At 43.4% G+C, this 1,122,028-nt stretch overlaps 3 protein-coding genes, 1 long non-coding RNA gene and 2 other non-coding genes across 21 annotated transcripts in view; 4 read left to right on the forward strand and 2 right to left on the reverse strand.

Moving 5' to 3' along the window:
- PRTFDC1 (phosphoribosyl transferase domain containing 1) overlaps nt 1-6,385 on the forward strand; it is a 90,428-nt gene extending 84,043 nt beyond the window's left edge. For both annotated transcript variants that reach the window (XM_004605359.2, XM_055146797.1), the window contains 2 exons: nt 3,781-3,857; nt 5,137-6,385. In XM_004605359.2, coding sequence (XP_004605416.1) covers nt 3,781-3,857; nt 5,137-5,184 — 125 coding nt within the window. In that variant the 3' untranslated portion in view covers nt 5,185-6,385. The remainder of the gene's footprint in view (nt 1-3,780; nt 3,858-5,136) is intronic.
- An 89,522-nt stretch (nt 6,386-95,907) lies between these two features.
- Nucleotides 95,908-224,055, forward strand: ARHGAP21 (Rho GTPase activating protein 21). 5 transcript variants are annotated; one of them, XM_055147390.1, is made up of 26 exons: nt 95,908-96,236; nt 97,653-98,139; nt 152,089-152,268; nt 155,747-155,771; nt 180,081-180,173; nt 181,760-181,838; nt 184,846-184,900; nt 189,510-189,539; nt 190,774-192,643; nt 197,012-197,170; nt 197,306-197,408; nt 201,899-201,935; nt 204,023-204,148; nt 205,412-205,696; nt 209,192-209,256; nt 209,340-209,476; nt 210,894-211,036; nt 211,778-211,933; nt 212,027-212,105; nt 212,986-213,059; nt 213,138-213,227; nt 215,087-215,212; nt 215,409-215,450; nt 215,758-215,863; nt 217,825-217,856; nt 221,671-224,055. In XM_055147390.1, exons 2-26 carry the CDS (start codon nt 98,065-98,067, stop codon nt 223,393-223,395), a joined length of 5,892 nt encoding a protein of 1,963 aa, XP_055003365.1. In that variant the 5' UTR covers nt 95,908-96,236; nt 97,653-98,064; the 3' UTR covers nt 223,396-224,055. The 5 variants fall into 5 exon arrangements, with proteins under 5 accessions (XP_055003365.1, XP_055003366.1, XP_055003367.1 ...); XM_055147391.1 differs by lacking the exon at nt 95,908-96,236 and adding an exon at nt 96,595-96,778; XM_055147392.1 differs by lacking the exon at nt 95,908-96,236 and adding an exon at nt 96,863-97,260.
- Nucleotides 224,056-239,266: 15,211 nt separating this feature from the next.
- KIAA1217 (KIAA1217 ortholog) lies at nt 239,267-974,333 on the reverse strand. 11 transcript variants are annotated; one of them, XM_055117899.1, is made up of 22 exons: nt 973,869-974,333; nt 709,136-709,267; nt 533,916-534,199; nt 385,141-385,339; nt 340,518-340,716; nt 335,718-335,811; nt 302,771-303,600; nt 281,957-282,061; nt 281,402-281,451; nt 275,610-275,761; nt 270,102-270,277; nt 263,297-263,427; nt 262,066-262,213; nt 260,041-260,440; nt 258,203-258,386; nt 253,932-254,095; nt 251,505-251,660; nt 248,470-248,589; nt 244,359-244,436; nt 242,677-244,248; nt 242,044-242,166; nt 239,267-241,290 (listed from the first exon to the last, which is right to left on the reverse strand). In XM_055117899.1, exons 3-22 carry the CDS (start codon nt 534,027-534,029, stop codon nt 240,805-240,807), a joined length of 5,481 nt encoding a protein of 1,826 aa, XP_054973874.1. In that variant the 5' UTR covers nt 534,030-534,199; nt 709,136-709,267; nt 973,869-974,333; the 3' UTR covers nt 239,267-240,804. The 11 variants fall into 11 exon arrangements, with proteins under 11 accessions (XP_054973874.1, XP_004605413.2, XP_054973872.1 ...); XM_004605356.2 differs by lacking the exons at nt 709,136-709,267; nt 973,869-974,333 and adding an exon at nt 684,906-684,995; XM_055117897.1 differs by lacking the exons at nt 709,136-709,267; nt 973,869-974,333 and adding an exon at nt 545,043-545,179.
- Nucleotides 241,149-251,498, forward strand: LOC129398805 (uncharacterized). The gene is made up of 3 exons (XR_008626682.1): nt 241,149-241,438; nt 248,572-248,703; nt 249,579-251,498. It is a non-coding gene; the product is annotated as an uncharacterized LOC129398805 (long non-coding RNA).
- On the reverse strand, nt 421,921-422,047 carry LOC129399010 (small nucleolar RNA SNORA3/SNORA45 family). The gene has a single exon (XR_008626859.1). It is a non-coding gene; the product is annotated as a small nucleolar RNA SNORA3/SNORA45 family (small nucleolar RNA).
- A 120,609-nt stretch (nt 974,334-1,094,942) lies between the features above and the next one.
- On the forward strand, nt 1,094,943-1,095,049 carry LOC129398962 (U6 spliceosomal RNA). Its single transcript, XR_008626821.1, has one exon. It is a non-coding gene; the product is annotated as a U6 spliceosomal RNA (small nuclear RNA).
- The last annotated feature ends 26,979 nt before the right edge of the window (nt 1,095,050-1,122,028 follow it).

A 1,122,028-nucleotide genomic window follows, 5' to 3' on the forward strand; every position in this document is an offset into this window, starting at 1 on the left:
GATTCCCACTGGTTGGACACAGAGCAACTACTAAAGGTTCAGGGGGTTTTCATACTGTTTCCAGGAACTAACCGCACAGCACAATGCTGACATTCAACAAGTCGGTACTTTTGTTTATTTTGTTTGTATATGTTTATTTTTTTTGTTTGGGCCATCTATGGTGATGCTCGGGGGTTACTCCTGGCTCTGCACTCAGGAATCACTTCTGGCAGTGCTCAGTGAACCATATGGGATGCAGGGGATTGAACCCAGCTTGGCTGCATGCAAAGCCAGCACCTTGCCCACTATACTACTCCTCCAGCTCCAAGCCTGACTTTTTAAAATTGAGTTAGTTTTGGGGTCACACCATCGATGCTCAGGGGCAACTCCCAGCCTAGTTCATGGGGCTCACTCCCCAGTGGTACCCAGAGGAGCATGCGAGGTCAGGAACTAAACTCAGGCCTCACGCACTCAGCCTGTTTCCCCCATTCCAACAAGCCTGAATTTCAAAACCTCACAGAAAGGAAATTCGAGAGACCTCTGCTGCCACCTCCAAACAGGAGTTTAATTACACAGAATCAGCAGAGCAAGTATCTCCAGATACTATCTTCACACTTGACCTCGAACATGTGTTCTGGAAGCTGTACTTCCTCTGGGTACTTTCCTGCCACCTCTCCACGGTCCCAAGAGTTCTTATGCCAGATAGTGGAAAGGAGCTGCTTGACTATTTATTACAATAGCAGTAGAAGCAACTTCTTTCTTCACTTGCACACACAGACGCCAGCTTGTTGTTTTTTTTTTTTAACTGCTCTTGGCTCTAAAGCCTTGGGGAGAATTTGACTGGCATCCTTAGGAGCAAACTTCACCCACAGGAGAGCAAGTGAAGAATGCTCTGGATAGTTATAGTGCCTGTGACATTTCCACAGTGACTCCTTCATCTCAAAACAAACTTTGTTCCTTTGCAAGATGTATCAGTGCTAGACACTACCCATTCTGGGCAGACAGACCAGAGAGCTTGTTCCTGTTCGGTGGCAGGCTGCAGGAATAGAATCTGGTTGTCATTAAGGTGGGGCAAGATCATTACAAAGAAATCTAAGGAAATAGGAGAGCTAGTGTATAGATGAGATTTTTTTAACTAAAGTTGAAATACATCCACTTCTGACCTAACCACCTAATTACTCATTTCTTCTGTTTCTTATATTTACAACATTTGGAAGAGTAATCGCAGCCAGCACCAGAAAAGGTTGTGATGGCCCTGGAACAACTGTTAGAGCATTATTGGTTTTGTTTTTTTCTTTTACCTGGAGGGGTGATGGTTGAAGTTGGGATATTACCCAGCATGCTCAGGGGTCCATGCAGTGCTGGGAATGGAACCAGGGTCAGTTGCACACCAGGCCAGTGCCTGAATCCCTGAGGTTCACTAAACTCTCTTTGAGTTAGTTGGAATCTGTTGCCTTTTTCTCTCTGAATTTGTGAGGATTTGTACCTTTTGTTCCTTTCCTATAATTGTCTTTTTCCAATGTACCCAATGACATCTTTTATAGACTCTGACATCTTTTCTTTACCTCTTACTTTTCTTTCTTTTTTTTTAAGCCATCTGTGGTTAGGAGAGAACAAGCAGGCTTATAACCGCGATATGTAATGCAATTCCCTAAAAATTCAATCCCCTACCTCCAGCACACTCTACAAGGAGGAACCAGTTGGTTTTTCCATGTGAAAGCATTGAGGGAGCATAAGATGAAGGTGTTGGTGAATGGTGACCATGAAAATAGCTTTTGCCTTGCTCTAAGTCCATGGGCTTATGCAAAGCCCAGTCTTAGAAAAGTAAACAAGTACATTTCTCCATCTGCAATACTGTCAGTGTCATCCCGTAGCGCATCGATTTGCTCTAGTGGGCACCAGTAACATCTCCATTGTGAGACTTGTTGCTGTTTTTGGCGTATCAAATACACCACGGGTAGCTTGCCAGGTTCTGCCGTGTGGGCGAGATACTCTCAGTAGCTTGCCAGGCTCTCCAAGAGGGGCGGAGGAATCAAACCTGGGTCGGCCGCATGAAAGGCAAACGCCCTACCTGCTGTGCTATCGCTCCAACCCTGTAATGTCTGAAAAAAATCACTTGATCATAGGTTTATGTATTCTGTTTTAAGATCTTTGAGGGAGAGAGTCCTGAGCCCTTGGTAAAGGGGGAGGTGCAGTAACTTTGTATAACAAAATTGTGCAAGTTAACTCTGTGGTAACCATGTTACCCGAATTTCAAACAACAACAACAAAAATAAATCTGTGAAGGAGAGCTATAGTCTGTTTCTTGAGGATGCGCTCCAACAAATGTCATCTTCCTTTCCATCACTGCTTCCCTTGCTTAACCTAACTACCACATACTTTGTTTAAATTCATTTCTTCCAGACCAAATGTGTGGCTCCATGATAGAACACATGTCTCACATGTGTGAGGCCCTGAGTTTGATTCCCTACTCTGAAAAATAGAAATAAGTAACAGTAATCAATAGATCTATTTCTGTTCATGTTTCCCTCAATGAAAAGAGAACTAATGCATTGTTATCTCTCTATTAACTAACATAGTTAATTCACTATTTTCATTGTAACTCAAAGAAGAACATCAGGAGTACAGGGATGTGATTCAGTGATAGAGCATATGCCATACATAAGTGAGGACCTCAGGTTGATCCCTAGCAGGAAAAGAAGAAAAAAGGAAAGGAAGAAGAAAGAGAAAGAAGGAAAGAAAGAAAGAAAGAAAGAAAGAAAGAAAGAAAGAAAGAAAGAAAGAAAGAAAGAAAGAAAGAAAGAAAGAAAGAAAGAAAGAAAGAAAGAAAGAAAGAAGAGAAAGAGAGAAAGAAAGAGAGTGAGAGGAAGGAAGGAAGGAAGGAAGGAAGGAAGGAAGGAAGGAAGGAAGGAAGGAAGGAAGGAAGGAAGGAAGGAAGGAAGGAAGGAAGGGAGAAAGAAAGAAAGAAAGAAAGAAAGAAAGAAAGAAAGAAAGAAAGAAAGAAAGAAAGAAAGAAAGAAAGAAAGAAAGAAAGAAAGAAAGAAAGAAAGAGAGAGAGAGAGAGAAAGAGAGAAAGAGAAAGAGAGGAAGGGACGAAAGGAGAAAGGGAGAAAAGGAGAGAGAAAGAGGGAAGGAAGGAAGGAAGGAAGGAAGGAAGGAAGGAAGGAAGGAAGGAAGGAAGGAAGGAAGGAAGGAAGGAAGGAAGGAAGGAAGGAAGGAAGGAAGGAAGGAAGGAAGGAAGGAAGGAAGGAAGGAAGGAAGGAAGGAAGGAAGGAAGGGCCCAAACCACAATACCAGACTACCATTAAAAAAAAAACCACATCATTTTCTTTCTCAAGCTAAACATCTTCATTTTCTTTCTTCTTGTCACCAGTTTCGCCTGTCTGTCCAGCCCCTTACTCCGTAAATATTCAACTCTCACAGTACCTTCTCTCAAATTGCACTTTATGCTTGTCCAAGTTTGTCTGTGGGCATTATATCAACCGATCTGCTTGCTCTGAACAGCAGGGCTACCTAACTACCTCATGCAGACTTCTTGCTACCCAGGGGGCTGCCTGAGTCCCTTCTCAGTTCCATACAGTAGTCGTGCTGTCACTTTTCCTTGTATGTTTGCTCACATGTGCTGTCTTGCTGAGCACTCGCTCGGGTCTAAGTCCCTAATGAACTCATCCTATGCTTTGCTTATCACCCTTATGATTAAGTTCTGCCTCAGATGAAAGGAATGCATGGTTTAAGTGCCGAAAATAGAGAGTGTGCTGATGTTACCTAAATTTTCTCTCTTTTTTCTCTCTCTCTACTTAGATACTGGATTTGAGATCCCAGATTTATTTGTGGTGGGCTATGCCTTAGACTACAATGAATATTTCCGAGATCTGAATGTAAGTCTATCATGCAAATCCTTTGCTCCCTCTCCCCCACTTTTCACAAGAAGTTTGCAGTGACTTTAACTTAACAAATCACTGACATCATAGTAGTGATGGCTTATCTTTTATTGAGTATCTTCTGTGTCAGGAATATTTAGGGCACTCTGCATTTATAATCCCAATTAATCCCCACCCACAGTTATGTTAGGATGGCAGAAGTGATTCTAATGATCTCTGTTTTGAATTAAAGAAATAAGGAATCAAGCCACAGGATTATGGATTGATTTTTCTCCATAGTCCTTGATTATCCCCCACCCCCACTCTAACCAGGATAACACTCAGCCATCTGTTGTTTGGGGCCAGTATCTGAAATCTAGAAGCTACCAGTGACAGGGCACGACAGCTCAGAACTATGCCCCTTTGGAAGTATCACATCACTACATAGATACCTCTAGCCGTGTGCTGAAACATCTTACCCCAACTCTGTTGGTGCCAAACAGATTCTCCCTCATCTCTCCTAAGAACTAGAATCTTAAGTCCAAAGATAAAGGTCCAGAGTTTGGGGCTGCAGTCACTGAGCAAGCAGAGATGCAGAAAGAGAGAGAGAGAGAGAGAGAGAGAGAGAGAGAGAGAGAGAGAGAGAGAGAGAGAGCCCAGAAGCCATCAGCAGGAGCTGGAGTTAATCTGTTTCCTGGTGAGCTACCCCAGCCAATACGTCACCCATTTTTGCTTGTATTAGCCTCTCCATTTTTGTTACTCAAAATATTCTAGTCACATTTCTTGCTACCCAAAAAAATCTAATTAAAGTCCACATTGTCTTCAGCGTGGCTGTTTTCCCATTCAATACTCAGGAAGATACGGCCTTCCCAGTCGGAAACTTCTGTCTTTGATGTGGTGAATGCACCATTTATTCTGTGTTTCTGGTGGTTGCAGACCCAGCACCTCATATCACCCCACCCAAGCCCACCAGGAGTAAGTCTGAGTGCAGATCCAGGAGTAACCCTAAGCAACACTGGGTGGCCTTCCTCCTCCCAATCACAACAAAGCAATGAAGAACTGTTTGTCCAGCATTTGAATAGTTCGCTTTTGGTTGAACACACATACTTGTATGCGTGTGCGCAGACACACACACACATTCACACACACACACACAAATGCACATGCACCTCTTTAGAGAAACATGATAGTAGAAGTCCATTAAAAGATGGCATTATTCTATTGCCTCACATTGCCTCACATTTTCTGTGCCTTACATTTTGTTACAGCACTGTGTTTAAATCCTTTCTTGTTTCAGCACATATGTGTGATCAATGAACATGGCAAAGAAAAATATCGAGTTTAAAGAAGTAAATTTTCACCACCAAAGTTCCAGATTACAAAGTTCCAGCCAACTTACAACTGTGTTTGTCATCCTGGGAATCCTCACTCAGCAAAATATGAAAGGCAGGGGGACAGTGTCAATGAAAATGCTTTCTTTTCGGAGATTATCATATAAAGAGGATTCGAGTTTCCGAAGGAAAACAAGAGCAATGCTTTTATTTAACTTGTTCCAATTTAAACATTCCACTTTGTGACTCACGGGTTCTATCTGTCTGCCTCAATCTTACAGGAGACCTCCTTTTGTTTGATAGTCACTCTGCCTGATTACTGTACCCCCTCCTAGTTACTCAATATTTCTCAGCTTGTCTGTGTACTCCATTTTGCTAATATTTTTACCATCTTAAAAAACTGGGGGCAGGGGGTGGTGTCTTTTAAGTTAAGCTCGAGATCCAGAAACTAATGCAACTACCTTTCCCTGCAGAAAAGGGAGAGAAAGGACAATCTAATATAAATTTGTTTGTGCGATCTGGCAGGCCATCATTATCTGCTTTGACAAAGCCTTTCTGAACTGCCTTCTACAATGAATCTTAATGATGTTATGAAATGAGCCCTTGCTGGCAGCTCTTGATTGGAGCTTCCGGTATGTGATAACAGTATGTCATGTATGCATGGATGTACTCAACTGTATTTAATTCTCTGAATTTTAATTAGAAACAAAACAATGGTAGCAGGGCACTCGCTTCTAAGCTGCATCCTTTTATTCATGTGGGACATGAGCAAATGGGAGACTCGATGGGGGAAGGGGGGCTGTTTTCACAGCTCCAAACTGAGCAAGTGTAAGTTTTCTCTTTATTTGCATCAAAGGATGAGCACTATCATGCGCTATCTGAAACATTAGCAGAGGTGCAGCTGTTTTGTCAATGGCCTTAAAGACTGATCATATAATCAAATATAAATTTTAAAAAATCAAGCTGACTTCAGAAAGTTTTTTACTAACATTTTTTAAAATTCTTACAATTTTACGAGATGTTTTCTATTTTATAGGGATTTCCATTGGAAATTAACTTGAGTGCTGGTAGCTGTTCTGTTCTCACTTCCTAAAAGGAACAAATACAAAATAAATAACTAAGCAGCCTTTGTTTGGATCTGAACTGTATGTGGTGTATTGTTACTAGGTTCTAGCTTCCTTTAAACTAATAAAGAATAAGAAAATGTGTTATGTCTCATAACCGCCTACTGTTTTTCTTCCGCCTTGATATTTTTATATACTTTCAGTCATAAATGCGTGTGAGCCAGTAGCTTAAATATACTCTTGCATGTATCTACCCTGTGGCTTTATTTTTGTTAACCTGGATACAATCCAATATATGCCCCTACTATAAGCAAACAATTAGGCCAGGCTTGATGTGTAGCTTGCTTCTTCCTCTTTCATCTTGTTCGTAAGGACAAGGAGTTTTAGTTGTTAAAGATTTCCCTACATATTTTTGTTCCAGTCAGAAGAGCAAATAAACCACACCCAGACATCCTGAGGGAGAGGTAGTGAAGGGAATTCCTTCTGGTCTTGTTCCATGCACAACAAGATATCCAAGTTAGAGACTGATCTTTCTAACTGGCCAATTTCTTGAATGCCCAAAATTAATGCTTTACATATAATTTTCCACCAGGCCATATTTATGGCAGAAGACCTAGAAAAATCTAAACACATGATTGATTTTAAATATAAAACTATCCATAAAGTACCTATTATTAACGCCTTTTTTCCAACATGTTGAATTTTAGTAAATTTATTACTTTTGAGGACTCCTTTTTTATTTTGCTTTTTAGGTCACACCCAGCGATGCACAGGGGTTAACTCTTGGCTCTGCACTCAGGAATAACTCCTGGCAGTGCTCAGGGGACCATGTGGGATGCTGGGAATCGAACCCAGGTCGGCTGTGTGCAAGGCAGCCCTACCCACTGTGCTGTCACTCCAGTCCTCTTTTGAAGACTCTTAAAAAAAGAAATTGATCTACTTAGCAAGATTCTGAAAACGTGTTACAGTTAATACAAAAAAGAGAAAACAATCATTAAATATGTAAGCTCTTTACTCACTCCTGCAGAGTTGTGTTATTAGATAATTTAACAATGATAACCCAGAATATCATCTTGGGAAAAATGAAATCCAACATTTCCTTTCATCTTATGAAACTCTTTTTTAGGGGTTGGAAGTTAGTAACTTCTGATAGTGCTCAGATGCTACTCCTGGCTCTGTGCTCAGGGATCACTCCTGGTGGTGCTTGGGGATCATATGTGGTACTGGGAATAAGGGGTCAGTCGCATGTAAGGCAAGTGTCATAACACCTATGCTATCTGGTCCTCCTCTTAACAAAACTCTTATTTATTTACTCCTTTGATTTTTTCCCCCTCTAAACCAAAAATGCAGGGTCAGGAGATAAGATAGCAGTTAAGGTGTTTGCCTTTCCTGTCGCCCACCTGGGTTAGAAACCCAGCCCAGCATATGATCCCAAGCAACCCCTGAACACAGAGCCAGAAAGAGCCCCTGGCACCATCAAAATAAACACCTCAACTCTCCACACAGTTCCCTGATAAATTTGGTTCAAGAAATAGCATTTGAAATTTTATTAACTTTGCTATCATAAAGTATCATAAAATTCCTCTGGGACCCCCAGATAGTACTTGAGGAGTAGTGAGCAGGACAATTTCTGATGGAATAAGGATTGTTTGGAAACCTGGAAGTTATGTTTTCATTTGCTGCAAAGAGATCCGCAGAGAGAGGAAAGAAGGTGTACCAGGAGAGACTGCGTGCATTTCTGAATTCAAGTTATTTCTGAATCCATTATTGGCTCTGAATACCAGGGAGAGAGGTGGACAAGGACAGCAGCAGAAAGATTTCCTGGTGCCTTTGTCCCACAGTGAAGTGAGGAGGTCATGCCCACATTTCAGTGATACGACTATCTCTAGCCATTCTAGAGTAGATATTGTTGTGTTTTGCATATCAGGATACACATACTATGTTATTGTATAGTATGGTAATGAGTATGAACTAAATGCAGTACATAGTAACATATATAAAATCCATCATATAGGACCCGAGCTATAGTACAGGGGTTAAGATGATTGGCTTGCATGCAGCTGACACTAGTTTGATCCCTGGCCCCATATGGACCCACAAGCACCACCAGGAGTGACCCCTGAGCCCAGAAATGGAAGTAACCCCTGAGTATTTCAGAGTTAACTCAATCTTCCTCCCACCCAAATATATGCTATGTTGCACTGAAACAGCAATTAATTAACACTTAATAATGACTTATTAATGCTAATTACAATTACTAATTTTAATGTTAATAAATACCTTAAAAATAATGTTAATAAATGCTTTCAAAACAAAAGATCTTTGGGTTATTAATCCATAGGATTTTTACAATGAACATTACTCTGTTTGTTTTTTTTTTTGCTTTTTGGGTCACACCCAGTGATGCACAGGGGTTACTCCTTGCTCGTGTACTCAGGAATTACTCCTGGCGGTGCTCGGGGGACCATACGAGATGCTGGGAATCGAACCCAGGTTGGCCGCATGCAAGGCAAATGCCCTACCTGCTGTGCTATCGCTCCAGCCCCAAACATTACTCTTAATTTGTCTATTCTCATAATATTGAGTGACAGTAGGTTGACTGGCAAAGGAAATCGATAAAATTTGTCTCATCTTTAATTTGACAAGACATTTTGTTCTGTCATATGAAGATATTCAGCAATAATCTGACAAAAATGACTAGTCTACATAACTATTAGTATGTAAGAAACTATGAGGACTGGATCCGAATGGAATGGTCGGTGGGAGGTGGTAAAGGGAACCAGGACCCAGCTGATTGCTGATCTGTTACTGTTTATTCAACCTTTAAACTTCCAGCTTCTGCACTTCCAGCTCCAGCCTCTCACCAGCTCTATTCTGCTTCTTCTAGGCTCTCCTTCCCCATGTCTCTCTCACGGAACCCCTTTTTGCTCATGGCACAATACATTGACGTCACCAAAGGCACCAAAAGATCTTACAGGAAGAACATTGAGGCAACATTATTCTCTTGTATCTGCAGGCCAGTAATCTAGGCCTCCAGGAAGAAGATACAAAACCAAAACCGAAGCCTTCCTTGGGCTGAAAAGCACTCGGATTTACATACCAAAGACTAGGCTGGGCCAGAGCCTGGAATCTACAATGTAACAATTCAAGCTTAAAAGGTTCAATAACAATAGCAGAACTCCTATTCTCTCTTTCAGCAGGACCCATCAATGATGAAATCCCATGGTTGTGTTTCTCCTCTCCTTGTCCAACAAACATATGAGCATTCATAATATTAATCGTTTTGTATGGACATAGCAAGAGATGCATTAAGCTTTTAGAATTGCTCTCCTGGGGCCATCTCAATCTCAGACTACAGCGCTCAGGCCAGATTAGTCTTTCCTTTCCCTAGCAGGGTCCTAGTCTCGTCATTACTTTAAGATCATGACAGCACTTGTCCATGATCAGACTCTTAACTTATAGTTAAGAATGAGGCACTCTTCTCGATGCCAGGGTAGCACATAACTTACCACTTGCCCTGGGTCTGTCTCATCCCCTGTTGGGACCCTGCCTTTTAGAGGGCTAGGAACTGAGGGCAACCAAGGCTACAGTCAAGAAAGCAGATGCCCGGGAATTAATAATATTCAAAGCCAATTAAATCCCAATTGCAAAGGCATACTAATAAATGTCTTTCTTTGTCCATACAAAAAGGACTTGCTCTGAATAAGCTATGCAAAGGACTCAAGGAGAAGAGAAAGACATTATTTACAAGTCAACAGAACACTAAGAAAGAAGCTACAAATAAACACAGAGGAATGGGAGCACTGTGATGGGAGTAACCCAATAAACCTAAACTACCTGAAGCTATGTAATCCTACACTAGTAAATGTACAAATCCTCAAAATAGCATTTAAAAAAGAGCTATCAGGGGCCAGAGGGATAGTACAGGAACTAGGGTGCTTGTTTGCCTTGCATACATCTGACCCGAGCTTAATCCCTGGCACCCTCTATGTTTCCTGAACCCTGCCTGAACTGGACTCTGAGCACAGAGCCAGGAGTAGGCCCTGAGTGCCACCAGGTGTGGCCCAAAAACCACACACAAAAAAATTTTTAAGAGTGTCTACAGAAACATTTTATCTTTGGTTTAGTTGGGGGGTGCCATACCTGCCCATTTGAGGGGAGGAAAAAGGGGATCTGGTGGTTCAGGGAGGGTTAAACCAAGTCTGCAAACTGGGTGCTCAACCCACTAAGCTATCTCTCCAGGTAATCAAAGATAAGAAAAGAAGGTGAGAAATAATAAGAAATATGTGTCTGTATTCCTGATTCCAGTCAAGAGGCCCTTGCAAGGGTTTCAACCTGTTGGAATTTTTAGGGTGGGGAGTGTCTCTTGTAATTCATACACTTCCCTTTGATCACACCAGGGCTTATGCTAATGAGGTGACTTGATTTGAGAGCCCTCCATAGCCTCAGGAGGGGACAGGTAACCAGGAAGTCTGTGGAATTAAAAGGTAGAACTTTTTCTCACGTGCTAGGGAAAAAAGGCAGCTCAGATAGAGAAGGGAACACCAAATAAAATGTGGTTGGAGATCCCGCCTGGGAAGGGAGATGCGTGCTGAAAGTAGACTACAGACTGAACACAATGGCCACTCAATACCCCTATTGCAAACCACAACACCCAATTGGAGAGAGAGAGATCAAAAGGGAGTACCCTGCCACAGAAGCAGGGTGGGGTGGGGGGGAGATGGAATTGGGGGGGTGGGAGGGATACTGAGTTATTGGTGATGGAGAATGGGCACTGGTGGAAGGATGTGTTTGTGAACATTGTATGAAGGAAAAACAAGTTCTAACATGTGTGAATCTGTATCTGTACCCTCATGGTGATTCACTAATTAAAGAATAAAATAAATTTAAAAAAGGAATATGTAAAATATATTTAAAAAATAAAATAAAATAAATAAAAGTGTGCCTACTAATACAGCAAAAAAAAAAGTAGAACTTTTCAGCCCCACCCACTGACCTCTGGGTAACTGTATTTTATTCTTTAAAGTGTACTGTTTCAATATATTTGTTATAAAATCACTGTATCACTGTCGTCCCATTTTTCATCAATTTGCTCAAGCAGACACCAATAACATCTTCAGTTGTCCCTGTCATGTTCAGGGTCAGGGGAATGAGGCCCATTGTTGTTACTGTTTTTGGCATATTGAATATGACACAGGTAGCTTGCCAGGCTCTACCATGCAAGATTCTGCCTGTATAAAATTAAATTTTTTTTAAATTTATTTTTGTTATAAAATAAAAACCAAAATAGACATGAAAAAATGAAGGAGTATCAATTCCATTCCCAGGCTTATGAAATATTTCATAAAGATTTAAATTACCAAAAAAGGGGCTGGTGGGGCTGGAGCAATAGCACAGCGGGTAGGGCGTTTGCCTTGCACATGGCCAACCCGAGTTCAAATCCTGGCATCCCATATGGTCCCCTGAGCACCGCCAGGGGTAATTCCTGAGTGCAGAGCCAGGAGTAACCCCTGTGCAACGCCAGGTGTGACCCAAAAAGCAAAAAAAAAAAAAAGGGGGGGGGGGGCTGGAGCTGTAAAACAGAGGATAAGGTGCTTGCCGTAAGTGAGGCTCAACCACAGTTTGATCACCAGCGCTGAATATGGTCTCCCAGGCACCACTAGAGGTCACTCCTGAGCACCACCGGCCCCCCTCCCCCACCTCCACACTGTCTTGTCAAGTCACTGGGTAACATTTCTTTCAAAGTCTTTTTGGAGTGAGGCCACCTCCAATGGTGCTCAGGGCTTACTTCTTGATCAGTGCTTAGGCGTGCAGTGCTGGGGACATAACTTGGATCAACAACATATAGGACTAGAACCTTAACCTCTCTCACCCATCTTTAAAAATAATTTTAAGTAGGATCAACGCAATAGAATAGTGGAAAGGGCATTTGCCTTGCATGCAGCCAACCTAGGTTCGATTCCCGGCATTCCATATGGTCCCCTGAGCACCACCGGGAGTCATTCCTGAGCCAGGAGTAACCCCTGAGCATTGCCTGGTAGCACTGGAGCACTGTTGTCCAGTTGTTCATCGATTTGCTCAAGCAGACACCAGTAACGTCTCCACTGTGAGACTTGTTGTTACTGTTTTTGGCATATCAAATATGCCAAAATTTACATGGGTAGCTTGCCAGGCTCTGCCGTGAGGGCGGGATACTCTCGGTAGCTTGCAGGGCTCTCTGAGAGGGATGGAAAAATTAAACCCGGGTTGGCTTCATGCAAGGCAAACACCCTACCCGCTGTTCTATGGTTAGTATTTGGATGGGAGCATCGCTTGGTATGACCCAAAAAAACCAAAAAAAATCATTTTAATTGAATCAGTGAACTGTTAAGAAAATCTAGGAATCTCCAATGTCATGACAAGTAAAAGCAGAAACCCAGAAAACTAAGTTTGCTCTAGCTGATTTTTCTCTGAAGGACTATCAGTGATCTTCACAAGAAAAGAGCTGAGTGGGCCAGGGAGATAACTCAACGGGCTGGAGCTTGTGCCTGCTGGAGGCAACCCAGGCAGTAATGGTCAGCAGTGCAGGGTCTCTGAAACACCCACAAGTGGCCCTGCTTGCCTCCCAGCTTCACAGGAAGTCGCCTCTAGACTCCTGACTGCTGCCTGGGCAAAGCATAAGAAAGAAAGAGAAGAAAGAAAAGCTCTTGTGGAGCTGGTGAGACCAGAGAGAGGTGGACCACGAGCCGTGGCGGACGCTGTCTGGAAGCCCACATCAGACAGCACAGCTCAAGTGCAGCCCGTGCCTGAGTACAGCAGTGACGCATCCCCTGCCAGCCCAGCGCTTAGCAGAGACTGGGGTTCCCTGGCAGCCATCCGTGTCTTGAGAGGTCCCCGATGAACTGGCTGCGATTCTTTTCTTAGAACCGTCCCAGAGTCCAGGATGCTCCCACCCACTCTAGCTCCTTTCGGCTGAAACCCACCACCACCACCACCCCCTTCTTTCCCACGGGAATTTCCCATTACCAATCTCTCCTCCATTGAATCCTTCTTGGCCTCTCAGAAGACCCAGACCCACATAAGAGAACCGACGATGCTCGGCAAACATGGGATTTCATTTTGGCCAACCTAGCAATTGCAAGAAGAAAAAAAAAAAAACCCAAAGTCCACACAGGTTGGGAAGATAAAGTGGAAACACCCAAGGCCCCTAATAAAAAAACAATCAAATCAATGCAGGCAAATCTAGACCTGATAGAGATGTTGTCATTGGCAGACATGGTCTTACAAACCCTCAAATCCTGAGACTGAGGAGATAATACAGAGAATAGGGTGCTTGCCTTGCACGTGACCGACCCGGGCTCAATCCCTGCTACCTCATAGTCCCCAGACGAACCACCCCTTTCCCCACCCCCTAACTCCCCAGGAGCAATCCCTGAGCACCTCTAGGCATGGCCAATTTCTTTCAAAATTAAAAAAAGTAAATAAAAATCTCCAAATCATTTGTATCTCAAAATGTGGTGTGCAGGGGAACATGAGAAATACTTTCTTGAAAACTCAATTCAATCAGCAGCTGTCACTTAACTTTTCAGGGTTAATTTACAAATGGAGCAGAAAAGAGAATTGGAGAGCTAGATAGTAAATGTGAACAAATTATCCAGAATATGTCATCAAGACTCAAATGGCTGCAAAATATGAAACCAAATGCAGATATATTTAATAACTCTAGGAAAGATGTAAATTATTTCTACACTAAAACTACAAGAAATACTGAGAGCAATTAAAGAAGATCTAAATAAAAGCATAATATGTTCTAGGGCCAGAAGTTACAATTGTACTAAAATGTTAGTTTTCCCTAATCTATAAATTGAACACAGTCCCAAACAATTTCAATATTTTTTAATTTTAAAATTGAATTTAAAATTCATATTAAGTCTCAAAACAACTACAACCACTTCAAAACAATAACTCCTTTGTCCTTTTTTTCAAAATTACCTTCATAAAAATTGACACTAGCTAAACATATAAATATTCAGTAATTAGGGGGTGTAATTAGGGGCTGGAGAGATAGCACAGCAGTTAAGGTACTTGCTTTGCATGCAGCTGACCTGGGCTCGATTCCCATATGGTCCCTCGAGCACACCAAAACAATAATAATTAAAAAATTAAAGTTGGAATTTTAAAAATTAAAAAAATAAAAAGTAAATATACAGTAATTAAGAAAGTACAGTGTTGGTAAAAAGACGAATTGGTCAACAGAAAACAGTTAATGAGTTTAACCCAACTATACATGGACAACTGGGATTCAGTAAAGACACAAAAGCCAATTAGAAAGGCAAGTATAGCATCTGGTACTGAAATAATTGGATATGTATAGTGGGGGCAGAGGGTGGAAAGAACCTTGATCATACAGTAAGCGACTTAAGTCAATTAACTTAAATTCAATTAATTGAGACACATGTGTAAAACCAGAAACTATCAAGCTTCTGGGTGAAAACTATGTGACCTTGGTAGAGGCAAATATTCCTTGCATAAAATATTAAAAGAGGGCCCTGGAGAGATGGCAGAAAGACCTGGATCTTGTGCTTTGAAGGCTCAATCCCTGGTGCCACCAAATGGTTTTCCAAACACCACGTTGAAAGTAATTTCCTGAGCATCATAAGGTGTGACCCTAAAACTAAATTAAATAAAAATATAATTTAAAATTTAAGTTGAATTCTATCAAAACACACACACAAATTATACAGGAGCTCAAGTTAATAAATTTGACTTTTTAAAATTTACAAATTTCTGGGGCTGGAGCACTTGCCTTACACGTGGCCACCCTGGGTTCAATCTTGGCACCACATAAGTCCCCCAAGTCCCACTAAGAATGATAACCTGAGCAGAGAGCCATGAATAAGCCCTGAGCACAGCCAAGCTCTCCCCAAAGGCACCAAACAAAAAAGATTTACATACAACAAACAAGCATATACAAAGAGGTTCAACCATACTGTCACTGGGGAAATGGAAACTAAAACCAAAATATAATACTATCTACCTATGAGTAGAGCTAAAAGTAAGAAAGTTAACCCCACCCAGTTTTGCCATAGGCTTTGAGCAATTGTTCTCATACACTTCTGGTAAAAATCTAAAAATTAAACAACCATATTGAAAACCAGTTTGACTCTTTTAAAAGCTAAATTTGAAGGCCAGGGAGATAGTTCAGGGGTCAGGAAAGCCCCAAGTTGGATCCTGTCACTCCATAGCCCCCAAGCACCACCTGGGGTCACCCTGGAGCCCCCCAGCACTGCTGGGTCTGAGAAGGTTGCATGACTGGGGCCTAGTAGGGATATGTGGTTGGCCAAGTATCCCTGGAAATGGCCCCCAGGACCCCTGGGTACTGCTTGGGAAGTACTCTGGCGATTATTATCCTAGATATTTCCCGTGAGAAAACATTTATCTAAAAATAAAGTACATGCACATTCATATCAGCTGTATTCATAATGGCCCAAACTAGAAATGGGACAAATGTCCATCTGTACACATGTCAACAGATCAAAGCCTGCAGTGTTGGCTATACAACAGAATATCACCCAGCAATAGAAAAAGAATCAACTGTTGTTGGAGCTACAGTGAATCTCAAAAATAAGCACACTGAGTGAAAGATGCCAGCCAGACAAAAAGAGAAGATGTCATTTACCTCAAATCCTGGAAATGCAAATCAATGCAAAGTAACAGAAAGTCCATCAGAAATTGCCTGGGGGTAAGGGATGAGAGAGCAAAGGCAGGGATGGAAGATTACTCAGAGACAGGAGAGATTCGTTTTGTTTTTTTTTTTTTTAAATCAGGGTTGAATTATCTTGGTTGTACAGAAAGTTTTTTAAGTATGTGTGTGTGTGTGTGTAAGAATAGATCAAACTATATACTTTAGACATGGGCAGTTTATCGCATTCCAAAATATACGTCAATAATAAAGCTGTTAAAGAAATATAAATCAAGGCAATATAATCCCAAACCAATTTAACCAGAAACATTATTTGTGTGTCATATGCATTATATTGTCAAACCTTTAATACATTTTTTAGCTATTTTGGGGGATTTGAGGAGCTCACGCCTGGTGGTGCTTAAGGGGCACTCATAGCTCTGTGCTCAGGGGTCCCTCACAGTGTTTGGTGGACACTGAGGTGCTAGGGGTTGAATCTGGGCCTCCCACGTGCAAAGTGTGTATTCCAGCCCTCTGAGCCACCTGCTGACCCCTATAGCTTTTTTCAAATGTTGTCCCTAATGTGTGACAGCTGACCCAAAGGCCAAGTGAGACTTCCCATAATAAGTCCATATGATAAATGTGAGTAATGCTTCATTTCTCATTTTTAGACTAAGAAACACGAAATTGGAGTTTTCGTATTTTCTGCTCCCCCTGCTCAATCCTGTGCACTCCTCCAGCAAGGCGGACACCCACATCTAGAGAAACTCGAGCATTCAGGAAGGGCAAGAGCTGTGTGATTTAGCTCTATCACCTGCCCTCAACACTCTGATAGACTCAAAATAAGCACAAATTATTTGCAGAATGTACAAAGAGAGGCTAATGAAGACTTTGGGCAGTCCTGTTGACTTAAAACTCTATCTAACCCTTTCTAAAAGACCAGCATGCAGGAATGACAAGCTTTGAAAAGCCATGAAGGAACAGGCTCAAGGGGGGTGTCAAATGCCCAGCTCACCTGGTAGACCTCTAAGCACTGCCAGGAGCAGCCCCTACACAATGAAAATGAATTAAGTCATGAGTGAAAGCTGGAGATAAGGCTATAGTGCAGGAGTTAGATGCATGCCTTGATCCCTGTTCAATCCCCTGCATCAAAGAATCATAAAACTCCTGGACTCTTGTCCTGAGCTGCTGGCTGAGCTGGTCAAGTATCACAATAAATGACCCCTAGGCACTTGAGCAATGCACTTGAGAGCTCCACTCCCTACCAATAAATGAATAAAATCAACTAAGCTCAATGTAGATGATAAGGAGAAAGAAAAAGAATTTTCAGAGAATAAAAGTGAAACTAGATCTCTAAAGATCTCTAAAGCAAAACCAAGATGCTTAGAAAGAAATTTAAACTTGCCAGGTCAGGAGGTTAGATGAGGGGTTAGGGTGCATACCCCGGTTCTATCCCAGGCACCAAATGCTCTCCCCCATCCCCCACAACTCTGAGTGGGTGGAGCCCTGGAGAACCCTGAGCTCTTCACTCAGACCTTTCTGGGCACAGCCGGGGTTGTTCCCCCCCACCAAAAATGTCAACAAAGAAATCTAGACCTGCCTAGAGCTAGGTGCTCTCAGGGTTTTGTTCAGTTGTGAAGGGGTTGAAGGCTGGTTCTTCACCCTGAAAACAAGCCCAACGGTTCCCAGTGGAAACTGGGATATAAGAGATGGGGTGGTTGGGGCTGAAGTGATAGCACAGTGGGTAGGGCATTTGCCTTGAACGCTGCTGACCCAAGTTCGATTCCCAGCATCTCATATGGTCCCCTGAGCACTGCCAGGTGTAATTTCTGAGTGCAAAGTCAGGAGTAAACCCTGAGCATCACCGGGTGTGACCCAAAAAGAAAAAAAAAAGATGGGGTGGCCGGCAGTGATATCTGGATTTATCTAGACAAAGGGGACATTTTTCTCACTCCTGTCTCTCTTGTCAGATATCGCAAAACTATATTTTGATATATGTATAATATTAATATATGTATGTATCTTTTTTAGGGGCTTCTCTGAAATGTGTTTTAGGGGTTGCAGAGAGGAAGTGGAATGATGCTACAGAACTCTCCAAGTCGTTCCAACTGCATGAGGGACGTTATTAGGATTTTCTAAGTGAGCAAAGAGTAAAAGGCTTCTTCTCTGGTGCTGGAAGTGTCCAAGCTAATGAGCTACTCCTATCTGTTCACAATTGATCAACAGTTATGCTCAGGATTACCAACAGTTGAGTGATTACCACCACACTTTAAAGTCATCAGTCCAAACGTAGATTGGTTGTTTGTTTTTTTGTTGTTTTTTTTTAATCACACACTGTGAATTCAACCAGTCATTACAATGACATCTATTTTGAACATCATTCAGGCTTATGGCTTAAATGGTGTTTTGATATTTACATTGAAATTTCCGTTCTACCCAGAATCTTCATGTTCTCATTTCATAACGTTGTTTATTACACATACCACAATGTGCTTTAATTAAAGGAGCTGCTAAACTTTGCTTAACTGTGGTTGCACCCCATGACTCATCAGCTTTTTTTTTTCTTTTTTCTTCCTCTGTCCTTTTTAAATCCAACAACATCTGGTAGCTTATATAAGAAGAGAAGATGTTCTTTACAATTAGTGACTTTTCTGGACAACATGTTTCTGCACTTGGCAGCCTTCCACGTTCCATTGAGTTGTTCTCTTCAACAGCTCAGATGCAGTCTCAAAAATGAGATGCAGCCTCAGACTGGCATCTGAATTTTCCCCCTAAAGATGAACACATGCAGAAATTGGGTCTAATATTACAGAGTCAATTTATTTAATGATTGGCTTCTAAATTTCTTTCATTAATCTGTTCTGAGATGACCCTTAAAAAATCAAAGCAAAAAGGGGCTAGAGCGATAGCACAGCGAGTAGGGCATTTGCCTTGCACGCGGCCAACCCGGGTTCAAATCCCAGCATCCTCTATAGTCCCCTGAGCACCACCAGGAGTAATTCCTCAGTACAGAGCCAGGAGTAACCCTGTGCATCACCAGGTGTGACCCAAAAATTTAAAAAAAAAAATGAAAGCAAAAAATAACAGTGCATGAATGAGAAACAAGCCCAGTGTCTGTCTTTGGTGTGTCACATGTAGAACAATATTTATGGGGGGGGGGGAGTTCTCATGTTCAATCTCCTTTGTCTCTTGGATAACCACCTAAATAAGGACAAAATACTGCAAATGGATCTCCAAAAAAGATTGTTTGCTCTCCCAGATGTTTTTCATATCCTTTTTGACTCAGTCTTTCAGAGATAAACTATGCATCATAATTATGCTGTTAAAGGTTCTTGAAAGATATCACTGTTGTGTTTTTTTAATGTTCCTGTTTCAGTTTGGTCCTTTGACCTTGATCTTCGAAATGGGGATGGAGAGAAAATAGTCTCATCATCTACAACCAGAATTAAATTCACTTAAATGAGATCTTTTCAAGTTTTCTTGTATTGTTTTCTCAGGCAGAAAGAAGTAACTTAAACCACTTTCTCTGTGTTTGATTTTTCCTTTTTTTAGGGGTTGAGGGTGACCCAGCATTGCAAAATAAAAAAACAAAAAACTACTGTACAATGAGATCATTATTAATTTCAGATACTTAAGAGTATTAAGATAAATTTTAGGAAAAGATGTTGGCATTGAATAGAAGTTCATATTTATTCTTGATAAAGTATTATTCAACCAAAACTTTTATATTTTTCTTGGAAGGAGATTGTTCTGGCTTTCTAATAAATTCAAATACTTAATGGTTTGGAGGGTTTTAATAAGTGTAATATTTCTACTGCCTTTTAAAATCTTGATTCGGAAATATTTTACTAAAGACTAAATACTGTCAGTAACTCCAAGAAGAAAACAATTTGGTTAAAAATCATTTGTGTTGAAGAGAAGCTAATACATATACTTGAAGACCCTTACAGAAAAATTCTTTGAGGTTTTAGCATAGCTTTAAAAGTTGGTGATGTTAAAAGGGTCACAGTATTCTGCCGTTACTCACTTCCGCCCCCCACTAGATCTGCAATTTCTTTATTCTTCTGGGAGCAGTGCATAGCCAGGTTGACAAGTGACTATCCCTGGCACCTCTATGCTCATGGCAGCACTATTTACAGTAGCCAGGAAGCAACCCAGTGTCCACGGATGGACGGATGAGTAGATGAACACAATGTAGTTTATACACACAATGGACTATTCAGCCTTTAAAAGGAAGAAAATCCGTGCCCATACTGCAACATAGCTACATCTTGAGGACATTGTGCTGAGTGCAAGTAAGTTACCAAAGGACAGCACTGTCCTGATTCTGTTCACAGGCAGCCCCAAAGCAATCAGATTCATAGGAGCCAAAAGTTGAACAGGGCGGGGGTGGGGGGTGGGGGGACAGGGAGTTACTTGTTGGACTCTGGGTCTTCGTGTCGCAAGATGGGAAGAACTCAAGAAATGAATGTCGGGGCAATTGCATAACCCTGTGCTTGTGCTTAATCGCCCCTCCAAGATGGTTCAGCTGAGTTTATGGAAGTGGGGCGTGAATGGGGTGAGAGATTGATGGAGGAGATCAGATCAACTGATTAAAGACTATTGGTATTTTGGTGGTGGGCAAGGTATGGGTTAACTATGGGTTAACTCCCCTAGAGCAGAGAGTTTTGTAAACTAATGTAACCTTGATTGAACAAATTGAATCAAAACCAAACCAAAGTAAACAGTAACTCAGGTAGCAAATTTTAATGCTGTGCTTTAATTTTCCATGTAATTATAAATAAGAGCCAAAGAAATAGTACAGGGGTTAAGGCATTTGTCTTCCTGTAGCCAACCCCGGTTTGATCCCCAGCACTGCATGGTCCTCTGGGAACTACAAGGAGTGCTCTCCGAGCACAGAACAGGAGTAGCCCTGGCGCACTGCTGAAAACCATAAATAAATAAAATGGGTAAATAAGAAATCACTGCCCCTTCAAAACGAAATTGTGTTCCTAAGGTTTACTTTCAGATTTCCCACTGTGGTGGAAGAGCATGAAAACTTGCTGCTGACCCTGTGTCCAAGAACACAGATGTAGGGGCTGAAGCCATGAGTTCGAGCTCCAGCAACCCCCCACATGCTCTATTATTCTAGAGGCTCTGCTGCCTGAAACTCCCCACCTCCATCCCCAGTGTGACAATAAAGTATGTGGTCGCTGGCACCTAGGCAAGTTGCTGCAGGCACCACAAGTAAAGATGTGTAAATAAACACTTTGGCCAGGATGAAAACTCCTGGAGAGCATCTGTGTGAGCTCCACAGGCTCCAACCCAGTTAGCACTAGTACCAAAATGTACTCAATACTGCAACTATATGAGCTTGACCCCATGGATGCAAGCGCCTCAACTACAGGGTGCAACGCTTGGTCATTGCAACAGCAATACCCATGAGAGGACAGGTAGGGGGACCGACAGCAAAGATATTAGGGCCATAAACTATTTAAAAAACACAAAACCCAAAAACAACACCAGATGTATTTATTTCTTCTTTGCTTGCTTAGGTCCTCTTATGCATCAAAAACTTGACTTGGGGAGTGATAGTACAGCAGGTGGGGCACTTACCTTGCAAGTGGTAAGTGAATCTTGAACCTAGGTTCAATCCCCAGCATCCCATATAGCCACTGCATCCCCTCCCCCCAAAGCCAAGCCCGTCAAGAGTGAGTCCTGAGTGTAGAGCCAGGAGTAACCCCTGAGCACTGCCAGGTTTGGCCCAGGAGAACAAAACAACACAAAACAAACAAACCAAAAAACTTGGGTGGATTATAAAAGTTTCCAGATTTCAGACAAGGGGAGTTCTTTATCTGTTTGTTTGCTTGTTTGTTTCTGGTTGGGTCCTATCCAGTGATGCTCAGAGCTTATCCTGGCTCACTCCTAAAGGTGTTTAGGGGTTCCTGGGGGAGACAATATTGATACAGGGATGGCCACAGGCAAGATAAGAGCCTTGCATCGCTGTACTGTCTTTCCAGCAGGCAAGGGGAGCTTTTAGGATTTAGGATTGAAATGCAAAAGGAAATTATATACTGCATTTCTTTAAACACTGGAAATGGGCAATGAGCTCATATGCACCTAGAGAAGTGTTAATTCTCATCAGAAGAGACAGGAGATTCATTTTTAGATCAAGAAGAAAAGGGCTGGGTGTGTGGGACAAATACTCAAGTCATTTCTAGTTTCTCTTCTCTCTCACATCAGCCATTCCCCGCAGTCCATCTGGGTTGTGTGGGTGTTGAAGGCAGCATCCAAGAGACTAAAATCTTCATTTCAGAAGCTCCCATGTGGGACATGAAACCATCCGGCCCATAATGCATTCTTTAATCTGACCTGGGTCCACAGACTTTTGGCAGCTGAATAAATTCTGTTCTGCACCAGAGTCTTAAGAGAAGAGACAGAAAAGCTTGAATGTGAGCTTTATCAAAGGTTTCCCATACCCTTTCCATTTGCTCTTCAGCCAGAATCTCTTTCTTAAGTCTAAATTCCACTTGTGTGGGGAGTGAGAAATTTTACCCACTTGTCAAATACAGTTTCACCTATATCTGAGCTCCTTCATCTCTTGGATCAAAGGTCTCAAACAGAGAGCAATAAGATAAAGGCCTTTCTTTATATTACTAAAGTCCCATTCATTTCATTAAATATTTTTCATGTGCGTGAATTCAGACCCAGCTAAATTACTTTCGGCATGGGCAGCTCCTCGCAGAATGTCTCCAGACTGAGAACTAAGCTGTGGCCCCAGGCTCGCCCAGGAGGGGAAAGGCATTTCTCTCTCTCCCCTCTTCCTTTCCGGGGATGAAGGGCGTGGGGACCGCCATATTATGACGACCACAGATGGGGTTTACAAGCTTGCAATGATCCAATATCTGGAAGAAATCTCCCTGGACTTAGTTGTTAAAGTACAGAAATCCAAAACCTCATTTCTCTTCACAACAGGTCTGACTCTAGTGGGGTACTCCTAACAATAATAGTGAGGTTTGTGTTGAAATATTGAATGTAACCAAAGTAAACAGAAAGTAAAGTGAAACTTATCAGTTACAAGGGCGGGGGGTGGGATGGGAGGTGTACTGTGTGGCTCTTTTTTTCTGGTGGTGGGATATGGGCACTGGTGAAGGGATGGTTGTTTCAGCATTGTATAACTGAGACTTAAGCCTGAAAGCATTGTAATTTTCCACATGGTGATTCAATAAAATAAAATTCCTATTAAAAAAAATATATACTTTTTTCATGTGATATTTACTGGGGGCCAGAGAGATAGTACAGTGGATAAGCCTTGCACATCGCCAACCTGGGTTTGATCCCATATGGTCTATCATGCTCCACCAGGAGAGATCCTGAGCACAGATCTAGGAGTAAGCCTAGAGCACCGCCAGGTGTGGCCCCAAATCCAAATTATATCTACTAAGCATTGGTCCTTAGCAATGCATGACCCTTAATAATACCTTAAATATTGGCTGTTTTAAAATTCAGTTCAGGGCTGGAGCGATAGCACAGCGGGTAGGGTGTTTGCCTTGCACGCGGCTGACCAGGATTCGAATCCCAGCATCCCATATGGTCCCCTGAGCACCGCCAGGAGTAATTCCTGAGTGAAGGGCCAGGAGTAACCCCTGTGCATTGCCGGGTGTGACCCAAAAAGCAAAAAAATTTAAAAAAAAATTCAGTTCACTGGGACTGGAGTGACAGTATAATGGGTAAGGTATTCGCCCTGCTCGTTGGCCAACCTGAGTTTAATCCCTAGTATCCCATATGTTCCCCAAGTACTACCAGGAGTAATTCCTGAGCACAGAGCCCTGAATACCACCTAGTGTGGCCCCAAAACCAAGAATAAAATAAAAATGAAATTCAGTGAAGTATCGAGAGAATGACTCTTTTTAAACAATGATTTTTAACCACCCACATGATTTTGACCGCCAAGTAGGCAACGTGATTTGGAAAGTGCCACAGATAGTGGCCTCCTTTCTTAGGATTAAGCAGCCCTCTTTCCAATCTGACAGGATTTTTCTAACTATATAAGGAGGAGCTGGTACAAACTTGCTCACCAGGAGTTGACCCTGACCTTGAACTCTGACATGGATGACCCCCATCCGGAACCACCTGCCAGGGCCTCCGGGCTGGGCTGGCTGGATGTCTCAGCTTCAAGGCTGAGGTCAATCTTGGCCAGTCCGTGGCTCTTGGACCACCTTGCCTTGGACCTGATCTCAGCCTGCAGTCGGGCCCTGAGGCCTCTGGGCCTTCCCCTGCTCACTCCTGGCTTTGCAACTGTCTCCATAATGCACTGCTGTTCATGCCCAAGCTTGACAGTTGTGACTAATAGGGGGCAGGTTGCCCTTTCAGCTCTAAGACATAGCCCAGTTACCACATTCTGGCCTGTTTTACTCAAACAAAAGGGTTTTCTTCCCAGCCTAGACACCTCAGAACTCCTTGAGACTGTTATTTTTTTTTTTTTGAAGTTGTGAAAGGTATTAGAGAAGGAAATTTCCTTTCTATTCCTTGGAAACCAGTGAGTGGTAGCACACTGATAAAACTCACTCTTGGATTTACCTCTCACTATGTTCACAACACCTCCTTTTAATTCTTTGCAGGGTATTTTGGGGTTTTCTTTCTTTCTTTCTTTCTTTCTTTCTTTCTTTCTTTCTTTCTTTCTTTCTTTCTTTCTTTCTTTCTTCCTTCCTTCCTTCCTTCCTTCCTTCCTTTCTTTCTTTCTTTCTTTCTTTCTTTCTTTCTTTCTTTCTTTCTTTCTTTCTTTCTTTCTTTCTTTCTTTCTTTCTTTCTTTCTGTATTTTGAAAGGTATTTTCGGGAGCCACACCTATCTTGCTCAAGGCTGACTCCACCCTCTGTGCTCAGAGATCACTCCTGCTGGGGCTCTAGGGACCATGCGTGCTATCTGGGATCCAACCTGGGTTGGCCACATGTGCGGCAGTGTCTTACTCACTATACTCTCTCTCTGCCCCCTTTTGCTTCTCTGGAAGGCATACTTAAAATGAGGGAGTGGTTCTTCCATCTCTCCTGGCTTGATCCTCACAGGAAGCATGCAGTTAAAGGGCAAGGGCTGAAGCTGGAGTGATAGCACAGTGGGTAGGGCGTTTGCCTTGCATGCGGCCAACCCAGGTTCGATTCCCAGCATTTCATATGGTCCCCTGAGCACTGCCAGGGGTGATTCCTGAGTGCAGAACCAGGAGTGACCCCTGTGCTTCACTAGGTTGACCCAAAAAAGCAAAAAAAAAAGGGGGGGGGCCAGGGCTAAGAAGAGAGGCAGGCCTGATTGTGCTGGAGTCCAGATTGTTCATCTACAAAGGGGGAAGCACAGCTTAAGCTTTGGGAATTTCAGTTCAAGATAACACCCGCCCTCCAAGTCGTGAACGATATATCATACATATAAATCTTAGCACTTCGTTTAAACAGACACATGTTTATAGGTAATATAAACATGTATGACATGTTTATACATGTATGTATACATGTATACATGTATGACATGTATGACATCTATTTAAAAAATTGGAAGGGTGGGTCATAGGTCTGGAAAGATAGCACAGTGGGCAAACACTTACCTCGCACTTGCACACAGTCAACCAGGGTCCCAGCTCTAGCACTGTATGTGGTACCCTGAGCACCCCCAAGAACGAGCCTGAGTAAAGAGTCAGGAACAACTCATGAGCACTGACAGATGTGGCCCGACTCTCACTGCCACCCTCAGTCTTTTCTTGTGTGCTTGGAATCTGAACCCATGGCCACACACGTGGGTATCACTGATGTATATCCCATCTCCAAGCCCGGAAAATTTGAAGGGGAAGGCAGGGGTTGAGATTGTCGTCTCACCCACCCAGTGCTTGGGGGCTACTCCCAGCCCTGCTTAGGGGACCGCGCAGTGCCACAGCTTGAACCTAGAGCTCCTGAATGCAAAACATGTTCTCCAAGCTTCCAGACGCCTTCCAAGGAAGACAAGAAAAAGATGCCAGGAAGTTGGCCGAGAAACATGAAGGACGCGTGAACAAACCCAGGGATGAGGCCAAAAAGGAAAAGTGGGGCAAAGGCAAAGTAGGGGAGGAGCTCAGTAACATAGTCTTGGTCGACAAAGCCGCCTAGGACCAAGTCTGCGAGCAAGTTCCCAACTACAAACTGCAACCCCATGGCTATGTCTGGGACCGGAAGAGCGGGCTCTCTGGGCGAGCAGCCCTTCAGGAGCCCCTTACTAAGGACTTAACTGCCCTGGATTCAGAGCAGCAAGCAAAAGTCACGAACTCCAGGAACATCAAGCCTGGGGATAGCCCTGCTGCAGGGGAGGAAGCGTTGAACAGGTCAGAAAAATCAAAACTTTATTAAATTTAAAATAATTATTTTTTCCCAAGGAGGGCGGGGGTTGCTCAGGGACTACCTGACTCGGGGCTCAGTAGTGACCCCTAGCGGTGCTCAGAGACCAGCAGCAGAGTGGGGCAAGTCGAAAGCACCTCTAAGGAGGCAGCTGCCTTCCCTCCTATGTTCTCTCCAGCAGCAGCTCTTGGGCTCTGAACTCTGGGTGCTGGGTGTTCCCTTCAGCTGCCCCTTCACATTTACTTGAAACAACCAACTCACGAGGATGTCTATTGCCTGAGCCTTGATGTTGTTCAAGAAGGCAGAAAATCTCAATTCTTAATCTCACTCGAAGCAAAACTGATGCTGGCAATTTAGTTGTTCAAAGTTGCCGTTCCAACTTGAAAGGATGGTTCTGTTTTCAGGGGCAGGGGTGCACACCCAGCGGTATTCAGGGCTTACCCGGCTCTGTGCTCAGGGATCACTCCTGGCAGGCTCAGACGACTCTGTTGGGTGTCAAGGATCACACCCAGGTTATCCTCAGGGAAGGTGCCTTGCCCACAGTATTGTCACTCCAGCCCCAGGGGCTCATTTTCTGTAAAGCAAAGATTAATTTGACAGCCATCTTTCAACTGACTATAGTCAAAATATTTTACTTATTTTTAATTCATTTGTGCTGTTTTTCAGGGTGCAGATATGCCCCAAAATGCATAGGGGGCCGGCTCTGACTTGGTTCTTGACAGGTATTTTCAATGGTATTCAAACGAATCATACGGTGCTGGGAATCGAACCTAGGTCTCCTGCATGCAAAACATGTGCACTACCACTGAGCCACATCCCTGGCCCCAATGAAAGCATTTTTAAAAAGGTCCATTTTTAAATCAGGAATTTAAACCAGAATGACTCAGCAAATCATTCCTCCCCTAGAGGGCATTACTCATAGACAACTACATTCCCTGATACTTGACTGTCAGAACCTCACACTGATTCTTTTTAAAAAATATATGTATATTAATTTTATGAAAACAAAATTTTCATTTTGTTTTATCAGAGGCATGATGAACGATTAGGTGATACAAGAAAGGTAAGATCTATTGGCAAGTGCAAACTTCACGATGGTTATGGGTAGTATGTGGGAAAAAGAGAAGGAGAAATGCTTCCCTTCAGCAAGAAACTGCTCTTTGACAAAAGGGAATGCCCTGCCACAGAGGCGGGGTGGGGTGGAGGGGACAGGGTGTGGGTGTGGGAGGGATGCTGGCACCATTGGTGGTGGAAAATGGGCACTGGTGGAGGGATGGGTACTTGACCATTGTATGACTGAAATGCAAGCACTAAAGTTTGTAAGTCTGTAACTGTACCTCACAGTGATTCACTAATAAAAAAATGTAATAAAAAAGAAAGAAACTGCTCTTGAGCAGATGCAGCTAGATTATGACTGCTGGGAGGGCCTGTTCTAAATTTTCAGTGCACTTTGAGTCCGAGGCAGATTGGGCAAAATCAACGGTTAACAAACTTTCTGGAAGGAACTTTGATGTACAACATGCTACTCATTCATTCCTACTACAGCTGACAGTATAAAGACCCCCCTCAAAAAAAAAAAATACCTCTCACCTATTCAGTCATGGGGCAAAGGGACAATGTGGATGTGATTAAATTAAGGGTTTGGAGATAAGGAGGTGGTCCAGCCACCCCTGTTGTGTGTGGAAACCCGTCTCCTAAGAGGGGGGTATAGCTCAGAGCACTGAGCACATATTGTGTACGTGGGAGGCCCAGGTTTGATCCCCAGCAGGGCCTCATCCTTTGCCACTAAGCATTGCCAAGGGCACACCTAGGCACCACCAGGTGCGGTCCCCATCTTCCTCCCTCCAATACAAGAGAGGGGATGGAGTGGAAGCGTGGACAAGAAGATGTGTAGCATAAGAAAGAATGAGAGTCAGAGAAATTTGAAGATGCTACCTTGCTGATGCAGGAAGAAGATGCAAAGCAAAACTCGCAAAAGGGGGCCAGAGAGATAGTACAGCAGGTAGGGCACTTGCTTTGCACCTTACCAACATAGGTTAATCCCCAGCATCTCATATGGTGCCTGAGCACCACCAGCAGTGATTTCTGAGCACAGAGCTGGGAGTAACCCCTGAATACCACTGGGTGTATCTCCAAAACAAACAAACAAACAACAACAACAAAGAATCACAGAAGGTCCCTAGAAATGGGATAGGACCAGGAAATAATTTTTTTCTCTGAGTCACTAAATAGAGCTCAGTCTGGCCAACAACTTGATTTTTATTTTATTTATTCATTTATTTCATTTTGAGACCAGACCGGATGGGGCTGAGACTACACCTAGCTCTCTGCTCAGGGATCATCCCTCAGGTGCTCAGGGATCATGTCAGGCCAGAGATCAAACCCAGACCTCCTGCGTGCAGAGCCTCTTCCCTCCCTCGGTCCGTTGAGCTTTCACCCGGGGCCTAACACCTTGACTTGAACCACACAAATGCTGTTTGGGATTTCTGGCTTTCCAAATGGCCAAGTAAAGGCTGTGTGTTGTTTCAAGTCACAAAGTCATTATATCTCTGAACGGACGGTAAAAGGCCTCCCCGCCACGCTCCAGTGCCGGATGCCAGCCATGTCACCATGAAGAATCATGTTTCTTCACTGGTCTGCAGCCGCAGGTGCGGCGGGAGCAGTCCTGGCGCCGCAGAGCCAGCTGGCCTCTAGCGAGGGCACACCTAGAACGGGAGCGAGGGAGCGGCGGGAAGAGAAGCAGGTTCCCGTGTCTCTGCTGGAGTCGGTGAAGGAGCAGAATCACCCGGGGCTTGATTCACACATTCAGACACCCATAAAGCATATGGATTATTGATGGCTTCTGGGAATGGCTAGGATTCTCCCTTTGGACTGACAGAACGTTTTTAGGGGCTAGGAATAGAGCTCAGTGGTAAAACAAAAAGTGTTCTGCATGTTTGAGGCCCTGAATCTGAACCCCGCACTTCAGGGAAAGGGGGAGGGGAGAGGAAGAGAGACAGAGGAGAGAGAGAGCTGGTTTTCTTTTTTAATTTTGGTGCAGGGAGGGGATGGGGCCGAAGAAAGGGAAGAGTGTGGGGTCGTGGGGTCTCACCTGATTGTCTGGCTCTATACTCAGGAGTCACACCCGACAGTGCCCAGAGACTCGACATGCCAGGAATCGAACCAGGGTCTGCAGCATGCGGCGCAAGTCCCTGAGCCTCCTCTCTCTCTCTCTCTCTCTCTCTCTCTCTCTCTCTCTCTCTCTCTCTCTCTCTCTCATTCTTATTCTCTCTCTCATTCTCTCTCCCCCCTCTTCCTCCCTCTGTCCCTCTCTCCCTCTTTCTTCCTCTCTCCCCCACTCTCTTCCTCTCTCTCCCTCTCTCTGGTTCTTTCCCTGTCTCTCTCTTTGTCTCTCTTTCTCTCTCCCTCCATCCCTCCTTTTCTGTCCCTCTCTTCCCCTCTCTCTCCCTCTCTCCCTCTCTCTTTTCCTCTCTCACTCTCTCCCTCTTTCTCTCCTTCTCTCCCTCTCTCCCTCTCCCTGTCTTCCTCTCTCCCTCTCTCTCTCTTTCTCTGTCTGTCTGTCTCTCTCTCCCCCAAAGAGCTGATTTCCTCTTGAAGCAACTCTAACAAGGCAAGTCTGTGAAGAACTCACATCCACCTCCCATTCACTCCCCCCACACACGCACAAACACAGGAAGCTCAGAACCCCTTCCCACATGTTAACTTAGCTTGAAACAGTCTCCTGATCTCTGGATGGTCCTCAGTGGGTGCGCCACTGTCTTTGTCCCTTAGCTGTCAGGCCGGGAGCAGTACTCCTGCATCACAGATGCCAGACAGCAAACTGCCTCGAGGTATGACAGGAATGTTTTTAAAGTTGGTTTCTCTCTGTGACATCATTTCTCCCGACAGGTGGATACACATCCTGTGCCGTCATGCAAACCTGTTTGCCGCCTCTGCTCAGGGCTCTGAGGGCTGCGTGGCCCCCGCTCCCCAGTGATGCTGTCTCCTCCCCGGTCAGCATGTCCCTCTTGACTCACCTCAACATCAGACAGGGGCACTTCTAGAGGGACGGTGCTAAGAGCTGCCTCGTCCTTGTGCTGCTGGATTGGGTGTTTGCTCAGGGAAGGGCCAGCTGCAGGGGCCAGGAATCTGTTTCTTTGCTTCTGTTTCTTTGCTGCCACATCCCTGCTCCCACCTCAGGAGGACTTGAGGAAAGATTTGGATTGGCTTTGCTTTATCACAGGCACAGAGAGAGAGCTGAGCTGGGTTTTCTTCCCAAGCTTTGAACCATCAGGGCTGTTCTCTGCAGCACACACTTCTGCTTCCTGCTCCTGGGCTCTTCAGCATGAAACGAGGGGCTGCTGAGAGGGTCCCCAGAGCCTCTTCCAGCCCCAGAGTTCTCTCCGCATTTCTTCTTCCTTGAGGCTTCCTCAGAGACCGGGTCCTCTCCTGTTGTCACTCTTTGACTTTTGGACATGACTTTCCAAATCATGTCTATGATTTTGAAGTATTTTCAATTCCAGCCCCCGAGGTGGAGTTGTAGCTCTCCATGTGGTCCCTTCCGACTTCCTACTCAAATTTCTACAAGTATCATGTCAAAACTCTTCCTGCCTTGGAAACCCTCTTGATTCCCCCCCAACCCCATGATGCAGCAACCTCACCACCAATAGCTAGAGAGGCCATTTCACCACCACCACAGGCCCTGACAAGGAGGTGGGTCACCCAGCAAAGGAAGACTCCTAGGAGGCCCTAGACTTGCAGAAATGAGCATGGGTAAGTGACTTCACACACACACACACACACACACACACACACACACACACACACACAGAGCCATATCTCAGCTTTCTTATGTACTTCACAGGGCAGGCAGCGGTTCCCCTTTATGGGTCTCCCATGAGGATTCAAGCAATTAGAATCGAACCTGCCACAGTAAGTGCTTAGTAGGTGCCTGCTCCTGAATTAGCCAACATTATCATCCCCAGAGTGATTCTCTCAGATCACCTCCCCAAGTGCTTTTAACCCTGTGAGGGCGGAAGCTCAGACCAGGCGAGGAATCACACTTGCTTAGAGATAGGGAGCCTGCAAGGAAGAAGCAGAGTAGCCTGAGGTGCCTCACGCCCATCATTTTAGCAGGGATAGTGAATCATCTGCATGCAATGTTACAAAGATTTAAAATCAAAATAGCTTTTAACACTTCTCCGGTATTTTTACCACAGCATTTTATGTGGGAATAAAATGGCTTTCATTCCATCTCGCTGGGGGCTGGAGGGTACAGAGGGAGGACATCCCATCGCTCCTGTGTGTCTCTTGCTGGAATGAACAGCGCCTTCCAACTGATGCCATCACCGTGTCCCTCAGGTGGGACTGCCTCCAGGGCCCCTTCGCGCAGTGTTACGACAGGAAGTCAGTGCATTGTACTGAGGGCTGTGTGTTGGCACCATTGTTCCTCAGGCCCGGGCCTGTGTGGGACTGTTTGTCCTCCCTGCGCACACTGCAGCCTTTATGTCCCCTGCAACATCCCTCACACAGCTGTGAACCTTTGCGCCCGAGCCAGTTTCTCGGCGGTGGAATTCGCTCCGAAAGGGATTGTGAACAACACCCCGAGCCAGGGCCTCCTTCTCTGTGGGAATGTGCTGGGCTCTCCAGCATTCCTCCTCCCACCCGGCCAAGACAAACAAACAGGAAAAGGCCCTGGCGGATGGGCCTACCTCTGGGCTACGCAGGGGTGCGGCCTGGGGGGTGGGGAGTGGGCATCCCAGTGTCTCCATCTCCATATGGAATCTCCATTCACAAACTGGTGGGGGGTGGGCACTCTGTCACTACCAACTGGCTTTTCCTGAAAGTCACGTCGTCTCATAATGACAAAGCGCTGGCTGCGTGCCAAGTGTCCACTCTGCTCCTTTCACTTCAGGGCACGTACAAGACACCTGGCCACGTGACTACCTGAAAACCTGACACTTCTGTCAGGCTTCCCTGGCCCACCCACCGGAGGACACGCCTCAAGTTGTGAGAACATGCCATGTCCACCCTGGCCTAGGAATGCGCGTCAAGGAGGGTTGGCGCTCACATGAGCTCACATAGAGGCCCTGACTTCAGAGCTCAGTGACCACCACATTTGTGGGTATGGAGGTACAGAGAGTCACCACATGTTCACCCACATCTGGAGCCTTTCGTCAGTAAGGGCTGGCCTCAAAACTTTGATCATTTCCTCTCAGGCATCAGGCCGCCATTTTGGTTGCTCAAGGACAGTATTGGAAGCTAGTTGAGGAAGACGCATGAGCCATCTGGGCTGTTTCTGGGAGCGCATCACTGGTTGACTGAATTTTGCACATTCCCCATAAAATGTATAGGACTGTGGCTGTGTGTGTACTTATAAATAGGCTGCGTGTCTACTTATCGGTCTATAGCTCTAACCAACACAGCTTATCCATGTTTGCCAACAAAATTGGGCATCCATATACTTTAGAACAGGACTTGAATACATAAAATGCAGGGAGGTAAGTGAAATGTCTACTAGCTACATTTCCAGTATTCCTTTATGATACGTCTGTCTCTGGCTCATGAAAAAGAGAAAGGGAAATGGCAACTCTCTCTCTCTCTTGCTCTCCCTCCCTCTCTCTCTTTCTCTGTCTCTCTATCTCTCTCCTTATCTTTCTATCTGCTTCTCTGTCCTTGTCTCTGTCTCCATCTCTCTCTCTCTCCCCCTCTCTCTCTCCCTTCCTTCCCCCCCCCCCCCCACACACACTTACAGTCAGCTTCTGAGCAGCAGCTTGGGCATTCAAAGCCCTTTGCATTGTTTACCCAACCACTGGCATGAATTGAATTTCTGGGGACTTTCCTTGCCGTGGCAAAAGAATGTTATCTTTGATGGCTGTTCCCAAGATACCCAGGGCCCTGTGATTTTTGGTCTTAAGAAAATCCACATTCCTCTACCAATGAGCAAGGCAGCTCACAGCTTCCTTCTCTTAGCAGCTCTGAACATTGTCTCTCTTGCAACCAACAGAGAAGGGAACCCGGGTGTCCCCATGGTCTGGGACAGTTTGTCTTTTCCATGGGGAAAGCATTCTCTTGCTAATGGAGTGACCAAACATTAGCCACTCTTCCCTCCCTGATGGTATTTAAGGCTCAGAGTGGCTATAAATATAACTTCACATAGAAAGCAAAGAATTACTCACTAATTATGTTCCTTCCCACTCATCCTCCTTGCCAAGCAATCTCTCATTTTGCCACTTAAAAAAAAAAAGGCAAAACACTGAAATGCAGAAGGTAGGCAAGCAGTAAAGGATAGCTGAGGCTTTAAAACAGAAATCTCCACAGTCCTCTGAAAGGCTTGATCCTTTCCCCATGACTGGAGAGCTGAGGAGTTGCCTTCATGAGGGTGGAGAAAGCAATACACTGAAAGGTGGATTAATGGTGGGTGCTAGAGGATGGAGTGATAGTACAGCAGGTAAGGCATTTGCCTTGCACGCGACCGACCTGGGTTTGATCCCTGGCATCCCATATGGTCCCACAAGCACCGCCAGGAGAAAATTCCTGAGTGCAGAGCCAGCAGTAACCCCTGAATATCTCCAGGTGTTACCCAAAATACCAAAATAAATAAATAAATAAATAAAGATGGATGCTAAGAAATTGCCCTAGCATAGCCAGCTCCTGGGAATGGCAAATTTAAACAAACATAAGTTATTTTGATGAGAAAACAAACAGCAAAATAAAAGTAATAGATATGAGGCATAGAGATCAGAGTATATTTATAAAGCATCCTAGATTGGAGGTTGAGAACAACATGCCTTACAGGCCCCCTCCTCCCCTCGAAACCAGGGTATTTGGGGACCATAGCAATAGCACAGGACCACTTGCCTTGGACGTGGCCAACCCAGTCTCAGTCCCTGGCATTCCCAGAAGTGATCCCTTAGCACAGGGCCAGGAGTAAGCCCTGAGCACAGCCAAATGTGGCCCACAAATAAACAAACAAGAGTTTCTAAAACACTGCATTTCCTGACCTGTTCAAAAGGTAACATACTCGGGCTGGAGTGATAGCACAGCGGGTTGGGCGGCCAACCCGGGTTTGATTCCCAGCATCCCATATGGTCCCCTGAGCACTGCCAGGGGTAATTCCTGAGTACAGAGCCAGGAGTAACCCCTGAGCATTGCCAGGTGTGACCCAAAAATAAAAAAAAAGAAAAAGAAAAATGGTAACATACTCATTTTTATTTTCAATCTCAGCTGAAATGGTTGCTTGGGGTGTAGTTTCCAATTGACTGCAGATGTTAGTATTTTAAACCAAGACTATGCAAAGTTTTCATATGCCTATGGGATCGGATGGGGAGATTGTTCAAGTGAGAAGAGCACAGAAGAGCCTGTGGGCGGCACCAAGTTCAGGCCCCTGCACCACATAGCACCTAGCACCCCTATGGCTCCAGCCTTAAGTATCCTTGAGCACAAGCACCCACTTGTCAAACCCCTGTTACAGTGTCAGGCCTTGCTGGGAGTAGCCTGAAATCTGGGTGTAGCCCCCCAAATTGTATCTATGGGCAGGAAATCTAACTCAAAGGTACCAGAGCACATGACTTGCATGCCAGAGGCCTAAGTTCTAACCTAGTACCACACACTCACCCATCTCCACTGAGTGTTGCCCTGAAGCACCCCCAAGTACTGCTGGGGTGGCCCTAGTGGCCCTCAGAACCTCTGGGTCCAGGCTTCACTGCAGCCCCAAGATGGCCGAATATCACCAGGAGTCCCGCAGTTTCCCTGAAGCTCTGCTGGGGAGCAGCCCCCCTCTCTTCTGCCCTCTTCCCTCCATAATATTTGTTTTCATCTATTAAAAACAGCACTGGGGCTGGAGAGATAGCACAGCGGGTAGGGCGTTTGCCTTGCACGCGGCCGACCCGGGTTCAAATCCCAGTATCCCATATGGTCCCCTGAGCACAGCCAGGGGTAATTCCTGAGTGCAGAGCCAGGAGTAACCCCTGTGCATTGCCAGGTGTGACCCAAAAAGAAAAAAAAAAAAAAAAACAGCACTTAAGGGGGCTGGAGCGATAGCACAGAGGGTAGGGTGTTTGCTTTGCACGCGGCCAAATCGGGTTCAATTCCCAGAATCCCATATGGTCCCCCAAGCACCGCCAGGAGTAATTCCTGAGTGCAGAGCCAGGAGTAACCCCTGAGCATCGCTGGGTGTGACCCCCCCCAAAAAAAAAAAACAGAAAAAAAAATTTCAGCATTTAAGGGCTGGAGTGATAGTCCAGAAGGGAAGGTGTTTGCCTTGCACACAGCCAACCCAGGTTCAGTCCCCAGTACCCCATATGGTCCCCCAAGCACCACTAGGAGTGATTTCTGAGTGCAGAGCCAGGAGTAATCCCTGAGCATCACGGGTGTGACCCAAAAAAACAAAAAAACAAAAAAAAAAAAAAAGCACTTAAAATTTCAATTTCAATTGAAAATTTTAATTTCAATTAAAATTCATGTAAAATTTTTAGATATTAAATCTTCTTTAATATCTGGAAATTACACATCCAAGCGGTGCTGGCTGTCACAGTGTGGTATATACAACATACCCCGACATCCAGCACTTCACCCCTATCCTGCTGCTTAAGAGCAGTTGTCTGGCTTCAGCAGCTGACTTGCCCAAGCAAGGCAATGCCTCAGATCAGATCAGGGGGCCTTTCCTGGAAATTCTCGGGAAATCCCCCAGAAGCCTCAAAGTAGGAGATATATCTCCAGCACGGAAAGATTTAGCAGAACCAAGGGAAACACCACTGTCCACTTCTCAAAATAAGAAAAATATATGGTAAAGGGCCAGGGCTCAAAGTAGCTCAAACGGCTGAAGTGCATGCTTGGACTGCATGCTCTGTCCGGAGAACATCGGGTTTGAGTTCCCAGCATCAGCTGGTCCCACAGCATGCCCAGGTATGATGCTCCCCCTTGCCAGAAAAGGATCTGTGTTCTAAAGAAGACAGTGCCCCTGTGAAACAGCAGACTGCGGAATTATGGAAGATGAAAAGCAGTCGACAGCCAAGTCTGGCCTGGCACATATTCTGCTGTAAGAACTCGCTGTATCTACTAGCCTTCCTCCTGTGTTTTTCCTCCATGAAGCTGAGAAAACAGCCCTGGACTGAAATAGCTCTGGGCTGAGAAAGCGTTTTTGGCTGCTGAGGACAAATCAACACGTGCACATGTTCCCAGGGGTCCACACCCCACCCCATGCCGGTGGTAACCCTGAAAACTCTCCTTAGCTCTGATGAGACAAATACCTCTGCTGGCAGTGTTGACTCTGGCGCACAGATGGGGCATGGAGAGCAACACAGCAAAGCTTCTGCCTTTCCGAATTTCCACAAGTCTGGTGCTTGGCCTCCAATCCATCCCTTGAGTTTGTTCTAGATCACTTCATCTGATTGTGCTTTCCCCACAAATATCTAAGCTTCTTTCTGTGTGAGAGTGACAGAACAGTGGGTAGGGTGTTTGCCTTGCTCATGTCCGACCTAGGCTTGATTCCCGGCACCCTATATGGTCTCCTGAGCACCACCAGAAATGATTCCTGAGCGCAGAACCAGGAGTAACCCTTGAGCATTGCCGGGTATAACCCCAAAACAAAACAAATCAAATGGGGGAAAAAACATCTAAGCTTCCTTTTTGTTTTGTTTATTTTATTTTATTTTTGCTTTTCGGGGTCACACCTGGCAAGGCACAGGGGTTATTCCTGGCTCTGCACTCAGGAGTTTACTCCTGGCGGTGCTCAGGGGACCATATGGGATGCTGGGAATTGAACACGGGTCGGCTAGGTGCAAGGCAAACGCCTTATCCGCTGTGCTATCATTCCAGCCCCCTAAGCTTCTTTCTTATGTTTGCATGCTCTCTGGTACCTATGCCATGCATATGAAATACTGTTAATTAAAGAGCATATACATAACACAATTGCTGAGAAAAATAAGCCATTAGCAGTGATGGTTTAGGATTCTCTGAAGTCTCAAACTCCTAGAAGTCTGAAGATCCTTGAAGAGAAGTTCCTCCAGGTGATTACCAGGGCCCTGACCCTCCAGTAGATGACCGGTCCTGGCGGTGGGGAGAAGTGCACCGCAATCCTGTGGAGGAGGAAATGAAGAACAAAAAAAGTGGAAATTTTATGATATGCCAAACTGTTTTTATATTAGCAAACTCACTCCTCTACTCCACATTGCAACCCCAAAGACCAAACCACATTCCTAAACTCAGGAGGAATTGAATCAGGGAGAAGACTGGAACTTCCTTTGGACAGACTGGGCTCTCAGCAGCACATTGTGCATCTTCCTTAGGGAGCAAAGTCAAGGTTAGGGCATCTGAGATCAGCTTGGTCTGGCTGGTAATGCCCCTTGTCAGCCCATCACCTTCCCAGAGCACTGCAGATATGCCAGAGCAAAGTAACCTGTTTCCCACAAAAGCTTCCCATTAAAATTCTTTTGATGCTAGTTGTGACCTTCCAATCATTTATTTACAGCAAAAGCATTCAGTAAGAAAGGGGGCTTTCTAAAGAGAAGGAAAGAGAACCTCAGGGATGTGGAGTGAGCGCATGGGGTACCCCTCACCCACATATTCACATATTTATTATATGTTTCAGACATATATGTGTGTATTTGACACATATTATAAAATGTTAGCTGTCTTTGGTATTCTTGTGATTAATGTTGTTATAAATATTTCTGAATTTTCTTTTTATGCTATTATTTTTGGTATAAAACCCATTTTTAAAATGTGCTCTTTTAATAATGGCTGGATGTTTCCTTTAACTTTTTCTTTCACATTTATAAAATCATAATATTTTGAATTGGAAAAGACAGGAGATTGAATTAAAATGGCTAAGCAGGCACAGATGCCCCAAAATGACAGTAAACCGATTACGCATTTAAACCAATAAACCCGATTGTAACTGGAAAAAAAGCAGTTGTAATATTGCTGGACCAGAAATAAGAAGGAATTGCTAAATAAGAACAAGCAGGTCGAATTTAGAAAATAGAATAAAATGGTTTTTTTTGTTTGTTTGTTTGTTTTAAGCAATGGACTGTTACAGAAGGGGAGAAAATATGTTCTGGAATGTACCAGACCTTCTATCCCCAGTTTGAAGGTGACAGCTATGAAGGCAAATATGGACAGCCCTGGACAGCTATGGCAGGGCTAGAGATGAGGGGCACTGATTGCTCAGTAGGCGCTCTTGTTTATCTTGTTCCAAGTAGAGAGACCATCCTCCTGGCAGGGCCATGAGTGTGAGCCTTAGAAGAATGTTTTGGAAATATCCAGAAGCTGGGGCTGGAGCAATAGCACAGCGGATCGGGCATTTGCCCTGCACACGGCTGACCAGGGTTCAATTCCCAGCATTGCCAGGTGTGATCCAAAAAGCAAAGCAAAGCAAAGAAAAGCTAAGAAAAGAAAAGCAAAGAAAAGAAAAGAGAAAAGAAAAGAAAAGAGAAAAGAAAAGAAAAGAAAAGAAATATCCAGAAGCTCTGGGGAATTGAAAAGAAAAAAAAAGGAAAGAAAAGAAAAGAAAAGAAATATCCAGAAGCTCTGGGGAATTGAAAAGAAAAGAAAAGAAAAGAAAAGAAAAGAAAAGAAAAGAAAAGAAAAGAAAAGAAAAGAAAAGAAAAGAAAAGAAAAGAAGAGAAAAGAAAAGAAATATCCAGAAGCTCTGGGGAATTCTGTATCCAGAACTGATATGCCAGCCCAGACAGCATGTGCCCACTCCTATTTGGTTTTTGTTTTGATGTGTTTGGGGGTGGGGTGTGATGTTGTTGCTATTATTTTGGCCACACCCAGTGATGCTCAGGGCTTACTCCTGTCTCTGCACTCAGGAATCTCTGCTGGCAGTGCTCAAGTGCAAGGGAAGCACCCCCATGCCCGCAGTGCTCTATCTCTGGCCCCATGTCCCCACTCCTATTTGAAAATCTAGGAGGCAGGAAAGGAATCACAGCGGGACAGGGAAAGGTCTCTCTCCCTTAACTGCAAAGCGGAGCTCACGCTGTCTCATAAAAACTAATATCCTGGAGCATGGTATCAAACTCGAGTGGGGACGCCTTACCCCAGAGGACATAGGGCTAATATCCTCGGAGAGATAAGAGAGCATATTATATCCCAGAAACTCAACAGGACATTTTTTTTTTTAATGAAACTCTTGGAGACTTGGAAATGAAAACTGTGATGGTCAGAGGAAGAATCTAGGTCCTCAATCTAATTTCTTTCTTTCTTCAGAATTCCTAATCATGTCTGCGTGGGCAGATCACTTACCAATCATTTTTGGTTTGGGTTTTACTTGGGGCACGACATCGGGCAGTGCTCAGGGGTTACTCCAAACCTAGTCCTGGGGGCAGGGGGCAGTGCTGAAGGATCATGCGGCGGCTGGATTGATCTGCCTCCCCAGCCCAGAAACTCCCCATCTTATCAAGAAGCCCGTGGCCGTTGTTGCACCGTGCAAAGGGAGAGAGTGTTTCACAGTTCTCTGTTACACTGAATCTTTTCTCCTTGTTCTTCCACCTGGGTTAAGTTAAACTAAGTTAGCTGTGAGCTGTCTTTCTCTTTGAAAACAAAGCTTTTCAAATATTTTATAACTTTTACTAGGTCTCTTTCCTTCGTCTTCTTTTTTTTTTTAATGTCTCTAAGTTTAACAACCAACTCCCTCATCTATTTCTCATCTGACAGCCTGAGGAATCTCTTCTGCTGACATATCCCTGAGAGTTTTCTAGATTACTCCCAGGACCTTGCTGGGCACACAGAGATTCAGACATGGCCTCATTTTCCCTCAATGGTATTATTACTTCCTCTGGTTACTCAACTACTATTAATAACACATATGCTGACAGGAGCATGGAGCTTTCCTTGAAGAATTCCAGGAAATGAGTAAGTAGGTCTGCTTCTCTAGTGTTTAAATTAGGTTTATCCATCTAATAAATATTTCTAACACGATAACATGCTGTTATCCAGAGACTCCCCTAGGTACTATTAGGGGTTACAAAGGTAAATTCAGCTTTGTCACTGCCCTCAGCAAGTTTACAGTTTAGTGGAAATTTTCAGGTAGTTAAATAGTCTTTAGAAAGTGGTCTTAGCATACTATACTATGGTAGAGTAGGCTTGATACAATTCCTGAGTCTGGGATCCAAAGGAGATGCATAATCTAAAAGCAGATATCCGTGGAGTTCATGCCTACTCCAATCAGCTTAATCAGTGGCTGAATAAATAGCACTAGTCCTATAGGCTGGAGCAATAGCACAGCAGGTAGGGCATTTGCCTTGCACGCAGTCGACCTGGGTTCAATTCCTCCATCCCTCTCAGAGAGCCTGGCAAGCTACCGGAGAGTATCCCGCCCTCACGCCGCAGCCTGGCAAGCTACCCGAGGCATAATTCGATATGTCAAAAACAGTAACAATAAGTCTCACAATGGAGACATTACTGGTGGAGCAAATTGATGAGCAACGGGATGACAGTGATACATTTAAAGATAAATAAATAAATAAATAAATAAATAAATAAATAAATAAATAAATAAATAAATAAATAAAAAGCAGATCTCCTTCCCGATAAGCATCTCAGGAGAGACAACTCCACTCCTATGGCCCAGGTTACTTCTCATCCTTGGATTCCTTTTGCTAAGATTTCTCTTCCTTGTTTCTCCTTTGTCACTATTGCTGTTGGTGGTGGTGGTGGTTTTGCACCGATCCTGGTGGTGCTCAGGGTTTACTCCTAACTCTGTGCTCAGGGATCACTCATGGTGGGGTCAGGGGACGATATGAGGGGCTGGAAATAGAACCCAGGTCCATCCTCTGCAAGGCAAATGCCCCTCCTTTACCAGTTTCTTCTTGATTTCAGTGCTCAGTCTGTACCTGCTTATACTTAATATTTTCTGGGCCTGGTAATTGCCTAAGAGGCCAGGCTTAAAAAGTCACTCTCTCCTTGGGGCTGGACAGATAGTATAGTGGGTAGGGCACAAGGCCGACCCGGCTTCAATTCCTCCCTTTCCACTTCGTTCCCCATCCCTGAGCACAGAGCCAGGTGTCAGCCCTGAGAACTGCTGATGTGACCCAAATCAAACAAAACAGCGGTCTCTCCTGAAAGATACTTGAACAGACCGAATGACTACTCTTAGAGGTAAAAACTACAAGATCTAAAATGAAAAATACACTGGCTGGGGTGAATATATTCAACATTGCCAAAGAAAAGATTACTCAATATATTATATATTGATAATAACTTTACAGAGTGAAAGTTTGAGGAGAGAGAAGTTTTAAAATGTGAACATAGGACTTTTAAAATGATGTATACTTGGAGACTATAAGGGTAAAATACAATATAACCTCAATAAAAGTTACCCTAGGGCCAGGAATAGGGTTCTACAGTAAATAAATATAAAAATCAATCTCTCCACAGAGGAGGCTCAATGGTCTGGAGTGCAAACTTGGCGTGCACAACGCCCTGAGACCCACCCCCAAAGATAATTTGTCCCATCGGTGATATCATATGTGATAAAAATGTATGTGTAGCCTAAAATAAAGATATTGAATGAGTGAACATATTCCTGGACCGTGCAGCCACAACACATCATCCCTACCCATTCTCCATAATTGCCACACCATATTTGATAGTAGGCAACAAATCATAGAGGGAAATATATATGCATATATACATATTTTCATATATATACATATATATATATATCAAAGCTCACATCACCCAAACTTTAACGACATGTTAGTGATATCCTATAGAATGTCTTAATGGATCCTGCCAAAATAGAACAATCTTCACACTGTTTCCTATATAAACACTTTTTTGTAAGCATGTTCAGCAGGTTTTTTTTTGGTTTTTTTTTGTTTTCTTTTTTGGGTCACACCCGGCGATGCACAGGGGTCACTCCTGGCTCATGCACTCAGGAATCACCCCTGGCGGTGCTCAGGGGACCATATGGGATGCTGGGATTCGAACCCGGGTCGGTCGCGTGCAAGGCAAACGCCCTACCCGCTGTGCTATCACTCCAGCCCCTGTTCAGCAGTTTTTCATAACAGACAATACAAAAATATATTCGGGCGGGGTGGAGCTATACTGGGATTCTTGGTGGTGGAATATGAGCACTGGTGAAGGGATGGGTATTCGAGCATTGTATAACTGAGATTTAAGCCTGAAAACTTTGTAACTTTCCACATGGTGACTCAATAAAAAATTAAAAAAAATATATATATATTCTTTTGGTTGTATTTTAGGACAGGGATTGGAGTTTGGGATGGAAACATCCCAAGTTTGGTGGTGGGAAGGTGTAATAGTGGTAGGATTTCTGCTGGAATATTAAATGTAATCAAATATTGTGAACTACTTTATAAAATAAATTTTAACAATAAATAAATAATAAAATAAAGATATTGAAATCAGAAATTTGAATCGATGAGACACCCATGTTCATAGCAGCATTGGCCAAAAGGTAAAAACTCTCAGGCATCCACAGATGTATGAATGGATAGGCAAACTGTGGCCTGTAGATCCAATGACATACTTTTCAGTCTTTCCAAGGGAGGAAATCCTGATACATGCTCTCACCTGGGAAAAGCTTGGAGCAACTGTGTTGCAAGAACAAGCCAATGCAGTAGCTCAGACCTCATTTCTGACTTCATTTCTTTGAGGCACCTGAAGTGGCCAACATCTTAGAGACAGAAAGTAGAACAGCGGTCACTGAAAGATGAGGGAAAGAAGGAATGAGAATTGAGTATGTCTTTCCATATTTTATTTCATTTCTTTGGGACTTGCATGCTGCACCTGGCAGTGCTCAGGAACTTTGTCTCGTTCAGATGAGACCCCTGCCAGTTTCCCAGAGGACCAGATGGAGTGCCAGAGATAGAACCAGGGTCTGGACCAAAACAAATTCATGCAAGGCAAGTGCCTGACCTCCTGTACTATCTCTCTGCCCTAAGAATTGAGTGTTTTATGGATTCCAAAATTCAGCATTGCAACCTACAAAGAGTTCTGGAGCTGGAGAGCATTGATGGTCGCACACAACACAACAGACACTACTGAACTTAACACTTAACAGGATGCAAATGCTAAGTTTTAGGTTACATATACTTAAACACCATGAAAGGGAAAGAATGTCTATTCTTGGTCTTTAGGTGTTGCAGAATTCTTCATTGCTTCTTTTCCTGCTTCTGCTGCATCAATATAGCTGCCTCCTAAACACTGAGATGACTTAGCCAGACGCCTGACATTGAGCAGCTAGGATCACAGCAAAATGCTAGCCAAGGGTGAACTCTGTTTCCAGAGCAGGGTCCTGTCTTCGGGGCCACCGCCAACAAACTCATGCTAGAATCTTCTGGGGGCAGAACTCACAGGCCTCTTGAGGGCTTGTCTTCCCATAAACCCGTAGGTCCATCAATTAACCAGACACTTGTTTGGCTTTAGTCTGAACTGAGCCTGAAATGAAGGATCCCCAATCCCATCCCTGCCAACCTGGCATTTTTCACAGAAACTCATTTTGAAGGAGGCTGTTTGCCCAGTTTTTCTCCCTCTGGTTCCCAGGAGAGAACCTCACCCTCGTGGCAGGCAGCCCAGCCCATGGTGTTAGGGTTTCTAAGTCGGTGGACAAGCCAACAGACTTGAAGAAACTGAAATGATTGTGTCATGAGCACTCTACTAATTTATTTTGATAGGGTTGCTCAATTTGAATTATTTATGATGCTTTATAGTCCACTAGAGATTGCCCTCAACTCAGTCAAAAGGAGGCAAAGGAGCCCAGAAACCTGAGACCTTACTCTACCTCTCAACTGTCAAGTCCTTCTTCAAAGATAGGGCCAGTTATCTCTCATCCAAGGGTATTGGGACTGATAGGACAACTCTAAGGTATGCCGCATTGATAGGGTTATGATAATAAATGAGCCTGTGATGGACTGAATGAAAGTCCAGGGTTAGACAGAGGGTAAGACCCTTGCCTTCCACATGGCCAAACCGGGTTTGATCCCCAGCATCCCATATGGTCCCCTGACTACTGCCAGGAATAGTTCCCGAGCACAGAGCCAGGAGTAACCCCTAAACATCACCAGGTATTTTCCCCATTAAAAAAAAATAGCTATAGGTTTAAAAAAAAAAGGTTTTATACTAAGACTATTTCACCAGTCTTTTTTTGTTTGTTTGGGGATATATCCAGTGATACTCAGGTCTTACTTCTGGCTCTACATTCAGGAATTTCCTGGTGGTGCACAGCGGACCATGTGAATGCCGGAATTGAACCCAGGTGGGCCGCATTCAAATCAGGTGCCCTACTTGCGTTACTAGCTCTCCAGTCCATCATCACAGTCTTATAGGTGCCAAAGCCACCACATCTCTCAGGCAGTCAGACAGACCAGTAGGGACTTCAGTCCATGGTATGGGCCCATGGAAGGATCAAGTGGAAACTGTGAGATGAGACAAAGAGAAAGACTTTAGGAGAAAATAGCCCCTTCGGCACCTTTAACACCCACCCCCCACCCCACCCCCAGAACAGTGAGAAAGTCCACTGTTCGTGCCTATGTTCCCTGGGCACAGGCTCCAGTTTTTATGCACCATTGTTATGGCAGCACCAACAAAAGAACACAGCTTCCATCACTTTTCCACCCACATCTGCGACTTCTCAATAGTCCTACTCCCTTTAGGAAGCTCCCAGTGTCTGAGGCATGAGACTTACCTGCTTGGCTGGGTGAAGGCGCGCAAGGCCCACCCCGCTAAGCAATTCTCCCAGCTGCCCTCCGCAGACTGCAGCCAGACCGCGTGGCAGGAGCGGGTGGCTTGTGCCGTGAGGCGGTCCAACATGCTGCTGATCCAAGGAGCAAGTACATTCGTGTTGACTCACATTTCCTACCCCACAAGAGCGCTTCCAGTTTCGGAAGGCTCAGGGAGATGGGCCCGTGGCATGACTAGCTGCCGGCACCGCCTCGGCACGGATCTGTTCAAAGCAAGCCGGCCTGTCCCGCGCTCTAGCCAGGCAGCCCCTCTCAAAGGAAGATCCCGTGAACGGGAAACTCCGCCTCTCGTATCCCGAAAGGACACCGTTGCCAGTGGCTAGGGAACGTAGGTGGTTCACTCCTGTGCTTTGTGCTTCCAAACGCCTGCCCGGGGCTTCTCTTCTCCCCGCCGCCCCTCCCCCCAGCACTGGAGCCATATAGTCCCACTGCCTACTCAGTGCCCGCAGTGCCAAGACGCACTTTTGCTTCTTCAGGAAACGTCACAGCCTCCCAGCCGAGTTCCTGCAGCGTTTCTGCGGCTCTAAACGCAATACTTGCGGCCAGGACTTTTTGGTCAAGGTTTTGAATGCTTTTCCTTCCCAACTTCCGTCTAGTGTCCTGAGCCCTTAAGCCCCATGGGGGGCTTTATTTTTATTGCATTTAAAAAAAAATTTTTATTAGTGAATCACCATGAAGTACAATTACAGACTTGTAGATTTTCGTGCTTGCATTTCAGTTATACAGTGGTCGAGTGCCCATCCCTCCACCAGTGCCCATTTTCTGCCACCAATGGTCCCAGCATCCCTCCCACCACCCCCACCCCGTCCTCTCCCCACCCCACCCAACTCTGTGGCAGGGCATTCCCTTTTGCTCTCTCTCCTTTATAAACTAGGCTAACAGGCCTGCTTAAGGACTCAGCGGCTCCATCCCTTACCCTGTCCTCTTGGACATCACCTACCAGGCCTCGGGGTGTGGGGGAGCACATCTAGCGATGCTTGAAGTGTCCTGTAAAGCCAGAATCAGCCCCCCACACACACCCCAGACACTGAGCTATCTTGTAGCTCCTTCTTCTCAATTCGCATCTGTTTGCAACAGGGCTCAAGAATTATCTTTATTGTTGTTTTGGGTTTTTTTTTTTTTTTTTGAGGTGCCAGGGATTGAACCCAGCCTCTCACTCATGAGAGGCACTCCCCTGTCCGCCCCCTACCTGAAAGTTTTCTTCTTTGTGGGTTATAAGCCTATGTTCAATCCCTGCTCTAATACTGACATGACCTTTCAGGAACTGCCTAGGTGAAAATGACTCTGGCTAAACCTAAATACTTCTCTCAATTTGGGGAGATGGCTCAGAGGGCTGGAGTACATGCTTTGCCTGCTAGAGTGCAGGATTTGATCCCCTTGACACTGCATGGCCCCCAAACACTGATGGGAGTGACCCCTGAGCACCAGGCTAGGAGTAGCCTTTGAGTTACTACTAGGTGTGGCCCTACAATCAACAAACAAAATCCCTTCTTATCTTGGAGAAGGAACCTTTGTGTCAAACTCAAGGACAAATCAACTCCCATGTTGATAGAAAGTCTGGCAAAAGATTCCTTATAATGTTCTCTTCCCGTAGCTGGATGACAGCAAATCTCCTTTCACACAGGAGTATGTGAGATGTGAAATACAGACAGCACCTAAGACTTCGACTCCCCATCATAGGCGAGCTCATTCCGGTCACCCCTTTCTGTTTAAGGGGACCACGCATTAGGTGGGCTTTTAAACTTTTTTGGTTGCTGCTGTTGATTTTAAGCCATACCAGGCAGTGCTCAGGGGCTACTCCCAAGCTCCTCGTTCAGAGATTGCTCCTGAGTGTTGGCTTTCAGGGACCAAGGAGTGCCAGGAATCAAACCTGGCTCTCCTGGCTGCAAAACTCAGATTCTTGCCATTGAGCTATGTCTCAGGCCTCTAAACGCTTTTTGTGAAATCAAAACCCATCTAAGTCTCTCCTAAATTCTCAGATTCCATGCCTGGCTTACATTTTGTAATAATTCCTTTCCTAGTCACATATATGCTTTGTCAGCTACAATTTCCAGATTCTTTTCTCTGCTCACTTGTTTTTCCAAACTTTATTATTATTATTATTATTATTATTATTATTATTATTATTCAGAGAGCCTGGCAAGCTATCTGTGGCGTATTCGATATGCCAAAAACAGTAACAAGTTTCACAATGGACATGTTACTGGTGCCCGCTCAAGCAAATCGATGAACAATGGGACTACAATGCTACAATTATGACAGTGCTACGGTGCTACAATTATTATTATTACTGAGGGTGAGGTACACGCAGCTCTGCTGAGTGGTTCCTCCTAACTCTGTGCTCAGGGATCTTTCTGGCCGTGCTCAGGCAACCAAACTGCACCCGGAATCCAATCTAGGTTCTCCTCTGAGATGCAGAGAACGCACTTCAGCCTGCCGAGCTATCTCTCTGGCCCCCTCTGTGCCTACTAGCCAGAGCACTTCTGCTGCTTCAAAACCAGTGGGTTGGAACCCAGGATAACCGTCCAAAGAGTAGAGCAAGTGGCTAAATTGTGGAAGCACTGAGTTTAATACATGCCTAGCACTGTCAGGCTGTCAAGCACTGGCTGTGTCTGGGTGGTCCTCAGCACCTCCAGGTGCGGCCCCAGGGCCCCAGCAGGGGACGGGACACAGCTGATTAGAAAACAATAGCATGGAGTTGTGGGTGCAGAGTTGTTTATGCCCAAGGCTGTGCATTGTAAGCTGGGAATTGGGTGGTTTCAGCAGCCAGGCCACTAGCTCTAAGGCACACTAATTGCCATGCTGATGAAAGGGAGGGGGGCTGGGGTGAGGAGAGAGCCTAAAGGGACAATGCCAGAGCCCCCTTTACAGCACAATTCTCGCAGAATTTACAGAAACATCAAAAACTGAAAAGAAAATGGTCCTGCCAACGCTTTCCTATAGCTTCCTGCTTTTCTAGGATCAGCTTTTTTTTCAGACCCGGAGCAAAACCAATCAAGCTTAGGACAAACAAGCAAACAACAACGCAAAGAAAGGCCTCCGATTCAAAGTCTCAGCTGTCTTCAAGTTCAGGGTTAGCTCGCAGAGCCCTGCCTTCCCGCGTCTGGTCCCCCTATAGTGAAACCCCATTTCCCTAGAGACAGCCTTGTAATCCGTCGCCAGTCACCAATCAGAGAGCCCTGTGGGTGATATTTAATTCATGTCTGTCAATCACAACACAAAGGCAAGGCCTTGGGCCGGCCACAGAGAGAATCCTCTGCCTGGAACAAAGAACCGCAGGGATCCGTGGTCCCCCTGCCCCGTGGCCCTTCGTGGTTTCCAAATAATTGAGGCTTTGGAAGCAGTGAGGCCAGTGCAAAAAAGATTAAATTGGCCGCACATCCCCGCGACATAGTCAAGAGAGGATAAAGCTGGGACTTTCATGTTTGAGCTCCTCCATGCAGATCGGCATGTCCTTGGCATGAGACCTCTGCGTCAAATCCAAATATTTGAATTTGGGAGTAACTGCTGCAGCCCTGCGCTGGCCACCAGGAGTGCAATGAGCTCTGTGACTTTGAAGCACCAAGCGGCATGGCTCAACAAAGCGGCGGAGATAAGAATCTAGTGCGTGAAAATGCCAAAAAGCTTCGCTTCCCCTGTCTTGCATTTATCTTTGGAAGTTAGAGGGATATGAATAATAAATAAATGAAATTAAACACTTCCGTGGCAATTGTTGGAAACACAAACACAGGATTCAGAGGCAGCAGCTGGACAACAAAGGCAGACAGTTCCTCAAGTTCAAGATCCGCTCTTCCAGCATCCACCCCCTCCCCCGCACAAAAAGCAGCTGCTGGGAGGACAGAGCCTGTTCCCCTCACCCTGCCTCTCCTGTTCTAGAGCTGGAATCAAAATGGGTTGGATGTTGACCCCAGATGTGGGCACAGTAGTTCTGCTGCTGGGTCATGCAAAGCCACATTCTTTTCACTGTAAGAAACCTTTGGGTAGACTTCAGGTATCTTCCTTACAAAATTGTCTCTCTCAGTCATTCACTCAGGTTTCCTCGAAGGTGAGGAATGTTATGCCTCGGGGTGTACTAGCCTCCCTTCTGCAAATAGAAAAGGATGGGCCATGAGATAGCACAGCAGGTAGACCTTGCAGATGCCTGGCCGGGCCAAGCCTAGTTCAATCCCCAGCACCCTACAGGGCTCCCCAGCACCACCAGGAGTAATTCCTTAGTGCAGAGCCAGGAGTAACCCTTGACATTGCCAATAAATAAAAAAAAAAAATTAAAAGATCAATTTGGGGGGGGCTGGAGTGATAGCACAGCGGGTAGGGCGTTTGCCTTGCACGCAGCCAACCCGGGTTCGATTCCCAGCATCCCATATGGTCCCCCGAGCACCGCCAGGAGTAATTCCTGAGTGCAAAAGCCAGGAGTAACCCCTGAGCATAGCTGGATGTGACCCAAAAAGAAAAAAAAAAGATCAACTTGGTGGGGGGGTCACACCCGGCAATGCACAGGGGTTATTCCTGGCTCTGCACTCAGGAATTACTCCTGGCGGTCCTCAGGGGACCATATGGGTTGCTGGGAATCAAACCCGGGTTGGCTGTGTGCAAGGCAAAAGTCCTACCTGCTGTGTTATCACTCCAGCCTCAAGATCAATTCTTTGAGGGGGAGAAAAAAGGAGATAGCTCAAAAGACTGGTACAAGGCCGGACAAATACTACATAGTATGGTGGTAAGGGCTTGCCTGGCACCTGACATCCCATGTGATCTCCATCTCCCAAGCATCGCCAGTAGCAATTTCTGAACGCAGAGCCAGGAGTAACCCCTGAGCATCTCTGGGTGTGGCTCCAAACCCAACAGAACCAAAACCAGAGGTTTGGGGCACTTTCAGAGAGTCCAGCTTCCATCCCTTCCATCCCCTAAGGCACAGAGCACCAAGCCAGAAGAAGTTCCAGCACCACCAGGTGTGGCCCAAACTCCAGGAAGGAAGGAAGTCAATAAAAGTTTGCATAAGTAGTTTCCAAATCCATTATTAAACCCCCCTCAGAGCCCCCCCCCCAAGCTTCTGCTCCCAAATGGCTTCTCCCTTGTGCTGTTCTAACCCGCTTTGCCCTCACAGGCCTCAGCTCAGCCTCCGGAGTGCCAGAGGCTCTGTCCCTACTTGGGGACTTGTGAAGTCCCTCTTCCCTTCTCCCCGCCCTTCCTCTCCCATTGATAGAGGAATACAGGGACCAGAGGAAAACAGGCTTAGGCGAGATTAGGAAAAAAATTGGCCCCAGAGAAAAATTCCTGAGAATGGGCCCAGTCTTTGCCCCCAGGATAGGCAGAAGTTAATTCTCTCAAATACCCCACCCATCCCTGGCCCTTGGGTCTTCCTACCTTGCAGGTTTAAAATCCAATGCAGGGCTGAAGGATAGCACAGCGGGTAGGGCGTTTGCCTTGCATGCAGGACCAGGGTTCGATTCCCAGCATCCCATATGGTCCCCTGAGCACCACCAGGGGTAATTCCTGAGTGCAGAGCCAGGAGTAACCCCCTGCATCGCTGGGTGTGACCCAAAAAGCCAAAACTAACAAACAAACAGTACAGAGAGCTCACCCATCCCACTAATAGAAAGAACAGAACTAGAAAAGGTTTTCCATGTTTTTTTAATTTAATTTTTTAATTTTTAAATTGAATCACAGTGAGACGCATAGTTACAAAGTTGTTCATGATTGAGTTTTAGTTATATAATGTTTCAATACACATTTCTTCACCAGTGTACACTTTCCACCACCATTGTCCCCAGTTTCCCTCCCACCCCACCCCCAATGTATTATATTCCATGACTTTGGTATTTACTTTTCGTTTTGTTTTGTTTGGGGGTCATGCCCAGCAGTGTTCAGGGCTTACTTCTTTTCAACACACAGACATCACTTCTGGAGGGGCTTAGGGGTCCATATGAGGTTCAGGGGATTGAACCCAGGTCAGCTACAAGCAAGGAAAGAATCTTAAACTACTGTATTCTATCTCTCTAGCTTCCTAGGTTGAGTGTTTTTAAACTGAAAGTGTGTACCTCTGGATTTCTTCATTCCTTTTGCCATTCCCCAAGCCTCTTCCATCCTGATTGACCATCATTCTAATCTCTAAAACAAAAATCCATGGTAATTTTGTTTATTTGTTTGACTTTTCTTTTTAGATTTCCTATCTGAGACCATACAGGTTTTGTCTTTCTCCGTCTACTTCTGTTACTTAGCAAAAGTAGGCCATCAAGTTCCATCCCTGTTATCACAAATGCCTAGAAGTCATTCTTTTTATGGATAAGTTGTATTCTGTTGTCTAAAGTTACTTTTCTTTTCTTTTTTTGTTGGTGGGGATGGGGGAGTTGGGCAGTACCCAACAGTGCTCAGGGGATACTCCTAGCTCTGTGCTTCGGGATTGCTCTGAGTGGTGCTCAGGGGACTATGCCAGGATTAAACTGAGGTCAGCCTCGTGCAAGGAAAGTACCTTACTCCTTGCCCTATTTCTCCAGCCCCTACTGCCCATTTTCTTAGCAGTAACCCTTTCCTCTCTCCTGTCCCAAGGCTCTGGATCTCTCATGGGAATCCTTGGCAGTGCTGCCCAAATTTGAGCCATCCAGGTGTTCGTTCAACACCAGGTTATCACCGATGTAAATAAATGACATCAGAAAAGCATCTTACTGGTCAGTAGCATAGGCCCCATTTAGTTTAATTCTTGCTGTCCAGATGGCCTCTCTGTCAGGTTACACAGTCCTGAAGGCTTTGTACAAAGAAAACGAGCAGGAAACCTCGCAGAGGCGCCAACACATGAGGCAAACTTCACCAAAAGATGTGGGCCCTAGGAGGCCACTCACTCTGAGGACAAGAACAGGACAGAGTGGACAATGTGTGGGGAAAAAAGAGAGACTGTTTCATTCCTCGGTTTCCCTGACCCCAGGCTGGGTGAAGAGGATGCTTGGTGTCTGCAGCTAAGGACTGTGTCCTAGTGGCCGGGGGGCAGGGGCTGGAATTCTGTGGGTAACATGATGGCTTTCTCTTCAGGCCGGAGGAGCCTTAGTCATCTCCACAGAGAGTTCCAGACTCTTCCCATATTGTGAAGAAGCAAAAAAAGATGAAATGAGGTGAAGCCCATGGCTCTGTGTGTCTCTAAAAGGCGGCCCTGTCTCCTTGCTCTGGCACAGCTCACAGTCAACATGCTGCTCTCTATGTGGGATTGTTCCACTGCCCACACACACCCCGATGGGGCCAGTCTTCCTGCAGGAGGCCGAGCCCGGCTCCCCCAGGACCTGAGGACAGGCCAGAGGCAGCCTGCAGAGACCACCTGGTGAGGCCAAGGGTCCGGTCCTTGGAGGGCAGGTTCCAGAAGGCACTTCCTGGGCCCTGACAGTTTCTCACCAGAGGTCTGGGGCTCAGACATCAGTGTCTGTGGCTCTCTCTCACATAGCCTTGATTTGGATCCGTTTTCAAAAGTGGAGCACAGCGAATAGCTTCGTCATCTCAAATGTGGACCCTGAGCTGTGGAGGGTCGGCACCATCGCCCTGGTCTGCATCAGGAGCCTGGAGCGGCCAGGGGAGATGGAAAGTGTGTGGGACCCAGGAAGAAAACAAGTTCCAAGAGGGTAACTGTGGGGAAAAGGTTAAGAAATATTTGTCTAATACCAAAAAATATATACACATCTGCAAGATTCAATAGATACCAGATATATGTGTACTCAGTATATACAGACACAGAGCAAGTGCTAGTTTGGGAAAGTGGAACTTGACCTTTATCTTTACTAGACTGTTTCTTGTGGAGAGGCAGAGGGGCCTTCGGTCCTACAATTCTAGAACCTGAATCAGACATTGTGGAAGGAAGGGACAAAAGAAAGGAGGGAAAGGGGCTGGGGCAAAGCACAGCGGGTAGGGCATTTGCTTGCACAGGGCCGACCTGGGTTCGATTCCCAACGTCCCATATGGTCCCCAGAACACTGCCAGGTGTAGTTCCTGAGTGCATGAGACAGGAGTAACCTCTGTGCATCGCTGGGTGTGACCCCAAAACCAAAAATAAATAAATAAATAAACAAATAAATAAATAAATACATTTTTAAAAGGAGGGAGGGAGGGAGAAAAAGGGAAGGGGAAGGGAGGGAGATAAGAGGAAGAAGGAAAGAAGGGAGGAAGGAAGGAAGGAAGGAAGGAAGGAAGGAAGGAAGGAAGGAAGGAAGGAAGGAAGGAAGGAAGGAAGGAAGGAAGGAAGGAAGGAAGGAAGAGAAGAAGAACATGATTGGTTCTTCATTCTGGGAAGAGAGGGAACAAGTATAATATTTCTTCCATGGGGTTCCATATTAGACATACTGATACTTGAAAATCAGTATTCCTTTAGTCTTGCTTTTCAAGGCCCACAGTCTTTAGCTGTATTAACATCTCTTGTGTGATACGTTTTCTCCCCTACCATCTGTCCTTATTGAACTTGTTCTCTTTTGCCATTACCCCTCTGATTAAAATGCTCTTGAAATGCAAAACTCCTGGCAAAATCTGGCCTCAGAGCTCTGCCTCTAATTGCAATTCAGTTTGGCTTCACCTGGCTATTTTGGCAATCACTTAGCACTGATGACTCTGTATTGTATTTAGCAAAAATTAAAAGCCTGAAATGTTTTCCATATGTGCTACTTTTAAGCCATATCTCCTCTACAAGAGTAAAATACATCTGAAAACATTTCCTCTATTCAGTATATATGGTTTACAGCCTTTAGGCTCAAATGTAGGGCCCTAGCACTTTTAAACCTCTACTTTGCTTTCCTGGGCTGATAACTGCAGTTTAAGTCCCTATCAGCTTCATATCAACTTACTAGCATCTTCAGATCTGATCAATGTGTAATCAATGTCTTCGTTCAAACCACCAGGAAAAGTGTGTAACAGTCTTTATCCCTGTGTGTTACCAACTAGAAACTTGCCTCAGGATAAAATTTTCAAGTTGTATAGAGATCCTTTAGAGGGTCATGAAACAGTAAATGAAAATCAGGATTGAAAAAAAAAATAGAATAAGACTCCAGGTTGCAGCTCTTTAGAGTGCATGCTGAATTTGTATAAGGCCCTAGCTTTGACAAGTAAATTTTAATTTCAATTTTAAAAATAGTAGAGAGCTTCTGGAGAGAGCTCAACTGGGTAGGGAGCATGCTTTGCCTGCAGGAAGCCCAGGATACTCCCCAGAGCTGCAAGCTTCCCAAGGACTGCCAAGAGTGAGCCCTGAGTTCAGAACTGACAGTAGCCTTTCATAAGTACTACCAGGTATGTCATAAAACAATGCACAGACTATAAAATAGCAGAGTTTAATGCATGTAATACAAGTTATATTTTGTGAAAGTTTTCTCTTCTATTAAGGACTATATAGGACAGTCACAGAAAATGAAAAACATGCATATATATATAGTCATATGAATAATTGAATTGGAGACTAAATATTGTGCTGCATCTTACAAACATATTACACAGATTACATAGAAAGAAACTGAGTTGTTAAAGAGAGTATAGGGGTAAAGGCACTTGCCTTACATGCAGCCAGCCTTAGTTTAATCCCTAGTACCAGATTATCATGAAAAGTGACCCCTAAGCAATGATCTGGGAGTAGTCCCCAAGCACCAAGAGAATTGGGCCAAGCCCCATCAATGATACTAAAAAAAATGTTTTAAAGAGGAAAAAACTGAGAGTTCAATTTCAAATTTCTAACTCTTGATTTATTAAAACAAAACTGGTCATTCCGTAGTTGTTCATAATCAGACGGTCCCTTTCCTAGGACAAGTATTTGAAGACTCAGGGCAATTATTTGCAACAGCATTTTCCTAAACTGTTACAGTTTTACAGAAATTTCCTGTGGGTCTGTGAAAAAGATATTGCTGCTGAACTCTGAGGCTTCATCAGCCATCAAAACCCCACAGAGAAAACAAGTCAAGTGGGTGTCAGTGCCCTGCTGCATGTCTGATGTCACTGTAGCAACGTGGACAAACAGCCGAAGAAGCAACAGGAGAGTGTGCACTAACATTACAAATTAAAAAACACTTTCTCCAGGGGCTGCAGCAATAGCACAGCGGGTAGGGTGTTTGCACTGCACCCGGCTGACCCGGGTTTGGTTCCCAGCATCCCATATGGTCCCCTGAGCACCGTCAGGAGTAATTCCTGAGTGCATGAGCCAGGAGTAACTCCTGTGCATCACCGGGTGTGACCCAAAAAGCAAAAATAAATAAATAAAAAAAATAAAAATAATAATAGTAATAATAAATACGTTCTCCAAAATTCAAGTCGATCTATCTGTTAATAACATTCTTGTTTGCTGCTTTGTTTCTGGTCATTCTAAATTTACATAACTACAGAACTTTCACTTTACAGTATAAACATTGAAAACTAGTATACAAAATACTATTATAAATGATCTTTTCTTATTTCTCAGTGATCCATGAAATATTTCTTCTATTTTTACTAGTCTATGGGCATAAAAAGGTTGAAAACCTATGATTTAGGGTGTTTCTTAGCTGGAGGCCATATAAATCTTCCAAGGACAGATACAGCCACACATGAAAACTATGTAAATGCTGGGTCACGGTATGAGGCTAGTGTTTCAATTGGTAGGACAGGGGCCCAAAGAAGGAAATAAGGTGTTTTAAGGGGACCACTATAGGAAATACTCTGAGAAATGCTGATAGGGTATCACGGGGTTTCTAAACTGTCTCAAGGTCAATGCGACATGCTAGACAGCCAATGGTAGGTCAAACCGTCCAGATTTACTTCTCTTTTTTTCAGTCATTCTGCTCCATAAGATTTCACTAGGGGCCCCGATATGAGGAAAAATTTCTGGAAAGAAAGAAAAGGTTAAAGTCTGTTAGCAAAACCCAGGCTTTCTGATTAGATAATGTCCCTGACTTGTTAAGTCAGCTTGCAGAAAATATACTGGCAGATCAGTAAAATTTGGCCTGTGTTTTATTTTGGGGCCACGTCTCATAACTACTTACGTTCTTTTGTTCAATCTACGTGAAACACTTTGTAAATTTTGATTGTAACGTATTCATCAGCAATAAATATGAAAGTCCTTTTTAGGTCAACACACACCTTCTAGTTCCTGGTGATAATAGTTCCTGTGAACTGTCTTTGCCTGTGATGGTCTTTGAACTACAGCTAGCTCTCCTTTTTTTTTTTTTTTTTTTTTGCTTTTTGGGTCACACCTGGCGATGCACAAGGGTCACTCCTGGCTCTGCACTCAGGAATTACCCCTGGCGGTGCTCAGGGGACCATATGGGATGCTGGGAATCGAACCCGGGTCGGCCGCGTGCAAGGCAAACGCCCTACCCGCTGTGCTATCACTCCAGCCCCGCTAGCTCTCCTTTTGTAAAGCATGATGGGGCAGCCATTATAGCCATTCATAAACCATTCCAATTCTCACTCTTCCCAGCAGTCTTAGGGTAGAATTGCACTTCGCCCTATTGAAGTTAGTCATGGCCATGTGACTTGATTTGGCCAATGAGATAGCTATGTAATTTCCTGGTGGAGGAATGTAATGATAGCTAATATTCTCTCCCTCCTCCCTTGTTGAATTGGGAGATACTAATGGCAAGCTTGAAGAACCAACCTGGACAGAGAGCATAGTGGAAAATAAACATTTTTTTGTCTTCAGCACCTGAGACAGGATTTATTTATAACTAAACCATATCTAGCCCATAAGAACTAATATGTGGCTTATAATACACATATTTTCCTTTGTGTTAAGCCATATTTATTTTTTGTTTTAATTTCTGCTTTTGTTTCTATGGAGACAAATCTTGATAGGATAGTTATAATGTCTCCATACAGTTTATTGAGCTGTAATCATCTCTCCTGATTTTCCAGTAGTATTTTTTTTTCCAATCAAAGAGTCACATCGCAAGCATCTTTCTTGAATAAATATCAATAGTGGAGTAGTTGGAAGTCAGATTTTTTTTTATTACATTTGGCAAAGAAAAAATATACTTCTTTTCAGAGAATCTCCACCCTTCAGCTGGAACTCATTACTGTCTACCTAAATGCACTAAACTAGCCAGAAAGCAAATGTTTCCCATTACAAATGACATTTATCAGCAAGTCTCCAAAATAGGTCTCCTTCAAAATTGATCTAGTTTGGAAGTAACAGTTATGACTCACTACTGGATCACTCAGTGCTTTCAAAGTGAAAAAAATTGCAATGGACGATATGATTAACATTGACCTATTGTATCGTTTGTTTGTATATATCAATCATAACATTTATTTTTCCAATAAGTTTTTTTGTTACTACTAATAGATTGCCTTGCTGACTATGTCTGCTAAACTTTCACCGACATTGTCTTAAAATTTGAAATTTTTCTTATAACATTCATTATTATAAATTTAGGATGTCATTTCATTTTGCATAGTTGCCATGAATTTACATATGTATATATATTTAAAGTTTGAGTCACTGTAATTCAGATTCTAAACCTGATCGAGTTATAAGAAGTCCCCAACATTCATATGAATTATATTTTAAAAATTTATAGCCTGTCAATACCACTGCTGGGAATATATCCCAGAGAGGCAAAAAAGTACAATCGAAATGGCATCTGCACATGTATGTTCATCGCAGCACTGTTTACAATAGCCAGAATCTGGAAAAAACCCGAATGCCCCAGAACGGATGACTGGTTGAGGAAACTTTGGTACATCTATACAATGGAATACTATGCAGCTGTTAGAAAAAAGGAGGTCAAGAATTTTGTAGTCAAGTGGATGGGCATGAAAAGTTTCATGCTGAGTGAAATGAGTCAGAAGGAGAGAGACAGACATAGAAAGATTGCACTCATCTATGGTATATAGAATAACAGAGTGGGAGACTAACACCCAAGAACTGTAGAAATAAGTACCAGGAGGTTCACTCCATGGCTTCGAGGCTGGCCTCACGTTCCGGGGAAAGGTCAACTCAGAGAAGCGATCACCAACTACATTGTAGTCGAAGGCCATGTGGGGGAAGGGAGTTGCGGGCTGAATGAGGGCTAGAGACTGAGCACAGCGGCCACTCAACACCTTTATTGCAAACCACAACAGCTAATTAGAGAGAGAAAACAGAAGGGAATGCCTTGCCACAGTGGCAGGGTGGGGTGGGGGGGAGATGGGATTGGGGAGGGTGGGAGGGACACTGGGTTTACGGGTGGTGGAGAACGGGCACTGGTGAAGGGATGGGTTCCAAACTTTGTATGAGGGAAGTATAAGCACAAAAGTGTATAAATCTGTAACTGTACCCTCACGGTGATTCTCTAATTAAAAATAAATAAATTTAAAAAAAAAAAAAAAAAGAAAAAAAAATTTATAGCCTGCATTTTGGAGCTTGGATGATATTTTCCAGAAATAATTTTGAAATCCATGATTAGTTTCCACTCTTGCTACCCAAATCCAATTTAACCCCTGACAGAGTTGAAATACATTTTTTTAGTATGTGTATATGGATCATCTTAGAAGTTTAATCACCATATATACATACCATATATATCATATGTTTGGGAAAAACCAATTCTTTGGCATCAAAAAAAGGCACACTTAGATTTAGAGAAAATGTTAGTTCCTCTAGCTTTCTTCTAGGAAAATAAGACAGCTGTGGCAGCCTTAAGAACAGTTATTCTTTTTTTTTTTTTTGGTCACACCCGGCGATGCACAGGGGTTACTCCTGGCTCTGCACTCAGGAATTACCCCTGGCGGTGCTCAGGGGACCATATGGGATGCTGGGATTCGAACCTGGGTTGACTGCGTGCAAGGCAAACGCCCTACCCGCTATGCTATCGCTCCAGCCCCAAGAACAGTTATTCTTAAGAACACTTATTAAAGAGGAACTTCCTTTTCCTTTGTTGTTGTGATGCCCAGGAGTTGCACACATTTAATTGGGGTGCACTGAAAATTGCACATCTAGTTATGATGCTAGGATGCCAAACAGCTGAGCTGTTAGTAATGTCATTGGCCCATGTGGGTGATACCAGAGATCAAACTCTTTCTTCCTTCATTCTTGCAAGGCAGGTGCTCTACTACAGAGCTGTCACTAAGTCCAGGAATACATTCTGGTTTTTGGGTGGGAGTTTTTGGGCAGTGCTCAGGGCTTACTCCTGGCTCTGTGCTGAGGGATCACTCATGGCAGGTTTGGGGGACCACATAGGATGCTGGGGATTGAACCCAGATCTGCCACATGCAAGGCAAGCACCCTACCCACTGTACTATTACTCCCAGAAACACATTCTTCACTTTCTTGCCTGGTATGTATGGAAACAATGGACTGTTAATACATGTCGTTTAAAAAGAGTATGAAATCTTCTCTTGCTACTTCGATTGTGGAGGGGAGTCTCTGAACATCAGGTATGGCAGTTAAACTACAAGACAAAAGCTCTTTGTAACTCAGTTGCTTCTAGAAACTTCTTTCTTTTCTTATATTTTGCTTTGGTTTACACTTGGCAGTGCTCAGGGGTTACTTCCATTTGATGCAGTGTTCGGGCATAGTAAAAGGGATAGAGCCCATCCTCCTGTGTGTGCAGTAAGTGCTCCGGCCTCATAAACTCTCTCCAAACCTCTAATGCTTCTACTTCCCAAATCCTCACACATAACTTCATTATCATGAGATCCAGGTAGAAATAAGAAAACACAAAATGGGCTCAATGGGGGTGTCTCACCTTCTCATTCTGATTTTCAATTATAAAACATTCATCACAACTTAGGAGGAATAATAATCAAACAACAATCTTCATGAGATTCATGTAGCTGCAGAATTCATACTCCAATCAGTCTCTATAATGCCGAGAAGAGAAGGAATAACTTTATAGATGTAGAACAAATTGTTTGTTTGTTTTGTTTTGTTTTGTTTTTGCCTTTTAGGTTACACTCAGTGAGGCTCAGGGGTTATTCCTGGCTCTGCACTCAGGAATTTCTCCTGGCAGTGTTCAGAGGACCACCAGGGATGCTGGGGATCAAACCTGGATCAGCCCCGTGCAAGGCAAATGTCATATCTACTGTATGACATACTCCAGGCATTTTTTGCTTTTGATTAAATTATAGATATACTCATTTACTGCCACCCTGGCTTAAAGATGAGCAAGATAAGTATTGTATCTGAAGAGATTTTGTTTTTAGGTATTATTTGCTTTCACTTAGAAAATAATGTCAGCCCATGAACAAGAGGAGAGAAAGGAAACTTTGCCTCCCAGTAAGGAATTAATTCAATGACTCTACTTTTGACCATAACAATACAGCATTATAAACTCAAAAAATAATGTTGGGGCTGGGGAAATAATACAAGGGATAGGTTGTTTTCCTTGCACACAGTTGATCCAGGTTCGATCCCTAGCATTCCATATGGTCCCCCAAGCACTGCCAGGAGTAATTCCTGATTGCAGACCCAGGAGTAACCTTGAACTAACAGGTATGACCCAAAAACAACAGGAAGAAAGAGAGATAGAAAGAGAGATAGAAAGAAAGAGAGAAAGAAAGAGAGAAAGAAAGAAAGAAAGAAAGAAAGAAAGAAAGAAAGAAAGAAAGAAAGAAAGAAAGAAAGAAAGAAAGAAAGAAAGAAAGAAAGAAAGAAAGAAAGAAAGAAAGAAAGAAAGAAAGAAAGAAAAGAGGGAGGGAGGAAGGAAGGAAGGAAGGAAGGAAGGAAGGAAGGAAGGAAGGAAGGAAGGAAGGAAGGAAGGAAGGAAGGAAGGAAGGAAGGAAGGAAGGAAGGAAGGAAGGAAGGATGGAGGGAGGGAGGGAGGGAGGAAGGGAGGAAAGAAGGAAAGAAGGAAAGAAGGAAAGCAAGTAAGTTTTCTCATTAGGGGAAAAATGTTGAGAGAGAGAGAGAGAGAGAGAGAGAGAGAGAGAGAGAAAGAGATCAAAATTGTGTTATTTTTAAAAATCTTCCTAACAGCTATTCTCCAGTCATCTGACATCAAAACTTCTCATCACTTCTTGAAGAGTGAAACTAGAGTCAACAATGACCTCAAATGATTAAGATTGTTTTACTGTAAAACTGTCTAGAAGACCAGTGGAGTGTTCTCTAAGACATCAGTATTGACAAGTTTGTTAAGCTGCATGAAAAAGGTTAGGCAGTTGAGACATCTGTAAAAAGATGAAACAAAATAAAGAGCAATAGTAAAAAGTAAGCTAGGCGAGAATTATAATTCAAGAGAGCTTGGTTTTTATTTCTTTTCTGTATGAATTTATGGTGATTTTGATAACAAGACTTAGTTTTCTTTTTGTGACTTCATCTTTTTTGTGTTTGTTTCATTTTTGCTTTTGGGTCACATCCAGCTGGGCTCAGGGCTTACTCCTGGCTCTGTGCTCAGAAATCACTCCTGAGGGGTTTGGGGAGCCTTATGGGATGCTGGAACTAAAACCCAGGTCAGCTGTTTTCAAGCCAAGCACCTTACCTGCTGTGCTATCACTCCACCATCCCTCCCCCCCCCACGCGCCCCCCTCCCGCCCCCCCCCCGCTCAAACACAAACATGACTTTATCTTAAGTTACTTGCTTTCTAGGTCTCTTCTAACTTCAATATCTATATCTCTATCCTATCACCAATATACTTGCTCAGAAATAGGTTTTTCTAGATAATAATGGTTAGACAGCCATTTGGTCGCTTATGGCAGTCTTAATAGTAGTAGTTGCAGTGGGTTCAACTGATATTCATTGAACATTTACTATGGGTAAGATTCCATGCTGAGTGCATTCCTAAATTTTCATGCATTATCTTGCTTAATCCTCAAATTTCCTTAGAGACTATGTAATTTACTCAAGTCCTCCTAGCTATACTATGCCTCATGTGGAAAGATATAGTGGATATTGATCTTTTTTCCTCATCTGTTCATAAATTAACTGCCATAGCAACTTTGAAAGAAAACATAAATCGAATATATCCATTTTTACTGGATATCAGATATCTTGTGTCTATTGGCAACAGATTTGGTTTAGGTAACATGTGAATTCATTTATGGGTGTTACATGCACTAAGTACATTCATAACTTCATAGAATATTTTCACTCTTAGGAATCTTACATGATATACTGTCTGTTACAGTAACCATTAGCCATTTGTGACTTTTTGGTTGTTGCTTTCTTTTCTTTGGCATATACTCCTGGCAAAGTCCTTGGGGGTCACTCCCAGCAATGCTCGTTGTTCAGAGAAACATCTAGTGTCTGGACTAAAAGCTGGGGCTCCCATATGTAGAGCATGCATTCCAAACCACTGAGCCATCTGCTGGGTAATTTAAATCTGCCGGAGCTTGAATCCAGAGCCACACACATGCAAGGCATGTGCTTCTCTGATGAGTTACATCCCTAGCCCTGAGTTTTAATTTTAATCAAATAAAAAAACTTACTTCATCAGTCATTAGTCACAATCCAATAGCACATGTGTTACCATATTAGACAGTACAATCATAAGACATTTTCATTTTCACAAATTTTTATTAGCTGCCATGCATGTAGGGACTGCATTCTTACTCAACCCCTTCCTATCAACCTGGAGGCAAGTAGGAGAAAACCCAAAAGATAAATAGTTGGGAAATTTATTGTCTAGTCCAGGCCTGAACCCTAATTCTCTCAAAGTTATACAGGCTCTACTCCTATTATCTGCTTAATACATCTATCTTATCCTATCTACCCTCCCTCATTCTGTCTTTATCTTAAGGCTGGCTTATTCAAGATGACAATTGTTCTAGTAGATTCTATACCTTTCCTTTCTAATAACAACAAAGGAATCTTCTCATCTTCTTTCGGGGTCATTAGAAGAGTGAGGAAACTAACTTCTTAGAAGCTTCAATATGTAATATATATTATATAGAGATATAATATAGATAACTAGTTATCTGTAGCACTGTCACTGTAGCACTGTCGTCCTGTTGTTCTTCAATTTGTTGGAGCAGACACCAGTAACGTCTCCATTGTGAGACTTGTTACTGTTTTTGGCATATCGAACACGTCATGGGTAGCTTGCCAGGCTCTGCCGTGCGGGCGGGATACTCTCGGTAGCTTGCCGGGCTCTCGGAGAGGAATGAAGGAATCGAACCCGGATGGGTTCACATGAAAGGCAAACGCCTTACCCGCTGTGCTATTGCTCCAGTCCCCAGTTATCTATATTATATAAATATCTATATTTATAGTTATCTATATTATATAAATATATAATAAAGTTATAAATATATTATCTATATCATATATCTCTCTATATAATTCTGTATCTGGGTCAATCCTACTGTAATTTGATAGTTGCTATACAATGAATTACAAAGAGATACCTCACTCTTCCCCCAAGAAAAAACAAAAACTTAGAGTCCTGTAAGCAGAAGAAGAGTAGATTTTGGTGAGTCATGCCCAAAACATCTACACAACCCTTCCTTTTAACTGTCACTGTCACTGTCATCCCATTGATCATCGATTTGTTCGAGCGGGCACCAGTAACATCTCTCATGGAGAGACTTATTGGGCTGGAGCCATAGCACAGCGGTTGGGCTTTTGCCTTTCACGTGGCCGACCCGTGTTCGATTCCTCCGCCCCTCTCGGAGAGCTCGGCAAGCTACAGCCTGGCAAGCTACCCGTGAGTATTGGATATGCCCAAAACAGTAACAATAAGTCTCTCCTTTTAACTATTTCACTAAAACGATGTCTATGGATGTGTTGAGATGCTGTACTGAAGATCCCAGAACTCAGGTAATAATAGGATAGCCTGGATTGGATTTTTAAAATTCCAGATAATTCACTTTCTACTACACCACAATGACATCTTCAAATTAAGTGCTTTGTTTCAAAAAGGTCAAAGTTGGGACTGGAGTGATAATTCAACAGGCTGAGCCCATACTTTGCATGTGGAAGCCTGGTCTGCCTGGCCCTGCATGGTCCCCTGATCCCAGAGCTGGGAATAACCCCTGAGCACTGCCAGTAAGCTGCCCTCTCCAGTTATAAAACAGTCAAAATTTAAAAAAAAATACTTTTAATGTAGGCAATATTAAAAGATCTGTTTTGAAGGACCAGGATGTAGCTCAGCAGTGGAGCATTAGCCTTGCTTGTGTAAGTCCCTGGATTCAATGCCCAACACTGCAAAAAAATGAAAATAAAAGCTGTGTGTTTGGAGCTAAGTATCATATAAGGTATAAGCCACAGTCTTAGGATTTCAATTTCAAGAGTTTTCCCTAGACTGAAGGAAGAGTGTCAGCAACCTCTTAGCTTTGCTCCTGTGAAACCTGCATTATTCACTCAAATTATTGAAACTTATACCACATTACCCTCACATTTCCCAGTAGTACAAGTCAGTACAATAGCCACCATACACACCAGAGTTTTTGTGTCTAAATTAATGTTTTTAAAGTTCTTGGATTCTCTAGACTAGATAGTATTGCTTGGGAGAAGTGAGTTGTTATCCAGTTTCACTTAAAGGAAAAGGAAATGGTTCCAGTAATCATCAAATGCATTTCTTTCGAGCCTTTGCTCTTAGTTTTTGATAAATAAGAAATTTGGGACGTGTTATTTAACATTTTAAAATATTAAATAAGTGTAGAAAAGAGGAATACCCCAAACTTCTCCTTACTCAAATAAAAATATACAAAGAAAGAGTCCACACAAGTCTGTTTACAATTTAAAACAAAAATAAATAAATTGGAAAAGTCATGGAGATGAGTCCAGAATGTCCAAGCTGGATTCAGGGCAGCTGGCCTTCGAGTTGCTAAGTGTGTTTATTTTTTTTCCATTCTCTTCTGAAACCATAGTTGCTACAAAATCCCAGAAACAGAACTGCACTGAATCTACAGAACTGCTTTATTCCATCAAACCCCAGTCAGTAAACTGTGATTAAATGGGTGTGAAGAGTAAAACAGCCCAAGATTCCTAAAATGTCACATATTTGCAATTTGACCAAAGTGGAACCAAGCCTGTAGGCTTGTCTCATTACTTTTTCTTGGCAAGGAAAAAGTGACAATCCATGGAAGTGCTCTTAAATTTGCCCTTATTTTCTTCTGGGAAATGGTGGCCATTTATAAATTAAAATTTGAGCCAATGAGCCCCTCTTAAGTGAGGACCTGCCTAAGCTCTCTGGGACATGGTGACCCACCCTGAATCCCACTCTCAGGACCTCTACCCAGGCCCGCAACTTAGGGAGGCAGCTGCAGCCCCAGAAATTCTTGGTGAGGTGTTCATTTCCTTGAGTTTTTGTATTATATCCTTCCATATTCTTCTGGCTCTTAGAGTCTCATTTGGTAGCTCTGTCGTACATCTTGTAGGCTTTCCTTTGTATGTAAATATGTTTTTTTGATCTTACTGCTTTCAGTATTCTATCTTTATCTTTGGATTTTTATTGTTTTGAGTATAATGTGTCTTGGGGCTTTTCTAATTGAGTCAGTTTTCATTGGGATCCTTTAAGCCCCTTGGGTCTCAGTGCTGTAATTCTCAACTCTGCGAATTTCTTATGATTTATTTATTTTTTTATTCAATATATTGCCTCCTGTTCTTCAGGTACTCGGATGATTCTTTTGTTTGTTTGTTTGTTTGTTTGTATTTTGCTTTTTGGGTCACACCTGGCAGTGCACAAGGGTTACTCCTGGCTCTGCACTCAGGAATCACCCCTGGCAGTGCTCAGGGGATCATATGGGATGCTGGGAATCGAACTCAGTTCAGCCATGTGCAAGGCAAACACCCTACCAGCTGTGCTATTGCTCCAGCCCCGTACACGGATGATTCTTATATCGTTCCTCTTATAACTCATCCTAGAGTTCTCTGGAACTCTATTTTATTTTATTAAATACTTTTACTAAATTTTACTAAATTCACTAAATTTACTAAATTTTACTAAATTTACTAAATTTATTTTATTAAATAAATTTATTAAATATAGTAAATTCCACTTACTGCTGTTTCCCAGTGGTTTCCTCCTTGTCATTTGGAGCTCCTTGATCTTCTGTTATTCTGCTCTTGGGAGCTTTCGATGACTTTTTCTATCACCTTGTTCTTCTTTTCTTTTTTTTTTTTTTGCTTTTTTGGGTCACACCTGGCGATGCACAGGGGTTACTCCTGGCTCTGCACTCAGGAATTACCCCTGGTGGTGCTCAGGAGACCATATGGGATGCTGGGAATCGAACCCGGGTCGGCCGCGTGCAAGGCAAATGCCCTACTCGCTGCGCCATCACTCCAGCCCCCTGTTCTTCTTTTCTAACTATAGTAATTTTATTCATTTTGACCCTCATGCTTTCTTGTGCTTTGTTGATTACCTGTGCTATCATTTCTTTGAGCTCATTAAACATCTTCATCACAATGTCACTAGAGATACTGAGGATTTATTAGTGTTGTTTATGACTCAATTATATTGTTTTCTCTCATTGAGCTTGGTGGGCTTCTACTTGGTTTTCCCATTTGCTTTCTAGCTGTGCTGGGGCTAAATACTTGTAGTTATCCCCCCTGGAAGACGCCAAGGGATTAAGCTGGAGATCGTTCTTTCTCTTCTCTGCCTATTCTAACAGGATGAGAGGAAAAATAACTGTGTGTAGCATATAATTTGTTGAATAGATCTGTCACTTCAGGAGCTGTAGTATGGGCCTTTAGTATGGCACAGGCTGAGTGTAGAGACTGCGGGGCTCCCGTTTTACATTAGGCTCGGTAATGTCAGACAGAGGTAAGCCTCACCTGGGATGGTGGAGCAGCAAGCAGGTCAGGAGCAGTGATGTGGGTCCTTGATATTATATAGGTCCCTAAGAAGACCTTTCCAATGAAACCCTACAGACTAGAAGGGAATGATACAATGTAAAGTAAAATTTAATTCTACTCAATGATGTCAGCATACTCACTGGACAGAGACTTTCAAAGAGGACTCAATCTATTCAGGTCTTTGGTGTTAGCATTTGACCCTGGGGCAGTAGTTGGACAATTAATCATTCCCTACTGAACCTGCTATCACCTTTATTAGATGTGTCATAGAGTGCTCTTTTTCTCCAATGATTGATCCCTTTTATGAGAGCTAAACACCAGGCCTTTCAGAGAAATCAGTGCAATTCTCTGGACTACACAAATCAATGGACTAATGTAGAGAGCATTTCAATAACTGTTATATATGTAGAACCACTTTTTCCTGTGAAAAAGACTTACCATAGAAATCTACAGATCCAGGGGCCAGAGAGATAGTGCATCAGGTAGGAGGTTTACCTGACCTGGGTTTGATTCTGAGCATCTATGATCTGTCAAGCACCACCAGGAGTAATTCCTGAAGACACAACCAGGAGTAATCCCTGAGTATTGCCAGGTAGACCCAAAAAATGAAGAAAAAAAAAAAGAAAGAGGGCTAGAGCAATAGCACAGTGAGTACAACATTTGCCTTGCACGCAGCAGACCCGGGTTGGATTCCTAGCATCCCATATATTCCCCTGAGCACCGCCAGGAGTAATTCCTAAGTGCAGAGCCAGGAGTAACTCCTGTGCATGGCCAGGTGTGACCCCGTCCCCCAAAAAAAGCAAAAAAAAAAAAAAAAGAGAAAAGAAATCTGCAGATCCAATTGTCAATCTAAAAATCCAATAAATAGGTTCTACTGATAGAATAGTTATTTTTTAGTTTGTTTTGTTTTGTTTTAGGAGTTTGTGAAGGAGACAAGAACATATATCATTGTCTTATATTCATTACTTTTTTACAGCACCAACCAGCTCCACCAGTTTAACTATCTCCAATGTCTTTTCTTTTGCTTAAGTTTTTTTTTTTTAAAAAAGGAAACAAAAACAAAAACACATGCATCTCAGTAAATTAGGAGCTTCCAAGTCTTTTCTACCCCTCTCATTACTTTCAGGATGAGTATTTGTCAATACCAAGACGAGAGGCAAGCTGTTCCGGACTTTACAGTATCATAGTATACTCATAAAATGTTGTTGGTATTTAAATATTTTTGTCTGACTTTCAGGTAGTAACAGTGAGTCACTAATTAGATGAAGTAAATGAATGTATGCCTTTAATCAAGCTTATGCCTCAGGAAATTAGAAACAGGTTTAATATACTTATAGAATTGATGAGGTAATGTTGACATCCCCCTGACTTGCTATTATAAAAGAAAAAAATCATAAAAAATACTTATTTACCTGCATTATTTTTTTTAACCTGCAACATCCTTTGGTGGTAAACAAAGATTCTGAGTCTTTATTCCTTCAGAGTTATTGACAAGAGCCACAAAAGCCAATCTTTATATTGGTGGGGTGGTGAGGTGGAAGAAATGTATTTTCCTAGATTTTCTAGGTAGATTATAATGAGATAAATAGACAAAATATAGGTCCAGGAGCAAATACAATTTTCTATTTTTTAAAAAAAAATTTATTTTTTTATTGAATCACCATGTGGAAAATTACAATGCTTTCAGGCTTAAGTCTCAATTATACAATGCTGAAACAACCATCCCTTCACCAGTGCCCATATCCCACCACCAAAAAAAAAAACCCACAGTACACCTCCCATCTCGCCCCCGCACCGCCCCCTTGTAACTGATAAATTTCACTTTACTTTCTATTTACTTTGGTTACATTCAAGATTTCAACACAAACCTCACTATTATTGTTAGGAGTACCCCACTAGAGTCAGACCTGTTGTGAAGAGATGGCGGCCGCGCGGTTTTGGATTTCTGTACTTTAGCAACTAAGTCCAGGGAGATTTCTTCCAGGTATTGGATCATTGCAAGCTTGTAAACCCCCCATCTGTGGTCGTCATAATATGGCAGTCACCACGCCCTTCACCCCCCAGCAAGGAAGAGGAGAGAGAGAGACAGAGAGAGACAGAGAGAGAGAGAGAGAGAGAGAGAGAGAGAGAGAGAGAAATACCTTTAACCTCCTGGGCGGGCCTGGGGCCGAGGCTTAGTTCTCAGTCTGGAGACAACAAATACAATTTTCTAAAGGATGTCAGAAAGAATAGAAAGCAGTGTCAAAGGACAATGTCGGCGATGAAGAGTAAAGATCCAGTTCAGAAGTTTTCTACTTGTATGACATAAGATAGTCCCTTGAATTATCATAGATTTGGTGTCTTCATCTACTATTAGTCTATGGGTTGTTCATTATTAATATGGGTTTTCTAAGAATCCAATAAAATAATCAAAGTTATATTGAGTTTCACCTAACCATCATAGCCGATAGCCTGTCTTTGTGCTACTCAACCTTTTTGCACAGAATCTTTTCATCTCGTGACAAAACAGACTCTTGGCTCAATTCCCAGATCTAGAAAACATTCCTTATCCATATCCTTTGTTGACTTCCTTCTTTCTGCTAAAGTTAACACCTCCAAATCACTTTGTGCTTATTTCCTCAGCGTACATCTCTCCCTCACTCAATACTCACACCATTCCATTGGGCAAAAAGCCTCCTTGAGATTGACTAAGGCTTTGTTCTACATGTGGCTGAACCCAGTTTCATCACCTCATGAGCTCCTCTTCCCCCACTCAGTATTAGGAGTGATCCCTGAACATCACAGTCAGGTGGGGGCCCCCCAACAACACCTTCTCCCCCCACCAAAGGATTTAGGATCATTTTGTTTATTGCAAGATACTCACATGACCTATAAAGTAATAAGTTGAGTGTTACTTGAAAGTGAACTTGGATTAGGTATGACTATATTTACACTCGTCAAAACCTGGAAACCACCCAACTATCTATCAACAATGAATAAATGTTGAGTGAATAAACATGTTGTGGCATATTGAAACAGTGGAATACAATCATTCTAAGTAACAAAAAAAGAAAAAAGAGAATAATAATAATAACTAGGGATACACACTCCATTTATCAATCTAGAAGCAGTATGTTGAGGGGGTAAGGGGAAAGGCAGTCAAAAAATTGTAAATACTATATTTTTCTAAGAAGTTAAAAAAAAAAAAAACAGGCAAAACCGTTGGTGGTAATAAAAAGCCGAAGGGAAGTTTCAGCTCTGAGTGCTGAGGATTAGCTGGAGGGAAGCCCTGAGTCTGCGAATTGATGGAAGGGCTTGTTGTCTGTGTTGCTGGTTGTTTCAGAGATGTGCACACACACACACACACACACACACACACACACACACACACACAGAGTTTATCAGTCTGTGCCTTCCAACGTTGGCTTTTTATTTTACATTTTGCCTGAAAGGTTAGATAAATATTAACCTTGTCAGGGAACAGAGAGGATTACTGACAGTTTTTCAGGCTTGTTTGTGCCTCTGGGTATTACTTAATTTTTTAAGTTCCAAATTTCAACTCTGTAAAACACTTCCTATAGGTCCAAAATTCAGACCTAAAAGGCACATGTGAGTATTAAAAAGCATATCTATGTCTGAACTCTTCATCAAGGAGTTAAAAGTTTTAAGGAACCTAAAATGTGCCGGTCTGCGTGTGAAGACCGAGGAGTGATAAAAACAAGTGCCACTGAAATGTGGACGAGGAGAGGAAAGCAGACTCTGAGACTGACACGAAACTCCACAGTAACGGAGAGAGAGAACGAGGAAGAAAGGGAGGAACAATTAACCAATCTAAGAAGAACGAAGCACGCGAGGACGAGTGGTACACAGCCAGGGATGTGAATAACCACCAAGCAACGATCCGTGGGACGGACCAGAACTCAGGAAATATGTGTTACAACTGTGAGCCCTGCGGTGACTCTGGGTCCTGTTCTCATACCACACATACCTCTCATTCCAGGAGACACAAATATGCCTTTCATATTAGAAAGAAGAGTGTTTCCTAGATGCGCCGCCTGGCCAGTGGCGTCCACCAGTCCAGGGTCGGACCTTGCTACAGAAGTGACTTCTGTGTGCTACAGCCTTGATTTCTTCCCAGACAATGATGCGTTATGCTCTGGAAATTTGTTCTTGGACTCATTTCATGCTAAATCTGAGAACAAGATTCTAACATACTTTATGAGAAAACATGGACTAGGAGAAAGAAGGCATGTTCTATAATGGATGATTATCAGATTTGCCAGAAAGTTAGCTGGTGGCTGACATCTCATCAGAAGTTGATCTCTCTTTCTGTGTCTCTCTCTGTGTTTCTCTCTGTGTCTCACTATTTCTCTCTGTCTCTCTGTCTGTGTCTGTCTGTCTGTCTCTCTCTATCTTTCCATTTTGGAGGGCCTCACCTGACTGTACTCAGGGCTTATTCCTGGCTCTGCGCTGAGAAATCACTCTTGGTGGGATTCAGGGACCATACGCGGTGCCAGTATTGAATCCAGATTGTCTTCATGCAATGCAAGCACCCTAACCACTGTGCTATATATTCACCCTTTCCCTCTCCTCTCCCCTCCCCTTCTCTCCCTCCCCTCCCTCTCCTTTCCCCTCCCCTCCCCTCCCCTCCTCCTTCTCCCTCTCTGTGTGCATGTAGCTGTCTCTCTCTCTCATTGTTTTTGTTTTTGTTTATGAATCACACCTAAAGGTGCTCAGGGGCTTCTCACAGCTCGGTGCTTGGGGTTCCCCAGGTCTGGCGCCTGACTCAGACCCTCAGACCCAGCCCCTGCACAGCCTGCTGCACGCTCTCTCTCTGTCTCCGTGGCCTGCCTTCTATCAGCCTGCTTTGCTCACTGTTTTCTCTGTCCTCAAACAAGCTCTGTGAGGGCAGGCGCTGTGTGGTGCTTATCCTCCAGAGTAGAAATCAAATTGGCCCTCCCGTTTTCCTCTGCGTTTTCATGTGCGCCAGTGTCTGGCACACACCATCTTGATCTGACACTATTGTCATCTTTGTGCCTGCGTGTGATTTGCAGGTGAAGTTTTAATTCATTCATGTCCCTCTTACTGATTTCTTCCCTCTTTCCTGAGGAATTCTGCAGCAACCCAGATGAAACGTTTCCGTTTGTGCGATGAGGCCAGTTTTCTCTCTGGTTTCCTCCAAAAGAAAGAGCAATAAATAAAATAGGGCAAACCCGAGCTATGTCAACACAGCAAAACACCTGCAGAACAACAACTCCAAAGCTGACGAAGACTTATGCAACTGAAAAGGATTTGTCCTGGATCCAACAGTAAGATTTTTCTGACAGTAACTCTCTCCCTGCCAACGAGCATGCCCTGGATGCTGGCAGAAAGATTGCATATCGTCCTGTGCAGCTGGAAATGACAGAATAAAATGTGGGCCTGGAATCTTAAGATATGTAAGCACATGAGGGAGTAAATAATAATAATGATCATAACTGAAGCATCTAAATTTACACAGGTATTGCAGTTTGCAAGATAGTTTATATATATGTATATACACATATGTATAAAATAGCTCTTCCCTATACCCCCCACCCCACATATACATACAAAAAAGCAAAAGGTGACCTATAATTATCTTCATTCTCTAGATGAGGAAATAGGCTCTGAGCAATGGAGCTATTTGCTTAGCGATTCATCACACTCCCTGATAATTCTCCAAAGAAGTCTTCATGAAATCCAATTTATGAAATGTTTAGTACTGTGGACTTTTGGCAGAGTTGTACCTCAGTTCTAGTGTTTTAACCTTTAAAACTCACTGAGGATGGGGCCAAAGTGATAGGATCATGGTTAAGGGGCTTGCCTTGCACATAGCCAACCTGGGTTAGATCCCCAGCACCTCATATGATCCCCTGAGCCAGACAAGAGAGACCCTGAGTGCAGAGCCAGGAGTAAGCCTTCAGCACAGCTGGTTGTGACCTCCCAAAACAGAAAAAAATAATAACTAAAAATAAACTGCACTGAAAAACCGAGCATGTGGCTCATGTAGAGCACATGCGTGTGTGAGGCCTTGGGTTTGATCCCAGGCACAGCAATCTACAAATGAAATAAAAGGCACTGAAGTGACTTCTGGTTTATAAATATACACGAATATACATATGTTTATATATATATATACACACACACACACATGTACATGTGTGTGTTTCTACCAACTGTCCTCTAAAATGACTGTAAGTTGAGGGTGGAGGGGAATTTTCACAAGGAAAATTAAGACTTATCTGAAAACTCTGGGTCAAATTGTCCTAACTGAAAAGTAGTCTATTATCAATGGGAAATACTGAACCAGTATCTAGTGCCAGGCATGGGAATAGGCTCAGGAAGAGGGTGTGAGAACAGATTCATTGGCAATCAGCCTGGACAGAGACTTTAGTCTAGTTCAACTGAGAAAAAAGATCTCAGCCCCTGGAACAAGGAGAATAAGACTTTGAGCATCCCTTATTCCTGAACTCAGAGACCCAGTATCTATGTCAACCAGAATATGGAGCAGGTGAGGTTTGGCCTCTAGGTTTACCTTTACAGAAGCCAGCATGCTGATTCTTCTTGTTCCTCATCTCTATCTCTCTATCCATATCTCTTTCTATACTTGCATCAACTGGGAGAGGAGTTAAAAGGTCTGTGAGGCAGGATCTTTGAGGCAAAATTGGTTCAAATTCTTTCTTATTTATGTCATGCAGAGATGATTAGAATTCCAGGAGTAATGGGTTAGAACCAGGCCCCTGGAAAGTAGGTGGAGCTGTAAGAATTGACTCCATTGGCATTGGAGTGATAGTGCAGTGGGTAGAGCACTTGTTTTGCATGTGGCCAACCTGGGTTGAATTTCCAGCATTCCAGATAGTCTCCCCACACACCATCAAGAGCGATTCATGAATGTAGAGTCAGGAGTAACCACTGAACATCATCGGTGTGCTCCCACCCCCACGTCCCCCAAAAAGAATTGACTACCTGGGCAAGATCTAAATGAAGAAGGCTAAGCTTGGAGAATGCTAGAAGGACTAAGATTCTATTTTTAGGGCTCTTCAGAGAAACAGAACCAATAGGAATCCTGGAGAGATTTGTAATGAAGAACTGTCTCTCCCAATTATCTAGTCTAACTAGCACCCCAGTCTACAGTCAATGAGCTGTAGACCCAAGAGGTAATGGTGTGAATCACTTTGACAGTTGGCAGAATGGAAAAGTTGATATATTTTTTAAATATCTGAAGGCAGAAACAACAAGATCCTGACTTGAGGTCAGGTGGACAGAAGGAACACCTCCTTTCCTCAGCCTCTTTTTTTCTTTTAAGGATTTCAATAGATTGGAAGCGTCTGACCCACATTACGGTAGGGAAACTCGTTTCTCTCTTTCACTCATTGTCAGCTAACCAAATCTTTTATTTCTGAAATCATTATCAGCTGATTCATATCTTCATTTTACCCCCAAAACTCCTTGAGAGGCACACGCAAATATTTGTTTGACCAAATATTTGGTCAGCTTGACCAGTCAAGTTGACACTACCATAGGTAGTTAGTGAGGATACTAATGTTTTAAGTAGCCCATAATTTGAAGGGGATGAGATAAGAAGTCATACAATAGTTATATTTTTAAATTTTAATATACATACCCAATATTTACTATTTAAAAACTTTATCTTTACATCTATCTATCTATCTATCTATTTATCTATGAGGACAGAGATAACACAAGAGTTAAGGTGCTTGTCTTGCAAGAAGCAAACCCTGGTTCGGTCCCTGGCACCACATATGGTTCCCCCCAGCACTGCTAGGAATGATTCTCTAAGCACAAAGCCAACATTAAGCCCTGAGCACTACCAGATGTGGTCCCAAACCAAAACAAAGCAATAAAATGAAACCCAACATCATGGGTTGGGTTTGCAACATCATGGGTGTACTAGAAATGATGCTGAGAGAAAACAAAGAAAAGCAAATACCATATGATTTCATGTACATGTCATATATACAAAACCAAGCAAGTGAACAAAAATAAACTTTCAGACTTGAAGAATAAATTAGTGATTACAGAAGGACAGAGAGAGGGGGAGGTAAAACGTGTTAAAGGGGTCAATTGTTTGCTAAAGGGTAAAAGTTGACTTTAAGCATCGAACTTAATATAGTATTCTATGCACATGTCACTGTCACTGTCATCCCATTGCTCATCGATTTGTTCAAGCGGGCACCAGTAACGTCTCTGATTATGAGAACTATTGTTACTGTCTTTGGCATATCCAATACACCATGGGTAGCTTGCCAGGTTCTGCTGTGTGGGCTGGATACTCTCGGTAGCTTGCCGGGCTCTCTGAGAGGGGCGGAGCAATCGAACATGGGTTGGCCGGGTGAAAGGTGAACGCCCTACCACTGTGCTATCGCTCCAGCCCCTGCACATGTGGTTTATAATAATTTCCCTCTAAAACTTATATAATATTATCATGCAACATAATTTCAATGCATATTTATTTAAAATTGTAATATGTTATTTTGAGTCACAATCATTGCTAAAACCTGTCATATGGCAAAAAGTCTTGCATGTGGCAAGCCCAGGTTCCATCCCCGGTAGCACGGTCCTCCAAGCCTCACCAGAAGTGATGTCTGAGCACAGAGCCAGGAGTAAACCCTGGACATTTCTGAGTGTGATTCCCCCAAAACAAAATACAATAAAAAATTGACGCAGGAGAAATAATTCAACAGGCTGAACACATGCTTTGCTCCCCAATATCATCTGGTTCCCTAAGTACCATCAGGACTGAATTCCAGGCACAAAGCCAAGAGTAACCATGAGCATCACTAGGTGTAGTCCCAAAATCATAATTAATAAATAAAATAACTAAGAATGAAACAAGTAAGAAATGACATAAAATTATAAAACTTTATTAAGGGCGATAAGGGAGACAATTATTGAGAAAAATATGTGTTCGTTTTTGGGGAAGTGTAATTTTTTAATTTTTTTTTGCTTTTTGGGTCACACCCAGCGATGCTCAGGGGTTACTCCTGGCTTTGTACTCAGGAATTACTCCTGGCAGTGCTTGGGGGGACCATATGGGATGCCGGGGATCGAACCCCGGTCGGCCGCGTGCAAGGCAAATGCCCTATTCACTGTGCTATTGCTCCGGCCCCAATGTTTTTCATTTTCTAAGAGTAAATTCTTTTCAAATTAAGTTTTCCACTAATACTGCTTCAACTAAAATCTTTTTTTTAATTTTACCTATACTTTTTAAATTTTTTTATATTTTTTAAATTTATTTTATTGAATCACCATGTGGAAAGTTACAAAGTTCTCAGGCTTATGTCTCAGTTATACAATGCTCAAACACCCGTCTTTCACCAGTGCCCATATTCCACCACCACCACAAAAAAAAGTATACCTCCCACCCCCCACCCCCCAACCCCCCCACCCCCACCTGCATAACTGATAAATTTCATTTCATTTTCTCTTTACCTTGATTACATTCCATATTTCAACACAAAATTCACTATTGTTGTTGGAGTTTCAACACAGAATTCACTATTCTTGTTGGAGTTTATCCCCCAAAAATACGGCCCTATTGACAAGGAAACATTTGATAATTAGTTTTCCACTGATGAGAATGAAGAGATATTTAGGTTTAGGATTTCTGTATTTTAGTAATTAAGTCCAGGGAGATTTAAGTTGGAAATTGCATCATTTCCCTTCCTGGGGCAGCATGGAGCAAAAGTTTAGTTCACAGTCTGGAGACATGGCTGCAAGCATTTGCTGGGACCAGAAGTCATGTAGCTGGCTCTGGATCTTGGTCATTCAGCAGCAAAGTGGCCATGCAAAAGCATGGCCACCCGGTCGAATCTCTGCGGAGCTCGAGTCGGTATCAGCCCTGGCCCCTTCAACGAAAATCTTAATGGGAATTTTTTCAAGATAACTAATAAAATAAGGATAGTCAAAATTCTGATTAGAAAAATATTACTAAAGAAGTCTTACTTTACAAGATTATCAGTAATGTAGGATTCAAAGTTGAAAATATATTTTCAACTCTAATCTTGTTCAACTTTCTACCCACCTTGTGTTGTAGGCCTTCAAGTTCAGCCAGACTTTAAAAATTAGCATACCCAAAATTCTTTGCCCCCAAACTCTCTCTAACATGACTAGGGAGATTACAAATAAGACGGACTCAAACCGCCCAGTGTTTCTCTTAGGTCTCCACTGATATCCCAAGGAATCAGGTAGGTTCATAGGAACCTACCCCTTCGCTCTTGCTGTGTTATTTGCTCAGATCTCTGATCGCTCCAGTCCCCTCCACTGTGACTTAATTAATCACTGCAAAAGGGTCATATCACTCCGTCACATGTCAGTTACAAATAATGCAGAAGAATATAAAATCAATCTCCATCTCATGAAGTCTCACTCTGCTGTTTGTGTACACATTTCTGCCAATAAATGCTCTTCCACAAATATCTTTGCCTATATAAACTATTCATACACACATGTATAACCCATTCTCCTCTAATAAGATTTCATATTTCCTCCTGCCTCCTACACCAATGCACATTTATCAAATTCATTCTGCTTTGGAGATGTGCCTGTACTTAGGAATCCCATAGCTACAGCATTCAATCAAATAACATTTTTCTCTGGGAATAGCTGTCTCTGTGTGCACCTGATCAAACCCAGTTAATAATTCTTTGTCCTATTTGCTGTGAAATAAGTATGAAAATATATGAAGATGATTTGTAGATATCCTTCAAGGACTTGACAGTGAATGGGAAATACTGTGAAATGATTTTTGTGATTTGATTGCTCTTTATTGTCCCTCACAAAAGAATTTTTTTCTATCTTTTCTCTATTGGAGTTTGTTTTAGTTTCAAAAAATAGACAAATTTGGAGGACCTCGAGATAATACAATGGGTTGGGTGCTTGCCTTGCTTGTAGATCATCCGGGTTCAATCCCCAGCATTCCATATGGATCCCGGAGTACACCTGGAGTGACTCCTGAGTGCAGAACTGGGAGTAACCCCTGAGTAATGTTGGATGTAGCCCCTAAACAAAACAACAAACAAGATAAATTATTTGGGAAAGCTGCCAAGCAATTCCAAAGGAGCACAGGGTCACTTGCGTTTATACTGGTCAACCAGGTACAAAGTTCAATAGTGCTTGGACTTGGAAGTACTAGGCGCCAGCAGGGCCACACCAGCAACGTTCAGGGATCCACATAATGCCCGGGTCTGGCATGGGTTGTCATGCATGCATTGCTCCTTGGCCTCTGAGCCATGTCTATTGCCCAAAATACATAACTCTAAAATACTCAATACATATTACTATTAACTTCAGGAGAAGAGTAAATCTAGTGAATCTTGTTTCTATGTTGGCTTCTGAATCTTTTAGATTAGGTTTCAAAATGTTCTTCCTGGGGCTGGAGTGATAGCACAGCGGGTAGGGCGTTTGCCTTGCACGCGGCCGACCCGGGTTAGATTCCCAGCATCCCATATGGTCTCCCAAGCACCGCCAGGAGAAATGCCTGAGCACAGAGCCAGGAGTAACCCCTGAGCATTGCTGGGTGTAACCCAAAAAGAAAAAAAATGTTCTTCCTGGATTCTATCCCCAGAATTAATTATGGTTTCTAAGCTCCACCAGAAGTGATCCCTGAGTACATAGCCAGGAGTAAGCCCTGAGCACCACCAGGTGTGGCCCAAATACATGCAAAATTCTACCTAAAAAATAGCTGCAATGACTAAAGAAATTTAATATTAAGTGGAGAAAGCATGTCTAACACGAGCTTTGAAATTCAGAGACTCTAGTCCAGTGTTCCCCATGGTGCCGCATTGCCCAAAGCCCTGTAGCCTCAGATTAAAAGAGCTTGTCTAGTACTTATCAAGCATGAAGACACACCCCCTTGTGCACAGACAAGGCCCAGGAAGAATATCAGGGAAAATCCAAATCCCATAAGCAAAACTGAACCTTCCTCCAAAGGAAGGTAACCTTGAAAGTAAAAAATAGCTTAATATCAAAAATGTGGCTTTTTTGAACAGAAGAAAGCAAAATAAATATGAACCCCTTTCCTTGAGGTTGGAAATATAGTACAGCTTGTAGGGCACTTGCCTTGCATGTGGCTTACCTGGGTGCTATCCCTGCTATTCCATATGGTCACCCAACCCCTGCCAGGAGTGATCCCTGAGCACACAGCCAGAAGTAGACCCTGAACATTGCCAGGTGTGTCTGCATAACACAACTCTGGCAACTCTATACCAAAAAAGGCCCTTCTCAATTTTACAACATGCAAATAAATTCCATATAATAACTAAAATAATTAAACATATAATTTAAGATGTTTTGCATCAATAGTTCATTAAATCCTAAAAGCAAGGTAGTATCCATATTTTGCAGGTTAGAAAAATGAGGAAAGGGGCTGGAGTGATAGCACAGCAGGTAGAGCGTTTGCCTTGCACGCGGCCGACCCAGGTTCAATTCCCAGCATCCCATATGGTCCCCTGGGCACCGCCAGGAGTAAGTCCTGAGTGCAGAGCCAGGAGTAACCCCTGAGCATTGCCGGGTGTGACCAGGAAAAAAAAATGAGGAAAGAGAGATTGTCTCAGGTCATAAAGCCAAAATTTGCCTAAGCCAGGATTTGGACTTAGCTTTATGACAGCAGAGCCTGACCTCTGGCAATCTATTGTCTCCGCCATTAAAAAAAAATTTCCTTTCTCATACTTTTGCTGGGCTGGAGCGATAGCACAGTGGGCAGGGCGTTTGCCTTGCACATGGTCGACTGGGGTTCGATTCCTCTGTTCCTCTTGGAGACCCAGCAAGCTACCGAGAGTATCCCACCCACAAGGCAGAGCCTGGCAAGCTACCCGGGGCATATTCGATATGCCAAAAACAGTAACAAGTCTCACAATGGAGACATTACTGGTGCCCGCTCGAGCAAATCGATGAACAACAGGACGACAGTGCTAAAGTGGTACAGTGCATCCTTTTGCTAAAGACAACTAAACACCCAGGCCATTAGACTCTATGTTTTGGTGAATGATAGATAATGAACGTGATTGTCATCCCATCAGGCTGCATCCCATCAGGCTGCATCACATAGTTCATGCCATCCACTATGGTGCTCCTAACAACTCCTTACCAAGCCAGATTCAACCTCTGACGCCACATATGATCCTCCAAGCACTGTCAGGATGCTCCCTAAAAAAAAGGTAAATAAATAATGGGTCAAAATATATTCATTTTCCAGGGCAATCGAAAGAGAAACCTTATACTTGTCATACTAATGTCCTTTACAAAGGGGGCCAGAGAGATTGGGGTGATGGCAGGATTAAAGAGTATCTTCAAATTGGACTTTAAAAAATTAGAACTTTTAAAAGTAACTGAAATGGCACGTCGAATTCAGTAAAATAAACCAGTCTTAAGACTGAACAGCTGGGGGGCTGGAGTGATTGTACAGTGAGTAGGGCATTTGCCTTGCATGTGGCCGATGCAGGTTCGATCCCCAGAATCCCATATGGTCCCCCGAGCACCGCCAGGAGTAATTCCTGAGTGCAGAGCCAGGAGTAACCCCTGTGCATTGTCGGGTTAAAACAAAACAAAACAAAACAAAAACACACACCTGAACAGCTGGTATGCTGGTGATATCGCAAAAGACCAAATATACTAAGTGACAGTAAAAGCAGATTCTAGAGATCACTCATCTTCTGCACTTGTTCAGATGAATACGTAGGGTGCCGGCTTGATCCTGAATCAGTCAAGTTCATCACACACTGAAGTTGTTTCTGTTCTAACGATGCTTTCACATTCACTTCCAAAGCCCCATCATCTAGATCTGTAGATTCTTCTCCATGAGAGTAAGATGCCAAACCATGGATTTTCCCCCCCAAAAAAAATTTGAAATATTTCTTGATAAGTTAAGCTCAATCAAATTTAAATGTTAGCTTTAGAATGTATTTTTTTGTGGAGATAAGGGAGAAGGGAAGATCATCCCTTTGGAAAGGATGAATACCCTCTGTACCACTTAGAAAAAAACCAAAGCTATTTTGATCAGTGTGCATGGCTTCTCGTTCCCTTGTTTCTCTTTATTCAAAACCAGAATAACTTCCCTTTGCTTTGCCAGATGGTAGAAGTGATTTCAAGGAGGCAGCACCCACACAGGCTTGAATGAAGTCTAAACAGAACAGCTCATATTTCTGGACTAAACAAGAACTCCTAAAATGCCTTCTGCTCAAGAATAAAGCCAGCGGAGGTACAAAATCTTCCACACTTTTGAAGCTTCAAGTTGCCAGAACCTTCCCATCACCTCTGCTGCTTCTATCACAGAAGTTTCCAGCCTTTGCCAGCTGGATCAGGTCACTTGAGGAGCTGTCAGAAGTTCTGTGCCCAAGTCCCACCGCCAGGACAGTCCTGTCCATAGCTCCTTGGAACATCCAAAGTTCAACTCAGACAGAAAAGCATGGGGCTTTCCAGATCTGATCAAATCCAGGTGCTAATTAATTTGCTGTTTATATCAACTCCATTTCATGTTTTTCAAGCATGTCGTCGGAATTCTAAAAGCAACTTTGCAACGTGTTTGAAAGTGGCAAATTAGACCTGGTGGCTTGAGCATTCATGAACAAACTACAGGTCTCTGGCATGTAGCAGGTTGTAATTTGGCTGAAAAACAACTTTGCACATGCTGGATGATGAAGCCGGAGAGCAAGCATGTTTAGGTCGCACTTCTGCTTAACAGTATTCTGCTCATCCTGCACAGTTCAGCACCTCACCCCTGAGTCTTTCGGTTAAAAAAAAAATGGCATCCTTGGGCCAGACAGATACTAACATGTCTGATCTGCTTATATCTGTACTTAGATCCATAGCACTGCATATACTTCTTGGGGTACCACCAGGAGTGACCTCCAAATACAGAGTGAGAATTAAGCCTTGAGTATAGCCAACTATGACCCCAAAACAAAACTTAAGGGGAAAAGTGGGGCCTGGGTAGATAGGACAGCAGATAGTACGCTTACCTCATATGCAGCTGACTTGGGTTCAATCCCCAGCTTCCCATATGTTCCCCTAGCCTCACCAGGAGTGATCCCTGAGCAATAGAGCCAGGAGTCAGCTCTGAGCCACACTGGGTATGGCCTCAAAACAAACAAAAAATCAAAACAAACAAAACTCAAAAAATTTTAAAAAGTTGCTTATGGGACTGGAGTGATAGCACAGCGGGTAGGGCGTTTGCCTTGCACTCGGCCAACCCGGGTTCGATTCCCAGCATCCCATATGGTCCCCTGAGCACTGGCAGGAGTGATTCCTGAGTGCAGAGCCAGGAGTGACCCCTGTGCATTGCCAGGTGTGACCCAAAAAGCAAAAAAAACCCCAAAAAACCCCAATAGTTGCTTTCAAGGCCAGGGAGAGGGCTGGACGGAAGCACATGCTTTGCTTGTGGAAGCCTCAGGTTCAATCTCTGCCCCCCACCCCACGCTGCCCCCACCACCGCCTCCCACACACACTTCATGGTCTCCTGAGCACCTCTGGGTGTGGCATGAAAGAAAACAGAAATGTTCATGGCAGTGAAAGTGAAAAGAATGGTCAGCTATGGAAGGAAGCTATATATCAAAAATGTTCCATTGTTGTACTCGCTCTGGCACCATATACACAAAATTGAAACCACACAGAAAAGATAAATAATTTTCTACCCTTCTGAAGGGCCAGTTGTGTTTTTATAGTATGTGGTGGTGACGAGAGGGGGGAAAAAAACAAAACCACATTTATCTTCATTTAACCATCAGTTTGACCTGGAACCAGGCAACTCTGTAGCTGTGTCCTCACCATCCCCTGGAGCCTCTCAAGCCTCCCAGCTTTTGAATTCAATTTGTGGCTAATTGGTGCTGAAAGGCTTTGGCACTGCCAGCCTTCCTTAAGAAAATGTCCTACTTTCCTGTGAGGCAGAGGGCGATTTGGGGAAAGCCAAATGTCATTTATTGACCCATGTTTTTGTTTTTCATAGCACTAACACTGGGCCAGAGAGCTAATGCAGAAAATAAAACATGTGCCTTGCATGAGGCATCCCCTCTTGACTCTGATGCCTCACATGATTCCCCCAAGCATGACCAGGGTCACTCTGAGCACAGAATCAGGAAGAATCCCTGTGCAGCACCCCAATCCCTCCAAAAGGAAAATCCCCCAAAATCACATATAACATCCACACTGACTCTGTAAGAAGCTTTAGTGAAGATTCATAACCAACTACAGAGAATTGCAATATAGGCAAAGGAACTTTTAGAAGGAGGCAAATATGGTGGTTCTTAGTCTAAGGTAAAAGGAAAAGAAGTGAACTACTTCTCAGTAAGTACTTCTGGTGCATTCCAGTTCCCAGTCTGTCTCTGCCTCAAAACCCAAGTTCCTATTCTCTCTGCAGAAAAATCTCTCTGTAATTCTTTGCAGTACTGAAAAAAAAATTTTTTTTCCTATGCTCCAAAATATTTCTCTCTCCCAACCAAAGCAATGTTCAGCTCCCAAAACTCTTCTAGAATGTTTCCTAAAATGAAGTTGCAGTGGTGCAGCTACTTAGCTTAAATTCAACTCTATACCCACCTCACCTTTGAGGGGGCAGGGTGGCACACACCCAGCTGGGCTCAGGGCTTACTCCTGGGCTCTGCCCCACAGGATCACTCCTGGCTGGTCCAGGGGATCATATGGGGATTAAACCCAGGTTGGCTGCTTGCAAGGCAAACGCTTTACTCACTGTACTGTATCACTCAGACCCCAATTGTTACATCTCATAACATGTTGCTTTATTTTGGGTTTTGTTGTTGTTTGTTTGTTTGTTCTGAGGCCACATCCGGCAATGCTCAGGGGTTACTCCTGGCTCTGTGCTCAGGAATTACTTCTGGCATATACCCCTCCTTAACAGACAGTGAGCAATGAAATTAATTTTGTGCAAATGATGCTATCTATCTTAAAAAAAAACTTTCAACCAATGCAGAGATGAGATCAGAGATAAGAGTCTGCACCCTCTTAGCTCGTAGCATTTTTCTAAGCTTCTCATCTGACTGTGCTAAGGCTAATTCTATTGTTAGATACATGTCTCTTTCCAACAACAAGGTTCCTAAGAATTACCAGCCTCGGGATTAGGCATTCCATTGAAAAAACAATGTTCTCTGCTGCTGTCAAAAACACTGATAGAAGCTAATGGATGACAACATCCAACCTCCACTTCTGGCTGGACTTTCAAGGGCAATCTTGTGGATAGGCAGATTTCTCCCTACATGTACTAACTTTGGATCAGGGGCTCAATAAGCGTTTTATGCAAAAGGCCAGATGGCAAATATTTTGGCCTTTGTGGCCCTTTCAGTCTCTGTCACAAATTCTTGTACGCTACTTGAATGTGAAGGCCGTCATGAACCCTACAAAAAAGGGTTCCTGGCTGTGTTCCAGGATAATGACCAGTGGGTTGCTTTGGGCCCAGAGGTTCGAATTTGGTCAACTCCTGCCTCAGACAACATCTCTCTTTTGACAGTACTTCAGGGATGCCATTCGGAAGCCGTCATGGTGAGCTCTGACAGGAAGCTCTGTCCAGGCCTGGTCTGGATGTTCCCTGATGCCTGGTCTTTGAGATCTTTGTGTCCAAGTGAGGTGCGAGTTCTCATTCCACCCGAGACTAGCTGTCCTGGTGAGTAACTTCTCAGAAACAAGCTCAAACACTCCTACCCAGATACGCCCACTTAAGTCCCTTCACACATTCACACATTCTTCTCCTGAGGACAAACAATTCGCAGACAATTGTCTACATCCACATTGAAAGAAGAAGCCTGGTTTCCTAGAAGCAACACCACCAGGCCGGGCTGCTTCTGCTCACAGGAGGAACACACTAGTCCTGGCAACATTTTCAGGGCAGTTTCAAGAGTTTTCTTCTCGCCTTCTTCCTCTGGGCTGTGTCTGGTGTGTGGAGACGGAGTCTACCTCAGCAGAGGCAGTAGCTCAGGCCCCCTCCCAGCGCTGAGATGCCTAAATCTGGCATAAAGGGGGGGGTCCAGGGCTGCGCTGTAGGGCTTTGCCGCATGCAGGACTGTCCCTCTCTCCTCCCCTCTTCTCCATCCCCCTAGGTTCACACATTCTTTTTCTTTTACATCTTGTTTATTTGTTGTGATGTTTGCAGGGAGTCACACGCTTTCAGTTATGGTGCTCACAAGTTTCTGCCTGTGGCCTGGAAAGAAACTGGCTGCAGTGTCGGGACACTACCACTGTCAGGTTGCTTCCAGAAAACCGTCTCCTTCCTTCAGTAGACAATTGTCGGACGCATGGGGAGCAAACTCAAAGCCTCTCATGTAGGTACTTTTAGCCACTGAGCCATCTCCCTGCTGCCTGAAAAGGTGTTCCTAAATTTCTTTTAAGGTCTCCTTCCCTTTTGACTTGTGAGTTATCTGCAAGTATGTCATTGGCTTTCCAAGTATTGGGGATTTTTGCTATTGGTTTCTAGTTGGATTCTGTTATAGAAAGCAAAACACACTCTATTTTTTCATTTCTTCCAAATTTCCTTTTTTTTGGGGGGGGAGGGGGTCACACCTGCTGATGCTCAGGGGTTATTCCTGGCTCCGCGCTCAGTAATTACTCCTGGGCAGTGCTTGGGGGACCATATTAGAGTGCAGGGGATTGAATCCGGATTGACTGCGTGCAAGGCAAACACCCTACTTGTTGTACTATCATTCCAGTCCCTCTTCTAAATTTCTTAAGATTTGTTGCATGACCACCAAAAGTTCTCTTTTAGTGGATGTTCTGAGAGTATGTGTAAATAAAATTTATTTGCTGTGTCTTCACAGACACAACGAATCCTTGTGGTTGATGGTGTTAGAGTCTTCTCTATCAATGCTGACTTGTGTAGTTTTAGGAATTTTCTTTAAATACATCCTCTTTAGGATGTATTGATGTCTCCAATAAAATTATGAATTTGTCTATTTCTCCTCTCATGTCTATTTATTTTTGCTTCATATGTTATATAGTTCTGTTGTTTGCTCCATACATATTTAGGACTGCTAGACCTTGATATATCAACTTTTTCATTATCTTATTATCTTTTGTTTGTCTGTTGTTCACTGTGATGCTCAGTGTTTAGTTCTGGCTCTGTGCTCAGGGGCCACCCCTGGCAGTTCTTAAAGAATCACTTGCAGTGCTGGGGTTCAAAACCAGGTCAGCCAGGTGCAAAGCAGACATCTTAACTCCTGCAACTAACTCTGTAGTCCTTTGCCTCCAATTTTTTGCTCTCTGACAACAGGGTGACCAGAATTTCCATTTAATGTGGGAAGAAAAATTAGAGTATCTTAAATTTAAGACCCCTACTGGCAATGGATGTAAAGATGACAGTCATTTTCCGTTTGGCAGACAAGCTAAGGTTTGGGACTGAACAGCTGAAATTACTGTGAGTTTATGAATTTATATTTCCCACCTGCAGTGTGCAAAAGCTTTTGTTTTAATCAACACTTCAACTCTTGATGTTATCACACTGATTTTTTTGCCAGTCTAATGGGTTTGAAAGGGTCTCATTATCATTTAATTTGCATTATCCTGATTCCAGTGATACTGAGTATCTTTTATCATGGTTAGTGACCACATGTGTTTCCTCTTTTGTGAATTGCCTATTTATTTTTTCTTTTTTTATGTATCAGTTTACAGGACTCTTTAAAAACTTTCCGTATAAATCTTTGGTGGGCTTTATGTCGGTTGCTATATATTCTTTGCTAACCTGCTGCTTGCTTTTCACTTTATTTCAAATTAGTCACTCAACCATTTTGCCTTAAATTTCACAAATTAATTGTTCCCATAACCCCTATAGCCAATTAAGAAATTAGACTATGCAACGTTTTCCCACCTTTCCTTCTTCCACCTCTCAGTTTGGAGAATGGATGCTTAAACTTTGCAGTATCTTTTAGGCCTTCCACCTCTCAATCTTTTTAAAGATCCTCCCCCCCCACCCTACTGTATTACAGTTATGGAATTTCTACCTTGGATCATAGTAGATTTGGATCTTTTAAGATTTGTAATGCACATTCTGTATTATCAAAAGAATAATCCTTGTTTCACTCCATCCATTTTTTTCCCCTCAACTTGGTTGTCTTTGCTGTGGGGTTTGCATGCTTGCTGGAGACGCAGTCCTGTGGTGCTGGGTAGACATTCTGGGTCCCACACTGCAAGGCAGGAGCTCTACTCCTGGGCCATCCCTAAACCCCTACTGTATTGGCCTTCCTTTCAGTACAGTGTGTGCTTTGCTACAGAACAGTGATAATGTCAAGGAGATTGAATATTTGGAGAAATTTTGAAAATCAAAATCTTGGTGTTTATGAAGAATAGTCAAAGCTTTAAGGAGAGCTGTAGAGTTTAAGAATTCTAACAATAAGGGCTGGAGCAATAGCACAACAGGTAGGGTGTTTGCCTTGCACGTGACTGACCTGGCTTGGATTCCCAGCATCCCATATGGTACCCCAAACACTGCCAGATGTAATTCCTGAGTGCATGAGCCAGGAATTACCCTGTGCATCGCTGGGTATGACCCAAAAAGAAAAAGAAGAAAGAATTCTAACAATATAGATTTGGGACCATATTCTGGCAATTGAGATATAAGCAGTGACATTTCATGAAACACACATGGAATGGTTTCTTTAAAAAAAAAAAGAATTGGAATTTGAACCTCTGTCACTGAGATAGTCTGGTGAATGTCGGGAAGAAAAAATAAGGTATTTAAAACTTTCAGAGAAACTGTGCTTTCAGTTATTTCTTTTTCTTCATTTTATGTTGCCAGGCTTTGAACCCAGGGCCTCACACGTGCAAGGAAAGTACTCTTCACTGAGTGCCATGCCCCAAACTCCCACTCAGGACCTTTTTATACTTATTTTAAACCACCCCTTCATAGATAGGACTGTTAAATCAGTGTTTGGAGGAAAGGTGACATGCCTTTCTGGGACTGGAGACATAATGCAGTGGGTGAGACACTTACCTTGTGTGTTGTCAACCCTGATTCCATCCCAGGAACTGCATATGGTTTCCTGAACACCATCAGGAGTAATCTCTGAGCACAGAACCAGGAGTAAACCCTGAGCACTGCTGAGTGTGGCCCAAAAATCAGCATATATATCCCTATATCCCCTAAAAATGCCTTTCCACTGTGGGAAATAGGACTGGAGCGATAGCACAGCCAGTAGGGCGTTTGCTTTGCACGCAGACGACCCAGGTTCGATTCCTCCGTCCCTCTCGGAGAGCCTAGCAAACTATCAAGAGTATCTTGCTCGCACGGCAGAGCCTGGCAAGCTACCCGTGTCGTATTCAATATGCCAAAAACAGTAACAAGTCTCACAATGGAGATGTTACTGGTGCCCACTTGAGCAAATGGATGAACAAGGTGATGACAGTGACAGTGATACAGTGATACTGTGGGGAACAAAACAAAGGAGTAGACAATACCAATTGATAACAAACTCTGAGCACTGGAAAACAAATGGGGGAACAGTAGATTGGAATGGGAGTAGGAAGCTGACAGGAGCTGACTCTGTGGCATGGGATAGGGGACTGGGCGCTTAGGTGGTGAGTGAGGTAACTGCACCCCAAGGCCATAAATGTTAAAACCATTGTAAATAAATCACCTTAACTATAATAACGTTCAAAGGTTTAAAAAATAATGAGTAGTTAAAAAAATGAATGCCTCCTACTGCTTTTTAAATGTGCGTGACTATGTGGTTGTATCCTTGAAATTATATTTAATGTTCCTCAAATTTTGTTTGCTTGTTTGTTTGCTTTTGGACCATACCCAGTACTTACTCCTGACTCTGTGCTCAGGGATCACTCCTAGAGGGGCTTGGGGGGACCATATGGGGGTCAAACACGGGTCAGCCATGTGCAAGAAAAATACCCTCTTCCTTGTACTATCGTTCTGGCCCTTCCTCAATGCCAAAGAGTTCTGAGGTCGATAATGCTTTCTCTTTAGGTCAACAAATTTTCTGTGAGGAACCATGGAGAAAACACTTTTGCAGGCCATAAAATCTCTCTGGCAGTTTCTCAGTGTGCTAACACAGTGCAAGTAGCCTCCATGTAGATATCATACTGTTATTGACGGTATCATGAATATCACTCTATCTCCTTTCAACATGCAGTCCTCATCCAGAGTGACCACCAACCTTCCTCATTATCATAGTGGTCCCTTCCCTGACCTATTCACCATCTCACTAACACTACCACATTGGCAAGACTTCTGCTAAGGAATCTTCCCACCAGTTCTCTTGCTCTTTATTCCTTGTGCCTTTGGGCTTCAGTTGTTCCCTTACTTTGTTTCTTTGTATGCCACATTTTGTGTCTCTGACTCATTTCACTCAGCATGACACTCTTCAGATCCATCCATCTGGCAGAAAATGGCATGACTTCATCTTTTCTTATGGCCAAGTAGTATTCCATTGTGTATATGTACCATAGCTTCTTTATCCAGTCGTCTGTTCTTGGGACTTGGGTTGTTTCCAGACTTTAGCTATAGTGAACAGCGCTGCAATGAACATAGGAATACAGAAATCTTCAGTGCATTGTGTCTGGGGGCCCCTGAGGTATAGTACCAGGAATAGTGTAGCTGGGTCATATGGGAGCTCAATTCCTAGTTTTTTTGAGGAATGTTCATATTGTCTTCCAAAAGAGCTAGACCATATACATTGCATTTTAATTAAGAAAGTCTTTGAAACAAAAAATAAGAATTTTTTAAAAGGGGAACGGAGAAAATCTTTGAAGAAAGAAGTTAGGTAAGACTGCACCTATCCTACTGGAGTCCAGATGTGGCAGAATTGCCACCTATTGTTTCGCAGTCTTCCTATCTGAAAGGACTCTTGGTTAGTAGACTTTTGGATTACTGAGGAATGCAGGCAGTTATAGAAATAGACCAGTTAAGGGCTAGAGAGCACTGAAATCAGCATTTCATTGAACCAAGGAGCAGAGAGAACTTTTTTATGGGGGTTGGGCATATGTGGCCACATTCATCTGTGCTCAGGGCTTACATTTGGCTCTGAGCTCAGAGTCACTCCTAATGGTATTCAAGGGATCTTATTCGTTTTGACGATGATGGAGCCCAGATTGACCATGTGCAAGATAAACCCCTTACCTGCTGTAATAGTTCTCCAACCCTTAAGAGGACTCTGGATAACTCCTCTAGTCCTACTCCATGAAAATAAAAGGCAAGCTTGGATTTTTTTTTCTCACTTTGATTAAAAGTTTGGTTGCTCTGAACAAGCTGGTAATATAATAAAGTGGGCTGAAGAGACAGTATATAGGGTACGGTGCTTGCCTGGCTTACAGCCAACTCCATTTCGAACTCTGGGTACTTCTTGGTTCCCTAAGCACCTCTGGAACACAGAGTTGGGACCACTGGGTGACAACTGGCCAAAACACACTAAAGAATAAAAGAGAAAGAAAGAAGAAAGAAACAAATTGTTAGTACACTTTCCTGTTTAGAATGGCAGGAATTTAGAACTTGGTCCCAAGATAATGAGGACGTATTTTAATTCTCCAGTTGTAAGTTAAATTTCTACCCAGACTGCACAATTTTCACAGGATGTTCCAACTCATGCAGTTGGGTTGGGTGGAAACATTTAAAAATTGGTCATATTTTTTAAGGAAAATTGGAATGCTTCTGAAGGGAAGTCACGATTCTCCAAATAAAAATAAAAACATCTACCTTTTTGTTCCTCTTTTTTCTTAGAAAATTAACTCTTCCTAATGCTCATGACCATGCCCCCCCACCCCCGGTCTAATTATGGAAAGATCAGTGCTAAAAAAGTCATTTGGATCCAGAAGGAAACGCTTGATGCATAACGATGAACAAACTAATGGACTGAAATTTTATCATTTCTGCCAAAATGCATGTGGTATTCATTTTTGGCACCACGATGGGGCCAAAAAAACAACACAGTCCTCAGCACTGAAGTTAGGTAAACAGATGAAGTGTGGAATTTCTGGAAGTTGAGGCCCACACCAGTGTTCTCTTTGTGGGACCTCTTTTGTAGTTTGTGCTTTCTGGTTTGGGTGGATCTTCCTGTACCCCAGTGAGTCCTTGTTAGTCCAGAATTTCTTGAGGTGTAAATATTTGTCAGTAATAGTGGAAGAATCATCATTTATTTCTCAAATAAATTTGTTGTGATTTCTTTTTTTTTTTTTTTTTTTGCTTTTTGGGTCACACCCAGCGATGCTCAGGGGTTATTCCTGGCTTTGCACTCAGGAATTACTCCTGGCGGTGCTTGGGGGACCATATGGGATGCCGGGGATCGAACCCGGGTCGGCCGCGTGCAAGGCAAACGCCCTACCTGCTGTGCTATCGCTCCGGCCCCAAATTTGTTGTGATTTCTATGTGCAAGACTTATGATAGGTATTATGGAGGTATGAAAGAAGGAATCTGTCCTAGAAAGGAAAAGGAGGTAACATTCAGTTGAATAATAATAATATTAAATTGTTTATAATTAAGTTGCTAATTAATAGCAACGAGCAAATAAGCCAAACAGAAGCACCCTGGCAGAGTACTAATTGAGAGAAAGAAAGTATCACATAAGCTAAGGGGAGAGGAATGATTCAAGAACATTGTGGGAGAGAGCGCACTGGAACCTGAGTTTCATCTTGGTACCACATTCCCTCCATCCCAACCAGGACTGCCAGTCCCTGAGTATCACTGATTATGGTGTTGTTGGGCTTGAGTAACACCTGATCTCTGGACCCTGGTATTCAACCCACGGCCTGCTCGATCATCAACTATCTCCAGGAGAGGGCCCCAGATCCCCTGATCATTCTTGGAGGGGTGCCCTCATCCCTTCCCTAAAGAATATATCTTGTGTATGGCACTTTGCAAGGCACTGTAGATATTAAATTAAATAGCATCACTTCTCTCTTGATTGCAATTAATAATTGAAGATAGTAGCTATGTGGACAAAATCATGTGTATAAAGATCATCAAATTAATAAATCTCTTACAGTACTAGTTTAAAAAGAAGTGATGAAGGAAAAATTATTTTGGGGGGTTGAGTGGTGTTTCGGGCTTTTTCCTGGCTCTACACTCAGGAATTAGTCTAGTGGTGCTCCGTAGACCATATGGATGCTGGAGATCAAACCCAGGTCAGTCACAAGGAAGGCAAGCATCCTGCTTACTGTACTATCACTGCAGTCTCCAGAAAAAGTATCTTATGCATTATTTATTATGGCAAATCACTCCCTTCTCTTGATCACAAAAATTAAAAGCCGGGCTGGGGAGATGGCTCAAAGGATTAGAAGAGCATGTGGGAGCCCCAGGCTCATTTCCCAGCATTGCTTGATTCTACAAGCATGGTAGGGAGCAATCCCCAAGCACCAAGCAGGGAAGACCATCTGAGCACTAGTGGGTTGGTGACCTAAGAATGCTTCCCCCCAAAACACCCAAAAGACTCAAGGTCTTTCTAGGGAGATGAGTGTTCTATAGCTTTCATTTCAACATGAAAATGTTTTTCAAGATATATTAGTAAATAATACATTTTTTAATTGAATGAATGAAAAATACTGTTTTGAAACCCAAAGAGGGTTTTACTGTCCTAAAGGGCCATTGATTTTAATTGCTTCAGACTCATAGTTTTGCAAGTGATTCATCTGCAACTGCATATTTCACTTGTGGAATTCACTGGCAAACACTTGTGCCTTATGGAATTGCCAACTTCTATATTCAGAATAGAAATCATTCACAGATAACTACAGAATGACATTAGACCAGGGGTTAGGGTACTTTGGTTCTATTTCTGGCTTTGACATTTTTCCTTGATAGTTATTCACCAAAATATAATCATGTCATTCACAAAAGTCCAAACTTACATTTTGATGGATACTGTTTCCCATCTTTAAAAAAAGTCTTGTCTACATTGTGACAGAGTGTACAAGTTTGTCTTGTCCTTTATATTATAACTCTGGTAATTTCTAAAGACAGTTTGAGGGAAACTCTAAGACCATTCGTGTGGAGGAATTCCACATGATCATTAACTAGATTTTAAGACAAATAATTAATTGCCTTTCCAAGTAGACCAAGTTGGAATTGCTGTTAGTTCTTGCTTCTCCATTATTTTTTTTTAAATAATGTCTCACCAAAAAAAAATTACTCAATTTTAAACTGGTTTAATGTGTTCCTAATCAATTTAACAAAATGTTACAAAGAGTATGGCTTCTGTTGAGAAAACGGAATAAACACCAGCTTTGTAACATTATTTTAATTGGAACAGTGTTTCTATTTGTAAAAGCTGCTCTACCCTCTATTATCTCTCTCAGCGATCTCCAAAAAACCTAGCAAGATCAAGAAAGTGCTCTGTAACTTGAAGTCTCAGCAGAGGGCTGACCAGAATCCCTGTTTCCCAAACTTGAATATTGTGCTTCTACCCTGCACACTCAGAAGAGCTAAATGTGCCCGAGATACACATATGCGCATCTTATCATAAGGTTCTTAAACACTGCATCTAGGAGCCAGAGAGGTAGTAGTCCTTCAGGTACAGTGGTCCCCAAGTCCACATTAGGAATGATCTCTGAGCACAGAGGCAGGAATAAAGCCCTGAGCACTGCTGAGTGTGGCCCCAAACCAAAACAACAATAAAACCAAAACAAGAGGCTGGAGTAAGTACAAGAGGGCGATTGCCTTGCACTTGATCAACCTAGGTTGGATCCCTGACATCCCAGTTCCCCCATGCACCGCCAGGAGTGGTTCCTGAGCACAGACCCAGGAGTAAGCCTTGAGCACTGCTGAGTGTGGCCCCCAAACCAAAAATAACACCCCCCAAAACAAAAACAAAACCCCCCAAAACCAACTCCCCAAATAGTCCCCAACTGGGAACATCATAATCATACCTATCCTAAAACACAGAACATATGTATAAAAGTAACCCTCATAATGGTTCTTAAAAGCATCCTAAATATTGGAACATCATAATCACATCTTTATCAAGGGGAGGAGTATAAAATTAGCTGGTACACAAAGAAAAATAGCATGCCAAGTAAGACAAGTAAATGTTAGCTATTGTTGTTACTAATTTATCATTAAAAAAAAAATCTAGTTTAGAGGTATTACAGTGTTGTGGAAAGCAGCTTTCATTCTGGGCCCCAGTAAATAGTAATGGCACAATCACTGAAGATTTCATACTTATTTTTTTCTGCAGAAATTGTAGGGATGTGACTATTATTGTGAAGCTTAAAAAAAAATGCCCATAAAACCCCAAATAGGGCTGATTTTGCTGCACCAACTATTGAAATACAGATCCATGCACCTATTTCCTGACTTGTGAGTAACGCTTTGGGAGGGATCGTTAACACTGAGCCACACTCTATAGATGGAAGTCTCTATTACTCAATGATTCTAGCACTTACACACGTAATCTGTCCAAAATTTCAGGGTGAATGACAGAGTAAGATTGTAATACCCAGTCTTCCACTTTACGAGCTCTTAAAATGCGACTTCCCCACATTTCTTAAAACGCATTTTATCTCTTTTTTCATGTCTGTGATCAATATTTACTATCTTTTACCAAATGGAAAACCGTGTTCAAAATCAACACTCACAAAACTTTTCCATTACAAAAACCTCAACCCCAGACACCCTCAGCTATTAGGTACTCCGTTTCTGCCTTGCACACACATTTGCATTTCTAAGGAGCTCTTTTGTACTTAAAATTGTTTCTTCTTTCTGGACTTGCTCTGTGAGCCCACGATGAGAGCTAGCAAGTGGAACCCAGCATTTCCATTCACTCTCTTTAATTTCCTCAACAGTAAGCAGAACTGGACACTGCTATAGCTCAGTGGGCCATTCAGTAAATCACCAACGGCCTGGCAGGCGTTCTTTCTATTTTACTGCTTTCTAAAAATTGTTGTTGCTGTTATTGGCTGCCTACTTTTGCAAGGAATTGTCAGGAATAGGCAAATTTCACGGTCAACGTCTAAGGGAAACTGGAGATTTCCTTGTCTATCCTGAATGCTTGGCACCTTCCACTCCTCCACTTTCAGGAAGGTCCGCAAACTTTGAAACAGGTACTCAGGGTTTATTTTTTAAAATTTGCTTTTTTTTTTTGCATTAAACAAACAAACAATAAACAGGAGCCGAGGCGACGGGCGGGGAGCGTGGGGCTGGGGTCGCGTCTTGGCATCCTGAAATAGTGGGGCGAGGAATGAGGGAGGCAAGCGGACATCTCGGCTTCTCTGGCTTTTTTTGTGCCTCTTCTTCAAACCCTCTCAGGACGGTGGCGGCAGCTGATCAGACACAATAGCTGACAGTCCCCCGCCGGAGAGGGGATAAGAATGACCCTCAACAGCACCAGCAGGGGGACTGGGAGAGGGAGGGGGCGAGGAGGAGGGCGACAAGGTGACAAACGCCGCCGCTCCCGCGGCCTCAGTCCACTTCAGCCCGGGACGCCGAGCAGTGCGGAGGCCCCGCCCCGGCGGCGGTGGGCGGGGTGGGAAGGGGCGGCCGAGGGGCGGTGGCTTTTCCCACTGGGGGAGGGGCGGGGGGGGGTGGAGGGAAGCCTGAGTCAGCAGCCGCTGATTGGCCCGCGCCCTCTCGCCGCGCCTCCTGATTGGGCCATTTGCAGCGGGAGATGTAGTGAGCCGCGGCGGGGCGGGGCTCGCCGGAGGTTCGCCGGCTGGGCCGGGGAATTGGGTGGGAAGGGGCGGCGGTCGCTCTTGGGGCCGCGATCGGCTGGGCGCTGTGGCCGCGGAGATGCGCTGCTGTCTTCCCGGGCTTCCGCGAGCCGCGCCGGCTTTCTCCAGCCGCTCGGAACTTTCATTAACAAAATAAAATTTAATTTAAGAAAAGGGGCCGAGGCTGGAAGGACGAGTAGCGCCTCGCGGCGACCCCGACGGCCCCCTACTCCAGAAGCTATTTAGTTGGCTGGCGTGAAAGGACACCCCGGCTCCTGAAAGTCTTCTCCCGTAGCATCGCAGTCTTTTTCTCCTCCCGTTGGCCAGAAAAGGGGCCCAGGTGGCTCAGGGAGGACGTGTCCCTAGGCTGGAACCTGTGCTTCCTCCCCTAGCCCACGCCGGCTATCTAGAGCCATAAATTGTCCCACTCGGGCCCTGGCGCCGAGCACCGAGTCGGAACTCGGCTTCCTGGCCGCTCCGGCTCAGCCTTCGGGAGACCCGGAGCTGACGGGGAGGCTTTGGTGCCTGCATTTAAGGTGGGGGGTGCCACGGGGGGGCGGTGAGGGCTCCGAGGGCCCGAGACACAAGGGGAGGGGGGCGGCTGGCGAGTGCCCGGCTAATCCCCCCCTTCTCCAGCGTCGCTTTCCCCGGGACTGTATTATTCAAGGCAGAAAATATTCAGCCCCGGAGCCTCCCCTGGGGAGGGGAGGGGAAGGAGGTGGAGTGGGAGGAGGTGGATCCAGGGAGGAAGACGCGAGCAATCCGCCCCCGGGAAAGAGCTCAGCGCGGCGGCGGAGCGAGGCGCTTCTGTCACTGGGCGATCGCGGGCGCCCGAGCGCGGCCCCGGCGCGGCCCGGCCAGGCGAGGGGAGAGTCCGGCGGCCGCCGCCCCGCCCCACGCCCTCCCGCGGCGGCGGCCGAGAACCCGGGGCCGGCCGGGGCAGGTCGCGGCGGTGCCTGGGAGCGGCCGGCCGGGGGCGGCGGCCTCGGAGCGCGGCGGCGGGCAGCACCGATCGTCCTCCGGCGTGCGGAGCGCGCTGTCCTGGCGCGGGGTGTCGGCCGGCCCCCGCTGCGGATCGCCTGGCCCCGTTTTCTCCGGTGCGTGGGGCTGGGCTTTTCCGCCTCGGCGGACCGGGCGCCGAGCAACGCCCGTCGGCTGGGTGGAGAGCTCGGGCTGGCCGCGGGCGCCCTCCCTTCCCGCCACCTCGGGCCACCCCGCCCGGGCGAGGGCGCGGGGCCGGAGGGAGCCCAGGGCGGCGGGAGCGGCGGGGCCGCGTGCGGCGGCCGGGGAAGGCCGGGCGGGAGGAGGGAAGGGCACAAAGGCCGGCGGCGGGCGCCGGGGTCCGGCCGGCCGGCCGTGGAGGAGGGGCGCGCCCGGCGCTCATGAATATTAACCGAGCCTGCGGCCTAGCGCGTCCCGGCCGGGCCCGGCGCCCGCCCGCGCCCCGCTCCTGCCCGCCGCTGCGCGTCGGGATCGGGCGGGGCGGCCGGGGGGAGCCCCCTGCTCGGTGGTCCGGACGCCCTCCCGGGGGCACCCCTGGGTTTTTTCCTTTTTCTTTTTTAAAGGGCCTATTCGGGCCGCCCTTCCCGGGAGATCGCGACCGCCGACCCGCCTCTGCTAGGGGCGGAGGGAAGAGGGGGTAGGTGAGGGGTGGGCTGGCTTCTTCCGATTTCTTGGGGATCCTCGGTGGCCCCCGGGGACGGGAGAGAGCGAGCGCCGGAGCGAGAGGGTCGCGGCGGGAGCCTCGGAAGTCCCAAGTTGCCGGGGCTGCGGCCGCGCGTCTGGAGCGCCCGAATAATGCCCCGGAGCGGGAGCTGCGCCCCGGTTCCACCCGCCGCCGCCGCCGCGCACACCTCCCCGCCCGCCCCGCGCCGTCCCCACCCAGCCCTGCCGCGGGCCAAGGAAAACAAGCGCCTCCTCGGGGGACACCCGCCGGGGCCGGGGAGCGCCGGCCGAGCTGGCCCTGCCGGGTCCCACGCTGGCCTCTTTTTATTTTTTTTGTTTTCTATTGCGGGGTGCTGGTGGGGGTGGTGGGGCTTGCAGATGGGTGGAGGGGGGCGAGCTGGGCGTTTGGAAAGTATTGTCGCGTTTCGTCTTGGGAGGAGATAACCGACTTGGAGTGTACGTATCGGGGTGATGCAGAGGGACAGACGTGTCCACTCCCTCCTGTGTGAGAAGAGACCAGAATCGCAGTGCACCCGGGAAGAAGGGAATGCCGTCCTTGAAGGCGCGCGGCCACTTGGGTGCCAGCACCGGCTACTCTCCGTGTCTCCCGCTGCCCTAAATCACCCCCTACACTATTTAGAGACCCGCCCTTTTATTTTATTTTATTTTCTATTATTATTTTTGTGTGTGTGCACGGGAAGATATTTCTTCTTTCCTTCGTGTGACTCATCCACCAGAAACAGATCGCTTTTCGCAGTGTGGGCCAGGCGAGCTCGCGGAGAGCTGTGGGCAAGGCGAAGGTCAGCGTCGGAGAAAGTTCACGCTCTCCCAACTTTCGCCCCTTCTAGGAACGAGCGCCCGAGGAGCCCGCACCCGCCTCTGCCGCCGCGTGGATTCCCTCCTGGATTTCCTCCTGGCCTGCCGAGTCCCGTCGCCCCTTGGAGGGACTCCGGGGACTGTCCCCGCCTCTGACCGCTCTCGCTGCCCAGCCGGCCGGTCGTCTTTGTTTTTCTCTAAGTCTGCAGAGATGGACGAAGACGAGGAAGTCAGTTGACAGTTGAAATCTCGAAGAAATCCTCGGGGCGCTTGGGAGAGGCCCCCCGCCCGCCCGCAGCAACATTCCTTCTCCGGTGCTTCATTTCACCAGCCTGCTTTGCACCTCCGACCAACCTGGTGTGGAATTCTTTTGTGCCAGTGCCTGGCATTGACCCCCAATGTGGACTTCAAAGGGGTGGGCCCTTCTTTGTCATTTGAAATGAAATGATGGCCACTCGGACTGGGCTGCCGGAGGGAGATGGTGACGCGCTCAAGGCCTGCGCTTCCCCCACCTGCGAGGTAAGTAGCTTTGGGCCTTGTGTACCAGGGGGCTTGTCTCCCCCACTCTCTCCTCTCTTGTTCCTGGGCAATATTCCTGGGCTTTGCCCTGGTTGGGGGCAACACCCGCAGTCTGATGAATAGGGAGGGGAAGCCTTGCCCATTTCTATTTCCAGGAAAAGATCTTTTGCAAGAACTCCATTTTGGGCACCTCAGATCTGGGAAATTCCAGGGGCTGGGAACACACCAGGTCTTCTTGAATTCCTGTTTGGAGATGAGCTGGTTAGAGGCTGGCGCTGTCTGTGTTTTCAGGTTTTGCCCATGGAGATGGAGTGAGGGCAGTTGGTGGCCTCATGGCACCTGGACCCAGGGCTGTGACGCTGAGGGTGGCTTGGCTGCAGTTGGTGTAGATCTCAGCTCTGGGTGGAAAAACAAGTCTTTTCCTTGGACAACTTAGGCACGGCCTTGGAAACCTGTGTTACAGAGTTAGAATTCCAGCTCCCTGAAAAATCTTCTGCCTGGCTTTCTTCTGTTTTTAAAATGCCCTTTCTTTCCACTGCTCAGGACTTGTGAGTTTTCTGGTGTGTCAGGTGGCTGGAAGATTTTAGACTCTGGTTTTCTGAAAATTTTTGAGCAGCATGGACAAGAAATCAGTAGATCCATTGCTTCCTGACCCCCATTTGCCCGGCTGTCCCCTATCTCAGAGTTTTCTTCTAGACTAATTACATTATGCTTACTTTGTTACAGATGGGTTCTGTCATGGTTTGCCTAAAGGCACTGAATATTAGTATTCTTTGAACTCTTTTGAGATAGATGCCTCTGATTTATTGGCAGATTAAAGATAGTTTAGATAACAATAGCATGCCAAGTAAGTCTCATTATTTCTTTGGTGCTTTTATGGTCACTGACTTGGGGGTAATACTGTGTGTGTGTGTGTGTGTGTGTGTGTGTGTGTGTGTGTGTGGTTTTAATACAAATTGAATGTATTAAATGAATCCGAAGTTATATATCTGTCCATAAGACGTATGGAGAAACTTGTTCACGCAACTTATTTCACCTTAGGTTAGATATGTTTGTACAGAGAATGAAGGTTAGTATGTTACTATTGCAGTATTATTAGAGAAAACTGTAGCTTAACAGTCAGAATCAGTGTTTTACTTTTTGACACCTGTAAACACCTGCTTGCAGGTAAAAACGTGATTAAGCTTAACACCACAATCCTCCGATCATGGTAAACCATAATAACTCCTTTTGGATGGCCTGCCTACAACCTGGTGATTGCTTAATGTGCATTGTAGTTACATAATAATATGTGCTGTGGTCCTAAAGCCTTGTTTGTTTTTGTCTTGTGAATACTTTAATTAGCATGCTATTTGCATTATCTTTGCAAGAACTAATGTTATTTGGTGTGTTTTGTCATTGAAGGTTTGTCCCCAAACCAAAAATTTATAATAGCCACATCTTGTCCTTGGCTAGGAGGCAGAATTTCCAGTTGCGAACTTGGCTTTTATTAACAAGGACAGTTATGTGTTTCTTCAGTGCTGTGAAATTTGTTTTCATTTGGATCTGGCTGCTGGCGTGGCCATTCTTATTTCCACGTTGGGAAGCCAGAAAACACTGCATTATCTGGATTTTGTTCTTTTCTTGACACCGTACAGTTCTGAATTGAGTTTAGTGTCTAGCTGCAAAGGTATGGCTTTCTAAAGAATAGGTGGTTTGCTGAGATTCTCTGTGGAAATGAAAAATGAAGGGGGCTATTTGCTGTCAGAAAGTGAAAAAAAAATCAGGATGAGGAGAAAGTGTGCAATTTGCTACTTAAGCATCTTTTACTGATGTTGCTAATGTACATTAAATCTTTAAATTTATTAGTAATAAAAAGACAGTTGTTCCTGGAATCCTTGGGCCGTCAAAGTGTTTGGGCACAGTGTTTAATTTTTTTGTTGTATTAGATGTGCTGCGTATAGACCATAGAGCTCACCCTTTGGGTGGGGGGTGCTCACGCCTAGTGGCGCTCTGGGTTTGTTCTGGGCATCATGAGAGCTGAGATCTTACCTGGCCTCCCACTGTGCTTCGTCCCTTTGAGCTCTCTCTCCAGTCCAATCTTCGGTGCTGGCATTCTTTAAACCGTTTTAAAAGTTGATAGTCATGTTTCTGGATGTGTTTGAATAATGAAATTACAGGTGTGTGTTTTTACTTAACTAAGAGACAATCACAGATGTCTTGATGTTGTGTTATAGTCAAAAATATCCCAAACTTTGTAGGATACAAGAAACTCACGTAGGGTTTGGAGTGATAGTACAACTTGTAGTGCACTTGTTTTACGTGTGGCCAACCTGTGTTCAGTACCATATACTGCCCCCAGCACCTCCAGGAGTGATCCCTTCATGTAGAGCCAGAAGTAACCCCTAAGCATCATTGGGTGTGGCCCAAAACCAAAAGAAATCCATGTAGTAAATTAATAGGAGTTCTGTTTTCTGCCTTATCGAATTAGCTAATTTCTCCTTCCACAAATAAGGTCGTGTGTTTTGTTGAAAGCAACGAGAAATTTCTTACTTATCTTAAGTTTTGGGATCCAGTTGTGATGCTGTGAATAAATGTAGACACCACTACTAACAATACATTGGGCAGCTAAAATAATTTTCTTCAAATAATAGTCTTCTTCAAAAGTGTGACAATTCATTAGAGTATACCATAATATTATATGGTAAGGATGGGTCATTTTGTTCATACAAATTAGACTTGGCACATCTTACTCTTGAGCCATTGTGTGTGTCCTGTGTGTCTGTGTGCGCACGTGTGCCTGTATGTGTCATATGTGTGGTCTGATTTGTGAAGTTCTCTGGATGTCCTTAAAGAAACTGGATTCACAAAATTACTTTGTGTAGTTTATGATTCTTTTGGGGAAATTTTTGCCTCCTTTCTGGGCCACATTATTTTTCTTTCTGTGTTTGTTTGTTTTGTTTTTGGGTCACACCTGGCTGGACTCAGGGCTTACTCCAGCTTTGCACTCAGGGATCACTCCCGATAGTGAGCTCAGGGGATCGTCTAGGTGCTGGGATGGAGCCCTGGTGCGCCGCATGCAAGGTGCGAGCTCTGCCCACTGTACTATCTCTCCCATCCCCATTTTTCTCCTTTCTAAGCTTGTTTTCCTTTCTGTCTGGAGTCCATGGTTCTCTTCAAGTGCTTATCCCTTTCACTATTAGTTATTTAGTTAATTGGTTCATTTTGTATTTTGCTCCTGCACCTGAAGGCTAAAATTATCCTGTGACTAAAATGCCTTAGAGTGGATTAAAAATGTTGGTTGATTTGGCAATAGTGTAAACTGTAAAGGAAAGCATTTTCCCTCCATGAATTCTATGAAAATGCATCCTTCCCTGCTTATCAGGGCCTCTCCCCTCTCTCTTCCTCTCCCTCTCCCTCTCCCTCTCTTTCCCTCCCCCCTCCTCTCTCTCTCTTTCTCTCCCCCCACCCTCTGCTCCCTCTCCTTGTGTCCTGTTCGTGGCTAGCCCACTCTCCTGATTATCCTCCCAGCACTCCCCTTCTTGTTCCTCGGCTCCAGTGTTGAGGTCTTACCACTCTGCATCCCTGCGCGTCAGCTGCACCTCCATGATGAACCACCAAACTTCTTAACTGGTTTCCCCTTGCTTCCTTCCAGGCCCGTCCTCGGGCAGAGTGCTCCTCCTGAGAGAGAAGCTGCCCCATATGCTGGCCTGGAACAGTACCCGGGAAGAGTTCCGGGGAAGCTGTCATCCCTTTCATCCATGAGTGTTTTCTGCTCGGCAAGGGCAGCAGACCAGACTTCCTTTCTCTCTCTTTACTTGTCATCATCCTTCCTTCCACTCTCCCAGCCTCCATTTCTCACCTCTTCATGACTGATTTTGACTCATCATTCTGGACTTTTCTTCAGCATCACTTACCCAGGAAACCTTCCCAGACCTTCTAAGTCTGGATCTGAGGCTTCCAATACATTATTTCTGGTCACCATGTATCTTGTCTGGAACAGCACTTCAAGTTAATTTCTCTTTGTCCTGCTGGCAACCTCCCCCCTCCCAGAACAGGGAACCTGGTCCTTGGCACAAAGTAGATGCTCAGTAAATATGTGTTGCATTACTGAAGGAAATGCAGGAGAGGCTTCATTGTCATTAAAGCTTCACTTAGATTCCAGTCTGTTTCTCTTGATTTTCTCATTTCCTTCTCTCTGAAGTTTCTTCTAATTCCTGACAAATCTTCAGATACCTCAGAGCTCAGTTAGACCTCTTGTTTCGTGTTTTAATTATTTAGGCACACTTTGGAGATGTTGTAGGTGGGCTTCCAGACCATTGCGTAAAGTAAAATAGCCATGAGATGAGAGCACTGTTTTTTGGAAAATTTTCCCTGGAGCTGTAAAAGTTATGTTGACACTATAATGCAGTCTGTTTAGGATGTAAAAGTTTTATGTTTATAAAACAACACACATACCTTAATTTTAAAGAACTATATTGCTTTCATTGGAAAAGAAAAGGAATTGGCGCAGAAACTTGAAATGAGCATCTGCTGTTTGAAAATGGCCTCCTCTAGGCTTGTTTGAGGAGCTGTTTGTCACAGAATTGAGAGCATGCACCATGCAATCCCCTCTCCCCTCCCCACCCCTCCCACCAACACACACACACACACACACACACACACACACACACACACACAGCGGGTTAGAGGGGTTTGTGGTACAGGGCAGTAAAGTGAGGTTGGCCTGGACTGGCACTTCCCGCTTCCCTTGTTTCTGCTGTGTGGCTGTCCCCACCGGCTTCTGTCCAGGTCCCTGTGTTCACATTCCGTGATCCCAGTGACCTGCCTATTTAGTAACTCCTGGAAGAGTAAACAGGCTTCTCCAAGCCCCATTCCTGAGATCTCTGCAGTCCCTCCCCAGCCTCCATCCCAGTCCACCGGTACCCTGCCTCAAACGACATGATTCCCTTCCTGGCCAGGCTTCTAGGCTGGCACCGTCTGTCCTTGCCCGCCCCAAGTATGCTCACCCCACTGAGATCAGGGTGGGCCTTCTGTCACTCCTCTGCTCCTGCTCCTCGGACGACCTGTCCTTTTCGTAATAGTTTGAAGGACAGGCTCTCACGGTGGCCCCCAGCACCCCGGGCCATCTTCTCCATGAACATCCCTATCCTGCGCGCTCTACTTCTGGACCCTTGTTCTTCATCTTGTGCATTGAGCATGACACGCCCCAGAGCTTTTGTACCTGCCGTACCCTCTTTTTGGACCCCCTTCCCCCCATCCTTCCTCCAGACTCTACACAACTCCCTTTGGGGTTTTGCTCAGAAGTCACCTTCTGGGAGAAGCCGTATGCCCATCCTGTGCCCATCCTGGAATGCCCTCCTGTGCTCCCCAGGAAGGGCCTGCCCTCTGGCCTTGGCTTTGGTTTTCTTCCTGTCACTTAGTCTTCATCCAGCATGGTTATTCATCTGATTTTGCTTATTGGTTTGGACAGACCAGGCGTCTTGAGTGTCATGGGGAGACCGCAGCCTCCTCTGTTCGCTCTCTCTGCTTAGGGCTGTGCCCAGTAGGGTAGACCCTCAAGGACGGTCTTCCCCCGTGAATGATGTCTTGAGCAAAATTCCAAAGTGTTGTTTAATTTGTGCCCAGTTATATGATAGAGGAGTGTGGAACTCGGCAGAGTCCTGTGGAGTGTGACGCGTGTGCTTCGTTAGATCTCCGTTTCTGTTAGCAGTGCTCCTAGCACTGTTGGATGCTGTTTTTCTCTTTGCCTCTTTTTTTTCTTTTACCTTGGGGATGCCAGTAACTAAGTAACTGTATGTAACTAAGACACGGTGTAGTACAAATGTAAGAAATCATTTGCACCAAGAGGTGAGAGATGGTAATTAACAAACTAGTGGGAGGGAGTCAGACTTGGGCAGAAACTAGAGGAGAGTGTTTTCTTTTGTAAAATGAGTGGCTGGTATACGAATGCTCCTTATCAGACATTTTCTTTGGAAAAAAAAATGCTGTAAATTACAGTTCAAGTAAAGCCTTTGGAAATGAAGAGTTAGCTGTGGCAGCCGAAAGTATTATTAGGTGATCCTTCACCAGAAGCTTGGGTTTGTGTGTATAGAGTGGGACCGATTACTAGTCACTAGATAATAGCCATGGATGAAACGGGTCCCTCAGTTGAAAGAAAATTTCTCTGGCTATTGTTAGTCTTCGCATTCTCTTCTTGTAAATTACACTTTTTATGAAGTCCTTGCGCCTTGATTACATAATCCCTAATCCCTCCTGCATTTCTTTGGTTGCTACCAGGTCTGATAATCTACTACAAAAGTGATACTCAGTTTCTTTTGTTCTTTGCTTTGTGAAGGGCCCTGTCATCTGATTATATTTAATAGTATGCTGCTTTAAGTATGGGGAGTGCTAGTCTTGATAAAGGCGCACAGATGCCAGGACTGAATGCATTTCTTTTCTGTTACAGAAAAGCCATATGGTAGGCACTTGTTTTTCTTTCTGGTTTATGTGATTAGATTAGTGAAATGAAAGGTTATTGGACTGAAAGATTGCCCTTGTATATACTTAATTTTTATTTACCACAAGGAATTTAAATGTGTTTAAATAATCAGGAGCCAATCATGTAGTTTTGTTCTGTTGGTTTGAAGTCAGAAACGCACCTTTGCTCAAAAACTTCGTTTTGGATTGCTTTAGAGCTTTTAATTTGTTGTCATGTTCTCACAAATTAAGTTTTGTGCAGATGGCTTGCTTCATGATAAAATTGAAAAGAAAGGATTTTTTTTTCTCTATCAAATCATCTGAGAGTCACATGGTTATACTGTCCGGTTTAAGAAACTTAGAGTGATGAAAATTGATTTACTTATAAGTGCGCGTTTTTCTAGTTTTCTGTTAATAGGCAAGAAATTCCACTGTGTAGGTTTGTGAATAAGAATAAACTCGGAACTAAAATTAATATTTTTTTGTGATTCTCACATGGTGATTCTCAGGGGTTCCTCCTGGCTCTGCGCTCAGGACTCACTCCTGGAGGTGCTTGGGAGACCACATGGGATGCTGGGAATTGAATCCCGGGCTCCGCATGCAAGTCCTTTACCTGCTGTACTATCACTCTGGCCCTTGAACTAAAATTTAATGTTACTGAATATCTATCTGTTTACTGGGAATGTATTTAGGCAGACTAGAACAAACTGTTATTATTTAAAAAATAAAAAAAGACTGGCAGGTGAAGGAGTTTATTTACTTTTCCCTAACCAGCCTTGCTGCTTTCAGTCTTCTGTTTGATATTGGGCTTGTTTTTGATTCAGAATTGGTTACTTATTGCCTTTCCCCCATTTGCTTATCTCTCTTATGAATAGACATCTGACCTATTTGTGAGCAGTACTACGGATACTGTGCTGTTTGTAATCCCATGACTCTGTTTTCTTTCTTATGATCTATGAAGACCGGGTCTTTTCTCTTTGTCATTGTTTACTGCATTAATCTTCAATATCTTTTGACAGGACTTAATCTTTTAGAACATCTTGATTTTTTTTTTTCCTTACTTACAATGAAGAGAGTATTCAGTGTCTGTAGATACAAGACTGGCTTTACAATTACGTTTCTTTTGGATGTGTTGCAGCTCCTATGATCTTGAAGATAATAGCATTTTTTAAAACATTGACATAGCTAGACATCTTTAATCTTTAGTATCTTTCTAATAGAGATTTTGTAATTAAAAGTGTATATGTTCTCTTGGTCAGTGATTTCTACTTTCTCCTCTAGATTTTATTGGCCTTCTGAAAACAGTCATACTAGTGCCTATGAGGGAAAGAAATGTGGTCAACCAGTGCAGAATAATCAGATCTCAACTACACTTTTAGACACTTTCCAGTTTGTTTTTTCCCCCCCACAGGCAAACTTCCCTGCGTATAGAGGTGTTGTGTGTGTGTGTGTGTGTGTGTGTGTGTGTGTGTGTGCAGTGCATCTTTGTGAAAAGCAGTGAGACTCATAAAAAACCACAGTCCAAGGCTATTTCCAAGGATTGTAAAATAGAACAGAGATTAGTTTTATTTTATGTGACTATGAGAGGTAGAGCTAGATGGATGGACCAATTCATTTAGCCTAGGATTCAGAAGAAAAACTTTGACAGTTGGAAGTTAACTGACATTGAACCTGCTTTTTTGTAGAGGTCCAGTGACCTTCAATTAGGGGTGCAAAGAGGTTGGTAGGAATTTAAGTCGGGCAACTCTGGGTGATCATTAGGATCTCTTAGATAACTTAAAAAAAAAAAATGACAGGTTCTTCTTGCCACCTAACAAATGACTCAGAATCCCTGGGCAGGAGGCCTGCAACCCTTAAACAACAAACAGAAGGGCCTTTTTTGGGAGGAAGGGGAGAAGCGTAGGCCGTGCATACCCGAGGCCCTGCCTCCCATCCGTGCACCCCGAAGAACCGAGGGTCCCTGGTGGGTTTCCAAGAGTGAATAGAGGACTAAATGACATTCATAGCTCCTTCCTGAGTCTGAATTCTTAGGATATACTGTTTTTTGGAATTATTCTGATCAAGCCAAAGTCACTATAAAAACAAACAGCCAAAAATATGGGAAAAAATATAATTGACTTTAAATCAATAAAAAGATTAAAACGAGGGTTATTTTCTCCCTTTTGCAATCCAACCTATGCCAATAGTCAACCAGAGTAATGCTCTTATAGAGCACCTTAAAATTCAACAGAGGTAGATGTTACTTACCCCCTTTTTTAATGTATGGTGTGCGATAATCAAATTTAAAATGATTTAAAAATAAGTAGTAAAACTTTATGACATTGAAGCTATTGTTACAAATTATGAACAAAGTGTTTTTGTTTTGGGCCATATCTTGATGCTCAGGCATTATTCCTGCCTCTGCACTCAGAAATTACTCCTGGCGGTGCTCAGGGATGCTGGGTTTTGAACTGCATGAAAGGCAAGCACCCAGTCCTCTCTGTTATCTCTCCAGCCCCAACAAATTATAAATAAAGTTTGTTTCGTGTCTTTTTCAGGATGATATATTTCATTTATATAGGTAGCTATTAGTGTGACTTCATTTATGTCTCATAATCATGTGTTCACATAAATTATTTATCGAAGATAGTTATCAGAATAAGTTACCGTGAAATAGAGATGATTGATGTTCTTTGCTTCAGTATACATTGTTAAAGGATTTCTAACAAATGTGATAATTAATCATTTATAAAAAAAATTCTCTCAAAATGCACAATCTTCCTCATTTAATACCAGCAGCTCTTCTCTGTCCATGGAATGAATATATGCTGTCTTTTTATTTATTTATTTATTTATTTATCTATCTATCTATTTTGCTTTTTTGGGTCACACCCGGCGATGCACAGGGGTCACTCCTGGCTCTGCACTCAGGAATTACTCCTGGCGGTGCTCAGGGAACCATATGGGATGCTGGGATTCGAACCCAGGTCTGCCTCATACAAGGCAAACGCCCTACTCGCCGTGCTATCACTCCAGCCCCTACGCTGTCTTTTTATTAAAAAGCTATAAAAAACTGGACCACCATCAGCAGTGCTCAGGAGAAGCATTCAGTGCCAGGAATTGAACCTGGGGTTCCTGCATGCACATCATGTGCTCCAACCCTTTGTGCCCTCTCCTGGGTCTCAGTCACATATTTCAGTGACTCTGCTTGTGACATATTGGGTAATGCAATGCAGAGTCCTTGCAGATTCCAACTGCTAATTCTGCAAAAAAACTGGGACTTCTTGAAGATAATGAAAGTGATGGCTTTGTCAGAGCAAAAGCTCTGACAAAGAAACCTGGCAGAGGGAGATGGGGAAGAAATGAAGATCGCATAACTGTGGCTGATGAGCACCTCAAAGGAGAACAGTTTGAATTCGAGTTTGGAGCATAAAGGGAAGCCCTTGAGAAAGCCAGTGTCTTTAAGTGTGACTGCATTTATGAAGGTGTGTTTCTTTTCTCCTAATAAGCAAAGTGTGTTTTGAACTCCATGCTTTCAGCTTTGTTTGCCCAGAGCAAGAAAAGTGTATATGAATGTGTCAGCAGAAGGAAATAGCAGTGGTGAGCAAACTTCCCCTTTGTCTTCTTTATTTAGGTTGAGATATATTACTTGGGAATGAAGAGAAAGTCTCGGTTCTCTGTTTGCAATGAAGTTGTTAAAACAGGGTCAGGGGATGCTTCTTAAAACTCTTTTTTCCGGGGCTGGAGTGATAGCATAGCGGGTAGGGCGTTTGCCTTGCACGCGGCCGACCCGGGTTCAAATCCCAGCATCCCATATGGTCCCCTGAGCACCGCCAGGAGTAATTCCTGAGTGCAGAGCCAGGAGTAACCCCTGTGCATCGCCAGGTGTGACCCAAAAACCAAAAAAAAAAAAAAAAACAAAACAAAACAAAACTCTTTTTGATGTAAATAATTCTAAGATGACCGAATGTTTGAGTTCTGAATATTTTTGCTCTCTTGATTTTTTGCCCCCTTTTTTTTTGGTGTGTGTGGGGCACACCCAGCTACATTCCTTGTCTCTGTGCTCAGAGGTAACTCCTGACGGGTTCCTGGGAATTATATGGGTACCAGGCATTGAACCCAAACTTACCACATGCAAGGCAAGTTCCCTACTTGCTGTACTATTGTTCCATCCCTATCTGCATTTTTTCATTTTTTATTGAGGTATGATTGACATGTACAAAGCTGTACATATGTAGTGTACATAACTCAGAACTTGGCAAGTGTAAATATATGAAACAGTTCTTACCACTAATACCACGGACACAGACATGGCCTTCCAGAGTTTCCTCCCATTGTTATTGTTTGTGTTACGATTTTATGTGTTATTAAGAATCTTTAACCTCAGATTCCTGGTGAGAATACAGTTCTTAGCAGTGAGCTCTAGGCTCTGTAGCAGGTAACTGAAACTTTGTGCTCTTTCCTTGTGATCTCCCTATTTTCTTCTGTCTTCAGTACCTGGCAATGTTATCTTCACTGCTGCTTCTCTGAGTTTGCTTATTTTAAATTCTAGAGGTGAGAGGGTGATAAAATTTGGTGGTGCTCAGGGACTACTTACTTCTGACTCTCAGCTCAGGATATGTTCTGGCAGTTCTCTTGGGACCGTACATGGTGCCGGGAATTGAACCGGGGTAGATGATATGCAAGGAAAGTGTCTTGACCCCTCAGCATTCATCTTTGTGACTCTAGTTTATTTCACTAGGGTAATGGCCTCTATGCCCTTGCATGTTTTCATCAATTACAAGGTGTCCTTTTTCAAAGACTGAACACATTTCTCTTCAAGACTCTGGGTACAATTCCTTTGGGTCAGTATGAGAAGTGGGATTTGGGGGTATGGTGGTTCTATTTTAAATTTTGTCATTGCTTCCATTATTGACTACCAATTTATTTTCCTGTGCTTGGGTTCCCTTTTTTCTGTGTACTTACTAACTTACTATCTTTTGATTTTTTAAATGGTAGCCATGCCAAGAGTTGAGGCCTCGGGGCTGGAGTGATAGCACAGCGTTTGCCTTGCACACGGCCGACCCGGGTTCGAGTCCCTGCATCCCATATGGTCCCCTGAGCACCGCCAGGAGTGATTCCTGGGTGCATAAGTCAGGAGTAACCCCTGTGCATCGCCAGGTGTGACCCAAAAAGCAAAAAAATAAAGAGTTGAGGCCTCAGGGTGATTCTGATTTGTGTTTGATTTTTTTTTTTTTTTTTTTTGGTGGTGTGCAGGGCTTATTATGCTCTGTACCATAGCTCTCTGGTCCCTGCATTTCTCTGATGATTAGTGGTGTTAAGCATCTTTTCCTATTTGTCAGCCATTTGTATGACAAATGGAGAAATATCTGTTTAGGTCTTTTGGCTGTTTTTTTTAAAATTGGACTGTATTGTTATTAATGTTTTGGCTTGCCTTGTCTCCAACTCTTTATTGACACCTTAGCAAAATATGCAATTGATTAAAAATCATATGAGCAGGAACAGTTGCATCATAGACTTGGTAGGAGAGTTTGGGAATCACTTGAGTCTTTCTTAGGGTGGTATTCCAAATTGGAATCCTTAGCTGAAAGCTTTTGACAGAATTCCATAGTTTATGGCTCATACTACATTTGCTCCCTACAAAAGTTAATGCAAATTCTCTTCAGTTAAGAGGAATTTAGAGAAAGAATGCTTCTTTCCTATTTCATCTTGGGCATTTCTTTCTTGTTGTTTGGCCACCCTAACCTTTTAATATACCTTACTTTTCAAACAAATGACTAAAATATTCTATTTGGATTAATTTGATAAAGACAGGCAGATTTTGAAAGTCCATATATAATCTATATATAGTTTCATGTATATTATATACATATGTTTATGTAAAATGTATTCAGGAGCATAAGGATCCCCAAACCCACACATGTTTTAGGAAGTGAATATTGGTTTCTCCAAAATAGTAGTGAAATATTCTAGTTGACTGAAGACCAGAGAGTGGTCATAAAGGGGTCTCTGAAAACAAACTGGAGCTTTAGAAGCCAGTTCATGTGATTAACTAGGAAAGAAAACATAAAATGTTGGTTTCAGGAGTAAATTAAGATAAATTCTTTAGAGTCTGCAGGCTTTACATGAATAGCGAGTGTTAGAGAGAGGTTTTTGCCACGGAATTTGACAGCTTAGATAAAATAGACATTCTGTGTAAGGACTCTGATGCCAATTCAGAATTCAAATGTGGCGGGGTTGGTGGTGTTAACACATCAAGCGAGCTATGAGTGTCCTAGTTTTACTCAATTCTGACACTATTTGGAGATATTAAATCCTACAGGTTTAGGATTACTCCCCACCCATTTCTTCTCATTTCAGTTGCCAGTTTCAATTCAGATGGTTTCTGACCAGCTACAGATAAATCAGCGGTTCCTTTGACCTCTGTGGGTTCTGTTTCTTTGCTAGAGTGGCTCCCAGAATTTAGAGAAATGCTTAACGTCCGAGATCACTGCTTTCTTACAAAAGGCTATAATTAAGAAACAGCCAGATAGAAAAATGCATAGGACAAGGTATGGGGGAAGTCCCTGTAGCTTACGTGCTCTCAGTCAGCATTGCTCACCTCAGATTGCCACCTCTTTCTCAAGTTGGAGGCCCTGTCCAGTTCTCTCATGGGGCTTTTATAGACGTGTCACTGTGTGGATTGAATTGATGAAACTTCGGCTATTAGTGATTGCTTTGACCTCCAGTGTCACTTTTCTCCTTGCCTCTGTGGGACTGCCAGCCACTAATCACCTGGTTGGTTCTCCTGGCAACTGGCCCCCATCATCATAAATGCAAAAGTCACCTAATTAACATAACAAAAGATGCCTAAGTTGCTCTCACCACTTTGGAAATTCCAAGGGGTTTAATTCTGTGCCAAGGTATTTCTTATCATACGTTGCAACATCGCATCTTGAGAGATACAAATTACTGAAACTGCCAAAAGGAGAAAAAAAAAAGTCTGACTAGCACCATATGTGTTAAAGAAATGGAATTTAGAATTAGAAATCTCCCCACAAAGAACACTGCAGATCCAGATGGCTGCATTAATATATTCTGTCACATGTTTTAGGAAGAAATCCTATCAAGTGATGCACACTCAGAAAATAGAGGTGGAGAGGTGAGGAAAAACTTACTGTGTTTTTATGAGGCTAGCTCAAGTCTGCTAACTCTGCTAACAACCAGAAAACACTGCAAGGAATTTAGATCAGTAACCAGTGTAATTTTAGATAGTAAAATCCTTAACAAAAGGTTAGTAAATTGAATGTAGCAGTATATGAAAAGGGTATGTAGCAGTATATGAAAATAGTTTAGATGGAGTTATCCCAGGAATGAATGATTAGTTTAACAACAAACATATGAACAATCTAACATCAAAGAATGAAAGGGTAGGGGGGGAATCATAGGATCATTTTAGTTGAGGCAGAAAAGAAAACCCCACTTAAAATGTAATGCTCATTCATGGTAAAATCTCTCATTAAACTTGAAATGGGTGGAAAGTTACCCAAAATGATAGAGATGTACTATGACAGACTTACAACTATTATGCTTAATTTTGAACTATAGAGCACTGTTCCTGAGATTAGAACAGGAGAAGGGTATTTGCCTTGAACACTTCTGTTCATGAAACTGGAACTCTATTTCATGTAAGACGTTCAGAGAAAAACATAAAAGGAAGGAAAATGGGAACTCTGAAAAATACTTCACTTGCAGAGGACATAATTATGCACATGTGTAAGAATTCTACCAAAGGTTATTATAATTAATAAATAAGTCTTGCAAAGGTTCAGGCAAGGATAAAAACAAGAACAAAGGTTGCTATTAAAAATCAGGTCCATTTCTATATTCTAACAGCAAACAACTGTAAGTGATATTAAACAAAAGCAGTATCATTGTTTAATGCTGTTTTAAAGATAACCTAAATGGAATAAGAAAGATACTGGTTTTGGATTGGAAGATTCAATATAATAAATATTTGACAGCCACAAATTATTTTATCACTCTAGCTCAATCTCAATTAAGATCCCAGATATGTTTTAAAAATCTATTGTTAGAAATAGGCTAATTATAAATTTGTATGGAAATGCAAAAGATATAGAGCCTCCAAAACAAATTTGAAAATAAATAATATGGAGGATGTAAACTGCCTCCTTAAAATAAATATGTAAAGCTGCAAAAATTGGAAGTGTAGAATTAATAGAATGATATCTATAAAAACCAATGGAAATGAGTTGGGGGATGCTCCAAGTCTGTGTGTGTGTGTGTGTGTGTGTGTGTGTGTATGAGAGAGAGAGAGAGAGAGAGAGAGAGAGAGAGAGAGAGAGAGAGAGAGAAATCATGTGAATTCAGCGGAGTGAATTCAAGTGACATTATTATTGATAGATCTTTATATAAGCTTCCTTTTCCCACACACACACAAAAATTAACCTTACTGATGTACAAGTAAAAGCTCAGACCGTAAAACTTCTAGCTAAGAAAATTGATATACCTGGATTTTGGGTAGAGCAAGAGTTCTGAGATAGGCTATAAAAATGAACTGAAAAAGGAGTGTGGGAAGATAAATAGAATGCCTTAAAATTTTTTTAAATAGTGGGGCCTGTGTGATAGTATAGCAGTAGTTAGGGTGTTTGCCATGCATGCAGCTGACCCAGGTTCCATCCCTGGGACCCTCTGTGGTCCCCCAGCCCTTATAGAAATGATCCTTGAGCACAGAGCCAGGAATAGATCCTGAGTACTGCCGAGTGTGGCCCCCCAAAAAAAAACAAAAAAAAAAACAAATGAGTTCCTTATAAAAAGACCTATAAGGAAAATGAGAATTCAAGCAAACGTACAGAGAAAATATTTACAAACTGCATATCTAATCAAGGACTTGTTTCCAGAATAAAGATTTCTTATAACTCAATACAACACAGTTTCTAAGATGAGCAAAAGGTGAACTCCATAAAAGAAGATAGATGAATTATATATATCTAAGGATTTAAGGGATTCTGCTCCTGGGTATTTTTAACTCAAGGGAAATGAAAACAGTATCTACAAAAAAAAAAAAAAACCGCACAAAAATTTATTTGCAATCTTACTGAACTTGAAAGAATGTGAAAAGCTGATTAAAGATGCCTGAAACATATTCATTCCTTATTGTCAAATTCTGGTGCTTTTTTTTTTTTTCTCTTTGATTTTTGGGCCGTACCCAGTGGTGCTGGTGTCTGCTTCCAGCTAAGTGCTTGGGGTTCACTCCTGGTGGCGTTTGGGAGACCATGCACTGCCAGGGACCCAACCCAGGTTTCCCACATGCCACGCATCCTTTCTGTCCATTGGACTCTGCCCTTGGACCTCCATGATGGAATTCTACTGGCAGTAACAGAAAAAATGAACTACTGATATGTACAGCAAAATGAGTGACCCTCAAAACATTGAGGAAAAGAGTCATTTGAAAGAGTGCATAATATTTGCGTTCACTTCTAAAATGCTAAAACTGAGGATGCTAATCTGTAATGACAGAAAGCAGATCTACCGTTGCTATGCACAGGGGCCTTAACTTCGAAGACGCGTTGAAAGAAGTTGGGATGATGATACCGTTCTGTTCCATCCCGGATTGTGTGGTAGTGGTGGTTATAAGATGTCAACATTGGTCACAATTCATTAAGCTGTATATTTTAAATGGGTTGAATGTAAATTAAGATTCATTAGAATGTATGGGGTGTTTGGGGGGTACACCAGTGGTACACCAGAGGCTCTTCCTAGTTCTGTGCTTAGAAATGATCCCTGGTGGTATGTGGGGAACAGTACGAAGTGTTGGGATTCACATCAGGTACAAGGCAATGGTTTTCCTGATCTCCTATGCTCTCTAGCCCCCAGAATTCACAAAATAAAAAAGCTTGTCAGCCTTAGATTTCAGGGAAGATGTAGAGCAACTGGACCTCAGATTTATTGCTGGTGAGAGTTGAGATCACAAATTAGTTTGACACTTAAAAAGAAACAGAAAAAAAAAAAACAACCTTTGACAGTTTCTTACAGTGTTCACCATATCCCTACTTTATGATCAGGCATGTTCATTTCTAGCTACTTTCCCAAGAGAAATAAAACATATGGCCACACAAAAGACTTAAAAGGGGACGTCCCTAACTTTATTTAGCATAGCCTTAGACTGGAAACAATTTAAATGTCTATAACTAGGAAAATAGATACAAAGTTGTCACAGATTCTCACAGTAGAATCCTTTTTGGCAGTAAAAAGTAGACTCCCAGTATACATAGCAGTGTACAGGAACATCAAACATATGCTAAATAAAAGAAGGTAGATAAAAAGTACACATGTGTGATTTCATTCATAAAAAAGTTGTAGAGTAGGCAGCACACATGTGCTATGAGAGGAAGCAGAGAAGGGGAGGATCCCAGGATGACTGGGAGGACACAGGAAGCGTCTTGGGGCCAATGAAAATGTTTCTTGTAGGTGCAAATTATTTAGGCTTGTGTTGTGACATTTCGCTGAGACCTGTGCCTACCGCTGGCTAGTTAAGCTCCTGTCAAAATCTGTAAAGGATAAAATAATGCAAAACTCAGAAAACAAGTTAAAGGACAAAACCCAAAAAGATTAGCTTATACAATAAATGTATCCACTGCTATTAGGCTATTAGAGCATCTCTCACTCTTATATCTTCTAAATGCATTTGAAAGTGTGTAATTGGTCTTGGGGCTGTAGCTCCTTGCAGATGTGAGGCCCTAGGTTTGATCCCTAACATGGTAATTTTATTTTTGAATTAAAAAGAAAATTTACAATTAAAATAATTTTGATTACCTTAGTGATAAAATACAAATTAACAAATTTATTATTTTTAAACATTTTTATATGTGCTATTTGTTGTATTAAATGGATGTACAGAGTTGTGTAATCATGTCACAATCAATTACCAGGTCATTTTTATTATCCCCAACAGAAACAACTTGTGCCCATTAAGCACGAACTACCCATTTCCTTTGGCCATTGGTGGCATATAGTCTATTTTTTAAATTATGAAATTGCTTATTCAAGCTACTTCAGACAAGTAAAATCATAATATTTGAGTTGTTGCATTAGACTTTAATGTTTTCAGTGTTCATTAATGTTATTTTTATTTTTTTATTTTTTTGCTTTTTTTTTTGGGTCACACCCAGCGATGCACAGGGGTTACGTCTGGCTCTGCACTCAGGAATTACTCCTGGCGGTGCTCAGGGGACCATATGGGATGCTGGGATTTGAACCCGGGTCGGCCGCGTGCAAGGCAAACGCCCTACCCGCTGTGCTATCACTCCAGCCCTCTCATTAATGTTATAGAGTGAATTGGAGTGCCATTCCTTCCTATGCTTCAAGAATAGATAATATATACATTCTATAATATATGCATGCCATATTCCCTTTTCCATTCATCTCTTACTGTGTACTTGGGTTACTTTTACCTTTAACTCTAGTGAATGATGCTACTGTTGATATTGCTATACAAGTTGTGTTTGTGTAAGTGTTTTGTTTTTTGTTTTGGGGTTGTTCTTTGTTGTTGCAGTGATAATAAGGTGATGGTGGGTTCCATACTTGGTTGTGATGCTCACCAGAGCTCATATCATTTCTATTGTGACACCAGGGATCAGAGTGCAGGATTGCACTCGCATTGTGGCATGAGGTGGGGGATTGAACTCCGTGGCCTGCATTCTGCTAGGTAGGTGGCTCTGGACGGAACTTTCAGTCATTTGTAAGTGCTGCATGCTATGCCTGTTTCCTGGAGTGTTCAGTGAGGCAGAGTAGATTTTAGATAAAAATTGGGGCAAGGGCTTTCTGATCAGTGCCCAGAAGCCCAGAGCCACTCCCAGCAGTGGTCAGGCATGAGCACCAGCATGAGCACCTCAGCAGTTTGGGGGAATCATGCCAAATCCAGAATCGAACCCAGGGCTTCAGCATGCCAGCCATGAGCACCGGCCCGTGGAGCTGTTTCTCTTGCCCCAGATTTTAGATATTTTTTTAGGGTTCTGAGGAAGACCTTTGAACCCTTATTTACTGCTTTAACACATACTGTTTACTTCATTTCATACTCATAACCACTGCATGAGACACATAGTAGTAATATACCCATTTTAAAGATGTGGGAACTGATGTCCAAAGGGTTTTATCAGCCAGAAAGGAAAGAATAATTTAATGGCAAGTGTTCATTGGACCGTAATAGCTTTGGTAGGAAGAAGGAAAAAAGCTTCAGGGAGAAAAAAAATATCTTCACTTTGACCCAGATTTACTGGCTTCATATAGATGGAAATGGTTGGAAATGGTTTTGTGTTCAATTATCTAAGTGGTGAGCAATTCAATAGCAAATTAATAGACAGATTGAAAAATTTATCAGCCATGTATTATGTCTTTTGGCAAAGTAGGCAATTTGGTGTCTTGATGTTTTCAAGATGTCAAGTTATGGATATGCTACACAAATGGTTGTGAAATCTTTTACTTTACTGTGTTGAATTAGTGGGTGAAAGTCATGCTGAATTTATATAGCCAGAGGGGTCTATGAGGAAGATCGGAAGACAGTTTGCCCTAAGCCTCTTAACTTTCAGCTTCCTTCTTTCCCAGAGGGGTAGATTGATCATCTATACATGTGTTTTCCTGAAGAACACCTCTGGTTCATTGAAACCATCTCAGAATATACTTCCTGATGGTGCCTTATGCTCCAACCTGAAACTGACTCAAAGCCAGTACAGCTGGCCTGTGGTACCCTCAGTCTCCCTGCAGCCGTCCAGGGAATAGAGATTCTTCCAGGCCAGGGCGGACAGTGTTGTTCTCCAATCTCTTTTTCCTGCTGAAATCTACTGTCTAAGATCTATCTTTCCTCCTTTAGCAAGAATCCTGGGGGGTTCTCTTTTTCTTTTCTTTCTTTCTTTCTTTTTTTATTTTTTTAAGAAATATATGATGATGCAGGGTCTGGAACTATAAAATTTACACATGTATTCTAGAGAATTAAAAAAAGGTTCAGATTTTGTCAATGAGATAACAAAAAATATTTGACTCAAGTCTCTTGAAATTTCAAAAGTGTCAGTAGGGAATAGAGATAGGTAATAACTAACATTTCAGAGGTTTAAGCTAGATCTTGAGGAGAAAAAATCTAGCAATCCTGTAGCACTTTATGATTTCCTAAAGTTTTTTCTTGTATAGAAATAAATGAGTTCCCTGATCATCTTTGAAAGAATCTCTGTGTATGCATGTATGTATGCATGTATGTATTCTTATATGTAAGCATGCCTCTAGTATTGTTTATGTATATGAACATAATCACATGTACCCATTCTTATTTTAACTCTAATTGTGCCAATTTTAAAAGTGGTGACTTCAAGCATATAAGTGGATCAACATGGAAAGTATCATGCTAAGTGAAATGAGTCAGAAAGAGAGGGACAGACATAGAAAGATTGCACTCATCTGTGGAATATAAAATAACAGAGTAGGAGACTAATACCCAAGAATAGTAGTATACAATACTAGGAGGTTGACTCCATAGCTTGGAAGCTGGCCTCACACGCTGGGGGAAAGTCATACCAAATGGAGAAGGGAACACCAAGTAAATTGTGAGTGGAGATCTCACGTGGTAAGGGAAATGCGCACTGAAAGTGGACTAGTGACCAAACATGATCGCCACTCAATACCCCTATTCCAGACCACAACACCCAAAAGGAGAGAGAGAGAACAAATTGGAATTCCCTGCCACAGAGGCGGAGTGGGGTGGGGGGATGGGATTGGGGGGGGTGGGAGGGATACTGGGTTCATTGGTGGTGGAGAATGGACACCGATGGAGGGATGGGCTCCCGAACATTGCATGAGGGAAATACAAGCACGAAATGTTTGAATCTGTAACTGTACCCTCACTGTGACTCACTGATTAAAAAATAAAAAAAAATAATAAATTAAAAAAAATTTTAAAGAAAGAGTGGTGACTTCAAGTTTTCTTTTTCTTTTATTTTTTGGGCCAAACCCAGTGGTACTCAGGGCTTATTCCTGGCTCTGTGCTCAGGGATCACTCCTGGTGAGACTCATCCCTGGTCAAGTTTTCTTGAGTCATGTAGCCTTCTTTCTAGAAGTGTTGAACCTAATTGCCTTTGGTTGTTGCCTTCTAGCATCTTTTACGTAGGCCCGGAGTCAACCATTTCTCCAAGCAATCCTGCTTTTTACTCTGGGACCAATGTTTAAAGGTCACATCTAGTTGTTCATTGCAACTGGATTGCACTTGCTTAGAGTTCTTTCATACTAACCTTTTATTTTGGGATAACTGTAGACACAGAAAAGTTGCAAAACAGTGGAACTTCCTTATATTCTTTACCTAAGTTTCCTTAATGTAAACATCTTAAATAACCAGTGTACAATAATCAAAACCAGGAAATTAGTATTGCTACATTGTTATTTATTTACACATTTTATTTAGGAATGATTTATAAAAAGTGGATTGTACTTAGTCCTTTAGTCTGAGTATTTTTTTGTTTTTGGGAGAGGTGGTGTTGGGGAGTTGGACAAATTATTTAGCTCAGGGTTCTACATAGTAAAACTACGTAGTCAGTTTTACTGGAATTACTTGGGAACTTTGAAAATCTTTAAATACCTGAAATCTTTAAATACCCATTCATTTCCTTCCTCTCCGGAGTTTTCCAAATCCTAAGGTGGAGACAGAAGAGTTGGAGTTGAGTGAGTTTGCTGGCATGGAATTTATTCTAACAGCTCAGTTGGGATCATTTCAGGAAGCAATTTGTGTTTTGCTCACAACTGATAATGACCCTTGATCTCCCCAGTAAAAAACATTCTATCTTAACATGATTTAAGTCTAATGGTAGAGTCCTATTATGCTTAGAGTTGTCCTCCACATTTATTAACGCAGGGGAGGATTGTGTTAGCAAGTCAGCTAAGGATTAGCTCAGTAAAAGAAGAGAAAAACATTGCTGCATATGCGTAGTGGCTACTGGGAGAGTGACATTTTTATATCACTGGAGAAAAAAAACAAGACCAAAGAAGGGCAAACCTTCTGGTGAGAGCTGCCTCCATTGCATCTTTCCAAAGCCTTCAGTGGACATGAAGCTCTCCTCTTTACTCCGTAGTTCATCGCTTTCTCTATTGCCTAAGCTCCATAATAACAATAACATAAAACAGGACACAGAAGTTTGTACAGAGATAAGCTGTCTTAACTGTGAACCTCGGTTGGTACAAAAAGTCCCCTCATGTCCTTGATTCAGTGAGCAGACTCTTCCCAAACACGAGTGCTGGGCCAGCCATGGGGCCCGTCAACACTCAGGTGGGGATCAAACAGTTGGGCCTGTCTCAGTTGGTTGCAGACTGTAATTATAGCTTGGGGGAGCAGGAGATGGAGACAGAAGAGAACCCGTGTTACCAATTAACGGACAGAAAGAAGCCGGCAAAGCGGCCGAAGATGTCAGGAAAGGACGAGTTGGAGACAAACATTCCAGGACAGGACCCTTTGTTGTTTGATGTCAAGGCGCTCAAACCTGACCGTCATGTTCAGACTCTGAGCCACCTCGCTGGTCTTTATCTTTCTTTAACCTGGCCCTTTGTAAACTTATTTTGCCATCGAAGACCTTTCACCCAACTCAGTCATGTTCTGTATCTCGTAGAACAAGTAGAAACTCCCTTTGAGGAACCCTGCTGTAGGCGAAAAGGAGCAGCTGGGAGGGGGTGGCAGGGCACCAAGGTGACTTTGTGCTTCCCAGGTGGGGTGAGTAGCTGGTTGAGGAGGGGGGATCCCAGAGAGGAGTGAGGTGGGTAGGAGGCTGGGTAGGGGGGGGGAGCTTGTGGGAGTGGCAGGACACAGGGAGGAGGAGGAAAGGCCCGGTTCCAAGTGCATTTGCATTGGTAAAGGGGTGAGAGGCATCAGGAATAGGGAGTCAGGTTGACTGGTTTCCATTTGGGGGACCCCAGGGATTGAGGCACTGAAGGGGTCGCAGTGAGCGGGCCACCCATTGGGCGGGTCAGGGAGTGCGGCTGAGGTGCTGAGTGGAGCCAGGCCGCCAGCAGCCAGGACAAGGGTGGGGCCGAGAGAGGCTTGGAAATCATTCAGACTGGAAATCCCTGGCCTCGAGGATGCCATCACGGAAGGAGAGCACAAGAAGCAGGAGTGAAGTAGACGCAAAGGGAGCCCATTTTAAGGATATTAATAATTATGAATCAGCTGCAGCATCAATGCCATATTAGTTATTATACTAGACACTTTGTGTTGTTGTTTTGATTTTATTGAGGGCCACACCCAGCTATACAGGGGGCTCACTCCTGACTCTGCTCAGGTAACTCTGACAGAACCTGGGGAACTGATGCCAGGCAGAGCCAGGGGGGGCCCGGTACCATCTCTTCAGGCCTCACTGCTGTTTCCATCAGGTAGCAGGTGTTTTGTTTGCTCCACATGCAGAACCACACAAGGGCATTATCTCCGTTATATAAACGAACCTGGGGAAGCTCCCTGGCCTTGACGGCTCCCTGTTCTCCATCTGGCCGGTGGGCCATGAGAAAGTGGTCTCTTGCTGAGACCTGGGCTTCCTCTGTCTCACTCAGTCCAGTGAGTCAGTAGTAGCCCTTGAAACTCCAAAAAGAAGAGCAAGACAGTGTTCTCTTTTTTGGGGGTTCGCTTTTGTTTGGGGGCCATATCAGTGATGCTCGGAGCTTGCTTACTCCTGGCTCTGTGCTCAGGGACCACTCCGGGTGGGCTTGGGAAAACCATATGGGGTGCCAGAGATTGAACCCAGCCTGGCAGCATGAAAGGTCCTCCCTGCTGTTCCTTCTGTCTCCCCAAGACAGTATCCTCAATCAAACTTGGGGCTTTGCCTCTGCTCTGGAGAAGCCCGTGTTCTCTCTTGAATATGTATCTCTCTTTCTCTCTCCTCACATTTCTCTAAGAAAGTTTCTTTCAGTAAAAAACTATTTTGCTTCCCAAAAAAATCTAATTTGCTTTTTTATCCATCGGTTTGATTTCCCTGGCACAGTGGTGCCCTGAACATTGCCAGGAGCAGCCCCTGAGCACCACTGGGTGTGGCCAGCCCTCCCCCCACTTCCCCAGCCCCCTCCCCACCACCACTGTGGCCCAAACCACATAATAATAAATACAGAAAAGCCTTATGAGAAGGTCTTACCTTCCCCGTGCCGTCTCCTGGACGTCCCAGGGCTTCGGGAGATGGTGCAGTGCAGTGAGCCCGCTGTGGCCACTGAGACAGGAAGGGAGGAGACGATGCGACTTGCCAGCCACATCACTGCAGCGCTCCCGGGCTCACGAAAGCTGAGTCAGAGAGGCTGTGGCGGCTGCGCTAGAGGCCGGCATGGCCCACTTCAGGCTTTTCGACTGCATGATCAACCACAATTGGAGTTTACTGTGCAATCTGTACTGTGCATGGAGTGGTCAGGTTTGTGCCACGTATATCCTTTTGCTTTTCAACTCAAGCTTGTGTATATGTATGTATACATACACATATAGTCCATATGTATGGTATATATGTAGATATATCAGTGCCATTGCCAGCTTTGCAGTCACTCTCTTCCAGTGACAGGAGAAAGTGATCTTTTAGACTTGTTTTTATTTTTATTTTTTGACTGCGGGGAAGGCTGGGGCAGGATTGTTTAAGGTTACGTATCTCAACTCTAATCATCTGACTTTCTCTGAAAGAATTAAGTGAGCTCTTAAGTTGCACTGACTAAAGACTTTTGGAGATTTAAGTGGTGGGAGAGGGGGGCACGAATAACTTCAAACTAGCAAAAATTAAAATTGACTAAATTTTTTAAGTGTTATCTATTTTTGAGACATTTAATATTATGTTCGTAAAAAGACTGGCAAGATTTGGAAGGAGTGGCTCTTTTTGCTCATTTTGTTTTCAAGGAAATATGGTTCATGGTGCCTTCATTCTGGAGATAAATGAACATTCTATTTTGAACTTATTCTTGTAACAAGCCAAGGTTTTGAGAAAATAATTGTTTTGCAGTAGAGAGAAACTACTGGGTATATTTCTTAACAATGGTTTGTATGTTTTTGAGGTTTTTTTTTTCTCTAAGAAGCAAAAACTTTTCTTTTCCCCCCTGTAGCCTGTAATCACTATTTTTATTATCAGGCACAGACTGTTTTTGTAATTCATGAATAATACTGTTTATATTCAGTGTAATGATTCCTCTTACAAAACAGAAAGGAAACTGATAGCTTTTGTTTCAGTTATCACCAAATCTTTCAAAACTATTAATTATTTACTATGCGGAATGGTTATTAATTCCTTTGTGAGTAGTCATCTTCCGTATTTAAAAAAAGTTCTTTATTGTTTGAAATGTAGAAGATAAACTGAAGATCTCAAAAGCAGTGAATTAAAAGGCAACCCCGCTGGCCCCATCATTTTCTGTTTTCCTAAGCCCAGGTCTGAACAGAAGTTTGAGGCATGAAATTAGTTTCAGATGGCATTTGGGGTTCTTTATGTCCTGTCCCCTCTCTGCTGCAGTGGGGAGAAGACTTTTTCATAGTTTAATTGGAGCACCACAGACCAGTCTGTGGGAGAAAGTAGAGAAGGAGAAGGTCATTTAGTCTCTTTATTTCAGCGTAAGATTGATCCCTCCATGCACTTTCTATTCTCTTCCTAATGGAATTACATTACCATGAAAAAATATGGATTTTGAATGGCTACTTAGAGAATAAAAGAAGACAGATGCTGCAAATCGCATGTAAAATTCATATCAGGAGCCCACCACGGTTGAAACTTCTAACAGAAAAATGTGTTGGTGTTGAGTAATTCATTTGCAGTCATTACTGAATCATCTCATTATCAGGAACTCTCTCATTTATGATTCAGTACTTTATCAATTCTTTTTCATCCTGGCCAATCCCAAAGGGATCATTGGATTGCGGCAGGATCTAGGGATCAGTTGATCCAGCAGGTCTGCAACAGAAAGTGCTTTAGGACAGACCTGGGCCAGGGGCTTTGCAGGGCAGCTGGGGCTTCTTTCTTCCAGATTAAATCTGACAGTGGGCCCTGGAGTTCGCTCACCAAGTTGGCAGTTGTAGCATAAGGCAATAATGATCAATGACCACGTCTCCTCTGACTTCTATGCTGTTTTGTGAAGTATTTGGTGGGGAGTGAGGGAAATTATGCTCTGTGGTCTAGGCAGATTCTAGCAAATAATTTAGAGAGCTGAAGAAAGGTGTAGGCTGTAAGGAATGGGTGGCGATGGATGGACTGGAGAATGACAGCATGTTGGACCTACTGCTGGCAAGTCATTTTATTCTGGAAAGTATCTAACATTTTGCATTTGTGTGTGAATTTATCCTAATTCTTAAGGTGTTCATGGCTGATTCTAAAACATGGCTACCTAAGCCAAGCACATCTGTGGCCAGATGTGTCTCAGGGCTTTTGGTGTGTAATTGCTATGGTATAGGAAGATTTGGGGCAGCCCCAGTTTGAGTGGTTTTATTCACTAGGCGGTGCCCTGGGTGCACTTGGAGAGCTGATGGTATAGGTGGAGACAGAAATGAGGAGTAAGTGCATGGGCAGTTCGAGGACCGAGGGCACTGGACGGAAGGGGACCGATGCAAAGAAGGGTGTGTGATAGAGTGAGAGCAGGTCTGGCCCTTCAGTGACGCAGCGCTGGGGAGCTGTTTTCTAGGTGTTTGTATGTATTGAATAAATCTCTCCGTTCTCCTGGAGGAAGGTAGGCTAGTGTAGCAGCTCAGAGTCCGATGGCAGGGAGGGCCCCGGGCCTGGACTCAGGCCCAGGAGCTGCTCCAGCAGCCCTCACTTCCCCGCTTCATTTTCTCTGGTGCTTCGCTTTGTGGAGTGCTAAAGCGATATCCCTAGGATACAACCCTAGCCCCTGTACGATTGCTCCAGCCCTTATACTACAATTTTCTTTTTCTTTTCTTTTTTTTTTTTTTTTGCTTTTTGGGTCACACCTGGCGATGCACAGGGGTTACTCCTGGCTCTGCACTCAGGAATTACCCCTGGCGGTGCTCAGGGGACCATATGGGATGCAGGGATTTGAACCCGGGTCGGCCGCGTGCAAGGCAAACGCCCTACCCGCTGTGCTATCGCTCTAGCCCTATACTACAATTTTCTTAATTAAATTGGTTTTTGTTTAGGGTGGTTTTCATAGGATAGGATCTCAGATGAGAGCGTGATACTATTTTTAAAGCAGGGGTTTTACACCCATCAGATAAGGGGTTGATATCAATGGTATATAAAGCACTGGTTGAACTCTACAAGAAGAAAATATCCAACCCCATCAAAAAATGGGGCGAAGAAATGAACAAACTTTCCCAAGGAAGAGATACGAATGGCCAAAAGGCACATGAAAAAGTGCTCTACATCACTAATCATCAGAGAGATGTAGATCAAAACAACCATGAGATACCACCTCACACCACAGAGACTAGCACACATCCAAAAGAACTAAAGCAACCGCTGTTGGAGAGGATGTGGGGAGAAAGGGACCCTTCTACACTGCTGATGGGAATACCCTGCCACAGTGGCAGGGTGGGGTGGGGGGAGATGGGACTGGGGAGGGTGGGAGGGATGCTGGTTTTACTGGTGGTGGAGAATGGGCACTGGTGAAGGGATGGGTTCTCGAACTTTGTATGAGGGAAACATGAGCACAAAAGTGTACAGATCTGTAACTGTACCCTCACGGTGATTCACTAATTAAAAATAAATAAATTTAAAAAAATAAAGCAGGGGTTTTACAAAACACTTTTTTTTTTCTCTTTGGGTAATAATACCCAGCGTTGCACAGGGGTCACTCCCTGGCTCTGCACTAAGGAATTACTCCTGGTGGTGCTCGGGGAACCATATGGGATGCCAGGGATTGAAACTGGGTCGGCCGTGTGCAAGGCAAATGCCCTACCCACTGTACTATTGCTCCAGCCCCAAAACACATTTCTTTATTTTTGAAACTTGATTCTGTTTTTGGTTTAGGAGCCACACTAGTGGTACTCGGGGCTCACTCATGACACTTCTCTCAAGGGTCACTCCCAGCAGGGCTCAGAGGACCATCGTGGTGTAGGGCACACGCAAGGCAAGTGCCCTTCCTGTTGTACTGCTGTTTCAGCCTGATTTTTTTTTTTATTTTTTATTTTTATTTTTTTATTTAATTTTATTGAATCACCATGTGGAGGGTTACATAGTTCTCAGGATTATGTCGGTTATACAATTCTCAAACACCCTTCCCTTCACCAGTGCCCATCCTCCATCACCAACCCCCCCAGTATACCTGCCGCCCCCTCCCACCTCCCCAGTCCCCACCCTTGTACTTGATAAGTTTCACTTCGTTTATGCCTTATCTCGATTACATTCCATGTTTCGACACACAACTCACTACCGTTGTTGGGGTTTCCCCCAAAAAAGAAAAGCAGTCCTATTGCCAAGGAGGCATTTGATAGTTCTCCACTGCTAAGAATATAGAGATATTAAGTCCCGCTGTTTGTTACATAACTTTTCTTTTTCCCCCTTGCCCCGCGCCACCGAGTTCACGCCTGTTTAGTAATCGCCACGCTGCCTGACAAGGGAAAAAAAAACGAAAAGGATGGTTATTTCCCGTCATCAGCAGACGTGGGGCTCTGGCTTAGTTGATAGACTAGTAGAATGTCTGGAACCAGTTTCTGGAATCAAAGGTCTTGCGCTGGTATCGGCTCCGGCTCGAGATTCCACCAGCGTCCCACTGTTCCATGTACATAATTTTTCCCCTTATATCCCATTCCCACGCCACCAGGTCTGTTTGCTTAATGGACATCACACCGTAGTTGACGACACGCCGCGTTTCTTCCCGAGAAAGAAGAAAATTTCTTCTCAGCTGGCGTGGGGATATAGCTTAGTTTAGTCTAGAGAGATGGCTACCGTTTTGATTGCCTTCAATATTTCAGCAACAGACTTACTATTCTTGTTAGGATCTCCCACAAAAGTCCGACCCATTAAAAGCGAACCATTACATATTGCTGATGCTGAGATAACATTAGGTCGCGCGGCCGCGGTAGCGGCCGCGCGGTTTGGGTTTCTGTATAAAGTCCAGGGAAAGTACAACCAGAAATAACATCACTACAAACTTTTACCCTTTTATGGTGCTCATAAGATGGAGAAGTCCTGCGCTGTGTTCAGGAGGGAGGAGTTGAGAGAGAGAGACAGGTTAAAAGAATTGGGGGATGCCCGGGTCCCACTGTTTCAGCGCACTGTGGGGTCTCTGGTCCCATGCCGGAATTAGTTCAGTGGGCTGCCTGGAGTCCAAGGGCGCGCCCTTGGGCTCATCCTTCATGCTCGCTCCGCAGCCGGATCCAAAGGGAAGCACACGTGGGGGAGGTGGGTTTAAATATCTATCTGGTGTGGGCGGGGGTCGCCGCCCCCGCCCCCTGGGGTCTCCCGCAAGCGCGCGAAAGCGTCCTGTTTCAGCTCGGTCGCCGGCTCCATTTTGCGCTCAGGAAAACCGCGGATCCTGCGCTGTGCTCAGGAGGGAGGAGTTGAGAGAGAGAGACAGGTTAAAAGAATTGGGGGATGCCCGGGTCCCACTGTTTCAGCGCACCGTGGGGTCTCTGGTCCCATGCCGGAATTAGTTCAGTGGGCTGCCTGGAGTCCAAGGGCGCGCCCTTGGGCTCATCCTTCATGCTCGCTCCGCAGCCGGATCCAAAGGGCTTCAGCCTGATTTTTAAAAACCTTTTTAAAATTGAGGTTATATGATTTTACTGTCAGTCTGTTAATGACGGTTTTCTGTGCACATTATCCCAACACCACACCCTTCACCAGTAATACATTTCCATATTAATTAAGAAAGTCTTAGGGGCTGGAGCAATAGCATAGCAGGTAGGGCGTTTGCCTTGCGTGCGGCCAACCCAGGTTCAAATGCCAGCATCCCATATGGTCCCCAGAGCACCGCCGGGAGTAATTCCTGAGTGCAAAGCCAGGAGTAACCCCTGAGCATAGCCAGGTGTGACCCGAAAAGCAAAAAAAAAAAAAAATCTTAGAGATGAATATAGTCTTGAATATAAGAATAAGTTAAGAGAGGTGAAGTTTGTTACAGGTTGCAGTATTGTTCATTCTCAAAGTTCCATAGGAAGAAAGAACCTTGTTTCTCTCTTCTTTTTATTTAGAGGTCTGAGGCATTTCAGACAATTTTTTCAATGTTAGAACTTGGGGTCAATGTGCTGGTGAAGTCAGGGGCACCAAATTGGGTGTTAAGGTTTCATGCAAGTGATATGTTCCATGATCCAAGGCTTGATTTTTCTGAAAATCTACTGACAGCAAAACCTCCTGCAACAGAATGGGGAACTGAAAAGGAGCTTTGGGAGCCATGGGGACCCAGGATCTAGACTCTTTCTGTATTTGCACAAGGGGGACCCGGGATCCAGGCTCTGTCTGTATTTGTGCCAGGGAACCCGGGATCCAGGCTTTTCTGTATTTGCACCAGAGACACTGGATCCAGGTTCTGCCTGTATTTGTTTCAAGGAGAACCAGAACCCTGACTCTGCCTGTATCTGCCCTGTGTGAGGAGAGATGTATGATTGGGGGCACTGGGAGATGGGGTCTTGGATAGCAGGGAAACTCACTGAAGGAGTGTATGTGAGTGACGGGAGCAGGCTTTGGGAACCTGCTCCCCATCTGACCTGATCCAACTGGCTGCAGAGAGCTGTCTACAAACCTACACAAAAGAAACTAGACTATGCAAATCCAGATGGAATGGTATTTTGGGTTTTCCAGGCACCAGTACAGATAGAGCCCGGGTTCCCCCTCAAACACAGGCCCCACGTGTTAGCTGTTAGAATCCGCTCCTGCTTCTACCACCACTTGGAGACTTCTATGCATAAGCTAGGAAAGTGGGACTGGCCTGGTGGCACGAATGGGACACCTTAAATTCTTACTCCCTTCAGCGTGGCTCAGGAATGAGCAGCCATTGCCTGGCTGGAAACTTGTAAGAAAGGCTGACTGCCTGAAGTTACGGTTCTCGTTCTGGTCATCCTCCTGCATTTAAAACTTTGCTGTTGATGGTGGAGCGTTAAAGGGGTTATTTTATTATTTAAAATTTGTTTTTTGTTGTTTGGGGCCATACCCAGAAATGTTCAGGGGGCTCCATCCAGCTCTCTGCTCACGGGACCACAGGGTCATTCCTAAGGGTGCTCAGGGATTCTGCTGGAATTATCTCCTCACGTAAGACAAATGTCTTAACCCTTGTGCTATTTCTCCAATTTCTATTGCATTTTTTGGAGATGCTTGATTTAATTACTTTTCTTGAAATTTTTACATCGTGTCTTTATTTAAAGTGATAGCAAATGCAAATCACAGCATTATCACTAGGTTATTTGAATAATTATACATATGGTAACTCCATTTGACAAATGTGCCCCCCCCCCCACACACACACTATTTGAGTGGACAAAATCCAGAATATTTGAATAAAACATAAGAGAAAGATCTCAGTTTTCTGTGCTTTATGCTTCTTTGTTAATGCAGAAGGCCCAAACTTTAATTATTGATTTTTGTTTGTTTCTTGTTTTGCTTTTTGCTTTAGTCTTTAGTGGTATATTCATCAGGGAGCTTGGAACCCACAACCTGAGGATTTTGCCTTGGTAGGCAGAACAGACTCCATGGATTTTTTTTCCTGACTGACCTGCAGGATAGCTGTGATTGTGCTGTGTTGGTCATCCCTCTCCTCGCTCTCCCCCCCGTCCCCTCCCACCCACCCCTCGGCATCCTGCCTTCTACGGGAGGCTGAAGGTGGCTAGAGCTGCACTTGCTGGCAGGCTGAGTGAGCATGGGATTAGCAGAACCACGTGTGCCAGGAAACTACAGTGCCAAAATGCACAGATGGCTAATTTTCCACAGGTAGAGTTTGCAGGTGAAGTCGGGTGGGGAGGCGAGGGGAGGGGGGGTTGTGAGAATGAAACGACAGAAGCCTCTGAATCATAGTTAGGAGAAATGCATCCAGACCACTTGCCCACTTCACTGGCGTGGCCATTGCTGGAAAGCTGCAGAATTGTAGCTCTCAGAATTATTGGCCTAAGCAAGGGAGATTTAAAAAAAAAAACAGTCCAGTGCCCTGTGACCGCCGCACCTCCAGAAATGCGGAAATGTGTGACAAGGAACTTTAGTTCTGTAGTATATGGGAGATAAAGCTAGGGAATTACTTACCATGGCAGGCACTTGACTTGTTCAGCCTCTTTTAGTTCTAATGACTTGACAGAGAGACTTTCATGCCCTGGAGAGGAAACCTGAAACAAGGGGTCAAATCACTTGTCCAGTGAAATACAGTTTGGGGCTGCGGATGGAGGCAAAACCTCTAGTATGTCCATCTCCCCCAAAGCATACAGACTCTTTCTGAAGGACAGAATACTCCTCGGCTTTCAAACACTGGCCGTGCTGAAGCTGTTTCACTGGTCAAGTCAGTGCTAACCAGTGAAACTCTATTTCTTCCTGATACCAATTTAGGGAGTTGTGGAGGGAAATGGAATAATAGCAGGGAAAGGGGGGGAAAGTGGTAGGAATGTCTGGAATGGTAGAACACGGCCGAGGGAGAGAGATAAAAGGTTAAAGAGCAATCAAGAAAGGTAAGAAAGCATTAACTGTTGGCTGTGTCCTTTGTAATGCTCCTTAGCGATGAGTCACTTTCCGAGCGCCTTTGGAAGCTGAAACCTTTAGCCTGGCCGGTGGACATATCTGTGCGAATGTATTGAGCGAGTGACCCTGTTCGAGAAGCAACGTTATTATAAACCAAGCTGTGTGGAGCAGAGTGTAACAGGGAAATAAGGGTGAAAAATCGTGTCAACTAACATAACTGTTTTTGCGCTGAAAAGTAATTGTGTTTGAGTGGCAAGTGGTTAGTTTAAATATCTGGACTCTGTCTTCCTTCACGCCCAGCCAGCTGCCTTCCGGCTCCACAGTGTAGAGCAGCGAGCCTGGGGTCCCCACCCCCAAGGGGTCCGCAGGTGAAGATCATGTGAGTGGGGGGAGAGGCTCATGACAGAAAGCTAGATGGCCAGCTGGTAGGACAGGGGTGGGGGGTGGAGGCGCAGGAAGGGAACGAGGTGGGAGGGAGCTTGAGAGAGATTGGCGCCTGTCCAGCTGCCTGCCCGTGGTGGGCCTTGGTGCTCTGCCTGGGAGCCTGGGCGGGTGAAGGGAGGTTTCAGTGAACAGGAAGGGCAAAAATGGAAATCTCTGGGGTAAAGGTAGATTTCCCAGCAGAATGACCAGCAGACTGGCCTTGGCCTCTGGGTGCCAGTTGGACTTGGTGTCGTGGGCAGAGCTTGAGCCTTTAGCCTTGCCCTGGGCATAGCCTGCCTCGTGTTTACTCTGTGTCAGGCCCCCGCTCTCGGCACCCCTCCCGGCCAGCCCTCCCACACACAGCACGGGCCTGCCTGGCCTGCGTTCAGTTACTATTGATTGAATAGTTATTTATTTATTTTTTAAAGCTTGGGCTAAAAGATCTTTTAAAGAGTTTTTTTTTGTTTTGTTTTGTTTTTTTTAAAGACAGTGCTCAGGGCTTACTCCTGGCTCAGTGACCAGGAATCACTCCTGGAGGGTTTGAGGGACCCTCTGGGATGCAGGAGACTGAACCCAGGCCAGCTGTGTGCGAGGCACGTGCCTAGCCCACTGCATTCTTGCCCCGGCTCCCAGGAGGTTGGTTTTTAAACGAGACCAGTGAGAGCAGAGCAGCATTGGCCCGGTGCTCCCTGTGCTGTCCGGGCAGAGGGGCTGTGGGCGGTGGGCGCTGCGGGCTCCGTCTCACAGGGCCCAGGCGGTGAGGTGCCTGCTGCAGGCCCTGGCCTCGTGTGTCTGCGCCACGTGTTGGGGCTGGGCGTTTGTTTGGTTTCCCATCTTGCCAGGAGTCGCTGTCCTGGCTTGTTCTGATGTTCAGTGACAGACCCTTTCCTTGCTTGCATTCCACTGGACTTTTGAGCTGCTTGAGGTGTCAGAATTTGTCATGCGCGGCCGTGACTGTTCACCTCTCGGTGAGCACCGTTCACTGTTTACCCCGCTTTCGGGCGACTTGCAACAATGATTTTTTATCTTATAGTTTCCGGGGAGTGAGAAATTCCAGGTGTGGCCTCACCTGCTTCTCAGGGCTCACAGGTTGGGCTGGCATCAGGCTTACGAATGTTAAAATCGGTGGGACTCAGTTCCTCCCTGGAGCCAGGTGGGGGGGCTCTCGTCCTTAGCTGGCAGGGGGGCGGGGCATGTGCCCCCTCGCCCCCAGTCTGCTGGGTCTCTGCTGGGGGCAGCTCACAAGATGGCTGAGGCCAGAGACACCGCAGAGGGGGCGGGTAAGATGAAGGTCACAGAGCTTTGTCGTCTAATCTTGGAGGTGACATCCATCACATTTGCTAAATTCCATTCATTAGGAGCAAATGGCTGGGCCGTGGCCAGCCAGAGTATCTGAAGGCATGCACTTTCCCCAACCACTGTGTTTGAGTAGAATCCACGTGACAACTGGTAGATGGGTGAGTGTGTGTGTGTGTGTGTGTGTGTGTGTGTGTGTGTGTGTGTGTGTGTGTGTTGGTGGGGGGGGAGGGTCTCGCTGGCTCAGTGGTCAGCACAGGGACACTCAGGAGTCTGCATAGAGTAGAATTCACACCACTGAGTCATCGTGGCTGAGTGAGTCAAGGCAAACGCTGCTGGGGAGAGAGGTGTGCGGGGCAGAGCGCAGGCAGTTTCCAGGCGTCCCAAGGGGACAGGGTGGCCCTAATGCCTCTAGCAGCGGAGAGGAAAAGCTGGTCACGGGTTGTTGTCTACCAGCAAATCCTGAAGGCAAGGCTTTCTTGGGCAGAGAGGCTCTGCGTGTGGCACCCCTGTGGGCACAGAGGGCTGGTGGGAGCTCCCCCTCCCCCGGTCCACGCCTTCAGGAGCTAACCAGGCACCAACAGGCAGCTGACTCTTCTGTTCTGCCGACTCTCCCTCACAGGAGACAACGGGAATGTTGTACTTTTCCATCGATCATAGGGATTGGCCAGAATGTTTTTTGTTTGTTTGTTGGAGGTTGGGGGAAACACATCTGGTGGTGCTCAGAGATTACTCCTGGCTTAGTGCTCAGGGATCACTCCTGGCAGGGCTCAGTGGTGCCGGGGCTTGAGCCCAGCTCAGCTGTGTGCAAGGCAAGTGTCTTACCCACTGTACTATCTCTCTGGCTCCGGTCAAAATGTTTTATTAAATTGATGATTCTGGGCCCCCACATAGTCATGAGGGGATAAAGATGCCAGGAAAGGCAATGGCTGGGATTGAGGATGTGGCTCAGTGGTAGAAAATTTGCTCTCTGTGTGTGTGTGTGTGTGTGTGTGTGTGTGTGATTCCCACCACCAGCCATCCCTCCAAACCAAACCAAACAGCACAACTAAGGCAGCTTAATTCAGGCAGTGAATCTTTAGCTTCTGAAAAATGCTAGAATATATGTTTGCAGTGACCCGAGAAGAAAACTTAACTTTCACCTGAGCACTGAGTTACTCTTTCGATTTTTATAACCGTTGACTCAGCACCTGGTCATCGTCTGACTCCTGTGCCCGGTATCAGCCACGATGTGGTGAGTGTGTCTGTCTGTCTTTGAGTGGGGGAGACAGGCGTTAAACAAATGCGGAAATAGGCCGTGACAGATGTAACATTTCCTTTGCAGGAAAAATGCTGATATTTCTGTTTGCTCACCGTAATCATTATGTACCTACTTCACGCTACAACTCCGGTGTGAACAAAACAAAGAATTATACGTTTCTCTGTTGCGGGGGGAGGTCAGCATGCACCCGATGGTGCGTGGGGGCCAGGCAGGTGCTGTGCCCTGGGCTTGCTCCCAGAGGCGTTGAGGGATTATGCCGTGCCAGGGGTCATCCACATGTGAGGTGAGCGCCTGATGATGCCATCACAGTACATATTTGAACTTCATATCTGAACGCAGAGGAGGGTCAGCAAGTGATGTTGTTTTGTTTGGGGCAGTGAGGTCCTGACTGCAGTCTGGGGGTGCAACCCGCTTGGAGAAGGGGTCTGCAGAGGACCAGGCCCGGAGATGGGAAGAGGTGGGCAGCTCGAGTAGGCACTCCGAGACATGAGTGGCAGGTGCCCTGGAGTGGCGGGAGAGGTGTGAGGGGACCCTGACCTGCTGCTGGGGCCCTGAGGAAGGGGAGGGGTATTCCTGCTGGTCCCGGGAGAACCTTTGTAGGGGCGTTGCTATGGGGTGTCCCGCACATTCATGTGCCCAGTGCAGCCGTGTTGGAACAGCCACGGACTGTTCAGATTAGAAATACCAAATACACAGAACATCTCAGTCCCCGGCGGAGAGCTCGGCGTGCTTTGCACGTGGACACCCCAAAGAATGCATGATAATGCAGGACTCAAGTTCCTTTTTAACATAAAATGTCAGCAAAATGTACTGTACGTTGTGTTTGTATTTTTATGTGTATGCTATGGCTCGCTCTGATATGCAGCAGGTAGAGTTGTATATTTATAGACTGTGGCAGTTGGCACTCAAATGGTTTTAGAGGTTTTTAAATTGCTCTTAATTTCTCTGATGTGCTGTTGAGCCATTTCTGTGTTTTAGTCAATTATAGTGTTCTTTCATGAAAAAATATTGTCTGTTAAAGTGATCCAACTTATAACGTGCTTTCTAGACATATTATATTGAAGGTAATTGTATTTTTAGAACCCAAATTATGGAACGATTAAAATAAGTTATTGCTTTCTAAAATATTTTATTCCAGGGTTCCTTTATATTGTGAGTTCCTTAGGTGCTCCTAAAGTGTGTGGAAACTTCTTTCTTTTCCTAATTATAACTGTTCTTGAATGAATTAAAATACAAGGACCTCCTGCCTTGGGATATTTTACATACCAGGGTTTTCAAAAGTGACCATGGACTGTCCCCATAGATAGCGCTGCTGTGGACAGGGTGAAAGTGAACAAATTGCGCTTCCTCAAGCCCTGTCTTCCCCAGGGACTGGCACTGTGGTTAGCTCACCTCATGCTTTATACCTTTGCTGGGTCCTTGCTGTGCTCTTGCCTAAAGTTAGGGTGCATGCCATTGCCAGACTAACCAGGAGTGAGACAGTGACGACCCCCTGCCCCATTCTTTTTGGGGGGTGTCTCATGGTTTCCTCTCTGAGATCTGGGACTTGGGCTTCCCAGGTGGTCACATTTGGGTCCCTGTGTTTTGAAAAGCCCCTATTCCAGTTCCCGGGGACTTCACTTGGGCTTCTACCTCTGTGCTGCAAGATGTTCCTGTCAACCAGAGAACTGTGCTTGAAACGGCAACAGCAGCATGCTCTTGTGTAACGCAGTCTTAAATAAGCTGGAGGATGGATATTATATATATCTATATACGTATATATAGATATAAATGTGTATATATGTACATATATATATTTCTTGATGTTATTTCTATCATAGATCCTCAGGAATAGAATGTTACATTCAAGATGTTTGGCCTCACTAATGAAAAAAAAATGCATTAAAATAAAGCACCATTCTTCATCTTAGCATATTTGCAAAGATTTAAAAATAGCCACGGTTGGCTCAACTATGAATCTAACAGCCTCGGAGGCTGTCAGTGGTTTGTGAGTTGGTTTTCTGTTTTTATAGATGACACTTGGGAATGGTGTATACAAAGCTGAAAACAAACAAAAATAACTATTTGAGCCAGAGACTCCATTCTTGGAAATTTACCCTCTGTCATTACTTGCAGTTTCTGTTTTTGTTGTAGAACTGAGATTGTTGTGAAGGGTGGAGGGGCTTGTGGTGGTGGTTATGCTGGTGCCAGTGGTGGTAGCAGTAGAACAGTACTGGACGTACTGTTTTCAAAGTTAAGTGTAGTCCTAGGGTCATTTGCCTTGACCTCGACTGGTTTGGAATCCCTGGTACCACAAATGGTGCCCTGAGCACCACCACGAGTGACCCCTGAGTATTGCAGGTATGGTCCATGAAATAAAACAAATCAGAAAAATATACTAGAAGAAGGGAACTCTCTAAATACTGTTGTTTCTGTTTTTTTTTATTTCACCTTGCCCCTCATGAATAGCTTGGAGACCCCAGGCTTTGAGACCTTTGGCAAGTTACTTAATCTATCGGTGCCTTAGCATTTGATTCCAGGAAATGTTGAATGATTAAACTGGATTCTGTATCTTAAGGTATCCTTCAGATTGCTCCAAAATTCTCTGAAATTGCATACTCTCTATAGGGCAAACTAATGAAGTGGAGATTAACACTTAACATTGGTTTTCAGGATTTTATCACTGTCAGTCTCTTTCTTGCCTGTTAGTAAGATGAGTTTCTGATGATATGTTAGTAGCCTGGAGCCTTAGGACTCCCCGGGGGCTGCCCCAGGATATTGCAATAGCGGCAAAGGTGAAAAATGTCATAAATTGGTGTTGGGGGCATAGCACAAGACTATGGGGCCAACCCTAGTTGGTAGGACCCGTGGTGGGGTGGGGGTGGGGAACACAAGAAGGAACCATGGTCAGCAGGGGTCCCTGATGGAGAGAAAGGCTGAAAAGTGTCACTCCCCCCATTGCAGTGATTCCAACAAGATAGTGCGAGTGGAACATGGGGCACAAGTGGTGGGGTGTATGCATTCCACAATTGATGACTTGGGTTCGATTCCCTGCACTGCACCCCCCCCCCCCCGCCCCAGCACCACCAAGTATGCTTCCCCTCAAAAAACAAAACAAAAGCCATTCACAAAGTCGTGAAACCACTGATAGAGCTCAGACCTCCTTCACCTGGATTTTCTTCTAGCCTCTGCACACGTCCGTGTGTCCGTGTGTCTGCCAAGATTGCGTTGCGGCCTCCATAGCTAGGGCAGACTGAAATGCAGCTTTGGAGAACCTCTCTGCCCGGAGGGTAAGGAGATGATTGTTTTTAAGCCTCAAATTACAATCTCTTCTTTCATTCAGAGTAAACAAGTTTTTACTCCTTATCAGGAAATAAGTAGCTCCTCAGAGCTGTCTGGTAATAGAGCTTCTCAGAAGGAAATATGTTTTTAAGATAGACACCTGTATCTGAGTTTGTCTCTCTCTCTTTTCTGCTTTTGAAATGAAGTAGAGCTACGGACATTTACTGCCCCAAACAGGAACAGTTGTGGGGGAATGAGGCCTCGAGTGGTTGCCCAACAAACTTTTTTTTTGCTTTTTGTATCACACCTGGCGATGCAAGGGGTTACTCCTGGCTCTGCACTCAGGAATCACCCCTGGCGGTGCTCAGGGGACCATATGGGATGCTGGGAATCGAACCTGGGTCGACCGCGTGCAAGGCAAACGCCCTACCCGCTGTGCTATTGCTCCAGCCCCTGCCCAACAAACTTTTACATGTTTTTGTTTTCACTTGATGGGAGCTACAGCCTGGCAGCTCAGAGCTTACTCCTGCCTCTGTGCTCAGGGATCACGGCAGCCGGTGCTGGGGGTGGGAGTAGGGACCCTGTGCCTTTCTGGGAATTGAACCCTGCTGAGTACAAGGCAGATGCCCTCGGCTCTGTAGCGTCTCTTGGACCCTGCAAGGTCTTGTGTTTTTTGTTTGTGGTTTTTTTGTTTTTGTTTTTATTTTTGTTTTTAATCATTGTGTTTGAGTGAGGCAAACATGACTCGTGATTTTTTTCCAGATTTGATTTCTATTGTATGCCCTCCTCTGTGTCAGACTTCGTGTTGGGCTGTCTCTCAGGCTGCCTGATGATTGCAGATATACATACAAACAACCCCGCCCTTGGCAGGCAGTCTCGCTGCCCAGGCCCTGCATGCTCCGGGACAGGGCCTGGGGACCCCTTTGGAGTATGGAGGACTCTGACCAGGGTGTGCTGCTGTGACACTTTTCACACCGAGCGGGACCGGAAGCCAGTTCCCTTCATGCAGATGACATCTGCACGGTGCCACTGTCAGCCAGGGGTGTTGAGATGCTGCCATAGTGGCGCAGGCTCATCTATGGGGGAGACGTCTGCGGCCGTGTGCAGGGTGGAGGAGTGGGGGGGGGGGTAAGGGAAGACTGAAATAATTTTAATCATGGTGACTAACACCGTTCCTCCCCACACCCCATATTCCTGCACCATGGTTAGTTTGTCATACCCAGCTTCAGTGCTTCTCTCTGCTTAAGTCCCTTCACATCCCTTGGGACGAAGATCTCTCAGCAGGAATCTTTGGCCGTCTTGCCATTTCATTGGTTTGTCAATTTAAACATAGGAAATGTAAAGCTCGGTTACCGTTGGCAAAGCAGAGTTACCAAAAGATGGGATGGCCGGTAAAAGAGTATAAGAATTCTGTTCTCTTCTGATGAGTTTAGTGTTGTTATGTGTCTGTTCATAGAGAACATTTTAAACGAGAGACGAAATTGTACTACATTTTATTATTGCCCTGCTGGAGGTGGTGCTGGGAATTGAACTCAGGGCCTCATGCGTACAAAGCAAATGCTCCACTACTGACCGATATGTATTTTACTGTTTCTTAACTGACTTTCATTTATTTATTCATTTTTTTTTTGCTTTTTGGGTCACACCTGGTGATGCACAGGTGTTACTCCTGGCTCTGCCCTCAGGAATTTCTCCTAGTGGTGCTCAGGGGACCATATGGGATGCTGGGGATCAAATCCGGGTCGACTTTGTGCAAGGCAAATGTCCTACTTGCTGCACTATAGCTCCAGGCCCCCTAAACTGACTTTTAGATCAGTAATGTATTCCTTCAGAAATTTTTAGAAAAACCATATTTTGGAAATTCTTGTCTTTCCATTATGATTTGAAAACCTTGTGGAAGGGTATTTTAGGAACTGATTTACTTTGTGTTTAAGAAGATAGGCCAGTCACCATCCTAGCAGTAGTTGTATGCGTGATCGTTCTATCACTGTACCTTTAGTAGCTGATGCTTCGTGGCAAATTCATAGCAAATGAGGAATGTAATTAAAACTCTGATCCCAGATTTTGGCAGATCCGCTTAAAAGAGAATAAATTGCTGGTTTCAGTTAGAGTTAGGTAGATTTGGAGGGTAGAGCAAAGTGCTTGTTCTAGGATTGTAATTTCCCCCCTTAGTTTTGGGGCTACATCCAGCCCCCAGTTAGTCCTTCTGGGTGTGTGTTCATGGTCACTCCCGATAGTGTTCGAGGGATTTACCAGGTATCCTGCATGCAAAGCATGCACTCAGCCCACTAGAGTCTCTTTGGCCCAGTGTTGTATTAAATCAAAAATATCTACTTTGACGTAATGCTCAATTAGTGCATTGTATGTTTGTTTATTAGGACATATTTTAGTTGATTACATATTTTAGTAGATTAGCAGATTATTTTATGCATTTGACTCTCTTCCTTCCTTTAGGATGTTCCATATTTATTTATTGTTTTTTAGGCCACACCCGGCGATTCTCAGGGCTTACTCCTGGCTCTGCACTAAGGAATTTTTGCTGGTGGAGCTTGGGGGATCATATAGGATTCCAGGGATTGAATTGAACCCAGGTTGGCTATGTGCAAGGCAGATGCCCTACCCACTGTGCTATCTCTCTGCCCCCCTGGATGTTACATATTTATTTAAATGGGAAATTTTAATGCTAATTGCATACTTATCAAATAACTGCTACCCGTTTTGCTGGGGAAATACTAAAAGGATGGCTCTGATTACATAATTGAAATATTTTAGTCATTTTATTCAGTGTTCCTTTTTCTGATGGTAGGGGAGGATGTTTGGGCTAAACCTAGCAGTGTTAGGAGCTCACCTCATGGCTTTGTGCTCTGGGATCACTCCTGGCAGTACCCAGGGGTGATATGTGTTACTGGGAATTGAACCCAGGTTGGCTGCATTCAAGGCAAGTGCCTTACACACTGATCTTCTCTAGCCCTGTACTCAGCACTTCTTTACAGGAAATAAAATTATGTAATGTGAATTTAAATAATTTTGGCATTCCAAATGTATTCCCATTCTTGCTGTTCTCATCAGATTCCAACAGTGAAGCTGATAAACTTCTGGGAAGTTCTGATTGTCATACGTATTTAATGTAGGGGTTTTTTTGGAGGAGGGGCATGGGGACAACATTTAGCTTGACTCAAGAGTTACTCCTGGCTCTGTGCTCCGGAATCACTCCTGGCAGTGCTCAGGGGACCATATGGGGTGCTGTAGAGCAAACTGGGTCTCTTGTACAACGCAAGCACCATACCCACTGTACTCTCTCTCCAACCCCAGGGTTTTTGTTTGTTTCTATAAAATCTCAATTATCTAAGGGCTGGAGTGGTAGCACAGCAGGTAGGGCGTTTGCCTTGCATGCAGCCCACCCTGGTTCAATTCCTCCGTTCTTCTTGGAGAGCCCAGCAAGCTACCGAGAGTATCCCGCCTGCACGGTGGAGCCTGGCAAACTGCCTGTGGCATATTTGATATGCTAAAAACAGTAACAAGTCTCACAATGGAGATGTTACTGGTGCCCACTTGAGCAAATCAGTGAACGATGGGATGACAGTGATACAGTGCTTCTTCTAACAAATGTTTCCAGGAAACAGTCTGTCACCTGTAAGGATTTGTATGCAATAGGCACTAAGGACTAAAGTCTATTAGTAGGCTAAATAAGTACTTAGTTAAATGTGCACTAAGAACTTAGTTTCATTTGCTGGTTATAAATGGACTGTTGCACATTTAAGAAATGAGATAAATATTACTTAGCTGTCATTTGCATTTCAAGGCTTAGAAGCATTGTCTGTTTTTTTCCTTTTGTGATGTTGGGGATGGAAAGAAGCTCTCCTGCATGCAAGGCATGCACTTTGCCACTAAGACTCACCCTGCCCCTATCAGGAGGAAAAGCAGTGCTGGATGAAGTAGCTGGTTTCCCAGCCGAGTGTCCCTGTGGCTGCAGCAGGCGAGTAGGACAGGCTATGGCAGTGGCTGCTTGTGGACATAGTTCAAATCAAGATTCTAATGACACATTTGAAACTTTCTATATATAAACAAGTCATCTGGCACTACACTCGAAAGACATAAAGAACAATCTAATTACTGTGGGAAACACATGCAAATACTATGTAAAACTTTTACATAGTAATTCAAACAACTATAGTAGTAAAAGATGTTTATAATCAGTTGTTTTGCAGTGCCTTTTGGGCTATTAGTAAATAACAGAAAAAATCATTTTCATTTAAAATGCAATTAATGAATGAAATGAAACAATCTTGATGGAATTTTAAATATATGAAATAAAATCAACGAGCAGCAGATGTCAGATAGCTGTTGATCAGCCCTTTCTGGCTGACAGCTATATTCACCAGCCTCCCGCACTGTAGTGATTTCATAAAAATAGTGACCCCACTCAGCAGTGCTGGGGCCACTTCTGGCCATGTTTCAGGGGCCATTGGTGCCAGGGGTTGAACGTAAGGCCTCTTATAGGCTCTGCCTAGGCTTTACCACTTGGGCCTCTTCATTGAGTATTTTTTACGAGATAATTAATTGGATATTATGTCAGAGGCCATGATAGAAGAAAGAATGAATGCAGAAAACATGTCAGATTCAGTCATACATGCTTCTGGAATCAGAGTAATAAAGAGGAATTCTTTCAGCCATGTGGGGACAGTACCAGTACTAAGTGAGTATTCTTATTACAAGTATTAGTTTGAACGTGAGAATTCTCACTACAAGAATTATCTTGAAAGTTTCTCTATTCTAATAAATAAGAGCAGACTTTCCCCTCTTATCACAATCACGAATCATGAAATCCCGTTAATCACCGATTTCTTGGGCGGGCTCCGTAACATCTCATTTCGTCCTTTCCCTGAGATCTTAGAAGTCTATCTCGACTCGGCCCTCCTAACGATGTTGCACTGGGGGCTCTTCAGGGTCAGGGGAATGAGATCCAGCTTGTTACTGGATTTTGCATATGAATACACCATGGGAAGCTTGCAAGGCTGTCCCATGTGGGCAGGAAACTCTCAGAAGATTGCCAGTTTCTCCCAGAGGGAGAAGCAGGCTACATGATATCGCTTCTGAGAGCTTGCTTTTAAGTCTCTCTCCGGATGTTGGCCGTTGATGGGATTACACACACCTGGGTTCCTCTGCCGGTACCTTCATGCGTGAGGCCTGTCCGAACGTGTGGAGAGGGGCCTCGAGCATGGCTGTAGCTAGGTTCCAGTGGTCTTCGGCCGCCGGGAGCTCTGCTCAGGGTGGGGAGGGAAGCTGGAGCCCATCTCCTCCGAGGGGCCCTGGGAAAGACAGCCAGGCGTGCAGGCAAGAGACTTTTATTGCTAGTCACAAGGAAGCAGAATTAAGTGCAACCTAAGCCCTTCATAACTACCAATAAAACCACTCAAAGAGCTTCCTCAGGAAATGGGTCTGAATGGGCTGTTGGTTGCATCGGAAAGTGCATTGGTTTTTACTGTCTTGTCATTTTGTGAACTTGTCTGTCATAAGTAAGTTAGGAGTAACTTTTTAGTCATAATAGTCATTAAAACTAAGCTATTAAATTATTTGGAAACTTTGTAAGTTTCATTACATTTTCCCCCCAATGAACTCTGATTAAATTGTGGGCATCTTCTGTGAGGGCAATGTTATAAAATTGAGTAAGAATTCATTCTTTGAAATCATAGTGTCTGAATATAAAACACATCAGAGTGATATGAGAAAGAAATGCTCTCTAGGATAAAAATTATATCAAAAACCTTAAATTCGAGGGAATCCTGATTAGAAGGATACCTTGGGAATCTTCTACCTTGGGAATCTTCCCTCTTCCCTTCCCCTTAATTCTTTTCCCTTCTTTTAAAATCTTTTTGTGAATTACAACAAACAAACCCTCAAACCAGAAGCCTGAATAAGGAAGGAAACCCTCTAGGAAAATAGCAGCCAAGTCAAAATAGTTCATAAATGAAAATATACAGACTCAGCAGCAGGAAAGATCCATAGTTGTAATTCAACTTAAAAAGAAAGGTACTATAAATAAATTTCCAAGTAAAAAAACCTCTTACAATTAAGATTTATATTTAAAAACGTTGAGTGCTTAATTGTATGTCCTAAATTTAATGAGAGATGTTAATGAAAGAGTTTGGACGAGAGTCACCTAGATTTCTTAAAATCAAGGTGTAAGAGTGTAGAATTGGGGGCCAGAGAGATAGTACAGCACTAGTGCAGCTTTGTTTGCATTGCATATCCAACCTGCTTCTGTTCCTGCTACCCCATGTTGTGCCTGGGCACTGCCAAGGATGATCTCTGAGTGCAGAACCAGGAGTTAGCCCTGACCATGGCCAGGTGTGGAACCCCTGCACAACCTCCCCCCACCAAAAAAAAAAAAGAAAAAAAGAGTATTAGAATTGGAATGGGTGGTCGTACTGGTGATTGCCCCCATTCCAGTCCCTGGCATCACTATGGTTCCCTGAGCACTGCCAAGTGTGACCCCAAAACAAAACCAGAAAAGTATTAGATTTCTTTGGGTATTATATTTTACCTTTTGAATGATAAAACAGGCTTGCCCTTTTTAAAATTTTTTTTTATAATTTATTTATTTTTAATTAGTGAATCACCGTGGGGGTACAGTTACAGATTTATACATTTTTGTGCTCATGTTTCCCCCATACAAAGTTCGAGAACCCCTCCCTTCACCAGTGCCCATTCTCCACCACCAGTAAACCCAGTATCCCTCCCACCCTCCCCAGTCCTGTCTCCGCCCACCCCACACTGCCACTATGGCAGGGTCTTCCCTTTTGTTCTCTCTCTCTCTGATTAGGTGTTGTGGTTTGCAATAAAGGTGTTGAGTGGCCATTGTGTTCAGTCTCTAGTCTACATTCGGCATGCATCACCCTTCCCCCGCATGACCTCCAACCACATTTTACTTGGTGTTCCCTTCTCTGAGTTGCCCAGAATGAGAGACCAGACTCCAAGCCATGGAGTCAACCTCCTGGTACTTATTTCTACTATTCTTGGGTGTTAGTCTCCTAGCCAATTATTCTATATTCCACAGATGAGTGCAATCTTTCTATGTTTGTCCCTCTCTTTCTGACTCATTTCACTTAGCATGATACTTTCCAGGCTGATCCACTTATATGCAAACTTCATGACCTCATTTTTTTCTAACAGCTGCATAGTATTCCATTGTATAGATGTACCAAAGTTTCTCCAACCAGTCATCTGTTCTAGGGCACTCAGGTTTTTTCCAGATTCTGCCTATTGTAGACAGTGCTGCGATGAACATATAAGTGCAGATGTCATTTCGACTATACTTTTTTGCTCCTCTGGGATATATTCCCAGCAGTGGTATTGCTGGGTCAAATGGGAGCTCAACCTCTAGTTTTTTGAGAATCATCCATATTGTTTTCCAAAAGGGCTGAATTAGTCGGCATTCCCACCAGCAGTGTAGAAGGGTCCCTTTCTCCCCACATCCTCTCCAACAGTGGTTGCTTTTGTTCTTTTGAATGTGTGCTAGTCTCTATGGTGTGAAGTGGTATCTCATGGTTGTTTTGATCTGCATCTCTCTGATGATTAGTGATGTAGAGCACTTTTTCATGTGCCTTTTGGCCATTCGTATCTCTTCCTTGGGAAAGTTTGTTCATTTCTTCGCCCCATTTTTTGATGGGGTTGGATGTTTTCTTCTTGTAGAGTTCAACCAGTGCTTTATATACCCTTGATATCAACCCCTTATCTGATGGGTATTGTGTAAATATCCTTTCCCATTCTGTAGATAGTCTTTGTATTCTGGTCACTGTATCTTTTGCGATGCAGAAGCTTTTTAGTTTAATGTAGTCCCATTTGTTGATCTCTGTTTCCACTTGGTTGGCCAGTTGCATGTCATCTTTGAAGATACCTTTATCTTCAATATCGTGGAGGGTTTTGCCAACCTTGTCTTCAATGTACCTTATGGTTTGTGGTCTGATGTGGAGGTCTTTAATCCATTTTGATCTGACTTTTGTGCATGGTGTCAGGTCGAGGTCTAAGCCCATTCTTTTGCATGTGGTTGTCCAGTTGAAAACAGGCTTTCTCTTCAAGCCCGTGTTCTCCCCTGAACATGTTATTTTGTTTGCTCGTTTGTTTCTCTGCTTGCCTGTTTACCCTCTGGAGAAGTCTGTGTTCTCTCTTAAACACTTCTGCCTTTCTCTCCTCTCCTGTCTTTCTAAATAAATTTAAATAAAAACTATTTTGTTTCACCAATAAAGTAAATACATTTTAGAAAATGATAAGGTAGCCACTGAATGTTAAAATTTTGGGGAAAATGCATCATTATGTATTTAGTTACTAAAAGTGACAGTAGTTTTAATGATTATTAAAATGGATTGTCAAGGAACAGTGAAGACCCAAGCATCTTTAGGAAGAGATACAGAAAGCAGTAATTCAGGAGTTGCCTCTCTTCAAAATAGCATCTTAAAGCATCTTAATAGCATCTACAGGCCTTTAAAAATGAACTGAATTAACTGAAGTTTTTTGCTGCCTCCATCTCTACATGTGTGGTGCCTCACCTCACATGTTTGATGTGTACTCTGCAGTGAGGTGCAAGGCAATGAAAACAAAAAAATGAAATAAAGCCTAAGAAAGCCCTGCGGGCACATGCTCAAATCCATCCACGTGTTACTTCCTTAGCAAGTGACATCTTCTGAAGGTGTTGCATCATCACCAAAGAGATTGGCCCTGAAATAAGAAAGAACCTCTTATTTTAACCACTGGCACTGTGCTTAACTGACAGAGGTGAGCTTAAAACAATATTTTGAAAGATTCCATGGGAGTAGGGATCATAATCTTTAGGTATTCCGGGGGATGGAATTAATACTAGATTCTTTTTGTTCTTGTTTTTCTTTGGGGTCTTTTACTTATTGTTCCTTTCTAGTTTGGGGCCCACACCCGACAGTGCTCGGGTCAGTCCTGGTGGTGCTTGGGGGACCATATGTGGTGCTGGGACTCAAATCCAGATCAACTATGTACAAGGCAAGAGCCTTGTCTGCTGTCCTGTACTTCCAGCCCTATACTGGGCTCTTTAAAGAGCGACACTAGCTAAATAGAAGTGTTTTCTTATGCTTTATTATTATTTTTGTTTGGGGGCCATGCCCAGCAACGCTCAGTATTTATTCCTGGCTCTATTGTTAGGGATCACTTCCTGGTGGTGCTTGGGGGACCTTGGTGTGTGGGACAGTGTGGTCAAACCCAGTTGGAAGGCACACACCTACCTGCTGTACTCTCTCCAGCCCCCGTTTTCTTCTACTTTATCACATGAGTTCCTGCCATATACTAGAAAGCAGCCCCCCTTCTACTTAAGTATATAAGGTAGTTCAGGGATTCATTCTTGCATAATCTGTGTTTACTTTCATAACAATTAATTTTTTCATTGTCTTTACTCTTTGGTAGAATGGTGAAAAGTATAAGTTCAAGAATCAGTGATTTTTTTTTTTTTTAGGAAAATCCTTATATTCTTAGAAAAATATCTTGGTAAATTTTTAGAAAAATACCTGAGACACACATGAAGAAATAGAAAAATATTACAATTATTCCAACTGCCTCTACCATCAACAAAATATGCTGCTGGTTCCTTTACTTCACCTCTGGGTGAAAGGCATGGCACTTTATTCAGAGCCTACTGTGGCCCCTCCCTGGACATCGCATCCTATTAGTCCCAACCTATTTCAGTTCCCCAAATCCAGACAATTCTCTCCACTGTCACCATCCCTTTTCTCCATTACAACATTCTATCTTATAGCCTTGCTTCCATTTACTTAATAAAGTATTTTTATTAGCTGCCAGCAGGCTTCCTTTATGGCTGTACTAGACATTCCCCTCTCGGAGAGCCTGGCAGGCTACTGAGGGTATCCCGCCCGCACGGCAGAGCCTGGAAAGCTACCCGTGGCGTATTCAAAATGCCAAAAACAGTAACAGCAAGTCTCACGATGAGGATGTTACTGGTGCCCGCTCGAGCAAATTGATGAATAACGGGATGACAGTGCTACTTTCATGGCGACCCCACATCTTTCACCTCTGCTAACGTCTAGACTTTGTACTTAAAAAAGAAAAACATTTCGTGAGCTTAAGAAAACTTTTATTGAGCTCTCATTTTCATATCATTAAGTTCACTTATTCTACGTGTTACACTTTTCAGTGCTTTAAAGTAAATTTTATTATTGTGAAACATTCCTCACAATATGCTGACATTTTTTTTTCTCTTCTCCCTAAAAGTCCTCTTCATGCCAGTTTGCATTCCTTCCCCTTGCAGGAGGTTCTTTTATTAATCTTATTGTGAAAGAATGAGTGTCTCCTCCTTCTTTCTTTCCCTCTTCTGGGATTGCTTTGTCTACTCATTATATCTAGTTTTGGGGAGGTTTGGTTTTTTTAATCCTGTGTTTTGGTTTCTTTTAACTTTGATCTGTCCATTTGACCTTGTTATGGAGTCTGGTAAGAGACTGAAATGACAGTCCCTAGGGATTTTAGTGCTGTTATTCTGGTCACTGCTTGGTGCCTTGACTGGGATGCTGTTGTTGGTCCATGACTGGTGTTCATGATGGAGAAATCATGATATGTGTGTGTAGCTGGAACTAAGGGGTGTCCCAGCATGGAGAAACCAGAATCTGCCATGTCCTTTGCCATGTGCCCACAGTTTGCACTGGTGAACAACAGATCTCAAGGCTTTGTGAACAGATAGAGGTGAAGAAGGCGCACAGGTGTCGGTCTTCACATCTTTCTGTGAGAGGCAAGGTAGTGGCTAGAGGGGATGTCATGTAATGTGATCAGGGATTATGGAGTAACTGTGACAGTGAGCTATGAGCTGAGATATAATTTATCCCAAACCCTTAAATAGCTACAGGGAGCAAAAAAGAAACTGCTTACTCTTCCTCCCAGCTTCTCCATTTTCATAAATAACCCAGTAGACAAACAGGAAGCACGTTCACAGAAACCTTAAAAGTTTGAAGCTGTGACTTGAGCTTTTGATTTGAGGGATAGAAAACAAAAGGTAGGTAAATTGTATTTGGGAGCTGTGAGAAAAAAATCAAATACCAGAAATCCGTATCTGTAAACAATATAAAAGCACTAAAATTTGAGTCCTGCTGGAAAAGGAAATTTAAAAATATAATAAATTAGTCAGATATCAGTTGGAAGGTCCAGAGAGATAGGACTTCAGGTCTTGCATGCCATTTGCCCGGGTTTGAGCTGTGACATGGGGTGTGTGTATATATACACACAGACACACACACACAAATATACATATATATATGTATACATAGTTCTCTGAGTCCTGAGCACAGAGCCAGGATTAAACCTGGAGCACTGCCACGTGTGGCCCAGAAACAGAAATCAACAAAAAAAACCCAGCAATTAGAGGGAAGAAGGTATACAGAACACAGATAAATGGTGAAAACTAATGTGACATAGAGGAAATAGTCTACTTTATATATAGGTAACCACTACTTTAATTCTTACCCTAATAGTAACCATTAATAATCCTGAATAAAACAATTAATTTGGGCCTTCATTTCAGGCATAACTAAAGGGGTCACATATATGAATTAAATTTTGATTCTTTTGTGCTTTAAAATAATATAACAAATAAACATGAAAATATTATTAACCATTAGAAATGCAAATTATGATCACAGTTATCAGTATGTGTGTGTGTGTGTCACACCTATTGTCATGACTAAAATAAAAATTGAGACAATACCAAATAATACTGAGAATAGGAAGAAACTGGAGAACAATAAAAAAAAATCATACAGCTGCTCTGGAAAATAGTTTGGAACTTTCTCACAAAACTAAACATTCAATTTCCACACACAGCAACTGCACTGTGACATTTATCCCTGACAAGTGGAAATTATGTCCATATGAGAACTTGTTCATGAATGTTCATACCACATTAATTCAATGATAGCCTCAAAGTAGAAGAAACCCAGATGCTCTTTAAACAAAATTTGGTGCATCCACACCATAGAGAGCCATATCCTTACAGGGAGAAGAAAATGCACTTATCATAACTAAATTTCAAATATGTTAAGTTTTCACAGATGATTTTGGTGTCTAGACTACTTGAAGCATTATCAGGCTCAAAATCTTATATAATTCTGCTCATTCTCAAGGTTTGGGCCCTCTTCATTTTAAGGTGAGCTTTAGAAAGAACGTGTCAACCTCTATACAAAAAATCAGAGTTGAATCGGGATTTCCTTGAGTATCTAAATCAGTTTGTGAGGGGGAGGGGAAAGAGAGTACAGGGGTCAAGGTGCATTTCTTGCTTGTGCTCACCCCCATGTGTACCCTGGTAACACACGTTCTCCTAAGCATTAGTCAGTGTAGCTCTGGAGGCCCTGAAACACCTCTAGCTATGGCCTTGAGGCCTCCAGCACCTCTGGGGTGGCCTAGGTACTCCAGCACTGCGTTCTTGGACCCCTTCCTTTCAGCTGCGACTCAGTTGGCCTGGAATTGCTGGGAGTGGCCCCTGGGCCCCCTGAGCACTTGAGAGGGCCCTCCAAAATATCAAATTGCAGAGATACAGTCAACATTTGTACAGTTTCTATGGTAGTAATTTCATTTTCTTCCTAATTGCTTTCCCAGAAAGGAAAGAAAATGAAATTAATGTCGCAGTGACAGTTCCAATATTAACTATATGATGAACATGGTCAGCACTGAGAAGTTTCAAGTCTCTCTTGGTTGGGGTATTTTCATCATGCAAGAATTGCTTTCAGGAGTATTTTTTAAGTTTCAGCACCTTCACACAAGGCAGATCATTGCAGAAATACAGATTTCCGTAGTGAAATATAATTTAAGAAAATAATAGGCTCAAGCATATTCCAGTATTTGCCACATGAGAAAGGTGACATTCCAAATCTTCTGAGATGACTTTGGATTTGGGGTTGGGGGTAGCCACTCAGCAGTGCTCAGGTCTTCCTCCTGGCTCTGCTTAGGGATCACTCCTGGTGGGTTTTGGGTGCCTTATGTGGTGCTGAAGATCGGACCTATTGTGAAGCAAGCCCTCTACGCACTATATTATCTCTAGCCCTATGAGATAAATTGGATTTTAATACAAAATCTTAACAACAAAACAGATCTGTTAATTATGGGATACTCATTACACTGGGGACGTGACCCCCAGTAGCTGAAAGCAATCTGCAGCCACAGGTATGGTGGTAAGGAAGCGGTCCAGAGTGTTCACGGTCAGGCACAGCGACTCAAAGGAAAGGCCAAACTGACGGTGCACCGGGATGAGCCAGCTGAACAGCTTACAGCGGAACTCAGCCTTACTTGAGGCTGCCACATCAGTGACTCCTCAGGTGTAACTGGCTCTGCCGCGCCTGTGGAAGGCATGCATGGGAGAGCCTGTCAAACTCCCCGTGGCGTATTCATATGCCAAAACCAGTAACAATGATGGGTCTCATTCCCCTGACTCTGAAAGAGCCTCCAGTGCGGCACCGTTGGGAAGGACGAGTAAAGAGAGGCTGCTAAAATCTCAGGCCTAGGACGAATGGAAACGATATTGAGACCACTCGAGAAAATTGATGATCAACGGATGATGATAATGATGATGATATTACACTGGGGAGATGTCTGGGCTAGAAATAAAAATTAGGGAGCTATCTGTATACAGATGGTATTTTGTTTTTGTATATATATTTTGGTTTTGGGACCATATCTGGCTTACTCCTGGCTCAGGGATCACTCGGGGATAAGCTTGGGGGATAATATGTGGTGCCAGGGATTGAACCCTGATCAGTTATATGAAAAGCATATACCCTGCCCTGTATACTGTTGCTCTGGTCCATACTGTATTTTAATGTATGTTAGTGAAATCACCAGGAGACAGAATAGAGGTAGAGACGTCCCTGTTTTATTAAGCCTTGAGTTCTCTTAGATTGAGATAATTGGCAGATGAAGAAATAGCAAACCAGTCTGAGGATAGGAACCATGTGAAGTTAGGAGGAAAATCAGTGTGGGAAAGAGGATAGAGACCTTGTTTAAGGGAGAAGTGATCACTTTTCCATCTGACAGGAATGTAAAAATGAAATCTGAGCATTGGCTATCTAATTTATCAGTATGGAAACCATCAGTGACCTCATCAAGAGAGGTTTCAGGGATTACAAAGAGACAGATAACCCGTTTACAAGGATGCAGGAGGAAAAAGGGAGAAAAAGAGATAGCAATGTGGACAGCTTTGGGGACTTTTCTCTAAAGATAGACAAGTTGTAATTGGAGAGAGCTGTGTGGTCAGGAGAAGATTTTGTTCATTTTAAGATTAAAGAACTTAAAACACACATATTTATGGGGGAAATAGATGATGCAGTACAGAGGGGGAAGAGATTTCAGGAATCATATCTTTGAAGAGTGAGAAGAAATGGAATTTAGCGCCCAAGGGTGTGGTCTTAGAAGAATAGACAGTTTGCCATTGTGACAGGGGGAAGGGACGGAGAGCACGGGCACAGTTGCAGGTGGGTGGGTAAGATGTGGCAGATGATTACAGTCTCATCCTATTGCTGTGTGTTTTCTGTGCAATAGAAAGCAGGGTCATCCAGCTAAGGGTAAAGATGGTGGGGAAGAGATGGATGAATGGACCACGGAGAAGTGTGTGATTGACAGGCTATGTGGAAGGCTGTCAGTGCCAGTTGACATTCGGAGTGGGAACGACCAGCCTAGTATTTGCTGTTCTCTCCCTGTGCCCGGCCTGGAGTAGATGATCCAAGGTCGCATCTTGGCAAAAGGCCCAGGGAAAGTGAAGGCAAGCTGAGTGGCTACATGAGAGCTGGCTGAGAGGGGAGGTGAGAACATGGGGCACTGAGAGATAGGTGAAGATTACCTCAGATAGAAGAATTCAGGACTTGGGGTATGAGAAGCAATGAAGAGTGGGCCCTTGGTTTGGGATTGTAAAGTGTTTTTCAGTTCTTATAAAATAAAAGAAGCCACAAGTGGAGAGGAGGAGAGCAGGGGATGGGCAGGTTACTGGCGGTGATGCTGGATTTGCACTCAGCCCCCGAAGGCCTGGAGTCTGCCTGATTTCCCTTGTAACCATCGGCCTATGTGGTGGCAGTTTTGGTTTGCTTTGGTTTGCTTGACATGATACAGTCAAGTTTCGTATCTCTTCTGCCCTAGTTTCTCTTTACTAGCCCTCAGTGCTCTACACAGTTCTCATGATGCCAATTTTCATTTCTGTTACTACATTTGAAAATTTTAGCTATTAAATTTACTTTTGAATAGTTTTTTTTTTTTCACTCTGGATTAACTTTTCATTTCAGCCCTTTCTAAATTTCTGTGTGTCAGAATATGGCTCTCCCCTCCCTTTTTTTTTTTTCTTCAGTGCTGAGTATCGGACCCAGGGCTTCTCATGCTAGAGAAATACCTGCTACCTAGCCATAGCCCTGGCTTCCCAGTATATGCTTCTTCCCCATTATATTTGCCCTCAGTGTTATCTTTTTTATTTTTTTTGGCTTTTTGGGTCACATCCAGCGATGTTCAGGGGTTACTCCTGACTCTGCACTCAAGAACCATTCCTGGTGGTGCTCAGGGGACCATATAGAGGCCAGGGATAGAACCTAGATCAGCAGCGTGCAAGGCCAGTGCCCTACCTGCTGTACTATCACTCCAGCCCTATATTTTTACATATAACTTTTTTCTCTTGAAGTGAAGAAGCAGATGTTGTTATCTAGTTAACTTTTAAATGTCTTTTTCTTTTAGGTATCAAAAAATAAAGATGGAAAAGAACAAAGTGAAGCTGTATCACCGTCCGAAGATGAAACATTCTCCTGGCCAGGGCCCAAAACAGTTCTACTGAAAAGAACTTCTCAAGGCTTCGGTTTTACCTTGCGGCATTTTATAGTTTATCCCCCCGAGTCTGCCATCCAGTTTTCATTAAAGGTGAGAGAGGTCCTTTGCCAATATCTTTCTTTTCTTTTTTTCCTCTTCCACCCTTCTTAAAAGTGTCATATTTGTATTGTTATTATAGAAATGTATCTTTTTAGATATAGATATATGTGCATAAGTGTATATATCTATCATTTCCTAGAGCCAATCTCTTTTCCTTGTCTGAAAAATCATAATAATTATAAAGGCCTGTCTTAACTGGAACTTCTGATTCCAAATTTTATTCTACTTTTCCTAGTCAGAGCTATTTTTCTATTTTCTAGAAAGGTTGAGAGTTTTTCAGAGAGAGTATGCAGAGGAAATTGTTACAATGGCTGACCGTTATGAACAGTTACTGGGATTGACTTCTTGGGGCTAGAATGAGCATAGAGGTTAGAGCATTTGCCTTGCACATGGCCGGACCCTAGTTCAGTCCCCACTACCACATATGGTCTTCAGCACAGAGCCAGGAGGAAGCTCTGAGCAGCGCCAGGTGTGACCCTCAAACCCAAATTAAACACCCAACAAGAGGAATAATTCTGAACTTTCAGGTATATGATATGAAGGCAGGTCAGAAGGCAAAAGTCCAGCCTATCAGCAGAGAGCGTGCGCTGAAGTGCTTAGGCTGCAGTAACAGGCCAGTGAAGGGGGGTGTGGACTTAGCACCTCGGTGCTGTGACAGAAGAGTGCTGGGTTGGCACTAGATGAGCGTTGTCTCACCTCATCAGAATGAATGAATGAATTGGGAAACTTCCCCGAGTCATAAAATGAGTGAAAATGTACCTGGGGTTGGAACTTGGCCAGTCAGAATCCCTGATACTTAACTGTTTACCACAATGGAAAGGAAATAATGATAGTCAGAGACTTGTGAGATTTGGCTAAGCTGCCAGGATTGAATTAGAAGATTAGAAAGTGCTTTCTAATTTTAAGTATCTGTGAACCTAAGAGAGAGAGTTCAAGTGATGGAGGACAAGCCTAGCATGTTTGAGGCCTTGGGTTCAATCCTTGGCACTGTCTATCCTCTTTCTCCCAGTTCTACTGAAGGTTGTTCCTGTAAGTAGCACTAGTAATTAAAAGAATGAAGCAAGGGAGAGAGTGCAGCAGGTAGGTCACTTGCTTACCATGCGGCCTACCCAGGTTCAAAACTCAGCACCTCATATGGTTCCCGATGCCTCCAGAAGTGGTCCTTGAGTGCAGAGCCTGGAGTAAGCCCTGAGCACTGTCTCCTGTGACCTAAAAATGAAAAATAAATAGATATGTAGGAGATATATATATATATATATATACATATATATATGTATATATATTTGTTTTGTTTTTATTTTTGGGCTACACTGGGTGGTTACTCATGACTCTACCCTGAAGAATTACTCCTGGTAGTACTTGGGGGATCATATAAGATTTTGAGTTTCCTGATCATATAGGATGCTGAGGATTGAACCCGGGTCAGCCGCACAAAAGGCAAATGCCCCACAGTTGTACTATCGATCCAGTCTGGAATAATTTTTTTTAAAAAAGAATTTCAAATAATTGGTATTTTGGGGAGTAAATTTTACCAGTTTTAGTTTCCCGAAATGTCTGTGAAAACTGCTGAACTGCATTCCTAAGAATCCACTTTATCTGTACTTATGTAACTTATGGATCAAAGCAATTAAAAATGTAAGAGATCCTTTTTGATTAAATTATAAAACTGAATTAATTTAATTTTCTTTTTTGAGGAGGGTGTCCCACCCAGTTGTGATTGGGTCTTACTCTGGCTCTTTGCTCAGGAATAACTCCTGGCAGTGCTCAGGGGACCATATGGGATGCCAGGAATTGAACCTGGGTCAGCTGTGTGCAAGCTGTGTGTCTTATCCACCTTATCCAAGACTGATTTTTTTCAAGCTTTCTTTTTATTCTTAAAGAGTTTTGAGCCCTTTTTTTAAAAAATATTTATTTATTTTAATGGAAGGGCATTCTTGTCAGTGCTCAGAGCTTACTTATGCTCTGTGCTCTGGTGTCACGCCTGGTGGTGCTCAGGGGATCATGTGTGGTGCTGGGGGTTGGAGTGAGGTTGGCCACACTCAAATCAAATGCCTTCTCTCTCTCTGGCGGAGCTCTGGGCTTCAACAGGTTGGTAGTGTATGTTTTACAAGATAATTTTATGAAACAGATTAAAGTACATTATGATTATTATTAGATACTACTTCTGGAAATTTTAGTAAGCCCACTATAACTATAAAAGATTTAGTCACTGGATGGAACCAACCAGCTGTGAATCTCATCTCTATCTCCTCTTAGCTCTGTGACCATGGCCATGCTGTCTAGCAGATAGTAATGGCCCCTTCCTGACAGTTTCTGTTCCCTAATGACATGATACATGTACAACAGTACAGAAAATGACAGAGTAATTACTGTTTACTAGATATTTAGCTAGTGAACACATTTTTCAAATTGGCTTCAATATTATGCACCTTACATGAGAAATAAATAATCAATTTTTCCCCTTCAATTATAAAATTTTGCTTAATTCAAAGGAGTTGTAACTAATTTAATTTTTTCTTTTCTTTTTGGGTCACACCTGGCGATGCACAGGGGTTACTCCTGGCTTTGCACTCAGGAATTACCCCTGGCCGCGCTCAGGGGACCATATGGGATGCTGGGATTTGAACCCGGGTCGGCCGCGTGCAAGGCAAACGCCCTACCCGCTGTGCTATCTCTCCAGCCCCTGTAACTAATTTAATATTGAATAACTTTTGGAAAATACACAACAACATTCTTATTTTGTGACTCAGCTGGCAACAATACCCTGTACTTAGTACAGAGCTAGAACTAGAAAATGCATTTGGGCAAATAAAATTTTAAAGTTATATAGTTATATAGTGAATTATCAGCTCTTTAGTAAATGTCAGTTTTTCTTTCTATAGAACATTGTAACTTTCATATTATAGAGCTTAAACACATATATGAATATATGTAAAATTTAAATATATATATATATATACATATATTAAAGTTGCTTTTGCTAATATCCTAGGTAAGAGTAGACTAAGGTAACAAAACAACCTGGGGCTTGAAAGGAACCAAAGAGGTAAACATACCTCATCTCAAAATGAATACAAGAAATTACCTAAATGGCAATTTGGAGACAATTATAGAAAAACAGTTCTGAGTCCTCTATTGGCCCCTGCAGGCAGGTTTTCTAGTAGAATAGTGGTGACTGCCCACTCCACTTTCCCATCTTCTGAGGCTCCTCTATCCAGTGACCGATTTTGGACAGTTAGACTCAGAGAATTGCTTTGAGACCTTTCCCTGCATGTCAGAAATCCAGTCTTGCCCAGCTTCCCCCGCGGCCTTCCTGTCGCCGCTCCCGGGCTCCCTCCTCAGGCTCCGGGCGCCTCCGTCAGATTGTAATAGCACATTGCGGGGAGGGAGTTCCAGCTGAATTGTGCCTTGCTGTGACTTCACCAGTTACAAACATGTATTTTTAGAGGAATATCTTTTTCTTTTGTAGGATGAAGAAAATGGCAACAGAGGAGGTACAGTATGAAAGTTTCCCTTGTATTCTGAACGCTTGTATAATATCTTCCAGTCCTTGAGTAGTGCTCAGTGATTGAGATGAAATCTGAATATTTAACAACTCTTAGATGTGGGAGTTAGAAAAATGAAATACCTTTCCTTCTCAATGTTTTAGGTGCTCACTGCCTCAGCCAATTTAGATCTGTCTGTGGTAACTTTATTGGGTGCCGTGTGTTAGTGTTTATGGAGGGGAATATGTGATGTGAGTGATGTAATTCTGGGATTTCTCTTCAGGAGTAGTAATATTTTTTTAATGAGGGGGGTGAGGGCTCCCACACAGTGCTAAGGGGGCTTCTGGGATCAGTCCTGGCATTCCTGGGAGGTTAGTGGATGTCATATGGTGCCACGAATCAACCCAGGTCCATGCTCATGCAAGGGGCATCTTCTTGCCCCTTCTCTTAGGAAACTTAAACGTGGTGATACTTTCAGACACAGGAACGCTGCCATTGGATTTATTGACTCAAATATTAAAACTGTGTTTTGGTCCCTATAGTTACCCTTACTCTTGATTTAAACATTATGTTTAATGTGTGAAAAAGGAGAATTGGGGTACTAGAGCGATAGTAGTGCAGGTAGGGCTCTTGCTTTGAGTGAGAGGCAGAACTGGGTTCGATCCCGGCATTCTAGATGGTCCTCGAGCACTGCCAAGAATAATTCCTGTGTACAGACCCAGGAGTAATCTCTGAGCATTGCAGGGTATGGCCTAAAAACCAAAACCAAACAAACAAGCAAACCCCCCCAAAAAATGGAAAACACTCCACCCCAAAAGTAGAATTGAGCCACAGATAATTATTTCTTAATCACTCCCATTTGTTTTTGTTTTATATTTGTATGAATTTTAACAAATTAAATTTTATACACATAAAAATGCACCCATTAAACAAAATATTTTACTTCTGACTTAGACTTTGAAAAGTTGTAAAATTAGTGTGACTTCTGTATCTCTTTCAATCAATTTTCCTTAATATTAAAAGCTCACATTAATCATGATATAGTTAATAAGTTTTGTTGGTGTTTCTACATATCCTTTCTCCATTTCAGGGTTTTGCATTACATTCAATGGCCACAGATTTTTGCCTCCCTTGGTGTGGGACAGGGCCCCCGTCTTCCCTGTGTCTTGTGATCTTTATGGTTGTGAGGAATACGGGCTAATGTTTTTGTAGAATGTCTTTCAGTATGAATTTATCTGATGCTTTTTTGTCATCACAGTTTGAAGTTCTGCATTTCATCAAAAATACCACATTGGCAACTGTTTTGAAGTGTGTAGTTACACTTACAGTTTTGTTTTGCTAAGTATGTAATTTGTGAGACCAACATTCCATGGGATTATAGTATCAAAGTGTCCCTTGTGTCCCTCTGCTGTTGGCACCCCACCAGCCCTAGACAATCAGTGAGCTGCTTTCTGACACTGTAGATTAGTTTTGGCCCTTCTAAAATGGTATTTAATAAAAATGATACAATATCATCATTTGTATTCTTTCCATCAAAGCACTAACCAGGCTTGACTATGCCCTGCTCCTGAGGTTGTGACTGTCTAAGGTGTCTTTCACTGGGCACGTTTTGGGCATTTCCCATGTTTATGTATAGATAGTAGTAGTAGTAGTATCTTCGTGGAGGAGTTTCTAAGGGATACTTCTAGAGGCCCGAAAATTCTTGGCCTTAGGATGGGATGCTGTTCAGGTCCCCTGCTGCCGGGGATTATTTGATCACCACAGCAGTGCTCAGGGGGCCTTCAGGGCTAGATCTGCCTGTACTTAGGGGACTATGCCATCTTGGGGTAGAACCCAGGGCAGACTGTAATCGATCTGTGCCTTAACCCCTTTACATTTTCTCTAGCCTTATTTCTTTTCCCTTTTTTTAAAAAAAAATATTGTTCACTTGCACTTGTTTATTTGCTGAGTATTTTCCCTTGTATGAAAACATCACAGATAGTTTATTTATTCGCTTGTTAATGAATCCTATCAGATCAAAGTCTTAGAGTGGCCATATTAAAGATTAAACAGGAGTAAAGTAGCACTGTCAGAAGCAATCTGAGAGCATGGGACTGGGAGTTGCCTCTGGATGGCACTGTTTGCAGGAGGGACCACTCCCGCAGCACCATCTCTCATGCCCTAGGTTTCAGGATAAATCTCCAAGGCTACTTGGCCTGCTGAGAAATAGGCTTGGATAGGGGAAAAGAAAACTTAGAGACATGCCAGGAAAAAAAAAGAGTGTGGGGTGCTCCCAGAACAGTGCTCATGGCTGGGCAAACCACAGGGCTCCCCACTTCTAGAATTCCATGTCCATCATGTTCTCATCTTCACTGAGAAGTAAACATCTAATAAATATAGAAGGGCTTAGTTATGAGCCTTTGCATTAATGAACCTTCATGTGGATGATTATGTGCCTGATCTCTGGCATAGCTGATTGAAGTGAGCAGATTTATTTGTTTGCTTTGATGGAAAAGTATAAGCTGATCTGTAAGGGAAAACTAGATGCCTTAGATCTAAGCCAAGAGATTTGCACAGGCATTAAGAAAATAAGGCAAAGGGGGACGGGGAGATAGTATCGCAGCTAGGGCATTTGCCTGGCACATAGCTGACCAATGTTCCATCTCTGGCACCCCATATGGCCCCGTGAACCTGCCAGGAGTGATGAGCATGAAGTCAGGAATAAGCCCTGAGCACCACTAGAAGTGACCCAAAAAGGGGGATGGAAAAAAAGAAAGTGAGACAGAAATTCTCTAGTCCTTATGATGAAAATATTTTCCTGTTTTCAAGATGCTTTATTGTCTTATCATTTATGATGAAGTTTATAATTCATGTGAAATTATTTTTTTACATATGGGCTGAAGCCAGGTAGTGCTTTTCTCACCTGTGGATGTGTGTTTGACCCTGGCCTATTTAGGGGGAGATTCTGTGTCTGCTCTCTTCCTATGGAATAACCCCATTTTGATCATGAAACTGCTGTGTATGTACAGGTTGGTTTCAGAACTAGGAATTGTTCCATGGTTGACTTTTTGGGAGATACAGAGTACAACTAAGGATAGTTGTATTTTTTTAGAGTTGTTTAAAAGAGATCAGACAAGATCAGGTGCATCCAGGGAGTGATAGCACAGCGGTAGGACATTTGCCTTGCACGCAAACAACCCCGGTTCGATTCCTCCGCCCCTCTCAGAGAGCCTGGCAAGCTACCCAGAGTATCTTGCCCGCACAGCAGAACCTGGCAAGGGATCCGTGGCGTATTCAATATGCCAAAAACAGTAACAAGTCTCACAATGGAGACGTTACTGGTGCTCACTCGAGCAAATCAATGAGCAACAGGATGACAGTGACAGTGACAGTTTAAAAGAGATGACAGATTTTATGTGTCCTGTAAAGTCTAAAATAACTTCAATCTGACCCTTCATGAAAAATTTGCTAACCTCCTCAATCCTATACCATTTGTCAGTTTCTTTGTAAGTGTAAGTTAGTGCTGCTGTATAGGATTGCTTTTAGATACAGTAAAAGTTTTTGTTTTTGCTGTAGAGAAATTGCTTTTAGATAGAATAAAAGCTTGGCTTTGTTTTCAAGATCAGATTGGCTGTTTGTGTCCATTTGCATTATCATGTAATATTTTCCAATTGGTTTTTCAATTTCTAGACCTGCCCTCCATATAACCCCACTCAAATTTTATTTGTTTTGAAATGTTTATATTTAAATATTTAAATTATTGAATTTCTTGCCTATGAAGTTGAACTGTCTCACGAATACTGATTTCCCCCTGTGTCTTTTGGGGCTATTTCTTTGAATTCTCTGTTTTGTTCCTGTGGGCAGAGGCCTTTGGGCCATAAACCATTGGTGTTCAAGCCCTATTCCTGGCTCTGTGCTCAGGAGCGACCCCTGGAGGTGTTTCGGGGACATATGAGGCGCAGGGATCCAACCAGCATCAGCTGCACTAGAGACTAGTGACTGACTTTATTTCTTCAAGCGTGGTAAATAGTTGTTTTATAATCTCTTTGTCTTCATTTCATTATCAGATGCCTGTGTGGGGTTCTTTGTCTTTTTCCAGTTTTTTTCTGTCAGTTCTCATAAATTAATGGAGATTCTTTGAAATCTAAGTTGAAATTTTTTTCCTTGCGTAGAAAGGTTTTTCCTTTTTCCCAGAACCAGGTGGTTCCCTGGTCTGTCATGAGAATCCATGTGAAGATGGGCACGCAGCCACTTCCTGGAGATTTGTTTTCCCTCCTCTTCCCCCTACTTTGCTGAGCCCTGGGGTAGCCCTGGGTAGCTCCACTGAGGCTCCACTGGGCTGGTGGGGGCCTGACTAACACTAGCCTCTCTGTTAGGAGGGAGGAGGCCCCTGAAAGAGAAGCCCCCAGGCAGGGTTTGGGTTTTTTCCTTCCCAGCTACACAAGCCTTTAAAATGTAAGCTCAGGGGGCTGGAGAGACAGCACAGTGGTAGAGCGCTTGGCTAGTGCGCGGCTCACCCTGGTTTGGTTCTTTGCCTTGCACACGGCTGAACTGGCTTCAATCCTCAGCAGCCTGGGGCTGGAGTGATAGCACAGCGGGTAGGGCATTTGTCTTCCGTGCAACCGACCTGGGTTCGATTCCCAGCATCCCATATGGTTCCCCGAGCACCGCCAGGAGTAATTCCTGAGTGCATGAGCCAGGAGTAGCCCCTGTGCATTGCCAGGTGTGACCCAAAAAGCAAAAAAAAAAAAAAAAATCCTCAGCATCCTATATGGTCTCCCTAGCACCACCAGGAGTGATTCTGAGTGCAGTCAGGAATTACCTCTGAACTTTGCCCCCCCACCCCAAAAAAGGGGGAGGAGTTCCTGTTCAATAGTCTGCCTGGACATACATAATTGGTATTTATAGCACTGGGAAGTATAATTTTCTGGTAGCTCAAGTATGATTAGACATTCCTCTCTACTAGGTCAGTTTTCTAGAACATACATCCTTTGGTGGATGATTTGCTGCCATGTATTTGTCCTAGTAAAGTACCTTGAAATATTCTACTAGCTACATGGGACTGTAGCTCAGCAGTAAAATGCATTTCTTATATGTGTGAGGCCCTGGGCTCCAGCCTCAGGACTGTCAAAATCAAAACCAGAAAGAACCCCCAAAATATCGTACCAAGACACTTAAAGTCAGCAAGTGATCGGTATTCACTATTATGACAGTATTTTCCAATGTAAATATATACATAAAGTTATATAAGTATACATATATTATCCACAAAGACACTAAATGCCACTATCTGTTGCTAGTAACAGGCTGGCTTCAATATAATTTATTTTGTTCCTTTCCATTTGACAGGTGAGAAAGTATGGGAAAGAGGGTGCCAGTTATCTTCTTCTGAGTAAATATCAGATATGATGAAAACACTGGAAAGCCCCATATAGATATAAGAACAGAGATGGCAGGCATATCTCTCTCTCTCTAGGTATATAGAGATGTATAAGTTTTGAAATTATAATAGGTATATGGATGCCCTTTCAAGTTCTCTACTGGAAACCCTTCCTCTTGTTTTGGAGACATTTTTCTGTCTCTGAAGGTATTACTTATGCTAGGTGGTGAGCAAATAGACTTTCTGTTCTCTGATTTGCCTGTTCCTGGGAGCAGGGGACAGAAATGCAGATGTGATAGGAGAAAATCAAGGTGGGGGGGAGGGAAGAGGGGTAATTATATGTCTCATCAAAGATTATTCATTAGATATGCAAAGGCAGATACTTCGACATAGCCAGAGTATTCATTATGATTATCAAAAAGAAATTATGTATTATTTTAAGTACAGAGATCATTAAGGGTCACCCCTTGTTTTAAGAGGTCATACCCTAGTAGTGACCAGGGTCACTCCTGGTGTCCTCAGGGACACCCCTTGAGGGTCTTGACTCTTTACCAGGACCACACCTGGTAGTGTCACAGCGTGGGACGCATGTGGGGTTGGGAGTTACACTTGGAGGGTCACACGTGGATTCCTTCTTGAGCCTTATCCTCAGCCCCTCAGGATGAACTTTAATTGTTGACTTCCCACTGTCTGGTCAGTACTGAGGACTTAGTAGCAGCCCAAATTTTTTTGATGACATGTTTTTCACTCTTCCCTTTATTCTGAAATACCTGATTATTGTAAAGTGGTGGAATGTAGCCTGTGGGTGCTTATACTTCTGTTGTCCTGGAAGAAAACTGTGGGTTCTTCTGACCTTTTCTCCATCAGCCCCTTCGACACAAAGCACCATTGACTTTGGTGTCCTTCGCAAGTGCGCCATCTGGGACAGCAGTGACAAAAACATGGCAGTTCTGGACTTCCGTCGGAAATTGAACATCCTCTTTGTAAAAGAAGGGGTGATGGAGATAGCTCAGAAGACAGGAGAGCCTGTCTGCAAGCACTCCACCCCATGCCCCATCTCGGGTCTCCCCTGCCCTCCAGGGCGCTCCCAGGCATGCCCTGGTGTCTGCTTGGGTTCTGCTGGGGTGGCCTGGGGATTCAGCAGCACAGTCTGAGCATCACCAGCATCACCCCTCACCCCCAAGCCCTAACTTCCCCTTAGATGTCTAGAGAAACCGTACGCAGTGGAGAGTCTCTGGCTCCGGGCAGGCATTAGCTATCCAGTTTGTAGGGACTGAGCTTAAGAATTTGAAACACACAATGCGTCGTTTGTTGAGCAGACCGGTAAATATGATGGGATTTTTTTAAAAAAGAATCTCTTGAGGTGTTCTAAGCCTGTCAAGAAGCAGTCTAAGATTTCAGAGGACTTGTTGGAGATCTGAACACTGGGGCCGTGGAGGACAGTGCAGGAACATGTTGGTTGCGGCATTTCCACACAGGCCCCCACAGCTTCTCTCCTTAAAGGCGCCCGGGCTGCCTGTTTCCCAGCGCTCCCTAACTGCACACCTGGTTTTGCAGACACCACTTCACTGGAGAGTCGGGTTCTCACTCCACTGGCTTCCTCATAGTGTGGGATCCAGCAAATAAAAAAATGGAATTGGAGCAGTTAGGGTCCCCGCTGATGTTTTAACCTTTTCATCTTTGGCATCAAACCAGAATAAAAATATTTGCACATGAATGCTAAATTCATTAACTCTAGAAATACATTTCCTGTTTTTTCTTCCTCCACTTAGCAAACATTTGTTGAGTCACTGGCAGACTAATTGCTGGGAAGGAGCTCCGTGGCCTCTGACCTCACTTCCTTCAGAGAGCTGTTCTGAAGTCACCTGTGAGAGTGGCCCTGGCCTCCCACTTCTAATCTGTCACCTCCCTGCCCTTCACTCTCTTTCCTGCACTTACTTGCTGTCCCCAACCTCCCTCCTTCCCTCCCCCTCTTCTCATCTTCCTTCCTTCCTTCCTTCCCTCCCCCTTCTCTTCTTCCTTCCTTCCTTCCTTCCTTCCTTCCTTCCTTCCTTCCTTCCTTCCTTCCTTCCTTCCTTCCTTCCTTCCTTCCTTCCTTCCTTCCCTCCCTCCCTCCCCCCCTCCCTCCCTCCCTCCCTTCCTCCAATGGGAACTCATTGGTAATCTCTCTTATGGTAATCTCTGTTATGGTCATGTCCTGGTATGAAACCATAAACAGAAGGAAGAGTTTAGAATCAAGAGAGCACCCCAAAAGGGTAACATCTAGGAGATGATCAGAAAGAAAATCAGATAGGAAATGAGCATAAAATCCTGGGAGGTATGAGATATGAGATGTACTTGATTTTGTGGTTTTTTTTTTTTTCTTTTTGGGTCACACCCAGAGATGCACAGGGGTTACTCCTGGCTCTGCACTCAGGAATTACTCCTGGAGGTGCTCGGGGGACCATATGGGATGCTGAGGATCGAACCCGGGTTGGCTGTGTGCAAGGCAAACGCCCTACCTGCTGTACTATTGCTCTAGCCCCAGATGTCACTATCACTGTCACTGTCATCCCATTACTCATCGATTTGCTTGAGTGGGCACTAGTAACGTCTCCATCCTGAAACTTGTTACTGTTTTCGACATATTGAATACATCACAGGTAGCTTGCCAGGCTCTGCCATGCGGGCGAGATACTCTCGGAAGCTTGCTGGGCTCTCCCAGAGGGGCGGAGGAACCAAACCCAGGTCGGCTGCGTGCAAGGCAAACACCTTATCCACTGTGCTATCGCCCCAGCCCAGCCCAGCCTCAGATGTACTTGATATTAATTAAAAGGTGATGATTTTATTTTTACATATTTTAATTCATTCATTTTTTACGATTAAGTCTTGACCCAGTTATTCATAGTTGAGATTCAGGCATATAGTGTTCCAACACCAGTCCCATGCCCATGTGTCAGTTTCCCTCCACCAGTGTTGCTGGGTTCCCTCCCACTCCCCAGTCTGCCTCCTTGCCAGGTACTTTTTAAAGTTTGGTGTTACAGTTTGGATCTCTGCATACAGTTGACTCAGCGGTTTAGAGGTATACATACATCATATGTCTATGCTACTAGTATGCCCACGGTCCCTGCCCCCTGCCCGTTTCCTCCAATCCATCTCTCCTTTCTTTCCCTTCAGTTTCTTTCCTTCTCTTCACTTCCTGCAATCTAGGGTAAGGAACAATGTGGGCTTTGATACCTTGCATTCCTTCCTCCTGTTACTTTCCTGTATATCACACATAAGTGAGATCACCCAGTATTTGTCCTTCTGACTCACTTCACTTTACATGACATCCTCCAGTTCCATGCCATGATTTTATTATCCACTCATCAGTTGTTGAGCACCTCATTTGGTTCCATGTCCTAGCTATCATGCTGAGAGGTGCAGTGAATAATGGTGTGCAAATGTCCTTTTGAATGAATGCTTTTGTTTCCTGGAAGTAGATTAACGAGAAGTGGATTTGGCTGGGTAGGTAGATCACAAGAAGTGGAATTGCTGAGTGGCATCCAGCTCTATTCTTACTTTTCCAGGAAACCTTCAAACTGTTTTCCATAGGGGTAGAACCAGGCAGCATTCCCCCCCAACAGGGGATGAGAGTTCAAAAGGTGATGATGCTAACGGGGGTGTGACTGACTCATTTGTCGTAGAGAAGCTTCACCCCCAGACCAAAAAACCTGGTAGAATTCTTAAGACACACTTTAAGTACAGTGGACAGGGAGGAAGAAGGCAAGGCCTACTGAGCTAGAACATAATTAGAACATGAGACACTAAGGGGTGTGGGTATGTGTGCGAGCGTGCATGTGTGCGAGCATGCGTGTGTGCACGCGAGTGTGGGGGGGGCAGGGGGAGGGGGGAGATGGGGAGGGGACTGCACCCTCCAAGATATTTGTCATTCTTCATTTGAAAAGCCTTGAATTAAAGGTAAGAGGCATGAAATAATGAAGGGGTTGAGAATAAGAGTTGGTAACTATGTGCAAGAATCAAAAGAAATTTAGTTGTTCTTTCATGTTTGGGAAACTTCTAAGTAAGAGATCTGGCAGGAAGACTAGAGAGATGAAAATTTAAGTTTGAAAAGATACAATTAGGGGAGCCAGGTTTTGTAAATACTGATACCTGAGCCAGGACAGAGTGTGTAAGGATGGGTGGGCACAGATTTTAAGATGTAAGGATTCTGCAGTGGAGATGAAGCAAGCAACAGATGAGTCTCCAACACTGTTAGGAACTCAGGACAAAACAGCAAGTTCGAGTTTTAGAAACTTGAAATGGCCTCTTTGAGGGAATGGGACTTGAAATACTCTACTGTGCAGTATCAAGCATTTAGCTGAACTTTGAGGCTATAAATCAAAGGTTTATACTATTTTATTTATTGATTGCAATTATTATAAAGTAGTTCACAATATTTTATTACATTTAAGATTTGAACACCAGTTCCACTACCGTTCCACCTTCCCACCACCATATTTCTGGTGTTTCCATCCCAAACCCCAACTCCTGCCCCAAAGCAGAACCAAAATAGTTTATTTTGTTTGTTATGAACACACCGCTGAAAATGATCCAGAAACGTTTCCTTAGGGGAAAGTGTGTGAAGATTGTTGCATTTCACTAGGGGTCATTAGGCCTTCTATCAGAGATTAATAACATGCTGTTAAAAGTTGAGCTTTGTGTGCTTGTGGGTGTGTGTACAAATATATTTCTAAGAAATATACTAAGATTGGTTGCCTTCTACTTTAAACCCCATCAAATGTGGTACACTACTCATGGAATATCAGTGGTGGTGTGAGGTCTGAGATGTCGCAGTCCAGAAAGGTTCACTCATGGATGAAGGTTGGGCCAGCGTTTGGAGAGCAGCCGTGAGCATGGTAGTAGCTGAGTTCTGGAGGTTTTCAGCTGCCTGGGATGGCTCGTTGGGGCAGGGAGTGGCCTCACCCACCCCCCTCCAGGTTGCTCGAATGAAACAGCCTAGTGTGGGGTCCGGTGTATGCTGTTTTATTTAGCCAAAGTAGCAGGCCAAGACCAAGAGCCATGCCAGGGTAATGTTGGGTTTTGCCGTAGTTGGAGTTGGCAAGTTGAATTTTTTCCAAGGACAAGGGTGAAAGGAAGTTGAAGTTGCTGGAGAAGTTTGGTTACCATATTAATTCACTGGTAATCTTCATTTGAAAATGATTTCTAGAGACCATCTAGAAGAATTAAACAGACCATCTTGAAGAATTATAGAGTGCTAAGGGAAATGAACATGCTTGATAAAATCAAATAACAAGCTTAATAGATTGAGGGACTTGAATTGATGGGAGGTTGGGAATGAAAAGTTAGTTGCTTGTGATTGTAGCTCTGTAACTCTTTTTTCCTTCTGGATTTGAAGAGGAGTTTAAAATCTAGTACAAGAGTTACAGGAATCTGAGTCTGGATGTATGATTCATAGTTGGTAAAACTCCAGAAACTTTAGACCAAGAAAAAATAATGATGTTGCATAAAGTTCAAATACTCAGAGGTTAGATCCAGGACTATTTTATTCCTTGTCGAACAATGAGCTCTTGGCACATTGTGAGAACTCAGTAAATATTGAATGAATAACACCCTTCCCTAGTCTTGTCTTGATAGTTTTATAATGCCAAAAATAGTGGCTCACATCTGACACCTAGTGGTACTATACTCATTACTTTTCAGTGGTTTTCAGTGGCAGCATTTTGTTTGTGTGTGTGTGTGGGGGGGGGGGGGAGTTGCACAGTCACTTGTAGCATGTCAGTTTGTTTCTGAAACTTATCTCAGAGTTATCTTTGTGAAGTTGAACTGTTGGAACTTTCTGGGACTATTATTTGAATTAGTTGGCAATAAGATACTTAATGAAATTTTCAAATGGTTCATGTTCTCTTGCATATATGACTCATTAAATTTGAATGCATTGGGAACGGGGAGTTTAATTTAGAGTTATGTTGTAATTTTATGTCTAAAACCTTCCTTATTGATGATAGACATTTTCTGCCACCATGTCTAAGTCCTGGTAGCCTGCCTTTTAAAACATTAAGTCGGTATACAAGAAGATGAGTACAGGATTGGGTGCAGGTCTTGTTGTCATTGTTATTTTGTTTTGGGGGACCACACTTGGCAATACGTAGGGGCAATTCCTGATTCTGGACTTCCCCTGATATGGTGTCGGGGATGGAACCTGGGACTCCTAGATATGAAGCGTGTACATAGCCCCTGCTGCATTTGGTTCCCTGCTGCGTGTTTATCCTATATTTTCTCTTACCTGCAACAATAGCAGAATATTGCATATTATAGAGAATCGTGGGAGGGGTTTTGTGAGGGCTTTTTTGTTGCTGTTGTTCTGCCTTTTAAAAAAAGTGAAATCTCATTGTTGGTGATGCACACTCATATACTTAACCGTGAATGCTTGACATGCATCTGGGATTTGCTTTAAAAATCTTATGGGCGCTGAGGAGGTCCTTGGTACTGTTCCTTTTCCCTCAGCACCAAGTTGGAATTGGCTCCTGAACAACCACTGGGTGTGGCCCCAAAATATCAAATTGGTGGGGGAGAATATTTGCCCAATGCCCATCTGATAAGAGGTTATCACTATCACTGTATCACTGTTATCCTGTTGTTCATCCCGTTGTTCATCGATTTGCTCGAGCGGGCACCAGTAACATCTCCGTTGTGGGACTTGTTGTTACTGTTTTTGGCATATCAGATACGCCACAGGGAGCTTGCCAGGCTCTGCGGTGCGGACAGGATACTCTTGGTAGCTTGCTGGACTCTCCAAGATGGACGGAGGAATCAAACCTGGGTGGGTTGAGAGCAAGGCAAATGCCCTACCTGCTGTGCTATCGCTCCAGACAGAAAACAAAGAGTTAATATCCAAAATTTAGACGGCATTGGTAGAACTTTACAAGAGTAAAATATCCAACCTCATCAAAAATAGAGAGAGAAAGTGAACAGAAACTTTCTCAAAGAAGAAACACAAATGCCCAAAAGACACATGGAAAAATGCTCTACATCACTAATCAGGGAGATGCAAATCAAAACAACAATGAGATACCATCTCACACCACAGAGACTGGTGTGCATCAAAAAGAACAAGAAGAACCAATGCTGACATGGCTCTGGGGAGAAAGAGACTCTCCATTGTTTGTGGGAATGCCCACTGGTCCAGCCTTTTTTGGAAAACAATATGGGCATCCCTCAAAAAACTAGAAATTGAGCTTCCATATGACCTAACAATACCACTCATGGGAATATACCCTGGGAGCCCCAAAACACAGCAGAAATGCTGTCTGTGCTTCTGTGTTCATTGCAGCACTGTACATAATAGCCAGAATCTGGAAACAACCCAAGTCCCCGAGAACAAGTGACTTGTTAAAGAAACTACGGTACATCTACTCAATGGAATACTGTGCAGTTGTTAGGAAAAATGAAGTCATGAAATTCGCTTATTAATGGATGGACATAGAGAATATCACACTGAGTGAAATGAGTCAGAAAGAGAGGAGTAGACATAGAATGATTGGGCCCATTTGTGGAATATAAAAAAACAAACAAGCATAATACGTGGCCGACCTGGGTTCGATTCCTCCGCCCCTCTCGGAGAGCCCGGCAAGCTACCGAGAGAATCCCGCCAGCACGGCAGAGCCTGGCAAGCTACCCATGGCATATTCGATATGCTAAAAACAGTAACAAGTCTCACAATGGAGACATTACTGGTGCCCGCTCAAGCAAATCAATGTGCAACGGGATGACTGATACAGTGATTATGAGACCAATACCTATGGACAGTAGAAACAAGGACCAGGATGATTGGTCCATGGTTGGAAGCCTCCTGAGTGCTGGGGGGAAGAAGGCAGTTGGGATAGAGAAGGGACTACCACCACAAAGATAATTGAGAACGATCACTTGATAAGAACTGCGTGCTGAAAACAGGTAAAGGAACAAATATGATAACCTCTCAGTACCTGCATTGTAAACCATAATGCCCCAAAGGAGGAAGAGAGGGAGAGAAAGAGAGAGAGACAGAGACAGACACAGAAGGAGGGAGGGAGGGAGGGAGGGAGGGAGGGGGAGGGAAAGGAAGAGAGAGGAAGAGAGAGAGAGGGAGGAACTACAGGATGGGAGGAGGGTGACAGGAGGGAAACTGGGGACATTGGTGGTGGGAATTGTACGCTGGTGGAGGTGGTGGAGGGACAGGTGTTGGAACACTGTGTGACTGAAATCTGACCATGATCAGCTCTGTAACTCTGTATCTCACGCGGAAGGAAGGAAGGAAGGAAGGAAGGAAGGAAGGAAGGAAGGAAGGAAGGAAGGAAGGAAGGAAGGAAGGAAGGAAGGAAGGAAGGAAGGAAGGAAGGAAGGAAGGAAGGAAGGAAGGGGCAAGCAAATACAGAGTATTAGGAGAGTGGGGCTGGAGCGATAGCACAGCAGGGAGGGCATTTGCCTTGCACGGGTTCGATCCCCGGCATCCCATATGGTCTCCCGAGCACCACCAGGAGTAATTCCTGAGTGCAGAGCCAGGAGTAACCCCTGAGCATCTCTAGGTGTGACCCAAAAAGCAAAAAAAAAGAAAAAAAAAGAGTATTAGAAGAAAAATGTCAGTACAAACAAAATAATATGGACAGATATGTCATATTTACATATTCATTCTTTTACTGCTTTCTCTATTTTATTGTGTGCTGGATATTTCTGAAATGTGCAGTAAAAAGAAGAGTAAAGATTGTAAGAAAGTTTATCACTGTTAAGCTAAGACGTGATCTGCTTTTTAATGTATGCCATTTTTTTCTTACCGCTTTCTGTTCTGTTTGGCATGACTTGAATTACAGAGAATGTGTTTGCTTCTCATAGGAAAATGATAGCAGGCTGACAGGACATTTTGCTGTTAGTGTCCAGAGATGATTGGAATCTGGGACCTGAAGCTCGTGATAATTGTCAGAGCTGCAGTCCTATGATTTAGGTTAATTCAGTGTACCTGACCTTCACTCAGAAAATGAGGGCAGCTTAAGTGGAAATTTGGGAGCACCTATATTTAACATGCTTGCATTTGTGTACATAGGGCACCCAATGGTTTCTTGGGGGCCTTATGATTTAAAACATGTGCTCTATCTCTTGAACCATGTCCCCAATCTCTGAATATATCTTTGATGGGCAGGAGGATGGCAGATACCTGATGACGCTCAGGGGTTTCTTGTGGCTCTGCTCAGGAATAACTCCTGGTGGTGCCCGGGGGACCAAATAGGATGCCAGGGATTGAACCTGGGTCAGCAGCATGCAAAGCAAATTCCCTCCCCTCTGTTCCATTGCTCCGGCCCCATATATGTCTTTTAAAGAAATTTAGTGCCTCTTACCAAAGGAAAATTGCATCCAGTAAATAATCTGCCATGCTATTCTTCTTAAATTGGATTTTCCTTAAGTTGGCTTTATCATATAGACTCTAGTTATTAGTTGGTACATACAGATTTTGATGTTAGGTTATGTGTTTTGTTCTTAGGCTTTTAAAGATCAGGTTTAAAAGCTAACACCTTGGGCTAACTATTTGTGCTAACACCTCCCAAATAAAAAGTAGAAACCTGCTCTCAGCAGTTTAAAAAAATATGGATTACACAGTAGTTCCAGCAGACAGAAAATAGTCAGAAATGTAACTTCAAGCGATCTCTGCCAGCGGCACGTTCCACTCTCCCGTCAGTGCTCTGTGCGAGAGACAGTGGGCCGTGTGCTCTCCTGCCCAGCCTCTGCCCAGAGGAACTGGGAGGCTGGGTTTGGGTTTATTCTATCTGGTTTTTGCCTTGGTGTATCCATAACTCCTAACTTTTGCTTAAGAAATTCTTCTGCAATAAGTACCAGGAGGCTGTCTCCATGGCTTGGAGGCTGGTCTCTCATTCTGGGCAACTCAGAGAAGGGAACACCAAGTAAAATGTGGTCGGAGGTCATGCGGGGGAAGGGTGACGCGTGCCGAATGTAGACTAGAGACTGAACACAATGGCCACTCAACACCTTTATTGCAAACCACAACACCTAATCAGAGAGAGAGATGCGGGGTGGGGGTTGATGGGACTGGGGAGGGTGGGAAGGATACTGGGTTTACTGGTGGTGGAGAATGGGCATTGGTGAAAGGAGGGGTTCTCGAACTTTGTATGGGGGAAACATGAGCACAAAAATGTATAAATCTGTAACTGTACCCCCACAGTGATTCACTAATAAAAAAAATAAATAAATAAAAAAGAAATTCTTCTGTATGTTTATCATCTATTCTCTATCAAAGTGAAGTAAAGATTTTTTTTAACACTCGAACTTAAGGAGCTGGAGTGATAGCACAGCAGGTAGGGCGTTTGCCTTGCACGCGGCCAACCCGGGTTCGATTCCCAGCATCCCATATGGTCCCCTGAGCACTTCCAGGGGTAATTCCTGAGTGCAGAGCCAAGAGTGACCCCTGTGCATCGCTGGGTGTGACCTAAAAAGCAAAAAAAAAAAAAAAAAAAAACCACTCAAACTTAATTTTGATCCATGAGTTTATTTTGTGGTTTCAATTATTTTGGAATACAAACTATTTTAATAATCCATTAAGTTGATTTTTCTTTTTGTTGTTTTTTGGGTCACACCCAGTAGTGTCAGGATTTTCTCTTGCCGCTGTGCTTTGTGCACTGTACCCCTTAAATTGATTTTTCCAATTTTTATTTATTTTTTTATTTTATTTATTTTTTTTTTTTTAAAGAAATATTTTATTGAACCACCGTGAAAACAAGAAAAAAAAAATACAAAGCTTTCAGGTTTAAGTCACAGTCAAATACTGATTAAACCACCATCCCTTCACCAGTGCACCCGTTCCACCACCAAGAACCCCAATACACCCCCCCTCCCACCCCACCCCCCATCTAAGTACCTAATGATATTCCCATTATTCTCTCTAGATTTTTCCAATTTTTAATTAAACATTTTCCAAATAGTTAATGCTGGTGTTTAAATGATAGAACAGCGGATTAGGCACTTGCCTTGCCGTGTAACCAGCTCTGGTTTGACCCCTGGTACCCAGTATGGGCCCCCGAGTTCCACCAGGGGTGATGCCTGAGTGCAGAGCCAGGAGTAAGCCCTGAGCACTGCTGGGGTTGGCCAAAACTAAAACAATAGAAATTTAGATATTTAGTTCCAGAAGCTTTTGATGCTCTCTTAAGTGATGTACTGCTTCAGCTTTTTACCTCTGTTGAGACTTTGATATAACTTGCATATGGAAGCACACTTGAATTTCAACACTCTCCTATTGTGCAGAGATAAAGAAATTTGTTTATGTGAAAGAAGTCAACTAAAAAATATTTGGAAAATAACTACATAAAAGAGAAGTTTGGCTTTATTAAAATTTTTTCCCCACCTCATGTTTAAGAACTTGATAGCCATTATTTTTTGTTGCTTTGCTTTTGATTAAAATGTGGCATTTTTATGTAAGAATATGACTTTAAAAAAGCCATTAAGAAGTACATTTTCCTTTTCTTTCATTTTTTTTCTCCCCATTTTTGTTTTACTCCTGGCTCTGCACTCAGGAATCATTCCTGGCCGTGCTTGGAGGACCGTATGAGGACCATATGTCCATAGTTGGTGCTGGGGATTGAACCCAGGTCAGCTGTGTGCAGGGCAAGTAAGTGCCTTACCTGCTGAACTATCCTTCCAACACAAGAAGTGCATTTTTCTTGTCTTCAGGAGCCTACCTGTGCTTTCTGTAATGGGCATTGTTCAAGTTTTTGTTTCTTAAAATAATATGTTTGCTTTAGTTTGTTTTTGCACATGTAATGCTTTCAAATTTTGGAATAATTTTAAGTGTCACAAGTGTTTTGATGTAGGCATTCTCCCGGGAAAGACATTAGAGATGACAGTCATCAGGATAGCACCCACAACGTAGGGATGTAGCTTGAGCAGGATTTAGGACCCTACCTAGCCCCTTTGCTGTTTGTTACTAGACCATTTTTAGTAAGCCCCACTTCTCTTCCTTCCTTTGTCTCTTTCTGAGAGAAAAAGGGCTACACCACTCAGGGCCACACCCAGCAGCCCTCAGGAAGCCATGCAGTGCACAGAATCCAACCGGGCTGGTGCATGCCCTGGAATGTTTGAGTTCCTCTTGTCTGAGTTCTGTGACTTCTCCACTTGTAGTGGGACATTGAGTTGTATGGACTTCTCAGCCATATCACAGGCACTGTGACCTCTGGCTGTTGTTTTCCTGCTCTATAAGCAAATCTTTTCAGTATATATCATCAGGCCAGCTTGAGAATAATGTTTAGTTTAAATGTGTATTTCAAGTCATTGTTTTATAAGATCGGGGAGCTATACACAGGGTTTATTCCTGGCTCTACTCTGGAATCGCCCTTGTCATTGCTTGGGCAGCCATAACCCCTGGAATCTCTCACAGGCCCCCACAGACAGATTTTAATGGATGTTCTCTTTGAGTCCTCACGACAGCCTTGCCAGTGAGGACTAATTACCATTCTCCTCATGTTCTAGATGGTTAAACTGGAGCACATGTAGATTATTTGTCTAAGGTCACTGGAGATACAATTGCCAGGGGAAAAATGCAGAATGCCGAATTAAATTTGCATTTTCAATAGAAAAGTAGTAGTTTTTAACATAAGCATGTGCCAGACATTGCAAAATGAAATAACTATACTTGGGGGAGGGCGGCGAAATGGGCAAACATTTTTCAGGCATGTAATCTGGACACAGGACTTTACTACCATATTATATTCTATGTGGAGATTAAAAAAAAATCTCATCCACCTGAATATTCATCCAATATTTGGATGACAGGAACTACCTTTATATTCTTCTTCTTTTTTTTTTTTTTTTTTTTTTTTGGTTTTTGGGTCACACCTGGTGATGCACAGGGGTTACTCCTGGCTCCGCACTCAGGAATCACCCTCGGCGGTGCTCAGGGGACCATATGGGATGCTGGGATTTGAACCCGGGTCGGCCGCGTGCAAGGCAAACGCCCCACCCGCTATGCTATCACCCCAGCCCTCTTTTTTTTTTTTTTAAACTTGATCACCTCAGCGATGTTACTCCTGGCAGTGCTTGGGGGGCCATGTGGGATGCTGGGGTTTGAACCCCAGCCAGCCACGTGCAAGGCAAAATGCCCAACCCGCTGTATATTGTTTCAGCCTCCCTTTATATTATTTTAAAACTCAACCTGTTTAAACCTAATTGATTGCATTTACAATAATGTAAAGTATATGTATTCTTACTGATTTTGAGAGTAATGTTTAACTTCAAGTAAATTTATTGTGCTTTTGGAGCTAGAGCAATAGCACAGTGGGTAGGGTGTTTGCCTTGCACTCGGCCGACCCAGGTTCGATTTCCAGCATCCCAGATGGTCCCCTGAGCACTGCCAGGGGTAATTCCTGAGTGCAGAGCCAGGAATAACCCCTATGCATCGCTGGGTGTGACCCAAAAAGCAAACAAACAAACAGATTCATCGTGCTTTTTATGTCTTCTCATTTGTGTGCACTAATTCTATATGATGATCATCATCATCTCGTTGATTGTCGATTTTCTCGAGTGGTCTCAGTAATGCTTCCATTCATCCATGCCCTGAGATTTTAGAAGCCTCTCTTTACTCGTCCTTCTCAATGGTGCCGCATTGGAGGCTCTTTCAGGGTCAGGAGAATGAGACCCATCATTGTTACTGGTTTTGGCATATGAATACGCCACGGGGAGTTTGCCAGGCTCTCCCATGCAGGCAGGAAACTCTCAGTAGCTTGCCAGGTTCTCCGAGAGGGAGAACTAGGCTATAGGATGTCGGAGGCTTGGTTTTATAGACTGGATGTTGGCTGTTGGTGTGATTACTGGGCGCTGGGGGAAGTTTCTGGGTGTGACTGCCAAGCTACTGGAAAATGGGGGATCTGGACGGAAGAGGCCCATTCCTGATCCGAGCAGGCTTGGAGATCTCAGCCCCCGGTCCCACACACCTGGGTTCCTCTGCCAGTTCCTTTATGCGTGAGGCTCTTCCGAATGTGTGAAGAGGGGCCTTGAGTATGGCTGTGGCTGGGGTCCAGAGGTATTCGGCTGTGGGGGCTCTGCTCAGGGCAGGGAGGGAAACTCAACCCAGCCCCTCCAAAGGGGCCCTGGTGAAGACAGCCAGGCACAGGGGCAAAAGACTCTGCATTGCTCTCTTCTGGGAGCTTGGTTTTATAGTCTCTGGATGTTGGCCATTGATGGGATTACAGGCGCGCCGGGGCAATTTCTGGGTGTGACCACCTAGCTACTGGAAAATGGGGGATCTGGGCGGAAGAGCCCCCACAGCCAAAGACTTTGTTGCTACCTGGCTGTTATCTCTACGTCCCACACAAAGAGATTATTCTGTATCTATCTCTTTTATTCTGACTGATTTCACTCAGCATGATATCCTCTAGTTCCATCAACATTGCTGCAAATTGCATGATTTTATTCTTACTTAGAGCTACATAGAATTCCATTGTGTGTATTAACCACATCTTGATTTGTAGTTGTATTAAGTGCAGTGCTAGATATATGTGTACATATATATCCTTTCAAATTAATGTTTTTGTGTTTTGGAGATACGTGCCAAGAAGTGGTATTGCTGGGTTCTATGGGAGTTCTGTTCCTAATTTTTGAAGAGATCTCATACTGCTTTCCATAGAGATTGAACTGGAAGACATTGCCACTGGCAGTGGATGGGGTCCCCCTCACCACAACGCCACCAACATTGACAGTTTCCAGATTTTGTGATATGTATCATTCTTACAGACATAAAATGGTATTGTTGTTTTGATTTGCATTATGAATCATAATGAGTGCTTTTTCATATGCCTATTGGCCATCCGTATGTCTTCTTTGAGGAAGTGTCTTGTTTATCTCTTCACCCCATTTATGGATGGGGGTCATTGGATTTTTTTTTTTTTTGCTTTTTGGGTAACACCCGGTGATGCTCAGGGGTTACTCCTAGCTTTGCACTCAGGAATTACTCCTGACGGTGCTCGGGGGACCATGTGGGATGCTGGGAATCGAATCCGGGTCTGCCGCCTGCAAGGCAAATGCTCTATCTGCTGTGCTATCACTCCAGCCCCTGGATTTTTTTTTTGTTTGTTTAGTGAGTTTAGTGAGTGCTAAAAGCCATGTACTGAAGTATAGAGGAAGGTAGTAAATGGCCCACAAAACAAAGGCTAATTCCGCAAACACTCAGTCCCTATCTATTTCAGCCATTTCACTTAACATTTAACATTAATGACCTGAGCTTACCAATCAAAAGACAGCTTTGGATGGATCAGGAAAATGAACCCAAACTTCTGCTGCTTACAGAGATACACTAGCATAAAATGCTGCAGAATGATCATGTAGGCAAACAATAGCCAAAAAAAGTTGGGATGACCATATCTATGTCATGTACTAAGAGATAATACAGAGTTCAAACTAAAAAATGTAGCAAGAGACAGAAAATAATGTAAGGAATCTTTTTATCAAGACTTAGCTCTCATTAACATGTATGCGTCAAATGATGGATCGTCAAAAATATAAAACAAAAGCAACTACTAATAGGTCTGAAGAGATATATCAATAGCAATATGTGAGGAGTTAGGTTGCCTTAATACCCCCTTTGGCAGATCACCCAGGTAGTGTCAGTGAGAAAATTGGCTGTCTGGTAGATCTCTAAACCTAGAACATGAATATTAGAATTAGCCTAAATCATGACACTTTAATAAAAACTTTTGATCTAGGGCATTTGCCTTGCACATGGCTGACCCAGGTTCGATTCCCAGCATCCCATATGGTCCCCGAGCACCGCCAGGAGTAATTCCTGAGTGCAGAGCCAGGAGAAACCCCTGTGCGTCGCCAGGTGTGACCCAAAAAGCAAAAATAAATAAATACATAAATAAATACATAGATAAATAAACAAGGAGCTACCCATGAAAAATATTTTCTCTTGTCCCCTAGGAATTCGATAATACATAATACTAACAAGTCAGGACTTTGGAGAAATTACAGTCAGAAAAGTGAACATGATTTAAAAGTTTGAGGGACAAGGAGATAGTTCAAAAGCTAGCATGCATGCCTGGCCTGCACGGGACCCCAGGTTTGACATCAGACATCTCAAGGCTCCCCCACACCACCCATGTTGCTCTGAATTCCCCCACCGTGGCACAGTTGGGGAGAGGCCCCTCATAAACAGGAATCACAAGTACTCTTGGCAGATGTAATAGTGCTTGTTATTACACTGGTCTACCTTCAGATGTTTTTAAGCATGCTGTAGTAAAGTTTGTTAGTGACCAAATATCTCAGTTTATGAAGACAGTCTTTGCAATGTTAGTAGTTTTCTTTGTAGGAACATATCTGTCCTGTGTGCATGCAGGTCACTGTGTTGCTACCCTTCTAATTATTTGGCAGAAACTACTTAGTGGTCATTTACAGTTAATGTGTCCTTTTGCTTTATTTTATTGATTTTAGGGCCACATCTGGCTCTGCACTCAGGAATCCCTCCTGGCAGTGCTCAGGGAACCATAGAGAATGCCAGGGATTGAACCTGGGTCTGCCACATGCAAGGCAAGCAGCTTACCTGCTGTCCTGTCTCTCCAACCCCTGTGCCATTATTTTGAAGCTTATTTGATTAAAGCAGAAGCTTGATACAATAAAACTTATTAATAACACTAATCTGTAGGCAAGAAAAAAATAAATGACTTTCCTCTAATACCAGCTGTTGAGTTGGCTGCAGAGGGGCTTAGCCTAATTATTACCTTAATTTGAGTTAAGCCTGTGCCTTTAACTGACTTCCATTTAAAAGAAGATTCTTTTAAATCACTATCCTTCGAACTTAATTAAGCAGTCTATTTGCAACTCTACTGGTCAAATGAATAGTTCGCTTACTCTTAAAGCGCCATGGAACACGTTTTTTGTATTCGGACTTCGGTTCAAATCCCAGTTTAGCCTTATTGAATTCAGTGTTATGGCATTAGTATTATCACTGTAACTTTGAGAATTTCTTATGAGAATTCATCACAACAAACAGCAGATAAATGAATCAAATAACTAGAATGCCCGTTTCTGCCTGGCATTGTTCTGTTACAAATACAAGTAAACACAACAAAATTCTGGTCGCTCTTTTCATTGGGAGAGAGTTAGCAACCAACTTGGAAGCAAATAATAATGTAATTTGATGTAGTGAGTGATAAATTCCATGAAGATAAATAAAGCTCCCAGCTTTAGATATAAAGTTGAATTAAATCCTCCAACTTTTTGTTACAATTTTAAAGATATAGTAAGCACATTTCCATCTTAATTCATCAGTTAATATGTTGCCATTTTGTCGTATTTCTCTGGTCATAGATATGTCTGGAAAAACTATTTTTCCTCCAAATCATTTGAAAATGAAGTGGCAGATATAATTACAGAAATATAATAATAAAGTGTATTTGCAAGTAAGTTTTTGTTACCCTTTTTAAAAACTTACAAATGTGAGACTACTAGTCCCTTATTTAATTTAAGCACTGTGAAGAGTGGAAACATTTACCAAGGAATAATAATTCCAATTACATGCTGTGCTGAATGCTTTCACATGATCTCATTAAGTCTTCAAGAGCTTACAAATATGGAATAATGATCTCTATAGTACAGAAGAAAAATGAATGAATTACTCAAAGTAAAATCATTTAATTAAGTTGACTTAATTACAACTAGACTATCAGGTGGCAAAGCACGGATTTGGATCCATATCTATTGGCCCTTAAAACTAGTGATTTCCACACTAGCCCATTGCAATGTAGCACCGCTTTGGAGCGTTTCTGAAAGTAAAAAGCCCAATACATAAGGGATGCGGAGGGTAAATAGTCCTTTGTGAAGAAACTTCTTTTGAGCCACCTTTGTAATACCTACGGGATTAAAAATTCAGTTTTTTTTTGTGGCAGCGATAATAAATTCCTTATATTTGACACTTGTTTCCTGTCCAGCATGTACTGGAGCAAGAATCCTCTTGCTCCACATATGTCTGTGCCTTATTCTTCAGGTCTGTTCAGGGACTGGAGCTTCTGCTTCAAAGGTTCACCGCTGAAAGGTGCCTCCCATAACCACAGTTTCCAATTCTGTAGATGTGAGGTGAGATCCACATTTCCTACTTCTGACACCTCCCCAGGCCATCTTGATGTTTCTGGCTAACCTGGAAACCACCCTCTGCGAACCACTGTCTGTCATTTTTGTCCAGCCTCCACACACACTGCCCATAACAGTCGATGCTTATATTTTGTCTTGAATGTTCTGTCATCCATCACCTTCCCTTGAATTCTCTTTTATTAAAATGGTTTGCTGTTCTCAACTCTGAGTGTATAGAATATCACCTGGGAATTTGTTCACAAAGAAGATTGAACCCATACACCTTTATTTTTATCAAGCACCCTAGATGTTAAGGCAGATGGTGGATTGACAGCCCTTTATGAAATCATGAACTTATGGGTCACTCATACATTCCTCCTGGCCATGGCTGTGTTGTCATTTCTCTGGTTATCTTTTCTACTCCGGTGCTGTTCTATGTTGGTATGTCTTTTTTGAACCAGAATCCATGCAAGAGATGATCTGGGTCTTCCTGTTTGCCACAGCACAATGTTGAAAAGCAGAAGGAGCGCTGCCCATGTCACCCTGCTGTATGATGTCGGGGAATTTATTTTCTCTCTCAGAACCTGAGTTTCCTGTTATTTTCAGTGGCAGATATTTGCCACGAAAGTTAGCGCTTAAGCACTCTTTTAGCAGTTTGCATACTCAACCGTTAAATGGAGAACATTACTTATTGTGGTGGTGGTGAAACTATTGGAAAACAAGAGAATTGTTAACAAAAACCCATTTCATTAATTACAATTTTGAACCCCAAATTCAGGATATGTGTACAACACTTCATTGACCAATTTTTGCTTGTCTAAAATATATTTTATTTTAATAAAATGTGATTAACATGAGTCATGCCTGGAATGTTTTCTCTTCCTCAGGGAAACAAAGGAACCGCTTGGAACCAATGGATACCATATTCGTCAAGCAGGTGAAAGAAGGCGGCCCTGCATTTGAAGCCGGATTGTGCACAGGTAGGTCCTCATTATTCTTCCTTGCACAGTAGCTTTCCTTTTTTGTTTTTAACTCTCTTTCTGCTTCTTTAGTTCATTTCCTACATAGTTTCATGTTTTCTTGATACCCCAATTGATCTGTTTGAGCACAAATGTTTTAAAAATGAAAAAATTGTGAGTGCTTTTAATTTTAATTCACACAACTTCAAAAGTAACAGCTGAATAGATTTGTGGGAAAAGTAAGTTATTTTGAAATTTCCTGTGCAGCATTCACTGTACTTTATAAAACGGTATGCAATATTTACCAAACGCGTGTTTGATTTTTGGTTAACACAATTGAAATACTCTTACAAGTCTGACTTCTGACTGCCTGAACTGCCACCATCTGTTGTTTTTTTTATTGTGGTTTTTAATGATCTTTAGCATGTTTTCTTGGGCCATCTGTATGTCTCCTTTGGGAAAAAACATGTTTAGAATTTTTGTCAGGTTTTTTTTTTTCTTTTTGGGTCACACCCGGCATTACACAGGGGTCACTCCTGGCTCTGCACGCTGGAATTACCCCTGGTGGTATGGTGCTGGGGCACCATATGGGATGCTGGGAATCGAACCCGGGTCGGCCACGTGCAAGGTAAATGTCCTACCCTCTGTGCTATCATTCCAGCCCCAAGAATTTTTGTCAGTTTTTGCTTTGCTTTTTCTTGTTGATTTTTTTGGCAAGGGGTGGAAAAAATAGGGGGCAGTGCTCAAGGGTTATTCCCAGGGTGCTAAAGTGCTGGGTATTGAACTGAGTGCTGGGTATTGAACTGAGCCTGCACTCAGAGTTTGCTTTGAGCTCTCTGTCCAGCCCCTCTTGTTCTCACTGTTGAGTTGGAAGAGTTACTTATATATGTTAAATACCAGATATATGATTTACATATACTTTCTCCCATTTAATAGGTTGCCACTTGACTTTTTCTATTTTTTGCTTTGGGGCCACATCCAGCTATGCCCAGGCCTTACTTCTAAGTGACTCTGAACTTAGGGATCAGATCACTTTTCGTGCAGGGCTCAGGGGACCTTATGGGGTGCCAGCAATCAAACCTGATTCAGCTATATGCAAAGCCTGCTATACTGTCTCTTTGGCCCTAATCATTTCACTTTTTTTTTTAATGATTTCCTAGGCTATGTGGAAAATTTTTATCGTAATCATTGTTTCATTTGTTTATTTCTGTGTTTTGTTACTTTTCTTTTTGGTATAAAATATTTTTAAAAGTTGAAAAAAGTTCCTAAGCTCACCATAATTTTTTGTATATCCTCTAAGATTATGGTCCCAGTTTCACTCTTTTGCATGTGATTTAAAAAAAAAATTTTTTTTTCCCCAGGACCATTTACTAAAGAGGCTGTTTTATTCTCCAATATGTATTTTCTTGAGTCATAAATTAGTTGAATTGACCATAGATGTGAGCTTATTCCTATAGGGGCTCCATGTCTGTCCCACTGACCTATATATCTATTTCTAATGCCAATATCATACTGTTTGATGATCATTGGTTTGTAATATAGTTTTAAATCAGGAGCAGAAGAGATTTTTAGAAGGAATTCCTCATGTGTTTTTTATTACTTTGAAGGTGACCGAATTATAAAAGTTAATGGCGAAAGTGTTATTGGAAAGACCTATTCCCAAGTAATTGCTTTAATTCAGAACAGGTAAGATACTTGAAATGTGACTTTTGGGGGCCCAATATGAGCTTTTTATATAAGTTAGTAGAGCCATCTTACAAATGTTGATGTAAGGCAATACTCTATTTCTGTAAGGAATTGGGGTGATAATGGAGTTGTGAAACTTTCCCTCAAAGTGGATAATTCATTTGAGAGTTGCCAAAAATGGTTTTCCCCAGGATAGCTTAGTGGTTTTGCATCGGCAAGTATATCATTTTAGTGGATTTAAAAATCCCTTTAGAATCTCATAGGCACAAATTTTTTAAATGCAAATTTTATTTATATATAATTGCACATTGAATTTATTTTGCAACGATTTGCTGAGAAAAGTTAATTTTAGATTTTTTTTTAATTGAGTCACTGTGAGATACACAGTTACAAAGTTATTCATGATTGGGTTTCAGTCATATAATGTTCCAACACCTTTAAAAGCTTTGTGAATAATATTCTGGCTTAGTTTTCTTCATTTTAATTAATAAAGAGAACAAGAAAGTTTCTTTTAATCCATTTGGTTGCTTGTACTTTACAAAATGATGAAATGTGACCTCAGGATCAATGTGCTCCTGCATTCTTTCTATCACACACCTAAAATAATGGTTAAATAGCAAATATTCAGTATAGCAACATTCAGTGTAATTCAGTAAAAATTGGGGCCAGAACAACAGTTTAGTGGATAGGGTATTTGCCTTGCAAGCAGCCAACCCAGGTTCAATCCCTTGCATCCCATATAGTCCCCTGAAGCACCGCCAAGAGTAATTCCTGAGTGCAGAGCCAGGAGTAATTCCTAAATCCTGAGCATTGCTGGGTATTACCCAAAAAAGCCAACAACAACAATACAAAAAAAATGAGAGAGAAAAGTGTTGCCATATTGAATTTCTGTCAAGATCAAGACATGTTTAATCTGAGGTCTGTTTTCTAGATCATCACTATTTCAAGAAAGTCTTTTCAGATTCAAATAGAGTAACTTTGGGATTATTTATTGCTTTATATTGGCCATACATCCTGTATGTAACTGAATCCAAGTTCCTTGTTTTTCAAAGTTTTTTTGTGTTTCTTTAAAATTCAGATTCTTCTATGTTTATAACAGTTCATTTTATAATCTAAAGTGTTCCCATTAAGGTCTTAGTACATTGTCATTTTTACAAGTAAGTAATGTGATTGTGAGCTATTGATATCAGAGTATTCTCCTTACTGTTTTAATATTGAATAAGATTTCTAGAAAAAGCAAGTCTTAAAATCTTGCCTCTATTGTGGCATCCTTTATTATTCCTGTCATTGATACCTATTTGATCTTAAAAGTGTCAAGGAGACATGTGGCTTGGCGGAGAATGTAAAGCCTCTCTGGAGACAGTGGGAGATCTACTCAGATTTTCTTTTCTTTGCAACAATTTAGCTTATGAAAAATATAGCAATATGTTTTATCAACCTCAGTGTTTGAGGATGTTAGTGTAATTTTTAGCATATTTTTCTTTTCAAATTCTATCCTTTTAAGTAACCATAACCTAATCTTTGTTTTCCTTAAAATCCACTTATTTTTTCTTTTCTCTTTTCTTCTTCTTTTTGAGTTGCTGGTGCATTTCATCTTCAGAGTCCTAACACTTTGGAATGACAGTCTTACATTTTTCAGTTAAAGTCATTGAAAAACGGAAATGTTGGGGTTTTTTTTTTTTTTGTGACCTTATTTTCTTTTAAAAAGTTGTGTTCCTTTTGTCTGCAGTTGGTAGCAAATGGATAATGCAGCACAAAGCCATTGAGATTCTGCAGTGTATTAATGTAAAAATGTATCCTTGCAGAAGAATTTATCTAAACATCAGTATGTATTTTCTACCAACTCTAAATGTTGAAATACAAGTACCTACATGTTCTACCAGTTAAACTGATTTGAACTTGTGGTTGTTAGGAATTTGCTGTCCTCTCAACGTTTATGAATCTGAAAGCGAAGATTTGGAGCTATCAAAATGGTTATGCCAGTAAATCATTAGATTTTGTCTTCTTTTGATTGTACTGTTGGAAAATCTGTCTGATACTGCTAGGCTGGCTACTGACATACTGTTGTGGATGGCGCCACTAGTCTTACCTTTCTAAATGTAATTTCGGATCACAACATTCAGTATAATTTACCCTTTCAACTTTCTTTAAGCCTGGGGAAACCTCTCTATGAGCTTTTGTTTATTTGTTTTGGCCACACCCAGCGGTGCTCAGTGCTTCTTTGCCTGCTACCTGAGAGGTTGCTCCTGGCAGTGCTTGGGGGGCCATCCAGTGGAGAGGATGGAATCAGGCTCCTGTGGGCGCTCTAACTGAGCTCTCTTTTCGGCCCTCTCTTTCTCCCTCTCTCTCTCTTCAAGAAATTAATAGTATGAGAGATTTTGCTATTCCTGTAAGGGTGCTAGATTTCAGTCATAGAGAAGAAAGGACATATTTTACGTTCTGTGTATTTTTTTTTTGAACAAGGAGTCATTTTGGCAGTTGCAGTAGTCAGCACTGATCTCCTGATCCCTGAGGCCAAGAGGGACTATTTCAAACTCAGGATGTTAGGTAGTGCATAAACATTAAATCTAATAAAAGTTCTTTGGTTATTTTAAGTTAGTGTAATTTTAACTTGAAAATTTGTGAGAATATCTGGTAAAAATAAATTGGAATTTGTACTGTGGCTTGAAGTAAAATATTGTAGTTAGATGCCGATGAACTTTGTTCTAGGATTTTTAATAAGAGTAACAATATTTGACATTTCTGACTGAGAAAGATATTATCAAGAAGACTTGTCTGATTTCAGCCATTCAAACCTGTGTTAGGGAATGTTCCTTTGTACATAGTTGTCTTATGTCTATCAGAATTCCTGCATTTTGATCTTTTGTGACATGGAAAGTAAAGATTTTTAAAGACTAAAATTTAAACGTACAAATAAATTTTAAAGTACTTCCAAGTTAATGATTTTTTCCTTTATGTCTTCAATGTGCCTACCTCTTCTAAATAGTGTGTATGTATTTAATTTCAGTGATACAACTTTGGAACTTAGTGTCATGCCAAAAGATGAAGATATTCTCCAAGTGGTAAGGGTTTTTTTTTATTCAAATATGAATTGTTTTACAGTTACAACTCTTAATAAAGTCCTTTAAAGATGGTGGCAAAGGACCAGAGCAATAGCAAGCGGGGAGGGCGTTTGCCTTTTATGTGGCTGACCAGGTTTGATCCCCGGCATCCCATATCATCCCAGAGCACTGCCAGGAGTAAATCCTGAGTGCAGAGCAGACTAACCCCTGAGCATCGCCTGCCCCAAAAAGCAGGAAAAAAAAAAAATGAAGGTGAGCGGAGGAAACAGATTTCTGGCTGGGGGACTACAAACCTCGGGTTCATTTAGCAGAGTCTGGAATTCTCTACATCTTACCACAAAAGAACTCTGGCCAGTTATTTTGTGATTAAATAGCATGAGGACGTTTTATTGAGAACATCGTGAGTTTTCAATACTGCCACATAGAATGAGGTTTCTAAAGCATTTCCCATCCCGTAACCCCACCCCCAGTGTTGTAATGTAGGTACAACAATATAGGGACCTTTGGCTAAAACTCACAAAGGTTAAGGGTGCAAGTGCATGTCCAGGAAGAGAATCTTTTTTAAAAAATTAGACAGTTTTATGAAGGCTAGTTCCCCCAAACCTGATTTTCAAATAAATATTCCATACCTAGCTAAGGTTGTACATCAACTCACCTAGCAATTTGGTAATAATTTCATCTCATTACATTAGACGTGAGACATCAAGGGTGAGTGATATGAGCTCTCAGTAGTAGGGCTCATGCCAAGCAGGTAATGGATTGGAGCTCATGCTTTGCATGTGGGAACCCCTGATTCAGTTCCTGGCATTGTGTGGTGCTCTGAGCAGCACTGGGTATGACCCCATACCACTTCTCTACACGTCACGTATGGAAATGCAAGAAGAGGTGAATTTGGGGGCAAGTACGACATGTTAGTGGCTTATAACTGTTGAAGACTTTAACTTTAATCTTTTATTTTTAGAAGGAAAATAATTTGAATGATAAACTTAACTCCATTAAGTTTAAATATTACTGAAAGCAAATATGACAAAATATGTTACTTTGATGCTAGAAAAGAATGACTCAGATTTTGCACTGTGGTGTTAGAAAACAGTATGCATGTTTTAACACTTGAACGCTGACAGTGAGCTCTAAGAAATGGTACCAGCCACTGAAGTATTTAAATTCCTTTTAGTGATCAGGTGGGATTTTTCTTAGTTAAGAAAAATAGGGAGGGGCCTGAGCGATAGTACAGTGGATAGGGTGCCTGCCTGCCTTGCACGTGGCTGACCTGGGTTCAATCCACAGCATCCCATGTGGCCCTCCCGGGTCTTACCAGAAGTGATCCCTGAGTGCAGAGTTAGGAAAAAACCCTGAGCACCTTTATTTATTTATTTATTTATTTATTTATTTATTTATTTATTTATAAAATGGAGCTCTGGGAAGGGGATGGAAATGGTAATATTAATTTGAAAGGCATTAGTTTGAACTTAGCTTACCAAAAATTCTAAATAATCTTCCGTAAACATTTTTTGTTTTTATGATAATTTAAAAATTGTGGTTATATAAAAGTGATTTTACTCTGTTTGTTTGGGCATCTCCTCAGTCTGCTGGGAACCACCAGTGCTGCACACCTGACAGTGTTCGAGAGGCCACGCAGTGCCAGAGATTGAACCCGGGGCCTTATGCATTCGAGGGATTTGCTCCAACTGTCTGACCCTTAGTCTTGTCAGCATCCAAGGGCTGGAGAGATAGTATTGAGATTAAGGCACTTGCCTTGTACACTGCTGACCCCAGGTTAATTTCTGGCACAACATACGGTCCTCCAGCAGCTCCAAATCCCTGGGGACAGGGCCCGTAGTAAGCCATATGAGGTCCCCAAACAAACAAAACACCCAAATTGATGATCATAATTTGATTCATTCACTGACACGGAAGATATAATTAATGAAATCCATGTATGTCTACCCTGTGTTTTGCAATGTTGTGGTGATTTTATCTAGGAATGGCTTTGTACTGATGACAGATTACCTTTCTTTAGCACACAGTTCCCTTCAGCACAGAAGGTGCAGCTTTCTGCAGTAATTTCCCCAGGCCGACTGTTAGTTGTTGGGTTGCATTGTAGAAGAATAGCAGGCAGAGTGCCGCAAGAGGCAATGGGGAACCAGATGTGGGAGAAATAGGGACTTCTCCGGCAATACCTTCATTCTGCGGAGGAGTCGGGAGTAGATGGTAGGAGGGCTTTACCTCCAGTCTGCTCTGACGTGTGATGACTGGGACACTGAGGGTGCTTCCAGATCAAACAGATTCCTCATCTGGAGTAGATTCTCTCCTGGCCCTGGTGCTCACAGAATGGTACATGCGTGCCGAGTTCTTAGGGAGGAACCAGATTCAGAATGATCATCACAGGCTGCTGTGTGGTTGGTGAAAGTGACAGTGGAAGGGGCAGTGGTGGAAGGAATCATTTTCTCATAACGTGGCCTCTGAAAAACTGGACTAATTGACCTGGTTACATTTGAGTAAAGATAAACTGTCAAAAATAGAAGCAAAATGTGAAGGGGCACACACCTCTCTAAAATTCATCCATAAAAAATTCTGAAATACTGCCACAAAATGCATTTTTCAAACTTGTCATATTGAGAGAGAGAGAGAGAGAGGAGAGAGAGAGGGAGAGAGAAAGAGAAAGAGAGGGGGGAGGGAGGAGAGAGATGCATCAGTTATGAGAGGACTAGCTCTCACATGGTTCTTACTGGATGCCCCCCAAAACTGCTTTAACCATGTTGCTCAAAGGGCTCAGTTACACCTACATTGATCAGTACCTACATTAGACAGCTACGGAGACTTGTGAGTGCTGCTAATGTTTGACCAGGGCATTTTGAGCCTTCTTAGCTTTAGTCTTAGTCAAAGCCACAAGGTTCAACTCCCTTCAGCCTTCCCTGGGGGAAAGCAGTGGCACGGGTTTGGAGCCAGGCAGCTGTGAGACTAAAGCCCGTTCTCAAGACCACACCCTTGCCCTGGACCACCACTGAGGGAGATGCAGTGGCGGCTTCTCATCCTAGCACAGCACTCTTTCCCTGTCTCACCACAGGGCCTGCTGCTCTAGTTGCCACTGCAGGAATATGTGATGTGACCTGAAAATAAGGGAGGTGGGCAGCTCTCAGGAGTGCTGGGGGCCCGGGGCTACTTACAGCTATGCTCTGCTGCCAGGGATGGAGCCCAGGGCCTCACACAAGCAGAAGGCATGTGCTCCATCACCGGAGCCGGTGTTGTTGAACCTGAGTTTTGTTGTCATAGTTTGCAGTTATACCTAGCAGTGCTCAGGGCTTGCTCCTGGCTCTGTGCTCAGAGATCACTCCTGGCGGTGCTCAGGGAACTATATTGTTTTTATCTCTAGTACATCTGCGGACAGTAAACAGTAGTACTGTGCCTTGTAGACATTCTGTTGATTCAACCCCCTGCTAATGTATGGTTCCTGTGTATGTATGTGCCCTCCACCCCCATTCAGACCTCCCTCCAGAAAAAGAACCCTAAATTATAGTCTGTTTTGTATTTAGGATCACTGTTTGGGAACTTAAAAATGCCTTAAAAGAGGGTGTTTGCTAGTAGAAATTCTATGCCTCTTAAAACTTTGTAGGAAGGTAATGGGCTGAAGGCAGTAAGCCTGTAAGGTCCCTTTTAGTGTTACAGTAGATGTGAAGGTAGTGGAGTTTTCCCTCCCTTATTGGCCAAACAAACCACACAAACACTGAGTGGCAAGTACTGGACCAGAGTTGGCTCATCTAGGTAGGGTTTCAGTTCATGGAAGAATATCTGTCCAGTCTCGTCCACATTGAGATTGGTACAAATAACCAAGAGTATATTTTTGGATTGACTGTAATCATACTGTAAAAAAAATATTATGACATGCCTGTTTTCTTTGATCCACTTGGTTTTAGTTCCTGACTGAATTCTAGTTTATGTTCTGTGATACTTACGAAATGTGTTGAAAAAAAAATTGCAAGTGGTAGTTTGTTTCTGTTTAGTAGTTACGTCTGTAATCTAACAAAATAGGATTGAAAAAAACCATCGTGTTGAAAAAGAATCCAAATTTTTGAGTGAAACCTGTTTTTTTTTTTTTAAGTCACTCTTGCCGCCCCCACCCCTCTCCCCAAATCATAGTGTACAAGCAGCTGCAGTCAGCTGACGGCGCACGGTTCTGCTCTCGTTTACAGGGGAAGGGGGAGGTTGTACTATTTTAAATGCATAATAGGGCATTCGTTTCGTCATCTGCAAGCAGGGAAGCAAGAGACAGCAGTGTTGCTCCTGCAGAAGGGAAGCCTTCTAGCACGTTATCAGGCAGTAGACCAGATGGAAGAAGAAATCTGTTAGGAATGCACATCAGCAGATGTCTTTTGCCTTCCAGAATGATAGACAAATCACATAAGAAGCAGAAAAAAAGCCTGAAAAAAGATGCGTAGAAGGATACTGAAGTTAATCTTTCTGCTTCACTGCCCTTTATCTCTCTTGGTACCTTCCAGAGAAATCAGTATAGATGTATTTTTAGCTTGCTGTTTCCAGCATCAATATGACAACATGATTCTGTCTTTATATCAGTAAGCAGCTTCTACTATGTTTTCCTATTTTCTGCTAGCTACAGTTTACAAAGGATGTCACAGCGCTGGTAAGAAATGCACAGAAGCCATTGCCTTGCTTTTTAAAGTCATGTCTTCTATTAAACTGATTTTGCATAGAACAGCCCTTCTCTAGTGTTAATCTTACTAATTTTTGCAGAATGTATTTGTGATATTTGGTTTTCTTTATTTTTCATTTTTGTGTGTCCCATTTTTTTTGTATCCTGTGTATAACTGCTGTGAAAATATAATGTTTATCTGCATTTAAAAAAAACTCTGTGGTACTTTGCTGTTATGTTTGTGGCTGCACTTGAGCTTTGCAAGCTGTTTAATGCAAAGACAGGCTATGATGATAGTCTTGAATTACGCTTGTTTTGCTTGTGGGGGGGATATATAATTTGATCCCACATCTAACCTGAGTTTTGTGAATTGGCTCTGTCTTATAGTTTCTGTTTTCAGTTTCAGTAATTCTTAAGCTAAAAAAAAATTGCCAGGTAATTCCAGTTGATAAAAATGATTTGAACTGCATGCCTGCCTATATAGAGAAATGTCCCCAGATAATAGGTGAAGAGACCAAAAAATTTATACAATATAATCTTGGACTAGCATAAAAGATACAAATTATGTAAGACAATGATGGATGCCTGTTTTTTATTTTCTAGAGTATAATATATGCATTTAACTTCTTAAACATGCATATTCTCTTAAACATTGAAGTACTAAGCATGGTTGTTGAGAGACTTAATTTGTCAGATTGAATTATTTTCAGAGACTCAGCCATTAATTGATGAGACCCTGTTCAATAAATTTTCTTTAATTTATGACTACAGTGGTGCTTAAAATGTGTTTGGCAAGGATTTTTAATATTTTTACCTGCTCTCTGGCAAAAGATTAGAATCTCTTCAGCTGGAATTGAACGGGCAGCCATTTAACCTGTCAACTGCTGGAAAATCATAACACTTGAATGAGGAAAATTTTAGAATCAACAGGCTTTATCTAATTGGCTGGGGGGGTGGGATTTGGCATAGTTCAAATCTTTTGGGCAATAGGCCATTGTAACTGATGAATGTTGCAAAACCTACCATTTGTTTGCTTTCTGAGCCCAACCCTTATCTAACCACGTGGAAGTACCTTAGGCTGTTTCTGCATGCCATCAAGTAAGTGATTGTGATTCAGGAACCAGGTAGGGGGGTAGGACAATAAAAGATCGGCAGCGAGAATGGATGTTATTGTTCTTTTTTGTGAATTTCGAATGACTTCTTCTCCTGCCTTATTTCCTTGTAGGCCTATTCTCAAGATGCCTACCTGAAAGGCAATGAAGCGTACAGCGGCAATGCCCGCAACATCCCCGAACCCCCGCCAGTGTGCTATCCCCGGACGCCATCTGCCCCTCCTGCCGCGGCACAGCAGCCGGTTGAAATCTCTCCTCCAGACTCATCCTCGAGCAAGCAGCAGACCGGGACTCCCGTACTGATGCAGCCCGCGAGGGCCTATCGCATGGAAATACAAGTGCCTCCATCCCCAGCCGACGTTGCAAAGTCCAACACAGCAGTGTGCGTCTGCAGTGAAAGTGTGAGGACTGTCATTGTACCTTCTGAGAAGGTTGTAGATGTGTTAAGTAATAGAAACAACCACACCGTTCCTTCACATAGGACTGAAGAAGTCAGGTATGGTGTGAACGAGCAGACCCCTTTAAAAACCGTGTCAAGGATAACATCACCGCCGTCCTCAGTTCCCACTGCCCAGCTGATTCAGCAGACAGGCTCGCGGCCCCTCGAAGCGCCTGGGATCTTCCTTAAGTCCGGCAGCTACAGTGGCCATGCAGAAGGACTCTCAGGGGGTCGGTCGCTCGCCGGGGATCCGCCGTCTGTGTCCGTTAATCACTACTCTCCAAACTCCCATCAGCACATAGACTGGAAAAACTACAAAACTTACAAAGAGTATATCGACAACCGACGATTGCACATGGGTTGTCGGACGATCCAAGAGCGACTGGATAGTTTACGAGCCGCATCTCAGAGCACAACGGACTATAACCAAGTGGTACCAAACCGCACGGCGCTGCAGGTACGACGGCGCAGCACCTCGCACGACCGGGGGCCCCAGGCGGCCCAGATCCGCCAGCGCAGCGTGTCCCAGGAACGGCTGGAGGACTCGGTGCTGATGAAGTACTGCCCCAGAAGCGCGTCGCAGGGCGCCCTCACGACCCCGGCCATCGGCTTCAGCAACCACAGGACTCGCTCCTGGGACTACATCGAGGGCCAGGCCGAGCCGGCGGACGCGGGCAGCGCCGACGGGCCGCCGCCCGATGCCAACGGCGAGCGGAAGCAGACCTACCAGTGGAGCGGCTTCACGGAGCAGGACGACCGGCGCGGCATCCACGAGCGGGCGCGGCAGCCCGACGTGCACCGAGCGTTCCGCGGCGCCAACCTCACCGTGGCGCCCAGCGCCGGCCCCTCCGACCCCCGGCGACTGGGCGGCCGCGGGCCGCCGTTTAAGAAACTCCCCCCGGACCTCAAAGCCCCGCCGGCCGCCCGGGCCCTGCACACGCCCGGGGGCGCGGCCCCGCCTCGAGGGCTGGCCCCGGAGCGCTCGGCCCTGGGGAAAGCGCGGAGCGGCTCCCTGAAAGCGCCTTCCAGCCCCGCCGCCAGGCCGCCCGGCGCCCCGCACGCGCCCGCCCCGCCCAGAGACCAAAGACCCGCCAACCACTTGCATCCCAACAGCCTCCTGAGCCCGCAGGCCTGGGCGCGAGCCGACGGTGCCCCCGAGCCCCCCGCCGAGCCGGGCAAGGCGGCCCCGTGCCCCGGAGCCTGCCCGAGGCCCGGCCCGCCGGTGAGGGACAGCCCCGGCACCGCGTCGCTGCCCGGGCTTCAGGATCTGAGTGGCCCCGAGGCCGAGCCCCCGCCGTCGGGTCCGGGCGAGAGCAAAGACGCCGTCATCCTGCGAGAGAAGCCGCCGTCGGGCCGTCAGACCCCGCAGCCCCTCCGCCATCAGTCTTACATCCTGGCCGTCAACGACCAGGACACGGGCTCGGACACCACCTGCTGGCTGCCCAACGACGCGCGCCGCGAGGTGCAGATCAAGCGGCTGGAGGAGAGGAAGGGCTCCAGCAGCAGCCCGCCCGGGGACTCGCTGGCGTCCATCCCCTTCATAGGTGAGCCGGTGCCCAGCCCGTGGCCCCCCGCACGCAGCTCGCACACGGGGACTCCCCGTCCCACGGGGCCGTACATTCACACGCCGGTTTTGGAATACGTGCCCAGAATGCCATTGCACATTCAACAAACCATGTGTTCAGCACCCGATTAAGTGTTTCTTTTGTGTCCTTTTCAAAGAATTACTGTAGTATAGGCGGCATGTTTATAGTGGCACTCACCTATCTATCTGTCTGTCTATATGTCGGTTCCCTCAGGTCAGTGGGGGAGTATTAGGGGCAGTGCCCTGCTGTGTATTGTGGCTAGGATGGAGCCTTTGCCCTCCTGCTGCCCACTGACCAATCACTCACAGTTACCCGGGGGAATGCAGGTCTTATCAGTCACTACTGTGACCCATCTGACCAAAGGAACCAGGCGAAGTCTACAACAGTGAGCATTCAGGGTGCAGCCTAGCTAGAGGTTTGAGCTACACCCCATACCTCACGCCACCAAAGTGCTTTTTTTTTTTTTTAAGAGTATAAAATATTCGAGTTTGCAAACATTAAGAGGAGTCTCAAACTAAATGGCATGCATCCATATCTGTGCTCTTAAGGGCAAACTCAGGACACTTTACTGTAGATGGAACCTTATAATTCTCCAGATATTTTATAGGAAACAGCTAAATAATGAATATTTTTTTCAAATAAAAAAGTCCCTGTAGTCTATGTCTATTTTATAGGCCTATGAGGTCTTAGCAGAATAACAGCATCATATTTTTTCCTAGTTACTCCTAATTACAGGAATAAAACAAGTCAATTATGTTACTAATGCGAGAACTTGGCTAAAACATAAAACTCTATATCATTTGTAGAAACAGAGATATAACTCAGCTTGAGATCCTGAGTCTCATCCCCAGTTCTAGTCCTCCATCCCCTTCCCCAAATTTATATAATTCTATGTAAGTATTGATCTATCAAAGTATTTTAAACAAGCCATTTTGTTTATTCATTGAAAATGAAGATACTATTCTGATTAGATTTACTTGTAACAATTTTCAATCTCCTTCCTAGTTTGTAGTGATGATTTGTGAATTGTGACTTTCAAACATAGGTAAGTCAACAGAAAATATAGTCCACTTATGTTGTTTATTTCCCCCTAAGACTTATATAGCTTGGAATTATGTGATATATCACTTACTCTGCACCAATGAAAATAAGATAGACTAAAACCTAAACATTATTATATGCTGATTAAAATTGATTCACAGAGAAGTTTCAAAATACTTTATTGCTAGAATGTAAATTGCATCTTTCAAAAAATAGGTGAATGGGGCTGGAGCAATAGTACAGCTGGTAGGGTGTTTGCCTTGCACTTGACTGACTTAACTCTCTTTTGTGGTTTCTTCATCTATGAAGTGGTGCCTCAATTCCTGGCATTCCATATGGTCCCCCAAGCACTGCCAGGAGTAATTCCTGAGTGCAGAGCCAGGAATAACCCTTGACCATAGCTGGGTGTGACCCAAAAAAAGAAAAAAAAATAGGTGAGAAGGGAAAATAAGCTTATAATAGTCAGAATTGGTCCTGAGAGATGGTTGAGAGTTTCAGGCACTTGCCTTTCATGTGGTCACTCCTTGTTCAATTTCCGACCCTGTATGGTCCCCTGAGTGATGGGAGTGACTCTTGAACACAGAACTGGGAGCAGCCCCCAGCACCAATGGGGTTGGTTCCCCAAACAAAACAAACAAAAAAATAGCATGTATTGACTTTAGCCATAAAATGGAAATGTTATAATGTTGCAACATTTTTATCATCTTGATTACAATGCTGACAATTAAAATGATAAAGCACTCTTAGAATTTTGTTAAAATTTTTATGTTTGGGGCTGGAGTGATAGCACAGCAGGTAAGGCATTTGCCTTGCACGCGGCTGACCCAGGTTCGATTCCCAGCATCCCATATGGACCCCTGTGCATCGCAGGGTGTGACCCAAAAAGCCACGGCAGAGCCTGGCAAGCTACCCGTGCGTATTGGATATGCCAAAAAACAGTAACAATAAGTCTCAATGAGAGATGTTACTCGTGCCCACTCGAACAAATCAATGAGCAACGGGATGACAGTGACAGTGACAGATATTTGACCTTTTAAAATCAAGCAATCAAAATGCTGTTTCATCACATAGTATGTTCCTTGAAGGTTTTTTTTTTTTTTAAATAAGTCTTGGGGTGTTTACTCATAAGAATTATAATTTTGGCATCTTATCACTCTTGGCCTAAATAACATTGTTGATGTTTTCCAAGCATGAGAAATATGAGCAGTTATTGTTGGAAAACAAAGATGATACACTTAAAGGGCAGGATTTCGGGTGTAGTCCCTCGGGCTCAGCTTCCATCTTTAGAGCATGGTGACATCGCACAGATGACTTAACTCTCTTTCCTGGTTTCTTCATCTATGAGGTGGTACCTCAGAATTCCATAAGAATGAAGTGAAATACTGTATGTAAACCCTCAAACCTGGTGCTGGACCCAGTCTCCACCGTTAAGATGCTCTGTTAGCAGCTCCATTCACTTACACAGCTTTGCCCTTGACAGTGACAGACTTTGGAGGAAACTTAAACTTCACAACACCTAAGTAATTCCAGTTTTGTCAAGAGTAGAAGGGGCACTGACATGGGCACCGGCATGCCCTCTGTCGTGGGTATGATTGGCTAGAAATCACACTTTCTGATTTTTCTGCAAAAACTGCAGATGCACTGAGATATCTTGGGGTGCAGGGGTGGGGGAAAGGTCAGGTTTGGGGACTTGAACCTTTGAAAATAAAGCCTCAGCCCCAGTGCCCTTGCTTAGCATCCTGAAATGATCATATGCAATAACTTAGCTTTCTCCCGAGGAAGAGCTTCCATCTGTCTGGAAAGGGTGGCCTTGCCTGATTTGCCCCAAGTGCCAAATGCAGACCTGGGGTAGATCTTCCAAATGCCATCGACTCTGAGAAGTAAACATGTATTTACTTCTCAGTTTGGAGCCTGAGTCCACAGTGGAGATGAGGGCCCTCTGCGCTGTCTCCTCTGCTCACGGGGGAGCGCAGGGTTCTCTGGATCTCTTAGAGGTACCCCAAACCCAGCGCCTAAGGGCTTGCTCACATCCCAGGGCCCTGCCTCCCTCATCAGGAATGCTATTGCAAGTTGGGCATTTCGAGGAAGCTGGGAAGGTGTGCCTGGGCACACACAGCCGTCATACCTACTGCAGTGCCCTCTGTCGTGGGTATGGTTGTCTGGCAGCTAGAAACCACACTTTCTGATTTTTTTACAAAAGTTGCAGATGCACTGAGATATCTTGGGGGGTTCGGGCGGGGAAGAGGTCAGGTTTGGGGAATTGATCCTTTGAAAATGAAGCCTCAGCCCCAGTGCCCTTGCTTAGCATCCTGAAACGATCATATGCAATAACTTAGAATTTGGAAATAACTTCTTTGAGAGTAGTAAATGGTTCTTGTCTCTGTTCTGTTAAGTTGATTTTGAATGCCTGTAAATGTTGTTAATCTTGTCAACTATTGAAGGTATTCATGGGTTGATAAAAGTAGCAGCTCATTTTGTTCATTATAATATGTTCTTTGGATTATTCTAATGAATGTAGCACTGTATCACTGTCGTCTCGTTGTTCATCGATTTGCTCAAGCGGGCACTAGTAACGTTTCCATTGTGAGGCTTGTTACTGTTTTTGGCATATCGAATATGACATGGGTAGCTTGCCAGGCTCTGCCATGTGGGCGGGATACTCTCGGTAGCTTGACTTGCTCTCCATGAGGGACAGAGGAATCGAACCTGGGTCGGCCACATGCAGGGTTATTGCTCCAGTCCTAATGACTAGAGTAATAGCTATAATATAGGGGCTTGGGGTGGGGGGAGGATACAAACCTGGCAAAGCTCAGGGCTTACTCCTGGCTCTGATCATGAATCCCTTCTGCAGGTGCTGGGGGGATCACATATGGTACCAACGATCAACCTGGGGTCAGTCCTATGCAGGGCAAGAACCTTAAGTCAAGTACCATCTCTCCAGTCCTTAATGTAGATTTTGTTTGGTTGGTTTTGGGCCATGCTGGCAATGCTTAGGGGTTACTCCTGGCTCTACACTAAGGAATCACCACTGGTAGTGCTCAGGAGACCATATGGGATGCCAGGGATTGAACCTGTGTCAGCTGCATGCAAGGCAAGGCCTTACCTGCTGTACTATCACTCTGGCCCTTAATGTATATTTTTAACAGACTGAATACGTCATGTTAGTGATTAACTTCTGAATCTTTATCTGGTAGTTTTAGTAGTAAACCTTTATTAATTCTTCTATTAAGGTCATCAATGATCTGAGGTTATCAGATGCCAATATTTTTTCCCTTTCTCTTACAGATGAGCCAACTAGCCCCAGCATTGATCATGACCTCGCCCACATCCCTGCTTCAGCTGTCATCTCAGCCTCCACCTGCCACGTGGCCTCTATCACGACACTTCCTCCCAGCCTCACCACTTCCGCTCCTCTGATTCGACGCCAGCTCTCCCATGATCAGGGTACATATCTGCAGGCGGTTTCACAGACCAGTTCTCATGGAGCGTGCGAGTTTAAATGATAGGACATGCTCCCATCCTCTCACCAGTTAAAGGATCCTTTGGAAACCCTTTGTAAATGTTGGCTTTTGATTCCAGAATCTGTTGGACCCCCCAGCCTGGATGGCCAGCCCAGCTCCAAGACAGAACGATCGAAATCATATGATGAGGGCCTGGATGATTACAGAGAAGATGCAAAATTGTAAGTCTCGGGCCTCTTGTTTCAAACTAGGTTTGTAGCTAATAAGCTTAATTTTGAAGCATAAGGAAGTGCTGAATTTAATGTATTTCTGTTTTCTGACTTGTTACTTGGATCTAAAAAAGATGAATATTTTGAAAATCAGCAGTACACAAAAATAACTTTGTTATAATCTACGGTAATTGGTGTTTCCGTAGCTCTATTAGTACATAGTTCACTTAGCACATACAAATTTCATTGAAAAATGAATTTCAGGCTAGAAGTGCAGCTCAATGATTTGACCATAGGCTTTGCTTGTGGGATGCTTGAGTTAAAGCCCTGGCACCACATGGTCCTGAGCAGAGAGCCAGGAGGTAGACCTAGGATGGGAGGGGGGAGGGAGGGTGAAGAGGGAGGAGGGAAGGAAGAAAAATTGTTACATCAAGAATTATTTCATGTTTTGGGGCCGGAGCGATAGCACAGTGGGTAGGGCGTTTGCCTTGCATGCGGCCGACCCAGGTTCGATCCCCGGCATCCCATATGGTCCCCCAAGCACCGCCAGGAGTAATTCCTGAGTGCAAAGCCAGGAGTAACCCCTGAGCATCACTGGGTGTGACCCAAAAAGCAAAAAAAAAAGAATTATTTCATGTTTTTATATCTGTCACTTGCTCTCCATAAACTAATCACATTCCTACAAATGGAGCCTCTACTGCCCGCTCCTGACAAAGTGTGGTACCTAACTTTAGCTTTTGGTGAATCTAATGGGTGTCAGTGGTGTGGTCATTTTGCAATTTTCTTGTTAATTGATCTTCATTTTCTTTTTTTTTTTAATTGAATCACCATGTGGAAAGTTACAAAGTTCTCAGGCTTATGTCTCAGTTATACAATACTCAAACACCCATCCCTTCACCAGTGCCCATATTCCACCACCAAAAACCCCAGTATACCTCCCACCCCCGGCCCTCCACCGCCGCCTGCATAACTGATAAATTTCACTTTATTTTCTCTTTACCTTGATTACATTCCATATTTCAACACAAAACTCACTATTGTTGTTGGAGTTTCCCCCCAAAAAAAGACAGCCCTACTGCCAAGGAAGCATTTGATAATTAGTTTTCCATTGCTGAGAATGAAGAGATATGAAGTCCTGCTGTTCCAAGTACATAACTTTTTTTTTCTTCCCTCCTTCCCACGCCACCAAGTTCGTGTCTGCTTAATAGTCCTCATAATATGGCTGACGCCACGCCACCCGACAAGGGAAAAAAAAAACTAGAAAGAAGGATATTTCCTGTCCTCGGCCGGCGTGGGGCTATGGCTTAGTTCACAGTCTAGAGACATGGCTGCAAGCAGTTTCTGGAACCAAAAGTAGTCTAGTTGGCCTCCGGATTCTGGTTGATCAGCAGCAAAGCGGCCGCACAAAAGTGTGGCCACCTGGGTCGAATCTCGGCAGAGTGCGCGCCAGTATTGGCCCCAGCCCAAGACTGCCCAAGCGTCCTGCTGTTCCAAGTACATATTTTTTTCCCCCTTCCCGCGACACCAAGTTTGTGCCTGCTTAATAGACTTCATAATATGGCAGATGCCACTCCACGTTTCTCCCCGAAAAGGGAAAAGAACCGAGAAAGAAGGATATTTCCTCTCCTCGGCCGGCATGGGGCTATAGCTTAGTTCACAGTCTAGAGAAATGGCTGCTTGATTAATATTGATTACCTTCAATATTTCAACAAAAAATTCACTATTATTGTTTGGAGTTTCCCCCCACAGTCAGACCTGCTAAAAAGGAACCGTTTCACATTGCTGACAATTAAGAGATATTAGGTTTGTGATTTCTGTATAAAGTCCAGGGAAAATTCTGCCAGAAATTGCATCACTGCAAGCTTTTACTTCCCTTTTGTGGTGCTCATAAGATGGAAAAGCCTGGAGAGAGAAACCCTTGCCTGCTGGCGCTGCATGGGGCAGTGGCTCAGTTCACAGTCTGTAGGCATTTTTGCAAACTGCTTGTGTCCAGAGTAGTTCAGTTGGCCTCCGGGATCGTGCTCGTGCAGCAGTGGAGAGGATCTTCATTTTCTGTGTGCTTAAGATACTTGTTTCTTTTCTGTAAACCGTTTCCTCATGAATTTTGCCTGTCTTCCTACTAGATTTTCTGTTGACTTCTGAGTAAGAAAAGTAGTTCTTTCTTCAATAAGTGTGCCAAGTCTTCTTTTCATCCTAGAATTTTTTTAATGTGATTTTTCTATTTTCTAGTCACAGAAAAACATTAACCTTATTTTTGTGTATTTGGGAAAATTTAAGGATTTGCTTAGGACCTCAGGATTTTGAGTCACATTGGAAAAATCTTTCCTTCAGAATAGGAGTAAAGGGGGCTGGAGCAATAGCACAGCGGGTAGGGCGTATGCCTTGCACACGGCTGACCCAGGTTCGATTCCCAGCATCCCATATGGTCCCCTGAGCACCACCAGGAGTAATTCCTGAGTGCAGAGCTAGGAGTAACCCCTGAACATTGCCGGGTGTGACCCAAAAAGTAAAAAACAAAACAAAACACAAAAAAACAAAAAACAGAATAGCAGTAAAATCCTTCCATGTGTACTTGGTGAATGTGTATATTTTTCTTATTTTACTTTGGAGTCATCTGGAGTTTCTTCTGATTAGTGAGATAAATAGTCCACTTGAGATTTTCCAGTATCTCTATTGGATTGTTCTGTTCAATAATCTATTTATTCATATATAATGTTACCATGCTTTTTTAGTGTTTTTATATTTGGTAAAGGTATTCCCTTTCATAAATTGTTGGCATGTTTTCAGAATTATCAGTATATTTAATTATCCTGCGTTTTTGAACTTTAAATTTAGTACCTAATTCTTAAATTCCTTTGCCCATTTTCACCGACACAATGTTTAGGGAATATTGACATTGTCCATATGTTTATATGGGGCTTTCCTTCAAAGAATGGTTATTTGTCTTTTTTATTACGGTATTTTTAAAACCAGACATTTTAAGGTTCCCATTGGCTTTTTCATTCTGGTGAAATGAGTTCTTCCTGCACCAGCTCTTTAAGGCGCAGGCTATAAGGAGTGAGGTGCAAGGTGTGGCCAAGGCCCTGGTCCAAGGTAGTGGGAATCTCTCCTTTTTAGCTTGACTCTTCCTCCCTAAAAGATGCCGTTCACCACACTTGGGAGTGTACTTCCCCCTGCACCAGCTACACACAGGTTCTGCTTTGCCTGTGCCGTGCTCACCTCCCCTGACACTTGGAGGTAATGATGGCGGCTCCCTGTCTCCTGTTGTTTCAAACAGGAAAGTTGTTTTCACTCTGTCATATGGACATATGTGACGTGCACAGCCCCGGGGGTCCTCTCTTCCTGTCTCCATCATTTAGGTTCACCACTCTCGCCACCCTTCTTTGTCTGTCTTCTTGCAGAGTTAGGCTCCCTCCTGATTTGGAGACAGAGTTTGCATAGCATCTCTGGCTACCGTGTTTTGGAGGTTTTCTGAAAGAGGGAGGACTGTGCCATCTTCAGTTAAAACTTCAAAATCCTGAAGATTCCTAAAATGAATTTGGACTAAAACTGTAGCCAGAAAAAGCACATTTTCCCACTAGAGTTAAATGATTTTGAATAGTGAATGTGAACCTAGAGCCCTAAACGTTTCCAGGGTCAGCAGTTGTCATTCTCCCTGAGAATGTGCTTGGCGAGGCGCATGCTTGTCCCATCCAGCCCGTCAGTGCTCCATGGACACATTTATGGTTCATTGTCCACAAGCTGAACTTGTGTAGATGTGGTGTTCTGGTATTCTCTGTGTCTCTGACTTGTATAGATGCATCTTTGCTCCTTTTGCTTTTTCTGAGGGTGGGGTGGGGTTTGGGCTACACCTGGCGATGCTCAGGAGCTTCTCCCAGTTCAGTGTATTGGGTCACACCTGTCAGTGTGGCGCCAAGGGTGAAATCCAGATCTCCTGCACACAAATCATGTGCCCCAACTCATTGTCACTCATAATTGTTGAAGTAGCTACAACTGTGGTTAACTAAAAATATAAGTTTGTGTCTCATATTAACAAGACAGTTGACTGTCTAAATTTCTCTTGGAACATACTCTAATGTTATGCAAGAAATATTTGTATTTATTTTTGAGCATTTACTTGGGAGGAAGGGGTTTAGGTCATACCTGGCTGTGTTCAGGAGTCACTCCTGAAGGTGCTCAGGGGACCACATGCAGTACCACAGATTGAAGTGGGCCGAACCGTGTGTGAAGTGAGCACCTTACCTCCCATACCTCCTGTACTCATTCTCTCATCCTGCAAAAAAAATATTTTTAGTTGACCAAGTCACTAGCTAGGAAGCTTCTCACTGAATCCAAAGTTCTTTAGTACTTGCCAAGGTAGCTGTTTTTTCTGACTTCCATTAGACAGTGAACATTTTATCATGGTGAAGATGAAATGTCAGCTCATTAATGCAAATTTGTTAGAATATTTTTAAAGTATTTTGTGCAGTATTAAAGATATTTGCATACTTCTTTTCCAACAGGGCCTTTAAGCACGTGTCTAGCCTGAAAGGAATCAAGGTTGGTATATATACATATATGTATATAAATTCTTTATATCCCCCCTCCCCGCCCTGGTGCCACCTCCCACAGTGAGACACATGCTCTGCCACTAAGCCACATCCCCGACCCTGGATTCAATATTCTTAAAATACCAAACAAGTGATCACTACTTTTGTTTACCTTAGTTAATTTCTTTATTGAATTGATCTTTCAAGATGTTTCTATTTAAGTAGGACCTTACTGTTTCAAGTGCATCTGGAAGAGATTCCTTGTAAACTATAATTTTGCAATATATCTGTCTGGTAGATGAGCCTGAATGTGCTTTGTCTTGTCCATCACCCCATCAGCTCATGGCAGAGCTCGACTGCCCAGCAGTCCTTGTGTGTTTTATTGTATTTGTGGTTCTACCTCAGAATTGTTACTTCTTGCCTTCTGCACAGTCCGCCCTATCTACTACAGCCTGCCTTCTCTGTTCTTCCCTCAGACTTTGAAAGAAATAGACACACTGACAGGAATTTCCCTTCTCTTTCCATCTCCTGCAGTAGCAATGCAAGTGCTATGCCCTCGCCTCCTGCCTCCCTTACTTGTCTTACGTATCTTCACATCGGACTGTTTGCCTGTTTAGAGCGGCCATGTTCTTCTCCCCGTTCCATCAGCTCTCACTTTCTCAAGTCTCTCTCTTCGGTGACTCAGTCACTTTCCCATATGAGCAAGTTCAACTACTTCCTTTTTTTTTTTTTTAAAAAAAAAAAAGGTCTCAACTCCACAGCCCTCTTAGTTTATGACTCTTATTTCTCCCCCACTTTCACCCATCACGTCTTCTCCACAGGCTCACAGCAGAGTGGCTCTGCTCAGGTCAAATAACCCTGACATCGGGCTTCAAAACAACCTGCTACTTCCCTTTGAACTCATTTGACCTTTGCAGTTGTGTTCAACATAATTTCCCTCTCCTTTCCTGAGGCACTTTTTTCTGCTAACGACTTTGGTTGCCTCTGCTTGACAGTCAAAATGTTGAAAGTTCCTGGCATTGGCCGCATCGCATCTGAGGGCTTTGCACTGACCTGCCAACTGGGCCAGGAATCACCTGTGGGGCCACTGGTTCTCCTGAGCACTAGCTGAGAGTTCCAAGACAGTTCACTGTCGAAATGCCCAAAGCAGATTCTCATCCGTCTTATCTGCTCTTGTGTCCTCAGATGCCTCACCAAATTTGCATTGCTAGCCTTGATTTATGGTGATCATATAAGAATCTCACTCAAATATTTGATAATCAAGGCTGGTTGGGTGCCAGGTCCACCGCCCCCCCCCCCCCCCAGACACACACAAACACCATCCTGTCATTTTCCCATCTAAGTTCGCTTCCGTCCATCCAGTTGTTGACCCCTAAATCTTGGAATTCATCTGTCTTCTTCCTCACCTTCCCCAGGTCAAGTCCAGAACATACCTTAAGGTTTCCCTTCCCTCCCTATCAGCACTGCCGCTTTTTCCCATTCCATTCCATCACCCCGCCTTCCTCCACGAGGCGCTGTTTCAGTGCTGGCCCTAGCAGCTAGGCGAGCAGCCTTTGAAACTTGCCTTCAAGGGTAAGGGTACTTACTCCTGACTCAACACTTAAGTTTTAAATGTTCTTAGAGAGCGCTGGCCTCATGGGTACCAGTTTATTGATGCTGCGCACGCTTTTCTTATTGCATCTCACGGTTGGCATTCTCCACATGGCATCCACTACTGCCTGGTCATATTCTTGTTTTTGCAAAATTTATCATTTCTCTTTTTTCCACTAAAATGTGAGCTCCTGAGAGCAGGAAGATGACCCCTTTCTATAGGATTTTTTTTTTTTTTTAGTTAAACATTTCCTTTAGGTCACTGAAAAAAAAATACTGGTGATCGCTAATTTCTCATTCTCTCTTGCTCTCACTCTCTCTACCCCAATGCCTCTCTTTTTAAAATAAGATCAGAAAATTTTCTAACATCACTAATAAAGAGGATTTTTCAGAACTAGCCTTCACTTGGGATATTTAAGAAGGCTCCTCCCAGTGGAGAAATTTTAATATGCAAATATTTACAAAAGAAAAGGTTGCCATTGTCCTATTTTCTTGGCTTGCCCGTAGATCACCGACAGCCAGAAATCATCCGAAGACTCTGGATCCAGAAAAGATTCTTCCTCTGAAGTTTTCAGCGATGCAGCCAAAGAAGGCTGGCTCCACTTCCGGCCGCTGGTCACTGAGAAGGGCAAGGTAGGAGGGGTGCGGCCAGAAAACTGGGGGATATCCAGAAAGCAAAAAGAAAGAGCATCAATTTTTTTGGTTTTTGTTTTTCAATTTTGGAGTTTTTTTTTTTTTTGCATTATTTTAAACCTCTTTGTCATATAAAGGAAAGATCTTTCATCCAAAAGTTCTGACCACAGACTTGCTTTGATACTTTTTTTTTTATCCTGTGTACTAACTGGGAGGTAATACCTATTTGAGCAATGTAGGACAGAAATCAAAGTATTTCAAAAAGAACTTGGATTTTCTTATTAAATTGTTGTTTGGCCAGAGATTAAATAGGCAGAGATTATTACTTTTAGAAAATAGCAATTTTCAGTATTGTAGCACTGTGGTACTGTTGTCCTGTTGTTTGTCGATTTGCTCGAGCGGGCACCAGTAACAGCTCGATTTTGAGACTTGTTGTTACTGTTTTTGGCATATTGAATATGACATGGGTAGCTTGCCAGGCTCTACCAATACTCTCGGTAGCTCGCCGGGCTCTCCGAGAGGGACAGAGGAATCGAACCCGGGTTGGCCACGTGCAAGGCAAATGCCCTACCCGCTGTGCTATCACTCCAGTATTAGCAATTAAAAATTTAAATTTTGTGTTTCCTAGTTAAGTCTTTTAAGTTGTCTTTATTTCCTTTTACTTTATGGTTATGCAACTAAATATTTATTGCCAATTGATATTCTGTTTGAAGCATCAATTCAATTGAAAAACGATTTATCTGTTGTTTCAATAAGTAGATTTCAGTGCAATAAGAATTTTGCTATAAAGATTCCAGTACTATTTGGGCAGCTTATTTTAAAACCTTCAGGCACCAGAGAAATTCAACTTGAGTTGCATGGGACCAAACCTGCTTTGATCCCTGGTACCATATAAAGTCTACTGAGCATCTCCAGGAGTAGCCCTGGACCAATTCTGGGCATGGCCTCAAACCCTTTTACGCCTCCCTGCTTCCTTGCCAACAGTAGTGCCAGAATGTTGCCTAACTTGGGTTTATGCCCCACAATTTCTCCGCTTCCTCTCCCAACATATATACGTGTGTGTTTATATATATTATATATAACATATTATATACTATATAACTATATTTAATGTAAATCACACAGATCTCTGTTGGGTATACATTTATGCGCATTAAACATTTGTTTAATGTATTTATCAGAAATGTAAGTGCAAAGACTATGTAAGTGCGAAGAGTCAGATACTAATTTAATACTCCTGAATAATGATTTCATGTTTTCCAGCGAGTTGGTGGAAGCATTCGGCCATGGAAACAGATGTATGTTGTGCTTCGGGGCCACTCACTTTACTTGTACAAGGATAAACGAGAGCAGATGACGCCCTCAGAAGAAGAACAGCCCATCAGTGTTAACGCTTGCTTAATAGACATCTCTTATAGCGATACCAAGAGGAAAAATGTGTTTCGGCTGACCACATCCGACTGTGAATGCTTATTTCAGGCTGAAGACAGAGATGATATGTTGGCATGGATCAAGACCATCCAGGAGAGCAGCACCCTAAATGAGGAAGTATGTGTCCAGAATGTTACACATGCACCCACCCTTTTTCATCATGTTTTTGTTTGGGGGTGTTTTTTTTTGTTTTGTTTTTTTTTTTTTTTTGGAGGGGGAGCTTGTTTGTTTTGTTTTGTTTGGGGAACTACACTCAACTGAGCTCAGGGCCATCTTCTGGGTCTGAATTCAGGAATCACTCATGGTGGGGCTCCAGGGACATTTTTACTGTGGAGCTGGTACCATGGGCATTTTACCCAGGGAACTGACCCGGGTTGGCACATGCAAGGCAAGCGCCTTACCTGTTGTCCTCTCGCTGGCTCTCACAGTGCGTTTCTTAAGAAGACCAAAAGAAATAGATCACTTCTTTAGAAATTCAAATAAGTGGGCTGGAGAGAGAGTGTCAAAGGCACTGCTTTGCAGGTGACTCACCTCAGTTCAGTCTTCAGCACCACATGTAGTAGCCCTGCCACCAGTAACTCTTGAGCACCACTAGTTGTGACCCCAAAACAGAACAAACCAAAAAAATACAAATAAGCTGTTTGCCCTCTGAACTATATCCCAGGCTATTGCTGGCATACTGTGTGTGTGTGTGTGTGTGTGTGTGTGTGTGTGTGTGTGTGTGTGTGTGTGTTTAAAACATTTTCCATCTCTTACAGTTTCCCCCACCATCTGAAAGTAGGATGTTTTTTTTATTAGGTACGACTTAATTTGTGGGTCTTGGAACACTCATAAATTTATTTTTTCCAAATTTGACTTATGATAATAGCATTTCCAGAATTCCAAAATTGTCAACCAAGTTACTATCAAGTTAGGACATTCAACTTTGGGGGTGGAGCAGGACTGCAAGTGCACTAGTAGCCCCACATAGTAGGGAGTTTTGGGAGGGTGAGTTTCTCGCTTAAGTGACTCATCCTGGATTCAAACCCAGACTCCCTGGCTCATGAGGCTGAGGACTTGGCACAAGTGCTGTTCATTTGGTGTGGTGGCAACTCCCTGCCAGCCACTGCTCTGCCTCCAGAATGAGCTTCCACCATGAAGCCTGGCATTAATAGGTACTGAGTAATTATAGTCAGTGGGCAAAGAACAAGGGAAATGACCGTGACAAAGCAGAACAGTAGTTTCTTTGGTTCTCTCTGTGTACCTTCCCCAAAGCAATGAAGGTCTGGGCGCGTACTCCTGTCCTTACCTGTATGGTGAAGTAATTCCAGATTTACAACCTCCTCTCAAAAGCAGAAATGTTGGGGGGGGCTTCAGTTATAGTGAAAATGCTTACCAAAACAAATGACTATATAAGTGCAAAGAGTAGTTGATAATATGGTTTGGGGTAGTGGAATTATGCAGGCAAGAACATAATACAGCTTATTGTGATATAATAATAGACTTCTAAGAAAACTTGCATTAGCAAGTCTTACTATTAGCAGTTTTTCTTCTAATGAAGGTGAATTTTTAGCAACTTGAGCGTTTCTGGCTCTCGACCATCGAGATATTTTTACACCGGGAATTACATTAGGTAAGGTAGTTCTTTAAGTATACGTACCTGACTATCACTGTATCACTGTCATCCCGTTGCTCGTCAGTTTGCTCGAGTGGGCACCAATAACGTCTCCATTGTGAGACTAATTGTTACTGTTTTTGGCATATTGAATATGCTACAGGTAACTGACTATATACTGTACAAATTCAACAATGAAGTCTAGCTTTTTTCTTCAAGAGAACCTTTTTTCATACCATTAGGATTTTCTTATGCATTATTTTACTTTTTTTTGCCCAGTGTTATAACCCATCTCCGCCCCCCACCCTGTACACACACACACACACACACACACACACACACACAAAACCACCATATTCTTTTCCCCTATAGCAAGCAGGAAGTAAATTACATTCCCTACTCACTTCCATTATGGCCAAATTGTGAAAACTTGTAGAAAAAAAATGTTTGCACCATTTTTTCCTTTGATCCTTTCTCCTTTACCTTGACTGTGGTTAAAAATTAACATCAGATCTTTATCTATACAACCTTTGTTTTACAACCACCCCGTAAAGAGAGCGTGAGACTTTTTGCAGCGTAGACAGGGTGAACAAGGACTTGAATATAGATTTTAGCTCTAAGGACCAGGTCAAAGGAATATGTATTTAATAAGCACCTAAAGGGGTCAGGTATTCCACTAGGCAGTAGAGTGTCGCTTTTTAAAATTCCTTCAGATGACTTCATCTGTGAACTGTGGCTATTTTAAGGATGGAATGAGATAATGCCTTTGAAGAATGCAACATAGTATATGGACAACAATCATTTACTTTATGTGAGCCATTATCTCATAATCACCATCATCATCTAATCTTAAGACACAGGTAGTTTTCCCCCAGCATTATAGATTAGATAATAATAATTTGCTGAACATAGAGCATATGGCAGGCAGTATTTTCATCTGTTTTCATGAATTATCTCAGCAACTATAGGAATGCATCCTGTTATTATCATCAGCATTTTACAAATAAGGAGACCAGGTGACAGAGAGATTAAGGAATTTCCACCCACGGTTACCTAGCTGGTAGGTGTTATGGCTAGAATGTAAATGCAGGCAATCTTAAATCTAAATCTAAAATTTGGAGTTTAACATATGATTTCTTAACTAGTAAGTGAGGAAGATCCAGTTGAATTTAAAGAAGGACCAAAGTCTGTATTTATAAATTACAGTGTTGTTCGTTATAATAAAAAGAAAATAAATAAAACACATATAATAAGCACACATGTAAGTGTATGATTGAAATCAGTAAGAAAAAAAAATGATCACGGTGGTGAACTCTTAAATTTGCTATATAGCACATTGGAAAAGTTAAACTGTTTGACTAGAGGAATAGGACAGGATTGGGTGTTTATATTGCATAAGACTCACCCCAGTTTGATCCCTAACCCGGGGTGAGCCCTGAGCAATGTTTGTTGTAGTCCAGATTCCCCCACTTCCCAATATTCACCCCTTCTACGGTCACCCCCGCCACCCACCGCCAATGAAAAAAGAGTTGAGGTTTAATAAGACTGAGCTTTGGGTGGGGTTATAGTTCAGAGGACTGAGCGCGTGCCTTTATTTGGAAACCTCGGATTTGATCCCCAGCACCAAACTCTCAGCACCAAGCTTGACGGAAGCTGCCAGGTGCAGCTCCAAACATGCAAACAAAACGTTTTGAGCTTTCCTCTCTTGCTAACTTATCGCTTCTGCTATTAATTGTGCCTTGATCTCACCGCCCCTATAAATTAATCATTAACAAATCATAGCAGCATTTTGTCCAACATCTTTTAAATGCTGATTGTTCTTTCGGGAGGAAAAGAAAACCGCCTCTGTTTCCTGACTGTTTATTAAAATCGACAGATCAATATGTTCAAGCACTTTCTCCCAGCCAGCACTGCCTCGGCCCCGTAGGGAAAGGAGAATGAATAATCAGAGAATAAGCTTCGAGGTCACCTATTTCTGTTTCATGCTACCTCTCCAATTTCACGTGTTTATTTTATAGGACACTGGAGTGACAAACAGGGATCTCATTAGTCGACGAATCAAAGAATACAACAGTCTGATGAGGTGAGACTCCCGCCGGCCACACCTCCAGGTCCGTTTGCTTGTAAAAGAGGGCATGGCTAAGAAGGGCTTGTTTCTTTCAACAGCAAAGCAGAACAGTTGCCAAAAACACCTCGTCAGAGTCTCAGCATCCGGCAGACTTTGCTTGGTACGAAATCGGAGCCAAAGACACAGAACCCACACTCCCCCAAGGAGGAGTCAGAGAGGAAACTTCTCAGTAAAGGTACCCGTGCTGGTTTCATGGATGGATTTAATCGAGTCCGTGATTTTTAAACGGATACTTAATTTTGACACATTGCTCAGGCGTCACTCCCGGAGGTACTCAGAGAGCCATATTCAGTGCCGCAAGTGGAATTAAGCTCAGCTGCATGCAAGACCTGTTATATCTCTCCAGCCAGCCCTTAAGTGGAGATAGAAAAAGCATTTTGATGCTTTTTGGTTTTTGTTGTTGTTGTTGTTTGGGGGCCACATCAGGCAGTTCTCAGGGCTTCCTCCTGGCTCTGTGCTCATGGGTCACCCCTGGTGGTGCTGGGGGGTCCCTCTGGCATCCTGGGGATCAAACCCAGGTTGGTGACAAGGCAAGCACCCTCCCCACTGTCTTATCTCTCCTGCTTTTTGATGATTTTCTGGACTGCGTTTCTGATGATCTGCACCCAGTGCTCGCCAGCTCAGAGGTTGCTGACCTAAGCCCCACCTCCTTAAACTAGGGCTCAAGGCCTCGGGTAAGGTCTTGCAACTCAGTGCTGGGCTCAAGAAATATTTGGCAACAGTAAGGTTTATGACCCCACAATCACCAACAAGTGATTCAAAATCAAACATATCACGAATCTGAGGAACTTCTGACCACTAGCCCATGTTGCATGTCTGAGGCGGGTGGGAAAAAAAATTTAAGAAGTCTTGGTTGCGTTGAGGGGGCTTCCCTTAAGGGGAAATCCAAGAGCATTTCCTATAATAAAGGGAGTGTGAAGAAAATACAACACTAACATCACATGAAGTGTTTTGGATTTAACTCCAGCAACCCAGGGGTTATTTTCTGATGAAAACCATTTTGTTTACTTTTGATAAAAATCTCACTAAGGGGCTGGAGCAATAGCACAGCGGGTAGGGTATTTGCCTTGCACACAGCCAACCTGGGTTCTATTCCCAGCATCCCATATGGTCCCCTGACCACCACCAGGGGCAATTCCTGAGTGCAGAGTCAGGAATAACCCCTGTGCATCGCCAGGTGTGACCCCCCCAAAAAAAAAAATCTCACTAAGAAGATGACACTGTTTCACTAGTTTTAAGAAAATTATGGTGTAGTGCTGGAGAGATCATTTATATGTATATGTTGGCTGGAGCATGTAGGTCCCCTGGGTTTAATCCCGGGCATCTTGTGACCCTGGACAGGGTGGTCTCCAGCTCCAGGGAGAGGCCAATAAAGACCTAGTTTGTGAAAAAAAAATTAATAAAAGAAAGGTTTTAAGGAGCCCTTAATTTAAATTAGACTATACTACATTATTTTGAACTAATATATTTTATAGTACAGAACCCCAACTTATATAAGTACTGATAAAGTGTTTTTTTTTTAAGTCATGATTTAAACATGTTTGTTTCCCTTTTGTATCTTTTCTCATTTTATTTTGAATATCAATCAAAAGATGATACCAGTCCCCCAAAAGACAAAGGCACGTGGAGAAAAGGCATCCCAAGTATTATGAGGAAGACGTTTGAGAAAAAGCCTACAGCGACAGGAACATTTGGTGTCAGGCTGGATGATTGCCCGCCAGCACAGTCCAACCGGGTAGGAGCCTCTCAGCTGCGTCCCTGGGTCCCCGATGTGCATGTCACCACAGCAGCCTGCTTGCACTGTGGCTTTCTCTCAGCAGATCATCGTGGCCCTAAGCATTCCAGCCTGGAGGGTTGTGTTGAATGATTTGATCTCTAATGATTTTTTTCTAGTGCAGTGACTCTGAAGCAGAAGGTTGAATCATTATGAAAGAATATGAAATGTATCTGAGATGGTCATTAAGACTTCATTTTCTAATGTGTTTCTGCTTTTAGCATCTTAAAAGGAGGATGAGAACAAGGATCTTATTAAGAAAGTATAGTTGCAAATGTGCCTGTGTTTGTGTGTGTGCATGTGTGTGTGTGCTGTGTGTGTGTGTATGCATCCCCTTAAGGATTTCTTTTGTGAGTTGATTGATGTTATCCCCACCCCTTCTTTTTTGTGGTACTGTCTTCTTTACTCCACGGCAGCTCTCCTCTTTACCTCCTCCTATTTCCTCTTAAGCCGATATTTCCCTGTGGGCGCTTTTCTTTCTGTCCTGGCCTATTCATTCTCTTTCTGCTACCTCACTGTCTCTTGCTGGCTTTATCCATGCCCAGTTCTGCATATCTACAGTATTTAGTTTCTCCTTATTAAATAATAGCTATAGATTTCCTGTTGGATTCAAATGGTCTTTTAAAGCTGTGTTACACATCTGCAAACTAAATATAAACCTTTTAGTGGTATTGAGTGAAGTGTTTGTTTCTTGTTTTGCAGTATATTCCATTAATAGTTGACATATGTTGCAAGTTAGTTGAAGAAAGAGGTCTTGAATATACAGGTATTTACAGAGTTCCTGGAAATAATGCAGCCATCTCAAGTATGCAGGAAGAACTCAACAAGGGAATGGCTGATATCGATATACAAGATGATGTAAGTTTATTTCTATGTGAATAACTAACCCACGTTTTTGTTCTTTTGTGGTATGGACTATAAAAATACTGTGTTTGTGTTTTGTGTACATAGAAATGGCGAGATTTGAATGTGATAAGCAGTTTACTAAAATCCTTCTTCAGAAAACTCCCTGAACCTCTCTTCACAAATGGTGAGTTGACTGCGTAGTAGACCCAGATGAAAGAGTGCAGAATTATAGAGTTGAAGGCCAGAGAGTATTAAATGGAACCAAGAGGAAATGTCTTTGAGGAGAGAAGTGAAAATTTGTTTAGTGATTATTTATATACAAAATATAATTAGGTGCTTTTAAAAAATCATTTAGTTTTTTTTATTGATAAATATCAATGATTATAAGAAGGTATTTAGGTGTAGTAAAATATATATTATCCTGTTTACCCAAGTTTGCTATCAAGTTAAAAATGTTTGGGAAGTGGAGGGTGGGTTGGGGTGTAGCAGGGAATGGTGAGAGATAACTCAAAGGGCTGGAGCGCATACTTGGATTTTACAAGCTCTGGGCTCAGTCCCCAGTCCCTCAAGGTCCCCATAGCACTGCCAAGAATGACTCTGAGCACCTACTTGAATAGTTTCTGACATCTCCAAATGTGACCCCCCAAAGCACACAAAAATGTACCGTTTGGTTGGATGAGGTTCTTAACAATAGAGAACATGCCTTGGATGTGTGAATCCCTGGATTGAGTCTGTGGCAATGCACATAAAAAAGATTGCTCGTGTTTACTTTCATTTAACAAGGCTTTAGATACACCGTCATGGGGTTCATTTAGCAGGAAAACATTTTTCAGCCAAACCAGATATTCAAGTGTTCTGTAAGATCCGATACTATATATTGAGAGGTAGGGGAGAGGGTGTAGGAAAACAATGTAGAATAGTATTCTCAGAAAAATCACATTTTAAGCAATGTTCTGTTTGTTAATGAAATGCATGAGTATTTTAAAACTACAGCAGCTTTAGGGTTTTAGACTCATCTCAGCAATTGGAGATGAGTTTGTGATATTGTTCCTTATTGTTGTCAGATAAATATGCTGACTTTATTGAAGCCAATCGGAAGGAAGACCCTCTGGATCGTCTGAGAACATTGAAGAGACTAGTAGGTATTATTTTTTAAATTTTTGGAGGTGCAACTAAATTCAGCATATAAACCTGTCATGAAAATAATATGTTTCAGATCCATGATTTGCCTGAACATCATTATGAAACACTTAAATTTCTTTCGGCTCATCTGAAGACAGTAGCAGAAAATTCAGAAAAAAATAAGGTATGCAAAGTTCATATTGAAACAGTGTCTTTTCAGCAGCTTTAGTTGACAAAGGTAACCGTCTTGGTTTCATGCCAAATAGTCAAAAACAGTTCAATTCAGCAGTTAAATTCAAAAGTTTTAACACATCATATTAGCTCACCAGTCTCTCTGACAGTCATTCACTCTCTCTGTCTCTCTGTCTCTGTCTCTCTGTCTCTTTCTATCTGTCTCTGTCTCTCTCTCTCTCTCTCTCTCTCTTTTATTTTGGAGGAGGGTGCCCAGCATTGCTCAGTGGTAACTCCTGGCTCTGCCTTCAGGAATCTATTCCTGGAAGTGCTTGAGGGACCATATGGGATGGGATGCCAGGAATCAGATTGGGGTGTGGGGGCTGGAGCGATAGCACAGTGTGTAGGGCGTTTGCTTTGCATGCAGCTGACCCCAGTTCGATTCCTTCGTCTCTCTTGGAGAGCCCGGCAAGCTACCAAGAGTATCCTGCCCACAAGGCAGAGCCTGGCAAGCTACCTGTGGCGTATTGTATATGCCAAAAACAGTAACAACAAGTCTCACAGTGTCCCCAAAAACAAAAACAAAAACAAAAAAATCAAAGTGTGCTGTGTGCAGGGCAAGCACCCTTCCGATGCACTATTTTTCAGGCCCTGACAGTCACTCTTAAAAGTAAAAGATACCAAAACATTAAGTGTCGCTATTTTAAAAAGACATATCCAGGACCAGTGAGACCATAGTACATTAGGTAAAGCTCTTCCTTGCATGTACAAGACCTGGTTTGGTCCCCAGAGCCCTGCTAGGAGTGGCCCTGAGCACAGCCTGAGTGAGCACTGCTGGATTTGGCCCCAAAACAAAAAAGATATTTTCAGGTAGGAGAGGTGACTCAGAGGGCTGGGTACATGCTTTGCATGCCAGGAGTTGGGGTGAGATCCCTGGCACCATGTGACTCCCATCACCACCTCAAAATACACCCCCCCTCCGGAAAAGCATTTAAATTAATTTTTTTTAACAACAAAAAGAAATGGAAAAGATTGAAATTTTCTTTATTTTTCAAGTATGTAACATTGTTTTGAATAAATAACATTCACAAATGATACAGCAGTTCAGAACATCTTTAATGGGGTCAGTGTGATAGTTCTAAATGCCCAGTTTAATCTCTAGCACTATGTAATCCCTGAGCACTGCCAGTTGTGGCCCCCAAATAAGAAAACAAAATGTACCAAGTTGTATATAGTGAAAACAAACATTTTCTTGGGGTGAGGGGCTTGTTTCAGCTTTCAGCAGATAAAAAAATATATATTTTTTTACTAGCATTACTTATCAGACATACCAAAATTTGTTATTTCTTCAGTTATCTCATGCTTATTTCATGCCCATTTTCCCTGATGTTAAGAAATGTCTTCCTGCAGGAGTCTTTTGTTTCTTTGGGGTGGTCCCAGAGATCGAACCCAGCACCACCTACATGCAAGGACTTGCTCTCCCGTTTGGCTGGGGTCCCAGTTCCTGCAGAGGTTTAAGTCATTGTTGAGACAGTACCTCCACCTGTGTGTTGTCCATACGTCATAGTGGGAACTTCTTTTTAACCAGTCGCTGGTGACTGGTACTTAAATCCGTTCTCCCCTAGAGGCCAAAAAATGATGACTTTTCTGACCTCGATTGTACTGCTTTTTAAAATATTAACTTGGGTCTTCTGAAGAAGACGGAAAATAAAGACCACTTCAAGCTTCAGTTCCTTATTTTTGGAGGTTACTGCAGAGACAAAAAAAAAAAAAAACAAAAACTAAGCTCCTTCTGTCCACTCAGAGGCTGCACCCCACTGGGGTCAGGCGGGATCATACAAGGAGCATTTCCAATGTCATCCTTTGTTGCAGATGGAACCAAGAAACCTGGCAATTGTGTTTGGTCCCACTCTGGTTCGAACATCCGAAGATAACATGACCCACATGGTCACTCACATGCCCGACCAGTACAAGATTGTCGAGACACTGATCCAGCATGTAAGTTCTGGCTGCAGCGCGGCAAGGACATTTATCTGCCTCGGCAGCTGATGACTTGTAGAATGGAATCTGGCTTTAAAATGTCTTTTTACAAAGAAAATGACCCTTTTTTGTTTTCCCTATACTATCCTCTAGAATACATAGAGGGGGAGTTCTTTTTTCCTTGTTTCACCGTTGTTTTTATTTTAAATTTTAGCATGACTGGTTTTTCACAGAAGAAGGGGCTGAAGAACCTCTTGTAAGTATTGGGGGTCGGCATTTCTTGTGGTTTTCTTTGGGACCCGAAAACCTGGTGCTGCAGTAATGCCAGTCTCTTGCTTTGCATGCTCTCGGCACCCTGGAAGCAGGGCCAGAGCGGCTCCATTGCTGAGTTAATGGAAATACATGAGTATGCTGCCTATTCTGTAGTCAGTTATGCCAACAGTGTAAAGCAGAAAATGAAGGACATGCGTTCTGCTCGGTACTGTGTCTGTGACTAAATGTTTGAATTTTAAAGAAAGTGTCTGTGAAGAGATGATGAAGAGATCTTTGTTTATTAACCATAGACAGCAGTGCAGGAGGAAAGCACGGTAGACTCGCAGCCAGTGCCAAACATAGATCATTTACTCACCAACATTGGAAGGACAGGAGTCTCCCCCGGAGATGTGTCAGGTAACGCTTGCCCGGGCAGCCTCACCGCCAGGCTAAATGCTCTGTTCCTAAAACGTGGAAGAGCCAATCAGTTCAATCCTAAGTAACAATTCACTGTGATTATTTTCCTTTCCTTCCCTTCCCCTCCCCCTTTCTACTAATAAAGAATAAAACTTAATCTTGCTTTTCTGATTGATCTTAATTATCTTCCAGTGACTGTAATGCCATTGGCAGTGCATGGAGTCGTAATGCTTGTCAGAACGGACATAAGGGAAATGAGCATGCATACCACTGTTTTGTTCTTTTTCTTTTCTTCCCCCTCCCCCCCTTTTTTTTTGACTCACAGTTTCCATGTAATATAGTCATCACAAGGTAAAACAGATCTATGCTGCTGAGTATGTGGTTGCTGTGACGGCAGAAAGAATGTTCTAGACTGTATGAGTCACTCTCATTCAGGAGCCAGGGGCTCTGTCGCCAAGCCTCAGAGTTGGGTGTGCTGACGCATTCGTGCGCCCCTTTTCTTCAATACAGTATATTCTTCGTCACTCTAGTTGTCACAGTAAAAGGCATTCGATTTGATGTTTTTTTCTCTTCCTTAGCCACCCTAACGTTCGGTGAAGTGTTGGGTTTTAGAAGCGCGCTCGACGCCAGTCTTCTCCGGCCGAACAGTTGCACTAACGTAGCATGTTGTTGCACACGATGCTCTCCCTTTGTCTCGAGTTCCTGTTTTAGTCTTAAAGGGTTTGCTCCGCACTTAACTGACACAGGCCACTCTATACTGATGTTGAACAGGCGAAGTGGGCGGAGTCTATCACACGGTAATGTCGCTAGTGGATTCCGTGGTGTCCCTGATGGACAGCTGGAACTGTAGGAAGAAGGAGGACTGCTGTCCACACTGCAGCTGCCTTGTCTGCAGAAACCCCCGATTCCTGTAAATGCCAACCGAGTTGATCTGTGGTGTACATTTTTTTCTCGTAAGATTATTGTGAACAGATCAATACTACTTTCTTAAAAGTTTCTCTGCTGTTTCTTGTTATTTCTGAAGCAGACCGTGAGGAGAAATAGCATGGTATGGTCTACCAGTTCTTAAAGTCATAAGCATTTTAGCCATGTGTTGAAAGGGGCGTGGCACGGGGCTCAGCTCACTAATTTTGAAACTCAAAATTTCCCTAAGTGGCAAGCTAAAATTTCAAAATTGGTACTACTCTGACCAGTGCTAGCCCCTTCCTACCCTCTTTTTAATTGTATAATCTGAGTTTTTTGCCAGACAGTAAAATTATGGTCTCCATTTTTTTTTCATTTCCATAAAAGCTTTTGTTAATAGCTAATTGCCAAACTGGTAGCAATGCAACCAAACTAGTCAAAATGATCCCTGCCTGCCCAGATCATGAACCTGGGGTCTCAAGAGCAGTGATCAACATGATTTCTTCTAAAACCAAAGAGAGACCTAGAAGCGGGGTTATGCTAATGTCTCTTCCACATCCCTCTGCACAGTGTGTGCTGCTAAAATTGACATTTGATGGTCTGACAAAAATCAATGAGGCTACACTTACTGTCTTAATTTGTAGAAAGGGCAGCCAATAATTTTTATTTCAAAGTTCTACATTGTGTATCAGTTTCAGATACAGGATGTGGTACCTAGTACAAATCTTTACAAGGTCTTCAAGCTTCTCCATTGCTAGACTTCCTGTAGAAAATCTACTAAACACTAGTCTTTCTGTTTTGGTTAGCACAGGGCTCCTTTGCCATTCCTGTCATTGAGCTGGTTCTGCCTACAATTCACAGCATCTTTTCATGGCGGTGGCTTTCTGTGGTGCGGCTTGCATCTTTGTGAGCTCTGACTATCCACTGTGTTCTCTTGTTTTGTTTGAGTTTGCTTTCCCATTTTGTTCTGTGCCTGTCTTTTCCATAAGTTTTGCATTGTTTGTTGGACACAGGCAAGACTCAGTGATTCTGACCATATTCTGTTTCACTCTTCACAGATTCAGCTACTAGTGACTCAACAAAATCTAAGGTAAATGGTTTTAAACAATTTCCTAAAAAAAAAAAAAAAAACAACTTATTGGGGGATTGCTTGGAGGGTGCTGATTGTCACCAGGATACAAATGCATCATAGAGCCACAGAGTCTAATAACGGGAGAGAATAGTAGAATCTGGTAGAAGGATGCTGGATTCTGAGTTAGAATGTTCCATTTCTGTCAGCGTAGCTTAGCATGATGCAGACAAGTATGGGGAATCTTTCTGGCCTGCTCCCACGTGGGGAGTATTAGGAGCCTGTGTGCATATTCTCTGTCTTTAAGAGAAGCACGTGGCCGAGCTGCTCTCAGCTGCACCCATCCCTTCCCCTTGCATGGGACTTCCCAAACACCTCGATACATCTGGCCGTAGCTCAATGATAATGCAAACTTTGGGGCATTATTACTCATTGTATAGGAAGTGTATTGCTTGCCTTTCAGTTAAAGAAAAAAAGAGTATCACTTATTTTTTATCAATATTTGGCATTTTTTTCCTTTTTTTGGGCCATACCCCGCAGTTCTCAGGACTTACTGCTGACTCTGCACGCCGGTGTCACTCCTAGTGGCATTTGGGAGCCAGATGTGGTACCAGATGTTGAACCCGAGTCAGCCATGTGCAAGGCAAGCCCCTATACTGTCACTCTGGCCCCAGTAGTTGACATAATTTTGTAAGATATATGTAGATATATAGATACATGTATATCTATATATATGTGTCATATATGACACATAAAACTTGTGTTCTCTTGACCACCAAAAGAAGCATACAGTTTTGAGTAACAATTAGGAAGTTCCTTTATTTAGCTTGTCCAAAATTTAAGGCAGAAACAAGTATAATTGTTTACAAATTTCTTAAACCGTTACGGGTGTTTGGTGGTAAGACATGAATTCCACATATATAAAAGATGATAATTGGGTTGAATAGAATTATAATTTATTTTGAACACATTGCAAAATATTTAAATCATTTATTCTTTACTGTCATTAGTACTGCAACTTTCAGTCTTTTTTTTTTTTTTTTTTTTTTTTGGCTTTTGAGTCACACCTGGCGATGCACAGGGGTTACTCCTGGCTCTGCACTCAGGAATTACTCCTGGCGGTACTCAGGGGACCATATGGGATGCTGGGAATTTGAACCCGGGTCGGCCGCATGCAAGGCAAACGCCCTACCCGCTATGCTATCACTCCAGCCCCAACTTTCAGTCTTTTTATTCCAACTTTTTATTTTGAAAAATTTCAAAGCTACAGAAAAGCTACTGGAATGACAGTACAAATCTTCTTTTCAATATTTAAAAAATATATCATCCTCTGGTAAATCTGATGTACATTTTTTTTTATAAATTGAGGGTTATTTGTAGACATAACACATTCCCTGCTTCATCATATATCTCTGGAGAGCAAGAACATTCTCTTTCATTACAGTGTAATTATAGGAAATAAAATAAGAACAATTCAGCATTACTGCTAATGTATAGAGTTTACATAGTTTAGCCAATTGTCCCAATAATGCTCTTTATTCAAAATTTTTTTTCTTTTACAGGATGCTCTCGGGGTCACACCTTGCATTTAGTTATCATGTCTCTGTAGAATTCAATAATCCAAAACAGTTTCCATCTTCTTTTGGGAGAAGATAAGATTTTTAGATCAGACAGCCATGTTTGAAGCTACCCCCTTCTCTCTACTGTATGCATGTTTCTCTACTTTGTTTAGCACCTTTCTCATCTTAATTATGGTGTTTTTACCTTGTCTTGATATAATGAATATTCAAATACTATAACTCAATTAAAATAGAGTTTAACTAAATTTGAATTAACAGTACAGTTTCTCAAACATGGCAGTCATTTACTCTAACATGTGTTGGCAGACTTCTTCATGGGGGTGGGGGTCATGGGGGGGTTGGAGCACACCTGATGGCATCAGGGCTGGGGCTCAGGGATCACTCCTGCTCAAGGGACCATGTGCAGGGACCAGTGATGGAACTAGGGCCACCTGTGTGCAAGGCAAATGCCTTCTCTCTGTTCTAGCTCTCTGGCCCCTGAATCAGAGCTTTTAACCCTCAGAAGTCGTGTGTGTGTGTGTGTGTGTGTGTGTGTGTGTGTGTGTGTGTGTGTGTGTGTGTGACACCTGGCGATGCACAGGGGTTACTCCTGGCTCTGCACTCAGGAATTACTCCTGGCGGTGCTCAGGGGACCAGATGGGATGCTGGGAATCGAACACAGTTTGGCCTCGTGCAAAGCAAACGCCCTACCCGCTGTGCTATCGCTCCAGCCCAGCTCTCAGAAGTCTTAAGGGTAATCCAATTGGTTCTGCTGAATAGAATCAAGTCTCATTGGGAAGAACAGAGGCCTAGCATATGCAAAGTCCTGAGTTGGATCCCCAGCATCGCACTATGGAGTGAGCCAGGCCTTCCTCCTCCCAGCTAGGTGTGGCCCCTCCAAAGCATAAAATGTGCCTCTTCCTTTACTCAGCACTCAGACCTGTAGTTCGAGGAAAGAGCATCAGTTCTCATCCGATTGGTCACAGCCATTATCCCTTCCCATTCAGCAGCAGACTATGACCATGAAAATAACCGCCAGGCGTGTACTCCCTAGGCACTTCATAACAGTGCATCTATGATTTCATCTCACAAATAATTATAACAATTCTAAAATTTTTTACTTTCTAAAGTTTGTTTTTTGAGGATTCAGCATGACAGTGTTAGAATATTTAGAATTTCATGGCAGCAGAGAAATGACACTTTCTGCTCTAACACTTCCTGCTTGCCTGCCTGGCTGTCTTAACATGGCACGTGGTAAACTGTCAAATTTGTATTCATCCCTGCCCCCATCACTCCGTAAGCACTAAGCCCCGTACTGAAGCAGTGTTCTCTTACACAGAAGCAACAAAAAGTCGGCATCACACTTCCCAGTATTTCTTTCACAGAAATAACCTTGTTTGAATTGTTTGCTTATCCGAATATTGCCGTTACCTTGCCAGAGAGATAGCAGAGCCTCACATGCAGCCACCCCGAGTGTGACCCAGCCCCAGCACCCCATGGTGGCAGCCAGGAGGCCGGGAGCACCACTGGGTGGTCCAGTAGCCCTGGCATTGCAGGGCCTCTCACTTCAAGTGGGAGATGTGGGGCACATTGGGAGGCGCCTGCACTCCCACCCTCACTGCCTCCTCAGTACTACTTAGTAAAGACATCAGCAACCTGATTTAGGGGAGGTGAGCCCCTGATTGAAGGGGAGATCTGAGAATGCCTTGTCCCAACATCTGTATCTGATGCAGAGGGAGGCAGGCCCGCTGGTGATGGGTATGGTGTTGGGATAGAAGCTTTGAAGTCAGCCCGGAGTCATGAACTGCCAGCTAGCCTGGGTCACTGCATTGTCTTCAAAGATGTCGGAATGTTTTAAAACTTTTTGTAAGGGATACCGGGGGAAGAGGCACATCTGGCAGTGCTCAGGGCTGACTCCTATTCTGTGCTCAGGGATCACTCTTAGTGGTACTCTGCAGACCATCTGTGGTGCCAGGAATCAAATCTGGGTGGGCAGCGTGAAAGGCAGGCGCCTTACTCCACACTTAATGCCTCCTCCAGAAGGAACTCACACCTGTGTGGGCAGGGAAAATCAGTGGAGACAGAAATTGAACCCGAGTCAGGAGAGGGGTGGCCCTGAGCGCCAGCGGTGCCCCGACTGGGCCAGCCGCACCCTCGCCCCACATCCCGGCCCAGCAGGAAGGAGATGGGCCCTTCAGACAGTGACTTGCCCGGGTGCCGGCCCCGGGGTGGGCACGAGGCAGTGTTCTAAGCCGCTTTCTCTGCTCGCTCCGCAGGGTTCCTGGGGCTCCGGGAAGGATCAGTATAGCCGGGAGCTGCTCGTCTCCTCCATCTTCGCAGCCGCCAGCCGCAAGAGGAAAAAGCCCAAAGAGAAAGCGCAGCCCAGCAGCTCCGAAGATGAACTGGACAATGTCTTTTACAAGAAAGAGAACGCGGAGCAGGGCCACGGCGACGCGAAGGAAGAGGCCAAGAAGGAGGGCGAGGCGGCGGCGGCGGGCAGGAAGGCGCGGCCCACAGCCGGGCCCAAGGAGGGCGCCAAGGAGGAGAAGGGGCCCCGGCGCCCCGACGAGCCCGCCGCCCCGCGCGCCCCCAAACACAAGTCCCCCACCCTGAGCAGCCGCCTGGCCACCCTGAAGGATGGCTCGAGGGCCCGAGGGATGCCCAGGCCCCCCGCCTGCGACGAGACAGGCTCGGACTCGGGCACCCTGCTCAGCACCTCGTCGCAGGCGTCGCTGGGCCGGTGCGCGCCGCGGAAGGCCGGCAGCAGCCCCGACGGCGCGCAGCCCGGCGGCGACTTCCTGGCGCAGGTGAGCACCATCACCTCCGACTACTCCACCACCTCGTCCACTGCCTACGCGGCCAGCCTCGACTCGAGCCGCCTGAGCCCCGAGGTGCAGTCGGTGGCCGAGAGCCGGGGCGACGAGGCGGACGACGAGCGCAGCGAGCTCATCAGCGAGGGCCGCGCCGTGGAGACGGACAGCGAGAGCGACTTCCCTGTGTTCCCCGGCGGCGGCGGCGGCGCCGCGGCTCGCAGCGGCGTCCCCAAGGCCGGCCGCCGCGACTCGGAGGGCAGCGAGGTGAGCGGCACCGAGGGCAGCCTGACGCCCAGCCTCGACGGCCGCCGGCAGCCCTTCAGCTCGCACAAGCTCATCGAGTGCGACACGCTGTCGCGCAAGAAGTCGGCGCGCCTCAAGTCCGACGGCGGCGGCGCGCCGGGCGGCGAGCGCGAGGCGGCGGGGCTGGCGCGCGTGCTGGACGTGATGAAGAAGGGCCGCTCCACCGGCAGCCTGTCGCCCGCGCGCGCCGACGCCGAGCGCCCCGAGCCCACGTGGCGGACCAAGATCGCCGACCGCTTGAAACTCAGGCCCCGGGCGCCCGCCGACGACATGTTCGGCGGGGTGGGCGGTCAGAAGGCGGGCGCCGAGCCGGCCCGCAGGAAGAACATCAAGCGGCGCCACACGCTCGGGGGCCACCGCGACGCGGCCGAGCTCAGCGTGCTGGGCTTCTGGCGGGCGGCCGAGGCGGGCGGCGAGCGCGAGCCCGAGCTGTCGGCCGTCACCCGGCTCAAGCCCAAGTGCTCGGCGCAGGACCTGAGCATCGCCGACTGGCTGGCGCGCGAGCGGCTGCGCACCAGCGCGTCCGACCTCAGCCGTGCCGGCCCCGAGACGCCCCCGTCCCCCGCGGGCAGCCCCGCCAGCCCGCTGGAGCCCCCGCACCGGCCGCCCCTGCAGTCGCCCGAGCAGGTGAACGGAGAGAGCTTTCCCAGCGCCGGCCCCGCGGCCCCGCCCCCCCCCTCACAAACTGTCATCGGAAGCCCCAGACAGCCCCGCGCGCTTCCACCCCTGTCTTTAACCCCCCACCGGCGGGTCCGCGGGAGCACAGCAGAAGCTACTGTTACATGTCGCCGTAACTCTGTAAATATTTTCTTGTACCAGAATTGTTATTATGCAGCCTTCATTTGGGCTGGTTTCATCCTTTTGCACTGTGAAATAGGTTTATAGTGCATTCCTACAGCCAGAGGAACATATATAAATATATATATAAATATATATTTAAAAATATATTGGATAGTTGTAAACAAATGAGCAAGGTATTTGTTGCAACTTACATAGCATATTCCCAGGATTCCTGACAATTACTAGCTGGCATTAGTGTGCAGGAAATCTGTCCATTGGGTTTCATCACTAACAAAAGTGCCTCATCATTGAAAACACATTTGGTTTTTTTAGGGTGCCATATTGCTAAAATGAGATATCTTTCATGGAATGAATGAAGGCCTTTTATTGGTAACAAATCCCACACCATTTTGCCAGTTTTAACACAGGCGGATAGAGAACTTCCATTCTTGAGTCATTCCAGGTGAACCTCTGCGTTTTATATTCCAACTTTTAATACCGTTGTTGAGTTTTGTGTGACTTGAATTTTTAATCTTTCTGTAAAATACGTAACTTAAATGACCCTATTATATGTGTATCTTTTCTTCAGATACCAGATTTGATAGAACCCTTGTAACATAGGTATGTAGATAGCAACTTGGCGGGACTGCTTCTTCCTCGAGAAGAATCTAATTCTGCATGAGGACATAATGAATCCAAACCTGTGTCTTGCCTGTGTGCATACCCAATTAAACACTGGAAATAAAATTGTTTGGGTGGACTTGGCATGGCCTGGAGCTTATTTGAAGATATGTTTGCACGTTACCCATTTAAAATTCTTGCTCCCCACCAATAGATTGCCCACTCTACATATTCTCTCTCTCTCTCTCTCTCTCTCTCTCTCTCTCTCTCTCTCTCTCTCTCTCTCTCTCTCTCTCTCTCTCTCTCTGCCACAGCAGACAAGGAGCTGCTGTCAACATCTACATAGGGGTAATAATTATCTTTCTTAGATAAAGTAATGCGTGTTCACTCAGCTGAGTGAAAAGAAAATAATTTGGAGGTCAAAGCACCTCTATCCTTCCTAGCTATGTAAAAATGGACATGCGTTAGGGACCAGGAAGATGGCGCAGAGGGCTGGAGTGCAGGCTTGGCATGTAAGAGACACAGTCTCTGTTTCAAGTACCCTGAGCACTATAGGGGCTCACAAAAATAAGGATGTCTCACAAACAATACTTTAAATCTTACAATGTTAAAAGACTTAGAGGACCTTAAAAACGTCCCTATGCAGTCATTCTCCCTTTCAAACTCAGTTTTGTAGGAATATTTCTATTGAAGTACAAATTTTCTATAGGAATATTTTATTATTTCTTTTTCACAATTCTTAAGAGAAAATTCACAGCACATCTGGATAACTTCTGCATATATGACTTTATATTCAAAATATAATTGGGGTATGTAAATCTATACCATCTAGAACACTAGGGAAGTGATTTATAATCAAATAAGTGGTAAGTGAAATTGCCAGGTCTTTGCATGAGGATACAGAGTTACCAGTGATCTCCCAGGAATAGTTCTGCTGTTCATGCTTGGGATTTTCTAAAATGATGTATGATTCTTAGTAAAATTCTGAACAAGAGTATATGCTTTAGTTCACCTGGCAGTTTCATTGTTAGAAAAACCTGTGTATTACCCAAATCACCAAAAAGACTACAGAGACCCAGGGACACAATGTCACCCGGGTTTTCCATGCTGGCGCCTCTGATCAGTGGTCCCCGTGGTTTCCCAGAGCTGCAGAGCCACCGAGCCACCCCTGGAGGGCGCTCTCGGGTCCTATGAGAGGTCCTCAAAACAAAACAGTACTTTTTATATGTGAAAAAAGAAGCTTCAAGAGGCCCAGATAATTCAGTTCATTCGTTTGTTTTCTTGTGATCATGTTTACATGATTGATTTTTTTCAAACTTTTCTGTTCTTCTTTTGGTGTTTCTCTCATCTGTTTTGGCTATTTTTGTTGTTGTTGTTGAGCCACACCAGTGGGACAGTAATGCTTAGGGCTTATTCCTGACTGCACTCAGAGGTCACTCCTGGTGGGGGTCCCAAAGACCATAAGGGGTACCAGGGATTGAAGCTGGATCAGCTGCATGCAAGGTAAGTGCCCTATCTGTACTCTCTCTCAGGTGCGACACTAGTTTATATTAAATTTAAGCTATTAACTTCATTGTATGATAACCTTTTTTTTTTTAATTCAGTTTAAACTTATTTAGAGTGAAAGAGTAAACTTCTGTGTGAATTTTGAATGTGCATTTGAATCTTGAATGTGAACATTTACAAATGTGAAAGATTCACGATCGCGATCAAGAAATCCCGTTAGTCACCGATTTCTAGGGCGGGCTCAGAAACATCTCATTTCGTCCTTTCCCTGAGATCTTAGAAGTCTATCTTGACTCAGCCCTCCTAAAACGATGTTGCACTGGGGACTCTTCAGGGTCAGGGGAAGAAGATCCAGCTTGTTACTGGCTTTTGCATATGAATACGCCATGGGAAGCTAGCAAGGCTGTCCCATGTGGGCAGGAAACTCTCAGAAGATTGCCAGTTTCTCCCAGAAGGAGAAGTAGGCTAAAGATATCTGAGAGCTTGCTTTTAAGTCTCTCTCTGGATGTTGGCCGTTGGTGGGATTACACACACCTGGGTTCCTCTGCCAGTACCTTCATGCATGAGGCCTGTCTGGACGTGTGGAGAGGGGCCTCGAGCATGGTTGTAGCTAGGTTCCAGTGGTCTTCAGCTGCCGGGAGCTCTGCTCAGGGTGGGGAGGGAAGCTGGAGCCCATCCCCTCCGAAGGTCCCCGAGGAAGACAGCCAGGCATCTGCCATTTTGTTTGGGGGTCTCATCCAGTGATGCTGGGGGCTACTCCTGGCTTGATGTTTGAGGGTGGCCCCAGCAGTATTTAGATTCTCATGCAGGCTACAGAACTATCTCTCTGGCCCAAGAATAAGCTGTATTTGTTTCTGAATTGGAATCAGTTTAAGGTGTTGATGGGCCATTAGAAAGTGGTACTTTTTTCTCTCCTGGTAGTTATTGCTGAGGGTTTTGTATATGAAATTTGAGAGACAGAAATTAAGATAACAAGAAGCTCATCCTGGCCACTCCCCATGGCGAGCTGCAGAAGGCCAGCAGGGATGCTTTCGCAGTCTGTTCTGTGACATCAGCCGGCAGTGGGAGCTGGTTGTCATATAGGCATCTCAGCTGCTGTTTAGAAACTAAGTGAAGAGGAGCAGATGTGGGGGCCTGTGGGGCAGGGGGAGGACATCTGCTCCATGGGTTTGCCAGCACCCCTGCTATGAAAGCTGAGAGGAAAGCAAGAATGGGATCTTAGAGAGAGGCAGGAGTTTAGTTTCCGGCAAGGAGCGAGAGGCTTGAGGTTTTCTGAGATGTGCTCCTGTCTTCCCATCTTAAAGCAGTTCTGGAGGAAGAGTCAGATGTGGAGATAAGGATTTAGTCAGCAACAGATGGGCTGTAGAGTTTCTGAAGAACGCCTTCACAGAACACCAGACATCTCTGTAAACCTTTATGTTTGAGAAGATTCAAGATGACAGTTGTGAAAATCTACCAACAGAACAAAGTAAAGTACCACAGTACCACATGTGCTACCTTCTGGATTTTGCATAGATTAGCCAACATTAGGCTTTGGACATTGATGTGTATTCCCAGTACATGAAATTTCTTGCCTGCTCTCTATAAATTCAGATATTTCTTGGGGTAATCTTGTAATGATGTTCTCACAGTAGGCTTTATTTTGTTTACTTTTTTTTAAATTGAGGTCATACTTATAAAATTTAAGTTACAGGGAGAAATTTTTTTTCTGTTGGGGTTCACTCGGCCCTGCTCAAGGGTTACTCTTGGCTCTGTGCTCAGGAATTACTCCTAGTGGTGCTCAGGGGACCATTTGGGATGCCAGAGCTTGAACTCAGGTCAGCCTTATGCAAGGCAATAACCCTACCCTCTCTATCTCCACTACCTATCTCTCCAGCCCCTAACCCAATAGGTATTTAAAGATCTTCATCAGTCCCATCAAGTCTTCTCCCAATTTAAGATTCTAACCACAGAACAGGTAAAAGTGGGGGGAAATAGTCCAAGGAAGTCTGTTTTGGGGTGTGAATGCTTCGGATGCCCAGCAGCGGCTCGAGGCCAGGCACCACTGGGCCTCAAACATGACAAGTTTCTCTATTTTTTTTTAAATTTTTTATTTTTTCATAGAATCACCATGTGGAAAGTTACAAAGCTTTCAGGTTTAAGTCTCAGTTATACAATGCTCAAACACCCATCCCTTCACCAGTGCACATATTCCCCACCACCAAGAATCACAGTATACCTCCCCCCTCCCCCCTGGCCTCCCCAGCCCCCCACCCCGCATGTGTAACTGATAAATTTCACTTTACTTTCACTTTACTTTGATTACATTCAATATTTCAACAAAAAATTCACTACTATTGATTTGGAGTTTCTCCCCCCTAAGTTGACCTGCTGAAAAGAAAGCATTTGATAATTTGTTTTCCATTGCTGAGAATGAAGAGATATGAGGTTGAGAGGCCGCACTAGCAGCCACACGGGTTTGGATTTCTGTATTTTAGTAACTAAGTCCAGAGAAATATCTGTCAGAAATCTCAACATTGTAAGCTTGTACCTCTCAGCTACTTTATATTCCACATATGAGTGCAATCTTTCTGTCTCTTTCTTTCTGACTCATTTCACTCAGCATGATACTTTCCATGTTGATCCACTTATATGCAAATTTCATGACTTCATGTTTTCTGACAGCTACGTAGTATTCCATTGTGTAGATATACCAGAGTTTCTTTAGCCAATCATCTGTTTTCAGGCACTCTGTTTTGTTTTTTTCCATATTGTGGCTATTGTAAACAGTGGGGCAATGAACATGGAAATGCAGATGTCATCTCTACTATACCTTTTTGCCTCTCTGGGATATATTCCCAGGAGTGGTATTACTGGGTCAAATGGGAGCTCAATTTCTAACTTTTTGAGAATCGTCCATATTGTTTTCCAAAAGGGCTGAACCAGTCGGCATTCCCACCAGCACTGAAGGAGAGTCCCTTTCTCCCCACATCCACGCCAACACCGGTTGCTTTTGTTTTTTGGGCTGTGGGCCAGTCTCTGTGGTGTGGCATCTCTATTTCTTTGAGCGCTATCCCTTGCGCTACCCCTACACTTGGATTTTTATCTCCAGTTGAGGAAGAGAGTCCTGATTCCAGCTGTTAAAAATAAAACAAGCTGACAATTGTGGAAGCTGACCCGGTGGTGACATCAACTCAGAGATCCCCTTGCACCTCTAAAGCTGCATGCTCCCGCATGCTCTCACCAAGTGCAGTCGCCCAGGGTCATGGCTCAGATCCTTCATGGCTGTGGGGCTGGAGATTGGGATTTGGTTTGTCTCGGTTCTCATGAGTGCTCACAGCTGTGCATGGGGCCAAGGGTCAGGGGCTTGCTCTCTGCCCCTTCCTTGTAGGTGCTCACTGACCACTGGGGAAGTGTGCCTGCACCAATGTCACCGAGACACTTGAGGGAGTCCCACCAGCCCAGAATTTCTTATCTGTTAGCCAATAGGCACAGAAGTCAAACCGGAAGTAAGAGGAGAGGCATGAGGTCCCACCTCTCAGGAGAGAGAACAGCAAAGTAAAGAATATCCGAGTGTAAATCCTCACCTCTGGGTCTGACGCTTTTCCATCTATAGAGATGCTATATAGGCATAATGCACGCTCTCTTCAGTCTCACGCGCCTGTTCTTGCCTTCCAAACCCAAAAGACAGCTGCCCAGAAGCAGTTTCTCAGGAGTGTTGGCCTCCTACAGAGGGGGGACCTGTCTCGGGCTCCACGCAAGCCCCTGACCCAGACCATCAGCCACCCAGTCCCTGGGCTTTCAAATCTTTTATAAGGGATCCCTATCACTGTAATTCGTGGACAACCATTTACTCCTTGTTTATGTTTTGGGTCTTTGGCTGGTTTTGCTCTTGGAGAGATTTTGCGTCTATCTTACTGATGTAGGATTGCTATAACTTCCTAATAGGGTGTGGTTACACTGATTAAAATCTGTCATTCTTGGGATAGTTAGAGACAGTTGTTTTGTATGTTATTATTTTCCAGAATTTTATTTTTATGCTGCCAATAGGACATGTGTGTTTTTGCTTTATGTAGTTGATATCAATGTTCTGATTTACTCAAACATTTAACATTTTTATTGACTTTTTTTTTTTGTACACATCAGGGCTTTCTTCTAGATTCATGGGGATTTATTTATACAGATCAGAATATTTCATTTATTAATTTATCATGTCAAGTTTGTGCCAAAAGATGAACATTTATCAGGACTGAGGAGATACAGAGTGGGCGGAGTCCATGCTCCAGCTGGGGGACCCGGGCATGTTGGGAATCAAACCTGGTCCACTGAGCACAGAGTCAGGAGTAGCACTAAGTACCACAGGTGTGACCCCAAACCAAGCCACCAAAATTAAATATCATCGTACACATAGTTAAATATAAGCAGTTGATGATCTCTTTTTCTAAAGGTTGTTTTTTGGAGAGTAAAAAATAACCTTTAAGAAAAGGCTGTTTTTCTAACAGAAGGAAGCAGCATTTGGATGTCCAGTTCGCTGTTCCCTGAGGATTCATTGTACGATTCCTAGTCACAGCCGCCTCTGCAGCAGAACCACAGAAGAGACCTTGTCTTTTTTTTAAATTTAAGTTTATTTTTATAAAGTTGTTTACATTAATATTCCAATACCAATCCCACCACCATTATACCTTCCCACCACCATATCTTGGATGTTTCCATCCCAAACCCTGCTCCCAAAGCAGAACCAAAAGAAACCTTATCTAAAGAACCAGAGAGCCCCTGTTAGATAGCAGAGCATTAAGGTGCTGGCTTTGCTTCCGTCAGACTGGTGGTTGTCCCCTGCATACTATCAGGAGTGAGAGAGAGGAATAAGCTCTGAGCACCACTGGGGGTGGTCCCAAACCCCAAATAAACAAAAATACAGGATAAAAGTCTGTCAGTCACTAAAGCCAACCAGTGACTTCCGCTTACTCCATTTTTCTGGTTCATTTTGGCCATCAAGACATGATAATCTAGTAATGCAGGCAGCAGGCATTTCTGTTGCCAAAAGCATACATGTTTATTTCATTTTTCCAAGGAGTCAGAGAACTTTAAATTTGTGATGTGTTCATTATTTCTTAATTTTGTCCAAGGGGATTGGTTTGAAGAAGTCTATTAAAGTTTCCCTTAAGCAATGTCGCTGTCTGATTTAACAGTTCCAATTTTTCCTTCTCTTGGTTCTTCAGCATGGGACATACCCAAGCACTTCCTTTTCTATTTCCATTAGTGACCTATACAAAAACCCATACAAAAACTCCAACCAGGTAGCTTCTCACAGGTCAAATACAAAATATAAATGTGAATGTTTTTTTTCTTTTAATTTTTATGAAGACACTGAATATAAAGCTGTTCGTGATGAACTCTCCTAGGCAGTGTTGTCACCACTCCCACCATCAGTGTTTCTCTCCCTTCACCAAAGCTCCCAGGTTCCTTTCCATTTCCCAGCCTGCCCCCTTGGCAGGAATGTAACAAAATTTATTTCCTATTACTTGCTCCAATGATACTTAAAGGAATGGCAAGTAGAATTATCAGAAAATAAATCAATAAAAGTCAGTTTGTGATGATTGATTGCTAAGTAATATTAACCAATAAAAAGAAGGCGTTAATTCCACATTGGAAATGTATAAAATCCTTTAGCAAGCTCGGAGTAAACATATCTTTCTTAATCTAGTATAGGGCAACCTTATAAATAAAGGTGAGTGTTTTTAATGAACTCTTGGATTTCTAGTACAAACGGTTTAAATATTGGGTAACAGGCCCCTTACCCTTCCTTCAGCCCACTTCAGCGGCTGGCAAGCAAATAGAACTCTTCACCAAAGAAATTGAGGCATAAACATTAACACTCGCCGCCTCCTAGCTCAGGCACCTTCTCCTGCCCACGCACCTCCTTTACCTCTGCGCAAAGTCTGTCCCTGGGTAGATCGGTACCGGAAGGCTCTGGAGGGGGCTCCCAACCCCTGCTCCTGATTGCTTTCTGCAGCCGGCGGGCTGACCTAATTATTTTTCCTCTCTTGGGCCTTGGAGGACTGATGACTTGCCCGTGGCCATTGGCGGGGGACGGGGGGCTGGAGGGAGAGGGAGAGGGAGTTGGGGGTGGGGGTTACCAAGAAGGAAGATATATAAAAATCGCACGTTTTCTTTTAAACTGGAAGATTTGGTATCCCGGAACCCACTGGTCCAGGTTCCGAGCAGTGATGGGGCCGCTGCGCGCCTGGCGGAGGGCAAACGCTTTCTCCCCTGTCCTACCGCCCCGGGCCGGAAGGGGGAGCCCCGGGGGCACGCTCGCGGGCATCCCGGCACGAGCTCAGGGCCGGGGGAGGCCAGCAGCGACTGGCCAGGCTCGTCGCGAGCGTTTTCTGCGCGTCCACGCCGTGCAGTCGCACAGTGGCCAGTGACACCAGCTGTTCCGAGCCCTGCTTGCTCCCCGCACCTCTCCCGGCCCTGTACTCGAGTGAAGCGCTTGTGGCGTACGCAACGGCCAGCAACTCGTTGTCGTCTTTCCACGGGCAAATCCTGGTGCACGAGAACTAGGAGAGGTGGATTCGGTGATGGAACCTGCATCTCGACCTCCCCGACCCTTCCCCAGAGCAGCGCGGATAAATGAGATTATTTCTCTGGTTTAAGCCGCCGCTGTCGTCGTTATTATTATTGTTATTTTTTCACGTGAGTCTTCTCTCAGATGACAGAGACTTGTAAGATCTTGCCTCTTCTAGATGCGGGCGTTGGGGCAGAAAGCAATTTATTCGTTTTGTCGCCTTGGTGGGGCTGGGGAGTGACATGGTTTAACCACGCAACCACTTCACACGCTCTCTGAGCTCCCTCACTGGGGCTAAGTGTAGAATCCATCCAGTTGGTGCCAGTTTTTCTAGCTGTTTTAGTAACATAGACTCCGAATTTACAAAGCTGAAGGTTTCTTCATAAGCCAGGAATATGAAAGTAAACAGAAATCGTGGTTCTTTTTATTCATCAGAATAAGAGATCTACTCAGTGGGGTTGGAGAGGTAGTCTAACAGATAGGGTGCTTACCTCACATGCAGCCGGCCCGGGTTCGATCCCTGGCACCACATATGGTTCCCTAAAGCCCCACCATAAGTGATCCCTGGGTAGAGAGCAGGAGTGAGTCCTCTGTGTGGCCCCCCAAACAAACAAACAAACAAACAAAAAGCTACTAATCATGGGAGATTCTGGACCGTGATATAACAGGTTCTTCTAGAGAAAAGAGGGATCAACTATATGGAGCTTTTGCAAAATGAGGCCATTTGCGGGCGGGGTGTTTGCAGTGGGGAGGACCCACGGCATAACTCTTGCTTGGTAAAACATTCACACCTGGGCTGAAATTTGTACTAAATCAGCCACAGTAAACGGTGAACCACAGGTGGCATGTTAAACATGGTTAATTTCTCCGACACGTGTCCTTTGTAAACGTGACTTGGCTAGCTCTAACACAGGGCCATTTTCAGAAGCAGCGTCAATGTTCCTTCCGAAAAAGCTAAACTTGGAAATAAATGTCTGCACTATGGAACTCCCTCAGAAGGAGGCTTTGATCTGTTCCAGCTAATTTCGTCTCCTGCTAATAAAAATCATTTCCTAGAGAGAGAAGATACACAGCCTTGACTATTCAAAGCAAACAGCACCGGCATCTCCTCTTAAAAGAAGAGTGGCAAGGCTGGAGCGATAGCACAGCGGGGAGGGCATTTGCCTTGCACCCGGCCAACCCATTTCGATTCCCAGCATCCCATATGGTCCCCCAAGCACTGCCAGGAGTAATTCCTGAGTGCAGAGCCAGGAGTAACCCCTGTGCAACACCGGGTGTGACCCAAAAAGCAATTAAAAAAAAAAAGAAGAGTGGAAGAGTGGCAGATAGCTGGACCCGCACGGGGGTGCCAGCCTGCACATCAGCTGGTGGCACACCCTGCAGGTCTCTGAGGGGACTGCTCGCTTTCCCCAGAACAAGTTTCGTCCCCAGCATAGACCGGACTGGCCCTGTGGTGGTATTCACTTAGAAGCAAGTAGGACTGCAAAGGTCACGGCAGAGTCCATCCCAGGAGCCCAAGGTGGTGGCTGGTATATTCTCACCCTGAAGAGTGGTCCCTTGAGAACTTGGAAACAAGGAAATTACTGTTCCCCTTTAAGCATTGTTGGGGGGACTGGACTAAACTAATGTTTGAGAAAGTTGGTCATCAATTTTTAAAAACCAAAATTTTCTTGGTTGTTGTTGTTGGGCCACACCTGGCTCTGTGCTCAGGGCTTACTCCTCCTGGCGGGGCTCCGGACCATATGGGGCAGTGTGCATCGGACCCTGGCCGGCAACACTCAAGGCAAGTGCCTTACCTTCTGTGCTGTCTCTCTGGCCCCAAATGTTCATTTGGTGGTTTTCGTTTTGGGGTCCCACCCAGCAGTGCTCAGGGCTTATTTCTGGTTGTGTGCTCAGAGATCACACTTGGTGGTGCTTGGGTGTATGGGATGCTGGGGGTTGAACCTGGGTCCACCTCATGCAATGTCAGTGCCCTCTCTGCTGTTCTAGCTCTCCAACGCTCCAGTTTTCTTTCTTTGATATACCTCCCCTCCCCTCCCTGCCATTTTCTGTCTTTTCCATGACCAGGGCTCCCACATACTTGGTCACACTGGCTGCATCTAGCACTTTTGTTGTGGTTCTCATCCACTTTGGGCTGCAGGTCTCCCTGGGGACGCACAGCTGGTTGTGGTGCTCACACATGTGCTCGGTGAGGAGGGTCCACACCTGGCCTTGGTGTTCATACACTACTGGCAGTGCTCACACATGGGATTGTGCTCCGTGGAGATCACACACATTGCAGTGGCTCTGGGGAGACGCTTTACCACACCTGGCATCTGTTAACTGGTACTGGGGGTCACACTCAAGGGCTCATGCTTGCAAGACAGTCACTGCCACTGAATCATCTCCCTCCATCCCATCTTCCTCCTTCCTTCCTTCCCTCCCTTCCTTCCTCCCTCCTTCCCTCCTTCCTTCCCTCCCTCCCCAAGAAGCATGCAGTGTTGCTACGGCAGAGAATGATGGAACTGCTTGGTTGCCTTTTCAGCAGGTGATGGCCATAGATTTCAAAGATTCTTTTCTTCTAAATGTCATTCATGGACTATCAGAATATTTTACATGTTTTTGTTTTCAGGCCACACCTGGTGGTGCTCAGGGAAGATTCCTGACTCCCCCAGTAGGTCTTGGGGGACCATATGGGGTGCCCAGGATAGAGCGTGGGTCAGTCACAGGCAAGGCATATACCCTATCTACAGTACTATTTCTCTACGGGATATCTTCATTTTGCAGAGACAGGGCTGTTCTGGGCAAAGGGCAAATGGGAGTCCCTGCTCCCCTGACATCCAGGGATCCCCACAGAGATGCATGCTCCCTGCCTCCTCGGCAAGATGCCCGCCAGGCTTCACTCACTCACTGGGACTTTGGGGGAAATGTTCAGGAGAAGGCAGGGAGTGAGGTGGGGCTGGAAATTTCTTCCTTTCAGAATGGCTGTTTGAGAAAGCTGCTTATAAACCTGTAGTTGATGACTGTCATTTCAGTCAAAACTTGATGGAGTGGGGGAGATAGTGCAAAGGGCTGGCAGGCTAACTTTGCAATGGAGGGTCTCTGTTCAGGTTGCCTGTGTGCTGGAAATAACCCCAGTGTCTGCTGGTGCCGGTATTTGTCTGCAGCTTGGGGTGCTGGGCTGGCTATGGGGTCTTCCTCTTTGCTACAGGGATTGCTGATGCGCTGATGTAGCTTGAGGCCCCGAACTCTCATCCTGTTTGTCCGGGGTGAGCTACAGTTAAAGAGAACAGGAAGAAACATGAGTCTGAAAGACTAAATTGTGGGGCACTGGAGAGAGAGAAGAGGTGTGGGGGTCAGGAAGGTGCCAGGTGTGGGGTGCAGGGGACAGGAAGCCTAGGTGTGGGGTGTGGGGGACAGAAAGGTGTTCAGATGTGGGGTGCAGGGGACAGGAAGGTGCCCAGGTGTGGGGGTCAGGAAGGTGCCTGGGTGAGGGGTGTGGGGGACAGGAAGGTGCCAGGTGCCCTAAATGGATTCACCTTCTCCTTCCAGGCCTAGCCGCCAGGGCTGAGGTCTGGGCTCCCCCTGGTGGCATTTTTGATGAACAGGCCAGGCTGTCTGGGACATCCATACCTCCAAGGGAGTGAGCCGGCACTGGTCTCTCCCTGTGGGCCTGCTAGCCCTGTGTTCCTGGCGGAGGGAGTGTCCCGAGCAGGGGGGTCGGGAGGAGGGCAACACCTTCGGGCCCTTAGCATCTCCAGAATCCCAGCATTCCGCACCTTCCTGCCCTTGGCTGCCGATGTCTTGACCCAGGCCAGGCGGCACACCCCTTCCGCCATGCCCACTCACATTCTAGCCATGGGGCACTGGGAGCTCGTGCCCGTGCTCGCTGGGGTTGAGGGTGCTACAGTGCTGCCATGCCCAGGGCCCAGCTAGCAGAGCTGGCACCGAGGACTGAACACTCAGTCTGAGCCTTGCAAGATGGGTGCTCTGAGCGTGCGCTCCCAGGCTCCTGGGTTTGGTCGGAACCCCTGGAGTGCATGTACTGGGTTTCAGAGTTTCAGCCTCAGTTCCTGAACATTAATTGCACAGGTGATCAGTTTGCACCCAAGAAAAATGTGTGTGTGTTGTTGGCAGCGGTGAGTTGTTGGCAGCGGTGAGTTGTTGGTGCTGAGGCTGCACCCCTCAGAATGACAGGGCTCATCATTCTGCACTCACCTCAGTTCCCATGGCTTCTTCACCCCTCATTTACCCCATCCCCCCTGGAGTTTGTGTGACAGCTGTACTTCCTCCAGAATTCTTGGGAGCAGAGACAACAGGTGGTGAGTGGGCAGAGGGCTGCCTCCCAGGAAGCCCACTTCCGCCAGGAACCGGAAAGGGGGTACCGCATGGCTTTTGTCTTGATCAGCTTGGTGGCTGGAACACCACAGGAGACTGGAGATTCACCTGTGTCTGAGCCACAGGGACCCGGTGCCCGCAAGGCTGGGTTCCAGTCAGAGCTCACGCCCTGGCTGCCTTCCGTGTCTCTTCCTTGTATTGGGGTGTGTATGGATGGCGAGGGGGCATGCCCAGCAGTGATCAGAGCTTACTCCTGGCTCTGTGCGCGGGAGTGACCCCCGGTGGTGCTCAGGGAACTAAGTGAGGTACTGGGGATGGAACCAGCATTGGCTGGTGCAAGGCAGGGGCCTAAACCGGTCTCTCAGCCCCGGGGTCTTTCTTATAATCTCAGCCTGAGGGCTCTGCTTTGCCCTTCATTATTTCTCTCCATATATTGTGGAACTGAGGTGCCGGGCTTCAGCTGATGCAGTTTGGGGGTGCCACCATGTTCCTCCCATTACAGCGCTTCCCTCTGGCACCCTGGGAGACATTTTTCTTGGTTTAAAGGAGGTGTCTTCCTGTGGCTCAGGGTGCCTGTCAGATAGCATTTACTTTCTAGGGCCTGGTGACAGTGACTGAAAAGGGACTTGGGGACAAACATGATGATGCTCAGTATGTGTGTGTGGTTTGCCTGTTTGCAGTGATTTTTTTAAGCCAAAAGGAAGGCAGTGAAGAGACAAGTGAAGAGCTAGGATTGTTGTTGTCACTTAGAGGAAGTTCCAGAAATGGCCACCAGGTGGCAGCAAATGAACAGGCGTTTCCTAAAACGGTGGCATCTGCAACGGGGTTACTGTAGGGGATCCTGGAAGCAGCACCCCACCCTGTGTTTCCACAGAAAAGCACAGTGATTCCTGGCTTGCAGCAGTTCCTGCGATGGACACCTCGGGGATATGTGTAAAACTGGGGTACTTGGAACATTTGATTTCCAAAGATGAAATATCTCCATTGAACTTTGCAGAAATTAGATCCTTAAACCAGTCTGGATCCCTTCTGCCTTTGGGGTTTGTCCAGACTTTTCCAACACTAAAGTCTGGGTTCATTGTTTAATGCCATAGAGACAATTGTGAGCATTCCAGAGTTCTTAGCTGTCAAAAAGCTATGGTAACCACTTTGGCATTTAGTGTATTTGGGATGGGGTGCACTGTGCCCTGCAACGAGCTGCCAGACAGAAACGCCCTTCCAGGAGGACCTGGTACTGAGAAACCTGTTTAGAAGCACCCACACTTAGAGGCATTTCTGCTCTGCTTCACGGAGAAACAAGCTAAGGCTGAGCCGTCCTTTGACTATTCTGTGCCCGGAAACTTAGGTGCCTTTTGGGGGTGCGCGGGGCTAAGGAGCACCATTTAAACAGCTCCTAGGGGCGCAGCTGTTGACCTGGGGTGGATTTCTCTCTGCTTTTAGCTCCTCTGGTTGGGAGAGAGGAGTCCAGATCCCAGTCCCCATTCCGCTTCCCGGTGCTGCTGGGTGGGAGTATTCGTTCCCAGAGCAGGGCACCCCATTGTTTGATCTGTGTAAGCCTCTTTCAAAGAGATAACCAGAGGGGTCTCTACCCAGAGGCAGCCTACAAGTTCCCTGACAGAGTCTGGCACCTTCTCCTCTTACCGGGCGTGGGTTAGTCCCCTTCATTGTTAATTTTCTTTGGCTTTTGGGGCCTCACCCAGAGATGCTGAGGGGTATTCCTGGCCCTGTGCTCAGGAGTCCCCATCAAAGGCCCCTGCTACTCAGAAGCCAACCCTACCGTTATTCAGGGGGTTGGTTTTTATAGTGCTGGGCTGGTGCTAGTTCTTGTAGTTGTGTGGTGGTGGCAGGGCCAGACCATGCAGAGCAGGGGATCAGACCTGGGGCTCCCACATAAATAGTTTTCCTCAGTTGGCCAGGGTGGGGTTGATTGGGGAGTTCAGTCTCCCAAGCCTAAACACACACCCTCACTCTTCCTTTGCTTTGGGGTCACACTGTACCTTCTTTTGTAACCACAATTCTGTGGTTTTGGCTTAGCAGCCAGTCTGTGAAACTTACGGTGGGGGGTGGAGGGCACCGAATTGGTGCTCAGAAGTCTGGGGGCTCCACCGGTCACTCATGGCCAATTAGGCTATCAGTTCGGTGCAATGGCCTGAGGATATGATACTGCAGGACCACACCTGATGATGCTCGGGTTCCAAACCCAGTGAGCTGCATGCACCTGAGCCTCTGTATTATCTCCCAGTCCCTTGAAGCATTTTGGGAAAGTGGTCTCTTAAAGGTGGTCCAATTCCTACACATTCGGTATTGTACCCGTGAGACCGAATGCCACTTCTCCTAATTCTGCTGCCTGAGGTTCAGGTGGCTCTCTTGAGGTGCAGGCTACCAGTGATAAATATGAAGAATATCTGTACTTTACAGCAGACCACGGAGAGAAATGATTCGAAGGCAAAAATGAATGACAAGCAGCTTCCTGCAGTTGTTCCTGTAGTCGGCTCGAAGCCTTGGCTCTTTCCCGCTGACTTCCGTCTTACTTCCAGAGCTGATGGGAAAAGTGCAAGTGCAAGCCCCCCACTCCCCCACGTGAGGCATGAGCTCTAACCATTGCACTATGTGCTCGGCCCCATTCCTCTGAAATAAAGGTCTGGATGTGAGTGTGAGCAGAGCTCCCCCAGGGTTGTTTTTGTTGTGGGGGGACACCACTGCACTCAGTGCGCATGAACCAGACCTGGGGGCTGCACGTGGCTTCAATCCTTGGAGTTACCTTCCCAGCCCCACATTTATATTCTGACAATATTTTTTTTTAATTGAGAATTCAAAAAACCATTCTAGTCATAAAGGTTATTTTATTTCTACTTCGGTTGAAAGAGAGAAAGAAAAAGAAAATCAAGAGGACTCAGAATGCCTAGTCTATGCCTAGGGTTTCTCTGGGGGGGTTGGGGAGGTCAAAAAATGGTAATTTACAGAGAAGAGAGTCAACCTCTTACATGAGAATTCCACACTTGCAATGAATTTATTAGGAGTCATCCCAGAGTATTCAGACAATAGTTTGTCTGGTTACCTGCTACTTATAAAGCCCTCAGAGCATAACCGTATAGCCTGGTGATCACTGCCTTTTGTTTGATGGCTGGGGAGTAGGTATAGTGACAAGGTACAAAAAATAATCAGCATGCAGCCCTTTATTTAGTTTTGCAAAGTCTCTGCTTATAGTTCTGTATATTACATGACTGTGTTATACAAATACATTTATTTACAAAAACACTCTAGCTGTGCAAACTTGTTTTTTTTTTTTAAAAATGTATGGATAGTCCCATCTTTGCCCATCCCAAGATATATTTTTTAAAGCATGCATAAAAATTAACTTTGGTGTGGGAAAACTACTCTATGTGCGGTCACATACAGTATATTTTTTTGGTCTATTTATATATTTACAAAAGGTTACCAGTTTACAGAAGTGTACATTTTAAAATCCACAATGCAATAGTGTAGGTTATCTGGTCTCAGAAATCAAAGGAAAGGGTTAGATACTGTAATGAAAACAACCAGAGACTCCTAATATGACAGAATTGGAAAAAAAAAGGCAAAGAAATCTAAATTGCTTGGGCTGGCAAATTATACATAATTTTTTATGGCAGTGCAATAAGTTCGATAAATTGCCTTCTACATAGGCCTCTGTGGTGGCATGGTAGAAGTTCATTGGCTTTTTTTTAGTCTAGCATACTACGTTCAAATGTACAATGCTATAGTATCAAAATGTTTTGGCAAAGAAGATATTGAAAGAAACCATGAAGTTCTGACAAAAATAGAAATCTGTAATAAAGCTAAATAACACGAAAATAAAAAGAAATATTATAGTATCTGTTTTACAATTCGTATAGTCGCACTTGCGTATTTCTCTGTTCTTAGTCTCCGTAATGAAAAATAGTTTTATACAAAAACATACTCAAGTTCTGGACTCGTACACGTTTCACATGCTCAGTACATTTTCTCTTGCACGCGCTTCTCTTCCGCCACGCTTCATGCTTACTTCATTGTACAGAAATCGAATCTAGCTAGACAGCGCACGCGATGTCATTACAACGGCAATAAAGTAAAACAAACAAAAAAAAAAACCAAAAAACCAACCCACAAGCTTTACTGAGATCTATTCATTCAATACTCAGCACATCTTAGCGTGGAGCCGCAAACAGTACACAAATAGGTTACATTTTCTTGTGAACACAGTTGCTGAAGACTTAAAAAACAAAACACAGTAAAAAACATAAAACCAAGAAACAGCCCCCCTCCTCCCCAAACGGAACTTCCGGCGAAGCCTAACGGGGGCGGCTCTAGGCGGTCTCCTTGGCTGTGGGCGGGGCCTTGCCGGGACTTCCGGCTGGTGCCTAGGGGCGGCTCTAGGCGGTCTCCTTGGCCGTGGGCGGGGCCTTGCCGGGACTTCCGGCTGGTGCCTAGGGGCGGCTCTAGGCGGTCTCTTTGGCCGTGGGCGGGGCCTTGCCGGGACTTCCGGCTGGTGCCTAGGGGCGGCTCTAGGCGGTCTCCTTGGCCGTGGGCGGGGCCTTGCCGGAACTTCCGTTGTGCGCCTTGTAGCTGGTGAGGCCCGGGGGCGGCGGCCTGACGCTCTTGGTCCCGCTCGGGGCCGTGGGGGAGGCGGGGGAGGGCGGGGAGGCGGAAGCGGAGGGGGGCGCGGCGCGGCCGTTTTGCGTCTGCAGTGAGAAGGACGGGTGGTGGCCTTTACCTGCGTGAGGGGGGCTCTGAAACTTCAAGGAGCCATTAGAGACGGAGGGGATGAGGGAGGCGGAGGGCGCCGGCCGTCCTGCGGGGGGGCTGAGAGGGTTAGAAGCAACGGCGGGTTTAGTAGCAGGCGCGGGAGGGGGGTTAGCGTTGTCACCACCGGGAGGGGCCAGGGAACTGCTTTTCCCCGAGCTGGGAGAAAGGGCTGGAATCTTAGAGGCGGGTAAGGAGGGGAAAGTAGGCTTACAATCCCCACCAGCTTTCTTAGCACTTCCATTCGCCTGCGAACAGAGATGGCGGGAGACAGTTCGTCAGAGAGCTGCAGACACCATCCATTTCCACAGGCTCTGGCAACAACCGCCCTTCCAAGAACCATCCAGCACACAGAAACCACACAGAACCAGTTCCGAGTCTGAGCTAGACGTTCAGGTGAGCAGCAGGCCTGGAGCTGGTCGAAACCCGCCCCCCCACACACACACACCCGAACCCCCCTCACTTCCCGCCCCACACCGAGTCCAGTCAGCTGAGGAGGCACAGAACAGAAAAGAACCAGGAGGAACAGGCACATCATCCCACTTCCGCTTCCGGGTCGGCCATGCGTCTGGGCCACTAGGGGCGGGGCATCATGATGCAGGTTAACGGGCCTCTAAGGCGCGGGGGCTCAACATCTATGTTAGTTTGCTTGGGCGACTCTCGGGGTAGTGCTGGGCTGGCTGTCTCTGTTTCTCGAGCTATTCTGATGCACCACTACGTTTACCCGAGAAAAGACGCCCGGTCTGGCACCATGGGTTAACCGTTGAAATTTGGAGTCACAAAGTAAAAAGATGTTTTATTGCCAGCATGCAAGAGCGGGGGTGAAAAGTTCAACAAAAGTTTTTTAGATTTTCTTCATGCCCCCTCCCTCCCCCGGATCCAGGATGTCTATGGAAACCGTATCTTACAAAGAAAACACAGTATTTGGTATAAATTAAGTCAGTGGCTTGCTTCTTAACGGCAAGAGTGTCCATCCAAAATCGGGTTTAAGGTAAAACTACCTGACGGTATTGGCGTGGATCCTGCAGTTTGGACGGCTTGCCAGGCTTGTCCAGGCTTCCGGGTCTGCTCTTGGCGCTCATGGGGATCGGCATCCTGCTGGTTTGTGGGGTGGCACCGGAGCCCTGTGGGAAGAGCATGGGGAGAGATGGAGAGGCAGGTATTAGCGGTGGTCTTGAGGTGGACCCTATGTGCGGAGAGAAGCTCAGCGTGAGAAGCCACAGGCCGACATGCAGGACAGACCTTGAGCTGGACATCAGGAGACACCATGGGGTTAATTCAAAGAATCAAACAGAACAAGAACTGCCCCCCGCTACTGATTGGACCGATTTTAATGTATCAGAGCAATCTTGTCAACAGCCAGTGGCTGACCCAGCATCCTGGCCTTGGCCCCACACCAGTCAGCACCAGAAGTAATCACGGCAGAGTCGATTAGCTGTTAGACACCTGGGAGTTGTTCGGGAGATGAGGGAGGAAGTGTGAGAAAGGGATCATGGGGAACAGACCAAAAAATAAAAAACAACGCGAGCCACCTTAAAGGAAGCGAGTAATCACAAGGCCCTGGGGGAATGGTGATTATGGCAGACTGAGGAAAGCAGCTGTGGGTCTTTTCACTCTCCACCTGGTTAAGATACCTTACGTGAAGCTGATGGTATGGACGAGGGGGACGAGGGGGCAGAGGGAGCATCGAGCGCTAGCATGGGGCAGGGAGCCATTTCCCCTACTCCAGGGGAGGCGCTGGCCACTGAATCTTTGCTGGCAGGACAGGAGGACTCAACTAGGGCTTTGGGACTCATTTCACTGATGGTATTTTCCAGTTGTTTGATGGTCTGCTCCAGGCTATCCAGCGTACGGTACGTGTTCTTTCGGATTTCATCTGTTCTGGAAACCGGGGCCACGCTCTCGGGCCCGGGTGGCTCGAGTCTCCTTGGCATGTGTTTTGGGCTGTCTTCCGGCTGAGAGCGAGTAATTTCAAAGCGCTTGGCTTCTTTGTGCTGCTTCAAGGTCCCATCCTCTTCTTCCTCTTCGTAGACCACCACCTGCAACGTCTTCTTCCCCGTCTTGGTTCCGGTGCGGATGGCTTGCGTGAGAGCGGCCAGCTGCTTCTTGGGGAATTTGAACTTGAACTTCTTCTTGGGGCTTTCGAACTGGTCTTCGGGACCATCATCCTTGCTTTCTGAACCCGGAGACTCGCCTGCGCTGAACTTGCGAGACTGGGTTTGATTCCTTTCCTGACCTCTGGGCTCGCTGGAAGGGGAGCTGGGGGCTGATGGGCTCCTGGTCTGCTGTCCAGAGCTCAGGCTGCTGGATGTGACTGTCCTCCCAGCGCAGGGTGAACTGCTGTTCTGAACAACGTCTCCGTTTTCCTCCTCCTCTTCCTCTTCTATCTTCTCCTCTGTCATCATTCTCTCCAGTTCCTCATCACATTCTTCGAATATGGTGGAGAGTCTCTTGTATGCAGACCGGATGTCCATGGGCTCGTCAAAGATGATGATCACGGGTTTCTTGTCCAGGCACACGACGGGCTCCTCGCTTTCTATCCCTCCCTGGGGGGAAGTCGTTGCCTTCTTGGCATCAATGTTCACGGTCTGCACATCTTCTCCCTTTCTGCTCACTATATCCTGTACCTCCCCGCTGGACAGGACCTGGACAGCAGTTTTGGTGATCATAAAGGCGATGTTGTCAGGGCTTGCATTTTCCTCCATGGGTGAACCTGCTGTGGATTCTCCCTCCTCAACAGGGGCTATGGGTGCTGTCCTCACCACTTTGGGTCTTAGCACAACATGGCCCAGCTCGGCCTTGAGAGCCTCTGAATCCTGAGCACCGACCTCGGGAATACTGAATTCGGTGGATCTTTGGTGAACGGGAAGGAGACCCCAATCCGTATGTTCCTCTCCTTGTTGACTCCTTTCCTTTGTCTTCCCGTAATTCAGCTTCTGATGCTCAGGGTCGGCAGCAGGGGACTGCAGCTCAGAGGCTTTTGACCCTTGGTTCGTTTCTTCTAATGAACTCCCCCCAGAGTTGACCTTGAAGCCAGTCTTCTGGGAAGAGTTTCTATTGTCTCCGAGCATGGGATCAGGCAATGCATGTTCCTTCATCAGGCTGTCGCTTCTGTATTCTGCTATCCTTGGTGCATCAGGGAGACTGTTCTCTCCTCTTCTTTCCCACTCAGGATGAGCACTGGGTAGGAGAGTTCCCGGGAGAACCTGAGAATGACAGTGGAGGAGGGAAAGCACACACGAGTCAGATACAGGCCTGCAGAGGAAGACAAGGCATCTATCTCAGATCCCCGGAAACACAGATCTGGCCAACTCACCTTTCTGGATTCCATTCCAGAGCCATGTTCATATTCAACATCAGATTTCCGTACATCTTCATGGAAAAATTCCAAGTTCTGGTAGGATATGTAGGACATGTTACTCCAACACCACTACAACCCCCAAAGTGGACTAGCACTAAAGTGTTCCTGTAATCATACTTCCAGACCATGCGAGCCAAGCACATGTGCTACACAACAGTCCAAAGCCTACAGCTCTGTTTACCTGGGGTTGCTTTGTTCTCCAACTTCCAAAAATGCCCTGTGTTTGTACAAGATGAAAATCTCAATTAGAAAAAGAATTCAAGCATTTCGGATTCTGTGTGTGTAGTGCGGGGGAAGCAGCTGAGAGAGTAAAAGGACCAATTCTGCATCCATCCGTCCTCTTTCCAACTTTGGATTGGGAACTTAGCGCACTCAAACTGGAAGGGATGTATGGCATTGAGAAAGGACAGTGTATCAGCAGGCAGGAGGTTTCTGCGTCTAATCCAGAACTGCCACTCAAATGGGTGACTTTAAGGGAAGTCATTTCACTTCTTTGGACCTCAGTTTTCTTGCTTATAAACTGAGAAACTAGACCAGAAGCCTTTTTACATCTCTTCCAGCTGTTTCTTTTAGTCCTGTCCTTGTTTCCTTTATGGAAATTGTCCTCTAAGGATATCTGCAGGGATTGAGTGCAGTTATTTTGAAATGAAAAAATATATATGTGAACACACATTTATATACACATATATATGTAAATAAATTTTTCCTGACCCCATGACAGACTGAAAATGCACTTTCCATTTGTAATTGTTCTTGCCAAGGAAAGTCTCAAATTGACCTTCAAGCTAATATGATCTTCAAGTTTGTTATAAGCTTCCAACTAAGTCCATTTTAAATTCACAGTGATAACACAGCCAGAAGCGCATCAGAGTGTTTACAAGGCAAGCTATCTGGGCTAACATGGTGACTGTTATCACACCATTTGGCTTTTCTTCTCTACATTCTTGGAGGCAGAACAAAGATGCATTTTCGAGGCTCTGTTGGTGAGGAGAGGCCTTCCCATGGAAACATAGCCTTTGCTGGCATGGGTACTGCACTGGCCCTAATGTCCTGCTGGGCCACACTAGCTATGCCTCACCAACACTGCTGCCATTCCTTCTAGCTGCAGAACACTCAAGTGGAAGAGGTGATCACCATGGAATGACACAATCTCCAGAAGGCTGATGTAGAAACAGTGACAACCTAACACAGCATGATCAGCCAGGCCCAGCTAAAGTCAAACCATGCAATATTCCCAGCTTCTGTCCAACATGTAACGAATGTTCGTACACATTCAAAGAATTACACATTAACAACCAAGTCAGCATGAATTACATGGAAATATCACACAAGACGCAAGCCATTTGAGCCCTCAAACCCTCCCATATAACTTCCCTTGATACCTCCCCTAAGAATACCCCCCAAGCCCACTGCCCTATGAGGACAAGAATTCAGCTACTGAGGTTAGGTGACATGTTATCTTTGAGGGTATTTTAATTTTAGCGGATTAAACACATATCAAAGCTTTTAAAGGAAAAATAAATGAGGTTCCACTAAAGATGATAGTTTGTCTCTCTTGCTAGGACTGGAGTAAGAACTGACACATCAGAGTTGACTGGCATGATATCTAAAGAGATATCTACCCGCTAATATTCTGCAGGCCCTGTCTATTGGTGTTTGAGGCCAGCACATGCAGGAATCATCAGGGTCTTTGCCATACCCACGGTCACACTTTTCAAATGGGGTTTTGTTTTGTGGCCACACCAGGCGGTGCTCAGGGCTTACTCCTGGCTCGGCATTCAGGAACCACTCCGGGCAGTGCTCAGAGGACCATATGGAATCCCATGGATTGAACCTGGGTGGGCCATGTACAAGGCAAGCACCCTACCTGCTGTACTACTGCTCTGGCTCTACACAATTCAAATATTACCCTGTGTAACATTGACTGTTCAAGTGTTATAAAATGGATGGGATGGCAGGATCTCTAATGGAAATTCACTATAAAAAAAGATGCCAGTCTTAGGTTTCACTTGACTTAGTTGACATTTTTCTTGTGAGGCTGGAAAAACTGCTTTAATAAGCAAGTTCATAACTTTACCTAGGGTAACTAGGTCCTAACCATCATGTAATTTCACAAGGTCAAGATAGCCTTCATCAAGACTGCTTCAAAGGAATCCATCCTCATCCATATCTGTTCATAGGCCCTGAGATTTGAATTGTTCCAACAGTTGGCAAAGCACCCATGGCATGACCATGGATAATAAGCCTAAATTGGGGACCCAGTGATAAGAAGAAGGAATGAAAGTACTAGATTTATGCTTCATCGTATGAGGACAAACATTTTAAGAAAACATTTGACTTGAGAAGTTAATTAGATCAGGAAAATGTCAGTAAACTCCATCTCCCCACTTAAACAATTAAACCAAATCTACATGTAGGGTTTAATTGACTTGTTTGGTTATCAATACAGACCAGTCTATTATCTGAGTCCCCATTTTGAGAGAAATAAGACTGAAGAGACAGGAATTTCTTACCATACGGCAAGAAATCTCATGTGACTTTCTAGTCAATGGCAAAATTCCTTGAGTCAGCGATGAATTTCAGAGAGGTCTTTGCAGTTGCCAGTGCCAGGGTCTTTGGAGGAAGACACTGTTCTGATTATGCCTCAGCACTCAGGATGTGCATGGCAGGAGCTGGTATTAATAAGGTCATCCCAGGAAATTCCACAGGAAAAGCAATGTATTATCAATCCCATGGGTTCCTCTCAAATCCAAGAGGAGTTTTTCTTCATGGGATTTATCACTGTCACTTTCGTCCTCTCCCCTGGTACAAAGAGAGATCTGGTCACATTGTAATTGGATTCATGAATCAATTCCATGGCAGATCCTGAGTTCCCCTGACTGAGTCATGGATAGAGGTCCCAGATGAAACAGTGACTGGGTTATGTGGCCAGAGGTTTATTTGACTGCATTTAAGAGAAGCTAGAGACTTGGAGTTCTGGAATGCCAGTTTCTGGTTAAAAAACATATTATGCTTGATTTGATTATAATAAGCTTCTCGTTCTGAAGTTTTGACACAGGTTTTTATTCAAATAAGATGGCTCTCTATCCACACCTCAAAGAATCTCTAGATCAAATTATGAAGTTCTTCCCCTGACAGCTAACACTGATTCAGAGTCTGGAAGCCAGTGAATATACTCAGTACTAAAAACAAGACTGAACTGCCTCTAGAAGCTTGCTTTTGAGTATACAACTGCCGTGCACCTTTAGAGTAGCTAGAACGACTTGGTTTCCCATGTTTCCTATAGATTTTCTAGAAACTGTTTTGTTTTTTGAGGGGAACACATCCAGCAGTTCTCAGAGCTTACTCCTGGCTTGCACATGGGTTGTCTGTTTGCAAGACATTACCTGTAGTATTATCATTCTGGCCCCTGATCTATTAAAACTCCTGCAAGATATTTGCTCATTATATTTCCTTCCTTCCTTCCTTCCTTCCTTCCTTCCTTCCTTCCTTCCTTCCTTCCTTCCTTCCTTCCTTCCTTCCTTCCTTCCTTCCTTCCTCCCTCCCTCCCTCCCTCCCTCCCTCCCTCCCTCCCTCCCTCCCTCCCTCCCTCCCTTCCTTCCTTCCTTCCTTCCTCCCTCCCTCCCCCCCCTCCCTCCCGCCCTGCCCTGCCCTGCCCTGCCCTGCCCTGCCCTGCCCTGCCCTGCCCTTTCTTTAGAAAATGGGGTAGGGGATCTGGTGGGCCATTCCTGGGGTGTTTGGTGATCTTCACTGCTAGGGATCAAACTCGGGCTCCCACATACAAAATGAGTTCCAGCCCTTGGGGTCATCCCCCCTCACTGCCAGTATATATTTGGGAAGAGGCTTCCCAAATCCTGAATATGCTGTTGTGCATAGGGACCCAGTTTCCACTGGAAACCCAAATCAGATATCTCTGAGCAAACCTAAAACTGTTCTCCATTAGTTTAAAAAAAAAGAGAGAGAGAGGGAACAAAGAGAGGACAGAGAGGGCAGCGTGACAGTGGGTTAGTGTGAAAGCCAGGAAAGAAGGAACGTCCAAGCGCGTGGCAGGCAGTGGCCACGTTACCTTCTTCTCCTTGGATGGGGCTGGCGCCCCCGGCCTAGGGTCTTTAAGGTGGCTGTCAGCCCGGGACTGTTCCGCATGACTATGTGAATTTACATCCACCAGGGGACACTTCTGGAAGGCCTACGGAATTAGAATACTGAGGTTAACAGGGCTTCAAGTGGAACAAGAAGGGAGGAACAACAGGGACCGTGGAGATAGAGAGACGCAAGCAGCGCCATCCAGGGAAGGAAGAGGGTACGGCCACCTCCGACCAAAACTGTTCCTTGTCCACCTGGTTGATTGGGGGCTGAGTTGGGGTGGGGGTGGGTAATCCCAAAAGGTGAAATGCACAAAGCCCTAGATGGCCCCTCAGCCCCTCCGGGTGGGCCTGCATTGCATGGATCGGGGCCTCTCCCTTTGACCTTTTAAAACAAACATTATGCAAGTTAAGTCATGAGTAGGAAACTTGATGCTTTCTGTTTTCTTCATTTTTGATTTTTTTTTGTTTGGGGGCCACACTCAGCAATGCTCAGGGCTTGCTCCTGACTGCACTCACGGATCACTCCTGGCAGGCTTGGGGGACCATATGAGGTTCCAGGGAGGGGACTGAACCTAGGTTGGCCATGTACAAGGTCAGTGCTGTGCTCCCTGTACTATGGCGCCAACTCCTGTTCATTTTAAACCATCTTTATTGAAATTACGGGGGGGGGGGGTGTTGGGGAGGGTCGCAAGACACTGTAAACCTCGACACCACAAAATAAAAGTATCCTTACTGATTGATCTTGGGCACAGGCACATGTGCTCATGGGGTTTGGAGGTTTAGGACAAGGCAGCACACTTGATTACCCATGTGATTCCACGTGGCCAGCAGATGCCTGAGCCCCAGAAATATGCTCTGAAAACTAGTGATCCTAGTTCTCTGAGCCCAAGCCTGACTCCTGGCAGAGTGTGGAGGCCAGTTCTCAGCACCGGAGCTGAAAGCAGGAGAGACCGATTATCCAAATCCCTTAATTGAAATCAGTGATTTTCAGTCAGCTGTGTGTCACCCAGGTAAAAAATGCTGTTTCTCAGAGAATAACTGTCAGAATCGCCAGGCTGCAGGCTTTTCGTTTTATTTCTTTACTTTTTAGGTCCTACCTGGTGATGCTTAAGGGTTACTCCTGGCTCTGCACTCAGGAATTGCTCCTGCTAGTGCTTGGGGGACCAAATGGAATCCCGGGGATCAAACTCAGGTCAGCCTGCATGCAAGACATGTAATTTACCAGCTGTGCGCTCTCTCTCTCTCTTTCTCTCTCTTCACTGTGGGCTTTTTTTTTTTTTTTTTTGCTTTTTGGGTCAGACCCAGCGATGCACAGGTTACTCCTGGCTCATGCACTCAGGATTTACTCCTGATGGTGCTCGGGGGACCATATGGGATGCTGGGAATCGAACCTGGGTCGGCTGTGTGCAAGGCAAACACCCTACCCGCTGTGCTATCACTCCAGCCCCCTCACTGTGGGCTTTTTAAAAAACACTCTCCAAGTAATTCTCATGTGCAACAAGGATTAAAGACCACTTTTTTAGACATCTCAAGTAATTACTTTATTTTCTTAATATCAAATGCTGTCATTTGTAAAGAACCTGGCAGGCAGGAAAAATAACTCCTGTCCTTGCCCTGTGAATGTGCCCTGTTCCTGCCCCATCAGCTCCTGCCATGAGGCCCCTGAAAAGCCCCAGTGCTCTCAGCTTGAGATGCCCAGCGCTCCCCATCTTACTCTAATAGGGCTGAGTTAGGCACCTTGTAGTGTCCATTAAGACTCCAGAGCACACAGGAAGTTGTTCCACACAGCTGCTGTGTATGTGTGTGTGTGTAAGGGGAAGGTATCTAACCCAAGTGCTTGGTGAGGCAGAGCCTGGCCACGCGCCAACAGTTGATTTTCTGTGCAGCAAGTGTGTGTGGTGGTGTGGGGTGTCCCCTAGCCAGTGGGCTCACAGGGTTAGTTAAAACTTCATTCCCCTGCCCTGCTGACCACAAGAAAACAAGAAGCCAGGTACTCTGCCCTTGACTTTCAGTCAAAGAAAGCATCAAAGCAGTTCAGACTGCAATGGAGAGAGGTAGTTTCGAACAGCGGGGCTCTAAGTGGCCAGAACAAAGACATTGCTTTTCTGAGAGAGCCAGTGAAGACCATGCTCAAGTCTAAGCATTAATATTTTTACAATGAACATTATGAGTGACCGACTTTCATAGATTTAACGTTAGAGTTATCTGATGTTCTGTCACCCACTTGAGCACAACTGAGCTGTATCAAGACACATTGTTAGTAGGGTGTGGAGAGAGGTGACATTAGATGGTTCCCGTCCCATCTACGTGTCAGGAGGAGTACTCTCTCCAACAACAAACAGCCTTGACACGCTATGATCTTAGCCAAAGGGGCCTTTGGGAAAAGGTCATGCTAACACTGAATGAGAACCTACTGGAAGCCATAAAGTCTTCAAACACAAGAGCCACCTCAAGGGCTTTAATCAGACCTTAAAAAGAAAAGATGGTGGCACGATTTCCTTTTTTTCCTTTGGCTCACACCCAGCAATGCTCAGGGGTTACTCCTGGCTCTGCACTCAGGAATTACTCCTGGCAGTGCTTAGCGGACAATATAGGATACTGGGGATCGAACTCAGGTTGGCCACATGCAAGGCAAATGCCCTACCCACTGTATGACTCCAGCCCCCAGTGGCATGATTTCTAATGCCCACTTTGGTTGGTTTTGAAATAGAGCAGAAATGATTAAGATTCAAAGAAAGGCAAGCAAATCCAGCCACGTCCGAACTAGGAAAGCTTGGAACTGATTTTCTGCATCCACCTGGGATGTGTTCTCAAACAATCCTCCTTCAGACACGTCCTACTGGCATCCTGAGAGCTCAGTCCAGCACCATCTTGGACAACCGGAGACCAAGGCCAGAAGATGCACAGTTCATGGCGAGGGTCCCTGGTGCTCCTGCCAGCTCTAACTAATGCCTGTGCGAGAGATGCAGCCATGGAGCCCAGAGCAGGAAGCAGGGAGCCACACTCAGCCACAAACCTGCAGTTCTGCCATGATTTTGTCTCCCTCTTCATCTTCTTCATCCTCCTTTGAGGAAACAGGTGGTGGCGGTGGGGTCCAGTTTGATGCAGGCTCCTCCGTCGGGCATTTTGTGGCTCTAGCCTGTGGGCTTGCTCCAGCCTCTTCACTGCTCACCTGTGGAAGATTCAAACCCAATAAACAGACTTAGCATCTCCAGATCCCATCAAAAAAGAGGTTCAGTTCTCATGCCTGCCAGAATGGCTTCCATTTGGATTTCAGTTCTAAGAATTTTAAGAAATAACATTAGTTTGTCCTTTCTCCCCCTGCAGGGAGAGAGGTTTACTGCATAACTCCCAGCATAGTGCTCCTGAGGCACATCCAATTCCGTCAGGCACTCCCAATCCTCCGTGTTTATCTTTTACCTCTCCTTCGTGCTCTTTGCCTCCTATCTGTTAATTACTTATACACCTAAATCAGACTCTGACTTGTAAAGTCAAATTCTTCTGAGGGCTCTAGAGTTTGTATATGTAAGTGATATATTGTTCTTCATTGATTGATTTCATTTCATTAATTTGCTCGAGTGGGCACCAGTAATGTCTCCATTGTGAGACTTGTTGTTACTGTTTTTGGCGTATTGAATACGCCATGGGTAGCTTGACAGGCTCTGCCGTGTGGGCGGGATACGCTCAGTAGCTTGCTGGGCTCGGATAAGGATGAAGGAATCGAACCCGGTAGGCTGCATGCAAGGCAAACGCCCTACCTGCTGTGCTATCGCTCTAGTCCATATGTTCTTCTCTTTCCTTTATGTCCTTTGCATAGTTTATTTTATTTATTTGCTTTTTTTTTTTTTTTTTGGTCACACCTGGCGATGCACAGGGGTTACTCCTGGCTCTGCACTCAGGAATTACCCCTGGCCATGCTCAGGGGACCATATGGGATGCTGGGATTTGAACACGGGTCGGCCGCGTGCAAGGCAAACGCCCTACCTACTGTGCTATCTCTCCAGCCCCTGCATAGTTTATTTTAGAACAATGTCCTTTTTGTATAGACACAGGAAGACAGTTAATGCTATGCTTTTGTAACATGGGAGTAAACTGACTTCAAATATTTTCTCATGGGCATCTGTCATATTTACTTGACTAAAGCCTCAGTTGTCTTTAATTCCTAACACCCCAAAAGAAGGGTCCCAGTAAGGAACTTGGATGGAACCAGGACAAGCCGTAAGCTGTCCTGGCATCTAACAGGGACAGGCTAAGTGCCATAAAAAAGTACAAGTTAAGAGCACAGTGATGGGACAAACTGTCATGACCCAAAAAGAAGTAACTGAATAAGGGCCCTGCTGGGGTTAGAAAGGACTAACCAGGCCTGAAGACTATAGTCTGGGATATACAGCAAGATGTCCCTAGGAAGAGTCACCCTTTAAGCTTAATATATCTCTGTGTCTATACAAAATGACTAAAAATATTATTAAGAAGTAAATTTAAGATGACTGTTTAAATGGATACTAAGAAAAGGGGAAAGCAATACATCCTTAGATGAAATTCCGCCCTTGGGCAGATCTCCAAGCAGGAATTTAAAGTGCTGAACACTTAGATTTTGTCCTTGAGTATCTCCTAGACAAACTTCCCCTGAAGGAAGGGCTTTACATCTGTTTGTTGTTATGATAATGTTCTACCACACCTATGTGTAATCGCTACCCCCAAATCTTCATGATTTCTCTGTAATGCTGTGAGATTGAATTTAATTGAATAAATTGAATAAATGGCCACTGATCACCAACCAGCCTGGTAGCCCCCATTCCTTTGTTCATCCATCTCTGTCGACAGCCTGTGGAGACAGTGACTCCGTCCCTAATATACCCAGGGGACCCTTGGGTCACCATGGGTGGGTCAGTGACCACCCATCACCCAGGAACTGGGACAGCTTCCAAGCACATCCCGCCAAGGAGAAAGGCTCAAAGGTCCTTTTACATTCAGTTTAAATTTCTGTTTGTATCAGTTGTCAGTTTGGTAAGCGGAGAAAGAATTTTAAGGCTCTTGTAATCCCTCCAGATTCAGTGCCTTTTAGCCAGGCAAATTATATTGCCATGAAAATTGTATCCACAACTGAATGGAAAAGATAAAATGTGCCAAGTCCACTGGAAGCCCGAGCTCACCCAACATCTTCCTGCGGAGTGGCACAATGGTTCTTGGCTCATCTGTTACCTCGATCAGAAAGTCTGTCTTTGGCTTCCCTTCCCACCACCATTCCCAGTCGTCTGACATCTCACAGAGGAAGGGACTTGCACTAGCATTTCACTAACCCAACAACAGTGGCTGGTGTTTTCTCATCCTGGTGACTGCCTTAGTCTACTCTCTACCACCCCGTGATTACACCAGAAGAGATGCCTTGCCCAGGGGACCGGACAACACCTGCAGCCCAGCTTACTAGAACATCCCACCACACCTTAGTGCTGATCACTTCTTTCCTGCTGGTGTAGACCACGTCGCCGGACCTCGTGGTGGTGAGCCCCGTTCCGGGCAGGTAGCTCCGTCTTGGGGGTGGGGGTGGAGGGGGTGGCGATTTACCCCCTGACTTGTCCAAATCCTGTTCTGAATTTGGAGAATCTTCTGAAAAACATGGCACCATTGCACACAGTTACCCCTCTTGAGTTAACATCTAGGAAGTTCATGCCTGCCTAACCCACTCCATCACCTCAATGTTCCTTTCTTTCAGAGGAAAGGCCCTGCAGCAGGCCATGAGGCCTAATAACAACCCTCAGGATGGAATGAACTCCCAGGAAGAACCTCCCCACCACATGAGCCTCTCTGCCTCTGTTTTCTCATCTGTTCAATGGATGTTGTATTAATAGTTTCTCCTCTGGGAGGCGGCAAAGACTGAGGAGGAAATGGAGCAAAGGCATTTCGAGCCATGACTGGCTTCCCAACATGCTTAAGAAATCGGTAGTTGCTATTATTAAAATGTTGTTGCTATGCCAAGAATAAATTAAAAAGTTGATTATTCCTTGAAGAGATGAAAGATCTGAGCCTAGTGGCAAATGCATGGTCCCCAGAGGGACTGTAAAGCATCTTCTGCCTCTTGGGGAGCTGGTGTTAACAGGAGGGACTTGAGTAGGGCAGACTGCAGTAAGATTTGTCCTAGGAAAGCCTGGCCAGAGGGAAACAGGGGAAGCACAGAAAACAAAGCCAGGAGAAGTGGTTTTGGTGTCCTGGTTACATTTGGGTAAGGTTTCCTGCTAATGAAAGGAGGCAGTAATTCAAAGATGAGACGAGGGCCATATGGGGTACCAGGAATTGAACCCGTGTCAGCTGCATGGCAGTCAAACGCCCTGTCCTCTGTCCTATCACTCCAGGTCCAAGATAATCTTGTTTCGATTATTTATTGACAGTGGTGAACATTGAAGGTGTTAGATGAGAAAAGCAGTAGCAGGGAGGGGCTGGAGCGATAGAACAGCGGGTAGGGCGTTTGCCTTGGATGCAGCCGACCTGGGTTTGATTCCCAGCATCCCATATGGTCCCCTGAGCACCGCCAGGAGTAATTCCTGAGTGTAGAGCCAGGAATAACCCCTGTGCATCGCCAGGTGTGACCCAAAAAGAAAAAAAAAAGAAGGGAGGGAGGGAGGGAGGGAGGGAAGAGTAATTCCTGAGTGTAGAGCCAGGAGTAACCCCTGAGCATCGCCGGGTGTGACCCCCCCAAAAAAAAAGAAAAAAAAAAAGAAAAAATCAGTAGCAGGTGAGTGGAAGGAGCATGTCGGAGTGTCGGACCCCTGTGTCCCTGTGAAGTGCTCCAGGGAGCACAGCGCTGCCTCACCCAGGCCCTTGCCTCTCTGGTCAGACAGGAGTGGACTGAGAATTGTGACTGTGTGAAGTTTGAGACCAGCTCTGGGGATACACACTGGGGAGGACATATCACTAAATGACGCCCACTTTCATGATCGACAGGCAAATCAAGATGAGGAATTCTTTGCCAATTCGTTCTGGCTGCTAGACACGGCCTTGCTGACTTGAGACACGGAGCTGCACACAAAATCACATCTCTGTGCATCCTTTTAAGAGTAGAATTAAGCATAAAGCTTGTAACTGGAGATCTAGTAGGTCGAGTTCTTTGAAAGTCATTTCATAGTGTTGTCGACATCGAGCTACTTAACGTCCCTGATTAACGATGAAATATATGACACTATGGTTTTACGTTAAACAACGCAATTTTGTCTTATGATCTAATATCCCCCTGGGAGCTCATAAAATGGCATTTGCTTTCCACAGTGTAGGAAGAAGGAGCTTTCATTTGAAATGCAGGTCTCATATTCTCCCAGCTGGTGCTGTGAAGTGTCATAAATCTATGGGAAAAGAAGAAACCGGGAAATCCGGAAATCTTTTTTGTTTATTTTTCCTTTTCCATTTTTTAAAATAATTTTATTTTATTGAATAACCATGTGGAAAATTACAATGCTTTCAGGTTTAAGTCTCAGTTATACAATGCTGAAACAACCATCCCTTCACCAGTGCCCAAATTCCACCGCCAAAAAAAAAAAAAGAAACCCAGTACACCTCCCATCCTGCCTCCCTCCCTTCCCCCCGGAACTGATAAATTTCACTTTACTTTCTCTTTACTTTGGTAACATTCAATATTTCAACACAAACCTCACTATTATTGTTAGGAGTTCCCCACTAGGGTCAGACCTGTTGTGAAGAGACCATGGCCACGTGGTTTTGGATTTCTGTACTTTAGCAACTAAGTCCAGGGAGATTTCTTCCAGGTATTGGATCATTGCAAGCTTGTAACTCCCATCTGTGGTCGTTATAATATGGCGCTCACCACACCCCTCACCCCCGGCAAGGAAGAGGCGAGAGAGAGAAAAACCTTTCCCCTCCTGGGCAGAAATGGGACCGCGGCTTAGTTCTCAGTCTGGAGACATTCTGCAAGGAGCTGCCCACACCAAAAGTAGTTTAGCTGGCCTCTGGAGTCATGCTCGTGCAGCTGTGATGGGCTGCATGCAGGTGGCCCCTGGGATCACATCTCAGCGGCAGGTGGCCGTTGCCGCCCACCTTCCCAAGAGCACCCTCGCATCCTATTACTCTCCTTTTCCATTTTCTGAGTGTGCTGATATGCTTATAGTGAAGAAGTTGTGGGCCAGAGTGCAGTGGGGAGGGCACTTGTACCTGGCAGACCCAGGACTGACAGCCAGAGATGGATGATCCCTGAACCCAGAGCCAGGAGTAAGCCTTGAGCACTCTGGGTGGGCAAGTACTGCACTGTAGCACTGCACTGTCATCCTGTTGTTCATCGATTTGCTCGAGTGGGCACCAGTAATGTCTCCATTGTGATACTTCTTGTTACTGTTTTTGGCATACTGAATACCCCATGGGTAGCTTGCCAGGCTCTGCTGTGTGGGCGGGATACTTTTGGTAGCTTGCCGGGCTCTCTGAGAGGGACGGTGGAATCAAACCTGGGTCGGCCGCATGCAAGGCAAATGCCCTACCTGCTGTGCTATCGCTTCAGTCTGACACAACAGCATAAAGCCATCATTTTTTTTTTCTTTCTGGGTCACACAGGGTGATGCACAAAGGTTGCTCCGGGCTCATGCACTCAGGAATTACTCCTGGCGGTGCTTGGGGGACCATATGGGATGCTGGGAATCGAACCTGGGTCAGCTGCATGCAAGGCAAATGCCCTACCCGCTGTGCTATTTCTCCAGCCCTAACCCATTAATTTTTATGAAACATGAATAAACCTTCTTTGACTTAATTTCAATAGTTTTGTACCTTAAATCATGAGCTTTCTAACAGATACTTTAAGAATTCCACAATACAAACATACTTTCAGACACAGAAAAAGGCTGTTGTTTTTTTACCAAACTTTGATATTGGCACAAGAAAATACATGAACTTCCAATGTTTATGGAAACATAAGAAAACTTTCTTTGTTTATTTTGATGGTTTCTGTACCTCTGTTGTTTGTAAAACAGCTAAATTCCTCATTAAAATTGGCTCAGGCTTGTAAGATAAAGCCTTGCATTCTCTGAACTTACAAAAGAGGTAGTATTAAGGTTCAGAAACACCTGAGGACTTGTTCTTTCAATTTTAATTCTTTCTTTTTTCTTTCTTAAAGCCCGGTGGTTGCTCATGGGTTCCTCCTCGCTCTGCACTCAAAGATCATCCTAGTGGGGGTAAGGCATGTTATTGTCCCATCCCCATAATTTCAGTTATTTACAAGCTTCTTAGAGGAGTGTCTGAGGAGTAGCTTGGTGGCGGGGAGCCCCATCTCCCAAGCATCAGGTTTCAAGTTCAATCCCCGGGGCCACCAGATATGCCGAGCGGCACCCTGGAAGCTCTACTGCATGTTATCCTGGGGCCACAAGTGGTTTCTGGCTACCTCACAGCTACATGTGTGTGAGCGACCACAGCTAAAGACGCATCCTCTTTAGCAAGGGGAAAAGGACAGGCGTATATTCCAGGTCAGGGAGCTTGATCTCCAGCAAGCATTGCAGGGCTCCTGCATCAGCACGACACCCCGAATGTGTGCCAGCACCACCACTCACGAGGTCAACCCCATGCAAGCACTGTGGCACCGTGTGAGCACCGCCATGTGGACACCACAAAAATGAGAGGAAGGAACAGAGAGGGCTCTGAAGGCTGGAGACTGATCCATCAGCCTGAGTGGGTTGCCACATGGGGCTGGAGGACAAGGACAAGGACAGGGACGGGTGAGCACCTCACCTGAAAATTCTGGCCTGTCTGCAGGTGTGTCAGCCTTGGGCTGTGGGCCCGAGGCAGGAGGCATCTCCAGGTTCGGAATAGACTTCATGATGTTGGCCTGAGCTTCTTCCAAGAGCTTCTCAAACTCCTTCCCATTATAATGCTCCAGATTTTGTCTTTTCTCTTCCCACTTCCTTTCTGCTTTCTGGAAGGAAACAGCAAGTGCAGAAAAGTTTCAGAAACCAAAGGGAAATGCTGATCCTGAGGATTCCGGTCTGACTGGGTGGCGGCGTGACACAGCCTGAAGGTGGGGAATGATGCCCAGCTCTGGGGTGCAGGAAGTCACGTTTCATGGCATGATTACTGATGATTTACTGGTGCCCCCCACCCCCCAATAATATTAGCACAGGTTTTCAAAAAGAAATTCTAACATGATGTTCACATTCAATTCCCTGGTTTAAAAATCTGGCGCAAACCCCGCGGTGATCATGCCATGAAATGCAGACCCCCAAAAGCAAACCTGTCCTGCCCTCCAACAGCGACGCCCCTTCTCTTGCTTTGGAGACCCCTTCTATAAATTCTCACCCAGCCCCTAAACTCCAGCCTCCATCATTGATTCTGATTGCTGTTTCCAGATACATTTCCTGCTGTTGCCACTTTGTTTGGTTTCAAGGCTATATCCAGTGGCATCTGGGCTACTCCTGGCTCAGTGCTCAGGCAACTGTGCTTGCAAAGCCTGTGCTCCAGCCCACTGAACTATCTCCTGCAGTGCCAAAAGATCTTTAATTACTGGGGTTCAATATACCACCTTTGTCTGATACCTGAAAAATAGACTTTCCACTTCTAGGACTAGATCTTTTTTTTTTTGTTTGGTCACACCCGGAGATGCACAGGGGTTAGTCCTGGCTCTGCACTCAGGAATTACCCCTGGCAGTGCTGCTCAGAGGACCATATGGAATGCTGGGAATCAAACCCAGGTCAGCTGCATGCAAGGCAAATGCCCTACCTGCTGTGCTATTGCTCCAGCCCTCCAGGACTAGATCTTAAGCACTCCAAATCAGCTTTTTTTTTTTTTTTGCCAGCCTGATCTTTTCAATTACTTAAGGAGGAGGCAGGCTTGGATCACATCCGGAAGTGCTCAGGGATTACTCCTGGCTCTGTGCTCAGAGATCACTCCTTTGGGGTGCTTGGGGGACCACACGCCATGCCACGGATTGAGCCATGGCTGGCTCCATGCAAGGCAAAAAAGCCTTCAACCCTTCAGTATTATCTCTCTGGCCCCCTTAATTTCCTTTCTGTTCTGGTGACAGAGCTTTGCCTGTGGTCCTAGACTTTTCTTTCTTTTTCCTTTTGCGTTTTGGGTCACACCTGGTGATGCACAGGGGTTACTCCTGGCTCTTCACTCAGGAATTACCCCTGGCAATACTGGGGAGACTCTATGGGATGCTGGGAATCAAACCAAGGTCGGCCGTGTGCAAGGCAAACGCCTTCCCCGCTGTACTATGGTTCCAACCCCCAAGTGGTCCTAGACTTTGTGGCAGCTCTCCTGGAATGCCCTCCCTCCCTCCATACCTGCTCACCCCCTGCTCACCCCAGCACCCCAGTGCTCTTGCCTTATGCACAGCCAACCCTGGTTCTGTCCCCAGCATTGCATATGGGCCTCTGAGCACTACCTGTCCACAGAGCTAGGAAGAGCCCTGAACACGGCCCAGTGTGACCCAACTCCTTCCTAACCTGTCCCCTCCCCAGCCCTCAGAACTGCCTGATGTGCTATGATTTCTCCTCTTAATTCTCTGAAGCAACACCTGACGAGTCATACCCGCTCCATGCGTCCCAGACGACCCGAACGGGCACGCTACCTCGATAGACAGGGCCCGGTGCTTGGCGCTGGCGATCTCCTCGATGAACAACGGCTGCACGGTGGCGCCGTTCACGGGCAGCTGCGGGGACGAGGCCGTGTCCTGGCCGCCCGCCGGGGGGCTGGCCGGGGCAGGGCCGGGTGCCCCGGGGGGCAGGTGCTGGGCGGGGTTCAGCAGCGCCGAGGACAGCTGCGAGGGCTGCATGACCACCGGGGCGCTCTGCGCGTGGTGAACCGTCAAGGGCACCACCTCCGACTTCACGTCCCCGGGGACCCCCGCGCTGCCCTGGGGCGCGTCCTCTTGGCTTCGCAGGACCTCGGCGGCCGTGGCCTTTTCCATTGCCACGTACTGCGCGGCCTGGGCGGCGTCGGCGCCTTTCAAGAGCCCGTCCGTGACGTGTCTGGGAGGGAAGTGGGCAGAGCTTGGCGTTAGCCTGGCAGCGTGGTCACGGCACCCCGACAGGCGATCTCGCAGCCAGGCAAGGTCTGGCTGCAAGCTGGAAAGATGCTAGCAGGCAGAGCAACCGCTCAGCAGGGGGGCAGATTTCCATAGCAACCCCCAAAGGCCCAGGGGTCACACCCCTGGTGGTCTGTAGCTGCCGCTTTCTCCGCCCTGTCTTCTGGACAGGCTTGCAGTTCCCTCCCCGCCTCCCTCCCTGCTGCCAACAACACCTCCACCTGAGCCCCGCCTCCTGCTGCTTTCCCAGAGCTTCCTGCGCGGCACCTGCTCTGGCGGGGACCATATGCAGCACCAGGAACGGAATGGGGTCAGCCACAGGCAAGGCAAGAGCCTCCACCCCTGCTCTGTCTCTCTTATTTATCATTTATTTTTGGTTGTATGGTCACACTCGGCAGTGTTAAGAATCACTCCTGGCAGGCATGGGGGACCATATGTGATGCCCCGGGAATCAAACCTGGGTGGACTGCAAGCAAGGGGGGTGCCCTACCTGCTGTGCTATCACTCTGGCCCCTAACTTTGGTGGCTGTATCTATTTCCCCTGGGGAAGAGGAGGTTACATAAAGGTGAGGAGGGGTCCTCGTGAGTCTTGTTTAGCAGAACAGCCTTAACGAGGACCCCCAGGGGTAGAGCAGAAAAGTCCAAATCATACAGGTTGCAGAAAATGCTCGCTTCCTCTCCCAGCCCCACCTCTGACCTCCCAGCCTCTGCTTCCACCTTTCAAACAGGTGTCTCAGGGCCTGCGCTGTTGGCATCAGAAGTCTCTGCTCAGTGCCCACTCCACAGCAAGAAATCCAGAAGTCACCAAAGACAGAATTCACAAGGACAAACCACATCCTACATGTGTAGCTGGCAGTGCTTTTAAGGTGACAACAGAATTCTGGAACTTTCTTTCCTTGGATGAGCCACTGAATCTGTTTAGCCTTTCATCCACCGTGACCCTCTTAGATGGGCAGGTGACTAGAACCCGAACACTCCTGGGGGGAGATTTTCTTCCTAGAAGGGATTAGCAAGCGCTTCGGTATTCTTTCAGTAGGGAACTCAGGAGAGGTTTTGCGTTCGTCAGCTTGTTTCCCTCTGACGAAGTCAGCAACACTCTGAAGCCGAAGCTCATGACATATTCTGGTGCATTCTGCACCTTCAAATGTTACTACAAGAATCACCTTAGCATGATTATTTTCCCCACCTGCACGGCAGAGCCTGGCAAGCTACCCGTGTCGCATTCGATATGCCCAAAACAGTAACAACAAGTCTCACGTGGAGATGTGACTGGTGCCTGCTCAAGCAAATTGATGAACAATGGGATGACAGTGCTACAGTGCAGTGCCACATCAAAACGTTGGTGGCATCCACTCAATTCAGGATGCGCCAAGGCATCTCCCTGGGGTGGGAACGGGAGCCTGGCAGGGGGCTGCAATGGGAGAGTCGGGAAGGCAACGGGGCCGGCTCTCAGGTGCCAGCGGGAGCTGCAGGGTCTGGCCTGGGGCTCCAGTGCAAGGCGCGTGGAGGGAAAGAGTCTGGGAGTTCGGAGTCGCATCCTCGGCCCTTCCCCTCAGGCCCCCTGGGTACCTCCGAAGCGTGGTCAGCACGTCGGTCATGCTCCGGACTCGCTGCAGGAGGCTGTCCAGCCGGTGCGGCTCCTCCTTCAGGAAACGCACGGCCTCCACTTCGATGCGCAGCACAGCGCGCATGCGGTTCTGCAGGGCCGGGAACTCTCCTGTGGGGTAGGGGGAGGGAGTGACCACAAGGTGCTGGCTGGCTGCCCCGCTCCCCGAGGCCTCATTTCCTGTCTGGGGTGTCGGGGTATCATGAATGGGGCTGCCTCAGGGGTCCTCGTATTTCAGCCCCAAGCAGAGCTGATGAGTCTCCTCCAGGCCGCACTCTCCCGGCTCCTGCGGGGATGTCGGCCCAGCGCGGCCAGCTGCTGCTGTGGCTCGCTCTCTCTGGCGGAGGGACGCTGGGGATGGAACTCGGGCTGCCGCATGCGGGCTCGAGCTTTCCCTCTGAGCGACAGGCCTTCCACTCCTCCCCCATCTTTTGCTGGCTGATTTTGTTCAATGAGAAAGGGAAGGAGGAAGGGAAGGAAGGACAGGAGGAGGAGAGAAAGAAGGAAACTGAGGGAAGAGGGAGGAAGAAGGGAAAGGAGGGAGGAAAGACGGAAGGACGGAGGGGAGAAGGGATAGAAGAGCTGAGGGGAGGAGAGAGTGGCGGGGTGAGGGGAGGAGAGAGGGATGGGGTAGGAGAGAGGGATGGGGTGGGAGGAGAGAGGGATGGGGGTGAGGGGAAGACAGAGGGATGGGGTAAGGGGAGGAGAGAGGGATGGGGTGGAAGGAGGGAGGGAATGGGTGAAGGGAGGAGAGGGAAAGGGTGAGGGTAGGAGAGAGGGGCAGGATGAAGGGAGGAGAGAAGGAAGGGGAGGGGTGAGGGGAAGAGATAGAAAAGCGGAGGGGGAATAAAGGGAAGGGGTGTGGGGAGGAGACAGGGATAGACAGAAGGACGGAAGGGATGAGGGGAGGAGAGAGGGACAGGGTGAAGAGAGGAGAAGAGAGAGAAGGGGAAAGGAAAAAGAGGGAAGGGGTGAGAGGAGGAGATAGGGATGGGATAGGAGGGAGGGAAGGGGTGAGGGGAGAAGAGAAGGAAGGGGAGTCTTAAGGGGAGGAGAGAGAGAAAGGGTGGGGAAAAAGAGGGAAGGGGTGAGGGGCGGGAAGGAGCGAGAGGAGGAGAGAGGGACGGGAAGAAGGGAGGGAGGAGAGAGGAATTGCCTGCGTGACAGCGCTGCAGACCCCTCCTGGACACTCACCTTTCAGTGCGGCCACGGCCTCCCCGACTTGCCGCAGGAGGCAGGCGCCGTCCTCCACGTCTTTCAGGGTGACTGTGCGGCCTGCAGAGGCTGAGTCCTTCTTCAGATCCTCCACAAAGGCCTCCAGCTCGCTGCAGGGGGGAGAGTGGGTGCAGTGAAGATGGGGCCTTCGGACGCCACAGCCAAGCCCCCATGACTCCCCCCTCGCCCCCCGTGGTGGAAGCACAGCTAAGACAAGCTGCCTGGGCACTGTCAGGGGAATCTGGTGTGTTTGGGGGGGCAGTGGCTGTTAGACAGGATACCTGTTCCCCTTCAGTGGTCCCCAAGCAAGGAGGAGAAGTGGAACACTGTGAAAGGATTGAAGGGGAGAGGAGGTAGGGGGGTGGGAGAGAGAGAGAGAGAGAGAAAGAGAGAGAGAGAAAGAGAGAGAGGGGAGAGAGAGAGGGAAGAGAGAGAAAGAGAGAGAGAAAGAGAGAGAGGGGGGAGGGGAGAGAGAGGGGGAGAGAGAGAAAAAGAGAAGGGGTGAGAGAGAGAGAGAGAGAGAGAGAGAGAGAGAGAGAGAGAGAGAGAGAGCTCACCATACTGGGGCGAGCACCTGAGGCTTCCAGCCTTATACTTGGCCTTTGCTGAGGTTGGGGGGACACTTCTCTTTGCTCTAGGATACTTATCGATGTCCCTGGTCTCTACCTCTCCCGGTGGTTCTCAGGTGACCCTGCATTGCCAGGGATCAAACTGGGCTCATGGCGCGTGCCAGGCAAGGAAGGCGTTAACTTCTACCCTCTCTCTCCAGCCCCCAGCCGGACACTGTTAAACATCTGAGGGCCTCCAAGTGAAGCCCTGCTAGAGAAGCTCTGCTTCTCTGCGTATCCTTGGAGGACTGGCCGATTCTCCTCTTCAAGCGATCAAGAGAAGCAATGATCACACATCTGTGTATATGTGTGTGTGCGTGCACGAGTCCTGGTGTATGTCTGTGTGTGCGCGCATTACAAAAGAATCAAAAAGATCTTACACACAGAGACGAAGATCCATCCCTTCTCCCAGCCCCAGCCTCCCCCAGAAACGGGAAAAAAGGGGCTAGGGGGATAGTACAGCGAGTAGAGTATTTGCCTTGCACACGGCCAATCCAGGTTCGATCCCCAGCATCCCATATGGTCCCCTGAGCACTGTCAGTAGTAATTCCTGAGTGCAGAGCCAGGAGTAATCCCTGAGCATTCCTGGATGTGGATTCCCACCTCCCCCACACCCCCAGAAAAAAAATAAATCGGAAGAAGGAGGGCAGGAAGAAAAGAAGGAAGGGAGGAGAAAAGGAAAAAAACAAAAACTCAATCCCAAACCAAGGAACAGGGAAAGATGCGACAGAAAGCCACTTGGGGGCAGTAGCAGAGAACTCTTCACCAGCAAGGCCAGCGCTGGGGTGGAGTGAGGAGGTGCGGGGGGGAAAGGAGTCTGCAGAGCAGGGCTGCTCGGACTCTTCACCAGGGGACCTGGATGCAGCCGGTGGGAGAGGTGGCACAGGCAGGGCGTCAGACGTCCCTACAAGGACTAGGGGCCAAATGACAAATCCTCCCATCTCCATGAAATGAGAGACTTGCGGGGCTTTGATTTTCTTTTATTTTCCCTCTTATTTTTTGTGAGTGGTGATCAGGGGACCATGAACCCAGGGCTCCCTCGCATATGCCAAGCAGGTCCTCCAGCTGTTGGGGACACCTCCTAGGCTCCCTGTCATTCCTGCTGTCACAGAAAATGGACTCAAACTGCCTACGATCACCTCTGGGAAAGTGGTGCGACACCAGAACCCCCTGAGAAAGCGCTGACACTCACTACCCACATTTGCAAAGACGGTGGGGGTGCCAGCCAGGGGCCCAGCACCCACAGGACAAAGCCCCCAGCTACCACCTCCTCGAGCTGGGGGGCTGAGTGCCATCCTCACTCCAACTAGGGGCCCTCTGCGGGAAAACTCTTTTCCATTTCGTAACCAAATGAAATTTGTGTTTTGTTCAGGGGTGCAGCTGGCTACCGGGGCGGGCATTGCTCCTGGGTGCTTGGGGTCACCCCGCAACGGCAGGGATAAACTGAACCCAAATCTTTAGTCTACTGAATGATTCTCCCCTCTCCCCACCACAGAGAGAATTCTTTTAAAAGACACGTTATCTGGGGGCTGGAGCAATAGCACAGCGGGGAGGGCATTTGCCTTGCACGTGGTCGACCCGGGATCGATTCCCAGCATCCCATATGGTCCTCTGAGCACCGCCAGGGGTGATTCCTGAGTGCAGAACCAGGAGTAATCCCTGTGCATTGCCTGCTGTGACCCATAAAGCAAAAAAAAAAAAAAAAAAAAAAAAAAAAGACACGTTATCTGGTCTTTCCAAGCTCTGTCAGCAGTGCTGAGACCTAAATATTGAGGTTCCGTTAACAGCCCATAACCCCGTCCAGTCGCGATGAATACTCCAGGGAGCCACACCAGTCTGCCAGAAGTTCTATTTTCCTCATTTCCACAATGGACCTCTTAGACTGCACTGCTTTGCACATGGGAACATGCTGAAATTAAGTCATGTGTTGTTTTTTCCTATGTTAGTCATGGTAATGGACTGGAGCGGTAGCACAGCGGGTAGGGCATTTGCCTTGCATATGGCTGACCTGGGTTCGATTCCTCCATCCCTCTTGGAGAGCCCAGCAAGCTACCCATGAGTATTTGATATACCAAAAACAGTAACAACAAGTCTCACAATGGAGATGTTAGCTTTTTCAGTCACGAACCTTTAGGGTATTTGCTATGAGGAAAGCCTTCAGGCAAAAACAAATTTTTTTTTTTTTTGCTTTTTGGGTCACACCCGGCAATGCACAGGGGTTACTCCTGGCTCTGCACTCAGGAATTACCCCTGGCGGTGCTCAGGGGACCATATGGGATGCTGGGAATCGAACCCGGGTCAGCCACGTGCAAGGCAAACGCCCTACCCGCTGTGCTATTGCTCCAGCCCCCCCCAAAAAAAACCAAAATATTTTTTCACTCAAAGTGTAAAAGAGGGGGGGCAGGGCAATAGAACAGCGGGGAGGGCATTTGTCTTGCATGTGGCAGACCCAAGTTTCAACCCAGGCACCCTATATGGTCCCTGGAGCACACCAAGAGACATCCTTGAGCACCGCCAGCTGTGGCCCCTGAAGCAAAACAAAAGCAAAACACCCTTAAATGTAAAAGAGATCATGGAGCTACGCTGGGTGTGGAAACACAATTTCGATATTAACCAGTCAGTGTGGCTTTGGGGAAGCCCTTCACCCATTCACAGATGCTACCGTAATACACACACATATATATTATGTGTGTTCATAATAGAAATCCAACCATTCTCTTCACACAGAAATCCATCAAAGAACAGTGATTGGTTTTGTTTTTGCATGCTTGGGATTGAACCCAGGAAGGACCTCAATCATGCAGGTTATTTTTTTCCTCAACCACTGAGCCACATCCTTAGTTTCCTGAAAAATGATTTGTTTTCTTAGTTCTGACCCAAATGTCATCTCTGCACTTAGAGTGGGTTACTAGAAACTTATCCGACCTGGATCCCAAAGGGAAGGCATTTCTCAGAGTGTGTATGTTTGTGTGTGGGGGTGTGTGAGGGGTGGAATGGTGGGGGGTGTTGAGAGGGAGGAGGCAAGGAGAGTGGGAAGTGGGGGGGGGTAGGGATCACAAACTGCTCCTAAGTTTCCAGAGATGTCCAGCTGTCCGGCAGGTCAGGTACCATCTCACACCCCAGGAGCCACTCTGCATTTCTCTCCTCATCCTCATTTTGATGGCTCGATTTAGGCCATACTAATTTTTCTGACTGGGCAGTAATAGTTGCTTTCGACCTGCTTTCTACCATGCCGGCCTCCTTCCCTCCATCACTCCTGCACAGGATCGCCAGAGGGACCATCTGGAGTCCAGCTCGGACTAGTTCCTTGATCGGAAAATCACATCAGGGATGTCCTCAGGGCAGCCACTGTCTGAAGTGAAGAGGCTTCAGACTCCCCTGGAGCTTTCTTTGTCAAACCCATATTCCTAATCTCCAACCAGTGAATCCCTAAATTCCTGGGGGCTAGACCCAGAAACTTCCATGAAAAAACAGACCTCCAGATGTCTGGGCTCTGGTCTCAGCATAGCCCAGAGAGGCATGAAATCGGCAAGCAGGATGCGAGTAGACATGGGTCAGAAGGCACCTTGCCTAGGCGGAGGGCACAACCCCAAATTGAGACAAAATCAGATCTTGCAACAATAGTTAACAACAGTAAACAACAGTTAACTTCCCACACCAACTGCACCTTCCTTCTCCAACACTCACTGGTTTGCCCAGTTCCTCTACCTCCTCCCTCACCCTGCCCCCGACTGTCCCCTTGGTCTCGGTGGAGAAAATCTGCTGCCTGTCAGACCACCTTAATGCAGTGACAGCTTCCTGAGACCCTCCCATGTACTAGTAGCGGTGGATGGCTGGAGGCGTATGAAGACTAAGTCATTTCAGGCTCAGTTCCTGGGCCGGGACACAATCTCACCTGTGTGCGGATTTCCCAAGCCCCTGTAAGTCACCTGTCTTCTGCTACACATAAACTCAGTCTCTGTTTCGCCAACTGAAGGCTCCCTACAGGCCCCGACCACTTCCGGCTGACGTGTCGTGCTCCCCCCAAGCCAGCGGATCACATTCCTGTGCTAGATTACTGGGCTCAGAGACGGCTAAGATTCAAGGTGTCTTTTGAGAAGGGGTGAGAAGTAACAGTTAACTTCTGCTGACCAATCAGCACCATTTTTTTTTTTTTTTTTGCTTTTTGGGTCACCCCCACGATACTCGGGGTTACTCCTGGCTCTGCGCTCAGGAACTGCTCCTGGTGGTGCTCGGGGGACCATATGGGATGCTGGGAATTGAACCCCCATGCAAGGCAAACACCCTCCCCGCTGTGCTATTGCCCAGCCCCAATCAGCACCACTTTTAAAGGAAAGGAATTGCATGGCTTCTTCCCAGTCTAACTAGAAAACTTACAAAATGCTTAGTAAAAGGCAGTATTTTGAGTCGTTTTTACTTGCAAGTTTTTGGGCTTGGGGGCCATAGCCTGCAGTGCTCAGACATGATTCCTGGCTCTGTGCTCAGAAGGGAACTCGGGGTCTACTAGGATGCCCAGACGCCAAATGGGGAGCAGAATCTGGGCCAAAAGGTTTCATCTCTTTGACCCAAAAAGCTGCATTTTAAGAATAGCTTTCAGAAGATTTTGAAACCTAGTTTTAGACAATTGGGCCATCACAAAAACATCTCAGGCAAACAACAGTCTTATTACTTCATAGTGGGTGATTAATATCTGCAAATGCCTCAACTAAATACAAGTTTAGAAGCTCTTTTTAAGGTATCAATGAACAGGGGTTAAACTTGATTTTTTGGGGCTAAAAATAGGAAGTCCCATGGACTTTTTCCCCTCTGAACTACTATGGAGAGGGATGCTGATCCTAACTTGGCCACTTGGGGAAGTTAGGGGGGTGCCTTGGGGTCCATCACTGTATGTCATGAGACTTCTGTTAAATGCAACCATGAGGGACTGGAGCGATAGCACAGCGGGGAGGGCATTTGCCTTGCACATGGCCGACCTGGGTTCGATTCCCAGCATCCCATATGCTCCCCCGAGCACCTCCAGGAGTAATTCCTGAGTGCACGAGCCAGGAGTAACCCCTGAGCAATGCTGGGTGTGACCCAAAAAGGAAAAAAAAAAGCAACTATGGGCCAGTGGTTCCCTAACAATTACGATTTGGGATTTTAAAGCTTTCCAAGAGACATCAGAAGAACCAACTGAATTTACTCTTCATTAAGTTAAGAGGTGAAACAGTTCTCTGATGCCTCCTCATTGCACAACAAAACAAAACAGCCGGCCCAGCCCAGGGCTTGGCACTCTTGGAGCCCTCCACAGTCCTTTCAGGAGTGGTACTTGACAGACACTTTCAATACCTCATAGTGGATCCCAGGAGCTTTATTTCATTCTGGATGACACATACACAGCATCGACATCCTTTAGTGAATTCTAACCACAGTTGAGTACATGGAAGGCCCTTTTGGCATGGTGTCATTTTGGCTATTTCTTTTCCTTACCGAAATGAAATGCAGGTGTTTATCACTTGGTTTTACTCTTTGCTCCTTTTCATGGTACGCATGGCTGTGTTATGCTCTAACTTTACAAAAAAATGAAGAGCCATGAATATTTATTGAGGGCTCCCAAGGTTCCATACATTTTCTCTTACTTTAAAAATAATGTTTTATTGAGTGACAATGGTTGACAACACTGTACCACTGCTTTATCCTTGCAAGGTGACTTCACCGCCCCTGCTACTAGCATATCCATTCCTGCCACCGCTGACAGGAAGTTCCAGACTCTACCTCTGCCGCCTCAGTTCACTGTTCTGCCAACACTATCTCAGGATTTACTTTCACTGGTGACTGTCTACTCGCTGACTTTACTTCATTTACTCCACTTATAGATGCTCTAACTTATTAAAAAAAATTTTTTTATGTTGAAATTTGAACCACACCTGATGGTGCTGGAGGCTTACTACTGGCTCTGTATTCTGGGTTTACTTCTGGCCATATAAGGTGCTAGGGATTAAAACCAGTTTGTCTATGTGCAAGGCAAGCCCCCTACCTGCTATACTTTCTCCAGCCCCAAGACGCCCCAACTTTTAATAGAATTTGCTCGGTGACCTGAGGGTTGCGGAATCCCCAGGTATACAGCCGGTGCTCAATAAAGAGGGAGGGAAGGGCTGCTGGCAGCAGTTCTTGCTTGCCCCGTGCCTGGCACTCACCCCAGCTTCCTGACGATCCTCTCCTCCTCGTGAAGGTATTTCTGTCTGTCCTGCTCCACCAGCATGCGCTGCCGCTGCACCGGGTCCTCCAGCCTCTTCATCATCTCCATCACTTTGCTGCTGATTTCCAGCTCAGCCTTCTTCATCATTGCCTTCAGCAGCTCCTGGTTCTGCAGCTGTGGAACAAAAGCAATCGGACCTCAATGGGTGGTGGCAGAACGCCCGGTGGCCTCCGGAAGCCACCTGCAGCACAGAGAGCCTCTGAATGCAGCTGGATCCTTTTTCTCTGAGAAGGGCACGGGAGGGACAGGCAGTGGGGGATGCTGCCCCATCAGCCCACGGTGGGTGGTGATGGCCAATAGCCATTTGCACTCTCTCCGAGGGGCTCCTGAGAACACCAGAGCTTGGGAAGTTGAGAAGCAGTGGTGGGAGCAAAGCCTCCACCATCTCCCTGTGGCTCCCGGGGCAAAACCCAGTACTTAGCAGCTGTGCCTCGGCCTCCTTAGCTGGGAACTGGACGATGCCCTTGCTGGGCAGGGCCAGGCTGAGGCTGGGGACAGACAGATGCTCCAGAAACGTGGGTGACGGAGGAACTGATTTCAGGGTAGGTTCAAGGCAAATCCCACACTCCCTGGGGTTCGCACTCTTAGCTGAGAGACACAGGTCACAGCGAGGTGCTCCCCGGGGGCGCTGAGTGCTCACAGATGCTCCCTGCTGTGGGGCTGAGAGGCGGCCGCACACGCCTCCCTGAGCTGCCAGAGACTGCAGTCAGCAGGGCTGCTGGTATCATGCCGACAGCCTAGGAACGGGGGGACTTGAACTCACAGTCCAGGCGCCTGTAGGGCAGACACTCTTAAACCACGGCATCTTCTGATGGGCCATTTGGGGGCACAAGATTAATTTTTGGAGCCGCATCTAAGCCGTGCTCAGGGCCTTCTCCCTGCTCCCTACTCAGAGGTGACTCCTGGTGGTGCTGAGATTTGCACGAGGTCAAACATAACCACGCGCCAGGCAAGCTCTGCTCCTCCTAGACCATCTTCCCAGCCCTCATCTTTTGCTTTTCTTCTTCATCTGTATCCATTTTGTGTGCATACTCAGCCCTGCAATTTGACACGTGGCTTTAAATTGGAGCCTCTTAGCTGATAGAAGGTCGCCGGGTTTTGGGGGGTTGGTTAGTTTGGGTTGGGGCAGTGCTCACTCCTGGTGGGCTCTGGGGAATCATCCGGGGTGCTGGAGATTGAACCCAGGTGGGCAGCATGCAAAAGGAGCCCCCTACCTGCTTTACTACCACCTCAGCCCCCAAGTGGTGCTTTTAGTGGGTCTGCAGGCACCTCTGCGAACAGAGAGAGGTGGGGCTCTTGTCCGGAGCCCGCGGCATCCTGAACCTAACAGTTTTGCATGGAGGAAGGAATTCTGGGTTCCTCGTGGTCTGCTGTTACCAGCGTTACTATGAACCTGACAGTGTTACGTCTCCCAGGTGCCCGCTAATTGCCAGGCCTGGGGACCACAGTGTGGGGAGAGCAGGCATGAGCCAGGGAGAGGGATGGGAAGGGGTAAAGTCAGGTCCTAGCAGGTGCGGGGCTAGGCAGGAGGAAGGAAGAGGCTTGTCTCTGAAGCAATGCAGAGGCCCGGGGCATGCCGGGCCAGGACGCTGGGGGTGCAGGAAAGGGCTGCCTCGCCTCATGCCCAGGGTGAGGGTGAAGTGGTCAGAGCTGTGGCTGCAGAGCGCTCTGGGCACCGGGTGGTGCCATCAGCACATGCCTGTGGACTATGGTTAGGACCATGACAGAAAGGTGTGGCGAGGGCCAGACAGACTGTACAGCAGGGAAGGTGGGAACGGTCAACATTTCTGGGAACAGGGGATTTCCCTTGGGAAACTCCCAGGACTCTGACATTTTTGGAGAAAAAAAAAGATGTAGCTCATCATTTAGCAAAAATTAGGGGTTTTCTAAACCATTGCTTTTCAACCGTTTCTTTTCTTTCTTTCTTTCTTTCTTTCTTTTTATTTATTTATTTATTTATTTTTTGCTTTTTAGATCACACCTGGTGATGCCCAGGGGTTCATCCTGGCTCTGCTCTCAGGAATTGCTCCTGGTGGTGCTCAGGGGACCATATGGGATGTTGGGGATTGAATCCGGGTTGGCCGCATGCAAGGCAAATGCCCTACCCGCTGTGCTATTGCTCCAACCCCACCTTTTCTATAACTTATGGACCATAACTGATGAGAGTTTGAAAACCATGATTCTTTTTTTTTTTTTGGATGGGGGAGAGGGGCACACCTGGTGGTGCTCAGAGGTTACTCCTAGCTCTGCACTCAGGAATCTCACCTGGTGGTACACAGGGACCACATAGGATGCTGGAGATTAAACCCGGGTTGGCTCCATGCAATGCAAATGCCCTACTCCAGTCCCAGAAGATCTTTCCCTGGAACATTCTAGAATCACCAGAACCTGGTCCTGGCCAATGCCCAGGAAGTCAGACTCTCGCAGGGATGCTCAGACATCAATAATTTTGTTTGTGACCTTATAGGAATCTTACAGGTAGCCCTGATCAATAACTAGTCTCTTACATGGATCACTCCTGTGAAATTGAGAGGACCTGGAACGAGTCCGTTGTTCCCCCCCACTTCCCACCTGTCCCCCAGGCCACACCAGGCAGTATTCAAGGCTTACTCCTGGTTCTTTGCTCAGGGCACCCTCGGGTTGCCAGGTACAAACCCAGGCTGGCCACTTCAAGGTGAATGCCTTACCCACTGTACTACCACTCCGACTCCCAGGAAGGAGTCTGAGTGGTTTTCTGTATCATCTTCTTTGGCTTTTCCCTCCCTATTCCAACCTGCCCACCCTACTGCATCTGCATCAAATTTCTGCTCCTGCAAATAATTCATCAAATCTGAACATGAAATGCTCAAATAGGATATGCTTTACAGTCTAGGATTTTTCCAATGATTTAATTATCCAATTACTGGAGCTGGCTGCCAAGCACAAAAGATTTCATTCAAGTTTCACAATTTTATAGCACAGTTCAAAGAACATTTGAATTTCTAATTCAATTTTCGTTCTTTTGAGACAATTCCACACAGTTGCATGTATCGCTAATGATAGCCCCATTATTGGGCTCATAATCACTTTGGGGGCCACGCTGCACTTTGGTGTATAACGCAGACGCAGGAGGGGGACTGGGGCCAAGATCACTTAATTATTCCAAACAGTTGTTTTCTACTGACTCCCCTGACTGGGGAGATGGAGGCTGGAGGGAGGCAATTGAGCTGGTCGGTGCCACGGGCAACGCAAAGACAGGTGGAGATGAGGGGAGCCAGTGAGGAAATGCTGGCTTGCCCTTCCCTTCTCTCCTTAAGGTCACACACAGCAGGGGAACAGGGTAGCGGGCAGAGAGGGTGCCTGAGTTGCATTCAGCCAATCCAAGTTCGACCCCCGGCATGCCATACTGTCCCCTGTCCACCACGGGAGTGATTTCACAGCAGGAGAAACTCCCGAGTGCTGCTGGGCACGGCCCCAGAAGTCTGCACAAACCAGAGCTTCTCTGTTCTTTAGGGGGCAATAAGGAATGCGCATTCTGTCAAAAGGAGAAACCCCAGACCCTGGGCAAAGGGCCTCTGGGGAAGACACAGGTTGAGGCTCAATAACTGCTATTCAAACTGTTAACTTTAACCGCCAGGAGGGCCACCAGCACCCATGCCTCGGGATCTAATCTGCCACCACCCAGCAGATGCCAGATGCGGATCCTAAAGCAGCTTCACACCTACCTTCACACCCGTGCCCTGCTGACGGCAGCAAGCGCTTGCCTACAAACTGTCTATGGAAACGTTATTTTTCTTGCCAGGATCCAAGGAGGACTGCACGATTTCCATTTCTGGCATTTTTGGGTCATACCCAGTAATGCTCAGGGGTTAATCCTGGCTCTGCACTCAGGAATTATTCCTGCTGGTGTTTGGGGGACCATATGGGATGCCAGGGATCAAACCCAGATTGGCTGCACGCAAGGCAAACGCCCTCCCCGCAGTACTATCACTCTAGCCAGCATTTCAGAATGCAGTTAACTAGCAGCTAATTATCTAAAACCAATCCTTTCGGGTTGCCTTCTAATTCAATCAGGCTCAGAGCTGGTGGGGGTAGGGAGTGCAGTCAGTGAGAGGGGGTGGGACACCCCTTCCTCCTCCACTTTTCTTCAGTCCCTGCCTGGACACCATGTGGATCTCTGACTTTGTCCACTCTGCACGCTTCAGCTTACTGCCAAGTGGCTTTAGAGTTGCAAAGTGAGTTGAAGCAAATGCAAAAGAGTGTGTGTGGGGGGATCGGGGAGGACACTTTGCAGAAGACAGGACACAGGAGAGGATTGAAATGACCTCCTTGGAATAGTTGGATACTGCCTGCAAGACAGCTGCCTGCCGGGACCCAAGGACGGAGCAGAGCCAGCAGGTCCATCGGTTACAGGCAGGTGTCTAAAGCGTTGATTTTCCTGGTAGCGAGGACACAAAGGGGTATTTTCTCCTGCACATTAACCAAGGGATGGAAAACACAGGGTCTCAAGTCCTCCGTGCGGCTTAAAGCTCTTTCCTTCCTGGAGCGCTCCAGCTCTGCAGGGGACATCTATGGAGCACACACCGCTGGCCCCTGGGAGGATTGGCCCAGTAGCAACGCTCAGATGAGGCACTTCTCTAAGCTGGCGAGAATGGCTAGGGTGCGCAGAAACCAGTGAGCCACACTGCCTCGTGCCCAGCCTGCTACCAAGGCAGATGCAGCACCCAGACCCGCTCAGATGCATGAAAGACACACAGCTCAGTTCCTCTTGCCCCAGAACCACGAAAGATGGAGCACACGGAGCACACGATTCTGCCCGGTCGGACTTATGGGGTTTGTGAACCCAGTTCAGAGGCCCTTTAGATCCCCTTTGGGGGATCCGTTTCCTGATAGCAGAGATGGGAAGGAAGAGAGGCCTGAGCACATGGTCCAAAGCAAACGCTGATGGTTCTCTCCACAGTCCTCCAGGATGGTCCCTTTCCTGAGGAATCGTTGCTTGAGTCTCACCTTAGATTTCTAAGGACATCCCGGTCACCTCTACTTTTGCACACTTTCACTGGAAAGGAGCGAGCACTGTGGCTGGGAGCAGGAAGGGTGAGTTTGAACTGGCTGCGAAAATGCTCCACGGGGCATCCCTCCTTTTAGCCTGTCTTGGTAAGGACAGATGTGGGAGGTTTTATCCCCCGCCTGCGTAAGAGTCTGAAGATGCAGCTGGGAATATGCAGTGGCTACCGCGGAAGGCTCTAGAGGATGTGGCGTGTTGTATCCTGAGAGTCTGTGAGCCCTGAGGACTAGGGGGTGGAGTGGAACTGGGGAAGTGAGTTGAGTCTGCTGCAGTGTGGACTGCAGGCAGGAGGTCCAGGTCGGAGCTCGGGCACCACCTGGTCTCCCAAGTGTCACCCAGGAGAGCTGCTGCTGAGCATTATGACCACCCCCTCCCCCAGCAGGCTGAGGACCGGGGCTGTACCTGGAGCTGTCGCATCTGCTGGAGCTGGAGTCGGAGCTCGGCCACGCTGCGGCGCATGTGGAGCAGGCTGGCGTGCAGGGCCGGGGTGCTGCTGGGAGTCCCTGCGGACTCCTGGGCGCCCAGCATCTTCCCTGCAGAAACCGGGGGCGTTCCTATGAGAAAGAGCAGCAGGATGTCTGAGTCCTCAGTGGCGAGTCCCCCTGACACACAGCCCTGGTCCCTCTAAGCAACGTGTTTCCTTCTCCAGGAATTCTTAATTAAAGCAAAATAATGCTCTCCAGAGCTTTTGGTACTTTTTGTATTTGAAGACCTGTAAAGTGCCTAGCTCAAATTTTATAATAGAAATAAAAGGTTAAAAAGTCTGGGACTGAGGCTGGAGAGAGAGTACAGTGGGGAGGGGTGCCCGGCATCCCATAGGGTCCCCAAGTACTGCTAGGAGTGATTCCTGAATGCAGAGCCCAGAATAACCCCTGAGCATTGCCTGGTGTGGCCCCCTTTATCTCCCCAAAATAAAAACTAAAAAAAATTGCAGCTAACACAGGGCACTTACATGACTTTCTCACAGGCAGATATACCCAAGAACATGCATTCAATTCTGGGCAGAGGTTCAGTGGATCTTTGAGGAGAAGCAGATGAGAACAGTTCCACCCCTAAATGTTTGTGTCTCCAAACCAAAGGAAGCAGGATTTCTGCACGTTAGCGAAAAGGCCAGATGCAAATATTCCCTGGGAGAGCAATCCTGGGAAGGCAGCAGAAACTCCTTCTGCAGCATTTTCTAGCTGCCATAAACGTTTGCTCAAGGTTCACTTCAGTAATCTTTGTGTAGTTCCTAAGTCCATTTGGAGTGGGTGTACTTGGGTCAAGTTTGCTTTAAAATGACTCAGAAAGGATCCCAAGTAGCACTAACAGGACCAGCAAGGCGGAAGAATCAAAAGGAGGAAAAAAAGATGCTATTTCACATTTTTGGGGGGTTGATGGGACACACCCACTGGTGCTCAGGGCTTACTCCTGGATCTGTGCTCAGGGATCACTCCTGATTGTGCTTGAGGCAAGTGCCTTAAGCCCGTGTACTATTTATTTATCTGGTCCCCATTTCACTGGTAAGATAATGCAGTTCGATGGTTCCACTCTTTAGGGTAAATCTCTCTCTCTCTCTTTCTCTCTCTCTCTCTCTCTCTGACTTTCTCTCTACCACCTCCTCTCTCTCCCTGTCTGTCTCCCTCTCTTTGTTATACACATACACACACACACACACACACACACACACACACACACACACACACACGGGCTGTTCAGATCTTTCTTGCAAGAAACAGCACTGTGGGATGTTTTCAACAATGGGCCATGCAGGCCTTGGAGGACGGAGCCCTACAGCTGCATTGCTTGCCTGGGATGTGGCCTCTTTCCACCCTGGGTTAGCACCCAAGGGAACCTTTCCTTCCCCAGGACACACAGCCCTGCTAAAGCCACGGCAGATGTGTTGCCATGGGCTCCAGGTGGCATGCCAGGGCTAGGGAGTGCCCGACAGTGGCCTCTTACACGCTCGGCTTCAGAGCCCCACAGCACACAAGCTCCTCTTCCAGCTCGGGCTCTCACAGCTGCACTTGCAGAACTCAGGGAATGAATAAAAATGCACTTTAAGACCAAGGGGCAGGGAAGGCAGCTTAGAGCGCTGGTACATGCTTTGCAAACAGGAGACCCAGGTTCGCCCCCACCGAGTGGTCCTCTGAGCACCACTGGAGCAACCCCAAGCACCATACTAGGAATAGCCTTGGAGCACTGCAGGGTGTGGCTCCCAAACCAAACAAAAAGTTACAAAGAACCACACAGAGCGAGAGGATTCTGAAGTTATTGTTAGGAGCAGCCGCTTTTATCATTGCTAGTCACGGCTTGGATCAAATTCTGGCTGAAGCACCTGGCCTCGCCCTGATGGACCGCTTGCTCTTATCTCCACAGAGGGGCAAGAGCTGCCACCCCATAATTATTCAAAACAATATTCTCCAGTGTAAAGGCACTTGGGAAAAGGTCATTGGTCAGAATTAACATAGCAAGCTCCATGACCAGTATCCTGAGTTCACAGTCTGCACACACTCACATACTCACAATCATATACACAATCACACACTCACAAACTCACACAATCACTCATTCACACACACTCTCACAGGCTCTCTCTCTCTCTCCCAACATCCTTTGTATGAATGATACCATCAAGGTACTTCTCTGGTGAAAATAAACAAATTCAATCACAACTGACCTCAACCAAGTATATCCTTTTCTCTGTTTTGTTTAGAGGCCACACCTGGCAGTGCTCAGGGCTTACTCCTAGCTCTGTGCTCAGGGATCACTCCTGCCAATGCTCAAGGGAACATATGTGGTTCAAACCAGGGTCAGCCACCTGCAACACCAGTGCCTCAATTCTGGCACCATCTCTCTGGTCCTATCTATATCTTCATGTATTATTATTAAATGCCAATTTAGTAACATGAATACATCCTGCTGAAAAAGATTGGCCTGGGGATGGTCAGGCAAGTGTGACCGTTACTAGTCTGGTAGCTGACACCTTCCGATGAGGGCTGTGTGTGTGTTAAAAGACAGAATACACGGGCAGTGCCCTCTGTTTTAGCCACAGTGAATAAAACGCTCTGAAAGGAGCAGGAAGTTGGGTGTTGCCCTTTTTCATTTTCCCTTGGCCAAACAAGCTCCTCGACTCTATTTGTCTACTGGACTGGGCTCACAGTTCTCGCCTTGCAGCTTACTTCCTAGAATTCTGGAGGATTCATCTATTTTGCAAACTCACAAGGCTGCTATGGCAACAACAGCCCGGGGGACCAGATCTTGCCCCAACACATTAGAACAACAAAGACCAAACCCGCCAGAGATTCTGGGGGCAATGGGTGGGCGCAGACCCAAGGCTGCTTTGCTGATGGCAAATCCTCTCGTTTGTTCTGGAAACTACCAACAGGAGCCCAGGGCTCCTGGATGGCTGGTCCCTTTGGAATGATCCATTGGGAATGATCGTCGGGAAAATGACATCCCAAGGAAATGACACTTGCTCCTTCCTCACCACGCCCCCACCCCCAATTCACCTAAAGGTTTTTTTTTTGGGGGGGGTCACACCCGGCAATGCTCAGGGGTTACTCCTGGTTCATGCACTCAGGAATTACTCTTGGTGGTGCTCGGGGGACCATATGGGATGCTGGGAATCGAACCTGGGTCAGCTGTGAGCCAGGCAAATGCCCTCCCCGCTGTGCTATTGCTCCAGCCCCCGTTAAAGGTTTAAAACAAAGAGATGCAACCACCCACAAAGCTTGAAAGGAATGAGGGACTGTAAACACAAAAGGAGATAAAATACTCAGAGGGGCTGTGGTATGTCATCTGCACATGTGTCACGTGTGTCCATGTGCTCAGTTTCATTTGGAAAATGGAAATTATGACGGCAGCTGTCTAATGAGGCTGCATCAGTTCCTGAGTTCTTGCATCCAACGCGTCTGGTAGAAGGGCCAGAGAGACAGTACCGAGGACAGGGCTCTTGCTTGCACACGGCAGATCTGGGTTCGACCCATGGCACTCCACAGCACTCCCCGAGGCTGCCAGGAGTGACCCTGGAGTGCAGAGCCAGGAATAAGCACTGAGCATCTCTGGATGTGGCCTCAAAAGCAGAAACACAAAACCTGAAATGCCTGGTATAGCAGAAACGCTCATGGTTCCTGGACTGGCATTATTGCTGATATTATCATCACCACTGTTTCACTGCAAATGGAAAAGAAATAAAAGGAAAACACAGGGGCCGAGGAGATGGCATAGGAAATAAGGCACTTGCCTTATGCACCGTGACCCTGCTTTGACCCCCACCATCATACACACTCCCCAGAGCACCACCCAAGTGATCTCTGAGGGCAGAGCCAGGAGTGGGACCTGAACACAGGGGAGTGTGGCTCCAAAACTGAAAGAAAATCAAAGGAGAACACAGAAACAGCATGTACTGTTATAGCAACACTGTTGAAAATGTATCATTTCCAGAACCGGATCCAGAGGAACCAAGCTGAGGTGTTCAGTAGGTTTCTTTATTTCTGTCAACTTTATTGGTCACAACTGACATATAATATTTTCAGGGAGGCCGTGTCTGGCTTCACCACACGGATACAGCAGCGTACTAGCCACAGCATAGACACCTGTTGGCTAGTGCATCCTTCATGTCACTTAATTTCCAGTTTCTCTCTGCTGTGCTTCGAGAACATCTAAGAACATCGAAGATTCTCTTGGAAACCCTCAAGCATCTGGTCGAGTATCATTAAAATATAATCGCTGTGCTGGCCAGTAGGTCCCAGCACCTATTTCTTTTCTAGCTCAAAGTCTCTGCCTTTGGACCAACTTCTCATCATGCCTCTCATCCTCAGCTCTATTCCTCTTCATTCCATCCTGTTTTTTCTAGTTCAGTACGCTCCTCTGGTACCCCCTCCCATCTTAAGTTCTGATTAGATCCAAATGTCCCCTAAATAAACTGGCAACTTTCTTCTTTTGTTTGGGGGCCACACTCAGCGGTGCTCAGGGCTTCATCCTGGCTCTGTGCTCAGGGATCACTCCTGGCAAGGCACATGAACAGAGATTCAAATTGGGGTCAGTCACAAGCGCTTCTGAGACAAGTCTAGCAATTTCCACGAGATAATGAGCTGGCTGTAGCCAAGGTCCTGATTGATGGGTTTGTAAACCAACAAACCCAGTGAGGAGTGGGCACAAGTTATCAGAGCTTGTGTGGAACCCTGACTGCACAGTTTTGGTTTTCAGTGGCCTCCCCAAACTCAGGGATCCCCCTAAACTTGCCACATGCCTCTGGTAAAATTCAGTAGCCCAACATGAAAACCTGGTACCTGTGGCTTTGATTTTTAGGCCACACCTGGTGGTGCTCAGGGCTTACTCCTAGCTCTGTACACAGGGATCACTCCTGGGGGCACTGAGGGTGCCAAGGATTGAATCCAGGTCGACCGGGTACCAGGCAAGTGCCCTATACGCTGTACTACTGCTCGGGCCCCTGAATCTCTAGTTTTGAAAGAGGCCTGCTTTGGACCCAAGTACCCACTCTGCAGGGTAAGAAAGACATCAAACACACCAGGATGTTAGTCACCGCCCACTGGGAAAACAACTGGAGCCCCTTGAGGGACTTGGGGGGTAAGGAGATCTGACACTTCAAAGCAGGCCCGATCAAGCCCCAAATCCACTTGGACTTAATGGTGGGGACTCCCTCTTTCATCTCCTCCCGTCTATGTCTACACTGCTGTCGCCGAGATCCTGCCCGGGACAGAACCTTTCAATGTCTTTGCTTTTTGCTTTGCGTAATACCCAGAGTCATTCCCCCGCCATCTACACAGGCTTATCTCTATTCCTGTCGGCTCTTCCCCTTCCTCTCCCTTCACTGGCCTATATGCAATTCCTCCTCTGGCCTCTGTTTAAATTACTTCCTCAGGGAAATGTTCTTGGTTTGGGCCAGACCTGCTGGCTAACCATACATCCTGCACTTTTCCTTTCTACTAGGAAAATCTAATTTTCTTGCCGCCCTACATTGGTATTTCCCCCGCAGGATTCAGGGAGGGCCGAGTTAACCACCAGCCTTGCCCAATACCAGGCCCTTGTGGGACAAGTGGCCACATCATGGATAAGGGAGAGAATCCGTGATAGGTGGGAGGTTGGGAGTGTCAGGGTTGCTCGAGAAGCCTCGGGAATCACACCAGGAGGGAGTCAGGGAGAGGCCAAGCATTTCTGAAACAAGCCAAGCTGGCAGGCTCCACACTTACCTGTGCTCTCTGTGTGGTGCTTACTGGCTGCGGTTTTCATCATTTTCTCACTGAATGGAAGAAAAAAGGAGTCAGCAAAACAGTTTCCAAAAGGCCATTCACTATTCTAAGTAATTAGCAGTGGCTGAGGATGGAATGAAGCGATGTGGCAGTGGTGGTGGTGGTGGTGGTGGTGGCAGCAACAGCGCCACTAGTGGCTGGGATGGGAAAGGCTTCCAGGGGCTCTGCCACTGCAGATGGAATGTGTCTGGGGAGCATGTGGGATGCTCAGATGGTGACGGATGGGGATGTAGACACTGCATGGTGGTCCATGAAGCCCCATGCACTGAGAAACACATTCCCTCTTCTTGGGCCAAAGTGTTACCTTCAACCAAGAATTGCCGGAAGGAAAACAAACAAAAAAACAAACAACCACCCTCAACAAACCATGATTCATAGAGGCGAATATTTCCAGCTTGAAATGATACAAGAGAACGGGTTTGAATGAATGATCTTAATGGTTAACAGGAAACATACTGACTGGTCTTTAAAATTGGTTTCTTTGCTTCTTTTTACCTAGACGCATCTTTGCTATTACTTGTAATGGGCCCTTTAAAAAGTGCAGACTGAACCAGGCCAGTTAAACTGGCAATCTGTCTCTCCATGGCTTGCATCCTCTCTCTGTAAAACAAGAGAATTGTTTGTTAACGCTATATTGACTCTCAGACTGGTTTTGCTAGGTGAGCAATCATCGAGGGCTATAAAAGGTATCACCTCACTGGCTGCCAAAGTTCAACCCACCTGCCCACGGAACCTGAAGCGGAACCTGAAGCGCCTGAAAGTCCTTGAGGGGCTCAAGACTGGATGGGCAGATTTTCACGTTACCCCAGGGGTCTCCGGGAAAAGCCACCGCACCAGCCAGCAAAGGCTCCTGCTCTCAGGGAAACAGAGAACGCTGCCTTGCAAGCTGTTGGCATTTCCTGGGCCTCGGGGCCTTTCTGCTCTGTTTTTACGGTTTTATCTCCAGCACTGTTCAAGGCTGGCCCATAGCTCAGAGGGGACCTAACCTTCTTGGCTGGGAAGAAACTGCCTGATTTTGGTGTAAAGTGATGCAGGGGTGTGTGTGTGTGTGTGTGTGTGTGTGTGTGTGTGTGACTTGTTTTAAATGCCAGGATCATCCATCAACTTGGGACCAACATGTGACGGACAACTGATAACAGAGGTAGAGGAAGTGCCGTGTAATGTCAGAGGGACTTTAATCCAGGGGTTTTTGGAGGATGAGGCAAACAATCGAGTAACACTAACAGGAAATGGAATTATGTCCAATGGAAGGACACGCTGCGACTCTCTGAGCCACACTCAGCTCTGCTCGGGAATCCTGCCACACTCAGTTCTCACTTGCGGGGCTTCTGAAACAGGCTCAAATTCTGGGAGCTGAGACAGTTAATTCCAACACATGACTAAAGTGACATCATAGCCCAATGACCTTCCTGACAAAGCATGTCACATTCATCACCGGAAGTGAGTTTAGTCACACTCACTCGTAGATGGTTGGAGACATAGCACAAGGGTTAATGGGCTTGCCCTGCATGTGGGTGGCCCCGCGTCGACCCCCAGCATCGTTGGTCCCTCCAGCACCACTAGGTGCAGCTCGGAGGCCCCCCTTACCCCTCAGGCACTACAGGGCCTGAGCAGCCCTGCATCCTCAAACCCTCACACTGAGCTCACCAGGAGGGGTTCACAGCTCCCCTGGGCACTACCTCACAATGGAGGACGGGATGAATAGTATGGGCACCTGGCTAACAGGATGCCATATCAGCAGATGTCCTAGCGTGACCCCTGGGGCAGAGAAGCAAGTTCCGTATTCACTGTAGGGCCCATCCCATGGCCCCCTTGTAGGGAAAATGGTGGTTCCTGAGCTACAGGCAGCATCTCAAGCCCGCTGGCTTCTATACACAAGCCAATGCCTGGGTGGATCCTGAGGGGGGAAGCTCGTGGCGGTGTGGTCTGTCCTCTCACTCGAAAAATACAAGTGATTTGGACGTGTTGACAAAAGTACTTGAACCTCATGGAAATTCTCACAATGTTTTTAAGGACAATTTCTCAGGGGACATGTTCATGAATAGCTTTTTCTCCTGTGATTCTGGACTTTCCGTGGGCTACTGTGGGAGTAGTTGGAGCCTGTGTGGTACCTGAGATGGTATCTGGGTCTCCGGCACGCAAAGCATTCGCTCAGCCCTCTCACGGATCTCTGCCCTCACGCTCAACTCTGACCTTCCATCCTGCATTTGGTGCAGAGCCCTGAGTGCCATCCGGAGCACTGTGCCTTAGGACACAGCGTGGAGCTTCAAGCTTCAGGTCCCACGCATTTCTTCAGTTGAATATTTTCTCTTTGTTACTTTGGTCCACAGTTTCAACCCCTGATTTGCAAATTCCAGGCATTCTCTTTAGTAATCTGATCCAGGTTCTTATCTCTGGTACCACATGGGCTCCCACATACCCCCCACAATAAGCCCTGAGAACAGCCCAGAAACACAAGAGAAAAAGCTATTCCTGGACAGTTTCTGCAAAAAACTGTCCTTGAAGACATTCTGAGAATTTCCATTAAGTTCAAGGACTTCAAGTTCAACATGTCCAAATCACTTCTATTTTTCTAATTTTTGTTCGATCGGCGCAGAAAGCAATCTCAAACCCGACATCTCTAGGAAGCGACCTTCTCAGACACGGCGCTGGGTGCTGGGGCTCTGTGCTGCCCTGTGGGTGATATGGGCTCATGTGCTGAAGAACAGATGTAGGCAACCCCACCAAGGAAGGAGGTTAGTAAATACCCATTGGACCCCCCCCCCCCCCCCGCCCCACCAGTGCGCTTATCGAAACGAAGGTGGCAGAGACATCTCGGAAACAGGGAGGTGCACTGGCTGAAACAGGAATGCTCCGCCTGTGAGGATTACGATTCCTGGGAGATGAAGGATGTCCACCCCCACCCCCTGGGGACCTGGCGATCCTGAAGGGAAGTTCCCCAGCAGGACTGCTGACAGGCTAACTCATGACCCAACTGAGGAGTGCATCAGAGAGAGGGCGTGCAGTTACTGTTCCAATTTTATACTAGAAAACTGCAAAGGATTTCCTTTTTTTTTAAATATATATATTCCTGTAAGTACTGTGAGATTTTCAGGGTCGAGTGAGCTTTGGTTGGAAAGCAGATGAATGGATTTGGAAGCGCTAGTGTGTTGGGTACAAAAGCATCCGATGCCCTAAATAAACAGTGACCACTGATAATAGGAAAAGGGAAGCTTAGGTCTAGAGTAGGAGGGAAATCAATATGAATATGAACCTTTATTTATGTTTGGTTTCAGGGCCACACCCGGCTGTGCTCAGGGGACTATGCAGGCTGCTGGCGAGTGAACCTGGCGGGGCTGTGTGTAAGACAAGTGCCCTGACCACTGTGCTGTCTCCCCAGCCTGAATCAGTGAGAGTCGGAGGGGAGAGAAACGGCAGCCGAGATCTGGCACTGGATGCGGGCACGGCCCTGACCCATCCACGCCTTGCGGATCCTGTCATTGCTTGCCCAGCAGCATTACAAACAGAAAGCAAGAGTCGGAAGGAAGCCAGATCAGGCCCATGGCTGTTGGGACCACAGAATGTTCCAGGTCAGGCCATCTCTGGAGACCAGGTCTGTGAGCACCTGGCTTTTCACAGGCTCCCCCAGGCAATGCCTTCTGGGTGTGGAGAGAGGCTCCCCTATTCTCCTGATTCCTCAGGGAATGTGTCGAATGGCCTGAACGAGAGTCTGGGGACTCTTAACAAAAGCCCCGTGTTCGACTCAGGTCTCCAAGTGCAAGGAGGCTTTTATATATTTTTCTTTTCTCGGTTTTGGGCCACACTCAGTGGCCCTCAAGGGTCACTTCTGGTGCTCTAGGGACCATATGCGGTGCTGAGGGGAGCCTGTGTTGGCTGCATGCAAGGCAGCCTCCATGCTCTCTCTCTGTTCCCAATTTTTAAACCTTTTCTATGGGGGCTTGGTTGGGGTTCGTGCCACACGCAGTGGTGTTCAGGGGCTGGATCTGTGCGCAGGAGTGACCCCTGGCTATCCTGAGGACCATGTCCAGTTCAGGATTAGAACTGAGCTAGCCACAGGCATGCCAGCATCTTAACCCTCGTATTATCTCTTTGGCTATAGAGGACTTCATTTAAAAACATTTTTAAAAAATGAAGTCATCATGAAAGAACCAAGTTATTTGTGACTGGGTTTCTGGTATATTGTCTCAAGTCTAATCCCTAGACCTGAGTCCACTTCCATCCACCCGTTTTCCTACTCAAGAGTCTGCCTCTACCAGGAGCATCTTTTTTTTTTTTTGGTAAAGAGCTTTTGCAGTGTGGCTGACAGCACTGTTGCTGATGGGTTTCACACACAACGCTTCGGCCCCTTCCAGCACCACCTCCTCCTCCCAGTTGAACAATTATCTTTATCGCTGTAGTTGCTCCCTCCTTCCCTTATCCTCTGCTCCCTCAGTGGCATGTTTCTTACTGTCCATGCCACTGGAGCACAATATGGACATTCCTTTTAAAAAGACAGAAATTCAGCTTTCATTTGACCTGGCAACTCACTTATTGGAATATGACCCAAGGGCCCCAAAACAAAATGGAGAAAAACAAAATGGGTCTTCGTTTTCCTGTTTTGGTTTTATGGTCACATCTGGCAATACTCGGGGGTTACACCTGATTGTATTCAGGAATCACTCCTCGCAGTGCTTAGGGGACCATATGGGATGCTGGGGATCAAACCCGGGTTGGCCAAGTGCAAGGCAAATGTACCATCTGTCCAGCTTGACCTCCATTTTCCTATGGAGTCAATCTCCCCATGGTTATGTCTTCAGTGCCTGGAGAATTCAGAATCCCAGATTATCCAGGGGTTCGCCCCCTGGCTGGGACACAGCAGGGCCTGCGCACCACAGGGGCATCTGACACCAGCTGCTCATGTGGGTTCCATCATCTCTACCAAAAACCGCTTCATAGCAGCTCAGATAGAGAAGGGAACACCAAGTAGAGGATGTTGGAAGGACCCATTGGGGTTGAGAGATGCGAGCTGAAAGTAGACTATGAACTGAACGGGAGGGCCACTCAATACCTCTATTGCAAACTACAACACCCAAAAGGAGAGAGAACAAAAGGGAATGCCCTGCCACAGAGGCAGGGTGGGGTGGTGGGGGATGGGGTGGGGGTGGTGAGAGGGATACTGGGATCATTAAGAGAGGAGAATGAGCACTGGTGGAGGGATGGGTAAATGATCACTGTATGACTGAAATGCAAACATGAAAGTTCATAAGTTTGTAACTGTACCTCACAGTGATTCACTAATAAAAAAAACCAAAAAACAAAACAGCTTCATAGAAAGACTCACCTACGGAGAACACTTGTCCCTCCTACTGAATGACTACAGTGTATCTGGTTTAAGGATTCATTTGAGGGAGATTATCTGATTTATAAAATCATAAATAAGATCATCTTTCCATCTCATGCTCGGTAATCTGGAAACAATTTTATGGTTTAACTGAATTACAGCAACTGGAAACTGAAGCCACTTTCTCCCACGATGACATGTCTGAGGCAGGTTTGAATGTGAAAGGGAAAAATAGAGAAATGCAGTGGAAGGAGAGAAATTATGTACAACCCTGTCATTTGACAGCACTGGCAATTTTGCATGATAGTCATCTGAATATTAACAACGCAGAAGACGACTCTTGCCAATATTGCTTGGTTTAAGGTATTATGGGACTGGTATAATTACTGGTGAAAAGATGGTTTAAAAGTGATTTCATAAACGACTATCATTCCATAAGCCATATTCATGTGATTGGTATGTATGGGTAACTAGTCATTTAGTGCCTAAGTCAGCCTGGCTTCTATGAATCTTTTCAGGCCCAAGTATATTATTAATAAAAAATCCAAGTCAAGACCAGAAAAATGCTGATGCTGGTATTTAAATTCTTGTTTCTGCAATGTGTATTCCTGCAAAAAATGAAAAGATGAAGCAAAACCAAGATTGCGTGTGGTGAGACCTGTATTGGGGGCTCAGGGAAGAGAGGAGAAACTGAATGTGGGGGTGTACTCTCAGACATTAACTCCCATCTTTGTACTGTAGCACTGTCGTCCTGTTGTTCATCAATTTGCTCATCTCCATTGTTGAGACTTGTTACTGTTTTTGGCATATCAAATACGCCACAGGTAGCTTGCCAGGCTCTGCCGTACAGGTGGGATACTCTCGGTAGCTTGCCGGGTTCTCTGAGAGGGACGGAGGAATTGAACCCGGGTCGCCACGTGCAAGGCAAATGTCCTACCTGCTGTGCTATTGCTCCAGTTTTTAAATTGAAATTTTCACTTCTAACATCTTGAAGGGATCTGTTTTTGGAGGCCTCATTAAACCCAGTGAAGTCCTTGTTATTGTATAGGAAGGCCAATTAATGGCCATTAAAAGACATCATCTGGCCAGAGACACAGTGCAGGCCTCTGCTTGTCCCGCGGCTGCCCCAGGTTCTATTCCCAGCACCACATGTCCCCAAGCATTGCAGAGGCACCCCTGCAGGGCCCTGAACACCACTAGGCATATCTCAGGAAGACCCCTAATATCTCTGGGGTGACTTAAAGGCCATCCCCAGCACCACAGGCCTCAAGAAGCATCATATCCTTGGGGCCTCACATAGAACCACTGGCTTAGAGGGCACAGCCTGCTGGGAATCTCCCTGTGTCCCACCCTCATCTCCCCCTCCCCTGGGCAAATAAAGGAAAAGAAGTCAATGCTATAACATAGATGGAAATTCCCCTTAGAATGAATTCCCAGGAATGTGTTTGGAAATATCCAAAAGGACAAAGGGAGTTGCTGTCCGAGCTGATAGAATTTCCCCAAACAGACGGGCCCCCATCTTCTCAAATGGCTACTGGCATTGGTGGGGGAAGGTTGGGGTCTAGGGTGACCTGGCATTCTGACACCACCCTTGAGCAGCAGTGCACAGGTACTTTTGATGTTCTGGGATTTACTTCTTGCACCTGCTCATTCCCTGTCAAAAATGGTTCAATACCATCCACAAACATCCCTGAGCTGTGCGTCTGTGGAAGGTGCGGCAGGGGCTGAAGACCCAGCCGGGAACATGAACTAAGTCTCCTCATTCTTGGGCAAGGCTCTCTCTCTCACTCTCTCCTCTCCCCCCACCCCTTTCTCTGAAATCCCAGTGAACTGGAGTCCTTTAGTATTGGCTGTGTGCTACAGGCATTTTCTAGCCTGGAATGGTGAACAGGTTTAATAACCAGGGTTCTACTCTTGTTTGTTCAAGCCCTACTTTATCTGGTAGGAAGAGGGGAAATTCCAGAATAATTAAAGACACAGCTTTCAAACGAGTTCAACAGAACCCTGGAATTCCAATGATCTGAATTTGTGGGAAAGTTTCAACTATAACTCTGAGGCTGAACTTTCTATGTCTACCCAACATTAACCTATTAGAGAAAGAACTGTATAATTAGAGACATTTTCCACAAATGCCCAGGAATTTTACTCCCCTTTGAAGCCTCTAGTCTTAGGAGGTGACAGGGATGGAGCTGGTGGTGCCTGTGATGCTGTCCTGTGCGTGGATGGCACTCTGCCCACCACTCCATTATACGCTCCCTGGGATAATGATCACAGGACGCACTTTCTTTCATATTCTCAGTCCTTAGGTGAAGATGGGGTGCACAGGGAATAATGTTTATGAGGAACATCATTTCTAACTGCTGCCATTTATCATGTACAGGGGAAGCTAGGGGCTCTGGGAGGCCATGTTCTCCATTCTCCGCTGTCCCTTCAGTCGCCCCTCTGTCCCGCTGCTGCCCTCTGCATTAGTCTCGGGTTTTCTAGCAGCACCCAGGACACCACCATGCTTTAATGGCCACAGCACTGGAAATTGGCATCTCTGGCACACAACACCCCATATCCGCTGACAGCCTTGGCATCCACACAGACAGAGCTTTCAAGTTTGGCATCATGAAGCCTCAGACAGCTTCATATAGGCTCTGTCCATCAGTTCTCATAGGTACTGTCCAGATCGGAAGCTTCAACCCCATGCGTAATGAGCCATCCCCGCTCACCTCCAGGGTCCTCGTTCCCAGAGATCAGCCACTCCTCCACAATCATCCTCCCTTCACCCCCTCCATCGGTGTTCAGAAATTCCTTTCAGTCTTCCTGCTCCTCACCCTGAATCCATTCTCTCACCACCATCCTGGCTGTTTCCTCTTGCTTCTGGCCTCCTCCATGGCTGTGCCTTTCCTGGTCTTGGCTGACTTGCCTGCTGTCCCAGGAGGGGAGGAAAGAAGAAAGGATGGCTGTCTTGTCCCTGCTACTTCTTCCCACATCACTTTCCCCGATCAATGGTGGGAAGAGACAGGCAGGGGGGAAGATTGGGCGGGGGGGGGGTGGGGTCCTCTCACCAGACAACCACATTTTCCTCAAGTTCAGGGAGAGAATGACCAGCACCAACACGTTCATCTGGACACTAAGCATTTGACGAATGACCCACAGAGAGAAATGACCCAGAAGAAAATGGAGAAAATGGGCAAGAATTTGGAGGAAAACAAAGGCAGTTTCTTCTCTTTCTCTGTAAAGTCACTGAGGCATGGAAAGGATGGAAGATGAGAGAAGAGAGGATGCCACAGGCAGGGCCATAGAGACAAAGTGTTCTGTTCCCGCTAATGCACATGTCTGTGCATAAGGGTAATGGGGGATATGTTCCTTCAAGGCCTTGGGTGATGGTAGCTTGGCACCCACTTCCGTGCCATTGAGCCATGATCTCACAAGGCCACTGTGCTAGCCACAGTGGGCAAATGATGCCAAAGTCTTTCTTCTCAACCTTGGACTTGAGATGGTCCAACCGGAGTGGGTGAAATATGAGGGGATTGTGCTCTTAGGGTTCAAGTGCTCCCAGATAATGGGGAGAGAAATGTCATGAAGGGAGCTGGAAGGAATTGGGAGATTTCCTTGAAACCACACGATTAACAGGGTACATCAGAGTGATTAATACAGAATTTTTTAAAAAATCAGAAATACATGTAGAGGAGGACTGGATAGCATAGTGGGTAGGGCATTTACCTTGCATGCAGCCGACCCGGTTTCGATTCCTCAGTCTGTCTTGGAGAGCCCAGCAAGTTACCAAGAGTATCCCGCCTGCACGGCAGAGCCTTGCGAGCTACCCGTGGGGTATTCGATATGCCAAAAATAGTAGTAAGTCTCATAATGGAGACGTAACTGGTGCCTGCTCGAGCAAATCTATGGGAACGATGGTGCTACAGTGCTACACTTGGACTGGAACGATAGCACAGCGGGTAGGGCGTTTGCCTTGCACGCTGCTGACCCGGGTTCGATTCCTCCGTCCCTCTTGGAGAGCCCGGCAAGCTACTGAGAGTTCCTGCCCACACGCACAGCAGAGCCTGGCAAGCTACCCATGGCATATTCAATATGCCAAAAACAGTAACAAGTCTCACAATGGAGATGTTACTGGTGCCTGCTCGAGCAAATTGATGAACAATGGGATGACAGTGCTACAGTGCTACATGTAGGGGAAAATAAGCACAATAGAACCTGCAGAGGAAGTACAGGAAAGAGGGTGGCAGACCTTGGGGGTGCGGGGCAGTGAGGCCGAGACCCAGGCTGGGCACTGTGGGGACAGGGTGCCTGGCATGGAGTGGGACAGCCAGCCATCAAGAGCAGGAGAGGACCAGCTCCTGACCTCTGTTCCAGTGGCCCCATAGACAACCCAGGGCAGAACTCATCCCACACCTATCCATCAGTTAACCGCTCTGGGTCTCCGTTTCCTCTACACGACACCATGCCACAGAGCCCTGGGGAGGAAGGGCAGGGTCCCTGGACTCCACATCCAGGATACACACGGTCTCCTCTCAGTCCTTCAACTTCATCCATCCAGCCAAGAACTAGGCATAGTTCTACAGCCTGAGAGGTAGCAATGAATGAAATGTCGGCTGAGCCCCTGCAGAATGTACAGTTTAGGGGGTGAGGGTAAGTCTCTGAGACACGTAGCGAGTAAAGAAAAAACAGATGCCAACAGAGTGGCTGTGCATGACGTATACAATGGAACACACACATTTGTTGGTTTGCTTAAGGTGGGGCTGGGAATCGAACTCAGCATCTCACACAGTCAAGGCAAGTTCGTTACTATGGAGGGACTTCCCCTGGCCACGTCATACATGCATTTGAGATTAATTTAATTACAGAGCTGTGTATGCATAGGTTGTGCTGATGTGCAATAGTGTCAGGAAAGGCCTGGCTGAGCTGATGCCTGGCAGAAGGCTGCCCAGGGCAGAGAAAGAACAGCCGCCAACCCCTGAAGATGGTAGCAAAGTTCCCACAAGCTGCACCAAGAGAAGCCAGTGACCTTGACCAGGAAGGGCGTGCAGAGGAAAGCAGCGCTCCCACCCTTGTGAGGCAGAGGCGCCCATTCTGACCCAGCCGCCCAAGAACACTGCGCCTGAAATTCCTCCAAAGGGAGAATTCGAGAATGACAGTGTCTTCTAGCTGGAAGGAGCCGACACAGGCCTGTGTTTTCTTTCTATTCAGGTTCAGTGGTGTTGACTGAAGCCAAAAGGAAAGGCGTGGGCTGGCTGGCAGGTCGGGCAAAGCCCAGGCACACCCAGGCCTGGGTTCCCGGCATGCAGTCCCAGACTGCCAACGCGCCAGCGGCCTCCTGCCCAGCTAAGCAAACGCGCCGGTGACCGCTGCTTCCACCAGCCTTCCACTGAGTCCCCAACTAACTTCCTGTGCAGACTCAGGGGTTCACGAGTGGGCATGTCAGCTCACTGACCTCCAAGAGCAGCATCTCTCCCTCCCTTGCAAATGGGCTCCCCACTTTAGTGTCAAGCAGACACTTTAGAGAACATTCCAGATGGCAAAGAGATTTCTCACCCATCTTCCTCTACACAGCACAGAAGCCCTGAAAGGAGGAAGCTCTGATGCTCTGGAGATGGGGCTAAGATTTCCCAAAGGGACCCCCACATCCCTGGCTCCCAGCCTGGCCCTGAGGCCCCACCCCCCTGGAGATGACTCAGCCTCTCCCCCCCGGGTGCAGCCTGCTACATGAAATCACCAACAATTGCATTTTCTCTCTCTTCCCTGAGGATGTCTCCAGAGTCAGGCTTGGGTGGGATGTCTCGTTTGTATAGGTACAAACCAGTGGGATTAGCCGCTGGCTCATGCTCCCAGTTCATGATGCTCCTTCTGAAGAGAAAGGGTGTGAGAAACTGGGGTGAGATGACCCAGGAGGGGCTCCCATGTGGAACTATGCACCCCACTCCTACCTGCTTTTGATTTATGAAACTGAATGGTGGACGTGAGTAAATAACACAACAGCTTAGGAAATAGAAGGAAGATACTTCTTAGGCCTTCCCTCCAACATGTTTCTCTGTTCTGTTCATATGGCCTCCTTAGATGTCGGAGCTGGTGGGAGGCCGCAGGGATGCGTGGTCTAGAGAAGGAATAAAGGACAGATGCCACAAATTGGACTCGACGGGCTGTGGGAACTTCAGGAAGTCTCCCGTGCTCACTCCTCTGAAGTCTGGATTTGATGAATGACAGAGTTTCTGTGATTGCCCGGGTCTGAAGGAGTATGTGAGGGAGAGGAGTTATCACCGCTAGCCCGGCACCAAGGTAGCGGCCAATACAGACTTCTCAGATGTTCAATTTGGGGGCTCATTCCCAGTGCTGCTCAGGGAACCATGGGGTGCCGGGCATGGAGCTGGGCTCCCCCATGCAGGGCATCTGCTACAGTCCCTTGAGTCATCTCCAAAACTGTAGGTCTGATAGATATTTTTAGTGGCAAGGAGGTGGTGTCACATCCAGCAGTGCTCCAGGATTACACCCTCTTCTGAGCTTGAGGGTGGTTCATGGAGGTGATTGGGTGGGTGAGGGCTTCTATTGTGCTGGGGTTGGAACCGAGGCCCCTGGCATACAGAGAAGACCCCCCCAGCCTCTGTACCATTTCCCCAGCCTGCCATTCTGGAAAGTTTGACTGGAGGCTCAATCAATGTTGACTCTTCTTTGATGCTCCTTGCTCATGGAAACTCAAGCCCAAAATTCCATTATGGGAACATGTCATGTCCGTGATCTTGGCCCTCCCGGGGAGCTCTCACAAGAGGTGCTAACACATGACCCCAATATCACAGGGGTCCAGGGCAATCCAGCTGTGGGGCCACAGGACGGTTGAGTCCTCATCACAGGCTGGCATGGTCATGCTGATGAACCACCCCACCAACACTAAAGAAGCCAGTAGCCATCACTGATTCCTCTCTTTGGATTATTTCTTTTCATTGAGGAAAGAGGTGTCAGTGGGCAAGAAAAGGGGCTTAGAGGCATCTCACGGGATTTAGGTCACTCTGCTTGCTTCTGTTGTCAGCTGGAAGGCAAATATGACTGACAGCAGCACCTTGTGAATATTCAAAGCACATCCAGGGTGCATTTAATGTCCTCTAATGAGTGACACATGATGACTTCTTTGCAGCAATTGATTTTTGTGACAGTCACTTCACTGTTCATTTCTTCCTTTGGGGCCACATCTGGCAAGTGCTACTCCCAGCTTGGTGCTTGGTGGTCATTCTTGGTAGTGCTTAGGGGACCATGCGTGCAAACCGGCATTACAGTTCACTGAACCATCTCTCTGGCCTTGATTAAATTTTTGCTGTTGTTATTGTTTGGGCCACACCTGGCTGTGCTCAGGGGTCACTCCTGGCAGTGCTCCATATGCAATGCTGGGGATCAAATCCCGGTTGGCCACATGCTTTGGCCATCTCTGGATCCCCCTTTTAGTTAGGTTCCAGGAACATAATTAAACCCACAACCTCACACATGCAGGTTATCTGTTCTACTTCTGAGAGCCGCATCCCTGGCCCTCCTCTGGTAGAATATTCCTTGTGTAAGAGTAAGAGGCTCTTCATACATTTGCTAGCTGCTCAAGTACCACATTTATCAAAGAGCTGTTGTGCTAGGAGTGACTCCGAAATATAACCATTATAGCCATTTGTATCTCTCTATGCATAATAATTCAATATTTTATTGAATAAAAAATAGCCATTAATATCTATCCATGCATAATAATTCAATATTTCACTATTTGACTTTGAAGATTTGTAAAAATCATATCCAGATGATGTCACTTTTAATGCAGCATCACTGTAAAACATGTTTGGATTAAAGATCAGACTGTCTTCTAAATCTTCATCCTTTTTCATGGTACATATCCCTTCTTTTTTTTGGGGGGGGCCACAATTGAAAATACTCAGCTTACTACTGACTCTGAACTCAGCTCAGGGATCATACCTGCCAGTTCAGGGCACCATATGGGGTGCTGGGGATTGAACCTAGATTAACCTGGGCATGCAAGTCAATGCCCTACATGCTGTATTGTCACTCTGGCCCTGACACATCTGTTCTGTTAGCGTTCATCCTGACATTACCAGGAATGATCCCCGGCCAGAATGAGTGGGGAGAAGTGCTCCCTCCTTTGAATTCATAGCCATTACCATCACAATTGCTTCTTTGGGATTAATTATGTACAAGCAGTCCCCAAATTTTGATAGCCTCGGAACTAAAATGTTTACTTGTCCTTTCATTGCTTCACACTTGGAATACATGGTTGGGTTTCCAGCTGGCCTGCAGCAGCCTCTTTAACCTACAGTGTATTATTAGTCCTATCATTGTTCCTCGTTGTTTGTAAGGAGAACGTGTCCTGACTTTCCAACTGAATTTAGGGATGTTGGAACGGCACCCTCCCGCTCCCAAACTCCATCTCCCGACATATCCATAAAACTCCAGCCTCTGGGAGAGACCCAGTCCCTGTCTTCTATATTTCTGCTAAACTAGAAGACATTATCACTCTCAAGGGGACAAGAAGAGCACCCTGGAGCATCACCCGGGAATCAAATCTTATTGTTGTGGTTGCTTCTGCAAAAGAGCTATGCAGTGGAGTGCTGAGAGTCCCTAAGTTTCCCATCCTTAACCACTGCAGAGCTTCTACGTCTATATTACATTTTAAGGTTTATGACTGCTCTCTTCCTTGTTTATATTCCCAGCATGTGGGGACCACATGTAAGTTACTTTGTATCCTGCAAAGCATTCAGTCCCCTGCTAAGCACATAAGAGGAGCTCGATAAACCTTTATTGATCGCTAATTAGAGCTACCTGAAAATGCAGTTCAGACAAGAGCTGAATCATTTAGGCAATATTAGGCATCAAAACAGAAAACCTAATTATTTCAACTATAACTGGTTGGGTGGCTTTCTCATCAATCACAGACCTCAGGTGCAATCTTAAATTGATGCCCTAATCCTGGCTTGATTTTTTTTTTTTTTTTGCTTCTGAACCAAAGAAATAGTGCCATCCTATCTCCTAAAGTGAATTTAAGAAGTGCCTTTGATATCCCAAACATCCTAATTTGGATCTTGAAGCCCAGCTAATTTTATTCTCTGTTCACACTTAGTTTAACTCTCTCCTACACAACCTCCTCCTGATTTATGTTCCTCCTGGTATTATATTTAAAAAATTTTTTCCCAAAGGGAAATCTTGTATAGTGTTACTGGGACTATAAGCTACTGTAGCCATTACGGCAAATAGTATGGAGACAACTAAAAAAATTAAGACCAGAGGTATACCTTAAGATCCACCTCTGGGTTTTGATACAAGTAAATATGCACACTAATTCCAAAAGATCTTGGCACCGCTACATTCACTGCACGAATACTTAACAACTACCACAATATGAAAACAAACTAAATGCCTATTAATGAAAGGATAGATCAGGATATACAATATTCACACATACACATACTCTACTCCAAGGAATACTACTCAGTGATAGAAAAGAATTAAATCTGAAGAATTGTGACATGTAGGTGAACCTTGAGGGTGCTGTGCTAAGTGAACGAGGTCAGAGAAAACTAAGTATCATATGACGTCACTCATATGTTGCACACAAATCAACAAAACAAACAGCCTCTTAGATACAAAGAACGTATTGGTGGCTATAAGAAGAAGCAAGGGTTGGGGGGGTGGGTAAGAATGGCAAAGGGAGGTAGTGGTCATGTTGTACCATATAGAGATGTCCATTATAATGTTCTATTTAGACTGGAATATTATAAACCAAGGTATGACAACAAAAAGTAATGGGTTTCCTACTTCTTCAGGTAGATTCCTTGGTCTATAACACCTTTGTGTATTAGTCTCTGTTCAGAAGCGTTTAACAGAATGCTTTGCTCAAGCTCGGGACCCTCTAGGCACTAAGCTATGCCAACCACAACCTGAGGCACTTAAAATAATGGGTGGCTCCATCCTTCTCTAATTTATAGATGAAAACTGACAGGAACACCAGAGCAAAAGGTTATCAAAGGTTGCCCCCCACCACAACCTACTGTTTACAAGTGTTGGAACTGGGGATTTGAACTCTCCAGTCTCACTAGAAACCCAGGAGGCCATCTGAAACCCTGCCTGTTACTGCATCTTAATAAGTTGTTGGTGGCAGGCTGACTGCATGGAAGGAACAATGGCAAATTTTAACAATAAGGAAGTTGTTTTACAAAGATAAAGGGCAGGACTGAAGTAATTATGATCAAGATTCCTGTTTTTAATAAGTTACAATTTATATTCTTTAACTCTAGGGAGTTATTTTATTTCTCCACATTATTAAGGAGAAAAATCCAGATTTGAATTAGAGTGATGCTTCTTAATCACGATATTTTGCCTCCTGACAATGCTGGAAACATCTCAGACGGCATGAAAGGAACACATGTGAGTGTGTGAGTGTGTGTGTGTGTGTGTGTGTGTGTTTGTGAGTGTCTATGTGTGTGTGTATGTGTATGTGGAGGTGGTGGTGGGGTGGTGAGCTGACATTGCTACCAAGTGGATTTCAGGCAGAAGATGCCAATGAACATTCTAGAATGTTTTAGAGAGACCCAGTGCATCAATGATCTGGCCCCAACAACTATCAATACTGAAGATGCTAGCAATTCTTGTTCTAGAAAAACCCCAAATTTCAGTGCTTCGGTTTTTGTTTGTTCCAGGGCCACACCCAACACTGTTCAGGGCTTTCTCCTGCCTCTGTGCTCTGGGACTCCAGGTGGGTCTCAGAGCACGGTATGGGATGCCTGGAATCCAGCTCAGGTCACTGCATTCAAGGCAAGTCTCCAACCTGCTCTCCTATGGTTCTGACCTCACATAGCCTATTTCAGATGTAGCTCACTTTTAACTATACATCAGATAAAAGAGAAAAGAATTGAACATTTTTTCCCAGTTATTTAGAATTCCTTCTCTAGACTCATTGATAAAATCTTCTAAGGCCTGTAGTCAAAATGAACTTGATCTGAATTTAGACTTTCACCTAGTCCATTGTTAAGCCAAGGATCCATCCTACCCATTGTGCTCCCAACAAAATTTAGTTCTCATAAGGTGAGAAAATGATGTAAAATGATTAAGACAAGACATAAACTTGTTAGCATGTGGGCTTCCTCCTAGCCATGAAATTTCCTTCATCCATCCTTCTCCAGGTGGTCAAAATCAAAGATTCTGACTCCAAGGGTATGGAATCGTAAGCTAACTTCAAAAATCATATCCAGACACAGATGCCTAGGTAGGGCACAAAGCTCCAATGAGGATTCTGGACTAGCTTGTTCAACTTAGCCCCTCTAGGTACAGAACAGTATAAAAATATGATCTTAGTTTAAGTTCAGTGTGTCCTAAAATCAAGGCATTAGGAAGAAATCTGTTACACATTTGGAAGGAGAGCCATTAGTCACTTTGCAGTGAGCATGCCGGCATTCTGAGCGCAGAAAGACATTTGCCGTTAGATGATCTAATCTCTCAATAGGAAATAGCAAAACACAAATGCCTGGGATGCAACAGATTTTAAGGACTTCTTCATGTGCCATGAAGAGGAATAATGATGCAATTTGATGAAGTCATCAAATAATGAGGGGAAGAGGGCCTTGTGCATGAAGTCATCAGTCACACAACACTGTCCTGGACACTCCTCACAGCCACATGAGCACACTCTCTTCCCGGGACCTCTGCTCAAAGGACATGCTACCCAGTCACTTGTGATCATCTTCTAAGAGATATGCAAATTGGAGTCCCGAGTGTTCAAGGAGCTTGCCATAGTTCCTCTGTTCCATGGTCCGCAGTGAAGGGAGAGGTACCCTGGCAACCTCTATTACAGTTTGAGAGACAGCCTATTGCTTCCAGATCATCTCCACGAAACCTGACACAATGTCCAGAAAGTCAAGATGTTGAAATCATCTTCACAAAGGAAAGAGATGCCAGATCTTGGGGGTCAAAAAACAGGACTCAATCCAAGAACCAAAATGAATGTCCTCTGTCTTCATTTTCAAGTCCATAGATTGCTTATAAAAATCATGTTTTCTTTAGGGAAAAAAAAGTTGCCACTGGACGTTTCCCCAGTACTGAAGGAAAAGAAAGGATCTTTCTCTCTGGTTTTTGAACATCCTGCGGCTATGCGGCTTATTTTGTTGAAGAGTTCTGCTGAAACATGTAAGAATCCAGCAGTGCCCCCAGAAAAGCATCGCCTGGGTTTCTCAGTCTCCCTCCTGTGGTATTGTAGTTGCATTTCTTAGATGTAAACTTTTACTGGCGAGTTTTCTATAAAAAGTGCTCTTAGAGATTTATTTGCTTTTTAATATTATGAAATTGTGGCAGAAGATGGTTGGGCTCTATAGGAACAGCCTGTACCCATGCAGACTTTTAGACAGTGAGACTTTTAGGGGCCGAAGACTCTTTAAAAACACTTAATACTGATGATGTATTTCCAAAATAACATCACAAGATGGGTGAGGTAATGGACTATAAATTTTTGTGCTTTGGTAATTGTTTAGGTATTCTTGCTTTTGAAAATTTTTTCTTTGACATAGTTTGCACATCCGTTTTTTAGGAAGAAGAATCTTCCCCAAATATTCTCTTCTTCCATTCCCTATTTCTGTATAATTGTGCTAATATACTAGTGAGGACAGTTATATTTTAAATGGCATGTACATATTTAGCAGCATAATTATGAAAATTCTCTCATGTTTATGACCGTAAATATCCTTTAGGAGCAATTACTGAGCATCTAGTTCTGAAACAATTTTTGAAGCCTTCTTAGTTGAATTTCTCAGAATTCACTCTTTAACTCACTTTTCTGCTGGGTGCAGGTGCTCAGAGTTCTCACTTACCAGGCGAAATACTGTGCAGTGGTACAAAATGAATCAGGATGCTCGGCCAGTTACTGGCTTTGGGATCTTGAGCAAGTTAACCTCGACTCTCTGAGTATGTTTTGGCAATTGTGAAATAGTGGTGAGGATAGTATATAGTTCCCAGGGCTGTCATGAAGATGGCTTTGTATAATGTATGGAAATGACCTAAGATAGTGTGAGCCTAAGCCTTTACAGGCTTTCCGGTGTGGAAAAGGCCCTGTTAGGTGGGGGTCTTCCTCTTCCAATCCTATCCAGTTTTATCACATTTCAGTCTGGGCAGCACTTTTTAAAAAACATTCAGAATCAGAATTGAAGAAGTATGGCACATTTCAAGTTGCCTCCTATTCTAACCTGCCCTGGTAGCAACGGAGTGATGGGCAGGAGAGCAAAGAGCAACATTTTCGTACTTCAAATGCTTTGTTCAGGGAATTACTGGATATACACTTGAATCATGGGCCTCTGTTGAGTTAGCAGGGATTAAGGATGTTTGAACTTTTGGTAATTGTGATTCTATAAATAGAGTGGGGTGTGTGTGTATGTGTGTGTGTGTGTGTGTGTGTGTGTGTGAGAGAGAGAGAGAGAGAGAGAGAGAGAGAGAGAGAGAGAGAGAGAAAGAGCTGCACACTGGAAAACAGACTCTAGCCAGCTCATGAATCTACCACACTTGAATTCCTCCCTCTAGACATGAGTTGATAAGAGGTAAGAATCACCGTAGCAATATGTGTGAGACAAAATTCTTCCCCTGCGATTTCACATTATGGGAAATGTGAAAATGTACAATTACATTCATATTACAATAATGCTAAATCAGAATGTGGTACCGATGATAATGACTGTGTTTTAGGTGAAAGTGAATCTTTTACATCAACTTTATTAATACTTGGTATTCCTGAATTAAAATCATTTGGATTTTCTAAAAAGGGTTTCTACCTTATGAAAAGGAAAAGCCATAGATTTTTTTTTTCAGCTTGGGTGGAATGGAATTCCCTGAGGCTGGAAAAACTATTTTTTTAAAGAGGAAGCAGAGACCTTGAGAGAATATGGATGCTGCCGCAGCCAAATTTGATAACACTTTGATCAGGGAACAAAAGAGAGAAGATGCAATGTATAGAGGGGTCCTCTGTTTTACCTTCTTCCACAGCAAGTCACATGAAAAGCTGGGTTCGATGGTATTTGGAACTGATAGGGGGTGGATCAGCATGCACGGATGAACGGGGTCCAACGGAAGAAATAGACACATCCCTGGTCAAAATGTAATCGTGATGTGATTCTATAAGTAGAATGGTGTGTGTGTGTGTGTGTGTGTGTGTGTGTGTGTGAGAGAGAGAGAGAGAGAGAGAGAGAGACAGAGACAGAGACAGAGAGACAGAGAGAGACAGAGAGACAATCCAGAATCCAGCATGGGGAAAATGAATGGATCCCAATGGGCTTAGCAGAATCACACACAATCTCAGCCCTCTCCTGTCCACAGGTGGGCCAGCATGGGGTGACTGGGAAGGCAAGGAGGATGGATTCTGTCCCTCATTATTACTTCTATTATTTCTGGAACTAAACTCTTAGCACTCTCATCCCACTCTTCTCAATAACACACATTTCTAACCAGCACCCTCGTGAATGCACTTTCCAGGAAAGGCCCAGGGCATGTGCTTCCAGCCTGTCTTAGGAGGTTTCCCCAGCATTGCTTTGTGCTAATGAGCCCCAGGGTTGGTACCGCACCCCTCAGCTGCCTCCCCTCTCCAGGCCTATTCTGTTTCTTAGAATTGAATTTCTTACAGGAAATACGGTGAAATATGGTGATGAATACTTTCTCTCAATCCTCAGTTTTCTTATGCCTACATAATTAAGCATGTCATTACAACTATTGATTAGAGAGGATTAGAATTCATTGTTCCATAGATGATCCCCCAACTCCCATTTTCATTTTCTCTCCAGGTTCTCCTGAAATCTTTCAGCTGGGTAAGAAGGAATGACCCTTTCAGGATAAATTCTACTCATGAAGTCAGAGTTCTGGCTTTGAATATGAAAACATAAAATAATTCACATTCCACCTCCACCTTGATCTTTTTAGAAGTTTTTGCCCTGTACTGTATTTGAAGCTATCAAGGAATAGTAGCATTTTTGATGAGGAGTAGGGAACGAAGGTTGTGATGAAATAGCTGGATCTTACTTTTTACACCCCTGCTGAATTCCTTGACGGACAACTGGCAAAATGCTTAACCCCGATAATCCCTTTTGGATGAAAATTTTTTTTTTCTCTTTCAGGTCACACCCGGAGATGCTCAGGGGTTACTCCTGGCTCTATATTCAGAAATCACTCCTGGTGGGGCTTGGGGAACCATACAGATGTGGGATTGAACCTGGAAGATAAATGCTCTCCCTACTGGACTATTGCTCCAGCCGGATTTATTTTTTTATTAGATTTTTTATTATGATTATTATGTTGACTTTCTTCAACCACCTAATTCTAGAGAAATGTTCATCATACACAGTTTTTCTATTACTCAATAGTTGGGAGAGTTTTTCAAGAGGGAGTAGGAAGGTTTGGGATGGGTAAACTCTAACAATATGTCTATTAAAAAAGATATTTATGTATCTCAAATGTCTTATTCACTAGAAACATTCTGCCATCTCAGTACCACTCCAGAACAAGTATTAAGTCTACACCAAGCTCTTTTTATGCAAATGCATGTTATTTTATCACCAGAGATGACAGATGGTGACGCAGTCTTTGCATTCACGTCCCAAAACTAGATAAGAAAACAAAATCGCCTGTCACAAAGGAAAACTCAAGGTGTCACTTCAAGCAGCTCACACCTGAACCCACCCCTCCTGTTCTCAGTGGTGGATCAATGGCTGCCATCTTTCATTGAGTTGCCTGGTGGTTTTGGCTAATCATTACCTTCTTCCCACTTTTCAGACACACTTAACGACGCTCCCTCCAGTGGTCCACCAACCACAGCTGTGACTGTCCCATCAACCCATGGACATTGCCCTGCCTCACTTTCTTTCAGAAACTGTTGGCACCCCACGCTTGACATCCGGCCACCATCTGGCCTCTTGGTCTGACCTGTGTGCTGAGCAGCCTCCAACAACACACAGACGCACAGCACCTCCCAGGACCCAGCTTACCTGGTCTCTCTGTCTTTGGGTATGGTGGCGGTGCTGTAAGCAAACACTTGCTTTTCCACTAGAGGTGGCCCAAGGTCTACGAGGCCGGAGAGTCCTGGTGCGGCACGTGGCTTTTCAATATACACCAAGGTGCCCGGCTCCTTTTTGAAAGTCTGGCGGCTGGGGGAGGCCCGGTCTGGCTGCAAGGTGTGGGGAGGGCCGTGGGCATTATGGTGGGCATGCATGTCTACCATCCGCAGGTCACTGACCCGGTGAGGAGAGGCAGGCGGCGTCTTGGAGCCCAAAGTAGGTAAGTGGCTATCCGGAAACTTCCTTGGTTTCTGTCTGTACAGCGACTGCTCCATGTGCATTTCTGCTTGCAGAGAGGGGTTGCAGTAAGCGCTTGCTGAGCGAATGGCCGTGCGGTGGTAGGCAATGATGTGATCGGGCACATCCAGCGGGTGGCCGCCATGGGAAGAGGCGATGCTCATCCGTCCTTCGTGATACAGGTAAGGGTCGGCGTAGAAACCCTCGTTGCGGTACAGGGCGATGTTCTTGCCACTCATGTCTTCATCGGGCTTCACGTCTCTTCTTTCCAAGATGGCGCTGGGGCTGGGTGAGATGGATCTGGAGACTGGGAGGCTGGAGAGTCTGTCCCTGGGGATCGTGGCGTTGCCCGGAATCACCATGGTGCGAGAGCCCCCGTAGGGAATTCTGGATGGGGACGGAGGCATGGAATGGGGCACAGGAGTGGAGGGCGGGGAGTTAGGAATGACATGGGATGGATGTGCTGCGGATCCTGGCCGAGAGGCAATGCCATCGCCTCTTGCATAAGTGATGTCTCGCTGCATCTGAAAATGGAAGGAGAAAAAAATGAGAAAAATGATGCTGCTCTTCACGTTAGGGGAGACCTTGAGGCTTCCCGCATGCAGAAGTCAGGCTTCCTGCATGACTTAAGAATAATGAATGGTCCATCCGGGTGAGAGCCCCTCACCTCATCCTTGAAAGCAGGATATGCCAAAGAGGGACTATGCAGGTATTCCTTTTTAAGGATGCTAAGATGGAGGAGATTATCCGGGATTATTCAGGAAAACCCAGTACAATCAGAAAGATGAGTACATGTGAGAGAGGGAGGTAAGTGGTGAGTCAAGGAAAGCATCCAGACAGAGACAAGTAGAAAAACTTAAAGATGGTACATTCCTAACTTTAAGAGGAAGCGGCCAAAAGCCAAGGAATCTGGTCAGCATCTAAAAGCTGGGAAAGGCAAGGAAATAGCTTCTTTTCCAGAGGCAGGAAGACCATGCTGTTACCTTGATATTATCCTCAGGAAACCTGCTTTGGATTTCTGACCTAAACAACTGGTAGATAAATGTGATGCTTGAACCACTAAGTTTGCAGTATCTGTTTCAGCAACCCCATGGAACATCACGTCTTCAGTGAGGCCTCAGCATTGTGAGGTTTGAGCAAAACACCCTATAATGGTTTAAATTTTGAGGTCATTGTTTCTTAGAGACTCTCCATTGGTGTACCAAAGTGCTGAAGTTAGCTCTTCTAAAATTTGCCCTGTAACATTTTTTTCTAGCATTATTCTTAGACAATGAGTATGCATCATTTCCATTTTTCCAAGCTGGGGCCAGAGAGATAGTTCAGGGGTTAGGGGGTTGGCATTGCATGAGATTGACAAGGGTTCAATTCCTGGCACCACATATGGAAAGTTCCTTGGACATGCCAGGGATCACCTCTGAGCACTGAGCCAGGAATAACCCTTGGCAATGCTATGTATGACTTAAGAATAAATCCTTCCCAAATTCCTCCAAGCTATTGCAATAATGGAATGTGGCTTAAAGGGAGGAAAACCTGGACAAAAGTTTTATTTTTCATCATTGGCTTATGGGAAGCCAATAAAAAAAAAAGCACAGAGAGAGCAGGAGAACGTCATGGTCTGGGAGATGAAAGTGGTAGAGGCAAGACTCCTAGTGAGGAAGACAAGGAAGGACAGGAATGGAATGAAGTCAGGCATGGTGAGGAGTAAGAATCCTGACAGTCCATCCTCAGAGGTGGAAGGCAGAGCCAGTGCGGGAGGGTCATGAGCTGGCACTTTCTGTCCAGACCACTGGTCTTCTAGGCCATCATTACCCCCCCAGGAGCCTGAGACTCCTGCTGCTTTCATCAGAGTTCCTTGAGAAGAAACAATGACAAAAGAATCCAGCAGCTGCTCAAAAAGGAAAAGAATCTGCATCTTCTGTACAGTGTTTAGCCAGGGGCGGAATCAAGAAATCTGATGATCCTTTCAGGACATGAAGACTTGGTATGTTTTGTTGGAGTTCAAGTTCAAGATGGAGGTGCTCAGTGAGATTCTCCAAATGGCTGTGAAGGACGAGCTGGACAGTTTTGACTCAGCCCAAGCCCACACTGCAAGTTATATATACACTGTCACCAGGGTCCTCCTTTCTCATCAGACTCCTGGGCTAAGACAGAGAACAAAATGGGGTGACAGGTGAGGTTAAAGGAAAGGGTCTGAGGACAGAGGATGTGGTTTCAAATGGGTGAGAACCAGGATGAGCTGCCAAGAGATACCTAGAGTGGGTCATGGGAGAAAGAAAACAGAGGGGAGAGGTGGTGAAAATGAAACAGACCCAGTGCCCCAGATAAATGCTGATTCTCTGGTAAATTCATCCTTCTAGTAAACACCATCAGTCAAGCCCTTGCCAAGAACCAAGTGCTATTCTAGAACACAGTTCTAAACAAGCCCCCATGTTTTGGCCTGTGAGAGGGAACACTGGCACATTCACCTTGTTCTCAGACGAGGATGCAGGGGAACAGACCCCACCCTTGGGGCCCCCCACATGGCTCCTCATCTTGTCTCTGGGAGAATCCAAGAGAACGCCTGACCAGACATTTACATTTTATGGTGGAAAATGACCAATTAAAAAGGTAAGTCGGGTATAAATAGGTAGCAACCCAGAGCACCCCTTGTGTGCACATTACCTGACTACTATCTAATTGGCCCCTCAGCCTCCTTGGGGACTGATTATTTTGGGGAGGCCCAGTGGATGCTGGTACCGCACTGGCAATAACAGCTTTATTTGTTCTACCTCTCTCTCCTGTAGGCCCACACCCCGAGACTCTCACATCAATACTCAAGAGACTCGCACGTTCTTCCTCGACTGACGAGAATTTGTGGTCACCTCAGGTTGTCCTCACCCCTGGGACTCCGTGCCTCCTTCCTAGCCTCTATGCCTCCAGCTTAGATTGCGGCTCAGGTGCGTCCATGCCACATGCTCCAGTCCACTGGATCACCCAGCACTCTCGAGACAATGTAGAGGCTCAGCCGAGAGCAGGTGGCGTTTCAAGACCGCTCCGTGGTGACGTACCCAATGACCCTGTTCTTCCAGACAGCCGGAGCTGATGTGCAATCAGTATTCGCTCCAATAAAGACCTCTCCCACCTGTTTCCACGAGGCAGGGCGTAAGGCAAAGGTCTGAATTGCTGCTAAGCTCAAGCAGGGCTACAAAATGGGAGCAGGACCAGCTGAGCCAGCCACAGCTCACCTCCCACACAGTCAGACCGCACAAGGTGATAACTGTAACCAACCCACACAAATGCACAGGTCAATTTATGGCATCCGCGAAGTCATGCACAGTGTTGAAAAAGCATCATGTGGAACGTAGAGCAGATGAGATGAAACCAACAACAGTTACTATGGTCTGTTTCTATTACTGTTATTAATTTAAAAGTTCTTCAATGTTTAGTACTTCTTAGGATGAACCTTAATGCCTCCAGGATTAATCCTGTCTATTTTCTGTTTCCTCCTTGTCCGGTTACAGATAATATTGTAATTCAGGAGTTCCTGACCCCCAAGTAACAAAATAGCAAATCGGCACCTTCCCTTTCCTGCCAAGACATTTCAGTTAATTAGTTAAAAATATTGAGCTGCACTTGGAGGTGCTCAGGGACTACTTCTGAATCAGTGCTCGGGGATCCCATGTTATGCCAGGGAGCTAACTCGGTTTGGCTGTGAGCAAGACTAGCTTCTTTACCTAGTAAAGAGTGCCAACACAATTTCGAGGATATGTTCCATGACTGATTCTCTTTCTTTCCTGGCTGATGAGTAAAGAAGTGGCATTAAATATATCCTGGGGTTTCCCTACACTAACACTCAATGTGACCTTTGGGGAAAAAATTATATTACATGTTAAAGATAAAAAAGAAGAAGAGGAAACCCAGAGGGTGGCTCAATGGGTAAGCCCCTGCCTTATACATATGGGGCGGGTGGGGCTGAAAGTTCAACCCCAGAAACACCCCACATAAGGGAAGGAGGTGGCCCTGGACACCACATCCTGACACTGTAACAATAAAATTTATCAAATAACCCCTCAAAGTTAATAGGCACAATACCCAAATCACAAACTGGAGAGATAGCATAGCAGATAGGGCATTTGCCTTGCACACGACCGACCCAGGTTCGATTCCTCCATCCCTCTCAAAGAACCTGGCAAGCTACCGAGAGTATTCTGCCCACACAGCTGAGCCTGGCAAGTTACCCGTGGCGTATTCGATATGCCAAAAACAGTAACAACAGTCTCACAATGGAGACGTTACTGGTGCCCGCCCGAGCAAATTGATTAACAACGGGATGACAGTGCTACCCAAATCACACATTACACAAGCAGCAAATCTCTTTTGCCCCCTAATTTCTCATTAGCTAATCTCTAAATTAGAACTATCCGATTGTGCTCACCATTGACTCTTTTACCCCAGAAAACAGCAACATGACTGTCTTTATATGCATTTTTTTCCCCCTTTCGGTTCAGGGAGATGGTTCAGAGGGCTGGAGTGCAAGCTTTGCACACAGGAGCCCTGGGTTTGACCCTGAGTACTGCCTGGGCCCGCCCCCAAAATCAGGAGTTGCTCCTGGGCACTGCCAAATGTGGTTCCCAAACCAAAAAGTTATTTGCTTTTATAGCAAAAAAAAAAAAAAGAAAAAAGAAAGAAACCAGAAAAAGCGCAAACATAGAAAGTTTCTTTGAACATCTTACCAGAATATAGCATGGGTACTTATTTGCTTGCTCTTAGGTCTAAAGAGATGAAGAAAATGATCCTCTACCTGTGCTAGATTTGCTGGCAAGCGATGAGACAGGCTTTTGCCTCATGTGTTTGCTGGAGCATCGGCTGGCGCACTTCCCTTCCTGCCCCAGCTACCACCATCTCCTGTGGATTCTCCCTGTTCCTGTCAGCAGCAGCAGTTCTTTCCGAGTCTCCACACCCTGCTCTGCCTGAGGGCTGCTGCCCCAGCCTAGAGGACTCAGCACAACAGACCGTTTTTGGCTTGCGCTTGCTAAAGAACCGGGAACAATCTGGACCAGTTTCAAATGAATTCTCTGAAGTTCAAGTTAGGAATCCTAACATAGATCTCGATTTCATTTCCTCCAAGCATGGTAAGGTAAATCAAATGTCATTCATTTAGAAGTTTCTTTCATGTAAGAAAGGGGATTTAAAATTATTTAAAAAAATTTATTTATTGTTTTTTTGGACCACACCCAGCGGTGCTCCAGGGGCTGCTCCCCGTGGTCCTGCGAGGACAGGCCGTGCCAGGGATGGAGTTGGACCTCCTGCCTGCAAAGCATGGGATCTGCAAAGCATGAGTTATCAGTCAGAGGGGCAGGCAGAGGAATTGAAGGATTGTTTTCAGAGGAAAAAAATTCCCATAAAAATGCTGATTCTCCATCACGTTGGAAAACTGTCTCATGTAATCAAATCTGAAGAGCATTTGGGTTCCTAGTATTTTTTGCCGAGAGGGACTTTTACTGTATAATTTATTGGATCTCAAGCCCCACCCTTTCCAAGTCTCCGGCTTGTAAACACACCCCTCGCTCAAGACCGTACATAAGGGAAGGAGAATAAGAGGACAAAATGGGAAAGGAAATCTTAGGGGGTGGGAGTTCATCCTCCGAGAATGAAAGCCACTTACTTTTTCTTAAGGCAATCACCTGAATAACTAACCCTGCGGAAAGGCACATTGGCACAGCTCCCGACTCTGCTAGTCCTTTGTTTGCTGGCTCCGTGGGAATCCTCAGCTTTCTCTCCAGAAAAGACACCAAAAAGAATCCAGATTCTAAAACATCCCCCAGCCGGGGTGGCTGAGGCGCCAGTCAGGACCTCCGGGCTGTTCCCCGCCTCTTGAGTGAAGCTGCCACGGCATGGCTAAGTGGCTCTCCTCATGATAAGCCCATTTCTCCTCCCCTTGGAGATTAGTCACCGAATAACCTCAGCCCACAGCCAACCACAGGCTACCGCGCCGCTGATTCAGTCCTTTAACAACCGCTTACACGGAAAACACACTCCGAGGAAGGACGCAGGCAGGGCTGGGTGAAGTCTTCGCCCCAGAAAGACCCCTCTGCTAATCCCCAGGCCAGCGCAGGGCCCGCTGGAGAACGCTGTCAACCCAGAGTCCACCAGGACCCGAGGACCCCTGTGGCTCCAGACCTGCGTGAAAGAAATCTGAGCCTTTCCCTGGTTCCTCAGACATTCCCAGGACAGGAGCGAGACCAGGAGGGCGACAAAGGAGGCAGTTTGCTCATTAACCAGCCAAGCTGAACTCTGGGAGTCGCTCCGCAGCGCCCGGCAAGCAGCTGGAAGAAAGACAGACGTACCTGGAAGGAGGAAAAAGAGGCAGGGAAGGTCAGCTGAGGTCAGGCCGAGAGGCTGAGAGGCGCTTCCAGAAAGGCAAAGCAGAGCCCTCTGCCCTCACTCAGTCAGAACCCGGAACAGGGAACTCCCTAGAGGACTCCCCCCACCCCTCCTCCTGGGGCCTGCACAGTTCAAGGGCACAGACCCAAGGAGACTTTGGTTCCTGACAAGAAGTGGCTTGTGTGGCTCCCGGGAAGAGGACAGGTAGCAACGCATTGCTAACCAAAGGAAGCGTTTCCTCAGCTGGCAGTCGGCTCTGTTGAATCACCCTTTCTGAGTCCCCGGGGAGAGAGCGGAAAGGAGGCTCTCCTCCAAGCGGGAATCCCACAACGAGAAGCTCAGAACGCTAGGCTGGAGGCCTCCATGGTCCCAAGGTTCCCCCACCCGCCGTGTCCCTACGGACCAGCTCTGGGCCACCCGTGCCCTTCGCAAACATCGCAAGGCTTGGGGGAGATGGGTCTGGCTGACCAAAAGAATGCCGGGAGTCTCTCAAGTTCACTCGCAGTCAGCACTCCAGTCCCTCGGAACGACCAGTGACTGCCCTCAGAAGCCCTGTGGTTATTAAAGGGGGGCAGCGAGAGCGCATGACCTCAGCACCCTCCTAGAATGTCTCATTAGCAACACTATTTGGACGAAGTGGTTGTAACAGATGCCGCCGGAGAGGTCGGAACAAGCGCAGAAGGAATGCCAAAGCCCCTGTTTGGATTTTTTTGTTTTTGTTTTTTCACCGAATCACTGCAGTTTGTTACTTCTCGCCAGAGCGAGCGGAGAAGCATCCACACTAGAGGCCCCTGACGTACCCAGCAGACACGCAGCAGGGTTGGTTTCTTGAGTCAAATGAGTACCTTCCAGGAAAGGGGCGTGTGTGTGTCCCTAATCTGGTTGGGCCCCAATGGCGCCCTTATCACACCCCCACAGACCGTGTTCTGTGGCAGGAGACGGGGCCTTCCTTGGGCTAAGGCACCTGCTGTTTGCGCGAGCAACAGCTACTTGAAAGAGAGAACCCAACTGAGGTGTTAGGGCACTGTCACCGGTACCCCACCCTGAAAAGTGGACACACCCAGTGCTCCCTATGGTCCAGTAAAGTGGGCCACACCCAATGCTTGGGCCACTTCAGCCACTTTAGCTGATGATTATTGAGGTGATACGGTGACCACAATATTTACGTTTATGCTCTTGGGGGTTAACGTTACTGCCTCCCTCTACCTCCAGAGTGCTGAGGACCTCCATGGCTACCATAAAATCGCATTTGTGTCTCTCACCAGTCACATTAGAGGCAAGCGGCCTTTGGTGGAGCCTGTGGGCGTGCATGTGAGGGGACCAGATGAGAGAAAAATACCCCTCCCCATGCCTTACTGCACTCTATTCCCTCCAATTCCGTTCATCTCAATTTCCTTTCACTTTCAAAATGTTCTGAACCGGAGCTTCAGTGGGCTGAGGGCTGCGTGACCCAGGATCGGTAACTCCACGTCAGGAGTCAGAATGCCAGCCCACTGGTTGTGGTGATTCAGGATGAGTTACATGCTCTCTAGTAAGAAGCACAGGGCTCACCCAGGAGAGATGGGGTGCGGTTCCCCAAGGCCCTGGAGAATAGCTCAGGCACCGCCCAAGCTGATTTCCTGAACAATATCACGTGACTTAGAGAACTGGGCCTCACCTGAGTGGTTTCTCCAGAGAATGGCTCTCCCAAGCTAACTCCCCTAAGAGTTGACTTGGGAGAGCTAACTCACCTCAGTTTGGGGTTCCCCAGGCATGTGGCAGTTTAAATCAGACAGCCCACGATCTGCTTCTCTGGATCCCCCTCAGTCTGGGGTCAGCCAGGCATGCGGCAGTCTAGTGAAATGATGCTTCCCTGTCACTTGGAATTCATACCCCCTTTTCCTGTCTCTGGAACTCTTAGCAAAGTGGAAGCAATTTATTTCTCTTGAGTTAGCATTAAGAGAGGACATGCTGTAAATATTCAGCATTACCTCAACAGGAAATAATTTTTATGCTCTGGTGGGGCTAAGAGTCTTGTGGAATTTATTTCTCTTTCCCCTTTCTTATTCATTTCTTTACTGGCTTTGAGGATAACATTTGATACAGGCGAGGCTAAGAGAAGAAAATTTAAGTCTAACTGTAAAGCCTAAAATCGAAGATGACCCAGGATGAAGAAGTGATGATGAGGCCGTAAGGAAGGTCACGTTGGTGTTGCCTGCGTTGTGAAGGCAAATGCTCATCAGTGATGGCTGAGCTCACCTGTTCATATTTCATCCTGTGTCTCCCAGACAGGAGACAGACTGTTTCCAACGTGACTGAATTCTCAGGGGAGTGAAGGTTAGCTTATGGCGAGACTTTAGCTGAATGCTATTCTCGGAGTCATGTGGACAAGTTGTGTAGAATTCATCCATCGCAGGCCTGGCTGGTTTCGCACGAGGCCCAGGGGTGAGGAGAAAGGTCAGTCCAGATGAGAAGAAAGAAGTTAAACAAATCATTCACCGGCCAAGCCACCCCCAGTAACTGTGTCGTGTGACAGTAACAGATAAGAGAAAAATGCTTGTTCTCATGGATTCTTAATCTTCTGGAGGGTTACTCTCCTGTTATCCAACCCAAGCACAGGCTTCCTTTTGTACTGAAGAAGAGCTGGTTTGCGAAAGGGCTATCTTTCTGCCACTTGTAGCAGATGGTACAAACGACTCTTCATGACATATCTCCATCTCCTCTGTCCTTCCCTTTACTGGATGGCTGCTGTTTTCCTGGGCACTACTCCCCGTTCGTGCATCTAGATTTATTGTTGGTAATAAGTCACCTCTGTCACCCTGAGAGTCACTTTTCAGTGCCTTAGACTTTATTTTTCTTTCCATGACAGTTCTCAAAATGCCTATTTAACTTGTCCACACAAACTATGCAATATTTAATACTGGGCATTATTTATTTATAGCATTTCTTCCTCTAGGAAAGATTTTAAGTGGACACACACGCACGTGTGCATGCGCACACACACACACACACGCACATCATCTAGTGCTTTGCTGTCTGCACAGAGCTTTCAGCTGTCATTTTTGTTTCATGGACCTCAGAATCCAGTGAAATACACAGGCCAGGGGTGGCCGTCCCCAAGTGAATGGCCTGGAAATGGCCATGGAGGAATGAAGGAACGTGTCCAGCATCACAGTGCTCCCAAGAACTGAAGCTGCCAGACAACCAATATCCAGGGTCAGCCTTGCCCTATTGTGGGGCTGCTTTGGCCACTGACGTGTGTGAAATCTCGGGTCTTACGGGAATGGGGGCACACATGTTCTCAAGGCCTTTCCCTCTGGACTTACTCAGGTTTATTTGCTTGATTTTGAACTTTCTTGGCTTTACTCACAGTTCTAGATTTCTACAGCCCCTTTAAAGAGCCCCTGGGGGTGATGGAGAGCTAGTACAGAGGGTAGGGCGCTTGCCCTGCACATGGCTAACACAGGTTCAATCACCAGCACCACATAAGGACCCCAAAATCCCCTCCAGGAGTAAGCTTTGAGCAGAGCCCAAGACAACAATCATTAAACAAATAAATGACCCACTGGGTCTCAGTGAGGCTTAAGATCTAGTTGTCCAGGACTGGAGCAATAGTACAGCGGGTAGGGCATTTGCCTTGCTCACGGCTGACCCAGGTTTGATCCCTAGCTTCCCATATGGTCCCCCAAAATGATGCCAGAAGTAATTCCCGAGTGCAGAGCTAGGAGTAACCTCTGAGCATCGCCGGGTGTGATCCCAAAAGCAAAAAGATCTAGTTGTCCACCTAATGTCTTACAATTAGGTTTTGTTTATTTGCGTCAAACAAGTTATACTAGTCACAGCATTAACTATATGTAACCAGTATACATTCAGTGTAAATGTTATGCTTCTGTTTATGCTGACATACTCCTCTACTATGTGACAGAGTGATTTGTATCAGCAAATAGATGTTACTACATCATTAGTTACCTATGTGTACAGCTGTCAATACACGCAGAGACGGCCCTATGTCCTACTTGTGTGTCCACAGTCATGGACACCAGATTACACTCAGAATTTAATACCTGGGTCTTATCTACTTAGCACTCACTCCTTACTATGATGGCCCAAATCACATCACTGGTGACATTCCTGGGGCCACACCTCTCCGAGCTGCATGAGTCACTGCCAAGGGCCAGGCCTCTCGGTTCCTGCTCACCCGCACACTCTGTTCCTCTTACCTCTCCGGGGAAGTGATCAAACGGAGTTCTGATGACAAAAGTCAATTTACTCAGACAGGAAGTACTGAGAAGATGCTGACAGCAACAAAAGCCAGTATTTTTAATAAAATGTTTTAGTTAGGTGATGTAACATTGCCTCCATTCATGTAAGCTTAAACAAGGAGCTGAAGAAGATTTACATAGAATTTTATGGTCTCTAGCTGCTTCAAAGACAGATATTTGGGGGATGCAGGGGTGAGGGCTTGAATTCGATCCCAGGCACAGCATCCCTTGTCCTGTCTGGCCTGGCTGGGCAAGTATCACAGAGGGGCATCCTCAAGACCACCTGAGCACAGTGTGAGAGACTGCCACCCCCCCTACTAAAAAAAAAAAAAAAAAAAAAGAAAGGTTTTAGAGACCATTGGTGAAAATGGTGGCAAACACTTATGAATAGTAGATGCATGCTGGGAAACAGGTGAACTTTAGTTCCTCTCACTCTGCAGCTATTCAAACCTCACGGCCCTGCTGCCCAAGGCCTCCCATTCAGGATTCAGGCGGATCTCAAGTGCACAGAAGCAAGCGTTCCTGGTTTGGGCCACCCCCTTCAGGCCTCGTTCCCATCTCCGCAGCTGGCCATCCTTCACCATTTTTCTGGAACCGACTCCGGCAAGATGGGTCATGACCATGGTCCGGTGCCAGAGCTGCATTCTGTTCTGTGCTCTTGTGCACGCCGGCTGCACTCCTCAGCGACTGTCTGCAGTGTCCCCTTTGAACAGTGGGGATGGCTTCCAACGAAACGGTTTTCGTGTACCCCTTGACTTCAGCGGAGTGATGTTCGCTAACATGTACGTGGGAGGAAGGGCTGTGTAAGGAGGGAGCAGCGGAGGCAGACACTGAGGGCAGTCAATTCACAAAGCCACCAAGCTCAACTGTCCCTCACAAGAATGAGAAAACAATGCTGGTGATGCAAATCAGAGCATTCCCCCACCACCCTGCCCATTCTTCTGCGTCCTGAGGTAGCCCTGGCTTTCCTTTTATTAAAAATAAATAAATAAATCCAGTTGCTCATTCATTGGTTCAAGCGGGCACCAGTAACATCTCTCATTGCGAGACTTATTGTTACTGTTTTTGGCATATCGAATACGCCCCGGGTAGCTTGCCAGGCTCTGCCGTGTGGGCGAGATACTCTCGGTAGCTTGCTGGGCTCTCCGAGAGGGGTGGAGGAATCGAACTCGGGTTGGCCGAGTGAAAGGCGAACGCCCTACCGCTGTGCTATCGCTCCAGCCTGTTAAGAAAAAACATAAAGTCCCCCTGCCCCCAGGGCAGCACCAAGAGGAAGAACATTTTATTCTCTGAAGGTCTGGGGTACGGGGGCTAGAGTGATAGCAAAGCAGTAGGGCGTTTGCCTTGCACGTGGCCGACCCGGGTTCAATTCCCAGCATCCCATATGGTCCCCTGAGCCCTGCCAGGAGTAATTCCTGAGTGCAGAGCCAGGAGTAACCTCTGTGCATTGCCAGGTGTGACCCAAAATGAAAAAAAAAAAAGAAGAAGATTTGGGGTACAATGGGTGGGAGACTGGCTTTTTTTTTTTTTTTTTTGCTTTTTCTTTATTTTTGGGTCACACCCGGCGATGCACAGGGGTTACTCCTGGCTCTGCACTCAGGAATTACTCCTGGCGGTGCTCAGGGGACCATATGGGATGCTGGGATTTGAACCCGGGTCGGTCGCGTGCAAGGCAAACGCCCTACCCGCTGTGCTATCACTCCAGCCCCGTGGCTTTTTTTTTTTTAACAGTCATTTCCAAGCACCCTGGTTAATCCAGGTACACGGAGCTGGGAAATGGGAGCCGGGAAAGTTCTCTCATGTCAGCTTGCAATGGATGCCAATTGTTTTCAGATTACAGAAGTTCACAAACCTTCCCAGTTCTCTGAAATTATGACCGAGTTTGAAAGGTTCCAGGTTTACGAATTCGGTGAAAACCTACTGGTTTGCCTTGGATTTTCCCCGAAATCAGGGGCCAGGGACAACAGCTGGTTTGAAGCAGTTCCTGAGCCCCGAAGGCTCCCTTTCATGCTGTGTCTAGGCAGCCAAATGCAGCGCGGAGGAAGCAAAGGACACTCACTGACCAGCAATCGCTGAAGCAGCTCTCAAGGTCAGGTTTTGGCTTGTTGGCCACAACCAGTGGTGCTCGGGAACTGCTTCCAGTTCTGTGCTCAGGGGATCTGGCCCCACTGGGGATGGAGTCCCGGCCTTGGCACCCCACGCTTCGTTCCATTCCTGGAGTGCTCTCTCCAGCTCCATGCCAGCGTCTCTGTCTGTGAACAGAAGTCTGATCTAGAGGTCTCTACAGCTCACTCAACAGCAGTGTTTGTACATCTATGACCCTGTTCCTGAGCATCCACCAGGTATGTGAAACACAAAGTTAGGGCTGGTAAGGGGGACAGGGCTCTGCACAATTTCATTTCTACCTCTGAAGAGCTTTCCCATGGGGAAAAATGAGGCATAGGTAGGACTATCCAAAATAAGAGAGAACAAGATTAACTTTGCCTAGTGTCAAATAACAACAGACAAAAACTGCTCTTGAGATGCATAGAAGAATATGGTTCTTCTGGTTGGGATAATGAAGATTACTTTTTAAAAAAGCTAAAAATGGGGGCCAGGACGGTATCTTAGTGGTGTGGGGTGCAAACTTTGCGTTTAACTCTGGTGCTGCATGTTCCACTCCGGCTCGTAACACTACCCAGTGCGGCCCTCGGAGTGCCCAGCATCGCCAGGCAGGGCACTAAAATGTCCAGTGAGGCTGGCCAAGGACCCCCAGGGCTGCATCAGGCCTCTGAACACTGCCTGGAAGTTCTCCCTCTCCCCTTCCAAAAAAGCTGGAAATATAAGTACCATGTAGCCTGATAATACCACTCCTGGATATTTATTCAAACGATATAAAAATGTCGGGAGCTGGGGAGATAATAGAGTGGGGCGGGCACTTGCCTTGGAGGTAGCCGATCTGGGTTCGATCCCCAGAATCCCAGTGGTACCCTGAGTAATGCTGGGAGTAATTCCCAAGTACAGAGCCACAGTGACCTCTGAGCATCGCTGGGTGTGGTCCCCCCAAAGCAAACGGAAACAAAAAATATAAAAGCACTAGTTTGAAAGGATCTATGCAGCCCTAGACTCAAGAGTCACATTACTCATGATTGCCTGAAGGACTCAGATGACGGGTGAAAGAGCTGAGGTACATCTATCTACTCCTTGGAACACCACTCTGCCTCAAAAAAAAAAAAAAAGAAAGAAAGAAAGAAAGAAAAAAAAGGTAATTCTTGCCTTTGGTAACACCAAGGATAGAACTGGATATGACTCTGCCAAGTGAAATACATCAGAGGTGAAAGACAATTTCTGGATGGTTTACTCGTTTCAATATAGTAGGGTCCAAAGATTCATTTTCTGCGTGTTCTATATTTTTATATCAGGACCAAAGCGAAGGGCAAGATGTATAGAGGACTGGGTAGAAGGGTCATTTTGATAGTGCAACCGTAGGCAGGTGAAGTGCATATTCACACTGAGGTATGAAGTGGTACTCTCAACATTATACTGTATCGAAAACCCATGGGAAATCAGTAAAATTTGTTCAAAATAAAGCTCTTGGAGCCAGAGAGATATCTTTAGGAGCTGCAGCACATCCTTTGCATGTGGGTGGTCCAGGTTTAATCCCTTCTCCCACTGATGCCCACCAGTAATGGGTCGCACTGCTGCCAGGGCTGACCCGTTGCTAAAATCAAAACAAATCAAGCTCTTTTTGGATAGTTTAGAGGAGAACACTTCCAGCACCTTGGACCTAACCAAGTAGGCTTTCTGGGGCATAGGGTCCCCAACTTTGCAGATCTCAGGATTACCTGCAGGTCTTCCTGAAACAGATTGATGGGAGCTGGAGTGTTGGAAGCAGCAGGTCTGGGTAAGGCCAAAGAACAGGCTTTTCTAACAAGTCACCAGGAGATGCTCTGAGAGCCTCTCGGTCACGGAGGGTTCAGGGAAGCTCACAGCAAAATCTCCACGCTAACATGGGCCTCCTTAGCTCCGAACCGAGAAAGCTGGCCTCATTACCTTCTCTATCAGCAGATATTTCCGATGAAACCAGCCAGGGAAAGACGAAAATAGGGCAAAGAAACAAATATGTTGGGAGATTTCCAATTTACCAAATACTTTAGAAAATTACCTTGTTTAATTCCCAGCACATTCCCATCCAATGCATATTTGACTCCCATTTGATAGCTGAGGAAAGTGAAGGTGGGGGACAGAGACCTTCAAGGAATTCACCCAAATAATAGGGCCAGGACCTGAAGGGCAGCATCATCCTGGCCCTCAGGGTTACGAAATCAGGGTAAGGGCCTGGCCCTACTCTTCCAAAGAAGGCAGTGCTTCAAGAAGCATAAACTCGGCATTATTTTCATCTCTCATCCGGCCTGGAAATATCGCAACAAAGTCAATGGTGGCACTGACTGTTGCAAGAGGCACAAGAAACCAGTACAATGGACAGGGAGGCGTTACTGTTATCTCCCAATGTGGGAGATAGTGCCTCCCAAGTCTGCCTCCCCCCAACCCCCTGCACCCCCCAGGCTCCATTTCAAAGGAATACCTTTCTGTTTTCAGCTCAAATATCCAGCCATCACTCAGCCAGCCAGTGGACACGGCTCCGGAAATCTGAGATGGTCCACAAAAACCACTGCTTCTCCTTATTTGGATAAAGAGCAGTCTCCAAGACAACCAGTAAGGGAGTCTGCATAGCCTGAGGCTGGGCTGGCCAGCCTCTCTGCCCCCACACTCCCAGGCCCTGTCCTGCCCACAGCTGGGTGGGGGGTGGGGGGGCGGTTAGCTGCTTCCAATACTGTCTGGAGCCTCCTTCCAGAGACCAGATCGGCTACCCAGTGTCCCCGGGCCCGGCTGCCAGGCCTCTGGGCATTTCTACACTAGCCAGAAGCCCTGCTTTCCTGAAACAGGCGCTCCCCAGAAACAAAATCAGGGGCTCAGGATAAACAAATCCATACTTGTTGTGACCAAGTGCTCACCCGGGGCGGGGGCAGACACCTCTACTTGTTCTCTTCCCACCCAAACACTGACTTGGGGAAAGGGAGACAGGCAGGTGGAGAACATGCGATGAAGGGGTGCGTTTTCATTGTTTAGCAGTAAAAGCGTTAGATTCCCTTCGGGGAGAGAAACAAGCTCCAGGCTGACCCCAAAGTGTTTGTTCTTCTCCACTGGTTAACAGGACCTTTAGCGATTCTTCTGCTCTCTATGATCCTTTATCTCCCTTACTCTAAAAAGCTTTTTTTGTTCAGCTGTTTGTTTTGGTATTTTTGACCACACCCAGTGGCCTTCAGGGATTTCTCTTGGTTCTGAACTCAGGTATCACTCCTGGTAGTGCTTAGGGAAGCATATGGGTACTGGGGATCAAACCAGGGTCGGCCACTTGAAAGGCAAGTGCTTTGTTGAGCACAACTGCCCCTGAGAGGCTGGGCAGATGGGGCTCAGGAGTGGACAAAGGGAATGTCTTAACATTGGAGCAGCAAGACAGAGAACCTGCGGATTCTCAACTCTCATCTACTCAAGTATCCCTAGTTCCTCTTCTCCAAGGGGGATATCTCCCAGGACCACCTGGGTACCTGAAGCCACAGACACTAAAACCCTATCAACATAGTATTTTCTATATACACAAACCTATGCTAATGTTTAATTTGTAAGTTAGGTACAGTCAGAGGTGAACAAGAAAATCAGAGAACCATGATAACAATATATCTAATGAAAGCTACGGTAATGTCTCTCATACAGATATTGTTGTAATATTTTTGGATTAATGGGGTAATGGGTAATTTTGGGTTAATGGGTAATGGAAGATAAGGTGGAGAGGACAAATGGATTGGTTGCCAAAACCATATTTTGAAAGATCTGAAGGGTTTAGCCCTAGAATTAGTATTCCTCCCTAGTACCGTCGACAATAGAGAATCAGGGATGCTGTCTTGTTTGCCAAGGCGTCAAAAATCATATGGGCTGGACATGTAATGCGATTTGGGGACAACTGCTGGACTAGAGCTGTTACCAACTGGATTCCACGGGACACCAAAAGAATGCCTGGCCACCCACCTATGAGATGGTCAAACTTCTTTGTCAAGACCCTTAATAAACAGTTCGAGGCTCTTCGTGTTCCTGGAGCTAGCAGATGCCATTGGGCTACACTAGCACTCGACAGGGATGAATGGAGATGTTACTGGTGCCCGATCGAGCAAATCGATGAGCAACAGGATGACAAGTGATACAAGTGATACCTAGAAAAGGCAGAGGATATCAGGGAACTCATGCTGGGGTATGAGTGAAAGATCTGGCTCCTTCTCTGGAGTATGTGATAGTCACTGAGATTCTCTGGAATCTCTGGTTCTGCTGCTAAGTTGGTCCAGGGATTCTGTACTCAGCCCCAGGGTGCTGTAAACAGCCCGTGAACCAAATTTTTCTTATATAATTCTGCATGCTGACAAGCATGATGAACACGTGCTTGTGACTGAAACTGCCAAGAAGCATGCATGAGTTCTTTCACGAACTGTGAGAGCAAAATGAAGAGCCTGGGTGATGCCCACTTTAATCTACTCCCAGGAGGCTGTGGGGCACGACATAGACTTTATGAGAGACCAGAAGCAGAACAGAGATTATGGATAGAGCCAGCACCCTCCTATATTCCAAAGATACTGCCTTTGAGAAACCAAATCCAGTTGTGTACTGTGGATTTAAGATGGTGCTTTTCCAAATTAATTGGCAATTGTGAGCCCAGATCAGGCCACATAAAAGGCCCATCCACTTTATACTTGTCTGACAAATAGGGCCAAATAACAGTCATTCATATAAATTTTGAGACAGGTGATTACCCACGTCTCTTGTTTGGATCCATCCCATCTAAACGCTTGGAAGACTTTGGTTTTGAGAAGGAAAAAAAATTCTAACTCATCAGTTGCCTGTGGCCAAAAGAAAAGATTTGGTTGGCGAGGTAAAGGTTCACCTCAAAGACTGGATTGGTGATGTTCTCAAAATTTCAACTCTATGGACAATTTCAACACATTCTAGTTCTGTTCTGCATTTATTAACAGAAGTGGGGATCCATGATACATGTTATGAAAATTTTGATAAACATTTATATTGGGGTATTGCTCAAAAAAGAATACTGAGTTTTTGTTGTTCTATTCTAACCAAGTGTAATTTAATGCAAATGAAGAAATGTTTTGTTATTGAACATAAATGCTGAGGTGGTATAGCTCAGATATGTGCTATATCTATATCAACAATATCAAAGATAAAAATTATATTTGGATAATCTTTATGTTAAGGTGCAAGAGGACCCATATATGAGTACACATCTGTAGGTGAAAAATTCTCTAGCAAAATAAAAAATATTAAAAACCTGCATTCCAGTCGTTTTTATGCTCTCATCATATGATGATATTGAATAAAAATATATTATTAGCAGTTCACTAAATTTCTTCAGATCATTGTTAGGAATAGTAAGAACACAGAAACATTTTAAAACAACACATTTTCGCCCTAAAATGGTCAAATTAGCATAATTATAGCCTTAGGTAGCCAGTGGTGGCACATTGCTTTTTCATGAGAGTGCAGAGTTTCTCCCAGATCACAAGCTAAAAGGCTCCTTGGTCTAAATATATACATTCAAATCTGCAGCAAATTTCTGAAGCATTAAGATATGAACCCTGGAGATATCTAGTGAGTAATTTGTGCTGCAGTGGAGCAGAATTTTTTTTTGTTTTGTTTTGCAGCGACACAGCTGCTAGGAAATATATTTTTAGATTTGCTTTTGAAAGCAAGCAAAAATGGGACCCACTTATCCAGAAAGTTCCCTCAGCACATGGGGCCAACCATCTATAGAAAGTTCCAGTCAGGGGCTGGAGTGATAGCACAGCAGGTAGGGCGTTTGCCTTGCACGCGGCCGACCTGGGTTCGAATCCCAGCATCCCATATGGTCCCCTGAGCACCGCCAGGGGTGATTTCTGAGTGCATGAGCCAGGAGTGACCCCTGTGCATCGCCGGGTGTGACCCAAAAAGCCAAAAAAAAAAAAAAAGAAAGTTCCAGTCAGCCTTCCTCGTTGGAAGTAAATGTGAGAAACGGGACCAGAGGCCTCACCTGGAAGCCATGACTGGACGCCAGCGAACACACCTAATACGCTGGAGTAGTTTTCAATCTGACTGTTTGGGTTTTCCCTTGGCAGCTCTTCCTACTGTGTCCAGGGCAAATGAAAAGAAGCAGGTTCAAAGAGTTCAGTCAAAACAAGAGGAAGCATGGTCTTTGATGCCTCGGGAGACAAAAAAAAGAAAGAAAGAGAAAGAAACAAGTCCCTGTGGTACTCAGGTGAGCACAGCCTCGCTTTTGTCTTGCAGGAATATGGAGCGACTGTCAGAGCGGCTGGAACACTGAGAGGAGACCCTCTCAGTTTAATCACACATGGTGGGCCGGAGAGATAGGACAGCAGGTAGGTGCTTGCCTGGCACAGAGCAGGGCTAGGCTCAATCCCCGGAACATCATATGGTCCCCCGAATCCTGCTGGAATGATCCCTGAGTGCAGAGCCTGAGTACAACCAGGTTTGGTCCCCAAACCAAAAGTAAATCAATCAACAAATCACACACTGGATAGTCACACGTCTCCACCGAGGCCCAATAAATCAATCCGCCTGGAGATGGTTTTGCAGCAACAGCCCCTCTCCTGCTCTGCACCAAGGGCTGGAGATGTTGAACCTCATAGAAGAATCAGATTGGATGCTTTCATCCAAGTGGTTCACTTTTTCCATTATGTAAACTTGATAACGGTTAATTAAAATGATGTCTTACTCAAGATTACACAATGTCTCCCCTGAAAACCTATTTTTTAGAAATAAAGTCTTGAGTCAAACAAGATACTGTTACCTCTTTGACTATCATGCGAAGTAATTTAATGCTTCTTAAAAGTGGGCTTTAGAGGGCTGGAGCAGTAGCACAGCGGGCAGGGTGTTTGCCTTGCCCACAGCTGACCAGGGTTCGATTCCCAGCATCCCATATGGTCCCCCGAGCACTGTCAGGAGTAATTCCTGAGTGCATGAGCCAGGAGTAACCACTGTACATCACCAGGTGTGACCCAAAAAGAAAAAAAATAAATTTATTTATTTATTTACGGCACACTTGGCAGTGCTCAAGGCCCACTCCTGGCAGTACTCAGTGGACCATATGTGGTGCCGGAGATCAAACCCAGGTTTATCACATGCAGGGAAAGTGCCTACCTGCCCCCCCCCAACCCCCGTATTGTGTCTCTGGCCCTAAAAGTAAATTTTATTTATTTTTTTCGTTTTGGGTCACATCCAGTGGTGCTCAAGGGTTCCTCCTGGCTCTGCACTCAGGAATTACTCCTGGCAGTGCTTGGGGGACCATATAGGATGCCGGGGATTGAACCCAGGTCGGCCACGTGCAAGGCAAACGCCCTACCTGCTGTACTATCACTCTGTCCCCTCCAGAAATAAATTTTAAGTGGGCTTTCCTTTAAATATCATCCATGACAAATAACATTCATGGTGTTCTTTGTGCTAGTTACTTTTTGCTATTCATTAAAATAACACTAATTATTAAGATAAAAAAATATAAGCACTAGCTAAAATCACTGGCTAAAAATGGTTGAGTTTTAAGTGGCATTACATGACAGTTTCCAAGTGTCACTGTAGGAGTCACTTGCCTTAGCAAAAGAGACTGACTTTTGAAAATAACATTTTAACACAACCCAACCCTCTTAAGCCAATATTATTTTATTCAAAGTACTTCATAATTTGAAGCAGCTGCTGTTTTCCAGTTGACTTAATGGCCTATTCTCCTTCAATAAAAATATTGGATAATCTAAATCTGGTTAGCTCAAAATCCATTTATTTTGGGTGCAGGCTCATGCATTTCCAATTAACGAGCTCGGCCCTTCCACAGAGCTGGGTTGCTATTTGGAATGAAACTAGTCATCTGCAACTACAGCAATGGCTGGTCTTGGGACGTAACTACCTGTTACCATCCCAGATCAGCCAAGACAGACTTATAGGGGCGCTCTGGACACAAGCAAGGACTGGGCTGGGGGGGTCGGGAGGGAGGGGGCGGTAACAGGCTTGGGCTCCAAGTCTACATTTGTTATATTCTGACTTTGTGAGCTTGACCAGGTCCTCCAACCACACCAGATCTTCTTAATCCTAACCGACTGGGTTATAGACGCCAACTCTGTAAGACCTTCTTTCTCCCTCCGAAGCCTTCAGGGCCCAAGAAGGCAGGCCTGTAGCACCAGAGATATGGATCAGGTTCCATAGCCACCAAGCTACGGCACCCAACTCCCAGACAACAGGATTGCTCCCGCTGATGACACACAAATTAAGGGATGGCTTTGCCTTGGGGGCAGGAAAAACACCAGAGCAGAGAGAAAATGACATGCTACAGGGTGATAGGTATCTGAAAAAGTTCCTTTCTCCTCTCTCAAGCATGAACATGTTGTGAGGACGGAGAGACATTACAGTGGGTGAGGCACTTATTTTGCATGTGGCTGGGTTCAGTCCCTGGCACTGCATATGTTCCCTGAACACCACCAGGAGTGATCTTTGAGCACGGAGGAGGCAGAAGTAAGCCCCAAACACTGCTGGGTATGCCCACCCCCCAACTCAACAATAAACCAACCACAACAACAAAACAATTAAATGTTTTCATTAACATTTCAATTAAAACTTGATAATTGAAAAATAAAGATCTCCTCCCCCCACACACACACACTTTACAGAAAAAGAATTCCTGCTCAGCTGAGATAGTCTACAAAAAACAAACAGAAAAGGATGGACCCCTGGAAATGGATGAGAGAAAAGGATCTGGATGGAGGGACCTGAGAGGGTACAGGACGATCTCCTCTATTCCCCACAGCCCCAGTGGGGAGTCATCAGAAGACAGAAAAGCAACCCCCAGGAAGAAGACAGTGTGTCATGGCAAGGGATGCAATGCCAAAGTAGATGTGTGTTCCCGGTCGAAGGCGGCTTCCACTAGCATCTATATTTATCAGAGCCGAGAAAAGGGATGCGGCTTGGATATCAAAGGGCAGAGAGGGGTGTGGCACGGTGCTATCCTGCACTGGCCAGCCATGGGCTCCTGAGGAGCCAGCCCTGGACCTGCTGAGGCAGGAGCAGGAGTTCAGGTAGCCGGGGCCGGGGCTGTGAGCAAGGTACTCTGCTCCGGGAGCAGCTGTACTTCCCGGATACTCCTGGTTCTGCACCAATTACTGGGTGAACTTCTGACTGCTGAGGGGAGGTCTCTGCCTTTCAGAGGGGCAGAGCTCTCATTTCTGGCTCTGAGGTGGCTTAGTTAGCTGACCCTTTCTCCCCCCACTCCAGAACCCTCTACTTCCAAGGTTCTGGAACTTTCTTCCTTGCCCTCTCCTATGTGTCCGGAAGCTTCCCGGGAAGTGAGCAGGAACACGTAGGCAGACTCCGTGCAAAGACACTTTCTCTCTTCCAAATCAAGCTCACCAATAAGCTCCTCTTGAAAAACAGTTATAAGTGACACGAGGCAAAGACGGAAGCAGTAACAAGGAAAGGGTGGTTTATCCAAAATATCCTCACACCATCTGCTGTTCACTGTTATCCTTTCACTCTGAGTAAGTTGTAACCAGGTCCCTGAAAAAACAACCAAGTATGATACGAGGCTTTGCATGCTACAGATTTATTATTTTTTAAATGCCCAATCATACGACACACATTTTCACGAAGCCAAACAAGTATCACTTATTTATAACTGTGACTTTTGGAGAGAAAGTTATATGAAGCTGACTCAGAGCTCATAGGGGTTGGTAAGGTTTTGTGGTGCAGTATTTAAGAACAAGAAGGACAGAGATAGCATGGATTAGAATCCCAGGTTTGCTCTTTACTAGCATACAATTTTGGCACCAAATGTCATCTAGGCTCAGTTTTCCGATCCTAAAATGGGTCTAACAGTAACTCTGTCATAGCACCCTAAGGATGACTGAAAGAAATAATGCATATTATTTAGATGAGATTGGATAAGTTTCTCATATACTTGGGTTCAACAATTAACCAAGATAAAGATAGCCACAGAGTTATGGATATGCAAATCTATGCCTATGAGTACTTTAAAAGGAAGCAGGTTGATTAGGAAGGGCATTATTCTTATTCTCTTTTGCATCATTTTTATTAAATACATTTTAAGGCAATCAATGAAAAAAACTGTGACAACTAATAAGAGAAAAACAAAAGAGCTATCTCAATAAATATTGAGATAAAGATTGAGATAATAAAAATTCTTCCTGTCAAAGAATATTTCATGTAATCATTAAGTTTGATGCTGTGTTTTCTTGTATTATGTAAACAATCAGAAGTTTTAAAATTGCAATCTATCAAAACTCAATGCATATCTTTTTTAAAAAATTCAAAAAATTAAAAGCCAACATAAAAGAGCTATTTACATTTTAAAATGTAAAGTGATTTCCACAAGGAAGAAAATGACAAATATTTTCCCCTAGATTATTAGACACATAGCAATTTCTACAGAACCCCTCCCATTTGCAACATGCCTTCAAATTTTCTGCATTTGTCTCATAAACTGAATGCAAGTCAACACCCTCACAAAAATACTGAAAATTGCCATAAAGTACATAAATCAATGAGCTCTTTACCAGCAAACAATCTTGACACTCTAATTCCTTTTCTAAATTACAAAGCTAAATAGAAACAAGATTTGCAGGAGACAGTACAGTATAATTTAAATAATAATAATAATAATAATAATATAAAAACTCAACAGCCTAATACCCACAACAAAGAAGTTTCCTTCTGAGCATCAGGCAAGAAGTTAAAATAAAAACCTCAAGTGTTAATTCCTCATGAAATTAAACTGGAATACAGAAGACTGGTTCAACTGCATGCAACGGTGCCAGAGCAGGGTTAAAAATTCTGAAAATTAATTTTTATATCAAGGTACAGCTCTTACCTTACATCTTCCATGCACCTTCTTTTGCTAGAAGAAACTTTCTATAGATTTGCAGAGACCCTGAATCCATCCATCTCGTCCGTACTTCCAGCTCTGCCTGTCTTTATGGTAACTAAACGCGAGCCAGTATTTTTTTTTTTTCAACAGAAGGAAGCTTTTAGTCAAAATATGTGGTTTAAAGGAGCAGTATCCACCCTTGTTAAAACTATTTCACGGACATTCAGAGGTTTTGTTTCTAGTCTAGGAAAGTTAAATCTGAGTAGGAAGGCATTTTTCCTGTCCCGGAAATCAGCATAACTAAAACCAATGCTGAGCTAACGAGAAATGTTTCTTCCATGTGTTCCGTCTGGCAGAAGCTGCAAGCCCTATCAAGGAAACACGTGATGTTTATAAATACAATATGGCTCATGTTGTCATAACCTCTCAATGACAAAAAGGGAAAAAAAAGTGCCATGAAAAGCGAGCAGCCACCCGGCAGGAGTGATGAGATTTCTGTCAACTGGAAGCTGCCTCTCTGACGCACCTCCATTACCGCGCTTGCATCTTAGCAAATGAAAACCCGAGTGGAACTCGAAGCAGCCAGGCAGGAAGGAAATCAATACCTGGTTCTGGATGGCCACTGGATTCAAAGGCAGTTGCCTGGCTAAGCCTCTTGGTCAGAGTGATTTCTTACCAAGCGCAATGGAAACATCTTCTCTGCCTGTCAGAGACGCGGGACATCAAAGGGACATAATTAGGGACCTCACTTCTAAGTGAGTTCCATGGAGTTCACATAAACAAGTAATACAGTGAGGGCAAGAAACAGATGTGAGCATTAAAGATGCTGGTATCGAAATCAATTAGGACTTGATAAACTTCGAATGCAGCAGTTCTCAACTGGGGGGTCCTATGACCCTTCTGTGGGCCCCCAACACCTATCAGGGGCCACTGGTGACAAGTGCATAAGTGAGGGGCTACAGCATGAGGCTAGGGGGCCCACTGGTAGGATGGGGGGATGGGGAAACAAAGAAAAGAAAGTTGGGAGGGGACCACAGTTGGGAAAAGGTTGAGAAATGTTCTAATAGAGGGTCCGATCTGTGAGGACAGTTGCCACGTTTGGTCACTATTTCATGCTCAGTCTTTTTCTTAGGAGTTGGGGTTTTGGCTACTTTCAGAAGTGCTCAAGGGCGACTTCTGGCTCAGTGCTCAGGGATCACTCTGGCGGTACTTGAGGGTCCACGCCCTAACTCTTGTACAATCTCTCCAGCCCTTACCCTCAGAACCTTGCACATGTGGCAGAACCAGAGGAGGGCCTTGGCTCAGCCACGAACCTGGATGCTTTGTGGTAAGGGAGGAGGGTCAGCAGCTGTGAAACCAGTGCTCCGACATTAAACACTAGTGGGTATATGCCCACTCCCAAATCCTTTCAAAGCAAAATTTGCCCTCGTGAGTTATATACAGCCCAAAGAATATGGTCTTATCTAGTTTGTGATTTAGAAATTAGCCTGCTTCCTCCCTAAGTGGATTTTCCTAGCAATTTTGAAAAAAATTTGAAAAAAATATATTTGTTTGTTTGGGGGTCACACCTGGCAGTGCCGAGGACTTATTCCGGGCTCTGTGCTCAGGGATAACTCCTGGTGGTGCTCGGGAAGCAGAGGCAGTATCAGGGATCAAACCAGAAGCAGTTGTGTTCAAGATAAGCACCTTGCCCCCAAAACTATCTCTCTGGCCTGCTTTTATGTTTTTGTTTTTAAAAGGCAGCTTTGTCTAGTACTTCTGACCATTACTCACTTTAATCTCTCAAATCTACTACTCTCATCTTAAACAGTCGGTTTTTAACCATGATAAAGAGACATTTATAGGGCAGGGAATTGTGTTAGGATGGCTAAATATTCTTCTTACTTTTGGAGGAGTGAGGGGAAGGGCGGCACATCCAGCAATGCTCAAGGCTTATTCCTGACTCTGTGCTCAGGGATCACTCCTGGTATGGCTTGAGGGACAATATGGGGTGCTGGGGATTAAAACTGGGTCTGCTGTGTGCAAGGCAAATATGGTCCCCATTGTATTATCTCTCCAGCTCCAAGACAGACATTCTTGGACCTTGAATGAATGGATGAGAGTACATGGGCGAGGAGTGGTGTCCGCAATTTCTACTTCTCTGGGATCCTCTTTTCATCCATTTTTCCAGATTACTTTATCCTCCCACAATCCTAAAGCTTTCTCTAGGAGAAGGATAGGTCAGCAGCTTGGAATACCTGCCTTTCAGCATAAGGTCTCAAGTTTAATCCCTGGCCACCACATGTGCCAAGTGCAATCCTGGCAGCACTGCCATGAGTGGTTCCTGGCATTTCAAGTGAGTCTTGGTTGTACTCCAGTTAAATATGTGAGTGGCACAACAGAGCAACACGTTTGGGAGCACCACTGCCAAAGATGCATGACCCTCAGTGAGCAGGCACCGGATGTGTAGCCGCCGGTGAACATCACAATGCATACAAATAAATGAGCACCACAGCCCAGCCCAGAAAGAACAGCAGACAGTGAGGCAAGCAATGAAGAGGGACTACAAACAAATAAATTAGCAAATAAAAAGGTGCCATGAACGAAGACGCAGACAGGGTTCAGAAGTGAAACGCAAGCTGTAAAAAGACTTCATGTGTTCTCAACTCTTAATTAGCATCATTTCAGAACCTGAAAGACTTAAAATGGAAATGTCAAGGAAGGAAAGTTATGGGCTGGATACACTCAAAGGAACTGGGTTCCAAGCTGGTGTCTGATGTTTACCGGCTAAGCAGGCTTGGGAAAGAATTTATGGCCTCATTTGTATAGTCTGTAAACATGGAGACGCCGGACCTGTTTTGCAAAGTTGTGAACTAATTTAAATAATACATAAAGTATTTAATAGGTTGCCTATAATATACACACACGCATCAGAAATCTATTATATTACACCCAAAACCCAAGAACATAGAACAAACACTACTTATATTCTGCCTATTCCACAAAGACTTTAATAGAATTCACAGACATTATTTCAGTCTTGTCGCCTCCCCCCCTAAGAAGTCAAAGTGGAATAGATGACAAGAGGAAGATAAAAGTGGAAGAACATTTTTTAGAGAGGCCAGGAACAAAGCCAACACACAAAATACATGCCACAAATGCCTGTATGCTCACTGTGGGCGGGCCACAAATTTAATTCTAAGTTTTAGAGTAGCAACACAAAGAGGGAAAATGATCACTTACAAGATTCAAAACGTCCCCCATGTTAAAAATAAACCAGGAGAAGCACAACTATTTCTGGTGATGAGAACAGAGAGATATTTTTACAGTGGGTTCTCGTTAATGACAGAAAATGAATAATAGAGCGTTTGTAATGCTATCATTAGAGTACTCAATGCATCTTGTTTCAGAGTGTTTACACTCACCATGGTAAGACACCATGACTGGCTCTCTGAGGGATACAAAGATGAACACGAGACAGCTTGTGCCTTTAAAGAATTTACTGCCTTGTCTGATGAGATGAACAAGCATCTAAAATGATGACACTGTAACACGAGGAGAAAGTGCAACATGGCCCCAAGAGGAAAGATAAATTCTATCAGAGCATTAAAGAAATCTTCACAGAGTAGACGCTTTCATTTGACCTCTGAAAATAAGGTATTTTTCTTTTAAATTTTCTTATGAAGTTTTCAAGCATAAAAAATAGAGAATATAATGAAATAAACTCCCAGGATCCAGCCCTGTCATTTCCAAGGATCTTTCCCATTTTGTTACATCTAGTAGCACTTTCTGGTATCATCTTACTGGAATATTTTCAAGTAAATCCCATTAATCATGCCATTTAGTCTAAAAGCACATTAGGACATCTCACTTCAAAAAACACCACCAAGCCATTATTATACCCAACAGAATGACCCCCTGTATCCCTTAAAACCATCTGATTCCTGACACATATTCAGATTTCCCAAATCATTTAAAGGAGGTCTTTTATGTTCATTTGTGTCAATCAGAATCCAAACATGGTGCACACATGGCAACTGATTGTTACAACACGAGATTAAAGAAAATCGAGAAACACAACAGGGTCCTTCCTACAACATTATCAAGCCAGTATTTTACTGAATGAAGGCCCCTTGTTCTGCAGTGTGCTATGGGGAGAATTTTGAAAGCTAGACGCGTGGGGTAGAGAGAGGGGACGCTTTAGATTTAGCTCTGCTTCGGTGCTGGGGTGGGGGACAATATTGTCTGCTGGCCCGTGCTATTCTTGGCACAGTGGAGAGCTGGGCTTCGGGAGGATGACTTGGGAAGCAGCTCGTTAGACTAGAGTGGCGAGACTGGCTCCGTGCTGTTGCACAACAGCCCCCAGAATAGTGACTGCAACAGCAGAATAGTGCTATTAAGGGCACAGAATCCTAGAGCCCAAGTACGTGGGATCAAATCCCAGCTCTGCACTAGCTACCTGCATGGCTTTGGAAGGTCTTCTTCTTACTTACTTACTTACTTACTTTCTTTCTTTTTTTTTTTTTAAAGAGGTGTGCTTTATTTTATTTTATTTTATTTTTTCTTTTTGGGTTACACCCGGCGATGTCCAGTGATTACTCCTGGCTCATGCACTCAGGAATTGCTCCTAGTGGTGCTCGGGGGACTCGAACCCAGGTCGGCCTCGTGCAAGGCAAACGCCCTACCCACTGTGCTATCACTATAGCTCCTGCTGGTCTCTTAACATCAGCAACCATTCCCTGAGCTGTAAACAGGCTTTACACAAATTCCTGCCTCAGATGTCTTAGGGATTAGACGAAATACCCATTAAAGTGCTCAGGCAGTGCTCGGTAGCCTTTGCTATTGCGAGAGCAGCTGTGCTAGCAGTCACAGAAGGGTCTGGTGGAGAGGAACCGAGAAGCTCCGGTGACTGGCTGAGTGTGCCCGGGTCTGGTCAAGGCAATGGATGGAGCAGGGATCACTCAAACATTCACGATTTCTCTCCCAGCCCCAGAACACACACTCTTGTGTGCATACACATCACAGCTGCTCTGTCACTCACAAAGATACACAATCAAGGAGGCAACAGGTTGCAGGGAGGAAAAGGTTAGGGTGTTTCTGCCTCCAAAAGGAAACATGGAAATAACGTAAGACTGTCCATGCAGAGAGAACCACTGGGTAGTCGAACGCAGGGTCTGAAACTCAAGAGAAACGGCAGGATTCAGGAGAGTTTCATTGATGGAACTTGGTAGCTTGCATTGATGGGAAAGTAAAATCAGTATTGAGAGAAAAAAAAAATCACAGGTGTAGATTTTTCTAAGGGACGATGAAAACATGTACACATAAACACACAGGTGAACTTGCACTTGTGGACCTTTCAGGAAGCACAAGAAGTGAAGTAGTGAATGAAGGCAGCTGCTGAGGGCCTGAAGGAAAGCAAGGGGGTTAGAAACGGCAGAGGAGTGGAAACTAACATTTCTAAGGAGAACATTCGTTCCTCCATCGAGCTCAGAGAGGAGAGAGAGGCGTGGGAGGCAGCAACCAATTTGGACATTAGGGAGTAATTTAAGATGCAGGTTAATTCTGGGAAGCATTTAAAACTTCCAAATTTGGTTGCCTTCTTATACAAGTAAAAGTGAAAAGGCACCCAAGAGGAGAGGATTGAAGGCGGGGAGCACAGAACCCTGGGAATCAACACCAAGGGCACAAGAAGGCAGAGGCGACACAAAACTCTGAAAAAAAAAATCCACTGTTCTGGGTAAACAGGAAATTGCTGGTGCCCTCTGACAGCCTCAAAACGGCATGGTTCACGTTTGAGTTGTCCATTTGTGAATTAAAAACCCTGTGAAAACAGAGGCTTTTTGCAGAAAGAGTCCATATGTCACGCTCAGCCCTCTTGGAACTGAATGATCAAAGTTACTATCTAAAGGAACCAACCCGGAGCCTCAGCATTCAATTAGACCAGGGTGATCTGTGCCCACGTGTAAAGAATCAGGAGAAGGGCTTGCTCGGTTCCAGCAGAGAACCAGGAATCTCAAAAATGCTCAGCTAGCAGCTAAAGCAAGAACACGCTTTCTTAACTAAGCATATTTCCCCACAACCTCAGACCAAGTTTAAATAAAGATGCTTCCCAAGGGAAGCCCAGGGCCATGCTAATTTCTGGGGAGGCTGTCAGGCCTTGGTGTGGCCCATCCCATGAATCTCAGGCGAGGGAGCAGCTGGACTGTCACAGGCTGCCAGGTGAAGGCCAGTGGCATCAGGTGCAGGGCTGTTCACTGACTCATCGAGGCAGTTACCTTCAAATTCTTTTCATGTGCATGCAAATGGAAAATCCCACAAAGAACACAGTATCCCTGGACCCACCGTGTAGCTGGATTTAGTCTACAACAATTGAGCCTTGCTCTGCTCTGGTCTCACATGCTCCATGAGCCATAGGTCTTTATAGCTCAGCTTCAGGAGGGGCTCCACAAAGCTCCAGGCCAGTCACACGTGTGCTAAGGCAAGAGAGACAATCCCAAGGTCCAGAGCCAAGAGGTGAGGCTGAGAGAACTCCAGATCCTCCAGCTCCTGGAATCTGTCAGTCAGCCAACCTACCCACGATTAGGCCTGGTTGCTTTGTGGGGGCTGGAGAGATAGTGCAGTGGGTAGAGTTCTTCCCCTGAACACAGCCAAGTTAGGTTCTATCCCCTATCCCCTATGGCCCCCTGAGCCCTTCCAGAAGTGATCCCGGAGTGCAGAGCCCTGAGCATCACCAGCTGTGGTCTACAATCGAAGAAATAAAACTCCTGCCCCCGAATGTCCATTTCTGAGCTATTCTCATGGCAAGCATGACAACTTTGTCGCTGGTCAGATGGTGAACACTTGGGGTCTGCTCATCTGGAGACCACGACAGAGTTTATGACACAAAAATGTGCTCCCTCAAACAGGCAGCAGGCAACGCAGAATGTGAGCACATGGGTCTTGTTTAAAAGTATAACAGAACTTGACTGAAATCTGTAGCAGAAGTTGTGAATTGTAATAGGCTCTGTGCATATGGTTGATATTTGCTTTTCTTGATGCACACTGCCGGCCCTTCTGGAGGTCCACATCTGTCTGAGAGCTAAAACAGGTGTCCCCCAGACCATAAACAGAATTTTCAGAGGCGATCCTGGGATTACCACATGGGCTCTATGTAATAGAAATGCAACTCTTGGGCATCATTAAACTCCAGGAGAAGGACTAGACATATCCAACAAACACAAATAATAAATAGAGACTCAAGCGAGCTAAGGCTCTTAGAGATGTCACTGAGAAAGTAAGTAAGGAAGTAAGGTTACAGACAAGGACCCGTAATATTCAGCCCGGGTTTCCGAATATTACCGCACGACTCAATCTGTCTGCTTAAGGTGCTCGTGTAACTGGCTAAAATGTAACTGGTTAAAAATCAACCTTAGAACTCTAGACTTATTTGTTTGAAGCTCCATACATCATTTTGGACAGGAAAAAAGTTATGGAAGATGATTTTTTTCCTCTAAAACCGCAGGCTCTGAACTTTCCAGCACAAGCAAATGTTCCAGTGCACAGATAACATAGAATACTCTGGGTCTCTAGTTCTAAACTCACATACGGCGTAGTAGGTGGAACAATGATCCCTTTACCCCACAAAGATGTTGCAGTCTAAATTCCAGAATCTTTGTCAATCTGGAAACAGGGGTAGGGGTAGGCGTCGGGGGTCAGGGGGGCAGTTAAGGGTTCTCAGCAACTGATCTTAAAATAAGGAGACTATTCTGGAGTGAGAAATGGGACCAGGAAGAAGGACAAACATCCTTCAGGGCAGAAGCGGGAGGGTTGGAGATGGCATGCTCAAGGTGAGGACAGAGGTGCTATTTTTCTGGGTCTGTAGAAGGAAGAAGACTGGGGGCCAAGCAAAGGGGGTGACCTCTGGAAAGTGGAAAGAAAATAGATTCTTCCTAGAACTTCAAGCAAAAAAAGCTGATGTCTGATGAAGGCCCTTGGTTTTAGCTCATTGGAACTTAGCAAGGGGGCGTCCAGCCTCTACAACCTACAACTGCGCATTAGCAAATCTATGTTGTTTTAAGCCATTGTATTCAGTCATGTGTGTGTGTGTGTGTGTGTGTGTGTAGGATGGTACAGCTAGAGAAGAAAACATTTTCTCACCTCCCATTTTTCCTGCAGAGGAAGGTAGCACTATTGTTAGAAACTTGATACCTTCCTAGTAGATGTGTATTAAACTGATTTCTAAACCTACCCTTTCAATGTCTTTCTTTCTTTCTTTCTTTCTTTCTTTCTTTCTTTCTTTCTTTCTTTCTTTCTTTCTTTCTTTCTTTCTTTCTTTCTTTCTTTCTTTCTTTCTTTCTTTCTTTCTTTCTTTCTTTCTTTCTTTCTTTCTTTCTTTCTTTCTTTCTCTCTTTCCTTTATCTTTTTCAAAATACCCCTGTTTCGTCTGAATATTTGGATAATCTTCCGAGTAGTCTAACTAAAGAATGTTAACTCCCAAATCATGCAAATTTCTGTACTGTGACCTTAAACACAATTCAGGGATTCAGGAAAGATTTACTAATATTCAAAATAATATACGAACCAATAGTCCTGGACCTGTGTTAATGAATCAGGTGACTAATTTCATTAGACTGCTAGGACTAGAAACGCTGAATAAAAAACATTAGGAGATTTGGCTGTTAACTTCTATGAATAAATTCACTACATTTACTGTGTGACTGTTTACAGGTTTTGGGGTTGTTTTTGTTGCTTTTAGTAACCTCATTTTGTTTTCATCAAAGAAAAGCATAGCAAGAGATCTTTAGAGAGAGTTAACATATTATGCACTAAGGAAATATATTAGGAACCAAGAAAAATATAAAGATTTGTCAGGATCCTCTTGGACAACTTGAGTCAACTCCATCTAGAGATGAATTAGGATGTGTCCAGCCCTACTTTAATCCTGTTGCCCCAAGTGAGCAGGAAGCCCGAGTACAATTAAGAAGCCTTGAGACTGATGCAGACGGAGCAGCCCTCAGCCTGGGAGTGGGTACGATTACACCAAGAGTACAGGGCAGAGGCCCCTGATTTCAGGTCTGTCCCACTGAAGAGAATGCAGAGCAGACCCAGCGGGCACACTTACCCTCATGTCTGCATCCACGGTTTTTGGAGTGTGGTTGAACGCATGTGCAGGGTCCTTGTTGTAGACTTTGAGGAGTGACCGGTCCTGGATGTTCCTGGAGGCAAAGACATCAAGAATATTAGCAGATGAAAGGAGCCACACTTGCGTCATTTCCTTTACCCGGCTGTCAAATGGCGGGTACCACTCCGCCCAGCACCCCACGACACAGTAGCCTTCTATCATAAAAGAGGTTCAGAGAAGGAAAAGAAGAGAAGAAATGACTTGGGCTTCTCTTCCTTCATTTTGTCTTCCCACTTCTTTCTGGATAGTTCTCCACCCACACATACCAGGCAGCACAAAATTCCCAACAGGGAAAGTTAACACCTTCAGAAACAATCAAGCTCCAATATTTACAATCCGCTCAAAAAGAGTTGGTTAATATTTAAATATTTCACCTCAGGTTACTTTGCCCAAACACCCGGTTTTCTGTGTATCTCAGGAAAATGCCCACCTACGCAAAAATTGTTCTTTTGCTTTCAAAATTTTTTAAGCGAAGACAATGAGGTCTTTGCAGTCCAGGAAAAAAAGAAAAAGCACTACCACCAAGATCAAAACAACAAAGCCCTTTTTTTAAAAAAAAAGCTCTCTCTCTCTCTCTCTCTCTCTCTCTCTCTCTCTCTCTTTCTCTCTCTCTCTCACTCCCTCATCCCCATCATAAGTTTTTAAAAATACTTTTCTACCTGTAACTTGAATGACTGAACAGTCAAGAGTATTTAGAAGGAATAGTCGTAGATAAGTCATTCTTTGACTTGTCTACTTCTCTCTCTGATCCCGGAAGTCTGCAGCAGCAAAATCGAGAAGCCAGAGGTTTACCCAGATCCTACCTTAAAATTAGTTAAGAGCAAAAGAATGTCTAGGAAATCCTTATCCCTCTGAGTTCAGCTTTCCGCACAGAAGGGCCACCCAAGGCACGCTCAGCCCCGTCCACATGATGATTCCTCCCAGCCCCAGCACTGGCAGCTCTGGGGCGTGAGTGCAGAAGGATGCATTCCTTTCCTCCAGGTGCAGCCGCACGTTTTTGTGGGCTGATTGCAATCACGGGGATTATTGGGTGATGTTTTTGTTTTAAACCAAGTGGAGGATTCTTGGACGAGTCTGGCTTCCCTCCTTTAAATACCTGTCCGTCAGGGCTTTGAAGCCGGACTAGTCCCAGCTTGCAGGGCTCTGTCCGTTTAAGGAGCTCATTAGAAGACAGCTTGGGGGAGCTCAGGGTTCTACAGATTCAGAGGAGCTGGATCGGTGTCAAGGAGAGCATTCAGAGAAGTTAAAGGTCAGGATCGCTAGAGGAACTCACACACACACACACACACACACACACACACACACACACACACGCGCGCACACACACACACGGCTGTCACAGTGACATTGGGAAGAAATGGAAGATCCCACTAGAGCCAGGAGAAAGAACTTTGTGTGATTCCCAAGGTGCTTAAAATACATGAGGTTGGCTTAGGATTAATTTAGAAACACGTTCATCCAAGATGAATCAACAGTACAGGCCCAGACTGCATTTGCCATGGCAACCATTACAACGCAGATTTTAACCCAACTGCAAACTAGCCCTATAGGAAAAAAAGAGACCCTAAAGCAAGGATGAAATGGCCAATTGTTGAAAAAATACCTGCTCACTCAAAAAATATCTGAGATGTGGGGCCGGAGCGATAGCACAGCGGGTAGGGCGTCTGCCTTGCACGCGGCCGACCTGGGTTCGATCTCCGCCATCCCATATGGTCTCCCCAGCACAGCCAGGAGTAGTTCCGAGTGCATGAGCCAGGAGTAACCCCTGTGCATCACTGGGTGTGACCCAAAAAGATATATATATATATATATATATATATATATATATATCTGAGCTGTAAAATGAACTTCTCTTTGGGGTTTTGAAGTTGAATGCCACTGTCTTCATTTAGTACAATCTATATGAATCACTTTGTGTGTGTGTGTGTGTGTGGTGGGGGGTGGTGAGTGGGTTCTGCAGAATGCTGATTCTACCATTCAAAGAAAGTATAATTGACGTATTTTACAGATGAAAATAAAGAGATGGAATAATTCTTGAGATGGGGTGTACAGGTGAATTCCCACCTAACGTAAGCATAGTCCTGATCCAATAAAATCATTCTAACCACTCAAATCTTCCCAGATCCATGTTTTTCTGTACATCAAGACAGTGAAAAGGAGAATAGCAGACACAAATCAGTGACTTTACACTTCAACATTTCTAGTAAGGTTTGACAAAAGTTGAGCTGCTGGTCCTGCATAGTAAGGATCAAAAAGATCTTAATTTTTGCAGATAGAGACTTGTTAGCTGAATTGTGAGTGATTCAGCTCATTTAAAAGAACCATCTAAAGTGAGTCTTCTCTCCATCTGCCATCTGAATTTAAGAAGGACCAAGAAGGATCATTTCAGCTTGAAAGTTTGGAGACCCTTTATCTCTTTGTCCTATCTCACACTACTCTCTTTGGGGTGACACTGGGGTGACATTACAACCCCCAAACCCCATTCCAGGAATTAATAAAGGTAGTCCAAGGAGCAATACTGGGAAAAGTGCATATATATATGTATATACATATATATATATGTATATGTACACACACACACACACACACACACATATATATATATATATATATATATTGTGATATAAAAATCTTTGGATGAACTCAAATTGTTCGTAATAATTTCATCAGCCTTGAACACCATAGTCCAAAGTGGCTTCGTGTTTATTTATTGCTACCACACCCCTCATTTTCCTTGTCGTAAGAAGGCATACTGTTGTGGAAACGCTACACAGGATGCTACTGCTGCAAATGTTCTCTTTAAATATTATGAAACCCCTTCATGTTGAACTTCATGGTTTGCAAATTTAAAACGTTTTGGTGACAGCTTGATGAATCATTTATTTCAGAAAACACACTTGAATTTTCGGATACCCATGAATATTTAAACACCTTTTCAAAGCCCAGTGTTGTGCGACAGATGTAGTGCCTATACCTTAGGGCGTGTGTCAAACTTTCAAAACCCTAAATTACTCATGTGCCTTGGCACACGCCTAAATATGTCATTTTGGATCATCGTTAGATATTTATCAGTTTATGTTTATTATGCACTAGAGGCACACTTTTCAAAAGGGGTTCCCATTAATTTCATAATGAAGAAACAAGGCAACTTGTTATTCTCTGCCAGCTTCTTCCCCATAGGGCACAGACCTGGAAATCGAAGTTGTAACCGAGATGCGTTTTGGAGGAAACACTGGGAAGAAATAAATAGTGTTTATTTGTGTGTGTGTGTGGTGGGGGTGGGGATTAGGGTGGAGGGAATTGTGGCCAAACCTGGCTGTGCTCGGAGCTTACTCTTTCCTCTGAGTTCAGGGATCACTTCTGGCAGTGGTCAGGGGATTTTTGGCGAATGTGTGGTGCCAGGGCTTGAACCAGAGTCAGTAGCATGCGAGGGAAGCTCCTTAGCCCCTATACAATCTCCCTGGCACTAGAGTCCTTGACCAAAACTGTGAACTGTCAGGTATGGAGCTGGGCTTGGAAGTTACTGTATGATCTGAATAACTCCCATCATTTCTCATGCACCTGAGGCTCTGGTTCCATAAAAGGCGAGAAAGAGCTGGCTTAGTCGCTCACTCATTTTTTAAGTTCTCAACTGCTGAGAGGCAATACTAGCAACTGCCTGTTTGTGGTGATTTCAGCCTCACTTCTCAGGTTGTTTGTCTGGGACAGATCTGAAGGGCCTCTTCTACCCAATACACAATACTTCCCCAGTCAATTGAGATGCTTTTATTTCTGCGCTTGCTGGGATAGCAAGAGCTCCTTTAGTCACAGTTTGGAGTATATTCTACCGGCAGGTGGGGGGGGGGGAGGGGGGAGGGCGGGGTGTCCTGGAGATAACCTACGTGGAAAATGAGGTCCACTGGTAAAAGCCAGCTACTTAAGAAACTGATGGACAGTGAGAGTGCTTCTCAGACCCCTTCTGGTAAACAGTGTAGAATCCACTGCTTTTAGTCTAACTCACTTGACATGTTCTTAATAGCAGAGTGGGGCTATTACCCACAATGCACATGGACTGGAGGAAGACCACTTGAGAGAGAACTGAGAAAGGGTTAGTTCTAAGTGCTATCTTCATCTCCTGAGCTCTTTCCTCTGCCTTTCTGGGTTTGAGTTCCCGGAACTCTTAGTTTAACACATTGATGCCGGCACATATCACTGGTGGCTCACACTTGACTGTGACTTAACACAAATTATAGTGCCAGTGTGAATGTTTAACAGTGGATCAAATCATTTCCAAAGTGATTTTTTTTGGGGGGGGAGGAGGAGGAGGGGGAGGAGGGCTAAGTCACACCCTGCATACTCAGGGCTTATGCCTGGTTCTGTGCTCAGGAGTGATTTCTGGTGGTGATCAGGGGACCATATGAGGAGCCAGATCAAATAAGGGTCAGCTGCATGCAAAGCAAGCTGCCTGAACCCCTGTCGTCTCTCTCCAACCCAGTTTGAAATGCTTTTTGATTTTTTTTTTTTTTTTTTTACAGATATAACTACTGAAGACCTATGCCTGTCTTCACTTCCGTAAACTACGATTTGCAAATGAATTCTGGAAAAGCAGATAGTGACTTCACATCTGAGAGATAAGCCTGCCAATCAGGATAATGGCTCTGCTTTATTTGCTGGGATGTGGAGAGATTAGAGATTGCAAACACAGTGAGATTAAAGGCAATCTGTGAGGACGCGCGCACACACACACACACAACTACTCACCTGACATCATTTAATTCATAATAGACATTTCTGCTTTCATCTTTGATGTAAATGGCTACGCTGGGCGACTCCAGCATTTTCATGGTGAGCTGCTGTGGAAAGGCACTTACGAAGAGAGCACGGATTGTGTCTGCACTTGTGATTTCATTCGGCATCCTGAGCTGCTTGGTTTCATCTCCGTACTGGAGATAGAGAACCCCTGTGTGGAAAATGGAGAGACATCAGTCAGCAGGCCAGCTACCCGGACACGCAGCACATTAAGGAATATCTGTGACAAAAGCACTCCAGAATATCTGTAATACACTTTCAAGGCATAAAATGAGAGATGCAGATTCAGACTTTTCAAGGGATTCATTCTCCGACGATCAGGCAAGAATCCACACTTACTCTTTGGCTTCCAGGCTAATTTTCAACCTTTAAAAACCAAACAGACAAGAAGCTAACTTCTGCTGGTTAACATCAAAAGACAATATTTAATTCCCTTGAGAGGTATATTTAGGAAATTTGCCCCTGTAGGACATTTTTTTTTTCCTGCACTAGAAACACAATCATTACGGCAATGAGTAAGCTACTTAGTCTGAATCATTACGGTCCATTCAGAAACATTTTTAAATGAAAAGTGCTACAACATCATGTCGTCCTAATACACATTCATTGAATGTCTGTTTCATAGAAAACTAGCCTATAAGGAAGGAGTCTGGTCCACAAATGTTTTAGAAAGGAAACGGAACAAGTGAGTCACACTTAGAAAAGCACAAGTTTGAGATCCTAGAATTTTAGTCTCAGGGAGACCCCCAGGAATCATGCTTCCCACTTCTCACACCCTGTGGAGTGATTTATTTCCACATGGAGTTTGAACTTGGTCATGTGACTTGCTTTGACCAGTAGGACTCTAGCTGTGCCTGATACAAACAGCAGATTTGAAAAGTGCTTGGGCCCAGGACTGTATTTTCTTAGGGAGTGTGGTCTGGAATGTTACCTCATGGAACCAAGATTCTGTGAACCTAGTCAAGATGAGAAGAGCAAGAACTCTGACAGAAGTCCTCATCAGCCCCTTTCCTATAGCAGAATCACTCACTATGCAGTTGGAACGAGAGTCACCTTGTGGATGGACCTCCGGGCAGGAGAAGCTGCCCCCATTCATGCATCACTGAACAGGAACCAGAGGCTCCTTAAGTCCTCTTAATAGCAGATCATGAGACTATACAAAGGTGTGGTTATTTTAAGTCACTATGTTTAGGTCACTTACTCGTCAGGCAGACAACAAGCAGAATCGAAGACACTGATTGATAATTTAAATCCTTCTGAGAACCCACTGAGAGGAGGAGCTACAATCACTAGATGAAGTTTTGGCAGGACAGACTCAAAGAAGAATAGATGGAAACTTCTCCTTACAAATGGCCATTTGTGAAACAAATTTGTCTCTGCTTCTTCCAGACATTCCACAGAAATGTGATGAGGAGGAATTAAAAAGAACAACAAAACAACAGCCCATAAATCAAAGAACAGAGGGGAAAAAAAGAGCAAACAAGAAAAAGCTGATACTCTACAGGGTGAACGCCACAAAACTCATACAGGCAGGCATCCAGGGAGGACAAAGTGCGTGAGGTCATGGGTCCAATTCCCAGTGCTACCCACATGCTCCAGGTGTGGCCCGGCAACTCTGTTGTTTAAGACTCCCAGGATACAATAACATATGTGATCCCAGGTGCACAACCAGGTGTGTGCAAGCAACTCAAGGACAGACGTGAGAGTACGTTGGGTAGCTGAGCGCCGCAGTGGGAAGTGTGAGATTCCCCAGACCATGCCTTCATTGAGTGTGTGAGCACTCAATCAGAGATGTGAGCCACAAATACACATGTGTACAGCAGTCTATCGCTGTAGTAACAGCAAAGGGAAAGGAAGAAGTAACACACACACACACACACACACACACACACCTGGAAAATGGTAGCTGGGGAAGCTGAGGGAATGAGGTATCAGATCCCTCTGAAGGTGGGAAAGTGGGGCAAGTGAAGTGCAGGAAGACTGATTGAATGTTTTTTACATCATAGTGCAGTGCCCACATGCTCTTGTCACCCCAGTCAAGGGGATTCCTCTGCCCCCCAAGGTCTGAAGCTGTCCAACCCAACCAACTGGCTGGACCCTGGTTCAATAGGCTCAGTATTGGGCAGGGCACACAGCTCTGACCATCGACAGAGCAGTCAGGAAATCTGCATGGCCTCCTGGGAGAGACCAAGTATTGGGGCTAACGTCAAGGTTCTGCCTGGTCAGCCCAGATGTGTGACCCCACCTCTCTGATAGGAGGCTTCAATAAACGTTTGTTGAATGAATGGATGATTCCTTCTTCACCCATAAAGAATGTACATTGTAGGATCTTACCCAAGCCGTCAGCAGCTGGCGGTCATGGTTGACACACAGTCTAGCAATCTTGCTCCTGGTTTGTATACACATTAGAAATACTTGCTGAAGTGGCTGCTTCCTTGCTAGGCCCCACATCCCCTCTCACCCCATCCATTTTGATGCTTGGCTTCTGTAGCAAGATGATTTTTTTTTTCAGACTTGCCATGCTAGGCAAGTTCAGAACCGAGAAGGCAGAAGAGACAAACCTTTCAAGACTGCCTAATCACAGACCAAGTGATACTTTCACGCCAAACAGGAAATGCAGTGCCAATCCCATGCATGGCTAATGCCACAGTGAAAGACCAAACAAAACCATGGGCCCCAACCATGACTGGGTGAGGTCTCTGCTAAAAGGCCATTCAAGCCCTGTGACAGGCATAGCTCACAGCCTGCTGTGCATCCCCACATCTGCATCCTGTACATGTGTGAGAGCTGCAGCCAGAGGCTCTAAATGAAAGAGAAAAAAAGGGAGGGCCTCCACACACGCTTATCTCAGTGTCTGGCCAGTCCAGCTGCCAGCTGAGTCCATCAGCGGGTGACAGATCATGAAAATCTGGAGAAGACAGCAAAGATGCTTTCCCAGACAACAGAAGAGAGCTTCTAGACTTGATTCAGTTTGCTTCTTCCATGCACAATACTACAGCCCAGGCAGTTACCTTCATGCACAGCCTCACTGCCACGGCATCATGACCAGACTCAGACTGCCTGAGCCAGCGTGGGTAGCTGCTGAGCCACAGAAGAAGCCTGGAGGACTTTGGGTTGCCAACCCCCTTCCTCCCTTCCTCCCTCCCTCCCACCCCCTCCCACCCCCTCCCTCCCTCCTTCCCTCCTTCCTAAAAAAATATTTTATTTTATTTTTATAAAGTTGTTCATAATAATTTATCACATTCACTACTTGAACACCAATCCCACCCCCATTACACCTTCCCATCACCATTATTTTGAATTTTCCCACCACCACCCAAGTCTTACCCAAAGGCAGACGCTAAATAATTTATTTTGTATTGCTTGTTATAAATAATCCACTAAAAATTATCCAAAAAGGAAACATATGTATTTAGAGGAAATAAAGAAATAAATAAATAATGATGATGATGATGATAATAATAATATGTATGTATGTATTTTGAGGAAAGTACGTGAAAATTGTTGTATCTCACTTTGGAGCCATTAAGCCCTTATAGTTGAGTCTTATGTCCAAGTATATATATATATGTATATATATATATATACACACACACACACACATACACACACATATATATGTATATATAAAAGCACGTAAGACTCAACTATATATAAGACTCTCTCTCTATATATATGTTTAAGAAGATTGATTGCCGGGGCTGGAGTGATAGCACAGCGGGTAGGGCGTTTGCCTTGCACGCGGCCGACCCAGGTTCGAATCCCAGCATCCCATATGGTCCCCTGAGCACCGCCAGGGGTGATTCCTGAGTGCATGAGCCAGGAGTGACCCCGTGCATCGCCGGGTGTGACCCAAAAAGCAAAAAAAAAAAAAAAAAAAAGAAGAAGATTGATTGCCTTCTACTTTACATTCTACTTTACACCCCATCAAAAGTGATTCCAGGTGCACAGCCAGGTGTGTGCAAGCACATCAACGACAGAAGGGAGAGTACCTCGGGTAGGTGTGCTACTCTCGGTATATCAGTGGCATAAAGTAGGAAATGTAGAAGAAAGATGCCTTGGAGGGTGCCTGCCATGTCTCACAGTGCACAAGTCATTCATGTCCTCCGCTGGCACCTGGTCTCAAGGACACCCCACTGCCCAGGCAGGACCATGGGCATCCAGAAGGTCACAGCAACGTGCAAACACCCCAGTTGAAGCAGATGGCGACACTGACTCAGATCCACTTCTGCCAAACGGCAGAAGCCGAGGTCTGGGGCAGGCCGGCGGGCGGGTGTGGTTGAAAGGGGAGGCCTGCAGCTCCCTCAACTCTGCACTGAGTCACTTTCGTCTCCCCCAAGCTCCCGAGCTCTGCATGCCTTGCACTTTTAGTCTGACCATCTGCTGGAAGAGGTGGGAGAAGGGTGGGGGCAGCCAGAAGAAAAGATTCCGGTCTTGAGTCACTACAGGTGGGGTTAGAAACCATCCACATGCTAGCACAGCAGAGAGATGGCCCAGAGCTGGGGAAGCTGCAGGGGATGGCCACAGAGAATGGCCATGAAGGAAGATCTTGGGGGATGGACTGGGGTTCTCAGCCCTCAGCAGTCCTTATACCTCAAGGGGATTCCAATGCCACAGGAGCTTTCCACCAAAACCTTCTGGCCGCAGTTTGCCAAAACCAGGTTCACTCACAGACCCTGTTGCTGCTGCCTATCCTCCAAGTCTCCCGACTCAGGATTAGTTTCAGAACATGGGAGATTTTCCATGAGATTCTTCAGAGGGCATGCACAAATTTCCTCTGTGTGCAATAAACTAAGGAGTCTCTGTGTACCTCCAAATGGCCCCGATCCCCAATGTGACGGCATCGGGGATGCTCCAGGAGGTAATTAGGGCATGAGGCACAAGTTCCCTGTGGCGCTGAGCCCCTTTATTAGAAGGTTTAGGACAGACAAGACGGCCATCTGAAAATGAGGTGTGCACCCGGCTTTCACTGCCAGTTAGCGGATCCGTGGGTACCTCGAGTTTAAAGTTCTCCACCTTTGGGACAGTGAGAAATCAACTGCTGTTTAAAACACTTGGTCCACGATAGTTTGATAGTTCAATAGAGCAGCCAAAATGGACGCAGCCGGCTTCAGTCTCCAATCCTCATCTTATGCCCTGCCGAGGGCTCTGTGGCTAGCTGGCAGTCTTGCTGCCCTCCGAGTGTACCACGCACATCCACGCTGCTGCCATACCCCACCACTTCTTTGGCTTGCATGTGACTTCCTTGGAGCCAGTTTACTTAGTCCTCCTTCACTCTGCCATTAAAAACAGAGGAATGAGGCTAGAGAGAGGGGTTAAGGAACTTTAGGGGTTAAGGAACTTTAGGGGTTAAGCCTTGTCCACTCTGACTCCAGATATATCCCCAGTGCTGATTCCCTGAGCACCACCAGGAGTGATCCCTAAACACAGAGCCAGAAAGAAGCACCACCAGGATTTTGGTTTTGGGGTCACAGTGGCAGTGCTTGGGGGTCGCTCCTGGCTGTGCTCAAGGGCCCATGAGATGCTGGGGACCGAGGCATCATGCAGAGCTCAGCCTGTTAATCTGGCATGACTTTGGATTCTGTATTATAATTAGTTGTATTCATCAGATGGTAATAGATTATAGTGTTAGATACATAGTTGATGCTCAGATAACTTTTAGTTGAAGTGAATTCAATTCTTCTTGTAATGTGGCCAAATGAGCATAATGTATGCATGCTTTCTAAAATGCCTTCCACACTTTCCCTGAAACAGCATTAACTATAGGCAGATACTGGTGACAATTCTAAAAGACCAAAATTCCTCAGTTTTTCCAAATGTAGGACAAGGCAAATCAATAATTGCCTTATTACAATGACAACACATGAGTTAAAAACTTAAGTGCTGAGGAGCCAGATAAACAGTACAGCAGGTAGGACACCTGCCTTGCATGCAAAAGACACAGGTTTGATCCCTTTATCCCATATGGTACCTAGAACACTTCCAGTAGTGATCCCTGAGTATAGAGCCAAGAGTAAGCCCTGGGCACAGCTGGGTGTGGATCCCAAACCAAACCAAACCCCCACCGAACCCCCTCAAAATATAAACAACTTAGAGTACTGATGAAAAAGTTTTCAACTTAATTAAAATTTTTTAATTAAAAACTTAATTAAAACATTAATATAACTTTTTACACTTAGGAAACTGTCAAAGATTTTTACACTGACATTCGGTGTTGATAAATGGTAGGAATGTTCTCTCACATACCACTTCTGGGAAGTTAAACCAATAGTACTTTTCCAAAAGGTCAATACATGTCAAGAGTCCTTGAATATACAGACATCTGTGCACGATATACCAGGTAAGCACAAAGAAATACAGGATGTGCATAAAAGCATCACTTACAAATATATGTGGGATAAAAAAATAAATATATGGTGGAGTTGGGATTCTATTAGTTGAGAAAAAAATCAACACATCAACTCATTTCCTGAACTCTATCATTGGAGAGGGCTGAAGACAGAGTACTGGAATTAAGTGCCTTGCACGTAGTCAACCCAGTTTAATCCCTGGCACTTCACGAGCCCCTGCCCTGCCGCAGACACCCAACAATCAGTAGCACGTGAAGGTTAAAAAAATGTCCACCCTCACAGTAACTGTGAAAATAAAAATGGAAACCATGATGTTACTTACTTTATACCCCCCAGGACACAAAAGTCAGTAAGTCTAATGGGCTCAAGTGTCTGGGCAGGTGGTGAGGGAAATGGAGTCAAGTTACTGCTGGTAGGAGATTCAATTTGCACAACCATTCGTGGCACTTGATAAAGCTTTACCAGCATCTCCTGCACCCAGAAGAATTCTTTCAAATTATTCCATTACGGAGAAAAATCTCAGGTGTGCGCACTGGGCACTGGGCCATAATTCAACATAATGTCACGTGGACTTAGGCTCAGTGGTTACAATAGAAAAGTAACCCAGAGTTTCTGGGAATGAAGTAGATGCACATCTAGCAACACATCTAAAAACCAGACTGGTGAATGAACACAGAAAGTCACGAAAAAATGCAAGCAGCTGGACCCCACTTATAGGAGGTTTTATAACACACAACCCAATAGTATTGATTATTTCTGAATACACAACACAGAGTCAAAGTGTTGAAACTGAGAGCAAATGCTCTAACTTCAACACAGCTCTAGGAAAGAAGGATGGGCACGGAAAAGGTGGGGAGAGTCTTCTGGGAAGGCAAGGTGCCCACCGCAACACGCGAAAGGCGCTTTGTTTCTTTTAAATTTCAGTTGACAGAAACAGTTACAGCACTTGTTATGTATCCGACATAGATTTTAGCCCTATTTAAAGGTTAAATAACATATTTTGGGGGGGACACACCTACAGTGTTTAGGGGCTACTCCCTGCTGTGTGCTCAGGGGTCACTTCTGGAGGTGCTTGCTGGACCATGTGGTGCCATGGAGCAAATCAGGGTTGGTCACATGCAACCCAAGTGCCTTAGCCCCTGTACTATCTTTTGAGTCCTCACTCAAACTTATCACGGTTATCCCCACTTATGGAGAAGAACACTGAAGGCAAGAAAAGTTCACCTGTATAACTCTCTTTAGATAATATTGCCTTTTCTTCATTTAATCATGGGAATTTAACCCAGGTGCTCACATGTGCAAGGCAGAAGTTCTTTCATTGAGCTGCATCCTGGGACCTTCTGGGCAATATCTATAACCAGTGTGCTGCACTGCCTCTCATGTTAAACAGATGTCCATATCTGTTCAACATTGATAAAGTCTTAAATTGTAATTTTTTCTGTTTTTTAAACTATACTTAAAAGCTTTAAATATAAAACATAAATATAAGTACATTTTGAAAAAAGTTATTTGGAAAATTTTCTTGATTTGTAATGGGTGAGTACAGAAGTTCTCAAATATGAAAAGTAAAGAAACAAAAGATTTTTTTTTTTTTTTTGCAGGGGAGCCAGACCCCACCCAGTGATACTCAGGGGTTACTCCTGACTCTGCACTCAGGAATCACTCTTGGCAGTGCTCAGGGGACAAAATGGTGTGCTAGGATCAAACCTGGATCAGCCATGTGCACGGCAAGTGCCCTACCTGTTTTACTATCATTCCAACCTAGATTTTTCGTAAAGCAAAAAATTAAAGCATAAAAGGTACAGTAATCATGGTCTCAGAAAAAAATTAATTGGCTTTGTACAGATATGAAAAGCCAACATATGCAAAGCTTCTGGTACCCATCCTCAAAGTTTCAGAAAAACTATGATTATGATTCAAAATGAAGTTTGTAACTGTTCCTGAGGGAGAGTAATATCACCTGCATTCTGTTCATCACACGAATAAGCAGACTTAGGCATAAAGATTATAGGCAAGAATAAGAGTTTGAGTTAACCAGAAGTTAATTTCCTTCTCTGCCAAATGATCAGTATTTTATATAGTAATAACCTGTGGTTATTACAGATGAATGAGTGCCTCTTTAGAAAGTTTTCTGTATGAAATGCTATTTTTAAATTTATTTTTACCTTTTCCAGAGAAGCCATAGAAGCCATGAATTTGGGGGCGCTGAGGCCATTCCCCACAATACTCAGCCTTGGAATGTAGGCCTGACCCTTGGGTGCCTGGTGTTGGGGTGTGGGATTTTGGGGCAGGTACTGGAGACCAAACTAAGCGTCTTTACACTGGAGCTCTCTCCCCAGTCCTGAAATGATATTTTTAAAAAGAATTTTTGAGCCACACCCAGCAATGCTCAGAGATTACTCCTGGCTCTGTGCTCAGGAATTATTCCTAGTGGTGCTCAGAGGACCATGAGGGATGGAAGGCTGGTTGGCCACTGGCAAGGCAAGCGCCCTACCCGCTGTGCTGTCACTCTGGGCCCCAACTCTACTAGAATGGTTCACAGGGGAACATGTTTACTCCCCAGCAACTTTGCTAAAGATGAGCCCCAGCAGCAGGAGAATGGAGGGGCGACACAGGGCGGGGTCCCCAAGCCTCCTCCACATGCAACATCCCCCCAAGTCTCCAAGGGTCTACCCGCTTGAAAGTTTTTTGGAACATTTTTTTTGTTTGTTTTTCTAAATAAGAATTTTCAGTTCTTATTTAGCTAAATTCTTATCTATCCAAATAAGAATTGGTTTCTGGATCACACCAGGCAGTGCTCAAGGACCACTCTGGCTAGGCGCTTAGGGGATGCCTCTGGCAGTGCTCAGGGGACCAAGTGATGTTGGGGATGGAACCCAGGCCTCCCGCATCAAAGCAGGTGCGCATCTTCCCAGGCCTGCTCCGAAGCCTGGCCGGAGGCTTCTTTATTGAGGAGTCACTGAGTCAAGCCTGTGTCACTGACTCAACTACCAGCCTCTCCCATCCAAGGAGTCCATGGTTGGCCCTCCTTTCTCCCTCTTCTCCCCATCCTTAGGGACTCTCTCCAAACATCATCTCCTTGACATAACAAGACTCACCTTTCCCCTCTCAGCTGTTAGGAAATTGTCAGGCTTGGGGGAATAGGCTGCCGGGCAGGCTCTGAGGGAGGCAATGGGTGGAGATTTATACAGTACGGGTGAAGAGAGACAAACTATTAGACACGAGACTCGCTCTTCAAGCCCGTATGCTTCCTTGAACAAGTGTCTCACTTGCTTGTCTCTGTGCCTTTGCTTGCCCGTTTCCACTCTGGAGAAGGCTGTGTTCTTTCTTGCACACAGAGTTTTCCCCTTTCTCTCCTCTCACATCTTGCTAAATATGTTTCAATAAAAATTACCTTGCTTCTCAAAAAATTGTTTGTATATATATGATATATCTGTCACTGTCACTGTCATCCCGTTGTTCATCGATTTGCTCGTTAACGTCTCCTTTGTGAGACTTGTTACTGTTTTTGGCATATCAAATATGCCATGAGGAGCTTGCTAGACTTTGCCGTGCAGGCGGGATACTCTGGGTAGCTTGCCTGGTTCTCAGAGAGGAACAGAGGAATCGAACCCGAGTCAGCCTTGTGCAAGGCAAATGCCCTACCCTCTGTGCTAGCGCTCCAGTCCGATGATATATCATACGGGATATATACCATGAGGCGCCCATCTTGGTTATTGAAGGAGCATGCCTGTACTTCCTGTAAGTTCCCACACTGCACCCTGCCTGGGCACCAGCTCTTCTGTGTCCAGCCTCCTCTTCCATTCCCTGGCCCCTCAGCTGGCCTCCCTTTCAGTGAGCCACGGTACAGCCTTCTGCAAAGGTTCATCCCGAGTCTGCCGCTGAAGGAAACCGTCCACGCTCCAGCCTCTCAGGGGAACGTTTGGGGGAAACGGGCCATCTGTGACTAGCCCGTCTTAGACCTCGGGGTGCACCCACGCACATCACGAGGCCGTCCCAATGTGGAGGGCGGGGAGGGCCGGGCGGAAGGCGGCTCCTCTGGCCATATGCAGCCGCAGAGGGAATTTCGGGAACGTTCACACCTCCCTCCTCGCTGTGTCCTGCCCTAGGTCGTCCGGGGAGGTGGCCCACGCGGGCCGAGGCTTGCGCAGTCTCCTTCCGGGCGGCCTTTTCTCAGTTTCTCAGTGCCTGAGGGGGAGGCTCGTGGAGCTTTTCCAGAAACGGTGAGAAAGAGTGTGGGCGGTTTGGGGGAATTCAGCTCTCACTGGCCTGCGTTTGGGAGCTTGGAGAGAAACTGACGCCTCGTCTCCTGCGTGAGGCAGCAAAGGGAGCCCAGCCACCTAGGACAGCGCCCTGAGCAGCTGTTAGAGTGTGAGGGGCTTCCGGAGGGGAATCCTGGGGGGGAGGGGCCCTAGAGGCCGGCGCCTTAGGGCCTCCTGCTCCCGGCACATTTCCTGGAGCCACCTCCCAGGCACGAGGTGGGGCTCACCAATGTGAGCCTTATCACTGGGGCATGAGCCCCAACGCTGGGCACAAACCCCCATCTTGAGCATGCCCCCCAGCATTGGAACATGCCCCCAACATGGGCATGTAGCCTAACACTGGAGATGAACCTCAACACCCGGCAGGAACCTCAACATGAGAGCATGCACCCTAACACTGAGTCATGAGTCATGGACCCCAACACTGGGACATGTATCCTAACCCTGGAGCATGAACCTCAATACCCAGGCAGGAACCTCAACACTGGGGCACGTACCTCAACGAGAGCATGCACCCTAACACCGAGTCATGTACCCCAACACTGGGACATGTATCCTAATACTAGAGCATGAATCTCAACATTGGGGCATGAACCCCAACACTGAAGCATGCACCCCCATATTGGGGCATGAACCTCAACACAGAAGCATATACCCCAACATGAGAGCATGCACCCCAACACCAAGTCATGTATCCAACACTGGGACATGTATCCTAACACTGGAGCATGAATCTCAACACTGGGGCATGAACCATAACGGTGAAACATGCACTCCAATACTGGGGCACATACCCCAACACAAGAGCATGCACCCTGAAACGGAGTCATGTACCCCAACACTGGGACATGTACCTCCAACACCAGAGCATGTACTCCAATACAGGGCATGTGCCCTGACACCGGAACATATGCTGAAATATTGCAGCATGCACCCCAACACTAAAGTATGTATCCCACCCTGGAGCATGTCCCCCAAGTCTGGAGGATGCACTCTCTGCAGGTGTATGTGGGTGGGCCACTTGCCTATGCCTGGTGGGCATCACCTGTGTGTGCAATGCCGGGGAGCTGGGAAGAGAATAAAGTCAGCTCTAGGCTGGGAGTGGGGGGCGGGGGCTTCTGTACCCCACAGTCCCCACCAGCCTCTGGGGACCCTGATGAATTCTGAAATCAAATCGAGCTTTCTAGGTCACCATGAGGGTTCATTTGTCAAAATCACAAGGAGAAAGAGAGTGTATTTTTATCCAGCATTTTGTGATTTGATTTATAGCTGGAAAAATATTTAGACAGACTCCATATGAGCCCTGACACTTGCCAGGGGCCAGGGTACCCAGGAGATCGAGGGGGTCAGCACTTTTCCTGGGACATCAGGGGTCCAAGCCAGGAAGAGAAACTTCTCTGCTGGGCTGTGGGCCCCTGAGCACTGGCTGCTTCTCGGGCCGCCTGGTTTAAGGCTGGTAGGGACTGAGTCCCGCCCAGCTGTGTGGAGGGTCCACACATCGGCAATGGTTGCGGAGCTGCTTCTGAGGACATTTGCAGCTGGAATGGTGGGAAGACGATTCCATGCAAAGATGTGCATGGCCTCATGGTTCCAAGAGACTTCCTGGGTGTTAGAATAGCACCCCTGCACCCCACTCTCCCACCCTGTGCCCAAACCATGCTGCCCCAATCACTCCCAGGCTGCCACGACAGCCACCCCCTCCCTCCCGGAACTTCCCCTCAGCCTGGCCTCCTGCTCCAGTGCCCAGTGCCGGAGGGCGGGGATCTTCTGGAACCACCTCTGTGTCTCGTGTTTGTCCCTCTCCACACCCTGTCCCCATGGGGACAGCTGGAATGTTCTTTCACTCCTGGACAGAGGACAGCGGAATCGAAAGGCTGGCGAGACTGTCGGGAGAACGCAGTGAACGCAGGAAGAACATTGATCACTCAGGGCTGCAGGTCGGCTGCCTGGACAGGGAGCAGCGAGCCGGGACCCGGGCAGGGCTCCTGATCTAGGGGAAACCGGGCAAAGATGTTGGGGAGCCTGGTGCAGTGAGGGCCTTTGCTTGCTTTAAGGGCAAGTAGGAAAGCAGAGAGAGGCCGGGAATGGCATTCCAGGTGCCTCGGGGTGACAAGGGTCAGGCTGTCTGTCCCCTCCACGGCTCAGCACCGGGGACTTGAAGACAGAGCTGGCTGGGGGGTGTTGGCACCATGAGATAAATCTGCAGAGCTGGGCTTGAGCAACTAACTCATCCCCCAGCCTGAGACTTTGTTCCGTGCGCTGGTCCCCTCTGGCCCTTTCTCAGGAGGCAGATAAGAGGTTACTTCCGTCTGCCCAGTTCCTGTGAAGTGCCGGGGCTGCCTTGCAGCGCAGCCTTTGGTCTCACCACGAGGGCACAATAAAGAACAAAAGCCGGCGGTGGCTGAAGCTGCTTGGGGAGTGGCGCGTGGGGTGGTGCCGCGCTGGCAAAGCGTCCTTGTTCAGTTCCCCCATGTGTCCCTGTCATGACCGTGATGCACGAGCCCAGGTTCCGGCTCACCTTTGTCCCTTCTTCACCACTCTCATGGGTCCGAGACCCCTCTCAATGCCTCAGCATCAAGATGATAACGGCTGACACTCCGAGCCCCGGAGGAGAAATAAGCTAAAGTGTTCGGGAAGCCGAGTTGTTTTCAGGGGCGGGTCCCCTCAAAACACACCCACGTGGAGCACTGGCCTTGGGCGGGAAGAAACCCAGCCAGGCTCCCTCCTCTGCGCCCTCCCTGAGCGTTCATACCTCGGACGCCAGCGCGTCACTGGGCCGGAAACACCGAGCTGTGTGACGAGCAAACCCTGGCCGGTGGTCAAGGCTGTCCACCTCCATGCAGGTGCTAATGGGGTGGAGCGGCTCTTTGGATTCTTAAGAGAAAGCTCTGCGCTCGGACCTTGTTGCTAACCCCCAGGGCAGTGTTAGATTTACAGAGCTGCAGGCACTAAAACTGAATTAGTCCCAGGAGACGGTGGATTTCATTCATTCTAGAAATATTGGCCGAGTTCCTGCCAGTGCCACACTGTTTTCTAAAGGCTGGAAGCTCAGATCCTTGCGTTTGTACTGGCATAGCAGAGAGAGTAAACTCAGAGACCAGGAAGGCTAGAGGAGGCCAGTGAGGAGCGAGATGAACTGGGTGACTGCATTGTGGTTCCAAATAGTAGGACATCCTGCTTATAAGAAGAGGCCCAAAGAGGGGTGGGCTAGGGCTCCGAGATCTACCTGGTCAGAAAGCAATACAGCAGAGGGAATGGCAAGTCTTTTATTTTCTGTGACCCTCTTCTGTTTTTTTTCTTCTCCTATTTCTCCCCTCCTTCTCCTCTTCCTCCTCCTTCTCCTCCCTCCTCCCCTGCTTCTCCACTTCTTCCTCTTCCTCCAATTCCTCCTCTTCCTCCTTCTCCTTTCTTCCTTTGCCTCCTTTCTCTGCTCCTGCTCTTCCTCTTCTGCTTTCTCTTCCTCCTCCTCCTTCTCTTTTCTCTCTGGGTCACACCCAGCAGTGCTCAGAGCTTACTCCTGGCTCTGTGTTCAGGGTTCACTTTTGGGAGGATCAGGGGACCATATGCAGGGGAATGGTGAGTTTTCTTGACAGAGAAGTAAGGGCAAAGGGCAAGTGCATTGGGAGGAACATGAGTGGGTGGTTTGGCAGGCGCTGAGATGGGCTGAGAAAGGTCGTGATGAGACCATGTGCTCCCTTGTCTCTGCATGAGCTGGGAAACCCACAGAGGACTGTGATGAATTGAGATTTCCAAGACTGCTTTGATAAGCATGGATGATCGTGAACAGAGAGTGAAATCATGAGACCACAGCAAACTTGGGCAATAACCCAGGAGAGAGATGCTGGTGGGCTGGACCTGGGCAGAGTGCTCAAGAGGCTGAGAAGGGGCCAGATTTCTGGAGGTTCTTGGAAAAGAGAGAGAAGGTGATTTCCAGAGTGTAAACAAAGGGGGCTGAAATGCAGACTCGAGGAGCATGGTAAGCTTTGGCAGGAGCAACTAGTAGAATGGAGTAACGTGGTAGTCTTATGGGAAAGACCTCGGGGGGAAGCTGGTTTTGTTGGCGAAGAGGAGTCTTGAAAGCTCTTTTCTGGAACTGATGAGAATACAAGTACAAGTAGGTGATTTGTTGGTTTGTTTTTTTGTGCCATATCCAGCAGTGCTTGGACTGGAGCAATAGCACAGCGGTTAGGGCATTTGCCTTGCACACGGCCGACAAGGGTTCGATTCCTCCATCCCTCTCGGAGAACTCAGCAATTTTCCAAGAGTATCCCACCCGCACGGCAGAGCCTGGCAAGCTCCCCGTGGTATATTCGATATGCCAAAAACAGTAACAACGAGTCTCACAATGGAGATGTTACTGGTGTCCCCTCGAGCAAATAGATGAAAAATGGGACGACAGTGCTACAGTGCAGTGCTACCCAGCAGTGCTCAGGGCTATTTCATGGTCCTGTGCTCAGGGATCACTCCTGGCCATGCTGGGGATTGAACCTGGGTCAGGTGCATGCAAGGAAAGAAGGTAGGTGCCCTATCAGCTCTACTCTCTCTCTAGCCCCTACCAGAGTGACAGGTCTGCAGCTCTGAGTGGTAAAGTTCAACTGAAGCCACAGGAAAGGATCAGGAGATGCTGCTTGGACAACACTAGAGTCATTCTGTTATGAGTGGTTCAAAGGATAGTTCATAAAATACAGGAGCTTAAGCTAAAGCATGAAGCTGCCCGGTCTCAAAATATCCCAAATGATTACTGAAGACCAACACACAAGTCAGACGAGACACTGTTGAAATGCCCTCAGCAATAACAGGCGTATTTTTAGAAGATTCAAATTTCTTTTTCTCCCCCAAACATTTTTGTGGTATTGTTACAATATCACTGGAAAGTTATGACAAACATAAAAATTGCACAGGCTCCTTCTTTGAGAATTTGCAGACACAAACAACTTTTGGTCACAAAAGTTGTGTCTGCTTGCTGCCAGTCCAGCTGTGGCTTGTTTCTAGGCAGGCAGGATGAGACTCCTGGCAGCGACTTGCTTTATTAGATATGGATTGTGCCGAGGTGGAGGCTACTTTAGTTATAGTGGCAGTGTGCTTGGCCAAAAGCAAAACGACCCATTTTCATGAGTAACTTCCTACTGATGGTATTGGGCCTCCAAATTCCAAAGAAAATTAAAAAGTTTTGAACATTCATAGACTCAAGGAAATAATACATTAGGAACTGTTCCATGGAAGGCATCATATATAGTTTTAAAAATCATGTTGGAGGGGCTGGCAAGACAGTATAGAATGCAGGGTTCTCTCCTTGTATGCTACTAATCTGGGTTCAATCCCTGGCACCCCATATTGTCCTGAACCCCACCAGGAGTGATCCCTGATCTTCAGGCCAGCAGTATGCCCTGAGCACCACCGGGTGTATCTCAAAAACAAAACTAATCATAATTGAGCTTGAATTTTTCTGTTGCTTGCTTTATCTCTGATTAGCCTTGTTAGAAGGATACTTTATGATTCTTGTAAATGTGTTGGAAAAAGATGTCTCAGGTTTTTTTTTCTTTTCTTTTGGGTTACACCTAGTGATGCTCAGGGGTTACGCCTGGCTCTGCACTCAGGAATTACTCCTGGCGGTGCTCAGGTATGGGATGCTGGGAATCAAATCCAGGTTGACCACATGCAAGGCAAATGCCCTACCCACTGTGCTATCACTCCAGCCCAGTGTCTTGGTTTAAGAAACATGTTGAATGTTTATGTACATATATGTAGGCATACACACATACAGTTTCTCATTCTAGGGATCTATTACTAGTATTAAAGAATTTACCAAATATATTCTAAGTCATATTTCATAACAAAATGCACATCAAATCACAATTAGAAACTAGATTAATGGCCTTGGGGATGGCACTGTAGCACTGTCATCCCGTTGTTCATCAATTTGCTCGAGCAGGCACCAGTAACGTCTCCATTGTGAGACTTGTTACTGTTTTTGGCATATTGAATATGCTACAGTAGCTTGCCAGGCTCTGCCATGCGAGCAGGATACTCTCGGTAGCTTGCTGGGCTCTCCAAGAGGGACAGAGATAGAGTTCAATAAAGGGGATGAACAAATAAATCAGAGGCAAATAAGTCATTGTCACTGTCACTGTCATCCCGTTGCTCATGGATTTGCTCGAGCAGGCACCAGTAACTTCTCCACTGTGAGACTTGTTACTGTTTTGGGCATATCGAATACACCTGGCAAGGCAAACAAATAAAGGTTCAAAACAAAAAATATAAACTGCAGAGCCGCAAAAATTAGTACGTTTTACTTGTCAGACAAAACACTTGTGCATTTATTTTTCATTCTTTATTGGAGAGTTAGACCGCCTATTTTTGTTTGCTTTTTGTTTTTAGATCCCACCAGGTGGTACTCAGGGCTTACTCCTGACTCTGTGCTCAGGGATCACTCCTGGTGGGGCTCAGGCACCCACGTTGTTGAGTGCAAAGCAAATGCCTTCCTTAATTCCCATACTAGCTCTCTGGCCCCACAGTGGTCTGTTTTTCCCCCTTACCTCCTCTATTGATGGACAATCGGCATTAACTACATATTCAGTAGCACAAAGAATTTTTAAAATAGCATTTGAATGATAAGAGCAAAATCAACTCATATCAATTTAATCTGATATGTATCTCTTGCTAAGTGAGCTTTCTAGGGCTTTAGTCGTGCTGATACTATTTCCAAAAGGTGGTTTCTCCTTTATACAAGAAATCCACAAAAAGAATCCAACAGGGAGGCGTCTGTGCCAGGAGCACTCTGTACACCTTATTCACCAGAGGGAAGAAGAAAACATTCTTAAAGGACTTTGAAAGAGATATTTTCAGTACTTTGTTTTTTATTTATTTATTTTCTTTAAAGCGCTGCAATTTTCCAATAAAGAATGGGAGGAAGGGAAATGTGGCCTTCAGGCTGAAAATGAAACTTAGGGTTATCTGGTTTCTAATTCCTGGGCCAAAGCTGTTGTTGGGTCAGCATTTCTCACCTAAGGACCATGGGGCGGATTCCTAGTAGGTCCCCAGATATCCTAAATATCATAATTTTCACAGCCGAGAGCTGAAAATTGTGTCGATGGGGTGGGGGCGTTTCATGGCTCTAGGTGAGGGGTGGAAATGGTCTGACAGAGGCTACAGGAAGGAAGGAGAGTTGGAAGGTGCCATAGCTGGACAAATACTGAGAATTACAAATCTAGAGGGCCTAGCTCAAATCACTGATTTCTCTTCATTTATCCACCTGAAAATTCTCTAAACTTGCAGTTCTTCGATTCTATTTTTTTCTTTTTCTTTTTTTTGATCTTTACCTCATTAAAGGGAGAGAATCTTACTCGAGTGAGAGAGAACATCTCTAAAAGGCAAAATCAAGAGAGGAATTTCTTGGGGTGTGGCCTCTGTTTTTCATATTGTTGAAGGTAAGGCAGGTTTGCCCTTCATTACAGACTTATAACATTCTATCTACAATGTTCATGAGTCCTGATCAGTTTAGTTAAATAAAGTTATAGAATTCACCACTTTTAAAAAAAGTTTTGCCCTTTTGTGCTCCTATCTCATTGGATTCAATACGATAGTGGATGCAAAAGTTCAAAAGAAACCATGATCTGGGGCTGGAGCAATAGCACAACGGGTAGGGCATTTGCCTTGCACGCGACCGACCCGGGTTCGAATCCCAGCATCCCATATGGTCCCCTGAGCACCGCCAGGAGTAATTTCTGAGTGAAGAGCCAGGAGTAACCCCAGTGCATTGCCGGGTGTGACCCCCCCCCCCAAAAAAAAACCATGATCACATTGACTCCAATTTATTTATCAATTTATTCCACACTTATGTATTAAGCATTTACTCTATAATACAGCATATAGCATATACTATGATAAATATACCGCTTAATCACCAGAGATCTCTCCAGGCCCCATATGGAGCCAATATCACCAGGCACCCCAGATGGAGCAGGTGTAATCTCCCCGCCTACTTCAGATGGAATCCCAATGACCGAGAGTTTCCACAAGCAAGGCCCAGGTATGCGGGTTCAGGACTAAATCTCCAGGCCACATGGCGGCAGAGGACCCGAGCTGTCCCTCCCTGGGTCCGCATCTGCCCAGAAGACTAGCTGTCACACCCACAATTTGCCTCCAGACGCCATGTTAGCACACCAACAGCCCTGGCCCAGAGACTCCCAGTTGAATCCCAAAATGGATTAGTGCCATGCAAAGATGTCTCTGGAACCCAACCATTCACAATCTAGAAATTTACATTAACAATTGTGGCCATGTGGGCTCTCATGATATTCAAAATGAGCTATGGAAAATATATTATCTAGCGTCTGCCCCTGGCAGGTAGGCTTGAATGGTGGTGGGAAAATTTGAGCAAAACATAATGCCCAAAATTAGAGAGAGAGTATTGGGAAAATTGTCTGCCATAGAGGCAGGGTGATGACTGGAATGTGGGTGAGGGGCATACTTGGGACATTGGTGGTAGAAAATGTGCACTGGGGGAGGGGTAGGTGCCCCATCATTGTATGGATGAATCTCAACCATGAAAGTTTTGTAACTCTATCTCATGGTGATACAATAAAATAAAAAAGTAATCTGAAGTTCATGCCCAATTCAATCAGCTTAATCAATGGATGAACAAATAGCAGTACTCCTACATTATTTATATATAAAAAATATATATACACCGCTTAACAGGACCTTGTGACATAGCAGTGAACAAACCCAGTCAGTCCATGACTGACTCTTTTTTGGAGGGGTCACATCTGGTGGTGGTGCTCAGGGCTTACTCCTGTCTTTGTACTCCAGGATCACTCCTGACATTGCTCAAAGGACCTTATGTGATGCCAAGGATCAAACTTGCATGCAGCAAGGCAAGAGCCTTAACCCCTGCGCTGTCTTTCAGTCACTGAGATGGCAGGGCATGGAGAACATGCCAGGGCTTAGGGGTCGAAATGCTGCCCAAGTTGTTCTATGGAAGCTGTTGTGTAAGAGGAGAAGCCGATGAACCAATTAGGAGACGACTACAGTTGTTTCAGCAAGAGGCAGTGGGGGGCCAGAGTGGAGAAGGTAAGAAAGGGTCATGCTTTGTTCAGATAGACAGATACATTTTTTGATTTGTTTTGTTTAGGAGTCCCACCCAGCAGTACTTTGAGGCAGCTCCCAGCTCTATGTTTGGGGGTTGCACCTGCTAAGGACTGACCATGGAGTGCTAAGAATTGAACCCCGGCCTTCTGCAGGCAAAGCATGTGTTTGAATTAACACTCTGGTCCAGTCAGATACATTTTGAAGGTGTCACAACAGCTCATGGTTTACTTTCCCACCGTGGTTTCATGAATAGTTCAGTAATAACAATTCTCCTGACTTATATAATCCTTAATGTGGTTCAGGCAGTATACTGAGCAAATAACATAAATGAACTAATTTAATCTTTAAGAAACATTACAAAGTCTGTCCTACTTTTATAGTCATCTACAAATGAAGAAAATGAGGAAACTTAGGCAAACAATGATTAGGTCATTTAACCAGTATCTCATAGTAGCAGATGAGCGTTAGATGTAGGTTGTTATCCTAGGCTACCTGTCTTTAAAGTCTATGGCTTACCCATAGGCATATGCCTCCCAAGGTCAATATTTAACAGAAATAACTATTTTGATCTGGATGGAGCCCAGTCCATTAAGAATAAGGGGAAATAAATCTTAATGATGCTCACTCATGAAAGAACTATATTTCAAATATAAGTTTAAGAACTATCCTTCCCACATTTTATTAAAGCAATATTAATTAGCTGATTTGCAGGGTGCCATTTTCCTAACTCTACTGAAAAATGTGATGCCAGCCAGGCTCCCAGGAGTGGCCATCTGGATGATGGGTGCTGTTGGGCCGGTACCCATGGTGGTCATAAGAATAAGCTAAGGCCAGACGGCCTGCCTCTGGGTGCATCCCTTCTTCTAAGTGATTTCCTTTGGATTTTTCCTTTGGGAAGAGAAGCTACCTTTACTTTATCTCAGGCACATAACAAATCAATAGTCCCAGGTTTTTCATCAGCAAGAATGACTAGACATTCTGTTTTTCATAATCTTTTCTCTAGTGCCAATCTTCCTATCTGATCTCTTAAAAAATGGGTTAGGGGTTTCAAGGATGATAAACTGAGAATGAGAAAGGAAAAAAAGAAGACTTTAATGTAGGATTCAATCCATAACACAGCTGGTTCCTGATGCTTTTTGTTTGTTTTAGAATCACATCTGGCAGTGCTCAGGGCTTACTCCTGGCTCTGTGCTCAGGGATCTCTCCTGATAGGCTTGGAGGACCACATGTGGTGCCAGAGATTGAACCAAGGTTGGCAGCACTCGAGGCAAGTGCCCTTCTTGTTGTACACTATCACTCTGGCCCAGTTCCTGACGCTCCTACAGAAGGCTGTGAGCTCCACCTGTGACAGGTGCATTAGGGGTTTCGTTGTGAAAGAGCTGGGCAAACATGCTCTGTAGTCGGCACACAGAGTGGCATGCAATCATACGTGCTTTTAGAGTTGGAGGCTATATTTTGCTTAATGCTCCATTTGGTTTTGCTTCTGTACTTCCGGCCAATGCAGAAATTTGTGTGCCTTAAGGAATGTTGGATGGTTCAGTAATACACCTGATTATAATTCTATCTTCAGGAAGCAACACATTTCAAATCTTTTTCCAGAAGATTCGTGAGAGTCATCCTAAGTACAACAGATGAGCCATAAAATCTTTTATGAGACAGTAAAGAGGAGCTTCTGTCGCACAATGTTTCAAGCAAGATAAAAGCACTCTTTCTTTTCAACCCTGTAAAATGGAGAGCTTTAGTCATTTGTTCCCAACTGAAAGAAGAAAAAGCCTGGGAGAGCAGACAGATCTTCAGATTCCTTTTATTCAAACCTGTCAACACACATGGGTGACTAAGTCCCAACACATCTTTCTGAGGGGCCCATCACTAGCCTGTGCACAGTGGGGTTAAGATGGGTTCTCCTTACATGCTCCTTACACGCTCTGTGACTGCGCACGTCTTGGGGATGCTTCTTAGGGTGCTTCTTGGAGTCCTTCTTAGCATACAGGGCATCAAGATCATTTGACAGAAGGGCCAGAGAAACAGTACAGGAGGTTCAGTGCTTGCCTTGCTGGCCCTGATTTGCTCTTCAGCACTGAATATGATTCCCTCAGCACTATCAGGAGTGATCCCTGAGCACAGAGCCAGGAGTAAGCCCTGAGCACCGCTGGATGTGGCCCCCAAACAAAACAAAACACACACATAATCTCTCAATCTCTGTCTTTGTCTCTGTCTCTTCTCTGTCTCTGTCTCTGTCTCTGTCTCTGTCTCTCTCTCTCTCACACACACACACACACACACAAACACAAGAATAAAGCTGCCTTAGCTGAGATAGAGAAGGAAACACCAAGTAGAGGATGTTGGGAGGACCCTTTCAGGTTGGAAGATGTGAGCTGAAAGTAGACTATAGACCGAACATGATGGCCACTCAATGCCTCTATTGCAAACTACAACACCCAAAAGGAGAGAGAACAAAAGGGAATGCCCTGTTGCAAAGGCAGGGTGGGGTGGTGGGGGTTGGGGTGGGGGTGGTGGGAGGGATACTGAGAACACTGGTGGAGGAGAATGGGCACTGGTGGAGGGATGGGTAAACGATCACGGTATGACTGAAATGCAAATACAAAAATTCGTAAGTTTGTAACTATTCACCTCACAGTGATTCACTAATAAAAAATTAAAAAAAAGAATAAAGCTGCCTTACTTTCCAAGATGTCATCATTTACATAGAAAATCTCAAAGAATGTAGCAAGAAAAGCCCTCATGGAAGGACTAAGCGTGTTCAGCAAGATCACAGGAGACAAGATCAGCATAGAAACCAACTGAACTGCTGCTGCATATTCACATCAAACGAATAAAACCCAAACCAAATCACACCACTTACAGTTCCCCAAAGCAAAGGAAATAGACCTAGGTATAAATCTACCAAAACAGGTTGAGTATATTTAAAGAATATTTAAATTTCCATTTGTGTGCTGGAAATTATAATATCCACTGATGAAAGAAATGGAAGACCTATCCATTGAAGAGACATAATTTTGAAAAATCAGCAAGCTGTCAGTTCTCTCCAAACTGAAATCTACATTTAAAATCATTCCTGGAGCCAGAGACAAAGGACAGGCATTAAGGCACTTATCTTTTATGCGGCTGATTCTGGTCCCATCCCTGCTACCATCTATGGTTCCCCAAGCACTGTTCAGAGTGACCCCTGAGCACAGAGCAGGAAGAGGAGGTTTTCAGATTTAGATAGAAAATTTCTTTTTTAGCTTTTGGGCACCTTCATTCTTTCTTTCTTTAAAATATATATATATATATATATGTATATATATTTCTGTGTTCGATTCTTCCGTCCCTCCAGGAGAGCCTGGCAAGCTACCGAGAGTATCACGGCAAAGCCTGGCAAGCCAACCGTGGTGTATTTGATATGCCTAAAACAATAACAAGTCTCACAATGGAGACGTTACTGGTGCCCGCTCGAGCAAATCTGATGAGCAACGGGATGACAGTGATACAGTGATGTACATATACAAATACATATACATATATATGTGGCAGCGTGTTCTATTATACTGTTAATGTTTCAGGTACACATGTTGCTGCTCTCCCATACATCCACCAGAGTGACAGGACTCCCTCCCACCACTCTAACATAACTTTCCTTTCTTTTTCCTCTGTTGAACTAACAAGAATTTCCCCCAATGACGTGGACTAAGAAAGAGTGATGAGATTGGACCTTCTGGCACTGTTCCTAATCTTCGACATGGTAGATTACACTGATTGAATTTCAAATACTGAATCCACTCACCATACTTAGAATAAGTCCCACTTGATCGGGTTACATTATTCTTTTTATGCATTTATAGATTTGATTTGTTAGTACTTTGTTGAGAAGTATTCTTCTTTTTTAAATTTTATTTTAGGCATTGTGGATTAGAAAGCTGCTATTGGTAGGGTGTCATACCTAAAACACTCCCACACCACAGCTGCACAGCTTCTCTCCACCACTATCCTAGTGACTCCTCCTCTGCCCAGCCCTCAAGTTTCCTACTGAAGATCAGTGCTCAGTTTCTGTGACTTTGGGCATCGGTTATTCTCCTAATATGTTGCTTTATAACCTGCACGTGAGGGATCATTCTGTGTCTGACCCACCTTTTGACTAATTATACTCAGCATGATACTCTCCGGGCTGGAGTGATAACACAGTGGTTGGGCATTCGCCTTTCACGCGGCCGTCCGGAGTTCGATTCCTCTGCCCCTCTCGGAGAGCCCGGCAAGCTACCGAGAGTATCGAGCCCAAGAGGCAGAGCCTGGCAAGCTACCCATGAGTATTGGATATGCCAAAAACAGTAACAATAAGTCTCTCAATGAGAGACGTTACTGATGCCCGCTTGAACAAATCGATGAGCAACGGGATGACAGTGACAGTGATGATACTCTCCAGAATCCATCCATGTGGCAGTAAATTTGAGGACTTTGTCCTTTCTTAAAATTGAGTAGTATTCCACTGCATATAAGTATCATAGTATCTTTATTCAGCCATTTATTCTTGAGAGCCTGAGTTGTCCCTGGGTTAGAGATATTGCAAATAGTGCTGCAATGAACGTAGTAGTGCAAATGACTTTTCTGAATAGAGTTTTGGGGCTCTTGGAAATAGATTCCCAGAAGTGGCATTGTTGGGTCACATGGAAGCTCAATTTCTAGTTTTTTTTTTTTTAGAAGTGTCCATATTGTTCTCCCCAAAGGCTAAACCAGTCAACATTCCCATTAGTAGAGAGAGAGTCCCTTTGTCCTCACATCCATACAAACATTGGTTGTTTTTATTCTTTGTGATGTGTGCCAGTCTCTCTGGTATTAGGTGGTATATTATTGTTGTTTTGACTTGCATTTCCCTGAAGACAAGTTATGCAGAGCATTTTTTCCAACACTATTTGGCCATCTATATGTCTTCTGGAGGAACCTTTTGTTCATCTCTTTGCTCTAATTTTTTCTTCACCCCATTTTTTGATTAGGTTCATTGTTTCTATTGAAGATTCTGTGTAAAACATGCCTCTCTGTGCTTCTTTCAGTGAGAGTCTATGACTATAAAATACTTTTGGTTTGGTTTAGTTTCAGTTTCTGGGCAACACCAGATGGTGCTCAGAGCTGAGGGTTGAACCCAGGCTCCTGCATGCAAAGTCTGCCCTCCAGCCCTTTGAAACCTCTCACTGGCCCTGCATGGAAAATACTCAGGGTTACCCAATAATGTTTGCTTTTTGCTCCCATTCTTAGCACTTTGCTAAATAAAGAAATATTGATTGAAAGTGATACCCCTTACCACCCTGTTCAGAGTTTTGATTCCATTTGTTTTCTGTCTTTTTGGCTAATAAAAATATATTATGGACAAGTGTTCTTTATTTTTTTTTTAAACAGATAACCTCCCATTTCACTTCTGGCTGTTTAACATTTTTTCTTTTGATATTTGATGCTTTGAAGTAAACCTGTATATGGAATAAAAAAAGGGCTTGGAAATTGTGTGTGTGTGTGTGTGTGTGTGTGTGTGTGTGTGTGTGTGTGTGTGTAAATGAATGTTAGGGCTCAGGTCTGTCTTCAGTTCTAGAAAACTTCTCACCCATTTGAGTTTTCCTCTAATGTGGTTCTCCAAGGAGATTCGAGTTGTATTTTCTGGAACTCTATAGACATGGGTGATTTTGATGTTTTCTGAATTGTCCTTTCTCATTTTCTTTCTCTGTATCTAAAAGGGAGAGCTTTGGTGTGCTTCCTATATTTCACTTTAGTGATGTTGCTGAAATGGAACCCCCATCAATTTGGGTGCCTGAGTGGCTATAGTGGATCAAAGACGCCTGCCATCCTGCATAAGACATACGCATTTTGAGCAAGAGAAAAAAAAATAGCTGTGATAAGGGCCATGAGATGTAGAGACTGTTACTGCAGCATTACCTGGCTTATGCTCACTGATACTGATTCCTCCTCAGCGTTGTTTTTTGTTACTGTTTGTTTGTTGTTAAGGGGCCACACCCACTGATGCTCAGGGGTTACTTCTGACTCTGCATTCAGGAATCACTCCTAAAGGTGCTTGGGGGATCATATGGGATGCTGGGGGTTGAATTTAGATCAGCTGCATGCAAGGCAAATGCCTTACCCACTATACTATCTATCCATCCCCCCAGTGCTATTTTTCAAAGCTCAAGATCCCACCAGTGCATGGCTCACGTTTAGAACGTCTGTTTCTCCCAATTGTTTTTCTCATCTAGTTAACACTGGCTTCATCCAGACAGTTCAGAAAGCAAACTTCTTTGTTTTCCTTGACTCTAAGCACCAGCCCCACTGCTCCATCTTGTTTTATCAGATGATCAACTACTTCCGTTTCTAGGTTTTCTGTATAGCAGTCACTGGCTCATTTTTCTGGCTCAGCTCAGAGTCCTAGCCCAACTTCTTGGCATCAATCCTCATGAACTATATTCTGAAGTATCCCATGCCCACTAATACTTCCACTTTGATGTGCTTCTTTGCATCTGGGACCTTGAGATTTTCTTTCCTTGATTTCAATCTTTTCTTCTAAAGAATTATTTACGTTTAATTTAGGCACTCTCTCCTTGCTGGGATGATGCCTGGGTCTTATCTTAGAGCTGATGAACTAGGGACTTGAAAGATTCAGACCCAGAAGAACACTAGAACACACAAGGGAGGGACACATTCAGAGGCAGTAATCTAACAGCTAAGTGGAAGGAACTCGGCAAGTGGGGCTAGCTGCCTCCAGGGAAATTTCCACACAGTACAGTCTAGAATGCCATTAAAGGCATATAACTGATGGAAGTGAAGATTATCAGAAATCAGCCAGCCTGAAATGTAATTACTGAAAAATAATTTATAAGTAACAAATGAAATACCAGAAGAAAGGGCAATGATGGGGTATTTATTCTGACTTGGAAGAAAGTTGTGGTGATGTGTTTGAGTTATCTTGGCAGATATACAGATTAAATGAAAAGCAGATAAACCTCAAATGAGAAATACTCTGACTTTAATGGTTTTGATGTAAATACTCCTTTAATTTTTGTGGGGAGGAATCTGAGTTTCACGTTGAGGTATACAGGGGCTATTCCTAGCTCTGCTCAGGAATGTCCCTTGGTGGCATTCAGGGGATCATTGTGTAGTGTGAGCGGTGGGAGGTAAGATGTGTGCCAATCAAGCATACTATCTTCTCTCCAGACCTGAATATTTCCAGATGAAATGAATAATGTCTCTGGAGTCAGAGAGCTAGTATCATGGGTAAGGCCCTTGCCTTGTATGCACCCAATCCAGGTTCAATCCCAAGCTCCTCTTATGATCCTTGTGAGCACTGCCAGGAGTGATCCCTGAGTACGGAGCAAGGAGTAAGACCAGAGCACCACTGGGTATGGATCACCACCACCTGCCCCCACCCAAATGGCACTGTCACATCTTAGAGAGCCAAATGTAGCTGGTATTTTCTTTTATATGTCAGGTCATTACTACGTACATCAGTCACTTACACAGTACCTTACTTTATGCCTGGTGCATGTTAAGAACATTACCTGCATGCTCTCAACTATTATTATTATTATTATTATTATTATTATTATTATTATTATTATTATTGGGCTTTGGGTCACATCCAGCGATAGCCAGGAGTTTCTTCTGGCTCTGCACTCAAGAATTTCTCCTGCTGGGGGACCATATGGGTTGTTGGGATTCGAACCCAGGTTGGCCGCATGGAAAGCAAGTGCCCTTCCCACTGTACTATCTCTCCGGCTCTGCTCTCAATTATTTTTAATGCTCTAATGAAACAGTTTGCCAGTCTCCCCCAGGCAAGTATAAGGGTACGGGTGTCTCTACTCACTCTACTGCTATTTTCGCACTCTGTGCTCTTCTTCAAGGGGAAAGGGAAGCCTGTAGTTACAGGCTTGAATGACACAGCTCAGAGCTGAAAAACTGCTATAAAGAGGAGTACAGGATTGTGGATCCAAGCTGGCTTGGGATGAGATGAGCTAAGCAACAAATGACAGTGATTATGCTGGTGACTTCCTTCCCAACAGAGTTGCCTCCTTCTCAAACTATCCCACTTCTTTCCATTCTTCAAAGTCCAACCCCAGTGCTACTTCCATGAAAACCTTTCTAAATTACCCACCAGGAATGTCTTTCTCCCTCTCTTCAGCATAGTGGAGTGTGCAAGCCTGCAGGTGGTTCTGGAGACAGATTATGAGGTTCAAATCCTGGCTTTGCTGCTTTCTGTGCTAGAAACTGGGTATCTGGCAAAGGAGGTCCTCAGCAAACATGCCACACCCACCATATTTCCTCAGCAAACAGGCCACGCCAGCCACATCTGTATTCAGCTTTGATATACATGTCTACATGTCTCTTTCATTTGAACTCAAACTCTTAGAAGGCAGAAGCTCATCTGATTGTTTCAAAAATTCCTACAGAATCCAAATTTTTCTCACTGCCTCCGGAGCTAACATCTTCCTTTCTATAAAATATTATAAGACTTGTAACTGGCTGGACCCGGGTTGCCATGCCTTTGCACAGCTGCTTTGCTGCTGAATGACCAGGATCCAGAGCCAGCTATATTACTTCTGGTCCCAGCAAGTGCTTGCAGCCATGTCTCCAGACTGTGAACTAAGCTTTTGCTCCATGCTGCCCCAGGAAGGGAAATGATGCAATTTCCAACTTAAATATCCCTGGACTTGATTGCTAGAATACAGAAATCCTAAACCTAAAGTAGCGGCCGTGCGACTTTATATCTCTTCATTCTCATCAGTGGAAAACTAATTATCAAATGTTTCCTTGTCAATAGGGCCGTATTTTTGGGGGACAAACTCCAACAAGAATAGTGAGTTCTGTGTTAAAACTCCAACAACAATAGTGAGTTTTGTGTTGAAATATGGAATGTAATCAAGGAAAAGAGAAAATGAAGTGAAATTTATCAGTTATGCAGGTGGGGTTGGGGGGTGGGGGAGAGGGAGGTATACTGGGTTTTTTCTTCTTTTTTTGGTGGTGGAATATGGGCACTGGTGAAAGGACGGGTGTTTGAGCATTGTATAACTGAGACATAAGCCTGAGAACTTTGTAACTTTCCACATGGTGATTCAATAAAATAAATTAAAAAAAAGATTTACCCGAGTAGAGTAATGATTTCACGTATTAGAAAAATCTTTCTTAGAAGGTAAAAATAAGAGTGTCCATGTTTTAAAAAAGGAAAAGGAAAGGGTGTGTGTAATTTTTATTGCTTGCTTCATGTTCCCATTGACTGCTTAGAGAAATAAATCAAAATGACAAAATGTTAAAAAAAAAAAAGACTTGTAACTGGTCTCTTAACATCTGCCCTTTAAGCCTTTAGTCTATACCAAACAGTCAGAATCCAATCTTGAATAGAAATCAATGCATGTTGGCTCAGGGGCAAAGATGCCTATTGTGTGTGGTCACAAGTTTGAACCCTGGTGCTGCCACATGCATTGAGCAAGGTCCCTGTGGCTCTGCTCAGGGAGCCCCCCCCCCCCAGTCCCCAACAGAGCCATCTCTAGAACACAGTGTGATGTGTGTCAGCCCTGCAACCTACTTTGAGCTCCACAACCTGATATGCAATTACCTTCTAGTCACTGCAATAACAACAAAGTGAAGGGAAGGGGGGAAATCACGTCAAAAGAGTGCCACTGCTGTCCATAACTGCAGGACAGCCATTCCCACCTAGTCGAGACCAGCACAGCCCACGACCTTCCTTTGTAAAACCTCGTATTATCTGGCACCTGTTGCTTATCCAACTTTATCTTCTCCTTCCCCGTTAGCGCGAGACCCTATCACAATGGGGCTGAATAGAACAGAACACTGTTAGTCAATGCCGCTTGAACGCTGTGACCGTGCTTTTGCTCAGACTTTGCACTGGCTGCTCCCTTGACACGGCTCCAACACAGATTTCTCACTATGTTCCTCCTCAGTGAGCTGTTAAATGCCAGTTTCCCATCTTCAACTTGATACCCCCTCTCCTACGTAACTTCTCTTCAAATCACTTGCATCCCCTCTCATTATGTTTTGTTTAGTACCTGTCACCCCCCCCCCACCCCGCCCTAAATACAAATGTTCCAGAAGACCTAAGTGTTATGATGCTTTAGATGGCACCCGACAGTTCCTTAAGTATTATTCAACATGCACTGGTTAAAAGAAAGGGTTTGGGGGCAGGAATGTGGCTGAATGGTGTGAAGCCCTGGGTTGGATCACCAGCACTGCAAAATATATAAGAAAAGGAAAAAGTTATTTTTTTCCCCCCACGTAATACAGTAACTGGACTGGAGCGATAGCACAGTGGGTAGGGCATTTGCCTTGCACACGGCCGACCCAGGTTCAATTTCTCCGTCCCTCTCGGAAAGCCCAACAAGCTACCGAGAGAATCCCGCCTGCACAGCAGAGCCTGGCAAACTACCCATGGCATATTCGATATGCCAAAAACAGTAGCAACAAGTCTCACAATGGAGACGTTACTGGTGCCCGCTCAAGCAAATTGATGAACAACGGGACAACAGTGCTACAGTGCAGTGCTAATATAGTAACCATATACTCTGCAGGTATCTAACTGGCATTGTTTGCTCACAATTCTCTTATTTTTACAAAAAACTCCCACAGATTAGGAGACAGCGAAAGGGCTGGAGCACACGGCTTGTATGCCGAATACCTGGATTCCATTTTCCAGCCCTGCATGGTTTTCCACACCAGCAGGAGGGACCCTGAAGTGTCATTGGATTTCTCACCCCCTTGTCCTTTCAAAAGAGGCCTCTCTATTGACAGCTCTTCTTAGAAAGACAAATGGTGGCATCTGAAAGCACAGAATCCCAGAAACCTACAAAAGCTGTGACGACTCATAGGACAAAGCATCTTGACCAGGGGCCCAGCTAATCCCCCCCAGCATCATCCACAGGCTGGTCAGTGCCAAGAGCAATCTCAAAGCTAGCGTGAACTCCGGACGAGAACTGAGTGCTTCAAGTAGGTAAAGGGACAAATGTCATGACTTTTCAGTACTTGTGTTGCAGGCGGTGGGGGTGCCTGGGGGTGGGGGAGGGAGGGAGAAGAGAGAGAGAGAGAGAGAGAGAGAGAGAGAGAGAGAGAGAGAGAGAGAGAGAGGAAAATGACAGGCTGGTGGGGGTGGGGTGAAAACTGGGTGGCGGGAGGGAACTGGGGACACTGGTATCTGGTGAAGGGATCCTGGTGATTCAATTACAAAAAAAAGCTGGTGTGAAGTGACTATGGTTGGGTTCAGAGATCCCCTGGGCAGACAACAGCACGATCCTGATCCTGGAGGAAGAATCTCCAAATTTGGGAAATTGGGACCTGGTGGACAAGAAGGTGTTAAGTCATATGATGAGGCCAGCCACCTTTCATTCTACAATTCTAAGTAGAATGAATTCCTTTCAGAGCACTGAAAGGGATCAAAAATAGAAAGAATGAAGACAGCAAGACAGGTTAGCTAGGAAGATGGCCCACAGTTCAATGGAGGAAGAATCCGTCTTCCAGGCTTCTAATGCAGCCACGTGGGTCAGTGTACAAGGGGGCAACAGTCTAAGGACGAGATCTGAACATTCAAGCCTCTGCAGTTCCCCGCCTCAGCTCAATGGCTCCTTCCCTGGCTCAGCAGGAACTGATGAAATGCCCCCATGTGGTGTTAGTGTGGAATGACACATCATCTTTCCTGAGACTGAAAAGGACCCTAAATCCCAGAGGCCCTGTCAAAGCAGCCTCAGCATCCCCTGGGAACCTGCTAGAGGTGCCAGAATCTTGGTCCCACGGCAGGCAGTGTGAGAGCATCAGAAACTCACGGAGAGCCACACACAGAAGTGTTTTCACCAATTTTTTGCTCAAGTCTGGGTACCATGGGCTGAATGCTGTGTCCCATGACTAGAAGCAGCAGAGATGGGGGCACTTTTCGTCCCTGGGGAGACTTCTCATGAGTGTCTGAATGTAGAGAGGGGAGCAATGATGCAGATTTGGGGGGTGCTGGGCTTGACTCCAGGCAGAAAGAGCAACGTGGCCATAGTTTCTCAGCGGGGAGACTGCTGGAATCGCAGGGGTCGGGTGGCCAGGGCGGGGTTCACTCATTCATCTGGGTAATCTGTGATTGATGCACATTCTAAAGGCCTTATGTGGTTCCCATGTGATTCTCATTATCCCAAACATTCCTCCTACACAAGAACCAGACTGTGTCTCTTTTTGAAATAATTCACCATGGCACCTTTCACCATGCCCGAAACCAAAGAGACTCCTAATGAATGCATAAAAAGATGAACGATGAGGAAATATTGAAAAGTGGGCAAATTATGTGGGGCGTGGGGGCGGGGGCAGGTTGGCAAGTGAAGGGTTTATTTTTATTATGTTTAGTTCTGTATGACTGAGAGACATTTAGCCAGAGATGTCTGAAAGCCAATTAACACCTTAGAAAAATTCTGAAAGTGGAAAAAAAAAGTTGGTGGAGCATCATTTTAATGACATTACCCAACTTTAGAGAAATCAGGCTCAGCATGATGAAAATAGGAACTTTTCTTCATGTAGATGCAGTGAAAGAACTTCTATTTGCTAAGTCTGAAGACAGGGGTTGGGTGGGGGGATGCAAAACAAAAAGAGAGGGACCCCTGCTAAGTGCAGCCCTGGCATCAGAGGTGTGGAAATTTCACCTTCAGAGACCAAGTCAATGCACAGTACCAATATGGAACAATCCAGTGTGCCACCACATTGAAACAATTCAAACACTGGATCTGAAACACTATGATTTGTGACCTCAAACATCATCTTCAGGTTCCCTTTATGAAAAAGGCCCTAGGATGGGGGAAAGTGCCCCTGGCTCAGGGTGGCTGAGTCAACCAACCAGCATTTCCTTTCTCACAGTTTGAGGGGCCACTGGTCTGGCTGAATGGGTGAGGGGACTAGGATGGAGTGGGTTCTTTTGCATTTGAAAATGGCTCTCTACCCCCTGGGCCTTCCCTCTGTACCTGGTTAGTCCTAACTGTCTCTTCCTGTTTTTTTTTTTTTTTTGCTTTTTTGGTCACACCCAGCATTGCTCAGGGGTTATTCCTGCCTCTGCACTCAGGAATTACTCTTGGCGGTGCTTGGGGGACCATATGGGATGCCGGGGATTGAACCCAGGTCGGCCACGTGCAAGGCAAATGCCCTACCTGCTGTGCTATCGCTCCAGCCCCCTGTCTCTTCTTAAAAGGAGAGTCGGATTAGGCCGGGTCTTGCACACATAAGGCATATGCCCTACTACTGGAACCACATTCTGGTTCAAAACAATGCAAGCCAGCTTTTCTTGGTGTGCGAGGGATGGTGTTCTTGGCTGCACCTGGTTATGCTGGCAGTGCTCCCATCCCATAGTGCTAGGGATCAGCTCAGTCTAGTGTGAACCTTGTACTGTCTTTCCACCCCTTTCATTTACTTATTTGACTGATTGATTGATTTTTACCATCGGTGGTTCATACTCGAATGTGTTTTTTCTTTTCTTTTCTTTTCAATTGAATTACCGTGTGATACAGTTAGTTACAAAGCTTTCATGTTTGAGTTTTAGTTATACAATGATCAAACACCCATCCCTCCACCAGTGCACAATCTCCACTACCAATGTCCCCAGTACCTCCTTCCTGGCCCACCTCTCCCCCTGTTGCTATGGCAGGCAATTTCCCTCTTACTCTCTCTCTACTTTGGGGCATTATGGTTTGCAATGTCGATACTGACAGGCCATCACGTTTGGTCCTTTATCTACTTTCAGCACACATCTCCCATCCCAAGCGATCCCTCCAACCATCAATGACTTAGTGATCCTTTCTCTATCCCAGCTGCCTTCTTCCCCAGCTCATGAGGCAGGCTTCCAACTGTATCTTTCTGGCCCTTGTCTCGTTTGTCCTTGGGTTTTAGTCTCATATTATGTTATTTTATAATCCACAAATGAGTTAAGCCAGCTTTTAAAGAACAAACTAACTTGGCAAGAAACCTCTAAATGTGGAAGAAAATTTACAGTTACAAAAAACAAAACAAGACAGCAAGCAAGGGTCAATAAATCTAAGGTAGAGATTCCTGGGCAAAGGAAAACCAAAGAAACTGACAACCTCAATTCCCTCACCCCTTATCTAAGAAATGTAGTCTATCAGTTGGTATTATTAGAATGCTAAAATTTACGGGGATGGAGTGATAGCACAGGCAGGTAGGGGATGGAGCGATAGCACAGCATTTGCCTTGCATGCAGCTGACCCGAGTTTGATTCCCAGCCTCCCTGAGCACCACCAGGAGTAGTTCCTGAGTGAAAAGCCAGGAGTAACCATTGTGCACTGCCAGGTGTGACCCAAACAAACAAACAAACAAAAAAACTAAAATTAACAACTAAGATCTATCCTTCAAACTTTACTCTCCTGATAAAATTACTCTGCCATAAAAATAAACATGAAGATCAGGTGAATTATCAATACTAGATCCATTCTTTACATGTCTTATATCAGAGACCAGAAATCTATGGAGCCAATGTTATAACTTCTAATGGCATCATTTATTGCTTGTGTCCTTGGATGAAGTTGTGTAAAGATCGAACTACCTAAAAATATTTCTCCCTAAAAATATTTTAATAAAACAGAGTTTAAATAAATAATATTTATTGAAGTATCATGTCACCAACATCAACAGAGAATCCTTGGATGATAATGCTTTAAAATTTTGTTTTTCAGGGGCTGGAGGGATAGCATAGCGGGTAGGGCGTTTGCCTTGCATGCGGCCGACCCAGGTTCGAATCCCAGCATCCCATATAGTCCCCTGAGCACCACCAGGTGTGACCCAAAAAGAAAAAAAATTGTTTTTCAGGTGAGCTACTATGAGCCTCTTCTTAAATAATGGAATCTATTTGACCCATTACTTTCTCCTTTGATCTTCTTCCTTTGTGGAGTTTGCAATTACTGCAATTACCCTTATCTTAATGGCTGACACACAAATTGCATTCAACTACAACTGGAAATAATTTTGTTTGAATGGTTCTTTTATATTTTATTGCTTTCTGAAAATCTAAATCATATCTATCTTGGTATCGATAACAGAGGTAGGTATTTGTATCAGAGTAAAGTTTCCTTCTTTTTTCCTGTTGTCTTATAAAACTTGAAGAGTTTTGGTCAGAGACAGTATTTTTTCACATCAGAATGGGGAAAGCTGGGTTAGGAAGGACAGAGGGCCACGCTGAGACAAAGAGAAGGAAATAGTTCATGAGGATGGATTGATTTTTGGAATCAGCTTTGAAAACTGAAGCCACCTCTCCACTATTTTAACCCCATAGCTCCACCTGCAGTACTGAAATGTCTGTTTACTTTGCAAAAAGGTGACTGTAATTTGGGCTTAGTGATAGCTGGCTGTCATTGAAGACTGAGAAGCAGCAAACCCTTAGAGTCCTAGCCGTTACCCACCTAATCTACACCAGACCCTGTACGATAATAATGGCTCAGAGAGGACGCAGAACTTGAGAGTCCGCTCAAATATATTACCTTCATTTCCGGTGATGTGTTTACCTGCCTCCCTGCAGGTTATCCTCTAAATAGCTGCTCTAGGCACAGGTGCCATATTAACCAAAACATTTCTTCAAGACCTAAAAAACATTAAGAGTTCCAGCCTGCACCATTTCATAGCAAGAGATTTCAAAATCTAGCTTAATTTATTTTTTAAGTTATGAATAAACAAATCATGCGTCAACATGATCTTTTACAGGAACATTTTAAATGAGAGAATTGGGAGCCAGGTGGGCAAACTTGTTTTGGTTTTTTCTTCTGTTTTTCTGTTTTTGGGTGCTACACCCAACGGTGCTCAGGGCTTACTCCTGGCTCTGCACTCAGGATCACTCTGGTAAGGTTTCAAGGACAGTATGTGGTGATGGAGATCAAACCCTGATTGGCTGTGTGCAAGTCCTACCCACTGTACTATTGGCCTGGCTCCAGGAAAATTTGAATGAGTTCTTCCTTCTTTCAGAAAATCTCATATTAAAAAAAAAAAAGTCTATATATATATATATATATAGGAAACTTAGTAGTGATTACTTGTATCACAAAAACAGGTTTCACTATTCTGAAGGATTTCTTAAAATATTCCCAGCCTCGATCCCCTTTCCCTCCTTAGTTTAATAATTGATTCCATTTGCCAAACTACCTTTCAGGATATTCATTATGTCAAGAATAAGAAAGCAAGGTGGCAATCTTCTGGACTCACCAAGTACAAAATAGTCAGGAATCAAAATTTCTTTCTTTTTTCCCTCCAGGCCATGGGCTATTAAATGTGAGAGTGAGCACGTCCACCAGCACTTGCTATGGTTCTGAAACTGTAGCATTGTAGCACTGTCATCCCGCTGTTCATCAATTTGCTCGAGTGGGCACCAGTAACATCTCCATTGTGAGAGTTGTTGCTACTGTTTTTGGCATATTGAATACACCACGGGTAGCTTGCCAGGCTCTGCCGTGCGGGCGAGATACTTTCCAAGAGGGCTGGAGGAATGGAACCCGGTCGGCCTCATGCAAGGCAAACACGCCCTACCCGCTGTGAAACATACTGCTATTGTGTGTTTCTAGTTCTAAATGTTTTCGGTTTAACTTTGGTTTGTCCTTTCTCCCCAGCAGGGATCTTAGGTTTACTGAGTTCCACCCATCACGGTGCTCCCAAGGCACACCCAATTCCTTCAGGCACTCCCAATCCTCTGAGTTTATCTTTAACCTCTGCTTTGTGCTCTTCTTCCCCCGTTAATCACAAATATCCTCAAGTCACACTCTGTAATCTGCAGGTCAAATTTTCTGAGGGCTCTGGATTTTGTACATGTAAATGAAATATTGTTTTTCTCTTTCCCTTATGTTCTTCACATAGTTTATTTTAGAGAAATGTCCTTTTTGTGTAAACACAGGAAGACAGTTAATGCTATGCTTTTGTAACATGGGAGTTAATGGACTCTGAATAACATTTACTCCTGGGCATCTGTCATATTTACTTGATTTAAGCCTCAGTTGCCCTTAGTTCCTAACACCCCAAAAGAGGGGTCCCAGTGAGGGACAAGGATGGGCCCAGGCCAAACTGTAAGCTACCCTGGCATTGAAAAGGCACAGGTTAAGCATCATATAGGCTAAGCACCATAAGAAGTATAATAAGTTTAGAGCACGGTCAGGGAACAAACTGCATGAATCGAAAAAGAAGTGACTGAGTAACGGGACTGGAGCGATAGCACAGTGGGTAGAGTGACCTGGGCTCGATTCCCAGCATCCCATATGGTCCCCTGAGCACTGCCAGGAGTGGTTCCTGAGTGAGCCAGGAGTAACCCCTGTGCTTCGCCAGGTGTGATCCAAAAAGCAAAAAAAAGAAATTAAATAAATAAAAATAAGAAAAGAAGTGACTGAGTAAGGACCCTACTAGAGTTAGGAAAGACTAACCTGGCCTGAGGACTGTAGTCTGGGATATATAGCAAGATGTCCCCAGAAAGAGCCAACCTTTAAGCTTAATATATTTCTTACTGTGTTCATTTGTATGACTAGAAATATTATTAAGATATGAATTTAAGATGACTATTTAGATGGATTACTAGCTAAGGAAAGGAGAAAGCAACACACCCTTAGATAAATTTTTGCCCATGGGTGGATCTCCTACCAGGAATCTAGTGTGCGGAGCCCCAAGATGATGTTCTGTCCTTGAATGGATCTCCTAGAACTTCCCCTGAAGGAACAGCTTTACATCTGGTTCATCTGTTCATTCAACCACATCTATGTATAACTGCTATTTTCCAACCCTCCATGATTTCTCTATAACGAACTAATGCTTTGAGACTTGAATAAATGACCACTTATTACAATCCAGGCTATGGGCTCTGTTCCTTCATTTGTCCATTGTTGGCCAGCCTGGCAGGGGGATGGTGATGGGCTCCAAATGCACCAGGGGACCCTCAGGTCACTGTAGGATGGTGACACCCTGGAACAGCGGCACACTACAACCTTTACAAAGACAGTCAGTCAGACCCTAAGTGGAAGCTAGGGGTCCCCTGAAGGGAACTGAATGACTACAGTATGTCTAAACAACAGATTTATCCATGGGGCTGGAGTGACAATACATTAGGTAGGGCACTTGTCTTGCATGCAGCAACTTGGGGTCAGTTCTCAGGACCCCATATGGTCCCCTGAACTCCCCACAGTGATCCCTGAGTACAGAGACAGGTGTAAACCCAGAGCACCACTGTCTGGTCCAAAAACAAAACAAACAAAACAGGAAAAAGCCCTGAGGGCTGCCGGGTGTGGCCGGACCCCCTCCACATCCAATAATAGACTTGTCCAGTGGTCTGAAGTCACTGCGCTGACTTCACTGAAAAACTATGATGCTGCAGAACACATTTGACAAGAGTAATTTTCCTGCCACCCTGGACAGGGTGACCCCTGGTTATCCTGTTGCCTTGCTCAGGAAATTGCCAGAGTTTATCTGTGCTCTCAGTTCTAGAAAAAATAATATCTTGTACTCTGACTCTCGATAATGTTAGTGAGCAGTTCTGCCCTATAATTTTTAAAAGAAAAATCCAAGCTTCCCCACATAATGGCTTTGGTTTCTGCCTTCCCGACCCCAGAGCCTTCAGGATCCTGGAACATTCTTCCCAGTATCTGAAGCAAAGACAGGTACAGGAGGAAGTGGTCTCTACTGTGCAGTTGGCCACCCTTTTCTATGAGTTTCCCTTACTACAGAAATGGCTCTGACTTTTGATAGTACTCAAAAACGGATATAAATGGGCCCCAAACCTACAGATCTGCTCAGAAATGCTCTTCTGGCAATTTTTAGTTTCTATAAGATCCAGATTCAGTACCACTGTTGCAGAGAAAAACAAATTTCATAAATGTTTCACTTACTCTATACAGCGATATTTCCTTTTGATTTGTTTTTGAAAGACTATCCCAGGATTATTTTGTCCTGATCGAGCAATCTAATAGGAATCCTTCAGTCTTTCCCCCAGAAGACTGTTGGCTCCTGACCACCTGACCCAATGGGGAAAATCTGACAATTGTGCTTTGGTTGTTTTGGGGTTATACTCAGCAGTGTTCAGGGATTACTCTGGGTTCTGTGCTCATGGATCACTCCTGAAAGATCTTGGGGGAACCATATGGGGTGCCGGGTTGAACCCAGGTCAACATCTTATCTACTGTACTATCTTCCTGGCCTTGACCCTGGTAATTATGAATGTAATTTTCCTTAAGTTCCCCTCAGAGAATGGTCACCCTTGGTTACCACAGGGGAATAATACATAAGATACCCAACTGCTCCTCAGTTTGGGAAAGTCATCCCTCAGCTTTACATCCCTTGTGCCATTTAAATCATTCTTGCTTGTTGAGTCTGAGTGTTTAGAGGTAGAGAAATAGCAATACCTCTGCCACAGGGCTGGTCAGGGAAGTAGTTTTGCTAAAGTGAACCCTTCATAATATGGTCCATAGGCATCTGACCATAACAAAGAGAAGTTGCTATTCTTGTATTCACAGAAGTTTTGTCTGACCAATTCTTGAGAGCACAGAGAAGAGTGGGAACACAATCCAAAATTGACACCTTGCCCCTGACCAGACTCCACCATCTCAAGACAGACCTCACTGAGATATTAACCTATGGAAAATTTGGATATGTGGGTTTTCTGACTGAAATCTCTAGGCTTCCTCAGAGTTAGGATGGGCTACCTTCCCCCACTTCCCTGTACTCCTGGGAACACTGGCAGTCACCCCCACAAACCAATTCCGGCTCCACCATGTAAGTTCTACTGGCCTTGCTTCAGAGACCCATAAATAAATTTCAAAGGAGATCAAAAGCCAGAATTAACCTTGAACGTGCACAAGGCTGAACAGGCTGGGGTAAGACAGAGGGGGGCAGGTCAGCTCGGTGCCCACCCAAGCAGAGGACTCAGCAGCTACTTGCTTCCACAACCCAAAAGCACCGCCACAGCCCCGGCCTGACTCCACTGTCTCAGGACGGACCTCATGGAGATACAGTGTGCTGAAAATTCAGGTATGCAGGTTTTGTGACTGAAATCTCCAGGCTTTCTTGGGGTTGAGATGGGCTAGCCGCCCCCACCTCCCTGTACTTCCAGAAGCTTCAGCAGTCATATCCACACCCCAAAGCTGCCACCCAGTTAAAAAGCTACTCCAGCCTTAATGTCCTAATAAAAATACTGAACACCCGGGGGCTGGAGTGATAGCACAGTTGGTAGGGTGTTTGTTTTGCACGCGGCTGACTTGGGTTCGATCCCCAGCATCCCATATGGTCCCCTTAGCACCACCAGGGGGTAATTCCTGAGTACAGAGCCAGGAGTGATCCCTGTGCATCACTGGGTGTGACCCAAAAAACAAAAAAAAACTGAACACCCTGAACTAACATGATGATCTCTCAGCACCTGTATTGCAAACCATAATGCACAAAAGGAAAAGGAGACAGAGAGAAGAAGAAAGTGCCTCCCATTGAGCAAGTCTGGGGTAGGAAGTGGGATGTTGGGGGATAGTGGGAGGGAAATGGAGGACACTGGTGATGGGAAATGTACACTGGTGGAGGGATGGGTGTTGAACCATTGTAGACTGAAACCCAATCATGAACAATTTTGTAACGGTCTATCTCATGGATATTCAACAAGAATAAAAAAAAATGTATTGTAGAGTTCATGTCCGCTTCAATCAGTTAAATCAGTGGCTGAATAGCAGAGCAGAAGAGGAGGAGGAGGAGGAGGAGGAGGAAGAGGAAGAGGAAAACGAAGAGGAAGAAGAGGAGGAAGAGGAGGAAGAAGAGGAAGAAGAAGAAGAGAAGGAGGAGGAGGAGGAGAAAGAGGAGTGGGAACATCTTGCACACCCTATTCCATTACTTTCCCCAAAGGCCAACAGTGGAATTCCCAGCCCTGACTCTGCCACAGTCCTGATGGACACTAACAAGACAGCAAAGCTGCAAAAGAAACAATTTCATCATTAAAATACAAACCTAATAATATTATTAGAAAGTACTTCAATATTAAAACCCAGACCTAGTAATATCACTGGGATATTTTTTCATGGAAACTATTTCTAAAACCAAACTCTTGTGCAAAATGATTTTGACATCATTTTGGAGACCTCTCTTTGCCTCATCTCTATTTTCATGGAAGAGAATGGTTGGAAGAATGGCATCAGTTCTTTAGGGAACTATTTCATTTGGGCTCGCGATGGGAGAGGTGGGGGATGGTTGGAACACAGTTGTCATGCTATAAATTAAAAGCTGGTAGGTACACTTCCCTCTTTCGCCTTCCGCTCTATCTCCAGCCATAGCCAAGGGCTTACGCACTTTGCTTTTTGCTAGGACCTGCAGTCCCACAATGCCTCTCCCAAAGGCAAAGTTCCCATCTTGCACGCAGTGCAGCGTTCAGGGATTACCAATCACCTGAAATGCTAACTTCCTCTCTCCTTTGTCTCTGCGTCTTCTGAAAGCCTCTTGGAACGGCGCCAGGTCCAACCTTCCCGGCTCCCTTCCATTCCCAATATGAGCGAGTGTAACAGAAAGGACAAAGTATTCAAGTGGAAAAAAGATTAAGTTTATCTCCAGGAACAGGTTGCCTCATGTGAGGAGGGCGTTCCATCTCCTCCAGGGAGAAGGAGTGATTGGAGGGTTGATCCCATCCATTATTGCCCCGGTTGCACCCTTTGCGTGCTCAGGGCTTCCTGGGAGCACGGCTTTACGTGAAGACGATGAGTTAGGCATTGTGCATGCGCAGAAGCACCCTCTGCTCCGGGATTGCCCAGTGGACTGGATTCCGAGCTTTGTGGCTGGAGGCTGTGTGATGTGGGGTGGCAAGCTAAGTAAGGGACTCTTCTTGGGACATAACTTCAGAGGTGCCCACACTTAGGAACCAGGGCCACTGACATTTTAAAGTGATACTGAAAAAGAAAAAAGTCAAAAAGCAAAATGACAATGTAGAGTTCCCCAATGACACCATGGGCTTCCAAAAGGCACTGGTGCAGATCTAGAGGGGTCCGAGCTCAAAGTCCCCCAACCTGGGCCTCAGCGCTGGTGTCACAGCTGAGATTCAAGGTCACAGAATTCCGGCCTCCAGGCCCTCGCTCTCTGGAGAATCTCCCTTTCCAGCCTGTGGTTTAAATAAAGCCCAGACAGGGATTTTCCCTCCAGAACACAAGACTGCACCCGGCCCCTGACAGAGACCGTATTTAGACTCTCCTGACTCACACTTTCCTGTTTATTTCCCACCACAGCGCAAATGAATTATGCCAGGCGGCCAGGTGCAGCTGGTGGACATTCCCAAATTGGCCACAAAGACTTCAGCAAGGGCAGTGCCAACACCACTGGCCTGATGCCAGTCCAGTCCTCAGGGTGTCATCCTTTGTTTCTCACTGGAAATTGTGGAAATCACAGACCCCCAAGGTCCTTTTTGAGCACTGAAGAGAGAGCTGGAGTGGGGAGCCAAGGTTTGGTTCTCCTGAGCGTTACCACTCGAGACCCCCAGCCCAGAGAAGGAAGTAGTCCTTGAACACCTCAAGGTGGCCCCAAAACCAAATAAATAAATAGCCCCTTTGAGAACTAGAGGAATAAACACCTTTACCACATTTTTTTTGGTCTTGTTTACCACAGTTTTGTTTTCGGACCGCAGCCAGTGGCACTTACTCTGGCTCTGAGCTCAAGGGTCAAAAGAGCTTTCAATGTGACTTGGGACATGCCAAAACTTTACAGTAAGGTATGTCAAGAGTGACAGGGAATGCTTTGCAGAAGCACAGCTGCCCCGTGGGAAAACACCACGGGCACTCAGCAGTTCCCAGAGCAAGGCTGCCACCAGCTCCTGCAGCCTCGCCGGCCTGGGGCTGGGCTTGTGATCAGTGGCAGCAGCAAGCCGCACTGCCAACGGCCCTTGGCACAGGGTGGGAATTCCTGCTATACGACAAAGGGTCCATTCTCAACACACCCAGTGTCAGCAGGGAGGCGGGAAGGTGCACAGGCGTCTCTGTTGCCTTTGTTGCTTCTGCAAAGCCGAGGCGACCTTGACAGACACCTCAACCTCCCTCGCTTCCTACAGAGCACAAGGGGGAAATCCTATTCCCCGGCAGGCCTGGGTGCTGTACGAAGGCGACTCCGTAACAGAAGGCCGAGACAGGAAGCCCAGCCCGGGGGAAAGGCCGAGTGTCACCTCGACACAGCCCCCACTCATAAGCCCCAGGACAGATTTATCACAAGGAGTGTACCCCCCACCCCCGCCCCGCTTTTGTTTGTAAAGGGAATAATAAGAATGAGAGGCTTTCTTTGACCTCAGAGACAAATGAACAACCAAATTAGATTATTCTCTGGTTTTCTTCTTTTATTCACAAAACAACTAGGCTGTGAGATTATGATTTTTTTAACAGTGTTTTTGAAGTTATATAGTTCTGAACAGCAACATAATTTAAGCGAATTATTTCTCAAAGTGGAAAAATGCACTAAAACATATTTTAGTTGCAATATTTTATTTTTTAAAATAGATTTTATTATTCAATCACTATGAGATAGACCTTTATAAAGCTGTTCATGATTAGGTTTCAGTCATACAGTGCTCCAACATGCATCCTTACACCAAAGTACGTTTCCCAGCATCAGTGTCCCTAGTTTCCCTCCCATCACCCCCCCATTCTTTAAACTCTAATTTGGGGGTGGGTAGGTGGAGGAGAACGGATTGGGCCACATCCAACAGTACTCAGGGCTTATACCTGGGGGATATAAGCTCAGGGACTTCTGGTGGCTCTTGGGGGACCGTATGATATGCCATTCATTAAACCGGGTTCAATGGCTTAAGAGTGTACTATGGCAAGGCAAATGGCTTAAGAGTGTACTATCTCTTTAGCCCTATTTTATGAAGTTACTAAGTTACAGGCAATAGTCCAGTGATGCTTAGGGAGTGAACGTAGTACCAAGTACTGAACTCAGGGCCCTGGACATGCCAGGCATGTGGCTTTCCAACTAGAACAACCTTCCCAGCCTAAAACCTGCAGTTATTAACAAAGATGAGCAAACAAATTTAATGCAACTAATAATGACTTTTTAGCACAATATCTGATCCCATTCTGTTTAGTTGCCATTCTATAACAGGAGAAACAAATCAGATTCCACGGTGCATTTTTTTCTTTTCTTCTTCAAGCATGGTATTCTGTTCCTGCCCCCAACCCTGGGCCATATCCACACCCCCTTTGCCTGCAATCAAAGGTATCCAGGAAGAGCTTTGAAATGGCAGATTAACCAAATGAAACACTTGCACATTTGGCACAGAGAACTAAATCCTCACGATAAATACACTGTGTTGAAGGGCTAGGTAAAAAATTATCTCAGAAATGAGATAAATGATTATCTCAGAAATGACCCCTAAGCACAGAGCCAGGAGAAAGCCCACTCAGTGCGACCCCAAAAGCAGAAAAATAAACAAAAATGTCCGCTGAAAGGAAGGGTTGTGCCAGATGTGACTAAGTCCCTACACCATTCGTGCAAGAACAGCTCTCGTTTTCTGTTCTCAGTACCAGCCACGGAGGTACTAGCAGTGTAATACCTCTTCTTTCTGGAACTTTCTATCCCACTCTGCCCAGGCTTCTGAGACTTGGGAGCATGGTCCTTGAGAAATGAACAAACTCACTCTGTACTCTGCACCTTGTTCGTTTCTATACCAGGATCATAGGCAAATCCGAAAACTGGCTTGAGCTGCTAACCCTGCCCAAGATCCAACTCACTGCTGCTTTTTCATCTGGAAGGTTCCCCAATGTCTTATGTATAGCAATATGATTTCTGAGTACTTATGTCTTTTACAGTGATGATCCAGTGGACATCGGGAAAGAGCGGATGGGTTTAGAGGTACAGAGTACAGACATAGAGTAATAAAGGGGCACTAGAAACTTCAGGAGGGCTTACCTAGAGATCTTTCTTTTGTCTGGTTGGTCGATCTTACCACCGGAAGACTTGCTCGAGTCCGGCTGCCTCTAGAAAATGGACTTGGGGCCTCTCCTTCAGACATGGCTTCCAAAGAATCCCCAGACGTCTCTGATAGGTGCTCCACCGGATCGCCCAAACTGGGAGGCTGAGGACTGTGAGAAAGTTTGGGGCTTCTTGTCTGCAAAAGACATTAAAAAGAAAGTGGGAAAAGAGGCTACTGTTAATCATGCCAAAAAAGAGCATCAAAGCCATCAGGAAAAACAGTATGGCAAAGGGAACAATTCCATGGGAAGGACTGGATATAGAGGTCCAGCAGGACAAGTATGAGTTATGCAGGTTGTTGTAAATGATATATGGTTTCTTAGTGCACTAGTAGGATTTTTTTTTTTTTTTGCTTTTTGGGTCACACCGGTGTTACACAGGGGTTATTGAGTTGCATGGCTCATGCACTCAGAATTACTCCTGGCGGTGCTCGGGGGACCATATGGGATGCTAGGAATCGAACCCGGGTCGGTCACATGCAAGGCAAACACCCTACCTGCTGTGCTAGCACTCCAGCCCCTCACTATTAGAAATTTTATCACGGGATGTCTACACTACAAATGCCATTTTTATCAAGAAGTGAAAGACAGGAAAATAGGGTGGCAAATAAATTCTTTTTGCCAAATTCCAAAATGAGTAGGGAGTTGTTAGCATACCGGGTGAGATTTTGAGCATTGGGATGTCTCCTAGTGTGGACAATGCACTTATCCCACAGTATACCACACAGAACCAGGTCCTCCTTACTCAGACTCTTCCCCAAACCAGTAAATTAAGATGGCAAGTGAATATGATGTATCCACTGGACTTTTTCTTTTGAGGCACAAACCACATGTCTAACTTTGAACGTATTTATAACAACTCACACATGCACACTCAGACACACACCAAAATTTCTTTCCTATTATCCATACTATAATGGTAGGGGGTTGGATGTTGGACTCTATTGGTCAGACTAAGGCAGTGAATTTCATTTGTTGAATATCATGCTTCAGTAAATAAAAACATTCCTTGAACATGTACTATTAGTTGAGCAAGCTGGGAGATAAAAACAAACAAACAAAAATGACATGTTGACTAATGTCAAAAATCCCAGAACTGATGAAATTAGTGAATGACAACAAGCAACACAAACCCATGGATGATTAAGTGTAAACTACACTCTGTGTGGTTTATATCCAGTCATCGTTTCAACAGACACCCAGTGAGTGTGAGCTACTATGTGCTCTAGGTTAGGTACTGGAGACAGAATGATGCTTAAGACCAGACATAATCCTGCCCTCTTAGTGTCTACTCTCTATTGACAGCGAAAGTTTGTAACCCAAATTGGGGGGAGGGCACATGGGAAGAGAGTTGGGAAGACATGGGAACATTGATTCTAAGGAAGATGGAAGTAGTTGGGAGCACAAGGCAGGTCAGAAGCTATGAACTGAGAGAGAGAGAGAGAGAGAGAGAGAGAGAGAGAGAGAGAGAGAGAGAGAGAGAGAGAGAGAGAGAGAGAGAAAGCCCTCAGCACCACCAGGTATGGCACCAAAACCAAAAACTCAAAAACAAAAACAAAATCCTAACTTGATGCTATGGAACCAGAATGCTCTTGACACATCATAGGTAGACAAAGGGGAGCAGAAGCCAAATGAGACACATTTTTCAGATCTCTCTGACTACTGCGTGGAGCATAGAACCAGGGGGAGGTCAGAAAACGACCTTCAGCAGTTGGGTTGATGAACTGGAAAGATGCATTTGTTCAGCTTCACCGTCTCCCAGTGCCTCCAACTGAAGTACATCACCAGATTTCAGGTCCTTCTGAGAGGGCAGCTGATCTGAATGAATCAGGCAGGGGGATTTTCTCAAAGATGCCCAGTGGTGACAGGTAGTCCTTGGTAGCCTGCTTGGCTTGTTTACATTCTGTAGGTGTGTGTGTGTGTGTGTGTGTCTGTGTGTGTGTGTGTCTGTGTGTCTGTATGTTAAGAATACTAGTACACTTTATATTTTTTACAAAAGTTTCATGGTTGAGTTTCAGTCATACAATGATCAAACACCCACCCCTCCACCAATGCACATTCTCCACCACCAATGTCCCTAGTATATGCCCCGTTTCCAACCCTCTCCCTGCTTCTATGGCAGACAAGTTCCCCCATACTCTCTCTCTACTTTAATCAGTGCATTTTAAAGCTAGGCACTATTGCATTTAAGTACTCCTGAGCACAGAGCCAGGAGTAGCCCCTGAGCACTATCAGAGTGGTCCCCAAATCTTAACCTCCCCCAAAAGAGAAAAGCCCTTAGACATTTGCAAGCCCATCACTGAAGTAGTTACCTAGTTATGTTCTGCACATATCAAGCTAAGAAGCCTTCCTCCCTGATAAAAAAAATAGAAAAAGGACATTCATTGGTGGTGGGAAATGTGCACTGGGGGAGGAATGGAACACTGTATGACTGAAATCCGGCCATGAACAGCTTTGTAACTGTGTATCTCATGGTGATTCAATTTAAAAAAAAAAAAAGACATTCAGTTTAGCAAAAATAGCTAGGAAATAACATACTTTAATCGACACCGCTGCATTTATAAGCTCTTCAATTTGGTCATCTTTGCAGCCTCTGGCAAGCACAGGGCATTGACGAGCTGTCTTTCCCATTGCAAAAGGCAAGAATCCTTGAAGAAAATTAAAGTCAAGTGTCTCTTTTGTTCATGGATTCAGATGTACAAAAATAAAGTTGTAAGAGTGGAAGCTCTCTCTTAAAGAACAAAACCATTCTGTACTCAGTTCCTCCATCCCAAATACAAGCTCCTTCCCCCATTTCGGGGTGACATCTACTTTCCCACTGCAAACTGTCATGGCATATTAGCAATCGCCTCACACGGTCCCCTCCCCTCCGCTGCCAGCCCGCTGCTGAGACATCATTTAGTGCAGAGAAGAAACAATGGAAATTGCTGACACTTGTGTCAGATACCCTGTGATTTGATATATGAAAAAGGAAAATCAAAAGGCATTTGGAGCAGGGACTCTGTCCTCCGCTTGGTGCTGAGTGATGGGGTTCCAAGGGTCGGATGGGGTGCAGGGGCACCTCAGATGTTCAGTGGCTGCGTGGGTGCTGAGGAAAAAGCATGGGGGCCCGCTGGAAGCACTAAGAAATATGATTTTAAGTGTTTGGTTTTTTTTTTGGTGGGGGAGAGGGAGGCACCCCCAGCGATATTCAGGGCTACCTTCTGGCTCTGTGTTCCAGGATTCCTCGCAGGATCTTAAGGGGTATTGGGGTTCAAACCCAGGTCGGCCACTTACAAGGCAAGTGCCCTCAGCACGAAGTGTGTCACAGTGAGTGCAAAGGAGCGTTTGAGGGGAGAGTTACCGGCATTAAGGATTGGGCTGGAAATGGGGAGAATGTGGGTGGGGAGGACTCTGGGGTACCCCCTGCCAACTCACTGTCTCATGGTCACAGATCTCTGTGTGCTCAGGAACAAGCCAAGAGGCCAAGCAGTAGCCCCTAAAGGCTCCCACCCTACCTTCAACAAGGCCTGGGGGCCTGCTATTGGTTCCTCTGCTCTTGACTGCCAGATGCATCCACCAATGCAGTGAGCCTCGTGTCCTTCTGCAGGCACTTCACCCATTGCAGGCCTGTCTCCTGCAATCCTCTCCAGGGATGCTGAACACCTGAAAATGCTTCACTTCAAGGATTTGACTTAGGGGCCAGAACAATAATATAATGGGTAGGGCACTTGTGTCTGAAGTATTAGGACAGCAGGTAGGGCGTTTACCTTGCATGGGGCTGACCCGGGTTCGATCCCGGGCAACCCATATGATCCCTCGAGCACTGCCAGGAATAATTCCTGAGTGTGGAGCCAGGAGTAAACCAAAAAGACTAAATTTTTGGTTTATAGCCAAAAATTAAATTAAATTAAATTATAATTAATTAATTAAAAAATGAACAAACAGGTAGGTCACTTGCCTTGCAAAGAGCTGACCTAGGTTCAGTCCCTGGCACACTATACAGTGTCACCTCATGCACTGATGCGGCCAGGAATGATCCCTGAAGAAGATCCGGTGGTAAGCCCTAAGTCACACCAAGCATGGGCCCCAAAGTAAAAATAAACAAAAATAAAATACAAAATAAAACAAACATATAAGAAAAAAAAATAAATATGTATTTTTTATTAAAATTTTTATTAAAAAAATAAATACAACAAAAATAAATATGTATTTTTTTTTTTTAATACAAGGACCTGACTTGGCAGCCTTCTTCGAAGCGGTTCCCATCCACTCCAGCCACTGCTCCCTTTTCTTACTGCTGCGTGAGGACGAGACCCCGAGCACACACTCGCTTCCCTAGGGAGAGTCCTGAGCTGCACGGTGGTCCTCACGGCTGTTTGCATTCTCAGACACAAACTGGTTTGAGCAAACACTCTCTGGCCGCCCCTTCCCAGCCCAGACTCTCTCATCTGGCTGGACAAGCATGTTCTCTCCGGGAAATACAGCTGGGAAGGAGCAGCGAGGAGTTGGCGCGTAAGGAGCAGTAGAAATGGGATGTGATGGGCTGCAGTGGCTGCGTGGACAGAGAAAGGTGCGCGGGAAGGGAAGCGGCATCGAGAAGGGCTGAAGCATAGCTGCAGGGGAAAGCAGAGACAGGATCCTGATGGGAGAATTTGGAAACGAAAGAAGGGGAGTGCCTAGATGTCTGGGCATCCCAGCCCCTGGATGCCACTAGTCTACTTAGTTTTATGATGTGCTTTTCTTTTTATTATGACAGTTTAAGTGATTGCAATAGTGTTTTTGAAATCTTACTGCTATTCATGGAGAAACTTACTGCAGTTCCCACCAAGGTGCCCAAGACTGTCCACTGCTGTCTCTGTCACTTCTAGTCCTGTCATCATTCCGCCCACTTTATTTTATACTATTGAAATTATTATGATCATTATCACTATTATTACTATTATTGTGGTGCTAGTTCTGAGAATAGATGTCCAGGCCTCACACAAGCAAGGGAAGAGCCCTAGTACGGAGCTGCAGCCCTGAACCTCATTTCTGTTTGCAAATTGTCTTGAGGTGCTTCTGTGCCTCGAAGACAACCCACCACATCAGCTCCAACTGTCGCTGCCCTGGTGGCTTGGAGGCTCACACACTCCTCATATTACTAATAACTATGGCAAAGGCAAAATCCTCTAAGGCAATGATTCCCCATTATTTTTTGGTTCCGATAATAATCTTCTTTTTAAAATTAGGAGGGAGAGGCCAGACAGACAGTACAGCAGGCCAGGAGCATGCCTGGCATGCAACCAACCTGGGTTTGACCACTGGCATCCCAAGTGGTTCCCTGAGCCTCAGTAGGAGCAGTCTCTGAGAACAGAGCCAGGAGTCAGCCCTGAGCACTGCTGGGTGATCCAAACCAAAGACTTTTCTAAAAAATTATGCGGGAAATAGTCCAGTGGGTAGGTCTTGCATGCACTGACATGGGTTTGATCCCAGGCACCACATATTATCCCCTGAGCACTGCCAAGCATAATCCATGAGCACAGAGTGAGGACTAAGCTCTAAGCAGAGCTGGGTATGGCCCGACTCTCCAAGTTATGGGGTAGCTATAAATTAGGGTTACTAAGAGTTTATTTCGCAAAGTCAGGGATACTCCTAAATGCCCTCTTTCTTGAAAAGATGACTTGCTTTTTTTTTTTTTAAAGTGAAGGAAAGTTTTTATTGAATGAAACTTGCTTAGGAAGATATGGAAGGAAAGACAGAAAATGTGTTTAAGAGAGAACACAGGCTTCTCCACAGTGGAAACAAGCAAGCGAAGCAACAGAGAGAACAGTAAGCAAAGTACATGTTCAAGAGAGAACGGGGCGGGACTGGAGTGATACTATAGCGGGTAGGGCATTTGCCTTGCACGCAGCTGACCTAGGCTCAATCCCTGCCGTCCCATATGGTCTCCCAAGCACTGCCAGGACTAATTCCTGAGTGCAGAGCCAGGAGTATCCCCTGAGCATCACTGAGTGTGACCCAAAAAGCAAAACAAACAAACAAACAAAAACAAACCAACAACAACAACAAAAAGAGAGAACATGGACTTGATGGCTAAGCGATACCATCACTATTTCTATAAGCAAGAAAAGCTACTTCAATACCCAGAAAATAAAGACAGGATATTTGCTTGGTTCACTAGAGTGCTAATCACAAGCTAAGATCTGGACACAGCCCAGGTGCCCAAGAACAGATGAACTAAGAGAGAAACTGGCAGGGAGACACCATGCTTAGTCCTCACTGCTGCCCAGTCTTCTAGTCTCAGAAGAGTGGACAAATCATCACTAGGGATGGCCAACACTTCTGAGTTTGCTGATCGAGCCCTTCCTACAATCCACTAAGCACCTTCTCTTTGCATCCTTCTGGGCCCCTTCATGTCTGCAGAGTAGAAGGTCTGTGCTGATTGGGGGCTGGAGATGGGAGGAAAGTAAAACTCCTCCGGGGTAGGTACATCTACTTTCAACCCACCCTCACCCCCCTGTCCCCACCCCATCCTGATCCCCCCTTCCAGGTGGTCAAATCAACTGAGGTCATCTCCCTGCGGATCAGTCACCTGCCAGGAGAGTCCCGGGTCCAGATATACTCCTGCAGTCCTGGCCCTGGTCTCTGCAGGGCTCCGGAGCCAATTTCCACATTTATGTGGCTGACAGAAAGAAAAACAAAACCCAGGCCAAACTCTCTGCAGTGCTATTATTTTGGTGGATGCCAATCTGGGGAATACTCTGGACATACATAGTCCTAAAAGGTGACAGGTGGATGTCGCCGAGTTTTTAATAGAAAAGTTGGGTGCTGGCACTGAAAAGTCTCGCTGTTAAGATAAACATACACGTCTTTCCCGGACATTCGGGTGCTTCATGCTGGAAATCTGTGCCTGTGGCCACACACCAAGTTTCCAATTAAGAACTGCACCTCACAAGAAGGCCACAGGTGCGTGCATCCCCGACACCCCACATTTGAATTCCAATTTTGTGCTAGGCAGCTTTGAGATTCTCAGAGGCACCCCCTACCTTAAGCTCTGAAAATCAGAATCTCCTTTTCCCACCAAGACCAAGGGGAGGCACTTTCTCTAGGATGTATTTTGAAGACCAAACTCTGATAAACTTGACTGATACCTTATTTCTTCAAGAGTAACATTTCAACCGCTCTCACCCTCTTCCCACCAAAAAAAAAAAAAAAGAATGCCCAGACATTTCTTTCTTTCTTTTTCTTTTTATGATTTTCACCTGTGAAAACAGAACAATGTTTGGTCTGGAGTCAAATAAGATGATTCAGCAGTCACACCAAGTACAACTGAGTCTTTTGTTCCCACCGTCTGCTTTCCCTGGATTACTTCATTATCAGAGCAGAAAGATGAAAAGGCAGAGACGCCCAGTGGTTACTGTCCATTGCCAGGGGCATCTTGGGGCACGGGGTCTCTGTGTTAGGCCACAGGAGCCAGGCAGGATCCACCATCCAACCACACTGTGCACTGTCCCTATGTAAAGTCACCTCCTCCAGATGCCAAGGAATGAATGGCGAGAATGGTTCTCCAGAGAGAAGACACCTCCCACATAGAGGCGCCCTTTCAAGCTAGTTTATGTCAGATTACGCTTTTGAGGTGCTCTTAGTTTATCCTGTCTGAGTAGTTGTCAGCAACAAACAAACAAACAAAAAATATATGGAACATAACACTTCTGTACCCAGCTTCCTGAGAAAATGGCCAAGTCTCAAGTTCTAAGAATTCCCTGAAGGAAGGAATCTTAAGAGTATCTTTGGGGTAGGGGGAAGAGAGGGACCTCACTCCCTGTGATGTTCAGGGAGTTATACGGTGCTGGGGACTGACTTGAGGCCACCTACAGGCAAACCATGTGCTCAGCCCACTGGGTTACGTCTCCAGCCCTCTTAACATTCTCTGTGTTACACTTTGAAGACCCTTTTTCCACACTGGGCCTAGAAAGTGAAAGCATTTGAAAAATGAATCTGAAGGTGCCCCACCCAGATGGAGAGGAAGAAGGCTGCTAAGAGGGCAGAAAGATGTGTGTGTGTGTGTGTGTGTGTGTGTGTGTGTGTGTGTGTTTTGGGGCTGGAGAAATGAATGACTGTCCAAGACCAGGGAGAGTATGCTAGTTTTGGGGGGTGGGGTGGTAGAGATGGTGAAGGTCTTCTTCACATTATGGGCAAGTGGGTTCGACTGAGAAGGAATAGCATCAGGCAGGACGATCAGGATATGGCTCAGAGGGACTGAATATGGATGTGCAAATTTAGGAGACAGAAAACCCCAAGTCCCCACTTCAAACAGATTGGCAGGAGGGGCATTCCCCGAGGGTCCAGGAAAAACTCTGAAATTATCTTCATTTTTATTGAATTAGGTTGTTCTGTAAGGCCAAGGGGAAAGATCATGCCCCTTCATTACAGTGACATGCATGTCTCAATAGTTGCTGAAGCCAAGCCAGATAAATTTGAGTGCAAAAATTCCCAAAGTAGTACTTCCTACACTAAAGAATCAGGGAACAAATCTGTACCTCACATATCTTTAATACAAGAAACAAACCTGAAGCAACTTAGATGGCTGGTTAATAAACCAAGAAAACCATACTATGGAATGCCAGGCAGTCATAAGACATCTTCGGGCTGGAGTGATAGTACAGCGGGGAGGGCATCTGCCTTGCATGCGGCAGACCTCTGTTCAATCCCCAGCATCTAATATGGTCCCCCGAGCACCACCAGGAGTAATTTCTGAATGCAGAGCCAGAGGTAACCCCTGAGCACTGCTAGGTATGACCCAAAAAGAAAAAAAAAAGGTATCATTAAGTCATTTTAAAAGTGGATATATCCTCGGGGGCTGGAGTGATAGCACAGCAGGTAGGGCATTTGCTTTGCACGCGGCCGACCCGGGTTCAATTCCCAGCATCCCATATGGTCCTCCAGCACTGCCAGGAGTAATTCCTGAGTGCAGAGCCAGGAGTAACTCCTGTGCATTGCTGGGCGTGACTGAAAAAGAAAAAGAAAAGTGGATATGCTACAGGCTTTCAGAGGTGGAGCTTTATACTTCCCTATATCATGGGGCTTCCACCACCCAAATTCCAGAGCCTCCCTTCACTTAAAAGACCCTCTGTTATTTCCTCCCATGCCTACTTCTTTCCCTCCTATAGTTACTATTGTTTTTACCAAATCTAGCCGCCCCATAGGCCTCCCTCCCTCTCGGACAGCCCGGCAAGCTACCGAGAGTATCCCACCTGCACGGCAGAGCCTGGCAAGATACTTGTGGCATACTCGATATGCCAAAAACAGTAACAATGACAGTTCTCATTCCCCTAATCCTGAAAGATGCCCAAATATGCCATCGGGCTACACTAGCATGCAACAGGGATGAATGGAGACGTTACTGGCGCCCGCTTGAGCAAATTGCTGAACAACAGGATGACAGTGACAGTGATTTTTACCAAGTCTAGGAATTAATTTTGTTGTTTTGCCAGCTCACTAGCTTTAGTGATTTATATTCCACATATGTGTGAAACCAATCATTGTCTTTTACTTCCATACTTCCATACTACACTAGCATAATAATCTCATGTTCCATTTCTTTTGTCCCAAGAAGCATGCTTTCATCACCTTTGGAGGCACGGTAGCATTCCATTGAAGATACAGATCACAGCTTTCTTATCTAGTCATCATTTGATAGGTGCTTAAGTTGATTTTTAGGATATTTACATACATACATGTAAAATTTAATGCAAGGGAGTAAGATTAGCATTGGTTCTTTTTTTTCTATGATAGTATTCTGAGCAATATGCTTTCTAATTTCTCCAAAATGAGAGTATATTATTTTTGCCAAACCAGTAAGTTATTGAATGGGCATCTTTGACAACAGTGGATCAGGAGAAAGGGTAACTTTGTCATAAAACATGTAAAATTCAAAAGAACTTTTCTCTGTGATGACTGGAAAGAATGCCCACATTCTGCATATATTCCATTTGACTAGATTTAAGATAAAAGACTCTTTAGATGGCCCCTAATCGGAAAACACAAATTCATATGAGAGATCAGAGGAAGGGAGAAACATTTTTCATTTTTATGCCATGCCAAATTTTTTTTCAGACACATAATTTGGCAGACACATGGCACATATATTTGTTTGCATTAAAGATCTGGCAAAAAGAATTTAGGACTAAGAGACAGACCCTTATACCTCTAACCCTGACACCATCACAGTGACTTAGCTGCAAGACTCTAAAATTGATATGAAAATCGAGCCCATATTTTGGGGGGGGTCATCTCTTGGAAGTTTCCACTTTCGACCCTCACACAGCACACCCATGAATGGACATGATTTACCTTATTTTTCCCTTTAGGACCTTCATCTGTGCCCAAAGAAGCAGCTAAATCTGCTGGTGCTGCCAATGGGGGCAGGGGGCAGGGACGGCGCATGGTGACCTTTTTTCTATGTCTAGAACTGGACGTCCACTGGCCACCAGCCCACCAGGTGTGCTCCCTGGAACAGGACACAGAGCTGCTTCTGAAATACTGACACCTGGAATTGAATGTTCTCTGACTTCCTGCCAAAGCCCGATTGGGGTAAAGGTTATTGAAAAAAGATAAAACCTCATGCTCCATCATCTCTACTTAGTGCCCTGTCCTCTAGTTTGAAAAAGACAGTCCAAATCCCTCCTCGTGCAGCTTCCGGCCACTTCCAGACATGCACACACTTCCAGACACGCACGCCTGCGATGTTGTGTTGTGCTGTCCTTTTAAATGGGTTGATACCAAATAAAAGGGCAGATGAAGACTGTTTTCCTACTCACTCTCCCTAGCATGCGGCTGGGTATTTTTTTTTTCTTTTCAAATCTGAGCAAACAAGATTGTTCAGAATTTCAAAGAAGGAAAGTAAGGGACTCATTAAAAGACTTGCATTGTCATAAAGCACAAACATACTGGGTGAGAACTTCATTCACAAACAGGAAAATGTCATGTAAAACATTAAATTCAGAGGCTGGAGCCACAGTACAGCAGGTAGGATGTGACTGGAGTGATTCCTGAGTCCGGAGAGAAGGAAGCCCACAGCAGTGCCAGATTTGTCCCAGAAGAAGAAGAAGAAGAAGAAGAAGAAGAAGAAAATATATATATATGTATATGTATATATATAAGATTTAATTCATTCCAATATATATTTATCAGATTGCTTTTAAAAAGGAAAGAAAGAAAATAATTTTTTGTATCATGAAGGAGTAACAAGTATTATTTTGTCTTAAGATCACTGTATCACTGTATCACTCTATCACTGTCAACCCGTTGATCACTGATTTGCTTGAGCGGGCACAGTAACGTCTCCATTCATCCTAGCCTTGAGATTTTAGTAGCCTCTCTTTACTCATCCTTCCCAGTGATGCCGCATTAGAGGCTCTTCAGGGTCAGGGAAATGAGACCCATCATTGTTACAGTATTTGGCATATGAATACGTCACGGGTGCAAGCAGTAAACTCTCGGTAGCTTGCCAGGTTCTCCAAGACGGAGAACTAGGCTATCAGATGCCACTTCCTGGAGCTTGGTCTCTGGATGTTGGCAGTTGATGAGATTACACAGCGCCAGGGGCAGTTTCTGGGTGTGACTGCCTAGCTACTGGAAAATGGGGAATCTGGGTGGAATAGGCCCAGTCCTGATCTGAGCAGCTTTGGAGATCTTGGCTCCGGGTCCCGGACACCTGAGTTTTTCTGCCGGATCCTTCATGTGTGAGGCTCATCTGAATGTGTGGAGAGTTGCCTTGAGCATGGCTGTGGCTAGGTTCCAGAGGTCTTCAACTGCCGGGGCTCTGCTCAGGGCAGGGAGGGCCCCCTCTGAGGGTTATATACTTACATACTTATAATACTTATGAGTTATATACTTATCTTGTCTTAAGATAAGTATATAATATCAATACACCGTAAGGACATCATTTATAGTATGTAGCTGTGCCTGTGTGCATAAATAACCAGTATGCAAAAACAGAAGAAGGCATGGCAATAGTGAGGGAATCACCCCATTGTTCTGGAACTGAGACGGGTAAGGTCCAGTTCTCTGTAATGTGACCCATCCTCCTCCCTCTTCTCTGACTCTGTTTGAAAAGGAACTTTTCTCATGGGAGCAGTGTTGCCCTCCAAAAGATCAAAGAGATAAATTACAAAGGAAGGGACAGTGGTGTGGTCACTGGAGGCTGATCAAGAGGAAAAGAAGTCGCTGGTGTAGACAGGAACTGGACAATTTCAAGGTGGTGTGTCTCAGGCTTACAGTCAACATCGAAGGGTCCTCCCCATGCTGTTCCCAAGACAATTCAGATGCAGTCCTTTCAGAGAGACAAAGAAGATGAGGGTGATGCTGGAGGTACAGGGTCCAATGGCTGACACAGATGTCCAATACCAGCCAGATCTCCAAGTAGCTGCCCACTTTTTTTTTTTGGCTTTTTTGGGTCATACCTGGCAATGTACAGGGGCCACTCCTGGCTCTGCACTCAGGAATTACCCCTGGAGGACCAGAGGGAAATAAGTGATATGTGAAAGTTGTCTCTAGAACAGAGGACCTGAAATAATTTCCCAATTCTGTTCCTGCCAGGCTGTGTGTCCTTAGACAAGTTACTTCACCATTCTGTGCCCAGTTTCCCCATCTGTACCACGGGGATACCGGTTGCCAAGCCCATGGGGTTGCTCTGAGATGTTTAGGTTGTAAAGTTCTGTGCCTGGAGCAGAGGGAGGTCTGTGTGACTGTGTCTATTCCTATCCTTTTTGTATTATTAAGATGCATTCCAGAAAGACCTGAATATGTTGAGAATGTATATCCATAAATATTCAAACACTCTCTGTCACTGTCACTGTCATCCCCGTTGCTCATCAGTTCGCTCGAACGGGCACCAGTAACGTCTCCATTGTGAGACTTGTTACTGTTTTTGGCATGTTGAATACGCCACGGGTAGCTTGCCAGGCTCTCCCGTGCGGGTGGGATACTCTTGGTAGCTTGCCGGGCTCTCTGAAAGGGGCTAAGAAATTGAACCTGGGTTGGCTGTGCACACGGCAAACACCCTACCGCTGTGCTATCGCTCCAGCCCAATTATTCAAACACAGTCTGAGCAAAAGGAGAGTACCAAGAACTGTAAGGCTGAATGCTGCGGGCTTTCCTCTTTGACTTCACGTCTCTGCCTGGGCGAAAACCCCTCCTGGTACGGCTCTCTGGAGAGCGTCACTTCTTAGCCCAGATCCCTGACTTGCCGTTGGCTTACTGCTGAGTCCACAACTCAACCAGAAGACAAAACAGTATCTCACAGCAAGCATGCGATTAGTATTCATTTTACTAACAAATCTCACCAAATATAATTTTTAAAAGTGCAATTCTGAACGTTGCCTGCACTTTGGCTCTCACAGGTTCAAAATGGGGCTTGGGGTAAGCAGATCAAAGTCAGGCAGAAGGCTTAGGGCCGGGCACGGGTTAGAATGCCACACGCAGCTGATTAAAACAAGTCAAAGCAGAGAAAGAAAAGGGAAAGTACTAACTCGCTGAGATGATTCAATTTTCATCAAGTACCTTTGAATGTCAAGTTCTGCCTGAAGAGAGATCAGCATGCACTGCAAAGCCTGTGTGACAGAAGAAAGAGAGAAAAAAAAACATAGAAAAGAAATAGGGTGAAAACATGAAGAGGCAAAGAACAGACTGACCAAACGGATCATTCATTCATTCACAATGCAATCAACGTAGCACAGCGATCTCCTCTCCTCCAAAGAATAAAAACAAACAAACAAACAAACAAATAAATAAATAAAAGTAAGTTCATCCTTACATTTTGGAAAGAAATGATGAAAGCAAGCCCTGATAGTGAATTTCCCCCCCAAATATTCTGCCATTAATGCATCTGAATCCACTTCCCTAAACTCAGTGCATTTAACAATGTGCCTCATTGGCCATTTCAAAAATAATTTTATTTTATTTTTATAAAGTTGTTCACAGTAATTTATTTCATTCAATATTGCAACACCAATCCCACCACCATTACACCTTCCCGCTACCATATTTTGAATTTTTCCACCCCGACACCCAAAGCCTGACCACAAAGCAGGAACTAAATAATTTGTTTTGTATTGCTTGTTATGAATAATCTGCTAAAAATGATTCCAAAAAGTTTCCTTAGAGTGAAGATTGTTGTATGTCATTTTGGAGCCATTGTCCCATTGGCCTTTAGTCCCTAAGATTGTCACCAAGCTACAGGGAAGTTACCAGCATCTCCCCAGAATGCAATGCATGGCTGGGGAGTTTGGTGCTAACTGTAGGCTGCCATCTTGGTTGGCCTGGGCCGTATAAACTGGCCAGTGGGTTCCTCTCCCGAGGTATGTCTGTGTGCACATAGGTCATTCAGGATGGCAAAGCTTTTGCATGCCTGGATCTAATGTGAATACTCACAAGAAGAGAACACTGAAATGATCATTGAGGAATCAAACTCTAATATCCAACCTTGAGCGTGGCTTCAGTTTATTGTTTCTGTGAATGCTCCCTCATTCCGTGAACCAAGTTTTGGAAATTTTACTATCTTAAGCATGACAGAAAAAATATTTTTGTGTGTTTTGAAAAGTGAAAAAAAATTTTTATTGTCCTTATGCATGAAAAAATAATCAGTTGCACATGAATCCTGAATCAGCTGGTGAAGCCAAAGGGATTTGTAGCAGCATTATTTACACTGCGCCAACGCGCCAGCAGCCCAAGTGTCCATCAACAGAAGAGTGGATATGAAGTGTCCCTACTTAAAATTCAGGGTTGGAGAGACAGTATAGCAAGTAGGGCACTTGCCTTGCACATGGCTAACCTGGGTTTAAATTGCAGGATCCCATAAAGTCTTCTGTGCACTGCCAGGAATAATTCTTGAGTGAAGGGCCAAGAGTAACCCCTGAGCATCACCAGGTGTGGCCGCAAAACCAAAATAAATGGAGCATTATTCAGACTTTCAAAATATTTCTTATTATAGTTCAAGTGGGCTGAAGCGATAGCACAGTGGTAGGGCATTCACTTTGCACGTGGCCAACCTGTGTTCGATTCCTCCACCCCTTTCGAAGAGCCCGGCAAGCTACCAAGAGTATCCGCCCGCATGGCAGAGCCTGGCAAGCTACCCGTGGTTTATTCAATATGCCAAAAACAGTAACAATAAGTCTCACAATGAGAGACATTACTGATGCCCATTTGAGCAAATCAATGAGCAATGGAATGACAGTGATAGTTGAGGTATCACTGTTTACTATAGTGCTATGTTTAAGGTATCAATGCACCCCACCACCAACAAAGTTCCCAAGACCCCCACTACTGTCCAAATGTCGTTTCTAGTCCCCCATACCTTCATCCCATTCTCTACCCCCACTGCTTGACAGACCTCTATTTTGTAATCCAAGTCCAAAGGTTTGTTATCATATCATAGTGTCCACTTCTTTGTTTTGTTTTTCTATATATTAGAGATGAGTGAGATCATCCAGCATTTGTCCTTCTCACTCTGAGTTCACTCATCAGGATACGCTCCAGTTCAGTCCACATTGCAGTGAACTGCGAGGTTTCATCTTTGCTCACGGCATAATAGTTTTCCATTAAGTATATAGCATAACTTCTTTATCCAGTCAACTGTTATTGGACAGCTGGGTTGTTTCTATATCCCGGCTATTGGACTAAGTGCTGCAATGAGCGTAGGTGTGCAGGCATCTAAAGAGGAATGCTTAGAATGAAATTCCTTCCAGAGATATCTTGCCACATGGCTTAACACAGAAGAATCATGGAATGGCATACAAAGTGTGGGTCCACATATAGGCAGTACAATAGTCAATTAATAGTGACTCCTAGAAAAGTTCCAAAATCTGAGGCCCTCTGAACTTCTATGATGACCATTTTCTCTGAGTTCCAAACAGGCAGCCCCCAGGAAATACACTTCTCTGCACGTTCTTCTATGTGGAGAATATGTTGCATCAAATAGGTTTTGAGTCCCCCCAGAGGAAAGCAGAGAAGGAAAACTGAATTTTATGAGGCCATTCACATACTCCCGTTCAATCAAGTGTGTAGAACTTAGAAGCTGTGTGTATGGATGTGAATATAAAAGAGAAAATCATCCCTAAGAATACACAAGTGGGTGGGAAAAAAAGCTAAGTGTCTTTGAGTCACTGGAGAGAATGGGACCAATAACCCAGTCGTTTATAATGCTATGGAGGTTACATCAAGCTCAGGGACATGTAACTGGGAAAACACAAGATTCACCACAGAAACACAGTGGGAGCAACCAGTGTAATGCAGTACAAATGAAACAGAAGGATACTTGGATTATTTCAGATTGCATATTGATCTAAAAGTGATCACAAGAGTAAAGTGGCAAAGAAAGACCAAGGAAGTGACTGTTAAAAGAAATAGTAACGGGGATCTCTCTGGGAAGCTAAGTGTGGAAGGATGGAAGGGAATTCCATTCATTCCCCTCCTAAGAATGAAGACAATGCTGATGACTCTGAGAAGAACAAATACTGTGAAAATGTTAAATGCACATATTCAACAGAGAAGATCCAAAAATGCACAGCATCTGAGTTCTGAGCCCTAGTTCTTTGTATTACTGGGTTCTGGGTTCTCCCCTTCAATTTTCTACAGTACAAATAATTATTTCATAAAAACAACAAAAAGGGGCATAGATAAAGATGGCAAAAGTGAATGGCATAACTTTAAGTGAGTAACAATGAGAACTGAATCAGGAACTTTGGAGATGGCTAAAATCTAGAAATTTCTGAAAAGGTCTGGTATGTTTCAGGAATGGATGAGTTCCAGATACCCACTTTATTTCCAGGCAACTTTTGACCACTTGGAAACTCTGTCCCAGTTTGAAGGTTGACTACATGTTCAAGAAAATTAATTCACAAGGCAATATAACAAGATCCAGTGAAAACATGTTTTACGTTAGGACTTTCCTGAAATTTGAAATCAGAGTGATCAATGAGTTGCTCACCAAATCTTCTTCAAACATGAAGTTATAATTTCCAGAGCCCTCATTTGGACTATTATTCATACTTCTAAATTCATGGAAGTTTATTCCCATTTCCTCTTCTCTGTCAACATCCTTGTCCTATAATTTGCCAGTGGATGATTATTGGTATTACTTTTCACTCAGTTCAAGATTCCAGGGATGCAAAGTGCTATTTTTATCAAATTTCAGAACACCTATTGTCTCCTGGTTTTTTGAAGTCACCTAATTTCCTGAAGGCTCGATTCCCTTATTTGGAAGTTTAGGATTTGCTGCCAAATGATTTACCATCGGTTTTTCCTCATGTTGCTCAGGTAGTAGTTGTACCACGAGGGGGCGCCTTAAATTTAGCAAGTAAAATCGTGACAGAAGGAAGTGGAGGAAACCCTAAGCTTTGGGGTCAATTTTCACCTTCAATTTGCTTCTTGGAGTCCCTAGCATAGACTCACTTTGCTGTATGTTACCCGCCTCCCCCACCCCCAACACCACCACCACCACCACCACCAACTAGCAACATACCAATCCTATCAATGCCAAGGGAGAAAGGTGTTTTCTGCAAGACTGATATTCTCTCAGGCATTTGATAACCAAAGCAATTTCAGGTTATTCAAGGGTTTAAAAAAATGTTACCCAATTATGCCCAATTAAAACCCAACTCCTATGTCATTCGCTTTTTTTTTTAAGTTTAAAATATTAAAATACTTTTAGGGATGGGGGATGTTTGTTTGTTTGTTTGTTTTGGTCACATCCAATGATGCTCAGGGCTTACTCCTGGTTCTGGATTCAGGGATCACTCCTGGCCATGCGGGCTGGACCTGGGTTGGCCATGTGCAAGGCCAGTGCCGACCTGCTGTACCATCCTTCATCCTAAGACTGTCATATCTAGTAAGAGTTCACTGCTGCTGCGCCCTCGCTCCCAGGCCAGGCCCAGAGCACACGCCCCTTTATCCTGCTCCCCGACAGACCCAAGACACTGGCAGAAAGGTTGTCCTTGAGGGCAGGAGCTCTGCCTGTTCCTTCTCCAAATCTCCAAGGAGCAGATGGGGGAAATTCTGTTGCCTGAAGGCCGGGATTTAAGACCTAGCTCCAGCACTCATTATTCTCAGGTTCAGCCTAGTCTGCTGAGCTTCACTTTCCACATCTGTATAATGGCAACAATTTCCATGTCTCCCTGACAAGGATATAAGGAAACACAGATCTGAGAGTACATCAGACAAAAGCACTGTAGCACTGTCATCCAGTTGTTCATCGATTTGCTCGAGCAGGCACCAGTAACATCTCCAGTGTGAGACTTGTTACTCTTTTTGGCATATCAAATACGCCACGGGGGTAGCTTGCCAGGCTCTGCTGTGTGGGCAGGATACTCTTGGTAGCTTGCCGGGCTCTCTGAGAGGGACAGAGGAATTGAACCCACTGTAAACCTCTGAAAATAAGAAGGCAGGAGTAATATTACTATTATTATTTTGGGGGGCATTTTTGGTGGAGTCAAACTCAGCAATGCTCAGGGGTTACTCCTGGCTCTGCACTCAGGAATTACTCCTGGAAGTGCTTGGGGTACCATATGGGGTGGCAGGAATCGAATATGGGTCGGCTGCATGCATGGCAAACTCTCTCTCCCCTATACTATCGCTTCAGTACTACCATTAGTATTTCAATTGAGAGGAGGAGTGATTCACACCCAGTGGTATAAATGGGCCACCCCTGGCTCTGTGTTCAGCACTTGGAGGACCACATGTGAGTCAAGCCCAGAGTTCCTGCATGCCATCTTCCCGGCCCAGGGAGAGGGGCGCACACTGAAGACTTCCTCACCATCTGCTGTGGGATGAGGACTATGCCCAGCATAGCCTGCTCTGCTCAGCACACATCACCAGTTCAGGTGGTCAGGGAGAACGGTGTCAGCACCCCAGCTCCCATTGGGGGCTTGGGCCAAGACACAGCTAAGCTCTGGGTAGTATCTCGCAGACCCCGAGCTCATTTCTGCTTGGATCTCTGGTTCCCTGCTGCAGGGGGCGGTGAAGGTCTGTGGTTTGCCTGATCAAACTGGGTTTGCCTTCTCCAGCTCACATCACCCAAAAGCTCCATGCCCAAGCCGCCCGGCCTCCTTTCCCAGAGAGACCCAAATATAATCGGGGGTGTGTGTGGGGGGACACCTCCTTCTACAAATACTATTCTGTAAAGTTCTATATCATCGCCAAAGGCAGTCAGATCAGATCAATCTTTCTATGCAAGGGTGGATTGATGTGATTTAAACAGACAAGGGAAACTATCAATTCCTAGTTTGTGTGATCAAACATCATCATTATATCAATACAGTATGACTGGGGCATTATTATAAATTAGTATTTCTAACATTGCAGTGAAGGAGAATAATCTGCAAAGAGCCAAAGAAAACAATATTTTAAAAAATCCACCCAGCTGTAACTCATTCTCATGTTTTTGTTTGTTTGTTTTTTGCAGTGGGGGGTGTGTTGGGGGGTAGGCAATACCTGGCTATACTTAAGGGAAAATGCAGTCTCAGATTCAACATGAGGTTCCTGGGGCCGGAGAGATAGAACAGTGGGTAGGGCATTTGCCTTGCACACTGCCAACCTAGGTTTGATCCCCAGAACCCCACATAATCCTCTGGGCCCACCAGGAGTGTCCTCTGCAGGAGCAGAGAGCCAGGAGTAAGCCCTGAGTGCTGCTGAGTGTGGCTCTAAAACAAAAATAAATCAACAGGGGGTTCTATCACCAAAGTACGTGCCTGAGTCCTCAACCAAAGCTTCTCCCCATCCCATCCTGTGCTTGATTCTGAAGTGATTGGAAGAGAGTTCACTCATTCTTCTCGCTTGGTGACCGGTCTACACTGGGTTCTTGAATAGCCAGTCAACTCTGTAGTTCATAAAATAAGTTAAATATTTCTGTGGTTTGAGATCAGAAGGCTGAGTCTAGATGGTTTTGCTTTGTTCCATTTTGAGGAAGTCTAAGGAAAGCCCCTCTAGTTAAAATAACTTGAAATAGAATGTATGTGTGCAACAATTCATCTCAAAGCCGACTTCGCTAATTGCCCAGAACTCCCATGAGCAAAAAAACTGAAAACAATCTGAGCACACAGCCTGTGGCCCTCCACTGGAAAACAGGGAGATCAAGAGAAAGGAAACAGCCACTGAGCGAAGTGAATAGCCAGGGAGCCCCTATTTATCATCATAAATGCAAACCTTTTGGAGTTGAGGTGCAAGCACAGTTCACAGGAAATCAGCAAGACACTGGGGGGTGCTATGAAAAGGCTCTCAAAACGTCAATGAAGAATGCCCTTGATAGAATTCCCATGGAAATTTCAAAAAAATCACTTAAAATATATAGGAAACAGACCTTAGGAAAAATACGTTTGGGAGAGGAACAAAATGAGGAATAGAAATTGTACTTCCCAACAAAATACAGAGCTAGAAATACATCACTGTCACTGTATTACTGTCATCCCACTGCTCATCGATTTGCTCAAGTGAGGTAGAACATTTTGGTGGACTGGCATAACATCTCCATTGTGAGACTTGTTGTTACTGTTTTTGGCATATCGAATATGTCACAGGTAGCTTGCCAGGCTCTGCCGTGCGGGCGAGATACTCTCGGTAGCTTGCAGGCCTCTCCGAGAGGGGCGGAGGAACAGAACTCAGGTTGGCCGCATGCAAGGCAAAAGCCCTACCTGCTGTGCTAACGCTCCAGCCCAGAAATACATTACAGTATAAAATATACTTTAAAGATATTGGGGAAGGGTGGCATCATTAAGCTCCAAATATGTGTTGAGGTGATACTTATTTCCAGCCAGGTCACCCTCCTGGACTGTACCACTGCCTGACCTTAGAGCAAAGGGCAGGTGCCATCCTGGGATGCCAGCCACTTCAGGTCTAGGTCATCAGCTTTGGGGTGGAGGCAGGCCGAGGAGGCATCTGCAACTGGGGAGTGAAAAGGAAATCCCTCACCAAGCCAAGTGCTTCTTGCTTCTGAGTGCCTTCTGTGCGTTCCTTGTCCTCCAAGAAGACTTAGCCACTGCTTTGGGTCTGAGGCTGGAGGGGGGTATATGGTATCATATAGGGCTCTCAAGGAGACCCAAACACCATGCTCCCACACAGCTCTGCCTAGAGAAACCCAGGAAAAAATGAGCAGCCCCCATTGCCCCTCTCCCGCCCCGGGTACACACACCTTCTGAAATCCCTGCAAAGGCCACTCATCATATTCAGACCATTTGTTCCATTTCACTCTTAGTTAAGATGTCTGGTATGGAATCTCCCTGCTCTTGACCCTAACCCCACTCATAATTCACCAACTATCCTGATGACCTTCTAGTCCATTTACCAAGCTCATAAATCCTACTTGCAGATCACCAGCAATGGTAGAGCAGTGATTTCTTTGCCTCCAGAACAGTTAGTCATTTTTTGCATACTCGAAAAGCAGCAATAACTTTGACACTCCATCTAGCTCACCTCTGACACTGACTGCTTGAAACAGGCTTAATTTTCTTCAGGGAGCGAAGAGCATTCAAAACCCAGAGTACAGGACAAAGTTGAGGTAGAACATTTGGTGGGTTGGCATAAAAATGTTTATATTTCCAATGAATGGTGCCAGCCTGGCTACCACAGTTGACATGGGGCATATGGCAAGAAGGTACAGCACTGGTTTACACTCATACTTGACAATGGAATGCATGGAAACATGGAACTCCTATGTGGCCCACGGAAAGAGTAGACTTGGCAGGATGTGGGTCTTATTTTAAAGGACTGTCTCAGTGAATCCCTTTGCCCCCTACAGATTGCATTTCTTAGGTCAGCTGAAAAGAGTCACAGGGAAGTCCATGTGTAACTTTCCATGGATTCAGTCCACATAGGCAGCAGTGGGCAAAGGCAGGTTTCAATGTGCTTCTAGTTCCATTACTGCCACCACTTCCCACCTGTGGAAAGATAAACAATCCCAGCCCCGTGACCCATTCCTGGCCCTGAGCCGGAGAGGAGAACATAGCCCTCCCAAGCACCATCAGAGGAGGGAGGAACACTCCTGAGCCAAAGGGCAGGGTCATAGCTATGAGCAGGCGGGGGAGCAGCTCAGGGTGGGCTGTGCAGGGAGGAAGGTGATCCAAGGAAATGAAGATGCCATCTTTCCTCAGGAATGTCACCCATCTACAGCTGGACCTACCAATCTACAATTCCTTGGTGAGACACCCTGTTAGTAATAGCGCATTACAGACACCAAATACACGGCAGTCTTAACATATACTGACACATAGCATCACCTTTGTGAAAAAGAATGGAAACTAAATAAGTGACTATATATGGATACATATTCCTAGGTGCAGAAAGACTTGCATTTCTATCATGAAATACTAATCCAATACTAAGTATTATGGGAGATTAGTACTTCAATAGTGGCCAAATGGAAGATCAGATTATGTGCACCTTCATTGAAATTGTCATTAATAAGGATATAATGTGGGCTGGAGTGACTACGCAGTGGGTAAGGCATTTGCCTTGCATGCGGCCGACCTGGGTTCTATTCCTCTGCCCCTCTTGGAGAGCCTGGCAAGCTACCAAGAGTATCTTGCCCACACATCAGAGCCTGGCAAGCTACTTGTGGCCTTTCTATATGCCAAAAACAGTAACAACAAGTCTCACAATGGAGACAGTACTGGTGCCCGCTTGAGCAAATCGATGAGCAACGTGATGACACTGACAGTGACAGACAGCATCAGTAAGTGGAATACAACTTTCTTATTCTTATTTTCTTTTTTTGTCTTTTGGGTCACACCCGGCGATGCATAGGGGTCACTCCTGGCTCTGCACTCAGGAATTAACTCCTGGTGGAGCTCAGGGGACCATATGGGATGCTGGGAATCGAACCAAGGTCGGCCGCGTGCAAGGCAAACGCCCTACCCGCTGTGCTATCGCTCCAGCCCCAGAATATAACTTTCTTTGAAGGAAGATTTAGGTAAAAGGCAGGAAAGGGGCCCGGAGAGGAAATAGCTGGGACATAGACGCGATGACCACTTATTTCATTATCTTCCATGACTTTTGCCTAGACATAAAGTGTTAACCGCCCTGATCTCCCAGCTCCCCTCTCCTCCCAATTCCACAGGGGGAACAGGATCAGGCTGCAGTTGACACTCTGGGCGTGTCTATCTGCTATCAGTTGGGGTGAGGCAACTAGAACCACCTCTGGCCAAATGAAGCTATGGATGGATGACTGTGACCTGTTTTGTGGTATGAAGGGTAGGGCTGAGTTCAAGAAAAGACTGCAATAGAATGAAGAGCAGGGGAGGAAAGGAAAACTCTTAGAGAAGAAAACAAGGAAGCCAGAGAGAAAATGTGAAGTCAGATTCCAAGTATCTATTTACTTGGACGCCCATTCAACTTAGAAATAGGAATGGATGAAAAGAAGGTCCCCTGGGTATGATCCACCATCCAAATGACGCCTCTACTGTCAGGCAGACCCAATGTACGCAGAGGGGAGTGTGTGTCTCAAAAAACGTTCTCTGGGTTCCATCACTTAGCCTCATGTCAGCATGAATAAAACCAAGACTCGGCAGCAAGACACATCCTATTTCAAGGTCAAGTACTAATGGATCAAAGAGCCTATGCCTGCCAAGATGTCCAACAAAGGAAATAACCTCTTTTAAAAGGATTCTTCTAGAATTCTTTACAGCAAAGGAGTCTATATTAAGATAATTAGAATGATTGGGGTTTCTGGGTATGGGAAGTCTGAAGTGATAATGAGAGGAGAGAAGCAAAACAAAGCCCCTTGAAAGGAGAAGCTGGCAAGAGGGGGCTGGAATACTGTCTGGGAAGACGTGAGCTTCACTCACAGCAGTGGGAGAGGTGGATGCCCGAGTGCCATCAGGTTGCCTCCTGACCCAGGAATGTCACAGACACCCATCTGTGGTCGTGACTGAGATGAAATGATGCGGAGGACACTGTCCACAAATCATCGTCAAGATCCCTTGGGAGCCAGGTCACATTGTTGCAAGCAGGAAGTACCCGCCAGTGTATAAAATCACCTTTAATGTCTGAAGCTTCTAGACCCTGACTCCAAAGGCAACGAATTACCTCAGACCTATTTTTCCTTTTCTTAAAAAAAAAAATTACAAGGGTTCAGAGCAATAGCCTAGAGAACAGGGCACTCGTCTTGCACACAGCTTGACCTGGGTTTGATCCCCAACACCCATAGGGTTCCCCAAGCCTGAGAGGAGTGAATCCTGAGCACCGCGGCAGGAGTGAGCACTGAGCACTGCCAGGTGTGCACTTCCCTCCCAAAAATAAAATACAAGAGAGGTGAGGAATGAGACACAAAAGCAATTTCTACCAGCTGGCCCAGGATGAAGGGAAGGCTCTGCCTGCATCTGCCACCAGCCTGGGCACTCAGGATCCAGCTCCCCCTCAAACTCCTTTCAACATCCTGCCCCCCCCCCCACACACACACACCGTGGCCTGCTCTTCAGCTCGAGGGGTCAACAGCATTCCAAGTACACAAGCTTTTCGTTACCGCTTAAACTTTCTTTTCTGATGACCATCATTGTACAGAACTTGCCAGCAATCTCTGCTTGGGAGAAATATTCAATTTTTTTTTTAAAGAAAAAATTCCTTTTTGGGCTTTATGAAGTGCTCATCATCTAAAGAAGGTCCAAGCATCCAGCAAATGACTCATCTTTCTATATGGCTCTCAGATATTGGCAGGCACATTACACCCTTTGCAATCCCACCTCCAAAGCAGACACCGTAACCCGATCTCGGCTGATTCCAGGCAGCTCTGGGATCTGGGATCTGATAGAAACTGGCTGGTGGGTTTGGGACGAGGCAGGGGCTTGGAATCGGAATGTTCTCAATGTTCCATCATCTGACATCTGACAACTGACTGGCCTCACTGTACCTCAGACATCCTTTGGATAAAAGGGGAAAGCAACTGGGAAGAGAGAGAGAGGCACATTCTCCTTCCTCTCTCCCCAAATCCTGCTGGACTAAGTCCAGATGTGAAGGGTCCCACATTGTCTGTATGGGGGAGGGGGCTATGTTCTGCATTTTCCATTTTACACTGATGATCACGGAAGTCATTATTTCATCAAGTAATCAAGATCACAAGTTGTTCACAAAAATATCGAAGTCAACCGACATCCAAGAGTAAGCAAAGAAACTGCCTCTATAATCATTTGCTCCCAATCCCTTTTCACTTCTTGGGCCTCCACTGTGATAGTGGTCACTTGCCCAGGGCCCCATCCCCTTTGGGCCAGGGCACCCCATTTCTCTTCCAGAGTCACCGCTTTTCATTGAACTCAGGAAATGGGCATGAAAATGATTTGAGTTGTGCTAACTTAAGAGTCTCCTGGTTACCATTATCTACAAGATCCTATGGAATGTGCAGGAGGTAAGTTTCCTGATCTGTAGACAGTATTTCTCCTTTTTCCCTAAGACTTTACAAATTTTCCATTAAAAAATTTTTTCCTTTGTTTTACATAACCTTGATAAAAAAGAAAAACACAAAGATTTAAAAAATGATTCCTGGGGCTGGAGCAATAGCACAGCAGTAGGACATTTGCCCCGTACTCGGCCGACCCGGGTTCGATTCCCAGCATCCCATATGGTCCCCCGAGCACTGCCAGCAGTAATTCCTGAGTGCATGAGCCAGGAGTGACCCCTGTGCATCGCCGGGTGTGATCAAAAAATTAAAAATATTAAAAAAAATAAAACAAACAAACAAATGATTCCTTACATAATTAGGTACAAATAAAAGAAAACCTATAGCTGCTGTGACTGTATACTGAAGGCATATAAATGAGTCCACTGGCTACAAGATTGCACATAGACTATTCTATAGGCAACACATCCACTAACCATAAAAACCGGCAAGTCCTAACACACTGCAGCACTTTGCTGAGATCCGGTTACCCAGCAGTTATGTTCCTGGAAAGTTGCAGATAAATTCTAACAGAAATTTGTTTATCATTTCCTAATTGATAAATTGATTTCCTAATATCCAAATTACATGTTTCATTTGTAGCTTATCCTCAATTAAAATGTTACCATGGGTACGGCTGTGGCATTTCACACTCTACACCACAAATGTACCAAGCTTGATGGCTCCAGGGTGAAATACAATAATCTTCACACACTTTCCTCTAAGGAAACTTTCTGGATTATTTTAGCAGATTGTTCATAACAAGCAATAAAAAATAAATTAATTAGGCCCTGCTTTAAGGGCAGGGATTGGGGGTCGAGGTGGAAACATTCAAAATATGGTGGTAGGAAGATGTAATGGTAGTGGATTTGGTGTTGAACTATTGAATGTACTAAATTATTGTGTACAACTTTATAAAAATTAAAAAATTAAAAAGTTATGTAATCTACAGATATAAAATAAGCTGAGTCTAATATGTGATAATGGAAATGAACTAGAGTCTCTACTATTTTAGAATTAAATTGATCAGTAATCTTTTTAGGATAAGAATAACCATACCCTAAATTCACTGGGTCAGTAACCCTTAGTGTTATCACACATTACCAAAGGCAATTAATGATATGTAAGTGGTATATGCATAGGATAGTCTTAATTACCTAAAATTCAAAGCATTTCTTCCCTTCAAATGACATAGAATTTGGTGTGTGTATGTGCATTTTAAATCATTATTTCTCCTTCTGTCCTACTAGATATTTTTCATTCCTCTTTCTCCCATGCCAATAGAGTAATTCCCAGCTATGAAAACAAAATGTTTTAAAAAACAAAAAGAATGAGGTAACGCTTTACATTTTTTTCCATGGCATAAGCCCAATCATTAATCTCCCTGCTACTGCCCCATGCCAAGAGTGGTCAAAACTGGCACGTATGTAAAAAATAAATGGAGCAAATTTCCATATCTTTCTTCCTCTGAGAAATGCAAAGAAAGCCTTGCGAAGGAAAGTACTCCAGAGCAAGGGGATGTGAAATCATTCAAATGGCTCCGTTTAGTTCCTTTTCTGGACTCTTGAGTGTTTGCTTAGTGGAACTGTTGAGTGAGTCTGGGAAGAAAGATCACGTACTAAGCTTCTGAGGAAATGAAACCACATCTCAAGCTGAGAGGTCCGAAAAAGCCCATGAAAAAAACATACCCTTCGAAACGCTGGGCAAAGCCCATCCATTCAAGAAGATCTGAGATCTCAAGACCAAGTCATTCACTCCCGTAATTTATTCCTGAAGTAATCACTTGGATGACTCATGTGTCTTTAAACCTCACAAATCAGGAGTCAGAGAGATAGGATATAGGTAAGGCACTTGTCTTGCAAGTAGCAGATTGGGGTTTGATCTCTGGCACTAAATATGTTCCACTGCCAGGGGTGATCCTTAAACACAGAGCCAGGAGTCAGCCATGAGCACCACTGGGTACCCTGTGCAAAAAAACAAACAAAAAACCACTCACTACTCCAACTCAGTTTTTGAAAATCGTAAAAGTCTAGGTAGGAAGAAACTCCAGATTTTAAAAGTATTTTGTTGTGACATATTCATAAGGATTAGGGTAGTTTGCATATATTTTGCTAAGAATGAACAAAAGTGATCACTGAGGGATAAATGAACAAACAAAATGTAGTCTCTACACATGCTGGGATATTATTCGGCCCTAAAAGGGAAAGGATTCTCACCCTTGTACAACATGATGGACCTTGAAGACATTGTAAGAAGTAAAATCAGTTACAGAAATGCAAAACTTCTCTCTGTGACGTGCTTAGAACCCTCACACAGAGAGAAATGGAATAATAATTGCCAGGGTGGTGGAGCTAAGAGGAGAAATGGTTGTGTAATGAAGATAGAATTTCAGCTTTCTTGGGGGGTGGGCAGTGCTCAGGTTTATTCCTGATTGCACTCAAGGATCATTCCTGACAGTGCTCAGGGGATTATATGTGGTATCGGGGAATCAAACCTGGGTTTGCCAGGTACTAGGAAGACTCCTTACACATTGTACTATTTCTCTTGTCCAGCATTTCAGCTTTGAAACATGAAAAATGTCTTGAGATCGGTTGTATGACAATGTGTACAGACTTAAGACCACTGAACTATGTACTCACTAATGGCTAATACGGGAATTTTTTAAATGTTAAATGCATTTTATAACAGCCAAACGTAATAATAGCTAAATATATATAAGGAGGTCTCAAATGGCAAAACAATTATTAGCATCTCATTTTGTGATGCAGGGCAAGTCTCCCTTGTTTATTGAGTCAGAGTTAAGTCTTATCCTAACAGCTCTCTCCAGAGTGAAAGCTCTGGACTCAATCAAGATTCAACAACATCTCAACCACATCTCATTTTCCAAACGGTTTCTTTCGTAGTATCCAATCTCTTGATTCCTGGAAATGCTGAACTGCACACTAGCTCAAAGTCCGGACTACATACAGATGCCCTTTGGATAAGTCAGCAAAGGGAGAAGTTCTTGGCTTGTGTTACCATTTTTTTTTTAAATTGTAGAAGAGTGTTATGTGTGGCCAAATATCATTTTCTTCCCACTAACGGGGGCTGCTCTGTGCTCCACACACTTAAGCCGAACTGTGGCTTTCATAGCCCTTCTCAGAATAGATGAAAGACATGAATATTCATAGTCAATGCTGCTTGTGGGTGAAGAAATAAATCACAATGGTAGTCCCCATCAAGTTCGAGTGCAGAAAGATTTTTTTTTTCAGACTTAGAGACAAGACAGTAGGAGATACACCTTTTCATTAACCCCGCCCCAGTGCTTCTGTCTGGGCTGTGGGAATCATTAGCACTCTGTGTGTTTCATTGAAAAGAAAAACAGTCTTTCCCCTAGCCTGCCTAAGCCGCCTCGCCACCTGGACAGCGGGTACAGGATTCTCCGAGACAGTCCGCAGAAGTTGCTTCAGAGATAAGAATGATTCTTAATTGCAGCCACTCACTGGATGCACCGTCTGTTTTAGCTCAAAATAGGCTCCTAGACACAATCCCACCATTAAACATATGGAAGGCAGATAGGGGGGAAAAATCTCATTTGTTTTCTCACCACATAAATAGCAAGGTCTCTCCTTTGAACTAGAACATGGACAAATAAGGAGATTTGAGAGTGAAGGCCATTCTCTGGCTCTGTTGAAACACAGATCTGTGTAAAATGAAGTTATGTTCCTATTATTAACAGTTCAGCCTCTTTTAGAAAATAATTAACACAAGACTGGGGTGGGGAGAGTTCTTTACTACGCGTGTGATTAAGTAAAGGAGGGTTTTTGATTTCCACATTCCCCAATAGTAAGATCAGAACTGACTCTTGGAATCTAAACCCAAACCTCAACTTCCTGCTGTGTACGATTTACCTTAGAGTGAGTAGGTCCTGACCACTGGCAAAGCGAAATCCTTTATAGGAAATCAATCAGATAAGGGCAACCCATAACTCTACTGGAAATGCCACATATGAAATGACGCAGCACAAGAAATATAAATACTTTTCTGGCTGGTCGCCTACAAATACCTGCATAAACAGATATATTAATGTCTTATTTATGGAAAAGCGAGATTTCCAGAGAAGACTTACCAACTCTCTCTCATACAACATTATAAACCTTTTTTTTCCTGCTTTCTTTTTTAAACTTGGCTGACATTCAGTCTCTTTAAGCTGAGTAAAACGGCAAAATGATAGAAGTTAATTCTTTGAAGTGACTGGGGGTCAGGGGATAGGGAGGAGTTGGGCGCCCCAAGTGATGCATGACTCCTGGCTCTGTGATGGGGAGTCGCTTCGGGTGGTGCTGGAGGCAGGGGATCACGTGGTGCCAGGGATCCAACCCGGGCTCCCCACATGCAAAGTATACACTTAGCCGACTGAGCCAGACTTCTGGCCCAAATTCTTTTTAGATGCCACAAGGTGAGGCGAGCATTCATTCTGAAGCCAGCAGAAATTGAAAACAGAGGTGCCTTCATGAGGCAGCCTCCAAGTACTGTGCCCATAAACAGAGCAGAACAATGGCCAGTGAGGTTGGAGAAGAAAAAGCAATTCAATGGAACCTGGGTTCAGAAATAAATGATTCAAGGGACTCAACATGGAGATCACATACCAGCAAGAAGTTGGGTCTCATGGGATAGCACTTGAACGCAGTAAGGAAGAGAGGAAGTATTTGGTCTTAGGAACGGTACCATGAACGAGCCACTTGGGCAACAAACAGCAGCAGGATCCCTATCAAACGGCCTCCTTTATAAGAAACGTCAGACAGAGCAGAGGTGACCACCCAAGGAAGCTAAATTCCAGAAGCATCAGAATGACACGCAAATACTTTTTTCATTTTGTCTATTTTGAGTTTTGAAAGGGGGGGTGCACCTGGAAGTTCTTGGGGTTCTTTCTGGTTCTTTCTGTGCTCAGGAGTCATTCCCAGAGGGACCTGGGCACCATGTTTTACTGGAAATTGATCTTGGGCCTCCACCATGCAAATCATACAAGTAATTTTTAATATTTGGTGCTCAGACAATACTGAAGTGAGAAGCCCCTTCTAAAAGTGTGACTCCAAAGACAGAAATTAAACAGGAAATATTTTTCAATTTTATTACATACAAATATTGGATTTCTTGGGCGCTGGAGAGATTGTACAGGAGGTAAGGAGCTTGCCTGCGTGTGGCTGATCCAAGTTGGAATCCTTGGTACCACACAGGATCCCTGGAGGGCTGCCAGGAGTGACCCTTGAGCAGAGACAGGATTAAGCACCAAACACTGCCAGATATGGCCCAACACCCTCTCCCCAAAATTTAATTTCTTGATGGAAAAAGTTCTCTACTAATACAATGAAAGACTGGAAAAATATCTGCAACAAGTATGATGGACAGTTAATTCCTTCTTTTATGGCATAGTCACATAAACAATACAAAAACTGACTAATCATCTCATTAAAAATGGGCAAAAACACAAGCTGCAAATGTATACACAAAATTAAATGGAAAATACTTGTTAACACAATGCATTTAAAAATAACAAGCATCATCTCTCTCTTCATTGGGGTATCAGGAACCAACACCCAAAATATTCTTCAATATTGGAGGTGTAGCTAAATTGGTACAACCAACAACATTTATAAATATTTCATAAATATTTGGAAATATTTTGTAAATATTTTGAAAAATCAATTCTATAGAATTGATATAGCACTGTAGCACTACAGCACTGTCATCTCATTGTTCATTGATTTACTCGAGCAGGTACCAGTAACGTTTCCATTGTGAGACTTGTTGTTACTGTTTCTTGGCATATCGAATATGCCATGGATAGCTTGCCAGGCTCTGCCGTGCGGGCGAGATATTCTCGGTAGCTTGCCAGGCTCTTGAGAGGGGTGGAGGAATCAAACCTGGGTCGGCCGTGTGCAAGGCAAATGCCCTACCCGCTAATAGAATATTCTGTAGAATAAACTAGCAAGGGAGAAAAACAAAATGTTCTATGCAGCTCTGATGTCCTAAAGACAGCGACAGAGACTGACATGCAGGTGTTCCAGATTGAGGAAGCTGGTAAAAAGAGAGCAGAGTTTTCAATTTGCATAGGAGATTTGGTTCCAGAAAGTACAATCCACACTGTGGCAAATAAGAGTCATTAAAAATGACATGATCTTGTCTGAGCTGATGTGGGATACTTTGCTGATATATCCTCTGGTGAAGAGCAAGGTCGAGAACAATTGTACGTCATGATAATTTACGGAAATGTAGAAAGAAGCCAGGTGCAGATCTACTGGAGAATGCATCAAGCAGTTTTGGAACAGATCCAATAGGAAACTACTAAAATGGTTATTCTGAGAAAGAACTGATGCTTCAAATGCTGTGAGTGCATCTAAGGCTTCACGTAGGATCTGAAGATTTGACCATGACCATAGATGACACTATGAAAAATGTTGAACTGACAATAAAAATCTTCTTTCTGCAGTCAGCTGCCATCTTCTCTGTGGTCATAGTCCTCTTCTAAATTGGCCGAAGACGTGTGGTAGGCGGGTGTCGCTCTGATTAAACTGTTTAGTCTTAACCAGCTGTCTTTGTCTCCACATCTGAATTTACAAAGATCATCCAGATGTTTGGGGCAGTTGCTCTCTGTGGCTGTGGCTTTGCATGGCCCTGCCCACAGAGCTTCCCAGCCACTCTGATGTCCACGGAAGACAAGGCTTCTGAAACACAGTCTCACTGCCCAGAAAGGTGTGAGGGCTTGGCTGCGGAGCATGATTACCTGCAAGAATGATCTTGTAGATGCTTAAATTTTCATTAGTCCAAGATCTGTTCATCAGCACTCCTTTTCAAACAACATCATTGTAAGGAGTCATTATAAAAGGGAAGTTAATAGCATAAACATCAAGTGTTCACTGAGAAGGAAAGCAAAAGGGGAATGCAACCCAGAATAGTAATTAACATCTAATTTATATGAACTTCAAGGTCTCTATTTTTAGAAATGAAGCCCAGATTAGCTTGACATGACTAACTTCCAACACACAGAAGACATAAAATGACACTCCTTACACACACACACACACACACACACACACACACCTGTAGAATACTTCAAAGAACTTAATAGGAAGGGGATCGAGTCCCACTTTAGTCCAGGAAGAAAGCATTTCTTTTTCTTCGTTTTTTTTTTTTTTTTGAGTGGGGAGTGGGCCAGTGTTTGGGGTCACATCTAGCAGTGCTCAGGGCTTACTCCTGGTTCTCCACTTAGGGATTAGTACTGGTCGACTTGAAAGACTATATAGGTGAGTATATGTGAGGAATCAAACCCACATCGTCAGTCATGTGTAATGTCAGCATCATAACCCCTGGACTGGCTCTACACTGCCCCACTTCCTTGCTTTTTTTTATTCTGACAAGAGTGGCAGGAGGCTAACTAACAGCTCTAATCCACACAGCCTTGCAGCCAAGCGAGTATCTACAGGGAAAGAAAAACAAAAAACAAAACAAAGAAAACAGGCAATCAGAGAAAAATATCCACCCTGTTTAGGATTATCTCCACATATATAGATGTGTGTGCACGTAATCTCACTCTTACACACTCACGATATTTCTACTCTCTAGCAAGCTGACCAAATGCTGAGGTGTTTGTGCTGACCTGAGAACAATGTTTCACGAAAACTCTGATTATTCTGTAAGGTGGTGGGCTCAGAAGTAAAGAGATTGCAGGACATGTGAGATGGTCCACTCTGGGAAGGAGCTGCTCACATGCTTTCTGTGGCAGCCAGAGTCAACTTCTAATCATCTATCTGCTTGGATCAAACAGTCTTATCTGGTTTGTGTTGGGATGGACAGAGGGACGGGAGAGGAAAGATCAGGGCTAGGATCTCCCCACCCAACAGTATCACAACTGTGGTCATGCCAAACACGTTCTCTTTCAGCACAGGGGGGCAAAGCAGGGCGCCCTCCTTCCAACCCACTCCCAAGCTTCTGGAAACCAAGAACCATTGCGACGCCCCCCTTTCTTCCATGCTGACCTGCTCTGCCGCTGTAGGCTTTCTTTCCTGACATCCTGACACTTGGAATCCTCGGGGTTGGCTATATTTACGAACACTCTGCACAAGGAAGTGGTTTTCTGAGCCATGGAGGGGCAGTGGGGGAGAAGACGGAGTCAGGAGCAAGGACAGAACGTGCTTGTGATCAAGACTCTGATATTGGTTCTGGGGGCTCGGGGACATTCCCTTTATCACAACCCTTAAAGGAAACAAAGTTGTGAACTATAGCAAGTCTCAGACAGGTCAGAATATCACACTGGTCCCAAACTTTCCTTAGCATGTGATTTTTGGTGCATTAGTCAGCTTCCACCGACCTTTCATTTTCTTCCATAAAGTACTGATGATAACGCCCCTTGGAGATAGAACATGGTTGGGGTGATAAAACATGAAAACGCATAAAGCACCTGGTCTGCTTCCTGCCCCATGATAGTCATTATGCACAGTGGTGCTGACTTTTCTGACTACTATGGATCTGGGGCTGGAGAGATAGTACAGCGGGTAGGGCATTTGCCTTGCATGCGGCCGACCCAGGATCGATTCTTTCACCCCTCTCGGAAAGCCTGGCAAGCTACTGAGAGTATCTCGCCCTCACAGCAGAGCCTGGCAAGCTACCCGTGGCATATTTGGTATGCTAAAAACAGTAGCAACAAGTCTCACAATGGAGACATTACTGGTGCCCGCTTGAGCAAATCGATAAGCAACGGGATGACAGAGATACAGACAGAAATGAATCTTTGAGATGATTAGCAAACTACTAACTCAACCTACGAACTCAATAGATCCATGTGATGGAACCAGGCCCTAAGCATGCCAGCACACGAGGAAAGCAAATTCTTTACAAAGGAAGACATAGGCTTTCCTTTAACTGACAAAGCTAATTTTATTTCTACTGAAAGTAGAAATGATAACTAATATAGCAGTAACTAATGAGCTATGAATGGTTTGTTTGAATGACCAAAAATGGGGTGATCATTTTTGTACTATCCAAGGTGCTGGAGAAATAGTACAGTGTGTAGAGCATTTGCCTTACACGCAGTGGACCCTGGTTCAACTCCTGGCATCTTATACAGTCCCCCAAAGCCTTGCCAGGAGTGATCCCTGAGCTCAGAGCCAGAAGTAAGCCCTGAGCACACTCAGGTATGGTCCAAAAGCAACAACAAAAGGGAGGGTGAAAATTCCCCCAAAAAGAGAAAAATTATTTAATGACTGGAACATTATAACTCCAGAGAAATATATTTCCTGTGCTAATAGACACCAAGGAAGTAAAAGACACAAGAAAACTGAGATTTGGTAAAGAAGATGGTTTTGCAGGGGAGGGCTGGAAATGATTAGTTAAGAAGCTACTCTCCAAACCAGATACTTTATTAGGTTCTTGAACATGAAATATTTTATTTAGTTCTCATATTACCATGGAAGCAAACTAACAACTTCAATTTAACAGCTAAGGAACTCAAACATCAAAAAGGAAGGTGGCTTAGGCATAAATGTGAGACACTTCATTTTAAAGTTTCTCTCCACTGTGTAATGGAATTTAATCCAGAAATGTTCATTTACATCTTCCAATACCCCTTTCCCTATGTGAAGTTCAGCATAATTCTGTTAAAAGGAAGTCACTCGTAATAGAGATATCTGTGAGCTAGGAATTAGAAAAGACTAGAGCAAATAAATCGAAAGTGCCAATAATCCTTTTAAAAAAACGCATATTATTTCTAGAATCAGGATTTAAAAAAATATATAGACTTATATGCTATGAACCCATTTCAAACAAATTTCCTGGTAGACACAGAAAAATGTCTTGGTCTTCAAGGCCACAATGGTAAAATATGCTCCACATCTTAAAACCTTGACAGCTGCCTCTCTGGGAAGGATTAAATTCAGTCCAGCTTCATGAATAATTTCATGAGGCTCTTTCCAGCACATTCACAAGGCAAAGAACAGGAAGCGTATCTGCCAGTCCCCGAGAAGGGAGGGGTGATGGTACCCTTTGCTTAAGCCCCAGGGGCACAGAAGGTCAAGGGCTAAGAAGGTGATTTAATGTGCAGTGCCCCAAAGTGAGATATTAAATATTCTGAAAGATGCCAACAAAGGCTCTGAATGTCCCACACTTAGAATTAGCTGGGAAGATAACCTGAAAAAGCCTTGACAGAGGAATCTAGAAAATGACCCATCCCGGGATACAGAATACTAACGTCTGGCCACAATTGGACCCCAAGGCCAATGGAGTGAGGCTGGAAGGAGACTGAGAGTCTTACTCCAAATTTAGAGAGAAAATGTCTCTCTGTGACTGATACTGGTAAAACTGGCAGGAAAAAAAGGGCAAGTGCCAGAAAGTGAGGCTGCAGGAGAACAAATAGCTGCATGTTGAGTTGCTTAGGTAAAGACAAAACTGCTAGTAGGAAAAAATGCTCTTTATTCATGAGATTTCTTTGGTTTAGAGGATCATTACCATGGTGTCATATTTCCCTAGGGCACACCTGTTTGAAGTGTACAATTTCACAACTTTTAGCTGCTCACAGGGCTGTACAACCATTGTGGCAGTTGATTTTAGATCACCTTGCTCATCCCACAATGAAATCATACCCATTATAATCAATTCCCACATCCTTTGGCTTCCTCAACCAGAAGTCTACTCTTTAGCTTTCTCTCTATAAATTTCCCTATTTTGGACACTTTTTATAGATGGAGTCCTATAATCAATCGTTCTCTCTAACTGGCTTCTTTTTGCTTAGCAGGTGTTTCAGCAATTTTCATGTTAGAGCCCATATCAATACTTCATTCCTTTTTATTGCCCAGTCATATTTCATTCACAGATATAGCACTGTAGCACTGTCTTCCCGTTGTTCATCAATTTGCTCGAGCGGGCACCAGTAACGTCTCCATTGTGAGACTTGTTACTGTTTTTGGCATATTGTATAAGCCTGGTAGCTTGCCAGGCTCTGCCGTGTGGGTGGGATACTCTCAGTAGCTTGCTGGGTTCTTCTAGAGGGACGGAGGAATCGAACCCAGGTCAGCTGCGTGCAAGGCTAACACCCTACCCACTGTACTATCGCTCCAGTCCATTTATACCACAGTTTATCCATTTGTTAGTTGATGAATATGTGGGTTATTACAAGTTCTGAGTAATAGTGAAGAACGATGCTCTGAACATCAATGTGCAGGTTTTCATGTGAAATTCTTTTTGCATTTTATAAGATGGTAAGAGGGGAAGTTCTTATTTTTATTTAAGTTTTATTGTTTGATTTATAATACACCGCTGTAGGCCCAACACCCTGACACTAGATGCTTGACTTACTCTACCTAGGAGCTACGAAGGGCATGTTTCTGACCTGGGCACTAACGGGGGCACTGGTTGCCTCTGCCAGTGAATCTAGATCAGTGTATTCTCTCCGAGAACTCTAGCACACCAGGACAAGCAAGGTGTTGGGATGTGACAAGACGGGAAGTTCTTTGATTCAAGTAAAATACAATTCCAGCAAACAAAACTCAAGATAGAAAAATATATTTTAACAAAATTTCAGCATACTGCAATCATGCTAACATATCAAAATCACCTTTAGTTCCATATGTCATTATCATGCAATGTACACGTTACAACTGTGTGCCAGTGTGGAGGTGCTGTGATAGAACCAGTGACAATGATGCACAAGATAAACCTGGTCCATTTACAGAGCTGAGAGGCACCAAGACAACTTGTATTTGCAACAAGAAACAAATACAACAAAAATGTATAAACAGAGCCACAAAGGAATTACATGGTAAGTAAAAGAGAATGGAATAGTTATAAGGAAAGGCAAACCCCAGGGAAAACTGCCTCACAAAAGACCAAGTCCTTTGAATGTCAACAAACAATTGAAAGAGATCAGAAATTTTCCTTGTTTGTCCTTTAAGTTCAAACCAAACACTTTACAAATGTAAATCTAACTTCTGATTTTAGAGATCTCCAAGGAAGGAGGCACCTGGTCTAGACTACTTTAACTCAATGCTTAATAATGGTCACACAATCTTCTAAATATATTCTGATCCTTTGCTCAAGTCTTTGCCCTCTTAGTATGTCATCTGATAAAATACACAACAGATGTCATGAACATGTTTGTAGGAGTCCAACACATACTTAGCACGGACAATTTATCTCTCAACATTTTCCACAGTGAATCTGAGTTTTGTTTTGCCCAGAATCCTTAGTTTTCTCAACCTGTTAATCATCTTTATGGCCCTTTTCAACATCTTCAAAATTCCTTTTTATATAGAGCTAAAATTAGATCTTTGCAATCCTGAGATTAAGACCTATACTTAGTTCAATGTATTTTGTTACTTGACCTTGCAATTCAAACTGTTGATTCTGAGCCTCACACTCACAGGCCTTCTCTTAACTCTACTTACAAAGACATTTGAGCCACAAAGAATTAACTGGTAGGACTGAAATCAGCTCAACAGTGCTTCTAGGAAAAGAAAATGGTACTATCAGATAAACTCAAAATGTCTATCTTATAACCATGTAAAATATGATCATCACGATCCTTTATAAAAATTTAAGTACTCTTGAGGCCAGAAAGATAGTATAGTGGGTACTTGGGTATGTTTGCCTTGCACATGGCCAACCTGGGTTCAATCTCTGGCAACTCCTATGGCCCCCTGAGCCAATCAGAAGTGATTCCTGAGTGCAATGCCCACAGTAAGCCCTGAGCACCACTGGGTGTAGCCCCAAAATAAACAAATAAAATGTTAAGTACTTCCTCATGCTCTACTTTCGACATTACCCTTTATTACTCTTTTCAACCATGCTTCCAAATGGCCACCATTATTCTGATTTATATTCTTCCTCTGACAAAGAATGATCTCTCTCATATTTGAGATAAAAAGAAACATAATGGTAGAATAACAAATACCCAAAGACAATGGAAACAAAGTTCATGAGAACTAGTAGCAAACGTGCTTCTTGAAGGGGCTGGGAGATAGGATAGGAAGGGGCAACATCTATGGTGGAGGGAAACATTCAACTGGAAGGAGTAGGTGGTGCTTAGGCAGGAAACCTATCAGCAACAGTACCAAAAACCACAGTGCAGAACAGATGTTAAAAAAACAGAGAAGAGCCTCTTGTAGGAGACTGGTAAGGGGGGGGGGTCGGCAAATGGTGGTGGGGGCAGTATTGATGGAGAGAAGTAGACACTGGTGAAAGGATCGGCAGCAGTGAAATACACACACACACACACACACACACACACACATAAATAAATAAATAAATAAATAAATTCTTCTTCCTCTCCACCCCCACCAACAACTTGATCATTTTCTGTAATTCATGCACCTCTTGCTGGCTACAGAGAATTTTGAATCACTTGTGTCACTTCACTTGTCATCCCATTGCTCATCAATTTGCTTGAGTGGGCACCAAAAACATCTCCATTCATCCCTGTTGTGTGCTAGTGTAGCGCAATGGCATCTGCTCGCTCCAGGAACATAAAGAGCCTTAAACCATTCATTCAGGGTCTTGGTGAAGAAGTCTGACCAACGCGTAGGTGGACAGCCAGGCGTTCTCTTGACATCCCGTAGAACCCAGTGGGTAACAGCTCTAGTCCAGCGGTCATCTCCAAATCGCATTATGTGTCAGGCCCATCTGATTTTCGACATCTTGGCAAACGAGGTAAAGTCCCCGATCCTCGATCATCGACGGAGGTCGGAACTCTGGATTCCTTCTCTCACTTGAGTGAAATGTGATACTCCAAGCATAGTTCTTCCAATTCCTCCCTGGGATACCCGAATAGCATCCTTATCCTGTTCTCGTAGGGCCCAGGTCTCTGAGGCGTATGTTAGTGCAAGAAGAATGGTGGAGTCGAAAAGATGTGCCCAGAGCTGGAGGTACTTTGTCCTCTTAACCACTTCTTCCATGCTCTTGAAGGTGTTCCACTCTACTCTCTTCTTTCTGCACAGCTCAGGGGCCAGGTCGTTCGTCATGTTGAGTTCTCGACCTAGATATACATAACTGCTGCATTCGGAGATGTTCATTATGTTGAGAGCAAATGGAACATCAGGAACTAGTTCGTTTCTCATGAACATTGTCTTCGTGAGATTCAGCTGAAGTCCGACCTTTCCACACTCATGGTCGAAGTTGGCCAGCATTTGTGCCGCTTGGCTAATGTTTGGTGTTATTAGAATGATGTCATCAGCGAAGCGGGAGGCAGTATTTTTGAATAAGGGTTGGAAAAGTACTAATCGTGATCATTTTGTACAAACTCCATCAAGAACATGGATTCCTAATTATGCCTTGATGCTCTCCAGTGAGGTCACCACTTGAAGATTGTAGACTAAAATACTCAATCAGTTTTTTGAGGTCTCATAAGTGTGACCAGGGAATGGATGAATAACGACAGCTTTCCTGAAACTCATGACTTCTTCCACAGTCTCACGCCATGCGTGGTGATCACACGTGGAGCCACAAAGAGCCACATGGCCACACGGAGTCTGCTCTCTCCCAAACCATACTGGTATACCTGGCCACTTTTCAACCTGACGTTTTCTGGCCCACTCCGTGATGAGATCTACTATTTCTTCCCTCAACCCTTTCATTTCCCTCTAGATCATTCATGCTTAAAGACTGGACCTTTCAATACCATCCTTTCTCAACTAGAAATGGTACATTGCTCCTTTCACAATTCCATCCTCTCTCTCTGTCTCTCTGTTCTCTGTCTCTGTCTCTGTCTCTGTCTGTCTCTCTCTGTCTCTGTCTCTCTCTGTCTCTGTCTCTCTCTCTCTCTCTCTCTCTCTCTCACACACACACACACACACACACACACACACACACACACACACACCCCAACTGGGGTTCCGGAGGCACTCACTCCAAACAATCATTTCAGTATCTGTTGGCGTTTACAGCTGACAGCTCTTCACGGACATGGTCTGATAAAAGCCCTCAGTCAGGTCAGTTCTTTGAGTCATTTTGCTTCCTCCTCCTCCCCCCAGTCAATACTACCAGATTCTTTTAACAAAGGAGTTCTTCTTCTGTCAGGGGAGGTGGGTAGACAACTTGACCTACTGCCATCATTTAAAACCAACTCCCTCTCTGCCTAACAGAGGAAGGACATTTCCCTATCCTGTTGCTTCAGATATATTTAAAGAATGTTTCCCTTGATGTGTTTGGAAAGTGGCTTCTCATTTCCAGCTGGAGCTGCCCCACTCAACTCTGCTCTTCTTGCTTTATGCTGTCTCTTGGCCCTCTGCCATCCTCTGGCTTTGTAGTAGCATTCTTGCGAGTCTCAGCTCTTCAAGCAGCTCTTTGTTCATGGGTTGTGTTCCCTCCTACCTTGCCTACCTTAGCTAGAAGCCCCTTTCCTAGATTCCTGAGGAGGAAATACTAATTATAGTCTGTGCTCCTCGAGATTCTCATATTTTTCATTTCCTGTCTTAGTTTCCTTTTAAATACTCTTTTAAAGTCTCTTTCACAGCTTAACTTTATTAGTACGAACTTTGGTAATTCTGCTGATTTTGGAGGCCTTTGCAGTGCCAATGAAATTGTACCATTTTCCATTATTCAGTGCTGATCTGATGTCTGCACTTGTAATAGTTCATTTCAAATAGTCACCTATCCAAGCTGATTCTTCCACTTTTCTAAAAGGACCTACTGTTCCTCCATGACTTGATGTGGTATTCCTGATATCTGGCCTTAGGATTTGGTCAGATGTTTAGAAAGCCTTTCCCCCACTTTTTTTTCTTCTTTTTGGGTCACACCCGGCGATGCACAGGGGTTACTCCTGGCTCTGCGCTCAGGAATTACCCCTGGTGGTGCTCAGGGGACCATATGAGATGCTGGGAATTGAACCTGGGTCAGTCACGTGCAAGGCAAATGCCTTACCTGCTGTGCTATTGCTCCAGTCCCTCCCCCACTTTTTTTAACGGAAAGGTTTGCATTAATTTTACTTGAAAGAATTCCTTTCATTGAATTTTTTCCCTAAAATTTTCTGAAATGGCAAACTTTCCATCTGATCATGGCCTTGCATGCCCTCTGAAATTGCAGAGGCTAACACATTTGAGTCCTAGCTAATTCTTGTTTTTTGTTCCCATTGGGCCACACCCAGCTATGCTCATGGGTATTCCTGGCTCTGCACTCAGGAATCACTCCGAGCGGCATTCAGGGAACCAGATAGGTTACCAGGGATTGAACCATGTTAGCAGCATGCAAGGCAAACACCCTATCCACTGTAATTATCTCTCTGGCCCACTCCTTAGCTAATTCTTAAACAGATGGCACTTTTGGTTTCTCAAGTTATCTGTTAAATGAGTCAAGTGGCATCAACACTAAGAAAAGAGGCATTTCTGGGGGCCAGAGCAATAGCACAGTGGGTAGGGCCTTGCAGGCGGGCAACCCAGGTTCCATCCCCAGCATCCCAAAGGGTCCCCCGAGCATCACCAGGAGTAATTCCTGAGTGCAGAGCTAGGAGTAACCCCTGAGCATTGCTGGGTGTGACCAAAAAATAAGGAAAAAAGAAAAGAGGCATTTCTTGACCACAATTTCCCTTGCTGTCTGCTTATTAGGCAAACCCCCAAAAACAATACTGGCTTAGTGCATCTGCCCAGCCTCTGGCCATCCTGATTTTCTTTACTCCCAATGACCAAAGTACAACATATACTTGCTAATTTATTTCTAATAAATAAAGAACAACACACCAGCATGTCTGCTGGTAGAACTGTTTCTGTTTCTGGCCCAGTCTGGGGGCCAATCAAGTCACAAGTTCCATGCAGAGATGAATGAATGTTTAGCCCCCAGAATGAGAGGACCATGATTTTACTTTCTGACAGAAAACATCAAGTCCTATAATCTGGGGAGTTTACAGGAAATGCAGCCTCATTGGATTGCACTCCAGACTTAGAGTTTAAATCCTGGTTCTGCGCTCTGATAGCTGTGAATTGAGTAAGTTCTATGTCTATTTGCTCACTAATCAAATGCCTGATACCAAGTGCACTCATGAGGCACAGACACATACATACAACAAACATAGGAAGGAATCAAAAGGCAAGTCATTAGCATTTACACAGAAAGGAAACTTTATATAATAAAGAAAAATACCAAAACACACAGAAAGGATGCAAACTCGACTCCAGTAGCAAACACAGAGCAGCACAAGTAGATCCTGGTTCAAGAGGTGTCTACTCAGAACCAGTATGTGTGAAAAAACAGTATTTCTTTATTTTATTTTATTTCATTGAATCACCGTGAGATAGTTACAAGCTTTCATGTTTGGGTTACAATCACACAATGATCAAACACCCATCCCTCCACCAGTGCACATTCCCCACCACCAATATCCCTAGTATACCCCCCCTTTCCCATCCTCCCCTTGCCTCCATTGCAGACAACATTCCCCATACTCTCTCTCTACTTTTGGGAATTATGATTTGCAATGCAGATACTGAAAGGTTATCATGTTTGGTCCTTTCTCTACTTTCAGCACACATCTCCCATCCCGACCGATTCCTCCAACCATCATTTTCTTAGTGATCCCTTCCCTATTCCAGCTGTCCTCTCCCCACCTGCTCGTGAGGCAGAGTTCCAATTATGAATTAATGTTCTTGATCCTTCTATCTACTGTCCTTGGGTGTTGGTCTTGTATTGTTATTTTATACTCCACAAATGAGTGCAGTCCTTCTATATCTGTCCCTCTCTTTCTGACTCATTTCACATAGCATGATACTCTCCATGTCTATCCACCTATAAGCAAATTTCATGACTTCAATTTTCCTAACAGCTGCATAGTATTCCATTGTGTAGATGTACCAAAGTTTCTTTAACAAATCGTCTGTTCTCGGGCACTTGGGTTGTTTCTAGATTTTGGTTATTGTGAACAGTGCTACAATGAATATATATAGGTACAGATGTCATTTCTACTGTGCTTTTTTGCAGCCTCAGGATATATTTTTAGAAGTGGTATTGCAGGGTCATATGGAAGCTCAATTTCTAGTTTTTGAAGGACTGTCCATATTAAAACCAGTATTTCTTAAATTGAAAAAAAACTGACATGTGTAACCATGCTTAAGAATAAAATTATTTTAGCCACGTCTTTCAGGTGAACTGCCAAGATTGATATAGGCACCGAAGTGAGGCTGACCTGTTGAACCATATTATGGAAAAATTGGTATTTGACATCTGACCTGGTCTTATGAACAAGCACTCCCGACCATCACGACCACCACTACCACAGAATGTTTCTCTAAAATGCTGACACCCCCAGGCTATTTCTCACCAAAGAATAAGCAATACAAATTTAGAAGACTACAACTAGCATGCATCCATCTAAAATAAATGTGATGAGCTTATGCTTTTCATCTTATCTTCCAGAAAAGAAATCAAAAATAAATCTTCCATAGTGTCTTTTGAAAATAAAGCAGTGAATGAAAACTCAAAGCAGTGCACACAAGGTTTGGGTAAGGTGAACCTCAATTTACCGCCTTGCTCAACTTAAAGCCAGGAGCTATTATTCTGCATCTCTCAAGCTCTCATCAAAACAACACTGTTCTACTTCAACCATACCCTCGAACAGGTAAGAGTTTTACTCAAGGGTCACTATTATTCATTCAAATAATTGTGAAAGAGACCAAAAGTCATTTAGATGTCTTCACACCCAGGAATGTCATGTCAGCCCAGGGCAAGATGCCAGAGCATCAGAGGAGAAAAATTTATTTTCATGGGAGATAAAACATGACTGACAAATCAAGAAGCATGACATTTAATAACACAGTGCTGTTGGCATCTATTTGGTTTTGCTAACCATGCCCTTCACACCTTTAGATTTGGGAAATGCTAGTACGGAGTGGAAAAAATGAATTCGATAACAACACCTGCTTTGTGAAGAACTTTTGTCAACTTTTCTCACTCCAAGCTACTGCAAATCCTTGCATTTTGTGAGCTAGACCAAACTAATCTGCCATCAAAATTTTCAAAAAAAAATGGCAATCTTTTGCATTTGTAGGGAGTGATGCAGTAGAGGAAACCAGTAGAATTTTTGTGATTCTATCTTTTCTCCCCCAAGACATAATTTTATAGATCCTGGGTGAAATGGATGCTATCTGCTAATGATCTTAGCAGAGGCGATGAGTAAAATGACAGATGGCCCACAGGAACCTTTAAAACTTACAGCTCTAACAGTATTGGCACAGGTGCACCAGCAGCAAAAGGGCTTGATGGAAAAGATGAATACATTAAAACTAAAGTAAGGTTCTTTTACTTTCCCAGGTGTTCAAAGTCCTTGCAATGGAATTTTCTCTCCGATATTACCCAGAACTGGCTGAAATGGAAACTTTTCTCCCAACAAGGCCTTCCCAGGGATGCTCACAGTCCTTTTAATTGGTTTCCCTACAGCTGAAGATAGCATCTAGCTAGGGTTCAGAGAGGGCTTATTCGATGATCACCACGAATGGAAAGATTTTAATGTCTGATAACTCAGGAATAATTGCACATTAAATTAATAATCCACTTAAACACTCAGCTCGAGCCATTATGAACAGAATGGTAGGGGCTGAGGACATGGCCCATGACTAAGGACAGGTCTTGCACCCGTGAGGTTCTGGATTACATCTTCAGAATCAATGCTAGTCCCTGCCTCAACTGTCCCCCCCACCAAAAAAAAAAAAAAGATAAGATACTGATGTTAATAGAAATAATTAAAAAATATGTCTCCAAATAAAAAGATTGCTTCCCCCAAAAGCAGAGTGTGATTAAAACTCAATGAGCGTAATGAAGAGTGGCCGTTGAGTGTAGCTTTTCTCTCAAATGCACAGATGCTCTGGTGAAGACATCATGGACAAAGGAGGCAGGGCAGATTCCCAAGGCAGTTGGGAAAGAACGTTCTAAGGGCTGGAGGAAAAGGGGTCAGTGGTGTCCTCTGAGAAATTTCTCCTGCAGGTGTGGGGTCTGTATCTGCCTGGCCTCCTAGGGATGCCTGGGAGAGAGACAATCTCTTGAGTGCTAGCGTAGATAGTGTGCATAAAACCAAGACCAGGCCCTCAGCCTTTGACTTAGAAAGAGGCAACCCCCACCCACCCTCAAAAAACCCAGCATATCAGAGGTGAGATGAGCAGGGTGAAGAAAAGACATAAGAACTAATCCTTATGCCCTCTCCACTTCATATAGGGAATCATGCCAGGAAAACTTCCTCTTGTTAACAAAAAAGGTCACTAAAAGTAGAGCCAAGTTTTCGAGAACAAGTGAATTTTGTATAACTAAAGAAATAAGGGAACACCTATTATTTACCTGCTTGTATTCCCCAGCTCATATTTTCTTAACCAATGTACCAATGATAAATTCAAAACAGCAGGTGAGGGGCTGGAGTGGTAGCACAGCAGGTAGGGCTTGCATGCGGCCGACTCAGGTTCGATACCCAGCATCCCATATGGTCCCCCAAGCACCGCCAGGAGTAATTCCTGAGTGCAGAGCCAGGAGGAATCCCTGTGCATTGCCAGCATGAGCCAAAAAGCAAAACAAACAAACAAACAAACAAACAAAACCCAACAGTAGGTGAGAGAGGTGAGCAGGCAGAATCTCATTGCTGTTACAGAATCCCTCTGAGAATCTACTGAAAAATCAGCAATGGGACCAGAGAGATAGGCAGTGACTTAATCTGCAGACACTCTCCCACCTGCAAGCTCAAATAAATCAAGAAGACTGAATTTGAAGACTGAGAACTCCAAATACAGTCCAAGAGAATATAACTCAGAGAATATAAAGATTTTTGTGGTAGAAAGAGGTTGCTTGAACCACTTCCGGTGGTACTCAGGGCTTACTCGCTGCTGGTTCTGTGCTCAGAGATCACTCCTGGTGGGACCTGGGGAACCATATTCAGTGCTAGATATTGAACAGGGCAGCTATGTGCAAGACCAGTGCCTTAATCCTCCCCTGTTCTCTCATTCTCTCTCTCTGCTCTCCCCTCAACCCCCCCCCCCCGCCAGTACATAATGGCACAAGGCAGACAGATGGAAAAGTACTAACATTGAATTTTTAAAAATTTTTACAATGTTTTTAGTTGAATTACTGTGAGACACAGTTACAAAGTTTTTCCAGATTTGATTTCAGTCATACAATGTTCCAACACCTTTCCCTTCACTAGTGTAAATTTCCCACCACTTATGCCCCAGTTTCCCTCCCACCACCCCCTGCCCCAGGTACTAGCCTGCCTCTAGCCATAGCACATTTCTTCTCTCCCTCCCCGCCTCCTCTCTTTCTCCACCCTTTTGAGCACTATGGTTTGTAATACAGGTACTAAAGATTATGGCATTGAATTTAGGGGAGAAACAAACACTGACAGGGCAGATTTCTTCCATTTCTTCTCTTCACATCCATGCCGCGACCACATGCAAAGCAGAATGTCCACCCCATTACTTCTTCATCTTCACTCTGCATCAAGAGCATAATTTTCTCTAATCTTACTGCCACACCAGAAAAATCAGTGCATTATTGGATGCATTATTGGTCTGCTTGTAATTAGTCTTGTTGGAGAGGTTTATGAGAATCAGCCACACTGGGGTGTGAGAGGCTGTTTGATGGGGCGGGGGGCCTGTTGCTGACTACGTGAGACCTTGGTTAGAGCCCGCGTTCTCCCTGGAGCTCCATCTGTCAGTGGAGAAGCCGGGACCCCGATTAATTTCCCACTTTCATTTTGAGAGGCGTACCCAGGGACCAAACACATCCTTCTTTTTCATCTCACCTTGCTTCTCTAACAACCCCCCTCAGCGTTTCCAACGACTGGGACGGATGCCAACAAGAGAGCCCAACTGTTGCAGCCTGTCTCAGCTCTCCTCCTTGCAAACAAAGAGCTGAGCACCGGACCCAAGCCATCCTCCTCAGTGCTGTAAGGTGGGGAAGCAATGAAGACCGGAACACAGAACGAGCTTCCGTTCAAGTGCTCCACCGCCCATTCCAGCATCCTTGCTCTTATTTCTTGCCTTTTGTCTATCTGTGAATGGAGCAAACAACAGACCCCTTGATGGTCAGCTACTTATACTTTCTCCAATTTAGCTCTGCACAGGTGCTCTCTGAGGGACCAAGCTCACGATCAACGTAAGAAGGTAAGGGTCATGTATGCATCTCAGCATAAAATAGAACAGAGGCACTTTTATGGGAGCACGATCATCTTAGGCACCTCTCCAAGAAATTTGGCACAATAGCGCTAGGAGCTTGCAAGACTTGACAGGACTCACGTCCAAACAAGTAGCAACATCATCCTTTAAAAAAGTTGGGTCTTAGATGCAGTTCAACACTTACTGAAGAAGCAAGGCTCTAAAATAAACAACTATCTCTGGTTTGTTTCCAGGTTTGAATAGTGAAACAAAACAAGACAAAATAAACAGCTAATAGGCCACAGCCCGGGAAGATACATTCAAGAATTCTTACAAAAACTGACACTCTGGACTCAACATTTCCCTGTATTTTCTTCTTGTTTGCAATGGCTCCTCAGCCTACATTCAAGTGCTTAACTTTATAACATTTTCATTTTTACAATGCAATTATTTACAGCTCTTTAAAACTAAAATGGTTTTTATTTTCCTTGTTTGGAATGCTTTTATAGGGGTCACACCCAGTGAAATAGAGGGATCCCGGCAGTATTGACCTGGTGGTTCCAGAGCTAAGCCAGGTGCTCGCCATGCCATGCAGTTCCGGGGATCGAACTCAGGGCCTTGCATTTGACAAGTGTGTTGCTCCCACTTGAGTTATCTCCCCTTCGACAGAAACTATTTTTTGTTTTGTTTTTGGAAATCCACATCCAGCAATGCTCAGGCTTGCTCTTGACTCTGAGCTTAGGAATCATTCCTGATAAGATGTGGGGGCCCTATGGGGTACTGGGAATCAAAGCTCAATTGGCCAAGTGCAAGGTAACACCCTACCTGCTGTACGATCATCTCGCTAACTCCTCCTAGAAGGTTTTTTGTTCATAACTTAAAATAAACATTGACTATGGCACATGAATTCTCAGGAACAAAGAAGAAATATGACTAACACTTCAGTGAGGGGGAAGGGAGAGAGAAGAGAGAGAGAAAGAGAGGAGAGAGAGAGAGAGAGAGAGAAAGTGAGAGAGAGAGAGAACACATTTGACCATCTTAAAGTCAAATTAATTTTTCTTCCAGAAGAAAGGATTCTGTCAATATTTCTTCCCTTTCTGACACAGCTGGATTTTACAAGGGCATTATAAAGCAGATGGGACACTGGGGAATAAAAGCCAGAGGGTTCATTAGACTGTTTGCAATCTGCACTTCACAAATAAAGAGCTATTATTGAAAAGTAAAGGTCACACAAAATGAATTAAACTCCATAATGAGCTTCAGTAGGGACAGTAAGCCTGGTCCTTCTTGAATGCCCTAACCTTCTCTGGAAAAGTAGAACTTTCTCTTAGTAGGCCCAGTATTATTGGGCCCTGCTCATGGCATAGAAGGTTGTACTCAATGCAACCATAGGCTGTCTTACTTGGGTAAGCGCTGAAGCATGCATAAGTCCTGCGCCTGTGGAGAAAGTGAATTGATACACAGGTCACTCCATTCAGGCAATATTCAATAAGGGGCCGCGAGGTTCCTTATTAGGAAGTCCAGGCTCCTAATGAAACAAAGGGCAGACTCAAGTTCACATCCTCACACATAAAAGAGGCGGGAATCACTTGTAAGTCACGTTGCCCAGTTGTTCTGGTAAGCGCTTGTGAGTGTTGCTTTCTTCAGAAATGAGTCAGGCCGGTGGGTGCTGAGCCTCCTCGCTAACTGCTTCGCCCAAAGATTCCCCAGAGCAGCCAGGTCGGGGCAGACCTGGGACAGTACTGGTGATTTGGGTGGGTGGGTGGGTAGGGGCCAGGAAAATTCCGGTCCCTGCCACCTCCCCCAAATTATTTGATAAGGCCCGAACCTCTGCTCCTTGACATTTCTCTGCTAAAGTAGCTTGCAGGGTTGGGCGCTCTTGTTCTTCTTTGGGCTCAGCTCTCCCCGTCCTGCTACACGGACTGCCTGCTTGGGTCTGAGCACAGTGGGAACCACCTCAGCGCCGCTTGGCCTTAGCTGGGCCGTGCCGGGTCGGGGGACTCGCTCCGCTGCAGTGTTGCTTTGTTGCTTTGCGTTCCTTCTAGTGTGTGTGTGTGTGTGTGTGTGTGTGTGTGTGTGTGTGTGTGTGTGTGTGTTTAAAGGCTATGAGCGAGAGAGATAGTGCAGGTCTTTAGGTATTTGCCTGATACATGGCTGACCCTGTTACAATCCCAGTTCACCGCTTATGATCCCTTGAGCACTGTCAGGAGTGATGCCTGCATACAGAATCAGGAGTAAGCCCTGAGTCCAGCCAGGTGTGGTCCACAACCCAAACAGACAAATGAGAGACCAATCTGCAAAGGATCTGATGTCACCGTCTTACACGGTTCTAAAGTACCAAGGCTGGACAAAGCACAGCCACCATCACCAGCCCGAGCTCATGTCATGCTGCAAGACTGAAATTCTATGCCCACTGCAGTTGCTCCACAAACTTTCAGCCCGACAGCCACCTTCCACCTCTGCCTCCAGGAGCCTCAGACTTCCAGGCAGCTCCCGCCAGCCGTCAGCAGGAACATGCAGTCTCTGTCCTCTGACAACTGACTTCTCTCACTGCACATGATGTCCACAAGGTCCACCCATGCTGGGGTGTGTGACAGGGCTCCCTTCCTCTTCAAGGTGAGTAAACATTCCCTTGCACATCTCACCACACTCCACATTTCCTTACTTCCCTAGGTGGACATGTAGGAATTTCACCTCTTGCCCTCTTGACCATCATCTGCTGCGAACATGCAGCTACAACTCTCTTAACAAGGCTTTCCCTATTTTTTGTAGATTTTATTTATTGGTTTATTTATTTTAATTTTATTATTATTATTTTTTAATTTTATTGAATCACTGTGAGAGAGTTACAAGCTTTCATGTTTGGGTTACAATCTCACAATGATCAAACACCCATCCCTCCACCAGTGCACATTCCCCACCACCAATATCCCGGGTATAACCCCCTTTCCCACCCTCCCCCTGCCTCCATGGCAGACAATATTCCCCATACTCTCTCTCTACTTTGGGCATTATGGCTTGCAACACAGACACTGAGAGGTCATCATGTTTGTTCCATTATCTACTTTCAGCATGCATCTCCCATCCCAACTGGTTCTTCCAGCTATCATTTTCTTAGTAATCCCTTCTCTATTCCATCTGAACAAGGCTTTATTTTCTATGTGTCAAGGTTATTCACCAAGAAGTTAAATTTTGGGGTCATGTGATAATTCTATTTTTCCCCCCCGAGGACTGCATGTTTTTCATTGGTGGGGACCTGTTCTCTCTAGTTTTTTGTTTTCATCTTTTGGCCACACCCAGCAGTGCTCAGGGCTTACTCTTGGCTATGCACTCAGGATCACTACTGGCAAGATTCAGAGGACCATATGAAGTGCTGGGGATCGAACCCGGGTTGATTGAATGCAAGGCCAATGCTGGGCTATTGCTCTGGCCCCTGTTCTCTAGTTTTTAAGATGCTTCAAAGACGACCTTGATGAGAGCGAGAAGTATAGAACCAGCTCTGTTGGGATCAATAGGCCCCTCTGCATCCCATAAAATTCAGTGGGGTTTGGCAAGATGTTTAAAGATGTTAATATTATCAAGATGTTAATATATAATATATACGATATGTATAAGCATCTTTAACATGTTGCCAAAACTCACTGAGTTTCATGTGATGTATAAATACACTCTGAAAGTGGTTTTGATTTTGCACAATAAATACAATTGTGTTTTCTCTGTCATAGACAGATGTGGTTAATATGACTTAAGTAAGCACCTTGTTTTGTGGTATTCTGTAGTGCTCTGAGGCAGTACTTACCGTTTAATATGGGGCCTCTTAAAGATAATTCTTTTACCAAAGAGGAAAAAGTAGAAACCAGGATTGGAAGAATTTAAAATGAACTTTAGTCTTGAGCCATACCTCAAAAACAGTACAGCCAGCCTCAGATCTAAGTTCTTAATTATTCACAGTAGACGGAAGAAAAAGTAGTCAGCACCTCACATACAATTTATATCTGAAATCAACCATCCCGTGTCTGATTTATGGCTTTGGGTAGGTGGGCACCAATTTATTTTTCCTCTACAGAGCTCCATGCATGAAGAGTAATTATAAATTTGTTTGTATTTTCTGGGCTGTAGAATTAAAAACATAACCTCCTTAGAGACTTGAAATGAGTGATTTCTTGCCCTTTACATTTTCCTCCTTAAATAAAAGTAGATGCCAGATAGCATTTCATTTAATTGGCCTAATCCCTGCTCTAAGAACAGGATGCTCTGACCAATGATGCTCAGAACCAGTTTTTATCTGAGGAAGCAACCTGTGACAAGACAAGATGGTAGAAAATATTTTTTTTTAACTCTGGAGTCTTCTATACTTTATCACCTCTTCATTCTGTCACATAGTTGTATCATTAAACGGGTTCTAGTGATCTCATAGAAACTTTTTACCTGTGTGGACAGTAAACATAGCTGATACTGGAATTTTCTTGCAGGTAAATTAATTTCCATAAATGCCTAGAGACTCAAAATCCTTTAGCAAAGACTGGAGGTTTTTAAGGCTAGCTAGGGAAAACTTGGGCTCTGAGCTAAAGAAGGGAGCACATCATTGGCTCAGGCCATTCCTGAAGGCCAGAGTTGGGGTCTTTCTTGTCCAAGTGTTCTGCTAAAGCTCCCACATGTTCCTTCCACCTGTATGCAATCCTCAAGCCTTGAAGAGGGGGACAGGCTTGGGCGCACCTACCTCCTTCCCAAGCACACGTGACCTTGCTGACTTTCTGAGGCGTCATTCATTATCCTACCCTCTGTGAACTTGCTTAAGTCTTACCTTCCTACCTCTTCTCATCATGTCAGGAAGAATGGGACACATTTTCTTCTGTAATGCTTCTTGTTTTAACATCTCCCCTTCTTCAACCTCCACCCACTCCAACTGCTCCATGCTGGGAAGAAAAATGGTGCAAGCCAAATAAAAATAGAGCAAGGGACCAGAGAGACGGTATAACAGGTAGGGCACTTGCCTTACTCGCAGCAGACTGAGTTTGATCCCCAGCATCTCATACGGTCCCTTGGGCCTGCCAGGAGTAATTCCTGAGTGCAGAACCAAAAGCAACCCCAGAGCACGACTGGGTATGGCCCCAAAACAAGAAAGAAAGAAAAACAGTAAACAAAAAAGCCAGCTATGTGGAGAACTAAAAACCAACAGGCTCTTCATCTTCTAAACAAATATTTGGTGTGTGTGTCGGTGGTGAAAGGAGGTATGAAAATTCAATCCACAAAATACTTAAAACCTATAGCCCCAAACAAAATGCCTGTTAAAACAGATTTTTCAAGCCATTCCAGATAAAATGATTACCCAGGATGTCCACAGCATGAAGAGAAATAATAGATTTTCCTTCTTGACCAACAAGACTTTAGGGGTGTAATATGCATCAAAATGGATACAAAAATCTATTTCCTATGAAATTTAACCCCCAAGCCTTAGTTTGTTATATTTGGAAAATTAAAATTACTGGTCTGGTCCTGTGTGTTTACAAGTAAAGTTTTGTTGGAACACAGATAATTTGTTCTGTATTTTCTTCAAGATTTACTGAAATATAACTGACTTAGAACATAGACTAAGATGATTTGAATCAGGTACATATTGTGGGATGATTATAACACGCTGAACCAATATCTTCACCAGCCGATCTAATCCACAGAATGGTGGCCATCCAGGGGTCCTGTGCTGGCCACCTGGACACTGCTGAGAGCACACTGCAAACACTCTCATCACACACACGAATGCAAATACACACATGTACACACGTAGTTCTGTTGTGTGTTTTCTTATGACTGCTTTTGAGGACCAACAATTGAGTTGAGAATGTTTTCACCCTTATTCAGTGAGGATATATAATATACACACTAATGCATTTTGGTAAAGTAAGCAAAGTCAACCTACTACCCTGCCCCCTATTTGAATTCCCCCAACCATGTCAACTTCATAGACATCTACCCGCTCCTTCCAGGCCATTCTCCTGGGCTTCCCATGTCTCTGGTCTTCCTGTACAACCTCTGTTCAGAAGGCCCTATTTTATGGCATCCTCCTCTGTTACAGAGGAGGGTTTTCGCAGATTGCAGTGATCCAACAAAGAAGTGAGAGTGGGTGAATGTATACATGACAATAATGCATTTCTAGCATATCTGATGATAGTGTAGGGATAGCCATCATGTTGAAGCTCTACTCTGATAGCAGAAGTCCCTCTTCATTGGGGGAATCTTCGTGGCTTTCTAGAAAGGTCATGAAATAATGGGCGAAACCCCTCAACTAATGGAAGATAATCTGCCTTTCTTCAAATAGACTCATTTAATTCTTAATCACATCTTTTTTAAAAAAAATGCATAATGGGGGCTGGAGTGATAGCACAGCGGATAGGGCATTTGCCTTACACACGGCCAACCTGGGTTCGATTCCCAGCATCCCATATGGTCCCACAGCACTGCCAGGAGTAACTCCTGGGTGTAGAGCCAGGAGTAACCCCTGTGCATCACTGGGTGTGATCCGAAAAGCAAAAAAAAAAAAAAAAATGCAGCTGCGTACTGACTGCCATTGAATCAAATATCTGAGTCCTGAAACCAAACCAAGTTAGCACCTGTAAGTAACCATCACTTAAGAATGGAAATATACATATTTCCATATATATATTTATGTGCCTCTCAATTGGTGCAATTATATTCTCAACCAGCCACTCTGTTATTAGTACACAACTACTCATTAAGTTGTTTGGACTTTCCTACTTAATAAGCAGAACTGTTGTTATTTCTTTTGACCTACAGGCACTAAGGCAATTTTGAACAAAGAAAGTGATTGTACAGTGGATCGAGCACTTGCCTTGCATATGGCTGACCCAGGTTCAATCCCTGGAACTTCATATGGTCCCATGAGCACTGCCAGGAGTGATCTCTAGGCACAAAGCCAGAAGTAAGCTCTAGGCACAACCAGGATAACCCCCACACAAACAAATAAAAAAAAAAAAAAAGGAAAGAAAAAAGAAAAAGAAAATCAACTTGTAAAGACTGCAGAGAGTACAGGAGATGGGGCACTTGGCTTGCATGTGGTTGCACTGGTCAGAATCCTGAATCGAATCCCTGGCACCACATGTAGTCCCCCGAGCATTGCCTGCGGTCATCCCTAAGTGGGTGACCTGAGTACTGCCCCCAAAACAAACAAAATAAGAACCAACCTGTACAGTGTACCATGCACACTGCGAAGAGAAGAATTTGATATTATTATTTGGTAATAATAATTATCGAATATTATTTGATATTTGTAGTACCTCACCTCAAGTGTCCTCAACTCAGTTTCTTCCACTAACCCACCGTGAATATTACTTCCAGCAACCTATTCTTCAATCCTCATCAGCATTCTCCCTTTATAATCTCTGTTTTTCCATGCAGGCACTCTCTTGAAGTGTAATATAATAATTTCTATCTTTTCCATATTTTATTATGAAAATAAAATACAGAGAGATTAAAGCCTCTGTCAAAAATTATGGGTTTATCTTTTTCCAGTGGAAAAAATGTTTATTTTTAACTTCCTCCATATCTTCTACTAAGAAGCAACAATCAAGATAGGGAAGGAACAGTACCCAGGGCGGTGATAAATAAAGATTCTTTTACATGGGGAATGTCTCTTTGCCTTAGAAGAAACAAAACTGTCAAACACTGTCACTAATGAGACATTATGTAGGCACACATTTCTTTAAAATGAGTTTTGATATGGGGCGGCCTTCCCACAACAAATAAACTTGGGCCAGCCGCTGCCCAGAGAGGAGGCCACTCCAGCCACAAAGCTGAGTCTGTGGGTGGCTAAAAGGACAAGTGTAATATTGAACCTTCTGGAGCAAACAGAGCAGGCAAAAAGTATTTTAAGAAATGCACTTGATTTTCTCCTCGGAGCAGGGGCCCCCTTGAATAAGAGTCAGCTATTACTGTAAAAAAACAAAAGCCCAAACCCCAAACCCAAAAATTTGGATGGTAAACGTTCCTTTTCCCTTATTTCTTCTAAGTAACGCTAGAAACCACCAGAAGCAATTTCCTCCATTTTTTCATTTCTGATGGCAGTATCTGCTCTACTGAGTAAGATACTGTCCCATCACACACCATGGCATTTATCAACTGCGCTCCTGAGATATCTAAGCAAGTAAGCTTCTTTCGATAGGAGGCACATTTGCAATTCAAAGAGGGGAGGCATTATTAAGAGACATAACCGCCCCCCCCAACCTGTCTTTTCAGGACAGTGTCAAGTTGGTAGAAAACTCAGAACTCCAGTGAATACCACAGTCATGGGGCTTCACATGAATAGCTCATGTTCACCCTTTCAATGCATTCATCACACAGAGAAACAAATCCACCCACGATGAGATTTATGACGAAGAAAACCAAAAATAAATGAATTCAAAATTGGGGGTTTGGGGGACAAGCAGGAAATGTGACTTATTTTTTAAAAAAAAACCATCTGATAAAAGCATAGCACAGTTAAGTGTATTTATGCTTCTCTGAGAAATACTTTTCTTGGGTTTTTCTTTTTTGTCCAGTGTGTACAGTTTGAGGCAATGAGCTTGGGAAGCTCTATAGGCTGACTTTATATAGTGTGGTATATTTGGTATATGAATTTGCCCACCATGTCAACATTCATAATTTATAATTCCAGCATTTTCTAGACTACACAATCTCACCACCACTCCCAGACACCCAGTATAAACACAACCTGATTTTTCCAACACTATTACTAAAAATAAAAGGACCACACAATGAGGATCTCTCTCTATCACAGGAAGCATTGGCACTGGAAGCTATCTTTAAATCATTCCACTCACAGTCTTTGGAAAATTAACAAATCTTCATGAAAGACCACAGAACGTTGGAGCCAAAGGGGTGAGGGCATCTAGTCATCTGAAAGTGTATTACTAATTTGGTGGCTTGGGACCGCACCTGGCCATGCTGAGGACTAAGCCACTGGTGCTCTGTGCTTGGAACCTGGGGCTCTGGGAGCGCTAGCAGATGTTACAGATCAAACCTGCGTTGGCCACGTGTGAAGCAAGGTGCTACCCACTCCACTCTCTCTCGCCCTACCCCAGCTGCGTAAGCAGTGTTTTCAGATTAGCAGGTAACTATCCTGCCTCTAATCTAAGTGACCAGGTATCTCTTGGATAAGCTCTGTCGATTCTTCCAGTATTCCCTGATGTCAGGATAAGGTTCCATCCAGCTGCTGTGTAAACAATGTGTGCTATTCACCTCATGTGTGAAGCAGAAGCCCATCTTCCTTCATGTGTGTTCATGTTTTAGAATATTTAACTCACAGACAAAACTGTCATCACTTCTATCAGTGGATGTGGCGTCTGGAAACTGTGGCTGGGCTGGGTGGCGGGAGGCGCGCCGGTGAGGGAGAGCGGCAGCTGTCCCCTCCGAAAATAGCAGAGCGCTGCTCTCCCCTCTGGGCAAAGCTCCACCCCTCGCCTCGTAGATAGGCGAGGCCCCTGGCACCAGCCTGTTAGGACTCCCCTCACTGCGGCGGGGCTTCTGAAACCTCTTCCACTCACAACTCTTCTAGCTTGAGAAAATCTTTTTGTACTGCATTAAAATTTATTTTAGGGCTGGAGAGATAGCACAGCGGGTAGGGTGTTTGCCTTGCACTCAGCCAACCCGGGTTCGATTCCCAGCATCCCATATGGTCCCCTGAGCACACAGCCAGGAATGACCCCTGCGTATCGCCAGGTGTGACCCCAAAAGAAAAAAAATTATTTTATACTTGCTTCTCTTATAGTAATAGTCATGTCTTCCTGTCATTAATAAACTTTAAAAAGTTCTATGCTCATGTATTTTGGAGTTTACATGATATACATGAAAAGAACTTTTTTAAGTTTATTAATGGCAGGAAGACATGACTATTACTATAAAAGAAGCAAGTATAAAATAAATTTTAAATGCAGTATAAAAGGATTTTCTTGGGCTGGAACGGAAGCCCAGCGGGTAGAGCATTTGCCTTGCACTCGGTCGACCCCGGTTTGATTCTCAGCATCCCATATGGTCCCCTGAGCACCACCAGGATTAATTCCTGAGTGTATGAGCCAGGAGTAACCTCTGTGCATCGCCGGTGTTACCCAAAAAGAAAAAAAAAAGATTTTCCCAAGGCCTACATACGTAAAAAATTTTTTTCTCCTTTATTCAAACACTGTGGTTTACAAAGGTGTATATGGTAATTTGTTCTAGGCATTCAATATTCCAACACCAATAGCACCAAGTAGTGGAGAGAAATTTTTATTCTCTGCTCATATAAGTAAGGAAAACAAGTATACACAATAAGCATTTACTGACAATAAATCATAAAGAACAAAACATGCAAAACAAATTATTTGTGATCTGTATATTCAGTCCATATCCTCCTGCAGCCTGGAACCGCTGTGTAAGGGCCTGGTGAGAGAAGACGGCTTTTGAGGCTGGTCTGGCAAAGACAGGAGGAGTTCCTGTTTTGCAGGCACTCTTGTAAAACTCTCGAGCTCATTTTCACCTTCTGAAAAACCTGACTTCCTGCCTCAAGCCTCACACCGCCTCCTACAGCTCCCTTTCAGCTTGCAGCACTGATTTTCTAAATTCACTTTAACATCAGCAGAGGGGCGACAGCTTGGCGGATCTTCTCTGTGGCGTTTCCTGCCAGTACCCCCTCCCTGATCTCTTCCATGACGTCTTTTCGCTGCACCAGACTTCCAGAGAGTGGCTGGGCAAGGCAAGGTTTCACGCAAGACCTCAGCACTGCCCAACATAAGATGGAGAGCCTCCCAGAAGACAGGTGTGGATTTGGGGAGTGAACAGTGGGTTTATGGGGAACTGATGGAGATCACTACATAGCACACCTGAATCTCCCGGACCTGGTGCTGTAGGGCAGTTCCTCACGCCGCAAGTGCACACCTGTGCTTACAGCACCTGCTAAGATTCCGCCGTGAAACATTTTTGCTGCTGAGGAACCCCCTCTGCTGGCAACCAGTCCATAGCCTCCACCTCCTCACTGAGACTTCATCGTGTTATCATGACCCAGGATCTTGGACCATATCCAGCAGTTCTCAGGACTTACTATTGGCTCAGTGATCAGGAGTGAACCTGGGCGGTGCTTAGGGCACCCAATGCAGTGACAAAGATGGACCCAGGATAGGTTGTGTGTGTACAAGACAAACGCCTTAACCCCTGTCCTGTCCCATCATTCATCAAGATGCTGCATTTTAGGCAGTAATATCTTCACGGAAAAACATAGCTGATTCTCCGTGAAGACATGCAATTGTTTCTCTTTTTTGTATCATCAACAAATAGAACTAAAGTAGGAATTGCATGGACGGCAGTAAGGGATTTTTGTTGTGGTTATTATTGCTCTTTGATTTTTGGGGGGTGGCTGTCTCCTCAGTGCTGCTGGGGGGTATCAGGCTACACCCAGCAGTGCTCAGGAGGCCAGACAGTACTGGGGACCCTGTACACGTTAGCCCTTTAAACTATCTCCCAGACACCAATGTCTTATTTTTACAATGAGAGGACAGATTACTACATTTCTGAAGTTTTATTGCTGAGGATGCAGTAATTTTCCAGAAGTGGATCCAGATAGTCCGTTCCATCCTTCCCATCCGAACCATGCCCAGCGGTTCAATAACTGACCCTCCATCCTACTCTCTCAGCCTGAAACTTCTAGCCCCTTAATGATTCCTGGCTGGGCACTGTCACCCAAAGAGTGTATCCGCCCGCAGAACGCTCCTTGCCCGGAGAGTTTCAGCAGCCTGCACAGCCTCTACCCAGACCTACAGGTGTCTGCAGGGCGAAGAAGCAAAACAATTCACTAGGTAAAAATACCTGCTTCTGCAGGCGCACCCCTGGTGTATGGCAAACTCAGCTTTGTGAGGACTTCACAACAGAAAAGGCCCACGTGGCTGCCCACCCAGACAGCGTCAGTTGTCCCTGGAGAGGTCCATGGATGCCCTCCTTTGCTTCTGAGTGGGCTGGTCTCGAACTCACCCTACAGGGCTCCTTTCAGTGCTTCCACACTGCTCCCTCCCACGAGGACCCAGAGTCACCAGTTTGCTCTTCTCCAGCCCATCAAAGACAGCTCTCAGCTTGGCACTGTCGCATGGAACAGGGGACCCACTGTGAGCTCTGCAGATGGGCTCCCATGCCCACCCCAAGAGCCACTAAGAGCTTTACTCCCTCAGCCCCTCCACAGCAAACCAACAAACCTGCCACCACTGCAAACCAACAGCTAAACTGCAGCCGCCTCTGTTCACCTGCCTGTGGCCTTTCTCCCAGCAGTACCCTGGAGAGGAGACCAGGGCCAGGGAAGGCGCAAGGCTAGCAAAGCTCTGTTTCCTTCTTTCAGGCAATCCCATCACTGGTGGGCTTCCCAATTCCTGCTTTCAGAAAACCCAGGACATGGGTTCCCACATGAACACCCCCCACCTACTGGGCATTTCTCTCGGTGTCCATTTTCCCTTGGCCTGGCCCTGTCAGCCAGGCCCTGTCTCCTTCCTGCTTCGGCCCAGCACGCAAGCGGGTCCCTGGGCTCTGGCAGAGCCGTCCCCTCCTGAGGAGTCACACTGCCCTTGAGGAGATGGCCCAGATCCACAAATAAACTGTGATGCTGATATCATCTGTTTCTCCCCGAGTCACCTCGGGGATCCAAAGAATCTAACACCAGCCCGGAAGGAGACATAAAGCCCGACTGCAAGGAGTCCCTTGGCAGGGCAGAGAGCTTACTGGTGAGCCCGTCGGTCTTTGAAAGAGGGTGGTGATGGGTGGCAGATGACGCATAGGGCACATGCCTAGCAGGCTCGAGGCTCCGAGTTCCATCCCCCAGTACTACCTAGGTGTGGCACAAGCAGTTTCCAAGCACCGTGAGGAGTGGCCACAGGACCCAAACACTGCTGAGGGAGATTCTTACTTAAAAAGAAAGCCCCAAACCTGGGCTCCCGCTCATCTCTCCTGTCCCCAGTGCTGGATAAAGCCGTAGGCAATCTAATCCCTGTTTCCCAGTCTCAAGAAGCCTCTTTTCATTCCAATAGCATCTCTCTCTTCTCATTTTTAATCCTGAGATAAACTTACCCAAAAGTCCTCCAAAAAGTCTTTCTCCCTCTAATAACAATCAAAAACTAGCCCAAATAAGTTATAACATCTCCCTGTAGACACGGATGGCAGTCTGTCTCCGTGTGATGTGAAGGATTCCAAACTTCCCAAACTCAAACTTAAAGCCCTCCCCCAACCGCTCCAACTGCAGAAACAGTCAGCAGGGGTCAGGGAGGAGGGCTGTGGGGATGGAGGGGGGAGAGTTATTTCAGTTAAGAGGGTAGAACTTGTTCCATGGAGCTGAACTTCACACAGAAAGGCAACTCGGACCACATCACAATTCTCTCTGAGCCTTTCACCTTCCCTGTTACCCCAGCAAATATCACTGTGGACACACAAACACTGGCTGCCTCCACTGGCCGGTGTTTACTGCTTAACTCCTGTTCATAAGGCAAGGGGTGTGGGCAGGCGACGAACCAAACCAAGATCTGTTTGCTAGCAGCTACTTAGACAAGGGCACAGTCTCGGATGAAAGAGCATCTATAATTTTGTTTTGGGGCCACACCCAGCAATGCTTTGGGATTACTCCTGGCTCTGCGTTTAGGAATTACGCCTGGCAAAAAAACAGGGAACCATGTAAGATGTTGGGGATCGAACCAGGTTGGCTGTGTGCAAGGCACGTGTCCTATATCTAGCTCCAGAGAATCTATTTTTTTTTTTTTGCTAGAAGTGTAGTTTAATAGTGGAGCTTTTGCCTTTTTTTTTTAATTAATCACCGTGAGATTCAGTTACAGACTTACAAACTTTCTTGATTACATCGTAGTCATAATGATCGAGTACCCATCCCTCCATCAGAGCCCATTCTCCTCCACCACCAATGTCTCAGAGAGCCTATTCTTATTCTCCTGATAGAATTCCCAGCTGCTCCATCTCCCAGTGACCAAAGGACACAGGCTGGGATCTGATGCATAATTCACACACTAGGCACATCTGATGCACAACTCACACATTATACACATCTGATGCATAACTCACACAGCTTAAATTACGCCTATGGAGCACAGAGCCCCGAATTTGTCATCACTATAGATCACATCCTCGGCCGCTGGCATGGTGTGAGGTATGGGGGGGGGGGGGGGGGGGGCAGCAGATTTAGACTCACAGGACACCCAAGCTCCAATTTTAATGACTGATATTGTTAATGGCAGTTGACATTTGAATACTGAAAAATGCTCCATTATCTAGGTGCTAGCTCATGGAAAGAGGCTGAGTTTCGTGGAACTTTTGGAATGAGGCGCCTGAACAGTGTTCTCTGTTAATCTTGCTTGAAGACACAGAACTGGGACGGAGAAGGTCTAATCCGGGATTTGAAACTTTTGAGATCTCTGATGGTTCATTTCATGCATTAAATGACTGCATTACGGAGAACTCATAGAGCCAAACAGATGTTATTTGGGGTGTCAGTGAGAGTGCTGGGGAGTGAGACTAATATCTGAGTTGGCAGAGAACAAGGTGCCCTTCCTGGTGGCTGGGGGTGGAGGAAGTCAGAGGTGGAGGGGTGAGGCGGAGTCTTAGTCAAGCAGCTAAAAAGGCACAAAAAGATCCAAAAACTTAGCCTTAGCATGGACAGGTCAGAGAAAGCTCCCCTTGCTTGCCTGAACTGGAACATTTCTTCTTTCTGCCTTGGGATTTGCCATTAAACACCAGACCATGAGTCTGCAAGACACGAGTCTCAAGCCCATTAGAGTTTTGGACTGAACTTGGAGCATCAGCGCTAACCACTGACCACACACCTTGGAACCCTTAGTCTCTAGAACTGGAAGGGTGATTCCTTGCACCAAAGTTCTTTATAAGATACACTAGAACAAATCCCTCAGGGCCAGAGAGATAATATAGTGGGCAGGCACTTGTCTACAGTCCCCAAGCCCCGACAGGAGGGACCCCTGAGCTCAGAGCCAGGAGTAAGACCTGAGACTGCCAGGTGTGACCCCCACCCCAAAAAATATATTTATAAATTGCACATGTACACAGAGAGAGACAAGGGAGACACAGAGAATTTACTGGTTCTATTTCCCTATAGTACCTTTACTAATATCAGATCTATAACTTATAATTTCTGAAAATAACAAATACAAGCCTCGAGGTTCTCCCCTGGGGGCGCCCCACTCGTCCACACCTTCCTGTCTTCTTGTCAGGAAGGTCTTCGGTTGGTTCTACAGCCTTGGTTTCTTCACCACTACCAGCCCACAGCGCTCTGGGAGCTGTGTGGATTCCAAGGTTAGAGACATCCAGGGTTTAGAGTCATCTCCACTACAGAGCAAAAGCCACGGCATCGCTCATGACTGTTATTCTTGCGACACAGAGCTGTGGGCTAGCTTTGGATTTGGCAGGCTAATAAAAAGACATTTTGCAGGGAATGTCTACTGTTGAAAATCCAATTCCAAAGAGCCCAAGGGAGTTAAAAAAAAACAAAACAGGAAAATAATGTTGCCAGAACAAGAGGCAATGACCCAAACAAATGCAAAAATAACCAGCAACCATTAGCCACACTTTTCTTTTGGAAGAGTGGGTGTGGGTTGTGGGAGGATAAGGGGCTCCTCTTGCTGATTCCCTGCCAAAGGGGATGAGGCTGAGTTCTGGGGCCTGAACCTGTGGTGCTGCTCAGGCTCTGGGATACCAGGTCTCCCAGCTTATGCCAGCAGCGTTCAGGGACCTCTTGGGCTGCACCTAGTCATGCTCAGAGGAGCAGGTGGTCTCAGGGGCGGAACCCAGGCTGGGTGATGCAAGATGTAAATCGTTTTAAAACTCAATCGCTGTGACTACAAAGTTATCAAGTTATTCATGACTGAGTTCCAGGCGCACAATTTTCCAACACCAACCCCTTCGCCAGTGTCCACTTCCCTCCACTGATGTCCCTCCAGCCTCCTCTATGGGGGGCACTTTATACCTCCTTTGAGCACTCCATTCTCCTCCAGAGTGGCCACTTCCCTCCACCACTGTCATACTGTCCCCTTCCTGACCTCTCCCATAGCTCTGCCCCCAAGGGGCAGGCTTCTTACCGGAAACCAGTTCTCCTGCTCTTTGTCTCTATTGCCTTTGGGCATTTGATATTTTTTCCTTATATCCCAGTATGAGGGTGAGCATCCTGCAAGACAAGTATCCTTACCCCTGTGCTCTCTCTCCCTCCCTCCGGCCCTCCATTTTCCTTTTTAAAGACTAATCATTCATATTTTACCAACGCAAATAATTGTCTGCCCCTAGCCAGGATACCAGACTAAGAAGCATGGATGTGTGTGTGGGCTGCAGGGTGGGATAGAGAAACGCAGTTCATTAGGGTGGAATACACTGAAGGAACCCACCCTGGACTGGGGGCACAGAAGAGGCAATGCCCACATTCTGTGCTCTCATTCCATCCTTCGGGAAATGGACACTGTTTCCCTATAACAGATCAGGGAGCTGGGACCCTGAGCTTACTTAATCTGACTCAAATCACACCCATAAGTCGTAAGTTGTGACTAAACCCAGTTAAGCTGGACTCCAGGTCTAGGGTGATTTGGTCCATTTCTACCTGTATTGGCCAAGATGTGTGCAGCAGATTCTGAATGGAAAAGAGATGGTGGGATAAAAATGAAGTTAAATAAGAGTTCACTTATTTATCATTATTGCATTTTCAGAGATGTTGGTGTACCTACATACAGTGAAGATCCCATAGTACGTATGATGTAGTATGACACATCTCTCCAACCAGAAGGGTCTGTGTGTGTGTGTGTGTGTGTGTGTGTGTGTATGTGTCTGTGAATGAGTTTAGTTTGTCTACTGTTCCAGGGAATAGAATTTCCTAACTCCACAGTCCTCATATCTTGCCCCTCATCCAATTGAAGGCATTTCATTCTTCCATTTTTCACCCTTTCCTCCACACGGTATTTACTGGTTTTGAACACCAGATCACTACATCCACTTGACCATCCATCCATAAATTCATCCGTCCATCCATCTTTCCATTCATTAAACAAGTATGTTAGCTAGATATGATGCCAGGAACAAAGAAAACAGTCACTGACATTGGTTAGTATTTATCTAATACAATCAAGAACTTATTTCAGAAGTCTGTTTCTGAGAAAGAGACAAGGGCATAACGAAATGACTGTGCAGATATTTATGATGGACAAGTACAGGTTGCTGTGACTGAATTCAATATTCTTGTCCCCTTATGGAGAATCAAAGACAAAGCTCAGGGCCTATGTTCGGATTAAACTCAAGGCAAGCTGATGCCCTTCCCTGTTCTCCCCTTTCTAGACCTCACCTCATTGTAAAAGAGTTGAGGGAATTGCTGGGGATTTTGAACCTGGCCTTCATCCAATTGTCCAGTCCACCCTATATCTCTGCTTAACTGCAGTCAATTATATTCGCTCTGCAATCCCTTTGATTGCTTTCCAATCCAAATTCCCCCATACTGGGGTGACTTTTGACGGTCTAGCCAGTGTATTATCTAATGGCATATGGAATTCTGCACGGTATTTCCATGCGAGGGCCATACACATTCTTTGCTCAGGTTCCATTCTGAAACACATGTGCTATCAGTTAGCACAAGAGGCTGAGAAGGAACATGGCTGGGGCAATGAAGAGGAGCGCCAAGAAAGTTCAAAAGGAAGATTTCTTACACATAGAGCCATAAAGCCCAGGGTACGCAAGCCACAACTTTGGTATATATTGTTAACAGGTACAATAAATTGGCTTGGCTTCATCCAATGATCACAGGCTCTGTTTTTCTTTCACATTTTTAAGTGACATGGGCCAGTTAAACATGGCCACGGAAATCCAGAAAAACTTTCTCTGGCCCAGGGACTGATCCTAAAGATCAGGTAGACCCCGAAGCCTTTTGTTTTCTCTTTCCTCTATCAAACCATTTGGCAGCTGTTTTTGCAGAGACACGAAGGTTTTCCTGCAGTGAGTGCTGAGCATGGATTTCTTAGCCACAGGAAGGAGAGCGTGTGGGGTCAGGCTGCATTCCAGCGGGCCCATTTTTGGATGATTCTCAACACCCACCATCCCTCCTTCCCTCCCTGAGCATGAGGCAGGCTTTCTAACACAAATGTTGAGAAGATGCTGAGGCTGGAGAAGGGGCTCAAGCTGAAGCCGAGGGCAAAGAGGGAATGGTATTCACTAGTCCATAGATATAACTCCTTTATAAAAGGAGACTCTGGAAGCATCTCTGACTTCTAAGAGGGGGGTGCTATTTTGTTAGTGATGTTTTGCACGAGTTCATCAATCTAGGATCATAAGGAAGGAGGCGAGTCTCCTGGGCTGGGAGCATAACAGCAAGTTAAAACTTTTGTTTTGCAACCTTGTTTTTGGGGGCCCACACCTGGCGGTGCTCAGGGATCACTCCTGGTGGGGCTCTGGGGATCATATGCGGTGCCAGGGATCAAACCCTAGTTGGCCACACGCAAGGCCAGTGCCTTAGCCCAATGTATTACCTCTCTAGCTCCAAAGTTAGACTTTTAAGAGAATCATAGGCATAAAAGTCATTGACTAGTCAGTCAACAGCTCAGATCTGAAAGATCTGGGAAGCAAAAGAAATGAACGGAATCCAAGTTCCTTGGGGCCTGGAAGGAAGGAACAAGGGACACAAAGTATCCAGAAGAGATGACCCTCCAGATTACTCTTCAAGGGGAGAAGCAGACAGGCATCAGACAACTCAAAAAGTGAGATGGGCTGGAGCCATAACACAGTGAGTAGGACACTTGTTTTGTACAGATTAGACACAGGTTCGATCCCCAGTACCCCACACGGTCCCCAGAGTCCTGTCAGGAGTGATCCCTCAGCACAGAGCCAGGAGTAAGCCCTGAGCATCACTGGATGTGCTCTCAACACAAGAAACAAATCAAACACAAGAGCAGAAACACTGCAATCCAAATCGTGGAAGACAAGATGTTCTTGTGCAGGAGGAAGTGAAAGGGGACACTGGGTTTCCGTGACCAGAGCGGTTATTTTTGTCACCTGGAAGGCTGCCGTGGAAATACTCTTTCCCGTGCATGTGCGTGGCCTGGTGGAGCCCTCCCAAGAATAACTCCTGCCCAAGGCTGGTGCGGCCTGCGAGCTATCCTGACAGAGCCAGCGGCTGAAGTATTTTCTTTTTTTTTTTGGGGGGGTCACACCCAGCGATGCTCAGGGGTTACTCCTGGCTCTGCACTCAGGAATTACTCCTGGCGGTGCTTGGGGGACCATATGGGATGCCGGGGATCGAACCCGGGTCGGCCGCATGCAAGGCAAACGCCCTACCCGCTGTGCTATCGCTCCGGCCCCAAGTATTTTCTTATTGTGACTGAGATTTAGGGAATAGGGTTACAATCCTGCTCATGTTTATGGTATTAGCATGCAAAGTTGATGCACATCATTGCAATTGAAATGTCATTATCCTCGCCCATCTCTAAAGTCACCTCTGGTCCTACTATTCTTCCCTTACACCCCTTTTATTTGTTGACCGATTGTTATGGTTTTGGTATACCCTATTAGCTTCCTAACCACGTGCTCCTGACCTGTCACCCTGCATTACATTTGGTCCAACTCATCATCCCCTGCACTTATGAACCTCCGCCCCCCCCCCACACCCGCCAACTTGGAAATCTCAGGTCTTTAGCCCAGTGCTCAAGGTTTATTTTTCGATTGCTACTGTTCATACCTTGCTTTGTTTCTCTACCCGAGATAAGTGCAATCATCCTGTATTTCTCCCTCTGCCTCTGGATTATTTCACTCATCATGATCTCCTCCAGTTCCAACTGAGTGGCTGCTGCGAACTGCATGCCCTGGATTTTCCTAGTGGCTGCAGAGTATTCCATTGTGTGGACATCCCACAACTTCTTTATCCATTCAAACACTGCTGGACATATGGGTCCAAAGAGTCAGCTTTCAATGCATGTTAAAGTCATGGGGTTGGGGAGAAAAGTCTCAAATTGAGGAATGTACTCTTGTTCCGTGGTATCTTTGAGGAACTCAGGCCTCTGGTAAGAGGCCACTTGGTTTACTGTGGTGGTGCTTTAGTGTGGGATAAAATAATGCTGTACTTCACTTTAGTAAGGTCCCAGAAGTCTCCAGCACCAACTGGAGTTACTCAGTAGTTGCTCAGTATCAGGAACAAAATAACAGTCCAGGCTTGCTTTGGTGTTTGCTTTGGTTCGTGGTGCTTGGGGAAGGCAGAACATGGAGTAAATATGCAATGATTTCAAAGTTGCTTGACTGAGGGTCTCTACAGAAGAACAGCCATCTAGTTGAGATGCTTTCATTGACACCGTTTGCCCTGCCTGAGGCGAGACCAAGGGCTTGGAGTCTTCCATTTTCCAATAAAATGAAAACACATACAATTTTCCTGGGGATTACAGTTGACCAGACAGAAAACCTTCATGGAGATGAAATTGTTCTGGGTTTGAAGACAACCCTCTAGAGCCAACGCTCTTAGAGGGAAGGCCTGTGGCAGCAGAGACTTAACTCGGCACACACAGTGTCCCCAGAACTCCCTCATTGATTATTTTCTCAAATTGCTTTAGCTCCTTTCCCGGGGAGAGCTCGTTCTTTCCTGCCCAGGTGTCGGTGGCTTCTAAACATGTTCTAAACATGTTCTAAATGTGTCTCTGCTGTACCCTAGAGCTATGTTTCCTGCCGACTAGTGGATACCATAAAAAACATGTCCAGACAGAACCCAGTTAACCTCAGCTGCTCGTCATCCAGGGGTGACATCACTGCGTGTCCGAGGAGGGGAGGGTTGCGATCCTACACCGGAGCTGCCGCTCCCACCCTGAGTTTTCCGCATTTCAAATGGGTCCACTTTCGTTTGCTCAAGTTGATTTGATAGACACTTAAGCCAGTCACCCTTCAAACACTTTGTTAAGACACTCTGCGTTCTTTATCTTCATCATCAAGAACTTTCTAACCAGTTGCTCTTTCCCTGCCACCTGTTCTTCCTTTGACCATCAGAGAAGCGTGGCATAAGGACTCCTGTGTCACCCTCCCAGTTTCTATCACCTTCAGCTCAGCCGCCTACCGCCTTTCCTTCACGCCCCTCACCTGCTCTTTCTGCAGTCATGCTCAGTGTCTTCCTTATGAAGCCCATGTTGCCAAATACCTTTGCTCCTGTCTTTGAAGCCCACTTCACCAAATGCTGGTCTTTGCTCTGTCCTTCCCTCTGCCTGTGAGAACTTTCTCCATCCACCACCCACTCCATCATATATGACTCAACCAGATCAACAAGCGTCCTTAGCCAAGTATTTCTAAACCTCACTGAAGAGCTTGTCTGGAGGGCTTTAAAGACAAACACTACCCACCCCCTAACAAAGGGACCAAAAAACACCCCCTCCCTAGGAAAACATTCAGAAACAGTTGATTCAAAAGAATGGAGGGCAAAGAACCTGAGCTAAAATTACAAATACCAAAGCGATGGCCAACTAGAGTACTTTTTCCCGATGAAAGCAAAGGCAGTGGAATGAGACAGCTGTGGTCCTAGAAACAGCTGTGGAGCCAGCCACACCCGGGAAGAGAGGTGTGGAATCGCAAGAGAAGCATTTGTGCTGACACACTGTGGGGTGGCAGCTCTCGATTCGCCACTTCTAAACCTTCTGTCAGCATCATTCCTAGTTCGATCCACATTCAGCATGTTCCTTTCAAGGGTCTTTTCTCTCCCTTTTCAGATGAGGATGAAAACGAGTATAACATTGGAGCGACACTACAGGACACTTTCCAAAAATCGAAGCAGGCCAATCCTATTTGCACAGCCTCCCATGGGGACTGGAAGTATCCACTGAGCAAGAGGCAGCTGCCCCAAAAACCCACCAAGAGTAAACACATGGGTGTGAGGTGCCACCTTGAACATGTGGCCACCTCCTGGGTCTCCCTCTCTGCTCCAGCGATTCTTTCTTTTGGAAGGCCTACTTTCCAGAAAGTTCCTCCATTACGCTCGACCCCTCTTGTTTCCCCCGTCCTGAGAGGGCAGAGTCTGTTCTCATTACTGCTGTGCTACCACACCTAGGTGGGGGGCGTCACACACCCTCTTGTCCTGTGCCAGGAATTAAGAGATAGCTGAAACGATGGCAAGACTTGTACCAATCACTGCCACAATCAAAGGCCGTTCGATTAGATACAGACTTCTCATGCTCAAAAAGAAATCAAAAGGATTATTTGCCACCCCTGAAACTTTCTTTTAAATAACCTTCTACTGGAATTTGGGGGCGGTTTGCTTTGGGGCCACACCTGGCGGTGCTCAGAGCTTACTCCTGGCGGGAGACTGTATGTGGTGTTGGGTCAACTTTTTTTTTTTTTTAAAGAAATATTTTATTGAACCACCGTGAAAACAAAAAAAATACAAAGCTTTCAGGTTTAAGTCACAGTCAAATACTGATTAAACCACCATCCCTTCACCAGTGCACCCGTTCCACCACCAAGAACCCCAATACACCCCCCTCCCACCCCTCCCCCCATCTAAGTAGCTGATGATATTCCCATTATTCTCTCTATATATTGAGTACATTTCATATTTCCATACAGAACTCACTATTGTTGATTGGAAATTTTCCCCAACAATCAGGCCTGCTGAATAAGCATCATCTAATAATTTCTCTTCCTTGGTAAAGGTGAAGACTTTGAGTCCGCAATAGCGGCCGCGCGGTTTTGGGTTTCTAATATTTTAGCTCAGTTCACAGTCAAAATGGATGGCTGCAAGAATCTGCTCTGGTGCCAAAGTGGGTTAGGAGACCTCAGGATCACAGTCAGTAGGCGGGAGGCTCTGCTTCTCGTGCCGCGGCTCTTGGTTCATCTCTGGGCGGAAGGCGCGCCGGGAACACCTCCCCTCCCAGGATCACCTACAGGCTACGTCACTAAAGAAAGTCCTACCTCCTGGTGTGGGGGTCTTAGAGGGTGGCTCTCACCGCGTGGCTGCTGCCGCTGCCGCCATTTTCGCTCAGAAAAATGGGGTGGAGAGGGAAAAAAATCCCTTCCCGGGCTGCACGAGGTTGTAGTTCAGTTCACAGTCAAAATGCATGGCTGCAAGAATCTGCTCTGGTGCCAAAATGGGTTAGGAGACCTCAGGATCACAGTCAGTAGGCGGGAGGCTCTGCTTCTCGTGCCGCGGCTCTTGGTTCATCTCTGGGTCAACTTTTTTGAGTAGGGTGGGGAGTCAATTCGCATGCAACCCCAGACAGAGTCGGTGGTGTTATCAATTTGGTTCTTTATTCCAAACAGCGGGAGACAGGCCTTAGTGTAGTGAATCTCACCTTGCAGAGAGAAAGATGAGCCAGTCACCATCTGCCCTGCCAGACTCCATGCTAGTCTTTGCTGTCTTAAACAGAGGAAGATAAAGTATGAAGATAAAAAGACCAAATGTGGAGCATTTGCTGCCCACTTTCTTTGCAAACAAAAGGCTGCCAGGGGAATTCAGAAAAAGGTGAGTCACTTCCCGCTGAGGAGAGCAAGGTCCAAGCTAGAGGTGGAGCAGCATGGGGGAGAAAACCTGGACTTTTGGGGAGACTAGGAAGTAGGATGTACCAGAAGCACCGTAGATACCACTAGGCCTGGTGCAATGGGCTCACTGCCATGAAATGCCAATGATGCAGATACTGGCCACCTGGGTGTGGTGTCACCCACTATGCTTGACACGAAGTGTAGGTGCGGTTTAAAGAAGCAGCATGGATGGGCAACACCCTCAGAACAAATGCTTCCACAAAGTTCCTGCCACCTTTAAAGGTTTGGTTTTGGTGTTTCTAATACTTCATGGCTTAGGGCATTCTGAAAATGCCATGAATGCAAAAATGATCTTCTGGGTTTAACTAGAACAGTGCAGAGGACATTATCTGTCTCTGGGGACTGCACTTGCCATCTGAGATGCCAACACCAGGAAGCAGCTGTGAAAAGGCAGACAGACCCCCAAGGCAGGTAAGAGCTGAGAAGGAGCAAGCAGGAAACACTGAAGAGAAAGGCCTTTAGAGCAGACTGGGAGAAGGATGCGTTTATTCTCACTCCTTCAAGACCAAGAACTTGTGGTGACACAGAATGAGGAGGTGGTGAAGAGGTTGGGAGAAGGATCAGACCAGACTCGAGTGACCACAATGGGCTCACCTCTCTAAGCACTAACATTTCACTTTGAAAAAAGATGGCAACAATTTACCCCAAAGCAAACTGCCTGAGCAAGAGAGTTTTTGTGTTTGCACCATGTTGGTATACAACATCCCATAATCTCAGGCCTAGCTAGGCCTGGATATGTCGTTTTCTGTTACTGTAACTTTAACTGACTATACTTCCAGGTATGTAACCGACTTTGATATTGTTTCCGTTGACTAAGTTAATTTGCATATTCTGCCTATGTGGCTGAATATCATTGGTTAGTACATCAACCTACTTAATAAAAGGGGGTTGAACAGGCTGCTTTCCGGCAGGCCACAACACAAAAATCTCCAGAGACAGTCATGTGATCCTCCCAAAAAATGTATATTTCTTCTACATTTTACTTGCGGGGCTCAAAGATAAAGGCTTGGTACGGAAGAAAAAGAAAAAGAAAGGGAGAAAGAAGAAATATAGAAAGAAAGAAAGAAAGAAAGAAAGAAAGAAAGAAAGAAAGAAAGAAAGAAAGAAAGAAAGAAAGAAAGAAAGAAAGAAAGAAAGGAAGTAAAGAAATAGAAAGGAAGGAAGAAGAAAAAGAGAAAGGGACAGAAAAGAAATATAGATAAGGAAGGAAGAAGAAAAAGAGAAAGAAAGATAGGCAGGAAGAAAGAAAGAAAGGGAAAAGAAGAAAAGAAAAAGAAAGGGAGAAAAGAAATAAAGAATAAATAAAGGAAGAAAAAGAAAAAGGGGCAATGGGTACAGAGGGCCCTTTGTACCCCTCTGTACCGTCTCAGCAGGATGCCTATGTTGACACTGGGCAAGAGAGTTTTTGTGTTTGCACCATAAAGCCAGGAATCCCATTTTAGTTATTATTCTCCTCTGAAAGGGGATGGGATGCAAAAACCCATTCTCATCCCTACTGTCTTGCAAAGAGCTCCGTGCACAGCCAGGTGTCCCCGGAAGGAAGCTGAAGAGGCTGCCAAGGACCCCCGGTTTGCAGAGCCCAAGCATTACTCTGGATGCTGAGTCTCCCAGTACCCAGACCCCTTTTTCATTCTTTTTTCCCCCTCTTCCAAATGATTATTTATTTATTTATTTATTTTTAATTTAAAATTTTTTATTGAGTCACCATGTGGAAAGTTACAAAGTTTTCAGGTTTAAATCTCAGTTTTATACAATGCTCGAATACCCATCCCTTCACCAGTGCACATATTCCACCACCAAGAATCCAAGTATAGCTCCACCCTGCACCCCCACACCCCTAACCCACCCCCCGCCCCTAGCCCCCCCACCCTTACCCCCCCCGCCTGTGTAACTAATAAATTTCACTTTACTTTCACTTTGATTGCATTCAATATTTCGTTTTTGTTTTTGTTTTTTACTTTTTGGGTCACACCTGGCGATGCACAGGGGTCATTCCTGGTTCTGCACTCAGGAATTACCCCTGGCGGTGCTCAGGGGACCATATGGGATGCTGGGAATCGAACCCGGGTCGGCCACAGTGCAAGGCAAATGCCCTACCCGCTGTGCTATTGCTCCAGCCCCTGCATTCAATATTTCAACAAAACTCACTATTATTGTTTGGAGAGTCTCTCCCCTAAAGTCAGACCTGCTGAAAACGAAGCATTAGATAATTTGTTTTCCATTGCTGAGGATGAAGAGGTATGAGGTCGAGTGACCACACTTAGTGGCCTCTCCGTTTCGGGTTTCTGTATTTTAGTATTTTAGTAACTAAGTCCAGAGAGATATCTGTCAGAAGTTGCATCACTGCCAACTTGTACTTCTGTTACATTATATTCCACATATGAGTGCAATCTTTCTATGTATGTCTCTTTCTTTCTGACTCATTTCACTCAACATGATACTTTCCATATTTATTTTTTATAGATACTTAATGCCAAAGTTTCACATGAGCTTGAGGACCTTGGCCCACCTCAGTCCACGTGCCCTGTGATGAGTCTTAAGGAAGTCCATCCGAAGAATGGGGCTCAGCTTCCAAGGCGTACCAGAAGTCAGAGTTCTGGGGTGCCCATAGCTGCCCTGAGCCCATTATACACCCCTCAGCAGTTACCCCCACCCTCGGTCAGCTTCTGGGCAGCTGGATGTACCTTCTGGCCCTTCCCCCACCTAGCCTGAGCCTTGCTCGACTCTCCCCAACAAGAACCCAAGAGCAGTCTGTGCCAGACACATCTCAGGTCTTGAGGCCCAAGGCGGCTTTACAGCCTGAGGTTGAATTAGTCAGAAACGTGCTTGGTCATGTAGTTTCCCAAAAATAATATCCAGCTATTCTTGAAAGAGGTACATGCAAGAAACATGCAAGGTACAAGCAGGCTGCAATCACTAGGGGTCCCAGGGAACCCCCCAGACAGTCCAGAAGGTCAAGGCCACAGTCTGAGAGTCCATTTAATGTCAGTGGCCCCCATATCCAAGTTTCCCACCACCCCCACCCGCCTCTATGGCAGGCATTTTCTCCTCCCTCTCTCTGTCTCTGTCTCTCTCTCTTTTTCTCTCTACCCCTCCCTCTCTCCCTCTATCCCTCCCTACCTCCCCTGTTAAGCACAGGAATTTGCAATACAGGTACTGAAAGATCATGATGCATATCATTTTACCTCCCTTCAGCACTCAGTTCTTGCCCAGAGAGATCATTCCCAACTATCAATGCCATAGTGGTCCCTTTTATGTCCTAACTGCAATCCATTTCTCACCCCCCTTGTGGCAAGCTTCCAACCACGGACCAGTCTTCCTGGCTCCCATTTCTTCTGTCTCTGGCTATTAGTCTCACATTAGGTTACTTTAAATAAAATCCCACAAAAGAGTATGATCATTCTACGTCTGTCCCTCCCTCTGATATTTCTCTCAGCATGATATTCTCCACGCAGATCCATGTATAAGCAAATTTCAGGACTTGACTGTTTTTTTTCTAGTGCCTGCATAGTATACCATTGTGTATAATGCCATAGTTTCTTTATCCAGTCATCTCTTCTCAGGCACTCAGGTAGTTTCTGGATTCTGACTATTGTGAATAGTGCTGCAATGAACACGGAAGTGCAGATAGTTTTTCTGCATTGGGTTTTTGGGCCTGAGAGGGTATACTGTCTCTTTGTAAAACCCACATACTGTTCTGAAGAAAGCAAACATTAATCTCCTCTTAATGATGGTAGTGGATGCATCTTGTGAAATCAGCATAGACTTAAAAAGCTCTCTGATTCTCTATAAAATATTATCAGGTCTCTTCATATAAACATCTTTTACTCAGGGGTGGAGGGGTGTGCCTGGCGGCGCTCAGGAGTTCCTCTGGCTCTGCACTCAGGAATCATCACTCCTGGAGGTGCTGGGGGACCATATGGGATGCTGAGGATGGAACCCGGGTCAGTTGCATGCAAGGTAAACACCCTAGCCACTGTACTGTCGCCCCAAATCTCTTCCTATAAACATCTTTCCCCCCAAAACTATTGGTCTAAAGTGGCATTTCTCAACCAGGGTCAACAGATTCCCCAAGGGACCCCAGGATACTCTGAGGGATCCATGGGTGAAAAAAGCATACCTGGGAAGCCGGGACTCTGCCAGTGGGAGGGGGAAGGGGTTACAGGAAAGAAACAAGATTGGGAGGGCCATGGTTGAAAACAGCTGGAGAAACCCTGGTTTGGAGAAAAGGCCTCATGGGTTCCACTCCTCACAACCGAGACCATGATGCATTTCAGGGGGCCGCAGGCCACCCAGCTACGCCCACGAAAATGTCGTCCCCAATGGTTGTAATACACAAAGATGATTTCCCAACTTCCCACAAGGGCCTCAGTGAAAAGGACTCTTGCCGAGACTGCACTGTTGGTGTGCCTCCTTCCTCTATGCCTCACTCTCCCATCTGAACATGAAGGGTGCTCTGACAAGGGGTCACTGGCACTCTGGACACTAAGGCACACGGCATGCCATGGCGCTCTGCATTTAACAGCAAGACCAACAAATCAGAGGAACAGAGGCCCAAGGCGGCCTTCAGGTGCCACTGACTCAGGCGACAGAACAGTGCATGCCCTGAATGCTTGTACTTAGAACCAGCATTTGTTAGTGGTTTTTTGTTGCTTGTTTTACACATAATCTATATTTAGAGCTAACTGGCAAGGTTTTCTCTAGATATCTTCATCTAAGACCAATATTGCCCTGTGAAGGGCTTAAAGGATGAAAAGGGAAAACAAACACACAAAAAATCCAACAACTCCCAACTGTGTTCTGTGTTAACAACTCAAAAGTTTGGGACCAAGCGTTTGGCTTCCACGCGGCTGACCTGGATTCGATCCCCAGCATCCTATCTGGTCACCCCGAGCACCATCAAGAGTGATCCTGAGTGTAGAGCCAGAAGTAGCCCCTGAGCATCGCCAAGAGTGGCCCCCAAACCAAACCAAGGCAAGACAAAACCAGGAACCAATTCAAAGGTTTTATTTTCATTGAATTGCTTTTGGTGGGAGGCGCTCCCAGGCGCCACCGTGGGCCCGGGGCAACTCCTAGCATCACCGCCAGCCAGGGTTCATGCAAGTGTCCACAGACTTGGTGGTACTGCTTAGACCCTGAAGTGCTGGGGGCCACCAGAGCCACACGCAGGGCGACCCAGCGGAGCCAGGCAGCCCCTGGGGGTGAACTCGGGGCCGGAGCATGATGAACTAGCTCCCCAGCCCCAAGCACTCAAAGGCTTCAAAGATGAGAAAACGGTCCTCAGGATTCAAGGCTGAGAAGGGCATCGTCAATGACGGTGGTGGGACGATCTTGCATTTTCCCTGCATCAAAGGAAATAGTTTCAGCCTTTCACGTTGAGTTTATTTGCCTTTCACCAGTGGACTGTGGAGTCCCCGCCTCAGGCGGGGGCTGTGTGAACTGAGCCAAGCTTCTCACATTTTCATGTGCCCTGTGATGACAAGGGGGACCATGACTCAGCAGCTCTGCAGAGAGGGCTGAGAGGCCAGATTTGGGCTTGCGCCAGGGAGAGGCGCAGACCTGTGTTTGGATCATAAGGTGCTCTAAGGACCAAGGGGACGTCATGAAACATGTACCCTGCCTGCGAAAGAGCGCAACTTACTCGGGCGAAGGATGCCTTCCCCACAAACAGGAGAGGTCCACAAAGAGAATGGGACCCCAGGGCTGAGCTATGTTTTCAGTACAGGAGACTGCATCCTATCCCTGGCACCACATGGTTTCACAGCAGGGACCCCCAGAGCATCACGCTGGAAACGGCTTCTGTGCACCAAGGGGTGTGCACCTCCAAACAAAACAACAACAAATGAATGGGACAGCAGCTAGAGTGCTATGCTAGGGCACAGAGGGAAGCTAGGGCTGAGGGGAAAGGGGCTGGGGCCGGGGCAGTCTGGGAAGACAGGGAGAAGGCGAGTTTAGGCTGGTTCCTTAGAGAGGGAAGGACTAGACCACAGGGAGAAAGAGGAGAAGGGAGTCTCAGCAGAGGGACCCAGGTTACCAAGACACCAACTCAAACTTGTGCCTAAGTGCGAAGAAGGAGACACTGCAGTGGAAAGACTGGTTAAAGGAGGGAAGGCCATCCTGGGAAGACGGACGAGAACATCCACCTAAGAGAACCGGGGCTTCCCAGACAGGAACGGCAAGAACTGAGCTAGTGGAACTTTCTGCAAGAAGCAGAGGAACTGTCAGAGGGTCTGAGGGGGAGAATCAGGCTCTCAGAGCCCTACAGGAGTTACTGAAACTCTGCAGGAGATGAAGGCAGCCTGAGTGGGAGCAAGGGTCACCCATAACGAATAAGGTCAAGCCAACGCCAAACCACGCTGACCTGAATTTCCTCTATCTTGGTTTACTGTGAGGAATGAGCCTCTCCTGACATGACAGCCAACTCACCACGTGTTTTGCAAAGAGTCTGGGGATGGGAGTGATCTGTTCATTAGAAGTTAAAATGCTCATGGAACGTTCGCTCCTGGAAATAACTAAGAGACACCGTCAGGCTTTCCTCTACATTGCGAACTTAGGTTTGCTTTTAACAAGTCACATCCCGCCAAACACGAGCTACTCCAAATGGGATGCAATCGGTGACCTGACCACACTTCCTGGGACCCCGATGTCCGCTGCTAGGTCGGCAGTAGGACAAGCCAGAAAGAGATGAACTGACAAAGAAAAGCATCTGGCTTTGGAGGAGAGTCAGAGAGGCAGCTTCTAAAACAGTCACGTACAGAGTAGATGTATGTAGGAGAATGCCAGGTGCTCCACGGTGGCAAAACAAATTGTGATTTTCCCTTTTTTTCTTTTTGGGTCAAACCCGGCGATGCTCAGGCACTCAGGAATTACTCCTGGTGGTGCTTGGGAGACCATACAGGATGCTCGAGAGCGAACCCAGTTCAGTTGGATGCAAAGCAAATGCCCTACCCACTGGACTATCACTCCGGCCCCTTAAAATTATAATTTTTCATTCCTCATATGGTTAGGCAGGAACTAAGATGATGGGATACTCAGGTAAAGTGGACAGTGTGCAAAGGGTGCTGAACTTTGATGGGAAGGCACCTCTGACTTCGCCCTTCCCAAGAGGAGACGACAGGAGCCTGTGAGACGTGCAGCAGGCCAAAGGGGGAGCTGGAGTTTTCACGCTTCTTTCTCAGTCCTAATTAGGAAAACATTCTCCTACAGAATCATTCCCCTCAGAAGCAGTTTGCTCGAGTGTGCAATGCGGCAGAACCGTGCTCTGTGGAGGGAGCAGCTGCACCGGCCAGCATTCTGGGGAGGAAATCCATATTCAGTAGTCTATTTCCTCCTCTGTCTCAGTGCACGTAATTGCCATTAACTTGCCTAATGGCAGCGGCACTTGTCTCCACCCCTAGGATGGGCGAGAAATGTGCCATGTCAGTTGTTCAGTCTCCATCTCATTGATATATTGAAAACAAAAAGAATCGGGGCTTTTGATGGGCTATTAAAAGATATGTATCTCCAAGCAAGCAATTACATTAAGAAATGAACTGCAGGAAGCGAGTGAAAGGGAAGAAAGAAACATCCATGAAAGAGGATCAGAATGCCACCTCCATCCTTCCCCAGTGAAAGGGCCGCTACCAAAGACAGCTGTGGAGAACTGACTGACAGGATGCCAGCAACGCTGATAAAAGCAGACTCTGGGCTGGTGTAGGTTCCTTTCACTCATGCACTCAGAGTGCTAAGAAAGTCTGGTAACAGCCAACAGAAGGAGGGGATCATGCAGGTACCCTTGATGGTGCAGTTTCTCCACCCAGCCGATAGGGGACTTCGACTGATGGCCCCACACAAGAAACTCTGAACCCCTCTGTCCTGTGATGCATGCTCAGAGGGTAGCTCAAAGCTGGATGGGAGCATGGGCTGGGGGTGCTTTAATGCTGAGCCCCTCTGTTTCTCTGCCTCAGTTAGCTGCCCAGCCCAACGCAAGCTCCTTGCAAATGAAAGAAAAAGTCCCTCAGTTTAGCAGTTTTCCAGGAGTTGAAAGAAAGATGCTAAATGCCAGGGGCTTTCCTCTGAGTGTGAGGGGAGAGGGGTGGGATGGGGGAAAGTTGGGAGTTCAGGAGCAGCAAGGGTGGGACAGAGTTCATCGGATCATCACTGTTAAAGGTTCTTATGGGGCTGGAGTGATAGCACAGCGGGTAGGGCGTTTGCCTTGCACACGGCCGACCCGGGTTCGATTCCCAGCATCCCATATGGTCCCCTGAGCACTGCCAGGAGTAATTTCTGAGTGCAGAGCCAGGAGTAACCTCTGTGCATCACTGGGTGTGACCCTAAAAGCAAAAAAAAAAAAAAAAAAGTTCTTGAACACATGTTTAGGTACAGTTTGAAGAGAAGTCAGATTTTCAGTGGCTACCTGAAAGTTCTAGGTATCTAGACATGCCAGCGGAATGACCACACTTACAAAAACAAAACCCAAACAAATGCAACCTAAGCAGGTATTATTTCCTCCTCACCCACACCGAAAACTTGCAGAAATTCGTATGGTGGGGGGCGGGGGAAAGGTCAGGGACCCTCACACATTTGGGTCCCTGTCACATTCAGCGCAGGTCAGTATCCTGGACGGCTAACGTGATGCAACCTTCCTTCTCTTCAAACAGTTGGTTTGAACCTGGGTATTTTTCCTTATCACGCCAATGGAGCACAGCAAAAATTTTACCAACATCTGATCTACATGCAAGAAGTCTAATTTTGCAGGAGACATCAAGGACACTATGGTTGGGTGTTTTGTGGCGCTTTTTGAAGGTTGTGTCCACTGTAGATGGAACATCAGAACACATGCCTTCACCCCCACCTGCTGAACCTGTTCATGGGTCTCCAGAACAAGCCCCTTTTTCTGGTAAGTGAGGTGAGGATAATGTAGCCTCAGGTAGCTGAGGTTTACTGGGTTGTTCCCATCACAGTGGCCCCATTTCTCTGTGTTTATTTGTAACTTCTTTCTTTGTGTTCTGTTGATTTGTAAATATTGTTTTTTCTTTCTTCTTGAGTCCTCTGCATAGTTTATTCAGAACCATGTCCTTTTGTATGGGCACAGGAAGACAGTAACAAATGCTATGCTTTTGTAACCGAGGAGTCATTTGACTCTACATGGTATTTTCCTCTTGGACATCTGTTTTCTAGACCTAAGCCTCAGCTACCCTTACTTCCTAGCACCCCCAAAGGCAGGGTCCCAACGAGGGACGGGGAATAGGATGGACCCAGGGCAAGCAGTGAGTTGTGTGCTACCCTGGCATTGAGATGGGCCTGACCAAAGCGCCTAATGCTTAACTACAAGTTGAGTTAAATGCTTAACTAAGAGCTTGGTCATGAACAAATGCTGTCATAATCCAAGAAGTAATAACTAGATTTGGACCCTGCTAGGGTTAGGAATGACTAATCTGGCCTGAGCGCTGTGGGCTGAGTCTGTGGCAAGATGTTCCCAGGAGAGCTGCCCTAGAAGCGGAGATCCAGAATGAGGAGCTAGGAAGAGAGATGAGTGGGAGAGACAGGAGGAGACGGGAGAGGGCAGTGTGAGAGTAGAATGGGGGGCTCGGAGAGACTGGAGCAGGTGTGTGGGGAGAATGGGATAAACAGCAGCTGACTAGCCAACCGGCATGGCCCTCGTTCCTCTTTCGTCCGCCCCGTGGTCTAGGCCACCCCGGCTGGGCAAGCGGCCCGGGACCGACCCCCCAAATCCGGGTGCTGCCAACGGGGAGGGCCACCTGGGCCCCCTGGGAGATGTTTTTTACAGTGAGGTAAGTGCTTTTCCTTCAGAGTCAGTACCATGGGAACTTCTAGAACGTTTGCACAACCAGCCTGGGCTGGCAGGGCAGAGGAGGGCGTCCTCGGCTGCTCGGAGTAAGCAACTGGGGCAACACAGAAGCTGATTCTGAGCTCCAGAAGACTTGCCCAAAAGCATCTGGGAGTTTCTGTCAGTGAAACAACTTCCACCACAGACCGACCAATTTATTCGAGGCCCTAATCATTTGAGTCTCCTTTCCTGTTTTTTCTTTTTAAACCATCAAAATTATCTTGGGAAATTTTGCGTTGTTTGGACTTTTATTTTCTCATTTGTGTCTCCTTCAATTCTCTGGTGAGCTTTTCATAATTAGAAAAAAAGTCAGGGCAGTCATCCAAGCATCTCAGTTAAGATATTTGGGAAAAAGGCTTTCAAGTCTTATGAAATTTTTCAGCCACTGAGCAAAATATTCGATACAGTTTCAAATGAGTTTGGGATGTAGATTCTCTATGCACTTGGCCAAGGTAGGGACCACACATTCACTGTTCAGCTTAAGTCCCTGTGCCTAGATGTGGAAGGATTTAACATTCAGAAGATGAACTTAAAGTCTTCAGAGTCTTAGACTTTGGGGAGCCCTTGTATTTGAATAATAGCTCTTGATTAGAAAAATCTACAGAGAAAATATACCTTTTACTAGGATTCTTCCATTTGGGGTAGATCAGCAAGTTGAAGTCTATTAGTACCTGGGCTGGAGAGACAGTACAGTAGGTAGGGCATTTGCCTTGCATGTGGCGAACACAGTTTGATCCCCTGCACCCCATAAGTTCCCCCTAGCATCGCCAGGAGTCATTCCTGAGTGCAGATCCAGGAGTAACCCTTATGCATTGACAGGTATGACCCAAAAAGAAAAAAAAAAAAGAGAGAGAGAAAAAGAAAAGAAAGAAAAGGAAAAAAAAAGAAAGAATAGAAATCTATTAGTACTGCATGTTGGAGCGATAGCACAGCGGTAGGGCGTTCGCCTTTCACTCGGCCGACCCGTGTTCAATTCCTCCGCCCTTCTTGAAGAGCCCGGCAAGCTACCGAGAGTATCGAGCCCGCACGGCAGAGCCTGGCAAGTTACCTGTGTGTATTGGATATGCCAAAAACAGTAACAATAAGTCTCTCAACGTTACTGGTGCCTGCTCAAACAAATCGATGAGCAATGGAATGACAGTGACAGTGACAGTGACAGTACTGCATGAGTACTGTTGGCCAGTCTGTAGCAGTATGGAGAAACGGTGCCTTTGCCTCAACACAGACCAGGATAAAAATCCCCGGAATAAACAGGACAGAACTTCTAGGTGTCTGTCCTGCTCCCCAGAGCAGAGAAGCAAGTACCAGCCTGAGTTTTCCAAGGTAAAAGCTGGTGGAAATTTGTCAGTGGGATGGGCTGCCCTTGGATCTGTAGCACAAAAAGGGGCTTGAGTCTCCTTGTCCATTAGACAACCTCAGGGGACAAACTTGGGGGAATCCAAGAACCATTATGATTAACGAGTGCGGGGAGGCTCATCTGTGCAACTGAACATAAAACAGAACAATTCACAACACTGATAGATGGACAAGAAGCTCTGCAATGGGCGGACAATTTGCTCTCCTTAAGCCATTCCAATTTTTAAAAATTGGGGGATGGAGTGGGGCGGGAGGAGAGAGAGAAAGAGAGAGAGGGGGGTTCATTTTGAGTTCTGCTAAAGCTGGCTTCCCATTGTGTATTGATGGCAAGATAAACCTCAGAAATGGCAACAGAACCACCTCTTTGGGGGTGGGGGGTTGTAGGGACAGAGGGACACTGTAAAGCTTCATCTGAGATGGGACCCATGGGAACAAGCAACCAGCAAAGCTCTCAGAATCTCAACCAATTCCTGCTTTGGGGGTGCTCTGCCCTTTCCCCAAACACTCTAATCCACGGCGAGAGATTTGTGATTAAAATCCTATTTTAAGAGTTACTTTTCATATTTTTAATGCAAGTCAGCAGTTTGCCTACCCGGGAGCAATGCCGCCCTGTGTGCAGCTCCCTTCAGAGAATGACCCCATTGTTCTCCAAAGATTCTGGACCTTCCTCCCACTCTCTTTTCTGCCATCACCCTGGAGGCTTCCAGGCCCTGAAGACGAGCTTTTCCCATCTTGGCTTCAGGTTCCCCTGGCTCCTCACCCCAAAAGACCCTTTCGTGAGCGCCACCCACAGGCACTGCCCTACCCTCTGTGATAGTGCCACCGCCCAGCCGTGGAACTTGCTCCTTGGCCTGAAATCTTCCTTCCATGGATCTGTTTCTCTCCCTTCTGCGCCTACCCCCCCCCCCCTCTAACCAGCACTTCTTTTTCCACCGCATCCCGTTACAGGCCTCAGCGGCACTCTGGAACTCCCATCGCTGCCCGCCACACACTTCTCTCAAAACCTTAATTCCTGTGAGCACCGACCTTCCCCCGCAGTCAACCTCAGCCTCCCTTCAGTCTTGGCGGGTCCTTCTCTGCTCACCCACTGGGCCGCTGCTGGAAGGGGAAGGAAATTCCCCAGTTCTGAGGTGTTACAGTGGCGCCCAAGCTAGGCTGGCCCAGACCCTGGCCCTGAGTTCTCCATCATCCCCTCTTCGTCCCACACAAAGACACCCCAAGCCTTGCCTACTCCCCTCCAGCTCACTTTACACCACAATTCTCCCTAGAAGCTCCTCCTTGGGAAATCAAAGGCAGGTGACAAGTCTGTCCCCTTATCCTAGACAGCTGTAGGCTATGTCCGTCAAGCGCAGCCCAGCCTTTATCCCTTAACAGTGGCAGAGAAAGCCCTCCGTCTCCTCCTTCTCATTCCCCATCAAAAACAAAAATACCAATTTCTCGGGCCCCTTGGGAAAAACCCACTTTGACAAAGTCTGTCATATAGTCTCGACTTCACCACCCCAACCCATGCACCAATCATCCCTGAGAAGAAACGGCCATCTCCGAGGTGGCCCGGCTTCCTGGCCGCTGACCACAATACTTCGAAGACCTGACTGAGTCCTGTTTACAAACTAGATCATAAATTCTTCATCTCTCTCCCTGGGGTCAAGAGTAAGAGGAAAAGCAAGCACAAGGGCAGCGCTAGGCACAGAAAAGTGAACTAACACGTGAAATTACTCATTTGTGGGTGAAAATTGACCAATTCAGGGATTAATTAATTCAGAGGAGGAATGTGAAGGGCAACCGGATGCAGCTTTTTTTTTTTTTTTTTTTTTTTTGCTTTTTTGGGTCACACCCGGCGATGCACAGGGGTTACTCCTGGCTCATGCACTCAGGAATTTCTCCTGGCAGTGCTCAGGGGACCATTTAGGATGTTGGGAATCGAACCCGGGTCGGCCATGTGCAAGGCAAACTTCCTACCCACTGTGTTATTGCTCCAGCCCCCAGATGCAACTTTTTTTATAAAATGAAACTCAAGCCCTTTTCTTACTGGCCTTCCTCAAATGCAAATCTGATCATGTTATTTCCCTAATTGTAACCTCTCAGTTGCCCACCTTTGTCTACTGGATGAAAAGCAGACTTCTCGGCCTGAATGCCCTGGGAGAGAGGGGATGGTGGGGGCACTCTGGCCCTGCATACAGGCTGGGAGGCCCATCCCCAGCCACTTCTGGGAGGGGCCTGGCAAATGCTGAGTCATTCCCCAGGAATCAGCATCAGGGTCATTTGCTCAGGCAACCTCCTTGTTCCAAATCATGTTCCTTTCTTTGTTCGCTCTGAGGTTAAGTGCCTCACCAGGCCCTATGAAGGGCTGACTGTCCCTGGGCTCAGTCCTTAGATCCTGACAGCAGCAATCCTGGGTCCTCTTACCATGCTTGAGGGCAAGGGCCAGCTGAGGCCGGGCCCAGGGTCCAATGGCAGAATGAGAAACAGAAGCAAGATTCAGAGAAAATGCTCCAGGGGTAGCTGCCTCATGTGGACTGCAATGAACACTATAAGGTGAAGCTCAATGGAGATCTAGTCTTGGCAGGGTAAGTGTGTCATCAGGATGAAGGGAGGAAGGATTGAGGCCCTACTGTACCTCTGTTCTTGGTCTTTGCTGGAGAAAGAACTAGAGGACAAAATAGTGTAGATAATAGTAGACTGATTAAAGGGACAGTCCACACCTGAGGTGTGGGAGCTAAAAAAAAGTGGCACTGGGTTTTGGGGTGAGGCCTTCTTAAAAAGTGAGATAACTATGGGCAGGAATATGCCTAAGAGTTGGACATGAGTAGCACAGTTGGGATGGTGCCAACGTTGCCCATGTGTATAAGGACTACATGTTTGTTCATACACTGCATGCATGATTAGCATCTAATTATGCAGTTAGAGGAATGTAACTGAATACGTTTTGATTTTGCTCAAGAAAAAAGTAAAATAAGGTCACTTCTATTTGCTGAGCATGAGCCATCAGGTTCAGCAAGGAACTGCTTTTCCAAAGTTCTCTCGTTATTGGGAAGTTGGTAAACAGAAGGGTCAGAGCTTTAAGACCCCTTTGCCTTAGGGCCCCTGGCTTTTTTCAGACACATGAGAGTCTATTGCTTCTCAGAGCAATTTTTCCATTCTGGCTCTTCCTTACCGTTTCTTTCCTTCTTTCTTCACACCCACCAACCCACCTACCTAGGTGTAATAAACCCACTGAGGTCATGTTTCTCAGTTTACACATCTGGAACAGGAAAATATCAAACAATATAGTTGACACTTTCAAAGAAAGATTATATACTGGAAGAAAAGTGACTGTCATATAGATAGTCCAAACTCCATCCCAGTATCTTTAATATCAAGAAGTCATCTTAGTAAGTAACCAAGTAATTCGAGGACTATTAGGGTTGCACTTTTAAGGAACACATTTGTTATGTTATTTAAAGATATTAGAGTGCTTTTCAGATGAATAAGTTTCGAAGACTGAAAAGAATTTCAACTGGGAGGAGCCAGAGAGACTAGTCCAGCAGTTAAAGCGCTGTCCTTGCACACGGCCTACCCCCGACATCCCATATGGTTCCCCAAACCCACTGGGAGTGATTCCTAGATCCAGAGCCAGGATAGTCCCTGAGCACCACCAGGTGTGACTACAAAACAAACAAACAAAGGATTATGTATGGCCACTCAGTTCTCTAGGCTTTTAACATAGACCTCCAATGCCCCTCCAAACATATGTGCTTCTCAGGTGCATACCATATGCCACAGAGAACATTTAAGGAGTGGGGGAGGGAAGACCTGGGGGCCAGAGAGCAAGTACAGTGGATAAGGCACTTGCTTTTCATGTGCCCAACCTGGCTTTGATCCCTGGCACCCAATATGGTCTCTCAAAGCGTCAGGGATGATCTCTAAGCACTGAGCCAGGAGTATGCCCCTGACCACTGCCGGTGTGGCCCCCAAACAAAACTAAAGACTCATGTGATTAAGTGAGATATACCACACAGCTACATCATTTTTATTTGCAGGTGCTGGTTGGGAGGCCACATTTCATAGTGCTCATGGCTCCTCCTGGCTCTGCGATCAGGAGTGACTCCTCGAAGAGCTTGTGGGGAACCATGTGCAGTGTCAGAGTTTGAGCCTGGGTCCTCTAGTATCTCTCTGGCTGCCACATTTGAATTTTAAAGAGTTGTCAGAGTCAAATTATGGCTTTATTTGGTCAATTTCAGCAATTTACTGGGTTCAGAAAGAAGTAGAGGATTTGACAGAGATTAGAGGTCAGATTCAGTAAATCATGAGCAAAGCAAATACTAGCGAGGTGATCAGAAATCCTATTTGTTAATTTCTTTGATTTCCACAAAATTCATTTCCATATTCACAGCAGGAAGTTGCAGAGTTCAGGTCATAAGATGAAAGAGTATAGTACTTTTTTAATAATGAGCTTGAGGGAAAAAATAAAAAAGACAAACAAGCTTCTCCCCAAAGAAAAACGCCTTTAATTGCATCTATAGTAGCTGGTGATTATTTTCTGTAATTAAAAACTTGATTTATCGGCTTAACTCTGCTCAAATATGAAACTGGTCATTTCTGACTCATAAAAGTTTTTTGAATCCTAGTTCAGAACAAAAAGAAAGGCTTCTGAGAGGTGAAGGCCAAGATGGGCCAATAAGTGCAAAGGCACAAAAAAGGACTGGGGAATTTTACATGATTTGACTGCCTCCAATATAATTATAATCCCTCAACTTATGATTTAACGTGAAATAAATGGGTTGACCAGGTGACCCTCCGGATTAATGTTAGATACACAAAGCAAGTGCATGCATTTTTGTTCATCAATGCTTTCCTGCTTAAAGAGGACAGAATGCTTTGTAAGGACATGCAGAACAGAATCTTAGCTCTCAGGGTAGGCATAAAATCACCCCAAATGAGGTTTTTTAACATTCCTTCAGAGAATGCAAAAAAGGGGGAGGGGGCTCCTGAAGACTTTTGCATTCTCCTTCAGAAATTGCAAAAAAAACAGTCTCTAAAGCTAGAATCAGCAAAGAGTGAAGTGGATAATGTCCTTGGAATTTTCTACCTCATTTTCCACCAAATTAAATCCATAATCATACCTTCCACTGAGTTTTACTCCCTGAATCATAAACTTGCAAAAATAGGGTCCTTGTCTGGCCCATCTAATGTGACTAAACCTTCTAACCTAAAAGAAAGCCTTATTCTGCATTCATAGAAAACTCTCTTAAGAAGTTAGCACTTGAGATCTCTTAAAATATGTCAAATATTTTGATTAGTTTTTAAAATGAGGATGGGGCAGAGTAAGAATACAGCAGGTAGGGTGCTTGCCTTACATGCAGCTGACCCGGGCCTGATCCTTGGAACCCAATATGGTCCCCCAAGCCCTGCCAGGATCCCTGAGTGTAGAGGCAGGAGTAAGCCCTGGGCACAGCTGGGTGTGGCCCACCCTACAGAGATTATACAAAAAAAAAAAAAAAAAAGCCCTGAAAATTCAACAAGAAAACAAACAGCACAACTGAAAAATGGGCAAAGAACTGGGTGGGTATTTCTTTTAAAAAAAAATTTTTTTTTTTTTGCTTTTTAGGTCACACCCAGCAATGCACAGGGGTTACACCTGGCTCTGCACTCAGGAATAACTTCTGGCGCTGCTCAGGGAACCATATGGGATGCTGGGAAATCGAACCCCGGTTGGCTGCGTGCAAGGCAAATGCCCTACCCGCTGTGCTATTGCTCCAGCCCCTGGGTGGGTATTTCATCAAAAAACCTATCCAGATGGTGAAAAAGCACATGAAAAGCTGACTCACATCATCTGTCCTTTATGGAGTTGCAAATTTAAAGGAGATGCCATACCACAGCTTAATCAGAATGGCCAAAATCTGGAACATTGACAGCACAAAATGTAAGCAAAAATGTGCAACAATAGGAACTCTCACTGATGGAAGTAAAAGGACTGATGGAAGTAAAAAAGTAGTACAACTTTGGGAAGCAGCGTAGACGGTTTCTTATCACTGTGTCACTGTTATCTCATTGTTCATCGATTTGCTAGAGTGGGCACCAGTAACGTCTCCATTGTGAGACTTGTTGTTACTGTTTTTGGCATATTGAATACACCACGGGTAGCTTGCCAGGCTCTGCCGTGTGGGTGAGATACTCTTGGTAGCTTGCCCGGCTCTCCGAGAGGGACAGAGAAATCAAACCCGGGTCAGCTGCTTGCAAGGCAAATGCCCTACCCAATGTGCTATCTATCGCAAACAATATATTCTTACCATACTCAACAATTGTGCTCTTGGTATTAACTCAAAAGAGTTGAAAATTTATGTCCACATAAAAACCTGCACGGGGATGTTTATTGTAGCTTCATTCCTAACTTGTCAAAACTTGAAAGCAACTAAGAAACCCTCAGTAGATGCACTATTTGAATAAACCATGTTTCGTCCAGACAACAAAATCTTACTCAGCTCTAAAAACAATTATGCTTTCAAGCCATGAAAAGACAGGGCGAAACCTGAAATGCAAGTGACTAAGGAAAAGAAGCAATAAATCTAAAAAGGTTTTAAACTGTTTGCCACCAACTCAACATCATTCTCAAAAAAGGCACAAATAAGGATAGAGTGAGAAGTTCAGAGGTTTTGATTATTATTTTCTAGCTATGAGCAGACAACTTTTAATAAATTAAAAAATGCCGATTTGAAATTAGCTATCAGCAGGGCTGGAGTGACAGCACAGCGGGTAGGATGTTTGCCTTGCATGCAGCCAACCCAGGATCAATCCTCGGCATCCCATATGGCCCCCTAAGTAATTCCTGAATGCAGAGCCAGAAGTAACCCCTGAGCATCGCTGGGTATGACCCAAAAAGCAAAAAAAATAAAAATAAAAAAAGAGAGAGAGAAAGAAATTAGCTATTAGCATACTTAGTAAATGACTATTGGCCTATATTATGATACTCCTTCATCATAATCATCATCATCATCCCGTTGATTGTTGAATTTCTCGAGTAGTCTCAGTAACATCTCCATTCATCCTAGCCCTGAGATTTTAGCAGCCTCTCTCTACTCGTCCTTTCCAATGGTGCGTCCTTTCCAATGGTGCCGCATTGGAGGTTCTTTCGGGGTCAGGGGAATGAGACACATCATTGTTACTGGTTTTGGCATATGAATACGCCATGGGGAGTTTGCAAGGCTCTCCCATGTGGGCAGGAAACTCTCAGTAGCTTGCCAGGTTCTCCCAGAGAGAGAGCTAGGCTATAATGATGATAGACACAAACACAAGTTCTTCTAGTATATTTGATAACTGCTTGTTTTTCACAGAGAAAATGATACTCAAATTAGTAATTATAATTAAATTTATTCTTTAATGTAACACTTTGTATGCATTTTAAGGAAAACATAATTTCAGCCTGGAAACTAGGCAGATTTCCAGTTAAGAGATGAAGTTCAGCACCCTCTTTTTTTTTTTTTTAACTATATCTCGCTCTAACACTGTATTGTAAATCTCCTAGGTGGTCTATCTGTTATAACTGATGATCCCTCATTAACAATCATAATCATCACAATCTACCTGCACCACATTCCAGAAAGTCCAACAAAGCAAAATGTACTCCTTCTTCATTTTTTTGTTACAGCTTTGCAAACAGGTGGTTAGTATTTTTACCCTTACACAAGGACCCTCTTATCACTTCCCAGTTCAGGCAAGTAAAAGACTTAATCCCGTTGAGAATTCATTAGCAGAAACAACCCGAATCTGCAGATTCCTCAATCTGTGGATATGGCAGTCAGTTTTTGTCCATTCCTTTTCCAGAGAGGCTTCAATGGTCACTGTGACCCAGGAAGATATTCAAACTGATTCCCAGGAGTCTGAGCTCTCAGTGGGTTAAGAATGATCAGGGGCCCAGGGGTATTTGACCTCAGCCAGCTGGGCCTTCACTTAGCCTTGCATACCAGGCATTTTCAAATTAGTTCTTAAAAAGTCAAACAGAAAACTTGAAAATCCAAACAGCAAAGGCCATTAAAAGCTATAACCATCAGATGAACCTGGGTACTAGCCAAATCTCTCAATGCTTTTTCTGCCTATTTGTAGTATTACCTGCAACCATAATGTGTTCAGAATAAAACTTTTACCCGGTATACCCCACCTTTCCAAACATGAAAGCTTGTAACTATCTCACAGTGACTCAATAAAATTTTTTTTTAAATTTTAAAAATTAAAAAAAGAACTTTTTCCCTCTGATACTACAAAAGAAGGAGCAATAAGGGGCTGGAGCGATAGCACAGCAGGTAGGGCATTTGCCTTGCACGAGGCCAACCCGGTTCGATTCCCAGCATCTCACCCTGAGCACCGCCATGGGTAATTCCTGAGTGCAGAGCCAGAAATAACCCCTGTGCATTGCCGGGTGTGACCCAAAAAGAAAAAAAAAAAAAGATCAATATGTTTGTTTGTTTTTAAATTAAATTGGGTGGGGGGGAGGTGCCTGGATTACACCCATGGATCCTCAGGGTCTGTGTGCAGGGGTCACTCCCAGCAGTCCTCAGGGGATATAAACCAGGGACTAAATCAGGATTAACCTTGTACAAGGCACATGCCTTAATTTCTGTACTATCTCTCTGGCCTAGAATCAATAAGTCTGAACAAATGTTAATTGGTGATATTCCTTCTATTTGGATTTATTACGCTTCAGTATAAGTATTCACATAAATTCCAGATTCTCATAATAGGATCTAATTTAATTATTCTATAATTGCACTAACATAAATACTCAATAGTTATTTATACTTTCTATGCATTATGCAATAACCTTAGGTTTATGACAGCTTGCCCTATGTTCCTGTTCACTCCTTCCCACAAGGATTCTATCTTCCTGATAAAATTTTCCACTTACTTTTGAGTCAGGGATATTTTCCAGTTAAATGGTTATAACTATACTAGAGAAACATGGTAGAGATTACACTGATATATTACAGACAAGAAAGTCAGAGGCCATCAATGTTAAAAGGACTTGAGCATCAAGAATGCTACCATGTTCTTGGTTCTTATGATGCTCGTGTTGGGCCCTAAAAATCTTTTTGTTGGTGCAGAGTAGTTTGGGCCACACCTGGTGTTACTTGTGGATTAGATCATTCCTGGTAGGGCTCCGGGGTTGATCTCATATGCAGTGCCAGATACTGAAATGAGATTGATTGTGCGCATGTCAAGTGCCTTATCTGCTGTACTATCTCCCAGGCCCCTAAAATAATTTCTTTAAGCACATCTAAAAGCACAGATATAAGAAACTAGACTGAGAAAGCAAGATCCCTATTCCCACCCTGTGCTACCCCTAAGCAGCCCCCACTGATTTGCGCTTACCCACAGCACATTCAACTGCTTCAGTTCTTCACTACTCATGAGCTCACAGTAAACAGTAACCTCTTTTTAATTTAAAACAATAAAATCGAACCAGGGAAGGCCATTGGATGGAGGCAACTTTCTCTCTAGCATGTTGGTGGCTAGCACCCAAGTCATTTTGCAAGATCTGGTTGTTAGAATAAATGGGGAAAAACACTCAGCTCTGTTCCTGCTTTCTTGGAACATACCTCACGCTTGAGCCAGCATCACTGATTCCCATCAGACAACTACCACCTTCTGTATATTGGACCCAAGAGCAATGCTGGTCCTGGTTATAGCCAAAGCTATATGATACAGGGTGTAAGATCAGGAACACACATGCTTGCAAGGTCTCCTGAAGCTTAGTTGGGGGTGCAGCTCAGCAGCAGAGCATATGCATTGTATGTATGAAATCCTGGGTTCAATTCCCAGATGGCAATACTGCTGAGGTAACCTCCAAAAATCCCTGATGGTAGAGATTATATGGTGTATTCTCTTCTTGATATATTTGGTATATTTTGTTAACTGTGATTTAATTAGTGTTTTCTTAAGATGATGGAGAAATCTAGGATGAAAAGGAGAAGAAATCAGTAATGGACATCACATGCCATCTCTGGATCAAGTAAGACAGAAGAATCAGGGGTATTCATGAGGTTGTCACAAGGTAATTTCCTATTTACTGCTCGAAGACAGTCTCTAAATTGGGGTTTCCTGAAGAGAAACCAAGGGATGAGAGAGCTGAGGGAGAATGAATTACTAGTTTTCAGAGAACGTGAGTGAAATTAAAATACATACTCCTTATTTGATGTGCCAAGAATTTTAAAAATTTAGAGTGTACCACAGAAAGATCCTACTTTTGACTTAAAGTATCCATTCCAAGATAAACATATTAAAAATTAGGAAGAAAAATATTAGCAGGGATTAGAGGTGGGACAATGAGAAAGCATTTTTCCAATGCCTGAATCCAACATGAGGACAAAATTCTGAATTAGCCTCGATGATTGTCCGAAGATGTCCACTCCACCAAAACTGATGCAGGGGAATGTTGGAGAGTTCCACTGAAATGCATGCACACAGGATGGGATGGAGGAGAGTGGACTATTTCGGGAGCCCTCAATTTCTGGCCTGGAAGGTCCATTCAGACACCCAGAGCATGAGGAGAGCCCAATGCTGCCGACACGCCCTCCAGATTCTGGCGCTCAGGAATCACTGCATTTCAGGATCTCGTGCAAACAGTGAACTCAGGAACTACCCCTATTTCTCATGGCAGTGTGGGTGCAGCGTTTTGCTGGCAGGCCAAGCGACTGCTTGAATGACTTCATGTCAGGGAGATGAAGACTCAAAAGTTCTTCATCTTTTGAGTCAGGTCTGCAGAGTTCCTAGAACCTTAAATATCAGGGAGGAAGGAGCCACGAGTTCATTCTCCAAGCCCTCTCCATCTCTTATCATCTCTAATCATAAAACCGATGCATAGGCTGGGGACCAGCAAGAGGTGAAATCCCAGGTGTCCTGCTGCCTCTGACTTGTCATCTGAGGCACAGTAGGGGATTTGGACTCCGGATGCAGGCAGGCCCTTCAGTCTGAGTTACCTTTGCTAAGAAATTCCAGTGTGCACTGGTGGCCGCATTCATTTGATATTCGCAGCTTTCCACGAGATCTAGATCATTAACTCGTGCCAATTTCCTCTGCAGAAACTACTTTAAATAAAGTGTCTCAAATAGGAATGCAATTTAGAGATAATAAGATAAGAGTGAGTGTTTCAAAGACTGTGCATACTTTTCCCAGTGTGCGTTTTGGATATTGTTCCTCCCCACCCCCCTTTTCTTTGCTGCTGTTGTGATGACCGGAGCCTGCACACCTGGGTTGTGGCACTTGCTCACCTGCTTTCTGGGGGCACTGTGGTGCTCAAACATGTGCTTGCATACCTGTTAGCCAAGATCTCACATCTTCCGTTGTGGTGTTCGAACACGCCCAGTTTATGTGCTGAAGAACTCTTTGTGGAGCAGAGATCCTGGTGGAGCTGCATGGACTGACCATGCTTAGTGCACATGGGGAGTACCAGGGATCAAAGGGGCCACCTCAACCTTGCAAGGCAGGCAGCTTTAACTACTGAGAAATCCCCTGGGCCTCTGGGATGTGTGGGTGGGAGAGGCGGGATGGGGGGAGGAGGAAGTGGGGAGAGTGGGAGAGGGAGGCTTCCTGACTCAAGGAATGCAGCACATGCTTTTTTCAAAATGTCGAGCTGGACACCAGAAAGTGCTAAGACATCTACTTTCTTGAGTATGCAAAGAACTTATCCTCCCTATTAATCACAGAAGAAATCTTCACAAGATTGATAGTTGAGTAGACACTGCAGCATCTACAACCCTTGTTCCCGCACCCTTTCTGAAAATGGGGAGAATTTCAGAAAGTTAAATAAAAGTATGCTCCATATTATGAAGGGGAGTCTTATGAAATTTAAAAAAAAAAAGACTTGCATTTGCCCACAGAATAACACTTCTTTTGTTCTATTTTATTTCTAAAGCAAGAAACGTAATCAAGGCTTGACTAAGAGGGCACAAATCCTCTATCTGGTGATATGAATTTTAAAATTCCCTCAAGAACAATGTTTAATAGCAAAGACCTTGAGCAATTAGACATGAGTTTTGCTGTCACTGGATCTCGAGTTATGTAGATAATTTCCCCCAGGAAGGTCTGACTGTCTTAGGATATTTTGCTTGGGAAAGTCCTCCTCAACCCCTTCTTATGTAAACTTGTCAAATCTCCTTTTTAAATAATTATTTATGCTTCACTGTTATTAACCAATGAAAATATTTTTTAAAAGTAACTCAGAATGAAAAAATCCACCTCCCAACCTTTTTATGTACCCTAATTAATTGATTCATATAACTAATCAGATGGGTAAAAATGCAAAGTGGTTTAAGGAAATACAGTACTTTTCTGGTCCACACTGTTTATGGGATCTGTGGGACACCCTCATCTTGCTCTGTCCACCCCTTGGCCACCCCAAGTCCATGAGCTTCAGAAGATCTCTTTCCACATGGATTTCAAATCAATCCCTTGAATTCACACCCTGTTCAGTGGTGTTTTAGTGGCTGGTGGACCTTTCCACCTAAAATGTCCTATGTGACCCCCGAATGCAGTAGCTGAAATCGAAGTCCTTGTCCACATCAGCGCTTCGAGCTGCTCTTTCATCTTGGGAAGCAGATCCTCAGCTGCCAGATTCCATGTAGAAACTTTCTTTGACGCCCTCTCTGCCATCCATCAAGTCTGGGGCTGGCCGCTCTTCACTTTCCTTGACTCCATCTCCCCTTGTCCATCCTCCCTGCCTTTACCACCCATTCTGAGTCTTCCTTGCCTCACACATCAACTATTGCAATGGCCTAAACCAATACCAAGAGTCCCCACTGGCTGTCTTACATCTATCTCGCTCCCTAGACTCCATCTCATCTCTGCCTGACAGATGGTGACGTTGCTTCTACAAACAATCAAATCTGAACCTCAAACCCAATGGTTCTTTGTGCTTTGTTTAAACTCTGGACTCTGACAAGTCTTCTGAACTCTGCCCAGCCTCTTTGTTGACCTGTTGTCAACAATCCATCGCCACCTGACCCATCCAGCTACACTTGTGCTCCAGTGGTTGAACACTATTCAGTTCCACTAACATTCCTGCTCCTCTTCCCCTGCAGCCACCCCTCCACATCCCCACTTGGTTCTGTCAGTTTGGTTTCCATTTCTTTGGGTCACACCAGCTCTGCGCAAGGCTTGCTCCTGGTTCTGTGTTAAGGGTCACTCCTGGTGATGTTCGGGGGACCGTATGTGGTGCGGAGGCTTGAACCCGAGGGGTGCATACAAGCATCCCTTGCCCACAGTATTATCTCCCTGCCAGGTTAACTAATCTTCCCCTGCTCAGCAGAGCCGGAGCTCCCTCATGAAAAGGCTTTCTGGTCCCCCCAGGATGGGTGAGAGGTTCCTGCTCTGTGTCCCGTGTCACTAGCTCCGTTCATCACGGAATATCATTCATCCATCTGAACCACTTATGTGCCATTCACTAAGACGGCCCGTGAGTTCCAGGTGACCCTATAGCTCTTAACTCTTTGACTTCTCCAGCAACACAATGCGAGGCCAGACTCAGCATCTGAACATCATCCCCGAGTGAATAAAGGAGAAGCCACGTGAAGGAAGCTGCTATGGCCCAATGCACAGCAGCAACACACCAGATACCCCACAGAGCTTCTCTCTCAGCCACACAGCTCTGCAAGTTCGGAGTTATTTGATGAAGGCAGGTCAGGAGGATGACCCAGCTTTCTGAGTTACATGGCTCATAAGGGAACTGAAAACCAGGCCTGTAGAACCTCTCATTTCCTACTTATCCTGCTGCCATGCCGCCTTTCCCTGCAGCCCCAGCACAGTGACCAGCACAGGTGGCATTGGGCCTCCCAGGAAAATGCTAATCCATCTTCCACCTGACAGGCCTTCAATGGTCAAGACTTCCCAGAAGCCAGTGGTCAGTGTGACCCGTGGCTCGAGTGAGACTGCTTTGGTGTGAGAATGCCTCTTCCCAAAGATCTTCCTCATCAGGGCCCATTTCTCCGACCTTTAAAAGAATTGGGGGAGAAAGGCTGGGCCCCACCTAGAGGTGCTCAGGGGATATTACTGGCTCAGTGCTCAGGAGTGACTCCTGGAAGTGCTCTGGGGACAATATGTGGTGCTGGAGAGAGAACCAGGGCCACCCTCATGCAAGTCAAGTACCTTATACTCTCCCACCTTACCCTGTATCTCACCCCAGACCAGATCCGGCTTCTCTTTGCCATTTTCACACAGAACCTAACAGATGGCAGCCATACTTGGAGGATTCTCCCTCAGGAAAGCATTCGTGAGCTGCGAAGACCCTGCACCCAGGCAACAAATGGGGCCAAGGAGATATCTACGGGGTAAGGTGCACATGCACGTCATACTCAAGGCTCAGAGTTCAATGCCCAGCCACACTTGGCCCCTCGAGCCCCAACCGAGCATGACCCCACATGGTTCAAGCATTAAGCTTCCAGCCTGGAACGGTGAATGTGACCCGCAGGTCTCCGGACCGCTTAGGAGGCCTCTCCTAAAAAAAGACAAAAAACTCAGAGCACCAGGCAGGAATTGCACATCGCAGAGAGCAGCCCACTGCTTGCAGGGGGCCCACTCGACACCAGGTCAGGCTTTCAGTCTGTCTAAGGTGAGGGTGAGTCTCCTGAGACATGACAGAAAAACCGAGAGACAGAAGACTTCTTCCGGGTCATAGGCCAGAGCAGCAATTCTCCTACTCTGATTTTGTAGCTGCTCATCAGGGCAGGAGATCAACCACAGACCTGCCTGTGGGAGTCTCTGCAAGTATCACCCCAGAAACATCGAATGGCTGGATGTGAGTTCAAGAGAAGGACCTTTTCCAGAGGTCACCAGCCCAGCCTGATAACGGCCATAGTCTTGGTCTGGTTTGAAAATCTGTCATATGCTAATCAGGTTAGTATGTAGACAAAGCAACAATTTCCAATCCTCAAAGATGGATGCAATCATTCAAGATTTAACAAACATTTGTGTATTAGTTCAAGAGGCATGGAAAGATTTAAACACACATTTCCATAAGATGCTCATTCCAGACTATCTCTGTAAGGGATGCTTTTAAAACAGTAAGAGTTTCAGAGCTATAAGTGTTTTTGTCTTTCCTAAAGCACATCCAATCTGGAATGCCCTCTCATTCCCTCCATTGCACCCATAAAATGATCAGGATCCCTGAGCACTTCCGGGAAGCACCCCTCTCCCCCCAACTTCCAAAATATGATCAGCAAAGTACATGAAACTCCATTTGTGCTATTGTCAGGACAGTAACGTGTAAAATGATATGAAATGAATTAATTCTAATGACTCTGCAGCCCAATTCAATCACACTTGCACTAAATTAGAGCAAAAACAACGTACTGAATTGAAGCCTTCAATTTATAAGTTATGCTTAATATCTCTGCCACAGCTTGTCCTGCCCCAACAGTTACCACCTCAGTGTCAAGGTCATGGGCAGGCTGAGTCTGGTTAGCAACTCCTGCTCTGGAAAATTCTATCCTAAACAAGATGCCATGATGGTACAAGTCAACAAAACCCAGGTATCCACCTCCCTCACTTCTGCAAAAGCTTAAATGGCAAAAGACAATACTGGAAACAAGTGGATTGTTATAAAATTAAAACTTCTTTTTTCTCAAAGATTTCTTAATTGCACACCCTCCTACTCACTCAAATTTACTTCGAACTCAGGCCAATGTTCCCACAGAGTGTCTGCACAGTGCAGTCCGTGAGAAATCCTTCGCTGGATTACAGCGCTGGTCTCCGATGGTAAAAAAAAAAAAAAAAAAGTGTCCCTTGGGCAGAAGGTACTATTCCACTTTCTTCTTTCCTTTTCATTTTCTTTTGCTTCTTTGATGATAGCACCATTATAAATGGTCCCCTGTGTGCAAGAAAGCTGTTTAATGCTTTTTTGTTTTGTTCTTGAGCTTCACTCAATAGAGCTTCTCCCTGCTCAGTGCTCAAAAGTCAGTCAACAGTGCTGGGGAAGGCCACACGGTGCCACGCAGCACATGTGCTCAGCCCACTGAGTGCTCTCTCCAGTCCAAAGGAAAAGGTGAGGTGCTTTATGAACAACGCTTTAGGACTGAGTTGCACTAAAGTGGGCCAGGAATTCTTTGCTGATGAACCAACAATATACATCACACAGGTGGTATATGGACAGAAATACATAAAAACAGAGCTTGGCAGTGATTGTCAAACAAAAACGTGACCAGAGGCTCACAGGAACTGAAGCCTGTATCTCCCCTAGACATTCACTAACAAATTCAGCATTCAGTAAGACAGTGTTTGCAGTCACTTTACAGAACGTTACTACAAATAACAAACAATGGCGCTTTCAAGCTATGTGAAAAAGGCCTCCACAATTGAAGATGTAAGATGTGGCACTCAGGAGCAATACTACAATGGGTAGGGTACTGCCTTGCATATGGCCAACACATGTTTGATCCCTGGCATCCCATATGGTCCCTGAGCACCATCACAATGTACTCCTGTATATTCCTCAGTGCAGAGCCAGGAGTCATCCTGAGCACCACCGGATGTGGCCCCAAAACCAAAACAAATAAGTTTTAAAAATTGTAATAATTTCTCATCACCAGGCTTAAGAACACAGCCAGCTACTAACAAATTTCTCTAGCTGATTTTATTATTTTATTAATAATTTTATTAGACATAATTTCTGTGATTAGTTCCTAAGCATAATACATATTTTAACCTCAAAATAAACAGAGGGGCTGGAGCAATAGCACAGCGGGTAGGGCATTTGCCTTGCACGCGGCCGACCTGGGTTCGATTCTCAGCATCCCATATGGCCCGCCAAGCACCGCCAGGATTAATTCCTGAGTGCATGAGCCAGGAGTAACCCCTGTGCATTGCCAGGTGTGACCCAAAAAGCAAATAAAATAAAATAAATAAAACAAACAAAATAAACTCTGTATCCTAACACTTAAAAAAAAAACCCAAAGAGGTTCCATATCTTGACCACCATAGGCAGCTTTGAAAGTGAGTACATGAAGACCTCAAATCTAATCTTACCTACTTTGTAAACTAAGACTAATTTGTCCGCATAGATAAATTTCAACATTACTTAAAGCAATGATTAGATCGTGTGAGTGTGTGTGTGTGTGTGTGTGTGTGTGTGTGTTTTGTTTATGTTGGACCACACCAAGCTGTATTCAGAGCTTATTCCTAGCTCTGCTCTCAGGAATCATTCTTGGCAGGGTTTGGAGGGGACCACAAAGGGGCATTGGGATTGAGCCCAGGTCAGCAACAAACAAGGTAAGCTCACTACCCGCTGTTACATCCTTGTTTTAACACAGGGGTGTTAGCTATTTATCCAACCTCTGATAGCTAAATTTTATCAAGTTTGTTGAAAGAAATACACATGAATTCTATTAACATGGACAAAGCAAAAGATACTTAACAGTGTTCATGTCTTTATAACTATTGTTTCTATCTGATTTAGGTACCACTTTGATTTTTTTTTTTTGTTCTGTTTTTATTTCTGGTTAGTACTTTTTTTTCTTTTTGTTTTTGGACAAAGTCTTTTAAAGTAGTCAATAGTAGGATATTCTTTTTTGTTTGGGGGCCACACCCCACAGTGCTGGGGGACCATATGCGATAGTGGGAATGGAACCAGGTTAGATGCAGACAGGCAAGTGCCTCAAGCGTGGAACTCTCTCTCTCCTCCTCTTGCCCTAAATTGGTTATTCTTATGGACAAGTCTGAAACAATTCCCCCAGATTATCCAATAACTCAGACCCAATCTGAAATTAAACACTATGCCTTCAGTAAACTCAAAGATTCCTAGTGATTTCCATAAAAATTTCGATTTACCTGTTCTGATTTACCTATGCTGTTAACATTACTTTGGTAACAAATGGAAAGCCAACCATTACCTTACGGCGTCTGGGATTGCAACTGCTTTTTTTAGTTTCAGGTGTTTCTAATTTATCGGACCCAGATTGGAAACTCACTGCACTAAATGTTTGCTCTGGTTGTGTTCCAGAGCTGATATTTTTATGTTCTGGAATATTCTGTGCTCTCGCACTGAGATAGGAATGGGGAGGACCCAGATACCTCACAAAGAGGTCCTTGAAATTAGCAGGTAGTACAGGACAGAGAAAGTAGCAAAGAGCCTTCTCATAGTTGCCTCACTGGGTTGGGAAAGCAAGCCAAAAGTTAACTTCAAGTCATCTGCTTCAAAATCCCCAGAAGGGAGAACTTGAAAATAACCAGAAGATGGAAGTTCTTAGTGTATATTTTCCTTGCAAGAAGACGGTTAATGATTAGGATGGACTCTTAAAGTCTCTGGAGAAACAGGAATGAAGAAAAAAAGTAAAGCTTAATTAGATGTTTATTTTTCAAGTGTTTTTCCCTGTTCACACTTTGCAAAAGTTAATAAAAGTCTGATATCTTGATAATATCTATAGGGAGTTTTATCAGTCTCTAGAACATAATTCGGATTCTCTTTCTCTCTCCTGAATTGGGCAAAGTGAAGTGCATTACACAGAGAAAGTGCCAGCTTCTCTCTCTAGCATTTAGTACAGCTAAAATAACACACAGAAAAATAAATAGGTTTTAAAATATTCTTTCTTCCCCAAGACTGCTCTCCATAAATTGTCAACAGATAAATGAATGGTCTAAGAGGCAGAAGGCGTGGGATTCCCTGACATTCCTTAAGTCAAACTTCCTTCTCAGATAACAGACAAAAAAATTAGAGTGGATGCTTGCTCTTTTTATTAAGAGTTTTCCAGGAAATAAAAAAGTCTTTTAAGAGGACTATGTGTGAAAACAGATTCTGCTGAAATTCCAGGATGGCTGTTAGTGGTTACCTTGCAAGACATAAGCAAAACACTTCAAAGACTATTATTAAATGAATCTCTGCCTCTTCACACAGAGCTCTCAATTTGGCTGGAATGCGGCTAGATTTTGTGTGTGTACATTTGATTTGATGAGAATTTGGCGCAAACTTCAAGGTAAATTCTCACCAAGGACAAGTGGCTTATTGAGGAGTGGGTACTCTGCTGATAGCTTTGGGAATTCATATACGCCTCACAAGGAATTTGAGTGCAAAGACTCATCAGCTACACACACACACACACACACACACACACACACACACACACACACACACACACACACGGGCACTGTGAGATAGTACAGAGTTAGAGGGCATGTGTAGCAAGCATCCGACCCAGGTGTGATTCCTGATACTACATGGATCCTCTAGCCCCAGCTGGTGCAGCTCAGGAGAAGTCCAGCACCACCGGGACGGCCCAGGTGATCCCCAACATTTCAGAGCCCGAAGAACCTCCCATACTTGAACCCTTGCCCTGAACTGAGAAGGTCTGGTTAAGAATCACTGGTGCGTCCTGTGCATAGTTTGGGAGTCCCCCCCCCTCCTCTCTACCACATATACATATATGAGACCAACATAACATGTTGAGTTAGAAATAGGAGTATGTCGACTGCAGAGGTAGCACAGCAGGCAGGGCACCTGTCTTGCACACTGCCAACCCAGGATTGATCCTTGCCACCCCATAGGGTCCCCAAAGTCTGCTAGGAGTAAGCCCTGAGTATAGCCAGGTGTAGCCCTAAAACAACCCACCCCCAGAAAACTTGAAAGAAAAGAAGACAGGAGGAGGGAGAGGAAAGACAGAAAGGGGAGGGGAAGGGAAGAGAGGAGAGGGGAGATGTTAGATGGAATGAAGCCTTCCTGCCTCCTATCTAGGGCTTGGGTCACTGACCTGGTATGTCTTGAGCATCAGAGCCAAAGGGAGTAAGGGTTTTCTTGGTAGATTCTCTTACTGAAATGCAGTGTTGCACTATCTCACTGCATTGACACAGTTGCAGGAACAGGGTGGAGAGCAAGTGGGAGGGCAGGGAATCCATACAGATCCTCCAACATCATGGCAGAGAAAAGCCCAGAGCTCAGACCAGAGCCCTCCCTCTCTTGTATCAGTCAAAAACGAAGGTGAGATTTTCATGAACCTGGCAATGTTTTCTTGGGTGTGAAGCAAGGTAATGTTTTCAAATAAATCCAATTTCACGTGAAGAGGTTGGGGTGGAGAGAGGGATGGTCCAAGGAACATACAGTGAGAATGAATTGTGCACAGCAGAAAAAAGGATTGCTGAAAGACTCGTGCACATACAATTTCATCATCCCGTGTACACTCACGATGCAGAATCTAAACCAAGATTCAGATAGCTAGTTGGGTATAATTTGATGTTTCCCCCATTTCTGTAGCCACTAAAATTCATTCCTTGGGACAGCAATTTAGAAAACTCAGTATTTCTGAGCTCCTTACTAAAAAATGTGTTAATGTTATTCAATTCAGGATATGTTTTATGTCAATCAAAAAAGAAAACAATCCTAATACTAAATAGTTTTAGGGGGAAAAATTTGATGCCAAATTGGAAAAGTCTTTTGGAAATGGAGATGAACTACCAATTATAGGGAACATTATAGGTAAATTAAGAGTATGTTTTTCCCAGTAAAATACTGGACCTCAGTAATTTTCTCCATGATGAGTTGAAACCCCTATAATTTTCAGAAAAATCTGGCAATCTTACCAATTTCCCTTCACCAGAATAAATACAGCACTATATGTTGTGGCTCATAGTTCTAAGAAATACTGCTTCAAAATGGCAACACAAGAAGGCACATGCCAGGATTACTCTTGAGTGCCATCAAGTGAAAGAAATCTAAGCTATACTTTACAACACAGTAGCTTAATTTATCACCTTTATTTTTTAGGCTTACTAATTGGCAAAAAGGTGCAAATAGCCAAGATGCCATTACTCAGGCAATTTAGTGGCAATGTATTCAGTTTCAATGGAGTGCACATGAATTGTCTCTGTGATGAGGGAGCGAGGGTTTTGCATAATTCACCTAATAACACAGTTCTAATAGGGAGAAGAGGGCCAGAGGAATTGGCTAAGTGGCTGAGTATGAGTCACCACAATAGAATTTTTATGTCACAAAATTTCAAGGGATGATATTCAATGACCAAACTCTTTCTAGCCACCATGGACTCAGGTATTGGTTCAGAATGATTGTGCAAATGTTCACTAAGACAGATAATGAAAATTGCCCTTCTCTAGGGATTTTCCACGACCAACACCTTCATTCTAACAACCTGTTAAGAACACCCTGTTAAGAAAACAGGGACAAAGAAACAGAACTGTGGGTCAAGGTAATTTCCTTGCACAGGATACAGGGCTGACACTGGTTCAATCCCTTGGCATTGAATATGCTCCCCAAAGCACCACCAGAAGTGATCCTTGGACACAAAGCCAAGAGTAAGGCCCTGAGCACCACTCCCCTCAACCCCCACCCCCTGCACTCAACCCCCACGTCCCAAAGATAAATAAAAACACTTAAAGTTGAGAAATCAGATCAGACAAGATGCAAACAGATGTAGTACCAGCAAACTGACTTGTTTCTTTCCATCACTCAGTGCTCGCTCCCGTGATGGTGAAAACTCTTCACCATCAGGACCGAACCAGGTTGCAAGGCCAGCCCCTTGATGTCCTGTGCTCTCTTTGTCCCTGTTTACTTGCACGGGTTAAGTGTGGGTCTAAGCAGATGCTGAGACTCAGGAGAAGATAAGGGGCTCTTTCAACTTTTACAGGGTCTGGTGGTTTGCACATGGCTGCTTCCAAACACCCCTTGATAAATAGGTCTGGTTTGAACCCATCACACCCACCACTTCTTGAGACAACCACCCAATTTTCCATGATGGGTCGAACAGAACAAACACCCAGGGTTCTTTATCTCGAGCCACATTCTCTGAGAGAAATCCAATCCTATTCATTTTGCCCATAGTGGGATAAGCCCTGAGGGCATGGAAGTTTGGGTCCAAATATTAGCCTTTACATTTCTGCCAAAGTATAATTTGCGCTGTGCCTTTTGATGAACGTTTTTAAGAAAAAAAAATGGGCGAATCTTGGCAGGAGTCTAGCAACCCCATTAATTGGCAGAGAGAAAGTTCAGTACAGTTGTACACCCCATTTGAAAGAATGATTTCAAATAAAACAGGTTGTGACATAGTATACATGGGGAACTGTTAGTCTGATGACTTTTATGACATCTTATATAAGAAATCTGATCTTTCTATCCAAATGAGCTAGGGAACAATGATTTGTACTGAATCCTTTCCTGTTCAATAATGGGCATTTTTTTTTTTTGGTCTGTAGTTTTTAATTATTTTTTAAATAGCATCTCCCCTAGTAACTTACTGTTAGTCTAAGTGCACTGATGATTAACTAACTGCTGGAAAAGGCAGCTTTAGGGCAAGAAAACAGCTAAAGAGCTGGTCGCCCCAATTATAGCATAATGGGAAAGCACACCATCTCTTTAATTAAATAGAAGATAATGGGAAATGCTATTTCATTTATGAAAATCCAGCCCACACCCAAAAACTTAAAACTATTTATTGCATAACGCTGGACAAACTGTGCATGCAGCAGAACAAGCAGGACCTCAAGTTGTTTCTAGAACAATATAAAAGCCAAGAATGATACCTAGATAAAATGGCAAAGGTTTGCTTCAACTGGTATTTTTTTGCCTTTTTTTTTAAGTTGAATTATCTTTTCTTTTCCACTTTACAGTTACGAAGTTGTTCATGATGGGGTTTCAGTCATACAATGTTCCAACACTGACCCTTCACCACTGTGCATCTCCCACCGGCAATGACCAATTTCCCTCCACCCCTTCCCCAAAGTTGCTCATGATTGGATTTCAGTCATACAATGATCCAACACCCGTCCTTTTTAAGGCATTTGGAAAGCATTAACTGCAAACAATAACCAGGCTTTTTCTAAAGGCCTAATGAATGATATCAGCATCCGACTGGATTAGAATGAACTCATGTATCTCTCTTTCTAAAGTCTTTCTAGGTTCTCTTATATCTGGATTCCCAGAAACCCTCCCTCATCATCCCAAAATAAGATTTCTCCCTTTGCTTTTCTCTCTTTGAGTCTTTGCTCTAAGTCCAGTGATCTTTATTCATCTTCACGTACCCAACAGCTCCAAGAATTCCTGGCTCTCTGCAGACATTTAATGAGAATTTAATCATGGAGGAGAGTAAAGAGCATAAACTTCTAAATAACTCAATCATACGGTCACCCAAGGTTTTCACCTTCAATGACTGCTGGTAGTAAGATCAAAGCGTCGACTGTCAAATTTCATATGCATTGTCGCCTTGTCACAGCAGAGCTGTTGGACAGTAGTGCAATGGTCAAAAAGAATGAGGGCTGGACAGGCAAGTCGGTGTTAGAGCACATGTCTCAAATGTGTGAGACTCTGGTTCCATCCCCAGAACCCCCAAACACACACACACACACACACACACACTAACAGAAAAAGAGAAAAGAGAAATATTTGAAGAGCCAATAACAAAGGATGAATCTACAGCCACCCAGCACCAGTCAGAGTACTTGCCTTGCACATGGCTGACGCTGACTTAATCCCCAGCACCGAATGTGGTTTTTCCCCCCAAGCCCTGTCAGGAGTGATTCCTGATTGCAGAGTCAGGAGTAAGCCCCTGAGTAAGGCCAGTATGGCTCAAAAATCAAAAATCAATCAATCTTCACAAATACAGAGGTTGGGAGCTGAATATAGCACAGCCTACAGCATTCTGTATAAAATAAAGCATCTTTTTGCTCTTTTGCCCTTTCTTTACTCCAGTGATAAATCCTAGAATTGCTTTTTAAGAATTACTTTACCATTACTCTCTGTTCTTGAATCATACCTGGCTATACTCAGGAATTACTCCTGACTGTGCTCACTCCTGGCACTGCTCTGGGGACCATATATGATGCTGTGGTAGAATTGGATTGGCTGCATATAAGGCAAAAGCCCTATTCCCTCCTGTACTATCTCTCTGATCCAATCCTAATGTTTTAAAATTTCCTTTCTGGACTAGAGTGATAGCACAGCGGGTAGGGCGTTTGCCTTGCATGCAGTCGACCTGGGGTTCGATTTCTCCATCCCTCTCGGAGAGCCCAGCAAGCTACCGAGAGTATCCTGCCCCACGGCAGAGCCTGGCAAGCTACCCATGGCATACTTGATATGTCCAAAACAGTAACAAGTCTCACAATGGAAACGTTACTGGTGCCCGCTCGAGCAAATCAATGAATAACAGGATGACAGTGCTACAGTGCTGCAGTCTGTACTTACTCAGACTCCCCTGTCTCACCATCCTATCCATTTGACTCTGCCCCCCCTCCCCACCTCTCGTTGAACATTCCTTGCCTTTTCTTAGATTTAATCACGTTCGTTGTTTATGTTTTATTTTCCCCTAAGAGAAAGACTGTCCATCTCACTCCCTGCAATTCGCCCTTTGCCGGCACATAGCACTGAAAAAAGTATGTAGTGAGTGGAGTGGGAAAGGAAAGATGGAGAAAGAAAAACTCCCACGTGGAGACAGAAGCAAAGACTTGACCAGGGAAAAGACCATGATGGCTTTCTGGCTAGTGTTGCATCACCCTCCATGCAGACAACGCAGAACTGCTTCAGGAGAAGAGTTTGTTCAGATGCTATCTTGGATACAGACAAGAGATTAGGAAATTAAAAGGCTGAACACAGGCTAGTGGAGGAAGAAAGTGGTAGCATGGTAGGTTATAAGAGATACCTTTACTCACACACTACCTTTATCAAAATGACTGCTACTAAACCATAAGGCCCAAAAGGAGAAGGAGAGAGTGAGAGTGAGAGAGAGGGGTGGGGGCAGTGCCTGCTATAAAGGCAGGCAGGGGTGGAGGAGGAACACTGGTGGTGAGAAATGTGCACTGGTGAAGAGATGGGTGTTGGAACATTGTATGAAGGAAACCCAATCATGAACAATACATGAACCCAATCATATATCTCACTGTGATTTAATTTAAAAAAAATATATCCAATTAAAAAGATGGCTGCTATGTGACGTGAATAAAATGCTGGCAGACCTGAAATCATGGAAGCCTTACTGGTGATGGCCAGTTATATGAATTTTGCAAATCCAGATGCCTTATGAAGGCCACAACCAGTTCTTAGAAATACCAAGACCCACTCAGGAGTAAATTCAGATTAAATGAGTGTATTTGTGGATAATAAATGCCCTGTCAGGTAGTTCCTTTCCCTGTTCTCTGCAAATCCTCTATATTGTTTCCATGGTGCAGGTTCTTATCCTTGCTATCCTGTGAAACTAATCTTTGAAGGGAAAGAAGGAAACATGTTATCACCCACAGTTCAATGATTTCCTGGAATGTGATGTGCTACTCCCTTTGTTTATGGCTTTTCTTCTCTGGCTTTTTTTTAAACTCTAAAGCTGGTATTACTGGCCCAGCACATTATCACAGACTTCACCTTTTATCTGCTTACACAACTGTGTCAACCTGATAAAATCTGAACCTGTCTACTCTTGTTTCTTCTTGCCCACCCCTTTCCCAAATTGCCATTTGGGGATATTCTTACCAGCAGAGACTTTTAAAAGGCAACTTTTTGTTGTTCCACATCAGGTCTTGCAAATATAATAAAATATAGAGAAAGCCTGAAAACTTTCAAACACTCTAACACAGGCTTGCATTACCTACATTTTACCCAGCCCATTCTGTCTCAGAGCAGACGGGAGAAAAAAAAAAATCACACCATAGTCACGCTGTGAATTTGGATTGTATGATGGATCACATATACCGACACTAAATCTATAATTGCCTTACAAAAGCCCGAGTACTCCTCCCAAGCCTACTATTGCATGCACAGCAGAATTATTCTCCTCATAAAAATGTTGGAGGCGCCACACAACCTGAAATGGAAACATAACTCCACTGGGCTGGGTAAGGGTAAACGATAACAAATGCAGGGACCTGCAGGAAACAGCAAATCAAAGCTGAGAAACCAAAACCAAATGCTTCATGGTTGGTCTCCCAGTCATACGTGGACGGCAAATGGCTAACTCTCCTACACTGGCTCACGTGGTATTAGTAGGTTACAGGACTTCCTAGAATCTGGATGAAGCAGCAAGGGCAAAAGGGAAGTGAGTTCTGAACTTTCAGAACCTAGAATCCGTTCTGAATGGCATTAAAGACACCATCCACAGTTCATGTACACACAGGCAGGTGTGCGCGTGTGTGTGTGTGCTCACTCCTTTCCCAGGCACTGCCTTCTCCTTCCTGCACCCACTGGGGTAACTCCAATGGGGCTGATGTCTGGAATAGGGCCCCAACCAGGGAGAGGATCCTTGTAGATAAAAGGTGTTTAATCACAACACGAGAGTTCTTCCTCCTGTGGAACTGGATGCCTAAGGCCAAACCTTCCTGTCCAAGGTTTTGACCCAGTTGCTGGGAAGACATTCGGTCTCAAGATTTCCGTGTCTACCATGGCATAGCTCGGGCAAACATCCTTTCTTAGCCAACATGCATGGCAGCAGGCTCTGCCACTCTCCCAGCCACAAAGCACCCCCAAGTCTAGCCCAAGGTTCTGGTCCTGGTGACCCTGCTGAAGCTGTCACCTCCCCTAATTCCATTCAGCTCCTTTCCTCCCCACCCATCCCTCTCCAGATGACAGAGAGCCCCCATGCCCCCACTTCCCCTGAGACTCACTGTTCATGTTGCTTGGTCCGATCTGGCTCACCTGCCAGGAGGGGCCTAACAATAGAGCCTCTGTAACAAGAGATAAGGGAACAGGTCCCCTCAAACACACCGTTCCCCTCAGCTGCACCCCTATCAGCAAATTCAAGAATGATACATGCCACTGAAAAGAGACAGGATTCGACCTCAGGACCCATTTCCCATAGAAACTGTGACAGCAAAAAAATCAGACCTATATGCATCAGTTAAAAGGTCAATGCCATGAATTTTGCTAGGGCTCTTTGGGGCCAGATTCCATACAACCAGATTGAAACAATTCATTTGGAGGCTGGAGAGAGGACAGAGGGTAAGGCACTTGCCTTGCACATGGACGACTGCTGTTTTGTCCCCGGTAGCCCACATGGCCCACTGAGCACCACCAGGAGTGAACCCTGAGCAGAGCCAGGAGTAACCACTGAGTCCTACTAGATGATGACCAAAACCCAACCAAAGAAGCAAAAGCACACTGCTAAGACTAACAGCTCACCTTTCCTTCCCCCAGCGCACCCATCCTCCCAGAAACCCGACTCAACTTCATCCTCCGGCTGCACACTCCACACTGGGATCTGCAATGAGCAACCCGGGATGCTGCTCGGGACAGCTTCCTCACTCACAGTGCAGCCGTGGCCTCGCTGTTTTCTCCCCTGGGTGAGAAAAACAAACCCAAGAAAGGCCCCTCTGTTTCCTCGGGGGCGAGGAGGCAGAGGCATAGAGCCCAATTTGAAAGCCGGGAAAAATCCCAAATTCAGACACCTGAGCTCTTTTTGCACAATGGAGCCCAAGCACAAATGGAACATCTGGGGCATTCGGAGTCAAGTTGCACCAGCAAGAGTGTATGTGAGAGTGTGTGCATGTGTATTGGAAGTTAGGCCTGAGGTGGCAGGGAAAGAAGTCAAAATTTTGCTGAGATTTGCACTGGCACTCATTTGGCCTTTCTCGTGGGGGAGAGAAGGGGAGAGGGCCTGGGGCAGTAGCGAGACTGACCATTCTGCCTCCCTTCTCTGACCTGGAATGGTCCTTCCAGAAGCTTTGGAGGTGGGGCCCCAGCAAGAATCCATCCCCAAGCCTCGCCTGGAGCCTTCTGGCCTCAAGTGTGCTCAGGCTCAAAGGCAAAGGGAGTGGGTAAACAAAGAACTCGATTTCAGATTCCAGAACTTTCCAGAAGGAACCCCCAAGTGTTTTGACAAATGCCCTCTTAGGGTAATTCCAAGTGACTTAGCAAACAAGCCTCCAGTGAGGAAAACCAATGAGAGACTTTGTGGAAAGTCTGTGCTTGGGAATTTCCGAGAAAGACACTCAATGGCAGACACAAATAACTCCATGTCTTTAACACCACCGGAGTCCCCTCATTCTAGTCTTGGCTAGAATCTCATGGCCCTTGAATAGGCTTTGTCCCCACCACACACAGCTGCTGCAATCAGCCTGGGGTTCTCTGCGATGAGTGACCCTGGACCAGGACTTTGAGCAAGGAAGCGCGGGCTGGAAAGAGCCTACCTCGATGACGCAGTATGCAGACACCTGCAGACGCACTAAAACCTAAGCCAGGACGACAGAGATTGTTTCTAAGCACTGATGGTGCCCTGGTCGACCCTCTCCTTAGCCACCAGAATGCAAGGCTTTAAACAGACTGGATGATTGTCCCCCCCACCCTTATCCTCTGGGGCCACCTTCCAAGACTCAGAAGGATAACAGATAGCAGAGGGGCTGAATCCCACACAGACCATGCTCTCTTCCCCTATAGATACAAAGTTGCAGTGAAGTTCATATGTTCATATTAGGTAGGCTAAAAGACTTTTAGTAACCAGTCACTGGAGCAACGAAAGCAATATATGGTAGTAAAGGTTTGCTGAATATGGTGCAAATTCTCTCACTCACACACAATTAATTGTATCTCACTCTCTATAACAAGTAAGCTACAATTCATTGCAAGTCATTGAGACAATGGAAAGTAAAGGGTAAAGGGGGATAGCCAGGCCACAGCCCCCTGTTCTCGGGCTAGATTGAGCACAGACATTTGCATTCTTTTTTTTTTTTAGACATTTGCATTCTTGTGCCAGCTCCCATTTGGTACGATGTGGCTCCCCAAATCTGGTCTCCTGACCTAGTGTGTAGGGATGCACTACGTGTCTGACAGCTGAGGTTCAAGAGTACAATAAACAACCAAGCACAGGGAGCAATAGTATAGCGGGTAGGGTGTTTGCCTTGCACGCAACTGACTTCGGTTCCATCCCCATATGGTCCACCGAACCCACCAGGAGCGATCTCTGAGTGCAGAGCCAGGAGTAAGCCCAGAGCACCACCAGGTGTGGCCCCAAAATCACACCAAAGAAACAAAACAATCAAGTATGCTCTTCCCCGCTTCACCTCTAGGTCCCTGTTTCTCTCCCACCCAGAGTCTGACTGGCACATGAACTAGTCGCGAGAGCTCCGAGCAGCAATCTTCAGCGGGGTCTGGGAAGTGCACCCCTCGGCTTCCTACGCTCCTAAAGGAAGGTCAAGAAAGGAAGCCAGGAGCCAAGGCCGGGAGCATCAGAAAAGAGGCTCCTGGGGCCCAGAGGTGTATGTCCAAGCCGCCTGGGGGCTTCTGGTTTCCCCCCACCCTTAAAACCTGCGGGGTGTTCTCAGGAAGTCTGAATCAGAATCATAACCCTGACTGCAGGTGGCTGGAAATATCTCTCAGTCTCTATGACCTTTAAGGCACAGAGTGAAGTTTTCATCTGAATTGGCTCTGATCTCAGCTTAAGCTCTGAGAGAGACTCAGGCCAAAGGCAAACTCAAGGAGAAAAGGCCTTGAGACTGTGCGGGGCCCAGGGCAGGCTCCGTTGGAAGAGAAGGGACGAAAATACGAACGGCAAGCGGTCTTCTCTCCGGGCTTCCGATCTTTCTGAAAGGCATGGACAGGTGCTGAGGGAGCCTCAAGGCTGTGGAGAGTGGACCTGAGTCAGTGACTACCCTGTCCTATGCTCTGTGCTGCTCCAGCTCCCGCACGAAGAAGAGGGGCCTCTTCTAGTCACATCTCTCACAAATGAGAGCTGCCTCTGGGTTGCCTCAGAGACCCAAGTTTAAAAAAAAAAAAAGGCACAGAAAACCAGGCACAAACAGCAGACATCCAGAAACGGATCTCTGTTCTGGCCCGAGCAGCATGAAAGTCTCTACAGATATCAGTACCCTGCCCTTCCTTATCTTGTTACATCACAGGTCAGGGACTTCCTTACCTCGAGTCATGCCTGCCTTCTTTGACATGTGATATTCCCAACTGTCTCACTAACAAGGAGACAAATAACTTGGTTCTGACTGGCTCCCATGAACAGTCTTTGGTCCCTGGGTCTTGGTCTTCTTCCTCACAGGGGTGACTTTGGTGTTTAGCACAGCGTCCTCCTCCACCCAGTACCTCCTGACTTGTGGTGGTGTCACCTCAGCTCAGAGATGTCCAAACATGCTTGCCCAGGCCACAGGATCAACTCTAAGACTTGAGAAGTAGAAATCTGAACAAAAATGCTCAGTGCTTACACACACACACACACACACACACACACACACACACACACACACACACTCTTACATTGCCACTTGCACCCTGGGTTCGATTCCCGGCACTGCATGGTCTCTTGAGCACCACTGTGAGTCACCCCAGAGTACTGTGTGGTGTGGCCCCCAAACCAAAAACTAAAATAAAATTATTTGTTTCGTTTTATTTCCCCTCCTCTGTTCTATTCTTACATCAAACTTGGTTTCAGGAGCAAATTTCCTGAGATTTCCCGGCAAACATAATTTTGGTTGAGGGAAGTTGGCTGCATGATACGCTAGAACAGAAACTAAGGCTGAGCAAAAGAACTGCTTTAGGTCTTTTCTTTTCTATTTTGTCCCCTTGAGGTGGCCTTCTCACAAAGACTCTTCACTGTCTGCAAGTGTTTTCGTCATGAGAAGAAAGCCAGCGAGCATCTCACGAGTGGGGGGCGTCGGGGGGGAGGGGAGACGCTGAGGCCCGGGCTGCCCCCCTCGCTTCTGCATGAACAACAACGCCTATGTACAGGAATTTCACCAGGAAGGAACAAGACGAGGCACGACGAAACCCCATCCCACTTGGCAAAGTGATCCTGACCGGTTCAGAAGCAGCCCTGCGTGTTTGAAAGGCTCCTGGGGCTTTAAAAGGCCCAGGGGTCCGGGCAGAACCACAGGCTGGGAGGCCTCGAAGCAGGACAAAGCTGCTGGCTGGCATTTTTGAGCCAATCCCTTTCTGGAAGCCTGAGGCGTTCCCAGCCAGGATCACAGACTCCTCAGGCCTGAGTCTGGCCAGGGAGGGTTTGCCCTGCACCTGGACTCCGTCTGTGGGGTCCCAGAAAAAGCCCTCCTGCCTCTGTCGTGGAAGCAGAGAGGTAAGTTTCAGAGCATGAAGCAGTCGCTGAAGTTTAGCAGGTTTAGCAGCTGGTGGCGTCCACCCCCCGCCGCCCCCCTATTCCCCACGCCCCTATGGCAGGTAAAGTACCACTTAAATTCAAACAAACCTTGACTGACCCATGGCGCCCTGGCTCTCACACTGCCATAAGCAGCCAGGAAGGACTGAGCATGAGGCGAGCCGCCCAGGAAGTCAGAGCACATAATACAGGGGACCCCGAAGAAGACAAACCGCCCCCAAATCCAACCACTTCTGTACCTCGCTCTGGGGCACCCTGCTGCAGGGGCCCTGGCAGCAGCAGCTCAGGAAACTGGCTCCTTCCCTTCTCGGCCTTTCTCCGGGAGAGACAGGCGGTGGCTCCATGGCCAGTCCCCAGACACCGGCCATCAGCTGCCCGGTGCCCGGGGTGCGGGGCCTCCTCCCTCCACGCACGGCTCCGCTGCCAGGATGCCCATCCTTCCTGCAGGCTGGCCCGACGCACCCCACAGACTGAGGCCCGCCACCGGCAGTGATTCATGGTCGAGAATACCGGTTTTTCACGGCTGTGCAAACGCAGTCTGGGTGGGGTTTAGGCAAATCCGGATGTGGACAGCAAAGATCCAGGGCAAGAAGGGGCCTTTCCGCCATTTCTCTCGCAGACCCACTGGGCTGGGCCCACACACCACCCCAAAGAAAATTTGAGCCTCCAGCCTGCACTGGAGACGCAGGCGTTTAGGTGCTTGTCTTGCCAGCGGCCAACCCCAGCTCAATTCAGGCATCGCTTAGGGCCCCTGAGCACAGCCAGGAGTGATCCCTGAGAGCAGAGGCGGAGTAAGCCCCAGCGTAGTCAGATGTAATGCACTTTCCTCACCCCCACCTGCAAAATGAAGAAACAAGCAGAAATAAAACCCTCGGCACGAGTCTAAGAATAAATGCCAATTCTTGACTGTTGCCTACTAATTCCCAGGCCATCTTTTTTCCCTGATCACTTGTGTCCAAGTCAAATCAGCTCCTTCCTACCTTGGGGGGAAGGGGATCTGTGAAGTGGCTTCACTTGGCCACTTGGCTGCTTGCAAACTGCCTCCTTCTTTCATAATCTTTTTCCCTTTTTTTTTTTTTTTTGGCTTTTGGGCCATACCCAGCAGTGCTCAGGCTCGCTGCTGATTCTGCTCCCAGGGATCACCCCTGGCGGGGCTGAGGGACCTTAGGGGCTAAGGCCAGAGCCTTACCGGCTGCATACACTCTCCAGCCTCACCCGTCCTCTTTTCATTTTCTTTCAGGCCTTCAGCAGTCTGGCACTAAACATTTTCAATGTCTTCTCTTCTGCCTTCCACATTTGAGGCTAAGCTCTCTGAAGAATATGACCTTCACCCACCTGTCCAAACCAGAGACGCCATCAGCGCCAAATAAACGAATGAATGAATGACCTGGTGGGTTCATTTTTTTTTGAAAAAATCCAGCCATCAGTATTATGGAACCACCTTCCTGCTAATATCAATCAACTCATTTTTCAGGTCAGAAATGAGGCTCAGAGTAGCTCCCTTGCCTTGCCTGGGTCAGGTCCCGGGTTTGATTCCCAACCCAGGCTGCCCCCAAAAGAACAAATGAACTTATTTTCACACTTAATCCTTCAAAATGCTCTTTCGCTTTCTTAACTTTCAAAACCACATTCTGGGGCCTTTTCCAAGGACCTATTTGCCTGGAAGAAACCTTGCACAATCCTGGCGTGGCGGGTCAGCTCCTGGCTAGAGCATTCTCCAGAAAGCAGCGCATTCTCTGCAGCAGCTCTGAGCTCCAACAACCACTTGTGAACAACCCAGCAGTAGTCAAGGCCCTGGATGGTAAAAGAAATCCTTTCTCACAAAAAATGTTTTCTAAGATGTGTCCATCCCAGGGGTGGGGAAATGGGCCACTGGATCCCATTAGATCCCCGGATTCAAACTCCAGCACCACACGATACTTCAAGCACCGCTGGGTGTAGCCCTGGAGACTCCCCTGTCCCCCTCGTACCACAAAGTCAGAGCAGCTCTTCCTGGCTGGACCTGAGCATTGTGTCATCAAGACTGATAGGCCCAAATACCCCTGGCCAGGCCCCTGGGCCCTCTGAGCACTGCTTGGGGCACCCCCCTCCCGCCCCCACCTCCACCAAAAATGTGCCTCTACCAGAAAGTGGGTGAAGTACTTGTCACTCTGCCTCCTGCAAATCACCTGTCTAAAAATGAATGATGACTGAGATTAAGTGACCTTAGTGCGACCTAACCAACAGGAAGTAGAACCGGTTCCTTCGTCTGAGTCTGTCCAACAACAAAAACAAGATTCCTCTTCCCACCCCCCGGGCCTCGAGGAGCAGGCTAAAAACATGGCAGGAGGAGAGTGGGGGGCTCTGCTGAACCCTAGAACCTGTACCAGCATCTTAACGGGGACAGTTCCTCCTGGGCCCTCATGGGAGTTTCAGCCAAAGGAGCCTGAGTCCAGTGTTCCAGAAGCAGTCAATTTCTTTCCTCACAACCTCCAATATGAGACAGTTTTCTCCTTTGGTTTTGGGGCCGCCCCTGTCGGTACTCAGGGCTTACTCCCGGCTCTGCTCTCAGGGCTCATTCCTGGCAAGGCTCCGGGGACCATATGGGGTGCTGGGGATTAAAACCCACTGTACTATCACTCCAGCCCCTCTAGGCCTTTATGGAGAGAATCCTGACGGATTTGCTCGCTGTGTCCCTGAGAGGCCAACAAGGAAGTGCCTGGCCACCCATACACGTATTGGCCAGAGACACATGTGTAGCATTTGGCACAAAGATGGGTGCACAGCTGGTCACTGGGAAGCAAGCTTAGGTCAGCTGGCCTCCGTCTGCGGGGAGTTCTCTGTCGGCTCTTGGAGGGAGCTTTCGGCGGGAAGCGTTTGGTCCAGGAAGGCTTGGAAGAAGTCACTTCATGATGACCTCTCAATGTCTGTGTTGCAAGCCATCATGCCCCAAAGAGAGAATATGGGGGATACTGTCTGCCATGGAGGCAGGGAGGGTGGGAAAGTGGGGGTATACCGGGGATATTGGTGGTGGGGAATGCGCACTGGTGGAGGGATGGGTGTTTGATCATCGTGTGATTGTAACCCAAACATGAAAGCTTGTAACTATCTCACGGTGCTTCAATAAAATTTTTTAAAAATAATAAATAAATAAACAATAAAAATAAAAATGTTATAATTTGTACTACCTAGTTCAATTTTGCTGATTTTATCTATTTCTTTACTGTTGCTGCTTATACTTTTATTATTATATTAAAAGGACACTGCTTAACCCCTCCCCCCCAAAAAAAAGAAAGAAGTCACTTCAGCAACACACTTTGGGCTCTCATCCCCATTGACCGTCCCCATCCTCCCAGCTCCTGTGAGTCACCTTCTGGCCCAATGGCCAAGAGGCAGGAGCAGCAAACTAGGACATGAGGTGTCACAGACAAGTCCCTGCCACAGAAAACCCATCAGCCCCCCGCCCACACCCGCCATCTGCCGGCACTGAAATGGCCCCAACCACGTCCCAAAAGAACATGATACCTCTGAATCTTCCCAGGTAGACTGGTCTGGGCTGAGAACTCTGGGGCCCTCTCAGAATGGCGGCGGGCAGATTCCCCTTCCTGCCTGAAGGGACAGCCACTCCCGATGACCTATGACACGGAAATGGCCCAGCTCTACAACTGAGCGTCATCAAACTGCCATGCACCAAACTGATCCAGGTACATAGCTTCTGGATGGCATGGCCACCTCAGCTGCCACATGACACCTCCAAACCTCAGAGTAGCAGGATCACAGCAGAGTTGGTGGAACACTGCATGGACGCTCAACCAGCCGGCAGGCACAGCATATCCTCCGTGACCTGCGTTCATCAGCGTGAGACAGACAGAGCAGTTGTCACAAAGGGACTGCTGGCGATCTAAGGTCTGATAGTTCCGTCTGCCTTTGTGTGGCAACAAGCAACACGAGGCACACCTGTGTGTGCCTGCAAGGGATGGGGTGGGCAACTGGGGACAGTGGTGAAGGGAAGGGCGTGGTGGGGTTGGTGTTGGGACATTTAAGGCCTAAAACAACTCTATTATGAACTTGGTCAATCACGGTGTTATAATAAAAATTAATAACAGACCCAAAAGAAGTTAAGCGTCCTGTACCCAGTGTGGCTGGCTGTACTATTTAGAAATCCAACCTTGGAAAGGGAAGAAGAGCTTGGGGGACCCCTCTGGGGACCTGGGAGGATGCTGGAAAGGCTTCCCTCTGAGGCCCCAAGTCTTCAGACTTTCTGTGTCTGGGGTTCTTAATCCTACACATCCCCTCCTAGGGATGCTGAGAGGGTAATGTGAGACAATTTGTGGGAAAGTTTCCAAGGTGGAGTAAAGTAGTAATACTTCTCGGCATTCTCAAATTGTTTGCAAGGGGTTTGAAATCAGACACAGAAAGCTTCTGTTTTATATGCTTGAAGATATTTGATACTTGGATGTTAATGTACTCCTTCTTTCCTTCCTTCCTTCCTTCCTTCCTTCCTTCCTCCCTCCCCCTTCCTTCCTTCCTTCCTTCCTTCCTTCCTTCCTTCCTCCCTTCTTTTCTCCCTCCATGCCCCCTTCCTTTCTTCCTTCCTTCTTCCCTTTCACCTGGGTGCCAGGGATCAAACCTAGGGCCTAACACATGCAAGCAAATGCTCTACTGCTCAGAGGTAGAATACTTGCCGTACATATATACATATATAAAAATTGGCATTGCAGGGCCGGAGCGATAGCACAGCGGGTAGGGCGTTTGCCTTGCACGAGGCCGACCCGGGTTCGATCCCCGGCATCCCATATGGTCCCCCAAGCACCGCCAGGAGTAATTCCTGAGTGCAAAGCCAGGAGTAACCCCTGAGCATCGCTGGGTGTGACCCAAAAAGCAAAAAAAAAGAAAATTGGCATTGCAATCAACACACACACACAGAAACCCAAGTGGTATTTAATATCTGGATAAAGAAAACACTGTATTTATGCCATGCTCTACGAAATTTGGTTCATTTTTCTAATACTGAAAAAGTTCAATTAGGCTGAAGAGTAAGCTGCCACCAGCCCGAGGCTACTGTAATTATATTCTCTTTAATGGAATTGCTTAAATTATAGCTTTCCTGGTTTTTCACCTCACAGCCAGTATTCTGCCCTTTCTCTTCTAAGCATTGTTACTATTCATTATTTTTGGGGGGTTAACCAACTAATGTCAGGCATATGTTAATTCACAAAATACCACATAAAGAGGTACTTCTTTGATCCTCTGGCAAATATGTGTATTTAGCTGTAGAAATGAGACTTTCCCCTCCTTCCCCCCGTAGTAAAAGAAATATCTAAGCAGCTTTGAGAAGGAAAAGTCTATGGTGAAGCTGTATGCACATCTTCCATATACATCAAACCTACTCCACAAGTACTTTTTGATTTGTTTCGGAATCACACCCCAGGAGTACCCTGGTTTGGTTTTCAGTAACTTCGTGGTGCCTGGGTTCAAATCGAGACCTTCCACATGGGCTCCAGTCCATTGAACTATCTCCCGGGCTCTGTCCACACTTGCTTTCATGCTTTATTGATGCAATCTGGGCATCTGAATTTTAAAAGTTTGAATCGAAAACATGCCTCAGTGCTTTCCGAGTACAGAAGGTGTTATTTCTTTTCTTTCAAAAGGCATCCTCTGGATTATTTTCCATTCTTGCCTTGCTGAACAAGACCAACCATTTCATGTCTAAATACCCTGCATACTAAAACAGGTTTTTTTTTTGTTCTTTTTTTTTCCATTTCGGAAACTGAATCATAGCTGTAGAGTTACAGACAACCTGAAAACCTTAAGTGCCCTTTATCCAAAACTAATCCCTGGTAGCTTGGCAATGGGTGAGAGTTGAGGTCAGCAGTGTTTTATTGTGAACTTGAAAGGAACTTGAACTTGAAAGTTTTATACCATGGCTCAGAAGATGGTGGAGGCTGCTCAGGTGAATTTACCACTTTGGTTAAAAAGTTCAGTCGCTTAAAAATATTTAAACCAAACACACCTGATGCTAAAACCAAACAGCATATATTTATTATTTTATTTAGTTAGTTATTGGACCACACCTGGCAGTGCTCAGGGCTTACTCCTGGCTCTGTGCTCAGGATAGCGCCTGGCAGAGCCCAGGGGACCATATGGGGTGCCAGGGATTGAATCTGCATCTGCTGCATTCAAGGCAAGCACCCAACCTCCTGTGGCCCCATAGAGCATTTTAAGTAAAGTGGGATCCTGACAGAAATAAACTGGTTTAGAGAAGATTTTGTACGGAATAAAATTTCTGTTTTGTTTGGGGGCCATACCTGGAGCTGCTCAAGGCTTCCGAGTCTCTGGCATCACTTTCCTGCCAGTGCTCTGGGGACCACGTGGTGCCAAGGACTGGATCTTGGCCTCCTGCATGCAGAGCACGGCCTTCAGCCCACTGAGCTACTTCTCCAGCCAGAGAGATCTATCTCCCCAGAGACTCTAAATACCTCTCCTCTCAGGGAGAACGAAAAGCAGGAAATCTTTTCCTTCTTCAAAACTGCATCAGAGCCCAGACAGGCCCCGGATTGGGCTGTGGTAAAAAAGTTTCTTTGCCTCCTGAGGGGAATGCAAACTAAAAATTAGTGAAAATGTCTCACTATAAACTAGTTTTTGTATCTTAAAATACATATGCAGGGCAGAGAGATAGTACAGGGGTTAAGGCACTTGTCATGCACACAGAGACCCCTGTTGAACCCCTGGTATCTCACATATGGCCCTCTAAGTGGTTCTAGAAGTGACCTGAGCACAGAGTCAGGAATAGCCTCTGAGCACTGCTCGGTGTGGCCCCCAAACCAAGCCAAATAGGACATGCAAAGTAATAAATATAAAGAATAGAGAAGTCTAGCTGTTAAAAATCAAAGCTTCAGGGCCAGAGAGACAATGCAGTGGGTAGGGCATCTGCCTTGCACACAAGTCAACCCAGATTCGATCCCTGGCATTCAAATCGTCTCCAGAGACTGCAGGGAATGATTCCTGAGCACAGAGTCAGGAGTATGCCCCGAGCACCACTGATGTGCCCCCCCAAAAAACCAAAAATAAATAAATGAATAAATAAATAAAAGCTTCTATCTTTTATAAGCTATCTGCTATCTTTTATAAGAGGGCACACTAGCCCCCTATCTCTGATATATTGTTATGAAGTATTCTAGAAGGTGTTAATGTAGAAAGAAGTTGGCAGAAGATGCGTATGCTTTCACAAGAAGATCCAGTTTTTGCTTTTTAGGTCACACCCAGCAATGCACAGGGGTTACTCCTGGCTCTGCACTCAGGAATTACTTCTGGCGCTGCTCAGGGGACCATATGGGATGCTGGGAATCGAACCCGGGTCGGCCGCGTGCAAGGCAAATGCCCTACCCGCTGTTCTATCGCTCCAGCCCCAAGAAGATCCAGTTTTAACAAGGAGCCCAGAGCATGCTGTCTGCATTGAGGCCAGCTGATCCGAGCACTAGCCAGGAGCATGCTGTCTGCACTGCAGCCAGATGATCCGAGCACTAGCCAGGAGCATGCTGTCTGCACTGCAGCCAGATGATCCGAGCACTAGCCAGGAACATGCTGTCTGCATTGAGGCCAGCTGATCCGAGCACTAGCCAGGAGCATGCTGTCTGCATTGAAGCCAGCTGATCCGAGCACTAGCCAGGAGCATGCTGTCTGCACTGCAGCCAGCTGATCCGAGCACTAGCCAGGAGCATGCTGTCTGCACTGCTGCCAGCTGATCCGAGCACTGGCTAGGAGCATGCTGTCTGCACTGCTGCTGACACCGAGTACTGTGCACACTGGCTCTCAGAATCTCCTCCAGTATTTCTTCCCCAGGCTCCATGTCCCCCCTGGGCATCGCCAGGATAGTCCAAGGGGCTAGAGGTTAAACTCATATCAATGGGCAGTCACGGCAAGAGATCGGGGGGCCAACAGGTAGGACAGGGGGCTGCAAGGAGAAAACAGGGGCCCTTAGGGCACGGAGGCTGAGCTGGGTGAAGGGACGCTCAGCCTCACGGCTGGGCAGTGGGGACCCAAGTGTGCCCTTGCGCTCACCGCCACGCAAGCACACAGAGGAGTGCTTCAGGGAAAGGGGGTGATGCCTGGCAACCCAGAAACCCGCTACTCTAGGAACATGGAGGAATTTGTGCTTCAGACCTGCAGGCAAGGCTCGACAGAAGGGCCTCCAGCCTTGTTCATCCAGGCAGAGAAAAAATGAAACCACTGAAAATGCTTCTGGGAAGGATGGGTTAACAGGTGCGGCCACTCTCACTGCTCGGAAGAGAGACAAGGTTGGTTCAGTTACTGCATATTAGAGTTGCAGCTGGTGGTGCTTTGGGTGGCTCCTGGTGGGGCTGGAGGCTCGGGAACCAGAGGTGTCAGGACCCAATGCCAGGGCAAGTGCTTGACCACTGAGCCTCATCTGTGGCGCTTCAGAAGAGAGAACCGTTGTACATCAGTTTGTGCTAACCCACCCACTCACCACACACACACACACACACACACACACACACACACACACACACACACAGAGGCACGGGCGCACGCACGCACAGGCGCACGCATGCAGGGGCGCATGTGCTAACCACAGCACAAAGAAGAAACTGAAAATTGTCCCACATGAGGCCACTGGCTCCAGCTACTCCCTGAGAGAAAAGATTCTGAGTCTCATTGAAGGACAGAGGGAGTGCAAGCACCCTGGGGTGAGAATGAAGGGCCAGGAGGGCCACAGTCCTTTCACAGTTGTGGGCACTTACGAACTTCCTTGGTGCCCGTGCCTGAGCTGCCCACCGATCACCCAAACAGTGCTCCACTGCAGCCTGCTTCGCTCCCAGGGCAGGAGTGAGCGTGGGCACTAAGCACTGTGGGCCGGGCTCTGCCCTCTCATCCCCAAAGACTGGAGCTGAGCACAGGGCCGGGCGAAGGGGCTGAAGGCAGAGCCCCCCACCCCACCCCTTGCTTGGGTTTACAAGTGCCTGTGTAAATATCTGCATTTGCGAGCCTGGTAAAACTGCTCCGGGAAACACAGCTATTGGGTACGGCTTAATGGAGGGGCAGGAGTGGAAGTCGGACCCTCGCCTGGGTAGAGCACGAGACGCGGCATAGCAGAGGGCGTAAGAAGCTGCCTTTCAGCTGGAATAGAGAAGGGATCACTAAGACGATGATGGTTGGAGGAATCGCTCAAGATGGGAGATGTGTGCTGAAAGTAGACAAAGGACCAAACACAAAAGCCTCTCAGGATCTGTATTGCAAACCATACTGCCCAAAAGTAGAGGAGAGTATGAGGGAAATTGTCTGCCATGGAGGCAGGGGGAGAGTTGGAAGGGGGGTGTATACTGGGGACACTGGTGGTGGAGAATGTTCACGGGTAGAGGGATGGGTACTTGATCATTGTATGACTGAAACCCAAACATGACAGCTTTGTACTGTATCTCACGGTGATTCAATAAAAAAATAATAATAATAAGCTGCATTTACTTGGGACTGACGCATTCACAGCATCACATGAACCAGCTCTGCGGGGGAAGCAGGTTCAAGTTCCAACTCCACATAGGACACCCCCTCACCCAGGAACGACCCCCAACACGCAGCCAGAAGGAGGCCTTGAGCACTGTGGGGTGGCCCTCACGTCAAACCATCCTTTCTGGAACACGGCTACCCTTGCTTTTGTGGTTCCTGCTGAGAAGCTGGACACCGCTCCACTGCCCGCAAGGCTGTGCTCCGGAAGCCAAAGCAGGTGAACTCACAGGAGCTGGGGCAAAGCTCGTTCCACTCTCCACGCTTCTTCCCGGCCCGCCTCCTCCTGCCTAAGGTGGCCTCAAAGCCACAGTGTCCACTCCTGCTCAAGGGCAGCGCAGCTCCCACGGTCTAGAGGCCACGCTGCTGTCACCCACCCTCACAGGAGGGTGCTCCACTGGCCTTACGGAGGGTCGCACGTGGAGTTGAATACTTCAGCCACCCCTGACCCAGATGTTTCACCTCCAGAAGAGAGGAAGGCAAAAACCCGTCTCCCCAACTTTCTCTCACCAACAGCTCCAAGGTGAATGCGAGAGCTGGGGGGCTGACAGAGGGCCACTTCTCTGGAAAGGCTGATGAGGAAATTTCACCCCAGATCTGCAACGGCCAGAGGCTGTAATGCAACACCCCTTTCCAAGTCAGAATAAAAGCAGCCCCCAAACCTGGGTCTGCCAGGAGGCAGCTGAGATCCCAGGCAACTCCATTTCCACCTGCTTACAAGGACAGGAGAGGAAGCAGAGCCTAAAGCAAAGCTGGGGGGGGAGGGGAAGCCCCTCCCCAGTCCCCAGATGAGAAGAGCAACTCATCACCTTCAACCCTGGAGTGTTTCCAGTGAAATAAAATCAGCCCAGAGAAGTGACAAGGGCCTGAGTGTCAAACAGCATAAGGACGAGCAGCTGCTCCGGGCAATGCCCATTCCAGTACCAAGCCCAGTTATTTTAGTATCTTGCTCTTTCTTTTTGCGGAGGGAGGGAAGGGGGCATAGCTGGCAATGCTACGAGGTCACTCCTGGATCTATGCTCTGAAATTACTCCTGGAGGTGCTCGGGCAACCATCTGGGATGCTGGGGATCGAACCCAGGTCAGCCGCGTCCAAGGCAAATGCCCACTGGACTTTCACTCTGGCCACTCGGTGTCTGGCTCTTACACAACCATTTCCATGGAAATTCCATAAAGTTTTAAAGGAGAAAACTAGAATATTGAAATATCACACATTTATTTAAAAGCACTTTGAGGGGGCCAGAGTGATAGCACAGCGGGTAGGGCGTTTGCCTTGCACGCGGCCGACCCGGGTTCGATCCCCGGCATCCCATATGGTCCCCCAAGCACTGCCAGGAGTAATTCCTGAGTGCAGAACCAGGAGTAACCCCTGAGCATCGCTGGGTGTGACCCAAAAAGCAAAAAAAAATAAAAATAAAAAATAAAATAAAAGCACTTTGAAAAATCAGGTGCTATGTTTTGAGAGATTTTTGCAGGGGGTAGGGTAGGGTTTAGATCATACCTGGCTGCATCAGGACTTACACCTGGCTCTGTGCTTAGGAATCATTCCTGGGGTGCTCAGGGGGCCAGTTGGCATGCTGGGCATCAAATCAGGGTCTGCCACGTGCCAGGCAAGCACCTTAAGCCATGTCCTCTCTCTCTCTCTCTCTCTCTCTCTCTGGCTGGATGCTATGTTTTATTTGGAATATGAAGAGACATACAGATTTCTCCAGTGAAGAAAAAAAGATGTGTTACAAGCAAGAACACTACCAGGCAGGAGAACACTACCCGGCAGGATTCGAAATCCTGCGATCTGGGCACTCAGCCCTCTGACTCAACAGAACTAACCTCTCTCTGTTAGGTGCCAAATCAGCTACTATCAATTGACAGATGACCTCCAAACAACAACAACATACAATCTTGTGAAAAAACTCATTGTGAACAAAAGCAAACACAAAAGGAAACCCTTCATGGATTTCTAAAACAAAGTCTATGTGTAAAATGAAATGGATATGGATATTTTTCAGTATGTCCAAACCTATTTGGAATTTTGGCAGCCAAAAGCTGTCCGATTTCATGACTCATTTCTACCTTAGACTCGATAGTTTAATCCCTGACACTTTATGGTTCATATTTGGAATCGAAACTTTGAATGAAATCATTGCAAATGAAATATTTGTTCCCAGACTTGGAGATCTGCCCTGGAGAGAAGCAGCACTTACCGCCCACCCCGACCCCCATCCTGGAGCAGGGAGAGACGCAGAACCCACAGTAGGTCGCTTGATGTCAGGCCCATGGCATTTAATTCGGTTCCCCTTCACTTGCGATGGAAGTTGGGTCTCCGCCACTCAGAGATCAGAGCACCTGGAGTATCCAAGGGTCCTGCAAATAGCCTTCGTGAAGCAGAGCCTTCACCTTCCCGAAGTCTCCCATGGGGAACTTGGAACACTTGGGTAAGTCATTAGGAAAATCCAACAGAGCACCGCCACTCCCCACCTCCCCCCTGACTAGAAGCACTGCTGCTAAAATTAACACAACGAGAAACACTCATTGGCTCCGTATGGACACGGAAGACAATTACGGGTTTTTAGTCTGGGATACAGACAGGGGAGGGAGTTGCCAAGATTTAGAATACAAAAACAGCACAGAGCAGCGAGTCCCTTCTCACAGGCCCACCCGGGGACTTGATTTCCCATCAGGACACCTCCAACAGCAAAGCCAGACTCTTGCAAAGCCAAGAGACAATGTGCTGGGAAGACACACACAAAAAAAATGTTAAGTCTGTCTAATGGCATGAGCTCCTAGTGACTCTGGAGTCGATCTGCAAAAAGTGTCACATACAGGGGCAGGAGAGATAGTACCGGGTTAAGGCACTTGCCTTGCAATCAACAAGGCCCCATTCCCAGCACTATATCCTCTGAGTACCACTGGGAGAGATTCCTGAGCACATAGCCAGGAGTAAGTCCTGAGCACTGCTCGCCAGGTGTGTCCTAAGACCACTCCCCACCCCCGCCCCCACCAAAACCAAAATTGTGGGGCTGGAGCAATGGCATAGCAGGTAGGGCTTTTGCCTTGCACGCGGCCGACCCGGGTTCGATTCCCAGCATCCCATATGGTCCCCTGAGCACCGCCAGGAGTAATTCCTGAGTGCATCGCCAGGTGTGACCCAAAAAGCAAAAAAAAAAAAAAAAGCAAAAAAACCAAAATTGTCATACACAAAGATGAGTGTAAAAATATGGATATTCTGGCTTGTTGACACACTTAACATGATATAACTTGATTAATTTATAGAATTACATGTTGCTGAGGGGCTGGAGCGATAGCACAGTGGTAGGGCATTCACCTTTCATGCGGCCGACCCGTGTTTGATTTCTCTGCCCCTCTCAGAGAGCCCGGCAAGCAACCAAGTATCGCACAGCAGAGCCTGGCACGCTACCTGTGGCGTATTGGATATGCCAAAAACAGTAACAATAAGTTTCACAATGATAGACGTTACTGGTGCCCGCTCGAACAAATGGATGAGCAATGGGATGACAGTGACAGTGACATGTTGCTGAGATCTAAGCTGAAGCCACTGGGACTTTGTAATGTGCCTCTCTAATTGACAGGCGAGGATGGGGTGGGGGAAGGGCTGGGGGTGAGGGTGGACTCTTTGAGCACTGGTGAAGGAAACATGGGTGGTGGAATTGGTGTTGAAAAATATTATATGTCTAAAACTCAACTATCCATAACTTTGCAAGTCACAGTTCTTTCATTTTTTTAAAATTAAAACAAAATAGGGGGCTGGAGAGATAGCACAGCGGGTAGGGTGTTTGTCTTGCACGCGGCCGACCCAGGTTCAAATCCCAGCATCCCATATGGTCCCCTGAGCATGGCCAGGGGTAATTCCTGAGTGCAGAGCCAGGAGTAACCCCTGTGCATCGCCACGTGTGACCCAAAAAGAAAAAAAAAATAAAACAAAATAAAAAACAACAAAAAAAGAACGACATGTTGCTGCAGTGGAAGGGGCAGAATTTCAGAAACGCATTCATTTTTCATTCAAGACTCTCAAAAATGAGAAGTAAAAGCAAGAGTGTGGAAGGGCAGCGGGCTGGCTGCAAACTTCACAGGCCTGTTCAGCCAAGGCTTCTCGGCTGAGTGCAAACAAACAGCTGCCTGGCCAGCCCGAGCCTTCCAGCACACATTCAGAGCAGGCCACGCCTGAGGGTCCCTTCCCGGGGCCACTCTCTCCCAGTGCTGCCAGGTGTGGCTCTTTGTTCCTAGAAAAAGTAAGCACTGGGATTTCTTTGAACTGAAACCCAATCACGAACAGCAGCTTTACAACTGTGTATCTCACCGTGATTCAATACAATAAATAAAAGAATAAATAAGAAAAAAATACTGCTAATTTCACAGGATTGTTGCAAGGATTCAATAAAACAAAGAATATGAAAACGCTTTTACCAAAGTCCAGCGGCCACAGCAGTAGCAAATAAAAGCAGTGGCTGCAGCATGGTGGGTGGTTTCCGAGTCTGCTAAAGGGACCCGGCTGTCACTTAACCCTCAGGATGCCATTACCACCACTGCCACTGTAAGGAGGAGAAACCAGAGGTTCAAAGCCTCTGTGCGCTTTCCCACTTAAGAGTGGTGCTGAGGGGATGCAGAACCCAGGCCTTGCGATGTGACTGGCCTGGCGCTTTGTCCCTCAACTGCTCTGTGATACCCCTCCTTGTCGGGATCATCACGGCAGATGCTAATCCACGTTATCAAACGGCAAAATCTCCTAGTGCTCCTCATTCTCACACATTAGACCGGTCTCAAAGGCGCTAAAATGCCTACCCCCTGGCTCTGGAATCCTGTGGTTTCCCAAGGCCTGATTTCTCCTCTCACGGGTCATTTTTCCCCCATTGTCTGGAACTCCTAGCATTCGGTTTACACAGGGTGTGCATGGCACAGGTTTCTCACGGCTTGTTACGCTTGCAGACCTAACTCCTCACGGGGAGCCCCAATGGCCCCCCACTCACCCCTTTAAGTCAGCTTTGCAGAACTTCAGTCACTTTCCCTGAAGGTTATCACATCCTATCGCCATTGACTTAGCCCTGCCAGCAACTGAACAAACAGCCCCATGCCCCAAAGAAGCTTATTTTTAAAGCTTGCTTGAAAAACTCTCTTTATCAACCATTCCCCCACACTCCCAGAGCCTTTATCTGTCACCTCAGAATGTAAAAGTCCTCCTTCCCTAAGTTCCGAAACTCTTCTATCTTAAACCGAATATTGTTTGAGTTCCATAAAATACCCGTGGGAGGAAAGTGTATAGGCACACTTTACAGAAGGGAAAAAAAAAAAGCAAGGGTGGGGGGCAGTTTGCAACCTTCATAAAAACAACTTTCTGTAATATTCCATGAGTTTTATAAGCTAACATTTTACTACTTGAAAATACAGAATACAGAAATACAGAAAAACCCGATTTCAGGTCTCTGTGACTGTTAAAAAAAAAATGTCCACATCTGGGACGAATCCACAAATCTCTCTAATATCGCAATTCTCAACTCGTCCTTTAACCCTTATCTTCGGCCGCTGTTTTATAGCATTATTCACAAGCTGTAATCAGCATAATGCATAATGCATCACTTGTTTTGCAGCCCTATTCAAAAAATCTCGATTCATTCAATAAGAAACCCCTGAAAAAAACAGCCCCGAAGCATGAACACTCGTGTGGGAAAGCTGTGCTTATTGATCCCCCTTTTTCCTGCCAGGAGAACAATGCGGAGAAACAGAACTCAATGTTTCCAAATCACTTTTTTTTTGGCACAAACTTGGAAGAAAGAAAAAAAAGAAACAAATCCGAGATATTTACCTGTGTCGGAGTGGCTGCCAAGGTGAAGCCGGTGGTTAAAGTGGAAAATCGAAAGCTTCTTTGGTGAGTTTTTGCAGGGTCATCCCCCTGAGCTGTCAGGTGAACCCCCCTCCATGCCCCTACTGTTTTCTTTTGCAGTTTTTCCCTGTGAAACTCTTGTCATTTGCATAAATCCTACTTCTAGCCTATAGGACTTTTTGAGTAGCTACTTGTTAAATTGGCTGTCTTGACACGCTCTTTCAAGCATGACATCATAAATCTCCATGGAAACCCTAACCCCACCTGCCTACATGCCAATGTTACCTGTCAGGCAAAGACTTAAACAATCGTCCGAAATTGTTCATTAGTGAAACCTTTGGAGGGGCTTGGGATCTCGGCACAGTATAATTTGTGCTGTTGGCAGAAACTCAGCCGAGAGCCATGGCTTCATTTTCAAAGCTCGAGCTGTTTTGCAGAAAACAATGATCAAAATTATAGGCATTCGCTAATCTGCCCCTCCCTGTCTAACAATGCACTTAATCGGTTAAAGAAAAACCTACAGTGGCACATGCACCCCTCTCTGCCGGATAAAGTTACCCTGAAAACTTCAGTTTTGAAAACCCTTCTATTGATACTTCTAAAGCTTCTCCTCTCTTCGCTCCATCAACCCCCTTTTCTCCTGCTTTTTACCAGCAAAACTTGCAAAACAGGTTCCTTGCAGGAATGTGAGTGTGTGTCTCTCTGTTTGTGCTCGCAGGCACACGTGCCTTTTCTGTTGGCTTCTGTAATTGCAGAGGTGTTGGGAGAAGCATGGAGAAATCATTAACTCTTTCCTAACATACGTCTTTCATATGAGCCCTAATTTACCTAAGTGACCAGAGGAAAAAAAGGTTGAGATGGATGTCCTGGCTTTATTTTGAACAGGCAACGTGCTCTCCTCCTCTCACTCATTATTCTTACACTCGTCCAAGTTTTGTTTGGTTTTGTTCGAATCCCTCATCTTTGCATGAGGCCCGTGACAAATTTCCTCCCAACCTGCATGCTTCTTTTTCACCTTTTAATGGGCTGCAGACACATCTCATGCTCCAAGACTGGCCCTTGAGGTACCCGAGCAGTTTCAACAGGCTTGCTGCAAGGCCCAGGGAGGGGGTTTACAATCGTGTTCTGACGTGGCTGGCTAAAAAAGACAAGGGCAGAAAATTCTTCAGTGGGGTGAAAGCATCTGGGAGCACGGAGCAACTTGAAACAGAAGCCCTTTGGACTGGGACAGGGAAGCAACATTGCTCCAGACTGCCATTGGGCATCTGTCCCCAGAGGCGGAGAGCAAACGGTAGCACCACCTTCCACACAGCCACTGCCATTTGCAGAGCTCCCTCCTGGGGTGCTGGCAGGGAGAGCACTGAGGAAAAGAGCCCTCACTTAACAGGCCCTGAAGGGCCCTTTCCAGAGGAAGCAGTGAGGCAGCACTGGGCCCCCTCCTTGGACTCTGAGAGTTCTGGACCTTCCACAGCTGGGAAATGACCACTGAAGGGAACCAAGGACTTCCTAGCTTAGGAAAGACGACTGATTTGGAACCTGTCTCTGAGGCAAAAGGTGCTCACTGTAAGAAAAAAATGTAGTGTCAGAGGACGCGCCAGCACCCACGCAAACACGAGATTGACAAAAGCAAGAGACCCAGATGAAGCGGGGAGGGGCAGAGTTGCTGGTCAAGAACGGCTCTGTCTCGCCCTGTCTTGGAGTTCCCTAGAGATAATGCTTCTCAGAGGGCTTCTCAGTGAGGCTGTCCCCCTCGGCGTTATCTAGGAAACTGTGCGGCTCCACTCTTACTAAGTGAATTCAAACTTTGGCAAGAAAAAGAAGCCAGCATCTGAAAGCCAGGCAAACGGGGAAGGTTCCAGAAGTTAATCCTGATTAACCTATTCATGGGCAGGCAAGCAGAGACAAACAGAGCATTTGTAACTAACAATGGCATCTGCAGAATGACAAAGTCCAGGCCTTGTGACATAGACAGCAGGGAGAGTTGGGGACCAGGACAACCTACAACACACAGGAGAGATGGCAGAAGTGCCGCTGCCTGCCTAGAGGTGATGAGTTCATTCATGATTTTTCTTACCCCCAAAGGAGAAAAGTGATCAGTGGGGATGAAGCTTTAATAACCAGATAGCAACACACCTCACACTCACCATGGCTGCGCTGAATAAATGCATGTAGACAAGCTACTTGATTTCCAAATTAAGCAACAGCAGAGGTGTCAATGATTGACTCGGAGAGCAAATGAGTTTCCTCCTCCTGAGTTTGTCTTAACAGAATCTACTTTCTAATAAACAGCTCGCTGGAGAAGCCCAGGAATGCACAAGAACACACATAGCTGGCATAAGAAAGAAGTTGAATGCAACCATTTCTGCGCTTAATTTTTGTTTCCTGAAAAACACTAGTAAGGGGGTCACCAAGCATGTGGCTCAGAGCTAGAACCTGGGAGGGGGAGCATCTGGGTTCAATTTCTGGCAATGCAACAAACAACTAACAAAGAATAAAATACAGGTTAGCAGGGGTTATCCAGAAAGGAAATGCTTCTTTTGGTAGGAAAAAACCACCCCAAAGCTTTTATAATTAAAATAGCCTGCTCTTCTATCCTACAGGCTTCTTGACAATTGTATAGGGGGAAAAATAATATTCCTGTGCTATACACAAGAGAACCTCTGTGATACCAGGTGATTTGCATGCATTTGTAGACCTACTAAGGACTAAAATAAAGATGTCCAAACTTAACTAACCCACTGTCTTCTTTTCAGAGAAAAAAAATCATTTAGTACCTCACCCAAAAAAATCAAAAATCTACATTCTTTAAGCCAACAGGAAGCACCTCCCAACTGCACCGCTGACTACCACCACCTTTACACAACCCCACTCCACCCCACCTGTCCCGTAAAATGATATCATCCACTCTGGGAAACACTGCACTAGAATCTCCATGTGAATCCAGAAAAATGCAAGGTTTGAATCCAAATCAAAAAGCACTAGAGTGATTAACTACTAGTTTAATACACTTGATCCCCAATGGGAATATGAAAATCCGAAGTCACTACCTCATGCGTGTGTTGTAGGTTGTCCTGGTCCCCAACTTTCCCTGCTCTATTTCTTTCCTCCTCTCACCTGAAGGGAACTACTGGATCCCAAAGACTAAGCAAGCACAGACTTCAGCAGAGCCTCACTGCTATGCCATGTCTCCAGATAACGGCTCCATCAGCACAGCAGTCACAAGGACCAACAGAGTGAGCGACTTCGCTTCCGGTCAAAGGGAGACCCGTGAGGCGAACACTGAGCTAACTTCTCCCTTTACCACTCCTCAACCCCAATACTACCCTCTGCAGCTAAAGCTCTGAGACAGCAGGAAAAGGTCTGCCGGCTCGAGTTCTAAAGAAAAGCTCTGAAACAGGGGGCTGGAGTGATAGCACAGTGGGTAGGGCATTTGCCCTGCACGCGGCTGACCTGGATTCGATTTCCAGCATCCCACATGGTACCCAGAGCACTGCCAGGAGTAATTCCTGAGTGCATGAGCCAGGAGTAACCCTTGTGCATCGCTGGGTATGACCCAAATGGGAAAAAAAACAACTCTGAAACATTACAAGAGAAAACCAAGTCGGGATAGGGCTAAGCCAAGCACACGCAAAGTGAGGGGCAGAGGGATTGCCCCAAGGGCAGGAATCCACTCTGCACTCAGAGCCCCACGTTTCATCCCCAGCCCTGTAAGTTAACCCACACGCTACTGAAAGCGGAAGAACAACACACTCTGTGCAGGCCCAGGGGTCAGGCTCCCGCCTCGCAGGCATGAGGCAAGATCAATCCCACAGGCTGAGCAGGACCCCAGAAGCACTGCCTTTAGGGCGGACTCCCCAGATATCTTAGCATCGATGAAAGGGATCTGAACAGGCAGTAGGCTGGAAAGAACAGTGGTACCCAATGAAACGGCACCTGCAGTCAAGAATGAAACTATGGCACCCCACTGTGAGAACAGCCTGATGCTAAGTCAGTTAACTCCAGCTGTTTCTGTTGTCCATATTTGCTTTTTTTTTTCTGTCCACATTTTTCCCCTGTCTCTCTGGCATCCTTGGGGAGACAGGAAAGTGGCTACGGCATTTGCTTTGCATGCAGCCGACTCAGGTTTGATTGCCAGCACCACACAGTGTCCCAAACGTCTTTGGGAGTAATGCCTGAGCACAGCAAGAAGTAAGCTGTGAGCACAGCCAGTTGTGGCCCCAAATCTAATCATGATGATAACAGTAAGAGTAACACTAATTCCTAGAAATAATCCATTCAGAGGCTGCAGAGATAGCCCAATAGGTAGACTTGTGTGCTTTGCATATAGCAGGTTTGATTCCCCAACACCCCGTGATCCCACAAACACCTACAGGAATAGGTCCCTTCCCTCAGGATCACCCCAAAGCAAGATACAAACTGCCCATTTGCCTTCAGACAACATTTGCCAGGCTGGTTAATTGGCTAGGTTATCAACTTGGCTAGGTTAGGTTGGCCAATTGATGGATCACAATTTAAATGTGGTTACAAAGGGATTTTTGAAGACATGACTAGCATGTTAAGTCCTCGGACTTTAAGTCCGGCAGATCACCCTCCATAATATGGCCAAAAGGCCGAAACATCTCACTGGAATTTCAATCAAACTCTCACTGGAATTTCCAGGGAGCTGGCTGGCTTCACAGATGTGAGGCTTGCCAGTTCCTACAATTGTCTGTGCCGATTTCTTAAACAAAATCTACCACCCGCCTGCCCTTTCTCTCTCACTGACTGGTTCTGTTTTACCAGAGAACCCTGATGAATAGAGAGGATCATGCAACCATCCAGCCACGTTTGCTAGCCTAAGTTCCAATGCTCCCCTTCCTCCCCCCCAAATCCCCTCCAATGCTCACGGTCACCTTCCCTTGGAGCACCTAAGTCATTTTAAATGCAGCTTGTCAAGACTGGAACTGGAATCATTGTATTGTATTTCCTAAGTATGCACTGTACTTAATAAAGAATAGACGTGCTGGCTATCAAATTAAGATAAAGGAATAAACTAGTTATTATGATAGATATCAGTAGATTGCATTTCCCATTAACAGCAAAAATGAACAAATAGTATAGGTATCAAATGTACACTTTCAAAAGTACCACTGTAGCACTGTCGTCCCAGTGTTTATTGATTTGCTCAAGCGGGGAACCAGTAACATCTCCATTTTGAGACTTGTTACTGTTTTTGGCATACTGAATACGTCACGGAGACCTTGCCAATACTACTCTAAAAAGTAGTATTCTATTAATAGAGTTGGCATCTAAAGATGCATGTTGTGCGTACCTTATAATCGACACACTCATGATTAATAATGAAACTGAAGACAAATGGATAAGCGATAGAAGCACACAAATATAAAGCAAGAGTGATCATTGGAAGATAACCCTAAACAGAGCAAAAGGATCGTCTGGAAGAAGGCTTAATGTTCACAACAAATAACAAGGCAACTAGAAAGCTTTGGAAGAAGAGGTTTCATTAGAATCCAGGAAAAGAGGATTAAAAATACAGTGACAGTGGGAAATGACACTCTGGAACTGAATAGCAGTAGAAGAATGAAATGAGGATTAAGAAGAAATGAAGGATAAAACTACAGATTTGATGTGCATGTGTACAAACGTGCAAGCATGTGTATATGGGAGAAATATACAGCATTTTTGTGGTCTTATGGAATACCCACAAGCATTCATGGTGTATTTGAGGGTGCCAGAGAGATAGATCAACAGGCAGAGTTATCTCTCCAACACTGCTTGGTATCTAATCATCTCTGGGAATGGCCCCCAAAGCACTGAGCTGGGAGTGGTCTTAAATAGCACAGGTGTTACCCAAAACACAAACCAGAAATAATAATAATAATAATAATAATAATAATAATAATAATATATTAGAATAAACTATTGAAATACAAATTTTAAATAGGAAATTTACAGACTGCATTCTCTGATCATATTCAGAGTATAAGCAACAGTTACAACTATTTGAATGAGTAATATATCCGGGAAACCTTTAAATCAAAGAGAAAAATCTAAATTGAAAGTTTCAATTTTCTTTAAAGCAATGAAGCAGGAAATATTGCACACAAAACTGCAGGCCACAGCCCAAGCTATGTCAGGAAACACCTATCCTTAAACAATACTAAAAATAAATGAACTTAATACTCACTTGAAGAAACAATCAAAAGCAACAAAGAGATCATTTAAAAATGAGGAAAAGGCATACATTTAAGATAAAAAACTGCAGACAATTAGATCTCAAACAATGGGGGAAAAAAACTAAATGCAAACGGATTCCTGGGTAAAAATGAATTTAACAGGTTGCCCTGAGAGACTGCAATAACGTTTGCTTTCTGGATGCTGATGGGGAAAGATGGCTGGTACTTAACCAGAAGTGGAACTGACCTGGTGGGAGCGATGGGGCCAGAGTGCGGAGACCAGACATGGAAAGGCAATATATTCACATGTCGTTTTTGTGGGGCGGGGTTCTGGGTGCTCCGGGGCTACCCCTGCCTGTGCTTGGGGCATGATGCAGACGTAAACCAGGATCAAGCACCGCCAGGCAACAGTCTGAACCCCTGTACCCTCACAATTTCCTATAAGAGAATTTTCTGGTCCTGCTGAAATATTAGAAATGGAAATATTCGGAACAACGGGAGGGAATGGAGGGAGAAGAAAGGACTTCCAAGATATAATCAGTTGGCAAGAATCCCGTCCCATCCAATGGGTCATTTCTCCCACAGAACTGCTCTCTATTCCACGTAGCCCGTGTCCATGTGCCTCGGCAGCTGTCTGCAGAGAACTGCTGGCTGCCCAGCGGGGACGGCAGTGGGTGCTGAGGAAGGAAAGGAAGTCCATACACGCGCCACTCACTCCAAAGCCTTCTCCTATGCAAGCAGGCCACGATGCCCAGTCGCGCTCTCCTGCAGCTGAGGCGCGCTGCCCACACACTGTCAGAATCAACACTTCGACCTACTGGTCCACCTGACGGCCCCCACAACACCCCAAATTATTCCTAAGTATGTTCTCATCTGCACACTATCTAAAACCCATACTTTGAAAGCCGTGGGGGACAGACATGGAGGAAGAAGAAAGGCGCTCAAGACAAGAGTGCAAAATGAGTTTGGTGCTCAAAAGTGAGCAATCGTCAACAAAATGGAGACACTACAGAAGGTTGCAGAAAAGTCCATGGCAGGGGGGCTAGAGCTATAGTACAGCGGGTAGGGCATTTGCCTTGCACACAGCTGACCCAGATTTGATTCCCGGCATCCCATATGGTCCCCTGAGCACCGCCAGGGGTGATTCCTGAGTGCAGAGCCAGGAGTGACCCCTGAGTATTGCTGGGTGTGACCCAAAAAGCAAAAACAAACAAACAAACAAGTCCACTGCTGGGCAGGAGCCAAGTACAGCAGTTAGGGTTCGTGCCTCCAATGTGGCCAAGGCGGGTTCTATTTCCCGGAATCCAGTATCATCCCCAAAGTCCACCAGGAGTCATCCCGAGCACAGAGCCAGAAGGAAGCCCGGAGCATTACCAAATGTGACCCCTCCAAAAATTTCTTTTTAAAAAAGAAAGAAGAGAGTACAGTGAGCTAAGAGACTAGATCTTGCTCCCCGAATTCCACCCTCATCAACAGATCCTAAGAGTTGGCACCACGGTGCCATTTTCTATCCAGTCACCATGGGGATGACTAATAGTGGTTCCTAGTTCTCTTGCCCTTCGAGAAAAGTGACAGTGAGACAGGGAGCTCAGTGATTTGCTTGAGGTTCTAGTACAGGCAGGAGGAACCAAGTAAGATCCAGACCTTAGACCTAAGGCACTTTATTTGGTATTGCTGTCTGTGTTGCTCATTCCCTCATCCCTCTCCAGTCAGAGGCCAAGCCACCTCCATTCTCATGTCCCATTTGAAGAACCGGAATGCATCATCTTCCTCAATTCCAGCAAAGCTTTGTGTCTGCTGCCGCTGCCGAGGGTGCATCACTGTGGGTCTGGAATCTACATGTGCTCCTACAGATCCCTGCACTTGTCACAAAGTCCCTCGAAGGTATCAGAAGAGCTCACCTTATACTCTGCTGTGATGCATGTCTCTGCTCAAGATCACAACAGTTCCGTCTTCAGTATTCCAACTTGGCTTCCCAACAAACTCTCAAGTTGTCCAACACAAACTGCCACTTGAACACTCAACTTCCCACTTCTCTAAATGACCCACAAGACAGTCACCTTCATCACATCTCAACATGGTCTTTCCTGGCCTCGTCCTTTATCCAAAGGCCTCCATGCCTTTGTTTGACCTATTGAAATCCTCGTCTTTCAGTATCACTGCCATTATGGAAGACCCACTGTTTACTGGGCACCAAGGAATCAGCTCATTGGACAAATCTCCAGGAACTCCTATTCATTTCAAAAGGCTCCATTCAGATTCTGATCTCCCACTATGCTGAACTTCAGCAAGTGTTTGAGGGACAGACCTCATGTGTCCCATAAAAGAAGAATTCCCAAACAACTGTTATGTAGTCAAACAGGCTTGGGGATACACCACATATTTCAGTTCTCACTTATCAAATCCCAAACATCTTTTAGCATCTTAAAAGATCTGACCCAAGTTCTGCAGTGTAGAAATTCATTTAAGTTCCAATATAAGAATTTCCCCCAAATTAGGAATTTGGCCCCCACTCCCCAAACTGCTAAAGCCTTGGGGAGGTAGGATTCTGAAGGGCGTGTTTTTACAAAATGCTGACGGGGCATTCTCTTCCACACAGCTCTAATGTACTGAATCAAACTTACTAGCTAGAAAGCCTGCTCTGAACGGACTTCCTCAATGAGATTAGTTTCAAAAAGCATGAGATGTCTCTCCTAATCCTCAACACAATCATATTGGTCTATCTTACTTCTTTTTTGCTGCTGCTCTTTTATTGTTGTTTAGTTGGGGGGCCACACCTAGTGATGTTCAGGATTTACTTCTGGCTCTGCACTCAGGGATCACTCTTGGTGGTGCTCAGGGGACCATATGGAGTGCCAGGGATGGAAACGGATTGACTTTGTGGAAGTGAACTCTCTGCCATTCTATTTCTCTGGCCCCTTAATCTATTTTATTCTAGGCTTAAGGGAAAAGTAGCAAGAGTGAAAAGCAAGTCAGCATGTGGTTCAGTGGTAGGACAAATGCCTGCCAGGTATGAGGCCCAGGACTGTGCCCCTGAACGCAAAAGAGAGAAAACCTCAGGGAAATGGGCTGGACACAATTACACAGCTGAATGTCCCAGCCTGTCTGCACACATGTAGTGACAATGACCCCAAACTTGGTACTCCTTCCACTGCAGAGACGGATGCCGAGTAGGGCAGAGAGCATGTGCTTTACTAATTATATGTTACTGGACAGCTCATACTGCAAGTCCCTGATAAATAACCACTTGATTGAATTAGTCCAAGGAAGCACCTGCAGGAAACAGGACGCTGAAGGCGAGCAGTGAGCTGACATAGGAGAGGGAGAACTTGAGCCTTAGTGTTGCGAATCCAGCATCAATCACACCGGCCACTTGCACACCTCGCTACCAAAACTGCCATCTCGTGCCATGGCCATTTTTCTCCAGGTCCGACTGACTAGTGTCTCCAAAATCCAGCACAGTCAGAGGTGTGCTTTAACTCTCCCTCACACGTCCTCCCTCTGACACCCAGGCACTCCTCAGAAAATCTCCCAGTCAAATCCTACCACCCTTCTGATTTTGGCATAACTCTTAATATAGCTCTGTTCTCCAAATGCATTCTCTTACTCTTCCACGATACTAATTAAGACGAAAGCTAGCACAGAGGCTGGTGGCAGCCAATTAAGCATGGATCAAGCCATGTGTTGTAAATGATTCGCATTCGGATTCCTTTTCTCTTTTGCTGCACCCTGTGACTCAAACCAACTTCTATTTTGCAAGGGAAACTATACCTTACCTGGAATCTGGTCTTTCCCATCACGGAGTCCCTGCCACAAGATGTCTGAGGCAAGAGTCCTGCTCTCCCGAAAGGCACTTTCCACCTTCTGAGTCATGGTTCAAAACACAAGTCTCCTGGGAAGCTTTTCCAGGCCAGCGCCTTTGTTCAGTCCCATGAGTACCGTAATCTGCTAAGTATTCCACTGCTCTCTCTGTTTATAATTGTTTGTTTTCTTTTAATCTAGTTCTTAAAATGTGTAACTTGCATTTGCATTCTTTTGTTTTGAGTCCACATCTGGCAGTGCTCAGGGTTTAATCCTGGTTCTGAACTCTGGGATCTTTCCAAGCAGGTTCTAGGGACCACATGGGTGCCAGGAACTGAACTTGGGTTGGCTGCATGCAAGATAAGGGCCCTACATGCTGCATTCTTTCCTTTTTTTTTCCAAGTTTTGGGCCACACCAGCAAAGCTCAGGGGTTACTCCTGGCTCTGTACTCTTGGCGGTGCTCAGGGGACCATATAGATGCCAGGACTGAACCCGGTTTGGGCACATGCAAGATAAGCTCCTTACCCACTGTACTATCTCTATAGCCCCAATATGCATTTGCTTTCTTAAGTTCCAAGATCTCTCCCATTATCAAACTTAGGTAGAAACTGACTGGTAAAACCATCATTTGATCCTTAGTTCACACAGCTAACTGGTTTCTTCCTATAAATGTGGCCCTTTTGGTATTTTCCCTTTGGCTTAGAATAAGTCAATAGCTCTAAGAGGAAATTCTGAGCTGGAGCTGCTTTGTTCGTGATATTTTCACGTCTGTACACCATTTACAAGACTAGCAGATTGTTTCAAAACCAAACCTCCAGTAGCCTTTCCACAGACCCAAAACTTCCCTATGTGAATGCGCGATGTTCTTCATGAATCTTTATTTTGTTTTTGTTTTTTTTTTGTTCTTAGGTCACATCAAGCGATGCTCAGGGATTACTCCTGGCTCTGCAATCAGGAATTACTCCTGGCAGTGCTGGAGGACCATATGGGATGCTGGGGATTAAACCCGGGTTGGTTGCATGCAAAGTTATACTATAACTCCAGCCCCTTCACGAATCTTTAACCCCCATCAGTCTCCCTCTCTCTGCGTCGCAGATTCGTGTACCCATGAATACAGCTGCATATTTCCAAGATTTGGACTCTGCCACCAATATGCATTGATTAGCTTTAGGGTAAAAGTAAAAGGCAAGAATGTGATTCCAGGGGCTGGAGCGATAGCACAGCGGGTAGGGCATTTGCCTTGCATGCGGCCAACCCAGGTTCAAATCTCAGCATCCCATATGGTCCCCTGAGCACCACCAGGAGTAATTCCTGAGTGCAGAGCCAGGAGTAACCCCTGTGCATTGCCGGGTGTGACCCAAAAAAAGCAAAAAAAAAAAAAAGCATGTGATTTCATTGGAATTTTGTACTCATGACAGGTGTTACATCTCTTCTTTAAGGTATGATCAGGTGCCCTGAGATATAGAAATCCAAATGTGATGGAAGTTCTGCCAAGATATAATTAAATTCACCAAACAAAGGACATAAAGATGCCACTGCAGACAGATATAAATATGCTCACCTATTTATATTATATACACAGTGTGATTGATGCTATTGTACAGATTGCTGTAAAGGGCTATGAGCAACAAAGTGGATAAAACCATTCCTCACACTTGAGCGTGCTGACTGAAGAAACTGGGGGTTCCTCTTTGCACTTGTCTTCACGACGAAAATCTGAATAAGTCATCCTGAAGGTGCTAGAATCGGACTAAGATGCTAAAAGGAAGGGCAATAAGATCTGCCACTTTTGAGCCAATGTAGCTCAGACTGTGCATGACCCATGGACACTCTGTCTTAGCTTGTCTTGGCATCTGGTGTGTGAAGACCTCATGGACAGAGGATGGGGCAAACAGCACAGGAGTTCAAGCACTTGCCCTGCAAGCAGCAGACCCAGTTTCATCCCCCAGAAGATCCCTGAGCACAGAACTGGGAGTAGACCCTGAGCATTGTTGGGCATGACCCAATACCTGCCCTATTACCCAACCTCACTACTATCCCTCCCCCACAAAAAACAAACATGAATACAAGGTCACAAGATGGAAATAATCTGAATGACTAAATCACTGCCAGGACAGCTCTATGGTTTCCCAAACATGTATGCAAGAAATTGTTCGATGCTGAGCAAAGAGAAACCACGGGGCTTATTCATCATATGGTACAATCAAGACCCTCCTGCCTCCTATTAGTTTTATTTATTTTTTCTTTTTTTGGGGGGGGTCACACTAGCAATGCACAGGGGTTACTCCTGGCTCTGCACTCAGGAATCACCCTTGGTGCTCAGGGGACCACATGGGATGCTGGGAATCGAACCCGGGTTGGCCACATGCAAGGCAAACGCCCTACCCCCTGTGCTATTGCTCCAGCCCCTCCTATTAGTTTTAGAGTACATCTCCTTTCAGCTCTGTTCTGATTCCAACTCACACTCAACTCAGCTAGCCAGTGAAAGTGAAGAGAAGGGCAGGGCACCAAGGCAGCCTGCACCTCTATCTCTGGGTTGTGGCATCACATGCCCTCTTCACAAAAACATATCAATTGTCTTGTGCCCAAAGTGCATCTTCCTTTTTGTACAATTTATGCATCTGATGTCTACAAGGTACACAGCAAAGCCCTTTAAGTCACAGGCTTTCTGTGACTGCACAGGTTTTGATCTGGTAATCACTGCATCCTCTCTCCTAGACCAGCTTCACATCTAGAAAGCTGTGTCTACGGAAGGTCAAGTTCATACAAATCCCTGGGTGGGCGCGTTCTACTTTCTTGGGCGCTGGGCTTCCACAGAGACACGCTGTCAAAGTCTCCCAAAGTGTTTTCATGGGTCTCAACACGCTGGTTTTTTGGGTTTTTTTTTTTTTCATTCAAACCTGAATCTCTGGGGCTAGAGTGATAGAACAGGGGGAAGGGCGTCTGCCTTGCTTGCGGCCGACCAGGGTTTGATTCCCAGCATCCCATGTGGTCCCCTGAGCACTGCCAAGAGTAATTCCTGAGTGCAGAGTCAGGAATAGCCCCTGTGCATCTCCAGGTGTGACCCAAAAAGTAAAAAAAAAAAACAAAAACCTGAATCTTCTCTTCTTTCCACTGTTAATAACTTGTATATTTTTCCATGAGCTTTGAGGGAATGTTGAAGACTGACTTTATTCTACCAACCTGCACCCAGGTTAGCAACTTCTGCCAGTAATGCAGTGGATCCTTCTCTTACTTTCTGTCTTTGGGCGATTATCCCTGATTCTGGGCAAATTAAGGAGAACCCCTCTGGGGAGGAACTGTGAATCAACGGGAAGGGTGGCACTGAGTCTGATGCGGAGCCAGTAGCGCCAGATGCCATAGAACTCTTCACCAATGAAATTCATCTTTAGTTTTTATTACTTTTTGTTTTTCTTTTAGTTTTTGAGACCCGCCCAGTGGTGCTCAGAGCTGGCTCCTGGCTCTGGGCTCAGGGATCACTCCTGGCAGGGCTCAGTGGACCATATGTGGTGCCAAGGGCTGAACCCAGGTTAGGTTCATGCAAGCAAGTGCCCTGGCTGCTGTACTTTTGCTCCACCTTCTGAAGTGAGGTTTTTACAAATTGGGGGGATCAACTGCTCAGAAGACTCAGAGACCATACCTGGAAATACCCAGCCAACTGGCCCTGAAGATTGGATAGTAGGACCAAATGACGGGCCACAGAGCCGGAAGCCACTACAGACATCCTCGTGGTTTGCAGAAGAGGGCACGTGGTACCAAGCATCAAAGTGGGGGTGTCTCCTGCACCTGACCCCTGCACCATCTCCCCAGCTTCTCCAACAGTTTCAAACCTTTTAAGAACTCCATTTCTTTCCCCCTTGCCCTTCCGTTTTCTGGGGGCTGTGACAGCCAGGGACTGCACATGCTTTAGTTGAGGTGCTGTGCCACAGACCTGCTCGGTGGTGGTGCAGGGATCCCAAAGAACAGAGCAGCTGACACCTCACCCACACACATCAGCGGGCAATGCTGGGGATGGAACCTGCAGCCTCGCGCCTGCAGGCCGGGTGTCTCCCGCTGAGCCATCCCCAGGTCTCATAGTTACAGGGTGTTTGAAACACGTGGAATCAAATCACACTCGGGTCATCAAGCACACACAGTCGGGAGCCACTTTCCCTTGACTTTCACAGTGGGCAACACGGTGATGGCGAGAGCAGATTGCACAGCAAACTGTGGAGTGTGGTGGCACACTAGCCAGGCACGGGGAACGCCACCCCCGTGCCTTCTTCCCTAAGGCTCCGAGTGCTTGGCCCCCATCTGTGCCCACCACAAGACTCTTGGGAGGTTTTGCAGTTATATAACAGTGGGTAGGGTGCTTGCCTTGCACTTGGCTGACCCAGGTTCAATCCCCGGCATCAGAAAGCAGCTGGGAAGAAAGGCTTAAAAATTATTTCCAGAAGGGTTTCAGAGTGGAAAACAGCTTTGGTGGGTAAAAGACCAGTGAGATAGATTTATTTATGAATGCAAATACGAATGTGAGGCAGCTAAATTGTATCACCACTCAGCAGCAATTGTATCACCTTGAGACCTTGCTGAAATACAGTGGGTACTCAGAACTATTTCAGAGAAGTTAACTTTGTTCAATGCAAAAAAAAAAGGTTGTAAGAAAGGTATTTTCTAGGATTACCATATTTCCTCTAGAATTGACTAAGATTTATTTTTTTGATTTTTAGATATATTTATTGCAGGGGTTTGGGGCCACCCCCTTCGGTACTCTAAGGCTATTCCAGGCCTTGCTCAGGAGTGACCCTTAAGGCCAGAGAGAGTATAGGGTGGTACTGTGTGCTCACACAGTAGCATAGTGAACCTAGTATAATACTGGACAGTACCGAGGTTGGCTTGCACACAGGCAACCCAGTTCAATCTTCAGTTCTGCACCCCCGAGCACTGCTGGGAACGATACCCCTGAGCACAGAGACAAGAGTAAACCCTGAGCACTGATGGATGTGGCCCAGCCCTCTCCCACGCCTCCACCTAAGAAATCAGGATTGACACCTGCTGGTGTGCAGACGACCATATGGGGTTCTGGGAATCTCACCAGGGTTAGCAACATGCGAAAGCTTTCATTTCTGGTGCTGTCTTCCTATTTTGTGTTTTTTTTAAGCTCTTAAGTAAATGCAATTGAGTTTCAGAAATATAATCAACGTCTGGTCTGACAGTGGGAAAATGAAACATCTTCAGAAGAAAAACAAAGAGGCGGTGATGTCACTCCCGTGTGAGACAGACAGCCGCGAAGGGCTAGGAGCAGACAAAACCAACGAAAACAGCCCCTGGGCTCAGGCCGCAGACCTTGGAATGCAGTTCCTGGAAGGGAGGGACCTGGGGGGCAAAGCTGGAAGGGTTAGAGGACTGGGGCAGAGGGGACTTTGCAGGTGGGTATGGAAACGCCGACTTTGAAAAGCCATGAAATTACATCCCTAAAACATGCACAGTTATATACATGAAAGCGATCTCAACAAAAATGAACTTCTTTAGGTAGTCAAATACTAGATGAAAAGTAAGTTTTCAATATTTATTTTGTGGACCACACCCAGGGTTTATTCCTGCTCAGAGCTTACTCCTGGCTCTGCACTTGGGGATCACCCCTGGCAGGGCTCAGGGGACCCATTTGGGGGGCCGGGGATCAACGCCAGGTCAGCTGTGCATAAGACAAGTGCGTTTCCAAGTGCGTAAGACAGGGGCTAGAGCAATAGTACAGCGGGTAGGGCGTTTGCCTTGCACACGGCCAACCCGGGTTCGATTACCAGTATCCTATATGGTCCCCTGAGTACCGCCAGGAGTAATTCCTGAGTGCAGAGTCAGGGGTAACCTCTGAGCATAGCCAAGTGTGACCCAAAAAGCAAAAAAAAAAAAACACACAAAAAAAACCAAGTGCATAAGACAAGTGTACTCTCTCTCCAATTCTCGATATTAATTTTAGAATAAGAGCTCAGAAGCTAATGTGTGGACACTAGAAACAAATGCATTGTCATAGTAAGAGTCACGGAAACAGGATGAGGTGAGAACATAATCTTTCTTAGGCCACTATGCGAGAGATCCTGTCCTTTGACAAATGAGAGAACAGGGACTGAGGAAGGGGAAGTGCTGGTGGTTTCGAGAAATAGTGCCTTGCGTATGGTCAAGCCCAGCTCAAGCCCAGAGAACTACATATGGTTCTCTGAGTCCTGCTGGGAGTGACTCCTGAACATGGACAAAAAAAAGGTGACGTCCTGAGCCCGTTCCTGATACAGTGAGCCCCTGGGGAGGCTGGGTGGCCAGGGAGCTGCAGCGTAAAGGTGGAACTATCTCCCTAAAAAAGGCCCCAGGGACTGCTGTGCAGGCGAGGCAGGGCAGCTGTGCTTTGTAAAGACAGGAGATGAGAGTTAATGAAGTCTCTCTAAATTTCAGTAGTTCAGATGGACAGGGACAAGAACATTACAACACCGTATGCGGAGGGGTGAGGGGAGGCGGGTGCTGAAGGTAATGAAGTTTTCTCCATGAAACCCTCAGTACTGGAAGCCACAGTGCCAAATATGTATTTGAATTGCCTGTCACTGAGGCAGGCTGGCGGGTGGGAGGGAAACTGGGGACACAGGTAGAGGGAAGTGGTCTCTGGTGAAGGGAGTGGTATTAGGACACTGTATGCCTGAAGTCCATTCATTATAACTTAGTGATCATGGTGACTAAAATGGGGGGGAAAAAAAGGGCCAGAGAGATAGTACAGTGAGTAGTGTAGCATGCTTACCTTGCACACGGCTGACCCTGGTTCTATGCCCAGCCTCCCATAGGTTCCCAAGCACCACCAGGAGTAATTCTTGAGCTCAGAGTCAGGTGTAACTCTGAACATGGCCAGGCGTGGCCCCAGAACCAAAAAATAAATAAAGAAGTTGTGCTCTCGAAGTTTTTCACAAGTCATGTGAAAGCAGATGATACTAAAATTGACCAAATAAAGCCTCATTATATGTTTATTGAAAAATCCTTTCCAGGAGTTCACACTGAAGTCAATTCTTGTCTTCTTTTCCAAACACTTGAATTAAATCTTTGCTTTCATCCTTGTAGTGTAGGCGGGGTGCAACTCCAGGCCTCACCAAGGTGAAGCGTGTTTCTCTCGCTGAGTGACAACCCAGAACCTCATTATAGTTTTCACCAGAATCCCTCCCAGGTTGGATTCATGGTAGGAGATCTATGCAGGTCTTCATGTGCCGTACTTGGGGCCCCAAGGCCCAAGATCTTTCAAGTAAGGTGCTGAATCCAGTTCTGCCCAGTCTCAGTTTCCATCTCACCCACACGCGCCCTTGTCTGCAAGGCAGCCAGGAAAGCCGCCACAGAAGGGCATGCGGTATTTAGAAACTCAATCTCTGGAGAAGTGCGTCAGAATCGTTTATTTAAATTCCTCCTGCTGGCTGCTCACGTGATCTTCCAGCAAAGGAAGCCCCAAGGAATGCATAGTCGGGGGGCCAGGGAGGCACAAGGGGTGTTGGGGCGAAGAGGAGAACAAAGAGGAAACGGGGACCCCGAGCCAAAGAAGGGGAAGCAGCAGAAGCTGAAATGTCACAACCCATCCCCTGAGCTTTCATCTGGTGACACACAGTGGGGAGCAGGGGGGCCGGGTGCTCGGTGAGCGAACACGGGTCAAACACAGAGGATGCAGGCCCCAATTCCCAAGCAAGGGGCCACTGAGCAGCCATGCCCAACTGCACCTGGGCAGAGATGGACAGGACTCATTCATTCATTCATTCATTCATTCATTCATTCCGAGTTCAGAATCTGAACTCGGCTCATGCATTCCTTTCTTCTGACCCGCCCACCTCCTGCGACCTTCCAGTTTCACTGAGATGGTCCATCGCAAGGTTTCATCCTCCCTCACCATCATGTCACAGACATGGCACAAAGGAAACCAGTAACAACTCCTGACAGTGCCGGACGCGATGGCCAATACCAACTTGCTAGTGGTTCCCAGGTCTCCACTTGAGAGTTAGCCTTTGTCCTCAACACACAGCAGAGTTCTTCCTCTCCTCTCCCCAACCCCACCCCGTTCCTACACACATCCTCTCACAGCTTCCCTTTCCTCCCACGGGTGAGCCCTAAGCCAACATCTCCCACTTACGGGACAGTGAAACACACAAGCGTGCCCCGCCCAGGCTTATGAGGATTCAGATGACAATTTCTCCCCAGCAGTTGTCATCTGAGTCTGAGCTTCCTCCATCTGAACTGCTTTGGAGAAAATATGGCGACACGCTAGGCATGTGGCCCAAACAGCAGAAGACATGGTAAGCCTGCCAGTCAAGCTCCAGCACTGCATGCCATCTGCCAGCACTGCTGGGAGTAGCTCCCCCATCATAATTTTGGGGCTTATTTGGGGAGGGTAACCCACACCTGATGGTGCATGGAGGCAAATTTTGGCTTGGTATTTGGAGGTCACTCACAGCAGTACTGGGGGGACTAGACAATGCTGGAAAAGAAAATGAGAGGGGGGTTGGAGCGATAACACAGCAGGTAGGGCGTTTGCCTTGCACTCGGGCAACCCAAGTTCGATTCCCATATGGTTCCCTGAGTCCCGCCAGGAATAATTCCTGAGCGCAGAGCCAGGAGTAACCCCTGAGCATTGCTGGGTGTGACCAAAAAAGCAAAAAAAAAAAAAAAAAAAAAAAAAAACACAAGAAACTAAGAGGTCCCATCTAAATCCCGTGCACCAGTCCTTTGCACTAAAAGGGCTTCCCTGTACCTCCTGATCCCCCAAAGTGACTTGTTTTTAAACATGCCTCATGACAATGTTCCAATACTGAAGTGGATAAGTACTCCTCCAATCAGCAGGAAGTACGAATGTTTGGGCTCTATGCCAATCAAGTCTAGATAAAACTGGGGGAGAGAAAGAAAAGAACTACATTTAAAATACTTTAAAAATCGATTTTCTACATATACTTGAAACAAGGATCCTTTCTCAGTCACTGAAGAAGAAATCCTCTCCTGTCTGCATCAACCAGAATTTCTGCTTCTTTTCTCTGGTTCTGGGTTGTGCCTTTTGGTAAAGTGAACCAAACTGGTACACACAGAGTACAGATCACATTCTAGACATGCTGATCAAGGCATGCTGATCAAGATTGCGTAGGAGACAAGGTAACACCTCAGGGAGAAAGTGAGCCTGAGAGGAAGGTGTGGATTTAGATTATCCTGGTTGATGCTGATATCCACCCGCATGGATGATCAGACGCTGAGTTACTTAGACATCGCTTCGATAACTAATCAGGCTGCTGCTCAATCACGGCCGGCCCCAACTGTGGGTATAGTTAAATGCTCTCTCGGCTTCCTTCCCCATGTCCTTCATCCTCAAAGATCAATCTGAGAACAGGAGTGTAAGGTCAGCAGTGAAGGCGTTCTATTGCTGGTGATCCCCAAATACTCTATACAGCCTGCTATACAGTTGGAGACAGCTCAGACATTGAAGCCCTCTCCAGCCCCCATTGGTGACAGCTGTGAGGCTGTCAAGATTACCTGAGTAAATACGTGACAGGAGACAGAACGCCAAGCACACAAATTAAAAAAAAAAAGAAAAAAGAGGGTGGAGTGGCATAATTTCTGCTTTTTTAAGCATCCGTTTCTACCTCTGTACATTACTTCAGCATGAAATCGTGGCTAGGCTGCATCCATTCATTTATTCACTGTGCTAGGATCTCACTGTGCCAGGAGGCACGGAAGCAGGTGCCAAGCTTTGCCCAGTCCATTAAGAACCCTCCTTACATGCACATTAAAAAATTTTTTTTTCAGCATCAGGAATTGAACCCAAGTCTCTAGCATGCAAAACGTGCCCCTTACCACTGAGCCACACTTGGCCTCTATTGCCTGCACATGATGATGATGATGATTAGAATTTTACTGGAGTTTTATTTAGTCACACTCAGGCTAACTCCTGGCTCTGCACTAAAAGATCACTTCTGACATCACTCAGGGAAACATCTGCATCCCAAGAGTGGAACACAGGTCAGCTGTGTGCAAGGAAAGCGCCTGATCCGAAGTCCTAGCTCTCCTGCCCCTTTGCATGTATTTTAGATACCCTTGGGTTGGCCCTGGGGACTTTCAGGGGCTCTTCTCTCTGAAGCCAAGGCAGATCTGGAACAACACGCAGGCAAAGCGCCTCCAGCGACACTGCACATGGCCCGGCTCTGGCCTGAGGTCACTCAAGCCTGAGCCCTGCAGGATGACAGGAACACGCAGTCCTACCTGATCCCTCAGCCTCTCCTGGTGGCCCATGATGGCAGTGGCATGGTGGGGGTACTTCTGCTTTAGATGTTCCAGGAACGCTTCCCTTTTCCGATCCATCTCAGATGTTTGCATTCCCAGGATTTCTTTGGAACTTCGGGGGCCCCCTAGCGTGTGTCTCCGTGGGATGTTGCGGGAAGGCCGGGGCCCGGAAGCGCGAGTGTTCCCATTAGAAAGGCGTTCCTTGGTTCTGCGACATTCTGCATCTTCTAATGATGTGACATGCAGGTTGCCTTTCCCTTGTTCTGAGACAAAAAAAAAAAATTAATAATAATAGAGTTCACAATTAATGATTTCACAGTAAATAGAAATCTCATTTACTGAGAAGCCCAAGAGGGTTTATGGCAGCTGTTAAGGTCTGAATGTAACTTGGTGGGTTTTATTTTGGAAACCAGAAGAAAGGAAAACTATCAACCATCCAAAGAAGGTTTTTTTTTTTTTTTTTTTTTAAATCCAAAACTGCACTTTGGGGATAAAAAGGTGACAGCAGCACACTGCTATTTCTGACTCTTTACCAAGGTTCTTCCAAACAAGCCCGCTGGCCTGACGAGTCTGCAGGCCTCCCACTCACCCTCCTGTAATTAGAGAAAAGCGAACTCCCTCCCAAGACAGATTATTTCTTTTTAATTGCAGTTTCATTTGGCTTTCAGAATTTTTTTTTTAAATGTGAACATTGGCAGGTGATTTCTGAAACCTTTGTTTCATCCTGAGATCTGAAACATTTGTTTTATCTTTGAGATCAAAAGTAGCTACCATAGTCATCATGGGAACCACTCAAAATATTATGTTGTGTGTTTCCTCCTCCCCCCTAGGCAGAAACCAAGCAACAGTACTGTGAGCAGTGCACAGTATAGATGCAGAGTCAGTCTAAAATGGTCTATTCACATGGACTTGATCTATAGCAAAATGCACAAGGTGAGGGCAGAGAGGGGCCACGATTTGAAGACCTTGACCCGGACACCTTTGAGGGACTTGACTTTACGCCCTGATCAGAGGCTGGCACTGCCAATGCTTAGGGTGGAGGGTAAGAGCAGGGACTCTCCCTTCATTCCCAGTGGCTGATGGACCGGGTGTCCAGTGGGAATAGTCCAGCTCAGAAAAGGGAGGTGCTTCCTTATTGTTTGCAAGGGAGGATCTTCCCAGTGCAGTTAATGCTTGGGGAGTCATGAAGCTCTGAGGGTTCAACTCGGTTCCCTGTGCATGCCGGGCACGGGTGCTAACCTTGGGAGTCATCTACTCGCTCTTCCTCCTCCTGTTCCCAGAACAGGAAGAGCAAGGAAGGAACATTTCGGAGAGGGTCAGGTCCTGGAAGAGGGCAGACATTCTTCTTCTTTTTTTAAAATTTGTATTTTTTTAATTGAGTCACCATGTATACAATTGCAAAGCTGTTCACGATCAAGTTTCAGTCATACAATGATCCAACACCCTTCCCTCCACCAGTGCATTCTCTCCTGTCCCATCCTCCTGTCCCATCCTCCTCCTATTATATGGTAGACACTTTCCTTCTCTCCCCTCTCTCCCCCTCCCTCCCTCTCTCTCTCTTTGTCTCTGTCTCTGTCTGTCTCTCTGTCTCTGTCTCTCTGCCTGTCTCTGTCTCTATCTTTGTCTCTGTCTGTCTCTTCCTCCCTCTTTCCCTCTCTCCCTCTCTCTCTCTGTCTCTCTGCCTGTCTCTGTCTCTATCTTTGTCTCTGTCTGTCTCTTCCTCCCTCTCTCCCTCTCTCTCTCTCTGTCTCTCTGTCTCTGTCTCTCTCTGTCTTTCTCTCTCTCTCTGTCTCTCTCTCTGTCTCTCCACTATGGTCTGCAACACAGATACTGAGAGGTTCTCAAGTTTGTTCCTCTCCCTACTTTCAGCACGCAGTTCCTGCCCAGAGTGATCATTTCCAACTATCACTGCCATTGTGGTCCCTTCTCCATCCCAACTGCCTTTCCCCCCTGCACTTGAGGCAGGCTTCCAAAATTGTGGACTAATCCCTCCTTGCAGGAGGGCAGTTCTTAACTGGTGTTACAGCTGTAAAACAAGGTGGTCCTGTCCACGAAGTTCCCTGGAAGACAAGGGACTGGGTTCCCAGGGGTCGGCCTTCAGTCCTGGACTCCGAGCAAACCATTTGCTCTCTCTCTGCCTCCTCGTCCCCACCAGAGGAGGATGGCACGGCCACAGCAGAGATGCAGTCTCTGGCTCCAAAGTCTTTACGTTTACCCTGAATCTTTGAAGTGTCCAGTAAGAGCAAATTTACATGTTTGAAAGTTCTGTGCAGGGACTGGAGGAGAGTTCCAAGGGCCGGAGGGTAAGTTCTGCCTGTGGGAGACTGAGTTAGATTTGTGGTTTGATCCCTGGCACCACATGATCAATCCCTGAGCACTGTGGACAGTAATCCCTGAGTACCGGTCTGGCATAGTCCCCTACACCATGAATATCCCAGGTATGGTCTCCAAACAAACAAAAGTTATGAGCAGGGGCTGGAGAGATAATGTAGTGGGTAAGGTGCCTGCTCTGCCTGCAACTGACTCAGGTTCGAGCCCCAGCTTCCCGGAGCTTGCCAGGAGTAATTCCTGAGCACAGAGCCAGGAGTAGCCCCTGAGCAAGGCCAGGTGTGGCCCCTAAACAAATAAAAGTTATGGGCAGAGAAGGAGATCCACTATTTGAAGATTCTGGATTTGAGTCTCTCAAATCAACAGAGGATCAAACATCACTAGGGGGTTGTAAGTCCAGCTGTGCCCGGGGTTTTTTTTTTTTTTTTTGCTTTTTGGGTCACACCCGGCAATGCACAGGGGTCATTCCTGGCTCATGCACTCAGGAATTACCCCTGGCGGTGCTCAGGGGGACCATATGGGATGCTGGGATTTGAACCCGGGTCGGCCGCGTGCAAGGCAAACGCCCTACCCGCTGTGCTATCTCTCCAGCCCCTATCCGGGGTTTAAGTATGAACCAGCTCCTCCAAAAGCAACGCCAGTCCCGCTTCTTTGCCCAGAAACAACTGGGTATAGAACCCTTTGGTTCCACATGGAAGCCGTGACCCATCTCAAATGCCAGCAGGCACAGAAAGTCCTGTTCTGCTTCACACAGACTCACAAGAGCTATTTTGTTTCATTCAAGGCTCCTCGGAAGAGGTCAAGACAACCAGAGCAAGGGCGCTGGAGGCAAGAAGCTCTCTGGGGCAAGGAGGCTGTGTGTGGTGGGCGGGGGGGTCCCCAGCAGCTGGTGGACACAACCCGGGGCCTTTACCTGCTTTCCGACCCCCTCGTCTCTAACCCACTGGCTCTAGGAAGGCTGCATCAGCCCCACGTGACTTTCCCTCCTTTATCCACGGCTTCCTCCAAGGATCTCCCGTTGCTTAACCAGGTTGGAAGAGACGCCTGCAGCAAGGTCGCAGGGCAGGCTGAGCCCGCTGCTGGCCGAGGTCCCCTCCCTGCCCCCAGGCTCCATCTGTCTCCAAGTCCTTCTGTCCCTGCTCCACTGAGGTGACCCCATAACCACCCTACACCCCTTCCCACATGGAGCCTCCAGAACACTCGTGCACGCTCTTTCCTGGGGGTGGGAGGGCACCCAGAGCTGCCCACTCCCAGCCCGCAGGAGAGGGGGTCACCCATCCTTGCAGGAACGGGAGGACAATGGGGGCTTTCAGACAGGTGGGAAAAGTACGCAGAGACAGAAACTAACAAGAGAGGGCACAGGCAGACCAGGGCGCGCCACAATTCCCAGCCCTGGGGACCGAGCCCAGACCCCCCCGATTTCTCGGGTCCCGGGCAGAGGAACACACAATCCTATTTCTTGTCTGAAAAGGACTTTGGTATTAACACTGACATACGGGTGTGTCGATACGGCTATTCTGGGAAGCCGTGTGAGACAAGGCGGCCAGTGTCCCTTGTCCAATGCTCCTCCCCACACCACACAGCCCTGAGCACTGTTATAGAGCTCCCTTGCTCTGGGAATGGGGAGGCAGCACAGCAGATAGGGTGCATGCCTTGCACAGGGTGATCTGGGTTCGATCCCCGCATCCCGTATATTACCCCCAAGCCCTGCCAGGAGTGATGCCTAAGGCAGAGCCAGAAATACTCCCCGGGGCGAGTACAATAGTATAGCCTGTAGGGTAACATGCTGCCGACCCGGGTTCGATCCCCAGCATCCCATCTGGTCTTCCAAGCACCTCCAGGAGTGATTCCTTGAGTGCAGAGCCAGGACTAACCCCTGAGCATCACTGGGTGAGAACCCCCCTTAAAAAAAGAAGAAGAAGGAGGAGGAGGAGGAGGAGGAGGAGGAGGAGGAGGAGGAGGAGGAGGAGGAGGAGGAGGAGGAGGAGGAGGAGGAGAAGGAGGAGGAGGAGGAGGAGAAGGAGAAGGAGAAGGAGAAGGAGAAGGAGAAGGAGAAGGAGAAGGAGAAGGAGAAGAAGGAGAAGAAGGAGAAGAAGGAGGAGAAGGAGGAGAAGGAGAAGCGCTGAACACCTACAGGTGTGGCCCCTAAACAAAACAGCAAAAAAGAAACACTCCAGCCCCACCTGAGCCTCCAGCACCGCCTGCAGAAATGGGGCTGCTGAGGCAGGGCTATCAAGAGGCTCTTTCCGTGTTTTTGTTCCCCTCCCCCCTTTTGTCCTTATACTGCAAGGCCAGGGCTGCACACCCTAAAGGGGCTCACTCAGGTGCTCACCGGGCTCGCCCCTGCAGCTGTGTTCGAGCACTTTTCAGTCTCAGTGCTCAAAGGGGTCCATGCGCTAGGCTGGGTGCTTGCACCCAGCACCCGGTGTGGGGTTCTCACGCTGCACTGCAGCCAGACAAGGCTCTGTGTGTGGAGCCAGGATGGAACCCTGGCCAGCTGCCGGCCCCCTCGGAGAGACTCTTCTCCCACGCTGGTCTACAGAGGTTGCACGAAGAACAAGAAGGGCAAAGCAAGGGCTGGGGTGGCTCGCAGGAGGCAGAGGACTTCGGGAGCCTGGGAGGGCAATGCAAAAGGGACCCCATGACCCTGCAGCCAGGAGCCAGGGTGGCCAGCACTGCTTCCTGCCACAGCTGGGCTTATCCAGGCTGGAAGGCAGGGGGCGTGGTGACGAGGCGCTTGGGGCCGTGCATCACTCCACGCCTGTTCTCCAGGGTGATTTCCTGAGACTGCAGAGATTTCATCCCTGGCAGTGGCCCCATTGGAAGGAGTCCCCCACTTCCGGTTGGTGGCTTCCAGGGAGCTGGCTGTTATGCCTGGACACTCCCTTTGCCTAAGAATGCAGCGGAAGGGTGGCTGTTGGGCGGTGGCGGCAGGATCGAGCAAGCGGCAAACAGCAGGTCTGTGTGAATATTCTCAGCAGAGCATCCCTCACTGCCCACCGGGGGCGCCTGCCTTTTCCTTTAATCTGGCCTCTGTGGCCATCGGGCCACCAGTCCTGCACCAGGACTCTTAAATAATCCTCTACAACGTTCTTTTTTCTTCTTGGCTGACTAAATGGAAACCACGGCCTTGGGAAAGTCGAGGTGACCAGACAGGAGTCTGGCTCCCGGGGTCAGCCCTGAGGTGGGCCACCCAGAAGAACCACCTGGCCAGGATTCTGCACATTCCATCATGTCCCAGAAATTAATCTCAATTATGCTCAACCCTGAAGATGAGGGGACTGCTATAGCAATCATTCTGATTAATATAAATCTCACATTCTGTTAGGGACCCCGAGGGCCTCCCGTTTTACAACCACCTTGTTAATATCAGAGGGCTCAACACCAGAGGCGCAGATCGAGTGCTGGGGAGTTGATGGATTCATTCATTCACACAGATATTTATTGATCGTCAGTTCCGGACCCAGAAAAAAGGAGACAAAGTGAAGCGGCAACCCGGAGACTTCATTCCCTACCTTGTGGAAAATCCATATCATTAGAGGCCAACAAATAATCTATAACATAAATGTCACTAAATGACCCAGGCTCTGAAGGAGAAAACAGAATAAGTGACAGAGACTGATGGGGCAATTATGGAGGAGACATTTGTCTGAGCAAAGACCTGAGTGCCTGCCACTTTCCAGACTTACACCAGGGCTGGTCGGGGGTTGAGGAGGGTATGTGCTGCCAAAACTCCTTTTAAATTTTTCAGGTTCCTTGGAATGGAACTGACACATAATGTGATGTCAGCTTAAGGTGTACAATGCATTTATTTGCTAAAGTTGTATGTGCAAAATGATGACCACCATAGCAAATCCTAACTGATCTTAAACCACTACGGTGCAAGCAGGTGGCTGGCAACACCTCACCTGCCCCGAGACTCAGGTCCCTGCCCTTGCCAGCATGAGGCTTTGAGTTTGATCCTTGATACCACCCCACAATTCTGATTCAATCCCAGCAGCTAACGTTACCTGGATCCCAGAGCTATCACACAGATGTTTGTGATCTCCTGAGCATTTCAACTGAGTATACCACCCCCAGTGGGTACCACAACTACAGAGGGTGGCTCCTGGTGGGCATGCGTGCAAGTATCTCACCCCAGGGCTCAACCTCCACTCATCATAGTAACAGAGACAGTGTTGGCTCCGGCAGACACGGGCACCCAAAGGAAACCCCTCCCCAGGACCCTCTGAAGACACCAAGACTTCCAAGGGAACATCAAAGAGTTGGATTCACATTCAACGAACAGTAGATGTGACAAACGATTCAATAGGCTGAGTTCATGCTTTCTTTGCACACGGGAGGCCTGGATTCACTTCACGACACTGCAAAGTTCCCTGAGCACCCAGGAGGGATGATACCCAGCACCATGGGAGCAAGCCTGAACACCGAGGTGAAAGAAGCCCCTAAACATGGCCTGGTGTGACCCTGAACAAATGAACAAATATTCATCCCCAAACCAAGTTGCCCTAGGCAGTTGCGGTCACGCTGCAGCTCACGAGCAGCCCGCCCTTGAACCATGGAAGCACATATTCATGTTTGTTTTTGAGGACCATATGGCCCGGCTTGCCAGGCGTTCCAGGTTATAACTGTTCCCCAAGGAAATTATTTCTAGTGTTCCCTTTCACTCTCCAGACTCTCTCCAGCGGTATGCTAACTTTCATGATCAGCCAGGGGGTCCTTATTGCCCGGAGATGGATAAGCTCAAAATCATCCCCGGGGTAAGATGATTAGCTTGGGGTCAGCTCATTTTTGACTGAGCGCCTGACTTCTGCGTGCCGGGCATTCTGTGAGGTGTGGGGCTGGGGGGATGGAAGGATGAAGACGGCACCGTCTCTGCTGGGAAGTGCCACACTGCGTTTGGAGGTGGGAGGGGACCAGATAAATCCACACAAACAGTAATGAGTGAGCGTGGCAAGACCAGATATGTGGTCTCAGGATGCGATGGGGGGTGGGGGGAATCCAGTGTGGTCCTCCGTCTGGAGACTAAAGAACTGGATCCTCCTAGCATCAATTCCCTCTGTGAACAGGATCTCAGAAATCCAAGCAGGATCCCTGTGTCCCTCCAAGCTAGATCCAGTCAGACCCTTGAGTTCCCCGGCCTCAGGTATCCAGGACAGACCTCTCCATCTTCCCTTCGGCATACAGACCCTGTCTCAGCAGATCTGAGTGGACTCACCTTCACCGTCCCTCCTGGCTGGCTCCATCCTAAACGTTGCTGCTGCCCCTCTTTCCACACCCTTCCACCCTCTCATCACTCCTCTCAAATGCCATCCCTTGCAGGTAACGACAACTCCACTCTCCACGCTGCCCAAGCCACAGCTGCCGTTTCTCCTTGTATCCCACTTCCCAGCCCTCTCCAGATTCTCTTGGCCTGGCCTTGATCCATTCGCTAGACTCCCTCATGCTCTAACTGCTGCCGTTTCCAAGCGAGGACCCTTTCTCCCCACACCCCACTTCCCTCTGTTGCTATTGTTACTGTCGCACGCATGCTTGGGGCCAGATGAGGATCATCCCCTTGTGGTGTTCGGCTGCTTTCTGGTGGTAGTGCTTGCTTGGAGTTGCACTCCTGGCCAGTGTCTACAGGGCATTGAATTACAGCACTCGCTGGAGGTCACACATCTCAGTTCTGGAGTTCAAGCACCACTGGGCTGTGTGCTGAAGCTCGTGCACTTACAGCACGGGGGGTCCCAGAGAGCAGAGCAGCGAGGACCAGGATCCATGTGTCGGGACAGAGCAGGAATAAAAACCATGGTCTCACAGCTGCAAAGCAGATGCTTAGCCACCCAGCTACTCCTGAGGTCCCCTAATAATCATCCTTCCTTCCTTCCTCCCTCCATCCCTTCCTTTCTTTCTTCCTCCCTCCCTCCTCCCCTCCCTTTTTCCTTTTCTTTTGGTTTGGGGACCACACCTCCAGTGCTCATGGCTTACTCTTGACTCTGCATTCAGGGCTTACTCCTGGCAGAGCTCAGGATATATGTAGCAGGACTCATGTGGTACCAGAGATCGAACCTAGGTTAGCTGTGTGCAAGGTCAATAGTGCCTTAACCTTGTACTGTCTCTCTGGACCCTGGTGTTTTTCCTGGTCTGCTGTACTGGAGGAATATGTCTAACTGCGCTCTCTGCCCTTTCCCGCCCGAGTTGGCTTATTCTCCAGACAGTGCCCAGTGCTTCCCAGTCAGAGACTCAGACCTGCCAGCAACTGGCATCTCCTCAAAATAAAGTCCAAGGTCCCAGTGTCACAGGTACTAGGAGGTCTAGCTGGCGTTTATTTCCCAAGCTCTTCCGTCCCAGGCTTTTCCTACGAGCTTGTGTGTTGTTTTTTTAATTGGGCTGCCAAGCAGTGCTCCAGAGGTCTAGGGTCCCAGCAATTTTTGGCCAGTCGGTTTAGGCATTCAGTGTAGGGACCCGAGATCTGGCCCTGCAGTGCCTGGGATTAGGGGGCCTCCAGGGTTACACCCTACAGTACTCTGAGTCCTCCAGGGCTGTACCCACTGATGCTCAGGCACCATGTGTCACCGGGGATTGAACCAGGGTGAGCGACATGCAAGAAAGTGCCTTAAACTGTGTGCTCTCTCTGGCCCAAGTATTGCTTTTATTATTAAAAAAAACAAACTATTTTTTTTTGTTACTACCTCCCTGATCTCTTTCAAATGCATGTCCAGGGGCTGGAGCCATAGCACAGCGGGTAGGGCATTTGCCTTGCACACAGCTGACCCTGGTTCGATTCCCAGCATCCCATGTGGTCCCCTGAGCACCACCAGGGGGTAATTCCTGAGTGCAGAGCTAGGAGTAACCCATGTGCATCGCCAGGTGTGACCCAAGAAAAGCAAAAAAAAAAAAAGCATGTCCAGACATCCCCTCAGAAAAGCCCTCCCTGATACTACTACCAGTCTCCCCTCATTCCCTCCCCCATACGCTCTATTCCTTTTCCCTGCCTTACTTCCCCCACAGTCTTACTTTTATGTATTGTAGTTGCTCAATAAATTATAAGATGCCCACTTACATTTGAGTTTCAGATTTTAAAAAAATTAGCATAAGTATATCCCAAACATGGGCTATACTTACACTCAAAATCCATTTGTTGTTCTTCTTTACTAAATCAACCTGCCTAACATACTTCTTTATTTGAACATACTTCTAACATACTTCATTATTTTATTTATTAGTTCATTGTCTCTGCCACCCCCAAATGTGGCTTTTAGAATATGAATTCAATGAAGGCAACTCATTTTAGATAACTGTTTGCTGCTCCAGTGTCTACTAGAGAAGAGACTCAATATTCTCCGAATGAATGAATAAATGCATAAATGAATAGTGACCCGCCCCTCTGCCCCCACTCCGGATCTCCAGTCTCTGAAACATCTTTGAACTTTGGTGGTCTTTGGAAAGCTAACTCTTAAATTAGTTCTGTTCTAACTGTCCCTTTAGATTCTGAGTCATTTATTTATTTCAACTGAGGCCCAGAGGCTAAATTCCTGCTGGGAGCCAGGATTGGGGGTGGGGGCGCAGTAAAAGAGAGGGGAAGAGAAGTCTTATCTCCTGCAGCATCCACCGACCAGGAGAACGGTCTGTTTTGGAGGCACAAACACAGATGAACCGGCAAAGAAGATTGTAAATCTCCGGGATTCCTTGAGGTTTACTGAGCTTAAGTTTCTTCCTATTCACTGGAGGGGCTGGGGGTAGTAGCCATCCCGTTGTAATTACATTTTCTTCTGTCTGGCTTAGTTTTGCATTTTCAGTGCGGATGAGTCATGTGTTACTTCCCTTTAGCCATTTTTTTTAAAAGACACACACCTTCTCCCAAGTGCATACTCGCCACTCCCACGCACAGCCGTCAGCAGGCACCGCCTCGGGGTTCCTAACCCGCCCCTCTCAAAACTGGGAAAGGCTGGGAGGGGGTGCTGGGGGAGCCCCGCTTTAACGACACGCTGCCTCTGGGATATTCTAGGGACAGCCCGGACATCAGACAGACATTGGGAGGGCAGGGTCCTTTCTCCAGCCAACCCCACTGTGAAACTTCGGTTGGAACAGTAAGAAACGTCTGGAAATCCCTTAAGGAAAAGACAAGTCTGTTAGAAACACAATTCAAAGGAAACGGCGGCCCCCGACCGGAGCAGCGATCACAATGGTCTGAGAAGTCCCAACGCTGCAACTCAAAGGGACAGAAGCTTCGGGAGTTCCATGCCCGCCCTCCCAAAGAAGCGCGCGCCCCCGCTGCGCTGTTCTGCAAAAGAAAACAAGCCCAAAGCCCGGGCCGCTCAACTCCGAGAGATTTCTTTCTTTTTTTGAGGCCCGAACTCGCATCCCCCATGCATTTGCCTGGAGAACGACCCCGCCACCCCCGACCAATGAATGGAAACCCTGCCTTCCTGGGGCGGGGGAGAGAGATCTGCAGGAACGCCAGCTCCTTCCCGAGCCCAGGCCAGGCGCGCGTGTCGGGCGAGCAGTGCAAAGCGAGACGTCGGTCACCGCCTCGGGTCCCGCACACGCCGACGGCTCGCCGAGCTGCAACAGTGACATCGCCACGCCACTTCTTTCGCGCCTTGCGCAACTCCTGCCGCAGGAGTCCACCCCGAGAAACGCAGCGCGCTCCCCGCCACCTCCCCCACCTCCACCCAACAGGCTGGTCCCTCGGCCACGCGCCCCGTCTCCAGTTTAAAAAAAAAAAAAAAAAGCAGGCGCGGGCCAGGGCCACGCGTCCCCGTCACTCCACGCTGGAACGCGCCTGGAACTCACCGTGCCGGTGCCTGCCGTCCGCGGGGCAGGGCGGGCGCGGCTCACATTTCGGGCTCTCCTTGGCTTCCATTGTCCCGGCCCCGGCTCCAGCTCCGCGCGCCGCCCTTTAAACTTCTGAGCGCCGTCCCGGGAGCTCCCAGAACGCGCCTGCAAGGGGGGCCCCGGGGGTGGGGGGTGCGGGGGAGCGGGGGAGGAGGGGACGGTGTGAAACCCCACCCCAAACTTTAGTCTCCACTCCCGGGCGCGGTCGCTCGGGCCCCAGGACGCGGCATTCCAGCGCCCGGGCCTCCCCGCGTCCGTGCGTCCGTCCGTGCGTCCGTCTGTCTGTCCGTCTGGGCTCGGGCGCGCGCCCGCGACGCCGGCCCGGAGGACAGCCGGCCTGAGCTCCGGCCAGCCCTGCCCGCGCGCCGCCGGGCCCCAACAGGTGATGGGGCTCGCCCAGCCCCGCGGCGCGCGCCCGCCGCTCCCGGCCCGGGAGGGGAAGCATCGGCCCCAGGACCGTCCGCTCCAGCGCGCGCCCCGGACACCAGCCGCCTCTCCCGGGGGCTCCCGCGCGGACTCAGTCTACCCCGCATGTGGAGCAGATGAATGAAGAGCAGCTCCCTCTTGCCATGGAGTCTCGTAAGACCGAAAACAATCACACTCGCAAGTAAATAAATGGAAAGAGAGGTTCTCCAGGGCCCGTTTTCAAGCAAACACTTTTCTGGCACGGTTCGGTTCCGACCTTAATTAAGTACCAAAGGAGGAAACTTGACGTTCACATTTTCGGTTACTCAAACTGGATTTTGTTTTAAAGTTTGGACACTTTGTCCGACTCCTCCCCTCAACCCTAACACACGCGCGCGCGCACACACACACACACACACACGCGCGCGCGCGCGCGCGCGCACACGGTGGGGGCGGCGTGGGGGAGGAGTAAACTTGTAAAATCAGCCTTGTGGATCTCTCAAGTTAGTCACTTTTAGATCTCTGAAAGGCAACGATAAGGCTATTCTGCTTCTTAGGGTGTGCAGAGGTCTAACCTCCACCTTATTCGTTTTTCTTATGCACTACCTACAAATATTTATTTTGTTCTCTACCCAGTCCTTGAAAAGCTGGCCAATTTCCCAGAAGTGAAACTAGAAAAGCAGAATGTCCACAGAGAAGGATGGGAAAATCATCATGGGGGTTTGCCAACGCTGATATCTACAAGCAACACACCTGCCAGTAGGAAGAGTGACCTTTTCCTCCGGAGTGGCCCCATCATTGGCCTCTGGGGGGGGGGGACAAGGGACAATGGTCAGCTTTGCAGACCATACCTTGACCCAGTTTGCAGGGCATTCCTGCGGGTTTAGATGAATTTAGATAAGAATGCATGCCTGCCAAACAGTGTGGGCCCTATCCTCCAGGGTCTGACCTTGAGGTACCTGTGTGTTTTGGCTCTGTGGTGGACATACTCTGACCATGAGGACAAAAATACATGGACTCAGGAGGAGAAAGAGCTCAACTGTCCGGCCCAACACGAGGCACGCTTTGCATGTAGGAGGCCTGAGTCCAATTCCTGGCGCCTGGGGGCCTGCAGGAGGCACCAGCAGGAGCGACTATGAACTACAGAGCCAGAAATAGACCCTGTGTACCACCGGGTGTGACTTCCCACCCTCCCCCCAAGAAACAAAACTAAACAAAACCCCTGAAAGATAGGGATTCCCCTAAAGGAGAAAGAAAACAGACAGAAAGAAAAGTTAAGAATTATAGGCAGTGAACTGAATTCTTATCAAGCAGCGAAGAGGAGAGGCTGCGACTACTGATTTCCTTGAAATGCACGATGTGGTGAATCTTCCAGAAAGTTAAAGCCGAGACTTGGCAGCAAGTACAGGGCTTTAGGGGAACAAGGCAGAGCGCTCAAGGTCTGCATGATTTTGCTACAGAATGACTTGGTAATCTGGTTTGAAGGACGAAGTAATTTTACAGTTTCTGAGCTGCTGGCCTGCGGGCCCACCCCGAAAGGCTCTCATCTGAGCGTGCTACAATATGCTCAGCAAGGCGGGCTCGGTGCTCAGGCCCTCAGGTCCAGCTGGTCCTGATTCTCATCTTTGCATACCTGCTGTGCATCTACTTTTAGACTGTGTGTGCCAGAAAAGAGGGAGGGACAGGTGGTGAGCAGGGGGCAGTCAAGGGGGGTGCAGGGGGGGGGGTGGTATTAGACACAGCACCTGTGCAACACTTAAGCCCCCATGATCAGGGATCTCGGTCCTCACACCAAACCTATTTGGTTTAGTGTAGGAAGTACCCCCACAAAGACAGTCTGTTGTTAGCACCCCACAAGTCACTGCCTAGTCCAGCTCACTCAGGGCAGAAAAGATCCATTTTGAGATAGAGCTTATGCTTCCCTTGGGGCTGTTTGAGAAGGGGGAGAGCAGCCTTGCAATGCCAGGCTGGTTTCCAGAGGGTCAAAATAGGCTGAAACTTTCCCCAATTCTGAACTCTGCTTAAGCCTCAGCTTTCTGGCCAGGCCAGGAGCCCTCTGGGCCTTTTCTCAAGGGGCTCCGCTCCTCACCTCCTGGGGGCAAAAACTTATCTATACATTGCCCTCAGCAAAGGTCTTTGTGGAAACAAGAAGAAAAAAGGCATTAATCAGTGAGATGATTAGCACACTTCTTTAAGGGTGGCAAAAATCTAAACTTATCTTTGCAATAAAACACATTCTTTTGAATGGCCAAATTTTTCTGTTCTAAGGGGGAAAGTTTATTGAACTAGTTGCTGACCATTGACTAAGTTCCTTGTCCTTGCAAACTCCAACTGAAAAGAATTGAGAAAGTACTGTGTTAATGCCCAATTCTATACATCTCTCTCCCAAGAACGGGCACAAGTGCACATGCGCACACGCACACACACACACACTCACGGGACTTTAGTGATGGTCATTTTCTTTCAGGTGAGGCATCTCTAAAATAAGTCAATCAATGTATTCTATTATCTGCCTTAGCTCACGAAGGAACTTGAATTTTCCTGAAAAATACTGTAATTATCATTGCCCTAACCGGGGAGCTCTTTTGGGAAGAAATACTATTTGAACTAGAAGTATACCATGCCTCTTGGTTTAATTTAATTTCTGAGTTTAAAAATTGCTTTTCCAATCTGCCTACCGCCACACTTTGAAATTTACTGTGAAAGGCATAAGGAAAGCGGGAAGAACTTGAAATTTGATTTTCTTCCCGTCAGAGAGAGAACTGCAGTAATGATACCAAGGGGCTAAATTTTCAACTCCATTTCTGCTAACCAGGGAAGGCACTAGGCTATTTCTTGGTTAATGGCTCCATATGTTGGCAATTCATGACTCAAAATGAGCTAACACACAAAAGAGTGTCATTTAAAAGGAAAGGCTAGTGATGAGATAAAAGATTGTGGTGAAGGCAAATGGTGATTTTGCAGAGTTAACCTATTACAAAACTGGGCCATTATTGGTTTTGATAACGCAACTTAAATGGGCATCTGTGCTTGATAGGTATTAATCACAAGAATCATAAACCACTGTATATGATTTCCCAGCAGGCCTATTTAATTACAGGGCTGTGGAAAGCATGTCAATTTCCTTTATGGAAGGTTTTTAAGAAAGCTAGCATTGCTAGAATCACACATTAGTGGAGTTACACGATCTATGTTCCAGTTTCTTTAGATTTTGTTTTAAATCCTATTAATAACAAGATGGCTTCACATGACTTGACATCAAGACACCAAAGAAACAGTTTATGATTGCTGAAATCATATGTATACACTTCAGAGGCACTTATCATTGAGAAAGTAGAGCTAAACAAAATAAAAGACACAACCCAAATGTCCACCTCATGTTTGATGCGATGCTTTGCTTTTTCTAAGGATATGGGATCACATGTCACCCAGTAACTTGGAAATAAAGGTCTTTTGATGACTGGGAGAACATATGCTTAGATGAGTGATGTGTGTGTGTGTGTGTGTGTGTGTGTGTGTGTGTGTGGTGGGGGGGGGGATAAAATGTCGAGACACTAATCCTAGTTTTGCCAGCAGTATGTCAGCTGGTGAGGCTGACCTTATTATACTCAAATAAACCTGAGCACCTATGATAGCCAAAAACTATGTATTAATTATTACCCGGGGACTTAGGCAGAGCCATTGCTGACCCCGGCTGAGCGGCAGATGGTCACCTCTGTGGAGTCCCAGGTAAGCCCCCAGGTGCTGCTCAGGTTTCCAAAAGTGAAATGAGCCTGGCCGTGCAGTTTGTGTTTCTCACCTCAGACTCATAAGGGAAACGTAAGCATTCATCATCAGAGCTGCCTTGCAAGCGTCACCAACCATATCCCCTCGGAAACGACAAGCTCTGCCCTGACATTCTGGGTGATTCCTCCATAGGAACAGACTGTTTCCATGTTTAGGGCAAAGATCTCACAGTGGGACTAGTTGACCATCTACACCCCAGCGTTCCTTCCAGAGGAGTTGGGCTCTTCCTGCTCAGTCTTGCTTAAGTTTCCATTCTCTGAGGAGACACTGCGGCTATGGAGACGTGAGGTGCCAGACCACTGCCCACCTCTCGCCCCAATCATCCCTCACCACTCAATTCTCTCTATTCTCACTATTCTCAAAGTTTGAAACCAGGGCTGGAGTGAGAGCACAGCAGGTAGGGCATTTGCCTTGCATGCAGCTGACCCGGGTTTGATTCCCAGCATCCCATATGGTCCCCCGAGCACCGCCAGGAGTAATTCCTGAGTATAGAGCCAGGAGTAACCTCTGTGCATCGCCAGGTGTGACCCAAAAAGAAAAATTAGCCCTTTGGACCCTGCTGCGGAGCGAGCATGATGGAAGAGCCCAAGGAAGCGCTCTTGGACTCCGAACAGCCCACTGAACTAATTCCGGCATGGGACCAGAGACCCCACGGTGCGCTGAAACAGTGGGAGCCGGGCATCCCCCAATTCTTTTAACCTCTCTCTCTCTCCACACCTCCCCCCTGAGCACAGCGCAGGATCCGCGGTTTTCCTGAGCGCAAAATGGTGACGGCGACCCAGCTGAAACGGGAGGCGCGCGCGCTTTCGGGAGGCCCCAGGGGGCGGGGGCGGCGACCCCCGCCCACAGCAGATAGATACTTAAACCCACCTCCCCCACGTGTGCTTCCCTTTGGACCCTGCTGCGGAGCGAGCATGATGGAAGAGCCCAAGGAAGCGCTCTTGGACTCCGAACAGCCCACTGAACTAATTCCGGCATGGGACCAGAGACCCCACGGTGCGCTGAAACAGTGGGAGCCGGGCATCCCCCAATTCTTTTAACCTCTCTCTCTCTCCACACCTCCCCCCTGAGCACAGCGTAGGATCCGAGGTTTTCCTGAGCGCAAAATGGAGACGCCGAGCCTCTCTCTAGGCTTCTCCATCTTATGAGCACCATAAAAGGGTAAAAGTTTGTAGTGATATTTCTGGTTGTACTTTTCCTGGACTTTATACAGAAACCCAAAACCGCGCGGCCGCGACAGCGGCCGCGCGACCTAATGTCATCTTAGCATCAGCAATATGTAATATGTCCCTTTTTAATGGGTCGGACTTTTGTGGGAGATCCTAACAAGAATAGTAAGTCTGTTGCTGAAATATTGAAGGCAATCAAAGTGGTAGCCATCTCTCTAGACTGAACTAAGCTATATCCCCACGCCGGCTGAGAAGAAATATCCTTCTTTCTCGGGAAGAAACGCGGCGTGGTGTCAAACATAGTGTGATGTCCATTAAGCAAACAGACCTGGTGGCGTGGGAATGGGATATAAGGGGAAAAATTATGTACATGGAACAGTGGGACGCTGGTGGAATCTCGAGCCGGAGCCGATACCAGCGCAAGCCCTTCGGTTCCAGAAACTGCTGGCAGAAACTCTACTAGTCTATCAACTAAGCCAGAGCCCCACGCCTGCCGATGACGGGAAATAACCATCCTTTTCGGTTTTTTTTTCCCTTGTCAGGCAGCGTGGCGATTACCAAACAGGCGTGAACTCGGTGGCGCGGGGCAAGGGGGAAAAAGAAAAGTTATGTAACAAACAGCGGGACTTAATATCTCTATATTCTTAGCAGTGGAGAACTATCAAATGCCTCCTTGGCAATAGGACTGCTTTCCTTTTTTGGGGGAAACCCCAACAATGGTAGTGAGTTGTGTGTTGAAACGTGGAATGTAATCGAGATAAGGCATAAACGAAGTGGAACTTATCATGTACAAGGGTGGGGACTGGGGAGGTGGGAGGGGGTGGCAGGTATACTGGGGGGGTTGGTGATGGGAGATGGGCACTGGTGAAGGGAAGGGTGTTTGAGAATTGTATAACCGACATAATCCTGAGAACTATGTAACCCTCCACATGGTGATTCAATAAAATTATTTAAAAAAAAAAAAAAGAAAAATTAAAAAGCTTGAAACCTTCTTTCTCTTCCCCATTCAAATCCCCGAGGTGGTTCCATCCTAGAAGCTGCACCCAGTTCCCAGGTGCTCATACTTCAAACATTATTTGTTTTCCTGTCGAGGGAAGTCACTGATGCTCATTTTTATCCAGGTTTCTTTGATCCCTTTTAACTTGGAAGATGCTGGCAAGCCAAGATCTCTAGATCCATCCACCACATGCACTGCAGCTCTGAGGAAGCCAGCACAACCTGGGTCCTGGTCGCCGGTCCAGAGGGGCTTGGGGTGGCCATGTTTATATAAGAACTGCAGCCTGTCTTCGCACACCCCTTGGAGCCTAGAATGAGGATGGCATGACACATTCCAGAGTCTTCCAGGATACCTGAGAAGTGAACACCTTCCACAGATTCGAGCCCTGGGAATAATTCACTGCATTACCCATTAGTATAGAGAGAGCACACACAGGGCCTCATGTCATTCTGTTTCCTGGTGTCTTTCTGCCTTCTGAAGTGACCACCCCTGGCAAGGCTCAGGCGCTAGTCCCAGCTTGGTGCTCAGGGGTTGCTCTCAAGAGTACTCTGGAGACCACGTTGGGGATCAAACCCAGGCCTTCTGCATGCAAAGTATGTAAACTAGCCCTTGAAGTCATCTCCCTGGTTTGAGGTTGGATTTTTTTTTGGGGGGGGGGGTGCACACACCCAGTAGTGCTCAGTAGGTATTCCAACATGCAAAGTGTGTGCTCCAGCTTTTTGAGTCACCTCCTGGGCCTCTAGTGATTTCATTTGAAAACTGAAAAACACATGTGCTGTCAGGAGCCGCTGGGCTGGTGGAGTCACTGTGTTCTCCAACGTCTGTGTGGCTTTGCTTCGGGGACTCCAGATTTCGCACCTTATAGTAAGTGTGGGTGTGCTGAACACTGTGTGTCCGGGTCAGCTGTCTCAGTGGGCTGCTGGGGTTGCCCTGATGCTGACTGGACTAAGTGGGGTGGGGAATGGCCACACCATGGCTGGATCGGAGATGTGCACTGGCCTGAATTTAAAAGTCGGCTGCTGATGGTGCTGAAGCGAAAATACAGTGAGTCAAGTCAGGTGCTTGCCTTGCACGCAGCTGACTGGAGTTCCATCCCGGCACCCCATATGGTCCCTTAACCACTGCCAGGAGTAACCCCTGAGCATCACCAGATGAGGCTCCCAAATCAAAGAAAATAAAAGTCTGTTGATTTTTGCGACCACAAAACCACCATAGATGAGGGCCAGAGAGATAGTACAGTGGGTAAGGAGCTTGCCTTAACAGAGGGCTGACGTGGGCTCAGTCCTCCTTGGCATCCCATAACAACTCCCAGCACTGCCAGGAGTTATCACAGAGCATAGCCATGTGTGGCCCCCAAAACAAAACAAAGCAAAAGGACCAACAATACCACTCCATAGAAACTTACCTCTCATTTACAACCAGTTGTATTTACATGAAAATGATTTGCATACCCCCTCCTGCCCCCACCTTTGCTATTGTTGTGATGATTGGGGCTGAGGGTCCCACACAAGCCTGGTTATGATCACACACTAGGAGTCACATACTTTAGTTGTAGTGCTTGCACAAACCTGGCTATGGTGCTCCAGAGAATGCAGCTTCTGCTGCAAAGTCAGAGCCCCAGGGTTCTAGACAGCAGGGCTGCCAGGACTGGGCCTGTCACTTGAAGCCATAGATTTACAAGACAGACATGTGGCTATCTTCAGGGCCCCTACAATTGATCTCTCTCTCTCTCTCTCTCTCTCTCTCTCTCTCTCTCTCTCTCTCTCTCTCTCTCTCTCTCTCTCTCGTTCTCTCGCTCTCTCTCCTCTCTCCCCCCTCTTTCACTCTCTCTCCTCTCTCTCCTTCAGTCTTGTAAACCACACCCCATGATGCTCAGGGGTGATTCCCAGCTCAGACCGGCACTGGGGATCCCCACATGCAAATCATGAGCTCTGGTCCTTCAGGTTAACTCCCTAGCTCTAAATTTTCTTTTTTTTTTTTTTGCTTTTTGGGTCATACCCGGCGATTCTCAGGGGTTACTCCTGGCTCTGCACTCAGCAATTACTCCTGGTGGTGCTCAGGGGACCATATGGGATGCTGGGAATCAAACCTGGCTTGGCCGCGTGCAAGGCAAATGCCCTCCCTGCTGTGCTATCGCTCCAGCCCCTAAAATTGGTTTCTTCTTTGCCTTTTTTTTTTTTTTGCTTTTTCGGTCACACCTGGCAATGCACAGGGGTTACTCCTGGCTCTGCACTCAGGAATTACCCCTGGCCGTGCTCAGGGGACCATATGGGATGCTGGGATTTGAACCCGGGTCGGCCGTGTGCAAGGCAAACGCCCTACCCGCTGTGCTATCTCTCCAGCCCCTTCTTTGTCTTTTTTATTTCAGGTCACAGTTTCCAAGAAGCTCTTTCTGCTGCTGGGTAAAGACTTGCTGTGTAAGTGAGAGCCCCTCTGTAAAGGGCCTTCCAGGGCCTGTTTTCTGCCCCTGAACTTCCTCTCTCTCCGCTGAGGCTGCAGAGAGCCCAGGAGACAGCACAGTAACTACTGGGAACCAAGGACTACTAACCAAGAGCTAGGAACTTGGGCATCTCGGGATTCCCCAACTCCCTGTAGTCCTCCCCGTGTTACAGATGAGCAAACTGAGAGGTGAGAGTTAATGCCGACCAAGCTCCTGACTCCCTGGCTGCTCTCTTCTGTGCACGTGCTATGCTGAATACTTAGGGCTTTGGATCCCTTTGGACTCACAACCGCCCTAGAAAGCTCCTCAATGATGAGACCCCTCTGCACTGGGGTCTCACCCAGGCTAAGTTCAGCTCACACTCAACAGTGAGGCCATCCCCGGCTGCCGGTGCCCTTGCTTCAACTCAAGCCACAGCTGACGCAGGGAGAGGATTTAGGGAGAACATTCTTGCTCGTTTTCTGCCATCTCTCTCCCCTTGGCCATGAGAGGCCTGTGTCGCGAGGGGAGGGCAGCGCTGCTCTATCAGACACACAACAGGTGTGACAACAGGTGTTGGCTGAGCAGGCTCAGTGCCCGCTGCCTTCTCCCTGGTGCTGGGTGAGTGCCAGTGCCGCCAGCTTGTCTAGGGCAGGGCAGGGCAGGGCAGGACCAGCCATCTGGACCGGGGAGAGGGGGACCAAAGCTGGGGTTCAGAGTGAGTGCACCTCTGGGCCGGTATGCTCATGGGGGGGCTGGAGGGAGGGGGCTGCAGTGCAGGGGTGAGGCGGGTGTGCTTAAACAGCTGGAAGAGGGCAGAAGAGATTGCACAGGAGGGAAAGCACTTGCCTTGCGGGCCACGGATTCCTGGCACCACAGATGGACCCTCCCTCCCCCTGCCCTGCCAGGGGTCACTCTTGAGCACAGAGCCTGGGATAGTCTCTGAGCTGCCGGGTGTGGCCCAAACTGCCTCCCCCCCCCCCCCCCCCGACTCCCCCGGGGATAAAGGGCAAGTCTGTGGCATGCCTCTCTGGGGCTTGCAGGGGGACTTTTTTCTTACTGTCCCCACACCCCGATCCTGTGCTTTTCCTCCCTCCGGCCCCGGTTGGGAGTCAGACCTAGGCAGCTCCCTGCTTGGACAGGAGGGGGGCGGCCCCCCAAGCCTCGGGCACTTAAACAGGAACGCATCCGGCTCTTTGCTTCACTTCTGGTGATTTCCTAGCAGTCGTGGGGAAGAGCCACAAGTTTCGTTTTCAAGAGGGGCACAATCAACAGAGAATGAGAGGGGCAGAGCCCGGCGCCACGCCGGCCGGAGAGCTCCGGGAGAGCGCGGGTGCAGCGCCGCGAGGCGCCGGTGGAGGGCACTGCGGGAGCTGTGGGTTCTGAAGGATGCAGGGAGCCTCTGTGTGTGTGTGTGTGTGTGTGTGTGTGTGTGTGTGTGTGTGTGTGTGTGTGTGTGTGTGTGTGTGTTGTGTCGCGCGCGCACAGGCACACACATACACACACACACAAGCCTCCTGTTGTGGCTAATCCTTGAAAACCCATCTTGGGCCTCCTACTAAGTGTTTTCACAGTGATTTCATTTTCTCCCCCCCCCCCTTCAGAGAATTTTCGGGGAGGGGGTATTTTCCCTTCCTGACAGATGGGAAATACGGTGCTCACAACAAACTCCCTAATTTCCGGAGACAGGTGGGGAGGTGCTAAAATTGGGGGAGGTGGGTTTAAAAACATCTCTCCCATGATTCAGTTTCTCCCCCTTCCAGCCCAGGTGAATTTTGTATTTGTCCAGTAAAAATACTCCTTACATGCACACTGTCACTGTCACTGTCATCCCGCCGCTCATCGATTTGTTTGAGCGGGCACCAGTAACGTCTCTCATTGTGAGACATTGTTACTGTTTTTGGCATATCCAATACACCACGGGTAGCTTGCCAGGCTCTGCCGTGTGGGCACGATACTCTCGGTAGCTTGCCGGGCTCTCCGAGAGGGGCGGAGGAATCGAACACAGGTCGGCCGCGTGAAAGGCGCATTAAAACAAATTTTTTTTGGCATCAGGAATTGAACCCTGGTCTCCAGCATGCAAAACGCTGCCCTTTACCACTGAGCCATATTTGGCCTGTACCGCCTGCACATGATTTTGTTATTATTATTAGTACCATTTTGCTGGAGTTTTAGTCACACCCAGAGCTGACTCCTGGCTCTGTGCCCCAGGATCGCTCGTGGCATCACTAGCAGTCAAGACTACACAGTCAAGACATGCAGTTTTGCTTCTGCAAACTGCAATTTGTCCCCTGCGCAAGGTGTAAGGAGATAAACCTGTCCATTGAGGGTGGGTGCAGCCAGCTAGCTGAGCGGGCCAGTGCCAGGCTTTGCATGCCGGAGCCCTGGGTTGGCCGCTTGGAACTCCAGTTCCCACCCCCCACCCCCACCCCCACCTCCCACTCCACCAACCCCAGCATCTGGAGCACCCTGTTTCAGCACCGAGTAGGAAGAATCTTGAGTCCAGTGTATCTACCCACAGCTGGAGCCAGGGTTCCCCGGACACTGCTTTAGGAGTCTGCTCCGTGTGATACGATAGAATTGCTAAAAGTACAAGGAGGAAATGTTAAGTAGTTTCAACCAGTCTTCCCCCACCTCCCCCCTTCCATACCCCTCACTAGTGGGGAGCACTGGAAACCAGGGGCCCTGCTAAGCTAAACCCCGTGGCTGAGTGACTGAAGGCCAGGGAGAAATGGACAGTGTTCCCAGGGGCGTCCTGCCCAGCCCCTTCTGGAATAGCCTGGAAAAGCTGCCTTGCACCCCTTGTACCCCCACCCCGTGCCCACCAAGCTGGACTTGGCTGCTGTGTGTCTGGGGACCAGCTTGAGTGGGCCTGGGCAGAGAGCTGGAGCTGGAGCTGGCTGGAGGGGCGGCAAGAGAAGCAGCTCAGGTCTTTGCTCCACTCCCTTCCTGAATGAGAATGTGAGGTCCAGACACCTGGGGTGCAGCGTTTCTCCCGGTTTTTCTCAGGGGGCTGGGTCCTCTCGATGCTGAAATTGGGAAAGTTCTAAGAACTGGATTCCATTTTCAGCCCAGATATAGCTGATATGGGTGGATATAGATGTGTGCGTGCGTGTGTGTGTGTGTGTGTGTGTGTGTGTGTTATGTGTGTGTGTGTGTGTGTGTGTGTGAGAGAGAGAGAGAGAGAGAGAGAGAGAGAGAGAGAGAGAGAGAGAGAGAGAGAGAGAGAGAGAGGTTAAATGAGGCACAGGGAGTAATTCCCATTGTTCCCAAGTGTCTGTAATCTTGATTCTGCTACCCCATCCCTTGAAATTCCAAGGAATGAGCCACGCTGCCCAGCAGTCCAGGGAAGCCCCCTTTCTCTCTTTCTACTTCCACGCAGAAGGGTCAGTGGAGATCAGTTCCTTGCCCCTGAACAGGTCCCAGACTGTGCAATCCAGGACATTCAGATCCTGACTCTGAAATCACGTATGAATGGAAAAAAATGATCAACATGTTTGAGTTCCCTTCAAACCCACTTCAGAATTCTCTGGGGGGTTCTTTGAACGTGGCCTGTTGGTTAGAAGTTGCTCTGTTGATTGCTTTTTTTAATTCCCCAGAGCAACAATTTATTTTGAGAGGGTCCAGAAATTCAGAGGGGGACTCAATGGAGATGGGATTCAGGAAAAGAATTTCCTTTTCTGAGAAGCAGGATAAACGAGGCAAACCACTAACCTGGGGTCACTGTTTTCCAAACTCAGCAATTTGTTTTCTCTCATCAAATTGGTGCCCTTTATAGTTGTACTGACTTATCCTACACTCATTTAGGAAACTAAGCTTCTCCTCCTGTCTTATGTTAAGATTAGGGGTTTGATCAAAAACAATGATGCATTTTTTAAAACTTCTCTTCAAATATAAGCTATATACAGCTAGCTTTCCAAAGTAAAAAGAAATAAAATGTTTTGTTCATGTGACTCTTAAAAGGGCCTCTTTAGACACTGTTGTCTGAAGCGTTGGTCTAGGTCAGTGGTTTTCAAATTTTTCATACCTGTGGACCATGAACAAGTGGTGAAAAACCACGGGATTTAGCTAAGTGTCACCAACCAATCCACTAGTCCAGCATTCATTCACAACTTCATTTCTTCAACAAATGATTGACCCTGGTGGCTGCCATCTTCCAAAACCCAGTGAAAAGCCCAGGTACTAGGGATTAATGATCGCAAACTCCAGTCCTCATGGGATAGGGGATTGGACGGCCCTTCCCATCTCCCGGCCCCCATGGGACCCTGGATGTCACGCCCACAAGCTGCTTCCGGTGACTATTTAAGCTCCTTAACGGCCATCATCTAGAGACACACAAAAGAATCTCAGAACTGAGCAACTCACTGCAGAGATTTCTCCAGATCCTAATTATCTAAAATTTTAGATTTCTAGGAGCACATGGCCATGTGACATCCTATGTTATTCATAGCAGGCAGTACAAATAAAATTATCTAGCATCTGCCTGTTTGACAGGTTTGAGCGGTGGTGGAAAATTCAAAATAATGGTGGTGGGAAGGTGTGATGGTGGTGGAACTGGTGTCAAAATATTGAATAAAATCCATTATTGTGAACAACTTTATAAAAATTTAAAAAACGATTGGGTATTAATTTTCCAGAGGTGGATGCCAATGGTGCGATATTGGCAAGAAAAGTTGTGTGCTTGGCAACATTTATCAGCCTACATGATGGCCCTAACAACGAGTGGGGGAGCTTCAGGGCTTATAGTGAGAGCCAGGAAGTCAGACGTGAGCTGGTCAGCCCCGAGTCCTGCTCCTGCACAGACCTGGCCATGGAGATGCCGAGTGGAGGAGGGATCAGTGCAGAAATGAGGAGACAATGTGGGTGGAGTTGAGAATTGTTCTGGTAGAGAGAGAAACAGGGCATGGAGGGAGGGGCAGTCATACTGGTTATCTAGTGCTAACCAGCTAACCAAAGAAAGGAGGCGCAGAGACAGTCCAGCCAGGAAGATATTTGCCTGGCACGCAGCCAACTCCTGTTCATTCCTGGCACCCATATGGTTCTGGAGCACTGCCAGGAGTGATCCCTGAGCAAAGAGCTAGGAGTAAATCCTGAGCATCTCTGGGTATGGACCCCTCTCCCCAAAAAATAATGGAAAGGCTTGGAAAATAAGTGACAAGTGAGTCTCCAAGGACAAGAAGAGTGTGACCAGGTGACATGCTCGTTGGGGAAGTTCTTTCAGTCTTAGGGAACCCTGAATGCAAGAACCAGCCTCCTTAGAGAGTCTAATGTCAGGGGTGTGTTGGGGAACTGGAGAGTTCTGGCAAATAATGGTAGAAAATAAGGGCTTTTTAAAAAATTACTGATATGGCGGGCTGGAGTGATAGCATAGCGGGTAGGGTGTTTGCCTTGCACGTGGCCAACACAGGTTCAATTCCTCTGTCCCTCTCAGAGACCCTGGCAAGTACCAAGAGTATCCCGCCAGCACAGCAGAGCCTGGCAAGCTACCCGTGGTGTATTTTATACGCCAAAAACAGTAACAAGTCTCACAATGGAGGCGTTACTGGTGCCGCTTGAGCAAATCGATGAGCAATGGGACGACTATTGGTGTGGGGGGCAGAGGCTTGGTTCAGAGGCGAGCCCTGGAGGCTCATCAGTGACGTGGCCCATATCTCTGAGCGTGACCCCAACAGCACTGTGGGGGCACCCAGGTGCCACAGCAAGTACGTAAACCCTGGCAAACACCATCACCAAGTGCATGACCCCTGGACACTGCAACAATGACAACAGTCATGGCAAGGGCAAGGGAAGGGGTGAAGTTAACGGAGGGATAGGGATGAGTAGAGAGTTGATACAATAAATTAGGGCACATTTTTGAGGGTTCTTGCAGTTCACATGAAAAGTTTAAACTGTATCCGGGAAGAAGAATGACAGGAACAAATTGGTAGCTGAGATTTCCCACAGGTGGGACGGAGGCCAGAGTGAATGCGGGGAGAGGAGAGGCGGGCTGTTCATGAAGAACAGTAAGGAATGTGTCCTGTTTCCTGGTGTGTGGTTGCAGGGGTGGGAGTGAGTCTCAGACAAGCTCCTCTATGTCCCTTCTCACCTTCTCGATGTATTTACTCCTAACAGCCAGTGCCTGTCCGCCCTAGATTACATATTCTCCCTCATTAGCTCATCGATCATATACATTTGAGTTGACAATCACACCAGCATTTGTGTTTACTGTCTAAGAAGAAAATAGGACCAGAACAACAGTACAGGGGTTTAGGCACTTGTGTGCATGCACCTGCTTTGGTTGATTCCACTGCCATACCTGGTACTGCATGTGGTCCCCTGGACACTGCAAGGAGTGATAGAGCCAAAGGTAAGGCCTGAGCACAGAGTCAGGAGTAAGCCCTGAGCACGATGAGACAAGGGGAGTTCAAGGAAAAGAAGAGCAGGAGGAAGCGGGGTGGGGGGGATTAAAAAAAAATGGAGCAAAAGCACCCAGACAGAGAGACAAGCACCTAGTCAATAATAAATAACTGTTTGCTCCAATCACTGTGTTACCCACCAGTGTCCTCCTTGCTTGCTCTTGCTCTCGGGAGCTATGGCCTTGGTCCAGGGGCCGTTGAATCTCTCCGGGCCCTGCAGTTTCTCATCAAAGACAAAGCCTATAACTAGAAAACCTGACCTGTGCCTGAGGAGAGCAGATGGTCCCCCCTCCCTGAGCTCTTCTGGAAATCCCAGGTCTTCTCTCCTTCGAGAGGGCCAGGACAGCTGAGAAGCTCCTCGCTCCCTGCCATAGCTGCAGAGCCCAGGGTCGACTCTGGACTGACATGCGTGTTCCAGGCTGCCCTCTTCTGTGATGGCTCTTTTACACGTGCTCGGGGAGCCAATGGTAGACATGAGTGTGCCGGCATTTAATGAGATTAGTGGATTTCAATGTTTCTTTTACACCCAGGGGCCCGTATTGGTTCTGGTCCCCATGGGCGTTAATATCCACTGCAAAAGGCCAGGGTTCTCCAACTGTTCCTGCCTGCAGACTGGCCCGAGGAATCCACTGTTTTAGCTCAACTGATGCCAAGAAGGAATCTGAGAGAAGCAGGCAAAGGCTCTCAAGTGTCTATCCCAATCGCTCTGTGCAGGAGGTAGTAAAGATGAAGGGTGGAGGCTGCCTTGGGGCATGTTTAGGGTGGAGCTGGGCGTGGTGTAGGGATGAGGTGGCTGCGGGGTGGCCGGGCTGGGGAAGGGAGCCACGTGCAATGAACAAAGTCAGGAGACGAGACCAAGGCCCTCTGAGGTATTCACATCACAATTCAGCCAGTGCAACAACAAGAAGCCTCAACTGCTGCCCCCTCCCAGCATCATTACTCTCCTAGATCTCTGAGCACCTTCTTTTTATGTCAGTAACTGGGCACTGCAGGGAGAAAGCCGACTCCCTGCCAACACCTACTCCCCCTCCGTGAAGTCAGAACTGGCTCCAAGCACGTCACTTGGCACTTGCAGTGTGTGTGGCAGACCTGATGAGCCAGGGGTGCTCAGGGGGCTGCTCCCAGCTGGGTGCTTGGGGGCCAGTGCCCAGGGGGTTGAGGGAATGTCCCCTCCCCCCACCAATCCATGCCCCCTGCATTCAAAGCTTGACCTATGGCCCAAGGTGTCTCCCCAGGCATTTGGTATTGGATGCAATCTGACTGAAAACTGAAATTGGATAGAATTTAATTGGAATCAGGAAGTCTAGTGACCATTTATCAAAGAGGCTGAGTTAGAAAGGAAGGATACAAGGGAGGACGCATAACACATGCAAATATTTTATAGTTTAAAAATCTCTGCACTTGGCATTGTGTTCAAGGGGCCTTGGGTGCAATTTCTAGAACTCTCTGCAAACTCTTTGGTTTCATTCCAGCTCATAATGAAGCATTTCCAACATCCAGCACCGCGCCTGCCTCACGGTGGGCACTACTGAAATATGTCTTGGCTAAGTGATGAAAGTAAAGGCGACTTTCTCCCGAGGTCTTAACGCTTCAGCTGGAGAATCAGCAAGTAGTAGAAGCCAGTAGGAGAACCACACCGTAAATGACATCCATTCCTGTAGCCCACAATCTCCTGGGCTGCCTTTGAGGCTTAGCATCTGCCTCCACCAGCTTGTGCCTATTTATGTCTAAACTCTTTCGCTTCACAGTCGAGTCAGGGCCAAAGGAGAAACCCCGGAAGAAAATTGACTGCAACGAGGAGGCACTTAAATCCCTGTTCAGGCATTTGGCCACTAGAGGGCGAGAGAGTCAAAACCCTGCTTCCAGGGCTCTGCAGGGCGGAAAGGTTCCTGCTTCCTATTAAGAATCCTCAATACTGCTTTTTTTTTTTTCTTTTTGGGTCACACCCAAAAAGTAACAGGTGTTACTCCTGTCTCTGCACTCAGGAATTACCCCTGGCGGTGCTCAGGGGACCATATGGGATGCTGGGAATCGAACCCGGGTCAGCTGGGTGCAAGGCAAACAACCTACCCGCTGTGCTATCACTCCAGCCCCCAATACACCTTTCTTTTTTAAAAATTATAAATTGCCTTTCTTTTATTTATTTTGCTTTTTGGGTGACACCCAGTGATTCTCAGGGGTTACTCCTGGCTCTGCACTCAGGAATTACTCCTAGCGGCGCTTGGGGGACCATATGGGATGCTGGGGATTGAACCCGGGTCAACCATAGCTCTACTCGAGGTTCTATCACTCCAGCCCCTCAATACTCCTTTTGACAAAGAGTACCGGGTATGGATGAGGATTTCACTCCCTGTGCAACTGGAACATTCACTTTTTGGCGACACATTTCTTTCCCCCTCTAATAATAATTAAAAACTTTTGTTGAAATATTGTATGCAATCAAAGTAAAAGTAAAGTGAAATTTATTAGTTACACAGGCGGGGGGGCTTAGGGTGGGGGGGCTAGGGAATCGTGGGGGGGTTTGGGGTGTGAGGAGGCGGGGTGGAGCTATACTGGGATTCTTGGTGGTGGAATATGAGCACTGGTGAAGGGATGGGTATTCGAGCATTGTATAACTGAGATTTAAACCTGAAAACTTTGTAACTTTCCACATGGTGACTCAATAAAAAATTTAAAAAAAAACAAACTTTAAAGTGGAATACAATAAGGAAACCATCCTGAGATTAGCTGAGATACAATAAGGAAAATGTCCTAAGATTAGCTGTGCAATAAGACTCAATGGGGCTTTGGCTTGGAGTCTACTGGTAGAGGCCAGATGTGGAGGAGCTTAAAGTGGCCAGCTGCTGTGAACCTCCAAATTGGGGAGCTGTGTCAAATAACTCCATAGTGTTGGCTGCCCCAATAAACAACACACTCTTTTTATGTATATAAGTGGATCTCCAGGTGGAGGTGGGGTGGGCCAAATCTATTGGTGCTTGAGGGCTACTCCTGGCAGAGCTGGAGAGACTGTGTGTGTGTGGGGGGGGGGGAGGAAGTGGAGTGGCGGGGGGGGTTGTTGCTGCTGGGGGGACCCCAGCCTCTAGTATGCCAAGCCTGTACTTAGCCTGTTAAGCTACCTCCATCTCCGCCACTCTGTTTTCACCTCTTTCTTTTGGCAGATGCCCCAGAAGGAAACCCTCAACCCTGATGCAGATAGCAGGTTCCAGTGGGGGCTTCAGGACAAGCTGGATCCAGCTGCCTTGTGCCTGGAGTTCTGGGCTCCTGCTGCCGGGGACCTGTAACTCCAAGGCCCGCTCAGGCCTCACCCCAGATGGCTGTCCCCACAGAAGCACGCAGGGTTCAGCTCATACCCTTATGGCACTGCAGTTGGGGTGCTGACTGCCATCTTCCCAAGGCCTGTAGGTGTCCCTGACCAAACAAATCCAGCAATGAGCACCTACAGGGAGTGAGCACTGGGAGTGAGCCCACCTTGCTCTTCCTGACGTCCACCTTTTGTTCAGTGTCTGCTCAATTCCATAACAAGGTCAGTGATTTGTGGGGAGCAGTAGGGGCATGTGAGGGCTGGAGAAGGTGGAGTCTGGAAAGATCCAGGGCTGCTGCTCTAGGGTCCGTGAGCACAGCCAGTGGGTTCATTTGTCCTCTTCCTAGACTGTAGAGTGGCCCTGAAGCTGGTCCCCCCCCCCCGCTTTCCCACCCTCCCCAGCACCCCGGGACCATGAGCAGTAAGACTGATGGAGAGCAAGAACAGGCAGAGACCATGCAGGCAAGCCCAGGCTGCCTGGGCCACGGGTGGGAGCACTGTGCAGCCACCCAGTCTGTGAGTGAAAACAAGGGCCAGGATTGGGGGCAGTTTCTGCCCTTCCCTTCACAATCTCGCTGCAGAGAAGCCCCTCTCCTCTAATCCCCCCACAGTAGGCCAGGTCCCTAAGGGAAGGGTGTGTGTGCAGGTGTGGGCATAGTGTGGCCGCCCTGTCCTTTGACGCTCACAGGACAAAGTCACTTCGTTCTGGGCTTTCCAGGAGGAGCGTTAGTCCCAGGCCCTCCTGCCCATCCCTCTCTCCTGCCAAGAGAGGAGCAGCTGGGCAATAGCTGATGCTCCAACTGGGAGTTGCGGGTGATGGGGGAGACTAGCCTCGTGCTGGGGAGCTCTCGACCACCACCCTAAGCTTGAACCAAGTGGTCCTGTGAGCTTGGCTGGTCACCAAGCTAGTATCTGGATCTCTTCCTCCATCATTTAAAATTTAAAAATTGTTTTTGTTTTTCTTTTTGGACTTGGGGCCATACCTGGCAATGCTCCAGGCCGCCTGCTGCTCTGTGCTCAGGCATCACTCCCGGCCAAGTTGCTCCGGGGGCCTTGTGCAGTGCTGGGACTGAACCAGTCGGCCGGGAGCTGACAGGCACCCTGCCCGAGGTCCTCCCTGTCTGCTCTGGTCCCTGTCTGACGTTTATGCTTGCTCAGGACTCGGTGAGCAAAGTGGCATGTGCAGTTCACAGCGCCTTTTAACCATTGTTCCCAAGAGGAAGTGTCAGTCACCGTGAGTCTCCCCTGGCTCTCATACATACCCTCCCACAGTCCCGGGAAGAAGGTTGCAATTGTTGCCACATGACTGTCCTTGCTACGATCATTCCTAACCCCCTTCCTGTGGATGTGGTCGTGATGACTGGGGTTTGCCCACGCTTGCTGGCAGCACCCACACAGTGGCCCTGACACTGCTCACGCTCTTTCAGTTGTGGTGCCACACCACATTTGGGGAGCAGTGTCTGTGGTGCTTCCATATTTAGCTGCATTGCTCGCACACACTTAGTTGCTGTGCGCTGGGGCTGTACCTCCACCACACTTTGTGATGGCTCCGGGGATCGAAATGGTTGTGAGAAGATTGAACTTGGGGATTGAACTCGGGGCCTTGCGCTTTCAGAACAGACACTCCACCACTAAGTTCACCCCAGTGCCCCTCTTATTATTATTTTTTTGCAAATGAGGAGCAAAAGTCAAACAGCTACTGAGTTGGATAAACGAAGGAGCTGGGTTTGGTCTGACAGGAGACTGCGGAGCCCAGGGATTATTCCTAGTCATTTTCTCTCCAAGGATGGTCTTGGGGCTACATCAACCATTTCCCCAATGCCCCCCCCCCAAATTATTTTAGATTAACTTAAAAAAAACCACATTTATTTATTTACTTTTGGTTTTGAGACCACCCCGGGGATGCTCAGATCTCACTCTTGGCTCTGCACTCAGGGATCATTCCTGGTGGTGCTCTGGGGACCATATGGGATGCCGGGGATCGAACCTAATCCCAGTCGGTCAGCCATGCACTAAGCTACTGTCCAACCCGCCGTGCTATCTCTCCAGTCCCTTACATTAACTTTGAGCTAACAGTCCAAAGTACATGCCCATGAATCTTTTTGCTAGGAGAATGCCAGAGAAGACAAAAACAGCAAGACAAAACAAATGCCCTTCCCGAGAACCCAGCCTGCTGTGGGAGCCAAGATGCAGCGAACAGAGCATTTCTGCCCCGATGTTGACAAAGATGGAGCGATCCGGATTAGAGCAAGGAGCAGCTCTGTGATTTCCTCAAGGAGAAATCATTTAAGCCATCGTTCTTGTTCGGGTCAGAGAGCAGCCACTTAGAGAATTCTTCCCTACAGCTAAAGAAAGACTAGTATTAGCTCACCCGTCTGCAGGGAAGTTGAAGAAGCAGCCTCTGAAGCTGTATTTATAACTTGGCAGAACCCTCCGTGGGCTGGTCACAGCATCAGCGTTGACTGGACTGGCCAGCTGTGTCTGCTGGATGTGGGCATAAAACCTCAGATGAGGCATGACTGATTCAGAGTGAATATTCTTTCCAGGTGAGCCAGGAGAAATCCTAGAAAGCCTGTGACCTGTCAAAGTGAGAGAGGGTGTTCTGGAGCCAGTATCTGGCCCATTTCTTAAGGTGTCCCAGGGTCCTTTATGCCTCTGGACCTGAGCAGTGCCTGTCCTGTCACCTGGACTCATTGGACCCTGTCCATCCACCAGTCCATGAGGGGTGTCAGGAGTCCTCATTGGGGTGGGGGCTGCAGTTCTGGACCTGTGTCACTGTCCCAAATATGCTTTTTTTGGAAGCCTGGGCCACAAGTCAGGGGGACTTGAAATCACTGGTCTTTGGGGGATGTCCTGGAAAATGAGGTCACAGCAACAGGCTCACGAGCCTGGTTGGGATCCTTATCTGGGTTTCTTCTGCAGACATTTGAAAATGCTTACAAGCGCTCCTCAGGGAAGAATGGGTCTCTTCTGCCCACTGTGTGTTTCTTTTTCGGGGGGTGGTCACACCCGGTGATGCTCAGGGGTTACTCCTGGGTCTATGCTCAGGGATCACTCCTGGTGGGCTCAGGGGACCAGAGAGATGCCCAGGAATTGAACTCGGGTTGGTTGCATGCAAGGCAAGTGCCCTACCTGCTGTACTTTTACCTGGTACAATCTGTCTGGGGAACACACTGGTCTTTAAATCACCTCAAGTAATTGAAACTGTGCTGTGAAAAAACAACAGTCTGGGGGAAGATTGCCCGCTAACATTTTTTCCCCCCACAGAATTGTCATGGAATTTAATGTTATATATAACTGTGCTATATAGGACTTCATTGGGTTTCAGATGTGCCTCATCAAAAATCAACATGTGGGGGCCAGAGAGTTCAGGGGGCAAGTTCCTGGCACCCATATGGGTCCTTGAGTACTAGAATAATCCCTGAGCACAGAGCCAGGAGTAAGCTCTTAGCACCATGAGGTGTGGCCTTCCAGTGTGCACTGCCCTCCCCTGGTGCCTGAGCCTAGAGAGCATGGATGGTCACGAGTGCGCCCTGCAATTGGGAGTACATGTCCCAATCCCGTATGGGGGCCCTGCGCCTGAGCATGCCTGTGCCCTGCGGACACCATCACGGCACCTCCTCAGAGAACTGAACTGCTGGCAAGTGTGTTCTGTCTCCTTCGGGTCTGAGCGGTGGAGACTCTGGCTGGCACTTCCGGGAGTAAATGCCAAAGGAGGGAGAGCTGCTAAGAAAACAGCCAGACAGCAGCCTGCCGACCCTGGGCCCGGCTTGTTCTACTTCCAGGGCTCCTAGAGAGGGCTTACAGGGGGGGTGGGGGGGCCGGCCCTGCCGGGCTCCTTGCGCTTCTCAGACAGGGTGCTCCTGCTGCGGGAGGCCTCAACTCGCTCCAAAGCACAGCCAGAGCGCGGGGCTGCTGCCTCGGTCTCCAGGGAAAGGAGGTGGAGGGAGTCCAGGTGAGGACCAAGACCGAGACAGGCTGTAGCACGGGGCCTGGTGCTGCTCTCCTGGCTATTTTGTGGAGGAGGACACACCCAATGGTGTTTGAGGGGCTACCCTCCCCCACCCGCACAAGAGCTCTGGAGAAAAGGCAATGCCGGAAATGGAAACTGGGGATTCCACATACAAAGCACGTGCGCCTGCCCATTGAGTTCTCTCTCTACCCTCCACTATGCGTTGCTCTGTGTACCAGAGCATGTGTGTGTGTGTGTGTGTGTGTTTGTGTGTGTGTGTCTGGGGGGGAGAGTCAGGGTAGGAAAGAATTTCTGTTTCTGATGGGAATTAGGAAGTTTTACCGGGAGGGAGTTGTCTCATAGAGCTGCTTCCTTATCTGAGTCACACTTTCATTTTTGGTTTTTGGTTTTGAGCAGTATCCAGCGGGGGTCAGGGCTTAGTCTTAGCTCTGCACCCAGGGATCATTCCTGGTGGGACCCAGGGGACCAGACGTGGTGCTGGGGATCAAACCGGTTGGTACAAGGCAAGCACCCTCCCCACTATAGTATTTATCTGACACTCGGGTCACACGTGTCTTTATTTTTATTTATTTGGTTTTGGGGTCCAGTGTTGGGAACAAATGCTGATTTGTCACCAAACAGCGAACCCTAAAGTGACCTCTGTTGCTTTCAGAGGTGATAGGGGAACAATGCAGTGTTGACTCTCAAACCCAGGGTTCCTGCATGTTTTACATGCATGCAGAGGTGACAGGACAGAATATGGTGCTGAGTCTCAAACCTGGGGCTCGTGCATCAGAGGATGTGTCTGAAATATGCCTCCGGTTCTCAAAGAGATTTTAAACAAAATGGTTGAGGTGCATTGATCTCTGTAGCCCACAAGTCAACCATTTATATGAATCATTCAAAACAAAAAACCACTGGCTCGATCTTAATTCCCCTGCTCACTTTTTCATGCATGCTAAATCGGTTTCATAATCCAAGGCCAAGCATTTACCAGAGGTGACAAGGATAGGGGTGCTTGGTGGTGGTGGGATGTGTTAACTTTGTGCATGATACTGTAAACTTGACCACTATTGAGACCATGTTACCTAAACCATCCAAACAAGATAAGAAAGCAAATAAACCTCAGCAAACTCTTTGGGGCAGGAACAGTGGAGAAAATGTGAAGAATGTTTCCCTTATCTTGTCCTTCCTCCAGAGTGTAAGATAATGACCTGGCCAGCTCCCTTAAGCAGAAACTTGGCACTTGGTTGGCTAAAACAATAGAGTGGGCCTCACGAGGCTTTGCCAGCAAAGGGGAGTTAAAGACCACCTTGGTGCCCACCAGTCTGCAAAATCAGCCCTTCTAAAAATAGGTTTGCTTGGCTTCCTCTGGAAACGGCCTCTTGGGGCCACATATGGTTATTTTTGAGTTTGAGTGCGTCTCGTCTTCCAACCCATGGCTATGTCGCTTCATACACTCATTCCCTATTCTTTGTTGCTTGTTCCTTATCTTTTCTCGATGAGGACTTGACCGCTCTAACCCCGTGAACAGGACCTTCTGAGACACAAGCCTGTGCTCCCACTGGGTCTGCCCCACTCCTCCTGAAAGGAGGTGGGGAGGGGAGTTTCATCTCCTTGAGGTGGAAGAGACCAATGAGATGATACCCACTTCAATGGCTACTCAGCCATCAAAATACAAACACACATGCTACTTAGTTCTTTGAGCAACCCCTTCAGCACAAATGCTCACTGTCTTTTCATTAAAACAGCACCAAGAAAAAGGTAAAACAGACAGCAGACTACTGAAGGCAGAGAAGAGACCTTGTAACTTCAATTCCAATCAATTCCATAATTACCTAGTGCCAAACATAAGCTGAACTCTGCCAGAGGGCAGAGTGAGCAATGCAAATGAGAGACCCTTTGGAACTGGGATATCCATCATGACAGTACTTGAAAGCTTATTGTTTTTGCAGCTCATCTCTTTGAGGCTTACATTTTACTTAAAGGTAGTCAGGGAGGTTAGGGAATGAAATAATTTAATAGCTAAGTAATTTGAAACTCTTCAAACAAACATTGCAAACAAACAGATATTATGGAGCTGACTAAAAATGTTGCCTTGTTATTAAAGATAAAGTGCTGAACTTCAAAGACACCACATGCATGCAGCTTCGAGGTTACACCTTTGAATCGCCAAGGGTACTTGCTTGCTCTTCGTTCTCTGCTGAGAGGGCCTACTTCCTAACCAGGCAGAAACAGGTAAAGAACACAGAAGCGATTAATTAGTGAAGGGAGATGGTGAAATAGAGGCAGGATTCTTTTCTAGAACTGGATTCTCCAGACTGAGAAAGGAAAATGATGTCCTGGCGGCAAAGAAGAGGGAGAAGTTGGGAAAAGCTTCATTATGGTGGGTTCACTCAGCTCCTAAAGTTATGTAAGCAAAAGCAGGAGAGAAAAAGAATGAGAGAAAGGAATCCAGGGAAGTCAAAATGTGACATGGGAAGGAGGAGGTTCATGTGAGGGAATTTTGAGCGAAAGGTTGAGTCTGAGGTCAGGTTTTTAATCGTCAGGCCTCTGCTTGAGTCGGTGGATCAGGACCGTGAGGAAAGGTTCAGAGACACAGTGGATGAAGTTTGTTTAAAAGTGAATCACATGAAAGAAGAAAAGAGGATAAGAGATTATATTGGAAGTGTAATCTGACCCATAGCGTGTCGAGTTGAGGAAACGAAGAAAATGAACTGAGGGACAGGGAGTGAAAAGAAATGATGATGATGATAAAATACACCCGAGCGATAAAGAAAGCAAAGATATCACTTCTGAAAGGCATCTCTGCAAAGAAAAAAAGGAATACAGTCACGTGTCACTTATGGACAAGTGATGTTCTAAGAAATGCAGCATGTGGCAACTTTATCATTGTGAATGCCGTACCACAGATACAGAGAGTGTCCAGACACAATCCCAGGGGTAGACCCCACCTTGTGTCTTGGCTGCGTAGAGGAATCTCTGCAGTAGGCAGTCTCTCATCAATTGAGATGCTATGTGGGTGGGTGACAGTAACTATACCCGAGGATAAACCAAGAAACTTTTCTAAAACAAAACACATAGATCTACATATTAAAAATACAGAATCAGAGAAAAAGGATCGGACCAAATCCTGAGAGGAAAATCAGCCCTGAAAGACAGGAGTGATATGTGCAAAATTTTGGGAGATGTCCTGGCAGAAGAATTTTATGATCAACATTGTCATTCAAGCATGGAGACAAAGGATTTCATTTATTTTATTTTTTCTTTCGATTTTTTCTTTTGATTATTTAGTTGTTTATTTACTTTTGTGTCATCGTGAGATAGAGTTACAAAGTTGACTATGGTTTCAGTCATACAGTGTTCCAACATTCATCCCTCCACGAGTGTACATTTCCCACCACGAATGTCCCCAGTTTCCTTCCTGACAGCTGCCCATCAGCTGGTCTCTATGGCAGGCATTTTCTTTCTTTCTTTATCTTTATTTCTGTCTCTCTCTCCACCTCTCTCTCTTTCTCCCCTTTGGGACACTATGATTTGCAGTATAGTGACTGCGTAGTTAGCATGTTTATTATTTCACTTCTTTTCAACACATAGTTCTTAACACATAGCTCATTTTCAACTATCTTTGTCATGGTGGTCCCTTCTGTCCCAACTGTCCTCTCCCCCAGCATTTGAGGCAGGCTTCCAACCAGGGACCAATTAAAGAATATTAACTTAAAGACAGCATGGGAAATAGACTGTTGGGTTTTTTTTTTTTTTTTTGGTCACACCAAAAAACACAGAGGTTACTCCTAGATCATGCACTCAGGAATTACTCCTGGCAGTGCTCAGGGGACCATATGGGATGCTGGGAATCGAACCCAGCAAGGCAAACACCCTACCCGGTGTGCTATTGCTCCAGCCCTGAGAGACAGACCTTTTGAAGAAATCCGAAGACCAAACCCCAATCCTGCTTCTCCCTCCAGTTGTCTCCAGTGTGGGACCATTCTCTGCTCCCCGACACCTGCTCTGTGACCAGCTGCCTCCCCTGGCTCTGGATCCTGCCTGGGACAGCAGTGGGCACCCCAAGGCAATCCAGAGGGCTGTCCAGAGCTGGGGGCTGCATCTGGGTCCTCTAAAAGGCGGGGTAGAGGATAGGGCTCTTGGAAAGTGCTTAGTCAGAGGGGGGTGGCTGCAGGAAGGTGCCATCTAAATGACAGTTTATTTGCATTAGAAAAAAGATCTGGCTTTTTACAAACATCTCTGCACAAAAAGGATTTTGCTAGGTATATTAAAATTAAAAAATAACCAGCACTATCTAAAAGGAACATCTGGTGAGGGCAGATGTTCCAGAAAGCAGATTAAGGTACAACTGTCACATGGGGAGTAGGAAAAAGGGAACAATCTTTCCCTCTTACTCAAACAGAATTATCCCTCACTCCCATTTGTTACCCAGCAACTCCTGTGGGACTCAGCACATTTCAAGTATTGCAAATAAAAAAGCACGTCATTCTGGGCTGAACAGAAATCCTGCACCCACCTTAGAATGCCTCAGAGCTTTTACACACAACACACAGTCTCCACTCCCTGCCCTGGGTTCTCCCTACCCTGTCCTCAGTGTGCCCTGCAAATGGCTGTCTGTACAAATGAGACCCAGAATAACCACAGCTGCTGTCCCTGGATGTTTGGGTGTCCCTCAGACAGAGATGAATGCCATTGCACAGACCCTCAAGGAGACAGGCTTTGAGAAAGGCAATGAACCCACCAACTATTCTGTAAGGGATGCATGGACTTGAGGAGTACTGGTGTTATATCCTTCGCAATGAGGAAGGGTGGCAGGGCCGTTGTCTTCGGTGATAGAAGAGACTGTCCTGAGCTATAGAGACTGGTTCTGGTCACTCTCTGTGTCTACAGGTGGGCTCATTCCGAATCACTCTAGGAGAGATCATCAGTCTACCCGGGTTCATTCATGAAGCTGGCTGACTCCTAAAACAGAAGGCAAGGGTGCCTGCTGCTAAGAATAACCAAGGAAAGACGATTCCTCTGAAATGAAGAGAAAGAGCACAAAAGCAACCAGATGACTGTCCCCTTCCCTCATTCTGCTTAGTTAGAGTGACTTTTGTATCATTTTTGAAACCAAGGAAAGATTCACGGTAATGATTTTGAGAAGACAGTGCGTAATTTAGCCCCATTGCTTCTTTATACATCCTTTTCTGTGGAGATGACTGTGAACCCACTGATGAATAAAAGAGAGGGAAGAAAAATGAGAGGAGACAGGAAAAAGGAGAATTCATGACTTTCTATTACCTGTTATTTTATGGAAATGTGGCTAAAACTGAATAGTCATTTTCAAATGTAAACCAGTATATAACTAGAGAACATTTTTCATCAAGGATAAGCTTTCCTTGGCAAAGAGTCTCCTCAAACTTCTCACTGGATATCAATTATCACTAGCAGGATTTTCAATGCTAGTATAAAATAACATCGTTCTGGTTTTTTTGGTGGGGAGGGCGTTGTTTTTTACTGTTGTTACTCTCTTTTTGGAACAAGTTATGTGCTTTCTTATCTCCCAGTCTATCAGGCTCATCTCACACTGGTTAATATGCTACACAGAGTAACGGACGGGTTGTATTTACAGATTAACTCCACATACCTCCAGAGAACCTGAATCCACCTGAATCCACCAGAGGATCAAACAGGAAAACAGGTGGAGAGCCCAACCCATATCCCAGCCCAAACAAACTTCAAAGAAATTCAAGTAAAGCCGTCATCCTCTCTTTAGAGAGGAGTCACTTTTGAAGATGGATTGTTTTACATGATGGAATGGTGATACTGAAATAGAAAAAAACCAGGCTCCTTCGATAGAGAAGTATGTGTGGTCTTACTGGATTTCCGCTAGTGCTCACCTACATTTTATAATTCCCTGTTAGATTCTATCTCTTCCATGAGAAATAGGAGAAAATACAAGCTAGTTTCTCTGAGCATTTTTCTAGATACTTCAAAACCAGTGTATCTGGAAATTAACTTGTAACTGTTCTCCCGGCATCTGGGTACCCAGGTACCCGGCCACAACCCAGCCCTCCTTCAATGTTCTATAGTTCCAGCAACTGTTACCAAACCAAAGGAAGGATGCCCATGGCCTTTCCCTTGCTGGCATCTCAATGTGCAGTAAAGGACTCATTCCCACCTATTCTATCTTGAAGAACCATTTGAAACAATCTTCCCACTACTCTGAGAACCATCCATTTCTCTTTTCAGAATTTTTGCCAGAGCTTCCCAGTTAAGTATTCTCCAGTATTCTCTTCCTCCATTCTTTTCATTTTTTTCCTTATGTTTTTTTGGGCCACACCCAGTAGTAGTGCTCAGGGCTTACTCCTGGCTCTTCACTCAGGGATCATGCTGGCAGGACTCAGGGGATCATATGAGATAGAAGGGGTAGAAGGAAGCCAGGTCAGTTATGTGCAGGGCAAGCGCCTCCTGCTGTACTTTCTCTCTGGTCCTGTCTCTTCCTCCATTCTAAAGCCAAAATACTCTGGAAGACAAAACAGATCCTGCTGCCCCCTTTCCGTGGCTTCAAGGTCCTGCCTGCTCTGGTCAGGTCACTTGCTCCCTCTCCAGCTCCTCTTCCTCCCACTCCCGAAGAATCGGTCATGCTTACTTTGCTCACTGACCCTGCCAAAAGGCTACACTAATTTCCACTTTCAAGCTTCCAGCATCACCTCCCTCTTTTCCTTTGCTTAGATAAGACCTACTCCTTCGGGTCTCAGTTCCGCAGACGCAGGAAGCATTCTCTGACACTTGCTGAGACCAGTTCAGGTCCCCCTTTCTCCTATCCCCAGGGCACTTTACATCTTTTCTGTCAGCACCCCAGACCTGGAAGCCTCTATTCATTGTCATTTTCTCAAACTGGGTCACAAAGTGCAGGACAGAGGGCATCTGCCTGGGTCAGTGGTATACCCTAGCTTGCCTGTGCTCACGTTATTGTCGAATGGATAAAATAATAAATCGAGATATAATAAATCTAGGAATAATAAATTCTCTAGATCAAGAATCCATAAACTCTACTCTGCAGAACAATCTCTGCAAAGCCAGGACCACCGAACAGATTCATTTTAGGAACTGATCTTCCAACATGAACCCTAGAGAATTTTGTTATGGTTTATTCTAGGTTCTTTCCTTTGGAAAGTTACACTCCAAGATGAAGAGGGCAAGCGGGGAGGAGCAGAGATGAAGTAAAAGAGACCAAAAGGGAGCAAGAGGTGAGAGAGAAACAGCAGAAAATGCACATCATTGTATATCTGCTGGAAACCAGAAAGAGATAACAGATGGTCAAATCCATTCCTCTGACAAAGATTTCCAAAAGGCCTAGAAAGAGAAGTCATCTCATAGGGTAAGAGTAGTAGGCATGAATTAGGGACATCAACTTGGGATTGTGAGGAAAGAGGTGTAATGTGGGAGGAAAGAAGGAAGTGGGGGAAAGACACTGTAAATGGACACATCAGGGCAGGATTTGAGAGGAACAAATGTGGAGGGCAGAAGTGCACCAGTTTGCTGAAACGTTCCCCAAGTGAAGGGTTTGGACTGGAAATACAGGGAAGGGCCTGCATTTGTCACATTGTCGATCGTTTGTCACTATGGCCGGGGAACAGGACCTATCACCTCCAAATATACCACACTAGCCTAAGGATTAGGAGTGATACCACAGTGGGTAGGGAGTTTGCCTTGCACGTGGCTGACCCGGGTTCAATTCCTCCGTCCCTCTAGAAGAGGCTGGCAAGCTACTGAGAGTATCCTGCCCGCATGGCAGAACCTGGCAAACTACCTGTGACCTATTTGATATGCCAAACAGTAACAAGTCTCACAATGGAGACATTACTGGTGCCCACTTGAACAAATCGATGAACAACGGGATGACAGTGATACAGTAATACAGACTAAGGATTAGACTTGAAGACAACCGTGAAAAAGCCAACTCAAGAGGGACCCCAGTCTTCTTATCTGCTGCCTCAATTGATTTCCCTTTGTGAGGGGCTCTCTCCCCTCTTCTGCATCAGGAAGGGTGATGGCTCTGAGAAGGCACGTGTGTGAGTCACCTCAGAAGCCTGACTAACTCCTCCTCTTCCGAGCCCTCCCCATTAACTTACCTTCCCATACTTAACTCCCCCGGGGAGCCCGAGCCTCCTCCCATCCCTCATCATTTCTCTGCATCTTATTACTTTCAATAAAAACTGAGTTAGCACTTGAATCTAGGATGAGGGAAGGGTTAAGTCACATCCAGTGGTGCCCAGGATACAGCCATCCATGCTGGGGGCCATGCAGTGCCGGAGATCAAATCTTTGGGTCATCCCAGGCCTGAATTCTAAGGAATTCTAAGGGATTTTAAAATTCTAGGAATTAAAAAAATCCTATTGTGTGAAGTTAAGTTCGTTTTGTGCATATGAGAGAAACTTTCTCTCCTATTATTTTGTCTTTGAATTCACAGGGCCCAGTCACTGAACATAGGGGACTATGTTCCTATGTTCCTCAGGACTATGTTCCTCACTCCCACATTTAAAAAAGGAACAACAGGAAGTAACTCCACAAAGTCATATCTGATTTGCAATTTAAAAGAGGGGCTAATATTTGGGGATGTGGAGGAAGAAATACATTCTTTTCCATAATATGCCCCCATTTCCCTAAAACAATATATATAACAGCAGCATCTTCAAGGATATTGTAAAGATAGAGATAATCAAGGCCAACGAAAAAGGGGGGCATAAGCCACATCACAAAAGTACTTAGTTCTAGTACCAGGCATATAGAGAAAGGTCAAAGGAAATAGAACTGCCAAAATATACATTTAACTTCCCACCCAGCATGGAGAGCTCCTTTCTCCCAACTTGCCGTTTCCTGTGTCTTCTGATCAGTAGAGGCGAAAACACTCCATCCCACCTGGGCAGAGGAATGGTTCTAAGGTGAAAGCAATTAAGAAATGGCTGACACAGGAGAAACATTCCCTGAGTGAAGGGGTCCCCTGTGCTTGTACCAGGGAGAGGAGAGCAAAGCTTATCACTGGAGACAGAGCTGGCACTGAGATGAGATGGCATAAACAAACCTACAAAAATAACCCTTATCTTCCTGGAGCTTCCCCATTGACTTTCAAGGCACTTTCCCATAATTTATCATTCCTGGAAGCCCAAAAGAAAGCAAGCCTTTGTGTAAAATAGCCCAGAAGTTGGAGTCTAACCACCTCTTGGAGTTTCTCTCCTTTCCTCAGAACTGCTGTGCACACACAGTATTAAAAAGATGGTGGGAAGGCAGCTATGCTCACCACTATACCACACCCCAGAGGCTAGCACACATCCAAAAGAACAAAAGCAACCGCTGTTGGAGAGGATGTGGGGAGAAAGGGACCCTTCTACACTGCTGGTGGGAATGCCGACTAGTTCAGCCCTTTTGGAAAACAATATGGACGATTCTCAAAAAATTAGAGGGTGAAATCCCATTTGAACCAGCAATACCACTGCTGGGAATATATCCCAGAAAAGCCAAAAAGTATAGTCGAAATGACATCTGCACTTATATGTTCATCGCAGCACTGTTTACAATAGCCAGAATCTGGAAAAAGCCCGAGTGCCCTAGAACAGATGACTGGTTGAAGAAACTCTGGTACATCTATACAATGGAATACTATGCAGCTGTTAGAAAAAATGAGGTCATGACATTTGCATATAAGTGGATCAGCATGGAAAGTATCATGCTAAGTGAAATGAGTCAGAAAGAGAGAGACAGACATAGAAAGTTTGCACTCATCTGTGGAGCATAGAATAATAGACTATGAGACTAACACCCAAGATTAGTAGAAATAAGCACCAGGAGGTTGTCCCCATGGCTTGGAGGCTGGTCTCTCATTCTGGGCAACTCAGAGAAGGGAACACCAAGTAAAATGTGGTCGGAGGTCATGCGGGGGAAGGGTGATGCGGGCCCAATATAGGCTAGAGACTGAACACAATGGCCACTGAACACCTTTATTGCAAACCACAACACCTAATCAGAGAGAGATCAAAAGGGAATACCCTGCCATAGTGGCAGTGTGGGGTGGGGGGAGACGGGACTGGGGAGGGCAGGAGAGATGCTGGGTTTACTGGTGGTAGGGAATGGGCACTGGTGAAGGGATGGGTTCTTGAACTTTGTATGGGGAAAACACGAGCACAAAAATGTATAAAACTGTAACTGTACCCTCACGTTGATTCACTAATTAAAAATAAATAATTAAAAAAATAAAATAAAAAGATGGTGGGATTGGGGGAGAGATTCAAAAGGCTTGTGTTCAGACTTTGTCCATGGGAGCTAGGGCCCCTGCCAGAAGCCACGCCCGAGCACCCCATTAGGAGTCACAGACAGACACAAAATGAATAAAGTGTTTATTCTTTTATCTTATTGATCTGCTTTTTTTTGCCAATTAAATAAGCAGATTACCCCGCTGGTGAACCCAAAAGGGTAAGGAAAGTATTTTCTTCTTCAAATCTGTGGCTGAAAATGAACACAGCCCAGTTTATGGTGGCTGACAATCCAAAGGGGGTGGTGAAAATCCAAAGAAAAGCTTTAGAATTTTCCCCCTTACCCCGACTTAAGCAGTCCCGACGAGGTCCAGAACTTTTCTATATTGAATTTGTAGGTGGTGTCAGAGGTCCCCAAACTTATTTGACCTACTGACCAAGCATATTTGGTCTACTGACTAATAGGAAAAAACATAAAATCTTTTAGCAACTGGATTCCTCAGTCCCCAACCCAGAAATCCAACATCCTGAAGTGAACAAACAGAAAGGACCCCCCCCATTATAGTCAAAGTTGAGGCTATGACCATGTCATCTTGGAGATGTCCGGAGCCCCCTCCCCCCCAGTATCACCCCTCTGGGAAACATCGTGGGGTGCAAACATAACATTCACAAGACCGACTCTGTGTCTTGATTTTTTAAAAAAAATTTATTTATATTTTTTCAAATTTTAATTTTTTTATTAATGAATCACCGTGGGGGTACAGACACAGGTTTACATATTCTCGTGCTTGTGTTTCAGTCATATACAGCTTGAGTATCTATCCCTCCACCAGTACTCGTTCTCCACTGATGACCCCATCATCCCTCCCACCCCCTCCCACCCCAATACCCTCCCCATCCTGCCTTATTGGCAGAGCATTCCCATCTGTTCCCTCTCTCCCTTTGGGCATTGTGGTTAGTAATGGAGGTCTTGGGTGGCCAATGTGTTCGGTCTATAGTCTGCTCTGTGCACGCCTCTCCCATCCCGAACAGGTCCTCCCACTACATCTTTGCTTGATATTCCCTTATCTATCTGAGCTGCCCTTTTCCCCCAGCATGTGAGGCTGGTCTCCAAGCCATGGAGCAAATCTGGTACTTATTTCTGTTATTCTTAGGTGTTAGGCCTTCATTCTGTTGTTTTATATTCCGCAGATGAGTGCAATTCTTCTATGTCTGTCTCTCTCTTTCTGACTCATTTCACTTAGCATGATACTTTCCATGTTGATCCACTAGTATGCAAAGTTCATGACTTCATCTTTTCTGACAGCTGTGTAGTATTCCATTGTGTAGATGTACCAAAGTTTCTTTAGCCAGTCATCTGTTCTTGGGCATTTGGGTTTTTTCCAGATTTTGGCTATCGTAAATAGTGCTGCGATGAACATACATGTGCAGATGTCATTTTGGCTATATCTTTTTGCCTCTTCGGAGTATATTCCCAGAAGTGGTATCACTGGGTCAAATGGGAGCTCGATTTCTAATTTTTTGAGGAGGGACCATATTGTTTTCCAGAAGGGTTGAACCAGTCGGCATTTCCACCAGCAGTGTAGGAGGGTCCCACATCCTCTCCAACAGTGGTTGCTTTTGTTCTTTTGGATGTGAGCCAGTCTCTGTGATGTGAGGTGGTATCTCATAGTTGTTTTGATCTGCATCTCCCTGATGATTAGTGATGATGAGCATTTTTTCATGTGCCTTTTGGCCATTTGTACTTCTTCCTTGAGAAAGTTTCTGTTCATTTCTTTGCCCCATTTTCTGATGGGGCTGGATGTTTTCTTCTTGTAGAGTTCAACCAGTGCCTTATATACCCTTGATATCAACCCTTTATCAGATGGGTATTGGGTGAATATCCTTTCCCATTCTGTAGATTGCCTTTATATTCGGGTCACTGTGTCTTTTGCGGTGCAGAAGCTTCTTAGTTTAATATGGTCCATTTGTTTATTTCTGTTTTTACTTGATTGAGGTAATCCCCTAGGACTCTAATATGCCCTAGAGCCATTTTGAGGTCTTTTGCCATTATTTGTTGTTGCCTATATGCTTTCTGTAGCTCATCCTCAAGCTCACTGATTCTGTCTTTGGCTGAGGTCATTCTACTGTTGAGGGCTCCTACTGAGTTTTTTTTTATTTCATCTACTGATTCCTTTAATTGAGTCACTTCTGTTCATATCTTTGAGATTTCTGTTCTCATTTCTTTTCGTATTATCTTGGTGGTCCGTTCCAATCCTCCCTGAATTTATTGGATGTCTGTTCCATAGTTGCTTTGAGATCGTCAATCATCTTCACGATTTCCTCTCTGAATTCTCTATCTGAGAGGAGGCTGTATTTGTGGGCAGTCCCTGTTGGGGCTTCTGTGAGTTTTTCTTCATTCTCTCCTGGTGGTGGGAATTTTCGCTGTTTCTTCATGTTGTTATATATCTTACCTCAGGTGCTCTTCCTGGCTTATGTAGGGCCCCTATTGAAGACTTGAGGCTGTAATCTCTTTATAAAGGTTTTTTTGTGCAACCTCTTGTGTTCACTGACAGTTTTTATGAAGTTAGGATGGGATAGGGTAGTTGACAATTGGCATATAGTTATAAGAAAGCCACAATGTTCTTCAAAGGATTAGGTTACATAAATTGTGACATAAGTGAGCAATGCATTGAGAGGGGAGAAACAACTGTGGCCGCTGGGGGGCATGCCCCCTTTTGAGGCCACGCCTCCTGACGTAAGGACACACCCCCACTTGGAACGCCGACTTGGGGGCAGTTTCTCACAGGGCCGAGGGGCGCAGGGGCTCTGTGTCTTGTACCAACTATCTTCCTCATACATTTCTCTCAGTGCAACTTCAGATTCCTCATCTGGGAAATGAATTATGACCTTATAATCTTGACATCTTGACAGGGTTGTAAGAATCCTATATGAAAGCATTTATAAACTCAATGCCACTTTATGAATATCAAGCATTATTAAGCTCTATCAACTGGTAAAGCAACAAATGTTTCAAAAGGAGATTTATCTTCTTAAATAGCTCTGCAAGCAACACTCCAGGACAAACTTGTAGGGGATGACAAAAGGTATAAAAGTAAAAGAATTCTGAATGATACATAATGCTCTTATGTGTGTACTTCATCTCATTGGCCTTTCTTTCATCTGCTTTTTTGAGAATAAACATCTTAAAGCTTAACATCATTGCTACTCTTTAAGGGCAAAATACTACAGGAATTTATATCTGATATTTAGGAAGAGTGCCAAACCTGGTGGTGTCTGTACACACATTAGATAAAAGATTCAGCAAACAGATGCTCCTTCCCGCAATCAGCCAAGATCTTCTAATATTCTGACAACTTGTTAATCAACCAACATATGGTAACACTTTAGTAAACACAGCACTCAGCTTTTGCTTTTTACAGGGCATTTTTTGGAGGAAGCAATGGTCCCGTCTCATCAACACTATTCACTGGAAATCAAGTGAAGCTAGCCTCCGCCACCACCTTAAATTTGTTTAATTACTTCTTAGGGGAAAAAATAGGGATTTGATGTGGATTTTGTGCTTTCTTTTCTTTTTCTGCGTTGAGAATTTTAAAAATTTGGCGTCCTTCTTGCTTTTTTTTTTTTTAAAGAGGAGTAGAATACCTTCATTATACTGATTTGCAAGTCGCAGGTCAAAAATATCTGCACTCCTGGCTCCTTAGGAATGTCTCAACAACACACGAGGTGGCTGAAATTAAGATAAACTATTTTTTTTCTCGCAGTTCTGGAGGCTGGAAGTCTGAAATTAAGCTGTTGGCTTATGCTTCCCCCAGAATCTCTGAGGGAGGATCCAGCTTCTGCAGCCCGGAGTCTGGCTTGCCTGGCACTCACAGTTCCACGCACGGCCTCTCCCTCAGGTGGTCAGCTTCTCTCATGTTTGTCTCTGCTCCACATTTCTCCCCTTCTCTGCAAATACCCCCCATTATTGGATCAGGGCCCACACACTCCAGTCTGACCTCATCTCAGGACAGGGACCTTAGTTCCAAACAGGCTTACAGTGCCGAGGATGGACGGACTTGGGACTTGAGCCTATTTTGAGGGGTCGGGGGCGCAAGGAGGGTGGAGGTGGGTCACAGGTTGGGGTTATCTAGAGCGTGGGGACCATATGGTGGCGGGGATCATATAAGGCAAGCACTTTAACTCCTATTTTGTCTCTCAAGCCCCTTTTCTTTGGGGGTACACAATACACTCCTAACAATTTCAGCAGTGCACATTACAGTCTATGAGATGATCCTGTAGGACTTTTCTCCTTATACAATTGTTTTAAGTGACCATTCTTGTTTCCCAGAAACATCAGGTCCAACCATCAAAATTCTCTCCTGAAGTCACTCATGCTATGTGTCAATGTGCCTTTGGGTGGGTACATCTTAGTCTGTCCTTTCTTAAGGGAGTCTCTGAAATGGGACCCCAAGCTTTAATGCAGTTAAAAGAATTTAATAAAGTTGTAAGCAGTTTATATCTTCTTGAAAATGGAGTTTTGCACTCCTGAAATTCATATGGAAAAACAAGCCCCCACGAATAGCTAAAGCAATTCTTGGGAAAAAGAAGATGGGAGGCATTGTTTTTCCCAACCTTAAACTCTACTACAAAGCAGTAATAATTAAAACAGCATGGGACTGGAACAAAGGCAGAGTCACAGACCAATGGAACAGGGTGGAACATCCTGACACACACCCTCAAATTACGATCATCTAATCTTTGATAAGGGAGCAAGAAATGTGAAGTGGAGCAAGGAAAGCCTCATTAACAAATGGTGTTGGCAAAACTGGACAGCTACATGCAAAAAAGTGGGCTCAGACCTCTACCTAACACCATGCACAAAACTCAGATCAAAATGGATTAAAGACCTCAACATCAGACAAGAATCCATAAAGTACATTGAAGACAAGGTCTGCAAAACCCTCCATGAAATTGAAGCTAAAGGTATCTTCAAAGATCACTGACCAAACAAGTGGAAACAGAGATAAACAAATGGGACAATCTTAAACTAAGAAGCTTCTGCACCTCAAAAGATACCGTGACCAGAATACAAAAACAATCTACAGAATGGGAAAGGATATTCACCCAATACCCATCTGATTCCTCCGTCCCTCTCAGAGAGCCCAGCAAGCTACCGAGAGTATCCCGCTCACACAACAGAGCCTGGCAAGCTACCAGTGGTGTATTCGATATGCCAAAAACAGTAGCAACAAGTCTCACAATGGAGACATTATTGGTGCCCACTCGAGCAAATCGATGAACAATGGGATGACAGTGTTACAGTGTTACCCATCTGATAAGGGACTGATATAAAGGATATACAAGGCACTGTTTGAACTCTACAAGAAGAAAACATCCAACCCCATCAGAAAATGGGGCGATGAAATGAACAGAAACTTTCTCAAAGAAGAATTCCGAATGGCCAAAAGGCACATGAAAAAATGCTTTTAATCACTAATCATCAGGGAGATGTAGATCAAAACAATGAGATATCATCTCATACCACAGAGACTGGCCCACATCCAAAAGAACAAAAGCAACGGTGTTACCAAGGATGTGGGGTGAAAGGGATCCTCCTTCACTGCTGGTGGGAATGCCAACTGGTTCAGCCCTTTTGGAAAACCGTATGGATGCTTCTCAAAAAATTAGAAATCGAGCTTCCATTTGACCCAGCAATACCACTTCTGGGAATATATACCAAAGATTAAAAAAAGTATAGTAGAAATGACATCTGCTCTTGTATGTTCATTGCAGCACTGTTTACGATAGCCAGAATCTGGAAAAGACCTGAGTGCCCGAGAACAGATGACTGGTTAAAGAAACTTTGGTACATCTACACAACAGACTATGATGCAACTGTTAGAAAGGATGAAGTCATGAAATTTTCACATAAGTGGATCAAAATGGAGAGTATCATGCTAAGTGAAATGAGTCAGAAAGAGAGGGACAGACATAGAAAGAAAGATTGCTCTCATTTGTGGAATATAAGGTAACAGAATGCGAGACTTACACCTAAGAATAGTACAGATGCGTACCAGAAGGATTGCTCCACTGCTTGGAAACCGGCCTTACATGCTGGGGGAGGGAAAGGGAGCTCAGATAGAGAAGGGGGTAAAGAGAGGGATACTGGGATCATTGGTGGTGGAGAATGAGCACTGGGGGAGGGATAGGAACATCATCATTGTAAGACTGAAATGGAAGCATGAAAGGTTTGAAATCTTTAACTGTACCTCACAGTGATTCATTAAAAAATTTTTAAAAAATTAAAAATAAAGAAAAATTTTAAAAAGTAGATGGAGTTTTGAATTTAACCTTGGGGTAGATGATGGCTTATTACTATTGATTAACTAATTATTTTGATTGTGGGGTGACAACCAACTGTGCTTAGGACTTACTCCTGGGTTTATGCTCAGAAATAACTCCTGGTAGTGCTTGGAATACTATTTATATTGCTGGAGATCAAACCCAGGTCTGACGTGAACAAGATAAGCACCCTTGCTGCTGTACTCATCTCCAACCCTCAGTCTTTGTAGTTTGAAAATGTAAAAGACATTGTGGGCTGGGGCTATGGCTCAAGTAGGTGAGTCTCTAGGTTTACTCCCCAGCTCCAAGACAACACCAGGTGTGGTCCCTGGCAGCTCAACAACAAAAGAAATCAATCAATAGAAGCAATGTGGTTTTTGGATCTGTTAGAGACTTGGGAGACAGAACATTTGAGTTACTCAAAATAATATTAACAATGTGCTTGGTATTTATTTATTAACCACTTCCTATGAACCAGGCAGTATTTTAAGCTCTTTTTTTTTTCAACTCTAGAATTACCTAAGGGGGAAATCCATTTTTAGAATCAATTTCCACTTTGAATTTCTACTGAGCACTTTAATGTGACAATGCTGGGCCATCCTTTCAAAAGAGAACTAGTCTGGGGGCAGTCTCGGGACGGGGACGGTGCCGGCTCGAGCTCCGCCGAGATTCGACCCGGGTGGCCATGCCTTTGCACAGCCGCTTTGCTGCGGAACGACCAGGATCCAGAGACAGCTCTATTACTTGGGGTCCCAGCGAGTGCTTGCAGCCATGTCTCCAGACTGTGAACTAAGCTTTTGCTCCATGCTGCTCCAGGAAGGAAAATGATTCAATTTCCAACTTAAATCTCCCTGGACTTAATTACTAAAATACAGAAATCCTAAAACGCATGGCCGCAGTATCTCTTCATTCTCATCAGTGGAAAACTAATTATCAAATGTTTCCTTGTCAATAGGGCCATATTCTTGGGGGATAAACTCCAACAAGAATAGTGAGTTCTGTGTTGAAACTCCAACAACAATAGTGAGTTTTGTGTTGAAATATGGAATGTAATCAAGGCAAAGAGAAAAGGAAGTGAAATTTCTCAGTTATGCAGGGGGTGGGGGGTTGGGGGGTGGGGGGTGGGAGATATACTGGGTTTTTTTTGTTTGTTTTGGTGGTGGAATATGGGCACTGGTGAAAGGACGGGTGTTTGAGCATTGTATAACTGAGACATAAGCCTGAGAACTTTGTAACTTTCCACACGGTAATTCAATAAAATAAATTTAAAAAAAAAAAGAGAACTAGTCTGCTCCATTAATATCCTGACTTCTTACATTCTGTAACCATCATAATATCATTTAAATAGCCCTGGTAACTGGCGAATATTATGCTTCTGTGAATAATTATCTTGCTAATTAACTTCACCAAAATTACCATTTTGGGTACATAACAAAGAAAAGTCAATGGCTTGTTTCAGAATAGAAGATGAGAGTAGATCTTAAGCATTGTGTCAAAGGAAGAAAATAAGAAGATAACAAATAGGCCCAAAATATCTGCCTGGAAGGTCTAAATTTGAATTGTAGAAGGGCAGGGGATGACCAACAACACTGAATACTTTGAATGTCAGATCTTAAATTAAGGCTAGGCCCCAGAGGGTAACCAGAAATAGTAAACACAAGTACTCACTGACACCAAATAAGCTCGAACCACTTCACAAATGTTGACTCATTTACCCTCATTCATAGCAGCTCAATGAAATAGGTGTGATAACTACTCAATTCTCAGGATAGGAAACAGTTACAGAGAGGCAGACAAACTTTCCTAAAGTCACACAGTTAATATATGTGGGTGCTAGAACCTGAACCCAGAGTCTGCCTTCAGGCAGGGTGCTCTTCAGCTCTATGGGACAGCCTCCAGGCTTTGCAACCACGCTCCTTGGAGAATCCGGGAGCCCTGGATTTGGATGTGAAACAATACCTTCTTGGCCCAGTAGTAAAATGACTCCTTGAGGACTGACACATGATTTTTCTTAGAAAATTTTTCTTCTTTTTCACCATTTCAGGGAAGAAGACAAAATAAACCTTTCTCTCCTACTCAACAAGAAATTGAGAATTTTAATAAAAGTACTTCTTTCTTGTAGCACCTCATGTGAACTTCATCAGGTGCAGTAGCCAATAGTTGGAGATTTCAATTCTGGTTCCACCACATACCAGCCATATGACCTTTAACAAGTCATGGTTCCTCCCTCAGCTGGTTTCCACTATTGGCAGAGTGGGGGGTATGGGATGTAATAACATCAGAGAGTGGCATGCAGATTAAATTAAGATAATGTATAAAAGCCGTCCCCCATGAATTTGCAGGATGAACTCAAAGCATTTTTTTTTTTTTTGGTTTTTGGGTCACACCTGGCGATGCACAGGGGTTACTCCTGGCTCTGCACTCAGGAATTACTCCTGGTGGTGCTCAGGGGACCATATGGGATGCTGGGATTTGAACTTGGGTCGGCCGCGTGCAAGGCAAACGCCCTACCCACTATGCTATCACTCCAGCCCCCTCAAAGCATTTTGTAATGACTGCGATAATGATGTTGATCGTCATTATTATGGAATGTCAAACAATGTTTTGTTTCAAAGAATTAAGATCTATTTTATGAACATTTTTTCATAAGATTCATGCAAAAATATCATATGAGACCTTTGTCAATATCTAGCATCTTAAAGTTCATCTCCATCATGCTATTCTCTCTTATGAGATTCTTTCAATGAAAAGGTTTCTGGGAAATCTTCTCGAGAAGTATGTTATGGTGTTAAACTCTATTAACTGGTGAAGAAGGTCAGGATGATGATGAAGACAATGAAAACGTTTTGAATAGTGTCTCACCTGGCTAAGGTAAAGCGATTCTGAGAGCTCTGGGAGAATAAAATGCTTTAGGTTCTATTGGTACTTGGCAGATTAATCCTGATAATCTAAGATTCAAGCTGGTAAAGAGGTTCAGTCAGTTTTGTGGATATAAGCTTAGAAAAAGAGTGTGTTCAGAAAGTTACATTAAATAATCTTGCTCTTCGATTTGTCATAACTGGGAAAAACACTATCCTAAAAAAAGGTACATAAATATGTGTCCCCGTTCAAGAGACAATTTGAAGTAGAAAGTTCCAGAAGACACAAAACCTATTTATATCCCCCAAATACAAAAAAGAGTACCTTGCAGGTACAAACCATGCTTTATTTCTCTTGTTTTTCTTCCAACTAGAAAATCCATGCAGACTTGAATTCAAGTTTATAGAGAATTATCTTTTAGACTGACACAACTCTGGCCAATTCACAACAGAAACAGTTGGTGCCAACTTAAATCTTGTGTTCCAGAAGCAGCAGAGGCTGTGGGGACAGGAACAAAGAGTCAGAGAGGGTGAGGGTCTTTTGATCATCATATCCATTCAGCACTGCCTTTGTCCTTCCTCTTTCTCGTGGAACTGGACCTATTGACTCAGTGCTTCTCCCAAGTGGGCACACAGGAAGCCTGTCTGGGCAGGATCCCCCAGGGACAACCTCCAGGCATAGCATTCCTGCAAGTCCCCACTGACTCTCTACTTCACTGACTGGAAAATAATGGAGTCCCCAAAGGAGGCAAATCTCACACAATGGCCTTGAGGACAGATAAGACAGTGTCTCTGTTTCCTTTAAAAAAAAATACCCCAAACAGAGATACCTGAAAAAGACTCATTCATCAAACACAAAGGCCAATTTCCCCTGGGTTTCCATCTTTCTCGCCTGCTTTCAGGAGCAACTCTATTTACCCTGTTCTGAAGACTCTTTCAACCTGTCCCTTGGCAAAGAGCAGCAAATACTGCATAACAGTGAACATGAAACAATCTTTTCCAAGCCTGCTGGATGGGGACAGAAATCTAGCAGCTTTGGAACATGTTCTTCTCAATCTAATTTGGGTATTTGAGTAAAGCAAGGGTATGTGTAGAAAATCAAACACAATAATCCCTATGCTGTAGCATATCCTGTACATTTTCCAAAACAAGCAGAGAGATGGACTTATATAATAAAGCTAACCATTGCTATTATAGTTATTCCTAGAGGGGAAACAATCCCTAAAATCTTTTTAAATATTAGCAAATTACCTTTCAAAATAACTAGGCAGAGAGCTGAGATGTTCATGGACATACGTAATTTATTTCCCATAAATTCCTCAGGGTCAGAGGTCTGAAATAAGGGCCATCAACAAAACAAAATGCCTGACTGGATCAGTAGTACAGCAGGTAGTTTGCCTTGCACACAGCCAACCCGGGTTCGATTCCTCTGCCCCTCTCAGAGAGCCCAGCAAGCTACTGAGAGTATCCCATCTGCACAGCAGAGCCTGGCAAGCTACCTGTGGCATATTCGATATACCAAAAACAGTAATCACAAGTCTCACAATGGAAATGTTACTAGTGCCTGTTCGAGCAAATTGATGGGATGACAGTGCTACAACAGTGCTACAGTGCTACACTAGAAGAGAAACTTTTCCCTAAGAATAGCTTCGAAGAATAGCTTCCACTTGGAACTTTGCATGTTTCAGAAAACCCAGACCAGGTTAGATATACAATAGAATCTGATGACTTGCTGATTAATTAATTTCCTCCATCTTCTCCACATTGATATTTCATTCATTCATTGTGTTCTTTTGGGATTTATTGACTTGACTGTTGGGCTGTAAAAAGGAACAAAATTAATTTCCTCCACTTGTGGACTCAGCCTTCTAGTGATAGAGACAAGAGTAAACAAAGACTTATTAATTCAGCAAAGAAACAAGAAGAAGGGGAAGGCGAATCATGGTAATGTTAACTAAGAGCGGTGGATGTTGATCAGAGAATTTATTTTGAATGAGATTATAGGAATGCTCAGGGCACCTAAACAAAGTCGTAGAAGGAACAGAGTAGTGACCAAGAGCAAAAATGTTCCAGGAAGTAGGAGAAATAGCGAACAAATGCAAACATCTGGAGCAGAAGCTTGTTTGAAAAATGCACAGCATATAGAAAGTTTCTAGAAGAGGCTAGATCAGGAAGACAAAGAGGAGCTTGATAGAGCATGGGTCAGTGAGGGTCTTCATGGGCCAAACCATCCATCAGGGGCTTGGGAACATTGTGCCAAATGTGATGAGAAGTGATAGTATTTTTTTTTCAGATCATTTTTTTCTCCACAAGTTCTGATGTCCTTGGTTATTAAAAGTCAAATAAATAAAAAGAATTGTGGGCAAAGGAAAAAAATTCAATGTGTGGGAGACTTCTGCAAATGCTTCTTAAGAGTTAATTAAGCTCATTTGAGCAGTCTACTTGCCTGCCTGGTTCGCCAGATCCTGTGGGTAGCTGGAATCTCCCAAGTTACACCCCTAAATTAAGCTCCCTCATGCTTGGCAAGCTTGTCTGGGAGTGGCCTTATTAAGACCCTTCTGAGCTCCTGTGTGGTGATCCACTTTAGCCTGTGGAGTTTTATTTTACTTAAAAGAAGAAAGGCAATTTCTCTAGGAATGGGAAGGTGGAGTGTTCGGCAATGCAGGTGAGGCTCACACACCTCAACTTGGACAATGTCAGACAGGGGTGGCCAGCGATTCCTGTCAGTGAATTCACTGGGCAGCAGGGCCCTCTGTTACTGCAGCCAGATGCCAGGAAATCCCTAGAGAGACCTGGCGAGGCTGCTGTCTCTTCCAGCTTCACTTTATTCTACAGAAAGAACCCCATTATTTCCTAATCAGCTTTTCAGTGTGTCCTGTTCCTCTTCAAATAGAAAATGCACGATCCCATACAGGAAGAGAACTTTCCACATCCCATCTCCACAAAAGGCCTCAAGAGCACAGAGCAAGTGGCCTGGAAGACTTCAGCTTCTGCTTAAAAGCTTTCTTTGGAAGGAGGTAAAGCTCCAGTTGGACAAATTCCAGATGGCATCTCGGTCTCTCTTCTACACTCCACCATGTGTCCTCAGGCGAGTTTCATACCTTCTCTAAGCCTTAGTTTCCTCATCTGAATAAATGACAACTCCCTCTTAGAGGTCAGATTGACATTAAAGATTGGAATTGACCTAGCTGTTTCTATATCAATATCTACATCTTACATAGTCATTAAAAATTTTAATACTGGGGCTGGAGAGATAGCACAGCGGGTAGGGCGTTTGCCTTGCACGCGGCCGACCCGGGTTCAAATCCCAGCATCCCATATGGTCCCCTGAGCACGGCCAGGGGTAATTCCTGAGTGCAGAGCCAGGAGTAACCCCTGTGCATCGCCACGTGTGACCCAAAAAGCAAAAAAAAAAAAAAAAAAAAAAAAAAATTTAATACTGATGGTCATTCTTTCATAACCTTTGTCAACAATATTTTTTCTGAAAAATGTTCTAAAAAATTTTTATTGTTTGAAGACAATAAAATGTATATGAAATCATTTAAGTTTATCTCTGGAAGGAGAAGGGTGGTCAGTCCTAGGAATGTGGGTGGCAAGGCCATAGAGTGTATCTTTCAAAAACAATTTGTTTTATCATTAATATTTTACTAATATGTTTCATTAATAATATTTTATTAACATGTTTTATTAATATGCTTTAATTAATTTATTTTTGGTTTTGGAGCCACACCTGGTGATACTCCGGGGTGAATCCTGGCTCTGCACTTAGGAATCACTCTTGGTGATGCTCAGGGGACCATTTGTGGTGCTGAAATGGAACCCAGGTTGGCTGTGTTTAAGGCAAACACCTTACCCACTGTACTATCTCTCCATCTCCAAATCATCATTTTTAGATTCTGGTGACATGACCTCATAGAGATGCAGAGGATTCAACATCAACATCAGTCTGAGAGTAAATAACCTGCCAGAATTAGCTGACCAACCATTGTTGTACTTTAAGAGAAGACAAGGTTCACAGCCTCGGAAAGATAGCAGCTCTGTAAACATTTCCCACTCTGCCTCAGGCTTTGCTGACCATCACATCCTCTTTGCCACTCAGTCTTGACCAGAACCCTACTTGGAAGCCTTAGAGGACTCGGCAACCTTCCTCACCCCACGGTCTCTGCTCACAACAGTCAAAGGAGCTGAAAACTATCTCTTGTACTTGGTTCACCCAACAGCCAGGAAATGTTGATGTTGAATGAGGAAGGGAAATATGTGTGAACAGAAGTGTGTTGGTGTGTAACATTACAATGGGAGGTCAGTATTGGGCCCAGGTGAAAAAAAATCTTGGGTTTTGGTAGTAAAATGACTCATTCTTTAAACATGACCCCTGCTGATTCTAGAGAAGGCCCAGAGGCCTTCTCTCCCAGGCTAGACTTTGTGTAGATTATATAGGACTATCAGGAAAAGGATGATGCCTTGAGATAAGGCAAATAAAGAAGTCCGTGAAAATTCTGAAAAAAAATAAAGACAAACAGGGCATTGTTTTGCTTTATATTATTGTTAAATGTAACACACACACATACACACTCAAGGACTTGATATGATTCTGTTATTCGGTGCTTTTTGTCAAGAAGTTAAAGAGAGTGTTGGGAGCAGCATCTCAGTAAGACAAAGATTAGAGAGGTCCAAGCAAGGTGGCATTTTATCAGTTTACTGTCATCCAACATATTTTGTTTTCCCCATTATAAATGTGTTTTCTGGTCACTTTAACTGGCCCAGCTCCATGTTCCTGAACCTCTGCTTGCTTCACACCTTACGAGGTAGATCAAGCTCCTGGCTCACAATCCTGAGGCCCTTTGGAAATTGGGGACAGGTTCTTCTCCCTTCTGGCTAGGCTCTGGCAGCTCCTTACCTAATCTCCATCATTTCAATGCTACACCAACCAGAAAAACAGGAATGATATATCCAGGAAAAGTATATGTAACAATATTGCAAATCCCAACACTTGAATTAAAAAAATTTAAGTGTGCTTTTCCTCTTTTACCATTCAAGAAATATGCTTTTTTCTTAAAAATAGATAAGAAAAACCTAAAGCTCTATGCTCACTGTTAAGCTCATTCAACTTTCCTTTCTTCCCCCAAACATTTTCTCCTCCACAACCCTCCCATTGCTGCTGAGTAGGCTGGTCTGAGCCTGATTACAGTCCGTCTTTCCCTGAATTAGCTCTTTCACAGAGAGTGACATTTGCTCCCACTATGGAGTCATCTCTTGTTCAGGGATACATCTGAGTCCCTGATTGTCTATTCCAAGGGAACAGGAGCAAATATTTGTTATTATTATTATTATTATTATTATTATTATTAACTGTCACTGTCATCCCATTGTTCATTGATTTACTTGAGCAGGCAACAGTAACGTTTCCATTCATCCCAGCCCTGAGATTTTAGCAGCCTCTCCTTACTCATCTTTTCCAATGATTGGAGGCTCTTTCAGGGTCAGGGGAATGAGACCTGTTATTGTTACTGTATTTGGCATATTGAATACGCCACTGGGAGTTTGCCAGGCTCTGCCGTGTGGGTGGGATACTCTCGGTAGCTTGCCAGGCTCTCTGAGAGGTATATGTATATATATATATATATATATATATATATATATATATGTGTGTGTGTGTGTGTGTGTGTGTGTGTGTGTGTGTGTGTGTGTTTCATCAGAATAACAGGGCATTTTCTTAAGTCTATGAAAACTTATATCCATCCACCAACTTTACCTGATGATGATGATTATGATGATGATGATTATTTTGCTTTTTGTTGCACAGGGGTTACTCCTGGCTCTACACTCAGAAATTACCCCTGGTGGTGCTCAGGGGACCATATGGGATGCTGGGTATCAAACCCGGGTTGGCCTCATGCAAGGCAAATGTTCTACTGCTGTGCTATTGCTCTAGCCCCTGGTTAATATTATTTTATACCACGACTCAAACATCTCTTACAATTCACCTCCATCAAACTTGAAATCTTTCCAGACTAACCAATTCATTCATTCTTTTCACAATTTTTTCTTGCGTGTTCACTCTGCCTGGAACTAGGGAAAAGGCAGCAAAGAGGACAGAGGAGTGACCCCTCTCTGGCTTACATTTTACTGGAGATAGTAATTTTAGGTAGGTGTGCTAGAAAGATGAATTTAGACAGTGATAAGAGCTTTGAGATAGAAAAATGCAGCACAGAAGGCTACAGGCAGAAAGATGCCACTTAAGATTGGAGGGTGGAGGAGACTTATCTGAAGAGGAGATCTTCAAACTGGACTTTCAAGGGATCCCAGGAAGGACACATGCAAGGGAACTGAATTGCGGGCCTGTTTGACATGTTCAAGAAGTTCAGAAATAAGCTGGTGGGTGGTTTTCTCATTCTCATCTTCCAGCTAAACCTCCCAAGATACGTTTCCCTGTCCTGGCTTGCTCCAGGTTAGTGCATGAGATAAAGAACTGCACTTTCATTCCTCTGATAATCTATCCTCTAGACGCTTGGCTACTCCTCCTATTTCTTCAGACCTAGAGATTTTAGACATGACACAGCGTTGTTATTTACTCATTTGGCTCATGTGCTAGAGACTTCTCATTGGAAGACTATTTTGGCTCTAGCCAAATCAATCCCCAGGTAAACATTAGGCATTAGGAAATGGAATAATAGAGCTTTCCTTGCTCAATGCCTTCCTAATGGGGTTTCTGAATGCATTTGCTTAAATATTAAAATTTATTGGTTACATCATAATGTAGTATACAAATGAAATTATGTTATTGTGAGGCTTACTTAACAGAATGAAACATGGATAACGAACAGGAAAGAAATAAGTTTTAGGAAAGCACTAGGGTACCATTTCTCTACTTGGTTTAATACTTTGAAATCACAGAGATCTCCTTGGAACTGCCCATTTTTGTTAAACAAAATTGCTTTCACAACATTCCTGCCCCAAATGGCATATTTCCAAGTAGCACAGAAATTTAGATCTGAAAGATATCTTTGAGATAATTTTATAGTTGAGACAACATCTCCCGAAGGCTAAGGGGTATTCCAAAATCACGTAGCTGTTACAATGTAAAGCTGAAACTTGACAAAATATTTTTACCACCAGAACTCTAGTCTTGCCATTATATTTTAGAATCTATAAGTTGACACATAACCTGGTTCTTGGTGCACAGTATGTCACAAATAAAGGTCAATTCTTGACAGCACAGTTAGATAGTGTTGGATAGGCAGCCCCCATGTTGTCTTCCAAGTTCTTCTTATATTCACACCCTTGATTAGTCTCTTCCTGCTTTGTACCATGGCCACTGAAATCATCAACAAAACATGGCAACAGCTTCCAAAAACAGGTGATGAAAGACTTTGGTTGCCATTTTAGTATTCTTTGGGTCACTTGCTCTGGTGAAAACTATTCAAGTACTACGCATGTGTTATTTACTTATCTATTGCTACACCAAAAATTACTATGGGGAAAGCCCACACAATGAAGAAATGAGATCATCAATGGCTCACAAGAAACTGATCCCACCAACAAGCACCTGAGTGAGACTTGCAGCAGATCCTATAGCCTCATGTGACTATGACAGCAGCTGATGACTCAACTTCAACTTTATAAGAACTCCTGAGCCTAAGCCACCAGCTAAAATGCTTCCAGATCCCAGCACAAAACAACTGTGAGATACTAAATATTTAGTAGTTAGGCATCTATTTAGGCAAGGATAATTTTTGGTGTAGCAATAGATAAATAAATAATACACGCATAGTACTTGAATTTTATGGATGTAGATTTATTTTCTCCCTTGCCCATTTGGAGGTCTTTTCTGGCTCCCCGCACTGATTCTCTGAACTGTAGAATATTTAAGAATTTGAGTCAACTTAATAAATATCACTAAATAATGCCAATGCCCAAGATGTTGACCTGGTAATGAAGGAGTTGGATAATGATAACATCAGCAACTCAGCTTGGAAGTGAACTTTCTTGATTAGGACTTTGTATATCATGTTCTATGCTTTCAACTTTTCTGTGAAATTAAGTATTCAAAAAGAAAAATAAGGAAAAAATGGGGCCAGAAAGTTAGTACAGCAGGTAGGCACTTGTCTTAATCCTGGCTGACTTGGGGTGTTTCCCAGTACTCCATATGGTCCCCCAAACATGCTGACACTAATCGCTGAGCACAGAACCAAGAGTAAATCATGAGCAATTCTGCGTCTGGGCCAAATAAAAAAATAAAAGAAAGAAAAGAAAGAAGAACATAAAATCTATAATCTACCATTAAATGGTTGCGATATAGGGACTAAAATGTCTTATGAGCATTGATAATGTCTCTCAAGACTCATAAACAGACAAAGGTGGAATCTCAATGACCCAAACAAAGCCAAGACTAACATAAAATCTTGTCCCTCCCCCTGTCTTTCCCTCCCACAATGCATGAATCTACCATTACAAAAACAAATATAGAGCTATGGTCTTTAAAACACAAATGTTCTTAGAAGTAGTCACCAGGTCTCTGTGCTTAATATTTCATGCTAAAAGAGTTTACCAGAATTCCTTTTCTCAGAATTCTGAAAGCATAAGGGTTTTATGGGAAAGAATGAAATAAGACGCATCCAAACTCATGCCATGAGGTATCTCCTGATTATAGTGGTTTCTTTGAGGGAGATAGAGCCGCAGATTCTCTAAGAACTTGATGCCAGAAGCTCTTTTCCTTGTGAAAAGTTCACAGGTGTGGCATCAAAACTTAAGCACTCCTAGGAGTTGCAAATAGGATAATTGGATTTCTAAATAAGAATTTATGTACTTCGAGGGTCTGGAAATTAAATCCAAACATTTTGGGGACTACCACTTCAGCAGTTCAATTATAGCTGCAGTAAGGTCAGAAAGAGTAAAAGTTGAAGTTCTCATGGCAAAAGCAATTCATCTCCATTACACACTCAGGAAAGAATCTTTGAAAGCCCTCAGAATTTGTGTCTATAACATATTCAATTTCCAAGCTGCTTTTGTAAAAGAGGACAACACAGTTAGCTTCTTCTGAGAAATATGGTTGCATTTTTTCCCTCATGGTAGAACTCTTGGCATTGTGTTTGAAAGCCAAGAGGAAAATCCACTTGCACAGTTCCTTGAAAGATACAGGGGTCAAAACAAAACAAGGAAACATTATTCTACTGTCCTCTAAGAAATGGTATTCAATATAGACATTTAAAAAGATTCAAAGCTAAAATTAAGAAAAAAAATACTATTTTCATATAATCAAAAAGTTCAAGTAGTTAAGGATAGATTTCACACATATGGTACATGTAGACTAAAAACTACAAAATACTGCTTAGAAAAGTCAAGGGCCTATATAAATGATGAGACATAGGTAGGAAGATTTAATACTGTTAATATTAATATTTAATACTGTTAAAATGTCAGTTCCACTCAATGTATTTTATATAGTCTGGTCATTCTCTCAGAAGATCTATTTTGGTACAAATTGGCAAAATAATTCTAAAATGCACATCAATGGAAATAACCTAGTATGACCAGAATATTGAAAAGAGAAGACAAAGTGAGAAAACTAATGCTAACTGATTTTTGAATTATGGTAAAGCTACAGTAATCAGGGCAATGTAGAATTAGCATAAGACTCAACAAAAAGAATAGAAAATTTGAAACAAACCTCCACATATATGGACCTACATAATAAATTTTGACAAAGGTGCAAGGGCAATTTTATGGGGAAGAATAATCTTTCAACAAATGAATATCTACATTCAAAACAAACAGATAAATAATATTCAATTAGTATCTTGTCTAGATAAAATTAATCACTGCATATATCAAAGGATACATATGTGGAACTTAAATTTTAAGACCCTCTAGAAGAAAACAGAAGAAAAAAATATTACCACCTTAGATTTGGCAAAGATTAGATTTAATACCAGAAACAAAATCTGTAAAAGAACAAGTGGGCAAAATGAATTTCCATCTAAAAATGTTCTGCTATTCACAAGACACTGTTAAAAGAACAAAAAGAAAAATCAGAGGAGGGAAGAAAATATTTGCAAGCCATGTATCTAATAAAGCATTTGGATCTAGCATTTCTGTAACATGCTCACAAAAATCAATAAGAATATATTGAACAACTCAACAAAAAATTAAAGAATGTGAACAGATATATCTCCAAAAGTGATATAAAGACAGCAAATTAACATCCTACCAAAATTCATCATGAGTGTTTATTAAGGAAATATAAATTAAAAACTACAATGAGCTATAGAGCTCTTCATAGGGCTAAAATTTTTAAAAACTGATCATACCAAGAACTATAAGGAAGTGGAGCTACTGAAACATTTTAACACTGTGTGGAGAATTTAAAATAATACAAAACAGTTTAGAAGTTTCATAAAATGCAGACAGCTATCTACCACGTGACCCAGTCATTGCACAAGAAAAATGAAGCACCTAAAAAAACTACCTGAGATGTCTTTAATATGTTATATTAAGATACCCAAAATGTGGGGAGGAAAAGACATTTTACACACATTTCCTTAGAAAGAGGAGGCAAGTCACACCATGCAGGGGGATCACAGAGGCACACACACACACACACACACACACACACACACACACACACACACACAGAATGAGTGAATCCTGCAGGTTGGCTTAGCTGGACTCTAGGTACAGGGGCTATTTCAACTGCTCTGGCCCTGGGAAGGTGGACAATGGCTCAGAGTATGGGTCCCAGAGAACAGGAAGTAGCTGGTTCTGGGCTCCAGATTGGGCACACCAGAAGGGTGAGTCACTTCACAACTTCATTTGTGAATACCCAAGCTGAAAAAAATCTGTCAACAGCTAAATGGACAGCAGATTGTGATATATCCAAACAATGGAACGCTCGAGAAACTAAAGGGGAGGGGAATGTTGATAGCACAGCTATTGAGATGAACTTCTGAAGAACTGCACGGGTGAAAGGAGCCAAGGATTACATATTATGGCATTTATTTTAGAAAATACTAATCTATCGAGACAGAACAGAGATCAGTGGTTGTCTGGAGATCCGAGATCAGAGTGTTCATAGATGGTTCCATGGGGGAAAAAATTACCTGTTTTGGAAGCTCAGGGCTGCTAGGGCTACGAGTTCAAGCCCAGCACTGCCTTGTATGTGGGAGGGCCAACCCAATGGACCAGTGGCTTTGCTGTCGGACACCCCCAGCTCCATAGCAAACTGTGTCATCTCTGCTGCACCTCCACCATGTGTGTGAGCACTGCAACCAAGTGTGTGACCCGTGGATGGTGCAACTTAAATTTATGCATAAATGCCACAATGAGAGGGTGTGACTGTTGGTGTACAAGCCCTGCAGACATGTGTGTGGAAGACCTGCTTATCCCACAACAGCAAAATGGAAGGGAAGGAGAATGCATAAAGACACATTTAAAAAAACATAAGGAAGAGGGATGAAGGGAAGATACTATCTTGATTGTGCTTATATGAGGGTCTCAAGGCTTATCAAACTGAACTCTTTTGGGGAAGATGAACTAAGTCTTCAATAATCTCTGGTAGAGAAGGACTTTCTGAACTTCAAAGTAAAAGAACAAATCGCCAAGGGAAAGATTGGTGGCTTGACTATAAAGAGTGGCATATTCCAGATGTCCTAAAACAGTACATTTTAAATGTGTGCAGTTACCAGAGGTCATTTATTTCACAATAAAACTATTTCAAACAACTGCCTGCCACCAGAATGGTTTATCTTCCCCTTTCTAAAGTGATTTAATCAGATTATTGAAACTCATTAGCCCAATCTGAGGTTAGAGAGTGCCTAGGTGAAACCCAGAGATCTCTATGGATCTAACACTTCACTAAGACCCACCTGGATCAGGAATTAGTATTCTGGGGTGCAGGGTTCTCTTCTGTCCCTGGTTTGCTGTGTCACTGCAGGCAAAAAGCCTCAATTTCTCCAGCCCTAAATTTTCTTGTGCCTTTAGATGGGTACACTCACACCTGATCAACTGTTCTTCTGAAAGCAGACCCAGCCTCACTACATACCCCAGCCTGGATCTTTCAAGGTGTCCCTTAGGAAAATTCCAGAACTTCTGATCACATCTCCAATGACCATCTGCTCTTTGCCAGGAGCACTGAAACACAAGACTGACTAGGTAGCAACAGATCAGCCGGCTAACAAAACATTGCCTGGCCATGCAGCATGAGCTTCTATTTATATTATTGTGGTAAAATACACATAACATGAAAGAGTTCACCTTAATGATTAAAAACATACAGTTTGGAAGCATTGAGTACACTCACATTATTCTACAACTGTCATCACTCTTCATCCATGGAACAACTTCATCTTGCAAAACACAAAGTCTAAACCCAATAAGTCATTACTCTTTCATGAAGTGCTTCACAGCTATGCAGTATGTTACCATCCATTTTAAAGGCACCTACTAAAGACCCTGCCTGGTTCCTAATACTCACCATTCTCCCCCTCCATGAATCTGACTGCTCTGGCCACCTCATTCTGGCATCCTCAGCACCAAGTGCTCCTCTAATGTCTCATTTAATTTTCCCAATAAGCTGGAGAATCAGGAATGCATCTTACTATTTTTCAGTTAAGCTAAGACTTTAAGTTGGGAGTTCTGCACCATATAAGACATCACCAAAGCCCTATCCGCCCCCATCACCAGTGCCTAACCCCCAAATGCCCCCTTCTCGCCCCACCCCGGCCGCCAGCTCCCATTGCTAGAACCATATAACAATTCATTCAAGGAAAGGCAGAGGAGGGGACAAATTTGAGAACAATATATGGGCCAGTGGCATTCATTCAGCTCCTGGTCCTGATTAGGCTATAAAAATTTGCTTAAATCCTTTTTGGCTTGAAAGAGGGACAGACATAAAAAGATTGCACTCATTGTGGAATATAAAGTAACAGAAGGCTGGAGCGATAGCAAGCGGGTAGGGCATTTGCCTTGCACATGGCCGACCAGGTTCAATTCCTCTGTCCCTCTCAGAGAGCCTGGCAAGCTACCAAGAGTATCTTGCCTGCATGGCAAAGCCTGGCAAGCTAGCCATGGCGTATTCGATATGCCAAAAACAGTAACAAGTCTCACAATGGAGACCTTACTGGTGCCCGCTCGAGCAAATCGAACAACTGGGCGACAGTGCTACAAAGTAATAGAATGGGAGACTAACACCCAAGAACAGTAGAGGTAAGTACCAGGAGGATTACTCCACAGCTTAGAAGCCTTGCATGCTGGCGGAAAAGGCAGCTCAGATAGAGAAGGGACCATCAAGTAAAGGGTGCTAGGAGGACCTGTTCAGGATGGGAGATGCGGGCTGAAAATAGACTATAGACTGAACATGATGGCCACTTAATACCTCTACTGCAAACCACAACACTCAAAAGGAGAGAGAGAGCAAAAGGGAATGCCCTGCCATAAAGGGCACCACGGGATGGGGGGTGGTGGGAAGGATGCTGGGACGATTGGTGGTGGAAAATGGGCACTGGTGGAGGGATGGGTGCTCGGCCATTGTATGACTGAAACGCAAGCACGATAGTGTAAGTCTGTAACTGTACCTCACAGTGATTCACTAATTAAAAAAAACCCTTTCTGGCTTGGTCCCGCTGTCTCTATAAATTGTGTATGCATTTATTTCTATTACTTCATTGCTAAGACTCAGATGCCCTAAAAATGAGTTTGATAAAATGTGCAAAGCTCCAACCTCCTTCTGAAATAAGTGAAGTCCCATGGAACTTCAGTTGATGTTTTGTGACTTCAATGATCAGAATTAAGACCTCTAAAAACAGAACAAGATTCCAGACAGACATAATCACAAATGGTGTTCTTACCCTCAGAGCATAATCTAACCCTTTTGTGGCTGCTGTTTTAGCTCTTGTCGGATTGTAAGGTATAAGAATTTGCAATATTTAATGTTTTATGAAGGGGCATTTGTGCCCAGAACCATCTGCTGTCAGTAAACCTCAGAAGGAGCTACACAGCCCCTGAGCCAGGCTTCCTGCTGAAGAGGGCCCAGGGCTGGGGTGAGCTCAGAGCCTGTAAGAATGCACAGAAGGCCCTAAAGTGAGCAGCCAAGCACTTGTATCCAGCAGACTCTGTTCTGACTAGGCCTGCCTTGTACAAATTCAAGGATTTGGTTTCCAAATAAAACTAGCTTTTAGGTTTTTTTATTCTGAGTTCCAGAATGAGTGAATTTGTTTCCTTATATATATTGCACTTTGGAAACATAATTATTTATTGTTAAAGTATCTTACAAGCATCCTAAAATTTCTAGGAACATATTTGTTTTTAATGAGAAGCAAAAAGAAATTCCAATCTTTGAGTTGTTCCTTCTTGCTGAAAGGTTTGGCATTGCTTTGAAAATAAATGACTACAATCTCTCATTACAAAGAGTACTTTGGTATTTTTTTTAAAGGGAATAGAATGTACAAGATCATAAAGTTTATTTAAGTGTTAAACAACAGATGAAAAAAAGCACTATCTGTTCTGCCTTATTTAGTCCAAATGGAGATTTACTGGGCATTGAGGGGGACTTGGGTATCTCAAGGAAGAAAATAATCTCTGCTTTGTAAAGAGTATTATTACACTCAAAAGCATGGCCTCGTTATGTGTACTTCATGCATAAAGAGAGAGAAAATGCTCTTTCATCAAATAAGAATATTTTGTCATTCATTAACTTTCAGTGGGGACCCATACAACAAATATTTTACATACTGATTCGCATGGAAAGGTTTTTAAAAGTCTAAGTACTGCTTTAGGAAATGAGAGGAAAAGAAAAGAGGTAGGAAACAGGCAGCATCCCTATCTGTGGATATCTGCTACAATAACACATTATCTTTTTGTAAGCATCCTCAAATCATTTGCAATCTGGACATTTACAGCCAATGTAGACCAGTCAAACCAGAGTTTTAAAACAATACATAAAGGCAGACTGGAAGAAAATCATGCACTCATTGCCTCATGGGCTAAATGCCGGGAGAAAGGAAGAGAGGGAGGGAAAGACTGGCTGAGAACCAGAGAGAACATTTTTGAGACTGGAGATTAAACAGAGGGAAGGATGGAAGAACAAAGAAAGGAAGGGAAACTATTTTTAAAAAATTATTTATTTTATTGAATCACCATGTGAAAAGTCACAAAGTTCTCAGGCTTATGTCTCAGTTATACAATGCTCAAACACCTGTCCCTTCACCAGTGCCCATATTCCACCACCAAAACCCCCAGTATACCTCCCACCCCCGCCTGCGTAACTGATAAACTTCACTCCATTTTCTCTTTACCTTGATTACATTCCATATTTCAACACAAAACTCACTATTGTTGTTGGAGTTCCCCCCCAAAAAAACGGCCCTACTGAGAGGGAAGCATTTGATAATTAGTTTTCCATTGCTGAGAATGAAGAGATTAGAAGGTTTAGGATTTATGTATTTTAGTATTTTGGTAATTAAGTCTAGAGAGATTTATGTTAAAAATTGTATCATTTCCCTTCCTGGGGCAGTATGGAGCAATGACTTAGTTCACAGTCTAGACACATGGCTGCAAGCAGTTTCTTGGACCAAAAGTAGTCTAGCTGGCCTCCAGATCGTGGTCAATCAGCAGCAAAGTGGCCACAACAAAGTGTGGCCACTCGGGTCGAGTCTTGGTTGAGCGCACGCCAATATCAGCCCCGGCCTGAGACTGCCCAAGCGTCCCGCTGTTCCAAGTACATAACTCTCTGTCTTTTTTTTCTCCTTCTCTCGCCACCAAGTTTGTACCTGCTTATAGTCCTCATAATATGGTGGACGCCACACTGAGGAAGGGAAACTATTCTGATTTAAAACGTTGGCTTGATGGATATATGATTCTAAAATTTGGTCAATAGCCAAGGATTTCTATTTTGATATTTATACATGAAACTTGAATGATTGGGACTGGTAGGGAGAGAAGACAGATTAAGGATTGTATTCAACTGAAAGGACTGGAGTGATAGCACAGTGGGTAGGGCATTTGCCTTGCATGCGGCTGACGGGGGTTTGATTCCTCCATCCCTCTCAGAGAGCCCGGCAAGCTACCGAGAGTATCCTGTCCGCACAGCAGAGCTGGCAATCTACCAGTGGAGTATTCGATATGCTAAAAACAGTAACAACTAGTCTCACAATGGAGACGTTACTGGTGCCTGCTCGAGCAAATCGATGAACAACGGGATGACAGTGCAGTGCTACAGTGCTATTCACCTGAAGTTTTAGTACTTCCACTAACGTCTTTTCGAGACATTGAGTAAACCCCACCCCTTAGACATACAGGTGCTTAACCTATGAAATGGGATAAAAAGGGAAAATTGTGTCAAATTCGTTCAGTTCTCTGGAGCTTTAAAAGATCAGGGTTCTCCGGAAAGCCATAACAAGTCAATAGTACCTCTAGCACACAGTCCTTGGTGTTGTGCCCAGGAAAATTAAGGCAGGACTTTAGAGAAGAAGACAGACATACTCTTTCCTGAGGTAAGAGCATCTTCTCTCTCCAGAGAATTTTATAGTTCTCCTGAATTCTTTGCACTCAGATGACTTCAATAACATTATGTTGACCTTCAATTCATCAGATTTTTGGTACCATGTTACAGGAGACAGCCTCCTTCCAGCTTGGAACAGAAGCGTGAGACATGCCTGCACATGCTAGATGCTCAGTGCTACAGGAAAATCGTTCCTCTGGTCCTGTCTGGGGCATGCCACTTTGGACCACCTTCTTTGTTTCTCAAAGCTCCAGTTTACTTAGTCTTAACTAGGAAGGAGGACCACAGTCCTGAGGCTAAGGATTTTAGTCCATGAGCTGAAATGGGCGGCAATCAGTTGGAGCAGCTTGAAATTGTAAAATCTGTGATGTCAGGCTTTGGTAAATATTTATGTCCAAACAATAAACAGACAATAGAGCTAAGGACTAAAGCATCTCAATAGCTTGGCTCCAGCCATTGTCGAGACACTTCCGGTCCCTGACTCTGGCTTTGACTTTTGGAACCAGAGGAATGATCTCTGCTGCTCCAGCTTCCTCTGCCTCTCTTTTGACTTCATCTTGCTCACTTGCGGGCACTCTGGAAATATGTTCTTTCTTTTTAAGGTGTGAGCTGGACTTCACAATTATCAGGGCTGCCAATTACAGGCTAGTCTTGCCTCTGGGTCTTCCAGGATAGATAACACTACTTGCTTCCAATTATGGCCAAGGTCATGGGAAAATTGTGTCTCTTTAAAGCAATCAACTCTATTAACTCATTCACTTATTAAGAAGGAAGCCACCAGAAGGGCCCAGAGATGAAGGGAGGGACTGGGATCCCTACCTTGGAAGCAGCTATATGTGATCCCTATCCATCTCTCATCATTATATTTTATAACCAATGAATGGTTCTACCACTCCACCTCCAGTTCAATTCATGTGGATTTCTGCTCCTAGTAAGTGGAAATCCTGAGGTCAGAAATCCACCAGACAATGGAAATGATGGCATGAAAGAGGAAGGGATGGTGGGAATGCTAGACTTGGAAATCAGTGGAACCTCAAGGATTATTTATTTATTTTTGGTTTATTTTGTTTTATTATTGTTATTTTTTTGCTTTTTGGGTCACACCTGGCCATGCACAGGGGTTACTCCTGGCTCTGCACCAGGAATAACTCTTGGCAGTGCTCGGGGGACCATACGGGATGCTGGGAATTGAACCTGGGTCGGCCGCGTGCCAGGCAAACACCCTACCCACTCTGTTATTGCTCCAGCCCCTCAAGGATTATTTTTAAACAAACCTGTAACCCCCTAAGTCTCCTGACATTCCGCAGGGAATGAAATCATATGAGTATGTGGAGATAAAGATGAAAGATCCAACTGTTTTTTTAAATAAATTCTCTATGCTTGTTCTCTTCTTGAACGAGTGTCACACATGTGCAAAAGATCTCACTGACTTCCAGAATAATGCTTAAGAATATTTCAAAAAATGCAAAGTCTTTCTTTACTTCCATTAGAAAAGAAAATGTATTTCTAATCATTTTCTTCTTACCCCCAGACATTAAAACGCAAGCATACAAATTCTCTATCTATTTATTAAAAAAAGACTTCTTTTTTTCTGTCTTGAAAAAAATACTGTTCCTAAGAAGAAAATTGTGGCTGATGTTTTGCTCTTTCATAAACTGTCAGTTCTATCATTCATGTCAGGGAACTATAAAATCCAGTCAGCTTTGACTCCAATTCTTGGGGGAAACCCAATGCCAGATAGAAAGCAAGGGTGTATCTAAAATCCAAATATTCTCAATGTAGAAAGAGGTCATTTGTTGTCAACAAAAATAAAAATGCACCGCAGTTCCCACATATTGAAGACACACAAAACAGATTAAGGTCCGAGGGTCAGGAGCAAACATTCCATAGAGGCAAATACATAGATTCAGATAAAAATTAGCTTACATATTTTCGGAGAACAAATAAATATAAGGAAATGGGAAAAACTTTGACTTCAGTTTTTTCTTTTTTTAGTTTCAAAATAATGTCTTTCTATTTACATGTGAAAGATGAACATCAGAAGTAGCAATTTCTGCCCATAATGCCATGTAAGTGTTCATAAAATTCAATTCACATATGTGCAAGAAAAATTTAAAATCTATTCAGAGTAATGAATGCTGTAGTTAAGAATGCAAAATAGTTTTAGTAATTTAAAAGTAAGAAAAAAAGTTTTGTTTAGAAATAAATATCCCATATATGGTTTTAATTCAAAGGCAATTTATTTTTAGGAAGCTGTAGAAAAACTCTTTTGGTTCTTTTAGTCTTAAATTCTCAAAATGGACTATATTTAAAATTAAATTTTAACCAAATGGTATTTTTGAAAAGGGTGCTTCGGTTACATGTATACTTATTCACTTCTTTTTTTGGTTTTTGGGTCACACCTGGCAATGCACAGGGGTTACTCCTGGCTCTGCACTCAGGAATTACCCCTGGTGGTGCTCAGGGGACCATATGGGATGCTAGGATTTGAACCCGGGTCGGCTGCGTGCAAGGCAAACACCCTACCCGCTATGCTATCACTCCAGCCCCTATACTTATTCACTTTTTTGGTGTGTTTTCTAAAGTATGCAAATGAAAAGTTAAGGTAGGCACAGAGTAGAAAGTTTTTTTGTAAGTCACTGCTTTAGCTCAGCACACATCTTTGATATAATGCTGTGTTCTTGCTGTTTAAACATGACAGCTGTTGGGCAAAATCCTCTCTAAAACTCAACTACATGAACTGAACACTTCCCCGGAAGCCCCAAGTAATGTTAGGAGAGGCTCTCTAAGAACTCACAGCACAGAGTTTTTGTTTTCCTACAAAACCAAAGTACTTAAAGCAAAGCAATCCACTTCTCACCAATCTTCTCTCATCTCCACTCTCCACGGAATGATAGAAATAAACATAGTACATTTGCAAAGCATCATAAGGAAACAGGGTGCTTGTTTGAGTGCTACAAGGAGATTCCTGGTAGGAAGGAACTGAAAGCTCCACATTTGTCAACCTGAAGCCATTTTTCTAAGCTCCTTTCTAAATTACAGAGACAGAGAAAGCACAAGTGCAGATGGTGGGTCTACTAAATCTTAAGTATTGGAATTGGACTTTTTTTTCAATTTGGTAGTGGTGGTGGTGGTGGTAGTGGTGGTGGTGGTGGTGGTAGTGGGGGTGTTACACACTAATGATGCTCAGATCTGGACCCAGCAGTACTTAGGGAATGATGCAGTGCTGGAGTTTGAACCTCCCCACAGGCAAAGCATGTGGCCCAGTTGGTTATGTTTTTTTGTTTTGTTTTGTTTTTAACAAGTTCCCCATATGATTTGAAGGTTCATTGAAATTTATGAACTGCAGGGCATGATGCTGAAGAGATGAGGTAGCTTCTCCAACCCCTGGCTTTGCCAAGTATTTTCCAAGCCAGTCTCTTTTATTCATATTAGTTATGCAATTTCTTTCTCCCTCCATATTGGGGAATTGGGTGGGTGGACAGTAAGAGGTTCATCTGGGCTGTTATTCCCATGAGATTCAGCAAAGATCGGGTTTGTCATTTGTGTTCAAAACTAACCAATTCTTTGGATGATCATATAGTGTCCAATTAAGGGCTCAATTCCACAAGAGAACAAGCTGACTTAGTTCCTCTATAGAATCTTCTACAAGATTCTTATCCAGATAACAAATTCTAAAGAAAGAGTATTTCTCAGCACAGCGGGTAGGGCATTTGCCTTGCGATCGACCCAGGTTTGATTCCCAGCATCCCACATGGTCCACTGAGCATGGCCAGGAGTGATTCCTGAGTGCATGAGCCAGGAGTAACTCCTGTGCATCGCCGGGTGTGACCCAAAAAGCAAAAAAAAAAAAAAAAAAAAAAAAAAAGAAAGAAAGAAAGAAAGAGTATTTCTCTATGTACATCATAAAAGGGAAACACACCACAAAGGAAATTTTCTGAATTTTCTTCAAGCTATCAATACTTTGAACACTGTTAATGCATTTTCTTTTTTCTATTTGGTTTTTGGGCCACACCCAGGTGCTCCTGACTCTACATTCACGGATCACTCCTGGCAGGTCTCAGAGCACTAAATGGGGCGCTGGAGATAGAACCTGGGCCTGTTGTTTGCAAGGCAATTGCTTTACTTGCTGTACCATCTATCTGGCTCCTGCTAATGCTTTTAAAATAAGTATGAGCAAGATGGGTATTTATGTGATTACCCTTCTTTTACCTTTCTTGACCACAAATGCAACAATTGGTGGTTGACACTTATAACCAGAAGGTACTTGTCTCTTTCCATCAGAAAAATGCTAAATTTTTCACTATGATTTTAAAAAATGAAAGGTTATATGCTGGCCACTCAGTAAATTTCTTCTTTTTTTTTTTTGGCTTTGCTTATTTTAAAATTTTGTTGATACAATTCTTTTACATCAAATTAATTGCCAAAACAGCACTTGTAGGAGGCTGACATGAAAGATGTGTCCAACATTTAATAATAATGGCAGCCCTGACCACTCTCGGGTAATCAACACTTGGAGTGTTTGTGTGCAAGCCTAAAAGACACGGGGAGGGGGACAAGGAAGAACATCACAGTGAGGCTCCACCAAAGTGTTTCCAATTGTTATCCTGAGATTTGAACAATCCAGGACCTGTTTGTGTAGCTGCTGGAGATGGGTGAGAGAGAAAATAAATATGAACTGCAGAGGTAAGTTCATGGAACATGAGCCAGTTCACATGGGGGGAGAACTTGCATTCCTCTCTCTGTGAAACTCCAAAATAGGGGCATCAAAATGTTCAGTCACCCGCTAAATCAAATTCCACAGTGCTCTTTGATGTGTAGTGGAAACCTAAATAAGACGATAATCATTAACGCAGAGAAGTCTCCTGTTTATGAAACCATTGTGCCCATTTGGCAGCTGTAAATAACTCTTTGTCTAGGTCAAAAAAACTCAAGGAGAAGCAGGATATATAAATTATGAGGAATCAGAGGGGAAGGAGAGAGGAGGGCCAAGAGCTCCGAAGAGGCCCAGAGTAACTTGGAGGACCTCAGGAAAGAGAAAACACAAAACATCTAAAAATAGCAGAGGTATGGGAAACAGGCCTAAAGATATTTGAGTGGCCATTGTGCTCTAAATCCGCCCTTGCGAGTCCAGATCTATAAAAAGGCATCTTTGAAAATGCTTCACCGCCTTCCTATATCTCCACTCAGTAAAGACACTGAGTACACATCCGGTTCTGCATGGCTGATGCTAAGGGCAGCATTTCGAAATTTCTTACTTGCCTAAGTTTGTCCCTCGTTCCGGTGCTTTCTTTGGGTGACTTTTCATGAATCACACGATTGAGATGGTAACAGTTGTCCCTCTCCCCTTTGCAACCAACCGTGAAAGCATGAGGGTAGAGCAGATACGAGACTTGCAAAGACATTTGAAAAGGCGCCTCCCTTCAACAGCCGACCCCCCCCCCCACCCCGGGTCCATTCCTCAGCAGTTCCCATATAGTTTCCTCTCTTCTCTTTCCCTCTCCATTTCAATGAGACCAACAGTCTTTTAGGTAGGGCACATATTTCAGACCAAACAATCCCGCGATTTTAGCTAGAGCTTCCAGTCTGGAATCAGTTCCTGATTAGAGGAGCTGTTACTGGCAAGGGCAGAGGCCAAGCCAACTGTATCGACAAGCCAAGCAGTGATTGGCAGCAAGAGCAGAACTCTGGTTTTTAGTGAAGACAGGGAATGACCAGCGTGACGGGCTGGTAAGTTAGCAACAAAATAAGGTAGCAGCCAAAAAAGGTAGGAGCCAAACAAGCAGGAGCAGAAAGAGCTGAGGCCATCTGATGGTGGTGCCAGTTTAGGGGAGAGTCGGGAGGAGAGAACCAGGCCATCCCAGCTGTGGGAGCCACACTCCAGCTGCATTTGGACACCTTTGCTGTCCCTGATGTTTCAGTGCAGCTAGAAGCACCTCTTTCTTGATGCTCTATTCAGCTGGGTGCTTTTTTGCACAAAGGAGCCCCTCTCTGCTCTTTGCAACCTCCAAGAACCCAGTCAATTGCTCCCTGCTGGTTTTCCTCTCCCGGCCATGGGCCATCTCCCTTTTAGTGGGAGTAAGGAAGTCACTCCAGCATGGGATAGATTCACGTCCTTCCCCTGCGTAGGGATTATTGAAAAGATGGCCTTTGCCATTAACAATAAATTATTTTTCTCTTCCTATATATAGACTCTCACCCCCCCCCCCCCACTTTTCTAGGCTCAAGAACAGTTCTCAGATTTTTCCCCAAGTCCTTTTTAAAAAACTAAACCCACAGGTCAATGAGGATGTTTTTGGTCTTGTGCCACCACGGGAGGTCAAAGGGGAAAGCATCCCTTCTTTCTGCCTTCTGCAGCATTCTCCTTCCACTCTCAGTAGCCCTAGCTTCCTGCAGAGTCTTCCCTCCCACCCCCCGGCCCTGTCTAGTTCTTCTGTGGGTCCTGAGATCTTTGTTCTCGTCTTTCTGGACCAGCATGGCCAACTTGTTTTCTTCAGTGCAAAGCTGATACTTCTTACCCAGATGAAGCCCAGGCTTGGGAATCTTGATTGAGCAACAAACAGAGCTGGTGACCACTGGAGCATGAACTTCCTAGTCCAGCTTACTCAAGTGACAAATCTGAACGTGAAATGTGATACTCCAGGGTCTGGGAATGTGGCTTAGTGGCAGTGTCTGCCTTGCAAGGCATGAGGCCCTGAGTGAATGGGAATTCTGGCACCACCTGATGTCTCTGAGGAAGATCCTCGGGGTCATGGATGTACAATTTTTAGTGCATTGCAATAAAATGACTCTTAATGTCTAAATCAAATGCTTGATTCAATCAAGTTCTAACTTTGTGTCTTTTTTTTGAAGGGGGGGTGTACATTTGGCTGTGTTCAGGCCTCTTACCTGGCTCAGTGTTTATGGATCACTCCTGGCAACGTTCAGGGGACCATCTGTGGTGTCCAGTATCAAACTAGAGTCAGTCAAGTGCAAGACAAATGCCTTAAACCCTATATTATGTCTCTGGGCCTCAAGGAATTGAAAAAATACCTTATTGAGATAAAACCAACATGCAATAAGTTGTATGCATGTATATAACTTTAATATGCACAACTCAATGGGCCTACATGTATAGCTATCACCACCATCAATATAATAAACATACCCACCACCTCCCAATATATTCTCCCACCCATTGCATTATAATGATATTTCTTACTATTTCTTATTTATTTCCCCCTTTCTATCTCTCTGTTGATAATACCACATGTGGTGACTGGAGGTCCCACACGTGTGTGCTTGGGGGCCTTGCACTTTAGGTTGCAGTGCTCACAAGAGCTGCAGAGCAGGTTGTGGTATCTGCACACTCAGATGAGGTGTTCACCGGGGACTGTGCTCTCTTTTTTTTCCTGTGGTGCTCAGACACATGCTCCCCAGGGGCTGCAGTGCTCACAGTAGCTGTGCTACTGTCTGAGTTCACTAGGGTCCTGGGGACTGCAGGCAGAAGAGCTGCCAGACACATACACATGTGAGCACCATCAGGGGTTGAACTTATGATTTCACACTTGCAAGGCAGGGGTACTAGACACAGAGCCAGCTCCTGCTCTTCTTTTAATAGTAGCACTGTAGCATTGTCGTCCCGTTGTCCATCAATTTGCTAGAGCGGGCACCAGTAACGTCTCCATTGTGAGACTTGTTGTTACTGTCTCTGGCATATCGAATACGTCACAGGTAGCTTGCCAGGTTCTGCCATGTGGGTGGGATACTCTCGGTAGCTTGCTGGGCTCTCTGAGAGGGACGGAGGAATCAAACCCGGGTCAGTCGTGTGCAAGGCAAATGTCCTACCTACTGTGCTATTGCTCCAGTCCTTCTTTTAATAATAATAATCACGATCACGACCACGATCACGACAGCCCGTTAAACACCGATTTCTCAGGTGGGCCCAGTAACATCTCATTTTGTCCTTTCCCTGAGATCTTAGAAGTCCATCTGGACTTGGCCCTCCCAACGATGTTGCACTGGGGGCTCTTCAGGGTCACAGGAATGAGATCCAGCTTGTTACTGGATTTTGCATATAAATACACCATGGGAAGCTTGCAAGGCTGTCCCATGTGGGCAGGAAACTCTCAGAAGACTGCCAGTTTCTCCCAAAGGGAGAAGTAGGCTAAAGATAATGCGCGGCCGCTTGCAGCCCCACTTCTGAGAGCTTGCTTTTATTTATTTATTTTTATTTATTTATTTTTTAATTTTTTATTGAGTCACCATGTGGAAAGTTACAAAATTTCAGGTTTAAATCTCAGTTATACAATGCTCGAATACCCATCCCTTCACCAGTGCTCATATTCCACCACCAAGAATCCCAGTATAGCTCCACCCCGCCCCCTCACACCCTTAACCCCCCCACGACCCTAGCCCCCCCACCCTAAGCCCCCCCCCGCCTGTGTAACTAATAAATTTCACTTTACTTTCACTTTGATTGCATACAATATTTCAACAAAACTCACTATTATTGTTTGGAGAGTCTCTCCCCTAAAGTCAGACCTGCTGAAAAGGAAGCATTAGATAATTTGTTTTCCATTGCTGAGGATGAAGAGGTATGAGGTCGAGTGACCACACTTAGCGGCCTCTCAGTTTTGGGTTTCTGTAATTTAGTATTTTAGTAACTAAATCCAGAGAGATATCTGCCAGAAGTTGCATCGTTGCCAACTTGTACTTCTCAGTTACATTATATTCCACATATGAGTGCAATCTTTCTATGTCTGTCTCTTTCTTTCTGACTCATTTCACTCAACATGATACTTTCCATGCTGATCCATTTATATGGAAATTTCATGACTTCATGTTTTCTGACAGCTACATAGTATTCCATTGTGTAGATGTACCAGAGTTTCTTTAACCAGTCATCTGTTTTGGGGCACTCTGGTTTTTTCCAGATTCTGGCTATTATAAACAGTGCTGCAATGAACATAGAAATACATATGCCATCTCTACTATACCGTTTTGCCTCTCCGGGATATATTCCCAGGAGTGGTATTGCTGGGTCAAATGGAAGCTCAATTTCTAATTTTTTGAGAATCGTCCATATTGTTTTCCAAAAGGGCTGAACCAGTCGGCATTCCCACCAGCAGTGAAGAAGAGTCCCTTTCTCCCCGCATCCACGCCAACACCGGTTGCTTTTGTTTTTTGGAATGTGGGCCAGTCTCTGTGGTGTGAGATGATATCTCATGGTTGTTTTGATCTGCATTTCCCTCTGGATGTTGACCGTTGATGGGATTACACACACCTGGGTTCATCTGCCAGTACCTTCATGCATGAGGCCTGTCCGAACGTGTAGAGAGGAGCCTCCAGCATGGCTGTAGCTAGGTTCCAGTGGTCTTCGCCTGCCGGGAGCTCTGCTTGGGGTGGGGAGGGAAGCTGGAGCCCATCCCCTCCGAGGGGCCCCGGGGAAGACAGCCAGGCGTGCGGGCAACAGACTCTCTGCATCACTCTGTTCTGAGAGCTTGCTCTTAAGTCTCTGGATGTTGACCGTTGATGGGATTACACACACCTGGGTTCCTCTATATAATAATAATAATAATAATAATAATAATAATAGTAATAATTTGTGTTTGTGGGAATAACATGTAAGTAAAGACTTACCCTCTTAACCAATTTTAAATATACAATATCATTAGGTATTAGCACTAGTCTGTATAGATTATAATGTATCTTCCAAAAAAGTATCTGAAAACTTTGCATTTTTTAAGAGTTAATTTTATGTTCCAACTTGACTGGGCTAAGTGGCACCCAGAGAGTTGGTAAACACATTCCTTGTGGCTGTGTTTGCATCTGAGTTGACAGGAAGACTCCAGAAGACCCCTGCACCAACCCCTGCACCAACGAGGGCTTTGTCCAGTCGCTGGAGGGCCTGAATAAAGCGTGTGGAAGGAAGGAGGTTGAATTTGTTCTCTTTGTTTGAGCTGGGGATCTACATTCTCCTGTCCTTAAACATCAAGTCCTCCTGCTTCTCAGCTTTTCAAATTCAGACTGAATTACAACACTGGCTTTCCTGGTTCTCCAACTTGCAGATGGGGGTAGGGGAATGGGGGGTGGATATCCTGTTATCCAAAGTCATATGAGCCAGATCCTGTAAGGAATCACCTCTTACATTAGACTATTTCCATTTCCTTGACAAACTGGAAGATGGGGGAACAGGATCTGATTCAGATCTTCACAGGCATCAGTGATCTTTCTATGGAATGCAGCATAAAAGCAATAGTCAGTTAAGGAGGCTCACCTCATTTTTCCTGTGAGTGCCTCAAAGACCTTTCTATCATATATATCATATTCCCATCAAAACATTTTTTTAAAACTTTTTTATTGAATCATTGTGAGATAGACCCTTGCAAAGCTGTTCATGATTGGATCTCTGTCATACAGTGCTCCAATACCCATCCCTCCACCAGTGTACAGTTCCAGCACCAGTGTCCCCAGGTTCCCTCCCATAACCCCCACCACCCCCTGCCTACCTCTATGACAGCGCTTTTCTTCTCTCTCTCTCTCTCTCTGTCTCTCTTTTTCTGTCTCTCTCTGTCTCTCTGTCTCTGTCTCTATCTCTGTTTGTCTGTCTGTCTCTTGTTATGTTCTCTTTTTCTCTTATCCAGGATCCTACACAGTGGTGGGGAGGTTGGCCTGGGCACGAGCAGGGATTGAATTTATAGTTTTACACTCCCCTGGGTGCTGCCCAAAGATCACTGAAGATCACTGAGCAATCTTTGGCCCTTCTCACCAGGGATCCCACGCAGATTTGTCAGGGTTGTCTCAGTACTTTGCAGTAGTACCGACTTTGTATTCTTGTTCTTGATTTTAACCACTGAACCACATTCTAGGTTCCCTGAGGTCTTTTTTTACAAGAACATTTTAATGAAAGCTCTGCTGTTATGATTCATTCCCTTCCAAAGGTCCCACTTCTTAGTTATATCACATTGGGGATTAAACTTTCAATTTGTGAATCTGTGGTTGGGTGAGGTCATAAGTGTTCAGATCATAGCAAAGATGCCCATGTTTCTGTTTATGTCCCGAGGAAACACATCATCAGCCCACTTGATATTCAAGGAAAAAGAAAGGAGCCTCTCTCTGTCTGGATGGAGAAATGTGTGTCTCCTATTTTATGCCTTAAATTAGAATTCACTTTCCATGAGAAATAAGGTTGTATTTGATGACAGGTTTCTAAAGTACAGCTATAAAATGAATTAAATGGGCACTGGAAGAATGCCCATTTAAGTCTAGGAATGCCCATTTAAGTCAAAGAATGTAACAATTTGTATATTAGTGCTGTTGTTATGGGTGACTTGTTTTAAATTGGTTACAACATTTAAAAAATAAAGCAAACAGATCTATTAGCTTGTACTATATTACAAGTTGATCTTCGCTCTTTCTAGAACGTAGAAGATAAAAAAATCCAGGATCACATGCAATTCACTTTTAACTTTTATATCTTTCTGGTATTGCAAGGTCGATGAGCTCCAGAAATGAATTTGTTAAAGAAATGGGTATAATTAGACCACAGCTGTTTGATCCAGGGACTGGACACAGAATTCAGCGCAAATGCTCTGGAGTCATGGTCTGAGTCTCTCCAACTGCAACCATCTGAGGGTTGAGAATAAGGTTCACTTATAATGCTAATAACCATCTGGGGCTAAAGAGAAATGCTACTAACCTCTTCACTCAACCAACGCAGACATCAAGATGCTGAACACTGACTCCCTCTTTTCTTGTTTAAGAAGCATTTTCATTTTTATAATAAAATTTCCTATTATAATGCAAACTTTGTTTTTCACTGACATAGTTGTGGTTTAAAAAAGTTGCCAAAACTCTATACACAAATGTTCAAAATCCACTCAAAGAAATCAGCCAGTGCTCATTTCTCAGGAAGTCACACTTTGCAGATGGAGAAGTCTGAGTGCTGAGTTCCCCGTGCCAGACCACAACTCAAAGAAGCCAGATGACCCCCCTGCCCCCAACCCAATTCATCTAGCTGGAACACACTTCCGGACTTACTCTCCTACTAAATGCCAGGGGGCAAGGGTGAGGGAGGGGAGAAAATATTTCAGATTCTACAATTTTGCATTTCATTATCAAGAGCTGATACATTTTTCCCTCCGAAAATTTTTCATTCGATGCTATTTTACTATTATATTTCAAGCTGGAAGGCTGTTTTGTCCTTAAATGAACTATTCTTAGACCCAGGAAACTTTTCTCCTATTTTCAGAGGACTGGTTTCTTTGTTTTTTCCTTTTTTAACTTTTCCACCTCTGCCAAGCATTATCTTGCTTACAGTCCTCTGTCCATTTGCAGCTGGGTGATTTTACTTCTTTTCCAATCTGGATCTCTTTTACTGCTCTCTCTGAGAGCAGAGTATTTAATTTTTGATTAAGTCAACTTTTTAACAGTAGTTACCTTTAGTTTTAAGCTTATTTTCTCTATTTCTCTGCATTTTCAAGTTTATAATGTATATATCATGTAATATAGAGTTGGATAACATATAGGCTATAAAGAGCATGTTTTATAATTAAATTTTATATTTTGAATTATATTATTTAAAGTGAGACAAAACTCCTTTGTGGTTAAAACATCCCAATTAAATTCATTTGTGCCTTGGGAAAAAATGCCGAATGTGAACTGACATGTCTACTTAAAGCCTTGCCTTTAAAGAGCCTGAGCACACACCAAAAAAAAAAAAAAAGGCCTTTTACATGATGTCATGACATCAGTTTCATAAGAGAATAAACAGAGTATTAATGTTTCATAGTTATTAGGATGAACAAGATACTTTTGATGCCAAAACCTTCGAAATCAAGACTGTCCTCACTGTATTCAAGTTCAGGCTTGACACATCCTGGTAGAATTATAAATGGCTTATAACAATTTATGTAATCATCTGATTGGGCTCTATATTTTAAAGTGACATGCTCAAGAAATGAACTCAGCTCATAACAATTCAAAACAAAGTCCGGGATACATGTTTTGGCTCTCTGTGTACCTTAATGCAGTTCTTTGTGCCATGTAGCCTTTCAACGACAGTGGAGGGTAGCAGATCTGCTACGGGTGAAAGCTCTCTGTTCTGACTCACCGTGGAGTGTGCTCTCCTGGGCCTGGGGACACTCTGCTACAAGCCCAGGCATCTGGAGTCAATGGGGCTCATCAGGATTCTGTCATCAAGCTGCCCCGGTGCCCTGGGCAGACAGAAGCTCTGATCCTAACCGCAGGTAGAAGTGTAAGCTTGAGTCTCTGGACTCTTCTGACTTCACGGCAGTCTCCAAAGTGACGATGAGGACACCCACAGTCACCCTTGTAAAGGGATTAAGAGCTGTCGATACTCTTTCCAACTGACTCCACACCAATAGGCTAGAAAACAAATGTGCTAAGATGTCCCAGCTCAGGAAATGCCAACCCCTTCAGACAGAGGCACTGTCATCATTCAAGGCACCTTTGATACTACACATTGAGCTGTGATGCCATCGAAATTTATGCATTTTCAAATCATCTGTTAATTGATTTTATATCTTGGGGGGAAGGTGTCACACTTGGAAGTGCTCAGGGGCTACTCCTGTTTTGGGATTTGGGGATTGTCCCCAGCAGTGCTTAGGGGACTGGTGGGGTGCGGGTCAGATCCAGAACACCTTCATGAAAAGCATGAGTCCTCTCTCTCACCCTTAAACAATCTTTTTTAATGGTGGCAATATATATTATATATATTGCTTTTTGGATCACACCTGGCGATGCACAGGGGTTACTCCTGGCTCATGCACTCAGGAATCACTCCTGTTGCTCAGGGTACCATGTGGGATGCTGGGAATCGAACCCAGGTTGGCTGCGTGCAAGGCAAATGCCCTACCCGCTGTACTATGGCTCCAGCCCCAAGGGTGGCAATATTTTGACGTTTAGGCTAAACCCAGTGTTTTTGTAGGCAGTCAACATGGGTAACCTGGATTATTCGGTCTCTTATTTAAGTTCATTTCAAAGGGTTAGTCAATGTATTCTTCTTGGGGCATAAATTTAAAAGCTCAGCCAACATTTTATAGAAAAATCAATCTCAAAATACATACAGTACCATTGGTGGTGTGTCTTATTTGTTTGCAAAGTAAGGAGGCTGTTGCCTTGTCTTACTATTATTACTTGGTGGAGGAGTGCTCAGGGTTTACTCCTGGTGGTGCTTGAGGGACCAAGTGTGGTGCCTGGGATTGAACTGATGTCCTCATAAAAGCAAGTGACTGAGCCATTGTATTATCTCTTTGGCCCCCATGCCTTGTATTATTATACAGTTCATTCAAATAGTTATATAGACTACAGATACAAATCACAAGAATATTTTCAGCAATGGAAGGCTCACCAGTACGAAGTTTTCAGGCTTTCATTAAACATGATTCTGATGTGCTTATATCCCCCTGCCTCCTCCTTTTAAAAAAAGAATAGTAATCTAGGAGCCAGGGAAAGAATAACAGTAATAATTTCAAAGGATTAATCAGTATCTTCTTCTCGGGAACTTGTAGTAGTCTAGGAGCTGGGGGTTAATACAAACCCAGGTCTGATTCCTGGACCCACATGGTTTCCCAAGCATTGACGGATTATAGCTGTACAGGCCTCTGAGCACTGCCAAGGAGGCCCTGGTAAGCAGTGGCACTATAGGGCCTGAGCTGTGATACATTCTCAGACCCTACCACTGGCCTGCCTTGACTGGGTATGAACAGAAGTGACCCTGGGGCTTCCTGAGTCACGAGGGAAGCCTCACTACCCCCAAATCAGAGTTTACATATTTGATAGTTACAGGGGATCTGTCTAAGAATACTGTGACTGAGGCAAATACTGAACAAATGAATGGCCATCCAATGAAGGATGACCCTTACATAGGTTTATATTTTAAAATTCTGTAACTTTAAAAAGAGCTTAAAAGATGCATCCCAAAGTTTCCTCCTCTGCCTTGTATACCACAGAGGCTTCTGGATGTAATTTATCCATTTCTTGATGACTCAGAATTATCTTTGCAAACATCAATTACTTATGATGTTTGCCAACTCCAGAAACTATAGCACCAGCACGAAGAGACCCCGGAGCATATGGAGTTCATATTCTTTCTCCCAACAATGAACGAATCCTTATTGCTATTTTAAAATAATTTCTGTGCTTCCTTTATTCTCTTTCTTAGTGAGTTCTCCACCCTTGCTTGATCCAATGCACATCGTATATTCTATTATCCTCCTCTTTTATATGCATGTTCACTTCTCTGAGAAGAGAACTAGAATGTCAAGCATATTAAAAATGTATCCAAACTAAGTGTCTCTGCTGAATAAACTTGAGCAAAGTACTGTCTCCTTTTTTTTAGCACCAAGATTGTCATAATATCTACAGCGATTGCCCCAGTGACTAATTTTGCTAGTTTTACTGTTGGGCCTGAATTGTGGAGAGATGATTTTGTTTCAGATCCCTGCCTGTGGGCAAGTGAAGTGCTTCTCTAAGCCCCTCTGATAGATGGATCAGCTAAGGAGCAGAAAGCTGAGCACCAGAGCTGTGAGTCTCCTGACTTGTACCATTCCTTTCTACCTTCAGCTCTTGCTCCATGCACGTTTCACTTTGGGCCATCTTGCCTGCTATTTCCATGACTGAAGAGAGATAAAATTTTTTCTCTTGTAGTTCTTCCCTCCTTAAACGTCGGTGGTCACATGGGACTACCCTCCTAGCACCCCAGCTAGTACACTTCCTCAGCACCGTCCATTTTTCTCTTGCCTTGAACACCACCTCAGGCCCTTTGGACTCGTGACCTGCAAACTCAGCCCTGGAAGCAATGCTGCCTCAGACCAGCAGACTCAGGATTGCTGTCTGGTGAATCTACTGACTCTTAGCTTAATGTTGAGGAGATCTCAAAACTCACTGACCTCGGGCTGGAGTGATAGCACAGCAGGTAGGGCGTTTGCCTGGCAAACCCTGGTTCGAATCCCAGCATCCCATATGATCCCCGAGCACCACCAGGAGTAATTCCTGAGTGCGTGAGCCAGGAGTGACCCCTGTGCATCGCAGGGTGTGACCCAAAAAGCAAAAAAAAAAACAAAAAACAAAAAACAAAACCCTCACTGACTTCATGAATCTTCCCCATTCCACTGGCCCATGGAATGGAGTTTCTCTTTCTCCCACTCAGATAGGAACATAGTCACATGAGCAACCTATTTATTAGAAATCTCATTCCCCTTCTTCCCTGGTAGGGCCAGGGAGCCACTTGGCTTTCTCTGGCCTGAAGTTCTGTATCAGGCACTACACGGGGTCATCTGTGTATTGATTCCCAGAGTACTCCAAGAGAAGACAAATACCTTCAAGTACAACTTACTATATTTCCTGCCCGTCCCGCCTACAATTGCTTGAACTCACACATTATGTATCACATCAGACCCCTGAATATCAACCTGCCCTAGCCAGAAAGGAATGTGCGTTCTCTGCCTCATCGTATACTTCAGACAAGACATACAGTGACCTATGGACAAGGCCAGCCCAGTCACAAGCGTTGTCCTTTTGCCCTGGTCACTGGTCTGCTCTTTAACCCCTTGCCTTTTCTGCAGATGCCCTGCTGAGGTTTCATGTATGTCTTAAACCCAAGCTGAAGTCGGCACTGCTGGTTCTCACGGCTCCACCAAACTGAACTCACTGTCACTCTTTATTCATCTGTTAGGTGCTCCTACTTGGGATTTTTTTTGTTTTTGTTTTTTGAATCGGGAGAACTTATTTCTTTGGAGAACTTTTAGGCTTATAACAAAATTGAAAGATGGTACAGAGACTGCCCATTCATAAACTCCTCATTATCATCTCATTTACCTGAATGGTATAAACCTACACAGACACATTCATGGCTTTTTAATGTTTGCTGCACTAGAAGTGCCATGAGCAAAGCCCCATTGGTTGTCTATATTCCTCTTGTACCCTGGACCCCACCTAAACCTTTGTCATGAAATCCTGCCCATCTTCAGTGGCTGGAAGCTCTACCTTCTCCACACAGCCCTTCCTTGGCACCCACTCCAGTCATTGGCAAGTACTTTTATTTGTTCTCAGAGCACTTTATTTGCATTCCTTCTGGGGCACTTCCCCAGAGTTCAAACTCAAATGACACATTGAACAAAAAACTCTGGCTGCAGATTCACGAAGGAGCATTGTTTTGCCTGTGTTTGTCACTTTTTTACGCTTGATCAAAAGGATTTGCTTTTACCCTAGCCTTGAGGAAAATGCCAGGAAAACTAGGGTGATCCTGCTCATTTCCACTTAAGACATTTATTCTATGCTTCCAATTTTTCCTATCATTTAATTGTGAAAAAATTCTACATTTGCTGCAGATGGTAAAACATGGTCTGAGAGATGTGGAAAGAAAGGGTAGTATGATTTAAATTTGTTAACAATTTAATAGAGGGGCTAGAGTGATAGCACAGTGGGTAGGGCAAGTGGCTAGCCTTGCAAGTGGCTGACCCGGGTTTGATTTCCAGCATCTCATATGCTCCCCTGAGCACCGCCAGGAGTAATTCCTGAGTGCATGAGCCAGGAGTGACTCCTGTGCATTGTTGGGTGTGACCCAAAAAGCCAAAAAAATTAATAGAACTCATGAAATCTCTCAAAGTTCACTCTCAAGAACCTTTTATATCCTCTTTGTAGCTGGGACATATTTATATTACAGGACCCTTTCTGGATCCTCCTTTGAAAATCTGCACCTTGAACTGGTAGCCTATTTTGGAATTTTAAATCTTCAATACTTTAGATCTCAGTAGAAAGATTTTATATCATATCCTGTTGTATAAGTCTAAACACAGCTATGTATTCCATACGATCTATTGGTTTAGGAGACTGTATAATGCCCAAGGGCAGAGACAACACCTGTGTCTTCTAATAATCCCTTCCAGCACCTAAAACGGAGCACTCTCCTAATAGACACCATAGAGTTGCAACTTTTGAAATAGGTAGCTATGGTCTTACACTTTCCTAATACTACTGACATAATACTACTAGTGCTCAAGATCAAACAAAGAGCTATTTTCACATACCTTGAAGTTAATTCCCAATTTAAAATCATTGAGCATGAGTATGTATCAGAAGTCATTAACTCCTATTTCCTTTTCCTCTTGGCAGTCATGTAGATTGCATTTCCCAGTCTCCCTTTCAGTTAGGTCATGTGATTGAGTCCTGGCCAATGGGATGAGGGCAGATATATGCCTACTTAGGTCTAGCTCCAGAAGAGGCTAAGATCTTATGGAAAGTCTTCTGTGATTTGATCTCATTGGATGGCAGAGATAGGGCCTCAGAAACAGAAGTCTGGGAGTCCCTGACTGACTTCTTAGAGCAGAACTTTCATCTCGGCCTCATTGGACTCTACCTTAAGTAACATACACATTTTAGTGAAAAGCCACTTACATGTGGAGATTGTTTCTTACAGAACCATGCCACTAACACAGATGGCTAGAGTCTAATAATATACTACTAAAAGCAAACCAGGGAAATTCTCCTCTAAGCCTTTTTTCCCCACAGCTCCCCTGATATAGTGCCAAAATTCAGTATTTCCTTGGATTCTATGGAACACAGTCTATTTCGTTCTTTGAAGGTTCACATGCCCTCACTTGAAATACAAGTCTTATTTCTCTTTTTGGTCAGGAGATTTAATTTTTAGTAAAAAGAACTGCAGAGTAATTTCTTCGAGGGAAGAAATTTTCTGAAGAACAAGCTTGTAGTCTTAGAATTAATTTTTAATTAAAAAAAAATTGTTCCTGGGTAGGAAGGTGTGGAGTGGGTAAAATTACAAAATGCTAAATCAGGGACTTGGCCTCTTTTCTGAAGGCCTACAGTGCAGGATGTGGTAGGCTGTGTTTTTGGAGTAGGAGAAAGACAGGCTCATTCAACCATGTAAAATTAAATTACAAGACTTGGAATCATTATTTCTGTGAAAATGTGATCTCCATACCATGTTAGTGTTGACATTCTTTTTAGATTTTCACAATAACAGTTCCACTTGGCCTTTAAATAACAGAAGATCAGTAAACTCTGGTAAAAGAGATGATGTTTTAAACTCCAAGGTCAAATTTGAACCTCTTGGCTTTTGGTATTCTAAAAGTAAAAACATCTTAAAAGAGAAGCCATGCAATCAAAGCACAAGGGAATGTGCCGAAAAGTGCAAAAGCCTAGGTTTTTAAAGCCTGATGGATTCTCTAAATCCACCCCGGGTATTAATGCATTATCCTAGTTTTAGTAAAACATCAGAAAGTGATTGCCTATCTTTCACTCTCATGTTTCAATAAGTATTAACAATGAATTATAATAATTATGCTTTTGGACTGGATCAATAGCACAGAGGGTAGGGCGTTTGTCTTGAACATGGCCAACCCGGGTTTGATTCCTGCGTCCCTATTGGAGAGCCTGGCAAGCTACTGAGAATATCCCGCCCGCACGGCAGGCTACCTGTGGCGTACTTGACATGCCCAAAACGGTAACAACAAGTCTCACAATGGAGACATTACTGGTACCCGCTTGAGCAAATTGATGAACAATGGGATAACAGTGCTACAGCGCTACAGCAATCCAAAGACCTATATTCTCATATCACTATTTCTATCTATTTTAAAAGCTTCAATTATTTTGTCTGTTAGTTATGTCAAGGGGATGAGAGTTTGCACTCCTACACTAAAAGATTCAATTTTAGGAGTTCTGACTATGAATTGTTGCAACTGTATCATAAAGATCTTTGGGATTACTGAGGTAAACCTAAATTAGATAGTGATCTCATAGGAAAAAGTGCTGGAAGAGTTGGTGATAGTGATTCATCACATAATACTAAAAACATTTTTTAGTGATAGTAAAATTAATATTTATAAATAATTCACTATATGTTAACCACAAGGTACACGAAGAGTAATTCTAATAGGCATTACTCTGAATTTTATGATTTACATATTTTGGGTGATTCTTGGATGCTTCTTTCTTTTTTTTTTCTTTGCTTTTTGGGTCACACCTGGTGATGCACAGGGGTCACTCCTGGCTCTTCACTCAGGAATTAACCCTGGTGACACTCAGGGGACTATAAGGGATGCTGGGAATCGAATCTGGGTCTGCCGCGTGCAAGGCAAATGCCTTACCTGCTGTGCTATTACTCTAGCCCCCTTGGATGCTTATTTCTTTATGACTTTCATTTCGTACAGTATAATACAGGAACTCCATGGTGCTCTGCAAAGCCTATGTTCTACATATACATTTACTAGAAGTTCATTTCACATTCACTATCTGTAATTTGTGTGCTACTGATTATGCAGTTCAAGGACTCAAAGATTCTCACAGAATGCTATTGATAAAGGCCTTAAAATAGCCTCTACTATAATATGTAGTAGAATGAACAGGTCCCAACGCCTGCCAATTACACATGCTTTCACAGAGAAGATAGGTGCAGCTCGAATCACAGCATGTTTTGAAGTTAGTGGCAACTTAAATCATACAACAGTTCTAATCAAGGTGGCGGTTTCCATTAAAAGAGAATATTAAGTTACAACTCATGTAATAAGATTGAGAAGGATATAAAAAGACACATTTTTGTGTGAGAGTTGGTGAGAGAATATGATCAGCAGATTTCTACCATAATGCAGATTCTAAGGATGCAGATCTTATGAGAAAGGACATAGGGGACTGAACAGATAACGTGGCACAGAATCTCTGGGCCACGAACCAGGAAAGCATGAATCTGGAGTGCATTTAGAGTAAGAATAAGTCAATAGAATGGATTGAAAAAGGAAAAAAAGAAGAGCTTAATGACACAGTAAAGACTGGGTGGCCAATCTTCAGAGGATGACAGAAAGTTTAACCCAAGTTTCCAAAGATAGGTAAAAGAAAATCATAAAGGAAACAATATCAATATGTAGAAATATAGGATACAAATACACAGGACAAGGAAGGTAGAGTACTGTGTAGACTCTAAAGAGATCAGTGGAACTGGAAAATATTAGTCATTTAATAATAGTTTTATCACATACTTTGAAGATATTTAAAATAGTTTTTTTTACTATGTCTTCATAATCACTTTTCTTTCCTATTTAGAGATACAAAGTCTATCACACAGCAAAGGACAAATGAGCCTTTTAGGTGTCTCTTTGGCACATCAATTCTAAGGTCTTAGGAAAGACCATGACCCCCCCCAACCCCCATCTCAGCCACAAACTGATTTTTAATAGCCTTACTTCTTGTGACCTCCTTGATCAAATCCAGTTAATAACAAGTAATGATTATGAGCTCTTCATCTTGCTTTTCCTCTAAGCCACATCTTCGCAATTACCTGCAAGGCATATCATGGAATGCTGAAATGAAAAGCCAGAAATTACAGATGCCCACCAGCAGAAAGCTCTGCTCTAGGATTTTTCTGTTCCCTTCTCACCAACTTTAGAAGGCTCACCTTCAGGCAGCACTGACTTCAGCCCACATGACCCCAGGCCGGAGGAGATATGCTTCCTCCAAAGAGGGAAAAGATTATGTGGAGAAAAGATACTCAGACTAAACTTTAGCTAAAGTGGGTTAATTCCGATTCTCTAGCAAAGAGAGATATTGCCAGTAATGTCCATAGCCAGGGAAAGGCCTGGGTTATGACAGCTAGGGTAATAACATTAAACATGCAGTTTAAAATGGCTAAGAATTATTCATGTAGTTTATGAAACCATTAGTGTTTTATCTCAAACCCCTGGCCCTCTGGTTCAAGCTTGAGGAGTCTGGAGTTTACTACTCATCTTCATGGGTGGTGGAACATTGCCCCTTTCCTCTGGGACTTCATGCTCATTAGTCACAGATGCCAATTAAAAGCTATTTTTTCCCCCCGGAGAGCTAGAGGAATGTGCTGTAGCACATACAGAGGCCCGGAAGCCCCTTTCACGATAGCACGGATGAATAAATCTCTATGGCATGCCAAGCCACACATCAGTAGATCATGTGCATAAGCAGACAGGATCAACAAAACGGCACCCAAATGTTGAGGTCAGCATGTTTCTGGAGCCAGGCCCTTGCATTCTGACTGATAAGGATTTAAACCTTTTCATGAGTCCTGCTGAGCCTAGTCATTTCAAATGACAAACATCATTATGTTTAAAGGCAAGTTACATAACCTGAGGTAGAGACCATGTCGGATAGTTTTCTAGAAATGATTATTGACCTTTGTCTACCTCTCCTGTTCCAAGAAGGGGTCAAGTCTAGGCTAATGTTTTGGCACATTGCTTAAATTATAGAAGGACATCTGTTTGGGTAGGGAATGTTGCCATGACAAACCAGTGACAAGGATTTGAAAGGGTGATTCTTTTTTTTTTTTTTTTTCGGTAACACCTGGTGATGCACAGGGGTTACTCCTGGCTCTACACTCATGAATTACTCCTAGTGGTTCTCAGGGGACCATATGGGGTGCTGGGAATCGAATCTGGGTCAGCCTCATACAAGGCAAACGCCCTACCCGCTGTGCTATTGCTCTAGCCCCGAAAGGGTGATTCTTAATTAAGAAAATAGACTCAGAGTCTGTGCTCTCTGTTCATGCAGCTAACAAGGGGCTCCACCTCATTCCAAACACAGGATGAAATTCCTACAGGAGATGTATTTATTTTTGCAATAATTTGTTTAGATATCTAATCTAAAATAACATGGTGAGGCTTCAGAAATAATTCTGGATATCAAGTGTTGAAAGAATACTTGCCACATCATATACATAAATAAAACCTTTATTTTATTTAATTATGTCTTCTAACAGACTTATTACTATTACTAACTTGTTACTTCCAAAAATAATTTTGTGACAAAATATCCCTAAGGAAGCTATTACAAATTTTCAACAGTGTATATTTTGAAATATGTCCTGTTTAGACTGTCTTCAATAATTAATACTCACTTCAATGAAACTAATTATTTTGTCCAGAAATGTACTTTTGACATGTCATAAAACTATATGCTGGTAAATCTGATGAAGAAATGTTAGCAACAGGAAGAAACAAATGCTGAGAACAGTTGGTTTCATGTCTAGGGAGGTGATAAGATGTTATGGTGGTAAATGGTTAAGATAAGTAGAGTGAATCTTGTGAACATCAAACAACTTTGATCCCTAAGATTTGGTTGCAGAACTACAAGTCATGTGATGTTTTAGAAAAATGTCTCAAGGTTGTAGAAACATTACCATAGTCTAAAACCAGAAAGGGATTGAGTTTTAAATGAGAACTTTTAGAACTGTGTTTTACTACTCTCTAATAAGAAAAACAAAAGGCATTAGTTCTATTAAAAAAAACAACAACATTATTACTCTACAGTACACACCCTGAACTTTTTTTCAAAGTAAGATAAAACCCCTTCTCAACCCCACCTTTGTCTTCTCAAGACTCCAGGCTGTAACTTAGTTTACTTTAGAAGTTCAAAGGAATGCAATTCCTCAGCAGTTATATATCAAAACACTCAAGGTTACATTAGTTTAATAATTCTCAAGATGATTTTTTGCACACTGCTACTCTATAGAAGCAGAAATATGTAGTGGGGAATACTATTTGTGAATTTTGAGACCTCTTTTAATGTGAAAAAGGTGAAAGTCAGACTTCTTGTGATGACTCTTTTCCTTAAGAAACATAAACACTTTAACTGCAAACCTTTCAAATGCCAGATAAAATATATCATTATTTCAAATGCATTACTGAACTTGGAGAGAGAGAGAAAGAGAGAAGAGAGAGACAGACAGAGACTGAGAAAGACAGAGAGAGACAGAGAGAGGGAGAGGAAAGAAAGAGAGAGAGAGAGAGAGAGAGAATAAATCAGATACAGAACACAAGGACACGTGATCTAAAAAGTAATATGACCAAGGCACAAAAAGTTACTGATGTGCACTTAGGGTATTTATAGTAACCTGAATCTTGAGTTTAAATTCCTATGTAGGAGCAGAGGGTTCATGAAAGTGCCCCAGAAAATGGACTTAGTAATGACACAGCAATTAAGAGAAGATTCTCAGAACTTAGGAGCTCAGGAAATTCTGAATTCATAATTTTGAATAAATGAAGAAAACTAACAAATTGATAAAAAATAAATTTTAAATGACTAGGTTAAAGGAAATGCAAACTGTATAAAGAGAAGAAAAGTATTACATGATTAGGTTTAACATCTAGGAATGAAAACTATAGCAATTGAATAAAGATCTATATGGACAGACAAAACCACACAACTAAAGATAAAATCAATGGCCTGAGAAACAGGTTTAAGGAAACAATACAGAATTCAGTACAGTGAAACAAAGAGGACAGAGAACATAAAATGGAGCTCCAAATCCAGAGTATCAATAGAACTTTTAGAAAAATAGAATTGCAAAGTTATATAAGTAACTGTATGTGTCCAGAACAGATTAAATATATCATTCCTATAAGCTAAGATAAAATCCAGGTAAATAAAAGACAAATCCAAAATGAGTTATACTGTAGTTAAACTGCAAGATAACAAATAAAAAGAAACATTAAAAGGAATCAAAGAAAAAAGACAAAATTATCTAGTAAGAAATAACAATGTAGCATCAGTAGATTTCTTTTTTTTTGTTTTCATATTCTTTTTTTAAAAATTTATTCTTTTATTGAATCACCATGTTGAAAGTTACGAAGCTTTCAGGTTTAAGTCCCAGTTATACAATGCTCGAACATCCATTCCTTCACCAGTGCACATATTCCACCACTAAGAATCACAGAATACCCCCCACACCCCACCTCCCCAGCCCCCCACCCCGCCTGTGTAACTGCATCAGTAGATTTCTGAAAAGCAAAGGAAAATAACATAAATCAATGCAATATTTTAAAACAATATAAGAAACAACTGCCAATCTAAAATAATATACCCTACAAAAGGATTGACTATCAAGATATTTTTGGGGGGGAGCCATTATATATAGAGTTAGTTTATTAAGCCAAAATTGTTTCTTAGTTAAAAAAAACCAATAAATAGATAAATTATTTGTAAGACTAATTGAGAAAGAGCAATGAGGGGGCAGAGAGGTGTAGAGGGGTTAAGATGTTGGCTCTGCATGTTGCTGATCCTGATTTGTACCACATGGTCCCCTGAACACCACTGGTGAAGATTTCCAAGCACTGAGCCCAAAGAAGCTCTGAGTACTGCTGGGGAAGGCACAAGGCCATCACTCCCATCACCCACTGAGCCCCCTCTGCCCACCAAATAAGAAAAGATAGGAAAGGGGGACAGTAGAGATAGTTCAGAAGACTAGAGCACATGCCTGACAAACATGAGACCGCTAGTAAAAAAATTTTTTTTTAATTTTTTAATGAATGACAGTTACAGACTTACAAACTTGTGATTATATTTCAGTCATACAATCATTGACTACCAATCCCTCCACCAGTGCCCATTTTCCAACACCAATGTTCCCAGTATCCCTCCCCCCCACGGCCCCCTGCCTCTGTGGCAGGCACATTCCATCTTACTCTCTCTCTCCTTTTGGGTGTTATGGTTTGCAATACAGGTAGTAAGTGGCCATCATGTTTGGTCCATAGTCTACTTTCAGCATGCATCTCCCATACCAAGCGAGCCCTTCAAGCATCTTTCACTTAGTAGTCCCTTCTCTATCCCATCTGCCTTTTCCCCCCAGCATGTGAGGCTAGCTTCCAAGCTGTGGAATATCTTCCTGGCCCTTATCTCTATTATCCTTGGGTGATAGTCTCCCATTCTGTTACTTTATATTCCACAAATGAGTGCAGTCATTATATGTGTGTCCCTCTCTCTTGGACTCATTTCACTTAGCATGCTGGTAAAATTCTTTTTTTTTTTTTGCTTTTTGGGTCACACCCAGTGGTGCACAGGGGTTACTCCTGGCTCATATACTCAGGAATTACTCCTGGCAGTGCTTGGGTGACCATATGGGATGCTGGGATTCAAACCCGGGTCGGCCGCGTGCAAGGCAAACGCCCTACCCACTGTGCTATCTCTCCAGCCCCTGGTAAAATTCTTGACATGGCACAACCTCCAACACTGTAGATATGGGTTTAGTAGTCTACTAGCCCAAGAATTGAACCATCAGGCCAGAACAGTCAGGAAGAGTATACACAGGAGTGGCTCTCAGACTTGTGAACACTGCTTGGGAGGCGTGTTAAATTAAGAAAGACATAGGAACAGTGGGTAAGGGCACTTGCCTTGCATACAGCAGACCCTGACCTTGGCATTGCTTGTTGTCCCCTGAGCACTGCCATGAGTGACCCCTGAGCGCAGAGCTAGGAGTAAGTCCTTAGCACTGCCAGGTATGACTCCGAAACAAAACAAAATTCAATGAACAAACAAAAAACAAATAAAAAGAGAAAGAGCAGACACAAGTAACTGTATGATTCTTAAAAGGAGCCTAACTATATAATAGATAGAGACTTTTAAAAAGAGAATAACAGGAACAAATCTATAATGTATTAAAATATATATTTACCTATTCTAATGCAAATGTCAATATAACTTTTAAATATAATCGAAATAGTGATGCTTACATTCATATGGCATATAGTATTCAAGGATAGGGAAGAGACATTTGTGGAAAAGTTATAAAAATGTGTTTCTCTATAAAAAGACTATAATAGTTAAAACTGTAGTACAGATCCAAGAATAGACGGGGTAAAAGACATATGGGCACTCAATAGCATTACTACTACTGGGAAAATATGAACTAATTAAAATTTTCTATAGGACAATTGCTTATTATGCAAAAGAGATAATATATTACACCATAGAGAAATATAATTCTAGACAGATTGAAGTTCCCATTGTGGAAAATATAACTGTAAAATACCGTGGAATAAAGCTAAAGAACAGCTTTATTAAATTGCATGGGAAAATATTTCTCAAGATTCCCTAACATGCAAGTCGCAAAGAAAAATATTGACAGGTATAACCAAATTAACCCTCTTAAGCTTTCATATGATGATACCACAAATAAGCAAAATGATAAGTTATTATCTGGGGTAGATACTTACAAATCATATGCCTCCCTCATAATTACTGCCCAGAATATAAAGTGCCTACTAATAAACAGTAAAAGGCAATTAAAGAGATGAAATGGGTAACATATATCACATGCGATTCTCAAGTGGAATGTGCAATAACATTATTCAAATATACTCAGCATCACCAGTAATTAGAAAGTCTGAATACTCGAGAGATTATCAAAATAGAATATCTGATAATATCAAATATTGAGAAAAAATGTGGAGAAACAGAAATGTGAATCCAGCAGCTCTTAACCCTAATTATATAAAATAATCACCCAGGGAACTTGGGAAAAAATACCAGTATTGTGTTTTATTGTAAGAAATTTTTATTTAATTGGTCTGGCATAAGATTTGGACATTGGTAATTTTAAAAAGCTCCCTAGATGATTCTTTTTTTAGTCAGTTTGGTGCTACTGCTCCACATCATTGAGGGGTCGATAAACTAGTGTCATTTGAAGAACAATTTTTGGCAGTATCCAGTAAAGATATGTGTACCCAATAACTCAGCAATTCAAGTTTTAAGAACTCCCTTAGAGAGATTCTAGTGCCAGTCTAAGAATATGTATACAAGGATCACTGCAGCATTTTGTACTAGCAAACTACAGGGAAAATACAGATTTTCCTAGGTAGAAAAATGAATAGTTCAATTGGATTATTTATGCATTGTGATATTACCTTGCAGTTAAAATAAACAGACTAGCTATTTATGTATATATCAATGTGGTTGCATCTCTCAATTAATGTTGAATTTTGAGAAAGTAATAAAAGATGGGGCTGGAGAAACAGAGTGGGTAAGACATTTGCCTTGCATGTGGCTGACCTGGGTTTGATCCCCAATATCCTATATGGTTCCCTGAAAATTCCGAGGAGTGATCCCAAGCACAAAGCCAGGAGTAACCCCTGAGTATCACTGGGTGTGGCCCAACGAAAAAAGGGGGAAAATACCCCCTGTAACCCTCCTGGGGTTGAAGAGAGGTTGCTGCACTTTCCTTGCATGTGGTCAACCTGGGTTCCCTGGCATCTCCTATGGCCCCCAGAATACAACCAGGAGTAATACCCGAGTTCAGAGCCAGTAGTTACCCAAAGCATCATTGGGTGTGGTCCAAAAACCAAAACCAAAACAAACTAAACAAGAATATGAACAAAGCTTTACATATTTAAAATTCAAACACAGAGCAAAAGTATAAACACAAACAGATAAGCCGCTTATAGATATATCCATGTCTGGGTCAAGATCCACCACCTAAGCACATACACATACATAGAAAAAATCTCAAATATACTTCATAGCGATATATCACATTTTTAGGGTTATAGTCTGTCTTGAAGGACATCAGAAAGGGAGTAATGCTCCGATTGTATTAATATTATGTTTCACTTTATTAGGTAAGTTAACTGACCTCAGGAAGACAAAATAACAAGGTTTTCAGTTACCTAGATATTTGTATGTTTGACATATTTTATGTTAAAATATTTAAAAGGCAAAAGAAAATAGACTTGATATCATCATGGTGGCATAAATTTATTATTTTTGTAATTGTTAAAAATTAATACTACTTAGCACAGTAGGTAGAGAATTTGCCTTGCATGTGGCTGACTCATGTTTGATTCCCCCGGCACTCCATATAGCCCCCAAGACCTTCCAGGAGTGATCCCCCTAGTGCAGAGACAGGAGTGAGTCCTGAGAATTAATTACTGGATGTGGCCCAGAAAGCAAATAAGCAAAAATAAAAAAATCAATACTATTTAAAAAAATTAAACCAAAAAGTAAACCACGGCACCAGAGATATATTACAAGAGTAAGGTGCTTGCCTTGCATTTGGCCAACCTGGGTTGAGTCCCTGGCAACACATATGGTCCTCCAAGCACCGCCGGGAGTGATCCATGAGTTTAGAGTAAGTCTGAGCACTGTAGGGAATGCTTCCACCACCAAATCAGTGAACAAATGAATCAATGTATAAATAGTAAACCAATAAAAACATTGGATTTGAAATCTGGAAGATAAACTTCTCATGCTAGCTTTGGCAAATTACATTGTGTACATCATTTTAACACACTAGTTTCAGTTTTTTCATACATAGTCAAAAAGCTCAATAAGATGATCCAAATCAATTCTAATTTTAAATTTCTATGAATTTGAAGTTGTGAAGAGATTGTATTTCTAAACTTAATTTTTCACTTTCCTTTGACACTCTCCTCAAAGAGAATACTCATTCTTTAGCACACATTTGCTCCCAAAGATTATCACATGGACTAATCCTGAGAGTGCTACAAAAAGAGATTTTCAGTAAACATCACTGAATCAAAGTTGTATTAGAGGTGAAAAATTACCTTCAGTTAGTGTTACCAAAATCCACATTACAAATAAAAGAACAAAGCAAAAGTTATTATTAAGTATCTAATGACTTCCAAAAGCCATAATTGCATTATTTCTTTATTCATTTGTTCATTGTTTTCTGTCTTTTGTCCTGAGTGATCACCACAGTTTTTCAGAATAGTGATATGCCAATAATATTTTTCTTAAAACAGTAAATTTTACAATAAACTATACACCTGTCTCATGATTACACAAGTATGGAATCTACTTCCACCAAGCCCTCTCAACATCTGGTAATTTGATAAACTTTATCTTTATTTAATTGTCATATTTGCTCCAGTAACTACCTGATCCAATACAAACAAGTAAAACACATTTGCTTACTAATGTGATGTTTTCTCCCCAGGATTCCATGATTTTAGCCAACAAGGCTGAAATATGCCAGTAAGAGGCACAGAGAAGCCTGCCATTGGTGAAGCCAAAGCTTTACCTAGAGATTAATGTAGAGCACAGTGACATGAAAGTCATTTCTAGTCTGTGAACCCAGAATTCATTGCTTAATTCCAATTTTCCTCCCAACTATCCCATCCTGTTCCTTATCTAAATTACCCATTTCCTGCCAGAAATGTTATGCACTAATTTAAGTAATATAAAAGGAAGCCTGAATAATCCACAATCTCATTATTTAGTGAGTTTAATCAAAGAAATAATGATGAGAACAAACAGAAGATATTACAGGATGCAAGTTGAGGGGAACATTCTTAAATAATTATTAAACATTCTTAAATAAAGGGGTCTTTACCATTGCATGATGTGAATGAAATGCTTTTATCACCTGCATGACAGAAAAGGTAAATAAGATGGTTTTATAGAAGAATTACTAAATAGTTTTTACCACACCTGACCAAAGAACATAATATTTGTTACACATGACACCTGAGGTCTGTTCAGGACAGAGGTATGAAAGAGCCAATGTAACCAGGCCCCTCACAAGGTAAAGTTGCCCAAAGGTCAGAGTTGATGTCTTTAAATACAGCAAAGTCATTTCCACTGGAGAAAATGGAATTCACAGAATCACTTTCATTTAGCAGGTTGTCAATTAGCCCTTAAAAAAGGGAAAAGTCTATATTTTTAACCAGTGCTTGAGTTTAAACCCAAGCCTCACTCATCTGAGACATTCATTCTCTTACTGGGCCACATTCCTACCCTTTGCACATTTTTCTAATTGGCCAAGGGAGAGGAGATTAGATAGGAAAGTCGATATTCTCATGGCTCTCCTTGACTTACCATAGCTGCTGGTAGCCAGCACCCAGAGACTTGCTGGGCCAATACAGTTCCACAAAAGCCCAATCCTCAAGCACAACTAAACCAGAAAGCAAAGTAACAAACCAGTCTGGAAGGTAAAGACTAGATTCCCATTTGACTTAATCAACTATCAGTATTCAGATCACTTTTGGGGACACCGAGATGACATCATTCTGTTGAGCACTTTTACAAGTGGACACATTCCTATTATCCTGGGATTTTACCCAATGGTTAAATTGAATTACTCTGCAACATGTATGGGAATAATTTGAAGGACACCTATAGATCTTGAATACTAAACTCCCTTCAGAGAAAAGAACAAAGTTTCTGGTGGATAATGATCTTTTGCTTTGTTTTGTTTTGATTTTTAGTTTTCAGGCCACACCCGGCAGTGTTCGGTGATTACTGCTGGTTCTGCACTCAGGGATCACATATAGCAGGGCCCAGGAGACATAGAGGATGTTGGGGATTGACCCTGGGTTGGCCATGTGCAAGGCAAGCGCTCTATCCAATGTACCATCTCCCTGGCCCTGAAAAATGATCTTTAACTTGTACCAAGGTCAATACTAGGAGCATTTGGCTGTGCTAAGCAGTGAAGAACAGGAATTGTGATTTTTAGCAGTCAAGGTTGAGAGTAACCTAAAGTCTATGAAAAGTTGGAGGGAAGAAGGTAGTATTCCACATTCACAGGAAGGCTTTTTCTCGTTGTCTTTCTTTTCATTAGCCCATTTCATACATGCTGGTCTGGACAAAACCATGATGTGGGTCAAGGTTTGACTGGTTGAAGTGGGTGCTTACCAGTCTGCTCATTCTTACCCAAAGATCCAACCAGACAACACTCAAAGGCAACCAGGTCTTCCTCCAGCGGGTTGCTGGGAAAGGGGACCTGACCTGAGCAAGTACATGATTTAGTGACTGTGCACTCTGAAGAAGTAGGTGGTAGAGAGGAGAAGTCAGGGCAAGTGGGGGACATAGTGGCCGCTAAGGGGTTGCCTCCCTGATTACGAATGAACTGTGTATATCTATCCAGCGAGATGGGCATGACAGCTGGGACTCTAGGAATCCTGAAGTCTGCACCAGGATGCACACCAGGGGCTCTGCTCATTAGTGCAGCCAGGGAGTGCGATAGCTGGAACCCTTGAATGTTTCCATGCCCTTGGCCACAGAGTCAGTTGGTCCCCCCCTCCCCCCCGTACCTTTGCAACATCATTTTGTGGCATTTTCAGAAGAGGTCAAGCATTTTAGCGGATTTTGTTCTCTAGATGTACAGATTCTCCAGGAAAATCTACTTAACTATTCCACAGAAGTCACCAGAAGTTGATTTGTTTGCTGGGGCAACAATGCTCTCTTTTTAGAAGAAAATTTCACTTGCTTATTTTCCAATCTAAATTATCGTTCATATTACCAAAGTAAATGAGGCAAAAGATATTCACTTGAAACATTAATAAAATCAAATGATTCTCGACATAAAAACAAAACATGACTATGAATATTCTCTGCTACCTGCTAAACAGTGTTAAGAGCCCCTCTTGTAATTAACCTATGAGCTGGCAAACTGTTTTACTTATATTCATAGCCCAACTTATAACTGATTATAAATCATTATAATAAGCAATGAAAATAATGCTTAGTAAGAAATTAAGAAAGAAAAGAGCAAGAAAGACAAAGTACTTACTTGCAGTGATATTTTTTAAATGATCCCAAATTTCAAACAAGGTTGTTTGGTGTAAGAGCAAAGACTCAGATCTGAACTAGAATCCTTTGGTCCTCGAGGTGAGACAAGGCTTTGGCAAATCTTCTTTTGACAGTGATTTCACCAAGCAACCAAGCTGTACTAGGAGGTCGTCAAAAAACAAAAGCCTGTCCTTACAAAAACTCACCAAGTCCAGCACGCAAGTAACACATAAAAAAAAAAAAACAAACCGAAAACCAACTTTCCCAAACCATCAGATTCATCTGTGGTGCGGCCTCTTATTTCTGCTGGAGAGTGTGTGCCCCCATTCTGGGTGACAGTCCCTCATCCAGGCCAGTTCTGGATTCCAGCAACGTGAGGATGTTGGCAGAGAAATGAACGCCCTCCCTGAAGTTCCTTGTTGTAAAGGAAAACATATGGAGGATTTCCTGCTGTGGACTCTTCCCCGGCGCACATTCGAGGGGGTGTGGAACTGACTTGTCAAGCCTCTGTTTTCCAGACTCAGCACTATCTCAGCAATGAGCCCCACAGGCTGCCAGAGAGATCTCTGCAATTCTACAGTCACGCCACCAGCAGAAAGGAAGCGTCTGCAGCCAGGAAGCAGAGATAGCAAAATACTCCAGTACTCTTGTCCTGCTTCGTATTACAAGCCCACCTGACCTCCAGGCCAGGTAAACTACAGGCTTCTTTTCGTATCTGCAACCCATCACTCTCTTATTTCTTCCTGCTTGCCTCTTCATTTCCTATCTGATGTAAAAAGTTTCTGGGTACCTGCACTTTTGTGAGTGCATTTCCAAATATTAATTTAAAATGGCACCAAGGCTGTCTTTCTCCTTCCATGTCTTCCTCATTTGTGTGGCATAGTGGAAAAGCACATGCCTTGTCATGTGAGGCCATCGGTTTGATCCTCAGCACCTCACACACACACACACACAACCCCCACACACAAAACACATGCACATACATCACAGACACAGATTGTTTGAGGAATATTAAACTGCAATATGAAGACACCCACATTCTACTTAACCTTTCACAGCTACAGCTCACGCAGATCATGCATCTGATCATGCAGATGAAACAACATTAGTTTGGAAATTAAAGACAGGGAGAGCTGATGTTCGCAAATTTCCCTTAAAAGTACTCCGTAGACTATGTGACTATAAGGAAAGATGGAATCATGTTGCCTGCCATTACAGGATGCATCTGGAGAGTATCACGCTGAGTGAAGTAAGTTAGAAGGGAAGGGACAGCACAGAGTGATCTCCCTCATATCTGGGATACCATAGTAAGGGAATAACAGTGCCCAAAGGCAACAGAACCTGAGAACTGGATGACAGAACCAAGCCTACCACGGTGGTACAGGGGAGGTGGTACAAGGGTGTGGGTTGGGAGGGAGACACCGGTGGAGTGGAGTGTGTGGGGTTGGAGCATTGCACAACTCTATCACTAACGGTACTATATATCATAGTGCCTAAAATAAAATAAGTAAAAATAAAAGCACTACGTAGGAACTGGACATGTAACCCTAGTGGTTGAGTTAATATGTCCAGCATCTGCAAAGCCCCGAGTTCAATTCCTGGCACTGCATGGTCCCCTGAGACCCAGGTGTGGCCTTGGTGGCTTCTGAGCACTGCTGGAGGTGGCCCCTATTCAATTGACTGATATTAATCAATCAAAGCACTATTTAAGATTATTTGCTTCCCCCCAACCCCAAGTGAGGGCAGTGTTACCTATCTGAGTTTTCTTCTTATTAATCTAGCAAACCATTAGGCAAGTATTAATCCCAATTATGCTGATAATTTACCCCAGTGTAATACCCCAGGTTTTATATTACAAATTAGTGTAAGCATGCCCTTAGAATTTCTGCATTATCTTTATTTCCATGCTACTGTGTGCAAGATTTCTCTTTTGGCTGGGCAGATGTTTTCCTAAGTCCAGCTCAGTAACAGGTGAATCATTAAAAGAGATAAAGACAGGCATGCAGGAGATGTATACACCATGTGTGGTAGGGAGAAATAAAACTTTTGTGGGATTAATAAAAAAAATGTTCAGGATCATCTAGAGGGTTTTTCTCTATCTGAGGTCCACAGACTATAGCCTTATATCAGGCCACTGACCAAATTTGTTTTTTTTTTTTCTTTGTTGCTTTCTGGGTCACACCCAGTGAGGCACAGGGGTTACTCCTGGATAATGCACTCAGGAATTACTCCTGGTGGTGCTCAGGAGACCATATGGGATGCTGGGAATCGAACTTAGGTTGGCCTTGTGCAAGGCAAATGCCCTACTCGATGTGCTTTCACTCCAGTCCCACTCCCACTGACAGAATTTGTAAGTAAAGTTTTATTGAAACCCAGTCACTCTCTTTGCTCATGTATTATCTAGAGCTGCTTCAGTGCTTTTATGGCAGAGCTGAATAGTAATGACAGAGACTGGTGCTCAAAGATTAAGGTATGTATTTGCTTTGTAGCCCTTTATAGAAAAAGCTTTCAGCCTAAGCTTTTATATATATCCTTTATAAGATATATGTACATATATATCCTTTATCAGACTTGTGTAGCAAAATGTATATTACAAATATTATTATTATTATTACTATTATTTTGTTTTTTTGAGCCACACCTGGAAGTGCTCAGGGCTTATTCTGACATGGTGTTCAGGGATCACTCCTGGTGGCACTCAAGGGGATCATGTGCAGTTCCATGTACCAAATTCGGCTCAGTTACATGCAAACCAAGAACCTCACACCCTACACTATCTCTCTTGGTCTTATTACTATCATTTTAAAGAATATACTGATCACTCAAATGTCCTCCTGCCACTCTCAAACCAGAATTTACAGGAAGGTTCTTGGGGGTTTGGGGTGGAAACACCAGCTCCCTGTTATGAAACAACAGCTGGAACCCTAGAGGTTGAGCCAGATGTAGAATCCAGACCCACCAAGGAGGGATGCAGAAACACTGGTTTGAGAGTGAGAAATGAAAAGCACAACCAGATCATAAATGGAGAAAAAATTTCATGTAGATTATTTGGCAGTCAGGATATGGTGGGAGAAGTGGCTGGAAGGAGCTATTAGGACAAAGACCTTGAGCCTCAAATAAGGATGTTGGACACTTTGTGGCGGGCAGATGGAAGGGTGAGTAAGTAGTTCCAACTAATCTGGACTTCCCCAGTTTGAAGAATGAAGGTGGTGCATCCGGGAACCGCCTTCATCCCCAAAAAATGGGGCCAGGTGGTTGCCCTACCTCCTGGTGCTGCGCCAGAAGCCTTGGGAATTGTCTCCGAGGGGAACCTAGAGGACAGGAGCTGTGCTTTCCCAGAGAGCTGAGGTAAGAAGAGGGGCCTGCTGGGGCCTACTTCGACACGCCTTGATAAAGACAGGGCCTGTGTTCTCACTGCAAGAGCTCACGGCGTGCCTGTGAACAGGAAGAGAAGAACCTCCCCACAACCCGGAAACAAGCGTGAGCTCATTTTGTCCAACAGGACTTTTTCAGCCCTAGCCTTTTCACCCCAAAGCCAATCTCTGTTTTGTTTTTTAGTTTTTTCGAGAAGAGCTGGCCTGTGTGCTTCAAATACTGCCTGTCGCCAGGAACCTCTGCTGTCACGGCCCCAAACCCCACGGCCCTCCCTAATAAGGCAGTTTGGGTTTTGAAAGGAGAGTTCCTTTTCCTGAAATAATGAAAACTGATCCAGTTTTCGGGGCCCTGGAAAGGAAGCCATTTTTCATTCTTTCATTCCCATCAACACAGGCTTCTTGAGCTTCTTCTGTCTGCCTGCCACCATGCTGGGCCCAGGGGCACCTTGAAATTGGAAAGTAATGTCTCTGGACCCAAGGAGCAAAAGGGCAGACCCAGAAATGGAAAAGTGGGATGATTTTGGACAGCAATAAGTGCTTGAAGAGAAATAAGCAAGTGTGACTGTTTATAATAGACAGAATCTGGAAAAAACCCGAGTGCTCTAGAACAGATGACTGGTTAAAGAAACTTTGGTACATCTATACAATGGAATACTATGCAGCTGTTAGAAAAAATGAAGTCATGAATTTTGCATATAAGTGGATCAACATGGAAAGTATCATGCTAAGTGAAATGAGTCAGAAAGAGAGAGACAGACATAGAAATATTGCACTCATCTGTGGAATATAAAATAACAGAGTAAGAGACTAACACCCAAGAATAGTCGAAATAAGTACCAGATGGTTGACTCCATAGCTTGGAAGCTGGCCTCACATTCTGGGGAAAAGGCAGCTCAGATAGAGAAGGGAACACCAAGTAAAATGTGGTTGGAGGCCACGTGGGGGAAGGGTGATTTGTGCTGAAAGCAGACTAGAGACTTAACACGATGGCCACTCAACACCCCTATTGCAAATCACAACACCCAGTTGGAGAGAGAGAACAAAAGGGAATAGCCGGCCACAGAGGAAGGGTGGGGTGGGGGGAGATGGGACTGGGAGTTGGGAGAGATGCTGGGTTTATTGGTGGCGGAGAACGGGCACTGGTGAAGGGATGGGTTCTTGAACATTGTATGAGGGAAACACGAGCACAAAAATGTATAAATCTGTAACTGTACCCTCACGGTGATTCACTAATTAAAAATAAATAAAAAAAAAGAAATAAGCAAGTTCTAAATGATGTCACATGGCTGTGGAATATGGGTTGGGTGTTGGTGGGGAAAGGGTTTCTGTCTGAGTGGGTGAGTCAGAGATGACCTTTCTGAGGTGGCCTTTTAGCTGAATGTTGGATGCTATGGAGGAATAGTCTGATGGGACAATGAGCTTTGGGAACTGCATTTAAAGTCAGAGACTGGAGGAACGGAGCATACATACCCAGTGGGGGAACTATGCATGTGGCACACTGGACAAATGGGGGTGGGGGTGAGAGACAGGAAGGGACCCCAAGGGGGTATGTGTATGTGAGTGTGAGTATGTGTGTGTGTGTGTGTGTTTGTGTGTGTGGGGGGGGGCTTGTGGAAACAGTGCTGATGTCTGCATTTATCCCAAGAGCAAGACAAAGCAACCAGGAGGATTTAAGGGGGAGCCGTCTGTGATCTGGTTTTCTGCTTTTCAGAAGGATTTCTCTGAGCTCTGCTGTTCAGACAGATCAGAGGGAGAAGGCAGCCAGTCGAACTGGCTACAGACTGGGATAAAGTTATCTGCTTTATAACTCTTCCCGAGAGGGGAGAGGATGGTGTTGAAATGTATTTGGACTCAGCAGCTCAGTCCCCAGAAATTATAATCTGAAATAAATATCTCATTTAATTTACCCCTTCTGGGTTTCCATTTCCACCCATGGAGGGCAATTCTGGTGCAGGACAGCTGAATTACCATGACACCAGCCAGCCCACAGAGAAGCAGATGAGGTATGGAAGGAAAGACAATGTGTGAGCAGGCTGGGCCGCTCAACCATCATGAGATGAGACCTCAGAGCCTGGCAAAACCAGACCCTTGCTTCTGAATGTGAACTTACCGGCGGATGTGCTGCAGAGTAGACTGGCTTAGTATCTTTCTAGAATGTTCCCGTATGGCAGAGCCCCACAGTGGAGGAGAGTGTGTAGGGTTTTGCCAACCTTTCCATTCTTCCCTGAGGTACATCAGGGAGGAGTAACAGCTCAGGATGTACCATTTTGCAGGCCAGCGGGGATCTGTAGTCAATGGCTGGGGACCCATTGTGGGCTGTGACCTCAGCAGCTACATGAAAACTCTTTTTCTGCCTTGCCATTGGCTCTGGAGTGTGCTTCCCTACCTCTGGAGGGAGTGGGGACCAGATGAAGTCGCGTGCTACTTTCTGGATATGGCTCAGGTGGCACAATGTGGCGAATGAAGGTCCTTGGTCTTCATCTTCCTGTTTGTGGAAGAAAGTGGAGGAATTCATTCTCTTATCCCCAGGAATATCTATAACCAAGGAACCTTTGGGGGAGCCCGATCCAGAAGCCAATTTTCTAATGACTTTGTGTGCAAATAAGGCCACATTCTGAGATTCTGACTGGATGTGAATTTGGGGGCTGGGGTGGAGGGAAGTTAGTCAATCCAATTTACAAGAACATACACTTGAGCCTGTCACTGTCACTGTCATTCCGTTGCTCATTGATTTGCTCGAGCGGGCACTAGTAACGTCTCTCATTGAGAGACTTATTGTAACTGTTTTTGGCATATCCAATACGCATGGGTAGCTTGCTGGGCTCTCCAAGAGGGGTGGAGGAATCGAACACGGGTCGGCCCCCGTGAAAGGCGAATGCCCTACCGCTGTGCTATCGCTCCAGCCCTATGAACCAAAATAAAGTCAACTGGTCTACAGAGAAGTCAAACATCTTGACCCCATTCCTGGCAAGCTGAGCCAAACAGCTAGAAGACGGATGAAGTTAGACTTAGATGGAGCCAGGCCACTGGGAAGTTGCAGTTGATTTCACTTGGTTTTACATAGCCTGTCATTCCTAGTACTCTTTATAGTAACATCTTGCTTTCTTCCAATATATTCATGGTCAGAAAACCTTACAGTCCAAAGAAATATCCATAAGTTATCCCAAATAAACCATCAAATAATTACAACTCCTATATCTCAAATATTTACTTCACGCTGTACCCTTCTGCTTTTTGCTCTGCTTCGGGAAATTTCCAGAGCACCATCAGCAAAAAATGAAGTGTATATGTGCAGAGGAGAAAAAGGTCAGGCAGAGTCCTTGAAACCCACAATGATGACTTGTACATTTCACAAATCCAAAAACAATCTGTGATATAATATTTTAGATACTTCCCCCCCTAGTTTAATAGGAAAGAATTCCTTAAAGTTAAAGAAGCAAGTACCACTTTTCCCCTTCCCTGAATGAATAACTAAAAAAGACACCACAAAATATAGCCTCAGGATGGAGATACTTCTTTTTTTTTTAAATAGGCACAAAAGAGATAACTGCAAAAAAAAAAAAAGAAAGCTATTCCATCAGAATTCTCTTCTCAGTTTTCACTGTACATATCTTGCCACAAAAGAATCACATTTATCAGGCAACATGAAAACTATTTATTTTCTCCTTATTCCATTAATTAAACTATAATACAATCACATGGGTTGCCTATAACCAATCTATGGAAGATTAATGGGGGATGCTATTCTTTTGCTCATATTTGGCTTCTGCATGGCTATGAGACAGCAATAAAGTTTATGTTCCTATCATGTCTAAGAATTGTATTTTGTACCAAATAGCTAACATCAAAAATAACTACTGGTATAAACAAACCACATAACACAATCATTCTTGGCATCCATTAATGTGTCACCAAAAATATTAGTACAATGCCTGTTGCTGCTACATATATCTGAATATTTAAGTTGTAAGACTGCATAGAGGAAAAATGACTACAATAATGTCATGTTTGGAAAAAAATAATTTGAAAACAGATTTTGGTGGTTAGCTATTGAATTTTTAGAGATGCACTTGGAAAAAGATGAAAACTTGCTTTGTTCTAACAAAAACATTTGTCACCATATAATTTTAAATTCAAACTTACAGCACAAAACATTTCTGTCATGATAGGTCATTTGGCAACATCTTACATTTAATAACAAGTTATTTCTCATTACTTTTCAACAATTCATTTGCATTAAGTGGAGAAAGTTAAGACAAAACCCACTTGGATTTGCTTCCCTCCTCCTCCTCCCTTCCCCTGTTGGTTGCTGTGGGTGCAATGACTGAGGCCCACTTGCACGTTTGCTAGTGGTGTTTGCCCCTTGTTCCTGGTGTTGCTCACGTGCTCTCAACACTCTGGCTATCGTGCTAATGGGGAGTCGGGATGGTGTTCAGACAGTGCTTCTGAGACTTGCACTCTGGGCTTGCAATCCCTTTAGTTGGGGTGCTCACCCACACTTGGTGAGGGTGCATTCAGGGACTGTTTATAGTGCCAGGGACAGCAGAGCTACGAACATGAGCATCAGAGTTGCCCTCATCACACTCAGCACAGGGCACAGCTCCTGGCATCAAACTCAGGGCCTCATGCTTCCTGGGTAGGCCTTTAGCCACCGATCCACTCCCAGCCTGCTGGACATGATTATCAGGCCCACAGGAGCAAGCACAATTATAGAAAGACTGAAAAAATTAAAAGCTATTGGCTAGGACTGTACATAAAAATGCCATGGTCTACATCTATTTTTCTTCTCCAGACACATAATTATATACTTTCATTTCTCCATAAAAGGGATGCCAAACATCTTAACTTTGTAAGTTTTTGCTGTCTAATCAGAGCAATCATTAACAGTACATACAGACTCCTTTGGAAAATAAATCATGTTCTTATTCTTTTTTCCTGCTCCCCAAGGAACTGAATAAAAACACAAAATATCCTATTTATGAATTCTCTCATGGGAATAAAGGAGAGCTCTGGAGATCCTTGCCGACTTCACTTTCCTATGACGACTAGAAACGCACATTACACATGTGTATCTATAACTGTCTATATAAAGACAGGTGAACTGATTAATCAATACAAAAAAGTTGAATTATGAACCACAATTCTCGCTTCTTTTTGTTTCTGGGTCCCACCCAGCAGTGCTCTGGGGATACTCCTGGATCAACTGAGGGGTTACTCCCACTGATGTTCAGACAATCATGTAGTGTTTGGAATGGATCCAGTGTCTCACTTATGCAAGGCAAGTGCCCTACCACTGAGTTATATCCCCAGAGCCCATAATTCTTGTATATAAACCCAAGCTGTTCCCAAATTCTAGTCCTTCTCTACAGCTTTATCAGAGCTGTGGTGTACTCAATAGATATGCTGAATACTGGTTATGAAAAAGAATACCGATGCCCAGCACTTATGAAGTGAAATTTTTGTTTCTGACATCACAAAATTCCAATTGCCCTAAAGGAACTCCATGGATCACTGACAGCTTGTCATTTTTCCTTCATCTTTAATACCACTTTAATACTTTTTATTCCTGGTTCATTTTTTTGTATTTATTTCTGGATCTCTGGGAGGGATGGAGGAATCGATCCCCGGTCGGCCACGTGCAAGACAAGTGCCCTACCCGCTGTACTATTGTTCCAGTCCCATTAATGGCCAAAAATGAACAAATAGTATAGGTATCAAAAGTACTCTTCCAAAAGTAGCACTGTAGCACTGTCATCCCATTGTTCATCGATTTGCTCAAGCGGGCACCAGTAACCGAGAGTATCTCGCCCACACGACAGAGCTACCCATGGCATATTTGATATGCCAAAAACAGTAACAAGTCTCACTTGGAGATGTTACTGGTGCCCACTCTAGCAAATCAATGAGCAATGGGATGACAGTGATGATGACAGTGATTTCTGGATCAATCTTCCCTTTCATCATTCTTCCTTTAACTTCTAAGCCTTTATCTCTTCTTTCCAGTATTTTGTTTCCCTCTGAATGTCCATCTGGATTTCTGTTGATTAATAAACTCTCCACATGAAACTGGATTGTTATCACAATGAAAGAAAGATTACTGAAAAAAAATGACAAGAATTAGTAAATTTCTTTCCATTTGTGACATGTAATCATTTAAACTTTCCTAAGAGCATTTGGTTGTTTATTTTGGCTTTGATGGGCTGATCCCAATTTCTAAGATCATTATTGAAAAAATATTGCCAAAGTGAAATTCAGATTACAGCCATTTTTGAGAGCTTTCTGTTCTCTTTCAAGTAATCCCATCAATTCATCATTAGATGGGGTCTGGTTTTCTATCTAAACTTTAACCTAGGGGACTTACTGAAAACTCAACACATTTGAATCAACCAATCAAGTAACATTTGGTTAGAAGGCAATAATGGTTTCTTGAAAGTTCAGATTTGTTATTATATCGATTATATTCTTCTGTCCATTAATTCTGTCATGCCATGAGAAATCAACTGAGTTAGCAAAAACATTATTTCTGTTCCATATTGTTCTAACCTTTAGTTAGCTTAAAGGTTGCTTTTCTCTAAATATGCATCCAGTTATTTAATAAAAAATTTAAGATTGACTTCCTAGGTAATAATTATAAGAGGTGTTTTCCTAATGTGTTTTAAATCTAAAAGTACCACAGTTTCGCCCACTTCCCCCCATTCCTTCCAGCTTCTCACATACAATCCAACTTACTAAGTCTTGTTAAGACCCCTTTAGTGACTGTAGTCTAGTTCATAGAATTACTGTCTGGTTAGCAGGAGTGAACCCTGAGTGCAGTGTTAGGAGTAATCCCTGAGCACTATGCCAGGTGTGGTTCAAAAAACAAAGCAAACAAAAAAGCCCCACCCAAATTACATCGTGCTAGAAATATTTATCATAGAGATGAGAATCGATACTCTTCTAAATAGTGTGGGAAGAGAAGAGTTAATAATATTTCTTGCTTTTCAGGCAGCTTTCTAAAATGGGCCAGGACACAAATAAATGACAGTCTTGCTAGAAGCAATATTCCCTTTGTGTATTAAGTGCCAGCCTTATGTAAGACACTCATGGAAATGTGCCCCCTTTACAGTGAAAGCCGCATATTAGTATAAAGACAAGACAAAGAGAAAATTATTTTATAACTTGGCAACTTTCATCATGCTTATTTTGTTGTCATTTTTTTGGGATTACTTTCAGGGCTGAAGAACAGAATAATTTGGGAGGGAAGTGCATCTTCTTCACACAAGATAATGACTGTCTCCCCAACTTAGCACTGAGCGATGAGGAACCTTCAGGGTCAGGCAGAGAAGGGGAACTTTGGAACAGACACCCAATGGCTGCCTCTGCTGAGAACACTTTTATTCTGAGCCCGGAGAGCAGATGTGTGCCTGCTGTCCTTAGAAGCTATTGGCCACAGGAAGTCCAACTTGGGCTTGGAACCAACAGAGCTCTCAGAAGAGTAGCCTTATAGCTCTGTATCCTGGCAGAGAGATGGAAACTACCCTGATAGATATGGATTCCAAAGAAAAAAGATACGAAGAATTTGCAGGTTGATTGCTGGTGTGAAGACTGGAGAGAAGAGAAGGACAAAGAAGGTTTGTGTTAACTGTGATGTCTACAAGAGAAAGATCAGCTGCAATCTCCTTGTCAGTTAGGCATGACTAACAGGGAAATACCCAGAAGTCCATCTGAACATGTCTGCCTTTGAAGACAGGTCGAGCGAGCAGGTTTTTTTTTTTTTTCTGCGGGGGGGGGGGATGTTGGTGGTGGCTCATCTCACCCAAAGCAGAGCTCGTAAACTAGGACCTCTTTGGCTTACGCCCAAAGACCTCCCCCTCTTTCTCCTGCAAGCTGGAAATGGATTTGTCTAACCATGAATAAGATGCAGGCACAGGAGCAAAGAGGGAGCTTTAAAGTTTTTCTTGCTCGTTGTTGCTTGCTTGTTGTTGGTTCAACCATTTGAACTAGGGGAACTAGGGTTGGTGCAATTTGGTCTTGACCCCCCTGTCGAGATGATCATTAGCAAATTCAAGATAACATCTCTGTCTCTGTTTTTCTCACTCACTCTTTCTTTCTCTCTCTCTCTCACACACGCACACGCATGCGCGCACATGTGCACACACAGGTGAAAATAACAAGTATATATTAGGCAAATAGCCTAGAGTCTAAACAAAGAGCTATCCTATGGTCCCCACCTCAAGCCCCTCACCCCAGTGCTCAGAGGAACTCCCTTTCTTTAAGAGTGGCTCTTGTTTCTCTCCAGAGCCTTGTGGCTGTACCTTGGGCTCTGGTTTCTGTAAGTGGCAGCATCCCTTCCTGCGCAGAGGCAGTCCGCCAGCGCCTCAGCTGACTTTCAGGGCCCTGCTCTCTCCCTGTCTGGATGTTTGCAAACTTCACCTCTACACTTCAGACGTTTTCTCTTCCTTGTGTACTAAAGCCACTCTTTATTGTTTGTCAGTGTAAGTGAGGTCAAACATCTCCAAGCTCCGCACACTCCAGTTAGATTTCAGCCTCTCAACAGTGATAAGGTCTCAGGAATCTCTCACCCAACCCCAACCTCCTGCACTTTCTCAGAGTCCCTGCTTCTAGAGAATTCCACGTGACTTCCTTCCCACTCCTCTGCCCCAGCCAGGGAAAATCAGTTTCCCAGGTCCATAACCCACACACTCACATAATATTCCCACTGGAGGCAGCTCTGGGCCTTTCTTTGTGGTCTTCTCAGCTGAAGACTAAGGTCTGCCTGAGGAAAGGCAGATTTAGAGGGTGGTTTGATGTCCCCAGCTTGTGAACACCAGCAGCTAAAGTTCCAGCAGATTCCCCAAAAGGTAGGTCTCTTTTCTGCAGTGATTTGGCTGGGACCTGGCATCAACTGTAATCTGACCTCACACAATTCCAGTCCCCACCCCACCACCAAAGAAAGGGTCATCCCCTGAGGCACAGGTAGCACTGTTCTGGTCTTGGAACCTACCTAGGTTCGTTCTATCCCCAGCATGAGAGAGAGAGAGATAGATAGATAGATAGAGAGAGAGAGAGAGAGAGAGAGAGAGAGAGAGAGAGAGAGAGAGAAAGAGAGAGAGGGAGGGACGGAGGGAGGGTGAGAGAGACAGAGACAGAGACAGAGATACAGAGAGAGAGAGAATATATCACCTGCAGAGAAAAAGCTCTGATAATCAACAATTTCACTTGAACCTTCTTTGCGATGGCCTGCAGAAGAGGCGTGCAAACATCTCTGAAATGCAATTTGATTTATAACCCACTGGGAATCACTGGAGAGCCTTACTGTCCCCATGACAATGTATGGGCCTGTCACTCTTTTTTTTGGGGGGGTCACACCTGGCAATACACAGGGGTTACTCCTGGCTCTGCACTCAGGAATCATGTCTGGCGGTGCTCAGAGGACCATATGGGATTCTGGGAATCGAACCCGGATTGGTGCGTGCAAGGCAAAAACGCCCTACCCGCTGTACTATTGCTCCAGCCCCTGGGCTTGTCATTCTAAGCATTTTCTGAAACCCAGTTTTTTTTTTTTTAAATCATGTATCTATATTTAAAAAGCACTGAACCAAATTTCGGAATTTACTTTCCCCCTTCTGGATAATGGACACAATCAGTTTACAAACCTTATTTTCCCCCTACCTATACCTAATATCCCCTTTCTGACGCAGACCCTTAATAACCCACACCTGATCTGTGAGCATTAACAATTTCGTGTTCTAGCTTTCCTAAGCTCTGCCATACCTGGCTGCCAGGTTGATTCCATTAAACACACTGCCTACTCATCTTTGCGTACATAGATGCTTTCAGTGTCTTGCCAGTACCTATAGCTAATGTGCCCTGTAGTACATTCCCTGGAGTGTTAGCTCAATTTCTGTTTCCAGATGATAGTTCCTGGGTCTCTGTGTGTGTTTGCCAACAGCCTTAGCTCTAGAGACACTGAGATGTATAAACCAGACCCACTTCCTGCTTGCCTTTTAGAGAAGGGGTTGGTGATTAAATGTAAATGTTCAGAAAGACAAACCATGAAGGCATGTAATAAGCTCTGGGTTCATGGGAGGAATTCCCAAAAGTAATGTGTAAGTGGAGACCTGAAAGGTAAGAGAATGAAACTAGTAAAGTGTGGGTGAAGGAGGACAGCATCTGTAAAATGTCCAAAAATGGGAAGATGTGGATGTATCTATAGAAAGAAAGGAGGTTGGTGTGGCATAGAAGCACTTGGGGATAAAGGTCAGAGGTTATCAGAGGCCAAAGTTTCCTCTTATGTTGAAGAATCTGGGATTTCTTATAAAAGAAATAGAAAAAGCAGGTGTTTAAGAAATAATTTGGAGTGCCGAAGTGATAGCACAGAAGGTAGGACACTTGCCTTGCAAGCAGCTGACCCAGGTTTGATCCTTGACATCCCATATAGTAACCCTAGCCTTGCCAGGAGAGACCCCTAGCTCAGAGCCATTAGTAAGCCCTGAGTATGATCTGACCCTCAAGTCAATAAATTAATTAATAAAATAATAAGAATGTGGAGAAGTGATTGTTGGATGACCCAGTAGGAGTTTAATAATATACATGGGCACGTAGTGGTAGCTGGATTTGTGTGGAGCTAGGTAAGGAGAAAATACCTGGATTCAAGAGAGACTAAGAGTTAGTTGCGAGCAGTGAGGGGAGACAGAGAGGGAAGTTCGATGAGGTGCATCTTCTCAGTCTTTAATGAATTGGGGGATCCAGAAGTTGTGGGTATGGAGAAGACCCATGTGCCAAGTTGAGTTTGGGATGGTGAATTTCAAGTAGATCTTTCTAGCAGCTGGCAGCAAGCATCAGTGTGAAGTGTGTGTGTGTGTGTGTGTGTGTGTGTGTGTGTGTGTGTGTGTGTGAATACTGTGAGACAAATTGAAGGGTCAATGCTATAACATTTGTGATGGTTGGCGAGTGGGGCCATGGGAGTGGACAAGTTTGTCTGGGGAGAGCTTGTTACCAAGCGAGTAGAGAGTGACTGAGCCTGAGGCTCAAGGAACATGGAAAGGCTGAGCGGAGAAGAACTCAGGAGTCTGGGGAAAAGAAGCCACTAGTAGGATGACAGGAGAGTGTAGAACTCAGAAAGCAAAGGGAACAAAGTACACGGGGAAGGGGATGGGTAGGGGATGTTATGAACAGTAGGCTCAGGACTATTAAGTGTCCATGGCGCTACAGAGGCCATTAGTGTAGTTTATTCTATTCTTTTATTACTTTGAGTTACATTTGGGGGTTCCCCTGTAGTCTAGTTGCTACTTTAAACACTATATATTCCAAGAAATTCACTCTGTGCTATAGATTCCATAGGTTTTGACAAAGTCATAGTCACATATCCCTCTCTACAGTCACGAATAAGCATAGTTCTATCACTCCCAAATCCCTCGTGCTATCCCTATGTAAATTTGCTTTTCTCCCCCACTCCTGAAAGCCACTGGTTTGCTTTTCAGTTTTACAGTTCTGTCCTTTCCTAAGTGCCATACATGAAACCATGCAGTCTGCAGTCCATGGGGCTTGCCTTCTCTCACTCAACAAAGTATATTTTAGAATCGTCTGTGTGATTATTGACCCACTCAGGAATCAATAACTTCTGATGGCTCAGTCATCTTCCATGGCACCATGTATCACAACTTACTCTTTTATTCAGTTTGTTCATCAGAGAACATGTTGGTTAAGGTCAGGGTTTGTGGATTATGAAGAGAGCATTTCTAAGCATTTGGAGGTGTTTTGTCTGAACATAAGTCCTCATTTCTTGTCAAAAGTGTGGTTGCTAGGTTGGATGGTAAGGCTGTATGTCACTTTATCATCATTCATTTCTAAACCATTTTGTGGTAAGATCAAAAGACGGATGGTGAGAATTCAGAAGCCAAAAGGAAGGATCCAGAAATGTGATAGAGCAGCTGCCCCACTTGGACAGTGAGTTTGATCCAGCACCTGATATGGGTCAAGCCTGCCAGGAGTGATCCCTGAAGACCACCGAGTGTGTCCTCAAAACAAAATAAAGTAGGGAGGGAATGAAGACATGGTTAAAGCAAATGATATCAAAGCTTTACCAAAATTTTGGCTGACATGGGGACAATAAAACAGGGTTGCTGGCTGGAGAGGGAGGGCTGAGAAAAGACTTAAAAACCAACTTGAAGCTGTTGACTGATGGTGAAGAGGAGAATGCAGACAGGGAAAGGCTGAAGATAAGAGAATTAAGGGTGAAGACTGAAGGGGGAGGAGGTTTCTGAGACTGGGAGGAACTGGTTTTGATTAGAAGGAGGTGTCCAGTCTGTCATTTGAGGGGGACAGGAAAGCAATGAGACTTTCAGAGTGCTAATCTGACTTTAAGGTTACCTTGGGGACTGGAAGCACACAAGTTTAGCCCTTCTAACTCCCCATCTGAATAAGCCCTGGACCCTGAGCAGACTGCCTATGTGCTCATTTTTTCTCTAAGGGCAGAGTTTACAGAGGAGTCAGTCAATCACCTTTGCTTGATCAGAAGTGATGGAGCAGGTGGGAAGGAAAAGAGTCAGAAATCCACGTTCAGCAAACTGATCCTCATTATGCTCAGAGGAGTGTTTTCCTTCATTTTCTATCAAGTAATAATAAAAAAAACCTCTTCAAATCGTCAAGGTTGTTTTGTCAACATCACGGATCACCAAATAGTCTACAGGTTTCAGGACTGGGGTAGATGTAGAATTCCAGAGCAGGAGCCAGTCAAGAAAATTCCCCAAATTTTGTGCAGTTAGCAGGTCAATCAGTGCTTTTGATAACTGCAACAGGTTTCCTTGTTAGAGTCCCTGACATTGACTCCTGATCATTACAAACACTATTGACTTTTCCTCTGATTCATTAATGAGTAAAACAAGGTTGTAGTTTTCCCCTCCATCTATTTCTACTGGTATAATGAAAAGAGTAGCAACAACAATAACACAATCCGCAAAACAGCCTCTGTATTAGCCAAAAGGATGATGATACAATTCACAGGACATGTTGGTGAAGAAGGAAGGATTTTAATCATTACTCATTCAAATTCCATAAATGCTCATTCAGATATGGAGCAGAGAAATTGGGGAGCCAGAACTGATAATAGCACAGTCAGTTGTCAGTTGTTGAAGATCAGCTTTAATACCTTCAAAACTCACAGGAACCAATATTTTTTTTATGGAATAGCTCTATACAAAAGAGCTTGCTGCAGTAATCTCATCTTAATGTACCTGAAAAAGCAAGGGACTTAAAATCAGGAAAACCTAATTTCTTATTTTTGGAAAAGGCTCGGAGACAGTCATAAGTCTAATATAATCAGGGTAGAGTTCTGCAGATGGTGTCTGGGGCTGTGAATCCAGAAATAATCTCCACAGGTGACTCGTATTTTTAATGACTTTTGGTTATTGTTTTGATTTGATCAGCCACAATGTCATCTATAGCAGAGCTGCCATACTATAAATAAACCTGCTTGTGCTTTTGAGAAATTCCTTCCAGAATACTTAGCATCATTAGGCGAAGGCTCATGTTCAGCAGTGGTTCTATGATTATTAAGTTGCTGCTTAATTTTTGCCTCATGCACAGTCTTTAACAAAGCAAAGTTGAGGGCTGGGGATTTAGTATGAGCAAGAGATGGACACACCTACTCATCACACATACTCCTTGCACGTGATCTTTGGAAGAAAACAAAAAGCCAACTAGAGTCCAATATGTCTTGTGTCAGATGGTGCACAGGAAAGAGAAGATAAGCTATGTTTGGAAAATACAGAGAGGATTTGTCTAAAACAGCATCTCTCTATTAAACCTCAGAGACCAAGCAGGGTTAGGTGGGGGTTGTGGGGAGAAGAGAGGAAGGCTAACCGGGCATGAACAAAATATGTTAAAACAGAGACTTGGAGAACATGGATCTGGGAAATGACTCATTGGAATTAACTGGAAAAAATTAAGTATCCACAGGTATGTCTGACCCCCAGAGCTGTAAGCCACTCCCTTTTTTTCAGGGAAAGTCATCTTATGTTTAATATTTGGAAGTTTATCCCGTGCAAGTGCAGTTGTAAGACTGAGAGATGTGGGTAAGTGAGGACCAGTGGTGAGCCCAGGGGAAGGAAGTTTTGTCTTCCTTGTCAATAGCAGATGGTTCACTTGTCTTGAGAAACCAGCATATGCCTCCTCCATTCACACCCATCATGGGAAGCTAGGACACAGCTCTGATCTGATAGAAAAAGCAAATTACTCACTGCATACTCTTCCAACTCCTGTGCAACTGGGATCTGCATTCACTTCCTAACTCCACCCCCTGAGCTAGATGTCTTTGTGGTGCTGGAGTTAATCCCAGGACACTGGTAGGCTTTCTTCCTTGATGGCTGCTCTGGACTAAATGCTGGTGTCCCCACAGATTTCTGGATTGTAATCCTAACCCCCTAAGATTGTAATCCTACCCTGATGGGTCACTGGTCATGACTGATCACTCACTTGCTTATCTACTAAGGGAGGGGGATACAACCCTGCAGAGCACCCAGGACTAGCCCCCCACGACCTCCCCCCCACCACTCAGGCACTCTGGCCTTATATATTTAGTGTCCAGAAACATGAAAAATTAATCTTGTTCTTTAGAAGCCATTTAGTTGATCACAGTGTTCCAGCAGCTTGAGCTAACACAGACCTAGATTGTCCAAGTGACTTTGGAAGATGGAAGAATCACGGGCATTAGGCAGCTGAACTGCTGGGTGGCCCATGGGGTTGCCTTCCATTCCCGGGAATAAGAAAGCTCTATTTTTTTAAAGTCTCATTTTCCTTGATTTACTTCTGAAGTCTCATTTTCTTTTTTTAAAAATTTTTTATTAGAGAATCACTGTGATGTACAGTTACAAACTTATGAACTTTTGTGTTTGCATTTCACGCATGCAGTGATTGTTTACCCATCCCTCCACCAGTGCCCATTCACCTCCACCAATGATCCCAGTATCCCTCTCACCACCCCCACCCCATCCCCCACCACCCCACCCTGCCTCTGAGGCGGGGCATTCCCTTTTGTTCTGTCTCCTTTTGGGTGTTGTAGTTTGCAATAGAAGTATTGAGTGGCCTTCATGCTTGGTCTATAGTCTACTTAAAACTCTATTTTTGAAGGTTGGAGTGATAGTACAGTGAACAAAATGCTTGCCTTGCATGTGGCCAACCCAGGTTCAATTTCTGGTACCATATATGGTGCCTCCAAGTCCTGAGTGCAGAGCCAAAAAATAACCCCCCAAAAGGTTGATTTTTCATTGCTAATGTTGCTGCTGCAGAGTATGAGATGGCATTATTTCTTTTTAAAAAAATTTTTAAAAAAAATTTTAATTATTTTTATTTTTAAAATTTTTTTTATTGAGTCACCATGTGGAAAGTTACAAAGTTTTCAAGTTTAAGTCTCAGTTATACAATGCTCGAACACCCATCCCTTCACCAATGCACATATTCCACCACCAAGAATCACAGTATAGCTCCACCCTGGCACCCCACACCCCTAGCCCCCCACCCTGCCTGCGTAACTGATAAATTTCACTTTACTTTCACTTTGATTACATTCAATATTTCAACAAAACTCACTATTATTGTTTGGAGTTTCTCCCCCCTAAAGTCGGACCTGCTGAAAAGGAAGCATTTGATAATTTGTTTTCCATTGCTGAGAATGAAGAGATATAAGGTCGAGTAACTGCATAGCGGCCTCACAGTTTTGGGTTTCTGTATTTTAGTATTTTAAGATGGCATTATTTCTCGGCCCTCCTCTTCCCTCTTCCCTTTGCTAAAGCTCAGTCTATCTATTACATAAGATTCACACTCCTGATGACACAGCACAGTTAGGACATTGGGAACATTAACCAGGATTCAGGAAACAAAAACTTTATTTCAAGTTCACTTGATGGCATTCCTGGTCAAATGCATGATTCCTGCAAGCATAAAACAACAACAATCAGTTTGGGCGTCTTCATCAAGTAAAATTTTGTAGAAGTTCCAAAGAGTTCAGAATTAATTACACTAACAACTGTGGACTTGTCTTTGTTGACACTAAAATATTCTGGCTAATGTCAATAGGATCTGTCCTCTCCAAAAAAAAAAAAAGAAAATGACGGGAAGGCTCTGCTAAGTCTGGAATACCGGCCAAAGGCAAAGGAGTTCTTGATTGATTCAACTATGGAAAACAGTGCTGACCCTCAGCAAGAATTCCTTTGCTGAGGCTCCTTCCTGAAGGAGTCATTTCCTCTCTGTTTCATGATCTCTTATTTCTCAAGGCCAACTCCATCAACAGCTATCCACAAACATTATCACCAACATCCTGCCACACAGGTATCACCTGCCCAGTGCCTGGTGTGTTGCAGAGCTGGTGGGAGGGAATTCTACTTGAGTATACAGGTGTATATACTGGCATCCTGAATCACAGCTGAAAGTCTGTTTCCCATCCTCACCCTACAATTGATTCCCCCCACTCCCTGTTTCACTCAATCCCGAATCCCTCAGCCATCACCGTTCTGTGATCAGATCTGACACTTCTTCCTCTTGACATGATTCCCCAGCCGGACACCACAGCCCAACAGTTTGGTTTCCCCAACTCACAAAATTAATCTTCCTGGTTTATGTGAAGTCCACTTCCCCGTGTATCTGTCACTAAAGCGAAGCTATTTCTTGTTTTTGTCTTCTAGATTTCCCTCTCAATTTCATCATACTCTCTTGCCCATTCATGGTCAGAGCTGTTGCTAACACACAGCCGCTTGTCCTCTGTGGACATCTCTCACCCAGATCATACCATAGCACGAGGCATAAAGGAATGTCCCATTCTCAGCAACCATTGAGAGTGTCTATGTACCAGACCCCATTCTAGTTTCTAGTTTCTGGGATACAGAAATAATCAAATGAGAAAAGAATTCCTGCCTACAGGGGACTTACTGTATACTAGGTAGAAAATTCACAGCAAGCACTTTACTTAAGAAAAAGTCAAGTGAATATAGAGAAGGTTAGATAATGAGATTTTTATGGGAAAAGATATAATGGAGGAAAGATGGACAAGGAATTCCTTGGGAAATGTTGTTTGCTGCTTTATTTTTTAAATTTTTTAAAAATTTATTTTATTGAATCACCATGTGGAAAGTTACAAAGTTCTCAGGCTTATGTCTCAGTTATACAATGCTCAAACACCCGTCCTTTCACCAGTGCCCATATTCCACCACCAAAATATAAAAAAACAAACAAAAAAACCCAGTATACATCCCACCCCTCACCCCTCAAACCCCCCCCCGCATAACTGATAAATTTTACTTCCTTTTCTCTTTACCTTGATTACATTCCATATTTCAACACAAAACTCACTATTGTTGTTAGAGTTTCAACACAGAACTCACTATTCTTGTTGGAATTTATCCCCCAAGAATACAGCCCTATTGACAAGGAAATATTTGATAATTAGTTTTCCACTGATGAGAATGAAAAGATAAAAAGTCGCACGGCCGCGGTAGCAATTTCTGTATTTTAGTAATTAAGTCCAGGGAGATTTAAGTTGAAAATTGAATCATTTCCCTTCCTGGAGCAGCATAGAGGAAAAGCTTAGTTCACAGTCTGGATACATGGTTGCAAGCACTCGTTGGAACCCCAAGTCATATAGCTGGCTCTGGATCCTGCTCGTTCCGCAGCCAAGCAGCTGTGCAAAGGCATGGCCACCCGGGGCGAATCTCGGCCGGAGCCCGAGCTCTGGCCCCGGCACGAGACTGCCCAGGTGTCCCGCTGTTTCAAGTTCAAAGCACATTTTCTTTTTCCCAGGCCACCAAGTTCATACCTGCTTAAAAGTCCCATAAAATGTCGGACATCACACCTCCTCCACCCGGAGGGAAGAGAAACCAAGGAAGAAGGATATTTCCTCCGTTAGCCGGCATGGGGCAAAAGCTTAGTTCACAGTCTGGATACATGGTTGCAAGCACTCGCTGGAACCCCAAGTCATATAGCTGGCTCTGGATCCTGCTCGTTCCGCAGCCAAGAGGCTGTGTCTGTTTGCTGCTTTAAATATTTATTTATTTAATTTTTAAATTGAATCTCAGTGAAATACAGTTACAAAGTTGTTCATGATTGGATTTCAGTCATATAATATTCCAACATCTGTTCCTTCACCAGTGTACATTTCCCACTATCAATGTCCCCAGTTTCCCTCCTGCCTCCCGACCCCCAACCCTGCCTCTATGACAGGCACCTTCCTCCTCCTCGTCCTCCTCCTCCTCTCTCTCTCTGTGTCTTTTTATGACTGTCTCTTTTCTCTGTCTCTCTCTCTTTCTTTTTAGGCATTATAGTTTGCAACACAAACAGCGGAAAGTTATCATGTATATTCCTTTACATATTTTCAACACTCAGTTCTTGTACAGAGTGATCATTCCTATTTTGTCATTTTGGTCCCTTCTCTTTGCACTTAAACTTGAATGGTAAGTTTTTCTGCAAAGAAGACATTTTGAGCAGACCTAAAGCAGATGAGAAGTGAACTCTGCATTGAACCGCAGAAAGGACAAGGAACACATCTCTACCAAGTGAAAAAATCTCTACCACTGTTGACTTGGACACTTGTTGGGACACTTGTTAGCGCCTAAGCTTTTCTCTTGATGTCCAAATTAGACATCTCCTTTAGAAGCTCCCAGACATGAAAAATGCAACAGGTTCTTGGATAAGTTATTACCTGTTTGATGAGCCCCTCCCTCAAGACTCCTGTATGGGGGAGCAGTACTATGACCAACTTGCCACAAGAGGCAGAAATACATGTCTGTTCTCCTGTCCCCCTCCCCAGTACCTAACTAGCTGCAATGTCTCCATGTAGCAAGCTTAGACTTCCATTGTGCTTTATATTTATTTGATCACCTCAGCTCTTTAGCAAGCGAAATTTAATTAACATCTGATGGACAAAACATCTGCAGATGTGTGTCGAGATACTTGGAAATGTCAAGTGCTATTTGTTGATTGTCAAGAAGCTAGAGAAGACCTGGGACTCTTTCCTATGTACCAACCTAAAGCTTGTATCACAAAGCTATTTGGTGACTGTGAGCATTTCCCCTTGTCTTATTTCACTGCATTGTTTTGCTTTAAATAAAAGTGAGCCTGAAGACATGCAGGTAATTGCGCCAGACTAGAAGAGTGAATGGCGGGGTCACAGGATTCAGGCAGGGTGGTACCCATGCAGTCTGCTCCTGCTGGTGCCCTGAGCCAGGCACCTAAGCCCAGGAGATGGGGTGGGCCGAGACGTGCCGGACAGAGGCAGCTCAGAGAAAGCATTAGCCTGGCCAGTCTGGGGTCGAGGCTGCTGTTTCCTTTCCTCCTCTAAGGAAAACTTGACTAGTATCTCTCACACACTTAATTTTTATAGAAAAATAAAATTGTATGAAGTGGTAAAGATTCAAAAAAAGTAATGTAGTAAAAAATATGGATACACCAAATAAATGGAGCCCTGGCTAGTGTCCTGGGTAAGCACAATGGATTTCTCAGAAGGGAAATAGCTGGTCGCCTGCCAGTCACTCTAGTCTAGAGGCTGGACTTCAATGACTGTGGCCTCCATAACTGGATAGTTTCTTTTCATCTTCCTGACAGTGCCATCTAAACCAACTGGGAGATTTGCTCCAGCAGATATTACCCTCTGACGCAAAGAGGCACTTACTTTTGTGCCCAATCTGCAGCCTCTAGTTCTTTCTTTTGTTTGGGGGAACATACCCGGCTGTGCTCAGGGTTTATTCCTGGCTTGGCACTCAAGGATTGCTCCTAGAGAGGCTCTGTGGACCATCTTGGGTGTGCAGACTGGCCTCAGGCTGGTCGTGTGCAAGGCAAGTGACCTGCTCACTACACTATTTCTCCAGTTCCATGCCACTTATCTGCCAGGCACCCCCGATGTAGGCAATTTCTAAGAGTTACTAATCTGCCTTACTTTTCAGGCATGGTCTATTATACCTGGAGTTTGGATCATTTCAGGGGATCTGGCTTAAAGTAAGGCAGGAATCCAGGGTGCTGGTGGGAAGAGGTTTAGTGGAGGGAAGAGGGATAGCCAGAACAGCAGCCAGATGCTGTGTCTTGTCCCTCATCCCAGCTTTCATCTGTTCCCTCCAGAAGGCAAATAAAACCTCCCGGTGCTTTGCCAGCCCAATGCAGCTTACACCAGGTGCCCTAAAGAGGCATCCCTGCAAGCTCGAAATGAGGGTGGTTGTTTAAGACAGCTCTATTCATAATGTCAGTTTTGCCTTGGTAGCTCATTTTCTTTCTATTTCAAAAATGCCAAATAAACAATCAGGAGAAATGATATGGGTCACCTAACATCCCTACACAGGCTAATATGCATGGACCCTTGTCTCTCTGTCCATTTGGTAGCATGGTGTAAAGATCACAGCGTTATCAAACATTCAGGAGAAATGATTTTCGGCTATTCATGACACAATCATTCCACTAGACTCTTAAATAAATAGACTTCATTTTCAACTGCAATGTCAGCCCCTTTGGAAGATAAAGAATGCTTTAAAATAGGTTTTCATGACATCTTAACTTATACCATTTGTTCTCCTAATCATTTTCATATTGCTCTCAAAATATAATAATCTCTGCAATTTGGCCCCTCCTTGTTTAAAAGTAATTTTGACGAGTGTTAAGTTCATCATTGTGTTTTCACTGGGGAAAAAGCATTTGCTTAACTCTCAGATGTGTGAGAGTCTATGCAGGAGTCTAAAATAACAAGCTGTCCCTTAAAGGCCGAACAATGCATATATTAAGTTGATGTGCTAACTAGAAATAATTGTTATTTATACATTAAGTCAAATATTCTTGGTTAACCTAATTTAAATCCCTCTGAAAAGTTGGAAAAATATGAAAATATCGCTTCTTTTGGAATCTTAAAATTGAGACATTCTTTCCTCCTAATTATGGTTAATTGGTGAGGGTTTTATTATAATAATAAATCACAGGAGAAGCTTCTAGTTTCATGGGCGGTTGATGCTGATTCTAATCAGGATTGCTGACCTGGTGCTTGAAAAAAGATTGGCTGCTTCCGGAAGGGGTCCTTAATGACTTAAGAAAACAGATGTGGTACTGAGCAGCAGTAGTCATGCCAAGGACAGAGTGTCCCCTCTTCCTCCTCCATCCACTGAAATACAATCAAGGACAAACATTTACCCAGGAGCGTTGATAAACAACCAGGCAGCTTTGCAGTAGCCTCTGAGTTTAAAAGCATCTGCTCAGCTGGAAGCCATTACCAACGGGATAAACCTATTTTCATCTCCCATTCTGCTAGTTTCCCCAGAAACTGATATGCACACAAGAAGCCTTAAGCAAAAACACAAAAGGAAAGGGCTTTGCATTAAGGACCCTTGGGTTGTAGGGAACCGAAACTTCCCCCCATGCACTTAGTACAATTAAGCAAATGAAAGGATTGAAAGGACTCGAGGAGGGTGTGTGTGTGTGTGTGTGTGTGTGTGTGTGTGTGTGTGTGTGTGTGTGTGTGTGTGTGTGTGTGAGTTATTGAATCAGTAGGAGATATAGTTACAAAGCTTTCATGTTTGAGTTTCAATCATACAATGATCGAACACCCATCCCTTCAACCAGTGTATTTTCCACCATCAATGTCCCCAGTATCCCTCCCTCCCTATACCATCCTTCCCCCTGCCGCTGTGGTAGACAATTAGGACATGAGGGTATTAAGAGGGGACACACAGAAGCTGGAAAGGCCTCACCTCACAGTTGACTCAACAGTTCCTGCTCTCATTTGTGTCTGTGTGCTCACTGGTGTTTTGCTGCCTCCAAATTACCTTTCTCTATGCCTCTATCCACCAGGTCACAGTTAGACCTGTTAGGATGTTTTTTTACCAACATAAGCATCCTATCATTTCTCAGATCCAATTCTAGACTCTTTCAGAAGAAATAACTGCTTATATCAGTCTTTCATTTGAATATTATATCACCTACAGCCTCGCTTCAGGGGTGCACATACAGCTCCAGGGGGTTTATGTCCAGCCAATTCAGAGGTAAATGTGACTGCACCACTGTCCCCAAAGTTATATGTGACTATGATCAGGAGGTGGCACTTCCTTGATTAAAAAAGTTAACTCATGTAATAGGTAATTTTTTATCCAAAAAAACCCAGACCATAGATCTTTTGCAGGAAGCATTTCTTACTGTCTCAAATGAATGAGGTAAATCAGACACCTTCCTTGTATTCAAGCTGATTTTCAATGGCAAGATACCCAAAGGGGTAGATGTAATTATTTCCTTTTTTTAGAAATGAAACTGGGATGGTTATCCTGCTCATAGACATGAAAAACAGTGAGAGGTGAATATCTGATAAACAGTGTAGCAAGAGAGCTCAATGGTGTGCACAGAAAGTGCCCTGACCCAGCTGGTGTTCAGATATGTCTCAGGAACATCCAAGAGCTTCATGTGGCCTTCTACTGGAGGATGGGATGTGAGGTGTTCCCTGTCTCTCACTGTCTGTAAACTGCCACTGTCCCATAAACTGGGTTTTGATCACAGAATAAGCTCCTCTTACCTACATTTCAGTGTTAGTTGTTTTTCTTCAGACATTTTCCCCATAATCCCTGCAATCAAGGAGAGCTGACAAATGTTTTATGAGCCTCGATGGTGGGGATTGAAGGGACTAATATCATTGTTCAGTGTACTCTTCTGGAGGAGAAATCCAAAGCTCCAAAGAATCTAACTTTCCTCACAGAATGAGAACTGTAGAAGAAAACGTGAAAACCAAAGGCTACTACAACTCTGCATTTTCTGCATTAGAGAGATGAGCAGTCTCAGAAGAGCAGAAATCAGCAGACTCTTGCCCAGGCACTTGCCCAGATATCAGCAAGCATTTCTGGGGAACAAGGAAGCAGGATCCTTCACCCTAGAGAGAAAAATAGTGCAGCCAGCAGCAAATGCATGTAGCCTCAGCCAAGAAATTCTAGGAACTTGCCAGTAAAAGTTGAGCGGTGGGGTTAGGACAACTCCCTCTCTCTTATTTTCTTCTTTTTAAATTGTTATTGTAGATGTAGATAACATGGTTTTAATATTTTATTACTGTTAATGTTTATGATTTTGACTTGCAGAGTTATTGCATCCCCCCTCCCCAACCAAAGTAGCTGAGACCTTCTACCACTCCCCCATGTCACCTCCAGTGTGATCTTCATTTACCCCCACCCACCCCAGCTCTTCTGGCTAAGTCAGTTTTGTAACTCAAGGTCAAAGATTTGTCATTGTTCAGTACAATCTATTTCCTTCTTTTGTTTCACTCTATACCATAGACAACTAGGATCATCAAATATTTTTCCTTTTTTCTCTGACTTATTTCATTTAACATGATAACCTCCAGTACCATATATGTTGCAGTATTGTAAAATTCCATTTTTCGTTATAACTACATAGTATTCCATTACGTATATATGACACAACCTTTTTATTATCCGTGTCATCTCTTTTTTTTATTTAACTTTTTATTAAATCACCATGTGGAAAGTTACAAAGTTCTCAGGTTTATGTCTCAGTTATACAATATTCAAACACCCATCCCTTCACCAGTGCCCATATTCCACCACCAAAAACCCCACTATACCCCCCGCCCCTGCCCCCTACCCCCTACTGTATTACTAATGAATTTCACTTCATTTTCTCTTTACCTTGATTACATTCCATATTTCACTATAAAACTCACTATAGTTGTTGGAGTTTCCACCCAAGAGAGACAGACCCACTACCAAGGAAGCATTTGATAATTAGTTTTACATTGCTGGAAATGAAGAAATATGTAGCCCAACTGCTACAAGTACATAACTCTTCTCTCTTTTTTTTTTCTTTTCCCCCCTTTTTTTTTCCCGTCATCCCCCTTCCCGCGCCTCATAGTATGGTGTATGCCACGCCTCATCGGCCAGCGTGGGGCTTTTGCTTAGTTCACAGTCCAGAGAGGTGGCTGCTACATTAATAACCTTCAATATTTCAACAAAAACTTACTGTTATTATTTGGAGTTTCCCCCCCCAAGCCAGGCCTGTTCAAAAGGAACCATTTCACATTGCTGACAATTAGAAATGTTCAGTCTCTCGGATGCTGCCACGTCCTCATGGTTTTGGATTTCTGTATAAAGTCCAGGGAAAATTCTGCCAGAAATCGCATAGCCCAGCTCACAGTCCCAGTGCATTGCTGTTCTGGGGACGTGGCTGGGAGCACTTGCTGGGTTCAGAAGTCATCCATCTGGCTCCGGATGTTGGGTATACAGCAGCAGAGCGGCCGTGCAAACGCATGGCCACCCGGTTCGAATCCCGGCGGAGCGGGCCGGAGCCGGTGCCAGCCCCTGCCCGTGACTTCCCAAGTGTCCTGCTGTTCAAGTTCAAAACACATTTTTTTTTTCCTTTCTGCGCCAAAAGTTCATACCTGATTAAACGTCCATAAGATGGCGTACGCTGTGCCGCTTCTCCCCGTGTCATCTCTTATTGAGCATTTGGGTTTTTTCCATCTCCTGACTTTTAAATAACACACTGCAATGACATATGTGTGCATACACACACACACACACATATATACAAGCAAACATACATATACACACATATACATGTATGTATGTATTTGATGCTGTAATTTTGAGTCAGTGTTCTTTGTCGGGGGCTGGGGTAGATTTCCAGTAGTAGAATTGCTGACATAGAGGAGTCCTATTCTTACTTTCTAGAGCAGTCTCCTTACTTTTTCCATAGAAATTGAATTACATAACATTACTACCAACTTTCAAACAGAATTCTTTTTCACTACATCCCTGTCAACACTGGTTGTTTCTAATATTTTTGATATATGCCATTCTTGCTGGTATGAAATTATATCTCATTGTAATTTTTCATATACCTACTGTATTCTATTGGGGAATTGTCTGTATTCTCTTCTTCCCATATTTTTCTGATGGAGTTATTGATTATTTTTATAGTTGGGCTTTTTGAGTGCCTTATACATTTTGGATATTAGCTCTTTATCTATGTATGGTGTACAAATATTTTTTCGCATTCATTACAGAGTCATTTTTAGACCAGATTTCTTTTGCCACGCAAAAGCTTTTAATTAATTTATTGTAGTCCCTGTTTATTCATTTATTTTGCTTTGTCATATTTTCCAATAAAGTGGAATCACTAAAGACACCTCTGAGGTTCATATCTTGGAGAGTTTTGGACCCAGTTCTCTTTCATCATAGACTAATTATCCATAAATACAAGGATTCATCTGTGGATTCTCAATTCTTTTGTCTTTATTGAAGTACCACATAATTTTGATTAAAACAGATTTACAAAATAATTTACAGTTAGGAAATATAATACCTCTCATCTTCTGCTTCCTCAAAATAGCTTACACTCTTTGGTGAGTTTTAGGATTCCAGACACATTTTAGTAGAGTTAGGACAACTTCTCTCTTGATGCTCATCCCACATCCAGGTACTCAGTCCTCTCGGGATCAATCTGCCATTCCTGTCATAGTGGCTGGTCCCCAAACCTCACAACCTAGATCAAATCATGGCCACAACCCAGATCAAATTATATCCTTACTAACATTTATTCCCTTAACCCTCTTAGTCCTTCAACTGAATCTCCTTTAAATAAAATGTTCACTAATAGTTATTAACAGTTTTAAGTTTATTATATCTGAGAGTACAATGGCATCCTTTTTGTGCATCTCATTCAAGTCATTTTAGCATAGAAAAGTTATTTCTGGCATTTATGTTGATGTTTCTGGTTTGGACTGGGGAGGAAGTGGATCTTGGAGACATAAAACCTTTGTCTAGTCTGCATATTTCTCAATTTTAAGACCCTAGATAAAACATAACATTCCTAGGTTCTAGATTCCTCTTTATATGAATGGGGTTGGGGTTACAGTGCCGATTGAAGAGCTACTCCATAGAGTGCAAGCAAATGTGTTTGCGAGGATCACCATAGGCAGAGCATTTCCTTAAGAGACTAAAAGGAGAAAGATACCCTCACCATTATCCTAAAGCTCTTGGGTCTTAGGTTCTAGATACATCTAGAAAAGTCTGGCCTCTGGTGATCCAGACAGCCCCTCAGGGTGTGTTGTGCCTTTATCTTTATGGTCACAATAATATTTTTTTGGCTTTTTGGGTGACACTCAGTGATGCACAGGGCTTACTCCTGGCTTCGCACTTAGAATTACTCCTAGCAGTGCTCAGGGGACCATATGGGATGCTGGGAATTGAACCCGGGTCGGCCACGTGCAAGGCAAATGCCCTACCCGCTGTACTATGGCTCCAGCCCCTATGGTTACAATGATAACATGCCTGTTAATATCCTGCCACAACTCTGCTCTGTCAGTACTTCTCATGGCATAGGTGCTGGGTGTTAGTACTAAACATGGTATGACCTTTCAGTGTCACAAGAAGAATCATGGGCTGGTCATGCTAGCTTGAGAGTGTTGGAAGAACATAAACTACCAGTGTCTACATCTTGTATAATGAAATCAACTTACGAAAGAGGTCCTATTCCCTGGATCTGACCATGCACCACAAGGCCCAGATACTCAGAAGTACTTAACCACAGAAAAATGTCCCATTGTTGCCTGGGAAAACAGTCAAATTCCCAAGATCCTCTTAAGGGCGAGTCATTTTCAGTAATTAGCTCTCAGAACTCAAAGAACAATTAGGATCTGTTAATAAGCACAGTAACAAGAAGAGATAGATATATGTGGGGACAGAACCAACATTTCCAAGTCACTGGGAAAACCATGAAAGAGACAGTAGCATGAGTATGAAAAGAATCAGATTGAGGAGCTACTGTGCTTGATAAGCATCAATAATTCATCACGGACTGAAATGATTCCTGCTGGAACAAAGAGAGGAAGAAACTGAAAACGACAAACTCAAAAGTCAATCCAAAAACTTGGTCAAAGGGCCAGAGAGATGATACAGTCACTAGGGTGCTTGCCTCGCATGTAGTCAACCCTGGTTGAATCTCTGGCATTCTATATGTTCCCTTGAGCCCCACCGGAAGTTATCCCTGACTGCAAAGCCTGGAGGAGTCAGCCCTGAGCACAGCCAGGTGTGACCGCAAAACAAACAAACAAAACCCCAACTTGGCCACATGTCTTTTTTTGTCGATCCCATATGTTCGCTTGAGTCCCATCAGGAGTGATACCTGAATGCAAAGCCAGGAGAGATCAACCCTGAGCACAGTCAGGTGTGATCCCCAAAGAAACAAAACCCCAACTTGGCCACAAGATTTTTGGAGGCCCACCTTCTACCTGGCATCCTCTGAAGATCAGATGGAAAGGACCAGAGTTTCAGGTCTGGGTCCCTGTTGGCCTCAAGTGCCTCAAGATCTGAGGCACTGTCTCCATCCCTTCCACTATCTGTAGTTTTCAACACTCTTAAATTATCTCCCATCTGAAATTGGATCTTAAAGAGGTGTAAAAATTCATTCACAAGACGTTTTTTTAAAAAAGCAACACAGTTTGGAATATGTCTTCCAAGATGGTTTGTGTTTAAGCCAACTGCTTTAGTTAAGGAATCTGAGCATATGAAGAAATGGTGCATGGGAATGTGTGTATGTATATGTGTGTGTATGTGTGTGTGTGTGTGTGTGTGGTGTGATATAGAGTGTAGGGGGTGTGTGTGAGAGACTATGAGTGTGTATTAATGTGTGTGAAAGAGGGTGAAAGATGGAATAAGCATGTGTGAAAGATTATGAGTATGTGTATGTGTGAGTGAGTATACGTGCTTGAGAGGGTGTGAGTGTGTGATTAGGATACTTCCTTGGGTTCACAGGAGAGACAGCTCATAGACAGCAGAGAAAGTGCAGAGAGCTCTGCTGTCAGAGGCTGGAGATGACAAGAGAAGTTCAGATATTAAGAACAGACAGAAGATAAAGGAAGACAATGGACTTCAAAAAACTGTCAGATGATCTGCCTGTCCTTGCTCTTCTCTTTTGATTTGGCTCCTTTGACATTTTTTGATGTGACAAAAATGGAGTTTGCTTCTGACATGTCCTTAAGGCGCCTTAGGAAGAGAGAACTCAGAGAGAAACAGGGCAAGAGAGGTAAAGAAGGAGAGAAAGTATAAATGTCTGCATAGCAAAGGAATCTGGGAATCTACTTAAAAAACAAACACAACTTCAAACTCTTCCTTCGAGGAAAAGTCTTCATATTTCCAGTTATTCTAAAATTTTGCTCTGTATCTTTCTATTAAAGCCCACAGTATATCCTAGAAGCTGAAAGCTGAGAGTGGGAAGAAGCAGGGGAACCCTTGTAATTCTGAATCTCAGCCAACATGGAAATGCTCCTCTATCCTTGCCCCCTATCCCCCGCCCCACCACCCAGCAATTGTGGGAAACTCATTCTTCCTTGAGGAGGTCTGTTTGTTAGTTGAGGCACTTGCATTATTCTTTTGGTGTCTTGAATATTGTTTCAAACTACCCATGCGCCCTGTCTTCATTTGTCTCCAGTTCTATCCTGAGTCCATACTTCCTGCAACCCCATTTGCGTTGTGTCATATTCATCCATGAGTCCTCCCAGTTTTTCAGACCCTTTCCCCTATTATAAGGCTGTTCAAGGTATATATCACAGAATCTTCCAGCTCCCTTGGGTTGCCCAGACAGCTGGCTCCTGGCTTTCTATTTGGATGTTCCTCAGATACCTCACGCTCAATATGCCCCTGACTCTCTAAACCTCTGCCTTTCCAGAGCCACAGGCCTCCTCCTATTAGGTTCCACAGAGAGCTCACTCAACATATGGTTGGCTGGTCTAGACCAAACTGGCTTGCTTTTATCCCAATGTTGCTGAGGACATAAACCCTGCTGCTTCCTGTGCATGGGCTTCTGCCCCATATTTGCCTTCATGCAGACAGACCGTGAGAGCACAGATCTGAGGGTGTCACTCCCCCTTCAGCACCTTATGGGCTGTGGTGCCCATGTCTCATCCACTACGATCTTTGCGAATGCCCAGTGACCTGTCATCCTATATGACTACCCTTATCAGTAGCACATGCTTCCCCCATCATGGATCCTACAAAGATGATATACTGTCAAGAGAACAGTTAGATGACAAACATCTAAACAGTTGTATGAAAATTACCATGTTATTATTCATATTTTATCTTCTACATTTAGGAAAGAACAATATTTACTTCTCCTTCCCTGATTAACTAACAATCTGACACTTTCAATGTGTGTCTTAAATACATAATTTCTTGATTCTTTTTTGTTTTGGGGGCCACACCTGGCTGTGTTCAAGGCTTACTCCTGGTTCTATACTTCAGTATCATTTCTATCAGACTTGGGGGACCACAATGGGAGTGCCAGGGATTGAACCCAGATTTGTTGCATGGATGGTAAGCGACTAATCTACTGTACTGTTTCTCCAGGTTAGAGAAACAAGTGATTTTAAAAGTACTCTGGAATATAGTGCTAATCCATAAGAATTTATTATTAAAACACTCAACATTCCCTTTTTGTTTTTTAATTATGTCCATAAAATGCTTTATGGAGGAATTGCTTTCTAATAATGGATTCTGTGTGTTGAGTTAATAGTGAAATGAGAAGCAAAATAGTATTCTATCATTTTTGTCAGTATCTGAATATATGTTTCACCTCTACTTTTTCTTTCTCTGTGTCATACTTGTCGATTTCTTCCACCACATCTGATTTTTCACAGACTTTTTGACAATGATGGGCAATAATGCCTTTCCAGGGTCACTGCAGTAGTCACAGCTCATGTTTATTGTCACTTGGTAATCGATGGCATTTAGTTAAATGTTCTACCCAGTGTAAACATACACTTCATCTTGCGTAAGTCCACACCAGGCTGAACTCGATCATTTACTTAGTACCTGGCATGGTAAGATTACCGAACCTGAAACAGGGCTTTCGAAAACATGTGCCTCAAAAATAGAAGTCATGATGTATGGTGTCTAGCTAATTATCAGTGATCAAGTAAAATTAAAATATACAAGCTGTATTATTTTTTATTTTGCTGATTCACAATTAAGGCTCAGGTCTGGAGAAATACTGAGATGGTCTGAATATGCGAAGAAAGAGGAAAGAAACCATCAGGGAAGACAATACTAATGTTCTACCCAGTGTAAACACTGGGTAGAACATTAGTATTGCAGTTCAATTGCATAGTTATAAATGTATAAATGAATGAGTAAGTGCAAAGGTATTTCTTAAGCCATTTCTCCCAATGAAGATCTTACAAAATTTATTATTGTTTTTGTCCACTCACCCATAGCGTATTCAACATGCCAAAAAATAGCAATAACAAATCTCACAATGGAGACATTACTGGTGCCCGCTTGAGCAAATCAATGAGCAACAGGATGACAGTGACAGTGACAGTGACTCACAAAAAAGAGAATTGCATAATTATGTAGACAGAATTTAGAATGTCTAACTGCTTTGACAGATAATCAGAGATGAGGTAAGCTTGATGTTCACTATATCACTGTTATCCCGTTGTTCGTCGATTTACTTGAGTGGGCGCCAGTAACATCTCCATTTGTCCCAGCCCTGAAATTTTAGCAACCTCTCTTTTCATCTTTCCCAAAGATTGGACGCTATTTCAGGGTCAGGGGAATGAGACCCATTATTGTTACTGTTTTTGGCATATTGAATACGCCATGGGCAGCTTGCCAGGCTCTGCATTGCAAGCTTGATATTATCCTTAATAATTTGGATTGTTTTCTAAAAATTTCTAACATACCTAGGTTTAGTTTGTCTCTGCTCTTTAGGTTTTATTTATTTATTTATTTATTTATTTATTTTGGTTTTGGCTCATAGCCAGCAATGCTCAGGGGTTACTCCTGGCTCTGCACTCAGGAATCACTCCTGACAAGGCTCAGGGGAATTTATGCGGTGCCAGGAATCAAACCTAGGTCAGCTGCATGCCAGGCAAACACAGTACCTGCTGTACTGTCTCTCTGGCTCCCTAATATCCTTGTTGATGGCACAATGTTCTCTTTGATTGCTCTCATTAGGTATGCTAACAGAAGAAGTGAATTTTTTAAAAGCAGATCCACTATTTTCTTGAGCATTCGAGAAATGACTATAGAAATATCTTTAAAAATATCGACAAGGCTACAATGTCATTCAAGAACCTGAATGCCAGTTGAATCCCATAGAGACACTCTTCCAATGATAACATATGCACACTTTGCATATAAAACAATGATCTCCTAGAATTCTATTTTTTAATTCCCATTTGCATATTGTTCTCTAAATAGTTTCCCCCTTTTTTCAACCTTTCTCTCAACTGATAATATGCAAATGGAACTGAGTTGAAAACACCTTCAGCAAAAATTGAACAAATTAGCACTGATATTCCCCTCTACCTCTCACAGGAAAAGATTATAGCTATTCAATTTAGATGAAGAGTTTTAACCACAGTGTTTTTGATTGATTGAAGAAGCAAGATGTGACTCTAAAGCATACTTCCTAGACATATTTGGTGCAATTATAATTAGAACTGGTCAACATTGAATATATTACCCATAGACAAGGTATATATTTATTAAAATTGGTTAATTGTTGTATACCAATCTATTAACTACTGCTTGATTGGAATCTTGTGTACAGTTATAAAATTTAAACAATCATTTTATCTTTACATATATATGTGTAAGATATTTTTGCTCTTATTATTGTTTTTCTTCACTTACCTTTCTTGAGAATTGTGAACTTCCTGACTCCAGATATTAATTCCATTTTTAAAACAAATATGGAATATTCTCAGCCATTATCTTTTAAAATAGTGGCTCTTTCTTGGTCTTCATCTCACCTCCTGATCCAATTAGACTTACCTTGGACCTCCTTACACTACTTGCTATATGTTTTAATTTCTCTTTCATGTTTTTCACTATTTTGAATCTTGCATTATTAAGAATATTATTTTAGTCTGGTGTAATTTGTTTGGAGGCCAGACCTTATGATTTTGGGGGGGCTCCTCCTGGCTCTGTGCTCAGGGATCACCCCTGGCAGAAGTCAAGGGATGTGGTGCCAGGGGTTGAACCCAAGTTGACTAAATGCAAGGAAAGTACTTGCCCTCTGTGATATCTTTCCAGCCCTCAGAACACTCCTCTCTTTAATTCTTCACTATACACAGCTGAGGTTGAATCAAGACCTTTCTCTGTCCCTTCTCTCTGCAGGCAGCCATTTTCACTTGTCCATCCCCACTAATGTGTACAGAGGATTCTGACTGGACTATAACCCTCTTGGAACTCAGGATTTACTTCTTTTACTATGAGAGGATCCATTAAAATTCACTCGACCAGATACCACCTCACACCACAGAGGCTAGCACACATCCAAAAGAACAAAAGCAACCGCTGTTGGAGAGGATGTGGGGAGAAAGGGACCCTTCTACACTGCTGGTGGGAATGCCGACTAGTTCAGCCCTTTTGGAAAAGAATATGGACGATTCTCAAAAAATTAGAGGTTGAGCTTCCATTTGACCCAGCAATATCACTGCGGGGAATATATCCCAGAAAAGCCAAAAAGTATAGTCGAAATGACATCTGCACTTATATGTTCATCGCAGCACTGTTTGCAATAGCCAGAATCTGGAAAAAACCCGAGTGCCCTAGAACAGATGACTGGTTGAAGAAACTCTGGTACATCTATACAATGGAATACTACGCAGCTGTTAGAAAAAAATGAGGTCATGACATTTGCATATAAGTGGATCAGCATGGAAAGTATCATGCTAAGTGAAATGAGTCAGAAAGAGAGAGACAGACATAGAAAGATTGCACTCATCTGTGGAGCATAGAATAACAGACTATAAGACTAACACCCAAGATTAGTAGAAATAAGTACCAGGAGGTTGTCTCCATGGCTTGGAGGCTGGTCTCTCATTCTGGGCAACTCAGAAGGGAACACCAAGTAAAATGTGGTCGGAGGTCATGCGGGGGAAGGGTGATGCGTGCCGAATATAGACTAGAGATTGAACACAATGGCCACTGAACACCTTTATTGCAAACCACAACACCTAATCAGAGAGAGAGAACAAAAGGGAATACCCTGCCATAGTGGCAGTGTGGGGTGGGGGAAGACAGGACTGGGGAGGGTGGGAGAGATGCTGGGTTTACTGGTGGTAGAGAATGGGCACTGGTGAAGGGATGGGTTCTTGAACTTTGTATGGGGGAAATATGAGCACAAAAATGTATAAATCTGTAACTGTACCCTCACGTTGATTCACTAGTTAAAAATAAATAATTTATTTAAAAATAAATAAATAAATAAATAAAATTGCTAAAAAATAAACCTAAAAAAAATTCACTCCACCATAAGATATAGACAAGAGACCACTTCACAAATGATGGTTCCAGTTTTCTCTTATTTCTGTGCAATTGAGGTTTTCCTGTATTTGTATTTTTTTATTCCTCTGAGGAATTCCTACTAAATAAGACAGCATAATAAAAAGATACAATGTTCTTTTCTTTATATCTAACGATTTAAATTTTCTCTGGGAGACCATTCTCTGCACATCTATAATAGACTAGTCCCATTATTATTTGTTGATTTTTCTAATTAGAGCTATTAAAATATTTGTAAAACAATCAAATACAGAAGAAATGGAACTGACTTGAGGCTTTGCTATAGAATTATATTTAAACATTCAAGATGCTTTTTAATGAAGCTCTAAGAAGGTAAGTAGAAGATGCATTATAAAAATATTCATGCATGCTGTGTTAGAAATGGAAGTGTCAAATTAGTCCTCACCTTCTGAGAAAGAAGTTCATAATGCAGAAGCAGAAGATTCAACTCTCAGGGATATACAGAGGATAACAAAACATACTAACAAGCCATATACATTAATTTCGTGAAATAAATAATATACTAGACATCATATGGAAGGATGTGGAATACCCCTTAATGGTTCCCCATCACTAAGTATCTTTTCTTGAAGTATAACAGAGGTAACACCAGTGAGATGAGATGGGCTTTGTGGATATCTGAAGCTACAGATTCAACCCAGGAAAGGTTTTTCTCTGACTGTAACGCAGTTAAAGCTTTTTCTCTGACTGTAATGCTATAATTAATAAGCAATATGCTTAGGGGCTTAATTATAAGACTTGCATAATTTTGGATATCATATTTCAATAAAAATTCATACTTGGAACACTTGTTGGGAACCACAGAAATAGTGCAAGAGTGTTTATTTCTGTTGAGGGGAAATTGCTTAGAATTCTCTACGATTTTGGAGTTTTAAAGAATAGTTCTCTGATAGTCTAATGGGGGGGCGTGTTCAGAATTTTCTATAACCAATGGAGTTCTAAATTATGGTTCTCTGGTGTACACAAATATGAAGATTTTACTTCCACCTTTGCTTCCACTTTGATCCTTAAATGTGGGTATGCCCCAGAGTATCTGTAACCACCTTTCCTCATCAGACATGGATTGTGTTCTATTGTCTATACCCTCCAAAGGTGATTTCATCCCATTTCATGACTTCATTTCTTTAGTATGGGTTGTATCTTATTTTTTAAATTTTCCTTTTCCATTTTAATATTGTGTGGTGCAAGGGCACCAACTTGGTTGCAGTGTTTTCTGGAGTGCTTATACACAACAAGGATCATACACTTTGCTGTGCCAGGGATTCCAAATGGCAGCGCTGGGTGGATGGCCTTCGGTGCATGGAGCAGTGCTGGAGATCCAACACAGGTCTCATCCCTTCAAAGAAGGCTCTCTATGGAGCTCGGTCCCTGCCCAAAACTCAGAGCAACATCCAGTAATAGTATTTTTAAAAGTAGCTCTGCTCTGCCTCTGAAATTTAAATCCACATTCCTTGCTTCCTATCTGGCATTACCTCTTAAATACTGGATGTATGCACATCACAAACAGAATCTCTCATTTTTTTGATTTCTCAAAACCCATCTCTGCCTAGTTTCTCTTGTATGCTCATCACTTTGTTTATTGTTTGTCATAGAACCTACATGATAAAGTAAGCCCTGAAGACCCCCAGCCTTTATCTGCCATGAACTTCAACTGGGTTCCAGCTTAAAGCAACACATGATGCATAGTGGGGGCTTAATAATTCTCTTTGGAAATCATTCCACATTGCACTGTCCCTCTCTCAACCACTTTCCTCCCGATTTCTTTCTCTCTATCCACACTGCTCTGGTTTTCCATTTTCAGAGTCCTATTACTTGAGAAAAATAGCTTGTTCTGTGTTTTCTTTGCACTCATATACAACTTTGAATAAATAGTACTACTAAGAAGTCTATTATTTTCTGAATAGAAACTTATTTCTATTCAGAAAAGAATTCTGTTTGTAAAATTCCAGATACCCAGATAATCCAGGTTATTGTTTGATCTGCCTTAAGCACCATGTTTTACTTTTCTTAATAAAAACTCTACAGTATTTACAGTGTCAGATAGGTCATGGATAACCAATGAAGTATTTCATTTTTGAATGAGTAAAAACTCTATAGTAATTGTATTCATAGAAACTAACTTTTAAAAAATTTTATTGAATTTATTATATATATAATTATATAATAATTATATAATTATATAGTTACAAACTTTCATGTTTCGGTTACTATCACACAATGATCAAACACCCATCCCTCCACCAGTGCACATTCCCCACCACCAATATATCCACTATATCCCCCATTTCCCACCCTCCCCGTGCCTCCAAGGCAGACAATATTTCCCATATTCTCTCTCTACTTTTGGGCATTATGGCTTGTAGCTCAGACACTGAGAGGTCATCATGTTTGGTTCATTATCTACTTTCGGCACGCATCTCCCATCCTGACTGATTCCTCCAGCCATCATTTTCTTAGTGATACCTTCTCTATTTCATCTGCTTTCTCCCCTCTGCTCATGAAGCAGGCTTTCAGCTATGGGGCAATCCTCCTGGCCTTTATATCTACTGTCCTTGGGTGTCATTCTCATGTGATGTTATTCTAAACTCTACAAATGAGTGGAGTCCCTCTATGTCTGTCCCTCTCTTTCTGACTCATTTCACTTAGCATGATACTCTCCATATCTATCCATTTATAAGCAAATTTTATGACTTCATCTCTCTTAACAGCTTGATAGTATTCCATTGTGTAGATGTACCAAAGTTTCTTTAACCAGTCATCAGTTTTAGGGCACTCAGGTTGTTTCCAGAATTTGGCTATTGTGAACAGTGGTGCAATGAATATAAAGGTACAGATGTCATTTCTATTGTGCTTTTTTGCATCCTCAGGATATATTCCCAGAAGTGGTATTGCGGGGACATATGGAAGCTCAATTTTCATAGAAAATACTTAATCACCAAGATGAAGTAATAAAACATTGGCTTGGGAAAGTCTCTCTATATATAACACTCTAATGAACATCAAACAGCCAAATGAAACTTTAGTTTATTTAGTCTAAGATAATAAACATATAATGTAAATTCTATGTCATTATATGCTCATAATACATATAAACTATAGAAACTAGCATAATTTATGCAAAGTAAATAAGTACTTATGTTTAAATGTGAAATTTATTTTAAGTTCAAACTTATTTACTATATTTTTAAAGAGGTATCAAGTAATATAAAATAAACTAAAATACTGTAGTCTTTACAAAAATATTCAACTAAAATTATTTGTGTAAGAAGAGGATTCTACTTGATCATTGTGTGACTAAAACACAAGCATGAAAGTTTGTAAGCCTGTAACTGTACCTCACAGTGACTCACTAATAAAAAAAAGAGGATTCTATTTATGTTGTTCCCCCCACCCCATTTTCATAATGTAATAGCACACTTTAGAAACGTGGAAAATAAAATGAACCTGGACACACTTGAGACTTTTTTCTATGGCATAAAGGGAAGAAAGAAAAACATTTTGGTAGAGTGATTTTTTTTTTTTTTGCTTTTTGGGTCATACCCGGTGATGCACAGGGGTTATTCCTGGCTCATGCACTCAAGAATTACTCCTAGCAGTGCTCAGGGAACCATATGGGATGCTGGGAATCGAACCCGGATCGGCCGCGTGTAAGGCAAATGCCCTACCCTCTGTGCTATTGCTCCAGCCCCTGGTAGAGTGCTTTTAACCTACTTTAAGACCACAGAGATCATTAACTCAAGAACTCAAAATAATTAACCAGATATAGCAACATTACCAGATACAGCTTTTTCTCCATATGCATTTTTAATTTATAGACACTTGTCCTATCCATAATTGGTGATGAGTTAAAAAGGTTGGTCTTATGTGTTTATAGAAGAAATAAGTAGCCTGAAAGGCAGACATATAAGTAGAGACTCAAGATCAGTTTCTCATAAATGGGCTAGAGTAATAAAATCATTTTTAGGAACATACACATCATACACTGGGTGACTTTTTTTGTTCTGTTTTGTTTTGTTTGGGGGCCACAGCTGGCAATGCTCAGGAGTTACTCCTGGCTCTGCACTCAGAAATCACTCATGGAGGTGTTCAGGGGGCCATATGGGATGCCAGGGATAGAACCCAGGTCTGCCACATGCAAGGTAGTTGCCCTACCTGCTACAGTATTGCTCTGGCCTCCTGAATGATATTTAGATGATTTATCTGTTTGGGACAATATTTATGAAATATAACTGCAAATAACAAGGTAAACACGCTCTTTCATCTGTACTAATCCTGATCATTTTCAAATGGCTGAATTCTGATTGCTTAAAAGAAACCAAAAGAAGTATTTTCATGATAAAGGTGGCTCATTAGCCTTGAAAACATAATATAGAAGCAATATACACAACAAGTAAAAATATGAGTGTGGAGAATAGAAATGAAAAATTAGCTCAGGTAGTAAACTATTCCACTGAGGTAGACAAAATTTCACTTTTATGTTCATATATAATAAAACAGGATCTTTAGAGAGGGGGAAATTTCAGTGACAGAGCTGGATTCTTTAGCATACTGAATAACAGATTTTGTTAAAAAGCATTTGCTACTTTAGCTTTCAAATCTAGTTAAAGTAAAAGCATTTACGTTATTTGATGATTTCTAAACTTTATTGAACTAAGAAATATATTCCTTTATCAGGTCATTTAGAGATAAGCAACCAAAAGCAAACTTGTGAGTTATAAATATAATTAAACACTACTCACACCTTTTCAGCATTAATGAGATCTAATTATAAGTTAGCTACATAGATAAAATCCAAGGAGAGTCAGCAGAACCATTGCCCACTCATTCTGAGTTTGGAATAAGCAAGAAGTAACAGGGAACTAGAAGTGTAAATAGTAAAAACAAGATGTGCCTATATAAGAAATCAATATGGGTCCATGTCAAGGACAAGAATATTTAAAGATAAAATTGATAGTACTCCAGTAGATTTTGCCTTTAATGCACAGAATATATAAAGGAAGAAAAGCATTGAGATAAAAAGATATGGCTCAACCCTGTAATCTTGATTTTAAAAATAACTAGACATTTTCCACATGGATCAAAAGAAAGAGATAAAGTAGGTGCTAATTTTTTTTTTAATCCTACTCTAAATTTCTGACAATTTTTTTCTTTGTCCATAGTAGTCCATGCTTCTCCAGTGCAGTTGTAGATAATTTTGATGAATCCTGTGAATTACTAAATTCTCCAGACTTGTTACTAAGAAACTAAAAACACAAATTAACTTTAAAAACCTAATTAATTTTTTTTTTGCTTTTTTTTTTTAGGTCACACCCAGCAATGCTCAGGGGTTACTCCTGTCTCTGAACTCATGAATTACTCCTGGCGGTACTTGGGGGACCATGTGGGATGCTGGTAATCGAACCTGGGTCAGCTGCGTGCCAGGCAAATGCCCTACTCACTGTACTATCACTCCAGCCCCAAGCCTAATTATTATTATTTTTTTTTCTTTTTGGGTCACACCTGGCACTGCACAGGAGTTACTCCTGGCTGATGCACTCAGGAATTACTCCTGGCGGTGCTCAGGGGACCATATGGGATGCTGGGAATTGAACCTGGGTCGGCCTTGTGCAAGGCAAAGACCCTATCCACTGTGCTATTGGTTGAGTCCCCAGGCCTAATTAATTTTTAAAGGTGACCTTATGTTCTTTCCCAGCATGTTGCATTATGACCATATCAAGTGAAAATAAGATATGGGAACATGTTACTTGTATTTCTTACTTATCTGTTACCAGGTATAAAACAGTTATATTGATCAATTTATTCAAGGACAATAAGGAGAACTCTAGAAGTAATTGTTAATTTTCAATATTCACATAGTCATAATTAATACTATATCTAGGTGGAGAAATATTGCCATCAAATCCTGGTATGTAGCATTAGGTTTAGTTTTCACTTGCAAAACAATTGACTAAGAGAGGTTGAATTGATAGTACAGTGGATAGGGTACTGCTTTGCAGGTGACCAAGCTGGGTTTGCTCCCCAGCACCCCATATAGTCCTGCCAGGGGTAATTCCTGAGTGCAAAGCCAAGAGTAACCCCTGAGCATTGCCAGGTATGGCCCCAAAACAAAATCAACCAACCAACCAACTCAACCCCAATTGCCCAAGAGATGTCATGTAAGTTTAGTAATAGGTTTGAAAGATGCTTATTGTCTGTGCAAATAAAATGCATTATTCAGAGCTAACTGGTCACTGTCACTGTCATCCCATTGCTCATCAATTTGTTCGAGTGGGCACCAGTAACGTCTCTCATTGTGAGACTTATTGTTACTGTTGTTGGCATATCTAATACACCACGGGTAGCTTGCCAGGCTCTGCCTTACGGGCGGGATACTCTCGATAGCTTGCCGGGCTCTCCGAGAGGGACAGAGAAATCAAACCCAAGTTGGCTACGTGCAAGGCAAACAATTTTGTTGCTTGGTAATTAATATTTGGAAAGGGGTTGATCCACACTTGGTTGTGCTCAGGGTATATTCCTGGCTCTGTGCTCAACAGTGGTCCCTGGCGGTGCTCAGGGGATCATATTTGGTGCCAATGATTCAAACTGGGGTTGGCTGCATGCAAGTCAAGTGCCTCACCTTCTGCATGATCTTTCTGGCCCTGGTTATTAATATTTTTAATGTATAGTGGTGGATAATATTGGGCTATTTTGATAATCTCAGCTAGTCTGTCACACAAATAAGATGCATGTGAGGTAACTACTTAGTCACAAATAATAATGTAGGATGTGCTCAGATGTCCAAAGGCTATTTTGATAATCTCAGCTAGTCTGTCACGCAAATAAGATGCATGTGAGGTAACTACTTAGTCACAAATAATAATGTAGGATGTGCAACCAGGAGCTTGCTAAGGAGTCTTAGAGGTACAGCATGTGCACATTTGTGAGAGAATAAGCTTTTACCTTCCACAGCAATTAAAGAAACTAGAGACCTCTGTATGCTATGAACTTAGAGTCTTCATGAAGCACATGTGCTCTTGAAAGCACTGGACACATATTAACCAACTCATTAATCCTCACCACTACTTCTTCTCATAAACCACACATTATTATTCTTTAATGGTTGATGAAATTCAGTCAGGAAGGATAATTGCCTGGCCCCAGGCCACAGAGGGAGCCAGAGTTAGAAAGAATTAGGTTTGAGTGATTTTTGGCTTACAGGCTTGTACTTGGACTACCAGGTCATGCGTGATGGAAGACCCTTTCTTGAATTATATTGAGTATCTATGTGAATGTATATGGACATGTGTGTGCATGTGTGTGTGCAATTATGCATGGGTGGATGTACATGTTTGCACTTGTGTGTAACCTACATTTTATTCTATGTATTCTCTCATTATTCAACAACAGAGAAAAAAAATTACAGTCTTGTAATTAATTTATTTACTCTGAAATTTGTCCTCTTGCTTTTTTACTTTGTTTTGTCTAACAAACTAGAACTCTGGGTAAAAAAGAATGAGAACAGACACACCTATTTTGTATGGCATATCATCAGACAATTTTTTAGGGACCAGACTATTTAATCTAATAGTTTTGAGGAATAAACTGTTATTCTGTACAGAATGGTACTTTAGTATAATGTGGAAATCCAGGGGCCCAAATCATGAGAGTTACAACTTCCCTTTTCCTGTTTGCATGATCTTAGGGAAACTTAGATATTATAATTATCATTACTATAAATGTATAGGACATAAAAGCTATTTTTATTGAACTAAACTGTTGGTTAGTATTCATATATATCTCTTCATAAAGAGTTTTTATTTAGAGTAGGGAAGAGGAAAATGGAACTAATATAATAAATTACTGTATCACTGTCACTGTCATCCCATTGATTGTTGATTTACTGGAACACGTACCAGTAACATCTCTATTCCTCTCAGCCCTGAGATTTTAGCAGACTCTCCTTACTTGTCTTCCCCAACGATTGGAGGCTCTCTCAGGGTCAGGGGAATAAGACCTATCATTACTGTTTTTGGCATATTGAATACAACACGGGTAACTTGCCAGACTCTCACTGTGTGGGCAGGGTACTCTTGGTAGCTTGCTGGTCTTTCCGATATATATATATATATATATATGTACATATATATCTGTTACTGTATTTGGGATATGAATACGTCATGGGGAGCTTGCCAGGGTCTCCCATGCGGGCAATAAACTCTTGGTACCTTGCCAGAATCTCCAAGAGGGAGAATTGGGCCGTGAGCTTCTGGGAGGTTGGTTTCATAATCTCTGGATGTTGGCCGTTGATGGGATTACACGGCAGAGGGTGGGGGGATAGGCAGTTTCTGGGTGTGACTGCGTGACTGCCTAGCTACCGGAAATAAAGGGTTGATATCAAGGGCATATAAAGCACTGGTTTAACTCTACAAGAAGAAAACATCCAACCCCTTCAGAAAATGGGCTGAAGAAATGAACAGAAACTTTTCCAAGGAAGAGATATGAATTGCCAAAAGGCACATGAAAAAATGCTTTGCATGACTAATCATCAGGGAGATGCAAATCAAAACAACCATGAGATACCACCTCACACCACAGAGAATGGCACACATCCAAAAGAACAAAAGCAACCGCTATTAAAGAGGATGTGGGGAGAAAGGGACCCTTCTACACTGCTGGTGGGAACGCCGACTGGTCCAGGCCCTTTGGAAAACAATATGGACGCTTCTCAAAAAATTAGAAATTGAGCTTCCATTTGATCCAGCAATACCACTTCTGGGAATATATTCTGGAGAAACAAAAAAGAATAGTCAAAATGACATCTGTACTTATATGTTCATCGCAGCACTGTTTACAATAGCAAGAATCTGGAAAAAACCCCGAGTGCCCGAGACCAGATGACTGGTTAAAGAAACTTTGGTACATCTATACAATGGAATACTATGCAGCTGTTAGAAAGGATGAAGTCATGAACTTTGCATATAAGTGGATCAACATGGAAATTATCATGCTAAGTGAAATGAGTCAGAAAGAGAGGGACAGACATAGAAAGATTGCACTCATCTGTGGAATATAGAACAACAGAGTAGGAGACTAATACCCAAGAATAGTATTATATAATACCAGGAGGTTGGCTCCATTGCTTGGAAGCTGGCCTCATACGCTGGGGGAAAGTCATCCCAGATAGAGAAGGGAACACCAAGTAATATGGGAGATGCATGCTGAAAGTAGACTAGAGACTGAACAGGATGACAACTCAATACCCCTATTGCAAACCACAACACCCAAAAGGAAAGAGAGATATCAAATTGGAATGCCTTGCCACAGGGTCAGGGTGGGGGGATGGGATTGGGGGGTGGGAGGGATACTGGGTTCATTGGTGGTGGAGAATGGACACCGGTGGAGGGGTGGGCTCTCAAACATTGCATGAGGGAAAAACTAGCACAAAAATGTGTGAATCTGTAACTGTACCCTCACTGTGACTCACTAATTAAAAAATAAATAAATTTAAATAATAAAAATAAAATAAAATAAAATAAGTCACAAAGATCAGGATAGAGCGATTGAGGAATATAGAGAGAAGTTTCTGGAAGAAAGGGAAGAGTCTTCAGATATGATGAAATCCATATTATTCTTGAGAAAATTAGACATGATAAGGAAGGAAGAACTAAAGAGTTTCAGATGGTAAGAAAAAAGTGAGCATAACATAGTTTGGGGCTTGACAATGAGAATATGTGATCTGATTTAGCTGTACTCTTTATTGATTTTCAGTTTTTAGGATGAGTTATAGAACACCATTAAAAGACTTAATTATGATAACAAAGGAATAACTGTTCTCAACTTTTTTAACAAGAAAAAATAAAATCTAAGAAGTATAGAGGGGGTCATGGAAAACTGGTGAGAAGCATAAGCTCCAGAATTACTGAAGAAATAAATTTAAAGACAATCCTAAAATGTAAATTTACAATGTACCAAAATCCACTTATATTACTAAACAGATTGCACAAGAGGGAAAAAACAGGAAGTTGAGATTCGAAAACCTCCAGTTTTATAGGCTAAACTTGAGGACCAAAAGAAAAAAAAAACATTAGCAAGAACTAATAATTAAATCTTGCTGTGTTGGCTTAAGAGCATCACAGCTAGCACAAACCTAAGATAGGGTATCTAGAGTTTGGATTTTTGATTTTAGGGCAATACTTCCAGTTAAAGCTGCATCAACACACATGGCTACTCTCTTAAGTTCTTTAGAACTGTTCCCTGCAACAGGAAGTTTCTATTGGGTATTAAATTACAAATAGGATATGGACAAAGAATTATGGTTACAAGTGAAGACAAATATACATTATTTTGAGTAATGGCAGTCCTACCACCAATATTAAGGTTCTCTGGGGAGGAACATTTTCTTTTGGATAGGCTGAAGTCCCTCAACGACTGCCAATGAAATGTCATCTTCTTATCTTCCCACAGGCCCTCAGTTCACTTTTTCAAAAATATCATATGTAAAATTGACCTTGAAACTTGATCATCCTTCTTGGAGTCAAAGGACTTTGAAACAACCCCTCAAATAAATATGTGAGAAAAAAAAAACCACCTATTTTCATCTACCAAATCTACTCCAAGATGTTCCATAAACCACTGAGAGAAGACTGGCAATTTGAATCATCTCTGAATTGTTTGATTTGAAACTCCCTTTCCAGGCAGATCTTCCAGGAATACAGATATATGTATATCAATATTTATATGTGCCATATAAATATAGAAATGTGGGGCCGGAGCGATAGCACAGCGGGTAGGGCATTTGCCTTGCACGCGGCCGGACCCGGGTTCGATCCCCGGCATCCCATATGGTCCCCCAAGCACCGCCAGGAGTAATTCCTGAGTGCAAAGCCAGGAGTAACCCCTGAGCATTGCTGGGTGTGACCCAAAAAGCAAAATAAATAAATAAATAAATAAATAAAAATAAATATAGAAATGTTTGGGTACTGTTCAATCTGACATGGCTAAAATTCCTTTGTAGAGTTTTTTGTGTTTTTTGGTTTTTTGTTTTTGCTTTTTGGGTCACACCCAGCAATGCACAGGGGTTACTCCTGGCTCATGTACTCAGGAATTTCTCCTGACGGTGCTTGGGGGACCATGTGGGATGCTGGGAATTGAACCCGGGTCAGCCGTGTGCAAGGCAAACACCCTACCTGCTGTGCTATCGCTCCAGCCCCTGTAGAATATTTTTTACCTTTATATGTTATAAAGAAATGCATTTTTCTTAAGCAGCCAAAATTATGGAATAAATTTCATCAATATTCACGATATTTACAACAGTCAACAGTCACTGCTCTTTTCTATAGTATTTTAGATCAACTAAATGGTTTGGGTACATGCATTTTACTATCACAGTGGATAAAAGTCTAATAAGCCAAGTTAACAAAAATGAAAACATTTCCTATGAATATATGGATCTTTGAAATAACTCATGGCAGAAAACTGTATAACAGCACTTTCATTTATAATAGCCCTTATATAGGGGCTAAGATTAAATTTATTAAATGATGATTTTATATGCCTACCTATAGATATATATGATATATGGTTTTTTCTTCCATAGATAAATCTGCTAGTTATAAGGATGAGAATATTAAAACAAGTTTTATTTTAGAATAAAAAATATTGAACCAAACATTTTTGGTAGAGAGCTAAAACTATATTAAGACAAGATTATAAATCTGCTTAGTGATTTAGTAGTATTTCTTGGTTTAATGGAGAAAATTATCAGTACATTTTCTTTATCATGCTTTCAACTGCTTTCTGTGCTTATAGATACTAATGTTACACATAGATTTAATTGGTTACTGCATTTCTCAATTTCAGGTCAAATGTTCAACAATACCTTGCTAAATGAAACATTCAAATATTCACTTAAGAAAGCTCATTTAAATATTTCAGGTAACAATACTAGCAGAGATTTTTGTCATGCTTGGTAAGGAACCACCATTCCATAGATTATCATTTCAGATACAAATTCATTTTAAAAAGAGACTGCAAAAAATTAAGCAAGCAGAAATTCTCTTGCTAGTTAATGATGTGTTTTCTGACCACTTTTCCTTTTTTTTTCTGTTCCTTTTCATAGAGATAAGCAACAAAGAAGAAACTTTCGTGAATATGACTGGGGTAATGAACGACTGTAAAGCACCAAGAATAAACTCTAGTTCTGCAGGAGAAATGAAAACAATGAACTCTTTTTTGCACATTCCTTAATTAACGAAAGAAAATTCTATTACCTCCCTCTTCCTAATCATTGGTTATTTTGACAACGTGCTCATAGAGTTTTGGAAGAGATCTCTCTCTCTCTCTCTCTCTCTCTCTCTCTCTCTCTCTCTCTCTCTCTCTCTCTCTCTCACACACACACACACACACACGAACACAGAGTTAAGTTTTAAAAATCACAAAAGGTCTTGTTCAAACATTTAAGTTCAGAATACCTGGCAGTAAGATTCGTAAAGAAGTTTCTCAGCAGACATGTAGAAAAGCAGCTGACGGCAAACATTACCTTTGTGTGGGGAAGCTTTCCGCTGCGCGGGGCTGGCTGCCGGAGTCACCTGCTGCTGTTTGACCAAATTTCCTTCACTCCCGGTTCTCCAGATCTTCTCACCTACACTGATATTTTTCTGTCTGCTGTTTGAATCCTCCCTCCTTGCTGCTGGCAGCTTAGAAGCTGCATTAGCAAAGAAAGGTCTAGCCAACCGGGAAGGTTTGGTCATTTTCCACAGCAGAAAGAAACACCCCCACAGAGGACCTAGCCCAGAATGTTACCTGCTGGGGCAGCAGATGCAAACAAACAAAAATCCTGAGCGCTTCCTTTCCTGAGCTGCAGCCACAGTGACAGTTAAAGTGCTGCTGGATGGACAGTGCGAGGCTGCCTCTGGGGTTTCTTTTCAGCAAACGCCATCCAGCAGTGACAGAGCCGTGCCCCAGACCTGTGGAATGTAGGTGTGTGCTGGCAAGACACTGGGCACCTTTCTGCAATGGTAAAAGCTCCAACTTGGGTGAACGGTAGATGCTGCAATAGGGAATGCAAAATAGGCACACACACACCCCCACACACCCAGAGTCAACATACACACACACACACACACACACACACACACACGCACAGAACTTCCCATCATGCACAGACTTGACGATAGGAAAGTGGAAACAGAATGTAAATATTGTCCCACCCACTCAGGTACAATACATGAAAATAAGCCAGAAGTGTGGTTCATATTACTATGAAGTGCATACCACATTCAGTTTCCAGGCATAAGTTCAAGCAAATGTTTCCTCGCCTTAGTACATTCCTGATATTAGATTCCAAGAGTGAACAGTGTTACAAATGTCCACCTACATAATTACTTCTCTGGCCCTTTACAGAGCACACAGAGCAAAAGAAAAATAACAGACCAGAACTCCTATACTGTCGGGGCTGCCTCCCGAGGCCTCTTCATTGACAAGGACGGGAGTTTTGGGTGTGGATAATGTAGTGTGGACGTGTTTGTATGTGTATATGCATAATCTAGAGAAGAGATGCAAATCATTTTCACCTTTTACAGGGTTTAGATTTTATGTGAATGAAGAGATACATCCATGGAATTTCCATGATTTCTGAAAGCCTGAGAGTCATGTTATTTAAAACTCAAGTGTAGTTGAGTAGCTGAAGGAGTAGTTTCCTAGGCAAGAAACATTCCTTCCACCAACTGAACACAGCACATACCTCGAGCTCACAACCTCTTCTCTACAAAGGGCAACCATGTTCCTCTTCGTTTCCCATGTCACTGATTTTTATGACTCAGGGTTAAGCTGTTTCCAACCTCAATTATTCTGTGTTCCCTTAGGGAGAGGCTATACAAACTCTCTCTGAACTATAAAAAGGTTTGAGGAATATATGATCACATAACTTCACTCCAAGTGTAAATATCTTATAATTCTCTGTGTACAGTTAATAAATGCACAGATATTTAGTACTTTACCAGAGGTGAATTACATGCTGAAAAAATGATAAACTGGAACCAAGTTACCTTTAAATTCCAAATGTGGGTCCACCCCAGGGTAAGCTGTCTTCCTGGGTCTTTTTCATCAATAACATTGGAGCGGTAACTTTTCATCATCAAGATACCACATAGACCAAGAAAAGTGTAAATCTATTCCTGGTCTGGCACATGGCAGTGCTTAATCAATGTGAATTTCTTCACTCAGTCCTTCCAAAAAAACCCCTCAATTTTAATGACTCCCAACAGAGTTAGAGCAGTCTTATAAAAATACCAGAGTTACAAGATCAAATTTTGACCCAGACTAGAAAGAATACTGTAAAATAGCATTCCTGATTTTGGACTGACAGATTTGATAGAATGAAAAAAGAGAGCAGACTCAATATTAGGACAAATGTATCCTATGAACATAACAGATAATTCTATTTTAGAGCACTGGTCCACTATAAAGTTATTTACATTAAATACTGCTAAGCATATCTATCAAGAAACTATTAATATCACTATTAAGTAACCCCTTTATTTGTAATAATTGGATCAAAATAATGTAGTCTATGCTTTAATTTTTTCACATTATATTTTATTCCTGCTTGAGACATAATGCTTTCTCAGACCTCTAAGGGGTTTCTAATTCTGTTTATCAGTAATAGCAGTTGAATTTCTTTTTGGAAACAGATTTAATGAAACAAAAAACAAACTAACTTTGACCAAGTGGATACCATAAGAGTTGTGCTAGAATGTAGTGTAGGATAACATTAGATTTGTCCTTTACCTTGATGCAGGGAACTTAAGTTTTCCTTAAAGCAATGTCATTTCTGTATGGACACAGGAAGACAGTTAATATTATGCTTTGTAACTTGGGAGCTTATTGACTCCAATAATATTTACTTTTGGGCATCTGCTTTCTCAACTTAGTTGCCTTTAGTTCCTAGCACCCAAAAGCAAGGTCCCAAAAAGGGACGTAATGGATCCAGGGTAAGTTGTAAGCTACCCTGGCATCAAAATGGGCCAGGTCAAAGCGCCACAATACTCAACTACAAGTTGAGAGCTTGGTCATAGACAAAAGCTGTCATGATCCAAAAGTAACAATGAGACTAGGACCCTGCTGGGGTTAGGAAGACTAACTTGACCTGGTCTGGAATATATAGTGAATGTCTTCAGAAAGAACCAAACTTTAAATTTGATATATTTCTTAATGTGCTCATACAGAATGACATTGCTAGAAATATTTGATGTAGATTTACTACAACTATTTAAGTGAATTACTAGCTGAGGAAGGAAGAAATCGACACACCCTTGTTTGGATCCCTCCCTTGAGCTGATCTAGTAATCTGGAGTCATCTCCTTAGATGAGATTTTGTTAATCTCCTTGAGGAGTGGTCTTACCCCTCTTTGTTGATTTGTAAATGTTCAACACACCTTTGTGTCACCGCCCTATGTGAATGCTATATAAACTAAGACACATGAGCAAGGAAGAAGACACAGAAGCAGGAGAAGACACAGAAGCAGAGAGCAGAGCACAGAAGCAGGGAGAAAACACAGAAGCAAGGGGGAAGACACAGAAGCAAGAGAGAAGACACAGAAACAAGGAGAAGGCACAGAAGCAGGGAGAAGACACAGAAGCAGAGCACAGAGCAAAAGAGAATCAGGGGAAAGAAAGAGCACAAGGCGAGGGAGAAGTGAGAGCGAGTGGGGCTCCAGAGACTGAAGCAGAAGGGCTCCAGAGAGAGAGATCGGAAGAAGAGAGATGGGAAGAGACCAGAGGGGAGTTGACAGAGACAGAGAGAGGTCGGAAGAGACCAGAGGAGAGATTACAGAGACAGAGTCAGAGATAGAGAGACAGACAGAAGAGAGCACAGCGGCACACAGAGAAGCAGAGCACAAGGAGGAGCCATCCCAATCCGGTCCATACACAGTGTCTTGAGAGCACCGAATTTGAGCGGCAAGAGAGAGAGAGAGAGAGAGAGAGAGAGAGAGAGACAGACAGACAGACAGACAGACAGACAGACAGACAGAGAGAGCACCGCCCAAGAGCCCACGAACAACACATCATCACACATCACCCTTTCCGCATACCCATGTTTATATTTTTTACAGCATGTAGGAACAAGAATGTCAGAAAATTGTGCCCATAAGCCAAGTGACCACTCCAAAGGTCAGGCTCATAGTTTATAATTTATTTAGATTGGTTTGGGGATAAATACTCCTTTGTGCACAGGATAAATTCCTGGCTTAGTGCTTAGGGGTTGCTTTTAATGGTGCCCAGGGGACCATGTGGTACTGGGGATTAAATAAGAACCTCCAGCATGCAAACCACATGCTGTAGCCTGAACTATCTCTCTGGACAAGGCTCATATTATTAATTAATGACTCATTACCAACAACAACCTATCTTGCATCGGTGGTATGAAACATGGACATTGTAGTGGAGTGCCATGGCCCTAGAGAGCAGACAGTCATTCAGAAAGCCAACTGTGAATATCAGGGCCGGGAAAGTTGTGCAACTCAGCCTAACAGCATGGAAGCAGGTGGAGTACCCACACCGGGGGGATAAGAGCATTCAGAGGAGTGGAATCACAGCCCAGCACAGCATACTTTAGTTCTCTGAGAGAGCCCAGTGGACTTAGGCTTGTTTTACAATGAAGGCAAAAGACACAAGTGATCATGCAATGGCCTACTTGTAGAGGTGGGGACTGTCTTGGTCAAGGTTCTCCTGGGGTGGGGCTGGAGTGATAGTACAGTGAGTAGGGTATTTGCCTTGTATGCGGCTGACCCAGGTTCGATTCCCAGCGTCCCATATGGTCCCCCAAGCCCTGCCAGGAGTAATTCCTGAGTGCATAAGCCAGGAGTAACCCCTGTGCATCACTGGGTGTGACCCAAAAAGCAAATTAAAGGTTCTCCTGGGAAACAGAGAATAAAACAGAGAATAAGAGACAATTCTCTATCTGCTATGCATCTATTAAAGGGATTATACATGGATAAATATACATATGCATATATGAGAACTTCATAATAATAATAAGACATCTAATAGCCTAGTTCTCCATCTTGGAGAACCTGACAAGCTACCGAGAGTCTATTGCCCGCTTGGGAGAGCCTGGCAAGCTCCCCATGGCATATTCATATACCAAATACAGTAACAGTTATATACATACCTCTCAGAGAGCCTGGCAAGCTACCGAGAGTATCCCACCCGCATGGCAGAGCCTGGCAAGCTACCTGTGGCATATTTGATATGCCAAAAACAGTAATGATAAGTCTCATTCTCCTGACACTGAAAGAGCCTCCAATTGTTCGGAAAGACAAGTAAGGAGAGGCTGCTAAAATCTCAGGGCTGAGTGTAATAGAGACATTACTGGTGCCGGTTCGAGTAAATCGACGAACAACAGGATGACAGTGATACAGTGATATAAGAAATAGATTCTAAGGATTCTCACCTGTGATCATGGAATCTGTAGACCAGGCTAATGGGCTAGAAAGTCAGAGAAGAGTTGGTGATAAAGTCTTGAGCCATACAAGCTGAAAACTTGGCACAATTTCCTTGCTTTAGTATTGACATACAGGTTGTTTCTTTGGGGAATCTCAAGTCTTTTCTCATAAGGTCTTCAATGACTATATGACATTAGGCATCCCCCACGTGGCTCCTGGAATCAGGTTTACTTGGAATTCTTGGGTGCTATGCCAGCTTGCTTGCCTTTCTAGGATGAATCATGAATCACAGCCCTGTTGGACCCTGACACTGGCCCTTTCATTGACATTCTTAGTAACTGTGCTGCAGGGGATCACCTTCATTCCTTTGACATTCTCAATTTCCTCCCTGGTTTTACAATCTTCCTGTGCATACCTCTGGGACGGGCCTGATCAGAGAGTGGGGCCAGAGTTTTCTTCCTACTTCCAGAATCCCACGTGCTGGCCCTGTAGGTCCCAGACTCTGCAGCCGTCATCACCACGTCATCACCAGGACGTCTTGCAGAACCCCTCTGTACTCTGAATGCTATGACTGTCAATTGTTCGTGACACTTGGCCTCTCTCTCCACCCTCAAATTCCCTATTTTCTCCCTGGAATTCTTTATATTGTTGTAATTCCTCACCAAAGAGATAATTCTGCAATCTTTAAACCAATGGGGCTTGGGTAGACCATCTGGCTCTCCCTAAAAGCTCTTTCTTCTTTGACCTGAGTTTGCTCTTACCAAACTCTACTTTGGTAAGTTCTTGAATCACTTTGACCCAGGGAGGATCTCTGGCTTCTTCCCATAAGGAGGGCAATGGGAGCACCACTTCCATAGGCTGGCCACAGTCTGTAGTGAGCCTCTCTTGCGCATTGTACAAGCAGTACACTTGCAGCTCCTGCCTTCCAGTCAGTATGTGACCCAGTGGCTAACCAAACATGATGCTTCAATCCAGAGGTGCCTCTGATGAACCACACCTGTACCTCATTCAGCAAATCTCAATTTAAGCATTCTCATGTCTCTCCAAGTCTATCCCAACTTGGAAGGCACAGGCTGATAGAGAAGCCCCATGCTTGGTGGTGCTTTGTTTGAGCAAACCCAATTGCCCCCTCTCCAGGATGCAAAGCAACTTTCTCTTATTGCTTTCAAATGGAAATACACCTTCTTGATAAGGGAATACCCTGCCTGGTCCATAAGGGAAACCCCATCCCATCTAGGAAGCATTCGGAGAGACCCGTGCTAATGGCTCATTCCTGGCAGAGCTTGGGGGGACCATATGTGGTGCCAGAGACTGAACAAAGAGCAGTCAAAGTGGATGCAGGAAACAAGTACCTTAACCCCAGTACTATTTCTCCATTCCCAGAGTAGATTTTTTTTTTTTGCTTTTTGGATCACACCTGGTGACGCACAGGGGTTACTCCTGGCTCATGCACTCAGGAATTGCTCCTGGTGGTACTCAGGATGCTGGGGATGGAACCCAGGTCGGCTGCGTGGAAGGCAAACGCTCTACCCGCTGTGCTATCACTCAGCTCCTCCCAGAGAAGATTTTTAAAAGCTCTATTTTCCTTCAAGCCTGCAGAATGTCCTCAAGGTGAATGAGAAAACGGGGGGGGGGGGGGGGGTGACAATTCACTTGCAGAAGAGAACGCAAAGATAATAGCCCCTCAAGAGAACAAAGGTGCCACCCAGGATGAAAGCACAATGCCCAACATCTGGGCCCTGGCTCCCACAGAGACCATCATGATCCACAGCAGAGATAATTAACAATACCTGCATGTTTCTTACCTACCACCACTACATCAAGACAGCTTTGCCTCTCAATGGGACAGTGAAATTATTATCTCCTTTTATAGATGAGTAAACAGAAGCAGTCAGAGGTCTAGAAACTCACCCAAGATCTCACAGATCATAAGCGCTGATGGTGAGATTTGAACTGCTAACCCAGCCCCAGAGTCTCTCTCTCTCTCTCTCTCTCTCTCTCTCTCTCTCTCTTTCTCTCTCAACTCAGGTCTGTTTGCCACCCACAGGGCATGTATGTGCATGAACATTCCAGGACAATTGCAGAGCTCTGCAGATGACCTGGAAAACTTCACCTCTGTCACCTTTCCTGCCATGAGCTCATCCCCACAGCCCTGTCCCTACAAGAGAGTAGCAATGTTGTAGCCTGGCAGGCATGCGTGCCTGAGTCGAATGCCATGGAAATCTGGCAGCCCCCAGCAGGAAGTGCCACATCCTGTGCTGGAAAGCAGAGAGCGCCAGACTTGAGGGGGTTTGCAAGCAGCTCCACGTGTGAAATCAGCAAGCCCGTGGAGAAGGTCAGTGGAAGACGGAGTTTGAGGCTGGCAGCCACTGGAGCTGATGGAAGGACAGTCTCCAAGGGCTTCCTCACCTCCCACTACCCCACCTTCCCACCCAAGTGCCAGTAACAACTTGGTGAGATTCGTCTGTCTTCTTTTTTCTTTCATCACTTTGATTTTTAAAACATTTTTATTTTAAGCACCATGATTTACAATAGTATAGTGCTTACATTTAAGGGCTTTATGGGACAAGCTTCGAACAACCCAACCTTCACCTGAGTGCCCACATTATACCCCACCATGGTACTAGTTCTCTTCCGCACGAGATCCCTCTTTCCTGTTTCTCTCCCAATTCCCCGCTAAAGTTCAGACCCTGAGTTCCTGGGGTCTGTTGACCTGGGCATTTGTTATTTCCTTACTGTGTCTTTATATCCCACAGAGAATTGAGATCATTCTGTGTCTGTCTCTCTGCTGACTCACTTGATGCAGCATGATACTCTCCAGTTCCATCCATGTGGCAGAAAGTTGCCTAATTTTGCTTTTTTTTTTTTTTACAGCTGAGTAGTATTTCACTGTCTGCCTGCTGAGTAGACCCTGCCTCAACTTGTGTAGAACCAAATGCCACCATTGGCGTCGGAGCCACAGAGAATCCATTTCACCTCTGGAGACCCAACCATCTTGCAAAGCCCATCAGAGTCTATTTGCTATTTCTATCATAGTATTGTTGCAACAATCTAAGGAGACAGTGAATCTGAAAGTATTCTGACTGCTGTACAGTAAGGCAAGAATGAACAGGTATATTTTAAGTTATAAAGTACCAATGTTCTTAATTTGTCCTAAGTACAGGCTCTTTGGGTATCCTAGAAGAATCTTCTAGCAGAGTCAGCAGATTTTTTCAGTGAATGATCAGAGAGTAAATTTCACAGTTTTGTAAGCTGTGTGATCTCTGTAGCAGTAATTCAACTTTGGACCAGAGTGCAGATGCACTCAGAGACCAAGGAAATGATTGGACAAGGCTGTGTACTGACAACACTTTATTTACAAGAAACAAGTAGCTGGAGAAACAGTTTGCTGATCTCTGTTTCTATAGCAACCATTAACCTGCCAGCCCTCCTTCCTTCCTTCCTTCCTTCCTTCCTTCCTTCCTTCCTTCCTTCCTTCCTTCCTTCCTTCCTTCCTTCCTTCCTTCCTTCCTTTCCTTCCTTCCTTCCTTCCTTCCTTCCTTCCTTCCTTCCTTCCTTCCTTCCTTCCTTCCTTCCTTCCTTCCTTCCTTTCCTTCCTTCCTTCCTTCCTTCCTTCCTTCCTTCCTTCCTTCCTTCCTTCCTTCCTTCCTTCCTTCCTTCCTTCCTTCCTTCCGCCCTCCTTCCTTCTTTCCTTCTTCCCTTCCCTTTTTCCTTCCCATCCTCCCTCCTGCCCTCCCTTTTATAATCCTTCCCTTCTTTCCTCCAGCCCCAATCCTATACCATTCTGATACCTTTCTCATTGTGCTAAAACCTGCTGTACGGAATTCTTGCCTTACTTTGCATCTAGTTGTGTTCTGTGTTATTTCCAAATCTGCATATAAATATTTTTTCATATTTTCCTTACTCTAATATTTAGACTGTACATCACATTTAGACAGGACCTAGAATTATATAAGGATCATTTCCAGAAACAGTAAGTAAGTAATGTTTCTAACTTAATTAAAAATGTACCAGTGTTAGGAATAATTTCTCTTTGGTAAACTTGATTATCTATTATGTTTTCCCATGTTGTTCAATAGTTATAGATTTTCCTTGTTGAGAGGAAGAGAGGAAGAGTCCTATTTAAAATGATATTTGCATTAGTTTTAGAACTTAGTATGCTGTTTACTCTCATTTACACGGAAAAATTTTGAGTATTCTCAGACACCCAAATATCTTCAGTCATACCAAACAGGGATGGTTTACTTTTGTTTAGCAAGGGAAACCTGTAATTTGTATAGGTTACAGCACGTAGGAGGTGCCATCTGAGTGCTAGGATAAGTGGATCTGTGGTCTGAACTTATCTCATAAAATATTTTATGTTTCAAAGATTTAAGACAAAGGCTCATAAATTCAGATTCCTCAATCTCCTAGTTAAACACTACAGAGAGATTTCTTGAGTTAACAACTCTAATTTCTAAGAATCCTTTAAAAAGCATTTTTTATGAGTTCAATAAACATTGCTTTACACCATGATGTCACCCATCTGGGCTTCTATATTGTAAACGAAGCTTAAAATTATTTAGGACATGCCTCAGTACATTATAAAATTGTCATTTCCAAGAACTTTCCTTGGTTTTTTATTGCATTGGAGACCAAATGACTTATCTGAAACAACAGGAGATTTGGAAGCCATTTCAAAAAGTTGTAGAAAATGTGTCAGACATCCAGGTTGTGAGGAGGAATGGAATTCTATACTAACAGGCAGTTTTCCATGTGCCATTAAAAGAATCACACTGGTCCTGAATGTAGATTAAAGGTATGTATATATTTTAACTTTAGGCCACAACCAGAAGTGCTCATGGTTTACTCCTGGCTTTGGGAAATATGACCCCAGAATTGACCTGGGGTTGGCTGCATGCAAGGCAAGCAACTTACCCCAGATCTCTCTATCTCTCTGTTTCTCTCTCTCTCTCTCTCTCTCTCTCTCTCTCTCTCTCTCTCTATCTATCTATCTATCTCTGGCTCTACAACTGTAGTTTTTAAAGTAGAATCCTAAAGTAAAGATAGGCTATTTCTAATATTTGTGTCCTGCAGTGATATTATGGAAAATTTAAATAAAAGTAACACAATCTGAAAGTATTGGCTAGATTCAGGGTATTATGATGACTTATCAGTAATAAAATTGTATTTGAATTTATCTAACAAATTCAAGTTTCAAATATGTATAGCTGTAATAAGCAAAACATTTTTTTTACTCACTTAAACAAGCAATAGTGCTAGAGATCCCCCCTTCTTCACACCACCTTTTTTGGGAGAACTATATATTAAACCATGAAGACCTATAGGAGTTTTGCAACATCACGGTGATCATTTGGCAAGTGAGTGAGGTTATTAATTCTTATGCTCTAACTCAAAAAGGTGGCAAGGTTTTATTTGTATAATTTCAAATTAGCTTGCACAAGTTCTTAGTTATTAGAAAACACGAGACAAGATCCAATTGAATTTTTCGGATCAGTAAAGCCAGCTTTTTAGAAAAAGAAAAAGTAAGAAGAGATTATTTCAGAATCTCCAGTCACTTGTGAAAACAAGGAATGACATTTAGTTCAACAGACACCTGCTGATTTTCTGAGATACCTATTGAAATCCTTTCCGGTTCCCATCGGCTTTAATATGCTCTGATTTAATAGTGGTGGTGGTGGGGGGGGGGTGTCTAGGAAATCACAATGTGAACAAGAAAAATGGAATAAAACTAACAATGTGCTAAGCCTCCGGGGGGAAGTATATTTTAATTTGCTTTTGATGAAGGATGAGTGAAGAGAAAATGCATTCATTAAGCATTTTGAAAGATAAGCGATCCATCAACTAAGACAACACAAATATTGTTTTAAAATGTATTCAAAGATTACATTTCCCTCTTTATTCAAACCATGGTCACTTTTACATACAAATAATAAAGAAACCAGACACCTCAAAATAGAAAAGGCAGCAAAATTAACAAGTGGCTTTTTCTCTTGAATATAAGAAGAGCACACTAAAAACTCTACAAAGTCAGGGCCAGAGAGACATTACAGGGGTTAAGGTGCTTGCCTTGTAAGTGGCAGACCCCAGTTGTGGCATATATAATCCCCTACATCCCACCAGAAATGATCCCGGAGCACAGAACCAGGAGTTAATGCTGATTCTTACTTAATCCTCTCCCATATTTTGCCCCCTCCCAAGGAAACCCCATCTCAACAAGATAAACAAGCACAAGAAAAGATGGACAACTTATTAATCATTTGGGAAATGCAAATTACACCACAAGGAGTTATCACTTCATACTTATTAGGAAGTACAGTTAAAAAAAACAAACAAAATAACTAGTGGCAGGGAGGGGGTGGAAAATCCACATTGTACACTCTTCTTAGATATTCTTGGGAGGAAGATAACAGAATGCAGGCCTTGTGAGAAAGGGCACCGGAGGTCCCTCAAAGGATCAGCATATGGTCCGGCAATCCTATTTCTGAATATACACCTAAAAGAAATGAAACAAGGGACTTGGGCATATATTCATAGCCCTCTGCTCAGAACTATTCACAATAGCCAATGGGTGAAAACAACCCAGAGTCCATTGATAGATGACAGAATTAACCAACTGTGACAAATAATCAGCTGAAATATTATTCAGTCTTAGAGAGGAAGGACATTTTACAAATAATCCCATGTGAACAAACATTTGAGGCATTATAAGTGAAGTCAGTCCTTTATAACTGGAAAAATACAGCATGATCTCACCTACAGGAGGTACTGAATGTAGACAGATCCATAAGGTGGCCAGGGCATGTGGATAAGGGATGTGGTGTTGAATAAGTTTAGTTTCAGTTGAGGAAGACATAAAATTTGGGACATACACACACCAATCTGGAAACAATTATGCCATAGAAATGGACACCTAAAAATAGTCAAACTGCATGTATTTCATGGCAAGAAGAATGATTTAAATTTATATTCACACACAGTGCAAGTTAGGGTACTCTAACTTCCCTGCTCGCCTATTGGACAATGGGTTATTGCTTCGTCTCCAACTTTCTGCAGCCTGGGTCATGCCTAGATGCAAACTTTGCTTTCACAATGTGGCTTTAAGGACATGGTTGGGGTCACTAAGCACCAATGGAGATGACTGATTTTTATCTTTGAGGTCTGACCATGACTTTCCTATAAATCCATGCAATGTCCTGCATTGTCACCCAGTGACACTGCAAGAAAGATAAGGCAATGCCCTTGTTCAGAAACTTCATTCATTCTCTCTGTGCATCTGAACAAAGACAAACACAGACTATTACACTTCTGGTAATGAATAACACCAAAGAGAGACTGGTATCAAATATTTTGCAAAGGCCATTTCTCTGTTGGCTCTTTACTTCTCTGGCATTGACCTTTCAACTGCCTTGGAGGATATATTTTTACCTGAAATTGTTGTGGGAATCATACCACATGATCATCAGGGACCACCAAACTATACCTAGAGGTGTTTTACATTGGGGAGGATATGTGTGAGGGCACGTGGTACAGGGGACCCCTTGAGTCACACACTCAGCTCTTGGGCATCCTTTCAATTTTATTATAAAGGCATAGAACATCCTCTTCCAACTAAGGGAGGCATTTCTCCCATTGCTACAGAATCCTTAGGCACTGACTTTCCAAATATTTCCTAAAGTTATAGACACACAGCACTGAATTTTTTCCCCCCTGAGCGTAAATAAGAATGCAGCATGCACCCTGCACCCTGTATGTGTTTGTATGAAGTAAAGGAAGCTCACATCAGACTACAAATTAACCTTCAGAGTGGGTGAAATGAAGAATTTAAGTCATGCTGTGCAAAAATAGTCTATAACACTACTCTCTCTGCAGACTCATGTTCGAAAGCTATGTAGATATTTAGGTGAAGAAAGAGACCCATGAACATCTTTAAAGAGAGCTTTGGAGTTTACTCTCTTTGAAGCATTTCTAACTTATAAAATCAGATAAGGCTCCACAATTCTCCTTTTGAATTGTCTTACATTTCCAATTCAAGATAGGATTATTCAGATGTTGCTTTTCCTCCCTACAGAATTTTTCATAGACAAAGACAATTTTTAAAAGTATCCAGTTATGGCCAATTAAGAAAACTGTGAAATGTTTACTTTCCATTCCTTTTTAATTTGATTTCACATGGCACCCTTCACTTCCCCCCTGGGTTCTTGACAGCTCCATGCATCCTCAGGAAACCCCCAATTCCAATCCACCAAAAGGGGAATTTCTGAAGAGGTGCTTCATAAGACATTTACAACTTAGAATATATTTTTAGGATAAGGCAAGAAGTTTATTTTACAGTATTAAAATTTACAACATCAAACATAACATTTATGCGAGTGAAAACTACTGACAGTTCTCAAGTGACAGTTGAATTTTCTTTTGGACCTTCCAAAATAATTAATTTTGGAAGGTCCAGGAAGGTCCACACTCAGCAGTGTTCAGGGGTTATTCATGACTCTGTACTCGGGGAATCACTCCTTGTTGGGACTGGGACCAGATAGGGTGCTGGGGATCAAACCCGGGTTGATCAGATGCAGGGCAAGTGATCTACTCACTGCACTATCTTTCCAGCCCAATTCTTTTTTTTTAATTAGACAGAGCTTTATTGGCTAGTTCTTAAAGATAATTTTAAGATTTTTAAGATCACTGTATCACTGTCAGCCCATTGCTCATTGATTTGAGCGGGCACCAGTAACGTCTCCACTGTGAGACTTGTTGTTACTGCTCTTGACATATCCAATATGCCACAGGCAGCTTGCCAGTCTCTGTCATGGGGACAAGATACTCTCGGTAACTTGTCCAGCTCTCCCAGAGTTGCAGAGGAATCGAACCCAGGTTGGTTGTATGCAAGGCAAACGCCCTACCTGCTGTGCTAGAGAGACGACCTAGGGAAAACAGCACCTGCCTTGCATGTGTGAGACTACAAGTTCGACCCCTGGTACTGCCCACATGTGCAGAACACAGACATGGCAGGTCTACTCTTTGGGACTCTCGAAGCTGCCACGAAGTGTGCAGTCTTGGGTGCACCCCAGCCAAGTGCGTGGAACAATGTAACAAAGGATGTGACCATCTCCAGCAAACACTGCATTTGATGTGACCATCTCTAGCAAACACTGCAGCTGAAAATGCGTGGACACCACAACCAGGAGTAAGACACCGGCAAGGACCACAATCAGCTGTTCAGGCAGCAGTGAGTGGGACTTCCCCAGTGACGTCAGCAACAATAATATCTGGGGTATTAATAGCACAATAATAACTGTGCTATCTTAATAATTAGAATTAAATAATAATAAAAATAACAAATACATGTTGACATTCACATATGTCAGTTGTTCCAAGTACTTTTCACATGGAAACTTAAGTTCTCATCATTAACTCTATAAACTAATCACAGTTTTCCCTGGGATGAGGAAATTGTGCAAGAAAAACCATAGGTCTTGGCATGATTAAAAATTCAGTATTTTGAAGAGATTGTTCAAAGCTGACTTTTTTTTTTTTTTTGCTTTTTGGGTCACACCCGGCAATGCACAGGGGTTACTCCTGGCTCTGCACTCAGGAATCACCCCTGGAGGTGCTCAGGGGACCATATGGGATGCTGGGAATCAAACCCGGGTCGGCCGCGTGCAAGGCAAACGCCCTACCCGCTGTGCTATTGCTCCAGCCCCAAAGCTGACTCATTTTAGATCTGATATTGATTGGATAATGGGTTTCCTTAAAGGATACCGTAAGTGTCCTTAACCCAACAATGCAAATTTTGTGAAACGTCTTTCTAAGTTTCATGAAAAATGAAAACTATTTTCATTGGTTTCAACAAAAAGTAATCTAGGGCTACATGACTTCATTGATAAATTTCACCAAAAATTGAAAAATAATATATAACCTTAAACTCTTCCAAAAATCACAAGGAAAGAGGACTTTCAAACTCATTCTATAAGGCCAACATTTTCCTGATCCTAAAACCTAACAAGAACACTCTAAGAAAAGAAAGTTATGGTCCAGTATCCCTGATGAATGTTGATATAAAAATCTTGAACAAAGTATTAGCAAGCGAAATTCAGTAGTACACTAAATGGAACATATGCCATGATCTAGCAGGACTTATGCCAGGGATATAAAAATGATTGAATATCCACAAATCCACTATTGTGACACACACATTAACAAAATGAAGAATAAAATTTACAAAAAATTACAAAGTGACCTTAATAGATGAAGAAAAAACATTTCAGAAAATTCATCTTTTGTGAAAGATCACTATTACTGGAAAAAAACCCATCATTCTAGTTACCTTTCTGTTTATTGTTGTTTTAAGGGAATAGAATTGACTTTAAAGTTATTGATTGACCTGCCTCTGGAAAGGAAGAAATAGAGAGGCCCATATTTATGTTACTTCCTCAAAGAACTCGGGTAACAGATAAAACATATGATTTTCAAAACAGTATAATGCACAGGAAAGTGACTGCTGAGAGAGTAAAAATAAATGAGGTGAACCCCACAAATGTCCAAAGCTGCTGTCTGGGAGGGTTTCCAGACCACAGAGAAGGGAGGGAACATCCAAACAGAGCTGGTTATCTCCTGAGCTGAGGAGACATAATTCAAAGTTCAAGAGGCAAGGGCAAATTTTTACTGCAAAACATCATGGGAGGGAGAGAGATAAGTAAAGAGTAGAGATACATAAATACACGGAGTAGCCAGTAATGAAATCGGGATTGTAGTCTGAGTTTAGAACCCTTGTATTACCGTATAATACAAGGATTTCATGCTATACAGTATTATATTCCACTATACCAACCCATGTTACACTATACCATACTATGCCATGCTATATTGTACTTTACTACAGACAGATCCTTATGTATGATTATTCAATATAGAATAATTTATTCAAATATTCAATATAGAATATTTATTCAAAATAAAGTTTTCCAACTTTATTTTCTGGGCTTTGGGGTCAGACTGGCAGTGCTCAGGGTATGGTATTATTATTGATCAAAACCAACACTCCAGAGTGCAAAGCAGGAAAGCACGCACTCCAGTCCAGTACAAACTACAATAATTTCTTATGAAATGCTGACCAGACCATCGCATGCAGCACCTCATTTGCATTTGCCTAGACTTAGAAACTTGATGGTTCTCCATGTATTGCTAACTGGATCTTGAGAACTTGTCTAGAGGTCTAGCAGGGGTTTGCAGACACTCATTACATGCTTGACCAAAGGACAGTCCTTCTCTACTTGGGAAAGGTGATTCTTTTTGGGAAGGTCAGGGACTGCCGTAAACCCAGATCTGAAGAATTATCCCAATGAGAGTGATAGATATTACTGCCTCACCGCTCTCACATCCAACACACTTGGAATTTGAATGCTAATCATCTCCTGGGTCAACCATATCCTCCCTGACACTGTCTCAATAAAACTGAAAACAACTGAAATCTAAGCTGCAACCACTGAAACTTTGTAATGTGCTTGTCAAGCTGACAGGTGGAGAGGGAATATGGGAACTGTGGTAGAGGGATTTTTTGTTGAAATATTATGTACCTAAAACTAAGCTATCAACTTTGTAAATCACAGTTCTTTTCTAAAAAGTAAATGATAAATAAATATATATTCCCAGAAATAAAAGAAAACTTAGACTCTAAGAGACAATAAAAACAATACAGAGGAAGAGAGACATGCTCCCTATCATTACAAAAACCTAGATATAGAGTCATTATAGGGAAGACTTGGACTTGGACTCTACCTAATACTAACATTAATCATGTATTTGTAGACATTAATGATGACTTTAAAGAGAAAAAGGTCAACCCTCTGTTGGTATCCTAAGTAACTGAGCATTCTGGGAAAGTTAAGTTTCGGCTTGTTTGTTTTTAGCCTTTGAAGAATCAGGAAAGCATATCTTTTGCTTCTTCTACCTATGCACACAAGAAGACACCACTTTAAAAAAATTTTTATTGAATCACTGTGAGATAGTTACAAGCTTTCATGTTTGGGTTACAATCACACAATGATCAAACACCCATCCCTCCACCAGTGCACATTCCCCCCCACAGATCTCCCCAGTATACCCCCCTTTCCTACCCTCCCCCTGCCTCCATGAGACCATGAGAGACAATATTTCCCATACTCTCTCTTTACTTTTGGTCATTATAGTTTGGAATACAGATACTGAGAGGTTATCATGTTTGGTTCATTATCTACTTTCAGCATACATCTCCCATCCCGACTGATTCCTTCAGCCACCATATTCTTAGTGATCCCTTCTCTATTCCAGCTGTCTTTTATGGAGCAATCTTCCTGGCCTTTGTATCTACTGTCCTTGGGTGTTAGCCTCATGCTATGTTATTTTATACTCCACAAATGAGTACAGTCTTTCTATGTCTGTCCCTCTCTTTATGACTCATTTCACTTAGCATGATACTCTCCATGGAAGACATCACTTTCAAGAACTCCTTGAAATGATGCAGTGACCTCTAGACTAAATTCTGGTCTAAAATGGTGAGTGGAAGCGATGGTTCTAGTTTGAGGTCACACACCTCCCAGACAATTAGACCAATTCCTCACCTTACACTGGGATGGAAAACCTCCAAGAGGAAAGAAACAAAGAATTTCCAGAAGAGGCACTCACCATTATGTAATAGCACAAATCATCAACCATCTTTTTGTTTCAAGCTACTGAGATTTTGAGATTGTATATGAAGGCAGTTAGCTTTAAGTATCATGACTAATGAAACAAATATAAATGCAAACAAGCAAATGACTGCAGATTTGAAGAGTATCCAGGAAACTCTCACAATATCCTTTGCCTTATCCTTCCCTATGTTTCACTGTGTTGATTCTAGGGGTTACCAAGAATGACATGTTCTTCTGTATAACAGTAAAAAGGAAATAATGCTTTGTTTTAGCACAATCATAATAATTGTATACAACGTTAAGGTCAATATTTGCTCCCAGAACAATCTTTCATAATAAGTAATACAAAATAATCTGTATTCATTTTTGTCCTACATATTTTTTTGCCTCATTTAATTTAATTAAAAAAAGAAGATGGGTATGACTATTGTTCTTTGGCAGAAACTCAGAGCAGTTTTAACACAGCTTAACAAAATTCTTAGTACTTAAAATAATTTTCAAACAAAAAATAGTACATTTTTCATGTGTGAAGATATAACTTGGCCATATTTCATAAGTAGTGATCTTTCCTAAAGTTTTGAGAATCCTGAATTACTTAAAAAAATCTTTTCTGTCAGAGTTGAGATTTCTAATGGAACCTTGTGCATTAGATGCCATATTGATCAAATATACCATTAAGTGACAAAATGGTACAATTTATCATGTTCACATGGAATTATGGGAAATTCTCTCTACTGCTGAGGGCCTTTGTATATACTTTTTCATTCCTCCCCATAACAGGCTAGTGACAGAAGAGCTCTCATTTCAGTCTTTTGTTTCCAACAAGAAAATGCATGTAAACAAGCAATTATTTTTGAAGTAGTATACTTTCTCTTCCACTGTTAAAGCAATGATTTGTTTATTTCAAACTGTAAACACTATTTTCTGCCTATAAAACAAATTACCTTTTGCATGAGCAGAATAGTTTCTCTAAGTTTGCTAGCAAAATCCTTTCTCTTGCTATTGCATGTTAAATAAGTTATTAAATTCCATGAACTGAAATGCATACACGTGGCCCCTGACTTACGGGAAACATTTCTACAGATATTATTTCTCCAAATGATTTTCAAACTCAAAATCTTTTTTGGGGGTAACTGGGAAGCAAAAGGTGTGACCTTACAACAAGACAGGAAAGACAAATAAACTGAGCTCAATTTACATAAAAATGATGTCATTAAGCTCTGCAGAATGTGTTGGTATCTCAACTACTACTGCACAAGAAAATACAGCAGATGACATTTCAGGAATTATTCCTGGCAGTGCTTAGGGAACCATATGGGATGCTGGGTATTGAACCTAGGTTGGCTGCATGCAAGGCAAATTCTCTACCCGCTGTGCTATGGCTCCAGCCCAATCCATGACCTTGTTTTACAGGTTTCTCGTACCTTATTTAAGATCTACTGTGGATACATTGGCATGAATTTGTAGCCCATAGTGATATATAACTCATGCTGGAATGAAGCTTACTGAATGCAGCCAAACCTTTCATCTATATTTTCAATTATCCCTGATCTGAAAATATTATGTACAAATATCTGTATGTACTAAAAGAGAGACCATATTTATATAGCATCAACTTTTTCTATTGTCATGATTGTCCTATTTTAGTACTAGCTGTGGTTGTGACTTTCTTACTAAAGGAAATTTATAAATTAATTTTATAAATTGACTCTATGAATAGAGTCAGACATGGTATAGAAAAGGACTGGCACTGTTCACTATTAGTTTCAGGGTTACCCATCAGGGCACCTGAAACACAGCCCAGAAGAGGAGATGGTGTATGAGAATTGCTATACCTGGATTTGGGTTTTTGTTTTTGTTGTTGTTTATTTGGGCCACATCCATGATGCTCAGGGGTTACTCTTGGATCTCCACTCAGGAATTACTCCTGGACCATGTAGGATGCCAGGGATCAAATCCATGTTGGCCATATGCAAGGAAAGTGCCTTATCTGCTGTACATCCCTCAAGGATGCTCATGGATTTTCTCTGGGGGACTCATCATAGCCCTTTGTCCTTAGCAACCCCAGAGAACACACAGCTACACTTATTTTCAGGGGACATGCGAATAGTGAAATCACCAACTGACAATACAAAAATGTAAAAAATGTGGCATGAAACAGATCATTAAAAGGACACTTGTGTCCAGTATGAGCCATAACCAGGAGGCAGAACCTCCATTGTCTTGTTTGACCTCCCCTGGGAATGCGCCCACAATGGGGTCAATTCAAATTTTTCACTGTTCTGTGCTATCTGCAAATGACTGTAAAAGCAATTCTGAGGGGCTGGAGTGGTAGCACAGTGGGTAGGGCATTTGCCTTGCACGCAGCCGACCCGGGTTTGAATCCCAGCATCCCATATGGTCCCCTGAGCACTGCCAGGGGTGGTTCCTGAGTGCACAGCCAGGAGTAATCCCTGTGCATCGCCAGGTGTGACCCAAAAAGCAAAAAAAAAAAAAAAAGCAATTCTGAATACTGCTCTGGGGATCACAAATCCACAAGGCTGGTTTAGAGAAGGTACAGTGGGACTGTCTTCTGCTCTCTTATGTCCTCATGTTCATACTTTGCTATGGACAATTGCTCTAGAAGAAAATACATTTCCAGGGTTACTGGTTGTAAGGTTTACACCGCTCTTAGAGGATTATTACTCACCTCTGGCTGTGTAAACATGGCCAAGTGGCTGAGTCTATCAAGGCTATGTCTCAACTGCAGGTGTTTATTATTGCAGTGAACTATGACCAGATCTAAATAAAACAGGATGGATTTATAGCCTTTGAGAATCTTGAGTGCAAGATGTGTGGTTGCTTCTGGTGTTTTATTTTTGCATCACCATCCCAACCTTTAGTTATTCTCTACTTCTAGAACCCTCCTCTGTGATCAACAGGGTCACACATCCCAGGGAAGGCATCTTTGGGGTCACGAGTCCCGATCAGGAAATTCTGACCACAGTCATTGAGGTGGGCAGGCAGAAGTATGGGAGAGGAAAAGAAGGTCGGGAAATGCCAAGTGTCTGCTATAACTCCATCAGTTTAAAGTCTCCATTTCTTTTCAGCAAATGTCTTTTCTTCCTCTGTGGGGCCAAGAACATATGTGGCAGATGATTTTGGCAGCTCTGAAAGTCAGGATTGGAGAAGACTGACTCACAATTTCTGACGCTGCACGTGTGAAATCTTTCAAGAAAATTTGGAGACAGGAAGGTCCACAGAACTTTTGGATGATGCTCTCAATAACTCTTTCTTATTATACTGGTTTAAAAAGGAACTGATTATTTGCTTCCCTGGCCTTTTAAAACTGTGTTTTTAAGAGGAGCATGAACTTGACCAAAAGGAAACTGTTACTAAGAAGAAGAGAAAGAAGGTAGTATTTGTCGAGCCTTTTTTTTTTTGAGCCTTGTTGTTTTGGTTTTTAATCTAAACCATTTTGGTTTTGGTTTGGGAGTCACACCTGGCTGTCCTCAGGGCTGAATCTTGGCTCTGTGGTCAGCAGTCACTCCTAGTGGGCTTAGGAGACCATCAGGTGCCTTGCCTGCTATGCTATTTCTTTCCAATCCCAATCATCTTAACCATTTCATTTCCCAACAACCCTGTAATGCAGGTTCTATTCATGCTATGAAATGTTTTTAAGTATTACACAGCTCAGAGACATTACTGACAAAGAGTCATTCCATCCATCTCTGTAGCTGATGGTGCACACGATGAGAGTTATTATTAGAAAATACATGGTACCTGACATGACTGCAGAAGACAGCAGATTTGGGATGTACATACTGTACATATGCAACTATTTAGTGTTTGTCTGATGACCCAAGGACAACACAAAGGCAGCTACCTGCCCAGACAGCTTCATTCAGCAAGTTCTCTTTCAAAGGAAATATTTTAAAGAAATGAAACAAGGAGTCCAGCAGAGCCTGTGTTACCCCTGTAAAAGGGCACCAGAGCTGTTTTTCTCATCCCACATTTCAGCGATAAAGACTGTGTGTGGTCAGTGGAAGTCTGCAAAGCCAGAGTAGGCCAGTGTGGGCAGCAAATGGGAATGCAGGGGAATGGGACTTGGAGATGATCTTCCCGGGCTGCTGGCTGTGATCTCAGACAGAGCAAACCCTTGGGGAACAACAAAGCTCCCCCCACCCAGAAAGCAAAAGGACACCAGCAAGTCCTGCCATGAAAACTGGAGGCGTGAGGAGCTAGAAGAGGTAGTTACAGGCTAAGTGGGGGTCATCTCCACTTCCTCCAGAGTTCAGTTCAAGTCCTGGACTCGCCACTTAGTGACAGCCTGACCTTGAGCAAAGCACTTAAACTTTTTGGAATCCCATCTCCCTGTTTGCAAAATGGGGAGAACACCTCCCTTGGCACGTCTGGGAGGAGATTAAAAGGTATCACTTCCAGGGCGCAGCAGGGAGCACATGCAGACTTTGAATAAATAGTAGTTATTATCCTGTATCATTGTGATTATACACAATCCTGGGGTTGTTAACATCACCAATGCTATAATTTGAAACACATTTATTCTTTGCATTCTAGCAAACTAGTTCAAAGGCTGTTTTTCAAATACATTATCTAGTTTGAGCTTTAAAAAAATGTTTTTTAAAGCCCTGTATATGTTCTGCTCTGCTTATCAAAGGCTCACCAGTGCTTACCCATGGGCAAGTCAATTACACAGGATACTGTTCTGCCTTCTATTATTCTTCTGGAACCACATTCCATGTGGTAATGGGTCAATTTCTTAACTTCCTCTTTCCTTCTACCACATTCCATACTCCGAAAGAGATGCCAGTTCAGTTTTAACTTTCCTTTTGGAAGCAAAATGTCATCTTTGTTTTAAAAGTTATTTAAAGGGTTATATGTTCTTTTAGTGCCTTCCAACTCTGATCCAGAAAGTAAAGGGACAAAAATGATTACTGGTTCTGCCAGAGTCCCCCCACCAGGCGCGGTGACTTTGTAATGAACTACGCATCCATAAACGGTTGACTCTTTGATCTCTGGCTGCTTGTACAAGTCTAAAGAGAAAGGCATTCCAGTGCAAACCACACAAAGAGAGGAACATAGGTTATTTATGAGGGCCCACTAACTCTAAGTTTAGCCTGGGCTCTTTCAAGATTCAAATACACACATCATTTTGACTGCCAAATCTGCTCCCTCCCCTCTGGTGTCTAATGGGCTTGAGCAGAGGAATGTCTGATCCCTGGCTTCTCCCTGGGGTGAGAAAGGTAGCTGGCTTGGCAGAGAGACAGACACAACAGTATTTATAGAGACAGTAGAAAATTGACCCCATATGCCTACAAAGGGAAATTGGAATAAATCACCAGGAGCTAAGAGGATTCCTGAACTCCTTTTCTGACGCCAGTTGAGCTTCTGACTAAGCTCTCTAGCTGCACAAACTCCAGCATCCGTGCGTCCTTTTTATTTGAGAGACCCCACCATCACTGTTACTTCACACAGAGAGGAGAAAGGCGCTCTTTGCTTCCTTCAATTCAGAAGCAGTATTGAACATTTGACATTTGCTTGGCACCGCAAACTTTCTGCATCAGAGCCAAGTGCAAACATGGAAGCCATGAATTACTGACTCTGAAGTTGTGGACAGTGTCTCAGGAACTGTGACGTGTGGGTGCTCTTGCAGTGTGACTTGGTGTGAATTCTCAGAGCTCATGAGAGCTCTCTGTTTTTCTTCCTCTCTGCCTCTGTATCAAGCACAACATTTTCTGTTCTGTTTTTACTTGAAGCACACCCGGAGGTGCACAGGGCTTACTCTTGGTTCTGCTTTCAGGGGTCATTCCTGGCAGTGGCCAGGGGACCCTCTCTGGTGCTGGGAATGGAACCCAGGTCAGCCAAGGCAAACACTCTACCCATTGTACTATTGCTCCAGCCTCTCAAGTAGCAACATCTTACAATGTGAGGTCAGAATGTGAGGGCTGTGTGGGGACCTCTATAATGAGAGAAAACTCAAAATAGGAATGACTTTTATCAGTACATATGTCAAAGGAGTAGATTTAGCATCAGAGTTTGAGCCTAGTAAATGTGACTAAAGCGGGGGGACAGTTTGTTCATTCTGTCATCTCTGACACTCTAGCAGGTTGACTGAACAAAGCAAAAAGACCTCAATAAGAAAGACAACTGACTTTGCAACCTTTCTAGGATCCTGGGACCTGGATCTGAACTGTACTCTGAGCAGGTGTAAAAGGATGCACACATCTGATCGCCTTCATCTATGCCTATGCCCCACAGAGACAGTCATCAGATACCTACCTAAACCCACATACTGTTTGCTAACCATTCATCTTCATTATTTTCTTATTGTTCCGCTATGATGGTGGTTTCAAGCCAGAATTTCAGCACAAAGACAGGCATAGAAGTGATTACAGCCTGGGGTTGTCAACTGACCAAAAGCCCAAAGAAAGAATGGTGAGGAAATAAAGCCCAAACGAAACAGCTGCATAACTGAATACATCCCAAAGTGGTGGGAGAGAGCATGGCTCGACTACGGCATTTTGTTCAACTGAACTCAGATGAGAACCAACAGAAGCCAAGTTTTATAGTGAGGTCATAAGCTCATAATTTATTCAGTGTCAAGATGATGGATGCCCATTTTGTGATTTAATAAGAAAATAAAAACAAACAGACCTTACCTAAAGAAAATGAGGTGTGCGATAAGCAGCAGCGTCTTTAAGGAAATTCTGGATTGGAGTTCCAGCTCTGTCTTCGGGACACAGAGAGGAGCCAATGTAATCAGTACACACTCAGCACCTCGTTCTCTCCCTCTGAAAAATACAAACGATAATGTCATCATTTTCACTAAAGAACAATGCTGAGTCATTAGAAATTCATTGCTGATTAAAATCACCAGGAAAAAATGGAGTTAAATATACATGTAAGGTGCAGCATAGAATATTCAGCGGGTAATTCCATATGCCTTGAGACCAGGGGCCCAAACTTAGAGATGCAACTCCTCTTTTAACACCACAGCGATACACAATGAATGAAGGTAAACATACTAAGCTAGATCAGCCATGAAAATAAGAGCAAGCATATGTTTTGGGAGAGGAAGGGAATCAGGAGACGCAAACTAAGAAGCAGAAGAGGCAGAATAAAAGCCCAAACCATCTCTGCTTGTCATTCTGCTTCTTTTGCGGGAGAGAGAGCAGCTGGGATTGCTCTATCATTTGATGAGCTTGCCCCCAGAGATGTCAAAATTTGATCAGCTGTGCCCAATAGAAAGTAACCCTGAAATTAAGAGTGGGGAGTGGGATGTGGTGTGGAAATGCTGGGCTGCTAAAGGAGATTTTTAAATAACAGACTGGAGTGATAGCACAGTGGGTAGGGCCTTGCACGTGGCTGACCCAGGTTCAATTCCTCCATCCCTCTCAGAGAACCCAGCAAGCTACCGAGAGTATCCCGCCCACACGGCAGAGCCTGACAAGCTACCTGTGGAGTATTATATATGCCAAAAAAAAAGTAACAACAAGTTTTACGATGGAGATGTTACTGGTGCCTGCTCGAGCAAATCAATGAACAATGGGATGATAGTGCTAAAGGATACATTCTAGTGGCACCTCTTTGTGCATGAAGACCCCATGATCACAGGAGAGTGACAGAAAATTGAACTTGAGACACAAACGAATCTTGGACCCAAGCAACTTGCTGCAGAGATGGCTCTGGACTTTGCAATAGACCACTGTTGCCAAGCCACTCCAGATGGGGCAGGTGCTGTCCCTCTGCCTACCCCTAGGAATCCCTCCATCTTCTAGAACTCAGCAAAAAGTTCCAGGTATGAGCTATGGTGGCGTGGTGGCGGCAAATGCCAGGCCTCAGGGTATGGGGGGGAGGGGGGAGTAGGCTGTCTCCTTTCCCCTGCTCCGATGGGACTCTGAGATAATGCCCACATATGGCCACCATTTACTTAAGCTCCCACATGGCCACTTTCTGGGCCATGATCCAGAGACATACAAACAAATCTCAGACCTGAGCAACTGGCTGCAGCAATCTCTCCAGACTCCAATTATTAAAATTTTTGAATTCCTACGGTGCATGGCCATGAGAGATACATTATATTTTATTCATAACAATCAATACAGAACACACTGTCTAGCATTGCCTTTTCGGCAGGTATGAGTGGTGGTAGGACTGGTCTCGAAATATCAAAGGTAACCAAAGTAGAGAAATAGAGTATTGTGCAAAGTATCTGCCGCACGGGCAGGGGTAGGTGTGGAATGGGTTGGAGTGGGGTGATGCTGGGGATTTTGGTGGTGGAAAATGTGCACTGGTGAAGGGATGGGTGTTTGATGATTGTATGATCAAAGCTCAAACATGAAAGCTTTGTTACTGTACCGCACAGTGAATCAATAAAGGGGGGGGCGCAGAATTGAACTTGACTCTTTCTTCTCAAGCAGGCAGATTTCTCTGTTTCCATAAGTGGAGGTGAATGGAGGGATTCTGAAGAAATACACACACAGACTAGCATAACCCTTTAGAGTGATCTTAACCAAATGGAAATTTACTTATATCCATTTTAAAATCCAGCAACACACATTGCTAAGTTGAAATAAAACCATGAACCAACTACTACGAGAAAGTGTGTGACAGACTCCTACATGTTGTGTTGGTGGTAAAATAGCCATGGGACAAAAATTTGGGCCACCACAGAATAAAATACATCACAAATATATTATAAAACATTGACTCTAAAGAAATCTTGCTATTAAACTTGTAAGATATTGGAAGTGGGGAGTATGGTGCTGCCAGCAGGTCAACCTGAACCTGTGGGACGAAAGCATCAGCAGCCTGATGGTGTCTTCAGACTTCCAGATACCCCAAAATTGTTGCTGTGCCTTTGGCCAGACCCCCAACAACTTGGGCCAAGTTTACCAAGAAATTAAATGGCCAAAAGTTAGGTATGTGGGAGTCACACCCACAAACCACCTCCGGCTTAGCTATATAAGCTCAATTATTGACTTTGTTTCAGAGCCCATAAATCTCAAAAGAGATCAAAAGATGCAGTTAGGGCCAGTAGCGCGGAGGTAGGCGGGAACCTGTGACTGAGAGCTCCAGGCCCACTTGGATCGGGACTGGGCCTCCTCCCCCCAGGTCCCCAGTTTTCCAGTAGCTTGGCAGTCACACCCATAAACTGCCTGGCACCATATAATCTCATCAATGATCAAGACCCAGGGACTATAAACTAAAATTCCCGAAAGAGAGTACCGCAGAATGTCCTGACCCCGCACCAGGCTGTCTTCACTGGGGCACCCCAGAGGTGGTGGATGAGAGTCCTCCCTGCCCCAAGGGATCCAGCTCTGGCAGGCAAAAACATCCACAACCTAACCACCACCATGCTCAAGGCCTTCCCCACACGCTTGGGCCGAGCCTCACGCATAAGTGAACATATTCCTGAACCATGTGGAATACCGTGCAATACATCATAAGACACTCCCTACCCATTCTCCATAATTGCCACACCACATTTGATGGGGTCCAGATACTAGGCAACAAATCATAAGGGGAAATATATATATACATCTATGCATATAGATATATTTTCAGATATATATACCAAAGCTCACATTACCCAAACTTTAACAACATGTTAGTGATATCCTATAGAATGTCTTAATGGCTCCTGCCAAAATAGAACAATCTTCACACTATTTCATATATGAACACTTTTTTTGTAAGCATGTTCAGCAGTTATTCATAACAGACAATACAAAATGTATTCTTTCAGTTGTGTTTTGGGACAGGGATTGGGGTTTGGGATGGAAACATCCCGAATATGGCGGTCAAAAGGTGTAATGGTGGTGGGATTGGTGTTTGAATATTGAATGTAATCAAACATTGTGAACTAACTTATAAAATTAAAAAAATCTTTAAAAAAGTAATGTGGAGTTCCTGCTCAATTCAATCAGCTTAATCAATGACGGAATAAATAGCAGCGCTCCTACATTATAAAAAATAAAAATTGGCAGGGACCCATATCACTTAGGTGTTTCTTGTGCTGAGTTCTATTAGCTGTAAGTACTGGTGCAGTGGAGGACAGACCTCCAGCTCTGCTGATCTATGTCCAGGTTCTGATGTTGAATTGATGACCACCCCATCACAAGGCATTTTGCCTATTCTTCCTTAGTCTGGGCTCTCCTGTATTTAATTTTGGTGACCGTTTGCTCACTCACTGCACTTAGTTCCACTAGAACAGAATGACAGGGAAGAGGAAAGGGAGAGGTAAAAAGAAGGCAACTCTTTGTAATACGTGCAATTCTGGGAAGAAATTTACAGTTGGAGATAAAACGTCTCACACTCTTCTAGCCACTTTATCCTTTTCCTTGTCTCACACTGTTCCTAAACCTTGTCTCTCTTTTCTTGAGTCACTCTTTCTGACAGCCCATGACACCACATTCCCCTTGTGGTCTGTCACCCATGATTCCCAGCCTCATAACCCTGCCTTCCTATTGTATTTGTCCAATTCCATTTCTAATTCAAGCATTTGTACTCGCCTTTTCTTCTCACCTTCCCAGAAATCTTTGACCCAGTGATTTCCATTCTCCTTTTCTCTCTTTTCACTGCATGGAAGATTAAAATAAAAAAAAGAGTGTCAATAGAGAAAACTATATGTGAAAAAGAAAGAAAACTTGAGTGTCAACATAGCAGATATGGCAAGAGCCATATACATCCTAGATTATTTGCTGGACAATAGATATTATATTATTAGAAATAATGATGATGATAATGACAACATGCTGATGATAAATATGATGACTGGTGATGATGATTAAACTTTGCTTGGATATCTTTGCAGTAAAACTCTCTATGGCCAAATCTGGTAAATTCAGACTAACCAGGGCAGTTAATTTAAAAGTATGTAATATTTTAAAGCAGATGGTTTTATTATCTTTATATGACGAAATGCTCAAGGCCCCTCTCTACGAGCCTCACCCATGAAGGAACCGGCAGAGGAACCCAGGTGTGGGGAACCCGGGGCCGAGACCTCCAACCCTGCTCAGATCGGGACTGGGTCTCTTTTGCCCAGATTCCCCATTTTCCAGTAGCTAGGCAGTCACACCCAGGGGTTGCCCCCGGCGCCGTGTAATTTCACCAACAGGCAACATCCACAGACTAGAAAACCAAGCTCCTGGAAGCGACATCTTATAGCCTAGTTCTCCCTCTGGGAGAACCTGGCAAGCTACCAAGAGTTTCCTGCCCACATGGGAGAGTCTCGCAAACTCCCAATGGCGTATTCATATAACAAAACCAGTAACAATGATGGGTCTCATTCCCCTGACCCTGAAAAGCCTCCAATGCAGCACCATTGGATAGGATGAGTAAAGAGAGGTTTCTAAAATCTCAGGGCTAGGACAAATGGAGACGTTACTCTGACCACTTGACAAATTCGACAATTGATGGGATGATGATGATGATGATAATGAAATTTCATTGAAATTGCTAAAAATGGACAAGTATAAATCCCTCGTATATTTTCTGAATGAATGAATAGATAACATTCATTCAGATGTTATCAATAAAACAATTTGTTTTTTTATAAATTTTTTATTAGTGAATCACCGTGAGGTACAGTTACAAACTTATGAACTTTCATGTTGCATTTCAGTCATACAGTGATCATTTACATCCCTCCACCAGTGCCCATTCTCCTACACCAATGTTCCCAGTATCCCTTCCACTACCCCACCCCAACCCCCACCACCCCATCTGCCTCTGTGACAGGGCATTCCCTTTTGTTCTCTCTCCTTTTAGGTGTTGTAGTTTGCAATAGAGGTATTGAGTGGCAATCATGTTTGGTCTATAGTCTATTTTCGGCATGCATCTTTCAACCTGAATGGGTCCTCCACAATGCTGGGGGGAAAGGCAGCTGAGATAGGGAAGGGAACACCAGGTAGAGGATGTTGCATTTTATTATTTTTATATAGTGAAATTTCATTGCTAAAAATGGACAAGTAGAAATCCCTTGTAGATTTTCTCAATGAATGAATAGATAACATTTAAAAATAATTTGGTTATTTAAAAAAGATTGAGTACTGTGGTGTTACCTGAAAACCTTACCTTTGAATAAATGAATAGAAAATACTTTGAGTATTTTGAGTATTACTCTCTATCTAGTTAGATTTGGGGAAAGAGAAATTGCTTAGTAAATATAAACCTTAAACTAACTGAAATCCAAGTTATTTCAAATTATCTTAAGAAGAATATAAAAAGTATAGTCTGATGAGTGAAGTTTTAGGATTTGAATGCCAGAAATTATTAGTCATAGCAGAATTATGAAAAATATCCTGTGATTCTGAGGATCAGCTAATTATCAGGGGCTCCTTGCAAGCACCATTTTTATGAGCGAGGCAACTGTGAAACTTGCCCATTTGGGGATTTCTCCCTCCGCTCCATGGAAATATAAAGTGATCATGTAACTAGAGACAATATGAATGGAACATGAGAAATCTCCTTGGATAAAATGGTGGGCGATATTCAGGGTAAAGAAATAATTTTCAAAGAGCATAGAAGCAAGGGCGTGTTGTTAATGTTGTTACTAAATAAAGCTTTACTGTATTGCTAGCTACTGCTCATTCAGTAGAAGGCAAGGGTGACATCTAATGCCAGGAAAATGACAGCTCTCACTTGGACACGCATGCTACAGTCCCCAGTGCTGAAAGCTACTTGGGTAGGTAAGGTCTGAGACATATGCCGTGCTAAAAATCATCATAATATATTAACATGCTCACATAGTCTTGTGTGTTCTTAGTAACCTGAATGAATCAGAAGAGGGTACACGTAATTTTATTAACCAAAGACATACAATACATTGTTTTCCTCTATAATAATTATGGGGAACAGGGGTTGCGTAGTGGAAGAACATTTGCACTATTGGGAAATCCTCTCCAATGTTCAGACTAGTTGACAGAACCTTCTAGAGTCACACCCTTTTCAAGTCTTTCTTTCTCCTTCCTTTCAATATTTTCCAGGATTCTTTGGAAGGGATCTGTGTAGAGGATCCAGGCTCCTCTTTATATAATATCAAAGGCAGAAAGAAGGAGTCATAGAAACATAAATGTAAGATTCTTCTAATGACTGAGTTAGTCTTAGAAATGTGACTACATAATGACGCCAATGAGAGAAATTTAATTTTGCATATCTGAATATACAACATACTCTCTGTCATATTGTAACTTAATCACTGTCTTTTCTTCCCCTCTTGAAACTATTTCTAGAGTCTAAATAAAGAACCCTATTCAAATATTTACTTCTGAACTTATATTCAGCTCTGAATTGTTTTAAGTCAGTGGCTAAGCTTTATTAGAATCATGTTTGCTTTTTGTTCACAGAAAGAAAAAGGAGTTTCAATGTACTGGGAAAGGCTTGTGTTGCTAACAGTCTTTTGCAGCACGTGGAACATGGAGATCTCTTATTTTTTATTTTTATTTTTTATTGAAACACCATGAGAGCAGTTACAAAGTTTTCGGTTTAAGTCTCGGCCATACAATGATGGATCATCATACAATGATCTCCAATGGAACATGGAGATCTTTTAAAAGGATCTAGTTACCCAAACATTCTCTCCTATATTTCAGAAGTCAATGCAGAACATTTTATGTACATCAATGGATCACTCCATCCAATAAAACCCAGGTGAAAATTGAAGTTCATGAGAAAGTGTCAGGAAATTCATCCCAAAGCAAGACTTCCTCTGACTATTGGTCCCAGCATCTTCTCTAAACAGCAGGGAGTCGTTCCACAGATGGCATAACTTCCTCCCATGTACCTTCCATCACATCAAAGTGACACTGGAAAAGACAGACATGAGAGAGAGAAAGAAGGTCCCAGAAATAGGTCTGCTCTTTGTCTACAGAGAGGGTTATGCATCATCACTGATATTATAAATTGGAATCTCTTAGAAATCTTTTCTATGCTGAGGTTTCATTGGACTCAATTAACGTTTCAGAAAGGTATTCCAGGTTAGGGCTGGCTGCAAAATACTTAAAAGCCACAGAGCGGATCACAAAGAATGAAAGGCATGAGGGAAAGAACATTTGTTTGAAGACTTGGGTAAGGTTAAAGCCCAAGCTCCCCCACTCCTTTTAAACACAGATGGACTTATTCATGTCTGAAGGCAAAGCAGAAAGAGTCAAAAGAGAGGATAAAATTAAAAACAGTTGAGAGGATATTCCAGGGGGGTTAGTAGAGCTGGATCTGGAGCAGGGATTGAAAGACTGGTTTTAGGAAGAACAATGCTCAGTCACCCACACCCACTTTGTCCTGGCTTTAAGAAACCTTGAATAAAAGCAGGGATCTCTCTAGGTATGAGCCTGCTCTCCCTTCCCTCCACCTCCACCGTCTCCCGCACCTCCCTTGCAATTGGATTGTCACTGGGAGGTACAAAAACAGTCAAGGCTCAGGGATAGGTTCCCTGAAGGAAGGAAAGGTATGACCATGATACTAAACCCATTAATTCCTGCCATGATCAGAATGCCCCGGAAATGTTGTCGGATGGTTTAGGGTCAGGCCTGCTCAACCCACCTGTCTGGAGTGAAATATAAAGTACGTCTGAAGACTAAGGAATGAAATGAACTGTCACGGTAGAGAAGGTTTCACATAGGAAGTATTATCCAAAGCCTTCCAGCCCGAGTCTCTCCCTTATAACTACCTACCACAAATTATTTTTGTAATAAAAATAAGCTCTCAGAACAAACTAATTACATGGGAGAGCAACTTACATTTCATAGCAATTTCCTCCACAAACATATGTATGTATATATATTTTAAAATCAAATATGAATTAGCCAAAGTAACTAAGAAAAATGATTAGAAAGCTCTTTATGGGATGTGGATGCAAGACATTTAAGAAAATAAAGCATTTCTTTTGATAATTATTTTAAGTCTACATTTTCTTCCCCATAATAACCATTTTCCCCTTAATTCTGAGGGCACATGTGGTAATCTGAGGGAATGCAATTTTTGTCCTGAATTAGTGCCAACCTCTTTTCTCATTTTATGATAGGAGCCCTCTGTAAGTTGGGATAAAGCCTTGCTATGTAGCTGCTGCTTCTTAAAAGAATAGACCACAAAAATTCACTGTAGGTGGGAATTCAGCTCAGGTTTGATAAAATTCCACCAAGAAGTTATATTGCTTTCAACTCTAAAGTACCACAGGGTTTCTAAGAAACAACAGAAGGTTTTGAAGGCTCACTTAGTCTTTATAGCTTTCCTTTAAAAAATATATTTCAGGTACTGTAGCACTGTAGCACTGTCATCCCATTGTTCATCAACTTGTTCGAGCGGGCACCAGTAACGTCTCTACTGTGAGACTTGTTGTTATTGTTTTTGGCATATCCAATACTCCACAGGTAGCTTGCCAGGCTCTGCTGCGCAGGCGGGATACTCTTGGTAGCTTGCCAGGCTCTCTGAGAGGGACAGAAGGGACAGAGGAATCGAACCTGGGTCGGCCATGTGCAAGGCAAACGCCCTACCTGCTGTGCTATTGTTCCTCCCTCCCACCCCCGGCCACATTCTTCTGCATGAGCCACTTGGGCTGAGTTGGAAATTTCACGCTCTAATTTCCAACCAGCATCTTGAGGATTCTTTTGTATCCTGGGCCCGCAGGCTTCCAGAAACACTTTATTACTGTGAACAAGAACCATGATGATCAAAGTCAAACTTCAGTTTGGGGATGTGTGACATTTTAATTTCCTGTGTACTTTGAGAATCAATGGATTAGCATTTGATGGTCTTATTATGATCTTCCCGGAAGACACAGCTTCTCAGCACTTTGGGGACACTCTGAGCAGTTCACAGGAAGAGCTACTTCTCCCCTGCTATCTCCTCCCCCAACACTGTGAGGCGACTTGCCCCAGGTGCAGTACAAGTCTTTGAGTGCACAATGAAAAATGCAATCGGCAAGCGAGTTCTGTGTTCATAAACTCCACCTAGTGAGGAGAAATCCATCCCAGGGACAGGAGCCGGGGTCCTCTTTTCTCACATCGAAGTGGACTCCTCCCTTCTGGTTAAGTTATTTGGTCCTCAGGATTCCCCAAACCGGCAACTTTCTCCTTACTCTGGGCAAGAAGGAAGAGGACAATAACTGGACTTCGGCTGCCCTTGCTTGCAGAAAAACATAAAGAAACACTTTTGAAATGTCTCAGATGTTTGTGTCTGCTTCCCCTGAAGGAGTGGGTGGGGATCTGGGAGCTTTCGCTCACATTCACCCAAAAGAGGTACCTGGGCCAAAGAGAGGGGGGATTGGTGGTGGGGGGAGTGATGGAGTGGGTTTGAGTGTGGGGTAGTGGTGTGGGTGAAGGATCCTTTTCTTGAAAATAGGACACAGGTCCTTAAGGAGGGTTGACATTAGCACTGCAATACCATCCATGTATATTTCTATCACTGGTAACATTAATCATTGGATCTCAAAGAGACAGACCATTTTATTACTCACATTTTTCTCCAGAGAAATAAGAACCTGGAGGTTAAATGATTTTTCTCAAAGTCAGTAATAGACCAGGGACCAGGATTCAGAGTGTTAAAATCCCTATCCTGTGCTGTGCGCACTCAGCCACACACTTAACCTTGTTGGAAAAGTAAGGGCTCAATCTTCCTGTTTAATTAGAATTAAGACAAATTTGGAAGAAGGCAGCACCTGCTTTATAGCATCATGGCATTATTTTATTGCTGACTGGAAACTCATATTTTTCCAAACTTCTCAACACTTTTTCATAAGATAGTCCCTGGGTTCCCATTTCAATCTGTGTCTCTTCCTCGGTGTCCTGTGTTTGCACAATTTGTCTAAAGAAACATTACTTAGAGAAAATAAAAACTTTAGGAGAAGGGAAAAGTGATGTCTTCATAAAGAAGTAGTTGTTTATCTTATAGTTATGGAGGAAGTGAGAAGGGGGGCAGATAATTAAGACCTTTGATTGGTTGCTTTTAAAAACCTTGTTTACATAGGGCATAGCCCGTCATAGAGCAGAAAACAAGGGTGGGATAAGCAATGTACAGAAATGTAGGTCATTGCATAAGACAATGCAGATCATGTCGATCAACAACAGGTATGGATGACAAAATAACAATCCAGATAATGCAGACAGTGTAGGTGGACAATGAGACAGACGATGCAGATGAAGCAGATGGAGTGGGCTAAGATGGCACGGAGAGTGGAGAGAACTAGAAGGGCAGCAAGTGGGGTTTTGGTCCAGGATGTGGAAGTTTCTGTTTCTGGGGATACTGCAGCTGTCAGAGATAGACATTCATGAGTTGTAAATAAAAAGCTATAAAATAAAGGAATCGTACAACTTAAGACACTTCCTGGAAGACTTAAAATTCTTACACACAAGCTCCTGGAAGCTAGCAGGACAGGCAGTTACAGGTAGAGAATCAAAGGACCTCTCTGAGTAGCCACACTTCACACACACACACACACACACACACATACACACACACACACAGATCCACTTTGAGAGGCATCACACACATAAAAAAAGCTGAGGAAATGAACATTTCGGATCACATATACTGGGAGAGCTCCAGAAATGACCCTTTCTCCATTTTCCCAGTGATTCTTCCTTATATTTCCCAAACTAATCAGCTATTCCCTAAATGTTTACCAAGTACCAGAAACAAGATCTTCTGTTATTTTGATTCCTCCGGAGATCACAAACATGTTGAGGGCAGGAGATGGGATCTTCCCACAGGATTTGACACATACCAAAGCAGCCCCCTGCCCCAAACCCTATCTGCCTCTTGTCTAGCATCTACCATGCTGCCTAGTATTACTTTACAAAGTTAATAAAACAGATTGGAAGCAAAGCTCGATAAGCTAAAGGAAAGGAAGTTTTCTGTTTTACAGGGCAGGTGTCTCTCATAATTTTAAGTAATGTATGCTTGTATTCTTCTTTCAAAGGATGACACAAGTGAAAAATGGGGACACTCCAGATGAGAACATGAAGAGCAACCTATCTATTCCCAGTAAAACTGAAGTTGGCATTGATTTTAAGGGGCAAATTCAACTGACTCTAAATGATGCTGTCAGATTTACTCAAGCTTCCCACAGCTCTCAAGTTTAAGTGCTACCTCAGGGCTTGGGTGAAGCTTCTCTAAGGAACAGAAAAGGTTTAAGGATTTGATGTAGGTCAAGGCTGAAGAAATGACTAATGGACGCTGCTCCACACTGCCCCCTGGTGGCATATACTCAGAAATGGCAACAATTCTGGAGTCAAGCCCGAGTGGGTCTTTGGCTTCCATACCAGAGCTTCTAAGAAAGAATAATTCTGGTTTTATCTAATTTTTTTGCTTGCTTTTTTTTTTGGCGGGAGGAACACCTGGAAGTTCTCAGGGCTTATTCTTGGCTCTGTGCTCAGAGATCACTCCTGGCAGTTTTGGGGGACCACATGTGGTGCTAGAGTCAGATGCATGCAAGGCAAATGCCCTACACGCTGTCTTAACTCTATATCACTGTCATTGTATCACTGTCATCCCGTTGATCATCGATTTTCTTGAACAGGCACCAGTAACGTCTCCATTCGCCCTAGCTCTGAGATTTTAGCAGCCCGGTGCTCATTAGAGCAGAGATCTCAGCCCCGGGTCCCGCACACCTGGGTTCCTCTGCCGGTTCCTTCATGCGTGAGGCTCGTCTGAATGTGTGGAGAGTGGCCTTGAGCATGGCTGTGGCTGGGTTCCAGAGGTTTTTGGCTGCCGGGGCTCTGCTCGGGGCGGGGAGAGAAACTCAACCTGCCTGCTCCAAGGAGCCCCGGTGAAGACAGCCAGGCGTGGGGGCAAGAGACTCTGCTGTCTTAACTCTAAACTTAGAAAAATTTAGTTTCTGTCTCCTTCTCAGCCTTTATGTATGACTCTTCTATTACTCCAAATCTTTCCTTGGGGAACAGAGAGGAAGGCAAACTTCTAGGAGGAGACTGTTAGCCAGCACCAATGATAACCTGTGTGTGATCTGGTGTTGGGCAGTGGGTCTGCCCTGGATCCTAATATCAGTACAGAAGAAGTTTCCATCATCGTCCACCCATAACCCCCCATCTCTTAAACTCTTACCATCCCCAGTCCAACCCAGGTCTGATATGATAGCTCATTAAGGCAGACCATTAAGGCCATGCTTAGCTTTCATTGCCACCAACTAAGAAGCCAAGAAAGGCTTTTCAACAAGAGTGTTTTTCAAAACCAGGCTGGGATAGCATTGACTAGCCTATGGAACTGGTTCCTCCTCTGCCGTGTTTCCCTTTCTCTCTAAGGGTAGCTGCAGCCACTCACGTGCATCTCAGTGGCATCTCAGACTCAGCACCAGATGGAGAGAAAGAGGAAGGCATTTTGTTCCTCAAGTCCATGTTTCTGTTCTCCTGAAGTCTCCTGTGCTGAGAGCCATATGGGCTCAGATCTGCTCCCCTCCAGTGGGTGTTTAGAAAAGCCTGCTCGAACCTTGAACACTCAAACATTTGAGATGGCCTGACTCCATATCCTCAGAGCCTCACCAAAAGGGTGAGTACCCCAAAGAGAAACTGACCTTTCTTTTCTGGGGGCTGAGAAAACAGCCCAGCATATAGCAGACTTCAGGGTATTTTGTTATTTTAGTCCATTTGCACAGGTGGAGTCACGTGTTAAGCTACCAGTGAGTGGTTTCCAGAGCACAGGGACAGGAGGAAGGGAGAATAAGGGGGCTGAGTCATCACTGCTCCCGTCTTGTAGTGTGAACAGAGTGGCTCTGATCAGTCACACATGTTGGTTCTCCAGTGTCCCTGCCCTCCACTCTCCCTATGGGTCCCTTCTGGACGTGTAAGCTCAGGAGGGTCACACACTCTGTGTGGCTCTTCAGACACTTCCGGTCCATCAGTTGGTGGGAAGCCTATTCTGACAGGCCAACTCACATCATGCAGCAAATGTTCCTTCTCCATAAGCTCCTTCTGACCCAGGAAGGAGAGTTTCCATCGCTTTGTTGGCTGCCATCATTCTTAACCTTTAAATGGTATCGGGCTGGGGGTGAGAAGGGGTGGAGGGAGGCATGCTATTTCTTTCCCAATCAGTCACAGAAAACCAGAATATTTTTCCTGAACATGCCAGTCACAGAAAACAAGAATGTATTTTCTCATGATTCTTAGTTCCTTCTGGCTCTTTCAGACCACATTTAACTTCCTCCCTTAGCAAGCCCTCCCTTTGAAAACATACTTCTGAACGCATATTTGCCCCAATAATATCCACAATTAAATAGCAATGAAGACTTATAAATCTGCCTGGGAGGAAAACCCCAAACACATGCATTGTTCCAGTGTTATGGTTTGGAGAATATTTTCCCACACACACACTTTATTTAAATACTATGGTTTACAAAGTTGTTCATGTTGATTTGTTACATTCAATATTCCAACACCAAACCCATACCACTGTCACCTTCCCTCCACCATTGTTTCCATTTTCTCAACCACTGCTCAAGCCATATCAGGTCCACAATAATTTATTTTATATTGATTGTTACTACTAAAATGGCTAATGAAATGATCACAAATAGTTCAGTAAAAGAAAATTTGTGAAAATTGTTTTATCTCACCATGGGAACATTAAATTTTTTTCTGAGGGTTTACTAAACTTTTGGTGCAAATCGGACTGGAGTGGTAGCACAGTGGGTAGGGCATTTGCCTTGCACGTGGCCAACCCGGGTTCGAGTCCTCCATCCCTCCGGAGAGCCCAGCAAGCTACCGAGAGCATCCCAACCACACAACAGAGCCTGGCAAGCTACCCGTGGCGTATTTGATTTGCCAAAAACAGTAACAACAAGTCTCACAATGGACACGTTACTGGTGCCTGCTTGAATGAATCGATGAACAACGGGATGACAGTGTTACAGTGCTTGTTGCATATCACATATGCCTTCTGTGTTACTGTTTTTGTTAGTTGAGATTAGTTGCTTTCTTCATTATGTTACCACACAATTTGATATACTCCTACTGGGATTTTAGTATTGCAGAGTTTGGAAATGTCCAGAAAATTCAGAATATTTAACTGTGCAGTGTGGCCAGGGGCACAGTGATGGCTGTTGAGGTGTGAGTGCGGCTGCTGGGGCTTTGGTGGGGCAGGAAATAGGCCTGCTCCCCTCCTGAGAGCACCACAGGAGGTCTCAGCAGGAAGGGGTAGCTGAGAAATTTTGGCGCTCATTGATCTCTTTCAAGATCTATTTATGAGTCTTTGGAACAAGGTTGGCAGATGAGTTTACATGGTGCCCACTGTGGGACTCTGGTGTGACTACCAGAGCATCCAGAAGTACAGGGAAGTGTGGGAAAGTCACCAGATATTTCAGCCAAACCCCCCCCCCCCCGCCCCCATGTATCTGAAATTTTCAGCAGGTTAGCATCTCTGTGGAACTTAGTTGTGAGGCAGTGCAGTTTGGCCAGAGGTATGGTGGCAGCTGTTGGGGTGTGAGTGTGGCTGCAGGAAATTTGGTTGGGTGGAAATTGACAACCCCCCACCCCAGCTCCTGAGATAGCCTGGAAGTTTGGAGAATATTCTTTTATATGTGTGCAGACTTAGGAATATAATTCCATTAGAAGTACAGCTCATCACAGTTTGGGAAATTGGGCAAATTGGCTTCCTATCATTATTTTAATGGATCATAAGGCAATTTATTTTCTCTTCTTTGCCCCAAGAAATTGATGTAGGGGCAAAGAATGGATATCAAAGAATAGATAGGGAAAGGCCCTTGGCAATGAAACAGATTAATAAAGTTTCCAGGAAGGAGAATCCTGGGACTGACCCACCCTGTGGATACAGAAAACAGACCTGATAAGACCTTCAGCAGGACCGTGAGGAGGTTGGACCCCTCCCCATGAAGTTCCTCAAATTCCCTCGACCTCTCCCTTAATCTGATTAAAATGTGATCCAGCTTAAAGAAGACCATCACTACTCCCAACCTCCCTGGTAACCTGCTTAGCAACGGACTTTTACCTGGGAAGAAGCCCCCACGTGGGGGCAGGTTGGAGAAACCCTATAAAGGCCACCTTGAACAAAGGAAGGGCGCGCATATGCTGCCTGAGCCCATGTGCTGTTTGTGCCCACATGGCCGAGCACATGTGGTGCCCAAGCACATGTGTCGCCCGCATCTCCCCCCTTGAGATGTGTACTTTCATGCTTTCACGTCCAGTGCTAGGATGTGTGTAGAGCTTCCTCCACCCTTGGAGAGGCCCGCGTTCTCTCTTGAGCGCGTTATTCCTACTGATTTTTCCTTTCCACTTCCCTTCCTCCTTCCCTCAGAAACCTCTAAATAAAATCTGTTACTTCACTGCTTGTCTACTCCTGAAATTCTTTTCTGAGAGCGAAGACAAGAACCCAGTAACTCTGGGTCCCGGGTGGCAGAGGCGGCTGGGGAGAAAGTGACCGTCTTTCTCCTCCCCGCTTCACGTAAGTCACCCGTGGGACCCACCGACATCAAAATTATTTCCTTATAAGCTTGTAATGAGTTGGATTGTATGTAATGAGAAAAAAAATTAAAGGTTAATCCTGATAGTTAAGATCAGGAAAAAATCCCTCTATCCAAGAATTTCTCTCCATCATTTCCTGCTTTCCAATAGACTGTACTCCTTTCTGATTCAGGACTGTCTGGTGCTATGTATAGGCTTAAGCAGTGTTAAATATGTGGATCCCTCCTGTGTATATGTAGATTCTATTCATATTTCCTGGCCCAGCTCAAGTTTAAGGCGGGGCATAGAAGTCATCTCATCTGCTGAACCCCAGGGCTACAACAGGTACCTGGTCTCTCATTTTCCTTCTGCCTGGTTAACTATCCCCTAATTAGATTGTTAGCTCTATTTTTAGCACTACTGCAATATTCTCATAAACTCTGCACCTGGAGCTATGCATTCCTGGGATGCTTGGAAAACAGATGATTATTTACATAACAAGTAACCTAGAAGCCAATGTAAACAGGAGTGCAGAAACAGTTAGTATTGTTGTTAAATTCATAGTTTCTTGTAAAAAACTAAGGCTCGCCGAGGGGCGAGTGCACTCGCGGGCTCTCTGGGCAGCTCTGTCTCACCGCCGGCGTTCGGTGCCCCGGAACCGCAGTGTGTGCTGTCGGTCGAGGGAAGGCGACGGAAGGAAGAAGGCCAAACTGGTTGCTCGATCAGGTTATTTCATTCTCTCTCCGCTTCTCTCCCGGCTCTCGGTCTCTCTCTGGATCTGTGGATCTGGCCCCCGTGGATCTGGCCCCGTGGATCTCGCCCCCGTGGATCTGGCCCCCCAACCCACTCTTACAGCCTAGTTAAATCTCCACAGCATGAGGGGGTTGGGGCATACACATAGGTGTGGTCCCCATCAATAGGGTAAGGTTCCTTTTCCTTAAGGGATGCTTCTCCTAGGACTTAATTCTCTTTCAGCAGGAGGATCCACCCAAGGGCGGAGTCCCATGAATGTGTTTCTCTTCTCCTCAGCCAGCAAACATATAAGAATTCATAATATTAATTATTTTGTATGGACACAATAAGAGATGCATTAAAGCTTATAGAATTGCTCTCCTGGGGCCATCTCAATCTCAGACTACAGTGCTCAGGCCAGATCAGTCTTTCCTATCCCTGGCAGGGTCCCAGTCTCTTAATTACTATTGGATCATGACAGCATTTGTCTATGATCAAGCTCTTAACTTATAGTTAAGCATTAAGCACTTTGGCCAGGCCCATCTCAATGCCAGGGTAGCACACAACTCACCGCTTGCCCTGGGTCCTTCTCATCCCACGTTGGGGACCCTGCTTTGGGGTGCTAGGAACTGAGGGCAACTGAGGCTTAAGTGGAGAAAGCAGATGCCTGGGAGGGAATAATATTCGAGGCCAATTAATTCCCAAGTTATAAAAACATAATATTGTCTTCTTGTGTCTATACAAAACAGACATGGCTTTAAAGTAAATTATTCAAAAGGCACAAGAAGAGGAGAAAGGCAATATTAACTTATATAATATAAATTCAGTATCCTAGGAAGGTCTGACCTTGCAAATCAGCAGAGTCAGATTAAGGGAAAGCCGCGGATTAACTCTTTTGGGGGAAGAGAGCATGGAGAAGTGATTATAGCTAAACAAAGGGATGGGAGAGATTCGGGAACACCTTGATGGGTGTGACTAGGGTAAGCCTAACCTCTGGGGAAAACCGGGACAAGCTACTTGTGGCAAGGAGAGAAAGGACAAAGTAATGTCATCCTACAGTTTCTTAACCCAAAGCTATGATGACATGGGCAAAGAGGTTCCAGGCAGAAGTCCTCTTCCTAGGCCTGACCTTTACATAGAATGGGTATGCAAGGAACAACTTTTAGGAGAGATTAGGAAAATCTCAAGTAACTGTTGGCTGACCCAGCCCACACAGTACAACTGACCTTGGTGTTTTCCAGGTAACCTGTGCAAAGAGAAGGGCTCCTTGTTTCAGGTTTCTAATCGTGCAGATGAAGACCACTGGTACCCGGATGCTCCAGTGGCAGGTTCCCACTTTTGTCTCACTAGCCTAGCAGGTCCTCCTTGGTAAAGCTCAGGGATTTGGAACATCAGATTTGTTCTCCAAGAGTCTTTCCACCCCCAGAATCTTGCACCATAGTATTCAATTGTTTTCTCTGATAGACCTTATTTTCCTTTCTGGATTTTACTCCACTGCTACCAGGTAAAAGTTCTCCTATTCATTGTCCATATACTGATGAGGCATCAAGCATTCAGTTACTGGTTTAAAAATGACTACACACCTGGGCATTAGGTATGATCACCCTGAGGCTCAACAAACTGGAATCACTGGTGAGTACAATAAAATTAGATTTTCCTGAATCTGATACGGAGCTTCAAGAAAAACAGCTGTGTGTTACAGTCATCCCACCTATGCAGGGAGATACATGAATGCCTGAAATTTGGACCAGCACCAAGCTTTATATATTCCATTTTTTCCTATAGTTACTCATCTATGATCCAGTTTAATTTGTAAACTAGGCACAGGAAGAGATGAACAAAGACTAACAATAAAATAAAACAACCATAGTCATTGGCTGTAATAAAATGTTATGAGAATGCTATCTCTTTCAAGTTATTTTGTGCTTATTTTCAAGCCACTGTTGATTTTTCGTTATGAAAAACTGGGTTGCGGAGCTGCTGTTTATCTAAGGAGCACAACGTTATTGGGAGGTAGGTCTCAAAGCAAATTTCTTTTTTTTCAGGGCACACACCCTTCCTGAACAAGAATTCCTAATTAGATGTGTCAGAACTGCAATTTCAGGTTGAGCCACTCTCATTCTCTTTAAAGACAGGTTCTGCTATAGAGCCTCACATAGGGAAATACTCTTTATAGGGCTGTAACTGGGAAAGAAATATCTGAACAAGAGTACAAAGTGACTCAAAATATTAATCACATCCTACTGAATTTCATATTCAGAAAAATGTTCAGGGGGTTATTGATTTTTTAACACAAATTTCAAAAGATAGAGGGATGCCACTAATTGGTGAAGAGTCAGGTGCATTCTGGGCAAGCCCTTGAACAGACTAGTCCAACTGGTTTTGAACATGGATAATGAACTAATTTGGATATCTGACCTCTAAGGCTATTTATAATGATCATGTTGGGAAACTCTACATCACAAATATTTTGTCTTACAACCAAAGAAGAGAGTTTTAGGTTTTAGGGACATCTAATTTCACACACACACACACACACACACTCACACACACACACACACACACACTCACTCACACACACTCAGTCACACATTGAATGCATCTCCTTTTTTCTGATGGCTGTAATTGAAAGGTTTATGCACTCTCTACAATTTCAGTAAACTGTTTAGAGTAAATAATGATGGCAACATGGCTTATTTCTACAGCACTGAAATATATTTTGTCACTGCAACCTACAGTTTCTGGTATAGTCATTAGAATTCACATTTGGTATGCTTAAAAGTGTGGTGATATTTTCAGAAGAGTTAATAAAGTAGACTTATTTTTCAGAAATTAAAATAAAATGGAATTTTTTCTTTTCATTAATCACATCAACAAATCAATGTTTTATGTCAAGGCATTATGTAACAAGATTCTAAATTATGTTCCCAAGAATTTCTGTGTAAAACATTTCCATATGGTAAGAGTCTGCAAAATTTATAACACATTCACAAATCATTGTGACAAAGAACACTCGTATTAATTACTTAAAAGTCAATGTCATTTTTCTAATAAAATTTTATGGTTTTTTCCCCCTTGTGCCTTGAAGCCTAAGACAATATGCATACCTTCTCAAAAAATATAAAAATGTTCACATAATGAGTACAGTTTTCATGTACTTAAGATGTATTTTTTAATATACAGTGAAGTTTATAGTCTTAATTTTTATCATGACACTCATCTTATTCCTCCTGTGGTGCTTATCATAATAGATAAATATTGTAATTTATGCATATTGTAATTTATTTCTTCATTTAGTCTTTGACTGCCAACTACCAAATAAGTTGGGTTTGGGTTAGGACAGCAAAGCCTTGCCCAGCCATTCTAAGCACAAAAAAGGACATAAATAATGTAATTTGATGATTACAAAAATGTTGAAAGGGAAGCAGGAGGGCAATTCAGACTTGCTAGTAGATTTAAGAGAGTCAGGAAATTTCTTGAGACATAGGAAACCACTGGTGATAATCACAACTGTAAAAAAAAAAAATCACTGGAAGCTATGATTCCAGGATCACCTAGTGTTCCTGAAAAAAATCTCCCATCTGCTCAAACTCTACACTGATCCATGGAGTAACAGTTTGGCTACTGTCTATTTTCCAATTGTGTAGGAATGCTTCTCGTTGGTAGAGTTTAATCTGGAACTCGCCTGACAAGGGATTCTAGGAAATGAATCCAGTTCCGGGAGAGTGGATGGTGCAGGAAGACAGTGGTGGAAGGTGATGTGGTGATGGGGCTCACATAATATGCTCCAAACTCAAGGTGGGAAGGATGCATGGCACTTTCCTTCATCTTCACATCAGTCTTCAAACTTTCTGGCCTATAATGCTTTACATTCTTGAATTCTCTGAGAGCTTTGTGGGTTATATCTATTAATGCATGCCATCATGGAAGATAATTACGGTCCTTTAAAATGTCAATTTATGAATTCACTCAAGGATAATAAAATCACTACATATGAACAGAATTCTTTTTTTTTTAGCTTTATGGGTCACAGCTGGCAACGCACAGGGGTTACTCCTGATTCTGCACTCAGGAATCACTCCTGGCGGTGCTCAGAGGACCATATGGGATACTGGGAATTGAATCTGGGTCGGCCGTGTGCAAAGCAAACGCCTTACCCGCTTTACTATTGCTCCAGCCCCTGAACAGAATTTTTTTGGGTAAAATATTGTTTTCGTAACACAACTGGATCTAGTAAGGATATTTGTACTGTTTTATACTCTTGGAAAATTTTTCAGGGTTTGGCATGAAAGAAGGGAGCTCTTCGATCTTCTCAAAGTAAGGTACTGATTTTGAGTTTCAACACTGAAAAAAATTAACCCTTGCCCCTCCCTCCCCAAATAAAACCCTGTGGGAGGTATAAGAAATATTCTGCCATTTTATTAGGAGGGTACACCCTGAAGTAATAGCACAGCAGGTAGGGCGCTTGCCTAACATGCGGCTGACCCTGGTTAGATCGATTCCTCCATGCTTCCCAGAGAACTCAGCAAGCTACCAAGAGTATCCCGTCCTCACAACAGAGCCTGGTAAGCTACCCGTGGTGTATTCGATATGCCAAAAACAGTAACAACAAGTCTCACTATGGAGACGTTACCAGTGCCTGCTTGAGCAAACAGATGAACAACGGGACGACAGTGCTATGACAGTGCTACAGTGCTACACCCTGAAGTACTCAGCGGCTATCCTGGCTTGAACTCAGGCCTCCTGCATGCAAAGCATGTGCTCAACCTGCTGACTCATCTCTTCAAACATTTTTTTTTTTATTATTATGGAAATGCTCTGGCCCTTGAAGATCACATTAAAATTTTCTCAGGGTCATTCAAAGTCACTTGCCCACACTTTGTGAGCCACTGTATGACCATATACTTAGTCACCAGGGTGGTTAAGTTGACACATAGATGTATGAAAGATATCTGTCCTATGAACATGTATTTCTGGGTCCTGCTTTTTGCATTGCTTGTAGGCATCCATCTGTGCTGTGCAGCTGAAAGTAAGATTTCTCTTGTCCTTCTTTTCAGTCTTCCCCTTAATTTTGTCAGCAGAAGACATGACACACATGAGGCCACATTTCAAAGGTGGCATAATTAGCCTCAGACCCGCCTAACAAAAGACAAAATTGTGAATTGAATGTAGTGTCCCGTGTCCTCCTGCCCCAGATAATAGAATTAGAAAGTTTTTCTTGCAAGAGCACCAACACTACCAAGGCTTGTGACTCAGTTTTATGAATTAATGTTTTCCAAACTAGACAACATACACCCCTGAGTGGTACTGGGTAGGTATCAGGCAAACTCAAAGCCATGATGTAATCTGAAATTTCAATTTGGCTATGGTTAACAACATATCACACCATTATGTTAAATCAAAGTGATATCATGAAATGCGTGATAAATTGAATTACTTATATCTCTCTCTTTCCTCTTTCTGCATATGATTACAGAGCAGTAGAATAAGCCCTGGTTTCTGGTTTTGACATCTGATATGCTCGAGATAATAGAATGGGGGCAGAAGTGACCCATGACAGCCTTCTGACCTGACATGATGCAAGGCTTACATTTCTGATCAACTCATTTGTTTGTCACACTATGGAAATGTGCTACAGGTAGTCTATTGGCTTAAAGAGAAAGAAGAGACATATGCAGCAGACTTGATGTCAGCCTAAAGCCAGGAGCCATGGCAAGCAAATCTGAAAACCCATAAGCATGGAAAACACATAGTTGTTGCTTTACCCCTTGAGGTTTGATCTGGGTAGTTATGAGGCCAACCAGATAACAACCACATAACAATGGCCAAATCAGAAATTGGTGGCAAGAAGTAAGTGCTAGGAACTGACATCTGTGCAACACTGGCTATGAGATCAACTGACAGGCCATAAAGAGACCATTAGCAGAGAAAGAGAAAACAGTGACCTATGCTATATCATTGACTAGCTTTCTTGTCAGACTGTCATCTCTGGTAACTGAGGCCACAGAAAATAGTCACAGTGATGAGGTAGGCTGTCAGGTACAGAGTAGTAAATTTCAGGAGCCATAAAATCAAGAAGTGCTTGGAAAGATAAGAAGTCATAAAGCCAAGAAACGTCTGGAGTGATGACATGATATGAATAGGAATTATCCTGCTGCTTGTTCAAAATGAAGGCCAGACCCTACCTAGAGATAATTCACAGGCAGGAACAATGACCCCATAAAACCAGGAGAACGAAGAGACCACAAGAGCTAAAAATCCTTCTTGACAAGTCCCTAGTAATGACCCTTGACCCAAATCTAGAGAACCCAGAAAAGACTATATGATCAACTACTCAAACCAATATGGGATACCCCACCTTGAAGATGCCTCCACCATATATTGGGACTTGATATCTCCTTCAATAAAACTCTTTTATTTTATGACTTTCCTTTTTCTCTGAAGAAGCAAAGGTTCTCCTTGAACATGTTTCTTCCCATGATAAAAATTTCTTTGGGGGCAGTGATAGTTTAGTGGGTAGGGCATTTGCCTTGCACACGACCATCCTGGGTTTGATTCCTGACATCGCATATGGCCTCCTGAGAACTATCAGTAGTGATTCCTGAGCGCAGAACCAGGAGTAACCTCGGAGCATCTCTGGATGTGACCCCAAATGCCAAAAGTCTCTTTTGTTTTGTCTTTTGTCTTTCTCTTCATCCTCCTCTAAAATAAAATAATTTTCTGAAATGAGAGACAAGGAATTGGATTGAGTGGAGCTTGAGACCAACGTCTTTTTTTTTTTTCTAAAAGTTGCAAAACTTTGCCTCAGCATGAGATCTACAGCTTCCCAAAATACTGGTGACAGGGATTAATTCCCAGGCATTGCAGATCAAGAGGTTCTCAGGTACAGTTTGGCTTAGTGAGGCTGGCATGACTTTATTACCTATGCCATATATGAGCTCAGGTAGACTTTATCCATTATGATGACCCCAAACACATATTGCACTGTCAACAGTAACTTGTGAGAACTTTTGTGACAAGATACTTGTAGAATGAGCAGATTCTCTTGATAAGGTTCCCTAACAAAAAAGGTGAATTGAGAAAAGGAAAGATTGCAGAGAGAATGGAGAGCACAAAAAGTTTTAAATGGTAGGGTAGAAAAATAAAACTCTTATCAAAACAAAAACAAAGTCATAAAGACCTCGCCCTAGGCAAAGATCAGACCCAAGGCACTATTATTACAATTTAGCCTCAAAGGGCCAGAAAGATAGTACAGAAGACAAGGCACTTGCCCTGCCTTGCATATGGCAGACCCCTGCTTGATTCTCAGCACCATCAGGATTGATCTCTAAGCACAGAGCCAGAGAAAGCATAGCAGGGTGTGGCCCTCAAACCAAAAATAAAAATAAAAATAAAATAAAACCCAGCTTCCAGATAAACACAAATCAAGATACTGGTAGTTACATCTTTACAAACAAGCAGAAAGAATTAATATAACTCACAGAGAAGGTTTTAACTGGAAAAGTGTTTCTACCTGAATTAAAAATATGGTTCCTCAAAGGAGAGTAAGTTTAAGGACTTAAAATTAAGATTACAGAACTTTTCACTTAAGAAAGAAATGGTGGGCCTATCTTCAGCTCATGGAACTGGCAGGAAGCAACTATAATGGAAATCTTCAAAGTGTTCTTAGTTAATGATATTGACAGGACTTTTTCCAGACATAATTAAAACAGCCTACAATTGTTGGGCTATAAAAAGACTTAGGGGCAGCCCACAGGCAGGAATCATGCAGAGAAAAGTGCCCAATCACCAGAAAGGATATAGCAGCCAGAACCCTTATCGTATGTGAGCATAAAAGCTAAACAAAAAAGGAAGGTCTTTTGGCAATGAGAGCCAAGAGCAATGGAAAACAATGTGCTGGGATTCCTGTGGACAAAACTGGATCCAAGCAAGGAACATTTCCTTACCTGCCACCTGGCCACATTTTCCCAATGGGATTTTGAAATGCATTGGATTAATAATAGCTATAAACATCCTTTTCCTTTTGACAATTTTATAAGTCAGAATTGGGGTAGTTGAAGGGCATCAGGACTACACACAGTGATAATCAGAGGTCACACAGTGTTGGGGATCAAACTCAATATTTGCAAAATATGGGCTCTACCATTTGAACCACCTCCCTAGTCTAGGCTTTCCATTTTTATCACCAAATATTTTTGGCACTTATCCTTTCCCTTTATATGTTAGGTATATTGTGGTGTGTGAATTGGCAAAGGAGTGGGTAGGTAACTTGTTGTTTTTGATTATAAGTCTCCATAAAAGCAGAGCTATGCTCAAAATCTTATGTCATTACTGAGATTAAGGACATTTAACCTGATGTTGGGATTAGAGGGTTGTAAGCATGGAGATGAATTTATTCTGCATGTCTATTCAGGGAATAATTATGGTCAGAAGGTAATGTCATAGTCAACAGGATTATTTATTTCAGTACTTCATTTCTTCTGTCACGTGATTTCATATTACAGTAGAGCAAACAGAGAAAACATTGTGCGCTGTTTACTTTGCCTTCATCGTAAGACAAGCTTCAGCTATCAGAAAGAGGTTAGAAGTGACAGCTCTCTTACTGCATGTTCATGTTCCTCTGATCTGTACAAATGTAACTTACCCTGGGTCACTGCTTGTTCGAAGAGAAAGAAAATACCCATGAATCAGACCTAATCCAACACATAGTCTAAAGTCAAGGCAAATAAAATAATTTCAACATAGTGAAGTAATACTTCTCTGTTGGATAACATTGGGTTGTCTTTGCTCCTCCTGCAGGGAGTTTAGGTTTATTGAGCTGCTCCTACAACAGTGCCCCTAAGGCACACCCAATTCCATCAAGCACTATTAATCCTATATTGTTTTTCACCTTCCTTTTGTCACTTGCATGGTTTTGTCACCTTTTTGTATAGACACAGGAAGACAGTTCATTCTATGCTTTTATAACATGGGAGTTAACTGACTCCAAATAATATTTACTCCTGGGCATCCATTCATATTTACTTGACTTAAGCCTCAGTTGCCCTTAGTTTCTAGCACTCCAAAAGCAGGGTCCCAGCGAAGGGACTGGATGGACCCAGAGCAAGTGGTAAGCTCCCCTGGCATCAAAAGGGAACAAGCTAAGCACCATAAGCATAATAAGTTAAGAGCATGGTCATGGACAAACTCTGTTATGTCCCCAAAAGAGGAATTGAATAAGGACCCTACTGGGGTTAGGAAAGACAAACCTGACCTGAGGACTGTAGTCTTGGATATATAGCAAGATGTCCCAGGAAGAGCCAACCTTAAAACTTAACATATCTCTTACTGTGTTCATATAAAATGAATAGAAATATTATAAGAAGTAAATTTACTATGATCATTTAAATGGATTACTAGCCGAGGAAAGGAGAAAGCAATACACCCTGGATGGAATCCTGCCCTTGAGTGGATCTCATAGTAATCTAAAGTGTTGAACCCTCAAATGAGATTTTGCCCTTGAGTTAATCCCCTAGAACTTCCCCTGAAGGAGTGACTACATCTGTTCGTTCTTATGATAATATTCAATCCCATCTATGTGTATCCCACCCTCCACGATTTCTATATAACTGTGCTGTAAGGGGAGAGTGGGGACTAAGAGAAAGAAATAGGCTCTTTCTAGAAAGAGGACTTTGAGGTCTATGAGAAGGCTAGGATGATGGAACTATAATGACTGGGACTAAGACCAAAACTATGACTATGATTGTGCAGTAAGGGGAGAGATTGGACTATGTTAGGAAGGAGAGAGAAATAAACTGACTACTGACCAGCATGGGGCCCTGTTTCTCTGTCCCCCCATACCCCCTGCCAGTCCTTCATCTGTCTGTTGCTCTGGGTCGGCCAGGGCATGGGTTCTTGGCCACCGAACGTGCACACCCTTTTTCTTTGAAACTCACACTTCTGTCCCTATCATTTCCCAACAGGTCCATCAGAAAGAGAATGCTAGGTAGAACCTGATGGTTAATCCAGTGATCTTCTAAGAAGAATTTGAAATCTTGGTCATGGAAGCACTTCAGATGATTCATTAAAGGAAACTTATAACTTCTACATACATTATATCTCATATTTTAGTTTCCATTTTCTATGTTAAAATACATATTGTGGGGGCTGGAGCGATAGCACAGCGGGTAGGGTGTTTGCCTTGCACGCGGCCGACCCGGGTTCGAATCCCAGCATCCCATATGGTCCCCTGAGCATGGCCAGGGGTGATTCTTGAGTGCAGAGCCAGGAGTAACCCCTGTGCATCGCCAGGTGTGACCCAAAAAGCAAAAAAAAAAAAATTTTAAAAAATACATATTGTGTACGAGTATAAAATTTAAGAGCAGTATTTGTACATTAAATATAAATAAGGGTAATATTTGGTAATACTGGAGTCTATTAATTCTCCAACCAGTCTATTAATTCTCCCTAATATTGTGCTTCAAGAGTGCATTTCAAGACTGCTAGGAATGGACAGTGATATATGAAGGGCAAACATAAATTCAACATGAAATATTCACTGCACTTGAGGAATTCCACTCTAATTTTGGTTCATTTATCAGGATAACCAAACCAGTGTCAGAAAGATCTACACACTTTTATTGCTTCCTCTTTAGAAAAATAATGATGTTTCTGAGTAGAAATAGGGGAGGCAATGTACCTGGAATACACCGGGAAGCTGTCTTTCCTTGTAGGAGGGAAGGAAGAAGCTTGAAAGAAGGTGGGAAGCAGCTGTTGCTCTTCTGAAATAAAAATATAGCTTGGGAGTTTGCTTAATATTCAGGATATCTTTGAATATTGGATCTCATCTTGGATCTCAGACTCAGGATGTTTCCATTCTTCATCTGAAGCCACCAGGATGATGATCATTGACATTTTATGAGCAGATAGGATCAACTTAGTCCCTTACTGGTGCTGAAGCAAGCAGTTGTATTTAAGGAAAATGTTTGAAAAATGGAGAGTGGGAGAGAAATTCAGTGGGGGTTATTGTGGTAATGTAATGAATTCTATGCTACAATTACTAGGATCCAGGCAAGTTTTTATTTTTTTTCATTTTGAAGGCTATGAAATAGGGGATGTTATTCTTAAAGAGTAGCTTGTGTGCACCTAATGACTAAAGACAATGTCCCAACGGCTGTAATGGTCCTGAAGCTCTCTTCAAAAATCAGAGGGTTGCTGAGTGAGCATTTGGATCTGCTCCTCCAGGTCTAGTTGGTCTGTTCCAAATTACCTGGCATCTGCATTAATTTAAAAGGAAATATCATTGGGAGAAGCTATTAATATAGAAAATAACATTAGCTTTAAATTGTGGCCCCAGAGATGTGGGCAATGAAATCTTTTACAGGTGCTCATTAATGTTTCATTTTATAGAACACTGGTGAGGGCTTTACAACATAAAAATGGAGTAGATTTCTTTCCCGACTATTTCAATTAATAGGAAACTGGCTTACCTTAGTAAGATCCATCAGTAGTAACTCTTACCTTTATCTTACTTATTGTTCTACTTTCTTTTATTTCTAACACTGGGATTATCAGAATGTGACAGAAAGAGCACTGGATCAATGAAGACGTTTCTTATCCAGCTCTGTCACTTACTAACTGTATAACCTTGGGCAAGTCACCTAACCTTTGTGAAACCTTAGTTTTGTCATCTATAACAAGAAGGAAATAATATTGCCCTCCCTTCTTCTTGAGGCAGAGAAATAGAATTGTTTTATAAACTTCTGAGTTATATAAATTGATCACATTCAAAGAGTAGGAGCTTGAAGATGGCATTTAATTCATTATAAAAAAGAAGTTAGAAAACTTGGAAACCATTTCAAGATGTGCTTTTCTCTTTACAATGAGATCAAAATTCTTTTCAAACCTTGGGTCACAAATCATCTTTATGGATCCAAGAAGGACCTAATTCTAGAGGCAACATTTTTTCAAGGGTACTCATTGTACCATTTAGATATAAAACACACATGAAAAAGATTCTGTCAGCAGAATGGTTCACAGACAAAAAGTCATAATCATCTTTAACTTTTAGCTCTTATTCTACTGAGAAAGAAAGTGGTGTCTCCTGGGCTTTTATTAGCTCTCTGACTGCAAATGACTTTGCTCCTGCCCTCCTTCAGAACAAATTAAACTCACACATAGGGTCTTGATTTAAACAAATTAAAGTGTATTTCATTTTGAAATATCAGTAGTGCTCCCTTGACCTGGTCTCTGTGTTACAGGATCATCTTTAGTGGGACTTTGTTTAAGATCTCTGCTCTCTTGCCCACCAGTAGCCACTGACACTTTAGTGGCTGGCATCTTTTGGGGATCAAAATTTTAGAACTCTTTCCTTCTAAATTTCCTCCATGGGCATCTTCATCATCATCATCATCATCATCATCATCATCATCATCATCATCATCATCATCATCATCATCATCCCATTGATCATTGATTTTCTCCAGCGGTCTCAGTAATATCTCCTTCATCTTAGCCCTGAGATTTTAGAAGCCTCTCTTTACTTGTCCTTTCCAACGGTGCCGCATTGGAGGCTCTTTCAGGGTCAGGGAAATGAGATCCATCATTGTTACTGGTTTTGGCATATGAATATGCCACAGGGAGTTTGCCAGGCTCTCCCATGCTGGCAGGAAACTCTTGGCAGCTTGCCAGGTTCTCCGAGAGGGGGAACTAGGCTATAAGATGTCACTTCCAGGAGCTTGGTTTTATAGTCTCTGGATGTTGGCCATTGATGGGATCACATGGCTCCTGGGGCAGTTTCTGGGTGTGACCACCTAGCTACTGGACAATGGGGGATCTGGGCAGAAGAGGCCCAGTCCTGATCAGAGCAGGCTTGGAGATCTCAGCCCCAGGTCCCACACACCTGGGTTCCTCTGCCAGTTCCTTCATGCATGAGGCTTGTCCGAATGTGTGGAGAGGGGCCTTAAGTATGGCTGTAGCTGGGTTCCAGAGGTTTTTGGTTCTGCTCAGGGCTCTACTCGGTCTGGGGCTCTGCTGGGGGCAGGGAGGGAAACTCAACCCACCCTCTTCGAGGGACCCCGATTTAGACAGCCAGTCGCAGGGGCAAGAGACTCTGTGTGGCTCTCTTCCAGGAGCTTGGTTTTATAGTCTCTGGATGTTGGCCATTGATGTGATTACACAGTGCTGGGGGCAGTTTTTTCCAGGGCATTTAACTTTTCTAAATATTGACTTTTTTTCTTTTCCTCTAATCTCTATAACATTCATAAAAGAACATTTATAAAGGAGATACTCATTAAATATGCATTGATTGAGTGTTAAAGAATATTATCCTATCTACAGAATACTATGTGAGCCTGAGTCGAGAGGGAGAATATTGGCATAGATAGATGCTTATGTCATCTTCCTCAAAATAGAAGTTGTGCCTCTGGGACCAAATTATCATATCTTAATATGCCTAAATTGTTATAAACAATTTAAGAGTTACAGTTCATTTGAGAATAGACCATTTATAATCTTGTAGAGGAATATATCCAACTAAACTCCATTCAGTAAATTCCCATTGCTTAGGAAAGAAGAAGAGATATAGTCTAGAACATTGAAGAAAGACTGATTTTTAGTTCAACTTTTGTTGTAAGCTTCTTGGTAACTGAATTAATTGTTTAATTTCTATAAATTCAAATCTATATATGAAACAGAGGGGAATGCTACTGGTTGATCTAATTAGAAGTCTCTGAATGTATTCTGGATCTGTGTAGGCTGGCTCAACAGCAAGGATGGATAATAAGCAGGAGTAGCTCATACATAGACAGAACCTAGAGCCAGCTCATACATAGACAAAGTCTAGAATCTCAGAATCTGGCTATCTCTGAGAAGTTGTCTGAAGAAGAGGGGCAATTTGGGGAAGAAGCAGGCTAGGAGGGTAGAATAAGGAGAATCTGATTATGTTTGCCCAAAACTACAGCATATCCAAATCAAATTATGGATTTATCTACACAGAAGTAAACCTAATCCTGGACTAACAGATTTTCCACATTCAGGCTCAAAGAGGCAGTAACCAGGGGAAAGACCAAGAAACACTCTTGCCAAAGAAGAATCCTAATGCAAGCATAAAAATATGCAATTGGTAAAGATCTCTGTAGGGAGCCAGAGCACATTGCGCATGCGCATGATCGCGCATGCGCAACAACCACATTGCGCATGCGCAACAACCGCATTGCGCATGCGTGGCAAGAGCCAATAGAGCGCCACCTCATATGGGGTGATTGGCGAGAGCCAATAGAAAGAGCGCCACCCTATGGGCGAGAGCCAATAGAAAAGGCGCCACCCTATGAGCGAGAGCCAATAGGAAAGGCGCCACCCTATGAGCGAGAGCCAATAGAAAATGAGCACCACCTTAGAGGCGGGGCAACCAGGCTATATAAGGACTGCCATTACCCGGGTTGGGGTTCGTTCTTTCTCCTCATGAAGTTAAGTGAATAAAATTGCTGCAGAAGGATCCTCAACCCGTCGTCTCACTCTTTGCTGGCGAAGGGAAATCGCGACGCGGGCCACGAACAACTGGTGCCGAAACCCGGGAATTTCATCTTGCACCGCGAGGAAGAACCCCTCCTTTTGGAGGGAGGATTCAGAACTGCAGGACGATTGCTCGGAGAGGCGTGCTGCAGACCACTGCCCAGCGTTGGTAAGAAAAGAATGCCCGTTTCCTGGTGGTGGGGAGCACTCTTTGTCCTCCTTATTTGGATTTGCCTTCTCTTTTGCTCTTGTGTCTTTACTATGGGCACTGAGGCGACTTGGAAGATGGTTCAAAATTGTTTGGAGGATGAGGCATGCTCCATAGTGGTCAGGGAAGGCCGGCAGGTGTTGGAAAAGGTCCAAGACAGTTTGTCAGAAACCGAGCAATCAGGAGGGCTGGGCGCGCGTATGAAAATACCCAGCAATAAGGAAAAAGGACTGCCCGGTGGGGGCAAGAAGTTAGAAATAAATAAGGAAAAAGGACTGCCCGGTGGGGGCAAGAAGTTAGAAATAAATAAGGAAAAAGGACTGCCCGGTGGGGGCAAGAAGTTAGAAATAAATAAGGAAAAAGGACTGCCCGGTGGGGGCAAGAAGTTAGAAATAAATAAGGATGAAATCAATGGGAAGGTGCTTTCGGGTTTGATTGACACTGGTGCAGATGTAACGATCATTGCCAAAAAAGACTGGCCAAAAGAGTGGCCCCTCACCCCCTCACTGACTCACCTTCAGGGTACAGGCCAATCCCAAAACCCTATGTTAAGTTTGTCCCCACTTGATTGGCGCACCGAGGAGGGCAAATCCGGGACTGTATGCCCTTATGTTCTGCCTGGGCTCCCTGTCAAACTCTGGGGCAGGGATATTCTCTCACAAATGGGCTTTTTACTAATTGACACCTAGGGCCCCCTTCCCATTGAAAAATTACAGGCCGCCAAGTTGTTACTGCAGGAACAGCCCGGCACCCCACCCCCATTTGCCTCTAGATTGCTAGCTTCTTATTAGAAAGAGCCCGATGTACATTGTAGCAACCCCATTGTCAGGGGGACAAGACCAAAGGTAATGTGGACTCCCGTAGGGCAGGTTTAAGAATTTCTGTGTGAATGTGGTGCGCGGGGTGCGCACCGGAATGAAAGAGGACCGGTCCGAATGAGTGCAGGAGTGTGATTTGTGCGAGTGCCTTTAGTATGTGTGTATATTTGTCTCATTATATTTCTCTTAGTTATGCTTATTATTATTAGCAGAGAAGTCAGGAAAATGCAAGATCATATGGTTGAGTGTTTAATAATATCAGGAATGAAAAAGAGTGTCGCTAAGGTGGTTTATCCACCTCAGAAGTAATCTTGATCTTAAAATTGTAACATCTGACAACTTAGGTTTCAACAACTTTGTCATGGATTGTTTTGCCGGCTTATATCAACAAAAGCGCTTTCTTGACCCAATTTTAATAAGCAGGAAACTGGCTGGTCAGGCAGAGAAACGGGGAGCAATGTTCCCAATCGGCCGACAGGGCTTAACTTTGCCCTGGGGACTTGTTCCTTCCTTTCTCAGTCTATCAGTTTTTTCCCTGACATTTCTGAAGGGTCAGATCGATAGATCAACTGCAGATGTGTGCACATGTACATGTGGTGTTTTTAGTGAACTTATTGTCTGTCTGTTTGTCTGTCTCTCTATGTGGAACACTTGAGTGCTGGAGCCAGAGTGGGAATCAGTGGTAAAAATTAGGCCTGGGGAAAACAGGATCATCTCAAGAGATCAGGGTGATATGCAGTTCAGCAATTTAAAGGATCTATATGATTTTGGAACCTGTTAGACCAGGTTTAAACAAAGATTTCTAATTAGAATATGGCACCTACAACGAAATTGAAATTTTTAGTCTAAATTTTTTATTGGAAGAACATTAATAGTTATTACCAATTGAAATTCTTTTGAATTCCAGTATCTGTACTATCTAGAAACAGCTACAGAACTAGAGCCAGAAATCTAAAAGTGAATTGGGAATTCAGAGTGCAAGGTTTATCTTATAAGCCTCTGCTAATTTTAATGAGGAATTTAGCTGTTTTTCAAACAACAAAGGTACAGAAACCCTCAAAATAAACAAAGTTACTTGTGTTTCCGTAGACATTTGATAGTCAAAATTTTTTTTTCTATGCTATTATCGAAGTTTGGTTAAAAAAAAATATATATATATACATATATATATATAAATACCCGAAGGGCTCTTTCTGTGTTTGACAGCATGCTTGTATTGTGGAATTGATAAAGTTAGAAAGCTCATGATTTGAACTAAGGTACAAAAACTGTTGAACTTAAGCCAAAGAAGATTTACTCATGTTTCATGAAAATTGATGGTTTAAAGGTCTTATGCTGTTGTGTCAATGTACTTATACATCTGCATTGGATTATTAGAATGTGAGCTGAAATAATTGTAGTAAAAACAGGTTCGAAGAGTAATGGTTTAGTTAAAACATGAGTTTTTTGGAGTTCTAATATTGGTTGCAAAACTTGTCCTACCAGTGTTTTATTTGATTTGAGATAAAAAAAAAAAATTTTTTTAAGCTACTTAGCTCAGGGTCATAAGGAGTGAGAGTTTTTAAAGATTTCCGAGTCCGCAGAATGCTCCAGGGGGAACCCCTGAGAGGGATTCTCTCTTTTCTTCTTACAGAGAACATGCGGCTCGTCGTCCGGTGCCGACCCTGCGGGTTTGCAATGATGATCCTGCTGCTGACTGTGCAACCGACGGAGGCCGGATTGGGCCGGCCGGCTGACCCTACACGCCTCCTACAACAGCTGTATGGGACCCCGTGCAACTGTCAGGGAGGACAATCTTCGGTGACTCCAACGAGCTACACGAAAACCGTGGACTGTGGGACTCTGACTATATATCTCGTCACGCAGCCCAGTGCTCGAGGCGGACTGACCCAGTTTTGGCAGTGCGTGCCCAAGCCTACTTTTATAAATAAGGGGGATCCCTGTCCTCAAAACTGTCAAGTGGTAGACCAGATGAATGCCATGTGTTATACCAGCTATTCTGAATGTACCCTAGGAGGAAAGAGGTATTTTACTGCAAAGCCCCATATGTCCTACGTGGAAACCGCTTGATGCTATGTTGGTTGATTGCATTTCTGATTTTGTTTTGATGGTTGTATTTTTTGATTGTTGTTTTGATTATTTGCTTTTACCTGGGTTATAGCTGACTGCTGCCTGGTGCCCCAATTCTCTGGCGGGGGCTCGGACTCGTTGGGCTCCCGCTATCCCTCTCTATCTTGCGCTCATGGCTCCTGCTCTGGGAGCAGCCCTTGCACGCTCGGAGCCACAAGGGCTCATTGCACGAGTACGGGTGCTCCCGAGTATTCTTCCTGAGAAGGGTGTCAGGCCGGAGAGCACTGCACTGAGTTGGCCCCCGACTCAGGGTGGCGAGCCACTTGCATAGGGCCGCCGTCGGATTTTGCCCTGCCTGGAAGTGAGGACGGCGGGACAGGTGGAGCCTTGGCGCGACCTGAAGGGGACGTGCGGAGGCCTTCTCAGTCCCTTGTAATACAGGCAGTGGTGACCGCCACCCCCTTCTACCAACAGGATGGCTCCATAAACAAAGACATAAGGGGGAGATGTAGGGAGCCAGAGCACATTGCGCATGCGCAACAACCGCATTGCGCATGCGTGGCAAGAGCCAATAGAGCGCCACCTCATATGGGGTGATTGGCGAGAGCCAATAGAAAGAGCGCCACCCTATGGGCGAGAGCCAATAGAAAAGGCGCCACCCTATGAGCGAGAGCCAATAGGAAAGGCGCCACCCTATGAGCGAGAGCCAATAGAAAATGAGCACCACCTTAGAGGCGGGGCAACCAGGCTATATAAGGACTGCCATTACCCGGGTTGGGGTTCGTTCTTTCTCCTCATGAAGTTAAGTGAATAAAATTGCTGCAGAAGGATCCTCAACCCGTCGTCTCACTCTTTGCTGGCGAAGGGAAATCGCGACGCGGGCCACGAACAATCTCCAGGACTAGGTTCTTAGATCACCTTCAGGCCTAGTCCTTGGGTTCTAATCATCCTGTATGTTGATGAGAATTTAGCTTAAAGTCCAGCATACATGACCAATACCCTGGGTTAATATCTTAAAATCTTCAATTTTAACAGAAGACTACTATGTTAGGATGGGAATGAAAAGTTTTTGGCCTAAACCAGACAAACAAAGACAGTGTCCCACTCATAATGAGGAGATACTCCAACTATGGATCAATTAAAAAACCCTTTGAAATATTCCAAGTACAACAGAAATAATAATTAAGAAATTCCTAACACAACAGAACAAACTACCTAGTGTAACAGAACATGAAGTCTTCAGAGCCAGCCATAATAATGCTCACAGAAATTAGGAGAACAGTAGGCTAACGAAATAAGAACTTTAACAATGACAAAAAAGAAAATAGGAAAATAAATCCCAACATCACATACAACCTAGGCCTCAAATAAAACACATAGCAAAACAACAACAGACAACTTATATCAATGATCTCCCTAAAATCAAGGCTTTCAACTAACCAATCAAAGGGCACAGATTGGAAAGTTGCATAAGAAAACAAATCCCAACTTTATTCATCTATAGGAAACTCAAGTTGAGACCCAAAGGTAAACACAGACTCAAAATAAAATGCTATAAATTAATTCTTCAATAAAATATTAACCTAAAATAGGCAATGACAGTTATTTCAGTTACAACAGATTTCAAGATTGAAAATTACAAGAGACAGAATGGTCATTTTCCAATGTTAAAATGATCTATCTATCAGAAATATTTAATACTCATTAATAGATATGCACCAAATGTAGCACCAAAATATATAAAACACATATTAAAGACCAGAAGTGTGGCACTGACAACAAAACAACACTAGTAGGAACTTCAATACTCATAGAAGTCAGTGGAGACCAGACGGGGAAAAAAAACAGTGAGGAATTAGACCAAGTAGGTTTAATAAATATCTATGGGGTACTTCACCCACACACCAGAAAACTGAATACAGATTATACTCAAGTAAACATGGAATATTTTTAAGGATAGATCACATTTTTGGAAACAAAACATTTCAAATATTCACAAAAACTTAAATCACATCATGTATCTTTTTTTCCTGATGATAGTATACAACCAGAAATAAGCCACCATATGAAAATGCTATTGAACATGCATTTGAACAACTATTATTGTTATTGAACATGCTATTGAACAACTACTAGGTCAATGAGAAAATCCAAAGAGATAGTAAAAATCAACTCTAAAACAAGCCAAAAAATGACAGAACTTAGAACATATAGGATGCAGCAAAAACTATAGTAAGAGGTAAATTCATAGCACTATAATACTTACATCAAAAACTAAGGGAAGAATTAAAATTGTCTTAGTTTCTTGAGGAACTTCAGAAAGAAAAATAAATCAAACAAAACACCAGTAAAGAAAAAGAAATAATAAAAAGCAGCACAGAAATAAATTAGAAATAAAAAGACAATATAAAGATAAGTGAGACTGTTTTTCTTTGAATGGATTTAACAACCTTGACAAAACTTTAGTGAGTTCATTAAACAAAACAAGAGATAAAACCCTAGCACCCACGGATGTAACTTAAGGACTAGAGGACCTGCCTTGCACTTTTGAGGCTCTGAGTTTGATTGTTAACACTGCATTCTACCATGCCAACCCCTATCGATGTTATCTTGATCATCCCCAAGTACTGCTAGTGATGTAGGCAGATGGACAGGGAAGCCTCCTTCCACCCTTCCCCCCACTCCCTCTCCTGTCCCCCTCCAGCAGTGACCCTGAGGAGACTGGACCCCTCCCTACAGAAAGGACAAACACCAACAGAGACAAAGACTGTGATAAGGACCTGAAGGAAATTCCCTGAGAGCTCCCAATTCCTTCCTTTAATCTGATTAACCCTTATATCTCAGCCTGCAAAAAACTCCAGAACATTCTAGGTCAAGGCAACCTGAAGAATCTATTCATACAAAGTCAGGTCTTAAAAGCCATCTGGAGCTCTTTCCATCTTTGGAGAAACCTGCGTTCTCTCTCTCGAGCACATTACTCTCTCTCTCTCTCTCTCTCTCTCTCTCTCTCTCTCTCTCTCTCTTTCTCTCTCTCCTCCCCTTCCTCAGATCAAAATCTAAAAAACCTACAAATAAAATCTATTTTTACTTCACTGCTTGTCTGCTCCTGAATTCTTTTCTGTGATAAGACAAAGACAGACTTTATCAGTCCTAGCTCTTCCAGTTGGCCCTAGGGTGGCAGAGGTGGATTGGGAGAAAGCAGCCATTTCTCTCCTTACCACTTTATATAAGCCACCAAAGGAGGAGGTGGGCACTGATTTCAATTTCAAATGATAAAGTGGGGAAGAAGTACTGTATGCTGAGTTCCTGCCTTATGGTGGGTACTGTACTAGGTGTTTCACATAGCAACAGCAGAAGCTGTGTTGCAGGCAGAGAGTGGAGGCCCTGATAATGTGCAGTAGGGAAAGACGCTTTCTGAAACTCAAACCAGCCTGAAGGTATGAAGGCCTTTGAGACGCAGTACCCATCAGAGAAGCCTGAAAAAAGCCTTTGAGATGCATAATTAAGCCAAGAGCAAAGGCTGAACCTCTTGGGAGTGGGACAGTCGAGGGATGGAACAAAGCCCATGTTATTCCTAGATCAGAATTCGGGGGGGCCACTGCCACTGGTGCTCAGGGGCGTATAGGTGCCCAGGGTACAACCAATGCTCTAACATGCAAAGCACGAGCTTCAACCCTTTGATCAATATCCTTCCCCCTGAATCAAGTAATTTTTTTGTGTTTTGGGGCCATACCAGGAAGTGCTCAGTGCTTCTGGCTCTGTGCTTAAGGTTCGTTCCTGGCAAGGCTTAGAATACCTTATCTGGTGCTCCTAATCAAACCCAGCTCAACCACACACAAGGCAAGTGCCTTACCCAATGTACTACTGATGTAGGCAAGCAGGTAGATAAGAAATCACCCCTTCCCCCCACGGCAATAGAATTGCTAGGGAGTAGTAAAACCACCTAGCTCTAAGAATGGCAGGTATCCCCTTGCAGATTCAGGAACTAAGGCCTAATAAGACCTTTACCAAGAGCTAGCCCAAACAAGATAAGGCTGGACCCATACTTAGACAGAAGATCCAGCAGGAACAAGGCCCAAAGATTTTTTTTTTTTAAAGAAGACTATTCCAACTCTACCCTCCTCAGCAACAACCCAAGAAATGGGCTCTTATCTAGCTAGAAAGTCTTATGTGGGGCAGATTGGAGAAACCCTATAAAAGCCACCTAGAACATAAAAAGATTGCACATAAGCTGCCTGAGTCCATGTATTGCTTCTGTCGATGTGGCTGAGCATATGTGATGCCCAAGCACATGTGTTGCTTGCATCTCCCCTCTTGACCAGGGCTCTCCCCACCTTTGAAGAAGCCAGCATTCTCTCTTGAGCACATTACTCTCTCTCGCTTTGTGCTCCTTTCTTTTTTAAAAAAAATTTTTATTTATTTTTAAATGTGTTATTAGTGAATCACCGTGAGGTACAGTTACAGACTTAAAAACTTTAGTGTTTGCATTTCAGTCATACAATGGTCAAGTACCCATCCCTCCACAAGTGCCCATTTTCCACCACCAATGGTCCCAGCATCCCTCCCACCATCCCCACCCTGTTCCCCCTCTCCCCACCCCACCTCTGTGGCAGGGCATTCCCCTTTGCTCTCTCTCTCCTTTTGGGTGTTGTGGTTTGCAATAGAGGTATTAAGTGGCCATCATGTTCGGTCTATAGTGTGCTTTCACATTGCGTCTCCGATCCCATGCACCCCTTCTTTACCCTTCCTAAAACCCTTCAAATAAAATCTGTTTTTACTTCACTGCTGTCTACTCCTGAATCCCTCTCTGTGAGAAAAGACAAGGACCCAGAAACCCTAGGTAAGGCCTCGGACTTACTTTCCTTTCCTGAAAAGCACAATTCCTCGCTCCAGCCCTAGTCTTTGGCTCCCTGAGAGATCTGGTGGTAGGAATCAACTTCCGTGCCGAGATGACCAAGGTGTGGCTTGACAGCCACCTTGCGGGACGGATGGGACTTGAGGTCCATGCTGTGCAGGGGCTCACAGAGATGTTATTAGTCCCAGCCTTCCCAGCCAGCCCCAGGGAGGCAGAGGCAGACAGGAAGAAAGAAACTGTCTCTCTCCTCTTTGCCTCACATAAGCCTCCCGTGGGGACCCACCAACTTCACTACCTCTCCAGTCCCACGAAATAATTTTTTAGATCACAGAAGGAATCAGGTTTTATTTTATTTTATTTATTTTATATGGACTTACTGAGCGAGGGGGATAGAACCATCTAGCTTAATATTAGTTTCATAAGTATAACAATTCCAGGCATAGTATACAGAACGCTTCTTTCAAAATTCCTTAAAGTGCAACAAGGGAATCCCTTTCTTTGTAAATGCAATTAGAAAAAGTATTATCACTGAAACATTGCAACAAAGGACAGCAACAGTAACATTATACAGATTACAGATAAGGCTAAACATAATAAGAGCAACATCATATTTGTGTGGTGACTTATTCTAGTTACTAAGCACTTTCATGAATTATATCATTCACATGTGCATCAGACCACATGGTTAAATATATAGTACACTGACTATATTATATATAGTACGGACTGGAGCAATAGCACAGCGGGCATGGCATTTGTCTTGCACTCGGCTGACCCGGATTCTATTCCTCATCCCTTTCAGAGAGCCCAGCAAGATACCAAGAGTATCTTGCCCGCACGGCGGAGCCTGGCAAGCTACCCATGGCATATTCGATATGCCAAAAACAGTAACAACAAGTGTCACAATGGAGACATTACTGGTGCCCGCTCGAGCAAATTGGTGAACAATGAGACGACAGTGCTACAGTGCTACACATTGTATATCGAGTATGTTGTGTACAGTATATTGAGTACATTGATAATATACTGTATATTAGTTATTCACACTTCAGAGCACACAGTTGAATATTCTGGCTATAGAATAATGTGTTGCTTTGGCCTGTCGTTCCAGAACTGCCAGAGCAACCATCTCCTGGTGGTGCAAGGGGCACACCCAAGTGGTACTTGGGGGCCTCCAGGGCTAAACCTAGTGACATTGGGGCTGAACTGGTGCCTGTGGTGCAGGGATCAAACTGGTGTCAAATGTAGGCAAGGCATGAGGTCCAACCGCTGGACTCTCTTTCTCACTCCTGGAAGGTTCGTGTTTGTTTGTTTTTTAACCTTACTTCACTGCTGCAAACCCCAAGGCTTTGAGAAGTTGAGTGTTAATCTCCAGAATGACAAGTGTCAGACTCAGTGTTCAAAGGCTGGCTCTCTACACCTAGCCATGCTCATCCATATGCTACGAATAGAACTGTGGGTGTCTCTAAGTTTCCTTTGTTTAACTGTCAACCTCCAGTAACTCAAAACAGGACTGTTTGGAGAAGGATAGCTACAGTAGCCACCCAGTGAAGAGAGGTTGTTAAGCGGATAGAGAGATTGAACAAAGGTGAAGGTACATGCTTTGCATTCAGGGCCAACCTGGCTTGATTCCTGGTATCTCATGTGGGTACCACTTGGGACTTCCCCAATTGCCATCATCCCCCAAACAAGTCAACTACAAAATTGCTTAGTGGTAGGGAGCCTTGGGTCCTTTGGTGGTGGTAAAAGTGCAGTAACTTCGTTCATCAAAACCATGAAAATAAATACCTTTGTACTCATATTATTTGAGGCTGGAGCAATAGCACAGCAGGTAGGGCATTTGCCTTGCATGCAGCCAACCCAGGTTCGATTCCTTTGCCCCTCTCGGAGAGCCTGGCAAGCTACCGAGAGTATCCCGCCTGCACGGCAGAGCCTGCCAAGCTACCCGTGGTGTAGTCGATATGCCAAAAACAATAATAAAAGTCTCACAATGGAGACGTTACCGGTGCCAGCTCAAGCAAATCGGTGAGCAACAGGATGACAGTGATACTCATATTAAACTATAATTTAAGAAAGAAAAAATCTTTAGATAACATTACTTAAGAGTTACCATGTATTCTTTATATTCAATAAGCACTGGAGAGAAAGAGAGAGAGAGGATGAGAGAGAGAGATGAAAGAGAGTCTTAAGGTGGAGCTTAATCCAATAGAACTGGACTCCTGACAAGCAAAGATAATTGGACACAGGGACAGACACGCTGTGGAGGGAAGGCAAAGGGAAGACACAGAGAGAAAAGCAGTCTGAGCATGGGAAGGACCAGGCCTCTTAACATTCTTCCACCCCCAATCTCAGAAGGATCAACAATGACTTTGTAGCTCATCTTGACTGTGAGACAACACATGGTTTCTAGGTGGTTCAGACCTCCTTGTCAACAATCCTGTTAAGCATCCTTTGCAATCACACACACCATCTTAGCTCAGCTACTGCCCCCCACAACAGTTCTCCTCAACTTAATTAGATCCACTAGGTTGGATTTGCCACATTAATGGACTATAGAGGATGTTTTTGTGAGAATGGACAACTCATGAGACAGTGAGTTTTTACCATGCAACCCACATTATACACTGAGGGATCTGGGGACGCAAGGGCAGAATTGCTGAATATATGCATTTTTAAATGATAGGAAGCTGTCATGAAATTTGTTGCTGTGTAATATTCTAAATTAAATGTTTGAAAGTTTCTTTTCCTTTGAGTTGCTCCCCAGCCCAAGGCCTTGCTGGCTGATAGCTTCATAGAAATGCTTCTTGGGGCCATTCCAAATATTATTTTTGGATTGCATGGTCTGCAAATGTAGGAAAGATACATAAAATGTGAAGGATTGGATGATTATAAGGTTTCAGCTGGAGGAGAGGCACAAAGATAAATAAACTGAAAATGTATTAATATGCTATTTTATGGAAATTTCCCTTTTATGGGGTCTTATAGAAGTCCTTAGTGACCCATGAAAATTCCTACCTTTGAAGTGTTTTATAGAATTCCACTGAATGGCTTCCAATGCAAGTTCTAAAATTCCCTGGAGGCTTTCTAAAAATCTTCCAGTTTATAATCCATAAAAATATAATTTGAACATTCTTAATGCATTGTATTTTCATATTTTAGTGGCTTTTATTTTCTAAGACTACTAAGATAGCTCTTTTCAATGTAGTATCTAAAATTATCTGCTCTCAGATATAGTACTCAAATCCACAGCTGTTAGATCCTGTTTTGCTATTATAAAATAACTGACATATGAGTGATTATATAAATTATGAGATGAACTATTAAACAGACCATCTCATGTTTTTTTAATGAATTATTTTGAACTTATGTAAGGACTAGAGCCTTTAATGAACCCACCGGGATGGGCTAGAAATTCAGAACTTCAATTTGTTTTGCCTTGGTTAATTTTCATGAGTAAAATATTTGTTCCATTTATTCATTTCCCCCTGGCTATCTTAAAACATTATTTAGCTGAGAATCAAGGTAAAATAAGAGAAGCAGAAATACGGCGCTCAACTCTTCCCTTTCTTTTATATGGGGCATAAAAAGAGTACTTTCAACTTCATTAGAGGAAGAACTTCATCATTCAGTTAAGCAAACCCAAGACCCATCAGAATGGGGATAAAAAGGGTTTTCTATTTTCTTGAAGTTGGAAGCAGGGCATTAGGGACAAGATATTCTGGATTCTTCTAAAATGAGTGAATAAGTGCTAGAAAGAGGCCTGTAAAGATGTACCGTGCTCTGTGGTCAACATATGTTACAACATTTGGAAATCCTGTGGGATATAGCAGCCCAACCAGTGTCTCCAAGACCCCCTCACAGTGCTCAGAACAGGTATTCTCTGGTTTTGTTTTGTGTTTTGAGCCATACCTCATGGGGCTCTGGGCATACTCCCAAGATCAGAGCTGGGTTTCGAATTCAGAGCTCTTGTTTGCAAATCTTACACTCCTGCCGGATGCATTATATCTCCGGCCCTGGCCTGAACAGCATTTTGAATTAATGTCAATTGAGTCTCTGCCATTTCATGAGAAACTTTTTATAACTTCTTTGACTACCTAAAATGAAAATGAGGGACTATTACCCAGCATGAATATTTTTACCAGAAATGAACTTTCCATTAGAAAGATCTCTCATTATGGACCAACTGATCCTTGCCTTTCTGAATCACTCCATTCTTCATCATGGGAATCCCGCATTTTCCTCCATGAGCTATCATATTTCTTACCTCATTATGTCCCACTGGCTCTGGCATCATAGACTTTTTATGATTGTGTAGTTAAGTGTGTCTTTTCCTCCTCCTGATATGCCTGAAGTTAAAGCTGATTGCTTGTCCAGTTTAGGGAGAACCAAGAGGAAGGAGAAATTTCCTCCCTGCCCCTTCATGGACAGGCATCATTTGTTCTCATCAGATGTTTTTCCTTCCTATTACTACAGAACCCTCTTTAGTAAGAAATCTGCCCAGCAGCTAATGTAGCCTATGGGTCCGAGGTGTGCCTGGCTTATATGCTTTCTCCAGGCCCCTGACTAGATTGCAGAAAGCCTTCCCCAGGACTTTCTTCAGAGCATCTCAAAGAAACATGGAGAAAAATCCTTCAAGAAAAAGCTCAGAAAATACCTACCTGTGAAATTAAAACTTCACTCAACAGAAAATAGAAGTGAGTGAAAGATGACAAGAAATAGCATCTCCAGCAGTAAATTGTTCTGTCAATGGCACTTGAGTCAATATTTTGCCCCAACTCATTGGGTTAAGTTGATCTTCCTGGCAATGGAAGCAATTAGCCAGATTCTTTCTCTGGCTCACTCTCTCTTTCTCCCATTTGCCAGAATGTTTAGAAGGAGTTGTTTAAAATAAATGAATCCTTCCCAGGGGAAAAGTTATAGTTCTTCACAATGGACTTCTTTTTTATTGAGTCACTGTGACACAGACCTTTACAAAGCTGTTCGTGATTGATAGAAGGGAACCTGGGGACTGAAATCAAAACAACAGACTCTTATAACAAACTTGTATTTGATTTCCATGTGGAAACTTTGATATGACATTAGCTCTCAAATCTGTCCCCTTCTTTCATTTCCCATCATCATTAGCCTAATTCAGACGATTGGTATTATTTAGACACAGAATTATTCTCTAAAGTTATTGGGGGTCAGGCTGTTATGCTTTTGCAAGGTCAGGAGAGCCTGTCTTTTACCATTTTCAGCCTTAATTTAGGGTACCGCATTGGGATCCAAAGCTTCTATCTCCACGATCTGCCTTATTTTGGAGCTTAGTGGAACACTCACCATGCCCCAAAAGTTCCCTACTGCCTGAGACCAAGTGCTTATCTGTGAATGAAACAGACTTTGGCATATCTTAGTCCTATTATCTTGAGAATTCATTTTTAAGCCTATGGAAATTTCCTCAGCTCCCCTTTCCGACCCCCTAATAAATGGGTGCGTTCTCCACAATAACTGTCTTGCTTTTACGTGTGGCCCATTGCAAATAAGTTATTTTATTTATTCATGCAACAAACCTTCAGCATCTCTATGTGGGACTTTGCTGGGAATACAACTACTACCTCCATAGGCAGCCTTGTGAGGTTGTTTCTGGGGGACTTACTTGCAACTTAATTATACAAGAATTATTTGCATACATTAGGTATGTAAATAACTGTGACAATAGATTTAGGTGTAGGTGGGAAGAATACAGAGTGCTCAAAATGTGTCCGGTGTGTCAGCTTGGGAAACAGATGGGGCAGTTAAAGGTATCCGTCTGGGGGGTGGGGGATGGGGCAGAAGGTGTGAGGGGGCATAGAGAGAGCTGGAAGGGACAGGGCTCTACTGAGGAAAGAACTGAGCGTGGGACCAGAGAAGGAGAAGCTAGAAAGGAACTCATGTGTGCACTATTCATCCACAGAACCCATATGTGGATGCAACTGACACATACATACCTCTGAGCCTCCACAGAGGGGAACGTGGTCCTTCACTGAGCACAGTATGGACCGTTGGAGAGTTCTCCACAGAGGGGTGGCCAAGCTGACCAACATGTTGAAGACAGAACTGCTTAGCAGAAGGAAGGAGGTGGGGGGCTGGAGAGTAATTTGGCCAGTGGTGATGGCTTCTTGCAGGAGTGAAGGGGTGGGGTGGTCCTCCCAGGAGAGCCCACAGGACTTGGAAACTAATTGGTCAGGTTTGTAAGGGGCACTAAAGTGAGAGCTTCAGGCACCTTCATGCTGTGAGGTAATTAGCACACTGTCTTTAATGATATATATTGAATCAAACTACCTAATGTGTCCATAAGTTACCCTGGACACTCAGCATTTTATATGTTATACAATAATGGGAGAGAGAAGAGAGTGAGAGAAAGAAAGAGAAAGAGAGAGAGAGAGGGTGACACATACACACACGGAGTACTGTACATTTTTCATGTCTTACATTTGGGCTACTGTTCAGACCTCTTTCCGCTTAGCTCTACATTTCCCTTTCTAAAATTCTATATGAGTGAGAGAGACAATTAAACAAAATGTGGCCATTAGAGAGTGTTCCTAAATTGTCACTCCCTTATGGATTCACTGAACAAAATGACTCAGTGATTTGTCTTCACTGAGCCTATGTTTTTGCCTACAGGTTTGGAGATTATTTTCATAGAAGCTTCCTCTGAGGCTCTCTCATCACTCTAGTTAATCATCTTCCTGTTCAGCTCACAGGTGGTTCCTCTTTCTCTGATTTCTCCAAATTCACTAAACACCATACCTAATGGGATGATTTCAGACTTTCCACATTCTCGCTTAGTGTTCCTGTGTATTAAACTGCTCATCTAGAAATAGAACTTTTCTTCATCTTTTAGATTTCTGTGATAAAATGAACAGAAAGAGAAGACGGAACTATTCTTAACAATTGGCCCCCCACCCCACAACTGAATTAATGACAAAGCAATTAAACTGGATTATAGTTAAGCTCCCCTGTGAACAAAAACGAAATATGTAATCATAAAATCTCCAAGCAATTATACCATCCAGCTAACCCTCCGATGGCCGCTCTTCTCAATTTGAATCCTTAATCTCTCGGTATTTCTTCAGCCACAGTTTCCCACCTTGGGCAGTCAACCTATCCCCACATATTCATAGAAGACAGTGCCCCACCCCAAATTTCATTTCCTTCAGATTTGGGAAATCTCAAAGGCCTGTTCCATAGGAGGACAGAATCCAAGACAGAAAAAAAGATGAGAGAGAGAGCCTTCTGATGGATGGAGTGAAGAATCATTTATAATTAATCTAGTGGTGAGTGATCTCCAAAGTAGATGACTCCTTATAAGGAAGATGCCGCCTGGGAAAGGTCATCTCCACACAGCATACTAGAAAGGCGATGTTAAGGATGTGTATCTCTAGAGGCCCTCTCATGCTCACTGCTCTTGATGTGCTCTCTGAGAGCTTGTCAGCCTCAGTGGAGAACAACCAGTGGTTTAAGGACAGAGACTCTGGATCCCAGTGCTTGGCTCTGAAATCAAATTCTTCTGCCTTCTGGCTGTGTGACCTACTGAACACTGCCTAATCACTCAGCATTATGTCTTCTGTAATACAGGGATAATTGTGTCCCTTAACTCACTCAGTTGTGTAGATTAATTAGATTAATGTACTCAAGCACCTCGAAAGAACTTGGAACAGTAAGCTCACTCTATAAAAATCCCCGCCAATAAAACCTAGGCAGGCCTTCATTGTTATTGTTGGAATTTTTCTTCTCTTTATCTTTATTATATCCTCATGGATAAACTGATTAAAACTTAAACAAGATATAGTGTTAGTATAGCTGTAGAGGATAGTTGTCAAAGGACAATGTCAAATTCAGCTCTTTCTCACTGCCAAGATTATCTGTTATTTTCTCCCACCCTTACAGGATAACTTAACTCCAAGCCCATCATTTGCCAGTTTGGAGACCATGTCATAGAATACGAGCTGAAATGAAAACATTCAATCATATCCCACACATAATAACATAAACAACTAACAGTTACAATGTTTTATAATTTAAAAGGAACATCCACACATAGCCTCTGTGCTCCTCTGACAACACTATGAAATAGACAAGCCTAGTGTCGATATTTCCAACTATACATTAGTAATATGAGACTCAAGAATAGTAGAAGGTTTTAAGTAGCAGTACTAGAGCTAAGACTCATAGTTTCTAAATCTTAGTACTTGATTCCCAGTTGAGACATCATACCTAGATGAATCATGAAATGTTTTGCTAACATTATCAAGGGAGAAGAAATTGATTGGTTCTAGGTAGTAGAAATTGCCCTTTTGTCTTCTTTTGCATTTGGTCAGAGGTGTTTTCTCTCATAACGGACACTGTTACAACCTTCCATGCTGCAAGAAACAGTTAACAGAGTTGCCTTTTATAGATTTAATAGTCACTGCTCCTACCTTTATAGGAACAGCTGAAAACAGAAGACAAACCTAAGATGGACAGTCTAGAGCAGAAGGCTAGTGTGGTTTGAGTAGAGGAAAGAAACAACTTCAACTCACAAAATGTGTGGTTCTGTGAGCCCAGGCAAATGAAATCTTTACAAGGTAAAGCTGACTGAGAGACAATGAGGAATCAGACAGTATATGCAGGCAGTATTTTATACACAGACAGTATTGGCGAGACACAATCTAAACCTTCATCAGTTAGTCTCTGCCTATTACAGAATTTGGTTTAATGATTGTTGAGCCATTATCCTCTGGAAACACGGGATGGGAATACTTGTGTGCAAGCTACTTCCCAGGAGAAAAATCAGCCTTTTGGGATAGTAGGTGAATTCTTCCGCTGCTTTAAGCTATATTGATTAAATGTACATATTAGCTCACCAGTATGAATCTCTGGGGGCCTAAGAAAATGAGCACAACTTCCTCCGTGTTTAGCTTGCTCCCTTTATATAACGCATTAGAAATTCCAGAAAAAAGCTTTGTGGTTTGCTGAGGAAGGTTTTAAGTGGTGAGAAATGAAGTGACTGTTTCTCTAGTGGTAGCTAGAGCCACATAAACTGGAGGATGGTGTTTGATACCCAAGGACAATGTTGCTTAACCTTTTTCTGACCATGACCTCTTTTTCTTTGACTTCCTGTGCTACTAGCTGGGCCTTGAGTCTCATGCAATCGCCCCACATTTATGCTATAGTTTCACTCCTCTTGGAATGTCCTGCGGCCCCACAGTTGGGGGTAGGAGGCAGGCACATGGCTTGAGGATGAGAAATTTGAGCATTTGGAAGTAGATCATGCTGAGTTGGAGTCTTGATTCTGTGTCACATTTGGACCAGTTATCTCAATTTGCTCATCTTTGATTTTCTCCAACATAAAACAAGACACTAGAGATGCTTGCATCTGCCAGGAAACCTCTTAATTAAATTAAAAAATTATTAACCCCCCCAAAAAATAATAGATCCCCTAACTACATCCAAGTTGCCTTAGCTTAGATGTTTTTGATTCTGCTCCTTGCTGCTTCCCCAGGGCTGAATTGGGTTCAGAGGATCCCAAAGGTGAAGGAAGCCTCAGTTTCTGCTGTCTTTGCTGTCCCATCAAGTTTAATAACCTGTTGGGTATACATCTTTCATACTGGACTGCAAATTTATTAAGAACCAGAAAAAATTGAGTACCTCAACATGAAAACTTTCTGACACAGCAAAATAAAGATTAATGAAATCATAGATTTATGTGCTCATTCACTTACTCACTAGCTTGTTCATTCAATAAACATGTAAATCTACTGTGTGCTACGCCTTCTTCTAGGGAAATAAAACAGTAAAGAAAACAAAACATTAATCTGGGAATGTACCTCAGTGATAGAGCATTAACCTAGCATATGTGAGGCCCTGGGTTCAATCTCCTGCCCCACAAACAACAAAGAGCTTAGATTCTAGAAAAGAAGAAGACAAAAAACAAATAAGTAAATCACATAATATGTCAGATGGTAAAACACTGTTTCCAGTGTCATCCCCCATTACGCCTCTTTGCCTCAATCCAAAGTGATTTCCATCTTTTCTATATCTTCTATACTTCTCCAGTTTAAAATTCTTACCTATTACCAATACCCAATGAGTGAATAAATAAATAAATGGCAGAATTACCTTGTGATCATTGCATATACTAGGACAAGTCTAGCCTAATTACATGTGGTGTTTTCTTCTTTTTACTCCTCTCAACTCCTATTTACAATTGAGACTTGTCATTCATGTCATTAAAACCTTGGTAGAGTGGCCAGAATCATAATAGAGTAGGTAGGGCATTTGCCTTGCATGAGTCAACCAGGTTTGATCCCAAGAATTCCATATGTTCCCCCAGCACTACCGGTAGTAATTCCTGAGCACAGAGCCAGGAGTAACCCCTGAGCATCAATAGGTGTGGCCCCAACACCTCCCCAAATAAAATCTTCATAGATTGAAAATGATGATAGCTAAAACTAACACAATGAAAGCATTCAAGAAAAAAAGTTAAAATTTGTCAACATTCAGAATCCAAGTTTTATTTGTAGCTGCCACCTTTTAATAAAGCATTCATAAAACTCTCCTGAACTTTGGTATAATAATTACTAAAGAAATCCAGGCGAACTTATAGAAAAGAAGCCCCATATTTCATAGCCAGAGGCTGGATCACTCTCGTGGTTGCACTACTATTTAATTACACTCACTGAGAGGGTCAACAGAATTGGTACAGGGTTTTTTAGAAAGTCAGAGAGATCTTGGTTTAAATTTCTTCCCTGTCACTATTTGCCTAGGATGATTGTAATCCCTTTAATAGTAATCATATGATATACTAATCTGTATCATTGAGATACTAAACTAATCTACCTTTCATAATTACTGTAATATCTTATAAGCTCAAAATGCTAAAACCTTAGAGGAGCCTGACTTATTAGGGGTATTCGGTAACTGCTGTTATTTCAATTAAAGACTGATTCTATTCCACTGCATGTACTTCATAATGAAACCGAGGCTTGCTTACCAAACAATCTAGGAAATTTTAATTATAAAGCAGTCATAATTTTCTCATTTTCATATTTCTCAATTACTTTATATGTACAGAATGGAGCACTTTTGGAGATTTTAAATACAATTTTCTTTCACAGTACTTGTATATTCATGATCATAAACATTCAGTAGAGTTGCTTAAGAAAACTAGACAATCTTTCCTCCAATAATCTAAGTATTAAATCTAAGAAAGGCAAAAAAGAAATGTGGATGTCTACTTTTCTGGTAAATAAAATTTATAGCTGCAATTTCTTTTTGGTATCTGGATTTAATGCATTTGTAACTATATTCTGTACAAATATAAGTAATCATTGTCAGAGTTACAAACTCTTACTCTGCATATGTCACACAAACTTGTGTATTTCTACAAATTAAATACCATAAATTACTCTGAGAAGAAGCAAAACAACTGAAAGTGCAAAAATATGTGAATCAACTAAAAAATAATCAGACATACAATCATAGCAGAGTTTCCTAGAAAACAACCATTCCCTCCTTGCTTCTTTGCTTTCATACAGGAGGGTTTCTCATTTCACTGGAATCCCCAGCATTTTCTGTCAGTGTTTCACAAGACTTGTGAATATAACCAATATACGCATTTTGAAAAGATTAATTTAATCTATTGACACCAGTGCCTACCACTAGAGGCTTATAGAAATGTGGTTTAATTAACACAAAATGCAGCCTTGCCATCAACATGTTAAGATTTCATGGGAGAAGCACATGAATCCATGTGTTCCAAAGGATGAAAGACCAAAAAGGTATATTCTCTGATTCCTCCACGTTTTCCTCCTATTTTTCTCTCTCCTCTCTTTTCCTCTTCTTTCTCCTTCTCTTTTCTTCTTCCTTTCCAGTCCCCATCCTCTCTCCTTTTTCTATTCTTTCCTTTCCCTTTATTCTCAGAATACTGAGCTGCTTGTACCTTTTGGTTTTATCTGTGCCTCTTCCATATCTATGCTGCTTAACTGTGAGATTCATAAGGACTCCAAATCCAGCAGATTATGTTACACAGATTGGAATTAAACAAAAGTCCTGAAAAATGAATAAAGTTTACAGATAAACAAGTCGTGATGCCCTTTTGGGATCAGTGACTAAGTCAGAATAAAACAGGCTATTCAGACTTCTATTTACACTGCATTTCATCACTCATACATCTATTCACTACTTTTATTTATGTATCCAATACACTGAATGTTCAATAGAAGTAAAACAGTAGTTTAGGCACATGGACTACAATTGTAAACAACAAAACAAAACATAAATAAAACAAAATAAAAATCCTTGACATCAAGAAGCTTCCATTATCATTTTTTAAAAAATAAAAACAGATTTGGAGGGTTTTAGGGAGGGGAGGGAGGGAGAGAAAGTGAGAGAGTAACACACTCAAGAGAGAACAGGCCACTCCAAAAACAAAGAGAACCCCTACACTCATCCCAGCATTATATATGGAAGCATGAAAGTACATATTTCAAGAAAGGAGATGTGGGCACCACATGTGCTTAGGTGCCACATGTGCTTGACCACGTGGGCACAAGCAGCACATGGGCTCAGGCAACATAAGTACCATCCTGTATGATTTTAGTTAAAGGAAAATCATAATGAGAAATAAGAAACACATTAGACATTTGTGGTACATAGAAAGTCAGTTCACTTTTCAATACCACAGCCAAATTTTGAGACCCATCACCTCTTATTTCTGTAAATCTCACAAGAATCCTGCCAAATATGTCACCACTCCAGGATCCGTTCTCTTTTGTTGTTCCTATTGTTCCATCAATTTGCTCAAGCAGGCACCAGTAATGTCTGTATTGTGAGACTTGTTGTTACTGTTTTTGGCATGTCAAATATGACACGGGTAGCCTGCCAGGCTATGCTGTGCAGGCAAGATACTCTCAGTAGCTTGCTGGGCTCTCTGAGAGGGACAGAGGAATCGAACCTGGGTAGGCCATGTGCAAGGCAAACGACCTACCCGCTGTACTATCCCTCCAGCCCAGGTAGCTAAAAAAATAACATTTGCCTACTATGTTTGAGTGGCTCAAGTTTGAACATAATCTTCAACCCAACCTAATTGGGAAATCTTGGTGAATGAATGTCCCCAACAATCTTCTCTGTATTCTTTTACTTAAACAAGTTTTGAGGCACTCTTCTAAGAGCTTTGCATATCCATTGGCACAAGAACCCTATGAGGTAAGCACAATTATCTGTAGTCTGCTGTTGAAGAGACTGAGGTATTGCTAATTGAGAACTCAGATTTGACTCAAGGTAGTTTTCTCTGGAATCGATGTCCTTACCTAGCAGAGGAATACAACATGTTTCCATTAGGTGGCCATTGGTATCAGCAGCAAACACTCCATCTAAGCAACTTCATTATGAAAACAACTTGACAAGAGTTAATACTATTTTTGTAGAGGAGAAATACTTAAAAAGTCAGATATGGACTAGGTCACAGGCATACTGAAAAGTCGCTGCACTCAGAGACATTTGGAGAAAGGTCACTGAGCAAATTAGTAGCATCCTTATTTAAATAGTTTCCCACTCATAAATATTTCATCACACATATTTATACACATTTGCTCCTTATATTTTTCATTCTATTAGAATAAAGTGGTGTTTTTGAAGCTTTTCTTTCCCAATTACCTTAAACTAGAATATTATCCAAACCTTTACCCATTGAAAATATTGTTCCTGTATTTCTTGAGTCCATACAAAGATGGTTATATGATAATAATGACCTGAAGGTAAATATTAAAATCATAAAGTGGGAAAATAAAGATAAAAATCACACTTAGTTGTGACTCTTTCTATACAGTGCTATTCTATGTTATAGTACTATTCGATGTGAATTTAAAGACCAAAGTGGCTGAGAATATGGACAAAATATTAGTTTAGAGTAAATAGACAATTAAAGAAACAGTTATAGGGCCAGAGCGATAGCACAGAGGGTAGGGTGTTTGCCTTGCACTCGGCCGACCCGGGTTCGATCCCCGGCATCCCATATGGTCCCCTGAGCACCGCCAGGAGTAATTCCTGAGTGCAAAGCCAGGAGTAACCCCTGAGCATTGCTGGGTGTGACCCAAAAAGCAAAAAAATAAAAACAAATAAAGGAACGGTTATACAGTATGGGCGTCTGAGACAAGTTAGGAAGCCATAATAAAGGTCTGAGTCTAGTTATACATGATCTTTTCTTTTCCATGCCAAATCACTTCCCCTTTTGCACAGAGTAGGCACTGGAGGCCCATATGGTATGACTTTTCTTTAGGCATAAGTCTGTGGAGAAGAAGGGAAAACTGCATAGAAGAATCAGTCATATTTCACAGACTAGAGATGAGTGCTTTATGATTGTTATCTCTGTGGAACCTTAATAAGCACTAGGCTGACTTCCTTATCCCAATATCTCAAGGGTGTAAACAGCAGTCTTTACCCAAGTGATGAAATAGGTTGAGGATTCACAGAAATTTCTCACATTTGTATTTCAGAAGGGACATTTCATATTTTTCTTGCTTTCATCCCTGTCCTTTCATTGGTGGACTCTTATACATGGGCCCTTAAGTCCAAACCATTACATTTGGAAGCAAAATCTATGGGAAATTATTTCTAAGTTCCAGCAAAGGTACCTCTATTTCAAATTAAGTAATACTTTATTTTCTAAAACCTGTTTTGACAATTAAAGCATTACTCTGGTTTTCTGGAGTTGCCTGAAATTTCTTTATTTTGCTTTGTCTTAGGCAAAATCTATACTGTTCAGGTCTAAAATGCAAAATGCATTGTGTTTTGGTAAGTGTATACATTTCCAGGACCACCACATTTTCATGATCCCAGAAATTTCCCTTGGAGTCAGAGATGGGGCTCTGTGGTACAGTACCTACGTCACAGGTGCAAGTCCCTAGGCTCAATTCCAGGTACAATCTCAAAAAAAAGAAACTCCCTAAAATCAGAAAGTTCCCTATTATTATTTCCTGTCAAGTATCATCTTCACCCATTGGCAGCCACTGCTATAATTTCTCCTACTCCATAAATTGTCTTTTTTCATCATCATCATTATCATCTCGTTGATTATTGATTTTCTTGAGGTGTATCAGTAACGTCCCCATTCCTCCTAGCCCTGAAATTTTAGAAGCCTCTCTTACTCTTCCTTCCCAATGGTGCCACATTGGAAGCTCTTTCAGATTCAGGGGAATGAGACCCATAATTGTTACTGGTTTTGGCATATGAATACATCACGGGGAGCTTGCCAGGCTCTCCCATGTGGGCAGGAAACTCTCGGTAGCTTGCCAGGTTCTACAAGAGGGAGAACTAGGCTATAAGATGCTGCTTCCAGGAGCTTGGTTTTATAGTCTCTGGATTTTGGCTGTTGATGGGATTACACAGTGCTGGGGGCTTTTTTTATTGTATAATAATGGAATTATAGGATATTCTGTTTCCAGTGCTTTGTTTTTTTCTTGTTTTTTGCATAATGATTTCAAAATTCATTCATGTGGTTTCAGGTACTGACATGAATCCCTTTTTATTGATGAGTTGTATTAATGGTATGATCATACCGCAATTTATTTATCTATTCTATTGAGATTGAGATTGTATGGTGTGGGAACATAATAAATCAAGCCATCATTGACTTTCATATAGAAGTGCTTACTTCTACATGAAAGTAGAAATGTATTTTATTTTCCCTCGTCAAACAGAAGTGGGTCATTGAATAGACACATGTTTCAATTTATAATGTAAGCTTTTCAATGTGTATCTCCATTGGGGCTGGAGAGATGGTATAGGAGTTAAAGTACTTGCATCCTGTTGCCCTTGGTTCAAATCCCTGGCATCACCTATGGTACCCCAAGGTGTAAGTGGTCACTCTTGAGCACAGAGTCAGAAATAGCCTTTGAATACATGGGGTATAGTCCTTCTCTTAAGTTAATGAGTATCTGTATCAGCAATGCATGGAAGATCTAATTATCATCAATCATTCTAAATTTAGCCATTTTAGTTCACAGAAATGCTGCATTGTGCATTTAGCATTTCTCTGATGACCAAAGATGAGGAATACTTTTATACATTTATAGGGGTTATTTGTATATCTTCTTTTATATGTTGTTTTTGAGATTTTTCAAATACTAAATGTAAATATACTCTTTTTATATTATTACATATTGAGAATATACTTTTTTCCACTTACCAATGTCTGCCATATTTCATAAGCAAGAGTTTTAAATTTGAATCAAGCTTGAGTGCCAATACCTTCTTTTATATTGAGAGCTTTTGGTATCCTTTCTAAAAAAAATTTCCAAAGTCATGAAGAGATTGACTTATGTTTCTAGACGCTTTCATAGCTTTAGCATTTATTTTTAGATCCGTCTACTATGAGTTTCTCTGTAAAAATAAAGTAGATGTCAAAGTTTAGTTTGTATTTGTGTACCCCATTTTTTCCTCACATCATATATGGATAAGACTTTATAGGATTCATTTCTACCTTGGCTGAAGAATCAAATAACATAACTGTCTTTAGTGGAAATTTTGTTTTTTCTTTATTGGCAGAAGTGGGGGATTGCTCCTAAGAAGTGCTTAGGAGGTGGCAGGGTTAAGGGAAGGGAGCAACTATTGAACCTCTGTCAACTAAGACTAGCTGTTCAAATGCCAAGAATGAGGCTCCATGGTGCCAAATTCTTGGGCCACCCCAGGCAATGCTGAGGTATCCAGGTCTGCACTACAGCATGTTCAAGGAACCATCTGATACCAGGAATTGAACCTGGGTTCTGCACTAACCACTGGACAATCTTCCAGTCCCTCACTGAAATTTTCTTATAGCTCATTTTCCCTATTTGTCTGTCTATACAGGTATATGATTTGTGTATACCTGCACGTATACCTTCTTCTATACAGGTATATTATTTGTGTATAGTGGTCAAGATGTACTGAGCTTCAACCCAGGGGACTTGCTAATTTTGGTTGTTCCAGTAGCTTATTCGGTCATTAAGCCAGAGATTGGGAGGCTCCCCCTCCAGAGTGTCAGTGCTCTCTCTGAGCAGGTTTCTAACACTGAGCCCCGTGTAAACTAGTCAACTTGGCTGCGTTCAACTTCCAAATCTACCTTTTCAACTCAAGAGTATCTCTGTGCTTTCCCTGGGCTTACTTTCTTTGTGCTGGAAACTGAAACTCACTCCAGAAAATAAACTCAGGCAATGATTTGTTTCCTTTCTTTCAAGAATCATGTCCTACATTGCCTGTTTCTAACTGCCTGGAAACCACTGCTGCTAATATTTCCTCCACTTGATTATTGGCTTTTCGGGGACAAGGAAGAGCAAATCTGGATTTAGTTGCTTCAATTTGGTCTGAAGCAGAAGTTCCTGCTTATTTCTGATGATGCCAAATTAAGTGAGATGCTGTAGGAAATGACATCAACAATACAAAGCAAAGAAGAAATGTTTTTTTTTTCCCCTGATCATTTCTGTTAGCAACCTTTGCATTATCTGTCTCCTCCCCATTCTCCAAAAGTAGTTTATGAAGGTTTCGATAGTGTGATTTCAGGAAGGCACAGATTCCAGGTCAGTCACCAGGTTTTCGAGGACAGATAGGAACGAATTCCATGGAGACCAGGAGAAAGCTGGGTGATCAGAGTGCCCTAAACCAGCTAGAGATGATTCTGTCCTATGCAACTTAGCGTCAGATGGACTGTAATAACTAATTAAAAGAATGCAGTGATAAGTGAAATTCATGACTTCACTTGCTCTAACAGCTGTATAGTATTCCATTCTATAAATGCTTCATAGTTGTTTAACCAGTCGTCTGTTCTCAGGCACTTGTTTCTATATTCTGGTTACTGTGAACAGTGTATTGTGAATCATCTGCCCAAAAAGAGAGAGAGAGACTGAGAGACAAAGACAGAGACAGAGATAGAGACAGAGACTGAGACAGAGAGACAGAGAAAAGAAAAGAGCCTGTCATAGAGGCAGGCTGAAGGGGGAGGTGGCAGGAGGGATACTGGGGACATTGGTGGTGGGAAATGTACACTGGTGGAGGGATGGCTGTTGGAACATTGTGTGATTGAAACCCGATAATGAAAGCTTTTTAACGGTGTATCTCATGATGATTCAATTAAAAAATTATTGAACCTTAAAATAATTAAAGAATGCAGTGAAGGAGAATTCAACTGAATTTGTATTATGAAGACACTGAACCATGTAACTGTATCCTAGGGCCATCTGAATAAATCACCATCAGTCACGCTGATTAAAATCACAAATACCAATTCATTCCTAGCTCTGGAGTCTAATTTCTGAAAGCTCTAGGGAGAAATCCTCCCTTGCCTCTTCCTAGGTACTGGTGACTCAGTGATCCTTGGTGCTCCTGGCTTTAAGTTACATCACATCAGTCTTTGTTCCCATCATCACACTGCCTTCTCTACATTCTTTGTGTCCAAATATCCCCCTACTGTCCTATAAAGAGAGCAGTCATTGATCTTAAGCCCACGCTGATACAATATAACCCTATGTTAACTTGATTATATCCAAGGCCATAGTCACAGGTAGCAAAGTCAGGATGTCAACTGGTCTTATTATGAGACACACTTCAACCCCCCACCTAGAGAGTCCCATATGTATTCCTTTGAGCCTACTTGGCACACACCCTTTTCTACTCTTCTCTCAGCCCCCGAAATTGACTTTTATGGGCAATATCAAGAGAATCTTATGAACTCAGGCCTAGTTTGGTTCAGTGAATGGAGCTCTCCAGGAGTAGATTGAAGGGGCCTAGAAGAGAGAGGCCGGAGAAATGATTGACACAGTTCCATCCTGGGAGGTGACCCTCCTTCTTCTGTGTGCCTTGACACCAGGGTCACAGGGCCACTGTTCCACTGAACTCTGGCTCATTCCCAGAACTAGGGAACTCTTCTTTTTTCTACCGTGAGTAAGGGGTGGAGATATCTGGGCTTCAGTTAGCCCTGCAATCTATTTCATTGCCTCCTTTGTCATCAGTTCTTTTATTAAGATGCCATCTAGAATTATCTTTATTTGCATGAGCCATCTGTTTTCTGTTGGGACTCTGACATTTTCCCACCATGATTGGACTTCAGTTCTAAATAAGTCACACACACACACACACACACACACACACACTTCTGTAGATTATCTCTAATAAGCACTAAAATGTTAGAAAAAATGATCATTTTAACGAAAGCCTTAGAGAGAATTAATATTTGCTGCTTCTTAAAAGAATGCTGTAAATAATGGCTAGTGACATAGAAACATTGTTAGCAATAATAGCAATTATACAAATTTCTATCTACTTTTTATCTATTCCTCAGATGCAAGTTTTTAAAATTCTCTTCCCTTGCCTTTATTATGTATATTTCTAGTGTATCCTTTTCCTTAACTCCTAGAGAATATACTTTGAATTAGGGATAAAATATATAATGGGCTACAGTGCTACAGTAGCTACAGTGTTCATAAGCAGTGCTGAAATACTAATCTGATGCTTCTACAGTGCTATAGTAGCCCACTATATATTTTATCCCTAACTCAAAGTATATTCAGTAGGAGTTAAGGAAAAGGATACACTTAGAAATATGCATAGTAAAGACAAGGAAAGAGAATTTTTAAAACTTGCATCTGAGGAATAGATAAAAAGTAGATAGAAATTTACCCCCCAGTATATAAATTTATAAATTTATGTTGCATGTTATATTGAGAACTCCAAATTAAATTAAACTCGGTAAATAAAGTGTGGCAGATGAAATGAAGTACACTGTTTTAATGAAGGAGTTGAGGGCAACTTTGTTGAAATATCAGCTATTTTAATCTCAAGTAATCTTCAATTGACAGAAGCCTGATAGTGTTTTTCAAAAATTTGTTTTGTTTTATTCCTGCCTCTCTTCTCAGGAAGCACTCCTGGACATAGTTGGGGAATCATATGTGGTGTATTATCAAACTAGGATCAGCCTTATGCAAGGCAAGCGCCTTCATTCCTGTACTATCACTCAATTAAAAATCTGACACTTGGATAAATGTGTTCATTAATAACAACTTGAAGCTAGCTTAATCGTTAGCAGTAAGCCCATAGTCCTTAAATGCTTCTCTATCCATCTTTTGTTGTTGTTGTCGCTATTGTTGTGAAGGGTATCCTGATGTACCAGGGATTGAACTCAAAATGTAAAACATGCAAAGCCTGTGCTTCATCATTTGGATCACACCATCAGCCTTTATCTGTTTGCTTTCTCCACTATAACACAGACCATGAATTAAGTGCACAGGAGGCACCTCACTCTCTTCACTATGCCCGCTTTCCTTCTGCCACAACATGGCAGAAGAACATTTGGATATCCTTTTTAGGATTTAGGATCATTGATTGTACACGCTGGTCAATATTCGATACTTTTCTTTGGTAGCAGGATAAATCCATGCATACTTACTTTGAATACATTTTATCCTAAAGGACTTAAAGAGATAAATTAAAATTTATTGGCAGAACTTTATAACTTAGCTAGAAATAGACATAGTGACGATTGGAAATCAGAAAAATGAAGGCTCAGCAAGGAGAGAAGCTGGCCATCCACACAAGGATTGGTCACTCAACTCAGCATATTTTATATTCCTGGAACTTTAGTCCAAAGCAGGACATTAATCTTAGAAATAAATTTAACTTTACTTTTGAGGAAATGAGAGTAATGCTCTATGTGGCCTTTCAAATGATATCCTTTAGTCTAAAATTCTTCCAACAGCTATTATAATCTCTCTTTTCAGAGTGTCATTAAGCAGCTTGCAAGGAAGATGTAAACATGACATCTGTGCTATCAGGCAGGGCTTCCGCAATGTTCAGCAAGGAAGATGCTGATTTTATTATACAGGAAGTGGAATGGGCAAAGCAACAGTGTTCATAAGCAGTGCTGAAATACTAATCTGATGATTCTACAGAACTTACATTATAAACTGTGTGTAGTTCTAGCTAATCGGCTAATTGTTTATAACATATTCTTGGATATTCAATTTGCTTGTCAAAGTAACAACTGAAAAACAAGGGCATTACTTACAAATGGTCTTAATTTCATCTTAATATTTATTCATTCTTCCAAGTAACTTGATCCATTTATTCTTATTTGCTCCATTGTGATTACAGGTGTTAATTTAGGTCAATATACTTTAAAGCAACTCATTTAGCTACCCAAAGGTTCTTCTGTGGTATCTCATCTACTTGGCTACTTTGAAAATAAATACCTCATGACTTCAGAATTCATATTTTGGTTTTAGTTTGTTTTTTAAGTAAATGAATCAATAATATAAAGTTAACATGATACTAAAAATATTTCTAATGCCATAAGGAAAATTCTCAAGGGTATAAGTCAGTGATCTCAGAAGGAGATCTGTATGTGCAATTTTCTAAGTGTTCCACATTCTGCACATAATAACCTTCTTTAGACATGGATGTTAGGGCTCAGGAGGCAATGATACACTAGATTATCAAGTGTCTTTGAATAATTAGCTTTTCCTAAATTCCCTAAGGTTGGCCTCAAAGCCAAGAGGAATCTGGATTTTGGTTACTTTGGGTCAATAGTAGGTGAGATAAAGAATGGTGGTGAGAGAAGAAAGATTACATGGTGTTCATTCCGCTGTTGGCCATAATGGTGGATTTCTTCTACTAATAGTTAAGATTCCTGCCTATGGCTTTCTCTCTCTTTCCCTCTATCCCTCTCTTCCTTCCTCCCCTTTTTTCTTTTTTCCTTCCTTCCTCCTTTTTCTTTCTACCTCTCATCTTTCTCCTCTCTCCTCCCACCTCTCTCTTCAAGTACCTGGGTTTCCACTTGTTTTCTAAAGTTGTGCCAGAACTCTGAAAGTCCCTAGTTTTGGAGGATTTTAGCTCTTTGCTGTGTTCCTTGAAACTTCCCACCCCTCTGCCAATAGCTCCTTTGATAAATACTCCTCAGTTGCTGTTTGAGTAAATTATCTCTTTCCTTTTGTGGTCTGACTGATAATAAGTAAGCAGTTGCATATCTGCCATATATCCAAATAAGTATTAAAAGATAAAACTAACCCCACCCAATCAGAAAGGCAAATAGTGCTGACATATGTAGTAGGTGAGCTTATACCTTCAGATATGATAATATTCCTTAACTTAAACATGGATAATTCATCCACCAGTAATTATCATGCAGAGATTTGGAGTGTCAGGTATAAGATAGGGCAAAAGGAAGTTATAAGATATAATCCTGATTGAAGAGGTCTATAGATCTAGTTAGTCATCCAGGTAGGTGTTACTGAGTTAGCCTTGACACAGTGAACCTTCTTTTTCTTGGCATGTCTAGGTACAAAGATGAAAGTGAGCAATATAGGTGAGAGGTTAACAAATTTAGAATTGTCTAGATCCAAATCCTAGCTTTTCCATGTCCTAGCTATGTGAAAAAAGACTAGTTAACCTTCCTCTGGGACTCAGTTTGTTCATCTAGACTCAGTTCTCAGTTTGTTTAATGGAGCTAATGTTGATCTAGGGGCAATGTGGGAATTACTTAAGATATCGATTTAGAAAGCTTAACATGTTGTACTTATATGAAGCACTCAAGTGCTACATGGATTCTATGCCACAGTATTCCCATAAGAATTAAGAGGTGCTGGGGCTGGAGCAATAGCACAACGGGTAGGGCGTTTGCCTTGCACAGAGGCCAACCTGGGTTCGATTCCCAGCATCCCATATGGCCCCCTGATCACCGCCAGGGGTAATTCCTGAGTGCACAGCCAGGAGTAACCCCTGTGCATCACCGGGTGTGACCAAAAAAGCAAAAAAAAAAAAGAATTAAGAGGTGCCATGAATCTTTTACTTTTGATAAAGTCAACGAGGTATCTGAACTAAAATTTCCATAGACTGGTCTGGATCCTGCAGGACACAATGGGACACATATGAAGAAGGACAGAGTCAATGTCAAAGACTTGTTGATGTTGTGAATCTACAAGAAGGCCATGGAATCTGGGCTCTAACTTTCAGGACACCATCTTCATACTGAGTGAACTTCTAACCCAGATGGAACTATAGTCTACTGAAGAAAAGGCATGTCCTTCAATGACTCACTCCTTATTGAGAAGTCATGAGCACATTGGAAAATCTATCTTGCTGACTCATACTTCCACTGAAATTATAAATAACTCCATTCTCATATGTTACTTCGCAGTAAGATGGAGAAATTCCCTGATAATTATTTGATAGCATATGCATGGACATCTCGACTGTAAGATAACAAACTCTGAAAGCACTGGGACATATAAAAAAATCTGTGCAAAATTAAAAGCAAAAATGTGCAATGTAGGACAAAACTGGACACCACAATTATAGATACTATGCTATGAAGCAGTAAAAGTCCCAGGTATTTGCCTACTCTGATACTAACTACATAAGATGACATAAAGGCAGGCATTTTAGAAGCCTAATAGTCATGATTCTAGATTTATTTTTTCAAACTCCAGGAGTTGATTTTCACATGCTTTATTGTAGCATAGCCATATATGTACTTATTTATCTTTCTAATCCAGGAGGACTTCATGGGGGTCAGTCATGTCTTTATGAAAAATCAACAGTAAACACGATGTTTTGTGCATTAAATTTGATTAATTATGAATAATATATATGTGAAAACAGAGCTACTCAAGCTTTGCAGTGCAGTTGACTACCAGGGATATCCAAGAAGTATTGTCGGCCTCCAAGGTTTCACCTAGAAGCGATTGGGTAGTCATGTGTTTCTGGGATCCAAACTCAATGCAAAGCATGGACCTCTGCTGAGATCTCTCTGTCTGTCTGTCTGCCTGTCTCTCTCTATATAATATATGTAGTGCTCAAACTCCTTTTATTTCTATTTTTAATTATATATTTTTATCTATTTTATTTTTTGTTAATTAATATTTTAAATTGATTGAGACTCTGCAGTTTACAATACTGTTAATAATGATTTCTAATGCACACAATTCCAACATCATACCTATTTGTAGCACTGTAGCACTGTTGTCCCATTGTTCATTGATTTGCTCGAGCGGGCACCAGTAACATCTCCATTATGAGACTTGTTGTTACTGTTTTTGGCATATTGAACATGCCATGGGTTGCTTGCCAGGCTCTGCTGTGCGGGCGGGAAACTCTTGGTAGCTTGCCAGGCTCTCCAAGAGGGACAGAGAATCCTGTTGTGCTATACCTATCACCTCACTCTTTTTTTTCTTGACTCACAAGTCATCCATGACTTGACATCTGGATAACCACCCATCTTGGCCTATTCCTCTTGAAACTCCCTGCCATTCCCTCCTATTGGGTGTTCTACATAGAAACTTATCTGTGCATATGCTAATACTGACCCCAGCTTTTGCTGAGTTCATTTTGTCATCTTATTCAGATCTCCAAGTGTGAGCCATCTCTTCTAATAAGTGGCTGCTCAGTGACAACAGCCATAATTTAATTTTTCAAGCAGAGGTAAAGGAAAAGATGATGGAGTCACACCACCTATATTCAAGTTCATTATTAATTCTGTTATCCCTTGAGTCATAGGGACCTTGCCTGTAAAATGTAGAAAATAATAGTATCTACAGCATAATGTGGTTGTGGTATGGGCAAGCAAGCATGAGACTAAGTGTGTGGGGTTCTAAAATTCATTGTTCATTGACTATTTACCACACTGATGAAGGGTGTACTTTCCATGAGGATGAGGACCTCCTTATATTCAATACTCCATCCCCAAAGCCCAGAGTAACATCTGGCATGTAGGAGACTCTCAGGACCTATTCATTAAATAAAAGAATGCATGCACTGATGAATATATGCATGTGAACACAGAGAACATTAAATGCATAGTCCCTCTGGAAGGAAAAGGTCCATCATGATACTAAACACTAAAATTTCAACAGTGCAACTTTCACAAAGCTACTTTCTTGGGCAGCTGGTTTTAAAGGCAAGTTTTCCACACCGCAGGCACTAGTGTTTTGATAATGGAGACCTGGAAACCCTGTAAATTTGGAATACGGCCCTCCCCAGCCTATCTAATACTCCAGGTTCCGTGTGCATAGACTGGGCTTCCAAATAGTGCATGCTTGTAAAATACAAAAGCACAGTGTCTCCTAAAGGGAATGAGCTACTTGGTGATTATGCAAAATCCAGCTAAGTCTACAGAGGTAGCCAGCTGAACTATTCTTTAAGGTTCACTCAGAATAGCAAGATACCATATCAGGAACTCGCACTGGCTGTTTTGAGGTGCAATCAAGCAGCATCAAAGCTAAAGTTCAGCACTAAGGTCCTTAGTGATTAGATTACATTCGTGTATGATTAGCCTTTTTTCTAAAGCCATTTAATTAGTGACCAGTCCTAAGTTCAATGTGACATTGTTTTGTCACTCACTTCAGATCACAGCCTGAAAAAGAACCTTGTTGTCTCTAGAAATGGGGCCAGCTCATCTGTTTATACCTCTGAGCTCTAGAACCAGACTGACTGACAACAGCTAATACTTGGCGATGCAAAGCAAGGAAACATTCAAAAGTGTTTATGGAAAAGAAAGAGGATTTACAAATTACTTTTCAAAAATACTTTCCCCAAAGCCTAGTGCATAAACATTTTCTCTTCCTGAAGATCTTACTTTCAGGAATTCACAGTCTTTTTGGACCATACGAGGCCATCCTTCTTATATAGTAATATAACATTTAGTCCTCAAAATGTGGTATTTTATTTATTGGAAGTGTTAGCTAACATTTATTCTCATTTTATTTTCACATAATACTTTAAAGAATAATTATCAATTATGCTGTAAGAAGACAATTCCAACTTGTCTTCTTACATCACATAGATGTACATGGACACACACAAATACCTTATTTGTGATTATCTAGAAAAGAGGGCCATATTACTAGAGCTGAAGAAATTTGTAGCAGAATTTCCAAACAGAGGGTAGATTTCATTCTCATTCTCATTTCTTCTGGAACAGAGGGAGGTAGAAAGAGAGTGGAAGAAAGATGGCAAAGAGGAAGAAAGGAGGAAGAGATGAAGGTAATCCTCCAGGCTTCTGGATATAGATTTTTCCCTCCTTATAGTAAACTAACTCATATGAGATTAGGAGCCACCCCATTTTAAAGAGGAGCACCTCAAGAATTAGTCTATAAATGCATCCTTTGATGTACAGGAAGCTCTAATGGTTACACTTCTAATTTGTTAAGAGACTCAAATTCCTTGCCGCAGGAAGGGGCAAAGTGATTCAATCCAAATGAGGAGCCAGGATGAGGCCAGGGTTGTCTAGATCCCACTTCTTCCTGCTCTTAAACAAAGATGGTGAGCCTAGGCATAGATTTCAACCCACTGTACCCCAGAGAGAGAAATCTGGCTTGGATGAGGTATGCGTGAGTATGCTCATCTAAGGTACAAGATGAGAAAGTCTGCTGGTTGCAATTATAAATTAAATTCAGCTTTGATGCCCATTGACTTTACTACAACTCTTCCTCAAACTACCAACCTATAATACCCATAAACTCATTATAAGCGGAAACTGTGACAATAAAAAAAGGCATTAAAAAGACATTTCACCCAATGAACATGAAAACTTTGCATCACTTGTATCACTTGTTATCCCATTGCTCACTGATTTGCCTGAGTGAGCACCAGTAATGTCTCCATCCATCCTTGTCACGTGCTAGTGTAGCCCAATAGCGTATGCTTGTTCCAGAAACATGAAGAGCCTCAAATCATTCGTTCAGGGTCTTGACAAAGACCATCTCGTAAGTGGGTGGCTAGGCATTAACATCCTGTGAAATCCAGTTCTGGTCCAGCGGTCAACTCCAAATCACATTACATGTCTGGCCCATCTGATTTTTGACCCTTGACAAATGAGACAGCATCCCTGATTCTTGATCGTTGACGGAGGTCTGAACTCCGGGTTCCTTCTCTCACTTGAGTGAAACGTGATATTCCAAGCATAGCTCTTTCGATTCCTCTTTGGAAGAGGAATAGCGTTCATATCCCATTTTCGTAGGGCCCAGGTCTCTGAGGCATATGTTAGTGTAGGAAGAGTGGTGGAGTTGAAAAAATGTGCCCAGAGCTGGAGGTTCTTCGTTCTCTTAACAACTTCTTTGACACTCTTGAAGGTGTTCTATGCTGCTCTCTACCTCCTGTGCAGCTCAGGTGCAGGGTCATTCATCATGTTGAGTTCCTGACCTAGGTACACATAACTGCTGCATTCGGAGACGTTCATTCTGTTGAGAGCAAATGGAATGTCAGGAACTAGTCCATTTCTCATGAACATTGTCTTGGTGAGATTCAGCTGCAGTCTGACCTTTCCACACTCACAGTTAAAGTTGGCCAGGAATCATGCCATTTGGCTAATGTTTGGTGTTATTAGAATGATGTCATCAGAGAAGCGGAGGTGGTGTAGTTGTCAACCATTTATCTTCACTCCCATTTTTTCCCCATTCCAGTCATCGCATGATGTTCTCGAGGGTGGCACTGAAGAGTTTCGGTGAAATGGTATCGCCCCACAGAACTCTTCTTTTTATGTTGATGATCACTTCCTTGTAGAATGGTGAGATTCTGGTGGTGAATATGGAGTACAGCTCATGGAAGATGCTGATGTACTGAGTTTGAACGCCCTGTTTGGCTAGGGCTTTGATGACCACTTCAGTCTTAACAGAATCAAAGGCCTTCTTTCTTTATTTATTTTTAAAAATTTTTTAATTCGGAAGAGAGCGACGCAGAGAGTCTCCTGCCCAGGCACCTGGCTGTCTTCCCCAGGGCCACTCAGAGTGAGTGGGCTCCAGCTTCCCTCCCCACCCTGAGCAGAGCTCCCTCAGCTGAAGACTTCTGGAGCCTAGCCACAGCCATGGTCAAGGCCTCTCTCCACATATTCGGACGAGCCTCCTGCAGGAAGGTACCGGCAGAGGAACCCAAGTGTGTGGGACCCAGGGCTGAGACCTCCAAGCTTGCTCAGATCAGGACTGGGCCTCTTTTGCCCAGATTTCCCATTTTCCAGTAGCTAGGTGGTCACACCCAGGAACTGCCCCCGGCACTGTGTAATCCCACCAATGGTCACATCCAGAGACTTAAAACCAAGCTCCTGGAAGTGACATCTTTTTTTTTTCTTTTTGGGTCACACCTGGCGATGCACAGGAGTTACTCCTGGCTCTGCACTCAAGAATTACTCCTGGCGGTGCTCAGGGGACCATATGGGATGCTGGGGATCAAACCCGGGTCGGCCGCATGCAAGGCAAATGCCCTACCCGCTGTGCTATCACTCCAGCCCCTTTTTCTTTTTCTTTTTTTTTTTGCTTTGGAAGTGACATCTTAGAGCCTACTTCTCACTCTGGGAGAACCTGGCAAGCTACTGAGAGTTTCCTGCCCACATGGGAGAGCCTCGCAAACTCCCCATGGTGTATTTATATGCCAAAACCAGTAACGATGCTGGGTCTCATTCTCCTGACCTTGAAAGAGCTTCCAATGTGGCATCCTTGGGAAGGACAAGTAAAGAGAGGCTTCTAAAATCTCAGGGCTAGGACGAATGGAGATGTTACTGAGAACGCTCGAGAAATTCCACGATCAACGGGATGATGATGATGATGATGATGATGATGATGATGATGATGATGATGATGATGATGATGAATTCTTTTATTAGTGAATCACCGTGGGGTACTATTACATACTTACAAACTTTTATGTTTGCGTTTCAGTCATACAATGATTGGGTGAAGAATGATTGGCCATCCCTCCACCAGTGCCCATTATCCACCACCAATGATCCCAGTATCCCTGTAACCGACCCCCACCCCATCCCCTTCCCCACCCCACCTCTGTGGCAGGACATTCCTTTTTTGTTCTCTCTCTCCTTTTGGGTGCTGTGGTTTGCAACAGAGGTATTTAGTGTTCATCGTGTTTGGTCTATAGTCTATTTTCGGCAGCTACCAACCTGAGTGGGTCCTCCCAAGCCCATTTACTTGGTGTTCCCTGTCTGTTTGAGCTGCCTTTTCCCCTAGCATGTGAGGCCATCTTCCAAGTCATATGGAAAACCTCCTGGTCCTTATCTCTACTACTCTTGGGTGTTAGTCTTCTATTCTGTTACTTTGTACTCCACAGATGAGTGTGATCTTTCTATGTCTGTCCCTCTCTTTCTGACTCATTTCACTTAACATATTTGCCATGTTGATCCACTTATATACAAATTTCATGACTTCATCTTTTCTAATAGCTACATAGTATTCTGTTGTGTAGATGTACCAAAGTTTCTTTAACCATACATCTGTTCTTGAGCATTCCATTTTGATCTAGTTTTTGCCCATTGTAAACAGTGCAGCAATGAACATACAAGTGCAGATGTCATTTCTTCTATACTTTTCTTGACTCTCTGGGATATATTCCCAGAAGTTGTATTGCTGGGTCAAATGGGAACTCAATTTCTAATTTTTTGAGAAGCATCCATACTGTTCTCCAAAGCAGCTGAACCAGTTTGGCATTCCCACTAGCAGTGAAGGAGAGTCCCTTTCTTCCCACATCTGTGCCAACACTGGTTGCTTTTGTTCTTTTGGATGTGGGCCAGTCTCTGTGGTTTGAGACAATATTTCATTGTTTTGATCTGCATCTCCCTGATGATTAGTGATATGGAACATTTTCTCATGTACCTTTTAGTCTCTCTGATTTCTTCTTTGAGAAAGTTTCTGTTCATTTCATCTCTCCATTTTCTGATGGGGTTGGATGTTTTCTTCTTGTGGAGCCTTGTATATACTTGATATCAACCCTTTATCAGATAGGTATTGGGTGAATATCCTTTCCCATTCTGTGGATTGTCTTTGTATTCTGGTTACTGTTTCTTTAGAGGTACAGAAGCTTCTTATTTTAAGATAGTCCCATTTGTTTATCTCTGTTTCCACTTGCCTACTCAGTGGCGAGTCATCTTTGAAGATACCTGTAGCTTCAATGTAATGTAGGGTTTTGCCTACCTTGTCTTCAATGTACATTATGGATTCTGATCTGATGTTGAGGTCTTTAATCCATTTTGATTTGACTTTTGTGCATGGTTTTAGGTGGAGGTCTGAGCCCATTTTTTTTGCATGTAGCTGTCCAGTTTTGCCAGTACCATTTGTTAGAGAGGCTTTCCTTGCTCCACTTCACATTTCTTGCTTCTTTATCAAAGATCAGATGGTCATATATTTGAGGGTGTGTGTAAGGATATTCAACCCTGTTCCATTGGTCTACTGCTCTGAAAATGTTTTCTTTATATCAATGAACGTTAGACAGAGCGGCATCTTAAACTCTCGTGAAACCTCAATGAACTTGGTCACTGTGTGGATATGGTCAGTCATGTTGAATCCTTTTCGGAGCCTGGCTCGCTCACATAGTTGTCCTTTGTCTAATGCTCTGCCAATCCTATTCAGGATGACTCGAGTGAATAACTTATAGATGACAGACAACAGGTAGATCGGGCGATAGTTGTGGATGTCCCTTCTTGTATGACAGAATGGTCCTGCTGGTTTTTCATTGGGACAGAACCTTGTATTCAGACAGGTAGCATGTGAAGAGCCGAGCCAGTGTATTGACAAGTACTGGTGGCAGGTTCTTCAGGTGTTCGGATCTGACCTCATCTGGACTGGGTGCTGTATGCTTCTTTACTGATGAAATAGTGTGTCAGATTTTGGAAGGGAGAACACTGGGAACCAAATTCCTGCGGAATTTGGTATGTGGGCAGGTGGATATGTCTATCAAAGAGATCTGAGTAGAAGTCTCCCATAACCTTTTCCTTTGTCCTTCTGGAAAATGTGATAGATCCATCAAGACGTTGGAGGGCAGTCATCTTGGCCTTATAGTTGGTGAAGGACAGGTGGGCATTGCAAATACTTTTCCCAGCTTCTGGAGCATTGGCCAACACTGCTGCTCTTCTCTCTTTGAGGTCTTTATCGCTTCTCTGCACAGCTTTTTGAGCTCGGATATTAGCTTGCGATTGCCTGAGGCTCACACCAAACCACATTGCTGAATTAGCTTGAGAGTTTCCGAAGACAGGCGTCTTTTATTATTTATTTATTTATTTATTTATTTATTTATTTATTTATTTATTTATTTTTTCTTTTTGGTCACACCTGGCGATGCTCTGGGGTTACTCCTGGCTCTGCACTCAGGAACCACTCCTGGCGGTGTTCAAGGGACCATATGGGATGCTGGGGATCAAACCGGAGTTGGCCACATGCAAGGCAAACGCCCTATCTGCTGTGCTATAGCTCCAGCCCCAACAGACATCTTTTTGTGGCTTTCTCTTTCTTGGCATTCCTCACACAATCGTGGAGGTGCTGAACCAGTCGATCGTATTCCTTGTCGATGTTGTCAACAATGACATCTTCTCATATTGCCACAATAGTGCCAAAGAGCTTCCAGTTGGTGGTCGTTCTGGAGTTCTCTTCTTAAACTTTGCAGCCTTTTCTCCCTGCTACGTGAAGTAGAATTTCACACAAAGGAGACAGTGATCTGATCCCATTTGGAATTTTGGGACAACAACGACATCAATCAGGCAAAACCATTGATTGAATATGATATGGTCAATTTCATTGTGGAACTCTCCATTGGGAGACTCCCATGTCCAATGTTTTGATCCGGCCTTCTGGAACTGCGAGTTACCATGGATGCGATAACCACCATCTTGGTCAACATGATGAACTCAGACAGTCTCTCACCCTGTTTGTTCCATTCTAGGTCATGAGTCCCGATGTGGAGCTCTTTGGGTGACCTTCTCAGTCCTATTGTGGCATTAAAATCACCAACAATGACCTTATAGTAGTTTTGGTCTTCTTTATAGAACTTCTCCAGCTCCATGTAGAACTTCTCAATTTCCTCTTCATCGTAGTTGAATGTTGGTGCATAGACGACGAAGATAGAAACTGCCGGCAATAAGCCACATTTATTCAAAGGTAAGCGTTCGATTCTGGTTGTTAGGCATTTGAACAAATCAATGCTCATGGCCAAGTTTATGTTGACGAGGAGACCAACACCACCGACACCTCTACTGTCGCATGTGATAACTTTGCATAGTCTACCTTAAACCAGCTTAGAACACTTACATTAGTCAACAATTGGACACAATGATCTGACACAAAGCTGCTTTTTAGCAAGTTTTAAAGATTTCATGCAATTAATTGAATCTTGTATTGAAGGTGAGAGGGGTGAGAACCTTCCCTGTCCCAAGAGACCCAGCCCCGGCAGCTGACCTCCACTACCCACATGAAGCAGCCGCGAAACACATTATAAGACACTTTCTACTCATTTTCCATAATTACCACCATATCTGATGGAATTCAGACAGTAGACAACAAATCATAGAGAGTAATACATATATATGATAAACTCTTAATGATTATTACAGATTCACAAGAATCCAAAGCATATGCTATTGGAACATGAACCACAGCATCAAAGTGAAGTGTTTGCATGCAGTATCCCCAGGACCATCTCTCACAAACTTGAAAACGTATAAAACAAACTGGAAAAATCCAGAGACAATTAGAAGCCACCAGTTCTTGCAAAATGCAAGAGGAGTGATAACGCTTTGCATTTCTCTCCTCTTAATATGTCTAGAACTTAATGCACAGTTCCCTTCTCAAGAAGCACTCCCACAATTTTGTCCAAGATGCTTCCCTAGTGCACAGCCCAGTACCTGGCTCTGGCTAATCAAATCTTTGATAAATGGGTGCCTATGTGTGCAGGCAAGTGGGAATTCACCATCCGTCCTGTGTTGATTCTTTTTCTTCCCGTTTCAGCATACTCTGAGACTGCTTCCCATTCTCCACCTCCTCCCTCTCCTCAACCTCTCTCTACCCCATCTCCCCTCCACCCTTCTCCTCCCTCTGCTTTGTATTCCCTTTCTCCTCCTTCGTCTCCAGAAGATTTCAACATTTTGGTGACCAAATATTGTGATATTCCCTCAAAATCACTTTCAAGTAGGAAGGGGGGGGTGTGTGGGGAAACCTGCCATGTTTTCAGATCTCTGATTCATGCTATTTTGCCTGCTTGATTAGAAGAAAAGGCAGGGGGTCTCCAAGTAAATCTCCTTTATAAATTTTCTAAATTTAAAGCATTATCTAACTGCTTTGTTATCTATTTTTCTACAACAGCGAGCTTTCTATCCTCATTTAGTAGCATTTGAAAATTGCAATAATGTCCTCCCTCTCCTTCTTCAGATACAATAATAGAGTCCTAATGAAGATGTTGCATTAGAATCCTCCACAGCATTTCTCTTTCATTACAGATTATTTTCAAACTTTAAATATAAAGAAGTAGGAGGAAAATCCCCCAAAGGATTGAAAGTCAGTAGGCACGGGTGCAGTTCCCAGCATGCAGTGTACTTCTGGATTATTTCCTACAGCTTTCAGGGCCTAAACTACCTCCTGAGCAGGATAGGGAGACAGATAAGGTGGCCAGGAGTCAAATTCATTGCAAGACATTCATGTTCCAAAACAGTTTTCTGTTCTCCCCTTACCACAGAGCTCGTATATTCCTGCCATCTTTCTCTTACAATTGACATCTTATATTTTCTTCCTGTCTAGAATGCCAATTCATTTGCATAACTGTGTCCAGAATTAGATTTTTCCACTTGTTCAGTGGCCATTGTAGTCAATACAGGTCCACTGATCAGACTCCAACAGTCTTGTCTTTCTTCTCATAACTCTCAAAAGTGCATGAAGCCATGGAACGTGTTTCCTATTGCAGTGGTCACGATGCACATCAATTCAGCAGCTTGAAATAACATGATTTACGTTCAGACCACTGTGGAGGTGGGAGGCTAAAATCTGCTTCAAGGGGATAAAGATGTCAGCCATGAGGACGGAATCCTTCCAGAAGCTCTAAGAGCGAACCATTTTCTTGGAAGTTTTTTTTAGCTTTTAGGCACCACTCTTCTCGATGACTTCCTATCCCTTTCTCCAACATCATATCCCACACACTCTCTTTTTCCATAGGGCCTATGTGGCTATTTTTAGGGTTTACCTGAAGAATCCAGAATATCACCAATTCAAAAGCCTGAATCCAGTTTCCAGATTTCTTTGCAAGACTAGAAAGTACCACCAACAGAGACCAAGAGGAGGCCAACATTTTTGTATTTCTCTCCTTTCTGAGCAGAGTTCTTATTTTTAATATTCTTGGTTTACCTGACCATTTGCATCAAAACTAAACTGTCTATCTATACACCTCTCTCTTCCTCTCTCTCTTCATAGCTACCTTTTCTTCCATAGCTTGCATATTCGTATGCCCTGTAAACTTATCTGTTGCAATGATCCACTAAAGTACTAGAACCTTTGGGTAGGGGTGACTTGGTTAGAGGAGGGTAGAAGCCTTAAAAATAGGCTGCATCACTGTTTAGAAAAGAGGTTGGTTAAAGCTTCCCTGCTCCTCCTGCTCCTTGAAATACCAGAGGAAGCAGCACTCTCAATCCTGAATACTTGCGCTCCGGAGTGCGAGCAACAAGTCTTTGCTCTTTAAAAGTTGCCGTGTTAATTACCCTTCTGATGTGGCAGCCCAGACAAGAACAGCCTTTTCTCTACCAAGAGCTCTTTCCCTGTGCCTTTTCCTGAGTGCTCAAATTCTTCTGGCAATATACTCCTCTCCTTCAAATAAGCCCCCGACAGCCTCTTAACTGTTGGAACTCTGATATTCTCATCCTGAGTCAAGATGATTCAGGTACAGCCAGGGCAATAATAATGCCTCACTAACCATAATTTTAGCAGCAGCACAAAAAGCTGAGTACACTGGGTGCCTGTTCTAAGCCTGTCACCTTTTACTGCCGCCAACAGCTGCTTGGGAGACCCTGTTTATCTCTGAGACCCTGTTTATCCCAAGAGAAGGCACTGGACTCTGAAAAGACATACAGAGGACCCACTTCCCAGGGCACAAATATCACATTTTCTTCAACTTTGGTTTTTGTGTCACACCTAGAAGTGCTTAGACGTGGCTCCTGGAAGTATGCAGGGGGATCATACGCGGTGTCAGAGATGAAACCCAGGCCAACTGCACACCGGTCTTGTGCACCAGCCTGTTGAACTTTTTCTCCAGGAACATCACACACTTTATTTTTATATTTTTATTTTTTTGCTTTTTGGGTCACACCTGGCAATGCACAGGGGCTACTCTTGGCTCTGCACTCAGGAATTACTCCTGGCTGTGCTCAGGGGGCCATATGGGATACTGGGAATCGAACCCGGGTCGGCCGTGTGCAAGGCAAACGCCCTACCCGCTGTGCTATTGCTCCAGCCCCACATCACACACTTTAAATGGACTATCTGAACCTCTGGGGGACTGGACTCCATTCTCCCAGGGAGAGTCTTGAGTTAAATGTGCACTGGTGCCGAAATAGTCATACAGGAACAGATAGGTAATATCGTACTAACCACCTGAGAAGAAAGACAACAGGCTGCCTGAATCTCACTCTAAAATAGGTGGAATCTGGGGCCAGAGTGATAGTACAGTGGGTAGGATGTTTGTCTTGCATGCGGCCGACCTGGGATCAATCCCTGGCATTCCATAGGGTCCCCCGAGCATCACCCAAAAAAGAAAAAAACAAGATGGAACCAGAAAAACCAAAGTGCTTCCCCCCAGTGGCATCTACTCACTAGATCAGAAAACAGGCTGCAAGGAGCCTGCAGTTGTCTCATTTGGCTCCAGCTGCAGTGGAGATCTGACTCTCTGGCTCAGTTCCTTGGAAAACTTTCATTTCCTGCTGGGGAGAGGAATCCCCGGAGGTACCTTCCACCAGAGACACATGTCTCCCTTGCTCGCGTGGTCCAATAGAACGACAAAAGTAATGATTTGTCTTTAAACAAAAATGAGCTTCATATAGACCGACACTGGATTCACGTATCATGAGAACTCCCGTGAGCACCAGTTGGATGGGGCCATCCTGAGGCAGAGAAGATCTGGCCTTTGCGTGTATAAGACAGAGGCCAGATCACACAGATCACCCAGATTCCTGTAGCAGGAGGAGGGAGGAGGCAGTGAGCTTTAAGCTGCTTGACGATTCTTGCCATTCTGATGTGTAGCCATTCAAGAGCTAAGCCTAGAGTGGGCTGATAGGGCCTGAGAGATAGAACAGAAGGTGTTTGAGGGCTGACCTGGGTTTGATGCCTGGCATCATATGGCCCCTTGAGCCTCTTCATGAGTGATCCCTGAGCACAGCACTAAGCATTGATGGTCGTGGCTTCCCCTCCCTCCCCCAATAGAGAGCTGATGACTCACTCTAAAATAAGCAGTCTCAATGGGTGGAATAGAGACTAAAAGAAATGATGTCCAATTGCTATTTTCAGATGTTTTCAAGATTGGCCCTAAATGAGATCCTGAGAAAAACATCCAGACTTCCTCCTTCACCAAGCCTCCCTGAAGTGTGTTGGGAAAGAAAGGGCCAAGAGCCACTTTGCTGATGGAACATTGATATGACACAAGGTCAGTGTTGGGACTTTCCTGGGCTAGAGTTGTGAGGTACAGAACACAGGGTTACAGACCTTCCCAAACACATATGAAGGCACATTTACGGTCACACCATTTGGAGAGTGACCCGTCTTGGAGGTCTCTCCCTTTGATCGTTTTTCCTTAAAAGCCATTTTATTCTGGATGTGCTCCTTCAACACCTTGTTTCTGAGAAGTCAGCAAGTTCTAGGAAATCCTAGAAGTTACAGAGAAGCGAGGCAATGAAGGACAAAGGAGTCATATATGGAACTGTTGATCTTCCTGGACTGGTCACTTAGAGTCCGCCAGACTCAGGTCAGCCATCCGTGGCCAGTACCAGTACATTGAGGCTTGGCAGCAAAGTCCTGGGTTCATAAGCACTGTCGTTGGTTCTCAGAGCCTAGGTCAGTGCCCGGGAACTAAGAAGGGAATTAACACGTGGGGAATAGTTAACAACCCTGCACAGTTATAGTATATTAGTTGTCCAGGGGTGGGTGATATAGCCAAGGCAAAGTGAATACACCTTTCAAAGTTGTGATTCTACTTGTTTCAAATATGGCTAATTATTGACATTCTCACCTTCCTGGTTGGGGGCATCTGCATTAATATTACCCTCAACTGTAGTCCCAAATCAATGGCAATACACACTGAGTGATGGGGCGGAGGTAATTTCTGTGTCTTTCAACATCACAGACTGGCAGTGAGGCTCATTCATCAGTGCTCAGTACTACACCTCCGAGACATGGTTTCAGTCCGCATGTGCATCCAGACCCATATAGGTGGCTTCTCAACTGGCTCAGGACATCCCTCTCTGACTCTTGTAGTGCAAAGACAACAGTCACCATACCTGTCCCCAGCAACGCTGTTCTCTGAGGACCATTCCTGTGTATGCAATTATTACCATTAACTGTAGATGTTTTTGTTTGGGGACCACACCCAGTGGTGCTCAGGAATTACACCTGACTCAGAGCTCAGTGATCTCTCCTGGTGGGGCTCAGGGTACCAGATAGGGTGCTAGGGATCACACCTAGGTCAGCTGTGTTCAAGGCAAGTGCCCCTACCTGCTGTACTATTGCTCTGGCACCATGTAGTTTTTAAAAGATTTGTAGAATGATGTGGAATGCCATTCTGTATGGGTGTAAAATTGGAAGCACTATAACTGTTTTTTTTTTTGTCCTGAGCAGGATGGGAGGGGGTGGGGGGTTGGAGAGGGATGTGGAGTGACTTGATAATGTGGCATAACTACAGTGGGGCAGGGTTCCCAGTGGCCTTCCTGCTTAAGGAACTGTGGGAATGGTGACATTCCCAAGAGGTCCCAACCATGACCCAGAACCAGACCAGGGCATATGGAAAGGTTATCATGGCTATAAACAGCTTTCCCCCAAAGAACAGGCCCAGGAGTCACTGACGCTACATTATTATGATGGGAGCCATTTGCAACTGGCTGGTTTCCACTTGTTTTTGAAGAGCTGGTCTCTCATTTGCCTCTTGGGAGTTTTTCTTTAAGACAGGGGATAGAAGAGAATTTTAAAAAATGCATTCATTCTCAATTGGAAAAAAATTGTTTAAACACTTTACGCTAAAATAAATCTAGCTCATTGCAGACAAACATACACCTACACAGATAAGCATAATGCATGTTGTGAACCTAAAAACAGTGCCAAAGTGATCATGTCCACCAAAGGCCAAGCAGTCCTAGGCCCTCCCAAACCGTGGGCTGTGGGGTCTGTTTCTCAGGCTCATGCTGATCCTATGCAGGGAGGGCTGTGGGAGCCAGAGGCAGACGTCATTGTCAGCAACAGCTGTTTGAACAGTTGAGGAGAGCCCTGCGCGGCCTCCATGGAAATCCCTGGCTGGCACTCTCTCACTGACCTTTCAAATGGCCTGAGACATACAAGCTCTGGGAAATATAGCACATTCCAAGCCAAAAAAAAGTCACTTTCCACTTGCCCAGCCAGGCAACGTTGCCCCAGATCTCTGATATGTTAGTAAAAATCCTACTGCCCCTTTGCTTCGCCCCCTCTAACTCACTAGTTTTCTGTTCCCGGCCCACAGCACTGAAAAATATCCACTCTCTCCTGCCACTGCCACCTTCTGACTAAACTGAAGACTTATGACAATCTAAAAACAAGGGCTGAGGATGTGAGTGTACCCTGTCTGGTCAATTCATGAAAATCACAGTGGCTTGTTTATGGAGAGTAACATTCTTTTTTGGAAATTGCAATGCTGCCAGGTTTTCATTCCATATATTGAATCATTTTAAGACATCTGGGCAATTCCATTGGTAGCTGAGTTTTCCTAATCTCTTTACTCTTTGGGTTTCTGATGGTCACCTACACAATAAAATGAATTAAAACTTGGGTGTCCGCTGGCATGACTATATTTCACTAGGAAAGAAAAAGAAAAAGAAAGGAAGTATTGGGCCAAAACTTTGGTTTACCAAAGTGTCAGAACAGAACTCTAATAACTTTTGGCTACACAGATAACAAATCCTCCAGTCACTACTTACAGTATCCTTTCCAAGGAAGTACTTCTGCACTGAACATTTTAGAGGTTTCTTCATCTAACCTTCTGTCAGCAGAATTACAAAAGAGAAAAGCCAGGTAGTGTTCATTGTAGTATATTTGAAGAATCCAGCTGATGTCTTCCTCACTCGGAGCACAGGTCAAGAAAAATGCCAGTGCTATTCTGGAATTGGGAAATTCCCTGAAAGTATGCCTGGCCTTCTCCTGCTCCATCTACCCCAGACTCACCTCTGGCCTCTGTATCTCCCCACTCCAGCCCCTAGTCTCTAACCAAATACATCTTCCCACTCTCCATCTCTCAACTCTTTGCCCCACACAAGTCACCTTGTGATCACCAGGGAAAGTCTCCTTTTTGATTTTATAAACCAGAGTGAGGAGCTGGAGTAATAGTACAGCAAGGAGGGCATCTGCCTTATGAACAGTTGACTAGGGGTCAATTCCCCCCATACCACAGGATCCCTGGAGTCTACCAAGAATGATCCCTGAGCACAGTCAGGAGGAAGCCCTGAGTACTACCAGGTGGGGCCCCCAAACCAAAATGAAATAAACCAGAATTAAAGGCTGGAGGACAGAACACTGTAGGTTTTCCTGCGCAGAAGGAGCTCATGTGCTGAGAGGATGTGAATGTTCCGGGGTACCACTCAGTGTGACAACTCCTTTATCAGAAGGAGCTATGCAAAGCCTGGAGGGACATTCTTCTCAGTCAACATCTCCATTAGGATTCGGGTGGCTGTCACAACTCATTGTGAAGTTGCAGGCTGTGTCGGGAAAGGACTGTTTTGCTAGGGGTCACCTTTGTTCCTAAGGATAGAATAAAATTACATTGCTTTGGTCTCCCACTGATGGCCTAAGCTGGATGCAATACAGACAACTCAGCAGCAGCCAAAGTGATGGTCTCAGGAAACAGCGAGACAGAATGACCTCAATATCAAGACCGAGTCACTGTATTTAAAAAGGACGATGGAGAGGTACAGAGATGGCCAGCATTTACTGTCTCCTGGGAGGCCATGTCTTCTTTGCTGTTGCTGTTGTTGTGGGGCCACACCCAATGGTGCTCAGGGAGCCACATGGTGCCTGGAATCAAACTCAGGGCCCCACGAATGCAAGGCGAGTGCTCTATCACTCAAACCACAGCTGCAGTGCCTCGAGGTTGGTTCTCGAGTCTGCCTCTCTTGTTCTGCTTTTCAAAATCTTTCCAGCAGAACCTGTGTTACATTTTCCCGATCACACTGAATACCCATTATGCACTGTCTTATGTTTTTGTCTTGGAACCTGACATCAGTTCATACTAGTTCTGCCCGACCTTCTGGAATATAAACAATTATAATGGTTCATTGACATCTGAGTCCAAGGTGGGAGACTGCAGTCCCAAAGGCCCACAATTGGAGATGCAGTTAAATGGGACCCATCAGCCTCCATCTATTTAGGTCAAAATGTTACCTCCCCTAGGGATATCTGCACTAAAACTCTGCTGAAAAATGAGGGGTCGGGTTTTATTTCCTGTTGAAGCACCAGTGTGCCAGTAAGTGGAGGAGGGAAAAAGGTAGAGAGCACTCAGAACAACACCTCCTACGAGCAGGCAAGTGGCTGCTTCTGATGATGATGTGGAGGGTGGGGGAGGCAGAAGGGAAGGGAGCCATTGCTGTCTTATGTTTAAACATATTTTAGTTGTTTTTCATGTTTTAAAGTAAATGTTATTTAAGGAAAGCTTGTTTACATTATATCAGTATGAGGTGTACCTACCACCTTACACATCAGTATCTGTATATGCTACATCACGTTTAACACCAAAAATCTATCTTGCGTCCTTTATTACCCAAGTGACTTATTTGCTCCATTTATCTGCTCTTAGTCAATGTATTTGCTTCCCTCACCCCATTTCTTGCATATAACCACAATTTTTAAAAAAAATTGAGTCACTGTGAGATACACAGTTACAAAGCTGTTCATGATCAGACTTCAGTCACACAATGATCCAACACTCATCCCTCTACCATTATGTTCCGTTTCCCACACCCCTGGGTTCCTCTTGATTTTGTTTACTTCAGGCTTACTTTCCACACCTGAGTGAAATCTTAGAGTTCATCTTTCTCCTTCTGACATGCAAACTTAGTGTAAGACTCCAGTGGAAGACTGGAGAAAGGACATGGGGCATGGGGTGAATTACTGGAGAAAGAAGATGTGTTTTAAGTGCACACTATGCAAGCAATGCATTTGCCATTTGCAACAACATCATGGATGGACCTAAAGGGCATGGTGCTCATGTAATTAGCCAGAAGTGGAGATTCTGTTTGTGCTATCATGAGGATTGGCATCATGACATAATGGCCTTGATCGTCATGGTCAAGGTAACTGAGTTGATCAAATTAACTTATCTCTGTCTGCTAAACCAAGTAAATATGACTGACAAGGAGCTTCTGCACAGTGACTCACCACTCCCAACATGAGACTTTAACAAGAAATCTCACTTACCTTCGTTAGGTAAGCACCATTGTCAATCAATGTCAAGCCTCAACATCCACCCCTCCACCTCAAAAAGACAGGAGTAGACTTGCTATATCAGAAGAGAATTTCCTTCTCAAGCTTATTGGCTAGTTTGAATTTAAGGAATAAAATACCTAGAGAAACAACCCCTAAACATACAGACACATTAAAAAAAACTTTTGCTAGTCTGGAGCAATAGTACAGAAGCTTGAGCTTGCTTTGCATGTGACCTGGATCAGGTCCCCAGCACCTCACATAGGCCCCCTAACCCACTAGGAGTGATCCCTGAGCACAGAGCCAAGAGTAAGCCCTGAGAACATGCAGGTGCGCCCCCCACTGAAAAAAACAAAACCCAAACAAACCTTTGATACTTAAAACATCTTTTTTTTAATCTGTAAAATTTAAGCAAAAAGGGTGAACTTGTTTGTATTAGTGGTAGAAGCCCTAAATCTGTCCACAATGAGTGCAGTTTTAATTGGAAATGCCCACTGGGATTGTTCTGGGTATCTGCTTTTTATTTAAAGGTAATAAGAAACCCAGCAGTAGGCAGATAATAAGGCTGCATTGGAACATAACTGAAAACTGCACAGCCAAGGAAATACCCCTGAACTTGGGGTCAGGTCACCAGAACCCTAACTTTTTACTTGTCAGAAATATTGCTGCTTTTTCTTTCCATGGTCTTAACTTTTGATACAGATTCCTGAAACATAGGATACTTGTGTGGATAAAATGAAATCCTGTATGGAAGTAGGTGACAGTACCTTGTGCATTACAGATTTTTTCAAGATGTTGACTGAACAAAATTGTGGTGGGGACCAGGGATCCCCCTTTATATCCCCTGAAATTCAGATAAAAATGACACCTAATTTTCCTTCTACTAACTGCCCCCCCAAAAAAACCCTCAAAAGAACAAGAACAAAAACATAAACAATACCCAAGTCAATGTGAATTCTGCACCTAAACATATGCTTGCAGTCCTAGTCTCTTCACTGTAGAATCGAGGGTCAGGGCAGGGCCAAATGCTGGCCTCTTACTCACTGAGTGTGTATATCAGTCATGTAATTTTCTGATTCTTTTCGTTTTATAATCCTTTTTTTTTTTTTGGTTTAGAGGCCACACCAGCAGTGTTGGAGGTAACTCCTGGCTCAGCATCTAGGAGTCACTACTTATGGGCTCAGGTGACCACATGGGGTGCTGGAATGGATACGTGCTATACTGTGGCTCCTTCCCCATATTCTTTCTTTCATCTGCAAAATAAGAGTAATAAAATTCTGAGCCCCCATGGGATACTAATGATAAGATAATGTAGAAGATTCATGATGCTCAATGATATTCCATTTTCTTCATTTTCTTCTTCAGCACTCTGCATTTAACATAGAACACTCTCTATGAAATCGGCCTGCCTGAGGTTATGGTCAACCACCTTGACTTGGCACATGCTAACTTGGTAATCCTTCAGTTCTTAGCAGATTTGTGAAACTGCACGATAAGAGAACAAGATTCCATCATAGATTCAGTCCTAAGTCCTAAATTGAATTTGGGGTTGACTGTTCAATTTTCAACACAAGTTACTTACACCTTTTCATGTCTGTGTTCTTTATTTCCTGATTTATATCATTCATTTCCCTTTCAGAAGGACAAAGAGTTGCAAACTCAAAGTCAATTGAAGTGCAAGACTGCAGGATGGATTTCTTAAAGTTCTTCATATTAGCAAAAGACACAGTAAAAAAAAATTGAAAGCTGACATCAGCCTTTCTTGGTTCAAACCCTACCGTGAGGTCTTGAGCTAACCAAGACTGCTTACCTACACTTTCTCAGCAAGAGAATTACTGTCATTATCTTATAAGACTGTGAAAGCTCAACTCCACGGCTTCACGAATATTCTTTGCAGAGATGCTAAAACACTAATAATTTTAGGTACCTTGGTGCCCGGCTGGAACTCTGGGGTCTTCTTGGAATCGTGTTGGACAGCCTCCTCCTATACCCATATCCCAATACTTCCAGAAGCACCGACAGCTATGTCCACCTCCCATAGCCGCCTCCATGTCAACTCATTGGTCCAGACCATAAATCCTAAGGCCTCTAGACTGCGACTCCTCCTAATTCTTCAATACTGAAATTCCACTAGGAGCACACAGAATTAGATGGGAAAGTAACATAGAAGTCAACTAAAGTCAACAAGTAAAAACAATCACACAGAAGGCTCAATTAGCAGCAAACAGCTTAATAAATTCTTAGACAAGGACTTAACAAACCCATGATCAGACATAACAATTTTCACATAAAAATTGATTTTTAACACTTATTGAACTATATCAACAGTTGGTGGTGTTTGTCTACATTAAAATAAGAAATAATGGTACTTTTTAAAAAAGAATGTAGGATTCACAAATATATTTCAGAAAAGCACAACAAACTGCAGAGATGCCTACAGACCCCACACCAGGCTGTCTCATCCGGGGCGCCCTGGAGGGGGGCTGGGTGAGCCCACCACCCACCCCAACAGAGCCCTGGTAGCCAAAAACCTCCTGAACCCCATCGCCACCATGCTGACAGCCAATCTCCACACACTTGGGATTAACCTCATGCATAAGAATGAATCTGATGAGAAACTCAGGTATTCGGGTTTTGTGATAAAAATCTCCAGGCTCTCATGGAGTCAGGAATGGGTGACCTCTCCCCATCTCCCCATTCTTCTGGGAACCTGGCAGTCATACCTTTGGCTTCATATGAGGTCACTAATGGCCATGATCCAGAGACTCAAAAAAAAAAAATCTTGAAAGAGAGCAACAAACTGCAGAGATACCTCTGGACCCCAGTGTTACCATCCAGTTGGGAGTTAAACTCCAGCTGTTTCACCCCATTTGAAATTTTAGAATTCCTGGAGCACGTGGCAGCATTTGCGGCTGCATGACATCTCATACTCTACCCTACTGGTGTACCAAGAGTAGCACAACCAATCTCAATAAAAAAAAAATAGAACACAAGGCTCAGCCTGTAACAACATGTTAGTAATCTCATATACAAGGGCTTACTGTCTCCAGGGTGAAATACAACAATCTTCACACTTTCCTCTAAGAAAACTTTTTTGGATCATTTTTTTGGTGGATTATCCAGAACAATCAGTACAAAATAAATTATTTAGGAACTGCCTTTGGGGAATTCTTGTCATTTGAAATAATGATGGTGGGAAGGTGTAGTGGTAGTGGGATTGGTGTTGGAAGATTGTCACTGTCACTGTCATCTCGTTCATCGATTTGTTCAAGCGGGCACCAGTAACGTCTCTCGTCTCTCAATGTGAGACTTACTGTTACTGTTTTTGGCATATCCAATACGCCACAGGTAGCTTGCCAGGCTCTGCTGTGTGGGCGCGATACTCTTGGTAGCTTGCCGGGCTCTTCGAGCAGGGCGGAGGAATCGAAGATGGGTCAGCTGCGTGAAAGGTGAACGCCCTACCTTTGCGAACAACTTAATATATAAAGTAACAAATACCAGCCCAAGGAAAGTGACCTTGAAAGTTTTTTGATTTGTTTGTTTTGAGATCACATCCAATGATACTCTTGGCTCTCTGCTCAGGGATCACTCCAAAAGGTACCCAGGGACTATATGTGGTGCTGGGGGATCAAATGAGTAGGCTGCATGCAAGGCAAGCATCTTAATCCCTGTACTTTTCTTGTCCTATATTTTGTTGTTGTTGTTTTTAAACCTCCATGAATACCCAATAATTAACTGCAGGAATTTTGCAAATTCTGTGATATGAAAAATAAGTTTTTATTGTTTGGAACAGTGTTGAACATTATAGAACACTATATCTTGGGTTCCTGGCCATTTCATATCAAGATAGCCATTACAAATCTCAAAAATATACCCTGAAAAGATAACTGTCATTGTTGAGAACCACATTTGTAGATTTTGAAATCCATTTTATTGATATAAATCAGGAATGAATCAAGGGAGTGAAAATAGAGAGACAAGTTAGAATAACTGAACACATAAAAAAATTGTACCAGGGGTGTGATTCAACAGTACACCAGCTCCATTGCCTGTATGAGGCCCTGGGTTCAGTTCCTGGCAATGTATTGTACCTAGTAAATATAAGTATTGTCAAATAAATTTTGTCTTATTGTGATGATATAAAATTATGTAAACATCCACCTGCATTCACAAAATACTTCTCATTCAAAAAATAATATTCTGTTCCTCCATGTATTCTCATGTTCTGACTAGTGAACCAGGTGACTCCTATCACTTAAAGGCTATGAGCACCCTCAGAAGAAGAGAAATGCTTAGCATCGTTAAAACTGGGTCTCGGACACCCTGAGGACCTCCCGGAAGCTCCCCCAAAGACAGAAATCACTCTGTCGGTGATTGAAGAGCAGTTATGACAAGTTCTGAATGTAAACTCTCCAAAGTGGGGGTGAGGGAATGTAGACTGAGTCGAAGTTAATGACAATTACAGAGGCAGAGTTCATGTCTGGATGTCAAGTTCCTCCTCCCTTTCACTTTCATTTTTCGTCCCAAACTATATTTGAACATTCAAGTTAGTCAAAGAGAGGCTCCAAATTTATTAACAATCAGAGAAACATAAAATAAGACATTAATTAAATTATTCAGATACACTAGATTGGCCAACCACAGAATTTTTGATAATATCTAATACTGGCAAAGATATGAAGTAACATCTCATGCAATGATGTAAATGAGTATAAATATTTGAGGACATGAATGTGGTATTTTTGAGTAAAAATAGTATGAATCTTCTCTATAACTCAGCACTTTGCCAGGTTTCTATGCAAGAAACTCTGGCACAGGTACACACAGTATAAACACAGTGCTATAAACAAGATCATTCCAAATCCCAGATAAATTAGAATAGATAAATCAGTAATAGAATGGTTACATAATAAAGTAACACAGAGAAGTGAAAATCAATCAATAGTGGTAGCATTTGATTGCCAATATAATGCTATAACATTAGATTAGCATGCTTTTGCCCAAATTAGTATAATTCTAAATGGATCAAAAATTGCAGTAAGTCTTGGAGAGGGAGTCAATTCTGGCACATGCTACAACCTTGATAAAACATGAGGCCACCATCTTAAAGAGAATTAAGACAGCAAAAACCAAACCACCACCACAAAAAGGCATTCTGCATGCTTCTGTTATTTCAGGCATTTAAAGCCGTGAAATTGGTAGACAGAAAGTAGAATGGTGGTTTCTAGAGTTGGGTGGAGGAGAAAATTGGGGAGATGTTACTTAATGGGTTACCTTTCATTTTGCATGATGAAGCGCCCTAGAAACTGGTTTCACAAAGGCATGAACATACTTTCAAGCACGCACCTGTAGTTTTGAAAGAGTTAAGATGGTAATTCTTATGTGTACCTCACCATAATTAATTTTAAAAATGTTAGCAATCTGAAGAAGAAACGAGAGATTACACCTGCCTTCCAGTAAGAGGCCCTGAGTTTGATCTCTGGCTGTGACTGCTTGCCCTAAGCGTGATCCTGGCAGCTCTGCTCACCAAGATCATAGCGCCACAATTGATTTCTGGCTCCACTACAGATAGGGATGTGTGAGCACTGCCACGACAGGGTGTAACCACTGGCAATCACAGCAATTGAAACAAAAAAGCAGCAGCCATAGTGTAACCCGCTGTGAGCACTACAACTAAATCTGTGAGCACCACAGCCAAGCACATGTGTGCCCTTCTGGTCACTGACATGTCAAAGAGACATGAAGGGGAATTAAAATAACTTTTTAAAATTTTTCAGTAAAAAAAAACATAGGGTATAATTCAATTTTTAATTCATCTAAAACACCTGCAGACTTTTATCATGTAATTTAAACTTCATGCACTCAAACTTCATTGGAGACAATAAAAATAAGATGCTACAAAGTGGGAAATGTTGCATGGCATGGTGAATGAGCACAGTTGTGTCCTAACCCTTAAATCTGATGCTGGCATATGCATTATACATACATCTTATAAATATATTAACTTATTTTTTAAGTCAAAAGGCTGCGGTTTGGTTTGAATATTAGAATAGAGATTAGCATGATGGAGTGTATGAGCCAGGTTCCAGGATAGAAAGCCATTCTGTTTGTAATAAAATGTCCAATCTCCTGGTTAGAATCAGGATTTATGTGCAGCCTGTTCAATAAAATATGAATAGCCACTGTTTTCTTAGACACCCTTGGTAACAGCTAAGCACTGGCATCAGAGAAAAGAGCCAGATCACAAATGGTCTGGCAGTTTCTCTCTAAACTCTCACTAGAAGCCCGACCCCAAAGAGAATCTACTTATAAAAGAATGAAAATCAAAGACTCAGGACAGAATAAAAAAATAATTAAAGTACATTACTTGTTAAATAAAATGTTATGTCAGATTAGATTGGGAAATTCAATTCTTATAATAAGTTAAAGAGATTTCGAAAGGGCTATTGGCTCTTTTCAGAGAATTTCCTTTTTAAGAAAAGGCTTTTAGACTTTACATGGAAGCATGATCTCTCTTGTCAAATAAAACTAAAATTAGTTGCCCTCTTACTCAGAGTTTAATGAAGGTTGAAGAGCATGTAAAGGTACAAGTTGCCAGGGATCTGTCACTCCTCAGAGTTTCAGAGTTCCAGTGGCCTCCATAGAAACATCTGCAGAATAGAAAGAACAGTGGCCTCCCCTATCCACCCTTGTTCTCCAGAACTGGTCAAATCCATGTGTCAGTAGCTACCACCCTCTGGTGGCCAGGACAGCAGAAGTCAGCTGAAGCTTTCAGCCCATTGGCATCTGCCAGCGAACACCCACAAGGCTTCAGAGGGTCCAAGCGGAGCCAAGAGCAACAATTTGGGCTGCTGACACAGATGAAGAAGCAAAATGATTTTCTTTTCTTTTAAGTAAGCAAAACAAAACCGATTGCAGTTGATCAGAACCCCCAGATCCCATGCTTGATTTGGAAAGCTGACAGGTCATTTCAGTCTGTGGGTTTGTTCAATAGAAAATAGTATCACTCACAGAACTCGATGAGGGAGTACAAGGAGCAAGTAAAAAGAGAGTCTAATAAGCTTAACAAAATCAGAGTTGAGGAAGGTTTATATATCCATTTACCCCAATTGTGTCGCTTAAATACGGCAAAAAGTTTAAGAAATTGTAGGAGTGTTTGTTCGAGACATTTGATTGGTTACACCTGTTTCCATTAAAGTGAAAAAAGCTCCGCCCAGATGAGATCTGGAGCAGCCGCGCACAAAACGGCCCCCTCTGCTCCTTTAAATACTATGATCCGGGAGGTCCTAGTAGTGCCATTTTGGCACCCAGCGACTTCTTATAGAAATGTGTCTAGACTGTGAACTGAGCTACAACCCCATGCCAACTGGGGAGGGGAAAGGATTTTCTCTCTCAACTCTTTCTTTATGCGGGGAGACGGCAGCAGCGCCCACATGGCGTCTGCCATCTTCTAGAACTCACAACCCAGAGGTATGAGTTTGCAGTGACGTGGCTCAAAGGAGATCATGGGATGGGGGTGTTACCAGCACGCTCTCTGCCCAGATGAGATCCGGAGCAGCCTCGCACAAAACGGCCCCCTCTGCTGCTTAAAGACTATGATCCAGGAGGTCTACTAACCCATTTGGCACCCAGCGACTTATTATAGAAATGCACCTAGACTGTGAACTGAGCTAAAATATCAGAAATCCAAAAGCTCATATAATCTTCATTCTCAGCAATGGAAAACAAATTATTAAATGATGCCTTTTCAGCAGATTTGATTGTTGGGGGACAATTCCAAATAATAATAATGAGTTCTCTGTTGAAATACTGAAAGTATTCAAAGTATAGAGAGAATAAAGTGAAGATCATTAGCCACTCAAGTGGGGGGGGTGTGTGTGGGAGGGGGTATATTTGGGGTTCTTGGTGGTGGAACATGTGCACTGGTGGAGGGATGGGGGTTTGATCTTATATGACTGAGACTTAAACCTGAAAGCTTTGTAACTTTTTTCATGGTGATTCAATAAAATAAAAATTTTAAAAAATAAAATAAAATAAAAAGATAAAGTGAAAAGAGACAAGGCAACAGCTTAAGGCAGCAAATGTCCACTCTGAGTTTCAAAGCTTCAGAGTTTATGAGGCACTACCCACACTCCATCAGAATTTATTTGCCAAGTCTATCTTCATCTGCTTCAACTTCGTAAATGATTACTACAGAATTTACAGCGATAACGAAACATCACCTGGAAAACAGGCAAAAATGTAAGGAAAATAAGGCCATCAGCCTCAATTACTCATCTGCTTTTCAGAGACACTCTAAGGACACATTTTCACCATCCTGACTCAGTAAGAACAGGGACCCTCTCAGACAATATAGATGATGACACTAATGATTGGGGCTCACATGGTCCCTTCGTTCTTCACAACGGTCTATTCCTTTTGTTTATAATGCAAAACAAAGGGCTCAAATCTGTGAACCTTGAATAAAATTAAGAAGCAAGCCATCATTATTTAAAAAAAATTGGCACAAGGAATGAGGTACACTGAGCAAATTATCCATGGGATTTCTCCTCCTTAGAATGGAGATTTCATGCATGTCATTAATTACTCTTATTCCCAAGCTGACTTCTGTTTTTGAGAGTCCGAGGTTTGTCTGTAGACTCCTAATCCCAAGGCGAGCAGACCACAAAATATATAAAAGGCGACCCAGTTGCTCTACCAGATATACTGTAAAACTCCATTAGGCTTATGAAGCAGACCATGGGGACCCAAAGGAGTCTTCCAGCTTACTGGGACAATAACTTTATTTCCAGGAGTTAGAAGTGACCAGACAAAAGAAAAATTCGTAAAAGATAATGGTTTGCTTAAATGTTGCCTGTGATCTCATGAAAAAAACCTTCTTTATTGTCACTACACAGCAAGAAATGCTGAAAAAGAAATTTTCAAATGAAACAAACTTTACAACACTTAATAATGCTTTTTCTCTCTTTCTATTTGTATAAAAATTAATTGAAATGAGTGACATGTACTTTCTAAACACCAAATAATAAAGGAGTAAGTAGTGCCAATTGTATAAAATATGTGATTTTTAAATTCTTATTTAATTTATTTTGTCATTATAATTAAATACATGACTGAAAGAAAAAGTGACACATACTTATATAAAATCTTGGAATTATGTATACTAATTACCTTTACAGATTTATAAACTAAAAAAATGAGTTAGTGATGTCTAGTACATGTGGAGATCTTACAAATTCCACAAATTATTTCTCTTCCTAAAGTACAGCAACACATGCATTTGCCCTTTCCATGACTTTCATGTTTTAAATCAAACAAGAATTTAGAATGAAACTTTTAAAAAAATATGAGGCATACTAACAAATAGTTCTTTTTTTCAGTTTTCATTTTTTTAAAATTTTTATTGAATCACCATGTGGAAAGTTACAAAGTTCTCAGGTTTATGTCTCCGTTATACAATATTCAAACATCCATCCCTTCACCAGTGCCCATATTCCACCACCAAAAACCCCAGTATACCCCCCGTCCCTCCACCCCCAACTGTATAACTGACGAATTTCACTTCATTTTCTCTTTACCTTGATTACGTTCCATATTTCAACACAAAAATCACTATTGTTATTGGAGTTTCCTCCCAAGAAAGACAGCCCTACTACCAAGGAAGCATTTGATAATTAGTTTTCCATTGCTGAGAATGAAGAGATATGTAGCCCCACTGTTCCAAGTACATAACTCTTTTTTTTTCCTTTTTCCTTTCCTTCCCCCCCCCCATGCCCCTTCCCGCGTCTCATAGTATGGTGGACACCACACCGAGTTTCTCCCTGAAAATGGGAAACAACCGGGAAAGAGGGATATTTCCTCTCCTCGGCCGGCATGGGGCTGTTGCTTAGTTCACAGTCCAGAGAAATGGCTGCTACTTTAATAAGCTTCAATATTTCAACAAAAACTCACTGTTATTATTTGGAGTTTTCCGCCCCCCCCCCCCCCAGTCAGACCTGTTAAAAAGGAACCGTTTCACATTGCTGACAATTATAGATGTTAAGGTTTTGGATTTCTGTATAGAGTCCAGGGAAAATTCTGCCAGAAATGGCATAGCCCAGGTCACAGTCCCAGTGCATTGCTGTAAGAAGTCTCTGGAATCAGTCTTTAGGCGCAGAGGGTCTGTTTCACTCTCAGCAGCTCCAAATTTATCTTGGCTGAGGGTGTGCCAGTTACACCCACTTCCCATGATTGCCTAGGAGCCCCAAGTGTAAAAATCGTATACCTCTGGGTTAGGAGTCTTAGAAGATGGCTCCTGCCATGTGGATGATGCTGCCGCCGCCATTTTCCATGCAGGGAGACAGGGTGGGGAGGAAAGATCCACCCCTGGGCAGCACGGAGTTGTAGCCCAGTTCACAGCCCCAGTGCATTGCTATAAGAAGCTGCGCTGGATGCCCGAATGTGTTAGGTCTCTGGAATCAAAGTCTTTAGGCGCAGAGGGTCCCCAAATAGTTCTAAGAATTAAAAATGAATTGGAGAAGTACTGAGTGAGGGAAAAAAATCAGTATTTGGAAGTTAAAGGGAAGAAAGAATAAATTTATAGCAATAATTTAGGGACCTCAACTGCTAATCTCAATGGGACCAGGCCTTCTTCCATAAACAACTAACCAGAATATATGGGGCAATAATTTCTAGGCAACTGATAACAGAAAGGACAAGAACCAAATTCATGAGAGAAGAGAAATTTATGAGCTCCATAATTACCTAGGCCCCCTGCTTTGGCACAATTTTTCTGACTGCAGTAAAAAGAGGTGGAACCTAAACAATGTGCAGAAGTTTTCTGATTTGAGAATGCAAAGACCAAAGTTTGAGGTTGGAGAATCATATGAAGCCTAAATGGGTGAGTCCTGAGAGTAGGAATCTTTAGCACACACTAGGTTGCATGGTTCAAAGAGATTCAGAGGTCCATCTAAATGCATCTTTCTCACTCAGTGTCAGACTGAACAGAGCAATGCTCAAGACTCACTAGGAGCAGCTGAAAGTAGACTGAGAATCAACAAATAATAAGATATGTCCCCGATGAAACACTCTGAATGTTCTGGCTAAGTTAGAACAGAGAAATATTGTTAATATCCTGTACAGAATATTGACGCCATTGAATCACCAAAAAGGCTGCATCTTAGAAGAAAGGATCATTACTTATACTTCCACTATGCCTGTTTGCCAACAAAACCCACAATTCATCAAGGTCCATAGTGTGAGAGTTTAGAGGTTTGCCAGTTCTAATTGCTCAGGAAATGCTCTGGGTCTGTCACATATTGAACATCACAAAGTGTAAACAAGCCTACTGCAAGTAAAATGTTATTATTCAGAAGTTATTTATTTGTTTGCTTGTTTTTTTTTCTCTTTTTGGTTTGAGGACCACACCAGTAGTGCTCAGGACTTACCCCTGGCCTCTGCACTCATGATACCCTGCTGGACGGGCTTGGGGATCACATGAGGTAGTGGGGGTTGAACCCAGGTTTACTACATGCAAGGCAAGCACCCTACCTTCTGTACTATCTCTACAGTTAAATGTGAAATATTTTAAGGCCAAAAGGACGTATATTTTAGATAAAGGCACAATCCAGTTTCCATACTGTATCACCTACAGATTCCAGCATCAATCAGTATTCACTGCACCTGAATAGAAATAGAAGCATGTCAAACATGGGTCAGGAGAAAAATATCCGATATGAAAGCTGTCCACTGAATTTAGAAGGTAAAGACTTAATGGAGAACTTATAAACATACATAGTTGTGATATTCTAAAACAAAAGTAGGATCATCATAAGTCAATCAAAGCAGAACATTAAAGAGGAATGAAAACTATGATAATGTAAGACCTATAGCTCAACAGTACAATGATCAAAGTGAAAAATTCACTAAAAAATTTCACATCAGATGAGATAGGTGAAAAATGAGTTAGTGGAAGAAATAATGATAATAATAGTGACCACTTAGCAATAATACAATTGGAAACAGCATAAAAAGTTTATGGTTTGAACAGTTTAGTTTCATGACTTGTAGAATAATTTCAATTAACCAAACGTATATATAATTGAAATCATGGGATGAAAGAGTGATAAAAAGCTGAGAATATATTTAGGAAGTCATTACAAAGAGTCCCAAATTTGATTTAAAAGTAGCAATATTCATATATGTACACACAAAAACCACATACATATGATCACACACATATGTATATTATCACATATCTGAATTATACATCTGATTTTTTTAAAAGTTAGGGATAGCAGTAGTTTCCATATTAAACATTAGTCTGGAGTTCTCAGAATTTAAGAATAGAGAACCAGGTAATGTGCAAAGATATAGAAGAAACTGAGGTACAATCTGTTGTATATTTTAATTGGAGTAAGTTTTTTGTAAGGGATCACTGTTCCTTTTGTACAAAATAGACTTTGTCTGGAATTAGTTTTGCTAATTGCACATCAGTCAGTACTTAGGAAATTTCAATGATTATCATTGATGTACATTTTACATAGAGTAAGTGCACCTGTTTTAAATGTACAATCTTTTGAATTCTGTCAAATATAAAACAGTAACAATGTCTCTCAATGAGAGACGTTACTGGTGCCCGCTCGAAGAAATCGATGAGCAATGGGATGACAGTGACAGTGACAGATGGCAAATTAAGCAACTTTTCCCCCATAGTTCGCTTAGACACCCATTGTAAGACAGGTTAAAATGCTTGAAGATCTAGACAAAACCATTTAAAACCTGACTATATTCTGCTGTACAAGTAAAAATCTACTAAAGTGATCATTGAAGAAATCTAAAGAAAACACACTGTTATTTCTCTTACAATCTTTGCTATGAAGAAGACCCTAAAAAATATGCCAAAAGTTTATGAGAATTGGTGTAATTTACACAACCTCAAATAGAGAATGACTTCATAAGAGAGATATAATATTGGCTAGTAACTGAATATTTACTTCGAGTTTTCCAAAACTCAGTAAAATCTAAACATGGCAAATGCCAGGTTCTTATAATCCAATTACTATAGATCTTCAGAAAATCATAATAAATTCTAGTTTCATTTAAAAGAAACCAAGGAATTATGAACTAAAGTAGATAACTAAACATTAACAATTTTGAATCCTGATTATAGCCAGTGTAAGGAAATCACAGGATGAGCTTGGGTTCAGAGATGTCATTGTGTGTGAATGTGCATGTGTGCCTGTGTGTAACTATAGATATTCACCCCTAAGGACAGAGGTGGACAAAGACATTCTTGTTTTTTTTTTTCTTTCTTTTTGGGTCACACCCGGCGATGCACAGGGGTTATTCCTGGCTCATGCACTCAGGAATTACTCCTGGCGGTGCTCAGGGGACCATATGGGATGCTGGGAATCAAACCCGGGTCGGCCGCATGCAAGGCAAATGCCCTACCCATTGTGCTATTGCTCCAGCCCCAGGACAAAGACATTCTTTAGATACAACTCTGACTTACCCTAATAGTTGCCTATAGCACTCTTTCTTAGCTTTTTAGACAATTCTGTTTTAAGAATATCAGTAATAGAAACATTTCAAGGGAATATGATTTAGAGTTTAAAAACAAAAAACACTATCTCCAGCATTTAACAATTCGTTTCCTGTACCCTGGCTTGTTTTAAATACACACAAAACTTTAATGTTTTAGAAACACTGGACTCTGGCAGTTTATTGGAAATAATCAGCAAATTACAGCCTTCACTTTTAAGTTTTCTTACAATTAGAAAAATTGTTGATTCTCAATAGTTAAATGTTCCCAAGGTAGAAGCCATCAAATAGAAATGCAGTTTCAAGTGCAGTTTTCCAGACTTTGAATCTGTTTCTCTATCAAATATGACCAGAAATACTTTAATAGTAATGATTAAATCAGATAAGACCTTAAATCCTTTGTGTTAGTGATTATTAACAAGGTAAAACATTGGGAAATAGTTCTTTACTGGTGGGAAACTTAAATCCAAAATTCAGAGTGACTAATATACTTCCTATAAACATCATATATATATTTAATATATCACTGTATCGGGCTAGAGTGATAGCACAGCGGTAGGGAGTTTGCCTTTCATGTGGCTGATCCATGTTCGATTCCTCCGCCCCTCTCAGAGAGCCCGGCAAGCTACCGAGAGTATCGCACCTGCATAGCAGAGCCTGGCAAGCTACCCGTGGCATATTGGATATGCCAAAACAGTAACAAGAAGTCTCACAATGAGAGACGTTACTGGTGCCCGCTCGAAGAAATTCATGAGCAATGGGATGACAGTGATAGTGACAGTTGCCTGCAAGACTCTGCCATACTCTGCCATACGGGCGGGATACTCTCAGTAGCTGCCGGGCTCTCCGAGAGGGACAGAGAAATCAAACCCAAGTCGGCTACGTGCGAGGCAAATGCCCTATCTGCTGTGCTATGGCTCCATATATACTTTAAAAAATTTTCTTTAAAATTCTTTAAAAATTCTTCCTGTATATATTAAAAATATATTTTAAAATTCTTTAAAATTTAAAAACAAACCTAGCTTCTGGGGTCTTAATAACTACAAATTTGTTTGCCTTGCATGTACCAACAGGTTTAATCCCCAGCACCACATATGGTCCTCCAATCAGAGGCAAGCGTGATGTCAGGAGTAAGCCCTGGATAGTCAGGTGTGCTCCCTGTGCACGTGTGCATGTGTCGAACAATATGCACCCCCAAAGAAAAGCCAAAATACTATTAATTTGTAATCAGACCACAGTTTTAGGGTAAAGAAATATTTTTCAACTCTAGATCACAGCTGCCCAGTCTGAGTGGCTTTGTTAGCAACGTGTTTTTTCAGATAATGAGCACATGTAACATGCGCCTGACTTGAGCTCTGTATCTCCCATATACCTTCAGCTGCTGTTGTCTTTCAATGGTTGACAGCTTTAATCTCAGAGAAGCACTGTAGCACTGTCATCCCCTTGTTTGCTCGAGAGGGCACCAGTAATATCTCCATTGTGAGACTTGTTGTTACTATTTTTGGCATATCGAATACGCCAAGGTTAGCTTGCCAGGCTCTTCTAAGCAGATGGGATATTCTCAGTAGCTTGCCAGGCTCTCAGAGAGGGACAGAGGAAAAGAACCCAGGTCGGCTGCGTGCAAGGCAAACACCCTACCCGCTGTGCTATCACTCATGTCCAATTCTGCCACATAATCAATAAACAATGTGAATTCTGAATTCAAGTCCCTAAGTATTAAGTGATGAGACAGGAAAATGGAACATAATCAAAGTGTTGAAGTTAATTCTCATCATAAGCTAGGTAATATCCAAGTAAACTATTATGAAATTATAGTAAAATCAAGCCATTATTTTCACCTTTTTACCCAAGTTCAATCTTAACCTGAAGCCCAGAATTATAGTCACTTTCATTTCTTGGCTACATCTGGGTAAATTTCAGTAAGCACACAACTTCTCACTGCTGCACCCTAGTGAGCATTTTGTAGGAAAGCCCACAGCCTTCCTTGGTTTGCGCCCTGCACCTCAAAGCTTATTAGTCACTGATAGTTGGAAATGATCATTCTGCATCACTGCTTGCTGAAAGTAGGTAAAGGACCAAACATGATAACCTCTCAGTATCTGTATTTCAAACCATTATGTCCAAAAGGAGAGAGAGAGAGAGAGAGAGAGAGAGAGAGAGAGAGAGAGAGAGAGAGAGAGAGAGAGAGAGAGAGAGAGAGAGAGAGAGAGAGAGGAAAAGTGCCTGTCATTAGGGGTAGTTGGTGGTGGCAGGCTGAGGTTGGCAGTGGTGGGAGGGATACTGGGGACTTTGGTGGTGGGAAACATACACTAGTGGAGGTATGGGTAATGAAACATTACATGACTGAGAAACTTTATCTCACGGTGATTCAATTTTTTAAAAAAAGAGCATTCTGAATGATGTGAATACTTCTACTTTATTTTCCGTGCAGAATTTTGTTTTAAAAAACTTACTTTGAAGCACTGTTGAATTTTGACATCATGTAAATTTTCATGCGCATCACTGTTAGGCAATAGCTGAGTGCACTATGAGCGCCACTAAAAGCCCCTTTGCGTGTTTCACCGTACTACTAATCCCCTATGCCAAAATCATCCATCTGCTTCTTATGATCACTCTTCCCAACAATGCTTACCACTGAGATTTTATCCTTCAGAAAAGGGATTCCACTAAAAGGCAACGGATTGAAGGCACCATGACGCAACCAACCTTTAGAGTGAGTCAATATGAGACAGCAGCTCCTCAAAGAAATATACTTTAGAAAAAATATTGTTTACTGATCCAAATAGGAAGATAGCCAAGTTGACACCCACAAAATCAGCAATCCAGGCAGCTCTTGGTATTTATGGGTGCTGGAAACAAGGGTTACCCACAGCAGTCAAATCTGAAATGGGATTTGTGGGCTAGCAAAGAGATAGTACTGGGGTTAAGTTACTTGACTTTCATGTGATTGACCCTGGTATGTTTCCCGGCATTGCAGATCCCCCCAGTGAGAGAGGACCCCCAAGCACGGAGCCAGGAGTTCCCCCAAACACTGCAGGCTGTGGTCCAACCCCACCTATCCACCCTCCAAATAGAATAGAACATGAAAAAGGGCTGACTTTCATAAGCAAAAAAAAGTCTTTTTTTTAAAAAAAGAGCATTAGAATAAGAATTGATCTATGAACAGCTACAAACTCTGCAGCCACTCTACATGGAATGCCTTACTACCACTTCTAAATGGAATAGAATCAGAAATACAAGTAAATACATTTCAAGGGATAAGCAATGCCACACATGTATATGGTTATCCTGGGAAATAAATATTCTGTCTGGGCACCTTTCATTAGGCAAATAATTCATTAAACATGGGTTTAATCACCATTAAAATGTCAATGATTTAAAAGGCAGCTCAATTCAGAGCTGATGGTGTAAATGGATTATATAAGAACACAGTTTAAAACAGAGAGATATTTGGGGATGAAAGCAAGGGTAAGAAGCTAATTTTTTCCCATCCTATCTTTGCTGGTAGTCTAATCACAATCCCTGCTTCAGCTATATGCATGTGATACAACAAATATTTGTCAACTGACCCTTAAGCATCCAAATAGGAATACATGTGGAAGATAAAAAGGTGATCAGGAAGATTTTTCCAAACTTCTGGAGGTCAAAAGAGATTTTTCAATGCAATTTGTTGGCTTACACTGCTTACATATGAGAGACTCCCCTCTCACCTTCAAATCTACTCTCGGCCTCCATCCCATGTAGTGTAGTGTGACTTATGTCATTTCAAACAATACATTCTGAACTTTAAAGCTCAAAGAATGCCAAGTCCCTTCAACTGAGAAATGCAGAAATGCTACCCTCCAAAAACAGCAATTTAAGCAACCAGGCGAGAATGTGCCTTGCAATCAGACAGATAGGAGGGGAGGGAAAGTGGCAGGAGGAAGCTTTCCCTAGCAATTCTGCTTAAAGTTAAACTTCCAGGCGCCGAATTGAGGGGTGGGTTATAGAGTACACGAGTAACTGTGGAGACCCAGAATCATTCCTGGGGAAGCCAGCAGGGACTAGAATGTTCTCTCCTCCCAAGAACAGGCAGTGAAAATGTGAGACACTTGGACCAAACCTGAGGCCGACATTGAAGGGCAAACTTACTGGAATCATTTCTCTTCTTCTATTATGAATCAGTGCCTGTGATAGGATAATTAGGCAACTGCAAAAGCAAGAGATGATGTATTATGGTAGCTGAATTTTATTTTTCCCAGGATAACTGTTTCTGCTATAAGGGAGGGAGGGGCCTTTCTACCTTGAAAAATTATTTTGCTCTGGAGACTGCTGAACTTAAAGTGTATTACCAGCCTAAATTGGCTTAAAGGATGAAGACAGCATCTACTGAGAATACTGCTTGTTTGCTAGCTGAGAAAGGACAAGCAGGCAACCACCAGAGTGTCTGCACCATGGCCTTACCTGTTGCTGGCATGTTTCTCTGACCAGGACTCTCTGGACATTCACAACACTTACTCATCTTCCATGTGAACAAGGATGTGTGAGACAAGTGTTCACTATTTTCTTCTGTTTATAGACACCAATGCTCAGGTACCAAGTTATTTTTTAAATTTAATTTATTTACTTCAAGCAAGAAGCAGAAAATAGCTCTTCAATTTTTCCACCTCTTGTACTGAGCAATTAAACTTTGAGAAACCAGGATCTGAAATATTGCCTCCTGTCAGGTTATCTACCTAAGGTCAAGAGTGAGTTAGGATCAATATAGAATTATTTGGTTGGTTTTTGAAGGGACCATAAAAACTCAAGGAATATATTGATCATTGTTTTTGAGCCTTTTATTTGGCTAAGAAGATAACAGTGCATCTGCTGAAGCATTTATTAGTATAATAAAAAAATTACAAGTAAAGTTTCAAACAGCTTATCACTATTGTAGTCCATTCCAAAAGTATAAACCTTCCCTCTGCAACTAATAACTTCCTGGTGTGACCATTTCTTGCCCCTGATTTCATAGATTCTTTTTCTAATTAGTCCATGAGTTGTGGCATAAGGAAGAGTATTTGATTATTAACCTATTGCAGAAGGAAGCACACAAACATCTCGTAAACCAGACAATGCCCACAAAGGTGAGAATTTCAAAACACACTTAAACCTATGAAGGAGGAGACATTCCACCTTGGATACTCAGCACTGAAGATACAAAAAGGCACTCCATGTTTGCAGAATTGCTGACATCATAGTTCACCTTAAAGAGTGAACCACACAAGTTCATGTTGTTCCTCGAGTCCGTTCTGTGACCGTGGATCATGCTGGGTGGGTGAGCTCCAGCACAGGACAGTAGATCATAAGACAGAAGCAGGCAGAACCAGTGGGAAGTGACCTGGCCACAAGGCTGGGGCAGGCGAGAACAGCTGCAGATGGTGGCTCTTAATGGTGGAAGACTTTTCCAGCTGGCCAATCAGCAAGGCAGCCCAGTCACGCCCTCCCATCCATGGAGCAGAAGGTCATCGATTTAGATTGTGGGCGGCTAACTCAGCAAAATTTTACCAAAGTCAAGCATTTTAGAATTCTGGCATCAGTCATGGAATTAATTCAATGGATTAGATTTTTGAAGTGTGTTTCTTTTTGGCAATTTAGAAAAATTAAAGTGATTTATAAAAGTGACAGAGAGAGGCATTATGTTGTTCCCCCCCAAATCACTGTGGTTACCAGGAAGCATAAATACTGAAAAAGTGTTCAGGATAGTTTCATTCTCTCTTTGGCAATTTATTACTTTACAAGAGACAAATTACTGGGATGTATTCTAGCAACCACTAATTGTTTTTAGATTATACACTAATATATTCATTTCATAATTATAAGTGAAGGAATGCATACTAATGTTCAGAGCTGTGGTCCTTTTTGCATAGCTTAACTAATTTTAATGGCTGGAAACTTAATTAAGTCAATTCAAAGTGAAATCAGCTTCTGTGATGAATGTGCTTACCTTTCATCAAAACAGGCAATGAGTTTTATGCCAATACAATGGACTAGAACTAAGTCTTTGGCTCCTTTTTATTTTACCCTATCCAGAATGCTAATGCTTTAATATGATCATCACTTTTGCACCATGCCCAACCTCTCTCATGAGCTCACCTTCTTTCACCTTAGATATCATGTACCTTACAAGGGTCATCATTATAATCACACCATTGAATGGAGTTTTAACTATAGTTCACTCTTCCTCCAAGACTATTTGTTTGGTCTTGTAAAAACTCCATCCTGGTTAAATCCAATGCCCTGGGTCTTCTGCACCAGCAAGCAGTGGACTGTGGCTGGAAACACACACACACACACACAAACACACACACACACACACACGCACGCACGCACGCACACCCCCCCCACACACACATACTGCTGGAGTCACACGAAGACTTTGATACTAGAACTGCCATCAACTCTTCATTTCCCTTGTCCACTCACTCATTTTCCTGATCGTAGCTCCTACTTTACTCTCCTTTAGCTTCTACTTCCTTCTTCCTATCCTATCTCATATTAGGACCTTGCTTTTAGTTCCCTGAAAAAACAGAATCAGAAGAGAGTGTCAGTCAACATCTGCTACCCAAAGTACTCACATGTCACCAAAAGAAGCAGGCCCTCATTCCCTCCTGCTCACTGTAGAGTACTTGGCTGTGCTCCCAGCCAGAGTAACCCACCTGCTGCATACATATTATATCTTCCCTTTCCCAAAGAAGTGATGGTTCCACCAATCCTTCATTTCTCCTTTATCATCATTTCCTGGCTCCAAGGAGTCATTTCCATCAACATTAAATAAACTCTATCACCACCACCTCCATCTTAAAGAAACAGAAGATTCCTCTTACCCAAACCTATTATCTATTCTTCCAGCTAAGTCTCTATTCCTGTGCTCCTTTTGTTTTTTTTTGTTTTTTGGGTCACACCCGGCGATGCTCAGGGGTTGCTCCTGGCTCTGCACTTAGGAATTACTCCTGGTGGTGCTCAGGGGACCATATGGGATTCTGGGAATCAAACCCAGGTCAGTCGTGTGCAAGGCAAACACCCTACCTGCTGTGCTATCACTCCAGCCCCTCCTGTGCATGCTCCTTTTTTGCAGAAAAACTTTTAACTTGTTTAGAAGCCAGTTTCTCTATCCACATTTTTTGTGTGATTTCGTTCCAGATCAATCTATCATCCCATGGCACTACACACTCATACACACACCCTTGAAATCCACCAATGAGATTACATTGCTAAATCCAGTTGTCAGTTCTCAATCATTCATCAGTGTTCACAGAATCTCATGCAGTTGCTCACTTTCTCCTCTTTCATATACAGTTCATGTGGTTTTTAAGACCACAGTGCCATTATCCTCATTTTCCTTCTGCCTCACAGAGCTCAATAACTTTAGTAGTTCTCTAGCATTTCCTTTTCTTCTAAATGTCAGCACGTACTGGTCTTCTAGTTCACCTGCATCTAACCAGACTCACTCATTCAGTCAGTTGTATTTAACCCATATTGCATATAATAATCATCCCAGGAGGTGCTTAAATATTCCAGTGTCTGAGACCCACTGTATAATGGTTCTAAGAAACGGGTGGTCCTGGCTGAGAACCAATGCCTTATAAGGTCTCACCCAGTCTCAAAGTTTTGAATACTATCTCAGAACCTGATACCCTCAGATGTATGTCTCAGCAAAGATCTTGCTCCTTAACTCTGTACTTGAATATTCAACCACCCACTGAACTTGCATAAATAATATAAATAATTGGTATTTCAAACTTCACAAAGCGAAAACAAATGCCTAATCTTGTCTTCTCCAAGCTTGCTTTCATAGTCTTCATGCCAAGAAAGAAAAACTAAATTGTTAGGTTGCTCAAGCTACAAATGTTGGAGTCATCTCTAATTATTTTCTCTCGCACTCTCTATGCATTCTGGAAGAAAAGCTCTCACTTAAACCTTCAACATAACTGTCAAAACCTGTCACTTCGCAACATCTCTGGTACTTGGACACCTTTTCACTTTCCCCAAGGCAAACACATTCCCTTCTTCTTTCAATGCAGTGCTCAAATGCCATCTAGTCAGAGACCCTTCCTGGCTCCCATCCTCTGCTTACACTGCATGACCCATTCCCATTCCTGGCTGATTTTACACCACAGCATTCATCACATCCTGACTCACCAATCTTTTACTTGTTTAATAATTTCATATTTCCCTTAGTGAGGACCCAGAATCTGAAACAAAACCTAGCATGTGAACATATGGATTTATTGAAAGAAGGATTTATTGAAAGAATATTAGCAAACAAACTTTTCTAGAAGTAAATTTCTATGAATGATCAAGGTCAAAGGTGTAATCACTTTAAGCAAGAAGAAGGTCTGAACCAAGTGGCATCTTTGATGCTCCCCACTAGGGTGGAGACCCAGCAAGAAGCATTGATGTCCCTGATTAAAAAAACAAACAAACAAACAAACAAAACAAACAAACATACAACATATAAAGAGTATGTTATTTCAGTATCAATCATGTCTCCTAGAGAAACTATAATTACAGTAGGAAAAAATATGTTAACCTCTCCAAACACCAAGGCAGACATATATTCATTCAAACATGTCAATTACAGCATCTCACTCACAATATTCATGACTTCTATTAATTGAGTTTTGCTCAAGGATGGAAAACATTAGATGGAGGGTCCAAAGGACCTGTCCTAGAAATATTAAAAATAATTTCAAAATCATTTCACATATCAGGATAATCCATTTTTTCTGCTAATACTAAAGCCTATGTGAAATTAAAATGAAGAACTTTCATGGTGCAGTAATCTAACAGGGCCTATGAAATCCTTTGGCATATTGCCCTTGAGAGATGACCATGAGCTCTTGGCCTTATTCATGACTATCTTATGATGAATTAGAAACTTCAGTATCACTTAATGAGAAGAATTAGACAATCTATTCATGAGCCAAAGAAAGGGCAAGTTTAAAACATGCAAGTGACATGCAAGTTTAAAACAATCAAACCTGATTACTTAAAGAGCCCCTAGAGCTATATGTCACATGTCCTCATTTCAGTATTGACAATGGAAAAAATATTTCAGGATCCAATCACTTCAAGGCAGAGAGATGTCCAAGTGGAGGGACACATAATGTCACTGGGTCTGCACCACTGTCTCCCACCTCACTTAAAATTCCTCATAATCACTCCTTATTCCTGTCATCAAATATAATTGTATAATTTAATGCCACTTTTGTCTTTAGAAAAGACTGATTTACATTTAACCATTTTTCTATTGGAAGAAAGGCAAAGCACTGAATTATTGATTTCAATTCAACCACTGCAAGATGACTATTTTAAAGAGGTAGAGTTTATAAAAGGGACCTGGGACACAGGACCAGAATTAATACAATGTGTGCATGCCCCCTTGCAGAAGATTTAGTTCAGCAACGGGGACTCAAAACATAGTCAGAAGCATACTATACGCTCACACCATGTCCATGAAACCAGTATGTGTAGAACAAGTTGCAGCCATGGTTAGAATATCAGTCAAGGCACATTTTTCTTGGTTATCCTGTAACTGCACCAGTCAAGATGTGAAAAACTAAAGTCTGCACCTTGAAAATACTGGCTCCTTTATATCTTTCAAGGCCACAATACCACACTACTGGCTATCTCCCTCCCTCTGGACTCCTGACCTGTTAATCCAAAAAGCAGTATTACACTTTTCATCTGTCTGATTAGTTGAGGAATAAAACTATACTTCCCTGAGCACCACTGGGGTAGCTCTGCTGGTCCCCAGGACCACAGGGTCTGAGAAGCTCCACATATTCAGGCTCTCCCTGGCATTGAACCCTACAATCAGTTGAGCATGGCTAGGAAGGTCCTGAGGTACTCTGAGCACTGCTTGGGAGAAGATCCCCCCCAATAATGACCTGTATATATTTCAAAGATAAAGACAGGATACTTTAGGGAAGACTGTAGATACTTATTCTGGCTTCAGATTGGAATGAACTGAAGAACTTTTGAATATACAATGTTTGGATTCACCCCCGGCTCAACTGGCCTGGAGTGAAGATCCCACATCTTTCACTTTTAAAGTTTTCCAAATGATTATATATATACATAAATATAATACATACAAACATACACATATCTAGAAGATAGAAACATGAATTATGGAATCAAAAGGGGTATGATATGGATTATCCCATAACAGAATTGTAGAACTGGGAGGGACTGTACTTGTGGTGTTTGAAAAGTGCCCTTTGTTGTAGTGGCAAGTAAACTATAGTTAAGGGATGCTAAATGAATAAATCGAGATCACAAAATTAACCAATAACCAATCCAGAACTCTGGTCTGATGACTACATGAGCTAATCAAATAGTGAAGGAACCTCTCCCACCCCCATCTGAGAGACAGAACTTAAAATATCAACAACAGGAAGAAATAGCTTTGTTCACAAAAATACAAACGGTATCACAATCAAGTGGAGAGCAACATAACCATACCTAAGGAACAATGTTTGGATAAATCCTTGATGGCTCAAAACAGACCAGTAGAAGCTTCTGGGGATATGAAGCATAGTAATTAAAAGAGTAAAACTCAGGTAAAAACAAAACTTGGGTAATAGTAAATTTACTTGGGTAATAGTAAATTTAACCCAGATTTTAATTAATTAAAGACATAATCCCATAAATGTTGCATATATTCTTATCATGCACACAGTTACTTACTGTATGTGTTCTCATCAGGTGAAGTGCCATTTAAGCACTGAATAAAAGTTCAATGACTTTTATTCTAAAAGCTCTCTCTCACTACTCTCACTACTGCAAAATAGAGTAGCATTTTTTCTAGCTCATAATACTGGAAAGCTTTACTAATTATGCCTGTACATATACTCTCATTTTCTTCCCTTACAATTGTATAGCACAGCGGGTAGGGTGTTTGCCTTCCATGCAGTAGACCCAGGTTCGAGTCCTCTGTCCCTCTCAGAGAGCCCGGCAAGCTACCAACAGTATACCACCTCCACGGCAGAGCCTGGCAAGCTCCCAATGGTGTATTCGATATTCCAAAAACAGTAACAACAAGTCTCACAATGGAGATGTTACTGGTGCCCGCTCAAGCAAATCAATGAACAATGGGACCACAGTGCTATAGTGCTAAAATTGTATAACACTCAACTTTGATAATTTGTATTTAGCTATGGCAAAGAGTACTTTAACTTGCAGATGGATTCAGAGCAACAAGAGAGACTTGTTGATTAACCAGAATAGCTGTAGGGTTCTGCTTATTCTCCCTCCAACCTTCCAAGCCAAATTAGCACAGGAAGATTCAGAATAATAGGAAAAAGATTAACTTAGATCAGCTGGGCATACTCAAGCACTGCAGAGTTCATTTATCTTACTATGTCTCATAGGTCCATCGTAAAATGGGACAGAGCATTTAATACCCAATTTAGAAGTCAGATGGGGGGATTCCACTCACTCAGTGATACACACGAATGCTCCGTTGATACACACCACCACTCCATCTACCATACTCACTGAAGAGATGCCACATAAGCTTGCTATTTAGATAAATTGTATTCCTTTGAGTCATCTTTCAGAAAAACATTATTTCTATTGAATTATTTTTAAAGAACATAAATCATGACCCCTTGTTTCATGTATCTGATTTTATTCTTGGGATGCATATGAAGAGCAAGGATTTTATTTAAAATACAAGATGCTCTGGAAAGATGCTAAAGCATGGAAGACTATCTGTCTCCTCTACATGACTCCAGATTACTGTCCTTACACTGTGTCCTTCTGACCCCAACTTCCACAATCAAAATATTCTGGCTGCTTTAATTTTTAAAAAATTTTACATGATTACTACTCAGTGAGAGGCTATATATTTGAATATGAATAAAATGAATGATCCTTGCAACAGACTTTTGTCACTAATTTTTCATTTTAAACTGTTTACTTGCTGGCACTCATCATAACATTGCCGCTGGACCCCAAACCAGGCTGTTTCATTGGGGTGGGGGGTGGGTGAGACCCCTCCCTGCCCCAAGGGACCTAGCCCTGGCAGCTGAAAACCTCCAGAACTCAACAACCACCATGCTCAAAGCCGCTCTCCACAGGCTTGGGACAAGCTTCACCCACGAGTGAATCCCAAGAAAACCCAGGTATGTGGGACTTTGTGACTGAGAACTCTGGGTTCAATGGAACAGTTTGGAGATCCTCTAACCCAAGCCTCACCCATGAGTCAACCTTTTCCTGGACCACGTGGCTGAGACACTTCACAAAACAGACCCTACCCATACTCCCAGAGTACCGTACCACATCTAATGGGATTCAAAGTAGGAGGCAACAAAGTTAGAGGGAAATATTATATTATTTCAGTTCTGCTTTGAGGCAGGGATTAGGGTTCAGGGTGGAAACACCTGAAATATGGCAGTGGGAAGGTGTAACGGTGGTAGGATTGGTGTTTGAATATTAAATGTAATCAAATATTGTGAGCTACTTTATAAAATAAAAAATTAAAATAAATAAATAAACTGTTTACTTGCTGTGTTTTATTTTTCTGAAAATGCTGAAAGTTCAAAACATGTCCATCTGAGCTCTGGGAAGACAAACTGAAAATGTGTCTTCATTTCTATTTCTCTTGGGGAAAAATCATTGTATATAAATATATCAAGAGCTTTGACTAAGTATAGTCATTAGAAATAAAAGCCCCTTGGGATGGAGAGACAGTACAGGGGTGAAAGCATTTGCCTTGTATGTACTCGCCCCCAGTTTGATCCCTGGCACCACATATGGTCCCCCAACCATCAGTAAAAGTGATCCCTGACCAATAGTATAGAGTTGAATATTCTGGCACAGACCCTCAAATATATGATCACTTAATCTGTGATAAGGGAGCAAGAAACATGAAGTGGAGTGCTGGGTAAACTAGATAGATACGTATAACAAAATGACCTCTATCTTACCCCATGCACAAAAGTCTGATCAAAATGAATGAAAGACCTCAACATCAGACCTGAGTCCATAAGTACCATGGAAGAAACATAGGAAAAATTCTCTATGACACTGAAGCTAAAGGCATCTCCAAAGATGACAAACCACTGACAAAGCAAGTGGAAGCAAAGATTAATAAATGGTATTACATTAAACTAAGAAGCTTCTGCATCTCAAAAGAAACAGTGACCAAGATACAATGACAGCCCATGGAATAGGAAAACTTATTCACCCAATACCCATCTGATAAGGGGTTAATATCCAGGCTATACAAGGCACTGGTAAAACTTTACAAGTCAAAGAAAAGACCTCCAACCCCATAAAAAACAGGCAGAAGAAATGAACAGAAACTTCCTCAAAGAAGAAATTTGAATGGTCAAAAGGCACACGAAAAAATGTTCTACATCACTAATCATCAGAGAGATGCAAATCAAAGCAAAAATGAGATACCATTTCATACCACAGAGACTGGCTCACATCCCAGTGAACAAGAACAACCAGTGCTGGTGTGTTTGTGGGGAGAAAGGAAGTTTCTCATTCATTGCTGGTGGGGATGGTGACTGATGCAGCCTTTTTGGAAAAAAATACGAGCATTCCTCAAATAACTATAAATTGAGCTCCCATTTGACCCAACAAAACCACATCAGAGTATATACCCCAGGGACACAAAAACAAACAGCAGAAACATCATCTGCATTCTGATATTCATTGCAGCACTATTCACAATAGCCAGAATCTGGAAACAACCTGAGTAGCCGATAACAGACAACTGGATAAAAAAAAGCCTATGGTACATCTACACAGTGGAATACTACACAGCTGTTAGGGAAAGTGAAGTAATGAAATTTGCCTATAAGTAGATTAATATGGAGAGTATTATGCTGAGTGAAATGAGTCAAAAGGAGAGTGACAGATTTAGAATGACTGCATTTATCTGTGGATATATATAAAAAGAGTATGAGACTAATATCCAAGGCCAGGGAAAAGAGGAACCAGGGGGACTGGGACTGTTCAGAGTTTGGAAATTACCACAAGTGTGGGGTTGGGGGTCAGAAGGCAGGTAAGATATAAGATACAGGAGGGCCCAGTATGACAACAATAGTTGGAAATGATCACTCTGCACAAGAACTGAGTGTTGAAAGTAGGTAAACCTTTCAGCATGTGTATTGCAAACTATAATGTCCAAAATGAGAGAGAGAGAGAGAGAGAGAAAGGGAGAGAGAGAAAGCAAGAGAAAAGAGGTGCCTGACACAGAGGCAGAATGGGATGGGGGAAGTTGGGAGTTGGTGGCAGGGAAACTTGGGACATTGATGCTAGGAAATTACACTGGTGTAGGGGTGGGTGTTGGAACATTGTATGACTGAAATTCAATCACGAACAGCTTTGTGATGATCTATCTCACAATGAATCAATAAACTTTATATATATACATATATGTATATATACATACATATATGTATATATGTGTATATATGCAATCCCTGAGCACAGAGCCAGCAATATACCTTAATATTGCTGGGTGTGACCTCCCAAACCAAAATAAGTAAATAAATGGAAAGAAAGAAGGAAAGAAAAAGGAAGAAAGAAAGAAAGAAAGAAAGAAAGAAAGGAAGGAAGGAAGGAAGGAAGGAAGGAAGGAAGGAAGGAAGGAAGGAAGGAAGGAAGGAAGGAAGGAAGGAGAAAGATAGAGAAAGAAAGAAGAAAGAGAGAGGAAGGAAGGAAGGAAGGAAGGAGAAAGATAAAGAAAGAAGAAAGAGAGGAAGGAAGGAAGGAAGGAAGGAAGGAAGGAAGGAAGGAAGGAAGGAAGGAAGGAAGGAAGGAAGGAAGGAAGGAAGGAAGGAAGGAAGGGAGGAGAGAAACTCTTGTAAGTTGGTTAGCTTTTCTGAAATGCCCTATTTTTGCAAGCCTTGCTTAAGAAGCTGGAAACCAGGTTTGTGGGCATAAAATGCTTAGGCAAAGTGGATTTGAAAATAAAACATTCAGGGTATGGAAATTAACAGGATAATTGTCACCCTTCAGGTAAATACTGGCTCATGGGGACATTTTAACAGCGTTTTGTGAAAATCAACAGTCTTGGGCAGGCTAGTGGAAAGGCAACATGAGAGGCAAACAGGGCACCAAAACTACACTTTCTTCTGCAAATTGAGGTGAGGCTTAGAAATAATGTTTAAACTTCTTCATGTTCCATTTCTCATAAGCCTTTGAAAATCAACCTGTTCTCCCTATGTTCATCCCAAGAGTGCTCTCCCCTGTCTATTCCATCAAGCCCTTACCTGGAGGGAAGGTAATACAATCACTTTCTGAGCTTCTCTCTCATGTTCCAAGCCACATGGTCTCATTCTGCTGCTTCTTCAATTTCTTATCCCCAGTATTTGCAGTATTGCATCTGAAGTCAAAATTTCAGAACACAGTGTTTTTCCCCCAAGTGTGCAAACGCAATCATAGAGAAGAGCTTGAAACTCAAGGGGTCATTTCACCTGCTCAGAGAGGTTGAGTAAAATTGAAGATAGGAGTCTCTGATTACACATATGGTTCCACTAGCGTGGGCATGACCTGAACTGGATCACTAGTATCCGGAACCTAGAACAGTCTCTGTCATGTTCTTTTAATAAGAAATTTAACATGACATTTTGGTGCTTACACAACTATTCCTCCCGCTGCTTTTTCACATGTGGTTATTAATTGGCCTAGTTTTCATGATAGTTATTTGAATGTTGGAAACTACCTGGAATAGATTAAAGACTTGAAGGGCTTAGCCATTGAAGGACTGGGGAGTAATGTCATCCAAATACTCTTACAGTTGCATCCTGTGGTTCAAGGGAAATAGTTTCACGATTCTCAGAGGATACCAGAAATCACAGAATCACTGACCCTTACGTATACATTTTTCCTTGTATATACCAATCTATGATAGAGTTTCATTTATACATTAGTCATAGAAATAAATGAATTAAAATAGTTCATAAAAATGAGAATAATTATAACAATGTAGCACTGGAGCACTGTCATACTGTTGTTCATCAATTTGCTCGAGTGGGCACCAGTAACATCTCCATTGTGAGACTTGTTGTTATTGTTTTTGGCATATTGAATACGCCATGGGGAGCTTGCCAGGCTCTGCCATGCGGGCAGGATACTCTTGGTAGCTTGCTGGCTCTCCGAAAGGGGCGGAGGAATCGAACCCGGGGTCGGCCACGTGCAAGGCAAATGCCCTATCCGATGTGCTATTGCATAACAATGTAACATAATAAAAATTACGTGCCTTAATAAAAAGTGTGGGAAACAATCAATTCGGGTGGGGTTGTGGTGAAAAGGAGCCCACATTCACAGATGGTAGGGTTGTCCTCTGGGTCAGCCGGTGTGGAAAACAGGACAGAGCAGTCTTCACAAAGGTAAGACTACAGCTCCCAAAAGACACAGTGATTCTACTTCTTGGCATATTCCCCAAAGTATAAGTATCTGGAGGAATAACAATTTGGAGTTTCTGGATGGGCCTCCCAGGTATAGCCCGCCTCTCACTGGGGAGACTCATTTATTCCCCACTTAGTCATTAAACTACCTTTGACTAGTGAGGGGTTATGTTAAAATACATGCTCTGTATTATAAAACCTGCATTTCACACTTACATGTTCAGCTGCAAATACAGTACTCTGAATTGAAAAAACACTGGGGTTAAGAATGACTTAGACACAATCTATGTTTTCACAAAATTTATAATAGCATATCCTCTTTAATTCCAGTGGCAAGACAGTCTCGGTAATGTTTAATATTCGTTCGTGTTCAGGCAGAAAACTGACATTAGTTCTATTTTTATAAAAGACACCCAAGCTTTTCCAGAGGGAAGATGCTTTTTTCAAGTATTAGAAAAATATGCTCTAATAGTGTTGCCTCAACTCATGATAGCAAGTGATAGCTTCTATGAGCTATCACAATCAACAAAGTGCTTCTGTAAAGTCTCACCAACCAGGAAGCAGTCTGAACACTGGGAGAGTTTGCTAATAAAAAGGACAGACTGCTCAGGCCCTGCCATGTGTTGGAGACATAGGTCACAACAGAAATCAACTCTTTCCCAAAATGGACTGCCAGCCATTTATTTGCTCAACATCTAGGCTATGGACGGGAAATGTCAGAATTCCAAAGGAATAAGGAATAATCACAGAAGCTTGACCCAGGCACAGTGCCAGGAGAATCATGGTCAGTTAACAGATGGACAGTCTTTCCTTCAAATCTCCATACAAAGAGATGGTGAGACAAGGACAGAGACTTGGGCAAACACACTTGTCCATTCTGCCTGGAGCCTCTGGTACGCTGGGCACCATGGATAGTCATTATGCCCCTGGGTGAGGATAACCTTTGCCTAGGCTTTGCACAGCCTATTTACTGGACCATCTTTGAACCCTCATGCCAAGACTAGCTTAACTCAGCAGGCATCCATCTGGGCTGCTTTACCAGTGACCAAGAAACATGTGGTAAGGGAGGTATTTTTTGAGTTGAGGCAGGATTAAAAGCAACACGAAAGCAAGTTGGCCTGGACCAAAGCAAAGGAGGAAACCCATACAACGGCATGCTGGGAGGTGACTCAGACAAGAGCTTCCTGGTTCCTGTTGTCTGCCATGGCTCAGGCTTCAGTCTTTAGAGCACAAAGGTCTGAGAACTGTGGAGCCCAGCCATGAGTCCAGATAAAGGTGAAAGACAGGGATGTCAGAGAATTTCTCAGAACTTTCCTCAAATCTAGACTTGAGTCTTCAGTCAAAGGGGTTTTCCTAATCTTAATGACGACAGGTCTAATCCTGACACTACCGATCAGTTTAGATTTAACCCTAGGATTCCTGAATGAGCCTTCCCACTTCTCTTATTTTTTCCACTGCTGCCTTAACCAACGATCACAAACATTTTGAGTTTGTTTGTAATACTGTTTCTTTCTTGTGGTTCTGAAGGTCAGAAATCCTGGTGGTTTAATGAGTTTCTCTGTTCTGACTGAGTCTCCCGTGGCGGAAATCAAACTGCCAGCCAGCCTGAACTCCTGTCCTGAAACTCTGGGGAAAAAACCACCTGCAGACTCATTCCTTTTGTGGAAAAAGTTCATTTTCACTTGGCTATAGAACTGAGGCCCCTGTTACCTCAGGGTCAGTAGGCGTCTTTCTCAGATCCCTAAAGCCAACCTACTCACCACTGAGCAGGCAACAGCTTCTCACACTTTTGAGTCTTCCTGACTCTATCTGGAGAAAAGCTCTCTGCTTTTACAGCCATGTGATTAAACTGGATGCACCAGATAAGTCAGGATCATCTCCTTATTTTAATATCTGTAACCGCCATCTCATCTGCAAAGTCTGTTTTGCATGGAACGTACATATTCAGTTTCTCAGGATTATAGACTGGTCATGAGGGTGGATCCATCATAAATGGGATTACTGCATCTGCTAGTGCATCCAAAATGGATTTGGCATCCATCCTGCCAACTTCACTACTCCTAGTCCATGGGATGACTACCACCATCCCACCATGTTGTGTAGATTTAGCCATCCAAGTCAACTTGGATTCTTACAGTCTAGCTTTCTTCCTGTGGGTTTCATGGATATGTTTTTAGACAAGATACAGCCCATAGTCAGTCTTTCTTTTTTAATGTAGGAGCACTGCTATTTATTCAGCCATTGATTAAGCTGACTGAATTGGCAGGAACTTGACATAACTTAAAATTTTTTTTTATTTATAAGTTAGTTCACAATGTTTGATTACCATGAATATTCAAACACCAATCCCATCACCATTACAACTTCCCACCACCAAATTCGGGATGTTTCCATCCCAAGCCCCAAGCCCTGTCCCAAAACACAATTGAAATAGTATATTTTGTATTGTCTGTTATGAAGAACTGCTGAACATGCTTACAAAAAAAAAGTGTTAATACAGGAAACAGTGTGAAGATTGTTCTATTTTGTCAGGAGCCATTAATACATCCTATAGGATATCACTAACTTGTTAAAGTTTGGGTGATGTGAGCTTTGGCATATATATCTGAAAATATGTATATATGCATATATATTTCCCTCTATGATTTGTTGCCTACCATATGAACCCCATAAAATATGGTGTGGGAATTATGAAGAATGAGTAGGGAGTGTTTTATGATATGTCATGTGGCTGCAAAAGCTGCCACGTGGTCCAAGAAAATGTTTATTCATATATGAGGCTCAGCCTGAGCCCATGGGGAGCCGGCTTCAGCCTGATGGCGGTTGGACTGTGGGAGATTTTGGCTGCCAAGGCTGGGTCTCTTGGGGCGGGAAGGGCTCTCCCCAACCCCCTCTGGGGTGCCCTGAGTGAAAACAGCATGGTACAAAGTACGGTGACATGGTTATAGGGACCTCGTGTTATGCTCCCTTTTGGGAGAAGCAGCCATGTGATCTGGACGGTGGCCAAGGATGAGATTATCTAGTGCCAGCAGGAGGTGTCTTATAGGCATGATCCCTGGGTCACCAGAGACTGGGGAAAGCGGGCAGAGGATCTCCGCTCCTGGTCCCATTGAGCCCAGAGTCCAAAGTTATAAAGTTCCGCATTACCTGGGTTCCGTAGGACTTCACTCATGCGTGAAGTTCGGCCTGAGCGCATAGGAAGTGACCTTGAGCGTGGTAGTGGTTGAGTTGTGTAGGTTTTTGGCTGCCGGAGCTGGTTCACTTGGGGTGGGGAGGGCTCTCATCCGTCCCCCTCTGGGGCACCCCATGTGAGACAGCCTGGCATGGAGTCCAGTGGCATGCTTATTGGGGCTTCATTTTATGCTCCCTTTCAGGAGAAATAGCCTTGTGATCTGGACAGTGGCCGATCTCCACATTACTTATTTTTTAATTCTATTCTGAACGTTAATTTTATTATTTTAAGATTATTTTATCTACTTTTTTTGATTCTTCATGAAACACAGTTACAAAGCTTTCATGTTTGAGCTTCAGTCATACAATCATCAAACACCCATCCCTTAACCAGTGCACATTTTCCACCACCAAAATCCCTGGTATTGCCACCCCCCTAACCCCAGTTCCAACCCTTTCCCTGCTTGTGTTGAGCTTATATAGCTGACCTGGAGGTGGTTTGTGGGTGTGTCTCCCACATACCTAACCTTTGGCTGTTTAATTTCTTGGTGAACTTGGTCCCAAGTTGTTGGGATCCAGCCAAAGGCACAGCGACAATTTTGGGGTATCAGGAAGCCTGAAGGCACCATCAGGCTGCTGATGCACTCGCCCCACAGGTACAGGTTGACCTGATGGCAGCACCATACTCCTCATAGTCAGTCTTTTTGAACAGCTATCACAGAAATACTATAGACTTGTTAATATTATGGGCATAAAACATTCATTTTTCAAAGTTGGGGAGCCTGAGGAGTTCAAGATTAAGACCCTGGAGATTCATTGTCTGGTGAAAGTCTATTTCCTATTACACATTTTCCTTTTGGGCTTTCACTTCATGGCTGGGCATGAAACCTCTCCGGGTCTCTTATTATATCTCCGGTTATTAATTTTGCTTATGACAGATCCACTCTCATCACCTATTCATCTTCCAGGAACCCCACCTCCAGATACTATCACAATCTTGTTTCTACATATGTATTAGGAATAGGGGTCATGTTAGTCTTCAACTAAGAGCATTTACAATGACAACTCTCAAAAGTCAGTTTCTTTGTAAAACACAAGAGAAGTGAGTCCTTTCCCAGAAAATAAAGAATTTTTTTTTGAGTGGGGATACCCTGTGGTGCTCAGGGCTTACTCCTGGCTCTTCAATAAAGGATTCCACCTGGTGTGACTCAGGGGACTACATGGAATGCTGGGGATTAAAGTTGGATCAGTTGTGTGCAAAGCAACTACCTTACCCATTGTGTTGTCTCTTCAGTCCCAACAGATGATTTTAAAAAATCTATTTTTTATTAGTGAATCACCATGGGGTACAGTTACAAACTTATGAACTTTTGTGTTCACATTTCAGTCATACAATGATTATTTACCCATCCCTCCACCAGTGCCCATTCTCCCCTACCAATGTTCCCAGCATCCCTCCCACCACCCCATCCCATCCCCCACCACCCCACTCTGCGGCAGGGCATTTCCTTTTATTCTCTCTCCTTTGGGGTGTTGTGATTTGCAATAGAGGTATTGAGTGGCCATCATGTTTGGTCTATAGTCTATTTTCGGCATGCATTTTTCAACCCGAATGGGTCCTCCCAACATCCTTTACTTGGTGTTCTCTTCTCTATCTAAGCTGCTTTCCCCCCAGCATGTGTGGCTGGTTTCCAAGCTGTCGAGCAGACATCCTGGTCCTTATCTCTACTACTCATGGGTGATAGTATCCCATTCTGTTACTTTTCACAGATCCAAAAGATCATTTTTAAAGTGATTATTTCTTTTTTAATGATCACAAATTGACTTTTATTGATATATTTTCTGATAATTCAACATACCATTATTTCTTCTTTTTTATTGAATCACCGTGAGATAGTTACAAAGCTTTCATTATTTTCAGTCATACAATGTTCCAATACCCATCCCTCCACCAGTGTACATTTCCCACCACCAATATCCTGCCACCCTCCACTCCAGCCTGCCTCTATGTCAGGCACATTTATTCTCTCTCTGTCTCTCTCTCTCCTTTTCGGCATTACGGTTTGCAATATAGTTACTGAGAGGCCTTTATATTTGGTCTTTTACCCACTGTCATCACACATCTCCCATCCAGAGTGATCCCTTCCAACCATTATTGTAATAATAGTCCCTTCTCTATTCCAGCCTCTCTCTCCCCCAGCTCTTGAGGCAGGCTTCCAACCATTGACTACTCCCTCTGACCCTTGTTTCTACTATCCTTGGGTGTTAGTCTCATATTCTCATATTATGTTTTTTATATATATATACCGCAAATTACTGCAGTCATTCTATGTCTGTCCTTCTCCTTCTGACTTTTTTCACTTAGCATGATATCCTCCATGTTCATCCATTTATAAACAAATTTCATAACTTATTATTCCATTGTGTGGATGTGCCATAGTTTCTTTAACCTGTCATCCGTTCTTGGGGAACTCAGGCTGTTTCCAGATTCTGGATAGTGAACATACAAGTGCCAGTGTCATTTCTGCTGTGTTTTTGTACAGGGTGCATATTCCTAGAAATGATATTGTGAGGTCATGTGGAAGCTCAATTTCTAGTTTTTTTGGGGGGGTCACACCTGGCGATGCACAGGGGTTACTCCTGGCTCTGCAATCAGAAATTACTCCTGGCGGTGCTCAGGGGAACATATGGTATGTTGGGAATCGAACCCGGGTCGACCGCATGCAAGGCAAACACCCTACCCGCTGTGCTATTGCTCCAGCCCCAATTTCTAGTTTTTTGAAGCATGTACATATTTTTTTCCAAAAAGGCTAGACCAGGGGCTGGAGAGATAGCACAGCGGCTAGGGCATTTGCTTTGCACACGACCGACCTAGGTTCGATTCCCAGCATCCCATATTGTCCCCTGAGCATCACCAGCAGTAATTCCTGAGTGCAAATCCAGGAATTAAAATAAAATAAAATAAAATAAAATTAAATTAAAAAGAAAAAAAAAGAAAGAAAAAAAAGGCTAGACCAGTCGACATTCCCACCAACAATAAATGAGAGTCCTTTCTCCCTGCATCTGCACCAGGACTGGTTGCTCTTATTCTTTTTTGATGTGTGCCAAGCAAGTGAAAGCAAAGATAAACAAATGAGACTACATTAAGCTAAGAAGTTTCTGCGCCTCAGAAGAAATGGTGACCAAGATACAACCATAGCTCATTTACCCAAAACCCATCAGATAAGGGGTTAACATCTAAGATATATAAGGCACTGGTAGAACTTCATATGAAAAAAACCCCTCCAATCCCATCAAAAATGGGGAGAAGAAATTAACAGAAATTTTCTCAAAGAAGAAATACAAATGACCAAAAGGCACATAAAAATGCTCTACATCATTAATCATCAGAGAGATGCAAATCAAAACAACAGTGAGATATCACCTTACACAAAACTGATTATTTCTTGACCTTTATGTCACCCTCAGTTAATTGAAGATTAAATCTAAAGATACAGTGTGCATGATAAGCTATGTAACAATTATTTTATTTATATTACTAAAGCAGTAACATATGGAAACAGGTTTAGCTTGAAAAACTGAATGTTTAAATTATTTATAAATAACGGAACAGAAGATATGCTTAGAATAGCACTTCTTAACTCTAAAACTATTTATTTAATCTATTTATTTTTAATGATGAACAGACAAGCATATAGACATTCTACATCTACCTATAATGCTTGGGAACATTGTAATATTACAATATATTATATGTATTTCAGGTATCAAGGGGATCCTGTCAGCTTTGTGGGGGTTGCAGAATGAAAACCACACTGAAAAAAAGACCAAATGGCTCCCAAGTAGCCAGGAAACAAGAAAGAATGATAGCCAATTGTCACCTGGGAAACCAGAAGCTTACATTTGTATTGGTTTACCCATTAAGGTCAGTTAGAGTTTAGTTTTGAGATCTCAAAGTCTGGCTTGACTGCAGTTATAACCAGAAAGAGAAAGTGAGGGAGAACAGAGCCAGGCTCCCTTCTGTGGCCAGTTCCAACATGGACAAGGAAGGCCTGGTAGCAAGAGGTGAGAAGGCAGAGCTGCTGAGGATCATCAGAGTTGCTCATCTTGCCCCTCTAAAATGTAAGCAAGTCTGAGAAACAGTAAAACAAGCAGGCCACTTGCTTTGGACGCATTCAACCCAGATTTAATCCCTGGACCTTCATATGGTCCCCCAAGCCCTGCCAGGAGTGAGTTCTGAGTGAAGAGCCAGGAGGAAGCCTTGAGCATCACCAGGTATGCCCCCCGCTTCATAGAAAGAAAGAAAGAAAGAAAGAAAGAAAGAAAGAAAGAAAGAAAGAAAGAAAGAAAGAAAGAAAGAAAGAAAGAAAGAAAGAAAGAAAGAAAGAAAGAAAGAAAGAAAGAGAGAGAGAAAGAAAGAGAGAGAGAAAGAAAGAAAGAAAGAAAGAAAGAAAGAAAGAAAGAAAGAAAGAAAGAAAGAAAGAAAGAAAGAAAGAAAGAAAGAAAGAAAGAAAGGGAGAAAGGAAGGGAGAAAGGAAGAAAGGGAGAAAGAGAGAAAGGAAGGAAGGAAGGAAGGAAGGAAGGAAGGAAGGAAGGAAGGAAGGAAGGAAGGAAGGAAGGAAGGAAGGAAGGAAGGAAGGAAGGAAGGAAGGAAGGAAAGGAAAAAGGAAAATGAAAAGTCTGCAAGTGACTTTCAGCACCGAGGCTGTGAATGCCATAAGGCAAATGAGTCCATGATTATAAGCACAAAAGCCATTGAAAGTCCATATGATGTTCTCACTCAGAAGCCAAAATAATAATTAAGTCATTGTTTTTCATCTACCTGCCAAAAAATCACAGTAAAACCATTTTAGACATTTTCATCTAAACAGTGATGTTTTTGTGAAGCTAATAAACCCATCTCTAAAATGCTGTAAACTTAGAAATTTGGAGATTCTGCTAAAAGCATATAACCTTTTCCTTAAGTACAGAGTTACTTGTTTTTTAGGATTGAGAGCTCTGCAACAAGCCTTGGTCAAAAGTAATAAAGTTCAGGCTCAACATGAAATACTGAAGTGTATCTGCTCAGAGGTGAAACAACAGCCATACTTTGTTGTATATAGTGGTTATTCTCACAGTACCAGAGCAAAGGATGCCTCCAGGCATGTGGTTAGTGGAAGGCTGTGCCATTATTTTTCCAAACGTGGCTCTGAATATACAGTTTTCACCTTACATTATAAAACCAGTCGACCAGCCAATGACAATTCCCTCCAAAGTTACTCCTGTCATCACACATACAGCCATAAGTGCTTACTGCTGGAAACTGCAGATTGCCTGGACTCTCAATCAAGGTCAATACTGAAGTACACAGTGATTCCAACAGGACTGAATGGTAGTGCTGAAAGGATGCTGAAGTTCCTTTAATCCAGAGCTTCCCAATCTACAGACCTACAGACGGTAGACAGCTGCTATCAAAACAGAAGCACTAATGGATCTGTACATGCAGCACACCTCAAACAACACGCGCACATCTTGAAATCATTTGGTTCCCTTGTTCTTTCCAAGATGATTGTCAAATTCTGCAAAATGAGGACAGAATTTTTCCCTAAATTTTATTTTATGAAACCCTGACTTCTCTGAAAGGACCAGGTTTGAAACAGGGGCTAAGAGGCAGAAAATTTAAGTCAATGGAAGGGAGACTTTTAATCCTGATATAGATATTAAAGTCTTTGGAGGGAATTTCTGGTTTCTTGTATGTCAGCTATATTCAGGAAGACACAAAAAGTATAACCAGAATTTCAGAGTGTGTGAAGATTGCCCGTCCAGAGAATCAGCAATGAAGTAACTGCAGAAGTATAAGTGATTCTGGATACCATTTCAGCATTGATGAGCATGGGCTGAAAATTGGAGTTATCATCAGATTGAAGTTCCAACAATGACTGAAATGAGAGAAACTACGGTATACTGACAAAAATCATTTTTGTGATCTTCAGAGCCTTTTTTTAGAATAGTGGACTTTCTATTTTTAGAATAGTGGAATTTCATATATCCTAGGATTTATGGACTAATACTGATATCTGATATAAACATACATTTATTTACAATGATTCCCAAATAACATATACATTGATACTAGTGTCATAAATAAGAATGAAGTTTAACAGAAAGAAATTCATGGTTTTTCATTTGGTAGGTAGTATCAATTTTTTCATCAATGGATATAAATTACAACTGTAATCATGTTGGTTTCCTCATGGTGACACTAAAATGATGACAAAGAAAGTAGATTACTGTTCTGGGTTGAAATCCCTCCTCTTTTCACCCCTTTTATCAAGAGCAGAAGCTGAGAATTGGCAAGATTACACTACTTTCCCCCACACACCCTGATGACAGAACCCAGCTTGTTCCACTCTGTCACAGGAGGGTTAGGGAAGAAAGGGACATGTCCCTTCTGTTCCTCCTTGAGAGGTCAGAAAATCCGTATCTGATCCATATTTCTGTAGCACACAATTGTTTTCTCCCTCTTTCTTCTCTGTTCTATTTGGTTCATCTCTTCTTTGTGGTCTTCTGACTGCCTCTTATCTCCTTTTTTTACATTTTCTAATTAATTTGTTATTTTTATTAATGAATCACCGTGAAGGTACAGTTACAGATTTACATATTTTCATGCTTGTGTTTCAGTCATACAATGCTCAAGTACCTATCCCTCCACCAGTGCCCATTCTTCACCACCGATGATCCCATCCTCCACTCCATTCCCCCTCCCCGACCCTGCCTCTGTTGAAGGGTATTTCCTTTTGTTCTCTCTCTCCTTTTGGGTGTTGTGGTTTGCAATAGAGGTATTGAGTGGCCATCATGTTCAATCTATAGTCTACTTTCAGCATGCATGTCCCATCCCGAGTGGGTCCTCCAACCATACTTTACTCTGTGTTCCCTTCTCTATCTGAACTGCCTTTTCCCCCAGCATGAGGCCAGATTCCAAGTTGTGGAGCAAACCTCCTGGTACTTATTTAGACTATTCTTGGGTATTAGTCTCCCATTCTGTTATTTTATGTTCCACAGATGAGTGAAATCTTTCTGTCTGTCTCTCTCTTTCTGACTCATTTAACATAGCATGATACTTTCCATGTTGATCCACTTATATGCAAAGTTCATGACTTCATCTTTTCTAACAGCTGCATAGTATTCCTGAACAAAAACTTTCTCAAGGAAGAAATATGAATGGCCAAAAGGCACATGAAAAAATGCTCATCACTAATCATCAGGGAGATGCAGATCAAAACAACTATGAGATATCATCTCACACCACAGAGACTGGCACACATCCAGAAGAACAAAAGCAACCAGTGTTGGCATGGATGTAGTGGGAAAGGGACCCTCCTACATTGCTGGTGGGAATGCCGACTGGTTCAGCACTTTTGGAAAACAATATGAACACTTTTCAAAAAATTAGAAATTGAGCTCCATTTGACTCAGCAATACCACTTCTGGGAATATATCCTGGAGAGGCAAAAACGTATAGTCGAAATGACACCCGCATTTGTATGTTCATTGCAACACTATTTACAATAGCCAGAATTTGGAAAAAAACCGAGTTCCCAGAACATATGACTGGTTAAAGAAACTTTGGTACATCTTTCTGGGTTTTGGACCATACCTGGATGTGCTCGAGGCTAACTCTTGGCTCTGCACTTAGGGATCACTCCTGGCAGAGAATATACGGTGCCATATGCAGTAACAGAATTTATCTCCTTTTAAAACACTGAAACCAAATTGACATAAGACATTGGAACTGCTTCAGATACCATTCCTTCTTTGAAGCATAATGTAGCGTTTAAAACTGCTGTGACAGTGGTCTTGCTTCTTGTCACTGGCTTTGAAAGCAGCATGATTTTTACCATAGTATCACTCTATAAATCAATCAGTTGCTTTTCTACTGAAACCTCAATGGTTCTTTGTAAAGAGGGACAGGGGGCATTCTCTTCGTACAGGATATTCTCAGAGGCAATGTGTATTTCTGAGCTACCTGTGCACCAGAATCACACAAAGCACATCGCAGGAAGTTCAGATTCTTTGGTCCCAGCTCAACACCTTTCAGAGAGATCCTTATTCCCCAAAGGGATTGAGAAAGGAACACACCCTCGAGGAGGTCATGATATACAGACAGATATCTACAAAGCCATAAGCATCACAACTGAGACTAGAGCTAAGTTTCTAGGGCCTAGCTTAGGTTCTAGTGGTAACATTCTTTCATTGACCTTTGGATTTTCATTCCTATCTATATCTGGCCTCTTATTCATTCCTGCCCTTTTCTCTCAAATAAATAAAGTGAACAAATCCACTGTTGGGCCAGATGCTCAGTAGAAGAGATAGAAAAAACTCCTGTAGCCTGAGGAATAAAATGTACTGATCCCTAAAGCTCATCAGAAGTTAATAAAACATCATAATTTATCAACTGAAGTACTGCCAAATCTCATGTGAATCTCATTCAACAAGCATTGATGAATGGTTACTCCATTTGATGTATTCCATCAGGTACAGGACCTACAAAAATGGGCTAATATTTGGACCTTCCTTCACTTCAGTAGTTAGGAGAAAAATTATCCAATTTCTGTTGGCATTTCTACACCCGTGTTTCCCCCCTGAAGTGGTATTGTCAGTTGGCACTCTAAAATTCACATTAAAGTGGTATCAGGAGAAAAAGAAAGAATGGAGGCCACGATTACTCTTTTCTTTGCTATTCTGGGAGATTTAAAGAAATGAAAGCGAGGAGCTGGTAGCACTTCAGATAAAATTACCTTCCCCTCTAATGGCCAGCCCATCTCTTTGCTAGGGTTAATTTTGTCTAGAGGACATTAACCATGGAGCAAACGCCTCTGTTTCCTCCAAAGGCTGCTGAATGATGCTGCAGGCTGGAACAACGAGGCACCTGTGGGTTGTTCTTTTTAATTAAAAACTCTTTAATGGGATGGACTTACAGGCACTTACGGTAAATGCTAGAATTTGGTCCACCTCACTTTGCAAAGTCCAATTTGTAAATTGTGTTTAAAAATAGCTTCCTGGTTAGCACACACAATAAAAAAGCCCTCCATTGTCCCTGAAGGATGGATTTACTGGCCACCCAGATAAAAAGCAAGCAAGATTAAAATGTGTGTTCATGGTCGGTTTGAAGGTTTATTAGCACCAGGAAACTGGCAGTAAATGCCTGAGAGAACAGAGAAATCAACCAGAAGATCACGACATTGGGAGAATAAAAGCTTTTACAACCAATGGTAGGTTAGAATACAGTCTGTGGATCATTCCAGAAAACTAGAGGGAAGTTAGCCAGAGAGTTTCAGGAACACAGGAAAAGCTTAAGTAGTTATCAGTTCTGAGGAGAATGCTGTCCTTAGGTGAACTTCCTGGCTAGCCCTGAGGAGGGGATGGTGGAACGGCATTTTATTAAATGACCACAACTTGTGGTACTCTTTGAGCATCTGCCTCCCTTCTTTCAAGATGGATCCATGGGGCTTGCCCTGAGGAGAGAATGGCAAAGAACTTTCCAGAAAAGCAAGCAACTGTTGAAGCTCCCTCTCCACCAGAAGCTGGATTGATGGTGATCGCATATATAAATGAGATTAGGTTCCCAGAAAACACAACTTTGAGCTTCCAGCTAATTTCTAACATTAGTTCTATGTCTGGACTTAATAATTATGTATTTTTAGGGTTTACAATGTAAAATGCTATATGTTGTACTTAAAAATTAACATATTTATTCATTTTTTTCCAGTCATGCTTTCAGCAAGCAAGTTGAGAAGCTGTGTCCACAATAATATTAAGTTTTATGAAGCTTTTGATTTCTTTTATCCACCATATATTATGTAAGTACTTTCCATGTACTAGGGCTGCACACAGTTCTGGGGAACCAAAATACAGTAGAATTTTGGCACCACTGAAGTCAATAGTTCAGTTAAAGAGGATGACATTAAGTTAATAATTAAAGAGAATGCATAATTATACATTGTGACATAAAAATACTGCACTACTAAGGTAGATTTAGATATATTCTGTGGTCACAAATGATCCCAACTTGTGTGAGGTAAGGAAGGAGGTGTCAAGGATGCTTTCTCTGATTTGAAAACATGCATGGATGAAGGCATCATTCACGAAAATAGAATACGATAGGAAAGACATAGGATTTAAGGTCAATAGTGTGTGCGTGCAGTGTATATTGCATATTGAAGGAATTTGGCTTGGTGTGTGATTGTGTGTTATTTTTTAAAGAAATTCTCCTAGATGTTCTGTGTAGGGATTTGTTGCTCAGAGGTGTTTTCCAGTTACATGTTTACATTTGATGTTAAGAGCAAATGAGAGGAAAATGAGGATAGCAGCACAAATGAAGAGACCTCTGGAGATGGAATAGAGATGAGTATGTAGAGCTGAGCCTGAGCTATTTCAATATTTATTTCATAATTTGCAAAATATTTTGGGGGTAGAGAGAAAATCAGGAAAATGTAGCATATTAAAATCTAGAAGAATTCTCTTTCAAAAAGGGACCAATATCATTGAAATCTTTGCAATGTCAAATAAGATGAAAATAAGACCAATATTTGGTATGATAAAACAAGTCATTAGTGGTTCAGCAAGGGTTCTTAGTGGTGTTATAAAGACAGAGGCTCTCTCTTGAATTGGTTAAAGGACTACAGGGCAAAAGCAATGCGCTGAAATGGACTTTATCTCACTCCTCTTCCCAGACTCCACTAAAAATAATAAGAATAATGTTTCAAAATTGTGGAGAGCCTCCACAGGACCCCGTGCTTCGTAAACAACACCTGTTCTTGTTAATTTCACCGTACTTTGAAAAACAGAATGTCATGTCAGGCCCACAAGGTGTAAGAAAACAGGATGTTCTGTCACGCCCACAAGGTGTAACTAGCCTATCAGCTGCAGACACTTGGGCGTAAACAAACAGTGAGAGGTATATAAGGAGGGAAGCTGCCTTGCTAGTGGGTTCCCCCATCCTTCATTCGTCCTGTTTTCCGTTTGCATGAGAAGGTTTCTTAATAAATCGCTGCAAGAAGAATCTCTGGGTTGCGTGTTATTTTACAGCTGGTGTCCCTGGGTGGGCACGAACTACCGACTAAAGGTAAGAATAAGCATTCGGTGCACCCCACTCTAGAAGGTGAGCAGGAGATCAGGATTTTTTTGTGTGCTGCGGATTAGAATCCTAGCAGAAATCCCCCACTAAGATGGGACAGATTCTGGGCCTTCCCAAGATCTTTCGTATTTTCTTGAGCCAGACTGAACAGGGCAAGTCATTTATGGATTTCATTCAGTCTCTCTCCTGCAGAATAGGAAACCCGGAACTCTACATTTCCAGAGACCAACTTCGGTCCTGCCTTAAAGTAGTTTATAAGATTAACCCATGGTTCCCAGACGAAGGAACTTTAGAAAGCAAGATTTGGAGACAAGTTAAGAAAAATGTCTATAAGGCATCTAAGAAAGGGACTAAGATCCCCCGGAAATTCTGGACTACATGGGAGATTGTTAATTCTATTCTCCTGTTTTTGAATAGTGCAGTTGATGTGGAGAGCATTAGGAATAATACGGCCTCAGCTCCTCCCACACCTAAGTCTCGAAAGGGTTTTCATAGGAAAAATACTTCTGAGGCTGATGAATATAGCTCTACTTACAGTGTATTAGATGGAAGTGATGTGGGTTATGAGTCTGCTATCACTTACTCAGATTCTGAGTCCAAGAGTGACTCAGCTAAGCGGCCTCCAGGCCACTCGGGACATGCTCCCAATCGCCCAGTCCAGGCAGAGAAGAAGCAGCATCCATCTTGTCGCAAGTTAAGGATGGATTCTCTCAGTCGTTTCAAATGGGCCTGTGTCTCGTACGGGCCTACATCTCCGTACTGTAGGGAGTATCTTGCATACTGGAGTAAAAAGGCCTACTGGGTATCTCAAGATTTTCACATGGTTGCTAAGACATGCTTAAGCCGTTCTCAGTATTTGGAATGGAGAATGTGGCTCTATAATGAGGCCAAGGCAAAGCTTCAAGGCCTAGGCCATGCTGGACAAAACTTTTCAGGGATTGAGTTGACTTGTGAGATATTAACTGGTGAAGGGAAATGGCGCGACCCAGAAAGGCAAGTCACCTTGCCTCATGCTGTTCTTGCTCATGTCCGTGAAATAGCCCTGCGTGCATGGGAGAAGGTTGATGCAGAAGCAGAATTTAAGGGAAGTTTTACAAAGATTTTCCAGAGAGCCTCAGAACCTTATGTAGATTTCATAGGAAGATTGATGGAAGCCATAGAAATGCAGGTTAAAGATAAGGCAACTCAGGAGCTGTTGACTAAACTATTGGCCTTTGAAAATGCTAATGAGGATTGCCAGGCCATTCTGCTCCCTATTAAGGAGAAGGAAGACATATTCCGGGTATTTGGAAGCGTGCAGGAATGTTGGCTCTGCTAAACATAAGGTACAGGTCTATGCCTTACAGAGAGAAGCTCAGAAAAGATGTTTTAATTGTGGAAAACCAGGCCACTTTCGTAGAGATTGCTATGCGCCCCCAAGCCGTGCTACGAGAGCACGTCCTGGGCCCTGTCCCAGGTGTAAGAAGGGAAACCACTGGGCCAGAGACTGCAGAGCCAGACTTACACCTCTCGGGCCCTGTCCCCGGTGTAAGAGGGGAAATCATTGGGCCAGAGATTGTCGTTTTAATTTTGATGTAGTGGGTGACCCCAACTCAGGACACCTGAAAGGGGGCCAGCCCCAGGCCCTGCAAAATCAGGGGATGTTCCCAGTTTCAGCCCCTTTCCCCAGTGTGGAGTTTCAGAGCTCCAATCAGTATAATCGCTGCAGCCAGGGATGGCAGGAAGCGCAGCCTATTCCCTGCCCCGATACAGTTACTACAACTCCTTTTCAGTATAGAACACTGCGGCCTTAAGCCCACCACCTCTGCATTTTCAGTGGACATATGGAATGTTAAATCAAACACAAAAAGGAGGTATTTTCTCACTTGAATGTAGCAGGAAAACTCATTCGAGGAAAAGGCTATGCTTTTGTTTCAACAGATGATAACCCCACTAAGAAACTTTGGATCCCTTTACGTCTCATCAGAGGTAGAATTCCACCACCTGATTTGGATCTCAGACCTCCAGTAGACCAAGATGTGCAAACTGGTGCTCATGCTCAGCCTGACTCCTGTGATGATATGAGCTGAAGAAGCAGCTTCCTGGGCCATTGCTACAACATGGCCTGCTTTAACGCCTGTGCATAGATTATCCCCTTCCTTACCCATCTTGATAGGACCAGAGTAGAAGTCCCCTCCATTTATCAAAGAGTGGGCGGGGGTGGGAGCAGTACTGTCCTTGTTGCTTCTCGCTGCTTTGGTTTTTGCCTGGTGTCTATATAAAATGCAGCAAGAACAACTACTTATAGGGCGTGGTATTTACGGGCATTTGCGGCCCTGGAAGCACAGCAACCCCCGAAGCTTTGGCTTAATCTCGCTTAGAACAATCAGGTCTAGCCGGATGTAGCAAAGGTATTATGCAGCTGAGACCCCTTAACTGCAGGGGACCTCCTGTGGTTGAGGAGTTTGAAAGGGTGCACTATACCCCACCTGACTCTTGGACCAACCTAAGACAGGGACCTACAAGCGAGAAGGCTCCCAATGACGGGTAAGGCCAAGGGGGCCGAGGTCACTACGCAGACTTGCTGTTCTAAAACAAAAAGGGGGAACTGTGGAGAGCCTCCACAGGACCGAGTGCTTCGTAAACAAGACCTGTTCTTGTTAATTTCACCGTGCTTTGAAAAACAGGATGTCCTGTCACGCCCACAAGGTGTAAGAAAACAGGATGTCCTGTCACGCCCACAAGGTGTAACTAGCCTATCAGCTGCAGACACTTGGGCGTAAACAAACAGTGAGAGGTATATAAGGAGGGAAGCTGCCTGGCTAGTGGGTTCCCCCCTGGTTCCTCTTCCTTCGTCCTTTGTCCATCCTTCGTTCGTCCTCTTTTCCGTTTGCATGAGAAGGTTTCTTAATAAATCGCTGCAAGAAGAATCTCCGGGTTGCGTGTTATTTTACACAAAATAACATATCATGAAAAGCAGAAGAGAAGAGCAGATTCCCTGGAGATTCTAAGAAACTTGTGCCTGAACTGGTAAGCAAAGCAACACAACAGCAGTTATGTGTCAGAGCCCAGCAGACATCATGAGAAATAATGGCACTGGATTCCTCTGGGAGCAAGAAGGGTGGGTCTGCTAACTACAGGGAGTTTGTGGAAAGGACTGAAAAACAATTAAGACTTGTTTATACCTTTTCACACCCTGAAATTTTCCATGCTCTTCCAACATTCTAATGCATAGGGAGGTTTATTACCCTGCAGAGAGTAAACTATGATCTCTAGACCTATAGGCTCCAACTCAATGGAAGACAGAGTACCATATTGAAGGGAAGTAGATTATGTATAGATGGAATATTGAAACTTTGCAGTCCTCTTCCTAGACATGTGTTGTAGTTTAAGTTTATAGAGTTACGAAGAGATTGGTTGAGCCTTCTCTGGGAAATTTGACCAGTCCAAGAGAAATGACACAAGAAAATGACATAGGTTTTTTTTTTCAGGGAAATATCAACCAACATTACCTTGCATTAATTAAAGAACACTATCAACAATAATATGATTTTATCAATTATTTAGAGCATTAGATGATTCACATCAACACTGCATCAAGGATGATGAGGCACCAACAATGCCAGCCACTCAGGCCTTGATGTGCCTTGCACAAGGCAAGTCCATGCTTGTTTCAGAAGCTTTACAGAGGATGCCTCTTTCTGGCATGGTCTTCTCTCTGGTCTTCTATAGTTGGACCCTTATGAAGAAAATCTCAGGAATTACTCAACAGGCCTTGATGAATCAGAAATAATGAGAACCTACTATAAATATAACTCACCATATGCCAATTTAAAAATTCTACACTCATGTAATTATCCAATATTCTTATCAACTTTGGGTAACAGAAACCATTATTACTCCTGTATTGTACCTGAGTAAATAGAATAAAATGACCTCAGGATCTAGTATTTGGATTCAGGAATTTGGCTCCAGAGCTCAAGCCCTTGATCATTATTCTGTTTCCTCTTGTAATAAAATGCAACCAAAAGAAGAAAGCCAACTATAATCAGTTCTGTTGAATTTTTCTCATGTGTGAAGTATACATTTATATAGCTTAAGTGATGATTACCTCTTTCACATCACAGCTTGAAGATGACCTATAGATAGTTTAGAATTGAGGATAGTGTGTTAAAATTTACAGTGTGTCTTCCGGCCTGAAAAAAGGCTCAGTTGGCAATTGCACTAAAGGTTTCTTCCATAACAATTGCATTTTATTTATTACATGACCTATGGGACCTACTACAAATTGCTAATTCTGTATTCAATATACATTTTCCTTTATTAAACCCCATCAATTCTAAATCCATATTCTATCACTTTAAGAAAATTGTAGGTTTCCGCCTACATTTTCTTTTATGAACTTTATAGATTCATGTCTGATATTGAGGTCTTTAATCCACTTTGATCTGACTTTTGTGCCTGGCATTAGACAGAGGTCAGAGTTCATTTTTTTGCAGGTAGCTATCCAGTTTTCCCAGCACCACTTGTTGAAGAGGCTTTCCTTGTTCCACTTTGCATTTCTTGGTCCTTTGTCAAAGATTAAGTGGCCATATATTTGGGGGTCTGTGACAGGATATTCAACTATGTTCCATCTAAAAGCATCTTTAAGGATTAAACAGCACTGACCATGCAAATGGACGCAAACATAAACAAATGGGACTACATCAAACTAAGAAGCTTCTGCACTTCAAAAGAAACAGTGACCAAAATACAGAAAGAACCCACAGAATTGGAAAGAATATTTACCCAATACCCATCTTATAAGGGGTTAATATCCAGGATATACAAGATACTTGTAGAATTGTATAAGAAAAAAACCTCCAGCCTCATCAAGAAATGGGGAGAAGAAATGAACAGAAGTTTCCTCAAAAAAGAAATACAAATGGCCAAAAGGCACATGAAAAAATGCTCCACATCACTAGTCATCAGGGAGATGCAAATCAAAACAACAATGAGATATCATCTCATACCACAGAGACGGGCACACATTCAAAAGAACAAAAGCAACCAATGCTGGCGTGGATGTGGAGGTAAAGGGACGCTCCTTCACTGGTGGTGGGAATGCCGACTGGTCCAGCCTTTCTGGAAGACAATATGGACAGTCCTTCAAAAACTAGAAATTGACCTTCCATATGACCCTGCAATACCACTTCTGGGAATATATCCCGAGGATGCAAAAGAGCACAGTAGAAATGACATCTGTACCTATATATTCATTGCAGCACTGTTCATAATAGCCAAAATATGGAAACAACCCGAGTACCCTAAGACAGATGACTGATTAAAGAAACTTTGGTATATCTGCACAATGGAATACTATGCAGCTGTTAGGATAATGAAGTAATGAATTTGCTTATAAATGGATAAACATGGAGAGCATCATGCTAAGTGAAATGAGTCAGAAAAAGAGGGACAGACATAGAGGGACTGCACTCATTTGTGGAGTGGAGGGTAGCATCATATGAGGCTGACACCCAAGGACCATAGATACAAGGGCCAGGGGGATTGCCCCATAGCTGGAAGACTGCCTCATGAGCGGAGGGGAGAAGGCAGATGGAATAAAGAAGGGATCACTAAGAAAATGATGGCTGGAGGAACCAGTTGGGATGGGAGATTCATACCAAAAGTAGATAATGGATCAAACATGATGACCTCTCAGTGTCTGTGTTGCAAGCTATAATGCCCAAAAGTAGAGAGAGAGTATGAAGAATATTGTCTGCCATGGAGGCAGGGGGAGGGTGGGAAGGGGGGGTATACCCGGGATATTGGTGGTGGGGAATGTGCACTGGTGGAGGAATGGGTGTTTGATCATTGTGAGATTGTAACCCAAACATGAAAGCTTGTAACTATCCCATGGTGATTCAATAAAATTTAAAAAATTTTTTAAAAAAGAGAAAATTGTAGGTTTCCATCTTAAGATGAAGAAAAGTGGGGCTACATGTTCATCCTTCTGTACATATCCACTGAAATACTTATAATAAACTGAAAGGACATAATTACAAGAGTACAGGAGGTAAGGAACACTGGGCAAGAAGATACACTAACCATGTCTGGACAAGTCCAAGGAAATAACATCAGGTGATATGAACCCCAGCTCATGGGGTAGCCTGCCTCTGCTCTGGACACTTGCTCTCATCAAAGCAAGAGAAGTCACTGAGTATATGCAGGATCTGTGTTCTGTGTCACCTAATCCTATTCAAGAAAAGAATGAGAAGTGAACTGTAGGTAAAAAAGGACATTCGTGGATGGTCATGGCCACTCTATTAGTGGAAGATAAGGCAACTGTGTACTTCAAAACCACACATTTTAATACTACTGTACACATGTGACCCAAGCTATAATTCAATTTTTAAAAACTGTTTGCTAAGGGGGAGCTGTGGGGTATGGAAGGGGTTCTTGGGTCCCTGGTAGAGTGATTCTAAGACTACAGAGTTTCAGCCATTTCTGAGTCGCTTCTGAGCACAGAGCCAGGAGTAGCCCCTGAGCACCACTGAGTGTAGAATAGGGAAGACGCAACTTTAAAGATCGCTAAGGATTTGAATATTTGCTATACCACCTCTCAAAAAGTTCATTTTTGTTTTTGTTCTTGAGCCACACCTAAGGGATTACTGTGCTACTTAGAGGTCATGCCTGCCAGAGCTTGGGGGGACCACCCAGTACCAGGGAACAAACCCAGCCATGTCAAGCATGTGACTAGTTCTTTGAGTTTTCTTCCTGGCTCCAACTTCATAATTTTGTCCTCTCAAAACTCTTTAGAATGTCTTTATGATGTTCTTAAGTACAATTTTTAATCAGTGATGTAACATGAAATTTTCATTTCTGTTGTTCTCAAATCAATATTTATATGCAAGCATTAATTTTGATTAATGGTTCAGTGTAATGAAAGCAGCATGTGTAGATTTAAGACCAAGAAATCTGGTGAAAATGGGGGAACCAGTTTTCTGCAGAATGGTCTTTGGTTAAAAGGCACTTTTCAAATAACCCTTCCACTGGTGAAATAATGAGGAAAAAGCCTTTGTCATAAACCTTTGTGTTTAAAATCTACTGTGTGATGAAATCCATCAGAATGTTTTTAAAGCCTGCACATTTCCATGAACTCTTTTCATTCCTTGAAAAATTGATTCTGCAGCTTTTTTTTCTTAGGGGTCACACCAATGGTGCTCAGGGGTCATGCAGTGCCAGGGGTCAAGTTGGAGGTAGTGGGGTGTACTCTATCAATTGAGCACACTCCCTGTCTTCCAATTCCCCCATTTGAGCATGGAGATACCTGCATCTGGAAGAGTAGAGCCGGGGAGTGATTATGGTGGGAAATACGCTTCTCATTCTGTCAGCATTGAAGTGAATTGATCCCTGAGCTCAACGGTTCTTGGGAACTTTATGAAAGATTACACACAAAACTCGAATGCTTAAGAAGTTAAAGCTCACCGTGCAGTTCAAGTAGCTAGGTCTGGGTCCCTCCCCAATGTCCAGGCCACTCCTTTGACATTGTAAAATGTCACGTGTCCTGTCCCTCAATGTCTGGTCCAGATAACAATGTCTTGATCTTGTCCCTTGCCATCTGCTTGCCTCCAGTGTACTCTGACCTGGTCTCATCCCCATGCTGTCCTCTGTCCAGTGTTCCCAGCCTGGAATCTGCAGCTGGAGTCCTGCCCCTTGTCTCCCCTTGCTGAGCCTGTTGCTCTGTCACCTGTCGCTGGGCCTCTCTAGGACTGTTCTCTCTAGCTCTATATCGCCTTAGCTTTCCTTAGTCTCTGCACATGTGCATGGATGAAAACTTCTATTGTCCTGTCATCTGTCTGGGTATAGGTGAATGGACAAAGAGAGCCTTGCCTACCTGAGAACTTCCCTTATCTGCTACAATCTCTCACCTCCAGCAATGCCATTGTCTATTTTGACTGGATACCTTCCTGGCAGGCAAGACTTAAAGTGACCAATCAAATTAACTGGGTTACCTGGCTCTCCTATTTTCCACCCCCATAGCAATTCTGTTTCTCACCAAATGGTGCGCTGCCTCTGCCTGGCTTCTTAATTGGAAACAAAAGTGCCTTCCCAGCTGCAGCTGTAACTTTCTCCCTGAAGGAGAAGGAACTCTTCAATAACATCCTTATTTGGTGGGGAAACTGTTGGGATATTTCAACTTCACTTGCCAGCCTGAATCTTGCCTGTATCTGAATACCAAAACATACCAAGACAGGGGGCTGGAGTGATAGCACAGCGGGTAGGACGTTTGCCTTGCACGTAGTGGACCCAAGTTCGATTTCCAGCATTCCATATGGTCCCCTGAGCACTGCCAAGAGTAATTCCTGGGTGCATGAACCAGGAGTAACCCCTGTGCCACGCCGGGTGTGACCCAAAAAGGAAACAAAAACAAAAAACCAGCAAGGCAGTCAGTCTACTCCTTCTATACATAGAGAATTGTGTTGGAAAAACCAGGAAGAGGGCTGGAAAAATAGTACAGAGGTTGGCACTTGCCTTGTACACAGTCAACCCCAGCAAAATTCCCAGCATCTATGTGGTTTCCTGAGAGTAATTCCTGAGAACGGAGACAGGAGTAAGCCATGAGCACTGCTGAATGTGGCCCCCAAACAAACAAAAACCTAGGAAGAGAGACCTACATAAAATCAGAAAATATTTATCCCAGCTGCCTATATTACAAAAGGAAAAACCAACCAACCTAGCCCTTCAGATGTAGATAGGAACCAATTGCAATATTTAAATCAGAAAATAAAAAACTAAGAATGACAAAAACAGCAGGCATTAGGCACTGGAGGCATAATTCAGGGAACAGAAGTGATTCCACCAAAATTCTAATTAGTACCTTCTGAGTGAGTCAATAACTTAGAGCCATAAAACAAGGAACAAAATACAATTTTAAAAAATTCATTAAAAAACACGAGTTACTATATATTCAAAGTTGTTCCTCTCTTTTTAATTGACAATCTTGACAAAGAAAAGCTAATATGGAATCTATAATTGAGAGTAAAAATATACCAACAAAAAGTGTAGGAAGGTTAATTGTAATGGTCAATATTAGTTCAACACAAGTTTAAGAAGGGCAGAACATAAAATATAGAGTTTAGAGGAGGAACATTTCAAGTTGCCATGTTGGAAAGTATTTATGAGCAAAATACAGGCAAGTGTACCAAGTAAAAAATGAATTTCCCACATTTACAAGTCTCATGCCAATAATAATAATAATAATAATAATAATAATAATAATAATAATAAATAATCTTAAAGTTTCCAAAGAGGAAGCCCAGTGACCAGAAGAAAACAAACACTAGTCATTCATCAGCAACACAAACTAATAGGAAATAATGAAGCAGGTCTTTCCCCGGGCAGTGAGAGTGGTTTGGAAGCTTGTCTTCTGAAGGCAACCTGAGTCTCAGGTCATATGAGAGGGAAGAGACATTAGCAGGCAAGCAAGGAGCAGAGCACCTTAACCAAAAAATAGAGTGAAGAAAAATATTAAAATAGTTCCTTTTTTTAATTGAATCACCATGTGGAAAGTTACAAAGCTTTCAGGCTTAAGTCTCAGTTACACAATGCTCAAACACCCATCCCTTCACCAGTGCACATATTCCACCACCAAGAACCACAGTAAACCTCTCCCCCACCCCCCCACCTCCCCAGTCCCCCACCCCGCCTGTGTAGCTGATAAATTTCACTTTACTTTCTCTTCACTTTGATTACATTCAAACAAAAAATTCAAAAAATTCACTATTATTGTTTGGAGTTCCCCCGCTCCCAGAGTCGGATCTGCTGGAAAGGAAGCATTTGATAATTTGTTCTCCATTGCTGAGAATGAAGAGATATGAGGTCATGTGGCCACAATCACAGCTGCGAGGTTTTGGATTTCTGTATTTTAGTATTTTAGTAACTAAGTCCAGAGGAATTTCTGCCAGAAGTTGCATCATTGCTATCCTGTACCTCTCTGCTACTTTACATTCCACATATGAGTGAAATCTTTCTATGTCTGTCTCTTTCTTTCTGACTCATTTCACTCAACATGATAGTTTCTATGTTGATCCACTTATATGCAAATTTAATGACTTCATCTTTTCTAACAGCTGCATAGTATTCCATTGTGTAGATGTACCAGAGTTTCTTTAACCAGTCATCTGTTTTTGGGCACTCCATTTATTTCCAGATTGTGGCTATTATAAGCAGTGAAAATAATGCCTTTTCATTCAAACCAGTCTTCCATCTGGTTTGAATGAAAAGGAAATAATAGGATGAGCAGAATGTAGAGACTCAAGAACATTTTCCATCCAAATAACATAGCAACGCCTTTAGGTGACATTAACAAGCTATGAAAGATTTGGATGACCAAGGGATCAGGGGAAGGTGAGCAATTTTTTTAATGTCAACTTGAAAAGTCACAGCTGAGAGCTTGAGATGCATCACCCATGACTATGTAAAATTCAAGTTCAAGCTAACACAGGCTGGAGGTAGATGTGTGATGAGGCTGGGGAGGAGTGGAAGGTCCAGCAACTGCTCACACTGGACACTCACTACACTGACTGAGAAGTCAATGTGTGAAAGCCTTGCTAACTGTATAGCAGGGCCTTGCTAACATGTTCAGCAAATTCTCTCTTAATCCTTGAAACAGCCTTCTAAAACATACAACATGATTACCTCTATTTTCAACATATATAGACTGATGCCTATGGTTGACGTCTCAAGAAACAAGAAATTTAAGTGTATCTTAAGATTATGAAATTAATTCACAAAAAAAAACAAAGAAGGCAAGACTTTTTTTAGAGTGAAGAACAGGACAAGAAAATTCCTCTTCTTTCCTAAAGGGTAAGCAATATAGACTGCGCAGATGGGTAATTCAAGAGCAGGATAAGAGTGGGTAGAAAACAACAGAAAGAGACAGAGGGAATACATGGCTGGGGTAGATGATTATTTTCTATGTTAACAACTCTGTATTCTTCCAAGTTTACTACCAGCAAACATGACACGTTTATAGTAAAATCCCCTTCGGCATCCAAGAGTGGGTATCACAGAGCAGCTGTGGAGACAGCTGGCCACAATGCAGAGCTCTGGGGTCCAGAGGGTCCTTGCTGTCAGGAAGGAAGCTTCCAATTTTCTAGGAATGAGTACACAATTCTAGAAGCTAGGGTGAGGGGCTCACTCAGAGCTCCCTCCCCTCCCCATCTCTTTCTGTCCCCACCAACCCTGAGCCACATTTAACATCTGTGGCCATTGAGGGAGAGACTTCTTTCCCTAACACAAGCAGGGCTCATGAGTCTGTCTGGGCATTGCTCTGATTACTAAGCACATACACTGTCACTGTCATCCCATTGCTCATCGATTTGCTCAAGCGGGCACCAGTAACATCTCAATCATAAGACTTGTTGTTACTGTTTCTGGCATATAGAATATGCCACGGGTAGCTTACCAGGCTCTGCCGTGCGGGTGGGATACTCTTGGTAGCTTGCCGGGCTCTCCAAGAGGGGCGGAGGAACCGAACCCGGGTCTGCCGCATGCAAGGCAAATGCCCTACCGCTGTGCTATACACACTGCCTATACAAACATAATTCCACACACATCCACACATCATTAAGTACAGCATGTAAGTAGCCTTTGTGTTGATGGGTACAAGTGACTTAGGTAAGAGACTTGGCAACATGAAAGTTCCTTGTGACAAATTCCTGAGTCTTTCATCAGAGTTTCAAGCAAGCATGTCGACTTCTGCAACAGAATTCCTCTCAGAGATTCTAAACAAGGTCATCTTCCATCTGGATGCATCCTTTGGTGACAAAATTTTAGAGCCTTGCAATTATGGTATAGACAAAAGAGACGAAGCTGCTCCATAGGTGGATATTTTACTCCAAAATATAGTTGAGTGCAAAGCGAATTTAAGGGAATTGAGAAAACTTTTTTTTTGGGAGAAACCCATAAATTGATCTAGTCCCTTAAGAATAAAGAGGAAAGAAGATTTTACAGAGGATTGCAGCTATTGAATCATTCTGTCGTTAAATTAATTACTGCATCTGATTAGTTTTCCAGGAACACTTGGAGTAGGGAAAATGTTGCTGGCAAAATAGTAAAAAATCTGGCAGCCTAGAGATTTAAACATTAGCAGTCATTCAGAAACAAACAGAGGCAACTTAACACAATGGAAAAGAATCATTTGATCTAATTATGTCTGCTAACATACATCCCACCATTTTTCTTCCTACTGATTTATTTGGTGCCACCATATGAGCTCAATTAATTTCTTTATACTAAGAGGTTAGGTAAATTCATATCTTTCTATAAATATTTTGAAATGCCTAAAATCCATGCAACACTTTGTTAACTCTTTGGTACCTGAAATTGCCATATGTACAACCAGATCACAAATACAAAAATCTGCACAGAGTCACTCAAGAAAGTCACTGTCACTGTCGCTGTCCTTGTCATCCCATTGCTCATCGATTTGCTCGAGCGGGCACCAGTAACATCTCCATTGTGAGACTTGTTACTGTTTTTGGCATATTGAATATGCCTCTGGGAGCTTGCCAGGCTCTGCCATGTGGGCGAGATACTTTCGGTAGCTTGTCGGGCTCTCCGAGAGGGGCAGAGGAATTAAACCCGGGTTGGCCACATGCAAGGCAAATGTCCTACCCGCTGTGCTTAAAATATGATAAAATTGAATCATATCAAGATAAAGCAAAGACTTCTAACAGTTTAGAAAGGGAGATCTTGCTGAGACTAACCAATGAATAAACAAAATAGTTGGATGAAGGATAAGAGCTGTGACTCAACCGTAGACCACTTGCCTTCCTCCTATTAGTCTCTGGATTTGATCTTTGACATCCGGGTGTGGATTGGGAGGTTGCATTAAATGATCAGCCTTGAAGAAATTGTAGGTGTGGGAATAATTAAATTTTCTAAATTAAATGAACTGAATATAATAATGAAATATTAAGAAAATTATAGGTAAAGGAACTATCTCTGAAGTGTTCTCCTTTTGTATATTTTAGCTGTATATTTTCAACAAAGTAATCACTTCTTTTTTCTTCTGGAAAAGTACTGCAAATAGAGTGAACAGTTTCTCTTGCTTCGAATATTGCTATCAAAGGGGTTGGTATAAGATTCAAGTGTCAAGCAGTTACCCTGGTATCAAAGAAAGACATATATGATCCAAAAAATACTAAATCACGGCACTTATTTTCCTCTCACTTCCTTTCTTCCTAACCTTCTAAATCTTGTTTTCCAGACTCAGAATCATCTTACAACCTCTATATCTGAAAATATTCCTTAGAGCACAATAATCTGATATTTAACCTTTCAGCAATTCCTGTCAAATTGAATAGCTTTACATTTTCTTATCCCTTTATCTGCACTATTGAGCAATAATACACAGAAAGGATTGTAGATGTGTTGTAGATAGGAAGAAGGATAAGGGCAGTCTTTTTCTACTATATATGCTAAGGCTTTTAATGTATTTAAATCTGAGTTATCTTAACTACTTCATAAGCCAAATCCTCTAAAGACACTTTGAGATGAATATGTGAAATAAGAAGGCAGAGAATAGCACAAATTTAATTAAAAAATAAACCATGTTTCAAAAGTAGTCTGGCATGATTATTACATTCCCACTTCCAATAGCTACATGTGCCTGGTTCACATAGCAGCCACACAATCCCACTTAAAACAGATGGAAGAATATGGCATACTTCCGAGGGTTGGCGAGAGCGGAAGATGAGTACAATTTAGAAGTAACTGTAAGACTCAGAACATCTGAGGACTTATGGCTGATAAGTAATTACTAAAGAGTTATTGTTATTTTTTGAAAGTCTTAGTTTGGAGAACATATTCTCTCCCTTATACTAAAATGTGATTAGAATTCTGGGTTAGGATACCAGATTCTATTTCTTTTTTAATGTTTCTACTGGAATTACTGATCATCGATACACACACACACACACACACACACACACACACACACACAAACACATACCCATACAATAATAGCGTGTTAAAACAAAACCCTCATTCCATAGAAGCATCATATTCAGCAAACCACCAAGTCCACCTCAGATAGTGCCTTCTTCAATAGGCCCCAACATTTTGAAAGAGGGTGGTCCCTCCCCTCCTCCCCTCACCTGCCAGGGATGCACCAAAGAGAGGTGATCTGAATCATACCAGCTGGAACTCTGTGCATTTCCTGCAGGAACACTGGGGTATAACTTTCTAACACTCAAAGCCAAGGTCTCTGGATTCCAAGGCAATGTTCAGCACTTAATTTTGATAGGGATTTTCTGCACTGGAGTGAGAGTCTGACCCAGAGTACATGTCCTTTGAGAAGCTGACCGCCTTTCTGTGCTGGATGCTTAGAACCATATAGGAAATCAACCAAGGTAACTGAAAGCCACAGAGACCCTCAGCGGGCCAGGATGTGTTCGGGTGTCTGTGACAATTTGGAATCTTCCTTTGGCTAGATTTTTGCACTCCCTTATGACCCCTCCTTGTGAACTATCATCTTAAACCTATTTCTGAGGCTACCCCTCCCATGACCCCATCCCAGCTGCCTTGGAGGTCTATCTCTAAGTGGCGGTGCCTGTGGTGCTCCTTGCTCATGTCTGTCCTGCCACATCTGTCTTGTGTGCAACACTGTGTGCTCTCAGTCTTTCATAGACATGAAAATTATCAGAGCAGCTTGTAAACAGTGCAATTTAAGTCCCCTGGAATTGCCAAAGTGATGACAATAGTAAAGGTATCCTTGTTGTGTCAATGAGGTGACCTGCTAGTTGCTTGGGAAGTCAACTCTGTAATTAGCAACTGGAACTTTCAGTTCCATTTCCTTGACCCCCAAGTAGAGAAGAAAGGCTTGAATTTGAAGCAATCACTAATATGCAATGAATTAATTACCTATGATCGCATAATGAAATCTCCATAAAAACTTGAAAGGATATAACTCAGAGAACTTCTGGTCTGATAAATAGGTGGAGATTTAAGAAGAGAAGAGTAGATAAAAGCAAGGAATCTCATTGCTCTTTCCCTGTTATTTCCTTGATCTATGCATCACTTCTGTTTGACTCTACTGAGTAACATAGTAACCAAACTGTTATTTTCTGAGTTCTGTGTATAATTATACCAATTAATGGCACCTACAGAGGGCTCTTAGAACCTGAAATTTTCACCTGTTAGGAAGAAAAACAGTGTTCTGATTGGTTTCTAAGTTGTGAATATGGTGTCAATGTGAGAATACAGGTGAAAAACAGGTGAAGGCTGAGACTTTGGTAAATAAAAAGTGATAATATAAATGCAAAACTCCTCCATAAAATATTGGCAGATCAAACCTAACAAAACCAAACAAGAATCATTCATCATGACCACATGGCATTGAATACAGAGATTCCAGGATGTTTTGATATATGAAATTCAATCAATGTGATATGCTACATAAACAAAAAGGTAAAAATCACAAGATGGTAACAATTATATCAATAGACATTGAAAAATTATTTGAAAATATTTCTTATTTCCTTAACTAGTGTGAGTACCAGACCCAGAATTACCAGAGTTATTGAGAGAAAAATTCTCAACAAATAATGAAAAAAAACATTTCAATATAATAATGATCATACATGATAAAACCACAATTTATATTATATTCATTAATGAAAGACTTCCGCTAACTATAAAACAAGATAAGGCTATCAGCTCCTGTCATTATTGTTAAACACAATTTTTGAATTTCGAGCCAAAGCAATTAGGCAAGAAAAAGATAAATAGGAAATCAAAATCAGGAAAAGGTATACCATAACTATTCACAAATGACATGACAACACTCATAGGAAACCCTAAGAATTTATTAAAAATACTCTAGAATATTAGAAAATTGGTAAGATATAAAATAAATCTACATAAATCAGTTGCATTTCTAGGAAAAATAAAGATATACTAAGAAAATTGTATAATTTACAATCATATAAGAAAGTATTAACTACCTAGGCAGAAACTTAAGAATAAGAAAGTCTTAAAACAGTGAAAGTGTAAGAAGTCCTCAAAGAAAATGAAGAAGATACAAGTAATAGAAAGATATCCTGTGTTCATAGGTTAGAAAAATAAGTATTTCTTATTGTTTTACGTAAAAAATTTTACAGACTTAATGAAATACCTATCATATTCCAATAGAATATTTCAAGGAAATAAAACAATTCTAAACTTTCATGAACCTCAAAAGACCACAAATATCCAAGGTTATATTGAGAAAAAGAAGAATTAAAGTGTCATGTTCCTACATTCAAAATTTCCATCAAATTAGTCTGGTATTGAAGCAGAAACAGATAAGCCAATCAATAAAACAGAATTTAGAGCCCAGAAATAAACCTACACATAGTAATTCATGAAAAAAAAGGAAAAAACAATGACAAAAGAAAACCTCCACAAAAAATGGTGTTGGTAAGCCTGAACAGCCTCATTCAAAATATTGATCCTAGATCCACATTTAATAATATATACAAATTGAAAACTTGAATATAATCTTTGAAACCATAAAAATAGTAGAAGAAAATATAGGTAAAATACTTATTAAATAACTATAAGATGTCTTTGTGAACTCAACTCAAGTTGTATGGGGAACAAAGGCAAAAAAAATGGGAAAATGGGAGTACATCAAATTAAATAGCTTCTGTGCTATATAAAAAAACCCTTGCATCAAAATAATGAAATGGTATTGAATGAGAGATGTTTTCACAGTCATGTCAGATAAATGTCTAAAGTATATAAGTAACTCATACAAGTTATGATAAAATTTTTTAAAAAACAAAAATGTGGGTAGAAGATCTGAATAAATGTTTATCCAAAGAAGACATAAAAATGGCCAACAAGCATATTAAAATTTTGGTATCAATTATTAGCAAAATTTAAACAAATTCCACAATGATATATCCTCATGCGTAATCTGAAAAGGATTATACAAAAGATTGATAATATTATTGAGGCAAAGGAAGTCTGACACATTGCTGGTAGGAATACAAACTTCTATAGCTTAATGGAAATCAGTATGTGTTTTCCTTAAACAAACAAACAGAAACATGAAAATGGAAATGCCAAATGACCTAGTAATACCACTCTTAATTGGCTATTTGAGTAACAGTAAAGCACTAACTAATAAGGCTTTATGCTCCTATGCTCATAGCAGAATTATTCAAAATAGCCAAGATACAGAATAAATATTAGTGACCACTGACAGATGACTGGACAAAGAAGTTGAAGAATATATACTCAATATATCACTAATTGGTTATTTAAAAGTTGAAATCATGTTTTACCTAATAACATGGATAGAGTCTGAAATGAACCAAATGAAAATAAGTGAGAGAATGAAAGACAATTACTACAGGATGGCTTTTCTCACAGACAATCAAATCAAAGGAAATGTAAAGGAAAAACACAACAAAAATACATTTAGAAAACAATGATAGGTACCAAAGAAGAAGTGAAAGTGTTAAAATAAATAATGGAGGTGTGCTGTTTCTGGTCCTGTTACAAAACTTCAAGTTTCTAATTTTTAAACATAATGCCCCATTATTATATATTTTAAGTATATATTAATAGATTTTACATTTATATTATCTAAAAGGTAACATCTATATGTAATGTATGACATAGTATATAATTGCTTTATAAGATAAAACACATGCATTTTGGTACAGTCAGAGGGAATTATTGAAGAAAACACTCTCAGATATACTAATATAATATAAAATTGCATAAAATCTAGATAGGCTTATTCTTTCATTATAAAAATCGGATTTAGATTAAGGTTAGGTGGCAAGATTGAACACACATACTGGCACACACAACAGATAAGACAATGGTAATGAATAATTTTTGAAATTCTTCCTGTGTACCAGAAAAGCTATGAATTTATCACTAATCTCATTTAAGTCACCTCCAAATTAATATTGATGTAACTGCCATATTAATATTTACATCCCCCTTATTTTGCACACAAAGGCACTGAGAACTCAAGAGGGTAAGCAATTTGTCTGAAACCACACAGATCCTAAGGAATAAATCCAGATTAGCTTCATCAGTCAGAGTCCAAGGTTGGCTTTTGCTTTACTCACCATGTTGTCAGACCTAGGCATGGCAAACCATTTTTTGCTGTTTTGTTTTGTTTTTGACTTACACTCAGTGGTAGTCAAGGACAACTGCCAGCTTCGTGCTTAGTCATACCTGGTGGTGTTTGAGTTATCATATGGTGTTGGGGATCAAACCCAGGCCCCCTGTATGCAAAGGAAATGCCACAATCCTATTAACTAGCCCTCTAGTTTCTGCCCATCATTTTAATCTATGGCAAATTGGACATTTCTTTCATTCACTGTTTTCTAAAGATATTACTGTACTGAATAACATAACTAATTCATAACTAAAGTCCATGAAACTGTTTTTATTTAAACCAATATTGAAACTCTCACAAAATAAAAGAATTAGTCCTGTTGAGTATAATTACTAAGTAAAGCACTTAATACAACCTTGTGAAAAATAGTTGGCTTTTCTATGGAGTATAGTATTCTTTGAAATAAACATGAGGTGCCAGAAAGATATCATAGGAGTAGGAAGCTTTCCTTGTATGCAATTAACCCTGGTTAGATCCCCAGCATAGCACATCATCCCCAGAGCATTGCCAGAGGCCATGCCTGACAGTGAGCCAAGAATAGCCCCTGAGCACCACTAGGTGCGGCCCTCCTTCCAAATTAAGAAAATAATTTACTAATAACAAAATTAAACAAACAGAAACATGACTTCTGAATTTAAAGCCATTTTAAAAGGAACCAAATAAGAAGAAAAAGCTGATATTTCAATGTGAAAAAAAGAACACTAGAAGGTATATTGTCAAAGAGACAATGAGTTTATCTTCCTCCAATATTTTGAAGGGAAAAATTTTCTCCTTGAAAACAAAACAAAAACAAAAACAAACCCAGTATTATTTAGTGTTAAACTTGCTTCAAGAAAAAAAAGATCTAGACATTTCTTAGTAGCAATGTGAATATCAGAGACAAACAGAAACAAAAATCATGGGTTTGCATGAATTTCTAGAATTCTGAGGCCAGTGTGTGTGTGTGTGTGTGTGTGTGTGTGTGTGTGTGTGTGTGTGTGCATGCGTGTGTGTGTGTGTGTGCGCGTGCATGCATGCAATAGCTTTTCTGATAACACATTAAACTAAAGAAAGGATAAATATGTACCTGCCAGTTAAGACTATTAGGGGAAGGAAAAGAACTATACAAAACGTGGTCCAGGGGCCATAGTAACAGCACAGCAGCTGGGGCACTCGCCTTGCATGTGGCCAACCTGGGTTTGATAGCTGGCACCCCACATACTCTTCTGAGCCCCACCAGGAGTGATACCTCAGTGCAGAGCCAGCAGTAATCCCTGAATATCACTTTGTTTGGCTCAAAAACCCAAATAAATAAGTAATCAAATGTGGTTCAGATCACTGCACAGTAAAAGAGATGTTATTGGGCCAGTTCAATGGGATTACCTGGATTTGTCAGGTGAAGTCAAGGCCATGATAATGTCCAAACACCTCAAAGACCTGCTTCATCAACCTGCTTTTCAAGGCTCTGGAATACATTTCTATTTAACCTTTACTTGTCATTTTTCTCCTTTACTTATCTTTCAGTACCATTCCCTCCATTTTACTGACTTAAAATCGGCAAGTAAAAATTGTGCATGGTTAGAGGTGAACCACACAAAGCACTGATATATGCATAAATTTGTGAAATGATTACCACAATTAAATGAATTCATCCATCGCCTCACACAATTCATGTTTTTGTTTTTGGATGTGGTAAGAATGTAAGGTCTATTCTCAGCCACTTTAAGAATGCATAGCAGTATTATTAACTGGAGTCATAACACTGTGCATTCAACTCCAGAACCTTTTTACCTTATAAATGAGACCGTGTACCCTTTGATCAATCTCTTCCCATTTTACTACAAACCTCTGACCCTGGTAACTACTGTTCTACTTTATGGTTTCTAGGACTTAATTTTTTAAGAGTCCACAAACAAATAAGATCATATAGGATTGACCTTTCTATGCCTAGCTTATTTAGCTTAGCATATAACGATGTTCTTTGGTCTCATTCATGTTGCAAGTAACAGGATATCTTTCTTTTTAATGGACAAATAGTACTTCACTATCTATAAACTACTTTTTATTTATCCATTCCTCTACAAATGAATATCATTTCTGTTTTCGTGGCTTGAAATTGTGAAATGCTGCAACACATGTGCAGCTAGGCTTCTGAAATGCCAAGTGTTTTTCCTTTAAACAGTCTTTAAATTCTCTCTAAAACCTTTATGTCCTTCATTTCTTCTTCTTAGCCCTTTCTCTTTCTTCTTCCTTTTTACTCCTTTCTTTCCATGGTTTTTGCCTCTTCCACCTATGAAACGCCTACATCTTCTTTTTAAGATAAATTTTCTCTTCTAGATGCAAAATAGCCTCCAACCTGCCAAACAGATCCCAATTTATCATTACCAAAGGTAAAACCATCTAAAGTTTTTTGGTATACTTGAATAATTTTCTGTGTTCTGTATTTTAACTAAGAAGCAGGTGGGCTGAATGTTCTATATCACTGTTTCCACACAAAGGCATTTCTGGTAAGCAATAGCCCATCAAAGGTATCTATGCCCTAATAATTTTCTTTGGAGGGGATTTGAATCACACTCTGTAGTTCTCCAGAGCTACTCCTAGCTCTAGCTCTTCGCTTGGAGAAATTACATAGTGTTGGGCTCAAACTGGGCAATACGCTAATATTTAGAACCCGAAACTGTGCCAAATAATGTGATGAAAGAGTCTCGGCAAGTATGATTAAGGTTATGGATTTTAAGAAGAGACTATCCTGGTTTATCTGGGTAGGCCCAACACAACTCCAGTAAAGTGGAGAACATTCTCCAGCTTCAGATAGAAGAGTTACAGCAAGTGAGCATGCCAAAGGGAGCCAAAGTGGTGTATGAGAAGGCATCTCTTATCTTGCTGGTTCTGAGGTGGAAGGGCTACCGGGTCATGTTCAAAGATGGAAGAGATTTTCTGGGAGCTCTAAGTGGCCCACAGATGACAGCAAGCAAGGAAACAGGACTCCAGTCCTAAGGCCGTAACAAAGTGGAGCCTACCGATTGAACTCTGCTTGAAAGCATACCATCTACAATGTCCAGATAGGAATATATCCTTCAGAAAGAATCTTTCATGTTCACCTGTGAGATCGAAGTGGAGGACCAGTTAAGACAGTATACCAGGACTTCTAACACAGAACTGCAAAATAATAAATAAGAGTGTTGATTACTAACTTTAGGGCAGCTGTTACAGTGGTGGTGGAAAATAAATACAGAATTATACATTATATTTAATGCTGATTTATTTTGGGAAAGAAGGTTCACAGACATACCCCCAAAGTAAAAGAAATGCTTTCTTCATCTTTATTTTTAATTTTAACTTTTCATTTTATTTTGGGCTGTTTGGACATGATGTGTGTGCTAATCAATTGTATAATCAAGTGGTGGTTTTGGATCAAAAGATAAACTCAGCAAATTTTAGAGATTCACTCTCAAAGCAATATAATTGCTACTAACATTTCTCACTATTTGGGAAAATACCTAGTGGGATTTGTCTATCTCTTCAACCTTTCAAGAGACTTGAGCAAAGCACTTTGCTTCCTGGAGCTTCTACCATCAAACTATATCACCATGATGAAATACAAAGTTTCCCTATTAAGTGGCAAGAAGTGGCACATCTGTGAAACAGAAGCAAGCAAAACTTCTGACTGTTGGCTCAACTTACCAGCTATTTTGACCTGCAAAAAAATTAACCTTTAGACAAGTCTTAGCTGAAAATGTGCTGGGATATAAAAAAGATTCGAGTGGTAGCTGGAATGGGGGGTTGGGCAGGAACTGCCCCCAAACTCCTGATGCTCAGAATAACACCATCAACATCATCCATAGTAACAAAATCTATAGAATTTTGCCAACTTTTCCAGTGGTTGAAAATTCCCATTTTTCTTCCTGCCTGCCACAAATCGCTATAAATATGTATGTGGCAAGATAGTTGATTCCATTATGAATCTGTGTTTGTGTTCCTGCCAGTCCAATAGAGTTTAGAAAAACTAAGACAGATTTCACCTCTCTTCTTCTAAACAGAATGAGAATTGAATACCAAGTTTGGGGCTTCCAGAAATTTTCTGCTGAGAAATTGAAGAGAGAAACTGCCAGAACCTGAAAAAAAAACCCTACATGGGCTTTGAGTTTTGAATGCTGAAAATGTGCTGGGATATAAAAAAGATTCAAGTGGTAGCTGGAATGGGGGGTTGGGCAGGAACTGCCCCCAAACTCCTGTTGACTGTCCATAAGATCTAATGGGAAAAACAGTTGTTGGAGCATGAACTCTAGGAGAAATGGGTTTTCTGGACACAGAATGATGCCCAAACCCTCAGGAAAAACAGCTTCCTGGGTTGCACTAGACTATAACCTCCCAGACAATACCCAAATAAGCAGCCCTTCCCCAATTTTATCAAACACACAACACCATGGGGTCTCTGGGACCAATCCCAGATGCAGAGGCATCCAGAAATGACTGAGAAGGGGTTTCCAGCTAATCTAACCCACAGGAGTGAAAATCCAAGCTTTAATTAGAGAAAGAAACATAAAGCACTGTGATTTTTTTTTTTGTTCATTCTTCCTTGGAGAAAGCTCATATCAGCTATTTTTTTAAATTGAATCACCATGAGATACAGTTGCAAAGCTTTTATGCTTGCTTTCAGTCATACAATGTTCTAACACCCATCCCCTCACCAGTGTGTCTGTCTGTCTGTCTGTCTGTTTCTCTCTCCTTTTGGGCATTAAGGCTTGCAATACAAACTCCTGCAAGGCCTTAAGCCACCCGTCCCACCGACAGGTACAGCATTCTGCTGGTCGTGCCCTCTGGGGTTAGTGGCCCAGCCCCCAGCCCCCTCCTCCCTGCCCTAACCCTGCAAAGCCCCTTCCCTGGCAGAGGCTCCCTTGGAGCACCTGCCAAAAGGCGGTCCCCACAAACCTCAGGAGCACACAGAGGGAACTCCAAACTCTAGCAGGGACCTAAGCCGCCCCTCCCACTAACAGGTACAGCATCGTGCTGGGCTGGGCCTCCAGGGTGGCGGCTGCTCACGCGGCCACAGTTATTTTCCCCTTTCTCAGCAGATCCCCATCCTCCCCCCACCCCACCTGGCCTCTGTGGCAGGGCATTCCCTTTTGCTCTCTCTTTCCTTTTGGGTGTTGTGCTTTGCAGTAGAGGTATTAAGTGGCCATCATGTTCGTTCTATAGTCTACTTTCAACCAGCATCTCCCATCGCAAACGGGCCCTCCTAGCACCCTTTACTTGGTAGTCCCTTCTCTATCTGAGGTGCCTTTTTCCCCAGCATGCGAGGCCAGCTTCTAAGCTCAGGAGTAACCCTCCTGGTACTTATCTCTACAGTTCTTGGGTGTTAGTCTCCCATTCTGTTACTTTATATTCCACAAATGAGTGCAATCTTTCTATGTATATCCCTCTCTGACTCATTTCACTCAACTTGATACTTTCCATGTTGATCCACCTATATGCAAATTTCATGACTTCATCTTTTCTAATAGCTGCATAGTATTCCATTGTGTAGATGTAACAAAGTTTCTTTAACCACTCATCTGTTCTCAGGCACTCCGGTTTTTTTTTTCAGATTTTGGCTATTGTAAACAGTGCTGCAATGAACATATAAGTGCAGATGTCGTTTCTACTATACTTTTTTGCCTCTCTGGGATATATTCCCAGAACTGGTATTGCTGGGTCAAATGGGAACTCAATTTATAATTTTCTGAGAAGCATCTATACTATTTTCCAAAAGGGCTGAACTAGTCGGCATTCCCACCAGCAGTGAAAGAGAATCCCTTTCTCCTCACATCGGCACCAACACTGGTTGCTTTTGTTTTTTCAGATGTGGGCCAGTCTCTGTGGTATGAGATGGTATCTCATTGTTGTTTTGATATGTATCCAAGGACGGAGTATTCTTAAAGAGGAAAAAGGAGACTGCTATTGACCAAGCCCATCTAGCATCCTCACTTGCAGCGAGACTGGAGAGACCCAACTCCACAGTACCACAGCAACATGAAAAACAGTGCAGATCCCCACCATGAGGAGCAATGAAGAAAAGATCTCTGAAGCCTCAACAAGAAATTCCCACAAATATAACCTCTCTGATAAAAATTTTAGGGATGAAATGTTGAGGATATTCAACGAGCTCAAAGAAATGGTGGAACAGGCATCCAGTAAAGAAGACAGGAAAGAAACAGTGAAATGGATAGCCAACAAAATACATAAGAAATGAGAGCAGAAATAAGAAAGCTACAAACACAAGCATCAGTAATAAAAGATTTGGTAGACAAAAATTAAAAACTCAATGGGCACCCTCAACAGTAGAATGACAACAGCTAGAGACAGAATCAGTGAGCTTAAAGACGAACTGCAGAAAGCATACAAGAAACAAGATAAAATGGAAAAAGACCTCAGAATAGCATTCGGGCAAATTAGGGACCAAGGGAACAAATTCAAGAGGGACAACATAAGAATCACTGGAGTACCAGAAGAACAAGGAGGCAACCCCAATGAAGTAGCAATAATTAAAGATATAATAATTGAGAACTTCCCAGAGCTGAAGAATGCAGACATCTAGATCAAAGGAGTCTGAAGGATATCAGCTAAAAGATCCCTAATAAAAAGACTCCAAGACATTTCATAATAAGAATGACAGATCCCACTGATAGAGATACAATACTGTAAGCAGCAAGGTCAAAGAAGGAAATTGCATACAAAGGAGCATGCCTTAGATTTACAGCACACTTATCAGAGGAAACCTTCTGAGCCCAAAGACAATGGGGGGGATATAGTGAAAAATGAAATGAACACCTCACCAAGAATCTGGCTAAATTCTCACTCAAACTTGAAGGAATGATACACTACTTCATGGATAAACAACAGCTTAGGAGCTTCACAAACTCAAAACCAACCTTAAAAGAAGGACTAAAGAGGTTACTGTAAGACAAGAAAGAAAGGGACAAAACCTACCAGCACAACAAATCCCTACAGAAAGATGGCACAAAACCCATGACAATAATCTCTATTGAGACTTAAACTTGAAAGTTTTGTAACTGTTCTCACGGTGACTCAATTAAAAAAATAATAATCTCTTTATCATTTCACACCACAGAGACTGGCCCATATCCAAAAGAACAAAAGCAACCGCTGTTGGCACGGATGTGGGGAGAAAGGGACTCTCCTTCACTGCTGGTGGGAATATCGACGGTTCAGCCCTTTTGGAAAACAATATGGATGATTCTCAAAAAATTAGAAATTGAGCTCCCATTTGACCCAACAATACCACTCCTTGTGAATATATTCCGGAGAGGCAAAAAGATATAGTAGAAATGATACCTGCATTTATATGTTCATTGCAGCACTGTTTACAATAGACAAGATCTTGAGAAAACCCGAGTGCCTGAGAACAGATGACTGGTTAAAAAAACTTTGTTACATCTACACAATGTAATACTATGCAGCTGTTAGAAAAGATGAAGTCATGAAAGTTGCATATAAGTGGATCAATATGGAATGTATCATGTTAAGTGAAATGAGTCAGAAAGAGAGAGGCAGACATAGAAAGATCGTACTCTCATCTGTGGAATATAAAATAACAGAGTGGGAGACTAACACCAAAGTGTAGTAGAGATAAGGACCAGGAGGTCTGCCCCACAGCTTGGAAACTGTTCTTACATGTTGGGGGAAAAGGCAGCTCAGATAGAGAAGGGAAAACCAAGTAGAGGATGTTGGGCGGACCCATTCAGGTTTGAAGATGCGAACTGAAAGTAGACTATAGACCGAACATGAAGGCCACTCAATACCTTTATGGCAAACTACAACACCCAAAAGGAGAGAAAACAAAAGGGAATGCCCTGCCGCAGAGGCAGGGTGGGGTGGTGGGGGGTGGAGTGGAGGTGGTGAGAGGGAAACTGGGATCATTGGTGGAGGTGAATGGGCACTGGTGGAGGGATGGGTAAAGGATCACTGTATGAATGAAATGCAAACACAAAAGTTCACAAGTTTGTAACTGTACATTACAGTGATTCTCTAATAAAAAAATAAAAAAGAATGATCTCTCTCAATGTAAATGATATAAATGCACCAATTAAGAGACAGAACAGCAACACGGATTAAACAACTGAACCAAACATTCTGCTGCCTACAAGAAACACATCTTAACAGTCAGAGCAAACACAGGTTTAAAGTCAAAGGATTGAAAACAATCCATTAAGCAAACAACTCCCTCAAAACAGCTGGGGTGACCATACTAGTATCCGACAGCATAGATTTCAGGCTGAAAAAGTTTAGAACGGAGAGTGAAGGCCATTTTATAATAAAGGGATATGTATTCCTCTGATGTCATTGCAGAAAAAAGGAAAGGAGGTCATGTGCAACATGATAAACTACAGAGGAAGAAAAGTCTTAGAAAAAATCTTATCCCACAAATAAACCTGGCTGCTTCCTTTTTCCCACACATCAGTAAATGAAGAGAGAAAAATCAAAAGTGGATGTCTGGGTCTGAAATATATATAAAATTTAAAGAACTAAGTCACATTCCAGTCTTTATTTCAAAGTGAAAGGGTAATTCTCACCCTCTGTGAATTCTTGTGCCATACTATCTACATAGTTAGCTCGGGTGTGCTAGGCAGCAAAGTTAGTCAATTTTTATACATTGAAATCTGTTTAACAAATGGCCAATGTTTCTTGTTTACTTGCCAGAAAAATGACACATAAGAAAATATATAAAGGCAGTAGGATATATAAATTTAAAATAATATGGTTATCAATAATTAATCTCCCCACTCCCCAAGTTGTCCACCTTAATTTATAACCAGAATTGCTATCAGATGTATTCAGTAAAAGACAAATCACTAGTGTGTCATGCTATGTGGTCTACAAAGTGAGTAACTAATCAGTCACACCTCTGGCTATCTTTTCTTTATTGAGGGGAAAATATCCAGAGTTTCTTAAAGTCAGAAGTTATTTACTTTCTGGAGTCTCGGGCCGGGGTCGGTGCCGGCTCGAGCTCCGCCAAGACTCGACCCGGGTGGCCATGCCTTTGCACAGCCACTTGGCTGCTGAACGACCAGGATCCAGAGCCAGCTATACAACTTGGGGTCCCAGCGAGTGCTTGCAGCCATGTGTCCAGACTGTGAACTAAGCTTTTGCCCCATACTGCTCCAGGAAGGGAAATAATGCTATTTCCAACTTAAATCTCCCTGGACTTAATTACTAAAATACAGAAATCATAAACCTGTAGTGGCCGCGCAACTTTATATCTCTTCATTCTCATTAGTGGAAAACTAATTATCAAATGTTTCCTTGTTAATAGGGCTGTATTCTTGGGGGATAAACTCCAACAATAATAGTGAGTTCTGTGTTGAAACTCCACCAACAATAGTGAGTTTTGTGTTGATATAAGGAATGTAATCAAGGTAAAGAGAAAAGGAAGTGAAATTTGTCAGGCTATGCGGGGGTGGGGGGGCGGGTTGGGGGCTGGGGGTGGGAGGTATACTGTTTTTGTTTTGTTTTGTTTTGTTTTATCTTTTTTTGTTGGTGGAATATGGTCACTGATGAAGGGACGGGTGTTTGAGCATTGTATGACCGAGACATAAGCCTGAGAACTTTGTAACTTTCCACATGGTGATTCAATAAAATAAAAAATAATAAAATAAAAAAAAAAAAAAATAAAGGGATATGTACATCAGGAAGAAATAACACTAGTAAACATATATCCATCCAATTAGGGGGACAGTTAAATACTCAAAACAGTTGCTAATAAACTGCTAATAAAAAGGAGGACACGGGTAGCAACACAACAGTAGTCGGAGACTTTATTTTTTTTTTATTTTTTTTTAAAAGAAATGCACTTTATTAATCCATACTTTGATAATAATTTTAGAAGAAAAAATGATTACAGGAGAATTAATCGTGTACTATGGATATAATGGATAGTCTGTTTATTTGAACAGTATAAATAGGTTTTAATACTTTGGTTATCTCCTAGCTTCTTGTCCATTCAATAAACCTCTTCACCTGTTGTATGGATGTATTTAGATGTACACAGAAACACACAAAACACATAACTTTTTGTGTACATACCTTCTACTTGCTTAGATTGCTTACTGTTTCTGTATCTTTGTAGTTAAACTCTAAATTTCTTTATTCACATGCGTAGATATATATGTCTTTTGATTAGATCACAGTTTTCGCTCTCAACCCAGAAGCATTTTGTTTATATCTTAATCACCAATTTCTCAATGTTTGTTTGAAGGTGAGGGATTCCACAGGGCTGAGGGGGTCCGGAGACTACTACAGTGGTATCTGGTCATCCTGGCTCACAGTTCAGTGCAAGCACCCAAATATGTGGTACTGCTTTTGCACTGAGGTGTCAGAGAATAGCAGGGTCACACGAGCAATGTTCAGTGGTTTCTAGGGCTACCCTTGGCCATGATTGGAAGGCCACGTGATGCTAGAATAAAACCAAATGAGGTACGGGAAGAAATCTAATGTCTGCACTATCTCCCTGGTCCAAATCACCAAAGTAGTATGTTGGGAGTTCCTGCCAATCGGTGCTCATGAGGACTGTGGTGTGTGTGTGTGTGTGTGTGTGTGTGTATGTGTGTGTGTGTGTGTGTATCTGTGTTTTTTTTTCTTTTATTTTTTTATTTTATTTTATTTTATTTTTAAATTTATTTATTTTTAATTAGAGAATCACCGTGAGGGTACAGTTACAGATTTACACACTTTTGTGCTTATACTTCCCTCATACAAAGTTTGGGAACCCATCCCTTCACCAGTGCCCATTCTCCACCACCCGTAAACCCAGCGTCCCTCCCACCCTCCCCAATCCCATCTCCCCCCCACCCCACCCTGCCACTGTGGCAAGGCATTCCCTTCTGTTCTCTCTCTCTAATTAGCTGTTGTGGTTTGCAATAAAGGTGTTGAGTGGCCGCTGTGCTCAGTCTCTAGCCCTCATTCAGCCCGCAACTCCCTTCCCCCACATGGCCTTCGACTACAATGTAGTTGGTGATCGCTTCTCTGAGTTGACCTTTCCCCGGAACGTGAGGCCAGCCTCGAAGCCATGGAGTCAACCTCCTGGTACTTATTTCTACAGTTCTTGGGTGTTAGTCTCCCACTCTATTATTCTATATACCATAGATGAGTGCAATCTTTCTATGTCTGTCTCTCTCTTTCTGAGTAGTCGGAGACTTTAACACTGCCCTATCACCTCTTGATCAATCAACAAGACTAAAACTCAGTAAGGAAGTAATGGCCTTAAAGAAGAAATGGAAGAGAGAGGACTAATAGATCTACACAGGGTTATTCATCCCCCCCAAAAAACGAATACACATTCTTTTCCAGTGCACACTGAACATTTTCTAAGATAGACCATGTGCTGGGCCACAAAACATACCTCAATAGAATCAGAAAGATAGACATTGTATCAGCTATCTTTTCAGACCAGGATTACTGAAGATAGAAGTTAATCACACACAGACAGGGAGAATCAAATCAAACACTAGGAAACTGAACAACTCCATGTTGAACAATGAATAGGTCAGGAAGGAAATCAAGGAAGAATTCAAAAGATACCTGGAAACAAATGAGAATGAAGACATGAGCTACCAGAACTTGTAGGATGCAGCTAAAGCAGTGTTGAGGGGGAAAATTATAGCTTTGCAAGCATTTATCAAGAAGGAAGAAAGGGCCCACATAAATAACCTGACTACACAGCTAAAGATCTTAGAAAAGGACCAACAAAAGAAGCTCAAACCAGGCAGGAAGGAGGAAATAATAAAACTTAGAGCAGAAATTAACAACATGGAAACTCAAAAGACGATCTGAAAGATCAAGGAAACCAAGAGCTGCTTCTTAGAGAAAATAAACAAGATTGATAAACAACTAGCAAGACTCACAAGGAAAGAGAGAGAGTACCCTAATAAACTGAATCAGAAATGAAAAAGATGACATCATAACAGAAACCAAAGAAATTCAAAAGATCATCAGAGATTACTTTGAAAGTCTGTGTGTCACAAAACAAGAGAACCTAGAAGAAATGAATAAATTCCTAGATTCTTATAACCTCCCAAGACTGAGCCAAGAAGATTTGGAATACTGAATAGACCTATCACTATCAATGAAACAATAATCAAAAGTCTTCCCCAAAACAAAAGCCCAGGTCCAGAGGGGTTCACTAGTGAATTCTTCCAAACATTTAAAGAGGACCTATTGCCAGTCCTTTTCAACTTTTCCAGGAAATTAAAGAAGCAGAAAGTCTCCAAAACAGTTCCTATGAGGTATATATCACCCCACTACCAAAGCAGAGACACCACAAAAAAAAGAAAATTATAGTCCAATATTCCATATCCTTGATGAACATGGATATAAAATTCTCAACAAAAATATTAGCAAATAGAATCCATCATCTCATCAAAAAGATCATACACCACGACCAAGTGGGATTAATCCTGGGGTGCAAGGATGGTTCAACATTCACAAGTCAACCAATATAATCCATCATATCAATAAAAGAAAAGATAAAAACCATGTGATTATATCAATAGGTGCAGAGAAAGCATTTGACAAGATTCAGCACCTGTTCATGATGAAAACGCTGAGCAAATTGGGAATTGAAGAAACTTTCCTCAATATAGTCAAAGTCATCGACCACAAGCCTATAGCAAGCATTATCCTCAACAGGGAAAAACTAAGAGCCTTCCCTCTAAGATCAGGGACAAGACAAGGATAACCACTCTCACCACTACTATTCAATATACTATTAGAAGTACTTGCCATAGCAGTTAGGCAAGAAGAAGGCATCAAGGGCATCCAAATAGAAAAGAAAGAAATCAAACTCTCATTATTTGCAAGATGACATGATAGTATATTTAGTAAACCCCCTAGCCTCAACAAAGAAGCTCCTAGAAACAATAGACTTTTATAGTAAAGTCGCAGGCTATAAAATCAATACCCCAAAATCCATGGCTTTTCTATATGCAAATAATGAGAGAGAAGAAAGTGATATAAAAAAAGGCAATCCTGTTCACAATCATGCCTCAGAAAATCAAGTACCTTGAAATCAACTTAACCAAGGAGGTAAAGAAATAAAAGAAGAGAGGAGGAAATGAAAACACATCCCGTACTCATGAATTGGGAGAATTAACATTGTCAAAATGGCAATAGTCCCCAAAGCATTATACAGATTCAATGCAATCCCTATAAGAATGTATCCATGACATTCTTCAAAGAAATAGATGAATCCCTCCTGAAATTCATATGTAACAAGCCCCCACAAATAGTTAACGCAATTTTTTGGGGAAAAAAGATGGGGGACATCACCTTCCCCAACTTCAAATTGTACTACAAAACAGTAGTAATTAAAACAGCATGGTATTGGAACAAACACAGATTCAGAGACCAGCAGAATAGGGTTGAGTATCTTTACACACACCTTCAAGTATATGACCATATAATCTTCTATAAGGGAGCAAAAACTGTGAAGTGGAGCAAGGAAAGCCTCTTTAACAAATGGTGCTGGCAAAACTGGACAGCTAAATGCAAAAAAAAAATGGGCTCAGACCTCTACCTAACACCATGCACAAAAGTCAGATCAAAGTGGATTAAAGACCTCAACATCAGACCAGAATGCATAAGGTACATTGAAGACAAGGTCAGCAAAACCCTCTACGACATTGAAGCTAAAGGTATCTTTAAGGACGAAACACCATTGACACAGCAAGTGGAAACAGAGATAAACAAATGGGACTCTCTTAAACTAAGAAGCTTCTGCACCTCAAGAGAAACAGTGACCAAAATATAAAGACAGTCTACAGAATGGGAAAGGATACTCACTCAATACCCATCAGATAAAGGGTTAATAGCAAGTATATACAAGGCACTGGTTGAACTCTACAAGAAAAAATATCCAATCCCATCAGAAAATGGGGCAATGAAATGAACAGAAACTTTCCCAAGGAAAAAATTCAAATGGCCAAAAGGCACGTGAAAAAAATGCTCTTCATCATTAATCATCAGAGAGATGCAGATCAAAACAACAATGAGAGTGCCCGAGAACAGATGACTGGTTAAAAAAACTTTGGTATATCTACACAATGGAATACTATGCAGCTGTTAGAAAAGATGAAACCATTAAATTTGCATGTAAGTGGATCAACACGGAGAGTATCATGCTAAGTGAAATGAGTCAGAAAGAGTTGGACAGACACAGGATGACTGCACCCATTTGTGGAATATAAAGTAACATAATAGGAGAATAACAAGGAAGGATAATAGAGATAAAGGCCAGGAGGGTGGCCCCATGGCTTGGAAGCAGATCTCATGTGCTGGGGGGAAAGGCAGGTGGGACGGAGAAGAGACTACTAAGCAAATGATGGAGGGATCTCTCGGGATGGTAATGTGTTCTGAAAGTAGGCTATAGACCAAACATGATGGCTGTTCGGTGCCTATGTTGCAAACCATAACACCCAAAAAGAGAGAGAGAGTAAGAGGGAATGTGTCTGCTACAGAGGCAGGGAGTGGGAAGGAGTGGGGGTGGTGGGAGGGACACTGGGAACACTGGTGTTGGAGAATGGGCACTGGTGGAAGGATGGGTATTCAAACACTGTTTGATTGAAACGTAATCACGAAAATCTGTAAGTCTGTAATTGTATCTCATGATGATTAATAAAAGAAAAAAAGGTTTGCATTACAGATACTTAAGGACCATTATATTTGGTCATGCCAGCTATTTGCAAGTGTGTGGATGGATAGACGGATGGAGTCGAATGAAAGGAATCCAAGAAAGGAGAGATCAGAGAAATGTGCAAACTTGCTTCTCCTCTAGGCTTTCTCTGTCTTTTGTGTTTGCTGCTGTGCAGGGATATTTAGTTGCCAAGCACAAGTAAGATTGCAGACAATCTTGGAAGAAGACCAGGCCAGAGCTACAGGCGTGACTCTGCTAGAAGGGACAAGTAGTGTGGCATGGCTTTGGAGTGTGCGTGCCTCCCTGCTCTGCTGGAAGTCCCAGAGACTTTGAGCAGCTCATATGTGGTGCAGCATCTGAACATGCAACAACATGATTTATTTCTGTGACAACGTCCAAATCAATGCTTAGAACTGTCATGATGCTGCCAGGTGGGCTTATGGTGCAAAGGAAGGAGAGCAAAGCTGACACTAAATACCAGTGATGCCTTTCCAGTTCTAATATCTATGATCATTTCAGTGACGATGTATTCAGGTAAACACAGTGCTTGCAATAAGTCAGCAGCCCGTCCTTCTCTTTCCATTAAAGAAATTCACTTTTCCTTTATCTCCATCCCCCTTGCCTTCTCTCTCTCACTCTTTCTCTTTCTCTCATCTCCCCCCCCCCCCCACACACACACATCACAAAGGCGCATGCACACACAGTTGTGAGAAAATTAAGCCCATGGAGATACTTTATTAGTAGAAAGTCACAGCTGACTTAACTTTCAAAAGTCAGGCAATTCCAACTGCCTTCTGCAACTTTATCTCCTCCATACCACATAAGCACACAGTGAAGCATGACACTAAAATATGCAAACAGAATATTTTGTGTACAAAGGGGACACATTCTTGCAGTGCCAATTTTGCTGTTCTTTGCTGTGCAGCTTTCTGATGACTTCTGCTAGAATCACATATTCATCTATCTCTCATCTACACGAGCTCCTTCTGTCCTTAAAGCAAATATGGTCTATGAGAGAGCAATTGATGGGGAATCTAAGACCCAGAGCAAGAGAGGGGCAGGGCTCCAGGGTCCCTGAAGGTAACATACAGCCCCAACTGTGTTACCTTCAGTCAATCTGATACTATCACATGCCATATGGCACTTGATCGTAACCACTAGGTGAGGGGGAGGAGGGCTATGTAAATATCATTCAACCCAGTTAAGATGTCTTTCCCACACACTGATCACCTGTCCCTAAAACTATAGCTTAAAACTCACCTCCTCCGAGAAGTCTTTCCTAATTTCTATTCCACATATTCTGGACACATGAAAATTCAATATGAATAGAATATTTTTTCCTCAGTGGAAAAATATTATTTTATCATTATCTTATTATTAAAGGTAGAAGTTTATGTTAATTAGAGGCTGAATGATGTATAGAAAGCATATTAGTCTTATGTAGCACTGTAGTATTGTCATCCCATTGTTCATCAATTTGCTCGAGCATGCACCAATAACGTCTCCATTGTGAGACTTGTTGTTACTGTTTTTGGCATATCAAATACGCCATGGGTACTTTGCCAGGCTTTGCCATGCGGACGGGATATTCTCGGTTGATTGCCAGTCCTATGTGTGTAATAATGTAGAATTGTGTTTTGTGGCATTAAACAAACTTTTGGAAAGTAGTAAGAGACCTATGAACCCCATAGTAGACCTCTCCCAGATTAATTTGTGAGTTCTGGGAGAGAAAGAAAATAGGGTAGAACGGAGAGCATTCAACTAAGAGACAAGAGGTCTAAGTCACTCAAAATATTATATCTCTCTGTTTGCCTACTTTTGCACACAATTTGAAAGTAAACTTCTTGAAAATGACATTCATGACTGTGCTTCCCACTGAACACAGGTGCCATACAGTGCAAAGCTGGGCAACCATCTCCATATACCAGGCACTCCTTAAATATTAAACATCTATTTGTATATGTGAAGAAACTCAGAATCAATTTTAGTGGTTTAAATGCAAATAGTTTTACAAATTGACAGCCTGGAGAAAGAATGGAGACTATTCAATTCAGGACTCTTATGTCACAGAGTGAGAATGGAGGTGAGGATGAGGTATTTCAAGAGCAGGACACCAGGAGTGAGGCAGAAGGCACAGACTTAGGCTCCCAAAATATCCATCTATGGTTCCTATTAATTATTTGCGCCCCCCTCCCCAATGGCATGTCTGATTCCAAAGCTCAATATTACAACCTAAAATCTTTCAGGCACTCAAGACCAGCTGCCATTGAGAATGACATCCTAATTTTTATGTCAGTTGACAAGACTTGTGTCTTTGTGATCTTTCTATATTGAATCCATGTTTGAAACACAATTTTCAGATGGGCACTATTTTGGATTATATTCTACTGAGTGTATGCAGGTATTCCCACGTGATCATTCCTTCAACAAGGCACTACTTTTTTCTGACCCATCGGAAGTACAGCAGTGGGAAAAGCCTAGAGGAGAAGGAAGTTGGCCCCACTCCTCTGCTCTCCTTTCCATTCCATGGCAACTTCTTTGGATTCCTCTCATCTATTCTCTCCCATCTACCCATACACATGCTTGCATATAGCCAGCATGAGTTTTCTCCAAGGAAGCATACACAAAAACTCAAAGGTATGTACATACATAAAAGAAACCAGCATAATGAAGATCATAAAAATAAAACACCCCACTTTTTATAGAAGAAACATCTTCTAGTAAACATGCATCTTTGTCTTACTGATACCACCAGGGGCAAAAGACTCTCAGGACTATGAGAAAAACCTTTGCAGAGCAAAAAACAAAACCCAAAAATGGGTACCCAAGTGATGCCATTTTTAAAGTGAGCGTACAAGAGCAGATTTCTTCAAGAGAATGACCAACTGTTTCTATCGGCTTCGTGTGCTACTTTCCTACTCTCATAAGTCCTGCCCAAAGCCAAGGTAACAGAATCCCTTTGCTTTCCCTAGTGGACACTGACTGCCTGGGTCACAATCAGGGGAGCTCTGAGAAGAAAGAATATATGGGAGTAGGCAGAGGTTCTGATTTTGCCTCTGAACTCTTGTATCTTGATCTCTGTGGACAGCTCAAGAGTCCCCATCAAGGGTGCTGGGGAGACTACCAAGGGAGATTATGGAAAACATGATTTACTCAAATTTGAGGTTTTAAATGAATGCAAACTTTTCTGATTTTGAACATTATGTGTCCCTCTATACCCTTTCCAGATAGCTCTTCAAAATGGGTGCAAGGGGGCAAGAAAGCCCGTACAGTGGTTAAGGCAACTGTCTTGCAGGCAGCCAATCCTTCTTTGATCCGGGGCACTGCACCTGGTTCCTGAGACTATACTGGGTCCTCCCTCCTGAGCACCACTGGTTGTGGCCTAACCCTCCCCTCCCCGTGCAACACATACAATACCTAGAAGATTTTGTATAAAATCAGTCTTAATCTCTTCTGAAATTTTCAAAATGAGATAGTGCTATTTCAGCATTGTAGCCAGAGTCAATGAAATATTCCTTCTCTTGACTTCCTGTTTTCTTTTCTTTGAAAAGAAGTGTTCACTTCCAATGTGTCATAGTCAATATGAACAAAATCTGAGCTAGCACTTATTCTTTTTTCACAATCAATTATATGAATGCCTATGATCTTTTGGATTTCTGAAGGCTCCTTTTATCTTTGAATATACTTTGTATCCAAGTTACCTAACCCATCTTTGGCTGTTATATCACTTGAAACAGTGAGTGCATTAGAAAAGATAGTCACTAAAGCGTATTGAACTCAAACATATCTGGTGATTCTATGATCAAATTACCCAATAGCAAGGTTGTTGGAATATTTCCCCTTTTCCAGCTGCCTTCTGGAGTTTTGTCACAGAAACCTTTTGTCACAGAAACCTAGCTGATCTTTGACCTACAGATCTAAGGTGCTAGTCAGGCATGATTTGACTTTGTAGATTCCAGGCCCTGGCCCAGCCTAGTCTTTGGGATGTAAATTTCAGGTGCTGTCCAGTTTGTAATTGACATGTAGATTTCTTGCTGCAGCCCAGCCTGGTCTTTGGGATGTAAATCCGAGTGCTTTCAGCCCAAAGAAGGCTTTGGTTTTGTTTTTGTATCTTCTGGGGGCCTAGATTAAGGGCCTGCAGATACAAGAGAATTATGTTGCCTCAATGTTCTTCCGGTAAGATCTTTTGGTGTTTTTGGTGACATCAATGTATTGCGCCCTTTGGAAGGGCCATGATCAATAAAAGGGGTTCGGAGAGAAGGTGAGGGGTGGAAAGTGTATAGAGGCGGAAAGTGTATGGAGGGCAGAAAGTGTATAGAGGACGGAGAGTGTATAGAGGGAAGACTGGAATAAACTGCAAGCGAGACCAACCATCTTGGCTCCTTTCCTTCCTTCGCCTGCCACATCTTCGCCATCAACCTCACCGGGGTGGGGGAAGTGGCCGGAGGCTACCGAACTCGGGTGGCGGGAGAGACGGCTGCTGCCCTAGGCCCTGTGCCTGGCTCGGTGCGGTGAGGCGTCCCTTCCCTCGCCCGCGCCTTTTCTTTTTATTTTTATACAAAGGTCACAGAATTTAAGTGAAACTTTCAAGTTCTCTTGCCACATTTCTTTTTTTTTTTTTTTTTAATTTTTTATTGTGGAAAGTTACAAAGTTACAAAGTTTTCAGGTTTAAATCTCAGTTATACAATGCTCGAATACCCATCCCTTCACCAGTGCTCATATTCCACCACCAAGAATCCCAGTATAGCTCCACCCCGCCCCCTCACACCCCAAACACCCCCACGCCCCTAGCTCCCCCACCCTAAGCCCCCCCCGCCTGTGTAACTAATAAATTTCACTTTACTTTCACTTTGATTGCATACAATATTTCAACAAAACTCACTATTATTGTTTGGAGAGTCTCTCCCCTAAAGTCAGACCTGCTGAAAAGGAAGCATTAGGTAATTTGTTTTCCATTGCTGAAGATGAAGAAGTGTGAGGTCGAGTGACCACACTTAGCGGCCTCTCAGTTTTGGGTTTCTGTAATTTAGTATTTTAGTAACTAAGTCCAGAGAGATATCTGCCAGAAGTTGCATCGTTGCCAACTTGTACTTCTCAGTTACATTATATTCCACATATGAGTGCAATCTTTCTATGTCTGTCTCTTTCTTTCTGACTCATTTCACTCAACATGATACTTTCCATGTTGATCCACTTGTATGCAAATTTCATGACTTCATGTTTCCTGACAGCTACATAGTATTCCATTGTGTAAATATACCAGAGTTTCTTTAGCCAATCATCTGTTTTCGGGCACTCTGGTTTTTTCCATATTGTGGCTATTGTGAACAGAGCGGCAATGAACATGGAAATGCAGATGTCATCTCTACTATACCTTTTTGCCTCTCCGGGATATATTCCCAGGAGTGGTATTGCTGGGTCAAATGGGAGCTCAATTTCTAACTTTTTGAGAATCGTCCATATTGTTTTCCAAAAGGGCTGAACCAGTCGGCATTCCCACCAGCAGTGAAGGAGAGTCCCTTTCTCCCCACATCCACGCCAACACCGGTTGCTTTTGTTTTTGGGGATGTGGGCCAGTCTCTGTGGTGTGAGATGATATCTCATTGTTGTTTTGATCTGCATTTCCCTGATGATTAGTGATGTTGAACATTTTCTCATGTGCCTCTTAGCCATTCGGATTTCTTCTTTGGAAAAGTTTCTGTTCATTTCATCAGCCCATTTTTTGATCGGGTTGGCAGTTTTCTTCTTGTGGAGTTCAACCAGTGCATTGTATATCCTTGTTATCAAGCCTTTATCGGATGGGTACTGCATAAATATCCTTTCCCATTCTGTAGACTGTCTTTGTATTTTGGTCACTGTTTCTTTTGAGTTGCAGAAGCTCCTTAGTTTGAGATAGTCCCATTTATTTATCTTTGTTTTCACTAGCTTAGCCAGTGGCGTGTCAGCTTTGAAGATACCTTTGGCTTCAATGTCGTGGAGGGTTTTGCCGACCTTATCTTCAATGTACCTTAGGGATTCTGGTCTGATGTTGAGGTCTTTAATCCAGTTTGATCTGATTTTTGTACATGGTGATAGATGGAGGTCTAAGCCCATTTTTTTGCATGTAGCCGTCCAGTTTTGCCAGCACAATTTGTTAAACATGCTTTCCTTGCTCCACTTCACATTTCTTGCTCCCTTATCAAAGATTAGATGATCATATATTTGGGGGTGTATGTCAGAGTATTCAACCCTGTTCCATTGGTCTGCCGCTCTGCCTTTGTTCCAGTACCATGCTGTTTTAATGACTACCGCTTTGTAGTAGAGTTGGAAGTTGGGGAGGTTGATTCCTCCCATTTTCTTTTTCCCAAGGATTGCTTTAGCTATTCGTGGGGGCTTATTGTTCCATATGAATTTCAGGAGCGCTTGCTCCATTTCTTTGAAGAATGTCAAGGGTATCCCTATAGGGATCGCATTGAATTTGTACAATGCTTTGGGGAGAATTGCCATTTTGACAATATTAATTCTTCCAATCCATGAGCAGGGGATGTCTTTCCATTTCCTCGTGTCCTCTTTTATTTCCTGAAGTAGTGTTTTATAGTTTTCATTATACAAGTCCTTTACCTCCTTTGTTAAGCTGATTCCGAGGTATTTGATTTTTTGAGGCGCAATTGTGAATGGGATTGCTTTTCTCAGGTCACTTTCTTCTCTCTCATTATTTGCATATAGGAAAGCCATGGACTTTTGGGTATTGATTCTATAGCCTGCAACTTTACTGTACGAGTCTATTGTTTCTAGGAGTTTCTTGGTAGAGGTTTTAGGGTTCTCTAAGTATAGTATCATATCATCTGCGAATAGTGAGAGCTTGATTTCTTCCTTTCCTACCTGAATGCCCTTAATGTCTTTTTCTTGCCTAATCGCTATTGCAAGTACTTCCAGTACTATATTGAACAGAAGTGGAGAGAGTGGGCATCCTTGTCTCGTCCCTGTTCTCAGAGGGAAGGCTCTTAGTTTTTCCCCATTGAGGACAATGCTTGCCATAGGCTTGTGATAAATGGCTTTGACTATATTGAGGAAGGTCCCTTCTATACCTATTTTGGCTAGTGTTTTCATCATAAACGGATGCTGGATCTTGTCAAATGCTTTCTCTGCATCTATTGATATGATTATATGATTTTTATCTTTTCTTTTGTTGATATGGTGGATTATGTTGATTGATTTCCGGATGTTAAACCATCCTTGCATCCCCGGGATGAATCCCACTTGGTCGTGGTGTATGATCTTTTTGATAAGTTGTTGAATTCTATTTGCTAATATTTTGTTGAGAATTTTTGCATCTGTGTTCATCAGGGATATTGGCCTGTAGTTTTCTTTTTTTGTGGTGTCTTTGTTTGCTTTTGGTATTAGGGAGATATGAGCCTCATAGAAACTGTTAGGGAGGGTTTCTGTTTCTTCAATTTCCTGGAAGAGCTTGAGAAGGACTGGCAAAAGGTCCTCTTTAAATGTTTGGAAGAACTCACTAGTGAATCCGTCTGGACCTGGGCTTTTGTTTTTGGGGAGACTTTTGATTACCATTTCAATTTCCTTGATGTTAATTGGACTATTCAGGTACTCCAGGTCTTCTTGGTTCAGCCTTGGGAGATTATAGGAGTCGAGGAATTTATCCATTTCTTCTAGATTCTCTTGTTTCGTGGCATAGAGATTTTCAAAGTAGTCTCTGATGATCTTTTGAATTTCATTGGTTTCTGTCGTGATGTCCCCTTTTTCATTTCTGATTCGGCTTATAAGGGTTCTCTCTCTCTCTTTCTTTGTGAGTCTTGCTAGTGGTTTATCAATCTTGTTTATTTTCTCGAAGAACCAGCTCTTGGTTTCATTGATCTTCCGGATTGTCTTTTGGGTTTCCATGTCATTAATTTCTGCTCTAAGTTTTATTATCTCTTTCCTTCTGCCTGGTTTTGGCTCCTTTTGTTGGTCCTTTTCTAAGGTCTTGAGCTGTGAAGTCAAGTTATTTATGTGGGCCCTTTCTTCCTTCCTGAGATATGCTTGCAGAGCTATAAATTTTCCCCTTAAAACGGCTTTAGCTGCGTCCCACAGGTTCTGGTAGCTCGTGTCTTCATTCTCATTTGTTTCTAGGTACCTTTTGATTTCTTCCTTGATTTCCTTCCTGACCCACTCATTGTTCAATATCGAGCTATTTAATTTCCAGGTGTTTGATTTGGTTTTCTGCATCTGTCCACAGTTAAGTTTTATCTTCAGTGCATCATGGTCTGAAAAGATAGCTGGTACAATGTCTATCTTGTTGATTCTGTTGAGGTATGTTGTGTGGCCCAGCGCATGGTGTATTCTGGAAAATGTTCCATGTGCACTGGAAAAGAATGTGTATTCCTTTTTTTGGGGATATAAAGCCCTGTATAGATCTATTAGCCCTCTCTCTTCTATTTCTTCCTTCAAAGCCAGTATTTCATTGGTGAGTTTTAATCTTCTAGATCTGTCCAGAGGAGACAGTGCAGTGTTGAAGTCTCCAACTACTATTGTGTTGCTCGAGATGTCCTTCTCGAGGTCTCTTAGCAGCTGTTGTAGGTATTTAGCTGGTCCCTCATTGGGTGCGTAGACATTCAGGAGTGTGATTTCTTCCTGATGTACACATCCCTTGATTAATAAAAAGTGGCCTTCACTATCCCTTCTAATCTTTTTCAACCTGAAGTCTATGTTGTCCGATACTAGTAAAGCCACTCCGGCTTTCTTGAGGGAGTTGTTTGCTTGCAGGATTGTTTTCCATCCTTTGACTTTGAGTCTGTGTTTGTTCTGGCTATTCAGATGTGTTTCTTGCAGGCAACAGAAGGTTGGGTTGAGTCTCTGAATCCATTTTGCCAGTCTGTGTCTCTTAATTGGTGAATTCAGACCATTGACATTAAGGGATATTATTGTTATGGGATTTTGTGCCGTCTTTGTGCAAGGGTTTGTTGTGCTTGTAGAGGTTGTTCTTGTCTTACAATAGCCCCTTTAGTGCTTCTTTTAGGTTTGGTTTTGAGTCTATGAAGTTCCTGAGCTGTTGTTTATCCCCAAAGTAGTGTATGATTCCTTCTAGTTTGAATGAGAGTTTAGCCGGATAAAGTATTCTTGGTGAAGCGTTGATTTCATTGAGTTTTTTCACTATATCCCACCATTGCCTTCGAGCTTGGAGGGTTTCCTCTGATAGATCTGCTGTGAGCCTAAGGGGTGCTCCTTTGTATGCGATTTCCTTCTTGGACCTTGCTGCTTGGAGTATTGTGTCTCTCTGGAAGATGTCCATCATTGTAACTATGATATGTCTTGGGGTTTTTCTGTTAGGATCTCTTTTAGCTGGCACTCTCCGGGCGCCTTGAATCTGGATGCCTGCATTGTCCAGCTGTGGGAAGTTTTCCGCAATGATTTGTTTGACTGTGTCTTTTTCGTTGGGGTTGGTTCCCTGTGGTTCTGGTAGTCCAATGATTCTAATGTTGTTCCTCTTGAATTCATCCCCTAGGACTCTGATTCTGGCTAGAGCTCTTTTGAGGTCTCTTGCCATGGTTTGATGTTGCCTGTAGGCCTCTTGCAGCTCATCTTCAAGCATACTGATTCTGTCTTCGGCTGCAGTCATCCTATTGTTGAGGGCAGTCAGAGAGTTTTTGATTTCATGTACGGAATCCTTCATTTCTTTTTGAAGGTTTTTTATTTCTGCTCTCATTTCTTCCCGTATTTTGTCGGCTGTCTGTTGTATTGTTTCCTCCAGGTCTTCCTTGAAGTTGTCCATCTTTGCATTGAGTTGATTGAACATGTTGAGGATTTCAAGTCTGAATTCTTTCTCAGAGAGGTCAAGTTTGTAGGAGGCGCCCATTGAGGTTTCCGGATTCCTTTGATCGTCCTCTGGTTGCACTGGGGATTTTCGCTGTTTCTTCATGTTGTTTGTGGTGATATGAAAGAGGGCTCTTGATGATGAGTGTCCCTGTTTCCTTTTGTTGTGAAAAAGGATTGTGGATAGGTTCAGTTAATAGTGGTTGGCTTTTTACTTGCCGGTGTAGAACCTGGTCTCCTACTGAGATGTTCTTATGTGAAGTCTTGTGTTTTATTGTCCTACTGCTTGCGAATAGCTAGGATGTTAGTCTTGGATAGGATGTTGAGAAAACTACTTTCCGCCGCGTGAGCTTTGGCCGCCGGCAATGAGGCCACGCCCACTTTTCTTAGGCCACGCCCCCTGGTGGTTAGGCCACGCCCCTTTCCCACAGACCTTTGCCGGAAGACAGGACGGCGGCGGCGCTTGGGGTCGGCGTGCCGGCCACTCGGCCGGCAGTCCGGAGGGGAGGGAAGCCCGGGGTGCTCAGGGCCGCGGAGCAGGCTGGGTCCGTGCCACATTTCAATAAGAACTCCAAACATTTAAAAATAATCTGACAATTCTTCTGGATGAATAATACTGAAGAAGAAATCATTTGTATACATCATCCTCTCTTATCAGACATTCACAGCTGCCGATGAGAGGCAATTTACTACACCATTCTGAGAGATTTGGTAAACTAAAAGGTGACAGAACCTGCCAATTAAGCACCAATTAGAAATTATTTTATATCATTTTAAATAAGAGTTATTTAACAGTATTATGGAATTGATTTTTTAGTGTTTGAATTACTGTCTTCTTTTATTTTTATTTTTTTTTAATTTTTAATTAGTGAATCACCGTGAGGGTACAGTTACAGATTTATACATTTTTGTGCTCATGTTTCCCCCATACAAAGTTCGAGAACCCATCCCTTCACCAGTGCCCATTCTCCACCACCAGTAAACCCAGCATCCCTCCCACCCTCCCCAGTCCCATCTCCCCCAACCCCAAACTGCCACTAGGGCAGGGTATTCCCTTTCGTTCTCTCTCTCTGATTAGGTGTTGTGGTTTGCAATAAAGGTGTTGAGCGGCCATTGCGTTCAGTCTCTAGTCTACATTCGGCACGCGTCACCCCTCCCCCACATGACCTCTGACCACATTTTACTTGGTATTCCCTTCTCTGAATTGCCCAGAATGAGAGACCAGCCTCTAAGCCATGGAGTCAACCTCATAGTACTTATTTCTACTATTCTTGGGTGTTAGACTCCTAGTCTATTATTCTAAATTCCACAGATGAGTGCAATCTATGTCTGTCTCTCTCTTTCTGACTCATTTCACTTAGCATGATACTTTCCATGCTGATCCACTTATATGCAAACTTCATGATCTCCTTTTTTTCTAACAGCTGCATAGTATTCCATTGTATAGATGTACCAAAGTTTCTTCAACCAGTCATCTGTTCTAGGGCACTCGGGTTTTTTCCAGATTCTGGCTATTGTAAACAGTGCCGCGATGAACATATAAGTGCAGATTTCGTTTTGACTATACTTTTTTGCTCCTCTGGGATATATTCCCAGCATTGGTATTGCTGGGTCAAATGGGAGCTCAACCTCTAGATTTTTGAGAATCGTCCATATTGTTTTCCAAAAGGGCTGAACCAGTCAGCATTCTCACCAGCAGTGTACAAGGGTCCCTTTCTCCCCACATCCTCTCCAACAGTGGTTGCTTTTGTTCTTGTGGATGTGTGCTAGTCTCTGTGGTGTGAGGTGGTATATCATGGTTGTTTTGATCTGCATCTCTCTGATGATTAGTGATGCAGAGAACTTTTTCATGTGCCTTTTGGCCATTCGTATCTCTTCCTTGGTAAAGTTTCTGTTCATTTCTTCGCCCCATTTTTTGATGAGGTTGGATGTTTTCTTCTTGTAGAGTTCAACCAGTGCTTTATATACCCTTGATATCAACCCCTTATCTGATGGGTGTTGTGTAAATATCCTTTCCCATTCTGTAGATAGTCTTTGTATTTTGGTCACTGTATCTTTTGCGGTGCAGAAGCTTTTTAGTTTAATGTAGTCCCATTTGTTGATCTCTGTTTCTACTATATTGCTTAGTTCCGTGTCATCTTTGAAGATACCTTTATCTTCAATATCGTGGAGGGTTTTGCCGACCTTGTCTTCAATGTACCTTATGGTTTGTGGTCTGATGTTGAGGTCTTTAATCTATTTTGATCTGACTTTTGTGCATGCTGTCAGGTCGAGGTCTAAGCCCATTCTTTTACATGTAGTTGTCCAGTTGTACCAGCACCATTTGTTAAAGAGGCTTTCCTTGCTCCACTTCACATCTCTTGCTCCCTTATCAAAGATTAGATGATCGTATATTTGAGGTTGTGTGTAGGGATATTCCACCCTGTTCCATTGGTCTTCAGCTCTGCCTTTGTTCCAGTACCATGCTGTTTTAATTGTTACCGCTTTGTAGTAGAGTTTAAGGTTGCGGGGGGTGATGACTCCCATCATCTTTTTCCCAAGAATTGTTTTAGCTATCCGTGGGTGTTTATTGTTCCATATAAATTTCAGGATTGCTTGATCCGTTTCTTTGAAGAATGCCATGGGTATCCTTATAGGGATCGCGTTAAATCTGTATAATGCTTTGGGGAGTATTGCCATTTTGACAATGTTGATTCTCCCTATCCATGAGCAGGGGATATGTTTCCATTTCCTCATGTCCTCTTTTATTTCATGGAGTAGCGTTTTATAGTTTTCTTTGTAGAGGTCCTTTACTTCTTTAGTTAAGCTGATTCCAAGGTATTTGATTTTCTGGGGTACGATTGTGAACGGGATTGTTTTTTCATGTCCTTTTCCTCTGTCTCATTGTTTGCATATAGGAAGGCCATGGATTTTTGGGTATTGATTTTATAGCCTGCGACTTTACTGTACAGGTCAACTGTTTCTAAGAGTTTCTTACTAGAGCTTTTAGGCTTCTCTAGGTATAGTATCATATCGTCTGCGAATACTGAGAGCTTGATTTATTCCTTATATCCTATATGAATCCCATTAATATCTTTTTCTTGCCTGATGGCTATTGCTAATAATTCCAGTACTATATTAAAGAGAAGTGGTGAGAGTGGGCATCCTTGTCTTGTCCCCAATCTTAGAGGAAAGGCCCTTAGTTTTTCTCCATTGATGATAATGCTTGCCATAGGTTTTTGAAGAACTAACACTTTGCCTTTTTTTGCAAGGGAAAAATTAATTATCTTGCTTCACAACTATACAGGATTATCTGAAGTCAAGTATTTGCGCAATATATTTCTCAGCATCATCTCTATTTCAAATTTAAAGCAGCAAAGATAGGACTACAGTCTCAAAAGAGCAGACTCATTCCACCATCATTACCACACACTCCATTTTCCTCTTTGTCTTTGCTTTTTTCCCCAGAATCTCTGTATTCCACTGTTGCTTAAAGAATAAAGCCCAGCTTGATGAACTCTGGTGCATACCTCCTGACCAAGTCTCTCCAGTTAGTGATAAATGACACAAAACCATTAACTGCCAACCACGTTTGCCCTTTAAATCATCATGGTAAAATGTAGGCTTTTCAGAATCTCTCTAAAGAGGTTTAAGATTGTACACTCACCCACTTTTCATTGCTTCCAAAAAGATAAATGGGATTTGTTTAATAAGAAATTAGATTTTAAATACAGTTATCATTTATCATCCAGAAATGAGTATGGGGACACTCCTCCTAGTACTAAGGATCAAAGAAATATATGCATGCACACACACAAAATATTGCAGGCTAATGTTTGGTTTTGTGGATCTAGAATGTCACTCTATTCCTTGCATACAGGATTTTAATAGCTTTAGGTAATACGAATGCTGGCTTGAGTAACTTTCTTCAAGTTTTGCTTAAGGGAAGTAGCTTAACATTAAATAGGGTTCAGTTCCCACCCCCTGAATGTAGGAGAGTTCCTAAAACTTTCAATTAACCTTTATTAATTTCTATGTAAATTAGCCTCCAGGGAAAAACAATTCTTCAAAGGAAGAATCTGGCTAACTTACAGTAGCATGTGAGGTTAGGCATTTCAACTTTGCCCAGCTTATGCATCAAAACATTTCCAGGCTCAAAAACAATCAGTTTTGACCAAGCTTTCGTATTTGAAATGTCTCAAATTTTAATTCAATTTTTAATTTTATTTTGTATTTTGGTTTTGGGGAGATCTGCCTGTGCTCAGGGCTGACATGTGCTCTAACTCAAGGATGATGGGGGGTACATAAGAGGTGCTGGGAATCAAACCTGGGTTGGCTGTGTGTAAGGCAACTGCCCTAGCTGCTGTAGTACGGCTCTTTCAGTAGAATGCACCTAGAATGCACTCAAACATTTTTTTTAATTTTATTGAATCAACGTGAGATAGTTACAAGCTTTCATGTTTGGATTACAATCTCACAATGATCAAACACCCATCCCTCCACCAGTGCACATTCCCCACCACTGATATCCTGGGTATACCCCCCTTCCCCCCTCCCCCTGCCTCCATGGCAGATAATATTCCCCATACTCTCTCTCTACTTTTGGGCATTATGGCTTGCAACACAGACAGAGAGGACATCATGTTTGTTCCATTATCTACTTTCAACATGCATCTCCCATCCCAACTGGTTCCTCCAGCCATCATTTTCTTGGTGATCCCTTCTCTTTTCCATCTGCCTTCTCCCCTCTGCTCATGAAGCAGGCTTCCAGCTATGGGGCAATCCTCCTGACCCTTGTATCTACTGTCCTTGGGTGTCAGCCTCATGTGATGTTATTCTATACTCCACAAATGTGCACTCACACATTTCCAATGAAATAATGAATATAGTCTTTCTTGAATTATGAAGGTAAATAATAAAAATAACATCGATGATTAAATTATACCATTAATTATTTTATGTAGTAATATAACTTTCACATTAAATAATGTGTACTTAATCAAATCACTGATCTTGATAAATCACTGTTTGTAAAGTGAGAGATTTGGACCTCCAAGCCTCTGTTTCTGTAGCTATAAAATGTTATGAAACAATCAGAGAAAAGCTTCACCTCAATTTTAACTACTTCCTATTTTTGTTGGCTGATGTCATCTACATTTTAATAATAATGCTTTGGATTTATAAAATATTGCTCTTTTGGAGGCACTTTTAGAACTATTATCTCATCTAGTCATTGGAAAGATATGGTTGGAGGGAAAAGATCTTTACATTCTTATTTGCCTATTTTTACTGACAACTACTAAGCCTGGGGAATTTATCGGAGCCATAAAATCCTGACCTGGAAAGGTCACTTAATTCATACCTTTTTCAGTCCAATAAAGCTGAAGATCAGAATAACACTGGCCTTTTTCTCATTTCATCCTGTGTCTCTTGATTAAATAAGGCTCTAAGTGATTTTTTTTGGTGTGGTTATCTGCTAAATTATTTAAAATAGCAAAACTAAAACTGAGCTCACATTCCTGCAAGAATAAAAGAAACATGACAGGCTACAAATAATGGTTTATTTCATCGTGAAATCTCACCCATCTGATGGATACTGGTTTTAGAAAGTTTGAAATGTGTTATCTTCCATTTTGAGGATAATGAGTGGCTTGCAATGTGGAAAATGGGCAGGTTTCTTCCTATACACATTCTTTTGAGCTTTTCCATACTTACTCAAGGGCAGATTGTTTGGCTTACAATATCAGATATTCCCAAGGCTTTCTGTCCTTTACTCTAGCTTACTGCTAGAGAGGTGAACAGTAGTGACCAATGGTCAATCAATATTTATTGAGAACTTGCTTGTGCTTACCATGGTTAGTACTACATATACAGTGAAGGGCTCACATAGCCCATAAATGGAACTGTTTGGGTTCTAACATTGATATTCTAAGTGAAAACTAGGCTATTTAGTGCCTCTCGTCATAATATTAAACCAGAGCCCCTTCACCAAGGAGAGCTCCTAAATCTCATGCATAGTAAAATCTTCTCATTTATTTTTTCCCCCATTTCTTAAAAAATCACCGTGAGATACACAATTACCAAGCTGTTCCTGGTTGGGGTTCAGTTATACAATGTTCCAACACTCATCCCTCCACCAGTGTATATTTCCTACCACCAATGCCCCCAATTTCCCTCCCGCCACCCGCAACCCCATCCCTTGCCTGCTTCTATGGCAGACACTTTTCTTCTTTCTCTCACTCTCTCCTTTCAGGCATTATGGTTTGCAATATAGGTACTGAGAGGTTATCATGTTTGTTCCTTTACCTACTTTCAGCACGCAGTTCTTATCCAGAAGGATCATTTCCAACTATCATTGTCATAGTGATCCCTTCTCTACCTCAAATGCCTTCTCCCCCCAGCACTTGAGGCAGTCTTCCAAACGAGAAACCAGCAATAACACTTCTGGGCATATAGTCCAGGGGTACAAAAACACACAGAGAAAAATGAAGTCATGAAATTATCTTATAAATGATATACATGGAGATTATCATGCTGAATTAAATGAGTCAGAAGGAAAGGAACAGACATAGAGTGACTGCACTCATTGGTGGGATATAAAAATCATAGTATTAGACGAACACCCAAGGGCTGGAGGACTGTCTGTGGATAGAAAGCCTTTCATTCTTCCCATGATGCCACACCTCCCTCTTACTTGCTCTTTAAAGGCACTTTTAAAATGTCTTGATAATTACCTGGTAATTTATTTTTATGCATTTTCAATGAAGTTTGAAGTCATCTGAAAGTCATAGAGATACTATGAAAGCAAATTTCATGACTTCATTTTTTTTCCTGGTGGCTGCACAGTATTCCATTGTGTAGATGTATCAAAGTTTCTTTAACCAGTCATCTGTTCTCAGACACTTGGGTTGTTTCCAGATTCTGGATATTGTGAGTAATGTTGCAATGAACATAAAAGTGCAGATGGCATTTCTTCTGCACGTGGAACTCTGGGGCCACGTGGTGCTGGGGATGGACCTCACCCACACATGCTAAACTTATGCTCTGCCACTTGTATTCTCTCCAGTTCAAACTGACGTAAAAAATTTTTGCCATATCCTCAGCCCAAAACAGATATATTTTTTAAAATTTATCATTCGCTATAAGCTCATGGTTTCCAGAGTTGTATATCTCTATAAATTTCCAAGATTCTCCATACCCAATGTCGAAGTTCCAGTAACACCCAACTCCGTAATAAACAGAAAACTCAATTTTTAAGCAGGCCAATGGAGTTGATGGTAACGATATACAAGTAGCCAATGGATAAAATTAAAAGCTGCTCACATGTTCACAAATTGAAGAATTCAAACCCAACCCAAGTGAGACACTACTTCATATACCCTACAATGAAAGTCAGATAATAGCAAGTACTGAGAAGTATGTAGAGAAACTGATCCCGAATACACTGCTGATGGGGACAATGCACAGTGGTGCAACCAATTTGTAAAATAATCAATTAATTCCTTACGTGGTTAAATTTTAAGATATTATATGACCACAGAAATTCTCCTCCTAGTTAATGCCCCAGAGAAATAGAAACATAATTTCACACAAAAACTTGAAGCCAGAGAATGAAGAGATAGTACAGCAGGTACTGTCCAACTCCGTGTTGTCTTTCAGGAAGTGGCTATTCAGTTCTTCTCCCCATTGTTTGATGACACTGAGTATTTTGTGGGGGTTGGGAGGGCGTGGAGGCATACCCAGAAATGCTCAGGGTTATTCCTGGCTCTATGCTCAAGAATTACTCATGGCAGTGCTGGGAGAACCATATGGGATACCAAGGATAGAGGGATAGAACCAGGGTTGGTCACACACAAAGCAAATGCCCTACCATTGTGTTATTTCTCTTGCCCCTGTTTTTTGCTAAGTTTTGAGAGTTATATATATGTAATATATGCATATATGCATAGCGCAGCAGGTAGAGTGTTCGCTTTGCATGCAGCTGACCCAGGTTCGATTCCTCCTCCCCTCCCGGAGAGTCCGGCAAGCTACCGAGAGTATCTCGCCTGCATGGCAGAGCCTGGCAAGCTACCTGTGGTGTATTTGATATGCCAAAAACAGTAACAAATCTCACAATGGAGACGTTACTGGTCCCCGCTTGAGCAAATCGATGAGCAACAGGATGGCAGTGACAGTGACATATATACATATATAAATAACATATAAATATTAGTCCATTGTCAGATGTGTAATGGGGAACTATTTCTCTCCATAGGTATCCTTTTATTATTCAGTATTATTTTTTGCAATATAGAAGCTTCTTAATTTGTCCCATTTTGTTTTTGCTTCTGTTTGCTTGGCCAATAGTACTGGGTCATTGAAGATGCACCCAAAGTCAATATCATGTCAAGTTGTTGCCTACCTTCTCCTTGATGAAGTTTATGGATTTTGGCCTAATAAAGAGATTTTTTAATGCATCTTTAATGAAGCTTTGTGTATGGTATGAGGTAAGAATCCACTTTTTTTGTGTGTTACTAACCAAGTTTTCTAAAACTATTTAAGAGGTTTACCTTGCTTCACTATATATAAGGAGCATTTAAAAACGTGTAGTCAGATGGGTAAACGTTCTGTGCTTTGCAAGTCAGAAACCATCTTTTATAATGGTCACTCTTAAATAATAATGGCTGGAGACACTGCCCTTGACTGGCAATTATTTCCCTCTGCACTTTAAAGATACTATTTTGTTGTCTTATGACTTATTTATTGCAGGTACAAAGTGTGTTGTTACTGTAACTGCCCTTCTTTGTTAAAGCACTTACTTTTCTCCCCAAAAGCTTACACATTTTTCTTTTTGCCATCGATGTTCTGCATTTTACCAGTGTGTGCTCTGTGTAGGTTGATATTTTAAAAGTTTTATTATCTAGTGATCATCTTCAGAACCCAGTGTTCTCAACTTTAATTCTCAAATATTCTGACCATTAGCAATTTGAATGTTGTTTCTTGCTCATTATTTTCTTCTCTCCCGGAGACTGCACTCGACAAATTCTGACCTTTCTTGATGTGGCCTCCATTTCTCTTAACTGCAAATATATTTTACATCTCAAGTTTTCTGTGATAAATTCTCTGTGGTTTTCTCAGTTTAACATTCCAATTGGACAATTTTTAAAAAATGTTTGGCCTATCATTCCACCCACTTATTTCTTTGTTTTAATGTCCACAGTTCTGAGATTACAAAGTCTATTTATTTTCAAATATACCTAATTTTGTAGGTGTCCTGTGGCTTCCCTGATTTCCTTTAGTTCCTCAAACATTTTAAATATACTTCAGTTCATGACATTGATGTTTCTGGTTGTAATTTCCAGGTCTTAGAACTTATATTATCGTTTCCTAATTCTCTTGGCATTTCACTCAAACTTAGACATTTTAAGTCTAGTTAAAAATAACTAGAGGAGTTATTTTCCATTGAAAACTTGTTGGGATAAATAGTAATAGGATAGATGCATGAGATTTTGCCAAAAGTCTACTGATTTCTTCCATTCTAGAGTAGTTTTAATGTTAATTTTTCAGTATTTCACTTTTTGCCACATGGAGAATGCAAATCCAGAGCTCAGTCTGCAGAAGGAAGAGTCTTGAGTAATTTCTCATTGGTGATCTGTTTCTCTTATGTCCCAGATGGACAGTTGTCATAACTGACATTTTAGTGGGTCAGGATGACCTTCCCAACTTCTGCTCTGCTGCATGGAGTTTGGATCAAGTGTGATATGAACTCCTTCACCACAGGATGGAAACCTACAGTCACCAGCAATTAAGATATATATCTATATATATATCTATATATATATAGATATATATCTTTCGCTCTCTCTCTCTTTCTCTCTCTCATGCTCCCTGTAAGCTTCAGTTCCTGCCCACTGCTCTGATTTTTAGTTTTCTCTTCACTTCTGACAGTAGAGTGTTTCTATGTCTTGATTTTGAACTTAGCCTAGCTACTTACATTTTATTTTTTTATTTATTTATTTTTTTTGCAATTATAGATAACTTCTCCAATTTATTTTTTTTTTTATAATTTATTTATTTTTAATTAGAGAATCACCGTGAGGGTACAGTTACAGATTTATACACTTTTGTGCTTATACTTCCCTCATACAAAGTTCGGGAACCCATCCCTTCACCAGTGCCCATTCTCCACCACCCGTAAACCCGGCGTCCCTCCCACCCTCCCCAATCCCATCTCCCCCCCACCCCACCCTGCCACTGTGGCAGGGCATTCCCTTCTGTTCTCTCTCTCTAATTAGCTGTTGTGGTTTGCAATAAAGGTGTTGAGTGGCCGCTGTGCTCAGTCTCTAGCCCTCATTCAGCCCGCAACTCCCTTCCCCCACATGGCCTTCAACTACAATGTAGTTGGTGATCGCTTCTCTGAGTTGCCCTTTCCCCGGAACATGAGGCCAGCCACGAAGCCATGGGGTCAACCTCCTGGTACTTATTTCTACGGTTCTTGGGTATTAGTCTCCCACTCTGATATTCTATATACCATAGATGAGTGCAGTCTTTCTATGTCTATACAATGGAATACTATGCAGCTGTTAGAAAAAAGGAAGTCAAGAATTTTGTAGTTAAGTGGATGGGCATGAAAAGTTTCATGCTGAGTGAAATGAGTCAGAAAGAGAGAGACAGACATAGATAGCTACTTACATTTTAATACATTTGTTACACAATGTTCTTAAGTTGACAGCAAGGCTAGAAATCTGTTCCACTCCAACCCAGTTAGACACCTTAGTCCTATCTTTCTACACAAAAATATGATTACATTGCCTCTAACAGAATATCACTAGCTTGAAGAATGAAATCATGGCTATCATGGCTGCTAAAAAAAATTTCATATGCCATGGAATTTGGGATTCTGGTTCCCAAATTTTGTCTACAACCTCACCTATCACCTAACCTCATTCCTTACCACAGCCAAGTCTGGCTCCGCTCCCCTCCCCCAAACACACACAACATTTCATGGAATATCACATTTTTGTTTTGAGAAATTTCACGTAAGTGGCTTTGAGGTTCAACTTCTAATATTGCTATTTTGTGACCTTCATCCAGTCTTTAAATTCCTAGAAATCTGTGAATCTCCCATTTCAGAACATGCAAAAAGGAGTCTGCAAGCAGAGCTGACATAGTCCTCCAGATTATCAATGCAGCAAACTAAATAAAAGGCACACAGCAGAGGGAACAGCCAAGAAACTCAAATGGCCAGATGGGCTCTCTGTGGACAGGAGCCGCTGACCCAGCTGTAAGGAACTGTTGAGTTTCACAAGATAGCAGCAATGCCATGTCAACAGTACCTTCAAGGCCATTTAGTTCTCAAGGTTCAGCTCTCTGCTCTAAGGGAACATTTACTCTGCCCTCTTTAGAAAGGGCAGCCTGCTGAGGAGATAGCAGTTATATTTTGTGTGCTTCATTAGAGCAAGGAAATATACTTCTTTGTGCCCAAACAAATCCTAGCTGCTAATGGGTCAAGATATTACGAATGTAGTTAGAAATGTTGAAACATCAGAGATCTGAAGGGAGGAGGGGGAAATACACCTTAGGAACCAAAGAAATTGCATTTGTAAGATTCATGTATAGACTAGATAGTGAATAAATCAATAACTTGAAAATTTACAGTGAAGGCCAAAAAGGAGTTGATTGCAATCTTCAAAGAGTCGGCAAAAAAGAAAAAATAGCACTGCAAATTAAACTCATTCAAAAGAGTAAAGACAGTTGGTTCAAACCTAAGAAGATTCAACTAGGCTAGCAAAAAATCATTATTCATAAGAAGAGATGACAGAGAAAAGAAATAGAATATGAAATGTGAATACCAAAAGAAAAAAATTCCACCCAGATGTCTGTTTTGAGAATTTCCCCCTACTGCATAATTTGTAGGACTGCAGCATGACATCCCTAAGAAAGCTGATGAAAGGAAAAAAGAAAAGGTCATCACCAAGGTAAATAGAGAAGGTTTCATAATTAGGACAGGATCTGAAAAAAATGAAAAAATCTATCTGAGTCTCTGGTTTTGTGCTGTTATCCAAAAGTCTATTTAATTTAATGTAAAACCAGTCACATTTTATTAGTTTCTTGTTTATTTTCCAACTTGAAGTTGCCCAAATTCTGTTTAGAAAATGAATAAAAAAGTTTGCCTAAGTAGAAAGTTTAACATTTATTTGTATATCCCCCCAAAATCTGACAGAAAATCAACCTATACATTGGGGGGAAAACAAGCTGTGATAAATATATATATTATAACATATGTCTATACACAGTGGAATATTACTTGGATACCAAAAAATAATGAAATTATACAAGCAGCCTTTTTCATATCACCACATTAAAGTAAAATCAGGACCTTTCTCATAGTTTGTATCAAGGTGCAATTGAAGATTTATTTCTTCCACAAGGCACAGATAGAAGTCAAGACTTTTTAATTTTTTTAAAAAAGGAATGTAGAGAGTTTTAAAAAAATATACTAAAAGACATCTAGAGAGAACTTAGAAGGCAATCTTTCACTGATCTAAAATTCAGAATACTAACTTTTTCCCAAAATGCAAGACTGAGCATGCTGAACAAGAGGTCAGTAATCTTTTAAAAGAAGGTCTTTATTGGAGACACTGGCCAGGAGATACTCCCAGAATACTACAATAACGTGGAACTTGGTATCAGGATGCCAAAGCAGACTACTGAGTATACCTCCCTCAACAAGAAATGTCTATCACTGATGCCTCCATCCAAGGGTACAGCCTCTATGGTTTGATACCAAAATGAAGATGTAGGGGACCATGGTATCCCAATGTCATTAGCTCGACTATGACTAGAAGTGCAACTACCTGGAGAAGCACCATAAGAACATGACTGTGCCCCTGTCACCTCACCTACCTTGTCCCCCAATTTAAGAATGTACAGATAGGCAATTTTGTCATGATGGGTGAACGCCAGTGCCTGAGCAAGACCAGGAGTTTCAACATGCTCCAGGTCTTCTACCCAAACTGTTGGGTACTGAGAAGCATCTTCAGAAGTTCTGAGCCAAAATGCACACACAACAAAATCATTTCTATTTCAAAAATAAGTATAGAAATCATCAAATGAAAGAATAATGTCCACAAAGACAGAGACCATTAGTGCCTTAGAAACAGAGTCTGAGATCAAAGTGTGTCCCTAGGATACTTGCTGGAGAGAATCCACAGAAGAAGGGAAGGCAGCAGGAGGAGCCAGAGGAAGTGAATTACTACTCAGTTTCAAAAGAGAACTCTTGAGTCAACTGTAGACAGGTAAGTGCCTGGGACCAATCTGCAAAAACATCTAATTAGAATAAGCTACTTGCCCACACTACAGCAAGGATATGGTTCCTGTATCTGTGTATCGGTGATGGTAATAATAGTACCCACCTCATGGAGTATGTAGAGAAAAAATGAATTTTTCCTTGTTAGGATCTGAGAAATTACCTGTCATGCAGTTAGCTACAACATTGATTCTGGCACATTCCGTGAGTTCAATACCATTTTTCCTGGCTACAAACTCAGTCTCCTGGCTTCTTTGAGGAGTTTCCCACACCTTTGCTTGGCTTTTAATATCACTGGTAGAAGAATATTCAGGGGGTGGAGAGAGATAGTACTGGTGCTAAAGCACATGCCTTGCTTGTGTCAACTCTAATTTAATCCCTAATACCCACAGCCCCTTTGCACATCACTGCTTGTAGCTTTAGAGGCCCTAGGCACTGCTGGGGTGCTCCAACACTCCATGTCCCAAGAAGCAGTACATCCTCTGGCCCAAGCACTGAACCATTGGCCTGGTTGACCAAGAATTGCCAGGAGTGTCCCCAGGAGCCCCTAAGCAATGTTTGGGAAATTTCTACAAAAAAATAAAAGAAAAAAAAAGAAAATACTCTAGGACCTTGGGTGTAGCTCAGGAGTAGAGCACACATTTTGCATGTGTCAGACTGTGGGTTCAGTTTTTCAAACCACACACCCAATCTCTCATCCATACCCACACCTATTCACACGTGTACACACATATACACACATACACAAATTCAACTTCTCTATTCTTGGTATTATTGTCAGAAGATAATGGTTTTGGTTGACAATTGAAGATGGTAGAAACGACAACCAACTATTCTAAAATTAAATGGTCTTTATTATCAGAGATTTCCCTCAAGCTTTCATTTCTCATATACAAAAAATGTAACAGACTAAGTTGATCAGATGCCAAGGGGCATGATTTCCAGAAAATTCATCTACTGAATTTTCCAGGAAAGCTTATATTTAAAGAAAGGTATACTGAAGGTGCTATATTGAATTTTTCATAAGGTCTTACTTATAATCTGTTTTTGGAGTGAACATTTTTGGCTAAAATGATTATGCAGGAAATACAAACTCTGTGGGACCTCAATCATTGTTCATATGCTGTGGCAGAGAAGAAACAGTTTTATAGAGATGGATTCCCTGGACATCTTCTCTTGGAAAGCTTCAGTGCAGACAACTCAGCAACCATCCTGAGATTTTACAAGATGTCTCTATTCTTCCCTTTCCATCTATCTCTCTTGACTGCAAAAGTTTATGGAACCTTCTTTACCCTATAACCTAGAGTGTCTACCTCCAGTACTGGCACCCAATAAACCCTTGACTCTGCTCTCCCATCTCAAATTTCTGACAAAAGAACTATGTCAAAGTCTCTGATATTGCCAGGTGCACCAAGAAAAACTCCCACAACTTTGCTGTTTGAGCTGGCATATGATTCCTGATATAACATGATTTCTAGCCCTACCACCACCATGTGTTGTGTGAGCACCATAAAGAATTGGGGTAACCCTTGAGTTAGTAGCACAATTGAAAATAGTGTTCTGTGCTCCATAGCCAGGAAGTGGAATTCTGGTGAGTATCTGTGCATGCACCATAGTGAGCCCTGAGAGCATTATAACCTGGTTTTCGGGTCTCCTGTAAAGAGTGAAAACCTGAGAGAGTACATGTGAGTACACCGATAACAACTAAAGAGATGAAAGGCTCAGTGAGCCCCACAGCCACGCATGCAAGCACTGTAAGCTGACATGTGCTCCCTGGTGGATACCAGGACCAAATGTATGAGCACCACAGCCAAGTGCAAGCGACATACCATCACCTTGACTACCACAAATGGAAACGGGGGAGAGTAAAAAATAGGGTTGGTTTTTTTTTCTTTTTGGGTCACACCCGGCGATGCACAGGGATTACTCCTAGCTTTGCTCTCAGAAATTACTCCTGGCAGTGCTAAGAGAACCATATGGGATGCTGGGAATCGAACCCACATTGGCCACGTGCAAATACCCTACCCACTGTGCTATCGCTCCAGCTCCCAAAAGTAGTTTTAAAAATACTTTTGTACTGGGTGATCTTTTTCCACAACTGAGTTTCAGATTTTAACAGATGAGTAGGGGGGAAAAAACAGCTGAACCCATCACAGTCTTATGAGGCAGCAAAGGGATTTCAATGTCATTTCTTTCTGGGTAACGATGGGTGATGCTGATGAAAGGACCACACAGCCCGTGAAGCACAGATAGATGTGAGCTGTTGCTAATATAAAGGTTCTTCGCAGTTTTTCCAGTGAGTGTTCCAATTTCTTCTTAGCTTTGGACACTGCAATTGCAGAGAAGGTTGTCACTCCACAGAACATGTGACGAGAAAAATGCTTCTGGTACCAGAGAGAGAGAGAGAGAGAGAGAGAGAGAGAGAGAGAGAGAGAAGAAAATCTGCCTTCAATGCATTCTTCTAAAGAAGTAGGATCACAAATTAAGTTCCCATTTCCTGAGGGAATTCTAGAAACTTTGTCCAGAATTCATATTGGACTAATTACGATGCATTTTTATACTAAAGGCCACTGGACATATGTATAAAACAGAGATGTTTCATTCAAGGAAACCTGCTGCTTAAGTAAAAATGCCCAAGGACCATCCTCTGAAATATTACATTTAAAATACAGAGATACACCTACTTTTATGCACAGGGTAGGTTTTCTGTTGGACTAACAAGTAAGAATGTATTTGCAGTAATGTCTTCCAAAGATAGAAACAAGATTAATTTTAAAGTATTTCTTTCTCTTTGTGTAATATTTTTCTGAGCAATTTTATTTGCCTTGAAAATGATCACCATCGGGTACTCAGAAATCTCTTGATTGCTTTTTCATTTGCTTATGGCCCTCCAAACCCCCACTCCAGTCTAATACATTCTCATAACAATAGAAGATCTAATTTCTTAAAACAGGATGGAAAACACTATAAAAACAGAGCAAAAAGTGTGACTGGAAGCCAAACACCCTCTCGATATGAAGTTGTTGCTTATTTGATGTGTAGCGACTTTATTTCTCAATGGATTTGATGTGGTCCTCATGACCACGTTAGGTACAACAGAACTAAAGAAAAGGTGAGAAATGAGGGGTCAAGGGGTAAACACAGATGACAATAGGAGAAAACTTGGTAGAGTGAACACTTTGGTATAATCTACATCATACTGGGTCTTTGAGGGAGGTGGGCCTTGGATCACCTCAACTATTCAGTGGCCATGGCAGTCATCACCAGGGCCCTTAGGATAATCACAGTTCCTGCTTTCCCCATCCTCACCTGCAGGGAGATTCCTTTGGGGGGACCTCTTAACAGAATTCTGTGATTAAGAGCAGGACTTGTTAGTGTTAACCTCAACAAAGGCCAGTGGGCTAAGACTAATTCAGAAAGAGTCAGATTTCCCTCCAACCCCCCACCCCACCACCAAAACACAAGGTCCAAGTCAGAACTTCTTGGTTTTTGGACCCCAGCTAAGGATTTAGTGGAACATATTCAGAGCAGTGTTTCTGAAACTCTCTGGAGTTAAAGACTCTTTTAATAGGAATAATGACAAATATAACAGCCCTTACTATGACTGGGCATCTTGCCCAGATACTTGAGATGATTCCATTTATTCTGTGTAGCAGCCCAGGTGAGGGTACTGCCATTGTTTTTCTGCTATAGATTAGGAATTAGAGACTAAAAAATAATTTGCTTAAAGTCACCCAGAGGGGGAGCAAGGTAGAACAGAAGCCATCTAGTTGTCTGGTCATAACCCTGTGATAGACAAACCCTTTTGCAATCGGATTAAAATAATTCATCTATTACTTCAAAAATATGACCTTGGAGACAGAGAAGCGGCAGGCATTCTGGTGAGCAACGCGGCCCGGACAATGCTCCGGACCCGAATCGGGGCCAGCAACACCGGGGGGCCGGAGGGAGGAGGTGCCGCCAGCACACCTTCTCCAGATGGAACCCTGGCGACACTGAGCAGCAACTAACACGGCTCCAGGATTCGGGACTGGGACAGATCCGAGCCGCGCGGCCGCTAACGCGGCCGCGCAACCTTTTCTAAAACCTGAAAACATACAATCTTTGAATGGAAAACTAATTATCAAATGCCTCCTTATTAGGGTTATCTTGTTTGGGGATATAACTCCCACAGCAATAGTGAGTTTTGTGTTGAAATATGGAACGTAATCAAGGTGAAGAGAAAATAAAGTGAGGTTCATCAGTTATACAGTTGGGGTGGGGGGCGGGGGGTATACCGGGGATTTTGGTGGTGGAATATGGGCACTGGTGAAGGGATGGTGTTTGAATACGGTATAACTGAGACATAAACCTGAGAACTCTGTAACTTTCCACATGGTGATAAAAATTTTTAAAAAATAAAAATTAAAAAAATAAAAAATAAAAAAAATATGACCTTGGAGGAGTTAGAGATATAGTATAGGGGTTAAGGCACTTTCCTTGTATTATCAAACCCTGTTATGACCCCTTTCACTGCATATGGTCTCTAGAGCACCTTTAGGAGTCATCCCTGAGCACAGAGCCAGGGAAACCTAAGCACTGTAGGGTGTTGCCCATACCCTCCACCCACCAAAATATTCCCACGTATGTAAACACCAAACTTCACATCCTCTTGACAAGGGTTTATATATTCCTGAGTTTCTTCCAGGTAGATTGGCGCTCAGAGTTGTGAAAATGGAATCACTGCATGTTGTATAGGATGTTCTTGTATAATGATAGAGGGAAGGACACTTGGGTGGTGGGGACTGGTATTGATTGGAACATTGAAATCTGGTAACAACTGTATTATGAACAACTCCATAACCCAAGGTTTTTAAATAAAGAAAAAATAATACCTCCCAGAGCTTGCCAATAATCAGCCAGGAGCTAAGCCAGAGGCAGGGAACAGATTCTTTCTATGTCCCACTGGTATATTGCTAGATCTTTCAGCCTCAGAACCATGAAGCCATTGTTTCTGTATTTTCAGCGGCAAACCACTCCAAAGACCGTTGTTATTTCCCCCAGTCTTCTCTGGCATCATCTTCAAACGCGTCTTCAGATGAGCTCAGCTGATCAGCCAAATCAGGACTCTGCAAATAATCTGCTAGCTGTAGCAATCCTATCCATGAATAGACAGGAATATCTCGCCAGTAGGGATCTCTGCACTTTTCACAGTCTTTGAGGTGATCTATTTTACTCTTTTCCTCCCTAGTTTCACAAAGTATACAACAAACTCCAAAGAGCCTACACTTAACTCTACCCCTAAAATTTCTGCTTGGTTCCTGGCTGAAAATTCTAAAGTCCTATCATAGCCTGATCCTTAATGCCAACAACTCGGGGGTTCATCTTAACACATTCCCTGAAGTGGCAGCTAACAAATACTGGGTGATGGGCTAGGGTAAGAACAATAAAACACAGTATGTAACTCCCCTAAATGTTCCAGAGAAGACATTCTGAGACTCTGCCTCCATGAGTGAAAGGAAATCTGTCCTGGGGTCTCAGTGAGGCTATAGTCATACAACCCAAACAACACCAAGAGCTGTTTTTCAGAGCAGTCTTGGGACACTGGAATCATCTTCTTCCTGTCTAATATCTTCTTTGTATAACCTGACAGTAGCTATCTGCTTTCACATTCACTCAATAGATCATTGTACCAAAGGTAAAGACAGAAGGAATGAAGAAATCCCTATTGGGGAGAATAGTGTGTACAATAATTGACAACCAACAGATAGTTGGCTTAGATTGGGGAAGGAAGGTCAGACCTACGAAGTGACATAAGAATGGGGGTGAAGGGTATGGATACTTCAGTGGAGGTAGGGTGCAGCAACTTTGAATAACAATACCAAAGACTTAAACACTATTGTAATCCTACACTATAATAAAATAAATCAATTTTTTAAAATGCACCTCTCTTCCTTGCATACCAAGTTAACTTGTGGCTGGAGAACTGGATTCAGAATCCCTCAGTGGCTGTAGGAGGCAGTCACCCTAAAGGTGGTGGAACGTAGCCCTCCTCCCAGCTTAAACGTTTCTGTGATTCAAGGAGCAGATGGGTCTGGTCTATTGAGATAAACCACAGCTGCCACTCAAACTTGGAATCAAAGAATCAGGAGTTTTGGAGTCGGGCATCCTTAAGTTCGGGATGAGACAATGTGGCCTTGAGCCATAGCTTAATCCCTCAACATTTCAGTTCCCATCTTTCTCAACTAGAGATATAAAGCATTTATCTTCGAGGCGCTTATGAGTGGGATAATGAATATAAATAGGCTAGTGATGTCAGGTATGTGAGTGCTGAATAAAAATGACTCCATCCTCAGGATTCAGGAGGCGAGGTTCTTCCTCCTTAGTCCCTACGGCCTGATCATACCCTTGTGTCTACTCAGACCTCCTCATGGTTGGCTTATGGGCTGAAAAATTCGAGACCTATGTGACCCACAAGCTAGCATGACCAACATTTGTGTTAACACATAGTTCACAAAGCACTTAAGTCACTGAACGACAAATATTCTGCTCTTCTGAAGAAGTGCCCTAAAGTGAGGCCCTCCAGAGTACAAAAGGTTCACAATCCTGAGGAAATCTGGCTGAAGGCCCAGAATCTTGACCTGAGCTGCCCTCCAGTACACCCACAGAGACAGACGTGACAGACAGCCTCTGAGGAAAGCAAAGAGGATGTGAGGATCTCTGTTGTATAAATGGAGACACGCCAGGTTTAGAGACCTTAGGCAAGGTCAAGTGGAGACTAAACGTAGGTCCAGCAGCACCTGGGCACTCTGGCCTTCCTAGGAAGCACCACTGACATCTTAGTGGATCCTGTTATGGGAGGTAAGCCAAATGTAAGGAATGTAGAAACTGTTTCCAGGAGAGGAGGGCTCAGCTTGTTCAATAATGTGAAGGGTTGTTATTGAACAGAGGCCAGGAGAAAGCAAGGTGCTGCCAAGGGACATTCATTTGTCCAGAGTGGCCATGCCTGCCATCAGTAAAGGTAGCCAAACCCAGGCAAGCTGACTGGGGGATTTTTTTCTTCTACAGATACACAGTGGAATACCATTAGGCCATAAGAAAAGAGGAAGTCATGCAATTTGCTACTATGTGGATGGATCTGGAGAGTATCAGGCTGAACAGAGGGAGAGGAACAGACTCAATGATCTCTCTCATATGCCGGGTAGAAAGAAACACAGTAGGGAAATTACGATTGCCCAAAGGCAATAGAGACGAGAAGCAGGAGAACTAGTTTACAGCAGGGAGCTTGCCAGCTGTGGTGGTCAGGGTTAGGTCAGAGAAGAATATACAAGGTTGATGGGGGGATGTGGTCACTCTGGAGGAGATGGGAATCTCAAAGTAGGTATAAAGTACCTGCCATAGAGGCAGTGGGGGTGGGAGGCTGGGGTAGGAGAAACCAGACACTGTTGGAGGAAAGTGGACACTGGGGAAGGGATTGATGCTAAAACATTGTGTGACTGAAACCAGTCATGAATAATGTTGCAACTTTGAAATTCACAGTGATTCAATAAATAAAAAATAAAATTAGATTGGGAAGAAGCTGGGATTGGCGACCAAGATGGGGGTGAGGCAAGAGGTAAAGAAAGTGTCACGGCAACCGCAGAATCCCAAGGCTCAAAGTCTCCTGAATATCCCAGCTCTGCCATATGCAGCATGTCTTATGCAAGGGAGGCAAGTCAGGCAGAACCTAAGCGGCTTTGTAGAAAGCAGGAGGTTCCACCTTGCAAACATTCATTACAGAGAGTGAAATCAAGTGCACACAACGGCTCACTGACAAGCAGATAGAGTGTGTTTTCAGACTTTTACCAGAAAAGCAGACCTGCACATACATTAACATCAGCCTACATTTCCCAGGGAGTTTTCTGATCTTCTAGAGCATCCCTGGTTCCCGGGGTAAAGGTGATTAATGATGCATTTACTTTGTTCCATTACCTAGAGAGAAGACTCATTCTCCACTGGGCAAACTGTACAATCCAGGTTTATTTCAGGAAATGCAAAAGTTTGCTCTGAAATTTGACAGGATGAAAAACCCAAGCATGCATTATATATGAAATGATTCACAGTTGTTAACAAAAATCCAATGACTCCCTAAAATAGATAACTGTAATTTCGCCAGCTAAATGAACAACTTTTTCTTCTTTGGTAAAAGCAAAGAGCTGAGGGGAAAAGGAGACCTCAGGGAAAACATAGGCACTGTTGACTCTTGGAGGTAGAAACAAAGAGCTTTGTTCATTCGTTGTCCAACTTACTGCCAAGTTACTGTAGAAAGGATTTTGACCCCACTCCCCAGTAAAAATTATTCATTTCAAAGACCTAAAAGACAGGACAGAGGTTAAAGCATTTGTCTAGCATACAGCCAACCCTGCTTGGATACCTAGGACCCTAACTGGTCCACCAATCACTACTAGAAGTCACTTGAGCATGGAGCCAGGAATAAGCTCCTGAGCACCGAAAACAGAAGCCTTCATTTCATGTGTGCTAGAATGTTCCCCAAATACTGCAATGCTGCATTGATTCTCATTGATCAATGCTAATCAATGAGTAAGTCTCTTCAAAGCACTGGACGATAGATATGCAGCCTCTCGTCCCAGACAGGTGGGAAGATAGGATGTTTTTCTCTGTGTACATTAGTTCCTAAATGAATGATTAGAAAAGAAACTTAGGAAACATTTTTAAACGTCTCAGACTTTTAAATGTGGTCTGACATTTTTCAAGTATATTTTGAGAAATTAAACCCTATTTGAAAGCCCACCCATCTCCTCTTAATAACCATTTGCTTACTTATAAAAGCAAAGATTTTATAATGATAGCCCAAATGCCTCTGACAAATGGCTATTAAAATTAATTTCATCTTATCTGAGGCAGGGAAGAAAAGGTCAAATGAAATCACCTCCTATACTTTTAAGTACTTTCTCTGACAGAAGGCTCAATGACCTCTGTCAGCCCCAGCTCATGCAGCAGGGTGGTTCGTCTTGTTCTTGTCCATAGTTCACCTTTACCAGAGGTCAGGGCAGTCGTGGTCCCCAGGAGAGTAAACACCCCTGTCCAAGCCACAGGTGCCTCGCTGCTCTAGGCAAATAGGGGCCTGGCCAGGAGCTTTTACTTGCGCCAGAAAGCAGACAGTCAACCCGAACCCGGCTCTCCTTCCTGAAAGCGTGCATTAACAGGGTTAAACCAGGGTGCTGGGAAATAGTATGGGGAGGGGAGAGGACACGCCCAACTTCAAAAAGACCCAGGTTCGATTCTCTGTACCATATGGTCCTTCGAGCATTGCTGAGTGTAGCCCTGCAGGCTCCCAAGAACCAACTGGTAGGTCCCAAAAGCCCCCACCATCACTGGGATGAGCTGGTTATGCCCAACATCCCAAGGGCCCGAGCAGAACTGCATCCCAAGGTCCTTTCAGTAAAACAGTCATGGAGTTGGTTCTCCTGAGCACTTTGTGGGAGCCTCCCCCTGCAAAAATATTAAGGATAATTCCTCAGTGAGTTGCTTAAATCCCCCTGAGAGACAATTCAAGCTGTTCAGAAGGGAAACTACTGAATCTGGAAGGATGAGGAGAGAGAGATGGAGGAGGCATGAGCAGGAATGATTTCTGGCCTACACTCACATTCGCCCCTTAGCTAGGGAGTCACAGGCAATAGCAATCAAAAGTACCAAACTGGACACCCACTTCCCTGGCACAAGAACTCTGGGTGAAGCCAGTGTCAGTTCAGGACACCATAGAGCCACTTATTCCATGAGAGTAAATGGGTTCCTGTGCCACTGTGTTCACTGGTGAGGGCCTCCTGCAGCCCCATGGGGCAGCTCAGGTCTGAGGTCTCATCCCAAAGGCCTACTCTGCATGGCAATGCGAATTTAATGCACTCAATTATTAGTGAACGTGGAGTTCCACTCACTTCTGCTGTGATATCATCTGGAGCTTACAGGACACGCAAACTCAATGTCTCTTTGGGAGGGGACGTTTTCTGCATAATCCCTCAGTCCACAAATTAAGGACCTGGAAGGCACCAGGAATCAAAGCTAAAGAGTGCTCACTGGCTCCTGTTCAACAAAACTCTGTCTTGGAGGAAGGAAATGCAAACAGGTCTCAGAAAAATGCAGTTTTGTAGACCTGAGCATTTACAAGACCAAAGGCCTTTGAATTTTAACCCACATCCAACTCTTATATTAAGACAAAAAGATTAATATTGGGGTAATACTTAAAGACTAATGGCAGGGCTGGAGCAATAGTAGGTATAGTGATAGTACAGTGGGTAGGGCATTTGCCTTGCATGAGGTTGACCCAGGCTCGATTTTCAGCATCCCATACGGTCCCCTGAGCATTGCCAGGAGTAATTTCTGAGTGCAAAGCCAGGAGTAACCCCTGTGCATCACTGGGTGTGATCCAAAAAGCTAAAAAAATGACTAATGGCATTCAAAGGCAATCCATTTGTTAAGGCTCATGAAGGCTTCCTCCAAGAGAACTTAGATTAGTAATATTTGTTCAAGGTTCAGGACACTGCATGCTTCACTTTGCTAAAGATTTCTCAGGAAAACGTTTTTTTTCCTATGCAAAACAAAAACAAAACACATTTCTCCTTACCTACCCACTTTCTGCATATATCTAAAGCATGACTTTGCACTAAAGTCTGGTTTGCCTGCAACCATTCTAGAACAGTTCTGATGGAAAGTGGAAAGGTTTACCCTTTTCCTGACCCCATGGGGCTGCTCATATGTTTGCTTTGCCCTCCAGTGTCCTGGTTGGCAAAGATAAAATGTATCATAAAGTGATCACCCAAGAGACAATTTCTATTTGATTCATTTCTAAAGCACTCATCATTCCCAGAGATGAAGGTCATGAAACTTTCTATACATACCAATATTTTTCCACACAGACTGTGGTACAGATGGAGCTCAAATTGCAAAACAAAGGAATATCTTGCAATAGGCTTCCTGAATACAAAATTGAAAATATAAATTATCCAGTACTGGGCCTCACTGACAGTGTCTATAGAACAGAGAGGGAAAGATCACTTCTTCCTAGAGAGAAGTCAAAAAACAATGTTCCCATATTCCTAACTCCCAGTGTGATACTCACCTTTGATAACATCACTGGGATCAAGATGCATCCAGCAGTTGCCTTGTAAAATTCAAGTACTAAGATATATTTTTCAATACTTTGGGTTGTATAATTTGACTCCCAGAGAGGCCATTGCCAGAAATTGTTCCAATATCTCACATGAACACAGAAACAGTAAAATTTTTAGAAACATTTTTACTTTCCCTTATTGAAATGTGATTATCAGAAAAAACTGGAGAAATTTGAGAAGTTGCTGGACAGTTGATTATGCCAAGAAATTTTTTAAAAGATTAGCTATGATAATGGTATTATCGTCATACTAAGATCATACATTACCCAAGTAGTTAGAAATGAAATGACAAGTCTGGCATGTGTCACAAAATAACCCAGCATAATAATGGCAGGAGATAACTATATGGATTTCAATGAAATGCTAAAAGGAGTGCCATTAGTAGTGTCTAGGAATTTCCATCTCTCCCACTTCTAGAAATGGTGATATCATCACCCAGACATAAATACCTTTCAAAACATCTATAGGTACATATCTTAGGAGTCCAGATGAGGGATTAGCTTGCACCTGGTTGGTGCACTTAAATAGAAAAGCATTGATGAGGGTAGCAAAGAGAATTTTGCAATATTCCTATCACAGTGCTTCCAAGCCCACACAGCCCAGCATGGAGAGAAATGCTTTTCCTAAGCAGACAGGAAACTCAAGTGAGCCCTTGATGTGACTGGCTTTGGACTGGCTCTCTGCCCACCCCAGCTCCAGGTCAACCAGTTAATCTAGGGTACAGGTAGGCTCTTGTGGATGGAGAAACTGCATACCTGAGGTCTCCAATTGCAAGTCTTCCCACAGACACAAGACAGACCACTCCGAAATCTCTGGCCAGTTTCACTGGTGAAAAGACCTTCTGCATAAAAGTCAGTCTGTAATAAATAGAAGAGGTGCCTATTCCCCTAAATGAGCACAAGATAAGACATAAGGATTATAAATAATCACAGAAACATGACCCCACCAAAGGAAACTAAGGCAGTTCCAGTAACTGACTCTAAAGAAATGGAGATCTATGGTCTATGTGACAAAAAATGACAACTAAGCCTCTTAAGGAGATTAAGCGAATGAAACACAGAAACAACTAAAAGAAACTGGAAAAATAATGCTAGAGCTGGGGATATAACATAGGGGGTAAGTCACTACTCTTGAGTGCTACCTACCCAGGTTTGATCTCTGGCACTGTTTATAGACCCCTGAGCACTTCCAGAAGTGATTTCTGCATACAGAACCAGCAGCACTATCAGATGTGGCCTCCAAATCCAAAACCAACATAAAACAAAACAAAAATAGAAATGAAATGAAAAGTTTAGTTAAAAGAGAAAGGGGGAAAACTTATTTAAAGAAATAAATGCTTGGGTTGAAGAGGAAGTTCAATGGATTGAATGCATCGTCACAGCATTAATCACAGCATTAATGTGTGAGCACTGCTGGGTGTGAGCCCCAAAACAAAACAAAATAAAAAAAATTCCAAATACTTCACGTTCATTAAGCTTATTGGTCATCCCAAAATTTCAACCAAGTAATTCTCTCGAAGTACCTGATGTGATTTAGTACATCTATTGATGATTTATTAAAAATAGATCAATTTTAATTTTGATTTTTAAAAAATGTTTTAATTGGGGGATATGGTGCTGCCAGCAGGTAAACACTCGTACCTGTGGGGTGAGTGTATCAACAGCTTGATGATGCCTTCAGACTTCCAGATACCCCCAAATTGCTGTTGTGCCTTTGACCAGACCCCAACAACTTGGGGCCAAGTTTACCAAGAACTAAACAGCCAAAAGTTAGGTGTGTGGGAGACACACCACAAACCACTTCAGGCTCAGCTATATAACTCATTTATTGGCCTTATTTCAGAAACTCAAAAATCTTGAGAGAGATCAAAAGATGCAGTTAGGACTTGTAGCACAGAGGTAGGTGGGAACCCATGACTGAGAGCCCCAGGTTTACCTGGATCAGGACTCGGCCTCCTCCCCCCAGGCCCCCAGTTTTCCAGTAGCCTGATAGTCACACCCACAACTTCCCCTGGTGCCATGTAATCTCATCAATGGCCAAGGCCCAGAGACTATAAACTAGGCTCCCAGAAGAGAGCACCACAGAATGCCCTGACCCAAGCCAGGTTATCTTCACTGGGGCACCTCGGAGAGGGGCTGGTTGAGTTTCCCTCCCTGCCCCAAGCAGAACCCTGGCATCCGAAAACCTCCAGAACCCAACCACTGCTATGCCACTCTCCACATGCTCGGTCGAGCCTCACCCAAGAGGGCATGAGCCTCACCCAAAACGGATGAACCTCACCAGAGAGCAGACCAGCAGGAAAACCCAGATATGCAGGACCCTGTGACTGAGATCTCCAAGCCCACTTGGATTGGGACCGGGCCTCCTCCCCCCAGGCCCCCAGTTTTCCAGAAGCTTGGCAGTCACACCCCAAATTGCCCCTGGCACCATGTAATCTCATCAATGGCCAAGACCCAGAAACTATAAGCTAAAGCTGCTGGAAGAGAATGACAGAATTTCCTGGACATTATTTTATACCTATAACAAGTAATACAAAACAAATCGTCTAGCAAGACAAATCTACTTTGTTTAGCAAAACAAAACAAATCTAAACCCTTTCAGCAGGTTTGATTGGTGGTGAGACTGGTGTCGAAATATCGAATGTAACCAAAATACAGAGAGAGTATGGAGGAAACTGTCTGCCATACAAGCAGGGGAAGGATTGGAACAGGGTGGCGTGGTGGGGAATACTTGGGATTTTGGTGTGGAAAGTGTGCACTGGTGAAGGGATGGGTGGATTACATGACCGAAGCTCAAACATGAAAGCTTTGTAGCTGTATCTCATGGTGAATCCAAAAAAAAGGGGGGGGCAAGGAATAATAATAAAATAATAAAAATAAAGTTAGCATTCAGAATGGGATAAAAAAGAATAATGTGCAGTTCATGTCCAATTCAATCAGCTTAATCAATGGCTAAATAAATAGCAACACTCCTACATTATTTAAAATATATATAGGGGCTGGAACAATAGCACACCGGGTAGGGCGTTTGCCTTGCACGCGGCTGACCCGGGTTCGATTCCCAGCATCCCATATGGTCCCCTGAGCACCGCCAGGAGTAATTCCTGAGTGTAGAACCAGGAGTAACCCCTGTGCATCGCTGGGTGTGCCCCAAAAGCAAAAAAAAATTTTAATTTTAAAAAATAAAAAATATATATTTTAATTGCACTGTGTCATGCACCTTAAACTTCCATGATATAATGCAAATAAACATATTTTTTTAAAAGCAGACAAAATAAAAAAAAGACAAGGGGGAGAATTTTTGAGTCAGCAAGATAAAAGAAGTTGCTCACATTTACAAAACACACCCTCTCAAGTCTTTTGGTAGATTTCCCATGAGATTTTGCAGGCCAGGAGGGAGTGGGATGATACAGTAAAAGTGCTGAAAGAAAACAGTTGCCAACCAAGAACATTTTACTTGGCAAAGCTGTCCTGCAGAAATGAAGGAGAGAGAGATAGTTTGTTTGTTTCATAAACAAAAGCTTGTGCGTTTTCCACTAGAATCAGTCTAATAAAAAAATGCTAAGTGCAATTCTTTAATCTCAAATGAACTGACAACTAGTAACAGGAAAATTTCTAAACCTACTGATAATAGTAAACAGAGTCCAATTCTAAATATTCTTATACTATAATGTGGTGTATTGATCTCTTAAATAAAAGTTAAAAATATTTAAAATAGCTACTGTTATATAATATGTCAATATGTCTTATACACAGCATAAGAGATATAATATGACGTCGAAAACAAAAATAAGAGATGGAGATCAAAAGGATGGTATTTTTGTATAAAGTTAAAATTGTTACAGAATACTATACTATTGGATCTTTAGGATGTTTATGCAAGTCTCACGGTAACTACAAAACAACACCACCCATATTTTAGGACATAAGATAAAGAGGGGTCACTGTATCACTGTATCACTGTCATCCCATTGCTCATCAATTTGCTTGAGCAGGCACCAGTAACATCTCCATTATGAGACTTGTTGTTACAGTAGCTTGCCACCGGTAGTTTGCCAGGCTCTGCTGTGCAAGCGAGATACTCTTGGTAGCTTGTCGGGCTCCCCGAGAGGGACGGAGGAATCGAACCTGGGTTGGCCATGTGCAAAGCAAATGCCCTACCTGCTGTGAGGTGTCAAGGGATAAAAATATACCTCAATAAAGGCATCAAATTCTGATCCAGCAATACCACTTCTGGGAAAATATCCTGGAGAAACAAAAAGGTATAGTCGAAATGACATCTGCACTTATATGTTCATCGTGGCACTGTTTACAATAGCCAGAATCTGGAAAAAAACCCGACTGCCCGAGAACAGATGACTGTTTAAAGAAGCTTTGGTACATCTATACAAGGGAATACTATGCAATTATTAGAAAAGATGAAGTCATGAACTTTGCAAATAAGTGGATCAACATGGAAAATATCATGCTAAGTGAAATGATTCAGAAAGAGAGGGACAGACATAGAAAGATTGCACTCATCTGTGGAATATAAAATAACAGAGTAGGAGACTAACACCCAAGAATAGCAGTATATAATACAAGGAGGTTTGCTCCATGACTTGGAAGCTGGCCTCACATGCTGGGGGAAAGGCAGCCCGGACAGAGAAGGGAACATCAGGTAAAATGTGGTTGGGAACCCCGAGTGAGAAGAGAGAAGCGTGCTGAAAGTAGACTAGAGACTGAACATGATGGCCACTCAATACCCCTATTGCAAACCACAACACCCAAAAGGAGAGAGAACAAACTGGAATACCCTGCCACAGAGGCGAGGTGGGGTGGGGTGGGGGATGGGATTGGAGGGTGGGAGGGATACGGGGTTCATTGGTGGTGAATGGACACTGGTGGTGGGATGGGTTCTCGAACATTGTATGAGGGAAACACAAGCACGAAGTTGGTTAAATTCGTAATTGTACCCTCGTGGTGACTCACTTATTAAAAAATAAATAAAGAAAAAAAATAAAGGCATCAAATTCACTAAGAAAGGCACCAAAAAAGGAAGAAGTAAAATAGGGAAATACAAAACATCCTTCAAATACAGTTAAAATATGAAATTAATTAATTCTAATTGTGTAAGAAATGTAAATGAACTAAATTCTCCAGTCAGAATGCATGAAGCATCATCTCAACTACACATGAAAAACTGAATTTAGAAAGTACAGGTAAACTTTACCAATGTCTTTTACATGCTTTGAGGCTAAGTTGCATGCAAAACATTTTACATTTTGGGACAGGAATTCAAAAATGTCTGATTCCAGAGCTTCTGTTGAATGGAGGCTCTCTACCATATGTCAAAAGAAAACAGAGAAGCAGAGAAATGGCAGTTTCCTGTTACAGATGGTTAGTGTACTGTATAAATCCCAGATTACTCACAAGATTACTCATATAGCAGTCTATTTCAGAAATCATGATACAAAATCTGAATCACCAAAGATTGAAAAGAAATGTCAGCAATGTTATCAAGAATCATGTCTAATCTTGATAACTTAATATGTTCAGGGTAACAGAAATGGGGGAAAAACAACAGTTGATATAGAAGTAATTCCTTTTCTTTTATAAATTTATTTGAAAATGAAAAGAAGAGAAATAGAGATAACAAAGTATTCTCATCCGCACTTTTGTTAATAATTAGCTCCAAGAAGTTTTTTATTTTATTATTAATTGGGAATTTGTTTATCCCCTCACACTGTAGAAACAAATATTATTTAAAATTCCATCAGCTAAACTTTCATTATCTCAGTGAAAGTTACACAAAAGGGGAAAATAGGGGTGGGGGGAACCAGAGAATATGTTGGAGAATCTTAAGAAAAGAATTGGTGGTCCCTCCAAAATCTTAGATGCAAGATTTTTAGGACTAAGCTTTCAGAGGCCTGGGACTGAATGGAAATTTAAAAACCTGAGCTAGAGTAAGACCTGAGCACCACCAGGTGTGACCCCTGCCCCCCCACCACCACCTCAAAAAAATTAAAAACCTAAGCTGTAGCTCTTACCCCAGACTCAGAGACGGAGTGATCAAGAGTCCTTTGATCTGAAATTCCGGGTCTTCTCAGTGGAATAATGATGAACTCAGAATTCCAACATGGACTTCCGCATGTCTTTCACTGGACTATCCACAAATAAAGGATCTTAAGTTTTCTCAAATAACCTGTTATAATTATGATTTAATAACAATATGCTGAACACCAAATCACTGAATTTTCACAAACTTCTGTCCTAAATGAATTACAGTGGATTAATATTTTTGAGTTGGATACTTTCACCACCAGCTTAGTAAAGAAATACTAGTCAAGGAAGGTGATTAATCATGCAGTATAATAATAATCACGCAATATTGATTTTAGAACTTGGGAGGCACGATTGAGTTTGGCTTGGTCTGGTTTTCTCACAACTGCTGGCAGTGTCCCTTGGATTTGCTTTCTTACATTGCTAAACCATCAGTTCAGAACATTACCTCAACCATTCCCTTTGATTTCCTCAACCTTCAGGGCCTGTCTCCCAGAATTCCTCTTTGACCCTTAAGATTGGTTGGGGTGCCTCCCCATAAATTCTGGAAGCAACCTGTGTTTGCCACTCTGACCTGCATGGATCTGAGCATTGAGACCCTGCTTGCTTCTCCTGACCTTCTCTAATGCTCTCAGGAGTATTTCTGTATTACTTTATCCCCAATCCCCAGCCTAGAGCCAGACATAGCAAAAGGTGACCAGTCATTCTTAAAAGCTGAATGACATGAATCTCTTAGAATCTCATATACACTCCTTCTATTATCAAACTGAAGAGTTTTCCACTTATCAAACTCTATATTTAATTGCCCCACAGAACCATTGTGATTGGTGAACATCTGAAAATATGGCATAATTTATTAAGATCAGGAAATTGCTCTATTCATGGTATCTAAAAATTATATTAAACTTCCTTTTGATTATATTTTAGAGTATCTTTTAATATAAAAAGTGATTCTGATAGCCACTTAAAAATTTTTTTTCTCTAAGTATTTTTTTAATTAATTAATTTTTTTTATTGAATCACCATGTGGAAAGTTACAAAGCTTTCAGGCTTCAGTCTCAGTTACACAATGCTCAAACACCCATCCCTTCACCAGTGCACATATTCCACCACCAAGAACCACAGTAAACCTCCCCCCCACTCCCCAAGCCCCCCAGCCCCTCACCCCGCCTGTGTAACTGATAAATTTCACTTTACTTTCTCTTTACTTTGATTACATTCAATATTTCAACAAAAAACTCACTATTATTGTTTGGAGTTTCCCCTCCAAAAGTCAGACCTGCTGGAAAGGAAGCATTTGATAATTTGTTTTCCATTGCTGAGAATGAAGAGATATGAGGTCATGTGGCCACAATAGCAGCCTCGAGGTTTGGGATTTCTGTATTTTAGTAACTAAGTTCAGAGAAATTTCTGCCAGAAGTTGCATCTTTGCTAGCTCGTACCTCTCTGCTACATTATATTCCAAATACGAGTGCAATCTTTCTATGTCTGTCTCTTTCTTTCTGACTCATTTCACTCAACATGATAGTTTCCATGTTGATCCACTTATATGCAAATTTAATGACTTCATCTTTTCTAACAGCTGCATAGTATTCCATTGTGTAGATGTAACAAAGTTTCTTTAACCAGTCATCTGTTTTTGGGCACTGTTTTTTTTCCAGATTGTGGCTCTTTTAAACAGTGCTGCAATGAACATAGAAATACAAAAGTCATTTCTACTATACCCTTTTGCCTCTCTGGTATATAATCCCAGGAGTGGTATTGCTGGGTCAAATGGGAGCTCAATTTCTAATTTTTTGAGAATCATCCATATTGTTTTCCAAAAGGGCTGAACCAGTCGGCATTCCCACCAGCAGTGAAGAAGAGTTCCTTTCTCCCCACATCCACGCCAACACCGGTTGCTTTGCTTTTGTTTTTTTGGATGTGGGGCCACTTTAAAATTTTAATATTATTAGGGAAAAAAGGCCCATGCTGTTAAACTTTCACCTTTAAAATGTCTATTAAAAGGAAAATGTTTTTCCCTTTTTGCCATCAGACTTAACCTCCTCTATTGAGGACCTGAGTGTAGCGTACCAAGATAGCTGTCACAGCTACAAAAGGTCAAGTCTGACAATTAGAGAATGGTCCTACTTTGGAGGAATTTAGACCTCTGGGCAGTACAATCAAAAAAGACAAATGCATTGGAGCAGACACAATAACCTTTCAGGGTACTCTCTGGGTTCACTGTGCCTGCTGATCTTAGTGCCACGTTTAGCCTTTGGCTTACTCTGGCTTAGGACTTTTCCACTCCTTCCCCAAGAAATAAGGCTAGGAAAGCTCACCTACCACATGCCTCAGTGCTTCAGAGTTCACTTTCTAATCTTGTTTGTTGCGTGACACAAAGTTTTATTTGTCATACTCATTTGTCACTATTTTGACTAATACTCTGAGACTTACTTCTTAAGATATTTCTAGCCTTTCATGAGGTAGAAATGGCATTTAGCGGTTGTCACAACAGTAGAAAAACCAAGAGGAGAAAATAATGCATGTCTAAATAGTGAGAACTTGTAGTGACAGGGTATTGTCAACCTTAGTATGAGCCATCAAAATGGAGTAGGTTGGCACAATTTAATTAATCCCAGCTCCCATTCACACTTTAGCAAACCTAGAATATTATCCTCCCAGTCACTCAAGACCCTTTCCCCTTATCCATATTATCCACATCCTCCTAGACCTCCAAGAGGTTAAGTATGCCTTCTCCCTTCCCTGAACAACTTTCAGCTAGATGGAACTTATTCCTCCTCTCAAGTCCCATAAGAACTTCATCTGTACTGCTGTTAGCTCACTGATTTAGTCACTCAGTGCACTTTTATATAGGTCCATTAAGCCAGATTAATTCTCACCCTGGCTTTATGATTTTCTTTAAACACATATTTTGATCTCTCTTTCTAGAGAGAAAGGCCCTTGAGTGCAAGTTTCCTGTCTGATTTATTTTCATATCCTACAACTACATTTTTGGTGTGGCCACTGTTAGCTGCCTGTCTCCAGTTTCCTCTTCTCTGACAGTTACAAAGTTGTTAGGGTTGGCCCTCTTCCCCACAGAAAAGTCAAGAAATCACCCCATCCCACCACCCCCGTCTTACATGTTCCCTTCCTTCTCTCTCTCCCTCCCTCCTTTTTGAACTTCCATCTTCCCTTCCCACTTTCCTCCCTATTTACACCTTTCTTCTTTCAAGTGATTCAACATTTCATGAGACGGGTATGTTCCTGGGTTCTAAGGAGAAAAGGGAGTTTGGAGAAATTATACTAATCTTAGCCATTTTCGGTTGATCATTTATCACCATCATCACCACCATCATAATTGTTATAGTTTAGGTAATAAAGTCATAGTAGTGATAATATTTATTGTTTTGTTGTACCCAGTTACTGCCTTAATCACTACCACCAATGTGTTCTGCCCATGATCCTTTACCAATGTCCTTATGTCACTTTCAGTCCTTCTCTTCATATCTTTTTCTTCAACTCTGCCCCTCCCTATCCCATCTTTGGTTAAAATTTTCAGTGACTCTTCAATGACTTTTCAATGACCTCTTCAAGATCCATAAAACTAAATCCTAACTTAAAAAGCTAACTTAAAATGAATTTAAATAACATGCCCAAGTTCAGAAAGCAAGAGGCAGAGAGGAGGTTAATTAACAAACATTATGCTCTGAGAGAGAGAAAGAGAGGGGGGGGAGTTCATATCCTACAATAAAGTATTGTAGAGGAAGTTCCTATCATAGAGCCATTGAGTCAGGCTGGGGGAGGGCAGGAGGGAAGCTGTGGACATTGGCGGTGGGAAATGGACACTAGTGGAGGGATGGGTGTTGAATCATTGTATGATTGAAACCCGATCAAAAACAGCTATGTAGCTGTGTATCTCATGGTGACTTAATTAAAAATAATTTAAAATAAAGGCATGCTCCTATCAACAACTCTTGATCATACCATATAATAGAACACGTGTAGGACTAGCACTAGTATGTGTTGAGGGAGGAGCAGGGTGAAGAGTAAGGCCACTAAGAGTGTCGCTGTGCTGTAATGTAGCACATGAAAACTCCACAAAGTTTTCACATCACCAAAGCAGTTCATATCAGAAGTAGATGTTGCTTTCTCCTACAGACGTTAGTAAGCCTTCCTGGATTTAATCATAATTGAAAATTAGATGACTCTGATCACAGCTGGGAGAATAGACTGAAAGGGGAAAGCCGAAAGACACCAAGATTTGCTAGAAAATACTTTTGTGCTTTTTTTTTTTAAAAAAAAGTGTAGGTTAGAAATTATGGAGACAGTGGAACAGACAAAAGCAACTGTGTTTGTGAGACTGGATTTTCAAGTTTTGGTCACATATATAAAGCTCATTACTGCATCATTTTCCTAACATGTTGAGTTTGTTTTATTTCTCTTTACTAATTCCCTGAAATAAACTTCAAAGTGCACAAATATTTCACATGAGCAAACACTAAATGATTAACTGGAGTGAAGAGAGAAGGGATGAACATACTGGAAAGTATATAGGTGTGAAGGGCTGTGTTGCAATATTAATATTCAATACACCATGGAACTTTAAAGGGTGAGGGTAACCTGAGAATGCTATTATTCAATAGCAAGGGTTTATCTTAGAACTTGTGGTCAATTTAACTTCTCCTTAAATACCTGGCTTGACCGAAAACATTCACACTGTGTGAGCTTTATGTGCTGATATGCACTGAGCAAGCAGCATGGAGGCTATTTCTAATGAAATCTGCTACTGTGTGGATGGATCTGGAGAGTATCACGCTGCGTGAAGCAGAGAAGAGGGACAGACCCAGAATGATTCCCCTCGTGTGTGGAATATAAAGAAGCATAGTATGAAAATAACAAATGCCCATAGGCAACAAACTGAGAACTGGTCTATAGCATGAAACTTACCATGGTTAACAACAACAACAACTAACAACAACAACAGCAACAAAATAGGGGGAGGGGCATTCCAGAGCGATAGTTCAGGAGGTTGGGAGTTTTCCTTGTCTCTAGCTGACACAGGTTTAATCCCCAGCATCCTATATGGTCCCCTGAGCACCACTAGAAGTAATTCCTGAGTGGAGAGCCAGGAGTAACCCCTGAGCACTGCCAGGTGTGGTCATAAAAACACTGTCACTGTCACTGTCATCCCGTTGTTCATCAATTTGCTCAAGCAGGCACCAGTAATGTCTCCATTGTGAGACTTGTTACTGATTTTGGCATATCAAATATGACACGGGCAGCTTGCCAGGCTCTGCCGTGTCAGTGGGATACTGTCGGTAGCTTGCCAGGCTCTCTGAGAGGGATGGAGGAATCAAACCAGGGTCAGCCATGTGCAGCCCTACCCGCTGTGCTATCGCTCCAGTCCTGGATGGAAAATTCTCATTGGTGGTAAATATATGGACGGGTCAAACTTTTGCCTTGCGTAATTTATGTCTCCCAGTAGACATTATCATTTTTTACTTTTCTTCTGCAGAAATGAAGATCATTTGGGTTCCTTTATTTGTTTCACATTTTGCTCCATAAAAATACAAAAAACAAAACCAAGACGAATTGTCCATTGGAAGGAAGTGGACATTCTGGTAGAGGGAGTGTGTTGGAATGTCTTATGCATGAAACACTTCCATTCACAGTATTATAAATCACCACAGTGCCTAAGAAGATTAAATTAAACCTACTGCAAATTAAGCCTACCTACTATCCTGAGTTAAGAGTGGAAGTCGCTGACTTTTAAAGAGACAGAAAAAGCAACCATCCTCTGTAATTCATCTTCTGCCTTTCTATCTCAGCACAGCAAGAGCTCTTCTCTCTTTTGCTTTTCCTTGGCCTTATTATTTCCTTTTAAAATGCACATATATCTGCATCTTCATATAAGACATACATCGTCAATTGTCCTCTTAGAAGTTCACCACCATATTTGTTTCTCAACCATATATGTCCTCACACATTTTTTTCCCTTCTCAAATGGATGGTACACATGCTTTATAAACCAAGACCTCAGGTTTGATCCCAGCACTGCTTGCTACCACCTGCCCCCCTCAAGCCCCACCTCAAGGCCCTGTTAGTCCAAGAATGGCTGCCAGGCCCCACCTCTGGGCACAGTTTATCCAGAGTGACATTGAGGGCCCTGAGTACTGCTAGGGAGATCTCCCAAATGACTGGGTAACTTTTTCCAAATGTAAGAATAGTTTGTACATTGAAGAAAATTTGGACAACATGAAACATGCATAAATAAAGAAAAAGTACACTAGCCATACCATTCTGTATGTATACAATACTAGTAATTCTGATGCATTTTCCAGTAATTTTATTTTTACACTTTAAGTATATTTATACTTTAATAGCATTAATATTTACTGAGATATGAGCATCAGATAACATATATAGCTTAACATACCCTATATGATATATGAGATATATAGGGTATGAAGAGTCTGATATGAGGATATTATAAATAGATATATGCAATTAATGTGACTAAAGTAATGAGTAAAATATAAGTATATCACATATATTTCAATGCATGAAAAATTTACATGGAAATATGTATGTATGCATATACATATTACCAATATTTGCAATAAAACTCATACTTTTAGTATCAACTAAATTCCTTACAGGATTAAGTTATAAATCATTACTAGTGTCCTTTAGAGAAATCTAGAAACACTAGACTCATCCTCAGGCTACTGTCAGGAGCTGTTCTATCAAAGACACATGATTGGGATTCTAGCTCAGAGGAAACCAGGTTATCACCTTCAGTAGTGTCCGTTAAGAATCTGGGCACTGATCCAATGTAATTCCTTTACTTAATATTTGATTCTTTTCTGAACATGACCTGCCCTACAACTTGAAAAAGAAATCGTTAGAGTTCTTTACCTGACTCACTGAAGATCATTTTGATTCAATGCTACTTTCATAACATTATCTGATAGGTCTGAGTGATAATTATATTTTATAGTTACTAAAGTTATGGAAGTTAACAGGGTACAAACAAAATGACTTAAGACTATAAAATACAGAGAGAAGTCACTGACCAATGAGAACAAATATAATGAAAATGTGACCACAAATCAGTTACATCAAAGGGGAACTGTAGATTTATTCAATTTTAATTCCAAATTTCTAGATAGTTAATAACCCTGAGCCTCCATATAGTGTGACATACTGGTATGACATAAAATGTTGGTTGTGTGATACACTAAGATCTTGGGTACTTTGGTAGTCAATGTGTCATGTAAACACTGTATATATACCTAAAGAACATGAACACTAGAGGACATCTTATTTCAATAATAAATATTTTTGAATAAAAAACATTTAGTTGATTCAAAGTGACCATTTTCATTGGTCATTTATTTTTTATGAAACATTGATTAACTCTCACCTGCTACAATGTAGGAGTAATTTGGGGGATGAGGAAGGATTTCCAGGTGTGTGTTTGACCCGTCTCTCAACACCATTCTCAAAAAAACCACTACACCTCTTGCTGCACACCTGCCCCAGGATACCTTAGAGAAACCTCCAACTTAGGGTACCTGAACCTAGGCTCCTGATCTCTCTCCAAGCCCTCTCTGCTACCCATCTCTAGCAATCACACTGCATCCTTACAGTCTCCTATACATCCTTTATCAATTCCTCCATTGAACTCCCCATCTCCCCTTGTGCCATTCCACCCATCAAACCACTGCTTTGATGAGCAAAAATCCAAACTGGAGCTCATGAAACTTCCTTGAATTCAGAACCTACAAACACACCACCCTCACATTCACAGCTGCCCCCTCCACAGCCTCACTTAATTCCTCATCAGCAAAAGATGATCTTCTGTAAAAGCTTCATGGCAACTCATTGGCAAGGTCTCCCCAATTCATGCCCAACCTTGCCTTCAGAGCTGTTCCCAACCCTCAGAGAACTGCCAGCAGAGAAGGCCTATACTGACTGGAATGTGAACTTGGAAGCATCTAAGTGGGGCATGTGGTAGTCTGCAGTGCCTAGGGCACAGCAGCACGGACTCAGGCTGGGCATTCCTGGGCCCCGTGGAACCATCTAGCCTAAGAGTCCCCCGAGTGCAGGGCAGAGAACAAGGCTGCCTGTTGCCCAAGCTTTGGGGTAATGCTCTTCTTCAACATACCCCACACCAGCAATTCAAAGGCCTTTTGATTCCTGGATTATTTCAGGTAATTAAATATATCCTTGGAGTTCCTTTTTTTTTAATTGCTAGCAGTCATCATTCCTCAGAGTGGACTCTGAAGTCCTGGTTATTCCCTCTTTGAACCTCCAAATCTATTACAATGCCTGGTTCATGGTACCCTGGATGTCAATCTAATTAACAATTTAGAAAATGAATGAATCAATCAATTAGATCCTTATCTCCAGCCTACTCTTGTGTTGCTATGACCAACTACCATTCTCATGAATGGATTTCTAAATTCATCAGGAGTTTCAAGGGAAGGAAAATGAAAAACTGAGTTGCAGAGATTGGAGCAAAATTGGCTCTTTATGCTAACATAGAGAAATTATAGACAGTAAGTTAGAGGCCTACATGAAAAGACCACAAGTATGTCTCTTCTTAGTTGTCTATAAAGTTAAGGGAAGCGTTGCTGAGAAAGTATATTTTCACATCATATAGTTCTTTAATATTCTCATAGGATTAGTTCTAGAATGGGGGCAGGGTAAAAATTTGTTCTTTGAAATTTTCAATTCAATATCCCTAATAATCTGTCAACTGTTAATTCTAAATTATCTCATGGCATGATGAAATAGAGTGGCATGAAGTCTTCTGCCCATAGAATCCAGTATCAGTATTTATAAGAAGGGGGTGTTCATAGTACCTTCTTATCTCTGTAGAAGGGCTTAACTGTGAGGATTATCTGGATCACTATAGGACCAAGGAGATTGTTCAAGTGGTAGAGCACATGCCTGACATATGGAAAGCCTTGAGTTTGATCCTCCACATCTCCTGGCAACTAAGCACCATTGGGAGTGCCAGGTGCTTAAAAAGAGATCGAAAGCAATCCTATATAATAACGTTCAGTGATCATACACACTAGCTTCATCTCCTTCTGCTTTCCCTTTCTTCTCTCTTACCCACTTCCTCATTTTTATTGACTATCCATTTTAACCATATTGGTCTCCTAGCAACACTGGCACTAATATTTTTATTTTTCTATTAGCTTGTTTAACATTGTTTTCAAATAAAAATATTTAATTACACCAACCATGAGCCTTAAGATGAATGTATACTAGTTTGTTAACAACTATCCTCAGATATTCCATGAACTGAAATAATTTTATGATTCACATTATCTCTGCAGAATGGTAGGTGTTTCTGTTATCAGAGAAGGTGGAGCAGACAAGTGGAAAAGGAATCAATACTTGCAATTGGACTTGCCAGCCATCATTAATATTATATAATTTAGATTATTTAAAAATTTGGTATATTTACTATTTTCAGTGTTTCACATAAAATAAGACTGCTAATGTTTACTAGTGTTTAAATCACACTTTTTAAAATTCACGTAGTTTAAAATTCATAAATGTGACAGGATTGTGTATTTTTAGAAGCCTTCTTAAATTTTCAAATGGGCTCTACCACCAAGTGTTATAGTGTGGCAGTAAAAAAAGATAAATTGCAAATGGAGAGAACGGAAAGGAAGAGAGGAAACAGCTGTGACAGAGTGGGGCGGCCACAGGCTGCAGCTGTGTCTTCTCCCCTCGGGCACAGCTGGAATCCAGAACTGGTTCCTTCAAAGCTGACCAAACTCTGGCCAAAGGAGTGTGAGTCATGTCTGATGCATGCCGCTTCCAAGCCTGGCCCTTAAATACATGTAATCCTTCATAGCCTTTTCCCTTTCATGGCAATATGGAAGTTTTATAAAATACAAAAGTGCAAAGCTACAAGATGAAAGAAAGATGAGATTCTAAATCATTACTTGGAAAGGTGCCACTCATCAATCGGAAACATCCATTATGTGGCCAAGAATTAAACTTCTATTGTAGTCAGCCCCTAAAATTTCCAGATTTTTCTGTTGTGAGGGGGATGGGCTACCACATACAATAAGAATGGCATAAAATTATCATCAAGAAACACCACTGCCCTTGATAGTCAAATGAATGGCTAGGATTGGAGAATTATGATGTGGTGGACTTGCTAGTAAAACCACTTCTTACTGTTACAATTCTATTTTACTCATACAAATAAGTGATTGTGTACATGTCCTGAATCAAAACCTATGGCACAAGGAAGTGATTGAAAGTATGCTGTATGAGGAGAAACAATTATGTTCTAATATTCAGTGGAAAATGCTATAAATTTAGAATGTTATATTAGGATAGAGCTTTATTCAACCTTAACTTAATAGGCGGTTAAGTTATATCTTTAGAAACCACACCTGAAGTATATCTAACATTATCCTAAGAAACATCAGACCTCCATCTAGTGACATCATTATAGTAACACTTTTGTTTTACAAGTACATCTCTTTAGCACTTACAGGCACTTGAGGATGCTAGAAGGTGCTAGTAGGAGAGAAAGCCTAATCACTGAAAGTGTGCTAGGTGGACAATATGCTAATTTGTTTTGTCACATTAAAGGATTGCCAAACTTTTTTTAAAAAATTAATTTTTTATTTTCTTATTTAAAATTTTTTTTTTTTTTTTTGCTTTTTGGATCACACCTGGCGATGCACAGGGGTTACTCCTGGCTCATGCACCCAGGAATTACTTTTGGTGGTGCTCGGGGGAGCATATGGGATGCTGGGAATTGAACCCAGGTTGGCCGTGTGCAAGGCAAACGCCCTGCTCACTGTGCTATTGCTCCAGACCCCTTATTTTTAATTTTTTAAAATTTTATTCTCATAAAGCTGTTCACAATAATTGATTACATTCAATATTTCAACACCATTCCTATCACCATTACTCCTTCCCATCACCATTAGTTTGAAGTTTCCCACCCCCACTCAAGCCTGCCCCACAGGCAGATGCTAGATAATTTACTCTGAATTGCTTTGAATGACTAGTATAAGATGTCTGTAAGGGTCTATCTCACAGTGATTCAACAAAAAAGCAAAAAAAAGAGTATGATATATCAGTCATGCACTCCTGGGATTGTAAAAATTTAAATAATTGGTGTCCACCTCAGCCAGGCTGTTTCACTCAGGGCACTCTGGAGGTGGGTGGGTGAGAGCCCTCCCTGTCCCAAGGGACGCAGCCCTGGCAGCCGGAAACCTCCAGAACTCAGCTGCCGCCATGCTCAAGGCTGCTCCCCACATGCTCGGGCCGAGCCTCACCCACAGTGATCCTACTCCTGGGCAGACACTGCATGCCACACACCCTACCCATACTCCAAGAGTACCGCACCAAATTTGTTGGGGTTCATAGTAGGAGGCAACCAATCTTAGAGGGCAATATTTTGTTTTGTTTTGCTTTTTGGGTAACACCCAGGGGTAACTCCTGGCTCTGAACTCAGGAATTACTCCTAGCAGTGCTTGGGGGACCATATGGGATGCCAGGTGACCGAACCGGGGTCAGCGTGTGCAAGGCAAATGCCCTAGCTGCTGTACTATCGCTCCGGCATTGGAAAATATTTTTTTATGGGTACATATATAAAAGCACACAAGGCTCAACTTCAAGCACATGATAGTGATCTCTTAAAGAAGGGCTTAATGGCCCCTTGGTGAAGTACAGTGATCTCCACACTCTTTCCTCTAAGGAAACTGTTTTGTAGCATTTTCAGAGGTTTTTCATAACAAAGAATACAAATATATTATTTTGGTTCTGCTTTGGGGCAGGGGTTGGGGTTCGGGATGGAAAAATTCAATTCCAGCAAGCATCCCAACCCACTGAGTTCCATGATATTAGAAAAACAGATGGACTTCTTCCTGTCTCCTCTCCTTCAACCACAGGTACCCTGACCTAGACCCACCAGTTAGTAGTTGGTGAAATTGAGCTTGAGTAAAAGATTTTTTTTGAACAACCAGCAACAATGTGTAACTCAACTTAACTGAAGCCTAAACTGCAGGGGAGTGGTAAAAAAGGCTCATCTAATGAAATGGGATGTGCAAATTTTAAGTGTAGCCTCTGGCACAGATTTGCAAACCACTATGCAGGAAGGGGTTCAGAACATAGTGAGAAAGATGGTTGGCAATGCACCCACCTGACATCATTAATAGCCATAGGAAGTACGCATGAAATCCCCCAAACATGGTGCTCAAATGGTGCCTATCAGCCTTCACTTGGGAGTCACTCAGAACATAATGGACAACTCTACTCTACACAGAAGGCACTTCAGGATGCCACGTATTTTGGGGAAATTGGAGAGACCAGTGCATCACATAGCTAGCTAGAGGACCTGGACTGACTCAGAGGTTGAGAAAGAGAAAAACAACTGTCAATCCTCCAAAAAGGCATTTGGAAATGAATTATTTCATTTTATTTTAAAAACAGTTACAATTGTTTCTGTGATAACAACTGCTAAGATATCCTCATATGTGGGATATGAAGAAACATTGTAGAGGAATAACAAATGCCCAAAGGCAACATAACTGAAAACTGTTTTTCAGTAGGACACTTAACTACACAGGTTGGGAACACTGGGATAGCTGTGGAGGGCTGTAAAAAATTCAAATGCGAGCGTGGGAGGGTGCGATGTGATGTGTGTTGTGTTGTTCGTGGGCTCTCGGGGCAATGCTCTCTCTCTGTCTCTCTGTCTCTGTCTCTGTCTCTGTCTGTCTGTCTCTCTCTGTCTCTCTGTCTCTGTCTCTGTCTCTGTCTGTCTGTCTCTCTCTGTCTCTGTCTCTGTCTCTGTCTCTCTCTCTCTCTCTCTCTCTCTCTCTCTTGCCGCTCGCCTTCAGTGCTCTCGAGGCGCTGTGTATGGACCAGATCAGGATGACTCCTTCTTTATGGTCTGCTTCTGTGTGTGCCGCTATGTTCTCTTCTGTCTGTCTCTCTATCTCTGTCTCTGTCTCTGTAGTCTCTCCTCCGGTCTCTTCCGACCTCTCTGTCTTTGCTTCTATATCTTCTCTCTTGCTTCTGTGTCTTCTCCTGTGTCTTCTGTCTTGCCTCCATTTTTTCTTTCTGCTTCTGTCTCTCCTCCTTGCTTCCGTCTTACCTCTTCCTCTTCTCCCTCACTTCTGTTTCTTCTTCTATGTTTTTCTTACCTCTGTCCTTACTTCTCTTACGGTCTTAGTTGATATAGCAATCATATAGGCGATGACACAAAGGTGGGTTGAACATTAACAAATCAACAAAGAGGGGTAAGACCACTCCTCCAGAAGATTAGCAAAATCTTATTTAAGGAGATTACTCCAGATTACTAGGAGATCTGCTCAAGGGTGGCATCTAAACAAGGGTGTGTCGCTTTCTTCCTTCCTCAGCTTAAATAGTTGTAGTAAATTTACTTCCAATATTTCTAGCAATGTCATTCTTATACAGCACAGTAAGAAATATATCAGACTTAAAGTTTAGTTCTTCCTGAGGACATTCACTATATATTCCAGAACACAGTCTTCAGGCCAGGTTAGTCTTCCTAACCCCAGCAGGGTTCTAGTCTAGTCGTAACTTTTGGATCATGACAGCATTTGTCTATGACCATGCTCTCAACTTATTGCTGAGTATCGTTGCGCTTTGGCCTGGCCCATTTCGATGCCAGGGTAGCTCACAGCTTGACCTGGGTCCATTCTGTCCCTCGTTGGGACTCTGCTTTTGGGGTGCTAGGAACTAAGGGCAACTGAGTTGAGAAAGCAGATGCCCAGGAGTAAATATTGTTGGAGTCAATCAGCTCCCAAGTTACAAAGCATAATATTAACTATCTTCTTGTGTCCATACAGAAAGGACATTGCTTTAAGGTAAACTAAGTTCCCTGTGGCAAGGCTGAAAGGACAAACCCAATGTTATCCTACAGAGGGCAGCAGTCTGGTGGAGGATGTGGTACCAGAACACTTTAAGTATGAAACCCTACAAATAACAGTTATATAAACCACAGTGTCTGAAGTAAATTTAATTTATGCTTATACTGTAAAAAAATTAAATGAAGTAAGAGATATGCTCAAGAACGTTTCAGATTAAGCTTCAATACAATAACTTTCTTCTCAGGGGTCTCCATTCTTGAGGATCAATGTAGCAACACTTTGATACTGCCTTCAAAGCATTATATCATTAACTCCTTCCTGTCTCCTCTCCTTCCACCCACAGCTAAACTGACCTAGACCTACCAGTTAGTAGTGGATGAAATTGAGCTTAAGAGTAAGATTTTTTTGAACAAACAGAAGGAATGTGTAATTCAACTCAGCTGAAGCCTAAACTACAGAAATAAAAAGCCAAGACTCATCCAGTGTGTAACCACTTGAGAAATGGGTTTTGCGAATTTTAGTGCAGCCTCTGGCACAGAAGATTTAAAAACCACTAGGCAAGAAGGGGTTCAGAACACAGTGAGAAAGATGGCTGGCTATGTACCCACCAGACATCATTAACAGCCATAGAAAGTACACATGAAATCCCCCCATGCATGGTGTTCAAATGGTTCCTATGCAGCTTAATCAGTTCCTATCCTCCTATCAAAGAGTTTCTAAATGTCTCAAAATCAAAACAATAATCACTTACCCACCATTTTTACATGGGGAAGCATAAGGGACAAGAGGCATTGACAGATACCAGTTAAGTAGGTATTTTAACCCTGAAACTATAAATGTCTAGAATTAAATTTGAGTTAAAGAAGCTGAGTTCCCATGGCAAGCACTGATTGTGCATGTCAAAAGCAAATGTGTTCTGGATGTACTGAACAGAGTTTCTTACTCTGAGGTCATTAAACTAAAACCTATAAGAGTTGGGATAAAAGAACAAAGTAACAGCAATTAATTAGAGTTCTGTGATAAATATATTTGCTCTTTCTTGCCTCTTTCTCCATTATCCTAAGTCTACACTAGACTTGAAATCTGTGGAAATGGGAGTGAACATTATTAAACTGCACACACACAGCTCCTTCCATTGCAAAGAGCATATTATAGGGACTGGTGGTCACTTGCCTCTCTGACCTTGCTCGAGGGAGTCACTGCCTATAGATCTAGGTGACTATAGAACATCCAGGTAGACTTGAATCACTGTCAGCTCCAAGGATTCAGACAAGGCAAGTTTAGCCAGAACTTCCTAGGAATAAGTCAATGTTCCTTAAACAAACGCATCTCTGGGCCACACGAGCTAGTAAAGAGAAGCAGCCAGACCACAATAAATTTCACCCATTGTGTTAAAAATTCAGGACAGATTTTTCCCTATGCTTAAATGGGAGTACATACTTTCTACTTGAAGAATTTACAAATACATCTCTGTCATTGGACTGTAAAAATGGAAGTTTACATTACTTTCAGTTGACAGAAGTAAACAAAAAAAACTGTTCTGACAGATTAAATGAAAATTTATTAAGCATTTACTATGTACTGATGCCAAGTTAAGCACCAGGACACACCATAAGCAAAATTTCTACAATCAAACAAGATTTCTATAATCTTGCGGTTTTAATCTAATAGGAGAAATTAGCCTTAACTAAATAAGCACCAAGGAAAGTTTCATCATGAATAGGGATAAATGTTCTGAAATTCAAAAAATGATGTAGGATGTGGTGAAAGCCTAAAGCTTGATGTTGAGTGAGGTTTCTGGGAAGTAAAGATAAGATGGCGAGGAGGTGGCAGGTTGAGCTGGCAGAAGTACAGCTAGCTGGTCCCCTGGGCTCTGGCTGCATCCTTCCTTTCCCCACCTTTCTGAACCTGAACTTTCCTATTATCCTGACCTCTACATTTTTAGAATTCTCTTCTCTCCTTTCTATCTATGCCCAGAGAATCTGAAGTCTTCCCTGCAACTGTTCATTGACTCTACACAAGTTCCCAGTAGTCCCTCCTCGCAAATCTCTATGGGCACTTCTGAAATTTATTCAGATTCATCACTGTACTTATATTGACAAGCAAACTTGCTCCTCTCACTTTCCTACTTGAAATATTTCTCTCTCCACAACATCTGCAATGAGAAGCCCATAGGACACGAACATACTCCTCCATTGGATGTAATCTTAAGGGACACTTCCCAAAAGCTCATGGCCCTCCACCATTGTACCCATTGCCCTCTTTGTCCAATTATGAATGTGTAAAAAATATGAACATGTTGTCAAAGAGGCAAGGTGAGTACATAATGGTAACCAAGACTATAGAGGCAGAAGACTTCTCTGGACTGAAACATCTGTTGAATAAACTTCCAGTTAACATGGGGGTTGAGAAATAAACCACTGTCCTTATTAGTTAGCACGCCTCAAAGAAATCATATAAACATGATCACACTATTAACTGTTTAACTGAATTTAAGACCAAGCCCATAAATTAAAAATTCTTCTTATCGTATTACAAAAGCAGCATTTTTTTAGCTTTTCCACAAAGGCAAAACTCAACATGTGCTTTATTCACACCCCTGGAATGTGTGAATATTCATTCAACTACAGGACCAGGAACCCCATTTGACTGGGAAGATACAAGAATCTCTTGTGGCAGGACCCAGTTTCCTTTTAGCACTTCATGATTCTCCACTTGTCATCTGACTCAAATCTCCTACAGAGTCAAAGAATACTGAAATCATTGCTAATTAAAAAAAATTTAGCTACTCTCTACCTTATTAGTCACTTTTCCTTCTGCAAGCTACCTTCAAATTCTCCCTTACTGTGATAATTTGGAAAAATTAAAATTACTGAGTAACCCTGATAAGACTTGGAAATTTGAAAGTAGCAAACATGAGCAAATGAACACTTTTTGTTCCGATTTGTAATACATGTTCCTGGAAGAAGAAAATGGTTACAAGGAGAAGGAGGGGGAAAAAAAGTGAAAGTTTTCTATCCAGTTGCCTTAGAGGGTTTGGTGTAACAAACACTGAAATATATAACAAGAAAGCTTAAATAAAGTGATGAATGAATTATAGAATTTTAAAAATCAATATTGAAGATTTAGTGACTTGATTCAGAAGCAAATCAGACTTGACTATGGAGACGTGTTCACTTCTCTGGATTTCTCTTTCTTTGCCTAGTAGGAAGAAATGTGCTGGATATTGGTTTGACTATTACCTTTTGATTTAATTTCTTTTTTGCCCTTATATGTGCTACCTTCTACCCTTCTTCCCTCCCCCAGCTGTTAGTCTTCTTAATAATGCTGACAAAAGGGAAAGAAAAATCTTTCCTTCTGGATGCCAATATTGACACCCTGTTATTACTGCTAGAATCCAGTCTTGCCTCCACATCCATCCAGTCCACCTGACTTCATTCATTCTAGAGTTTGCATTTCAATTTGCATCTCAGTGTGCAGCCTGAATCTCAATCTCAGGCGTCTTTCAAATGACATAAATTCATGATTAAACTCACTTCCTATCCTATTTAGAGTATATCAGATGTTAAAAACTAGTCTGAGTCAATCAGATTAAGATGAAAAATTCTTCCCTTGTGTTACATGCATGAATTTAGCAGAAATCATGGTAGATGCTCTTGACTTTATCTTCACACATAACTTGAAAGAAAGTTTGGCCCAAAAAGAAGCAAGTTTGACCATCATGCACTTCTCATTCACCCTTATGATTAGATATATGGACTCATCAATATATTTGTGTCACTCATGAAAACTTTTGTGAGGGTCCTGGCACACTTAATGTTGCTAAGGCCACTCCTGCCAGGGCTCAGAGAAACATATTTGGCACTTAACGCTCATACAATCTCTCCAGTCTTAACCTTATCCATCATTAAAGTAAGCCTCAGAATCCATAAAAACTAATGGTAATTTAATATTCATGAATAAATCACAAACGTAATGCAGTATCAGAATCATCCATTGGATTATACACGGACTAGCATAAGGCATAGGTAACTTTTTGAGGCTGACAGGGTTTTCTTGTATTCATTAGCTCACAATCAATTCATTAGGCGTGTGGTGAGACACAGCATGGCCAAACTTCTTGTTTTGACTATTGACTTTTCCTTTTATTTTCCTGCGATTACTGCTACTCCCACAATAACGTATTAAATCTTTTCCCTCTAGGCTTATTATTTTCTGCTTCCTGCTCTTTTTATTCCTCATTTGTTTTTGCTTTGCATTCACATAGCTATATGTATTTTACTCCTCACTTGAGGCTGCTAGGGAGAAAAGATCATTTAATTCCATACACATTCTGTATGTCCTTACCAATGGGATCACAGAAGTATTGAATTTTTGTGCTATTTGTAAATTTTGTGATCATTAACAGTGACAGAGATGAAAAGATTTAAACAAGATTATAGGCCAGTTGGTGACTGAATTAAGCAGCAGATTTTATTCCCTGAATAATAGCAAAAGAGTGTGGCTCAACAAACACACACACATAGCAGAGTTTGCACATCCCATATAATATATATAATATTATATTATATGGGCTGGAGCGATAGCACAGCGGGTAGGGCGTTTGCCTTGCACACGGCCGACTCAGGTTCGATTCCTCCGTAACAACAAGTTACGGACAGTAACAACAAGTCTCACAATGGAGCCATTACTGGTGCCCGCTCAAGCAAATCGATGAGCAACGGGATGACAGTGACAGTGATTATATTACATAATTATACAATATAATATGAACTGGAGCGATAGCACAGTGGGTAGGGCATTTGCCTTGCTGGGTTCCATTCCTCCATCCCTATCGGTGAGCCCAGCAAGCTACCGAGAGTATCCCGCCCGCAGAGTAGAGCCTGGCAAGCTACCCGTGGCGTATTCGATATGCCAAAAACAGTAACAACAAGTCTCACAATGGAGACGTTACTGGTGCCTGCTCGAGCAAATAGATGAACAGCAGGACGACAGTGCTACAGTGCTACAATATATTATATTTATTATACTATTTCCCCCTCTATCCAGGGTGTTAGGCTTCTAGGATTTCTTCAGAATTTTCATTTCTATCAGGAAGCTCCAAGCATCTAAGTTGTCTTCTTTTCCACACCGTTTTTGTTTGCTCTGCAGCTCAGGAGAGAAGCTGGTCCACAGAAGAGAAGGAGGCTGAGCTGAGAAGAGACGGCCTGGGGTGGTACAGATGTGGATCTCTAGATCCTGAGTGTCAGCTCTGACAACTCTGATTTTCCTGTGGACTTGTACAATGAGGATAAAATCCAGTTTGTATTTAATTATTGTTTTGATAATTTGGTGATTCAAAATAATTTACCAACGGTATTTTAGAATTTCCTTTGCTTTGATTTTCTCCTTCCTCTTAATGTAGCAATTAAATACCACTGATTAAGGTTGGCAAATGGGGAAAAAATAGCAACACTAAAAAAATATCACAGGAGATGGTACAATGAACCTAATAGCTCCTTCTCTCTCTGAGGATGCCCAGAGATTAAGGGAACATGAAAAAAGAAAATTAAAAGGCATATTTAGAAAGTTAACAAGCTGAACTGAACAAATGACAGGATTCAAAGATTCTCCCAAGCCCCACAGCTTCCCAAGAGAAGCTGGAGGACAGAATCAGAAGGGAAGAGAGACCTTTTATTCTTGAAACTCAAGGTTGTTAATGATGAAAGGGGTAGAGAGTGTCAGGAAGCAATGACACAGAAGCAGCAGGTCTGATGTTTGCCACCCCCGTGTCTCCACTGGCTGGCTGGGAAGGCTGTCAGGTACAGAATAGCCAATGAAAAAGTCTTGAAAGCTCATGCACAAAAAGAGGGAGGGTTAGTCTGTTAGATCACCAGGTAAAGGCTAGGAAGGCTCCTGAGCAGAAACTCTGAATTCTGGCAAAACCTCAGATGAAAGCGACCTCTGAAAAGGATCATGTGGTGGCAGGAAGGCCAAGGTGAACCTCCATCTTATTTCTGTGGAGGATAGACTAGTCAGAGAGTCAGGGATGGGATTCTTCTTTCTCTGAAGCTCCCTTCACCTTTTCTTTTGTTAAATATTTTCTATTTTTTTTTTTTGCTCTTGGGGTCACACCCAGCAATGCTCAGGGGCTACTCCTGGCTCTGCACTCAGGGGTTACTCCTGGCGGTGCTCAGGGGACCATATGGGATGCTGGGAATCAAACCTAGGTCAGCTGCATGCAAGGCAAATGCCCTACCCGCTGTACTATTGCTCCAGCCCCATTTTCTTTCTTCCTTGACACAATTATTCCTAGGGCAAACATACACTGTCGACCCTACATTGCTCATTCATTTATTTGACAAGCATTTGAGTGCCTCAAAGATGCCAGACTGGTACCCGATCCTGGGTTTCCTGAGATGAATGACCTAACATCCTCTGTCAGTGCTCCTATCTCAGCAGAAGAGACGCCTGGAATGCTCGTCTTTGCTCTCTGTCTTAGGGTCTTCAGGGAGAACTTACCATGCAGGACACAAAGGAAGGAAACATGTGGAGGATAGAGGAACTTATGGGAGAATTCTTAGGAAAGCACACTTCTGAGCTGGGTTTTACAGGTAAGCAGGAACTTATAGGGAGACTCCAGGAGGGTGGATTTTGAATAAGATTAAAAGGAAAGGTTGAAAGTGAGAAGCAGAACATTTTCAGGTCTATCATTTCCTTGATGGGAAAACAGATGGTTTGAAACTCAAATTAGATAGATAGGCACATCAAGAGCTTTTAATTATATGTCACCAATAAATTAGTTTGGATTATTGGATATACAATGTTTTCAAACTCTCAAAAAGATCAATTTGCTTATTATGGAACCGCTTCAATTGTGCTTTTCAGCAAACTTTTAGAAACTCGAAGTCTGGATAATTCTTGCTTCAGTCGCTGAGATTCCGATTCCTGAATGTTTTGAGAATACACTGGAGAGAGCGGGGTAAACACAACTATGAAGGATAAAATGTAGCTCCATATCCAATTTATATCTACACATCCCAAATTTTCTAAAAGTCTTAGAGTCACTTCAGCAAATAAACATTTAGATAGTTCTCTAGATTCTCAAGAAAAGATAGAGATGAAGCAGGGATTAAAAGAATAATAGCTAGAGCAAGTTAAATCCAAAGCCCTCAAATAGTTTCTATTAATAACCATGAGCTTTGAGGTCACATTCCTTGGAGTGAAATGGTCTCTTAATTCTAATACTGAAGATGCTATCTTTTCTTTCTTCAGGGCTTTGGTGTAAAGACCAGGACACTAAGTATAACCACAGTCACCGATGTTAGACCACTTTTCCTATATTATCATTAGACCTGTTTCATTGTTGCCAGTGCTTAGCACATTTATATTTTTTGATGAAGTTCAAAATATTTGGTATATAAATATTTGAGCATCCATAACAAATAAAGTCATTAGACTGGAGAACAAGTGTGCAGTTCATCCATCATGAATTTCAAAGTTTTACAATCCACCAATTTGTATGTGAACCCTGGGTTAGGTACTCAGTCTTTTTATGCCTCAGGTTGTTTCTATGTAAACAGGAGATTACAGTACTTTGCAAGAATTCTGCAGGGCACTAAGATATGTATCAAATATAGTTTAGCAAATAGAAGGAACTCTGTAAATGGCTATTTATTTTGGCTCATGACAATTTTTTTATAAGTCAGCAATCTACGGACACTGTATGGGTTTAATCTAATGGGTTTAATAAGAGTGTCTTTCCTTTAGGGCCACATTCATTAGCAACATGTCATAAGTAATGCTTCTGATACCAATGGGGAACAATCATTTCAAAATAAACACCATCAAACATATAATACCTAAGGGAAGTGGAGAAAGTTCAATATTGCATGAATGGTAGAAAATTATATTCCTAACATTCTTTTTAACTCTAAGTTAATGAAAATAAAAGTGAATATCATATGGTTCTTTTCATTGAAGCCCATATCATGATAATTAAGTAAAATTTTCTTCAACACTTAATTAGTACTGCAATCAAAGTACAATCCCCACCCCACCCTTCAAAATTCAAGGCAATAAAAAAAAATCAATCTATTTTTTTTTTAATTTTTGCCTTTTCGGGTCACACTTGGAAATGCTCAGGGGTTATTTCTGGCTCTGCACTCAGGAATTACTCCTAGTTGTGCTCAAAGCACCATATTGGATGCCAAGGATCAAACCTGGGTCCAGCGCATGTAAGGCAAATGCCCTACCCATTGTACTATCACGCTGGCCCCTAGATCAATAAATCTTTGGAGCAAGTAAAATTTTATTCAGTAACTTGCACTTTATAAAAAATGCTTTCTAAAGTACACATTTACAGAGTAAATAAAATGTAAATGTCTTAGAAACAGAGAGAAAGAGAGAGAGAGAGGGAGAGAGAGAGAGACAGAGGCAGATAACAGTATTTCAATTCATTAAATGGCTCCTGACACCTAACACAACACTTCCAACTGCTAATTAATGACTTTTGGAGACTCGGGAGTTGATGGAAATGTTCACAGTGAAATCAATCTGTTTCCTTAGTAAACCTATCTGGGGCTTAATGTGCAACAGAGGATAATTGAATGATAGCAACTGGTGTCCAGCTGGCTCTCTCCCAGAGGCTCACAAATACCCACAAGCCACCTCTGTCTCCCTCTAAACTGAGGATGTTTGGGGGGGAATGTAAAAAATGAAATCTCTCTTAAAGCAATTAGCGTTACAAGCAGTACAGACCCAGTCACCCCTACCTTTTACTCTACCAATTTTCCAGACATTTTTCTAAGTAGACATAATGAAGCTATCTGCCAGGAACCAGAGAGAGCTCAAAGGGCTGAGAGCAAGCAGTGCATGTAGTTCCACCCCTAATAGTGCATTGCTTCTTAGCACCATCAGGAGCATCATCCCTGAGCACTGAGCAGGAGATAGAATCTGAGCACTGTTGGTTGTGCCCCCCAAAGCAAGCCAGAAGCAAAAAAAAATGGCATATGTTAAGATGCCTTATTGCTTCATCTCAACAGTTTTCAAAATCAGATTCTGAATATCCTCCTGCCAGGTTTCATGGCCCACAAACATTTTCAGGCACATAAACTGATAAGAGACCCTTGGAGTTGACTTGGATTTAGCGAAGGAAGCTATGAGGTTCAATATTTTCCCTCCATATTTTTCTTCAACTGAATCAACTGAATTTACTCAGCCAAGGAAACTTTTGATTTGCATGACCACTAGTTACACTCACAAATTTATTGTATCAATCACAATTAAATGAGATACAATTGAATTTTATTTTATGCTGAACTTAAGTTCAGAGGTACTAGGGAAGAGTTAGAAAAATGGTCTTATCCAAAAGATATTTTAGCTCCTGGAAAGACCTTATGATTCATAATATGGGGAATAAAAATTAGAAGACATGATTTCTGCATACATTGCAAACTGCTTCAACAAAGGTAATTCTCATGGGTTTTAATTATTAAAATATGTGTGAATAAACCTCCTCCAAAACGCTGCCCTTTATGGCAGAGAGACTATTAAGAGCAAGAGACAAGAATGAGCCAGTGATGAGCCACAAAACTTCACATTTCCAAGTTAAAACAACACTTAAGCTTACTGATGACAATACAATAAAATAGCACCAACAATTTCTTTCCACCAAGATGCTGCTACCAGAATTTTCTTATGCTTATGCCACCAAATACCCACTGCCTTTCACTTGAACCCTTCATTTAGTCACTGATTAATTCAGTGAGTAAAGTTTGAGTCACCCACCGTCCTGGTGAGAGGCAATCATTCAGTGACTGCTATTGGAGTACCTGCTATTAGCAAGGAAATAGGCAAATATAATTTGCAGTGACAATTAGAGAAGGAGGGGAAGAAGAAGGGTGTGAGCACACAGAGAAGGGGCACCAAGGATATTTAGGAGGAGTCAGAAAGCAGAACAAGGAAAAGATAGTTGGGAAGGAGGTAAGAGAAAGGCTATATCAAGAAAGCCTGTGAAACAAACATGAAAAAAAAACATGACATGCTTATTAACAAAAGGTAAGCAAGGCTATTAGTTATGGTCAGAGGAAAGAGAAGTGGAAAGAGATAAAGCAGAAGTGGTCAATGTAGGGTTACAATGAAAAGGATTGTATATGTAAAAAAAAGAGGCATAAAGGGTAATTCATGGAAATTGAAGGCATTAAGGGGAATGATGTGATCAGATTTTCATTTTAGAAAAGTGACAGTTTAGATATTAAATTGGATGGAGTTAGGAGTAGAAAACTAAAAGTGGTTTAAGAAAGGACTGCAATAATCCAGGCAATAAATTATAGTGGCCAAAAGAAGCCTAGAGAAAGTATTAAAAAAAGACAAAATTAAGACCTATGAGGGACAGCACCCCCAAAAGCAAATAAACTGGGAGGGGAAGAATTTAGTGAACAAAGCAAATTTGGAGAGATAGTAGGAGATTATATGTTTAATTTACATTTGGTTGGGTTCGAGACCAGTATTAGTCTCTTAGGACTAATTGAAGCCAGCAGTGAGATGCTTGTTTGGGGCTCACAAGTCGGTCTCAGGCAGATCTAAACTTGGAAGACATCTCTGACATGATTATTTGAGAAGAGAAGGCTGCCCAGGCAGAAAGTGCAAAGTTAAGAGGATAAAGATAAAATACTAAGAACATCAACATCTTAAAAATGAGACTAGATGTAAGATAAAGAGGGATTTAGAGAGGAAGTAGGAAGCGAAAAGAGCTTCGATGAAGTCAAGGACAAACATTTTAAGAGGTAGTCAGAGTCAAATTTGGCAAATACTGCCAAGCTGTCAACTAAAATAAGACTTTGAGAAAAGCAATTGATTTAGCAAAAAAGGAAAGGAGGGGCAGAGAAGGACAATGAAAGAATGGTTTAGGATCCTTGATTATACAATTCCACTGGATTATATTTGGATGTACATGGGAGCTAAGGAACCAGAGATAACACCACAAACATTGTCATGAATTCTGAATGTTCATATAGGGACACTGTGTGTGTTGGGAAGGGGGTCATATGTATAATTCTAAATGAGAATGAGCTATAGAAGTTCAGAGGACTGATGAATGCATGGAACTGAGGATGAAGTGAAGTTGTGGTAAGGAGGCCAAGAAATCAAAAAGCTATAGTGACGGGTGGATGATTTTTATGGACACTAATGTTATTCCAGACTTGGAGTAGAGGAGAGGCAAGAGCCAAAGAACAAAACCGTTATCACATAGGGGACAAAAGTTAGCACAGCTATGGACAAAGATGACATAGCAGGTTTTATAATTAGGAAGCATGAATCTCAAAGTGGTATTAGACATTATAAATGAAAAAAAATCATTGATTGTATACTATTCAGAGGGAGTAAAAGGAGCTGAATTCCAATTCCTGGATCATAAAAAGTATGCAGTAGCAGAGCCTGGCAAGCTACCCGTGGCATATTCAATATGCCAAAAACAGTAACAATAAGTCTCACAATGAGAGATGTTACTGGTGCCCACTCAAACAAATCGATGAGCAACGGGAGGATGACAGTGACAGTGACAGCAAAAACATACATAAAATGTTTATTCAATCATGCAAGAAGTATTTCTTGAATATCTGTTCATGCAGGAGGCATGCCCGATTCTGGGAAGATTCTTGATAAACAAACCATGGCTGGAACGATAGCACAGCGGGTAGGGAGTTTGCCTTGACGCAGCCGACCCGGGTTCAATTCCTCTACCCCTCTCAGAGAGCCTGGCTAGCTACCGAGAGTATCTCGCCTGCATGGCAGAGCCTGGCAAGCTACCCGTGGCATATTTGATATGCCAAAACCAGTAACAACAAGTCTCACAATGGAGACATTACTGGTGCCTGCTTGAGCAAATCGATGAGCAACGGGATGACAGTGACAGTGACAGTGTACTTTTTACTTTCAAACAAACTATAGTGGGGATGTTGCTGGAAGAGTGGAAACCTTGATGTAGAGGTGAGGATCAGTGAAGATCCAGAGACAAAGAGAGTCCCCTAAAAAGGAAAACAAAATACTTTTGTTCACCAGGAGACGAGTGCTCAATAACACACAGAACCTGGGTAGAGAGGATGGCCGTGAAGGAATCTGGATCAGGGTGAACAGACACAGGGCAAGCTAAGCTGTTCAAAAGAGGCAGCTTAGCATGGAGGGACATCAATTTTGAGAAGCAACTAAAAATGTCAGGGTGTGTAGCCTGGAGGAATTGGCTAACTGGCCTTGGGGTTTCCAGTAGAATGAGTCCCAGATGGGCAGGTCTTGATTAATTGGGCTTCTTAGGTAATCCATATCTAGGTCACAGCAGTAACCCCTGGGGTGAAGGAAGAGAAGACCTACTTCTTGTAGCAAAACCTGTTTAAGTCCGATTAGACCACAGGTTCAGGGAATCTAAGAGCCTGTCAGCAGAGGGCATGAGGGTATGTTCCCTAATGGCAGTTATAGAAGCACTCCCTGGGGCTCTGGTGTGGAAACTGGGTCTTTTGCAATGGATCAAGTCAGTCCTATCTAGATTGTGCTCTTAAAGGAGTCTGTGGAAAGACTAAAGGAATCCACTAACAGGGCTCTCTATTCCTCCCTTCCTTCCTTCCTTCCTTCCTTCCTTCCTTCCTTCCTTCCTTCCTTCCTTCCTTCCTTCCTTCCTTTCTTCCTTTCCTTCCTTTCCTTCCTTCCTTCCTTGCTTTCCCTCCCCCTTCTTTCCTTCCTTCCTTGCCTTCCCTCTCCCTTCCTTCCTTCCTTCCTTCCTTCCTTCCTTCCTTCCTTCCTTTCTTTCTTTCTTTCTTTCTTTCTTTCTTTCTTTCTTTCTTTCTTTCTTTCTCTTTCTTTATCCTTCTTTCTTTCTTTCTTTCTTTCTCTTTCTTTCTTTCTTTCTTTCTTTCTTTCTTTCTTTCTTTCTTTCTTTCTTTTTCTTTCCTTCCTTCTCTCTTTCTTTCTTTCTTTCTTTCTTTCTTTCTTTCTTTCTTTCTTCTTTCTTTCTCTCTTTCTTTCTTTCTTTCTTTCTTTCTTCTTTCTTTCTCTCTCTTTCTTTCTTTCTTTCTTTCTTCTTTCTTTCTCTCTCTTTCTTTCTTTCTTTCTTTCTTTCTTTCTTTCTTTCTTTCTTTCTTTCTTTCTTTCTTTCTTTCTTTCTTTCTATTTTCCTTCCCTCTCTCCCTTCCTCCCTTCCTTCCCTTTCAGTTTTGGAGACACACCCAGTGATGCTCAGTGCTTATTCCTGGCTCTGCACTCAGGGATCACTCCTGGCAGTGGTCAGGGCATCACATGGGATGCCAGGGATAAAACCCATGTTGGACACATGCAAGGCAAATGTCCTACCTGCTACACTTGTTCTCCAGCCCCTCCTCTGTATCTTTTTAACCTTTGCATCTCATTTGAATGCTGATCATCATTTTACTGCTGTATGTGAACAGTCCTTTGGGATCTAGTCTCTTCTTAATAAGGAAAGTGCTCTCTTAATTAACTTGGCAACCACAATCTTGTTGGTCACCCCATCCTGACTGCTCTACCAGAGGCACTCACTTGCAATTGTGTTGACAATATATTTTCCTGAATTCATCTCTGTTGCCTGAACAGACATTAAAAACAATGGCCTGCTTTTCTTCCAAAACTCACCCCACCATAATGTTCATCTTTATCAAGCTTCTCTGAGCCTTGGAGTCAGAAAACTTGGATATAAATTTTTATCTCCATTTTCACCCTAATTCTAGAAGATATAAAATCCTGATGCTTCTTCCAACATCTTCATTATCTTCACTTATCTTTTATTCCTCAAGACAAAGCACTGAATACTGTGATCTCTTCATGAGCTTTCTTGGTTTAAGTTAGTTTCTTTTCCAGAGACACACAGAGGCATTTTATTCTTTGTCAAATACATGGATCATATCACATTCTTGTGAGCTGAGTACTCTGCACATTATAAAGTACTTTTCAAATGAAATATTCTTACGTGTCAAGATGATCCACTGGCCCTTGTACTACTTCCTGGTGGTTTCGGAACTTTCTGCCTGTTTTCATGACTCCCTCTTCACCTCCCCTAGTCTTTCACTTTTTCACACTGCCATCAAATATTCTATGTGCAAACTTTATTCAGTCCTCCGTCTTGTGTTCATATCTCTTTCCTCACCACAGCTTGCAGACAATGATTCCCACACTCTCCCAATGATCCCATGGGCCCTGTTTTCTCACACAATTTGTTCATTATTTGTTGCTCAAATAATTCTGCCACACCAAGAAGGAAAGGTGAAGATGTGCCTCGGTATAAAATATCTATCTGGGACATAAGTTAATAGATGCTAATGTATGTACTGAGTCAAAGTAGAACAAAGCTTACTAAAATTTGTACAGAACCACAAAAGACTTCAAATAGCTAAAGCAAGACTGTAAACAAAAACAAGAAATTTGGAGGTATCTCATGCCTCAACTTCAAACTATGCTACAAAGCTACAATCTAGAAGACTCAATGGTATTGGAATACAAACATTCAAATCAATGGAACATAATTAAGAGAACAGAAATAAATTTATCCATATATAGACAGCTGACTTACAGCAGAGAAGCTAGGAACATAAGACGGAACAAAGTCTTTCAACCAATGGTTTTGGGAAAACTGGACGGATAAGTGCAAAACAATTTCATACAATACCAAAGAAAAAAATTTGATTCAAAATGGGTGAAATACTAGGATACAAGAAGTGAAGCTGTAAGACTCATTGAATAAAACAAAAAGAAATCTACTCTATGGTGATGACCTTAGATTTTTTTCTGAGACTCAATTCTAATAGCAAGTGCGATAAATGCAAAATAAGCAGATGATGTCAAATCAAAAGGCTCCCTGCCCACCCAAAGAAACTATTATTCAAAGGAAAAACTATCCTACCAAATTAGGGGAAATATTTATATCTCAGACATCTGAAGAGAAATTAGTATCAAAGATACATAAAGAACTTGTAACAATCAACAAGGCCAGGAGATGGCTCAAAAGGCTAAAGGACATGCTTTGAATTCTAGAGTTAAGAGTTGGGTCCCTGGCACTGCATGATCCCATAAGCATTGCCCTTCCCTCCAAAACCCTCAACAACCACACCAATAAGCCCTACTGAAACATGAAAGATCTAAATAGACACTTTAACAAGGAAGGTAAACAGATAACTACTAGGCACATTTAAGAATACTTATCATCTGCAAATCAAAACAACAATGAGATATCATCTCACACCACAGAGACGGGCACACATTCAAAAGAACAGAAGTAATCAGTGATGGCGTGGATGTGGGGGAAAAGGGACGCTCCTTCACTGGTGGTGGGAATGACAACTGGTCCAGCCTTTCTGGAAAACAATATGGACAGTCCTTCAAAAACTAGAAATTGACCTCCCATATGACCCTGCAATACCACTTCTGGGAATATATCCCAAGGATGCAAAAGAGCACAGTAGAAATGACATCTGTACCTATATATTTATTGCAGCACTGTTCACAATAGCCAAAATCTGGAAACAACCCGAGTGCCCTAAAACAGATGACTTGTTAAAGAAACTTTGGTACATCTACACAATGGAATACTATGCAGCTGTTAGGAGAGATGAAGTCATGAAATTTGCTTATAAATGGATAAACATGTAGAGTATCATGCTAAGTGAAACGAGTCAAAAAGAGAGGGACAGACATAGAGTGACCGAACTCATTTGTGGAGTATAAAATAACATCACATGAGGCTGACACATAAGGACAGTAGAAAAAAGGGACAAGGGATTTCCCCATAGCTGGAAGCCTGCTTCATGAGCAGAGGGGAGAAGGAAGATGGACTAGAGAAGGTATCACTAAGAAAATGATGGCTGGAGGAACCAGTTGGGATAGGAGATGCATGCCGAAAGTAGATAATGGAACAAACATGATGACCTCTCAGTGTCTGTGTTGCAAGCCATAATACTCAAAAGTAGAGAGAGAGTATAGGGAATATTGTCTGCCATAGAGGCAGGGGGAGGGTAGGATAGGGAGGTATACCCGGGATATTGGTGGTGGGGAATGTGCACTGGTGGAGGAATGGGTGTTTGATCATTGTGAGATTGTAACTCAAACATGAAAGCTTGTAACTATCTCATGGTGATTCAATAAAAGAAGAAAAAATACTTATCATCAATTATTTTAGAAAACTACAAATCAAAATTACAAAATATTACCTCACAGCTATGATAACGATCTATATTTAAAATATTAAGGACCAAGGAGTCCTTAAAGACCAAGGAGATAAAATAGCAGATAAAATGTTTATCTGCCATGCGGCCAACTCAGATTCAATTTCTGGTACCCCTTATGGTTCCACCAGCTCCACTAGGAGTGATCCCTGAATGCAAAGCGAGGTTCAATCTCTGGAATAGCATCATCCACTAATTAGAGCTGGGTGAGATCCCCGAGCACTATGTGGAGAGTAACCCTTGGGCAACTCTGCATATGACCCAAAAAAATGAAAGTTAAAAATAGATCTATTATATGATCTAGCAATTCCATTCCAAAGAATATTTTTAAATCGAATTCAAAATATATTCTTATGCAGTATATGCACTAGCCAAAATCTGTCACTGTCACTGTCATCCCGTTGCTCATTGATTTGTTCGAGTGGGCACCAGTAACGTCTCCATTGTGAGACTTGTAACTGCTATTGGCATATCGGATATGCCACAGGTAGCTTGCCAGGCTCTGCTGTTGGGGTGAGATACTCTTGGTAGCTTGCCGGGCTCTCTGAGAGGGACAGAGTAATCGAACCTTAGTTGGTCACGTGCAAAAAATATGTAAATAATATAAATGCCCAATAATGATGTGATTTATACACAATGGAATTCTGATCATTTTACAAAAGATGAAACCTGCCACTTGTAGTAACATGAATGGAACATGAGGGAATAGTGCTTAGTGAAATGAGTAAGATGAAAACGACAAATACCAGATGATTTTACTCATGTGGAATATATAGAAATAGAACAAAGGAACAGATCAAAACAAAGCCTCTGCTTTGGGCTTGTAGAAGTAAGCTCATCAGAAGGGTGTGTGGAAGCAGAGTGTCCTGAGAGTCCCACGCACTATGAGGCAGGGTTATCAGACTGTTGGTGAGTATGGTGGGCACACAGGAACGGTACTCCCAAACACATGCAGTGATATTAACCGATGATATCTCAATCAAGAAAACAGAATGCTGGTATTAATGACCTGAATGAAATAACAAGGCAAGTCTGAGCATGAGAGAAATACCAGTATGAACCAGTGTCTTCTCACAACTCACCCCAGGACGACACCAGAAGCAAATGCTTGTATTCACTGCTCTCTCATTCGTACCCACCACCAGATGAACTTCCTCTGCCAGGCCTGCCTCCCGGAGCTCACCATGCTTTCCTTCACTAGGCAGCCCCTTATCACTCACTGGACCCCAGGCTCTCCACTCTTGTCAGTCTTTTCCCAGGCTACGAATTATTTGTGGGCCCGGTACAATCACAAATAGTCAACAGAAGCTTTACTGCCAATGAAAATAGATCACACTCTTCCAAAGCACTGGAATATATGTGCAGCTATGACAACTGGAGTTGCTCGGGCTTATTAGTGCTACTCAGTAGGGAGAGACGCGCTCGAGTGCAGTGTGCCTACTCTCTACTCCCAGTATCTCTGTGGTGATCAGCAATGGGGGAAAGTCACAGGCAATTTCCAAAGATGCTTAATTAACATGTGGGAAAGTGCAGAGGCTCAAACCAGACACCCTAAGGAACTAGGAACAATCATATTATGTGAGCAGGAACCAGTCGGACCTCAGCACAGAAACTCAACAGTGTTGAAAAATATACTTCCCCAGAACGGAACTCACATTTTAATTCTCTTAGCAATTCATTTGAGTAATTCATCTGGAGCACCTGCTAGATTCAAGGCTATATTACTGGTGCTGGGATAAAGCAACGTGAGCCAAATCATCAAAAATCCCTGATGCAGAGAGATAGTACAGGAATTAAGATGCTTGCCTTGCATGCAGCTGAATCCAACCCTCAGCACTGCATATGGTCCCCTGAGCACTACTCAGAAAGAACCCTGAGCACAGAACCATGAGTATATTCTAAGTACCAATGGGCATAGCCCCCAAACCCTACCTCTTCCAATAATATATCAGGGATATATTTTTAAAAAGATATTAATGGGCCAAAGCAATAGTACAGCAGGCATAGCACTTCCCTTATATGTGGCTGACCTGGGTTCAATTCCCAACACAACATATGGTCTCCTAAACTGCCAAAAGTAGTCCCTGAGTACAGAACCAGAAATAATCCCTGAGCACTTCCAGGTGTGCACCTGAAAAAAAAATAAATAAAATTGCCACATAAATCATATGTAAAAACCTGGGACATGTCATAGGAACACTGGCACCAATGTTATTGATCAAACATTATTACAGATGTTTCTGTAAAGATTTTTTTGGGATAATAGTCACATTTAAGTAAATGGACTTCATACAGAGATTAATGTACTTATATTGTGAGAGAACTCACCCAATCACTTCAAGGCCGTAATGAGCTCCTCCGAGCTAGAAGAATTCCATCCAGCAGAAAAGCCTTCCGTTGCAGAATGGGTTGTTCTCTAAGACCTCAGACTGCAGGCTCACCCTGCAATTTGGATCTGCAAGCCTTCATAATCAGTTCCTCAAAATAAATCTCTTTATATACATAATCTATTGATTCTGTTTCTCTGGAGAACTTTGACTAATGTGGGGGTAGATGCTGTTAGCCACTGAGTTAGGTAGAAAATAATCCCTTGCTCACATACCCATGTGCCCATTTCTATGGCAGTAGTCTTCATTTTGCCTGGAGCTAAGTGTGCAGGATCAATTGTGCCCATTTCCCTCTGATGGCCTTCAAGATCCACTCAGGAGAACAGTCATCAAAAAATTCTTGAAACTTTGGAAGTCTTCCTCTGGCACTTTTCACGGGCACCCCCTCAACCTCATTCATTCATTTGCATAACTATTCAGTTGGCCCCAGAGGCCACCTTTGACGCTTTCCAGAATCCAAAATCAATCTTTAGGCAGCACACCAACTGGGATCCTTGGCTGCAGTTACAGACATGTGACAAGCAGAGGAAAAGAGCCACCATACCCCAGAAACAGGGGGAAAGAAGGGTGGTGGGAGGGATACTATAAACATTGGTGGTGGAGAATGGGCACTGGTGGAGGGATGCGTGCTCGATCATTTTATGAGTGAAACGTAATCACGAAAGTTTGTAAATCTGTAACTGTATCTCATGGTGATTCATTAAAAAACTTAAAAAAAATTTTTTTTTTTTTAAAAGAGCCTCCATAGGAAAAGTCCAATGGACCCTGCCTCAGAGACAATAGGCTCACAGAGACTCAAGGACTTGGTGACTGGAAACCACAAATACCACGAAGACTGAACTTGTCTCTAAAGTCCTTTCTCCCCAGAAAGCCATCACCTCTGGACTTGTCCAGGGCCCAACGACGTTAGGTGCTTGTACTTTCTCTCTACAATGAATGCTTCCTGCCATTTAAAAAAAATGTGGTGGGGGCTACCCCTGGTGTGCATCAGGGCCACTTTCTTTCATCTTCCAGAAAAATATTAACTTTTTCATCCTAGTCTCAAATCTTTCATATTTTTCCCTGATGTGTCCTGACTCCTGCCAGGAAAAATTAATTATCCTCTGACTGTGTTCTCGAGTCATTTATATTTCTCCTGCAGGTAAGGACACATAATGTGGTCATATGAATCAAACATTCAAACATCAGTCCTACAGAAGCTGTTTTAGAAAACCAACCTGCATAAGAATAGGTACAAATGTTAGTCCTTAGACTGTACACTACTTTCAGTACCAATTCTTATAAATGTAATTTACAAACAGAAGTTAGTAGTAGAGAGCTTAGCACCGGGTAGGCTACTTTTCAGAGATTCCTTGGCTTATATATCAGATATAATCCCCAAATTTAATACAAGAACTTTACAATACAAGAACTGCAAGTGTTTGTGAGGCGGGTGCTGGTCATTTTTTATTTCAACAAAGCGGGGTATAAGTTCCATAATTATAACTGTTGGTACTATAACCACACTCATTACTTCTATTCTTTAGCTCTTTTATCTCTATGAGCAAATGGAATTGTACTGTCTTGAAAACTGTCCAAGAAACTACCAATTTATTCCAGTGGAATGTCTTAATACAATGCCCCTCTTGCTGGGAAGTTTCTTAACCAGCTCATGTCAAATCCATTTAAATACCAGAGAAGCTTAACTACCTCAGACTTATTTAAGCACATATCATGTGCTCAACTTATACTGATTTGAAAAGAAATAATAAAAAAGATCATCTTGGAAGTAGGTATGGGATGGTTTTGTTTTTTCCTTTTTTCTTAAAAATAAATTCCAGATATGCTTATAGTGCAAGAAGGGGAATGTTTATAATTTAAGAATTTTATAAATATCAATTTGTTATTCGTTTTCCAACACAAGTGACATAACTACAACTGCAAAGGGAGAATTATAAACTAAAAAATAAAAAACAAATTTCTATCAAAATAGATTAACTATATGTTCCATATCACTAAGTGGTTAACAAAATGACAAGGTCAAATAGTAGTGGAAGTTCATAGAAAATAGCTGTCAGTAGACATTAGAACTGGCCGGTTTTGTGGACATATTTCAATATATGCATCAACTGTTCAGGGAAATATAATACAGATTAACAAAATTATAATCATAGTAACAAACAGAATACAAAACTTCTTATACTGAAAGAGAAGACATTTTTCTTCAAAACATTTGTACATTTATGTTAACCTAAAGATTAAATTGATAGAAAACTATTAAAATTTTGCATATCACAATGGAGGAATGATGGAAAAATAACTGAAAAAGCAGGACTATAATCCAATAAAAATATTTATGTAAGTACTAGTGGAGTTCAAAAGAGATTATCACCATTTAATATATACAATCTTATGATAAATCAAAGGGTTCTCAAGACAGGCATGGGAAAAATACAAATTCTCAAAGACAAACCATCTAAAAGACACAAAAAACTCACATAAAGGGAAAGAAATGCTATGTTCCATTTTGTAAAGATATCAACTCTTCTCAAATTGATCTTCAAATTGAATGCAGCTCCATCAAAATCTCAACAGTGTTTTTCTTAACGGAACCTGGCAAGTTGATTAGACATGTATATAGAATGGCAAAAGACAAGAAGAACCAAGAAACTCCTGGAAAAAAAAGGGCACAGGAGTATGAAAGTGAAAAAGGTACAAGGATTGTGTACTATTATAAAACTATAGTGACTGGTGGCACTAAGTTAAACAAATAAAACAGCATGGACACAACACCTTCAGTGTCTCATATGTGTAAATTTGTGCATAGTGGAGACGACATTGAATATCAGAGAGAGAGATGTTCTCTGTTCTCTACATGGTGCTGAGACAACTGTAAATCCATAATGAAAATTCTAACTGGATTTCATAGAATACCATAAACATACCCTAAGCAATCATACCAAAGGATTAAAGATGAAGGTCCAAACCCACATGTTGGTATACAACATCCCATAATCTCAGGCCTAGCTAGGGCTGGATGTAAACGGTTTATGTTTTGGTTACTGTAACTTTAAATGGCGGTTACTGTTTCCGTTGGTTGATTTGCATATTCGCCTATGTGGCTGAATATGATTGGTTTGTATGTTAATTTAATAAATAAAAGGAGGTTGAACAGGTGGCTCTCCGGCAGGCCATAACACAAAACCTCCGGAGGCAGTCCTGTGATCCTCCCCCAAAAATGTATATTTCTTCTGCGAGTAAAGTGCCTCTGATTCTCCAGTAAAATTGCAACATTGTTGCAACACCCATATAAAAATACAAGAAGTATATCATAACAGTCTTTGATAAAGAAGGAATACTTGTTTGTTAATTTATTTTTTTAATTTTTATTTTTTTAATTTTTTGCAATTTATTTTTTGTAATGTGAGGTACAGTTACAGACTTACAAACTTTTGTGGTTACATTTCAGCCATACAATGTTCGAGTACCCATCCCTCTACCAGCACCCATTCTCCACCACCAATGATCTGAGTGTGCCTCCCCCTATCCTCACATCATCCCCCCCACCCTACCCCACTTCTGTGGCAGGGCATACCCTTTTGCTCTCTCTCTCTCTCTCTCTCTCTCTCTCTCTCTCTCTCTCTCTCTCTCTCTCTCTCTCTCTCTCTCTCGGTAAGGAAGAAATTCTTAAATAACATGCAAAAGGGGGCAATGAAAGAAGCCTTGAACACATTTAATGACCTAATCTTAAGAATTTCTTTTCATAAAAAGATGCCATGAAGAATCTCACCCATGGCTAGCTGGAGTGTACAATCACTTCAGAAAACTACCTAGCCATCTCCATAAATTTAAACATACATCTAACACACACCATCATTCCACTGCTGGGTTCCTAAATTCCGCTCCTATATCCACCCAAAATATTAAATCTGATAATTTTAACGAATATGTAGCAACAAAAGAGGTTAATAAGCTTTAGAAACTTTTTAAAGTGTATCTCATGATAGAACTATTTTTAAGAGAAACACTCCTGTAAAAAGGAATTTAAAGCTCCAGAACTGGGACCAAAGAAAAGTACAGGTTTTAAGGTGCTTTCCTTGCACACAGCCAACCCTGATTCAAACCCATCACCACATACGGTCTCCCGAGCACTGCCAGGCATAATGCATGAGCACAAAGCCAAAAGTAGACTCAGAGCACCACTTAATGTGCCCCACCCCTGCCACCATTGGAAAAAAAAAAAGATAGCACAGCAGGTGGGGTACCTGTCCTGTACATTACTTACCCAGGTTTAATCTCCAGCACCCCATGTGGCCCGTCAAGCTCATTAAGAGTGATCCCTGAATACAGAGGCAGAAGTAAGTCGCTCTGAGCATAGCCAGGTGTGGCCACAAAACAAAACAAAACAAAAACTTCCAGAATTAGAGCCAGAGAGATAGTTGAGAAAGTAAGATGTTTGCCTAGCACTCAGTCAACCCTAGTTCAGTCCCAGGTATCACATATGGTCCCTCCACTGTGACACCACTAAGAGTCACTGCTGAGCACATAACCAGTAATTGTCCCTGAGCACTACCTCCAAGTGTGGATTAATCCTGCCCTTCCCCCCAAAAAACCCCTCCAAATTAATAATGGTGGCTTTATTGGGTGACAAGACTACAAGTAATTCTTTACTTTTCTGTCTAGTTTGAGAATTTCCATATGTGAACTTTATTTTCCTTATTATTTAAAAAAGTTAACAATATGGTACCTAGATTATGATTTTTTTAAAAAGTTAATCAGAATTGAAAAACGTTTCTTCACATATTAGATTTTTCTTTGATAAACAGAATATCTCTATTCTTACCAGAGCTCAGACTGGAGTGACAGCACGGCGGGTAGGGCTTTTGCCTTGCATGCGGCCGACCTGGGTTCGATTTCTCCATCCTTCTTGGAGAGCCCGGTAAGTTACCGAAAGTATCCCGCCCACACAGCAGAGCCTTGCAAGCTCCCCATGGCGTATTCGATATGCCAAAAACAGTAACAAGAAGTCTCACAATGGAGATGTTACTGGTGCCCGCTCAAGCAAATCAATGAACAATGGGATGACAATGATACAATGCTATCAAAAGCTTAGGAACATTATCCAGGTTGGTACTAAAGAAGAGCAAGTATCAAAGGAGAAAAAAAAAAAGCAAATGTATGAGCTATGCCCAACTCCCTCCCCTGACTCACACTTATAAACATTTTTTCAAGAATGAAAGATAAACTTAGTTGGAACAGTGGACACAATAGTGAAATATTTTCTAATTTTCAAGTGAGAAATAACACCAACTTGAACTTGAATTTGGAAATGGAGACTTTTTTTCTCAACAGAACCCAAAGGTGGGAAATTGGTGTGCATATCTATTAGTGGACAGCTGCTTATAATTTTGGTTTCTAGTTGGATCACTGTTCTTGGAAAAACCAATTGTGTTCAATTGATAACAGATGTGACCAAGTGTTTATTACAGTAAAATGCTAGTTTCCGTAAGTCAAAAGTTCAATGAGTAAACAAACCCAGTATGTAAGCAGAATGACATGTATTGTTCTAACTGAAGAATTCAATCTAATCAGTGGTGAACATTAATTATTCCAATAACTATAGTGTTCTGAATTTTATTCCACTTGGAAGAAAGGAAATAACTAGCTCACTTGCTGTGTTATATTTAATTGTGTCTTATTATCATAGATCTGATATATGACCACAATCATAAAGTTCAGCTAAGGGAAATATCTAGATATTTCACATGGGTCAACACTTTACTCACTGAACACTTTTAATCTAAAGGGGGAAAATGAACATTTCAGAGTTTGTTTATGGTCTCTAGAGTCCTTTAATTTCACATCAAATCATACCAGCCTCTACTAAAACTGCCTTTATCTGCCCTTAATTTTAACTCACCATTCTAAGGTCAAGTTTCCAAATAGACTGGATCAGTCAAACAATTTTATGAAAATCTTCAGGCTCCAGTCCTGTGCCATAGAATGGGATGAGCAGGGACTGGTGGCAGAGTTGAGTTCAAAAGGGAAGGAAAATGTCAGAAGCAAAGAGTTGAGGACAGGTGTAAGGTAACACCTGAGTATAGTAAGCAGAAAGAAGGGCACTCACTTGGGGGTGAATGATTAGTGTTCAAGATTGCATGTGCAAAGGCTTTCACTGTGTATAACTGGGGGTGACTAGAGGCTTCCAGCTGCTGGCAAGTGGATTTGAGGGGCTTCACTTTCCCCCAGGTCCCAGGACCTACCCAGAACTAATGTGGTCAAAGATGCAATGTTAGTCTTCGTGGATGTTGGACTGTCTAAAGACAAACTCATCATGTGAACATTGTGTGTTTTCCTGATAGTTCAATGAACAAAATGACAAATAACCCAGATACAACTCATATTCAAATAATGCGCTGGACATCCTTAAAATTTACATGAACTTTTTAAGTTTAAACCCAGGGCTCAAATAAATTGTGTGAGGTATGGGGAACCACTTAGGGCTAATCACCAAAGTATGGGATCATGATTATGTTCTCTTTTGTCTGTAAGGATAAAATTGGAGAGGGTCTGCTAAATTATGCAGCTCAGCAATTGAAATATTATACAATCACCTTTCCATCGTCTCTTCCACTTTTGATACTTTGTATAAAATAGCTTGGGCAACATATCTATTATCTCTAAATATTCCAATTCTACTAATTACATAACGGGCACAACAGAATCTGAACAACACGAAGTAGTGATACAATAGAAGGCAGTGAAGCATGTTTGTTTTCCCTTGGGAAAAACCAGCATTGTCATTACTATTGGGCTATTTTAAAATTTTTTATATAAACCCTAATAAGGTGAATTTTTTTTTCATTTTTCCCTGGGCACAGCAGCTAAGAAACATAATTAAATAATCAGAGGGAAAACGCAAATAGTGCTAGGAACAAGCACGCTAATATAAAGTGGGAAACAGCAGTTCACGGTAACAGCAAGTGTTAGCAACTGTACTCAGCCAGACAGAATCATGGGAAGAAAATAAAACAATAAATGCACATGGAAGTACGGGATCATTCAGAGCAGAAACAGATCAAAAACTTCCACAGCCTTGAGAAACTGGAATGGGCAATAAATTAGATGAGCTAACTTGTTGGCAATAGTGAACTCCTCTGTAAACACCTGTCCCTGAATTATTATTAAAGTTCATCTCTCCCTACTTGCCCAAGTGCCATGCTAGCCAGAAAGCCAAGCCAGTGAGATACGTGATGAAGTGGACCAAAGGGCTAGTTTTAGTGGCTGGTGACACTGAAGAATTCCTTTGTTTCTTTCTTTTGAAAAGTGTTCTTTTTAGGCACCATGATGTACTATACTGCCCATAATAATGTTTGGGGCAAGCAACATGTCAACATCACACCCATAATTGAAGTCTCGGTATTCACCAAGGTCTTATCTAAGGTTCACTCCCAACTCATTTATCCAGCGTGGCTTACTCCATTTTGGAGGTTGACTCTCGGGATCTGTTGCCATTGGTCATTAGTCATTTCATTCCTAGATTTCTTCACATCTCTCTCTCTCTCTCTCTCTCTCTCTCTCTCTCTCTCTCTCTCTCTCTCTCTCTCTCTCTCTCTCTCTCTCTCTCCTATGAGAGAGATCAAAAATTCCTTTGGCATTTGGCTACCAGCCTGAACAAGAGGCCATCCCAGTAAGTTGGGCATAACAAAAGAAGGAAAAGAGGAAAAGGTAGGCTGAAGAATGAAGAGCCCAAATTGGGCCTCCAGCCATTGGAATGATTTTACCCTAAATATCATTATCCCCCTTGTCAAAACCATTTGCAAGTGGGATTTCTATTACATGTGGTAAGACATAGAAAAAGCTCAAGTCCCGACTGCAGGCTGGCTGACTCAAATCCTGAGCCTTTTGGAGTTTCTCTGTCCTCACTGGTACCGAGGAGACAGAACCAAAGCATATTGTATCACATGTGGTCTGCAAACTCAAGTGGGCACATACACCCCAAACCAAAACTATAAATAGACAATGTTTCAGAAATTAGCTACATGTGGGAAACACTTTGTATCTCTAATGATTTGAATTTTTAATAATAAATTTTAACATGACAACAAATATGTGTCCTAATTTAAGAGCTAATAGTAGATAATAATAAAGACTAAAATTATTCTATATTAATAATATATGTATATATGTTCCCAATAGGATCCATACCCAATGGTTTGGGGAGTAAGGTCTGGTCGCTCTCTTGGTGCTACTCAGCCTGGCAGTACTTGGGGCTAGCAGTCATATTCAGCATTGCCATGTATGTGGGGCATATGATGTCAGAGACTGAACTCTGAGCCTTACACATGCCAGGCATGTGCACTACCACTTGTGACATATCCCCAGCCTCTATATAATTTTTAATTATTTCAATTGTGGTAAGATACATTTCACATAAAATGACCACTTCGGCAATAAATTTGTTGAGAAACATGCAGTTAAGAGGCATTAAGTACTTTCACAATGTAATCACCACTATCCATTTCCAAAACTCTTTTCTTCTTGCAAAGCTGGAATCTGTACTTCTGCTCTGTCTTCTCTGTGTTCCTTCCCCCTTACTTTACCTTTCAACAACCCCCCCACAGACCCACCTCAAAACAACCAATACACACCATCTGTATTACTTCTCTCCAGCCACAGGACCAACATTCTACTTTTGCCTATAAATTTAACTACTCTCAATATCTTATAGAAGTATATTCATGCAGAAGTGTAATCATACAGTATTTTCTGTAATTACTATCTTTCACTCAGCATAATATCCTCAAGGATTGTAGATTCTATAATATGATAATAATATGTATCATTATTCATTCTTTTTGTTTTTTTTTTGTGTGTTTGGGCCATAACCAACTGTGATCAGGATTTATTCCTGGTTCTGTGCTCAGGGATCACACCTGATAGGTTCATGGGACCATATGGGGTGTCAGTTTGACTGCATGCAAGGCAAATAGCTTACTCACTGTACTATCACTCTGACCCCATGAATTTCCTTGTTTATGGCTAAATAACATGTCATTGTATATTTACACTACATTTTATCATTCATTAGACAGTTGCAACATCAAAATATGTCAAGAGCAAAACAGGGAGCTCTGGATAGAAGCGATATTAAAGTACTGAAAACACAGGGTATGTGATTTAAGAAAGAAATGAAATTCTAAAATTCCGATTAGAAACACTGGATGTGTATGTTTCAGGCATTATGGTTGATTTCTTTCAACATAAAAATAGGTGGCTTATAAACAAATAATCTTACTCATAAATGAGGGTAATTTTTCTTGAAAATGTTTACAACTCATTTACAGTGAAGATAAACATACCCAGATAATATTAATCACTTGTGTTGGTCTGAATTGATTTAGGTAACCAGAAACCTGGATTATGTGTTGACTTATGCTTTAACAAAATATGAAAAAGAAGGGCCTGATTGATAACACATCAGGTAGGATGTTTGTCTTACATGCAGCTGACATGAGTTCAATCCCCAGCACACCATATGGTCCCTTGAGCACCACCTGGAGTGATCCCTAAGCACTGACTTAGGAGTGCTAAGTCTAAGCACCAATGGTTGTGGCCAAAAAAGAAAGAAGATAAAAGAAAAGGAAAGAAAAGAGAGTAACATATACTAATAGTGATTGCAACTGCAGAAGTTCATCAATGAAAAAGGAACAAAAGATATTATTTATATCAGTATTCCTGATTTCATCCAGAGGTAATGCTTTGCCTATTATTTTATCCTCATTCTCTGCAATCCTAGGGTGTGTTGGAATCCATCAGGTAAAAGGTGTAGCTGTAAGGCATTAAATTAAAACAATGCTGGGAACAAGGTATCTAATCCACTTTCCGATTTGCACAGCATTTGCACTTTTTGAGAAGAAGTGGTCAGAAAAGATGAAAGAACAGGTTCTGGGACAATTTGGAGATCCCAGGTCAATGACTTTTCAAGGGCACTCGCTCAGGGAACTTAGCTAATATCCCAAATGTTGTATGAAGTCCTCATGTATTTCATTCTAAAACTGAATTTTAACGGGCCTGAAAATAGGAAAATCGCCTACACAGAATTTGGTGGTAGCAGCAATTACTCCCTTCAATGCCTTATATTCTTGGTGTTTCAACAAGTTTGAAAAAAAAAGGTGTCAGTGGAATTCAGACCTTTCGATTTTAATTTTCTAAGCAAAACCCAGACACATGGATCTTTCATTCCTTAGAGAACATGAACCAGCTCCTTGCAGGTGACCTGTGAATGTTATTGGAATAATCCTATGCTTAAAGTACTTACAACTGTTATAAATTTACAACAGTTACACTTAATTTTGTCTATTAAAATATAGGAAGGGTTTTCTATCACAGAACAGACTTTTCTTGGATTACTTTAATGGTTCAACTCTAAGAATCCAAAATTCATGGGACTGGAGCAATAGTACAGCAGGTAGTATGCTTGCCTTGTATGCGGCCAACTCAGGTTCTATCCTCAGTACCCCATATGGCCCCCCTAAATCCCTCCAGGAATAAATCCTGAGCACAAAGTTAGTAGTAATATACATATTACTACTGTGTTAGGAGCAGGTGAAGAGACAGATTGAAAAGTAAGCAATTTCTGGACTCTAATTAGTTTTAGTTTTATTTCTTCTGTTATGGGGCCACACCTGGCAGTGCTCAGGGTTTACTCCTGGTTTTGTCCTCAGTCATCACTCCTAGTGGTCCTCAAGGGATCACAAGTGGTGCCAGGAATCAAATCAAGTCAACTGAGAGGAAAGTGCCTTAACCTCTGCACTAACTCGCTGGTCTCCGATTATTCTACTTTTACCTTTGGGAACATCCTTTCTATCATGCTGCGGCATTTCAGCTCACTCCTTCTACCAAATTCCCCTCACTCTACCGCCCCTCCAGTTCATATCATCCATCTATTCCCTCAAACTCAAAATTCAACTCAAAACTCATTCTAACAAAAGGACTTCTTTAATTAAGCCTCAATGAGTTCATAGAATTTTTAGCTCATTTTTTACTCCAGAACTTAGACGTTTCATTATTGTTTTGCTATCTACAAAATGATAAAATCCTATTAAGCGAGCACTTAAAATTTTCAATTAAATTTTATTTTAAAAAATGACACACATAGCTTAAAAAGTTAAATAACAGTACAAATGTTAAACAAAAGTGCTACAACACTGTCACAATCCTCTAGAGAATCCTCCTCCTCTGTCCTGAAGATGAACATTCTAGATTCCTTCAGCCTGAAACCTGGCATTTAATACTTTTGTATTTCTACATGATATGTATACATCATTATTTCTTAAGCCACCTGAGGAGAACTTCACATACCATAAAATTAGGCATTTTAATAGGGAAAATTTCTTGAAGTTTAGTACATGTGCAACCACCACTGCTATCTAGTTGAAAAATATTTCTGTCATTCCAAAGTACAACTTCTGGCTCATTAAGCAAATTTCTCCCCACTCCCCCTTCATCCAATCCCTAACAACCACCAATCTGCACTGAATCTATATGATTTATTCTGAAGATTTCATTTAAATGAAATCATGTAATATGTAATCTTTTGTGCACGGCTTCTTTCACTTACCCTAATGGTTTGGAGGTTCATTCATGTTGCAACATGCATCACTTATTATTACAGCTGAACAAGCAGCCCATTGTTTGACTACACTATCCTCTGCTAATCCATTCTTCCACCAATGTACATTTGGATTATTTTTCACCTTTTGGCCATGATTAACAGTATTTCTAGAGATCCCTATATATCTACTTGTTCATATACAATGTGTATACATTTACTATTTAAATGTTTTTGACTTTTGGGGATATATCCTAGAAAAAGAATTGCAGGATGATATGACAACTCTATGTTTAACTTTTTTAGGAACCATCAAAACCAATGTATTTGATACGAACATTTTATCCTATTAAGCTTCTTTAAGTAATGTCATTTCCTTAAATATTTAAAGATTTAAATATCCCTCCAAATGCATTTTACATGCCTGTCCTCTCCCCTCCCCTTTCTTCCTCCCCTCCCCTTGTCCCCCTTCTTTTTTCCCCCTTCCCCTTCTCTTTCCTTCTTCCCTCTACCACTGCTAAGGTATATTGCTCATATATATATATATATATATATATATCATTACTCTCTATGATTTGTTGCCTTTTTTATCTGAACATAGTTATAAAAGTGTGTGTATATATAAAAAAGTTATGAGTGTATATATATACATATGTGTGTACATACATATATATGTACACATGTATATTTTCTTTAACAAAGAGAAGACCAAACACTTACCTTCTTTCACTATACGGATCTTTGCTTTCTTTATAAAAGGCTACATTTCCTGGGGCTGGAGTGATAGCTCAGCGGGTAGGGCATCTGCCTTGCACGCGCCCGACCCGGATTTGATTCCCAGCATTCCATATGGTCCCCTGAGCTCCGCCAGGGGTAATTCCTGAGTGTAGAGCCAGGAGTAACCCCTGTGCATCACCGGGTGTGACCCAAAAACCAAAAAAAAAAAAAGGCTACATTTCCCTTGCTTTCCATCTTTGCCGATTTATTCCATATCAGACTACACTTGACATGTCTCTACCAACCTCTGCTTCTGCCCAGATAAAGGTTTTATCAACAACTAAAGCACAATATAAGTTTAAAACTGTTTTAAGCTTGTGGTTAATAACAAAGCAAGCACAAAAAATGATTTAAATGTGGCAAAAACAAACTGGGGACAAACCTCGAATCATGACATATTTCCAATACAACACAAAACTTATAAATAAGTGCTGTATTTCTGCTGTTCTACAAACCACGTTGAGATATTTCCAAAAAAATATGAGGATTAAAATTGATATTAGAATTATGAGATTTAGTAAATGAAGGGCCATTTCATAGGAGGTTCTTCATTCAACTACTGATGCCATGCCTTCCTATAAATAAAATAAGACTGGGAGAAAGAAAATGCACATTTATTCTATATCTACTAAACCATATACTGAGTAGACTAAAACAGAAATAAAGAAGATCTGGGCTAATATACGGGAAATCCTGGCCACAATGGCTTGGGTACTAAAACACAGTTCCATAAGTCAGGAAAGCCATATAAAAAGACATTTTACAATATATAGGTTTTAGACTGGGCTATGACTCCATGGATTTGTGAGCGAGAGGCCACAGTTCACCCAGATGCACCAAGTGCATCTCTAGAAGCAATAATGGCCGGGTTCCTGGAGCCACATGCAATTTCTGGCAACACAACAGCCAGGTATGTGAGGAAAACATGACTAAAGAGTATGAGCCCCCGTGAGTATGTTTGCCTACACGGCAACTACCAGCCTGCAATTGCCTGGTGAGTGCTATCACTAACACGTGTCCAAACTCCACAGAAGGGAGCAAAAGGGAAAATATATATACATATGTGTGTGCATGAAATATCTATTGTAAAGTGATTTCCATGTAATCCATCATGCTCAGTGCTATGAAGATCTGATTTGCAGTGTCAGAATTATCTGCATTTTTCCTGCCCAACTGTTCGTCTTCAGAGTACAGACCCAGTGACACATCTCACTTTCTCACTTTTTCATTGGCTGCTGGTGAGCGCAAAGCCCATTCTCCAATGCAATGGTTAGAAGATTCTGCAGTATACACTTTTTGAAATAAAAACATCACCATAGGTTCACACTTTTTCCTTTAACCTAGTTTTACTTGCATTGTGTAGATCTGTATCACTCTGGTGTGAAATCTACTAAAATTCAAGAACATGAAGACATGAATCTCTCCAATCATCCCAGTCCCAACTAGAATCTGACTTTAAGACTTACACCTTAATTGGTTCACTCCCAGAAAGAGACATCAATATTCAACAAGGAAGGATGCCAGGAATCCTAGGAAGAACTGTACTATTGTATTTGAGCCCGGGCATAGTTTACTGTGCCTCATTTTCCTCCATTACCCAGTGGGCAAAACTGCTGTGACCTGCTATGGTTAGAATACATAACTTACTCAATCATGTAAAGAGTTTATGCCTGTTCCATACGTGCTACATAGAAATCAGCTCTTGTTAGGAACTATGTGTTAACAAGTGCTCCTATGAGCTTAATTGAGAACAAAAAGAATTGAGAAATATCTAAAATGGAGTTGGGGGGAGCTCACAAGCAGTGCTCAGGAGGCCAAGAGCCACTCCTTGTGATTTTCAAGCATGAAAACACAGGGCTCGGCACTGCAGGGACAGGGATTACCCAGGCCACCCTCCAGTTCCCGGAACTCCCAGGCTCACACTCAGTGGATCCTCCAAGGCTGCACCCAGCCATGGCCCAAGGACTGTGTGGTGTCAAGATTGAACAGACATTGGCTTCATGCCAGGTATGTACCTTAACTCTTACACTACCTCTTCAGACCTCTCCAGCAACACAGAGCTGAAGATTAGGAGAACGGAAGACTGCAAGTCAGACATCTTCAAAAAGGCATACCAAAGAAAAGGTGCAAATTATGCCAGGGGGTGGGGAGAGCAGGACAGATGGGGCTGGATAAAGGAGGATTTGATTTTTGTGTGTGATTTGTTTTTAAAAAATGTTTGTACAAGCATGCCTCTGTCGTGCATATACACAGACAGGCACAGGATGATGACAAATAAGTATAAACAAACCTCATACATAAGAAGTTGAAAAATGTGGTGAAAATGAAAAATCAAGACCGACAAGAAGAATGGGCGAAGCCAAACCTAAAATACTATGTAGTAAATTGAGGTCTGCTTTAGAAAGCGATCACTCACGATCTATTTTTCTTTAAAGAGGCTTTAATAAATAGCACCCCATAAATGTCTCTTTGTTGTTATGCATCTATAAATATCTCTTAATATACATAATGGATGCAGACCTAAAAATCTATTCCTCTGAACTGGATCAACTTTACCCATTAAACAATCAAGTCTCGCCTGTGCTTTTGGTGGGGGAGGGGAAGGGAGGAGAGGGAATCTCCAGATGAAGAAGTTGCTTGTCAATGTTGTACTTGGAAAGATGCTCCAAGCTTCACTTCAGAGAAAGACAGGGCAAGTTCTCCCTGTCAGTGCAAGAAGCTGAATTGCACATACTTATTTTCACTTTAAATTTGTAATCCCCAATTTTACCTCTTGCATTTAATTTGCTCAAGGGACCCCTAGCACAAAAGGATGTAGTTTCTGTTTTAGAACTACAAAATGTAAGCACTAGGATCCAATACAAAGGGAGTGCAATGACCCAAAATTAAGCCTGAGAATTATAAATCAGAGTTTTGTTTTAGGTGGATTTCCATGAAAGCAGCTCATTTATTTTCCAAGGATAAGCCTTCTAAATGCCCTAAGCATGTTTGTGCTTCAGTTTTTGTGCACAGTCTATTATATTCGTGTTTTAATAATAGATTCTTACCTGATGGAAGTATGAAGAATGCTTTACTTAAGAGATAAAAAAAAATGCGATGGAATCATACCATTTATATCAATGGTACCACCATTTCTGCTTTCTTTTCATGATTAAGGCAGATACACAACCATTAATTTGCAAATCAGGGCAAAGTGTTTCACTTTAAAACAAAACCAATTCTTTTTTAAAGATCATGGCTTTTAAAGGTCATTTGGTGAACTGAGCAATGGCATTTATTCTTTAAATAAAATGTTGTAAAAGTTAGTGACATCCAAGCTTTGCTTTCTCTTTATGCTGTGGTATAATTATTAATATGTGCTAGTGTGATTACTTCCCTTTGTTTCCTTTCTACCCTTTTCAATAAATTAATTGGGGGAAAGGATGTGGAGGAGTTGGCTATACCCAGCAATGCTCAGGGCTTACTCCTTGCTCTGTGTTTAGGGTCAACTGAATTATTTATTATTTATTTATTTATTTATTTATTTATTTATTTATTTATTTATTTATTTATTTTTGGGTCACACCTGGTGAAGCACAGGGGTTACTCCTGGCTCTGCACACAGGAATCAGCCCTGGTGGTGCTCAGGGGACCATATGGGATGCTGGGAATTGGGCCCGGATTGGCCGTGTGCAAGGCAAATGCCCTACCCACTGTGCTATCGCTCCAGCCCCTCAACTGTTTTTTTTTTTTATTCCTGCTCTTCACCTTCCCTTCATCATTGTCACTGGTGCTGTTGCAATGACCAGGGGCTGCATACATGTCTGGCTCTGGTGTTGGTAGGGGGTGGACATCAGACTGTGGTACCAGTACTCTCAACTGCACTGCTCATTGGGCTTTGCTCTCATGTGGTTGCAGTCCCCACCTCTGTGCTCTCTGGACTTACACCCTTAGCAAAGGCACACAAGTTGTGTGATAGTGTGAGTGCTGCCTTATTTTTAAGATGGTATGTTTATAGGAAAGATAAAATGAGCATATATGCTTTGACACAGAAATTCTCCAAGCTATATGCTAGTCATCTGCTTACTGCTCACTTTAAACCTGATATATATTTGAAACTTCACACTGAATCATAAAATAAATGCAAAATCTTTTAACCACATTCAAGAGACTATTGATATGTCTTTGATCATTTGGTTATAGTAAAAAGGAAGATAAATCTAGGAAACACAGGCTTCTTGTATATTAATTATTTAGGGAACCAGATGTAGACACTGGTCATAGTGTTTCAATCACATGTATTTACTCATTCCCTCACTTCACTGACTCAGCAAGCATCACCCCATAAATACCACAGAGATGAAACATCTCTCTCCTTCACCACCAGAAGGGAAAGACAAGCATGCAAACAGTGATCATACAACAATGAAATAGCTTACAGCAGAAGGACGTACTCTATATTGCTGACTTATGAGAGAAAGTGTCTTTGAGGTCGAAGGACCATCCAAAGTCTTAATTGAAAGGAATAATGTCAAAGAAGAAACCTAAGTTCAGCCAATGTGGACAACTACTTGGGGTCTCTCTGAGTTAGGAAGTCCAAAAGGGGCAGTAGGCCAGAGGAAGGGGCAGTAGGTCCAGAGATGTGAGAAAAAGGGTGACTGGTTCAGCTTTGTACACATTAAGCCTTAGGTTCCTGTGAAAGCAGCTGGGTGGGGTACCTAATAATCAGTATTTGGTTAGTCTGAATTCAGAAGAGAGTTCTGAGCTGAATAGCTTTGAGAGTAGGCTGGAAGTCTCAGATATAAATGAAATTGCCTAGAGGTGCGAGAAATAGAAGATCATGAAGCATTCATTTTGCTGGGGAAAGAGTAATCTAAATTGACTATTTCTTAGAATGCCTTCAACTGCAGAATCACATCATATATTCTAGTGAGAATGAAAGCTAAACTTCATTAGAGATACTGCAAAGTGTTATAGGGTATCTTATGTAAGGCTCACAACAACAACAAAGATAATGATATTAATAACATCATCAACAAACAGAGTCCCAGACAGAACCTTAATCTAAGAGCAGAACTTTCATTCTAACTAAAAACATCAGTAGCATGGACACCATAATAGAAATCCTCATTTTTTGTGATGCTAGTCAATATGAAAAGAACTACTCAAATGTCTGCAGATTGGTGCATTTTTTAGAGAAAAAAGGATATTTGGAGCTACCTTCAGGTCCAAGATCTTCAGTCTGATCTTTTTAAAGGATAACAAACCAAATGTCTGATGGAAAAAAATAACACTAAAATTATTCATGACTGTGAATGAAACTAAGAGTCTCTCAGGTCTTAGACATGGAGAAATGAATCAGTCTGATAGCTAGGGGTAAAGAGTCCAGTGAAAACCATTTCACAGACCAGATGGAGCTGCCATCACCACCCAGGGCCTTAAGCATGTCAAGCTGCTCCTATTATGATAAGCTTTACCAGTTTACTCGCTGAGGGTTCAGCAACTTCCCTGCATTCCTAGCTCCTGCTCCCTCAACCAATACCTGACACATCTCTTCCTTGCTCCCTCCCAAACTCTTCACTTGCAGCCGAAACTCTTGGTTTGGGACAGAGAAATAGTACAGGGGTTACAGTGCTCACCTTGCACTTCAGTCCACTATCTGCAGTCCACTATGATTCAATCCCCAGTACCATGCATGCTCCCCTGAATACTACCAGGCTCACTCCTAAGCACAGAGGCAAGAATAGCCCCTGAGCACAGCCTGGTGTGCTCTGAGCTCCTCAAAAGAAAAAAAAAAAGATAAAACCCTGGAAGATTTAACTTGGTTTCCCTCCCCATTCAATTTCTAGAGATTCCTGTGACTCACCTCCTGTTCCTTTGACCCCTCTTCAACTTGACCATCAGGATAGAAACAGAACCAAATACCTGCCTACTGCCCTCCATCATAACCATCCCTGAGGAGATTCTCTACTCTTCAGAGGTAATTAAAGATTGAGCTAGTAGGTAATAGGCAAATCTTCTCAAAGGACTTGATTGAGAGCAAGAAGAAATAAGGCATGCTGAGTTTACTCCCACATTCTTTAATTAAATGGCATTTACAATTATTAATAATTAGTTAACTGCTACATGTGAAACGTCATCAAATTTTAAAAAGTAGAAACAGGGACGGGATAGATAGCATTTGATCTTCCATGGTGAACACAGAAGTTCAAAGGCCCTACAAGAGTAAAATTCAGTTCCTCCTGATGTTCACAATGAATATTAATTTGGCTTAAATTGTTTGTTAAAATGTTTCAAACATAAATGCCCTTGAAATAATGTGGGTTCAAAATAGATGCCTGGTAAGCTGCAGTTAAATTATAGTACAATCATTTTAAATGCACCTATTAACATTCAATTCTGTGTCCCTGTCTCTCTCTTCAGTACTGAGATCACTGCATAGCTCTGTGGCAATTTCAGTGACTGGTCAAATTATTTGTTGAAAGGAGGCCATCATTGAATGGCTGCTCTAATCCCAATGGGTCAAGGAAATAAATGGGGCTGCAGGTTGCTACTATTTCAGCAAACCTCAAACTACATAGAAGCAAAGTTCTGCCATGTTTTCTCTTCATAATAAGCATTTATTGCTGATCGCCTATACCAGCTAATCATGTCTGGGTCCTAGCTTGTAGCTCCCTGTCAGTGTCCACCAGCAAGAAAGGTGATATCTGGCAGGGGAATATCATTATTGTGTGATGGCAGCTGCTGGCAGGCTGACAGGGCACCCCCCCAAAATATCGGTAGTGAGGTTTGACTTCTGGATGTGGCTCCCTCCCTCCTGAGACTCCACTTTTGGTGATGTCCTAAAATAAACCCGGCCCAGCCTGGCTCTTCCAGCTTCCGGTAGATGCCTAGGACTCAACTTCCTGGGATTAAATTCCTCCCCTCTGAGACCTTAATCAGCTTCTGTTTTCTCTCACTTGCTCTTTCCCAGGAGAGGAGAGCAGTTGGTTTAATCAATGACACTTGTCGTTGACTAGACAATGTTTTTGCTAGTGGGCAATAGCGCTTCATCTTTCACTTTCTGGAATCAGACCCAGAAGAATCTCCTTTGTTCCTTGTTCCCTTGAGTTAAGCATATCTGGGTGGGTCCCCACACCTTCTGCATTTATTTTCATTCTCCATCATAGCAAATTGCCACAGAATGTGTGGCACAAAACAACACAATTTGGTTGTGTCAAAATTAGTGTTTCTCAACATTTTTCCTATGCAGATACCTTTTCCACCTTATTTTCTTCCTGCGGTCTTACTGGATGGCCTCCAAGTCCTATGCTATAGTCCCTTATTGGCATTATTTTCACTCGTGGCCCCATCCAAATATTTTTTTGGATCCACAGGGGCCATATGGTCCCTGGCTGAAGAATATTATACCAGTGGGCAAATATCAACGTCTCAGCAAAGTTGTATTCCTTCTAGAGACTCAAGGCACAAATTTTCCTATGTTATAATGGCAGTGTTACCTTTTTTTTAAAAAAAAAGATTTTTGTCATAACTAAATTACAAAGGCCACTTTTCTACATTCACAGCTTTTAAGAATTATGAAGAAGAGAGCTTGGTCAGGTGGGGCAGTGGTCAGTATTCTGCCAAACACACCTTTCCTCTAAAAGCACCCAGTATTGAGGTCTGCTCTGAAGAACTGATCCCTTATTCTCCCCATAAGCACACAGGAGTTTGTGAGGTCCAATTCTACATTTTAAAAATATGAGTACAAAGTCCAAACCTGGGGCTAAGTCTAAAGCATATACTTTAGTACAAATTTCTTAGAACTCTGATTATAAAGAAAAATTCACTGTATTTTCCAATTTTCCATCTAGTTAACAGACTCACTTGATTGATCTTCCTCAGTGATCTGCCCCAAAGAATGAATAAGCAGGAGAAGTGACCCAGTCCCCTGGACACATTATGCCCACCCAAGAGAGATCTCACAGAGCATCTTCGGAGTTCTTTGTGAAGGACTCGTTACTAATATATATATTCTACTGTCTGGACTTTGTCAAACACTTTTTCCCAAGTCAAGGCACACCTGTGCAAACCTGGGTTTGCGTAAAAGTTCAACACAACTTGAAACATTTGCAAAATAAAAGGAATTTTCCAGATATACTTTTACCACTCGATATTGAGACAGTTAAATTGTAATCATAACACCCAATAGTTTTCAACTTTCTCTCAGTACTGAATGAAAAACCTCGTGAATGCTAATCAATGAAGCTACTGCGTTCATTCGAATTAGGGTAACAAGCATGGACTCTCCTGTTCCCACTGCCAGTTTCTGCAGCCAATACAACCCTCATTAGCTATAAATAAAGTCATCTTTATGGCATTTATAGCTGAATATTTGAATCAATATCAGATACAGAAATGTCCTTGGTGACAACGGAACCACTAGGCTTAAAGAATGTAATACTGACAATGCAGGAGCTTCTTCATCCGTTTTACTCTGAATAGCATCATTTGATTAGTACACATAGGAGGATTAGTGATGGCAAAGTCACAGATTACACTGGCCAGAATTGTAATGCAGCTCAGGGACTCTCTGGGCTAGAAAATGTATAGTCTGTATCAGGTTACAGAAGGTCCCATTCTACTTCCCACGCTTTACAAATCATTTGACTGCTCTTAGTACCTTCTCATTTATTTATCTTCATTCACTCATTCTGCAGCTCTTTAGGGATCCAACATGGAAGATATGAAAATGGACAGAATATCTGCCCTCATTTTGCTTATTCTCTACCACAAAAGAAAAGGCTTCAAACAGCACACACCACACAATATGAAAAGTTTTATAAGAGAAGTCACGAAAGTAGAGAGAGGGAGTCAGGAATTGACTCAGAGAGCAAAATGAGGTAACAGCTCAGCCTGTGGAATGAGGAACCAGAGTTCCCTTCCGTGACTGAGTCACTATTCTTCATATAGCTCTGTGGTCACAAGAACAGAGATAATACAGTGTTTTGGGCAGAATGGGATTTTGGAGATTACAATAAAGAAGACTAAGCATGCTAAGTGCTATCTTCAATAATTAGAAAATGTCACAGAAACATATTTGAGACAGGATTTAAAGGACAGTTGGACCATACAGATGGAACATTCCAGGTGGAAAGAAGTTTCTTTTCCTCTGAATATTCCTTGGTACCCGCACATCTACCCACTATTTGTGAGCCAGTTAAAACTCTTAGGGGATAAGACCCAAAACTTTGTAACTTCCAGAAGCTTCCGAAAGGGCCAAGAATAACCCATTTTAGAGAGACTGGCATTGCCCTTTTATCTCTAGCCTAAGCATGCCCAACATCCTCTTAGAATTCTCACTGGTGTGTCAAAGGTAACATCTGCAAATCTTATTACCCTAGCTCCAAAACAAACTGCTTGTCCACTTCTACTCACCCATCTCACCTTCTGTGGATCAAATCTGAACTCTCCATCTCTGTTCTGGCCCCATGGAATCTCATCTCCAGAAAGCTGCAGTTTATCTTCATGATACTCAGATCTTTCAGTGTTATTCTCCTCTTTGAAACTACTGTCACTGCACTTAGATTAGACTTGAAGGCCTCACCAACCAGAATGCTCTTGATGATGAAGCCCTCACCTCACTCTTCTCACTTCTCACCACCTTCTCATCACTCACTCACTGAGGCAGTCTAGGTATAAACTCTCTTCTGCCTCAAGGCTCTAGATCTCCTTCCCTTCAACCTGAAACCTATATTTCAATGGAAGGGCCCTCCAAGCAGAGGCAGGAAGGTGAGTCATACACCCTGTATCTGCATCTTCTACCTCAAGTGAGTGCCTAGTGACTTCAGAAAATCCAAGCCGTGTTTCTATGTGTTTCTGGCTGGTCCTATGTGTCCATCTGGAACATTCAGGCATTGAACCGAATGTGTCATTCATACTCCTTCCAGCTTCCATCATTTTCTACTATTAAGTGAATTGTCCTTGTTCCCCTTCCTCCATTCCTTCTCTCCCTATCCAGAAATTAGCAGACTCTATAAAGCAGAACTATGCTCTATTTGAAGATAAACCTTTGGAAAATTCGCTTACCACTCAACTTTCCAGAAATCACAGGGCTGGAAAGAAGCCTTGAGCCAGGCTTCGGGTGGATAGGAAATTAGTAGGTGGGACACCAAGACACAAGGCTAGAACTATATAGGAGTACACATTAGGTTGTGTCTGGGGTGCTCCAAAGAAAAGAACCTGCAGAATCTCCCACAACTGTCTCTGATCTCCCTTCCCTAGACCCACTCAGCTGGGACAGTCCCTCCTCCCAGGTCACTGGGGAGCACAGTGAGAGACAGGGCGAAGCCCACTGCTCCACTGTCCCAGGTGAAAACAAGCTCCTGTACTCACCAGGGCAATGAAGGATGAAAGTAGATCTTAAATATTCTTTTTTTTTTTGCTTTTTGGGTCTCACCCAGCGATGCACAGGTGTTACTCCTGGCTTTGCACTCAGGAGTTACTCCTGGCAGTGCTCAGGGGACCATATGGGATGCTGGGGATCGAACCCGGGTCGGCCGCGTGCAAGGCAAACGCCCTACCCGCTGTGCTATCGCTCCAGCCCCTAGATCTTAAATATTCTTACCACAAAAAAAAGAAGGGAAAAAAAAAAACCACAGTCATTATATAATGTGACGCCAGGGGTTAGCTAAAGTAATGGTGGCCATAATTTTATAATAGAAACAAGCACCATATCAACAGGTTGATATATTTCAGCAGGTATAAACAGCCTCCAGTTCAGGACTGGAGTGATAGCGCCAGTAGGGCATTTGCCTTGCACACGGCCAATCTGGGTTCAATTCTTTCGTCCCTCTAGGAGAGCCGGACAAGCTACCGACAGTATCCCACCCGCATGGCAGAGCTTAACAAGCTACCCATGGCATATTCGATATGCCAAAAACAGTAACAAAAGTCTCACAATGGAGACGTTACTGGTGCTCGCTCGAGCAAATCCATGAACAATGGGATGACAGAGCTACAGTGCTACAAATAGCCTGGGGAGGTGAGTGGAGGCAATGGAGGGACAGATCCCCTGACCACCACTAGAGGGAGGGCAGGGCTCACTGTTGGGGCTGGACTGAGCTACCAGGGCGAGCCCATGTATACTGTACTGTACTACGGACAGGAACATAGGGACCCATGAAAATGGGCGAGACTTCTCGTGTGTCCTGACTGGTTTGGATGAAGCTGAACATTTTCCCCCTTCAAGCTGCCTTCAGAAAAATAATTTCAGTATACTGAAAAGAGCAGTTTTTCCTTCTCTCACAGAAGCCTGGCTGGTCTTTGACATGCAGATGGTGTTAGCCAGGCCTGACCTTTGATATTGTAAATTGTAGATTTTAGGTGCAGGCCCAGCTTTGTCTTTGGGATGTAAATCCAGGTGCCTGTAGAAGGTTTCAGTTTCGGTTTTGTATCTTTTCCTTCTCAGTTCTGTATTCTTTTCCCCGAGGCTATAGGCCTACCCATACAAGGAAACAATATGTTTCCATTGTCTCAATGTTCTCCCTGTAACATTTTTTGATGCCTTTGGTGACGTCACTATATTGCGTCCTTTAGAGGTACCATGATCAATAAAAGGAGGTCCACAAGGCCCTCTGCCTTTGCTAAGAGCCAGAGCGAGCCTTAGTCCTCCAATCAATGCTTTTCTTCCGCGTTCCTATCTCAGCGCCTCCGATTGCACGAACGTTCACGCAACAGCTCACTTTGCACAAAGACACATAAAGGACCAGAATGGAGACCTCTAAAAGTGAGAAGGAGGCCAAAAGGAAGAAGAGTTGAAAACCGGGAGTGCTACTGAAAACAAAGGGTCATTGTTTTGCCTCTGCTACAAAGGAGTGCTAGTTGCTTACATTTATTCTTAAAGATCAGGTGAGAAAGGACAGAAGCATTAGAGACGAAAGCAGGGTCAGAGCTGTCCTTGAGTTTCCACCACGCTCAGTCAGAAAGCACCCTTGTCTTGTAAAATAGAGGATCACAGCAGAGTTCTCTGGTGGGGAGGCTGGAGAGCATCTCATCCCTCTGAGCCAAGACTGACACACAAGGATACACCATACTGTGGTTTCCCAGGCAGGAGTCTAAGTTTTTATCCATGTCACTGTTAGGGCAGAGAAGGGAAGAGTATGACAATAATTATTAGAAATGATCACTCTGGGGGTTATGGTGCTGCCAGCAGGTCAACCTGTACCTGCAGGGTGAGTGCATCAGCAGCCCGGTGGTGCCTTCAAGCTTCCTGATACCCCAAAATCATCGCTGTGACTCTGGCTCCGTTTCCCCAGAAATTAAATGGCCAAAAGTTAGGTATGTGGGAGTCATGCTCACAAACCACCTCTGGCTCAGCTATACAAGCTCATTTATTGGCTTTGCTTCAGAGGCCCATTGGCTTTGCTTCAAAGATCAAAATCCACAATTAGGGGCTGGAGCGATAGCACAGCGGGTAGGGCATTTGCCTTGCATGCGGCCGACCCGGGTTCGATCCCCAGCATCCCATATGGTCCCCTGAGCACCGCCAGGAATAATTCCTGAGTGCAGAGCCAGGAGCAACCCCTGTGCAGAGCCAGGTGTGACCCAAAAAGCAAAAAAAAAAAAAAAAAAAAAAAAATCCACAATTAATCTGAGATCATGCAGGGTTGAACAGATCAGGGTAAATTGGAGGGGGATGGGTCAGTCTGGTGCCTGCCCAAGCTGAGCTCCTGGCAGCCCCTTGCTCCCATAATCCAAAATCATGGCCATGCCTCCAGCTGGATCCCACCATCTCAGGATGGACCTCACCAAGATATTGGTTTTGTGACAGAACTCTCCGGGATTTCTCAGAATTGGGATGGGCTACCTCCCCACACTTCCCTAAACTTTTGGAAGCAGTCACATCCACACCCCAAAGTTGCCACCCAGTTAAAAAAGCTATCCCAGACTTACCTTCCCCACAAAAATGCTGAACGCCCTGAACAAACAGGATGACCTCTTATTACCTTGATTAGGAATTGCAAGCCATCATGCACAAAAGGAGGGAGAGAAAGAAGAAAGCTGTCTGCCTTAGAGATAGGCTGAGGCGGGAGGAGGGGGAGTGTTGTTGGGAATGGTAGGAGGGAAATAGGGTACACTGGTGATGGGAAATGTATACTGGTGGTGGGACGGGTATTGGATCATTGTATGAGTGAAACCCAATCCTGAACAGCTTTATAATGGTCTACCTCATGGATATTCAATAAAAATTAAAAATAAATAAGTAAAATTGCTGTTTTCAACAGAAAAATAAAATGATCACTCTGGACTGAGTGTTGAAAGGTAAAGAAAAGTGCCCGCCACAGAGACAGGAGGGAAACTGGAGACACTGATGGTGGCAAATGTACACTGGTGAAGGGATGGATGTTGAAATATTATATGACTGAAACCCAATCACGAACAACTTTGTAACTGAGTATCTCTCTGTGATTCAATTAAAAATTAAAAATTTTAAAAAACCTGAATTTTCAACCATATATATGAACTTAATCTCAGTGATGCATTTTCTGTATATACATTTTATTAATTTAATGTATTTTATACAATCATTTATAAAATCTGATAAATAAAGGAGATCCAATATTGTCTATTTAGTAGAATAATAGATAATAGAGTACCTGCTTGATATACCTCTAAAGAGTTCATGGAGAAAGTCATTACAAAAATGCCAACCTAGATCCCTATAGTGTGACATGAGAACATCAAAATTTCATGAACTATAAATTAATAGTCATTTTCTCATACATAAAAACAAATATGGGGCCCGAAAGAGAGTGTAAGGGTTAAGGCTTTTGCCTTGCATGGTTTGACCCTGGCATCATATTTGTTTTTGCAAGTCCCACCAGGAGTGATCCCAAAGCATAGAGCCAGGAGTAAGTTCCAAGCACTGCTGAGTTCAGTTTAAACTCCTCCTGCCCCACCCCTCCCCACCTCCACCTCCCCTGCCAAAAGAAAAAAATATATACATATATATATATATATATATATATATATATAATATCTGTATCACTGTATAAGCCCTTGCATAAGCACTGTAGCACTGTCGTCCCATTGTTCATCAATTTGCTCGAGCGGGCACTAGTAACATCTCCATTGTGAGGCTTGTTGTTACTGTTTTTGGTATATCAAATACGCCATGGGTAGCTTGCCAGGCTCTGCCGTGTGGGCGAGATGTTCTCGGTAGCTTGCCAGGCTATCTGAGAGGGACAGAGGAATCGAACCTGGGTCGGCCACGTGCAAGGCAAATGCCCTACCCACTGTGCTATCGCTCCAGTCCATATGTATATACATATATATGTGTGTGTATATATATATATCATCATCATCATCATCTTCATCATAATCATCCCATTGATCGTTGATTTTCTTGAGCAGTCTCAGTAACCTCTCCATTCATCCTAGCCCTGAGATTTTAGAAGCCTCTCTTTACTCATCCTTCCCAACAGTGCCACATTGGAGGCTCTTTCAGGGTCAGGGGAATGAGACCCAGCATTGTTACTAGTTTTGGCATATGAATATGCCATGGGGAGCTTGCTAGGCTCTTTCATGCGGGCAGGAAACTCTCAGTAGCTTGCCAGTTTCTCCGAAAGGAAGAACTAGGCTATAAGATGTCACTTCCAGGAGCTTGGTTTTATAGTCTCCGGATGTTGGCCATTGATTGGATTACATGGTGCTGCACGGGGGTATGACCGCCTAGCTACTGGAAAATGGGGGATTTGAGCAGAAGAAGCCCAGTCCCAGTCCGAGCAGGCTTGGAGATCTCAGCTCCAGGTCCACAAATCTGGGTTCCTCTGCCATTTCCTTCATGTGTGAGGCTTGTCCGAATGTGTGGAGAGGGACCTTGAGCATGGCTGTGTCTGGGTTCCGGAAGTCTTCAGCTGCGGCGGCTCTGCTCAGGGTGGGGAGGGAAACTCAACCCACCCCCTCTGAGGGGCCCCGGTGAAGACAGCCAGACTCTGGTGATGGATCAGTTGCAGTTTATTCCAATCTCGTCTCCCTCTGCCTCCTTCAAGTCTCACCCACTCCCATATCCTTCCTGTTTCCCATGCTTGTTTCTCCATGCTCCATCTACTCACACACACACACACACACACACACACACACACACACACACACATATAAAATATATAGTCACTTTTTCTTCCAATACTCAGCAATAAGTTAAACAGGATCTTCCCAAGGTGACTGTGAAACTAAATTCTACATGTGTTTTGTTTCTAGGAGAAAAAAAAATCCTAAACAACCTACTTATTAAAAACATTTAAAATGAAATATTTTTGCAAACTAGACAAAAAAAATCATGTGTATGCCATTTGTTGGAAAAGCTGTCGCCCTTCCTGCCTCTCTATTTTTGTTGCGTGAGAGTTTGGGTTTCTAACCTATGGTCCATGCCCCCTCCCCCGAACGCGTCTCATCTCCCCTCTCCTCCCAGTCTCTGTCTCTGTCTGTCTCTGTTTCTGCCCCACCCTCCCTCCCTCATGGATTTTTCACAGCTCTACTTCAAGGTTACTGAACCCATTTTTGCTGCTGTGGGAACTTTTGGCTCTCTTGAAAAGCAACTTTAAAGTAATGTAAATTGGGCAAAGTCACAGCATGCTAAGAACAGAACTGCACTCAACAAGCACTAAACCCAAGGCTCTCTTTTGGTTTCTAGAGCAAAATATGGGCACAAGTTAAGATTTTTTTTCCCTGTTAAGGCAAAAAAAAAAACATTATGAATACTCAGGACTGAAAATATTATCTGTTGAGTCAACTTGTAAAGCACGACAGACAGCTCTGTGCTAGCAGGAATTACCAGCTGTAGAGTTTAGCACGGTGATTTGCATAGAAATGTAATCTTGTGCCCAACTTCACACGCAGGCACAATGTCTGCTCACAATATCCGGTAGAACCAAGAAACAGCCCATCAGCTCAGCCAACAGTGCATGCAAACAAGGATGGTCTATTCTTCAGCAACAAAGGTGTGCTGAGATGGCTTTATCAGGGGTCCTCTTAAGTACTTTTTTGTTTTCATATATCCCTTTGTTTTCATATATCCCTTCACTGATTAATTGGTGTTTCTTCCCCATTCCTCCTCAGTCAAAAATGTGTTTGTTGGGTCAGGGGGGATCCAATGAGAAAGTACATTAACGCAAGCAAGAAGCGAAGCTGCTCGAAGAGGATTCCAAAGACTTTGAAAACACGACCTTGGGGAGCCAAGCAACTGACCTACCAGTCCTCTCAGTGCCATCCCACGTTCCTGTTCTTGGTCCTGATTTGACAAGGGGACTCCAGGAAGGGCGGGGGGGATGTTTTAGAAATAGCTATAGCTCCCAGTTCGGCCACAATTTCCTCCTGTTTTTAATGTGCAGAATATACTGATTGATTGATTGATTGATTGATTGATTGATTGATTGATTGGGGAAGGGGAGTTTTACACAGCACCTGGCATTGCTTGGGGACCATGTTGCCAGGGATTGAACCAGGTTGGCTACATGCAAGGCAGATGCCTTATAATCTCTGTACCATCTCTCCAGTTCCTCCTCTCCATTTTCCATCCCTGGGGTACCAGTTTGTCCAGTCTTTCATTGCTAACCACCTTGTAAGGACCACAAGATGCCCCCCTGCAGTGGCAGGATGCCTGACCTACAGGCATATAAGGTCCACGAAATCAAGACGGGAGTTGGGAGGGTGGGGATCTAGCACTTGTGCTCGTCAGTGACAGGACATTCACATATGCTTCTAATTAACCTATATTGTATGGCCCGTTACAAACATCCAAATAGCCCTTGGCAGAAACCAGGTTCCCCTGTCCTGCCCCAGGAGACCCCCTGCCCTGATGGATGGAGAAGAACTATCAAGGACAGCCTGGCAGTAGGGCTCCCGTAAAGGCTGTAACTTAGAGCAGCAACCTTCCAGAAGCTCCAGGCTTGAGGGAATTCATGAAGAGGATTAGGCCCAACCTAGGAGAGATAACTGCATTTATTCCTAATTATTTCCAGCAGCAGATGTAAACAAACACCAGGGCTCCCTCAAGGTCATTTACAAAAATAACCACTGAGAATCCTGAAGATTTTTGCTTCTGACCATAATGCTGGTTCAAGGAGCCAGAAAAAGGCTAGAAGGCCAGAAGGGAGCCCCTAGAAATAATGTCTCCTATTGCTAATTAAACATGCGCTGTGTGTCAGAAACTCTGATTAGCACTTGGCAGGCATTTGCTTTCTCTTTTAAAATGTTTAGGAAAGTAACATTGGCTTAGAAGACTGTATATGTTTAGGAGTATAATAAGCCAACTTTTCCAAAACATGATATCATACCACATCCAGCAGCAAAGTACTAAGAGTCCTCCCTGACCACCCACTGTTCCCCTCTCACCTTTGGGAGCAGCCCTCCTCAGCCCAGTAACCTCCGCTCTGGGTTTGTTTTTGTTTATCTTTGGCATGCATTCTCACTTCACCTTATTAAGACCTCCTGTGATGGACACTATTTTATCCCCTTCCATCCATGTAGCAAATAATTACTGAACACCCATGGTGCTGTCACACACGTGCCAGTGAGCAGAGTAGATGGTATGGTGGCATGGTATTTAGAGGCATAGAGCTAATAGAAGGAGAAGTTTAGGACCTTGAATAGGACAGCCAAGAGGGGCACTGCTGAAAGACATTGCGGGAAAATGGGAAGGGAACAAAGAAGAGAATAAAATGTTGTCCAGGGAAGAACACACTAAATAAAAGGTGCCTTACATGGGACGTAGCTTAGGAGGAAATGCATGGTGCCCTGATAGAACAGGACAGAAGTCAGTATGGTGAATCCAAATCAATGGGGGGAGCATGTCAAAAAGAGCGAAGAGGAAGATAATCAGAAGGGATGAACTTAGTGTGGAAGGTCATTCATTTCACAGAGCTCATGGTAAGAACATTTTCCTTTACTGTGAAACTTTTCCATGAGAAGTAGGACCTGACTTACATCTTGGTAGTATTCCTCCAGCCTGTATAAGAGCCAAATTCTAGAGGGAGGCAAGGATTTGGGAAGCATAGCAAGGCCCTAAGAGGTACAGGAATGGTCCTGGGGAGAAAGAGTGGAGCCTTGATCTGGGCTGGTCAGATCTGGAAAAGATAAAAGCACAACTGCTAGATTTTTTGAGTGGAGTGAAGGATGGGGATGAGAAACAAAGAATTAAGGATGACCTCAAGGTCTGAGCGCTGGAGGGTCCTCTTGCTGAGAGAAGGGGAAACTGAGCCAGATAGGTGTGGGCAAGGGCCATTGCGAAGTCATCCAGAGACTCATCTATCCAGAAGGGATGGAAGCCAAGAGCAGCACCCTAACCTTAGAAGGGCACGGCTTGCTTAGCAAGACTTTCAGTTTGATCTAAGTAGAACCCACTCCAATCACTATTTTTCATTTCCTTCATATTTTACTATTTCATTTCTTCGTGTAATAAATGTTTACTGAAGGTCCAAGGTGCACCAAATATGGTAGTTCAAGGACACGGGGACAGCAAGAAATACTTTGTTATTCTTCTTACCAGATTTACAACCTAGAGGGAAAGCAATGAATTCGTGATTATGCAAATTCATCCACACCTGTATAGAGATAATAAAGCAAAACAATGACTATTTCCTAAAGAGAGGTGTTGGGAAATTAAAGTGACTTCTCCATGGTTGAATAGCTGGGGAGAGATCAGGTAGGAACACAAATACAAGTTGTCTCCATCCTGAACCCACTCACTTATTGTGAATGGAATGGTCAAGACCAGCCACACTAGTGAGTAGTTACAGAACGCAAGGAGCCAGTGAGCATGAGAAATTGGTTCAGGAAGTCCTGTACAATCTCTCAGTTCTATGATAAAGGTTTTGGGCCAAATGATCTCTACACCCTTCTCTGACTTTGCAATGTTGATTATATGATGTGACTGCATGTCACATAAAGGAAAGATGTAAGATGTAAGAGCCATACCGAATTTCTCTTATTTCACAGTCTATCCAGACTCAGGCTGAGAAATGCAGAACCCTCTCCTTGACTGCTAGGTCCTCTGATGTGACACGAGAAGGCCAAAGGAGTCAGGCGAGCAGGGACATGGCCAGTGGGACTCTGCCCTGAGACAGGGCCAGTGGGATCAGAGCCACCAAGAATGAGAGAGGACTAGAAATCCCAGACTAGCCGATCCACTAAGTTTAGATGTCCTAGGTGCATGCTTTCCGACCTAGTCTGGAATGGATCACAGGGATCTCTTTGAAGGGATTCCAGGAAATAGCAACCTTCTTTCTAGGCCCCAATTTTCTCTTTGGCTCCACACCCGAACAAAAGACTGCTAGATCATTCTTAAATTTATTTATTGATAATCCTGCACACCTATAATCTCATTATTTCTGTATTCTTTGTTTCCAAATTAAAGTTTTAGTCTCCCAGAAGTAAAATCTTGTCAAACCTGTAAGATTCATTCAGGGTCATTTTATCTAACAGAAATTCCAGTAATAACCCAAATCAAATACTCACAGCAGAAAAAGCATTTTAGTGTGTGCCTAAAGCATTTCTACATTTAGCTACTTTTGTGTTTAATACTGATTTATGGGTACTTCACAAATGCAATTTTTAAGCCACCATACATAGCCCAAAATCACAATATTCTTCCTGAGACTGTGATAACTGCCCTGACACATCTTCAAAATGCCCAAAATGAAAATTAAGGGTTCATTCCCTCTGTTCATTAATTGCAAATTACATACTAAATTAATGACCTTAATCACCTAGTACATCACCCAAAATAAAACAGTATTGTGCATCAACATAATCATGTTTTAAAGCCTATTTAATCACTTCTGCATTGTGAACAACCTTATTTTGTAAGTAGGGGAGGGAAATGAGATTTACATAAATTCTAGAATAACTCCAAATCCAATGGCACTAAGAAACTGCTAATAACTTAAATCTAGAATCAGTGCCTATAAACCTAAATGTGATATCAAATTATTATCATTGAGACAAACAACAATGAGTCTGCACAAAGTAAGTAGTTCCATTGTTCACATAAGAAAGACATATGAATGTTTTATTTTTCTGGTAAAAATAACAAAACTTATCAATTAAGTGAGGCTTGCATTTTACTACTTTGAGTGAAATGAACTTGAACTCACTTCATTAACCCAAGGTGAGTTTTGCACATACATGTTTGTTCTTCAGTGACTAAATATATGAATACTAAACGTATAAAATATTCCCATCTTGGTTTAATCAAATATGTTTAAATGTTTCTAAGGGATATAAATGTGCACACATATTGATTAACTTGCTACTATTGGATGTTTGAAGGAATTGATTTTTATTGTAGCGTATCCTTTCTCCACACTGCTGTACTACTCTAGACATTTAAATTATCATACTATCAGTGTGCCTAATGAGCGTGTCATTATGACCTCCACTGTAAATTAACAGTGTCTACTCTTCAAAACTTGCAATCTAACTACCCACAGATATTTCAGACATAGGAAACTGAGTTGGGTGATGATGTCCATAGCACAGAAAAGGAGGGCCAAAATGTGCTTGCAATTAATACATAGTTTCAAAGTTTTATATATCCAACCTTCTTTCCTCTCTTGCCCTCTCCAGCTTCCTCCTTTTCTTTCCCTTCCATGTCATTATTTCTTCTTTATGCATTTCCCAAAAACAGTATGACAGCGCCCTTCAAGACACTTTACCCTGATGAATAACCCATTCATTCATTTCTTCATTCATGTAACACCCTAGTTGCTGACCTACTGTGTGCCTGGCACAATGCTGGACACTGGGCACGGAAGAATGGATGGTAATGTCCTTCCTTCAGCGAGCACTACATAAAGGTGGGGGGGGTGAATCGGGAGTGAGGCCTCTGGGAGAAATCAGGAAAACCAGTCCTTTGCTGTCAAATACCCATTTCCCCCAACTTGTCTCCAGATCAGTTCTCTTACCAACCGTATGCTTGGAGACCACATACCAATCACCATCTAACTGAACCACCATCTAACACAATGCCTGGCACAAAATCGCGTTTGGCATGAATGGATTTCGGTAAATAAAATAAAACCACCTAAAAATAGGGCCAGGAGGAGCCTCCCAGCATCACCAAGTGTAGCCAAAGAAAGAAAAATAATTGAATAATCAAGTGTGCATGCGCATGGTGAATGGCTTTTAAAATAGTAAGTTCAATACAATTTAACGAGTTATCTACCTGTCCTCCGCAAAGGTGGCTTTTTGATACTAGAGGCTGAGCGGGATTCCAGTTCCCTAAGCACAGACAGCGCTACTCTGGAAAACAGGACCTGAAAATTTTATCGGTTCCTCTCAAATTCCCCGACAACCGCCTCAGGCGAGCGGAGGCGGGGCTGACCCGCTGCGCCCCCGCTGCCCTCTGCGGGGCGCTGCTGAGCGCGGAGCGCGGCTTCCAGGAACTTTTCTCCTTCCCCTGCAGAAGTTTGGGCAGCTCGAGAAGAAAAAGCTCCGTGGGGAGCCGGGGAAGAGAAGAAGAGAGCAGGGAAGCTGAGAGAACCAGAGAGCAATCCCGGTGTCGCCCGGCCCCCGCGACACCACCTGGCAACACCGGGCACCCGCGGCGGCGCCGGGGCCGCTCGATCGCCCTCGGAGAAGCGCCCCAAGACACCCAGGACCCCCCGAGGCTCCCATGGCGCCCCAGCCACGGTGGCGCCCCGGGGCGTTCCACCCTCTCCTACCTGGGATCGTCGCGGGGAACATCTCAGAGGACCCCAGCTTCCCTTTCCCAGCCCCGGGGTCCGAATTCTCAGCACCGTCCAGCATCGCCGCCTCGGGTCGCCCACCCTCTCCACTGGCCCGTTGTGTACCAGCCCGACCAAGAGCGCGACATCCCGCCCCCCACCCCCACCAACACACACAAACACAGCACAGCCTCGAGTGCGAAACCAGCCTAGAGCATTCGCTAGCACCCGCAGCCTCTGCCACCCGTTTCCAGGCTCACCCCTCCCAGTGTGGGGGTGGGGGTGGGGGTGCACGCCAAGGTCACCTGAACAGACCGGACGGTCCCCACCTTCAGTCTCTCTCGAACCCTCCCTTTATAACACTCCAGGGACCAGCTTCTTTCTGCGCCCTCAGCCCAGTTGCGGGGCGGAGGGTCCTCTCCTTTGGGCACCTCTTCACCCCATCAGGACCCCTCCTGGCGTTGCCCCCGCCCGGCCGGGTCCTTGCACCTCCTCTGAGAACGCTCACTTTCTCTCTGGGCCGAGGCTCCCTCGAAAGTCAGCCCCAGGTACCCTTCGAGAAGGCGGGGAGCAGAGGTGCCTCCCACTCGCTCCGGGGGAGCGCCCAGGAAAGCCACGCAAACTTCTCCTGCACTTACTTTGGGCCGAGGCTGCCGCCCCCTCGCCTCTCCTCGCTCTCCCTGAAGCGGCGGCTCCGCGGGGACCCGGGGCGTGGGCGCTGGCATCCCCCAAAAGCGCTCGGCTGTTAACTGCGCCAGAGCGGGGGGCTCCGGGCCGAGCGCGCCCGCGGCCGGAGTCCCGGGGCCGAGGTCGGGCCGCCTCCCGGGATGCTGCGTCGGGCGCCGCGCGCCCAGCTCCGCCGCCCGCTCCCGGGCGCCCGAGTTGCAGTTTCAGTTGCAGCCAGGACTGCAGCGCCCGCTCCGTCCTCTCCTGTAAACGACTTTCAATTCACCTGGAGGCTCGCGCGGCGCCCCCGCGGGCGCGCAGCGTGACAGCGGGTGCAGAGCCGAGGGAGGAGCGCGCCCGCCGCGGCGGCCCGAGTGCGCCTCCAGCTTCCCGGGCGAGGAGCGCGCAGCCCTCTCCAGCCGCTCTCCTCGGGACTGCAGTCCTGACGTCACCCCGCCCCCCACCCCCACCCCGCGGAGGGTGGGGTGCGGGGCGCCGGGAGGGGGGGTGTGAGCGGGCGTGCAAGCGCGCGCGCGCGTGTGTGTGCGTGTGTGCACGGGCGCGCGGGGGGCCCGCCGGGCTGCGTACCAGTCGCCACCGCAGCTGGCTGCTGCCGGGAGCCGGCCACCGAGCTCTCTGGAACGACAAGCGCCCAGGGGCGGCTGCCGTCAACAGCCGGGGGCGCTCGCCTCGCGATCGGGGCGGGACCCCGAGTTTGGTGGCGACCCCGAGCCTGATTCAGCGAGGTGGGGATGGTGGGGAGCAGGAGTTGGGCACACGCCCCAAAGTTGGAGGGTGTCCTCCATGCTTTGAAGCCGCTACCCTCGTGGCGTCGGAGGAAAAGGGAGCAGCCGATGCGGTCGGATGGTTTGCAAGCGCCTGCGGGGGTGAGGATGGGGCGCTCTCGGGGAACTCGGGGCTCCCACTCTCGCCGCAAGGTCCCGCGAGCAGAGGCGCGGAGGTTGCGCCCAAGGGCGCCTCCTGCATGCTGGCCGCCGCGCGCAGCCCCTCCGTGCCCACCGGGAAGTCGCTGCAAAGGGATGGCAGGGGCTGGACTTTCTACACCTAAGTCTGCGCGAACCTGGGAGAGTCTGCCAGAAGCTGGGCAAAAGTCCCCCCAAACGAGCAAGAGGTCACGGCCGGAGCTGAGCTTCAGACGCGCTCCACCAAGCCCTTGGGTCCGGGTTCGAGGCCTCGGACTCGGAGCAGAGTTCTTTGAGATTCGCCGGCTGAGGCAGCGTCAGAGCTCGCCCGAGTCTGCCCCCACGCCCGGCCGGATTGTCCAGACGCTAAGGAGCCACTCGAGTTTGCTCGTTCACTGAAGTTGTCCTGGGGCTGCTTAAATCGACTTTCTGTAGATTTACCAAATGAAGGGTCTAGAAGAGGTTCTGGGTCGGCGATGGGTTGTTTCTGGAGCGTGGCGACCCACCCATCTCTGGCTTGGAGCGCGCGGCTGGAGGGTCAGCGACGCTCGACCGTCCCTGACCCTGAGCTTAGCAAGTCGCCTGTCACACGCAGGGCGTCGGGCGCGCCGCGCCGCGGTGATTGCCTGGGAACTCAGCGGTTTTGTCCGGGTCGAGTGGCCGGCTGTGGTGTTCAATCTGCACGTATCTTCCTTCCCGAATGCAAAACGCTGTTATCTGAGATTCCCGTGATTCATGAAAATCCTTGTTTAAATTGGAAAAAACGATGGGGACAGAGGGCGGGGCGCGGAAGGGCACAGACCCCCGTGTACATCAACACTTTTTCACTTTGACTTCTTAAGTCACTAACAATGGGCTCTGCCCTGGTTAATGCTGCACCAAGAGAAGCTTTAACAAAATAAAAGCAAGTTTGGAATCTTAGGCCCCTCGGTTTACTAAAAGAATCTTGATTCTTTGGTTTACTATAGGAATTTCCACAGAGGACTATCGTATTGCTGGCTTCTTAAGCAGTCTTGTGGCTATGTTAACTATGGCTTGCATTTAACAAATAGTATAATTAAAATTAGCTTTTTGAAAAAAAGCAGCATAGTCCTATTCTGAACATAGAACAAGATGTCAAGAACAAGAACACTTCAGAGATGTCAGAAATCAGTGCTGATACCTGCGTCTGCTCACTCTCCTGGTTTTTAATTTGTAAACTTAAAAACACTTTGTCATCTTGAGGGAATTACATAACTAGATGCTAGTTATGCATATTTCAGAAACAGTTATTCTGCAGTAGGAATCACTGTTCCTGAAAAATGTTCCTTCGGATTAATAGTGTAGGAGTAAGCAAGTCATTGACAAAAGAATGGTTTGAAAACAAGATTGTGAGGTGACATCTACTTGGTACATTTGCACCTTCTAAATGGGGTCACAATTTGCTTTCAAGCATGCGAGGTCAACTGTTACTGGTTACCTTAGCAGCAGGAAGGTCATAGGAGACAATGACTATTGGATATGGCCACCTACACAGTCTTTTTTGACTTCCTCTGGGATTCTGTTCACACTTACAGAAAATGACGTTTTCCACACTCTAAGTTGATTGGCTGCATGTCTGTCTTCTAAGTTTACTAGGTGAACTGTTTTAAGAGTTCGAACACAGAAGCACTGTGCAACATGCAACACAAAAAAGTTTCCCTTTAAATTGAGAGTTTGCTCAATTTAAGTTAAACACAGTGAGCTCAGCTTGTCCTGGACTTGCCCTGAAGACAGCTCCAGTTGGTCCAGGTATTGCCAACAAGGCCCCATCAGCCTTAGGTCAGTGCTTAGACGACTGTTTCCTTTCAAACACAGCACATCTGTCATGAGGTTGGCCCATTATCAGGTGCATTCTAGGAACCAGGTGGAAAATTAGATATATTCAGGCATTAGTTCACAGAGCCCAACATCGTGTTCACAAAGAACAGCTGTAGTAAAAAGGGGCATTCCTGGGGCCTCTGTTTTAACATAGTGGTAGCTTTACTTTACACACATTATAGCAAGAATACCTGTGAATCAACCCTTTAGCAAGTACATATAGGCAAAACTATAGAACTTCATAGTTCTGCCTCTCCAGAAGTATTTTCCTGAGCCAAACAAGCTCCTTTATAGAGCTCATTTTCTGCAAAAATGGGGCTAGCATAATAATAAAATTAGTTCTTGTCTACAGAACTAAAACCCAAATAACACACACATACACACACACACACACATAGATACAGTATATTCTAACAGTATATGTGGCACTTACAGATTTATATGTGTATATACACATCTATATGTTGTGGTCAAATGTATTTTAATAAATTATCCAATTACATAGATAGGTTTCTTGAGAATTTTTGTATTGTATAAAAATGTCACGTTTTCAGGGGCCAGATCGATAGCACAGCGGGTAGGGCGTTTGCCTTGCACTCGGCCAGCCCGGGTTCGATCCCCGGCATCCCATATGGTCCCCTAAGCACCGCCAGGAGTAATTCCTGAGTGCAAAGCCAGGAATAACCCCTGAGCATCACTGGGTGTGACCCAAAAAGCAAAAAAAAAAAATGTCAGTTTTTTAAAAAAATTTTAATTCTTTTCCCATTTTTTCCAGCTTTTTAATTGAATCACAGTGACATACACATTTAAAAAATTGTTCATGATTGGATTTTGGTCATATAATGTTCCAACACCCGTCCCTTCACCAGGGTAGTTTTCCCACCAGCAATGGTCTCTCCCGCCCCTCCCCTCCCCATCACCTGCCACTATGGCAAGCACTTTTCTACCTTTCTCCCCTCTCTCTGTCTCTCTCTCTCTTTGTTTCTCTCTCTGTCTCTCTCTCTCTCTCTCCTTATCCCCCCTTTAGGGGCCTTATGGTTTGCAATACAGATAATGAAAGATTATCAAGTAAACCTTTACCTGTGCACTTCGCCCCACACACACTCTTGTGACAAGGTTCCAACCATTGACCATTCACCTGGCCCCCGTCTACCCTCACCTTGGATATCAGTCCTGCTCCCAACACCCGATATGGTCCCCAGGGAACAGAGCCTGGTAAGTATTACCAGATGTGGCCCCAGACCAAAATCAGAATATAGACTACTGTGTTGAGATTTGTTTCTCTCCAGAAAGAGTATATGGCCCTAAATAATCTTCAGAAAATAAGAGAACAAACATATATTGCAAGTTATAGTCAAAAAGCACATTGCACTGTAACCAAAGCTAAACTCTGAAAAAGTCTCCTAGGAGCTCCCGTGTTAGGGCCAGACACTACTCTTAAATTGCTGAAGTCTAACTCCTAAAAAATTTATCTTAAACTAAATTTTAAAACATGTGAGTTTTTAAAATGTGAGCCTAAATGTGAGAAACATAAACGTAAAAAATTAGTTCTCATAAAAACAGTCTCTATAAAACTGGACATCTAATAGCCTAGTTCTCCCTCTTGGAAAACCTGACAAGCTACCAAGACTCTATTACCCACAGGGGAGAGCCTGGCAAGCTCCCCGTGGCATATTCATATCCCAAATACAGTAAAAGATATATACATAACTCTTGGAGAGCACGGCAAGCTACCGAGAGTATCCCGCCCGCACGGCAGAGCCTGGCAAGCTACCTGTGGTATATTCGATATGCCAAAAACAGTCATGAGAGGTCTCATTCCCCTGACCCTGAAAGAGCCTCCAATCCATTGGGAAAGATGGGTAAAGAGAAGCTGCTAAAATCTCAGGGCTGAAACCACAACACCCAAAAAGAGAGAGTGAGCAAATGGGAATGCCCTGTTACAGAGGCAGGATTGGGTGAATGGGACAAGGTGGGGGTGGTGGGAGAGATACTGGGACCATTGGTGGTGGAAAATGGGCACTGGTGGAGGGATGGGTATTAGATCATTGTATGACTGAAATGTAAGCATGAAAACCTGTAAGTCTGTAACTTTGTCTCATGGTGATTCACTAATAAAATAAAATTTAATAAAATAAAATAAAATAAAATCTCAGGGCTGAGTGTAATAGAGACATTAATGGTGCCCGCTGGAGCAAATTGATGAACAACGGGATGACAGTGCTACAGTGTATTCACTGATTTGCTCGAGCCTGCACCAGTACCATCTCCATTGTGAGACTTGTTGTTACTGTTTCTGGCATATTGAATACACCACAGGTAGCTTGCCAGGCTCTGCTGTGAGGGTGGGATACTCGTGATAGCTTGCCGGGCTCTCCGAGAGGGACGATGGAATCAAACCCGGGTTGGCCGTGTGCAAGGCAAATGCCCTACCCACTGTGCTATCACTCCAGTCCTATTATATAGTAATATATAAAATGCTAATATATACTAGTGTTGTACTAGTATATATTATTTATAATAAATTGTATAAGTACATATATGCAGCCATTCTTTACTTGTCTCTCTGCTTCTTCTGACTCATTTTATGCAACATGATACTCTTTAATAATTTTTTAAGAGTCTAAAATAGTTCATGATAAAAACAAAAAATTTAAAACATTTGTTTTCTGAGCACAATAATTGGATACAAAACACTGGCATTTTCCTGCAATTTCTCTTAGGATTTGGATTTGCTCTTAATATTTTATGCTTCATGATATATTAATAGCTTTATATTTGAACTGCTTGAATAGTGCCCTCTCATCTAGTAGAGTTAAACCTAAAGACAAAATCCAAGTGTCCAATTTCTTTTAAGAAGCTAGAGTCCTAACTTGAAAACAGTTATCATCAATACAAGTGTTGGCATAATACATTTATAGGTAGTTCTCAAAAGTATTATTACAGATTAGCAGTATCCAATAATGAAAGTTGATTTATCTGTAGTTTTATTAAAACTGACAACATTGCACTTTTACATGTGTTCCTATGATGTAATTGCACTTTCTCGGTTTTCCAATAAAATATACTTACATAAGTTTTTCGAATCCAATTTATAATAGACCATTTTTTAATCTGCTTTTTCATGCATTGTAGCACTGTAGCACTGTCATCACCATGGTTCATGGATTTGCTTGAGCGGGCACCAGTAACGTCTTCATTGTGAAACTTGTTGTTACTGTTTTTGGCATACCTAATATGCCACAGGTAGCTTGCCAGGCTCTGCAATGCAGACAGAATACTCTCGGTAGCTTGCTGGGCTCTCTGAGTGGGACGGAGGCAAGGCAAACACCCTACCTGCTGTGCTATCGCTCTGGTCCCTTTTTTCATTAATTATCAGTAGTTTTCCTTAATGAATTATATTGACGCCAACAAAATTTTTGTAATTTATACAACTTAATAAGCAAGAAGAAAGAGACAATTGTTTTTCAGGTCAGATTTGGGTATTTTCTCAAATGGTAGATTTCAGGGAGGAGGCATTTTAAAGGGGTGATCTTATGTATAAATTGATTTGTATATGAAAACAATTCTACCAGTTGCAAAGTTTTCAGTTTTCCATCCTTGTATCAAGGCAAGAAGGAGCCAGGCCAAGAGAATGGGTTTAGAAGATTAAGTACCCATCAACTTTATTTCCAGCTCCAAAGAGCATACAATATATATGTTTTTCTCTTTTCTTCCCTTCCTTGTGTTCCCTGTTAGTTGTGTTTTGAAATATAAAGTCACAGACACTTAGAGTTGAGCACGTAGGGGAGGAACAAATTTATGGGGACCATTTAGAATATACTCTAAACCTTTTGGAAGTATATTTAAGGTCAGGGCTGGAGCAACAGTGCAGCAGGTAGAGCATTCGCTTTGCATGCAGCTGAATCGGGTTCGATTCCTCCGTCCCTTTCGGAGAGCCTGGCAAGCTACCGAGAGTATCTCGCCCACACGGCAGAGCCTGGCAAAGCTACCCGTGGTGCATTTGATATGCCAAAGACTAACAACCAGTCTCACAATGAGATGTTGCTGGTGCCCGCTCAAGCAAATCGATGAGCAACGGGGTGACAGTGACAGTGATTTAAGGTGAATTTCATTCCAGTCCTTTGATTCTTCCTCAGTTGAGCGGAGCAACTGCAGCTTTAGTCAAACCTGGGTCCAACCAAAATATTTATCTCTCTAACCCAGTTTTCTGCTTGGCCTCCCACTTTTGCACAGTGTAGCTTTTTTTGTTTTTTCATTTACATTGTCTAATTCAGGCAATTAGAATGTAGGCACCTCTGGGTGGAGCCCTTTCTGCCTAGGGGTGTAAAAAGCATTATGTACACTTACTGCACTCTATAAATAATAATAGCAGTAATCACCCTCTATACAAAATTAGAATGTTCGCATATTCAACCGGTCTAGAATGCTGATTTGCTTTAGTGCTTTGCAATTATCTCATGAAACCAATGGTATAATGGGCACTACATTATACAATCTTCCAAAAATATGTTACTATCGATTCTGGGACATGCACCTGCAGATCTCCCCCTACCCACCCACCCACCTCTAAAGATCCAGAAATGGCAGGGTGATACTTAAGTTGTATTCATGCTGAAAACTATTGAAAGTAATCTCATTTTCAACCTTTTCTGTCCCCAAAGTCAGCCAGCATTAAGAGTGGCTAAGATAGATGTTTCTGGAAAGAGGAAGTTCACAGGAAGCAGGGAAGCTACCTTTGCCCCTCCTAAAGGACCACGTGAGAATCACAGATTAGTGAGGGGGAACTCAGTTGGAAGCTGCTAGAGTTGTCATTGTCTGGTTAAACAGCCATCATAAAATTAGACCGGACTTCACTGTAAACACAGTGCCCTGCCTCCCATTTTCCAACTCAGAAGAAAGAACAAAGGAATTGCTGAAAACGCAGTCGATAAATGCCTCTTAGCTTGTCATCAGCAGTGCTGCAGATCTCTTCCTGCCACAAACTTGCCAGGTTGAGGTAATTAAGTTAGTATGGCAGCTCACATCATTAAGCAGACAGGTTATACTCCCCAAATACCCACGGCATTTGAAAATATACAGTGTTGAAAGAGCAGTGCCACATAAAGCTGAAAGCCTCATGCCATTCCGCTGCCAATGAAGGGGGAGCTCCGTGCCTCTTTGCTTTTCTGGCCCAGGGGTCTGCTTCTGATGCAGTAATGTTATTTTAATGTGCAGGAATGGAAAGCTTGGCCAGAGCATTACAGTCAAAAATTCCAGTGTCTTGGGCTGCCTTTTTAGTCTTCTGAATTAATTGGAGTTAGCACTGCCTAATAAGAAGCCGTTTTGACAGTGCCGCAGAAACACCTAAGGCGTAGTTCCCAGAAGGTACCCACTGACTGGTCACAATGCTCAGAGGCTGGCCAGGGGACCAAATGCGGACTTCAGCAATCCTGAATCCGGCTTCTCTCCGGCAGAGCAAAGTTCATTGATTTTTGCGGTACACGGAGCTTACTTGGGAGGATGTGTTCGTTTGAAACAGTATCCAACCCACCAAAATAATCATTAGGAATGCATGTCTTCACTTGCGCAGCTTATTTTAAAAAGGGGGTGGGGACTAGAGAGATTGTACAGCAGGCTAGGTGCTTGCCTTGCTCATGGCCAATGTGGGTTCCATCCCCAGCACCCAATATGATGCCCTGGATCCAGGCAAGAGTGATCCCTGAGCACAGAGACAGGACTAAGCTCTGAGCACCCTTGAGTGTACACTCTAAGCTTCCTCCCCCAACAGCTCCTCCTCCACTTCAAAATAACTGCCTTGACCTAAATCTTCAGATCCATGGGGTAAAAGACTGGCAAATGACTCCTTTGCCAGTACTGCAAGTCAGACTCCTTTCCAGGACATGCCATTTACATGACAAAGGAAAGGGGCTGAGAGATGGCTTTTAATACTGCCAAGCCTTGCACAGGAGCGGTCCTGGATTCTAGTCCAGGCACCACATCCCCCACCTTTATCCCAGCCCTGCTAAGGTAGCCCTGGGGGTCCCCTGCAGCCGCTGAATAGCATTGGCATGCTCAGGCCAGAGCACTAATAATTGGGTCCTGTGGACCTAATCTCTGCAAATGACCCCCTGAGCACTACTCCAGGAGGTTGCCCCTCCCAGTCCCGGCTGCCACCGCTGCCCCTATAAGAAGCGAAATGTACAGGGGCTGTTTCTGTTCTCTAGAAATTATTCCTGAAGTTTAAAATGGCACACTTTCGTTAAAACATCATCAGAAGACATACACTATCCAGCGCCAGGCAGGAAATAAAAATATATGTGAAAGAAGGAATATTTATAGAGGTTAGGGCTGGTGGAAAGAGAGGACATAATCCAGTTTGAGTTTTGTTTTGTTTTGGCCGTGGGGGCTGTCGGCAGTGCCAGTGGGGGCTGGGAGGATGTGCTCAGGAGGCCCCAGCAACCACCCCCCCTCCCCCAGGATTCCAGGCATCCAAGTAGAGTATGTGAGTGTGCTTCGACCCTGCTGTAACTGGGATTACCTGGGCTACCTGCTGGTTCGTGGGGGTTCCTCAAAGCCTCATCAAGGTATGCTTGGGGGCCTCCTAGCACTGTCCCCAGCAATGCTCAGGGTACCATTTGGTGCCCAGAATCAAACTGCATGTGAGTTTGTACCGTCTCTCTGCTCTGCCAGCTTGAGTTTAAGCTTGCATCCAGAGGCGTGCTCATAAGAGGGGCATGCCAGACTAGATCTGAAGGAAGAAGCAGAGATGACTCAGGATCTTTTAAGAAAGCAGTGACTCAATGTCTGGATTTAGGGGCTCTACCAAATCACTGGAAGAGCCATAGGAAACAGTTCAGCCCAGAATCTGAAGCCGTTAGACATGACACATTAAAAAATACAGACTGAGCTTCCAGGTGAACCATAACTGAAGAGGCCACCTCCGGAGCTCAGATTCAAAAATAAGTTTTCTCTGCAGCTGTTTCTGGAATCAGGAATCAGCCGGTGCTTCAGGAGACCCGGACGGGTAAGTTTCTAGGGAAGAAATACAGATAGGCACACAGATCCTGGGAGCCCCAAGCCTTGGCTGCAGTTTCCTGCACAAAAGCACACTGCAGGGAGGAGCATCTCCCCACCCCCTTTAACTTCCACCCCCCGCCCCGCCCCCAAGACTGCCTGGCAGAGCCTTTATGATTACTAAGGATTGGCTTGGAAAGCTCCTGCCTGCAGAGGACAGTGGCCCGGAGCTGGATTCCTGGGATCCTGGCTGGAACACTCTTTAGGAGAGGGATTAAAAGTCTAGTAGAATGTGGGTGGAATTTTCTAAGTACCATCTGTGTATGTATACAAACGCACACAGCGGGCACTTGTGGTGGCTTAGAGAAACAGATGACTGAGTCTTAAGATGACGACCCATAACACGTTCTAAGAAGACATTCTTTCTAAGCCCTGAGACCCCTAGGAGGAAATGTGCTAGTCTTTTCAAGCTCCCTCGCTCATCCCAGTGATCCCTTAAATGATGATAGCAGTCTTCACAGTGGCCCTCATCTCTGATTTGTTGCTGCCAGTATTGCCTGGAACTTCCGAAATAGACAAAATAACAGAAATCCAGGAGGGGGAGGAAAAGCCTCTGAGATCCATGCACTAACATTCCTGGGAAATATCCAAGGACCTGGTCCATGGCTGGGGAAAACAATGCAGATCTGTGCAGTCACTTCTTGGAATTCTGATGAAGACTCTCTGCATCTTTTGGGCCACTTATTTTGGAAAGTGTATTTTGTCCCCCTGATTGCCACCTGCACACGTGTTGTGAGAATTCTTTTAAGTGAATCTGAGGCAAATGGAGATGGAGGAACTTCTTGGATTAAAAGCACAGGTTGTTCTTGTCTTGACAATGAACAAAAGAATTCACATACTTCTAATTTAGAAAGTTCCTTTTAGAATACAGTAAAAGGTCCAATAATTTTATGTTGATTATTTTTAGTAGTTGCCCTATTTATGGAACATATGTCATGTTTCTGGCTGCCCAACTTTCTCAAACAGAATTCTAATTTTGGCAAATGTTCTATTTTGTAGATTCTACCTTTTCAAGATTAAAAGAAAATTGTATATCCACTTGGTCTACCTCCTCCGAAGCTGGAGCACAGGCAAATAAATTGGCACCAAGGATGTGTTACATTCAGAGGTAACAATGTGAGAAGTTGAGTTGTGGGCAACTACGGCTTAGTCAAGGATCTAGTGCAGTACTAGCAATTGCCATGATTTCTTTCCCAGTCAATTCTTTACTATGGTTTAGAAGTGTTAGTGGAAAGGAAGCCCTGAGTTTATTTTCTATAATGGGATTACCTGTACTGTGTAGACCAAATTGGAAAGAACTAGCATCTTAATTTCAGAATTGGATTTTTCGGGGTGAACTAAATATAGCACATACAAACGTCAAGTTATAAAGATTGTACACCTGCAATTTATATAATGTTATGTGTCATAAACACCAATAAAAAGTATATTAAAAAGTAACATTTTGAGACTTTGAACTCAGTAATACAATCTCTCTCTTCTTTAAATCTCTTCAAAGTTCTCAGCATGAACTGTAGTTTTGAAATATACAAAACATCCACTTGCTTGCCAGATTTATGGCAAAGATTCCATCATTTGAATGCTGTAGTAAATGATATTATTTCAATGTCTCATAGCTGATTGTGGATATATAAAAAACTGTTGACTTTTTGTATAATGATGTTGTATCCTGCAACTTTTCTAACTTCATTAACTTTTTATATATTTTCATCAGATTTCCCCACCTATGCAGTATGTCATGTATGAAAAAGATAGTCTTACTTTTTCTTTCTAATCTCAATGCCCTTATTTCTTCTGATCTGATTGAAACTCTATAATGATGAATAGAAGTGGTTAAGAGTGAATTGTTACAAAGCAACCGCTGTTGGAGAGGATGTGGGGAGAAAGGGACCCTTCTACACTGCTGGTGGGAATGCCGACTGGTTCAGCCCTTTTGGAAAACAATATGGACGATTCTCAAAAAACTAGAGGTTGAGCTCCCATTTGACCCAGCAATACCACTGCTGGGAATATATCCCAGAAAAGCCAAAAAGTATAGTCGAAATGACATCTGCACTTATATGTTCATCGCAGCACTGTTTACAATAGCCAGAATCTGGAAAAAACCCGAGTGCCCTAGAACAGATGACTGGTTGAAGAAACTCTGGTACATCTATACAATGGAATACTATGCAGCTGTTAGAAAAAATGAGGTGATGACATTTGCATATAAGTGGATCAGCATGGAAAGTATCATGCTAAGTGAAATGAGTCAGAAAGAGAGAGACAGACATAGAAAGATTGCACTCATCTGTGGAATATAGAATAATAGACTATAAGACTAACGCCCAAGAATAGTAGAAATAAGTACCAGGAGGTTGTCTCCATGGCTTGGAGGCTGGTCTCTCATCCTGGGTAACTCAGGGAAGGGACCACCAAGTAAAATATGGTCGGAGGTCATGTGGGGGAAGGGTGATGCGGGCCGAATATAGACTAGAGACTGAACACAATGGCCACTCAACACCTTTATTGCAAACCACAACACCTAATCAGAGAGAGAGAGAACGAAAGGGAAGACCCTGCCATAGTGGCAGTGTGGGGTGGGGGGAGACGGGACTGGGGAGGATGGGAGGGATGTTGGGTTTATTGGTGGTGGAGAATGGGCACTGGTGAAGGGATGGGTTCTTGAACTTTGTATGGGGGAAACATGAGCACAAAAATGTATAAATCTGTAACTGTACCCTCACGTTGACTCACTAATTAAAAATTAATAAAAAAAAGAGTGAATTGTTACCTCATTCATTATCTTAGAGGGAAAGTATGTCCTTCACCATTAAGTGTGATGTCAGCCATAAACTTTTTCACATATAGCCCATAACAAGATGACAGAAAATTTAACTATGAATGGATTGTTGATTTTGTCAAATACTTTTTATATGCATATTGATATATTCACATAGTATTTTTTCAGTATGTTAATATGAGGAATCATGTTAATAGATTGCCAGTTAAACTAACTCTGCTCTCCTAGGCTAAGCCTCAGTTGGCAGTAAAATATTTTATTTACTTAGTATACATTGTTGGATTTGCTTGACGACCTTAGTTAAGATTTTTTCATGTATGTTCACTAAGGTAATGTACTATAATTCTATTCTATTTGTATGATGTGGCTAATGATGGAATAAATATGTCATATAATTCAGTTCTCTGAAATAATGCATATGGAAATGGTATTGGTTTCTTTTAGGTGTTTGGTATAATTTACCAAAGAAAATGAATTTTTGTTTCTTTTAAAAAAAGATTTTGGTTATATATTCAATTGCTTTGATAGCTACCTGTTTCAATTTCCTTTTGAGTAAGTTATAGCTATTTATGCTTTTCAGAGATTGTTTTATTTCCTTACAGTCATCTAATTTATTGGCATAAAGATGATCATAATATTTCTTATTATCTACCATCTGTAAAATCTATAGGTAAATCACCTCTTTTATTCCCAATGCTGGTGATTCATGTCTTTGCTTTGGTTTGTAATTATGATAAAATAATTATCAATTCTACCTATATTTATTTGAATATAGATATTTCTATTTATAACTATATTAAGGAACGAGGTTTGGGGTTTCAGTTATAACTTCTATTATTTTTATGTTTTCTACTACAGTCTTTAATTACACTTATTAGTGTCTATTTACATTGGTTTTAATCATTTTTTTCCTAGTTTATTTTCCTCCCTTCCTCCCTTCTTTCCTTTCACTTTCATTCTTTTGTTCTTTCCTAAGGATTAAACTCATGGTTTTACCTAGATGAGGCATGTGCTTCATCTCTGAACCATATTCTTTCTTCCTTTCAGTAATTTCTTAAAATAGTGAGGTCAATGATTTGAGAACTCTCTCATTATCTAATATTTTAAATATCTCATGCTGTAAAGATCACTTTAGGTAATGTTTTCAACATTACAGGTGTTCTTGATAATTTGAATCTAGGGGCCTCCTCATGCAAATAATGTGCTCAGTTCATTGAGTTATTCTTTGACACCCTCCCCCAGATCTGATATTTTTAATTCTGTCTAAAGGACTTTCTTTTGATATTCTTGCAGTATGTCTCGGTTGACAATAAATTCTTTCTGCTTTTAGCTACCTGAACAATTGGTCATTCTTCAGGTTGCTATGTAAAAGTTATTTTTACTGAGTATAGAATTCTCACTTGGCAATTTTTAATTCAGAGCTTTTGAGATAAGGCTTCATTTCCCTCTTCTCACATTGTTCCTGCTGAAAAATCTTGCAATCGTTATCTTTGTTCCTTCAACTTAATCTGTCTCTTTTCTATGAATCCTTTTGAGATTTTCTTTTTATCATGGTTTGGAGAATTAGATTGTGAATTGTCTTGCTGTAATTTTCATTATGCCATTTTTGTCATTATATAACTTTTTGCTTGCAGCCCATCATTCATCTTTGATATATAGGATTTTAATTTTCCTCACTGTCACTGTTATCCTGTTGTTTATCGATTTGCTCGAGTGGGCACCAGTAACGTCTCCATTGTGAGACTTGTTGTTACTTTTTTTGTCATATCGAATATGCCATGGGTAGCTTGCCAGGCTCTGCCATTCGGTGAAGATACTCTTGGTAGCTTGCTGGGCTTTCCAAGAAAGACAGAGGAATCGAACCCGGGTCAGCTACGTGCAAGGCAAATGCCCTACCTGCTGCACTATAGCTCCAGTCATCATCAAATCTGAAAATTTTTCAATTAGTAAATTTTAACATTTTTTAAATGTTATTTCTCTTTGTTTCATGCTCTCTAGTTCATTTCTCCTTATTTCATGCTCCACATGCTCTGATGAGTCTCATGCATGAAGGAACTGGCAGAGGAACCCAGGTGTGCGGGACTTGGGGCTGAGATTTCTAAGCCTGCTTGGATTGGGACTGGGCCTCCTCCACCCAGATTCCCCTTTTTTTCCAGTAGCTAGGCAGTCACACCCACAAACTGCCCCTCTGCCGCACCCCCTGTGTAATCCCATCAATGGCCAAGACCCAGAGACTATAAAACAAAGCTCCCAGAAGCATGTGGCTGCACCTCTTAATATCTGGCTCTCCCTCTTGGAGAACCCAGAAAGCTACAGAGAGTATCCTGCCCACAGAGAAGAGCCTGGCAAGCTCCCTGTGGCATATTCGATATGCCAACAAAAGTAACAGTGATGGGTCTCATTACCCTGACCCTGAAAGAGCCTCCAATGCAGTACCGTTGGAAGGATGAGTCAAAAGAGGCTGCTAAAATCTCAGGACAAGAACAAATGGTGATGTTACTGGCACCCGCTAGAGCAAATAGATGAACAACAGGATGACAATGATACAGTAATACGGTGTTTATTTCTCTATCTTTTCTTCTGTAGACTTCAAGTTCACATATAAGAGGTCATTGCAATGGGATCACATATCAGCATTAGCTTCCTCCTCATCCTACAAATCCATTTCCTACAAACCCATTTACTCCTGCTCCTTCTTCCTGCTCCTTATTCTAATTTATTACTGTTGGGTTTTTTCTTCTTTTTTTTTTGTGGTGGTGGTGCTAGGGGCTACACCTGGGAGGTATCAGGATAGCAGAGATCAAAACCTGGGTAAAGTGCATGCAAGTATTCTACCACATTGAACTACATTCCCGGACTTTAAAAAAATCTTTATTTAGCTTGCCTTTCATTTTACAGTTTCTATGTAAAGTTGTTAAGCTTCTATCTAATTAAGTTTAGCAAAATTTTATGTAATGGGGATATAATAATTAAATTAATAATTTTTGCTATGACTAATCTGCTTCTAATTCTCTCAATAAGTTTATCTCTGAGATTTTAGATATCATATCTTGAAAAACTATTTTTGCCTTTTACTTTTATCACATCTCTACTAATTCAATATTTCCTCAAGATTTTAAAAACATTTGGCTTGAAGTTATAGTCACTGTCTTACTATCTGTCTGCTAATACCAGCTTTTATTTCCATTCTGGGTGTATTTGAACTGATTTAGTTTAACCTTCTTTAGGAAGAAAATTTTTCTGCATTTTTGCATGTCAGGTAATTTTTGATTGAATGCCAGTCATCATGACTATTTACCTTACTAGATGATGAATATTTTTATACTCATCTGAGCCTTCTTAAGTTCTCGTTAAATCATTGTGATAGTGATTTGTTGAGATCTGATGTTCTTTTTTATTTACTTAGCAGGTCAAAGGTAGTGCCCTGTCTAAGATTTGTTACTCCTGCTTTTTAGGCAAAATTTTCCTGACCATTTTATCCAATTCCCCAGAATTATGAGCTTTGACTAGTGGCAATAGGTACTATTTTAAGCCGCATGTAAACACCAGAATGTTTAAGTGGTTATTCATTTACCCCAAATAGACTTCTCTCATGCCTTGACCAATAATCTGTAGAATACTCAGAAGGAACTGACTGAAGCTCCCTGGCATTCCCTCTCTGTGGAGAGGACTCTGGTGTTCTATTCTCCAACTTTAGATTTTTTACCATCCAGATTCCCAACTCTGTCATGCATACTGTTCATCGCATCAGTTTCTGTGGTTCTCAGAAAAAAAAAAGAAGAAGGTTCTTTATTGGCTGATGTCTAAAATCTTGCAAACCCTGTTTAATAAACCATGTTCAGAAGTTTTCATTTTAGTTTTTCTCCCAAGGAAATAATGCCCACTACTCCAGCTTGACCAGAAGCACACATGTCAACTTTCTTTGGATCATGAAAGCTAATTTTGGAAAGTTCTCTTGACGATTTCTAGGAGTTTTTAGAAAGCATCATACATTTGTCCTCCATAATTATTTTTTGCTGTTTCTTCAATAACCTCCTCTTGCCTCTGACAATTCCAAGGAAATTTCTGTAGATTTCTGTAAATTGATCTGAAAAATGTATATAGAAAGACAAAGAGGAAAAAAAAGTCAAAATAATTTTGAAAAATGATATAGATACAGGCATTACTAACTAATCTTCCAAAAAGACTGTGACATTGGTTGAAGGATAGATTATTGGTTGATGGATAAATTCTTGTACTACTAGGATATCAAGTAAAGAAAAAGCCTCCTATGCATATAATTCATTTATTTCTGACGCAGGGGAAATTAATGTGAAAAAATACATTTTTAACAAACATAGCTGGAAGAATTACACACATATTTTTAAGCCCCACCTACACCTCATATCTTAAAAATAATTAAAAGTATATGTAGGTCTTAATATAAAATATAAATTAATAAAACTTTTATAATAAAATATAGAAGAAATTATGACTTTTGCAAAATGTTATGTAATATATATTATAATAATAGGAAATAGCACTGTAGCACTGTAATCCCATTGTTCATTGGTTTGCTCTAGCGGGCACCAGTAACATCTCTATTGTGAAACTTATTGTTACTGTTTTTGGCATATCGAATATGCCACGGGTAACTTGCCAGCCTCTGAATAGAAAATAAAATTAAAACTGTATTTGCAAAATGGTCATCAGCAAAAGTACTAATTTATCCAGGATATAAAAACATTCTTGAAATCCAACAATAAGAAAACATAAACCCTCTAGGGGAAAATGGGAAGAATATTTCAAGCAATACCCCATTAAGATTATGAATGAAAAATAGGTATGAAAAAATATTATCAACATTATCTATCATTACCAGATAAGTGCAAACTAAAATTTCCCTGTGATGCCACTACTTAATAGAATTGAGAAATAAATCCTAATAAAATTGATCCTGTGAGGTTGCTCTACTGATAGTTTTACTACTGACTATATACACTGCTGATGAGAATACAAAATGGTACAGCCACTGCAATTTTTCTTATAAACTTAAATGTACATTTACCATATGACTTGGCAATTTCACTCCAGGTAGTGGAATTGAAATGAAAACCCATTTTTTTTCAAAACAAAGTTTATATAATGCACAAAACTACATAGCCTTAGTCACACTCATCAAGTTAAACCAATCCAAATGTCATTCATCATTAAGAATAGATGAGCAATATATACTACGTTCATACAACAGAATTCTAATCAGCAAAAGAAGAGCTTTAGAAGAGACTTCGTATATATGGATAACTTTCACCTGCATTATACCAACCGAAAATAGCCCATCACAAAAGAAGGGGAAAGGATAAATTATTCCATTTAGATGATAGTCTGGAAAATCAAAAACCATAGGAAGGCAAAGACATCAGAGATTGCTAGAAGCTGGAGGAAAGAGAGGGTACAAAAACCCTGATTAAGATAATTGGGAGGACAACAGACCCATTCTATTTCTCTATTGTGGTGATGGTTTATTTGTCAAAACTCATAAAAATCCAAACCAAAAAGTGTGCATGCCACTGTCTGTAAACAAGAAAATAAAATTTAAGAAATCTCTATGCTGAATATTGGGACACCCACCATTTTTCTATGACTCAGCTCCAAGAATTCAGGCAACCAGGCATATTCCCTAAGGCTGGATACTGGAGAATTCTCTTCTCGTGAGATATAAAAAGACTCAGTAGAGGAAGAGGGGAAAGATTTGCATATACTGACATTTGATAATACTCACGGAAACAGCTGGGCCTCTGTTAGGAAATGCTGATGAAACCCTAGTAGATATTCCCTGCTGCCTGCACACACACATATCCCCAATAGCTTTTTAACATAAACAGATGTCCCAGGAGCTATAGACATCCAGAGGGAATGAGATAATGCAGAAAGTTTTGCAAGATTTAAATTTGAATTTAATTTGAATTTAATCATGGAAAAGTTAAGAAAAATACTGACTACATACAAAGTAATAAAACATCTAAAATAATAAAGAATTTTTAGAAATGTATACAGGGTAAACAGAATAAAGTATTTAAAAAATCCAAATCATAGGGACTACAAGATACATTGAGGACTATCTTCCAGAAATAGAAGTTAAAGAGATATAAAACAAAGACAAAGAATCTGGAAATTTTCATAATTAATTATTCATATCCAAATTACTAAAAGGTAATAGAGAAAAGGAGAACAAATATAATAGGAGAAAGAAAAGAAAGAAGAAAAGAACTGGTCAATAATGCAAAAGACTGGTTTCTAGAATCAAAATGATAAAATCAACAAATTGAACTAAGAATTACCCAAGCAAAGAATGTCTTTTAAAAAAATTTTAATTTGCAGTTTAAAATTACTCAAATAGCTTCTATGGGAAAATACTAGTTATAATTAAATAATGAAGAGTGAGAATATTGATATTAAATTTCTGTTTGGAGATATTGAAAACTAGAAAGCAATGGAGCTTTTTATTGAGAAAATTGGAAGGGGGGGGGAGAAAATATGTATCCAGTCAAACTATCAAAAGTACAACGGTGATGTAGTAAACACATTTTCAGACATTCAAGTTCTCTGATAAATTACTTGCCAGTTCTCATGGTCTACTTTTCAGAAAATTATATCAAAAGCAAAAGTAGACTATAAACAAGAATAACAGAGTAAATCTTAGGCACAGACTATCTAATACAAGGGGGAAGAGTCCCAGGGGTCTACAAGAGTCCCAGGAGTCTACAACTGGTCAAATCACACCCTCTAGATTAGAACAGGAGGGGTAAAATTTTTAAGAAACATATCTTCAGGAGAAAAAAAATGGACTTGATAAACTATCTACTGTACTTCTACTGTGTGGAAAGAGATTTACAATAATGTCACAGTTTCTTATGAAGTGTTTGGGAAGAATTTGTGATGTCAACATTAAAAACAGATCTAGCAAATAAAAATGAGGCAATTGTCAACTCCAAGAATGTAGAGAGTTTCATAAGAAATAAAATGTAATCATAGGCCAGGATTTCACTTAGCAGTGAATAATACTTTCCTTGTCATAAAACATAATGTTGATGATTAATTTTATTACATTGTGCCACATAAATACATGAGAAGGATAGAGGAAGGATGAGGTGGTCCCATGAGAGTTCCAAATGCTCATTTTTCATGATAGAAAGTCACAGATTGTAGGGAGCCATTTTACAAGCCTGGCTCTTATCCTCTAGTCAAGCGGAGGCTTACTTGGGATTCCTGTAACAAGGTCACCACTGCTGACCTTACTGATCTTATCAGTTTGCCATTCATCTCTCACTAGCCAATGCCCATGCCTGATCTGCATTTTACTATTGTTCCTATGGGGGTCCAAGCATGCATACCACCCCCTCCCAGCAAGAGGTATAAGTATTGTAACTGCAGTAGAATAAACTCTCTCTTTCTCTCTTCTCCTCCTTCTGGCTCTGCGTCTGGTCTGTTCATTTGGCTGCATCCCCTCCTTAGCCCCACGAAGGGTCCTCCCTGCGGGACAGGACAGGACCCCACAACAGATAACATCAAGTACTGAAAAATCAAAGTGAGAGTACTATTTCAAATTATAAAGATAATTATTGGAAAGAAAAAACAAAAACCCAACTAGCAGAAATTAAGAGGGAGCTTTTGTGGAATCAACCCAGATTTAGGAGTAAGAAAGTACTGTGTTCTTGGTTGGGGTTTGGGTTTTATTTGTTTTTTCTTCCCCTTCCCTTTTTGCTGTCATTATTGCAATGACTGGGACTCAGACACACTTAGTTTCAGGCTCAGTCTTTGGGGTGCTCATGAAGCTTGCACACCTTTAGTCATGGTGCTTATAGGTGCTTGGCTGTCATGCCCCAGAGATTTCACACTTTATTGTGCTGCAGGGGACCCAGGAGAGAAGATTAAGAAATGGTATTATTGGGATTGTGCAGTGTAGGGTATGAACCAGTGATCTCACACTACAAGATTGGCACTCTGCCACTGAGCTCTCCCTGGCGTACTGTTTTTAATTTTTTAAAACTCTAAGCTAAAAATAGAATCTAACCAATTTTTCAATTGCCTATTGTAAGAATGTCAGTCAGAAAGAGCAAGATAATATTTCTGGAGAAAAGAGGAGCGGTTTTGTTTTTGTTTTTGTCTTTTTTTTCACTTTGCCAAAGTGTAAAATTTGTCCTTTTAATTTCTCAGGAAGGAGGGACGTACAGGATGAATCTGAAGTTTCAGACCTTTTTCTACTAATGCCATTGTTTTGTTGCATTTATTTTTAAAGCAGCAAAGAAACATTCACACTTACATTTTCTACTGTTCTTTACTTTTTTGGTTTGGGGCACACCTGACAGTGCTCGGGGATTTTTCCTGGATCTGTGCTCAGGGACCACTCCTGGCGAGGGGCTGGGGTGCTCAAGGGACCACGGGGTACTTGGGATTAAACTTTCAAACTTGGGTCGGCCACAAGCAAGGCAAGCACCCTCCCCTCTGTATCTCTCCAGCCCCTCAAATTTTCTTCTCAACTCCCTGTTCTCTTCTTTTAAAAAAATATTTTTTTAGTCTATTTATTTTGGGGTCACAACCAGCAATGATCTCAGGGGCTATTCCTCGCTTGGTGCTCAGAGGTTGCTCTTGGCAGTGACAGGGATCAGGGATTGCTGTCCACTGGACTCTCTCTACAGCCCTCTGTAGTTGTTTGTTTTATTGCTATTATTTTTTTTATCTAATTAAATTAAAAAATTTGTCACAATCTAGGTGACATGATTATAATGATGTTAATGTTTTAAATCCTGACATTCAAAGTTATTACATCACCATCAAAGGACCCATGACTCTTTACCAAAGTTGTTGTTGTTATAAATTTAATTATTTAAATGATTTCAGTTTAATTATTAGGGATTTGGAGAAATAGTATAGCAGGGAAGGTGTTTGGCTTACATGTAGCTGACCTGGGTTCAATCCCTGGCACACCATATGGTTCCCCAAGCATGCCAGGGTGATTCCTAAGTGCAGAACTGGAAGTAACCCCTGAGCATGGCCAGGTGTGGTGCAAAAATAAGAAAGAAGAGATAAATCCGGTGCTGCTGAGAGTGAAACGGACCCTCTGCGCCTAAAGACTTTGATTCTAGAGACCTAACACATTTTGGCATCCAGTGCAGCTTCTTACAGCAATGCACTGGGACTGTGAGCTGGGCTACAACTCTGTGCTACCAGGGGATGGTCTTTTCTCTCCACCCTGTCTTTCTACATGGAAAATGGCGGCGCAGCAACATCCACATGGCAGGAGCCACCTTCTAAGACTCCTAACCCAGAGGTATACGGTTTTTACACTTGGGGCTCCTAGGGAATCATGGGAAGTGGGTGTTACTGGCACGCCCTTGGCCCAGATAAATCCGGAGCTGCTGAGAATTAAATGGACCCTCTGCGCCTAAAGACTTTGATTCCAGAGACCTAACACATTTGGGCATCCAGTGCAGCTTCTTACAGCAATGCACTGGGACTGTGAGCTGGGCTATGCAATTTCTGGCAGAATTTTCCCTGGACTTTACACAGAAATCCAAAACCGTGCGGCCACTGTCTTAACATCTCTTAATTGTCAGCAATGTGAAACGGTTCCTTTTTAGCAGGTCTGACTTGGGGGGGAAACTCCAAATAATAACAGTGAGTTTTTTGTTGAAATATTGAAGGTAATCAAAGTAGCAGCCATTTTTCTGGACTGTGAACTAAGCAACAGCCCCACGCTGGTTGAGAATAGGAAATATCCCTCTTTCCTGGTTGTTTCCCATTTTCAGAGAGTAACGCGGTGCGGCGTCCACCATACTATGAGGTGCGGGAAGGGGGATGAGGGGGGGGAGAAAGGAAAAGGAAAAGGGGGAAAAAAGAGTTATGTACTTGGAGCAGTGGGGCTACATATCTCTTTATTCTCAGCAATGGAAAACTAATTATCAAATGCTTCCTGGGTAGTAGGACTGTCTTTCTTGGGGGGAAATTCCAACAACAATAGTGAGTTTTGTGTTGAAATATGGAATGTAATGAAGGTAAAGAGAAAATTAAATGAAATTCATCAGTTATACAGTGGGAGTGGGGGGCGGGGGCAGGAGGTATACTGGGGTTTTTGGTGGTGGAATATGGGCACTGGTGAAGGGATGGGTGCTGGAATATTGTATAACTGAAACATAAGCCTGAGAAATTTGTAAGTTTCCACATGGTGATTCAATAAAAAAAAGAAAGAAAGAAAGAAAGAAAGAAAGAAAGAAAGAAAGAAAGAAAGAAAGAAAGAAAGAAAGAAAGAAAGAAGGAAGGAAGGAAGGAAGGAAGGAAAGAAAGAAAGAAAGAAAGAAAGAAAGAAAGAAAGAAAGAAAGAAAGAAAGAAAGAAAGAAAGAAAGAAAGAAAGAAAGAAAGAAAGAAAGAAAGAAAGAAAGAAAGAAAGAAAGAAAAGAAAGAAAGGTAGGAAGGAAAGAAGGAAGGAAGGAAGAGAGAGAGAAAGAAAGGAAGGAAGGAAGGGAAAGAAAGAAAGAAAGAAAGAAAGAAAGAAAGAAAGAAAGAAAGAAAGAAAGAAAGAAAGAAAGAAAGAAAGAAAGAAAGAAAGAAAGAAAGAAAGAAAGAAAGGAGGGAGGGAGGGGAGAGAAAGGGAGGGAGGGAGTTAGGGAGGGAGGGAGGGAGGGAAGAAAGGAGGAAGGTAAGAAGGAAGGAGGGAAGGAGGGAAGAAGGGAGGAAATTGAGTTATTCTAGTCTAGATCATATGTTTATAACATTGTTGGTATTCATGTTTTAGTGTAGTTGGTAACCTCGTGTCCCTACCGCCAAGGTGCCTAAGACGCTCCATCAATGCCTCTGTGTTACTTCCAGTTCTGTGAGTTTTTTAAAAATGGATTATTTTCCCCCTGCCAACAGAGTCCGGCAGCCCCTTAATGCCAGTCATATTTTGCTGCTGAGACAGCTGCCTAGCAGCCTATTTAATAAGACTGGCCCTGACATTATGAAATTGACATCACTAAATGTCACAGAGACAGGAAAACGTGGAATTGGATTTGAGTAAAGGCAGCCGTTCAGCTCTGCAAGGAAGAATCTTGTCCTCAGAGAAGAGGAGCACACTGCAAGTGAAGTCTCACGCCGGCATCCCCGGTGCTCTCTGAGAGTGAGCAGCTTTGTACAAGGATTGGGCTGAAAAGCCGTGTAAGTCCGGCGCTGGCCTAAAATACCTCCCAACCTCCAGACAGTGACTGCCGGGATTAAGACATACTTCTAAGCATCTTCAGAACCTCAAGGCGAATTCATTCTGACTTGCATGACGTTTTTGGCGCAGACATCTGTGAATTTTTATTGAATTAAGCATCTTATTACACAGAGACAATAGCATCATCAGAACGGTTACTCGCAGGTAAGCCACGTGACTGAAATTTCCATCAGCTTTTACTTTCAAACAGAACAGAAAGGAAAAAGACAATCAATATATGCCTTTAATACTGTGATTTTTCCTATAATTGATATTACTTCTTTCATGCAACTTTCTGATTCTTATCTTTCTTTTTCCTCGTCATCTGGAATAGATTTTATTTTTATTCCAAGTCTTTCTCCTTTCTGCTTATTTAGAAGAGAGAAATTTTTGTTTCTAGTCTTCAGGCAGTTGTCCTTGAAATTTTAACCCACTTCCATTTAAAACTGTAATCGTAATCTTTATTTTTACCCATCTATCAAATAGTCTAAAAGCTTAGAATACTTCAATCCAATCACCCCCAGCCCTCATAGAGCTAACAGGCCATTGTCATCTAGCTTTTTAAAGTCTATTATGTATAAATTGTTTTAGTTACAAATATTGCTTATTTTAATGAATCTCTCTCCAAAATAAGAACAAGGATATTATCAATATTGCTTCATACACCCATGAACTTCTTTCCTCTGCTGTTCTATCTTATTTGACTTCATCTCCAAAGGTGACAATTACCCCGATTTTTTTTAGGCAGGGTTGTGGGGGGAAGTTTGGAATTGGGTCACACCTGGTGGTGTTCTAAGCTACTCATTGCTCTGTCTTTGGGGACCACTCCTGGCAAAGCTCAGGGAACCAAATGCCATATCAGGGATACAATTGGGTTATTCACAAGGCAAGTAATTTTACCTCTGTAATATCTCTCTGGTCCAGTATTATCCTAATTATTATATAAACTTCTACTTTAGTTTTTACTTTAGTAATACCTTCTTTGTATGCATCTTCTTTAAAATATATTATTTAATTGTGAGGGTTCATAAGTAATTCCATAGGTAGTCACTTGGTACTAGCTTTTTAAATTTGATTTTTTTGTAATTAAGAGGTCTTTCCATTTGTTGTTGAGCTCCAGATTATATTTCCCTATTCCATAGTATTTCACTGTAGGAACTTCCATGATTTATTTGTCCAGATGTCTACCAATGAGCATTTGAATTGAGCCAACTCTGGTGAATTCAGAATAATTAGCTAAGTATCTCTTCAAGAGAAGGTGATGATTGGAGTTTGCTGATGGCCTCCAGGGGCAAGGGATTTACTACATTAGTCCCACAGAGACTCACATCTCCCTGAGGCTACTTTTAATACATAGCTGAGCATGGGGAAGGGAGGTGGGGTGGGGCACAGAACCAGGCCATTTCTGTCCCAAACATGTCTCCCCCAGCTCCTGAGCAGTTAGGTGGAAACTTTCCATTTTGTATTCTCACTCCACATCTTCCTCCTCCCTGTACTTCATAACCGTTCCCTCCCCCCACCCCCATAAATCCCTCATACTTCTAAATCTGTCTTAGCATATGCTTTTCAGAGGCCTCAGACTAACACGAGATTACTTTAGATTTTTTGCTACCACAGACACTTCTGTAATGAACATTTCAGAATATAAGAATGAGATACGGGAGTGGAACTGCTGAATGAATTCAACTTTTCAAAATGCCAAAATTTAATCTTTCAAAGAGCTTTATCAATTCACATTCCCATTTAAGGGAGATTTTTTTAGGTGTCATGGCACTTGGTTTTATCAGATTTAGTCATTATTTTTAAGCAATTGCTATAAAAATAATATCTCCCTGTGGTCTTCACTTTTGTCTTTTGTACTATCCTCTGACTTGAACTTTTTAAATCTTTATGAACCATACATATTTACTTTTCTATAAAATGCCTATTTTTATATTTTGCCCTGTTTATTGGTTGTTGCTGTTGTTGTTATTCATGTATATTTCAAATAACTTCTCCCAGTTGGTAGTCAATTATTTTATCTTCTCTAAGTTGTCTTTTCGTAAAAAATAAGTTCAATTTAAATGTCATGGAAATTATCTTCTTTTATAGCTTTTTAGTTTTACTCATCATCTTTCCACACCCAGGACATATATTTTAAAGTTGAAAATGTGTAATATCTCTAGCGGTCACTTTCAAATGCTAAAGAATTTGTATTAGTCACATCTTTTATTTTTCCTTATTTGGATGCTTTGAAACATGGGCCTGCACTGGTCTCTCCCTGGCTTAGCTAATGCCTTCCTGAGACTTAGCACCCAACTTGCCTGGGCGCACCCTTTCATATTGCAAACCTCTCTGCATACAGGCCTGGCTCCTTGTCCCTGTTCCCAGGAGTGCTCAGACTCCATCTTCTGGCCCACTTTCCACTGGCTCTCTTCACCTCTGTGTCCCGCAAAACAGCCCTTGCACTCTAGAAATTATTCCAGCTTTCTACCATTCAAGTACTAACCAGGCCTGACCCTGCTTAGCTTCCAAGATCAGATGAGAATGGGTGAGTTCAGGGTGTTTCAGCCCTGACATTCTAGCTGCCTAAGAGGAGGGAGGTTTGTCCAAACTCCCACCTCCCGAGCCTCTGGAGAAACCACAATACAGTCTCTCACCCTCAGTTTCCCCTTTATATTCCTCCCAACTGACCTATAACCTGGTGTGACCTGGTGACAGATGCATTTATGATCCCAAACTGTCTCTCAATCTGTTCAAGTTGTTTTTTTTTTTTTTTCTTTTTGGGTCACACCTGGCGATGCACAGGGGTTCCTCCTGGCTCTGCACTCAGGAATCACTCCTGACGGTGCTCAGGGGACCATATGGGATGCTGGGAATCAAACCCGGGTTGACCGTGTGCAAGGCAAACGCCCTATCCACTGTGCTATCGCTCCAGCCCCTGTTCAAGTTGTCTTACCTAAAATAATAATAAAACAGATTTTAAAACAGAATCTTAGGGGTTGAGGAGGTTAAGGAAAAGGAGTATCTTAAAATTTTAAAATATTAAAATGCATCTTAGAAGGAAAATATACAGACTAAAAATGATTTAAAATGTTTACATTAATGAGCAGATATGGTTCTGTAAGTCTAGGCTGCCTGGCATCTGTTTTGCATGCAGAGTTAAACTCACTTCTCAGGATGGATTCGGAAGTACTGTCCTTTCATCCCCCTGGTATCTCAGAAACTTACCCACAGGCTGGAATGATTTATCTCTTCTGTAAAATTTGACAACTCACCTGCAAAGCTTGGTAGTTCTGAGAAGATATTTAGCTATAACTTTAATTTTTGGGTGTACTTGCTTAATGTTATATTTTTCTGGATTTTCCTATTTCTTTATTCACGATTATTCACGACTTCTACTCGGATCTCTTTAAACAGCCATGTCCACCTGCCCACATACCAAACTCTGCAGGATGGATATGTCGTTCCCAATGTTCTCCCTTCTGAAATCCGACACGCCATTTCACTGGTAAAGACGCAAACAGCACCTGGTCCGGACAAGGTCAGACCCGAACACCTGAAGAATCTGCCGCCAGTACTCATCAATACACTGACTCGACTCTTCACATGCTACCTATATGAATGCAAGGTTCTGTTTCAGTGGAAAACCAGTAGGGCCGTTCTGTTGTAAAAGAAGGGAGACATCCACGACATCGGCAACTATCGCCCAATCTGTCTGCTGTCTGTCATCTACAAGTTGTTCACTCGTGTCATCCTGAATAGAATAGGCAGAACACTAGACGAAGGACAACCATGCAAGCAAGCCGGGTTCCGTAGGGGATTCAGCACGATAGACCATATCCACACAGTGACCAAACTCATTGAAGTTTCGCGAGAGTTCAAGATGCCACTCTGTCTAACGTTCGTCGACTTAAAGAAGGCCTTTGATTCTATTGAGACTGAGGCAGTCATAGATGCCCTGGCCAAATAGGGCATTAAAACTCAGTATATCAAAATCCTCCGTGAGCTGCATTGTGTATTCACCACCAGGATCTCACCATTCTACAAGTGATCATTGATGTAAAGAGAGGGGTTCGGCAGGGTGATACCATTTCACCGAAACTCTTCAGTGCTCCCTCGAGAACATCATGCGATGACTGGAATGGGAAGGAATGGGAGTGAAGATAGATGGTTGGCAATTACATCACCTCCTCTTCACTGATGACATCGTTCTCATAACACCAAACATTAACCAAGCGGCACAAATGCTGGCCAACTTCGACCATGAGTGTAGAAAAGTCAGATTGCAGCTGAATCTCAACAAGATGATGTTCATGAAAAATGAACCGGTCCCTGATGCTCCATTTGCTCTCAATGGAACAAACATCTTCGAATGCAGTCGCTATGTGTACCTGGGTCAAGAAATCACCATAAGGAACAACTTGGTGCCAGAACTGCGCAGGAGGAAGAGAGCATTGTGGAATGCATTCAAGAGTGTCGAAGAAGCGGTTAAGAGAACGAAGAACCTCTGACTCCGGGCACATCTTTTCGATTCCACCGTTCTTCCTGCACTAACATATGCCTCAGAGACCTGGGCCCTACGCAAACAGGATGAGAATGCTATTAGGGTATCCCAAAGAGGAATCAAAAGAGCTATGCTGGGAATATCATATCTCACTCAAGTGAGAGAAGGAATCCAGAGTTCTGACCACTGTCAATGGTCAAAAATCAGGGATGCTGTCTAGTTTGCCAAGGCATCAAAAATCAGATGGGCCGGTCATGTAATGCGATTCAGAGACGACCGTTGGACTAGAGCTGTTACAGACTGGATTCCACGGGATGTCAGAAGACCTTGTGGCCGTCCACCAACTAGATGGTCAGATTTCTTCGTCAAATCCCTGAATGAACGATTTGAGGCTCTTCCTGTTCCTGGAGCAAGCAGATATCATTGGGCTGCACTAGCTCGAGACAGGGACAAATGGAGACTTTACTGGCACCCACTTGAGCAAATCGAAGATCAACTACAAGTGAAGTGAAGTGATTCCTATTTCACCCAAGTTTTCAAAATGTGTCAGGAGAAAATTTTACTGACAGTATTTTTCCATCTTCACTCTTTTTTGTATTTTGAGTTATGCCACTTTTTTACTCATTATTTCATTTGTTATTTCTGTCATTTTTTCTTTAACATGTTGATAGAAATGGGTCTATTTTCAATCTTCAACCAACATTTGGCTTCTTTGATTCTTTGTGCTGTACCTTTGTTTTCCTTTCTCTTTGATTCATGCTCATACTTCTACTATTATCACTTGTTGTTTTTTCTAACTGTAAATTTCATTAGTATTCAGCCTTCTCCTCTTTCAATGTATGGCTTATGGGTGTAAATTCTCCTGAAGTGTCTCTTTGGTTGCCCATCTCCAAATTTCAATGTATTCAATTTTGGTTTTGGTCTTTATAAATTTCTCTTTGAATATACTCTTGATCTATGAGTTAATTTGGTTATTTGAAATTTCCAAAGTATTACTGTGTGGTAAGTGGAAGCAACTCTCTCTTGAGAAATATGACATTTTAAATGGGTGGGGTGACCCCATGGGTCCTCTGAACACTGGGATGCTCCCCCTTTAAAAATTAAAAAGCAAAAGAGATCACCTGTCTGGAAGAAAAGGGAAAGGAAGGAGGCCTGGAAAGAGTCTGAAAATCACACTGCAGGTTGTTGGCAGCAACTGCCTCTCTCCAGGATGTTCTCCATCCTCTCAGTGATCCTCTCTGGGTTTTATACATGGTGACTATTAGTTATTGCTGATGGACCAATTGATCTCTCTATAGTTGAAGTAATCCCTGAAGGAGAACCTTCAGTAGTCCCCTTGAATAGGGTCCCAGAAGGAGGAACATTTGTCCCCTTGCTCACCATAGACATATTTCATAGCCCTTCCTGAGCCCATAGGAAGATACTGTGTCAGAGAAGTTCAAATGTTATGCATAAATAGGATGTGATTAATGTCCTGGAACATCTCTACTTTGTACTGCTATTGATGTTTGACCTGATTTCACCTCCAAGACAAGGGTCCAGTTCAACTCCCTTGGATGACTTGCCCAGGTCCTGCCTTCTGCCCACTCGGACCAACCTATGCTCCATCATTTCAGCACCTGGGAGAGAGCCCAGTACCAAGATGCAAGTCCAAGGTTTGAGTGTGTGCCAGGCAGGATGATACCAACTAAGGCTTGGCTCAGTCACACAGAGAAATGGACAAAGCTGCAAACAGGACAGATCTGAGGCCCAGGCATGAGGGGAGCACCATGACAATATTTCTAGGCAAGTGGAATGACAGTTGGTGCCTGCTCTGTGCACCAGGTCTGTGGAAAGCTCAGAGAGAGGCCTATACCAGCAGAAAGCTTGGAGTCATTTAGTGTTTAACTGGAAACTCGAGTGTTCCCCATCAGACCTACTCCTGAGACTCACCCTTCATGTCCTCATGGGTACAGTGTCCCTCATTGATTCCCCATGAGGGACACTATACCCATCCCACACAGAAGCCTTTGGTGTCTGTGTCACATGGTGATTTATCTCCCCCCCACCACCACTTGGTATAAAGGACGCCAGAGGGAAAGAAGTCAGCTGCATCAATTTTCTCTGACATGTCTCATAATATTCCTTTTCTTCCAGGACCAAACCCTCTATGAGATCAAAGATGCCTGGAAATAACCCTTTGGCATTAGTCAATGTCAACTTGTAAATTTCTGATGGAGACTCAATGACAAATTTTACTCTACAACAACTTGTCATGTGTTACAGAGAAATAAAAAGATTTTATTCTAATTTACACATGCAATAAATATTCATTGAGTTCGAGGTACAATACTTGATTCTGGAGTGTCAATTTTTTTTCAATCCCTGCTTCCAGGGTACTTCAGGATAGTAAAATTACAATACCACTAAGCTACTATACAAGAAATGCCATGAATAAACTAAGAATGGAGAACAGACAACTGTGATAACCCAAAGGAAGATGTGTTCCTAGATCAAAGGATACATAAAAAGTGAAACACTTGTGATAACAACAGGCCATAAAGCGGGTTATGTACTGCCTCCCAGGCCCTCTCACACTCCATTCTACCCTCCTATACACATACTCAAAACACTAAAATTATTTGGTTTGGTAGAGAGCAAGTTGGATAGGCAATGAGAACTAACCCAGTGACTTTTTGCAAAACAGAAAAAGGCTCACGGCCCAGATAGAACCATGGCCATAAAGCCTGGGTCTAGCAAAGAACAGTTGAAACAGAGTTGTAATGTCCAGAGTAGGAGGTACAATTTCAGGAAGTTGCAACTGGTGGAAGTTGATCATGAATACATTGTCAAGGTGACTGGGGCTTGGTGGGTAATAAAGAGTCATGAGTAGGGTTAATAGATTTTTTATGTTATTGACGCTGGCATCCTAATGAGTACTTTGAGACAAAAGACTGGTGAGTAAATAACTAAAAATCCTCTTTCCATAAGCTTTTCAAATCCAAAGAGCTCATACTGGCTCATGGACTGCCTCAGCTGAAATTTCCCATTTCCCTGGAACCAAGATGGTAGGCTCAAAGGTGTTCTTGGCTGCTTTCCTCTGAGGCCATGTCACACATTCTCACACACACACATACACACACATGCACACACATGCACATATGCACATGCAGACACATATGCACATGCACACACACATGCACACATATGCACATGCACACGCACACACAAAGAGAGAGAGAGACACTTTCCATTCTTCTTTACCTGTCTGAGATTACTCAGTCTTCTGCAACTTCATCCTAAAAATTTGGCAACAGGAGAGAGTCTTTCTCCAGGTTGCCACTTGCATATTGCTCTCAAAATACAGACACAAGCCATTCACGTTCAGAAGAAATTTTGGTGTCCCTTTCAGAAAGGGGCACTATAAAACAATAACTGGAAGCATATATTAAACAGGTTCAGGGAATATGACAATGCGCTTATAGTCAAGATCTTGGGGTGAGGAGCTAGGGAGCTAGTCAGTACAGGGGTTAGGCACTTGCCTTCCACATTTTAGCACTGCATTTGGTCCTTCAATAACCTCTAGGATAGTTCCCTGAGCCCAGAGCCAGCAGAATGTCTTGAGAACAGGCAAAAGAGATCCAGAACAATGACAAAATCTCTGGGCCATATCTCCTAATTTCCAGTCCTAATGGAACTTAAAAAAAAATTAAAGCTTCCATGTGTTTCAAGCATTTCTTGTTCTCAGATTCCAAATGTTGTGAAAAATCATTTTAAGCTTCCTCACCTATAACCCTATCTTTTCTTTCTTCTTTGAGTAGGGTTTTTTCCCTCCCATTCCACTCTCATTTCCTGTATTATACTTCACCTCCAGTCTCCAAATGTTCATTTCTTCCCCCAAAATGTGTTTGGTATGGACAGGTCTCAGATAGAGCTTAGAAGTGACTCCAAATATACTCAGAGAGCGAGCTAAGCTTTATCCATTCAAGAGAAGTCTATACTTCATGAAATTCCAAATAAAACTTCAGATATATTTTTTTGGTTGGCTATTTCTGGTTTTTGGTTATGTTTTGTTTTTAATATCAAAAACAAACTGAATTCTGAGATGGCTCTCTTCAAACTGTCATATGAAAGGGAGACCTTGAAAAGCCCAAAGGGTCTCTAGAAAGAACGAAGGAGGATGGGGCAAGTCAAAATGATATTATTTCTACTTAGAGTCCGTATATTACTGATAAACCCTTAAAAGCATGTTTATTGCCTAGCTGGATAATGCTCTTAAAAACATTCTTATGCACAGTGCCACACTGCACCCAAAGGAATATGATTAGCTATGGCTGAACATGCTGAGAATTCCTTATCAACTGCAGACGGAGCTTTCCTTGAGTTACCTCACTGATAACAGAGCCAACTTATTCTTACTGGCTTCCTCATCTTAAGTGAGATAATGTGTTTCTGAGTAATTGCGGGAAACAAGAAGCCTGTCTGCTTACGGTGTGAATATTTAGATAAGAAGGAAGGACAAAATGCCTTAAAGTCGAGTAGAAAGATCTCAGTTATTCCACAAGGTTTCTTGAATCTGCACAACCCCACTGCTTTTCATGGGAACATTCTGTGCCCCAGATCAGATTTTGCTATACTATATCTGAAAAGGTATCCCTACTGAAATATTCACCTCCAAATTATTGTCACTTACGAAAACAGTGGGCGTCTTTTAGTCTTTCCCAAGATTCCAATGTAAAGCATTTGATTCTTTTCTACAGAGGCAGCATGTTTGATGTTTGACCAAATGTGATTTCACAGTATTAAATTTAGAGATGAGAAACATCTATTTCTGAACCCCATGCACTGACTTTAAGTTTATCAAATAAAGTCACCGGGTGCATTCAAAAAATGATGGAGTGGTGTTCACACTGCATTTATAATACTCAGAGATCTGAGCTAATTGAGCGTAAATTCACAAAATCAGTGGAACAAAAAAGTACTTGTAAGGTAATAGAATTTGTCCCTTTTTTTCAGGTGGGTTTTACATTTGAATCATCCCTGACTAATGAGAATTTAATCCTATTTCTAGTCAGAAAAACAGATCAAACTGGGGATATTGGTGGTGGGAGATGTACACTAGTGAAGGGATGGTGATTGGAACATTATTATGACTGAAACCCAACAAAGAACAACTTTGCAACTGTGTACCTCACTATCATTTAATTAAAAAATTCAAATGCACAATCATGTTCTGAGTGTGAAAAAAAGAATGAAGTTCAAGGTTATGTTATCCTATAACTGCGGTAAGAGTTGTTTGCCTGCAGAATACCAGTGATAGTGAAAGAGGAAGCCTCAGTTTACCCTTGCCAGCTGACATGAGCAGTTTTATACTCCCCCTATCCGACATTTTTGGCTACTGTGAATTTCTGGCTCTTCTTAATAAACAGAGAGTTAACAATTGTCCATCATAAAATTCTGTCCCAGTGTTATGCTCATCTGGGGACTAAGACATGAACAATGCCTAAGCAGATGGTCAGAAACACTCAAACCAGCAAGACCACTCTTTAACTTCTTGCATTCTCTGGAACACAAAGACCCTGTTCTCCTTGTACCAAGGAAGTTGTTCTAGGACCAGCAGGTAGGTTTCCCAAGATTGCTTCCTTTTTATGCAAAAATGTGCTTTTTTGAATGCTTTTGTCATCTTTCCAGGCCCCCTTCCTCCCTCCCCTCTTGTACTAATATCTGAGATCCTAATAACCTCTTTCATTCGTTACCAAATTTTGACTCAGGTCCTCTCTTTCTAGGTCAGACTGTTCATCTTTTATACAGATGGACCATTCAGATCCACAATAGTAGGAATCTTCCCTTCTAATACTTTCCAACTGCCAGGCCACTTCATGGATCAACGTCATCTAAAAGAAGTCTTGAAAGTCTTCAACTCCAGCTTCCTACTCTCTGGCTTCACTTTCTCACCTATGTCTTTCATGACTTTAAGTTACAGGTTACTGAAAATGCTCCCACCCCAGCCTATCTAGTGTTCTTGTACCCCACACCTTCGACAACCCCTGCTTCAGTTATCACCTTGAGTTTCTGACATGTGACAGGACACCTCCAGCACCCTGTACTGCAGTTTCCAAAATTTAACACATTTCAGAGGCACTATCTTCAACTTCAACTCTGGTCTCTCAGTCCTCACTGGGAAATTTTATAATGTATTACTTGTCTGTGGCCATCAAATCAGACCCACCGAACTCTCCTCTTCAGTTCTTCCAAGGATCAAATCATCTTTCATTCCTTTGTTCACTGGACATACCCGTTGCTTAGTTGGACAGCACTGACTCTTTCTGATATGATACATTTCTTTTTTCCCTCTATAAATTATAGTTTCTCACACTTCCATGCTTGCCTCATTTCCTTAGACCTCAGGCAATGAGCTATATTTCTTGGTGAACCTCTCTTTTTAGCCTTTAATCTTGTTTTGTTGATTTTTTATGCCAAGTTAAGGCAATTGTGTTCAGCTTCCCCAGTTTCTCTTTACTGCTACAGCGCAATCTCCCCTTTCCACCACAGCTTACTCTATACTCATCTTCTCCTCTTATTCTCTTTAGCACTTTTGTACTCTAGAACTATGCTAATGCACATGGCATCCATTAGCCACATGACGCTATTTAAATTTGAAATGATGTAAATGACGATTCTTGAATGCAATAGCATTTTTTTTCCCAAGTGCCTACCAGTGACATAAGACAAGTGTCCTTCCAAGGAGGACATCTCAGTTCTGTAGACCAAGTCTCAGGTTGTTTCCAGTTCTTGGTACTTGTATATAGTGCTGCAATGAACATACGTATGCACATATATTTTTGAATTAATGTTTTTTGTGTTCTTGGAATTGATGCCAAGGACTGAAATCACTGAGTTTTGTGGAAGTTCTATTTTTAACTCTCGGAGAAAATTGACATACAGTTTTCCTTAGTGGATGAATTAGACACCACCAAAAGTGGCTTCCTTTTTCACCATTTCCCACTGGCACTCATGGCTCTGGTCTTTTAAATGTATGCCATTCTCACTGGCATGAAGCAATATCTCACTATCTCATTTCATTTTGATTTGTATTTCCCTAGTAGTAAAAGGTATTTTAATATGTCTCTTGGCCATTTGTACGCATTGTTTTTCTCTTTTTTTTTGGGGGGGGGGGTTGTGCTCCCACGTAGTCCTCAGGGGGTCTTGGGGAAATTTCCTGGTGATTCTTTGCAAACTGAGGTGGTGGTTCAGTGTGAGGGTGGAAGGATAAAGTGCTGCTTAGACTTTGTGATGTTGGGGATACCCTGACTACCTTGGCAGTTCTTGGGGTCTTCCAGAACCACCCCCAGAAGATCTCAGGGCCTCCAGGGCTGCATCCAGAGATGTTCAGCCACATGCAAGACATGTGCTTTAACCCCTGTACTATCTCTTTAGTCCGTATATGTTTTTTTCTGAGAAGCATGTGTTCAACTCCTTCCCATTTTTTTTTAACCAGGCCATTTACCGTTTTTGTTGTTGAGTTTTAGGATATATATTTTATATATATTGGATATTATAAGATGAATGGTGTGCAAATATTTTAGCCATGATTTCTTTTGCTGTGCAAAAACATTTTTGCTCTGCTGGAGTCGAATTTGTTGATTTTTTCTTTTGTTTTCTTTGTCAATGAAGTTGAATCATTGGCGACTCCTCTGCAGCTGACATTATGGAGGGTTCTCTCTCCTAGGACCACATGTGATTTTCCTTCCGGGTGAAAGTACAGGCTTAGAAGCTATACTGATGGGAAGATGGAAAGTTCTACTTCCAAGTAACTTTTTGGGACTGCCTCTTTTTGACAGTAATCAAAAATTAAACTGTCATAAGTATAAACAGTCATCATGACTTAAAGCTTAATACAACTTCACCATAGACAATCCTTCTCAACGTTTTTAAAAGAGAACCTGCTAGAAATGACCCAATTATCTTTATCCAACCTTTGCTTAAAGTCTAGCCCAGCAATTAAATCACCCTGCAGCAGAGAAAATCCATGAAAATTCAACCTCAACACTATTTCAGAAGATAGCCAAGAGCAGCTGCTGTGAGGAAGAGCAAAAAACTGAAATTTTCAACTCTTTGTATTCCCCTAAATTAGACTTTATTGTCTGACTTGGTTATTTCATTAAAAGTGAATTCCCCAAAGGCCAAATATAGCTCCAGTTATATATAAATAAGAAATGTTCTAAAATCCAGTAACAGGTTTGGGGAAACTATTTACATTTGGAACATGCTCCATAAATATTAGTACTAGAGGGGGAGAGGAGCCAGGGGCCATGCATCACACAGGGAAATTCTCTTCTGCTCTTGGGTCTCTACCTCCTGCAAGACACAGAATCCCACCAGCTCTCACTAAGTTCACTTTGCACTTTCAGCAGTGTTATAGCTGGGGTGGGGGAGAGGAGGAGCTGGAGGGAAGGTGTTGCTTCACACCCTTTCTTTGTTTTATAGAAAAAAGCAGCCTCATTCCAGCCACAAGTTGTCAGCATTCAATTCCTTGGCATAGAAATTTGGGAGTCTCCAATGCCCTCAAGTTAGAGAAGCAAATAGGAATACAATTTATGTACCAGGGAAATGTATGGCAAGGGGAAGAGGAAGGGTAGAGAAAGAAAATATAAATTTTAAGGATACCCATAAGCACCATCTTCTTCGAAAAAAGCTGCATGTGCCAAAAACTTCTTTTGATTCTTCTTGCTTTCCTCTGCATGCAAGTGAGTCTGTGGCATAAAATTCTCTACTAGAAATGCTATTATATTTTAGGATTCAAAGCATTATTTGTAAACTTAGTTGTAAAACCCTGGTGGTTTTAATGCCTCTGTGGAGAATATAGGTCCCACAGGCAGGCATTCATCTGTACTTCTAAGTTTCATCTTCGTGTGTTTGAGGCAAGTAGGCTGGATGTGAAACGCTGCTCTGGTTTACTATTTTTCAGTATTATGGTGATAAATGAATGAACTAAAGGACACACTCCACGGTTGAAGAAGGAATCTGTTATTCTTCTGCACTATGAAACTTTTAATTATTTTAAATGTGTGACTTAGTCAACTTGGAACCAGTCCACCTCAAAGTAAAAGAAAAACAAATGAAAATTGATGATACAATGGTTCAGTGACTAAAAAAATCTAAAGTTATTGCAAATAGAATATAAAAATATGTCTAAGCAGTTACAACCATTGATATGTGTGTGTGATTAGTGAAAATATCATTGCACAAATTATTTTTATGACTATGAAGGCAAAAAAGTGTTATTTTTAATGTAGCTGATAAACAATAAACATCTACATACTTTAGCATCTTCTGCATACATTTAGTTAAGTAACAATTATACATCAACTGTACTCACCAACACAACACACTCCAGTCAAAAATACAAATTTCTGCTTTGCTTTGAAAAGGTTTTGAATTAATATCCCAAATCAAGTCTAGTTTTCTAAGCAATTTTACATAGTTTACACAGCTTCTATACTTCGCTCTCTTTTGTAAAGAGTCCGAGATCTAAAATGGAAAAGGTACAGTTTTTACCTTTTACAATTATTAGCATACAGGCATTAATACTAAAAAAGCAAAAACGGTTCTTTAGTCTACTAAATAGCCATTCACACTGCATTAATTAAATAAATTAGACAGTCACAGAATATTAACTACATCATTGTTCAAAGGCATGAGATGAATTAATCATCTGTCAAGGATAAATAAACGTGTTATCCAAAAACTGTTAACTGAACTATATTCTTGTATTTTGCTTAGTGAAAACATCAGTAAACTATTATTACATCATGTGTAGACTTATATACAAAACTGACGTCAACAATTATCATAGAGAGAGAAACCATTGACCTTGAATATCAAATAGAGTTGCTGGCACATATCAAGAGCAGGAAGGAGTATAGATAACCCAGATAATCTCTCGGAATGTCTCTTCATATTTATGTTTTCAATACATAAAGATGTATGGGAGGAAAACATAGGTGGAATAAATAAAACAAAAATAAACTTTAAAATTAGACTAAAAAAATAATCCGTGGTCACTAGAAGGGAAGAGGAAAAGAAATGGGTATTTTGGGTAAAAGAATCCATTGATGGGTGAAGTTAGACTTGAACTTTTAATGATGAATGTAATAGAGCCTATACACATGTGGATTTTCAGTGAAGCAAATATGAATTATAATATAATGATTTACCACATTAAAAAAGATAAATGGAAGATCTCAGCAAAACCAAGAAGAACTGAGGCATTTATAGGAAGAAGGCTAGAAATTAAACTCTAACCACTGGATTGCTAGCTGAGAACAAATTAATTCATAAAACAGGTAATAGACAAAGGAAATTATCCATTCCAACTATCTTCTTCTTACCTATTGCAGGACTCAGACTAAAATAGCTATAGTATTTACTTTCATTGTTTGGTTATGTGCATATGTAAATATATTCATCTATCTTCTATTTATATGAGGCATTCTTTTACTGTGACTTTTCATATTATAGGGTATAAAGTAGGTTTGTGAATGAAGTATAAAAGCAATCGATTCTTCTGTGGGTAGATACAGCATTTAGTGGTATTTGAGTCTCTTGGGGGTGGAGAGGGGTGGAAAGGTATTGCTTTCTTTATATAAAGGGTTACTTCCTAATGCTTGGTGGAAGTGAGTTTCTGCCATTGGCAGATTCCCTGTGCATAACAACTTGTTTGTGGATATTGAATAGGGAGAGTTTTAGACTATGATCAGTTGGTTTGACTGTCTCAAGTCCTTGTTCACTTTTTCCTATTTCTATATATTAGAAAATGAAAATTATATCCCTCTTACTCTCATCGCCAATATTCTGGAGGGAAATTGGATCTGCCAATTAGATGTATTTGGTAAGAATTCACAATGTTAAACCATCTTTCTGTAAAGTGCAAACAGACGAACAAGACCTACAGGACCGGGTGTTATTAAATCACAATTTAGTTGGCAGTTGTATGGTTGGAGTGACACAATGGCAGAATCCCTGGGGAGAGTGATGGCACCTATCACCTAATCCGGGTATTGCATTAAAAATAATTTCTAACTTTCATAACTCCTGCTCATACAATGATTGTCAACTTACTCCAATATTATGTTTGTAAAACACAAAGCTGCACAAAAATACCTGAATTAAAGTCCAACTCTATCCCTAGGATTAGACATGCATGTAGGCAGAATGAGGCATGTAAAAGGATGCTGATCTCAACATTGTTTGTAGATGCTCCCAAGCCATTACCCACATGAGTAGTAACAGAATAGCTTCGTCAATTCTGTTATCTCTACATCTTTTTTATACTAATAGATGTAGTAGCTAAGAATAATAAAGAAAATATATTCATAGTGCCATGAAAAAAGTCCTAAGACATGTCAGTCAGAGAAAAATAGGAATCTACATAATAATCTATATCATGTTAAACTATTGAAAATATTACATATACAGTGAATGTTTGCATATACATGCTATTTATCAGCATTTGTTTCAAAGCATGTACATTAAATTCATAAGAACAATAACTTTATGGAGAGGTTTTGGTATTGACAGTACTGATAAAGGTTTTAGTGTAATTACTCAATTTTTACAATTTGAATAGATCCTATGTTTCTTGATAATTAAAAAGAGATTAACATAAGTTTACAAAATAAAATACAATGCAAAAAGAAGTAAAAATTATGACTTTGAAGTGAACATTTTAATAGAAAAATGGAACACTATTTTAAAGTGACATTATTTAAAAACAAAATCTAGGAGAGGACTAGAAAACAAGCATTCAAACATGCTAATTATTGATCTTCCTTAGGTAGGAACGGGAGACATAGAGGGAGGGATTTTACAGGCAATATTCTGGAGAATACAGGAGAATTTAAGTTCAATTTTTTTCATGTAAGTCTAACCAGAAAAGGATCAAAGAAATCTTGATCAATACAACAAAAACACAAAGGGATTTAAAGTAGCTAGAATACACATAATAAAGAGATGGTTTGTAAGAAAGGGTAGAGTACCAAAATTGACTCTGAAGCATAGCAAGATTTTATAGCATGCTATAGAGAAACAGAAAAGGTTAAAAATAATAACAATAATGGGAAGAAAAGTAGAAATAATAGAACCATGGGGTGTACCAACAATTCTCTTTCTGTTGAAGGTCTGATTAAATTCTTTAATCTTTAAATTCTTTAAATTCAGTAATTTGCAATTACAAAAGATAGAAAAATTGGGGCTGGAGTGATGGCACAGCAGTGGGGTGTTTGCCTTGCATGAGGCCAACCCAAGTTTGATTTCTCCGCCCTCTCGGAGAGCCCAGCAAGCTACCGAGAGTATCTCGCTGGAATGGCAGAGCCTGGCAAGCTACCCGTGGCATATTCGGTATGCCAAAAAAAACCAGTAACAACAAGTCTCATGATGGAGACATTACTGGTGCCCGCTCGAGCAAATTGATGACAGTGACAGTGACATAAAACTTGGAATGTCCCCTACTTAACTTTATGAAGTTGCATTGGCTAATTTTAAAAATAAAGGACAGCATAATAAATATGAACAAATAAAGACCAATATGTTATAAATTCTGGACTGGATAATGCCTTGCTGAATATAGCAAAAAATAAAAGAGGAAACTTAGATTATGGACTTTATAAGGAATATGAGGTTTTAGGGAAGGTAAATTTGAAGTCTCTTCAAGCTGGGAAATGCTGATTCTCCTTATTTTGTGCCCACAGTTATACTTAAATTGTGCTCACACTGTGTTTCATATTTCATAGAATGTAAACTCCATTAAGGCGAGATTTGCATTTCACTCCTGTGTGCCTTCTATGTGCTTATACAAGCTGAGATCACTGTTGTTGGTTGAATTATGCCCTCCACCTCCAAACCCCCAAAACCTTGAAGTTATAATCCTGGATATCTTTGCCCTTAATTTGGAAATGGAGCATTTGCAAGTAATAATACATCATAAGATGAAGTCACACTGAATTAGGGTGGACCCTAATTTCACTGACTGATGTTCTTATAGGGAGAAAGATGAAGATACAAAACAATAGTCACAATGGGGAAAAGTCAATGCAGATGGATGCAGAAATTGGAGTCTTGAAGCTCCAAGTCAAAGGTGAAGAAGGACTTTTCCCCAGATTCTTTAGAACAACGGCGAACTATTGACACTTTGGTTCAGATTCTGGTCTCCAGAGCTGTGGGCTAATAGATTTTGTACTCCTAAAGCACAGTGTTTGTGGTGCTTTGTCAAGGTGGCCCAAGAGAATTAAACTCAGTCACTGAGATCATACAATTTTATTTACAGGGAAACATACAGAACCTCATGAGCCATAGTGCTTATAGTCACCTAATCATATTGAGTGAGAGAACCTAATAATTTCCTCTTCTCTGCGTGGCTTGCAGATGACAAGCATTGACCCCTTCCTTTATTTAAAGGTAAGAATTTTCACCCGTGATCAGCACACCACTATTTTCCTGGTTTCTCTCATTTAAGAACCTTCTTCTTTAGCACCTACAAGCTTTGTTCAAACTCAAACTCAGAAAAAGTCAATACCAGCTTTATCTCAGAGACTTCTGTTTTCTCCCAGGTTCAGTTGCATCCCTGAAATGTGACCCTGAAGAATTTTTCTCTTTACAAGGTGGTAAATTCTAACCTGCGTGATATATTGTCACTGCCAAGATTTTATATATTGTCACACACTCATTGAAAGCATAATCTACTTTAAAGAAAGCTAATATTTTTTAGATGAAATCAGTGAAAAAGAATTCTAAAGAGTTCCTATATTGCTGTCTTCAGAAATCTGTATATGCATATGCTTTTCAGATGTCTGACATTCTATCATTGGGCCTATGTCTTTCTTAATTCCCTTTTTATGTGCTGTTATTTTTGATGCACACCTACCTTATTATTCTTTGTGATCCCCTATTTCACTTACCAGTAATGCTTCTAAGAATATATTGTATTTTGTTATAACTATTCACAAAGAAAGAATATCACTCTTCTTCACAGTGAATTAAGTTCCCAGACAAATGGATTTCCTGCTCATTCTATGTCACCTTTACTGAACTAAAGCCTCACTATTGAATTTTATTAATTATATATTACTGCAAAGTAACTACTAACAAAGGTGTTTTAAATAAGCACTTCAATAAAGAAATTTCTTATAATTACTTAATCCCAGAAAAGAGACCAAGGAGAGTGTCACAAGAAGACAGCCAAATGACAGTTCACAAGCTGGGTGGAAGAGACTCAGTTTTTCTGAAGCATATACAGTGATTTGAAAACAGAATAGATAAACATTTACAAATTAAAAAATTGGGACATATCCCTCCCCCTGCAAATAGACATCCTACTCTTCCTCTTATTTGAGGAAAAATCAGAACAGGTATCCAGCTATACTGAACCAAGGATCCTGCATGGAAACTGCTTGGAACGCTTTGGAATGAGCATGTGCTCTTCATTCATTTGCTGTCTCACTCTGCCAGGCATTGGTTTGAAAAGTAGCACTGCACTGTAGCACTGCAATCTCGTTGTTCATCGATTTGCTCCAGCGGGCACTAGTAACATCTCCATTGTGAGACTTGTTAATACTGGTTTTGGCATACCGGTCGGCCATGTGCAAGACAAACACCCTACCTGCTGTGCTATTGCTCAAGTCCAAGAGGGAAGGTATAAAGCGAAATATGTCAAAGTCAGAACAAAAGTACGATAAACTCTATGTTACACACAAGGATTATTGGGCTGGGTTAACAGAAATTCAATGCAACTATAAGAACCCACTGAAATAGAATCACTAAAAAATTTAATGATATGAATACCAGACAAAAATAATAACAAAAATAACAAAGGAAAACTCATAATTATTTATCTAGTAGTCTTATCATGGACTGGAGTGATAGCACAGCAGGTAGGGCATTTGCCTTGCACATGGCCGACCCAGGTTCAATTCTTCCATCCCTCTGGAGAGCCCGCAAGCTACGGAGAGTATCCTGCCTCCATGGCAGAGCATGGCAAGCTACCCCGGCATATTCGATATGCCAAAAACAGTAACAACAAGTCTCACAATGAAGACGTTACTGGTGCCGCTCGAGCAAATCAATGAACAACAGGGTGACAGTGTTACAGTGCTACAATGCATGAAAAAATAGATTAGAAAATATATATACACACTCATAAGCTTTGCACACCATGGATTGAAACTAAGATTTCATGGGTGCTTAGCATATACTCTACCACTGTGCCACATTCCCAGCCTACAGTCTTTTTTTTTAACAGAAATGTTAGGCTTATATAAATAAAGTGGGCTGGAGCAATAGCACAGCAGGTAGGGCGTTTGCCTTGCATGCGGCTGACCCGGGTTTGATTCCTCCATCCCTCTCAGAGAGCCCAGCAAGCTACCAAGAGTATCCAGCCCACACGGCAGAGCCTGGCAAGCTATCTGTGACATATTCAATATGCCAAAAACAGTAACAAGTCTCACAATGGAGATGTTACTGGTGCCCACTCGAGCAAATCAATGAACAACAGGATGACAGTGCAGTGCAGTCTTTTTTTTCCTTTTTTTTTTGTGGGGGTTCACATCCGGGGATGCTCAGGAGTCACTCCTGGCTCTGCACTCAGGAATTACCCCTGTGGTGCTCAGGGGACCATATGGGATGCTAGGAATCAAACCCGGGTCGGCCGCGTGCAAGGCAAATGCCCTACCCGCTGTGCTATTGCTCCAGCCCCTGTGCAGCGCAGTCTTATCATTCCTTTTTTTTCTTATTTCCTTCTTCCCTCCTTCCCTTCAGAATCTCCTTTCTTTAAAGGAAGACTTTAGAGAGAAAATAAATGTTGCATAATCCTGACAATTTGGAGAAATCAGGAGAGGAGGACATGAGAGCATTTTCACTGCTTCTGAAACTTGCTTTTGTTTTATTTGGGAGTTGCACACCCAAAAGTGGTCAGGAGCTACTCCCATCACTCGGTTCTTGATGGTATTTGGAGAAAGAGAGGGAGGGCGGGTTTCAGTGCTCGGAATCAAACCTTGTATACAAAGAACTCTTGCATACAAAGCATGAGTTCTGGGGCCGGAGCGATAGCATAGCGGGTAGGGCATTTGCCTTGCACGCGGCCGACCAGGGTTCGATCCCCGGCATCCCATATGGTCCCCTTAGCACCGCCAGGAGTAATTCCTGAGTGCAAAGCCAGGAATAACCCCTGAGCATCGCTGGGTATGACCCAAAAAGAAAAAAAAAACAAAGCATGAGTTCTAACCCCTTGAGATATCCTTCTGTACCACACCCGCAACTTTTTAAAAGTTTGAAATTATTCCCTCCCCAAAATGGAAGATGAGTACAATTATTACATGAAAATTAGAAGGAAATATATGCTTAATACAAAGTGTTACAAAAGCACTCATTACTGTATAATGGGGAGCAAAAGTTACAGTTAGCATAACAGAACTTCAAATTAATAAGAGAGAGGGGATAAACAAATCCACCACCATAGAGACATATTTTCAATATTCCTCCATCATTTATATGTCTGGAAGACAGAAAAAAGAAAATATTAGAAAAATCTAGTTAACAGTGATTGCAATGGTGGATTATATGATAATTTCAAGTATAGGAAAAATGCTAGTAAACACTGATTATACCCTTGGTCATAGACACATTCTCATGTTCAAAGAAGCAATTCTAGAACATCTTTGATTTGTGTCTGTAGATGTCTGAAAGAGTAGTTTGAGGATGTCAGGGTGATTTGTCTATTACATCTACCACCCATTTGGCACCACGTTCCTTTTGCTGATCTGAGTAGCTAGAAAGAGATCCCCAACCTCCCTCATGGTTCTCTGTACCTCTCTCTTGAAACTGCTCAAAGGGATGATCTTCCTGGATGGAGACAACCCTTCTTCTTTGATCAAGGGTCTATAAGTGGTTAAACTTCTCTGCAAGACCCTCTAAATAAGATCTCAGTGTTCATTTGAGCAAGAAGATAGGGACAGTAGCCAGTCTTCCAAAATTCTATGCACACTCAAATTCAAGACTGCATGTAGCTAGCTGCCTTTATATATACACTAAGACTATGGCCAGGGATGTGGCCTCAGAAGTAGACTGCATGCTTCACATGTATGAAGCCCTTGGACAAATCCCTAGCTTACAAATTAATACACACACAGACTTGAATTCTATAAGTGCAGTGCATGCACCAAATGACAGGAACTAGTCATTCATTGTTCCTGTTCCTAGAGAGACTCCAAGTTCATTGAATATTGTTCACTGTTCCTAGAGAGTCAAAGTGCCTTTCAAAAACTCTGCCTCAAGATATTTTCACCTGCACCTATGCAAAGATGTTTTCCTATGTTCTCACCAATAATTGACATAAAGTATTAAAAGGGTTTTTTTGACAGTTGGACAACTAAAATAAAATTTAAGACTTTAATTTGAATTTTTTTGATTACCAGTGACATTAAGAATCTTTTCATTGGTCCCCTTTTATTGTTATCCCATGAATTTTTTATATATAGCTTGGAGCTAATTTAAGATTTTTCTTGTTTGTTTATTTCTTTTACATATTATAGACAGCAATTTTTATTTATTATGCATATTGATTACATTATACTTTCTCAGTGTTATTGCTCATATTTTAATTCCTTTTGTTGATTTTGTGTTGGTAGGCCGCTCCTGGGCATGATTAGGAGCTGTTCTTAGCTCTGTGCTTAGGAATGACTAATAGAGGTACTCAAGGGACCATATGCTGTGCTGAGATTGCACATGGTTTGACTGCATGCAAGGCAAGTGTCTTACCCCTGTATATCTTTTTGACTTTTTGTGATTTTTTAAAATATTATGTTGTAAAAATAAGTGATGTGATTCAACTGTATGTTCTGAGAATTGTCTCATTTAGGAAAGTCTACCTCAATTGATATCATAAATATTTTTTGTAGGGCCGAGAGAGAGAGTTCAATGGGTAGAGCACAGCTTTTTATGCATGGGACTTGAATTCATTCTACATACAACAACACATGGTCCCCTGAGTAGCAAGTGTTAAGTGATATCTGAGCACAGAGGCTTAAGCATCCCCTGAGCACTACCAGGAATTACCCTCCCCCCCAAAAAAATGTGAAAATATTCGCTACATTTACTGATAATGATTTTGTCATTTTGCTTTGTAATAGCACAGCAGGTAAGGCATTTGCCTTGCACGTGGTCAACCAGGGTTCAATTCCTCTGCTCCTCTCAGAGAGTCCAGCAAGCTACTGAGAGCATCCCGCCCGCACAGCAGAGCCTGGCAAGCTACCTGTGGTGTATTCGATATGCCAAAAACAGTAACAACAAGTCTCACAATGAAGATGTTACTGGAGCCCACTGGAGCAAATCCATGAACAACAGGATGACAGTGCTACAGCGCTAGTTTATATACAGTAGCAAATTGCCTTCTGAGAGGATTTCCCCCCTTACTTCATACTTTCATCACTTGTGAAAGTAGGGATTTCTTTGGTGACTCTGGCTTTAGATTTTTTTCAAATGTGTTGGTAAATGATCTTTTAACCTTTTAAACTGTCCACCCTTTTTTCAGATGTGAAATGCCTCTGATATGAGAAAGAAACCCCTGAGTTTACAGGGGTCTGCCTTAGATCTCCTTTGCCTCACTGGTTGCTCTATTTCTATGCCAACACCTCCCTGTTTTATTCATTGTAGCTTTGTGGCATATTTTCCTTCCTGGAAAGACTCAGTTCTTCTTTCACATAAATAACTCGGCTACTCTTGTAAATGCTCCTCTTTCATATGGGGTTTAGAATAGGTCTCAAATTTTTAACCAAAAATATCTGAATGGAATTTTGAAAAAGGTTATATTAATTGTTATACATATCTGAGGAAGAGTTGATATCTGTGTAAGGTTGGATAGTCTCATCCAGAGCTGTCTATGCTTTGCTTTTGTTCTGTATATTGTTCATATATTTGTTTATATATTTCTAAAATTCATATTGAGCACTCTTCACTGTATGGGGTCCTACTTTATGATATGTCCAGGGAGCAGAAGAAAGTCCACCAGGTACCAGGATTTGAACCCAGGGCCTTTCACATGCAAGGCACTTGCTCCACCACTTGAATCATTAAGTATTTTTTAATGAGTTAGTAAATGTAAATAAGCTTGTTTTATTTGCTACTTTTTCTAACTGGTAACTGCAGATGTCATCAATAATGTCTGTTCTTGTTTCCAATGACATTTGTTCATTCTCTTATCAGACTTGTAGTTTTCCAGACCATTCCCTTGAGTTTTTTCTTGATTTATTCCAATAATTAGAATCTCCATAAAATATTGAATACTGGCAATGATGAGGGTTACCCTCATCTTTTTGCCAATTGTAGTAGAAGTGGCTCTTAATGTATCAGCATTAGGGTTATTTGGGGATTTAAAGGAGTTTCCATCCATTCCTGTTGCAAAGAATGTTTTTAATAATTATGATGAGTGAAGACTGAATTTGGACCTTCCTCTCAATTGTTAATATAATGAATTGGACTAATAAGTATACTGTTGAGTATTTACTTTTCTGCTCTCAGATAAAACCTACATGGTCGCCCTGCATTTCTTATATGAACTATATCTGTTTTTTCAATATTTTTGCCATGTACTTGCATCTATGTGAATTATAACTGTCCTTTTTCTGAGTGCTGTGCCTGCCTAATTTCAACACCAGAGTTATATGCACAGATTTATTATGAGCAATTGGTTCATATACTTCTGGAGGTTGAGGAGCCCCAGGGCCAGCCCTCAAAAAGCTGGAGTCTCCAGAAAGCTGGGGCTGTAATTCAGTCTGGATCTGGGGGGCTGAGACTCAGGAGGACAATGATATAAATCCTACTTCAGGGGCAGGAGTTATCCCAGTTCTTATCCCAGTTCTATCAGGGAGGCAGGTAAGGTGGACTCAAATTCTTCCTTCCACTATGTTCTAGTCAAGTCTAGACAAGTCAAGTCTAGACAAGTCAAGTCTAGTCAAGTCTAGACAAGTCAAGTCTATGTTCTAGTCAAGTCTAGTCTTGCACACACTGGTAGGTGCAAGCCCACACTGGATAGTGCAATTACTTTCTGACTCCATTGATCTGAGCACTCAGCCTGAAGCACCCTCAAATCCCAGAAACAATTTCCAGTCTGGGTGCCCATGAACCACTTCATTTACTACATAAAATTAACTACCACGGTTAAGAATTGGGGACAGAAATGACAGGCTGTTTCTCCGGAGCTTGGAGAGAAAGACAGAGATAAAACTTGATAACTTAAAAGCATCAGGAAATCTCAAACATTCTAGTTGTGGTTCTCAATCTTCGCTCTGTTTTAGAACCATCTAGTGAAACTGCAAAAACTCCTAATTTCCAACAGAATGCCCACATGGGCTGAGTAGGGCATTTGGGTCTAAAGTGGTGGTGTTGATGTGACTTAAGGATTCTCACCAAGAGAACCTCGACTATAATCAGCAGAGAGGTTGTGAGCTGCTCTTGAGTCTGCAGTTCAGGGCAGGTCAGATCATATCCCTTTGAGATTTAAAAAAAAATCCCTTCTCTTGGGCTTGAGATAGTACAGGGGTCAAGGTACTTGCCTTGCACATGGCCATCCTTGGTTCCACCTCTGAAATTGTATACTTCTCCTGAGCACAGTCAGGAGTAAGCCCGAGCACTGAAGCATGTGACCCCCAAACAAAAACAAACAAAATTCCCCATTCTCTCCAAGTAGATAGGATGAGACAATTTATTCTACCACAGAAAATTACTTTGGAAAATGGTTACTGACAGGGCAGTTACAATTCAATGTTTACGTGCTGATGCCAGAGTTCCTAATCAAGATGAAGGATGAGAGTTCAAAGTACACTTCATGATATTCATGAATGGACCTTAGAAAGCTCTGGGATATTTCCCATTGAACAAACCACCTTGTCTGCATATTGGGGCTTGGCTGATCATTTCAAATAACAAGATATTCTACTAAATTCCCCAAGAACACTCTTTCTCCCAATCTCGAAGGGTAAAAAAACTCACATTCTCTGGGGCTGGAGAGATAGCACAGCGGGTAGGGCGTTTGCCTTGCATGCGGCCGACCCGGGTTCAAATCCCAGCATCCCATATGGTCCCCTGAGCACGGCCAGGGGTAATTCCTGAGTGCAGAGCCAGGAGTAACCCCTGTCCACGCCCTGGCCAGGCGTGACCCAAAAAGCAAAAAAAAAAAAAAAAACTCACATTCTCTTGACATTCATCCCAAATTTTCCACTGCTTTATTTCATCCTATTGCTTCTAGTTTGTGGCCTCTTTTAATTGTAACCATCTCAACCAATTACTCATCTAAGCAACAAATTATTTCAGAGATAATTCATTCAGAACAAAAGCAGTTGTTTCTAAGATTGCCATTCCCTTTGAAGTCTGTGAAAATTATCTGTAATCAGGGATAGCCACTTTAATGTGAATTAATGATCCACAAAAGAAACCATAGAAATTTGAAATACTCAAATTAAGACACATAAGTCTGGGTATAAGTCATGCTAGCAAAACTCTAATGTAAAATATTTAAAGGAGGTTTGTTGCCCAGTTATTTTTAGCACTTATCTTAATTATTTAAAAACCTATTTTGTAAGCACTAAAGAATGCTTCCTCCAAATTCCCTTAAGTTTAGATAGTAAGTAGGGTTTGGGTGTGTTTTATTTTGCAGATATAAACAAAAATTTGAAATGAACAGACCTGTCCCACATTCTGCAAATTTTTTCCTGGATCCCCAGTATGTCTTTTAAATGCACAATTTCTTTCTTTCTTTCTTTCTTTCTTTCTTTCTTTCTTTCTTTCTTTCTTTCTTTCTTTCTTTCTTTCTTTCTTTCTTTCTTTCTTTCTTTCTTTCTTTCTTTCTTTCTTTCTTTCTTTCTTTCTTTCTTTCTTTCTTTCTTTCTTTCTTTCTTTCTTTCTTTCTTTCTTTCTTTCTTTCTTTCTTTCTTTCTTTCTTTCTTTCTTCCTTCCTTCCTTCCTTCCTTCCTTCCTTCCTTCCTTCCTTCCTTCCTTTCTTTCTTTCTTTCTTTCTTTCTTTCTTTCTTTCTTTCTTTCTTTCTTTCTTTCTTTCTTTCTTTCTTTCTTCTTCCTTCCTTCCTTCCTTCCTTCCTTCCTTCCTTCCTTCCTTCCTTCCTTCCTTCCTTCCTTCCTTCCTTCCTTCCTTCTTTCTTTTTCTTTCTTTCTTTCCTTCTTTCTTTTCGCTTTTTCAGTCACACCCAGTGGTGCACAGGGGTTACTCCTGGCTCTGCACTCAGGAATTACTCCTGGCAGTGCTGGGGGACCGTATGGGGTGCTAGGACTCGAACCCGGGTCGGCCGAGTGCAAGGCAAACGCCCTACCCACCATGCTATCACTCCAGCCCCAAATGCACACTTTATTTATCAGGGCAGTGCCTAATGCTGCTCGAGGGTGAGGCCTGGGGACCATGGTCACTGACAGTCATGCCCTGCAGTGCAGGCCTTAGAGCTCCGGGCTCAGCCCCAGAACCACTCAAGAGCCATCAGAGCAACAAGTAAAAGTGTTAGGATTGAGGGATGGTAGGTATGGGGTCCCGGGGATCAAGCTCAGAGTCTCACATCTGCCTGTGTCTCTCCTACAGACCATGGTTTCCAGTCCTTGGAGCAATATCTCTGGCCCCCCATGATAAATCTTCAAGTTCCTGATCCTTCTTGTACGATAGACCCACCCAATTTCATATTGAAGTCAATCTCTTAATTTTAATTGGTGGAATGCTAGTTTCAGAGGTGAAGGATCACAAGTGATGTAAATGCACATCTATGAAGCCCAAGGACATTACATCTATGGGTCTCTTCACTTTCAAAGCCCTGGAAGTCAGGGGTGCTCAGAGTCATGTTTATCGCTGGCATGACAGATCCCAGCATGACCCCATGGCCCTAACTCAAATCTCTTTTCACCACCTCAGGCCCCATGGCCCTTCTGCAGTTCATTCTCTTTCTGTGCCATGGATCGCCACTTGCACAATGGGATTACCAGCACCTCCTTCTGGAGATTGTATGAGGATTACAGAAGGAATCTGGCCAGGACATTCAATAAAGAGAAATGATCATTTCCCCACATTCCCAGAGCCCATAAACTTCAATGTCATTTCTTTCAGCAAGTAATAACTTGCTAAAAATCCCTTTGCAAGTACTCACTTTCCTCTCTCATTTCCTCACACTTTCTAAACCAATAACTGATAGTGATTGAATGTCTACATTGCACTGGAGACAGGGTGTAGAGCTGTGAACAGCTGCAGGTTTGCTGCTCATGTGGTTCAAGGCTAAAGACAGCCCACTGTCCACTGTAGCCAGAATCAGTCCTACTAGTTGAAAGGATCACAAAGTGTCTGCTGCTCCTTTATGATGAGAACACCTGGGTTTGATGGATGCTGAGAAACTAGGCATTTTGAGTCAGAAAGAGAGGGACAGACATAAAGTACTGCACTCATTTGTGGAATATAAAATAATGTAATATGAAACTGACACCCAAGGATAGTAGACACAAGGGCCAGGAATACTGCCCCATAGTTGGAAATCTATCTCATGAGCTGGGGGAGAAGACAGCTGGAATAGAAAAGGGATCTCTAAGTTGATGATGGTTAGAGGGATCATTCAAGATGGGAGATGTGTGTGAAAGTAGATAAAGGACCAAACGTGATAGCCTTTCAGTATTTGTATTGAAAACCATAACGCCCCAAAGTAGAGAGAGAGTATGGGGGAAATTGTCTGCCATAGAGGCAGGGGGAGGGTTGGAAAATGAGGGTGGGGTGTATACTGAAGACATTGGTGGTGGAGAATGTGCACTGGTGGAGGGATGGGTGTTTGATCATTGTATGTCTGAAACTTGAACAAGAAAGCTTTGTAACTGTATCTCATGGTGATTCAATAAAAAAAAAGAAAGAATGAAAGTAGGAATTTTATGCTAAAACATTTCTTTCATGGCCAACTTAGGTGGCAGGTATTGTTATTTGTGCATTTTTATAGATGAGAAAAGCCAGGTCCGGTGAGATGCAATGTACAATATTTAGCTTAGGTCCTTCTATGAAGATGAGCAGCTCCTATCAACATTTCTTCACACAGGTGTGGGGTCTATAGAAACCGTGATTCTTTTAGGTTCCCTTGGTCCCTACTTTTCACTGCTTCCCATCTTTCCTTCCTCTTATTCCCCCTCTCCTCTGTTCCTCCTCCTTTCTATGAGAAATTGTGAGATAAGGAAGAGGCCAGGTAGGGTGCAGTGAGGAAGAGTTAGTTGTAGGATACATGGAAATGGATCAGGTGGTTGATTAAAAGGTTTTGATTGGGGACTGGAGTGATAGTACAGCAGTTAGGGTGCTTGCCTTCATATATCTACCTGGGTTCAATTTCTGGTACCATATATGGTCCCTTAAGCACCACTAGGAGTGATCCCTGAATACAGAGCCAGGAGTAAGCCCTGAACACCACCAGATGTGGTCCCCAAACAAACAAATAGACAAATATATAAATGAATGGTTCTAGGGTATGGTTCAATAGTAGAGCACAGGTATGAGGCTATTAGTTTGACTCTAGGCACCAAAACCCAGACCAACTGGGCTCCGTCTTCTATCTCAGAGTCTGCCTGGAGACCTGCACTCCCGAGCAGTGCTGCTGACCTTTGCCATTTTGGAGTCACAACACTTAGCCCACAGTGTCTGTGGGATAGACAGAGTGTGATGGAGGCACCATCTCGGCCTCATGGCCAGCCTGTGATGTGCAAGGCAACGCGCTGTTAGGCTAGTAGCCTGCTCTAACTTAGAACAGAGGAGCCAGATAGGATGGTAGCTCAGCGCATCTGTGCACTCAGTCAAAACCTGCATCTAGCTCTGACCCTTCTGAAATCAGAACCAGGGTTTCTGTGGAGAGAGTGCTCCTAAGTATGCTCAGAGGGCCTAGGGGCCCCTCCCCGCTGACCAGCCAGGCCGGTGGTTCAATGCTCAGGTGTGTGGATGCTCAGGTATGTTGCTCATGCCTCGTGCTGGCAGAGACAGCAGGATGACATGGTGGTGCTCAAGGAGTCATGCAGTGCCAGAGACTGACCTGGAGGTCCCTAGGCCCCAGCACCAGACTTCACACAAGTTCTTATCTGACTAACATGCTTCAGCCTCACTTGTGAAATAACTGAAGAGGCACTTTCTTCCCAGTGCTGTTGTAGGGATCCAGTAAGCAAATGAGGCCAGCCTCTGCAGCATGTTGCCTGGGACATGACGAGGACTTCATTTCTGTAATGGTACAGTAACTTACCATTAAGTCCATGGAATACTTCCACGGACACTAGGAACAGTGTCATCATGACTCTGGCTTTGGCTCAAAGCACAAAGGCTGGGGAATAGCTCTCTACTTATTTACTTTGGAATCAAAAAATGACAGGAATGAGACTTTCTTACTGGTGGGTGTAATTTTGAAAACTTCATAATTTTGACATCTGGTATACATGTCAGTTAATACATGAGCACGTAAATAATACACTGAAGTGTATAACTCAGTAGTGAATACAAGTGATGACATAAGATACCGGTGGTCCCGCAAGTCCCCCACTATGGCTCTTTGGATGCCCTTTACCCTCTCTCTAGAGTGAACACCTGCCTACTGCTCAGGTTCATGTTCTCACTTTTCTGTATGGAGGGGCGGTGGCAGAAGGGATACTGGGAATATTGGTGATGGGAAATATACACTGGTGGAGGGATGGGTGTTTTATCATTGTATGACTGAAACTCAATCATGAGTTATCATCTATGAGTGATAATTTTTTTATTTTATAATATTTTTTAGAAATTGAAATATACCAAATCCATTTTCTTTTGAGCTATACTATTTCTTTTCTTTCTTTTTTGCTTCTTGGGTCACACCCAGCGATGCACAGGATCGCTGGCTCATGCACTCAGAAATTACTTCTGGCAGTGCTCAAGGGACCACATGGGATGCTGGGAATCAAATCTGGGTTGGTCACGTGCAAGGCAAATGCTGTACCCGCTGTGCTACCGCTCCAGCCCCAGAGCTATACAATTTTTAGAGTCTTTCGATTTTTTTATTGAGTCACTATGAGATACATACAAAGCTGTTCATGACAAGATTTCAGTCATACAATGATCCAACACCCATCTCTCCACCAGTGTCTATTTCCCACCACCAATGACCCCAGGCTCCCAGTTCCCACCCCTGGCCCCAGTCTGCCTTTATGGCTCTATGGCAGGCACTGTCCTACTCTGTAATAATCTTAAAAGTTAACACCAGTGCAGCAATTTGTGCTGATTAAGCTATATCCAAATGTGAGCCACTGGTGGTACACACCTGTATCAGGTGTTGAAATATGTGTGTAAAATTATAGTCTAAGTTCCATGTTCATAACTGTGTTAACATTCATGCTTCTGATGGACACCACTTTCTGACTTCACCACCAACAATGAGCCCAAGCTCCTCCCCCAGTGTCACCCTGTTGCAGTCTATCCCCCTCTTTACCCCACCCCATTCTGCTTCTTGCCTGGTATTCTCAGCTGTATAATCCAGGGACATGGATTAAATCATTTGACACTGACTAGTGTTTGTTCTGGTCCCCTGGAAACCACAGATGAGCGTGTTTATCCATTACTTTTCCTTCTTTCTCTGATTGATTTCACCTAATATGAAATCAAATCCAGTTCTAATCACAATGCAGCAGAACTGCATGGTTTCCGAGTTTCATGACTGAATAGTATTCTGTTGTGTTTATGTACCACAGTATCTTTATCCAATCATATTCTGTTGAACATTTGAGTTATTTCTTTACCCAGGTATTCTACTCAGGCTACAATGAACAAAGGTGTCCATATATGTTGTCAAATGAAAGTTTTTTGTGTTTAAGGAACAGATGCCAAGAAGTGGAACACTTGATCACATGGAAGCCCTATTCTTTCTTTTTGGAAAACTCTCTGTACTGTTTTTCTATAGAGTTTGAACCAGTGGGAATGTCATCTCATCTCTGACAACACAGTCTCCAGCTGTTTTTTTTTAAATTTCCCAGTGGTGTGAAATGGTATCTTATTGTCACTTTTATTTGTGTTTCTCTTTAAAATCTTTAATTTCTCCTTTGCTATTGTTTTAAAATGTTGTTGTGTGACAATAAAGTCATCTGTTTATATTTATAGACTTTATATTGTTAATGGACCTTGGGTTCATTTGCAGTTTTAGACTATTATCAACATTTCTCTTAGAAAAGTTGCATACATATCTCCTGACCCACAAATGCTTTTATTTCTCTAGGGATATTCCCAGGAGTGAGACTGCTGAGTCAAAAGGTAGGTGTAACTCCAATTTTATTGGAAAATGCGAATTGGTTTCCAACACAATTGTACTTACTAATTGTAGCTCTACTGAGATGCCTGAATTTGGAGCATGGTTCATGAAGTCTTAATCCTGCTTTGCTGCTGCTGAGGGCGATGTATTCAGGAAAACAAATGCTTGTCAGATAAAACTGTGTGTCCATGAGGCAGGAGGTAGGAAACACCAGGTCCTGAGCACAGAAGGTGTAAGGTGGGAGGGAGTCCAGGGAAATTGAAGTAAAATTTCAGGTGAGGAAAGATGATGTGGTAGATACTAAAAATAAATACCAGTCAGAAAAAGAGGGACAGATAGAATTGACTACACTCATTTGTGGAATATAAAATTAACATATGAGACTAATACCCAAGGACAACAGAGACAAGTGTTAGGAGAATTGGTCCACAGTTGGAAGTCTGCCTCAAGTGCTGGGGGAGAAGGTAGTTGAGATAGAGAAAGGATCATTAAGTCAATGATGGCTGGAGGGATGCTCAGAATGGGAGATGTGTGCTTAAAGTAGACAAAGGACCAAACATGATGGCCTCTCAGTATCTCTATTGCAAACCATAATGCCCCAAAGTAGAAAGGGAGTAACAAGGAAAGTGCCTGCCATAGAGGCAGGGAGAGGAGGGTTTGGAGGGGCGGTGGCAGAAGGGATACTGGGAATATTGGTGATGGGAAATATACACTGGTGGAGGGATGGGTGTTTTAATCATTTTATGACTGAAACTCAATCATGAAAGCTTTGTAACTGGAACTCATGGTGATTCAATAAAAATAAATAAATAAATAGATTTTTAAAATTTATTTCTTTATTGAATCACCATGTTGAAAGTTACAAAGCTTTCAGGCTTAAGTCTCAGTTACATAATGCTCGAACACCCATCCCTTCACCAGTGCATATATTTCACCACCAAGAACCACAGTAAACCTCCCCCCTACCCCCCGCCCCCCAACCCCCCATCCCGCCTGTGTAGTTGGTAAAAGTTGGTAAATTTCACTTTACTTTCTCTTTATTTTGATTACATACAAACAAAAAAACTCACTATTATTGTTTGGAGTTTCCCCCCCCCCCAGAGTCGGACCTGCTGGAAAAGAAGCATTTGATAATTTTTTTTCCATTGCTGAGAATGAAGAGATATGAGGTCATATGGCCACAGTAGCAGCCGTGAGGTTCTAGATTTCTGTATTTTAGTATTTTAGTGACTAAGTCCAGAGGGCTTTCTGCCAGGGGTTGCATCATTGCTAGCTCGTACCTCTCTGCTACTTTATATTCCACATATGAGTGCGATCTTTTTGTGTCTGTCTCTTTCTTTCTGACTCATTTCACTCAACATGATACTTTCCATGTTGATCCACTTATATGCAAATTTCATGACTTCATGCTTTCTAACAGTTGCATAGTATTCCATTGTGTAGATGTACAAAGGTATAGTCAAAATGACATCTGCACCTGTATGTTTATCGCAGCACAGTTTACAATAGGCAGAATCTGGAAATAAACCGAATGCCTGAGAACAGATGACTGGCTAATAAATAGATTTTTAAAATACCTCCATTAAGGTGCTAGGTACTAAAAACAAGTACCCCTTGAGTCACCATTTTTATGACCCATAGAGAAATGGGTCAGATAATCCAGGAGCTCTTCAGAGTTAGCACACAGAGGCCATGTTAGTAACTGTGTTGTTTGCATGTCTCTTGTTCTCTCTCGTTTTTTTTTTTTTGCGGAGATAGAAGGGTGGGCTACATCAGACAGTGTCAGGGGCCAGTCCTATCATTGTGCTCAGGAGTGACCCCTGGTGGTGCTCAGGAGAACCATATTATGGTGGTACATGGTGTTGGCAGGTAGAATTGGTTGCATGCAAGGCAAGTACTTGTCTTATCTCCTATGCTATCTCTCAGGCCTCTTTACTTGTTATTCTTACACTGTTCTATTACCCCAATTTTCCAGTCTCTTTAAACTGCTGCCTTTGTTTTGGATTTTAATCCTGGCAAATATCCACTAATGCATATGGCTGGCTATCTGCTCAAGCCGATTTTGAGGGTCATTTTGGAAGAATGCATCTTTACTCAGCACACAGGACATATAAGAACATACCTCTCAGAAGATTTTATGGACATTCTTTGACAGAGTTTCTGTCAATCTGTGTTTGAAATGTAGTTTAAAATGCAACTGGCCAAGAACTCTGAGATGCAAGTTTCTTAATATATGATACTAGATTTCAAAATGATGCTATTTAATAGTGTTAACTGCTACCTCTTAAAAATCTCTCAGAAAATGCATGTTGCTGTGTAGTTGATTTTAAGGAGAGATATCTGTGCAAGGTGAACAGCCGTTAAATGCAGCTTTGGAATAATTGGTCTTCCTCCATTGTTCAGTTCATAATAGCTGCAATAGCTAAGACTGCTAAAATAGATCCAATTATAAAGAAAATATTAAAGAAACAGCAATCATTTCCTCAGCTACCATCTCTAGCTAGAAAGTAAGAATGCTTTTCTTTTAGCTTGACTCCACATAAATTAAAGGTCCAATAAAATGCAGACCTCCAGCCATAAAGAGAGAAAAGAAATGCCTCGTTTAGCATAGGTTCAGACAATGCCCAAAACTGACAAAGTAAAAATATAACTGGATATTGTCATAAAAGATAGAAGACTTGATTTGTTTTATTAATTTAAGAACTTTGATGAAATATTTAACACAGCATAAATTTACTTCAGAAAAATGCATTTATATGAGTATGTCTAGCACAAATACATACAACTTTAAATAAAAATAAATTAGTAAATAAATAAACTATATTAGGCATGTATTTCATATCACAATAAATGCATGCAAAGATAAGAACAAAAATGTGGTAGATCTGAGATCAATATATCTTGCAAATTATTTAATTAATTGTAGATAAACTTTTTCCCCTTTTTTTAATTTTAGAATTTCTTTGTATGAGTCACTTATATTCCTATTTAGACAAAGCTCTTTGATTTTAAGTTAGGTTATACACCACACACACATTAAATTTCTAGGCAATTAGCAAAACATAGTTTTTAGAGAAACTATGTTGTAATACTTGTCAGGTTCTTGGGCCAGTTCACAGAAACAACTGACATAATGTTTCACCAATCTTAACTACAGTTTCTCTGCAAATAAATGTCAGAGCCAATATGCCATTTCTGACCATTTCATTATGGGAAATGACTGGTTCTGAGCTGAAATGCATGCTGCCTCATGTCATCAGGGACTTGACATTATTTCTGATAACACTTCTATTTTCTGAACTCCCCTAAGGGCAAGTTTCCCAGTCTTGGACACTTCCAGGGGCTTCTGGAGGCCTATGGAGAGGTTCAGAGGGCAGAGCTAAGGGCAGCATTCTGAGAAACGAAGAAAAGGAACAGCAGTTTGGAAGAAGCGAGTCTCCGTTCAGGATAGGAGCATGGGTTGATGTCATAACTTAGATCAGATTTTACCTTGCTCTGTTGATGGTTTCTGAATGTGTTCACAAGTGTTAATCCCCCAATCTCTCTTTTCTTTTTTATCTCTCCTTGTTGGTTTAAGCCAAGAAGACATCCTTGTCTGAAATGAACAGGATGGATCTACTCTTTTACTTTTTTTTTTTACTTTTTGGGTCACACCCAATGATGCACAGGGGTCACTCCTGGCTCTGCACTCAGGAATTACCCCTGGCGGTGCTCAGGGGATCATATGGGATGCTGGGAATCGAACCCAGGTTGGCCAGTTGGCTGAGTGCAAGGCAAACGCCCTACCCACTGTGCTATTGCTCCAGCCTGGCATAGATTTACTCTTAATCCCTACTTATGGATTCACGGCTCCCCAGAATTGTTCTATGGGGACTTGACAAAGGGCAGAAGTCTTTTCTTTCTTTCTGTTCATAAGTGAAGTTCAAGTCTACACAGAGATAGATGTAAATGGAGAGTCTTGTATACAAAGGCAAAAGTTCTTATAATTTATGGGGTTGGCAAGTAAAGATTTCTGGGTTTGTGGTATTTTGTTATTTCTTTCATGGAAGTAACTAATCATGCCCCCTTGCAGGAACCTTTGAAGATGAATTAGACTAATGGAGTTCTATGAACATACTAGCAAGCATGTAATCATTAATAAATGGTCTTTAAGAATGATCATTTCTTTCCCCATGTTTGACTTTCAAATATGGTGAAATGGTGAAGCAACTTCCTTCCCAAAGCCAATAGCACTTGGCAGATTTAACGGGGGAATTAACATACCAGTGCGTATTCTGCAAAGCTCATGAACAGAGGTTGTCAAATGGTGGGACCAATGAATTAATTACAGCTGACAACTTTAACAAGTAAGCACAGATGGCAATTTGTAGTCAACGCTAATCTCAGATCAAACTATTTTAGCATCAAAATTTGACTTCTTATGAATTAATCTGCTCAGTTTGGGGTTTTCTTCTGTGTAGAATTATATGCTCACACATTATTACAACACAAATAAACCCTAAAAATGAAAGCACCGTTTTCACAATTAACAATAAAACAAAAGCCAGCTAATTTTTCTTGCTATAAAAAATTTGGTGCTAGAGATGCAGTTCCTAAGATGGGAGAAAATTATAATATAAATGACGCTGTCAGGTCATATTTTTCATGTCATTACTCTTTGTTTTATGTTACAGCAGTAACAAAATGAGACTAACTGGTACAGAGGGAATTCTCATGGGAATTAGGAATGTGGGTTTGGATCACTTCGGAGTTCCATTCTAGGGAAAATGGAAGAGTACTTTGAGGAGTGGGAAGGGGGTAAGAAACAAAAAACTACCCAGATAGAACCAACAGAGCTCTATGTGCCATTCATCCTAGCTCTAAGGTCTGGCTCACTAACTCCATGCCGGGGGCTCATCTTCATGCCTCTTCTGTACAAGGGAACTAATACCTGCATCTGGGGTCCTTCTGAGAATTAGCTAGAATAAGGTGTGTAACTTAGTGCAGTTTCTGGCACCTTAGTGGGTATCCAACTGAGTTATTTCTCTCTTTTTCCTTTTAAGATAAAGAAGTAGAGATCACCTAACTGGAATATTTTCATTTACTTTTTAATTAAAATTATGTTCATACTTTCTTACTCTATGCCATGGATAATTTTAAATACTTTACAAATATTAACATTTATAATTCTCTTAGCAACCCGTGAAAAGTACCATTATTATTTCTTTTAAAACATGAAGCAATGGACGCACACAGTTATCAGCTTGCCCAACAGATCTGGCATACAAGTAGGAGGCCAGGCTGTCTGGTTTTTCACTGAAAATCTATAAACACTCTGCTTCATAGAGACAAAAGAAATGTGTAATAGCATTCTTTGTGGTCAAAATTTCACTGCTGGGATAAAATATAATATAAAAGACATTAAAGGGATATCCACTGTAGCACTGTAGCACTGTCATCCCGTTGTTCACCAATTTGCTCCAGTGTGCACCAGTAATGTCTCCACTGTGAGACTTGTTACTGTTTCTTGGCATATTGAATATGCCACAGGTTTCTTGCCAGGCTCTGCCATGTGGGTGGGATACTTTTGGTAGCTTGCCCGGCTCTCTGAGAGGGACAGAAGAATCGAACCTGGGTTCGCGGCATGGAAGGCAAATGCCCTACCCACTGTGCTATCGCTCCAGTCCAAAGGTATATCCATATAGTAAAAATATTATAGACAAGTGAATTTTAAATATGTCCCACACTACTGTTCCTTAAGGGGTCTGTGGTGCAAAAAAGATGGAGAAGTGGCAGGATGAGGAGAGACAAAGTCTTGATGACAAAAGCATGGGCCACTGGGGAAGTGGCAGCAAAGGAAGGCACCAAGGTCAAAATGAGGGGCCTTAACTATACTCAGCTCAATCAAAACTAACTTCCGCCTTCCACACAAGTAACAACTGGCCACAGCCAGGTGTCTCTCCAACCCAGAGTCAAAGCCTGAGTCACCAGATGCCAGCCCTCACGGCTCCTCCAGAGCCACAAAGATTTCACTGACAAAAAATCGTTAAAGATTCAGGAGATCCCACAAAGGGCTACAGAGCACATGCTTTGTACATGGGACATTTAACTTCCATCCCCAGCTCTCCATGGCCCTGGAGTCACATTAGGAGTGGAAATAACTCACATAATATTAAAGTCATTCATAGCTGTGTTCTGCTTCTCAAATGTTCTGGGACAGAAAATACCCTGGATGAAATCTGTGGTTCAACCTTTGGTTACTTAGTTTCCTTCAAGGGACAAGGACTTAGCCTCACCTGCCCCTGAATCCTCAGCTGAAGAGCTCCCACCACCCCAAGTCATGCCACTTTCCCAAGTCAAGCCAATATACAGCTACCAAGGGACAGTGACCTGGCTCTAACAGGGATGACAGTGGTGGACCCCCACCCCCTGAGAGCCTCCCAGGGTGTGACCCTGTCCTGCTGTGTCACTCACCGTCTACAGCTGCTGCCTCCAGCTACAGAGCATTTCCGGTCCAGATGTTCCCTGGAAACACATCTAGCAGGTTTTTCATGAGCTAGAACAATACTGATTTGCCTAGTATTTCGACTTCCAGGAACACTAACATAAGCAGATTTCTGGCCTCGCCCTTCTGCACAAACCATTGCCATGAGGTGGCAGATAATGTTGGAGGGTAGAGGTGACACAGAAGCAGGAGCACTGTTCTCTGAGAGATAGACATGATACCATACATACTGCAGTCCCATGTTCTGCACCGTGCTCAAAGATTATCACAAAAATATTTTCACTGGAAAGAAACTTAGTATTTACTCCTGAATTATAGGAATGAGCATACAAAGTAATGTGTGTTTGGGGGGTGTTGTTAGTTAATCTGTGTAAGTGTATGTGAGGGGGGGAAGAGAGAGAGATTTATGTCATCTTAGGTGTCTTTGAAACCCAACTGACCATATTTCAGGCCTGCACAGTTTTGTGAGTTCAATGATGAAATAGCTGCTATTTTAAGAAGTGATTAAGAGCAGCTTTTTTTTAGACCCAAAATTTAATCGAGTTCTTTTCCTTCTTTCTTTGTCAATTGTTCTCTGACAAGCAAATTCATTTCCAAGTACATTAAGCTGAATGAGCATCCCCAGGGCCCACTGAACATCCCTCACAGGCTCCATCCCAACTAGGGGGCTCTGCTGTGGTCCAGATCAGAGGGAGCACCTCATGCCCCACTGCTGGGGACTCCAGAAGCTCTTGGGTAGCCCCAGCAGTGAAAGCCTGACCAGTTTCTCTACTCAGGGCAGTGGAGAGACAGGCACCTTTTTTCCAATTCCAATTCAATGAACTGACATGAGAACCTTCCTACATTCTGCCCTGTCACCTTTTCCATTGGGAAGTGCCCTATATAACCAAAGTTCGATAAAAACCCTATCCCACCCTCTCAAAGAGAAGAGAGGGTTGGCATTAAAAGTCAATATCTCACTGTAACAGTTCCTAAGCATTAAATAACAATGAAAATTATTGAAAAACGTATAGTTCCTCTACTCAAAAGGCTGTAGAGCATGCTTTGCAGGAGACCCCTACTCAATACCTGGCACTGCATGGTCTCCTGAGCACCATGAAAAGGATCCCTAGCCGAAAACTGGAGCTAGGAGGACTGGTCAATGGTTGGAATCAACTGCAAGTTTTTGTGGAGCAGAGGGTAGGTAAGGAAGAGAAGGGGTCAGTGTGACAATAATAGCTGGAAATTATCATACAAGAACTGAGGGCTTTAAGTAGGTAAGGGTAAAGGGATATACTGAATAACTTAAAGTATTTGTGTTGCAAACCACAATGCCCAAAAGGGGGGGGGGAGAAAGAGAGAGAGAGAGAGAGAGAGATCTGACATAGAGGCAGAAGGGGCGGGGGGAGGGTGATGGGAGAGAGAGAAACTGGGGACACTAGTACACTAGTGCTATGATGGGTGTTAAGACACTGTATTGTCTTAATAAGGAATAGCTTTGAAAGGGTGTATCTCACAGTGATTCAATAAAAAAAAATTTAAAATAAATTTAAAAAAGGATTCCTAGCAGTGATCTGGGAACTAACTCCCATTGCAGATTAGCACTGTAGCACTGTCGTCCCATTGTTCATTGATTTGCTCGGTAGCTTGCCAGGCTGTCCGAGAGGGACAGAGGAATCGAACCTGCTGCATACAAAGCAAACACCCTACCCGCTGTGCTATCACTCCAGTCCACTGCAGAGTAGAGCCCCAAAATAAATTAAAATCATATAGGACATAAAATGCAATATTCACATTCAGCCAAGATAATAAAATAGGTGCTAACCTATACAAATTTCTTTCTTGCTCAACAGATCAACAGATATCCATGCATAGAGACAAAACTGGTTTTAACGCTGATAGGATATTCAAAAGTAGAAGACAACTTTGTGTTTCCTATAAAACCTAGTGAGTAAGAGTTCCTCCAGGTGTTGCAAGTCTTCATCCTCTCTTGCATTTGGCAAGGAGAGAGGAGTGGAGAGTAGATTCTCTCCTCCTACTACAGAGGGCTTGAGGAGGAGCTCAATTCTCCACCCAGATATAGGCGTGATGCCTGTCAGTTCAGGTTGTCTCTGCTGAGGAACCCCACACTTCTGGTCACAAACTTGAACTATGAACTTCCGGTCACAAGCACAAACTTGAACTTGAACAAACTAGTAACATTGCTGCAGGAAAGAATTCACATCAGACTCTTTCCAGAGAGAGACACCATGTGTGAAAGCTCACATTTGTCTCTTTCTTTTCATCTCTACTCTCCAGCATTTTCCATGGAAGATGAACTGTTAAAAAGTACTACCCAAGAAAATTCCCAGGGCCCAAGATCATTGGAGAAACAGTGGGTTTAAAATAGGTACACATTTTTTTTCTGGCTTTTTAGATCACACTCAGTGATACACAGGGGTTACTCCTGGCTCCTGGTGGTGGTTGGGGGCCATATGAGATTCTAGGGATTGAACCCGGGGTCGGCCCTGTGAACACTCTACCTGCTGTATTATTGCTCCAGCCCCAGAAACAGACACACATTTTGCTACAGAAGCAAAGAATTCACCACGTGGGCAGTGCTAGTAGTCATGGACATTGCATCTCCCCAGGTGAGAAGTGAGTTCACTACCTCTCAACTTCATTTGACCATTGATTGTTCTCTCTTGCTTTATTCTGTCAGGAAGCAATCTGTGGAATTAATGTCCACAGGAATATATTTTGAAAAATTTCATTATCATTTTTGGAACTTTTATTTAAAAAATTTATAGTTGTTATATTGCTTCTTTTGCATCTATATTTAAAGATTCTTAACACATGTATATGTTTGATTTGGCTTGGACAAATAGTAACAGAATTTATTTAATCCAATTAAAAAGAATGCCCATTTTGCCTGGGTATTCTATGTTAGCTAAGCCAGCATTAGGACAAGCACAGTGTGTTCCTTAAAGGTAATATACTTTTGGGGGGGAGGATTGATAGGGTCAGGGAGCCCTTGCATCCCATCCAGTGTGGGTACTCAGGCCCTGCACCCAGCAGTGTTGGGGGATCATGCTGGACCAGGCAGGGTATACTGCATGCAAAGCTTGTTCAATAACCTTTTGAGACAACCCTCTTATTCAAAGACAACAATACATTTTCAAGAGTTTTAGATAAAGAATTCTCAGCTTGAGCATCATTTTAAGGCTTGAGTCAAAGACATCCATTTGGACAGCAAATTAGTTCATTCTTACAAAACGTTCCATCACCATGATGGAAGGAAATGCTCAAGTCGCTAGCTCTCTCAGCGCCAAAACTGTATTTGATGAAGCATCTTCTGATCTGCAGCCCCTGATAATGTCCATCAACTGCCAGCAGCCAACTTCGATGCTGCAAATGAAGGCTGAGGGAAGTGGCTTGAACTGGAAAAGGATCAGAAGCAATTACAGACTCAAATGTGGTGCTACTCACTGACCTGACAGGGAAATGTGTAGGACAGAGTGAACTATTAGAAGTAGATATTCATAAATTCACAAAGCCAGGAAGACTCTCCCTGCCACATGCTAACAGTAATATAATTTCTTACCAAACAGGAATATCATTTCTACCAGAGAATAGGGAGCAGAATTACTTTATCTCTGTGCCATAGCCTAAGAATCCTTACAATAAAGGTGATAGCATCTCAATGGAATAAAATATAATCTATGGAAAACACCTAGCCTAGTGCAAAGCATATGGCAGGCACACAACAAGCAGTATTTTGTCTATTTATTGGAACATACAAAAGTGAGTGCCAGAATGCTGTCAAATTTCTAGTCATTTGCTAAAAATGTCAACAACCTCAAGCTTCCTAGGGCTGTTACTCAGCAGCAAACACTGGGAACTAGAGGGAACAGGGAATTATTCAAAGTAGAAGAACGAAGGAAGTAAATTAAAGATGGAATTTCTATTCCAGTATTAGATAATTTTTCTTTTCCAGGGAAGACTCAAAGTTGTCAGTTAGTTGTACTGTCTTGTTTGAGTCACCTAGGTGACTGATAAGGTGTGGAATCACTCAACAGCAGAACAAGGCACATTTGTGAACGTTTGTCCCTAAAATACAAATTGTCTAACGTAACTTGCATATGAAGGGATTGGCAGAAAATCTCAGCCCAGAACTTCAAGAAAAGAAACTTGGTTTTAGACACCCCCTCCCAAGGTGATGTTGTGGAAGTCAATTCTAAGGAAGAGTTCCTGGCTACTTTTTCTTCAGTTTTCTATATACCCCTATCCTACCCCATCATCCTCACAAATGTGGGTTTGGACTCCTCCTGGCATAGCACATATTTAGCTTCAGAGGAAGAAAATCCTCCTTCCTACTGAAATTCTCCTTTCATGGTTCTATAACTCATTAGGCAGACACAATATTGATTTGGGGAAGGGGAAAAGAGATGATTTGCTTCATACTAAATTCAAACTTTTGACCTCAGTCTTGATCTTTCTATATAGAGGTTAAGGTTTTGCTCTATTCTGGTGGGGCTGATGATTCTTCCTTCAGTGTGTCTTTATCTGAATCCTTGGCCTCTTGTGTATTTCAAGATCCCCTGTGGAAGATTCTGCCTCCACAAGACATATGTTGTCTCCAAACTAGAAGCCTTGACCTTGATTTTAGTGGGAATTAGAAGGAAAGTCATTTTCTTTTGGTTCATTCAACTATGTGACATCCTGTTCTACATGGCCTTCAGGCTCCAGACACCCCATAACCATGTTCCCCCCTAAACCACTCACTCTTAAGATCTTGCCCTGAGACCTTTTACTTGTCTCAAATAAATCATTGATTGCAAACAAGGCAGAAATGATGTCAAATTCCTTCTAGAAATAAGATATTGACTTGTAGTTATTGAAGGAGGTCTCAGTTCTGGACCTTTGTCTAGGGAGGATAAAGGCCACCTCTCTGCTGAGCCAACACATTCTGCTAAGAGACCAGGCCTCTCAGAGTTAGTCAGGAAAGAGCCTAATAATAGGAGAATATAACTAGTGTTGACACATTCTCATTACAGTGACTAAAACAAAAAGCACATATGGATCTTTCTGAATCATTGAACACATTCAAGTTGATAAATGATATTCACATTTTCAGAGGCTTCATCTCATTCTGTCTTAGCAGGTAATAGCTGTCCTTCGCTCTCGGTAGATACTTTTCATGACCCATAAATAGATTTAAGGGGTAGGTGAGAAGGGGCCAGGAAAGGATAATGGTCAACTACTGGTGAGCTAGCTCCTCAGCAAGGCTGAGCTAACTGAACCCAACACCATAGTTCAAGATATTCCCAGCCTTTACGCAAACAATCCCCACCCCCACCCCCCACCGCACTAAAATGTCAGTGATAGTAAGGAGTTGAAAAGAGCAACATTACTCTTTACCTTGAAATTATGTTTCGTCCCTCCAGTTTGGTTTGAGCAAAGAACGTTTCATAAGGCCCAGGGAACTAGCACAGGGTATTAAACTACCTGCTTCCCAGGCATATGGTCATGAATTCAAATAACTAGTGTCCCACATGTGTTGGGCACTATTCTGGCAGCCCTGTTACTTGAGCCTTATAGCCCTCTTGCAATCAGCAGCAATTTCTGGCCGCATGCCAGTGGGATGTGTAAGCACCACATAGAGGGGTGTGACTCTTAAAGACTCACAAACACTCCCCAGGAGCATTTCAACTGCTGCCTGTGTACCTCAACTAAGAACACAGCCCCTGCAAGCACCATAGTGCAAAGAACATGAACCTCCACAAACACTGTGGTCAAGTGTGTGATCACCTCAAACTGAAGTGTGAAAACCACCCTCCCCATCCCCTCAGAGAGCACCAAAGTTAAAAAAAAAAAGTGAGTGCACTTCACAGCCAGGCATGAACACAGCCTCTTGTTACCACAACAATAGCAACAAAGAAGGGAGGAGGGATGGGGGGTAGGGGGGTGAAATAAGAAGAATGTTAAAGTATCTTGAAAGAAATCAGGTGAGAGGTCCTCCTGTGAACGTGCCTGTGGTTGCAGTAGGATCCTGAATTAGTCTAGGGCTGCAGGTTCAAATTTTAGAAAGGCCCTGTGTGAGTGACAATCCTTATTGCTAGACATGAAAAGCCCCTCTAAACAAATGAAGCGCAAGAAGAATGTTCTGGAAGCATGGTGAGTTGCTCCCAATATTGGTCATCGTGGCCAGAGAACCAGGCCCAAATATGTGTATTGAATTCCTTTGCTGCCTCTTCCCCTCTCCCAGTTCTAGGCACTGCAGAAACACGGGTACCACTGTCTTGGGGAGATGGGGCAATTCTGCTTCTGTGTATCCCTTGCTCCTACTGTAAAGTTCTAATGTGTTGCGTGAAGCTGAATTATGTTCTAGAACTTTCTGGCAGGGGTGAGGAGGGGACAAATCTCCATTTTTTCCCCCATTGGAGAGAAGCAAATGAACCTGTTAGGTTCAAAAAAATCTTCTCATCACCCTTACTCCCTCCCCCCCCCCCCCCCCCGCCACCACCAAAAAAAAAAGAAGGGAAGGAAGGGAAGGAAGAAGAGAGGAAGGAGAAAGAGATTGGAAGACAAGAGGAAGGGAAACAATGAGGGGAGGGAGAAACCTGGGCAAATGTTCACTTCTTTGGGAATCTCTCAGTAGTTATGGTAAAATAAGCATAATCCAGTGTTCATAGGAAAAGACTGCTGTTCTCTCAATCACCCTCACATCTCCCAGATTCTGCCTTATCCTCACTGAGCAAACACGATTTGAAAAAACTCACTGAGAATTCTGATACACCTAATCCTTCCCCAGCCCTTCTCCAACTATTAAGGGATTATGCCCCCAACCATCCCTCAAAGTTCTCTGACACACTCAAGTTTTACATTTCCTTTCTTCCTGACTGAAGGCTTTCTTAACATAAGATGCCTAAGCTGTTTCAAAGAAAAGAAAAATAGGTGAAAAGTATTTGAGATTTTTAAAGATAGTAGCAAAAAAAATAAGTAAATAAAAAATAAAGAGCAGTAGCAAATTTATGGGGGGAAATGCCTCTCTGATTCTGAAGTTTCCATTTTTCAGAATAGCTTTTCATTTTGTTTTTCTTCTCATAGGAATACCTGAATAGGAGTCTGACAAGAAAAGACAACAAAAATAAAGCTAACATAATTTTTAGAATCTTGACACCAAGAATTTTACTGTTAAAATAGTAGAGATGGATTTTTATTCCAGTAAGAATATCTGCCCCCCAAAAAGGAAATAATCTTAGAAAAAGAAAGCTGAAAAGATCTTGGTTTATTTCCATAGATGCTGTTATTTCCAACCTCCCAGGGAAATATGATCCCAGCAGTGCTTGCTTTGACAGGTGATAAACTATATGACCCCTGAAATTTCTTTTAGTGAGCACAGACACAAGTTGTTAGCCGATGCAACACATGGCTAGATTCCCCCACGGAAACAAGCAGAAACTTTTGAAAAATTCCAAAGGATTCATCCTCAGTACTTCCTTTCCCATGGCCACGAAAAGGAAGCTATTCGGATGATTTGCTTTCCTTGACTTTCGGGGATGTGTTCGGAAGGAATTGCTTTATAATCCCAGAATAAATATTGACTGTTTTGCACTGTCAGCAGTATTATGCTATTGCTGGGGGGAGAGAGAGAACACAGTGGTGTATCCAGATATAAACAAACATTGGTTTTTAAATGGCAGGAGTGGCACAGTGAAGGCCGTCTTTGCAGTACTCAAAAAGTCAAATAAGGAAGTTATCTATGATTCTCATATTTTGTGATGATTTGACTGATTACGGGTGCTAAGGGTAAGTCATCTAATCTCAAGAGTGTGTTATTTTAATGCGGAAGAGTTGGCTCTTTGGAACTTTACCCTCGCCCCCTCACACACACACACACACACACACACACACACACACACACACACACACATATTGTTCCAGGAACTTTGTAAGTGTGATTTTCACCTGATCAAGCATAGAACAGCATCCAGAGGGACTGTCCACCTTTTAGTCAAGTCCAGCTAGTTCCGGTATTATTTAATAAAAACTAAAGAGGCTGGTGAGATGATATAGGGGTTATAGTACTTGCGTTGTATGTAGCCAAGCCCAGTTAGATCCCTGAACCACATATATCTCTTGAGGACTGGGAGGAATCCCCTACCCCCCATTCTACCTAGCCCCTATCACTGGGTATGGCTCCCAAACCCAAAATACTAAAATAATAATAATAATAATGGTGACTTTTTAAATATATAAAAACTAATATGTTTTGGTTGAGAATAATAAGACCTATTGTGCTTACCCTTTTGCTCTCTCCTGGTGAACACCTGGTCTGAGAAAAGGAGTGGCCTCACTCTTTCAAGTGCTCATGGCGCCTATCTTGTTCTCTTTTCCTACTTCTCTGTATTCCACTCTCACTCCTCAATGGCATGCCCCTTGTTAGTGAGTGCTGTCCCAGATGTCAATGCATCACTGCATAGTTCTGACTAATGAGTCACAACTTGCCACTGCCCAAAGTTGAGCCCTTAAAGCATAAACTTTTGGTCTTGTGAGTCTATTTTAGACTCACTATTTTAGAGGGGGACAATTGGGTGGAGATTTGAGGCCACACCTGGCAGTGCGCATGGGGTAACTCAAGAATTATTCCTGATGGTGCTCAGGTGCTCAAGGGACAATACAAGATGACAGGGATTAAACCCAGCAAGGCAAATGTCCTACTCACTGTACTAACACTCTGGTGGTACAGAGCAGTTTTTATTGAGGTATCATAGTTTACAGTAGCAGTAGTATTGATATTGCTGATTTATGTTTGTGGTACTGATACACCATGCCACCAGTAGTGTCAATATCTCTCCACCTTTATCCCAAGGCCCCTTCTCCACATCATTCCCACCCAGCTGACTTGAGCACCCTCAGTTCATAGTTCTATTGACTGTGAAGTTTCTCAGGATTTGTTTCCAGTGGGGATTGTGGAATCTTTTGTTTTGACTCTTTACACATAGGAATAAGATCACCTGGGTTTTGTCCTTTTTCTTTTTCTGACTCACTTCACTTAGTATAACACTGTCCAATTCCACCCAAACTAAATGATTTTTTCCTAATAGTTGGACCATATTTCAGGAGGTGCTGGTGATGGGGGGGCCTGCAATGCCAGAGATTGAGCCCACAGTTCCTGCATACAAGATGTGTGCTCTACTACTCAGAGACATACACAACCCAATGAGAGCATTTAAACAGCAATGTTTTTTTTCTCACAGTTCTGGAGGCAGACAAGCTACGTGGTGTCTTGGTGTCTTGGGAGAAGCCACTAGATCATAGATGCTCTTTCTTCCCATAACCCTAAATGATGGCGAGAGCAATGGACTTTGTGGGGCTCCTTCTTAAGAACATAAAATCCAGCCATGAGAACTGTGACTTCAAGATCCCCCCCCCCACACCTCCAAGGCAAGAACTCTTTTTTGGGGGGGTCACACCCAGCGATGCTCAGGGGTTACTCCTGGCTCTTCACTCAGGAATTACCCCTGGCCATGCTCAGGGGACCATATGGGATGCTGGGAATCAAACCCGGGTTGGCCGCGTGCAAGGCAAACACCCTACCCGCTGTGCTATCACTCCAGCCCCACTCTTTTTTTTTTTAATTGCATCACTGTGAGATACAGTTACAAAGCTTTCATGTTTGAGTTTCAGTCATACCATGATCGACATCCGTCCCTTCACCAGTGTACATTTTCTACCACCAGTGTCCCAATTATCTCCCCCCATACCACCCCTCCCCCTGCCTCTATGGCAGACAATTTTCCCCCATACTCTCTCTCTACTTTTGAATCATGGTTTGCAATACCAATACTGAGAGGCTATCGTATTTGGTCCTTTATCTTCAGCACACATCTCCCATCCTGAACGATCTCTCCAACCATCATTGACTTATTCCTTCTTTATTCAAGCTGCAAGGCCAGACATCTTAATACCATCATCTGACGGGGTAGATTTTAGCAGAGGAATTACAGGTCAACCCAACAATTCAGCCCATAGCAAGCCACAAAGTAGAAATGTCAGGGTCATGGATGTGGCTCAAGGTGGTAGAGCCTTGATATGGGAGACCTGGGCCATCCCTGATTTCACATATCTACCAATCCCCTGCTAAGCACTGTTAGGTGTGGCCCATGTGGGCCACATGGCTTTCTTTTTTTAAATTAGAAATTTCCCTGCTCTGAGATTCAGTAGTCTCACTTTGAAGATAGGAAAGTTGTCAAGATCTGGTAGTTCCCTGGGCATAATTGATATATTGATTTTCAGCATCTTGTGGAAATAATACATATAATCTGTCTCCCAAGAAATGTCAAAGTGAACTTTTATAATATTCTCATAAGTGTACTTATTGTGTCCTAGAGTCTTTATTCGAAGATGGAGTACAATTTTATTACCAACATGCTGTGATCAATTGAAAGTGTTGATATAATCAGATGCTGAATAGAATGAAATATCTATCTCTGAAAAGGAGGCGTTTCCAACATTATCCTTGGATACCAGTGACAGACAGGTCTTAGCAGCAGGGCATGTATGTACCTGTCCAGGTAACTAAAAATCCTCACATCCTGTCAGATTGTAACAGTCCAGGACCTGAATTAAAATTGTGTCAAAGTCATGACTTTATTAAACAGATACAGACATGCACTGGTGACATCTGTCACTTGGAAGTTTTCCCTTCATAAAGTTCATTGTTAACAAGTCAAAAAAGGCTCCTGCTTCCAGACATCTGGCACCTAAGAAAGGCCCCCTAGCAAAGAGTAGGAGATAAAAGGTGCTTTCATGGAAAAATGGGACCTGGCTTGTTTTATTTAAAACTTTAAATCAAGTTTTACTGGAATGAAAGAACTTTATCTGCACCTAAATGAAGCTGGCTGTCAACAGTTTATACTGTCTTCGTTTCACTGAAAAATAGGCAACATATGCCCCTAAAGTTACTATTCAGACATAGTTTCCATGGGATGACCAGCAATTCAAGCACATTGGAAGTAAATTCCTTCATATGCCACAAGAAGTGTAATTGCCTTGGAACTATGCTCCTTGCTCTAGAGCGGACAAACCCACTGACTGCCGTAGAGGTGTCTCTGGCATGGATCTAACCTATCTGCTTTGTGGGCTTTGATGCTGCCGAATAAGCCAGTGCTAGTTTAAATTGGTGCTGGTTTGGACACAGTTGAAAGAACTCTGCAGTGTTTTTTTTTTTCTCAACTCAATCACGATTGCAAAAATACAATCAGTATCTGAGACGAGGAGTAGCAAGTCATCTTAACACTGGTGAACTAATGGACATCCATCAGGGACTGTCAAGTTGTCTTTCAGAGCTGAATATCTCAGTGAACAAGGAATAGTGGTGCCATCTTTAGCATTTCTATCTTGCTTATCTGGAGCAATCTGTAGTGTTTATTTGTAGTTTAAATGCAAAAAGAAAAGAAAAATCACTTGCCTGTTTCATGCAAGGCTGCTTCTGGAACAAAATTAATAATGGCTGCAATTTACAGAATGGTTCCCTCACGTTGTACAAGCTAAATCCAACTAATTTAATCCTTTGCTGTAATGCCTTAAAATATTGCAGAGAAAAACATTGAAAGCACTGTGAACATGGTCCAGCACTACAGCCCTCTGTTTACCAACCTCTTTTAGAGAAAACCCACCAAGACGATTCCTGGCCCAATGATGTATATCCCCCATAAATCTAACACTGTTTATCCAGATTCAACCATTTTCATTTTGGGTTAATTCTAATTGGCTCCCACGGAGGCTTGGCAGCTACCAAACTGATCGTATGCCAGTTTAATTGACTCCAGGGATATTTAACGAGTTGTTCACTATTTCACTGTGTACTGAAGGGTGGCTGTAACTATTCTTTTTTCCTGTCATAACCATTGCGGTCATTCTGACAGCCTTGTACATGATTTATTTTGTGGCAAAATTTTTCGAGCAGGAAAAATAATAATGCTTCACTACCTCCATCTCTTCTCCATGGAAAAATATGATAAGATCAAAGATAGATCCCTGCTTTTACATGAAAAATAATGATCACTAGGCTGTCGAATTGGAGAGAAAATTGTGACTCACAATTCCCTATAATACTGGACACCTACAAAGATGTATTGCAATGAATCAGTGTGTGATAATTTATTCCATCCTTCCAAAATGAGTATTTAATCAGCTTAAAGAAATGTAATAGACCTATTCATCAGATGTTTAATGAATGAGTTTTAAATAACCCCGGATCATAGAAAACATCTTTGAGGCATTAGATTCCAGGCTTTGTTTCTTTAAAAACAAATCCCTAAGAGGAAAAAAATTGCTCTTAATCATATTGTTTATAGTCTACAATGATTTAACTTCCTGGTAATAATTTATAAGCAATGAAATGAAAATATGCAAATGTTCAAGAAGCATTCACCATAGAGGATTTTCTTGTTTAGGAAAGTTTGGTCTCTTCAAGACTTTAAATTCCAGGGAGTCAACAAATCTTGGGGCAGAGCTTTGGGGGGCCAACAGGCCAGTGAGCTGAATTTAAGCAAATGCACAAAACTTTTGCTTAAGAGGGACCATGGAGGCACAGCCCAAGTTCAGAGCGACTCCTCTTCACTGAGAATTTTCTGTCAGCAGAGACTGAAACCTGCTGGTCTACTTAAAGAAAACTGACTACTGCATTGGAAATGAGCTAAATGAGCTCAAAGAGCAATGGTGAAAGGAGCAAGGAGAGGTGCATTTTACACCTCCTCTGCTTTCCTCAAACAATTAAAACTTTAAAGGTTGATTTGCATCCAAAGAACACAAGAAGTAGCCCTCCAAATCTCCACAAACCTTCATGGGTTTCTTCACTTAAATTTCCTTTGACCGCCTCCTTTCTTCTGCTCCCCAACTAGGGCCCCTGTATGCTCTTTCCTCTGTGTTGGCTCTGAAAGCCACCTGGTTAAACTGGCCATTGGAGGTATCACTGGACCTGCTGGTTTGAGGCCAGATACTCTATTATTCGGCAGCATCAGGCCCATAGGGAGAGCCATTGAAGTATCTACAGTGGCATTGCCACCTGTCTCTCCCTCCAAGCCCCTGCTCACCACCACCAGCTACTTACTGACCACTAATTTGTGGCCAGCACAAAAAGTTGCCAGCTCTTTTAACAGCTACTTACTGACCACTAATTTGTGGCCAGCACTAACAAACAGACAAGTTCCCAAGAAGGCTGAGGCCAGGCCAAGATGCTGTCTGGGATCTTTCAGGTCTGGCCATAGCCAATGACAAGCTTTATCTTGCAGGCTTCCTGTGAACTGTCAACTCTTCCCAGATTTCCCATCCAGCTGGTACACTGTGTTCTAGGGAGGAAGTTGTGTTCTAGGGCTCAGTTGGAAAGAGAGCTCTCTGCTGCCACCTAGATCGTGGACTTGCAGTCTCCAGAACAATACCCAGTAAATGTTGTTTAAGTCGTCACCCCATTCAGATCTTTTGTTTCTTGCAACCAAGGTGACAACAAGGACATAAGCTGTGAATACTTTTCATGTAATGTGTAGGATAACATTGGGTTTGTCCTTTTAACCTTGACGTAGAGAACTTAATTTACCTTAAAGCAATGTCCTTTCTGCATGGACACAGGAAGACAGTTAATATTATGCTTTGTAACTTGGTTGCTGATTGACTCCAATAATATTTACTCCTGGGCATCTGTTCTCTCGACTCAGTTGCCCTTAGCTCCTAGCACCCCCAAATCAGGGTTTTGACGAGGGATGGAATGGACCCAGGGCAAGCTGTGAGCTACCCTGGCATCGAAATGGGCCAGGCCAAAGCGCCACAATACGCAACTATAAGTTGAGAGCACAGTCATAGACAAATGTTGTCATGATCCAAAAGTAATGACGAGACTAGGACCCTGCTGGGGTTAGGAAGACTAACCTGGCCTGAAGACTGTGGTCTGGAATATATAGTGAATGTCCTCAGGAAGAACCAAACTTTAAGTTTGATATATCTCTTGCTGTGCTCCTACAGAATGACATTGCTAGAAATACTAGAAGTAGATTTACTATAACTAATTAAGTGGATTACTAGCAAGGAAAGAAGAAAGCGACACACCCTGGATGGGATCCCATCCTTAAGCAGATCTAGTAATCTGGAGATCTGCTTAGATGAGATTTTGTTAATTAGATGAGATTTTGTTAATCTCCTGGAGGAGTGGTATTACCCCTTTTTGTTGATTTGTTAATGTTCAACCCACCTTTGTGTCACCACCCTATGTGATTTCTATATAAACTAAGACTTTAAGAAAAGTAGGGGGAGAAGACACAGAAGCAGAGCACAAAGCGAAAGAGAATCAGGGTGTCATCGGAGCCAGAAGCAGGGGAAAGAAAGAGCACAAAGCGTGTGAGAGTCAGAGTCAGAAGTAGGGGTGAGAGTCAGAAGTAGGGGTGAGAGTCAGAAGTAAGGGTCAGAGTCAGAAGTGAGAGCTTGTGCGGCTCCAGAGAGAGAAGCAGAAGGGATCCAGAAAGAGAGATCTGAAGAAGAGAGATCGGGAGAGAGATTGGAAGAGACCAGAGGAGAGACTATAGAGACAGAGTCAAAGAGACAAAGAGAAGAGAGCACAGAGGCACACACAGAAGCAGAGCACAAAGGAGGAGCCATCCCGATCTGGTCCACACACAGCGGCTCGAGAGCACCGAACGCAAGCGGTGAGGGGGAGACAGAGAGACAGAGAGAAAGACAGACAGAGAGAGAGAGAGAGAGAGAGAGAGAGAGAGAGAGAGAGAGAGCGCCTCCCCAAGAGCCCTCGAACAACACACACACCCATCACCCTTCTGCGTGCGCATTTGTATTTTTTACAGTAATGCAAACCCGAACCTCTAGCTTTTGAATGGCATTTGTGTCTTGGACCTTCCCTAACAAGCAGCCTTCAGATTGAAAAAAATTGTAAGTTGCTATTATTGGTCATGAATGAAGGTGCTACATTCCTTCAATGTTACTTTTGGAACACATTGAATGTTCAACTTCAGAGATTAATCTAGAATAGAAGCCTCACAAGGAAAAAGAATCATGAGGAAGGTCCAATTCAAGGTAGTCAATTAGAATAAAGAGCCAAATGTTTACAGCAAGAGGGCCAGAAAAAAAAGTTTGCAATTAGGAATAGTGACAGATGGTAACTAGACTTATTGCACTGATCATTTTGCAGATATCGAATCACTGCATTACAAATACCTGAAACTAACACAATGTTATTAAAATTTCAATTAAATTATTTTATTTAATTATTTAAAGTAATTAATTCTTACCTCAATTAAAATATTAATTTAAATTGCTCTATACTGCATAAGTTAGTCATGACAACTAACAATTTCAAACTTTTAATATAATGACTTAAAAATTTCATACTTTCTGATGCTAGGGAGACAGTACCCAGGCAGCATGCTAGCCTTGCATGCAGCCCACTAGGTTTGATCTTGGGCACCCTATATAGTCCCCCAGGCACTGCCAGGAGTGATCCCTGAATATAAAGCCAGGAGTAAGCCCTGAGCACCATAAAATGTGGCCACCATTTTTATTTATTTAAAACTATACTTTTAGGGCAAGGGAAATAGCTCAATGGACCCACATGTTTTGCATACTAAGTTGCTGGGTTCAATTCCTGGTACTGCAGAGCACAACCAGGAACAACACCTGAAAACCAAGCTCAGTAGCCCTGAGCACCAAGGATAGTCCCAAAAAGACACACATAAAAGGCAACATGAAGTGCTATCTTAAATCATGAAGGAATATTAGTGATCAAGTTTTAATCCTCTCTCCCATCCTTCCCACCCACCCCAAATATTCGCTAAGATCCTCAGGAGAAAAGTTATCACTAAGCTTTATTTCATAGGGACTTTGAAAAAGCTGGATGGAAGAGAATCTCCTTCAAAAACTGCTTTTAAAACTCTTTTGGGGCTGAAGTGATAGCACAACGGGTAGGGTGTTTCCCTTGCATGTGGCGATCCCCAGCATCCCATATGGTCCCTGGAGCACCGCCAGGAGTAATTCCTGAGTGCATGAGCCAAGAGTAACTCCTATGCATTGCTGGGTATGACCCCAAAAGAAAAAAAATAAATAAAACTCTAACTCTAGACTTTCATGTAGCAACACCCCCTGTCATAAACAAGTGTGATGTGCAATGATATGTAGGCATATAAGAGACTTGAGTGGTAAAGTACCCAAATTTTGCTAATTATTTCATTTTCCATACTTGAAAATTCTCAGGGCTTACTCCTGGCTTTGTCCTCAGGGCAAAATGCAAGACTTTATTACCCCCTTCACTATCTCATCGCCTGTGATCAGAGTTTTTGAGATGGAAGTTGCAGGGATCACCCCCAAAGAACTGAGAATGAGTAAAACATCACTGAACTTCCTTATGCCTCAACCCATTGGGAATTTTCTTTATAGGAACATCATCTATCACAGGGAGTAACTGAGAATGAGAGTCACAGGGGGTGGAAATAGAACTGCACAGGCCTAGAGTCGTCACCTGAAATCCTCTTTCCAGAAATGCTGTCAGAGCATAAACTCACGCTCTCGCCTGGTTCTCTTGGTTGTCACAGTATTCTGCCCAAGTTGGTTATTTGGACATATTCATGAAGCCTGAATGCTGAGGAATTGTTTAAGATTTGTTTTCAGTAATAATCTGGTAGTTCTTGTTCTTTTCATTACTTCCGAGACAAACTTTGTTAGTCTCTGAGCCATGTTCAAAATTGCTCCACTGCGAAGTCTTTCTATCTGGGATGGTGGTGTGTCTTAGGGATTGAACAAAATCTAACCAGTTTAGATAATTGCTGAGCAGTCACTGGGTCTTACCAGAAGCAGCATGATGTGTGCTTGAAATCCACCCTGACTGCATGAGCACTAGTATACAAAAAGGGTTGGAAATCAGCACATTAGAATTAGAACCTTCAGGTGGTAAGTCTCTGAAATTTTCTGTTTCTTTGCCTGACAAAAATAAACCTTATAGAATCTCCTGGCCCAGTTTTAAAACATTTTTCTTTCAGGCTCAAATGCTATACTGTGGATGATTTTATTGAAAAACCCTCATTTTATACAAAATTTGAAATAGCTCTATATTCTAGGTGCCGAAAAAAAAATATATATATATACTGGTATCTCCTGTATACCTGCCGCCCAGCCAAGTGTGCAGTCCCTAAGGGCTGAGGAAACACTCTCACCCATCATCGAAGGTAAGAGGTTCTGGCTTCTCGCAGCATACCCGAGATGGACCCCAAGACTGAATAAATCAGATGATGTTGCCCAGTTTACTGTGTTTTCAAGACCTGGTCTCAGGAAGTGGTTGTTTGGAAGAGAATAAGGGGGCTATCTGAATTCTAAAAGTCCTGCCTTCCAGGAGACCCCTGGGATATTCTTGGGAGATTTAGAAGGCAGGAGAAAGGAGTCACCATTTTGTAGCAGATACTACTTACCCTATTTGGTGAGAAGCCAATTTCCCCCTGCCTTCAACTTTCCTACTTTCTCAATTCACCTTTATTTTCTTGCACTCCCTGGATCCAGTATATGTGTGTGTGTTTAGCTCCAAAAGAAAGAGTCTCAGCTTCTGCAATATCATGCTCTTCTCAGACTTCTGATGCAACAAGAAGGGAGATGGGCCATAGTCCATGTTCGTGAGCTATCAACCTATTCATGATCTTCCCTCCAGACCATCTGCCATGGACTCAGCTATGGAGTTAGTTGTATGGAGTCTGCTAAACCAGCCCCACAATTTGAAAAGCCAATCCTTTGAAACAAATCACATGCATAATTCTCCTTTGCTTAACAGTAATTGATACTGCTTGGCATCCCTTAATATGAGAAAAAGGGAAATATGAAAGAAGTAAGCATATACCTCCTTCCACTTTCCTCTTTCCTGCAAACTGTTGCAAGTCATAGATTCCACTACACTCCATCCAGAACACATAGGTGGACTCCTGTGTGCCGAATAGATACAAAGATCCACTGAGTTTACTAAGTGATATCTGGAGTCTCGGCGAATCCACTATGAAATTGCTAGACATGCATATCTTTTACTTACTTAATAAAAATCCTTCGTACATCATTTTGACTTGATTTTTATTTTTCATTTCTTTTTCTTCTTTTTTAAATTCTTATTACTCTACGTTTGAATATAACAAACAGAGCAGGAAATTTTTTTCATCTTTGCCTCAGAATATCTTTTTTTCCCTTTTCTTTTGTTTGTTCAATTTGGGGACCACACCCACCAGTGCTCAGGGCTAATTTCTGGCTCTGATACCAAGATCACTTCTGGCAGTGCTCAGAGGATCATACGCCAGGATGGAATCATGGGTTGGCTACATACAAGGCAAACATCTTGACTTTTGTACATTTTTCTGTAGCCCCTGCCATAGAATATTTTCTAGAGAAAACTGTACCAAGAAAACTAAAACACAAAAATGGTTCTACAATGCGGATTCATAGGAAAGGAGTTTTGAGGTTCAGTTATTCAACCATTTGGACCACAAACTGCTCTTTTTCCAGCTGAAATTTAATTCAGGTCTCTTTTTCTTTTCTCAATAGTCTCCATATGGGGAGACTTACAGGATTGAAGACTCTATATTTTGGATTACAATTATTCCAAAATCCATCTCTGTTGTTTCTCCTGGGCTATAGATTTTTACAACCCTCTGCCTTCCAGATTCATCATTTCCTCTTATACCTTTTATTCTCCAAATCAGAAAAAGATTATTTATCCCTGATTCTTCACCAATCTACCTTTCTGAATTTATCTAGGAAAGAAGATCCAGTAGGTTAGCCTCCTAAATAAATTTCAAACCATGCCTTTTCTATTATCTCACTGACACTTTCTTACTTAACCTTATTATCCCATTCTTAACTGAACAATGCCCTGCCCTCCCCACTGGCTTCGTATTTACTTTCTTTTCTCCCCCCACTCAATTCCTTCTCTACACTACAGTTTGAATGATCTTCATGAATTGTGACCCTAGCCACTTGACTCTTTATTTTAAAAAACCCTTTTCTACTTCCTCACTGCCTTTAGTCTAATATCCAGTTCACAATAAATCTAATAAGAAGGAACACTGCTAGGATCACCAGTCATTATCATTTTCACCCAATATAATAGTCTTAAGGAAATTTTTGTTTTGCTCTGGTTTTTGGCCACACCTACAATGCATGGGAGTTACTCCTGCCTCTGCACTCAAGAACTACTCCTGGAGGAGTTCAAGGGACCCTATGGGAGCCTGAAGATCAAACACAGCTTGGTTGCATGCAAAGTAAGCACCCTACCTGCTGTACTATCACTCCACCTCCTCCCCCCTCCCACACACACCTAAGGAAATTCTTCCAGTGCCTTCACTGAACTTTTAGAGAGGAGATTCCCTTCACCAAGAATCCTTTTCTTATCCAGACTTTTCCAACTCCACCCCCAGATGGAAAATCCCTTTTTTCAGAAGAGGGATTTTCTGGAAAATCCCTTTTGAGGTCCCTCTTGAGTTCTGTAGACCAGAAATAGTATAAACCATACAGTCTCATACTTGTTAATGCAACAATGCAACACACAATACTATAATTGCGTATCTGTTCTTCCCCCATTAGACTGTATTACTTGTCTCACCATTGTACACCTAAGACAGGACTTAGGGTCTGGTACATAGGAAATACTCCATAAATATTTGATAGATGAATAACCATCATTTTAAAGATACAGAATGGCTCCTGGGCAGGGCTAATTTCATCACAATATGATTAAATGTATTGACATGTCTAAATAAAGAATGCATAAATCATTAGATGAGGTGGTCAGTTAGGAAACAGACCAAGATGAGTCACTGAGACAAATACTAGAATGCTGATCCAAGCATATCCAGAGCTACAGGAGTATTAGCTAATGGGCTTCAAATATTGAGGTCCATTAGTAAAAATATCCCTTTTATGAAATGGATACACCCAATTCTTTTAGCCAGATGCCATTGAACTTCCCATTTTTTAATATTCTACTTCTGGTGCAATTTTGTAATTATTATATGGCATCTCATCAAAGTCTGTCCATAGGGAGTATGACATGTACTTTAGGGGGTGGACTTTCAGGTCTCAATACCAGTATCATCTCACTGGGAATTTTTAACAATGCTTCCTATGATGGGGTATATATATTTATACCTCTAGGAGAGCCCAGCAAGCTATTGAGAGTATCCCGCCCGCATGGGCAGAGGTTGGCAAGCTACCCATGGCATATTCGATATGCCAAACACAATAACAATAGGTCTCATTCCCCTGGCCCTGCAAGAGCCTCCAATCGTTGGGAAAGATGAGTAAGTAGAGATTGTTAAAATCTCAGGATTAGGAGGAATAGAGATATTACTGGTGCCCACTTGAGTAAATCGATGAACAACGGGATGACAGTGATACAGTGATGATGGGGTAGACTATTTGTGATCTGAGCTGGGCGGGGTTCCATCCTCTGTTCTGTGTCCATTTCAACTGGAGCTCCTTCATTTCTCAGGTCCAGCACCTGGCAGCTGTGCCCGCAGCAGAGTGTGGAGAGTATTAGGGTCAGGAGTCAGGATCAGGCCCTGCAATTTCCGGTCCATTTCAGCCCTCAGCAGTTTTCCAGTTAGTTCCGCATTCTTTGCAAAGGAACCATGAGATCTAGCGCACACACACACACATGTACATATATGTGTGTGTATATATATATATATGACATTTTGCTTTTATGCACATGGGTCAAGTTATCATAAAATTTCCTCACTAACATGGACAATTTCTAAGTCATACTGACCAAAAGAATACAAAAATGATTTTTTTTTGCTTTTTGGGTCACACCCAGCGGTGCACAGGGGTTACTCCTGGCTCTGCACTCAGGAACTACTCCTGGTGGTGCTGGGGGACCATATGGGATGCTGGGAATCGAACCCGGGTTGGTCGTGTGCAAGGCAAATGCCCTACCCGCTGTGCTATTGCTCCAGCCCCCACAAAAAAGATTTTTAACGCTAATTTTTGGAAACAATTATGTGAAGGTCACTGGAAATGAAGAATCTTAGCTCTGACATTCCAGAACAAAGTGCAAGTTTAATTTAAAAATCACAATGGCGGGGCTGGAACAATAGTACAGTGGGTAGTGTATTTTCCTTGCATGCCATCAACCCAGGTTCAATCCCTGGTATCCCATATAGTCCCCTGAGCACTTTCAGGAGTAACTTCTGAGTGCACAGCCACAAGTAACCCCTAAGCATCTTCAGGTATAACCCAAAAAGAACCCCCTCCCATAAAAAAAAATCACAGTGTTATGGGCCTGGTACAGCAGGTGAGGAGCTTGTCTTGCTTGTGGCTGACTCCATTCAATCTCTAGAACTAAATGGTCCCCCCTCCCAAGCATCATAGCACCCCGAGAGCCTCTGAGCACTCCTATGTCAGAATCCAGACAGCATCACATTCTCAGACCCTTGCATGGAACCATCAGCCTGGGTGGCCAAGAGCAGCCAGCAGGAAACCTAGGCCTCCTGAGCACGTCTTAGGTAGCTCTCCCATACCATCAAAAGAAAAGCACAGAAATTAGAGTTTGTATAAAAAATGCACACTCTCCCCCATGTCTCTTTTATAGTGGAATAATACAAGGAAAAAAAATCCCAAGAACCCTACTCCCATAATCACTATGTATGATTTAAAAAAAAAAACTATTTGCTAAGTAAAGCATGGTTTATCAGGTTCCCAGATGTTTGAGGGAAAGTCTGATGAGGTTTGTAACATCAATTTAGTAAACAGATTAATGCAAGGAACCCAAGTAAAAATTGTACAACTGATGAGGGAGCCCGGTAGAAATACATGGATTACATGTCACACCTACACTCCTCAGCAACATGAACTGTGTCAGCAATGAATGCTCCATTTCATAAGGGAAGGCATGGAGTCTCATTTAGATATTTGTCCTTGAAAACTAGGAAAGACAGGAGATAATTGGAAACAGTCTTGGAGCCATGCTTACAAATTTTTTTTTTTGATAGTGGGGGTTGGTCTACGGCCTTGCTTCTATTCTTCTGTTAGAGAAGGGGGTCCAGTTAAATTAATGCAAAGTACAAACATGTTTAGCATTAGATTATACCTTTCATTTCTCCAGTGACTTGAGCAAAACATGCGTTTTCTTTAATTAAAGTATGCATGGAGAATGCTAATGAAAATCTTGCTGAGGTTGTAACACCTTTTGAAAACAAACCTAATCACACACTAAAGAGAGCAGAAGGGGGAGAGGAAGGGAAGAAGGAAACAAATAAACTTTAAAAAAATTCATCCAAAAGGAAAGTTAAAATGACTTGTCAATTTCCTTGGGGGAGATGGTGGTTGTTTGGAACCACAGGTAGCTGTTCTCAGGGCTTATTCTTGGCTATGTGCTTAGAGATGACTTCCATTAGTGCTTAGGAAGCCATATGGGGTACCAGGGATAGAACCCCTACATTATCTCTTGAGCTTAGCACCTTGAAAATTAGAGCTTAGCATTTCAGAAAGAGTAGGCAATGAAATAAATAGGCTTGACTCCTTAATTAAAATAGTTAAAATATTATGTTACAGAAAAGCAAAAGCAATCAAAATGTATCACAGATTCAGTCAATATTTGAAGGAGGCCAGAGAGAGAGAGAGAGAGAGAGAGAGAGAGAGAGAGAGAGAGAGAGAGAGAGTTAAATGAGAAGAACACATTATTTTTATACTGGAGGCCTGAATTCTATTCTCAGAGTCCACTTGGTCCCCTGATGACTGTCAGGAGTGACCCCAAGCACAGAGCTAAGAGCAGCCAGTGAGGCCCCCAAACCAAAACCACTTTTTTTCTTTTTTTAATTATTGTAGGAGTACTGCTATTTGTTCAGCCATTGATTAAGCTGATTGAATTAGGCATGAACTCCACATTACTTTTTTATTTTATTGTACCACCATGAGATAAAGTTACAAAGTTTGTATGTTTGAGATTCAGTCATACAATGATGACCTATCCCTCCACCAGAGCACACTTTCCACCACCAATGTCCCCAGTATCCCTGCCTCCCCCCCACACACATCCCAGTCCTCACCCTGCCCTATGGCAGCCAATTTCCCCAATACTCTCTTTCTAATTTTGGGCATTATGTGTTGCTCCAATTTTCCCACCACCATTCAAGCCTACCTGCCAGGGGCAGATGCTAGATAATTTATTTTCCATTGCTCATTTTGAATATCATGAGAACTCGTGTGACCGCGATTGTAAATATAAATTTCTAGATTGTGAATGGTTGGGTTCCAAAGACATCTCTGTATGGCACTAATCCATTTTGGGATTCAACTGGAGTCTGGGCCAGGGCTGTTGGTGCACTAAGATAGCACTCACTTCTTAACATAAGTGGAGATGTGAACATAAAACTGCAACTTACATTATTCCTTTTCTACCTTCTCTAAGTTTTTTTTAGTCTTTTGATTCTCCATCTTTGTGAGTTTCCAGAGAAAAGTGTGTGGGCATGTGGGATTCAAGTGTTCAGTAGACGAGAAATGTTCCCCTGGTCAGCCCACAGCAATGGACAGAGGAAGGACTGGGGGAAAGGAGAAACAGGGGAACTGGGCCCCAGGCTAGTCAGTAGTCTGCCTATTTCTCTCTCCTCCCCATAGTAGTCTGATCTCTCTCTTACAGCACAATCGTAGTTGTAGTTTTGGTCGAAATTCCAGTATTCATAGTTCCCTCATCCTAGTCATCATAGTCCTCATCTAGTCCTTCTATTTCTCGTCCCTTCTCTCCCCTTAGAGCATAGTTATATAGAAATCATGAAGGGTGGGGTACACATAGGTGGGGTTGAACATTGTCATAACAACAAACAGAGGCAAAGCCACTCCTTCAGGGGAAGTTCTAAGGGATTAACTCAAGGACAAAATCTCATCTTAGGGTTCAGCATACCAGATGACTAGGAAATCCATTCAAAGGGCAGGATTCCATCCATATTGTTTTTTTTTTTTTTTTTTTTTTGCTTTTTGGGTCACACCTGGCGATGCACAGGGGTTACTCCTGGCTTTGCACTCAGGAATTACCCCTGGCCGTGCTCAGGGGACCATATGGGATGCTGGGATTTGAACCCGGGTCGGCTGCGTGCAAGGCAAACGCCCTACCCGCTGTGCTATCTCTCCAGCCCCCCATCCATATTGTTTTTTCCTTTCCTCAGCTAGTAATTCATTTAAACAATCATAGTAAATTTTCTTTTTATAATATTTCTATAATCTCCTGCCCCCGCACCTGGCTGTCTTCACCAGGGCCCCTCGGAGGGGGGAAGGGTTGTTTCCCTCCCCACCCCGAGCAGAGCCCTGGCAGCCCAAGACCTCTGGAACCCAGCCACAAGCATGCTCAAGACCACTCTCCACATGCTCAGACGAGCCTCACGCGTGAAGGAACCCGCAGAGGAACACAGGTGTGCGGGACCCAGGGCTGAGATCTCCAAGCCTGCTTGGATTGGGATTGGGCCTCCTCCACCCAAATCCCCTTTTTCCAGTAACTAGGCAGTCACACCTACAAAATGCCCCCTGTGTCATGTAATCCCATCAACCCCATCAACGGCCAAGATCCAGAGACTAAAACAAAGCTCCCAGAAGCACATGGAATGCAGCCTATGCATTGCAATGTCTAGTTCTCTCTCTGAGACCCCAGCAAGCTACTGCGAGTATCCTGCCCACACGGCAGAGTCTGGCAAGCTCCCTGTGGTGTATTTAATATGCCAAAAATAGTAACAATGATGGGTCTCATTCCCCTGACCCTAAAAGAGGCTCCAGTGTGGCACCGTTGGGAAGGATGAGTAAAGAGAGGCTGCTAAAATCTCAGGGCTAGGATAAATGGAGACATTACTGGTGCCCACTCAAGAAAGTCGATGAACAATGGGATGACAGTGATAAAGTGATAATATTTCTAGTGATTTTGTATGAACACAGTAAGAGATATACTAAGCTTAAAGGTTGGCTCTTCCTAGGGACATCTCGCTGTATATCCCAGACAACAGTCATCAGGCCAGGTTAGTCTTTCCTAAACCCAGCAGGGTCCTTATTCAGTCACTTCTTTTTGATTCATGACAGTTTGTCCCATGACCATGCTCTTACAGAACTTAGCTAGTCCTCTTTCCATCCCAGGTTAGCTTACAGCTTGCTCTGGCTTCATCTAGTCCCTTCGTCAGGACCCTGCTTTTGGAGTGCCAGGAACCAAGGGCAACTCAGGCTCTAGTCAAGTAAATATGGATGCCCAGGAGTAAATATTATTTTGGCATCAATTACCTCCCATGTTACAAAGCATAACATGAACTGTCCTTCTGTGTCTATACAAAAAGGACAATGCTAAACCATGCAAATGACATAAAGGAAAGAAAAAGCAACATAGGATTAATAGTGCTTGATGGAATTGGGTGTGCCTCAGGGGCACTGTAGTGGGAGTAACTCAATAAATCTAAGCTCCCTGCTGAAGAGCAAGGACAACTCAATGTTATCCAACAATCTTCATTAATTCTTCAGCTGAGACGTGAGGCCACGGCTTTTCTTTAGTATGCTAGACACCATTCTATAAACATTCCCAGATAAACACACGGGCTCCACCTGCTGACTCTGTGGCTGTGAATATAAATTGAGGGACCTCCAGACTTGCAGAGTATCATTGATAGCAACTGCTGTATTACTCAACTTCCAGCATGAAGGTTAAAAGTCAGGAGAGCAGAGGGAAGCAGAGTGACTGAGCAGGCGTGGAAACCCAGGGGTCCTGACTCATAAGCCCAGTGAATTCTTCAACACACAGTCGGCCTCCATCCCTCACACAGTGTCATGAAAATGACTCTTGAGCAAATACAGGTGACCCTGAGGTCTCAGTTTCTCAACTTTCAAAAGAAGAGCTTGACAACTGTGTGACTCCTCAGGAGAACCATGGTCAACTATGATTAGGGACTGCGTGCCAGAAAAATATGAAATACTTCCTTAGCAGCATTTCGTTCCATTCCTTGAGAAATCCTGAGAGCTTATTTCTGAGACTGTCTGTGCTTTACATTTGAGGAACATAGAGCACATAAGGACATGGCCAAGTTTTCTTCTCTCGTAAGAGGAAGAGCTAAGAAGTGAACCTTGATCTTTGTGATTCTCAGTACCTTTGTCAATATTAGCTAGACTTCATTTCTTTGATGGTTGCCAAGCAAAATCATTGTTTAAATGTGCATTTCTTGGCTTATTAACACATTTAAAACCATTTTTAAATTTTTATTGGCCATTTTGGTGCATGTATTTTTCAATATGAATGGTCTACCTCTGTGTTTTGTTCTATCTGTTAATAGTATGGAAGCCCATAGCAACTAAACAGGGACCCTTCCTGGATTTCTGATTCTCATGTCAAAACCAAGGGTTGGCCTGGAAAAGAGCAATACTTGTGACCAATCACTGAAGCCAAATCTCCAGATTAGTTTCAGATTCTTATAAGTAAGGGGCATTTGAGGATAGGCCAGGTATCCGCTAATCTTATGATGTCTTTCTCTTTCTTATAAATTATTTTGATTGATCAGTGCCTTATTTTCTTTCAATTAAATCTGCCTTTGTTGTTCTTCACAAATCTTGACATTTTCCCTTCAAATTGTGGAAATAAAAAGAAGAAAGGGAGGGAAGGCACAATCAACACCTTTCCTTTGCAGTATCACCAAAGTTCAAAGTGGTCCAGGACCCCCAGCCCTTAGAATAGAGCCTTGAGTTTAGACTCAGGTGGGGTGGCAGGAAGACAGCAGAGAAGAGCCCTTGTTTTTGTTCTTCGAAGCAGCCGTCAGCCTTGCAGAAACATTTACCTTGGAGATAGGTTCAATGTGTGGGATGGATAATTTTATGTTGAAGAGCTTAATTTAGGATAAGAGTGGTTGCTAATTCATGGCAGACACGCAAACTCCCAGGAGCTTGTGCTGTTGGGTCCAAGTGCTCTGTGGCATAGGGGAGAGTCAAGTCTAACTCATGTTTAGGCCGGGGGTGGGGGTGGGGGTGGAGGGTTACATGAGTGAAGAGACTCGATTAAGCAGCTTGAGTCTGAAGAGTAATTGAGATCCTTTCCCTTATTCAATATTTTCCCTCCTAAGTCTAGAATTAGAATGGGGTGGGGGGAGGAATCTTTTGCTCTCCTTCCAGAAACAAAAGCTGTTTGTTTTGTTTTTGCTCATTGAAACAGAAAAGGGAAATTGCTCTCACTGAGGCCCAGTGGTTGGCCCCACCTCTCCGGAGGACACATGTGCAAGAAGATGTGTTGAGCCTTAACTAACGGAGAGGCATCTCCAGATGGTTGACCTCCAGCCTGAGTTGGATTCTCAGCAGTCAGAGACAGCAGCATCTGTGGGAAAGCCAGGCCGAAGGGAGTTCAACTGTTTAGACAGCAGCATTAGCACGATGTTGACAAGTCCCTGGGCCACCACTACTTTACCTGCTGATGAGCTGCCAGTTGTGACAGCCAGGTGGCTGGTGATGACCATACCTGGGACAACTCATGCCATGGGTAATATTTCTCCCACAGAAAGATGAGATTATCCCAGACCTCCCATTTGCATCCTTCTGTAACTGCTATCAAATCTTTTTAAACATGGACAGGAACTGCTCTCATCAGATGCCAAAGGAAGTGACTTAATAGGTGACTGTGTGCAGAAGAATATGTAGTCTCTTTAAAAAGGTTTTATGACCCAAAATGGCCTGTGAGGATGATCTTCAGGATTTCGTGGGAAGCCTCCACCACTTTTGTCTCCTTATAAGAACTTGCAAAAGGATGTGGAAACCCAAACATGCAAAGGTGGAAGGAGAGCCGTGGCCTTGCTTCTCACTCGCCTGGTCAGTAGGCCGGGGAAGGCACCATCACTACCATACAGGGCCAAACAGGGCTCCCAGCGGTGCTCCTTTAGCTCTGAGCAAGGTCCTCTGAACAATAGGAGTGACCCCTGAGTACAAAGCCAGGAGTAAAGCCTGAGTACCACATGGTGTAGCCCCAAGTATCTCCCCTCAATTTTTTTAAGTTTATTTATTTTATTGAATCACCATGTGGAAAGTTGCAAAGTTCTCAGGCTTATGTCTCAGTTATACAATACTCGAACACCCATCCCTTCACCAGTGCCCATATTCCACCACCAAAGACCCCAGTATACCTCCCACCCCCCGCCCCCCACCCCCCATCCCCACCTGCGTAATTGATAAATTTCACTTCATTTTCTCTTTACCTTGATTACATTCCATATTTCAACATAAAACTCACTATTGTTGGAGTTTTCCCCCAAGAAAGACAGCCCTACTGCCAAGGAAGCATTTGATAATTAGTTTTCCATTGCTGAGAATGGAGAGATAGGAAGTCCCACTGTTTCGAGTACATAGAATTTTTTTTCCTCCTTTCCGCGCCGCCACCAAGTTCATGCCTGTTTACTAAATAGTCCTCATACTATGGCTGATGCCACACCGCCCGACGAGAGAAAAGGATATTTCCTGTCCTCAGCCGGTGTGGGGCTATGGCTTAGTTCACAGTCTAGAGACATGGCTGCAAGCAGTTTCTGGAACCAAAAGTAGTCTAGTTGGCCTCTGGATTCTGGTTGATCAGCAGCAATGCGGCCGCACAAAAGTGTGGCCACCGGGGTTGAATCTCGGCGAAGCATGCGCTGGTATCGGCCTGAGACTGCCCAAGCGTCCCGCTGTTCCAAGTACATAATTTTTTCCCCTCCAATTCCCGCACCTCTAAGTTTGTGCCTGCTTTATAGACCTCATAATATGGTGGACGCCACACCACGTTTCTCCCCAAAAAGGGAAAAGAACCGAGAAAGGAGGATATTTCCTCTCCTCAGCCAGTGTGGGGCTATGGCTTAGTTCACAGTCTAGAGAAATGGCTGCTACTTTGATTACCTTCAATATTTTAACAAAAAATTCAGTATTATTGTTTGGAGTTTCCCCCCACAGTCAGACCTGCTAAAAAGGAACCGTTTCACATTGCTGACAATTAAGAGATATTAGGTTGCGTGGCCGCAGCAGCGGCCACACGGTTTGGGATTTTTGTATGAAGTCCAGGGAAAATTCTGTCAGTAATTGCATCACTGCAAGCTTTTACTTCCCTTTTGTGGTGCTCATATGATGGAGAAGCCTGGAGAGAGAAACCCTGCCCCGCTGGCACCACATGGGCCAGTGGCTCCGATCACAGTCTGGAGGCATTTCTGCAAGCTGCTCGTGTCCAAAGTAGTTCAGTTGCCTCCAGGGTCGAGCTCGTGCAGCAGCGGAAAAGACCATACCTGCGTAGCGCTATGCTTAAATATCGGCAAAGGGCAGGTCTGGCAATCCCGCCCCCTGGGATCTCCCGGGCATCCCGCTGGTACCTGCATTCTGTGTTCTAAAAACCGGCAATCACCACACTGTGCCCAATAAGGAAGGGCTGAGAGAGAAAAACCCTGCCCCGCTGGCACCGCATGGGCCAGTGGCTCCGATCACAGTCTGGAGGCATTTCTGCGAGCTGCTCGTGTCCAAAGTAGTTCAGTTGCCTTCGGGAGCATGCTCGTGCAGCAGCGGAAAAGTCCCCTCAATTTCTATAAGGGTCACTGATAGGCAGCCGGAGGCAACTCTAGGCAATGCTTAGGAACCGTGCAGTGCCTGGCTCACATTCAGGGTCTTGTACATGCTAGGCACATGCTGGACTACTTGAGCCATCTCCCTAGGCCTTAAGTAGGAATGAATATTGTAACTAAATTCTAATTATCAAGGAAAGATAATTGGCAAACAAATAGAGTTTATCATAATTATTAACAAAACTCTCTAATCAGTTGTTCAAATCCTATTCGGGCATCCGTGATCCTGGGAGTCAGGAGAGCAGAAGGTTGAAGTGGGGGAGCATTAATTGAAAGGATGCCTCTGAGAGTCCCAAAGACTGACAAAGGGGCAACGACTGCATGAATAATATTTGCAAAGTGAACTTAGAGATAATGGTATCTCTTACAAACATGATGGTTTCTAAAATGTGATGAGCAAGGCCAACCATTTCCTGATGGTTCTTTTAGATGCTTCTAGCAATGTTGATCTATTTATAGCTTCTGATTGCCACTACACCACCCAAGAGGCTGAGACAGGGAAATGAGATCTAAAATAGTTTTTGTACTATTTCCTTTCCTCAGAGGAAATGGGGTTTAGCCTTCAAAATCAGCTCCTCAGCTCATCTCTCTATCGAACCTCTGTCAGTCAACTGGAGATGGTCCCTTCTTGGGCCCAGAGGGCAAACCCCTCAGTTTCAGAGGCATTTTCAGCACTTTTAACTTAGCACATTCCCGACTGTTGTTTTTAAAAGTGAAATACTCTGAGACGAGTACATGCAATATGAAGATTCAAAAAGAGTAAACAATGAGAAGCCAGACACAGAGGGTGTGAATTATAATAAAGAACAAAAGAAATAGAAAAATAATAGAATAAAAATGGAACAGAGGCTGGAGTGATAGTACAGCAGGTAGGGCACTTGCTTTGCGTATGGCTGACCTGGGTTTGATCCCCGGTACTCTGTACAGTCCCCTGAGTCCAGCTGGGAGTGATCCTTGAGCCAGGAGTAAGTCCTGAGCACCACCAGCTGTGGCCCCCAAATAAGAGCTGTGCACATGAAAATTATTCATAGTAACTTAGAAACTCATCTGGGCAGCTCTCAGGTCCCAACAGGTGACGGTATTAACCACAAATAAAAGAATTAATCATTAGGAAGAGAATAGAAATGAAAAGCTAAAAAGACCATAAAAGATTTACTTGTACCTATTTTCTTTGATGGACTGGAGCAATAGCACAGCGGGTAGGGCTTTTGCCTTGCACGCGGCGAATCTGGGTTCGATTCCTTTGTCCCTCTCGGAGAGCCAGGCAAGCTATCTAGAGTATCCCGCCCGCATGGCAGAGCCTGGCAAGCTACCTGTGGCATATTCGATATGCCAAAAACAGTAGCAATAAGTCTCACAATGGAGACGTTACTGGTGCCCGCTCGAGCAAATCAATGAACAATGGGATGACAGTGACAGTGCTACAGTGCTATTTTCTTTGATAGAAGAAAGGTTTTTGCTTACATCTGAATATAGCTCCACTGGAGTGAAGTCAGTGGAGAGAAGATGGAGAGAAGAAATTTGACTATGACCCAGTGATAACAAGTTGGCCCACTGCAATGTCAGTGGAATGGCCAGATGACTCTCATCCAAGGAGCCCCCCAGTTAAGCAGGGGGATTCCTTCATCTGGCGACAGTAAGGCTCCTGCTCCCTGCCAGAAAATTCATGAGGAACAGTCAGCCAAAGCAAACCAACAAAAATCTAAAGAACCAGTCACCCGACACAATACGAAAATATCCAAAATTTTGCATCAAAAAGTACCCATCAAACCAGAAACCACAGAGATCTCAAATCAGATGCAAAAGGACAACTGATAGATATCAAGAATAAATGACAGAGATGTGGAATTTCTTAAAGAAATCATGCACACACTTGAAACAAAATTGTTTAAAAGAAAAGTGAAGAAAAGTAGGAAGTCTCAGAAAAAATATATAAGGTAGCTAAGAAGAATCAATGAACATTTTAAAATCAAAAAGCTGCAACTAAAATAGAAAGCTTAGTTACAAACTGAACAGGGGAAACAGTGGAAAGAATTAATGAACTGCAATTTTCAATAATAATAATAACTGCAGTGTGAGTGCAAGAGGGGAAATTAGAGACCAGGGGTTTATAGTTCTATAAGAAAATATTAATATTTATGTCATAAGAATCCCAGAAAAGAAAGGTCAAAAAAATTCTAAAATAATGGTTGAAAGTGTCCCAAACTTGAAAGAAGATATAGATTTGAGAAGACAGAATAAATTCACAGAAACTTACAATAAGCCATATCATAATAAAACTCCAGAAAACTAGAAACATAGAAAAAAATAGTCAAAACAGCCCAAGAAAAATAACATCCAATAGAGGAAAAAGCTGGATGACAACAGATTTTCCAACCCACACCATACAGGCTTGAGTGGCACGTTTTTCAAAATAGATCTGGAAACCCAGAATTCTATATACCCTGTGAAAAGAATTCTTTAGGCAAATGAAGAGAAAAAAATCAAGACATTTTTACACTAAAGAAAGCAAAACTAATTACCAACAATAGACCTACCATGACAGAACGTCCTGACCCCATACCAGGCTGTCTTCACCAGGGCAACTCGGAGGGGGTGGGTTGAGTTTTCCTCCCCACCCCAGGAGAACCCTGGCAGCCAAAAACCTCCAGAACCTAACTGCATGGCCATGCCCAGGGCCACTCTCCACCAGCTCAGACAAGCATCACCTATGGGGGAACCTATAGAAAAACCCAGGTTTGTGGACTGAAATCTCCAAGCTCACTCAGAACAGGACTGGGTCTCCTTCCCCCAGATCTCAGATTTCCGGTAGTATGGCAGTCACACCCACAAACTGCCCCAGCCACCACCCCAACCCTGCACCATAAAATCTCACCAATGGCCAAGATCCAGAGACCACGAAATAAAGTTCCCAGAAAAGAACAACACAGAACATCCCGGAGCAACCTTTTATACTCTAGCCCATTGATGTACCAAAAGCAGCACACATTTGTTTCTGTCTAACATATAAATATATACACTTGTAATCTCTTATACAAGGGCTTAAATTGCTCTAGGATGAAATAAAACAATCTTCACACACTTTCCTCTTATGATGGTGGGAAGGCCCGTGGTGGTAGGATTGGTGTTTGAATATTATCTGCAATGAACTATTGTGAACAACTTTATAAAGATAAATTAAATTTTAAAAAATAAAATAAATTAGGTGATAGGCAAATAAGGTCCTGGTAGATTACTCTATGTTGAATTAAATATTGATATAACTAATAGCAATGATTTCTTAATGTCTGTAATTAACACTAGCTCACAATATAAGTATAAATTGGCTTTCTCAAATTGTGCATTTGTGATTTAATGATTGATGCTTTATAAATTTAAGCAATATATGTCATACTTAGAGTGCAATTCTAAAGTTACTAAAGTATAGTGTTATACATTTTAAAAAATAGAGCTACTATAAAAAGATGAAGAGAGAAATTTTCTAACAGTAAATATATGTTAAAAGACAGAATTTTTGAATATCAGTCTAGAAGAAAGAACACAATAAGCAAAACTATAGATTAAAGAAAAGTTATACAAACTATATTTGGGTTTACCAAAACCTTACTACTATTTAATACCATTCCAAATGTATGTAAAGGAAATATTTAAAACAGTTGTAAACTGATTTCATTATTCACAGATTCTGTATTTTCAAATTTGCCTACTCACCAAAATCTATTTAAAAACCCCCAAATCAATACTCATGTCACTTTCACAGTCATTTTCAGACACATGCAGAGTGGCAGAAAATGTGAGTTTCCTGCCTGGTACACGTATTCCAAGCTGAGGTCAAACAAGGTAATGCTTTGTCTTGTTACAGTTTTCATACTGAAAAGAAGTATCTTTCACTGTCTGCTTAGTCTGACTTCCTTCCTTCCTTCTTCCTTCCTTCCTTCCTTCCTTCCTTCCTTCCTTCCTTCCTTCCTTCCTTCCTTCCTTCCTTCCTTCCTTCCTTCCTTCCTTCCTCCTCCTCCTCCTCCTCCTCTACTTCCTCCTTCTCTTCATCCATCTCTTCCTCTTCTCTTTTCATTTCCATTTTTTTCTGTTTAAATGGTCTATATAAGGACTGGAGCAATAGCAAAGAGGATAAGGCGTTTGCCTTGCATGCAGCCGGCCCAGGTTCAATTCTTCTGCCCCTCTCAGAGAGCCCGGCAAACTACCGAGAGTATCCCGCCTGCACATCAGAGCCTGGCAAGCTACCCATGGCATATTTGATATGCCAAAAATAGTAACAACAAGTCTCATAATGGAGATGTTACTGGTGCCCGCTCGAGCAAATCGATGAACAACGGGACAACAGTGCTGCAGTGCTATCAATGGTCTATAAACATAACTTGGAAGTTTTGCTGGTATTCCTAAGTGAAAGGAAACTGTTCTGTGCCTTATGAAGAAAATTCCTATCTCAGTTAAGTTTCATCCGGGAATTTGTTGGAGAGCTATCAGTCAAGAATCCAATGTTAAATACAAAAACACATTAACACACATAAACAAGCTTATGTGCTGATCAGCTGATTAAAAAATGTAAACCAGAGCTCACAGGACTCTCAGCCTGTTTTTTTCAGCCAGGAGTAATGATTTAGTATAGGCTAGAGCAGTTTTACCAGAATGTTCCAGTCCATTACTGTGAACACTGTGTATTATAAACAAAGGGATGTAGAGAATGTAAAAAGAGACAAAATTCCTAAACTGCACTTGTGTGTCTCGTAGCTCTAATCTGCACAGCTCTCCTTTGCTTCTGCTGCCTGATGTCCATTGACGGGTGCCTGAATTACCTGTGAGTGCTAACCGGACACACAAAGAAGGCACCTGCCAGAAATGCAGTGATTCTTCCTCTAAGGAGAACCTCACAACCTCGTAAAACTGACCAAAATATGAATGTGGTCATGTTAGGATAAGGCACAACTGACCCAAGACCAACAAACACGTAAGCAGGATGTTCGGGCAATTTGGAGTGGTAAAGACAAATCACCAAGAGCCACACAGTTCCAGGAATTTATTAACTTCTTCCCAAGGGTCTGGGTTTCCCACTCAGCCTCATGCTTCCCAACACAACCCATGTGAGGTCCTGCTCTCCTGTTAGGGTGAACAGATAAATCAATACCAATTAAGGCCTCATTCTGGTTTAATCTATGATTCTGCTAGAAAACTTAACTTATGAAAATTGGTAGATGAAAACTTCAATCACTTACAAATTATACTATGTAGGTGCAGAAAGAGCTAAGAATTAAGATGGACTCTTGCCTACATCACCAGTTTTTGATGATGACCTCGCCTCTCAGAAAAAAGTTCTGGGCAAAGTCCAATTCTCTATAGCAGACTTTGACTTTAATGCGGTTACTGCACAAATATTATTAAATCAACTCTAACTAAAATCCAGAACATTTTCATTTGTCATTAGCTTGAGCCACTTGTATAATGTGACTCATTAATCTTTTCACTGAACTAATCTTATGTTCAAAATAATTCCATTTCCTAGATATCAGTTCAATCTTCATGCTGTAACTAAATTTCCACCGACTTCCTTGGTTCTAATAAACACCTTGCTGACGTCATCTGCTCCTTAAACAGAAAAATAAGAAAAATACAAAGCAATGACCTGAATTTAGATCATATCTGAAAATTGTACAAGGCCAAGGCAGATCTGTTGAACACATAAATATATGCCAGCCCTATTCACGTTTGTCATTTCACTGAATTTACATAACTAAGCATTGAAATAGGCCTTAGATCTCCATTTTATTTTTTTATTTATTTTTATTTTTTAAAAAACTATTTATTTTTCTAAAATCTTATTTTATATTTATAAAGTAGTTGACAATATTTGATTACACTTAATATTTGAAAACCAATTCCACCACCATTAGATCTTCCCACCACCATATTTTATTTTATTTTTTGTTTTTATAATTTATTTATTTTTTTAATTAGTGAATCACCATGAGGGTACAGTTACAGATTTATACATTTTTGTGCTCATGTTTCCCTCATACAAAGTTCAAGAACCCATCCCTTCACCCGTGCCCATTCTCCACCACAAATAAACCCAGCATCCCTCCCACCCTCCCCAATCCCATCTCCCCCCACCCGACCCTGCCCCTGCCGCAAGGCATTCCCTTTTGTTCTCTCTCTCTCTAATTAGGTGTTGTGGTTTGCAATAAAGGTGTTGAGTGGCCATTGTGTTCAGTCTCTAGTCTACATTCAGCATGCATCACCCTTCCCCCACATGGCCTCCAACCACATTTTACTTGGTGTTCCCTTCTCTTCGATCTCCATTTTAGAGCTGCAGACAAAGGGAATTAGACAAGTGAAATGACTTGCCCAAGATCACACAGCTAGTAATTTTTTTGAGATTAGTTGTAGAGCTAGGCTATTTCTATGCCAGATGGTATCAAGTATAGACTGCTGAGCTTTCAGGAAGAATAAGAAAACTCCAAATTTCATAGTATTGACAATCCAATAGTATCACAGCAAATCTGATGTGAACATTTTGTAGAAACCACCAATCTCAATGAGCATAACAAAAATAGAAGATTCAACCAGCGCCAAGGAGCTCAGTAAATCCTCAGACAATGACTTTGTAATGCCATTGTGAAATAGAACAATTATCACAAATTAACTTTTATTGGTCCACTTTCTTTATAATTCCATTTGCCTTTTTGATATCACAAGCAATATGAAGTAAACTGGTTTGTGCCTGCTAAGGAGGCAGACTTGGGTAAAGGGTGGGAAATTGGGAACATTGATGATGATAGAATTGTTGTTGGAACATTGAATATCTAAAACAACTAAAGTATTCACAACTTCGGAAATCATGGTGTTATAACAAAAAGTAAATAAAAATAACTTTCCAAATGTTGTCGGGCATCATATCACATGTACTTTCCTTTGCATTCAATACCGCATGCAATTTTGAGTCAGGAGGACTAAATAAAAATAATAAATAATTTTATAAAAATTTTATAAATAACTAAAAATTTATTATTTTTTCACTAAATATAGAGCAGGGGAAAAGTGACTTTATTTCCAGAGTTGGACAACTGTTCCTAAATAATAACACCTGTGAGGCGTGGGGTTAGGCATCTCGGGGGTGTCTCTGAGATCCATATTCAGGTGGGTTGAATGACTGGCTGAAAGTCCCATCTCTGAGCAGAGACTGAATTAGAGCAGCATGCTTAAGTTCATGCCTGGTATTCATTCTTCTTTCTTTCCCTACTGTTGTAAGACTTTCAAATCATCAAGGTAGTAGTCTCTAAAATTAACTCTCTAAAATTACTTCTCTATGTTCTCAGTGTCTCAAAATAGCCCAAACCAGGGGAGCCATAAGTGTCAACCATAGCACCTCTTGAGATCTTTGGTCAGACAGACGTTACCAAGTCCTGCCATCCTTTTGATGGGAAGAGAAAGATAAAAGATAAAAGAAAAAGATAAACAAGGGAGGTAGTTACTGATACTCTCCATGAAGTCAAAATAGGGATAACCACAACACAGGAGTGTTGTAACAACTTCTTGCCCTCAAAAATATATATATGATTTAACAAGATTTATCTAGGAGTTATCTAGATTAAAAAATTTATCTAGAATTTTTTTGGTCCATGATCACAATTTTCTCTCTGTTCTATTCATTACGAATTTCATATTTAACTTGAAATGATAACAAATTATAAATAGAATATTATTTGCTTATACATGTCATATCACTCTCTAACAATTCCTTAGTTTTAACCAATAAGCCTTTTGCAGCGTTAAAAAAAGACAATAAGTTTTGTGGCAAAAGTCATATGCCCCAAACCAGCAATTTATCTCTTCCTTTGCAGAGCCAGAGCAGATGGTCACAAGCCTACTAAGATGATTCAAACTTGATACATGATTCTGAATCATTTCCTTAGAGAAACAGACGGGGTTCAGTTTGAAACTAAATTGTCATCATCTTAGGATTCAGACCTTCTGGTTCTTTCCTGAAGACCCCATGGGTGGAATGCTAGAGGTCTAAATAAGCATGGATCCACACTCGAGACTACATCTCAGGTACAGAAGATTGATGGAACACCATGTTCCCACGCACTGCTGGGCGACCGGGGAGGAAAGAGAAGTCCAGCATCACATCTGCATACGTGGGAGCAGTCACTTCTCACAACTCACTCCCCCACCGCGTGTGGACAGCCCGATACCACTTTCCCCGGGCCAGAGTGCTCTGCGTTATTTAGAGAGAGAGGACAGATGTCCCTACTTTGGCGGAGAAAGCAGCAGGACTGCTCTGTGTCTGCCATCTTTTGGACACAGTATGTGAAAAGTTCCATGCCCGCCCCAAAAGGCAGCACCACCCTGTGGCCAGTTCAAAGTGGGATGTGGGCATGAATCTTACTGGGCACCAGAGAACAGGGCAGCAGGTAATCATGAGGGAAGTTCACCAGCAGATGGGAAAATAACCAGCTCAGAGAGGAGCCCGGGGCTTGGGGTGCCAGAACCCACCTAGGTGGCCTTAGGGCTTCCTGAACCTGTTGAGGATTCAAACTGAGAAAATGGGGACTTGACGGGAGTTTGTGTGTCCAGAGAAGTGAAATATCGCTGGCTGGTGTTATCATCACCTTTATTTGATCTACTTAGGTTGCCTAGGAAACCAGGTTCCAGCCTGCTGTGCTGAAACAGGGCATAAAAGAAAGATACAACTGCAAGCAGCTCAGGAGGAAGAAGGGGGTCGGAGCATGGCCAGCTCTGAGTCCCAGAATTAGTTTTTCCGGTGGCCTCTCAACATGAGGGAGTTGAATGAAAGAATCAATTGAACTTTTCCTCCTTTGCTAAAAAATAAGAAATTTGAACTGTAAGGTTTAAGTTTCTCTGTCTTCCAATTCAGCAGCTATAAACATTTTTGGTCCAAACACCATGTCTCCTTCAAAACACCTTCTAAACCACCAGGCTTCTCACTGTCATTTTGACAAAGCCACCAAAATCGATGGTCCAATATTTGGCATATCTATCTCCATTTTCATTTCCCATAATTCTCTCAAACCTATTTCATCTGATCAGATCTAATTATCTTTCTATCAATCCGCACTCCTCTCTCTGCAGTTTCTATTGATATATTTTTCTAAATATCAATAACCAATTGAAAAGCTAATTTCAGGGGCCAGAGATGTAGTACAGCAAGTAGGTTTATAGTACAGCAATAGTTGGTTTCCCAGGGCTGAGAGGTGGGAAGGAAAATGGAGGAGAAGCACAGAGTGACTGCCCATAGGTGTGGGTTTTCTTTAGGGTTGGTAACAATGTTCTGGTTTGGGTGATGGCAGCACAGTTCTATGACTGTGTTAAGAACCAAGAAGCTGGAGAGATAGTATAGGGGTTACAATGCTGACTTTGCATGCAGCTGACCCTGATTTGATCCCTTAGTAAGTCATATGGCTCCCCAAGTCCACCAGGAGTGATTCCTGAGCACAGAGCCAGGAGTAACCCTTGAGTATCACCAGGTGTGTCTCCCCCCCCAAAAAAAAGCTAATTTCTCATTAAATATCTACTCTTCTTCTAATTAATAAAATTAAGTAAAATTCAATAAAATAGAGGAAATTCCTTACTATGCAGCTTTTAGAAAAAAGGAGGTCAAGAATTTTGTAATTAAGTGGATGGGCATGAAAAGTTTCATGCTGAGTGAAATGAGTCAGAAAGAGAGAGACAGACATAGAAAGATTGCACTCATCTATGGTATATAGAATAACAGAGTGGGAGACTAACACCCAAGAACTGTAGAAATAAGTACCAGGAGGTTGACTCCATGGCTTCGAGGCTGGCCTCACGTTCCGGGGAAAGGTCAACTCAGAGAAGCGATCACCAACTACATTGTAGTCAAAGGCCATGTGGGGGAAGGGAGTTGCGGGCTGAATGAGGGCTAGAGACTGAGCACAGCGGCCACTCAACACCTTTATTGCAAACCACAACAGCTAATTAGAGAGAGAGAACAGAAGGGAATGCCTTGCCACAGTGGCAGGGTGGGGTGGGGGGGAGATGGGATTGGGGAGGGTGGGAGGGACACTGGGTTTACGGGTGGTGGAGAATGGGCACTGGTGAAGGGATGGGTTCCCGAACTTTGTATGAGGGAAGTATAAGCACAAAAGTGTATAAATCTGTAACTGTACCCTCACGGTGATTCTCTAATTAAAAATAAATAAATTTTAAAAAAAATAGAGGAAATTCCAATAACAGAAAGATCAAAGTTCTTCATAATTAACCTATCATTTCAATAATGTGCCAGTCAAAAATCTAAATAATATTTTGATGAAACTCAGTAAACTAATTCTAATATCCAAAGAACTGCAAGCCAATTATAATATTCAAAAGGAAGAGAAAACGAGGAAGCATACACAAGAATATTTTAGGAAAAAGAAAATGACTTTCCCTACTTGATAATTAAACTATACTATAGAGTCCTTAAAACAAGATCGAGGCATGAGTGAGGCAGAAGAATAAACAGAATTCAGAAATATATCCAAAAATATAGATGAAGACATTCTAGATGAGGGGGAATTAAATATTCTGTAAATAATATTGGCACAACTGACTTTGCTTTTTAAAAAGATACATAATTAATTTATGTATTTTCCACACTGATATAAGCCAATAGATTCCAGATGGATCAGAGAGCTAATTATAAAAACAGCTTCATCAGGGATCAAACTGGAAAATATTTGCTAAATGAAGAAGCCAGTCACAAATGACCACATACATGACCTCATTTTAATGTTTGTACACAATAGCCCAAACCATGGAAATATAAAGCAACAGTTGGTTTCCCAGGGCTGAGAGGTGGGAAGGAAAATGGAGGAGAAGCACAGAGTGACTGCCCATAGGTGTGGGTTTTCTTTAGGGTTGGTAACAATGTTCTGGTTTGGGTGTGGCTGCACAGTTCTGTGACTGTGCTGAGAACCAAGAAGATGGAGAGATAGTATAGGGGTTACAATGCTGGCTTTGCATGCGCTGACCCTGATTTGATCTCCAACACCACACATGGCCCTCTCAGTGCCACAAAGAGCAATCCCTGAGAGCAGAGAGAGGAGTAACCTCTGAGCATTGCCAGGTGTTGCCCAAAATTAAAAAAATTTTTTTTTCAAGTAGAACATGCTATGAACTACGTAATGGTATACTTCAAACAGAATAACTGTATTGGTTTGATTTCAATTTTAATAAAACTACTAAAACATACAAATCTAAATTTTCCAGGAAAATATAGCAGTATTATATATATTATTCATATTATATCACTTGTATCACTTCTCACCCCATTGTTCATCAATTCATTTGAGCGGGTGCCAATAATGTCTCCATTCGTCCCTGTCATGTGCTAGTATAGACCAATGGCATCTACTTGCTCAAGAAACATGAAGAGCCTCAAACCATTCATTCAGGATCTTGACGAAGAAGTCTGATCATCTTGTAGGTGGGCGGCCATGCAGTCTTTTGATGTCCCATGGAATCCAGTCAGTAACGGCTCTAGTCCAGCAGTCGTCTCTAAATCACATTACATGTCCGGCCCACCTGATTTTCAACGCCTCAGCAAATGAGACAGCATCCCTGATTCTTATCGTCTATGGAGGTTGGAACTCCGGCTTCCTTCTCTCACTTGGGTGAAACGTGATAATAATACCATATTAGAAAATACATTTACTTGGTGCATTTTTAATAAGTTATACTGTATGAAATTTTGAAAACATATCAGAAAAGACTAAAAAATAAAGTTAAATCAATAAAAAAGTTAGTAAATATTGTGTAATGATATGCATCTACATCACTGTATCACTGTATCACTGTCATCCTGTTGTTCATCGATTTGCTCAAGTGGGCACCAGTAATGTCTCCATTCGTCCTAGTCCTGAGACTGTAGCAGCCTCTCCTTCCCAACGGTGCTGCATTGGAGGCTCTTTCAGGGTCAGGGGAATGAGACTCATTATTGTTACTGATTTTGGCATATCGAATATGCCATGGGGAGCTTGCTAGGTTCTTCTATGTGGGCAGGATACTCTCGGTAGCTTGCCAGGTTCTCCGAGAGGGAGAACTAGACAATAAGAGGTCTCAGAAAATGCAGTCACTGCTCCCAGGAGCTTTGTTTTATAGCCTCTAGATCTTGGCCGTTTATGGGACTACACAGAGCTGGGGGCAGTCTGTGGGTGTGACTGCCTAGCTACTGGAAAAGGAGGATCTGGGTGGAGGAGGCCCAGTTCCAATCTGAGCAGGCTTGGAGATCTCAGCCCCAGGTCCCGCACACCTCTGCTGGTTCCTTCATGCGTGAGGCTTGTCCAAGCTTGTGGAGAGTGGCCTTGAGCATGGCTGTGACTGGGTTCCAGAGGTCTTCAAATTTATGCATCTACATAAATTCAAAGAGTTAGGTGAATTTCTATTTTCTATCAAATAAACTAATATTGGAGGTTATTTGCTTATATGTTTGTTTTAGAGGATATTGCGGTTGATATTTTGATATTGTTTGAATAGACTTATTTTTACCAAAGACTTAAGTGAAACATATAAATAATAAAGAGGTTTAAGAGTAATAAGGAATATTTTGATAATAGTATCTACAAAGCTCATTTTCCTTTTTGTCTTGGAGATAAGCAGCTATTTTTTAAAGTGAACCAATTTATATAAAATAAGAGTTCTTAAGTAGTTCTGATCACACTTCTTGGAATTTACCTTGTAGAGAAAAATGCATATGAATATCCCTCTCTTCCTGAAGTACTCATAAGAATCACTATATCACTGTCGTGCCATTGCTCATCAATTTGCTCGAGCGGGCATCAGTAATGTCTCTATTGTGAGACTTGTTGTTACTGTTTTTGGCATATCGAATACGCCATGGGTAGCTTGCCAGGCTTTCTGAAAGGGACGAAGGAATCGAATCCAGGTCAGCCGCCCTACCCGCTGTGTTATTGCTCGTCTGCCACTCATAAGAATAGTCATAAGAATAGTCATTCCAAATTTTTTAACTAAAAAATGGATGCTAATTAGGTTTCACAATGAGGGTAGGGATGTATAAAAATTATCATATACACTCTTAAAAATTCATTGTAGTTATTATGAAGATGATAAAAATATTTCATTTGAAAAATATCTTAGAATAATATAGCTTAGGGAATACATGAGCTAATATAATTGTATATATAGTTCTAAATGATTCAAAGCATCAAACAATCACATCTCTGTAAAAGGGGAAAAAAACGGATGGATTCTATTCCTGTTGAAATTTACATGCATAGAGCAGTGTCTCAATGGGTGTTAAATGTAATGTTAATGCGGCAATTAAAATAATAAAAGCAATTTATTTAAATTTATTAGAAACAGTGTTATTGATATGTTAAATAACATGTTGCCATTATTTCATTTGATCTTTGTCATCCTAATAATCACAATTACTATCTCCACTGTTTTACTTCAGAAGTGGGAGATAAAAAAAAGTACAGGGTGCGGTGCAGAGCAGTAGAACACTGGATAGGGCACTTGCCTTACATGTAGTCAACCCAGGTTTAATCCCTGACAACCCATCCGGTCCTCTGAGCCCAGCTATGAGTGATTCCTAAGCACTGCCAGTGTGACCTCAAAATGAAAACAAAATTTATACAAGACTCTATGGTTAGTTGATGGTAAGTTTGAACTCTGTCTTACTAGTCATGAATACCAGGCTTTTCACCACTAGCTAGTCTCCATCTCCAGTCTCCACATGTTCTAATGGTATTAAATGAGTTCTGTATGGCTTAATGATTAGAATGTTGTTTCAAAGCCTAATAGCTGCCAGACACTGGCTAGAGCTGAGGACTGACTGTGCAGTGCATAGCAGGCATGCTGACATCCATCTCCTTACAGTGTGATTAGAAAACTCCAAAGTTTTTTTTTAGAAACTCTAGAGATCCTAACCCTGGGACACAAAGCCATCCATTTAAAAAGACATATGCACACCGTTTTTCACTGCAGCACTCACTACGATAGCTGGGAAATGGAATCGATCTAGGTGTCCAATGACAGATAAGTGGATCATGGAGATGTGGTATATAGGCACAACGGATTACTATACAGCTGTAAGGAATGATGAAATCATGCAATTCCCTGCAACATGGATGGAACTGGAAGATATTATGCTAAATGAAGTAAGCCAGGAAAAGAACAAACACAGGATGATCTCACTAATACATGGTATATAGAGTAACTGAACAAGTGAATGCAATGTTTGAAAGGGGGGGGTGTTTAGATCACCCTTTACCCCAGATTATAGGGAGGAGAGGACAGAGAAGGAAAGAAATGAGGGGGTGGGGTGGATGAAAGGATAAAGAAACAAGAAAGTGAAAATCACAGTCCTACCCTTCCCTCTCTCCCGACAGACTCTCTGGACCAAGGCTGGGTATTCTAATACCCTGTCTGCAAAATCAACCCAGAAGGGGCCTTATGCACAAACACATTCAATGTCATGTTTTATGATCTTCTGTGACCTGCCTTTTCCTACCTTTTAAAAAAATCTATGAACTGGACTAGAGTTATAGTGCACGGGTAATACATGTGTCTTACACGTGGCCAACCAATTTCCATCTTCAGCTCCATATCTGGTTTCCTGGTCCCACCAGGAGTGATCTCTGAGCACCACCAGGTGTGACCCCCAAACAAAACAAACAAGACATCTATGAACTGGGGCCAGAGAGGTAGCTTAACAGGCTGAGCACATGCTAAGAATATAGAAGGTCAGGACTTGACTCCCAGCAACACACGACCCTTACGAAGTACCAGGTATGGTCGCAAAGCAAAACCAAATCAAAACTATGAACTGATTTTCAGGGATAAAAAGTTTGACTCCCAATTCCTTCTACATATTATATGTATGCATATATATAATAGTGATATATAATAGTTTTACATAGATGCACATGATATCTTTCACAATTTTTAAGGATATATTTTGGGCTCTACATAAAATTTCAAGTGCAATGAACAACATTTATAAATATATTGTCCCCCTGTGACTGCTGAATAAGCACAGGACAAGTTGGCAGGATTTGCCTGACAAGAATGATCTCATAGGATTTAAACCTGAAAACTTTGTAACTTTCCACATGGTGATTCAATAAAAAAATTAAAAAAAAAAAGAATGATCTCATAGGAGCCAGAACAATAGTATAGCACATAGAGTGCTTGCCTTGCACACAGCTGACCCAGGTTTGGTCTCTGGCATCTCATATGATCCCTGAAGTACTGCCAGGAGTAATTCTTGAACTCAGAGTCAAGTGTAAGCCCTGAGCAGTGCTGACTATGGCCTCCAAACAAAATAAAAACAACAACAAAATATAATGATCTCACAGAGGCAATGTGTCTTAGTCTTAATAAAATATTCCATTTTAAAGAGTAAATAATTAGCAATAGAGCACGGGCCTTGCTTGTTTGAAGCTCTAGGTCCCATGCCAGCACCTTAAAAGTGAATAGACAAGCTAAGTGAACAATCAACCTAATACTGGCAATATTGCTGGAAAACCATTCACTGGAGTCCCTTTGACTGTATTCTTGGTAGTGATCATAAAAGAAAAGAGTGACGAGGGTCAACAGAGATAGGATAAAAGGCAAGGCACTTGCTTTGCATAAAACAGACTCCAGTTTGATCCCCAATACCACATGGTCCCCTGAGCATAACTAGGTATGACACTCCTCCCCCCCACACACACACAAATATAAATTACATAAAAATAAATTTGAAGGAAGAAAGAAAAGAAGGAAGAGAGAGCTGGGGAGATAGCACAAGTGTCAAGAGTAGATATTCTTTGCTTGCTTGAGGACCCAACTTTAATCCCCCACATAAGATACACATCACTAAGTCTGGCCCTGGTGGTCCTCAGGACTCTATCACCTCACTTTAGCATCAAACTCTAATGTCACCTCACTTTAGCATCAAACTGTCTCATCTAGTTAACTGGGTACGGTAGGCAGTGATCCCAGGTCCCCAGAGAACTGCCTGAGAGCAGCCCAACCAACCAACCAAACACGCGCGCGCGCACACACACACACACACACACACACACACACACACACACGAAGAAGAAAAAATAAAATAAGGAAGAAAAGTAACTTGACTCTTTGTTCCTGTTTGCCCCTTACAACACTAGGAATCAAACACAATTATTTCTCATTACCTGACTTTCTTTTCTGCAATAAAATTTTTATGAGAAACAAAAACAATCTCATAAGGAAATGCCTTGCAGTGGGATATTATTGAAACAAATATGTCTTAGAGTCCATATCTTGGGACACTGGGTGCCACCTGCATCTTTCCACAGAGAAGGACAGTTTAGGGTTCTCAAAAACCTCCTTCCAAAATCCCCTTAGGCAGGGATAAGAAACTTCCACCCTAAAATTTTATTTTAATGCTCAAGACTTCCCTGCAAATGAGCACTATAAACGCGTCTTTTAGAAATGAGGATAGAGAGTCTGGAAGGCAAGGCAGCTGGAGATCCGACATCATAAATCCTCTAACTTAACCATCAGGGAGACAAGGCACCTACCTTGGCTTAGTTACAGTCAATGACATCTGCAACACATGTGCTGATGGATGAGCCACCAGTAAGACGTCATAGTTGGGGAGGATCATCGACTGGATTTGCCTTGCAGGTAGAGGGCTTTTGGCGTGGAGGGAAGGCAGATGGTGGGAGAATGGATGATGATGGCATGACTAGAGTCTGTCATTTTCCAAATGGTTGCTGGCAAGAAGAGAAAAGCAGTTGATGAAAATCATGTGTTTCAAAGTAAGGAGACTAGGAAGTACTTTCTCGTTGTTGTTTTAAATAAAACACTGATTGTCCTACTTGCAATGAAAAAAACTTTTTTTTTCAGAAAGAATATAATATCAGAAGGCACTATGTAACAAGCCATGTTTTTTAGTTAAGGAACGTACAAGGTCAGTAAGAAGCAAAGAGAGAGACACAAAATTCATGAATTTCTATTCAACAACAAAACTCATTCTAAGGCACAGTGTTAGGACAATATACTACAGTAAATGCTGCTATATAAGTCCTGAAATATTAGAGGCTGTGAAAGGAAAGGTCATTCATTAAGACTAGCATATAACAAGAGAGAATATGAAAAAAGACTTCAAAATATTAACACCAAGAACTCTCCTACAAATGACACAGAAGATGATCCCAAACATGACTCGGAGTCAACAACCCCAGTGACATTCACAGAGATTCTAATCAGACTTTTAGTTTTCTAATCTTGAAGATGAGCACATAGCCAGGAACTGCCAGACACCTAGTAAACCTTCTCCTGTGGAAGACAAATGACCAAAGTAAACAAAACAAAACATAACAAAACAGAGCCTGGAGGAGACTGGAAAAAGCCAAGGAGATAAGTCCTCACATCATCAATGACATATTCTTGGAAATCACAACTTTAAACAACAGCATAATGAAAGCAGATTCTGGAGTAACATAATTTCATTCAGCATCACCAGAATTGCTTATTTTCTGTATGTTTATAATGAAACATTGAACCAAACTATTACATTTTATTGTACCTTAAAACAAAAATGGAACTAGGATCTTCAGAGACACACGAAAAGATACTGCCTTCCTGAAACAAAAGCAGAATCCTCCAAAAAGGAGAGCTTGGAAAACAAAAACTATTCTTAAAAATTAAAAACATAGTAACAATTGAAAATTTTAACAAGTTAAAAATCAAAAAAATGAAGGAAAAACATCATTAAAAGATAAGGAAAATGGGGCTGGAGCAATAGCACAGTGGGTAGGGCACTTTTCTTGCACGCAGCCAACCTGGGTTCGATTCCCAGCATCACATATGGTCCTCTGAGCACTGCCAGGGGTAATTCCTGAGTGCAGAGCCAGGAGTAACCCCTGTGAATCGCCAGGTGTGACCCAAAAAGCAAAAAAAGAAGGGAGAAAATTAGGGAACAATTTTGAGGGCCAGAGAGATGGTACAGTGGGCAGGGTTCTTGTCTTGCCAACCCTGGGTTAGATTCCCAATATCCCATGTAGACCTCTCAGCACTGCCAGAAGTAATTTCTGAGTGAAGAGACAGGAGTAACTCCTGAACATTGCCAGGTATGGCCCCCAAACAAACAAATATAAATAGGAAAATAGTTTTAGGAAGTCTGACATCAAAATTCTAGAATTGCCAGGAAGAACAAAGAAAACGGATGAGAGGAAATTATCAGCAAAATTTTCTAGATAGATAATCTATTAGTTTCCAGATTGAAAATACTAAGGATCCTGCACAGTAGAAGAAAAAATCTTATTCTAAGTCACCCCAATTCAGAATAATGTGGATTTAGAAAAATTCCCATGGGTTATAGAGAAACAAATATAACTACTTTCAAAGCATCAGAAATCAGATTGACTTTGGACATCCCAACGCCAACATGTTGTACCAACATGTCAACAGCATGTACTGTTGACAATAGACACATACCTTTAAAGTTCTGAAGGAAAGGGCTAGAACATGCAGTCAAATAGGGCTCAACCCCCTGTACCACATATAGTCCCCCAGGTCCCATGAGGAGTTATCCGTGAGTGCTGAGCCAGGAATAAGCCCTGAGCACCACCAGATGTACCCCAAAACAAACAACAATAACAAAAAGTAGAGCATTTTCCTCACATATATGAAGCACTGGATTTGATTCCTGGGGTGCAAACACGTGCGCATGCCCCCACACAAAAACACACACACAGTGAGTGAGTGAGTGAGTGAGTGGGTGAGTGAGAGAGAGAGAGACAGAGAGAGACAGAGAGATACTCCTATGGATTAATGAGCACCTAGTCCAGAGAATTAATGGAATAGTATGATTTTAAGATACAGATCCAGTTAGATACAGATCCAGTTTTAATTCTTTGCATGTGGTTATTCAGTTCTGCCAGTGCCATTTGTTGAAGATGCTGTCTGTACTCCATTTGATGCTCTCAGCACCTTTGTCAAAAATTAGCTAGTCATATATTGTTCTTGGATACACTATTCTGATCTGTAGTAGGTCAGAAGTCTGTCCTTATTTCAGTACCATGTTGTTTTGATCACTATGACTTTACAGTATAGTTTCAAGTTAGATAATGACGTAGCCCTCCCTCTGTGTCTCATTTTTGTTTTGGCTATTTGGGGGTCTTTCATGATTCCATATAAACTGCATTATGAACTTTTTCTAAGTCCTTGAAGAATGGAACATTTTTCTCTTTTCTAAGGTCTTCTTCTGTTTCTTCCTTAAGTGTTTTGAAGTTTTCATGGTATGGATCTTTCACTTCTTTTGTTGATTCCTAGGTACTTGACACTATTTTGAATTTTGATCTCTTGTCCGCACAGCAGAGCCTGGCAAACTACCCATGGCACATTCAATATGCCAAAAACAGTAACAACAAGTCTCACAATGGAGACGTTACTGGTGCCTGCTGGAGCAAATCGATGAGCAACGGGATGACCGTGATACAGTGATGACTTTAAGAGATCAGCCTGACAATGACTTTCTTCCTGATTCCCTCTGCTTTTATAATATACACAGGATGATACACAACACAAACTAGAGGATACTCTCTAATAAAGAATGAGGAGGAGAAAAAGGAGCAGGAGAAAAGGGCAAGTTAGGTGTTCACAAAGCCCACCTATGCTTGAAAGGGGAACAAAAGTATTCCAAAAACAAGCACCATCCAGATTGCCTAGAGAGAAGAGAAAAAGCTTCTCAAAAATATATACTGAGTTTGATAAATTAGGTGTTGAGTTGACTTTGTGGAAACCTTTACTACAAATGACCATTAGAAGAAATGAGATAATTAAAAGTAGAGATAAAGAAAATGTAGCCAATTAAAAAAAACACTATTTGTGTCATGAAAAAATAAGAAAAATAACCCAGAGCATGTAAAAATGTCATAGAAATACTAGAACAGTCATCATACTAAGTTAAAATTGTAGTCAAATTATATTAGAAAGAGGGTGAGGGGAAGCAAGATAGCTGCAGTATAATTTATATTTCTTAGATATATACAATTTCACATGGCAAGTTTAATTCTATAAAGCAGGAAGAAAAAAATCAACAAAATTTAATTGAAAAGTAAAAAAGGGAGCTGGAGTGATAGCACAGCAGGTAGGGTTTGCCTTGCACACAGCCGACCAGGGTTCGATTCCCAGCATGCCATATGGTCCCCTGAGCACTGCCAGGAGTAATTTCTGAGTGCAGAGCCAGGAGTAACCCCTGTGCATTGCCGGGTATGACCCCAAAAGCGAAAAAAAAAAGAAAAAAGGTAGGCTTGGGGGTAATTCCTTTGCATCATTTAAAAGAGTTGTGGGTTCTCTGATCCCCAGGCTAAGGAGAGGAATGGAACAGATTTCACCTGGACAGCCAAGCTATTTCACTTAACATTTTCACTTCAACTTCTCTGATTCTTTTTTGTTGGAAGAGTTGGTGATCTAATCTTCTCCCAAAGCCAAAATTTCACCCACATGCATAACAGGAATTTCGTGCCCACGTTATTTTTCAAAAACATGATGGTTCAAGTGACAATCACCCCTTTGCAGAGAATAAGAAGCTGCGCCCTTCTATGGCCCTGATCTTCACCCGCTCCATGACCCAAACTCAGCACGCACAGTCACTCACACTTTTCAAAGTGCCTTCGCGTGTTTTCCTGAGACCCCACGACCCTCCAAAGCAGACTAGAGGATAGAGGAATGGAGCACCAGAGCCGTCTCCTCTGAACCCGCTCCACCTCCCAGGCTGTGCCGAAGCCTTGTTTTCACGTTTCCAGAAGTCTCCATTTGTTTAATAGCTCCAATTTCTGGCAGCCGAATGACCAGATGGTGGAAAAAAGGAAGAGGGTGTGTGTGAATTTCCTTCTCTACACCCCAGCCCCTGTGCCTGAAGGCTGCCCCAGAACAACACGCCCTCTGCCCACCAGCTCCAAACTTGTCATGAAAATAGCACAACCCGAGGAAGACCTTTTCCATGTTCTTGGGGTCTATTTTAGACCTGGAAAAGACCCTGAGAAATACAGTACTTTCGCGTTTATCCTTAAACAGGATTGGTTGGCAGCCGGCTAAAAATAATCCTGAGCTATTGGAAGATGTTTAAGGGAAGAAGAAAGAGGCACCAATTTAACCTAATTCTAAATTGTTCCCAGGGTTACCCTTGGCCATCCTAGCTAAAATTATTTCTAAATATTCCTCTAGCAGGAACACCATAAGGTGCCAACTCTCATTTTATCTCCCAGTGCATAAGCAGATCGATTGGATGAACAATCCCCCCCCCACCACCACACACACATTTAATTTCCCCACTAAGTCCGGGGCACTAAGAAAACTTTAGGATCAACTAGTCTTAGAATCTAAACATTCAGGCATCAATTTAAAAGCAGTTTAAAAGCATTTTATCTTTTTCATTGGGAACAAGATTTGCTCCCTATTTTTAGGGGAAAAAATGTAAGATGTAAGCTGGGCACGTGCAGCCTTTGCTCAACAGAATATGAACCAGGATTCCAAGTGGTTCATGGTGTGTGGGAGCAGGATGAGACTCAGAGGAGGCAGAGTTAGAACATGTGTGATTATCACCATGATCACTGAACAGCATGCCAGTTCAGCTCTGGATCCTCTGGTTATCAGTGCTCTACTCTTTATAATATTATTATTTATAACAAGTATTACACATACACAACACACACACGTGCGTGCACACGCGCGCGCGCACACACACACACACACACACACACACACACTGACATTTGCAGCCAATTAGAGTCCATTGGGGTTGGCTCTATGTATCAGCAATAGCAAACTCCGGCGATTTCAATACGGAATAAAGGATCATTGTATGATATCTCAGTCAGACTTTGGGCTCTTCACCTATTTGAAAGGCCTAACTCACAGAGGTTATGTAACTTGCCTTTGTGGAAACTCCTGCATTCAGAGCTGTTTTTCGAAGCCTGTTCGCAGCTGAGTGTTTACTAAATCAAGCACTAAAAACGAGATTTACACTGGTTGTTGGAAGCTGAAAGCCAGCTGCAGCTGCCATTAGAGCAATTCAATTTCTTTTTTATAAAGCACAAGTAAGGCTCAATTTACTAAAGTTTTATTTCCTTTTTATGCATCCCATATGCTAGGGGAAAAATTAAGTTTATGAGATTAAAAATGAGTTTTATGCTAAATGTTTACAAAGTTTTCAGCTGGCTGCATTTGCAAGCCCTCAAACCTACCAGTTCAGCCTTTGGGTTTGTTTTCCCCCTTCCATTTCCACAAAATAAAGTCACTATATTTTCCAAAGGAACTTGCCCAGGCCCTCTTCGCTCTGGCTTCCCCTTTCACATGATAGTTTTTATAATAGTTGGGGTAGACAGGTAAATAAGATCCTTCATGCTGTCAAAACCTTCCCCAATAAATTTCTTATTTGTACTCAATTGCTTTTTTAAGTGATTCTTTTTCCCCCTCCACTCCTGGGGTGTTGATTTAGCTAGTCTGATGTTTTTTACTCTGATCATTTCTAAAAAAAATTATCAATATAATTTTTCTCAGTTGACATGAGAAAATTCTAGGTAGCAAACTACTGTTGAAATTGGAGAATAGAAGATTTCATGATCTAAGTATGAATCATAGAACTGAAAAGAATGAAAGTTGCATTTCTTAGTTCCAAAATTAATGGGCACAGTTATTTGATAACTGTATATATGCTGCTCAGAAGACCCCAAGATAGCCATCATTAAGAGATTTCACAATGCAAATACTACTTCTCTCTGAAATATTTTGTCCTTTCTTAGGATTTTTTTAATGCTTCAAACTCAGATTAAACCTGTCATCTTAAGGAATATTCACTGAGAGGGCAAAGTAGAGACTGGAGAGAGAGTTCAATAGTCTGAGCTTATGCTTCCTGTGCCAGACACCTAGTTTTGAACCCTGCACCACATTGTACCCAAGAACCTCCAAGAGTGACTCTAAAGCACAGAGCCAGAAGCAGCCCCTGAGCACTACTAGTGCACCAACCTCATCCCCACCCCCTCCAGAAAGCCCCCAAAATAATAATGTAAGATAAGACAGGCAAATGCAAAAATTGGAAAATATTTTTGACATAAAGCCAGGAAAACAACCCAACAAACCAGTTGGATAAATCGATGTCCGCTAACTCACCGTGCATCTACATTAAGTCTTAAAGGTTGGGTCCGAAGTCTTCCTGGTAGCATTAAAGAAGATTCTAGAGTATTAAGTATGAGGAAAGAAAAAAATAGTCATCATGCAAACACAGCAGTAGTCAGCAGATGGGAAAAGTTGTGTGAGAATAAGTGGGTAGGCTGGGCGGGGAAATCCGAGTAGCCCAAGCATGTCAGTGTTCTCAGCTGGGCAGAGCATGCGGTGGACAGCTGCACTGACATTCTCCAGCAAAGAGGAGAAATGAAGGTCATTTCCCAGGAAATGCCCTGGAAGATGGCCAAGTGAATGGGGAAAGAGTTGACATGAACCAGCTTAAACCATATTGTCTAGCTACTGGTCAGTGGACTGCAATTATACAGGGACATGATCCAAATAATGCCATCCCAACAGAAAACTCTTGGTTAACAGGCTGACTGAGTGTGAAGACCATCAGCCTTCAAGAAAAATGAACAATCCCAGGAAGGAAAGTGGGAAGAGGCCTGCAGAGCATGAATCAATCACGGCAACATATTGTTGCCACAATAGCAAAGACAGAGCACAACAGAGATGACTCTGGGCACTTGGTCTGAAGTGCCTCCAGAAGCAGAGGAGAGGATGTGGAACATGACAGATGAGGGAGGAAGAGTGAGGGCCTAATTTGATAGTAACGACTTTAGCAATCCTCTCTGTCTTCTTTACTGTCACTCAGACTACTTTAATTGCATCCCTTCAAAGCGTTATCATTTAGATAATGAGAGTAACACCAACAAATCATCAACCACACCCTAGATTTGGGGATCCTTGTTACCTCAGTTAGAGCAGACAATATACTTCTTTCAACAAACAAACAAACAAACAAACAAACGAAAACAAAGAGGAAACATGGTTGGTGCCAAATTTGTGTGAGGTGTGACCTAGAGCTCAACAGAAGTTTGGGGAGGCAGAGGGAGCTATGCACTCCAAGGGGCATGACATGATTTTACAGAAAATGTGGGCCTCGAAGGATAGAAATATAAAAGTATTTCAGGCCCCAGATGGGACACAGCATCTGATGCAGGGATGAGTTGCAGATTTGGAGATAAGGGATGGTAATGAGGAGGTCAGTGGAATCAAAGACTTGGAGAGCGCAGGTGGAAAAATTTAGAGGGAGATTGGAGCGGGACTTGGTAGCACAGCAATAATCCTTCCTACCAGGCTTGCTGTAGCTATCTGCTCTTCTCAGAACTCAGGGGTGGTCCTGCTTTTTCTATTGAACTTGCTTTCTCTTGCCTCCCACAGTCTGAGTGAGCCTCTTTGCTCCTTTAGATCAGGCGTGGCTACCAATGGTGTTAGCATCTAGGAGCTTTCCCATCTCTCTTGGGCTTCCTTAACCAGACTCTTGTCTAATCTGTGCCTTTGATCCAGATAGTACACTCACTTTTAAAGGTAGAGAAAGACGTTATGAACAGGACGGAAAAGAAGGATGTTGACTAGCGCTTTTTGAAGATGGGGCATCAGAAAATTCTATGGTATGGACTCACAGTTTGGACTCAGGGAAATGGCTGAGTGGTGGTGGAGCAAGGGCTTTGCATGAGGGAGGTTCCATCCCAAGTAACCATCTGGTCTGTTAGCACTTTTAGGAATGACTCTGAGCAATGTGCTAGGAGTAGGCCCTGAGCACTGCTGTGTGCCTCCACTCCATCCATTCCCCCACCCCCCCCAAAAAAAAAACCAATTATAGAGCATTGGTTAGGGTAATCAAGTTAGAATAACCCAGTGCTTTTATGAATCATGTCTCCTTGACTTTGAAATACATGTCAATCAAGGCATTGAGTTTCCTCATGTGTAAAATAATGATAATAATTGTTTAACAAGATGAGTTAATATGTAGAGCTCTCAGAGTGCCACTGGGCTAAGAGGTCCTGCTGAATATGTGCTTTCTCTCATTGTTATTGTCCTGAGCACATGGAAAGGGGTGATTAGGAACTAATGCTGGCACATTTTAAGCTTAATAATGACAATAGAAAACCCAAATGGAAACTTCTAGAAGGCTCTTGACAATGTATACTGATACTTGAGTAAGAAGAAATGGCTGAGGTATAGTTAGATATGGAGAAGTCTGTAGGAATGAAAGAGAGCACTTGAAATGGTTGACCTTTGCAAGGGAAGAATGTCTCAAAAGCATTTCCTAGTTCTAAGAAATAAGCACTGGAGTATTCTAAGCGAGTGGGCAGGAAGAAGAAAAGAGATTTTAAAAAAAGAGAGAGAGAAATGAAAAGAAAAAAAAAAGCAAAGGAGCTGACTCTTGTGAAACAGATTTAGGAGCCAGGAACCATTAAAATGACAAAACGCCTTTGAACTTTGCAAAGAGATTCCAGGAGACTTTAGAGGCTCACCTTGAGGCAGTGGCATGGAAAAAAGAACTTTCAAAGAAATTAGAGGAAAACAAAAGAGAGAGAAGAAAACTGGAGGAAGGTCTGGAGAGATAGTAAAGGGGTATGACTTTTGCATAAAATGCATGAGGCTGGCTCCTTAAATCCCCAGCACCTCCAGGAGGGACCCCTGAGCACCTCTGGATGTGGCCCCAACACTAAAAAATAAATTAAAAGAGAGAAGGAGGAGGAGGAACTGTGGTATACACACACACACACACACACACACACACACACACACACACACACATTGATATTCTTTTCAAAGTGGTATTCTTTGCAAAGCTGGTTACAAGGACTTTACTATTATGGCCTAACTGTGAATTCGTTAGTTTTGAAATCAAAGGCTAAAATAAAATAAGAGAACCAATACTTGACCCCTTCCCAGTAGCACTGCAATTACAAGTGTCCTCCTTCCCTTTTCTTTCCAGCATGCAGCCAGTGACCCCAAGTACCACTCAGCCCAACAGCGCTGATCCCTGAGCCCAAGCATTGAATCCTTCAGCCCGCCTGTCCTAAGATCATGCGTGAGGTTGAGGGTTTGGTCCCCACCACAAAGTCCCCCATTAAAGCGCTGAGCTCTACATATTTGATCTCTGCCCCTCAACCCTGGCAGCGGTAAGCCACAACCACCTCCAGGGAAGGAGGGTACATGAATAGGCCCCATGAAAATAAGGGAAGGGAATTCTAGAAAGAAGGCCCATCAGAATAAGATGGGGACCGAGCAATGTTCGCCAGAGGGGAATTCAGCCCTTGGTTATTAGCGTCCACACATATTCATATTCATTCACCTTGCGTTCTTCAGGGAAATCCTCAGATTTCTTTCAAGTCTCTTGATACCCAGTCCCAGGACAACAGAAATTCGAGTTCGAAGCCATTGAAATTGGTTGAGTCTTCAGCTAGAGGAGAGGGCTATGGATTGCAAGATTGGGTTGAGAGACAGCGGTAGGAAATGAGGGTGTGGGAGGAGGGTGTCTATCCCCAGACCTCACAGGCAATTTCTCCACACCGGGATGAAGCAACAGGCACCCAGGGGCCCAGAGATGACCCGGCTCCATGGCCTAAAGTCCAGCCTAATCCAAGAGCCCTTTGATATTTGCACAGCAGAAGCTGTGGCCCCTGCTGCCCTCAGGAACCTGTCAATGGGCAGGAGTGGGTGGGGGGACATGGGCAGACCCCAGGCCCACACCGGCTCCCCACACGACCTTACAGCATAATAATGGGGAGTCCGTCTTTACAAGACAGGCACTTTAGGACCCTCTTCTTCAGCAAACATAAGGACACAGTTAAGGACTTGAAAGAGATCCACCAGAAACTTCAGAGCTGTTCCTTGGATGTTACTGTCACTGTCACTGTCATCCCATTGCTCATCGATTTGCTTGAGCGGGCACCAGTAGCGTCTCCATTTTGAGACTTGTTGTTACTGTTTTGGGCATATTGAATACGCCACGGGGAGCTTGTCAGGTTCTGCTGTGCGGGTGGGATACTCTCGGTAGCTTGCCGGGCTCTCCGAGAGGGACAGAGGAATCAAACCCAGGTTGGCCGCATGCAAGGCAAACACCCTACCCACTGTACTATCGCTCCAATACTAATCAATCCCCACCTCTGTCAGAAAACTCCAGACTAAGTAGTTCTTAGGAATATACATATAAAAAGCCTGTCCTGAAGGCCATTTCAAGGCTTCTCTTGTCTTTGGAGAAGCCCTCTCTCTCTCTCTCTCTCTCTCTCTCTCTCTCTCTCTCTCTCTCTCTCTCTCCCCCCCCTCCCCTTCTAATCTCCAAATAAAATGTTTTACCTCACTGCTTGTCTACCCCTGAAATTCTTCTCTGTGAGGTGAGACAAGAAGCCCCAAACCCTGGGTAAGGCCTGGGACTGGCCTCTCCTTTCCTGTAAATAGCAAATCCTCCTCCAGCCTGAGTTTGTGGCTCCACGAGAAATCTGGTGGCAGGGATCAGCTCCCATGGCTGGAAGACCAAGCAGACTTCAGGTGGGGCTGGGGGTGCTCAGGCCCATGCCGAGCAGGGGCTCATCGCAGACTTTACCAGTCCTAGCCTTCCCAGCGGGACCCGGCTGGCGGAGGCTAATGGGGAGAAAGTGACCATCTTTCTCCTCCCTGCTTTAACATGTCAGCAGTGGGGTCCACTGACATTATTATCAAATCCTAAAGTGCTTGTTCTGGACTTCCTTTGTCTTCAGAAAACACTGGCAGGTTCACAGCATCTCGGACCTGTGAGTCTCCCTGGCTGAACACCCACTTCCCACAGGGCAGGGTTCACCTTAATCAACCTCCCACAATGGCCTAGACAAGGCATTAAGAAGAGTTACCATGGCAACACAAGCAAGATCGGGAGGTTGGGGGACTCAGGATGAACTGAGTTCTATCACCCCATTCTGAAATCTCCACCAGCCCCTCACACCCCTTTCAAGCAAACGGTGTGCCTAATTCTCCTGATATAGAATCTGGGGAGTTACCTCTGATTAGTGTTAAATAAATGTGGCTAAATTTTTCTGACTTGGCTCATTTGAGAGATCCCATGTTCTGTGACCCAAGCATAGCTCTGGCTCCGCTGTGTGGAAGGTAAAACTCTCCAGTAGAAAACTAAGCTGGGTCAGGACTCTGGAAGGAGGCAGGAATCTTCCTTTAGTTGACCCACAGAGAAAGGCAAATGTTATTTTGTTAACTGGCCTCCAAACGTTACCAAGAAACAGCCCACATCTCGAGATGGAAAACCACTACCAAGACCAAGTTGGAGTCAAAAAGAAAAAGAAAAATTGTACCCACTCACTCCTCTGTTTGTGCCTCCAACGCACCCTCATGACAACCCCTTCTCTCTCTTTTCTCACAAAGTCTTTTCCAATCTCCCTTGAACAATCTAAAGCTATCAAATAATTAATGCAGGAAACTGCCGATGCTTCAGGCCGGTGCTAGAGCAGAGCGCCTGGCCAGGTATCACGCCTCCAGAGAGAAATGACTGCCTTCCTCCACCCCGGCTTCTGCCCATGTGGGTGCCATATTCCATTTCCTCACCCCCAGTCTGTTCTGTCACAAGTGGGTGGGGAGTGGTCCAGGGCTCCTCCTTTGCCCTGTCTTTGATCAACACTAATGTAGCTCTACCAGCCTTATTTTTCTTCTTTTTAAATTTTTTTTTTATTGAATCACGGTGAGGTACAGTTACAAAGTTTTCATGTTTGAGTTTTAGTCATACAATCCCTCCACTTGTGCACATTTTGCACCACCAATGTCCTCAGTATCACACCCATTCTCAGCCCTCCCTCTGCCTCTATGGCAGACAATCTCTCCCATACTCTCTTTCGTATTGTTTGCTATGAATGGCATAAGATGTCGCACGGCTGCGAGAATTCTAAAATTTTAGATAATTAGGGTCTGGAGAAATCTCTGCAGCGAGCTACTGAGTTCAGAGATCCTTTTGTGTGTCTCTGGATCATGGCCATTTTGAAGCTTAAATAGCAACCAGAGGCAATTTGCAGACTTGATCTCCAGGGTCCCGTCGGGACAGGGCTGGGGGTGGGGGTTAAAGGAGAGGTTGAGAAGGACCAGCTCATCCCCTATCCCTTGAGGCTCAGACTTTGCTGTAACTGAACCCGCGTACCTGCACATCTCACTGGCTTCTAGTAATTGGTGGCTATCGGGGTTTGGGGGCAGCAGGTGGAGGGACGAAGCCTGCTCCTGTCTGAGGCACCCCATTGAAGTCAGCCTGCCTTAAAGCCCGAAAGCACCTTTGCAGCCTCATTTTTTTATTTATTGTTTCAGGACTCATGCTGCCCAGAGTGCAAACTGCAAAGCAGGGTAACAAGTCAATCCTTACACTCACTGGGTGTATAAGAGACTCTGCGTGTGCTCACTTCGGCAGCACATATACTAAAATTGAAACAATACAAAGAATATTAGCATGGGCCCTGCGCAAGGATGACATGCAAATTCGTGAAGCGTTCCATATTTTTTAAAGATCATAGCCCCACATCTCCTTAGCTTCCCCTCTCAAGCTAAGGAGAGCGCCTGATAGTAAAGCCTATAACAACATGAAGAAACAGCGAAAATCCCCACCACCAGGAGAGATGGAAGGGAGGATCTCAGTAACCTCAGCAGTGACTTCCCAGAAATACAACCTCCTCTCAGATAAAGAATTCAAAGAGGAAATCGTGAAGATAGTTGACGAACTCAAAGCAACTATGGAACGAACATCCAATAAATTAAGGGAGGATATGGATGCAGCATTGGAACAGTCCACCAAGATAATCCAGGAAGAAATGAGAGCAGAAATTTCAAGGCTACGAACAGAAGTGACACAATTAAAAGAATCAGTAGATGAAATAAAAAACTCGGTAGGAGCCCTCAATAGTAGAATGACTACAGCCGAAGACAGAATCAGTGAGCTTGAAGAGGAACTGCAGAAAGCATATAGGCAACAACAAATAATGGGAAAAGACCTCAAAATGGCTCTATAGCGAATTAAGAGTCCTAGGGAATGACCTCAAGAGAAACAACATAAGAATCATTGGAGTACCAGAAGCAGAGGAAACCAATCCCAATGAAAAAAAAACACAATTAAAGACATCATTGCTAAGAAATTCCCACAACTAGAGAATGCAGACATCCAGATCCAAGGAGTCCGAAGGGTGCCAGCTAAAAGGGACCCAAATAAAAAAATCCTCAAGGCATATCATAATCACAATGATGGATGCTGTGGATAGAGACACAATACTGCAAGCAACAAGATCAAAGAAGGAGATAATATACAAAGGAGCACCCCTTAGATTCACAGCAGACCTATCAGAAAAACCTTCCAAGCCCGAAGACAATGGTGGGATATAGTGAAAAAACTTAATGAAATGAACGCCTCACCAAGAATAGTTTACCCGGCTAAACTCTCATTTAAACTTGAAGGAACCATACACTATTTCACGGAGAAGCAGCAGCTCAGGAACTTCATAGACTCAAGACCAAATTTAAAAGATGAACTCAAAGGGCTACTATAAGACAAGGAAAAAACCTACAAGAACAACAAAGCCTACAGAAAAATGGCACAAAATCCCATGACAATAATTTCTCTTAATGTTAATAGTCTAAATGCACCAATCAAGAGGCACAGAGTGGCAAAATGGATTCAGAAACTAAACCCAACTTTCTGCTGCCTACAAGAAACACATCTGAATGGTCAGAACAAACACAGAGTCAGAATCAAAGGATGGAAAACAATCCTGCAAGCAAACAGCTCCCTCAAAAAAGCGGGAGTGGCCATACTAGTATCCAACACCATAGATTTCAGGCTGAAAAAAGATCAGAAGGGACAGCGAAGGTCATTTTCTATTCATCAAGGGATATGTACAACAGGAAGAAATCACACTATTAAACGTATACGCTCCTAATGAATGACCAGCTAAATACTTACAATAACTCCTACCAGAATTTAAGGAGGACATAACTAGCACCACGATAGTAGTTGGAGACTTCAACACTGCCTTATCACCTCTGGATAGATAGACAAGAACACTCAGCAAGGAAACAATGGCTCTGAAGGAAGAAATGGAGGAGACAGGGCTAATAGACCTATACAGGGCTATACACCCCAAAAAGAAAGAAGACACATTCTTTTCCAGTGCCTATGGAACATTTTCCAAACTAGACCACGTTCTGGGTCACAAATTGTACCTTAATAGAATCGGGAAGATAGAAATTGTATCAACTATCTTTTCAGACCATGATGCACTGAAGATGGAAGTTAATCACACACAGATGCAGAGAACCAAATCAAACACTTGGAAACTAAACAATTCACTATTGAACAATGAGTGGGTCATGAAGGAAATCAAGGAAGAAATCAAAAAATACCTTGAAACAAATGAGAGTGAAGACACAAGCTACCAGAACCTATGGGATGCAGCTAAAGCTGTGATAAGGGGAAAATTTATAGCTCTGCAAGCTTTCCTCAGAAAGGAAGAAAGGGCCTATATAGATAGCTTGACTTTGCAGCTCAAGATCTTAGAAGAGGACCAGCAAAAGGAACCCAAACCAGATCGAAGGAAAGAAATAATAAAACTTAGAGCAGAAATTAATGATATGGAAAACCGAAAAACAATCCGAAAGATCAATGAAAAAAAGAGCTGGTTCTTCGAGAAAATAAATAAGATTGATAAACTGCTAGCAAGAGTCACAAAGAAAGAGAGAGAGAGAACCCTAATAAACCGAATCAGAAATGAAAAGGGAGACATCACAACAGAAACCAAGGAGATTCAAAAGATCATCAGAGACTACTTTGAAAGTCTGTAATGCCACAAAACAAGAGAACCTAAAAGAAATGGACGAATTCCTTGATTCCTACAATCTACCAAGACTGAACCAAGAAGACTTGAAATACCTGAATAGGCCCATAAATATCAAGGAAATCAAAACTAATCAAAAGTCTTCCCAAAAACAAAAGCCCAGGTCCAGACGGATTCACTAGTGAATTCTTCCAAACATTTAAAGAAGACTTGTTGCCAGTTCTCCTCAAGCTTTTCCAGGAAGTTGAAAAGACGGGAACCCTCCCAAACAGTTTCTATGAGGCACATATCTCCCTAAAAACAAAAGCAAACAAAGACACCACGAACAGAGAAAACTATAGACCAATATCCCTGATAAACATCGATGCGAAGATCCTCAACAAAATACTAGCAAATAGAATCCAACAACTCATCAAAAAGATCATACACCATGACCAAGTGGGATCCATCACGGGGATGCAAGGATGGTTTAACATTCGGAAATCAATCAACATAATCCAGCATATCAACAACAATAAAGATAAAAACCATATGATCATATCAATAGATGCAGAGAAAGCATTTGACAAGATCCAACATCCATTCATGATAAAAACTCTCACCAAAATGGGTTTTGGAGGAACTTTCCTCAAGATAGTCAAAGCCATCTACCATGAACCTATAGCAGGCATTATCATCAATGGGGAAAAACTAAGGGCCTTTCCTCTAAGATCGGGGACAAGACAAGGATGCCCACTCTCACCACTTCTCTTTAATTAGTACTGGAAGTACTAGCAATAGCCATTAGGCAAGAAAAAGATATTAAAGAGATTCAGATAGGAAAGGAAGAAATCAAGCTCTCCCTATTTGCAGACGATATGATACTATATCTAGAGAAGCCTAAAAGCTCTACTAAGAAACTCTTAGAAACAATTGACCTGTACAGTAAAGTCGCAGGCTATAAAATCAATACCCAAAAATCCATGGCCTTCCTATATGCAAACAATGAGACAGAGGAAAGGGACATGAACAAAGCAATCTCGTTCACAATTGTGCCCCAGAAAATCAAATACCTTGGAATCAGCTTAACTAAAGAAGTAAAGGACCTCTACAAAGAAAACTATAAAACGCTACTCCATGAAATAAAAGAGGACATGAGGAAATGGAAACATATCCCCTGCTCATGGATAGGGAGAATCAACATTGTCAAAATGGCAATACTCCCCAAAGCATTATACAGATTTAACGTAATCCCTATAAGGATACCCATGATATTCTTCAAAGAAATGGATCAAGCAATCCTGAAATTTATATGGAACAATAAACGCCCACGGATAGCTAAAACAATCCTTGGGGAAAAGATGATGGGAGGCATCACCCTCCCCAACCTTAAACTCTACTACAAAGCGGTAACAATTAAAACAGCACAGTGCTGAAACAAAGGCAGAGCCGCAGACCAATGGAACAGAGCAGAATATCCCTAACACAACCCCAAATGTATGATCATCTAATCTTTGATAAGAGGGCAAGAAATGTGAAGTGGAGCAAGGAAAGTCTCTTCAACAAATGGTGCTGGCATAACTGGACAACCACATGCAAAAGAATGGACTTAGACCTTGACCTGACACCATGCACAAAAATCAGATCAAAATGGATTAAAGACCTCAACATCAGACCACAAACCATAAGGTACATTGAAGGTAAGGTTGGCAAAACCCTTCACAATATTGAAGCTAAAGGTATCTTCAAAGATGACACGGAACTAAGCAATCAAGTAGAAACAGAGATAAACAAATGGGACTATATTAAACTAAAAAGCTTCTGCACCGCAAAAGACACAGTGACCAGAATACAAAGGCAATCTACAGAATGGGAAAGGATATTCACCCAATACCCATCCGATAAAGGGTTGATATCAAGGGTATATAAATCACTCGTTGAACTCTACAAGAAGAAAACATCCAAGCCCTTCAGAAAATGGGGCGAAGAAATGAACAGAAACTTTTCCAAGGAAGAGATACAAATGGCCAAAAGGCACATGAAAAAATGCTCTGTATCACTAATCATCAGGGAGATGCAAATCAAAACAACCATGAGATTCCACCTCACACCACAGAGAATGACACACATACAAAAGAACAAAAGCAACTGCTGTTGGAGAGGATGTGAGGAGAAGGGGACCCTTCTACACTGCTGGTGTGAATGCCGACTGGTCCAGCCCCTTTGGAAAACAATATGGACGCTTCTCAAAAAATTAGAAATTGAGCTTCCATTTGATCCAGCAATACCACTTCTGGGAATATATCCTGGAGAAACAAAAAGTATAGTCGAAATGACATCTGCACTTATATGTTCATCACAGCACTGTTTACAATAGCCAGAATCTGGAATAAACCCCAGTGCCCGAGAATAGATGACTGGTTAAAGAAACTTTGGTACATCTATACAATGGAATACTATGCAGCTGTTAGAAAGGATGAAGTCATGAACTTTGCATATAAGTGGATCAACATGGAAAGTATCATGCTAAGTGAAATGAGCCAGAAAGAGAGGGACATAGAAAGATTGCACTCATTTGTGGAATACAGAACAACAGAGTAGGAGACTAATACCCAAGAATAGTAGTATATAATACCAGGAGGTTGGCTCCATAGCTTGGAAGCTGGCCTCACACGCTGGGGGAAAGTTATCCCAGATAGAGAGGGGAACACCAAGTAAAATGTGATTGGAGATTCTGCATAGGAAGGGAGATGCATGCTGAAAGTAGACTAGAGACTGAACAGGATGACCACTCAATACCCCTATTTCAAACCACAACACCCAAAAGGAAAGAGAGATCAAATTGGTATGCCCTTCCACAGAGGAGAGGTGGGGTGGGGGGATGGGATTGGGGGGTGGGAGGGATACTGGGTTCATTGGTGGCGGAGAATGGACACTGGTGGAGGGATGGGCTCTTAAACATTGCATGAGGGAAAAACAAGCACAAAAATGTGTGAATCTGTAATTGTACCATCACTGTGACTCACTAATTAAAAAATAAATTAATTTTTTAAAAAAGAGACTCTGCGTATTTATTCACTACCTGGGGTCCAGTGTCGGCTTACAGGAGGCCACAAACAATCTGCGAAGATATGGAAATACCCAGATGATAGCAACACAGTGAGATCAGTGCTAGGGCTGTAGTGTCCAGGCCCAGAAGACTGAGCAAGTTTTTCTGATGGAGCGAGTGACTGAGCTGAAGAGGGAAGCTGTGTGAGCAGTAGTGGGGGACAAGCTGTGCTCTGATGCTTGAGAAGGCACCAGAGGCTGCACAACTCGCACAGCTACAAAGTAGAAAGATAAAGATGAAGCTGAACACAGCTCACTTGGAGAGGGAGGAAAGGCCAAACAGAAGAACCCACAGTACTCTTGCAAAGGGCTTGTGAAAGGTTTTTTTTTTAAATGACATTATGTGGGGCTGGAGTGCTAGCACAGTGGGTAGGACGTTTGCCTTGCACGCGGCCGACTGGGTTCAAATCCCAGCATCCCATATGGTCCCCTGAGCACCGCCAGGGTTGATTCCTGAGTGCATGAGCCAGGAGTGACCCCTGTGCATTGCTGGGTGTGACCCAAAAAGAAAAAAAATGACATTATGAGAATTTTACTTTAGAATGTAAACACCAGAGAGGAACACATAATCTAGGAATGAATAACTCCAGGTTGGGGAAAAGAATTTGGGATAATAAGTCCTGCAGGATACCAAACCATATCGTAGCCATAAAGATATTGGTTAAGGATGTGAGGTGGATGGAAAGATAGGCATTTGAGAAATAATAGCATAAAAAGATCATAATGATATGATGAGAGGGATTTAAAAAATTGATTCACAATGGTGATTAAGACTTTGGCTTAAGCATCCAGGTAGATGGTAATGCCAATCTTATCCAGGGAATGTGAAGAATTCAACAAGAATTTATTTGTTAGCTACATTGACTTGGAGGTTGCCACGGAATATTTAAGATGAAATATCCAGGGTACCTTATACTGGTCTTGAGATCAAGAAAGAACTCAAGGCTAGAGACATAGCTCTAGAGTCATTAGCATATTGGCAAAAGCAAAACATGAGAATAGATAAATTCATTCGCAAATAAGAAGATGGAGAATCAGAGCCAGAACTATTACAGACTATAGGGCACTTGCCATGCATGAGAGCAATCTGGATTCGATCTCTGGCACCCCATATGGTCCCTTGAGCCTGCCAGGAGGGATCCTTAAGCAGAGAGATAGGAGTATGCCCTGAGCACCACCAGGCATGGTCCCAAACAAAACCAACCAAAAAAAGAAGCTGGGAATCAAGGTCACATTGAACTGGAACACATCCACCCTGAAGCTGACCTCTATCACTCTACATTGTGTTCAGAGTCGTGAAAAGGACCAGGGGGTCCATATTTTCTGAAGGGGTCAGTCACTCTTCTCTTCTGTGCTCATTCAGCAGTGTTTGAAGTTTGTTTTGGAACGTAAGTGTTGTACTGAAGATTACATGTTTTGAAATCCTAAGGAGCTGAGTGGGCCTAGGGATGAAGATGGGGGTGGATTTCCTGATATCAATCGGGCAGAAAGGATTTTGGGAAGGATGGGTCTTTTACTGGACACATTGCCAATGCCATTACTGGCATAGTGAATATCAGCTTCAATTCTATGATTAGGCATTGTGGGATGTCCTACTTGTAAAAGTTAGTCGTCATCATCATGTCTTAGTAGAGATTATAATGATGATAAAGGAAATTAGGTAAACAAAATGACCTCAACAAGCATTTGGGGGTAAATGAAATTTCCATGCCCTCTATAATTCTTTTTTTTTTTTTTTTTTTTTTGCTTTTTGGGTCACACCCAGCGATGCTCAGGGGTTACTCCTGGCTTTGCACTCAGGAATTACTCCTGGCGGTGCTTGGGGGACCATATGGGATGCCGGGGATCGAACCTGGGTCGGCCTCGTGCAAGGCAAACGCCCTACCCGCTGTGCTATCACTCCGGCCCCTGCCCTCTATAATTCTTACACCTGCATATGGGCTTGCCTTCTGTCGGGGTCTTAAACTATGACAAAATTACTTGTCTGTCTTGGTCAAGACCAGAGCTTGGTGAGTTCTTCTGATTACTCTCCATCTGATTCTTTAGGCTCTGCAAACTGCTCTATTTTTGTTTTTATTTTTGGGGGCTACACCCACAGTGCTTGAGTGCTAACTGCTAGCTCTGTGCTCAGAAGTCAATCCTGGTAGTGCTCAGTGACCATATGGTGCCAGTAACCAAACTGAGGTCAGCCACATGCAAAGGAAGCACGTTAACATCACTTCCTTTCTCCCCATCATTCCCTTCCTGCTTTAACTTGTTCTGTTCACTGGCATATTTGAATTAATCAACAGGCTGTGTATAGGTCACATCTGTTCTGTATTAACCAGACTCTAGCTTGCAAATGACAAACCCAAGTCAAACTTAGTTGAGACCAAAAAAAGCAAAATGTGCAGGGCTCCAAGAAACTTACTTCACCTTCCTTGCCCTGGGTCTTTGCCTTTTGCTGGATCTTGCCTTCTATCACTGATTAGTTCCAACTTATTTCATGGTCTGCTTTTCTCCACTGAGCAGGAATCAATAGCACAGTTCACATTTCCCAGGTCTCATTCAACCTCAGAAGATGTCAAAGTCATTTTCTCTGGTCCTCAGTCCAGATTGCCTAAAGATAGTCTCTGATTGTCTCATCCTAGGAAACATTTTCTACTCCACAAATGGCAAAATAACAGACATATTATTGTGAGCCATATGCTCACAATAAAATTTTTTCTTGATTTCTTAATTTCATCGCAGATCTACCTAGGAGCCTTATCTATCAGGGAAGTTCCTCCATTTTCATAGCTCACTTCGATGCTGCTCAACCATGCCTTAGGGGTCCAGGCCATAACTCAGTGGCTTAGATCTAGACCACTTGCTCTGTTTTGTATGGTTAAGAGTTTGGTCCTGGTGCCACCATATATGCAGAGCTCTATCCTGGCAGCTATTTGAGCAAGGATGCTCTTCTGATCATGACTCCATGAATCATGTCCAGCCACACTACAGATAGGTGTGTGCCAGCACTGAAATTTAAAAGGTGTATGAGCACCATAGCCAGGAATCACTATCCCTGGCAAGCACATGTGTGAGTAGCCCAGAAACCCTCCCAATAAGCGCTATGACCAGAAAGCGCTTGCACACCACCACTAAAGTTAGATCCCCTCACACTTTGTGTGTGACTTCCCCCCACCCCAGTCATTGCAACAACGACAATAACAATGAAGGGAAGGGGGACAATGATCTCATCTGTTTCAAGCAGATACTCTTCATTCCTCCTAAATGCTACAGACCCCCGCCCCCGACTTCTGGGAACCACTTCCTGTCCACTTCCTGAGTTACTTTCCTATTCACCTACTGAAAGCATAGAAGATGGGAAGAAATTAGAGAACACACAAACAATGGAGAAATAATCTGCTGGTTTTACCCTACCAACGAGGATAAAATCTGATTTTACAGCTTTGCAATCCTATCAACAGGGAAGAGGACAAATCTATCATTTCTTTGTGCTAATTCTGATTTTCTTTTTTTTAAAAAAAATCTCCTTAGAGACATATGGCAGTTTAAGAAAGCAGGAAACCAAAGAACCTGACATTTTTGGAACAACAAATAAAAAGCTCCCTAAGTTAATAAGGCAACGATGAATGTGGATTCTAACACATGAAGTTAGCAGTAAATACGCAGTGATTTGACTCTGCTGGAAGTTATTACACCAGAACAGAGCCAACATTGAAGCGGAGCTCTCAATGCAGTTCCCAGTTAAGAAAAAGAGCTAAAATTAGCCTCCATCTAATGTGAGTGTAAAGTGTTTCTGATGGGCCACTGAGTGATTAAATTTTATTCTGATACACATATGACAGGATAGCTGACTGGGTAACAGATTTGAAAAACATGGACCTCACTCAAGACCAATGATGAAAGTCGAGTTTGAGTGCAGTAAGTTCTAAAATGTATTAGTTGTTTCAGTTTGGTTTCTATTTACTTTTTATAAATATTAAAAACATGTTCTATTAATTACTATTTTTCAAAATGTTTGACTTTAAAAATAATCTGAGCCTTTATACTTTGTTTACTATCTGTCAAAAATATTAAATCTTTTAAAACTTGAATGTATATCTACATCTAAAACATGACATTTTTATTTATAGATAATCACTATAATAATATAATACAAGATGATTGTGAGTCCTAGTGGTTCATATAAACTTGGAAACTGCTAACGGCTTTGTATTATTTTTCAATATAAGAAATCATATTTCATGAATATTACCACTAGGTGGCTCAACTGACTAAAACACTAGCCCAATAAATGAGGGAAAAATAAACAGCTAGAGATTTGAAGATTTGTATCTTTTTTCTGCAGGTGTGTGCTTTGTAGTTTAATTTTATACAAACATTTATATTATTCATAGAGCATCATATAGTGCTATACATGGCATACCATTACTTAAGTGCAGGTCCTCATTATCTAGGAAGGGAAGAGGATAAATGGACAAAATAAATGAATAGTGCTACGTTGTGTCATAAAAATGTAATATTGAACTAAATTAAAATCTTATGCCTGAACTGAGAATATACTGTTCAATGAGATCTCAAGGGTCAGAATCTGGGGTTTAATTTCATTTTAATTTATCCAGGCGTTTCTAGAGATTACTTGCCTTATTTCTGGCAGTTGCAGTTATTTATGCCTCTTGGGGACAAGTGACTTGCAGTCAGAGTGTGGGTTCACTATAATCCAGGGACCTTGAAAATCAAACCATTCTTCCTTGTTGTAAATTATTGAAATGCTGGCGCCTCCTGATACCTCATCCATTATATTAAATGGCTTGGGACCTTCTACTTTTCCTGATAGAAATAAAACAAAGGCAGGAAATGATTATTTTCACCCCAATGCTAATAAACATTCTGTAATTCTATTAGACTGTGCAAGACAGAGAACCAGAAGGTTCTCCCCAAACTGGAAAGGGAAAAAGTAAGTCTGCAGATTCTGTCAACTGGCGAACTCCAATATCTCAGGGCAGAGAATCTAACCTGCTGATAATTTCAGGTAGAATTTTTTAGGGGGCTGAAAACTCCTTCTGGGAATTGGGATGGGTGACCTCCCCTCCCCTCTCTGTACCTCTGGAAGCCCCAGAAGCCAGTGTCTCATTGCCCAGTAAAATATTCCAGATTTTCTGGAGCAAGTGACATTTCCAAACTCAACAACACTGACACTCTGGTAGAGGCAAGCTAGATTGGATGGAATATAATGTAGAAGCCATGCAAACTTGACTAGCAAAAACATGAACACAGAAGGCTTAACTTGCAACAACAGCTTAGTAAACCCTCACTCAAGGACTTAATGTCTCCATGCGAGATACAACAATTTTCATAAATTTTCTTCTACGGGATTTTTTAAAATCATCCTGTTGGCCATGTAGTGGCAATAAGCAATATGAAAGGAATTCTTGTGGGCCTGCTACAGGGGCAGGCTTGAGGGATGGTTGGGAAAAAGCAGACAAGGGTGGAGGGAAAATGACAGTGGTGGTGTAGAATATTAAAATGCCTGTACAGGGGCTGGAGCAATAGCACAGCGGGTAGGGCGTTTGCCTTGCACGCGGCCGACCCGGGTTCGATTCCCAGCATCCCATATGGTACCCTGAGCACTGCCAGGAGTAATTCCTGAGTGCGTGAGCCAGGAGTAACCCCTGTGCATCGCCAGGGGTGACCCAAAAAGCAAAAAAAAAAAAAAAAAGCCTGTACAATTTTGTGAACCACGGTGTTTAAATAAAGGGAAGGGATTAAATAGGGGCCTTGGAATAAGGGTCCCTGTAGGTTTCCTATCTGAAAGAAGAAATGTAACTTCCCTTTCCTCTAAAGATACTTGGTTCCAAGGGTTTTCTTTCTATCAGCAGCATTTGCCCTTCTAGACTAAGTTTTAGGACCACTGGGATCTTAAAGAAACCCACCTTCCACATGAGAGCTTTGTCCTTGGATTATCTGCCCTTACTATTGAGTTATTTGTCTTTATTAATAATCAACAATTGAGTCTTTTAGTCTAAAAGTTGCTTATTTGCCTCTACTTTAGGAGAGAAGCAAGATTTTATATACTTAAGGAATGTTTTTTCTAACAGACAACTTTTCTAACAGACAAGTAATGTTTTCACCTAATTTTATTCTCTATGAAAGAGATTTTAAAATATTTTTCTCAGTCATCTATTTGTCATTTGAAAATAAATGTAAGAATCTGAATGTGACTTAAAAGAAAAATATTGATTCTCCCTAAAGAAATCATATTTTAGGTTCAACTGCAGTAACAGCAGGTCCTGATATTTTTATATTCATATTCAGGCACATGACATTTAGGTTTCATTTGAATATGGAGTTATAAAAATAACATGAGCTAGTTATCACATAACACTTAAATACCGAGATCTAATTAATTCTCTCAAGCATAACAACTATACTTGGTCAAAGCACTAACCAATTAAAAGAAAGAGAAAATTTTCACCCCAAATTATGGCTGGAAATATTTTTGATTAAGTAAAATTCTTTTTTTAGAAAAGCTACAACTCACTTAAACAATAAAATACTGAATGGTTTACATGATGGGATGCTTTCCACAACTCCATGGCTAATCTTTTATTCATTTCAAAGGACTGGGAAAGGGAGTTACCCAAAGTCCCTCCAGAAGACACAGGCTGCTTGTCTCATAGAAATTCTACAGCAAACATGGTCCACGGACCTACACTGCAACTTCATCCTGGAAATGTGAGCCCATCATTACTGTGTCACTGTAATGAGCCCAGGTAGCAACAGAATGACATGTGTTACACTGAAATGAAACAACTCCTCCCAGGGAGTCCCCACCCCCCACCCAGGTGGTATGTACCCCATGTAAAAACAAGGACTTTCAAGGAAATGATGATACTATTAGTGAGGGGGGGGAGGGAAGTATGCCAACACAAACACCTTACTTTTATATAGGGAACTCTGGAAATAAACTGCCCACTTGTTCACTGTGTGACCTTGAACTAGTTACTTAACCTCTCTTGTTAAACAAGTGAGCCTCCTATGTGCTTGATTTCCTGTATCACCGGGTTTCTCTAAAATCTATGGCATTAAGTCAAGCATTTTTCCTTGGCATGGGACATGTGAAGTTGGATAGAAAGAGGAGCAAATATACCAACAAATCAGCATGATGTTCTGGGAAAAATTGCTTTCACAAGGAAAGCAATTCAAGAGAAGAAACGAGAGCAGAGACAATGGTCAAAGAGAAATAAGATGGGTTACATAACTACAGTTTTTACTAAAATGACATTTCACCTAATTGAATATTCATTAGTAGTAAACACATTGGGAATTTCATGTATTTTTTCTAGTTATTCATTAATGAAATACGGCATATGGCAGCAATAATTAATAAGAACATAAAATGTCTCCCTTTACCCCAAGGAGAGCCGCCAGGCAAATTTCAAGATAAAGTGGTTTTAATACAAGGTTCTCAATTTAATAGCATTTAAGATAATGCAGGAATACCAGAGACCATTTAAAAATCACACTGATTTTTTTCTTGAAGTATTCCTGTGTTTGTAGAGAAGTGTGTCCATGGTGAAAACGGCACCGTATCCCCGCTCCCCATATGGTTCAGCTCATTCTCTGGGTGGGAACGGGACCGATTTCTTCTCTGCTGAGTAGAGTTTATTCTTCTGAAGCTTCTAGAAGTTAAATTTTAAAAAACCCCAATAGGAGTAAACTTCAGCAATGCCTGTGTTGTAGTTCAACAATTTTCACCCATAGAGGGCGCTCCGGTCCTTTTCTGCACAAAGGCTGATCTCACCGTACCAGCTGAATGTTCTGAGTCCAACAGCTCATTTTCAATAATCTGTTTTTTCATTTAACATTTTCCCCGTTTAAAAAAAATAGTAAAATAACAACCCTGTAAGCGGGAATTTGTCCATTCAGATGAAATTTAGGCAGATGATTCTTGTTATCTATGTGCTAAAGAAACAAGAGAAAGGTATTTATCGCCTTTCGGAAATTCCTGGGCTCCTTTTGGGAAATGCGTGGATACAATTATCAGGGTCGGAGAGACAGCGGGTGCTTGGCAGCTGCAGAGCGGGTCTTTTAAATGGAGTTTACAGGGGCCAAGTAGTCCAGTGGGTAAGACACTAGCGTTGCTCGCAGCTGACCCAGGTTCAAACCCTGACATCCCACAGATGGTCCCCCAAACCCGCCAGGAGTGGTTCCTGAGCACTGCCAGTTGAGGCCCCCAAGCCAAAAGATTAATTCATTAAGAATAAATAAACAAAATGGACTCTGCAATCTACTTCTCTTCACTCTTACTACACTTAATATTTGTAGGTTTTTACCTATTTTGAGTAAACTTTAAACTATATTAACACAGAAGTTTTTTTAAAAACTATTGAATTGCAGTAAGATAGACCCTTACAAAACTGTTCATGATCAGGTTTCAGTCATACAGTGCTACAACACCCATCCTTCCACCAGTGTACATTTCCCAGCACCGATGTCCCCAGTTTCTCTTCCACCATGCCTCAACTCCTCCCCCCACCAGCCTGCCTATTTGGCAGGCATTTTTTACTCTCCCTCTCTCTCTCTCTCTCTCTCTCTCTCTCTCTCTCTCTCTTCCTCTCTCTCTCCTCTCTCTCTCTCTCTCTCTCTCTCTCTCTCCATTTAGACATTGTGGTTTGCAGTACAGATACTGAAAGGTTATCAAGTATATCCTTTAACTACTTTTTTTGCGGGGGGGGGGGTTACACCTGTCAATGCACAGGGGTGACTCCTGGCTCTGCACTCAGGAATTACTCCTGGCGGAGCTCAGGGGACCATATGGGATGCTAGGAATTGAATCTGGTCGGCTGCGTGCAAGGCAAATGCCCTACCCACTGTGCTATCGCTCCAGCCCCTTTTAACTACTTTCAACACTCAGTTCTTATCCAGCGTGATCATTTTCAGCAATTATTGCCATACTGTTCCTTCTCAACACAAAATTTAAAAAATTCTAGTGGGTGAGGAATTCCATGGTCCTGGTGAGTCTCAGTGGTGCCATGTGGAGGCGGGGGTCCAGGTCAGGCCTAACTGTCGGAAGAAAGGCTTTCTTGCGAACCCAAGCGCCATCTTAGAGTTTAGGTGCACGGTTCGCTGATGGTTTCCAGCACTGGGGCAGATGGCTTGGTGTTTCTCATTGGTCTGGAAAAGTGAAACAAATCTCCAGCTTCTCCCCTTATGCTCAGACACACCCAATTCCAGGTGGGAGGTCAGTGTGCATTGCTGCTGGACACAAGAGCGCAAACACAGTTACTTAAGATACCTCCTTTAGGCTTTGGAAGGATTCTTGGGCTCTCATGTGATCCTCCAAGGCTTTTAATGCTCTAAATAATGTGCTGGAGTGATACAAGTTCAAATCAGGAGTTTGTGTGGAGCGAGAGGGGGCATGGTGGAGATTGGGTGGAGAGATGGAACTAGGGATCACGGTACCTGCTTTACAGCTGGTAGATCCTGCTTCAATGCCCACCACCACTTGGTCCCTTGAGTACTTCGAGGAAAAAGCCCCATACTGGCTGTGGCCTCCACCCACCCACCCTTCCCCCAAATATACAACAGAATCTGGGAGAAAGGTTGGCATTTCATCAGGAACCAATAAATCTCTCCCACTGTTTATGTGATTTTTCTCCCATGAGTCCAAGGGTATACCTTACATAGGTGCCAACTCCCAAGTGGTACAGCAGTGACAGCCTACAACCCACAAGACAAATATAAAGCAAAGAAATGAGTGGTGACTGCTGGTGTTCATTTGATCCTGCACTGATTGATATTTGTGGAATAATCAGTGTGTTGGGCCCTGCCCTTGAAAATGGGCAGGAAGATGAATGAGAAACAATCCTTCTTTAGAGTGACTCTGATTCCAGATGGAGGTTGAGAGCACATGCAGTTACTCTGTTGCAAGGAGAAAAGTGCTTTGTTTCTAGAAGATGAGTTGGGATCAGGGCAAGGGCAATAGGGAATCTTCACTGGTACATAGGGGCATTCATTCAATTAGAATTCGGATGACAAAGATTTCCTGTGATCTCTGCTTCATAAACTAACAGCCATGTAATTTTCTCTTTTTAACAGTCAAACCTCCAAGATTAATTCAAAATGTCCCTGATTGGTACTTAATAAACACTTGTAGAATTGAATTTTGCTTCACCCTCCCCTGATCTCCCATCTCTTTTAACCCAGGAAAACCTGAGTTTTATCTTGGGAGCTATAAGAAAATGTACTGGCAAATGGGCAAGATTATACATTACAACCAAATAGACAGATCTCCTTATAATGTCAGGAAATTTAAAATACAGTTCAACTACCCTCTGGTGAACAGAGACATTTCAAAAGATAGTTTTCTGTACATTCTTAATGTTTTAATTACATCCAATTACAGATATACTATTCAAATTATGATTTTAAATTATAAAACTTTAGAACCTAAAGAACACTGGGGATGAATTAGATCAACTCATTTTTTAAAACAAATAAAGGAGAACAGGTATAATGAAATGAAATATCTATGGCCATAAAATTATTAGACAGTAACGGCAACCTCTAATCATTTTAGTTTTTAATGAGATTCAGTTGTTCATGAGAACTTTAGACCCTAGTCATTTTCCTAAGGAACAATGGTCCTAAGGGACAATTTCCTAAGGGTTAAGACCCTATGCTATCATCATTTTTGGAGATTTTGGTACCTCCATGTAGAAGGTACATTCAACTCAGCAGCCAGTTCACTAAAAGATTAAATCCTCCCCATGACCTCAAACTTATCCCTCCACAGTCACCGTCACTGTCACTGTCATCCCGCTGCTCATCGATTTGCTTGAGCGGGTACCAGTAACCTCTCCATTGTTAGACTTGTTGTTACTGTTTTGGGCATATTGAATACACCATGGGTAGCTTGCCAGGCTCTGCTGTGCGGGAGGGATACTCTCGGTAGCTTGCTGGGCTCTCTGATAGGGGCAGAGGAATCGAACCTGGGTCAGCCAGCGTGCAAGGCACATGCCCTTCCAGCTGTGCTATTGCTCCAGCCCACCCCTCCACAGTCACAGATGGTAAATTTGTCCATCATGACCTCGAAGCACAACGCCCAACCCCAGCTTCCAGAGTCTTGCTCACCTTTCTCCAGCTCACTCCCTCTTCCACCCAGAACCCCTCCCCAGACTGTCTCCTCCTGTCCACCCTGCTGCTTAGATTCTCTCTGCTCTTGGCCTTCAGTTCCAAGTACATGGTCACTGGTCAACATGGTAAGCACTCCTGAGACACCCGTGATTTTGTCCTCATTTTTCCTTTTGTCATGTGCCTGAAAAACTCCAGCCATCAAGTCTTTCCCCATCTCCTACCCCTCCTACATGTAAGCAACTAAATGTGGCCAAAGAAGAACACAGACCTGCCGATGGCCCCCAACATCAGGGGGTCCCCATGGGGTCTGAAAATGGCTATGCACCTCTATCCAGCATTACACAGCAATTTCAGGCTGCCTTCTTCCTCCACAGGCTCCTCTCCACCAGACAGAAAACTATTTCTTATTATTTATCTCAGTGGGAAAAATCAAATACCTGTCCACAGACTGCTAACTTTTTGCACCTATAGCTGTGTGCCTTGTCTTTCTTTTGGTGCCAATGATAAGCTCCCTATGCATGAGATGTCCCCCTGCTCCCATCTACTCAACGGTTCCAAATCTAAAACACCCCCTGCCTCTTCCTGCATCAACTGCTATTTCTGTGCTGAACCGTTTCCAACTGCATTTACATGCTCTCATACATCTCGATGGGCCCCAAACTTTCTTTAGGTATTACAGCTATGTCTACTCCTCCAAGTCATACATGACCTCTATATGATCAAGTAACCCCAATGACCCATTTTTTTAATTGATTATAATTACAGGGCTTGGCAGGTGTGACCATTGCTTCCTTCTTGAAATATTTCTCTCTTAGTCTCCAGACAGTATCCTCTTGTTCTCTACCTTCCTCCCTGACTCCTGAGTTCTATCCTCTTTGTATTTTGTTTGCTTTAGGGTTTTGGGGAGCCACGCCTGGCATTACCCAGGGTGCACTCCTACACTGTGTTCATCGATCATCCTTAGAGCTACAGGGGCCATATTCAGTGGCAGAGAGCAAACAAGGGTCTAGCAGAACAAAACAAGTCCCTTACCTGCTGTACTTTGTCTCCACCTTGGTCTTAGCCTCTACCAATGGCACTTCTAGCCAACTTATGACAATGGCAATATCCCAGGGTTTGGTTCTTGGACCTCTGCTCCGTGTTCCCCTCCTGTGGGATATTCTGCTGCTTTGAAGGCCATCTATAGGCCAGGGAAAGAGCTCAGGGGTGCAGGATGCATGCTTGACATGTGCAGGATCTGGTTCGATTCCTGACACTGAATCCACACACACCCCTCGCCAGCAGAGCTACATGTAGCCTCTGAGCACTGCCAGGGGTAGCCCTGGTGATCCCCAGCACCAAGGTCCTGAGTGGCATCAGATCCTCAAACCTTAACATTGGGCCATCCAGGCAGCTTGACCAAGTATCACTGGGAAGGCCCCTATTGCTGTTTCAATGGCCTACACAAAAATACAAAGTTTAATGCCATATATATAAACCAATGATTCAGTAACTTTTAAATTTCGTCTTGCCCTGAACCCCATGTACATATAACTAACTGATGATTCTACTTGGAACTTAATCCACCCTTTTCATAACAGAACTTTGCCCCCATCTACCACCCCCAAATGAGCCACCATGTGTTCCCTTTTTTCCTTCTCAGCTGAGGAAGCCTCCGGTCCCGAAAGCCTAAACTCAGAAATAACCAGTGTTACTTACACAGTCTCTGGGCTAAAGCAGTCATAGGGCGCCTCTCACGTCCTGAGAGAAGGCGCTACAGATCTCATCAATGCATCTAAGGAGTGTCAGAGGATTGTACCCTACTTGCAGATCCGCAGTAACCCCAGCTGACCCCAGAGACCAGCTGGAGTTTGTGGAAATGGCAGTGTGTGATTCAGAGGTCAGCTCACCAGCGACATGAGCGTCGACTTTAGGAGGTGGGGTTGGGGAGTAGGTCACACCCAGTGGTGCTTGGGGGCTATTCCCACCTCTATGTTCAGGGGTTACTTCCAGCAGGGCTCAGGGAATCATGCAGTACCAGGGATCAAACCCATGACTCTAATAAGCAACGCATGTGCTCAGCCCTCAGCACTCTCTCTCTCTAGTCCCAGATTTCTGCTTTTATTTCCTCTGAGTTGCCTTCTTGGAGGGAAGCGAATCGCTCTACCCTGCAGTCTGTGTGTGCGGAGGTTCCCATGACAGGAAGCCAACCCCTGTCCTGCAGACAGCCTGGTCCAGCATGGGGAGCAGGGGAACAGGGAGGGGGAGGTGGTGCTCAAGACTGGAGACAGAAACAAAAACTGTTCTTCCATAGAATTGAGAGGGAAAGTGCCTGTATAGGAACAGATGGAGCTCGCTGGGAGCATGTGGAAAGAGTCTTGTGTTTGCTTCTATTTCCTCAATCAATTACCGAGTCATCAGCTGAGAGTGAGAAGACTAGAGGGGTGGGGGGGGGGGGGCGGGCTGGGATTGGGGGAACAGTGAAAGGGAAAGCGAAAGTGTGGAACAAAGATCCAGCAGAGTCCAGAAGGAAACAGAGGAGGCAGTTCAGGCCAGAGATTCCTGTGGTGTCTGAACGTTTTTATCCGCCCCCATCCTCTGCTGTCTGTTTGGAAGTGAGTCTTTGGAAGGGCTTGGGGTCTTTGGGAGGAAGGTGTTCAGGGATATTTCTCTTATTTAAAAAGACACTAAGGGCTGGAGCGATAGCACAGTGGATAGGGCATTTGCCTTGCACGCGGCCGACCGGGGTTCGATTCCCAGCATCCCATATGGTCCCCTGAGCACCACCAGGAGTAATTCCTGAGTGCATGAGCCAGGAGTAATCCCTGTGCATCGGGTGTGACCCAAAAAGGAAAAAGAAAACAAAAAATTTGGTGGAACATTGCATGTGTGAAACCCTATTGCATTGCAAAATCATGCTACGTCAAACAAGGTTTTCAGAAATTAAAGAGATCTGCATGGAGGCTGCCTCCTTTCTTCCTTCTGCCCAGCCAGACGGCAACAGCTCCGGCCCTGGGAGAGAACTCATCCCGTACTGGAGTTCTGAGCTTGGTCTTTGGGTGGATCTGTGAGAAACAAATGTCTATGGATCAGCAACGCACCCCCAGGCCCAGGTTCTAGTGATTTTGTTTTAGCAGCCAGAATGGACTACAGTAGTTGACAAGTTGAAGGAGTTTGGTTTTCCCCAAGCCCTGCAGTGGTTCAACAGTTGAACTTTTGACCCGCTGAGGAGGTAAAGGGGGAACCATGCATGATGACCCATGGCAGCTCTGTTGGACAGAGAGGGACAGAGCAAAGGTAGAATTGGGGACCCCTCCTAGGATCAAAAAAAAGGATTGGAATTAGAATCCCAGGGGGAACGTTGTTGCAAAGATAAAGGGTGATGGACCAAAAGTGGGAAACTCTTGGGATGGAATTCATGAAAACTTCAGTCTGCAAAGACTATATGAAGTGAGTGATGAGGAATGAGTGGGATCAAGGAGGGTGCAGAAGCAGAGGGCGATGGGGTAACGCTGTCCTGTGGGCACTTACATGCAAGAACCATGGCAGGTCTCTGGCAGAGAGATCCCGGGATGGGTAGGGAGGCTTTAGGGAGGCTCCTGGAGCTGATGCCTCTGGCCAAGAGAATTGCACCTGCACAACTAAGGACAGAGGGAAGGATCGAGGTCCCGAAGTGACAGTGTGTGGACAGATCTGACGGAGGGCACAGTGTGTGACTGTGCTCCTCAGTATTCTCAGAAAGGTTCCTGGGCAAGCAGGGCCTTGGGGAAGAGCTCGGTTTCACTAAAATAAGAGTAAAGGAATTATTAGGAAGAACTTACACAGAGAAGTGTGTGGGGAACTGGCTGTGGAGTGGCGGGGAGGGCAGGGTTAAGTGACTGGGAATAGAAAGGCCATGTTGGGAGCTGAAAGAGATGAGAATTGGGTGCAAACACATGGCCCCTGGGTGCCATTAGATGACTGAGTCCTTCCTTCCTTCCTTCCTTCCTTCCTTCCTTCCTTCCTTCCTTCCTTCCTTCCTTCCTTCCTTCCTTCCTTCCTTCCTTCCTTCCTTCCTTCCCTCCCTCCCTCCTTCCTTCCTTCCTTCCTTCCTTCCTTCCTTCTTTCCTTCCCTCCTTCCTTCCCTCCCTCCCTCCCTCCCTCCTTCCTTCCCTCCCTCCCTCCCTCCCCCTCCCTCCCTCCCTCCCTCCCTCCCTCCTTCCTTCCTTCCTTCCCTCCTTCCTTCCCTCCCTCCTTCCTTCCTTCCTTCCCTCCTTCCTTCCTTCCCTCCTTCCCTCCTTTCCTTTTTCCTTCCTTCCTTCCTTCCTTCCTTCCTTCCTTCCTTCCTTCCCTCCTTCCTTCCCTCCTTCCTTCCTTCCTTCCTTCCTTCCCTCCTTCCTTCCTTCCCTCCTTCCTTCCTTCCTTCCTTCCTTCCTTCCTTCCTTCCTTCCTTCCTTCCTTCCCTCCTTCCTTACCTCCCTCCCTCCCTCCTTCCTTCCTTCCCTCCTTCCCTCCCTCCTTCCTTCCTTCCTTCCTTCCTTCCTTCCCTCCCTCCTTCCTTCCTTCCTTCCTTCCTTCCCTCCCTCCTTCCTTCCTTCCTTCCTTCCCTCCTTCCTTCCCTCCCTCCTTCCTTCCTTCCTTCCTTCCCTCCTTCCTTCCTTCCCTCCTTCCCTCCTTTCCTTTTTCCTTCCTTCCTTCCTTCCTTCCTTCCTTCCTTCCTTCCTTCCTTCCTTCCTTCCTTCTTTCCTTCCTTCCTTCCTTCCTTCCTTCCTTCCTTCCTTCCTTCCTTCCTTCCTTCCTTCCTTCCTTCCCTCCTTCCTTCCTTCCCTCCTTCCTTCCTTCCCTCCTTCCTTCCTTCCTGCCTGCCTGCCTTCCTTTCTTCCTGCCTGCCTACCTGCCTTCCTGCCTCCTTCGTTTCTTCTTCCCTCCCTTCCTTTCTCCCTCTCTCTTTTTAAAAAAATTTTTATTAGTGAATCACTGTGAGGTACAGTTACAAGATTATGAACTTTCGTGTTTGCCTTTCAGTCATACGGTGATCATTTACCTATCTCTCCACCAGTGCCCATTCTCCTCCACCAATGTTCCCAGTATCCCTCCCACCACCCCCACCCATCCCCCACCACCCCACCCTGCCTCTGTGGCAGGGCATTCCCTTTTGTTCTCTCTCCTTTTGGGTGTTGTAGTTTGCAATAGAGGTATCGAGTGACTATCATGTTCAGTCTATAGTCTACTTTCAGCATGAATCTTTCAACCCAAATGTCTCCCTCTCTCTTTCTCTCTCTCCCCTTCCTTCCTTCCTTCCTTCCTTCCTTCCTTCCTTCCTTCCTTCCTTCCTTCCTTCCTTCCTTCCTTCCTTCCTTCCTTCCTTCTTCCATCTATTTTTTCTTTCTTTCTTTCTTTCTTTCTTTCTTTCTTTCTTTCTTTCTTTCTTTCTTTCTTTCTTTCTTTCTTTCTTTCTTTTCTTTCTTTCTTCCTTCCTTCCTTCCTATCTATTTATTCTTTCTTTCTTTCTTTCTTTCTTTTCTTTCTTTCTTCCTTCCTTCCTTCCTATCTATTTATTTTTTCTTTCTTTCTTCCTTCCTTCCTATTTATTTTTCTTCCTTCCTTCCTTCCTTCCATCCTTCCTTCCTTCCTTCCTTCCTTCCTTCTATTTATTTTTTCTTTCTTTCTTCCTTCCTTCCTATTTATTTTTTCTTTCTTCCTTCCTTCCTATTTATTTTCCTTCCTTCCTTCCTTCCTTCCTTCCTTCCTTCCTTCCTTCCTTCCTTCCTTCCTTCCTTCCTTCCTTCCTTCCTTCCTTCTCTTCCTTCCCTGAGCACCCACAGTGGTGCTAGGGACAATCACTGGCCTGTTCTCATGTGCACGCACTCCTGGTGATTGCACCTGTGTCTCCCACATACAAAGTAGCCACTCAGTCTTTGAATTCCCTCTCTGGCCCCACAAGTTTTTGTTTTTAGCAGAAGACCTTAACAAACCCTGAGTATGCGGTGTCAATTACTGGATCATTGTGGATTTGGGGACTAGAGAGATAGTACAGAGGGTAAGGGAGGTGTTGTGCTGTCCCTTGTCCCACACATGGTTCCCCTGAGCAGAGAATGTTCCTGAGTACTACTAATGTGCTGCCCCCCAAAGTGAGATCTTCACCCTTTGGGGAGGATGAGCAGCAGCTCCTTGAAGAGTTGTCTCCCTCATGTGTGAAGAATAAAGCTGTGTTTAATAGATATTTCCCATGCCCCATTTCTTTCCCTATTTCCACCCACTGATCTAAAACACTGTCATAAAACACTAAGGATTTGGGTCAGTTGATGCTACCACACAATTAGCATAAATAACCACAAATATTCACTTCTGGGACTTTGCAAACCATAGGTCTCTGAGACAACTTCTTTTTTTTTTTTTTTTTTTTGCTTTTTGGGTCACACCTGGCGATTCGCAGGGGTTACTCCTGGCTCTGCACTCAGGAATTACCCCTGGCGGTGCTCAGGGGACCATATGGGATGCTGGGATTCGAACCCGGGTTGGCTGCGTGCAAGGCAAACACCCTACCCGCTGTGCTATCGCTCCAACCCCTGAGACAACTTCTCAAATCTGTTGCTGTCATGCAAAAATCCTTCTGGGCTCCTGGTCAACAAGAGAGTATGGCTGTGTTCCAATAAAACTTTATTTACAAAAACAGGCAACCAACCAGATGTGAGCTTCTGGTTTCCTAGATCTGATGGGATTCCTAAAGAAAGTAATTTAGGTGATGTGACCTCAGGCTAAATACTATATGCCAGCATTTGCCTAATAGCATGCTTTTGCTAATCCTCCTCCCCAAATTAGGTTTATAAATTTTGCATGATAGAGAAGCATTTTTGGTATATTTCTTCCAGCAGTCTATTTGCTTAAGTAAAGTTTAAAGGGATGAAAATATTTGGGAGAGCATGATTTTTCCTATGTTTTCGAGGACACAGTTCTGGGCTTGCCCAGCACCTTCAAAGAAGGGGAGAGGATGCTGACACAGATGGGAGAGTAAGGACAGAGACGACAATGCATAAGATGATGGGCAGGGAAGCAAGACAGGAAGCCAGAACTGAGATTCCTGGGTTGGGCTCCGGGCAGCATCAGGACCAGAAAAGATGCTTGTTCCTCTGCTGCCACCTTCAGTTCTCCAGAAAACTGGTGATTTCCACTCTGATTTCTATGCCCAGGATTATATACCCCAGGACGAGGCTCCCATGGGTGGCTTTCCCTTTTATTTCAATTACATTTTTCTAGGACTTGCACATATTTGGGGACCAGCTGTGGCATGTGTTCTCTGGGATATTTTCCTGGGGAAAATACACACACACACATACATACACACACACACACACACACACACACACACACACACACACACACACGGGAAGATGTTGAGTTCCGGAGAGAAGAGGACAAGATCAAGGGCTGAGTATACACCATTCAACTGTAATAATGGGGTGAGGCTGATCCCAAGTAGAGGCAGAAAGCCTGGGTCAGAAGGTCAGCAAGTAAACCTAATCTATATATGAGAGATTTGCGTTTGCGTACACCCAGACACGTCTATGAAATTGGCTAGATACATGGAAAGGATGATGACTGAGATCTAGAGGCATGGAATGCAAGTAAAATGATGAAATGACAAATGGGTGTGAGTAGATCCGAGAGAGAAAATCAGACTGACTCTGTGCCCTGCATGCTGCCAAGCCTGGCCAAGGACTCACTGGTTGTCGGGACACAGGAAGATAAGTTTGGCACAAAGTAGCCCATGGACTCTCATTGCCCAAACTTACATGTGTCAATCTGTCTACATTTCCAACAACCTGGGTGTAGCCCAGCACGTATTTTAAATGGGTTCCAAGAGTTGATGCTCAATGAATTTGCATTGAATTAAGTTATTTCTTTCAAAGACTAGAACTCAAAATTTTCTATATTTCGGATGGGAAATGTCACTTCTTTGGACTGGGAAGGAGACCTGTGTTTTCGATGCCTTCACCTTCACTCCTGCTCCCTGTGCTCAGATGGCTGCGACTGTCTGCGGGATATGGTTTGGTTTGCGTTACGGGAACCTACACACAGAGACCACACACAATCTTGAGTTCACCAACCCCAGTGCCAAAGCCAAAGATTTCTGCTTCCTCCTCTTGCTGCAGACCTGGGGTGCATTTCCTCTCTCATCTGACCTCAAGCTGGGATTTGGGGCATCTCTTCTGAGGCATCTCCTTCTTCAAGTCTGCCCTGGTCCCACAAAGAGTGCTGATGTGGTAAGCAGATTAGGTGCCCGATTTGGATATGCAACACTGAAGCTATCCAAAGGTGAAACACTGCTAAAAATAAACTAAAGATAACACTGCACATAGGGGTAAAGAATAAGTTACTAAGGGAATGAAAACAACCCCCTCTGACTCCAAAAGTTTGGGATGGTCAAATGGCATGCTTTACTTCAAGAAATAGCTATGTTCTTCAAAGGGAAACTAGGTTTGATTTTTTCTTATGGTTACGGACAAACACATTCAATTTCCTCCTTTTTTGTATTGTGACGTAACCCTTAAACCATTGAACACTCCATAAATTTAAGGTTACAAATGGCTGACTCAATAAATTTATCTACTGCACTATACTTCCTACCACATTAGCCAACAGCACAAATCCCTTCTTACTCAAGGGAGAGGCTGGCAATGGGAATCCCTTCCTGATCCTCTTCTTCCTGCTCCCAGGGTTGGATCTGTCCCTGCTACCAACCCATTTGGCCCACACCTCTGCTTTGCACCCTTCTACCTCTGTACCAACTGCCCTGTGAAGTCCTTTAGGGCAGAAACTTTTTTCATGGCCTGTCACTTCAACTCAAGCACCTAATAGATTCTCATTAAAACTTTTGAAGGAAACCATTCATTCACTAATGATTAATAGAGTCCAAGGAGTCACAGATTGAATTTTAGGGAACATGTCAGCTTCTTGGTCTTGTCAACTTAAGCTTAAGAGAAGGTAAATGGCTCATTGGGTTTTCCATTGTCCCCTCAGCTATAGGAATCTCAAACATCAGGGATATCACAATAAAAATGGAGCAATGGAGATTTCTGTCTTCCGAGTCCAGGGATGTTCTCTGTGGTTTCTGAGTAATCTCCTAATCATTTGGGTTCATGGAAAGAGCATTGTGGAGACTGCTTGTTCCAACTTGCTCCGTTACAATGAACTTGAAACAGGTTTCCTAAGATCTCCTTCCACTCAAGAAGTTACTGTTACTTGATCTTTATGCCTAGAGGTCTCTTGGCCATTTAAGGGCACAGAGATTTTCTGGTATTGACACAAGACTTGAATTGCAGTTTTGTTTTACAAGTATTTCTTTGCAAAAGAACTCCTTGCTTCGAAATGTATTGCAGTGACCTTTCAGAGAAGTTGGATCCAGATAAAGGTCATTACCCAGCATGCTCTTGCTTTCTCTCTCTGTCAAATCAATAGCTGTAAATGGGCATCCTTATGCATTCTCTTGCCGAGTAAACTAAATTTGCTGAACCGGAAAAGTTAATTTTCTAGAGGATTGGTTGAACTAACCACATATGATTTCTAATGGAGCAAGAGTTTTGCATGTGTGTAGAGCTGTTGATATGTCCTCTGAACCTTCCCTCGAGTCGTAATGACTTGTGAAAGAGTCAAATCAGATCAGATTCAGAATTTCAGCACTCTGTGCTCGATTAAGCTGCGGGTCCAGTTAATGAAGAGCATTGGGGCTCACTGCTGCTGAGGGGAAGGCAGTGTGTGACGTTGTCAGAATTTCTGCACCGTGTAATTTCTTTGTTTTGTTTTGTTTTGTTAGACTAAGATTCTTCACATGGAAGATCTGCGTAGTTCCAATTGCCATTTTGCTAATCCAGCCGTGGGTGTTCGGCTTTGGGTGAGTGAGAAATAGGTCAGTAGTCAGTGCCCTGGAATCTGAAATCTGGTCCATGCACTGAGGTGGGGACACTTAGTATCGACCTGCCAGGACAGCCAAACCTTTCCCATAAAGAACTAGCATTTTCCTGAAGACATTTCAATGGTTTACAACACCACTTTTTAAAGTAAGTGCATTTCTATGACTCCCTGTGATGGTTTGACTCTAAGCTTTTCTAAATCATATTTTTTCTAACCCAACACTTTAATCTGAGCAGCCTAAACTTGAACAGTTCAGCAAATACTCTCTCCTGTCCGGCAACTTGGGAGTTAGAAAAGCATGAGCATGGCCCTATCATAAAATTAAAGGGAAAAAGGGGGTGGGAATGTAGTTCCAGTAGTAGAGCACAGGCCTTGCACGTGTGAGGCCCGGGCTGAGACAGATGATCATCCTTAGTGGTCCATTTCCCCCAAGCATGGACAGTTATGCCCTCAAAAGTGAGGTGGGGGTGGGGGAAACTACTAAAACCTAAAGAAAAGAAGAAGAACCCACAGTGGTCAAAATGAGTGCAAACCAGAAAGGTTACAAGTAAACTGATAATACTAGAAAATTCTGTCTGT

Source organism: Sorex araneus, chromosome 9 (genome assembly GCF_027595985.1).
Source record: "Sorex araneus isolate mSorAra2 chromosome 9, mSorAra2.pri, whole genome shotgun sequence".
NCBI classification, from domain to species: Eukaryota; Metazoa; Chordata; class Mammalia; order Eulipotyphla; family Soricidae; genus Sorex; species Sorex araneus.

Excerpts from the sequence above, each read along its gene's own strand:
- ARHGAP21 (XM_055147390.1), top strand. The coding sequence starts at position 98,065 with ATGATGGCCACTCGGACTGGGCTGCCGGAGGGAGATGGTGACGCGCTC. Across the intron at positions 197,409-201,898 it reads TACAGAGAAGATGCAAAATT|GGCCTTTAAGCACGTGTCTA; the intron begins GTAAGTCTCGGG and ends CTTTTCCAACAG. Across the intron at positions 215,864-217,824 it reads CTCCCCCGGAGATGTGTCAG|ATTCAGCTACTAGTGACTCA; the intron begins GTAACGCTTGCC and ends CACTCTTCACAG.
- KIAA1217 (XM_055117897.1), bottom strand. The coding sequence starts at position 545,112 with ATGGAAGCCAAGGAGAGCCCGAAATGTGAGCCGCGCCCGCCCTGCCCC. Across the intron at positions 282,062-302,770 it reads CCCAAAGACAGAGAGACCAG|AGAGAGGATGCAAGCCATGG; the intron begins GTAAGCTGGGTC and ends CTTGTTTTACAG. Across the intron at positions 258,387-260,040 it reads ACCGGGCCCTGTCTATCGAG|AAAGCAGAAAGGAAGTGGGA; the intron begins GTAGCGTGCCCG and ends GTTTCCTTCCAG.